At 45.4% G+C, this 1,153,433-nt stretch overlaps 17 protein-coding genes, 2 non-coding genes and 4 pseudogenes across 29 annotated transcripts in view; 13 read left to right on the forward strand and 10 right to left on the reverse strand.

Moving 5' to 3' along the window:
- The first annotated feature begins 21,433 nt into the window (after positions 1-21,433).
- Positions 21,434-27,254, forward strand: C9H17orf97 (chromosome 9 C17orf97 homolog). The gene is made up of 2 exons (XM_004667790.2): positions 21,434-21,644; positions 26,655-27,254. The coding sequence occupies exons 1-2, from the start codon at positions 21,434-21,436 to the stop codon at positions 27,164-27,166; spliced, it is 723 nt and encodes a 240-aa protein (XP_004667847.1). The 3' UTR covers positions 27,167-27,254.
- Positions 27,255-28,234: 980 nt separating this feature from the next.
- LOC123463889 lies at positions 28,235-28,339 on the reverse strand. Its single transcript, XR_006639259.1, has one exon. It is a non-coding gene; the product is annotated as a small nucleolar RNA U13 (small nucleolar RNA).
- Positions 28,340-56,686: 28,347 nt separating this feature from the next.
- Positions 56,687-65,717, reverse strand: Rflnb (refilin B). Its single transcript, XM_045159042.1, has 3 exons — positions 65,490-65,717; positions 62,744-62,853; positions 56,687-60,111 (listed from the first exon to the last, which is right to left on the reverse strand). The coding sequence occupies exons 1-3, from the start codon at positions 65,700-65,702 to the stop codon at positions 59,781-59,783; spliced, it is 654 nt and encodes a 217-aa protein (XP_045014977.1). The 5' UTR covers positions 65,703-65,717; the 3' UTR covers positions 56,687-59,780.
- Positions 65,718-95,516: 29,799 nt separating this feature from the next.
- On the reverse strand, positions 95,517-287,820 carry Vps53 (VPS53 subunit of GARP complex). Its single transcript, XM_045158762.1, has 22 exons — positions 287,651-287,820; positions 279,517-279,597; positions 260,314-260,363; positions 257,668-257,734; positions 232,235-232,321; positions 229,143-229,258; positions 227,459-227,578; positions 210,361-210,439; positions 206,366-206,509; positions 205,793-205,935; positions 200,331-200,472; positions 187,075-187,176; positions 168,196-168,290; positions 151,846-152,088; positions 149,855-150,002; positions 146,212-146,294; positions 144,447-144,525; positions 119,820-119,968; positions 112,846-112,915; positions 98,649-98,786; positions 97,116-97,220; positions 95,517-96,638 (listed from the first exon to the last, which is right to left on the reverse strand). Exons 1-22 carry the CDS (start codon positions 287,735-287,737, stop codon positions 96,468-96,470), a joined length of 2,499 nt encoding a protein of 832 aa, XP_045014697.1. The 5' UTR covers positions 287,738-287,820; the 3' UTR covers positions 95,517-96,467.
- On the forward strand, positions 224,282-224,891 carry LOC101599989 (transcription initiation factor IIA subunit 2-like). The gene has a single exon (XM_045158763.1). The coding sequence runs from the start codon at positions 224,349-224,351 to the stop codon at positions 224,676-224,678; it is 330 nt and encodes a 109-aa protein (XP_045014698.1). The 5' UTR covers positions 224,282-224,348; the 3' UTR covers positions 224,679-224,891.
- Positions 263,110-264,904, forward strand: LOC105944715 (annotated as a pseudogene).
- A 34,042-nt stretch (positions 287,821-321,862) lies between the features above and the next one.
- On the forward strand, positions 321,863-335,129 carry Tlcd3a (TLC domain containing 3A). 3 transcript variants are annotated; one of them, XM_045158644.1, is made up of 5 exons: positions 321,863-322,032; positions 322,433-322,516; positions 327,534-327,735; positions 331,723-331,818; positions 333,599-335,129. In XM_045158644.1, the coding sequence occupies exons 1-5, from the start codon at positions 321,911-321,913 to the stop codon at positions 333,866-333,868; spliced, it is 774 nt and encodes a 257-aa protein (XP_045014579.1). In that variant the 5' UTR covers positions 321,863-321,910; the 3' UTR covers positions 333,869-335,129. The 3 variants fall into 3 exon arrangements, with proteins under 3 accessions (XP_045014579.1, XP_045014581.1, XP_045014580.1); XM_045158645.1 differs by lacking the exons at positions 321,863-322,032; positions 322,433-322,516 and adding an exon at positions 323,245-323,265; XM_045158646.1 differs by lacking the exons at positions 327,534-327,735; positions 333,599-335,129 and having other exon boundaries at positions 331,723-331,780.
- Positions 335,130-336,925: 1,796 nt separating this feature from the next.
- Gemin4 (gem nuclear organelle associated protein 4) lies at positions 336,926-343,745 on the reverse strand. The gene is made up of 2 exons (XM_012950995.2): positions 343,666-343,745; positions 336,926-340,256 (listed from the first exon to the last, which is right to left on the reverse strand). Exons 1-2 carry the CDS (start codon positions 343,673-343,675, stop codon positions 337,108-337,110), a joined length of 3,159 nt encoding a protein of 1,052 aa, XP_012806449.2. The 5' UTR covers positions 343,676-343,745; the 3' UTR covers positions 336,926-337,107.
- Positions 343,746-344,370: 625 nt separating this feature from the next.
- On the forward strand, positions 344,371-344,643 carry LOC101602049 (diazepam-binding inhibitor-like 5). Its single transcript, XM_004667795.1, has one exon. The coding sequence runs from the start codon at positions 344,371-344,373 to the stop codon at positions 344,641-344,643; it is 273 nt and encodes a 90-aa protein (XP_004667852.1).
- A 4,106-nt stretch (positions 344,644-348,749) lies between these two features.
- On the reverse strand, positions 348,750-371,289 carry Glod4 (glyoxalase domain containing 4). 2 transcript variants are annotated; one of them, XM_045158843.1, is made up of 9 exons: positions 371,145-371,289; positions 369,983-370,032; positions 367,196-367,316; positions 364,805-364,949; positions 358,281-358,417; positions 356,689-356,775; positions 355,776-355,889; positions 355,600-355,686; positions 348,750-349,009 (listed from the first exon to the last, which is right to left on the reverse strand). In XM_045158843.1, exons 1-9 carry the CDS (start codon positions 371,232-371,234, stop codon positions 348,944-348,946), a joined length of 897 nt encoding a protein of 298 aa, XP_045014778.1. In that variant the 5' UTR covers positions 371,235-371,289; the 3' UTR covers positions 348,750-348,943. The 2 variants fall into 2 exon arrangements, with proteins under 2 accessions (XP_045014778.1, XP_045014780.1); XM_045158845.1 differs by lacking the exon at positions 369,983-370,032 and having other exon boundaries at positions 371,145-371,277.
- On the forward strand, positions 358,948-359,054 carry LOC123463726. The gene has a single exon (XR_006639114.1). It is a non-coding gene; the product is annotated as a U6 spliceosomal RNA (small nuclear RNA).
- Positions 371,290-371,356: 67 nt separating the features above from the next.
- On the forward strand, positions 371,357-384,616 carry Mrm3 (mitochondrial rRNA methyltransferase 3). The gene is made up of 4 exons (XM_004667866.2): positions 371,357-371,655; positions 372,037-372,281; positions 380,412-380,579; positions 383,594-384,616. The coding sequence occupies exons 1-4, from the start codon at positions 371,357-371,359 to the stop codon at positions 384,127-384,129; spliced, it is 1,248 nt and encodes a 415-aa protein (XP_004667923.1). The 3' UTR covers positions 384,130-384,616.
- A 6,373-nt stretch (positions 384,617-390,989) lies between these two features.
- On the reverse strand, positions 390,990-586,879 carry Nxn (nucleoredoxin). The gene is made up of 8 exons (XM_045159188.1): positions 586,480-586,879; positions 426,546-426,663; positions 420,129-420,262; positions 419,585-419,685; positions 417,030-417,136; positions 398,654-398,833; positions 396,232-396,356; positions 390,990-392,552 (listed from the first exon to the last, which is right to left on the reverse strand). The coding sequence occupies exons 1-8, from the start codon at positions 586,873-586,875 to the stop codon at positions 392,370-392,372; spliced, it is 1,344 nt and encodes a 447-aa protein (XP_045015123.1). The 5' UTR covers positions 586,876-586,879; the 3' UTR covers positions 390,990-392,369.
- A 15,941-nt stretch (positions 586,880-602,820) lies between these two features.
- On the forward strand, positions 602,821-611,332 carry Timm22 (translocase of inner mitochondrial membrane 22). The gene is made up of 4 exons (XM_004667868.2): positions 602,821-603,073; positions 604,380-604,576; positions 608,299-608,371; positions 610,796-611,332. The coding sequence occupies exons 1-4, from the start codon at positions 602,836-602,838 to the stop codon at positions 610,870-610,872; spliced, it is 585 nt and encodes a 194-aa protein (XP_004667925.1). The 5' UTR covers positions 602,821-602,835; the 3' UTR covers positions 610,873-611,332.
- Positions 611,333-613,509: 2,177 nt separating this feature from the next.
- On the reverse strand, positions 613,510-856,182 carry Abr (ABR activator of RhoGEF and GTPase). 5 transcript variants are annotated; one of them, XM_045158035.1, is made up of 23 exons: positions 856,166-856,182; positions 734,734-734,918; positions 709,725-709,823; positions 701,278-701,463; positions 688,486-688,593; positions 684,941-685,001; positions 680,506-680,558; positions 679,476-679,616; positions 677,642-677,763; positions 673,008-673,173; positions 668,760-668,882; positions 668,345-668,420; positions 667,814-667,918; positions 666,737-666,811; positions 663,912-664,009; positions 663,412-663,543; positions 625,491-625,550; positions 625,127-625,236; positions 623,100-623,239; positions 621,818-621,952; positions 620,983-621,088; positions 616,818-616,965; positions 613,510-616,091 (listed from the first exon to the last, which is right to left on the reverse strand). In XM_045158035.1, exons 2-23 carry the CDS (start codon positions 734,839-734,841, stop codon positions 616,002-616,004), a joined length of 2,442 nt encoding a protein of 813 aa, XP_045013970.1. In that variant the 5' UTR covers positions 734,842-734,918; positions 856,166-856,182; the 3' UTR covers positions 613,510-616,001. The 5 variants fall into 5 exon arrangements, with proteins under 5 accessions (XP_045013970.1, XP_045013968.1, XP_045013967.1 ...); XM_045158033.1 differs by lacking the exon at positions 856,166-856,182 and adding an exon at positions 796,436-796,581; XM_045158032.1 differs by lacking the exon at positions 856,166-856,182 and having other exon boundaries at positions 734,734-735,015.
- On the forward strand, positions 641,915-653,856 carry LOC123463382 (annotated as a pseudogene).
- Positions 856,183-863,327: 7,145 nt separating the features above from the next.
- Positions 863,328-863,672, forward strand: LOC101602347 (transmembrane protein 14C-like). The gene has a single exon (XM_045157877.1). It carries the CDS (start codon positions 863,328-863,330, stop codon positions 863,670-863,672), a length of 345 nt encoding a protein of 114 aa, XP_045013812.1.
- Positions 863,673-870,115: 6,443 nt separating this feature from the next.
- On the forward strand, positions 870,116-870,507 carry LOC101602346 (annotated as a pseudogene).
- A 51,184-nt stretch (positions 870,508-921,691) lies between these two features.
- Positions 921,692-922,723, reverse strand: LOC101602649 (annotated as a pseudogene).
- Positions 922,724-951,005: 28,282 nt separating this feature from the next.
- Positions 951,006-952,098, forward strand: Bhlha9 (basic helix-loop-helix family member a9). The gene has a single exon (XM_045157933.1). It carries the CDS (start codon positions 951,006-951,008, stop codon positions 951,723-951,725), a length of 720 nt encoding a protein of 239 aa, XP_045013868.1. The 3' UTR covers positions 951,726-952,098.
- A 6,606-nt stretch (positions 952,099-958,704) lies between these two features.
- Positions 958,705-975,846, forward strand: Trarg1 (trafficking regulator of GLUT4 (SLC2A4) 1). Its single transcript, XM_012950987.2, has 3 exons — positions 958,705-959,150; positions 973,434-973,566; positions 975,662-975,846. Exons 1-3 carry the CDS (start codon positions 958,764-958,766, stop codon positions 975,844-975,846), a joined length of 705 nt encoding a protein of 234 aa, XP_012806441.1. The 5' UTR covers positions 958,705-958,763.
- A 43,969-nt stretch (positions 975,847-1,019,815) lies between these two features.
- Gosr1 (golgi SNAP receptor complex member 1) lies at positions 1,019,816-1,079,524 on the reverse strand. Of its 4 annotated transcripts, none has more exons than XM_045159647.1 (9): positions 1,079,451-1,079,524; positions 1,076,969-1,077,083; positions 1,070,745-1,070,832; positions 1,070,345-1,070,452; positions 1,065,668-1,065,759; positions 1,061,860-1,061,934; positions 1,036,190-1,036,214; positions 1,025,973-1,026,055; positions 1,019,816-1,020,503 (listed from the first exon to the last, which is right to left on the reverse strand). In XM_045159647.1, the coding sequence occupies exons 1-9, from the start codon at positions 1,079,479-1,079,481 to the stop codon at positions 1,020,335-1,020,337; spliced, it is 786 nt and encodes a 261-aa protein (XP_045015582.1). In that variant the 5' UTR covers positions 1,079,482-1,079,524; the 3' UTR covers positions 1,019,816-1,020,334. The 4 variants fall into 4 exon arrangements, with proteins under 4 accessions (XP_045015582.1, XP_004667931.1, XP_045015581.1 ...); XM_004667874.2 differs by having other exon boundaries at positions 1,036,190-1,036,219; XM_045159646.1 differs by having other exon boundaries at positions 1,076,963-1,077,083.
- Positions 1,079,525-1,096,569: 17,045 nt separating this feature from the next.
- Cpd (carboxypeptidase D) overlaps positions 1,096,570-1,153,433 on the reverse strand; it is a 94,420-nt gene continuing 37,556 nt past the window's right edge. The window contains exons 3-21 of the mRNA XM_004667877.2: positions 1,150,831-1,150,973; positions 1,149,948-1,150,117; positions 1,148,336-1,148,685; positions 1,145,530-1,145,721; positions 1,142,581-1,142,748; positions 1,126,609-1,126,718; positions 1,121,994-1,122,096; positions 1,121,432-1,121,574; positions 1,118,482-1,118,651; positions 1,115,010-1,115,330; positions 1,112,638-1,112,833; positions 1,108,802-1,108,937; positions 1,107,343-1,107,474; positions 1,106,015-1,106,110; positions 1,105,851-1,105,915; positions 1,104,831-1,104,962; positions 1,103,157-1,103,342; positions 1,102,749-1,102,848; positions 1,096,570-1,100,613 (exon numbers count right to left, since the gene is read on the reverse strand). Coding sequence (XP_004667934.2) covers positions 1,100,387-1,100,613; positions 1,102,749-1,102,848; positions 1,103,157-1,103,342; positions 1,104,831-1,104,962; positions 1,105,851-1,105,915; positions 1,106,015-1,106,110; positions 1,107,343-1,107,474; positions 1,108,802-1,108,937; positions 1,112,638-1,112,833; positions 1,115,010-1,115,330; positions 1,118,482-1,118,651; positions 1,121,432-1,121,574; positions 1,121,994-1,122,096; positions 1,126,609-1,126,718; positions 1,142,581-1,142,748; positions 1,145,530-1,145,721; positions 1,148,336-1,148,685; positions 1,149,948-1,150,117; positions 1,150,831-1,150,973 — 3,140 coding nt within the window. The 3' untranslated portion in view covers positions 1,096,570-1,100,386. The remainder of the gene's footprint in view (positions 1,100,614-1,102,748; positions 1,102,849-1,103,156; positions 1,103,343-1,104,830; positions 1,104,963-1,105,850; positions 1,105,916-1,106,014; positions 1,106,111-1,107,342; positions 1,107,475-1,108,801; positions 1,108,938-1,112,637; positions 1,112,834-1,115,009; positions 1,115,331-1,118,481; positions 1,118,652-1,121,431; positions 1,121,575-1,121,993; positions 1,122,097-1,126,608; positions 1,126,719-1,142,580; positions 1,142,749-1,145,529; positions 1,145,722-1,148,335; positions 1,148,686-1,149,947; positions 1,150,118-1,150,830; positions 1,150,974-1,153,433) is intronic.

Consider the following 1,153,433-nt stretch of genomic DNA (forward strand, 5'->3'; position numbering starts at 1 on the left):
GTGGCGCATGCCTTTAATCCCAGCACTAGGGAGGCAGAGGTAGGTGGATTGCTGTGAATTCAAGGCCAGCCTGAGACTACCTAGTGAATTCCAAATTAGCCTAAGGCTAGAGCAAGACTACCTCAAAAAACCAAAACAAAAAAATTGATTTTCTTTTTTTGTTTTGTTTATTTTTTTTAGTTTATTTTATTTGAAAGCGACAGACAGAGAAAGAGGCAGAGAGAGAGAATGGGCACACCAGGGCTTCCAGCCACTGCAAACGAACTCCAGACGTGTGTGTCCCCTTGTGCATCTGGCTAACGTGGGTCCTGGGGAATCGAGCTTCGAACCGGAGTCCTTAGGCTTCACAGGCAAGCGCTTAACTGCTAAGCCATCTCTCCAGCCCCAATTTTCTTTTTTAAGGACCAAAAATCATCCCTTACTATCAGCCAAGAGTTGAGACTGTCTCCCCACCAATATGGCACTCAGGCCACACTATCTTAATGCAGGGAAGGCAAGATACACAGCAGTACATGAGCCCAAGGAACAATGCAGAGTTTTCAGATAATAGCACCTTTAAGCCCCTCAACAACTCTGGGACGTAATTGCTCTTACTATCAGGATTGTGTATTTATTTGATGTGTTTTTGTTGGGGCAAGGTCTTGCTATGTCGCCCAGGCTGGCCTCTATTACTTGCTATTTAGCCCAGGCTGGTCTCAAATTGTGGCAGTTCCTCTGTTGGGATTACAGGTGTTTCATCCCAGCTTTTTAAAACAATGAGAAAATTGAGGTACAAGAAGGTTACATAAGTTTCTCAAAGTCTTATTATAACAGGCACATAGAAGCTGCTTTTGCTAAGAAATAAAATAAAATAAAATAAAAATCATAAAGCATTGACTTCACTTGTACCCACAAAGTGACTTACAAGATAAAGGCCTGGATTTTTCAGTTATCGTCCTAAGCCTGCAGTCACCCTTGGTACAACAGCACTGACCAATAAACACCTTGATAAAAGACAGAAAGGACCCCTAAAAAACAGGGATCCTCCAAGGGCAGATGTTATGTACGTGAAACTCCTTCTCTGGGGAGACAAGAATGCCTGTCTACTGATCCCAGAGAGGGCCCAGACTACAGACCAAAGTATGATTGCTCAAAGCCAGTGTAAGAAACAAGCTTGGCCCAGAAAATAAAGGCAAGGGAGGGTGACTCAACAACATGGGGTTTATATGGAGTAGATCCCTGCAGAAGGGGGTGTTCCCTGGCAGATCCCACACCCACAGTCCACTCACAGACTGGGGTAGTTATAGAGAACTTAAAGGAAGGAAGTGGGGTGGTTAAGGTAGAAAGTTTTTCAGCTAGCTAACCCCATTAGAGGGGGGACTGGGAATCACTCTTATTGATCCCATTAGTAGGAAGAGAGTAGAGGTAGAGAAAGTTTCAGTTTAGGGAGAAAACTAGATATTCTAGTTCTGGGAATTTTCCATCACAGGATGGAGCCCAAGAACCAACAATGAGCTTTAGTGAACCAATGAGTTTATTGGGGTCACTTAGAGAATGGGATGAGGGCTTGCTTACAGGAGCAGGGGTGACTCACAGGCAGCTGCGCCACAGACACCGTATTAGGTGGCCACTCACGCAAGCTGCATCTGTTAGCACACTGCGTGACTTGTGGGCAGCTCTGCTGGCTGGTGAGACACTCTCCAATCCCCAAGCAGTTGCTTACGCATTATATAGAGTGGAGTTTTTTTTTTCAAGATTTATTTTTTATTTATTTATTAGAGAGAGAGAGAGAGAATGGACATACCAGGGCCTCTAGCCACTGCAAATAAACTAGACGCATACATCACCATGTGCTTCTAGCTTACGTAAGACCTGGAGAATCGAACCTGGGTCCTTAGGCTTCACAGGCAAGTGCCTTAACCACTAAGCCATCTCTCCAGCTCTAGAGTGGAGTTTGTAAATTTTAGCTTTCCCAGATGTTGTTGACCTGAGCCTCCCTCCTCCTTCCAGGGATGGAATGCTTCAATTCAGAGAAAACAGCTACATAACACTGGTCAGAGTTGTCCATCAACAGTCATGCACTGCTCCGACCATCTTGGGGAGTGCTCCTGTGATCTTTTAATGTTTGGCTGTCCCAGGCTTCCTCCTGAGTCTCCCTCCTCCCTTCAGGAGGGAATATTTCAACTGGGAGGAATTCGCTATACAACAATGGGCCAATCCCCAAAGGCGGGCAGGGCAGTTATCTAAGGCACAGATGTGAAGGCTGCTATGCGGAACAGGTGTGACCGCGTGAGAGCAGCCTGCCCCCTTCATTGACACTCCTTGAGCCGCCTACAGAACCAGAACTGAGGCAGTGATCACCTAGACCTCACATCAAGCAAGATGGCTTAATTTCATATACCTCTTGTCCCCTGCCCCAATTCTTCCTCTAAAACCTAAAGCTCATGTCAGAACTCTGAATATGGACTTGGGGGTCACTGAACTTCTTTATCTGATCATCTTGTCAATGTGCCACATTGATTAAATCTTTTTCAACATTAATCCTTTCATATATACTATGTTATTTGTTTATTTATTAGAGGGTGATAGAGAGAGAGAGAGAGAGAGAGAGAGAGAGAGAGAGAGAGAGAGAGAGACTATGGGTGCATCAGGGTCTCTAGTCACTGCAAATGAACTTTAGATGCATGCACCATCTTGTGCACCTGGCTTTACGTGGGTACTGGGGAGTCAAACTTGGGTCCTTAAGCTTTGCAGGCAAGTATCTTAACCACTAAGCCATCTCTCCAGCCCCCTTCCTTTAAGTGGTTGTGAGATGAGGGGCTGGGAAGATGGCTCAGCACTTTAAGGCATTGCTTGCACGGCCTGATGTTGCGGGTTCAATTTCATATAAAACCAGATGCACAAAGGGCACATCCATCTAGAATTTGTTTGCAGTGGCAAGCAGTCTTGGTGCTCTCTCTCTCCCCCCTTGAAAATAAGTAAGTAAATAAATAAATATTTAATTGGTAGGGGATGAGGTACCTAAGCCTAGACTGTTGGCTGCACTAAAAATTCTGGTTACAACACAGCTAATGAGTAGCAGAACTGGGCCTGGAATCCAGGCAGCCTGCAAGGAACCACCAGGCACCTCCTCACCAGGCCTTGGTCATCCATAGCGTTCTCATTGCCCACGTCTCCTCCAGAGCCCCAGCTCCTGCATGCTCTTGGCCCGGGGCCTGAGAGCTGAGTTTTGAAAATGTCAAAATCGGAAGATAGGCAGAAATGACAGTGATAGCAAGTCCTTCTAAACACAACAGATCTCCGGGCCATTGTGCTCTTTTTAGGCTGCTCTGCTGTGGTGGCTAGACATACCAGGAAGTCACAGGGTGAGCCAGGTATCAAGTGGAGAGCAGGAAACAGCGAAGTAAAGCCATGGTCGAGCGTGAGGTGGAGCAGAGGACAAAAGAGCTGCATTGCTGTCTAGGGCCTCCACAAGGGAGGCCTGCAGAAGGGGACATGAGACACAGACAGGGCCATAGCATGGCTTAAATAGGGTTGTAGTAGCTGCCACCTCTTGAGTCAGGAGGTCTGGGAGGTGCAGGGGTCAAGAGGCTGGTTTCTGTCTCCCTAACTTGTTGATAGCTGCTTTTCCCTTGTCTTTTCCGTGTGGCTGTGTCTCTCTTCTTATGACTCAGGACCACCCAAGTGACTTTATTACTTGTTTGTTCTTCTCTCTTTAAAACAAAATATTTTATTTTTATTTATTTACGAGAGAGAGACAGAATGGGTACACCAGGGCCTCCAGCCACTGCAAATGAACTCCAGATGCATGTGCCTCCTTGTTCATCTGGCTTACATGGATCCTGAGGAATCAAACCTGGGTCCTTTGTCGTTGCAGGCAAACACCTTAACCACTAAGCCATCTCTCCAGCCCGTGTTTTTCTTTCTTGAAACCAGATCTTTCCATGCTGCCAAGATTGTTCTCACACTCCTGGGCTCTGACGATCTTCCAGCCTTAGTCTCCACAGAGCTGGGGTTAATGGTGTACTTCACAGCACACAGCTTTCACTACGCCCTCAAAGATCATGAATCAGTATGATCAGATTAGGTATGGGGTGTTAGGATTTCAACATATAAATTTTAAGGGGGGTGAGACAAAAATCCAAACCATAAGAGGATCCTAATGAAAAGTTGGAAAAAAATAAATAATAAAAATCCAGACATAGTGGCACACACCTGTTATCTAATTCCAGGACTGGGGAGGGTGAAGTAGGAGTGAAGTGAAGCAGGAGGATTTCTAAGAGTTCAAAGGTGGCCTGGCTACATAGCAGAAGGATCACAAGTTCAAGGCCAGCATGTGCAACCTCATCTCAAATCAAACAAGAATGCAGGGTTTCTAGTTGCTCTGCATTTTTTTATCCTTTCACTACATACCTGTGCATCCTCAAACCGAATATAATACCAGTTTGTGTGCTTTAAACACTTGTGCAAAGTGTGGTACATATATTTTATATTGTTATTTATTTATTTACAAGTAGAAACAGAAAGAGAACGCGAGAGGAAATGGGCACACCAGGGCTTCCTACCACTGCAAATGAACTCTAGACATATGTGCCACCTTGTACATCTGGCTTTATGTGGGTACTAGGAAATCAAACCTGGGCCGTCAGGCTTTATAAGCAAGTGCCTTTAACCACTGAGCCGTCTTCCCAGCCCCCTTGTAACATATATATATATACACTTTTATGTGTTTTTTAATTATTTCAACGTAAAAAAAATTTTGAGGCAAGCACAACAGACTGTCTCCCCCTTTTTTTTTTTTTTATGTGAGGCAGTGAGAGCGGGAATGGGAGAACTGGCATGCCAGGGCTTCCACCCACTGTAATCGAATGCCAGATGCGTGTGCCACCTTGTGTGCATGTGCGACTTTGCCCGTTTGCCTCACATTGTGGCGTCTGGCTTACTTGAGATCTGAAGAGTTGAACATGGGCCCTTAGGCTTCTCAGGCAAGCACCTTAACCACTAAGACATCTCTCCAGCCCTTTTTTTTTTTAATGGAGACAAAAATTCAAACACCACCCACTTGACCATTATGGAATGTATGAGTAGGTGGCACTAGTGCACCCGTGACATGGGTTCTTGGGCCTTGGAGCATGGGTTGCATAAACTACCAGCTCCCCTGGTTCTCAAGCTTGCAGGGGGCAGGTCATGAGGCCTGTTGTCTTCTCTAATCACTTGAGCCAACTCCCATAATAAGCTTTCTTTTAGAGAGAATGGGCTCTGTTTTTCTGAAGACGTTAACTAATATGAGAATAATCATGTCCATAACCATCACTCCCCTCATGCCCTAAACACAAATCCGCTTTCTGTGTCCATGGACTTGACCACTGTATTCTTTTGCTACTTACTTTGCAAAAGGAACAGGGAGCTGGAGAGATGACTCAGCAAGTAAGATGCTTGCCTGCAAAGCCTAACGACCAGGGTTCGATTCCTCAGTACCCACATAAAGCCAGATGTACAAAGTGGCAGATGCATCTGGAGTTTGTTTGTAGTGGCTAGAGACCCTGGAGTGCCCATTCTCTCTCTTGCTTGCAAATAATTTTTAAAAAACAGGCTACTATACTGTAGCCCAGGATGACCTGAGACCCACCATGAGCCCAGGATAGCCTTGAACTTGTAGGGGATGTTGTTAAGGAGGACCCCTATGATTAGGTGACATCTGAATGGAGCAACAAAAGCCAGGGCAAAAACGTTTCAGCAGGCTGCGGCTGCAGCTCGGGGCAGAGAGCTTGCCTAGCACCCATAAGGCCCTGGCTGCCACCCCCAGAATCACAAAAAACACACAACAGTTCCAGAAGGGAGAGAGCAAGAGATACCAGGAGCTGAGCTGAGAGGTGTGTCAGCACGTTGGAAGAACTGGAAGGGGACAAGAGGGTGGAAGGCGTCAGCAAGCCTTATGCTGCCCCACACATCACCTTTTCCCGGAACACTCCTTCTAGATGACGCTCCCCAGCAGCCTACACCAAGCTGACTGCTTCTTTTAGAAGCTGCCAGGCAGTCTCTGCCATATGGATAGGGTGCAATTCATCTAACTGGGCTTATCTTTATCATTTCCTTTTGTTAAAAAGGTATGTGAGGGGCTGGAGAGATGGCTTAGCAGTTAAGGCACATGCCTGCAAAGCCAAAGGACCCACGTTCGATTCCCCGGGACCCACATAAGCCAGATGCACAAGGTGGCGCATGCATCTGGAGTTTGTTTGCAGTGGCTGAAGGCTCTGGCTTGCCCATTCTATCTCTATCTCTGCCTCTTTTTCTCTTTCTGTCACTCAAGTAAATAAAATAAAAATTTTAAAAAAAGGTATGTGAGGTATGAAATAAAGCTCGGGAGGTGGTTGGAATGGGCCTAAAAGGAGGAGGGAGAGAAATAACAAGCTTTCTCTTAACAGTTCCAAAGCCAGGGGCAAGAGCAGACACAGAGACCCACACACCATATGTGTAAATATTAAATGTTATAAATTAAATTGACAGAGTGTTAAGTAAAATATGTACCATGTTCCTACCTTGACAGACATACCTCCATAGCAATCTGGAAGGCCAGATTGCTATTTTGAATTTCAGGCTTGTTGGGGTTGTGTGCCAGCCTACAGGCTGCCCCTCCTCTCTCTGTTCCCAGCTCTATCCCGAACCCATCCTGCGAGTGCACAAATCTGAAGGCCTTGGCCTGCCTATCTAGGTTCCCTCCATGCTGCCCTTGGTCTGGGAGAAGCCCAGGAGGGTAGAACGTGGAAAGGGGTCAGGACCATTTGGATAAGCAATTCAAGGTCCAGGGGGAAAGAGAGGAAAGACCCTTGACTCTACAGAATTTCTGTCCCTGGGCTGGAGGAGGAGGAGTGTGGTGGTACACACCTTTAATCCCAGCGCTCAGGAAGCAGTGGTAGGAGGATCACTATGAATTTAAGCCTAGCCTGAGACTACAGTGTGAGTTCCAGATCAGCCTGGGCTGATCCTGCTTCAAAAAACTAAGAAAAAAAAAAGACTTCCTGTCCCTTAGGGAGAGGTCACTGAAGCTGAGGCTGAGCAAGACCCTGTGAGGCCCAAGACCTGGGGAAGAGACTCTCCTGGCCCAAGTCCAAGGTTAAGCTAGTGAGGACTGGATGCGGCCTGCCTGCCTTGAGGAAGACATTGGCAGCCTGGGCAGGACCGTGCCTGGGAAAGAGAACAAGCAGCTGTGGGGACCCAGGCTGCATGGGCAGCAGGAAGGCACAAAGCTGTGAGAAATATGATCCTCCTAGAAAAAGGAGCCTCAGCCCTCACCTGCTTGTAACCACAGAAGTCACAGAGACCACAGGGAGCAAGTGTAAACAAGGAAGTGCAATACCACCGGCTCCCAGGTTGGTCAGTGAGTATCATGGTAAACTCTGTTTGTCCTTATGCAGGCTGTGCAGAAGTGGGAGCTGTGTGGGGAGCTCAGGGGTAGGGAGCATGCTGAATATTGGTGAGGTTTGGGGTTCCATCTCCCATAACACCGTGGGTTCCAGGCCCACGGTGATGGCTAGCGAACACTGAGAGTTTAAACAAGTCACTTTGCATCTCTGAGTCTGTTTCCTCATCTGCCACACAGGGATACACTTGTATAGGTGCTCTTAGAGTTATGACCAGTAGTTCATTCATTGTTCATTCATTCACTCACAGTACATGAGTGCTATGCCAGGATCTGGGCTCACAGTGAGGACACAGATTAACATGTCACATGCTCTGACCTCAAGGAACTTGGCTTGACAGAGGAAGCAAACAGCTGCTCTCTCTGAGTTGCCCACTTCCTAACACACTTCTTTGGGGTCAGAAGTATTTTCCAGATGAATAAACAGAAGCTAAATTAAAATTGTTTATCTTGGGCTGAAGAAATGGCTTAATGGTTAAGGTGCTTGCCTGCACCTAGGTTCAATTCCCCAGAACCCACATAAGCCAGATACACATGGTGGCACATGTGTGTGGACTTCGTTTGCAGTGGCTAGAGGCCCTGGTGTGCCCATTCTCTCTGACAGAAAGAAAGAAAGAAAGAAAGAAAGAAAGAAAGAAAGAAAGAAAGAAAGAAAGAAAGAAAGAAAGAAAGAAAGAAAGAAAGAAGGAAAGAAGAGGGGGAGGAGGGAGGGAGGGAGGGAGGGAAGGAGGGAGGGAGGGAGAAGGAAGGAAAGAAAGAGGGAAGGAGGGATAGGATGGGAAGGGAGGGGAGGGGAGGGGCAAGGCAAGGCGAGGTGAGGAAAGGAAAGGAAAAGAAAGGGAAAAGAAGTGTTATCCAGGCTTGGTGGTGCATGCCTTTAGTCCTAGCACTCGGGAGGCTGAGGTAGGATCACTGTGAGTTCGAGGCCACCCTGAGACTACATAGTGAATTCCAGGTCTAGAGTGAGACCCTACCTCAAAAAACTGAAAGAAAAAAATTGTGAGGTCTGTTCAGCACTGCAATATCTCTATCACACCTTCTAAGGTTCAGGGTCCACTGAGGAAGAGGAGGCAGAAAGAATGTAAGAGCCAAAGGAAGGGTAGGACTCCTTACAACATGCTACCCCCAGACACAAAATGGCCTGGATATCCATGACCTCATAGTGCCTGACACTACCTACACAAGACCATCATAAGAGGAGGAAAAGATCATGACATCAAAATAAGAGGAGACTGATTGAGATGGGGAGGGATATGATGGAGAATAGAGTTTCAAAGGGGGAAGTGGAGGGAGGGAGGGAATTACCATGGGATATTGTTTACAATCACATCACGGAAGTTGTTAATAAAAAATAAATAAATTTTTAAAAAATTGTCTGTTTGGGATGGAGATCTCATAGTGTTGCCCAGGTTGTTGCATTTGTGGCTACAAGTGATCCTTCTGCCTCAGCCTTGTGAGTAGTTTCAACTACAGGTGTTCACAACCATCCTAACTATTATTATTATTTTGGTTTTTCGAGGTAGGGTGTCACTCTAGTCCAGGCTGACCTGGAGTTCACTATGTAGTCTCAGGGTGGCCTCAAACTCCCGATGATCCTCCTGCCTCTGCCTCCCAAATGCTGGGATTAATGGCGTGCACTACCACACCAGGCTCCTAACTAATTTTTTCAAGTAAGGTAATAAAGTTTTTATTTTTATTTTTTAATTTTAGAGACAGAGAGAGAGAATTAGTGCACCGGGGCCTCACCTACTACAATTGAACTCCAGACACTTGCACCACCTAGTGGACAGGTGTGACCTTGCATTTGCCTCACCTTGTGCATCTGGCTTATGTGGGATCTAGAGAGTCAAATATGGGTCCTTAGGCTTTGCAGGCAAGTGCCTTAGCCACTAAACCTTCTCTCCAGCCCCAACTTTTTTTTGAGAGTGAAAGTGAGAAAAAGAGAGCAAGGGAGAGGGAGAGAGAGAGAATTGGCACACCAGGGTCTCCAGCTGTTGTAATCAAACACCAGATGTGCACCACCTGTGCACATGTGCAACCTTGCATCTGCATCACCTTGTGCATCTGGCTTACATGGGATCTGGGGAGTCAAACATGGGTCTTTAGGCTTCAAAGGCAAATGCCTTAACCACTAAGCTATCTCTCTAAGCTGGTAATAAAGTATTTTATTTCTGTGCTAAAATAGTTATCAAGCCAGGCATTATGGCATATGCTTATAACCCCAACACTCTAGAGGCTGAAGAAGGATCAAGAGTTTGAGGCCAGCTGGGATACCAGACCCAGAGCACCAGGCCAGCCTGAGCCCCATCCATGACCCAGCAAGACCTTGTCTTAAAAAAAAATCAAGGGGCTGGAGAGATTGCTTAGTGGTTAAGGTGTTTGTCTACAAAGCCAAAGGACCCAGGTTTGATTCTCCAGGACCCATGTAAGCCAGATGCACAAGGTGGCACATGTGTCTGTAATTCGTCTGCAGTGGCTGGAGGCCCTGGCATGCCCATTCTCTCTCTCTCCCTCACTCTCTCTCTCTCTCTCTAACTCTTTATTTCTCTCAAATAAATAAAAATATTTTTAAAAAATCATTAATTACAGTTTTTAAAATGGTCAACTCATGGCTCAGATGAAAAATCTTATTGAACCCTTTGTATTAATGAAGAAATATATATAATGAAAATACCACCATTTCCCCTATTGGGCAGTGAACATCACTGTAAAGTCTATCCAGACATATACATATGTATAGATGTGGTGGTTTGAATAAGATGTCTCCCATAAACTCATATGTTCTGCAGCTGATGGCGATTTGGAAAGTGGAGACTTGCTAGAGGACGTGTAATTTTGCGGACAAACTTTGGGGTGTTCTAGCCAGCTTCCCCTTGCCAGATCTTGGCACACTCTCCTGCTGCTGTTGTCCACCTGCTGTGGCAGAGGTGATATCTAGTTTTCTGTCTCTGCCATCACGAAGCTTTCCTTTGAGACTATGAGCCAAAAATAAAACCTTTCCTCCCATCAACTGCTTTTTCCTTTTTTGTTTTGTTCTGTTTTGTTTTTGTTTTTTGTTTTGTTTTTCAAGGTAGGGTCTCACTTTGGTCCAGGCTGACCTGGAATTCACTATATAGTTTCACGGTGGCCTTGAACTCACGGCTATCCTACCTCTGCCTGCCCCGCTATTTTTTGGCTTTTCAAGGTAGGGTCTCACCATAGCCCAGGACCCAGGCTGACTTGGAATTCACTATGTAACCTCAGGCTGGCCTCAAACTCACAGTTGATCCTCCTTCCTCCACCTTCCGAGTGCTGGGATTAAAGGCAAGTGCCTCCATGCCCACCTGTGAATATTCTTAATATCTTACGATGCAATAAAATGTCATGTTTGTGGCCAGGTGTGGTGGTGCACGCCTTTAATCCTAGCACTCGGGAGGTAGAGGTAGGAGGATCGCCATGAGTTCAAGGCCAGCCTGGGACTATTGAATGAATTCAGGTCAGCCTGGGCTACAGTAAAACCTTGAATTGAAAAACACTTTTTTAAATAAATTAAAATGTAATGTTTGTGGCTAGCTTTTCTTTCTTTCCTTCCTTCTTTCTTTCTTTTTCTTTTTTTTTTTTTTTGGTTTTTTTTTTGTTTTGTTTTGTTTTGTCTTTGAGATACAGTCTCCTGTTATCCAGGCTGGCCTTGAACTTGCTGTGTAGCTGAGGGTAAACTTTAACTCCTGATCCTTCTGCCTCCATCCCCCATGTACTAGAATTATAAGCATGAACCACTATACCTGGCAGGGGTTACATTTTTCTACACTGAAGAACAATGTGTCTTTTATTATTACTATTAATCTTTTGAGACAGGGTCTTGATGAGTTACCCTCAAACTGGATATTCTCCTGCCTCTGCATTCTAAGTGCTGGGATTAGAGACATAAACCACATGCATCAAAGACATGCACTCCTCAATTATATCTTTACTAGACAAAATCATTTGCATTGCTGTAGGTAAGAATGATCTGTATGTCTGTAATATTTTCACAGCTCAACTGCCAAAACTATGGGGCTGTAAAATAGCCTAGTTATTGGACAGACAATCCAAGGTGCGCACACATAGAACCAGGTAATTTCCAATAGTTAGCAGGACAACACGCAGCATCTCATGCAGAATGCCCAGTCTTCTCTTTTGCCCCATTTCCACATCCCAAACAATTACTCATGAGGCTGCAGAGTTGAGGATGTGGCCCTGGATCTTGCTCATAACCCTCAGAGTTACCACAGAATGTGCATTTCTGTTCCCTCGACGCAGTGCCACCCTTATAACACACTCTTGGCATGGCCACTGAAAGGGTCCCCGTCTTTCTTAGCTCTGGATCTGGTGCCTGGAACAGCTTCTTCTTTGACTAGTCACCCCAACATGCAGCTACAGCTTTCTCTGAAGCTCCCCGTTTCATTTAACATCATGCTTCCAAGGTGTATCATTGCTCAGTCCTTGTCCCAGGGCCATATCAGGTCTGTTAACCCATCACCCCTACAATCCACTTAAGAGACAGAGAGAACTAGAGAGATGGCTTAACAACTAAGGCGCTTGCCTGCAAAGCCTAAGGGCCCAGGTTCGATTCCCCACATAAACCAGCTGCACAAGGTGGCACATGCATCTGGAGTTCATTTGCAGTGGCTAGAGGCCCTGGTGCTCCCATTGACTCTTTATATATATCTTCCTGTTTCTCTTTCTCTCTAATAACTAAATAAAATATTTATTTAAAAAAGAGAGGAGGGGAAAGAAAGGCAGAAAAGTTTTATTTCTGTTAGGTCAGGCTGTGAGTGGAAGACATTAGATCTAGAACACGATCTCCTTGCTGACAAGGCTTCAGGATCATAGAGGGGAAGAGTGAAAGCCAGGATAAGAGACATCCATATGCAACTTCAGCTTTGGCCGGGGCTGCAGTCTAGTGACAGGTCTGGTTTGGGGGGCTGTACAGGAGTCTGGCTGGCATCCTCTCAGGACTAGGAAACTTCGTCGCTTGAGGGGCAGTTTCTGCTCTCAGCATATGACTGCTGGCAGGAAGCTGGGGTGGAGAAATGAATTAAAAAGAAAAAGGGTTTTGGAGGAATAAAATAGAGTTAGGACTAGATCTGCCTTTAAATATCCTTTTGAGCCAGGTGTGGTGGTGTACTCCCAGCACTGGGGAGGGAGAGGTAGGGGGATCACAGAGACTTCAAGGCCACCCTGAGACTACGTACTGAATTCCAGGTCAGCCTGGACTAAAGTGAGACGCTACCTCAAAAACAACAACAACAAATCCTTTTGGTATTATTTGCTTTTTGTTTTTTGAGACAGGATCTCATGTAGCTCAGGTTGGTCTCAAACTCACAATCCTGCTTAAGCCTCTTATGCTAAGATTACAGGTGTGTTCCACAACACCCAGCTTAAATCTCTCAATTCCAAGGGCTGGAGGGATGGCTTAGAGGTTAAGACCTCTGCTTGTTAAGCCAAAGGACCCAGGTTTGATTCCCTAGGGCCCATGTTAACCAGATGCACAAGGTGGTGCATGCATCTGGAGTTTGTTTGCAGCAGCTGGAGGCCCTGGTGCACCCATTCTCTCTCTCATTCTCTGTCAAATAAATAAAAAGTTAAAAAATATTTTAAATATTTATAGTTCATCTTTCACTGATGTATAATATTCCACGTGTGACTGTCATAGCTGCTTGTAGTCTCTTACTAGTATGAACGTTGCTGACACAACCCTTCTTGACAATTCCTGGTGACTATCTGCAAGAGCTTAGCTTGGGTCTATTTCAAGGACCAGTGTTCTCAGTCTCTCACTCTTGACACATTAGGTTTGTCCTCAGGTGGCACCATCACCATGGCAAGATGTCTGCCTTGACCTGGCACCATATCCACACCCAACAGTGCTCAGAAAGGGAGTATTTTCCAGCAGCCTCCAGTAGAGGTCCTTCAAATCTCACTGGCCAGAAATGGGCCACAAATTCCATCTATGTATGTATGTATGTATGTATGTATGTATGTATGTATCTACCTACCTATCTATCTATCTACCTACCTACCTACCTACCTATCTATTTACTTATTTATTTGAGAGAGAGAGAGAGAGGCAGAGAGAGAAAGAGAGGGAGAGAGAAAGAGTGGGCACACCAGGGTCTCCAGCCACTGCAAACGAACTCCAGACGCGTGTGCCACCTTGTGCATCTGGCTTACGTGGGTCCTGTGGAATTGAACCTGGGTCCTTTGGCTTTGCAGGCAGACTCTTTAACCACTAAGCAATCTCTCCAACCCCACAAGTTCCCTCTTAAATATGCCACTAGAGAAGAGACTAAGACTGCCACAATGACCCCATGAATCAGTATTTTGCTTTGAGCTTGGGGACGGAAGGTAGTTATAGCACAGGAACCAAAACAGGGGGCATGCACAGGCAGGAGGCAGAGGGGAGGGAAGCTGGTGAGCGCCTGCAGTAGACAGCCCACTCCACCTCAGCCCTGCCACGCACCTCTGTGTGCCAAAGACCTTTTCCTCTAAGTGTGTGTGTGTGTGATGTACATGCATGTTCATAGGTGTATTGACACACAAGTACACATACACGTGTGTATGCATAGATACCATAGGTTGATGTTGGGTGTCTTACTTAATTATATTCCACCTTTTTTTTTCAAGGTAGGGTCTCCCTCTGGCCCAGGCTGACCTGGATATTACACTGCAGTCCCAGGCTGGCCTTAAAATCACGACAATCCTCCTCTCTGCCTCCCCTTGTGCTAGGATTAAAGGCATGTACCACCATGCCCAGCCCCACCTTAGTTTTTGAGGCACAGTCTGTCTCTGAACCTGGAACTCACCTATTCTACTAGAGTAGCCAGCCAGTGAGCCTCAGGGATCCTCCAAAGAGAATAATACAGTATTCAAAAGAAAGAAGCCAGATGTGGAAGCCTGTGCCTCGAATCCCCACATTTGTGAGGCCAAAACAGGAAGATGGCAAGTTCCAAGGCCAGCTGGAAGATCATGAATAAAGAACAAATGAAGACACAATTAAAATACCTGTGCACTTTCCTTGCAAATGGGTGTTGTAATTATCCATACAATGCAGCCCTTTATTGGAGGTGACTTTTTCTCTCTTATCATAACCCTCCAGCTGGCACCGTACAACCTCAATGCAACCTTCGCTGAAGCCAGGAGAGAAATGACCACGCTGTCTCCAGTCAGCTAAGCATTCAGGCAAGGAGGACCAGCCAGGAGGGAAGGCAGGTGGGAGGGCAGCCAGCCCTTCCAAGGCCCTGTCTGCACACACCAGAGGGAGGACAGAAGGCTGCCTGCAAGCAGACTCCAGACACCTCAGCTAGCAGCTGGTCATTTGCACAAAGGACATTTGTCATTTATGTTTCACTTGACTTCTAGGAACAGAAGCAGACAGACAAGGAGGCAGTACTGGGCACTCACTATGTGCAGAACCATCCTGGATATACCAGGTCGTGTGCCAGCCGGTGGAGGGACTAAGTACACCCACAAACTGGAAGACGGGCCTTACACCAAACACCATGTCCTCATATGCAGGGCACGGGTCAGCATGAATTACCGTCATTTACTCAGTACTAAACTCATAGATTGCATGTTATCCTTATCAAAATTTCAACTGGCTATTTTTTTTTTTAAAGCAAATCTGGGTATGGTGGTGTGTACACCTTTATTTATTTTTTTGTTAATTTTTATTTATTTGAGAACGACAGACACAGAGAGAAAGACAGATAGAGGGAGAGAGAATGGGCGCGCCAAGGCTTCCAGCCTCTGCAAACGAACTCCAGACGCGTGCGCCCCCTTGTGCATCTGGCTAACGTGGGACCTGGGGAACCGAGCCTCGAACCGGGGTCCTTAGGCTTCACAGGCAAGCGCTTAACCGCTAAGCCATCTCTCCAGCCCATCAACTGGCTATTTTTAAAAAGTAGACAAGAAAATTTGAAATGGATATAGAAAAGCAAAGGTGTTAGAACAGTCAAAATAATATTCAAATAGAACCCAGTTGGAAGATTTGGACTATGTGCTGTCAAGGTTTAACCATAAAGCTAAATAGCCAAGACACCGTGATACTGGTGTAGGCATAACAAATGGGACAAAAGAGGAGTCTGGAATAGAGTCACACATGTATAATGAATGGGTTATTTTACAAAAGTGCTAAATCAAACAATGTATAGTGGCACATTCCTGCAATCCCAGTACTCAGGAGACTGAGGCAAGAGGACTGTAAAATTGGAAGTGAGCCTGGGCTGTAAAGTAAGACCTTGTCTCAAAAAGGTGGGGGGATAAGTGAGGGGCTCAGGAGTTTTCAGGCATCCTTTAGGCTCTATTGACAGTTAATGCTGCTGGGGGACAGAGAGACACTTTGTTCAGTGGTGTGGTCACTAGTAAGCTGTCCATGCACCAATAAATAACCCCTCACCCATGTTCACATAGGCAACCCTAATGAAATTAGAAGGCCAACAAAAAGAGAGAGAGATTTCTCAGTGGTTAATGCACTTGCCTGCAAAACCCAACAACCAGAGTTCAGTTTTCTAGTACCCATGTAAAGCCAGATGCATGAAGGGATACATGCATCTGGAGTTCATTTGCAGCAGCTAGAGGCCCTGGAATGCCCATTCTCTCCCTCTCTCTCCTTGCAAACGATAAACAAAAATGTTTTTTTAAGGGGCTGGAGAGATGGCTTAGCCATTAAGCAATTGCCTGTGAAGCCTAAGGACTCCAGTTTGAGGCTCAATTCCCTAGGACCCACGTTAGCCAGATGCACAAGAGGGCGCACACGTCTGGAGTTTGCTTCCAGTGGCTGGAGGCCCTGGTGCGCCCATTCTCTATCTCTGTCTGTTGCTCTCAAATAAATAAATAATATTTTTTAAAATATTTTTTAAAATTGTGAACATTGAAGGAGGATTGGTTAGAAAGAGAAAAGGGATCAGCAGGAGTGGTAGGGGGACAACAGAGAGTAATAAGAGGTGAATGTTATCAAAATACATTATATACATATATGAGAATGTCATAATGAAACATATTATGCATAACTAATACATGATAATAATAAGCAAGTGCTAAATGAAGTCATCAGGGGACAGGAATATCTTCTCAATGGAAGTTTTTGAAATAATTGGAAATTTAATTGGGGGGAAAAATGTTAATACCTATCTAATCTTATTTAAAAATTAATTTGAGATAAGTCATAGACCCAACCTTAAAACTCAAGATCACAGAACTTCTAGAACAAAACATAGCATGCTATCGACAAAGTAGAAAGGTAGGTAAAGACTCCTTGGGCAGGATTCAGAGAGAAAATATTGATGAAATAGCTTTATTAGGATTTTAATATTCCAATTATGCCTAAAATAATTTTGTAATTGTAAAATGATAATTAAAAAATAAGATTTCTGCTTAACAAAAATACCATGGGCTAGGGAGATGGTTCAGTGCTAAACGACACTTTCTGGTAAAACCTGCCAGCACAGGTCCAGTTCCCTAGCACCCACACGACGAAGCCAGACGCACCAAGTGGCATATGCATCCGAAGTTCATGTGCAGTGGCAACGGGCCCTGGTATGCCCATTCTCTCTCTTTTTTTTTTCTCTCTCTCTTTCTCTCAGCTCACAAGTAAGTAATAAACTAAATATACCATTTACAGGCTAGGAAGATGGCTTATTTGTTAGAAGGCACTTGCTTGCAAAGCCCGATAGCCTAGGTTCAATTTCGAAGCCACCCACATCAAGCAGAACAGGTGTTCATTTGCAGCAGCAAGAGACCCTGGTGCATGCTCTCTCTCTCTCTCTCTCACACACACACACACACACGCACACGCACAGATAAATAATTTTTAAAGATTTATTTTTATTTATTTATTAGAGACCGGGAGAGGGAGAGAAAGACAGTGAGAATGGGCATCCCAGGGCCTCTAGCCACTGCAAACTACCTGTGGGCGCATGCGCCACCATGTGCATCTGGCTTACGTGGCACCTGGAGAATCAAACCTGGGTCCTTAGGCTTTGCAGCAAATGCCTTAACCGCTAAGCCATCTCTCTAGCCCACAAATATTTTTTAAGACACCATTAAACCTGGTGTAGTGGCTCACACCTATAATCCCAGCAATTTGGTGGCTGAGACAGAAGGATCAGGAATTCAAGACCAGCTGAACTACATGGTGAGTTCAAGGTCAGCCTGAACTACATGAGAATCTGTCTTAAAAAAAAAAATCTGGGCTAGGGAAATGGCTTAGTAGTTGAAGGTGTTTGCTTGCAAAGCAGGTCAGTCCAGATTCAATTCTCAGTCACCTACATGAAGCCTGGTGGTCATTCATTTGCAGCAGCAAGAAATCCCAGTGCATTCATACATATACATACAAACATGCATACATACATACAATGATGAAAATTACTTTTAGAAAAGACATCAGTAAGAGAATAAGTAGAAGCTGGACATGGTGGTGCATGCCTTTAATCCCAGCACTCAGGAGGCAGAGGTAGGAGGATTGCTGTGAGTTCAAGCCTGGGACTACAGAGTAAGTTTCAGGTCAGTCTGGGCTACAGTGAGACCTGGCCTTGAAAAACAAAATTAAAAAGTGGGGGTGGAGAGATGGTTCAGCAGTTAAGGTATCTGCCTGCAGAGCCAAAGGATTCTAGTTCGATTCTCCAGAACCCATATAAGCCAGATACAAAAGGGGGCGCAGGCGCCTGGAGTTCCTTTGCAGTGGCTGGGGGCCTTGGCATGCCCATTCTCTCTTTCTCTCTCTCGCTGCCTTTTTATCTTTCTCTCTTAAATAAGTAAATAGACAACTGGCTCTTAAAAAAATAAATGAATAAAAAATAAAATGTGCTCAATATCTTTAGCCAACAGGGTATAGAATTTAAAACAATAGGGAGGTCTAGGGGATGAAAGGAATTTAAAACTATAGGGAGGTCTGGGGGATGAATGGAATTTAAAACTATAAGGAGGTCTGGAGGATGTAGCTTGGTGGCATAGCAATTGCTCAGCATGCAAGAAGCCCTGGGGCTAAAGTCCAGCACCAGAAACACATCAGGACAGCCACCCAACAAGCCACAATCATATAACTTCATATCCATTCAGATGGCTCAAATAAAAGACCAATGTTCCACTTATTTTTGCAAAACGTATCACAAATTAGTAACTTAAGCAATTATAATAATCACATGCTGCAACAAACCAAAAAACAGACAAATCCCATTGACAAGAGGCTCATTGTTGCTGCTGTATGAATAAACAGTTCGTGCAGCTGTCACCCCAGGTCTTGGTTGGGTGATGTGAACCTGAGTACAACACCATACTAGTGTGAATACCTCAGTGCAGATCCCCAGAACCTATGTAAGGTGATGATGCTAGCAGTGGTGCTAGCATTGATAATCCCAGGGAGACGAAGAGAGGAGAGTTGTCCAGAAACTCACAGGCCAGCTAGCCTGGCAGACGGACGGAGTAGAGAACAAGGGATGCTGATTCAAGCAAGGTAGAAGGTAAATGCTGACACTTGGAGTTGTTCTCTGATCTTCAAAGGGGAATCACAGTACATGTGTCCTATACATACATGCATACGTGAACACACACATGTACCCTACATACACCAAGGAAGGAAGGAACGAAGGGAGGGAGGGAGGGAGGGAGGAAGGGAGAAAGAAAGGGAGAGAGGAAGGGAGGAAGGAAGGAAAGAAGGAAGGGGAAGGAAGGAAAGGGAAGGGAAGGGAAGGAAGGGAAGAGGGAGGAAGAGAAGGGGGAGAAAGGGAAAGTAAGTTAAGGGAAGGAAGGGGAAGGGAAGGAAAGGGAGGGAAAGGGAAAGGGGAGGTAGGGAAGAGAAAGAAAGGGAGGGGAAGGGAAGGGAGGGGAAGGGAAGGGAGAGGAAAGGAAGAGAGAGGAAGGGAAGAAAAAGAAGAAAGAAGGCTGAAGAGATCACTCAGCCATTAAAGCACTTGCCTACAAAGCCTAAAGACCCAGATGCAAATCCCCAGTACCCACATAAAGGCAAATACACAAAGTACTGCATGCATCTGAAATCTGTTTGCAGTGGCTGGAGACTTTGGTGTGTGCCCATTCTCTTTGTCTTTCTTCTTCTATCTTTTCCTGGTTGCAAATAAATTAAAAAAAAATTTTTGAGGCAAGCCCAATAGACTGGCCTTTTTATGTGCATGGGTACGCTAGGGGGGGCGGAGGGTTGGCATGGCAGGGCCTCCAGCCACTGTAATTGAACTCCAGACATGTGCACCATTTTGTGCACACATGCATTCTTGTGCATTTGTGTCACCTTGTGTATCTAGCCTTACTTGTGATCTGAAAAGTCAAACATGGGTCCTTAGGCTTCACAGGAAAGTACCTTAACCACTAAGTCATCTTCCCAGCCCAACAAGTAAATCTAAAAAAAGTTTTTAAAGAGAAAATGTAGTCCCAGGTTGGCCTCAAACTCACAGTGATCCTCCTATCTCTGCCTCCTGAGTGTTGGAATTATAGGCCTGCGCCACCACACCTGGCTCTCCACTTTGTTCTTTGAGAAAAGATCTCACTGAACCTAGAGAGCTCATGGATGTGACTAGACTAGCTAGCCAGCAAGTCTCAGGGATCCTGTCTTCATTTCCCTAGCACAGGTTCAATTCCCAAGCCACTCATATAAAGCCAGGTGAAAAAAGTGGTACAAGCATATGGCATTCACTTGCAAGAAGCCCTGGCACAACCTCCCCCACACACATGAAAATAAATAATAAAAAGTATTTTAAAAAGCAGGACAAGGGGCTGGAGGGATTGCTTAGTGGTTAAGGCGTTTGTCTGCAAAGCCAAAGAACCCAGGTTCAATTCCCAGGACCCATGTAAGCCAGACGCACAAGGGGGCATAAGCATCTGGAGTTCATTTGCAGTGGCTGGAGGTCCTGGAACACCCATTCTCTTTCTCTCTCTTTCCCTCCCTCTCTCCTCTTGCCTATTCTGTATCTCTCTCTCAAATAAATAAATAAATAAATAAATAAATAAATAAATATTTTTAAAGCAGGACAGGGTGCTGGAAAGACAGCTCAGCAGCTAAAGGCACTTGCTTGCAAATCCTGACAGGTTGGGTTTGATTCTCCAGTACCCACATGAATCCAGATGCACAAAGTGGTACAAGAAAAAAATAAAATAAAAAAGAGAGAGGGCTGGAGAGAAGTCTTAGTGGTTAAAGCACTTGTCTGTGAAGCCTAAGGACCTAGGTTCAATTCCCCAGAACCTAAGCAAGCCAGATGTGGAGGGTGGTGCCTGTATCTGGAGTTTGTTTGCAATGGCTAGAGGCCCTGGTGTGCTCTCTTTCTCTGTCTCATAAATAAATAAATATAAAACATTTTAAATAATAAAAATTAGTGCTGAAGAGATGGCTTAGCAGTTAAGGTACTTGCCTGGGAAGCTAAGGACCCAGGTTCGGCTCCCCAGAACCCACAAAAGCTGGCCATACAAGATCATGTGTATGTCGTACAAGGTGGTGCAACGTGTCAGCAGTTCAACTGCAGTGGCTAGAGGCCCTAGCATGTCAATCTTCTCTCTCATAAGGTAAATAAATTTTTTTAAGTTAAAAAAATAAAATTGAAAAAGAGAGAAAGGAGCCGCGTGTGGTGGCTCACGCCTTTAATCCCAGCACTGGGGGAGGCAGAGGTAGGAGGATCTCAGAGAGTTTGAGGCCAGCCTGAGACTACATCCGGTCAGCCTGGGCCAGAGCGACACCCTATCTTGGAAAACCAAAAAGATAGAGAGAGAGAGAGAGAAGAATGAATGAATGAATCAGGGGTTCAAGGCCGCCCAGCATTGTAGACGGTAGTTGTGGAGGAGACGTGTACAACGATTTAGAACTTCCTCTCTACCCACCCTTGCCCTGGGCGGGCTCTCCAGAGGATGGACAGGCGCATGCGCACTAGGCCCGCGGCGGCACCCGGCGCCGCCCTCTGGACCGTGCGCAGGGGCGGGGCGGGGTGGGTGTGGAGCAGTCGCCATGGAGACGCGTCGTTTCCGTCGGGGCGCGGGTCCTCCGCTGCCCCAGGCCCAGGTCGCTGTGGGGCGCGCGGGCGAATGGCGGGCCTCGGCGGGGCCCGGGCGGCGGAGTACGCCGAAGAGGGCGAGGACGACGACGAGGAGGAAGAGGAGGCACGCCGAGGCGCCGCCGCGGGCTCCCCGGGGTCCAGGCTGCCCCCCATCGCGGGCGCCGCCGCGGAAGTGACCCGACGGAAAGTGAAGAAGAAAAAGAAGAAGAAGAAGACTAAGGGATCGGGCAAGGGGGACGGTAAGAGGATCAGAGCGCTCCCCGGCCCGGCCCGGCCCGCCTTGTTGCTGATTCTGTTCAGAAACTGGTCTCAAGCTGACCTCGAGCTAGTGATCCTCCCGCCTCCGCCTCCGCCTCCCCAGCGCTGGCTGGGACGCCAGGCCGAGGCCCGAGTGTCCCCTAGGAACGCCCCTCAGCCTGGGGAGCGGAAACCGCTGGGGCCGCCGGTGCCCCCTCCCCTCCCGCAGGGCGGCGGGGATGCTCGGCCCCGCCTACAGGGGCCTCCACCCAATACGCATGCTCCGTCGCGGACACGGGCGTCCCCCGACGTCTGGTGCCCCGGCGCTGCTCTGAGCCTGCGTACCCGCGCTGAGGCTCCTCAGCATCCAAGAAGTCCTTCCACCCCGCACAGAATCCCCGCAAGATGCTCGCCGTCCCCAAGGCGCTCCAACCCGTGAGAAACTTAGCTTCGCACCACGCGCACGCGCAAGCACGCCCTCTCAACTCCCTAGTCCCCCCTCCGATCGCAGTGCCAAACGCCTTCTGGGCAGAAATGCCCAGCTCCCCCCCCCACACCCCCGACCTGAAGGTGTAAACGGAAATCACAGTCGCAGCCAAACCAGCGGAGGCAGGAATTGAACCCCAAACCCGTGCTTTATTCAGAAAGCCTCCAATCTAACAGGACACTGCATTAGTAGCCTAGAAATCTGTCATCGCAAAGTTAAAAATTCAGTACAGAACACAGTTTAAGCAGAGGTTTATTTGGCAAAGCAAAACGTCGCATTCCAAAGAGAGATCGGAGTGGGGTTTGCCTCAAAAGTGGGGAGGGGGCGGGTCCCTGCAGGGCGGCACAGTGGGTGATTCCACATCATGGATTTTAAAGTTTTGGTGAATATTTTTGAAATAGGTGGCATATTCATGAGGGAAGGTGACCCTTTCTCCACCCTAAACCATGGATCTGCCTTTAAGGGTATTTCCTCCCATAATACTGTAGAAAAGGGCTCACAAAGAGGAATGTCAGAACCACAATGCAAGTTATTTATTGATGGATTGATTATTTTCTACGTAGGGTCTCACTCTAGCCCAATCTGACCTGGAATTCACTCTGTAGCCCGAGGCTGTCCTTGAATCCAAGGCAACCCTCCTACCTCAGCTTCCCTAGGGTGCTCCACCACACTAGGCTTGCAAGTTATTTTATGATGACATCAGGGTCTTTTGAGGATTCAGACCCTTTGTTAGTGGCCATGTGTGGAAAAGCGCCCCGTCGTCTCAGTTTCTGATACAGTGGGAACAGCCTCCAAGGTAACTTCAGAGATGTCTAACCACAGAGGAGTTTTCTGACCAGAGGAGACACAATAACTAAGGCTCAGCTGCAGTTTTCCTTGGTTACTTCATGTCTGACTCCTTGTGTGCCTGGTATCAAGACACCACTTGACACTGCCACAGCGGAACAGACTCTTGCCTCCCCAAGGTCCCCCTGCTCCCTTGTGGGTCCTGTGTACAAACTACTCCCAGGTAAACACATCTAGAACATCCTGCGCAGACTCCATCCCGCATCAACCAAAGGGAAGCTGAAGAGAGATGGTTTAGCAATTAAAGTGCTTGCCTGCAAAGCCAAAGAACCTAGGCCCCATGTAAGCCAGATGCACAAGGTAGCACATGCATTTGGAGTTTGTTTTCAGTGGCTGGAGACCTTGGCATGCTCATTCTCTCTCAGTCTGCCCCTCCCCCCTTTCTTTCTCAAATAAATAGATAAACATTTTTTTTTTTTTTAAGGCAGCTGAAAAGCCAGGCATGGTGGTGTATGCCTTTAATCCCAGCACTCAGGAGGCAGAGGTAGGATCGCTATGAATTCAAGTCCAGCCTGGGTCTACAGATTGAGTTCTAGATCTGCCTGGCTAGACTGAGACCCTACCTTGAAAAACCAAAAAAAGAAAGAAAGAAAAGGCAGCTGAAGACTTCATAACTTCATACACACTTTTTTAAAGTTTTTTTTTAATTTTTATTTTTCTTATTTTTTTTATTTTTATTAACATTTTCCATGATTATAAAATATATCCCATGGTAATTCCCTCCCTCCCCACTCCCACACTTTCCCATTTGAAATTCCATTCTCCATCATATTACCTCCCCATTACAATCATTGTAATTACATATATACAATATCAACCTATTAAGTACCCTCCTCCCTTCCTTTCTCTACCCTTTATGTCTCCTTTTTAACTTACTGGCCTCTGCTACTAAGTATTTTCATTCTCACGCAGAAGCCCAGTCATCTGTAGCTAGGATCCACATATGAGAGAGAACATGTGGCGCTTGGCTTTCTGGGTCTGGGAGTTTTTTTGTTTTTTTTTTTTGAGAGAGAGAATTGGTGTGCCAGGGCCTCACCCACTGCAATGGAGCTTCAGATGCTTGTCCCACCTAGTGGGCATGTGCAACCTTGCACTTGCCTCACCTTTGTGCATCTGGCTTACATGGGATCTGGAGAGAGATGGAACATGGGTCCTTAGGGTTCGCAGGCAAGTGCCTTAACCACTAAGCCAGCTCTCTAGCCCCATAGACACTTTCATACTTGTCACAGCACATCCTCTTGTCACCCCTGACAGTCTTCACGACACCCACTGCCCCCTATAGCAATGTAACACCATCCAATGAATCTAAGCCATAGTGGCCCATCATGTACACACACACACTGCTTTCAAAAACTATTTTTATCTATTTATTTTCAAGGAGAGAGATAATATCAGTGGGCATGCCAGTGCCTTTTGTCCCTGAAAACAAACTCCAGATGCGTGCACCACCCTGTGCATCTGGCTTTATTGGGGAATCAACCCTGGGCTGTCAGGCTTTGCAAGCAAGTGTTTTTGACTGCTGGGCCATCTCTTCAGCCCGCACACGCACATTGTTATACACTCACATGCACAGACTCTCCTCCTCCCGCAAATCATAGCTGTACAGATTTAGTCTCTCACTTTCACCCTCTCATCCAGACACACATACCACTAACTCCTGCCACAAACCAGAGTCCCTGCAATTCACCAAGCTCTTCTCATGGATATCTTGGTGAAAGCACTGAATGCCCACTCTGAGGACAGTATACAGCAGTGACAGGATGCACCTGCCCCAAAGTGCAGTGAATTTGTCACCTGAGAAGTCCACCTCAATGGCTTTGGCCCTGAGTAAAGTGATCTGACCTCCATTGTGGTTAATCCTGGGCTCAAGTCTCAGGCTCTGGGTTCTGTGTACAGAGCTGGCAGCCCGAGGAGCAGCCGTCTTCCATGCCAGTGCTGTGGTCTGGAGAAGGAAGCGATAAGAACACTGCAATTACTTCTTCAGGTGGAAATGTATCAGGAATGTAAGGCAAAAAGCCCTCTGCACCTGCAAAAGCAGGCAGTTTGTCTTGTTTTTGTTTTTGTCTTTCGAGGTAGGATCTCACTCTAGCCCAGGCTGACCTGGAATTCACTATGTAGTTTCAGGGTGGCCTTGAACTGACAGTGATTTTCCTACCTCTGACTCGAGTGCTGGGGTTAAAGACCTGCACCGGCTTTTTATTTTATTTAGGGCTGGAGAGATGGCTTAGCAGTTAAGCGCTTGCCTATGAAGCCTAAGAACCCTGGTTCGAGGCTAGATTCCCCAGGACCCATGTTAGCCAGATGCACAAGGGGGCACACGGTCTGAAGTTTGTTTGCAGTGGCTAGAGGCCCTGGCGCGCCCATTCTCCCTCTCTCTATCTGCCTCTTTGTCTCTCTGTCGCCCTCAAATAAATAAATATTTTATTTATTTGTTGGAGAGAGAGAGAGGAGAGAGAGAATGAGAATAGATGTACCAGGGCCACCTGCCACTGCAAACAAACTCCAGACATGTGCACCACCTTGTACATCCAGCTTTACATGGGTACTGGGGAATCAAACCTGAATCTTTTGGCTTTGCCTGACAGCACCTTAACAGCCATCTCTCCAGCACCATTTTTTTTTTTTTTAATTTTTGAGGCAAGCCCAACATACTGGCCTTTTTTTTTATGTATATGCAAGAGATACACAGAGAGAGAGAGAGAGAGAGAGAGAGAGAGAGAGAGAGAATTGGCATGCCAGGGCCTCCAGCCACTGCAGTTGAATTCCAGACGTGTGCGCCTCCTGCACATGTGTGACCTTACGTGCTTGTGTCACCCTGTGGATCTGGCTTATAGTGAGACCTGGAGAGTTGAACGTGAGTCCTTAGGCTTCATAAGCAAATGTCTTAACCACTAAGCTGTCTCTCCAGCCCTGGTGTAACTTTTTTTTTTCCAAGGTAGGGTCTCAGTCTAGCCCAGATTGACCTGGAATTCACTACATATTCTTAGTGTGGCCTTGAACTCATGGTGATCCTTCTACCTCTGCCTCCTGAGTGCTGGGATTAACAGCCTGCACCACCACACCCAGCCTTTGGTGTAACTTTTTTTTGGGGGGGGGTTGTTGTTGTTCATTTTTATTTATTTATTTGAGAGTGACAGAGAGAGAGAGAGAGGGAATGGGCGCACCAGGGCCTCCAGCCACTGCAAATGAACTCCAGACACGTGCGCCCCCTTGTGTATCTGGCTAATGTGGGTCCTGGGGAATCAAGCCTCAAACCAGGGTGTTTAGGCTTCACGGGTAAGCGCTTAACCGCTAAGCCATCTCTCCAGCCCTGCTGTAACTTTTGATTGTAGAAATTACAGTGGGATGTACCTCATACTGTCAGCAGGGAACACCACATAGACTTGGGGGAATAGGAAAGTAAGGAAATGTCAAGACAGGCCTGGGTTCAATCCATAGTAGAACAAGGGAAGGGAAGATGAAAGGAGAAGAGAGAGAGGAGACAGACACAGATGAAAGCCCCCCCCCCCCCACCAAAAAGAAATGTCTTGATTTAAAGTATACAGACAGTAGGAGAGACAGGCAGTGGGCTTGGCCATCTGAATCCTGGCTAAAGAGAAGCCTTCCCCCTTACATCTTTGGTGATTGGGGGGAGGCAGTGTCCTGGGCACAAACGCTTAATCCCGCATCTGCTCAACAGATAAACATCACACTCGAGCCCTGAAGAGTCAGCCTCAGCCTCAGACACTATCATCGTCCCTCTATGACATCTTAAATCCCAGAAAAGACCATGGCCCGAGGGCAGAGCCCAGACTGGACAAGGAGGAGAACAAACACATCCCTCCCTACGCCTGTGCAATGAGTTTTTCCCACTTTGCCAAAATAGACGAGAGCCTTCCAAACCAGGTCAATGAGAGTCTGCGCTGGGACGGGATTCTCACCGACCCTGAGGCAGAAAAAGAAAGAATTCGCATCTATAAATTGAACCGGAGAAAGCGGTACCAGCTTTTCGCCCTGAAGGGCTCCCCCTCGGGCTCCAGCTCCCCCAGCTCCGAGGAGAGCCCAGAGAACTTACACTATCTCTCAGACAAAGACTGCAGCCCCGGCAGCAAGCAGCCCACTTGCAAAGGCGACCACCAGCATGGCTACTTTGAAGGAAAACTTGCAACCAGGCTCCCACAGCCAGAGTCAGCCACTGCTCAGCTAGAGTGAAAAGTGCCTGCCGTGCTGCCAGGCTGCTTCTTGCCACCGCTTATATGTTACAATCAGAATAAACATAAAGTGCCAGAAGGCATGTTTCCTAAATCTCTGTGTGCCGTCCTTAAAAAAATAAAGGATAAGAAAACAAATCATAAAAAACAAATTATAAATGCTAATAAAAAGCAAAAACAACAACAACAAAAGAAAGCAAATTAGACCTGTATCTGGAGGAAGCAGATTCTCATGGTGCTGGGGAGGCCAGCCTCTCCTCCACCAAGGTAACCCCAAGCACGCAGAAGCGTTGCATTCCGTAAGAACGGCAGCCATGCTGAGAGCACAGTGCAGTCGGTTTCTTTCTCTTAGCCAAGCTGGCATTGCTCTTTGTTGCTTAGTTTCTCAACAGTTAAATGTCTACAATCAGCTCCTAAAAAGAGAAGAGTGTATAGGCAATACACACACACACACACACACACACACACACACACAGAAATTAGTTTAAGACTTAGAAAATATATATATATGTATGTATAACTCACACAGAATATATATGGTAGAAAAATGCCTTGAATATCCTGGAGACATTTTTGTTTGAGACACGGTCTCATTATGCAACCTAGTCTGGCCTTTCACTCTTTTATTTTTATTTATTTTATTTATTTGTTTGTTTGACAGAGAAAGAAGGGTGGGAGAGAGAGAAAAAAAATGGGTATGCCAGGGCCTCCAGCCACTGCAAAAGAATTCCAGACACGTGTGCCCCTTGTGTATCTGGCTTATGTGGGTCCTGGGGAATCGAACCTAGGTCCTTTGGCTTTGCAGGCAAACACCTTAACCGCTAAGCCATCCCTCCCAGCCCCCTTTAACTCTTTTAAAAAATATTTTTATTGAGCTGGAGAGATGGCTTAGTGGTTAAGCGCTTGCCTATGAAGGCTAAGGACCCCGGTTCGACACTTTAGCCAGATGCACAAGGGGGCGCATGTGTCTGGAGTTCATTTGCAGTGGCTAGAAGCCCTGGCGCGCCCATTCTTTCTATCTGTCTCCACCACCCATCCCCCTTTCTCTGTCTTTTTTTTTTTTTCTTCACGTCAGACGGGTTATGTGCCAGAGCGTAACAAGGTTTAGTGGGAGGCACACGTCACGCAATGGTGTGAACACCCAATCATCACACTTATGAACCAATAAGAGGATCTCTCTGTCACTCTTAAATAAATAAAAATAAAAAATATATTTAATTTTTTTGTTTATTTTTATTTATTTATTTACTAGATTGAGAGAGAGAGACTGAGCGTGCCAGAGCCTCCAGTCACTAAAAACGGAACTCAAGATGTTTGTGCCACCCTGTGCATCTGGCTTACATGGGTTCTGGGAAGGAAAACCTGGGTCCTTAGGCTTTGCAGGCAAGTGCCTTAACCACTAAGCTGTCGTTCCAGCCCTGGCCTTGAATTCTTGATCCTCCTGCCTCAGTTTCCCAAATGCTTGGAATTACAATCCTGAGCCCCCTAGCCTGTATAAAGGGACTCGGAGCAGGGCAGTCATCTGCCTAGACAATGGCTGGCAGCCTGGCCCGGAAGAGATGCTGGGGCTGAAAAGAAGGGCCCTGCTGGTGCTAAGACCACCACCACCAAGGTTTCACCCTAGAAGCTGACTAGAACTCACTCTGTAGTCCAGACTGCACACTTGCTGGGATCAAAGGCGACAGCCACCACTCCCAGCTCTAATTATGAGCTTTGACAGCAGAGCTAACCACCTCCTCGCATTCTAGCTGTGTGACCTCAGGCACATCCTTAACCTCTCCACCGCTTCACTCATCTGCAGGTACACGTGCAAATAGCTACCTTAGTGGCATGAGAACCAAATGCAACATTACATAAACATCTACACAATTGCCTGACACCTAGGAAATGCTCAACCTGTTCATTCTAAGAGCTTTGACCACTGATATGTTTAGTTGCCATAGCTACACAACCTCTGAGAGAGGGAACAGTCCTGTGCTGGTGTAGACCTCACCATGGAAGGCTGAGCCAAAGAAATGTGGCCACGGTGGATGAGCAGCAGCACTTGGAGCAAACCACACAACAAGTGCAGAGATGTGGAGCAGGAGGAAGGAAACCAGGTCCAAAAGGCTAGTGCCCTGGGGAAGGGGGATTGGACCAGACAGGAAAGTGTCCATTTGTGGCCTGGCGCCAGGTAGGAAGGAGTCTGTGCCTAAAATATTAGGAGAAGCAGATGAAGATTACTGCCCTTATGAGCACAGAAGTGGCTCCGGCTCAAACCACCTAGGGTTAGAAGTTAATTGGTGAGGACTCTTCCTATGGCAGTGAACAGAGGCAAACCGAACAGTGGCTTACTCCGAAAAGTAGAGTGACATGTCTATGCATTAATTTGTTTGTGACAAGGTTTCTATTAGCCCAGCTGGCCTACAACTAGCTATGTAGCTCATCATGACTCTGAACTTCTGATCCTGCTGCCTTCCACAGGCATACACCACCCCATCCAGTGCTGGGGATCAAACCTAGGACTTCATGGATGTTAGGAAAGCACTCTTATCCACTGAGCTACATCCCCTGCTCTGGAGTGACTGACTTATAAAGCCAACAGTCCGGGGTTGCTATGGTTTCAGGCATAGCTACATACAGGAGCTCACACTGAATTATCACAATCTCTCTTGCCAGACGTGCTGGCGTACACCTTTAATCCCAGCACTCGAGAGCCGGAGGTAGGGGGATCACCGTGAGTCCAAGGCCACCCTGAGACTACATAGGGAATTCCAGGTCAGCCTGGGCTAGAATGAGACCCTTCCTAGAAAAAAAGAAAAGTCTCTTCATGTGTGTGTTTTGTTGCCTCTGTATTTGCTTCATATCCAGACAGTCATCACAGGGGGGCAAAGGCAGCCTCTCATATCTTTCTAGTTTTGTCCCCATCCAGCATCCACATCAGCCCCAGAGGAGTTCTCTGGCATGGCAAAGGTCATATGCCAACACTGCAATAATTCCAGCAGTCAAGAAAATGGAATGTTTGATGAGTGCACAGAATACAGTGGGGACTTTAGTTGGGAGGAGGTGTCACATGATCTGAACAGTATTTGAGAACTGGTACAGAGTGACATCCTAGAGAAGGTGCCGAATAGACTGACCTCCAAATGAACAATAATTATATTAGTGCTATTTTCTAATTTTTTTGTTTATTTCATGTATTTATTTGAGAGCAACAGACAGAGCAAGAGGCAGATAGACAGAGAGTGAGTGCACCAGGGCCTCTAGCCATTGCAAATGAAGTCCAGATGCATGTGCCACCTTGTGCATCTGGCTCACATGATTCCTGGGGAATTGAGCCTTGAACCGGGGCCCTTAGGCTTCACAGGCAAGCTCTTAACCACTAAGCCAGCTCTCTATTTTCTTATTTTTAAAAATTTATTTGGGCTGGAGAGCTGGCTTAGCAGTTAAGGCGTTTGCCTGCAAAGCCAAAGGATCCCCATTCAACTCTCCAGGACCCACGTAAGCCAGATGCATAAGGGGGCACATATACCTGGAGTTCATTTGCAATAGCTGGAGGCTCTGGTGCACCCATTCTTTCTCTCAAATAAATAAAAAAAATTTTTAAAAAATATTTTTTTTATTTATTTGAGAAAGAGATAGAGGGGGAGAGAATGGACACATCAGGGCCTCCAGCCACTGCAAGTGAATTCCAGATGCATGTGCCACCTTGTCCGTATGGCTTGAATGGGTCCTGAGGCATCAAACCTAGATTGTTGCAGGCAAGTGCCTTAACTGCTAAGCCATACCTCCAGCCTTATTAGTGCTATTTTGAAGTGGGATCTCCTTATGTAGTACAAACTGGCCCCCAGCTTACAATCCTTCTGCCTCAGCTTCATAAGTGCTGGATTATAGCAAGTACCACCACACCCAGCTCAAAATGATTCATTTTTTTTTTTTAAAGCCTGATCAAGGGTCACAGGAGTGGCTCACATTGGCAAGATCTGGATCAACTGCATGCTTAGCTCCAGAATGACTGGCCCTTGGCCAGTGCCAAGGAGCCTGGTAACCAAAGATCAACAGTGCTCTGCCACTCCAGGCCCGGGTCATATTGACTGGGTTGATCATTTGCACCTGTTTAGGTGGGTGGAGGAGAGCAGGAACACCCTCCTGGTATAGTGGACTAGCATTTCACCCCCACACCAGTAGTGGGCTTGAGACCTGGAAAGAAAGTGTCTCTGTGCGAGGCCTGTGAATGTCCAAGGATGACACAGGACATTTCATCCTTTGTGTGGTGGGCATCCCCTGGGGTCTCCGCTACAGGCCATCCACACTCTTCTTTGAAGTCCATCCAGCCTGAACATTTTGGCTTTCTAAAGAGCAGAAAATGGGCTGGAGAGGTGGCTCAGTGGTTGAGATGCTTGCCTGCAAAACTTAACAAACAACTCAGGTTCGATTCCTCAGTACTCCCATAAAGCCAGATGCACAGTGGTGCATCTGAAGTTCATTTGCAGTGGCTGGAGGCCCTGGCATACCCAGTCTCTCTTCTCTCTCTGCTTGAAAATAAGTAAATAAAATATTAATTAGAAATAAGAACAGCCAGGCATGGTGGCACACACCTTTAATTCCAGCACTCAGGAGGTAGAGGTAGGAGGATCACTGTGAGTGCCAGGTCAGCCTAGCCTAGAGTGAGATCATAAATCGGTGAAAAAAACAAAAAACAAAAAATGATGTCCAAAGTCATGGGATGTCTCTTGTAAGTTACAAAAGGAGGCCATGTTTATTTAGGGAGAGGGAGGGATGTGTCCAGGAGCGGGATCCTGGGGCGTGTGTATGGTTGTGAAATGACTCTATATGATGTGACAATAATGGATCCATGTCCTTATCCACTGTCTAAAACTACAGGATGTAGACCACCAAGAATGAACCCAATGAGAGCGAGGGACTTTGCTTATGATAATCCATCAGGATTGACTCAGCAGTTATAACAAAAGAGCCACACTATTGTTACAAAATGGTAGTAATTTGGGGAATTGTGGACTCTTGTTAGTAAAAATGTATCAATATTGATAAGTTATAACAAATGTGAGCCAGGTATGGTGGCAAATGCCTGTACTGTAATCCCAGCACTTCCAAGCCAGCCTGGGTTATAGGACTCCTTGTCTCAAAAAAAATCAAAAGAGGGCTGGAGAGATGACTCAGCAGTTAAGACACTTGCCTGCAAAGCCTAAGGACCCAGGTTTGATTTCCCAGAACTCATGTAAGCCAGATGCACAAGGTGGTGCATGCACCTAGAGTTTGTTTGCAGTGGCTAGAGGCCCTGGCGTGCCCATTTTCCCTCTCGCTCATAAAATATTTTTAAAAATCGAAGGAGAGGGCTGGAGAGATGGCTTAGTGGTTAAGCGCTTGCCTGTGAAACCTGGGGACCCTGGTCTGAGGCTCGATTCCCCGGGACTCACGTTAGCCAGATGCACAAAGGGGAGCATGCATCTGGAGTGCGTTTGCAGTGGCTGGAGGCCCTGGCGGGCCCTTCTCTCTCTCTCTATCTGCCTCTTTCTCTCTCTGTCTGTTGCTCTCAAATAAATAAATAAACAGACAAAATTTTTCAAAAATCGAAGGAGGCCCAGGGAGATGACTCAGTGGTTAAAGGTGCTTGGTTGCAAAGCCTGCCAGCCTGGGGGTTTGCTTCCCCATCACCCACACAAAGCCAGATGCACAAAACTGTGCATGTGTCTGAAGTTCATTTGAAGTGGCAGAAAGCTCTGGTGTGCCTATGGTTTCTCTCTCAAATAAGTAAATATTTTGAAAATTCAAAAGAAGAAAAACTAATGACAAATGTAGTATCCTGACGCTAGGGAAACTGTATCTGTGTGTGTACGCTTGTAGGGGTAGTCAGAGGACCTCTGAGCTGTCTGTACAATTTTTCTACACATCTAAAGCTGGTTCTAAAAGTAAAGTCTATAAAAATTAAAAAAAAAAAGGAAAGCAGGCGTGCTGGGGGATGGGGGATGGCGAAGCAGCAGTGGGAAATGCCAGGAGTCCTGGGACCTCAGGAAGGCAGGTGAGGGTCGTGGGGCTCAGTCTCTTGAGTGTGTGTCACCATGCTGGCTAAGTAAAGTTGTTGTAAGCCACCAGTTTAGAGAGAGAATTTTGTGTTCAGCAATAGCCACTTGAAACAGCCTTCATCTTCCTCATCAGTTGTGCTTGTCCGTGACCCGCCTAACCCCCTCATCTGAGGACTGGGAAACCCCAAATCCAAGCTTGTCATAAAAGTAGTCGTTTTTGCTTACTTATTTGTTTGTTTGCTTTAAGACAGGCTCTCGTAGGCTGTGTGGGCTTTGAACTCACTCTGTAGCCAAGGATGACTCCTGCTCCTCCTGCCTCAGCCTCCACGTCGCTGAGATCCCAGGTGTGCTCCACCATACCGGGTTTAAGAAGAGGCATTACATCCAGGCCTCATAGACACCCACTGCCGGTGCTCAGGGGCCTTTTAAATTTATTTCCGCAAGGGAAGCTGTGCCTTGCCAAGTTGGTATCACTCCTGGGTGAATTAAAAGTTAGATAAGACTGAATGACCTTCTTCAACTTCCTTATTTGTGTCCATTACACATCAGTAAAATGGGCGGAGGAAAAAGACTGAATGGTTTTTACTTATATGCATTCTGGAGCTTTGAGTAGCTGCTTGAATTAAGTTTCCCGTGTGTGTGTGTGTGTGTGTGTGTGTGTGTGTGTGTGTGTGCTCTACTTCAGTGGAAACTGTGACACTTTATGACATTTTATTGTTCATAAATTCTTTCACATTTGTCTCTGAGCAATGGGACTTATTATCTCTATGTACAACTGAGGCTTGGAGACAAGAGGTGTCTTGCTAGAATCACACCACTCCTAACAGATCTGAATGAAGTTCTCCACTAGTCTTTGGAGAAAATACTCGTCCAGCAACTGCTAAGGACGTGGCTCTCTGCTGATTGCAGCCACAGTATTGATACCAGCAGCCCTTGGGTATCAGGTACCCTGCCCAGGGGGGTGGTAGTCACTCAGCACACATGATCTCACTTCCTCTGCAGTTATCATTGAGGTGTGAGGGCACTGGATTCTCATTCACCCACAAGGAAAGCAGCACAGATTGGGAAAGGGAGTTGCCCAGGGTCACACAGGGACTAAGAGGAGGAGGTAGGATGTCAAACCCAGGGCTGGCTGGTCCCAGAGGTCTTGGCTCACTAAGCACACACTTCCAGAGCCCAACAACAGTGGCAAGAGGGATCAGGTGGCCCGGAGCCCACTGGGTCTTGTCAGTCCAATGCTGGATGGGAGTGTTGGAAAGAGGGAGTCCTTCTCAGGAATTGTGGCTGACAGAGAGGTTTTCCAGAGAGAAGGGGTCTGAGGACCTGGCAGGAATCTCCAGCAACCACTCACAGAGGCGATGGAAAACCCCCTCAGATATTCTGGCCACTGTGCGCTTGTCCATGGTCAAATGTTACCTTCAAACCCATGGCCATGTTTCCTTCTGATTGTCACTAAAAAAGGTCCTACCTCGTTCAGCCATTTCAACCCAGTCACAGCAACCTAGGCCAGGGCTCTAGACTCTGCCTAGAGACTTTAGCCCATAGCTACCTGCCATAGCCTAGTGATACACAATATACAAAAATAGGAACGATGTAGCTTTTTTTTTTTTTAAATAAGCAGTCAGCTAGGGACAGACGCCCAAGATGATGCCACCTTGCCTGCTCTGGGAGGACTAGAACCCATGTCTGATCCATTCTCATTCAAGACAGCTGCAAGAAACAACTCAGCAGCACTTCCTGCTTCTTCAGTTTCCTCAGGCTTAGCACACCTGGGTGGGCTGGCCTCTCCTGAGCCCACCAGCCAATCAGGTCTCTCCCTTGTACACGAGGCTCATCGTCACTGGACATTTGATCCATATGTAGGAGCTTAACTAAGAGTGTAAAGATCTTCTCTCTCTCTCTCTCTCTCTCTTGAGGAAGGGTCTCACTCTAGCTTAGGCTGACCTGGAATTCACTATGTAGCCTCAGGGTGGCCTTGAACTCACAGCGACCTCCCACCTCTGCCTCCCGAGTGCTAGGATTAAAGGCGTGCGTCACCACACCCTCTTGGCATTTCCCTGTAAGTCTCTCTCGGTCTCTTCTGCCGCTTCCCAGCCAGGGCAGGGTTTCTCTTCGGGCGTTTTCCTGCTTGCTTTCCACATGTGCTTTGCTGTGGGCGCTTTCTTGCTTTGCTGCATGAATGCTGTCTCTTTAAGCTCTTACTCGCTCTTAGTCTTCTGGGAAAAGGAGGAATTTCTTTGGTTTGGTCTTCCTGCTAGCCTTCCCCTTTGAATCCTAACTCTTCCAGAAATAAACCTTACTCTTGGTTGCCTGTCAGAAGTAGATGGTAAGACCCTACTGCTAAAGACTTCACATGTTTGGGCTGCAGGTCACTGGAGCTGAGCTGGAAGCCTCCTCCCTATTAACTAGCTGTCAGGATGCTGGAAAGAGCTATGCATCATGCAGCCTTTGGGAGAGAGAAATCATCAACCGTCTTAAGCAGCAGTGGGCCCTGCAAACTTTACAGCTGGCCAGTCAGGCAAAATGTACCAACTAATGCAATGGTGACATGTCTGTCTTGGGGGAAACCAACTTCTCTCTGAATGGATTTGAGGCCCTCTGTGTGGGAGGGAATTCATGCCTAGTACTGAAAACCTAGACAAAAGTCTATGGTTGGGCTGGAGAGATGATTTAACAGTTAAGGTGCTTGCCTGCAGAGGACCCAGGTTTGATTCCCCAGAACCCACGTAAGTCAGATGCACAAGGTGGTGCATGCACCTGAAGTTTGTTTGTAGTGGCTGGACAAGGGCCAATTCTCTCTCTCAATCACTCTCTCAAATAAATAAATAGGGCTGGAGACATGGCTTAGCAGTTAAGGTGCTTGCCTGCAAAACCAAAGGACCAAGGTTTGATTCCCCAGGACCCACATAAGTAAGATGCACAACGTGGCATATGTGTCTGGAGTTTGTGGTGGCTAGAGGCCCTGGCGTGCCCATTCTCTCTCTCTCCCTCTTTCTCTCTCTCAAATAAATAAGTAATAATAATAATGTTTTTAACAAAAGCCTATGGCTGAGAAGGTCATGAGCCCTAGGGGGAAACTGCTATCACTGTCTGACTAAAAAAGTATATTATGACCACCAAAATGCCCTCTAAACATTTACGCTTATGCCCACTTATTAATGCTACGCTCACTTTTGGTCCAAGAAGCTTCTCTTTTCAGGTGGCTTTGACTACTGGGGAAATTTTTTAAATGGCCAAAGTGTGAGAAGAAGTGACAGTGACATGTTCAGCACTAAGAGAGACATCTCTATCAAACCCTTTAAGACTCAGAGGCCACTGTGGAAGAGATGGCAGAAAGAATGTCAGAGCAAAGGAAAGGGGAGGACTCTTCACAATGCTATCATCCAGACACAAAACGACCTTCATATTCATGACTTCACAGTGGCTGTTGCTACCTACACAAAATCTGCAGAAAAGGAGGAGCGGGGGGCGGAAATGATGACATCAAAATAGAAGAGAGTTTGGGCTGGAGAGATGGCTTAGCAGTTAAGGTGATTTCCTGCAAAGCCTAAGAACTCATGTTCAAATCTCCAGGCCCCTCATAGCCAAATGCATAATGATAAAAGTGCGCAGTGTTGCACATGTCTGGAGTTTGTTCACAGCAGACTGAAGGTCCTGGCCCTCCCATTCTCTCTCTCTCTCTCTGCCTCTTTCTTGTTCTTTCTCTCACAGAATAAAAATAATAAAAAAAAAAATAGAAGAGAGTCTAGTTGGAAAGAAGGATTCAGTAGAGGGTAGATTTGGGAGCAGGGAAATGGGGAGTATTGGGAGGGGATTATGACCATGGTATATTGTCTATATTTGTGGAAGTTGTCAATAAAAAGTTTAAAAAATAAAATAAACCTTATAATTTATGATTTGCCCTTCTCTGAGTCCATATTTTCAATTCTTTGGCAACTTAGACAAGCAACCCAAAGTTGGAGTCCAAAGGGCCTAGGATCCTCCTGCATCTTTATGCAATTTAATTCCTCCCCAGACCCCAAATCCTGCATCACTGACCTTGAGAATAGGGGCCCAAGGCCTCACCTCCCAAATGCGCTCCTGGGACAGCAGCTCCAGCATAATGAAGATTTCTAGCAGCACTTGGGTCTCCACGCCAACCAGACGTGCCAGGTTGGACTCTGAACTTCACCAGGATTTTTAGCTGATTTGGATGCACATTAAATCTGAGAAGCCCTGCTGGTTGGGAAACAGTGCACCAAAGGGAAATCTCGTGTTTCTCATGCTTTTGCATGTCTTGTGAGGAGAGTCACTGGTACCTCTATTCCAAACTACCCCTTGAGCAGGGCATGGTGGCTCACACCTTTAATCCCAGCAATAGGGAGGCAGAGGTAGGAGGATTGATGTGAGTTTGGGGCCACCCTGAGACTCCATAGTGAATTCCATGTCAGCCTGGGCTACAGTGAGACCCTACCTTAAAAAACCAACCAAACAAACAAATAAATAAATAAATAAAACCCAAACTACCCCTTGAAGAATGTGTGTCTTGGAAGACAGACATACTGTCTCCATCCAGAGCAAAGGACAGATTTGCTTGCTTACTTTTTCTAGAAGATTCCTGCTGTTCAGCTCAGAGTTCTCTTCCTACAATATAACTTTTTATGATGTCAGCACCAATAGTGATATTCCAGCTACTACTGCTGCTACTGCTGTGACTAATACACTGTCCTTTTCACCTAACCTGGAAATATCTTTGTCTTTGGCCAAGATGATATTAAGGTAGACTGTGTATTAAGTACTTTTCTATTTTTTATTTTTGGTTTTTTGAGGTAGGGTCTAACTCTAGCCCAGGCTGACCTGGAATTCACTATGGAGTCTCAGGGTGGCCTCAAACTCACAGCAATCCTCCTACCTCTGCTTCCCGAGTGCTGGGATTAAAGGCGTGTACCACCATGCCCGGCTTAGGTACTTTTCTTGTTTCTGTGAAAAAAATATCTGGCAAGCAACTTCAGGAAGGAAGGGTTTGTTTTGGCTCACAGTTTGAGGATACAGCTCATCGTGGTGAGGAAGGCACAGTGGCAGGAACATGAGGTGGCTGGTCACATTTAACCTGGAGTCAGGAGGCAGAAAGAGATGAATGCCAGAGCTCAGTTGGCTTCCTCTTTCTTTCCTTTTAAACAATCTTATTTATTTATTTATAGATTTTACTTTTTATAATATGTGTGTATAATGTGGTGTGTGTAGAGTGTGTGGTGTGTGTGTGGTATGTGGGTGGTGTGGTACCTTCCACACTTGCCTGCAGCTGAGGATACTCACCTCTGGTGGCTGGAGCAGAACACTGGGTGTCCCACTCCATCACTTTTACCCTGGGTCTTGTTTTGAGCCAGAGTCTCTTTACTGATTCCATAGCTTGCATTCATCGGACAACGGCTAAGGACGTGGCTCTCTGCTGCTTGCAGCCACAGTATTGATACCAGTAGCCCTTGGGTATCAGGTACCCTGCCCAGGGGGGTGGTAGTCACTCAGCACACATGATCTCACTTCCTGTGCACAGCTATCATTGAGAGGTGTGAGGGCACTGGATTCCCATTCACCCACAAGGAAAGCAGCACAGATTGGGGAAAGGACTTGCCCAGGGTCACACAGAGACTAAGAGGAGGAGATGGGATGTCAAACCCAGGGCTGGCTGGTCTCAGAGGTCCTGGCTTAATAACTGGTGGCCACCATGATACACACACTTCCAGAGCCCAATAACAGTGGCAAGAGAGAAATCTCAGGTCTCTGTTCCCCTGTGGGTCTGGGATTACAGGCAGGTGTGGCCATGTCTAGGTGTTTATGTGGGGTCTGGAGATTTGAACTCTGGCTGTCTCAGCCCCCCTCAGGCCTTCATGCTTATGCAGGAGGTGCACTTAACCACTGAGCAATCTCTCCAGCCTGTGTGTGTGTATATATTTGAGAGAGAGAGAGAAAGTGCACACCATGGCCTCCAGCCACTGCAAACTCCAGATGCATGCACCACCTAGTGCATCTATCTTACGTAGGTCCTGGGGAATTGAATCTGGGTTCTAAGGCTTTGCAGGTAAGAGCCTTAACCACCAAGCCATCTCTCCAGCCCTATATATATATATTTAATTTATTTGAGAACAACAGACAGAAAAAGAGGCAGAGAGAGAGAGAGAGAGAGAGAGAGAGAGAAGGGGGGGAGGGAGAGAATGGGCACACCAGGGCCTCCAGCTACTGCAAATGAACTCCAGATGCATGTGCCACCTTGTGCATCTGGCTTATGTGGTTCCTGGGAATGGAGCCTCAAACCAGGGTCCTTAGGCTTCACAGGCAAGCACTTAACCATTAAGCCATCTCTCCAGCTCCCTTGTTTATATTTTTTACATGTACTTGTGTGTGGTGTGCTTGTCATGTGTATGCATGTGTGCATGTGTGTGTTCATGTGTGCCTGTATGTGTGGAGGCCAGAGGTTGACATTAGTTATTGGTTCAACAATTTGGCTAGTCTAGCTGGCCATCTCTAGCTCCTGAGCAATGGGATTGCAGGTGGGTGCCACAACTGCCCAGAACTTCCATGGGTGCTGGGGATCCACACACAGGGCCTCAGTTTGTAACAAACAGTAAGCACTTTCTTCACTGAGTCATCTCCCCAGCTCCTGTTTTTCCCTTTTTTTAAACATTATTTTACTTGAGAGAGAAAGAGAGGATAAATATGGGCATGCCAGGGCCTTCAACTGCTGCAAATGAATTCCAGAGACATGCATCACCTTGTGCAACTGGCTTATGTGGGTCCTGGGGAATGGAACCTGGGTCCTTTGGTTTTGCAGGCAAGCGCCTTACCCACTAAGCCATCTCTCCAGCCCCGTTTCCCCCCTTTTATACAGTCTTGAACCCTTGGGATGGTGCCACCAGATTCAGGTCATGTCTTATCCCCATAGGCAGTCCCAAAAGTGTGCCCCACTAATTCCCTAGGTGTTTCTTTCCTTTTTGTCCCTCTCTCCTTCCTTTCTTTTCTTTCTTTCTTTTTTCCCTCCTTCCCTCCCTCCCTCCTCTCCCCTCTTTCTTTCTTTCCTCTTTCTTTCTTTATTTCTGTAGGACCCCATGTAGCCCAGGCCGGCCTTGAACCCCTCATGTAGAGGATGATCTTGAACTTCTGATCCTTCTGCCTCCCTCCATCTCCTGAGTGCTGGGATTACAGATGTGAGTCGCCATATGCTCAGAGTTTTGTTGTTGTTTGGTGTTGGTGGGAGTTATTTGTTTTTTAATATTTTTGTTTTTAAATATTTTTATTTATTTGTAAGCTGAGAGGGAGGGATGGAGGAGGGAGAGAGAGAGAGAGAGAATGGACACACCAGGGCCTCTTGCTACTGCAAATGAACTCCACTGGCTTTATGATACTAGGGAACCAAACCCAGGCCATCAGGCTTTGCAATCAAGTGCCTTTAACCCCAAGGTTGCTTTTTTTAAGGCAGGGTCTCACTCTAGTCCAGGCTGACCTGGAATTCACTGTGCAGCCCAGGCTGGGCTTGAACTCACAGCAATTCTCCTACCTCAGCCTCATGAGTACTAGAATTACAGGGATGAACCACCATGACTGGCTTTTGCCCAGTTCTCTGCCATACTGGGCATCGTGCTTTCTAGGAGACCACTCTGCCAGGTGTGTCTTAATCCAGTCAAGTTGACAATCAAAATCAAACACCATAGATTATAGGCTTGCAAATAGTATAAATTGGGCTGGAGAGATGACTTAGAGGTTAAGGCACTTGCCTGCAAAGCCAAAGGGCTCAGGTTCAATTCCCCAGTACTTATGTAAGCCAGATGCACAAAGTGGTACGTGTGTTTGGAGTTTGTTTGCAGTGGCTGAAGGCCCTGTCACACCCATTCTCTCTGCCTGCCTCTCTTCTCTCTATCTCTCTCTACTTGCAAATAAATAAAATAAAAATGAATTATTTTTAAAAGTATGAAATTTCCAGGTGTGGTGGCACACACCTTTTATCCCAGCACTTGGGAGGTAGAGGTAGGAGGAGGATCACCATGAGTTTGAGGCCACCATGAGACTAAATAGTGAGTTATAGGTCAGCCTGGACTAGAGTGAGATCCTACCTTGAAAAAACAAAACAAAACAAAAAGATATGAAATGAGGTTGGACATGGGTGGTGCATATTTGTAACCCCAACGCATTGGAAATAGAGGTAGGAAGATCAGTAGTTTAGGGTTCATCTCCAGCGGCATAGCAAGTTCAAGTCTAACCTGGGCTACATGAGACTGTCTCTCCCTATATACACATATAGATATAGCTATAGAGATAGATATACATACATCTAGGCATAGTCGTGTAGATATATATACGTATAGATATAGACAAATGGATATATGGCATGAGATCTTTCCAAGCCACTAAACATTTTTCTTTTTGTTCCAAGGTGGGGTCTCACTCTAGCTCAGGCTGACCTGGAATTCACAATGTAGTCTAAGGCTGGCCTCGAAGTCACTGTGATCCTCCTGCCTCTGCCTCCCTGAATGGGGGGGGGTTAAAGGCGTGCACCACCACTGAATTCATGTTTTTCTTTATGATGCTTGCCTAAGATTCCATTGTGCAGGCTGTTCATTCTCCTCCTTCTAAACATTTAGTTGGTTTCCTGTCTTTCTGGCTGTTCCAAACAACTCTGCATGCATATCCTTATATGCACATTTTAGTGAACATTTCCAGCCCTTTGGATACATTCTTGGGAGTAAAATTACAAGCCAAAAGATAATTAAAACAATAAACACTTACATAGCTCTTTTAACTCGTGCTGGATACCATTCTGAGCACTTTACACACATCCATTTATTCAATCCTGGCAACATCTTTGGGAGAAAAGATCTCTTGTTCTCTCCTCTTTACAGAGTTTAAGGGACTTGCCCAAGGTCACGCAGCTAATCCATGGTGAGGCTGGGGTTTGAACCCAGGCATTTGGTCTCAGAGTCTGCGTCTACCTGTCTGGCCATGGCTCCCTGATTTCCCAAGCTCCAAACGGGAAGTGGCCGGAGACCCTGTGGCCTTTGGTCTCTGCTCTTCGCAGGTGGCCGCAGTCTTCTCGGCTCGGTACTAGACGTTGTCACACAGCCTGCTTCTCCTTTTGGCTTTGCTTGTAAGGGAGCTGAGGACCAGGTCTCAATCTTTGTGTGGCTTTTGGCCATGTCCCCACCCACACCTGGCCCTTCCCTAGTTGGTCCTTTCACCCTGGTATCTTTGCATATGTCATACCTGCCCCTTCTTCAAAGCAAGTGGATGCAAATAAAACACAAACTATGAGCAGGAAAAGTTCATTTCAGCTAACTCTTCAAAGCCTTTCTTGCTTTGTAAACACTCTGTGGGTGGGTTGGGGAGGCGGGGTGCTGGCCCTGGGAACGTCCTGTTAATTGTTCTTGTCCCACTTAATTACCTAAACAAAGCCCTTCTGCAGAGCAGAAGTGCAATAATTTGTAATTAGCAGAAATTGGTTTGACATATCCAAGACCCCTGAACCCCGCTGAAAAGGAAGCCGGCAAACAGGAAGAAAGAAACCTCCTACTCACGCGCCATGTTGGTTCAGTGCCTGCACTGAGTACTGCGAGGCTGAGAACAGGACTCACGGGTGGCGTCCCCAGCCCAGCCAGCGCTGGGCCTTGGGTTCAGTCTCTAGCAGAGCAAAATGAAGAAACAAGAACACAAACACAGCCGGGCGTGGGGCGCACGCCTTTAACCCCAGCACTCGGGAGGCAGAGGTAGGAGGATCGCTGTGAGTTAGAGGCCACCCTGAGACTACATAGTTAATTCCAGGTCAGCCTGGGCTAGAGTGAGACCCTACTTCAAAAAAACAAACAAACAATTGTTCAGATCACCCATTTCTTTCTATTTATTCATTTATTTATTTGAGAGAGAGAAAGGGGCAGATAGAGATGGAATGGTTGAGCCAGGGCCTCCAGCCACTGCAAACAAACTCCAGACACATATGCCCCTTTGTGCATCTGGCTTACGTGGGTCCTGGCAAATTGAACTGGGGTCCTTAGGCTTTGCAGGCAAGTGCCTTAACTGCTAAGCCATCCCTCCGGTCCCTGGCCACTTGGCTTTGTTTATTTACTTATTTTTTGTTTTGAGATCGGGTCTTGCAGCATTTTAGTGAGATACTGGAACTCACTATGTAATCCAGGCCAGTCTGGAGCTTCTGATCCTTCCTCCTGCACTTTCTAACTGCTGGGATCACACATGTGGGCCACCAAGCCCTGCTTAGTACAGTATTGGGGTTTGAACCCAGGCATCATGCGTGCAAGGGGAGCTCTCTTCCATCTGAGTCCCTTCATGACCTTATATGAAAGGAAAATTAGTAACGGTTGATATCTGAGGGAAAATTTGAGCAATTTCTATTTTTGTTACTATCTGAGGCAGGTGTAAAGATAGGAAAAGTTATGGGGACATGGAGAAGAAAAGAGCCCCTCACCCCAGAGTCAGACTGAAGAAGCCTCTTGCTAGCAGAGAATGAAGAATTAAAGCAGGCTGGGCGTGGTGGCGCACGCCTTAATCCCAGCACTCGGGAGGCAGAGGTAGGAGGATTGTGGTGAGTTCAAGGCCACCTTGAGACTACATAGTGAATTCTGTATTCCATGTCAGCCTGGACTAAAGGAGACAAAAAGAAGAAGAGAAGGAAGGAAGGAAGGGAGTTAAAGCATCTGGGTTGGGCTGGAGAGATGGCTCAGCAGTTAAGGCGCATGTAGGCAAAGCCCAAGGACTGGAGTGGTTTAAATTATTTATTTATTTATTTAAAATATTTTATTTGGGCTGCAGTGATGGCTCAGAGGTTAAGGCACTTGCCTACAAAGCCTAATGGCCTGGGTTTGATTCGCCACATTTTACTGAAGATTTGGAGAAATGAAGGGGGTTTACATGGAAAAAATACAAAAACCTTAAAGTTTAATATCAGACATCCACTAGCATAAAAAACATCTTAGTCATCTCAACCACCTGGGCTCCAGCCCTCCAAGAGGCATCTGCCCACCTGTACCCACCCTTAGAGGTATGCAAATGTCAAACCCAGACATTCCTTTTCAGCCGTTCAGCTGTGTTTTAGAGATGGGGGTCTCACTGCGCAGTCCACACTGGTCTCGGTCCCCTGCCTCGGCCTCCTAGGTGCTGGGATTGTGGGTGCGCATGCTGGCTGCGAAGGCCAGTGAAGAACATCTCGTCCAGACCCAGGTCTTTGAGGACAAGCATATTTTCTGTCAGAGGGGTTATTCGTTGTGCCACTGGCTACTGCTGGCAAGCTCGTTTTCTTCCGTGGAGCTGAGGTAGCAGGAAAGGGTATCAGACCCAGGCGCAGTCCACACGGCTTTCCCCTCTCATTCCTCCTGCACTTGGGTAACAAGATGGGGGTCCCTGCATCAGCACAGCCCTGTTCCCCAGTAACCTCCTGGTCCCAGCAGCTCCCTCCCACCTCCGCCTATGTCTACAGCACTACCAACCCAGTCCGGGACTAGGAAGGAGGTCACACCATGGAGCGCCTTCTGCTCCACTGCCTGGAAGAGCAGAGCCAGTGGTGAGCACACACACACACACACACACACACACACACACACACACACCACTGTGTGTGGAGGTGCTTGTTTCTGGTCTGGACACATCCTTTCCACTCCTAAGACAGGTGACTGGTAGGTCTGGTACTAGGAGTTATAGGCCAGAGCCAAAGTCTTTTTAAGGTTAGCTTCCATCCCACCCTCTCCAGGGCCTTTCTTTTTTTTTTTTTTTTCAAATAAATAAAATATTATAATTTATTTTTTCATTGACAACTTCCATAATTGTAGACAATAACCCATGGTAATTCTCTCCCTCCCCACCCTTTCCCCTTTGAAACTTCACTCTCCATCATATCCCCTCCCCCTGTCAATCAGTCTCTCTTTTATTTTAATGTCATCATCTTTTCCTCCTATTATAATGGTCTTATGTAGGTAGTGTCAGGCGCTGTGAAGTCATGGATATCCAAGCCATTTTGTGTCTGGAGGAGCACATTGTAAGGAGTCCGACCCTTCCTTTGGCTTTTATATTCTTTCCATCACCTCTTCTGCATGAACCCTGAGCCTTGGAAGGTGTGACAGAGATATTGCAGTGCTGAGCGCTCCTCTCTCACTTCTCAGCACCGTGGTGCCTTCTGAGTCATCCCAAGGTCACTGCCATATGAAAAAAGAAGCTTCTCTAACCAAAAGTGAGAGCAGCATTAATATATGGGAATGAACATTAAGAGAAGTGCTTACTGGGCAGTTTGGTGACCATAGTATATACATTTAGCCAGACACCAGCAGATGTTTGTTACATCCCTAAGGCTCATGACTATCCCTGTGGTAGGTTTTCAGTATCAGGGATGTATTCCCTCCAGTCCAATTAGAGAGCGGCTGGTTTTCCCCATAACAGACATGCCTTTTGCATCCATTAGTTCATTTGGCCTGGCTGGCCAAATATAAGGCTTGTAGTGACCACCATAGAGTATCTTCACTGGTGATTTCTCTCTCTCCAGGGCCTTTCTTTTCCGGTGCTCCCTCTACATTCCTGTTGAGGGTTTTATCTTTTAGTCTACCTTCAAGGAGAAAGGTTTCTATGGTACCAGTTCATTTTGGGTTTAGTTTTGGGTTTATTCACCCCCTTTCTTCCCCTCCCCGCAAACCTTTCCATCCCTGTTGTCTGGGCCTATCCGCTACGTCGGCCGCGCAAGCTGAGCCAGGTCAGGAAGCGCAGGTAAGGGGAACATGTGGCATTTGTCTTTCTGTGACCGTCCACTTATCTACAAATTTCACTGTATCGTTTTTCTTACTGCTGAGTAGAATTCCATTGCATAAATGTACCACAACTTTGTTATCCATTCATCCAGTGATGGGCATCTGGGTTGATTCCAGTTCTTAGCTATGATGAATTGGGCAGCTGTAAACATGGTTGGGCAAATTTCTCTGTAGTGAAATGTGGAGCATTTAGGGTAAATGCCCAGTAAGGGAATAACTGGGTTTGTTGGTAGTTCTATATTCATCTTTGTTAGGACTCTGATTCATTTTTTAAATTTTTATTTATTTATTTATTATTTTTACTAACAACCTCCATGATTGTAAACAATATCTGATGGTAATTCCCTCACTGGCCACTTTCCCCTTTGAAACTCCATTCTCTGTCATATCCCCTCCCCTTCTCAATCAGTCTCTTTTATTTTGATGTCATGATCTTTTCCTCCTATTATGATGGTCTTGTGTAGGTAGTGTCATGCACTGTGAGGTCATGGATATCCAGGCCATTTTATGTCTGGAGGGAGCACGTTGTAAGGAGTCCTACCCTTCCTTTGGCTCTTACATTCTTTCCGCCACCTCTTCCACAATGGACCCTGAGCCTTGGAAGGTTTAATAGAGATATTTCAGTGCTGAGCACTCCTCTGCCACTTCTTCCTGGCAGGCTGGTGACTTCTGAGGACTCTGATTCATTTTTGATGAGTTCTCGTGTAACCTAGGCTGTGTAGTCATCATGGGGCTGGGGGTTTACCTGGAAGGCACAAAGCCCTGGGTGCAATTTCTTCACTACATAAACCAGATAGGGTGGCTTCATCGGTAACCCCAGGCAGTGGCAGGAGGAGAAGCCGAGGTTCACTAGGAACTCTTCCTGCTCCACCTCGCCAGTGCTGGGGCGGCAGGCATGCTGTTCCTTTTTTTTTTTTTCTCAATTTTTATTAACATTTTCCATGATTATAAAAAATATCCCATGGTAATACCCTCCCTCCCCCCACTTTCCCCTTTGAAATTCCATTCTCTATCATATCCCCTCCCCATCTCAATCATGCTGTTAATTTCTTTTCAAGCATGCATGTGTGTGGAGTCACAAGACCCCTTGTGGGTGAGCTTGCTGCCCGCTTGCTCTATCCTCTGAGCCATCTCCCCAGCCCTGTCTCCCCTTTCCTCACCCTCTGCCCCAGGCTGGGTCTCACTTTAGCCCAGACTGACCTGGAACTCTCTCTGTAGCCCCAAGCTAGCCTTGAACTCACAGGGATCCTCCAACCTTGGCCTCCTATGTGCTGGAATCAAAGGCATGCCCCACCACACCTGACTTCATACTTAACATTTTTATTTTATTTTATTTATTTATGAGAGAGAAAGAATGGACACTCCAGGGCCTCCAGCCACTGCCAATGAACTCCAGATGCATGCATCACCTGGTGCATCTGGCTTATGTGGGTCCTAGAGAATTGAACCGAAGTCCTTTGGCTTTGCAGGCAAGCACCTTAACTGCTAAGCCATCTCTCCAGCCCCATCTTTAACATCTTTTTTATTGAGAGTTTCAACACATAAACATACTACAATTTTGGTTTTTGTTTTCCAAGACAGGGTATCACTGTGTAGCCCAGGTGGGCTGGAACTCTGGAGGCTCCTGCTCAGCCTCCCAAATGCTGGGGTTACAGATGTTCACCACCACCCCTGTTTTGGACTGATTTTTGTTTTGTTAAGGATTTTTTGCACCTGTTTTTTCTTGGATGATATTGATCATTTTCTTTCAGTTTTTGTGAGGTTCTGGACAAACTCATTGAGATCAAATTGGAAAATTTTCCTTCAGTTTTCTGAACAAGGCTGTGAAAAGTTGGTGTCATTTCTTACTGAATGTTTGATAGAATTCACCATTGAGGGGCTGGAGAGATGGCTTAGTGGTTAAGGCACTTGCCTGTAAAGCCAAAGGACCCAGGTTAGATTCCCCAGTACCCATGTAAGCCAGATGCACAAGAGTGCATATATGTCTAGAGTTCATTTGTAGCGGCTGGAGGCCCTGGTGCACCCATTCTGTCTCTACCTTCCTCTTTCTCTCAAATAAATAAATAAATAAAATATTTTAAAAATAACCATGAAGGTCACTAAAACAGTATTTTCTTTTTTTTTAAATCTTTTGGTTTATTTTTATTTATTTATTTGAGAGTGACAGACAGAGAGAGAAAGAGGCAGAGAGAGAGATTGAGAGAATGGGTGCACCAGGGTCTCCAGCCACTGCAAAGGAACTCCAGCCGCGTGCACCCCCTTGTGCATCTGGCTAACCTGGGCCCTGGGGAATCGAGCCTTGAACGAGAGTCCTTAGGCTTCGCAGACAAGCACTTAACCATTAAGCCATCTCTCCAGCCCAAAACAGTATTTTCTTTGTGAGAAGAAAAATCAATTTCTGTGACATACCTACATACTTTTTTAAAAAAAATACTTTACTTATTTATTTGAAAGAGAAAGGGAGAGAGAGAGAGAAAATGGGCATGCTAAGTCTTCCAGCCACTGCAAACAAACTCCAGATGCATGTGCCCCTTGTGCATCTGGATTATGTGGGTCCGACAGAATTGAACCTGGGTCCTTTGGCTTTGCAGGCGAAGGCCTTAACCACTAAGCCATCTCTCCAGCCCCTATATTCCTATTTTACATACTTTTTTTTTTGTTTATATGTTTTTTTTCAAGGTAGCATCTCGCTTTTAACCTAGGCTGACCTCGAATTGACTATGAAGTCTCAGGCTGGTGTCGAATTCACAGTGATCCTCCTACTTCTGTCTCATGAGTGCTGGGATCAAAGGCATGTGCCACCACACCTTTACGTCATTATTTATGTACTTTGTATTATTTTATTTACATAGTTTATAAGCTGTATATGTGTGCATGTATGCACACACACATAGATGTTTTTTTTTTTTCTGATTTTCTGTCATGTTGTGTCACCTTGGTAAGATAATTTTTTTGAGAGAGAGTCTCACACTGAACTCTGGGCCTTCTTGCCTTAGCCTCTCAAATACTAGAATTACCACAGGTATATACCACCAAACTGGCTGATTTTTAGATATTCTATTTGTATTTATAAGTGAGCTAGAGAGAGAAAGTGAGAGAGAGAAAGAGAGTGAGCATGGGTGTCTCAGGGCCTCTTGTTGCTGCAAACAATTCCAGACATGTGTCACTTTGTGTATATGGCCTTACAATGGGTACTGGGGAATTGAACCTGGGCTATCAAGGTTTGCAAGCAGGTGCCTGCAATTGCTGAGCCATCTCCCCAACCTCTGCTTGTTGTATAAAGGAATTTCTTCATTTTATCTAAATTACCTAATTTATCAGCATAACATCATTTGTAAAATTATCTTATTACACTTCCAACATTGTAGGCTCTCTACTCATTCATGTTTTTTTTGTTGTTGTTTATTTTTATTTATTTATTGAGAGCAACAGAGAGAGAGAGAGAATGGGCACGCCAGGGCCTCTAGCCACTGCAAACAAACTCCAGATGCATGTGCCACCTTGTGCATCTGGCTTATATAGGTCCTGGGGAATGGAGCCTCAAACCAGGGTCCTTAGGCTTCACAGGCAAGGGCTTAACCACTAAGCCATCTCTCCAGCCCTCATTCATGTTATTATTTGTGTTTTCTATTTTTTTTAGATATTTTATTTATTTGTTTGAGAGAAAGAGGCAGAGAAAGAGAATGGGTGGGCCAGGGCCTCTAGCGACTGCAAATGAACTCCAGACACATGCACCACTTTGTGCATCTGGCTTATGCGGGTACTAAGGAATCAAACCTGGGTCCTTAGGCTTCACAAGCAAGTGCCTTAACAGCTAAACCGCCTATCTCTCCAGCCCCGTGTTTTCTATTTTATAGTCAATCAAGCTGAGGCTTGTCAATTTTCTTTCTCAATCTTTCTAAACAACAAGATGGGTTTTTGTTTGTTTGTTTGTTTTGTGTCTCTGTGTCACCCAGGCTGCCCTCACACTCTCCAGCCTCCTGGGTGCTGAGGTCATACAGCTGCCTTTGGTTGTTCTGGGTACGAAGTCTAGGGCCACACATGCTAGGCAAGTACTCTACCACTAAGCTACAGCCACCAACGACCATTTCTGCTTTTCAAAGTCTCACACTTTCGTTTCAATTTCGTGGACGTCTACTGCTATCTTTAGTGTTTCCTCCCTTTCTGTTACCGTGGGGCTCATCTGCTCATCTTCTTCTGACTTCTCGGGAACGGCCGTGACAAGAACGGGAGGGATGGAGCTGCTTCTTGGGGTGACTACAGGTCAGGATTGTCCAGTGTCCCCTGTTAGCTCTTGAGCATCTGCATGACCAGCTCTCTGCATTAAATCCCTAGTATGATTTAGGCTTTCCTGTCCAGACTCTAAGGGCTGCACATGGAAGCTAGCATTTCTTTTCTTTTCTTTTTTTTTTAAATGTTTTTGTTTTATATTTATTTATTTATTTATTTGAAAGAAATAGACAGAGAAAGAGGCAGAGAGAGACTGAGAGAGAATGGGCGCGCCAGGGCCTCCAGCCACTGTAAACGAACTCCAGACGTGTGCGCCCCCTTGTGCATCTGGCTAACGTGGGTCCTGGGGAAACGAGCCTCGAACCGGGGTCCTGAGGCTTCACAGGCAAGCGCTTAACCGCTAAGCCATCTTCCCAGCCCAAAGCTAGCATTTCTTTTCCTTACTATATCATTTATTTATTTCCTATGTGTGTGTGGGGGGGGGGTACCAGGGCCTCTTGCCACTACAAATGAACACCAGACACATGCATCACTTTTTTTGTTTTTGTTGTTTTTTGAGGTAGGGTCTTGCTGTAGTCCAAGCTGAAGTAGAATTCACCACATAGTCTCAGGGTGGCCTCTAACTCACTGCAATCCTTCTACCTCTGCCTCCCGAGTGCTGGGATTAAAGAGGAGTACCACCATACCAGTATATGCACCATTTTTTGCATCTACTTTTCATATGTATGGGTGTTGGGGCATTTAACCTTGGGACTTTAGGCTTTGCAAACAAATACCTTTAACTGCTGAGCCATTTTCCCAGCTCAGCATTTCTTAAAGTTCTATGAAATACTCACCAGTTCTATGGAATGGGTTTAGAAAATGCTATATTTGTGGTGTGGTGGCACACACTTTTAATCCCAACACTCAGGAGGCCGAGGTAGGAGAATTGCTGTGAGTTCAAGGCCTGAGACTACACAGTGAATTCCAGGTCTGCCAGGGCTAGAGTGAAACCCTACCTCAAAAAAACAAAAACAAGGGCTGGAGAAATGGCTTAGCGGTTAAGCGCTTGCCTGTGAAGCCTAAGAACCCCAGTTCAAGGCTCGATTCCCCAGGACCCATGTAAGCCAGATGCACAAGGGGCGCACGTGTCTGGAGTTCGTTTGCAGTGGCTGGAGGCCCTGGTGTGCCTATTTTCTCTTTTTCTCTGCCTCTTTCTCTCTCTGTCTGTTGCTTTAAAATAAATAAATAAAAATAAACAAAAAAAAATTTAAAAAAAAGGCTACATTCTAGATGACCTCTCTCCCATCTTTTTCTTTCCTACCTTCTTCTCTTTCTCCCTACTTCCCTCTCTTCTCTCTCTCTTTCTGATACTGGGTCTCACTCTATAGCCCTGGTCTAAAACTCACAGAAATTCTCCTGTCTCAGCCTTCTAAGTGCTGGAATTATAGGCATGCACCACCATCAGACCAGACTGGCCCTTCTTGAAGATTCATACAACCACATCCAAGTCTTGGGTAGATTACTACACAGCCACCACTCACTGTCCCCCACATGCATGAGCAAGGTGTGATGCTCTGACCCACTGATAGCAAGTTTGCCCATGTAACTTGCTTCGGCCAAGAGAATGTGGGTAGAAGGAACAAGGTACCAGTTCTGGGTACAGACGATAATAGACTGTAAGTGGTCTTGGATGGTTCAGTTTGCTGCTCTGGGAACTTTTGACCTCTGCCTTGAGAAGAATGTACCCACAACCACCTCTCTAACCCGCCTCAAGGCTAAGTGGAACCGACCCTAACTCAGCTCCTGGCCTGGAACAGAACTGCTGGCAGACTGTAGGCCAGACAGAAATGCTGACTGCTGCATGCCATGCGATTATTCTGGCTGGCACATAGCAAAGCTGATTAATACCGGGCTCCAAGGGCCCCACAATAAACATACTTAGCATTGCTCAGCTTTCATTTCCCTGAACCTAACTGATCATAGAACCTTGTCTGTATTCCATAGAAAGCACTTGGGAAATAGTGATTTAAAACAAGCCAGTTGATAATGATTATGCTCAAATAGTATTACCAGAATTTGAGCCAGGTGTGGTGGTCCACACGTGTAATCCTGGCACTAAGGTTGAAGCATCAAGGTAGCTCTGGGTTACATGGAAGCCTGTCTCAGAAAAGAAGAAACAAAAATGAAAATTTATTCTTGAAAAGACGTATTCCTTGCAATAGCTTTGGCTAGCTATTCAATAGAGGTGTATGCTTCCCTTTCCTCCCCCTTCTTTCTTTCTTCCTTTCCCTTTTCTTTTGTTTTTTCTCATTCTTTCTTGCAAAATGCAAATGTAGCATTTCATAAACCTATCCCATAGAACCCATGAACATTTCACATAACTTTAAGAAATGCTGAGCTGGGGGAATGGTTCAGCAGTTAAAAGCACTTGCTTGTGAAGCCTGGATTAAAAAAAATATTTTTATTTATTTATTTGAGACGGGGGGGGGACAGACAGAGAGTGAACAGGGGCACACTTGGACCTCCTGTTATTGCAAAAGAACTCCAGACACATGTGCCATTTCGTGTATATGACTTTTATGTGGGTACTGGGGAATCAAACACAGGCTGCCAGGCTTTGCTACAAGTGTTTTTAACCATTGAGTCATCTTCTTAGCCCTCTTTCTGGATTTTTTAAGGGTTTTTTTTTTTTTTTATTTTTTACTTTTTATTTAGAGAGAGAGAGAGAAGGCGTTCCAGGGCCTCCAGCCACTGCAAACAAACTCCAGACACATGCACCACCATGTGCATCTTTCTTTTTCTTTAATTTTTTTGTTTATTTTTATTTATTTGAGAGTAACAGACAGAGAGAGAAAGAGGCAGAGAGAGAGAAAGAGAATGGGTGCGCCAGGGCTTCCAGCCACTGTAAATGAACTCCAGATGCGTGCGCCCCCTTCCTTGTACATCTGGCTAATGTGGGTTCTTGGGAATCAAGCTTCAAACTGAGGTCCTTAGGCTTCACAGGGAACCACTTAGCCACTAAGTCATCTCTCCAGTCTATGTGCATCTTTTTTACATGGGTCCTGGGGAGTCAAATCTGGGTGCTTAGGCTTTGCAGGCAAGCACCTTAACCACTAAGCTATCTCTCCAGCCTTTCTTTTTGGATTCTTTTGTTGTTGTTGTTTTTCAAGGTAGGGTCTCACTCTAGCCTAGGCTGACTTGGAATTCACTATGGAGTCTCAGGGTGACCTCGAACTCACGGTGATCCTCCTACCTCTGCCTCCCAAGTGCTTGGATTAAAGGTGTGCACCACCACACCAGGCTCTCTTTTTGGATTTTCGAGATAGGATCTCACTTTGCAGCCCATGTTGGCCTTGAATTCCTGGTGATCCTCCTGCCTCAGCTCCAGAGCACTGAGATTATAGGCATGCACCACCATGTGCTTCCAGGAATTATATAAAAGCATAATCTTGTAATCCCAGTGATGAGGAAACAGGTCCCTGGAGTTTGCTGGCTAGCCAGTCTAGCCTACTTAGGGAGCCCGAGGCCAGTGAGAGACCCTATCTCAATAACAGATGAACCATATCTGACGAATTTTTACCCTCCCCACACAGATGGGCTCATACATGTACACACACACACACAAGTGATTTCTAAGATTTATCATATTGTTAGCTGTACCTTTTGCTTTTTGTCTTGGCAACATCAGCTTAATCTAATATACTTAGAAAGGTGGGGGAGACTAAAACATCGAAACCAATATTTCAACATACTTTTGTCTCTATCCAACTCCTCATATACATAGGGTCATAGATTAAATTTTATACCCTGTAAGTTTTTCTTGGAACTTTTTATCAACTAGTTAATTGTATGGAAACTTTAAAAATATTATTTATTTATTTATTTATTTATTTATTTATTTATTTATTTAAGACAGATACAGAGAAAAAGAGGCAGAGAGTATGGGCATGAGACAGTCTCCCCAGGGCTGATTATAGGCATAAACCGCCACCCTTGGCTTGAAGAACTTCCATTTCTTAAAGAGGGAGACAGAGAAAGAGAGAAAGAGAAAGAGTGCACCAGGGCCTCCTGCCACTGCAAATAAACTCCAGACGAATGTGCCACTTTGTACATCTGGCTTTCAGTGGGTACTGGGGACTTGAACCCTAGCTGCCAGACTTTGCCAACAAGTATCTTTAACAACTAAGCCTTCTCTCTAGCCTCCAAAAGCCTCATTTCAATCCTTCCTATCAATCCTCTTTCAGCTTTGCCCAAAGAGATTGATAAGGTATAGGAAATGCCACCCCAAAATGTGGTACTTTGGCATGCTATGGGCTTTAAGCTTTAGGAAATTGAGGAAACAACAGAAGCAAAGTCTAACTTTCCCTTTTTCCCCTATAGCAAGTCCTGAAGCTGGAAAATTCTTTTTCTCACCCTCTGCCCTAAGGCAGGCTATAAAACCTAAGCAGAACTCATAAGCCCAGCACTTAGAATGCAGGCAGGATTGCCACAAGTTCGAGGTTAGCCTGGTCTACATCGTGAGTTCTAGGCCAGCCAGAGTTACAGAGTGAGAACCTGCCTCATCTCATATGACAGGCATTCTGCCCTAAACTCTTAGGGAAGGAATGTCACACAGGGCTATCTTGCTAAGCGGCTCCACTTTAGCACACCCAGTGGAGTGTGAGGAGATTGAGACAGTCTAGTTATGAAGGTCCTGCTCGCCTCAAATTCTCAATCCTCCTGTTCCACCTGTCAAGCTCTGGGATTTCAGGAGTGCACCAAAAGCCTGGCCACTCTTGGGGTTTTTATTTCTGCCAGTTCTGCCACAGAAAGCAAGCATTAAATCAAGTTGTATGTTTTCCTGTTGTTAATCTGTCTTTTGTTATAAGGATTTAGCCATGAACCTTCAGGTAAAAAAGAGATTACTTTCCTTCCCTGCAGGACTTTCCCACCGGGAAGATGACAGTGTGAAATCCAAGACAGGTGAGTGAAAATGGAAAGTGTCCTAACTGTGGCTTCTTTTCAGGTCATGTAAATCAAGGGCCATCACTCCTGCCGCCTCGATTGGTGAGCTGCTGGAAGTGAGGACATCCCCGACTCAAGTCAGTCTTGAGGGAGCAGATGCCTTCTTGTGGCTGGACAAACCACCCAGCCCAAAGCAGCCTAGGGGAGGACCGGGGTTATCTCGGCTCACAGCCTCAGAGGGAAGCTTTGTCCTGGCCGAGCAGAGGCTGGACATCACCTCTTGTCATGTCAGCCAAAGGGAGCAGCAAGAGTGCGCTAACCTCCCAGTAGGGCTGGACTAATCACCCTCAGCCCCACGAGCACACACTTCCTATGGGGGGCATTTTGCATTGCAAGCGCTGCTCTTGTTCCCATCAACACACTCCCTCCGCTGCGGACGTAGAGCCCTCCTGCGGGCTCCCAGAGTCAGCTTTCACTGTGCTGCTTGTGCTGCACCGCCGGCAAGTTTTCATCCCCAAACCGTGAACCCCAACACCACTAGGGTGGATTTCTCTGGCAAAGTGAGAGAATCACAACCTGACAGAGGAGGTGGAGAGAAGCGGCCTGACAGCCCCAGTCACAGCTGCACTCCCAAGAGCATCCATTCTCAGAAAGAGTGCATATCTAATCTGGAATCCAATGCCCCCATCAAATCTGTCTGGGCTGGGCCGGGGCTGGGGAGATGCAAATGACCTCTTTCACCATTATGAGGATCTGAGTTCCATCTCTGCCGCCCACCTAAATTCCGGGTGTGCCGATGCTCACCTGTACTCTAGCCCTAGGAAAACAGGTGGGGGGATTTTTGGGGCTCACTGGCCAGCTAGTGTAGCCTAACTGGTGAGTTCCAGACCAGTGAAAGACCTTGGGTAGCATTCCTGCTGTTCACACTGAGGTCATCCTCTGGTCTGCACAGGCATGCACATGCACACACTAGAAAAATGACTGTGAGCGCAGCTATCCTTGGGAAGAGCTTCTTACATTTGGAGGTTAATATTGTTAAATATAATCATGTCTAGCCAGGCATGGTGGTGCATGCCTATAATCCAAGCATTTGGGAGATGAAGGCAAGAGGGTTATTTCAAGGTCATATTCTGCTACATATGGAGTTTGAAGTCAGTCTGGACCACATGTGACCCTGACTAAAAATCAAGAAAATCCCACCTGTGTCTGAAATTTCTTAAGTGCTGGAGAGATGGCTTAGTGGTTAAGACACTCGCCTGCAAAGCCCTAGGACCCAGGTTCAATCCCCCAGGACCCACGTAAGCCAGATGAACATGGTGGTGTATGCATTTAGAGTTCGTTTGCAGAGGCTGGAGGCTGTGTACGCTCATTCTCTTTCTCTAATAAATGAACAAATGAAAATAAAAAATAAAATAAAACTTCTCAAGATGGAGACAGGAGCTGGGGATGCAGGTCTGTGGTGGAGTGCTGCCTTGCATGCATCAGGCCCTGAGCGGGGAGGTCCTCATTTTGCTGACAGCAAAATCATTTTAAAAATTCATAATTTCACTTTGAAAAAAATAAAACATATCTCAGTTTTATGTTTTAGATAATTTATTATTAAATGGAGAAGTCAAAGCAAAAGTGGAGTAGGACAAATGTTAAAGATAATTGTAAAACACCATTTTTTTTTGTAAAATACTATTCTGGATTTTCTAAAGTTAGAAACAGGAAAAGTATTGAACGATAAGATACTTGTTCAAATTAAGTCTTTTTAGAAGCTCGTGATTTGAAAGGAACACAGCTTTTCTCTGAAAATAAAAATTGTCCTCAAAGGCCACAATTTAAAGAGACAGAACAAAGAGCTTGCTCATCAACACACTGGATCTCTCACGCATACTCAGGAATGGCAAAGCAGAGAGTTTCTTAGTTCACTGCTTCCACCTGGCAAACGAACTCAGCTCGCCTTCTGACTTAAGACACCTGAACGGCAGGAGGGCTGCACATCGCACACGCTCCGTTCCTGCGGCACCACATTGGAAAGCAAGAGGGTTAGAAAGACCCGCAGCTGGCTCGCTAGTGGAGCGCTTAACTGCGAGAAGCCTGCCTTTCTGTTCACGCCACACCCCCGCCAACGCTCACTTCCACTTACTTTACTGATACGGTTTAGGTATTTTCCACACCTAGAATGTTCTGCTTGAACGTAACATGATTCCTCTAAGAACCCCCCCCCCCGAAAAAAAAGGAACTTTAAATCGCTCTGTATTCCAAGGCCACGTTCTCCTACCACACTGTCCACAACGTCATTCTGAGTTCATCCAAGCGACAGCACTGGGGCAGAGAAAAGCTGTGGGAATTCTCCTATTACGATTTAAAATTTATATTTGAGCTGGGCGTGATGGTGCACGCCTTTAATCCCAGCACTCGGGAGGCAGAGGTAGGAGGGTCACTGTGAGTTTGAGGCCAGCCTGGGACTACACGGTAAATTCCAGGTCAGCCTGAGCTACAGAGAGGCCCTACCTCGAAAAACTAAAAACAAACAAAAATTGTATTTGCCACTTAAGGGTCATCTTAAAGGAAGTCCACTTCTGCCAGTATATTCTTTTCCAAAGACAGGCAGCATCTATCTATTGCTTGGCACATGACATGGGGTTCCCCGACTGTCCCCATTGACACTCCTGATACACCAAGACCATGAAGGCAACTACAGCTGTCCCAGAGGTGCACCTCACCCAGTGAGGAGCGGAACAGGCTGGATATGGTCGTCTGCAGAGGACATCTACTGGGCAATGTGACTCCAGAGGGCTCCACTGCCTTAAATGAGAGCCATTATCTTTGTACCTGCTTCCATGGTAACAGAGGTCCTGGTGTGGCTCTAGGAGATCCAGTGAGCTCTCCATTCTGCTTTCAGGACAGATGGAGGCCACCCGCGGAAAGTGATACCAGCCGAGCCGCCAATAACCTGGAGCACCTGGCATAATAAGGTTGTATTCAAAGGAAATAATGCACAGCTTGTTCTTGCCAATACTGGGGGGAAGTACTGCTGCCACTTTCTTTACTCCAGCACTGCACAGGTTGGCAGGAGGCTCTACAAAGCAAGGGCCAGGGTAGGGGTCAGGGTAGGGAAGGCAGGTGAGCAGGGGGCAGCCAGATGTGCAGCGCCCGCCCCACCCCCCCCACCCCCGCCGCTGGAGTTGGCTCAAGTGAACTCACACAGTTGGCTGGGGAACATGTCTGGTCCACATCCAATTCCACAGTGGTCACTTCCATTGACACAGTAACAAGAAAGAAATGTCCACCATCACAGGAGCGGCAAGTTGAGTTTGAGCTGTGACATCCCTATCTATACTAAATTTACCTTGGTTTAACCTAGGGAGATTTTTAAGTAAGGATCTTTGCTTTTTGCATTATTTCGTACTCAATTCCTCTACAACTTTGGCCCCAAAGCCCTAAGAAAAGTCCATTCAAACATTTAATCACAATAATCCAGGTCACCAAATACATCCAAATCCACCTCCTCCTAGAGGTAGTGGGGAGAGGCAGGATGCGCCAAGGTAGAAACCTTCGTGCAGGTCAAAAGTGTTCCCCCAAGCACTTTTCTTTTTGAGACAGGGCCTCGTGTAGCCCAAGCTGGCCTCAAACTTGCTATTTATCTGAGGATGGCCTTGAACTTCTGATCCTCCTGCCTCCAGCTCCCAAGTGCTAGAATTACAGGCTTTGCCATCAGCCTGGTTCACGTGGTGCTGGGGCCCCAACCCAGGGCTTCGTGCATGCCAAGCAAGCATTCTACCAACTGAACTACATCTCAAGACTTTCTTTGGAAATGTTCCTTTCAAAAAGAGCCCTCTGCTACATTTTACTTTATGGAAAAAAAAATAGTAAAATATTTTGAAAACTCAAAATACCTATCAGGAGAGTTACACAAGCCCAAAGAGATGTGAACCAGATGCCAAGTGTGCAGTGGCTGGGCCGGAGCCTGCACCTGGGACCAACCTGCCAGGAACCAGACAGCAGCCAGTGTCCCCAGACTGGGCCACCCGTCTGCTGGACCTGAAGCAGACAGGAACAAGGAGAACTTTCTTTTTTAAAAGCATCTCCTTTTGTGGTTTGGATTTGGGTTTTTTCCCGATATTAGAGAATTCCAAGAGTTTGGGTTAACAGGAAATACAAATGGAATGGAACTCAATTCTCCAGATTGAACACATATGGGTGCCACAATCTACTGAATTAGCTCCATTTTTGTGGCAACGAAGACACCCATGGCTGAAATTTCTCAAAACTCACTGTTTCCACCCCGGGACTTTCCCATGCTCTTCGGCCCAGCCAATGGACAGAGAGCTCAACTGCAGCCCTCCCTTGTCCACACCGCTACCATTGCCCTTTTGCTTAGGCCATCTACTTATTTTCTTATCAGATGGGACTTTGGGAAAACTGCACCAACAAACCAAGACACACCCTCCTTTTTAAAAACTAGTTGAAAATTTCAAAACAAAACCAAGCATTTCCATCATTATAAAAATCATTTTTTTTTCCTTCTTCTTCCCCTGGCTGGGCTTCGAGGTATCTCCAGGTTAGATTCCTCTGGGGCTGGAATGACGTGCACAGGTAATGTCAGCCAGCTTGCCGAGGATGGTCTGGGGACCAGGGCAGCGGCAGAACAGCTGGTCCAACCCCAAGCAGCCAGCTCAAGTCAGCATTCATCTGAGAGACCGTCGCTGCCCAGGAACTCTGTGGCCTCAAGCTCCACGCTGGACAGAAACCTCCTCAGCTTCTTGTGGCAGTTGTAATCCAGGGTGGTGGTGTAGATGCTCTTGGGGAACTTGGGATAGACGATGGTGGTGCTGAGGAAGCGCGTGGGCTTGTGGCGGGGCTCGAAGCGCACCTCGGCCTTGTAGTTGCGCCATGTGCAGTTGGGGATGCAGGTAACCGTCTGGCTGCAGGAAGCCACTGCCAGGCCCAGGGGCAGTTGAACATCATCGATGAAGTGCCGCTCCGAGTCATACTTGACGGAGGAAGTGTACCTGGGGGGGGGGGGGGCGGGACATAAGACAGCATGAAACTGCTCCTGAGCTAGGCGCGTGGGGTGCTGGGTCCTGACTGTGAGCCTGAATCTCCCCTGTGGCGCAAACACTGAGGATGTGGTCGGGCCAATGAGAGGCAGCATAGAGTTTGTGAAATATGCTCTCTGAGCCAGGCCCCAGCATTCCAAATACTTTCACAGGACCTGACTAAGATGCAGAGACGACGGTCATGGTGACCCGGGGTGGGTGAACGAATAGACAGGTGGATGGATTTTCAGGGCAGAGGATAGACCCCAGGGCCTCCTTTGCTAGGTGAGGGCTACAGCCCCAGCCCAGAGCTAGGACTCAAATGCAGGCATGCAGAATTTGAAGGTTTACTCTAAGCTCACCATTTTCCAATGTAGAGACATTGGATTCTATTCTCACTCACTTAAGCAAGAGGCCCTTGGCCCATGACTTAACCCATATGTGCCTCAGTTTCCTCTTTTTGTAAAGGGTACCCAATAAAGGGCCAGTATGTCCATGCCATGCAGCAAGTACTGTCAGGGGAATTACTGTCATCTACAGCACAAAGACTTTTTGCTCAAGGACATCTGGTCATGTCTGTGACATCAGTCCTATAAGATTACATTGCTTTGGGATGTAGCAGCCTTCTCAGTTGGTGAAAGTACACTGTAGCATGGTCGCACAATGGCAAAACCATGGAACGGCCCGTCCTCTGCTGCTAAGCAAGGCGTCACTGTCCCCCGAAGGAGGAGGAACCTGCTGCTGTGTGGCAGGCAAGCAGCTTCTCAGTGACCAGTTGCTTTCCTGAGAGGAGGAAGAAAGCCAGCCCTCCTGAGAGCTGCTTCTGAAAGCTTGCCTATGGAAGGTCCTAGTGTCTGGTCCACCTTGGCCTTTGGGCTAGAAACCTTCCAACCCCAGGGAATCAAGGGACCTGACCACATCAGAGAAAGCCAGCCACAATCCTCATATCCATAAAGTAACTTACCATTTAAATCCCTCAGCTACCTATTATTTTTAAGTCCTTTGTTGATTTAGGAGTTAATTTTTTAAAATTTTTATTTATTTATTTATTTATTTGACAGAGAAAGAGGGAGAGAGAGAGAATGAATGGGTGCACCAGGGCCTCCAGCCACTGCAAACAAATGAACTCCAGACATGTGCACTCCCTTATGCATCTGGTTAACGTGGGTCCTGGGGAATCAGACCTGGGTCCTTTGGCTTTGCAGGCAAATGCCTTAACCACTAAGCCATCCTCCAACTTGAGTTAATTTTTTTTTTTTTTGAGATAGGCACTCACTAAGTAGCCCAGGATGGCCTAGAACTCCTGACCCTCCTGTCTCAGCTTCCTAAGTGCTGGGATTACAAGACTACCACACCCATCTGGAGGTTAATTTTTTAAAATATCTTGTTTTTATTTATTTATTAGAGAGACAGAAAGAGAGAGAGAGAGAGAGAGAACGGGCACACCAGGGCCTCCAGCCACTGCAAACAAACTCCAGACACATGTACCACCATGTGCATCTGGCTGACGTGGGTTCTAGAGAATCAAACCTGGGTGCTTAGGCTTTGCAGACAAGTGCCTTAAACTGCTAAGCCATCTCTCCAGCCCTGAAGGGTTAATATTTTATAGGAGCAAAGCATCAGTAACTTTGCTATATTATTATTTTTTATTTATTTGAGAAAGAGAGAGAGAGAAAGAATATGGATGCATCAGGGACTTGTCCCTCTGCAAATGAACTCCACACTTTGTGCATCTGGCTTTATGTGGGTACTGGGGAATCAAGTGCAGGCTATTAGGCTTTGCAAGAAAGTACCTGTAACTGCTGAGCCACCTCTAGCTCTTGGTTATATGATTATTGCAGCTTGAAGTACGCACGAGCATTACACAGAGATGCATGTAGAGCAGCCCCTGCTTTTGGTCAGGTGAGTAAAAGCCAGCATTGTTTTCTTTGAGGTGTAGGGTTGGGGGGGTCTGTTTTCTCTGTGTAGGTCACAAAGAGGCTGGTGGGAACTAAGGTCATCAAGTCATGTTTCATTTTGTTGGAAACACAAGCCTCACAGGGATAAAAGGTGAACCTGCTCACCTCCAGAATGGATGATCCTCCCTCTGTTCTACATCAAAGGGCCCTTTGTGTTCATTCATGCACCTGAAACTCCAGCTACAAAGTCCTCGTCGCCAAAAGTAAAATTCCTTTCTCTCAAAAACACTGATCTTTACTGGACCCTCTCCATGACTCTTTGTCCCTGATAATCCTGTGAGATCATTCTCAAAGGAATTTCTTGGTGGCATTATGAGACAGGGTCATAGCGCTTGGAAGAGGGGATGGAGGAGGTGAAAAGGAATTAATATTCAAAACATGCCAACAGCTAACTAATTTTTAAATAATAAGCAATCATATATCAAATTAAAAAAATAATTTGAGGCTGGGCGTAGTGACGCACACCTTTAATCCCAGCACTCAGGAGGCAGAGGGAGGAGGATCACCATGAGTTTGAGGCCACCCTGAATCAGCGTAGTGAATTCCAGGTCGGCCTGGGCTAGAGCGAGGCCCTACCTTGAAAAAAAAAAACAAAAAAGACAACAACAAACAAACAAAAAGCTAAAATCAGGGTCTGACATACTTACCTTACTTCCTTTGGTGGTAAGGGGTCAAATTCCACTCCTTCGCCGAAAGACAGGGGGCAGAGCCGTTGCGAGCAGGTGGCAGCCAGCACATGGGGAAGAGATGCTGGGTTCTTCTGGGCCAGAGGAGAATGCTGTTAGGAGCTGCAACTGACAGGCTAAAACCCACACTGCACAAAAGGCTGGCCCTCGGAGCCTCCACTCGTGGGACTGTGACTTGTGCCCTCTCCTTGACCTGCCAGGGAAAGGCACTGGACAAGGAGCCAGGATGTCTGGGTTCAAATTCAAGCTTCCTCCAGCACCCTTGCCCCCTTATTTCTTTACAAGCTCAGCACTGAACGCAGGACCTTACGCATGCTAGGCAAGTGCTCAAACTCTGAGTTACAGCTCTAGCTTCCTCCACCTGGGTCCGCACTGAATGTCATGCCACAAGAGTAAGAGGCATGTCACAAGTCCTGTGTCCTCATCTGCACGCCGGAGGGGAAGGGGTGCCCTCCCCCATTCCATCACTGTGGTTTTGTGAAAGGCAGAAAAGAGGAAACAGACTTGAGCTCCACATCACCAGGGCTGCGCCTCAGAGCCAGGCGCTGCTGTACCATGGAGGCCTGTGGTGAGAAAGTGCTGATGAACCCAAGCTCAGCTCTCCAGAACCCTCAATTACATGGCACCCCCTCTGTCATTGTCTCAGCAATGTCTCAGAAAGGCCAAAGCAAAAAAAAAAAAAAAAAAAAAAAGTCAAGGGGGATTTTTTTTTAAAAGATTCACCCCTACTTCCCCACCTCCTTTGCCTCTGGGGTCCTCAGATCCAAACTCATCCAAGATCCCACTATGCTGTAAGAGGCGCCTAGAGACATTCTTGCTCTGCGTTGCCCTCCACTAGCTAGAAACCTCGGTGCTGGAGGAGGGCAGCCTCCTGGAGAAGGGGGCTGCCTCTGCTTCATAGGGACGACTCAGGGGGCTGTGGTTCCATCCTGGTCACCCAGTTTACTAGAATAAAGAATCAAGCCTCCTGTGCACAGTGCCGTGAGGCCTCAGCAGCTCTTTCCTGTGCTCCCTGTTTCATTGGAATCTGTCATTTTCTTTGGCTAATTGAAGAGCAGGACCTACATGTGTGCCAGGGTGTGGAAGCGGCAGTCAGTCCCACCCCCGGGACAGGAAAGGAGGCAAGTGTTTTCAGAAGGTTGGCCCTGAGACCGACCAGGACAAGAGTTCAGCAAGGAGAACAGGCTGGAAAAATTGCAAAAGCCAAAGGAATTAGGAGAGTGGCAGAAGGTCCTTTGGGGTGCAGCTCTTGGTCCTGGAGAGAATTTAGAAAGCCCAGGGAAGGGGGAAGGAATGCAGGCTCAAGCCAAGGTCAGTGGATGGAAGGGGTGTGTTTCTTGCTGCTCCAGGCCAGGGAATAGTCTTGACAGTGGACCCTGCTGGGCTCGCAGCTTAGCAGCAGGACAACTTCCCAGGCAGCTCTGGGGGCTGTGAGATGAGGAAGCCACCAGGAGGAGGTAGACGCTCCCACAGGGGTCTTCTAGGTCCCAAGGCCACTCTGGCTTCTCCTGCCCCGCTTTCTCTGCTCCTCCATCCCTGCGCATCCAGGTACAAGAGGAAGATGAGGTGAGGTAGGGTGGAGTAGAGGCGATGACAGAGCACAAGGTGCCTCTGGAGAATGGAGGCCAAGCCACGGGTTCTGGCCTCAAGCATTGAGGAAGACTTCGCCCAGGAGGCACGAGTCAGGCATGGAAGGGCCACAGGACGTGGTTGAGAGAGGTGAGGGGCAGGCGGCCCACCAAGTAGAGGAAGCAGTTATCAGAAGCACAGAGTGCGTCTGACCTATGGCCAGGGCAGGTGGAAGACAGGTTAGATGAGGAGGGCTCTGAAGGCCAAGTTCACAGGAGACAGGGTCAGTAGATCGAGAACGCCAGCAATGCTCCAAAGTCCATCCTTAAGGATGGCACCCTAGGGGAGGGACGGTCAGTAGTCCTTCCCAGCCCCACTTTTAGCTTTCACTGTAGGCAGGATGTGGCCTCCCCTATGCTGGGCTCTGCCTAAAGGCAAAACATCAACTGAACAGTTCCTAAGAAAAAACAGACTTGGAGATTTTTTTTTTACTTGAAATAGATTTTAAAGTAAAAGGATTAATTTTTTTAAAGTCCTGGCCACCTGGAGGCCTCCCATTTAATTAAGTCAGGACAGTGGGTTAGGTATTCAGGATAAGGGGGGCCACGAGGAGAGGGGAGGCTTAGGAAGCACTCTTCTCCAAAGATCCCCAAAGCTTGTCCCTCTAGGCTCTGAGCACACCCCCTTCGGGGCCCCACCATAGGGAGCAAAGCCGCGGGGCGTGGGCCCACGGGTGGGGAGAGAGCCTGTTTCCTAGTCGGTGTCCCGGGGGGCCCCACCCGGCCAGCCTGGGCAGGAATGTGGTCGAGCCGCAGCCTGGCAGTCCCGGGGGCCGCCACTTCGAAGGGAGGAGACGGCGGGTCGGCTCGCCTCTCCCGGGGCTCCCGCGCCTCCCAGGCGATGACAATTTTCCAGCCACCGGCTCCAGCTGGCCAGGCTCTCTCTCTCGCAGCACTCCCGCCCCGGGCTCCCGGCGATGGCCACGCCGTCCCGACGGGTGGGTGGCAGCAATGGACAACGAGTCACCGGCGAGGCGAGGGTCTGGGGGGGATCCCCACGTACCCCCTCCTCCGGGGCCGGTAGCGGGTGGGCTTGGGGAGGAAAAGAAGACGGTGCGCGCGCGCGCGGGGCCACTCACCGGGGCTGCGGGGGGCGCCGCCGCCGCGTCGGGCTCCAGCGCCCCGGGCACCGCCACGCGCTCCGCGCCGCCGCCCGCGGCCGCCGCGAGCCCCCAGTGGCTGGGGCTGGGGCTGGGGGGCAGCCCGGAGTCCGGGCTGTCCAGGACGCCGTCGCCCTTCTTCTTCGTGTCCACGAGCTCGGGGACATCCTGCAGGCTCAGCCGGCCCACCATGGCTGTGCGTGTGCGCTCGCGCGCGGCGGCGGCGGGGCGCAGAGCTCGGGCCCGGGGCGCGGAGGGGAGGTCGAGGGCGAGCGAGGAGCGGCCGCACACGCGGGCCGGGGCCGCTGCCCTCCCGGCCGCCCTCCCTGCCCCGCAGCCCGCGCGCGGTCGGGGTCTCGCCGGCGGCCGTGCTCGAGGCCCCGCCCTCCGCCCCGCCCCGCCCGGTTCCGCGGGGACGGCCCTGCCCGCGCTGTCCGGCCCGGCGCCAGGGGCCGCTGCGCTCCCGCCGTGCGCCGCTCGCTGGGGCTGCGCTCCGCCTGCCTGCCCGGCCCGGCCCGGCCCCGCCGACCCGTCCCGTCCCGTCCCGTCCCGGGCGCCGCGCGCCGGGGTCCCGCGCCGGTCCGGGTGGGCGCGGGTATCCCGTTCGCGCCCTGCCTCTGAGGACGCGTTGACCCCTTGCCCTGTCCCAGCGGAGCCCGGGAGGCGCTAATATCTCCAAATCTGGCAGGCCAGAGCCGGAGCAGTGTCCCAGCCCGTGGAGGCCTCGGGGAACGAGCGAACAACTGGAAATTATTAATACTTAATGCGCTTCGTATGGCTCCGGCCGCCTGTTGGCTCAGCAAAGCTGGCTCTGGCTGTCACGTCGGGCCCCGGAGGAAAGACGGCCTACATGGTACTCCTCCGGACTCCCAGGGGCGTCGATAATCCCCTGCCTGGTGCTCAGGGCAGGCAGGGAAGTTCTGCAGGGGGTGGGGGGCAGGTAGAGGGAGTGGAGTGTCAGATCTCCTACAGGGTCCAGTTCAGCAAGCTGCCCAGCAGCTCTCTCAGGGGCCAGGGGCGCTCTAGTGGGGGCCACAGTTTTTCACTCATAAGAACTTGTGTGTCCCTGAAAGGGTCTTTCAATAGTTTATTTGTGAACAGAGAGACAGACAGAGAATGGGCACACCAGGGCCTCCAGCCACTGCAAACGAACTCCAGATGCACGAGCCACTTTTTTACATCGGGCTTTACGTGGGTACAGAACCTTGTCTGGGTCGTTAGGCTTTGCAAGCAAGCACCTTAAAGCCTGAGCCATCTCTCCAGTCCCAAGGGATCCCTTTTTCTTTTTAAAAAATATTATACACACACACGCATATATATATATATATATATATATATATATATATATATATATATATATATATATATTATTGACAACTTCAAATCCATTGTTGTTTTCTCATAGAGATGCACACGTTGGGCAGCAAGCACGGAGAGGCGCTGCGCTTCCCTGGAGTTTCCGATGGCGCTCAGCTGGGTACTCTAGGCCCCGGCCTCGGCCAGACCCACACAGCAAGTGCAAGCTCTGAAGTGCCTCACTCTAGGCCGCAGGGCTTCCCCGGCTAGATAAGAGGTGGGCTCTGTTCATTACCCATCACGACAGCCGCACTCCCATGCCTGCAAATACAATGTTTCCTACTTGGGGCAGACCTGTTAAAAGCAGAAATGTAGCTTGGCATGGTGCCGCATGCCTTTAATCCCAGCACTCGAGAGGCAGAGGTAGGAGGATCACTGTGAGTTCAAGGCCAGCCTGAGACTACATAGTGAATTCCAGGTCAGCCTGGGCTAGAGCAAGACCCTACCTCAAAAAACCAAAACCAGGGCTGGAGAGATGGCTTAGTAGTTAAGGCACTTGCCTGCAATGCCAAAGGACCTCGGTTCGATTCCCCAGGACCCACATAAACTGGATGCACAACGTGGTACATGCATCTGGAGTTTGGCTGCGGTGACTGGAGGCCTTGGCACACCCATTCTTTCTCTCTTCCTCTGCCTCATTCTCTCTCTCAAATAAATAAAAATAAAATATTAAAAAAAACAAAAACAACACAAAAAAGCAGAGGTGTACAGTGAGCAGATCTGTTGGCAAAGTTCAATATTCCTTCCTCTCTACCTATCATTGTCAGATAAAGAAACAGATTTAGCTTGTCCCAAATCACAGGACTGGTATAGGGCAGCTTGTTATGAACGTCATCCCATCTACATACAATAAATCCTGGAGTGTGCTGTGTTCTGGGAGGTCGTTCATTAACTCAAGGCGTGTAGGAGTAAGTTACAAGAAAGCTCAGTGCGCTAGGCCGGGGCAGCCACTCTGAGGGCAGATTGTTGTGAGGAGCTTGAATGGGTCCTCTTCTAGGACTTGCTAACTCTGGAGCTTGAGAAGAGCCAGCTTTGAGAGGATTCTGAAGAGCTCAGCTTATGGCAGGAGACCATGGAGACATCAAAGTTACCAATAGGAGCGAGGGAGTAGGAAGCTGCCAGTCTTGGAGGGTTCAGGTGGATCTAGGGGACAGCTGTCTAGTATGCTTCCTTGGTGGCACCAGGGTCACTAAGGAGCTGGCAAAGGGTTGCGCAGGGGCTTCTGTAAAATTTGGTTTGTGAAGTAGCTGATCTGCTTCCTATGAGAGTTCTGTCTGACCCCAAGAACAACCTCCCCCAACTCCTTTAAGTAGAGACTAGGCAGGACTTCCTGCACCAAGAGGGCAGTCTCCTGCCTCAGGACAACTGTGCAGCAACTTCCAGAGCATAAGCTGATTGTCCACCAGTGCTTCCTGCCTTAGTGGTGTGTGCAAAACCCAGAGGGGCTTAGAGGGAATCCAGCCCTAGGACTCTCCATGATGGAGAAGCAGAACCCCAATCCCACATAGATTCCTCAGAATCATTCAAACATCCTTCAGGTTGCAATCTCTCTCTCTCTCTCTCTCTCCCTCTCTCTCCCTCCCTCTCTCTCTCTCTCTCTCTCTCTCTCTCTCTCTCTCTCTGTGTGTGTGTGTGTGTGTGTGTGTGTGCACCTGCCCTGTGCCCATGCATGCAGAGGCCAGAGGGACATCTCTGTTGACTTCCTCTATCATTGCCATGCCTATCTCACTGAACCTGGAACTCTCCATTTTTCAGTTAGACTGGCTGATTAGGGAGCCCCCAGCAATCCTCTTGTCTCCACCCCCTCAACATTGGGGTCACAGGCATGCACAACCATGCCCAGCTTTTTACATGGATGCTGGAAATCCTCCTGCCTTAGCCTCCAAAGAGAGCCACCATACTGAGCTTCAAATTGTAGGTTTGCTAGAAATATTCTAGAGATCTTTACTACATGAACTTTTCATTGTTCTATATCTTATTCCAAATGTTTCCCAAAAGATGTTGCTCACAGAATTCATAAGTATCTGGTATGGTAGTGCACAACTTTAATCCCAGCATTTGTGAGGCAGAAGTAGGAGGATTGCTGTGAGTTCAAGGCCAGCCTGGAGCAACAACAGTAAATTCCAGGTCAGTCTGGGCCAAAGTCAGATCCTACCTTGAAAAAAAAAAAAATGAAGTTGGGCATGATGGCACCCATCTTTAGCCCTAGCACTTGGGAGGTAGATGTAGGAGGATCGCTATGACTTTGAGGCCAGCCTGAGACTATATGATGAATTCCAGGTCAGCTTGGACTACAGCGAGACCCTACCTGGAAAAACCATAAATAAATAAATACTAAATAAATAAATCATACTCTTGAGAAAAGACGATCCAGGCCAACCTGGGCTGCATGGCAAGACCCTGGCTCAAAAACACTAACAGGCCGGGCATGGTGATGCACACCTTTAATCCCAGAAGTTGGAGGGAGAGAGTAGGAGGATCACCATGAGTTTGTGGCCACCCTGAGACTACAAAGTTAATTCCAGGTCTGCCTGGGCTAGAGCGAGACCTTACTTCAAACAACCAAACCAAACAAACAAAAACACTAAGGCAAGGTACCTGATTCTGGCCTCATCCCTTTGGTCCAGTTTTGGAGACAGGCCTTCATTTGAGGTGCAGCTGGGCTGTCTGCAGAAGCCAGAGTAAATTATACAAAACAAGCATGGCCCCGGGAGACCAGGGAGCCTGCATAAAGACTGGCCTCCTTTCAAAGCTGTCTTTTCAGAGTGGGGCCACGGTCCTCGGGCCTGGATCACAGGGACTCTGTGTCCCCATAGGACTTGGCTTCCAGCCTGAGACCTCTCCCAGCAGGGTCTGTGAAACAAAAGCTGCCTGGCACAGGGTGCCAGCCCCACGGCTGTGCTCTTCTGCACGCCAGTAAGCCGATGCTCCGGTGGGAGGTAAAGCAGACTGGCACGGGGCAGGACCCCTTATGGCTGCTGCTTATTTTTGTGGAACAGCCCATCTTCAGGAAAGCCAGCCAGCCAGTGGATTCAAACCCTCCTGGTTCAGTCTGTTGGCTTGTGCCCATGTCCATGGCATCTTGCAGTCCCCAGGTGCTTAGGGTCCAGGTTGTTCTCAAGTCCACGATACAGAAGCTTTACCTCATGGCTGAATCAGTTCCCATCTTTCCTTGATATGTACCCATGCCAACAAAATACTTTAAAATAGAGAATTCAGTTTTGTCCCTTAAGAAGTTGAAGATAGCTGGGCGTGGTGGTGCACGCCTTTAATCCCAGCACTTGGGAAGCAGAGGTAGGAGGATTGCTGTGAGTTCCAGGCCACCCTGAGACTATATAGTGAATTCCAGGTCAGCCTGGGCTAGAGTGAGACTCTACCTTGAAAAACCAAAAAAAAAAAAAAAAAAAAAAGTTGAAGATTAATGTCAAATTGTTTCAAAGAACATTAAAAGATTCTGCCATACTCCGTCAAGAAGGGAACGGAAGTAGCTGAGGAGATGGCTCAGTTGGTAAAGAGTTTACCTTCAAAGCATGTGAAACTGGGTGCTATCCCCGTATATGCATAATGCTGGGCATGCTGGCACTCCGTGTAATCTCTGACCCAGGGAGGTGAAGACAAGTGGAGCTCTAGGCCAGTGAGAGACTGTTTGTTGTTTTTTTTAAAAAGGTAAACAGCCGGGCATGGTGGCGCACGCCTTTAATCCCAGCACTCGGGAGGCAGAGGTAGGAGGATCACTATGAGCTCAAGGCCACCCTGAGACTACATAGAGAATTCCAGGTCAGCCTGGGCTAGAGTGACATCCTACCTCAAAAAACCAAAAAAGAAAAAAAGAAAAAAAAGGTAGACAGTGACCCTGAGGACAGTATCTGAGGTTCTCTTGCCCTCATACACACATGTAAACACATGCACTGCACCCCCACACCTACACCTAAACTTGTGCCTACACACATACTAAAACACACATACACATGCAAAGAAAAGGAAACAGAAGAGAACTGAAATCAAGGAAGACACATGTATGTAATCCCAAGACGCAGGAGATAGAGGCAGAAACACCAGGAACTCAAGGACATCCTTGGCAACATAGTGAGTTCAAGGCCAGCTTGAACTACATGAGACAATGTTACAAAAGAAAAAAAAGAAAAAAAAAGATAAAAGGAGGGAACTGAATCAAAAAGACATGCTCTAGCCATGTGGGGTGGTGCACACCTGTAATCTCAGCCCTGAGAGGTTGAGGCAACAGCAGGATGAAAGCTTACCATGAATTCAAAGTCAGCTTAGCGTATAGAGCAAGACTGAATCTCAAAAAACAAAACACAGGGGCTGGAGAGATGGCTTATCGGTTAAGGCGTTTGCCTACAAAGCCAAAGGATCCCAGTTCAATTCTCCAGGACCCACATAAGCCAGATGCACAAGGGGGCGCATGCTTCTGGAGTTTGTTTGCAGTGGCTGGAGGCCCTGGTGCGCCCATTCTCTCTCTCTCACATGTGCGTTCTCTCTCTGCCTCTTTCTCTCCCTCAAACAAACAAACAAACAAACAAATAAAATATATTTTAAAAACACACAGCTGGAGAGGTGGCTTAGCGGTTAATTTTTGCCTGGGAAGCCCAAGGACCTAGGTTCTATTCCCTAGGACCCATGTAAGCCAGATGCACAAGGTGGCACATGCATTTGGAGTTCATTTGTAGTGGCTAGAGGCCCTGGTGTGCCTATTTCCTCTCTCTCTCTCTTCTTCTCTCCCTCCTTTCCTCCCTTCATCCATCCATCCCTTTTTCTCTCTCTCAAATAAAAATAAATAAATAAAATTTAAAAAACAGAGACATATTCTAACCCAACACAACCCCATGAGAATGTGCATTGGTGCTGGTGGTCAGTTAGTAACCCTGCGCCCCTGGGATCCATAAGGTAGCACAGAGTCAAAGGGATGCCAAAGTCCTTAAGAGCTGGTGTCGGGAAGGTACTCCTCTTCCGGCCTTTCAACTAAGAGCTCACCAGCTTGGTTGCTAGCCCAGAGACCAAGCTCCGCTAAAATGAGGTTAGGCCAGTTTCTCCTGTATAGGAAGCCCCATAAGTTAACTTTGGCTCTCGCTGGAGCCATAGTGAAATTTGTCAGCTCAGAGCTGATTTTCATAAATACTCCCTAGCGATACCAAAAAGGACCTTCTTTGGCCTCTGCAAAATGAAACCAGATGGGGCTGGAGAGATTGCTCAGTGGTTAAGGCACTTGTCTGCAAAGCCTAACAACCTGAGTTTGGTTCCCCAGGACCCACGTAAAGCCAGATGCACAAAGTGGCACATGTGTCTGGGGTTCGTTTCCAATGGCTAGAGGCTCTGGCGTGCTCATTCTGTGTGTGTGTGTGTGTGTGTGTGTGTGTGTGTGTGTGTGTGTGTGTGTTTGTCTCACTTCTCTTTCTCTCTCCCGCATGCAAATAAATAAATTGAAATACTTAAAAAAATAAAAAATAGCTGGGCATGGTGGTGCACCCCTTTAATCCCAGCACTCTGGAGGCAGAGGTAAGAAGATCGCCATGAGTTCAAGGCCACCCTGAGAACACAGAGTAAATTCCAGGTCAGCCTGGGCTAGAGTGATACCCTACCTCGAAAAAACAAAAAATAAAAATAAATAAAACAAATAATGGTTGGAGAAATGATTTAATTGTTAAGGTGCTTGCTTGCAAAGCTAAAGGACCCAGGTTCAAATCTCCAGGACCCACATAAGAAAGATGTGTAAGGTGGTGCCTACATCTAGAGTTCACTTCCAGTGGCTAGAGGCCCTGGCGTGCCCATTTTCTCTCTCTCTTCCCCTCTCTCATTCCCCCTCTCTCTTTCTTTCTCTCAAATAAATTTTTTAAAAAAATGAAACACTAAAAAATAAAAATAAATAAAACCACATGGGCTTTTTCAAAGGCACATGACCTGCTTAGAAAGGCATCAATGCACTTGTAGGTCTGGCTGTGTTCTGAATAGTTAGCCTGGACAAGGACTAGCAAGCTAGGAAAATAGCCCTTGCTTTAGTAATAGAAGCTCAAACCCTTGTTTTCTTGGCTTACAGGCATGTTAGATAGAAAGTTACGCATGTGGTCACGGTCCCTCAGAAACAAATGGCTGGTCGTTTGGGTCACACTTCAAAGGCAGCCTCTAGGGTCTCTGTGTTGCTTCAGGACCACTGAGGGTCCTAAGGTGCACAGGTTGCCTGAGAGGGGATGGAGACAGGAAGCCCTTGGGAACTAATTGCTCCACATAATGACAGTTAACCTGCTAGTCCTCCCTGGGGGTTACAGTCCTTCAGGGTTTACTTCTACACTCCTTGATCCTTGCTCAGAACACTCACAGGTCTTTGAAGAATTTTTTTTTTAACTTTATTTGGGAGAAAGAGGCAGAGAGAGGGAGAGAGAGAATGGGCACACCAGAGCCTCCAGCCACTGCAAATGAACTCCAGATGCACATGCCCCCTTGTGCATCTGGATTATGTGGGTCCTGGGGAATTGAACCTGGGTCCTTTGGCTTTGCGGGCAAATGCCTTAACGGCTAAGCCATCTCTCCAGCCCCAAAGAAATGATTTTTCATTATGTTTTGTTTTTCAGTTTGAGTCTTTACTGAAAATTATATGGGGATGGGGAATAACTTGGTGTCAGGTGAAAGGTACCAAAGAAAAACCTAACAAGCCAGGTGTGGTGGTGCATGCCTTTAATCCCAGCACTTGGGAGGCAGAGGTAGGAGGATCACTGTGAGTTCAAGGCCACCCTGAGACTACAGAGTGAATTCCAGGTCAACCTGAGCTAGAGTGAGACCCTACCTCACAAAAAAAAACCCCTCCTAACAGCCAGGAGTTCAAAGTGGAATTTAAGGGCTGGAGAGATGGCTTAGCAGTAAAGGCGCTTGCCTGCAAAGCCAAAGAACCTCGGTTCATTCCAGAACTCACATAAGCCAGATGCACAAGGTAACACGTGCATCTGGAGTTTGTTTGCTGTGGCTGGAAGCCCTGCTGTGCCCAGCCCATTCTTTCTCTCTCTCTCAAATAAATAAATAAAAATAACAAAAAAAAAATAAAGAAAAAACTTCCAGGGCTAGAGAGATGGCTAAGAGGTTAAGGCACTTGCCTGTGAAGCTTCTCTCTCTCTTTTTTTTCTCTCTCTCAAATAAATAAATAAAAATAAAAACTGGAATTAAAAATATTTTATTTGAGAGAAAGGGGTTGGGGGAGAGAAAGAATGGGAATGCCAGGGCCACCAGCCACTGCAAATGGAACTCCAGACACATACAACACCTTGTGCATCTGCCTTATGTGGGTACTAGGGACTCAAACCTGGGTCTTTAGGCTTCACAGGCAACAGACAGAGAAAGAGAGAGAGAGAGTAAATGGGCATGCCAGGGCTTTCAGCCACTGCAAACAAACTCCAGATGTATGCAACCCCTTGTGCATTTGGCTAACGTGGGTCCTGGGGAATCAAACCTAGGTCCTTTGGCTTTGCAAGCAAATGCCTTAACCACTAAGCCATCTCTCCAGCCCTTCTTTATTTATAAAGACATTCAGATTTCTTAATTTTATTTATTAGTTATTTGAGAAAGAAAGAGAAAAAAGAGAAAGATGGTTGTTCCAAGACCTCCAGCCACTGCAAACAAACTCCAGATGCACGTGCCACTATGTGCATCTGGCTTATGTTGGCTCTGGGGAATCGAACCTTGGTCCTTTGGCTTCACAGGCAAACATCTTAACTGCTAAGCCATCTCTCCAGACCAAACTGGAATTTTATGGCTTCTTGCCCTACTCTCCAGCAGTATCTCCAACCAGTGACAAATATTTCCAGAGATCCACGAAGGTGTCTTTCATGTGCTCATGAAGAGACCTGGTCACACACATGGAATGCATGCCCTCGATTTTCGCCACCTCCCTCATCAGTCAGGATAATGTCTGCCCCATAGCTCTTCCGCAAGCACCCTGCTGAGGTTGGCCTTGCTCTGCCAGCCATGTAGACAGGTGGAATCGCTGCCAATGTTGGTGGTGGGGAGAGAACTGCGGGCCTGCAAGGCATTCCTTGTACCATCTGGTTCTGTTTGTAAGGTGGCCCTAAACCACCAAAACTTCCTCCATGCCTGCCCTCTGTCCTCAGAGCCACGTGTGAACTCTGCATGGCTAGACCAAGAGACAAACACTGGAAAAATAGATACCCATGCTAATTCAAAATCCTTCCCCTCCCTGTAGAGCCACGTCTGTCCTGGCAAGATTTCTCTAAGCGGTTCCTGCACGTGCGGAGGGTGAGTGACCCTGGGGACGATGCAGGCTGGTGCCCACCTCCAGCTCCTGCTGAGCCACCACCGCAGCCGACACTCACTGAACACCACCCAAATCCCGTCTCCACACCTTGTTTTCCAAAGATTGAAAAGTGGTCTGCGCTACTTTCAGGTGCATCAGCTGGCCACCTTAGTCCTCAGACCCATGACCTGGCAGGCTTTGGGGCCAGATCTGTTGGGTAAAGCAACAGGGACAGCGCCTTCTGCTGGGACAAGGCTGTGCTGGAAAGATTTCCACTACAAAGCCGGGCGTGGTGGTGCACACCTTTAACCCCTGCACTCGGGAGGCAGAGGTAGGAGGATCGCCATGAGTCACCCTGAGACTACATAGTGAATTCCAGGTCAGCCTGGGCTAGAGTGAGACCCTACCTCAAAAAACCAAAAACAACAACAACAAAAAACAAACCAAGAGTTCCTACTACATCAAACAGCATCATCTTCCAAAACGCAAGACAGGCCTTCAGCCCTGAAGCAGGATGGATGGACAGCGGGACCTCCAGGACTCAATGCCTCACGTGCGTGCATAAAAGGAGCAATCTGAAGCTGGGTGTGGTGGTGCACACCTTTAATCCCTGCACTCAGGAGGCAAAGGTAGGAGGATCACCATGAGTTCGAGGCCAGCCTGGGCTAGAGTGAGTCCTTACCTTAAAAAATAAAATAAAACAACAAAACTCAATCAAACAAAGCAGACATAGTTATGCACGCCTGTAACCCCAGTGCTGACGTGAGCAGAGACGGAATTGTTGGGGTTTGTATTCCCAGTCTAAGTAAAAAATGGGGAGCTTCACCCTCCTCTGGCCGCTGCACAGAGTGCACACATCTGCACACACACACACTTGCACACAACACAAAGAGCCACACATAACACACACACCAAAAACTAAAAGAATAAAAATAATCTTTAAAGACCTCTGTCACGAGGTTTCTGTTAAGTTTTGTTCTAAGACCATCATAATAGGAGGAAAAGATGATGACGTCAAAATGAAAGGAAGACTGATGGAGAGGGGGAGGGGCATGATGGAGAGTGGGTTTGGGAAGGGGAAAGTGTGTGTGTGGGGGATTACCATGGTTTATTGTCTATAATTATGGTAGTTGTCAACAGCAACAAAAAATGACGAAAAGATTTGGTCTAAGAGTATACTATGGTTTGGTCACAAGGTCGCCTGTGGGTGTGTATGCTAAATGCTTGATCGCCAGCTCACAGTACTAGGGGAGGTGGGGGAACCTTTAGAAGGGGTCCTCAGAATACTAATAGAAGGGACTACAGCCCTTTCTCTTCTCTTTTGCTCCCCAGCCAACATGAGGTAAGCAGGCCTCCCCGGGTGCACGCTTCCCCAGCGATGTGATGTACAACCACGGCCAAAGGGAGGCCTCTGAAGCTCTGCGCCAAAACAAACCTTCCCCGCTTTTACGTTGTTTATCTCGGCTAGTTTGTCACTGACAGAAAGCTGACTAACACAGTGCTAGGTGAATTCAAGGAAGCAGACTGGATTCCAGCATGGCCTCTACTTCCCGAGCCCGGGAGCCCACGCGTGCCTGTGTGCAGCGGGCACAGTTCCCCTGGCCAGGCGGCCGCCTTTAATCCCAGCCCTCGGGACAGAGGTTCGAGGCCACCCTGAGACTACGTGGTGAATTCCAGGTCAGCCTGGGCTAGAGCGAGACTCTACCCTGAACCCCCCCCCCAAAAAAAAAAGAAAAATGAAAACGAGCTCCCCGGGAAGCAGGCTGTATCTGGCACAGAGGACGCATCTTCTCTACCTCTCCAAGGAGCCACAGGACCCTTGCCTGGCAGCTCGGCTGGGCCTCGGCCGAAATAGTGGCGCTGAGGCTGCGCTGCCTCCAGCCCTGACTCCGGGCTGCCTCTCTGGGCTCCCGCACACCCACAGCCGGCACCAGACAGCATGAGCTGATCAATGGGTCTGGGGAGAGTACAGACACACACACAAAGCCGGTCTGGGCCAGGGCTGTGGGCCTGGCAGTGGGGGTGGACATATAATGGATTATTGTTGAACAGGGTCCTCCCTGCAGGATACGGGCTGATAGACGATTTCATCTATCAGAGCTGGGTAATCCCAGCACTTGAAAGGAGGCGGGAGGCTCAGAAACTTACCATCATTCTCAGCAAATAACTGCCTATGAGGCCAGTCCCAACTCAACCCTCCCAGCCTGTAAGGAACACAGAGCTCAAAATTCCTATTATCAGCCTGTGACAGCAGGAAGCACCAGCATGCTCAGGTTAGATTGTATTTTTAAAAAAATTGTGTGTGTGTGCATATGTGTGCGCGCCCTTTAACTGCTGAGCCATCTCCCAGCCCCCACTGCTCCTTTTTTTTGGGGCGGGTAGGGGTGTTGAGATAAGGTCTCCCCATAGCCCAGGCTGATCTGGAATTCACTACCTACCTCTGCCTCCAGAGTGCTGGGACTAAAGGTGTGTGCCACCATGTCAAGCTATAGTTTATCTTTTTTCTATTTTTAAAATTTATTTATTTATTTATTTATTTGAGAAAGAGGCAGAGAGAAAGAGGGAGGGAGGAGACAATGAGCATGCCAGGGCCCTCAGCCATTGCAAATGACTCCTGATGCAGCGCCCCCTTGTGCGTCTGGCTCACATGGGTCTTGGGGAATTGAACCTGGGTCCTTTGGCTTCACAGGCAAGCACCTTAACCGCTAAGCCATTTCTCCAGCCCACAGTCTCTCTCTTTCTATTTGTTTATTTATTTATTTGAGAGTGACAGACAGAGAGAGAAAGAGGCAGATAGATAGATAGAGAATAGGCACGCCAGGGCCTCTAGCCACTGCAAAGGACCTCCAGACGCATGCACCCCTTGGGCATCTGGCTAACGTGGGTCCTGGGGAATTGAGCCTCGAACCGGGGTCCTTAGGCTTGACAGGCAAGCGCTCAACCACTAAGCCATCTCTCCAGCCCCAGTCTCTTTTTAAATCATCTGCCTCCCCTTAAATTTTTTTTAATTTGAAGATCTATCTATCTATCTACCTATCTATTTATTTATTTATTTATTTGAGACAGAGAGAGAGAGGGAGAGGGAGAAAGAGGGAGAGAGAGAATGGGTGCACCAGAGCCTCTAGCCACTGCAAACAAACTCCAGACGCATGCATCACCATGTGCATCTGGCTTATGTGAGACCTGGAGAATCTAACCTGGGTCCTTGGTCTTTGCAGGCATGCACCTTAATGCTAAGCCATCTCTACAGCCCCCATGATCTCTTTTAAGATTGGAAAATTGGGCTGGAGAGATGGATTAATGGTAAAGGCATTTGCCTGCAAAGCCAAAGGACCCAGGTTTGATTCCCCAGTCCCCACATAAGCCAGAAGCACAAAGGTGGCATATGTGTCTGGAGTTTGTTTGCAGTGGCTAGAGGCCCTGGTGCACCCATTGTCTCTCTCAAATAAATAAATAATTTTAAAAAGAGACTGAAAAATTATGTTGTTAACTCAGCCGCTGCCTCAGTTGCTTCTGGGTAATACTGCACTTGTCCTTTGCTTTTGTCTAGTGGTGTGTGGGAGCCTTATACAAGAAAGTGGGTCAGACTTGCTAGCACATGCCTGTAGTCCCAGCACTTGGGAGGCAGAGGCAAGGGGATAGAGTTCAACATTGTCCTACATAGTGAATTTAAAGCTAGCCTGTGTTACATGAGACCCTGTTTCAAAAACTAAACCTGGGCTGGGGAGATGGCTCAGCAGTTAAGGCACTTGCCTGCAAAGCCTAATGACACGAATTCAGTTCTCCAGTAGCCACATAGTGCCAGATGCAACAGAGTGGTGCATGCAGCTGGAGTTTGTTTGCAGCGGCGACAGGCCCTGGTGCATCCACCCATTCACTCTCTGTCTCTCTGTTTGCAAATAAGTAAATAAATATAAAAAAGTAAACCTAAAACAAAACAAATGAAGATCATCACCACACACTGCCTTAGCAGCAAGTGTGTGAGCTCCTGGTCCGCGGTCATCTTGGTGCCGCGGGCGGTGTGACTTCTCCACAGAGTTCTGCTCAGCCAGTGCGTTCCCTGCACTCACGTGTAGCACCTGCCCTTCATCCTAAGTGCTCCAACCCAAGGTATCCTCCGAGATGTTCAATATGTTAGTCACTTCACTACTTCTGCGAGCTCAGAGAACTTGGGAACCCTGAGCAGGCAACACGGCCCGTGGTGGAGTGTGGAGACTCTATGTAACATGCCTTCCCTTAGGCCTGTCTGCTGGACAACTCCCTCACTCCTTCCCTTCCTTATATACATATAGGTTTTTTAAGGTAGGGTCTCACTCTAGCCAGGCTGACCTGGAACTCAGCCTGTAGTTCCAGGCTGGCCTCAAACTCACCTACCTCTGCCTCCCAAAGGCTGAGATTAAAGGCATGTGCCACCATGCCCGGCTTTAATAATTTCATTTATTTATTTATTTACTTGGGAGAAAGAGAGAAAGAGGCAGATAGAGAGAGAATGGGCACACCAGGCCCATCAGCCACTACAAACGAACTCCAGACACATGTGCTACCTTGTGCATCTGACTTTACATGGATACTGGAAAATTGAACCCAGGTCCTTAAGCTTTTCAGGCAAGAGTCTTGACCACTGAGCCATCTCTCCAGCCCCCACATAGGGCTTTTCTATGGGCTGCAGTTCCCAGGTGCATGGCTGGAAGGCAGGCATGGCTTCTAAATGAAGATTGCTTGCAAACAGCCTTTTACGCTAGGGCTCAGCACTTCTCAGGGGCCTTCAATTTCAAAATCAAACCACAGCAACCTTGGGCTTTCTTTTCCAGAAGTCAAGGTGCACAGTTCTTGTGATAATGGTGAGGATTTTACTTGAAGTCCTCTGGGGTTTTGGTACTTAAAGGCATAAAAAGAAAATCAAACGAACAAAAACTTAAAGGCACGCTTTTAGAATAGGACGCCAAACCAAATAGCACCCTGACACCCTTGCATGGAGAGCCGTGTACCTGTGCTGCGGTAGTTTGGGATGAGTAAACAAGAAGAGGGAAGGTGGGCTGGAGAGATGGCTCAGCTGTCAAGGCACCTGCCTTCCAAGCCTAATGACCCAAGTTAGTTCCCTAGGATCCACAGAAGCCAGATGCACACAGTTGCACATGCATCTGGGGTTCGTTTGCAGTGGCCAGAGGCCCTGACTCCCCCATACACACATACACTGTCTCCCTCCCTCCCTCTCTTTCTCTCTCTGCTTGCAAATAAGTAAATAAAATATGAAAAAAAGGAAAGACAACCACTTTGTTTGATTTTCTATTATCAATTTTTAAAACTTTTTATCAATAATTTTTTTTCTTTTTTTTTTTTTTTTTTGGTTTTTCGAGGTAGGGTTTCACTCTAGTCCAGGCTGACCTGGAATTCACCATGTAGTTGCAAAGGGGCCTCAAGCTCAATGTGATCCTCCTATCTCTGCCTCCTGAGATTAAAGGTGTGCACCACCACGCCTGGCTGACAATACCTATTTTTTTTTTTTTTTATTTATTTGAGAGCGACAGACACAGAGAGAAAGACAGATAGAGGGAGAGAGAGAGAATGGGCGTGCCAGGGCTTCCAGCCTCTGCAAACGAACTCCAGACGCGTGCGCCCCCTTGTGCATCTGGCTAACGTGGGACCTGGGGAACCGAGCCTCGAACTGGGGTCCTTAGGCTTCACAGGCAAGCACGTAACTGCTAAGCCATCTCTCCAGCCCTGACAATACCTATTTTGAGACAGGGTCTCACTATACAGACCAGGCCAGCCTTGAACTGACAATCCTCTTGCTTCCATTTTTCCAGTGCCGGGATTATAGTGTATCTATCACATCTATCAAAAACATCCATTTTAGTATCTACTTCCTCATGAGTGAACCAACAAAGCATTTCCTCTGGGAACCCTGAGCCTGGGGAAGTCCAGGGTCTTATTCAATAGATCTTGACCAAGCAAGCTTTTCTATAAGACACAGCACAGGTTGGGACACATTTGGCTTTATGCAATGAAAACCAAAGGGCAACTTTTGCCTACTGGGTTTCTATAGCTGTGACTGCAAATAAATAAATAAATAACATTTAAAAGACTAGTGATCTTTAAGAGAAGTTTCTGGAAAGGTGTTCAGATGGAAGTGAATTCTAAGAGGGAATGTATGTGGGGCTGGAGAATGTTAACATCTTATTTGAAATACTAACAAAAGGGCTGGAGAGATGGCTTAGAGGTTAAGGCACTTGCCTGCGAAGCCAAAGGACCCAGGTTCAATTCCCCAGGACCCATGTAAACCAGATGCACAAGGGAGCGCATGCATTTGGAGTTGTTTACAGGGGCTAGAGGCCCTGGCTCACCCATTCTCTCTGTGTCTGTCCCCTCTCTCTGCTTGCAAATAAAAAGAAAAAAAATTAAGGGCTGAGGGTTGGGCTTATAGTTAAGGTGCGCTTGCCTGCGAAGCCAAAGGACCCAGGTTCAATTCTCCAGGATCCACGTTAGCCAGATGCACAAGGGGGCGTACACATCTGGAGTTCATTTGCAGTGGCTGGAGGCCCTGGTGCATTCTCTCCCCCTCTTTTTTTTCTGTCAAATAAATAAATAAAAATAAAATACTTAAGGGCTGGAGAAATGGCTTAGAGGTTAAGCACTTGCCTGTGAAGCCTAAGGACCCCGGTTCGAGGCTCGGTTCCCCAGGTCCCACGTTAGCCAGATGCACAAGGGGGCGCACGTGTCTGGAGTTCGTTTGCAGTGGCTGGAAGCCCTGGTGCGCCCATTCTCTCTCTCTCCCTCTATCTGTCTTTCTCTCTATGTCTGTCGCTCTCAAATAAATAAATAAAAAATGAACAACAACAACAAAAATTAAATAAAATAAAATAAAATAAAATACTTTAAAAAAAAACCCAAAAGATTTTAAAAAAACTAAAGAAAAAAAAGAAAAAGAAAAGAAATAAATACCGCCGGGTGTGGTGGCATACACCTTTAGTCCCAGCACTGGGGAAGCAGAGTAGGAGGGTTACCATGAGTTCGAGGCCACCCTGAGACTACATAGTGAATTCCAGGTCAGCCTGAGTTAGTGTAAGACCCTACCTCGGAAAACCAAAAAAAAAAAAAAAGAAAGAAAGAAATTCTAACAAAAGCCATGAAGAAGTAGCAGGTAGTGGCGGGCAGCAGGACCCAGGAAGTGTGGCCTCCTGTGCACTGCTTTGTTATATTTACTTATTTGATACACACACGCACACAAAGCATATGAGTGAGCTGGAGCCTCTTGCTGCTGCGAACTCCAGACTCCAGACGCATACTCCACTTTGCGCATCTAGCTTTACGTGGGTACTGGGGCATAGATTCCTGGCTGACAGGATTTGCAAGTGTGCGCCTTTAACTGCTGGTCCTCTCCCTAGCCCCTCCTTTTCCCTCTGCAGGCAGAGGTTAAACGATGAAGACAGCATGGTGAGGAGGGAAGGGTGGTCATGCAGGCTGAGAGTGGTATGGGCAGAGGGGGATAGATTCCGCCAGCCTGGCAAGAAGTAAACAAGTGATCCAAAGTCTCCGGGCCTCCGTATCTTATCTGTAAAATGAGACACTTTGGCCAGCGTCCTGAAACCAATAAACTAACCTGCTCCACTCCAATTCTGAACTTCCGGATCCAAAGCTGGCATCATTGCTGTAGGGCACAGCAAATGCCCAGCTACTGATCTCCTTTGCCTTGGGGTTTCAGAGTGAGGAAGGGGGCACCCTGAGGCAGCTACAGTCTCATCACCCTGACCCTGGCAGCTCCTCCTATTGATTCACCCAAGGCCACAGAAGTGCGTGCATATTTTCAAGCCTATGTCTCAGGTCCTGAAACAGCTGGGAAACCAAGTGGGTCCTCGGAAGTAAACGACTTCGGGTTTGTGGGGTTTCGAAAGAAGGCTCAACTTCTCAAACATTGCCAGAGCCCCTCCCTGCACTCCAGTTACACTGTCTTGTTGCCAGTAGAGCTTTTGTGTGTCCTTTCCAAGGCACAGGGCTGCACTCAGCCCAGGAGGTGACTCCAGGGTTATCTGCACAGGATCTGGGTGACAGTTCAGGTGCTATTGTGGACTGGGTGGTGCACGTCAAACCCAACGGTGCTACTTCCTGCAAAGGCAGCAGAGCCAAACCTCCTCCCCTCCAAGGTCAGCCAAACAAGGAGCCAGAGCATCCAGACTGAAGTGGGGGACACCTTTAGAGGTGTCTTGAATGGGGAAGTGCCTGTACAAAGGTTTAATTCTAAATTTTATTTTGAGAGGGGGTTTAATATATCCCAGGCTAGCCTTGTACTTGTAATATAGCTGAGAATGAGTTTGAATTTCTCATCCTCCTTAGTGCTGGGATCAGAGGTCACAGGTGTATACCACCGTACCTGACTTATGTGATACTGGGGATCAAACCCAGGGCTGCATGCATGCTAAGCAAGCACTTACTCTAGCATTTGAACTATATCCCCAGCCTCTAACTTTGCTTTAACATTTCTTATTTTAGCCAGGCGTGGTGGTGCACGCCTTTAAATCCAGCACTCAGGGAGGCAGAGGTAGGAGGATCACCATGAGTTTGAGGCCACCCTGAGACTCCATAGTGAATTCCAGGTCAGCCTGAGCTACAGTGAAACCCTACCTCGAAAAAAATAAAATAAAATAAATCCATATTCTAAACTTGTCTAAAAACTAAACATTAAAGATCATAACTGGAGAGATGGCTTAGCAGTTATGGTGCTTGTGAAAACCTAAAGACCCAGGTTCAATTCCCCAGTACCCATGTAAACCAGATGCACATGGTGGCACATGCATCTGGAATTTGTTTGCAGTGGTTGTAGGTCCAGGCATGCCTAGTCTCCCTCTCTCTCTCTCTCTGTCTCTAGTGGGCATGTGCAACCTTGTGCTTGCCTCGCCTTGGTACATCTGGCTTATGTGGGATCTGGAGAGAGATCGAACATGGGTCCTTCGGCTTCACAGGCAAGTGCCTTAACGGCTAAGCCATCTCTCCAGCCCTCAGCATGCTCTTTTGCAGCCAGGAATATGCATCTCCACGGAGGCTTCAGGAGAAGGTTTCTCTTAGTGTGTCTGTTTAATTAGAGAATCTGTGGTTGGTTGGAGCTGTGCACAGTGGCCAATACCTGTTATCCCAGGACCTAGAGGTTGAGGCAGGAGTCTGAGACTTGTCTGGGTTACATAGCAAAACTCTACCTCAGAACAACAGGGGCTGGACAGATGGCTAAGTGGTTAAGGCACTTATCTATGAAGCCTAATGATATGGGTTCGGTTCCCCAGTACCCAGTAAAGACAGATGCAAAAAGTGGTGCATGCATGTGTTTGTTTGTAGTGGCTGGAGGCCCTGGTGTGCCCATTCTCCCTAACTGCGATGGAGGGGGATACATGACATCTTCCTTTGGCCTCTGCAGGTGAACACCTGGGGTGTGTGCATTTGCATACACCACACACATGCGTACAACTGATAACACACACACACACAATCTTGCTTGGAAATTAAAGTTTTAAAAAGGTTTTTTGCTTGTTTTTATTTATTTGAGAGCGACAGAGAGAGAAAGAAGCAGACAGAGAGAGAGAGAGAGAGAGAGAGAGAGAGAGAGAGAGAGAATGGGCGCACCAGGGCCTCCAGCCACTGCAAACAAACTCCGGATGCATGCACCACCTTGTGCATCTGGCTAACGTGGGTCCTGAGGAATCAAGCCTTGAACTGGGGTCCTTAGGCTTCACAGGCAAGCACTTAACCACTAAGCCATCTCTCCAGCCCAAAAAGTTTTATTTATTGATTTGCAAACAGAGAGAGAGAGAGAGAGAGAGCATGCTAGTGCCTATTGCAAATGAACTCTAGAGGCATGTGCCACTTTGTGCATCTGGTTTTACATGCACACTGGGGAACTGAACCTGGGCCTGCAGACTTTGCAAGCAAGTGCCTTTAGTCACTGAGCCATCTCCTTGGCCTGTGCTTGCATTTTTTAATTTTTGATTTATCACATCAAATTGCCTCTCTTCCATGAACGAAAACAAACAAAAAATGGATATTAGGTCCATTCTTTTTTAAAATTTTATTTATTTTTAAACATTTTATTTATTTATTTGAGACTGGCAGAGAGGAGAAGAAAGAGAGTGAGAATGGGCGAGCCAGGACCTCCAGCCACTGCAAACGAACTCCAGATGCATGTGCAACCTTGAGCATCTGGCTTACGTGGGAATCAAACCTGGGTCCTTAGGCTTTGCAGACATAGGCCTTAACCACTAAGCATCTCTCCAGTCCTACTTATTTATTTGAGGGGTCGGGTAGAGAGAGAGAGAGAGAATGGGCATGCCAGGGCCTCCAGCTGCTGAAAATGAACTCCAGACACATGAGCCACCTTGTGCATCTGGCTTATGAGGGTCCTGGGGAATGGAATTGAACCTGGGTCATTTGGCTTTGCAGGCAAGCACCTTAACTGCTAAGCCATCTCCCCAGCTGACTAGGTTCATTCTTTACCTTTTTCATCCTCCTTTCCCCCTTCCTCCTCTTGACTTGTTGAGACAGGGCAAGGCAAGATGTAGGCAAGGCTAGGATTTTCTTCAAAGATTTATAATTGATAGTAACAAAATTCTCGTGCCTATTTTGTATAGTACATGTAAAATTTGGCCTCAAAATTGAAAACTACTAGCGTAACATAAGGAGCCCAGGTAATGGGCTGAGGCTTTAGTCACATCCTGGCCAATAGCTAGGGTCACGTCGCTTTCTCTCGGAGCCTCCTGGTTCCACGCACAAAATGGAGCCAATCATGCTGATTTAATCGGGAGTTTTGTTTTGAGACAGGGTCTCCCTGTGTAGCTCATTGCCTGGACCTTGCCATCTTCCCACTCATGCTCTCAGAGATAACAGGGCCTGGCCAGACACAGCGGGTCTGTGCAGCCAAGCCTGAGGACCAAAGCAGCTGGGGCCTTAACTACCTTTGCCATCCTCCTCTCACAACAAAGCTTGTCAGCCTCAGGACCAATACTAGGGCCGAGTTAAGAGAGTTTCATTGCAAACTAAAACAAATAAAATAAGATAAAATAAAGCACAAGGTAGGCATATGGCTCATACTTGTGAAGCTGAGGCAGGTGAACTGACACAAGTCTGAGGCCAGCCTGGGCTACAGAGACCCAGCCTCCAAACAAAAACAGGAAAACAAAACAACAAAATCAAACAGCGGCCCCGGGCTGAGGGAGAGACCCTGCTGTCTGGATGAGCAATAGAGATAGGAAGTCAAAGTTCTCCTGTGGCCTCCTTATGCACATGGCATGTATGCATTTGTACATGCATGTGCATACACCACCACACCACATACTACACACATACACACAAAGTTTTGAATTTTTTAAAGATGAATAAGGTTGGACACCATGTAAGGGTTACCCTACTCCTGGGCATGTGCATTGGGAGTGTCTATGTGAACCGACGTTTTCTTTTTCATTTGCCACTTGGTATTCTTCCATCGGCCTGGAAAACTCCTCAGTGGCTGCTCCAGTTGGCCACATCGCAGCGCTTCCTCCAGTGAAGAGCCCTGTGGAATGTGGTCTCCTTGGGCCTTCCTTTCCAGTCCTCACAAGGCAAGTGGGAGGAAGCAGCAAGTTTCTTGCCACCATGTCACCCGGGACCCTGGAAAGTTGTGGCTCCCTTTGCAAATATTTTCTTGGCCTTGGAAGTGGAAGGAAGTTTGTTGAGAGCCTGTTCTTAATTTATCACTTGTTGAAAAATTACCCCATACAGAAGAAGGCAGGGAAATGGTGCAAATTCCATTTGATTACTAAGCAGAAGCTACCAGAGCACTCAGACTAAGTGAGAAACATTCCTAAGGGGCAGAGCATTTGACGCTTTGTTTTTTGTTTTTTGGTTTTTTTCATTTGTTGCTCTTTCTTTGTCTTTGGTGGTGCAAGACATGCATCCAGGGCCTTGCACATGTCGGGCAAGTGCTGTCCAATCGAGCGGTACCCCAACACTGCAGCTTTGACCCCGGCCTCAGCCTCTCCAGTGCTGGGATTATAGGCATGCCCCACACTTTTTTTTTTTTTTTTGGTTTTTTGAGGTAGGGTCTCACTCTGGCTCAAGCTGACCTGGAATTCACTATGTAGTCTCAGGGTGGACTTGAACTCATGGCGATCCTCCTACCTCTGCCTCCCGAGTGCTGGGATTAAAGGCGTGCGCCACCACGCCCGGCGCCCCACACTTTAAAAAAATATACTCTTATTTATTTGAGAGAGAGAGAGATTGGCAGGCAGAGAATGGGCACTCCAGGGCCTTTGGCCACTGCAAACCAACTTCAGACACATGCTCTATCATGTGCGTCTGGCTTATGTGGGTACTGGGGAATGGAACCTGCATCCTTAGGCTTCATAGGCAAGTGCCTAACCACTAAGCCATCCCTCCAACCCCCCTTTTTCTTTTCTTTTTTTTTTTATCATCATTCTTTTCACTCGACATTATCTGAGTCAACATCTCTAAAGGGACTGAAAGAGCTAGGTAGTAACTTTGCCGCTCAACATGGAAAAGCAAGCAGCATCGGGAGAATGTAAGCTTTTTCGACAGGCAAGTGTAAAGTAACCCAAGCAGTGTGTGTAGGGCAGATTTTTTCAGTTAGGACTGCCTGTCTCTAGATATCTTGCTTAATTTGGGGGGATATTGTAAGAAAAATCCTCATAATCCTGCAAAGAGAAGAGAAGGCTCAGAGGCAAGATTTTGTCCCTTCTAGGAGTGACTAACTGCAGCGTCTAGCCTGTGGACTAGACATTGCATGCAAAGCACTTCTTTTGGAGGGAAGCCTTCAGCAACGCAGTCAGAGGAAATGTGCCCCTTTTTCCACATCAGGCAGCCCAGCCAGCAACCCCACCAGAAGGAGGAAGTGCTCTTCCGAGTCTGCAAGCTTATCCCTAAATGCTACGGAAATAGCAGCTGCCAGGGCAAGGGGAATACAGAATGAACAGCTTTGAGAGCTCTTGAGTAAGATGGACATCACAATCATGACCTAAAAAGGCAAAGACCCGATCCTCTGACACCCACCGAGGATATAGCTGGCACACAGCAGCAGGATATGTCGCCACTGGGCTATTTGATTAAAGTCAGCCTAGGGAAGACAAGCTGGCCACAGGACGTTACAAGACAACTGTCCAGTCCACCGGCCACAGACTCTGGCGGGGTGGGGTGGCAAATGAACACATTTCTCACTGTGGTCTAGAGTGAGCCATCCATATACACAACCTGGTCTTGAGTAACCTGCAGAGCCTTTATTGATTCTAATTTCTCTGTCTGCAGCCCCAGGCTGGTCTGGAACTCACTATGTGGCTGGCTTCAAAGTGGCAGTGATCCTCCTGCCTCTGCTCAAGAGCGATAAGATGTTTTTTTTTTGTCTTGTCAGAGATGTTGCAAACAGAAGCTCAGAGGATCAGCGATCTGCCCAGCGTCAAGGTGCTGGGGCCAGACCTGCACGGCAGGACTTCTGTGGCAGTTTCTGTTCGCAGTCTGCTTTTGTTTCCGGTGGATGCATTCTTCACAGGCCACTGCTCACCAGTGCCTCCCCCGCCTGGCCTTGTAGGTGAAAAGGCCAGAGAACTGGTAGGAAAATCATCCCCCTACCCCTTCCAAAATGGGCAATCGGAAGTGTTTCTTTTCTCGTGGGATTCATCTCTGGCTGTCCTCTGGAAGCCGGTGACCGTGAATGGAAAGTAGGTAATGAGCTTCAGGCCAAACCGAAGGAAGCGTTGCAGCAGATTTTCCATTGTTGAAAGAAACATCAGGCGAACTTGAAAGTTTTCACTGCGAAATGCCCACCCAGCTGCGAAGAAAGCAGGATTAGCTTGCTGTGTACCAGCAAGGGATCACTCGGCAGCCACAAGGGAAAGTGGGCTGAGATGGGAAGGGAAGAGGATGGTGGAAACTTCCCAACCAGAAGCAGAACACTTGATATTCGGAGGGAGGACACCACCGCAGCTGGACAGGCCAGTGCCCAGCACGGGACTGCCACGTTCCCCTGGGACTGTTAGGGAAGGGGTGCACTGCCACCTGCCTCTTCACCAGGGAGAAGGGCAGTGGTTGGGAAGGAAGCCCAAGGTTCTTTCCTGTGGCCCCTTCTGTTTTCTGTCAGCAGCAGGCAAAGACATTCTAGCAAATGACATTCAGTAATGCTTTAATTAACTGCAGTATTCTCTACTCCGAGACGCAGCAAGAAATCAATTCCAGATGGGCCAAATGAAAGATGTTTACACAAAAGAGCTATCCTTTTATTTGGAAGAAAATTTAGATCTCCCAAAGGTGCAGAAATCTAAGGGTCCAAGAGGCTATTCTGATGGACAGTAGGACAGGAATGGAATTTTTATTTCATATGTAAAATGCAACGGCACTCTTTATGTCTGTGGGCTTTTCACGAGTCCCTGTTTCCAAAGCTAATGCTGAAATGGCCCAATGCAGTCCAGTCTTAACGATTTTATTTTTAGGAATCCGACTTGGAGTAGACAAGAAGTGTGGAACACTTGCCTTCACCCTCAAGCGAGCTAGTTATTTTGAGACTTCTCTTCCTAGGGAGAGGAATTACATTTCCAGCTGTGCACTTCTGGCAGTCCCCCAGCCTTCTGTAGACAGGGAGCCAGGCTTCCTTGTCCAACAATGATGCAGGGTGGGCCTGTGTAACATCCCCCGCATCAGGCGGCAGCCAGGACCTGCTCTCTCTGCTCTCACTCCTATTTGAGCTGCACCTAAGAGCCACTCTAACTAGGAGGAAAGAAGGTACTTTTATAGGTACTGGTCCTTTGTTTTGCCAGAGAGAAAGATTATTTTTCAGTGCTGGGTTTTGAACCCCAGGCACCATCATGCATGCTGGGCTTTGTAAATCCTGTCCTTTTCGACTCCTGCTTTGCAGGTGTAGTACAAATACTATGTTCTTCAGCCTAGCCTCTCTAAGCCAGCTATCTAGGATGTCTGTCCATCAATGAGTTCCACAGCATTATGTATCCAATAATTACTTTTTTTTTTCAAGGTAGGGTCTCACTCTAGCCCAGGCTGACCTGGAATTCACTCTGTAGTCTCAGGGTGGCCTTGAACTCATGGCGATCCTCCTACCTCTGCCTCTTGAGTGCTGGGATTATAGGCGTACACCACCACACCTGGCTTTTTATTTCCATTTATTTATTTATTTATTAATTTGAGACACAGAGAGAGGAAATAGACCCTTCCTTCCTTAAGTTGTTTCTGGTCAAACATTTGGTCATAAGATGAGAAAGTAATTGATACAGCAAAATTGTTTTGCTTGTGTAGGTATGTAATGTGGTATGGAATGTGAGGCATATGCATGTGTATGTACCCATGTGTGTGTGCTCACCTGTGCAGGGTGCGCTCACTGGAGCGGAAGTGTCCTCTTGCAGTCCTCTGTCTGCTTGTATTTAAGTCAGAGTCTCTTACTGATCCTGAAATTTGCTTTTTTTTTTTTTTTTCCAGCTCCTTGGGTTTCTTACGTCCCTCCATGGGACTAGGGTTACAGGTGGGCATGGCCATATGCAGCTGTTTAATGTGGGTGCTGGAGATTTAACTTGGACAGTCTCAGATTCCCTCAGGCTTGTACAGCAAGTGCACTTAACCACTGAGCCATTTCTCCAGCCCCATCCCCAGGATTTTTTTCCTGATGAATCCTCTGGTGTTGAATACAGGAACTACTCATAACCACTGAACCATCTCTCCAAACCCCAAACATATTTTTAAAAATATGCCTGGGCTGGAGATATAGCTCAGTGGTTAAGGTGCTTGCCTGCAAAGCCTGACAACCTGGGTTCGATTTCCCAGAACCTATTTAAAGCCAGATGCACAAAGTGGCACATTCATTTGGAATTCGTTGACAGTGGCTCATTCCTCTGTCAATCTCTCTCTGCTTGCAAATAAATTAAAAAAAAAAAAAGTTAAGTGCCTTACTGAGCACACATAGATTCTTTTTGTCCTTGTGAGTAGTCCCTAAACTACTCAGTACACCAACTGCTTATTGTTGGGTGTGGTGGTGCATGCCTTAATGCAAGCACTCAGGAGCTGAAGCAAGAGAATCATCACAAAGTTGAAGGCAGCCTAAGCTATGAGTTTGAGATCAGCCTGGGGTACATATTGAAACCCTGTCTTAAAAACAGAAACAAGGTGTGGTGGCGCACACCTTTAATCCCAGCACTCAGGAGGTAGAGGTAGGAGGATTGCAGTGAGTCCAAGGCCACCCTGAGACTCCGTAGTGAATTCCAGACCAGCCTGGGCTAGAGTGAAAGCCTACCCTGAAAAAAAAAAAAAAAAACCCCAAACAAACAAACAAAAAGGGCCAGCCGTAGTGGCACATACCTTTTTTTTTTTTTAATTTTTTTTTATTTGAGAGTGACAGACACAGAAAGAAAGACAGAGGGAGAGAGAGAGAATGGGCACGCCAGGGCTTCCAGCCTCTGCAAATGAACTCCAGATGCTTGCGCCCCCTTGTGCATCTGGCTAACGTGGGACCTGGGGAACCAAGCCTCGAACTGGGGTCCTTAGGCTTCACAGGCAAGCGCTTAACCGCTAAGCCATCTCTCCAGCCCGGCACATACCTTTAATCCCAGCACTCAGGAGGCAGAGGTAGGAGGATCTCCATGAGTTCAAGGCCACCCTGAGATTACATATAGAGAATTCTAGGTCAGCCTGGGCTAGAGTGAGACTACCTTGGAAAACCAAAACAAACCACAAAAAAACCGAAACAATACTGTCTCTCTCTTGAATAAATAAAGAGACCCTGATGCTAGCCATTCTCTCTCTAATCTGTCTTTTTTAACTTAAAAAAACAATAAGAACTCAAGATGCTGGGCTGGAGAGATAGCTTAGCAGTTAAAGCACTTGCCTGCAAAGCTAAAGGACCCAGGTTGGATTCCCTAGGACCCATGTAAGTGAGATGCACAAGGTAGAGCATACATCTGAAAGTTTGTTTGCAATGGCTGAAGGTCCTGGTGCAATGGTAAAGGCCCACTATCTCTCTCTCTCTGCTTGTCTCTGTCATAAATAAATAAATAACTCAGAATGCAAATCATTCAACTTTTTATGTTGCATTTACATAACATTAGTTACAAGAAGTCTGAGATAATTTAGAGCAGGCATAGATTACACACACACACATATACAAACACATGTATAATTCCATTTTAAATAAGGAAAGAAGCGACTACACATCTTCAGATTTTGGTATCTAAGATGCATGGGGGAAGAAGTCCTGGACTCAATCCTCTATGGATTGCTGACAGACCACTATAATCTTTTATCCAGTTTCTAAACACACACACACACACACACACACACACACACATACTAGGCTCCACTGCAGACTTACTAAAATAGTCTGCAGACATCTGCATTTTTTAAAAGGTCCCCAGGTGGTTCGATGTATGCCCCAGGTGAGAAACAGGCTGTCTCTGCAGGACACACACACAGTATTCAGTCCCCATCAAGGAGACATTTAACATAACTCCTACTGACATCTGTTGGCTCCTTGGAGATTACTGACATTGTAATAAATCAAGAAAGCAACTTCCCTGGCTGTGACCACCAACTGGGAAAAACAGCAGCTTGACATCTCAATGCCATTATGGAGAGTTCAGAAAGAAGTGGGGTCTGTAAACATAGAGTGACAAGAACCAGGTGCAGGGGTCCGTGGGCTTCCTCAGCTCCTCCAGGTAGATGACTGGTATCTGCATTGCTGTGCTGTTCTGAGCCTCCAGTGAGCTCCTGCACTAGTTCAAACTTCCCTAACAACTCAACCAAAGGCCACACCTCTTTCTTGCACCACGTGCTTTAATCTCTGTGTTCTCAAATTTGAAATGCTCATATAGAAGAGTCCTACTGACCAGCAAGCATGGTCTGGAAGCTATGAAGAAATAAGACTCCAGGCCTGGGGTGTAGCTCTGTGGTAGAGCTCTCATCTAGCATGGTACGGCCCTGGGCTCCATTCCCAGCACTATGTAAGAGAGAAAGACAAAGGAGAGGGACAGAGAGCATGAGAGAGAGAGAGAGGGGAAGGGAGGGAGGGAGGGAGGGAGAGAGAGAGAGGGAGAGGAGAGAGAGAGGGAGAGAGAGGGAGGGGGGGAGAGAGAGAGAGAGGGAGGGAGGGAGGGAGGGAGAGAGAGAGGGAGAGAGAGAGAGAGAGGGAGAGAGAGAGACAGGTGGTCCACTAAGGCCTTGCACATGCTAGGTAAGCACTCTACCACTCAGCTCTATCTTTAGCCCTGAAAATTTAATTTCTGAGTGAGGATAGCTCCCTTTCTTTTTCTTTCTTTCCCTTTCTTTCTCCTTCCCCCCTTTTTTTCTCTTTCTTTTTTTTTTGAGGTAGGGTCTTGCTCTAGCCCAGGCTGACCTGGCATCTACTATATAGTCTCAGGCTGGCCTCAAACTGACAGTGATTTTCCTACCTTTGCCTCCCAAGTGCTGGGATTAAAAGCGTGCATCACCATGCCCATCCAGAGTGCAGAGATTAAAGCATGACCCCACAGCTAGTTCTGACATCCTAGTTTTTGTCCTGAGGCTTGTTGTGTTGATAGCTCCATTTTCCTCATCTTCCTCTTTCACTCTCTTTGACCAGCCAACAAAAATATAAAGCCTAACCAAATGCTAACACTAAGGGAGCATAAGGGAGGCAGGAGAGGAGAGGACTTAAGGAGATGGTATTCCATATATTTAGGTAGATGAACAGATTACCAGGGTGCAATGATTATGCTAAGAGAGATCATGAGAAGAGATCAAGTAAAAGAAGGGTGGGGGAGGGTTAATCAAAATTCAAGATATTATGAATAAGCCATACGGAAACCTACTTTTTTGGATAATGGTGCACCCAGAAGCCATAGATTGTTACTACAAAAATTTCAGTGCCAGGGATGGGATACCTTCCAGTGAGTTGTTGGCCAGAGAGGTCCCTCATGCCTCCAAAACATTACAGACCATTGCCAAGGCTCTTGTTTTCCCACCAGAAATAGATGGGGATGACCTTATTGCTGAAGACTCCACATGTTTGGGCTACAAGGTCACTGAGAAATCAAGCTGGAGCTGAGCTGAAAACCTCCTCCCTTTAGACCAGCTGACAGAAAGCTGGAAAGAGCTACGTTGCATGCAGCCCTATGGGAGAGAGAAGTCATCAACAGTGAAGAGTAGACACTGCAAGCCTTAAGTTTGGCCAGCCAGGCCAAATGACGGAATGGGTGCAACAGTGGCATGTCTGTTATGGGGGAAACCAACTGCTCTCTAATTGGACTGGAGGTCCATTCTGTGGGAGGGAAAACATGCCTGGTACTGAAAACCTAATCAAAAGCCTATGGTGAGGGGCAATCATGAGCCTTAGGACTGTAATACCTGCTCTAGTCTGGCTAAATGCATCACCAAATTGCTCAATGAGCACTTTTTTTTTTTTTTTTTTTGAGGTAGGCTGACCTGGAATCCACTATGTAGTCTCAGGGTGGCCTTGAACTCACGGTGATCCTCCTACCTCTGCCTTCCAAGTTCTGGGATTAAAGGTGTGTGCCACTACACCTGGCTATTAAGCACTTTTCTTAACATGCATACTCACATATTAATGCTATTCTCACTTTTGATTAGAGAAGCTTCTCTTTTTAGATGGCGATGACCACTGGGATGACCCAAAAGGCTGAGAAAAAGTGACAGAGGAGTATTCAGCATTGAAACACCTCTATTACACCTTCCAAGGCTCAGAGTCCATTGCAGAAGAGGTGATGGACAGAATGTAAGAGCCAAAAGAAGGGTAGGACTGCTGACAATGCAATTGTTCAGACAGAAATTGTCCTTGATATCATGACCTTGCAGTGCCTAGCACTACCTTCATAATAGGAGGAAAAGATGACGACATCAAAATAAAAGACACTAATTGAGAGGGGGAGGAGATATGATGGAGAGTGGATTTGTGAAGGGGAAAAGTGGGAGAGGGAATTATCATGGTGTATTGTCTATAATTATGGAAGTTGTCAATAAAAAAGTTTTTTTTTTTTTTTTTTAAGCTATCACTAATGGTGGTTGTCCTGAAGCTGTGGTCATGGCTAACTAAACCTGTTTCCAGTGAGCCAAGAGAATTAGGGTGACTCTGGAATATGGTGCTTGCTCCCTGGACTCAGGATGACTCCAGGGTGACTCTGGGATATGGTGCCCGCGCCCTGGAGGCAGGGCGCTCCCTACAGCAGAGCTCTGCTGCAGTTGAAGGTGGGTGGCAAGAGCAGGCTGGGGTCGGGCTGGGCTCTGCTGTGCAAGGACAATGCTGTGTTCCCTGGTGTCCACACACCAAGCCTTTCTCTGAAGTAGCACAGTAGTGTGACGCTCTGGTGCTACATGTGGTCAGTCACCTTGGATGTTGGCTCTGGAAAGTCAGATGGGTTTGAAAATGAATGAGGAAGCAAGAGGAAGATCAGATGGCACAGGCCCGTTTTTTTATTCCTTCTCACAGCTGCCATAGACAGAGCCTAGGAAAGCGCTTTCAAGAAAACTTTTTGGTTTCCCTGCTCAGAAGGCAATGCCTCCCCTGCAAGTCAGCAGCAGAGTGAAGTGTACAGACAATCTGCTCTGTAACTCAGTGACAGTGCGAAGAAGAACCCTGGGTGCAAGTCAGCTTCAGGTGTGCCTCCAATAGCAGACAGGATGGATACCTGCTGCTCAGGTCGGGCACATCTACATCCACATCCACATGGCCTGTCTCCTCCCCCAGCAAGAGATACACAGGGCATCTTTCCTCTAGAGTCTGTGGAGACATGGGGACAACTTGGCCATGTCATGAAAGTAACCAGAAGGAAGTTATGTCCCAGGAAATAACAATCAACGTGGAAAAGTGCCATGCTTGTAGTGTCTTCACAAAGAAAGGCTAGTGTCCCATTCTGTCATTGGCCACTTAGTTTGCTCAGGGCCCCAGCCAATCCCAGAGACAGGGGGTTAAGGCAGTTTCTTGCTGCAGAGGTCATGACCTGAAGCAGGAGCAGGAGGAAGCAGGGGCCGAGGGGTCCTGGCTTCCTCAGCCAAGCCTGGGGCATAGGTGGGAAGTCAAGAGGGCCTACAGCTGGAGGGGAGGACTGCACAGGTGAGGTGACATGAATCAGTGACAACTCTACCATCAAGGACAGCCTTAAGATAGCAAGTGGCACAGGGTCCTTTCATCTACTACTGCCTTGGCTGTAGGAATCAAAAACATTCTAAATTGTCTTCTTATAACACAGTTCTCTCCTGTCTCCCCCAGCTGGACATGGGAGAGGTACTTTAATATGCCAAATGTTCCAGGAGGTCTCAAGACTGGGGGTCTGACAGTCATGTTGTGGTGGCTTCCAGGAAGTGGCTTCTTAGGGTCAATGCAATGTCTATGTTCCTTACAGTCTCTTTTTAATTAGTTTCTCCAGTTTTCGGATGCGGGATGATTCCTGTTCTGGTGTTGGAGTCATCAGGGACAGCGAGCTGGAACCCTCTGTACCCGAGGGGGGAGTAGGGAGCCTTTGGCGCAAGAGTTCTAGCATGCTGCTCTGCTCACTCCTCTTCAGCCCCTGAGGGGAAGGAGAAAGGACAGTGGTCAGGAGGTGGCCCCACAACGGTTAGCTGGGACAGAGCACACCTGTTAGCCCAGCAAATCAGCATAATATCTTTAACCTGAGGACTCAACACTGCTTCAGGGGAACTAAATACCAGCCTGGGCAGTGGTCTGGGAGATCCACAGAGGAAGTAAAAACAAGTAATGGGACAGGAGAGCAAGAAGGGGTGAAGAGGGAAGAATAAGTCCCTATCTCTTCCTTCCTTCCCTCTACTCTGACCTCTGCCAGGCTGTGGCTCTCACTGGGGCAGGGAGGTCTCCGGGACACTGCAGCCTGTGCATATGACCAGAATCAGCCTCCAGGAAAGGATCCCTGCAATCTGGGGTACAGGATGGGGACAGCACCTACATTCTAAGGCCATACTCAAGGGGAGTTTCATCCATACTCCACAGCCCAGTGTGGATGGCATGTGCAAAACCAGACAGAGCTCACCTTCATGTCCAGTATCTTCTGGAAGGTTTCTGTGTTGCAGTCTGTAAGGAGTTTGATGTAGTTGTCAACAAAAACCACCAGAGGTTCATGAGGAGCCATCACCACCTATCAAGGAAGGGAATAAAAGTAGGTCCTCAGGGAGACCTTGGAGTTAGAGGGCAGGGCCATCTCTCCTTGCTTGCCAGGAGACCACAAAGGGTCTGCAAGCTTCCCTTACACTGCAGTAATCCCATGCTCAGAAGTGCTTGGATGGCCCATTTCAACTTACATTCAATTAGAGCAATACTTCTAACAGTGGCTGAATCATAACTATTGCCTGGATTGCTTTTAGTACAAACTTCTGCCCTTCCCCCCACTGAGGATCCTCATTCCTTCAGGGGGCTGGGTGGGACCATCTGGGGAAAACTGTTGGAGGACCTCCTGCTAGAGGCAGTTCATGGGCACGAAGTACCTGCTACCTCTGTCTATTCCCGAGAGACTGCCAAAGGAACTGACACCCATGGATGTTCTCACAAAAATCCCAAAGGTGCCACATTCTTTTGAAGACCTCAAATCTAAAGCTTCATTTCTCCACATTCATTTAAACTGCCAATTAATGTTTAGACAGGTGGCATTGCAGCCTTCAGATTCATTTCCATTTGGTTTTGAAATGCGATATCAGATTTTTCTTCTGCCCAGCATACCAATTTTGTTTTGAAATTTTGAGAATGTACTCCCCCGCCCCCAAAAAATGGCAAGAAGCAGTTTCCCCAGAAGTCCTCTAAAGGTATGTCCCACTACATGTCTCCTCTCGTGAGCAAGCCAGCTGGGGAAGAGGGCCATCAGGCTGCTTCCAGTTTCCTCAGGCCTTGGCTCGAGGCTTTGCAGGATCCTCATCTGGCTGTCTGAAGCCTAAAGCTGCCTCTCTTTACTCCTGCCATCGTTTGAGCCACTTTGGGAAATGAGCCAGAGGCGCTGCAGCCCTGGACTCTCAGCCTTATCGACGCCATTCGTCTCCCACCCCCACGACCCTTTCTGACAGGCATGGGTGGAAACCGGAGGCAGGTGCTGCACGCTGCAGACTCTCTCCCATCAGCACCCAAAGTACAATCTTTTGTTAAATGAGGCTTTAAAAAGCCCATTTGCCAATTAGATTCAGTTATTACAACATCTGTTCAGAGTTCACTTAAAGGTGCAAGACATGGAAAGCCAAAGAGGATTCTGGGGATAGGAGTAAGTGACAGCTGGGCCTGAAATTCCTGCTGAGAGGCAAAGGGATTCCTGGCTTCTGCACTGATTCACAGTGACACCGCCACTAACTCCCAGCTGGCTAAACCATTTTATAGGAGACTCCCATGACAACAAAGAATTCATTTGTCAGGACGAATTACTGATCCCCAAGTAACTGTCCACTGACTTTCAACAATATCAAAGAATGTGCACAGTCCTCTGGAGCTGGTGGGGACAGGGCAGATTGTGCTTTCAAAATCCCAACTTCCTGAAATAAAGGGTCAAAAATGTGACCAGCTCCTTTGAGAAAGACACAATCCTCACCTTGAGGATCATCTCAGCCCGGGTCATGCCCTTCACAACAATCTTGGTATAGCTGGCAGGCGCCTTCCTCACCACCTGTGAGCCGATGGAAGGGAGGTCGAGGAGGACCATCTTCAGGGAGTGGGTGTCCAGCAGCAGCTGTGGGCCAAGCAAAGCGTGTTATAGTCACCTCATGGGACACAGCAGCTAGCTGGTCTGTGCTGATCAATCACAATTTCCTAATTGTGTGCACAATACATTTTCATTGAAGAAAATGTGAAAAATTAAAAAGTTATTTATTTATTTGTATGTGTGCGTGAAAGAGAGAGGGAAAGGGAGAGGAAGATGTGCATGTTAGGGCCTCCTGCCACTGCAAACCAACTCTAGATCATGCACCACTTTTATGATTTTGTGTGTGTACTGGGGACTGAACCCAGGCCACCGACCTTTGCAAGCAAAGGCTTTAACCACTGAATCATCTCTCCAGCCCATAAATAGAATGTTAAAGGGGAAAAAATATTTATGATTCCCACCGTTCAGGAAAAACAACCTCAAGAAACAAAGATTAAATGTAGTATCACTTCTGCTTGTTAGTGTGTGTATATAAACAGCTAAAATCAGAATCATACTGTGTGTATGTACAGTTTTATATCCTGGCTTTTCCAGTAAATATACAAAGGTTATACAATTTACTTTCCCATCTTGGCAATCTTAGTAATATGATTAAAGGCTATACAATACTCTATGACACACACACACATAATATTAAATAATTTTCCTATTGTTTCAAGATTTTTGTCATTAATAACAAACAGCAAGGTAGTCTTGCACACATATTCTAGAGTCACCAGTGACATTGCCTTAGGCGACAGTCTCTAGAACAGGCCAAAGCATAAGGACATTTTTAAGGTTCCCAGAACACATCTGAACTCCTTTCCACACAGAAGGCACCTGTTTACATAACTACCAGCAGACTGGCCACACGCTCATCCACACTGAAAACTGTCATGAAAATCTTGCTTATTCACTAGGCAGAAAAAGGTAATTAACTCATTGTCTCTATGGTCTGAATTTCTCTGGATGGTGTTTAGGAGGTAGGAAACTTCATCAAATTTAAGCATATCTTGGCAATAATCCAATTTTCTCTGTCTGTTCCGGTTCTCTTAGATGGCAATTATTGGAAAAGAGATCAGCTTTCCTCATGGACCACCAACTGCTAGGATGATGCTAGGAATGCTTATTTGCATCTTGTCTTCAGGAGGCCCTGCTCTTCTGAAGATACAAGTATTGTTGGGCTGGAGGTGCTTGCCTGCAAAGCCTGAGAACCCAGGTTTGATTCCCCCTGCATAAGACAGATGCACAAGGTGGCACATGCATCTGGAGTCTGTTTGCAGTGGCTAGAGGCCCTGGCGTGCCCAATCTCTCTCTCTCAAATAAATAAATGAATAAAAATTTAAAAAGCTATATATTATTCAAATTTGATACAGGAAAGCATCAATGTTCCAGAGGCTTAATAGCTTGCTATTGTCATCCAGAGGCCAGGTAAGATAAGCTAGATGTCACTGGGTAGTTTTGGCTTAGAGCTGCCACGGTTCCTATTGACTCCTTGTGACCAGGGGGCTTAGAAATGATTGAGGCAAGCCGGGCGTGGTGGCACACGCCTTTAAACCCAGCACTCGGGAGGCTGAGGTAGGAGGATCACCATGGGTTCGAGGCCAGCCTGAGAATACATAGTGAATTCCAGGTCAGCTTGAGTTACAGTAAGACCCTACCTAAAAAAAAAAAAAAAAAATTGATTGAGGGTAGGGGCTGGGGTATAGTTCAGTGGCAGGACACTCTACATGTGGGAGGTCCTGGGTTTGATCCCTAGGATCCTGAAAATGAATGAATACATGGATGAAAGAAAGAAATGACTGAAGGAGGGCAGGGGAAATGGCTCAGTTGGTGAAGTGCTTGCTGTGCAAGTGTGAGGACCTGAGTTCAGACCCCCAGCAACACGTAAATGCTGGGCAGGCATGGCGGCCTTCCTGTAGCCCCAGCGCTGAGGAGGCAGTCAGATGATCCCCGGGACAAACTGGCTATCTAGACTAGCTGAACCAGTGAGCTCTGGGTTTAAGTGAGAGACCCTGTTTCAATAAATAAGGTAGAAAGTGACCAGGGAATGCACAATCAACCTCTGGACTCCACATGCACACACACATGTACACATGTGCACACACACACACTGCAAAGAAAAAGAAGCCCAAAAATAGAAAGAAAGGAAGGAAGGAAGGGAGGGAGGGAGGGAGGGGTGAAGCCGTAAGGGCCTACTTTGGCCTAGTAAGATGGTTTAGGAGAACAGAATCACGTGGGTGCCAAAGGTGGCTGTGGGGTGACAGACACTGCTGCTCCCACTAAACTCCAATGCTAGTGGTCAAGATGTTCAGAGCAGGTTTGCTTCTCTGCTCTATTCCTCGTGGAAAGCCTTCCGTAATTACAGCCCCATGCTTCTCTATGTCTTCTGCTTTACCCTGTCTTTGCTTTGGGCCCAAGAATGAATGACTGCAGATAAACTAATTATGAGCGACACTATTACCTGAATGGTTATGATGAGTATAACCTTGACAATGCTATTTGGGAAATACATCAATGTTTTATTCAAAATAATTCAGAAATATTGCTCTTGAAAAGCAGTGCGGAAGGCTACTCTAAGCACACAGTAATTTCATGCGGGAATAAGGCTTAAAAAGCCTAAACTTACTTTCTTTCTTTCTTTCTTTTTTAAAGATATCTTTTGATTTATTTACTAGACACGGAGAGCGGGGTGGGAGGGAGAGGGTGAGAATGGGTGCGCCAGGGCCTCTAGCCACTGCAAATGAACTCCAGGCACAGGCGCCAGCATGTGCATCTGCAAAAGCCTAAACTTTCTAAGAAGCCACTCAAGTGAAGACCAGCGAGGGCATCTTGAACATTCCTAAATTTTCAAAGGTAAAAAGCCTTACTATCCTAGTGTTTGCTTTTTGAAAAGCCACAGGCTCAAGGAGGAGTGTACTCAGCACCAAAGAGAATAGCATAGCCTTCTGAGGCCCACATGAGCTCCATGAATTTACATGGTGCCTTGTCAACGCACGTGCCTCGAAGGAACAACCGTACTGGATTTGGGCACTGTGGTGTGAGTCTGTAGTCCCAGCTCCCTGGGAGCCTGATGCAAAAAGATCATTTGAGCACGGGAGTTCAAGGCCAGCCTGGGCTTCATAGCAAGACCCTAAAATTTACACTAACCATACAAATACACACACAACCATAAAAAAAAAATGTGGCTGGAGAGATGGCTTAGCAGTTAAGGCACTTGCCTGCGATGCCTAAGAAGGCTTGCTTGAATCTCTAGGTCCCGCATGTAGCCAGACACAAAAGTGACTCAAGTGTGCAATGTCGCACATGCACACAAGTGGGTGCATGTGTCTGGAGTTCGCTCACAGCAGCTTTTTAAAAGGCCTTGGCATGCCCATTCTCTCTCTCTCTGCCTCTCTCTCAAAAAATAAAATAAAATAATCTTGATTCCAGGTGGATTAAAATTTAAGATAAATAAATAACATAAAAATATTTTTAGTAAAAAAAGAAAAAAAAAAAGGCTAGAGAGATTGCTTAGTGGTTAAGGTGCTAGCTTGCAAAGCCAAAGGACCCAGGTTCAATTTGCCAGTACCCATGTAAAGCCAGATGGACATGATAGCACATGCATCTGGAGTTTGTTTGTGGGAGCTAGAGGCCCTGGCATGCCCATTCTCTCTTCGAAACATATATATATATTTTTTCCAAGGTAGGGTCTCACTCTGGTCCAGGCTGATCTGGAATTAACTATGTAGTCTCGGGGTGGTCTCGAACTCATGGCAATCCTCCTACCTCTGTCTCCCCAGTGCTGGGATTAAAAGAGTGTACCACTTTATAAAAATATTCTTTAAAAGTTTTTAAATTTCTTTTTTAAGTTTATTTTTATTTATTTATTTGAGAAAGAGAAATAAAGAAAGAGGGAGGGGAAAGAGAGAGAGAGAGAGAGAGAGAGAGAGAGAAAGTGAAAGAACAGGCATACTAGGGCCCCAGCCACTGTAAACAAACTCCAGACACATGTGCCCTCTTGTGCATCTGGCTTATGTGGGTCCTGGGGATTGAACTGTGGTCCTACCGTTTTGCAAGCAAATGTCTTACCTGCTAAGCCATCTCTCTAGCCCAAAAATATTTTTTAAAATCCAAAATAAAGAAAAATCTTTAAATGTTTATAAGAAAACAAGAGATTTATTTTAGAGTGTGTGTGTGTGTGCGAGAGAGAGAGAGAGAGACAGAGAGAGAGAGAGAGAGAGAGACAGAGACAGAGACAGAGACAGAGACAGAGACAGAGACCAGGGCCTTAGCTACTGAGATCAAATGCCAGATGCTTGCGCCACCTAGTGGGCATGTGTGATCTTGTGCTTATCTCACCTTTGTGTCTGGCTTCAGTGGCATCTGGAGAGTTGAACATGTGTCCTTAGGCTTTGCAGGCAAGCACCTTAACTGCTAAGCCATCTCTCCAGCCTCAGATTTATTTACTTTTTAAAATATTTATTTATTTATTTGAGAGAGAGAGAGAAAGAGGGAGAGAGAGAGAATGAGCACAACACCAGGGCCTCCAGCCACTGCAAATGAACTCCAGATGCATGCTCTCCCTTGTGCATCTGGCTTAAGTGGGTCCTGGAGAATTGAACCGGGATCCTTTGACTTTACAGGCAAATGCCTTAACTGCTAAGACATCTCTCCAGCCCCCCAGATTTATTTTCATTGTTTATGGGTAGAAAAGAATGCCAAACATAAGAGGAACTGAAAAATATACTACCCTAAAATAAAAGAGCCTCAAATAAAGCAAAAACTCAAAAAAAGCAAAGACAAAACAGCAGAGGACATGTCCAATGTTGACAAGAAAATGATATGCAGAACACTATAGACTATGAAAAAGACTGGGGCTCGGTGTTTAGCTTGGTAGTGTTTACTGGCATGTACAAGGCCCTGGGTTCCATCCCTAGCACTTCACAATAGATATGGCATAGATATGTCACTGAAATTCACATTTATGGAGACAACTAAATTAATCAGAACTTTGGAAGGAAATTAGTAGTATCTTCTTTTTGTGTAAACAGTTAATTTATTTATTAGAGCAAGAGAATGGGTGTGCCAAGGCCTCCAGCCATTGCAAGTGAACTCCAGATGCATGTGCCACTTTGTGCATCTGGCTTACATGGGTCCTGAAGAATTGAACCTAGGTCATTAGGCTTCACAGACAAGTGCCTTAACTGCTAAGCCATCTCTCCAGACCCTAGTAATATCTTCTTAAAGATATACACAGTCAGCCAGACATATGTATAATCACAGCACTTGGAAGGCAGAGGCAGAAGGACTGCAACAAGTTTATGGTCTATAAAGCAACTTCAGGCCATACATGAGTATGCAGTGAGATGCAAAACCTATTATACAGAATTTTTACTTATATCATCTAGAGAAATTCTTGTCCATTGTGTTGTGTTGTTTACTTGGTGTCACATGACCCAATACATGACAGAAACCACTTAAAGGAGGAAAGACATGTAGCTCATTGCTTCAGCGGGATCACAGTCCATGGCTGCTTGACCCCGTGTGTTGCACAGAGCATGATGGTGGTGGGGTCACGTGGTGGAGGAGTTTCCTTGCCTCTCTGCAGACAAGAAGTACAGAGAAGACAGACAGGAAGGGACGAGGGCAAGATATAGACATCAACCACATGCTCCAGTGATCTACTTCCTCCATCCAGACTAGAATTTCCAGAAGCTTTCAAAACAACACTACCAGCTAGGCACCAAGCACCTAACATGAGATGACAGGGAACATTCCAGATTCAAGTTGTTAACGCCATGCAGAAAATCTTCCCTGAACCCACTGTTTGCAAAAGCAAAAGACTGGAAACAACCTAAGTGTCCATAAAAAGAGAACAGATAAACAAATGGTGGCATATTTATGCAATGGAAAATGATACTTAAGATAAAATGAGTGAACACAAATGACACATATCAACATGAATAAATCTCAAAAAAACATTAAGTTGTGGGAAAAGCAAGAGAGGAAATGATATGTATAGTATGATTTATATAAAGCTTAGTAATAAGCAAAGCATAACCACGTATCATTTGGGAATATACACATACATAAAATTCAAAAATGCACAAGAGAATGTAGAAACCACAATCAGAACAGTGTTTACATCTGGGTATAGAGAGAGGAGAACGGAGGGGTGAGAACTCTTAGGGGTTTTAGCAAACAGCTATCATGATTTGTTTCAGTAAGAAAAAGTCTACAGCAAGCCTGGGAACACGCCACAGATTTCACCGAGCTGAGTGGTCAGCCGGTATCCTTTTAATTTTCTACATTTTTACTAACTATAAAGTTTTCTTTTTTAAGAAAAGGATGCCTTCTGAGGCTTGGCAAAGATTCAACTTGGTCTTCCATGTAGCAAATTTTAAGAGCCTTGCCTATCAAAATCAAAGCCATTTTATTTGTTGGAAGGAAAAAATATTATATCTTAAAACATAAGAGGATACTTCCACCTTTTCTACTTCCCAGAGAAACATTATATGCATAAATAATTGTAAGGTTTTAAGTGACAGGAAGAGCTTTGAATGAACCAGACGTATTCTCTAGTGTGATCTGTATCTTAAGGAGATAAGATACTTTCATTCCCTGGCCAGTCACAATAAAATTCTGCCTTCACTAGACAGCTGAAGAGATGAAAACCTTGCTCTTGGGTTTTACGTGAAGAAATGTCATTTAAAAAGATGAGAACTGGTGTGACAGACTCAGCAGCTGTCTATGAGAAGTGAAGACAAAAGGTCCCATTGATCATGAAAATCTGCTGTTTACCTTGAAAACAGCTAGTAATTCATTTCATTCAGCACGAACACTGGGCAAGAGGTGGTCACTGTCAGATTCTTTTGCAACTCAAAGCTGATTTTTGTGTGGACTGGTGGGCTGAGATTGTTGCTGGGCTGTTTTGTAGACTGAACAGCAGTGGCCTATAGTTCATCACTCATCTATGGAAGAGAATTTGTTCCTTTTTTCTTCCTTTCCTTCCTTCTTTCTCATTCTTCTTCCTTCCTTCCCTTTCACTGAAGACAAGAGTTTCACACTGTACTCCAGGCTGGCCTGAAACTCCCTATTTAGCTACACTAACTTCAGACTCTTGAGCCTCCTTGAACACTGGGACTGCACAACTGTGCCATCACACCTGGCTTCAATGTCCCTAAATACTGTATAACTATCTTTGTAGAATGCCTATACAGTTCTTTGTTTTTGCAGTACTGGAAATTGAACTCAAGGCTAATGCATGCTAAATAAACACTCTACTACTGAGTTATACTCCTAGGTATCTATAACCTTTTGGATTTTTTTTTTCGAGGTAGGGTCAGGCTGACCTGGAATTCACTAGGTAGTCTCAGGGTGGCCTCGAACTCAAAGTGATCTTCTTACCTCTGCCTCCCAAGTGCTAGGATTAAAGGCATGTGTCACCATGCCCAACTTAAAAAAAAATTTTTTTAAATTTATATATTTGAGGCAGGCAAGTACCTTAACCATTAAGTCATCTCTCTAGGCCAACAGGGTTTTTATTTTTATTTTTAATGTTCTATTTATTTGCAAGCAGAGAGAAAGAAAGCTAGGGGGAAAAAAAGGGTATACCAAGGTCTCTGGCCACTTCCAACGAGCTCCAGATGCATGTGCCACTTGGTGCATCTTGCTTTATGTAGGTACTGGGGAATGGACCCCAAGTCCTTAGGCTTTACAATCAAGACCCATAACCTCTAAGTCATCTCTCCAGCCCTACCATAGGGCTTTTTTTTTTTTTTTTTAACAAAAATACTTTAAGGGCTGGAGAGATGGCTTAGTGGTTAAGGCACTTGCCTGCAAAGCCAAAGGACCCAGGTTCAATTCCCCAGGACGCACGTAACTCAGATGCACAAGGTGGCACGTGCATCTGGAGTTTGTTTGCAGCAGCTGGAGGGACCTTATATACCCATTCTTTCTCCCTCTCTCTTTTCTCACTCTCAAATAAATACTTAAAATGCTTTAAAAAATATTTTTATTTAGCTATTTGTACGAAGAGATAGAGAGAGACAAAAAGAATAGACATGCCAAGGCTTCTAGCTGCTGCAAACAACCTTCAGACATATGTGCCACTCTGTGCATCTGGCTTTATGTGGGCACTGGGGAATAGAACCTGGGTCTTTTGGCTTTGCAGGGAAGTGTCTTAACTGCTGAGTCATTTCTTCAGCATTGATTGTTTTTTTTTTTTTTTTTTTTTTTTGTTTTTGAGGTAGGGTCTTGCTCTAGCCCAGGCTGACCTGGAGTTCATTATGTAGTCTCAGGGTGGCCTGGAACTCATGGTGATCCTCCTATCTCTGCTTCCTGAGTGCTAGGATTACAGGTGTGTCCCACCACACCTGGCCCCCCAGTTTCCTTTCTTTATTTTGTGAGATGGGGTCATGCTATGTTGCCTAACATAGAAACCTCTTCCCTCCTGCTGCCGAGGGGCTTTGATGCCTGGCTGACTACCTGTTTTCGCCATGCTTTCCCTACCATGATAAAATCTCCCCTTGAAACTGAAAGCCAGAAATAAAGTGGTGCCTTCCACAAATTGCTTCTGGTTGGGTGTTTTGTCCCAGCAATGAGAAGGTAACTGCTAAACCGCCACACTGAGCTACAAATGGTTTCATTCAAAATTATCATTTCTAAACTGCTTGTCACTGATTAATAGAACATACATTTGTTTACTTATTTGGTGGTGCTGGGGATTGAGTCCCGCAAGCACTCATTATAACACCCAGCCCCAAGAAATAGCTTTTTTTTTTTCAAGGTAGGGTCTCATACTAGCTCAGGCTGATCTGTAATTTGTCTCAGAGTGGCCTCAAACTCACAGCAATCCTATTACCTCTGCCTCCTGAGTTCTGGGATTAAAGGTGTGCGCCACCACACCTGGCTTAGAAATAGATTTTTTTAAAATTTTTTGTTCATTATTTATTTATTTATTTGAGTGTGACAGACACAGAAAGGCAGATATATATATAAATATATATAAATATGAGGGGGGGAAGAGGGAGAGAATGGGTACGCCAAGGCCTCCAGCTACTGCAAACGAACTCCAGACGCGTGCGCCCCCTTGTGCATCTGGCTAACGTGGGTCCTGGGGAATAGGGCCTCAAACCGGGGTCCTTAGGCTTCACAGGCAAGGGCTTAACCACTAAGCCATCTCTCCAGCCCAGGACTTTAATTCCAGCAGTCTTGCTGAATTCATATTCTAATATTTTATCTGTAGATCCTTTTCTTTTTGTAGATTCCTTTAGATATTACCATTCACAATCACATTCTCTATGAAAAATCATGCATCTGGGGTTTTTGTAATCTGTATACTTTTCTCTTTTTTTTTTAAGGCAGAGTCTCATGTAGACCAAGTCCGTCTAAAACTTACCTTGAACTTCTGATCCTCCAGTCTCTGACTCCCTAGTGTTAGAATTATAGGCGTGTACTACCATGCTTGTTTTCTTTCCCTCCCTCCCTCCCTCCCTCCCTCCCTCCCTCTCTCTCTCTCTCTCTCTCTTTCTTTCTTTCTTTCTTTCTTTCTTTCTTTCTTTCTTTCTTTCTTGTGATTCTGGGGGTTGAGCCCAGGGCCTCCTGCACACTAAGCACGTGTGTAGCTAGGCTTGCCTCTTAGCTATATGTACACAAAGGGAGGACCCCTATGACTGAATGACAGGAGAGGGTGGCATTCTCAGTAGGAACGATGGCTTCATGGGAAGGATGATGAGGTGTGTGTGTATGAGAATGTGTGTATGTGTGTTCACGTGTGAGTGCAGGCATGTGTATGTCTGTGGAGGTCACAGGAAAGGAACAGCTGTGCAAAAGAGGAAAAGTTCTGATACCTGGGCAGGAGTGTGTCTGTGTTTGCAGGAGAGAGTGGCGGAAGCTCAGCTTTTCTGAACTCAAGTCTGCAATCAGAACACCTGGAAGCTAGGAGCTGAGCTCAGTGGCAGAGCATGCTGGCCACATGTCATGCTCCAGGCTCAACACCACAAACAGCAGAAGAAATCTGGAAGGGAACTAGTTGAATTGTAGGAATCATGGAATACTGTATTTATTCCCCACACAAAACCTTATTTTGGATTACATACATATGAGTAGCTATACGGAGGGGTGGAACACGCTTCTTCTTCTGAGGCAGGGCCTTATTCTAGCCCAGGCTAACCTTCACTCACTCTGTAGCAACAGGCTGACCTCAAACTCATGGCAATCTACCTACCTCAGCCTCACCTGTGCTGGGATTATAGGTACGAGCTACCATGCCCAGCTATTTTTTTTTAAAACCTTATGGTGAATTTCAAACATATGTAAAGTAAATCTAGTGGTATCATGAGCCCTAATGGGCCTAGAGCCTTGCTTCAGCAACTCAAAACATTCTGTCATTCTAATTTCATCTGTTTCTCAAGCCCAGAAGCACTTGATAGGGGGGAGATCTTGAATCCCATCCAACTCCAGCAACATCTGGTAATGGACGGAGACATCTTGGGATGTTACATTTGAAGGTATCACTTGTACTCAGTGGGCAGAAATAATGGAAGCTGCTTAACATGTCCCACAACAGAGGATTCTCTGGCCTAAAATAGCCATAATGCAAGTGCTAAGGAATTCTGCTGTATTTATTTACTCCATACCACTCATTCATTTTTTAATTTTTTGAAGTAAAATGTCCAATTCTTGTGTGTGTGAGTGTGTGTAAGAGAGAAAGAGAAAGAGAGAGAGAGAGAATATGTATATGTTCATGTGTGAGCGCAGGCATGCGCATGCTGGTGGAGGTCAGAGGAAATACTTCTTCTCTTATTTGAGGCAGGGTCTCTTGTTCATCTGTGTGCCCACAAGGTTAACTGGCCCATACACTTCTGGGGGATTTTCCTATGTTAAGTTTATCATAATTTAAAAAACATCAATATATAACATATAGAAATACTCTTTGCCAATGAACTATATCCCCAGCTCCTCGATACGGCATATAAAGATAATACAAAGCAGGCAGGTGTGATGGACACAGGCCTATCATCTCAGTACTCGGGAGGCTGAGGAAGGAAGCTAAAAGTTTAACTTTACAAACATGAAGCAGATTGCTCCAAGTACTTTAGAGCAATATGAAAAATCTAGAAGACGGTTTTGAGAGTGTCTGGTTCAAAGCTCTTACTTAAGCAAGAGGACGCTGAGCACAGAGCAGGCAGGCCACTGTTTGTGACCACAGAGACTATTAACAGCAGAGTGGGGACTGGGCTGAGAGTCTCTCTTCCATACACGGTGCTGTTTTCTCTAGTGTGAGTTTAGGCAAATGGATTTCATTTCTGCTGTGTGTTCACTCATAGACGACCACAGTCGTAAGCTTAATTAATGACCCTGCAAATCCCACAAGGTTCTCTGAAAATCACAAACTAGCAAGAAGCATTACAAATACAGGAATGGTTCATTTCCATGTGCCCTTGCAATTGCTCAAGAGGACTCTGGGGACTGCAGAGAACTCACTCACTTTATGTACTCATCGTGATGAGATTGCAGACATAAAAAGGTCTTCTTTCCTAGTCTTGGCATCAGTACTGAAGCAGAACCTCAACTTAGGATCTAGCATCTTTGTGGCAAAGGAGGCACAGTTGAGGTGAGACAAAAACCTCAGCTTTGAGTTTCACTGTTTTTGTTAAAGGTTGGATTAAGGCCACTCCATGACCTGAGGCAAAAATCTGTTTTCACCTATGAAAATCTCTTTGTTAACGTCTTGATTTCTAAGATCCTGCTGCCTGAGTGAATGAACAGGCCTTCACCTACAAGATGGCTTGGATTTCTAGACCGAAGCTAAGGCAAGCTTTGCCTAGCTAACCCTGGACTTCATGTAGGAATCCTTCAAGGCCCACACCACCCTACAGCCCCATCCTTGACCTCCATGAGGCGAGGCCTGTGGAGATCCACCCCTTTCCTTATCCATTCATTTTTGTGTTGGGTCTATGAAACAAAACTCTACGGATAGCAGATGAGTTTCTCACCTATAGTTTAAGGAAGAAGTAAACTTTGGCCAAACTGAGCTGTTTATGCTAATATTCTCTTTTGTTTTATTTGAAACAGGGTCTTACTATGTAGCCCAGGTTAATACTGAATACAATTCTCCTGCCTCTGTTTCCTGAGTGCTAAGATTATAGGCATGAGCCACCATTAGTTTAATATTACTTATTTAAAAGGATAAAGCTGGGCATGGTGGCGCACGCCTTTAATCCCAGCACTTGGGAGGCAGAGGTAGGAGGATAGCTGTGAGTTCGAGGCCACCCTGATACTACATAGTGAATTCCAGGTCAGCTTGGGCCAGAGTGAGACCCTACCTCAAAAAATCAAAACACAAAAAACAAAACAAAACAAGCAAACAAAGAAACAAAAATAACATGCTATAGGACTTATGTGACAATATCAAACATATGGATAGGGACTAGGGAAGGGGCTCAAGGTACTTGCTTGCAAGTCTGCCTGCCAGAGTTCAATTTCCCCTACACCCACATAAGGCTGGACCTAAAGTGTAGCATGTGTCTATGACTTAATGTGCCCACGGCAACATGAGATAGAGCCAGGAGAATCCAGAAGTTCACAAGGCAGCCAATAGGCTTGGCACATGCAGAGGCAAAACAACACAGACTCTGTCTCAAAAAAAGAAGGTGGAAGAAGAGGACAAATACCCCAAGGTTATCCTTGAACCTCCACACGTGGGCCATGGCATGCACATGGCCCCTCCCTCACACAGAAACAATTTCTGGATATCATGGGTACTGGACACTAAATCAGTGTGTGAGGCCTGGGCAAAGCTACAACCTCATGAAAACATGCTCCCAGCTTTGTATTCCAGGGGGCTTTGTCAGGTCTGCAGACAGATATGTAACTGAGAACGCCAGAACTTCTCCCCAGTACACAGATCTTAATCACTCCACATCCTCTCGGATCCCACACAGTGATGAGCTGAATAGAATGAAGGCCCAATAAACATGTGGTAATGAAACCGGAGACGGCGTGTTAGGACATTATTCTGCCACTTCCAACGGAGAGAATGAGTTTTGTGTTTAGGACATATAAGGGTCAGGATTTCAGAGCACTGAATGCTGCATCAAGCTCAGCTGGAGTCTAAGTCTGTACAACCTCCCAGGGAGTTTTCCAAGACATTTCTAACTCCAGTTCAAGCAGGTTAGCCAGACAGCCGACGGCAAGCACTGACTCTTGTCTTTTCATGCAGACTGCATGTGGAACAGCATTATGGAAGATGAGCAATGAAAACAGAAGCAAGGTCATGTCCTTGGTCTTAGAAGCACAGAATAAATAAGAGCTGGCATGTAATGAGGGCTGACTATGTGCCAGACTTTTGTTATATGCTATGGGCACTGTTATTTGTTTTATTTTAACTTACTGTTATTTGTTTGTTTTTCGAGGTAGGGTCTCACTCTAGCTCAGGCTGACCTGGAATTCCCTGTGTAGGTTTAGGGCGGCCTTGAACTCACAGCAATCCTCCTACCTCTGCCTCCCGAGTGCTGGGGATTAAAGGCGTGTGCCACCATGCCCGGCTATATTTTGTTTTTTTGAGGTAGGGTCTTGCTCTAGCCCAAGCTGATCTGGAATTCACTATAGTCCCAGGGTGGCCTCGAACTCATGGTGATCTTCCTACCCCTGCTTCCTGAGTGCTGGGACTAAAGGCATGCACCAACACACCAGGCTTGGCTTTATTATTTTATTTATTTTTTTCTAAATTTATTTTATTTATTTGAGAGAGAAAGAGACAAACAAAGAAGGAGCTGGGCTAGAGTGAGAGACTACCTAGAAAAATCAAAATAAATAAAATAAATAAAAAGTGGGCAGCCAGGCATGGTGGCTCATACCTGCAAGCCCAGTACTTGGGAGGCCAAGGCAGGAGGACTGCCACAAGTTTGAAGTCAGCCTGGGCTACACAGGAAAACCCTGTTTCAAAAAAAAAACCCAAAACTAAAAACCAAAAAACAAACAAGAAAAAAAAAAAAAACAAATATAAAAAAGTAGCCACAAAGGAAATCAGTCATATTTCTTCAGACTAGACCATCTTAAGGTGTGCACTGCATCTGTGACAAAACCTACAAGGGAAAGGCCAGTATGACATTGAGCTTACCTGTTCTGCACCCACCATGCTAATTGGCTTGCACTTGAAGAGGTGGGTGATGAACTTGGGAATGAAGGAGCTGTGGGTAAAACAGAAGTGACATGTTAGGCCTATTTTCTTTCCAGTTTTTTTTTTATCATGCCCCACTCCTTTCCATAAGAAAACTTCCACCATGGGCTGCAGAGAAGGTTCAGCAGTGAAAGGTGCTTATTTGCAACGCCTGACAAACCCGGGTTTGATTCCCTAGTAACCACATAAAGCCAGGTACACAAAGTGGCGTACACATCTGGTATTCGTTTGCAACAGCAGGAAGCCCTGGGGAGCCCACTTTCTATCCCTCTTTCATATAAATAAATAAATAAACAAGTATTTTATAAAGAACGCTTTCAGGGCTGGAGAGATGGTTTAGCGGTTAAGGCACTTGCCTGCAAAGCCTAAGGAACTAGGTTTGATTCCCCAGTGCTCATGTAAAGCCAGATGCACAAGGTAGCATATACATCTGGGGTTCATTTGCAGTAGCTAGAGACCCTGGTGTGCCCATTCACTCTATCTTCTCTCTGTCTCTACTTGCAAATGAGTAAATAAGTAAATAAATAAAATATTTTTAAAATGAAAACTTTCATCAAGGTAGACACAACTGTCCCTTGCCAGCATCTACTACCTTCTCTTTTCTTCCATCCTAAGCCCTAGTTTTGTTTAGGTTAAACACAGCCTTGGGATGGAGGGGAAAAGGCAATCACATTCTAAGATATGGAGGTGAATTTTTGTTTGTGATGCTAGGGATTGAACCCAGGTTCTGGTACAAGTAGGCAAGTACTCTACCACTGGGCCACAACCTATCTAGTCAGAGATGACTGTTCTTGGTCCTGAGAGGGAGACATGATTTAAGCTGGCCCAATCAATTGGAGGAAAGGGCTTCCTGGCAAAGCTGACATGAGGATTCCTTTCCTTTCCTAGGGCATTCTTGAATTTGGATATAAAATCTATACTGGTCATTCTGCTATCACTCTGAGGAGGCAGACAACTTGGAAGATAGCAAAATGAATAACCTAGTCTTAATTTCATCACTGAACTCTTAAACCAACCAGTATCTACTCTGTCCTGCCTCCAGACTGCAGGTTATGACAGTCTTTTCTTAAAATTATTTGTAAAGAGAGAGGTGGAGTGGGCATACCAGGGCCTCTTGCCACTGCAAATGAACTCCAGATGCACACACCGCTTTGAGTATTTGGCTGTACATGAGTACTGGGGAAATGAATATGGGCTGTCAGGCTTTGCAAGTGCCTTTAACTGCTGAGCCATCAATCCACTTCTTGCAGGTTATATGAAATTTAAAAACTCACCTACCATTTGGATCAGACTGAGTCAGGCTATGTAGTAACCAAAAACATTCTAATAGATGCAAGAACAGAATGTACATGAGGGCATTCTTTAGTGCAAAATCAAGAAATAACAGCTAAGGAAGTAAATATGAGGTCAAGAAACAAAATACATGAATTTTCGGAACTTTGCTGAGGACTGAGGAGCAACCTAGACCAGGTGGGCTGATGATGCTGGTTTGGAGGCAAGGGACAGGAAGATTCCAGCAGGCCAGGAGAGCTTTGTAAAAGAACCATAAGGCTTGGGTCAAGAAGGCTGGGTTGTGCTGAAAGTGAAAACATGTAGAAAGGAGGAACAGCAGAGTGAGCTGATCAGGACCATGCGAGGCAGGATGAAGTGCAGCACGTTTCCACAGGCTGGTTGCCACCTCTCTCCTCACTCCCAAGCTGTGCTCTTCTCCTCCTAACTCTCTGTAACTTTTCTTGCACACTGTGTGTGGTAGTTTGAATATATGTCCCCCATTGACTCAGGTGTTAAAATTAAACGTGTAACTTGAACCCCCAGCCACCTGGCTGGAGAAGGTATTACGGGGGGGTGGGGGGGGTGGGGAGGAGGGGAATGGATCCTGGAGTCCATCTCTGAGGTGTCTCTGGTGATGGATCTGAATTCCAGCCCAAAGGGTGTGGAGAGCAGTGTGAGCTGGGGCAGGGCAGGGGTGGGGCCACTTGCTGAATTTTGGTATTTGCTGGATGGTGGTGGCTATTTCTCTCTGCTTGCATTTATGAAAGGAAGCCAGCTTCTTCCAGCATTGATGGAATTTCTCCTGGATCTGTAAGCCAGAAATAAATCCCTTCCTCCCATAAAACTGTGTTTGATTGGATGCTCATCTCAGCATTGTGGAGCTGTCTTCAACACTGTGTTCTCTTTAAGTGCAAAGGCCTTACCAGAAAACGTCATGGATTACTGCCAGCACCTCAAGCCTGGCCATCCCAGACTCAGCTCCTCCCTAGCCTCCAGCCTCATCACCAAGTTAAGAATAATACCCTGCCTCAACTCCAATGTTCACTGTTTCCAGCCCCTCCCCTAAGTACCCACAACTACCTGTTCTGATCTTCTACCCCATCATTTGAACAACTAAACTCAATTACTTCCTAACTTGTCTCTCTGTCTCCAGCACTCTTCATTCTCATTCTAATCATCTGCTGCCAAAGGCATTTATTCCAAATACAAATATAACCTTCCTTGACCTACCTCCTTCTTCTCACCCCTTCCCCTCTCTTCCTTCCCTTCTTCCTTCTTTCTAAAATCCTGAGCTCAAAGCGACCCTCCTGCCTCAGCTTTCTGAATAGCTGGGCCCTCTGGTTAGTACCAGTGTCAGGCAGTACTCTTCATTCTGGATTCTCTGCCCTTGGTATCTACACTTCAATATGGATGTGCTAGAACAGCTCCCATGATTCCACAGGCTTGCCAGTGGGCATTTGCTCTGTCTGGAATGTCCTTTCCTAGGGCCCTTTGGGTCAGGACTCACACATTTTTCAGACCTGGTCAAGGATGTTTCTTTTGTGTAACCTTATTTCCATCTCTTCCACCGTACTTCCAATCTCTCAGCCCCTAACATTTAACCTACTTCATTACCCTTAACTGCTTTCAGGTCTGTTTCCTTCACTTGAGTTCACTTAACTCTGAGTCTGGGATGGAGGAGATGCTTAAGTGAGTGCACAGTGGATAAGTAATACATGCTATGATAATAGTAGCTGCTACCACTTTCTCAGTATCAGTGTGGCACCAGCACTTTTAGAGGATGTTTACACAGGACTTCTCCTTTTATCCTCCCAACAACCACTAAGAAACCTGTCTTAAATGGAACACTCAGAAACCATAGATTGTTACTAGAAAATTTTCAGTGCCAGTGATGGGATACCTTCCACTGAGTTGTTGGCCAGGGAGGTCTCTGATACCCCCAAAACATTACAGGCCATTGCCGTTTCTCACCAGGAATAGATGGTAAGACCCTATTGTTGAAGACTCCACATATTTGGGCTGCAATGTCACTGAGAAATCCTGCTGGAGCTGAGCTGATAACCTCCTTCATGTAGACCAGCTGACAGAAAGCTGGAAAAAGCTATGCTGCATGCAATTCAATGGGAGAAAGAGAAATCACCAGTGAAAACACTCAACAGTGGATGCTCCAAGCCTTAAATTTGGCCAGATAGGCCAAATGAGCCAATGGGTGCAATAGTGGCACATATGTTATGGGTGAAGCCAAACGCCTTCTAGTTGGACTTGAGGCCTGTTCCATGGGAGGGAATATATCCCTGATACTGAAAACCTAAAACAATGGTATTCATGAACCATAGGGGTGTAATGTCTGTTGGTATCTGGCTAAATATATATACTATGCTCACCAAACTGCCCAGTAAGTACTTCTCTTAATGTTCATACCCATATATTAATGCTACTATCATTTTTGGTTAGAGAAGTTTCTCTTTTCAGTTGACAATGATCTTGGGATGACTTAGAAGGCACCATGGTGCTGAGAACAAGGGACAGAGGAGTATTCAGCACTGAAATATCTCTATCACACCTTCCAAGGCCCAGGGTCCATTGTGGAAGAAGTGGCAGAAATGCAAGAGCCAAAGAAAGGGTAGGACTCCTTACAACATGCTCCTCCAGACATAAAAATGGCCTGAATATCCATGACCTCACAGTGTCTGACACTACTACACAAGATGATCATAATAGGAGGAAAAGATGATGATATCAAAATAAAAGAGAGACTTATTGAGAGGGGGAGGGGATATGATGGAGAGTGGAGTTTCAAAGGGGAAAGTGGGAAAAGAGAGGGAATTACCATGGGATATTGTTTACAATTATGGAAGTTGCCAATAAATTTTTTTTTACCTACCTCCAAAATAAAATAAAATAAAACACAAGAATATTGTATATATGTAATTACAAATTTTTTTTTTAAAGAGACCTGTCTTATAGTCTTCATTACTGAACAGAAGAGCATCAGCTTAGTGAAGCTGGTACTCCAGGTCTGTGGTTCAAACTTCAGAGATAACCTTGATGTCTAACCAGGAAAGGCTGCTGTCAATGAAGATGTCAAGTAGAGAGAATGGATCCATGGATGGACTAGCATTCATGGGGCAGAAGATGAAGATATATGGGAAGAGAACTTGAAGTCTAGAGGTCAGATGTAGGCACAGGCTGGCTGATCTGGAGGGAGTGTGAATAAGGAACTATTTGGAAAGGATTCTTCAATGCTAAAAACCAGAGCTAGACAAGTAAAATGAGGCTGAATTCAAAACTTATCACAAGTGTCCACACAGCTTGTAACCTGTTTCTTCACACTAGAGTAAGCTGTTGTTGTGCCCTTGAACTGTCTCTGTGCTAATCTACTGGGGGTGGGCTGAGGAAACGTATGACTGTCCCAGACACATGTCTTTGGAGAAGTTCCAGCAGTGGCCATGGGTAACTGGCATCAGGATAGTGGTGGTGGCCACTGTCCTAGGCTGGGAAGGATCTAATTACCATCCCTACCTCTGAGGTTTCTAGAATTAGGCTGGTATTTTACAAGAATGAGAGGGTATCATGGATTAAAACAAAAATACTTTCTAGATTCCAGGTTAAACTTTTCCAGATGTGTGATGGACATCCTATTCCTAGTTCATTCAATATGAGCTTAGTAATAACAAAGGGCACTGAGAGAATGTGAGGTTGATGCTTGGACAAGCTAAGCAATGAACTCCTTATTCACTCTAACCTTAGCATAATCAGACCCCTGGGTGCCCACAATGGAGATTTTGAGTCACAGTACATTTTTACAGAGACACTTCTAGCAGTGGTTACACGGAGTGTCACAGTGTGATTTATCAGCAATGCTTTTAGTGCACATTAATGAGTGCTCAGAGAGAGCAGGGAATGTCAGCTCCTGGTCCACTTGCTGCACTGCAAACATAACCGCTCCCTGGGGAGCCTGCTCCAGCCTTCCTCACAAGGTAGAAAGCAAAGCTAACTCTACAGCCCCTGTTCTTGTTGCTCCTTGGGGGATTGATTTATGTCAGACAGGGGAAACCCTAATTGAATACAAACTGGGAGAGATTTGGAAAAGACAGAAACTTGGAGTTCTGAATCATCAGTTGGGACTGGGATGAGATCAACCCAAATACAGTAGCTTGGACAGGGCTGACCTTCCTGAAGCCCTTCCCCAAGCGACTTGCCAAAATGTGCATCTGATAATTGGTCAGAGGAGACACTGGCCCTCATCACTTCCTGGTCTCTTGGGAAACATTGCTGTAGCCAGATGTTGACTGGCAAAGAACCAAACTATGTCCTTGCTTCAAAACCAAGCCAGAAATGGCCACACACCAGGATTTGACAGGAGGACATGCAACTAGGTGCTTACTCCATCTACCTTGGTAACGAAGCTCCTTGACTAGCTCTTCCCGGGACTCAGGGACATCCACAAGTGGATAAATTGTGGCAGCTATAATAATAGGTACTTTGGAGAAGGAGGAAGAAGAGGCTCAAAAGCAAAGAAGTGACAGTCCTAACCCTTAACAAGTTTATAATCTAGAGATAAAATACATACATGACCTGGGCGTGGTGACACATGCCTTTCATGCCAGTACCCAACAGACAGAGGTAGGAGTATTGCTGTGAGTTTGAAGCCAGCCTGAGACCACAGAGTGAATTCCAGGAGAGTCAGGGCTAGAGTGAAACCCTATCTCAAAATAAAAGTAAAAAATGAAAAAAAAAAAATACATGAGATCACTGGAAAATAATTTCAGTTACTAAAACCTGGTCAAAGGGTGGTTATGATTATGTAATCTATAATCTTTTTTTTTGTTTGTTTTTTTCAATGTACGGGACACACACACATTTTGATATGTATGTGAGTATTCATGTGAGTGTGGATGTGCATACACTATGGTATGCAGTTGGAGGTCAGAACACAGCTTCTGGTATCTCTCGTCACCTTCCCCTTTGCTGGAGGCATGGTCTCACTGATCAACAGGTAGCTGTTTAATAGGCTAGCGCTCTCCAGGCTAGCTGGCTGGCGAGCTTCTGGTGATTCTCTTGTCTCCTTCTCCTCTTCTCCCTTCTTGACGTAGGTACCCGGAGTTACAGGTGCTTGTGCTGTGGTGTCCAGCTTTGCATGGGTTCTGGACATCTGAACTCAAGTCCTCATACTTTATCCACTGAGATATCTCCCCAGCCCCCACATTTGCTCCTGCTACTCTGGGGCCCTTTGGGTGTAGATGAGTAGTCATTTGCCTTCATGTACCAGAGTGAACCAAGGACGGCAGACACACGTGCGCTGGCGAGCATGCTGAGTGGTGTGGCTTTAAAACAACCCCACTGAGTATGACAGCAGAGTGGTGGACTCATGTGGTTACAGATCTGCTCAAATCCAAAGAGGTACAAAACTGAGAGCGAACCCCAAGGTAAGGCACAGACTCTGTGTGATGGTGTGCCCAGGTAGCCTCAGCAGCTTCTGTGGGGCATGTGGACACAGAAGAGTCTGGGTTCTGGGAGACAGCAGATACATGGAACCTCTGTGCCACCTGCTCATTATCCTGGGGATGAGAACGGTTCTCAACCAGAAAGGGCCTAAACAAGTGGAAAACACTTTGGGGTAAGAACACTTTAGGACTTACTTTGCAAACTTAATGCAGAACTGTGTGAAATATTTCCGGGTAGAAGCCAGGTTGTCACGGATGATGGGGACATTCTGCTTAATGTGAAGAATGACTGAAGTGACATAGGGGCTCTGATCACCAACGTGTTCCACATTCTGCCACTGCATCTGAAATAGAGACAGGGCAGGACCAAGCTTTAGACCCCATGAAAGGAATAGTGTCATCCATTACTGGGGAAGGGAAGAGGTGTGGAAATTAGGTCACTGCTTAGCATCACATAATTGATCCCTACTTTCTTGGGGAACTGCCATGTATGTTCTGTGACACTGCGGGTAAAAACCTCAGCTTTGACAGTGGAGTGGAAGACACCTTTCCTTTTCTTGTTAGCCCCTATCATGTTTCAGACAGCCTTCCTTGGCCATCTAAGCAGCCAACTTGTAAGGGAGCCGTACCACCTCACTAGGCAGAGGAATGAAGGCCTGTCCAAACCTACAGAGGAACACCAGTAGCAGGGATTATAGAACAGGGGAGAGATGTCTACTTCTAAGCAGTTACAATTTGGAGAGCTAGGTGGCTGGGCTAAACGTAGTGCAGGTTAGCAGCAGGTTAATTTATACCTTTCATTCTAGTAAGTAAGAAGAGTTGGGATTTTTTTTATTTTATTGTTATTGTCATCATTGTTTGGCTAGTTTCTTGAGACAGGGTCTCACTTTGTAACCTAGGTTGGCCTGGTATTCATTAAATAAGCCAAGCTGTTCTTGAACTTATGGCAATTCTCCTGCCTTAGCCTTTTAAGTGTGGGATTATAGGTATGAGCCACCATGTCTAACTACAATACAACCAAAACACAAACAAAAAGCAGTAATTCCTAGTACCCACATGCAACTGGACTCCATGCTTGCATGTGCCTGTAATACACACACACCCACAAACATGCAGGGTAGAGTCAGAGTAATTCTTAAGCAGATAGTCTGGCCTTCTTAGCAGCAAACAAATAATGAGAGACTGTCTCAAAGGGGAAAGAAAGTACCGACAGTGGTTGTTCTTTGTCCTCCAAACTTGCTCAGTGGCCCATGTGTACTGATCTGTGACACACACAATAAACACTGTGGCATTTTTCCCCCCCTAGCACTGGGAACTGAGCCCAAGCCTTTTATTCATTTACTTTACTTATTATCTGAGGAGGGAAGAGACAATGGGCGCACCAGGGGCTCTAGCCAGTGCAAACAAACTCCAGGCATATATACTACTTTGTGCATCCAGCTTACATGGTGGGTACTGGGTCCTTAGGCTTTGTAGGCAAATGCCTTAACTGCTAAGCCATCTCTCCAGCCCTGAACCCAGGTCATTAAGCATGCTAGGCAAGTGCTCTACCACTAAGCTACATCCTCATACTAAAGTTCTTTAAAAGGAAACTAGAAACGACATTTATTATGTGTGGGATTTGCTTTGAAATCATCTAGAGTTAGAGAGGGGGTGAAAGTGTAGATGTCACATGCTTAGTGAAGCTGGGTCAAGAAGTCACTGTACTGTTTTCTCTACTTTTGAGTACATTTGAAGTCCTGCATGACAAAAACATTTAAAAGCTGAGCATGTAGAGTATTACACTTCTAAAACCTTCCAGGGTTGGGTTGGAGAGAGGGCTTAGCGGTAAAAGCGCTTGCCTGCAAAGACTAAGGACCCATGTTCAACTCTTCAGATCCCATGTAAGCCAGATGCCCAAAAGTGAGGCAAAGGCAAGGTTGCACATACCCACTAGGTGGCACAAGCATCTGTGGTTCAATTGCAGTGGCTGAGGTCCTGGTGTACCAATTCTCTCTCCTTCTCTCTAAACTAATAATAATAATAAAAACTTCCAGGGTTATGGTGGGATTTCAACCAAGGGAGAGAGAAGAGGATCTCTGACAGTATGGGAGGTCATGAGGAACAAGGCAGGAGAGAGGTTCAGGGACTGTAGTGGCAGCACCGGGAGAGGTGAACATCACAACAGGACTGAAATGGTCTTTGACTGGCCAAGAATAAACGTGAGCTCAAGCTCTGACACCCAGAGCAGTACTGGAGGGTGTGTTGTGGAAAGCAGAAAGAAGCAACACTGTGAGATCTCTTCTCCCTTGGGACTAGCTACACAGGAGGCCAGGGCAGCAGCAGTTCCTAGTCTGCTCCAGCTGCCAGGGAGTGGGCACTGGATCTGTCAGGAATGGGAAGGAGTTGGAGGAGCCCTGCTGAGCTGGTCTCTCATAGCCAAGTTGGGTTGCTGGTGTAAATGTTCACAAGCCAAACATAACCCATAGGCTCCGTTCATGGAGCAGGTCAGCAGCTCTGTCTTGATGTCTCTGCAAAGAAAACACTATTTTTATAGAGCTCTAGGGGAAGGAAAAATTTAATAACTTAGAACTTTTTAAAAGGACCCTATCGTATGGGGATGATTACAGCCCAGGGAAGCTGAAAGGATACTGTTTTGCCATAATGTTTCTTCAAATTAGCAGATATTTGGATTCTGAAAGCTTTAGGCATGTGTAAGCACAGTACCACAGAACAACAGTTCTATCTTCATTTTACAAATATGCACACTCCAGAGACATGAAGAGTCTGTGCAAAACTTCAAAACCCAAGTTCTAAAACTGGACATGGGGGGTATATGCAGGAAATGGAGGCAGGAGGATTAAATCTGAGATCAGCTCAGGCTACATAAGCCATAGTCTGTTTCTAATGAAACAAAGTCCAAACAAGTGGGGTATGGTGGTGAACGCCTTTAATCTCAGCACTCTGAAGGCTGAGGTAGGAGGATCACTGAGTTCAAGGCCAGCCTGAGGCTACAGAGTGAATTTCAGGTCAGCCTAAGCTAGAGTGACACCTTACCAAAAACAAAAAACAAAACAAAACAAATACAGACTCCGATAGAAAAAAGGGCCTATTTTTATTTTTAAAATATTTATTTTTATGCACTTATTTATTTGAGAGGACAAAAGGAGAAAGAGAGAGAGGGAGGGAGGGAGGGAGGGGGAAAGAGGGAGGAAGGAAAGAAGGAAAGAAAGAAGAAAAAAAGAGAGAGAGCCAGAGTACATGCATGCCAGTATGCCAGGCATCTAGCCACTTCAAAGGAACTCCAGACGCATGCACCACCATGTGTATCTGGCTTACGTGGGTTCTAGGGAGTCAAATCTAAGCTTTGCAGGCAAGCGTCTTAACCTCTAAACCATCTCTCCAGTTCCTATTTGTATTTTTTTTTTTTTTGGTTTTTCAAGGTAGGGTCTCACTCTGGCCCAGGCTGACCTGGAATTAACTAAGTAGTCTCAGGGTGGCCTCGAACTCACAGCGACCCTCCTACCTCTGCCTCCCAAGTGCTGGGATTAAAGGCGTGCGCCACCACTCCCGGCCTATTTGTATTTTTTACATGGGGTCTTACTCTGTTGCCAAGCTGATCTCAAATTTCTGAACTTAAGTATTCTTTTCACCCCAGCCTTCAGCTGGGACTAAAGGCATACATGACCTTGCCTGGAAGGAAATGATATAAAAGTACTGGGGGCCAGGTGTGGTGGCACATACTTTTAATCCTGGCACTCCCCTTTAATCCCAGTACTGGGGAGGCAGAGGTAGGAGGATTTCTGGGAGTTCAAGGCCAACCTGAGACTACATAGTGAATTCTAGGTCAGCCTGAGCTAGAGTGAGACCTTACCTTGAAAAACAAAACTAATGAACACACAAACAAACAAACAAAAAGTACTGGGGAAAAAATAGAAAACAACAATAGAAAAGTAGTTAAAATGTCAATATGTGATGCCTTCAAATTAGAGAGCCTTGGCTATGAGTAACATTTTCCTTATTATCTGTTACCTCCTTTGAAAGGCTCTTTTCTACCTTGTTTTAAATATTTGACCCTCCCAAACAATGAGCATCCTGGGCAATTCTCAATGAGCTCACAGGGTGAGGCCCACACTGCCAGGTGCGTTAAGTCTATCTATCCTTCACCTTCCTTTCCCTAGCTCTGTATGAAGTCTTGAGCAGAATGCTCCGGGCAAATGCAGAAAACTGGGCAAAGGACTTCCTGTCTCACTTCCAATCAACATGAAGCTCTTCCACAGAAATGACTAGTGCCTTCCAGGTTGGCAGTATCGGATAGTTGGATCTCAGAGCAGTTTATAAATAACTAGTTAAACATTACGGCTCTCCACTCACAGGAGACCATAAGGGAAGTGGACAAGCTGTCACTGGTTACAAAGCAGCTCTGATGCTAGACAGAGCATGTGCTGCGTGGCCGCTCAAGTTCCTGCCAGTTAGTCATGTGTTCATCTTCAAGCTCCTCTTGATACCTGGCCAGCTGTGCCCAGTGTGTCCATGCATGTCAGATATATGAAAAGATCTGATTTGCTTTAATTTTAGGTAGCTATGGCCAAGTTAAAAGAAGTACTAGCAAAAATCAAGTGAATTCAGACTTTAAATTTGAGCCAGTTTAATGATGTAAAAAGTATCGGAAAACAGCGAAAGTTTACATTCTTTTACTTTTTTTTTCTGAGGTAGGGTCTCAATCTAACAAAGGCTGACTAGACCCTCACTCTGTAGTCCCAGAGGCTGACCTCAAAATCTCAGTGATCCTCTTACCTTTGCCTCCTGAGGGTTGGGATTAAAGTGGGTACCACACACCTGGCTCTTTCACTTAAATTTTTTTAAAAAACTTTATTATTATGGGGGCCGGAGAGATGGTCTTAACAGTTAAGGCACTTGCCTGCAAAGCCAACGGACCAAGGTTTGATTCCCCAAAACCCACGTAAGCCAGATGCACAAAGTAGCACATGCATCTGGAGTTCATTTGCAGCAACTGGATGCCCTGGCATGCCCATTCTCTCTCTCTCTCCACCTCCCCCTCTCTGTCAAATAAATAAAATAAAATATTCTTAAGTATTTATTTAAAAATTATTATTATAGAGAGGGAGAGAGAGAGAGACACAAACAGCATGCCAGGGCCTCTAACCACTACAAATGAACTCCAAACACATGTGCCACTATGTGCATCTGGTGTACATGGGTACTAGGAAAGTGAACCTGGATCCTTAGGCTTCATAGGCAAGTGCCTGGTGGGCCCTAAAAGGCCCAGGCGTGAGGCCTAGTGGAACTTCCTGAGCCTAGCTAAAGTTTAGCGACTTGTCTCTGGCCAGCTAGGACTCAGCAAGACGCCTAATGGCTTCTGTCTTGCTACCTCCGCATGGCAATTGTAATTACCATTTCAATAGTTAAAGTTTACTATTGGCCCTTACCTCTTCCCCCATCCTAAAATCCCCGCCTTCGTCCCCAACATGATATAGGCAACTGCTCAGAGTAATAAAGCGAGTTGTTTCTGTGAGTTCCTGCATGGAAAAGACTCCTGACTCAGTGTGGTGTTTCTCCGGTGGCCAGGAGAGGTTTCTGAGTTGTCCGACGCTCATCATCCCCTCAATCCCTAGGGAGGAACCAGCAGGTCTGGTCCTTCCCTCGGCACTACCTGAGCGGGAAGGAGCCCCGCAAGTGCCTTAACCACTGAACGTTCTCTCCAGTCCTCTTTTACTTTTAAATATTTATTTATTTATTTTAGAGACAGAGAGAGGGAAAGAGAGAGAATGGGCATACCATGTCCTCAAGCCACTGCAAACAAACTCCAGATGTATGTGCCACATTGTGCATCTGGCTTATGTGGGGCCTGGACAATCAAACCTGGGTCCTTAGGATTCACAGGCAAGTGCTTTGACTGCTAAGCCATCTCTCCAGCTGCTCTTTTACTTTTTTAAAAAAATATATAATTATTGATTCATTTGTAAGGAGAGAGAGAGAGAGAATGGGTATGCTAGGGCCTCTGCTGCTGCAAATGAATTCCAGACACATACACCACTTGGTGCATCTGTTTTTACATGGGTACTGAGGAATCAAAGCTGGGCAGTCAGGCTTTTCAAGCAAGGGCCTTAACCACTGAGAAATCTCTCCAGCCCCTTTCTGATTCTTTTGTGTGGTGTTGGGGATGAAATCCAAGGCCTCTTGTATGCTAGGATAGTGTTCTAACACCCGAACCACACTTCCAGTTCTCTGTCATCTTTTGAGGGTCTCACTGCTTGGCCTGGCACTCACTATGTACTCACAGTGATTCTCTTACTACCTTAGCCTCCCAAGGGCTGGAATTACTAGCATGTCCCACTTATGTTCAGCCCCCAGATGCTTCTATTACTTTTTTTTTTTTAAGTACAAAATATAGTTAGTAGTGACTCTGTCTAGACATTGCTTCAGATGGTTGATGTTTGCCCTCAGCAGTCCCAGATGACTTGGAGTTTAGATTGTAATTTAAAGAGTCTAAGAAGACAGGCATGGTGATGTGTCATGTTTGTAATCCCAGCACTCAGGAATCAGGTAGGAGGACATTGAGTTCAAGGCCAGCCTAGTGAGACTTTGTCTTGGAAAACAGAACCTTATTATGGCCTCCCATGTGCACACTGCTTTGTGTGGCACTCATGATTCATATGTGACCTCATTTAGTTCTGGCAACAGTCTTATAGCAGAGGAAACTTAAATGATAGGGTTGGGACAATCAGATCTGTCTAAAGCCCAAACATGATAGCAGGGTTCTTGTTAGATACTTGTGGAAAAGAAGGGAAGGGAAGGCAAAGAAAACAATCAACTAATCCTCACTTCACTGAGCTAATTCAAGGTAAGCCTTATTTCTCAAGCAGAAGCTAATGAAATAAGCAGTGATCAAATACAGGTCTCAGTAAAGGACAGAAACAGATTCACACTGAAAGAACAAGCATGAAAAGCTATCAGTAGAAATAAGACTTATTCCCAGACAAACTTGGCATATGACATGTGAAAGTTGCCCCTTTATAACCTACAGTTTTCCTTTTGTACTTTTTGTTTGAGAGTAGGATGGAATAGGGTTGAATACCATCTAGTATTATATAAAACAAGAAATAGTTTGAATAAAAAGTAAGGTAATACCAAGCTGGGTATAGTGTCTCATACCTTTAATATCAGCTCCCAGGAGGTCAAGGTAAGAGGATAACTGTGAGTTCAAGGTCAGCCTAGTCTACAGAGTGAATCTCAGGTTAACCCGAGACCCTGCTTCAAAAGCAAAGCAACACAGGTAGTACCTAAGACACAGTGTTGATAGAAATAGTAAGCAAGGAGATTCAGAGAGTAATAATGGAAGCCTCCAAGAGAGAATGTGGGGCCTAGAAGCTCTGTCTCTAAGGTGTGTGGTCCATGTTGACACTTCCCAGGGCAGGCCTGGTGATCACTGAGAATTTCAACAGCCCAGCTCCACAGCTAGCTTACCAAGGAACTTCCCTTGTCTCCGGTGCTGCATGGAGCTTCGAAAGAGGTCTCCTGAGAGACTAATTTTCCTGAGCTGAAAATTTAAGTTCCCACCTATTCATTTTGGCCACTGAATTAAACAGATACAGAGCAGAGTTTCAGACATTAGGACTCTGGGAACCTTTCCAGCAACTGGAGTCTAGTGTTATGGTTTAGGCTGCTGAGCTGTCATGCAGGCATGCAGGAACACTCTTACTCTCCTTCATGCTGTCTGACTCTGACTCCTACAATAAGCATCTGCTTTATTTACTGGTGTCTTCTGTAGGCACAACACTGGAGCAAGCTTTGTGTGGGGAACAATGAGGGGAGGATTTATTTATGACTACCTACTATGTTGTAGGCACTGGGACTAGCATTGTTACATGAACTTACTGCTCACTATGAGGCAGTGAAGGAGGTATTATTATTCCTCTTGCTTTAGGATTGAGAAGACAGTCTGGAGGAGAACAGGTGACTTGTCCAGTGAGGCATAACCAGTCAGCTAGCAGAACAGATCTGGACACTGGCTAGTCTCAGCCCATATCCGATGCCCTTTCCATTTCATTGTATCGCTTCTTAAAAGAAGACCTCTCACCTTAGTGAACTCACAGTAGTTGGCAGATGTGGGCCCAGAAAACCATTGCCTGGTCTTGGGGTGCAGATACATAGGCAAGGTGGGAGTCGTGAGAGCGGTGCCAAGGGGAAAGGCATGGCTCATTTCAGGTCTTTACTCAGAGATACTTGTCCCTTATCTTCCAGCGGAAAAGTCAAGATGATCCAGAATAGAAGTGAAGTAAACAAAGGGTAGAAGGAAATACATACATAGGGTGCAGTGACTCAGACTTTAGTCCCAGCATTAGGGGCTGAGGTAGCAAGAAAACTGTGAGTTTGAGGCTAGCCTGGGCTACAGAGTAAGTTTCAGGTCAGCCAAGTCTAGAGTAAGACTTTGCCTCAAAAAAAAGAGGTAGCTACTGCTTCTCAAACTTTTCCATAAAATAGAAAAGAAAGGAACTTTACCGGTTCCTCTACAAAGCCAGTATCACCCTCATACCAAAACCAGCTAAGATAGAAAAAAACAGAAAGTTACAGACCAGTCTCCCTCATGAACATATATGCAAAAATTCGGAACAAAATATTGGCAAACAGAATACAAGAATATATCAGAAAGACCATTCACCCCAACCAAGTAGGCTTGATCCCAGAGATGCAGGGATGGTTCAACATATGCAAATCAATAAATGTGATACACTATATAAATGGACTGAAGGACAAAAATCACATGATCATCTCAATAGATGCAAAAGAGGCATTTGACAAAATTCAACATCCCTTCATGATAAAAGTCCTACAGAAACTGGGAAGATAAGGAAGATACTGCAACATAATAAAGGCTATTTATGGCAAGCCTACAGCCAATATAACACTAAATGGGGGAAAAACAAAGTTTTTCCACTAAATTCAGGGACAAGAAAAGAGTGTCCACTGTCCCCACTTTTATTTAATATAGCACTAGAAGTCTTAGCCATAGCAATAAGGCAAGAGACACTCAGAAAAGGGATACAAATTGGGCAGGAAGAGATCAAGTTCTCATTATCTGCAGATGTTATGATTCTATACATTAAGGACCCTAAAGACACTACCAAACAAGCTGTGAGAGCTGATAAATACTTTTCACAACATAGCAAGATGCAAAATAAACACACAGAAATACGTAGCTTTCCTATATACTAACAAACATGTAGAGGATAAAATCAGGGAATCTCTCCCATTCATAATTGCCTCAAAAAAAAATAAAATACCTTGTAATAAATCTAACCAAGGAAGTGAAGGATCTCTGCAATGAGAACTTTAGAACACTCAAGCAAGAAATTGCAGAAGACACTAGGAAATGGAAAGACATCCCATGTTCTTCGATTGGAAGAATCAATATTGTGATGTCAATCTTACCAAAAGCAATCTACACTTTTAGTGCAATCCCATTAAATTCCATTAAAATTCCAATGGCATTCTTCATGGAAAGAGAAAAAAAAAATCCTAAAATTCATTTGGAAGCACACATACACATAAAAAACCTTGCATGGCCAAAACAAAATTTTTAAAATATTTTTATTTATTTATTTGAGAGAGAGAGAGAGAGAGGGAGAGAGAAGGAAGCAGAGAGAAAGAAAGATAGATAATGGGCACAACAGGGCCTTCCAGCCACTGCAAACAAACTCCAGATGGATGTGCCACCTTGTGCATCTGGCTAACGTGGGTCCTGGGCAATCGAACCAAGGTCCTTTGGCTTTGCAGGCAAGCACCTTAACTGCTAAGCCATCTCTCTAGTCCTAGCCAAAATAATTTTGGGCAACAAAAATAAGGCTGGTGCTATCACCATACCTGATTTTCTTTTTGTTAATTTATTTATTTGAGAGTGATGGAGAGAGAGAGAATGGGTGCATCAGGGCCTCCAGCTACTGCAAATGAACTCCAGATGCATGCACCACCCTGCGCATCTGGCCTATGTGGGTTCTGGGAAATTGAGCCTCGAACTGGGGTCCTTAGGCTTCACAGGCAAGAGTTTGACCACTAAGCCATCTCTCCAGCCCACCATACCCGATTTTAAGCTATATTACAAAGCCATAGTAACAAAAACTACTAATACTGACACAAAGACAGAGACGTAGATCAATGGAACAGAATACAGGAAGCAGACGTTAATCCAGGCAACTATAGCCATCTAATTTTTGACAAAAATATTCCCTGGAGAAAAGACAGCCTCTTCAACAAGTGGTGCTGGGAAAATTGGGTATCTGCATGTGGATGAAAATAGATCCTTCTTTCTCCATGTACAAGAATCAAGTCCCAATGGATCAGGGACCTTAATATCAGACCCAAAACTCTGAAACCCTTCAACATATTGGCACAGGCAATGACTTGCTGAATATAACCCCAATTGCTCAGGAAATAAAACCACTAATCAACCACTGGGGCATCATGAAATTACAAAGCTTTTATATGGCAAAGGACAATGTGAATAGAGCAAAGAGACAACCTACAGAATGGGAGAAAATCTTTGCCAGCTATACAGCTGACAGAGGATTAATATACAGAATATACAAAGAACTCAAAAACAAAACAATGAGAAATTAAGCAATCAATTAAAAAATGGACTATGGAACTAAATAGAGAGTTCTCAAAGAAAGAAACACAGATGTCATATAGACATCTAAAAGTGTTCTATATCCTTAGCCCTTAGGGAAATGCAGATTAAAACTATGTTGAGATTCCATCTCACTCCTGTCAGAATAGCTATCAAGAAAGCAAATGACGATAAATGTTGGCTAGAATGTGGAAAAAGGGGAACACTTCTGCACTGTTGGTGGGAATGGAGTCTGGTATAGCCATTGTGGAAATCAGTGTGGAGGTTCTTGAGACAGCTTAAAATAGATTTGCCATATGATTCAGATATAGCACTCCCAGGTATATATCCTAATGACTCTTCTCACTACCTTAGGCATACTTGTACAACCATGCTTATTGCTGCTCTATTTACAATAGCTAGGAAATGGAACCAGCCTATGTGTCCATCCACACATGAATGGATAATAAAGATGTGGTACATTTACACAATGGAGCTCTATTCAGTGGTGAAGAAAAATGAAATTATGAAATTTGCAGGGAAATGGATGGATCTGGGAAGGATTATACTAAGTGAGGTAACCCAGGCCCAGAAAGCCAAACGTCACATGTTCTCTCTCATATGTGGATTCTAGCTACAAATGTTTAGACTTGTGTGTGAGCTGGAACCAAAAATCGGTAGCAGAGGCCCATAAGCTAGAATAAGGCTATAAGGGAGAGAGGAGAGGGAAGGACTTTAGGGGATGGTAATATATATGTAAGTGTAAGAACAGATTATAGGGAGTGTAATGGGTCAATCAAAATTCAAGATATTCTTAATGAGACATATGAAAGACTACTTTTTTGGATAATGGCACATCCAGAAGCCATAGAGTGCTACTAGAAAATTTTCAGTGCCAAGGATGGGATACCTTCCAGTGAGCTGTTGGCCAAGGAGGTCCCTGTTGCCTCCAAAACATTATAGGCTATTGCCAAGGCCCTTGGTGTCCTATGAGTAACAGATGGTAAGACCTTATTGCTAAAGACTTCACATGCCTGGGTGGCAGGTTACTGATAAATCAAGCTGGTGCTGAGCTGAAAACCTTCTCTCTATAGACCAGCCAAATGAAAGCTGGAAAAAGCTGTATTGCACGCAGCCCTATGGGAGACAGAAGACATCAGCAGTGAAAAACAGTGGACACTGGAAGCCTCAAGTTTGGCCAGACAGGCAAAATGACCGAACGGGTCCAATAGTGGCATGTCTGATCTGGGGGAAACCAACTGCTCTCTAACTAGACTAGAGGCCAGCTCTGTGGGAGGGAATACATGCCTAGTACTGGAAACCTAATCAAAAGCCTATGTCAGGGGAGGTCATGACCCTTAGGGTAGAAAGCCTGCTCTCGTATGGCAAATGCATATATTATTCTCATCAAACTGCTCTGAAAGCACTACACTTAATGTTCATATTCATATATTAATGCTACTCTCACTTCTGCTTAAGGAAGCTTCTCTTTTCAGATAGCAATGACCACTAGGATGAACCAAAAGGCAACATAGTACTGAGAAGAAGGGGTGGAGGAGGGCACAGCACTGAAACATCTCTACCACACCCTCCAAGGCTCAGGGTCCATTGTGGAAGAGGTGGCGAAAAGAATGTAAGAGCGAAATGAAGGATACCACTCCTTACAATGCAACTGTTCAGACAGAAATTGGCCTTGCTATTCATGACCTCACAATGCCTAGCAATACCTTCACAAGGCCCTCATAATAGAAGAAAAAGATGATGACATCAAAATAAAAGAGATTAACAAATGGACAGAGGGAGGGGATATGATGGAGAGTGGAGTTGTGAAGGGGAAAGTGGGAGAGAGGAGGGAATTATCATGATTTATTGTCTGTTAATATAGAAGTTGTCAATAAAAATATTTAAAAAAAAGAAGGCAGTAGCCAGGCATGGTGGTGCACACCTTTAGTCTCAGCACTTGGGAGGCAGAGGTAGGAGGATTGTTGTGAGTTACAGGCCATCCTGAGGTTCCAGGTCAGCCTGGGCTAGAATGAGACCCTACCTCAATAAATCAAAAAAAAAAAAAAAAAGTTTTTTTAAAAAGGATGTATAGAACTGGAGGAATGGCTTAGTGGTTAAGGCATTTGCTTACAAAGCCAAAGGACCCTGGTTCGATTCCTCAGGACCCACGTTAGCCAGATGCACAAAGGGGCACATGTGTCTGGAGTTTGTTTGCAGTAGCTAGAGGCCCTGGTGCACCCATTCTCTCTCTCTCTTTCATTTCTCTGTCAAATAAATAAATACAATGTTTTTTAAAAGGATATATATATGTGTGTATATATATATCCTTTATATATATGTATTTATATATTATATACTTATATATCCTTTATATATATGTATGTGTTTATATATTATACATTTTATATGTAATTTTCTAATCAATGATAAGCAGGAAGGTGTTTTTTTTTGTTTTTGTTTTTTTTTTTTGAGAAAGGGTGTCATTCAGCCCAGGCTAGCCTCAAACTCATCATGTAACTGAGGATGACCTTGAACTGGAAAACTGCCTCTAGCCACTGAAAAAAACTCCAGAAACATGCGCCACCTTGTGCATCTGGCTTACATGGGTACTGGGGAATCGAACTTAGATCTTTAGTCTTCACAAGCAAGTGCCTTAACCATTAAGCCATCTCTCCAGCTTGTATTTCATACATTTTCCCCCCTAAATGTGTACTCGTACTGGACATGGTGGCATACACTTTAATTAATTTATTTGAGAGAAAAAGAGAATGGACCTACCAGGGCCTTCAGCCCCTGCAAATGAACCCCAGATATATGCACCATCTTGTGCATCTAGCTTACATGGGTCCTGGGGGGGGGGGGTTTCTTTTGACTTTGTAGGCAAGTGCCTTAACAGCTAAGCCATCTGTCCAGCCCATTCCATACATTTTTAAGAGAAGCAGTAGTTTATATACTTATGATGATGATGTGGTTTGCACACAAATAGTCTGTCTAGACAATCTTCTAAGTGTATGCTTGAGAACATTACCCAACTCTCTGAGCCTTAGAGTTAGGATGATGATTATAATTTTTAGTCTATTATTGAAAGATAACCCATAGAATGCTCTTGACATAGTGTCTCATACATAGTAATTGCATGGTGAAAGTTAGCTATTGTAATTTATTTAAGAATAAATGTTTTGTGCTGTGGAATACTATAAAACTACTAAAAACACAGCTCCAGGTTAATGATACATAAAATGATTAAACCCAGTAGGAGGGTATAGTGGTTTGAATAGATGGCCCCCAATATATACAGTTTTCTGTTTGTAGTTTGCATCTGCAGCCACCTGGCTGGAGGCAATGTCACTGATCCACTGATCTTAAGGTATGGTGGTGGGTTTCAGATTTCAATCTAAACATATGCAAAGTGTGCCTCGCTGGAGTTCCTGAAGTATGCTGTAGTTTTTGGCTTGTACTTCTCTCTGCTTGGTCCTGTGTAGGCAGGCCAGCTTCTTCTGCCATTTATGGAACTTCCCCTGGATCTGTAGGCGTCAATAAATATCCCTTCCTCCATACTGTGCCTGGTCTGGAAGTTCATCTCAGTGAACCTAAAGCTGTCTGCTACAGAACTTGGGACCAGGAGTGGGGTGAGATGAACCTGACCATGTGGATATTGATCTTTTGGAACCTTTGTTTTAGAGAATAAGCATGGACTTGGTGCTTGCAACTGAAGATGCTGTCTGGAGTGCTAAGCCAAGTGTTATGGACTATTCTGATGAAAGTTTGAGAATGCTAAGTGCAGACAGTACCGAATTTCAAGGCCTGACTTAGGAGCTTTCTAAGGGGAAGAAAAGACTGTAGAGGACTTTGTTGGAACTGGGCTACTGGCATAAGGGCTGGCTGCGTCCTGTTGCCCAGGCCCAGAGAGTTTGATCAAGGTTAAATTTGTGGTGGACTGATGTGCTTGGCTAAAGATATTGGACTGAGAGATTTAAGATTTTAAGCTGGAAAACCTCAAGCAAGTTAAAATTACAGGCACTGAGATTGGTTTTAGGTTACTGAATCTGCTATTGTCAAACACATTAACAATTTTAAGGAAGATGGTCCAATTGCTTTACCATGGAAAAGATGCCTGAGGAAAGACTATCATAGAAATGCAAACACTTTTAGAAAGAGTTGACTGGAGAAGGAACCTTCTTTTCAAGGTTATGATTTATTTTGTCTATGAATTAAGAATATGGCTGCGTCCTGCACACCTGGTATTGGTTTCAGAAGCATGAAAAATGTGAGCAGTGGTCGTGAATTACACAGGGTTCCAGGAGCTGCTGCTGAGATGGGCATGAGGAGGGCCTGATGCCCTGAGAGGCTGAAAGAGCCTTTGGAAGATGGACCGTGGTTTACATGAAGACCTCAAGGTGTTTTGGATATACCAGGACTATGCAAGCACTACCATAGAGTGCACTGTTGGCCTGAGATGGAAGTGTTCCCTGGCTACTCTGCCCAGCTGGAGGGGCAGAATTGGAAAATCTGGAGACTGTCAGTCTTTGGTTGTACTGGACTTGAACTTCAGAAGTTTGATGTTTGTTTGCTGGTGGTTGAGTTTGCATTGTTTTAGTCTCTCCTTGCTATGCATTCATCATACCAGTTGAAAATGTTTACTCTGTACCTTTATATGTTGGAAGTATTTAGCTTGTTTGTTTTTACAGGACTTACTATCTTAAATTGGTCAAGTCTGTGGGATCCTTTGAAATTGAACTGAGTACAATTTACAATGTGTGATGATTATAAGTCTATTGGGAGCCAGGGGCAGAATGTGGTGGTTTGAATAGATGCCCCCCCAATATATAGTTTTTTATTGTTTGTGGTTTGCATCTGCAGCCACCTGGATGGAGGCAGTGTCACTGGGTAGATCTTAAGGTATGGTGGTGGGTTTCAGATTTCAATCTAAAGATAAGCAAAGTGTACCTAGCTGAAGTTCCTGAAGTGTGCTGTGGCTTTTGGCTTGTTCTTCTCTCTCTCTGCTTGGTTCTGTGTAGGCAGGCCAGCTTCTTCTGCCATTTATGGAGCTTCCCCTGGATCTGTAAGCTTCAATAAATATCCCTTCCTTCATCACTGTGCCTGGTCTGGAAGTTCATCTCAGTGAACCTGAAGCTGTCTGCTACAGAGGGAAAAGCAGGTTATAAATAATGTCTGAAGTTTGAACTTAGTTTTTTTCATTTGTGTGTGTATGTATATGTGCACATGTTTGTGTGTGGAGGTCAGAGAACAACTGTCAGTTTGGTTGTCATGTGTTCACCTCATTTGAGGCAGGGTTTCTCACTCTGGATTCTCACGCTGTTCTTTGGTGGGCTTGCCACAAGCTTTCAGGAAGTTCTCCTGTCTCTGCCTCCCATCTCACCACCAGTGGCCATTTGCTGGGATTTCAGAAGCTTGTTACTGTTTCCAGATTTTTTTTTTTAAGAGAGAGAGAGCAAACAAGAGAGATGGTGTATCAGGGCCTTAGCCACTGCAAATGAACTCCAGGCACGTGTGCCACCTTGTGCATCTGGTTTATGTGGAGTCTGGGGAGTCAAACCTGAGTCCTTCGGCTTCGCAGGCAAGCACCTTAACTGCTAAGCCATCTCTCCAGCCTGCTTCCAGCTTTTTACATGGGGTCTGGAGATTGAACTCAGGTGCTACAGCCTGGGCAGCAAACGCTTTATCTACTGAGTCATCTCTTCAGTCCCTGAAGTTAAAGTTTTTGTTAAGGGTGATTTGCTGTGTTTTCTCTTTGAGGCAGGGTCTCACTGTAACTTAATTTGACCAGTAACTCATTCTGTAGCTCCAGGCTGGCCTCAAAGTCACACTTTAGCTCCAGGCTAAACTCATAGTGATTCTCTCACCTCAGCCTCCTCAGTGCTGGGATTAAAGGAATGTACCACCACACTCAGCTATGACTTATTTTTACCATAATAACAAAAATATTTTCTTTGGAGAAAAAGATTTGTATTGATTACAGTTGGATATGAACTTGAAGATTTCTTAACCATAGTGCTGTGGGCCTTCTGAAATAGATATGAATGCTAATGACTAAGGAAAATGAGCAGAGCTGAGGACTGCTGTAGCTGTTTCAAAAGGTCTTTGGTGGATAATAATGCAATTTCCTAAATTAGTACATGTCCACAATCCCAAGACCTAATAGAAATTACATGCCAGACTGTAAGGAAATTTAATTTATTCAGCTTTTTTTTTTTTTGTTGTTTTCTCTAAAATTACCATTAATGGGAAAAGCCAAGTGTGTTTGATTTTGGACAGAGACTTAGATTCTTTCAACCCAGTGAATAGTCTGGACATAGTGAAGAGGCAACCATGGGACCAATGCTCCCTTTTAAGGAGGCACAGATTTTTCCGTCATTAAAGCCTACTTTTAAAGCCATAATCGGACATACTGATTCCTAAGAATTTGTGGAATAGCTAAAAGATAAAATTATTCATATTTCCACCAAAACAACCCTATTCTCAAGAATTAGGAGATGATTTTATTTCTGACTTCACTACTATAAATAGCTATGTGCTTTGGGTATCATATGAAAAGCAAATAGGCAAACAAACACACACACCAAAAGGATAGTTTATTAGTGTTCAGGGGAAAATACACAAAGCAGGCTGGAATGCTTGCTTTGGCTGCTCCACACATTTTCTTCCCTGTAGGAACATCATCAAGGAGAGCTGACTAGGGCCATCGAAGATGGTGACTGGGAAGGCCTGGTGAGCTCACCATCTAGGATGTGCCTGTGCTGGCACATAGTGGCTCACTGCCATTTCTAGGCAAGTTACTTCAGCTGATTTTATATCAGTTGCCACTTTATTGAGTGAGTGAGTGAGTGATACTTGGTCTTGCTACATAGGACAGGCTGGCCTGAAATTTGATATCCTTTTGCCAGCCAGCCTTTGGAATGCTGGGATTTCCTTGGCCACTCTTTATGTTCCTCTCCTGCTCAGCAGCAGAACTCTTGCCTATACCTAAGGGGACTAAAGGAATGCACTGGCATTCCTAATTCTGACCCTTTTTCCATGCTGCACTGTCCTCAGGAGCCTTTACCCCATGCCCAGAGATAGATTTCAGGGGAGCTGTCACCCTGTAAGCTCCTCAAAGGTGTCCAATCTACTAGCTCCACCAAGCTCAACCTGCTCAGTAGATCTCTGTCTCACTTTGTCACCACTCATGGATCAAATGGTACCTTCAGCCCTTAATTCTTCTTCTTCTCGCCTTCTTTACCTGAACATCATTCAGGGAGCACTGCTATGAAGTGAGCACTGCCCTATGCCATGGGCATCCAGAAAGGAATGAGGTACAGACCTCAACTGTTCAAAGCTGTGTAGGGAAAAGGGAGATTTGAAACTAATTGTGTAAACAAGCAGAGAGGCAGTGTTGGCACCATGGGATCTTAAGGGAGAAAGAGGAATGCTCTGGGAGTGACAAGAAACAGTTACATGGTAAAGGATCAAGAATGACCAAAACAACGTTAAAAAAGAAAAAATTTGAAGGATGTGTAGTTCTGATTTCAAAGATTACTAGAAAGTGATAATAAGCAAGACAGTGAAGCACTGGTGTAAGGACGGAGAGGGGTAAGGAGGATTACAAAGAGTCCACAGAGAAACCATAATCCTTTCTCCCTCTTTGTCCTCCTTTCTTCCTTACCTGTTATTATTTCTGCTGATTTTTGACAAAAGTGCCATGACCACTTGATGGGAAAAGAATCATCTTTTCAACAAATGGCTGTAAGAAAGCTACATACCAGGTCAGGGAGATAGCTCAGCAGTTAAATGCACTTGCTTACAAATCCTGAAGGAACCAGGTTCAATTCTCTAGTACAATGTAAAGCCAGATATGCAAAGTAGCACATGTATCTGCAATTCATTTGCAGGGGTAACAAGCCCTAGTGCACCCATACACACTCTCCCCCTCTGTTTGTAAATAAATAAGTAATTTTTAAAACTGGGTATCCATGTGCAAAAGAATGAGGTGAGTCCTTACCTCACACCATATGCAAAATTATTTCCAAATGGATTGAAGAGCTCAATTTAAGAGCTTAAGCTATAAAGCTCCTTAAAGAAAACACTGAGTAAGTTATTTAATTTTGGAGTAGATAATGTGACTTAGCTATGACTCCAAAGGTACAAGAACAACAATAAAAATGATAAATCAAACTTCAGCAGAACAAGAGGACAATACCCCAAAACTGAAAACATAACCCACAGAGTGTGAGAACATACCTACAAATCATATAGTTGTTCAAAACTATAAAAAGAAATTTTATCAATTGAGAGAATGAGGCAGTACCATCGATTGCTTGAGGCCGGCCTGGGCTACATAGCAAGATCAAGTCCAAAAAACTAATAGGAGGCCAGGCATGGCAGCACACACCTTTAATCCCAGAACTCACCGAGGAGGCAGAGGTAGGAGGATTGTCATAAATTTGAGGCTACTCTAAGGCTACATAGTAAATTCCAGGTCAGCCTGGGCTAGAGTGAGACCCTATCTCAAAAAACAAACACAAAAAAATTCTCCCCCTCCTTCCCCCAAAAAACAGGGCTGGAGAGGTGGCTTAGCAGTTAAAGTGCTTGCCTGCGAAGTCTTAGCACCTAGGTTTGATTTCCTAGCACCCATGTAAGCCAGATGCACAAGGTGGCACATGGATCTGGAGTTTGTTTGCGATGGCTAAAGGCCATGGGTGTCCTCTCTCTCTCTTTTTCTATCTACCTCTTTCTCTCTCTCTCAAATAAATAAATAAATATTTTTTAAAAAACTAATAAAAAGAAGAACTTTTTAACAATTCAACAATAGAAAGAAAACCCAATTTTACAATGAGCAGAGGCTTAACTGGCATTTCTTCAAAGAAGACATGCAGGTTGCCCGTAGTAGGCACCTGAAAAGATGTTGACTGGCAATTTACCTTAGTCGTCAGGGAAATACAGATTGAAGCCACAATGAGATACCTCTTCATAATCACAAGAATGGCTATAATTTTATACCTTTTATTTTATTTGTTTGAGAGAGAAAGAGGCAGAGAGAGAGGGAATGAAAACACCAGGGCCTCCAGCCACTGTAAACCAACTCAAGAAGTGTGCGCCACCTTGTGCATCTGGCTTACATGGGCCCTGGGGAATTAAACCTAGGTTTTTAGGTTTCACATCAAGCACCTTAACTGCTAAGTCATTTCTCTAGCCCAAGAATCGCTACAATTTTTAAAAATATATATTTTTTATTTATTTGAGACAAAGAGGCAGAGGGAGACAGAGAAAGAGAAAGAGAGGGAGAATGAGAATGGGCATGCCAGGGCATCCAGCCACTGCAAATTCCAGATGCATGTGCCCCCTTGTGCATCTGGCTTACATGGGTCCTGGGGAGTCGAACTGTGATCCTTTGGCTTTGCAGGCAAACACCTTAACTTCTTAGTCATCCCTCCAGCCTGCCTATAATTTTAATAGAAAGTATGTATTGGAGCCGTGCGTGGTGGCGCCCGCCTTTAATCCCAGCACTCGGGAGGCAGAGGTAGGAGGATCGCCGTGAGTTCAAGGCCACCCTGAGACTACAGAGTGAATTCCAGGTCAGCCTGGACCAGAGTGAGACCCTACCTCGAAAAAAAAAGAAAAAGAAAAAGAAAGTATGTGTTGGTAGAGAGGCGAACAAATTAAGAGTCCTCATACTATGCTGGTGGGAATATAAAATGGAACACTTTGGAAAATCATTTGGCAGTTTCTCAAAATGCTAACATAAGGTTATCATATAATTTAGCAGTGCTCCAAGGTATACACTGAAGCGAAAGGAAAACACACCCATACAAAAGCTTATATACAACTACTTCTATCATTACTCACAGTATATAGAAATAACTCCAATATCTACCAGCTGATGAATAGATATCAAAATATAGTATATCCACATGATGGGCTATTATTCAGCCATTAAAAAGAATAAAATAGAGGCTGAGTGTGTAGCTCAGTGGTACATACTTGGCACCTCCAAGGCCCTGGACATTTTACAAGAAAGGGATTAGTATCAGCAAATGGCATACAATGGACAAGCCTCGTAAACACTGCTAAGTGAAGGAGACCAGGCATGGAAAGTGATACACAATCCTATTTATGTGAAATGTTCAGAACAAGCAAATCTGTAGAAACAGAAAGATTAATGGTTGTCAGGGGATTGAGAAATGACTGCTAATAGACACTGGGATTCTTTTGTGGGGATGAAGGGGTTCTGGAATTAAACAGTGGTAGAGCTGCATGACCACTAAACAGTACATTTTAAAGGGGTGAATCGCATTATGTGAATTCAACCGCAACTGTAAAAAGAAGGACAGATATCTGAACTGGACCTCGAAGGGTGTGTTTGTGGGGCAGACAACAGTGGAAAGAGAATTCTAGGGACAAAGGATAGAGTGCGGGAAGGCAAAACCACAAGAAAGCAGTGTATACATGGGGAAGTGAAAAAGGCTCAGAGGCTGGAGTAGAGGGTATACACATAGGAAAAGCAAAAGTGAGCCAGCAGGTAGTGCTGAACAAATGAAAAAAGCTGTATATACCAACTAAAAGGAGCCTACAGTCTGCTGTGATCTTCCCTAGAAGGGCCTGACCACATCATCCACCTCCACTCATCTTGTCAAGGAAGCCTCCTCCTATGATCTCAATTCAACAGAAACTCTGTTACACTTTGGTAAGCACACGTCCCATTTCCCTCATTGTTCAGCAAACACAGCTAATTGTACCACTGGTTATTCCGGGCTTTCTCCTGAGTACAAACTCCCCAAGAACAGCCTTGTCCAAGCACAGAGCACTGTGTGGACTTCATAAGATACTTAATGAGGTTGTCAATTTTGACAAAGCTGACTTTCTTATTCACAAACTGTTGCTTATATTGTAACCTGTCTGGAATGGTCTCCTAATTACAAATCATTCAAGTACATGTACCACGTCCTACAACACTGTTCATTGCTCATATTGTCCTGAATATTGAATTCTGCATTTTTCTCAAAGTACTAATTTTTCTCATGGTTCATATTACAGTTATCTGGGAATTCATCTCACATCTCCTGCTCCCCATTTATTAGAACTTAAATGCCTGGGGATAATGGCTGAGCCCTGGAGCCTTACAACACCCAGCACTGTGTTAAGGTACAGTCTGAGTTGGACTGTTTAACCAACAGTAAAAAATATGAAATCAGAGACAAAAACGGTATTATTACAAAAGTTTTTAAAAAAAATCCTAGAAGAAACTACATGGAACACGATGCAGGCACAAAGAGCAGAGGGTGTATGTTGAATCAATTTACCAATGGCATGTTTATTTCCATCACATGGATTTCATTTTGTTAGCACTCCAGAAGACCCAGACAAAAAGATGGCCTCCCAGCTGCTGTGTTCCCATGTCTGTAGTTTTCTATGATATAAACAAAAGATTCTGGAGTTATGGTTAATACTTGCTGGTGTGGATCTGGGGAAGAAATGGATGGGGTTAGGAGAAGCTTGAAAGAAATCTACTTAATGAACTGACAGTTCATATAAGCAACACCTGGAGTGCTAAACCCGGTACAAGTGTTATTTTACTGGAAAAAAAAAAAAATTCCAGCCTTCCTTTTGTCAATGTGAAAATTCCTTCGCCAGCTGCACCACAGGCTGCAGTGTGTGGCAGTGCAGGATGGATGGCAGCTGGGACAGATCAGGTTCAAGATGCATGGGACATTCGCCACAGCTAGGAAATCATCAGAGCTACAGAAGGGATCCTCACAGCTATGTGCCCTTGAGAAAATGGATTGGCCTCCCTGCTTATGGTGTGCTACTGGGAACACTGGAAATTCCAACCAGCTTTCAATGGATAAAGAATCATCCCTTTGAATAGGAACTTTGTGTCACTATGTGAGTTCTGGCTTCACTCTTTAAACCCTAAAGTCTACTTTGGTTTTAATCTTATTTTTGTTAACTATTTATAATATACTGTAAATCTGTAGGAACCACAGAAAAAAATTCAGACTAGAAGTCTGCTTACACAGCCCTGAGACACACCATTCCTCCTGACAAGAGGGCAAGAATTAACACTTACTGAGCACTTATATGACTGGCACCACTAGGCACCTGCTTCATGGTCCAGTTTCACATTCTGGAAGGCAGGCAGTCCACCACATTTCACATATGGAGGAGGCAAGGGGCCTGACAGGTTTGGTTATTTGCTCAGTATTCTCAAAGGAAAATCAAGAAGAGTTAAGTCTATCTGACTCCAAAGTCAGACACTTCCTGCTGCCTTCTGCCACAAGTGCTGCCTAGTATGCCCCAGACAAGTTTCCTCAAAAATTTGCAATAATACTGTAAGATCCATGGCTCTAGTTTAGTAGGCACCAGTACATTTTGTCTGTAAAGAGTCAAAATAAATATTTTTCTATGTGGGCTATGAGGTCTTCATTGTAATTACTTAATTATACAGTTATAGCATAAATATAGCTATAGATTGCACATACATGTGAACATAATTATGCTTTGATAAAACTTTATTTATGGGCCAGAGAGATGGCTCAGGAGTTAAAACCACTCACTTGCAAAGACTTACTGCTCTGGTTCAATTCTTCAGTACCCATATAAAGCCAGATACACAAAGTTGCACATGCCTCTGGAGTTCATTTGCAGAGGCAAAGGGTCCTGATGCACCCGTTCTCCCTTTCTCACTCTCCTTGCAAATAAATTAAAAAAAAATTTTTTTTTAATTCTTTATTTGAGCCAAGTGAGGTGGCACATGCCTTTATTCCCAGTACTTGGGAGGCAGGGGTAGAAGGATTGCTGTGAGTTCAAGGCCACCCAGAGACTACACAGTCAATTCCAGGTAAGCCTGGACTAGAGTAAGACCCTACCTCGAAAAACTAAAAAAAATAAAAAAATCCTGTTTTACAAAAGCAGGTAGTAGGCCACATTTGGCTCACAGGCTATAGTTTTTCAACTCCTTCTCTACAAGGTTAATTGAACTGAAAAGTTAACAAAGGGGCTGGGTATAGTGGAGCATGCCTTTAATCCCAGCACTCGGGAGGCAGAGGTAGGAGGATCACGGCCACCCTGAGACGACACAGTGAATTCCAGGTCAGCCTGGGCTAGAGTGAGACCCTACCTCGAAAAACCAAAAAAAAAAAAAAAAAGTTAACAAAGAGGCTGGAGGGACGGCTTAGCAGTTAAGATGTTGCCATGAAAGGCAAAGGACCCAGGTTTGATTCTCCAGGACCCATGTAAGCCAGATGCACAAGGTGGCTCATGCACCTGGAGTTCATAAGGCCCTAGCGTGCCCATCTCTCTCTCTGAAAAAAATAAAGTTAATTAAAAAAAATGAGATATAGAGTTTGAGGCCAGCATGAGTTATGTAGTGAACTCTGTATTTTTTACAAAAGAAAAAAAGCAGTTAACAAAGAATTGTCTAATTTTAACTTAATCAACAAGCTTGAGAATCTTCAGTGTGGTCTATATACTTAAGGAATTTACATTCTTATTTTTGTGGGGATGTGGTCCTTTCTTTTTTCCCCTCACCCCATCCTATCCCTCCCTTCCCCTGTGGTCCTTTTTGAAACAGGTTCTCACTACGTAGCTCAGGCTGGTCTTGAATTTGAAATCATCCTGCCTCAGCCTCTGAAGTGCTAGGGTTACAGGCATGAATCACCACACACAGAAAGAATTTATATTGTTTTGGGAACAAAAGGCATAGACACATAAAATCCAAAAATAGCAACAGGAGGTAGCTGATGGAGGATGGCTGATAAGCCACCAAGTTATTAAAACCAGAGTCTACCATCTGATCAAATAATCTAGCACTGGCACCAGAACTTGGAAAGTCAGAAAAACCAATCAGTGGGCAAGAATGAAGAATGAGTCAGAAATGACTGATTCAGAGCTAACAAACATACTCCGGCGAGACCATTTTAAGGTCTCCAACATGTGTCAGATGCTGATCAAAAACCACATCTCCTTCAGACTCATCAAACACACTGGCTCCCCACCTCACTTTCAAAGGACCAGCAAGAGCTTGAGCTGCACAGTAAAGTGAGCGCTTTGGGAACTTGGGAGTGTGTGTGTGGAGGGGGGGTAGGGGTAGGGGTGTCTTTCCAGTCCCCTCTCAGCTGACACAGAACACAGAAGTGTCTGAGCACACCGCAGTCAAGGGAGAAACCGAGTCCGTCATTCTAGGTAATCTGGTAAGAAGACAGTTCCTAAGACCTTACCTTGCTCATGGCGGTCAGGGCAGGATCACAGGCTGCATCCAGATCCTGAACCAACAACTGGATGCTGCTGGAGATAACCCTGCAAATCAAGTATGGCTGTGGTCACTACTCCAAAAAGTGACTGGATGACTGACAGCCCCTACCAAGCATTTCTGGCACCCGTGTAAATTTAGACTCATCATTTCACGACCAAAGCTCAAGTTTCAATTAATATGGGAGAAGCTAAGCCAGGCATGGTGGCGCATGCCTTTAATCCCAGCACTCGGGAGGCAGAGGTAGGAGGACTGCCGTGAGTTAGAGGCCACACTGAGACTCTATAGTGAATTCCAGGTCAGCCTAGGCTATAGTGAGACCCGACCTCGAAAAACAACACATACACACAAAAAATGGGGAAGCTCTTTCTTCACATCCTGATCTTATTCCAGTCTGTTCCCACCTAGTTAGGATCCAAACTTCAAGGTCACACCCCCAACAGCCACGCCCACACCCTCATCAAGTTCTCCTTGAAAAGTACCTGTTTTATAAAAGCATTTAAGACAGAAGCAAAGGAGAAGGAGGCAGAGGAGGAAAAAGAAGAAATGGGTTTAGGGCTGGGGAGATGGCTCAGTGGTTAAAGGCACTTGCTTGCAAAACCTGCCAGCCTGAGTTCAGTTCCCCAGTATCCACATAAACCCAGATGCAAAAAGTGGTAAATGCATCTGGCATTTGTTTGCAGTGTTAGCAAGAGTTGGCACACACACACACACACACACTGCTTGCTTGCAAAGCCTACAGGCCCAGATCCAATTCCCCAGTATCCACATAAATCCAGATGCATAGAATGGCGCATGCATCTGGAGTTTGTTTACAGCAGCAGAAGGCCCTGGCATGCCACTTCTCTATGTTTCTCTGTCTCTCTGCTTGCAAATAAATAAATTTAAAATAAATAGGATTTTTTATTTAAAAAAAAAGAAATTGGGGCTGGAGAGATGGCTTAGCGGTTAAGCGCTGGCCTGTGAAGCCTAAGGACCCTGGTTCGAGGCTCAATTCCCCAGGACCCATGTTAGCCAGATGCACAAGGGGGCGCATGCATCTGGAAATTGTCTGCAGTGGCTGGAAACCCTGGCGCGCCCATTCTCTCTCTCCCTCTGCCTCTTTCTCTGTCTGTCACTATCAAATAAATAAATAAAAGTAAACCAAAAAAATTTGAAAAAAAAAAAAAAAAGAAATTGGGCCGGGCATGATGGCGCACGCCTTTAATCCCAGCACTCTGGAGGCAGAGGTAGGAGGATCGCCATGAGTTCAAGGCCACCCTGAGACTCGATAGTGAATTCCAGGTCAGTCTGGGCCAGAGTGAGACCCTACCTCAAAAAACAAAAAAAAAAAAAAAAAAAAAAAGAAATTGGTAGAAATGAATGGATTTTACTTTTTACTTAGTAAGTGGTGAGTGAAGAATCTAGCCATCTGTTTTCTAAAACAAAGGAGGTGGGCCTGGTGGGGCAGGTAGGGGGCCAGGAACCCAACCTTCCAGCAGGGATGGTCAAAAGGGGATTTCTTTGTTATTCTAGCACCTGGACAGCAATGATGAAGCCCCGCCCTGCAGTGTGAGTACAGCACAGGCATGGCAGGTGGAACAGGTGGTAGATAGCACCTCCCTATCCCTCCCTTTCTTCCTAGTAGCTGAAGGAGGCCTGGAAAAACTCTCAGGTTCTTAGGAATAAATGACAGATGCTGCCCCACAAAGGAGAAGGGCTAGACCACAAGCAAACACAGCTAAGGTACATACGTGCTGAAAGTGTCCATTTCTCCTGTGAGGTTAATTCGCTCAGTCAGACTTACATCAACTTTTTCTTTGAGTTTTTCTTCTAGCTTTAAGAAATAGGAACATGTTTAATGATCATTCAACAGAGTACAATAATAACATTTTCTAAGTTTAATGAATCAGACACAATTCTAGACACTGCACTGAATTTTCATAATCATATGAGGAAGATTCTATTATTATCCTCATTTTATAAATGAGAAATTAGAGTAAACTACCCAAGGAGTAGTAAGGCACAGGTTCTTGCTACAGTCTGCTTCCTGGTTCACCACACATGAGGAATCTCTGTGCCAGGCTCCCTCTGCCATGAAAACCCATGCCTTCTCTGTTGAAATGGACTGCAATGAACCTTTCCTCCCTCAAGTTATTCCTGGCAGGTATTTTAGCACAGCAAAAAGAAAAATAACTCATACAGCCTTGGTTTTAAGATAGTCCTTGCCTGCCTCATGAACTTCAGACTTGCCCACCAGCATTTTTACTGGGAGTGGTAATAAAGTCACTTAACAAATTTGCTCAGTGTTACTATTTGCCACCACCTTACTGAGGTGTTGGATGTCTCCAGTGGCACATCAAAGAAATAGTCTCCACTTTCGTTACCCTTCAGCTTAGCACAGAGCCTCAGAGAGGAGTGCATGTGGCCAGGAACTAGAAACAGCTGAAAGCACCCCTGGGAACTGATTACTCTAGTATTCCTAAATGTATTATACCCACTCTAGGAATAATGAAGGCTTGGCATTGCTTAAAAGTATGCTTGGAAAAAAAAAAACAACAAAAAACGTATGCTTGGAAGCTGGGTGTGGTGGTGCATGCCTTTAATCCCAGCACTCAGGAGGCAGAGGTGGGAGGATTGCTGTGAGTTCGAGGCCACCCTTGAGACTACATAGTGACTTCCAGGTCAGCCTGAACTAGACTGAGACCCTACCTCGAGGGGAAAAAAAAAAAAAAAAGTACACTTGGGCTGGAGAGATGGCTTAGTTGTTAAGGTACTTGCCTGCAAAGACTAAGGACCCAGGTTTGATTCTCAGAACCCAGGTAAGCCAGATGGACATGGTAGCTCATGTGTCTGCAGTTCATTTGCCAGTGGCTGGAGGCCCTGTTATGCCCATTCTCTTTCTTTTTCTCTCTAATAAATGAATAAGTAAAAATAAAATATTTTAAAAATACCTTTTTTTGTTTATTTTTCAAGGTAGGGTCGCACTCTAAGCCAGGCTGACCTGGAATTCCCTAAGTAGTCTCAGGGTGGCCTTGAACTCATGGCATACCTCTGCCTCCTCAGTGCTGAGATTAAAGGCATGTATTACCATGCCTGGCCCAAAAAATACTCTTAGAGCTGTCAGTTCGAGGTCAGCCTGAGACTACAGAGTGAATTCCAGGTCAGTCTGGGATACAGCAAGACCCTAACTCAAAAAAAAAAAAAAAAATTGCCGGGCGTGGTGGCGCACGCCTTTAATCCCAGCACTCGGGAGGCAGAGGTAGGAGGATCGCCATGAGTTCAAGGCCATCCTGAGATGACAGAGTTAATTCCAGGTCAGCCTGGACCAGAGTGAGACCCTACCTCAAAAAACCAAAAAAAAAAAAAGAAAAGAAAAGAAAATTTAAAAACCACAAAAAAATACTCTTAGATATTTAATTTTTTTTAATGCAAGTCATAGACTGAGACAGAGAGAAGAGGGAGTGAGAAAGAATTGGCACACCAGGGCCTCCAACCACTGCAATTCAACTCCAGAATAGCATGCCCCCTTGTGCACATGTGCAACCTTGCATACTTGCATCACTGTGCATCTGGCTTATGTGGGACCTACAGAGTCAAACATGAGTCCTTAGGCTTCACAGATAAGCACCTTAACCACTAAGCCATTTATCCAGCCCTTAGACATTTATAAATGAGTGTAATCTTTCTGAAAGGCAATTTATTTAAGAAGAAAAACATTAAGTATATATATAAACAAACTGGGACTTTTACATCTAGAAATACATTTCAAAGAAATAATGAAAATAAAGCAGAGGCACATTAAGTACTCTTTGCTATACAGGAATTCAATCAATATTTACTGGAAACCTATTTTGTTTCAGGTTGTTTAGCAGAGTGAGGGGGATTGTTCAGTAGGGGGAAAAATCAGAAAGATCCTGTATTGGTAAATGTCCCAGTTTGAAAACCTAGAAATAATCTGCATGTACATTTACAAGGGACAGATGAGACAAATCATGACACAGGCTTATCATCTTTGGTGGCCTTTGCTATTGTACTGAAAATAAAATGCTAACTTCTAACCATGACTTGGGACCTGTCTAGTTCTCTGGCCCCATCTTGCTGATTCTGCTGTGCCATGGACCTTAAGGCTTCAGAGACACACCAGGGTATTTCACACTCCACACTTCTCCTTCCTCTCCCCAAGATACTCCTGCTCACCCATCCTACCAGCCCATTGCTTTGCTATACCCCAATTTCAGAACCCCTCCAAACTCCTCATTTGGCATTCATTTCTTCTCCAACACTTACCACAAATAGAATTTTACTCTTGGCTTACCTGTTTATTATTCATTTCTCCCGTTAGTTCTATGTTTCCTGAAAGAAAGGCATTTATCTACTCTGCTCACCCTGTTAATTAACACCAGATACAACGCCTGGCACTAAACACTTCAGAGATTCCTGGAAGTCCTTTCAGATACTAAGGTCTTGCTCTGGAGGTGCTTGGCACTGCTGACTCTGGCGCCAGGACAAAAACCTTTACAGGTCATTCCCTACGTGACTCAGTGTGACCGTGACCCCAAGCACAGCACGCTACTGCCTCTGCTCATCCTCTCTGTTTGGCTGGCTGACTCCCTCGTGGAGACTGTTGGAACACTTCTTGTATTTGTGCCCTGGCACACAGGAGTACCAAGCTGTGATGTCTGAACTCTTGTTTATGATTATCTTCCTAGAAGCTAGACCATGTGGAGATAATAAACACAAGAGGGGAAGAGCAGAACCTTCCCAAGTCATTTTAGATCTCTTAGTCTTATGGAAACCCCAGACAAGATGGGGAAGAGAACTTTGAATTCCCTAAGACCAAATGGGAAATTACTATAGTTCTTCCTTCTGCTAAGTTGGTTTGCTGAACTCTGCCATTTGGGGGGGCTCCAGTAGAGGCACCGCCCCTTCCTGCTTCATAGTTCCTGAACGTCAGCATCTCAAACAATGGTTATTTGTTTTGGTGGATGGAGAATGCTGTAAAATTTAAGGAGGCACAGACAAGCCTCAAGGACTTTTCTGGGCTTAGTCACACCTCTGAGATTGGAGTCACTGGGTGTGACTCACCCACCGAGGCTGGGTCCTGGTACCACTGGGCTTAGTTAGGGCTGCTTTCTTATGAGGGAGACGGTGCTACTGACCTACTTTCAAGAGGTCATGTCTCCTGAGAAGCTTACACAACCATAGGGAGGAGACTGGTCATACTTTCTTACCACATCTCCCTTTAATAAGGCCCTTGTGTAAGATGACTGCACAGTGAGTTTTCCTCTCTCTGAGGCCAACTGGTCTGCCCAAGATTGTTTGGGGCTTAATGGGTATACGCGCTGGGCCTGGGCCTTGGGAATGAGGGGGCAGTGGGCGGCTGGGGCAGCTCACCTGCTGCGTGGTAGCCAAACAGTACTCAGCTGTGCTCAGGATGCTGCAGATGAGGCAGAGCTCCTCCAAGGTGAACTTGGCTACCTCGGAGCCCTCCTTCTCCTTGAGGAGGCTGCTGATGGTCAGCCCTCCGCTGCTGCTACTGGTTCTGAAGGAAAGGAACAGGAACTGGTCAGGCTAGAATTTTTAATTTTCTTCCTGAAGCTGTACATTTTAGGACAAAGAAAGAAGGGAATGAAAGGCTGGCTGTAGTCCAAATAAATCCACGTACAATAAGTCCTTTTCCTCCTGACCTCACCCTGATTGTCATCTGTTTGGCCCCCTCGCTGTCAGGAACAGGAAGAGACAGTTCTAAGAGTTATCAGTCCTGTCACTGAGAATGGTGCAGTACTTCTCAGGAGGCTGCTCAGCTGCCTCACACTTGAGCTTGGAATTTCCTATGATGTAGAGCTCACTGGACATCATCTGCCTATAGCACAAAGCTGGTTCCCCAACGTTTCCCCTCAGTTAAGAAAATTCCACCCTGGCATGTACATGTTGGGTTCGGGGAGGAGTGAATGTCAAGAGACTCCTACCCCAATCCTTAGTGCTTCCGGAGATTAGACAGCTCATAGCAGTTTCTGTGGGGCAGTTCCTCACACAGGCCCAGCTCCCAGATGACTGCTGCAGTGGTGATTGTCACCCACTAGTGCACAAATGCTTCAGAACACCCTGTTACTTCCTTTCACCTTGCACTTGACTATTTCTGCTCACAGCAGCTTCATGAATGAAACTCCAGCTGACATGTATGCCATGTGCTTCCGGCTGGGACACTGACTAGTCCTCATGGGAAATGCTCACAGGATGATGTTAAGTGAAAACAGCAGAGCCTAAGACTCTCAGCAGAAGAGTACTAATTCTGTTAAGCAAGCAAACAAAAGCACATAGCACTTTACAAGCATACAAATGAATAAAGAATGGAAAAATAACCCAGGCATGGCCACTCACACCTGTAATCCCAGCATTTGGGAGGGAGATGAAGCAGGAGGGAGTCTGTAGCCACCCAGACTGAGTTTCATAATAAAAGTTGGTGTGCATGTGTGTGTATGAGAGAGAGAGAGAGAGAGAGAGAGAGAAAGGGAAGGAGGGAGGGAGAAGGGGAATATGCTTAGGTGGTGAGATTATAAGTGGTTTTCATTTTCTTCCTTGTGCTTTTCTGATACTCAAACTCCTATAGAGCATAGGATTCTATTCTCTTTCCTCCAAATTAAGTACAACTCCCACATGTGAAACATTTTAGTGACAATGACAGCAAGTAGTTCTAGAATCATAAATTTAGCCATGGGGATGATTTGTAAATACTGAATTCAGAAACACTGTGTAAGGTCACACTCCATTAGTTAAATCTCTATACAACCAAAGCATTGCTAACGCCAATTACTTTTAGTAATAAGCAAAATGGAGTTGTCAGTAGAGTTAGCTATAATGTGAACCCCTCCCCCCAAATCCTACTACATCTTTAAGTATCAGACTGTTCAGCACAGCAGGAAGAACACAGAACAAGAGACTCGAACTTAATCAGATGCATGCTTTCTACCTATCTATTGCTTCAGGCATGAACACATTGTATGAGGCTTGAATAAAATTGTCTATGCTATTTAATAGTTATTTCCATCACCTCCCTTTTTTTTCTCTTGACCAGTAGCTCTCCTTGAATCCACGTACATTATATGCATATATACAATAGGACTGACTCTCTGGAGTCCACTGTGGCATGGTGTGACCTACACTGGAAGCCAGAGTGAGCATCTCCACTAATGGTCATGATCAACTATGGGATGTTCTTGGAGAGGAAAGATCGTCAGACCCTTGGGAACTCAGTAAGTGTTTTCCTCCTTGACATTCTCAGCTGCCCAGTAAACAACCCCAGAGTGGGTTTCTTTCAAGATTCCCATATTTAGGAATGTTCTGAGTCTCCCTGCACTGTTCAAATCATGGAGAATAGGACTCACTTGGGCAGGTTGCCAGAGAGGATTTTCCAGGCATATTCTCGAAGGTACTTCTGGAAAATGGTGGTAAGGGCAATCATGGGCTCACCAGTGCTGAGCTGTGAGCACTGCACCATGCACTTCTTGTAGTAGACAAAGAGGTCCGCACAGCTGGGGAGAACAGCGCCTCCTTCATCAGTGTTGGGCTTGGGTGGGCCCTGGGCTTTGAAATCGGCGACGAACCGATCTATCAGGTCTCCAAGGTTTCTAAGAGGGAGAACACCACAAATGTTATTTTACTTCAAGAAAGATCAAACAAGTGTGCTTTCTGCAAAGTATGTAACTCACTGCCACAAGTAATTGTTCCTGATGCATCCTAAGCCTGGATAGTGGTACATGCCTTTAATCCCAGCACTTAAGAGGCAGAAACAGGAAGATCTCTGTGAGTTCAAGGCCTGAGGCTACATAGTGAATTCCAGATCAACCTGGATTACAGTGAAACCCTATTATCTTGAAAAAAACAAAACAAAACAACAAAAAAGACAACCCATTGTTAAATGGATATCCTCATTCACCACCATGCCCTGAAGTAATGGCAGCAATGAAATTCGACCTGTCACAGCATTTCACCATGGCATTTGACCCCAAGCCCCTGTGAGGGAGACAGGGTAATGCTGCTCCCACTAGAGAAAGAAAAATCCAAAAAGTTTGTCACACGGGAGCTGCAGAGATGGCTCAGTGGGCAAAGCGCTCGCCATGCAAGCATTACGGCCTGAGCTCTATCCCCAGTATGCACATAAATGCCAGGCATCCTGGTGCGCACCTGCGACCCCAGTGCTGGGAGGTGCACAGGCCAATCCTTAGAGCTCACCATCCAACCAGTTCAGCTGAACTGGTGAACTTCAGGTCAATGAGAGGCCTTGTTCCAAAAGAGATGGACAGCATACCTGAGGGTGAAACCTGAGGTTGTCCTCTGACCTCCACATGCATGTGTACATACATATGCACCAACACACACACACACACATACCACAGACACATACACACAAAGTGAATCACAAAACTTAGTGGCAGAGCTGAGTCTAGAATTCACCATTTAAGCAAACAGTCCAAAGTATTCAGTACCAGTTATCCTTTCCACAAATGAACACCATAGACAGTAATGACACTGATCATTTTCCAAACACTTATTATTGCCCAATATGATAGCCATGCTTTATAGGCATGTCACTGAACTTTGTTTACTCTTCAACAATAACCCAGAGCTGGTAATGTTACTATCCTTCCTTTCAAAAAGTTAGGTGTAGACATAATTCAGGTGTAGATACTGCAAGGCCACTCAGAAATCCTGCTGGAACTGAGCTGGTAACCTCCTCCATGTAGGCCAGCTGACAGAAAGCTGGAAGAAGCCATTCTGCATGCAGGTCAATAGGAGAAAGAGAAATCACCAGTGAAAATACTCAACAGTGGACACTGCAAGCCTTATATTTGGCCAACCAGGCCAAATGAGCCAACAGGTGAAATAGTGGCACGTCTGTCATCGTGGAAACCAACAGCCATCTAATTGGACTGAAGGCCCATTCTGTGGGAGGGAATACATCCCTGATACTGAAAACTTAAGACAGGGGCGGTCATGAGCCCTAGGGGTGTAACGTCTGCTGATGTCTGGGTAAATGTATGTACTATGCTTATCAAACTGCCCAGTAAGCATTTCTCTTAATGTTCATACCCTTATATTAATGCTACTCTCATTTTTAGTAGAGAATCTTCTCTTTTCAGATGGCAGTGAACTTGGGATGACTCAGAAGGCATCATGGTGCTGGAAATAAGTGAAAGGAGTGCTCAGTACTACAATATCTCTATCACACCTTCCATAGCTCAGAGTCTATTATGGAAGAGGTGGCGTAAAGAATGTAAGAGCCAAAGGAAGGGTAGAATTCCTTACAATGTGTTCCTCTAGACACAAAATGGCCTGGATATCCATGACTTCAAAGTACCTGATACTACCTACACAAGACCATCATAATAGGAGGAAAAGACCATGACATCAAAATAAAAGAGAGACTGATTGAGAGGGGGAGGGGATACAATGGAGAACGGAGTTTCAAAGGGGAAAGTGGGGGGAGGGAGGGCATTACCATGGGATATTGTTTACAATCATGGAAGTTGTTAATAAAATAATAATAATAAGTTAGGTATAGAAGAGTAGAAGAGTGATGTGCCCTACCCAAAAAGTGGACAAACCATTATTCAAAGCAAGCACCTGGATCTAAGCTTCATGCTTTTCACCATTCGATTTGACCAAAATAAGTTAAAATGTCAGCAAAGGTTTAGACATCATGAACCTAAATGTGTTCAATGGAAGGATGTCCAAAGAGAAGCTTACAGGAAAAACAGACAACTAATAAAAAAAAAAAAAACCCACGAGGCTGGAGAGATTGCTTAGCGGTTAAGGTACAAATCTGCAGGTCCCACATAGCCAGACACAAGTGATGGCAGCGCACAATGCTGCGCATGTACACAATGGGGCACATGTATCTGGAGTTTGTTCTCAGCAGGTTGAAGGTCCTGGTGTGCCCACGCTTGCTCGCTCTCTCTCAAAAAAACAAGAATGCTTTCATTCTCTGAGCTGAACAGTTTTCAGTTTTTCTTAGAACTTCCAGAGTCAAAGGTATAAAAACATCTTGGGAAAAGTTGCTGGGAGTAGCTCCAGACTTGCCTGGGGCATGCTGGTGCTGGTGCTGGTGGCTATGATCTCTCTCCCAGTTCCCATGTAAACATCCCTGAGTTTTCCTGAGCTTCCCCAGGTCACTGCGAGCTCGAATCTAACAGACTGTAAGACTGTGCTCAGCACAGCTGTGCTGTGTGGACCAGGGGAGGCCCCACTCTTGACAAGCGGCACCCTTTTAACGCGCTTGGCTCAGGCTACAGGAATCCAGCTGTTTTAAAAATATGTTTATATAATAGGGAGGAAAAATGTAAGAACCACACACAGCATCAATTAGCAGGAATAGGAAAAAATTGACATTTTACTCAAGTGCTTTTGTTATTCAAAGTTTACTATATCCAGATGTGGCTGCTTCAGGCCAGGCTAGGTCTTTGCCTATGGTGATAGAAAACTGAGAAGGACCTCGCTAGTTGACCTTGGAAAGCTCCATGGTCCTCCCCTCCCCCCCCCAGTCCTCATAACCTCTTCTTGCCTCACTCTTCTTTCTACCGCCTCTTCTCCACTGTAGACTTCTACTCTAGCCAGTCATCTCTCTGCAGCCTCTGTTCCACTTTCCTCCATCACTGGGTCTCACTGATGCCTCCTGGTTAAGTGCTCTCCCATCACCCCAGCCCTCATCTGCATAATTCCACCTTACCCCTGTCCTCTCTCTCAACTGGAGCTTCTATTATCTGACACTCAAAGCCACCAACTTATTATTTTTGGTTTTTTGAGGTAGGGTCTCACTCTAACCCAGGGTGACCTGGAATTCCTTATGTAGTCTCAGGTGGCCTTGAACTCACAGCAATCCTCCTTCCTTTGCCTCCCAAGTGCTGGGATTAAAGGCTGCCACGCCCAGCTTCCTAACTTTTGTTTTGAGACAGGGTCTCATGCTGTAGACCCAGGCTAGCCTGAAACTATGTGCCCAAGCAGGCTTAGAACTTATAAATCCTCCTGTCTCAGCTTCCTGAGTGCTGGTATTATACATATGTACCGAACACCTGACTCTTGTTTTTGTTTGAGAAAGGGTCTTTCTATGTTCTCCAAGATGGCCTGGAACTTGTTATCTTCCTGCCTTAGACTCTCAGGTGCTAGAACTACAGATGTGACTGAACACTTTAGAGCACAGCACAATGTGCAAAGCCCTTTCCCAGATCAATGCTGTGATTCAACAGTCTTTGAGACAGCACTCCAGCTAGCTGCCTTACAAGCTAAAGCTGGTACAGAGTGGAGGTCGCTGGTTTAACAGGAATCAGGCTTTCTGTTCCATGTCTATGATCATGTCTCCTTGACAGCGGGGAGAATACTCATGCTCCCCCACCCTGCTGTTCAGGCTTATGCATCAAGTTAATCTTCATATCAGAACCCAATGTGCACACAGCCAGTCAGCCTCCACTTTTGTTGTTAAGGATGGAAATGAAGCAGTGCTTAGGTAGAGATGGGGATGGGGAAGGGGCTGGTCCAGCAGAGAACATGGACCAGAAGGCAAAGACTCCACTTGAGTCTGCTGAGGGGAGCGAACAGTGCCCACCAAAGCAAGGGCCAGGTCTTGACTACTTTCACTTTAATCTTCATCTACTCCTCTAGAAGCTGATCCTCACTCGCTTGTTTCAGAGCCAACCAAATGAGTAAGCTTGAGATCATACAGCATCAAGAAGTTCCACCAAAGAACTTGAAAGATCTACATTTTGGTGAATGTACACCAAGCTACTTTTGACATTGCTCTTGAGTGTAGAAGATAAGCTAGCTGAGGAAACCTTCCCTGCTTTCTTCTACTCTTTCCATCAACATGCTCTGATGTTATACAAGGCATTAGGCAACGAGCAGCCCATGCTGCACAAAGGAAAAAGTAAAAGGTGCCCGGGTGGCAATGGAAATGTTCATGAGTTTTGAATAGATGATCCATCTAATCCTACTAAGGACTGATCAAGCACTTACTATGTGCAAGGCTCAGAGGACTGTAAGTAGAAGATGCAAATGAATTCAATTTTTAAAAAGAAGTTACCATTTCTTCTGGGCATTTTGGCAAGATCTGCATGTAGGACTTGTGGAGAAAAGAATGTGTGGCATGATGACTCAGGTGTCTTTTCTACTCTAAAGTGAGTACAATCAAGTTAGAGTTCATAGTCAAGTGCTGATTGAGGGCTGTGGGGTAAATACAGTCCTCATATAGTTATAATATTTACATTTCAAGGCAGTGACAAAATGCTAAATTTGCTCTGCAGAATATATGTGTAATATGGTTTAGACACAGTAAATAACAGAAGAGGCTGAAGAGAAAGTTTGTAGTACATCCAGGTAGAGAATAAAGGCACAAAGTGGGCTGGGGAATGCAGCTCAGTTGGTAGAATGCTTGCCTAGCATGCATGTGGTCCTGGGTTTGAGCCACAGCACCACATAAACTGGGTGTGGTGGCACATGGCTATAATCCCAGAATTCTGGAGTGGAGGCATGAGGAATGGAGGTTCAAGCCTGGATTTTGGCTCAAAACAAAACAAACGAACAAACAGGAGAGAAAGGGGGAGTTTAACCAAAACAAAAGACATATAAGGCTCTTGCCACTGCTCTTGGCTGCCTACTAGACCTAGATGCTAAGATTCTTGCTAAAGACACCACATGCTTCATCTGCAGGACACAGAGAAATCAAGCTGGAACCAGGTCAGACACTTCTTCCCTGTTGGATATCTGACTGTCATAGTGCTTGAAAATGCTGAGGCTGCTGGAGGAGAAAATTCATCAATGGTCTTAACCAGCAGTGGACCCTGTGGGCACCAACCAGCCAGGCAAGATGTGCCTACTGGTGCCTCAGTATCATGACTGTTATGGAGGAAACTGATTTGAGACCCATTTCATGGGAGGAAATTTGTGTCTGGTACTAAAATCCTGGTCAAAAGCCTATGGCTAGGGAGGTAATAGACGACCTGTCATTTGGCTACATGAATATGCTGTGCCCATCAAACTGCTCTCTAAATATGTGTGTTTATATCCACAGATGAGTGCTACTCTCACTTTGAGTCAGAGAAGCTTCTTTTTGTAGTGGGCAGTGATGACTGGGGAGACTCAAACCTCATCAAAGTGCTGAGAATAAGTGAGTATAGAGCGCTCAGCACTAAATGAGACATCTCTATCATGTCCTCCACAGCTCAGGGAACATTGTGAAGAGGAGAAAGAATGAACATGATAGCCAGAGGATGAGGAGGAATGCTTTGGAATGCTGTCTTCCAGTCATGAAGTGACTGCTGCAACCTCAGTCATTGTCATTACCTGCATAGGACCCATCAACATTTTGTCATGGATGGTAGAGAAGGGGCAACCTCCCTCCAAAACATCAAAGTAGAAGAGGGACTAGCTGGAAAGAAGGGGTCCAGTGGAAGGGGGAAAAAGAGAAGGTAATGGGAGGGGATTATGATCAAAATACATTAATCCACGTATAAAAATTACCAAAACAAGATTTACAAGGGGCTGAGGAGATGATGTAGCTGTTAAAGGCACTTACTTACAAAGCATGCTGGTCTGGGTCTAATTTATCAACACCAACATAAGGCTGGATGCAAAGTAGCACATGCATCTGTGATCCCAGCACGTTTACAACAATAGGAGGCGGAACCAGGGGATCTGAAGCTCATGGACCAGCTAGTCTAACTTTCAACTGTAGTCTGCTGGTTCATATGCAGTGACAAGAGATCCTATCTTAAAGGTAGAGCAAAGATACCTCCAAGTTGTCCTCTACCTTCCACATATGTACTATAGCACATACACACACACACACACTCCCTCTCTCTCTCATTACCACTACTCACAGAATAAAAGAAGGCTGGGTGTGGTGGTGCACACCTTTAATCCAAGCACTTGGGAGGCAGAGGTAGGAGGATCACCATGAGTTCAAAGCCACCCTGAGACTACATAGTGAATTCCGGGTCAGCCTGGAGTACAGCAAAACCCTACCTCAAAAAAAGAAAGAAAGTAGGGGGGGAGTGAGGAAGGGAGGGAGGGAGGGAGGGGACAGGAGAGGAGAAGATCGTCTCACTGCAGACTGAGCTCGGGATCATCATGACAGCGCCTGCTATTTGGTCTGCAGTTATTACTTGGAGCAACAGTTTTCTAACTGCAAATGTGGCACTAGGAGGAGATGGGGGTGAGAAGCAAGCAGGGGCAAAGCAGGTGTGCTCCCTGGACAGTGTCAGCACTGTGCATCCTGGGGCACTAACAGTAGTGTGCACCTTTCACCCTTGGCTTGGGGCTAATGACTTGGCTCTGGGGGGCAAGGTTTGGCTTGAACATGGCTGGGAGATTAGTTACATATGGAGAAACCTCAAACAATGATAGAGGCATGTTAAAAGGATGAACAGCCAGCTAAAAGGGTTTTCTACTGACCACAGATGATTTGAGCAATAAGCAGATTTCAGATCTGAGAAGAGAAACAGGACATTAGTGGAAACCTAAGACTCAAGCAAGGTCTGGAGATCAGTGACACTACTGTAGTAACTTCAACTTGCTAGGCTTTTGGGGGCATGTATGTATTTGTGTGTGTGTGTACAGTATGTGTGGTATGATACATATGTGGTATATGCACATGTGTACACAGATGTGTGCACCATGTATACATGTGCAAAGGCCAGAGAACTTGCATGCGCGTCTCTATTGCCCACCCATGTTCTTCCTTGAGATGGGTCTCTCCCTCAGCCCTGAGCTGTTGTTTTCTGCCAGCAAGCCAGTGTTTCTTGTCTCCACACCCATTCCCCCACAGATTTGGGTTACAGACTTGTGTGGCCACACACAGCTTTCTATGTGGGTTCTGGGGAATCCAACTCAAGGGGACTTAGGCTCTCCTAGACCCTTAAGTTTAAGTGGTGAACATTCTAACCTCTGAGCCATCTTTCTACCCCTTGTTTGGCTTTGTTGAGACACTGCCTTTCTATATTATATAGCCTAAGATGACCTAAAACTAATGATCCTCTTGCCTCAGCTACTGAATAGTGGGATCATAAGGTACCCACCACCACCCTCACTTAATTTGGTAGTGTTGACAATTCTGCTGTTGTTATATAAGATGTTAACATCAAAGGGAATGGGATGAAAGGAATATGGGAAATCTATACTATTTTTGTAGCATTTCTATAGATAGAGATTGATTCCAACATAACATAAAAAGGGGGAGGAAAGCTAGGCCTGATGGCACATGCTTTTAATTCCAGCACTTGGGAGGCGTTGACAGGAGGATCACTGTGAGTTCGAGGCCACCCTGAGACTACATGGTGAATTCCAGGTCAGCCTGGGCTGGTATGAAACCCTACCTTGAAAAACAAAAACAAAAAAGGGGGGGGGGGTGAGGAGGAGATAGTAGTATCTATAACCAACTGAATAAAATCAGAATTCATGAGCCATGCAATGATTCGTGAATCTTGGGGAACAGCTTTTTCTTTCTTTCTTTGTTTAGAAGAGCTTTTTTAAATGTAGAAGAAATGATAAAAGTGAAAAAGTCAACATTTGGAAATTATCTTAGTAACAAATCATTCTGAGCCAGGCATGGTGGCATACATCTTTAATCCCAGCACTCAGGAGGCAGAGGTAGGAGGATGGCTGTGAGTTCAAGGCCACCCTGAAAGTACATAGTAAATTCCATATCAGCCTTGGCTAGAGTGAGACCCTATCTCAAAATAAAATAACAAAATAAAATAAAACCAAGGTTGCGGATTTAGCTCAGTGGATGAGCGCTAGCCCAGGCCCTGGGTTCGGTCTTCAGCATTGGAAAAAAAAAAAAAGATTCAGGCAAAAATTATCAAAAGGGGGCTAGAGAGATGGCTTAGCGGTTAAGCACTTGCCTGTGAAGCCTAAGGACCCCGGTTCGAGGCTCGATTCCCCAGGACCCATGTTAGCCAGATGCACAAGGGGGTGCACGCATCTGGAGTTCGTTTGCAGAGGCTGGAGGCCCTGGCGCGCCCATTCTCTCTCTCTCTATCTGCCTCTTTCTCTCTGTCACTCTCAAATAAATAAATAAATAAAAACATTAAAAAGAATTATCAACAGGGAGCTAAAGGAAAGCCACTAATATAGCTTCATGGTTTCTCTAAGCATTTTTGTTGTTTTTTTCTTTTTGAGGGAGGGTCTCACTCTAGCCCAGGCTGTCCTGGCACTCATTCTTGAGTCCCAGGGTGTCCTTAAACTCATAGTGATCCTCAGCCTTCTCTAAGAATTTTAAAGAAATTTTATACATTTATTTGCATGAGTGTGTGTGTGTATGGGTGTGCCATGGTCGCATCATTGCAAATGAACAACAGATGCTTGTGCCACTATTCGTATATAGCTTTACATTGGTGCTAGAGAATTAAATCTGGGCCAGCAAGCTTTGCAAGCAAGTATCTATAACCACTGACCATCTCCGTGGCCCTTCTGAGCACCTGTTAATTACTTATTAATAACTACAGAAACCTGACAAACAACATCAAAACCAAGTAACTTAGGTTATGGGGCAGGCTGACATTATGTGCTCCTCATATAACCTGCGAAGAGCACAGCACCTCTTCTGCACACAGCAATCATGAGAAATAAGACCAAACAGTCTACAAACTTCTGCTCTACACACCTAAAAATGTCAGGGTCATGAAAGAGAAAGAGACTGTGGTACTCTTATATTGAAGAAGACAAAGAGACAAATAAATACAGCTGCGATCCTGGATGGATTTCAGATCCATCTGAAAAAAGATGAGGCATGGGCTGGGGATGTAAATCAGTTAGTAGAGTGCCTACCTAGCATAGAGAGCCCAGGCATAATCCCAGCAGCACATGAACCAGGCCAGCACTCGAGAGGTGAGGGCAGAAGGATCAGGAGTTCAAAGTCATCCATATCAATCAATATAGTGAGTTTGAAGCCAACCTTGGGATACATGAGACCCTGCCTCAACAAATAAATAAATAAACAAGAAAATATTTTAAAAATGAAATGGGAATGGAATTTCAAAGGAGAAAGGGGGGGAGGGAATTAACATGGGATTTTTTTATAATCATGGAAAATGCTAATAAAAATTAAAAATAAAATAAAAATAAAATGAAATGGGTTCTATGGATATAATTAATAGGATAGCTAGATCAATGCTTTTTTGTTTTGTTTCCGCTGTGTGTGGTGTATGCACATGATGTGTCCTTGCACTACCCCACGTGTTCACCTGAGGCAAGGGGGTATGGTGCCTGCCTAAAGTTAGAACACCATGTCACGTATGGTGCTCCATTCTCATTTTGAGCTGGAGTCATCTACTGACACTGGAGCTTGCTGCTTTTCTGCAAGCCTGGATGATTCCCTGGTCTCTGCTTCCCTTTGGAGGATGAGGTAACAGGTCATGTGGCCATGCCCAGCTGTTTACGTGGGATCTAGAGACTTAAACTTGGTGTTTCAGGCCCCCTCAGGCCCTCATACTTGCATAGGAAGCACAATTAACAACTGAGCCATCTCTCTAGCCTGATCTATGTGTTTTTAAATGTTAATTTATTTAGTGCGTGTGCACATGTGTATGTGTTTGACATGTTCATGTGCGGGTGTGTACACACATGTGCCACAGCATGTGCAGGGAACAACTTTCAGGCAAGTCCTTCCCTTCCACCTCGTTGTGAGGCCAAGTCTCACACTGTTGTTCACCACTATTCACGAGCTTCTGAGAACGTCTTCTGTTTCCATCTCCTTTCTTATATAGGCACGCTGGGATTACGGAAGCCTGCCTCAGCTTCCAGCTTTTATATGGGGTCTAGGGAGCTGACTCAGCTACTCATATTCTTGGCAAGTACTTTATCATACAGCCATCCCTCAAGCCTTTAAATCAATGTTATCTTTGATGATCATACTATAGTAATGTACATTATGTCCTTGTTTTAAGGAGTAATGGGAAGTCTTGTCTGAGACTTGAGAATCAAAATGGCTGGGAGGGACTGGGGAGATAGCTCAGAGTATAGAGGTGCTTGCTTGTAAAACTTCCTGGCTCAGGTTTGATTCCCCAGTACTCACATATACTGGACCCTCCCCGCAAAATGGCACATGTGTCTGGAGTTCTTTCGTAACATCAAGAGGCCCTGGTGCACACATGTGCATGCACATATACATGTACACATATATGTGTACACACAAACAAATATTTTTTTCTCTCACAAATATTTTTTAAAAGTTAGTTAAAAAATAAAATGAAGCTGGGCGCGGTGGCGCACGCCTTTAATCCCAGCACTTGGGAGGCAGAGGTAGGAGGATCGCCATGAGTTCGAGGCCACCCTGAGACTACAGAGTGAATTCCAGGTCAGCCTGGACCAGAGTGAGACCCTACCTCGAAAAACCAAAAAAAAAAAAAAACCCCCCAAAAAAATAAAAAAAATAAAATGAGCCGGGTGTGATGGCGCACACCTTTAATCCCAGCACTCGGGAGGCAGAAGTAGGAGGATCGCCGTGAGTTCAAGGCCACCCTGAGACTACATAGTGAATTCCAGGTCAGCCTGGACCACAGTGAGATCCTACCTCAAAAACATAAAAATAAAATAAAAATAAAAAACTAAAATGAAGGGCTGGAGAGATAGCTTAGCAGTTAAGGTACTTGCCTGCAAAGCTTGAGGACCCAGGTTCAATTCCCCAGGACCCACGTAAGCCAGATGCACAGGGTGGCACATGCATCTGGAGTTTGTTTGCAGTGGCTGGAGGCCCTGGTATGCTCATTCTCTCTATCTGCCTCTTTCTCTCTTGTTCTCTCTAAATAAATAAATAGATAGATAATTTTAAAAAATGAATAAAATAAAATTAACCTGGGATAGTGGCTCATGCCTTTAATCTTAGCACTTGGGAGACTGAGGTAGGAGGACTATTGTGAGTTCAAGGCCACTCTGAGGCTATATAGTGAATTCCAGGCCAGCCTGGGCTAGAATGAGACTCTGCCTCAAAAAGCAAAACCAACAAACAAGCAAAAACCAATAAAAATATCTTTAAAAAAAATCAGGTGTGGTGATGCATGCCTCTAATCCCAGGACTTGGGAGGCAGAGGTAGGAGAATCATGAGTTTGAGGCCACCCTGAGACTATATAGTGAATTCCAAGTCAGCCTGAGCTAGAGTGAGATCCTACCTCAAAAAACAATCAAACAAACAAAAATGGGTTAGGCGTGGTGGCACATCCCTTTAATCCCAGCACTTGGGAAGTAGAGGTAGGAGGATCGCCATGTGTTTGAGGCCACTCTGTGACTACTTAGGGAATTCCAGGTCAGCCTGGGCTAGAGTGATACCCTAGCTGGAAAAAAGAAATTAATTAAATAAAACAGTTCAGGAAAAAAAAGTATGTGTCTATATATGTGAGTGAGTCGTGCATGTGTGAGAGGAGAGAAAGGTATATGCTGGGAAGTCTGGGTAAGGACAAATGAGCTGAGTACAATTCATCTAACTCTTCTGCAAATAGTAATCAACTCAAAATAAACAGCAAGGATGAGCAGTTACAAAAGGCTGTAGACTTAATAAAGCTAAGAAGGAAGGGGCTGTTTTAACACAAGAGAGCACAGACATCTAGTTCCCAGTAACTTCTCTGACAGAGACTACCACAGGATGGAGTAAAGACAGTGCTCATGTAGAAATCTCTTCCTCAGGAGTCAGCCAAGGGAAATCTTGACCCGTTCTGCAGACCATCTCCTGCCGCATGGCTACCGGCTGTGACAGCAGCTGTCAGCATGTTCCCTGGGCAGGTGGGAGGTTGAGGAGATGAGAGGGTGGACTCCATGCCAGGCCCAACAGGAAGCTTGCAACACTGATGAGGCTACCCTTTCAGATAGGCTTTGTGAACAAGACCACAGGGAGTGCATGGAGACAGAATCCCTGAGCACCATTTTCTGTGGGCCAAGGGCCACTACTATGTCATTGTGCTTCACGCTCCTGACAAGGCTTCTAAGGTGGGCTGATGCACTTCACCACAGAGACAGACAGAAAAGTTTAAGTGCCATGCTCAAGGTCTCACGCTAGTAAGTGCAGAACTCTGACTGAAACCCAGGTCTGGCATGTAGACCCCCTGCTCTTTCCACTATGCTGGGCTGGCCTCTGTCGTCCGGAAGCCTGTGAAGGGTCTACAATTCTCCCTTTCTGATTTCTGAGTCAGTGCTATGACAGCAGTAGTGACTGCACATCAGTCCCATCTGGGCTCTTTCTCTAGCGTAAGGAATCCCTGGTTAAGGGCAAAGGGCTTCTTAAAGCCCCATGAAATGATACTCAGAATTAGTGCATCAGTTTATGGGTAGAACTGATTTTTTTTTTTTTTTACAAGAGATTCTATGCTTTACAAGATCTCCCCCTCACCACCCCCATAGGGAATGGAACCTAGGGCCTTGAGCATGTAGGTAAGTGCTCTACCGCTGTGTCTCCATATCGTTTTCTACTTTGTTTTTGAGATGAGAGCTCATTTACCCAGAGTGAGCTTTGAATTCATGCAGTAGCTCGGCAAGCCTTGAACTCGCCATCTTTCTGCCTCAGCCACCTTCTGAGTACCTGGGATTATTAGGTTTGTACCTCTAGGCTCAGCTATAATGGAGTCTTGAAAGGATCTCTAACTTCCCACAGGTAAACAACCACTGCTGCATGTATCATTTTGTCTGACTATCTCCTCTGACAGAAGAGGAAATGGAGTTCTTTTTCTCAAAAAAAAAAAAAAAAAATATATATATATATATATGTATATATATATTTGGGGAGACAGAGACAGAATGGGCCTCATGTCACTGTAAATAAACTCCAGATGCATGTGCTACTTTGTGCATCTGGCTTTTACGTGGGTATGCGGAGCTGAATCCAGGCTATCAGGCTTGGTGAGCAAATGCCTTGGCCACTGAGCCATTTCCCCAGCTTGGGCTTCTTTAACTCTCTTCTTCTCTAAGATCCTGCTCCTGATTTTGGAGTAATAATGGCAAAGCCAATGTAGCCTCCTCCCCCAGTGGCTTACTGGGGTTTTCTGGTGCTTAGAAACACCCTCGTGAGGCCAGGCACAGGCCAAGAAGACCACACTAGGGAGGCTAGATTTGTGGACATCAAGATTGCTGTGATTCAGAAAAATAACTCTGGATCAAGAAGGTCTGGGCCCCAAAGCTTTCAAGCCTTTCTGAAATAATAATTATAAGAATGCAGGTTAATAGAAAACTGGGCAAAATAACCACACAGGTAGGTTTGCTAAAGACCTCTCACTGTAACAGGCAATAAACCTTTTTTCTACCCCTCAGGAATATTTTATGAAATTCCTGGAAGGAAATTTTTGCTTGCTTATTTGAGGCAGGATCTTGCTAGGCTGTACAGCCTAGTTTTGAACTTACTCTGAGATAAATCCCCAGGCCCAGAAAGAAACATTTTGAACCTAGAAGCCAGAGTACTGTCAAGGGACAAAATGGTAGTAACTAGCCCCTCTGTGAGCCTGTGGACAAGAAGAGTAGAGAGCAGGGAAGCCAAGCCGTCACAAGGCAAGAAACAGCTCCGTTTTTCTAGGTGTCGGGGACATATGACATGGAAGACCTTTTATACGGTTGATACTCTGGGATTTTAGTATCACTTTATAATCAAGGAGGAAAAGAGTAGAAGGTTGTGGCTTTGACTATAATCTAGAAAGTCCAGTAGGTGAATACAGTACCGACCCTTGTTATGATCTACTTGCAACATCTCTTAATCTTATCATTTACCCTCAAACATACTTGGAAATAAGAATTTATTTACCTGAGACAGAAACACTAAAAAGGAAAAAAAGAGAAGAAAGAGAAAAGGAAAGGCTGAAAAGAAAGAAGGGACTGGGCAAAGAAGGGCCTAAGTGGTTTCCCAGAGAACTCCTCTCAAGAGTATTCTCACAGCTGCTGCCATTCTTCCGTGTGAGCCACTGTCTGTCTTCCTAAGTGGATCCTCGGAGGCTCATAGCCGAGGCCAGCCTGTGTCTGGCAGCCTGCCCTGCTCCAGAAACTTTTCCAAAACGTGCTTTCCAGCCTCCAATAGTGGCTCTGGCCATGGGTGAACAACTGGAGTGAGGGAGGGGCCTTCTTCCTTGGCTAACAATGGATCTTGGACCCAAAACACCCTCTTTCTGGCTATGAAAACACTGGGCTGATTTGTGAAAAACTGTGAGGCCTATGAGCTTGTGGAAAGCATGTATATAAATTGGATACCTATGGACTAACATACAAATCCATGAGTCCATATTGATACAACAGACAACAGGGAAGAAGGGAAAACTCCATTAGTAAATGGAGAAGAAATGATGGAAAAAAGACTATCAAACATTAGGCAGTAATAATTGCTTGAGGCAAGACTCAAGTGATGCTAAAATGAGTGGGTACCAGTGTGATGAGAAACAGAATATTTGCAGTCATAAAGGATTCCCTGCAACATAATTACAAAGAGAAACCCAATGAGCTGGCAGTTACCACCTTACATAAGTAAATGTCTGCAGTAATGGTATAAATGGCAACATGCCTCTTTATACAAGGCCCTCAGAAGGACACAATGTCACTTCTGTGGCTTTCCTGCCAAAAATATATAACCTGGATTTTGTTGTTTTGAGACAGAATCTCATTATTTATTCCAGACTGGCTTTGAACTAAAAATTCTCCTGTTTCATTGCTCTGGTACTAGATTATAGGAGTGAGCTATCACAAAACTTATAACCTGGATTCAATCCAGACAACACAACTGGATGCTATAGTGATGAGCCTACAGTCCATTACTCAGTAGGCTGAGACTGGAGAATCCTTTGAACCCAGGAATTGGAAACTAGCCTGGGAAACAAAGTTAGACTTTGTTATAAAAGGAGGAGAAGGGGTGCTGGAGAGATGGCTCAGTGACTACAGGTGCTTGTTTGCAAAGCCTGACAGCCTGGGATGAATTCCTCAGTACCCATGTAAAGCCAGATGTATAAAGTGGTGATGTATCTGGAGTCCATATGTGGTGGCAGGAGGCTCTGGTTTACCCATTCTCTCTCTCTCGTGACCAAGCACGCGTGCTCATTCTGTGCTTGAATATAAATAAATAAAAAATTTTATAAAAGGAGAAGGAAGATGGGAGAGGAAAAAGAACATCAAGCAAACTCACAAAATAATCATTCAACTCTAAGACTGTCAAGGTCATTAAAGACAAAGGAAAGATGAAGAAGTGGCCAGGATTAAAGAAGACTAAAAAAACCTGACAGCTAAATACATGATTGTAACATTCTGGACCGGAAAAAGAGACATAAATAGGGCAATGTAACCTTCCTGACTTTGATAATTGTGATTACATAAAGAAGCTAACACTCTTGGCAAAAGATCTATGAAAATTTTAATCCTATTTTTGTAACTTTTTTGACAGTCAAAATTACTATAAAAGGAAAAGTCAAATTATACTTGAAAACATATACTTTAGAGACTAGGCTTTCTATAACTGTCAGTGCCTAAAACTGTAAAGCTTTGTGGGGTAGTGTATCAGGGCTCACTAAAAGCTCAGCACCTACATGGGAGGGGTGTTCCTAAAGGGGCTTTATTATAGACAAACCCAGACTTTTGAGATATATAAGCAAAATAAACAATACCATGCAAAAGAGAAAAAATATCCTTAATGATCTTCCCTCCTTTAGTTTCTGGAAAGAGCTGTCCCTCTTAAGAACCAGCATGATGAGCGGGCTTAGAAACACCAGCAGAAAACAGCAACATGGGAGTCACTTACTTGTCCTGGGACTCGATGTATACATAGAGATGAGGCTCAAAACACTTGGAAACAATGCCATGAAAGGGATTGTCTGGTGCTTTAGGCTTCTTTGGCTGAAAAGAAGAAGGGAGAGAGAAGGGGAGAAAGAAAAAAAAAAGGAGAATATGAATAAATCCTATGTTTGAGCAATCTTTGCAAGTTTTCATGCAATTTCACAGATAAGAGTAACAAGGATGCCATGATTCCTCCCAGCCCGTGAGCAAGACACAAGCTTTGTTGGCATCATTGCTTACTGTGGGTGATGAAAGATTTATTGCTGTTTTGATATTACATAGATTTTTAATTTGGAAGTTAGTCATCTTCTGATTTTTTTTTTTTTTTTTTGAGACAAGGTCTCATGTACTCCAGGCTGGCCTCGAACTCACTATATGGTGGAGGTTGACCTTAAACTCCTGCCTTTACCTCCTGAGTTCTGATATTACATTTGTACATCACCATGCCTGGCTGCATATGATGCTAGGGACCAAACAGAGCGACTTGCACATAAAAGGCAAGTACTGTTCCATGAGCTACATTAAACTGTAGTGAGGAATGGCTGTCTGCGGACTGTGGTGGTGTACTTCTGTAATCTCAGCACTCAGGAGGCTAAGGTAGGAAGACCTCAAGATTGGGACCAGACTAGGCTCCATAACAAGATGACATATCAGAAAATTAAAAAGAGAAAAAAAAAGCTGGGTGTGGCAGCTCATACCTATAATCCTAGTATTCAGGAGGTTAAGCCAGAATGGGCTACAGTGAGATTCTGCCTCAAATATTCCTTCCCGGGAAACAAAAAAACCCTCAGTTTTATATAATTAATGTATACATCTTCATGATTTGTATATGTTTACTGTTCATACTTAATATGTACATCTTGAGTATGGATTTAAGTTTATACTTATTAAACTAATATGCCATCAAAGCCAAATATACACCCTTCCCCCCACCTCCATTACAGTTATCATCGTTTGTGGTAAGAATAGTTAACATAAGATCTTTCTTGCCAGGCGTGGTGGCACATTCCTTGATTCCCAGCACTTGGGAGGCAGAGGCAGGATGACTGAGTGAGTTCAAGGCCAACATGAAGGGTCACTTTTGTAGTTACTGTGAGAGTCTTAAGAGCCACACCTAGTACCTTAAGCTCCTACCCTGAAGATATATAATATCAGATTGACTGGTACATCTAATAATACTGCAGATAATTGGAAAATCCAAGCATTAAATAAATTGAAGATGCAAAAATATGTACATTATAACACAAGAAACACAAAAAAATCAAGACACTACAAATCCACCAAAAAGTATTAATGTATCAGAAATGACCTCCAGTGAGACTGACTTCGAGAAAATACCTGAGAAAGATTTCAAAAGAATGATTATAAATATGTCCAAAGAAATGAAAGATGACACTGGAAACCAATTTAATGAAATAAGTAGGTCAATACAAGACATAAAGAAAGAAACAGAGATAATAAAGAAAAAGCAATCAAAATTAATAGCAATGAAGAACACAGCCAATGAAATAAAAAACTCTGTAGAAAATTTCACAAGTAGAACAGATGAAGGAGAGGACGGAATATCTAAACTAGAAAACCAGGTGGCAGATCTAATACAGTCCAACAAAGAGAAAGACAAACTAATAGAAAAGTATGAACAGGAATTTCAAGATACTTGGGACACTATGAAAATATCAAACATAAGAATTTAGGGTATAGTAGAAGGAGAAGAATTTCACTCCAAAGGCATAATAGGCATTTTCAACAAAATCATAGAAGAAAACTTCCCCCAAACTGAGAAAGAGATGCCAATGCAGATACAGGAATCCTTTAGAACACCAGCCAGCCAAAACCTGGAAAGAACCTCTCCTCATCATATCATAATTAAACTACCAAACATACAAACCAAAGAAAATATATTGAAAGCAGTTAAGACAGAAAAATCAGGTCACAAAGGCAAGCCCATCAGGATCATAGCAGATTACTCAACACACACTTTAAAAGCCAGAGGGGCTTGGAGTGAAGTATTCCAAGTTCTGAAAGATAACAACTATCAACCAAGGTTACTTTATCCTGCAAAGCTATCCATTCAAATAGATGGAGAAATAAGGACATTCCATGACAAAAGCAGGCTAAAGGAATATTTGAAGACAAAACCAGCTCTACAGAAAATACTTGAAAGAATCCTCCAAGCTGAAGAGAAGGAAAAGCACACATGTAAGGAACCTGGAAAAAACAAACCATACTCAAATACTAGTTAATACAAGAAAGTAAAGGTAAAACCAGAAGAACTACAAAAGAAGAAAAATGGTAAAAATAAATACACATCTTTCAATAATAACTCTTAATATCAACGGCCTCAATGCCCCAACCAAAAGACCTAGGTTTGCAGAATGGGTTAAAAAGCAGGATCCTTCAATTTGTTGCTTCCAAGAAACTCACCTTTCTACAAAAAAGATGGACACTATCTTAGAGTGAAAGGCTGGAAAATGGTGTTTCAGATAAATGGGTCTAGAAGACAAGCAGGGGTTGCTATCCTAATATCTGACAAAGTAGACTTCAGTCCAACATTAGTTAGGAAAGATAAGGAAGGTCACTATATATTGATTAAAGGCACACTCAAACAGGAGGACATTACAATCCTAAACATATGTGCACCAAATATGAGGCTCCCAACTTCATCAAACAAATGCTATTAGAACTAAGGTCACAGATAACACCAAACACAGTGGTAGTGGGTGACTTCAACACTGCACTCTCATCAACTGACAGGTCATCCCAGCAAAAAATAAACAGAGAGGCATCTGTATTAAATGAGGTCATAGAACAAATAGACCTAACAGATATATAAAGGACATTTCACCCAAATGATGCAGAATACACATTTTTTTCAGCAGCACATGGAACATTCTCTAAAATAGACCATATAGCCAAGGCCCTTGGTTTCCCACCAGGAATAGATGGTAAGACCCTATTGTTGAAGACTCCACATACTTGGGCTGCAAAGCCAACTGAAAAATCCTGCTGGAACTGAGCAGATAACCTCCTCTATGTAGACCAGCTGACAGAAAGCTGGAAGAAGCCATTCTGCATGCAGGTCAATGGGAGAGAGATAAATCACCAGTGAAGATACTCAACAGTGGACACTGCAAGCCTTAGATTTGGCCAGCCAAGCCAAATGAGCCAACGGGTGCAATAGTGGCACATCTGTCATGGTGGAAACCAACTGCCCTCTAATTGGACTGGAGGCCCGCTCCATGGCAGGGAATACATCCCTGATACTGAAAACCTAAAACAGGGATAGTCATAAGCCCTGGGGGTGTAACGTCTGCTGCTGTCTGGCTAAATGTATATATCATGCTCATCTAACTGCCCAGTAAGCACTTCTCTTAATGTTTATACCTATGTATTAATGCTACTCTCACTTTTGGTAGAGAACCTTCTCTTTTCAGATGGCAGTGACCTTGGTGGACTCAGAAGGCATCAGGGTGCCGGGAAGAAGTGACAGAAGAGTGCTCAGCACTGCAATATCTCTATCACACCTTACAAGGCTCAGGATACACTGCGGAAGAGGTGGTGAAAAGAATGTAAGAGCCAAAGGAAGGGTAGAACTCCTTATAATGTGCTCCTCCTGGATGTCCATGACCTCAAAGTGCCTGATACTACCTACACAAGACCATCATAATAGGAAGAAAAGATCATGACATCAAAATAAAAGAGACTGATTGCGAAGGGGAGGGGATATGATGGAGAGTGGAGTTTCAATGGGGAAAGTGGGGGGAGGGAGGAAACTGCCATAAGATACTTATAATTATGGGAGTTATCAATAAAAAAATAAATTAAAAAATGAGATGCTGAAAAACATCTGTAAAAACTGATAATGCTTGCTCAAAATTGTGAATTTAGATATATCCTATTCAATCTCATATTCAGTTCTTGTCTCTTTTCATCTCCTAAGAGTTTCATGTATTTAAATTTTACAGAGTTTGTGGAAACTCTGGTCCTTTTACTGATTTAAGATTTTTTAAATTTTTATTTATTTGACAGAGAAAAAGAAGGAGGGAGGGAGGGAGGGAGAGAGAGACACAGACAGACAGACAGACAGACACAACAGGGCCTCTTAGCCACTGCAAATAAACTCCAGATGTATGTACCACCTTGCACTTATGCAAGGTCCTAGACTTATATAGGTCATGGGGAATCAAAACTGGATCTTGTGGCTTTGTAGGCAAGTTCCTTAACTGGAAGCCATCTCTCCAGCCGTTTTATTGCTAGTTTGAAAGAAGTTTTTACTACATAGTACAGGATGGCCTGAGACCAATCCTCTTGTCTCTGCCTTCCAAGTGCTGGGATTACAGTTGTGAGCCACCATGCCTGCTCTAAACAATAACTACATACTGGGCTACCAGTGTCTCTTATGAAAGCTCCTGCCCAGGGTGGACTTCAAGAGGGCCTCAGTGAAGGCACAGGGCTGGTGATTCAAGCGCACATTTATTTGACTCGGGAGTTTCTCTGGCTATAGAGGAGTGATATTCACACCTTCATCCTGTGTTTTCTACGTCAGTAGATACTTGTTATTTTCCTTTTTTTCTTTTTACTTTTTTTTTTTTTTTTTTGGTATGCCAGGCTGACCTCAAAGTTTCCATGTAGTCAAGGATGACCTTGTATTTCTAATCCTCCTGCCTTTATCTCTTGAGTAATGGGATTACAAGCTTGGTTTACCATGCTGGGTTTATGTGGTGCTAAGGATCAAAGCCAAGGCTTTGTATGCTAGCAAGGCAAATTCTGTACCAAATAAACTTTACCTCCAGCCCTGACTTTACTATTTCTGATAAGGTGATCTGTTTAAATAGAAGAATCTGATTCAGTCTATCTTAGTAAAACAAGATAGTTTGACTTTAGATTTAGAAAACATGGTTAATATGTTCAGGTAACTATTTGAGCAATTAAAACACAATCATAATACTCCTTTTTGTTTTGTTTTGTTTTGTTTTGTCAAGGCAAGGTCTCACTCTATCCCAGGCTGACCTGGAACCTGGAATTCACTATGTCGTCTCAGAGTGGTCTCAAACTCACAGCGGTCCTCCTACCTCTGCCTCCCAATTGCTGGGATTAAAGGCATGTGCCACCATGCCTGGCTTATATTCCTCATTTTTTTTTTAAAAAATTATTTTTATTTATTTGAGAGTAAAAGACAGACGGAGAAAGAGGCAGGGAGAGAGAGAGAGAATATGAGCATGCCAGGGCCTCCAGACACTGCAAATGAATGCCAGATGCATGCGCCAACTTGTGCATTTGGCTTACATGGGTCCTGGGGAATTGAGCCTCAAACTGGGGTCCTTAGGCTTCACAGGCAAGTGCTTAACCGCTATGCCATCTCTTCAGCCCCCCTCATTTTTTTTTTAATAATTCTCTTTTGTTTATTTGTTTTGATTTTTTTTTTCAGGTAGGATCTCACTATAGCCCAAGCTGACCTGGAACTCACTCTGTAGTCCTAGGCTCCCTCAAACTCACAGCGATCCTCCTACCTCTGCTTCACAAGTGCTGGGATTAAAGGTGTGTGCCATCATGCCTGGCTTGCTTCAATCTTTTTTAAATACAAACTTTATTTATTTGAGAGAAGGAAAATGGACACATTAGGACCTCCTAGCTACTGCAAATAAACTCCAGATGCATGTGCCACCTTGTATATCCAGATTTATGTGGGTATTGAGGCACTGAACCTGAGTCCTTTGGCTTTGTTGGCAAGTACCTTAACCACTAAGCAATCTCTCCAGCCCCTTGTTTTGATTTTTATGATACAGCACTTACCCATGTATGCAAGTCTAATCTTGAACTACGCATCCCAAGCTGGCCTTGAATTCATGATCCTTTTGCCTCAACCTCCTAAGTGCTAAGATTTCAAATATATGTCTCTACAACTGCCTCATACTTATTTCTTTTATTCAATATTTCTTTCTTCCTTTGGAGAAAACACAATTTTTCTGGATAATTTCTGGTAATTATAAAAGGGAATTTATGTAACAGAATGTTCTCATTTTTAAAATAAATACCCATGTTTTGGGGTTAAAAAAAAAAAGATCACTTTGTGTGTGTGTGTGTGTGTGTGTGTGTGTGTGTGTGCGCGCACTAAGGTATCTTGTCACCACAAATCAATACCAGGTACTTCCACCACTTTGTGCATCCAGCTTTATATATGTGTTGGGAAAATTGAACCCTGGCTAGGAGGTTTGCAAGTAAACACCTTTAACCATTGAGCCACCTCTCAAGCTTCAAAATCCATGTTTTTATTTATTTTTTATTTTGTTTTTCAAGGTAGGGTCTCACTCTAGCCCAGGCTGACCTGGAATTCACTATATAGACTCAGGGTGGCCTTGAACTCATGGCAATACTCCTACCTCTGCCACCTGAGTGCTGGGACTAAAAGCATGCACCACCATGTCCAGCCAAAAATATTTAAAAAATACTTTTTAAAAAAGTATTTAGTTATTTGTAAGCAAAAAAAGACAGAGGAGAGAAATATGTGCATGGTGTGTATGTGTGTGTGTGTGTGTGTGTGTGTGTGTGAGAGAGAGAGAGAGAGAGAGAGAGACAGAGAGAGAGAGAGAGAGAGAGAGAGAGACAGACACACACAGAGGAAGGAAGAGAATGGGCATTTAAGAACCTCTAACTGCTATAAATGAACTCCAGATGCATGCGCCACTTTGTGCGCCTGGCTTTATGTGGGTACTGGGGAATGTGGAATTTAGCTTTATGGCTTACTCTTTTCTGTGCACCTTCCCTTTTTTTTAATGAGAAGGAGAGAAAGAGAGAAAGAGAGAGCAAATTGGTGTACTAGAGCCTCCAGCCACCACAATCAAACTCCAGAGATGTACGCCATCTTGTGAACATGTGTGACCTTGCGCAGTTGTGTTACTTTATGCGTTTGGTCTACATGGGACCTGGAGAGTCGAACATGGGTCCTTAGGAAAACATTTTAACTGCTAAGCCATCTCTCTAGCCCCCAATTTTTAATAGTATCTTACTTTTACTATTTTAAAATGGCAAAAAAAGTCTAAAGATTAGAGAATAATGTTATATGCTATGTTTTCTTTTTTTTTTTTTTTCCTTTTGTTTTAGAGAAAGAGACAGAAAGGAGAGAGAGAGAGAATTGTGTGCCAGCGCATCAGCCACTGCAATCGAACTCCAGATGATTGCACCACCTACTGGGCAAGTGAGACATTGAGCTTGCCTCATCTTTGTACATCTGGGTTACGTGGGATCTGGAGAATCAAACATGGATTTGCCTGAACTGCAAAGCCATATCTCCAGCCCAGTTTTCTTCTTTTTTTTTTTAAGTTATTGACAACTTCCTTAATTATAGACAATGAGGCATGATAATTCCCTCCCCCATGCTTTTCAAAACTCCACTTTCTATCATATCTCCTACCCCTGTCAATTAGCCTCTCTTTTATTTTGATGTCATAATCTTATCCTCTATTTAAAAAAAAAACAACTTTATTTTAAGAGAGGAAGAGAGAGAAAGAGAGAGAAAGAAGCAGAGAGAGGGAGAGAGAAAATGGGTGCACCAGAGCTTCCAACCACTGCAATCAAACTCCAGACACATGCACCCCTTTGTGTATCTGGCTTATGTGGGTCCTGAGAAATTGAACTGAGGTCCTTTGGCTTTGTAGACAAATGCCTTAACCATTAAGCCATCTCTCCAGCCCTTATCCTATCATGAGGGTCTTGTGTAACTAGTGCCAGACACTGCAAGGTCGTGGATATCCATACCATTTTGTGTCTGGAAGAGTGCATTGCAAGGAGTCCTACCCTTCTGCCACCTCTTCCATAATGGACCCTGAGCCTTGGAAGGTGTGATAGAGATGTTTCAATGTTGAGCACTGCTCTGTCACTTCTTCTCAGCACTACAGTGTCTTATGAGGTCACCACCACCTGAAAAAAGAAGCTTCTCTAACCAAAAGTGAGAATAGCATTAATATATGGGTATGATCATTAAGAGAAGTGCTTTCAAGGCAATTTGGTGAGCACAGTATTTACATTTAGCCAGACACAAGTGGGCATTCTATCCCTAGGGCTCATGACGTCCCCCATCATAGGCCTATATTTCCTCCCATGGAGTGGACCTCCAGTCCAGTTAGAGAGTTGTTGGTTCCCCCATAAAACTTGCCACTATTGTACTGGTTAGTTCATTTGGCCTGGTTGGGCAAACTTAAGGCTTGCAGTGTCCACTATTGTTTATTTCCACTGATGACTTCTCTCTCCCATGAAGCTGCATGCAGCATAGCTTTTTCCAGCTTTCTGTCAGCTGCTCTACAAAGAGGAAGTTGTCAGCTCATCTCCAGCAAGATTTCTCAGTGACCTTGCAGCCCAAGCATGTAGAGTCTTCAGCAATAGGGTCTTACCATCTATTCCTGGTGGGAAGCCAAGAGTCTTGGTATCCCATCCCTGACACTAAAAATTTCCTAGTCACAATCTATGGCTTCCAGGTGCATCATTGTCCAAAAAAGTAGGTTTCCATATGACTTATTCATACCCTCTTAGATTTTGATTAAACCTCCCCCCACCCTTCCCTTACACAATCTCTTCCCCTGACCACACTTAGGCCTTTCCACCCCAAGTAATCTGTTCTTCTACTTACACATATATCATACCATCTCCTTAAGTCCTCCCCTCACCTCCCTCCTTTATAGCCACTTTCCAGCTTACTGGCCTCTGTTACTGAGTTTTATTCTGACTCATATACAAGACCGAACATGTGCAGCTAGAATCCACATATGAGAAAGAACATGCGGTGCTTGGCCTTCTGGGCCTGGGTTACTTCATTAACTATAATCCTTTCCAGATCCATCCATTTCCCTGCAAATTTTATAATTTTATTTTTCTTTACCACTGAATAAAACTCCATTGTATAAATATACAACATCTTCATTATGTATTCATCAGTTGAGAGACATCTAGGCTGGTTCCATTTCCCAGCTATTATGAATAGAGAAGCAATAAACATGGATGTGCAAGTATCTCTAAGGCACTGAGTAGAGTCCTTAGGACATATGCCTAGGAGTGCTATAGCTGGGTCATATGGTAGATCAATTTTTAGCTGTCTCAGGAACATTCACACTGATTTCCACAATGGCTGTACTAGTTTACATTCCCACCAACAGTGCAGAAGGGTTTCCTCTTCTTCTACCCCCTCATCAGCATTTTATGGTCAATTGTTTTCTCGACCATAGACATTCTGACAGGTGAGATGGAATCTCAAAGTAGTTTTAATTTGGATTTCCATAATGGCTAAGGATGCAGAACAGTTTTTAGATGTTTATAGGTCATCTGTATTTCTTAAGAACTCTCTATTTAGTTCCAAAGCCCATTTGGGGGGGGGGTTGATTTCTTATTTAGTTTTTTGAGTTCTTTGTATACTATCTAATGTATAGCGGGCAAAAATTTTCTTCCATTCTGTAGGTTGCCTCTTTGTTCTATTCAGTGTCTTTCACTGTACAAATACTGTAATTTCATGAGGTCCCAGCGGTTGATTAGTGGTTTTATTTCCTTAGCAACTAGAGTTATATTCAGAAAGTCATTGCCTATGCCAATATGTTCAAGGGTTTCCCCTACTTTTTCCTCCAGAAGTTTCAAATTTTCAGGTCTGGTCTTAAGGCCTTTAATCTTAACATTTGGATTTAATTCTTCTGCAGAGAGAGAGAGATAAGGATCTATTTTCATCCTTCTACATATAGATAACCAGTTTTCCAGCATCATTTGTTGAATAGGCTGCCCTTGTTATTGAAAATCAGGTGGCTGTAACTTACCAGACTTAAACCTGGGTCCTCTATTCTGTTCCATTGATCTATGTGTCTGATTTTGTGCCAGTACCATGTTGTTTTGTTACTTTGGCTGTATAATATAGGTTAAACTCAGGTATTGTGATAACACCAGCCTTATTTTTGTTGCTCAAAATTTTCTTGGCTATTCAAGGTTTTTCGTGCTTCCAAATGAATTTTTGGATTGTTTTTTCTATTTCCGTGAAGAATGTCATTGGAATTTTGATGGGGATTACATTAAATATGTTGATTGCTTCTGGTAAGATTGCCATATTCATAATACTGATTCTTCCAATTTAAGAACAAGGGATGTCTTTCCATTTCCTAGTGTCTTCTGCAATTTCTGCCCTGAGTGTTTGAAAGTTTTCACTATAAAGATCCTTCACTTCCTTGCTTAGGTTTATTCCAAGGTACTTTACTTTTTTTTTGGAGGCAATTGTGAATGGGAGTGATTCTCTGATTTCATCCTCTATGTGTTTGTTGTTAGCATATAGGAAGGCTACTGACTTCTGTGGTTTACTTTGTATCCTGCTACATTGTCAAAAGTGTTTATCAGCTCTAACAGTTTGCCGGTAGAGTCTTTAGGGTTCTTTATGTATAGAATCATATCATCTGCAAATAATGATGATTTGATCTCTTCCTTTCCAATTTGTATCCTTTTTATGTGTGCTTTTTGCCTTATTGCTATAGCTAAGACTTCCAGTACTATATTAAATAAGAATGGGGACAGCCCTTGTCTTGTTCTTGATTTTAGTGGAAAAACTTCAAGTTTTTCCCTATTCAGTATCATGTTGGCTGCAGATTTATCATAAATAGCCTTCATTATGTTGAGATATGGTCCTTTTATTCCCAGTTTCTATAGGACTTTTACCATAAAGTGATGTTGGATTTTGTCAAATGCCTTTTCTGCATCTGTTGAGATGATCATGTGATGTTTGTCCTTCAGCCCAGCTATATAGTATATTAAATTTACCAAGTTGCACATGCTAAGCCAGCCCTGCAACTCTAGAATAAATCCTACTTGGTTGGGGTGAATGATCTTTTTGATATGTTATATTATTAAATATAGATTTTTTAATTATTTATTTATTTATTTGAGAGTGAAAGACAGATAGAGGGGGAGAGAGAGAGAGAATGGGCACGCCAGGGCTTCCAGCCTCTGCAAACGAACTCCAGACGCGTGCGCCCCCTTGTGCATCTGGTTAACGTGGGACCTGGGGAACCGAGCCTCAAACCGGGGTTCGTAGGCTTCACAGGCAAGCGCTTAACCGCTAAGCCATCTCTCCAGCCCTGATATGTTATATTCTTGTATTCTGTTTGCCAATATCTTGTTGAGAATTTTTGCATCTAAGTTCATGGTCTGTAATTTTCTTTTCTTTTTGGTTCTGTCATTGTCTGGTTTGGATATCAAGGTAATGTTGGCTTTGTAGGAGTTTGGTAGGATTCCTTCCTTTTCTATTTTATGGAAAAGTTTCAGAAGCATTGCTGTTAGTTCTTCCATGAAGGTCTGGCAAAATTCACCAGTGAATCTATCTGGGCCTGGGCTTTTATTAGCTGGGGGAATTTTTTTAATAACTGCTTTGATCTCCATACTTGTTATAGGTTTATTTAAATGGTTTATCACATCTCAATTTAATTTAGATAGGTTACGTAAATCTAGGGCATCATCCTCCCCCTTTTTTTTTTGTATTTTCAAACTTGGTGGAGCATATGTTCTTAAAATATGTCATGATTTTTCTGAATTTCTTTGATAGCTGTTGTAATGCCTTTTTCACCTTGAAATTTCTAATTTTATTAATTTCTGCCCTAATGCTTATTATTTCTTCCCATCTACTGATTTTTGGTTTGCCTTGTTCTTTTTTCAAGGCCTTGAATTGAAGCATTGCTTACTTGCAACCTAATTTCTTAATATAGGCACTTGAAGCTATAAATTTTCCTCTTAGGACTGTCTTCATTATGTCCCAAAGGTTTTAGTATGTTGTGTTCTCATTATCATTTGATTCTATAATTTTTTTATTTCCTTCTTGATTTTTTTCAATGACCCACTTATCAAATAGTACTGTATTGCTTAATTTTCATGATTTTGTGTTTGGTTTACATCTTTTCTTATTGTTGGTTTTAGTTTAATCTCATTGTGATCAGAGTGTAAGTAATTATTTCAATTTTCCTGTATTTGTTATGATTTACTTTGTGGGGCTGGCGAGATGGCTTAGCGGTTAAGGCACTTGCCTGCAAAGCCTAAGGACCCATGTTTGATCTCTCTGCAGATCCCATGTAAGCCAGATGCACAAAGGTGAGACAAGCACAAGGTTTCACATGCTCACTAAGTGACACAAGCATCTAGAGTTCAATTACAGTGGCTGAGGCCCTGACATGCCAACTTTCTCTCCCTCCCTGCCTCCACCCCCCTTAAAAAAAAAAAAAAGATTTGGGCTGGAGAGATGGCTTAGCAGCTAAGGCATTTAATCCAGATGCTGTCAAGCTGTCACCATTGGGGAAAGCTGAGAGATGGGTACAGCGTCTTTTGTAATTTCTGTCTTTGTTTGATGGGCTACCTTGTTTTCTATGTGTGTATATGCGTTTGTGCTCGGGGGCAGGTGCATGTGGAAGCCAGTGATGTTGGATATCTTCCTCAATCATTCCTAATCACGGAACCTAGAGCCCACCAATTTGTCTACACAAACTGACCAGCAAGCCCTGGTGAACATCCTGTCTTCTTTTCCAACACTGGGTTGACATGCATGCATTGCTGCACTCAGCTTTTCATGTGGGTGCTGGGGATCCAAACTGGGGTCCTCATGCTTGGGCAGCAAGCATTTTACCCATACAGCCACTTACCCAGTACCCCTTTTGAGATATTTAGCTCAGCCTGGCCTCAAACTCAATATGTAGCCAAGAATATTTTGAAGTTTTAATATTGTATTATTTATTTATTTATTTATTTATTGGAGGGGGAGAGAGAGAGAAAGAAAGAGAAAGTAAGCCAGGGCCTCTAGCTGCTTCCAATGAACTCCAGATGCATGTGTCACCTTGTGTATCTGGCTTATGTGGGTCCTGGGGGAAATCAAACCTGGGACCTTTGGTCCTTTGCAGCAATTGCCTTAACTATTAAACCATCTCTCCAGCCTAATTTTAAAGATTTTGTTTTAATTTTTAGTTATTTATTTGAGAGGCCTTTTCTCCAGCCCCCCAGTTTTGAAGTTTTGATCCTTCTGCCTCCCCCGTCTGAGTGCAGGTGTATGCTACATGTCTAGTTTACGCAGTGCTAGGCATCCACCCAGGAACTTTAGGCCTGCTAGGCAAGCATTCTACCCACAAGCTACATCTGCAGCCTATATGTGCAATTTATGAGTCTGTAATTATTTCAAAATATAATTTTTGTTTTTAAGACTGGATGTCACTGTGTTGTCCAGACTAGTTTCAAACTTCTAGGCTTAAATAATACTCCTGCCTTAACCTTCCAAGTAGGTGAGACAATAGCTATATGCTGGTTTGCCTGGCAAACAGTCTTAGCAATTGGTTCTAAAGACTGGAGTGTGAAGAAATTTTAGGAATATCTTAATCTGTTGATTTTTCTTATAGCTTCCTTTTTGTTATATATGTACAATGTGATACATGATATAAAAATATGTCTGAGTAAGTCTGAAGGTCTCACTTGGTAAGTACAAGAAAATGGCTTTATAACATGGTGGTCATGTAGGCCTTTCTTCACAGGTCCCATGCTTGATGGGGCCCCACAAAACACTCAGAGGGCTGCACTACCAGACAGAGGTGGCCTGCCAGCCCCACCTGCAGGTGACAGTTCTGCCTAGACCTCAGCACCTAGATCCTCTTGATGCATTTTTCTCATGAGTTGCAGCAAGGGGGGAATAATGAAAGAGACTGCTTAAGTTTCTTTTTCATACTAACTTCTACAGGGCTGCCTCCTGCCCACAGCTGCTTTATGAATGTGCTCATGTTTAGCTAGTAGGTGCTGGAATTTCAGCTCAGATTGGTGTCTCCCTTTGCACCATACAGTTCCCCAAAGGGCTGATCCTCAGCTTAAAGAACACACTAAGTCATTGAGCAGTAGCATTCAGGCTGGATTTCTGAGTGTGTGAATTCTGTCCAAAAGCTGCAGATGTTTAAGCTATTTCCTCCTGGAGTTTGATGGAATAATAAAAGGTTACTGTTGTCACAGTAAGGAGGTCTGCAGCTGGTCCCATTTCCTTTTATTACTATCCAATGTAAACAGATTAAATCTAACTGCTCGGATCACCAGAAGGGTACATTTTTAAACCAGAAATTCCTGATTTCTTTCTCTCCTTCAGTACCCTTGGTCCCCTTTCAGATGTCATTTTTTATCACTAGGAATATCTTGGCAACTAATTGCTCAAGCCATTTCATAAACTGGATATTGCTTTTCAAGTTCACGTTCCTTACCCAACAGCCGGTCATAAACTACAACAGTAAGGAGGGACTGACCCAGACCTTGAAGGCCAACTGCCATCTGCCTATATCAAGGGAATGGCTTAGGTAGCCCTGGGCAACGAGTAGCATCCTTTCATAACCACCTCTGGCTGATCTTTGCTAACACCTTGTGGAGTCCCTCGCCAATCATCCAAAGAGCTCCTGTTTTTCCTGTGTACCCACCTCCAGAAGCCAACAGGCTGCTGGGAAGAGGGAGATCCTGGAGCTCCACCTAGCCAGCCATAGGCAAGGCAAGTGCTGAGGAGGCAGTAGGAGGTGGCATGGGGGAGGCATTAGTCACTGTGTGAGTTTTATTACTAATGAGGAACAGCCCGTGATTTATGGGCAGATGATCTAAGTTAGGGATTTTTTTTTATTAGTTTAAAAAGCTACATAAAACCTCAAATTCAAAAGAAATTTTACCTGAAAGTTCACAATACAAAGTGACTCAAAATCAAGTTGTTCTGACTACAGGGACCAGGGTCCGACATCCCCCCACCCCCATCTCTCCCAACTCTCCACAGCAACATCTGATGGGCCACAAGGAATACAGCTTGAACACCACTAGGATTCTCGAAAGCTAAGGAAAGCAGGGAAGTCTATATGAAGGAAGACCTCTTGGAAGTCGCACGTTTTGTGAATAGCAGACATCTAGCATTCTCTCCACCACAGGCCTCTGCTTTCCCATATTATTTGTCGGGTATCAGTGTTCTCCATCCTTAGAATGGGCAGGGCTTGGTCTTGCTTTCATGTTAAGTAAAGAGTTCTAAGAAAAAGAAAAATCATATTTTTCCTGGCAAAAGTGATGGCATAGGTAATAAGGGACTCTGTCATAATTAGGTGAAGTGACAACCAGAGATGACTAGCTAACAGGGACAACTTCATGGCAGCATGAGAAGCATGTGAGTGCCCAAACGGCATGTCTCTGAACATGACAGTGGCAGCCACTAGCACGACGGAGATACGGGCCCACAAATGACAAGACTGCGCAGTGCGTCATTCTAAGGAGATACGGACCCACGAATGACAAGACTGTGCAGTGCGTCACTCTAAGGAGATACGGGCCCACGAATGACAAGACTGTGCAGTGCGTCATTCTAAGGAGATACGGGCCCACGAATGACAAGACTGTGCAGTGCGTCACTCTAAGGAGATACGGGCCCACGAATGACAAGACTGCGCAGTGCGTCACTCTAAGGAGATACGGGCCCACGAATGACAAGACTGTGCAGTGCGTCACTCTAAGGAGATACGGGCCCACGAATGACAAGACTGTGCAGTGCGTCACTCTAAGGAGATACGGGCCCACGAATGACAAGACTGCGCAGTGCGTCACTCTAAGGAGATACGGGCCCACGAATGACAAGACTGCGCAGTGCGTCACTCTAAGGAGATACGGGCCCACGAATGACAAGACTGCGCAGTGCGTCACTCTAAGGAGATACGGGCCCACGAATGACAAGACTGTGCAGTGCGTCACTCTAAGGAGATACGGGCCCACGAATGACAAGACTGTGCAGTGCGTCACTCTAAGGAGATACGGGCCCACGAATGACAAGACTGCGCAGTGCGTCACTCTAAGGAGATACGGGCCCACGAATGACAAGACTGTGCAGTGCGTCACTCTAAGGAGATACGGCCCCACGAATGACAAGACTGCGCAGTGCGTCATTCTAAGGAGATACGGGCCCACGAATGACAAGACTGCGCAGTGCGTCATTCTAAGGAGATACGGCCCCACGAATGACAAGACTGCGCAGTGCGTCACTCTAAGGAGATACGGGCCCACGAATGACAAGACTGCGCAGTGCGTCACTCTAAGGAGATACGGGCCCACGAATGACAAGACTGCGCAGTGCGTCACTCTAAGGAGATACGGGCCCACGAATGACAAGACTGCGCAGTGCGTCACTCTAAGGAGATACGGGCCCACGAATGACAAGACTGCGCAGTGCGTCACTCTAAGGAGATACGGGCCCACGAATGACAAGACTGCTGCAGTGCGTCACTCTAAGGAGCTACGGGCCCACGAATGACAAGACTGTGCAGTGCGTCACTCTAAGGAGATACGGGCCCACGAATGACAAGACTGCGCAGTGCGTCACTCTAAGGAGATACGGGCCCACGAATGACAAGACTGCGCAGTGCGTCACTCTAAGGAGATACGGGCCCACGAATGACAAGACTGTGCAGTGCGTCACTCTAAGGAGATACGGGCCCACGAATGACAAGACTGTGCAGTGCGTCATTCTAAGGAGATACGGGCCCACGAATGACAAGACTGTGCAGTGCGTCACTCTAAGGAGATACGGGCCCACGAATGACAAGACTGTGCAGTGCGTCACTCTAAGGAGATACGGGCCCACGAATGACAAGACTGTGCAGTGCGTCACTCTAAGGAGATACGGGCCCACGAATGACATGACTGTGCAGTGCGTCATTCTAAGGAGATACGGGCCCACGAATGACAAGACTGTGCAGTGCGTCATTCTAAGGAGATACGGGCCCACGAATGACAAGACTGTGCAGTGCGTCATTCTAAGGAGATACGGGCCCACGAATGACAAGACTGTGCAGTGCGTCACTCTAAGGAGATACGGGCCCACGAATGACAAGACTGTGCAGTGCGTCACTCTAAGGAGATACGGGCCCACGAATGACAAGACTGTGCAGTGCGTCATTCTAAGGAGATACGGGCCCACGAATGACAAGACTGTGCAGTGCGTCATTCTAAGGAGATACGGGCCCACGAATGACAAGACTGCGCAGTGCGTCATTCTAAGGAGATACGGGCCCACGAATGACAAGACTGTGCAGTGCGTCATTCTAAGGAGATACGGGCCCACGAATGACAAGACTGCGCAGTGCGTCATTCTAAGGAGATACGGGCCCACAAGTGACAAGACTGTGCAGTGCGTCATTCTAAGGAGATACGGGCCCACAAATGACAAGACTGTGCAGTGCGTCACTCTAAGGAGATACGGGCCCACGAATGACAAGACTGTGCAGTGCGTCATTCTAAGGAGATACGGGCCCCAGAAATGACAAGACTGTGCAGTGCGTCATTCTAAGATGCAAGAGGCCCACTGTGGGGGAGACCACACCAGAAGAAGACCCTCCAACTTGAATCCTTGCTCTCATAAGTGAGAAATGCACTTCTGGAGACAAAAGAAATCTTTTGTCTCCCACGTTAAGTAATAATGTGATGGCTTTAAATCAACTACACCTATTCCCACACATCAATCACTTTTATCCATGAATCTCACTTCCATGATCTCCACTTTGTAATGAGACATGAAGGGGTTTTGTTTTGTTGTTTTGTTTTGTTTTGTTGCTTTTTTGAGGTAGGGTCTCACTCTAGCTCAGGCTGACCTGGAAATCACTCTGTAGTCTCAGGGTGGCCTTGAACTCATGGCAATCCTCTTACCTCTGCCTCCTGAGTACTGGGATTAAAAGTGTGCACCACCACACCCAGCAAGACATGAAGGTATTTTTAAAATGGAAACCAAAGAAAGAAATTCTAGCTTCTGATGTCTAGATCTGGCTTTTAATCTCAGTCCCTCCACTTCTGAACCAGTGACCCTGGGCAGGTTGTCTAGCCTCTTGGAGCTGCAGTTTCATCACTCATAAAGCAAGGGGCAGGTACTGTGAAGTGAAATAAAGCATGTAAAAGATTTTTAAATTATAAAGTACCTTAAAAAGGTGAGGTATCCATGTTGTTAATTGTTTAATCAACGGACCAGACACATTTAACTGCTCCTTGGAATTTTGCTCCTGACTACCTGCCAAGATAGTACACCTAACCCCAAAATGTGAGGTACGCAGAGTTAGTTACAAAGTGTGTGGCTATGGGCTTCCCAAAGCAGGTCCTTCTAGGCACCTCCCTTCCGCTGGTGTCGGGAACAAAGCAATACCATAAAATAAGCCTCCAGCAGCCAAGGGAAGAAAATTAAAAAGAAGGAATACTAATCCAGAAAGGAAACAGACTGATTCACTGTTCTCACCTCTCTTGTCATAAAATTGCAAGGAAACAAAAACACCATTCTGTAGGATGAAGGGAAAGGAAATTTGGAGTTGGAAAGAAAACCCTGAAGGAAATTAAAGTGTTAGAATGTACTAAAGAGTAACTCTCAAAAGATGCCATTGGTCACCCTGATATTACAGAGGTCTTCCCAATGGCTTCCAGGCCTAACGTGCTCATTTTGGGTACAAGCCTTTCACAGCCACAGTGCTGTTAATGTCTCATCATCTCACATCATCACGGCACCACATGATACTTAAATGGAAAGCTACTGGACAGGCCCAGGAGATGATGAATGAGGCAGAGCAGGATTCAGCTGGCCTGCCTCAGTGAGGATTAGGCCAGTGTATGGTAGAAAGTGCTGAGGGTTGGCTCTTCTGCAACAGAGAAGAGGGGCAGGAAGGGTTGTTTTTTGTTTCCTGAATGTACTCTCTTGTAAAGAAAAGGTGGTCTATAAAGCCCACCACACTGTGATCTCTGAATGTGGCCAATAGCCAAAGGATCAGACGTGAGCAAGCCAACCATGTTCAGAAAGGAGCGCCAGGGAGATTACAGGCTACAGCACACTTACTTGATCTAACTCTGCTTTCTCCATTGCCAGCTCCTCCATCTCCTGTGCTGCCTCGTCTTCCAGGAAGGGGTTGGTAGACGGTGGTGGGGACTCCAGCTTTTTCTATTAAGACATGAGAAAGACATATCTTCTAAGCACGTGGATAATCTTTCCAGTGATCTGCTTTTTCCAAGTTTTCCTAGCAGATGAGTCATGAAATCTGATCTCATGAAGAACAGAGGCAACATGGGCCACATCCTCCCCTCCATCTTCATGTTCCTTTTCCACCTTTTAGAAACTTTACTGTCTACACTGTTCCAATTCTAATCCGGCTACAACTCTCACTTCAGACGAGAAGCCCCCTTTTCTGTCAAGTTTCAGTTCGATCTCACCCTTGTACAATCTCTACTGGGTATTTATTCAAGTATCCCAATTGCTCTCTTGTCTTCTCCCCACCAAACATCATGAAGGCAAGGATCATGTCTGTGGTATTCTCCATCCTATCTTTGGTGCCTGACTTGCAACAGGTGCTCAGTAAAGATGAATGATTCAAATACTGGATGGGTTTGAACTAAAGAACAAATTACAAAGCTAATTTCATGTGTTCTAGATTACAGACTGAAGTCCTAAGTTATGTCCCATTACAGTGACCACAACAGAAACCTCCTTGAGAAAAATGATTTCCCAGCTCCAGAATGAGATCACTATTTCAAAATATATCACTGAATGGGACAGCAAGCTAGTGGGAAAGCTGGGGGCAGGAGACATTGGTTTTAGCTCCAACTTTGTTATGTTGGCCAAATCATCCAGCTTCTGAGCCATGGGAGCTTCATCTGCTGAGTGAGGCTCTAGTCACAGGACCACTGGAAGGACCAAATGTAATTGCCGTGTGAAACCTGAGAAGAAGCCCATGACACATACAAGGTTTACAGATGATGCCAATTCCAGTGCGACTACAAAATGGACACAGCTCTTGGGAAGCTTTCTGCAGAGATGCTGCTTATGCCTGGGTGCTGGGGTTTCAGCAGAAAGGAAGCTAAGTGACCCAGGGGATACAAGGTGTGGTTGGTGCTGGGGGTGGCTCCCTGGAAACAAGAAGCAGCATGGGGTAGTTCCGAAATGTGTCTGCAGCTTTTAGCATATACCAGTGGAGTATGCTGAAGTAACTTCTAAGCCAAGAGAGGAAAACAGGGTGAATGGCTACTAAGTGACAAGGTATCACCTGAAAGTATTACAAACAAAAATGAAAAGGAAAACTTAAAAAAAAAGCGGGGTGTGGTGGTACATGCATTTAATCCCAGCACTCGGGAAGCAGAAGTAGGAGGAATGCCAAGAGTTGGAGGACACCCTGAGACTACAAAGTGAATTCCAGGTTAGCCTGACCTAGAGCAAGACCCCACCTTAAAACAAACAAACAAACAACCTCAATTGGTATTTGGTTTAGTTTTAAAATAATTGTGTTTACATTCACTTAAATGGCTTAATTCTTGTCCCTAACACCTGACTGCTATTTTGTAGACAGTAGCCTCAGCACATGAGGTAAGTCTTATGTGAGTGCATGAGTCAAGCAATCATTAGGAAGACAGTGGTTCTGCAGTACCCTGTGAGCAATAGCAGCATGCTCTTACAGTCGGATTTGTTCCTTCTGAACTTTAGCTTCTTTACCTGATGTAGGCTGACCTGGAGTTCACTATGTAGTCTCAGGGTGGCCTCAAACTCACAGCAGTCCTCTTACCTCTGCTTCCTGAGTGCTGGGATTAAAGGCGTGCGCCACCACACCCGCCTGGCTGTAGGAGTCTTTTGACTACTAGTTGGTATTTGGCCAGGTGTGGCGGCACATGTCTGTATTCATCCCAGCACTTTGGAAGCTGAGGAAGCCGGACCTTGAGTGTAAGGCTGGCCTAGGCTACACAGTGAGTTCCAAGTCTGAGTCATTGGGGCTACACAGTACGTTCCACTCCAGCCTGGGCAAACTGGTAGGACCATGTCACAAAAAAATGCTCAAAATAGGGTTGTGGAGATGGCTCAGTGGTGAAAAGTGTTTGCTTGCAAAGCCTGTTGGTCTGGGTTCAACTCTAACACCATCCCCGTAAAGCTGGATGCAAAGTGGTCATAAGTGCCTGGTGTTCACCACAGGTATGTGCACTTCTCTGCAGTGAAGCAGCTCACAGAAACAAATGAGAGCGTGGAACTGAAAGTTTGGTAAAACACACTTAAGCACCACAGGGACATCCTGTCGGAATGTCTTTCTCTCCGGGATCTCTCCAGGAAATGCAAGGGGCTTACAAGCGCGAGTGCTCCTTCCCCGGCCCTCAGCTACCACCCATACCACTTCGCTGGCAGAGGTGTGGGTACAGACATCTGTGCTGCTGCTCAGATTGGTTTGGTGTGGTGTGGTGAAGACAACTCTTCGAAGACAGCAGCCTCTGGCGCAGGGCAGACCTCTGTACAAGAATCCTGCTGGCAGAGCCACCCAGTCACGCCTCTCCTTCCTGCTCTGCAGCTATTATGGGCCATAGAGAATGACTAGTTTGGGTTTAGATTTTAAATAACTCAAATGACAAACTCCATGGACACCAGTGCTGCTAAGTCACACAAAATATTTGCCAAGAAGTGAATGGAGTTCAAATTTTAAAAGAATTCTTTTTCTTTCTTTTTATTCCTTTATTTTTTATCTTTATTTTTTTTGCTATGATGACAGTTGATCTCAAGCTCACACAGGAAGATAAAATTCTTCACAGAGCAAGTTAACATCCACTGATTAGATCATATGGGATTCTAGCACCTCCAAAACGGTGAGGGCCACACACAGGACAGCTAAGCTGTCTCATTTACTGTTATGAAGGGTCTGGTTTTACTCAAGTGAATTTCCCTGCCTGGACTGCCTACCCAAATCCTTTTTTAAGGCTGTTGTTGGACAAGTCACATTATCAAAGAAGGAACTTTAAAATTTAAGAGCATTTTTTCCTTTCCCTGAAGAAGGCTTTAATTATGAACCTTCCACAATTTCTGTATTCCTCATTCTGTAAATGCTTTACTCCAGCTCAATTCCTGATTTGTCTTAAAACGTTGGCCTGAGGGCTTTAGCTGACAGTCAAGATTGTAATACACACCTGGTGTTTACTCCCACAAGGACCACTCTTGCCACCACATGTTCCCATCCTATGTTGGGACAATTACAGGTTTCTTTCTCCTTCCAGACTATAAAAACCTGCTTGATCCATTTCTCATCTTTTTTTGAGTCTCTGCATTGAAGGTACTTGAAAAACATGTGAATAAATGTTAGGCAAAAAAAAAAAAAAAAAAAAAAAAAGCTCTCAAGAAAATCTTCTGTTTAAAAAAAAGAAAGCCTATGTATGCTTTTACGCATGTGCTTATAAGGAAGTCTCAAAAATAAGCTCTAAGTTCTTTATTTTCTTTTATTTGAAAGAGAGAGAAACTGGGTGCACTAGGGCCTCTAGCCATTGCAAACAAACTCCAGGTGCATGTGCCACCTTGTGCAGCTAGCTTACTTGGGTAATGGGGAATCAAACCTGGGTCCTAGGCTTCACAGGCAAGTGCCTTGACCACTAAGCCATCTCTCCAGCCCTAGTTTTTCTAAACAAACAACAACAACAACAAAAACTTATTTATTTGAGAGAGAGAAAAATAAAAACACAAAACAAAACTCCAAGTTTTTAAAACTATGGATACCACTGGGGGAAGGGATGTGGAGAAATTGAGACAAGGAGAATTTTCTTTTGAAATGTTTCATTCTGTATCAACTATTAACAAGCAGGAAATAGTTGTGCATAGTGGTGTATCTCTGTAATCCCAACACATAAGAGGGAGACAGGAGGACCACAAGTTCAGGGTCAGCCTCAGCTATATACCAAGTCCAAACCTATTCTGGACTACATGACACTCTGTCTTTAAAAAGACAAAACACAAAATCGTAGCCGGCCGTGGTGGTGCACACCTTTAATCCAGCACTTGGGATGCAGAGGCTGCGAGTTCAAAGCCACCCTGAAGTGAATTCCAAGTCAGCCTGGGCTACAGGGGAGACCCTACCTTGAAAATCCAAAGCAAAAAACAAACAACAACAAACACACACACACACACAAAACCTTAAGCAGGTATTGCTTTTTGTTTGTTTGTTTTTTGAGTAGACACAATATTTAGCTGAAGACAAAAATAATGATATTTCAATATATATGGTGTTTTTTTAAATCCTTAATATGTTTACATTGCAGTGTAATGCACATAATATAAAATTTACCCACCACTTAAAATTGGTTTACAGTTCAATGGCTTTTAGTAAATGTACATTATACAACCATCACCACTATCTAAGTCCAAAACAGTTTTCACCTTACCCCACCCCAAAGAATAGCACTTAAATGTCAGTTCCCAACCCTCCCATGTCTACTCTTTTCTATTGCTATGGACTTGCCCAATCTGGGTATTTCATATAGAGGATAACATTAACAAGGGCAAGGACCAACAACATTGTAATATATATTGAAATGTGTTTGTTTATTTGAGATAGGGTCTCATTCTATATCCTATGCTGGCCTGGATCTCACTATGTATACCAGGCTAGCTAGCCTTGGTATACATAATTCCACTTACATATTACATGTAAAAGTGAACTCAAAATTTGGACCCAAGATCTAAATATGAGTTAAAACTATACAATTCTTTAGGAGGAAACAGTTGAAAAATCTTTCTGACTTTGAATTAGACAAGTCTCTTTCTTTGTTTTGGTTTTTCAAGGTAGGGTCTCACTCTGGTCCACGTTGACATGGAATTCACTATGCAGTCTCAGGGTGCCTCGAACGCACAGCGATCCTCCTACCTCTGCCTCCTGAGGGCTGGGATTAAAGGTGTGTGCCACCACGCCCAGCAGGTTTCTTTAAAAAAATATTTATTTATTTGCTAGGAAAGGAAGAGACAGAGAGGAAGAGTATGGGTGCACCAGGCACTCCTGCCACTGCATACCAACTGTATACTTGGTCCTCACTGGTGGCAATTTGGTAGGTGGCACCTTGCTAGAAGAGGTGTGTTCCTGGGGGAGGGTTTTGGGGTGTTACAGCCCAGCTTCCCTTTGGCCAGAGTTCCCCTCACTCTCCTGCTGCTGTTTTCTACTTGCTGTAGCAGAGGTGACGTCCAGCCTCTGCTAATGCCATGCTGTCTCCTGCCATCATGATGTTTCCCTTTGAGACTGTAAGCCAAAATAAAAACTTTCCTCCCCAGATCAGCTGCTTTTGGTCAGGTGTTTTGTCTCAGCAATGAGAAGGTAACTATATCAATGGCTATAAATCAAAACCACCACCAACAACAACAAAAACACAAAGAAAGCAATGAGAATCAACAGGAATGTGGAGAAATTTGAACTTAGTTATGTTACTGGTGGGAATGTGAAACTGTGGCTGGCATGGAAAAGTGAAGGAGCAAGGCACAAAGAGCATGTATTATATGACTCCATTCATGTGAAATGTTCAGAATAAGCAAGTTAATGAAGGTTAAAAAGGTGATTTGTCATTTCCCAGGGGGTGGGAAAGGAGGGAACTTTCACAAGTGTCTGCCAAGGTAGATTTATTGGGGGGGGGGGGAGATGAGAGAAATGCTTTGGAATTGAACAGCTGAAATGATGGCATAACCTTATGAATATACTAAAATCCACCGGAGTGTACACTTTATTTAAACATTTTTTTTTTATTTGTAAAAGTGTGTACACACATGTATGAGTGTGCCAAGGTCTCTTGCTACTACAAACAAACTCCAGATGCATGTGCCGTTTTTTGCATCTGGCTTTTACATGGGCATCTGTGGAGTTCTGGGTCAGTAAGTCTTGCAAGAAAGTGACTTTAACCACTGACCATATCCCTATCCCCTGGAGTATACATTTCCTTAAAAATAGGCACAAGTTAACTTCTAATGGGATGATATCCATATGGAAGAACATATTCCTTTAGCATCAAGAAACCATTTATGGGCTGGAGAGATAGCTTAGTATTTAAGGCACTTGCCTGTGAAGCCTAAGGACCCAGGCTTGATTCCCCAGTGCCCATGTAAGTCAGATGCACATGATGGCACATGCAGTGGCTACAGGCCCTGGTGTGCCCATTCTCCCTCTCAAATAAACAAAAATAAAATATTTTTTAAAAACCATTTATAAGTATTTTAAAACATTGATGAGAGATCTGCAGGTATGGAAAAGCTGTTTCCATGCTCAAGACTTCAAGAGGTTCTGGGGAACCTCTTCCTCTGATACACCCCCCTAGTGCACATGTTAAGTTGTTAGGAGGCTGAAGTGTGTGGTGCAATACTCTGTGCAGGTTTTCACAGCTAAATACACTTACGTGCAAATGACCTGTTTGAAAATTGCAAGTGGCACATGGTGGTGGACAGCTGCACCCCCAGTACTTAGGAGGTGGAAGGAAGAGGACTGCAAGCTGAAGGTTAGCCTGGGCTACACAGTGAGGCCCCAGCTCCAAAATGCCAAATAAGCCACTGTCCTGCAGCTTCTGTATCATGTGAACTTTTAAAGTTGAACACATATACAAGTATATTACACATATGCAAGATGATGATAATAAAATAAAGTCTATTTGCAAAATGAACCTATGCACTGGCCAAGATGACAGAGACTCTAGCAGCATGAAATGAGGGAAGATTCTTCTTCTATTAAAAAATAAAAAACTTGCCAGGCATGGTGGCACACGCTTTTAATCCCAGCACTCTGGAGGCACAAGTAGAGAGCTTAAGGACACCCTGAGACTACATAATGACTTCCAGGTCGGCCAAGGCTAGAGTGAGAACCTATCTCGCAAAACAAAACAAAAAGAAATAATAATAATAATAAATAAAATAAAAAAACTCGCCAAGCATGGTTGTACTTGCCTTTAATCCCAGCACTTGGAAGGCAGAGGTAGGAGGATTGCCTTGAGTTTGAAATCAGCCCAAGACTTTATAGTCCAGGTCAGCCTGGGCTATAGCAAGACCCTACATCAAAAAACAAAATTAATTAATTAATTGAAAAATAAAAACTCTTGGGCTGGAGAGATGGCTTAGCAGTTAAGACAAAGGACCTTGGTTCTACTCCTCAGGACCCACATATGCCAGATGCCCAAGGTGGTGCAGGCATCTGAAGTTCGTTTGCAGTGGCTGGAGGCCCTGGTGCACCCATTCTCTGTCTGCTCACTCTCTTTCTCTCTCAAATAAATAAAACAATATATATATATTAAAAAAATAAAAACTCTTGGACTGGAGAGATGGATTAGTGATTAAGGTGCTTGCCTGTGAAGCCTAAAAGGACCCAGGTTCGATTCCCCAGTATCCAGGTAAGCCAGATGCACAAAGTGGCACATATGTCTACTCTGCAGTAGCTGGAGGCCCGGGTGTGCCCATTCTCTCTCTATCTGCCTCTTTCTCTCTCTCTCTCTACATAAATAAGTAAATATTTTTAAGTGTATATAAAAAAATAAAATCTTCCTAATTCAGTAAGGCAGTTTTAAAAAGTCCTGTCTGTTCTGCTTTCAGTGGAGGGTTGAATATAGTTTGCTCACCTTCAATCTAATCATCACATCAGTAAAATCGCATATGGATACAGTTAAATCACATACAGACATTTGCTTCTGAGTTCAAGGCATTTGCGTCTTAGACTCTCTTGAATCCTCCTGGGGTCAGAAGTTGCAGCAAGTAGAAGACGCACTGGCAGCTCACTCCCTGCAGGCAAGTGGCAGGGTAGGACGTGACAAAACTCACGTGTTGGTACACACAAAGCGAGCCCTATTCACAGTTTTTCCAACAGAAAGTGCTAGCAGGTGTCAAAATCCAAAGGTCTCAACCAAGAGCAGAAAACAATAAGTGACCTCGTCAGCTGGGAAAGGCTGAGATGTAACAGGTTTTGCTGTTGAGCTAACCATAATCTCAAATTCACTGTCAAAGTCACCAAAGGTTTCAAAGGTTTTGCTTGATATGGGGCAGTAGGAGACGGAGGCAGTGGGGTATAGCCGAGGGAGGATGCAGCAAGCAGGGAAAGGTCTCTGCCCAGCCTGGTTCTTTGACTCACTTACTACCTGTTCCCTGATCACTTTCCAAGGAATTTACTTTTTATGAAATGTGGCATGTTATTAAAGAGTATCAAGATAGATCTTATTTAATCGTTTATTCTGATACTCTAAAGCAAAATGGTATCTAGCTGGGCGTGGTGGCACACGCCTTTAATCCCAGCACATGGGAGGCAGAGGTAGGAGGATCGCTGTGAGTTGGAGGCCATCCTGAGACTCCATGGTGAATTCCAGGTCAGCCGGGGCTAAAGTGAAACCCTACCTCGAAAAACCAAAAAAAAAAAAAAAAAAAAAAGGTATCTAAAAGAAGAAAAAAGTCTACTACGGAGGGAGAAGGGAGAGGACCACAGAGTTGTGAGTCTTCAGGTGGAGTGCCTGGCAGTTAGCCTGGGAGCTGGCACTTCTCCTCAGTGTCACCTGCTGGGAACATGTGCACACAAGCCGTGGCTAGCTCACCACTGTCCATCTCTCCCCGCTGAAGACAGTAGAACACAGTTGGTCCAGAGTGTGGGGATGGCAGAGGCCAGGCCCAGGCTGAATATCCCTACAATAAAAACTTTACCCCAAAGTCTGGAGGAAGGGAACTGCAATTCTTCAATATCCGCCTGCCTTGCTGAAGAAGCCACAGCGGTTGTGCCAGCTTTCTAGAAAGTCACTTTGAAGAAAAAATCCTTGCTAGCTATGGGACACCCTCTGTTAGGATTTGGAATACAGGCTGGTTGCTAAGGTGTGATAAATGGGACAGAGAATGGTCCAAGGGAAGAGGTCTGGGAGTAGTGGGAAGAGAAGATGAGAGGCCTAAAGAAAGAGCTGTGGTGTTATGCCAAGGATTACTAACGGGAAACTATCTTACAAATTTAACAGGAAAGTAACATCCAAGTGATGAGAAGAGAAACTGATGAACCAGTTCTGCCAGAAAATTTCAAACTCACAAGACCAGAAAGGGCCTGAGGAAGAAGGGTCCTCCATCCCCAGCTGAACATAACCACTACCACAGAGCGCAACAGCTGCCAGTAAAAGAAAGGGTCCAGGCCAGGAGCCAGGCCTGGCTAAAGAAGTCAAGGTAAAGGGGGACAGGCTGCCCTAAGCAACTAGCAGTTTAAGCCCTGGCCCCTCCAGGCACAGGTAGCTGACAATCAGCCAAATGCCACTATGACAATGCTAAAACCTGTTTTCTACAAAAAAAGCATTGTCTTTACAAATGGAAGAGGAGATCAATTTCCACTCTCCTGGTCTGCTTAGTTATACCATGCTCTATTGCCTCAGCTTGCTTCCAGGGGGCCTTCTCTACCTGAATTATTCTATCATTTTTGTTGTTGTTGAGGTTAAGGTCTCATTCTAGCCTAAGCTGACAAGAACTCACTCTGTAGTGAGGAGGCCTTAGAACTCACAGCAATCCTCTTACTTCTGGCACCCAAGTGCTGGGATTAAAGGTGTGCGCCATCATATGGGCTTATTCTACTACTTTTTAAAATTACAGTAATGGATTTCATGATGACAAGGTTTTTCTCAGATTTTTGTTGTTGTTGTTGTTGTTGTTGTTTAACGCAAGAGGGGGGAGGGAGAGAGAGAATGGGTACTCTAGGATCTCCAGCTACTGCAAACGAACTCCAGCTGCATGTGCCACTGTGTGTATCTGGCTTACATGGGTTTTGGGGAATTGAACCTGGGTCCTTAGGTTTCTCAGGCAAAAGCCTTAACTGCTAAGCTATCTCTCCAGGCCCATAATGACAAATTTTAGTCAAGTATTATCATGGACTTTGACCATATTCATTCCCCACTATCCTTTCCTGTTCCCTCTCCCACTCCCCACTCTAGCACTTCAGACCTGTGGGGGATTTCTTGGGCTGGTGGGAATGTCAGTGCCCAGGACAGAGCAAGGTTTATAGGCCAAACACCTGTTTTGAGCCACCCCCATGCTCCATGCCAGGCCCTCCCCTTCCCCTATCAGGCCCTTCCTACTGGTGAATTTTATTTTACTTTTACTTATTTATGTTTGGATTTTTGAGGTATGGTGTCACTCTAGCCCAGGCTGACCTCAAATTCACTCTAGTCTCAGGGTGGCCTCAATCTCATGGTGATCCTCCTGCCTCTGCCTCCTGGCCTGGCCTTGTCATCAGCTACTATTGAGACATCTGTCCCATTGTGATCCTAGAGATCCTCTAAAAGTACAACAAGGGCAGAGATGGTTCAGTGGGTAAAGCGCTTATTGTGCAAGCATAAGGACCTGAGTTTGAATCCCAGAACTCATGTAAAATGCCAGGCATTAGGGCTGCATGCCTGTAATCCCAGCACTGGGGAGGTGGGATAGGAATCCCTGGGGCCCACTGGCTAGTCAATCCAGCTGCATGAGTAAGCTCTAGTTTCAGCAAGAGACCCTGACTCAAGAATACTGTAGAGTGCAGCTGGGCGTGGTGGCGCACGCCTTTAATCCCAGCACTTGGGAGGCAGAGGTAGGAGGATCGCCGTGAGTTCGAGGCCACCCTGAGACTACATAGTGAATTCCAGGTCAGCCTGGGCTAGAGTGAGACCCTACCTCGAAAAAAACAAACAAACAAACAAACAAAAAAGAGAATACTGTAGAGTGCAACCAAGGAAGACCCTCAACGTTGAGCTAGGGCCTCCACAGGCACCCCCCCACACACATTTGCTCACACAAATACATACATACATGCACACTACACACACACAAAAAAAAGTAAATAAAAAGAATTAAGATAGGTTGATATTGTATATGTGTAATTACAATGATTGTAATGGGGAGGTAATATGATGGAGAAAGGAATTTCAAATGGGAAAGTGTGGGGGTAGGGGGGGAGGAAATGATATATTTTATAATCATGGAAAATGTTAATAAAAATTAAAAAAAAAATTTAAGGCAGGCATGGTGGCACACACCTTTAATCCCAGCACTCAGGAGGTAGAGGCAGGAGTGTCACCATGAGTTCGAGGCCACCCTGGGCTAGAGAGACACCGTACCTCGAAAATCCAAACATAAAGAAGTAAGAGTAAAATAAAATTCACCAGGAGGAAGGGCCTGATATGGGAAGGGGAGGGCCTGGCATGAGGTATGGGAGTGGCTCGAAACAGGTATTTGGCATAAATGGTATCACAGAATCTGTATTACTGGGGTGTGTTTCCTGTTCAATAGGCTGGATTTCTAGTGCACAGATCTGGTATTACGCTCTACCCCACTAGAGGCCATAGGACTCAAAATTATACCCAGGGCGGGCCTGGGGCTCAGTGCTGAAACCACCTTGTCCTCAAGCAGCTGACTGTCAAGCAGCCCAAAAGATGGCTTGAGTGGGTAGGGCTGTGGTGAGATGCATCAGCATGAGGGTCGGGCAAGCTCTGCCAGGAGGCTCAACAGAGACACAATGTCTCCTTCACTATGTTCCCATTAACTATTCCCTTTTCTAACTTGAATATTCTTTAAGGGCATTTTCATTTGTTTTTGGCTGAGTTTTCCTCCTATTACTAAAAAGGAATCAGTTTTTTTTTTTTTTTTCTTCTGGTGCTGAGGACTGAACCCAGAGCCTTGTGATTGCTAGGCAAGTATTCATCCTTTGAGCTAAATCCCCAAACCCCAGGAATCAGTTTTGAACATGAGTTAGCATGCAGAAGACTATTCATATATTTCTTTATTTTAATTTTTTGCTGTTGTGAGACAAGGTCTTATGTAGCTTAGGCAGGTCTTGAACTTGCTTTGTAGCTGGGAATGACCTTGAATTCCTGACTCTCCTGCCTCTACCTCCCAAGTACTGAGATTTCAGATATGCACTACCACACTTGACTTTTATGTATACACAGTTTTTTGGCTTCAGTATATTTTATTAGTTAAAAGTGGAGACCATGTTTCATGGCTCCAGTTGCATATTATTTTAATAAGGTCATGAATGACCCAAGTGGGTATTCTTGAGGTCTTGCCTCAAAACAAAACTGTTACCACCACCACTCTTCATCCCAGTACCCCAAGAGACTGGCCCTTGATTCGCCTACACTGAGGCAGGTTTCATGGGGCAAGGATCGGACCCCCTGAGGTCCCAGAGCTTATGACTAGAAAGCTGGGAGTCACAGAACGTAAGAGGTGAGAGGTGGACAAACAAGTGAACTTCAGATCTGACTCCTAACCTTGTTCTTGTGCCTCAGAGCAGCTGTGTATTTGTATTTTTTACAGATTAGCTCTGTGACCTCAGGTAAAACTCCAACATGTGAGGTAGATACCTCCCACAGGAGATGAGCAAGGTGACTATGAGCAAGGGTACCTACTACAGTGCAGGCATGTGGTGGATGTTCAAAAGCATGCTAGCTGGTGTTGTGTTTAGACTCCATATCAGATTTGTTAGAAGACATGATTTGGAAAGCCTATTTTCCTTATTTAAAAAAAATGGGGGGCTGGAAGGATGGCTTAGCACTTAAGGTGTTTGCCTGCAAAGCCAAAGGACCCAGGTTCAACTCCCCAGGTCCCACATCAGCCAGATGCAAAAGGGGTGCATGCATCTGGAATTGTTTGTAGTGGCTGGAGGCCCTGGCACATCCATTCTCTCTCTCTCTACCTGCCAATTTCTGTATGTCTCTTTCTCTCAAACAAATAAATAAAAGTAATTTTAAAAACTGGCGCTGGCTGGGCATGGTGGCGCACACCTTTAATCCCAGCACTTGGGAGGCAGAGGTGGGAGGATCATCAAGAGTTGGAGGCCACCCTGAGACTACATAGTTAATTCCAGGTCAGCCTGGACCAGAGTGAGACCCTACCTCAAAAAACAAAAAACAACAACAACAACAAAACAACAACAACAAAAAAACTGGGGCTGGAGAAATGGCTTAGTGGTTAAGGTGCTTGCCTATGAAACCTAAGGACCCAGGTTTGATTCCCCCTGGACTCATGTAAGCCAGAGGCACAAGGTGGTACATGCTTCTGGAATTCATTTGCAATGGCTGGAGGCCCTGGCACACCTATTCTCCCCACCCCCCATCTCTCCAATAAATAATTTAAAAATTATTTTTAAAAATTTGGCTGGGTGTAGTGGTACATGCCTTTAATCTCAGCACTCGGAAGGCTGAAGTAGGAGTACTGCCATGAGTTCAAGGCCAGCCTGGGCTTTAGAGTTCCAAGTCAACCTAGGCTAAAGTGAGACCCTACTTGAACAACAACAACAAAAATTAAAGCCATTGTGGCCCAGATAGATAAATATAGGGTCAGCTCCCTCAAAAAGGTCTTACCACAGTTCCATCTGTCAGGGTGCAGCCGGAGAAACGTTTTGCAAGAAATCCTTCAAAGTTGGTGGTTCTCTGAATTGCAAAAAGAAGCAATTTCACTTCAATTTCCTTAGCTCTGGCACGCATGATCTTGGAAAGTTCTGTCCTTCAAAATAAAGAAATAAGACTGTTGTCATATGTGGTAGTTTGAATAGATGGCCCTTAATATACTTAAGTGTTTTATTAGTTTGTAGTTTGCATCTGCCTGAAGGAGGTGTCACTGGGCAGATCTTAAGGTGTGGTGGTGCATTTGAAATTCCAATCTAAAGATATGTAAAGTGCCTAGTTTCACCTGGAGTTCTGAACTGTGCTGTGTGGCTTTTGGCTTTTGGGGCTTGTGGCTTCTCTCTCTGCGCTTAGACCTGTGAAAACAGGCCAGCTTCTTCTGCTGTTATGGAACTTCCCCTGGATCTGTAAGCTTCAATAAATCCCTTCCTCCATAACTGTGCCTGGTCTGAAAGTTCATCTCAACAAACCTGAAGCTGTCTGCCACAGAAAGTGGTACCAGAATGTGGGATGAGATGAACCGGACCATGTAGATTTTGGTCTTTTGGAACTTCTGTTTTGGAGCAGTGGGTGTGGACTTAGACAGTATCAAACTTTGAGGCTTGGATATGAGCTTTCTAAGGGGAAGGAAAGACTGCAAAGGGCTTTGTTGGAAATGGGTTGCTGGCATAAGGGCTGGCTGCATTCTGCTGCCCAGGCCCAGAGAATTTGATCAAGGTTAAATTTGTAATGGACTGATGTACTTGGCTAAAGATATTAGACTGAAAGATTTAAGATTTTAAGTTGGAAAACCTCAAGCAAGTTTTAAATTACTGGCACTGAGACTGGTTTTAGGTTACTAAGGCTGCTATTGTCAAATACATTAGCAATCTTAAGAGAGATGGCCCAACTGCTTTACATTAAAACAATAGAAAAGATGCCTGAAAAAAGACTATAATAGAAATGTAAACTCTTTTGGAAAGAGTTGACTGGAGAAGAAACCTGCTTTTCAAGGTTGCGATTTATCTCATCCCTAAATTAAGAATATGACTGTGTCCTGCACACCTGGTATTAGTTTTGGAAACATGAGAAATGCATAGAGTGGTCATGGATTACACACAGTTCCAGGAGCTGCTGCTGAGATGCAACATGAGGCAGGGCGGATAACCTTGATAGGCTGAATAAAGAGCCTTTGGAAGATGGACTGTGGTTTGCATGGAGACCTGAAGACGTTTTAGATATGCTAGGACTGTGTAAGGACTACCATGGAGGCTATTAACTAAAGATGGAAATTTTACCTACCACTCAGCCCAGCTGGAGGGGTGGAACTGGAAAATCCAGAGACTGCCAGCCATTGGACTTGAACTGCCAAAGTTTGATGTTTGCTTGATGATTGTGGAGTCTGCATTGTTCTTGTCTCTCCTTGCTATGCCTTATACCAGTTGAAAATGTCCCTTTATATGTTGAAACTATATAACTTGTTTGATTTTACAAGACTCACAGCTAAGAGACAATCTTAAATCTCAGATGAGACTTGGGACTTTGGAACTACCTTAAGTTGATAAAGACTGTGGGGAGCTTTGAAATCGGACTGAATACAATTAACAGTATGTGATGGTTTTAAATCTACTGGGGGCCAGGGCAGAATGTGGTAGCTTGAATAGATGGTCCCCAATATATTCAGTGTTTTATTAGTTTGTAATTTGCATCTGCAGCCACCATGGTGGAGGAGGTGTCACTGGGCGGAGCTTAAAGTGTGGTGGTGGGTTTGAAATTCCAATCTAAAGAGTTCCTAAAGTGTGTGTGGCTTTTGATTTTTGGGCTTGTGTCTTCTCTCTCTGTGTTTGGACCTGTAAAAACAGGCCAGCTTCTTCTCCATTAGGGAATTTCCCCTGGATTGTAAGCGTCAATAAATCCCTTCCTCCATAACTGTGCCTGGTCTGGAAGTTCATCTTGGTGAACCTGTAGCTTTCTGCCACATCATGTAAACATCACTTGTTTGAGATATGCCAAATAAACTAAATGGCATATACTGAGAAAAAATGTATATTATCATCTCAAACCCAGAGGTCTGTTAACAACTTACAAAGCCCAGGGAAAAGAAATACAACAAAAATGTTCTTCAGATACTGGAAAAGAAAATAGTATAAAACCCAATATATGTTGTGATTTTGTGTACATAAATATCTCAGATGAGGTTAATTTGTAAATTTAGGCACAGTAAGACATCAATAATAACTTATGATATAAGCAAACAATTTTAACAATTCTGTTGATGGTCATAATACTGATATGAAAATATGGCACAGACTTCCTGTTTAGGCCTATCATACTTTCCCCACCATGATAGACACTTTCCCTGTAAACTTTAAGCTGAAAATAAACATGTTCTTTCCTTAAGCTGCTACTGGTTTGGCATTTTGTTCCAGCAACAAGAAAGTAATCAATAAAACTATGAGAAAGTTATTTAAAATTTGTGAGCTGGGCATGGTGGTACATGCCTTTAATCCCAGCACTTGGGAGACAGAAGTAGGAGGAGCCCCATGACTTCAAGGCCACCCTGAGACTACATAGTGAATTCCAGGTCAGCCTGGGCTAGAATGAGGCCCTACCTCAGGAAAAAAAAAAAAAAAAAAAAAAAAAAGTGAATTGTTTATTTCTGGCATCATTCATGGAAAGTTAAACCACAGATAAGAGGAGAGTACTGTATACAGTGTGAGTAAGAATTTTAAAGTGAAATTATCCAATAAAAATAAATCAAGGAGATGGGTATGGTTGCACACACCTTTGATCCTAGTACTCAGGAGGCAGAGGTAGGAGGATTGCTAAGAGTTTGAGGCTACCCTGAGATTCCACAGTTAATTCCAGGTCAGCTTGGGCTAGAGTGAGACCCTATTTTGAAAAAAAAAAAAGAATTATGGATGCTAATCTGATATGATCACTGCTATGTGTATATCTTTAAATCTTTCAATAACTGGTTAATAATGGGATTCAGAATCTTATTAAGATTCACATACCCTACGTAATTTCACAAGTCATGAATTAAAGCCCCTTGTCTTCTAGAGAGCTCAATAAACACCCCTTCACCCAGATCAGGAGCCCTATAAATGCCCATCAGAGACTAGAACCCCTACGTGAACGGCATCACATACACGCTTGGCTGGTTCTTGCCTGTGGAGCCAGTGTGCAACTCATCCAGGTGTTCTGTTTCAGAATGTAGGTTATTAGGGAACAGTGACAGCAAGTTCTTAGTAAGTACTAAGCTGTCATCATTTTCCCACACAAATAAATGACAAAGTCAAACAAAGAGCCTCTGAGTGTATCTAAAAATGTGTCTGTAGGACGTTAGCCAAGATTCTCACAAAAGCTTGGCAGTAGCACTGCCTTTAACAGAGACAATGCTGCTCACCAAGACTTGTGGTCTTTAGTAAACTTCCACTCTAGTGCAGCCTCATTTTTCACAGGCCTGGCTGGCAAGTCTGCTCAACTTCAGGCTAAAGAGAATTGGCAAACAGTTTCTCAAGGAATTCACTCTTCTTTGCTAAAAAGGATTTATAAGCTGACAACAACAACTAAACATGACCTAATACTCATCTATTTTGTTAAATACTATAATAGGTTCTAAATCTATGATAGCAAATGTGTTTCTTAAATAGCCTCGTTGAAGACACAACACAAAAAGCAGCTCTCCTGCAACTATGGAGTGGGGGGGGGGGGTGAAAACGTCAAGAAAGGTTCAATGTAAGAGATCTACCACTCTGGTGAGGGGCGCAGGCAAAAAGGAGAACTGTGTGTGTACAGCAGCATGGAGCACATGGGAAATCTCTATTCTGGCTGTCCAACTATGATTTAGGTCTAAAACTAAACACTAAAGCCAATTTTATTCATTTATTTATTTGACAGAAAGGGGGCAAAAGAGAGAGAGAATGGGCGTGCCAGGACCACTAGCCACTTCAAACAAACTCCAGATGTGTGCGCCCCCTGTGCATCTGGTTAATGTGGGTCCTGGGGAATCAAACCTGAATCCTTTGACTTTGCAGGCAAATGCCTTAACCACTAAGCCATCCCTCCAGCCCCTAAAGCCAATTCAAAATAAAATAAAATAAAGCCAGTATCATAAAACATTGTTTCAGATTGTGTCTAAAGTATACAAGTTGAAGATACTCTATGATTTTTAGGAAGATGGGATTGAGTAGCTGAGTGGTACAACCGAGCATATACAAGGTGCTAGGTTTGACCCCAGCATGAGAAAGAGTCAGACATGGTGGTGCACACCTTTAATCCCAGCACTTGGGAGGCAAAGAAGTAGGAGGATCACCATGGTTCAAGGCCAGTCTAAGACTACCTAGTGAATTCCAGGTCAACCTGGGCTAGAGTGAAAAAACAAAAGAGAGAGAGAGAGAAAGTGACCATAAATGATACTAAAGCAGCTGAGTTATGCTTAGATACAGGTCTCTTTTTTCTGTTACCAATCTGAAGTCAAATGTAATTATGTGCTGTTAGAAGGAATGTATAATTCATAAACACCAATTACCAGCCTTGTTACAGCTGCATACAAGCAAAGAACAAGGTTGACTATAGTTTTACCTGTTACAGTCTATATTGCATACACTTGAGTTAACCTTGCTGGGCTGTAATTCTTAAATACCAAGGGACTTTGTGGCCTGGGTCATATTCACACAGACTGTAGAGAGGATGAATGAGAGGTCTTTAAAATGCCTAAAATGCTCAGGTGCCAATTTTATTAATCATAGAATATAAATAAGGACATTTCTTTCAATAAGTATTTCCTCAGTGTCTGTTACTTCCTTAAAGATTTTTTTTTTTTTTTGAGAGAGAGAGAGAAGAAAGATAAAGAATTGGTGCACCAGGGCCTCCGCCACTGTAACAGAAGTCCAGATGCTTGTGCCACCTAATGCGCATGTGTGACCTTGCACTTGCTTCACCTCTGTGCGTCTGGCTAAAGTGGAATCTGGAGAGTAGAACATGAGTTCTATGCTTTGCAGGTAAGCTCCTTAACCACTATGCCATCTCTCCAGCCCTCTGTTACTTCCTTAAAAGAGAGACTACCTTTGTCTCTGTAATTATCTATCAAGCAAGTCAGAAAATAAGTCATGATGGTCATACATGTGCATGCTAATGCATGTGATACTGATGCAGGGACACGGGGTGATAAACCCTGTGGGTAAATCTGGGTGGTGAGCCCTGAGTTGGTAAAGGATGGAGGCAGGCTATTTGAGGCAAAGGCTAGGCCACAGGCAAATCCTAGAGCTAAGAGGGGAGCAAAGGATGAGGCTGTAGCTATTATGAAGATTGCACCAATCATTTGGAGAAGCCTAGAAATGGTTCCCAATTTGTAGGACAGAGTGGAACCACAGAGACTAGAGGTTGATTTTGAACATTTGAGTCAACACCAGAACCAGCAGATAGAAGGAATCTACCTTGTCACATGGCAAAACTCCACGGCGATCCTCTCAGTCATGTGCCACTCCCGTGGAAACATTCGACCATACTTCTCCTCATAGTCCACAAGCTGACGTTTCACCCAGGCGTAGCGTCTGTCAATTTTGTCCAGCCAGGCGACCTCATACAGGTGGGAAACAAAACCACCCCAGAGCTTAGAAATAGTAATGACAAGGAAAAACACAGACCCAAGAAAAAAGACAGCCATCTCTATGTTTCTCTATGTTTAAAAAGACTCTACATTGTCTCACTGACTTGATCTAGGAGTTTTTAATCTGGGGTCCATGGCTGAACTTCCTTAAAACTGTAAAGTTTTATGTCTAAGTGTACTTTTCTGGGGAGAAGATCAATGCTTTTCATTAATTTCTCCAAAGAGTCAGTGGCCTAAAGGTCAAGAACCATGGACTTGTAAGGTCAGCCCCAGGACTCTCAGTGCAGTAGTCACTATTATCACACAGCTGCACCAATAAAGCATAAACCACTAGGCCTGGAAATGCTCGCTTTCAATAAAATTCAAGTGCTTGATCTGACCTTATCTGGTTAGTACTTACATCTTGGTTTTCTTGAAAAAGTACTAGATACTCTGATAGATGCTGCTTAATGAACTTTTTGATGATTTCCTGTTTGATTCTGGTATCCAAAATATTAGCAACCAGGCATGCATCTCGCAGGACATTGCTGGGTCCTCCAGGCCTCTGATAAAATAAACAACACACACCATTTCAAATGGCAGAAAAGACTTTTAAATATCTTGGCCTGTGACAGCTGCTATTTCTTGTTTCTCCTACTGTTATTATTCCTACTCCCTGGACACCCATTCTTTCTACAGTGGACAGATATTTTAGTTACTTGTTCGTTGATGAAAGAATCATTAAGCTAGTCTAACAGTAACCAACCTAAAAACTACCCTGTGAATCAGTAATGAAACATTCTGAAAAACAGAGCCAGCAAGGATCACAGGAAATTTTACTTTCTGAATACTAGAATTGAAATAGAGCTAAAAAGCCAGATTGACAGCAGAGATTCTGTTTAAGGGGCCCACAAAGTCAGCCACATTTTCCTGCTTCCTGTTTTGTTGTTTGTTTAAGACAAGGTTTTTCTATGCACAGCCCAGGCTGGTCTCAAACTCATGATCCTCCTCCCACAGTCTCCAAATGCTAGGATTATAGGTTTGGGCTACCACGCCCAACTAGGATTCTTGTTATTAAAGAGCTATTTTTGTGCCAAACAGGGTGGTAGCTTTAAAAACCCAAAACCAGGTTCCAAGCTACTAGACTTGTTTCACTAAGTCAACCAGCCAGATGGGCACACAGAGTTGAAATACTGTGACAGTAGCTTCTTGGCCTGAGAAGAACAGTGGAAGGAGGGAGGGGCTATAAGGATACACTAGCAAGAATGGTCTTTGTTATTACCAAAGGAAGTGGCATTTCACGGGCCTTCTGTACAGTAAATCACTGAATAAATGAATGACTGTGCTGATCATGGTCTCTATAGCTCAAAGACCTTACTCTTGGCTCAACTGAATAGCCTTATAGCTTTGGAAAAGGTTCTACAACGTTTTACTTTTTACTTATTTTAGTGAATTCTACTCAATTATACCCATCTCAATTTAAATTAACTGTCACTTAAGCTGTCTGAGATCTGTGACCTCCATTCAGAATGACATTGTGCCTTATGAACACACTGATGGCTCAACTCTGGCTTCAAGATAAAATGCTGTAGCTCATAGAGAAGTTGCAAAGCCAGAACCCATAGGCTCATGGGTTCACTTTTTTTCAACTTATAAAAAATTTACTAGATTATCTTGGATTTTTAAAAATCTTTTATTTATTTTTTAAGACAGGATCTCACCCATGTAGCCCAGGCTGGCCTAGAATGCACTGTGTAGGCCAGAAGAATCTATAATCCTCCTGTCTTGGTCTCTAGAGTACTGGGATGACAGGCATATGCCCCACTATTGGACTTTTTTGGGGGGTGTGTTCAAGGTAAGGTCTTGCTCTATCTAGCCCAGGGTGACCTGGAATTCATGATGTAGTCTGAGGCTAGTCTAGAACTCATGGCACTCCTCCTACCTCTGCCTCCCAAGCACTAGAATTAAAAAGCATGTGCCACCACACCTGGCAGGATACTTTTCTTTAACATCTTGATTTCAATTTACAAAATAAGAATGACAACATGAAACCTTTTAGAAAAATCAGTAGTCTTGACAAGAAAAACATAAAACTCTGAATATCAACAAAATTCCACTAAATCACTGAGCCACGTTCCAAGAAGCAAGAAGGGAACATGATGAGGATGGGGTAGCAGAACACAAGGAAGCAGACCCTAGGAAGACTCTACTGCTTGCCTGACCTTTCCTTCTTACTTCTTGGAACTTTGTTTTCCTCAGGGGGTCAATGGGCATAATAGCTCTCCAGCATCTACTCCTTCCTGAGTCACATTAGGGGACTAAGGAAAAGGAGGTTCTTCAAGAAAAGGGCTTTATAAATAAATATCTGATTACTAGTGGTCAGCCACAAAATATGAAGACATTAAAATCAGGAGCTGGGGCTGGAGAGATGGCTTAGCGGTTAAGCGCTTGCCTGTGAAGCCGAAGGACCCCGGTTCGAGGCTCAGTTCCCCAGGTCCCATGTTAGCCAGATGCACAAGGGGGCGCACGCGTCTGGAGTTCGTTTGCAGAGGATAGAAGCCCTGGTGCGCCCATTCTCTCTCTCTCTCCCTCTATCTGCCTTTCTCTCTGTGTCTGTCGCTCTCAAATTAATTAATTAATTCATTAATTAATTTAAAAAATTTTTAAAAAGTCAGGAGCTGGTTTCCTATAGAAAGTAACTTACCAAAGCTAGGGCAAGCATCCCCGCCTACTTCCTAAGTTTCTTTTATGGAACACAAAGAAAAAACGATTAAGATACTTCCAGTTATTGAATTATAGAGCAGATCAGGAAACACTCCTTGGCTCCTAAGTGAATGTATATCCCCATCTCCACCCACAAAGCACAGTGAGGAATGCTGCTGGCCATGTGCTTGGTCTCATTTCTGCCTTGAACAATCCTTTCTCTCGAAATAGCTTAGCTAATACAGAAAGCAAGCTTCTGAAGGGAATACCCTCCCCAACACATGCAAAGTAGTTAGACGGCATCTGCTGCAATGTGCAGTGACAGCTGAGGGAGGAAAGCTAGTGCAAGAGACATGGAACCGACAGCTCACAATGAAAGCCTGGGATTCCATCAACACAACACAGATAGCTCCACTACCAGTGAGCGCACACAATCCCAAAGAACAGGATTCCAGTCATTAAAGTGAGTCTCCAAACTGTGTCATAAGTTACATAAGCTTGAGACAATTCTCCCAGTTGTCTTTTCACCAAACCAAAACCATTATGTTATGTAACAACCCTAAAAAACATTGTGGCTTGAAAAGTCATTTGTTTTTTTAAACATGGCTATGGGGGAGGGGGTTATATGTCTATACAAAGTTTGATATATATTAAATTAAACCAAAACAAAATCTCATTTTTTTAAAGATAAGGTCTTATGTAGCCCAGGGTGGCCTCAAACTCACTGAAAATGATCTTAAACCTCTGGTTCTCTTGCCTTTACTTCCTGAGTACTGAGATTAGATAATGAGCAATCATCCCTGGTTTATGTGCTACTGGAAATGGAACCTAGAGCTTCAGACATGCTAGGTAGGCACTTTACTAACTGAGCCATAACCTCAGCCCAAATGCTCTTTTTTGTTGTTGTTGTTTTATTTTTTTGTTTGCTTTGTTTTTGAGGCAGGGTTTCACTGTAGCCCAGGCTGACCTGCAGTTCCAGGTTGATCTTGAACCCACAGCAATCCTCCTACCTCTGTCTTCCAAGTCCTGGGATTAATTAAAGGCATGTACCACCATGCCTGACTAAATCCTAACTTTTTGTTTACTTTTATTTATTTATTTGAGAGTGGTAGAGAGAGAATGAGAATGGGTGTGCCAGGGCCTCCAGCCACTGCAAATGAACTCCAGATGCATGTGCCACCTTGTGCATCTGGCTTATGTGGGTCCTGGAGAAATTGAGCCTCAAACCCGAGTCCTTAGGCTTCACAGGCAAGCGCTTAACTGCTAAGCCATCTCTCCAGCCCTAAATCCTCACCTTTTGATGCTAGAAAGACAACCCTACTTTGGGATATTTAAAATAGAGGTTTGTCTGATTACTTTAAACTTGAGCAACAGATTTGCCTCTGAGAGCCAACACTTTTAAATTTTATTTACTTATTTGCAAGCAGAGAGAGACAAAGGAGACACAGGTAATGAGAGAATGGGCACACAAGGGCCTCCAGCCACTGCAAACAATCTCCAGATGCATGTGCCCCTTGTGCATCTGGCTTACTTGGGTCCTGTGGAATCAAACTTGGGTCCTTTGGCTTCACAGGCAAATGCCTTAACTGCTAAGACATCTCTCCAGCCCAGACAACACTGTTAGAATGATAAATGAATGGTGACTACAGCGAGTATGAACCAGGGAAGATGGTGTCAGTATCTAAGGACTGAAGGGAAAATGGAAAACAATACCTTGGTGCCCTGTGAAGGAAACGCTTCTTCAAAATCAGCTAGAATTTGCTGTCCTAACTCTGTCTGCGCAGCCTTGACCCTGTAAGGAAAAGAGAATGTATTAATGACTGGTATAATTTTCAAATACCTGTGCAATTATGCATAGATCCACAGGGATTGGAATTATTGTCATCTTAGAGATCATGCAGGTGACCATCCAGAAAGGCAGAGGGCTGTGCAACTAGAAAAGAGGTCACACAGTAACAGGTTTATGAAGAGGATGTGGATTCCAATTTATTCTTGAATGCATTATGTCGTCGTCGTCGTCCCCCCCCCCCCCCCCCCCCCGCCCAGACAGTGCTAGGGATCAAATCCATGGCTTTGGGCATAGTAGGAAGGAGCTCTCCACTGAGTAAGTCCACAAGGATTAAATTTTTTTTTTTTTTTTTTTTTTTTTGAGGTAGGGTCTCACTCTAGCTCAGGCTGACCTGTAATTCACTATGGTATCTCAGGGTGGCCTCGAACTCACGGTGATCCTCCTACCTCTGCCTCCCAAGTGCTGGGATTAAAGGCGTGCACCACCACACCTGGCTTTATGGATGAATTTTCTAAACCCCTATAGTTCTGATAGGCCACCCCTTACCTTCTGGGAGGTGAAATATTAATTGCTAAAAAATTTCAAGGTATGCTAAAGGGGGATGTTAGTTAACAGCACCCAAATCAAACATATCCATTCTGGGATTACTGTAGTAGAGAATGGAAAGTTTGTTTCTGGGTAGTTTTTCTTTTTCCTCAAAACTTTAAGCATCTTTAAACAAATAAACAAAAAGAATATTCTTGAAGAAGAAAAAGATCCAAATGATCAAATGCTCATTAACAGTGAAAGACATTATAGGGTGTTGTGGTGATGCCTGTAATCCAGCACCACGGAAGTACAGGCAAGAGAATCACAAATTCAAGATGAGCTTGAGCTGCATGGCATTATCATGTCTCCATGGGGGTGGGAAGGGAGTCATCATGGTTTATTGTCTATAATTATGAAGCTGTCAATAAAAAAGTTTTAAAAAAAATCATGTCCTCAAAACCAAAACAGTAAAACCAAAATGAGTGGTTGGCATGGAATGGAGACTTCAGTTCAGGAGATAGATAGAAGCTGATACTTAATGGTGGTCTGCATGCATATCAGGTGCTCAAGAAATAGTCATCAGCTTGAATGACAGAGGGGAAAGGAGAAAGCAGCAGCTAGGAGGAAACAGGAAGCGCACATCAGCACACCCTGCAATCATGGCTACACTGCTGACACCTGGCTTGCCCCAGCCAGGCTCAGAGCTGCAGTGGAGCTAGGCCCAGAGGCCACCACTGGACTGCCCGAGCCCAAGGCTCCATTAAATAGCATGCTTCTTTCCTTACTCATTCTCTACCCTGCAACTTCTGGATTGATTTCATGAAGTTTCTAGAAATAGTGAACAATTTAAAACCACAAATTTGTTGGCTATTACAGAGTACCTGGCAACCTGTTAAGCTTTTTTACTTCTTTAATGAGAGGAAAGGAATGGCCAGAACAATCTGGGTTTTTTTTTATGAAGAATATTTATAATTATGTGTTATTCCACATACTTTCCAGGGTTTTTCCACTACCTTCAAAACTTTTCAAACCTCTACTATAGGTGGGCTTTAGCCTTTTAAGTTGGATTTCAGGTTTTCTAGATAAGACTGTGCTAGAATAGCCTTTTCCCCAAAGTCAAGGTTGCTCACCTGATGCTGCCCAACAGATATCCAGAAACTTTCTTTGACTATAAATTCAGATGAGTAAAACAAGAATGTGCTTTCATAAAACTGACCCCAGGAGCATCTTGTGACTTGTACAGAAAGAGCCAGCAAACTGCTTCCTATGGTGCCAGGTCACAAGACAGCTTTCAGGGGCTAGAGCCCTCTATCCCAACCTTCTTCTTGGTAGCATGTAGAGTACCAGCTCTTTCCTGAGCCATGGGGACAAATCCTGTAGGGGAGGTCCACCTCTGATCAGGGGTACTCATGGCCATGTGTTCAGAGCTACTAAGGACTTCGATGAGACCCAGGCCCAGCCTCTGCTTCTACTACCCCCACCTTCACCCTCAACAATCCCAACTTCTATAATTTTGCTGACTTGACACTGAGGTGGCTGAAAAGACAACCAGAGCTTAAGATGAAACTTAGTAATGCTGGAATACAAAAGAAAGGGATTTACCGGGCTCTGATTGATAGCAATCTCTAATTCATGTTCAAAGTCACCTCTAGAGACAGGCTAGATTTAGTCGTGCCACTAATGAACTACATGTAATAACTTACTTCCTCTATAGGGCCACAACCAAGAACTATTGTGAAAGAAGAGGGTGAGTACAGAGGCCTGTACTAGATGACTTTCAGTGTCTTTCTGGTGTTGATTATTCTACAACGCCCAGCTTACAGCATTAGCTGACACTAATATCCATCTTGGCTACAAGTTGGATGTATAATTAATGTTGGGGCAGAAAATAAGTTTCTGCCATGGATGGCTTCCAGGGCCAGTTGTTAAGAGTATCTACTACTGAGTGACTCAGACGAAAGAGCAGTCATTCCCTTGTAGACATTACTGACAGTACTCATAAAGCCAAGTCACATTTCCAGGCATCCTCTGGGGGAGTTGTGAATCACAAGCTTTATAATTGCTACAGTTTAGTATGACGTGTCATGTGTTCCTCAGCTGGGGGAGCTACTGAGAGGTTACTGAATCAAGAGAGTTTGAACTTCCAGTGATGGATTCCTAATCTGATGGCATTATTATGCGTTGTGTGAAACTTTTTCCCTGGGGAAATGCAAACACTGTCTATTCACCCCAAATAGGACACAGATATCAGACCAAAACAGGATTACACCAAAATCAGTTTTGGTCAACCAATGGGCTTAATGGGGTTAGAGAACACGGCAAGGTTGCTGACAGGAATGTGGAGCCCCAAAGCAGCCATACTACCTAGAAGCCTTCCCCAAATATGGAGGATGACCTCCCTATGGCCACTTAGGTGCAGTTCACCATCCCTTCATCTTCTATCCTTAGGTACTCACAGCTTAAAGAAGGGGCACCTGAGATCTCAGGTGGGAGTCTAATGACCATCCCCACACCCTTCTTTTTATGGGGTGAATGTCAACAGGCTCAATCTCACCTCTCTCTCATGAGTTGTCCCAGCTGCTACTTATTTATTTATTTTGATTTTTGAGGGTCTCACTCTGGCCCAGGCTGATCTGAATTTCACTATGTAGTCTCAAGTTGGCCTTGAACTCATGGCAATCCTCCTATCTCTGCCTCCTGAGTGCTGGGATTAAATGTGTGCATCACCATAACAAGATCCTGCTTTTGATAAAGCCAGAAATAGTTGTTTACTGCTTTCAATGCAGAGGAATTTGCCATAGAAGATTGAGAAATGAGAACAACTAGGAGTTGGGAAGTTGGAAGAAGTAGGTCACCGGAAGCTGGGTATGGAGGATTATCCGAGCCCATCTTTCTCTGCCTCCTGTCTGCCACACGTGCTCCCCATCATGATGTTCGCCTCACCACCCATGAGCCAAAACAAAAAAGCCGAATGACTGTGGACTGACATCTCTGAAACCATAAGCCAAAATAAATTTCCCTTTTGAGTTGTTTCTCTTACTTATTTTGTCACAAAAACAGAAACTAAAACAGCAATTAACTGTCTAAATAGAATCCTAGAAATAACTTGGCAAGCTTCATTCTTTTGTGTGTATATGTGAGTGGTATGTGTATGCATGTTCATATATATGGGAATATGAGTGTGGAGGCCAGAGGACAACTTCAGGTGTTATACTCAGGAATACCACCCTCTTTTTGAGACAGGGTCTCTCATTATCTCGGAGCTCCTCAAATAGGCTACATTGGCTAGTCAGCAAGGATCTTCCTGTTGCCACCTCCCAGCACTGGGATTAGAGGCATTTGCTGCCATGCTGACATTTTTTAAAAATATCTTTATTTATTTATTTGAGAGAAAGAGAGAGAGAATGGGCATGCCAGGGTCTCCAGCCACTGCAAATGAACTCCAGACACATGCACCCCTTGTGCATCTGGCTTACGTGGTCCTGGAGAATTGAACCGAGGTCCTATGACTTTGCAGGCGAGTGCCTTAACTGCTAAGCCATCTCTCCAGCCCCATGCTGACATTTTTAAGTGGGCTCTGGAAATCAAACTCAGGTCCTCATGCTTGGAAAGCAAGTACTTTACCCACTGAACTCTCTCTCCAGTCTAGGCTTATCATTGTTATTAAAGTTAGACTACATCTAATAGAAAAGATTAAAAATTCCTCCTGGCATACAAATAAGGCTGGCCTGTTGTGTGATAGCCACCCAAAGTTGGTTACTCCCAGGAAATGAACCATTCTGATAGCACTAAAGAAAATCAATGAGTGGCTTCTGCTGTGTGATAAAAGGGGTGTTCTAAGGTGCCCCTTTTTTTATTTTGGTTTTTCACTCTACCCCAGGCTGACCTGGAATTCACTACATAGTCTAAGGGTGGCCTAGAACTCACGGCAATCCTCCTACCTCTGCCTCCAGAGTGCTGGGATTAAAGGCGTGTTCCACCATGCCCGGCAAAGGGGCCCTTTCTTAAATATTCTATGATACATAAGGAGCGGTGCCAGAGGAACAGAAAATCATACAAATTATTTAGATATTTAGAGATAAAGAACCCTGGCACTTAATTATTATCTAGTCAGTGATAGTCCAAACAAATTATTTTCAACACTTCTCAAATACTCCCCATCAAAATATCTTCAATACTTCTCAAATACTCCCAAAGATTCAGTCTTCACTGAGTGGAATGGCTTATAAGTCAGAAATAACCATGGAAATGGCCATGATAAAGATTCTCCACCTTGAGCTGGAGAGATGGCACAATGGTTAAAGGTGCTTGCTTGCAATGCCTAACAGCCTGGGTTTGATTCCCCAGTATTCACAAAGTCAGATGCACAAAGTGGTCCATACATTTGGAGTTCACTGGCAATGACAGGAAGCTCTGGTGCACTCATACTTTCTGTCTCTCCTTTCTTTCAAATAAATAAATATTTTTTTAAAAAGCACAGAGAATCACCACCTTGAATAATGTTATGCCCAGAAGTTGAGCTAGAACGCTCCTTCCTATTGACCAGGTGGATACTGGGAAGAGCTATGCAGCCTTTTGAGAGAGAAAAGCCATTAACAGTTTTAACTATCAGTTAAGCAGCTGGACAACCAGGTCAAATACATCAACTGGTATAATGTTGGCATGTCTGTTATGGGGGAAACCAACTGTTCTCTGACTGGACTAGAGGCCCACTCCACAGAACAGAAGTCATGTATGGAGCTGAAAATTCAATCAAAAGACTATGACTGTGGAGATCATATGCCCTAAGGAGAAAACTACTATTGTCATGTAGCTAAAAGGCTATATATATTATGCCCACCAAACTTCCCTCTAAATAATTATGTCTATGCCAATATGTTAAGGTTATTCTCACTTTTGGGTAGAGAAGATTCTCTTACCAGATGGCAGTGACTACTGGAGTGACCCAAAAATGACCAAAGTGCCAAGAAGTTGACAATCAAGTGTTCATCACTTAGGAAGACATTGCTATCACATCCTCCAAGACTCAGGGACCATTGTGGAAGAGGTGGCAGAAAGACTGCAAGAGCCAAAGGAAGGACAGGAGTGCTTAAAATACTGCCTTCCAGACACAAAGTGGCTGTGGTATTCATGATCTTACAGTGGCTAAAACTACCTACACAAAATCTATATAGAAGGGAAAAAAATGATATCAAAATAGAAGAGACTAGTTGGAAAGAATAGATTCAGTGAAGGAGGGATTCAGGAGGGGGAAAGGGAGGACAGTGCGAGGGGGCTATGATTATGTCACATTATCTATATGTATAGTAGTCAATAAAAAGTTATAAAAGGGGGGGTGGAGAGATGACTTAGCAGTTAAGGTGCTTGCCTGTGAAGTATAAGGACTCAGTTTTATTTCCCAGCACCCACATAAGCCAGATGCACAAGGAAGCACATGTGTCTTGAATTTGTTTACAATGGCCAGAGGGCCCAGCATACCCATCCTCTCTCTTTCTATCTGACTCTTTCCTTCTCTCTCTCTCTCAAATAAATAAATAAACATATATACGTACGTATGTATGTATACATATAGTTTGTTTGTTTGTTTTGTTTTTCGAGGTAGGGTCTCACTCTGGCCCAGGCTGACCTGGAATTCACTATGTAGTCTCAGGGTAGCCTTGAACTCATGGCGATCCTCCTACCTCTGCTTTCCAAGTGCTGGAATTAAAGGCGTGTGCCACCACACCTGGCAAATAAAATATATTTTTAAAAAGTTATAAAAGGGGGTGATGGAGAGACTGCTCAGTGGTTAAGGAGCTTGCCCGCAAAGCCTAGTGATCCAGGTTCAATTCTCTAGCATACAAGTAAAGCCAGATGCACAAAGTAGTGCATGCATCTAGAGTTAGTTTGCTGTGATTAGAAGCCCTGCCATACCCATTTTATTTCTCTCTTTCTCTTTCAAATAAATAAATGGTGGGGGGGGGGGGGTTAAGGTAGGGTCTCACTCTAGCTCAGGCTGACCTGGAATTCACTATGTAGTCTCAGGGTGGCCTCCAACTCACAGCAATCCTCCTACCTCTGCCTCATGAGTGCTAGGATTAAATGCCTGTGCCACCTCACCTGGCAAAATAAAATAGTTTTTAAAAAAGTAATCTCCATTGTAAATGGTGGATTGACTCATCGGGATGCTTCTGAGAAATCCAAGGTCAGCTCTCAGGGTTCAAACTGAGGAGGCTCAGTAAACACTTGTCAAACAGCTCGTCAGGCCTGTCCATCCTCTAGTTTAGTTCTTTTATCATTATGCCATGTTACCTCTCAGCCTGCCAAGATTCTGTCACATATAAGAGTTTAAACATGGATCTAAAAAATACACACACACACACACACACACACACACACACACACATATCAAGGTTGTTGTTTAAAAAAAAAAAAGCACAATGATGGAGAATGGAATTTCAAAGGAGAAAGTGTGGATGGAGGGAGGGAATTAACATGGGATTTTTTTTATAATCATGGAAAATGCTAATAAAAATTTAAAAAGAAAAAAAAAACACACAAGAATCTTCCATTCTTTCTCAGGAAATATTGACTGACTAGAAACATTTGTTTTCTTGGATACACTTAGGCCAGGAGGATTTGAAATGTAAAGATATTAAAGAAAAAATCTTTCCTTTAATGCTACATTAAACATTTAGGCATTTGCCAGAAGGGTAGTTGGAAGAAATAGCAAATCAAGGCCCATGAACTTCATCTTTCAAATGTACAGGCAAAGACTTTAGAATGCAACCTTTTGTGTGACTTCTGTGATTTATAGACAGAGAGATATTAGATTAAACTAGAGCAATGCATAGGGTGTAACTCTCAAGCCTTCTCTCTTCCCTCTGAACAAGCAGCTATTTCTATCATTTCCAGATGGTTCAACCATCACTATATAAACATAAGGGAGGAAAATTCACCAGAAATGATGCTAAAAATAAGAAGTTTGGACTTTTCTCAAACTTTGAGCACCTTTTTGAAAAAACAATCGTAGTCAGGCACTGAAAGCAGTTTTCTACCCCACATTCTTTTTAGTGCTGCTTAGTAGCAAGTATTCTATATTAACAAAGCTACTAGAAATGAGTTGGTGAATGAAAAAGAAGAATGAAGCCATCCTATGTTTGAGACAACCCCTATAGTCATAAACATTTGGAAGACTAAAAGATATTGATAGAATACTGCCCCCCCCAATGCCATCCTACCATTGCTACTTCAAATTAACAAACTGCTTTCTTTTAAAAGCAGGAAGTGAGTCGGGCATGGTGGTGCATCCCAGCACTCAGGAAGCAGAGATAGGAGGATCACCGTGAGCTCTAGGCCATCCTGAGACTGCACAGTGAATTTCAGATCAGCCTGGACTAGAGTGAGACCCTACCTCAAAAAACCAAAACCAACCAAACAAACAAAAAAGCAGGTTAGTGGTAGTACACACCAGGAATCCCACAGACTGAAGCTAGAATATCACAAGTTTGAGGGCAGCCTAGGCTTGTACATAGCAAGATCCTGTCTCAAAAAGAAAAAGTTAAAAAAGTTAAAAAAACAAACAGCACAGCACATCAAGAACACAGACAGGCGTGGTGGTGCATGCCTCTAATCTAAGACAGGAGGATTACTGTGAGCTCGAGGCCACCCTGAGACTACATTGTAAATTCCAGGTCAGCCTGAGCTAGAGTTGGAAAACCACCTTGAAAAACCAGGCCCACCCCCCCAAAAAAAACACAAATAACAAATAAATAAATAAATAGGACCATATCAAACTAAATGCTTTTGCACAGTTGAAGCAAGCCACAAGATGGAAAAGAATCTGGAGAACAGTCAATATCCAAAATATTTATATTTATATTTATATTTATAATTGACAGAGAGAGAGAGAGAATGGGCACACCAGGGCCTTTAGCCACTGCAAATGAACTGCAGACCCGTGCACCCCCTTGTGCATCTGGCTAACATGGATTGTAGGGAATTGAAACTGAGTCCTTTGGCTTTGCAGGCAAATGCCTTAACTGCTAAGCAATCCCTCCAGCCTCTAACATACCTTTTTAAAAAGAAACATATAACAAAATCAACAAGATATGTAAAAATACTGCTTAATATCACTTCATCATCAGTGACATGCAAATCAAAACTACAATGTTACCTCACCCACTTCTTTTTGCTTTTTTGTTTTGGAGTGGAAGTTCTTCAAAAAAATAAAAATAAGAGCCGTGCGTGGAGGTGCACACCTTTAATCCCAGTAGACAGAGGTAAGGAGGATCTTCATGAATTCGAGGCCACCCTGAGACTACATAGTGAATTCCAGGTCAGCCCAAGCTAGAGTGAGACTCCACCTCAGAAAAACCAAAAATAAATAAACAAATAAAATAAAAATAACAATAAACCATATGACCCAAGTCAGTGCTCAAAACAGTTCTGCATGGGACCATTTCTGATTCTGAATTTTCAGATTAGGAATGTGCAATCTGTATAAGGAGGCTATTGATGGGTTATATGCAAATAATATGCCATTTTCTGTGAGGATATGTGGATATGTTGATATCTTTTGGATATGCTTAGGAGTGCTTTCAAGTATTTTGGGAGCTGCTGAGCATATGGTGATTCTATTTACATCCCTTCCACTAGTACACAAAGATTCTGGTTCTTCCACTTCCTTACCAGCACTTGTTAGTTGATGTTTTTGTTTGTTTTTCATAGTAGTCACCCTAATGGAAGTGAAATACTATCTTGTAGTTGCTCTGTGTTTCTCTAATGATTAATGATATCAAACATCTTTTCACATGCTCATCAGCCATTTGCACATCTTCTTTGGAGAAATATCTAACCAAGTTTCTTGTTCATTTTTAAATTTTTCTTTCAAATTGTTGAGCATTAGGATTAATATCCTGGACATTAATTCCTGGATATGGGATGTACAAATATTTCCTCCCATTCTATGGATTCCTCTTTTATTTTGTTAATAGTGCCTTTAAGATATAAATACACATGCACGCACACACACACACACACACACATTTTTATTTTATTTTTGGTTTTTCAAGGTAGGGTCTCTAGCTGGTCCAGGCTGACCTGGAATTACCTATGTAGTCTCAGGGTGGCCTCAATCTCAAGGAGACCCACCTACCTCTGCCTCCCAAGTGCTGGGTTTAAAGGCGTGCACCACCGTAGCCGGCTTAAAAAGTATATATTTTATGTTTAATTATTTATTTATTTACGAGAGAGAGATAGAATGAACACTCCAGGGCCTGTGGCCACTGCAAACAAATTCCAGACTTCCAGACACATGTGCCACATGTGCATCTAGCTTACATGGGTTCTGGGAAATCGAACCTGGTCCTTTGGCTTCACAGGCAAGTGACCACTAAGCCATCTCTCCAGCACAATAGTGCCCTTTGATGTACATTTTAAACATATTTCCATAATGTTCAATTTGTTTGGATTTTTTTTGTTGTTGTTGCCTATATATTTGGTGTTATAGCTAAAGACTACCAAACCCAATGTTCTGAAGATTTTCCTCATGTTTTCGTCTAAAACTTTTATACTTGTAAGTCTTACATTTAAGTCACGGATCCATTTGGGATTAATTTTTCTGTATAGTACTAGGTTAGGGTCCAACTTCAATCTTCTGCATGTGGATATTCTGTTTATCCAACACTATTGTTAAAAAGATCACTAGGTACTCAGGAGGCAGAGGTAGGAGGATCACTGTGAGTTCGAGGCCTCCCTGAGACTACATAGTGAATTCCAGGTCAGCCTGAGCTAGAGTGAGACCCTGCCTCGAAAAACTTAAAAAAAAAAAGATCACGAGGGGCTGGAGAGATAGCTTAGTGATTAAGGCGCTTGCCTGCAAAACCAAAGGACCCAGGTTCTATTCCCTAGGACCCACGTAAGCCAGATGCACAAGGTGGCACATGTGGTTGGTGTTCCTTTGCAGTGGCTGGAGGCCTTGCTGTGCCCATTCTATCTCTCTTTGTGTCTCTTCTCTCTATCTGTCTGTGTGTGGAAATAAATAAACAAACCCAACATGGCTCAGGGAAATTTGTGGGGTAGAAGATTGTTAGAGTCACATGTTGGGTCATTATGAACAGAGACACTGCCTCTTGCCCCTAACTGATGGCTAACCCCACAATGCACAACCCATATTCCCCAATGAGGAGGGTCCCTGTGGAGGAGAGAGGACAGGGAGGAGGCTAATGATGGAACTAACATGACTGTATACACACTGTGTACATAACTAATAAAAAATAATTAATTTTTTTTAAAAAAAGATCACTGGACATGGTGGCACATGCTTATAATCCCAGCACTTGGGAGGCTAAGGCAGGAGGACGGCTGTGAGTTTGAGACCAGCCTAGGCTACAGTGAGACACTGCTTCAAAAAAAAGGGTAAAGAGCTGGGCATGGTGGCGCACGCCTTTAATCCCAGCGCTTGGAAGGCAGAGGTAGGAGGATTGCCGTGAGTTCAAGGCCACCCTGAGACTATATAGTTAATTCTGGGTCAGCCTGGGCCTGAGTGAGACCCTACCTCGAAAAAAAAAAAAAAAAAAAGATTGTCACTGCCATAACTAAGTGATATTCTTATGAATTCCCATGTTGTGTTTTACAAATGAAATTCTGTTCTGTTGTATTCCTGCCCTCAGTGATGCCCCTCCATACTATCAACTGGTATCTGATTCCCAAACACATTCTCGATTTTCTAGTCTACTACTACATTCTCATCTCTATCTGTTATACATAAAATCCACCACAGTTTTACAAAATGTAAGTGAGATCATGTCCTCTTTGCTTAAATTCTGTCACTGCCCAAACATACAACAAAAGAATAAATTAACAAGGTACATAAACTCTTATCCCATTGATCTATACAGCCAAACTACCAGAATAACATGCTACACCTCCCCACCACTTCTTGTCTTGGTGGTTCAATCTTACTTATTCTTTTGAAATGGACTCTCCTATGGTGCTCACCCTCAGTGCCTGATTTAGTCTATCAATTCCTCTTCTGTGATCCTGCATAACATATTCCAGTTTTGTTGCATTTGTGCAATACTGGAACTTTCTACTACTTTGAGGAAAGAGTTGTACATTTATTGTCTCTGTACTTTAGTGTTCTAGCACAAGGTCTACAATACACAAGACAGTAAATGTCTGTTAGGTAGACAAAGTTAAGAATGTATGAATGTGACCAGTTGATCACTTCGGGTCAGCACAAGACTCAGGCAGGTGGCTGCCTTCCTGCCCCTCCCTGCTCACTGACAGCAGGCCTAACCTCTCCATCCATGAGTCCTTCTTTTCCTGCAACTCATTCAGTCTTGTTCATGGACTTGCTTGGCTTCCACATTCCCAGTCTGACATGGCAGCCAGCCATCCAAAGTGACAAAGAGGTTAAGAAGGATGAGGGGAAGGGTGGTGATTTCCCAAGCACTCTGCCAAGCTCTATTCTGACATTCCTTAACAGTTAATAGCATACTTAGCACATGTTGCAACCTCTTCTTCCTGCCTCAGATTCTTAGAAATTATGAAAACATTGAAATAAAAGTCTAAAACCAGGTAGAAAAATAAGTGGTAGACAAGACACTTGGAAGATTTCCTATAGAATAAGACTAAAGAAGGAAATCAGTGCCTAAAAGTTCTCAAAACTGAAAGAGGGGCTAGGAAGATGCTCAGTGGATAAAACACTTTCTATGAAAGTATGAGAACCGGAGTTCAGATTCACATAAAAACTGGCAGCTGGGTCATGAAGACATGAAGTGGTAAATACCAAATGCAGAAGGGGGATTCTGGAGCAACCTCTGGTCACTAGAGTCTAGCATGAAAAGACTGGGGCCCGCCCACAGCAATGGCTAAGCCAGGAACCATGCCTGCATCCTTACCTTGAATGCTCACTCAGTCACTGGGTATGGACCAATGAGTCTGAGAATCTCAGCAATGCCCAGAGAGAAGCAATCCAAGAAGCTCAGAGGACCTCCTTGGTCAGATCAACCCCTGGCACACCATCTGGCAGTTCTTCTCTGCCTGGCTCAAGTCACTTTGGAAGAGCTGAATGGCACACTTAGCTAAATGGCCCATTCTACCTCTCCTCAGTAGCAGGTAGAGGTAAAGAACACCTCTGATCAGATTAACAGGGAAAGTCCCAGATAAAAATGAACTTTCAGCTAAGAATCACCAAACACTAGCATTAAAGAGTGCCCATATGCTCACCATGCTCAACAAACTGAAAACCTTCCAAGGAGGCACAAACAGGCAAACTAGACCCTTCAGAAGCATATGACATATTCTCTGCAAGATTTAAGAGGATATTTTGCCCCTAAAGAAAGAATCAGCTAGACATTTGGGCAATTAAAAATTGGATTGTTGAACTTAAAAAGTCCAACAGCTAGGCCAAAGAGCAGAATAGACACAAATGAAGAATAAATTAAGGGTAGGAAAGATGGCTCAGTGGTTAAGTGTGGTTCCTGAGCAAGTATAAGATTCCAAGGAAGCCTGAAACTGCCCAAGTTCCAATCTCCAGAACCCATATAAATAGCTGGAAATGGCTACTTTTGCCAGTAACTCCAGTCCCGAAAAGGGGAACAGAGATAGGGAATCACCCTGGATCACAAAAAGCAGCAAGCTCTGCTATTAATAAGAGACTCAGGCTCAAAGAAGAATGGACAGAAGAGCAATGGAACAGGACACCTGACATTCTGCTCTGGCCACCCCGGGCAAGCGTGTCCCAGCACTGCAAATGAACGCATGGGGTGCCACAGGGGCACATATATATGCATACATCACATCATACCACATACAGTCACACCACATTACAAACACACATTCACACAAGCAAACAAAAAAAGAATAAATTAAAACAGGAAGATGAAGTTGAAGCATTCTTTCAGAAAACTGTCCCAAAGTACAAAGAGAAGAAAAGTATGGGGGAAAAAAAAGAAAATGGAGGCCAACTTAGAAGTTCTACTTTTCATGTAACAAGAATTTTACAGAGAAAGCAGAGAAATCACAAAGACTACTCAAAGGCGGCAGTAAAAGAGAACAATGTTTTAGAATGTAAGAAACTCACAAGTCTAGATTATAGGCGCAATGAGGAGAGGACACAAATGAAAAGAAGACACATCCTGTGAATCTCCCAAATCTGCCCAGTCCCCTAAGTCCCAGATCAAAAGCACAAGCAGTAAGTCCTCTTATAAAGGGAGAAGGGGGCGCCACGAGCGCTTCCGGGTCACGGGCCCAGAGCTGTGGTTTCGGTGGCGGCGGCCGAGCGCCTGCCGGGGTAGGCACCTCCCTCGGGGCGCCCTCGTGAGCGCCCCGCGGCAGGAAACGCCTCCCCCAGGACATCAATGCAAGCCTGAAAAAAGCAATTTCTTCCTCATAAGCCATGGCATATCAGTTGTACAGAAATACCACTTTGGGGAACAGCCTTCAGGAGAGCCTAGATGAGCTCATACAGTCTCAACAGATCACCCCTCAACTTGCCCTTCAAGTTCTGCTTCAGTTTGATAAGGCTATAAACTCAGCGCTGGCCCAGAGGGTCAGGAGCAGAGTCAACTTCAGGGGCTCTCTAAATACATGCAGATTCTGTGATAATGTATGGACTTTTGTATTGAATGATGTTGAATTCAGAGAAGTGACGGAACTTATTAAGGTGGATAAAGTGAAAATTGTAGCCTGTGACGGTAAAAATACAGGCTCCAACACCACAGAATGAAAGGAAGACGGCTTTTCACTCCGTCTCCTGTTGTTACGCCTCGTCATGGGAAGACACTCTTTTTAATTTGTTCTCACATTGCAAGAACGACCATGCTGCTCTGCCACGAAGAACTGCAGAGGAACGAGGCCTGGGACCCTGCTCTCTCCCATCACCTTTACTATGCAGACAGCACGAGCAAATTAGCTTTCAAGAACATTCTTTAATAAACCCTTTGAAAATGCAAATAAATAAATAAATAAAGGAAGAAGGTACAGGCCTGGAGGGATGGCTCACCGATTAAGACTCTTGCCTGCAAAGCCAAAGAATGCAGGTTTGATTCCCCAGGACCCATGTAAGCCAGATAAATAAGGTGGCACATGTGTCTGGAGTTCATCTACAGTGGCTGGAGGCCCTGGAGCGCCCATTCATTCTCTCTCGCACACGTTCTCTCAAATAAATAAATAAATAAAAATAAAAAATTTTGAAAAAAAAAAAAAAGGAATAAGGACAGGCCTAACTTCAGGTTATTAGCAACAACAAATGCCAAACAACAGATTTGCCTGTCCTGAAGCAACCCATTATGTTCATCACCAGGTGAGTGGACAAACAAGGTCAGCCTTAAAAAGGAATGAACTTCTGACATGTTGGAATGTGGATGAATTTTGAACATATTATACTAAGTGAAATAAGCCAGACATAAGAGAACAAGTATTCTTTTTTGTTGTTGTTTTTTTGGGGGGTTTTGGTGCTGAGGACCAAACCCAGGGCCTTGCAAGCGCTCATCCACTGAGCTAAATCCCCAGCCCCTAGAACAAGTATTCTTGAATTTTACTTATATGAGGTAGCAAGAATAGGCAAATTCATGAAGACAGAAAGTAGAAATGAAGTTTACCAGGAGCTGGGAAGAAATAGTGATGGGGAGTTACTATTTAATAGAGAATGTTTAGAATGATGGAAAGCTCTAGGAATAATAGTGATTGTACAATATTAATGTAATTACTACCACTAAAATGTACATTTAAAAGTGGTAAAGGACTGGAGAGATGGCTTAGTGGTTAAGGCACATGCCTATGAAGCCTAAGAACTTAGGTTCAATTCTCCAGGTCCCACATAAGACAGATGCACATGTGGCACATGTATCTGGAGTTCATTTACAGTGGCTAGAGGCCCTGGCATGCCCATTCTCTCACTCTCTCTCCTCCCCATGTCTCAAATAAATAAATGAAAATAAAATCTTTTTTTAAAAAGTGGTAAAAATGTGGCAGGAACCAGGTATGGTGATGCATGCCTTTCATCCTAGCACTCAGGAGGCAGAGGTAGGAGGATCACCGTGAGTTCAAGGCCACCCTGAGAATACAGAGTGAATTCCAGGTCAGCCTAGAATGAGTGAAACCCTACCTTGAAAAAAAATGTGGCAGGAGATTTGGTTAGTGATAAATCATATGTGTTGAGTGTACAGGGTTGTGATTTCAATCCTCTAGGGCCACCAAAAATTAACCACAACTTTTGTTTGTTTGTTTTGTGGCAGGGTCTCACATTGCCCAGGCTGGCCTCAAATTCACTACAATTCTCCTACCTCAGCCTCTTGAGTACTAGGATTAAAGGCATATACTATCATGCCTGGCAAGTAACCATAAATTTTTTAAGTTAAAAAATAAAGAAAGCCTAGTGTGGTGGCTCATACCTTTAATCCTAGCACTCCACAGGCTGAAGAAGGAGGTTTGTCATGAATTCAAGGCCAGCCTGAGCTACAAAGTGAGTTCCAAGTCAACCTGAGCTAGAGTAAGACAATGCCTCCCTCCCATCCAAAAATATAGCTGGGGAGATAGCCCAAAAGTTAAGAGTACTTGCTGCTTAAGCATGGGGGCATCTGGGGCCAGAGACCACCAAGTTCAACTCCCCCCAGAACCCATATAAAAAGCTGGGCATGGCCACACATGTCTGTAATCCCAATTTATTAGGGGTAGAAACCAGAGAATCACTGGGGCTTGCTGACCAATAGCAGCTTCAGGTCAAGAGAGACCCCATCTCAAAGAAATATGTAGATGAGAAGAAAGAGAATACCACCGGATGTTCATCACAAGTGCTTGGGATGCACACATCTGTACACATACACCACACATCACACGTACCATACCACACACGTAGTGTACACATACACATACAAAAAAACATAAAGAAGTAAGAAATCTGCGTTGGTGGTATAGTGGTGAGCATAGCTGCCTTCCAGAAATAAGAAATCTGAGTAATTGTCATAGAAGAAAAAGAACAGTTGTCTTCCAGACACAAAGTATCTGGTGCATTCATGACCTCATAGCAATGTCATTACCTGCAGAAGACCTGCATAATACTGGGTCCATCAACATGATGTTATGTATGATGATGGAGAGAAAGAAATAAGAAAGGGAGGGAGGGAGGAAGGGAAGGAGAAAAAAAGGATGGAGAGAGGGAAAGAGAGTGGAAGAAAATGACAAGTTGTTCCCATTGAGCCAGGCCAAGTTTCATAAGCAAACCAAGTGTTTTAGGCCAGTAAGTTTTACAGTGGTTTGTTACAAGTAGATAACTAGGGTAGTTTCCTTCACACATGTAGTCGGTGGAGAGTCACACATATGTACAACTGCTGCACAGTAGCAGGCGTGGGTAGCTTCTGAAGACAGAGTAAAAGGCAGGTACCAGGGTGAAGTCAGATAGTGTTTGAGGCCCTTCCTACAGTAAGGCTGGGCACTGAACCCACTTAGCTCAGTGTAGAAGTGCCATCTTTTCTCACGGGAAGATCATTTTCTCCAGCAACACTTTACCTTTCAGAAAGTTGCCGGATCTGTGGGATTCCCATGTACTTGTGGAAGTGTTCCAGAACATTCATTACACCCTGAAGCAAATTAGCAACTTCTCCATACTGTCTGCGCCTGGTCATGGCTCTGGAAGAAAAGAGAAGTTGAGAAGTCAAGAAAACCACTAAAGACAAAGATACAGATGTTGGACAATCTACTGCAGTTTTAAAACAGATAGCAACTAGATTTAACAAACATTTACAAACACTGATTATGTATGGTACTGTGCTGGGGAAGAAACAACAAAAAAAGGATTTGGCTCAAATTCTCAAGTGACATCATTCAGTAAAGCAGAGGGTCAAACATGCATTTAACTAATGGCAAGTAGGTTGAACTAAGTTGTAGAAGTGTAAATTATCTGACATGGCAGTAAAAAGAACATATGACTGCTGGATGCTCACTGGGCAGGGGAGGAGAATCTGGGCAGACTATGGATTGCATTCATTATTACATGGTTAGCACACTTTTGACAAAGAACAGGATTATAGCATAAACATAAGCCAAAGCATTTTTCTGGAATACAAAAAGGGACATTTGTATGCAATTAAAAGTTAACTCAAATCTGTAGTTTTTTTAAGCCAATGATAAGCAGCTCTGCGTCAGAGATGTCTACTTCCCCTACTGCTAAGGGTAATAAGGCTTAAATAAATGAGGCTGATAAAATCAAGAGCTGAACACAGCAAGGAAGTGCAAACTATTAGGTCTAAATTTTTCACTCGGGTTGGGCTTCCACATTAAATGTATAATTTATGACTTCCCTTACAAGGCATTTGAAAAGATAGGCTCGAGTTCAAGCCAAGGTGTTCCACTGCCATTTCTACCTGCTACTACAGAATGCCTGTAGAAATGAGGGGAGACTGCGCCTGCAGCCTCACTAGCCTTCTATCTTGGCCAATCACTCCAGCAGAATGGACCAGGGCTCCTCTGCTGTCCAGGCTACACCCAGTGGGGCCTCAGAAGAAGTCTGGCCTCCTCCTCTTCCTCTTTCCTTCTGTGCATTCCTTCACTCCTGTTATATCTATGCTTCTATGAAGATACTTTATCTGTCCACATGTGACATTACACTGAATGTGGGGTAGGGGCAATCCTCAGCCGGAAGACCACCACAGAAAGGAACCGGAACACTCAGGAAGGAGCTCTGGATTGCTGCTCTGTGGTAAACAGCCAGCAACTTCTTTTAATACTACTTCTAAGCTACTATCTTGAAAAACACAGTGTACAAAAAACAGGGGACTCAATACAAGATTTGTCCCAAATGGTCTCGTTGGTGAAATGCAACTCTGCCTAATTGAAGCACAAAACTTGCCACAGTGAAGGCTTCACAGTGGTTCTCTGCCTGAGTCACCTTATCAGACTTAATTACCATGTGTAAATGGCCTGGCTTTGGGAGTTCTTTTCATGAGCTTTCTGGGTCACCTTCAGATAGCCAGCACCTCATTTTTCCATTAAGGTGTTTTGGTTTGTTTTTGCAATGCTGAGGAACCGTGGGCCCAGGCAGGTACCCTACCACTAAGCTACATCCCAGACGTTTATTAAGTTGTGAACACCAGAGGGCATAAAGTAAAAATGACTGAACACGTGCAGCCAATTTTCCCCAAGCTGGGCAGGATGAGGCTTTCCTGGGCCCACTGAGAATGTCCCCACAGCTTACTCCAGGGAATCGACGCCACCCGCCAGCATGTGCAGGTGGTTCAGCGTTGTGATTGAGGTGGTCAGGTGGCGCTTAGCATGATCTAACTGCTTAATGTCGCGGGTGATTTCCTTTACCTAAATATTGAAAAACAACAGGAGAGAAAGGGGAAGGGGCAAGAAAGATATAAGCCAAGTTCAGCAAGTTCAGTTAGCGCTTAGAAAAAATATATATAGACTCATTAATACAAAAATCAAATGATTTCCAATCAGTCCCTTCAATGTGATTGATTGATTGCTTTTTGAGATAAGGATTCACAATGTTGTTCTGGCTGTCCTGTAACTTACTATGTAGATTAAACTGGACTTGAAGATGTGATCCTCCTGCCTCCACTTCCTAAGTGTTAGGAGTATAGGCATGCACCATGACACCAGCTCAGCCTCTTTACATTTAATTGGGGCAGGTGTGGTGGCATATGCCTACATTCCCAGCACTTGGGAGACTAAGGCAGAACAATTGCAAGTACACAGCTAGCCTGGGCTACACAACAAGTTTGAGACCAGCCTATGTTACATAACAAAACAAGTCTCAAAAAAACTGACATTTCAGGGAAAAAAAAATCCTGACATTTCTTCAGACTTCATAACCAGGGTCACAGAGTCCTCAATTAAAGAAAGATATTAACTTTATTTTTATTGTCAGTAGAATGACTAGCTAGTCATGCCGTACTGGGCAAACAGAAGTCAGGTCAAGTACATCTCCTCTTTCGTAAGAGTCCATGCTGTCGTGGAGCCGCTAGCTTAGCACAGCATGGGAGAGTCAGTCAGCTCACTGTATTGAGATGACCTTTACTAATGGAACCACAGCTTATCACCTAGGCTCTAGCAAAGACAAGGCTCCCTCAAACCTCAAAGAAGATTAAAATATAATTTCCATGGCATTAAGAGAGGGGCAGTCTTTTGTAGAACAAGAAGGCAATCTGTGTTATTCCAAAATGTTGGGTGGGGGGAACACCAGAAGCGACCTAACATCAGGAATAGTTGTTTCATTCTATAATTTGGTCACTCACTTCCAATACTGAAATCATCATCATCTTTTTACCTACAAAAGAAAAAAGTCCTTGTACCTCTTCTTTAGCCCTAATCTCGGGGATCTATTCAGCCAAGGTTAGCCTTGAACTCCAGGTTCTCCCATTTAGCCTTGCCAGGGCTGAGAGTATAGGGGTGTGCCACCATATCTGGCTCTCTAAGCTCAAAGGTTTATTTTTTATTTTTTTATTTTTTTGGTCTTTCGAGGTAGGGTCTCGCTGTAGCTCACGCTTACTTGGAATTAATTATGTAGCCTCAGGGTGGCCCTGAACTCATGGTGATGCTCTTACCTCTGCCTCCTGAGTGCTTGGATTAACGGTGTGTGCCACCACACCTGGCTAGTTCAAAGGTTTTAACCACTATGTTTACAGTTATAAGTCATCCATGCCTCTTCTCAACTCTGCACTCACCAACCATTGCATCCTGAATATACTTCCTCTGATCTATCCTTTCTTTCTACTCCTCATTCAGAGCCTCACTGCTCTGCACCAGAGCTGACTGGTCTCTTCATACCCAGGACCTTCCAACACATGTCCTATGCTGTTTTAAACAAGCTGAACTACTTGTTATTTCTGAAATATTTAATAGTAGGGTATGCAAAGGGGGTTCAGGTTACTCTACAAAATAATTATGGTAATGATTTTTCTTCAATGGACACTTAAGAGCATCCAACAGAGGATAAAACATGATATGGTGGATTTGGAATCAGATAGACTTAGGAATGAACTTAATTCCACCACTTAGCAACTCTGGATCTTGGGGCAAGTTCCTTAGTTTCAGTTGTCAGGAGAGCTAACTAAGACCACTAGTATAAAAGAACCAGCATCATGCTTTGAAAACTAAGAGATCTCTCCCCTATCACTGGGTTCCACTAGCTTGAAGAAGAAGCACAGTCCAGAACCACAGATCAGAATCCTAAGGTTGCTGGTGAGTCAAAGAGATCTGAGTACAATCAACTCAAGCCAGTATTGGTCACACTTCAGTGACCCCCTACTTGGTGGCGAGTAGACGGCACCCTGAGGAAGGACCACAGATCCAGATCCTTAAGTACTCTGCTCAGTGCTCTTCATACATTCAAATAAAAGAAATCCTGGCAGGGCCGGGCATGGCGGCATGCACCTTTCATTCCAACACTCAGGAGGCAGAAGTAGGTTGAGCTTCAATATGAGTTGAGGCTAGCCTGGGACTACAGAATGAGTTCCAGGTCAGCCAGGGCTATAGTGAGACCCTATCTCGAAAAACAAACAAACAAATAAAAAGCCCTGGGAGGTAGACACTACTATTTCTTTTTGTTTGTTTGTTTTTAACTTTTATTTATTTGAGAGAGAGAAAGAGGCAGAGGGAGAGAATGGGCACACCAGGGCCTCCAGCCACTGCAGACAAACTCTAGATGCATGCTCCCCCTTGTGCATCTGGCTTACATGAGTCCTGGGGAGTCGAACCAGGATCCTCTGGCTTTACAGGCAAATGTCTTAACCTCTAAATCATCTCTCCAGCCCACAACCTAGGTTTTTATCCAAAAGGCAAATCTGAATCTACTATTCTCATTTTATAATTGAGGAACAAGAATTTGGATGTGTGACTTAGAATCTCAGCCCTGAAGTCAGCCCAGCCTAGCACCTCCTGTGGAACAACAGTGGGTAAAGGATAGGGTGTTCTTGGTCAGCAGGGTGGCCTTCAGAGTACATCACTGGGGACCACAAATGTGAGAGGAAGAACTTGATAAAAACCATACGTGAAAAAAAAATATAAACATGCTATAGAAAGTCACGCAAAATGACTAGGAAACATTTGGGGGGAAAAGTGTTTCCTATTTTAAAACAGGGCTGTGAATGTAGGGCAGCAGGCACAGTGAGTCACCCCTGTCTAGCAGCTCCCCTGAGGTGCTGACAGGGCCCTGCCAAGAGATGTGGATGACTGCGGCTGGCCAGCAGTGGGAAAAGCCCACTATAACTACTATGACTGGATGAGACTCTAACTTCCTCTTTGGGTGAAAAAAAATGTTGGAAAGAAACATAAACTCACCATTTGTTCTGATTTCTCAGCTTTGTCTTTAATATCTTTGATTTTTCCAAAGAGCTGCTGAATAGCTTTCTGGGCCTCTTCAAGTGCCTAGAGCAAGAGAAATCAGGAAAAAAAAAAAAAAGAGGGAGAAATAGCACAAGTCAGCAACAGTCTCAGGACCCAAAATATTACCATAAAGCTCCGGATTCATTATACTTACACCAACAATTTTACTGGCATTTTGGACACAGGGAAATACTGAGGACTCTTAGAAATCTGTACCATGAAGTTTTTTTGTTGTGTTTTGGAGACAAGGTCTCACTAGGTAGCCCAGGTTGGCCTATAACTTGCAGTGATCCTGCTTCTGGCTCCCAAGTGCTGGGCCACCACACCTAGCACAAAGCTTTGAGTTACAAACTAAGTTATTTGTCTCAGTGATTACTAAACATGCTACTGATGATAACAAATAAATAGGATATGTAGATTTGTCTCTGTGTGTGTGTACCAACCTTCAAATCCTGTAAAGACAGAGGTAGCCCCAAATTAGGGGAAGGGGAGGCTCTGGAATCCAAAAGGTTTGTGCTAACAACCAAAAATAAAAGTAAGATTTCTACAGGGACTCCAGATTTGTTGCAAATCTTGAAGACATTTATAGTGTTCCACTTGGAAACCAATGAAATGAAGTCAGAAAGGTACCCTGGAAGCTAGTGGTGAACCAAAGGGTTCTACAGAAATAAAAGCCCCCAAGGATGGCTACTACATGTTAGAAGCATCACAACCCACCCTGTCTCCTGAAAGCAGAGACAGCAATAGGAAGGGACTCAGAAGAGTGAAGAGGCTATATACACGTAGGAAACATGTACTTCATGGTCTGATCACTGAAGATGACCTATGCTAAACCATTGCTGTGAATCCTGGTGGCAGCTGGAGTGCCAGAGTGTCAGTCAGAGTTTCATTCACTCTGTCAACCATTCAAGTGTGTTCGGATTATGTGCCACAGACCAGGAGGTTGGAAGGAGAAGAAATGCCCAAAGTTGAGCCCTCAGGTATCTCAACATTCAGAAGTCTAGAAGAAAAGGAAGGAGTAAAATTATAAGAGAAAAATTTAGGACTGAGATGTCACAGAAGCAAATCAAGTGTTTGAAGGAGAAAAAGATTGATCATGTCTATTCTTTCCTATTTATTTTTGGTTTTTATGTTTATTTATTTTCAAGAAGGGAAAAAGAGAGAGAGACAGAGACAGAGAGAATGGGCGCATCATGGCCTCCAGCCACTGCAAAGGAATTCCACATGCATGTACCACTTTGTGCATCTGGCTTTACATGGGTACTGGAGAATCAAACTTGGGTTATTAGGCCTTGTAGGCAAGGGCCTTTATCACTAAGACATCTCTCCAGCTCTATTTTTTATGTTTTAATTAACACAGAGAATTTTAGGTATCATTGTGGTATTTAATTTTTTAACGTTTTTTAAAAAAATTATTTTTATTTATTTATTTATTAGAGAGAGAGAGGCAGGCAGAAAGAATGGGTGCACCAGAGCCTCCAGCCACTGCAAACGAACTCCAGATGCCTGTGCCATCTTGTACATCTGGCTTATGTGGGTACTGGGAAACCAAACCTGGGTCCTTTTGGCTTTGCAGGTAAAGGCCTTAACTGCCAAGCCATCTCTCTAGTCCAGTGGCATTTAATTAAAATTTTTTTTTATTTATTCATTCATTTATTTGAAAGAGGCAGATAGAGAGTAGGTAAGCCAGGGCCTCTAGCCAATGCAAACAAACTCCAGACACATGCACCACCTTGTGTATCAGGCTTTATGTGGGTCCTGGGGAATCAAACTTGGGTTCTTAAGCTTTGCCAGCAAGTGCCTTAACTGCTAAGCCATCTCTCCAGCTCCATTGTGGTATTTAAAATATAACTTGTTGTAGCTTATTCTCCTCCTGACATTCCCCAAGCCCTTTGCTCCCCTTTCCTTTCTGTTCACAAGTCACATGTGTCCTTTTGCCCTTTCCTCATTCTTCCTTCGTTGTCATCTCTATTTACCATCTCCTAGGTTTTGGGGTGTTAGTTACATGTGCAGCCCCCTTTTATATACATACATATAAATATTACAAGCTACTATCTACATAGGAGAAAGAGCATGCAGTTTGGACTTTTTGAGTTTGTGACACCTTGCTTAATATAATTCTTCCTGATCCATCCATTTTCCTACAAATTTTATAATTACTCATTACTGCTAAGTAAAATTCCATTTTGTGTAAGTACCACATTGCCATTATCCACTCATCCATTGATGGGCATGAAGGCTGGTTCTATTTCTTGCTTGCTATTGTGGTACAGCAGCAATAAACATGGCTGTGTAAGTATGTAGTAGTAGGATCTGGAGTCCTCTGGGTATATGCTTAGTAGTGGCATAGCTGGGTTATAAGGAGATCTATTTCAAAATGCAATCCTAAGGAGAAAGAACACATCGGTGGGTATCATGAGACCTGACTGCAAGTTATACTAAGAGCATATACTACAGAGTGACAGAGACAAAGATAGCATGATACTGGCACAAAAAGAGACATGCAGACCAATGAATATAGGACCCAGGAATAAACCAACACAGCTTTGGTTGCCTAATATATGACAACTCATTCAAAGGAAAAAAGACAGCCTATTTAACAAATGGTGTTGGCAAAACTTGATATCCTACCTGCAAAAGAATGAAATTAAATCCTTATCTTTCACCTTGTACAAACATTAACTCACAGTAGATTAAGGACCTTAATTAAAAACTTGAAATACCCATACTGCTAGAGGAAAGCATATAGGGAATGCACTTCAAGATATAGGCAAAGGATAAAGAAGAAAAACATACAGGCAGATGAAAGAACATTCTGAACAGAACTCCAAAGCATAGGATACAGTCCCAAGAACTGAAAATGGGATTACATGAAATTAAAAAAGTTGTTTCGAGCCAGGCGTGGTGGCGCACACCTTTAATCCCAGCACTCGGGAGGCAAAGGTAGGAGGATCGCCGAGAGTTCGAGGCCACCCTGAGACTCCATAGTGAATTCCAAGTCAGCCTGAGCTAGAGTGAAGAGTGAGACCCTACCTCAGGAAAAAAAAAAAGAAAAAAGAAAATATAAATAAATAAAAAATAAAAATGAAAAAGTTGTTTCACAGCAAAAGAAACTATCAGTGAAGTGAACTACAGGAGAAAATCTTTGCCAGCTATACTGCAGACAGGAGGCTGATAGCCAGAATTGAAAAAGAACTGCCAAAATTAAACAACAAAAAACAACCAATCACCAAAAGGACTAATGGAATGAACACAGATCACAAAAGAAGAAACACAAGAAGCCAATAAGTATTTTTAAAATGTTCACCATCCTTTCCCACTAGGGAAGTAGAAAAGCAGAAATTAAAACCACTTTGGGAGCTAGAAAGATGGTCCAGCTAGAAAGATGCCTGCAAAGCCTAATGACCTGGGTTCAACTCCCAGTACACATGTAAAGTCAGATGCAGAAAGTGGCACATGCATCTAGTTTGTTTGCATCGGCTAGAGGTCCCCCCCCCCTCCCTCCATTCCTTCCTCCCTCTCTCTCTCCCCCACCTTCTCTCATTTGCTTTACAGTTAAGGCAACCATGCATTCTGGGTTAGCTAGGGTAATTCTACTGTAGAACTACTGCCATAATAGCATCATAATAGCATTGATTATTGTTACTTGTTATTATTTTTTTATTTATTTCTTATTATTTTGGTGTCTTTGAGACAAGGCCTCATATGTAGCACTGATTGGCCTTAAATTCATAGTCCTCCTGCCTCAGCTTCCTAAGTGCTGGGAGGCCACTATGCCTGGCTCAATATAATTATCAATAGCTCCTTCTCACTCTCAAAAGTGACTCTGGTGGGCTGGAGGGATGAGTTAGCAGTTAAGGTGTTTGCTTGCAAAGCCAAAGGACCCAGGTTCAATTCCCCAGGACCTATATAAGCCATATGCAAATGGTGGCGCATGCATCTGGAGTTCGTTTTCAGTGGCTGAAGGCCCTGGTGTACCCATTCTCTATCTGCCTCTCTTTCTCAAATAAATAAACTAAAAAAAAAAAAAAATTTAAGTGACTCTGCCAGGCGTGGTGGTGCACACCTTTAATCCCAGTACTTGGGAGGCAGAGGTGGGAGGATCGCCTTGAGTTCAAGGCCACCCTGAGACTACACAGTGAATTCCAGGTCAGCCTGGGGTAGAGTGAGACCCTACCTCAAAAAAAAAAAAAAAGATCCTGGTGATAAGTTCTATGGTCACCTTACCTACAGCATCTAGCCAAAGCTACAACACAGTTGAAATTAAATTAATCTTTGCCAGATGATTAAAAATATCACAGGACAATGCATAAGCGGCAGCACTGAGACTGTTCTGTGTGAGGTGTGCTGAAACCCACATTCTCCCTAACTCCAGGCACAATTGTAAGTAGCAGATCAAATCACATCATGCTTTCTACCAGCAACATCTATTTGGAGTCTAATATTCAAGATGCTATAGGGGTCAGTAAGTTCTAAACCCACTGGAGGCTTCGAAAAACTGTTGGACCAGGGTGTGAAAAGGCACTGCAGAGGCCTTCTGAGCAAGTGACTATTAGAAAAGACTGGCTTTTTCTGGGTACTGCTTACATGACATTCTGAGATGCTGCAAGGTATGACATGTTATTAGTGACATGCTCATCAGATGATAGCTAAACATCCCAAAATACATGGCATTGAGCTAGGAAGACAAAAAGACCAAGTTCTCTACTGAGGTCAAAGTCTGAAAGAAGTATGTGTGGTTTTCTTCTCAGAGAAAAGGCTCCTGTCCCTGTCCTCTTATTCTCAACCTGGCATCCTACCAGAACTGTCCCCACAGAAGGGCCCACGTTTTCCTTCCAGCAAACAAGTAACTCACACAACTGGGCATTTCACAGTCTTCAAGAGAGATAAATGGTCTGCCAGAATTTTTTCAGGCTTCTGTTTGTTTTAACCATGTACTGAAGTTGGTAATATTTAATAGAATTCGTTTTCCAGAGGTAAAAAGGTTCCTCTGAAGCATTTACTCCACCAAGCAAGTATATTCTCAACAGACACCCTAATATCTGATATCTAACCTATGATAATCAATCACACCGACAGAAGGGCATTTTGTAATTGGAAGAAACATGAGACCTATAAAAAAATTCTATTTTAAAAAAATACTAACATATTTAAACTACCTGGGTAATGTGCGGAGAGACTCTAGCACCATCCCTAGACACTCTTTAAAATAAAATGTGGCATCTTTCCATGTCAAGCTGGATCTGGATTAAAAGCAGAACTAATCACCCAAAAATGTTTGCTTTCAACCCACCCTGCATTTCTCTCTGCTGAGAGTCTCTGAACTGCACGCTGGAGCGTGGCGACGGCCTGCATCTGGGGTGCAGTTAGGCAGCAGAGCCCTCTCTCCAGGAACTCGGTCTGTAATCAGGAGACGCAAAGCAACCCACTGAGCTCAGCAAATTCAGTTATAATCTTGGTGTGCTTAAATGTGTGCATCCCTAGCTGGAACCAGGACTCTTGGTGCTCCCTGCCTCCTGCAATGACTCTGAACAGACCCGCACAGCCACGCAGGTCATCTGCAAGAAGATAAGCAGTCTGACTCTGGCACACGTGCCCCTGCTTTCTTCTTTCTCTTTGTTCCTTCTTCATCTGTGCCAATCTGTGGTCTGCCACTGGTGAGGACAGAGGGACTATGATCCAATGGAAACACTATGGGAATCAAACATCTCTCTGGCTTGAAAATCCATCTAATTTTGGACTTTGCTTTATCAGAGAATTATATCACTGTTATCCAGTGAGCCTACAGGCAATCATTAGGGGATTTTAGGCTGAGATTCCATTTGCTGCCACTGCAGGAAGGTGGAGAGTTTGTTCAATTTCAGAAAATCTGGCATGGCTTTAGACTGTTCTCTGAAAAAGACAAGGTGCTAACATTCAGTTACTGGGAAGAAAATTAGCTTTTCCATCCCTCTGCTACCATTTCCATTTTCCACCTTTACATCTATTTGCTGGTTCCCTTTCCTTACATTGCACGGAAATGCAGCATACTGTATTGGTTGAATGCAAGAGCTTTGGAGCCAGCAGAATGGGATCAGAAGATAAGCCTCGCCACTTGATTGTGTGACCTATGTGTCAAGCCCCTTGAGCTCTAAGGGAGTACAGTTCCATAATTTCTAAGAGAGAAACACTACCACTCACTCAGAGACTTTGTATTAGGAAGATTCATAAGGTTAAGTGGTGAGCATTTCTGGAAATGTTAACCCAGTACTTCTCCCTCCTCCTGCAGGCCTTCCCCCATGGTTTTTTACAGACCTCTGTTCAAGGGGCAGACCAGGCCCAAGCTGGGTCCACCAGTTTTCCTGTGATTTTATTTTTTCCAGAACTGAAAATGAGAAGGAGAGTTCATTTTTCAGGCGGGGGGATGTAAAACTGTGAGGCTGAGCTCAACAGGAGTGAGGTTTCCTAGGAAGGGGAGGAGGCTAGTCTGCAGGGAGAGACAAAGCCAGCACACACAGAAGCACTTCTCCAGTTGTAGGATGAAGCTACTTGACAAGCCTGGTGGAGACATCATTGAGAAGGGATATGTTTGTAAACACTTTGTAAGGAATACATGTAAGGAATGTAAATAGGGGCTGCAGAGATGGCTCAGCACTTAAAGAGCTTGCCTGCAATGCCTAACAACCAGGGTTTGATTCCCCATTATCCATGTAAAGTGAGATGCACACAGTGGCATGTGCATCTTGAGTCCATATGCAGCAGCTAGAGGCCCTACCATGACCACTCACTGTCTCTCTGTCTCTCTTCTATTTCTCTGTTTAGAAATACATAAATAAGAATATTAAAAAAAGGAATTGTATATAAGTGTAAGAGAAGAATGATACAAAGAGGTATGAATGAAGATTCATTCAGCAAGAGAATCCTAAAGAAAGCAGAAACTGAGCTGGGTGTGGTGGCACACATCTTTAATCCCAGCACTCAGGAGGCAGAGGTAGGAGAATTGCCATGAGTTCGAGGGCACCCTGACACTACCTAGTGAATTCCAGGTCAGCCTGGGCTACAGTGAGACTCTGCCAAGAGAGACGGAAAAGAAAGAAAAAGAAAGCAAAGCTAGCAGGCAAGCGGAAACTGGTGAGGGCTACCACATCTTGAGTCCTACACAGAGACACAGAGGTCCTAATGACATCCACTGAAGGTAGACACTTCTAGGTAAATAGCTTCTATTTATAGAAAGCCCCTTCTGAAACTGCTGGCCACCCTGCACTGCTCAAAGCTGTTGCTATGGAAATAAGGCTTCCTCAGCTGGAGCAGAGGTGCTTTAAGAAGCCTCAGCAATAGGAACAATGTAACCCACTCCCCAGGAGAATGGCCAGCAGAGCACTGGACTCTTGCAGCCATGATGGATGCACGTGCACAGCACCATGCTTCCCTACATCCTTAAACACAGTGGGCTCCTCCTCGGTCCAGCAGTCCTGATCAGAGGCCAGATGAGCACATATCAGATGGGAAGTACTACTGTTAACACTGAGTCCTCTGTAGCCCATTCAGAAACCTGGAAGATAAAGGGACTTTATTTACAGCCCATCTTTCTTGCCAAGTTCATGAACCAAAAGAATGTAAGGAGCAAAGGGAATACTTCTCACCTTTGCTAAAATGCTCTGTTCCACATAAATTACTTTTATTTATGATTTCTGCAAACCACATCCACTGAAAATATGAACCAAAGAACTCATTTTTTGTTGTTTTTAAGATACAAGCCAGAAGTCAAAATCAAAAGACATGGCAGGGGCACACATTCAGCAGTGCCCAACAAGACTAAACATTTAGATTTAAATTTGTGATTATATCTGTTATCACCCACTGGTCCTGAACTAGCCAGGCATGGTAAATATATTTGCACGCAGCTTCCCTTGGTGGAATGTAACTCTTGCTGGTTAGGGCATTTAAAGCAGCAAGTCCCAATGGCAAAAGAGAAGGAAATGTTTAAGCAAAAGCCTCAGCTACTTCTGCTGAATAACAAGGTACAAGAAATTCAGTACTCTAGAAGATGGGGGAAGGAACAACTTGTCCATGTTTAACAAAGAACTACTCCCACAAATAGCAAAGATTTCTAGCTGCCAACTCAGAGATTACTTCTAATTCTCCATGTCTTACCATTACTTCCAATTTTAGTGAAGACAGCTACCCTCATCTACATTATGGGTCTTCGCTCAGGAAAACACATCCTTTGGTGAAACATCGGGAGGTCCCCTCAACTGACTTTAAGAAATACCTTCTCTGCCAAATGTCCTTTCTGTACGGATGCCCCTGGGGCTTCATCTGCATGGTATATCTCTTCTTATTCACTCATTCTCTCCAATTCTCAGTGGTTCCTGTGCCATAAGTATGTAGAGAACACATAGCTCTTTTCACCCTTCAGTTCCTGTCTTAGTTTTTTATTTTTTATTTATTTATTTTATTAATTTTTTTGCATTGTGTTGGGAAAGACTGGGCTGATAAATGAGGCCATGGTCACTGTCACCATTGGAATTCCTTTGTGCACTAGTTAACTCTTCAGGGTCTGCTTCTAAGCATTTGTCACTATTTGAAAAAAGAATTTGGAGCCAGGCATGGTGACACATGCCTTTAATCCCAGCACTAGGGAGACAGAAGTAGAAGGATCACTTCACTGTAAGTTTGAAGCCAGTCTAGGGCTACAGAATGAGATCCAAGTCAGCCTGGGCTACAGTGAGACCTTACCTCAAAAAATAGTGGGGGATCAAACTACACAGTAAGCACTTCTCTTAACATTCATACCCTTATATTAATGCTACTCTCATTTTTGGTAGAGAATATTCTCTTTTCAGATGGCAGTGACCTTGGGATAACTCAGAAGGCATCATGGTGCTGGAAAGAAGTGACCAGAGTGCTCAGGACTACAATATCTCTACCACACCTTCCAAGGCTTCAGGGACCATTGCAGAAGAGGTGGAAGAAAGAATGTAAGAGCCTAAGGAAGGGCAAGACTACTTACAACGTGCTCCCCAGACACAAAATGGCCCGGATATCCATGACCTCACAGTGCCTGACACTACCTACACATCCATTATAATAGGAGGAAAAGATCATGACATCAAAATAAAGTAGGGGAGGGGATATGATGGAGAATGGAGTTTCAAAGGGGAAAGTGGGGGAGGGAGGGTATTCCCATGGGATATTTTTTATAATCATGGAAGTTGTTAATAAAAAAATAAAAATAAAAGGGGGACTAGGGTTGTGATCCAGTGTAGAGCATTTTCCAAGCATGTTCAAGGCAATAAGAACTATACCCAGCACTACAAAAATAAACCAGTACATAAATAGAAAAGGAGAATTCGGTATGGAGACAAATAATGGCATGCTGGGAATAAGAAAACCTGGACCTAGACTGGAGAGATAGGTCAGCAGTTAAGGTGCTTGCCTACAAAGCCTATGACCCAGGTTATTCCCCAGTACCCACATAAAGCCAGATACACAAAGTGGTGCATGCATCTGGAGTTTGTTTCCAGTTGCTGGAGTCTCTGGCACACACATACTCTCTGTTTCTCTTCTCTCTCTGCTTTAAAATAAACAGATTTAAAAAATTCTATTTATGGGGCTGGAGAGGTGGCTTAGCAGTTAAACGCTTGCCTGTGAAGCCTAAGGACCCCGGTTCGAGGCTCGATTCCCAGGACCCACATTAGCCAGATACACAAGAGGGCACACACATCTGGAGTTCGTTTGCAGTGCCTGGAGGCCCTGGCGCGCCCATTCTCTCTCTCTCTCTCTGCCTTTTTCTCTCTGTCTTTCTCAAATAAATAAATAAAAATAAACAAAATAAATTTTTAATTCTATTTATAAAAAAGGAAGAAAACCCAGATCTATGATTAACTTAGTGACTATAGACAAAGCACACAACATACTACCTGAGCCTATTTCTTCATCTGTAACATGTGGAGAATAGCATCTATGTGACCTACTTCACTTCTGTGATAATCAAGTCCAGCTATACATATATTTTGGAGAATGTAAGCTAAATATATACTGTAATAAGATATTAACATTATAGATCCAAACAAACAGCTCAAAATGTATGTTCTACAACTAGAAGTGTCTTTGCTTATAGTAAATCAGCCACAAAAGGCATATTATTGCTGGGCGTAGTGGCGTGCACTCAGGAGGCAGAGGTAGGAAGATCGCCATGAGTTTGAGGCCATCCTGAGACTACATAGTGAATTCCAGGTCAGCCTGGGATAGAGTGAAACCCTATTTTGAAACACCAAAAAAAAAAAAAAAAAAGTTTAATTTTGGTTTTTCAAGGTAGGATCTCACTCTAATTCAGGCTGACCTGGAATTCACTATGTAATCTCAGGGTGGCCTCCAACTCACAGTGATCCTCCTATCTCCGCCTCCCGAGTGCTGGGATTAAAGGCGTGTGCCACCACGCCCGGCTCATATTATATCTTTATGACATTACTTCAGGTTGTTTTGTTTTGGTTTCGTTTGTTTGAAGCAGGGTCTTACTCTAGTCCAGGCTGACCTCAAACTCATGGTGATCCTCCTGCTTCAGCATCCTGAATGTTGAGATTAAAGGCATACACCACCATGCTAGGCTTTTAAGGTTTGTTTGTTTGCTTGAAACAAACAAAAATGCTCAGATAGCTGAGGCTTTACTTGAACTCCTGATCCTCCTGCCTTCACCTCCCAAGTACTGGGATTACAAGAATGTGCTACCATACCCAGCAGACAGTATATCTTTTTTTCTTTTTGGTTTTTCGAGGTAGAGTCTCACTCTAGCCCAAACTGACCTGAGATTAATTCATTATGTAGTCTCAGGGTGGCCTCAAACTCATGGGGATTCTCCTACCACTGAACTATACCCACAGCTTCTGTTAATTTTAATTTATTTAGTAAGTTAAGTTCGGTTTCTGAGATGGGATCTTATATAGTTCTGGCTGGCCTGGAGCTTGACATATGGCCTTAAACTTAAAAATAACCCACTTTCCTTTGTCTCCTGAATGGTGGAATTACATGTGTGAAACACCACATCGGGCATTTATTTTTATTATTTTTAATCTTTTTTTTTTTTTTTTTTTTTGGTTGTTCAAAGTAGTGTCTTGTTCTAGCCCAGGCTGACCTGGAATTCACTCTATAAACTCAGGGTGGCCTCGAACTCACAGCAAGCCTCCAACCTCTGCCTCCCAAGTGCCAGGATTAAAGAGCTTTGCCACCATTGCTGGCTTCATTTTTATTTTTTAAACAGGGTTCTAATTAAGTTGTCAGTGCTGGCCTTGAACTCATCATGTAGCCCAGGCAAGCTTCAAACTTTTAGTCTCCTGCCTTATAGGTATGTGCACCACACCCAGCTGAAAAAGTGTACATTTCTGATAAAAGCAGCAGAATTCAACCTTTCTTATGCTAATAGTATACCATAACAGTAAGCAATCTTCCCAAATGAATAGGAACAAAATAAGTTTTAAGTATAGCAAGGAGACAAGGATTAGTAATGAGGTCTTGATTCCAGCAAGAACCCTCAAAGCATCTTCCTTATACTTTATGAAAGACAATATTTGGACCATTAAATTTCTTTGTCAGTAGATACATCTACAGAAGAAATGTCTCCCTTTTTGTGGGGGGGGGGTGTCTTTTTTTTTGAGGTAGGGTTTCACTCTAGCTCGGGCTGACCTGGAATTTACTCTGTAGTCTCAGGGTGGCCTCGAACTCGTGGCGATCCTCCTACCTCTGCCTCCCGAGTGCTGGGATTAAAGGCGTGCACCACCACGCCTGGCCTAAAATGTCTCCCTTTTAACTAGCACTACTGTATGAGTGGTACTATTTTGTTTAATATCTATATTCTAGGTATCAGAATAATACCTATAGATGAACCCAGTGTCTGTTCAGAGTCCACAGTACAACAGGGGAAAAGTCAGAACCCAGGCTGGATGTGATAGTTCATACTTATAATCCCAGCATTCAGGGCTGAACTGGGCTACATGAATTCCTGTCTCAACAAACCAAAAGACAGGAAGGAAGCAAGGGAGGGAAGGGGAGAAGGAAAGAAAATAAAGAGAAGTGAGACCCTACCTCAAAAAAACAAAAAAATTAAATAAGTTAAATTAAAAAATAAAAAGAGATCAAGTGTCTTGGCATGTAACCCAACACTACAGAAAGGATAACAATTTTCTTGAAAGCTTTAATAAAGACAACTGCAAAATACCACACTGAAGCAGACCAGTAAAACATTATCTCTGGTTTTACAAAATTAATCTCCTCTCAGAAGAGACCTGGGAGTACAAATCAGAGCAAAAGAAATGTTATAGCTTTATTACAGACTCCTGAAAACAAGGAGTTATTAATGGAAATGCTGACAGAACAACCACAGCCCTGAATCTGTGTTGCTCAAAATATTGTATTTCTGTGGATAAGAGAAGGAAAAGAAAAAAGGAGGCCAAGTTCCTACATGAAGATGGGGTTTTAAATTCCTACCCATTGTTCTAAAATATCTGAATGACTTCTTGTGTTAAGGATTTGAAACCCACGAAAGATTTGCCCTGTCAGCAGAAGTACTGCACATTTTCTAACACACAACCTCAAACTGAGGATGGAATTTTCCTCACAAAATCTCTGACTACCAGTGCTCAAAAGCAGGAGTGACCTGGGGAAGAGCCAGAGCAGCTACAGTCGCGATGAGTGGCATTTTCCTCTTCAGATGCAGACTCCAGTTTAAACTTGTGACTGCCTTCAACATGGAAACAGGGAGATGGCCAAAGTTATGCTTGACCTTCCTTTGCTGGCTTTTGAAGAGTGCCAATTTATATGGAGATGGCTCAGAAGAATAATAAACTTCAAACCAGGTGTGGTGGCCACGCCTTTAATCCCAGCACTAGGAAGACAGTGGTAGAAGGATCACCATGAGTTTGAGGCCACCCTGAGACTACATAGTGAATTCCAAGTCAACCTGAGCTAGAGTGAGACCCTACCTCAAACCCCCCCCAAAAAAAAGAATAATAAACTCCAGTGTTTACTCTTGGCACACTATTTTCCTAAAACTATTCTCTATAATCATGTCACAGACAAGTAGGACTTGTGTTTCTATGGTCAGGAAAGAACCCAGTGGCTGGCTCATTAACTAAATGAATTTCGGGGTGGCTTTGTTTGATATGAAGAGAGCATCTCTAGCATTAGGCACTGAATATGAAAAGCTTAAGACTACATCTGAAATATAATCTGGACGGATTAAATGAAGACAAAACAGGAGCATGTAAATGCATTCTGTGTTTAACCAAACAGAAATATACTAATAGTCAGAACAGTATGGAAAATGTTTCTACACAGATCAAGGACAAGGATGACTAAAAATTATACAGCAGTTCCACTCTTAGATTTCTAATGAGTTGAAAGCAAGGACTTGAGCAGATGAGTGGAAAACAAAATGTGGTAGATCCATAAAATGGAATATTATTTAGCCATAAAAGGGATGAAGTTCTGACAAGTGGTGAAATAGTGATGGACTTTAAAGACATTAAAAGTGAAATATGCCAGAAACAAAAGGTCAAATATTGTTAGATTCCATTTATTTGACAAAGTCAAAGGGCGAGAAAGGATATTAGTGGTTACAGAAGCTGGGGGAACTCCTGCTTAATGATTACAGAGGTGTTTTGTAAGGGATGATGAACACATTTATAAAAATGAAAGCAGTGACAGTTGTACACTACTATGAATGAACTGATGTCACTATACATGATGTTACTAATATTTTATGCATTTTTTGTTTGGTTTGAGAAAAGGTTTCACAATGTAGCCCAGGCTGGTTACAGGATTTATTATCTAGATTAAACTGGCCTCAAACTTGTGGCAATCCTGCCTCTGCCTCCCAAGTGCTAGGATTACGAAAATGGGCCAATATGCCAGGCTTGTTTCATGCAATTTCTCTGTGGGGGGGGGGGGTGTTGGTTTATGCACATATATGTATAGAAGTGATGTCCCATGCACACGCATGCACAGGCCAGAGGCTCATCCATGTTTCCTTGAGATAGTCTCTCACTGAACAAGGCATTGCCATTATCAGTCAGACTAGCTGACCAGTGAGCCCTAGAAAGAAATTCACCTGTCTCTGCTCCCCGCAGAACTGGGGTTACAGGCATGCCTGGACTTTCCCAGCTATTTACATGATGGGAATCAAATTCAGATGGTCTCACGTGTGCTCAGGCCCTCGTGTTTGCATGGCAAGGGCTCTTAACTGCTGATCCATCTCCCCAGCCCCTATTTTTTGTTGTTGTTTTTTGTTTTGTTTTGTTGATGGAGGGTCTCCCTCAAGCCTATGCTGACCTAGAATTCACTATGTAGTCTCAGGATGTCCTCAAACTCATAGCAATCCTCCTAATTTTACCTCCCAAATGCTGAGATTAAAGGCATGTGCCACCATGCACAGCTTTAATTTTTTTAAATTAATAATGTACTCATCAAAAGTCACTGAAACCAGGTGTGGTGGCACATGCCTTTAATCCCAGCACTTGGGAGGAAGAGGTAGAAGGATGGCTATGAGTGGTGATGCATACCTTTAGTCTCAGCACCAGGAGGCAGAGGTAGGAGGATCACCATGAGTTCAAGGCCACTATGAGACTACATAGTGAAATCCAGGTCAACCTGGACTAGAGGAAGACCCTATCTCAAAAAAAAAATTTTTAAAAAACAATAGTAGGGCTGGAGAGATGGCTCGATGGTTAAAGGCCCTTGCTTGCAACGCCTGATGGTTCAGGTTCAATTCCCCAGTACCCAGGTAAAGCCAGATGCACAAAGTGTTGCATGTATCTGGAGTTCATTTGTTGCTGTTGTTGGGAGGGGGAGGGGGTATTTAAAACCTAGTCAAAAGCCTATGACCTTAGGGAGGAAGCTACTACCGTTGTTTGACTAAATGGACACACTGTGCCCATCAAATTGCCCTCTAAATATTTACATTTATAACCGAGCGTGATGGCCCATGCCTTTAATCCCAGAACTCGGGAGCCAGAGGTAGGAGGACTGTGAGTTCAAGCCCAGCCTAAGACTACAGAGTGAATTCCAAGTCAGCCTGGGCTACAAGTAAGATTCTACCTTGAAAAATCAAAAAAATCAGTATTCTCTGGATCCCCTGGTCATGCCCAGACTATAGCAATTTCTGTCTGAAGATATTCTGAAAGGTATAAAATAAAACAGAGAACACAAGAAAAAGGGAAAACCCAAGTACTGCAGTGTACACTCGTAGACCTAGCTACTGGGGATGATGAGGTAGGAGGAATAGCCAGTCATTCTCAGCTACTAATGAGAAAATATGTTTATACCTTTTTTTTTTTCAAGGTAGTGTCTTGCTGTAGTCCAGGCTGACCCGGAATTCATTATGTAGTCTCAAGGTGGCCTCGGACTCATAGTGGTCCTCTTACCTCTGCCTCCTGAGCGCTGGGATTAAAAGCGTGTGCCATCACGCCCAGAAAGTTTATACTTTAAAAGCCTACTCACTCTTAAGGCAGTATATTTTAGCATACAGCCAATTATAACTTATTGATTTTTTAAAATTTGTATTTATTTACTTAGATAGGCTCTTGCTATGTAGACCAGGCTGATCTCAAATTCACAATTCTCTTACCTCAGCCACCTGCATGCTGGGATAACAAGTGTGCATCACCACGTCCTGTTGGCAGGTGCCATTTAACAAGAATTATTTACAGTGCCTTTAAAGTTAATATCCTGCATTTTCTGCCATTTTCAAATCAATGGCTTTATTTTCTTCCCAAGAGAAAATGAGAAGCAGGATAAATTTAAAGTGATGGAAGGTAGGAACACAAATGCTCCTGTGATTAAGCTGTTATAATCCCACATGCTGCAGACCAACATGACGCTGTTCAGTCTTAGAGAATACTTATTTTGCTCTAATGCTGAAATTAGATGGTGTGCTACTGTTTATGATGAAAAGCAATGAATATTTTTTTTCCTTGGAATGCAACTCATTTTGCTGATTTAATTCATACATCTTGTTATCTCTGAAAAGTGAAGCAAGCAAGTATAAAGAAAACTGAAACAGAAAGATTAAGACATGGGCCTGGGCTGGAGAGATGGCTCAGTGGTTAAAGGTGCTTGCTCTCAAAGCCTATCGGCCCAGATTTGATTCCCCAGTACCCATGTAAAGCCAGATGTTTAAATTGGTGTATGTGTCTGGAGTTCTTTTGCAGTGGCAACAGGCCCTGGCATACCCATTCTTTCTCTCTCTGTCTTCTCTCAAATAAATAAAATTTTTAAAAAAGAAAGAAAGATGGTTCTGAGTCAGGCATGGTCATATAAGCCTGTCATCTCAGCACTCAAGAGGTAGAAGTAAAAAGATCAGAAACTTAAGGACAGCCTGGGCTACAGAGAGAGTTCTTGGATAATAGCCTATGCTACATGAGATAGATACTGCCTCAAAAAAGAAATGAAAAGAAAAAAGAAACACAGCCCTGGACGGTAACCAAGAACACTTAGAAACTGTGTTTTCTAGGCCTGGCACTTTAAACTGAAGACGAGGACAAGAACAGGAAGTCTCCAACCACAGGCCACAGAGGGCTCTGAACCCAGCCTTCTCCACTTTCCAATGAAGATGGAGGGAAAGGTGTGGCAAATCTACTGACAATTTCTTGAAAGGGCCATCATCAAGATTCTGAAAGGCTCAGCAGATTGAAATGATCAAGTAAAGTGCAAATAAAACCAATCATGACGCTTAAAGTCTAACAGCTAATTTCAAAGAATACTTTGCACAAATAGAGGAAGAGAAAGCTTAAATGAAGTTCACATGAAAAAGGGGCAGCACTGCATAGTGTTGGCTCACAGATGGGTTTTGTCTGGCCTTTGCAATGTTTGTGAAAACCACTAAGAGCCAACATTTAAAAACTGGGAGAGGTATAGAAAAATCCAGATTTCAGCTGGGCATGGTGGCGCACGCCTTTAATCCCAGTATTCAGGAGGAAGAAGTAGGAGGATTGCCGTGAGTTTGAGGCCATCCTGAGACTACATAATGAATCCCAGGTCAGCCTGGACTAGAGTTAAAAAAAAAAATCTGGATTTCTAGCTTCTTTTGGAAAAACTGGTAAGTCTGGCAACTTCAGATCTGCATTCAGAAGTCACAACTGGGTTAGAATCCATATGCAGCTGTCCTCTGCAGACAGGGTCCTCAATCCACAGAGGACAGCTACAGATTGCATGCCAATCAGCGATGCCACTTGGGTTTCTTTTTTCTTTTTTTCCTTTTTCTTTTTTTTTGGTTGTTTGAGGTAGGGTCTCACTCTAGCCCAGGCTGACCTGGAATTCACTATGTAGTCTCAGGGTGGCCTTGAACTCACAGCGATCCTCCTATCTCTGCCTCCCAAGTGCTGGAATTAAAGACATGTGCCACCACGCCCGGCTTTACTTAGGTTTCTTTCTTAGCTCTGAGGGCATGTTTACAACTCTTAACCTGGGAGTTGCTAGTGGCTGGCAACTCAACAGATGCCAACAGAAGCTATGACTGACAAAAACCCTTCCAAATCCCAGGTGACAAAAGAACAGTGTCTTATTAGCACTACTGAACATCTGAAGAGTTTCAGATTCCTTAGAGAATCTAGAAAAATCAAAGGGGTTTGGCTGGAGAGATGGCTTAGTGGTTAAGGTGCTTGCCTGCAAAGCCTACAGACTCAGGTTTGATTCCCCAGTTCCCACTTAAGGCATATGCATATAGTGGCACATACATCTGGCGTTTGTTTGTAGTGGCTAGAGGCCCTGATGCGCCCATTCTCTTTCTCTCTCAAATAGATAAGATATATTTAAAAAGAAAAGAAAAATCAATGAGGCTTCTCTCCAGAAATATGTCTATCCATACAAAATTTTACAATTAACTTCTGGGCACTGGTAGACTCCCTCAATGGAGTCCTTCTGTGTGCAGACATACTATGTCCACCCCTGGGAACACATTTTAAGGAGGATGGTAGAAAACCGTCATCCAGAGCAAAGCAACCAACGGGTAAGAGCTCTGGAAAGTACATTATAAAGTAAAGGAAACTGAGAATGGCTAGGTTAGAAACAGAACCATTCTAAATTTCAGCAGTGGTAACGAGGAAAAGGGATTAGGCTCACAATAGTCCAGCTGGCAGAGACCAAGAGGTCTATTTTATTACTCCAGTCCAGCCTAATAAAGAGGTTTCTTACAATTAAAGCTGTAGAAACTGGAATAGTCTGTGCTGTGAGCCAGAGAAGTAGTGAGCTCCTCATCATGTAAGTATCCAAGCTCCTTCCGAATGTGAAGGTCAAGGAAGCTACATAAAGAATTCTCAAACTGGGAAGAAACTTACATTACAATTATCCAGAACTTCTTTCCAACCCAAGTCCTAGTGAGCAGAGCTGGAGAGTGCAAACTTTCTTTTCTCCCCCAAACCTTAGTCATCAAAGAAACAGCCACACAGAAGTCCCACACTACAGACAGAAACCCAGCAGCAGATCCTGCCTCGGTGGCTCTCAGGGCTTACAAGAAATTGGTCAAGGTTTGGTCACTCTTGATATCACATGTCAGCTTTTCCCTCTCCCAGCCAGGTCTTCTGTTCATCCCTCTTCCTGCCTATATTTAAGCTGTCCATTTTAATCTTGGCAAGCATGAATTTCATAGCATATCAGATCATATCTTTGTTGAATTGACTCATTTTATCCACAAGTTTCAAACATGTGGGCATTTAATTAAAGCTTTGGATTGATGATTTCAGCAGATAAAAATGGAGAGGACTCAGTGCCATGTGAACTTTGTAAGAGCACCACAGCCTGGTTAGAAAAGGCCACAGACTAGAACAATTCCAGTTGGCCCACACAGGACGTGGTCAATACCAAAAGCTCTCTAAAATGTTTAGCAGAGTGCTAACCAAGTAGCCAATATTTCAGAAACTTCAAGAGACTCAATAAATGGTCTCACTGTTTCTTTCATTTATAAATTATCCCTCTCTCCAAATAGGTGTGTCAAAGAACTTAAGCTGAAAATATCTGTTTAAAAAACATTTATTGGGCTGGAGAGATGGCTTAGCAGTTAAGATGTTTGTCTGTGAAGCCTAAGGACCCTGATTCGATTCTCCAGGACCCACGTAAGCCAGATGCACAAGGGGGCGCAAGTGTCTGGAGTTCGTCTGCAGTAGCTAGAGGCCCTGGCATACCCATATTCATTCCTTCTCTCTCTCTCTCTCTCTCTCTCTCTCTCTCTCTCTCTCTCAAATAAATAAATAAATGTATTTTTTTAAAACATTTATTTATATACCTTTAATCCTAGCACTTGGGAGGCAGAATGGGCCTGAGGCCACCATGAGACTACATAGTAAATTCCAGGTCATTTTAGGCTACAGTGAGACCCCCACCTCAAAAAAAGCAAAAAAAAAAAATAAAGATATATATATATATATATATATATATATATATATATATATATATATATATATAATTTATTTATTTAGAAAGAGAGAGAGAAGAGAGAGAGAGAGAGAGGCGCAGAAACAGAGAGTAAATGAGTATGCCAGACCTCCTGTCCTGCAAAGGAACTCCAGACACATGTGCCACATTGCGTATTGGGCTTTATGTGGGTATTGGGGAATTGAACCTGGGCTGTCAGGCTTTGCAAGCAAGTGCCTTTAACTGCTGAGCCATCTCTCCAGCCCCCTGAAAATAACTTTAAAGACATCATGAAAGCTGGGCATGGTGGTACATATATGTAATCCTAGCACTAGGGAAGTGGAGACAAGAGGATCAGAAGTCCAAGGCCAGCCCGGACTACAAGAGACATTTCGAACATATATTTACACACACACACACAAACTATGAATGTGCAATAAGCTTCTTCTCCTAATTTACACAAATTTTAAAAAGCATATCTGTTCTGGTTGAATGTGATCAAGATTAAATTTATGGAAGGAAAAGTTCCTTCTGTCTCTGTTGCTGTTCTCCTCCTGAACATTCCTCAGAAGGGGAGGAAACAAGTTCTGAAAGCAAACTTTTCCTGTGTTCCAGGGAAGAGGGGAACACCGGGCCTCTTGACCTATAAAACTCAGTATTTTGGAACATCCATAATTCTCCCAAGCCTGTGCCAGTCAAAAAGAGACTTTCTTCAGCAAACCACCCGCCAGAGTAAAGCCTTCATCCCTAGGAGTTGACAAGGACAGGACCCAAGAGTTCTCTAGAAAAAAAAAAAAAGAAAAAAGCCTCCACTTCAGCTTGCATTACAAACTTTTGTAAAAGACAGATGGAGGGGATGACAGGAAAAGCAATTATTTCTTCTGGGCTTCCTCTCTGTCTGGATTCTAGGGAGACGAATACAAAATTCCATCACAGATCGAAATGCTATCTAAACATTCTTGAAAATGTGGTCCTGCTCTCTGAAATATGATCCACCCTGCTGCAGCAACCTGTAACCTATTTTCACAAGACGTTCTTTCAGGCCACCCACTTCTGGGTCTCTCTCTCTCCAACAAAGATGTATATGAGCATAGCATCACCCAACAAAAAGTCCTGATGAGTCATTCACTTTATTTTCACATTCTTGGAACTGTAAATACCTAAGACTTTCTTAAGTATTTTAAATTTTCTAGTGAGCCATTCTAAATGTAGGCTGAGTCACACTAAACAGTAGTGTGATTCCAAATCACAGCACCCTGGGACTGGAGTGTGATTCCAAAGAACTGTACCCTGGGACTATTCACACATGAATCAAGGACTGGGAATGTAGCTCAGTGTTAGAGCTGCTTATACTTGCCCAAAATGCACAAGTCCCTGAGTTCTAATCCTATCACTGAAAGAAAGCAAGCAAGCAAGAAAGAAAGAGAGAAAGAAGGAGGAAGGAAGGAAAGATGGAGAGGGAGGAAAGAGAGAAAGAAAAAGAGAAAGACACAGGAAGGAAGGAAGGAGAGAAGGAGAGAGAAGGAAGAGAGAAAGAAAAAGAGAAAGAGACAGGAAGAAAGGGAGGAAGGAAGGAGAAAGAAAAAAGAAAAAGATTTCTTACATAGAAATAAAGCATTAAGCCACATTAGAGGAATATGCAAACATAACATAACTAGAAATGACATTTTATGGTTATGTGCAAGGGCTTTAACTTGCTTATAACTGATCATATTCAATGCAGTTGCATGTGGACTATGTATACTGAAGTATAATATAAAGATGGAAAAGATTCAGTTCTTAATTTCAAGGAGTGTACAGAGGACATGTAAGATCTTTTTGTTGTTGGGGAAGGAGGGTTGGTGAGTACAGTATGTACAGTATATGTAGTATGTAATACGTGCTGTGAGTGTGTGTGTGTGTGTGAGAGAGAGAGAGAGAGAGAGAGAGCGCACACAGATGCACATGTCCTGTGCAGGCCAAAGGGAAACGTTGAGTGTCCTCTTCTATCACTTCTCCACTTCATCTCCTTAAAACAAGGTCTCTCACTGAACCTAAAACTCTTACTTTTTGGCTAGACTGGCTAACCAGAGAGCCCCAGAGATTCTATCTTCATCCCCACCCCCACCCCTCAGCACTGGGGTTACATGTGTGCGTGGCACAGCCAGCTTTTATGTGGGTGCTAGAGAAGAAACTCAGGTCTTCATGCTCACACAGCAAGTGCTTCACTGAGCCATCTCCCCTGCCCATGGGTAACAGGTAGGAGGAACACACATTTGACAGGTGATGCTGCCATCACATTTCTCCCTCATAGGAGGTGAGAAGTGGGACAGATGAGCTCCAAGTACCTTCCAGTCCTAAAATGCTGCTTCCTAGGTGTTATTCAGATAAGAAAAACAAAACTTCATAAAAGAAGTTTTTGAGCTGGCCCTGAAATGGGCAAGATTTTGAAATGTAAAAACTGGAAGAAAGAGAGGTGAAAAACTATTCCAGGCATAAAGAAATACATAAGCATGGGTCTGGAGAGTATGGGGCATGTGATACAGCCTCAAGTTTCCAGTGGGGACAGAACACAAGAAGAGACAGAATGGGACATGTAGTAGAAAGCTTGAGTGACAAGCACAGAAAGTGGCAGCCAATCACTTGGTAAGTCAGAAGGCACTGAGGCTCTGAAAAGGCGGGTGACATGACCAGACATAAATGAAGGAAAGTCCACGGGCAGAAGGAGGCTGTCCTGTTCTTTATAACCTCTAAGGGTCTGTTTACATGCGCTTCATCCAAAGAAGCAGTGTTTCATGAAACTACCTCAGCAGACAAGAACAAAGCAGGAAGCCCAAGATCATGCAAGAGTTGATAATCAGGATCTATTGTAGGAAAGTCACATGCCTCCAAACACTGATGAGGACAACAATAAAGAAGATAGGCTACTTCTTATAAGACAGCAGAAGGAGAGCCGGACGTGGTGGTGCACGCCTCTGATCCCAGCACTCGGGAGGCAGAGGCAGGAGGATTGCTGTGAGTTTGAGGCCACCCTGAGACTCCACATAGTGAATTCCAGGTCAGCCTGAGCTAGAGTGAGACCCTACCTCGAAAAACCAAAATAATAAAATAAAGACAGCAGGAGACTATAAAGAGTAAAAAGAGGGCTGGAGGGATGGCTTAGAGGTTAAGGCGTTTGCCTGCAAAGCCAATGGATCCAGGTTCGATTCCCCAGGACCCACGTTAGCCAGATGCACAGGTGGCGCATGTGTCTGGAGTTCATTTGCAGTGGCTGGAGGCCCTGGTGTGCCCACTCATTTTCTTTCTCTTTCCCTCTCTCGCTGTCAAATGAATAAATAAATATTATTTTAAAAGAGTAAAAAGAGAGTCATAAGATGTCAGAAAAAGTTGTAATGGATATAACTAAAACTGTAAGAGGGCTAGAGAGATGGCTTAGCGGTTAAGGCTCTTGCCTGTGAAGCCTAAAAACCCAGGTTTGGTTCCCCAGTATCTACATAAGCCAGGTGCACATGATGGTGCTGGAATTCATTTGCAGTAGCTATAAACCCTGGTGTGTACATTCTTTCTTTCTTTCTGTCCCCCCCCTCTCTCTCCCCCCCTCCCTCCCTCCCTCCCTCCTTCCCTCCCTCCCTCTCTCTCTGCCCCTATTTTTCTGTCTCAGGTGAAAAAAAAAGAAAGAAAGAAAAGAAAGGCCAGGTGTGATGGTACACATCTTTAATCCCAGCACTGAGGAGGCAGAGATAGGAGGATCAATGTGCATTCAAGGCCAGTCTGGGACTACAGAGTAGGTAAGTTCCAGGTCAGCCTAGGCTAGAGTAAGAGCCTACCTCAAAATAAATAAATAAATAAATAAATAAAATATTCAAAACAAGGGCTGGAGAGATGGCTCAGTTAAATGTGCTTGCTTATAAAGCCTGTTGGCCTGGATTCGAGTCCCGAGTACCCACATAAAACTAAATACACAAAGTGGCACCTGCAATCTGGAGTTATTTTGTAGTAGCAGAAGGCCCTGGTATTACCCCTCTCCTTCCCTCCCCCCCCCCATTGCAAATAAATAAGGGCCAGAAAGATTGCTTAGTGGTTAAAGTGCTTGCCTGCAAAGCCTAAGAACCCAGGTTCAATTTCCCCAGTACCCACATAAACCAGATGCATAAGGTGGTACATGCATCTGGAGTTTTTTTGCAGTGGCTTCGGGCCCTGGTGCACCCATTCTCTTTCTTATCTGCCTCTGCCTCTCTCTCAAATAAGTACTTTTAAATACAAATAAATAAGCAAATAACATATTAAAACAAACAAAAATGTAAATGAAAGAGACTCATACATGTGATCTACCAGCAGAGAAAACAAGGATACCAAAGATCAGAAAATTCTACATGGACTGAGACCTATCCCCTACCCTACATCTGAGCAGCATATAAGCATTTTCAGAAATTATCTCTATTACAAGTCCAAAGAGAGCTAGGTTTGGTAGGCAACACCAGCAATCCTAGCACTCAGGAAGCTGAAGCAAGAGGATCACAAGTTTGAGGCCAGACACTGTCTCAAAAGGAAAAAAAAGCGGAGGGGGGGGAGGCTACAGCTAAGAAGATGGCTCAGCAATTAAAAGTGCTTGCTTGCAAAGCATGCAGGCCTGGGTTCAACTCCCCAGACACTCATGTAAGCCAGACAATAGGCCAAGCAGGGGGGCAAGAGGGAATTCCCATGGAATATTGATTAAAATTATGGAAGTTGTCAATTAAAAAAAAATTTTTTTAAGTGGCCAAGCATCCGGTGCACCCACACATATCCTCGCACACATGTAAGAGCAAATTAAACAAACACAACAACAACAACAATCCAATGGCTGGGGATATAGCTCAGTGGTAGACTGCTTCCTAGTATGCACAAGGCCCTGGTTTCAATCCCATAACTACAAAAAGTCAAAGAGGACAAATAAAAGGATGGAAGCCATCCCCAGGGCACGGTTGAATTTGAATTTGTATTCAACAAGGAAGACCAGACACTGTAGAAAGGAAGGCTAGAAGGTATGCCTAGCATTTCTGTTATGACTACAATTTCTGTAATATGATGCCTAAACAGAAGAACAAAATTCATATTTTAAAACAGAGGCTAATTGATAACATCTGGCCCTTCAATCATTGAGAAATATTTCTTCTCCACATTCCCTCTCAACAGCCTTCCTTAACTAGAAACAAAAAAGAACTATACAACACTGAAATGAACCCAGTCACCTGCCGGCTGGCAAAGCTAAGTACAGGGAACTATAGCTGCCTTGCAGCAATAAAACTAAAAGCAGAGCTGGGAAAATGGCTCAGTGGTGCTTGTCTGCAATGCTTAACGACTTGAGTTCAATTCCCCAACACCCATGTAAAGCCAGACGTACAAGGTGACACAAGCATCTGGAGTTTGTTTACAGCAGCTGGAGTCCCTGGTATGCCCATTCTGTCTGTCTCTCCTCTATCTCTCTCTGATTAAATATAAATAAATAAAATTTTTTTAAATAAAAACTGAAAGCAGCCGGGCATAGTGGTGCATGCCTTTGATCCCAGCACTCAGGAGGCAGAAGTGGGAGGAGTGCTGTGAGTTTGAGGCCACCCTGAGACTACACAGTAAATTCCAGGTCAGCCTGAGCTAGGGTAAAACCCTACTTAAAAAAAAAAAAAAACTAAAAGCAAACCCCAGCTTAGCTCAAAAGAGGAGCTTTAGTTAGCCATGGTATACAAAATAAAGCAGGCACAAGAGATGTCTGAGATAAGGACTCTTCTGTTTGCTCACTGTGGTCTGCGGGCTCTGGGTAATCTGTGTGTTATATATGCTCCAGGTCTGGAGGACACCGAACGAGAGCTCCTGGCTAGTGCGAGAGGACCTCACCCCTGTCATGGCAGGGAGCAGGTCATGCACATTTCCTGCTGCATACGGGACAGACCAATGAGAAGGTGCTCTGTAAGCAGGTCAATAGTTTATAGTCACTTGGTTTTGCATCTTCAAGAAATCAGAGGAGTGTAATTAATATGGAGGAATGTGCTACTTACTTGCCTTCCATCCTGCCCCACGTTTGTCTGACCTCTTACAACAGTTCGGATATTGTCATCCAGTCTCCTAGCAAAAAAAGTTATAGATACAAGTCATTTAAATAATCTCAACTCTGGGTGGACCATAAGAAAAAGAAAATCAGTAATTCATTCAGCTTCTGCAGATTGCACCCTACGTATCCAGACAGCCAAACAAGTATGAATGATAGAAGAAGGAGGCCCTGGGCCCGGTGGGCAACAATGAGTACAAGAAGCTAAGACTGCGCACACTTGGGAGCTGTCCTTGTTTAAAAACATGGCAAGTTTTACTTACTACTCAGAAGCTGTCTGAAGGGACCAATAAAACTTTAGTGCTTTTCATGGAGTAAATCAGGAATGACAAAGTTGTAGAAGTTTTACAGAAATAAGCCAGAGAGTTCAAATTACCACACACAAAATCCCCTCGTCGGTGAACTTAAAGGGGCCAAGGAGCCAGGGTGGTGTATGTATGAAGTCAGTACTTATTCTCTGTGCCCTGATCATACGACCCACCTGACAACGCTCTATGGCTTCCAGGGCCTCTTACCCAGTGGCTCAACAAGGGCCATTAAATGGCACCTCAACCAGAGGGGTTTTATCAGCTTCATTTGTCATTTGAAGAATCCATTTCAAAGAAAAAAGGAAAAAAAAAAAAAAAAAAAACAAGAAAGTGGAAGATATCATGTTCACAGGAATCTCTGAATCATTAGGAATTTTTACTTTCTTATTCTTTGGGGTTTTTTTTTTTGCATGTGTATATTTGTTGTACATGTGTATGCATGTTCAAATGTGTACATGACCATATATGTGTGCTATATAATAAGCGTATGTGCATATGGAGGCCAGAGATCAATGTCAGGGGTCTTCCTCAATTGCCTTCCACCTTATTTTTTAAGACAAGTGTCTCTTGCTGAACCTAGAGCTCACTGATTCAGCTACATTAATTAGCTAGCCAGAAAGCCCTAAGGATCCAGCACTGGGATTAATTATAGGCCCACACCACCATACCTTGACATGGGTGCTGTGGTCCAAACTCTGGCTTCATGCTTCTGTAAGCACTTAACCACAGAGCCATATCCCAGCCCAGAATTTTCACTTTCTCACAAACTCTACTCTAACTGTTACAGTAGAAGCCCAACAGAAAAATAAGGAAACTTTTCTGTGCTTCCTAGTATACCACAGGAACAACTCATGTAGAAGGGGCCTTTACTGAAAGACCCAGTAAAGACTCATTCTTTACTAAAAGAATGCTGGGGAAAAAAATCTTGTCCTAAATTCAAAATAAACATTTTCCCTCATCAAAAGTTAAAACAAACAAATACAAAACCCTACAATTATATTTAAGGTATTTATATACTGAATAGGCATTTATTTAGTACCTACCATGTGCCAAAATTATAAACAGACATGAGTACGACAAGCTACTGAGCTGGTAGGACCCCTGACCATCACATGGACAATCATGCCCTGAGTTAATCACAGTGTTTAATTCTGGGTCACCACCCAGATCAACCAACAGATCCAATATTGCTAGCCAGTAAGTACCCAATAGATACACATATAATCCCAGCTCCATAACTGAGCCTTGGTAATGCAAAAAAAGGTAAACCCACTATGAAAATAGAAAAGCTCTTGACTCCTTTTGTTTTGGGTCTTTTGTTTGGTTGGTTTTGGTTTTTTATGGTAGGGTCTTACCCTAGACCAGGCTTCTGAAGTGCTGGGATTAAAGGTATGTGCCATTACACCTGACTATTTTAGCTTCTTTGAATCAGGGTCTCTGTCTAGCCCCAGGGTGACCTGGAACTTTCTCTGTAGCCCAGGCTGACCTTGAACTCACCAAAATCCTCCTACCTCAGTCTGGGATTAAAGGCATAAGCCACCATACCCAACATTGCCTCCTTTTGTATTTTTTTTTTTTTTTTTGAGCTAAGTTCTTATTGTATGAGGCATGCCTCAAACTTATTATGAAGCTGAGGATGACCTTGAACCTCTGATCTCCTTCCTCTACCTCTCAAGTGCTAGAATTATAGGAATGTGCTACCATGCTCAGTTTCTAGGGTTTTTGTTTGTTTGTTTTTTAAATTAATTGTTATTTACTTATTTATTTGTAAGGAGACAAAGAGAGAATGTGAATGAGAGAAAATAGGTGCACCAGGGCCTGTTGCCTCTGCAAGTAAACTCCAGATGCACAAACCACTTTGTACATCTGACTTTACATGGTACTGGAGAACTGAACCCCGGGCCATCAGGCTTTGCCAGCAAGTGCCTTTACACACTGAGCTATCACTCCAGCCCCTACCTAGATTATGGTCTTATGTGGTGCTAGAGATCGAACCCAACCAGGAATGCATGCATGCTAGAGAGCAGTCTACCAACTGAGCTACATCCCCAGCCATAATTAGCTGTGGGTTTTTCTTAACACCTTCCTTTCCTTTTTTTTTTTTTTTTTAATGAGTAATGGAAGACAAACCAAAGAATTAAGTACTTTGCTACAAGGTTCAAACAGAAACACATGTACAAACTGTTTTTAATTTGAGATTTTAGTGTTCTCACAAAAAAGGGTGATTCAGTATTGAATAAATAAATAATAAACTTTTGATCAATTAACAATTACATGGTGTCACTCACCTTATTTTCAGTCTAATTTTGTTCACGACGTCATCTATATTTGCCAGAGACTAGGATAAAGAAAAAAAAAATGTGCCCAGCTGTTACTTTATTTTAATATACATATATATACATGCATATATTATTTATTTATTTTAGTTTTTTGAGGTAGGGTCTCACTCTAGCTCAGGCTGACCTGGAATTCACTATGGAGTCTCAGGGTGGCCTCAAACTCACAGCAATCCTCCTACTTCTGCCTCCTGAGTGCCAGGATTAAAGGCTTGTGCCACCACGCCCATCTTATTTTAATATATTTTTCTTTTTGGTTTTATGAGGTAGGGTCTCACTCTAGCTCAGTCTCAGGGTGGCCTTGAACTCATGGCAATCCTCCTATCTCTGCCTCCTAAAGTGCTGGGATAAAAGGTGTGTGCTACCACATCTGGCATTTTAACATATTTTTTATTTGGGAGACAGAGAGAGAAAGGGGCAGAAAGAGAGAGAGAGAGACAGAATGGGTGTATCAGGGCCTCTAGCCACTGCAAAAGAACTCCAGGCTCATGTGCCATATGCCACCTTGGGCATCTGGATTACATAGGTCCTGGGGAATCAAACCTGGGTCCTTAGGCTTCGCAGGCAAGCACCTTAACCACTAAACCACCTCGCCAGCCACCAGCTATTATTTTACTTTCAAACATTTCTCTTTCAATACTTTGTAGCAGAGGCCAGTAAGTTAAAAAGGAGACATAAAGGGAAGAGAAAGGAAGGGAGGAGGGTACTTAATAGGTTGATATTGTATATATGTAAGTACAATGATGGTGATGGGGAGGTAATATTATGGAGAATGGAATTTCAAAGGGGAAAGTTGGGGGGGAGGGAGGGAATTACCATGGGATTTTTTTTATAATCATGGAAAATGCTAATAAAAATTTAAAATAAAAAAATGAAAATAAATCAAAATTTTTTTAAAAAATTCTCTTTCAGGGGGCTGGTGAGATGGCTTTACAATTAAGTGCTTGCCTATGAAGCCTAAGTATCCCAGTTCAAGGTTTTATTCCCCAGGACCCACAGAAGCAAGATGCACAAGGTGGCACATGCACCTGGAGTTCGTTTGCAGTGGCTAGAGGCCCTGATACACTCATTGTCTCTCTATCCATCTGCCTCTTTTTCTCTCTGTCTGTCGCTCTCAAATAAATAAAAATAAACAAAATGTTTTTTAAAAATTTCTCGTTCGGGCTGGGGAAATGGCCTAGTGGTTAAAGTGTTTGCCTGCGAAGCCTAAGGACCTCAGTTCGATTCCCCAGGACCCACGTTAGCCAGATGCACAAGGGGGTACATGTGTCTGAAGTTTGTTAGCAGTGGCTGGAAGCCATGATGCACCCATCCTCTCTTTCTCTCTGCCTCTTCCTCTGTCTCTCTCTCTCTCTCAAATAAATAAATAATATATTTTTAAAAAATTTTCTCTTTCACAGGGAAACGATGCACTAATGCCTATTTATGACATACCAAAAAGTGCAATCATGGGCTGGAGAGATGGCTCAGAAGTTAGGGTGCTAGCCTGCAAAGCCTAATGACCTGAGTTGGGTTTCCCAGTACCCACATAAAGCCAGAGGCACAAAATAGCACATGCATCTGGAGTTCATCTGCAGCACCTAGAGGTCCTAGAGCACCCATTTCCTCTGTCTCTTTTCTATCCTTCTCTGCTTGCAAATAAATTAAAAAAAAATTTTAAAGTGCCAGATGTGGTGGTACACATCTTTAACCACAGCACTCGGGAAGCAGAGGTAGGAGGGTCGCTGTGAGTTCAAGGCTACCCTGACACTATAAAGTGAATTCCAGGTCAACCTGGGCTACAATGAGACCCTACCTCAAAAAACTGAAAAAAAAAAAAAAAATCTTGCAGTATAAGTATGACACCATGTTTAATTCTTTTTTAAACTGTTAAACAGTAGTTGGCAACTGCTGCCAAATCTAGATGAAATACCTATTTTATTTATTTATTTATTGATTGATTGATTGATTGATTTGCAAGGAGAGAGAAAGGGGGAGAGGGAGAGAGACAGAATAGGAACACCAGGGCCTCCAGCCCCTGCAAATGAACTTCACATGCATATGCCACTCTGCACACCTAGCTTTACATGGGTACTAGGGAATATACCTGGGGTGTTAGGCTTTGTAAGCAAGTGTTTAAACCACTGAGCCATCTCCCAAGCCCCCCAACACTTTTTTGTTTTTTTTTCGGTTTTTCGAGGTAGGATCTTCCTCTAGCCTAGGCTGAACTGGAATTCACTGTGTAGACCCAGACTGGCCTTGAACTCTCAGCAATCCTCCTACCTCTGCCTCCCAAATGCTGGGATTAAAGGCATGCACCAGCATGCCCAGCCACCTAATTTTCTTTTCTTTTCTTTTGTATTTTTTCTATGAGAGAAAGAGAGAATCGGTGTACCAGGTATCTAGCCACTGCAGTCGACCTCCAGGCACAAGCACCATTTTGTACACATGTGCGACCTTGCATGTTTGTGTCACCTTGTGTGTCTGGCTTGCAGATGATCTGGAGAGAACCTGGGTCCTTAGACTCTGAATGGCAAGAAACTTAACTGCTAAGCCATCTCTCCAGCCCCAGCCACCTAAAGTTTATGAATAGTTTTTTGGGGGGTTTTTTTGTTTGTTTGTTTTTCGAGGTAGGATCTCACTCTGGTCCAGGCTGACCTGGAATTAACTCTGTAGTCTCAGGGTGACCTTGAACTCACAGTGATCCTCCTACCTCTGCCTCCCTCCCGAGTGCTGGGATTAAAGGTGTGCACCACCACGCCCGGCTTTATGAATAAAGTTTTATTGGAATACAACCATGGTAACTCTCTTCCAAATGGACTATGACTGCTTCTGGAGCAAAAACAGCAGAGTTAGGAAGATAGAACAAACACTGCAAGACTCACAAAACCTAAAATATTCTTACTAACACTTAATATGTAAGATTATGACAAAGTTATTAAAAAAAAAAAACAGCAAATGGACTGGGGAGATGATTTAGCATTAAAGGCACTTGCCTGCAAAGTGTAAGGACCCAGGTTTGATTCCCTAGTACACACATAAACCAGATTCACAAGGTGGTGCATGTGTCTGGAGTTTCCCTATGGCTGAAGGTCCTATCTCTCTCCCTCTAATAAATAAAGTAAATAATTGTTTAAAAAAAAAAAAAAACAGCAAAGAGGTCTGGAGAGATGGCTTCGTCATTAAGGTGCTTGTCTGCGAAGCCTAAGGACCCAGGCTTGATTTTTCAGGTCCCACATAAGGAAGATGCGCATCGTGGCACATGCATCTGGAGTTCATTTGCAGTGGCTAGAAGCCCTGGTTCACCCATTCTCTCTCTCTCTCTCTCTGTCTCTCTCTCCCTCTGTCCCTGTCTCTAATAAATAAATTAATTAACTATTTTTTTAAAATGATTACAAGTATATATTTTAAAAAACAGCAAAAAAAAGAAGCTAAAAAGAATCCACAAAGATGCTGGGCAAGATAATTCTACCCTGCTGTCACAGGAGATGCGGAAGAAGAGGAGACAGACCGTATCCCAGGCCCCATTTGCAAGGTAATGGGTTATTCTGGCGGCCCTCTGTGCAACCGGCCTTGGACAAGTTAACATGACTCCAGCTCTGCTTGGCTGCCAAATGGCAATGGCACTGGTACATACCATATACATGACCGCCTTCACCTGGGGCAAGTGGAAAAACAAGGAACGAATCCTCATCTTTTCTTCCAGAGGAATCAGTTTCAGAACAAGATATTTAATGCAAGACTTAAGAATGTTGATGCCTCATTCTAAAGCAGATACCAAAATGGATCATAAAGATAAATTATTTGTGATTAATGATGTGTACGAAATGAAAAACTGCAATAAATGCATCTATTTTGAAGCTAAGATAAACAGGATCTCTATATGGGGCTCTCAAATTCACCTCATGGACCATCTGTCTAATTCATTGTCCAAAATATTCATACTTTAGCTGAACTAAAGATGACTTGAAAGTGTTTGAAAGGTCCTCGTCCCCTTTTGTTGTCTGACCCTGCTTTTGACGAATTGCCACATTATACTTTGTCAAAAGAACTCTTAATTCAGATTTTTAGTACACCATGGTACCATCCCAAAAGCCAACTATTTGTGGATCATGTCTTTACTTTCGCCACTTTGGATAATAGGATATGGTTTCAGAACTTTCAGATCATAGAAGAAGATGCTACTCTTGCAGAAACAGAACCTCAGTTTGTATTAAATCTCATCAAGAGTTTTCAGAGACGTTTTGGAGGATCAACTTTATATGAAAATCCTCACTACCTGTCACCAAACACGCATGGGCGCAATGTAAGATCCTTCACAGCTGCAAAATACAGAGAGAAACAGTAAGTGAAAGATGTTCAGAAACTGAGAAAGAAGGAGCCAAAGACTATTCTTCCACATGATCTAACTGCAGATGTTTTTGTTACACCGGCTGAGGAAAAGCCAGTAGAAATACAGTGGGTAAAACCAGAGCCAAAAGTAGATTTGAAAGCAAGAAACAAAAGGATTTACAAAAGGCAAAGGAAAATAAAACAGAAGATGAACAGTGGGAATACAAAATGAATCATTGGATAACCAATCTGTGTTTCAGTTACTGTATATTTATTGTGTATTCTGTGTGTAAATACTTGTAGTATCCAGGACCACCTTATGTTTAATTAGTATGCCATTAAAAAAATCAAATCTTAAAATCAGTGATTATCCTTTGCTAAATAAAACATCTCCAGAACCTAAAAAAATAAAATAAAATAATCAAAGAAACAGTGAATAATTACAGCACATAGCAGCATGTTTAATTCTTACTAATGTGTTGCTGAGAAACAGGTGAAACTATGTTAGAAGCCATGATAATGACTATCTCCAAGGGAGACAGTGACTATGAAATGGCAAGGAAGTCCTAAAGATGTATTACTAGCTTTTATTTCACAATCTGAGTAATGGCTTTATTCATTTTGTGAAACTCCATCAAGTTGTTCACTTGAGATCTGTATACTCAGACTGGGGAGATGGCTCAGTGGTTAAAAGCACTTGCTTACAAAGTCTGCCTGCCCAGGTTTGAATCCCCAAGACCCACATAAAGCCAGATGCACAAAGTGGTGTTTGTTTGCAGTGACAAGAGGCCATGATGCACCCACACTCATTCTCTCATTTATTCATTCATTTTCTCCTTATAAATAAAAGTATTTTAACAAACAAAGCCAGGTATGATTTCATACACCTTTACTCCCAGCACTCAGGAGGCAGAGGTAGGAGAACTGCTGTGAGTTCGAGGCCAGCCTGGGAGTACAAAGTGAGTTCCAGGTCAGCCTGGCCTACAGTGAGACCCTACCTTAGAAAACCAAAAACACACAAAAAACAAAAAGTTAAACATAAAATATGAATCAGCTTTAATCTATGAAAAGGATTTAGATCTTTCTTCCTTTTATCTGTATTTCAGCTGGTCATACTAACTCTGTATGGCTACTGAAATTATAATAAAACTTTTAAGATAATGACAAAACAAATGAAGCATTTCCAGTTTCTAACCTCAGAGAGGAGAAAACATGAGGAAGTGGTGCCCTCTAGTGGAGAAGAAAATATACAACTATAAAGCACCATTTGAACTCAAAAGTTTTGTTTTCAAAGTATTTTATAAATTCTCTTTTCTTTTCCCCCATGAGAATATTTTTTCTCTCAGAGGAATTGTAGTGATATAGTACTTTTCCTTATAAATTGTTTTCAGCTCTCTATCTGCCGGCAGGCAGAAGCTAGAAGCCTGCCAGGAATGAATCCGTGATTGATGTCACACTGAGCTGTTTTCTTATCTCCTCACCTTCCTTCTTTTTGGTTTTGCGAGGTAGGGTCTCACTCTAGCCCAGGCTGGAATTCACTATGTAGTCTCCAGGTAGCCTCGAACTCACAGCAATCGTTCTACCTCTGCCACCCAAGGGCTGGGATTAAAGGCATGCGCTAGGCTGGAGAGATGGCTTAGCAGTTAAGGCATTTGCCTGTAAAGCCAAAGGACCCCAGTTCGATTCCCCAGGACCCACCATCTGGAGTTCATTTGCAGTGGCTGGAGACCCTGGCACGCCCATTCTCTCTCTGCCTCTCTCTCTCTCTCTCTCTCTCTCTCAAATAAATAAATAAAAATTAAAAAAAAAAAACTAAAGGCATACGCCACCATGCCTGGCTCTCCTTACCTTTCTAAGCTAAGGTTTTACTCAACATTTTCAGAAATCCAAGAATAGTCTGAAGTAAAGGCAAATCTCAGAAAAGAAATGTTACTTTAACTGAGGAATTCAATTTAACTGCATTCAATTCAGCCCTAGTCTGTCAAGTCTCACTTCAAAACTGGACTGCCACATAATTTAAATCACCACTGCATGGGAACAGCAGCTGAGTTGTCTTAGCACCCTCCACCTCCACCTCGGCCAACTCCCTGGAGGGCAAGCTGCTCAACCTCTCTGACTTTCTATTTCCTCATATGCAGAATAGGAACAGCAGTTCCTGGCTTGTATAACTCTCCTGGAGTCCATTCTTTTTAAAAATAAAAATTACCTACTTAAGCCAGGTGTGGTGGTGCACGTCTTTAATCCCAGTACTCAGGAGGCTGAGGTAGGAGGATGGCTGTGAATTCGAGGCTAGCCTGAGACTACATAATGAATTCCAGGTCAGCCTGGGCTACAGCAAGACCCCACCTAAAAAAATTATTTAAAACCTATTCAAAAATATTAATATTTAGGAAATCTGGACAACAGGCAGCCAGGAAGTCTCTGTGCTATTCTCATACTTTTTCTAAAACAGGGAAACTCTATCAAGATTATGATTCATATACTTATATCATTTTTATTATAAATATAAAAACATTTACAAGCTACTTAAATATGTTAAAATACATACATGACCAAAACTTCAGGTGGCAAAAGAGAGTATTGTATAGTGAAATGCAAAACTTCCTCTTACCTTATGCTGCCTGACCCTGCATTCTTTCCCAGAGGCAATGGTTCTGAGCCAGCCTCTTTTCTATATTCATGGAGATAGTCTATGTTAAAACCACATCCACAAGTGTACTGCATCACATTTTTTTCGCTTGAAATGTAAGTGGGGCTGGGCATGGTGGTGCACACCTTTAATCCAGTCACTTGGGAGGCAGAAGTAGATGGATCGCTGGGAGTTCGAGGCCACCCTGAGACTACATAGTGAATTCCGTGTCAGCCTGGGTTAGAGAATGAGACCCTATCTCAAAAAAACAAAAAAAAAAAGTAAGTGGGAGACCACTCCATATTAATTGGCTATTAGTGCTACAGTATCCATTTCTTGGATTTGCAGGTCCTTAGACAAGAAGGTTGGTTCAAATGAACTTGAGGGCAGAGGGGACAAGAAAATGGCTCAGCAGTTAAAGGCTCTTGCCTATAAATCCTGCTGGCCTGGGTTCAATGCCCAAGCCACCCATGTAAACTGGATGCAAAAAGTGGTGTGTCTGGTGTTCATTTGCAGTGGCAAGAGGCCCTGCACACCCATACACAGACACACAAATTTTAAAAACTGTAACAAGTAATTTGTCACATGGGGTTTGTTGTACTTTGTTTTTCTTCCTACTTGACATACAGATCCAGAACATTTCAGAAGTTACTAAGAGTGGAGTTTTCAAAATATTTTTATTAATTTGTAAGCAGAGAGACAGAATGGGCATAACCAGGGCCTCTAGCCACTGCAAATGTACTCTAGATGCATGCGCCACTTTGTGCATCTGGCTCTCATAGGTTCTGGGGAAATCAAACCTGGGTGTTTGGCAAGTGCCTTAACTGCTGAGCCATCTCTCCAGCCCTAAAAATAGGGCTTTTTTGTTTGAGATAGGGTGATTTTGCCATGTATTCCAAGATGACCTTAAATTTGGTAGGCTGAGCCAGGAGGAATACAAATTTAAGGCTCAGCCTACCAAGGTGGGATTACAGGCATGTACCATCACATGCATCTTAAAAGTTTATTTAGGAAGCTGGGCATAGTGGCGCACACCTTTAATCTCAGCACTTGGGAGGAAGAGGTAGGACAATCACCATGAGTTCAAAGCCACCCTGAGACTACATACTGAATTCCAGGTCAGCCTGGGCTAGAGCAAGACACTATCTCAAAAAAAAAAAAAAAAAAATTATTTAGGGCTGGAGAGATGGCTTAGTGTTTAAGGTACTTGCCAGCAAAGCCAAAGGACCCAGGTTCAACTCCCCAGGACCCATGTAAGCCAGATGCACATGTGTCTGGAGTTCATTTGTGGTGTCTAAAGGCCATAATGCACCCATTCTTGATCTCTTTCTCTCTCTCTCCCTCTCTCTCCCTCTCTCAAATAAATAAAAATAAATTTTTAAAGTTTATCTATTTAGTTTATTTTTTAAAATGTTTTATCTACAGTCTTTAACCACCACAAACGAACTCAACATACACGTACCACCTTGTGCATCCGGCTTTACGTGGGTCCTGAGGAGTTGAACCTGGGCCCTTTGGCTTTGTCAGCAAGCACCTTACCGCTAAACCGTTTCTCTAGCCCTAGTTTATTTTTGAGATAGGATCTCATGTACCCAGGCTGGCTTTGAACACCTGATCTTCCTACCTCCACCTCCCAAGCACTGGAATTACAGGTATATCCCACCCACACCCAACTAAAACTTCTTTTAAACATCTCCATGTAATTTTTTTTCAAGTTCTTAATTATACTGGTTTTTCTTCTCTTTTTTTTTTTTCCAAGGCTGGAAACTGAATGTAGTACCTCACACATACTGGGCAGGTGCTCTATCACTAATCTATATTCCCCAATCTCCTCCAACATTTCTTTTTTTCTTGAGATGGGAGTCTTGCTGTCAGGCTGTTCTTGAACTCCTGGACTCATGTGCTCCTTAGCCACCCAAATGCTGAAATTGTTAGTTTTCACAAATGTCACCTTGATTCCCCTAGTCAAACCTTTAATGAAAACAGGACAAAAAACTAACTTACAACTAGGAGACTGAAGTGGTTTACCAGATCAGTTACCACATCTGACTACTCTCCCCCACCACTTAGGGAGCTCTGTTAAGTACAGAACGTTGAACTCCCCAGGCTTGAGCTTGGTGAGGAAGTATCCAGGGACTTGCTCTGGCTCCCTCTACAGATATGCATGCTACTCAAAAGAAATGCATCCCATCCCCTTGCTACTACTTCCTCCTTCTTCCTCCTCCTCCTCTTCCTCACCATTATTATTATTGTTGCTGTTGTTTTGGTTTTTCAAGGTAGGGTCTTGCCCTAGCCAGGGTGACCTGGAATTCTTTATGTAGTCTCAGGGTGGTCTTGAACTCCTGAGTGCTGGGATTAACGGTGTGCGCCACCACACCCAGCTCATCCCTTAGAGTGTCACTCAATCACTTCTGGATATGCAGACATCTTCAAAATAATCCAAACCCCAAATTAACTACTTAATTATTCCACATAGGCCTATGATGTTTACAGATCAGTTTTACCAACAGTTAGAAGAACTAGAGAGTTGCTGGTTTTCATTACTTTATCATCAGGACCCATGGGTATCAGGATTGATAGAGGTACTGTGAAGTGTGACTCTAGCACCAGGGAAATAAAGGCAACCCTGCGCTAAACATGTTCTGTTTTGTGCTAATAAACCTCACTGCATATTGTCATGCATGCAAAGGTATAATCAGACAAAATATATCACAATTTGTGCAATTAAAGTGTAGTAATGCTTTGTTTTCTAAAAAAAAATTTATTTTTAAATTTATTAATGAGAGAGAGCAATTAGGCACGCTAGGGCCTCTAGCCACTGCAAACTAACTCCAGATACAATGCCACCATGTGCTTCTGGCTTATGTGGGTTCTAGGGAACTGAACCTGGGTCCTTAGGCTTCACAGGCAAGCACCTTAACCACTAAACAATCTCTCTAGCCCAATGCTTTATTTTTATAAATATTTTTCTTTTTTAACTGAAATTTTAATTTTTTGACAACTTTCAAACTTGTAGACAATATCCCATTTTTAAAAATATTTTTTATATTTTATTTATCTGAGAGAGAGAGAGAGAGGAAGAGTCAGAGAGAGAATGGGCATGCCAGGGCCTCTGGCCACTGCAAACAAACTCCAGATGCATGCACCCCCTTGTGCATCTGGCTTACGTGGGTCCTGGGTAAATCAAACGGGGTCCTTAGGCTTCGCAGGCAAACTCTTTAACCACTAAACCATTTCCCTGCCCTTTTTAAAATATTTTTTATTTATTTATTTGAGAGAGAGAGAGAAAGAGGTAGAGGCTTCAGCTGCTGTAAACAAACTTCAGATCCATGTGCCACCATGTGTATCTGGCTTGTGTGGGTCCTGGGGAATCAAACCTGGGTCCTTCAGCATCTCAGGCATACATCTTAACCCCAAGCCATCTCTCCAGCCCAATACTTTGTTTTAAAACAAACACAAATAAACACAATCATTTCAGAAAGAGGTAATTTCCTATGTAAGTTTCAAATCTAACTTGTTTTGTCTTGTTGAGTCAGTGTTCTTGGTAAAGTTAAAAAGACTGAAATATTTATATGGTCAAACCATCTTTTCTTAAAAAATTTTTTTCTTTTTTTTTTTTTTGGTTTTTCAAGGTAGGGTCTCACTCTGGTCTAGGCTGACCTGGAATTCACTATGGAGTCTCGGGGTGGCCTCGAACTCATGATAATCCTCCTACCTCTGTCTCCCAAGTGCTGGGATTAAAGGTGTGTGCCACCAAGCCTGGCTCTTAAAAATATTTTTATTAAGCTGGGTGAGGTAGTGCATACCTTTAAACCCAGCACTCAGGAGGCAGAGGTAGGAGAATCACTGTGAGTTCAAGGCCACCCCGAGACTCCATAAAGAACTCCAGATCAGCCTGGGCTACAGCGAGACCCTACTTCAAAAATACTTTTTTAATTCTTTTTTTTAAATATTTTATTTTTAAGCTGGGCATGGTGGCGCACGCCTTTAATCCCAGCACTTGGGAGGCAGAGGTAGGAGGATCGCTGTGAGTTCACAAGGCCACCCTGAGACTACAGAGTTAATTCCAGGTCAGCCTGGACCAGAGTGAGACCCTACCTCGAAAAACCAAAATATATATATATATTTTTTATTTTTATTTATTTGACAGAGAGAGAGAGAATGGGCACGCCAGGGCCTACAGTCACTGCAAATGAACTCCAGACATGTGCGCCCCCTTGTGCATCTGGCTAACATGGGTCCTGGGATATCAAACCTGGTTCCTTTGACTTTGCAGGCAAGTGCCTTAACCACTAAGTCATCTTTTCAGCCCACCCCCCCAAAAAAAATATTTTTTTAATTGATTGCTTTTATTGCAAGCAGAGAGAGAGAAAAACAGATGGAGACAGAATGAGCATGTCAGACCCTGTAGCCCCTACAAATTCCAGATGCATGCACCACTTCGTGCATTTGGCTTTATATAGCTACTGGGGAATCAAACCTGGGTCCTTTGACTTGGCAGTCCAATACCCTAACAACTGAGCCATCTTTCCAACCCCAAACTGCCTGTCTTTATGCCACCTGTTACCAAATGTCTTCTTTTAGCCAATTCCAGAACTTCCCCTTTCACAGAAAATGTTGAGCAATGAAGGCTACTCATGAAACCTCCAAAAGGAGAGCCAGTGTATCTTTATTTAAAAAGTCCAGGCTGGAGAAGTGTCTTGGTGGTTAAGGCACTTACCTATGAAACCGAAGGGCCCAGGTGCAATTCCCCAGGACTCACATAAGCCAGATGCACAAGATGGTGCATGCTTCTGGAGTTCATTTGCATTGGCTGGAGGCCCTGGTACAACCATTCTCTCTCCTTCTCTCTCTCCCTCCCTTTTGTTCTCTCAAATAATTTTTTTTAATTTTTTTATTTTCTGAGGCATGGTTTCATGCTAGCCCAGGCTGATCTAGAATTCATTATGTAGTCTCAGGGTAGCCTTGAACACTCAGTGATCCTCCTACCTCTGCCTCCCAAGTGCTGGGATTAAAGGCATGTGTTACCACGCCTAGCTCAAATAATTTTTTTTTAAAAGTAAGTCCGTTAGAAAAGTTGAGAAATACAGCCAGCCATGCAAGATGTTCCCACTGTACAATAGTGGCACACAGGCTATGGAGGTAATCAACTGTTCTCTAACTGAATATGAGGTCCACTTGGTGGAACAAAAGTCATTGCCTGGTACCGAGAACCAAGCCAAAAGCCTATGGCTTGGAAGGTCATAGACCCTAGAGGGAAACTTCCACTATTCTTTGGCTAAAAGGACAGGACATACCCAAAAAGTTTTCTATGTCAACACCATCTATGAAAAAATAAAAGTTTTCTAAATGTCTATGTTTATCTCTTTTGGCTCTTATCCTTGGCTAGGAATACCAGGGAGACCCAAGACCCATCAGTATGACAAGAAAAGAAAGCTAACTGCCTAACACAAGACAAATCACCTCTGCCAGGGCTCAAGAAACATTATAGAGGAAGTGGCAGAATAAATATGAGTGCTGTTCTTATTGGTGGTTTGGGGACATGACTCCAGGGACATGACTGTAAACAGTGAGGAGACTCAAAACCCATCAAAGCAGAAAATCAGAGGCTATTCAGAACCCAGCACTAAAGACTAATAGGATGCTCAAGGAACACTGAGGAAGAAGGTGTGGAACGAATGTAAGAGCTATAGGTTGAGAAGGTGTACTCTAAGCCATCATCCCTGCCCTCACAGAAACTGACTGGTGCATTCATGAACCCACAGTGAATACCAACAATCCCAGTGAGGAGGGCATTACAGTGAAATAAGGACAGGGGGAGAGGACATAAGAGTATAACCAGATGGGAATATGACCAACTTAAAATATGTTCACATACGGGCTGGAGAGATGGCTTAGAGGTTAAGGCACTTGCCTGCAAAGCCAAAAGACACCAGTTCAATTCTATAGGACCCATGTAAGCCTGATGCACAAGGGGGCACATGCATCTGGGGTCCCTGTGCAGTGGCTGAAAGCCCTGACGTGCCCATTCTCTCTCTCCCTCTTTCTCTCTCTCAAATAAGTAAATAAAATATATAGTTTTTTTAAATATATATGTATGTTCACATAAGCCAGGCATGGTGGTACACACCTTTAATCCCAACACTTGGGAGGCAGAGGTAGGAAGATCACCACAAGTTCAAGGCCACCCTGAGACTACAGAGTGAATTCCAGGTCAGCTTGAGCTAGAGTGAAACTCTACCTCAAAAAAACAAAAATAAATAGATATTTTCAATATTAAAGTTCTCCAAAAAAAAAGTTCAGAAGGGGTGCAGTTAGATAAGAGGAATGACTTCTAACATTTCTATAGCACTATAGCACTCAGGAGGCCAAGGTAGGAGTATTGCCATGAGTTCAAGCCCACCCTGAGACTCCATAGTGAATTCCAGGTCAGCCTGGGCTAGAGAGAGATCCTACCTCGAAAAAACAACAACAACAACAAAAAAAAAATAGGATGAGAACATTTTGAATGTTCCCAACACAAAGAAATGATAATTAAAGTGACAAACTTTCTAATCACCCTGATCCAATGATTACTATTGCATATATGTATTGAAATGTCACACTGTACCCCATAAATATGTACAATTAGTATGTATCAATTAAAAGTAAAAATGTAGCCGGGCGTGGTGGCACACGCCTTTAATCCCAGCACTTGGGAGGTAGAGATAGAAGGATCACCATGAGTTTGAGGGCACCCTGAAACTACATAATGAATTCCAGGTCAGCCTGAACTAAAGTGAAACCCTACCTTGAAAAAATAAAAAATAAATTCATTAATCAAAATATAGTTTAAGCTGGGTATGGCTTATGTTTATAATCCTCGCACTGGGAAGGCTGAGGTAGTAGGATCATTGTGAGTTTGAGGCCAGCCTGGGGCTGCAAGGTAAGTTCTAGGTCAGCCTAGACTAGAGTGAGATGCTGCCCAAAAAATAAAAAAATTATATATATATATATGCACACATACATACACACACACACAAACATACATACATATATAAACCAAATAGCAAACAAACAAAAAAGAGGTAATTTTGTCATTAAATTTAAAAATAGCAGCCGGTGGTATAGCTCAGAGTGCTGCACAGCATGCACAAAACACTATCCCCAACACTACATAAACCAAACCTGGTGTTATGCACCTATAATCTCAGCACTCTGAAGGAGGAGGCAGGAGGATCAGAAGTTCAAGTGTTCAAGTTCCTTCTTGTCTACAGAGAAAATTCCCAGGCCTGCCTGGGCTACATGAGACCCTGTCCCAACATCAACAAAAATAAAAAACAAGGGCTAGAGAGATGGCTTAGTGGTTAAGCGCTTGCCTGTGAAGCCTAAGGACCCCGGTTCGAGGCTCAATTCCCCAGGACCCACATTAGCCAGATGCACAAGGGGGCACACGTGTCTGGAGTTCGTTTGCAGTGGCTGGAAGCCCTGGTGTGCCCTCTCTCTCTCTCTCTCTCTCTCTCTCTCTCTCTTTCTCTCCTCCTCTCTGTCTGTCACTCTCAAATAAAAATAAACAAAAAAATTCAAATAAATAAAAAACGGCAAGAGGTAAAATAGCCAGTAAGCTCTATGTTGGTAAAGGTGAATTTAGAAGGATGTTTGCCACGTTACAAACAATGATAGGGAGTGTGCCCTACACGTGCAAACGTTCACCTGCGTATTCCTACCTAGATGCCCAAATGTGCAACAGCGAGCACCTCCCTGCTCACAACCTACATTGACCCTACTTACCATTAGAACTTGTTCTTTCCCCTTACTGGTGCCAACACTGACCCAGCCAACAAGGATCAAAATCAAAGTTCAAAATCTTTAACAAGGGAGCCGGGCGTGGTGGCACAAGCCTTTAATCCCAGACCTCGGGAGGCAGAGGTAGGAGATCACCATGAGTTCAAGGCTACCCCGAGACTACACAGAGAATTCCAGATCAGCCTGAGCTAAAGTGAGACTCTACCTCGAAAAAAAAAAAAAAATCTTTAACAAGGGGCTGAAAAGATGGCTCAGTGGCTAAGGCACTTGCTTACAAAACCTGAGGGACTAGTTTGATTCCCCAGTACCCATGTAAAGCTAGATGCACAAAGTGGTGTATGTATCTGGAGTTCATTTGTGGTGGCTACAGGCCCTGAAGTACCCATTTTTTTTCTCTCTCTCTGCAGGCAAATAAATAAATAAATAAACATTTTAAAATCTTGGGCTGAAGAGATCGCTTAGCAGTTAAGGCACTTCCTTGCAAAGCCAAAGGGCCTAGGTTCAACTCCCCAGGACCCAAGAAAGCCAGATGCATAAGGTGGCACATGTGTCTGGAGTTCATTTGCAGCAGCTGGAGGCCCTGGCATGCCCATTCTCTATCTGCCTTTCTCTCTCTCTCAAATAAATAAATAAAAATAAAATATTTTTTAAAAATCTTTAACATGGGCTGGAGAGATGGCTTATAGGTTAAGGCACTTGACTGTAAAGCGTAAGGACCCATGTTCAACTCTCCAGATCCCACATAAGCCAGATGCACAAAGGTGAGGCAAGTGCAAGGATGCACATGTTCACTAGATGGTGCAAGTGTCTGGAGTCCAATTTCAGTGGCTGCGGCCCTAGTATGCCAATTCTCTCTATCTCTAAAATAAATAAATAAGTCAGGCATGGTGGTACACACCTTTAATTCCAGCACTCAGGAGGCAGAAGTAGAAGGCTCACCTTGAGTTTGAGGCCACCCTGAGACACCATGGTGAATTACAGGTCAGCCTGAGCTACAGTGAGACCCTTCCTCAAAAAAGAAAAGGGTGTGTGTGTGTGCTGGAGTGATGGCTTGGTGGTTAAGGCACTTGCCTGCAAAGCCAAAAGACCCAGATTTGATTCCCCAGTACCCATGTAAGCCAGATGCACAAGGCAGCCCACGTATCTGGAGTTCTTTTGCAGTGGCTGTCTGCCCTGGCATGCCCATTCTCTGTCTTCCCTTCTCTCTGTCTCTCTCTTTCTCAAATAAATAAGTAAAGATTTAAAATAAACAAATAAATCTTTAATGTGACCTATTACACCATTTCCTTGGAGAAGGCTCTTTGCTCCCAATGTACCCAGCTGAGAGGTTTTTTTTTTGTTTTTGTTTTTGTTTTTGTTTTTGTTTTTTTGTTTTTCGAGGTAGGGTCTCACTCTAGCCCAGGCTGACCTGGAATTCACTATGGAGTCTCAGGGTGGCCTCAAACTCACGGCAATCCTCCCACCTCTGCCTCCCGAGTGCTGGGATTAAAGACATGCATCACCACACCTGGCTCAGCTGAGAGTTCTTTATCACACTGTGCTCATTACTCTCACTGGACAAGGTCTAATAGCACAGGGAGTATTTAATCTCTGTTAAATGTTGAGGATAGGACCTTGTATACAATCAACACCCAATAAATGTTAACTACTATTACAGTTGTAGTACAAGTTAGGACTCATTTAAAATATATAATTAATAATAATACAAACAAGTCACATAACTTATGCTTTACTTATAATCCATAAATGGTTAATTATTAAGACAGACTGGAGTGGCTGGAGAGATGGCTTTGTGGTTAAAGGCATTTGCTTGCAGGGCCTAACAGCCCGAGTCCAAGTCCCCAGTACCCGTGTAAAGCCAGATGCAGTGGTACGTGCATCTGGAATTCATTTGCTGCAGCAGGAGGCCCCAGCATACTCATTCATATTCTCTCTCTCTCTCAAATAAATATGTAAATAAATAAATAACTTTTGTCTTTCTTTTTTGGAGTGTGCCACTAAGCCCAGCTTATTTTTTATTTATTTATTTGAGAGACAGAAAAATGCAGAGAGAGAGAATGGGCACAACAGGGCCTCTGGCCACTGCAAATGAACTCCAGATACATGTGCCACCTTGTGCATCTGGCTTACATGGGTACTGGGGAATTGAACTTGGTCCTTAGGTTTTGCAAGCAAGTGCCTTAACCATTAAGCTATCTCTTCAGCCCCATAAATAACTTTTGAAAAAAAGAGACAGACTGGGGCTGGAGAAATGGCTCAGTGGTTAAAAGGGCTTTGTGCAGGCTGGAGAGAGCTTTGTGATTAAGGCACTTGCCTATGAAGCCTAAGTGCCCAGTTTCGATTCCCTAGAACCCATGCAAGCCAGATGCACATGGTGGCTCATGTGTCTGGAGTTTGTTTGCAATGGCTAGAGGCCCAGGCATGCCCATTCTCTCTCTTTTGTATAAATAAATAAATAAATAAATAGAAATTTAAAAAAAAATTAGGTGCTTTTTGCAAAGCCTGCTGGCCCAGGTTTAATGCCCCAACACCCACGTAGAGTCAGAATGCACAAAGTGGTTCATATGTCTGGAGTTTGTTTGTAGCAGTGGAGGACCTGGCACACCCATTCTCTATCTCTATCTCTCTCTCTCTCTCTCTCTCTCTCTCTCTCTCTCTCTCTCTCTCTCTCTCTCCTCCCTCCCTCCCTCCCTCCCTCCGTCCCTCCCTCTCTCTGCTTATAAATAAATAAAAATATTTTTTAAAGGACAGAATGTAAGCTCTATGTTAGTAAAGACCATATCTATCTTGCCTCCTTCTCCCCGCCCTTCCCTCCACTACAGTTTGAACTTGAAGACTCAAGACTCAAGCACGCTAGGCATGTACTCCACCATTGAACTATACCTCCAGCTCTACCAAATTAGCCAGAGTAGGAATTTTTTGTTGTTGTTGTTGAAATATGAGTGAATGAATTTCAGATTCTGCATGAGTCTCTACTTTCATCCTTTCAAGTACACATCAGGTGACAATGTGTAAGTGGTTCTCAAAATGCATGCTTCCCCTCCTGCCTTCACGGGGCTCTCAGACTCTCTCTGCTGCATTAGCCTCCTCACTGATCTTCCTGCCTCCTATAATTAGAATGAACTTCTTCCCCACCCCCCCACCCCCGTTTTCCTGGAAGACTTGCTGAACTGCTCAGTTTGCCAAGACTACTATTACTCCAGACAGCCACAAGCCTGGTTCCTTCACATCTATCAGGTCTTAATTTGAAGGGAATTAGCTCAGAGACAACCTCCATTTAGGATTTTTAATCTTCCTTCATGGAAGGAACCCACTCAAGCCACTGCTCTATGACCGTATCTGCTTTTCAGCAGATTATTAATCAGTCTTGATCAGATTTTTGTCTTCCTCTGTGCACTGGTGGAGACCTGCCATGTCTGCCGTTTCTTCTCAGTTCTTAAAACAGTTCCAGGCACTTAGATGTTTCATAACATTGATTTGAGTATGACCAGCTGAATGATCTTCAAGATCTGGCAGAGGATCTCTGAAGTTTTGATTTTCATAAGATGACGCCTTCTCTTGTTCCTCATAGCACTGTTCCTTTCATATCTACTTCACAAGCATTCAATAGTGTCTACCTCTAGGGCAACGACAGGATTCTTTGTTTGTTTGTTTGAGGTGGGTCTTGCTCTAGCCCAGGCTGGCCTGGAATTCACTAGGTAACTCAGGCTGGCCTTGAACTCAAACCTACCTCAGCCTCCTGAGTGCTGGGAAGGGGATTTTATTCATCTTTGCATTCTTGGCTCCTAGAAAGTTACGGACAACACATAGCAGGTGTGTCTGTTGAGTGGGAGAGTGAAAACCAAACAGAAGTCCAGCTGCCCTTCCCCCAACTCTACCACTTCTAACTCTTTAAGAATTAGAATTCAGCTACTGTAAGAATTCAAACCTGGGCTGGGAGTGGTGATGCACACCTTTAATCTTAGTACTTGGGAGGCAAAGGTAGGAGGATTGCCCTGAGTTCAAGGCCTCCCTTAGACTACATAGTAAATTCCAGGTCAGCCTGAGCTATAGCAAGACCCTACCTTGAAAAAGCAAAAATAATAAAAATAATAATTTAAACCTATCTGTTTAGGTAAATCATACAAAACAACATAAAACAGAGACTCTAAAACATCACATTTTGACATAGAGCTGAAAGTTGCTTTATGACTCAGGATTCATCCTTCCTGCCTCACTCCTACTTTTCCACTCTATGTTATAAAAATACTTGCCATTTTCCAATTTACTACACAAAATTTAGGGTAAGTGACTCTTAGAAATTAAGGGCACAATTCTAATATATGTTCATTACACACAGAATTCCACTCTAATTCAGCTAAACCAGTGTGTTAGACTTGAGTTGCATTAATCTCATTTGGAACAAAGGAAAGCTAAAGCTCTGTACTCACCTGCTCCGTTGGGAACAGGGTGTTGATATACTCAACAGCATTGAAATCGGCTTGATCCAGCGCATCCTGGCTTGGAAACACCTACACAGAAAAAGGGAGTTACTGGTCACACTGTACACCATGGAAATACATAATTACTTTGCAATTAAAAAGGAAATAAAATTATTAAAATGGACTGAAAATACTGTGGTCTTTCTATCTTGTTTTATGCATTTTTTTCTTTCCACCCTATTAGATGGCAAGTTTCCTGAAAACAAAAAAATTAATTTTGTTTTTCATTTTATAATATTTCATATCCAATGAATACTCAATAAAATATCTATTACAGGGCTGGAGAGATAGCTCAGTGGTTAAAGGCACTTGCTTGCAAAGCCTAATGGTCACATAAAGCCAGATGTACAAAGTGGCACATGCATCTGCAGTTCCTCTGCAATGGCAAGGAGGCCCTGTTGTGCCCATACACTCACTCTCTCTCTCTCTCTCTCTCTCTCTCTCTCTCCCACTCTCTCTCTCTCTCTCCCTCCCTCTCTCTCTGCTTCTTTCTCCCTCTGTCAAGTAAATAAATAAAATATTTTTAAAATGTATCTATTAAAGTAGACAGTGCAGTACAAAGAAACGGGAGAAGAGACAGAATGCAGTGAGAAGACAGATGCAAAATCTGGAGTGACACACCTTCAAGTCAAGAAACACCAATGGTTTCCAGTAACAACACAGACACACGGCAGAAGAAGCAAGAAGGAATTCTTCCTCAGAGGTGTTTTTTTTGTTTGGTTGGTTGGTTGGTTGGTTTTGGTTTTTCAAGGTAAGGTCTCACTCTAGCCCAGGCTGACCTGGAATTCACTATGTAGTCTCAAAGAGGCCTCGAACTCACCTCTGCCTCCCAAGTGCTGGGATTAAAGGCATACACCACCATGCCCTCCCTCAGACTTTTTGGAGGGAGGATGGCCATCTTGATATTTTGGGGGGGGGGTCGTGTTTGTTTTTGGGTTTTCTGAGACAGGGTCTCACTATGTAGCCCAAGCTAGTCTGGAACTTACTATTTAGCCCAAGTGCTGTATAACAAATTCCTCCAAATGGAAATAGTCCTTCATGAAAGGAGGAAGAGATTCAAAAGGTCAAGTATGGGACAGCTAAAATTTAAAAGATCACAGGAGAGCTGGAAAGATGGCTGAGCAGTAAAGGCACTTGCCTACAAAGCCAAAGGACCCACATAAAGCCAGATGCACAAGTGGTAATGCATCTAGAGTTCATTTGCAGTGGCTGGAGGTCCTGGCACAACCATATTCATTCTCATTCTCTCTCAAATAAATACAAATAAAAATATTTAATTTTTTTTAATTACAAGATCACTCCCCAAGGCTACAGGATCAGTAAACAACTGTTGAGAGGCAGACTCTGACCAGCATGTTATGGCAATTGTGTTTGAACTGAAATATTCTCTCCTATGGGGAGAAGTGAGACTCGGGAGGTCAACAAGTCTGGGGAGATGATATCAAGACTCCCCCCTAAGGCTGTATGAAGGTAAGTGCTTGGGGAGAGAGTCTCCAGCCAACAGAGCTGCCCGCAAGTCTTGCAGTGAGCCCCAGAGATGCAGTGTGCATGAGTCATCTCCTAGGCTGGGCTGGGCTTCGTGGTGATGCAGCTGCCTTTGAGTCACCCATGCTCCTGTGAACAACCCCAATAAACTCACTGGTTCACCAAAACTGGTTTTGGAGCAATCATATCTGGTTCTGTCATCAGTGCTCTTAATGAGGGTGAGCCGATGCGTGTTCCCAGCTCCCCAGGGAATTAAGTGTCACAAAACATTTGGCACCTGAACAGGGTCATGACACCAGGTTTCCCCCAAACTCACAATCTTCTTGCCTCAGCCTCCCAAATACTGGGATTGCAGTGATGTATCACAATGCCTGGCCCCTGCTAAGACTTCTAGATCCCAAAATGTGACAGAAATTTGCCTTATGCTGAAAGAAATGGGGAAGGGGTTAATAAAATATACATTAAGTAATTCTTTAGCTTTCTTTTGTTTTTGGTTTTCCATGGTAGGGTCTCACTCTAGCTCAGGCATCTCATGGTGGCCTCAAACTCACAGCAATCCTCCTACCTCTGCCTCCTGAGTTCTGGGATTAAAGGTGCGCACCACGTCTGGATTCTTTTCTTTTCACTATCTGTAGCTTTAACGTTTTGACACAATGAAAAGACTGTGAAAATGTGAAAAGCTCCACAGCTATCAATGAATTCCAAATATCAAGGAAAAGTCAGTAGATGCTATGTATTGTTACACTAAGATAGCCAATGACATGCTTATATGAAGGAAGCCTTGGTAATACACTTATGTGCCATGCACTGAATATTTATGTCTGTCTGTCTGTCTAGCTATCTATCATCTATTGTGCTGAAGATCAAACCCAGGGCCTCACTTATGCTAAGCAATCACTTTGTCATTAAGTTACATTCCTAGCTTGTATTTTAATAATATTTACACTTCAGGAACTATTTAAAAATGAAGAATAACATTCATATTGACAGAAGAAAGCCACCTGCTGAGAAATATAGCTAACTCCCCTCAAAAGTCTCAACTTGAAGAATATATAACAAGGTAGATAATAAAAGAGGCCAAATGGCTGGCCATGGTGGTACATGCTTGATATCCCAGCACTTGGAAGGTAGAGACAGGAAAAGAGCAGTTTAAAAGGTCATCCTTGCCGCCATGGTGATGCATGCCTTTAATCCCAGCACTCAGAAGGCAGAACTAGGAGGATTGCCATGAGTTCAAGGCCACTCTGAGACTACATGGTGAATTCCAGGTCAGCCTACACTAGAGTGAGACCCTACCTCGAAAAGCCAAAAAAGTATGCTATGTCTAGTTGTTTGCAGTATTTACTTGATCTTAGGACTACTAAAGTAAAAAAAAATAATAACAAAAGAGGGGCTGGAGAGATGGCTTAGCAGTTAAGCGCTTGCCTGTGAAGCCTAAGGACCCCGGTTCGAGGCTCAGTTCCCCAGGTCCCACGTTAGCCAGATGCACAAGGGGGCGCACGCGTCTGGAGTTCGTTTGCAGGGGCTGGAGGCCCTGGCGCGCCCATTCTCTCTCTCTCCTTCTATCTGTCTTTCTCTCTGTGTCTGTCACTCTCAAATAAAGAAAGAAAGAAAGAAAGAAAGAAAGAAAGAAAGAAAGAAAGAAAGAAAGAAAGAAAGAAAGAAAGAAAGAAAGAAGGAAAGAAAGAAAGAGGGAAGAAAAAGAAAGTCAAATGTTGCATGTTCTCTCATTTGTGGATCCTAGCTCCAAATGTTTATATTTGTATGTGAGTTGAAGTAAAAACTCAGTAGTAGAGGCCAGAACTAGAAAGGGTCCACGAGGGAGGGACAACAGGGGAGGACTTAAGGGGATGGTATAGTAGATACGTAAGTAAAAGGGAAGAATACTGGGGATGAAATGGTCTCAGTGGAGTCAAAAGAGGGGATGAAGGAGTGTAGGGGGTGGGAGGAAGGTTAATCAAAATTAAAGATGTGGGCTGGAGAGATGGCTTCGTGGTTAAGCGCTCGCCTATGAAGCCTATGGACCCCGGTTCGAGGCTCAGTTCCCCAGGTCCCACGTTAGCCAGATGCACAAGGGGGCGCACGCGTCTGGAGTTCGTTTGCAGAGGCTGGAATCCATGGCGCGCCCATTCTCTCTCTCTCCCTCTATCTGTCTTTCTCTCTGTGTCTGTTGCTCTCAAATAAATAAATAAAAAATGAACAAAAAATATTTAAAAAAAAATTAAAGATGTTATGAATAAACCACATGGAAACCTACTTCTTCACTAGCTAAGAATACATATATTTTTTAAAAAGGGGGGGGGGAGTAGAACTGGAGAGATGGCTTAGCAGCTAAGACATTTGCCTATGAAACCTAAGGATTCATGTTCAACTTTCCAGGTCCCATGTAAGCCAGACATGACACAAGCACGCAATGCCACACATGCGCTTAAGGGGGAGCACGTGTCTGGAGTGCAATTACAGTGGCAGGAGGCCCTCATGGGCCAATTCTCTCTCTCACATATACACACACACACACACATTTAAAAAAAAAAAAAAAAGGCCAGTCTGTGGCACTTGTCTCAAAAAAAAGGGAGGGGGTGCTAAAGAGATGGCTCAACAGTTAAAGCGCTTGCCTAAAAAGGCTAACGAGCCAAGTTTGATTCCCCACTACCCACGTAAAGCTAGATGCACAAAGTAGTGTATGTATCTGGAGTTCATTTGCAGCAGCTAGATGCCATGGCATGCCCATTCTTTCTTTCTCTTTTCCATTTCTTTCTGCTTGCAAATAAATAAATAAGACTTTCAGGGCTGGAGAGATGGCTTAGTGGTTAAGGGCACTTGCCTGCAAAGCCTAACACCCTGGTTCAATTCCCCAGTGCCCACATAAAGCCAGATACACAAAGTAGCACAAGCATCTGGAATACATTTGCAGTGGCTGAAGGCCCTGGCATGCCCATTCTCTCTATACCCTCTCTGTCTGTATATCTCCCTCTCTGATTGTAAATGAGTAAATAAGTATTTGTTTTTTAAAAAAAAGATTATTTAAAAAAAAAAGAGAGCAAGTCTGGGCAGAAGTACCCTGAGGAGATGGATAATGCTGTGCCCAGAAGCCATATGCTGTAGTAAGAAAATCTCAGTGCCAGGAGTGGGATACCTCCCAGCAAGCTGTTGGCTAAAGAGGTCCATGATGACCCCAAAATATTACAACCCATTGCCAAACTCTTGGTTGCCCATCAGAATTTGATGGTCAGATCCTACTGCTGAAGATTCCACATGGTTGAACTGCAGGTCACTCAGAAATCAAGCTGTGCTGAGCAGGAAAGCTCCTCTCTATTGACTAGCTGTCAGGATGCTGGAAAGAGCTATGTAGGCTTTGGGGAGAAAAAGTCATCATAACCAGCAGTGGATCCTGTAAATAGCTGGACAGCCAGGACAAATACACCAACAGGTATAACAGTGGCAAGTCTGTTATGGGGGAAACCAACTGCTCTTTAATTGGACTTGAGGCCCCCTCCACAGGAGAGAATTCATGCTTGTTACTGAAAAACCTATGGCAGGGGAGGTCATAAGCCCTAGGGGGAAACGAGTACTACTGTTCAGTTAAATGAACATATTACGCCCACCAAACTGCCTTCTAAGCACTTATGCTTATGTCAATATATTACTGCTACTACTCTCACTTGTTTTTTTTGTCTGTTTTGTTTTTAGGTAGGGTTTCACTCTAGCCCAGGCTGACCTGGAATTCACTACGTATTCTCAGGGTGGCCTTGAACTCACCTCATCCTCCTACCTCTGCCTCCCGAGTGCTGGGAGTAAAGGCATGCGCCACCATGCCCAGCTTACTCTCACTTTTGATTAGAGAAGACTGTCTTTTCGGATGGTGGTGACCACTGGGGTGACTCAAAACACACCATATTACTGAGAAGTAACAGTGGAGGGTTCGGCACTGAGACATCTCTATTACACCCTCCAAGGTTCAGGGACCATTGCAGAAGAAGTGGAAGAAAGAATGTAAAAGCCAAAAGAAGAGGAGGGGTGCTTTGTAATACTGTCTTTCAGACACAAAGGGGCTGTGATATTCATGACTTCACAGTGGCTGATGCTACCTGCCTAATAGGAGAAAAGAATGACAACATCAAAATAGAAAATAGAGAAAAAAAGAAAACCAAAAAAGTAGAAGATAGACTAGCCAAAAAGAAGGGATTCAGTGGAGAGGGGATTTAAGAAGGAAATAATGGAGATGGGAGGGGATTATGATCCTGTTATATTGTCTATATATATGGAAGCTGTCAATAAAAGTTAAAAAAAAAAAAGCCGGTCATGGTGGCACATGCCTTTGATCCCAGCACTCACTCCAGAGGCAGAGGTAGGAGGATCACTGTGAGTTCGAGGCCACCCTGAGACTACGTAGTGAATTCCAGGTCAGCCTGAGCCAGAGTGAGACCCTACCTTGAAAAAAAAAAAAAAAAAGTTAAAAAAGAGAAAGAAAAAATTCTCAATTCACCTTGATATGAAGGTATCTGCTTATTAGCTAAGAACTCAAACATTTTCTTTACAAGAAAAGTATGATGTGAAAATCTGGAGTCAAACAATAATTGACTTTGTTGTTTCTCACAGTAGAGCCCACTAGGTCAAAAGAGCAGATGAAATATATGTCTTTTTTGCAACATAAGGATGTGGATGCTGAAGTAGTATAGCCTGATGCCCAAGGGTCCCATAGACCTATAAATGGGACAACACAAATGCATGATTTAGTACAGTGGCAGACACAAGATAAGTAGTAATGACCAATATATGCTGATTATTAGTAGAGGTAATGTTTTACTTAGAAGAACTTCCCAGTGATCATTAAATGAAGGATAACCCTCCTTTTCTTTCTGCCCAACCCCTCACTGAGAATTGAACCCAGGTCATGGGGCAAGCCACACAAGTGCTTTACCACTGAAGCTCTATCCCCAGCCCAGAATCCTCCTTGTCTTAAATTCTAACCCCCTATCAATTGCTTTATAGGAGAGTTTTCTCCCTTTATTAAGCATAAAACCCTTTACAAGAGCTTAATTCACCACTCCTGATACTATTACCTTAAATTTTTAATAGGTCTGAAAAGGAAATTTAGTCAACTAAAGAGTTCTGCAGGCCTGTTGTGATGGCACATGCCGGTAGGATATTGCTGAAGAGGCAGAAGCAGGAGGATCAGGAATTCGAGGCCAGCCTGGGCTACACAATAGGGCTGGAAAGATGGCTTAGCGGTTAAGCACTTGCCTGTGAAGCCTAAGCACCCCGGTTCCAGGCTCAATTCCCCAGGACCCACATAGACCAGATGCACAAAGTGGCGCATACATCTGGAGTTCATTTGCAGGGGCTGGAGGCCCTGGCGTGCCCATTCTCTCCCCCCCCCATCACTCTCAAATAAATAAATAAAAATAAACAAAAATTTTTTTTAAAGATTTCTGCAGGAGCAGGGCGTGGTAGCACACGCCCTTAATACCAGCACTTGAGAGGCAGAAGTAGGGAGGATCGCTGTGAGTTCAAGGACACCGTGAGACTACATAGTGAGTTCCAGGTCACCCTGGGTTAGAGTGAGACCCTACGTCAAAAAATCAAAAAAAGAGACAGAGAGAGAGAGAGACAGAGAGACACACAGAGAGAGAGTTCTGCAGGGAAGAAAGTACTTTTGGGGATTTTCTTCAGCATAACCCAAACTGCAGGAATCCTTGACGTTTTAATTATGATATAGGGTCATTTTCCAACATCCCTTTGTCCTGAAATTCTCTTGGCAGTTAAAGGTACTTGCTTGTGGGCTGGAGAGACAGCTTAGTGGTTATGGTGCAAGCCTGAGAAGCCTAAGAACCCAAGACCGATTCTCCAGGTCCCACGTAAGCCAGATGCACATGGTGGTGCATGCATCTAGTTTGCAGTGGCTAGAGGTCCTGGTGCGCCCATTCTTCCTCTCCCTCTCATTCTCTCACTCTCTAATAAATAAATAAAAATAAATTTTTTAAGTACTTGCTTGCAAAGCCCAGTGGCCCAGGTTCGATTTCCCAGTTACCACGTAAAGCCAGGTGCACAACGTGGTGCAAGCATGTGGATTTCGTTTACAGCATCAAGACGCCCTGGAGCACCCATTCTCATTTCCTAATTCATTCTCATTTATTCATCCTTTCCCTCTCCCGGTCTCTCTTTCTCCTTGCAAATAAATAAAAGCACTTAAAAAGAAGAGATAGTCTCCCCCTGCCAATTCTAGAGAGACGGAAGCAATAAACAGGTAAATGAATGAAGCCCCCAGAATCTGAAGTTGACATTCCCAGGGTCCCTCCCTTCTTTGGCGTCCAACCTCTCAAAGAAGATCACAACCTCTTTGCCCAAACCCATCGAGGAGCGCCAGCTGCCAAATGACGGTCTGGGTCTAGGGCCTAGAAAAGGGCGCTTTCCGTGCCCCGAGGGATAAAGCCCCATTCCCAGCTCCACCGCCCCTCAAGCTTTCGCCTCCCGCGCCCGGCCACTCCCCCGCCCCCTTTCCACCTAAGGGCCGCTTTCCCCGCCGCCCGTCGGCGCGTCCGGGACACCGACGCGGCCGTGCGCGGCGCCCCGGCGAGGGGGCGGGCCGCCCGCTCACCTGCTCGATGGCCAGCTGCACCTCGGGCGTGAGCTGCAGCACCGACTCCAGCTCCTCCACGAACTCCAGGTCCTCCTCCTCCATCATCCCTCGTCCCCGGCAGCCCCTGCCAACCCCGCTCGGGCTCGGTCACCCACGCCGAGCCCACGAGCGTAGCCCTCCGGCCGCGGCGCTGCGGCAGCCAGCCCGGCACTTCCGGGAGCCCGGGCACTTCCGGGAACCGGGGAACCCTGGGATAGCGGAGGGCCGCGCTCAGCCGGCTCGCCCCTCGCTCCCGCCGTGCCCCGGCGGACCTTGGAGCCGCGCGGCCCCAGCTTGCCCTCCGCGCGACGGCGAGCGCCCACCCGGGCGCGTCGCTCCCCCGGGGCGCGGCCACCGCGGGGGTCTCGGGACAGCCTGGCCGCGCCCGGGCAGCTTCGCGACGGCCGGGCCTGCCACCCCGCGGGCCGCGGAGCCGGCTCTCCCGCCCCCGGTGGGCGCGCTTGGTCAGTGGCCCGGGGTGTTTCCCTGCTCCCCGCGACCCTGCCTACTGCGGCAGGCCGTGTAATGACCCCAGCTGGCGACGTTGCACCCAGGCCGCTTGCTAGAGATAAGCTCCCCCGTGTGCAGGGCCATGGGGCAAGAGTTCTCTGCGGGTGATTGAAGCCTCCGCGATAGAGTAAAATTTAAAAAACAAAATACTGAAAGCCGGGCGTGGTGGTGGTTCACGCCTGTTTAGGCCACCGAGGGCTACAGAATTGAGTTTCAGGTCAGCCTGGGGTAGGGTGAGACCCTAACCCAAAACAACAATAAAAAAAATACATATAGGGCTGGAGAAATGGCTTAGTGGTTAAGCGCTTGCCTGTGAAGCCCAAGGACCCCGGTTCGAGGCTCGGTTCCCCAGGTTCCACGTTAGCCAGATGCACAGGGGGGCGCACGCGTCTGGAGTTCGTTTGCAGAGGCTGGAAGCCCTGGCGCGCCCATTCTCTCTCTCCCTCTATCTGTCTTTCTCTCTGTGTCTGTCGCTCTCAAATAAATAAATAAATAATTTTTAAAAAAATACATATATATTTAAGAGCCGCGCGTGGTGGTGCACGCCTTTAATCCCAGCACTGGGGAAGCAGAGGTAGGAGGATCGTTGTGAGTTCTAGGCCACCCTGAAACTACATAGTGAATTCCAGGCCGGCTTGGGCTAGAGTGAGACCATACCTCGAAAAACAAAAACAAAAGATTTAAGCAGTGCTTTAATGCTGGGGAAATGTTTACTTTTAGAGGCTGAATAATTATTTGGGGGGCTCTAAAATCTGTTTACAGGCCTAAGGAGCTGGACAAAGTACCCCATTTGTCCTCCTTACTCTATATTGGATGGGGTGAGATTAAGTACTAAAAGTGCTATGCAAATTCAAGCTGGTAATACAAGAAATATTAAGATGTCCAGCTTGTATACATCACAAAGAAGCAAGATCACCCTGTGGAACCACTTTTCAGACGCTGAAACAACGAGGGAGTTGCAGGCAAGGGAAGGCCTGCTTTACCAGTTCAATGCCATGAAACCTGTGATGGAGAAGTCCCTGACCCCATTAAGCTACGTAATAGTTACCAAAGTTGCTTAAAGAAAAGTAGAAACAATACAATTTGCTTTTTAGGAAAAAAAAAAAAAAAAAAAAAAAAGCAGGGGCTTGTTGGAAATGGAACTTTCTTTCTTTCTTTCTTTCTTTCTTTGAAAGAGAGGCGGGGTGGGGGGAGGGGGTGGGGGGAGGTAGGCAAAGAGAAAGCATGTCAGGGCCTCCAGCCACTGAATACAAACCCCCCCCCCATCTGGCTTACATGGGTCCTGGGGAATCAAACCGAGGTCCTTGGGCTTTGCAGACAAACGCCTTAACCACTAAGCCATTTCCCCAGCCCCAAAATGGAACTTTCTTATAGTTTGGCTGGCTAAATAACAATTGTATGAGTAATATAATTTCTAACAAAAGAATGCTTATACATGTAAGTCGGGGCCTTGGGGATGTAGTTCAGTGGTAGACCATTTGCCAAGTGTGATGACCTAAATTCAGACCCACAGCACTCAAGTAAATGCTGGGTGGGCATGGTGGCCCACCTGTACTCCCACTACTCGGGCAGTGGAGACAAAGAGTCCCCACGCAAGCTGGCTAGTGAGGCTAGTCTAATGTGTGAGCTCGGGGATCGAGTGAGAGACCCAGCCTCGGTAAATAAAGTGCAAAGCAATTAAGGATACCAGAAGTCAACCTCTGTCCTTCACAAACACAGGCACACACAGGTGTACATGCATCCATACATATCAGTGTGCCCACACACATGTGAACACGCATGCATGCTTGCACACGCACCATGAAAACACCCGCAAAAAAGAATATTATTTTTCCAAAAAAGAATATTATTTTTCATAAAATTATGACTGAAAATGTAATGGCATGGGACCATGTATACAATGCATTTCAGAGAGCAGAACATATACTTATGAAAGTGAAAATGGCCAAATGGCTCAGTGTAGCAACACAAACCTGTAATCCCAGCAATTGGGAGGTGGAGGCAGGAGGATCAGGAAAGAGTTCAAAGCCAGCCACAGCTACATAGAGAGTTCAAGGCTATGCTAGGCTACATAAGATCCTATCTCAAAAAATAATAACAAAGTAACAAGGAAATTTTTTCTGTATTTTCCTAAATGTCTACAATGAACATATATCTTTATCATCAGAAAATATGGACACCAACTCGATATGTCTGTAAATTTCAGCACTCAGGAGGCTGCCTCAGGAAGATCGAGAGTTTGTGGTCAGCCTGGGCTCTGTAGTAAGACTCTATTTCAAAAAATAAAAACTAAAGTCAGGCATGGTGGTGCATGCCTTTAATACCAGCACTCAGGATGCAGAGGTAGGTGGATCACCTTGAGTTCAAGGCCACCGTGAGACTACATAGTGAATTCCAGGTCAGCCTGGGCTAGAGCAAGACTCTACCTTGAAAAAGCCAAAATAAATCTTAAAATTAATTGATTAAAAAAGAAAGAGTTTGGGGGCTGGAGAAATGGCTTAGCAATTGGGCACTTGCCTATGAAGCCTAAGGATCCTGGTTCGAGGCTCAATTCCCCAGGACCCACATTAGCCAGATACACAAGGGGGCCTGAAGTTCATTTGCAGTGGCTGGAGGCCCTGGTGTGCCCATTCCCTCTCCCTCCCTCTCTCTCTCTCTTTTTCTCTCTCTCTAACTGACTCTCTGTCTCTTCTTCTCAAATAAATATTTTTTTTTAAAAAAGAGTTTTGACTTTTCCAGAATGTTATGTAAATACCATATAAGTAGAATCATATAACATCTCACCTTTTGAGTCTGCCCTTTCTCACTTGGAGTAATGCATTTGGGATTTACCCATGTCACTACCTGTATCAATTGGTTTTTTTCTGGCTGAGTAGTGTTCCACTGATTTGTTTTTCTGTGTCCTGGTTTAAAAATATTTGAGTTGTTACCTGTTCTGGCATGTTGTGAATAAAGCTGCTATAAACATTCATGTGTAATTTTTTATATTTTTGTTTTTTTAGGTTTTTCAAGGTAAGATCTCACTGTAGCTCAGGCTGACCTGGAATTTACTATGTAGTCTCAGGCTGGCTTTGAACTCATGGCAATCCTCCTACCTCTGCCTCCCAAGTGCTGGGATTAAAGGTATATACCACCACGCCCAGCTCATGTGTAAATTGTCCTTTCACTTGGGTATATACTTAGAGGTGGGGTTGCTAGTTATGTCGTATGTCTGTATTTAACTTCATAAGAAAGTGGTAAACTGTTTTCTACATTAGGTAAATCATGTTCACACCCCTACCAGCAATGTGTAAGAATTTTGGTTGCTCAGAGAGTTTATTTTTAATGATGATGATAGCTAACATTTCCCAATTCTTACTATATGTCATAAATATACTGAGAATATTGCATGAATTGACTCTGCCTGAAGTTTGTAATTATCATTATCCCAATTTAACAGATAAAGAAATGGAGGTCTGCTTAAACAAACTGACAGACAAAAACTTGCCCATGGTCTTATAGCTGAGTCCTTTTTCATTCATTCACTCATTCAATAAATTCATTGAACACCTGTTCCTGTTGGTGACAGACACTGGGTTGGGTGCTGGGAATTAAGGAATGAATATAAAGAGGCTAAAGACCAGCCTCATAAAGCTATTTACATGTAAGAAAATGGTTTTCATACAGATGAGGACATGGTTATGATAGGCCCAAAGCAAGCACATGCTCAGAGAGTGGACTGAGAGGTGTTGGGCTTGGGAACCAGGGAAGGCTTCTCTGAGGAAGTGATATTTAAGCTGAAGCAAAGCAGGGGACAAAGGCATGACAAAGCAAAGGAACAATATGTAACAAAACCATAAGGAGGAAAGAACTTGGCCAGGGAGGTGGGGCTTTGAATGCCAGAGGAAGAGCAGGCCAGAGAATTAGGCCAAGCCAGATGGTGGAGAGTCGTGAAGGTTGTGCTAGGGAAAGAAAACCCTTTGAAGGACTATAAACTGGGGGGGCGGGGGCGGGGCAGGTGGCATCACCAGGTTCACCATGCCAGTCATCAGCCCTTGACTCTTCTTTTTCCTTTCCCTGCCCAGAGAGCTGCCTGCATTGTTGTGGACAAGCCAAAACCAGGGTGACCATGTCCAGCACAAATTTATCCTATCTGATTAGTACTGCTTATCTTTATGCATCCATTATCAGTTGTGACAACAATTACCCAAACCTTTTTTCCTCTCTCTTCCTTTCCTCTATCATATCCTCTCTTTGTGGATTAACTAGTAATAGTACATATATAGTTTAACAGAGTGTGCACTATAGAAATACATGAGATGGCGAAGAAGTACAGGTGGACTAGGGTAAAGGAAAAAAAACGGCGTTAGGATGAGCAGTAACTGGCCAAAATGTTTATGATAAACAAGAGGACAGGAAGAAAGTAGAAAAACATATGATATGCCTTTAAGATAAATGCAATTAGAAGTTTGTGGATATGAGGGATCTGCATATGAATTTAAGAAACATGAAATAGTTTCACAAATGAGCTAGGCTTTTATTTATTGGATTTTTGGCTTTTTTTTTTTTCTTTTTTTTTTTCGGTTTCTCAAGGTAGGATCTCACTCTAGCTCAGGCTGACCTGGAATTCACTATGTAGTCTCAGGGTGGCCTTGAACACACTCCTACCTCTGCCTCCCTAGTGCTGGGATTAAAGGCATGTGCCACCATTCCTGGTTTATTTTCATATTTTTTTAAAAAAATAATTTTCTGTTATGCTGTAGGATTGGATATCAGCAGTACAAAGAATTTAAAGAACATATTTTATCCCATGAAATCTTAGTGCCAAAGGCATGCATTCAACCTCTGATAAAGGGCTTTGATGTAGCTTAATTCTCAAGTGTAGTAAAGTGCATGAAAGCCTGGGTTTAATCCACAGCACCACACACTTAAACCAGGTGAGATAATGCACACATGCAATCCCAGCACTGGAGAGGTAGAGGCAGGAGAATCAGAAGTTCAGAATCATCCTTGACTGCATAGTAAGGATGGTGTCATGGTGGGCTACATGAGTTTAGAGACTGTACCCTTTAATAGGTACCCTTTAATTGGTGAAGCCTAAGGACCCCGGTTCAAGGCTCAATCCCCCAGGACCCATGTTAGCCAGATGCACAAGGGGGCACATGCATCTGGAGTTTGTTTGCAGTGGCTGGAGGCCCTTGCGTGCCCATTCTCTCTCTCTCTCTCTCTCTCTCTCTCTCTCTCTCTCTCTCTTTCTGCCTCTTTCTGACCTGTCACTCTCAAATAAATAAAATTGAACAAAAAACCAATGTTAAGTGATAAACAGCCTTTGTTATTGAAATCAGACAAACTAATTTTCATGTGCCTCTGTCAGTTTATGCTTTCTAACCCCGTTAAAGGCACCTTAAATATCCCATTATATTTGCAAACTGTTTTGCTATTACTTTAAAAAAATATTTTATTTATTTGCAAGCAGAGAGATACAGAGAGAGAGAGAAAAAAAAATGGGTACACTGGGTGGGGGGGCTCTAGCCACTGCAAATGAGCTCCAGATGCATGTGCCAGCCACTTTGTCCATCTGGCTTGCACAAGTACTGAGGAATCAAACCCAGGTCATTAGGCTTTGCAGGCATGCATCTTAACCCCTGAGCCATCTCTCCAGCCCTGTTTTTGTTGTTTTAAGACTGCTGCACTCTAATATATTGAGTGGACACTATGCAGAGAGCATTTTTGTGTGTGTGCACATGTATGCTTTATTTTGTTGAGACAAGGTTTCATGTAGCTCAGGCTATCCTTGAATTTATTTTATAGCCAAGACTGGCCTTGAACTCCTTACCCCCTGCCTCAACCTTTGAGTGTTGGAATTGCAGGTATGTGCCACCACGCCTGGCTGAGAGTATGCTGTCTGCTTTTAAAAATGTATATATTTTATTTATTTATTTGAGAGAGAAAGGAGAGGGCAGAGAGAATGGGCATGCTAGAGCCTCTAGCCACTGCAAAAGAACTCCAGATGCATGCATGATCTTGTGCATCTGGCTTTACATGGGTACTGGGGAATCGGACCTAGGTCCTTTGGCTTTGCAGGCAAGCACCCTAGCCACTGAGCAATTTCTCCAGCCTCCTTCCACCACCGCCCCCCCTTTCTTAAAAATAAGATCAAGACATTGTGTTTACTGGGAATAGAACCAAGTACCTCCTCCCTGTGAGGCAAGCACTCTGCCTCTGAGCTACATCCCCAGCACTCCTTTTACCTTTATTTTTTTCCCTGAGGTAGGGTCTCACTCTAGCTCAGGCTGACCTGGAATTCACTATGTAGTCTCGGGGCGGCCTCAAACTCAAGGCAATCCTTCTATCTCTGCCACCTGAGTTCTGGGATTAAAGGCATGCACCCCCTCACCTGGCTTTACCTTTTATTTTGAAACAAGGTCTCATTAAGTTGCCCAAGTTGACCTTGAACTCACTGTATAACCCAGGCAGGGTTGAACTATGATCCTCTTTCCTCAGCCTCCCAAGGAGCTAGGATTATAAACCTATACCAGCATTTATTCCATTTCAGTTTCCTACTGTATAATGCCCTTCTTAATACTTAATAGATGAATCTCCCTCCCTTTTCTTTTTGGAGAGTTCTTGACTTAAAACATTGAATTTTTGTTGTTATTATTGTTTTGGGGTTTTGTTTTGTTCAAGGTAGGTTCTCACTGTAGCCCAGGCTGACCTGGAACTCAACAGAGATCCTCCTTCCTCTGCCCCCATCCCGCCCAGTGCTGGCATTCAAGGTATAGCATTCATGCCCAGCCAACATTGTATTATTGTTGTTGTTGTTTTGTTTTTTCAAGGTAGGGTCTTGCTCTAGCCCAGGCTGACCTGGAATTCACTATGTAGTCTCAGGGTGGCCTCTATCCACAGCAAGCAATTCTCCTACCTCTGTCTCCCAAGTGCTGGGATTAAAGGTGTGCGCCACCAAGCCCAGCTCTCAACGTTGTATTTTTTTAAATAAACTTTTATTTATTTATTTGAGAGAAAGAGGAAGGGAGAGAGAGAGAGAGAGAGAGAGAGTGGAACAGGCAGATAAAGTGAAAATGGCACACCAGGGCCTACAGCCACTGCAAACGAACTCCAGGCACATGTGCCACCTTGTGCATCTGGCTTACGTGGGTACTGGGGAATCGAACCTGGGTTCTTAGGTTTCCTAGGCAAATGCCTTAACCGCTAAGCCATTTCTCCAGCCTAACATTGTGTTTTATTAACAAGGGGGTGTAGCTCTGTGGTACAGCATGAACCCCTGGGTTTGATCCCAAGCCCTACAAACAAAATTTCAGGATGTCTAGCTTACCTTGTCTATGCTCACTGAATGCTAATAGCACCATCTGCTAACATTAATGTAGCCAAAGATGCCCCTCAACATGTTCGCTTGCTCTCGCTCTCTCTCTCTCTCTCTCTCTTTCCAAAATGTTCCCCAGGGCTCTCAAGCACAATCGCATTTAGTTGTCACTATGGGTGGCAGAAGCTTCCAGGCCATCTTTTTATTGTTGTTGTTTTGTTTTGTGTGGTGTTATTTATATTTTATTTATTTATTTGCAAGCAGAGAGAGAGGAGAGAAAAAGGGCACTCCAGAGCCTTTAGCCAATGCAAATGAACTCCAGATGCCTGCGTCATTTTGTGCATTTGGCTTTATGTGGGCACTGGGGACTCAAACCCAGGTCATTAGGCTTTGCAGGCAATCATCAACCTCTGAGCCCTCTCTCCAATCCCTGTAATTTTCGGGGTTTTTGTTTGTTTTGGGGGGGTTCGAGGTAGGGTTTCACTCTAGCTCAGGCTGCCCTGGAATTCACTATGTAGTCTCAGGGTGGCCTCAAACTCATGGTGATCCTCCTACTTCTGCCTCCCAAATGCTGGGATTAAAGGCGTGTACCACCATGCCCGGTTTGTATGTTTGTCTTTGATACAGGGTCTTACTATGTTGGCCAGCCTGGTCTAGAACTTGATATGTAGCCCAGGCTGGCTTCAAACTCACCATCCTGCTTCCACTTCTCAAGTGCTGATATTACAGGTGTGTGTCACTACGCCCAGCTTTCCCAAACCATCGGGGACTAGAAGAATGTCCTGTAGCCTCATTTCGTGAAATCTTACTTCCAGGTCTCTCCTGGTGCTTGTTAATGGGCTGTTTAGTACACAACTTTTCCCAATGGCTGGTGCTTTTGCTATCCTCTATTCCTGGATTTTCTGAATGTTCTGCCATTGGTTTTGATTGACATTCAGATGGCTCCAAGTGTTCCCTGTATCCTAGGCACTAGCTTTGTTTTGATTGGTACTCTGGTTCTCTATACATGCCCATTCTTGCTAAGCAGATCATAATTGCCAGCTCACCTTGGCAGCTCACTTGTTCCCACGGTCTCAGCTGAGGCATTCAGTCATGCATATATGCAAGCTCCCTGATGCTTCTAAATTAACTGCCTTCCTGTTGGCTGCATTGGTTTCCTAGTGTGCATTCCCTTCACTGACTCAACCAAGTGATAATTATACAAGTCACAATAGCATCCTCTTTTGTCCAGGTCACATATATGATAACAAATTTAAAAACGCTCATTTCAAAAAGTTGATATTTGAGCTGGAGAAATGGCTTAGCGGTTAAGGCACTTGCCTGCAAAGCCTAAGGACCCATGTTCAACTCTCCAGGTCCCATGTAAGCCAGATGCACAAGGTGATACAAGTGCACAAGGTCGCACATACACACAAGGTCTGCATGCAGCTGGAGCTTGATAGCAGCGACTGGAAGCCCTGGTGCTCCAATTATTTCTCCCCCTCTCTCTCTCTCTCATAAAGAAAAGGCCAGTCTGTTGGGCTTACCTCACAAAATGTAACATTTGTTCATTTTGCAGTGGCAAGAGACCCTGGCACATCCTCACACACACACACACACACACGTGCAAATAAAGATGTTTAAAAAATTGATATTGACTAGTGCAGTCATTATAGTATAGATACCATTAATTCCTTGTATCTAAAACACTTAAGTAGGGGCTGAGGATGTAGTTCAGTTATAGAGCATTTGCCTTGAATGTATAAGGCCTTGGTTCCCCTCCCACCCCCCGGTGGTGGTGGTGATGGTGGTGGAGTGTGTGTGTATGTGTGTGGGTGGTATATGTGGTATGTGTGTGCAGATATATGCAGATGTGCATGTAGCATGTATGCCTGTCTAGAGATCAGAGGAAGCTGTCAGGGGACCAACAAGCCCCAGTGGTACACGTGTCTCCAGTCCCCTTAGCACTGGAGTTACAGGCATACAGGGCCATACTCAACTTTTTATGCAGATGCTGGCAATTAAACTCAGTTCCTTGTGCTTACACAGCCAACACACTTGTCCCCTAAGCCATCTCTCCAGCACAAGGCCCTGAGTTCTATGCCTAGCACCAAACAAACAGACAAACAGAATTTTAAGTATCTTAACAGTAGTGTGGTCATTTCCAGCCCCTTTTCCTGTTTCTTGTTCAGCTTCTGCCCAGTGATTTCTGTTTCGTTCCTTGAACTGGATGTTCAGCTGAGGCACAAGGGGGTTCATGTAACTGGGGTTCGTTTGCAGTGGCTGGAGGCCCTGGTGTGCCCATTCACTCTCCCTCCCTCTCTCTCCCTCCCTCTCTCTCTCTCTTTCCCTCTTTCTCTCAAATAAATAAATAAAATAGTGAGTGCGGTAGTGCACATCTTTAATCCCAGCACTCGGGAGGCAGAGGTAGGAGGATTGCCAAGAGTTCAAGGCCACTCTGGGACTACATAGCTATTCCAGGCCAGCCTGGACCAGAGTGAGACCGTACCTCGGAAAAAAAAAAAAGAAAGAAAGAAAATAAATAAATAAAATATATATTTTAAAAATAATTGTTACTTTTCATATCTTTTTCAATACTATTCTTGCTTCATCATTAAGTGTCTGCCCAGCATGTGCAAGGCCCTGGGCTCTGTTCTGGCCACACTAAAAACTTCATTGTAACTCTTCAAATGCTCACACACACACAGCACTGAATGAGGTTGTGGCTTCTGCAGGCTTAACAGTTGGTGACATAGTCTCTAGATGCTCCTTATCTTTTCCTTTTCTACTGCGTAATAAGCGCCAAGCCACTTTTATCACAGAAACTCATGCAACATGGAAATAAATGGAATAAATAAATGCAAGAGTCACCCTTTATTCCATCACTGCATAGACATGTGCCAAACCAGCATGTGCGCACACACACTTCCTCTCCTCCAGGGACACTGCTCTTAGCAGTCAGGTGGTTCCCCCATGAAACCTTGTGTGATTATATAGCAGTACATGAACCATTCACCTTTCATTTACTTATAATTCCAAATTAAGGCGTGGGGAAATGGCTCCATGGCTAAATGTACTTGCTTGCAAGCCTGCCAACTCGAGTTCAAGCTCCCTCAATGCCTACACAAAGCCAGGTGTGAAGTAGTGCACACACCTGTAATGCCAACATACCTACATGAATGGGAGGCAGAGGCAGGAGCATCCCAAAGCTTTCAAGAAGCAGTGGCAAGATGGAAAGAGAAGAGAAACACCCCGAGGTTGTTTTCAGACCTCCACACATGCTTGTGTGTGTGTGTGTGTAGTGTGTGCCCTCTCAGTGTCCCATGCACCCACCCACCGTGGGAGGCGCTTGCCTGCAGTGGTGTCCTGCTCCTTAGCTCTTCCACCATTATTGTTTGAGCTAGAGTCTCTTACTGATACCAGAACTTGCTGTTTTTCACACGTCCAGAGGATGCCCTGACTCTCCTCCCCTTTGTGAAACTGGAGTTACAGGCATGCATAGCCATGCTCGGCCATTTACGTGGGTTCTGTCGATTTTGAACTCTGGTGGTTTTAGATCCCCTCAGGCCCTCATGCTTGTACTGGAAGCCCACTTAACCACTGAGCCATCTCTCCAGCTCTGAACAACGGTCTCTGCATTTTTGGTGTAGCTTGTTGTTGCAGTCCGGTTCACATTGCTGGTAGAAATCACCCAACCAAGAGTAGCTTCTGGGAAAAAGAGATTTATTTTGGCTTACAGGCTCGAGGGGAAGCTTCATGACAGCAGGGGGAAATGATGGCATGAGCAGAGGGTGGACATCACCCCCTGGCCAACAGAAGATGGACCACAGCAACAGGAGGGTGTGCCAAACACTGGCATGGGGAAACTGGCTATAAAGCCCATAAGCCCGCCCCCAACAATACATTCCCTCCAGGAGGCATTAATTCCCAAATATCCATCAGCTGGGAACCTAGCATTCAGAACACCTAAGTTTATGGTGGACACCTGAATCAAACCACCACATTCCACCCCTGGCCCCCATAAACTGATATCCATACATGATGTAAAATACAATGCATTCAGTCTGACTTTAAAAGTCCCCATAGTTTTTATCAATTCCAATGATGTTCATACATCCCCATAGTTCAAGATCTTTTAACTGCGCCATAATACCAAAAAATAACCTCAAAAAACCCATAATGGCACAGAATAAATATTCACACTGCAAAAGATGGCACTGGGCATAGCAAAGAAACATTCAACCAATACAAGATTTAAAACAACCAGGGCAAACATCAAACTCTGTAGCTTCAAGTCCAGCAACTCTAGCCAGTGACAAATCTTCAACAAGTCTCTGGCATTCCAATTCCACCCCTCCAGCTAGGCTACTCACAGTCCTGGAAAACTTCACCGGGGCCGGCAGCTCCTCAGCAGCCATCTCATGGTCCCGGCATCTCCACTGGGTCTCCACAGCAAGCCACGGTTCATCCTCATGGCCCCATGCGGTCTCCATGCAGGCATTCAGCAAACCCACTTCACACTGCCATGGCCATTTCCAAAACACAAGACCATGTTGCAAACTCAATGACCCTCTTTCCAGCATTTCTTATACTCCACGATACCAGGTAGGGTGCCAATTTGTTAATCCAGGGGGGAATAAAGCAGACTTTGAAGAACAGGACACTCCTTGAGCACTCAGGCCCCTTCAAAAGAGTTGACATTCTTCCTGTTGCCCCAGCACAAGTCAGGTAGCCCAGTCTCAAAGGTTATAATCTCTCAGTTGAAGCTGAACGGGGAACAACTCACCCAAAGATTTTTCTTTCTGTGCCATATTCCTCTGCTCACGCCAGTTCATTTCTACGCAAAGCAACCCTGCACAACTTCTCAGGACATGGGCATAAGAGCAAGCTTCTCACACCAACTGCTAGCCCAGTCCAAGCAAAGCTTTTTCTCACCCTCATAAGCCAAACCTCACAGTCCATAGTTCTTACTGCCTTCGGGTCTTTCAGCTCTGACCAGGATAGACCATCAAGCTGTACTTACAGCACTGCAAGGCATCTCTTAGGCCAAGGTTTCAACTCCTTCCACATTCCTCTTGAAAATCAGCTCCAAAAGGCCAAAGCCACAGTCAGGTGTCTAGCAGCAACCCCACTCCTGGTACCACTTTACTGTTGCAGTCCGGTTCACATTGCTGGTAGAAATCACCCAACCAAGAGCAGCTTCTGGGAAAAAGAGATTTATTTTGGCTTACAGGCTCGAGGGGAAGCTTCATGACAGCAGGGGAAAATGATGGCATGAGCAGAGGGTGGACATTACCCCCTGGCCAACAGAAGATGGACCACAGCAACAGGAGGGTGTGCCAAACACTGGCATGGGGAAACTGGCTATAAAGCCCATAAGCCCACCCCCAACAATACATTCCCTCCAGGAGGCATTAATTCCCAAATATCCATCAGCTGGGAGCCTAGCATTCAGAAAACCTAAGTTTATGGGGGACACCTGAATCAAACCACCACACTTGTACACTCTCTCCCTCTCTCATAATACAGGGTTAGATCTTGAGGTCTCAGACATGCTATACAAGCACTCTACCACTGAGGAATATCCCCATCCCCAGCTCTTCTCTTAATATCTATATTGTTCATTGTTTGAACATACTTCTAGCTTTAATTACTGTATGACTAACTGCTTAGGGGTTCCCCTAATTTTTTGCTCTTATAATCTCAGTGTGGCCTTGAACTCATAGTGAGCCTCCTACCTCTGCCTCCTGAACGCTGTGATTAAAAGCATACACAATTGCACCTGGCTCTTGTTTTTAATTTTTATTTATTTATTTAACAGAGAAAGAGGGAGGGAGAGAGAGAGAGAATGGGCGTGCAAATGAACTCCAGACGTGTGCACCCCTCGTGCATCTGGCTAACATGGGTCCTGGAGAATCAAACCTGGGTCCTTTGGCTTTGCAGGCAAGCACCTTAACTGCTAAGCCATCCCTCTAGCCCTTGTTTTGTTTTTCAGACAGGGTCTCATTGTATACCCCAGGTTGGCCTCAAATTCAGTTCCCTCTTGCCTCCCATGTGGCAGGAAATCCTAGTACACCCATACTCATATTCTCTATCTATCTACTACCTACCTATCTATCAATCTATCTTCTATCAATCTATCTTCTATCAATCTATCATCTATCTATCTACCTACCTATCATATATGTATCTATCTATCATCACCATCATCTCTTTCTAGTAAAGACATGTGTTACCTTGTGTATCTTGCCTTCAGTGGGTACTGGGAAACTGAACCTGGGTCAGCAGACTTTGCAAGCAAGTGCTCCCAACCACCTAGCTATCTCCCTAGTCCCTACCCCCAAATTTTTTCGAAGTAGAGTCTCATTCTATCCCAGTATGACTTGGAACTCATTTTGTAATTCGAGGCTGGCCTCAAACTCACAGCAATTCTTCTACCTCGATCTCCACAGTGCTGTGATTAAAAATGCCTACCATGTGCTGGAAAGAAGTGACAGGAGTGCTCAGTCCTTTAATATCTCTATCACACCTCCCAAGGCTTAGGGTCTAGTGCGGAAGAGGTGGTGGAAAGAATGTAAGAGCCACAGGAAGGGTAGGACTCCTTACAACGTGCTCCTCCAGACACAAAATGGCCTCGATATCCATGACCTCACAGAGCCTGACACTACCTACACAAGACCATCATAATAGGAGGAAAAGATCATGACATCAAAATAAAAGAGAGACTGATTGAGAGAGGGAGGAGATATGATGGAGAATGGAGTTTCAAAGGGGAAAGTGGGGGGAGGGAGGGCATTACCATGGATATATTTTATAATCATGGATGGAAGTTATTAATAAAAATTTTTTTTTGAAAAAAGTGTGTAGCATGATGCTCAGCTGCTTATATTTTAATAATGCTTAAATATATATGTCAAGCAGAGGGAGAGAGAAAGAAGAGAGACAGAGAGAATGGGCACCCCAGGGCCTTTATCTACTGCAAACAAACTGCAGATGCCTGCTTTACTTTGTGTATGTATCTAGCTTAATGTGGATACTAGGGAATCGAACCTCTTTAGGCTTTGCAGGCAAATATCTTAACCACTGAGCTATCTCTCTAGCCTCCCAATAATGTCTTTTTTTTTTTTTTTGAGGTAGGGTCTCACTCTTGTTCAGGCTGACCTGGATTAACTATGTAGTCTCAGGGTGGCCTCAGACTCATGGTGATCCTCCTACCTCTGCCTCCCAAATGCTGGGATTAAAGGTGTGCACCACCACACGTGGCTTATTTACTTTATTTTTATCATATATATATGAGAGAGAGAGAGAGAGAGAATATGGGTGTGCCAGGGCCTCTAGCCACTGCAAACAAACTCTAGACACATGTGCGCCCTCATGCATCTAGCTTACATGGTTACTGGGAATCAAACCTAGGTCTTTTAAGCTTCACAGGCAAGTGTCTTAACTGCTATGTTTTCTCTCCAGCCTGTTAACTAATTAATTAATATTTATTTGACATACAGCCTCTAGCCACTGCAAACAAATTCCAAATACATGTGCCACCATGTACATCTGGCTAATGTGGGACCTGGGAAGACAAACCTGGGTCCTTAGGTTTCTCAGCCAAGCACTTTAACAGCTAAGCCATCTCTCTAGTCCAGCCCTTTTTTTTTTGAGAGCGACAGACACAGAGAGAAAGACAGATAGAGGGAGAGAGAGAGAATGGGCGTGCCAGGGCTTCCAGCCTCTGCAAACGAACTCCAGACGCATGCGCCCCCTTGTGCATCTGGCTAACGTGGGACCTGGGGAACCAAGCCTTGAACCGGGGTCCTTAGGCTTCACAGGCAAGTGCTTAACCGCTAAGCCATCTCTCCAGCCCTGTTGTTTTGTTTTTTAAGGTAGGGTCTCGCTCTAGTCCAGGCTGACCTGGAATTCATTATAAAGTCTCAGGGTGGCCTCAAACTCATGGTGATCCTCCTACCTCTGCCTCCCGAGTGCTGGGATTAACGGCTTGCACCACCATGCCCAGGTTTAGCCCAGCCCTTTAAAAAAATATTTATTTATTCATTTATTTAAGAGAGAGAGAAAGAGAAAGAACTTGGTCCTTTTTTGTTAATCATCTGGATTTATGCCTTGTTTGAGAAATTTTTCTCTAGGCTATGAATTATACAAATACTTTCCAAAATTTCTGCAAATACATTTATAATGTTCCATTTTTACTATATCTGAATATTATTTATTTGCTTGGGTTTTGTTTTTTTTTCCCCAAGGTATGGTTTCACTCTAGCTCAGACTGACCTGGGATTCACTATGCAGTCTCAGGGTAGCCTCAAACTCATGGCAATCCTCATACCTCTCTCCTCGCTCCTGAGGGCTGGGATTAAAGATATGCGCCACCACACTTGGCTCCTGAATCTTATTTTTATGTCTTATTTTTATGTGGTACAGCACTATATTGTATTTCCTAAGACTGCCATAACAAATTACCACAGGTTGAGTGGCTATGGTAACAGAAATTTTCTCACAGTTCTCAAGGCCAGCAGCTTTAAATCAACGTATTGGAGGTTTGGTTCCATCTCGGAGGCTCTGAGGGAGAAATCTTCCCACGCCTCAGTTCAGCTTCTGGAAGCTCAGCAGTCCTTGGCTTCCTTTGGCTTGTAGACTCAGCATTCCAGCTGCTCACTCCAGCTTTGCATTGCCTTTTTCTTCATGTCTAAGTGTCTTTCCTGCCTCTGATGAGGACATGCTCAGTGGATTAAGGTCTCATCCTAATCCGGGGTGGGCTCATCTCAATCCTTATTTTGATTACCAAATGAGGCCATATTCAGAGATTCCATGTGGACTTGAATCATAGACACAATTCAACTTCTAGGGCTGGAGCTACGGCTCAGTGGTAGAGTGCTTGCTTAGCATGCACAAGGCCCTAGGTTCAATCCTTAGCACTGCAAAAAGTTTGCCAAGCATGGTGGCTCACACCTGTAAAACTGAGGCAAGAAGATGGCCATAAATTCAAGGCCAACCTGGGCTACAGAGTGAAACCCTGTCTCAAAACAAATAAACCTCAATTTCTGACCTTATCTTTAGTTTGGAAGTGGAGGTTTAGTGGTTTCTGTGGTTTTCTCAGATAGTTCTTCCTTATCTCACAAGTGTGACATACTTGCCACAAATAAAATTTGGCCTGGGAGACACCCAGTGTGATGACTCCCATCTTTAATCCCAGCACTTGGGAAGCTGAGATAGGCGGCTTGCCATGAGTTTGAGGCCAATCTGGGCTATAGATTGAGTTCCTGTCAGCCTGGGCTACAGTGAAACCCTATCTCAAAAAAGATAGGGATATAACTCAGCTGGCAAAGCACTTGCCTGGCACACCAAGAGCCCTGCTGTGATCCCCAGCATGGCATGGTGGCATACTCCTTTAATTCTAGCACTTGGGATGTGGAGGCTGGAACATCAGGATGTCAAGTTTGAGGCCAGCCAGGGCAACATGAGACCCTGCCTAAAAACCAAAAGCAAAACAAAATATATGACTAGGTTCAGGACTGTTTTGTTGCCCAGATTTGTTCTTCCATACTGTGTCAGCTGTAAGTTGAAGTGTGTTTTGATATGTTCTAGCATATACACATCTTCTTGCCCAGTGTCCTTTATTCAGTTCAAACATTTCTTGGCCATCTTTTACATTTTCTTTAATTACATCAGCATTTCAGGTTACTGGGTCCAATAAAAGCATATTGGGATTTTGACTGAGATTGTATTGAGTTTATACATCAATTTACAGGAAATTGGTATGTTTATGATATTGAATCTTCCCATGCTTTCCATTAATTCAGGCTTTATTATGTGTTTATTATTATTTTTTATTTTTATTAATATTTTATTTATTCATTTGACAGAAAGAGAGAGAGAGAGAGAGAGAGAGAGAGAGAGAGAATGGGCACATCAGTACCTCCAGCTACTACAAACGATACTTATTGCTCATAGGAAAAGCCATTTACATTTGCATATTGATCTTGTATCCAGCCACCATAAATTACTTTTATATATTGTTTTCAGTAGGTTTTTAATGTTTTTGGTATTTTTCTGGATAAATTTGAATATTAGTAAAGAAAAAAGTGATAGTGATCTTTTTCTCTTATTTTGCATTCCAGATACCTCTTTTTTATTATGTGTATGTGTGTGTATGGGCAGGCATACATGTGTGGAGGTCAGAGGACAACCTCCCAGTGTTAGTCCTTTCCTTTCACCTTTTTAAAATTTTCCCAATTTTCTTAATTTATTAATGTATTTGAGAGAGGGGGGAAGATAGATAGATAGATAGATAGATAATAGACAGAGAGAAAATGGACATGCCAGGGCCTCTAGCTCTTGCAAGTGAACTCCAGATGCATGTGTCACCTTGTGCATCTGGCTTACATGGGTGCTGGGAAATTAAACTGTGGTCATTTGGCTTTGCAGGCAAGTGCCTAATCACTAAGCCATTTCTCCAGCCCCTCCCCTCTTTTTATGAAATTTTAAGTATTTTATTTATTTATTTGCAAGCAAAGAGAGAATGAGAGATAGACAGAATGGGCACACCAGGGCCTTCAGTCCCTACAAATAAACTCCACATGCACGTGCCACTTTGTGCATCTGGCTTTATGTGGGTAATGAGGAATTGAACCTGGGTTGTTGGGTTTTGCAGGTTAGTACCTTAACCACTGAGCAATCTCTCCAGCACTCCCTTCTTTGAGACAGGATCTCTCTTGTTGTTTTTGATGCTTTGGAGCTGGCCTTGTGAACTTTTGGGATTCTCCTGGCTCCATCTTCCATTCTAGTAGATGTGTTGGGATTACATATGCATGTACCCCTTTGCATCGAGCTTTTCATGAGTGTTAGGGATTTGAACTCTGGTTGGCAGGCTTGCAGAGCAAGTGACTAGCCACTGACCAGCTCTGGATACATACATCTTTTGAGTTTGTGTGTACTGTTTTGTCAGCTAGGACTCAACAGTAGAATACTAAACAGCAGATTGAGTAAGCATGATATATACAATTTACACAAGAGAAAGCATGAAGTAAGTCATGCCCCAGAGGAAGAAGGCAGCAGCATCTTGAGGAGCAAGTGCCTTCTCCTTCATTTTGCATTAAATACTCTTTAAACCCTTCTAGATCCTCCTAAGAACTCCATCATGTTACCTGGAAATGTGGGTTTTCTGCCTGTCGAGATAAAGTATTTCAGACTGGCTCACAACTCAGTGGTTCACCCAGTCTGCAGACACATCAGTAACAGTCATGAGGACCCTCAGAGACAAGTGGTGACATTCATCTGCCACTGGATGCTTATGCAAATTAGAGAAAATGTAAAATAAGGGTGAGCAGGGAGCTAAGTTTCTGTTACTCTGTATAATGAAGGTTCCCTTCCTAAATAAGACTTGTGTTTGTGGCTGGAGAGATGGCTTAGTGGTTAAGGCAATTGCCTGCAAAGCCTAAGGAACCAGGTTTGGTTCCCTAGTGCCCACATAAGTCATATATACAAGGGGGCGCATGTATCTGCAGTTTATTTGCAGTAACTAGAGGCCCTGGCATACCCATTCTTTCTTTCTGCCTCTTTCTCTCACACATACAAATAAAAAAATAAAATATTAAAAAAAATTTAGCTGGGTGTGGTGGTGCACACCTTTAATCCCAGCATTTGAGAGGCAGAGGTAGGAGGAGGTCTGTGAGTTCAAGGCCACCCTGAGACTACATAGTCTCATAGCCTAGGTCAGCCTGAGCTAAAGCTAGACCCTGCCTTGAGAAACAAAAAAAAAAAAAAAAAAAGATTTTTTTTTTTTAAAGACTTGTGTTTGGGCTGGAGAGAGAGATGGCTTAGAGGTTAAGTGCTTGCTTGCGAAGCCTTAGGACCCCAGTTCGAGGCCTGATTCCCCAGGACCCACATATGCCAGATGCTTAAGGTGGTGTATGCATCTAGAATTCATTTGCAGTAGCTGGAGGTCCTGATGCACCCATTCTTTCTCTTTCTTCCTTTTTCTCTCTCTGTCACTCTCAAATAAGTAATAAAATAAAAATAAACAAAAAATGTTAAAAATAAAAGACTTGTGTTTGTAACTAATCAGCATTGTTTTCTGGCCCTTTGGGGTTCACCTACAATCTTATTGAGAAATTATTTAAGAGCTGAAATTAGCTGTGCATAGTAGGATCTATATACTTATCATCATCAAAAATATGCCTTCTGCAATCTTACCAAAAGCAATCTACACATTTAATGCAATCCCCATCAAAATTCCAAAGGCATTATTCATGGAAATAGAAAAAACAATCCAAAAATTCATTTGGAATCACAAAAAACCTCAAATATCTAAAATAATACTGAGCAACAAAAATAAGGCTGGTGGTATCACCATACCTGATTTTAACCTATACTACAGAGCCATAGTAACAAAAACAGTGTGGTACTGGAACAAAAGCAGACATGTAGATCAATGGAACAGAATAAAGGACCCAAATGTAAGTCCAGGTGGCAATAGCCACCTGATATTCGATAAAAATGCCAAAAATACTCATTGGAGAAAAGACAGCCTCTTCAGCAAATGGTGTTGGGAAAACTGGATATATATCTGTAGAAGGATCAAAATAGATCCTTCTATCTCTCCATGCACAAGAATTAAGTCCAAATTGATTAAAGACCTTAACATCAGACTGGAGACTCTAAAACTGCTAGAGGAAAAAGTAGGGGAAACCCTTCAATATATTGGTCTTGGCAAAGACTTTCTGAATACAACTCTAATTGCTCAGGCAATAAAACTACAGATTAATCACTGGGACCTCATGACATTACAAAGATTTTGCATTGCAAAGGACACAGTGAAAAAAGAAAAGAGGCAACCGACAGAATGGGAAAAAAATCTTCGCCAGCTATATATCTAATAGAGGATTAATATCTAGGATATACAAAGAACTTAAAAAGTTAACTAATAAGGAATCAAACAAGCCAATCAAAAAAATGGGCTATGGAGCTAAACAGAGAGTTCTCAGGGGCTGGAGAGATGGCTTAGCGGTTAAGCGCTTGCCTGTGAAGCCTAAGGACCCTGGTTCGAGGCTCGGTTCCCCAGGTCCCACGTTAGCCAGATGCACAAGGGGGCGCACGCGTCTGGAGTTCGTTTGCAGAGGCTGGGAGCCCTGGCGCGCCCATTCTCTCTCTCCCTCTATCTGTCTTTCTCTCTGTGTCTGTCGCTCTCAAATAAATAAAAATTTAAAAAAAAATTAGAGAGTTCTCAGAAGGAAGAAATATGAATGGCATATAAGCATCTAAAAAAATGTTCTATGTCACTAGTCATCAGGGAAATGCAGATTAAAACTACATTGAGATTCCATCTCACTCCTGTCAGATTGGCTATCATCATGAAAACAAATGATCGTAAATGTTGGCGGGGATGTGGAAAAAGAGGAACCCTTCTACACTGTTGGTGGGAATGCAATCTGGTCCAGCCATTGTGGAAATCAGTGTGGAGGTTCCTAAAACAGCTAGAGGTTGATCTACCATATGACCCAGCTATAGCACTCCTAGGCATATATCCTAAGGATTCAACTCATTTCCTTAGAAGTACATGCTCAACCATGTTTATTGTTGCTCAATTTATAATAGCTGGGAAATGGAACCAGCCTATATGTCCCTCAACTGATGAGTGGATAATGAAGATATGGCACATTTATACAATGGAGTTCTACTCAGTGGTAAAGAAAAATGAAGTTATGAAATTTGCAGAAAAATGGATGGACCTGGAAAGGATCATACTAAGTGAGGTAACCCAGGCCCAGAAAGCCAAGCACTACATGTTCTCCCTCATATGTGGATCCTAGCTACAGATGATTAGGTTTCTGCATGAGAAGGAAAAAACTCAGTAGCAAAGGCCAGTAAGTTAAAAAGGAGATATAAAGGGAAGAGAAAGGAAGGAAGGAGGATACTTAATAGGTTGGTATTGTATATATGTGAGTACAATGATTGAGATGGGGAGGGGATATGATGTTGAATGGAATTTCAAAGGGGAAAGTGGAGGAGAAGGAGGGTATTACCATGGGATATTTTTTATAGTCATGGAAAATGTTAATAAAAATTGAGAAAAAAAACTCTGTGAACCAAAAAAAAAAAAAAAAAAGTAAAAAAGAAAAATATGCATTTTGGCTGGAGACATGGCTGAGCAGTTTAGGTGTTTGCCTGCAAAGCCAAAGGATTCTGGTTTGATTCTCCAGGACCCACATAAGCCAGATGCCCAAGGAGGCACATGCACCTGGAGCTCATTTGCAGTGGCTGAAGGCCCTGGCACTCCCATTCTCTCTCACTCTCCCTCTTTCTCAAATAAATAATATTTTTAGAAAATTGATGTAGGGGTTCGAAGGATTGCTTAGTGGTTAAGGCACTAGCCTGCGAAGCCTAAGGATCCAGGTTTGATTCTCCAGGTCCCACGTAAGCCAGATGCACATGATGGAGCCTGTGTCTGGAGTTCGTTTGCGGTGGCTGGAGGCCCTGGCATGCCCATTCTCTCTCTCTCCTCTCACTCTCTAATAAAAATAAATAAGGTATTTTAAAAAATTATTTGAAATAAAAGAAAACTTGTTTAAAAAAGTTGATGCGGGTTTTGGGGGCTCAGAAGCAGTTCTCCCAGGCCTGTGGACTCCAACTTTGGGGTTCTTATCTAAAAAACAATGTGCCTTCATATTCATTCATGTCTTTATGCATGTAGTGTTTACTAAAGAAATTAATGGTGTTCCACCTGCATAAAGGATAAACTAGGTACTTAAATAGGAACTTGGTTCTCTATAGAAACTGTGATGCTCACTCTAAGGACAGAAAGTTAATGCTAGTAAGGATAGGACTCTGAATGGTTTTTAAACTATTTTTTGGGTTTTTTTTCACGTGTGTGTGTGTCATGTGTGTGGCAGAGTGTGTGTATGTGTGTGCGTGTGCAGCTGTGTGTACCCTGTGCTCACATGGAAGCCCCAGGAGAACATCAGGTGTCCCCCTCTAGCCCCTGAATATTTTTACGATTAAACCTACCAGAAAAGAAGGTCTTGTCTGTTAGCCTATGAACAAATGTGGAAGCCAGTTGGCATGATGGTGCCATTAATCCTAGCACTCAGGAGGCAGAGCCAGGAGAACTGAGAGTTCAAGGCCAGTCTAGAATATTTATTGGAACAGAAAGGAAGAAAGCAGGGAGAATGGAAGGAAGGAAAGAAGAAAGAAAGGAGGGGAAGAAAAGTAAAAACCTATTTTCCCTTTTTTTTTTTTCCTGGTAGGATCTCCCTTCAGCACAGGTGACCTGAAATTCACTATGTAGTCTCAGGGTGGCCTTGAACTCACAGCAATCCTACTTCTGCCTCCTGAGCACCAAGCTTAAAGGTATGAGTCACTGCGCCCAGCTCAATTATGTTAATTCTTTTTTTTAAATTATTTATTTATTTATTTGAGAGCGACAGACACAGAGAGAAAGACAGAGGGGGAGAGAGAGAATGGGCGTCCCAGGGCTTCCAGCCTCTGCAAACAAACTCCAGACGCGTGCACCCCCTTGTGCATCTGGCTAACGAGGGACCTGGGGAACTGAGCCTTGAACCGGGGTCCTTAGGCTTCATAGGCAAGCGCTTAACTGCTAAGCAATCTCTCCAGCCCTCAATTATGTTAATTTTCAAAAACTAATTTTGTTTATTTATTTGAGAGGGAGAGGGAGGAAGTGAACATGTCAGGGTATCCAGCCACTGCAAACAAACTCCAGATGTATGCACCACCTTGTGCACCTGGCTTATGTGGCTCCTGAGGATTTGCATCTGGGTCCTTTTGTAACGGTGCTAAAGGTCCAAGGAAGTCCTTAAACCCCAAACCCTAGATTTGCTTCTAACTTTAATCAAAGAATTGAATAAAAATGATATTTATAAACTTTTAGTGATGGTGGGCTGTCTTCCAGCTCACGTGAACCAGAGCGCCAGCTGGTTGGTTGGCTAGGGGCTGTCTCAGGAGGAGGTTAGCACTGACACCAAGTTCCAGTGGGCTGAACTTGACCAACCACAATGTTTAAATTCTATGAAAGACCTCCCTCCCTGGAAGGGTCCAGGTTGTTTGTTGAAAATCAGGTCTAGGGAACCAGGCAAGAGATGTCTTTGATTTCTAGCAAGTGCAAACTTTCCTGCCTTTTGAAACCTTTACCTTCAGGGATCCAGTCACCTTAACTGTACCTGCCCCACACTTTGGCTTTTGCAGGAAAGTGCCTTAACCACTAAGTAATCTCTCTAGCAGACCTACTTTCCATCTTTTTAAAAAATAATGATAGGGGCCCGGCATGGTGGTGCACAACTTTAATCCCAGCACTTGGGAGGCAGAGGTAGGAGGATCACAGTGAGTTTGAGGCCACCCTGAGAGACTACATAGTGAATTCCAGGTCAGCCTGAGCTAGAGTGAAATCCTACCTCAAAGAAAAAAAAAAAAAAAAAGATAACTATAGGGCTAGAGAGATGGTTTAGTGGTTAAGGCACCTGCCTGTGAAGCCAAAGGACTCAGGTTTGATTCTCCAGGTCCCACTTAAGCCACATAGACATGGTGGCGCATGTATCTGGAGTTTGTTTGCAGTGGCTAGAGGCCCTGGTGCACCCATTCTCTCTCTCTTTCTATCTCTAAATATATAAATAAAAATAAAATCTTTAAAAAAAACATAGTATAGTAAATATAGTAACTGAATTTAAGCAAGCACTTTTAACCACTGCACCATCTTTCAAGTTCCTATAACTCAATTCAAATGTCATATTACTTATGATTTATTTTAAATGGAGTTTAAGGGGCTGGAGAGATGGCTTAGTGTTCAGGGTGCTTGCCTGCAAAGCCTAAGGACCAGTGTTCACAAAAGCCTGATGCTCAAGGTGGCACATACATCTGGAGTTCATCCGCAGCAGCTGAAGGCCCTTATGTGACAATTTTACCTGCCTCTCTCTCTTTCTTTCAAATAAATAAAAAAATTAAAAAATATAGCTGGGCATGGTGGTGCACGCCTTTAATCCCAGCACTTGGGAGGCAGAGGTAGGAGGATTGCCGTGAGTTTGAGGCCACCCTGAGACTCCGTAGTGAATTCCAGGTCAGCCTGGGCTAGAGTGAGACCTTACCTTGAAAAACCAAATATATATATATATATATACACACATATATATATATATATATATATATATATATATATACACACACACATATATATATATGTATGTATGTATGGTGGAGTTTAAGGGCTGGCAAGATATCTTAGTGGTTAAGGTGCTTGCCTGTGAAACCAGGTTTGATTCCCTAGTACCCATGTAAGCCAAAAACACAAGGTAGCCTACCTTAAAAAAAAAAAAAAGAAATAAATAAAGAAACAATACACAAAGGCAAGCACTTTATAATCCTTTATAATCAGTCCTCTGTGTAAATTATGGTTTTATTGGCAGGATCATTATCATAGTGTACAAGAGCACAGACTTCCTGTGGTGTGCAGCTGTGGACACTGTTTGCAGAAACCAGGTGCTTGGGGTGTGTCCGTGCTTAAAGGACTCACCATTTGCTTTTGCAAATAGTCCAGAATAAAACCAAGGAAAGATACAGTCCGGAGCCTGGCTAAGGCTGGCCCGGGGTATCATCAATGCAGTCGATGTTTATTGTGTTGGTTTGCTAACGCTGTGAAAAAGTACCTGAAAAGTCAACCAACCTGAAGGAGGAAAGATTTATTTTGACTCCGTTTCAGAGGCTTCAGTCCATGGTCATTTAGCACCATTGTTTCTGGGTCTGTGGGGAGGCAGAATGTCAGACAAAGCTGCTCACCTCCTCACCTCACGGCCTAGAAGCAAAACAGGAGAGAGGAGGGAGAGAGGGGAAACTTCATATAAAATCTACACTTAAAGCTGGGTGTGGTGATGCATGCCTTTAATCCCAGCACTCAGAAGGCAGAGGTAGGAGGATCGCCGTGAGTTTGAGGCCACTCTGAGACTACGTAGTGAATCCCAGGTCAGTCTAGGCTAGAGTGAGACCCTACCTCTAAAAAACCAAACAAAAGCTACACTTAAGGGCATGTCACTGATGACCTTCCTACTAAGCCCCACCTTCTAACTGTTTTGCTACCGCCCACTGAGCTCCGAATCCATCAATGGAATGATGAGTAATGTGGTCAGAGCCTAAAGGCCCCACCTCTCAGCCCGGCTAGATTGGGAACCGTGCCTTCAACAGTGATCTCTTAGAGTAATCAAACTACGGTACTCACAGAGAAGCAGGGGTTTGTGTAAAGAATGACCCCTTGCCAGTGCCCAGCACATACTTTAACATGTATTTTTTTGTTTGGTTGGTTTTTGGTTTTTCCAGGTAGGGTCTTACTCTGGTCCAGGCTGACCTGGAATTAACTATGGAGTCTCAGGGTGGCCTCGAACTCACGGCAATCTTCCTACCTCTACCTCCCAAGTGCTAGGATTAAAGGCCTGCACCACCACGCCCGGCTTTTAGCATGTACTTTTGAAACAATCACCCATTTTACAGTGGTGGTGAAACTGCTTTCTCCCTATTACACAGCTTAGGAGTAGCAAGAGCCTAACTTTACTTAGGTCCTCTGAACCCAGCTTCAGCGCTAGCTGCAGTGGCAGTCCGCCAGCCGCATGCATGAGCACACATGCACACACATCAGCAGCACAGGGCTGCATGGATCTGCTGCCTCCTGTGCACAGAGCAAAGCAGAAACTAAGAGAAGCATGATTAACTTCTTCCTGGCCACACCCTCAGCTCCAAGGGCAAATCACCCTCTCACTTGCCACCCTTTCTTTGAAAGCAGTATGGTGAGCCTGGTGTGTTGTGGCACACGCCTTTAATCCCAGTACTCTGGAGGCAGAGGTAGGAGGATCGCCTTGAGTTCGAGGCCACCCTGAGACTACATAGTGAATTCCAGGTCAGCCTGGGCTAGAGTGAGACCCCTACCTTGAAAATCCATAAATAAATAAATAAAAATAAAAGCAGTATGGCTCTGGTGGGAGCTCGCCTACAAGAAACAACGTTCCATAAGAGGATGTCAGCTTCTTCCTCTTTGTTGGCCTTTGTGTTCATTCCATCTTTCTCTTTGCCTTCCATCCTTCTTCTGGTTGGACTTTTGTAAACGTCAGTGTCTGGATCCGTTTCTTCTGTGTCAATTTCTCCCACCCATTGTGGCCCGTGGCACGGCAGTATCTACATCCATCCTGTTTGATGGTCACCTTTCTGTGCCTCTTCCATCATTTCATCTTTTTGTCCTCCTTCCTACTCTGTCTCTGCTTTTGCTGTCCCTGCTGCAGAAATGTACTATGGCTCTAAATAAGATAGCTTATTTCAGAGTAAGTTTTTCTTTTCTTTTTCTTTTTTTTTTTTAATTTTTATTAACATTTTCTGTGATTATAAAATATAACCCATGGTAATTCCCTCCCTCCCCACCCCTACACTTTCCCATTTGAAATTCCATTCTCCATCATATTACCTCCCCATTACAATCACTGTACTTACATATATACAACATCAACCTATTAAGTATCCTCCTCCCTTCCTTTCTCTTCCCTTTATGTCTCCTTTTTAACTTACTGTCCTCTGCTACTAAGTATTTTCCTTCTCACGCAGAAGCCCAGTCATCTGTAGCTAGGATCCACATATGAGAGAGAACATGTGGCGCTTGGCTTTCTGGGCCTGGGTTACCTCACTTAGTTTTTATTTTCTCTTTTTAAAATTGTTTTTGTTTAGTTTTATTTATTTATTTGATAGTGACAGAGAGAGGAAGAGGCAGACAGGGAGAGAAGAGAGAGAATGGGCATGCCAGGGCCTCCAGCCACTGCAAACAAACTCCAGATGCCTGCACCCCCTTGTGCATCTGGCTAACGTGGGACCTGGGGAACTGAGACTCGAACCGGGGTCCTTAGGCTTCACAGGCAAGCACTTAACCCCTAAGCGCCATCTCTCCATCCCAAGTTTTCATTTTCTGTTAGGATTTTAAAAATATTTTTATTTATGAGAGAGAAAGAAATGGGCACTCCAGCCGCTACAAATGAACTCCAGACACATGTGCCACTTTGTGCATCTGACTTTACATGGTTACTAAGGAACTGAACCCTGCTGGCTGGCTTTGTAAACAACTGCCTTTAACTGTTGAGCCTTCTCTCCAGTCCATTAGGATTTTTTTTTTAAGGTAGGGTCTTGCTGTAGCCCAAGCTGACCTGGAATACACTATGTAGTCTTAGGGTGGCCTCCAACCCACAGCAATCCTCTCTGTGCCTCCTGAGTGCTGGGACTAAATGCATGTGTTCCCCCCCACCATCAGCCCCGTGAGGAGTTTGAAAGCATATTAATGGATAGAGAACTCTAAGTTCTCTTCCCATGCTGGAGTTCAATATGATGTTTTGTTTGTGAATCTCAATTGTTTTCCTGTGGAAGCATTTCCTGGACAGGAAGCCAATGTTTTTGATCAAGGGGAGTTGCCCACACACTACATATCATATGGCGGTCATGGGGGAATTCTCAAATGCTTCACAAGGAAATCAATCTAAGGGTGGGAAGACGTCATGGGGACTATATCCTGTCCTCTAATGATGTGCAAAGTGGGACTTGAGAGTAAATGGGAGAGAGGGAACCAAAAAGTAGGATCACATACCTGAGTGGTAGAATACCTTCATAGCTCTGCCCCCCCACCACCACCAAGGTAGAATCTCACTCTATCCCAGGCTGACCTGGAATTCACTCAAGCTGGCCTTGAACTCACAGCGATTCTCCTACCTCTGGCTCCCCAGTGCTGGGATTAAAGGTGTCTGCCACCACGCCTGACAACCTAAACTGGATCTTTGTAAAATTCCTTGTTTGAATGAGTCTCTGAATCTGGTAAATATGAGTCTTGGTACCTAGTGCCCATTTGCTTTTATGTTCGTTTGGAGACAAATTCTTGCTAGATGCCCTGGCTAGCCTGAAACTTGCTATGTAGCTCATGCTGGCCTTGAATTTGTGGTGATCCTCCTGCTTCAGTCTCCCAAGTACTAAGATTTTAGGTTTACAACATCACATCCAGCCCAAAGTTTCACAATGCAAAGTCCAGAAACACACCACTATGGAATCAAATCAAGAAGTTGAATCAGCTGGGCGTGGTGACGCATGCTTTTAATCCCAGCACTCAGGAGGCGGAGGTAGGAGGATCTCCATGAGTTGAAGCCACCCTTAGACTACATAGTGAATTCCAGGTCAGCCTGAGCTAGAGTGAGCCTACTTCGAAAAATTTTTTAAAAAGGTGAATCAGCCTAGAACACGCATCAGGCAGGAGGCCCAGGTGTTAACTGTGGCCTTGTCACTTCATGGAGTGGCAAGTCAGTTCCTCTTCTGTAGTGAATTTTCTTGTGCAAAATGAAATTCTTTTATTCTTTGTTTGGTTTTTGAGGTAGACTCTCCCTCTAGCCCAGTCTGACCTGGAATTCATTATGTAATCTCAGGGTGGCCTCAAACTCACAGCAATCCTCCTACCTCTACCTCCCGAATCCTGGGATTAAAGGCGTGCACCACCATGCGCCACCCAAAATGAAATTCTTAATATGTTCAGTTTACCTTTCTGGGCTAATCTGACAAGTGAGATAAGTTGAAGGACTTGAGAAATTATAAAGTTACACAGAATATGAAATGGTATTAATAGCATCAGAGCCCATAAACTGTACCCCACATTTATATTTGCAAGTAAACAATTTGGAGCTGTATTTATTAATCTGAAACTATGTGAAAGAGTATCAAGTTTGAAAGCAGTATAGTCATTACAGCATATTGACCTTGAAGGTAGAAAGTACTGTTTGAATTCCCATTCTGACACCAGCAATATGACCTGAGGTAATTTTTTTTAAAAGATCAGCAACTTAAGCAAGGTCTACAGCTAGAGAGAACAAGATCCACTCACTCTTCCTCTCATTTATTTATTTATTTGAGACAGAGAGAGGGAGAGAAAGGGAGAGGGGGGAGAGAGAGAGAGAATGAGCACGCCAGGGCCTCTAGCCACTGCAAATAAACTCTAGACGCATGTGCCACCTTGTGCATTTGGCTTATGTGGGACCTGGAAAGTTGAACCTGGGTGCTTAGGCTTCGAAGGCAAGTGCCTTAACCGCTAAGCCATCCTGAGGTTGTTGTTTTTTAAGATATGTTTTTTATTTATTTATGAGAGACAGACAGGAGAGAATGGGCAAGCTAGGGCCTCTAGCCACTGCAAATCAACTTGACACATGCGCCACCATGTACATCCGGCTTACATGGGACCTGGAGAATCGAACCTGGGTCCTTAGGCTTTGCAGGCAAATACCTTAACCACTAAGCAATCTCTCTAGCCTCCATGAAGTAATTTTTAAATTGATCTGGTGTGGTTCTTTTTTTTTTTCTTCAAATTTTTATTAACAACTTCTATGATTATAGCAATACCCTTCCTCCCCCCACTTTCCCCTTTGAAACTATATTTTGCTGGTACACACACACACACACGGGGGGGGGGGAATAGATATGTTGTGAGCATTTAATGAATGCACACAAAATGTTCGTTTGCTATAGTGCCTACCATACAGGAACTGCTCTATAAACATTTAGGCTGAGGAGATGGCTCATTGGATAATGCACTTGCACAACTCTGAGTTCAATTCTCCAAACCCCAGGTAAAAGGGGGAAGATGTGGTGAGCTTCTCAATCCCAGTGTGCTTAAAATGAGAAGGTGGGCAGAGACAAGAGAATTTCCCAGAAGCTCTTGAGCAGAGCCATGAACAAGAGTCCTCAGGAGGTAAGGACTGACCCAAAAGTTGTCCTTGACCTCCACATGTGCACTGTGACATACTCATGCCTGTACACACACACACACACAGAGTGTCTCGTGAAACTCTTCCCCTGGGGAGATGAGAACATGTCTATTCATCTGATAGGACAGATGAAAGACCAAAAGTACAATGGACCAAAACCAGTTTGGGTGAACCAGTGAGTTTACTGGGGTTACTTACAGGAGCATGGGTGACTCAAAGGCAGTTGCATCACCAAGAAGCCCACCCTAGCTCAGGTGACAATTCATGAACGCTGTGATCTCTGGGACTCATTGAATGACTTGCAAACAGCTCTGCTGGTTGGAGAAACTCTCCCCAAGCAGTTAACCTTTATACAACCTTAGGGAGGAGTCTTGAAACCTTTTTTCCAGACTTGTTGATCTCCTGAGTCTCCCTCTTCCCCTCAGGAGGGAATGTTTCAATTCAGAAAAAATTTTTCTATGCAACACTGGCCAGAGTCTGTCCCTTATGATGGCATAACCTTGGGGAGTGGTCCTGTGATCATTTAAAGTTTTGGCTGTCCCAGAGTTGAACTCCTGAGTCTCCTTCCCTACAGGAGGGAATTTTTCAGTTTGGAGGGATTTACTATACAACCCTTTGTCAGTAAATAATATTTTTTAAAAAGTATTATTTATTGAAAGGTGCCAAGTTTAACCTGGGATACAAAGACATAGATAGCCTTTGTTTCAAAAGCTACATTTGACTGGGTGTGGCCTGTAATTCTAGCACTGGGGAGACAAGTAGGAGGCCCTTGGGTGCCAGGCCAACCTGGCTTCATAGGTGAGTTCCAAGCCAGCCTGAAGTGCATAGCAAGACCATCCCCACTCTCCCCCAAAAGTCTTGTAGAGACACGAATAAAAAACAATGTGCTTAGTGCTCAATTGCAAAAGCCCATTTAAAAATGAATTTATAGGGGCTGGGGAGATTGCTCAGTGGTTAAAGGCACTTGCTTGAAAAGCCTGATGGTCCAGGCTCAATTTCCCAAAACCCACATAAAGCTAGGTGCACAGTGACACATGCATCTGTAATCCCAGGAGGCTCTAAAACTCGAGGCCAGATAGTCTGATAACCCTTTGCAGTCTGACAGTTCATTTGCAGCAGCAAGAGACAGACATCTAGACATTCTCCTCTGACTCCACATGAATACTGTGGCATGCACACACACAGTAAATGCTGTTTTTAAAACATGAATTTATAACCAGGCGTGGTGGAGCACGCCTTTAATCCCAGCACTTGGGAGGTTGAGGTAGGAGGATTGTGTTGAATTCAAAGCCACCCTGAGACAACATAATGAATTCCAGGTCAGCCTGGGCTAGAGCGAGACCCTACCTCGAAAAATCAAAACAAAAGCAATAAATAAATAAAAATAAAAACCAAAACCAAGAATTTATAAATCTGTCTAGAAGAACAGAAATCTTCTTGAATGAGGAAACATTTGACAGATTTTTGAAGGGGCTGGAAGTACAACCCAATAGTCTAGAACATGCGTAACAATGTGTAAGGACCTGGATTTGATACTAGCATGGGAAAAAAAAAATCTTTTGAAGATTGCAAAGTTTTTTTTTTTTTTTGAGGTAGGGTCTCACTCTAGCCCAGGCTGACTTGGAATTCACTATGGAGTCTCAGGGTGGCCTCGAACTCACAGCAATCCTCCTACCTCTGCCTCCCCAGTGCTGGGATTAAAGGCGTGCGCCACCACGCCTGGCTTTTTTTTTGTTTTAAAGACTTGGTGTTTCCTCCACCCCCTTCAGGCTTGGTGCCTTTGACTAGGCTTTATCATTTGCCCACAGGGGTTTGATTACTTGAAAAGCCTTGGTTCAAGTTTGTACTTGTTGGCTTTATGGTGAGTCAACCTACCTGGTGACTTCATTGAGCATGGTGTCAGAAGCTGATTTTTACTATTTGTATGCATGAAGCATCTGTTTTGTTTTCATTTCATAAAGCTACCTCAAGATTTGTCTGCATACAGCTTCTCCTGCAGAAGATTGGTTCCCACTGCCTGAAATTGTTACCATACTTGTTACATGTTGCTGGTCTCTCTGAGCCAGGGCAGAGGGGACTTGTAACAACTTGACACTCTGGAAAAGCCTGAGCTGGAAGTGACCAGGAGACATGGGTAGGGAACAGAAAGTGGAATGAAGAAAGATTTTTTTTTTCTAGAAAATGTTAAATTTACAGATTCCTTGTGCGCCTGCAAACGACAACACAGAAAGTCAGGTTTACTCGACACCTTGGTACCACTTTTCCTTTCACCAAGTATGTTAGCAGTGAATTTGGAAATTAGAGATGTTGCCCTGAGTGGATGAAACTCCAGACTGTCTTTGGCTTTTCTGTTACTTTAAACTAAATCTTTCACCTTAACAATGGGTAGGAAGATGTTGAAAATTGTCTTCTACCCCAAAGATCATAGTCTAATTCATAATAATAAAAGAAAATTGTCTTTTAAATTTAAGAAACACTCTCAGACTGTGTAATTAAGTACAAATTGAAACAAGCAAGAGCTGTGTTCTTAGATATTTCTTACCAGTAACTGCCAAATTAATTGATTGGCATGCAGCAGAGACCATCTGCTGTTTTATAGACGTCACAGAATCAAGAATTCTGAGCTGGAAGAGCCTAGAAGAGCTTGTAATCCAGCCCCTCCCTATTCATTCCACAACTGAGGAAATAGTGGAAGAGAGGCGAAGCTCAAGCTATCCTCGGCAGGGCCCTTGAATGAGACTAGGCATAAGTGGCTCTACCTGTACCCCTTCGTCCCCCGAAAGATTATTGAAAGATTGTGATCTCGGGTTCTGCAGAGACGCTGTCTTAAAGCGACTGCATGTGTTCCTAACACCTCCCCACACCCAGACCAAAGCTAGGAAAAAGTTCTCTCCTCTTAGACAAAAGTCAGCAACATAGAAATTGCTGTACGGTCCCTTAAGTCTGATGCTAAGTAAAATAAACGAGATAATCCAATGCATTCAAGTTGAGGGCACCTGGCCCAAGCATTGGTAAAGGAGGGCACCCTGTCAACAACAGCAGAGTAATTGTTACCAAGCAGCATCTGGACCCAAAGTCAGGAGGCTGGAAGGACCACCGCAGGGAGGAAGGCAGGATTTAAGGCTTTCGGGGGCGATTTCCCCACCGAGCAGCTGCAGCTGTTGGACGACGAGAAAAGCCATCTTTGACGTGCAAGAAGACCAGTTCCCCAAGACCCACTGGGCAGCAAGAGCGCTGGGTGATGAGGGCCGCCCCTTCCCGGCCGCGGAGAGATGCGGGCACCCGGCAGCGCCCCGTCCCGAGGCCCGGCGGCAGGTCCTCGCAACTCGGCCGCCCGTCCGGGGATCCGGAGCTCGGTGGGCACGGACGAGCGGCCGGGGAAGCCGGGGAAGCCTCGCGGGCGGCGCAGGGGCGGCGGTGGCGGCCGCGGCGAGACCCCGCCCCGCCCGGGCCCGCACCTATCGCGGCCGGCGCGCCTGGTCACGCGGAGGGAGAGCCGCGCCGTGCCGCGCCGCGGGCTGGGGGCCAGCGCCCGGCCGAGCCCGAGTCGCGGCGGGCGGGCGGGCGGGCGGGCGGGGGCGGAGGGTGAGGTTAGAAATAGGGACGGGCGGGCCGCGCCAGTCGCCGCGCCGCGCGGAGCCGAGCGGAGGAGCCACGCCGATCCAGGCGGCGGGACCCGGAGCACCCATGCTGCAGACGCTGGCCTGGGGCTCGCTCTTCTTCCCGGGGCTCTTCGCGTTCAGCGTCTGGGCGCTGCGCCGCTTGCGGCCCGAATGGACCTTCCTCGACTGCGTGATCATCGGCACCAGGTACCCGGCGCGGCGCGGCGAGGCGAGGCGGGAGCGCCCGTCCGGGGCCGGGGCGCCGCCCTCGGCTGCACGGCGCCGGCCTGCGGGCGGAAAGCGCGGGGGGCGGAGGCGGGGGGGGGGGGACGGCGGCAGGAAGCGAGGAGCCTTCCTCTCTCCTTCCCTCCCTCGGTCCGTCCGCTCGCTCGGGCTTCGCGGAGACCGGGCGTGGGCATCTCTCCGAGCCTGCTGTCCACCGGCGCCTCTGCCTGCTCGACGATCGGGGCGCGGCGGCGGCCGCCCCGGCGCTCTCCTGCTCCCGGGGCAAGTCAGATTGCTGGGTGGCTTTGTGCTGTCCGCAGTCCTGGAGTGAGCGCGCTGAAATTTCTTTCCTCTTTTTTTTGATTTCTCTGCCCCACCTCAGGCTGGTCTCCTCCGTGCAGGCTGTGCTGGCCACGGGGTCAGGGATCATCATCATCTGCTCCTGCCGCAACGTGGTCTCAGACAGGTAACATCCCGTCCCACCCGGAGGAAGTATAAATGCCAGGGCCGATGAACTTTTTTTTTTTTTAAGTTTTTTTCCTACTTCATTGGCTCATAGGACTTCATTCTTTGTGATGCTGAGAGGTACGTGCCTAATGGGAGAGCCTGTGCACCCTCGTTTAGTGCCGTCCATCTCTCCTTGCCGCTTCTAGCATCCCAGCTTAGCTGGAGGGAGAGCGAAGTTAAAAGTGAGAGAGCAAGAGGCCCGAGTCTGATTTAAAGTGGAGTGTTGGAGGACAGTGTAGCCTGTTGACACAAATTCTTTGTAAGTGTGAAAGATATTTACACGTGGGAGTATGGCTTTTGGTTCTTTAAACCATCTCACTGGGTTCTTACTCTGGAACATTCTTTAGCAGAGATATTTGCAGTGCCCGTAGCCAAGTCCTCCTATTGACAGCAACAAATCCACCCTCCCTTTCTCTGCAAATGCTGCTCTTGCTTTCCCTTTGGTTTTGCTCAAGACAATGAAGAGGCTTCTGGTCCCTTCAGAAACTGACTTGCTGTGTGCACTAGAGTCCCAGGTGTGCATCAATGCAGCCTCAGTAAAACAGATCGTAAATTATGAACAGAACGGTCTGTTTTGTTTAGACACGAGGAACAATGTTTTCATTGTATTTTACTTTTATTTTTAAGAAAAGGCTGGCCTTGGAGCCCTGTCTGGCCCAGGACTTTGGCTGTCTTCATGGCTCTGCTTCCTGAGTGCTGGGATTACAGGTGTGTACTACCACACCTGCCTGCTTTTATTATTATTATTTTTTTTTGAGGTTTCTTTTTTCCTTAGAATATCTAGTAGGATGGAAATACTGTGTAAATACAGACTGAGGAAATAGTGACAAGTAAAGTGTACACATTCGGTACAGATGCAATACCCTCCCCGTATCCTTCTCCCTGCCTTCTCCTTTCCCTTCTGTATCCCTCTTCCCCCACTCATTCTTCCTTCCCCTTCCTTTCATATCTTAAGGGTTCTTTTGCCTGTCCCACTGCTGCAAAGTCTCTCCCTCCCTCATGGCCCTCCCCTTCTAGTTTCCTGGCTTCTTCCAACACTTATTGCCGCTTAAATACATACATTTAACCTTTGTAAGCTAGGACCACATATGAGAGAGAACATGCTGTATTTGTCTTTTTGAGCCTGGAATACCTCATACTTCACTTGATACAATGTTTTTCAGTTCCGTCCATTCTCCTGCAAATTTCATGATTTCATTTTTTTTTGGTCACTGCTGAGTAAAATTCTGTTGTTTGTGTACCACATTTTCATTATCCATTCATGTCCCTCCGGTATCATCTGGTTCATTACTTGTGTGGACTCTGCAGTGTCCTTCTCACCTGTTGACAGGAATTCAAGGAGACTGATTAGGGCTCAGTTTCACTGTGGCCTCAGCTTGATCTTGCTGTCACCATTTCTTGCCCTTTTTTAAAAAATATCTTTTTAAACCCAGTTATGATGATGAAATGTAGATGCTAAGATGACCAAATGACCTTGCTTGCATACACCAAAAGCCAATAGCATTTGTACAGCAGAGTTCCATTTTTTAAAAAATTTTTTTTTCATTTATTTATTTGAGAGAAAGAGGCAGAGAGAGAGAGAGAGTGAGTGAGTGAGTGAGTGAGTGAGAGAGAGAGAGGGAGAGAATATGGGCACGCCAGGGCCACCAGCCACTGCAAGCAAACTCCAGATGCATGCGCCCCCTTGTGCATCTGGCTTATGTGGGTCCTGGAGAGTCAAACTGGGATCCTTTGGGTTTGCAGGCAAACGCCTTAACCACTAAGGCATCTCTGCAGCCCATGAGATCCATTTTTACTTAACTGAGCACTGTGCTGATCTGTACCACGCTCCTTTACTGCCCACAGTTGGTCAGATTGAGCTTGAGACCAACCTGCTCTGTGAAGACTAATGAAGACAAATGTGGCCCCACAGCACCAGTCTGAGTTAAACTGGGTGAACAGTGAGCCAGCTGCTCACTGTTTTATCAGGAAAAGTTGTTCACATACAACTTACTTACAGTTCTGAAACACCATGATTGTGTTTTCTCTCAGAACCCGTGTGTTTCAGTGGCTTGAGCACAGTGCTAAACACGAATTTGATTTTGAGATTCCTTTTATGTATCTTTATGCTTCACATTCTCTGTTTGCCAAAGCAAAGATTGACCTTGTACTTCTGTCTTCCACCTCTGCACAGGTGCACAAGGATGCATGTGCTAAGGGCACCTAGATTCTCCCTCCCCATTTGTTTATATATCTGTATATTTAATATTTTATATTTATTCACTTGAGAGAGAGAGAGAGAGAGAGAGAGAGAGAGGTAGAGAAAGAATGGGTGCACCAGAGCCTCTAGCCACTGCATATGAACTCCAGACGCATGTGCCACCTTGTGCATCTGTCTTACATGGGTCCTGGGGAATCAAACATGGGTCCTTATGTTTCACAGGCAAGCACTTTAACCTCTAAGCCATTTCTGCAGCCCTATTTATATATTTTTTGAGACCCCCCCCCAAAAAAAATCTGTCACCCAGGCTGACCTTGAACTTGAAGTTGCCCTGCCTCTGCCTTGTGAGTGCTAGGATTCCAGGCATGAGGTACCACACTTGGCTAGATCATCTTTTTGGTGTGTGTTGCTGCTTTGAGAGAGGGTCTCTTGTAGCACAGGCTGGCCTCAAGCTCTGTGTAGCTGAGACTGACCTTGAATTTCTGACCCTCCTGCCTCCACTTGAGCTCATGTTTTTAGAAGGCTTTTCAGGACTCGTACAGTGTACACTCAAGTATTTTTCCATCATATGCCTTATTATTTTTATTTTTTAGTTTTTTGGTTTTTCAAGGTAGGGTCTCTAGCCCAGGCTGACCTGGAATTCACTTATGGAGTCTCAGGGTGGCCTTGAACTCGTGATCCATCCTTCCTCTGCCTCTTGAGTGCTGGGATTAAAGGTGTGCGTCACCACACCTGGCTCACATGCCTTATTTTATGTTTCATGTAGAATGTCTATAGATAGGATGAGCCTATAAATGTGTGGGATGAAGGATTTCATTAGATTCTTACAGGTTCCAGACCCCTAAAAGCCACAGTGCTCTGGGAAGTTTTCCCAGTTGAAACATTTATGTTTGGATAATGCTTTTTATCTCTGCTGTTTTGAATCCTCACAAAGACTCTGCCAGGAAAGTAAGACAAAGGTTATCATCTTCAAGAAAATTAAGTCACAGTATCCTGGTGGTGGTGATTATAATCTAAATCTCTTGCTAATAAATCTTCTGAGAATTCTGCCTCAAGTCACAAATTGAGATCTTATTGTTGGTACTGGGTACAAAATATTAAAAGCCAAGGGCTGGGGACATGGTTTAAGGATTAATGGGGCTTGCTTGCAAAGCCTGTTGACCCAGGTTCAGTTACTCAGTACCTATCTAAAGCCAGATGCACAAAGTTGTTGGGAGCTATGAATCAAACCTCGGCCATGTTAACAGAAACTGCCATATAGCAAGTTAAGTTTCTACTTCCTCACCTAATACTCAACTACCAGAAACAAAGACTGCCATATAGCAAAGTTAAGTTTCTACTTCCTCACCTAATACTCAACTAGCAGAAACAAAGACTGCCATATAGCAAGTTAAGTTTCTACTTCCTCACCTAATATTCAACTAGCAGGGGATCGTACGCTTGGCTGAATACTCTCCCATGCTGTTGGTAGCTGATGAAGAAACAAAGGCATTGCAGCCCACCGCTGAATAGCGGGCCTCCCCCTCTTTTGTATAAAAGAAGGTAGGAGATGTCGGGAGCCATAGAGCAAAAGCCTCTCCATTTTGCCTGGGCCTGCTCATTAAATATTTATTTTTATTTATCTATTAAAGACAGAGAGAGCCTGGGGGGGAGGAGAATGGGCACACCAAGGCCTTCAGCCACTGCAAACAAACTCCAGATGCATGCACCACCATGTACATCTGGCTTACATGGGATCTGGAGAATCGAACATGGGTCCTTAGGCTTTGCAGGCATGTGCCTTAACTGCTAAGCCATCTCTCTAGTCCTAATTTTATTATTTATTTACTTATTTGAAAGAGAGTCTATCTGCCTCTCTCTCTCTCTCTCTCTTTTAACTTTATTTTTATTTATTTTAGAGAGAGAGAGAAAGAGGCAGAGAGAGGAGAGAATGGGCACACCAGGATCTCTAGCCACTGCAAACGAACTCCAGATGCATGTGCCCCCTTGTGCATCTGGCAGGTGTTTCTTTACGTGCAGTTTCTGTAGGGTATTTGTATCACATGGGAAGAACATTGTTCTAATTGCAGAGAGACTCCTCCTAGTGTATTCCAAGACAGTAATAAATCCTCATTTTTTGACTCAGCAAATGTTGATTCAGTCTCATTGGACAAGTTAATGGGATCACTGGCTTTTGTCCCAGTATCTTTTCTTGGTGTTTAATTGCTTGTAATGTGTGGTCCTTGAACTCCAGGCTTATTTCCAGACATATTTTTCTAAATGAGTGTAACACATTAGAATTTAGCTATGGAATCGTAAAGACCATAGCTAGAGCTGCTTCCCAAACATTGCCTGGAGTGGGACACACGGATGCTAGAGAATGCATGTAGATTCAGAAGTTTAACTTCGTAAACTCCCAGCTGTTGAGCAACTGAGGAGTAAAACTGGAAAGGTTGGATTTGTGACTTGGAACACCTTCCAAACCAGTTTCTTGGTGGGGCTGTTGAATCATTTGGGAAGTTATCTCTATCAAAGTCAGTTTATGTCACAAAATGCTAGAAATCTACCATCTCTAAGAAGCTGAATCAGGCATATAGTCACAGCAAGCCACCGAAACACACGGGACGCAGTGAGCTCCTGCCTTGTGCCGTAGAGAAAGCGATCCACTGTTCTTGGCAGTGTAGCATCTTCACTGTAAAGCCCTCGCGGTGATAATCGCTACTGAGGTCAGGACTGCAGGGCGCCAGTGAGAAGAGCTTGGCTCGTGAATGACACCCTTCCTATGCTTTCCTTTTAGGCACTGGCTGTCCCGAGAATACGTCTGGTTTTTGATTCCATACATGATCTATGACATCTGTGCCATGTACCTCTGTGAATGGTGCCGAACCAGAGACCAGAACCTCAGGCGCACCATCATTTTTCGAAACTTCCTGAGTGAAAACCGCCTCATGATCACACATCATATGGTCATTCTGTTGATCCTTGTGCCTGTTACACAGGTATGGCTTTGTAGGACAGCAGCCTTGGTCACCTGTCTTTTCCCATTTGAATTGGGTGCCTTGCCCATTCCTTGGAGTCAAGAGAACTTCCTTTCCTCTCTTCTGTGTGCACCCACTCTCTTTGTGCTCCCCGCTTTAGCAATTCAGTCCCCCTGTGCAAACAGTGGAGGAAAACCACCCAATCTGAAATGTTCACCATTTTCATTATCAGTAGTATTTTTATTTATTTTATGATACTGTTGCAGCAAGGTTCGCATTGCTGGTAGAAATCACCTGACCAAGAGCAGCTTGTGGGAAAAAGAGGTTTATTTTGGCTTACAGGTTCAAGGTGAAGCTCCATGATGGCGGGGGAAAATGATGGCATGAGCAGAGTGTGGACATCACCCCCTGGCCAACATAAGGTGGACAACAGGAGCAGGAGTGTGCCAAACACTGGCAAGGAGAAACTGGCTAGAACACCCATAAGCCCACCCCCAACAATACACTCCTTCCAGGAGGCATTAATTCCCAAATCTCTATCAGTTGGGAGCTAGCATTCAGAACACCCAAGTTTATGGGGGACACCTGAATCAAACCATCACAGGTACCGTAGGTTAAACTAGGGCCGTATGCACTCTAGGCAAGCATTACCACTGAACTATATCAGCAGCCTTCTCTTTCCTTTTTGAGATAAGGTCTCACTAAATTGACCAGGTTGGCCTTGAACTTGTAATCCTTTTGCCTTACCTTTCCGAGAGCTGGAATTATAGTTCTGTGTTATCTTCTGGCTTCATCATTCTTTTATTACTTTTATTTATTTATTTATTTTTGTTTTCTCAAGGTAGGATCTCATCCTAGCTCAAACTGACCTGAAACTCACTCTAATCCCAAGCTGGCCTCCAACTCATGACAGTCCTACTGTGTCCCCAGTGCTGGGATTAAAGGCATGTGCCACCACTCATTATTGCTTTTATTTATTTATTGGTTTTTTGAGGTAGGGTCTCACTCTGGTCCAGGCTGACCTGGAATTAACTATGTAGTCTCAGGGTGGCCTTGAACTCATGGCAATCCTCCTACCTCTGCCTTCCAAGTGCTGGGATGAAAGGTGTGTGCCACTACACCCAGCTTTCATTATTTATTTTTATTAAAGCTTTTACTTTGAGGGCTGGAGAGATGGCTCAACAGTTAAAGTGCTTGTCTTCAGAGTCTAACAGCCTGAGTTCAAGTACCCACATAAACCCAGATATACAAAGTGGTGTATACATGTAGAGACTATTTGCAGTGGCTGGAGGCCGTGGTGCACCCATTCTTTTTTTTTTTAAAAATATTTATTATTATTATTTATTTGAGAGAGAGAACAAGGCGGGGAGGGGGGGGGAACCACCAGCCACTGCAAACAAACTCCAGATGCATGCGCCCCCTTGTGCATCTGGCTTACGTGGTTCCTGGGGAATTGAACAGAGGTCCTTTGGCTTTGCAAGAAAGTGCCTTAACCACTAAGCCATCTCTCTAGCCTGCACCCATTCTTTCTGCTTGTCTTCTTTTCTATTTCTCTCTGCTTGCAAATAAAATTAAAAAAAAATACTTTAAAAAAAGCTTTTATTTTGAGACACTATGGAAACATCATTTTTCCAGTGATCTCTCAGCCCTGATTCCTTAGTATTTGTCAAAGTTTCTGTCCATAGTTTGAAAGAATGTAACAGTGCTAGAGAGTACTTTATGCAATATTCTCATGTTATAAAAACACACTCTCTCAAAACAGCCCCATAATTTCTCTCTGGATCCTTCCCCCCTTTTCATTAAAACCTCACTCCTTTTTCTTTTCCAGGAATGCACCTGAGAGCTGGGTGTGGTGTGGCACATGCCTTTGATACCAGCACTGGGAGGCTGGGGTCAGAAGATGTGAGAGTTGTCTTTCCTTCCTTTTTTTCTCTTTGAGGAACGGTCTCGCTCTAGCCCAGGCTGACCTGGAATTCACTATGTAATCTTAGGCTGGCCTCGAACTCACCACACTTCTACCTCTGTTCTTAAGTGCTTGGAGCAAAGGCATGCACTATCACCACACCTGGCTTTTTTCTTTAAAAAAAAAAAATATTTTGAGAGAGAAAGCGGCAGATAGAGAGAATGGGCACACCAGGGCCTATGTTTGCTGCAAATGAATTCCAGACACATACGCCACCTTGTATATCTGACTTATGTGGGTACTGGAGAGTTGAACCTGGGTCCTTAGGCTTTGCAGACAAGTGCCTTAACTGCTGAGCCATCTCTCCAGCCCTCTTTTTTTTTTTTTTTTTTTTTTTTTTGAGGTAGGGTCTCACTGTAGCCCAGGGTAACCTGGAATTCACTATGTATTCTCAGGGTGGCCTTGAACTCACGGTGGTGATCCTCCTACCTCTGCCTTCTGAGTGCTGGGAGTAAAGGTGTGCACCACCACACCCGGCTGCCTCTTTTCATTTTTTGATATGGGATCTCTTCTCACTATGTAGATCAGGCTGTCCTTGAACATACAATGATCCTCCTGCTTCTGTCTCCTAAGCACTGGTATTAAGGCATGCACCATCATGCCCAGCATGATGTTTTCTTATCTCAGTGGTACTAACTGAGTGACAGGACAGAACAGGTATTCTACAAGCTCAGTTGCTTTTTTTTTTTTGAAGTAGGGTCTCACTCTAGGCCAGGATGACCTGGTACTCACTCTGTAACCCCAGGTTAGCCTCAGACTCACAGCAGTCCTACCTCTGCCTCCCCAGTGCTGGGACAAAGGCCATGCACACCACCACTCCCAGCTCTCAGTTGTTTTCTTGGGGTGGGGGAGAGAGGGGACCACACATTCCATTTTTTCTGGACCCAGCTTTTTTTTTTTTGTAATTAAAATTTTTTGTATTTTTTTAATTAAAAATTTTTATTATCATTTTCCATGATTATAAAATATATCCCATGGTAATTCCCTCCCTCCCCACCCCCACAATTTTTTGTATTTTTTGAGAGAGACAGAGAGAGAGAGAGAGAGTTGGTATGCCAGGGCCTTCAGCCATTGCAGTTGAACTCCAGATGTGTGTGCCATCTTGTAGACTTGTGTGACCTGGCATCGCCTTGTGCAACTGGCTTACGTGGGATTTGGAGAGTCGAACATGAGTCCTTGGGCTTCACAGGCAAGTCCCTTAACCACTAAGCAATCTCTCCAGCCCAACCCATCTTTTTTTTTTAAGTTAAAAAAATATTTTATTTACTTGAGAGAGAGAAAATGGGTATGCCAGGGCCTACAGCTACAAACGAACTTCAGACACATGCGCTACCTTGTGCATCTCATTTATGTAGGTATTGAGGAATTGAACCTGGGACCTTAGGCTTCGGAGTTCAGTGCCTTAACCTCTAAGTGCTCTCTGCAGCCCAGGACCCAGCTTTTAGAGCACTTTGAGGGCTGAAGAGATGGCTTAGTGGTTAAGCGCTTGCCTGCGAAGCCTACAGACCCTGGTTTGAGGCTCAATTCCCCAGGACCCATGTAAGCCAGATGCACAAGGTGGCGCATGCATCTGGAGTTCGTTTGCAGTGGCTGAAGGCCCTTGTGTGCTCATTCTCTCTCTCTCTCTGCCTCTTTCTCTGTCTGTCTATTGCTCTCAAATAAATAAATGAGTGAGTGAAATAAAAATACGTCATTAAAGCACTTTGAACTGAACAGGTTCAGTACCTTTGGTATGACTTCAGATAGATGCATAGAAGTAGGCTATTGAATTTCTTCCTGTGGCCACCAAATTCAGAGAAAGCTGGTGTGGGATGCAGCAGGCCTATCTGCATTTGCCTCTGAGCTTTCAGGACCAGCCACTCAACGTGACTGCCAGCCAAGCAGCAGCATATTAACTGGATGGACACTTGCCTATTAGCATTTTCTTTCCTTCATACTCTCTCACGGTTACCCTTTTACAGTTGCCTTACTTAGAATGTCTCTTTCAGAATGAATGTCTCTTTCAGAACCTCTGTTTCTCAGTCCCCTTTTCTTTTGATTTGTAGAAGCTCCGGGGAGAACTTGGGGACTTCTTTGTTGGCTGCATTTTCACAGCAGAACTGAGCACGCCATTTGTGTCACTGGGCAGAATTCTGATTCAGGTGCGTATGAAGGAAACAGCATGACAAAAATAGCGCTGGTGCTGGGCGTGGTGGTGCATGCCTTTAATCCCAGCACTCGGGAGGCAGAGGTAGAAGGGTCACCATGAGTTCAAGGCCACCCTGAGACTACATAGTGAATTCCAGGTCAGCCTGGGCTAGAGAGAGACCCTGCCTTGGGGGAAAAAAAAAAAAAAAAAAAAAAAAATATATATATATATATATATATATATATATATTATATATATTGCTGGAGGGGACAAACTACACTTTTCCTTCAGAGACTAGAGTTTGCATGAATCTCAACACCAGGGCCTGGGAAGATGGCTCAGCTGTTAAAGGTGCTTGTTTGTAAAGCCTGCCAACCCAGGTTCAGTTCCCCAACTATCCAGGTAAAGCCTGACAGGTCTTCATTCGCAATGGCAAGAGACCCTAGTGTACGCAGACACAGGCAAATTATAAAAATATTTTTTCTTTTTTTTAATTTTTAAAAATTTAAAAAATATTTTATTTGTTTGACAGAGAGAGAGAATGGGTGAACCAGGGCATCTTGTCCCTGCAAATGAACCCCAGACACATGCACCATTTTGTGCATCTGGCTTTACATGGGTTCTGGGGAATTGAACCGGGGCCATCAGGCTTTGTGAGCAAGCTTCTTGAACAGATGAGCCATCTTTCCAGCCGTAAGAATATATTAAGTTTTTGGTTTTTTTTTTCGAGGTAGGGTTTCACTCTAGCCCAGGCTGACCTGGAATTCACTATGGAGTCTCAGGGTGGCCTCGAACTCATGGCAGTCCTCCTACCTCTGCCTCCTGAGTGCTGGGATTAAAGGCGTGCACCACCATGCCCGGCTATAAAATATATTTTTTAAAATACTTTTTAAAAAAATAGTTCAGGGCTGGGGAGATGGCTCAGCAATTAAAGGCACCTGCTTGCAAAGCCTGCTGGCTTGGGCTCAATTTCCTAGTACCCACATAAAGCCAGATGCACAAAGTTAGAGCATGTGTTTGAAGTTCATTTATAGAAGCCCTGGCACACCCATTGTCTTTCAGTCTCTCTCTCTTGCAAATAATATTTTTTAATTTTTTTTATTGATAGCTTCCATAATTGTAGATAATAAGACATGGTAATCCTCCACCTCCCATTTTCCCCTTCATAACTCCACTCTCCATCATATGCAAATAATATTTTTAAAAAATTGTTTATTTATTTATTTGTTTGAAAGTGATAGAGAGAGAGAGAAAGAGGCAAAGAGAGAGAGAGAATTGGTGCGTCAGGGCCTCCAGCCACTGCAAACGAACTCCAGATGCGTGCGCCCCCTTGTGCATATGGCTAATATGGGTCCTGGGGAATTGAGCCTCAAACCGGGTTCCTTAGGATTCACAGGCACGTACTTAACTGCTAAGCCATCTCTCTAGCCCAGCAAATAATATTTTTTTAAGTCAGCTCATCATCCAAACCAGATGGATGAAATTGTAAGTCTGGCCCAAGTTTGATACAAATCACTGTATTGCTTAGGTTTTCTAATTGCTCTTTCTGTGCTCCCACCAGGTGGGTAGCTTAGGTTAAATTCAGTATCACTGTTGGGGGCAAACAGTGAGACTACATGGGCACATAAATCCCGTGGTGCTCAGTAATCTTTTCACATCTGCCAGAAAACTAGGTCCATGTTTAGGAGCCAAGGCAGTTGACAGCCTAGGCCTTGACCAGTCATGAAGCTGCTTGTCACGCACCGGTGCCCGTCCCTTTGGTGACCTTGTATCTTCCTCCTCTTCTCTTGCAGCTGAAACAGCAGCACACCTTTCTGTACAAGATCAACGGGATCTTCACGCTGGGCACCTTCTTCTGTTGTCGGATCCTCCTCTTCCCCTTCATGTACTGGTCGTATGGCCAGCAGCAAGGACTGAGCCTGCTCAAAGTGCCGTTCAACATTCCGCTGTCTTGCAACATGGCCAATGCCTTCCTCATCGCTCCCCAGCTCTACTGGTTCTCTCTGCTGTGTAAGAAGGCAGCCCGGCTCTTTGACACTGCCAAAGCCAAGAGAGATAGTTAATTACTCCAGGCGGTGACTGGATCGCCTCACACTAGCTGCCACATAGACTCAGTATTCCAAATTGTGAGCCAAATTATGCCCTGGGTGACCTCAGCCTTTTGGGTGTTGATAAGCAAAAGGATTTGCGTGTTTTATTTTATTTTATTTTTTTAATATTCCTATTATCTCCCTCTTCTAACTTGCCCCTTTTGCAAAAGCACTTGTGTCTTGGTAACAACTTTTGGATTCTGTGAGACCACTGCAGCAAGGTAGTTTTAATGCAAGGTCAAGAATCCTTCCTTGGATCTATCTCAAGAGGCAGAAGCACGGATACCTTACTTTCCAATGCTCAGAGCAACATCTGTAATACTGGGTCAGCAGAGGCAAATGATGACTTGGTTCTTGAAATAATGTCGTCTTGCAACATTGGCCTGAGAAAATCATTGTGGGTATGTAATTTTTATTGTTTACTAGATAGACCATTAGCAGCTCTTGCCTTGTCCTGTCATGTGTCTCGAGAATGAATTTCTCATGTCTACTGACTTCCAGTCAGAAGGGCTCAAAGACAGCAGGCAGAAGGAAGGGCTGGGAACCTGGAGCACTTGAGGTTAGGAGGCCAACAGAGGCCACCACGTTTGCAAGCTTAGTGTGACGACCAAACATTATCCACCTCCTTTTTAGCACGACCTCTTGTGCACAAATTTTTATGTGCCTGCACAAATAGGATGCTCGTAAGAAACTCCTGAGACAATCGAAATGATGGCTTCTGTAACTGTTTACTGTGGGATCACAGTACAAACTGACACGGCCCTTTGAGTACCAAAGTGGAGACAGATTTCGGCACTCTAAGCCATGAGAGGTCTCATCCAGACCATGGAATGCTTCTCCCAGAGCCAGGCTCATTGGTATGTTGAATGTACTGCCATTTGGCCACGGAAGGTTAAAACAGCTAGGGTGGCCAAATCATGTCCTCATGTGGATCAACGCCTTCTCCTGTTTGTAAATAGGATGTGGTGCCAACACTAATCTCTGAACTAGAATGGGTTGGAGAGGACCCTACTACCATGACTTTTCAAGTGGTAGTAGAAAACTAGAATTTTTAAAGTGCCTTATAATTCACTGTCCATGAACTTCTAAAGGACTGAATAATCATGTCTCAAATTTTGACTTTCAGTCTTTAATAGGTGCCATTTAAAAAAATGTATTTTTTTTTTTTTTTTACTGTTTTGTGTACTGTTGATGCATCTATATGGTGATTAAATTGCACTAATTTTCCAACTTATTTGTGAAGTACATTGGCGATGACTTCCTTCAGAATCATCCTGCAACCCAGCCTGACTGGCTGCAGCGTGTGGTAATCTCTGGACTGCTCACTGACTAGCCAACTCATTGACAACTTCCAGGCAGGCATCGCTTATACTTGACTAATAGGTGGCTTCAAGGTCCCAAGAGTACACAAAAAGTGCCCAGAGTTCAAATGTAACTTCAGGCATTTCCCTTCTCTTTAGGAGAATCCCAGTTAGGATTTGGGAGGATAGAAGACTGGCTGTTGGCCACCGAGGAGGGGGAGGGAGGGCACCTGAGTAGTATTCCACCTTGATCGAGGGTGTGGATCTGCAGGTGATGGGACCTTTACTTTCATCTCCAAAATACTTCCCCAACCAGTTCTGACAGTTCTGTAATAACCTCGAGAGAGATCTCTACTTCTGTGCACCTGGTCCTCTATCCCACTCGTTCATCAAACCCAGACCAACCCCACCCCAGGCAGCAGGCAATTACACCCATCCTCCAGACATACCTGTTCGCCAGCCCTGGAGTTAGCACGGCCCACTCGGGATGAGCTGGATGGGTAGTTAGGACTGTATGGCAGTCCTCTCTGCAGTGCCCACGCACCCTTGAGCTCATGCATCCCCTTACTTTTTTTTTTTTTTTTAATTTTTATTTGACAGAGAGAGGGCAGGTGGGCGGGGGGAGAGAGTGGGCACGCTGAGGCCTCCAGCCACTGCAAATGAACTCCAGACATGTCTGCCCCCTTGTGCATCTGGCTAATGTGGGTCCTGGGGAGTTGAACCTGGAATCTTTGGCTTTGCAGGCAACTGCTAAGCCATCCCTCCAGCCTTGTTTGGTGTTTCTTGTTCAGAACTCACAAAGGTACATACAGGTCTCCACAGTATACGGATCCACCCACCCAGCAGAGCCAAGGTTAAAGTGCTCTTTCCACATATGTTCTTTCCAGGATACCTTGGGAAAAGATTGCATGTTGAAATGCTTTTGAGTTAGTATTTTGCTGTGTAGCCAGGCTGGTCTTGAACTCATAATCTTTCTGCACCAACCACCTAAGCACTTGGGATTACAGGCATACACCATCATGTCTGACTGAAATGACTTTTTTTCCCTCTAGATAGGGTCTTGCTGTAGTCCAGGCTGACCTGGAATTCACTATGTAATGTCAGGCTGGCCTCAAACTCATAGCAACCCTCCTACCTTGGCCTCCCAAGGTAGCAGATTAAAGGCATGTGTCACCTGGCCTAAAATGACTTTTAAAAAATGTTAATATTTTATTTTTATTTATTTGTCAGAGAAAGAGGGAGAGAGAACGGGTGCGCCAGAGCCTCTAGCCACTGCAAACTCCAGACATGTGCCCCCTTGTGCAGCTGGCTAGCGTGGGTCCTGGGGAATTGAAGCTGGGTTCTTTGGCTTTGCAGGCAAATGCCCTAACTGCTAAGCAGTCCCTCCAGCCTCTAAAATGACTCTTGACAGAGGGTCTCAATGTAAAATGCACATATACCTTATAATTTTTTCTACTTGGTAGTTCCACCTTTGAGCTTGTGTGCCAAAATCAAGGGTGCAGCATTCCAGCTATAAACTTCTATCTTGATTTCTGATTTGAGACAGGGACTGTGTAGCATAGTTTGGCCTTGAACTTGCCATCCTCTGCCTCAGCTCCTGAGTGCTAGAATTACAGGCAAGTAGTACTATATCTGCCCCACTGGTTCGACTTGTTCTTGAAGACTATCTAAAACCAACTTCAGAGCAGATTTAATCCCAAACAATTGCTGAGAAAGGCTAGAGACAAGATGAAACCCAAAAGAGATTTTTATTATAGTAGTATGTTACAAATACCTAAGAAACTATTTTCTTTACACTGCTATTGTCATACTTTTATCTCGTGTACATCTCAACCAAGTGACACATTTGTCCTCAGCTTCAGTCCTTGTAGAATCACTAATGGATGCAACCTTCTGTCTGCCCTACAAAGGTCAGAAGTTGCTGATCTTCTGTAACAGGGTTTGGCGCCGTTCCTCTGGGCTAATGTTCTCAGCAATGGACTTTAAGAAGCGTTGTTCATTCACCTTCTGGAGCAAGGAGCTAACAGAAGGGCTGGTCTTGCTTAGGGTTTCATAGCAGGTGAGGATTTCCAAGGCCAACACATAGAGTGGCTCGCAGACCTCCTGAGGAAGCATGGCCATGATGTGCAGAACATGACAGAACATCTGGGTGTAGACAAACAGAGTTTCTTGGGTCAGGTCCTGGCTCACCGACTGTATCAACCTAATCGCGTCCAGGATGTTGGTCATGCTGTTGCTGAGGAGCTTGACCACGTGATTCCAGCCATCCATGGGAAGCCAGTTCCGACAGCTTTGGCTGCAGAGAAACTGGAAAGCTCGAAGGGAGAGGACGGAGAGTTGGAGCTCCTGGGCGAAGGGCTTCAGGTTGAGCAGCGGAACGAACTGAATGTACTCCAGACTGTAAGGGACGTGTAGGAGTTGTCTCTCCAACAGCCTTCTGGTCAGCTGCTGCAGGGACTGCCACTCCCGGGGGCTGCACCAAGGCATGACTTGTACCAGGGCCACCAGGAAGCCCTTGCTGAACAATCGGACCTCGTCGGGGTTGCCCACGTCCACCACCAGGAGAGTGAGCATCTGCTCAGAGACGGCGCTGGAGATGAAGCAGCACTCCATCCAGGCCAGAAGCCCCGTGCCGGGCCCATAGCCTGGGTGGACCTGGGAGGTCCACTCAGCCTCCGAAAGCTTACAGATCTCAAAAAGGGTGGCCGGCACTTCACACTTGAAGTGGCCCTCGAAGAAGGTCTTCAGTCTGAGGCCCACGGTCCAGTCCAGCTGCTCTAGCTTGCGGTGGAGCCAGGACAAGGACTTGATCCAGGCGTCTGGGGAGAAGGTCTCGGCATTGGCCAGTACGATCTCACAGAGGAGCTCCAGGATGTGGACCACCAGGTCCTTGCTGTCCAGGGAGAGGTGCCTCTTCTCTGGGGGGAGCTGCCAGTACTTGCTGAAGCTGTCCAAGAGCCGACACAAGCTGAAGAGCAGGGGGAATGGGGAGCAGGCGTGCAGCCAGCAGTCCTCGAGGCCCGCACTGGCCTCCAGGGTCTGCACGAAGAGCTTCAGACTCAGGCCCACCACCTCCACGTCCAGCACTAAGAATGGCAGGACAAACTCCTTCAGCACCTCATCTGGCTCCAGGAGAGCAGCGACTGGAATCCCCTGGGGCTTCACAGGGTTCATCAGGCAGCTCAGGAGCTCTAGAAACTGCTTCTCTTCTTTGGGTGTAGAGAACCTGGGCCAAATGGTTTCTTTGAGGCAAGACACCAAGAAAGTGGTGGACGAGTTTGACCTTTGCTCTTCCTCTGTAAACCTTAGAGCAGGAAAGGCTGTAAGAATCTGAGCCAGGAACCGGTGGGTACCCAGACTGATGACAGCCATTGTGCACATCTTCTTTACGGTGACTTCTGGGTGCATGATCATCAGGCGGGCCACCGCGGCAACAGCTTTAGCCAGGCCCTGTTCTGAGGCGCTCTGTGAGAGCTGGTTAAATGTCATGTTGAGGTCTTCCTGAAAACCCTCCAAGTAAGCCGACAGCTTGTTTGAGAGACCCTTTCGCCCCCAGCAGTGCAGGATTCCAGAGAGGACTTTGTTTTTGTCTGGCAGGGAGAGGTCTGCATAGCATTCCAGAGTCACACTGATCACCTGCTTGATCTGAGATTGGGGAACAACTCTATCCATCGCAATGACTTCCACCACCGTCTCCAGTAGCCTCAAAACCAAGTTTGGTTCTTGGAAGAGAGTCCTGTTATTAACCAAGCAGGCCACCCACTCATCTGAGAAGGCCCACTTCTTCTCAGAAGCAAAAATGTAGCACATTTCCATGTGCCGGTCCATCTTCTGCTCGATGATGGCCATGGCAATGGAGGCAGTGATGTCTTCCATGCCCTTGTTGTTCAGCACCTTGCTGGTTTTCTTCAGGAAGTCTGTGACACACTCAACCAGCTCAGAGACCATCTGCCTCTCCTCCTTGGACATGGTAGTGGTGTCCAAGTAGAGCTTCAAGTTCTGGCTGAAGGAAGTCAGACTGTCACATAGCCGGTAGCTGTCATAATTTGTCCCCTGGCTACTGTTGAGCATGGCCTGCAGCTCTGCGCCCCACTCCCGCAGCAGACTGAGCATGAGCTCAAACCCCATGAGAACGGTCTCACTGGGGAGCTTGGCCAGCGAGGTGAGGCTGACATCCCGTTCTGCCTCCTTTACCTTCTCTGTCAGTGCCTGTTGGTGGTACGGGTTCTGGGTGTCAGAATTCCACACAGAGATCACTGTGGCTAGTTTGTCTAGATACATGGTGGCAGACACTTCCTGGGGGTCATCCTCCATCAGCGCAAACACGGTCAGCATGTCGGCCAAGTTAGCTAGCGCACAGCTCTTCAGGCCCAGGCACAGGATCCTCTTCTGGATTTGCTTCAGTGCGTTAAGCAGCATGGCCAACAGAGGCATGGTCGGACATATGTCTGGGTCTGACTTGAACCTCTTTGGAGGATGGGAGAACTCGTCTGTGGAGGGCAAGTACTTATGGGCCATTGTGCTGAAGTGAGAGAGCAGAGGGTCCTGCTCATTGCTCTTGTGCTTCATCATTTCCCACCAGACGTCCAGGAAGAAGGCCACATCCTTGGAAGAAGTGTCAATAGTCATGTGCTCCAAAAAGCGCTCTAGTTCCGAGCGGCAGACGGTGGTGGGCAGGGCCATCAGGAGCTGGATGAAGAGTCCAGAAGCATCCAGAGACTTTAGCAGCTCAAAGAGGACTGTGTGGTTGATGGTTGGGATCATATTGCCCACGGAGAAGAACACATCTTCCTGCCATCGAGTTTCTGTATCGGAAGGGGAAGCAGGGTAGGGCTGAAGCACCTTGGCCCAGATGATGATCAGTGCTTTCTTCTTCCAGGCAGATGGCTGGGAATGTGCTGTGGCAGAGGAGATCTCCCTCAAGGCCTCCACAATGGGCCGCCCCACGTGTTCCCAGTCAGATTTTGTCAACTGTGCCAGTGCGTTGGGATGGAACAGCTGCTCAGCCAGCAAGAAGCCACCATGCAGAATAGTCATTTCTTCACAGATATTCAAGGGTCCTGCACCGAGAAACCAAGTCAGAGTTCAGTGAAAAGTTTACAAGCATAGATAGCATTGGCTTGGCAGTCATTATCAAGGTTAGAGAGGACATGGGTTTTGAATGGTATCAGTGAAGGGGGAGAAGGGTGGCAGGAGTCCCTGCAGAGCTGGAATCAGCAGGACTTGGCTGAGGAACAAAAAGATGGCTTCCAAGATTTCTAGTCTGGGACTCAGGAGGACAATGGGTTCCATCTGTTGGCTTAAGGGAAGGCAAATTGAGTTTTTGGTTACTTGGATTCTGAGACATAACATTCAAAGGTATCTTCCAGCAATGAGGGTTGGAGCTTAGTAGGAAGGGCCTGGCATGTGGGTGGTGGACTCACCCGAACTAAGGAAGGGACTGAGATCGCTCAAGAAGAGCACAAGAAGGAAAAGCTGGACTGTTGCAGCGGGACCTGCCAGCTGTGGACAGAGGGTTTGGAGAAGAGTTTGAGACAACACAAGGACAGTCCCAAACTACAGGGTCACCAAGTATGGATCAGAGGACAACTAAGCTCAGTGCTGACAGAGAAAGGTGGGCCCAGCCCCAGGGCCATAGGCACAGAACAGTCAGACACACCTGTGTCTTCCCATTGCATATTACTGGAGATTGAACCCATGGCCTTTCACATGCAAGGCAAGCATGCCACCACTCAGCTATGTTCCCCCAGCTCTGCCTTCCCTCTTTTTATTTTTATCTATTTATTTTTATCTTCCTTTCAAATACGCCTTTGCCAGTACTTTTCAACATTCTTTTATATTTCAGGAAAAGTTGCCCTTACAGTGTTTGTGCAGTCAAAGACAAGTTACTGAAGGTCCTGATTCTATAGAAGAAACCAGGGAGTAGATATAATACTATGCTACATAAAAGTCACTCCTGGGCTGGAGAGATGGCTTAGCGGTGAAGCGCCTGCCTGTGAAGCCTAGGACCCCGGTTCGAGGCTCGGTTCCCCAGGTCCCACGTTAGCCAGATGCATGAGGGGGCGCACGCGTCTGGAGTTCATTTGCAGTGGCTGGAAGCCCTGGCGCGCCCATTCTCTCTCTCTCCCTCTATCTGTCTTTCTCTCTGTCTGTCACTCTCAAATAAATGAATTTTAAAAAAAAAATAAATAAATAAAAATAAAAGTCACTCCTGCTGGGCGTGATGGTGCATGCCTTTAATCCCAGCACTGGGAGGCAGAGGTAGGAGAACTGCTGTTAATTCAAGGTCACCCTGAGTCTACATAGTGAATTCCAGGTCAGCCTGAGCTACAGTGAGACCCTACCTCAAAAAAACAAAACAAACAAAAAGTCACTCCTTCAGTGAGTCATGAACAGACACAGACTTAGGAAGGAAGGCAGTATGAAAATTTAATTAGGCATGGGTTTAAATGCTCGTTGTTACTCAAAAGTGATGTGACCTTGGACACTCGAGTCTCTCACTCCACACTTCACTGGTATAAACGTGAGGTCCAAATGGCATCCTTTACTGATGTTCTTGGAATTGGGTTGGTGTGTTATCTCCTGGCAATATATCCCAAGGACAGAAGGGGGTTAGGGTTAAATAAGACACCTTGACAATAATCAGGCTATCAAGAACCTGGTCTAAATGCATTCCCCAAACCTTTCCACTATTGGCAGGACCAGGATCTTGTCACTTTTTTTTTTTTTTTTTGCCTCCAGTGCAGACACATGACAGGACATAAGTCTTTATCAAATGTGTTTCCTTTGGCCTGGCAACTAGAATGAGACAGCAAACACTGCTCAAGGTTCAGTGCCTTGACTCTTCTCCCACTACCAAGAGATAACCCTTCCCCAGTCAGCAGACCATCTTCCCTATTTTCACAGGCCCTGCAGGAGATTAACAGATCTGCCCACTGGCTGTTTACTGGCACACAGATATGGCCAAGGAACAGCACTCCCATGCAGACACTTGAAGGCAATCCACTTCCAATGGCTGAGTCAAACGCCCAGAGTAAGGTTACTGTGGCCGTCTTAGGGAGTTTAGGGCCCTTCTTTCTGGCTCAGGCTGTTCTGCTAGCCCCCCAAATACATTCATTACTATAAATTTCATTGATTAGCTCAGTTGAGCAGATGTTTACCCCCAAATACCTGCCTTTCAGACACTACGTAAATGCTGCTTGAAGAAGTCCGAGAGGTAGCTAATAATGGGGGGGGGGGGAGACTCGGCATTATCAGGTGTGGTTAGCTGGTGTTTGTGAGCAACTGCCTTGAATGCTTATTAATGCTTGCTTACTCCCACCGAGTGCGCTTAGGTCCTACACCTATGAAATCTAATCTTGTTTGGAGACAGGGGCTCCGTATGTCTCCTGGCTGTCCTGAAATTCACTGTGTAGACATGGGATCCTCCTGCCTTTGCATCCAGAGGGCTGGGAGTGTATGCCAACACGTCCTGTATTACACCTGTAAAATCTTTTCCATCTTCAAGTTAACTTCCTGATGACTATTACACCTGTTTCAAACACGGGACTCTTGGGGCCTAGGCACTTTTTATTCAGGATGTCACAACCAAAAAGTAGCTGGGTTGTGGCAGAAAACGTCACCACTGCAGAGCTCGAAACCACCATTCCAACGCTTTAGAACTGGCTGGGCACACGGGCCACATTTCTCCACAGCCTACTATTATTGGCACATCTTGGGGTGCCTCACCCAGGACTCGCCCAGAACATCCTCCCGGTTTTACCCTCTTAAAAAGAGGACACCTAGCAGGGTGGGGAGGCTTGGCAAGGAGCCAATGGTTTCTATCTGCTCCGCCCTCTTTTTACCAGACCACGCCTATGAGGTCACTGAACTAAGTTGCGCTCACGTTCAAAAAAGTGCCGCCTGAAGTGCGGCCACCCCGTCCCCGAAGCCGAGGGCTTGGAGGGCCGTGCGCGAGTCGGTAAAGCGCACTGTTGGGCACGTGGTCGCAAAGGAAACTCCCCCAAACTCTGCAAGACACTCTCCGCATCTCCGCGCGGCAGGAACTTTGTACCTGAACTTGGCATTCGCTCAATAAGGGGGATCAGTGCGGGCACCCGCGATTCCCGGAGCTTCCTCGGAGCCCAGCATTTCCCCAAGCACGTGCACGAACCCTGTGGGCTCTCAAGCGACCCAACTGAACACTCGCTCGGGGTTTTCCCCATGGACGAGGGGACCAAGGATGACAGAGGCGGGCCACAGAGCGGCCGGGTGGCGGCTGGAGTCCGGCCTCCCGACCCCGGGTCTCCAAGCGCACCCCAAAACCAATCCCCACTCGTCCCCGAGCCGGAAGGGTTTCCTGGGCCCGGTGCGCGGCGGGCGCAGCGCCGAGCCGCGTCCCGCCCTTCGGAGGTGCACAGCGTCCCGGTCCCTGCAAGTGCGTGGCGGGGCGCGGTCCGGGCGGGCCCGGGGAGGGAAGGGGGAACCCACCTAGATCCATGGCGGCGAAGCTGACGGCGGCTCTTGGCCGCCCCTCCCACTGCCAGGCCGCGAGCGGTCGCGGGCGCCACGGCACAATGGGCGGTGCGGGGGGGGCGGAGTCACAGGCCCCGCCCCCGGCTCAGCATCGCTCCCGCGCAGTCCGCCGCCGCCCACCGACTGCCGCGCCGCGCGCACGCGCGCTCCTCGCCAACGTGCTCGCGGCGTCGAGGCCACCAAGCCCACAGCGCCCCCTGTCGGCCCTCGCCAGCCCACAGGTACCAAGTGAGTTCTCCTTGCCCAGACCCGCTTCCCCTTTCTCTGGGAACCCTGGGCAGCTCCCGCACACAATGCACGCATATGGAATACTCTCCCCGGGCTTCCCACTAACTAGCACTGGGCCCCCGACCTGCCCGCTGTGCTTTTCCAGCTGGCCTGCCTTCCCCGCGAGGGGACAGGGTTCATAGGTACCTTAGAAACTCTGATGCGGAGTTCTTCCTAGAAAAAGCTTTGTGGGAGCTTTGTCCAACCAATGGGCCCCAACTTAGCAATGTGTACTTTATAAAACACACACACACACACGACTTGTGTTCACCCCACACATTTTCTCCTTTTCCCTTCCGTGTAATATCTAATAATCAGCCTTACATATTTCCAGTTCTCCACCTCCAGCTTGTAGCACCAGGTATCATCTAGGAAGGACAAAGGGGTACCCCAATGACCCAAGTGGAATTTGAACTGGCCTGTGCTGCACTCAAACAGCTGAAGGGTCCTGTGAGTGACCAGGATAAATTGCTGGTGTACAGCTACTACAAACAGGCCACCCAGGGTGACTGCAACATCCCTGTCCCTCCAGCCACAGAGGTGAAAGCCAAAGCCAAGTGGGTGGCATGGAACCAGAACAAAGGGATGTCCAGGATGGATGCCATGAGGTTCTACATTGCTAAAGTGGAAGAGCTAAAGAAAAAGGAGGCTGCACAAGGACTTTGACAAACAGGAACTAGCATGGCACCAGTGGTAGGGAATGGGCTTCTTAAAAGACCTTGATGGCTGAAATATCCTCAGAGGGTAGCAAGGTTCCTGAGACATCAATAAATTGACTTAAACTGCATGAGAGTGAGGTATGCTGGGGGCGGCACGGGGGGGGGTGGGCTACATGTATAAATCCTCTGTCTGCCAGGTGAAATTCCATTGTATTTTGTGTGGTTTGAATGGCACCTTTCATCACCTTCCTCATCCCAGATCTTTTAGACGTTTGATAGAAAGGTGATGTGTGGGAGGTGATTCATACTATGAAAATAGCTGAGGTTGGAGGTGGGTGGTTTCTTGGGAGTTTGGGGCTGTGAACTCACTAACCCACAGAGGGGAAACGCCTCTGTCTGCTGTCCAAAAGCTAAGCCCCAATCCAAAAGCCCTCACTGGAACTCAGGCACAGTGAAGGGCATGTTCTGATAGAGCCTTCTGTGACACAGTGAAATAATGATGCATTACAACCCAGCAGCTGAGAATCCATGGGGCAAGATGGTTTCAGAATCCCAGTCTCTGAATGATTCATTTAAGGTCTTACCACTTTCTAGGGATTACTCTGTATCAAAACCTAAGTTTCTGCTTGGGAACTTGTGTGGGCAGTATATGTAGATGCAAGTGTGGGATTTGTAGCAGAAGCATAACATACTCTGAAGCCCATGCACGTTCCAAAGTACTCCTTCCCAATCACCACACAGGCACTGATGCGTAACACCGTACCTGGGGCTAGGAGAGGAAGTGCCAAGTAGTTCTTAGAGACATTTCAGAAAAACAGATCGATAGAGTATGGCATTTCCCCGTTCTGTTCCTCAAAATGTATTTTCAGTCTGGACGACAGCTTAGTAGTAGAGCACTGGCCTAGTATGCATGAGGCCCTGGACTTGAATCCAGCACTACAAACAAAACTATTCTTTCAGGTCAGGTCCCCTCCGCGAGGGAACATTAAATAGAAGCCCCAATCATAAGAATTTGAGAGGACAAAGTTATCTAGCCGCTATCAGATCTTTAAGATCATTTGTTCATGTATCCAAGCTGCTATAGACAAAGTATATTTTAAAAACTTCAGAGTTGTGTGAGTACAGGTATGCATGTGTCATGACATGAGTGGAGGTCAGAGGACAGCCTTGCTTCCCACTTTGAGGCAGGGTCTCGCTCACCTGAGCTTCTGTGGACTGTCTACCTCCCACCTCACCACAGGACTGTTCAGATTCCAGATGCAGCTTTCTCATCTGGCTTTATGTGAATTCTGAGATCCCAACTCAGGTTTTGCCATTTGCTCAACAAAACGCTTCTAACAACTTAGCCATCTTCCAAATCCACATTTCTTTTTCTTTCCTTCCTTCCTTTCTTTGTCTTTTGAGTTAGGGTCTTACCATGTAGGCCTGGAACTTGCTAAGTAGACCAGGCTGGTCAGATCCTCCTGAGTGCTGGGGTTACAAGCATGAGCCACTATGTCTGCCTGTAAAATACAAGTCTTAATGCAATCAGTGACTAAACCACTACTACAGCTATAGTCTGGGAAAACCTAGAGTGGAACAAAATGCTGCTTACTTTTTCCTTCTCCTCCCCCACTTCTTGTGTGATACTATGAGCTGAACCCAGAGCGTCTGTCATGCATGAGGTACGTGCTCTACCACCATCTTCAGGTTCAGTCACCTGTCCTCAGATTTATTGAATGAGTCCACACTGGGAAGAATAAAGACGTCCGGTGACCCCCTCTCTGCCCCATCCAGTCCATCTTAGGAGTCCTGACAAGAGGCTTGGGTTTACATATAAGTGGTGGTCTGCACAGCTAAGCACTCTTATCAAGGCCTGGTATTGCCCATCCCATCGTCTCAACCCATCTCTCTCCTGCAAATATCCTCAAATCTTTCTCCAAGGCATGTTCTTCCTAGGGGAAACAACAAGCTTCAGCCTCCTTCTTTTCCCATCTTGAGATGCCTGGGGAAAGTTCAATGGGGGGACGGGCGGGGAGGTTCTACCATTTCAGTAGTCTGACAGTCACATGGAAGGGCTCAAGTATCTCTTCAGAATCTCTTCTTTCCTCTGAGGACCATTAAAACCTACCATTAAGGATAACAGATGATGAATTATCAGAACCTGTAAGTGTTAATTTTAGGGTTGGTATTCTCTGAGTGAATCCTTTCCAATCTCCACCTCACTTTATTCTCTGAAATTTGAACTTGGCCAAGGACACTTTCAGTAAGATTTAAAGACTGATTTAATGGCTTGATTTATGATGCATACTTTAAAAATGAACAAGGAATACAGTGAATATACATATTTCTAATGATTAGAACCAATTTGTTATGTAGAACCAAACAGAAAACCACCAGGCTGAAGAATCATTTAGGCCATTATAAAAATATTTGCACCAGGCATGGTGGCACACACATTTAATCCCAGTACTCGGGAGGCAGAGATAGGAGGATCGCTGTGAGTTTGAAGCCACCCTGAGACTACATAGTGAATTTCACGTCAGTCTGGGCTAGAGTGAGACCTTATCTTGAAAAACAAAACAAACAAAGTTTAAAAAATATTTATTTGCATGTGTGTGTGTATGGACATGGCAAAGACTCTTGCTGCCAAACATATGTACCACTTTTTGTGTCCAGCTTTATGTGAGTACTGGGAAATTGAACCTGGGCCAACAAGACTTTGCAAGCAAGCATCTTTAACCACTGAGCAATCTCTCCAGTCCCGTCTAATCTATTTTGATGATAATCAACATTATATTCTGTCTTCAGAGGATTTAAAATATCTCTATAAAGTAGCACAGAACCAGGCATGTAGAACACAGAAAATTAACTTTTTCCCTGTTTGCTGTGGCTACTAAAAATGTAAATCAAGAAAAATGGGGTGTTAACCAAATCTATTTGTTCAAGGAACAAATTTCTTTAAAAAAATTTCAAACATCAAGCCTTGCATAAGGGGTACACAACTGTACTTTCTGCACTTGGGAGACTGACAGAGGAAGATCACAAGTTCAAGGTTAGGCTGGTGAGTTACAGGCCAGCCTGGGCTAAATAGCAAGACCCTGTCTCAAAAAACTTCAGTTTAGCCTGGGCTAAAGCAAAATCCTACCTGGAAAAAAAAAAAATCAAAAAACTTTAAATGTCAAGCAGGCACACCTTTAGTCCCAGCACTCGGGAGGTGAGAGGTCAGAGGATTGCTAATGAGTTCAAGACCAGTTTGTGGCTACAAAGTGAATTCTAAATCAGTCTGGACTAGAGAAGCTATCTTGAAAAACAAAACGAAACACTCTTACATGTCAAAGACTTTCCAACGCAAATTAGAGCAGCATCATCAGATCTGGAATACCAGCATTCTAAGCAATTGGTTTGGACTTTCTTTTTAAGATTTTATTTTATTTATTTATTGAGGTAGGGTCTCACTGTAGCCCAGGCTGACCTGGAATTTACTATGTAGTCTCAGGGTGGCCTCAAACTCACAGTGATCCTCCTACCTCTGCCTCCTGAGTGCTGGGATTAAAGGCATGCACCACGACACCTGGCTTAAGGTTTTATTTTTATTTATTAATTTGACTCAGAGGGAGAAGTGGGAGGGGGGAGAAGGAGAGGGAGAGAGGGAGAGAATGGGCATTCCAGGGCTTCCAGCCACTGCAAATGAACTCCAGGTACATGCCCCACCATGTGCATCTGGCTTATGTGGGATCTGGAGAATCAAATCTTAGGCTTCAGAGGCAAGCACCTTAACCACTAAGCCATCTCTCCAGCCCAGTTTGGACTTACTTGAACAGTTGTGTTCTTCTCCACCTGGAGTAATGATAACGATTTCATTTCTAAAACATTCCAGGGCTTTCAAAGATTGAAATACGTAAATTTCCTTGCCTATGCAGGATACAACCAAGTTATAAGAGCATTTTAAAATTTTTTCTTTCTTTATTTGAGAAAGAGAAAGAGGCAGTGTGTGTGTGTGTGTGTGTGTGTGTGTGTGTGTGTGTGTATGAGAGGGAGAGAGAGGGGGAGTGAGCGATGGGGAGAGGGAGAGAGAACGGGCGCACCAGGGCCTCCAGCCACTGCAAACGAACCTCAGATGAATGTGTCACCTTGTGCATCTGGCTTATGTGGGCCCTGGGGAACTGAACTAAGGTCCTTTGGCTTTGAAGGCAAGTGCCTTAACTGCTAAGCCATTTCTCAGGCCCATGTACGAGCATTTTTTTTTTTTTTTTTGTCAACAGCCACATCAGGCCTCATGGACGCTTGACAGGAATCATCAAGGCTTGTTTACATGATGTCTCCCATTAACCTGAAGCTTTTGGTTTATTTCTTGTAGCAAACCATTCATCACTTTTATCTGCTGCCATTGCCTGTAGAAACAGATGGGATATACATTAGATTCATTCCAAGTCAGCATGGTCCACAATAAGGATCCTTTTTACTTTTTCAAGGTAGGGACTTCTAGCCCAGGCTGACCTGGAATTTACTAGGTAGTCACAAGGCACTCTTGAACTCATGGTGATCCTACCTCTGCCTCCCAAATGCTTGCTCATTCTTACTCTACAGAGTAAAGGGCTTGCCAAGCCTGCAGCTGGCAAGTGTGACTACCTGTTGAGAGAGCAAGGACTGTGCATGCAACTATGGGGTTCTTGGTGGAACGAGAATCATCAGTGTTCAAGAGCCTGTCTAAGACAAACTAAATATGGAAAATTATTGGATGTGTACTAGCTTCTGAGCCTGAATGATTCCCTTTTTTAAACTTTGCCCCACTCTACCAGATCTGTTGGGTTAGTTTTGTGTCTTTTGTAAAACGTAATTAGCAACCAGGGCTGGAGAGACTGCTCAGTGGTTAAGGCACTTGCCTGCAAAGCCTAATGACCTAGGTTCAACTCCCCAGTACCCACATAAAGCCAGATGCACAAAGTGGTGCATGCATCAGGAGTTCGTTTGCAGTGTGGCTGGAAGCCCTGGTGCACCTATTCTCTCTGTCAGTCTTTCTCTCTCTGCTTGCAAATAAATAATAAATGAATAAATAAATATTTAGGGAGTGGTGGCGCTCACCTTTAATCCTAGCACTCGGGAAGCAGAGGTAGGAGAATTGCTGTGAGTTCAAGGCCAACCTGAGACTTCATACTGAATTCCAGGTCAGCCTAGACTAGAGCAAGACCCTACCTCGAAAAACAAAAACAAAAAAAAAAGAAAAACAAAAACAAAACTTTGTTTTTAAATAAAAATAGGGCTGAAGAGATGGCTTGGTGGTCAAGGTGCTTGCCTGCAAAGCCCAAGAACTCATGTTTGAACCTCTAGGAATCACTTAAGTCAGACGCAGTGTCACAAGAGGGCACATGTGCCTAGAGTCCATTTGCAGGGGCTAAAGGCCCTAGGGTGCCCGTTTTCTCTCTCCCTCTTTCTCTCAATAAATAAATAAATAAATAAAAGAAAACATCCAGGGCTGGAGAGATGGCTCAGTAGTTAAGGTGCCTGCCTACAAAGCCTAATGACTTAGGTTCAATTACCTATTACCCATGTAAAGTCAGATGCACAAAGTGGTCCATGCATCTGCAGTTTATTTGCAGTGGCTAGAGGCCCTGACATGACCATTCTGTCTCTCTTCTCTCTACCTTTCCTTGCTTGCAAATAAAACAGAAGAAGAAGCTGGGCACAGTGGTGCAAACCTTTGATCCCAGTACTTGGGAGGCAGATGTAGGAAGAGAATGCTGTCAGTTAGAGGCCAGCCTGGGACTACAGAGTGTGTTCTAGGCCTGTCTGGGTTACAGAGAGTAACTACTTTAAAAAAAAAAAAAAAAAAAAAAAGCTTTATTTATTTATAAGCAGAGTTAGAGAGAGAAAGGAAAGACATTGGGAGCTCCAGGGCCTCAGCAACTGCAAATGAACTCTAGATGCATATGCCACTTTGTGCATTGGGTTTCACATTGGTTCTGCGGAGTCAAACCTGGGTTGTTAGGCTCTACAGGAAAGTGCCTTAAATGCTGAGCCATCTTTCTAGGTTCCAAAAGAAAGCTTTTTTTTTTTTCCGAGGTAGGGTCTCACTCTAGCTCAGGCTGACCTGGAATTCACTATGTAGTCTCAGAGTGGCCTCAAACTCATGGTGATCCTCCTACCTCTGCCTCCTGAGTGCTGGGATTAAAAGCGTGCGCCACCATGCCTGGCCCAAAATAAGCTTTATTAAGTGTTTTGGGGGCTAGAGATATAGATTAGTGGTGAAGCACTTGGCTGGTATGTATGAAGCCTTGGGTTCAAACCACAGTACCACCACACATACACACACACTCACTATGTGGTTTGGGTCTATCAGTAAATTTTAGCTATCTGGTCAAATCAAGTATGGAAATGCTTCTTTTCAGCAGTTGCTTGCAGATCCTCATTGCTAAGCCTGCTCAGTTCTCCAAGTTCTACCTCTGGCAGCATAACCTCTCTTTTTTCTTTCTTTGGGCGAAATCCTAAGCATGCTTGCCCTGATGATGCACTGGGGCTTTCTTTGCCACCCTTTTCTCATTAAATCTCTTTTGCTTTACTCCAAGAAAAAGAAAATTGTTTTCAATCACGAGCTAAGTAATGAGCTGGGTTCAGGTGTGACAGGTGAGGGAGATGGCTGAGCAGCTAAAGGAGCTTGGTTGCAAGCCTGCCGACCCAGGTTTGATCCTCCCAAGCACCATGTAAAGCTGTATACAGGGGATGCATACACCTGTGATCCCAATGCACCTACGGCGATGGAAGGCAGAGCCAGCCAGGATAATCTGGAAACTTGCAAGCAGCAAGACAGATCCTGTCTCAAAAGAAGTTGGAAGGGCTGGAGAAATGGCTTAGGTGTTAAGGCATTTGCCTGTGAAGCCAAAGGACCCAGGTTCGATTCCCCAGGACCCACATAAGCCAGATGCACAAGGGGCACATGCATCTGGAGTTCATTTGCAGTGGCTAGAAGCCCTGGTGTGCCCATTCTCTCTCTGTCTCCCTGTATATATCTCTGCTTGCAAGTAAATAAATTTTTAAAAAATGTTGGAAGGAGAGAAACACCCTGAGGTTGTCCTTTGACTTTCACACATGCCCATGGCACACACACACCCATACACATACACACACTGTGGGGTTTGATTCAGGTGTACCCCATAAACTTAGGTGTTCTGAATGCTAGGTTCCCAGCTGATGGAAAAATTTGGGAATTAATGCCTCCTGGAGGGAGTATATTGTTGGGGGTGGGCTTATGGGTGTTTTAGCCAGCTTCCCCTTGCCAGTGTTTGGTACACTCTCCTGTTCCTGTTGTTCCCCTGATGTTGGCCAGGAGGTGATGTCCACCCTCTGCTCATGCCATTGTTTTCCCCTGCCATCATGGAGCTTCCCCTTGGGCCTGAAAGCCAAAGTAAACCTTTTCCCCCACAAGTTGCTCTTGGTCGGGTGATTTCAGCAATGTGAACCTGGCTGCAACACACACATTTTTTAAAAAAAGGGCCAGTACTGGGGCACATGCCTTTAATCCCAGCACTCAGGAGGTAGAGGTAGGAGAGTTTGAGAATAGCTTAGGACTACAGAGTAAGTTCTAGGTCAACTTGGGCTAGGGTGAAACCCTTCCTCAAAAAAACAAAAACAAGCCGAACACAGTGGCATGTGGGAGACAGAAGTAGGAGGACTGCTGTGAGTTCAAGACCAGCTTGGGTCTACAGAGTGAATTCCAGTTCAGCCTGGACTAGAGTGAGACCCTACCTTGAAACCCCCCCACAAACCAAAACAAGAAAAACAACCACCACCAACAACAAAAAACACAAGCCAGGCATGATAGCAAACACCTTTAATCCCAGCACTCAGGAGGAGGCTGATGCGGAGGATCTGTTAGTTCAAGGCCAGCCTGAGACTAATTCCAAGTCAGCCTGTGCTAGAGCAAGACCCTAATTCAAAAAAATCAAAAAAAGGGGGGGGGCTGGAAAATGTCTTAGCATTAAGCCACTTGCTTACAAAGCCTGATGGTTCAGGTTCAATTCGTCAGTACTCATGTAAAACCAGATGTACAAAGTGGCACATGCATCTGGAATTAGTCTGCAGTGGTAAGAGGCCTTCTCCCTCATTTTTTTTTTGTAAATAAATTAATAAAAAACTAAAATTAAGCCGGGCGTGGTGGCGCACGCCTTTAATCCCAGCACTCGGGAGGCAGAGGTAGGAGGATCGCTGAGAGTTCGAGGCCACCCTGAGACTACATAGTGAATTCCAGGTCAGCCTGAGCCAGAGTGAGACCCTAACTCGAAAAACCCAAAAAAAAAAAAAAAAAAAAAAAAAAAAAAAAAAAAAAACTAAAATTAAGGCTGGGCATATGCCTTTAATCCCAGTACTTGGGAGGCAGAGGTAGAAGGACTGCCATGAGTTCCAGGCCACCCTGAGACTACATAGTGAATTCCAGGTCAGCATGGGCTAGAGTGAGAACCTACTTTAAAAAAAAAATTAATTAAAATTAACAAAAAAAGACTTTGTGAAAAACAAGCTTGATGGGAGGGAGGGTGGAAAAGAGAAGGGAATGGGAGATGATTATGATCAAATATATTATAGAGGGTTGGAGAGAGGGCTTAGCTGTAAGGTGCTTGTCTGCAAAGCCTAAGAAACTACGTTCAACTCCCCAGATCCCACATAAGCCAGATGTGCAAGGTGACATGCTCAAGGTCACACCTGCACACAAGGTGGTACATGTGTTTGGAGTTTGATTACAGTGGCTGGAGGCCCTGGCACATCAATTCTCTCCCTCCCTTCCTCCCTCCCTCTCTCTGTGTGTAACACACACACACACGAAGAAAAAAAGGCCAGTCTATTAGGCTTGCCTCAAAAAAATATATACATTACAGGCATAAAATTTCTGATAAAAAATAAAACAGGCATATATATGACAGAGTGTGTGTATCTATGTCTTTTATAAATCATAAAATGGGAGGGACAAATGGACAATTAACTCTCATTTGAAGAATTCAAGCAAACTTCTGAGTTTTCAAGAACAAGTTGAAGAACAAAGGAGAGGTAAAAACTTTCAGTGAAGAAGTTATGTTTTGGTTAATAAAGATTGCTTAGCGGTTAAGGCGTTTGCCTGCAAAGCCAAAGGACCCAGGTTTGATTCCCCAGGACCCACGTAAGCCAGATGCACAAGGTGGCACATATGTCTGGAGTTCATTTGCAGTGGCTAGAGGCCCTAGCATGCCCATTCTCTCTCTCTTAAATAAATAAAATATAAAAAAATTCTGTGAGACTGGAATAGGACTCAGCTCAAGGCCTTCAAGAGAGGCAAAAACAAAAGGTTGGGGCTGGAGAAATGACTTAGCAGTTAAGGCTCTTGCCTGCAAAGCTTAAGCACCCATGTTCAACTCTCCAGATCCCACATAGCCAGATGCACAAAGGTGAGGCAAGTGCAAGTGTCTGGAGTTCAGTATCAGTGGCTAAGGCCCTGATGCGCCAATTCTCTCTCTCTCCTCTCTCTCTTTTTTTTAAAATTTTTTTTTGTTTATTTTTACTTATTTATTTGACAGTGACAGATAGAGAGAGAAAGAGGCAGAGAGTGAGAGAGAGAGAATGGGCACGCCAGGGCTTCCAGCCATTGCAAACGAACTCCAGACACATGCGCCCCCTTGTGTATCTGGCTAATGTGGGTCCTGGGGAACCAAGCCTTGAACTGGGGTCCTTAGGCTTCACAGGCAAGCGCTTAACTGCTAAGATTAGGTTTTTTTTTTTTTTTTTTTTTTTTTTTTTTGCACATGTGTGTGTGGTATGCAAGTCTATGTAAATGTGGAGGGTTAGAAGCCAGGCGTGGTGGCACACACCTTCAATCCCAGCACTCGGAGGCAGAGGTAGGAGGATCACTGTGAGTTTGAGGCTACCCCAAGACTACATAGTGAATTTCAGGTCAGCCTGAGTTAGAGTAAGACCTTACCACAATAAACCAAAAAAGCATATATAAAAAAGTAATAAAATAAGTAGCCATGATGGTGGCATGCCTTTAATCCCAGCACTAAGGAAGCTGAAGCAGGAGAATTGCTGTGAATTTGAAGCCAGTCTAGGACTACACAGTGAGGTACAGGTCAGCCTGAGCTAGAATGAGACACTACTTCAAAAAAACTAAAAATAGCTCACCAAACTGCCCATTAAGCACTTCTCTTAATGTTCATACCTATATATCAATGCTACTCTCACTTTTGGTTAGAGAAGTTTCTCTTTTCAGATGGTAGTGACCTTGGGATGACTCAGAAGGCACCATGGTGCTGGGAAAAAGTGACAGATGAGTACTCAGCACTGAAATATCTCTATCACACCTTCGAAGGCTCAGGGTCCACTGCAGAAGAGGTGGCGGAAAGCATGTAAGAGCCAAAGGAAGGGTAGGACTCCTTACAACGTGCTCTTCCAGACACAAAATGGCCTGGATATCCATGACCTCACAGTGCCTGACACTACCTATACAAGATCATCATAACAGGAAAAGATCATGACATCAATATAAAAGACTGATTGGGTGGGGGGAGAGGATATAATGAAGAGTGGAGTTTCAAAGGGGAAAGTGGGGGGAGGGAGGGAATTACCATGGGATATTGTTTACAATTATGGAAGTGGTCAATAAAAAAAATTTACATAAAACCAAAAAACTAAAAATAGAGCCGGGCGTGGTGATGCATGCTTTTCATCCCAGCACTCAGGAGGCAGAGGTAGGAGGATCGCCATGAGTTTGAGGCCACCCTGAGACTATATAGTGAATTCCAGGTCACCCTGAGCTAGAGTGAAACCCTACCTTGAAAAAAAAAAAAATCAATTAAAAGATATTGTATTTAGCTGGACATGTGGATGCTAAGTCTATACTGGGGTCATTAAAGGTGGCATTGAGGATACAGGTCCTTTGGCTGAAAAGTCTCACTAACAGGGTAACGTCATGATTCGCCTTCCCTACTTTGCCCCATAATGACATCAATGTAGAAGTGAGACTCACATCATCCAGTAATTTGCTTCCTTTTGGGTCCATCTTAGAAAGTTCTCGGAAGGCTTCGTCCCCAACAAAGCAAATTTCATGTCCATCCTATATTAAAGAAAAAAGCAATTTAGCAAGAACACCTCTGAAGAAGCCCTCAAAACAGCCCATTTCTCCGCCTGCTACGTAATACTTACAGGGTCAGCCAGGATGACCACTTGCACTGTGGCCTTCCCTGGAGTATCCAGACTCACCAGGGGAGTTAGGATGGTCTGTTTCTCCCTTTTCATCAAGTCTTCTAAGTGTGGCAACTTGAGGAACACAAAAAAGCAAGTGCACAAGGTCACATTCCACTTTGATGATGTGGCCTTGGCTTCATTACCTCAGTGGTTCTTGGAATCATGGTTAAGCAAGACAATAAACCACAGTGAGAATCAGAATGAACATAAAGCCGGGAGTGATGGTGCACGCCTTTAATCCCAGCACTCGGGAGGCAGAGGTAGGAAGATCGCTATGAGTTCAAGGCCACCCTGAGAATACATAGTGAATTTCAGGTCAGCCTGGACTAGAGCGAGTCTCTACCTCAAAAAACAAAAACAGAAACAAAAACAAACAGAATGAAGATTAAGAAAGAACACTGGCCCTGGCGCGCCCATTCTTTCTCTTTCTCTGCCTCTTTCTCTGTCACTCTCAAATAAATAAATAAATAAACAAAAATTTTTTTTTTTAAAAAAAGAAAACATTGCAGAAGAGATGACAGAAAGAATGTAAGAGCCAAAGGAAGGGTAGGACTCCTTGCAACGTGCTCTCCCCAGACACAAAATGGCCTGGATATCCACGACCTCACAGTGTCTGACCACTACACAAGACCATCATAACGGGAGGAAAGGAAATGGGAGGAAAGAGACTGATTAAGAGGAGGGGAGATGATGGAGAATGGAGTTTCGGGGGGGCGGGGGACAGTGGTGGGAGGGAGAGCATTACCATGGGATATTGTTTATAGTCATAGAAATTGTTAATAAAAAAGAAAGAAAGAAAAGGACCCAGGTTCTCAGCTGGCTTGAACCTGCACATCCATAGGGCTTAAACAATTAGGTTCTCAAACATTACCTCTTTCTGAGGACATGAAAAGGCAATTCTTCCAAAAGCTGCTGCATGATCCACTGCACCCTTGATGCCGTGTAGCTCCAGTTTACACTACAAAGTATAAAGTAGGCTTATACTTGCAGGTGGTAATACGTGTATATATAACAACTCTTAACAGTACTAAAAAGAATGAAGTAGAAACAGCTTCCCTCCCATCTTCCCTCCCTCTCTCCTTCCCTCCTAGTGAGTACTTTCTGTGGATCTTGCTTTAAATATACTATGTGCTTTCATTTGCCTGTTTGTTTGTTTACATAAATAGCAAAACAATTCACAACAATGTTCAAAATATCCCTGTCTCAATATTTCTAAATTATTTTTTAATTTTCCTTCATCTGAGAGAGAAAAAAACAAACAGGGGAAGAGACAGAATAGGTGTGCCAGGGCCTCCAGCCACTGCAGTTGAACTCCAGACACATGTGCCACCACCTTGTACATCTGGATTACTTGGATCCTGGGGAATTGAACCCGAGTCCTTTGGCTTTGCAGGCAAGTGCCTTCATTGCTAAGCCATTTCTCCAGTACACACACACACACACACACACACCTTCCATTTTTGGACAAGGTTTTACTATGTATCCTAGGTTGGCCTGGAATTCATAGTATAGTTATAGTCCAGGCTAGCCTTGAACTCATGATCTTCCTAACTCAGCCTCTCAAGTGCTGAGATCACAGGAATGTTCCATTATACTCAGTTTAAATAATTCTACCCTTTCTTTATCTCCAATTAAGATTGTTGCACCAGTGCATAAAGCTTTGCCTTAGTTTTTATGATAGCTATGTTATAACACATTCTATGTATAAGCCATAAATAACTGAAATATTTCTTTAATCCATCAGATGTGGAGGTTTGTATCTTTCATATTATAAACAATGCTACAACAGGTAACTTTATGTACATATAAAACAATGCCAAGGCTGGGTATGGTGGCGCATACTTTTAATCCCACCACTCAGAATCCAGTGGTAGAGGTAGGAGGATTGCTGTGAGTTCCAGGTCAGCCTCAGCTAGAGTGAGACCCTACTTGAACAAACAAAGCAAAGCAAAGCAAAACAATAGTAAGGAGGAAATATGCTAGGGCAAAGCATGAACTCAACTAGACTCAAATGCTAGGTCATTAAAAACATATATGTATGTATGTATGTATGTGTGTGTGTGTGTGTATGTGTGTGTATATATATATGTATTTATGTATGTGTATATATATATATATGCATATATATATGTATATATATATATGCATAGACCACCCACTAAATCTTGTCTGATAAGCAATTCCACCTCTTTCTTTCTCTCTTCTCCCTCCCTCCCTTCCTTTTGCTAGCAATGCTGGGAATAGAACCCAGGGCCTCACATTTCACTTGTAAGATATATCCACAAACAGAAACAAAGGTAGTATCTGAGTGGTAGGGTCAACACTAATTTCTATTTCCTTCTTTACATTCATCTGTATAAACAGTGAATCACTGTGAAGAATCTATGAGATCCCGCTTTATATTGTTCTCATTTATAAACTGAACTCTAAATACAGAAGTTAGCTGTCTACACGATGACTTACCTGGTTATCTGCATAGCCCAGCAAAGCTGTTTGCTTCTCCTCATCTTGTTCATAAATTTTCATTCCCAGTAGATTAGACCAGTAGTTCAAGGACTTCTGAAGGTCAGACACTGCCAGAGTTACTTTTACTACCGGATCTGCAGGGTAATAAAACAGCAAAAAGAGCAGGGCATGGTGGCACATCCCTGTAATTCCAGTACTCGGGAGGCAGAGGTAGAAGGATTGCTATAAGTTCGAAGCTACCCTGAGACTACATAGTGAATTCCAAGTCAGCCTGGGCTAGAGAAAAACCTTACTTCAAAAAACAAAAACAAAAGCTGGGCGTGGTGGTATACGCCTTTAATCCCAGCACTCGGGAGGCAGAGGTAGGAGGATTGCCATGAGTTCAAGGCCACCCTGAGACTACATAGTTAATTCCAGGTCAGCCTGTACCAGAATGAGACCCTACATCAAAAAACCCAAAAAAAACAAAAACAAAAACAAAAAAACAACAGAAAAAAACCCCCAGCAAAAATAGGTCAGTTTAGTGGAACAGAAGAAAAAGACCAAAATAGACTCAAATATATGTAAGAATTTAGAAGGCTGGAGGTGGAGTATATACCTAGCATGCACAAGGCCTTATGTCTGATCCCTAGCAAGTCTCCTCACACCAAGAATTTATGATTAAGTGCTCACTTCGGCAGCACATATGCTAAAATTGCAACAATACAGAGAAGATTTGCATGGCCCCTGCACAAGGAGGACATGCAAATTTTTGAGTTAAAAAACTTTTGTGATCATAAAACCTAAGTCAATATAAGAGGTGGGGGACAGCTGAGTCAGTAATATGCTTATTGTGCAAGCAGGGAGAATCTGAGCTTGGATCCCAGCACCCACAGAAAAGCTGAACATGGAGGCACATGTCTTTAATTCCAGCATTCAAGAGGCTGAGGCAGGACTCCTGGGGGCTTGATGGCTTAACTGAATTAGTGAACTCCAGGTTCAGTAAAAGACTTTGTCTCAAAACATAAGGTGGAAGCGCCGGAGAGATAGCTTAGCAGTTAAGCGCTTGCCTGTGAAGCCTAAGGACCCCGGTTCAAGGCTTGATTTCCCAGTACTCGTGTAAGCCAGATGAGCTCAGGTGAGCCTGAGCTAGAGTGAGACCTTACCTCGAAAAACAAGAAAAGTAAAAATAAAAATAAAAATAAAAATAAAAAGGTGGAGAGTGACTGTGGAAAACACCTAAGGTCAACCTGTGGTCTCCATACATATGTGTACATATACACACACATGCATGCCACATACACACATACATATGCAAAAATAAATAAGAGTAAAATGCATTCCTAAAAGATTAATGGATTAAGTTTAAAGAATGAGTCAACAAAGTATTGGCAAATAGTCTATTTTCCATTAATGTTTTTGTCCTGCTGACAAATAATTTTTTTTTTTTTTTCTCAAGGTATGGTCTCACTCTAGCTCAGGCTGACCTACGCCTGGCCTGACAAATAGTTTTAAGTTAGCAGTGTTAAATGCTGGCATAGTGTAAATTAGAAAACTTCCAGCCGGGTGTGGTGGTGCACACCTTTAATCGCAGCACTTGGGAGGCAGAGGTAGGAGGATTGCCATGAGTTCAAGGCCACTCTTGAGATTACATAGTGAGTTCCAAGTCAGCCTGAACTAGAGTGAAACCCTACCTTGGAAAACCAAAGGAAAAAAAAAAAAAGAAAAACAAAACAAAACAAAACAAAACAAAACAAAAAACCCACTTTTGGGAAAGAATTTGACAGAATGTTCCGAAAGCTTTAAAAATGTAAAGTGCTGGGCTGGAGAGAGATGGCTTAGTGGTTAAGTGCTTGCCTGTGAAGCCTAAGGACCCTGGTTCGAGGCTCGATTCCCCAGGACCCACGTTAGCCAGATGCACAAGAGGGCACATGCATCTGGAGTTCATTTGCAGTGGCTGGAGGCCCTGGTGTACCCATTCTCTCTGTCTCTCTGCCTCTTTCTCTGTCACTTTCAAATAAATAAATAAACATAAAACAAAAAAAAATTTTGTAAATGTACACTGCTGAAAGACCAAGTCCATTTTCAGCAACTCAAAAAGTCACTGTAGATCTATAAAGGGCTTTTTGCCAGTGTTGTCCAGAACAATGCAGCACTAGGAACAACACAATAAACAACAACAGAGAATTGTTCTTTCATATCATGTAATACTGCAACGGAATTTCTGCAATGGTTTATGAAGATCATTGTTCTGGATAAAAGATTAGAAAGATATGCACTATAATGTTCACAGTAGTTATCTCTAGACGTAACGGTACTGCTCTCTTTTTTCTTTTTGTAATATGTGTTTACCTGTTTGTCTAAGAAAAGAAAAGATATTTTGAAGAAGGAAAGTTATATGAAAGTGCATAACACCGAGAGCTTAGCGTAGAACTCAACAGTAGAGTATATGCTTAGCAGGACTGAGGCCCAGCACCAAAAAACCCCACCTCAACCCATGGAAACACTTTACATTAAAGTAACCTTCTGATCCCTCCCCAGAGCTAGTGCACACCTAGGGCCTTGCAAATCAGGGAGTGCTCTACTGCTGAGTGGCATCTCCATAGTTATGATTTTCCTTTGATTGTTTTTTGTGGTATTAAGAGATTGAACCTAGGGCTTCACATATGCTAGGCAAGTGAGCCAAACCACTGAGCTATATCTCTTGCCTATTTTATACTTTTTATTTTGAGACAGTTTCTTTTCTTTTCTTTTCTTTTCTTTTCTTTTTTTTGTTTTTTTGAGGTAGGGTCTCACTCTAGCCCAGGCTGACCTGGACTTCACTACTTCACTATGTAGTCTCAGGGTGGCCTCAAACTCACAGCGATCCTCCTACCTCTGCCTCCTGAGTGCTGGGATTAAAGGCAAGTGCCACCACACCTGGCTGCGCCACCATGCCTGGCTGAGACAGGTTCTTTTTAAAAATATATATACTTATTTATTTGCAAGCAGAGAGAGACAGAAGACAGACACACAGAATGGGTGCACCAGGGCTTGTAGCCACTGCCAACAAACTCCAGACACATGTGTGCCACACTGTACATCTGGCCTTATATGGGTACTGTGGAACTGAACCAGGGTTGTTACACTTTGCAGGCAAGTGCCTTAATTGCTGAGCCACCTCTTCAGCCCTTGAGAGAGGTTCTTGATAAGCTGCCTAGATGGCCTTGAATTTATCCCTCCCCCCACCCCCAGATAGGGTCTTGCTTTAGACTAGGCTGACCTGAAATTCACTATATAGTCTCAGGATAGCCTTGAACTCACAGAGACCCTCCTACCTCTGTATCCTGAGAGCTGGGATTAAAGGTGTATACTGCCACACCAGGGAGCCTTGGACTCCTTCTATAGCACAAAAAGGCCTTGAACTTACCTCAGCCTTCAGAAGAGCTCGGACTACAGGACCGTACCACCAGGCCTAACAAAGTCTTTCTGAAGAGCTGTTTTATACAAATATTTTTTTTTTTTTTTTTTGGTTTTTTGAGGTAGGGTCTCACTCTGGTCCAGGCTGACCTGGAATTAACTCTGTAGTCTCAGGGTGGCCTTGAACTCACAGCGATCCTCCTATCTCTGCCTCCCGAGTGCTGGGATTAAAAGCGTGCGCCACCACGCCCGGCTTATACAAATATTTAATGATAACTAATTTGATGTATTTTCCTTTGTTTTCACTGTCTTGATCACTTTTACTAGAATAGCAATAGCAAGACTAAACCAATGTTTCTTGCAAGGGCTTTTTCCTGGCAGATTCAACTTTATTTTTCTCCACTGATTTCATATCAACAAATCCAAGTTCATTCACAGCAGAAGGGAGGGCTGGGGATATAGCTCAGTAGATGTGAAGCCTTATGTTCAATCACAAGTATAAAAAAAAAAATTCAAACAGAAGAGCAGAAGGGATCCAGGGACAGGAATGGAACAGTTCTAAATCTGATTAACAGATGTGACTATATTACCAACAGAAAATAAATTCCACAAAGTTCTTATCATTCTAAGGACAAAAGTATTTTAAGCTCTTTTTTGGCTCTCGCGTCTGAACTTCCGGTCCCCTACACAGATAAGCCCACCCCCATGCTGATCCAGTAGAGCCAAGATGGGGGTCCTACTCCCATGTGGGCTCCCCACCCCTCCTGCCTTCCAGTAGCTCTCTATACTTTCCTTATCTAATCTAGTAAAGTCTCTCTAAACTTTTTTTTTTAAAGCATTTTAAGATTGTGGACTATCCAGAAATTCTTAGGGTTAGAAGTATTTCAGAATTTTGAAATATATAGACCTTTCTTGTTTGCTTGTTTGATTTTGTTTTTTTGGAGGTAGGGTCTCACTCTAGCCCAGGCTGACCTGGAAATCACTATGTAGTCTCTGGGTGGCCTCAAAGTCATGGCGATCCTCCTCCTACCTCTGCCTTCCAAGTGCTGAGATTAAAGGTGTGTGTCTAGACTTTATTAGTTGAGTATCTCTCACTCGAAAATCCAAATTCCAAAATCTGAAATTTATGGGGTAATATAGCACATGCCTGCAATCCCAGCACTTGGGAGGTTGAGATGGTGGGATCAATGAATTCACATTAACCTGGGGTATCTGCTGAAACACTGTCTCAAACAAACACTGAAATGTTTTGAACACTGATGTATTTCAGATTCTACATCATTTACAAGTTTCTTAGAATTGGAATGCTCAACCTGTACTGAAGCACTAGTAAGATCAGAGAGGAAAAAATATACAGTGGAAGCCAGACACAGTGGCGCAAGCCTTTAATCCTAGCACATGCTTTTAATTCTAGCACTGGGGAGGCAGAGGTAGGGCTGCTGTGAGTTCAGGGCCAGCCTGGGCTAGAGTGAGACCCTACCTCAGAAAAAACAAAAATAAATAAACAAACAAAAAAGATAAACAAATAACAGAAAAACCATTTTAAAAAAAGCATGAAAATAGCCAGGTGCAGTGATGTATGCCTTTAATCCCAGCACTCAGGAGGCAGAGGTAGGAGGATCGCTGTGAGTTCGAGACCAACCTCAGACTACATAGTGAATTCCAGGCTGACCTGGGCTAGAGTGAGACACTACCTCGAAAAACCAAAAAGAAAAGCATGAAAATAAGGTGGAGATTAGTGGGAAAGAATAGTATTAGAGGGAGGAGGAAAATAAGAGAGGGTAATTAAGGGAAATAAGACTAAAATACATTACATACATGTTTGAAATGTCAAAATTGGAAAAAAAAATTACAAAGCAAAACAAAACATAAAAATCCCTGAAGGGACCAGTGAAGTACAAAATAGCACCTCTCAGTTAAGTGCCACATTAGACAGGACTGCTCTTTCTTTGGCTGAGTACCAGATGACAAACAAGGAGCATTAAACACTGTAGTCACATTCAGCATTGGGGCCTGGCCAGACCAGTGGAGGAAGAATGTGTATGACTCCCACCAGACCATGGATAGCATATGCTCAGTGAGTGCAATAGCAGCCAGAACTGCTCTTCCTCATCACCAGCATTCCCCCTCCTCTTTGTCCTTTTGCTTTGCTTTTTTTTTGATGGGGGCGGGAGGCAGGGGCAAGAAGGAGTTGATTTTTTAAAAATTAGTTTATTTATTTGAGAGAGAAAGAAGAAGAAGAGAGAGAGAGAATGGGCAAGCCAGGGCCTTCAGCCACTGCAAGCATATCTGACTTATGTGGGTCCTGGGGAGTCAAACCTGGGTTCTTTAGCTTTGCAGGCAAGCATCTTAACTGCTAAGCCATCTCTCTAGCCCAAGAAGGAATTGAATTTTCAGGAATTAAATGTCCACAATTAAAAAAAAAAAATGCCTCTACAGTGAGTAAGGCCCACCTTGCAAGACTTCTTTTCCACCCAATGGAGCAATCAGTGCAGTGAGTGAGCTCTTCCACTTCCTTCCTTTCCTTTCTTCCCTCACTGAGAACCAGCAGCAGCACAAGGGGCGATACCAACTGATTAGGTGTAATGCTGTTTGTCTTGCCAATGACTGGGTAAGGAGCAAGTATTAAATCTGACTATCAAATGAGCTGGAAGTCAGTTCCCCCATCCATTCCCCAAAGTGAATCTGGGAACATGTAGCCCCAGCGCTACAGCAGCCGCGCTGCATGAGTGGCGAGTGACCGAACCAGCACCAGGAGAAACACGCCAAGGACCACAGAACACTGGAAGAGAAAATATGACTTCTTGACTTCATGGCTGAGCTCTCAACCAACCTTAATCTTCCTGCATCAGAGCACTGCCAGTGAGCTACAAAGACTCTTCAAACTAGCTTGAGTTGGGTTCTGATATTTGCTCTGAAAGAATTCTAAAGAATACAGCATGAGTAAAGTAGAGCCAATCTAGAGTTCTAGAGTTAGGCACTAATGTACTAACCCGAGGACACACTTTCTTAGGAGCGAGGTAAGACCACTGGTGTGGGAAGACATGCCCTGTCAATACAAAAAGAGTATAATAAAGAACTCCAGCTCCCTCTCTCCTTCATCACAAGTGCTGTTAGACTGTTGTTAGTCCTGGCTTAATTACCTGACTGGGGCAGATTGCGATCCTGCAAATAGAACTTATATCCTCCTGGGGCCTCAGTTTCAAAAACTCCTTCTGCAACTTCGCGGAGTGGCCACTCCAGCTTCCGGGCATTGCTGACAGCCTGGGTGGAGGCGAGAGTGATTCCCTAGGAAAAACAACACTCACATACATAAGCACAACAGACCTCTTACAGAACAAGAACAGACACCAAAACCCCATTGTCTTTCATCAAATCATCTAAGATTTAATTGGCATTCTCTTCTAGTGATTTTAAAATAGGCTTGGAGCCAGGTGTGGTGTTGCATGCCTTTAATCCCAGCACTTGGAAGGCAGAGGTAGGAGAATTGCTGTGAGTTCAAGGGCCCCCCTGAGACTACATAGTGAATTCCAGGTCAGCCTTGGCTAGAGTGAGACCCTACCTCAAAAAACCTAAATAAAATAAAATAAAATAGGCTTGGATGTTTTCTACAAAGTGTTCAGATTTATACCCTTATGAATCAATCACAAGAAACAAATTGCACTATCAGTGACGTTTGTTCCATTTAACACCAAAGAATTTTTTTAATTTTCAAAGTCTAGACAAATTTTTATCTTGCCTTGACCTGCTAGCTACATGTTTAAGATGATTTGGTTTATTTTAAGGATTAAACTCAGGACCTTACACATGCTTGATAAATGCTGTACCACCAAACTATATTCTTGGCCTGATGTTTACCTTTCAAACAAACTATGAAAGAGCATCCTTTAATCAAAGTACTTAATAACATACCTTCTGTAAGTAAGCACTTTTATACCTGCCTCTTCTCCAATCCTGCCAATCCATCACCCACTTTACAGACACAGTAAATTTGTTTTGTTTTTCAAGGTAAGAGTCTAACTTGAGCTCAGACTGACAGAGTATTTGCTCTGTAGTCTCAGGGTGGCCTCAAACTCACAGCAATCCTACCTTGGCCTCCAAAGTCCTGGGATTAAAGACATGTGTCACCACGCCTGACTCTCACAGTAAACTTTAAAAAAATTTTTTTTTGTTGTTTATTTTATTTATTTATTTGAGCACAACAGACACAGAGAGAAAGAGGCAGAGAGAGAGAGAATGGGCGCGCCAGGGCTTCCAGCCACTGCAAACGAACTCCAGACGCGTGCGCCCCCTTGTGCATCTGGCTAACGTGGGTCCTGAGGAATTGAGCCTCGAACTGGGGTCCTTAGGCTTCACAGGTAAGCGCTTAACCGCTAAACCATCTCTCCAGCCCACAGTAAACTTTTTAAATGTATCCTATGGCCTAGTCTCAGGACATTCCACAGACTCTGCTTTTCTGCTCAAAACCCTTAACAGGAGGCTAGAGATGTGATCAGTTGGTAGAGTGTTTTCCTAGCATGAGGCTCTGGATTCAATCCCCAGCACCCCAAAAATTGAGGATGTTGGTACATGCCTATAATCCCAGCACTCAACAGGTAGAGGTAAGAGAAGAATCAGGAGTTCAAGGTCACCCTCGCTACAGCTACATATCAAATTTGAAGCTGGCTGGCCTGGGATACATGAGGGTCCCCCTTCCCCCTCAAAAAAAGGGGCGGGGGAAATGGCTTAGTGGTTAAGGCGTCTTTCTGCCAAGCCTAAGGACCCCAGGACCCATGTAAGACAGATATACAGGGGGCACATGCATCTGAAGTTCGTTTGCATTGGCAGGAGGCCCTGATGCATCCATTCTCTCTCTCTGCCTCTTCCCCTCTCTCTCTCTCTCTCTCTCTCTCTCTGAAATAAAGAAAATATTTAAAAAAAAAAAAACAACTCCTTTTTGTTTTGTCTTGCTTTGCTTTGTTTTCCCCCCACTCCCAGGTAGGGTCTCATTTTAGCCCAGGCTGACCTGGAATTCACTATGTTCAAGGTGTCCTTGAATTCACGGCAATCTTCCTACCTCTGCCTCCAGAGTGCTGGGATTAAAGGCGTGCACCACCACGCCTGGCTCTTGTTTTGCTTTTGAGGTAAGATCTGACCAAGCTGGTCTCAAGAACTTATAATACTCCTACCTCAGCCTTCTGAGTTTTGGGATTACACATATCTGCCATCATACCCAGCTATATCCACTTCTAGCTCATCTCCTACCATCTTCCTCACCCTCTATTCCATCTGTTCCTTATATTTTCTCTAACACACCAGGTGCTATTTGATAGCCCTTTATCTCCTTTAAATCCTTCTTCCTTTCCTTCTTCTCCTTTTCTTCCTCTTTTGGTTCTTTTCAGGATAGAGGGTCTCACTCTAGCCCAGGCTAACCTGGAACTCACTGTGCAGTCCCAGGCTGGCCTTGAACATCATCTTGCTGATAAACACCCTTCTTCAAATTAGAACAAGCATCTGCCTCATCCAAACACCCATCGGGACAAAGTGATATTTACCATAAAGTCATTGCCAAGCTTATAGTCTCCAATGCCATAATTATATGTCAGCTCTGCAACAAAATGATCGTCCTCAGGCCCAAATCCCACCATTGTCTTACTCCATTTCCCATCATAAGGCCTAGAAAAATGAAAGCAAATGAACTCAGTGACAACAAGCACAATCTACTTCCAATTTTGAGGACAATTAGATGGGCAGTCCCTTCAGATCCCATCAACTCTAGTGAAGAAGAGATGACTCAGAGGGTAGGTACCAATAGCAGCTGCAGACAGCGCTCAAGCACCCCAACTCCACACATCATGTTTGGCCCTTACTAAACCACACATCATCTGTTTGATGCTTAGTAAGTGGAAAGATGGATTTACCTTTCCTTCTTTTTAAAGCAAAGAAAGGAACCCTAAAGGCAGTTTTCCAATATGACCTTAGATACTTTCTTTGTATATCAGTCAATAAACATGCAAGCCCCAACAGACTGGAAATTTCCAAGGACAGTAAGTAAGCTTAGGAGATACTTAATAGTAAGCTTAGGAGATAACTAATAGCCACTTCTTCATCTGCAGCATAAATTTATTTGTGATTATAGTATAATATGCAATGCATTTTGTCTGTCAGATTCCTAGCATAAAGGTCCTTAAACCTTGGAATTTCCTGAGAGATGTGGGGGGCAGGGGTAGGCTGTACCCATAATGAGCCTTTTCCAGGACTCTTAAGTTGATGACAATGAGCTGATTTCCAGTGAGCTCTCTAGATGGCCTGAGGATCAGGCTGGTTGCTAAAAAACCAAGTAATTAGAACCTTCAGCCCCATGTTTGAGAAGACTGAAATGTTAGCTTTATTTATCTATGTAAAAACTACTGAACAAAGGCTGGGAGATGGCTTAACAGTTAAAAACCAAAGGACCCAGGCTCAATTCCCCAGGACCCATTTAAGCCAGATACACAAGGTGGTGTATGTGTCTGGAGTTCATTTATAGAGGATGGAGACCCTGGCATGTCCATTTTCTCTCTCTCAAATAAATAAATAAATAAATAAATAAATAAAATATTTTTAAAAAGACAAAAATCATATTCACACCAAGTCCCCTTTATAAAAAAACAAAACTACTGAACAAGATTTAATGAGGAGGTGCTAGGAGCATGGAAAGCACGTGGCAGCTCCATTCCTTATCTCTTTCATATTTTTCTCTATACAGCTTTTACTTCTTTTTTAATTTTAAATATTTTATTTCACTTATTTGACAGAGAAAGAGGCAGGGAGGGAGGAGAGGGAAGGAGTGAGAATACGGGCATGCCATTCTTTCCTTTTTTTTTTTTTTTTCTGAGTTAGGGTCTCTCTCTAGCCCAGGCTGACCCGGAATTCACTATGTAGTCTAGGGTGGCCTTACACTCACGGCGATCCTATCTCTATCTCCCTAGTGCTGGGATTAAAGGCGTGTGCCACCATGCCTGGCCTTAAATAGTTAATCTACTGGGGAGAGGGGGAGGACTAGAGAATTGCTTGGTATGTCAGAAGTGTTTAATGAAATACAGACAGAATGGGTGCACCAGGGCCTCTACCACTGCAAACAAACTCTAGATGCATGTGCCACTATGTGCATCTGGCTTGTGTGGTATCTGGGGAAATCGAACCTGGGTCCTTAGGTTTTGTAGGCACTTAACCACTAAGCTATCTCTCCATCCCCCTTTATATAGCTGTTCTGTGGCTCTTCCTGATTTATGTCCTGTATAATAAACCAGTAAATATAAGTCATGAGTTTCCTTGATGTCTGTGGACATTTTAGTAAAGAAATGACTACAAGGAAGGGGTTAGGGCAACCTCTGATTTATAGTTCATCAGTAAGAAACTTGAGAGGAGCTGGAGGGATGGCTTAGCAGTTAAGGCGTTTGCCTGCAAAGCCAAAGGACGCTGGTTCAATTCCCCAGGACCCACATAAACCAGATGCACAAGGGGGCGCACGTGTCTGGAGTTTGTTTGCAGTGGCTGGAGGCCCTGGCACGCCCATTCTCTTTCTTTCTCTCTCTCTCCCCCTCTTTCTCTGTCAAATAAATAAATAAATATCTTAAGGAAAAAAAAGAAATATGAGAGGCCCAGACTTGTGCTTGGTTTCTGAAGTAGGGGTGGCCTTGTGGGACTTAGCTCTCTATCTCTCTCCAGATACAGGCTGCTGTATGGAGAGGTGGAGAACTGTCCGGTGTGTGAGAAGTGTTGGGCGAAGTGCAGAGAAACAGAGAATGCTTCCCCATGGTTCCTCAAGTAGTCTCCCTAGTCTTTCCCACGTCTTAAACTTACTTTGAGAAACTGCATCCTGTTCTCCTAGGGGTATTTAGAACCTAAAGGAGATTTTTTTTAAAACTTTCTTTTAATTTATTTATTTATTTGGTTTTCTGAGGTAGGACTTCACTCTAGTGCAGGCTGACCTGGAATTCACTATGTAGTCTCAGGGTGGCCTCAAACTCACAGTGATCCTCCTGCCTCTGCCTCCCGAGTGCTGGGATTAAAGGTGTGTGCCACCACACCTGGCTTTTTTTGTTGAACTTTATATATATATATATATATATATATATATATATATAATTTTTTTTTTGAGGGAAAGTGGCAGGTAGAATGGGTGCACCAGGGCCTTTAGCCATTGCAAACAAACTCCAGACACATGCCGCTTTATGTATCTGGCTTATGTGGTTAGTGGGAATCAAACCTGGGTCCTTAGGCTTCTCAGGCAAGCGCCTTAGCTGCTAAGCCATCTCTCCAGCCCCCTAAAGGGGATTTTAAGTTACAAGGTCTCATACCCATTACATGCAGCTTTGCAGCCTTCTTCAAATTCCTCATGGCGGAGAACCTGGAAAGATAATTTGAGTAAACTTTAAGGGTTCTTTTTTGGTTTGTTTTGATGCTGGGGATTGAACCTGAACCCAGAACCTTGACCATGTTAGACAAGTCCTCTATTGCTCAACAACATTGCCAGTCCTTGATTTTTTGAGTCAGGGTCTTTCTACATAGTTTCAGGTTGGCCTTAAACTCTTAGTTCTCCCGAAGACCAGCCTCCCACATGCTGGGATTTTAGGTGTGCACCACTACTTCCGGCTTGTAATATTTTCCCTAGTACTATATATGTTACACTCAGTACAAAATGAAAGGTCAAAACAAAACATCATTTAGCCAGGGATGGTGGTGCATGCATTCAATCTCAGCACTTGGAAGGCAGAGATAGAGGGATTGACAGGAGTTCAAAGCCAGCTTGGGACTACTGAGTGAGTTCCAGATCAGCCTTAGCTAGAGTGAAACCCTACCTTAAAAAAAAAAAAAAAATGAATGAATGAATAACAAACAAACATGATTTGCCAGCAGAGGGTGAGGTAGAAAGGGCACTTTGCCAGACTAGATGGAACACGGTAACAATCCGATCCGGATCTTTGAGAGTTCGAGATTTACAGTTGAGTCTGAGTACTCAAGAGGTCATTTAAACCTGTCCTAATATAGGGTGGAGGTGTGGTTTAGTGGTGGAATGCTAGCGTAGCAGAAGCACGGCCCCGAGTTTCATTCCCTGATCACATGCACATGCACACACCCACACACCCAGACACAAGAGCTCTGACAGCAGAGCTCACTCTCAACACGCTGTCTGTCTACACGGAAACGTTCCAATCCGGAAGAGACCGCGACACTGTTCATTAGATTGATCAAGCTTGTTGCTTGTTACTAATTAATTCTCCTTCACAGCCGACGGTAAGCGGCCCGGGTCAGGAGCGCCAGCAGTATCTGCGAAGGAACGCAGGCCCGTGGCTGGCGTTTCAGCCTCCTTTCAAAGGTTACCTCACCTCTGAGACGCGCCGCGTTTCCCGACACCGAAAACCCCGCAAAGCCCGCGGGGATCCCTCGGCCTAAAGCCCCGCACGTGAGGCTGAGGCTCACCCACACCCACCGCCTCCCTCCCCAGCCCCGTGCCCGCACCTTCATCCCCAGGACATCCCGGAAGAAATGCGCAGTCTGGAAGCGGTTTCCCACTTTGAACACGAAATGCAGAGCTCGGCGGGCCGCCATGACTCCCAGCACCAAACCTCGGCTCCCGGGCGACAGCTGCCCCGCCCACAGGCCACGCGACCGGCCGGTGACGTCACCCGTCCTCGACGGCGCGCTGCGTGACGCGGCCCGCGGCGGGCAAGATGGCGGCGCTGGCGAAGGGCGTGTGCTGGGCGGCGAGGCCGCTGCTGCCCGTGGTCCAGACTTGCGACGTGGACGCGCGGCGCTGGGTCCGGGCGCTGCGGCGGAGCCCGGTGAAAGTGGTGTTTCCGCCGGGACACGCGGGGCGGAAGCGCGCCCCTGACGAGCCGGCGTCCGAGGCCAGTTCCCGGGGGCAGCTACCAAAACAACCACTTCAGATGTCCCCATGCCAGACGCCTAGCCCCTGGGAGGAAGCAGGGCTTCGCTACGATAAGGCTTTTCCTGGCGACAGGAGACTGAGGTGCTGTCTCCTATTCCCATTTCTCTTCTTGCCTCACAGCGGGGCCTTGGCCTTCTCCAACTTCTGAAGGAGTTCTTCCCCTACAACCCACTGCGTGTTTTTATTTATTTGTTTATTTATTTATTTATTGACCTGGAATTCACTATGTAGTCTCAGGGTAGCCTCGAACTCACGGCGATCCTCCTACCTCTGCCGCCCAGGTGCTGGGATTCAAGGCGTGCGCCACCACGCCCAGCTGTTTCTATTTTTCATTTGCACTATAAATAACAGGATAAGCGTCCTGGGATTTGTATCTGCGAAGCTTTTAGGTGTTTATTAGAACTAGTTTGCCTCGGTAACAAGGATGTTGATAATTACCCGTGTTTTTGTTTCCACCCACAGCAATGTAATGACAATAGTTAAGTCCAGGCCATTTCGGGAAAAGCAAGGGAAGATCCTGTTGGAAGGTCGCAGGCTGATTGCAGATGCTCTCAAGGCTGGAGCTGTGCCACAAGTGTTTTTTTTCAGCCGTCTGGAATACATAAAGGAGTTGCCAGCCGATAAGCTGAAAGGTGTCAGTCTCATCAAGGTGAAGTTTGAGGATATCAAGGATTGGTCGGACGTAGTAGCGCCACAAGGAATAATGGGTCAGTGGTTTACATTAATATGAAGATGTGGAATTTCTTGTTCATTCAGTTGGAGAGACCTAGAACTCCTTGTTCATACTTGCCTTAAGGCAATAAATTTTATTTGAACCTCATTTAAATGTTACTGCCTAATTTTAAAGACCCATAAAAAAATTCTCAAGTCTAGGATTTCAGTATTTCCAGTGTAGCTGGAGCCAGTTTTTCACCAGTCTGTATTGTGGTTATTTATAGTCCATAGGGAGAGCCATTGTTTCTCAAACTTTTTCTTTTCTTTTTCCTTTTTCGTTATTTCTTCACCCTTTAATGTCAGGCAAAGAACTAAAATATTTACTGAAAAATTTAGCTCATTTCCACCAGTGCTTTGCCATGCAGTGGCAACTATATGTCCTTAACACCTGTGTTCCAGAAGTAACTCTAAGGAGCTGCTATTGCCCCGTTCAGCCTAATGCATAGAAAACCTTGTCCTCTGGGGTCTTTCTTGATCTGGTTTGAATCTTACTAAAAGCATTGGGTAACTGAAAAAAGTCTTGTCTAAACATGGGAAGATAATTCTTTACAATTTTTTTTAATAACCCTGGTCTTGAGCCATGCACAAATGGTAGTTTGTTTTTGCTGTTGTTTATTTTTATTTATTTGAGACTGACAGAGAGACAAAGAAGCAGAGAGAGAGAAGAGAGGATGGGTGCACCAGGGCCTCCAGCCACTGCAAACTAACTCCATATGCATGCGCCCCTTGTGTTTCTGGCATACATGGGTCCTGGGGAATTGAGCCTTGAACTGGGGTCCTTAGTCTTCACAGGCAAGCACCTAACCGCTAAGCCATCTCTCCAGCTCCAATTCTTTTTTTTTAATGTTAATATTTTATTTATTTATTTTCTTCCAAATTTTATTAACAACTTCCATGATTATAAAAAGTACCCCGTGGTAATACCCTCCCTCCCCCCACTTTCCCCTTTGAAACCCCATTCTTCATCATACCCCCTCCCCATCTCAGTCAGTCTCTCTTTTAATTTTGATGTCACGATCTTTTCCTCCTATTATGATGGTCTTATGCAGGTAGTGTCAGGCACTGTGAGGCCCTGGATATCCAGGCCATTTTGTGTCTGGAGGGAGCATGTTGTATGGAGTCCTACCCTTCCTTTGTCTTTTACATTCTTTCTGCCACCTCTTCTGCATTAGATCCTGAGCCTTGGAAGATGTGATAGAGACATTGCAGTACTGAGCACTGTGGTCATTTATTTCTATCAACATGATACCTTCTGAGTCGTCCCAAGGTCACTGCCATCTGAAAAGAGAAGATTCTCTACCGAAAGTGAGAGTAGCATTAATATAAGGGTATGAACATTAAGAGAAGTGCTTACTAGGCAGTTTGATAAGCATAGTATATACATTTAGCCATAAAACAGCAGACGTTGTACCCCTAGGGCTCATGACTACTCCTGTTTTAAGTTTTCAGTATCAGGGATGTATTCCTTCCCATGGAGCAGGCCTCCAGTTCAATTAGAGGGCAGTTGGTTTCCCCCATAATAGGCGTACCACTATTTTACCTGTTGGCTCATTTGGCTGGCCAAATACAAGGCTTACAGTGTCCACTGCTGAGTATCTTCTCTGGTGATTACTCTTTCTCCCATTGAACTGTATGCAGAATGGCTTCTTCCAGCTTTCTGTCAGCTGGTCTACATGGAGGAGGTTATCAGCTCAGTTCCAGCAGGATTTCTCAGTGGCCTTACAGCCCAAGTATATGGAGTCTTCAACAATAGGGTCTTACCATCTATTCCTGATGGGAAACCAAGGGCCATGGCAATGGCCTGTAATGTTTTGGGGGCATCAGGGACCTCCCTGGCCAACAACTCACTGGAAGGTATCCCATCCCTGGCACTGAAAATTGTCTAGCAGCAACCTATGGCTCCTGAGTGGTCCACTGTCCAAAAAAGTAGGATTCCATATGATTTATTTATATCCTCGAAGATTTCCTTTACTCAATCTTTTCCCCTGACCTCATTTTGGACCTTTTCACCCCCATTAATATATTCTTCTACTTACATATATACAATACCATCCTATTAAGTACCCCTTGCCTTCTTTTCTTTTCCCTTTATATCTCTTTTTTTAGCTTACTGGCCTCTGCTACTGAGTTTTTTCATTCCTACACAGAAGCCCAGTCATCTGTAGCTAGGATCCATATATAAGAGAGAACATGTGGCGCTTGGCTTTCTGTAGTCCCAATTCTTTACAATTTTTACATTGGGGTTATATTTGAAAACTAAGTGGCCATAAGTGTAGCAATTTCTCCTGGAGAGTAAAGGGTAGCTGGAGGAGGGGTTATCTTCAAGATTCCAACATCTAAGCCACAGCCTCTCCTAATACTTGTGCATATGTATGCCCTATTGTGGGGTCACCGTTATTTCATTCTTTTTTTTTTTTTTTTTTTTTTTTTTTAATTTATTTATTTATTTATTTATTTGAGAGCGACAGACACCGAGAGAAAGACAGATAGCGGGAGAGAGAGAGATTGGGCGCGCCAGGGCTTCCAGCCTCTGCAAACGAACTCCAGACGCGTGCGCCCCCTTGTGCATCTGGCTAACGTGGGACCTGGGGAACCGAGCCTCGAACCGGGGTCCTTAGGCTTCACAGGCAAGCGCTTAACCGCTAAGCCATCTCTCCAGCCCTATTTCATTCTTGAAATAACATGAACTATGTAGCCAGTAATTGGGAGAGGAGATTTTAGGGATGAGTCACTGGATCCATGTTCCAACAAATAGCTCTTAAACCATAGGATGGGCCCAGACTTGGGGCATAAAAGAACTCAGAATTAAAATTTGACATAGTGGTACATGCTTATAATCCCAGTATTCAAGAGTCAGAAATAGGAGAATCTCCACAAGTTTGGCCTACATAGCAGGACTCTTTCTACAAAAAAATAAGCAAAAAGATCTAGAGTTATACAAACTAAACATACTCTGATTAGCTATACCTGTTTTGTGTGTGTGCGTGTGTGCATACTCATACCATGGTGCATGTGTCAGGGGACAACCTCAGGGAGTTGGTCCTCTCCTTCCACCTTGCTTTATTTTTTTTTTTTTTATGTTTAAATTGAAAAAAATTGGGCTGGAGAGATGGCTTAGTTGTTAAAGTGCTTGTCTGCAAAGCCAAAGGACCCAGGTTCAATTCCCCAGGACCCATGTAAGCCAGATGCACAAAGTAGCGTATGTGTCTGGAGTTTGTTTGCAGCAACTTTAGACCCTGGTGCACCCATTTGCTTTCTCTGTGTCTGCCTCTTTTCTTTTTCTCTCTTCAAATAAATAAAATTAAAAAAAATATTTAGGGGCTGCAGAGATGACTCAGTGGTTAAGGCACTTACCTGCAAAGCCTAATGACCTTGGTTCAGTTCCCCACATAAAGCCAGATGGACAAGGTGTTGCATGCATCTAGTGTTTGTTTGCAGTGGCTAGAGGCCCCTTCTCTGTCCCATTGTCTTTCTATGTTAGTGAATAAATTAAATATTTTTAAAAATTTCTACAAATGAAACTTTAAAAAAATTACGTATTTGTAGGAAGAGAGAGAGAGTATGGGCATGCTGGGGCTTCTTGCCACTGCATGTGTTACTTTGTGAATGTAGCTTTACGTTGGTACTAGGGAATCGAACCTGGGCTGGCAGGCTTTGCAATTGTATACCTTTAACTGTTGAGCTGTCTTTCAGCCTGTCCACTTTGTTTTGAGACAGGATCTATCTTGTTTGATGCTAGGAAGGCCAGATTGGCTGTCCTGCCAGATTGGGATTAACCTGACTCTGCCTCCCACTGCCATAGTAGTACTTGGATTGCAAATGATGCAGGCAACACTTGGTGTCCAGCTTTTTGTGGATACTGGGGATCAAGCTCCTGTTGGCAGGCTTGTAGAGCAAGTACCTTTAGCCACAAAGCCCATTCCCAAGCTATGCCTTTTTAACCCCCTCTGGGCTTTGCACTTTGAGCCTGTGTACTAAATGGCCAGCCCATCTTGGACTTCTAGCTTTCTTTTCTTTCTTTCTTTTTTTTTTTTTTAAGTATTTTATTTATTTATTTGACAGAGAAAGAGGGGCAGAGAGCATGGGCATGCCAGGGCCTCTAGCCACTGCAAACGAACTCCAGACGCATGAGCCCCCTTGTGCGTCTGGCTAACGTGGGTCCTAGGAATTGAATTGGGTCCTTTGGCTTTGCAGGCAAATACCTTAACTGCTAAGCCATCCCTCGAGCCTTTTTTTTTTTTTTTTGGTTTTGTGAGGTAGAGTCTCAACTCTAGCCCAGGCTCACCTGGAATTCACTATGTAGTCTCAGGGTGGCCTCCACCTCATGGTGATCCTCCTACCTCTGCCTCCTGAGTGCTGGGATTAAAGGTATGTGCCACCATGTCTGTCTTCTTTTTTATTTTTGAGAGAGAGAATGGGTGTGCCAAAGCCTTTCAGCCACTGTGAACACACTCCAAATGCGTGCGTCCCTTTCTTTTTCATATGCAACATTGCATGCTGGTATCATTTTCGTGTCTGCCTACATGGGACCTGGAGATTTGAACATGTATTCTTAGGCTTCACAGGCAAATGCCTAAACTGCTAAGCCATTTCTCCAGCCCTAGCTTTCCTTTTTAAATATTTACTTGAGAGAGAGAATGGGCATGCCAGGGTCTCCAGACACATATGCTACCTTGTGTATCTGGCTTTATGTGGGTACTGGGGAATTGAACCTGGGTCCTTTGGCTTTACAGGTAAGCACTTAACCACTAAGCCTGGACTTCTAGCTTTCATAATGAAGAACAGTAATTGCTCTGATCATGTCATGGCTTTTGAAGTTAACAACATTCAGCTTGTCCATAAAATGTGTTCTAGATTTGAGGAGACTGGGTAAAAACAAGAAAGAACTAGCACTGCCTAGCCTAAAATATCTAACTTCAGGTGCTCTAAAGCACTAATGAGCCAGGCATGGTGGCACATGACTAGTCCTAGCACTGAGGCAGAGTCAGGAGCATTGCCACAGTTCCAGGGCAGCATGGGCTGGATAGCAAGTTCCAGAACCAGAACCAAAGAGACAAAATCCAGTAATGTAAGTGGACCTTGATAAATAGTGGGTTCTCATCACCATAGGTAGCCAAGTAGGAGTTTAAGGCCCCTGCCCCAATGAATGGTCATGTGGTCATCATGACTCTAAAGTGCAGGATTGTTATGGCAAGTGCCTAATGCCATCGACTTTACCTTCATAGGGCTTTGTACTTGCAGTGTCTTTGTGGAGACGCCCAAATTCTTCTTTATATTGTTTTAGTATGAGTATTATTTTCTTCATTTCCAAAGTTTAAACAGTTTTAATTTTTTTTTTTTTTTTTTTTTTTGGTTTTTCGAGGTAGGGTCTCACTCTAGCCCAGACTGACCTGGAATTCACTATGGTGTCTCAGGGTGGCCTCGAACTCATGGTGATCCTCCTACCTCTGCCTCCCAAGTGCTGGGATTAAAGGCGTGTGCCACCACGCCCGACTAATTTTGTTTTTTAAAATATTTTATTTATTTAACAGAGAAAGAGGGGAAGAGAGATAGAATGGGCATGCTAGGGCCTCCAGCCACTGCAAACAAACTCCAGATGCATGCACCCCATTGTGCATCTGGCTAACGTGGGTCCTGGGGATTCAAACCTGGGTCATTTGGCTTTGTAGGCAAGTGCCTTAACCCCCAAGCCATCCCTTTAGCCCAATTTTGTTGGTTTTGTGTACTAGGTGTGATGTGGTATGTTTGGTGTGTATGTGTGTGCTGTGTGCATGTATGCAGCGCCCAGTGCTCATCTGTTTGTTTCCTTGAGATGGAGCCTCGCACTAGTTCCCCAGCATTGGCAGTTTTGGGAGCTCTAGCATTTCTTCAGTCTTTGCTTGGTGCAGGACTGTGGTTACACTTGTGAGTGGTTCTTAGAATCAAACTCAGCAGCCTCAGACCCTCATGCTTGTGCAGGAAGCTCTCTTAACCTCTGAGCCAGAACAGACTGGCCTTCAACTTGTGATCTTCCTGACTGACTCCTGAGTGCTAGGATTACAAATGTACACCACCACCAAGCTTGGCTTGATGCTTGCAAAATTTAAAAAAAAACTGTTCAATCCTGTGGGAGCACTCTTACAAAGGAAGTTGATCTATTTGATTTTAACTTATATAAAGGGCTGAGAATAGCATCTGACTTAAATTTTGGTTATTTTTACTTCTGCCATACACTAGGATTCATAAAGAAATTTGCTGTGAATATTTGGAAGGTCCATAAGAATAATTTCTGTGACACCAGAGGAAAAAAGCTTTCTTTTTGGTTTGTTTGGTTTTGTTATTTTCTAAGGCAGGTTCTCACTCTATCCCAGACTGACCTGGAATTCGCTGTGTAGCCCCAGGCTGACCTCCCAGTGGTCTACTTACCTCAGTCTCCTGAGTGCTGGGACTAAAGGTGTATGCCACCACACCAGGCCTGCTTTTATTGTAATATTAGCCTTTTTCCAGTTTCTGTATTCCCCTGAAGTGTTGCAAGCTGTAGGGTACAATGTAGAGATCACTAACAAGGAGAGTGTCACATGAAGATGCTCACTGGGGCTTTTACTCTTTAGGTACCCCAATGACCCAGTTGCATCCATCGTATTGGACTGTCTCAAATTCAAAAGCTTCTGGGCTGGAGAGATGGCTTAGCGGTTAAGTGCTTGCCTGTGAAGCCTAAGGACCCCGGTTCGAGGCTCGGTTCCCCAGGTCCCACGTTAGCCAGATGCACAAGGGGGCGCATGCGTCTGGAGTTCATTTGCAGAGGCTGGAAGCCCTGGCGCGCCCATTCTCTCTCTCTCCCTCTATCTGTCTTTCTCTCTGTGTCTGTCACTCTCAAATAAATAAATAAAAAATTAAAAAAAAATAAAAAAAAAGCTTCTGACCTTCAGCGTGGGGCATTCAACATGGCTCAGTCCCTCACTACACTCATGCCCTTCATTTTGCAGCCTTGCAAATAGGCATGATACAGTGTTTCTGTGCTAGAATATTTGAGAAAGGAGTCATTTCTTTGATGAATTTAAGCTTTTAAATTCTTGGGACTATACTTTGAATTTTAAAATAAGCAGTGAAAGAGAATTAAGTGTTTAGTGTTTAAAGAGTTAAGGGGCTGGAGAAATGGCTAAGCGGCTAAGGCATTTGCCTGTGAAGCCAAAGGATCCAGGTTCGATTACCCAGGACCCACATAAGCCAGATGCACAAGAGACTCATGCGTCTGGAGTTCGTTTGCAGTAGCTGGAAGCCCTGGAGTGCCCATTCTCTCTGTCTTTCTCTCTTCTATTTCTCTCCCTGTCTGCTTGCAAATAAATAAATAATTTTAAAAAAAGAGTTAAGCCTTTAAGTTATTTGAAACAACAACAAAAAATCTCTACTAGTGGGAAAATGGAGAAAGGTGCCACCATGCCTAATTTATGTGGTGCTGGAGATTGAACCTAGGGCTTCATGCGTGATGGGCAAGCACTGCATCAATTAAGCTACATCCCCAGCCCTTCATTGTAGCATTTTTTATAAGAAGGAGCATTTTATGTAATTAAGTTTTCAGAGAGAAAGAGCTAAATGAACTGATATGACAAAATAACAAACAGCAGTTAGGTAGCTTATTAGCCTAGAGTAATTGTATGGATGTTAACATTGGGCCTCAGGTCTGGGTTTTGTTGTTGCTGTGCTGGAGGTCAAATGCTCTCAGCTACATCCCAACATCCCCAGCCTTATTTTTTTGGGGGGGTGGAGTTGGGGGGAAACTGTCTTATCTTGAAGGTCAGAACTCATTTCTTCTGCTTTCACCTCTTGAGTGCTGGGACTAGAGTCATTTGCCACCACACCTGCAGTATTGTTTGCTTTGTTTTTATGTTGAAAAGACACCCACATATGGGTAGATGCATGAAATCCAGAAAGGAGATATTCCAAGATGGGAAATACATTAAGCATGGTGGGGATTGGAACTTGTAGAATTTTAGGTTGTTTGAACGTTTTCAGAATGTATTCCCGTGTTCCCTGTTAACTGTGAATACATAATGTTAGCAAAAAAGTCAAAGTGATTCTCGTGTCCACCTTACACAAGTGAACCTCCTGTGTTGTTTCTTCAGGGATGTTTTTTTTTTCTTCAGGGATTTTTGCCAAGCCTGACCACATTAAGATGGCATATCCCAGGACTCAGCTTCACCATTCACTGCCCTTAGTGCTGATTTGTGACAATGTACGTGACCCCGGGAACCTGGGGACAATTCTGAGATCTGCAGCTGGAGCAGGCTGCAGCAAAGTCCTTCTCACTAAAGGTAAGAGGAACTTTTCCCCAGTGGGCTGACTGGCCATTAATTTTTTTTTTTTTTAGTTTTTTGTCTATTTTAATTTATTTGAAAGAAAGAGAGAGAAAGAAGCAGATGGGGGGGGGGGGAGAGAATGGGCATGCCAGGGCCTCCAGCCGCTGCAAATGAACTCCAGATGCGTGCGCCCCCTTCTGCATCTGGCTAACGTGGGTCCTGGGGAATGGAGCCTTGAACCGGGGTCCTTAGGCTTCACATTCAAGTGCTTAACTACTAAGCCATCTCTCCAGGCCAGATTGGCCATTTTTTTTTTTTAAATATTTGAGAGTGAGAGAGAAAGAAGCAGATATATAGGGAGAATAGGTATGCCAGGCCCTCTAGCCACTGCAAATGAACTACAGATGCATGCACCCCTTGTGCATCTGGCTTACTTGGGTCCTGGGGAATCAAACTGGGGTTGGTAGACTTCACAGGCAAATACCTTAACCACTAAGTCATTTCCCCAGCCCCAGTTGTTGATTTAAAAAAAAATATTTTTTTTTTATTTATTTTCAAGCAGCAAGAGAGGGGAGAGAGGGAATGAGTGTGCCCTGCCTCTTGACACTGCACATGTACTCCAGATACATGTAGCAATTTGTGCATCTGGCTTTTATTTTTATTTTTATTTTTTTTGGTTTGTTTGGTCTTGGTTTTTTGAGGTAGGGTCCCACTCTAGCTCAGGTTGACCTAGAATTCACTATGGTAGTTTCAGGGTGGCCTCGAACTCATGGTGATCCTCCTACCTCTGCCTCCCAAGTGCTGGGATTAAAGGTGTGCGCCACCATGCCCGGCTGTGCATCTGGCTTTACATGGGTATAGGGAATTGAACCCAGTATGTCAGGCTTTCCAGGGAAGTGCCTTTAACCACTGAGCCATCTCTCCAGCCCCTGGCTGGCTATTTTTAAGTTAGCTAGGGCCCTAGGCAGACATGCTTGGGTCTGCCCTGTACTGCCTGTATGTCCATAAGCAGCAGTATGCTGAAAGTGGTTTCCTCATCTGTCAAGTGGGACTGATAAGAATCATCCTTACAGGTTATTTTGAGATGAAGCAAATGAAGTGCTCTGTCCCTTCTCTGGTGCAATAAGTATTTCAGTAATTGGAACCTGCTAGGTAGTTTAAATTTTTTGTTGTTGTTGTTTTTGTTTTTCAAGGTAGGGTCTCACTCTAGCCCAGGCAGACCTCCAGGTCACTGTGGAGTCTCAGGGTGGCCTCAAATTCACAGCGATCTCCCTACTTCTGTCTCCCGAGTGCTGGGATTAAAGGCGTGTACCACCACACCCGGCTTGTTTAAAATTTTTAAGTAAGGGCTGGAAAGATGGCTTAGCAGTTAAGGCACTTGCCTGCAAAGCCTAAAGACCCAGATTTGATTCCCAAGTACCCAAATGCACAAGGTAGCTCATGCAAGTGGAGTTCATTTGCTAGAGGCCCTGGCACACCCTTTCTCTATCTGTGTCTTTTCTCTCTGTCAAAAAAATAAAATAAACTTTAAAAAATGTTTTAAATTTAAGTCAGTCAGGGTGAAGAAGTAGATGGCAACTTGCTGTGAAATTTTTTTATTAGTGTATATTAATTTTTAAATTTTGTTTGTTTTTGTTTTTCAAGGTAGGGTCTCATTCTAGCTCAGGCTGACCTGGAATTCACTATGTAGCCTCAGGGTGGCCTTGGACTCACAGTGATCCGCCTACCTCTGCCTCCCAAGTGCTGGGATTAAAGGCATGCACCACCACACCCAGCTATGTATATTAATTGTATAGATGCCAACTTTAACACTTGGTTTCAGGTCCTTTTAAGTATCTTGAGTTCCCAAGGTGTTGGGTATAATGAGGCCTTCTTAACTCTTGTCCTGAATCTTGTGGAAGGAATGCTGTCACCAGAGTGATTATATGTCATGAGACATTTCCTTTAGCTTCAGGGAAATGTAGTTACACAAGCCACACACAAATTAGCCTCATTACATTTTGTCTCTTCTCGCCAGAAGAGGGGATTAATAGGCTTGGTTCCAAACAGACTTGCCAAATAGTTAGAACATGCCTAAAATGCCTAGTAAACCCTGGGAGCAGAGGGGCAGGGGGTGGATCACTCATCAGAAACACCCAAGCTCCCATTATATTTAAGCTAATGGTGGTGCCGTTGCTGAGACTTGCCTAAATTGCTCCTTTCACATCTTCCCAGACACACCCTGCTGGTAGTACAGTTCTCTGACAGCAAGACCTAGGTACCAGGCTCCTTATCACTACTCCACTCACTCCATTGTTGAGTGCTCTGATAGCTGGTAGAGTCTGCGAAAAGTGTTTACATAACCCAAGTGGTATGGTTTTCACAGTCATACTGTTGGCTGGCGAGAAGTGGGTAGGAGAAATAGTGGAAAATATTTGGTGTGAAGCCCAGTGTCGAAGACACAAGGAGGGAAGTCTTACCTTTCCCTACTCTCTGGTCCATGAAGGAGTGAGCCTAGACAGCTCCTCTCACAAATCTGTCCTTGTCTTCATCTTGGCCTATAGCCCAGCTCCTGTGGTGCATGGGAAAGCCCACATGGGAAAGCCCACATGGGAAGGGATCTGCAGGGTACAATTACCGTATCTTAATCTCTTCTTAAGTCCCATTTGTTGCCCTGCTCATGCTTCTGTTACAGCAGTTACTGCTGATGCGGTCACCTGACTAAGCACTGCCTTACTACTACTGCCCACTGTACCCTGGGTTCCCAGAGGTGGGGAGTGTCATTTCAGTTCCTGCATATCCTTACACCTGTCACGTGCATGGACAGAGTCAACTGGGTGAAAAAGATCTGTTTTCAGCACTTAGTGGTATTCATTCCTCCAGCCCCTTTGATGGAGACTACCATCACTTTGGGAGATTCCAGCTATGGAGAAGGCTGTCGTAGAAAAATTGTTTTATCTCTTGATCCAGAATTAATCTGATTTACTCCAGGGCTCCTTAGTCTGGGACAGTTTATAAAGTCTTGATTGTCTCCTCTCTGTATTTTCCAGGCTGTGTGGATGCCTGGGAACCCAAAGTGCTACGGGCAGGCATGGGGGCACATTTCCAGGTACCTGTTGTGAACAATCTGGAATGGGAAACAGTGCCCAATTACTTGTCCCCTGAAACCCGGGTCTACGTGGCAGATAACTGTGGACTCTATGCCCAGGCTCAGATGTCTAACAAAGCTAGCGACAAGGACTCGGCATGTGATCCACGATTCCTGAAGTTTCACAAGTACAAGGAAGATGAGAATCAAGACAGTGAAACCAGTAAAGCTTGGCTCCCTGAACTGGAGGTCCAGAGTTATGACTTGGACTGGACAGGGACACCAGCTGCTGTGGTGATAGGCGGGGAGACTCACGGTGTGAGCCTGGAGTCCCTGCAGTTGGCCGAGAGCACTGGGGGCAAGAGGCTGTTGATCCCTGTAGTGCCTGGTGTGGAGAGCTTGAACTCGGCTATGGCAGCTAGCATCCTCCTCTTTGAAGGGAAAAGGCAGTTGCGGGTCAAGGCGGTGCACTTTACCAGGGACAGGAGTTACTACTGAGGCGACCCAGGAATCCCCTGCTCCTGCTACACCTGAACTTCACTGGGAGGCTGGCAGAGGTGGTGGTGGCTTCCGGGACTACGTGAGGAGATAAAGATACGAACTTCCATTTCTGCCTTTTCCCCATCAAGCAGCAAAAGTCAAAATTCTTCCTGGGATCTGTCACTACCAATTTTGAGAGTATATTTTTTCCTCTTGTTCAGGTGACAACAGCAATGGATGAGCCATGTTGCTCATGTGTTTGGTTCTGAAAATTATCGAGTAGGATGTAGCTCAGTGGTCAAATGCTTGCTTAACATGCATGAGGCCCTGGGTGCCATCTCTAGCACTGGAGAAAAATAGCCTTTTTTTCACAGAAAGTTCCTGAAGGTTCATCCTTGGGCAGAGATAACCCCTTGGGCTAGCTGGTAGGTATTTTGCAGTCATCAAGCTTTGGTTATAGGGCACTGTCTGATTATTAGTAGAAAATAAATCCCTAAGAAATTTGTGGCTGGTGGGTCTCTGTCTCCTTTCAGCTTTAGTTCAATGATGAGGACATTACCAAGAGTATTAACAGGAAGCCAAGGGCTGCAGGGCATGGCAGCCAGGTGATATTTTATTTTGAATGTGTGTATGCATATTAGTATGTATATGGGTGCGTACATGCCTGCCTGTGTGCAAGTGTGTGAGCGCAGAGGTTGATGTTTGTCTTCCTCAGTCTCCACCTTGTTTACTAAGCAGGGTCTTTCACTTGTAACCAGAACTCTGGCTAGACAGCCAGCTTGTCCTAGGGAGCCTCAGTGCTGGGATTACAAGTGGCTGCTGTGCCCATCCAGCATGTACTTGGGTGCTGAGAGTCTGAACTGTGATCTTGGTTTTTTGAGATAGGGTCTCACTATAGCTCAGGCTGATCTGGAGTTCTGTGTAGTCTCAGGGTAGCTTCAAACTCAAGGTGTTCCTCCTAAATCTTCCCAAATGCTGGGATTAAAGGCGTGTGCCATCACGCCTAGCCTGAACCCTGATCCTAAGGCTTGCACAGCAAGCACTAGGTCTGTTGAGCCATTGCCTAGCTCCCCAGCTGCTTTTGGCTATCTCTGGGTGGTTTGTTCAGGCCGTCACTTTAACAGGCACTGTTATGTATCTTCCCCCTTTCTAGTGAGAAGTGGAGACAGTTAGAGAGATGGTATAGCAGTTAAGGCGCATGCCTGTGAAGCCGAAGGACCCAGGTTCAATTCTACAGTTTCCATGTAAGCCCGATGCACATGGTGGCACGTGTCTGGGGTTTTGCAGTGGCTGGAGGCCCTGGTGTGCCCGTTCTCTCTCTGTCGGTCTCAAATAAATAAAAATAAATCTAAAAAGGCAGAAAAAGAAAAGGTTTAGGGCTGGAGGGATGGCTTACTGGTTAAGGCACTTACCTATGAAGCCTAAGAACCTAGGTTCAATTCTCTATTATCTCCAGATGCACAAGGTTGTACTTATGTCTGGAGTTCGTTTGCAGTGGCTAAAGGCCCAGAGTGCCCATTCTCTCTTTCTCTGCCCCTTTCTCTAAATAAAGATAAAAGGAGCCGAGCATAGTGGTGCATGCCTGTAATCCCAGCACTCAGGAGGCAGGAGTAGGTGGATCACTGTGAGTTGGAGGCATCCTGAGACTACATGGTGAATTCCTGGTCAGCCTAGGCTAGAGAGTGAGACCCTCCCTCGAAAAACCAAAAAAATTTTAAAAAACGCTTTAGAATTGAGTATGCCAGGGGTGGAGTTGTATGGAATGCTGTGGGCACAGTGGCTCTAGTGATGTTCCGACTCCTTGGGAGCCTTTCAGTTGCTCATTGCAGGTAGGCCAGGAGTTGCTGCAGGCCCAAGAGAAACATGAAGGCAGCCCCTTCCCTTCCTGCTCCTTTGGCTCTCGTAAAGCTCAAGAGAACCATGTTCTTTTCCCTGAGTGACAGGCAGCATGACTTTAAGGTGTTTGGAAGGAGAAGTGATGGCAGTTTTCAGTTTGACTGTGTCCTCCGGGGTTAATCACTTTGTCTGGACCTTCCCTGGGCACTGCACAAATGTCTGAAGCAGGTGGTCCGCAGATTCTTGAGCCCCGCAGTCCCCAGTTTTTAGGAAGTAGAAGAGCTCAGAGCCTTTTTACTGTTGTTGCCCACAACGGCTAGAACACAGCTGGCAAACAGCGGACAGCAGCTGAAGAGGACTTGGTGACTCACAGCAGCTGGTCTGGAAGGCAGCCCGGAGGGTGCGCACCACTTGCAGAGTCTGCTGACACCCTCCCCCCAACCCTTCAGGAAAGTGCTCAAAAAAAAGTCACATAAAGCTCACCTTTCTGCATCAAACTGCTTTCCTCTGTCCCTGGATTATATATGCCTACTGGTTTTTGTTACAAAATTTAAAAAAAAAGAGCAATGCAAAAACACTGACAAATAACTAAGCCAACTTTACCATTCTGGGTGTAAGAGGGAAAGGAGATGTGCATGCCATTTAATGCTTTATAGTGGTTCCCACAGTCTCTGGGCTCCTTGTATTCTCCTGGGTGTAATTTAGTCTGAGGGTGGGGTAGAACAAGTTGTGCTTAGGTTCCTACTTGCTGAATAACTTCTCAATTTTGGGAACAACGTGTGTCCTATTACCATTTACTCAGTAGAATAAAACCGAGCAGTACATGACAAGAAAACATTGCTTGGCTGAAAGGTAAGCACTGAACGCTGGCCAAGCTCACTTCACCTTTTGTGTGGAGCTCCGCTGTAGTCGTGGCTTTGGCCACAAGGTGGCAGGCTGCACCTCAAAAATTGCTCCCAGAGCTAAAAGGAGGGTCGGAACCTTTACCAGGTTAAGTTTCAAAGTGGAAAAAGAAGGGAGTCCAGTCTTCCTGTGTCAAAGAGCATTTTGCAAGCTTGGGTTGTCTCTAACAGTCTCACCACAAGTCAGAAAGACCAACAACGTGGGCAGTGACAGGAAGTGGCAAAGTTGGCATAGCTTTTCCAGGTGACAGCTCTGGGTAGACAATGATGTCCCTTATGCAGTTCATGCCATGCAGGGAGCACACACATGGCTTTGCTGCCGATGCTGCAGGAAGAGTGAAGCTAAGTCTTCGTGACTGGGGCCAACAGGGATTTTCCGCTGCTTCCCCAAGGATCACAGCAACTCCAACTCCAACTGCCACCCAAGCTGAGTTGCAAGGGCCACTGTTGCCCCTTCCTGACACAAAGACCCAGCGACAGTGTCCATCCTGTGTGGTCTGCAGGAGCCGGGCTCCCTCACCTCGGCTGCTCCCCCTTGGCCTCTCCTCACTTTAAAATTCCAAGATCATATTGCGTTCGTTTCCCTCCATGGACACACCAATGAAATAGCCTGGAAGTTAAATTGACAGATGGACTACCTGTGACCTAAGGAACCTTAATATGACATCAGAGCAGCAGGTCAAGGCCACAAGCCAACTCCTCAGTGAAGAAGTGCTCTGGATGAGATCCTTCTGCATTCCCAACTCCCAGCCGTGTCAGAGACACGAGCTCCTTTGCTCAGAGGAAGCCCTGGAGTTGGGGTGACCCCATCCCTAGTGTGTCTGGCTTCCTCAAAAAGCAAAAAGTAACAAAGGAGGAGTGTGGACTGTGGCAGGGCTCAGGCCCTGCCTCCTCTGCTCAGCTGGGATGGAGCAGGGGTGCATACCACACCCACCTCTTCAGTGCTTGTGGAGGGAGAGTCCATTTTTGGCCCTAAGGACACCTCGCATGTAGTGTCTTGGTTCGATTGTTTATTTGTGTGAGGTATGAGCACCTGTAATCCAGACCCGAGGCTTTCAGTGCCTGCTTTGGCTTGCACACTGGCCTGAAAGGATGGTGGCTTTTATAAGTTGGTACTTTTATTTAATAGGTCTCAACTGTCCCTCAGAATCAGTTCTGCCCACATGTAACATATTTCAAAACACAAAGTGGGTAACCATATCCATGCCTTGGAAGATCAAACTTACTTATCTTCATTCTTCTTTTTGAGGCAGGGTCTCACTCTAGCCCAGGCTGACCTGGAATTCACCATGTAGTCTCAGGGTGGCCTTGAGCTCATGAAGATTCTCCTACCTCTGCCTCCTGAGTGTTGGGATTAAAGGTGTGTGCCACAATGCCCAGCTTAAATATTTAATTTTTACTCATTTATTAGAGAGCAAGGCAGATAGAGAATGGGTGCACCCAGGCCTCCAGCCACTGCAAACAAACTCTAGACACATGCACCACCTCGAGCATTTGGCTGATGTGGGTCCTGGGGAAGTGAACTTGGGTTCACAGGCAAGCACCTTAACCCCTAAGCCATCTCTCCAGCCCCATTCTCCTCTATGTAAATTACTGAACACCCTTATGCCCTGTCTCCCTAGTAGCAGGGGAGATCCCAGGCACAATGCAGAACGCTGCAATCTCACACACAGCCTTTGTTTCCTGGAAAGCTTTCACTTACTGCACATGTCCACACAGGCCACTGGCACTAGTAATGCTGTCACAAGTGATCTGTCCAGTAAGAATTTCCCCTTCAGCAGTGCACAGAGGAAAGGGTATGCTCTTGTCCCCACTGGCACTGGCAAAGAGGACAAGTGTAGACAGGTGCTTATCAGAACCATTTTGGGACAAACTTGTCAGATCTTGGTGGATTCAGGAGTTTCAGGTCAGTCCTTATCAGGCCACCATCAAGGCAGTCCCTGGAGGGGACCTGCAGGGGGCACTCCTGAACCTGTGTGGCCCCTGTACACTGCCACCCCAAGATTTATCCCACAGTGGCATTTCAGTGCTATTAGGCGAGCATAGGCCTGTCTAGGTTGGCAAAAGAAATGGTGCTGTGTTCAGAATGTGGCCATCTCAGTGTGCGGGAGCAGATGCTTGCACAGGCCCTTCCCCGCATAACACCCCCCAACACACACACACACCGCCCCCCCCCCATACCCACACGGTTTCCTTACTCGGATCAATGTAATGCTATTGCAGGTCCCACGTACCTGTTCCCCAGCCATATCCTGCTGTCTTCCCTCATTACTGGATTCAGTTTGCTGCCCTGACAGCGACAGCAGGAGGGGAACAGCTTTTTAGTGTCTTTAATTAGGCAACAGGAAAAAACAAAGTCTGGCTGAAAATTACCACTTGGAGCTCGCCAAAAAAGCAGTGCTGGCTCCCTGTGCTTGAATAAGTCATGGCCACTGAGTTTAGGACATGTGGTGGGGGCCGCCATCTATCTGACTCTTGGAAAGGAAGCTGGTTGTCATCTGACCACTGTAGGACACAATTCAAGCACATACCCTTTTCCTGACAGATCTGTTTATTTATCTTTGGTTTTCTGAGAAAGGGTGTTCCTAATGTAGCCCAAGCTGGCTTCAAACTTAGGATCCTCCTGCCTCTCTCCATAGTGCTGGGATTAATGGCATGTGTCACCACATCCAGCTATTCTTTTTATGTTTTATGTGCAGAAAACAGGTAAAACATCTTACCTCAATGGGTATGGTGGCTCATGCCTGTAATCCCAGCACTTGACGGACCAAGGCAGGAGGATCGCTATGAGTGTGGGGCCAGCCAGGGCAAGATAGTTTTAGGTGACTCTGGGCTACAGAGTGAGATCCTATCTCAAAAAGATTCTATATAGTAAGAATGGGTAGAATGGGATTTGGAGGTCATTGTGAAGTCCAGGGTGGCATTTTTATAGCTACCTTCCCACCTCAACCTGCAGGGCATGGTGTTTCCCTTGCTGCTGGCGGAAGCCTATGAATATGTCACAGCGGGTGATTTAGCCTGTTTCCAATTAGCAAGGAGAATTGAAGGCAGTCTGGAGCTGCCTGGTGGGAACTATGATGCCACCCACTTGGTGTGCAGCAGTAACCTTTAGGATGCCTTGCACTATGGACAAGGGCTGGTTTGCTGGCACTTGAAAGTCGATTCTTCCCTAACATTTTTGCCCAGTATAGCAAGTGTACAGGCCTAAACCTTTCTAGTAAACCTTCCCCGATAGTCCCAACTAACCTGCACATGTGAAAGGGCAATTCTGGTGTTGGATCCAGCGGATACGCACAGCTAGTTAAGAAACGTCAGCCTGGTGCGAAACAAAGTGCCGCAGAGGACCTAATGTTTCTCTTGCAGTGACGGACAGCAACTCCTTACAGGACCTTGTTCCTTCTAACATCCACATTAAGTTGCTGCTGCGTGAGTGGGACACCCTTTTCTCCAAGACCATCATGATGCAGGGCACAGACAGAAACCCTGCACATCTTCCAAGGGAGGGACTTGCCTCTCACTCAACTCACTACCCTAAGGATTTGGCAGAGGAGCCTAGGATAAGGCTAGGCTGGGACAGACACCCCAGCCCCTGCCCCCATCCTTCACAGAAAGGCTCATATGAGATCCCTCGTGTTTCTCTTGTGGAGATGACAGTAGCCCAAGCTACTCCACAATGAGGAAGAGAGCAAGACTGTCCATAACAAGTTCTGTGATCTGGGAGTTCACCCTCCACCAAGTGCCAACTCAAACCAGGAGAGGTGGTGACCACAGCTCCAGGGGAAACCTGCCATGACACTCAATCCAACAAGTTTCCTGCCTTCTGGAAACCAAGGTGGACAGAAGAGCCATGTTAGTTCTTGGGGTTCCTTTGTGGTGGGGAGCAGGGCTGGGCCTGGTGGACCCTAGCCCTGGAGGGCCCCACACTCATAGCAATCCTTCTGCCTTGGTCCATCAGGATGTCCAGCATGCTAGACAAGTGCTCTACCACCAATGTGTCCCCAGCCCCAGCTCTTGAGATCCTCGAAGGTCTGGAACATGGCTCTGACAGGTTGTCCACGGCCACCCCACACTGCCCATCCCCGCCGGAGAGCTCAGGTGAGAAGGCTGTGAAGGACAGGAAAGGCCAAGTGAAGGACAGTATCCAGAGACACCTGCTTTATTTCTTTCTAGGTGACTGCATTTCAGGCTGGCAACGTCCAATCGTCTAATTATCAACTAGTTTTGTACTTCTGAGCTACAAATCAGCAATCCAATGCAGCAAGGAACAACAGTGTCGACAGCTCGTCGGGGAGGGGGCAGGTTGGTGGAGTGCTGAGAGGAGCAGAGAGTAAGGCCTGGGGTGGCTGAAGGCCCCCGACACCTGAGCTAAACCCCTGGGAACCCCTTGGCCAAAGCCCTCCACCTCACGTGCTAAGAGCACAGCTGGTGCTTCCCTTTGTGTGGTCAGCTCAGCTCACATGAGCACCAAGTTACCTGGACTGAGCACTGTCCAAGTCCTAGGGTAGCTGAGGCGCCCCTCACCCCTGCTCCCACCCTAGGGCTCAGCTCTTTTTGCACGTTCTCAGGAAAAAGCCAGGCTTCTGGTAAATTGGCATTGCTTCTTAGTTCTGTTCTGAAAAGAAAACAGCAAGTATAAAGGAAGGGGGTGCAGGGGCCTCAGGCACGGATCTAGCCCAGAAAGAGGCCTGTGCTGACTGGGCAGCATTCCTCCAGGAATTCAGGGCTGAGTCCTTGGGACGATGTCAGGGGGTTAGAACTCATTACCAAAGTTCCAAGACAGAAGGAACTATCTGTGTGAGCAGGCAGAAACCTGGGGAAGTTCAAGAGCAAGGATGAAAGATTAAAAAAGACTGAGAAACTCTAATCACACAGTAAGCAATTACTATATGAGTCATTAGCTTAGCTACTCATTTTTCTCACCAAAATAAACACCCCACAAGCTTCCCTATAGATTTGGAGGTCCCCTGCTCAAGAACCCATGAGCAGGCTGCTGGTTTCCCCCCAGACGAAGAAAGACTACATTCCTAAAAGGCATGTTCCCACCAACAACTCTCAGCTGGTGCTTGCTGAGGCCACAGCTCTTCTCTGCTGCATCCGCAGGAGTGAGCTTTACTGCACGGTTCCTTCTGGCTGTCGTGGGCTCCAGGAGTGCGTGCTGACCTCAGAGCCAGAGCCAGAGCCAGAGCCCAGTCTGCTGTCCCTGCTTGCTCACACTGCAGAACACCCCAGCAGCTCCTACACCAGGAGCTAGTGACCAACACAGTGTGGGGCAGGCCCAGTTCTGGCCAGTCATGCCATCTCCATGAATCCCAAACAGTCTCCAAACATGGTGGGTTGTGCTATGATCATGAGGAGCACCCTTGGGTGCTAGCTGAGGAGTTAACGCCAAAACAAGGCACCGCAGAGGTTGGACTCTTGAGTTGAGTGATTCAGGACACGCTGGAAAAGTCCATGGGTAAAGGGAAGAGGGGACGGGAGAAGACTGAGTCTTAAATAACATCCCAGGAGGCTGCAGCCCCACTAGATGGGCTCTGGTTTGAGCTTTTCTGCTAGAAAGTCATTCACAAAGGCCTCCACAATGGCCGGGGTGATCTCTTCCACGTCCATCACGTACTTGGCCCGAGCTGACATGTCCAGAATGGTGAGCAAAGGGGCTGCCTCAGGCAGGTTGGTGTAATCTCGCAGGGAGTCAGTCATGTCGTCCTGGAAGTCACCAGAGGGGGTGAGAAAACCAGTAAGTTTTTGTTTGTTTGTTTGTTTTGAGGCAAGGTCTCACTCCAGCCCAGGCTGACCTGGAACTCACTCTGTAGTACCAGGATGGCCTCAAGTGTGTGGTGATCCTCCTCCCTCAGCCTCCTGAGTGCTGGGTGTGTGCCACCACAGATGGTATAAGTTTTTTTTTTTTTTTTTTTTTAAGCTAGAGTCTCACTGTAGCCCAGGCTCACCTGGAATTCACTATGTAGTCTCAGGTCATCCTCCTACCTCTGCCTCCTGAGTGCTGGGAATAAAGGTGTGTGCCACCATGCCCATCCAAGTAAGTTATTTTTTTACATATATTTTATTTATTTGAGAGAGAAAGAGGCAGAGAGAGAGAGAGGGAGAGAGAGAGGGAGGGAGGGAGAGAATGGGCACACCAGGGCCTCCAGCCACTACAAACGAACTCCAAATGCATGTGCCCCCAGCTTTTGTGGGTCCTGGAGAGTCGAACTGGGATCCTTTGGCTTTGCAGGCAAACTCCTTAACAACTAAGCCATCTCTCCAGCCCATTAGTAAAGTTTTTTTTTTTTTAAATTATGTATTTATTTGCAAGCAAAGAGAGAAAGACAGAGGGAAGAAGAAAGGGAGAAAGAAAGAGATGAAAGGAGGGAAGAGAAAGAAAGAATGGGCACACCAGGGCCTTTTTGCCACTGTAAATGACTCTAGGTGCGTGTGGCACTTTGTGCATCTGGCTTTACTTGGGTACTGGGGAGTGGAACCCAGGCTTGCTTTGCAAGCAAGCGCCTAAAACCACTGAGCCATCTCCCAAGCCCAACCAGTAAGTTTGAATAAGCGAGTCCTCTGGATCCAGGGTCTCCAGGCAGCATGAAAGGGGGACAGCTCCATCATCCTAAGGGACAGATGGGCTCTTATCAGAGGGAGCAGGGAACCTGCCCTGCCCTGCATCCCAGCAGGCGAGTCATCTTTCTTCATTAGCATGAAAGCAACTTGAACATGCTCTCTGGGTTTTGAAAATGGCTCGTTGTTGTAATCAGCTCTCAATTATTTTCAGCCCCACTGTGGATTATCTAAGGCCAATCTAGACTTCAAACTCTGGAATTTTCAAAAACAGTAACAACTAACTCACTGACTGCCTCCTGGGCCCTATGTTCAAGGAAAGCAAGGGGTGCCCAGCCAGCCTGCCAGGTCCAGAAACACCACAAACGTTTACACAGGCCCACTGCATTTCTCTGAGAAGGAAGCTGGCACTCTCTCATGCATTCCCAGTAGCTGTCCAGGCGAATATCCCTCATATCAGATACTTCCTTACTCAAACATAGAGACAAACACCAATCCAAAGACAAGAAAAAGCTTTTGTCAGGGAGCAACCATTCGAGGTTACCTTTCATGCTAATGACCCCATATGGTGGATAACAGAAAACTTCATACTATAAAATGCACAATATTCTAATCCTAATAAAAACAAAAACCTCAAATCAGCCTTCAGAAGAAAGGCTTAGATTCTTCCTGATTTTAAATGTGGCTGAGCAGAAGGCATATAAATTATAGCTCACTGGTTCCTGAGACAAAACCCATTACTGCTGGATATGGGAGTGCACACCTTTTTTGTTGTTGTTGTTGTTTGTTTGTTTTCGAGGTAGGGTCTCACTCAAGCCCAAGCTAACCTGGAATTCACTATGTAGTCTCAGGGTGGCCTCGAACACATGGTAATCCTCCTAACTCTGCCTCCTAAGTGCTGGGATTAAAGACGTGCACCACCATGCCCAGCATGGGAGTAAAAAAAGAAGAAGCCATTACTTTCTCCAACGGTATGACTTTCAGGGATGGTCTGTCTTCCCCATAAAACAGCATGTACATTCCAGCCTCCACACGGGTTAATTAAAAGCCCTTCATGACAAACAGAGGGAGACACCTGGACAAATACTGTACGTCTCGTTCATCCCGCTAGGCGGCGGAGGGCGAGGCCAAGCGCTCTACCATCTCCATCCAGCAGTTGTGAGCGAACCACAGGGAGACGACGTTTATTGTCCACTAAAGCTTCAGACGGGATTAACTTGTGCCAACACAAGGGAATGGATCAAGACAGGAGTCCCCCTTAATCCTCAGCCAGTGACAGGAAGAAGGCAGCCAGAAGAACGTGAGGCAGTGGATGACACAAGAGCCTCTGTCCTGTTTTCTGGTCCTCAGAACTGTCCTGTGGCCCTTGTCCTTTCCTCCTCCTCCTAGGCATGACAGGATCCATTTGTCAGAGCTCAGGACACAGGGAGGCAGAGCTCTGCTCCTGGAGCCCCTCTCTGTTACCTACTTCCTGTGTGGCCTTAGCAAGAGACATCCTGGATCCTAGGTCCCATCTCTAACACCCAAGATGCCACGAGGCTAACCCAGCCGCCAGTGTTCCCGGCAAGCCCTCCCTCGCTCTGCCGGGGGCTCACATGCCTCCTCTATGAAAGGGACAATGAGCATGTCCACAGGTACAAAGGAGAGGCGCAGGTGAAGCACTTGGCTGGGTGCCTGGTACAGAAACCTTGCAAATGCTCCTTTTCAGCTGCTCCTGGAGCCATACCCCGCCCCCCGGCCTGGCTGTTTCTGTTCTGCACCCATCTTTTCTTTGGAGCCATTCTCCAGGGGTTAGAGTTTAATAAATGCAGAGCAGCCTCGCTGTGCTTTGTGTGCAGTGGCTGTGAGCCCCCAGGCAGGGCCTGTGAACCCTCTTTGTTCGCCTCTACCCTGGGGCTGGCCAGGGCGACTGGAGCTGCCTGTGAGGGGCCCAGCAGGGCAGCCAGGGGCAGCTGTTGAGGAGGTGATGAATGGGTGACTCGGGGTGTCTAGTCTGTCTTCCTGCTCTGCCCTTGGGATCCAAACACAGCGTGAAATGAGTACAGGCTCTGGCCAACTGGAGGTACAGCTCTGCGCACGGGGAAGGGCAGGGGTGGCCTCATAGGGTCCATTGATGCGGGCCGCAGAGGCGCACCGGGGCGTGGTGGGGAGGCAGTGAGCACGCGCAGAGGGCGTTCCTGGGGAGACAAGGAGCGCCTGCGCCGCTGAGCACGGCCATCTTGCAGAACACAGGTGTCTGTGAGATGCAAGTTCTCATGTTAGGGGCAGTCAGGCAAGTGCATAGAGAGCCTGTACTCCAAAGACCTGCCTCCTCATCCTGGGAAAAGCCCCTTACTTGGTCCAGCCCTTCAAGAGCCATGCCTTGGGTGTAAGAGATGGGGAATGGCAGTCATTTCCAACGTCACCAAGCTCCCTGGGCCGCCTGAATGATTGCAGATCAGGACACCTGCAATGACCAAGCCCACTTTGCAGGCTGCACAAAGGTACTAACCAAGCTGGCACTTTGCAAAGCATCTAGGGGTTGGCTCTTCCCCAACATCAGGGGTGGGAGTGAGGGTGGGTGATGGATGTTTGCGGCAGCCACTGCCCTGGGAGGGCTTCCTACGGTTCTGAGGTTGCTGAGTGAGACGGAAGGGGAAGGGAGGAGGAAGCAGCCGGGGTAGGAAGTGGATTTCCGTGACTGACGACACGCCTTTCCTTTTAATTTGTCTGTGGCACAATCGACTCAAGCCCAGAGGTCCCTTCAAACCTCCAGGAGGCCAGGATTACTCATGTCCTGGAAGTCCTCAGCCAGCCTTGCCCAGCCAAGCCCTCCCTACACACTCACCTCCCCAGCCACAAAGAACAACAGTGGTGCCTCCTCCTCTTTGGCTTTGTACTTGGCGATGATTTTCTCAGCTATTGGCTGGATCAGCTGTTTGGCTGCTTCGGACTCTCCATCATCCTCAGAATCTTTGACGGGGAGAGAGAGAAACAGACGAGAAACTGTGAGTTGTAAATTGTGGTGCCCGTGGTTGAGCCCGAGTCTGGGTCTGGGTTGCACTGGGCACAGTCTGCCTTGCTGAGCAAGCACCAGAGCTCCCAGCAGACAGACCTTATCTTAGCTTTTCACAATATCACCCTAGAAGCTTGGTCTCCCCTATGCCAGCACCTGAAGTCCCCAGTAGCTTTTCTCTCTACCTCAGAATGAGAGGCCATGACCCAAGACCTCCAGTATCTGGTTAAATGGCAGAGCTGGCAGTGAGGGGGTGCGAACTGTGGTCCCATCAGCAGCTTTGATGACTACAGGGCTGCCACAAAGCCACTTTCAGAGCTGACATCCAGCTCCGTGGGAGAACACAGACTTGCGTTCACAGCAAAGCAGCCACACACAGTGTCCCAGGGCTCATGATGCTGCAACCTATAGCCAAGAGGCCAAAGCAACATTTCCAAGTGGCAAAATCAGGGGAAGGCAGGCAGGTTCCAGCAGAAGGACTTCCAGGAATGCCACACTCACTAAAGAGGCTCAAGGGACACAGAAGGACACAATGGGAGCCCCATCTAAGTCACTGTGTTATGCTCCCCAACTCATTTGCCTCAATGGGGGCTTAGTCCCACATTTCTGAAGATGACCAAGAAGTTCCGAATTGCCCCAGTTAAGAGATATTTCCTGTGTGTGTTATATACACGCCCAGTACAGAGGCCAGGGAGAACATGGGGTCTTGAGACTGTCTCTCACTGAGTAAGAACTACCTCAAACTGCTGTTGTGATTGTGGTCTCTCCCCACCACTCTCCCTGCATCAGACTGGCTAATCAGGGAGCCTCAGCAATTCTCCTGTCTGCTCCCTTCAGCGCTTGTTACAGTGTTGTTTTTTTTTTGTTTTTTTTTTGGTGGGGGGAGGTTCACTCTAGCCCAGGCTTACCTGGAATTCACTATGTAGGCTCAGAGTAGCCTCGAACTCACAGCTACCCTCCTACTTCTGTCTCCCGAGTTCTGGGATTAAAGGCGTGCACCACCATGCCTGGCTTGTGTTTTCTTTTTTTAAATATGGGTGCTTGGGATGGAACTCGGGTCCTCGTGTTTGTGTAGCAAGTGCTGTGAGCTACTGAGCCCAGCCCCTAGAGCTATTTCCTAACAAGACCCAGGATGTGCCTGTGAGAGCCTGCAGCAGAAAGGAGAGCCACAGGGTGAAGACACGCCTACTCCAGCCCCTAAAAGGCCACCTCTGTACAGCAGGCTTTATGGCCCAAGACCATGGCCAGACTGCAAGTCACTTTACTTAAAACTTCCCTTGGGCTGGAGAGATGGCTTAGTGGTTGAGCGCTCGCCTGTGAAGCCTAAGGACCCCAGTTCGAGGCTCGATTCCCCAGGACCCACGTTAGCCAGATGCACAAAGGGCTGCATGCGTCTGGAATTTGTTTGCAGTGGCTGGAAGCCCTGGTGCGCCGATTTTCTCCCTCCCTCCCTCTCTTGTCTGTCTGTCTCTCTCTCTCTCTCTCCTTCTCTCTGTCACTCTCAAACAAATAAATAAAAATAAACAAAAAATTAAAAAGAAACTTCCCTTGCTTATCAGCTGTCTCCATGGGAGGGGGAGGAGGGTACCCGATCTCAGAATGCGGAGGCCGGGTGCTGTGCGTGCTCCCCAGCCCCTCAGTGGAGCTGGTGTGGTGCACCTCAGCCACGTCCTAGGATGGCAATTCAGTTGTAGGCAAGCAGCCAATCCCAAGGCAGAGGGCAGGGGGGTGGGGGGCACTTGCAAAAGCCACCTGGTGGTGGATGCTCTCTGTCCTCCCACCCAGGCTGAGAGGTACAGCTTCTAAGGGAGAGGCCCTATGGATCTGGGCCAGCTCTAGTGGCCCCTGGAGCAATTCATCGGAGCACAGGGGAGTGGTAGAAGCCAGCTTGGTGAGACTTAGCCTGGGGGGGGTCCCACCTCCTGCAGCAGCAATTCAAGTGTACCCCCCTCTCCCTTTCCAACAAGGGTTCTGTTCATGGGGGTTGAGGGCCTCCTCCTGGCCTGACCTATTCGGCCCAGCTGGCAGCAGGAGCAGCTCTGGAAGAAGGCTGAACAGCAGCAGCAACCAGACCACCCCCCCGCCATGGGGTAGAGCCATGAATAAATCATTGGGGTCAAAATCAAGGCTGCTGGGGAGACAAAGGCCTCTGGCTCAGCACTGTTAGTGGCAGAAAGAGGCTGCGGGGACAAGCGCCATGCAAGTGAGGAACATTCTAGTCTTTTCCCCAGAGCCCCCCCCCCCAGCTCCATACCTACAAAAAGGACGAGGCAAGGCCCCTCATTGAGTTGCACGGCGTTGGAGTCAGAGAGCTCTAGCACGGGCTTCGGGTGCCACGGGAACTCCGTGCAGTCCTCGTCGTTCAGCACCTCCGCTCTGCCCTGCCGCGTGATCACCTCGCCCTGCGGGTCCAGCACGATGAGCGTGGGGATGCCTGCAAGAGAGGCTCAGGGTTCACTTGACCGCTGTCCTCAGACAGGCGACCAGACTCAGCACATAACGCATCCTCACAACTGGGCATCCAGGCCCAGGGCTGGAGAGGTGGCTTAGTGGTTAAGGCACTTGCCTGCAAAGCCTATGGACCAAGGTTCAACTCTCTAGAACCCACATAAGCCAGACGCACCAGGTGACACATGAGCACAAGATGGAGCGCGCATCTGGAGCTCAACCGCAGCAGCTGGAGGCCCTGGAGGGCCAATTCTCTCTCATTAAAAAAAAAAAAAAAAGTCAGGTGTGGTGGCGCACGCCTTTAATCCCAGCACTCGGGAGGCAGAGGTAGGAGGATTGCCATGAGTTTGATGCCACCCTGAGACACCATAGTGAATTCCAGGTCAGCCTGAGCTAGAGCAAGACACTACCTTGAGAAACAAACAAACAAAAAAATTAAGGGCTGGAGAGATGGCTTAGCAGTTAAGGTGCTTGCCTATGAAGCCTAAGGATACAGGTTCGATTCCCCATGACCCATGTAAGCCAGATGTACAAGGTGCACATGCGTCTCGAGTTCGTTTGTAATGGCTGGAGGCGCTGGTGTGCCCATTCTTTCTCTTTCTATCTGCCTCTCTCTGTCTCAAATAAGTAAATAAAATATATATTAATTTTTTTGTTTATTTTTATTTATTCATTTGAGAGCAATAGACAGAGAAAGGCAGAGGGAGAGATAGAGAGAGAATGAGTGTGCCAGGGCCTCCAGACACTACAAACGAACTCCAGACATGTGCACCCCCTTGTGCATCTGGCTAAGGTGGGTCCTGGGGAATCAAATCTCAAACCAGGGTCCTTAGGCTTCATAGGCAAGCGCTTAACCGCTAAGGCCCAAATATATATATATATATATTTATAATATATATATATATATATTTTTAATTTAAAAACTTTATAAAAAAATAAAAAGAATCCAGGCTCAGAATAGCAGAACTGCCCAAGATCTATGTGGAACCTCTATGTGGAGCCTTGAGCAAGTCACTAGGCCTGTCTGGGCCTTAGAGTCCTTAGTGGCAGCGAGGTGAAGGAGCTATAGTTCCTACCCTTCCCCAATTCCTCCAATAGCCCTAAGTGATACACTAAAAAAAAAAAAAAAAAAAAAAAAAAAAGAACACCGTGGCCAGAGGCAAGAACACAGGCAGTGGGAAGCATTCTCCTTCACACCACATACACACACAAAAAGAAGTAGGCACAGGAGCTTGGTACTCAGGAGCGACCTATCAGTGATAAACACATCCTAAAGACCTGAAAGATACAGCGCGTTTTCCAATAGGTGGAGAGTCTCAAGCCCACAGACCCTCCCACACAGTACTTACACGGAGACGCACACAGCACGAGACAATGGGCGCTGGTGGAGTGTTCACACAGGCTCTGAGGCGGGTCCCCATGAGCACGAGTGTGTATGTAGGGTGCGGGGGGGGGGGGCTGGGTGAGGCTGCAGCAGCACAGATGAGGGAGGACAGCTGGCTGCGCTGGTGCCAGGGGCAGGCCTTTTGCAACCCTCCCCTGACTCCAAACCCTGCGGCCTGGGGAGGCTCCAGTACTGGGTTGGAAAGGGATCATCCCCAGAGCACACTGTCCATTCCAGTCCCAGCTGGAGTTAGAAATGTACCGTGCAGGCCGGGCGTGCTGGCGCACATCTTTAATCCCAGCACTCAGGAGGCTGAGGTAAAAGGATTGCCATGAGTTAGAGGCCACTCTGAGACTATTCCAGGTCAGCCTGTGCTAGAGTGAGACACCACCTCACAAAAAAAAAAATAAATAAATAAAAATAAAGAAGAAGAAAGAAAGAAAGAAATGTAACATACAGGTCTGGAAAGATCCCTTAAGAGTTAAGGTACTTGCCTGCAAAGCCAAAGGACCCAGGTTCGATTCCCCAGAACCCACATAAGCCAGATGCACAAGGTGGTGCATGCGTCTGGAGTTTGTTTGTAGTGGCTAGAAGCCCTGGTGCACCCATTCTCTCTCTTTCTAGCTCTTTCTCAAAATAAATAAATAATAATAATTTTTAAAAAAGCTTGCCAGGTGCGGTGGCGCATGCCTTTAATCACAGAACTTGAGAGACAGAGGTAGGAGGATCGCTATGAGTTTGAGGCAACCCTGAAACTACACAGTTAATTTCCAGTCAGCCTGATCTAGAGAGAGACTCCATCTCAAAAAAGAAAGAAATGTAACATACAGCGTGCCTGTGGCACCATAGAGCTTCAAACGTATACCTGCAATAAAACTCCAACCAGGGTAACAGCTGCGCCTGGGCTTGCTTCCTCTTCACGTCTCACTCCTACTACTTCTCTTCAGGCCAGAGCTGCCACCTGCTAATAGCACAGTCATCCTCTACCATGCCCTATGGGGACACTTGTCTCTCCATTGGTAGTCTGTCACCTCCCCCACCAGAGCATCTAGGCACCCCTCCTCAGGGGCAGACCAGAGCTTGAATTTTCTATGAAAGCCAGAGCACTTTAATATTTATACGTTCTGAAGTATTCGGTCAGTAATTTGCTCCACTGACATTTTACTTCTCCACAGGGGGGACACCAAGGTACCAGAAATAAGGCCCTGGTGCTTTGTGACATGCTGTGGCAGTGTGCCCAGTGGGCACTAGGTGTTGAGCCTATCTTCAAAAGGAATGAACAAATCCATTATGTTCACACCTATTAGATAAAGTGGCTAGATGTGTCAGGAAACAAGTCAAGAGAAATGGGCTCCTGAGGACTTCCATGCCCTTATCACACACAGGCACAAGCAGCCAGCCTCCTTGGGAGCTTTAAAGATGGAATCCTGAGACGTTGTGAGCGGGAGCATGTGTGTCAGAGCTCTCCCACCAGGTTAGCTGCCTTTCCCCCAGGGGCCTGGGCCCGCACAGGATGTGACTCCATTCCTGGGAAGCAGGAGCAGAACTTGTTAGTGGTTCCATGGGAGCCCGGGGCTGCAGGCCACATGGGGCCAGCTGGGGCAACCCTCTCTGCATTGCCACGTCTCCATCTCGAAAGAGCTTTTGGCAGAGTTCTTTAATCAGAGCTGGTGTGTTTCTGAATTGGGCAATTATAAGCACTGGGTAAATGGGAGTCTGCCCACTACGATGATTAGACACAGCAGTGGGCCCATTTGTAGCCTCGACATGGGATGTGGAGTTGGTCTGGCAGGACAGTCAGGCACAGAGCTCAAAGAGGGAAGGCAAGTCTGCCAGCCAAGTAGCCCACTTCCTATCTCTTCAAGGAACCACAGTGGAAAAACCTTCTTTGTTACCATGGAACCTTTCTGGAGTCCTGTGGGGACTTGGCCCGAAGCTGGCTGCTGAGGAATCCTTGGATGATCCCGGCAAGCCATAGCTGCTGGGCCTGGGTCTCCCCATCTCTTTCCCTTAGCTATGCAGAAAGAAACATCCCTTTGGTGCTCTGAGCACCAAAGCCCATGTGTAGAAGCCCAAAACAATGAAGTACACAGGGGCAAGGCAGTGTCACGTGTGTGACTGTGTGGCAGAAAATACAGACTTGGACCCAGAGAAGCAAGCCCTGTGTTTGGCACATTGATGAGGAAAAGCATCTAGGCCCAAGGTACATGGCCCTCCTCTTCAGCTGATGTTGGGTTTGGGCTTTAGAGCCCTAAGGGTGTGCATTCCTCTGCTGCTGAACCAGAGGGCTAGATATGGTTGGATTTTTCTTAAATGATGCTATAATATGTGGAGGAACATAAAATGAAAACCAGAGCAGATGGGCAGTAGGTCTGGGGTGGGGGTGACAAAGATGAAGCGAGGCCCTGGCCAAACCACCTCTCAGTTCTGTTTGTAGCTGGAACTCTTCTTCTCCTGCTCACTCCCAAAAGCGTTTCCTTTCTTAGAGAGGTAAGGAGAGTAAGGGAGCAGCTGGTTTGGGTGGGAGTTGAGGAAGGTCAGAGGGATGGGCCTGGGCCAACTTAAACTTGGTCAAGGGATCCAAAAGCTGCTCAGGCTGTGCCAAGAGACATGCATGGCCACGTTCTTATAAACCCTGCAAACAACCAACTGTCCAAAACCAGAAGAGCAGACAGGTCAGCTGGCACAGTCATACGATGAAACACTTTCTGGCCCTGAAAACAAATGAGCCAGATCTAAATATCAGCAGGGATAAATCTTAAAAACATAATGGTAAGTGAGAAAGGAAGTGGCAAAATGATATTATACACCATGACAACATTTTACATATGGTTCTAAAGACCAAAACCATGTATTATTAATGAAATGTTATGACGTGGAAAGACTTATGAAATTACACCTTAAATGTATGGCATTGGTCCCCTGGGAGGGGAAACAGGGAGGCAAGAGAATGCCAGGACTCTTCTCTCGCCTTTGTCTGTAATGCTCTTGGTTGTTTGCATTTTTATGTCTCTTTTTTCTTTCTTTTCCTTCCCCTCCCGACCCTTTCCTCTTCCCTCCCTCCCTCCCTCTCTCTCTTCCTTCTCTCCCCGCCCTTTTTTTGAGGTAGGGACTCACTCTAGCCCAAGCTGACCTGGAACTCATTCTAATTCCAGGCTGGCCTCAAACTCACAGCGATCCTCCTACCTCTGCCTCCCAAGTGTTGGGATTAAAGGCGTGCGTCATCATGGTGGGCCCTCTTTCTTTTCTTTCTTTTTCTTAATAGGAGATCTTTTAAAAATATTTTTATTTATTTGAGGGCTGGAGAGATGGCTTAGCGGTTAAGTGCTTGCCTGTGAAGCCTAAGGACCCCGGTTCGAGGCTCCATTCCCCAGGACCCACATTAGCCAGATGCACAAGGGGGGCACACGTGTCTGGAGTTCGTTTACAGTGGCTGGAGGCCCTGGTGTGTCCATTCATTCTCTCTCTCTCTCTCTCTCTCTCTCTGCCTCTTTCTCTCTCTGTCTGTCGCTCTCAAATAAATAAATAAAAATACACAACAAAAAAATTTAATTTATTTATTTGAGACAGAGAGAAAGAGGCAGAGAGAGAGAGAATGAGTATGGGCATGCCAGGGCCTCCTGCCACTGTAAACAAGCTCCAGACACTTTGTGTATCTGGTTTTATGTGGGTACTGGGGAACCAAACCCAGGCCATAAGGCTTTGCAAGCAAGTACCTTTAATTGCTGAGACATCTCTCCAGCTCTTTCTTCTTTTGAATTTTTATTTATTTTATTTGTGTGTGTGTATGCATGTGTGTGCGTGTGCGTGTATGGACACACCAGGGTCTCTTGCTGCTGAACACAGGTCAACACACTGTGTAAGCAAGCACATTTAACCGTTGAGCCCTCTCCCCAGCCCCTCTTTCTTTTATTTTCAGGAGGTGCTGGGGATTGGACATAGGGACTGAATTATATTTCAAATATCTACATAAAAATATTTTCTGGGGCAGGGTGTGGTGGCGCACGCCTTTAATCCCAGCACTCGGGAGGCAGAGGTGGGAGGATCGCCGTGAGTTCAAGGCCACCCTGAGACTCCATAGTGAATTCCAGGTCAGCCTGGGCTAGAAGTGAGACCCTACCTCAAAAAAAAAAAAAAAAATCTGGGAGTAGCTATAGGGTATTTATTATGCTATTTTCTGTACATGTGTTTTAAATGTCCTCACAATTGAACACAACACAAAGATGAACTAGAACACAAGGACACTCACTCAATGTCTCCCAGGCTGTCCTCATAGCCTGCGCCAGCCTTTTCAATACTGAGGTGTGTCTACCAAAATGTCAGAGTCATGTTCTTGCCCTCTACTGACTGAAACACACAAGCTCTAAAAATGCTGTTTTTATATCCCAATCACACCTTCCATGGCTCAGGGTCCACTGCGGAAGAGGTGGCGGAAAGAATGTAAGAGCCGAAGGAAGGGTAGGACTCCTTACAACGTGCTCCTCCAGATACAAAATGGCCTGAATATCCACGATCTCACAGTGCCTGACACCACCTACACAAGACCATCATAATAGTAGGAAAAGATCATGACATCAAAATAAAAGAGAGACTGATTGAGAAGGGGAGGTGATATGATGGAGAGTGGAGTTACAAAGGGGAAAGTTATTTTATTTTATTTATTTATTTGAGAGAGGTAGAGGTGCATATATATATAGAATGGGCATGCCTGGGCCTCTAGCCACTGCAAAGTAACACCCGGTGTGTGTGCCACCTTGTGCATCTGGCTTTACGTGGGTACTGGGGAGTTGAACCTTGCTTGGTCTTGTTTCACAGGCAAATGTCTTAACCACTAAGCCATCTCTCCAGCCCTCAAATTCACTTTTTTTGTTTTGTTTTGTTTTTTGTTTTTTTGAGGTAGGGTCTCACTCTAGCTCAGGCTGACCTGGAATTCACTATGGAGTCTCAGGGTGGCCTTGAACTCACAGCGATCCTCCTACCTCTGCCTCCTGAGTACTGGGATGAAAGGCATGTGCTACCATGCCCGGCTACAAATTCACTTTTTGAAAGAGCAAAGGAAGAAGGCAAAAGAAGGAGCAGAGAAAGGAGAGAAACAGAAGAGGAAAGGAAAATGGAAGAGGAGAAGAAAGAGTGGACAAACAGTGGACAAGAGGGGAAGGGCAAACCAGTGCTGGGATGGCAGAGAGCTCCCTACTGTGGCCACCAGCCACCAGGCCAAAGCTACCTCCTGCCCTGCCACTCTCCCAAAGGCTGCAGAGAAGGGAGAGGGAGAAGGAACAAACCCAATAAAGAACACCCCCTGCCCTGAAAGGGCCTCTCCAAGCCTCCTTGCAAAGAACATGGTGTCCCCGACAGTCTGCGATCACTGACACAACTGCTAATGGGATTTGCCTTTTGCCAAGTGTGTCTAAATGGCTCCCTTAGAGAGGCATTTTTAAACAGCTTATAGGGCCACAAACTCCCCAGTCTGCATAAAGCACTGGTGGGGAGTGGGGGGCGGCCCTGTGACCCAGGGGAAGCCAGCTTTGCTCAGGAGACAAAGGAGCGGGAGGGAGGCCAAATGCCAGGTTCTTGGTAAGCCCGGGTGGCCCTGTCAAGCCTGCAATTGCATACAGCTTGGGTTCAATCCGCGGCACCAAAAGGGAGCCAGTGATCAGCCCATGGTCAGCCACAGGACTCCTGGTCCATCGTCCCCCAGGCCTGCAGCAGGTGGAACCACCCTGCAATAGGTATAATTCAAAGGGCACAGCCTCCACGGTCCCAACTCCCGCGACACCTCAACAAATAGCATTTGGCAACAGGAAACTCAGATCCAGGGGTGCTCTAAGCCCAGCTCCCAAGAGGATAAGAGCAGGAACAGGTGCCTTTTGCATTATGCATTTTCACTTAAGCCTGCCAAGACAACAGTGGGAAGCGACGGTTAGAGCAAGTATCTCCCACTCCGCAAGGGCCAAAGACAGGCAGGCCAGGCTCAGGTGACTCAAGCCAGTGGGCCAGAGAATACCCCCCAGTACGGTACTGAAAAGCCATTTATTTCATCAGCCAGGCATGGCGGCACATATCTAAAATCCCAGCCCTTGGGAGGCAGAAGCAGGATTGTTGTTTGAAGCCAGCCTGGACTACACATTGAATTCCAGACCAGCCAGGGATACAGAGTGAGACTATCTTATAAAACAAGCTGGAGAGATGGCTTAGCGGTTAAGCGCTTGCCTGTGAAGCCTAAGGACCCGGTTTGAGGCTCGATTCCCCAGGACCCACGTTAGCCAGATGCACAAGGGGGTGCATGCATCTGGAGTTCATTTGCAGTGGCTCCAGGCCCTGGCACACCCATCCTCTCTCTCTCTCTCTCTGTCTACCTTTCTCTCTGTGTCTGTTTCTCTCAAATAAATAAATAAAAACAAAAAAAACCCAAATAACAAAACAAGGGCTAGGGAGATGGCTTAATGGTTAAGGTGCTTGCCTGCAATGTCAAAGGACCCAGGTTTGATTCCCCAGGACCACTTAAGCCAGATGCACAAGGTGGCGCATGTGTCTGGAGTTTGTTTGCAGGGGCTGCAGGCCCTGGCATGCCCATTCTCTTTCTCTCTGCCTCTTTCTCTGTCTCAAATGAATAAAAATAAAAATAACCATTAAAAACAAAACAAAAGGGCTGAAGAGAGAGCTCAGCAGTTAAGGTACTTGCCTGCAAAGCCTAAGGACCCGGGTTTGATTCCCCAGGACCCATGTAAAGCCAGATGTACAAGGTGGCACATACATCTGGTGTTGGTTTGCAGTGGCTGGAGTCCCTGCACATCCATTCTCTTTCTCTCAAAAAACAATTTAAAAAATATTTTAAGAGAGGACTTTAAATCTCAGCAATTAGAAGGCAGAGGTAGGAGGATCACTGTGAGTTTGAGGCCACTGTGAGACTACATAGTGAATTCCAGGTCAGCCTGGGCTATAGTGAGACCCTATGTTGAAAAACTAAAACACACACACACATACACACACACACACACAGAGAGAGAGAGAAAGAAAGAGAGAGAGAGAGAGAGAGAGGGAGAGGGAGAGAGAGAGAGAGGGAAAGACTGGAGAGGTGGCTCAGTAGTTAAAGGTGATTGCTTGCAAAGTCTGATGGCCTGGTTCAATTTCCCAGTGACATATAAAGCCAAACACACAAAGTAGGGCATGCATCAAGAAGGCCCTGGCTGGGCTGGAGAGATGGCTTAGCGGTTAAGCGCTTGCCTGTGAAGCCTAAGGACCCCGGTTCGAGGCTCGGTTCCCCAGGACCCACGTTAGCCAGATGCACAAGGGGGCGCACGCATCTGGAGTTCGTTTGCAGAGGCTGGAAGCCCTGGCGCGCCCGTTCTCAATCTCTCTCTCTCTGTCTCTTTCTCTCTCTCTGTCACTCTCAAATAAATAAATAAAAAATGAACAAAAAAAAATTAAAAAAAAAAGAAGGCCCTGGCACACCTATATGCACACATGCTCTTTCTTTCTCACACACACATACACACAAATAAACAAATATTTTTAAAAAGCCACTTCATCAAAACAAAGTGCTAATGAGGAGAAAGGAGTGGGGTGACAGTCATAAGACATGGAGCACTCAAGGTGGAACTGAGTTGGAAGCCAGGTTTGCTAGGCTTCCTGGTGCCGGAAGGTGCTATGCAGGCTGCTGTGGGAGAAAAGTCATCAACAGTCTTACTCAGCTATGGACCCTGAGTCAACGCTGCTGACCGACCCGGCAAGATGCGCCCTCTGCTTTCTGATGGAAGCTGAGGCGCACTCCAAAGGACAGCAGTCACGCCTGCCACTATACACACTGGTCAAAAGCCCATGGCTAGCTGGGCGTGGTGGCGCTTGCCTTTAATCCCAGCACTCGGGAGGCAGAGGTAGGGGGATCGCCGTGAGTTTGAGGCTACCTTGAGACTATGCAGTCAATTCCAGGTTAGCCTGGACTAGAGTGAGACCCTACCTTGAAAAACAAAACAAAACAAACAAACAAAAAGCCCATGGCTAAGGAGAACATAAGCCTTACTTAGGGGAGAAATACTCCTGCTTGCTAAGTGGACATACTGTGTTTATCAAATGGCCTTCTTAGTATTTATGCTGGTGCTCGGATGCCGCTCTTAGCCTTGGTTTGAGAAGCTTCTCTGTGATGGTAGCCCACGCTCTGGCTGAGTGGCCATCCCTCACCACGACCACAGTTCGTTTGCAGCATTTATACACTGACCACTAGAAGATCAAGCCCCATTTTCCCTCTTTCTGAATGCAGTCAGAAAGCCATCAGTTGCATTTTCCGAGTCTTGCCATTGGTTTATACACAGGCCCCATCAACCTTCACCACACACCCACGCTCCGGCTGAATCACGAAGGGCTCCTGATCTCTACTTATAACAGGGATCATCTGTGCCAGTCACCCTCCAGGGTACTCAGAAACATCTGAGAGCAAAGCAGGGCATAGAAGGCCACCCCATACAAGACATGCATTATAGGGCTAGAGAGATGGCTTACTGCTTAAGGGACTTGCCTGCAGAGCCTAAGGACCCAGGTTCGATTCCCCAGTATCCATGTAAGTCAGATGCATAAGGCGGCACATGCATCTGGAGTTTGTTTGCAGTGGCTAGAAGCCCTGAGCTCATTCTCTCTCTCTCTAATAAATAAATAAAACATAAAAATGCATTATAAAAGGCAGATATGGGAATTTATTCTTTCACATACCCCTACAGCCTTAGCAGTGACCATTCCAATGACCTCCCCATCCAGAGAAGGGAACCCTTCACCTCTGGGAGGAAAACATCTTGACAGAGCAGAATGGCTGAGGGAGGCTCAGTAGCAGCTCCATGCCCTGGGACAAGTGGCTGTCACCCAAATCCCCCTACAAAATAGCACTTGCTTGACCAATACTTTGTGGCTCCTCCAGACATCAGTGCATGCTGCCTCTTCGCTGCTTCCCACTGTAAGATCCCACCTGGTCTGCTCAAGGGGAGAGCCGGCCGGGCCTCTCCTAGCTGCTCCCTCCTAGCTCAGTGCAGAGGGCACCAAGGGGGCAGTTCCACCAAGAGATGGAAGCTCGCATTTAAATCTATTCCACTTTTTAAATTATTTATTTATTTATTTATTTATTTATTTATTTGAGAGTGACAGAGAGAGGCAGAAAGAGAGAGAGAATGGGCGCGCCAGGGCTTCCAGCCACTGTAAACGAACTCCAGATGTGTGAGCCCCTTTGTGCATCTGGCTAATGTGGGTCCTGGGGAACGGAGCCTCGAACCGGGGTCCTTAGGCTTCACAGGAAAGCACTTAACCACTAAGCCATCTCTCCAGCCCTATTCCACTTTTATTTTTTTTCAGAAAGGAATTCAGGAAACTTTAAAAAATGCATAATATAATCCAGTAAAAATAAATGAAAATATCACCCTGAAGGGAAAACAAGGAAGAAAAGAAGCTATAGTCAAGGTTGTACACAGCAATGGTACGGCTTGTAAATTCGCTAATGGTTACACATTCAGCTCAGTTTTCTCCCGGCTAAAGCCAAGCACTGCGACCCACAGTGAAATTCGGAGTGGACAAAAGATTAAAAAAATAAAAATAAAAACCTGAGGCCGAGAGCAAGTTAGTGGTGAAGCACGTGCGTAGAATGCATGAGGCCCTCGGTTCAATGCTCAGAAACAACAGTAAGCAAGCAGGCTGCGGCAGGGCACACCTGTAACGCCAGCACTCCAGAGGCAGAGGCAAGAAGGATCGCCACAAGTTCAGAGACAGCCAGGGCTGTGTAGTAAGATCCTGTTCAAAACTATCAAAGTGGCCGGGCGTGGTGGCGCACGCCTTTAATCCCAGCACTCGGGAGGCAGAGGTAGGAGGATCGCCATGAGTTCAAGGCCACCCTGAGATGACAGAGTTAATTCCAGGTCAGCCTGGACCAGAGTGAGACCCTACCTCGAAAAACCAAAAAAAAAAAAAAAAAGAAAACTATCAAAGTGTACGCATATGTGGCACACACCCAAGGGGGAGACTCCCTCTCAGCTACTCAGAGTGTTTGAGCAGAAGGATCACAAGTTCACAGCCAGGCTGGGCAGCTTATCTCAAAATAAAAAAACGTGGATGTGAGGCCGGGCATGGTGGCGCACGCCATTAATCCCAGCACTCGGAAAGGAGGCAGAGGTAGGAGAATCGCCGTGAGTTCGAGGCCACCCTGAGACTACCTAGTGAATTCCAGGTCAGCGTGGGCTAGAGTGAGACCTTACCTCAAAAAGCCAAAACCAACCCCCCCCCACAAAAAAGGTGGACATGAAGCTTGCCTAGCATAGGTAACACCCTGGGTTCAACCTCAGTACCAAGATAGACAAACAAACAAACAGGAAGGCAGACAAGCAGAATATGGTGGCTCATGCCTGTATTCTCAGCAATGGGGAGGCTGAGACAGGAGAATTGCTGTGAGTTTAAAGCCAGCCTGAGCTACATAGTGAGTCCTGGGCCAGCCTGGGCTATAAAATGAGATTCTGTCTCAGAAATATTATTATTACTACTGAGTAATTGATATAAAAAACTTAATGTGGTACAGCAGTAAGAAAAAATGACACAAAGAAATTTGAGGAAAAATGGTTGAACCTGGAACAGATCATTCTCAGTGAACTTACCCAATCACAGAAAAAAAATCGACACATAGTCTCACTCATCTACAACACCTAACCTGAATCTACCCAAGACACCTTACATACTCAGCAAGCACCTCATGGACTAGACAATAGGATGGATGGGGAGGGCGGGGAGGGCATCGAAGGGTGGAAAACAGTAATCTGGACCCAAACAGCATTGGTACCATAAAATTCTACTTCCTAAAAGTCAGACCAAATGGCTGAACCTTCACTAGACCTTTACAGGAAACACCTGAACCACAAGACACTGGAGAGGGTAGGATCAAAACTAACCTAAATCTTCTACATCTTCCCTCCCTCCCTCTCCCTCTCTCCCCTCTATCTCTCTCCTCTCTAACTCTTGTATATTAGTTATGTTTTTCCTCAATTTATTAGTGGGCACTGGCCTGTAACCCCCACTTCCAGCTTGGGGCTACCATCCACAATGAGCTTTTGATCAGAGAAACCTTCAAGGTTTCCCAAAACAATGACAGACTTCTGTCAGAGTACTTGATGACCCACCAAAGGCCAGTGGTCAGACCCTATTGCTGAAGACTCCACATGCAGCTGATACGCAAAATCGAACGGCATGGCTGGAAGCCAGGAGAGAGTCAGTCCCCAGACAGTCAGCGTGTCTAGTGCCAGAAGGCGCTACATGGGCGACTGGGGGAAACGACCAATATCTGTCCAAGCAACTCATTGTCTAATCTAATAAGCAACAAATAACCTGACGTGATGCCCAGACAAGTGCAATATGGTGAGGAACCAACTACTCTTGATTTGGCTAACTGATCCACTCAGTGGTACTAGACCCATAGCTGGAGCTGGGAAACAAGTCAGAACCATACCCAAACACAAGCCCACTCTACAATATTAAGCTATCATCAATCATGGGGAACAAGAGGGCCTACACCTATCAATCTCTCTATCAAAAAAGTAAGTGTTATTTCAATATTCTTGGTGCTAACTTACTCTCCATTGGAGAATCTGCTTCTCTTTTTCAGATAGATGCAGATCCTATGGAGAGAGCTGCCCCAACATACCTCAAAAGGGGCCCAACTGAAACTAAGGACAATTGGTGAAACAAGCAAGGGTGATGTTTTCCTGTGAACCGGATACCAACACAAAGGGGAAGGAGACCAACACAGAGAAAAATCAACTCCTACCAAATCAGAGAGCCAAAGCCTCAGATGCCCCCAACACCTCAGCACTGAAGCAGACCAAAAATGAACCCAACATGGCTCAGGGAAATTTTGCGGAAGAGGGGGCGGAAAGAATGTCAGAGTCACATGTTGGGTCATGATATGCAGACATTTAGCATACCAATAACTGGGGACTAACTCCACAATGCACGACCCATTTACATCAACAAGGAGGGTCTAATGGGAGGGGGTAGATCATAGATGAGCCTAAACAATGGTACCAAACTGCCTGTATTTGATGAAAAGAAAACTAATAAATCAAATTTAAAAAAAAAAAACAAAACTTAATGTGGTTCCTAAAATGGGCCAGTTGAACAGGAGGAAAAACACAATAATCATTAGGAATATGGTTATATAACTAGAATGAGACCAGGAAAAGGTGCAAACAGGGAGAGAGGAGAGGAGGGGATAAGAGAGAAACTTGTAGAAGGAAAGGATATTGGGTGATGGGGGTTGGGGGAAGGAGGGTGAGGAGGGAAACTACACAAAAGTAGACTAAAGTGGTTGGCACTTAGGAATTGCTCTCTGGGATACCAGTGTACAACATACAACCCCCATGAGGGAGGTGGGTGCACCTGACTGATATCCTCAGGAGAAGGTGAAGAAAGCTCAATCCTAAAACCATAGGCTGTGGTTCGGGAATCCCAGGTCTAGCATGGGATTACCTCCCACCCAGTGAGCAGTTGGTCGGGGAGATCCGTGAGGTTCCCCAAACATTGTAGCCCTTCCTAAGCACCTGGTTACCCAACAGAGCTAAAAGGTAAGATACTCCGTGTTGCTGAAGACACCACAGGCTGGGAACCGAGAGTAAAGCCAGTCCTTTCCTTATAAACCCTCGTGGTTCTGGAAGGTGCTAGGGGAGCTACTATGTGACAATGGTCATAAACAGTACAAACACGCAGGACACCCTGCAAACTATGCAACCCATCAGATGGGCAAGAAGCACACGCTGTACAATAGTGGCACACAGGCCATGTGGGTAACCAACTGCCCTCCCATTGGACGTGAGGCCTGCTCCGTGGGAGAATGCTCGTAACTGGTGCTGGGAACCAAGCCAGCACCCCACAGACAGGAAACTCACAACCCCCAGAGAGAAACTCCCACTGTTCTCTGGACAAGTTCAGTGGGTATCCTCATCAAAATGTCTCAAAATTATAAGCATACCTCCTTAGTCAAAGCTTCTCTCACCCTTGGTTGGAGAATCTGTTTTATTTTATAGATGGCAGAGAATACTGGAGAGATCCAAGATCCACCAATTCAATAAGAAAAGGCAGATAGCTCACTGCTCACCACAAGATGTACCACCTCTACCACATTCACAGAGGTCCAGGAGAAACCACAGAGGAAGCAGCAACATGAATAGTGCTCCCAGTGCTGGCCTGACAACCACCTCCAGGGAAAGAGCAACAAACAGAGGTGAACTGAAACACATCAAAACAGAAAGATGAAGGCTACAGAGAACTCAACACTAAAAAGCATTTGTTAACACACCCAAGTTGACTCAGGGATTGTTGCGGAAGAGGGGGTGGGAAGATTGTAAGAGCCAGAGGGAGGGTAGAAACATCCTAAATATAGCAGGATCCATCCACCCAGGAACTAGCAGAGGCTCTAATTATAACCTATGATGAACACTAAGGACCTTACTGAGAAAGGCCTCCAGAGAAATGGGGACCAGGAATAAGGAGATACAACACTACAACCTATGAGAACAAAATGTATGTATGTATGTATGTATGTATGTATGTATGTATGTATGTATGTATGTTATGTATGTATGTGTGTATGTATGTATATATATATAAATAAATAAATAAATGCCGGGCATGGTGGTGCACACATTTAATCCCAGCACTTGAGAGGCAGAGGTAGGAGGATCACCACCCTGAGACTACATAGTGAATTCCAGATCAAACTGAGCTAGAGTGAGACCCTACCTTGAAACCCCAAAAACCAAAACAAAACCTCAAACACACCACCTGATCAAAAGAAGCTGCCGGGTGTGGTGGTGCACACCTTTAACCACAGAACTTAGGGGGCTGAGGTAGGAGGATCATTGTGAGTTCCAGCCTGGAGCTACAGAGTGAGTTCCAGGTCAGCCAGGGCTAGAATGAGATCTGACTTGGGGGGTGAGGGGCAGAGAAGTGCGGCCTTTCTTGGGTGCTATAGTGTAATTTTCTGTGGATAAATTCCTATAAGTGGAATTTCTAAATTAAGGGGTTTATACATTTTTAAGGCTGTTGGTATAGACTAACAAGTTTCTCTCCGGAAAGGTTGCCTTCATTTATACTCCTAACAGTTTTCTCTGTTTCCTGCATACCGGGATTCGATGCTCTTTCTTAGGGGAGGAGGATAGTCCTTTACAAATGTGGTAGAAGCAAATGCACTGTCTTCATGTGGAAATCTTCACACTCTGCTAAGTACGTCTCATATCCATTCTGACAATATGTATGAGGTATGTTGCCGGCCTCATATCTTATATTTCCTGCTACATTGTCTATCTCTTTTGTTAAGCTCACATCTGAAGAAAGCTCTCTTTCTGACGTGGGCCAGTTCACCACTACTTAGGTAATCTGGTAGTACCCTGCTCCCCAGGAGATCACTAAATTGATGGTGAACTTAGAGTGGCACCCGATTGGCATAGCACACTTTGTAAAGCTCAGAACTCCTGGACTCAAACGATCCTCCTGCTTCAGCATCCCCAGTAGCTGCCACTACAAGAATGTGCCACCCCACTGTGCCCGGCAGGAGAGCTCTTTTCCTATGAAGAATATTGACTCTTTGCCATACTTGTTACTAACACTGTTGGCTGCTTCTGTTTAAACTTTCTGAGGGCTGGGGAGATGGCTCAGTGGTTAAAGGTACTTGCTTGCAAAGCCTGCTGGTCCAGATTTGATTCCCCAGTATGCACATAAAGCCGGACACCAGAAGTGAAGCATGTATCTGGAGATCGTTTGCAGTAGCAAGGGGCTCTAGTGTACCTACTCCCCATGCCCCCATGCCAAAGAAATTAACAAATAAATATTTAAGAAAAAGAAATATCATTCTCTCTGTCTCTCTCTCCCTCCACCTCTTTCTCTCTCTCAAATAAATAAATAAAATATATACTTTTTTAAAAAAAAAAAAAAAGAAATATAAAAAAGGTATTTGGGCCAGGTGTGGTGGCGCACGCCTTTAATCCCAGCACGTGGGAGGCAGAGCTGGGAGGACTGCCGAATTCCATAGTGAATTCCATGTCAGTCTGGGCTAGAGTGAGACCCTACCTCGAAAAACAAAACAAACAAACAAACAAAAAATATTTGAGGACTGGAGAGGTGGCTCAGTGGTTAAGGCATTTGCATACAAAGCCTAAGGACCCAGTTCAATTCCCCATTACTTATGTAAACCACATGCACATGGTGGTACATGCATCTGGAGTTCATCTGCACTGACTGGAGGCTCTGGAGTGCCCATTTTCTCTCTCTCTCTCTCTCAAACAAATAAATAAATAAATAAAAATTTTACAGTATTTTCTCTGCTAGGTGTGGTGGTATACACTTTTAATCCCAGCATTTGGGAGGCAGAGATAGTGGGATCACTGGGAGTTTGAGGCCAGGTTGAGACTACATAGTGAATTCCAGGTCAGCTTGGACTAGAGTGAGACCCTACCTCAAATAACAAAACAAACAAATATACATATGCATATACATACATACATATGCATACATATATGTAATTTATTTGCAAGGAGAGGAAGGGAGGGAAGGAAAGAGAAGGAGACAGAATGAGAACAGATTGATGTACCAGGGTTTCTTGCTCCTGTAAATAAACTCCAGATGCATGCAGCACTTTATGCATCTAGCCTTATGTGGGTACTAGGGAACTGAACCCAAATCATCAGGCTTTTAAGCAAGTGCCTTTAACTGTTGAGCCATCTCTCCAGCCTGAAACCTAAGGAAAGGTTTATCTTTTTTTCCCCCCTGTAAGACAATAAATATTTGTAATGTGTCCTGCAACAAAACACTTTCATTTCACTGAGAAAGAGGCAAAGTGACTCAGTAGCCGCTTAGCATAGGTGGGTGAGGGCTGCAGTGGCTGGTTGTGTGCACTAGGGTAGTGGGTATCAGTGAGTGTGAAAAGAAGTAAGATAGCAAACAATGTCCCAGGCATAGATCCAGGAGGGTGCAGGCCTCGAAGAGATAGAACATTCACAGTCTTGTCCTGAACCTCTGAGATACCTCTCAAGTCATCTGATAGTGTGCGTTCTAAGGCTCATCCTTATCAGAGTCTTTTATTTATTTATTTATTTTTTTGGTTTCTCCAGGTAGGGTCTCACTCTAGCTCAGGCTGACCTGGATTTCACTCTGTATTCTCAGGGTGGCCTCGAACTCACAGCAATCCTCCTACCTCTGCCTCTCAAGTGCTGGGATTAAAGGCGTGTGCCACCACGCCCAGCCAGTCATATTTTATGCATATTTGTATGTGTGTACAAACACACATACACACACACACACACTAGAAGACAGTAAAAAAAAGCTTTATATGGATGCTGACGAATCAAACGTGGGTCCTTTGGCTTTGTAAGCAAGCTCCTTAACTGCCAAGCCATATCTCAAGCCCCCAGTCCATTTACTCGGTTTTTCAAGGTAGGGTCTCACTCCAGCTCAGGCTGACCTGGAATTCACTATGTAGTCTCAGGGTGGCCTCGAACTCACAGTGATCCTCCTACCTCTGCCTCCGGGGCACTGGGATAGAAGGCGTGTGGCACCATGCCCGGCTCCCCGGGTCCCATTTTTGAAACAGTCTCCCTGTGTAGCCCAGGCTGGCCTGGAACTTGCACTCCTCCTGCCTCAGCCTTAGGCTCTGGGATTGCAGGTGTGGATCACCACACCTGGCCATAAAGGTGTTCCTTTTCTGGTTAAATGAAAGCCAGGCATGCGATGAACCCAGACAGGCAGTTGTTTGCCCGAGAGGCCGCACGGGGTCAGGGTGTGGAGTGCCTACCTTGGATTCCATAGAGCCGGTTGAGGCGAGACCGCCGGGCCTCGTCGGTATAGGGAACGGCAAGCCACGGCATCTCACTGAAGTACTGCTTGAAGGACTCTTCTGACCTAGACAGAGATGTGGAGAACAAAGCTCTACTATCCCACGAACACGTCCTTTTGGTTCATCTCCCCATTACCAAATTGTGCCCAGACCCCTTGAGGGCTGGGCTTCCTAACCCTATACTCGCCAGACATAAGATGGCAGGGGCAGGCTATTCCATCCATTCTGCTCTTCACCAAGAAGCAAATAATTCAACCCAGCAGGCGGATCTCCATCTAAAATGATGGCCAGGCCATGTCCACATCCTCCATGCCCTCATCCCACAAATATATGCCTACTCACTTCTCATTTTCAGCACAAACACCATCTGACTTTTCTAGCTTACTTATTTGTACATAACAATCACATTTCCTGGGACATTTCTAATTAGCATAGAGTCCTGATGTGTACAGGGTCACACTTTTCAAACCAAGCATACACTTACTTACGACTGCATGTGCAAGAAACACTAGGAAAGTCCAATGTAGCCAAGTGGAAGGAAGCACACTGGACTAGGGTTTGGGGTATGGGGAATGATCCTGAAGGGACACAAGAAAACCTTCTGAGAGCTGGAAATGTTCTATGTCTTGACTATGGACAATCATGACACGGGCAGAGGTGTCAGGGATACCTAAAATGGATACAAATTATTATGGATGTATATATTTCAGGGCTACAGAGATGGCTTAGCAATTAAGAGTGCTTGCTGGAGAAGCCTAAGGATCCATGTTGGACTCTCTACATTCCACATAAGCCAGACGCACAAGGTGACACAAATACACCAGGTCACACATGCATACAAGGTGGTACACAGGTCTGGGGTTCAATTGCTGTGGCTGGAGGCCCTGGAGTTCCAATTCTCCCCCTCCCTCTCAAAAAAACAAAGAAAAGCCGGGCATGGTGGCACCCGCCTTTAATCCCAGCACTCGGGAGGCAGAGGTAGGAGGATTGCCATGAGTTCGAAGCCACCCTGAGACTACATAGTGAATTCCAGGTCAGCCTGAGCCAGAGTGAGACCCTACCTCGAAAAACCAAAAAAAAAAACAAAAACCAAAAAAAATAAAAATAAAAATAAACAAAGAAGCTGAGCATGGTGGCACACACCTTTAATCCCTGCACTTGGGAGGCAGAAGTAGGGGGATTGCTGTGAATTTGAGGCTACCCTGAGACTACATAGTGAATTTCAGGTCAGCCTGGGCTAAAGTGAGACCTTACCTTGAAAAACAACAGACAAAAAAAAAAGCAAAACAAAGCCAAACAAAACACTCTGATTATACCAGGTTTAATTCCCCAGGACCCATGTAAGCCAGATGCACAAGGTAGCTCATGCAACTGGAGTTCATTTATAGCAGCTGGAGGCCCTGGCAGGCCCATTCTCTCACTCTCTGCCTCTTTCTCTCACATAAATAAATAAAAATATTTTTAAAAGAAAGTATACTTCAAAGCTAGGTGTGAAGGCACATTCCTTTAATCCCAGCACTTGGGAGGCAGAGATCAGAGGACTGCTGTGAGTTCGAGGCCAGCCTGGGACTAGAGTGAGTTCAAAGTCAGCAGGGTTAGAGTGAGACCCTACCTTGAAAAAAGAAAAGAAAAGAAGCCTATGAAGCCTAAGAATGCACGTTTGATTCCCTAGTACCCAAGTAAGCCAGTTGCACATGTGTCTAGAGTTCATTTGCTATGGCTAGAGACCCTGGTGTGCCCATTCTCTCTCCTCCCACCAAAAAAATTAATAATAATAAATAAAAATAAAATACTTAAAACAAAGACAATGCTGTTTAAAACTTTCAAGATGGGAGTTCCCCCTAATGTGTGTTCAGGCTTGCCCCCACTTACTTGCGCTGAGATAGGGAGCTCCGGGGTGGGACTGCAGGCCAATACACTGAGCACAGGACAGTACAATGCCAGGGCTATGTGAGCAAAAGGCCTTTCTGTGTGTTCTGTCAGGGAGCCTCTGTGACCAGGACTTCAGGAGGCAGAAGCACCTGGTGTTCAGCTGGGATCAGGGCTGGCGTCCTAAGCTGACTGTGCTCACTGATGAGGGCGGCCAGAGAGAGGGACGGAAGCACAGGAAACTGATGATAATACCCATCCAAGACAGATGTTATACTGTTAGTCTCTGGCTCATTTCTATCCTTCCACAATATATACACATATATAATATTACATTATATATATTTTTCTCACAAACGAGAAGGCTGAACAAATGAGAAAATGCATTCTGATTCCAAATGACCCAGGCCTGGATCGGGGTGTGCCCGGTGTTTGTAGCAAGAAGAGGTTTTTCTCAGCTCTCTTCAAACAATTAAATTAATAATTGTGAAATGTATTGGCCTTTCTGCCAATAACTCCAGATTTGTTTACCCCAACTCCTACATTCATGGCCCATGATAAGGAAGAAGTGGCGGTTAAGAATATGGGTGTTTGCCATGTGTAGGAAGGGGATGTGGCACTGCCACCTCAAGGGCACACAGTACCTGTCTGCACTAACAAAGATGATCTCAAATTTCTGGCCCGCTTCCTTGATCTTCCGGTAGGACTCCACCAGCACCCGGGTGAGGCTTCGGCAGGGCGGACACTGAAAGAGAGGAGAAGGGCCCCGCCTCGTGACGCGCCTCTCCACGTCCAGCTGCTTGCCAGCGGGGCCAGGTGAGCGCCGTTCAGGTACGACTGGGTCAGCACAATCCACTTCACCCAAGAGACAGGAGGAAGCAAGTTTGCCTCTCTTCATGGCAAGCATCTGGCACAGGTCCCAACCAGCCCATAGGATGTGTAGCATGCAGCAGTGAGAACAGCCTCCATAGGGACCCTTAGCTCATCAGGGTGAGCTGGGAGAAGTCACTTTCTGCTGCTGTTATCATTCCTAACAGTAGGCGTTTATTGCATGCCAATACTGCATGAAAAGACAAGGCAGAGAACTTCTGCCAGAACTGTCACACTGCAAGAAGCCAATCACATCTAGGTTCAAAGATGCCAGTGCCACCTCCTTCTGTCCGGACAAAGGAGGGACCACATACTCACCCAGTGTGCGGAGAAATAGACTCCCACGTGTGACCCCTCCAGGCTGCTGCTTTCCAGTGACTGCCCATTATTTCTAAGCAAGGGCCCCGCAATGACTTCCTGGAAAGGCTTAGGACCCCAAGGGAACTCCAGCCCTGAAACGAATAACAAATGGCAAGAACATTAAGGCTCTTCTCCAAGGCCTGATAGCCAGGAGTCCATAGAGCTGTGGTCAACTTTATCATGAAACAGTATTTGTTGGGCTGGAGAGATGGCTTAGCAGTTAAGGCATTTGCCTGCAAAGCCAAAGGACCCAGGTTCTATCCCCCAGGAGCCACGTAAGGCAGATGCACAAGGTAGCGTATGTGTTTGGAGTTTGTTTGCAGCATCTGGATTCCCTGGCAAGCCCATTATCCCTCTTCTCTCTGCTTCTTTCTCTCTCTCAAATAAATAAATAAAAATTAAAAAAAAAAAAACAGCATTTGTTAACACAGCCATAGGCTCTGCAGCTAACACAGAAACAGAAGGAGAACCTGTCCATGGCAGAGCCCTAATACCCACTGGGCAGTGCTTCCCAAGCCTGGAGGATCAGAAGGTTTACTCCAGAAGGACAGGACAGGACAGGACAAGCTAGGACAGACACCCCTGATCACTATGATGATGGGCCAAGTCTTAGAGCCCCTGCCTCAGGTACTCCCAGGAAAGTGATTTAATACTACCCTGACAGCTCCGCAGGTCTGAACTCTGCACATAAGAATCCACTGGGGCATTTTAAAATATGACGCTTCTGGGCCACACTCCCAGAGATTCTGATGCGAACAGCCCGGGATGGGGCCTAGGTAACCTAAAGAGCATTGAATTCTAATCAGAGGAAAGAGTAAAATCTATCCAGCTCCAAACCCAACACTGATAACACCCCAGCTCCTAGAAGGAAGAGCAACTAGCAAGCTCTCAGTTGAGCACTACATTATTTTCTCACAGGGTGGTCCACGGCCCACTGCCTCAAAATTGCCCAAGGGGCCTGGGATGGAAGGGAGGAGCGCAGGCCAGTTAAAAATGCAGGTGGCCAAGCCCACCCAGAAACCAGAATATATAAAACTCTCTGAAGGGGAGGATTGGGACATCTATGATGCCAGCAATCTTCAGAGTAAGTGCGCATGTGTCTGCGTGTACACACATGTGCACGCGTGTGTGTTAATTAAATCGGAGAAGGTAACAACTTGGGTCCTCTGTGTCCTCCCCTTTTTTTGGCACGCGTCTAGCATGTGTGGTGTGGTGTGTGGCAAATGCACATGTATTGCCGATGCAGCGCCCTGTGTGCGCTTGCCTGTGGTGCCCCATGAGCTCACCTTTGGCGGCCAGAGGAGAAAACTGCCTCTCCCATTCCATTATTCACCTGCCTGTTTTTCTTTGCAGAGGCTCTTCCTGACTCTGTGAGCTTGTAGTTTGAAAAGCCTGCAGTTTGCAAACTCCAGCGATTCTCCAGTTTCCACTCCACCACAGGACTGGAGTCAGATGCATGCATAACCACGCCCAGCTCTTTTATGTGAGATCTGGATATTCAAGCTCGGGTGGTCTCAGGCCTCTTCAGGCCCTCATGCCTGTGCAGGAAGCACACTTAACTGCTGAGCCATCTCTCCAGCCCTGCCCTGGTTTTTACAGAGGGAAGCTTTTCTACACAGGGGAATTTTTTTTTCTGTTGTTTTTTGAGGCAGGGTCTCACTTTAGCCCAGGTTGACCTAGAAGTCAGCTCTATAGCCCAGGGTGCCCTTAAATCCATGGCAATCGTACCACAGCCTCCTGAGTGTTAGGATTAAAGGAATGAGCCCAGTTGTTTGATGATTTTAATTTTTATTAATTTTTTTTTTTCACGGTGGGTCTCACTCTAGCCTAGGCTGACCCTGGAATTCACTCTGCAGTCTCAAACTGGCCTCATACAGCGATCCTCCTAGCTCTGCCTCCTGAGTGCTGGGATTGAAGGCACCACCGTGCCTGGCTTTTTCTTCTTCTTCTTTTTTTTAATTTTATTTATTTGAGAGCGACAGACACAGAGAGAAAGACAGAGGGAGAGAGAGAGAATGGGCGCGCCAGGGCTTCCAGCCTCTGCAAACGAACTCCAGACGTGTGCGCCCCCTTGTGCATCTGGCTAACGTGGGACCTGGGGAACCGAGCCTCGAACTGGGGTCCTTAGGCTTCACAGGCAAGCGCTTAACCGCTAAGCCATCTCTCCAGCCCCTTCTTCTTTTTCTTTGATTTGATTTTTTGAGGTAGAATCTCGGTATGTAGCCCAGGCTCTCTCCAAATTCAGAATCCTCCTGTCTTAGCCTCCCAGGATTGCAAGCATAAGTCATCACACTTAGCTCTAGGGAAATTTTTTACTGTAAAAATCTGTGACCTGGGCTGCATCCTCATTGGATCAGTAAGCCAGGAAAGGGACAGTGTGCAATGCCTGTCACTCCAGTGCAGAGAGAAAGGAGCAGACGTCAGTGGCAGGTGCTCTGAGCAGCCTGTCCAGTGCACAGCCATTGCCAGCAGTTAGCAGACCAAGGCCTGAGCGACTTCAGCTTTCAGCAGTACCAAGCAAGGAAGTGCCCTCAAGGGCCAGGAGTATAGTAAAGAGAGGTAGGAGCATTGCTAGGAGTCCCAGGCCAGCCTGGAACTATAGAGTGAGTTCCAGGTCAGCCTGCGTTAAAGTGCGACCCTACCTTGGAAGAAAAGGGAAGGGAGGAAGGGAGGAGGGAGGAAGGGAGGGAGGCAGGGAGGGAGGGAGGAAAGAGGGCTGGAGAGATAGCTTAGCAGTTAAGGCAGTTTCCTGCAAAGCCTAAGGACCCACGTTCAACTCTCTAGATCCCACGTAAGCCAGATGCACAAAGGTGATACAAGCAGAAGGTCACATATGCCCACTATGTGGTGTAAGTGTCTGGAGTCCTATTGCAGTAGCTGAGGTCTTGGTGTGCCAATTAATTCTCTTTCTCTCTCTCTCTTTCTCTCTTAAAAGAAGAAGAAGGAGAAGGAGGGAGAAGGGAGAAGGAGGAGGAGGGAGAAGGGAGGAGGAGGAGGAGGAGAAGGAAGGAGGAGGAGGAGGGAGAAGGGAGGAGGAGGGAGAAGGGAGGAGGAGGAGGGAGAAGGGAGGAGGAGGAGGGAGAAGGAGGAGGAGGGGGGAGGGGGATGGGAGGGGGAGGGGGAGGAGGAGGGGGAGGGGGAGGAGGAGGGGGAGGGGGAGGAGGAGAAGAAGAGGAGCACGCCTTTAATCCCAGCACTTGGGAGGCAGAGGTAGGAGGATCGCCATGAGTTTGAGGCCACCCTGAGACTACAGAGTTAATTCCAGGTCAGACTGGATTAGAGTGAGACCCTACCTTGAAAAACCAAAAAAAAAAGGAAAGAAAAGAAAAGAAGGGAGGGAGGGAAAAGAGAAAGACTGATTTTTTTCCCCAAGGTAGGGTTTCACTCCAGCCTAGGCTGACCTGGAAATCACTATGTAGTATGTAGTCTCAGAGTGGCCTCAAACTCAGGGTGATCCTCCTACCTCTGCCTAGTGCTGAGATTAAAGGCATGTGCCACTACAACTGGCGAGAAAGACTGATTTTGTTGGGTGATATAGACAGAACATCTCTAACGTCCAAATCTGAAATCTAAATCCTTTTAAAAAATATTTTAGGCTGGAGAGATGGCTTAGCAGTTAAGGTACTTGTCTGTGAAGCTTAAGGACCCAGGTTCATTTCCCTAGTACCCATGTAAGCCAGATGCACAAGGTGGCACATGCATCTGAAGTTGGTTTGCAGTGGCCAGAGGTCCTGGCATGCCCATTCTCACTCTTTCTCAAATAAATAAATAAGTAAAAATATTTTAGGGCTGAAGGGATGGCTTAGCAGTTAAGGTATTTGCCTGTACAGCCAAAGGACCCAGGTTCGATTCCCCAGGACACATGTTAGCCAGATGCACAAGGGGGCGCATGCGTCTGGAGTTTGTTTGCAGTGGCTGGAGACCCTGGCATGCCCATTCTCTCTCTTTGACCCGTGTCAAATAAATAAATAAATAAAAATAAAATATTTAAAAAATATTTTAAAAGTCAGGCATGGTGGTGCATGCCTTTAATCCCAGCAGTCAGGAGGCAGAGGTAGGAGGACTGCCATGAGTTTGAGGCCAACCCGAGACTACATAGTAAATTCCAGGTCAGCCTGGGCTCGATTAAGATCCTACCTCAAAAAACAAAACAAACAAACAAAAAAACAATAAATAAATATGCTATTTATTTATTTTTTATTTGAGAGAGTGGCGGGGGTATGTCACACCAACACACAAGGGCCTCCTGCCACTGCAAACGAACCCCAGATGCACATGCCACTTTGTGCATCTGGCCTTCACATGGGTGCTGGGGAATCAAACCTAGGTCATTAGGCTTTGCAAGCAAGTGCCTTTAACCACTTTAATCACTCCAGCTCCCCAAACCTTTTGAGAATTATACTAGTGCTTACAAAGTTTCAGATTTGGATTAGGGAGATGGCTTAGCAGACAAGAGTGCTTGCTATGTGAGCACAGGGGTCTGAATTTGACCACTGGTACCCAGGACGTGTGGTCACACACGCCTGTCATCCGTCCCTGTGGGGTGGAGAGCAGAGCATCCCTGAGACTTGTTGGGCGGCCATCTGATGGGGGAAGAACAGCCGCTTCAGGTTCAGTGAGAGACTTTGTCATAAGAAACAACACAGAGGGGTTGGGGTGATGCTTCGGCAGTTAAAAGCATTTGCTTGCAAAGCCTGATGGCTTGGGTTCAAATTCCCTGTACCACATAAAGCCAGATGCACAAAGTGGTATATGTGTCTGGTGTCTGGAGTTAGTGTGCACTGGCAGGAGGCCCTGATGTGCCCATATACTCTCTGTCTCTCTTTCTCTGTTAAATAAATAAATATATTTAAAAAATAAAGTAAATTAAAAAAAATTTTAATAAAGAGGGCTGGAGAGATGGCTCAGTGGTTAAGGTGCTCGCCTGCAAAGCCTAAGTACCTGGACTCAATTGCCCAGTACCCATGTAAAGCCAGGTGTATAAGATGACACATGTGTCTGGATTTCCTTTGCAGGGGCTAGAGGCCCTAGCACACTCACAGTCTCCCTTTGCCCCCACCACCTCTCTCTCTCTCCCCGAAGTAAGTAAGTAAGTAAGTAAATAAATAAATAAATAAAGCTGGGCATGGTGTTACACACTTAATTTTTTTTTAATTTCATTTATTTATTCATTTGCAAGGAGAGAGAGAGAGAAGATAGAGAATAGGTGTCCCAGGGCTTCTAGCCACTGCAGATGAACTCCAGATGCATGCGCCCCTTTGTGCATCTGGTTATGTGGGGAATTGAACCTGTGTCCTTTGGCTTTGCAGGCAAGCGCTTTAATTGCTAAGCCATCTCTCCAGCCCCGAGTGGTGCACACTTTTAATCCCAGCACTCAGAAGGCAGAGGTAGGAGGACTGCCATGAGTTCAAGGCTACCCTATGGCTATGCAGTGAATTCCAGGTCAGATTGGGCTAGAGTGAGATTCTACCTCGAAAAACCAAATAAAAGAAACAAGAAAAGAAACAGCACAGGAAAATGAAGAGGAGGACATTAGACAGTCTCTTCTGGGCTAGGTGTAGTGGCGAACATCTTTAATCCCAGTACTCAGCTGAGGTAGGAGGTTCATTGTGAGTTCCAGGCCAGCCGGAGACTACATAGTAAATTTCAGGTTAGCCTGGGCTAGAGCAAGACCCTACCTTGAAAAACTTAAAAAAAAAAAAAAAAAAAGGTCGTTTTCCTCTGGCCTCTGAACATGTGCATGGGGCACTTGCACCTGCACACACATGTATGTACAATATGTCATACACACACAAACGCAAAAATATACTTACACACACACAGAGTTCCCAATTTCCTGCCAGGCATGGTGATACACGCCTGTAATCCTCAGCACTCACAAGGATGAGGCAAGAGGGTCACAAGTTCAGAGAGCAGCCTGAGTTACATACATACAAGGTCCAGGCTCGCTTGGGCAATACAGTGAGACTCTGTCTGGCTCCCAAGCAGTTCAGATAAGGGATATTCCAGTCTACACTTTTAAAGAGGAAAGAGCCTCACTCAGTAGACCTCTTGTTATGAGGGTGACAGCTGCCATTGAAACAGTCCTAGAGGTCAGTATCTGGTTCTCAATAGCCTCTTCAGCCCTCAAAGCTGAACTTCCTTCTCCAGATCCCATCTGCTTTGGCCCCTGAATGAAAGCCCCCAGGAGGGACATTCCAATCCCTTTAAAAATCTTAACCAGGGCCTGGAGAATACAATAATTTCATCAAGACAGCATTCTCTAGCCACGTCAACCCACTTACAGATATTTCTTTAGACCCGCTGTAGCAGGAGGTCAGGGCAGAGGTGGGGGGAGGCGGGCAGTAGGAAAGGGTAGGCATGCCTGGGCCTTACCTTCTGGGTCGTCGCGGATCACCAGGAGCCCATTCCTGCACACAACCTTCCCAGTGGTGGCATCTAGGAATATTAGCGACGGAATGTTGGAAATTCTGTATTTGTTCCAAAGTTTAAGCTGTAAGAAGAAAAGGAAAAGAAGGTGGTTAAATCTAAACTAAATTCATCGCAGAGTTCTCTGGGGCCCTTTGGGGCCCAAGGGGAATGCAATAGGAAAGTACCACAGTGTAAACACAGGAATAAGTTGCTCAAGGAAGAACCATGGGACAGCAGGGACAGGCTAGTTACAACCCTACATGCCCCTGTGGTCTGTACAGTGCAAGCTCAAGTGGCGACAGAGGCTGAGAGAGGACCGCCCTTAATGTCTATTCCTATGTGTCCCCATGGCGCACTCTCTGAAGACCATCAGGAAGAAAAATTGGCATTTCTGGAACACAATCAGACCTAAGCCAGGTGGCTGAGGAAGGAAGGAATGCTCTCTACCTACCAGCAGCCAGTTGCTCCAGTCTACCACTCTGCCTATGTCCCCTTAGTGCCACAGCACAAGGGATGTTTCCCAGTAAGAGCAAGTAGTGAGTGTGCCCTCCTCCCCACTTCACCTTGCCTGTGCTTGGAATATCACCATTGCTCTATATGTGTGCCACTTGACTTGTCAAACACAGGGCAGTGACATCCCCAGCCTCCCCCAACCCTTAAGCCCTTGGTACCATGCCAAATAGTTTTTGGATTATTGATAAAACTATTGGGGGTTGGCAGTGCCATCTGTCATAGGCCCAAGGTGTAGAACAAAACAGAACCTTGGAATAAAAAAATAAGGAAAGGCCGGGCGTGGTGGTGCACGCCTTTAAACCCAGCACTCAGGAGGCAGAGGTAGGAGGATCGCAGTGAGTTCGAGGCCACCCTGAGACTACATGGTGAATTCCAGGTCAGGCTGAGCTAGAGTAAGACTCTACCTCGAACTCAAAAAACCAAAGAAAATGAAAGGAAGGAAGGAAGGAAGGAAGGAAGGAAGGAAGGAAGGAAGGAAGGAAGGAAGGAAGGAAGGAAGGAAGGATCGATCAACCAACCTGGGACTGTCACAGCTCTGGGCAAGATGCCAGGTATACACCACCCTTCTTGTTTGCCCACTGCCAGGTATGAACATCCTTTTGATAGGCCAATGGGTGCTCTGAATCGTTATTGCCAAGCCCCAAGACCAATAACGCAAAGAGAACACTGGGCTGGCAACACAGCCCCAGGCAGTAAGAAACAAAGGGGATTGGCATGAGAGCCACGAGCCTCCCTTCTAGAGGACCTAGGGGTCCAGGCAGGGAGGCTGGCCGCTGGCATGACGGGACAGGGCTGTGACCAAGGGCAACAGGCCTCAGAAGGTGCTTCGCACAGCAGAGGGGAAGGCATGCACGGATTTGGCTCTGAGAGCCTTTGATTCAACTCTAAGCAGAGCACCTGCCAAGAAATGTGAGGCTTCCCGGCCTATGGAGGTTCATGTCTTGACAGGAAGGGTGGTGGGTGGCCCTGCCTGAGTGCTCCCCACTCACACATGTCCAGTGGACTCATAGTCTTTGAACAAGATTGTCTATGAGCAGGTATTTGCAACGATTAGTATTGCATCACTCTAGAGAAACCTGATCTGGGGCCTAGACGAAACTTCCCTGTGTTGTTTCCTGACCGGGTTTCACCATGTGCCTGAGGTTGCCCTGGAACTCACTATGTAACCCAGGCTGCCTCAAAGTCGGCTGTCAGAACTGGGATTAGTGTGTGCGTCAGTGTCAAAGCGTCTCTTTATGTGGGGAGAGGGGGTTCGAGGCAGGGTTTTTTATTGTAGCTCAGGCTGACCTCAAACTCACTCCTACTTCAGGCTCCAGAGCACTAGGACTAAAGGCAGGTGCCACCACGCCCAGCTTGCAAGCAAGCGCCTTGAACTGCTGAGCCATCTCCCCAACCCAGAGAGTATAGAGCAGGGCAGCCTTGAACTCCTGACCCTCCTGCTTCAGCCTCCTCAGCAACTTCTGGTATGTGCACCCTCACAACTGGCCTGGCCTGAAACACTCTTAAGAGGCAAACGAGACCCTTGTGCAGCATAAAAGTCTACCCAGGACACTTAAAAAAAGAAAGCGGAAGATTAAGAGAATTGGGACTTAAAATTTTTCTATTTATTTACAGAGAGAGAGGGCGGGGGCTGACTCTCTGGGCACTCCAGGGCCTCTTGCTGTTGCACACGAACTCCCAACCCAAGTGTCACTTGGGCATCTGGCTTTACATGGACACTAAGGAATCGAACCTGGACCAGTAGGCTTTGCAAGCAAGCTTCTTTAACTGCTGAGCCACTTCTCCAACCCACTTTAAGTGATTCTTGAGGGGGAAAAAGGAATCATTGGAAAAACTTAGGAAACACAGAAAACCACAAAAGTCAACATGAAAAAAGTCACACATGATTCACCACATAGGGAATCTTAGACCATTTTCCATTTCCACCACTGGCAAAAGAGAGAAGAGATTTCCCAGTTTCCTTGGCAACCTATCACTGACATGAGTTTTTCCATTTTCATAGGAAAAGACGCACCTTATTTCTGTTGCTTATCTTTCCCTCACTGATGTTTGGGAGCTGTGCTATTGATCGCGCATGGATCCCCTAGTATGTTCTATGACTGGCAAGTGCTGACATTCACTGTGCAGATACTGACTGAGCCCCTGCTTTGTGCCAGGCCTTGCCAAGTCACAGGAGGCACAGGAAAGAGCGAGCAGATGCAGCTGCTCCCTGGTGGCTCTCACGGGAGAAAGCCAATAAACAAGAACAAAACCCAGAAAAACTAACTTGAGAAGTTTGTAAGAAGCGTGCAGAAAACAGGGCAGGGGGCACACAGGCACAGTTAGGGGAAAGGCCACATTTTAGAGAAAGACACTGAGGTGCATCTGAAGACACGAGCTGGAAGAACAGACCTCAGAGTCCAGAGCGCTGACCATCACACCACCACCGAGCCCTTTCCAAGGGAAACAGACTTCAATCATACGGTGAGGCAAGCCCCGGGCATGTTGGCAGGGACCTGCGCAAAGGCAGGAGACAGATGCAGTCAGGGAGCCAGTGAGAGAGTGACAATGTCAGAGCGCAGCGCTCACGGGGGCCTGGTCCTTTCAGCCCCTGTAGACTGGAGTAAAATAGATGACTTCATCCTAAGCGCAACGGGGCAGTGAGATGTAAGCGGGCAGTAACGTAACCTGATTCATACTGTGAAAGGTCACCACGGTTACTGTGGAGGAGCCAACAGCCCAGAAGGGCAAGTGAATGGCAGCTGATCAATCAGAGGAGCCACTACATATAGACCAGGCAGGAGAGGAGAAGTCAGGACAGGGCACCGTGGCAGCAACACAGCAAGGACAGAACTATTTTAAGGACAAGCCCCCACATAGGGGACACAGTACACGGGAGGGAAGAGAGAGACTCAGGGTAGGCTATGGCGTAGGGATCTTGAATGCCCCCAGAGGAACCATGTGTCCCCAGCATGAAGTTCCTGGGAGGTGGTAGATCCTTTAGAAGGTGACACCAAGCAGGAGAAAGTTATGTCACTGGGAGGGGGGTGCTTTTAAAGGGGATGTTAGACCCCAGCCCCTTGCCAGCTTGGCTGTTGCTTCCCAGCTGCCATGAGGTAAACGTGCTTTACCAGCCATTCTTCAAAGTGATGGACTTTCTTGCCACAGGCCCACATGCAGTGAGACCAAGAGACCATGAACTCACTCTGAAAGTACTCAGATGGTGAGCTCTAATATACCTTTCTTTTCTTTTCTTATTTTTCGAGGTAGGGTTTCAGTCTAGCTCAGGCTGACCTGGAATCCACTATGTAGTCTCAGGATGGCCTCGAACTCGTGGTGATCCTCCTACCTCTACCTCCCTCTCCGATGGGATTAAAGGTGTGCACCACCACACCCGGCTTACCTTTATTTTTTAATTAGAAAAAAAAATAAATGGGGGGGGGGGCTGGAGAGATGGCTCAGTGGTTAAGGCAGTAGCCTGCAAAACCCAAGGACCCAGGTTTGATACCCCATTACTTACAAAAGCCAGATGCACAAAATGGTGCATACATCTGGAGCCCATTTGCAGTGGCAGGAGGCCCTGGTGTGCCCATTCTTACACTCTGTCTCATAAATAAATAACTTAATAAATAAATAAAATTTAAATAATAAACTTGGGGCTGGAGAGACAACTCAGTAGTTACTCAATTCCCCAGTACCTAAGTAAAGCCAGATACACAAAGTGACACCTGTCTGGAGTTTGTTTGCAATGGTAGGAGGCCTTGGCATGCCCATTCTCCCTCTCTTTCTTTGCTTGCAAATAAGTTAATTTTTTAAAAATGAACACATTGTTTAAAAATACCTGTGTATGGTATACGCGTGCATATGAAAGCAGAGGGTCAACGTCAGGTATCTTCCTCAATCACTCTTCACCTTGTTTTTTGAGACAGGGTCTCCTACTGCACCAGAGCTCACCAGTTCGGCTAAACCAGTCAGCCAACACCAATGATCCTCCCGTTCCTGCCTTCCCAGCACTGGGATCACAAGTATACATCACCATGTCTGGCTTTTATGTGGGCACCAGGGATTAGAACTCAGGCCTCATGCCTGCATGCAGGCACATTACCCACTGAGCCATCTCCCCAAACCCCAAGCCTTTCTTTTCTCTTTATCTTTTGATAGTCTCAGGTATTTTGTTCCAGTAACAGAAAGCTGAGTGATACAGGGACTTGATCAAGAGTGTGTGTATGTGTGTGTGTGTGTGCGTGTGTGTGTGGGGGGGGGGGGTCTCATTAACCAAGATGAGGAACAAAGGAGCTCATTTGACAGCAACAAGTCCAGCTTGGATAGGTCAATCTTTTCAAAATAAATATATTTATTTATTTGTTCATGTTTATTTATTTATTTGAGAGCAACAGACAGAGAGAGAAAGAGGCAGAGAGAGAGAATGGGCATGCCAGGGCCTCCAGCCACTGCAAACAAACTCCAGACATGTGCGACCCCTTGTGAATCTGGCTAATGTGGGTCCTGGGGAATGGAGCCTCAAACTGGGGCCCTTAGGTTTACAGACAAGCGCTTAACTGCTAAGCCCTCTCCAGCCCTATTTATTTATTTGAAAGAGAAAGAGACAGAGAGAGAATGTGCATGCCAGGGCCTCTAGCCATTGCAAACAAACTTCAGACACATGTGCCATCTTGTACAACTGGCTTACATAGGTACTGGGTAATCGAACCTGGATCCTTAGGCTTCGCAGCCAAGTGCCTCAACTGCTAAGCCATCTCTACAGCCCTGGACGGGTCAATCTTGAGGTGTCTATGGTGTATGCAAGTAGCGAGTTCCATTAGGCACCTGGATTTGCAAATCCCTACTCTAAGGAGAGGAAGGGTTTAAGGCATACATCAGGGACTACTGGTGACTGGATGCTTAAAGTGATGGGCCTGGACAAGACCATCTAAAGAGAAGTCATGGCTGAGGATGAGACCCCAGGTCAGAACCAGAGACCTCAGACCCAGAGGACTGCATGCTGGGTAAGGCAGGGCAGAAGGAGAGAAGAGGGCAGTCAAATGGGTCCAACATGCCAGCCTTCATGCTGATGGGGTCAGTGTGAGGAATGAGGCACACTTCTGCTAAAGTGGACCTACAACCCACACAAATATGAATTCTCTTGTCAACACAGATCACCTCAAGAAGAATGAAAAGATGAAGGAACAAAGAGACAGCAGAAAAACATCTAATGAGGTCAAAATAAGGCTATTTTTAAAAGACATAATAACATACCCCAACTGCGATATTCTAGCTAAACAAGATTGAAGAGAAGGGGAAAATGTAAGAACAAAGTCCCTAAAGAGATCCCAGTTCCAAATGGGAAGTTAGAGGCCTGGTGTGTGACACACACTGGTAATTCTAGCACTTGGTAGGAGGAAGCAGGAGGATCAAGAGTCCAAGATTGGCCAGCCTGGCTACACAGTGAGTTCAAAGCCAGCATGAGATATGTGAAATTATGTTTCAAAAAACAAGCAAAATAAAGCAAACAACAAAAGGAAGCATAAAGAGCTGATGTTTAAATCTTATGGCAAGTAGAGAGAGAGAGATAGATAGAGAGAGAGAGAGAGAGAGAGAGAGAGAGAGAGAGAGGGAGTGTGTGTGTGTGTGTGTGTGTGTGTGTGTGTGTGTGTGTGTGTGTGTTGAGGCAGGATCTCACACTGTAGCTCAGGCTGCCTCTGAACTCATGCTGATCTTCTTACCTCAGCCTTCAAACAGCTTTTTGTTTTGTTTTGTTTCAAGGTAGGGTCTCACTCTAGCTTAAGCTGACCTAGAATTTACTATGTAGTCTCAGGGTGGCCTCGAACTCACTGTAATCCTCCAACTTCTGCCTCCCGAGTGCTGGGATTAAAGGCATGTGTCATCACACCCAGCTTCATTTTTTCCCCTCACACACTCATTAAAAAAATTTTTTTTTTAGTTGAGAGAGAGAGAATTAGTGTGCGAGGGCCTCAGCCACTGAAATGGAACTCTAGAGGCTTACGCCACCTAGTGGGCATGCGCAACCTTGCGCTTGTCTCACTTTTGTGCGTCTGGCTTATGTGGGATCTGGAGAGTTGAACATGGGTCCTTAGGCTTCGCAGGCAAGTGCCTTAACCACTAAGCCATCTCTCTAGCCTCACACACTCATTTTTTAAAAGCAGTGTTAGGGACTGAACCCAGGCCTTGCACAAGATAGGCAAGAGCTCTACCAACTGAGCTATATCTATGGCCCCTTGGTTATACATTTTTAAAGAAACAAGGATAGGGGTGTAGGTCAGTGGGTATGTGCTTAGCATGTATAAGACCTATGCTTGATCTTTAGTACACAAAACAAAAACAAAAGACACATTTAAAATCAAACCAAATCTACCAACAATACTAAACAGAGATAGTGGTAGTGGTAGGTTTTGGTACAGAGACAGCCTGGACCCTAAATGCTCTGAGAAGGTGCTGCTCTCCTGCTGGATGAGGAAGACTTGATGTAGACAAAACATTTTAAGAGCTTTTCCTGCCCTACTCCAAATCAGTATGGATGAGGCCTTCTCTCAGAATCCTCTTGGAAGAGCTAAGAAGTCCTGACTCCTGTAGCCTTCACCTTCCCTTCTACCCACAGGGGCTTCATCCTTCCACCTATAGTTTAAGGAAGATAGCATGTCTCAACTTATCTTTCACCCATTTTTAAAATTTTTATTTATTTAGTTAGTTGAAAGCACAAACAGAGAGAGAATGGGCATACAAGGGCCTCTAGTCACTGCAAACAAACTCCAGATACATGCAGCACTTTATGCCTCTAGCTTTATGTGGGTGTGGGGGACTCAAACCCCATTCACTGGCTTTGCAGGCAAGTGCCTTAACTGCCGTGGCATCTCTCCAGCCCTCTTTCACCCATTTATCCCTGGTTCTCTGTTTCCAAGGACAGCCCCACTGGCTTAGTGAAAAAAGGTTTGCTTCTATACTCACAGTAGAGGTGGAAAAGTGGATCTTTCATAGACCAATCCATCACAGGCTAATTTCACATGACAGTGATTTAGGAACTTATTCATGAGTGAACTGTTTGTGGCTTGCTCAGACTGTAGATTAAAGTTGCTCAGCTTGAAAAAGCATGGAGGGCCCAGGAATGATCACTCTGACCCCCTCAGTTTCAGTACCTGAGTGGAAAGTGATCCGTCAGTTTGAAACATCATCTTGACCTGCGCTGAGGCCTTTCTCATGCTGGCTAGACATGACAGAAGTGTGAGCTTAAGGACTGACCCACTCTGCCTTACAGTGGGTGACACTTCAAGTCTACCAAAGGTTTCCCAAAAGGCCCCTGAAAACAGTGGCTTCCTAATCATCTGGGTGTCACTTTTGAGGAGAAAGGCCATCTATCTGCTTTTCCACCAGAGAAAAATACACATGCACAAAAAGTTTGTGTGCAATTTCACGGAGCTCACAACTCCCACGAGGCCCGCTAGCGGGACCTGCCTGTTCACAGGGGGTCTGTGGGCCGCAGATAAAGAAAGACCTCTTTGTCTTAGCTCATTTCAGTGTCGATCTTGACTTTGACTCAACAAGGAGGTCTCTAATATTGCTCCACCTTCATTCCTGCCATTCACATCTCCCCTAACACAGTCAGCATTTGCCTCTAACCCGAGACAGAGCAGCGATGAGTGGGTGGAAACCCCAGGGTAGCTACTCCAGTCCTGAGCGTCCGAGTGCAGGTCAGCCTTTGCTTGCAGGTGGTAATATCTGAAAAACTCAGGGCTGAAAGCTAACCACACACAAAAAGCATCTCTAAGAAGGGAATATTCACGAGGGCCTCATGCATGCCAAGCAAAAGCTCTGCCACTGGGCTACCCCCAGAACCCTACATTTCAGCATCGGAACTTCCTCGTCCTTTGTAAAATACCATCTGAAGAGGAAACATGGTCGTGTGGGGGAAGAAATAGGGACCTGAGGATATGGCTTGGTGGTTAAATGTGCTTGCTTGCAAAGCCTGCCTGCCTGGGTTTGATCCTCCAGCACTCACATAAAGCCAGAAGGGCCATGCATGCATCTGTAGCTCATTTGCAGCAGCGAGAGGCCCTGGTATGCCCATACTTCCTCTCCTCTCAAATAAATAAAAAAAAAACTTTAAAAAAGAAAAGAAAATAGGCCTTAGAAGGACAGGGTTCAGCCTGGTGCTATACCTTGTTAGATGTTAGTGAGTGACAGGGGACCAGATTGGGGTAGATCATGACTCACTCCAAGCACTGTCATCCCCACGTCACAGGATGAGTATAAGACTGAATGAAGGTGATGTGTGCAGACACTCTAAACTCTTTAAGCACAATACACATGGAACACATCATTAATACTCGAATCTAACTTAGGCTGATTTCCTCCTTGTCTTGTCAGCATTCTCTGCAAAAGAAGGTTCTTCTGGGGCTGGAGAGATAGCTTAGTGGTAAAGGCACTTGCTTGCCAAGCCTAACAACCCAGGTTCGATTCTCCAGAACCCACATATGGCAGAAGCATAAGATAGTGCATGCATCTGCAGTTTGTTTGCAGTGGATGGAAACCATGGCACAGCCATTCCTTCCCTCCCTCCCTCCCTCCCTCCCTCCCTCCCTCTCTATCTGCCTCTTCCTCACTCTCTCAAATAAATAAAGTGAAAACAATTAATAAAATACTAGAAGGTTCTTCTTGTCAGCTTTATTTTATAGTTAATCAATCAATTGCACAGTTATTAGGCTGTAAATGAAACGACTCAAGAGAATGGGGATTTCCTTCTGAGTAATTGGTATTTTACTACAAGCACCTTATGCAACATGGAGAAATTGGGGGCCCATTTTATGTTACCTGTTTGCTGCCCTCTCTTTTCTTTATCCCCTCCTACCCAGACTGGCTATATGGCCAAAGAAGAGCCTTTTTTGGTTTGTTGTTTTTCAAGGTAGGGCCTCACTGTAGCCCAGGCTGATCTAGCATTCACTATGTAGTCCCTCGTTGGCCTCAAATTCAGTGATCCTCCTACCTCTGCCTCCCAGATGCTGGGATTAAAGGTGTGCGCCGCCATGACCAACAACCTTAAATTTTTTTGATCCTCCCAAGAGCTGGGATTACAGTTATGTGCCACCATTCCTGGTTTTATGCAGTGATGGGGTTTGAACCTGGGCCTTCTACCAACTAAGCTACATCCCCGGCCCATCACTCTCACTTTTAGATTTTCAGATCTTAAAGGGACATCTGGATATTTATTATCTATTTTTAGGGCAGGCTGCTGTTAAATTGCCTAGTCTAGCTGTAAACTCCTGGGCTCAACACATCCTCTTGCTTCATCTTTTCAAGTAGCTGAGATTACAGATGCATGTTCCTATGCTTGGCTAGGCTTTTAAAATATTTTTCTCAGGCTGGGGAGGTGGCTCATCAGTTAAAGGTGCTTGCTTGCAAAGCCTGCTGGCCTAGGTTTGATCTCTTGAGTACCCACATAAAGCCAGATGCACAAAGTGGTACATGCATCTGCAGTTAATTTGTTAGAGGCCCTAGCGTGCTCATTCATTCTTATTCTCTCTCTTTTTCTTCTCTGTTCCCAAATAAATAAAGATATTATTAAAGTATTTTATTTATTTAAGAGAGAAAGGAAAGAGAGAGAGAGGAGTAAGTTTGAGTGTGCTGGAGCCTCTTTCCCCTACAAAGCACTCCAGAGGCATATATCAACCACATTATGCATTTGGATTTACTGGGGAGTTGAACCTGGGCCAGTAGGCTTTGCAAGCAAGTGCTTTTAATCACTTAACCATCTCCCTAATCCTTAAAAAAAAAAAATTAAACAAAGATGAGTATTTTCTTTAAAAAAAAAAATCATGGTACTGGGGATCAAAGACAGGATCTTATACAAACTAGACAAAAGTTTTTCCCTAAGGTCCATCCTTAGTCTTTTTTTCTTTTTTAACATATGTTCTGACTCTAGCTCAGGCTGACATGGAATTGACTATGTAGTCTCAGGGTGGCCTCAAACTCATGGTGATCCTCCTAACTCTGCCTCCTGAGTACTGGGATTAAAGGCGTGCGCCACCACACCTGGCCTGGAATTGTTTTTAATTGACTATGGATTTTGCTAGAGGAGCCCTGATAGCACATCTAATTCTGAGAAGAATTCCTTATTGGTTTCCTTGCCTCTGGCTTGGATGACTAAAGTACGAAACGCAGCACAATCTGGTGCAGCCGGGCGGGCGTAGGAAGGAGAAGGTGCTGAGTCAGGGTCTTCCCAACCCAGCTGCCTTTGAACTCAGAGACCAGATGAAAGGCAAGAGTCCATATTCTACTGGATTCAGGTCTTTGTTTGTTTGTTTGTTTGTTTTTGTTTTTTGAGGTAGGGTCTCACTCTAGCCCAGGCTGACCTGGAATTCACTTTGTAGTCTCAGGGTGGCCTTGAACTCATGAGGTAGGGTCTCACTCTAGCTCAGGCTGACAGGGAATTCACTCTGTAGTCACCTCTGCCTCCCAAGGGCTGGGACAAAAGGCATGCACCACCACACCAGGCTCAAACCTCTTTAATGGGACTTACAGTCAGTGCTGCAGTTGGAAAAGCTCAAGTGGCTTTTACATCCAGGTTTGCTTTTTCTTCAGAGACTATCCAAGGGGGAAAAAAAAAAAAACCCACCTAACATTCATTATGCTGGTATTTCCATGAACCCCTTCATCCATCGCTACCTAAAGGCCCAGGGACCTCCACAGACTGTGCCACAGCAAAACCCCCAACGCCTAGAGACTAAAGTGCTGATAATGATTCGTTTTCACAACACTCAGAAGCAGGGCAATGGAGATGGCATAAGAAAGAAACAAAAAAGGAGACAGTATTAGCTCAACTTGGCAGGAATCAAAAAGGATGACCGAACAGGCTATCCAGTTACTTGAAAGTTACCATTCCTGGGCCTGACAGCTGGTTCTGGTTCCAAAGTTGTGGTTGGAACTATCATCCCAGGGATGCTAGCCAGAAAAGCTTTTATAATGATCCGCAAACCAATGAAGCAACTGCCTCAAGGGAGATGGGAATCCGGTGAAGAAGAGCGCCGGGCCCATCTGAAACACCGGGGGATTAGGCAGCCCCGCAGATGCCGTGGGGAGCAAAACCTGGTGGTTTCTGAGAGGGCCCAGCTCCGGAGCGCGACCCCGGATCTGCTTCCCAGGCTAACAATTGGTTCTTGCACTTGACAGAGGGGCTAAGCTGTTTATTTCTCGACAGCTGCTGCAAATCTGTGGGATGAAGCCAAGGCTAACACAGATGTGGGATGAATCAGCTAACTCCTTGGCCAGGTCGGTGGTGCCCCCTGAGGGGCAACTCCCGCTGCCCTTCCACCCGCTGCCAACCACAGTCTAAGGCACCCTTTCTGTAGCAGCCCTGACAAACAGATCTTTAAGAGTGTCCCCACCCTTCCTAAACAAACATAAGCAAAGCACAGCCAGAGAAAACTTCCCCTTGTCCCACCTCCAATGTCAAGGCAATCTATACCCTGGAGGTTATTTAGCACAGGCTCTGGAGCCAGAATGCCTGGGTCTAAGTCAGCTTGGTCAGTAGCTGGTGGCCTCAGGGAAGATACCAGCTTCTCCCACCACTTCTTCATCTATAAAAAGGGAGTAGATAATAGGAACTACTCTTTACTGGATTGTGGTAAAGACTCGATGGTCACGTGGTACTCTACAGTATGTAAGGACTAGCTGCTATCATTCACATCAACGGCTGTTGGTTTTGTTATGCCAGCACCATCTGGTAAGTGCTCCGGTCTACTTTATCTCATCTTCAGAGTTCACACCAAATTCCCTCTCCCCTTGCTGAAACATGACTCCTAAGGTGCGATTTGCCCTGTGACTGAGTCTTCCACTCTGATGGAGCTGGTGGTGAAGCACGGTGCTCGGTGTGTGACATATTCAACAAAAGGTGGGTGAATTGGTGGAGGAGTGGGTGGAGGGCAAGGAGAGAACACTGCTCATCGGCTTGACCAGGTGCCCAGCTAAGCAGTCAAGTTTGGCTGTTTAAATGGCTTCTTCAGGATCAAGTCTTCTCCTTCTTCCTTGAGGCAACATAATGCTCTTTAATATATGTGAAGGGGGGCAGATAGAGAGAATGGATGTGCCAGGGCCCATATCTGCTGCAAACGAACTCCAGATGTATGCACCACTTTGTGCATCTGGCTTATGTGGGTGCTGGGACATCGAACCTGGGTCCTTAGGCTTCGCAGGCTAGTGCCTTACCCAATAAGCTATCTCTCCAGCCCCAGAATACTCTTTAAGTTGCATAATGACTTGCTACAAATGCCAGTGAAATCACGGTTCTTCTCCTTTTATCTAATAGTTCCTTTGACACTGTATCCTGCTCCCCCTTCCATCCCTCCTTTGTAGCATGTGAGGGCAACAAAAAGATATAGGGGGGCAGCTGGAGGGATGGCTCAGCGGTTAAGGCACTGCCTGCAAAGCCAAAGGACTGAGGTTCGATTCCCCAGGACCCATGTTAGCCAGATGCACAAGGGGGCACAAACATTGGAGTTCGTTTGCAGTGGCTGGAAGCCCTGGCATGCCCATTCTCTCTCTTTCCCTCTTTTTCTGTCCAATAAATAAATACAATTTTTTTAAAAAGATACAGGTGGGTTGGATTAGGATGGTCAGAACCACTACCAGAAATTATGACATTGATTTTTTTTTTTTTTTAGGAGGAGGTAGTCTCATTGTGTATCCCAGACTGTCCTAAAACTTTCTGTGGAGACTAAGCTATCCTTGAACTCGAAATCTTTGTGCTGGGGTTATAGGTGTATACCACCATCCCTGACCTTGGATTTTTATAGCTGGTTCACAGAGAGGACTTATGTGTTCCTCCAAGGTTACATGAGCATAAACTTTAGAAAACTATGGTGCAGGCTTGTCATGCCAGCTCCTTACAAGGCTGAGGCAGAAGGATTGTAAGCAAGTTCAGGCCTTCCTGGATTACAGAGTGGGTAGGAAAGCAGCTCAATGATCAGGCACTTTCCTAGAACGTACACGGCTCCGGCTCAATCCCCAATGCCACAGAAAATATAACATGAGCCCTCTGCTTCCTACCAACAAAGACACCAGGCATTAAACATGCTGTTCATCCTCCTTCGGAGACCCTGCCTGCTATTGCATGAGAAAGGCTGGGTAGATAATCATTAAAAATTTATTCTTCATTCCTTTAAATATCAGAACAGCGAGTTTTCTAACAAATTTGCAGCTGACCCAGCTAAGCTGTGCAGCACAGCAGGGATTTGCTAAGAGTTAGGATTTATTTAAAAGACTAATCAAGGCCAGGCACGGTGACGCACGCCTTTAATCTCAGGCAGAGGTAGGAGGATCACCATGAATTTGAGGCCAGCCTGGGACTACACAGTGAATTCCAGGTCAGCCTGGGCTAGAGTGAGAGCCTATCTAAGGAAATAATAATAATAATTTAAAAAAAAAAAACCTAAAATAACCTAATCAAAGAGCCTGGTGGGGTAGGGGTGGAGAGACAGGAAGTGAAATATCATGCCTTCCTTCAAAAATGTTAGAGTTTATCAGTAGAAAATGGTTAGCATAGTAAACTGTGTTGCTATCTGTACACGCATGTACACAATAAACACTATGTGGAGCTTTGGCTGCATATGCATAGGCACAACACGTGACAGATGGTGCCACCTGCTAGGAGAAACAAACAAGGCAAGAAGGAAAACTGGTGCCATCCTAGTTCAGCAACTGTGCCAGGAAGGGCTCCATATGCTAACTCAAACCTCCTCCACATGACCACTTCCATCCTCAAAGAGGGGGCGGGCACCAGACCCAACAGCTCATGGTTGAGCCTGGGTCAGAATCAATCAGATCTTTGGTCAGTACTCTGTTCCAGGGCAGTACTGGAGTATCAAAATGCTCAGGAATCTGGTTCTGCTAGATGATAAGACCCTACTGCTGAAGGGACCACATGCTTCACGTGCAAGTCATAGGGAAATCAAGCTCGAGCTAAGCTGGAAGCCTCCTCCCTCCTGGCTGGCTGTCACAGTGCTGGAAAGTGCTACGCAGCCTGCTGAGGGAGAAGAGTCACCAACGGTCTTAACAAGCGGTAGACCCTGCAGCAATACAACCAACCAGGCAGGCAAGATGTGTCCACTAGTGCCCAAGTGTCTGTTGAGATGATGGAAGCTAACCGTTAAGAGTTGTTTATCCAAGAGTGGGCTAGCTGCGTCTACAGCAGAGCCCAGGAAAAGGGAAAGCAAACTGACCTGGGGGGTCATTTGAACCAAGGGGGAACCTGCTGTATCTGCCATAGCTGGTGCTCTGGTATTCTGTGGCTGTAGCTTTCTGATAGGTATTCATCTATGTTTTTATTGAAAAGCCCCAAAACAGGGACATGTGAATAAGTTGAACATTGCATAGGCAAAGGGCAAGGAACTTGTGATTTTGGATAATCCTTAAACCTTTGTCAAAGAAAAAAAAAGTGCTATGACCTGCTGGACTCTGAGATCTAGAAGAGACACAGACAGACAGACAGACAGACAGACACACACACACACACACACACACACACACACACACACACACTCCATTCACAAATGAAATTATACTAAGCCCACCTGCTGTCTTCAGCATGTCTCTGGCCTGTCATTCCTTTGGGCAGTTCATTACTGGCCGTATTGTCTTCACTGCTACTGTCAGCACTTCCCACGCCTGCACACTTGTTCTGGGTTAAGAGTCTAACGAGGCCATTGAGGAAATTGGGCAAAGAGCATAGCTTAACATCAGTCTATCTCTGAACACTGCTTGTCAATACTGGTCACCTGTGCTGTCCAGGTCAAAGGTACAGCAAGGCAGAGGAAACCTAGTCACATTGCTTTAAGAGGGAGGACTACATGGCTATAAGATTAACTTCAGGGTAAGTTATAAGTCATGAATTTAGCAGATAAAGCATCTTACAGCAACAGTCTCAGAAAAGTTATTTGTCGCCAGGTGTGGTGGCACACACCTTTAATCCCAGCACTCAGGAGGCAGAGGTAGGAGGATCTCCGTGAGTTCGAGGCCACCCTGAGACTACAGAGTGATTTTCAGGTCAGCCTGAGCTAGAGTGCCTTTAATACCAGCATTCCGGAGGAAGGCAGAGGTAGAAGGATCACCATGAGTTTGAAGCTACCTTCAGATTACACAGTGAATTCCAGGTCAGCCTGGGCTAGAGTCAGACCCTACCTCAAAAGGACCCCCCCCCAAAAAAAAGTTATTTGTCAAAAGAAATATTCTCATAGCCAGGGGTGATAGCACACGCCTTTAATCCCAGCACTTGGGAGGAAGAGGTAGGAAGACAGCTGTGAGCCCAAGGTTAGCCTGGGGCTACAGAGTGAGTTTTAGGTCAGCTTGGGCCAGAGTAAGACCCTACCTCAAAAAAAAAAAAAAAAATTTTTTAAAAAAAAGGAAGAGGAAGAGGAGGGGAAGGAAAAGAGGAAGACATATTCCTACAGTTCTTTCCCATAGTTCATCCTTAGAGTTCATTCTCACACACTGATGCACTGGTGGCATGTCTTTTGTGAAGGTGACGAATTGTTCTAAGATTGGATTTGAAGCCCACTCCGTGAGAGGGAACTCGTGTATGGTAATAGAAAAACCTAATCAAAAGCCTGCGACTGGGAAGGTCACAGGCCCTGGAGCTGTTGTTTGACAAAACGGATACCCAAGTGCCCTGTCGGTAGTGTGTCCACAGCTGAGTGCTGCTGTCGCCTTTCCTCAGAGAAGTTTCTCGGTGCAGCTGGCAGTGACGAGTGGGGACACTCGAGACTCACCCAAGCGCTCAGCACTCAATGGGCCGTCTCTACTACGCCCTCCAAGGCTCAGGGGACACTGCGGGCGAGCGGGTGGGAAGCATGCAGGAGCCACAGGAAGGGGAGGACTGCTTTGAAATGCTGAAATGTCTGGACAGGGAGAAGCCGCTGGACTTATGACCGCACAGCAACTCTCACTATCTGCATTAGAGCTGCATAACAAACATGAGCTCATCAACTTTTTGTCATGGAGGCAAAAAAAAAAAAAAAAAAAAAAAAAAAAAGCCAGAGGTGGTGGTGCACACCTTTAATCTCAACACTCAGTAGGAAGAGTGTTTTGAGTTCAAGGCCACCCTGAGACTACATAGTGAATTCCAGGTCAGCCTGGGCTAGAGTGAAACCCTACCTCAAAAAAAGAAAGAAAAAAAAAAAAGATAAAAAAAAAAAAAGATAAACTAGAAGAACTGTTGGGGAAAAAAAAAAAAAAGGGTTCAGTAGAAGAGGAATGGGGGAGGGGAACAAAAGAAGGTCATGGGAGGGGATTATGGTCAAAATACATTATATACATATATGAAAACTATCAATAATTTTTTATGTTTATTTATTTTTTTGGGGGGGTGCCAGAGTTCTTGCTGTTGCAAACAAATGCTTATTCAGCTTTATGTGACTGAGTGGGGAATTGAACCCAGGGAAGTAGGTTTTGCAAAAAAAAAAAAAAAAAAAAAAAAAAAGCCTTTAATCATCCCCTCAACCCCCTCAAAAATATATTGTTTTAAAAGCATTTAGTTCTGGGGCTAGACTCACTGGGCTCAAATCTTTTTTTTTTTTAATAGTTTACTTATTTATTTGACAGAGAAAGGGGGAGAGAGAGAGAATGGGTGCACCACAGCCTCCAGCCACTGCAAAGAACTCAGATGTGTGTACCCCCTTGTGCATCTGGCCCACGTGGGTCCTGGGGAATTGAACCTGACCTGAGTCCTTTGGCTTTGCAGACAAACGCCTTAATGGCTAAGCCATCCCTCCAGCCCTGGGCTCAAATCTTGGCCCTATCTGAATGACCTGTGATACTTTCACATCCCCTCACAAAGCCTCAGTTTCCTCAGGAAAACATGATATACTTTACCCATGTTGTGAATATGAATGAGGTGAATACATGGCCAACTACTAGATTGCTGCTTGGTATATAAGTACTCAATAAACGTTAGCAGTAATGCTGATGTGGGCCAGGGATGGAGCTCAACGGTAAAACACTGTGCACACACGTGCATGTGTGGTTTAAATATTTTATTTATTTGTGAGGGAGGGTGGGAATAGGCGGCAGACTGAGAGACAGGGTCTCCAGCCACTGCAAACGAACTCCAGACAACACATGCGCCCCCTTGTGTATCTGGCTTATGTGAGTACTTAGGAGTCAAACCTGGGTCCTTAGGCTTGGCAGGCAAGCGCCCTAACAGCTAAGCCGTCTCTCCAGCCCAAAATACTACTTGCTTTATGTGCACAAGGCCCTGGGTTCCATCGCCAAGCACCACAAACATAAATAAACAATCAAAGAAAGAAAGAGAAATCAGGGAGGGAGGGGAGAGTTATGATGATGTCTCCATAGAATACTGCCACTTCTCCTTGTGCCTTGTGTGCATTTGGAACACAAGAAAGGACCACAGAGGGGCTGGAGAGATGGCTTAGCAGTTAAATGCTTGCCTGTGAAGCCTCAGGACCTCAGTTCGAGGCTCAGTTCCCCAGGTCCCATGTTAGCCAGATGCACAAGGGGGCGCACACGTCTGGAGTTCGTTTGCAGTGGCTAGAGGCCCTGGCGTGTCCATCCTCTCCCTCCTCTCTCTCTCTACCTTTTTCTCCCTCTGTTGCACTCAAATAAATAAGAATAAACAACAACAACAAAAAAAGTTTTTTAAAAAAAGGACCACAGAGCGGGACCGGGACACACTACTACTTCCTGTCTGCCTGGGGTGTTTGGGCTTAAGTCTTAAAGCCTCCCTTTACTTGTGAGATACTTTCCTGCTAACAGGAAAGGCAGAGACCTGATACGCTACTTTCAAGCTTTCACTCAAGAGAAGTCTGTCCTGCCCAGCAGCCAGCCCTCCACCGCACCTTACTTGTGCACAGCAAGCCCTGCTTCTATCTTACATGCTACTCCAAACTGCTGGCAAGAGCCACATACTGTTTTGCTTCCATTGAACACAAAGCAATCACTGCCCCTTAAGCCTGGTTTCAAGGGGACCTCTGTGTTCCAGCAGCTCCAATTCCTCCACTGCGCTGAGGCAGGAAGTGGGGCACAGGCTCTGGGGTCTGAAATCTGCCTCTGCTCCCTTGGGCAAATGACTTACCCTTCCTGCATCTCACGCTCTTTAAACATAAACTGCTTCTGTGGCCTCTCTCCACCCCTGAGGAGACCAGAGGGCAGGTGACGCACAGGAAATGCTTCAAAATGTCTCTGGCATGTGGTTGGCACTCCCGTGGATACCCTTCCAGGCATTAGCTCAGGAAGTCCATGTTAGGGCAATGATCACGTGTCCTCAAACTGAAGAGCACCGAGGAAGCAATCCTGGACTTCGCACCGTCACCTGGATGTCACCGGCCTCAGAATCATCCACCACAAATAAGCAGAGGCTTTTCCTGGGGACTTCCTGCCAGGGCATAGGTACAAGGACTCCATCAAGAGGGGAACAGCCTGGGGCTGGGAAGACAGACGGCTCGGTGGATAAAACACCTTTATTACAACTCTGAGCTCGGGTCTCCAGATGCCACGTACAAGCCAGAATCTGTGGCATTCAAACACCCGTGCAAACACACTTATACATACTAAATACATAGACAAATTAAAAAAGAGGCAAACAGGAGGGGAAAGGGACAAGCTGAGTCTGAGGAGCTTCGTCTCCCCCAGCAGCAGTTTTGTTGATTAATTGGTTGATTTTTGCATGTACCACTGCATGGGTGTCAGGGATCTGAAGTCAGGTCCTCATGCTTGCAAGGCAAGCCCTTCAATGACTGAGCCGTCTGCCCAGCTCCCATCCCAGCAGCCGCTTTGAGCGGAGCAAGTACAAACAGCATGAAACTGCCACTGGCTCAAGGAAGCCCTGGCCGCACCACAGGCGGGATGATTCTTTCCGGGCTGGCTCCAGTGTCACAACGGGCAGAGTCAGAGCTCCAGTAAGACAGAGCCACAACCCTGGAGACACAAGGAGCTAACGGGTGCCCTGCAGGTAGGCATGAGAAAGTAAAGAAGATAGATAGACAGACAGACAGATTGCCTGATTTTGTTTTCAGTGTTCCATGTGGCTCAGGGGCCTATGTCTGGCCCCCAGCACCAGCAGCCAACTGTGTTGTAACAGGACTTGTGTATGTAGCCCCAGCTGGATTTGAACTCAAGAATCTCCTGCCTTGGTCTCCCAGTGCCAGGGATGGCAGGAAGGTGCCCTCACGCCTGGAAGAGTGCACTAGTTTGGTGGCCCTGGTGGAGAAGACTACAGTGGGATACTAGGAAGGACGGAGCATAGGCTTGAGAGAGAGACTATATCCCAACGGAAGAAACCAAGCAGAGGAAATTAAGGCACCTTATGAGACACAGGCTCTCCTGGCTTCCTCAAGAGTCACACAAAAAGTACCTCTGCTATCAAACTCCTTCCAGAAAGCCTCATCTTCAGATTGCTTCTACCACCAGTAACAACTACAGATTAATAATCTGGTGGGGGAGTGGTAGGTAATGCGCATAGATGCAAAGACCCTTTTTATTTTATCTTATTTTTTTTTCGAGGTAGGGTTTCACTCTAGCCCAGGCTGACCTGAAATTCACTCTGTAGTCCCAGACTCTTGAACGCACAGTGATTCTCCTACCTCTGCCTCCTGAGTGCTGGGATTAAAGGCATGTGCCACCACACCCTGAATTCCTCCAGTCCATAGCACTGGGAATTTGGTATCATTCTAACACTCATTAAGGAGGCTCATTTATTAGGCTGTGCAACTTCCTGCCCTAATGACTCAGTGACAGGGAGACGAGCAGTGTACTGGGCGTACAAAGCAGCATATGGCTGCCAGGCTCTTCCTTGCCAGCACCTCAGAGGCAGCGGAGGGGAAGCAGCCGGGCTTCCCCACACTACAGTTCTCAAGAGTTGACAGAGGGATTTCCTACAGCCCATCTGGTCCCAAAACCTCCACTGGGCACAGTGGTTTGGAACAGTGAGAGGTGCCTTGTAATAACAGGCTACAAAGAGGGAGGATCTAAAGGCCTGGCCGGGAGCTCTCCCGCAAGAGGGGAGACAAAGAGCCAGTGTGGGTCTAGAATTGGAGGGATGCGTCTTGGTTCTGACGGCAATCACTTCTGGTGGGGAATAGAGTTGCTGTGGTTTATGCCACTGTGGGTTCCTCTGCTGATAGGACTAGGAGAGCATTTAAGTTAGTCCATGTTCACTCTGGGTAGTGCCTTTTCCTTAAACTCTGGGACCTGGATCAGCAACCTTCTTTGACAAATGTGTCACCACTACAAGTTCAACCCAGTTAGGGTCACACCAATGAGGACCAAATTTGGAATGTTTTCACACCAAATCTTTATAGGGCCCACAAGGTTAGAATAAAGAGAAAATCAGAAAGAAAGCCTACTAATAATGGCCATTTAGAAGGAGGAGGACCAGGGGCTGGAGAGATGACTCAGTGTTAAGGTGCTTGCCTGAAAAGCATAACAATCTGAGTTTGATTCCCCAGTACCCACATAAAGCCAGATGCACATAGTGGCACATGCATCTGGAGTTCATTTGTAGCATCTGGAGGCCCTGGCATGCCCATTCTCTCTGTCTGTATCTCTCCCTCTCTGCTTGTATATAAATAAGTAAATTTTTTAAAAATAGGAGGAGGAGGACCATACCTTGCAGATTTGGGAATCTGCTGGGGAATAGGCTTGCTTGGGCAATGCTACTTTCCACCATGCCCTTCCCTAGCTGTTGGGGATAGATGGAACCAATTCTCCCCAACCAACCATCTCTGTAGCTGACTATGAGGTATCAGGCAATTATATCTAGGAGCTTACCACAACTGATGAGAGGACATTGCAAAAATAGCCAGCGATGGGCTGGAGAGATGGCTTAGTGGTTAAGCGCTTGCCTGTGAAACCTAAGGACCCCGGTTCTAGGCTCGATTCCCCAGGACCCACGTCAGCCAGATGCACAAGGGGGCGCACACATCTGGAGTTCGTTTGCAGTAGCTGAAAGCTCTGGCGCACTCACTCTCCTCTCTCTTTCTCTGTCACTCTCAAATAAATAAATAAACAATTAAAAAAAAATAGCCAGCAAGGCTTCTGTTTTTTTTTTTTTTTTTCAGAAATAACCAATACTAAGAAGTCTTTTTTTTTAATCTGACGGTAGACTCCCCCATAACAATATTAGTACAGACTCTGAGGGACAGGACAACACGGGTCCTACGGCCTCCTCAGTTCTGGCTGGCTAACAAGCTATGACCTCATAGCTACAGGCTGATTTTCCACTAACACTCAAGCTCAGCATATAGAGGACATACAGCTTTCCATGACCCAACTCAGCACCAGGTACTACATATAGTGAAGAGGTCCAGTGAGAAAGACAGATCAACCGCACAACCTGGAGACAAGGAGTTGTTAGATGTGACCCATCAAGTCAGTAGCAAGAGAGAATTACATCCTTCCAGCATCTGGCCATCATCATCGCACAGAGCTTGAAACCAAAGGCCCGTGTCCATCTTCCATACTGATGAGTGCCTCCAGAGAGTGAAATCCTACGTTCCTTTGTACCCTCGGTGCCTTCTGTAGCAGGTCAGTCAATGCCCAAGATGATACTTTCATGCCAACAGAGTGAGCTAGTTACTTCTCGCAAGTGACTCTCCAGATGAAGCCACAGGCTGCATTTTCATGCAGTCACCACGGCTCCTATACAGCAACTCACTAAGTTGCCATCCAAAAGAGAAATCAGGGAAACAGCCTCAAGCGTTGTGTAGCTTCCAGTAGGTCAGGAATTCGATTGCATAATGCCCCTCAACCAAATGCTATAAATTACAAGTCAGCGAGCTGAGCTTTTCCATGTCCGCTCTCCAGAGTGAAAATGAGAGCGGGATGTGTGGTTTAGGAGCATGGCAGTGATGTTTTATCATGTCAGCACCACCCATACCTGTTCCACCATGGAGCCATTAGCACTCAGCACAGCGCGCTCCAATTTCCTTCTTGATTGTTATTTCGTCAGGGTTTTTGCGCCCCTCCCCTCCCTAGCCATGTAGAAAGCTGTTTCTTGGCAGAACTTTCTGAGCGTCCAGTTATAAATCCCTTGTTACCACTTTCCTGCTTCAGGAAGTCCCTACTGAGCTCCGGCCAAATGACAAGGAGAGGAAAGGAAACTTTTACAATGATGTGAGAAATTCCCAGTCTGGGGGAAAAAAAAAAAAAAGATCAAAGAGGATAGTTATAAGGGCCTGGTCTTTAAGAAGCCTGGCACGTGAAAGAAGGCCTTCCATAAATTGACTGGATTGGTCCAAGACAGTAACATCACCTCACTGGGAAGCCAGCAAGCCAGGCGCCTCCATGGCCCTGAAAAAGGAGCCATACTGCTATGGGCCGGCTGTGCGCAGAGCGAAAGGATCCTATCCCAAGGAGCCATGACTGCCACGTCCCAAGATGCCTTTATATAGAACGGGACTGTGGCTTGTATTGTTCCCCTCCACCAGCTCTTGAAATGAAAGGATTCCACAGCACAATGAAATAAGGAACAGCAGGGAGAAAGAGAGAGGGAGGTAAATTGTTTGGAAAGTAGAAGACAGGGTGGAAAAGATGAAATTCAAGACAGATGTGTGAGAGCCGCAAACATATGTCCTTGAATTTATGCATCCAAAGGATTCGTGTAGAATTGGGGTTGGGGGGGGAGAGAGCTACATACTCAGTGTGGGAATAAATACAGGGGTCAACACAGAACATAATACTACATTCCCCTCTTTTTACAAAGGAACATCAATTCATATCTCTCTGCTAAATAATGCTACTATAAAGTGGGGTGAGTGAAGAACCCAAGCTGAAACACATGTAATTAATCAGAGATCATCTGAAGTCTCTGTCACTCTCAAAAGGATGTCAAACACCAACAACTTACCTCTAATTACTGCATGTTGACTTTTTATTTTAACCTCAAAAAGGTACTGTTGCTGCTTACCATCGGCAGAATTTTGCAAATAGTAGCATCTGCCAGGTTCATGCCTGGCCATTAGAAAAAAAATAATAAAGCAGGAAATTTCGATGGGTGTTTCCATCAAAACACAAATATCTGAGACTCTAGCCAGAAAGGCATTTTGCACATTGCGGTATTAGCGTGTGTTGTTTTACTTCTAAACAAGTAACTCAAAGGGGTCACAGCACAAGTGGTTCCAAATGCCTCATACAGGGAAAGAAACGCAGGCAGCCCGTTTCGCTGGTTAACTTCTCTCAGTTTGAGACTTTAAAAGGCGACAAGAAGGAGCAAAACAGCAGGAATGTCCCCCAGATGCTAGGAGATGCTAAAGAAAAGGGGTGAGGTAGAGTCCAAGGACATAGCACAGGGGGCAGGCAACAACTGAGTTTACCCAGACAGGTCAAGTGCCATATTCCAGGATGTAGCTCATCAATAGGCATTTAAGGGACTAGACCTTCCAGCCATTTGTGCCAGATGGTGCAGGAGTAGTGAGACTAAGCTGGAACTTTGACTTCAGGGGTGGGAAGAGCCTGGTAAGTGTGCAAGCCGCTTCCTTTGGGCTCACTTCACTTGGGGTGCTCTCCCTGCCCCATCCCCACCCCTGCTGCCCAGAGCCCAGCACCAGGCTTCTTTTTTTTTTAATTTTTTTTTTTTTGGTTTACTTTTATTTATTTATTTGAAAGTGACAGAGAAAGAGAGAATGGGCGTGCCAGGGCCTCCAGCCTCTGCAAACGAACTCCAGACGCGTGCGCCCCCTTGTGCATCTGGCTAACGTGGGACCTGGGGAACCGAGCCTCGAACCGGGGTCCTTAGGCTTCACAGGTAAGCGCTTAACCGCTAAGCCATCTCTCCAGCCCAGCACCAGGCTTCTTCCACAAGCTCTGGTCTCAGCCATGGAGCATGTGTGGACGCTTGATCCTCAAGAACAGCCTTTCCCTCTCCTGGAAATGCAGAACTGGATGCAAAGACAGGTCCTATGAGATCACAGGTATCACAGGTTCCCGGAGGGTACCACATCGATTCTCCCAGGCCTTGGGGCAACTGGAGCCTCTTGTCCTTTCAAGCCTTTGGCCTGGGGTCCCTGCTTTGTCCCTTTATATTTAGAGACAGTGATCATTTCCTAAGCATGGCAGGGATGAGGGCAGAGTCTGATAGTGGAGGGGGAGACCCAAACAAGCAGGAGTAGGGCTGGAGAGATGGCTTAGCGGTTAAGCAGTTGCCTGTGAAGCCTAAGGACCCCGTTTCGAGGCTCTTTAACCAGATGCACAAGGGGGCGCATGTGTCTGGAGTTTGTTTGCAGCGGCTGGAAGCCCTGGAGCTCCCATTTCTCTCTCTACCTCTTTCTCTCTCTGTCGCTCTCAAATAAATAAATATTTTTTTTTAAAAGGCAGGAGTAGGCATTGGGCCAGTGACAGAGAGAATAGCGCTGTCAGAAAGAGGGTGACAGAGCCAGGCATGGTGGCATGTGCCTTTAATCCAATACTCAGGTGGCAGAGGTAGGAGGATTGTGAGTTGGAGGCCAGCTTGGGACTACAGAGTGAGTTCCAGGGCAGTCTGAGCTAGAGTGAGACCCTACCTTGAACAAAAAAGAAAGAGGAGGGCAGAAGAGGGATAGTGTCAAGACTCCATTGAGACAGAACTGAGCGAAGCAAACACAGAAATTTCAGCATCAACAGGATGAGAAATCTGCTTCTGAAATCCTGTGGCTGGTTCCTCTGCTCCAGCTGTGCTCCATTTCTGGATGTCTGTGGGATTAATGACTATTCTGAGAATATAATCCAATCTACTCATGCCAGCTTGAGTGAATTTCTGTTCCTTGTAAACATCTCCAAACTAAGATGTGTGGGCATGTCTACGCACAAAGAGCTCATGTACATCATGAAACCCTTCATGTTCAACACACTGGCAAAAGAGAAGTAAAATTACCCAACAGTCTCAACCCTTTTGAACCCATCTCCTATACAGCAGCTCTCCTCCTGCAGGGGAATTATCTTCAGGGATATATCCTAAGAGCCATCTTCAGTGAATGGCTGAAGTCAAGGATAGTACCAGCCCTGTATATGCTGTTTTTTTCCTAAATGTATACATATTTAATGCCCTTTCCATCTTGACTAATTACTTATGTCCACAAACTTTGCATTTTGAGGCGCAAAAATAAAATTAGCATGAGTTTTCTTTTTCCTTCAACAATTTCACAAAAAATTTCCTTCATATAGCAGATCTGAGCAATTTCAATATGTTATAATTTTTTTCTTTCCTTACATAACCTTTTCACATTTTTTTCACTTACAAGATACACTATGGCCAGGTGTGGCGGCCCACGCCCTTCACCCCAGCACATGGGAGGATCACCGTGAGTTTGAGGCCAGTCTGGGACTACAGAATGAGTTCCAGGTCAGCCTGGGCTAGAGTGAGACCCTGCCTTGCAAATTTTAAAAAAGGGGGGGAGGCTATAGAGATGGCTTAGCAGTTAAGCATTTGCTTGTAAAGCCTAAGGACCCCGGTTTGAGGCTCAATTCACCAGGACCCATGTTAGCCAGACGCATAAGGGGAGGCATATGCATCTGGAGTTCGTTTGCAGTGGCTGGAGGCCCTGGCATACCTATTCTCTCTCTCCCTCCCTCCCTCTTTTTCTCTCTGTTGCTCTCAAATAAATAAATAAATATATATATATATATATATATATATATTTTTTTTTTTTTTTTTTTTTTGGTTTTTTTTGAGGTAGGGTCTCACTCTGGTCCAGGCTGACCTGGAATTAACTCTGTCATCTCAGGGTGGCCTTGAACTCATGGCGATCCTCCTACCTCTGCCTCCCGAGTGCTGGGATTAAAGGCGTGCGCCACCACGCCCGGCTAAATAAAAATATTTTTAAAACCCCACAAAACCCATATCCTTGACAACACATTCTCATGTTTTGCTTTGTTCTTTTTACTTATATATATTTGCAAATGGAGGGGGGATGGGGAGACTGTGTGGGTACACCAGGGCCTTTTGCTGTTACAAATGAATTCCAGACACATGCACCACTGTGTGCATCTGCCTTTATGTGGGAACTGGGAAACTGAGCCCAGGCCGTCAAGCCTTGCAAGCAAGTACCTGTAATGGCTAAGCCATCTCTCCAGCCTTTATTCTGTTCTTGGTAACACTGGGGATTGAACTCAGGGCTGTGTCTGTGCTGGGCAATGGTTCTATGACTGAGCCACGCCCCCAGCCCGGCATATTCTCAGGATGTGACAGTAGACAGGATATCCAGCAGCTGAAACAGCAAGTCTTCCAACTCTAGTGATAAATAAAGCTTCCAGGGCAGCACAAGCACCTTCAGGTGGGCGGGGTCCAGAAGCCATGGGCACCACAGAACCAAAACAGGCCAGCGTAAATTTCCTGAGGATGAGACAGGACCAGCTTTCTCTTCCAGAAGAGCCATGTCCCCATGAATCAGACCTCGGATATGCACCAAATCACTTGCTTAGGAAACTTAAGCTACTGTGGCCTTCGAAACAGAAACCACACACAAATGAGTTCTCCATGAGGAGCATTGGGCTTTCTGGGACACACTGGACATTTTAAGGAACACAATAATCCTGTCAACCTTTAGCAGAACCAAACTGCTACATGTCAACACATTTCCAACTGGTCTCTGGACCACCCATTAAAGAGACTTTTGCCCAAAAGCTGGAAAATTTGGTGGAGAAGCTGAGTTCTGTTCTTGGCTGAGCAACAGGGAGCCTCTGCACCCCCAGGCTGAGATGGAGACGCCTGTATGAAGGAACCACAGAGACATAAGCCCCATGCACTCACTCCTCCCGAGGAAAAGTGCTTGGAAGGAGAGAGTCCCTGGTAAAAACCTGACGTTCCCATGTCCTCCCCCATGCCCAATTCCAGGGGGGGGGCAAACTGAAGGAAAGAGGGTAGGTAGGCTGGGCTTGTGATATCATTTTACTTCCTTGAGAAAGTCACTTCCTCTGTAAACTGGGAAAATCATCATTCTTGCCTCCTAGGCTTACTGCTGAGCTAAAACTAGATTCGAAACACAGATGGCTGCTTCCAGTACATGTAATACCCAACTTGCCCTTTACATGCCCAAGCTGTGGCCCAATTTCCACTCTCATTTATTTTTCTTTAAATAGACTCTTTCTAAGAAAGTAAATCTATTAGAAAGGAAACTTCATACTGCTATAAGGCACCACTTATCCTAGAGACTAATGTCAAAATAAAAATAGGAAAGGCCGCGTGTGCTGGTGTAGGCCTTTAATCCCAGAACATGAGAGACAGAGGTAGGAGCATCTCTTTGAGACTGAGGCCACCCTGAGACTACATACTGAATTCTAGCTTATAGCGAGCCCTACCTCAAAAATAAAAAGGAGGGGGGGTTGGGAAGAAGGTCAAAATTCTTGCATCTGAGCTCACCCCTACTGCCTGCAGAAGGTTCTGAGCTTGGCTTTCTGAACTGAGGGTGATTACTGACTTTTCCATCAGCTTCAAGATGAAGCGCCCCATCAGGGGTTTCTGGTGATAGAACGAGAGACTTGGAAACAGAGAGTGGAAAAAGCATGATGTAGTTCAATCAGGGGCGCCAATCTCAGTTAACAGTCTTGCCACCTTGAACTTCTGAGGCCTTGTGCCAAGTGAGGCTGTGATGAGAAACGGGAACGGAATGGAGGGAAGGAGGGTTGGCCATCACGTGAACCGCACAGCCCCCAGAAGGTTCTTTGCCAAGCAGGCAAGCCTGCTGGCTCAACCTTGGTTCTGCTGCCACTCAGAGCATCTCACCAAACCCTGTTACTGAGAATCCACCCTGATCACAGCCAAGGACATCCATGAAGGGATGGAAAAATTCTCCCTTGGCGAGGAGGTGGACCACAGCCTGCCCAGAGTCCTTTCCCACAGCTATGTCTTGCTCTCCAACTCAATACCTGTGTGTTCTTTCCTTTCTATGTCCAGAAAGTCAAGAACGTGAGAATATGTTGACAGATTTCTATCTGAATATCTGTCCATACTGATATGCAGGATATTTGTGGGGCAAAAAGCACTACTTCCAAGTCGGGCATGGTGGCTTGGGAGGCAGAGGTGGGAGGATGGTCGTGAGTTCGAGCCCACCCTGAGACTACATAGTGAATTCCAGCTCAGCCTAGGCTAGAGCAAGATCCTACATCAAAACAACAACAACAACAAAAGTAAGGGTAAAATTTAAGCAAGTTCCAGGCAACTCTCAGGCCCAGTAAGTTTAGCCCCACACACTCCTTGCCTCCCGTGTCCCTCTATCAGAACTCTGCTTCCCACACTGGGGTTGGTTCTCACCCACCCTGTAAGCTTCAAGATGAACATCCCTTCCTCAGGGGAACCTTCTCTGCCCTCTGGCCCAAGTCCAAATCAGGTTGTCTCATCTGATGTACAAGCCCTGGAACTTTCCCTTCCTAGTGTTTAGAACAATTTTTCCATGCACTGTATTAGAGAGACTTGTAGCATAGTCTTTCTTTTTTTCTTTTTTGATTTTTTTTGTTGTTGTTTTTTGTTTTTCAAGGTAGCGTTCAGGCTAACCTGGAATTCACTACGTAGTCTCAGGGTGGCCTCGAACTCATGGTGATCCTCCTACCTCTGCCTCCCGAGTGCTGGGATTAAAGGTGTGTGCCACCACGCCCGGCTTTCACATAGATTTTAAATGAGCACATGCTTAGCTGAGAGAGGTTTTAAGAATTTAAAAAGTTTCATACGCTAACACAGAATAAGAAGAGAGGCAATGCTTGAATGTAGCAGGTCTGGTCATGTCATAAGGGCATCAGGAAAGCTATGCTCAGGGTCACAAGCAAAGGGAAGTGAATGCTCTTTATTTACTCTCTAAGGCTAGTCAAACTTGCCTGCTATTCCAGGATTGAAACTTGAAACACAGGTCAAATTTATCCCAGATCTCTCAAGTTTTGTTGAATTGGTGTTTTTCTCTCCCCCTTTCTCTGAAAGTACGCCTCAAAAGGAAGCAATCCTCTCATTCTTTAACAAGTATAGGCCTGGTCCGATCTGATCCTCCACCAGTTCTGGCAGCCAAAATACCCACAGATGTTTAGCTCTGCCATGGGATATGTAGAATAAATTAAGTTTAGAGGGAAAAAAATAATAAAACAAGCCTGTGCGCCTAAAGACTGTGTACCTTGGCAGGGAGAATGTGTGTGTTACAACAGATCCTACCCAGTGTGCCAGAGAACTCAATCAAAACCAGAGAAAACGATTCCTGTCATAGAGACAGACAGCTCCACAGCAGCTCCCTGGGGAAATACAGATACAGGGTCCAATCTCGCCTCGCATCTGCCAACATTCTCCTGCGTGATGGCTAAGGAAAGAAAAGGCCTAAAGCCCTGACTGAGATGGATACCCTATGGACCTGGCTTTTGTGAGCTCAAAGCAAACATGAAGCCCCTCAGGAAAGCTTTCTCATGGAGATCGTCACCTGCGCAACTCTACTTGGATGTGTTCTAATGAGAGAAGAATCCTAAGTCACTGTAGAGCAGGTTCCCCGACAGGAACCTACCAGGTCTTAAAGTAGAGCTCCATTGGTCTTGCTAAGTACTTGGGTTTCACCAGAAATCCCCACTGTCATGGCTGAGCCTGCCCTGCATCTGGTTAGCAAAGTTCACTTAGACCAAGGCAGACTTCAGCTAACTGGCCTCCAAAGTCCTGACGTGTCATCCACTGGACAGCAAGACTTTACTAGCAAGAGGAACCCATCACTGACAAAAGAGATTATACAGAGTACTAATTAGCTTAATAAGTGTGTGTGGGGGGGTTGAGTCTCTCCCATTTCCTTTCTTTTTTAAACAAATATTTATTATTATTATTATTATTATTATTATTATTATTATTATTATTATTATTATTGGGGGAGTTGAGGCAGGGTCTCACCCTAGCCCAGGCTGACCTAGAATTCACTATGCATCTCAGGGTGGCCTTGAACTCACAGCGATCCTCCTACTTTTGCCTCCCCAGTGCTGGGATTAAAGGCGTGTGCCACCACGCCCAGCTTTTTTAAGTTACTTTTTATTTGCAAGGAGAGGGAGGGAGGGAGACAGAGAGAAAGAGAGAGAGAGAGAATGGGAATGGGCATGCCAGGGGCTCTTGCTACTGCAAACAAATTCCATATGCATGGACCACTGTGTGTATGTGGCTTTACATGGGTACTGGGGAACCAAACTCAGGCTGTTAGGCTTTGCGAGTAAGCATCTTTAACCATTGAGCCATCTCTCCAGCTCCATTTTTTTTTTTTTGCTTTATTTTAGACTGTGTTGTGTAGTCCATGATTGTCTAAAACTCTTCAGATAGCCAGATGTGCCTCTGACTTGAAAATTCTGGGATTACTGGGATGCACCATCATGGGAGTTCTCGGGTCACCGTTCTGTAGACGGCAAGCCAATTTCACACCCTTGTGATTTTGTGGTTGTTGCTTTACTACTCTGAAGCCCACCAGAAACATCAGATCATGTTGTAGTTTTCATGGACCTTTGCTTCTTCCATCAGGAGAAGGTCATATGAGCTAAGAGTATGAACTTAATTCAAAGGCTACAGAGGTGTGTTCAGAACCTGTGTTACAATAGTTCTGTGAGAGTCATGGTTGAGGGCTGGAGAGACGGCTTTGCAGTTAAGGTGCATGGAAAGCCAGAGCACCCAGGTTTGATTCCTCAGGGCCCACGTAAGCCAGATACACAAGGTGCCATGTGTGTCTGAAGATCATTTGCAGTGGCTAGGGTCCCTGGTACACCCATTCATTTTCTCTCTCTCTCTCTCTCATATAAATAAAAATAAAAATATTTTTTAAAAAGTCATGGTGGGCTGGAGAGATGGCTTAGTGGTTAAGCGCTTGTCTGTGAAGCCTAAGGACCCCAGTTCGAGGCTTGATTCCCCAGGACCCACGTTAACCAGATGCACAAGGGGGCACATGCATCTGGAGTTCATTTTCAGTGGCTGGAGGCCCTGGTGCGCCCATTCTCTCTCTATCTATCTGCCTCTTTCTTTCTGTCTGTTGCTCTCAAATAAATAAATAAATAAATAAAAACTTTAAAAAAGAGTCATGGTTGGGAATGTTATCCTGAGGGATCAGATTTAAACAAATTAAAATAGGGTTCCACTATGGTCTCTCTTCTTAAAACTTATAAATAATCCAACAACTGGCACCATTCAACAACGAAATACACAGACAAACCTTAATTACTATATGTCATACAAGTTTATCATCTCCAAGGGACAAATGACCTTGCTGATTAACTGTGGCCAGGAAGGGGCATGACCAACTACCTAAACCAGTGTTATTTACCACTTTTGGTAGATGTTCACCTAGCTTTTAGTTGATTTAGAATTTTTTTTTTTTTTTAGATTTTTTAAGGTAGAATCTCACTGTACCTCAGGCTGACCTGGAGTTCACTATGTAGCCTTGGTCTCATGGTGATCCTTCTATCTCTGCCTCCCTGGGATTAAAGTGTTGGGATTAAAGGAGCATGCCGCCATGCCCAACTCTGACTTATAATTCTTTTTTTTAATTTTTTTTTTTTTTTTACTTATTTGAGAACAATAGTGGGGGGAGGAATGGGTGCACCAGGGCCTCCAGCCACTGTAAATGAACTCCAGACGTGTGTGCCCCCTTGTGTATCTGGCTAACGTGGATCCTAGGGAACCAAGCTTTGAACCGGGGTCCTTAGGCTTCATAGGCAAGCGCTTAACCACTAAGCCATCTCTCCAGCCCTGATTTAGAATTCTTAATTTACAAGGGAAGTAACAATCCCACATGGCAAACTACTTCCTCTAAATACCATCATTAATAATTCATCTCTAAGAGTTCACCAGGAACCACATTCAAAGCTATAAGTAGTATGGTTTGTATTTCTTGGTCGAGGTGACTGAATATTTTTAACACTGAATTTTGTTGTGTCTTAAATCATGTTACAACGAGGGGAGCTTGGGGGAACTTAACCTTTCATCTCATGGTTGGAAAGGAAGAGGGAGAAAAGAAGTGACAGGGTCCTATTATCCCCTGCAAGGGCACAGTTTCTTTACCAAGAGAATCCGTCACTCAAGAAAAGGACCACGCTATTCCAGGAAATACTGTCAGATCCAGTTTCCCATGCAACTACAGTTTTAAGATGAAGTTCTCTCAGTCTGACCCCAAAGCCATACTTAATGGAACCTCTTAGAGGTGCTTATCTACATGGGCTGAAAATTGAAAGTCATCATTTGGAAGCGGGATAAAGGCTCCCTAAACATACAAGAGTAGAGACCAGAAACACTGGGCAGATTCCTTCTGAGGTCACTTGGAGTTTAGGGGAAATTTTGGTTTGGGTTTTCTCTTAGTCTTAATTGCTTATAAGAGCGCCTAAATGTCAAGCAAAGAACAACAGATGTGAAAAGTTAACTTCCCCAAGGGGGGAAAAAATCTGTTCTCTGCAACTCTTGGGCAATAGGGAATGAAAAGTAGATAATGCTGTATGAAAAGGAGAGGGAGACCCACAGTACTCAAGAACAAAGCAACAGCTGCTCCAGGAGGGCAACGGAGAAGCAGTTTCCCTGCTGCCTTGCAATCTGGTTCACGGCTCCCGGGCCAGCTCCAGCCAGCCTAGTCAGTTCCCTTCCTGTCAGCAGCTACTAAAATGATCATCAAAACTCAGCCCAGAGCTTCTTGAAGCGCCTGCCCTGCCATTGTTCCAGTTGTCCTTTAATGATTCTCCCATGGGGCACTGTGCCTTTTCACCAGTTACTTAGAGAATTAACAGAGCAGCAGAAGCTGAGGGATTCTATTCTCTTTCTAGCATATTTCCAGGATTCTGCCCTGTTTCTAGCATATTTCCGCTGGTTGTGGCTAATCCCAAGAGGCAGAACCTGTGTGTACCACAAAGCAGGCCTCACCCATAACAAGATTGGTTCCTTTTGAAATAGAAGACAAAAGAGAAGTCAAGAACTAATAATAATGGCTCTTCTTCTTGCAGCAGAAGTGAGATTTTTCTTAGCATAGTTTTGACTTTTGAATTTTAAAACTGTTGCATGTATAACAAGAACAAGAATCAAAAGTATGAGGGGCAAAGGCAAATCTTACAGCTAAGCAGGAGCAGAATCGGTTGTACCAAACTGTATGGAAACTATAAGCTAGCTACTCAAACTGGAAGGTTTCTTTGGCTACTGTTCTCTGTTCATCTTGGCTACAGATGAAGAGCTAAAAGAACTATAAGAAATCGTGAGCTTTCCTTGGGAATTCTCCTATTGGCCATGACATGGGTATTGCATCAGGTTCTCGCTATGGGACAAAAGGGACATACGCACATAGGGAGACTAAGGGAGCACCTTAAGATGTTTGCTTTGAATTGAACATCTCAGGATGAGCTCAAGATTAAAAAAATAAAAACACGTAAGCTTCTTAGCACTTCCCATGGTGTCTGGAAACAGTGACATACCTAGCAACGAGTACACTTCCTACCCAACTCTATGTTTATTATTATTATTTTCAAGCTAGAGTCTCACTCTAGCCCCAGGCTGACCTGGAACTCACTCTGCAGCCCCAGCTGGCCTCCAACTCCTGGTGATCCTCCTGCCTCAGTCTCTTAGTACTAGGACTAAAGGCAGGTGCCACCACGTCCAGCTTCTCCCTTGCAGGGTCACTGCTGCTAACCGCTCCATTCATGAGCTTCAGGGAATTCCGTCTTCACCTTCCTTCTTGCCTAGGTTCACTGCGGTGACAGAAACCCACCATAGCTTGTGTTTTTTTAAAAATAGATTTGTGTGTGTGTACATGTGCCAGGGTTTTTGTTATGGCAAATAAACACCAAATGCTTGTGCCACTTTCTACACCTGGCTTTATGTGTATGGCAGGAGAACCAAACCCAGGTCAGTAGGCTCTGCAAGCACGCACCATTAACCACCGAGCCATCTCCTCAGCCCCAGCTTCTGGCTTTTTTACACGGGTTCTGAGGATCCAAACTCTGGCACTCAGCTGTGCGGCAAGAGCCTTATCCAAGAATGGAGTTTCAAAGGGGAAAGTGGGGGGAGGGAGAGTATTACCATGGGATATTTTTTATAATCATGGAAGTTGTTAATAAAAAAATTGAAAAGAAAAAAATTTAATTTAATTTAAAAAAAAGAGCCTTATCCAAGACTGCCTCAGTCCCCCTAAAATTCTTGATTTTTAAAGACCATTTCTCCATCAAAGAAAGAAGGCTTTCTTGGAGAAAGCGTTGATTCCATGACTGGGGAAAGGACAAGCTAAGCTTGAACATCTCACTGTGTGTCAGAAAAGCATAAAGGCTGTCGGGGACAAGTGACAGAGCCCATCCTGAAAGACTCCCATTTGCCAAATTTGAAATAATTAGAGCATTAAAATATAATGAAGTTAATGGACTACAGCAATTGAATTAAAAAAATATCTGTGAGTCCAAAGTGATACTGCAAAGAAAGAGAATACAAGAGGCTCTTCTCTGTGGAAGAATGCAAGCTGAGCCGGGCATGGTGGCGCACGCCTTTAATCCCAGCACTCGGGAGGCAGGGGTAGGGTTGCTGTGAGTTCAAGGCCAGCCTGGGACTAGAGTGAGACCCTATTTCAAAAAAAAAAAAACAAAAAAAAACCATATGTACAGCATGCTTTTTGACAAAAGCACAGCTGTACATATGCCAGAGTTTCATGGGATTTCTTCCCCACACCACCACCAGCCACAGCACCTGAGAACTTAATGTGGTAAAATGTTTACAAATGGAAGATTCAGGCAAAGGGTGTATAATGAGCGTTCATTGCCCATGTCTGAAATCTTCCAGAAGAAAAGAGTTGGAAGAGGGGGGGATAAGTCTTAATCCATTTTCCTTCTCAGGGAATTGAAAACACAGTTATTCATGCTACTGATTCTTTTTTTTTCATTTTTAAAATTTTATTTATTTATTTGCAAGCAGAGAGAGAGAGAGAGAGAGAGAGAGAGAGAGAGAGAGAGAGAGAGAGAGAGAATGGGCACACCAGGGCCTTTAGCCATTGCAAACAAACTCCAGACGCATGTGCCCCTTGTGCATCTGGCTTATGTGGGTCCTGGGGAATCGAACCTGGGTTTTTTGGCTTTGCAGGCAAATGCCTTAATTCTCCAGCCCCTGATTCTTTCTTTCTTTCTTTGAGAGAGAGATAGATAATGGGTATTCCAGGGCCTCCAGCTACTGCAAACAAAGTCCAGATGCATGAGCTACCTTGTGCATCTGGCTTACATGGGTCCTGGAAAATCAAACCTGGGTCCTTAGGTTTCTCAGGCAAGTGCCTTAACTGCTGAGCCATCTCTCCAGCCCCCCACATGCTGTATGATCTGAGTCCTCTAGCTCCATGTATATAGGATATGACACCAGCCTCGAAGGAATTAGGACTACACAGGAAATAAAACAGGAACAAAATCAAGTTCCATTCATAGAAACTGTTAAGTATCAGACAAGGGTGAGTGGGGGCTTTGGAGGAGCTCATCTTGCATGTATTTCTTTTCTCTTTAGATAATTCTTGGTCCTGACACCTCTGAAGACTTTTGACCACACTTCCACAAAGTGGAAGCAAATTGTAACAGAAACTACATTTCCTCCCATTTCTCACTTGGAGGCCATCCTACTTAATAGAACACCTAAAGAACATGGTTGGCATAGGTGGCATTGAAGTCAAGGGTGCAGAGTTGACCAACCTGCCATACCATCTCCTGAGCATGTGCACGACCCTGGCATTACTTGTTCAGTCTGCCTGCTGCCAGGGAAGGGTAGCACGTCCCGAAGCCTTCCACTGTATTCAGGGCTGGTGAGAGGATAAAGGACCTAGAATTTCAGAGCTGATTCTGGCATCTGACCTCCTGCTCAGGCCTCTCTCCATGATGCCAGGCTCCTAAGTCTCAGACCCAGAACCACATGTGGGTTTATATAATACCGTGCAATGGGAGCAATCAGATCTTGCCCAAAGTTACTGAGCAGATAAGAAAACCAGGTTCCCAGAGCCTTACCTTCCCAAATGTCACTCATGCTCCATGCCCCATGTTGCCGCCTTATAGTTCTACTGCATTGGCTTAGATCGTTCTGTATTAGGAGTGCCATTTTTCTGGGCAAAGTTAACCACTAGAAATTTAGGCTTGCTGTCTAAAGGAGAGCCATGGGCTGGAGAGATGGCTCAGTGCGTAGGTGAGCTTCCTGAGCAAACATGAGGACCCGTAGGGATCTGAGACTGCCTAAGTTCAAATCTACAGATCCCAAGTAAAATGGCTGGTTACATGTGCATGTAACTCCAATCCCATAGGAGAGCAGAGACCCAAGAGTAGGTGGAGCCCCACAAGCCCTGGAATCAGCAAAAAGAGACTGGCTCAAAAAGAAGACCAGGCCTGAAGAGCGGTAGAGCGGAACACCCGGCGCTCCATGCCAGCAGCCACAGGCGAGCGCTGCAGGGGCCCTACATACACCACACCACCCCAACACACTTTACATAGACACATAAGCAACAAACAAGTAGGAATCATACATACATTTTTTTTCAAGGTAGGGTCTCACTCTAGCCCAGGCTGACCTGGAATTCACTATGTAGTCTCAGGGTAGCCTCGAACTCACAACGATCCTCCTACCTCTGCCTCCCGAGTGCTGGGATTAAAGGCGAGCGCCACCACGCCCGGCCACACATACATTTTTAAATAAAGCAACTCCACTCTATCTTCTGCAAGAAAGATCTTGGAAATGTCTCTAAAAGTTAACAATGTACATATATCCTTTGGCCTAGCAATTCCAATTCTAGGAAGTTATTCTACAGATAAGCATGCATGACTGTGCAAGAATGCTTTTTGTAGTATTATTTGAAAGCATATAAGTTTAAGGAAGGGGTGAAACATCCAAGGAGAGGGGACTGCATAAGTAAATTATGCTGTAAACACTGAAAGCACAATGTTGGGGAAACTGGTCACTGTGTACTGACAGGGAAAGATCAGCAAGCTCTATTAACATCTGTTAGCTTGAGAGAGATTTAACAGGGCTAAGAAGATAGTTGTCAGCAATGTGCCTGCCTTACAGGCATGAAAACCTGAGTCCAATTCCTTGAAGGCCCATAACAATGCTAGGTGTGGTGTTACCCACGTGTCATCCCAGAGCTGCGAAGGAAGGGGCAGGAAGGAAGGTCCCTGGAGCTCACTGGCCGACCCTAGCTCAAAAAAGCTGAATAGAAAAGCTGGGCATGGTGGCACACGTCTTTAGTTGCAGTACTCAGGAGGCAGAGGTAGTAGGATCGCTGTGAGTTCAAGGCCACCCTCAGACTACATAGTGAATTCCAGGCCAACCCAGGCTAGAGTGAAACCCTACCTCAGAAAACATAATCAAACAAAAACAACAACAACAAAAAGTTGGATAATTTCCCTGAGCATGACTCCTGAGGTTGTCCTCAGGCCTCCACACACAAGTGCACATGTGAACATGCCCTGAATACACAAACACGTCTACACATACATAAAGAGTGTTTTTATAAACAAAACAGGCATTATTCATATGCATATAAGCACACTTATAAATGCATAGAGAAAGATATTCCAGAAGTATGTGTAAGAGACGAGAGATAGCTGAGGAGCTGAACCTTGCCATTCCTTTAGAACAGCTTCAATTTTTAACCAAATGCATGGAGTTCTGCTTTTATAATTACAGGGAAAAAAGAAAAAGAACAAACAAACAAACAAGGGAGGACTTCTTTAAGAATAGTCCTGGCAGCGTCAGAGGTTGCTTGGTTTCAGGCAGGCGCTATCAAGTGAAGAGAAGACCTATTCACTGCATCAGCAATTCGAGGGCTGGATGTAAACTAATCTAGTTGGCTATCTCAAAACATTCCTGGTGAAACAAATGATTTGAACACGGGTCATGGCAAGGCCAGCATTCAAAAGCTGCTTTGCTGTAAACCTTCAGTTGGGGCCAGCCTGAGGCTTCAGTCAGAACACTGGGGTGGAAACATCTTACAGGAAAGCAAACTGGTGCCAGACTGATCAGCAAGTTCCCTGGGTGCTTCAGGGAATTCTTTCCAGTGCCTCAGTTCTGCTCAGTGCCAGGCTCTGCTCAGCCACCAAAGCTCACTCTGCCCGTGGCTGGTGGGGAGTTTGGCACATCTACACCGCTAAGCAACATGAAGGGTTTTTCCCAAGCCAGCGGGACAAGCAGGTTGCTTACCTGAACTACGCAATTTATGATTTCTAAGAGTAAGAAAGACACAGCTTCAAGACTTAGCAGACTCCAGTGTGTACCAGTATCACAGGAGCTCATTAACTCACAAATGGTGCATAGAACCTCTGAAGATGTAAGTGAAATTGGCCATGGTACAAGCTTGTAATTCCAGTATTCAGGAGGTAGAGAGGTGTGAGGATCATGAGTAAAACAAAACAAAATGACCTAAGCGAATGTCCTGTCTGGTCATTAAAAAGGTGCAGAGGGGCTGGAGGAATGGCTTAGCAGTTAAGGTGTTTGCCTGCAAAGCCAAAGGACCCCGGTTTGATTCCCCAGGACCCATCCCAAGTTAGATGCACAAGGGGGCGCACGCGTCTGGAGTTCATTTGCAGTGGCTGGAGGGTCTGGCGTGCTCATTCTCTCCCTCTCTTCCTCTTTCGCTGTCAAATAAATAGATAAAAATAAAGTTTTGTTTTTTTTTTTTTAAACAAGCTGCAGGGTTCTGGGAACCTTAGCCATCCTGACAGACAATAGGGACATATGTATGCTGCCGGCAGAGCTTGGGGGGATTTCCTGCAGGACCCTGGGGCCCAGTCCCTCTGTAAGTGTACCAGTGAGTTCACTTCTCTCTCTGTCCTTTGTACCTTTGATTCCATCTACCTGAGTTGTCCTCCCGTGTGCTGTTGTTTCCTAGCATTCCTTGCTTCCTCCAGACGTGATGAGAGTCTCAGGGGCGGGGGAGCCATCCCTCAGTGCACGTCTTCCTCACATTCCCATCCCAGCAGCATCCCGCGATGTGTGTACAGCCTCTGCCCTCCTCAGAGTAGGCAGTCATGGGACCTACGTGGCAGCACAGGCCCTGAGCTGAGCTCACCATCCAGCCCATCTTAGAAAGACGCCTTGCAGAAAGGAGGGATGGTATCAAGACACTGGGGGCCATGCTTTAAGCCACTGGTTCTCAACTGGGAGGTTTTGCTCTGCAGGAAACATTTGGCAACTGTGTGGGGACATTTCTGTTTGTCACAATTGGGAGACAGGGGATGTTACTAGCACGCAGTCTATATAAACCAGCTCGTCTTGGGCATAAATGAACACAGAAAGGAAACACCAGAAAGGACTGCGAGGGAAGGTGCTTTCCTTTAACCCAGGAATCCCCGCAGCCAGTGCAAGGGGGACACAGAGGCCCAAGTGGTAGATGTTTCCCAGGCCATAGGAGGAAGTTCCCCCAAAGGCTATTTCAGTCACCCCAGAAGCAAATCATAGGCATGGTGGAATGTCCCCCTTGCCCGAGCCTGCATTACATATGGCTTCCTCGCAGATGAATGTCTAGATTTGGAGACATCCAAACAGTTCCTTTCCTCTCATCTCTTTCCCTGTTTCATCATTTGTTAACTCCCCAGAACACATCTGCTTCTCTTTAAAGGGCAGGCACACAGGGTTACATCAAAGGCCAGAGCGCCTTGCAGAGGCCACCGAAACAGATTCTGGCAGCTGCTCCTGTGGCTCCTGACACTGACCCAAGAGGGACGCACCAGGTACCAGCTCACGCCGCGTGATCAGAGAGCGCTAGGCAAGGTTCCAGGGGCTGCCTTACTGGAGACAGCTCTGTTCTGTTCTGGGCTAACAAGGGCCACAAACCCACAGGGATTACAGTGTGGTGGGAGGGTTCCCAAGCACCAGGGCAGCCAGTGGGACGTGCGCTTGAAGCACTCTAAGCTAAAGTTCACATCCACCTATGTTAGAGTCTGAGGACTATTTATGCAGCATTTGCACTTCATATTTTAGCATGACGCTGTAAGAATAGCTGGCATAGGGCTGAGGAGATGGCTCAACACTTAAAGCGTTTGCCTGCAAAGCTTAACGAACTGGGTTCAATCCCCCAGTATGCACATAAAGCCAGATGCACAAAGTGGCTCATGCATCTGGAGTTTGCGGCTGCCAGAGACCCTGATGCACCCATTCTCTCTCTCTCTCTTTCTCTCTCTCTCTCTCTCTCTGCTTACAAATAAATAAATAAAAATTTTAAAAAGAATAGTGGTCAGGGGTTGGAGAGATGGCTTAGTGGTTAAGGCACTTGCCTGTGAAGCCTAAGGACCCAGGCTCAATTCCCCGGAACTCATGTAAACCAGCTGCACAAGGTAGCACCTATGTCTGGAGTTCATTTGCAGTGGATGGAGGCCCTGATGCACCCATTCTCTATCTGCCTCTTTCTCCCTCTTTCTTAAATATATATATAAAATAAAAATAATTTTATAAAGTTAAAAAAAGAATAATGGCCAATTAACATCCACCTCTGTGCATGACTCAACAACCTATGACCTAATAAGTCCTTTTGAAAGTGGTAAACATATCCCTTGGCTTCCACCAACCTAAGAGATATGAATGTCACCACATAGCCTCTGAGACCCATAGCAGAGATTTCCCTAATTTGCTGTAACTGCCTTTCTAGTGCATTTGACAAGTACCCTGGTTTATGATTTTCATGATGAAATTGGGAACATGGTATTTGGGGCAACCTGAATGTGTGTACTCAGGCCATGGTCACTCAATTTAGCCCTTTGATGTGAAAGCTGTGTATTTTGCATAGACAGCTACATAGCAATCATGTAACTCAAGAAATAAAAAATTTAAAAAAAAAATCAAGGGCTGGAGAGATGGCTTAGCAGTTAAAGCGCTTGCCTCCCAACCCAGGTTCCATTCCCCAGGACCCATGTAAGCCAGATGCACAAGGTGGCACATGCATCTGGAGTTTATTTACAGTGGCTGGATGCCCTAGCATACCCATTCTCTCCCTCCTTCCTTCTCTCTTCCTCCCCCTCTCCCTCTCTGCCTCTTCTATCTCTCAAACAAATAATAAATAAATAATCAAGTAATGACAATAAATAAATAAATAAAATAAAAATTAAAAAAAGAATAGCTGGCATATGTAGATTTCAACAGGCACACTCAAGGAACCCTACTGGCTAGGAAAGACTCTTAGAAAAATACCTCTTCTATAAATTACCCCAAGAAATGAGTGAAAAGGAAGAGATGGTATTAAATATGCAGAACCTTATTTATTTCCTCTACTCTTGCATTTCATAGACAACGAAGTCCTAAGTACTGCCGATTCTTCCTCCAAGTATTTCTGGAGACAGATTCTTTGCCTTGTCTTTGACCTTCGATGCCCCTGGTAAGAAGCTTCCCACCAGGGAGGATGGGACTAGGAACTTCATGCATGCTTTAAGTCATGGTTTTCGACTAGGGTGATGTTGCTTCCCAGGGGACATCTGGCAATGTTTGGGAGCATTTTTGGCTGCCACAACTGAAGACAGGGGTTGTTACAAGACAGGGACACTCTCAAACACTCTACAAAGCACAGGCCAGAACTCCACAATGAAAACGCACCTGGCTCAGAATGTCACCAGTGCCAAGGCTAAAAAGCTGCTCTAAGCTTCGGCTGGAATTCTTGGTTTCCACTTGGCTCCAATCACTTCCGAATTCCCAAGTTCCAAATCTCCAGCACAGGAACAATGATGAGAAGAGCCAGGAGAAAGTTAGCTGAGCCAGGCACTGGCTCTGAGGGCATGAGTAATAGTCACTGCACCTTGAGCTCCCTGTGCAATATGGGAGATCTGTGGCAGCTTTACTAGTCTCATTTTCACTATCTTGTGGGAACATCATGGGACAAGAAAACCGTCCTCCCCACAGTCTTCTGAACCATTTGGAGTCACTCACACATAGGACATGTGCTTGGATTTTATGCATGGTGATCTCCATAGCTCTAATTCTTTTTTTTTAAATTAATTTATTTATTTAAGAGTGACAGACACAGAGAGAAAGACAGAGGGAAAGAGAGAGAGAATGGGCGCGCCAGGGCTTCCAGCCTCTGCAAACGAAGTCCAGACGCGTGCGCCCCCTTGTGCATCTGGCTAACGTGGGACCTGGGGAGCCCAGCCTCAAACCGGGGTCCTTAGGCTTCACAGGCAAGTGCTTAACCGCTAAGCCATCTCTCCAGCCCCCATAGCTCTAATTCTTTATAACATTTTATTTTATTTTTCCGAGGTAGGGTTTCACTCTAGCGCAGGCTGACCTGGAATTCACTCTGTATTCTCAGGGTGGCCTTGAACTCATGGCGATCCTCCTACCTCTGCCTCCCGAGTGCTGGGCTTATAGGCGTGCACCACCATGCCCGGCTTCATAGCTGTAATTCTGGAGCCATCTTTGAAGCCACCTTGAGTGCGGTGCACACAGCTGCAGGCATGGGTGGCGTCAGGGTGAAAGAATAGTCCACTATGGCGATGTAAGCAAGTGGCCTACAACTAACAGCACTTAAGGGGAAGTTTGAAGGCGAGAAATTGCTCCGTGTTTAAGGGCTTCCTGTGCAAAGAATGAAGACCCGAGTTTGGATCTCCAGCCTCCATGCAAATGCCAGACAGGTATGGTGGGCCACCTGTAACCCCAGTGCACAGGAGGTAAAGATGGGGCTCCTCTGGTCAAGCTGACTAGCTACAGCTGGTGAGCACTGGGCTCAACTGAAAGACTCAGCCTCAGAAAATAAGGTGGAGAGCGATCACCTGATGTCAACCTCTGGCCTCCGTGCACACAACCAATATGAAAACACAATAAATTATAATTCTCAGAAAAATGATAATAGCAAAAGTGATGCAAAATCTTCAGTGTGAGAATATGATGAAGCCGAAAGAATTTATGCCTTAATGTGTCATTATATAACATTCCTTAAAAGAATTGTAAATATTGGTGTTTGTTTCTGACATTTTAACTTGAAAACGATATGCTGCAGGATAATGTATTTAACGATATTTGGTGGCAAATATTCAATACATAGTTTACATCTGTTTAAAAAAAATACAACAAATTAGCAAGGCATGGTGGCATACACCTTTAATCCCAGAGTTTAGGAGGCAGAGATAGGAGGTCATTCTGAGACAAATTCCAGATCAGCCTAGGCTACATACAGCAAGACCCTATCTCAAAATAAATAAATACATAAATAAATTAGCAGGGTGTGGTAGTGCATGCCTTTAATCCCAGCACTTGGGAGATAGAGATAGGAGAACCTTTGTGAGTTTGAGGCCATCTTGAGAATACATAGTGAATTCCACATCAGCCTGGACTAGAGCAAGACTATACCTTGAAAATCAAAAACAATAAGTTGAACTAGACTTTAAAAATGTAAGTTCGTAATTCATTTGTTTTTCTGATAAATCATAACACATGCACTTGCTTTCGGGAAGTTTCTTAGATTGGAAAAGTGGATGATACACTAGCTACTATTCCCAACCTAGCTACCAGCGTAGTGGGTGCATGCTTCATAGTTACTTGCAGGCTTATAAAGAGCTGTTATAAACAGCATGCCACAAAGCATCTGCAGTGCTATTCGCTTTATTTCCTGGGAATCTTGGGGGTGGGGTATGAGCAAGGAATGTGAAAATCTGGACATGTCTGTAGAAGAATGCTATGCATGGAATTTCATATACCATGTGTGCTATTGAGGGAAAATTAAAAGCTGGAAGGCTGTGGTTCTAATACAGAACAAAGAAGGTCTGAAGTAATACCAGCTGTAAGTGAAGACCCAGGGACGGTGGAGTGTTCCAGCACTGAGGTGGAGCCTTTCAGGCAAGCTAATGAATCCTCACAGGCGGGACAGTGAACCACATAACCATAAGAGAGAGGGAGGGAGGGAGGGAGAGAGAAAGGGAAGGAAGAAAAAAGGGAGGGAGGGAATCCCACAGGCTGAGGACTCTGTCTCTAAAATGCCATCTGCAAACCCCAGGGGCTTGAGTTTTTGAGGTAGGGTCTCACTCTAGTACAGCATTCACTCTGGCCTCGAATCCACAGAGATCGTCCTACCTCTACCTCCCAAATGCTGTGCCACCACGCCTGGTCCCCAGGTTGTTGTATCTATGCTTCTGACTGGCTATAAATCAGGATTCCAGAAACCGTTGCTGTTGTTATTGTTGTTTTAATTTTTTATTTGGTTCTTCAAGGCAGGGTCTCACTCTAGCTCAGGCTGACCTAGAACTCACTATGTATGTATGTATGTCTCAGGGTGGGCTCGAACTCACAGTGATCTTCCTATCTCTGCCTCCCAAGTGCTGGGATTAAAGGCATGAATCACCACACCCAGCACCCTTTCTTTCTTTTTTTTTGTTTGCTTGTTTGTTTGTTTTGCTTTTGTTTTTTTTGGTGGGCAGAGAATCAAGTAATTTACTCACATAGTTCACAGGAAAGAAATATTTAAAAGGACAAAAAGGTAATACAGACGACCAGAGTAAGTAAAAAAAAAATCAAGGCTGAGTGAGGAAATTGAACCTTAGCAGACAAGCATTGGGTTAGCTTTCGTTAGGATATGGAGCTAGAGGCAAGAAATGAAGATGACCAGATGAATGACCCTTAGAGTGAATGGCAAGCCACTAAATACCATGCATTTGTCAAAGAAAAAAATGCCATTGAAATTCTGAATGTGGGCTGGAGAGATAACTCAGCAGTTAAAGGCACTTACTTGCAAAGCCTGCAGGCCTGGGTTCAATTCCCCAGTACCAATGTGAAGCCAGAAACACAAATTGGCACATGCGTATGGAGTTTATTTGCAGGGGCACAATGCCCTGGCATGCCTATACTTGCTCTCTCTGTCCATTTCTCTCTCTCTCTTGAATAAATAATATTTTCTAAAAAGAGCCAGGTGTGGGCTGGAGGCATGGCTTAGTGGTTAAGGCATTGTTTGCCTGTAAAGACAAAGGACCCAGGTTTGATTCCCCAGGACCCACGTTAGCCAGATGCACAAGGGGGCACATGCATCTGAAGTTCATTTGCAGTGGCTGGAGGCCCTGGCACGTCCATTCTCTCTCTCTCTCTCTCCCTCTTTCTTTGTCAAATAAATGAATAAATAAAAATATTTTAAGAAAAGAGCCACGTGTGGTGGCACATGCCTCTAATCACAGCATTTGGGAAACAGTTGTAGGAGGATTGCTGTGAGTTCAAGGCTATCTATCCTGAGACTACATAGTGGATTTCAGGATTTCATTTTCCCTATCTCAAAAAAAAAAAAAAAGAAAGAAAGAAAGAAAGAAAGAAAGAAGGAAGGAAGGAAGGAAGGAAGGAAGGAAGGAAGGAAGGAAGGAAGGAAGGAAGGAAGGAGGGAAGGAAGGAAGGAAGGGGGAGAGAGAAAGGGGAGGAGGGAGGGAGAAAGGGAAGAAGGAAGGAAATTCTGAATCAAGTGCAACCTGAGAAATGCGGCACAGGAAGGGGCAAGCAGGTTGTAGTACAGAGAACACTTTCACTAGGTAAGTGCTCTGCCACTGAGCGTGAATTTGGTTCTTGATCTCATCTGATTTTGGCATTTGCTATGTGCTGTCTCTTCTCTTCTCCGTGTGTACATGTCTCAATCAACAGAGAAGGCATTGCACGGAGGAACTGAGGAACTAGGAGCTGTGTCCTCTAAAAATTATTGCTTAAGTCCAGGAATCAATCTCACTGGGTTGGGAAGTCTAACAGAACGCGTGGTCACTATCACTCACTGACGATTCCTCTGCACAAGATTTATATGGAATGATAGTTCCAGCCCACAAAACATTCCATACAATCAAAACCACTTCTTGCTATAACACACACATATTAAGCAATATGTGAACAGTGGCTATATTTCCTAAACAGCTAAATGTACCAATCATTTTGGGTTCCGTCTGCATGTGAAACCTTGTGCTAAAGGCTGGCGATATAAAGACAACTCATGCATCGGCCTTGCCCTTGAGAAAGGCCTGACCTCAAAAAGGAAGATACATGCTGCTGCAGTCAGGTTCACATTGCTAGTAGGAATCACCCAACCAAGAGAAGCTTGTGGGGGGAAAAAAAAAAGAGGTTTATTTTGGCTTACAGGCTCAAGGGGGAAGCTCATGATGGCAGTGGAAAACAATGGCATGAGCAGAGGGTGGACATCACCCCCTGGCCAACATATGGTGGATAATAGCAACAGGAGAGAGTGCCAAACAGTGGCATGGAGAAACTGGTTATAATACCCATAAGCCTGCCCCAACAAAACACTGCCTCCAGGAGGCGTTAATTTCCAATTGTCATCAGCTGAGGAGAGACAAGACTTCAGAAGACCGATGTTTATGGGGGACACCTGAATCAAACCACCACACATGCTATACTTGAATTGCTAGGAAATAGAAGAACAACTACTTTAACACTGACATGGAAGAGAAATTAGTTAATCTGCCTAAGATGCTGAGCACAATGCCTGGGGCTTACACTTATGATATATAAATACCAGTTGTTTTTATTAGCTGTTGTAAGTCATAGCAGGCAACCGGGAAGAAGGCCGCAACATGTGAGCTGCTTTTCAAAGAACTGATGTGGTGTGACGGAGCAGGTCACGGGTGGGAAGGGGAAGGCTTCTAAGACAGAGCAGGAGGCAGGGAAAGCTCAGTGAATCTGGGTAACTGCAAGCTTATCAGGACTGTCAGGGAAGGCAGGACAGTTGTGGAAAGGGTGAGGTGACAGCCAGGTAAGCTGGCCAGTGTGACTCTGATCCATCACATCACTGATACAATCTACTGGAAACAAGGCTAGACCTGGAAAATGTAGGTGGACACTGGAGACATCAATTGGAGTAGAAGATAGAAAAGTAAACAAAGAAACAAAAAACAAAACAAAACAAAAAAAAACCCTGGGCTGGGGAGATGGCTCAGCAGTTAAAGACTCTGACTCTAGGTCAAATCCCCAACATCCTAGTAAAGCAGAATACAAACTGGGGTATGTACCTGTAATCCCAATATGCCAAGGCAATGAAAGGCAGAGTCAGGAAAATCTTGAAGCTGCCAGGGTCAGTTAGACTGGCCTTCCAGCAGCAAAAATAACAAGAGAGGTGTGTCTCAAAAAAAAAAAAAAAAAAAAAAAAAGAAAGAAAGAAAGAAAAGAAAAGAAAAAGGGGGAGGGGCTAGAGAGATGACTTAGCGGTTAAGGCATTTGCCTGCAAAGCCAAAGGATCCCAGTTCAACTCTCCAGGACCCATGCAAGCCAGATGCACAAGGGAGCATATGTGTCTGGAGTTCATTTGCAGTGGCTGGAGGCCCTTGTGCACCCATTCTCTCTCTCTCTTTCTCTCAAATAAGTAAAAAATAAAAATACTTTTAAAAAGGTAGGAGAGAGAGGGCTGGAGAGATGGCTTAGCAGTTAAGCGCTTGCCTGTGAAGCCTAAGGACCCCGGTTTGAGGCTCGATTCCCCAGAACCCATGTAAACCAGATGCACAAGGTAGTGCATGCATCTGGAGTTTGTTTGCAGTGGCTGGAGGCCCTGATGCATCCATTCTCTCTCTCTCTATCTGTTGCTCTAAAAATAAATAAATAAAAATAAACAAAAGAAAGGAGAGGACCAACACCCCAAGTTTGTCTTCTACCTACCCATACATAGACACAGTAATATAATAATAAAATTTAATAATAATAATTTTTTTAAAAACTAACTGTAGCAGTCAGGTTCACATCTCTGGCAGAAAACACCTGACCAAGAGCAGCTTGTGAGGAAAAAAAAAAAAAAAAAAAAGGTTTTTTTTTTGCTTACAGATTCAAGGGGAAGCTCCACGATGGCAGGGCAAACAATGGCATGAGCAGAGAGTGGACATCACCTCCAGGCCAATATAAGATAGACAACAGTGCCAGGTGTGGTGACACATGAGTTTAATCGCAGCACTCAGGAGGCAGAGGTTAGGAGGGCAGGAGGATCACCATGAGTAGGAGGCCACCCTGAGATTACATGGTGAAATCAGGTCAGCCTAAGCTGGAGTGAAACCTTACGTCAAAACAAACAAAACAAAAAGAGAACAGCAACAGGAGTGTGTGCCAAACACTGGCAAGGGGAAACAGGCTATAATATCCATAAGCCTGCCTCAACAATACACTGCTTCCAGGAGATGCTAATTCCCGAGTCTCCATCAGCTCGGAACCTAGCATTCAGAACACCTAGGTTTATGGGGGACACCTGAGTCAGACCACCACACTAACACAACTGGGTGGAGGTACATGTCTACAATTCTAACATTCAAGAAGCAGAAGCAGGGGCTGGAGAGATGACTTAGCGGTTAAGCGCTTGCCTGTGAAGCCTAAGGACCCGGGTTCGAGGCTCAGTTCCCCAGGTCCCACGTTAGCCAGATGCACAAGGGGGCGCACGCGTCTGGAGTTCGTTTGCAGGGGCTGGAGGCCCTGGCGCGCCCATTCTCTCTCTCTCTCTATCTGTCATTCTCTCTGTGTCTGTCGCTCTCAAAGAAAGAAAGAAAGAAAAAAGAAGCAGAAGCAGGAGGATGGTAAGTTTAAGGCCAGCCTGCGTTCTCCAATGAGCCCCTGCTCGCAACAAACAAAACAGACCTAACAGACAGATGAAGTGACAATTACAGAGCAGACAGAAGGTGTCTGAGGGACAACCTCATCACAAAGAGAAGGGAAAAGGACCCTAGTGCAGGTGCCATCACACACAAAGGAGCCCTGAAACAGATTGGTGTTGAGTAGAGACAGCCAAGGTGAACAGGCAGGAGAGCAGGAGGGAGGCCAGGCAGGCTTGGCGTGGGAGGCCTTGAAGTCCATGCAAGGCGTTGGAGTAACCCGCGGACAGTTTAAGGATCACATGTCAGGCACAGACGACCGGTACTGCAGAAAGGTCATTTGGGAACACTAGAGGGGGCGGGAGTGCACGTTGGTGGATCCATTAAGAAACGACTGCATGATCTGTTCTCTGACCTAATGTCATTCAGGGAAGGCAGGGAGATGAGCTGAGAAACAGTAGGGCTTGTAGCTCTGGAAAATGCACCACTGTGGCTCCGTTATCAGAATTTAGCAGTGAAGAGCTCAAATATTTTTGAAATGTATGAATGAATGAGCAGGGAGGGACGAAGGGAGGAACAGAGGGAGGCGACAGAATAAAATGGTTAAAAAAAAAAAAAAAACTGGCCACGGGTGGTGGTACACACCTTTAATCCCAGCACTTGGGAGGCAGAAGTAGGAGGATCACCATGAGTTTGAGGCCAGTCTGGGACTACAGAATGAGTTGCGCCTGGGCTAAGGTGAGACCCTATCTCCAAACACACACACACACACACACACACACACACACACACACACACACACACACGCGCACACACACACACACACACACACACACGAATTTGGTTGGGGGCCCAGGAAGTCTCAGGTCTCTCTGACAAGCAGGTCACAGCAGGACATCTCTTGCTAACTGAGGAGGAGGAGGCCCAGCATGAAAACCTAAAGCTGCCTGAGTTGGCTGGCCTTAGCCTTCCCGCATCTGGAAACAGCTAGTGGGGACCTTCCTGTGGTTGTTTCTTCATGATCACCAATAGGGGGCAGCAAAGAGGACGGTTCATAAGAAACAACCTGGCCAAGAATGTGCCGTGCAAACCAAAAGTCTCTAGAAACTTCTCACAGGTATGGAATCCAACCACAATACCCACAGTGGTGAAGCACTGTATTGATTCAAGAAGAAAGTGAGGAACAAAAGGATATTGAGAACAGTTCATGCTGAAAACAATCTCTGAGTTATGTTTGGTTAAGAATGGAACTCCCCTTTTCTTTCAAGCGTGTTTCTAAAGTACCAAGTTCAAGGGTAAGGTTTCATTGAACGAATTTATTATTTTTTTTTAAAGTCAGAAGCTAAAGAGATGATTCAGTGGACAAAACTCTTGCCATGCAACTATGAGTACTTGAAGAGTTCAAATCCCCAGTCCCCACGGAAAAAGCCAGAAGCCCTGGCTGGCTTCTGTAATCCCAGTAGCCTATGGCAAGAAGGGAAGCAGAGACAGGAGAGTTTCCTGGAAGCTCACAGAACAATGAGAGACCCCATCTCAAAGGAGGAGGAAGCTGAGGACTGACCCAAAAGTTCTCTGCTGACCTCCACATGTATATATGGGCATGTGTGCACACATATACACACCAGATAAAAATCTAGAAACATTTAAAAAAAATTTTAATTTACTTAATTGAGAGAGAGAGAGAGAGAGAGAGAGAGAATGAGTGCACCAGGGCCTCCAGCCACTGCAAATGAACTCCAGATGCATGTGCCACCTTGTGCATCTGGCTTACGTGGGTCCTAGGGAATTGAGCCTCAAACCAAGGTCCTTAGGCTTCACAGGCAAGTGTTTAACTGCTAAGCCATCTCTCTAGCCCTAGAAACAAATTTTTGTTCATTTTTTATTTATTTATTTGAGAGCGACAGACATAGGGAGAAAGACAGAGGGAGAGAGACAGAGAATGGGCGCGCCAGGGCTTCCAGCCACTGCAGACGAACTCCAGACACGTGCGCCCCCTTGTGCATCTGGCTAACGTGGGACCTGGGGAACCGAGCCTCGAACCGGAGTCCTTAGGCTTCACAGGCAAGCGCTTAACCGCTAAGCCATCTCTCCAGCCCTAGAAACAAATTTTTAAACTGAGATCATAAAGATTTTTTTCAGTGCTGCTGGTAGAACCCAGGGCCTCATACACACAGACAGCATACATAGAGCTACATCCCAGACCCTAAGAAATGATTCTTTTAATGAAAACCAAGTGGGCCTTGATCCTTATTAGGGTTTGATTCCTGGTCCGGGTTCTGAAGACAACACACACTCCTTAGCACAGCTTTTCTTTTCTTTTTTTTTTTTTTTTTTTTTGCAGAGGGAGGGGATATCCTACTTCCTCATATATAAAATGAAAGAATTTAATTAAGGGCTGGAGAGATGGCTTAGTGATTAAGGCATTTTCCTGCAAAGCCAAAGGATCCCAGTTTGATTCTCCAGGACCCACTTAAGCCAGATGCACAAGGGAGCGCACGCATCTGGAGTTCGTATGTAGTGGCTAGAGGCCCTGGGGCACCCATTCTCTCTCTCTCTTTCTCAAATAAATAAATAAAAGAAAAAGAAAATGCATTTTAAAAAAGAATTTAATTAAGTAACTCTTAACTGACTACCATAGCTGAGGTAAGGCTGTGAGGGAAGCACATAAAAGTAGAGAGTAGCTTAATAAGTATTTCTTTGTTGCCTGCTTGAGCCTTTCTTAGTAAACTAATGAGTTATACTTTTCCTGGAGAGAAAGCCTTGGAAATGACCCATTTCCCCAAAAGGACAGCATTTCCTACAATTCACATGTGGTAGAGTTAAAAAAGATTGTTTGAACCTAGCTTAGCTAGGTCAGAAGAAAAATTAAAAATAAGCATTTACTTTCTGATTAAAGCCAATCAAACTCAAAATAGAGAGGCCCAAAACAGAAAACCCACAGACTCCAAATGGCCATGAGCTGGCATACCTACTTAGACCTACTTTTACTTCTTAAAAGGGGAAGCAGTGCCACTCCTTCACCACGAGGAGAGGGCTGGGGAGAGCTGGGGATCCCTTCCACCCATTCCTCATACATATTTAGGGGCATCATTTGACTATACCAGGCATGGTGCTGCAAGCCTATAATCCCAGCTTTTGAAAAAGGCTAAATCAGAAGAATCTAAGTTTCAGGCCAACCTGGGTTAATAATGAAATCCTGCCCTGCGCCCCCCGCCAAAAAAAAAAGCAGGGTGAGAAATAAAAAGCTTTTAAAAAAGGGCTGAAGGGATGGCTTAGCAGTTTTAAGGCATTTGCCTGCAAAGCCAAAGGATCCTGTGTCGACTCTCTGGGACCCAATGAAGCCAGATGCACAAAGGGGTGCACACACCTGGAGTTCGTTAGCAGTGGATGGAGGCCCTGGTGTGCCCATTCTCTCTCTCCCTCTCTCTATCTCTCAATTACATAAATAAAATATATTTTTTAAAAGCTTAAAAAAAAGGTGGGGGCTTGGGGAGACAGCTCAGTGAAAGCATGAGTACCCGAGGTTGGAACCTCAGATCCCATGCCCCATGTAAAAGCCAGAAGCCATGAGAATTTCCCTGGAAGTTTGCATGCCAGGCTAGCTTGGCAAGGGCATCATGGTAAACAACAACAAGAATGAAAAATTCTCTCTCAAATGAGGTGGAAGGTGACACCGAACCAGGAAGGTTGCCCTCTGACCTCTACATGAATGCGATGACAGATGCATATCAACACACACACATATACAACCATTGCATGCGTGCATGCATGCACTCTGAAAAAAAGTTTCTTTTTTTTTCAAGGTAGGGTCTTGCTCTAGCCCAGGCTGACCTGGAATTCACTATGGAGTCTCATGGTGGCCTCGAACTCACAGTGATCCTCCTACCTCAACCTCCATAGTGCTGGGATTAAAGGTATACGCCACCACGCTGGGGAAAGCGCGGGGGTGGGGGGCGGTGATAGGAGAGAAAGGGAATGGGTGCCTGGGGCCTCCAGCAAGTGCAAACAAATTCCAGATGCATGAGCCACTTTGTGCATGTGGCTTTACGTGGGTCCTGGTGAATCAAACCTGGGTTGTCAGGCTTTTCAGGCAAGCGCCATAACTGCTGAGCCATCTCCCCAGGCCTGGGAATACTTTCCTTTAAGTGAGAGGGGGTGATAAACTAGCTGAACATAAAGGACAGACAACTTTCAATCTCAAAGCAGCACAGCACTTGGTTTGACAACAGAACAGACTATCAAGATGAGGCTCTCCTCGTTAAGTCCTGCAGTCTGGACTTTAGCTCTAAGAGGCTGGTTGGACCAGGTCCTGGTGGCTCAGAGTTCTGTAACATTCCCCTCCCTGCCTTTCTAGTCCCACTGAGGGCAGGAAGCTAAGGCCTGATCTGTCCTTGGGGAGGTCCAACAGGCACCCTGAACAAACTCCAAGCAATCAGAAGGCATAGTATAGTAGGGTCAGGAGCCGGGACAAAGCTCCAACAGGCAGGGTCTCAATGGTTGCTTTATCTTTAAAAAAAAACAACAACAACTTATTTTTATTTATTGGGGGGGGCGGATGGGAGCACCAGGACCTCCAGCCACTGCAAGTGAGTTCCAGATGCACGTGCCACCTTGTGCATCTGGCTTAAGTGGGTACTGAGGAATTAAACCTGGGTCCTTAGTCTTACAGGAAAGTGTCTAACCTGCTAAGCCACCTCTCTAGCCCTGCTTTATCTTTAGATGGTTGTGAGCTATCTTTCTGGAAAAAAAAAAAAAGTAGATTCAAAATGAGGTTCACTGGCTAGGGATGCATGCACATTCACTGGCAGTTGAAGGCACTTGCTTGCAAAGTCTGTAAACCACAGTCTTGCCCTTCCCACACCCACTTGAAGCCTGATGCAAAGTAGCCTATGTCTAAGCCGGGCGTGGTGGCGCACACCATCAATCCCAGCACTCGGGAGGCAGAAGTAGGAGGATCGCCCTGAGTTCGAGGCCACCATGAGACTACAAAGTAATTTCAGGTAAGGGTGGGCTAGAGAAAGACCCTAGTTCAAAGAACCAAAAAAAAAAAAGCATATGTCTGTGATCCCGTGGCAATGGCAGGTGGAGCCAGGAGAATTTGAAGCTGGCATGCCAACAGTGTTCTCATTTGCAGTGGCAGGAGACCCTAACCTGTCTCAAAGAAGGTGGAAGAGGGGCACAGACACCTCGAGTTGTTCCCTGACCCCCACACGTGTGTCATGGCATGCACACACCCATACATACATACACAAAGAGACAAATAAGTACTTAAAACTAAAATAAGTACTTAAATACTATTCCCCCCCTCAAATAAATGCTTTTCTAAAAATGTCTCACAAGTAAACTGGAAAGGAATAGGAGGAAATTTTGCAGGGAGATGGAAAGTTGTGTATCTTGTTCAGGAGGGTATTTTTACAGATAGACCAGTTGTCCAAACATTTAAACCCATGATTTCATCCTCTTAAATTATACCCCAAAATTTATGCAAACCATAGAAAAGAAAATCATCTGTTCCTCTATCTAAAGGTATAAGCAGGGCTGGAGAGATGGGTTAGCAGTTAAGCATTTGCCTGTGAAGCCTAAGGACCCTGGTTCGAGGCTCGATTCCCCAGATGCACAAGGGGACGTACGTGTCTGGAATTCGTCTGCAGTGGCTGGAGGCCCTGGCATGCCCATTCTCTCTCTCTCTCTGCTTCTTTCTTTGTGTGTCGCTCTCAAATAAATAAATAAATAATAAACTTTTAAAAAAAAAGGTATAAGCAACTGAGAACTCTAGAGTGCACACAGAATACCTGTCTGCTGGGTGTGCCCACCTTCCTACAAGGGACCCCTCCCCCGCATTGTTTTCTGCCTCAGTAGATGGCAGGCACCGACTCTCCACCCAGTTTCCCAAGCCAGAAAACTGAGATTCGTTCTTCCATTTCCCTTCTCCTCACATCTCAGCCGCTCCCAGCTCCTGAATCCATCCCTATCAGCTCCACTCCAACCACCCAGCTACTCCAACCACAGGCTGACACCAGCTTGCTGTCCTGGTTTCCTTAACCACAGGGATCCCTTCTAATCTGCCAGGGCCTCTGTGGTAACTTCCTCCTGGAATTCTCCATCGTCCTGAGACTGAAGACCACAAAGGCACTGCCTTCATCCCTTTCTGTGGGAGCTGAGGCTGCATATACTCACCTGTCCACCAGGTAACCTGCCTTAGGACTCTGATGAGCATGACTTGTCCTTACAAGCCTCTCTCCTAAGTGCCCTCCACCTCCCTCCCTCCTCTTCCCTCATTAGAGGGTTTACCCTCTTACAAGATGGCTTTCTACGACAGAGCCAGGCTCCAGGTGCAATCACTTTGCCTGTGTCAGCTCATCTCATAGCAATTATCTCTCTTCATAGAGAAAACTGAGTTTCTGTTTTGTCGCCCTGGATAAACCATAAATAGGGACTACTCTGTTTAACCTTCCCCTTAGTACCTCCTTAGGCACTAGGGAAATTACAGGTACTAGCTTAACAAGTCTTCGTTGAATGAATGAGTGTTGCAATGGCGAAGGCACAAAATGGGCTACATTTTACTGTCTTTTCAACAAGCAAAGTGAGCAAAACCTACACCGGCTAGAGGCTGAGGTTTCTACTTGAGCAAAACCCAGCTATAGCCAAAATCTCTTAGACATAGGCCACTCTGATCAATCTCAAATGTCTTAATTTCTTATCTAGGTACAAGTCCCTACCACCACCTCTTAAGAAGAGCCTGTCATACCCCTTGTATTGTCCTGCCCCCTCACACACAATCTTATTTAATCCCCACAACAGCCCTGAAGGCAGCAGCAGCACCCCAAATTTTACACATGAGGAAGCTGAGGTTTGGAAAGGCTAAGTAACTTTAAAAAATTCTTTTATCCATTTGCCTTAGGAGGTTCTTTTGGTGGGGGGAGAATACTTATTACTATTTCTTTTATTTATTTATTTATTTATTTATTTATTTATTTATTTATTTATTTAAGAGTGACAGACACAGAGAGAAAGACAGATAGAGGGGGAGAGAGAGAATGGGCACGCCAGAGCTTCCAGCCTCTGCAAAGGAACTCCAGACGTGTGCGCCCCCTTGTGCATCTGGCTAACGTGGGACCTGGGGAACCGAGCCTCGAACCGGGGTCCTTAGGCTTCACAGGCAAGCGCTTAACCGCTAAGCCATCTCTCCAGCCCTTATTACTATTTCCTTATTAAGTGTGCACATGTGGTGTGTAGTGAGAGTGCAGATGTGTGCGGTCCACATATGAGTATGTGCTGGTCAGAGGACATTGAGTGTCTTCCTCTATCACTCGGCAGCCTTGTTTCCTGAAACAAGGCCTGTCACTGAACTTGGAGCTCATGTCATTTGATTTTTGGTTACACTGGCTGACCTGTGAGCCCCAGTGATCTTCCTGTCTCTGCCCCCTCTTGGTGCTGGGGTCACAGGCATGTATAACCAGGCCAGGCTTTTCAAGCAGGTGTTGGGGATTGAACTCAGGTCCTCGTGTTTGGGTAGCAAACACTCTTACCCAGTGAAACATTTCTCCAGCCCTTAAGGCTAAGAAACTTTGTTGAAGGCACCACAGCCTCCCAATAGCACAGTTACAACAGAGAGCTGCTCTCATCAAAGCCCCACACTATTCCCTTACCACATTGCTTTGCAAGATGACAAAACAGAAGCCCTCCTTCCTGCTTTGAGACAATATTGTTTAAGTTGCTGTTATATAAACATACATCAGCTTTAAAGAATGGGAAATTTGCTATGGTTTGAATAGAGTCCCCAAATTTCATGTCTTGGAATGTTGAACTCCAAATTCTTACGCTGATGATATTTGGAAAAGAAGCCCTAAAAAGGGAACTAGGATTCCACAATGACATTAGGATGAACCCCCTTGACAGGACTCATGGCTTTTTTTACAAGAAGAAAAGGAGGAAGAGGAAAGACCTAGGCTGACACCTACTTGCCAGTCAGCCTTGAAATGTGACATCCCTCACCAGATGCTGAACATATGCTGGCACCATGATCTTGGACTTCCCAGTCTCCAAGACCCTGAGCCAAAGAAACTTCTTTTTTTTTTTTTTTGGTTTTTCAAGGTAGGGTCTCACTCTGGTCCAAGTTGACCTGGAATTAACTCTGTAGTCTCAGGGCGGCCTCGAACTCATGGCGATCCTCCTACCTCTGCCTTCCGAGTGCTGGGATTAAAGGCGTGTGCCACCACGCCCGGCGAAAGAAACTTCTTTATAAGTTATTCAGTCTTGGGGTGTTTTGTTATTGCAACAGAAAATAGACATAGCCAAAAACCAAGGCAACAGACTCTGGCCCTCTTGAGCCAGGACGGAAGGCAGAGGCGGGCCCACATGGCCAGGCAGCTGGTGAAGGACAGAGGCAGTGGCCCAGTACCAGACTCCTTGACACCGTTCGCAGACCTGATGCCACGGACCACCTGCTCAAGCCCCTCTTACAGGGGAAGAGCTGCACTTAACATTTAGAAGTTCTAAGAACGAGGGAAAGGATTGTGGTATGTTTAAATCTCCAGTGGCTCTGGGATTAAATAACAAAAACAACAAAAACCCCTCAAATCCAAACCATTAGCAGGTGAAGAAGGCAGAGCTGAGAAGAAAATGTGCCATGCAAGGTGTTGCAGTCAGGTTTGCGTTGCTGGCAGAAAACACCCGACCAAGAGCAGCTTGGTGGTGGTGTGGGGGGGGATTTTGGTTTACAGACTCAAGGGAAAGCTCCATGATGGCAGGGGAAAACGATGGCATGAACAGAGAGAGTGCACATCATCCTCTGGCCACCATAAGATAGAAAGCTACCAAACACTGGCAAGGGGACACTGGCTATAACACCCATAAGCACCCCCCCCAACAATACAGTTTCCAGGAGGTGGTAATTCCCAAGTTGCCATCAGCTGGGGACATCACATTCAAAACACCTGAATTTATAGGGGACACCTGAATCAAGCCTCTGCTTGGGATTAAAGGCATGCGCCAGCACACCCAGCTTTTTTTTTTTTTTTTTTTTTTTTTTTTTTTTTGAGGTAGGGTCTCACTCTAGCCCAGACTGACCTGGAATTCACTATGTAGTTTCAGGACAGCCTCAAACTCTTGGTGATCCTCCTACCTCTGCCTCCCAAGTGCTGGGATTAAAGGTGTGTACCACCACACCTGGCAAAAATATTTATATATATATTAACTTAAAAAATTTATTTATATTTATTTGAGAGAAGGAGAGAGAGAGGCAGAGAGAGGGAGAAAGAGGAGAGAGAAAGAGAGAGAGAATGGGCTTGCCAGGGCATCCAGGCACTGCAAGCAAACTCCAGACACATGTGCCATGTTGTGCATCTGGCTTACATGGGTCCTGGGGAATTGAACCTAGGTCCCTTGGCTTTGTAGGCAAGCGCCTTAACCACTAAGCCATCTCTTCAGTCCTCTCTCTCTCTCTCCCTCCCTCCCTCTCTATTTGAGAGCGGCAGACAGAAAGAGGCAGATAGAGAAAGAGAGAATGGGCGCGCCAGGGCCTCCAGCCACTGCAAACGAACTCCAGACACGTGCACCCCCTTGTGCATTTGGCTAATGTGGGTCCTGGGGAATCAAACCTGTGTCCTTAGGCTTCGCAGGCAAACACCTTAACCAATAAGCCATCTCTGCAGCCCAGAGCATTGGCACACCAGAGCCTTGGCCCCTGCAAATGAACTCCATATGCACGCGCCATCTGTCATGCCCATGTACAACCTGTGCGCGTGAGTCGCTTTGTGCATCTGGCTTATGTGGGATCTGGAGAGTTGAATCTGGGTCCTTAGGCTTCGCAGGCAAGCAACTTAACTGCTAAGCAATCTCTCCAGCCCAGGATTTTTAAATAATGACAAAGGTCAAAAAAATCAACTCCCCACATGCTTGTTTTCTGCCTTTCTTTCCCATTCCTTTCTTTCTGCACAAGAGCACAGGCAAGAACCGTGTCCGCGAAGCCTGGGAGGAAGAGCATGGGTGGGAAAAGACGGAGGCTGACTTGTCCTTGCTAAGTCTTGGCTTTGGCGATGGCAGGGGACAGGCAGCCCTGGCTCTCCCCCCTGAGGTGCGGCAGAGGCTTCTTGCTGGCAGCGGTATAAGCAGTCTTTGTTCTTGGAATTTCGCCAGCTCTAAACTCCACCTACACCACCTTCCAGAACTCACGCTAAAGACAAAAGAGCCAGGCAGCTAAGGAAAGCCAGCTCCTTTCCAGAGGGCTCAATGAAGGGAGTGGGGGATGCCCCCAGACATAAGCACCCAGTGGAACTCACTTGCCCGACTTAGGGAGAATGATCCTAGCAAGATGGAAGTGCCCATCATGGCCTCCTCTGTGAAGGAGCATCCTAAAGGTAGTCTTGGGGTGTTGCAGGAGATGGTGGCCAACACTCGGGCTTGTTCAAGCACGTTGAGGATGTGTGCCCGGGACTATTCGGGGGAAAGACAACAGTCTTGGGGCACAGGGATGGGACTAACCCCTGGAGAATCAGTAGAACAGGGGACAGGACAGGATGGAAGACCTCTCCACATGTTCCCATGCACCTTCCTTCCTCCCTTCTTTTCCCTTTGTCTTCCCTCTGTTCCTGTCTCCTTCTCCTCCTCTCCCCTTCACTTCCTCCTCTCTGGTGCTGAGCATGAGACAGGGCTGGCCTGGGATTCAAGATCCTGTGGCTTCAGCCTCCCATGTACTAGGGATCAAACCTGGGTGACCATGCAAAAATAAATCAATTTACACCTGAAAACATGTTCTTAGGCTGGGCATGGTGGTGTATGCCTTTAATCTCAGCACTTGGGAGGCTGAGGTAGGAGGATCACTGTGAGTTCGACGTCACCCTGTGACTACATAGCGAGTTCCACGTCAGGCTGGACTAGCGTGAGACCCTACCTCGAAAAACCAAAAATAGGGCTGGAGAGATGGCTTAGCGGTTAAGCGCTTGCCTGTGAAGCCTAAGGACCCCGGTTCGAGGCTCGATTCCCCAGGATCCACGTTAGCCAGATGCACAAGGGGGCGCATGCATCTGGAGTTCGTTTGCAGTGGCTGGAGGCCCTGGCGCGCCCATTCTCTCTCTCTCTCTCTTTCTCTCTCTCTCTGTCTGTCTGTCGCTCTCAAATAAATAAATAAAATATTTAAAAAAAGAAAAACCAATAATAATAATAATAACAACAACAACAACAAAACTTTCTGTTTTCTAATTGGCTTTCTTTTCTTTAATTTTTATTTGTTTATTTGAGAGTGACAGAGAAAGAGGCAGATAGATAGAGAGAGAATGGGTACGCCAGGGCCTCCAGCCACTGCAAACCAACTCCAGATGCAAGCACCACCTTCTACATCTGGCTTACGTGGGTCCTGGGGAATTGAGCCTCGAACTAGGGTCCTTAGGCTTCACAAGCAAGCATTTAACCACTAAACCATCTCTCCAGCCCTCTTTTCTTTTTCTTCCCCCTTTTCTTTTTTAAAAACATATTTATTTGCCAGGCATGGTGGCACACACCTTTAATCCCAGCACTTAGGAGGCAGAGGTAGGAGGATCACCGTGAGTTTGAGGCCACCCTGAGACTACACAGTGAATTCCAGGTCAGCCTGGGCTAGAGTGAGATTCTACCTCGGGGGGAAAAAAATTATTTATTGGAGAGAGAGAGAGGAGAAAGCAAGCACACACATGGGCTTCTTGCTGCTGCAAATGAACTCCACAAGCAGGTGCCCACTCCTCAGTGCATCTGGCTTTATGTGGGTACTGGGGGATCTAACCTGGGCCAGTAGGCTTTGCAAGCATTGCCATTAACTGCTGAGCTATCTCCTCAGCCTCCTAATTGGTTTTCTAACCCCCTAACTCACAGGGAAACACAGTGTCTCGGAGGAGGAATACATTTGGATACTAGAAAAAGAAGAGACAGCCCCTGAAGAATTAATAAACTGACCTAAGCTGACATCTGATCCTAGGTATCTCAGCATGCCTGGATGGCCCAGCAAAACAAATTTCTAGAATATGAACAGCTTTTAAGCATCTATAATATTTCAGTGACTAATGTAAAAGCAAAGACTCTAGGGCAAGTTTTGGGTTTTCTGTAGCTGCTTAGCTGAGGACATGCAGAGCGGCTGAGCATAGCCAAAGGAGTCCTTGAAATCCTGGGTGGGATGAAAAGGGACAAGGGAGAAAGTTCTAGGAACCGGTGTTTGTTCAGGGTCACATGTCCCAAAATAAACAGACAAGGTTTGGACTGAGACCATATTGACAAGTCGTGCATTGCTTCATTTTTGCTGTTGTCTTTGTCCACCTGTGTGGTGCTGGGGACAGAAACCAGGGCTTTGCACATGCTAGGCAAGTGCTTCATTCCTGAGCGACATGCCCAGCCCCGAGTCTTTTCAATTAAACTAGGAGGTCGGCTCTAGAGAGGACCAAGGACGGTGCGGGCCGTCCCCTACTTTGACTCCTCTGTTTCTCCTGTTTTCTTCTTAGCCATGAGCTTTCTCTGAAAGTGAATGGCTATTTCCTTTGCTTTCTTTTTTTTTAAATATTGTATTTTTATTTATTTATATGTGTGTGTGTGAGAGAGAGAGAGAGAGAGAGGCAGGTAGAGAGACAGAAAGAACGGGCATGCCAGGGCCTCCAGCCACTACAAATGAACTCCAGACACATCCCTTTCTTTCTTGCACCTGCCCCGCTGTGGAGAAAAGACTCCCTGCCCACCTGGGGACAACAATACTTGCTTTGGATGCTCTCAGACAATTTTAAACCAAGGCTGCAAATATAGCTCAAAACCCTGACACAGAATCACATGAAAGGCAGCAAGAGGCTGGGATGAGGTGGGCCCTTCTGCAGTCAAAGGCTCCGCGTGCAGGGCTCACCCCTCGCGTCTGACCGTGGGGCCGGCTTTCTCAACCGAAGCGGCGCTCAGGTCCCCAGTGTCAGGCAGGCTGGCCTGCAGTCAGGAGAACTATGCAAGGCGATGTTCTTGTACAAAATCTCTCCAGCATTATTCTTGGCTCTGCTAACATTGCTTTGGCTTTAAAAAGTCAATAAATAAAGCAAGCAGAAGGTCCCCTAACATCCAGGCTAGACTATAGGGTCTGGCCTTTACAGAGCCAAGAGGACTATTCAGTCCAAGGAGAGACAGTCTGCTGGACACCTGACACTATCACATGGCTTTCCCATGGGAGACCAGCAGTGCCCAGGGAGGCTGTGCGACATGAGAATCAATGTTGCTAGGCTACCAGAAGGCCTATGGTGAAGGAACAGCCAGGGACATGGGGGGGGGGGGGGGCAGCAGAAGAAAGGGAAGAAGGGACAGGAAACAAAACTCTACTTCAATGATGACTATAAAGACTGAAGGGAAATGGTTGGCTGATAAAAGTTTTGGTTCTAGAAGGCCCATTGAAAACCTCTCCAGAGCCGGGTGTGGTGGCGCACGCCTTTAATCCCAGCACTCGTGAGGCAGAGGTAGGAGGATCGCTGTGAGTTTGAGGCCACTGAGACTCCATAGTGAATTCCAGGTCAGCCTGGGCTAGAGTGAGACCCTACCTGGGCGGGGGGAAGGGGGGAAAGAAAAAAAAAAAAGAAAGAAAGGAAGGAAGCAAGCAGACATAAGGAAGGTATGGAAATACCAGTGCTGGGATGAGACCAGAAGTAGAGCCCTTGCCCAGCATGTGGTAGCCCTGGGTTCTGCCATCAGGAAGATGAGAAGCAGAGCGGCAGAGAGAGGCAGAGAGCTAGTTGAATCACTATGGTGGGGGCACTGAACATTGATTGAATCCTGGCATAAACCAAAAATAGGGATGCCTTGATTTCATCCTACTGTTTATTCTAACATTTTGGCCTGGAGATCTGCGTGCCAACAACTTTACTTTTATCTAGCAGGAGCTCTCTCAGTACCTGCTGGTTGACTGGTCAGGCCTCTCCCAGGGAAAAGCCACAGTGATGAGGGGTATGCAGGGGTGTGAGGAGAAGAGGGGTACAGAGCTGTGTGGTAACAAGGCAATGTCTGATCACACGGGTATAATCTGGGAAGTGGCTATCCATGAGCTCTTGTCACCAAAGACAACAATGGTACCTCCTCTGTACCACCTATTTGGAGATCTTCCAAATCCCAGACCATTTTAGTTCTTTCTTCTTTCCTCCAAAGCCACTAGGCTCGCTTCTTCCTAGGTCAAGAAGCCAAGAAAAGAATCCATTTTGTTTGTCAGAACCAGCCATAAGGTAAACAAATACAAAGAAAGCGTGTGCTGGCCAATTAAACAGGAATGCAGGCTCTGGCAGCTACGTGACCCAGTTTTTCCATTCCCTGCTTGCGAGTGAGCCACCCTTACTGAGTTGGCCAGTATGGCTGGGGATGGAGGAGGGGGAAGGGTTTCTCCATATGTTTCTATAAGCCTGCGACCCTGCCTTTTCCCTCAGAAAAGGTGCAAAAAATCCTTCTCACCTAATTCCTATTCAGTAGTAAGGAAGTAGAGTGGAAGAACTTGGGCTTTGAAGCTACTGAGACCTGGGTTTGAATCCTGTTTCTAAGCTTCTGCTCTCTCATTCACAGGTCAAGTACGTCTACAACCCCACCACAGGTCACTGAAATGAGAGATCAGCCCTGAGGAGAAGGCATGAGGTCTACAGCACGTGCCCTTCAACTTGGATTTATAGGATATGTAAGGGATGGGGGTGCCAGAAAAAGAACAGAAGACTTCAAGAACTTTAAGTGTACAAGCAGGATAAGTTGCATCTTACACAGGGCTGGGGAAAATTAAGCAAGATACAAAAACTTTTTCTTAACTTAAAAGAAAAAGTCAAGAAGACTACAGAGTGCCCTATGATCGGTCACAATAGAAAAACACGGCTGGTCTGGAGAGACGGCTCAACAGTTAAGATGCTTGCCAGCAAAGCCAAAGGAGCTAGGTTTGATTCCCCAGTACCCACATAAGGCCAGGTGCACAAGGTGGCGCATGCGTCTGATGTTCGCTTGCAGAGGCGGAGGCCCTGGTGTGCCCTCTTTCCCTCTCTCTCTCAAATGCTATGTGCGTATGCATGTGTGGCTGAGTAGCCAGAGGATTTCCTACATACCCCTGACAGATCCATCTGAAATTCTAGACTCAAGAAAGCAAAAACCAGAAAGAAAGCTGAGAGTTTCTCTAAGTCTTAGAGCACAAAGAGAAAGGCAGTATGGCCTTGTGGCTAATGGGCTGATTCTGGTCAGGAATCAGGTTCATCTTGGCTTCACCACGCACCTGCTTGGTGACCCTTGGCTTCTTGGGAGGAGTAAATGAGAAGACAGGGCAGCGAGCCTAGTCCCAGCACAGGGCAAATGCTTCATAAGTGCTGAAGTTACTGTTGTTGCAATTCCAGAGATGCTCTGAGCCCTGATACCTATAGTGATGTTGCAATGCAAGGCCAAAAGAAGACCGCGGGGAGGTAGAGGTAAAAGAGAAACGCAGACAGATTGATTTGGGGGGCTGAAGAATGCAACATGAGAGTGGTGACTGGCGTTGTAGGTTTACAGTCGGGAATATTCAGGGTCCAGCAAGGAGCAAAACACCAGAATGTTCTATCTCAGCTTCCCCGTCATACCACACACAATATATATATATATACACACACACACCCCACTCACAGAGAGCAAGAGCCTTCTTACTAAATGCCCCAAACCCAAACTTATAAAGACACTGATTTCAAAAAGTCACCACCTTGGGGCTGGAGAGATGGTTTAGCGGTTAAGTGCTTGCCTGTGAAGCCTAAGGACCCCGGTTCGAGGCTCGATTCCCCAGGACCCACGTTAGCCAGATGCACAAGGGGGCGCACACGTCTGGTATTCGTCTGCAGTGGCTAGAAGCCTGGCGTGCTCATTCTCTCTCTCTCTCTCTCTGCCTCTTTCTCTGTCTGTCGCTCTCAAATAAATACATAAAAATAAACCAAAAAAAATTTAAAAAAAAGTCACCACCTCATGTGTAAAAGTATCGTCACCAAACAGTGTCAAACAGGCCAACGTGAACTCAGTGGCTGGACCTGCTTATTATGAAGTAAACTTGATTAAGAACAAATCCCTTTTAAGAAGAGCAAAGAACCCAGCAAGTCCCATGCATATCAAATGCTGTTCTCAATTATCCTCTTTCCTGTGAACTTCACAAAGCACCAGCAGGTGGGAGATAATTAAAGTTTTCATAAAACTTGTTTTACATGCCTCCGTTGGAGCCCTTTTGTTCCACAAAACCTTTCCAGCTCCAGCCCAAAGATGAACCCATAAAGGAAAAAAAATTTTTTTTTCAAAGGAATGTTTTTCTGGTTACATTTAGGGTTTTATGACTTGAGACAGATGAGGGTGGAGGAGGAAATTTATGAAAAGGACTATTTCTTTTTATTCATATTTACACTCTATAAGGGAGTAAGTTTGGTTTTGGACTCTCCTCCCATGTCTATCAGGGGAATAGAATCCTTGCTCCCATTTGACAAGATTTATGGAGCAATGAGAGGTCTATGAGACTGAAAGCTACACACCCTGGCTTCATAAGCCCTCTATTTGCAAGAAGTGCTGACTTGGAAGGTTTGTATTTTTCCCTTATAAATCTCTTTAACAGCAGTCACTTGATAGCTTACCAACCCACTCACAATCAACGTCCAATATAAAAATGCTACCCTGTTCTTCTTGGGCAGTTTCATGGGTCAGATCTTGCCTCCAACACAATGTTGGCATCACAAAGGCTAATGGCGGTACACCATGGATATCAACTCATGACGACGCTCCGTCTGTATGAAGGCAAGTAGGACAGGGTCTTGCCTTCCTTGTCAGAAGAGGCCACTAAGATGCTGAAGTACAGGGGACCTGAATACAAAACTCAGTCCTCCGGCTCAGATGCATCAGAGACTGCATTTCATTTAAGAGTAACCTTAGTAACCCCAGCAGGCACAAACCATTAATTATGATCTGGGGCATTTTAATTGGATTCAGGCCTCAGGTTTGAAGTTAAGGGAAGGGAGTTAGAGGAATGTATAGCAGCATCATGGCTGGATTGTTGCCCACAAACTCTATTCACTTTCTCGTGGGTAATTCCCAATCTTCTACCACTGCACGTCCAGCCCTAGACACCAGGGGCCTGAGGTGTACTTTCCAGCTCTGGGGCTTCACATCCCTCATTTCCACCCCCAACACATGTAACTCTCCGAGGCAAGTGCCTGCCCAGCAGGGTCTCCTCAATCTTGGCTCTGTGGGCATCCTGTGGTGGAGGGCTTGAACATGACACAAGGTTGAACAGCATGTCTGCTCTGTCTACCTGGTACATGGTCTGCATCACTTGCCTCAACATGACCAACAGCATCTTCAGACGCACAGGCGTGTTTTAGAGTAGTGATGTCATAGTGAGCACATGTCATGTGCTAGCTTTCTGTTGCTGTAACAAAATGTCTGAGATCATCAACTTAAAAACAAGAGTAGTTTGGTTTTTTTTAAAAAATATTTTATTTTTCTTTATTTGAGAAAGAGAGAAAAATAGGCAGGGAGACAGAAAGAGAACGGGCACACCAGGGCCTCCAGCTGCTGCAAATGAACTCCAGATGTGTGTGCCCTCTTGTGCATCTGGCTTCACGTGGGTCCTGGGGAATTGAACCTGAGTCCTTTGGCTTTGCAGGCAAGCGCCATAACCACTAAACCATTTCTCCAGCCCAAGAGTAGTTTATTTTTGACTCACAGTTTGGAGATTTTACTCCATGGAGAACTGGCCCTGTTGCTTTTGGGCCTGTAGGAGACAGGACCTCCTGGTGGGTGAATGGTGGAAGAAGCACTCATCTTGTGGTGGCCGGAAAGCCAAAGAGAAAAGAAGCAGGGCCAGAGTACCAGTATCCCCATCAAGTGCACAGCCCACAACCACCAGAAAGCCTCCCACAAGTCCCTATCCTTCTAAGATCTCACCACCTCCCAACAGTGCCAAGCAGAAGAGGAAGCCTTTGACACAGATCCTTTAGGGAACATTCCAGATCCTAATAACAGGCAGGATTGAGCATGTACCCAATGATGGAGTGCTTGGCTAACAATGTTCAAAGCCCTTAGTTTGATTCCCAGCGTAGAGGAGAAAAAAAAAGTAAAACACCAGGCTGAGAAGATGGTGCAGTGGTGAAAGGCATTTGCTTGTAAAGCCTGCAGCAAAAAAAAAATATGTGCCTGGCATTCATCTGCAGTGACAATGCCTTACCCCGGTTTAGGGCAAAATTGTTTCTGTTGAGTGTCACTGCTAAAGAGGAAGGGATAGTACTTGCTCAGGGCAAGAAGGGGGCTGTGAAGTGGGCTCTTTTCTTTCTCAAGTACATGAATAGGGTACACAGCCACACTCCTGGAACTAAAGTAGAGGAGGTGAAATTTCTAAGTACATGGGTGGTGTGGATTCTTATAAGGGAGGGAAGCAAGAAACTGCTTTCACAGAAACCGAGCCAGAGGCTGGGCAGAGGAGCCCAGTCCTCTTCTCCTGGACTCAAAGGCAGTAGTGCCCTGACCCCTGTATTCTGAGCATTTATTTCTTTGTTTATCTGCAAACAGAGACAGGTAGGAGAGAGACAGACATTGGGGCCTCCAACCGCTATAAACGAACTCCAGATATATGGGCCACTGTGCATCTGGCTTTACATGGGTACTGGGGAACCAAACCCGGATCATTGGGCTTTGCAGGCAAGTGCCCTAACCACTTAGCTATCTCTCCAGCCCCCTATTCTGAATTTTTTTTTATAAGAATAGTTGCTTAGTTTTCCCCTATGTTAAAGGTTATTTCTATAGCCCAGAAGCCTGAGATAAGGAAGGGAAAGTCTTAGGCTCAAGGAGGCTTGGGGCAGTATCTGAACACACTGCCCCTATTTCCAGCTTAAGGCCCTTCTGATCACCTCTGCAGCTCTGTCTCTTATATCCCGAGTTACCTGCAGACACAAAAGACAGGAACCCCACATATACCAGCCCCTGCTTTGTAAGACCCGTGCAAACACACTACCTTCCATCAGAATGCACAATTGAGATGTGACTACACCAAGTTCAAATCCACCCCCAGCGGTGGCTTGACAGGTCACCTTTAAGGTTTCTTCAAACCTAGGCTCTCCCTTTTGTGTGCAGACTGATTTCCTTTCCTGTCACTAGTGCCCTTCATCATTCGTCTTCTCTGAAGGAGGAGGAAAGATGCTCCCTGAAGAGGAAAAGTGAGAACTGATGACATAAATCCGAAGAAACACTCGGAGGGAGGTAGCCGGGACACAAGCTAGGCGTGAGGACAAGAAAATGTGCACCACCTGAAGCTTCCACGACGAAGCGTCCCTGCGCGCGATGGTTTATCTTGACTGTCAACTCGACTGAACTAGGAAACACGTGGGGGATTAGTGAAGCACACTCACTGGGTGTGCATGCATGTGTGAGGACATTTCCAAAGAGGATTAACTAAGGAGGGAAGACTCACCCTGAATGGAAGGGCCACCAGCCCATCAGTCACCCCTCCCCGTGGAATAAGGGGGAAAGGATGAGGAAGCCCACCAGCCTGGCACCCCTGCTGCGGCTTCCTGGCTGCCCTGAGTAGAGGACTTCTCCTCGGCCATCGCCTCCCACCATGATGCTCTGCTGTGTCACAGGCCCAGAAGTATGGAGCTGGCTGACCATGCACTGACATCGCTGAAACCAGGAGCCAAACTAAGTCCTTCCTCTCTTAACATTTCTGTCAGGCATTTTGTTACAGTGATGAGAAACGAACATATAGCTCAAAAAGACCTAAATATTCCTAAAGATCATTAATATTTTCCAGCATGGTGTACCCATAGTCTCTCTCCCTCTCTCTTTCTCTGCTTGCAAGGAAATACATAAATAAAAATATTTAAACGAAAACAAGTGTTTGAACTATATACCATCCCCTAACCCCATCTCCTCTCACTTACAGGGAAGCTTCCATGGCACTGAAATCTATTATCACAGAGCTGTTCCCAGTGACATACGTTCTCACCAGTTCAGGATTCTCCACACCCCACACCCACAGGCATCTGCAACCATACGAGGCCTTCTTTTTTTTTTTAAATTTTTTATTTATTTATTTGGGAGCGACAGACACAGAGAGAAAGACAGATAGAGGGAGAGAGAGAGAGAGAATGGGCGCGCCAGGGCTTCCAGCCTCTGCAAACGAACTCCAGATGCGTGCGCCCCCTTGTGCATCTGGCGAACGTGGGACCTGGGGAACCGAGCCTCGAACCAGGGTCTTTAGGCTTCACAGGCAAGCTCTTAACCGCTAAGCCATCTCTCCAGCCCATACAAGGCCTTCTTGACCGTTAGCACACTGCCGCCTCTCACTGCTGCACAGCACACAGAACATTCTCTTTCCTGTTTTCCAAAGCGGTCCCTTTCCAGGCCTGACTATTTAACTTACACCTCTCACAGAGAAGTCCCCGCAGCAGATAAACACAGATCAGTAATGGAAACGCCAGCCTGCTTAACAATAGTGTTACTGTCACACACGTGCAGACTTTCGCGAAAGCCAGGGATTGGCAACCCAGGGCTGCCGTGCCCAGGAAGATTATTTCCTGTGGGAGAAAGAAAACAGCCTTCAGCTCCTGGCAGGTCCCAGGCAAGCCCAAGCCAGGCTCACTGGAGAAGGTGTGTTCCATCTTTGGGAAAGGGAGGCGGAGGTGAGAATTCCAGTGGGAAAGGCAGTTGGCGCAGGGCGGGCTGGGGCGGGAAAAGGGGTGAAATCAATTAGAACCAGGCTGCCAATGTGGAGCAGGGATAGAGTACTTGCCTAGCACATGTAATTACAGCCCTGGATTCAAGCCCTAACGCTGCAGTTTGGGGGACACAGGAAAGCTATAGCACTTAGGCCTGGCTTTACAACACTAGAGGACAATCGATTAGCAAGACAAATCACGTGGTTGAGAGAGAGAGAGAAAAAAAAAAGAAACTCAATTTCTTCTTAAAAGCTCTTTGCAGGGTTGGCTGCATTTTTATCCCATCAGTCAGATAGAGAAAGGCAATCACTTAAACTTAATAAGGGAAGGAAAGTGCTGGGCAGCCTGACATCCTGCATGTTCCGCTATTACAGAAAGGAAATAGAGAAATTACAGACAGCATAACCTATTAGCTTCCTAATGCCTAGTCCCCCGGTGATCAGCAGATTTCTTCAGTTCAGCGTGCTCTTCAACCCCGTGTCAAATGAATTCCTGGTTCACTATTATTTAAGGACGACCTGACACTCTACCTAGACGTTCTCTATGCGCTGAGCTGGCTGAGTAATATTTAATTTCAAATAAATAACTACCTTGTCTACCTACTAGCCGGAATTTCTTCCCTCCGAGCATTCATCTTTGTTTCTGTCTCAGTCCCTCCTGAGGCCTTTCTCTGGGCTGTTTCCCTCACTCAGGGCTCTGGGGTTTTCAACTTCATCGCTAGGAGGATGGGTCACTTCATGATGGTTGGGGGTGGGGGGTGGGTGGCGCGCAGGGCCTCTCAGTGCTTTTGTAGGACATTCATGGCATTCCCGTCTCTTATCACCCTTGCCTCATCCCCAGATCTGGATAAATATTCCCCGGGAGCAAAACTATCTTCTACCCAGACTTGAAAAGCACTGACCTATTGCTACATTATGTTCTTCTTTAAAAAAATTTTTTTAATTTTTATTTATTTATTTGAGAGCGATAGACAGAGAAAGAAAGAGGCAGACAGAGAGAATGGGAGCACCAGGGCCTCTAGCCACTGCAAACGAACTCCAGATGCATGCGCCATCTTGTGCATCTGGTTGACATGGGTCCTGGGGAATTGAGCTTTGAACCGAGGTCCTTAGGCTTCTCAGGCTAACACTTTATCGCTAAGCCATCTCTCCAGGCCCTATATTATGTTCTTTTAGGACAACATACTCCTCCTTACCTCTCACTGCCTGGAATACTTTGGTCCCATCTTCTACCCTACTTCCACTCTGTGGTCGGCAACCAGTTTGAAAGACATCTCATCTGAAAAAACCGACTCCTCCTCCAATCCCCTTGCCAACCAAAGGGCAGGACCGGGATTCCTCTATACCTGTTTTCTCACAGCACCGCTTCCACCTGCTTCCCTTATGGCATCTCATATGTCCTTTCATCAGCTCAACAAACAGTGAAATGCTGGGGACACTTGGGCTCTCTCGATGAGGAAGGACAGTCAATAAACAAGAATGTGGCAGCTACTAATTAGAGCTGTAAAGAAAAAAATACAGCTGTCTTCCTCTTCAAGGATACCTAGCTCCTCGAGGAAAAGACCACTTTATTCATTATTGTATCTCTAACAATGAGTACTAAGTCTTACACAAAAACAGAATCGTGGAGCTCAGACTGAGAACCGTCTCTGAGGCACATACACAAGGCTCTGGGTTCCATCCCAGTACTACAACATACCAACAATAACACAAAACAGCACTTGTTTCCTTTTCCTCAACATAAGCCATTCTTGTTTTGTTTGGTTTGGTCTTGTGCAAAGTTCTGGGAAACAGTAAGCTTCTAGAAGGGAGGTCCTGGTCCAAATTATAAACTTTAAAGAGTAGATCAGAAGGGTTTTTTTGTTGTTGTTTATTTTTTTGTTTTGTTTCAAGGTAGGGTCTCACTCTAGTTCAGGCTGATCTGGAATTCACTCAGTAGTGTCAGGGTGGCCTTGAATTCATGATGATCCTCCTAACTCTGCCTCTGGTGCATCTGGAGTGCTGGAATTAAAGGCGTGTGCCACCACTCCTGGATTATCCAAAGGTTTTGTTCAAGTAAATGATACCAAGTTATAGTTTTTAACACTATTTTTTATTATATATTATATATATTTTTGTTATTATTATAACACTAATTTTTATTAACAATATAGTCAAAAAACTTATATAGGGCTGAGGAAATGGTTTAGTGGTTAAGGTGCCTGCAAGGCCTAAGGAACCAGGTTCAATTCCCCAAGACCCATGTAAACCAGATGCACAAGGGGCCACATGCATCTAGAGTTCATTTGCAGTGGCTGGAAGCCCTGGAGTGCCCATTCTCTCCTTCAATCTGCCTCTCTCGCTCTCTCTCAAATAAATTCATAAATAAAATAATTTTTTATAAAAGCCTATATAAAGAGAGACAGCAAGCACTCAGGCCGAGGAAACAGCTCAGTGTGTAAAAGTGTTTGTTGTACAAGCACAAGGATCTGATCCCTCACACCTATGTAAAAACTGGATTCCCAGCATAGGGAAGGAGACAGGGGAATCCCTGGGGCTTACTAGTGAACCAGTCAGCGAAATCAGTGAGCTCTATGTTCAGAGACCATGTCTCAAAAAATAAGGTGGAAGCCGGGCGTGGTAGAGCATGCCTTTAATCCCAGCACTCGGGAGGCAGAGGTAGGCGGATTGCCGTGAGTTCGAGGCCACCCAGAGACTCCATAGTGAATTCCAGGTCAGCCTGGGCTAGAGTGAGACCCTACCTCGGAAAAAAAATAAATAAATAAGGTGGAGAGTGACTGAAAAAGACACCCAATGTCAATCTCAATCTCTGACTTCCACATGCATGTGCATACACACATGTATGTTGACCTGCACCCACATACAAACAGGAATACACATGTATACCACATGCACAAACACACATGTATGTTCACCTGCACAAACACAAACATGAATACAGATACATGTATACACATGCACATACCCATGCCAAAAAAGACATTTTTATGAAAGGAGAAACTAAGACTCAAAAATGGTGATCTGGGCTAGAGAAATGGCTTAGTGGTTGAGGCGTTTGCCTGCAAAGCCAAAGGATCCCGGTTCGACTCTCCAGGACCCACATAAGCCAGTTGCACAAGAGGGAGCAAGCAAGCATCTGTAGTTCGTTTGCAGTGGCCAGAGGCCCTGGTGCACCCATTCTCTCCCTCTCTCTCTGCCTCTTTCTCTCTCTCAAATAAATAAAATATACTTAAAAATGTTTAAAAAAGAAATCCCAGCACTCGGGAGGCAGAGGTAGGAGGATCGCCGTGAGTTCGAGGCCACCCTGAGACTCCATAATGAATTCCAGGTCAGCCTGGGCTAGAATGAGACCCTACCTTGAAAAAGAAAAAAAAAAATGTTTAAAAAAGAAAAAGAAAATAACAATTTTAAAAAATGGTGATCTGTGTGTGCATGGCCACAGGATGAGTAAAATGGCGCTGAACTCCAGAACCCATCCATGCTTTTCCTCTCTACACATTGTCTTGTAGAAAGACACAGGCACGCACTGTTAGGAGGACCTGCCTTTGCTCATTGAAGGCTACTGGCAAGCCATGGCTAGCATTCAGGATCCTCCTTGGGTGGGAAGGGAAGATGGTGAGTTTATTTATAAGCAAAATGGATCTGGCTAGTTCAAGGATAAAAACAAATGACATTAATTTCTCCCGTTCCTACCACACAGATTGGGCCTATGTGTTAGCAATTTATTAACAGGACCAAAAAAGTCACTCAAAAGTTGATATCTACAAAGAAAGTGGCCAACACCATCTGAGAGGCAGGGTGGATAAGCGCGGACTTCAGGACAGGGCAGATCCTTTTGCCTATTTCATGTCAAATCTCAACATCACCATCAGTAAAACGTAGGAAACTGGCAAGGGATGGTGTCTAAACTAAACAGGGCCCTGTGGCACAGACATGAACACTTAACCAGTGCTCACTCCTTTCCTATTCCAGTTTATTCCAAAAGAGAGCCCTGCCCTGGGAAATGGGAGACCCAGTTTTGACTATCAGCTCTGCCCAGACTCTGTAATTCCAGAACTCCAGCTGCCCTGACCTCATCTTCCTCGCCTCCCACCAACAGCAGTCACAGGCGTGAAGACTCACGGCAGGTGAAGCCTGCACAATGCCTGGCAGCTTCCAAGTACACAAAGGACAAACATCTCTAACCTGTGTCTGAAATAAAATTCACTATTAAAGCCCGTGTGGTGGCGCGTGCCTTTAATCCCAGCACTTGGGAGGCAGGGTGTGGTGGTTTGATTCAGGAGTCCCCCATAAATATAGGTGTTCTGAATGCTAGGTTCCCAGCTGATGGCAATTGGAAATTAAAAGCCTCCTGGAGGCAGTGTATTGGTGGGGGTGCGGGGGTTATGGATTATTACAGCCAGTTTCCCCATGCCAGTGTTTGGCACACTTTTTTGCTGTTATCCACTATATGTTGGCCAGGGGATGATGTCCATCCTCTGCACATGGCATCGTTTCCCCCTGCCATCATGGAGCTTCCTCTCAAGCCTGTAAGCCAAAACAAACCTTTTTTTCCCACAAGCTGCTCTTAGGTGATTTCTGCCAGCAATGTGAACTGACTCCAACACATGGGTAGGAGGATTGCTGTGAGTTCAAGGCCAGCCTGAAACTACATTGTGAATTCCAGGTCAGCCCGGGCTAGAGTGAGACCTTATGTCAAAAAAAAAAGTCAAGCATGGTGGCACATGCCTTTAATCCCAACACTGGGGTGGGGGGGGGGGGCAGCGGGAGGAGGATCACATGAGTTCAAGGCCACCCTGAGACTACATAGTGAATTCCAGGTCAGCCTGGGCCAGAGTGAGATCCTACTTTGAAAAACTAAAAAACAAAAACAAATAAACAAAACCCCTCAACATTAGCTCAATAACTCAGGAACTATAATGGTAACAGAAGTGTTTTTTATTTTCTTTCTTGTTAGCATTAGGAATCAAACACAGGGTCTCACATATGCTACGCAAGAGTTCTGTCAATGAGCTATACCCCTATATATTTAGAAAATGAACTCACACTAAAGCCGGGCCCACACCTTTAGCCCCAGCACTTGAGAGGCAGAGGTAGGTGGATTGCTACGAGTTTGAGGCCACCCTGAGACTACAGAGTGAGTTCCAAGTCAGCTTGGGCTAGAGTGAAACCCTACTTCAAAAAAATAAAAATAAAAATAATTTAAAAATCACACTGTAGGGAAGGGGTAGATCACAGATGAGCCTAAATAATGGTACCAAACTGCCTGTATTTACTGAAAAGAAAACTAATAAATTAAATTAAAAAAAAAATCACACTGAAGAGCCGGACATGGTGGCGCATGCCTTTAATCCCAACACTTGGGATGCAGAGGTAGGAGGATGGCTGTGAGTTCAAGGCCATCCTGAGACTACATAGTGAATTCCAGGTCAGCCTGAGGTCAAGTGAGACCCTACCTCGGAAAACCAAAAAAAAAAAAAAAAATCACACTGAAAATAACCTGATATCCACAAGGTTGATATTTCAAGTAGAACATGGGGAAGGTCTTTAGAATACACAAATTCACGGGCTGGACAGATGCCTTAGCGGTTAAGTGCTTGCCTATGACGCCTAAGGACTCCAGTTCAAGGCTCGATTCCCCAGGACCCACGTTTGCCAGATGCACAAGGGGACGCACGCATCTGGAGTTCGTTTACGGTGGCTGGAGGCCCTGGCGCACCCATTCTCTCTCTCTGCCTCTTTCTTTCTCTGCCTCTTTCTCTCTCTGTCTGTAGCTCTCAAATAAATAAATAAAAATAAATAAATAAATAAAATTTAAAAAACACACAGATTCAGAGTCAGGCACAGAGCAGAAAAACAAGACGATTTAGTAAGGCCACTGTCTGCCTGCTTAGCCCAACAGGGAGAGCACAGAGACAGAGGTCACTGTCACGCAGCAGCAGCCATGCCACTGGCGGCCGGGACTTGGTATCATTCCTCCAAACCTGCACACAAAGGAAAAGTGAGGCAGGAAGAGGAAGATCTTAGAACACAGTCCCGTCAACTCCACCCCCATCCTCCTGTCTGCATGTGCTCCCCCAAAATACTCAACATGATGAATGAATGCAAGAACAGTAGCAATAAGGCCAGATGTCGCGGCTGGACATGGTGGCTCATGCCTGTAAGCCTAGTACTTGGGAGGCTGAGGCAGGGGGATTTCCATGAGTTTGAGGCCAGCCTGAGCCACATAGGAAATCTCAGCCAGTCACAGACACAGAGCTAGACACTGTCACAAACTCATAAGCAAAACAAAACAACAACAGCAATGTCACAGCTCGCCGTCACTGAGAGCTTACCTCTCCATTCTGCTACCAGTTCCTCTCACATTAGCTCATTTAGTTCTCAGGCCAACTCTTAAGACAATTATTAGCCCCATTTTTATACAGAACATCAGACCTGAGAGAGACTAAGAAGCCTGCCCTATGGGTGGAGAGTATCACATGGGCAAGGCCTTGGGTTTCATCCCCAGCACCACAAGATGATGAACTTTCTTTAATTCAAACACCCCATAAGTGGCTTGGCAAATCTGAGCCAGGCTCCCTCACTCCATAGCAACAGGGCCTAACATCTGCCTTGACTCAAAAGACTAGAATAACTCACTCCTGGAGTTACCCTTTTGGGCTCCTCCCCTAGCAAGTACTTAATAACATTAATGTCTTTTCATTTGTGGAAGCAAGTCAATCCTCCATGGGCAAGGAGTTAAAGTTACATGTATAGATACAAAACACCCAAGTTTTCCCAGTTTTGTGGGCTAATCAGACTTGTAGCATTAACTTGAATGTAAATTTTTTGGGAAGTGATTCAGGTAGAATTCCTGCCAAGAACATTAATTAATTAGACTGAATTAGATCAAACCCTGTCCGTACATGCCTAACAACATCTGCTGATCTGACAGTGGTACTGGAAGCCGTGCCAAACCCAGGCAAAGGCAGGCTGGACCTCAAGAACTCCCAGGCTCAGAGCCGGGCTCCCTGGTCCTGAAAGGCACCTGCCTGTTTCCACCTGGCTAGTGCTTAAGCCTTCCATCCAGCTAACACCTGCTCTGGTTTTAACCTTCCCCACTAGCTACCAAGGACAAAAGGAAGGGATGGGAAGAAGGGATGCAGGAATGGGCAAAGGCTCATAAAAGGAAAACATTTCCTTCAAAAGTCTTTCACCCACACTAGAGAGATGGCTTCACGGTTAAGGTACTTGCCTGCAAACCCTAAGGTCCCAGGTTTGTTTCCCCAGTACCCATGTAAAGCTAGACCCACAAAGAGGTGCATGTGTCTAGAGTCCATTTGCAGGAGCTAGAGGCCCTGGTGTGACCATTCTCTTAACAGGGCTAGGGATATAGCTCAGTGATAAAGTGTGTATCTAGCATGTGCAAGACCCATCCAGCCCCAGAACTGCAAAATAAATACAAAAGATTGGGTTGTTGTTTTTGTTGTTGTTGTTTTGAGGTAGGGTCTCACTCTAGCTCAGGCTAACCAGGAATTCACTATGTAGTCTAAGGCTGGTCTCAAACTCACAGCGATCCTCTTACCTCTGCCTCCTGAGTGCTGGGATTAAAGGTGTGCGCCACCACGTCTGGCCTAAAAGATTGTTTTGTGAAACAAGGTCTTACCACATAGCCCAGGCTGCCATGGAATCACAATCTTCCTGCCTCAGCTTGTTGGATGCTAGGATTACAGAAGTGTGCCATCACACCAAGGAAAAACAAATGATTTTTCAAAAAGAAAAATGCCCTTAATTCATATCTGCCCATATACTACTGAATAGCTCTGAGCCAGCAACTGAACCTTCCCGTGAGCTTCAGCTTCATCAAATAAATACAGAGGAGAGTGCAAAACTGCAAGACGGCTAGCTTCTGTGAGCTGCTGTCAGGAAGGGAGAGTGTAATGACACAAAACCGCTGTGTATGGTGCTGCAGCGTCCAGGCCACCTTGTGATTACAGCCACTGGAAGAGAGTAGGTCGCCTTTACGATCAATAGCATTCTTTCCTTAGGTCTCTGAACATTCTGTAAATACCAGTCCTTCCTTCCCAGAGGCATAAAAACAGTTATAAATGCACATCAACAATTCCCTAGTGAGCCAGGCCTGATGGTATAAGCCTGGAATTCTGGCTACTTGAGCAGTTTAGACAAAAGAATTGCAAGCTAAAGGTCTGACTAAGCTAATAAGGGAGTTGAAGGACTTCACAAAACCCAGTCACCAAATAATAATAATAATTGTTTTGGTTTTTCAAGGTAGGGTCTCACTCTAGCCCAGGTTAACCTGGAATTCACTATGTAGTTTCAGGCTGGCCTTGAACTCACACTGATCCTCATACCTCTGCCTCCCAAGTGCTGGAATTAAAGGCATGCGCCACCACACCCAGCTAATAATAAATTTTAAAAATTCCTCAGTACTGACTCCACATGCCTGGGCTACAAGGTCAATGAGAAATCAAACTGGGATTAAGCTGAAAACCTTCTACTGGTAGACCAGATGACAGAGAGTTTGGAAAAGCTGCACTACATGCAGCTCCATGGCAGAGAGAAGTGATCAATGGTGAAAACAGTGGACACTGCGAGCCTCAAGTTTGGCCAGCCAGGCCAAATGAGCCAACAGGTGCAATAGTGGCACATCTGTTATGGGGGAAACCAACTATTCTCTAATTGGACTGGAGGCCTGCTCTATGGGAGGGAATATATGCCTGGTACTGAAAACCTAACCAAAAGCCAATGGTGGGGGAGGTCATAAGCATTAGGAGGGTACTGTCTGCTCTTGTCTGGCAAAATGCATACATTATGCTCACCAAACTACCCTGAAAGCATTTTACTTAATGTTCATACCCATATATTAGTGCTACTCTTTTGGTTAGAGAATCTTCTCTTTTCAGATGGCAGAGCCTTTGAGATGACTCAGAAGGCACCACAGTGCTGAGAAGACATGACCCGGAGGAATGCTCAGCACTGAAACATCGCTATCACACCTTCCAAGGCTCAGGGTCCATTGCGGAAGAGGTGGCAGAAAGAATGTAAGAGCCAAAGGAAGGGTAGAACTGCTTACAATGCAATCAACCAAACAGAAATTGGCCTTGATATCCATGACCTCGCAGAGCCTAGCACTATCTTTACAAGACCCTCATAATAGGAGGAAAAAATGATGACATCAAAATAAAAGGCTAATGGAGAGAGGGGGGGGATATAATGGAGTGTAGATTTGTGGAGGGCAAAGTGGGGGAGGGGAGGGAATTATCATGGTTTATTGTCTATGAGTATGGAAGCTGTCAATAAAAAGGAAAAAGTAATTCTCCAGTATTGCCACTATAGAAGATACCAGAGATCTACTTTATGAGAAAAGAATCCCACTACAATTTCTGAATGATATTTGTTTTGTGGGATAGATATTAGTTAAAATGAATACCTTGAGGCTGAGAGTGGTGGCATATGTCTGTAATCCCAGGACTTGGGAGGCAAAGGAAGGAAAATCACAAGTTTGAGGCCAGCCTAGTCTACATAGCAAGTTTCAGACAGATAGATCTACAAGTAAAACCCTGTCTCAAAAACCCCTTACTTGGGCTAGAGAGATGGCTTAGCCATTAAGGTGTGTGCCTGCGAAGCCTAAGGACCCAGATTCATTTCCCTAGTGCCCACATAAGCCAGATGCACAAGGTGGTACAATTATCTACAGTTAGTTTGCATTGGCTAGAGGCTCTGATGTACCCATTCTCTTTCTCTCTTCCTCTCAAATAAATTAATAAAGCATTTAAAAAACAAACAAAAAAGACCCCTTGCTTCACTGAAAAGCACATCACTCATCATGGCTGGCAAGTTCTTCAGGGAGCCAGCTTTGCTTCCAGTGGAATGTGACAATACAAAGGATTTGTCCGAAAGAAGCAAAGATAAAGAAAACCATCTACTTGTACCCGACCCACCCCTTTCCCACTGCCTCTGACTCCTAAGAGATTTAGCAAATTATCTATGCATTTAGATGATTGTTTATATCTGCAACATTTTAGGACTAAGAGAACTAATGTCTAAATATTTCTGAACAGCTGAACAAAAGATTTACTACACCCTCCCCATCTATCATGGACTTGGGGCAATAATGCAAGCTTGGAATAGTGAGTAAGTGACTAGGTGAGTAGTAATTATTTTATGAAGAGTGACTTAGAAACAAAAGAAAGCATTTGTTTCAAGAATTAATTGTAGGGCTGGACAGATGGCTTAGTGGCTAAGCACTTGCCTGTGAAGCCTGAGGACCCTGGTTCGAGGCTCGATTCCCCAGGACCCACGTTAGCCAGATGCACAAGGGGACGCAGGCGTCTGGAGTTCGTTTGCAGTGGCTGGAGGCCCTGGCGTGCCCATTCTTTCTTTCTTTCTCTCTCTCCCTCTCACTCTGCCTCTTTCTCTGCCTGTCACTCTCAAATAAATAAACAACAACAACAAAAATTTTTTTTAAGAATTAATTGTAGGGCTGAGGTGTAGCTCAGTGGTAGGATGCTTGCCTAGCATGTACAAGGGCCTCTATCACCACAAGAAAAAAAAAAAAAAAAAAAGGAAGTGTAACCAGAGAACAACTCTGTTTCAAAACCTATGTGAGGTATTTGGCATTAGTAGCCTTCCATGAAGACAGAGAACACCAACTCTGGTGGTCACTAAGGTCATCAATGATAGCATCCTTACTTTATAACTAAAAACCAGCCTGGAGAGATAGCTTAGCAGTTAAGGCACTTGCCTGAGAAGCCTAAGGACCCAGGTTAAATTCCCTAGGACCTACGTAAGCCATATGCACAAGGGGCTCATGCATCTGGAGTTTATTTGCAGTGGCTGGAGGCCCTGGTATGCCCATTCCCTCTCTCTCTTTCTTAAATAAATGAACAAAAATTATATGTACATGTATGTATGTGTGTGTGTGTGTATATATATATATATATATATATATATATATATATATGGAGAGAGAGAGAGAGAGAGAGAATTGTGATGACTTTCAAAAAAGAAAAGAAGAGAATACAGTATATCAAGGCTGAGAAGGCATAGCAACAGGCAACTGAGATGGCTGCTCACATTGTCTCCACAGTCAGGAAGCAGAGAGAGATGAATATGGGGCTCAGCTCTTTTTTGTTTAGTCTAGGACCCTAGACAGTGCTACCCACATTCCAGCTAAGCTTTCCCTCCTGATTTAAACTTTTCTGAAAACACCCCATAGGTACACCCAGAGATGTTTCCATAGTGATTCTAAATCCAATCAAGTTGACAATGAAGGTTAACAGCCACAGGGGCTGTGACATGGCGGTGCTTGTGGGAAGAGGGGGGTCTAACCATGGATTGTGTTTTGATCCATGGCATTCTCAAGTTTTCATGGACATGTTTTCAGATGTTTCTACTTTTTCTTTTTATTTATTATTTTTTTTAATTAAAAATTTTTATTAACATTTTCCATGATTATAAAATATATCCCATGGTAATTCCCTCTGTTTCTACTTTTTTAATAAATGTCACAAAATACAATGGACAGAAAGGAAAAAAATGAAGGTAAGTTATCTCTGCTGAACAATTGAACTGCTTGCCCAAGCTGACACACACTAGCCCTGGACTCAGGGACTGGTATTAGGGACCTAGGATTTTGCCCACCTACTTGTGTGTTCTCTGTTCTGCCTCTCAGACTGTGGCCAACCCCCTCCCCCCCATCTACAGCTACTGTGGTGGTTTGAATGTAAAATGACCCCCATAGTCTTGTGTGTTTGTGATTAAGCCTCACGCTTGTCTCCAGCTCCAGTTGAGCCTTCGGGAGGTAGAGCCTTGCTGGAGGAGGTGTGTCACTGGAGGTGGACCTTGAGGTTTGATTAGTCCAGCCCTACTGGGTGTGAAAAACTAACTCACTCTTGCTACTTCCTCCCAGCCAATGGGACAAGATATGATGTCTTAGCTGTCTACTATGCCATGCTTTACCTGCCATAATGAAGCTTCCCCTCAAAACTATAAACCAAAACAAACCCTCTCCTTCCACCAACTGCTTCCAGTCAGATGTTCTGTCCCAGCAATGAGACAGTAACCGCCACAGATACCTATGGGCCCCTGTCTAACGCCATTCCTGATTTTGTTCCTAAAACTATCAATTTGTAAAGTGTTCTGAAGAAAATATAATCACCATGACTTTTTTTTTTTTTTTTTTGGTCTTAACTGAGAATTTACAGATTGCCCAAAATAAGTATGCATCTTTTTTTTTTAATTTTTTATTTATTTATTTGAGAGCAATAGACACAGAGAGAAAGACAGATAGAGGGAGAGAGAGAGAATGGGCGCGCCAGGGCCTCCAGCCTCTGCAAACGAACTCCAGATGCGTGCGCCCCCTTGTGCATCTGGCTAACGTGGGACCTGGGGAACCGAGCCTCAAACCGGGATCCTTAGGCTTCACAGGCAAGCGCTTAACCGCTATGCCATCTCTCCAGCCCATAAGTATGCATCTTAACTGAACAATTTCCTCTGTTCTGACTTCCAACTTGTTCTCTAGAACCCAATCTGGCTATTTGCTTTTGTTATGTTTTAGACACAAAATGTCCTGCCAATGCAGCAGTGTTGAGAGGTGACTGGATTATGAAAGCTCTCACCTCATATGCAGACTAATTCACCGACAGACTCACAGCTCAAATGGACAACTGAGAAGTGGTAGAAACTGTAGGAGGTGGACCCTTGGGTGCTGTATCAGCTACTTCTGTGCCACTGTGACAAAATAACTGACAGAAACAACTTAGGGGCAGAAAGATTTTGTGCCTCTGGCTATCAGGATGAGGAGGGCGGACTCCTCACGTCATGGTGAACCAGGAAGCAGAGAAAGTGGGGCCAAGACCAGGGACCAGGCTGTGTTCTTCAAAGCCCTGTGCTCTGTAACCTACTTCTGCCAGCTGGGTCTCACTCTCCTTAAGTTTCCACAGCCTCCCAAAATAATACCAATCGTTGGAGAACAAGCACTCAAGACATGAGCATGGACTGGAGGGATGGCTTAGCGGTTAAGGCACTTGCCTGTAAAGCCTAAGGACCCATGTTCAATACCCCAGAACCCATGTAAACCAGATGCACAAAGTGACACATGCTTCTGAAGCTTGTTTGCACTGGCTGGCATGCCCATTCTCTCTGTCTATCTCTCTTCTCTCTCTCTCTCTCTGCTTGCAAATTAATAAATAATTTAAACAAACAAAAAAAATGAGCCTATGGGAGACATTTCAGATTCAACCTGTAACAAAAGCTTATCTATCTCAAACACCTTCTTCTCGGCCCATCTTCTCTCTCCCCCCTTCTTGACAGCAATAAGGTAAGGGTGTTCCTCCACTGCACATGTCCACCATGACATACTGCTTCACACCAGGTCCTAAGGCAACAGGACCAAATGATCAGGAACTGAACTCTTTGAAATTGTGAACCCAAATAAACCTTCCCACAAGTTGTTTACCCCATTTTTGTTATAACAATAAAAACAGAACTAGCAAACACATCTTTGGGGTGAAGCCATAATGTGGCTAAATCTGACCAGGACACAGCAGTGGCTCCCAAACACAGACCAAGGGTCAGCAAAGATCCTGCCAGTGACATGGGAACCAAAAGTGGTTAGCAGATCAAAACACACAAGTACAACTGCTGTTAGGTAAAAGATCCATGAAACTTGTGATGTCAAAAAGAGATCTTCCTTCTATTTAATTTTTTTTTTTTTTTTTTGAGGCAAGCCCAACAGACTGGCCTTTTTATGAGAGAAAGGGAGAGGGAGAGAGAGAGAAAATTGGCATGCCAGGGTCTCCAGCCACTATTATTGAGCTCTGGGCACGTGTGCCACCTTGTGTGCATGTGCTCCCTTGTGCACCCGTGTCACCTTGTGCGTTTGGCTTATGTGGGACCTGGAGAGTGGAACATGGGTCCTCAGGCTTTGCAGGCAAGTACCTTAACTGCTAAGGCATCTCTCCAGCTCTCCTCGCATTTTAAAAGCTAGACACTGGAGCTGGAGATAGAGAGGGGGGAATGTGTGGGCCGGGGCCTCTTGTGCCACAGAGTCAGTTGCATGTGCCACTTTGTGCAAATGGCTTTCTGTGGGTATTGTAGAATCAAACCCAGCCTGCCAAGGCTTCACAGGCAAGCACCTTAACTGCTGAGCATCTCTTCACCCTGAAGATTTTTTTCCTGTGTTAATTGTATAACACATGACAGCATCTAAAATTACAAATGATCCTTGCTTATAATTCCAGCACTCAGGAGCTACAGGTAGGAGGATCATGAATTCCAGGCCAGCCTGGGGTACATAGTGAGACCCTGTGTCAAAAAAACAAAAGCTGTCCAAGCTCTCTAAATTTCCTACATTAAAAACATCACACACTCACACTCCCTGAAATGCTATGATTCCCACCAGTCATCATGGAAGAGTAGATCTGGTGTTTATTTTTCAGTGATACCAAATAAGAGGGAATTAACCATGGGCCTTTAGAAAGTTCCATTATAACATTTTGACAAACCTGTACTGATCAGAAAAAACAACAAAGCTACTGAAAACCAGGTGTGACATTTGACTATACACAAAAGACAGCATTTCTCTTGCTCTGCCATAGTTTTACAGGGATTAAAAAAAAAAAAAAGAAAGTCTGATAGCCTGTGTTCTGAATGAAATGAATCTTAAAGAACTACTGTGAGTGCTGCTTCTGACCCAGGCTAATGGGAAACAGCACACAACAGATGGCATCTGTTTTAGGAGATGTTAGCAAGTGATATCCCTTTAATATCTATGTCTACCCATGGTAGATACCTCGCAAGGATGATCATGGAACATCTCTACCATAAAGATAAGTTTATTTGTCAAGAGAAAAATCTCAAATGTCATGTTATCTATTCTCAGTGAAGCTTTCATGGAGAAATCTTACAAAAGCAATTGTTTTTCTTTTAAAAATTCCAGTTCTAGGGTCCAGGCACATGTCACACCTTTTAAATCAAACAATCCATGACTCAAATTCTAATCGTTATAAGTGGCATAGAGAAATGATAAAATGTTTTCCAAATGTTGTGGGAATGTCTTTAAAGCTCCCAATGCACAATGCTGTCTGTTTTTTGTTTTTTAAGGAATTTATCATTGGTTCCAAGTTAAGGGTTCAGTTGCTACAAATACTCAGAACTGATGCTTTAAAAAAAAAAAAAAAAAGATACTTTCTACATACAGCATTATTGCTCCAATGAGCTAATGCCAACAAATGTGGTCAGTATTATTTCCAGATTCTTCTGGCAATGACACTGCTTGCGATGGTCAGCCCAATCCTGCCTGTCCTTGATTACTTAATTTTCAGTCACTTGTAAACTAAAACTGACTTCTTCAAGTGGAAGCATGGGTGCACCTGGACCCATCTGACCAGCAGTAGAAGCAATGTGGGCACAGCGTCAGATATTCCCACACAGAGCTTCTCAACTCAGAACAGACCCTGGGCAAGGAAGGGTTTCCACCCAAGAAACAGAATCTTTGGGGAGGACAGTTTCCCCTTTTTGAGGGACTATGGAATTTAAGGAAGATTCTTTCTTGCTCTCGTTTATCTTTAGCTTTTGTTGTTGTTGTTAAGGACAGTTTGCTGATTAACTCCATTCTGCCTATTCTCTCAAAGGACTCCAAGTTCCCACAGTACATGTGCATTCAATTTTATTGCTTTGCACTTGACATATTGCTTTGTAACTATTCAAGGCATTTTTTTTTTTTGTGAACATTATGTTTCTGTCTCCCAAACTATAACCTAAGTTTCTTAACAATAAAAACCATGCCTTGCCTTCCCCTGGGAATCTCCCTCTCTCTCTTTTTTCTCTACTATGACTACATTAAGCCTATAAATTAATTTTGAAGAAAAGACATCTTTATAATAGTCCACATTTTCAGCTACAGTCTGTTTTGCCATTAATGCAAGTCTTTTTTCTTAATATTTAACTAATCTTTTGTAGTTTTGCCCAACTATAAACACAAAACATGCACATGGCAAAAAAATTTCAAGTGAATGTTTCTTTCTCCCAGTTCCTAGTCCAACACTCAGAGGCAACACTCTCACTGGAGATTATATATATGTATATGTGTGTGTGTGTGTGTGTGTATATATATATATATATATGTCATATATATGTACATAAATATCATCCTTCCCCTCATTTTTGGAGGTAGTGTCTTGCTGTAGTCCAGGCTGACCTGGAATTCACTCTGTAGTCTCAGGGTGGCCTCGAACTCATGGCGATCTTCCCACCTCTGCCTCCCAAATGCTGAAGCTAAAGGCATGCGCCACCACGCCCGGCCCCCCTCACAACAGGCTGACCAGGAGCTCACTCTGTAACCCAGGCTGGTCTTGAACTTACAGCCATCTTCCTATTTCAGCCTCCCACGTCTTTGAATGGCGGTATAGGATTGCACTGTGGTTGCCCCACAATGTATCAAACCCCCTTTTCTCTTCCTAGCGCTAGTCATCAAACCCCAGGGCCGTGTGCATTCTGGGCAAGCGCCTCACCACTGTGCTACATTGTCAGTCCACCAACCAATCCTTAACTAACACGCATTTAAGTTTGTTTCACATTTGTTTCAACTGCAAATATTGTTACAATAAACATCTTTGAACATTCCACATCCATGAACACTACTACAGGCACACTTGTTTGTATTTGTAAGATGTGTTGGAGAACTTCCTAGAAATTGGGCTGCTGGGTCAGATTAGATGTAGTTTTAATTTTGAGTGGCACTGGTTACACTTAACGGGGTGACAGCCTGCTCGCCCACCCTTGCCAGCACTGCATCTTACCACTGCTCTTCCTGCCAATCCAATAGTCACCTGTTGTACTTGATCAGTTACACTTCCTTCCTCAGAAGTGGACCCAGGTTATCTTTGATAAATTTGTTTATATTTCTTTCTCTGTTCAAATTCTTTCCCAAAATTGATTTTAAAAAGTTCTTTATGCCTTCAGGGAAAAAGGAGTCCTAATCTCTGTCACATATGTTAGAAATACCTCCCCTCCCCCGCAGTTTCTTGAGGTAGGGTATCACTCTAGCCCGTGGTGGCCTTGAATTCACTGTGACCCTCCTACCTTTGCCTTCCAAGTACTAGGAATAAAGGTGTACACCACCTGGCTAGAAATATCTTTTCCTAGCCTATGGCTTATCACTTGATTTGGTGCCTGATATTCTGAACAATATAGAAGTTTTTTTGCTCTCCCCCACCCCAAGGTAGGGTCTCACTCTAGCTCAGGCTGACTTGGAATTTACTATGTAGTCTCAGGCTAGCCTCAAACTAACGGTGATCCTCCTACCTCTGTCTCCAGAGTGCTTAGATTAAAGACACGTGTCACCATGCCGAGCCCATATAGAAGTTTTATGTTGAGTCATCTCTTACAGTCACCAATAGACTCTAACTTAATTTTCTGAATGCAAACAACCAACATGACCAGGCGAGGTGGCACATGCCTGTAATATCAGCACTTGGAAGGCTGAGGTAGGAGGATCGCAGTGAGTTTGAGGTCAGCCTAGGCTAGGGTGAGAGACCCTACTTCAAAAACAACAACAACAAAAACACAAACAAGCTGGATGTGATGGTATAGATCTTTAATCCCAGCACCTGGGAGGCCAATGTAGGAGAAGCAATGTGAGTTTGATGCCTCCCTTAGACTACAGGGTGAATTCCAGATCAGCCTGGGCTAGAGCGAGACCCTGCCTCAAAAGACAAAACAAAACAAAAAATATATTGCTGAAGACTCCACATACTTGGACTGCAAGGCCACTGAGCTGTTCCTGCTGGAACTGAGCTGATAACCTCCTCCATGTAGACCAGCTGAAAGAAGCCATTTTACATGTAGTTCAATGGGAGAAATAGAGATACCACCAGTGAAGGTAGTCAACAGTGGACACTGCAAGCCTTATAATTGGCCAGCCAGGCCAAATGAGCCAACAGGTACAATAGTGGCACATCTGTCATGGTGGAAACCAACTGCCCTCCAATTGGACTGGAGGCTTGCTCCATGGGGGGGGGGGGGGGAACGACACATCCTTGATACTGAAAACTTAAAACAGGGGTAGTCATGAGCCCTAGGGGTGTAACATCTGCTGATGTCTGGAAAAATGTATATACTATGCTTATCAAAGTGCCCAGTAAGCACTTCTCTTAATATTCATACCCTTATATTAATGCTACTCTCACTTTGGGTAGAGAATCTTCTCTTTTCATATGGCAGTGACCTTGGGATGACTCAGAAGGTATCATAGTTCTGGAAAGAAGTGACTGGAGTACTGAGTAACATCTCAATCACACCTTCCAAGGCTCAGGGTCTAATACGGAAGAGGTGGTGGAAAGAATGTAAGAGCCAAAGGAAGGGTAAGACTCCTTACAACGTGCTCCCTCCAGACATAAAATGGCCTGGATATCCATGACCTCATGGTGCCTGATACTACCTACACAAGACCATCATAGGAGGAGGAAAAGATCATGACATCAAAATAAAAGAGAGACTGATTGAGATGGGGAGGGGATATGATGGAGAATGGAATTTCAAAGGGGAAAGGGGGGGGTATTACCATGGGATATTTTTTATAATCATAGAATATGTTAATAAAAATTGAGAAAAAAATTAAAAAAAATTTTTATTGATTATTTATTTCCAAGCAGAGTGAGAATGAATGGGCACATCAGGGCTTCTTGCCATTGCAAATGAACTCCAGACACTACACCAGTTTGCATATCTAGCTTTTACATAGATACTGGAGAATTAAACCCAGATCATCAGGTTTTGCAAACAATCACATTTAACTGCTCAGCCATCTCTCCAGCCTTGTTTGTTTGTTTGTTTGAGGTCAATGAGCCCAGTATTTCTCTTGTCTCATTCCTCATAGAATTGGGGTTACAGCCGTCTGTGGCCACAGCCAGCTTTTTATGTGGATGCTGGAAAACGGAACTCAGGAGGTATTTCTCAGGCCCAAGTGCTTAAGCAGCAACCCACTAAGCCATCCCCCAACCCTTGTTTTGTTTTGGAGTTAGTGTCTCATTCTACAGTCCAGGGCAGTAATTCACCACATAGCCCAGGCTAGCCTTGAACTCACAGAAATCCTCCTGCCTTAGTCTCCTGAGTTCTAGAATCACAGGCGTGAGTTACCATATCTGTCGTCTCCAAATATCTGAGGTTGTTTGAATCCAAAGATGTGAAGCCTGTAGATATGTAGCACTGACTGAATAAGCCAATTTCCTTTTCAGGAGAGGTGAAATTAAACAAAAAGTTTAGAATCACCAAAAATCCTCCCCTTGGTTTTGTCAAATCCGGAAGGGCAAACAGCTATAACCAGACCACTGCCAGAACCCAGAGGAAAAAATCATCCACAGAGCATCTGCAGACCCCTGGGGCAACACATTTCCTCCCTGTGCTTGGGAAGTTTATACGTTTACCACTTTTCTGGAATCTAGTACCCTCTTTGCCTCTCAAGTAGATGAGGCCTTCGCTGAGCTGATTCAAAACAGAAGTGATTACAGATGAAGGTTTTTCGCCTTTGCCCTGCCATTACAGAGACTATACAACACAATGAGCTAGTTCCACTGGGTAAGCGGAGATTTGGTCATTCTTCCAGAGACACAATAGCCTAACATGAGACCAGGGGAGAAAATGATAATACAATGGGTTATCTAAAAACCCATTGTGTCCTCAGGCAATGAAGAGATGATAGATATTCTCAGGTCTTTCTGTACTGGCTCCTTATTATTATTATTTCTATTTAGAGAAGAGATTTTAAAAAAAACATTTAAAAATGGTTCTGTTTTTACTTACTCTGACATAAAGTCATTTATATTAGGATAAAAGCTATAATGGCAAACCCTCCCAAATTCAGGGAAGATTTCAGCTGCATTTTATATTTTTTTAATTTTATTTTATTTGGGTTTTTTTGTTGTTGTTGTTGTTCAAGGTAGGGTTTCACTCTAGCCCAGGCTGACCTGGAATTCACTATGTAGTCTCAAAGTGGCCTCAAACTTGCAGTGATCCTCCTACCTTTGCCTCCTGAGTGCCGGGATTAAAGGCGACCATGCCCGGCTCTGCATTTTATTTATTCTTTGTATTGGAATGTGATGGTTCTAAATGATTGTGCAAATTACCTCAGCCTCCCAAGTGCGGGGCTTAAAGGTATGTACCACCATGCACAGCTTTCCCTCTTCTATTTTAATGTCATCATTTTTTTTTGTCTTCGTATTATACAGGCCACTTAATGTCTGGAAGACAGGGTTCCAAAGCACTCCTCCCCCTCTTCTGACCTCCACACTCAAGAAAAAAAAAAAAATTAAAAAGAAAGAAAGAAAAGGCAAGTGATAAAACAAGAGTTTAGGGGTTTGCTAAGGGAGAAGAAAGATTTTTGTTTGTTTGTTTTTGTTTTTCAAGGCAAGGTCTCACTCTAGTCCAGGCTGACCTGGAATTAACTATGTAGTCTCAGGGTGGCCTCAAACTCATGGTGATCCTCCTACCTCTGCCTCCCGAGTGCTGGGATTAAAGGCGTGCGCCACCACGCCTGGCTGAGAAGGAAGACTTTTTTTAAGGGAGAAGGTATACAATGACATGGCAAAGGAAAGCAGAGGCCTGTCTTTGGTAGAGTAAGCAAGATTCCTCAAGGAATATACACAATCCCACCAATGTTTACTGAATGCTACCTTGCACCAAGGTATTACACTAGGTGGAGACCTCTTTGTAAAGATGAATAATAACGATTTGCTTTTTCCAGAAGCTCATGGTCTACTAAGTGAAGAATGAAATAGGAATTAAACAGTAATTAAACACATGTTGAGATGAGAACAAGATACTGATGGGTAACGGGAAGGCATCAAAGCCATATTTAGGGAATCAGAACTTTCTGGAGGAACTGATAAGTTCATGAAATTAATAACACAGGTGGAGGAAGGGGAAAAAAATGTAGGGATTTGTCCCCCCCCCCCCCACCGGCATTCTAAAGCATTAAGAGACGTGGGATTTTAGGATGGCCAAGAGGAACTGTTACTGGAAACATTTTGGAGTTGAGACTAAGTGAGGTTACGACAGAGACTTTTAGTGTATAAATAGGTAAAATTCTGGATTACCTCTACAGAACTGCTTTTAAGGAAAGAAAGATAAGAATGGGGCTGAGGATATGACTGGTAAAGTATCTGCCTAGTATGTGAGGTCTTCGGTTCGATGCTCAGCACTGCAAGAAAAAATAAAAAGCTGGAAAGGAATTATTGTGGGTGCAAGGTACCCCAGGGCTGGAAGCTGGGCGTGACGACAAGAGGGACATGCTGGGATCAGAAGTGCAACACAAGGGGTCAGCCTTGGACTTACAGGGGCTCCCTTCCTCTGACTTCTTTGTTCCTTGTCCCCAAAGTTTTGGTCTCCAAGCGATCAGTTCTGTGTTTTTAAGTCTTTGCTCAATTTTAAACCACGTTTTTAAAGAGCACTTCTTGAAAGGCAAAGATTGGGAGAAAAATACTGAAGCTCTTAAGAGCCCCTGTCTGGCTGCCAGAGCATTGTTTTAGTGAAATGTCAAATGAAAAAGGAGAAGCGGATGATGATTTTATTTGAATTGCTTCCAAGGAAAAGTAACCTCCAGCAAAACTCTAGGTCCACTTTGCTGGAAATCTTGGCATGTTGACAACAGAAATGGAAGCAGAAAATTGCATCTTCCAGCAAGAACGGTATCAAATACGAAGAACCACAAGGAGTGATAAGCTTTGAGGTCCCCGTGGCTCAGGACCCATTTTATCTTTTTCTACTTCTTCCCTGCTGAAAATGAAATTACTTGAAACACAATTTTCCCTTGCAGAGGGCTTTTGGAAATGATTAAAGGTCAAACCTCTTGTTTTAAGTAATACTGATGTATTAAATTTCAAATTTACTGAACTGAAAAAATAGGCAATGAAAATAAATATAAATATATTCCAAAGAGCTGAGGATACAGCTCCGTTGTAGAGCGCATGTTCAGCATGCACAAGGCCCTGGCTTTAAACCCCAGCATTATTTTATCATAATTCTAAAATAAAACAAAACAAAGGAGATTTCAGGATATAGTTATATGTCAATCCCTCCTGGTGGCACATGAATCTGTACCCCAGCTAGATTAGCTACTGCAAATACCCAGGGAATCCAAGTTTTCACCATTCAGGCATCAATTCAGAGTTCTGAGAGCCTCAACACTATGCTCATAAATTACAGCAGCCAACAGGCATCCAGGCTGGTCACCACTCTAATCTCTGCCTTAGAAGATTTCAAACCAAGTTGAAGGCAGACATTTTCAATGGCCTTTATCTTTATCCATTAATCACATTTATTAGACACTCCTGGGTGCTCTGTTATACAGGCTGGAGGAACAAACCGATTTTGCCTCCAGTGAGACTACTGGTTCTTACATGAGCACAGACAGCAAGTGTTCCAGGTCGGTGACTTTGTATCTTTACTCAAGAACCTAAAGTCAAGCCACAGGGGACACACGGACCCTTGTGGCAACTAGTCCAGCTCTTCCTGGATGCTCCTCAACCTGCTCCCACCGTCTCATCACACTACCATTATCACATTCATGATGTGTCTTCATTCCCAGTCTCTCTGAACTTAGCCCTCATGTCTACGGGCTCTTTGGCTTGACTTTGAACTCTCCCTCAAGGACACGGCACAGATCCATCTCACGCACTTCAGGATTTTTCTGTTCAACATCCTAGAGAGAAACCCCAGGTCCAAGCTCGGTAGGAGCTTAGCATGGTACTCCGGGAGGGAGTCACTAATGTTCTATTTATGTATTTTTATGTAACTTAATTTTATTTTAGGTAGAGTCTTACTATGTAGCCCAGACTGGCAAACTCTCAATCTTCCTGCGGGCTGGGATTTCAGGCCTGGGCCACCATGCCCAGCATCTAAAGCAACTTGTGCAGAAGCCTCTCTCTGCTGTAGAGTTGATGGTCAGGTGGGATCTCATAGGTGCAAAGGGCACACAAAGGGGGGACCCACATCCCAAATGAAGAGAATAGCATGGAAGTGATAGAAAATAAGCCTTATAGTTCCTTTTATTGAAAGGAACCCTTGATGAACAGTAAAATGTCAACTGGACTCTTACTTCATGGAAAATGCTTGGCACATAACAGGGACTCATTTGTAGCATAAGTTAAATATCAGCACCATTTAAAGAATAAGTTGAAGGCCAGGCATGGTGGTGCACGCCTTTAATCCCAGTATTCAGGAGGCAGAAGTAAGAGGATCACTGTGAGTTTGAGGCCACCCTGAGACTACATGGTGAATTCCAGGTCAGCCTGCACTACAGTGAGACTCTACCTTGAGAAACAAACAAACAAGCAAACAAACAAATAAGGGACTAGTTGGAAAGAAGAAGGCGTTCAGTGGAGGGAGCATGTGGGAGGGGAGAATAGGAGGGTGCTGGGAAGGGATTATGATCAGGGGACATTGTGTATATGTACGGACATTGTCAATTTTTTAAAAGAAAGCAGAAACCAAAATAAAAATAAGGTTGAGCCTGGCATGGGAGCACACATCTTTCGTCCTGACACTCAGGAGAGTGAAGCAGGAGGATTGCTATGCGTTTGAGGCCAGCCTGAGCTAGAGTGAGATCCTATTTGGAAATAACAACGATGATAACGATGATGATATTGGACGTCTAACTCACAAAATAACCTAAGGGCTGGTGAGAGAGCTCAGTGGTTAAAGGAGCTTGCTCCACAAGCCCATTGCCAGAGCTTAAATCTCCAGCCCCAGTGGAAATCTAGGCACAAAGTGGCACACTAGTTAGTAATTCCATGTGATCACGGCGATGGAAAGCAATGCAGGAGAATCTTAACTTCTGGCCTCCTCAGTGACAAAATGATAACTGTCTCAAGCAAGGTGGTAGGAGGGCTGGAGAGATGGCTCGGTGGTTAAGGGCGTGTGCTTGTAAAACCTGACAGCCTGGGGTTCAATTCTCCATGTAAAGCCTGACACACAAGGTAGCGCATGCTTACGGAATTCATTTGCAGTGGCAGGAGACCGTGGTGTGCCCGTGCTGTCTGTCTGTCTCTCTCAAATAAATACATATATTTAAAAAAAAAAATCAAAGTGGCAGGAGAGGCTGTCTTCTGCCCGACACATGCACACCATGGCACGCTTCTGTGCCCCAAGTGAATTAAGCGAGGGTCTGGTCTTGATCAAGGTTATTTTCCCTTGTAACGTTCAGTCTGGGGAGAAGAGGAAGTGAAGATGGGAGTGAAGGACTCTGAGTCCAGTTCACAAAGAAAATTCAATGCTAGGATGAAAGTCACTGGAGCAACCTGGGCTCCCCCAGTTTCCTTCTGACTCCCCCACTCAACTGTGCCCTCTGCAGGGGGGCTTCCCTCTCAGTGAGCTTGCCTATCTACAGTTATCTTCTCTCCATGAGGCCGCCGAAGCCATTTGGAGGCAGTACATTACACCACCCTCCAATTTCTCAAACCGTCTCCCCTGCCTCTCACACCAGCCCCTCTGCCTGGCCCCAAATGCTGGTGCTGCTGAGGCCACACTGGGCTTTCTTCCCTTCCAAGCTAGGTCCGTCAGTTCTCCAACCTGGACAATGCCTGGGGTGCCATGGCTTACAAAGCCTCTCCTCTGGGCTTGTTGCTCTGCCTGCTGTCTCTATTGCTAACCCAAGGAACTCTCCACATCAATGTTTGGACCCTCAAGGTTACCTTCCACAAACCTGATTCTTCCTCTTTTTTTTTTTTTTAATTTATTTATTTGAGAGCGACAGACACAGAGAGAAAGACAGATAGAGGGAGAGAAAGAATGGGCGCACCAGGGCTTCCAGCCTCTGCAAACGAACTCCAGACGCGTGCGCCCCCTTGTGCATCTGGCTAACGTGGGACCTGGGGAACCGACCCTCGAACTGGGGTCCTCAGGCTTCACAGGCAAGTGCTTAACCACTAAGCCATCTCTCCAGCCCTGATTCTTCCTCTTTGTCTTCCCTACACAACAGGCAACTCAGAACAGAACCTTTGTGAGTTTGTCTTCAGTGAGTTCTTTTACACTGCCTAGCTGGAAAAAAGGCATAATAACAACCATTTGGTGGTGCGTGTAAAGGTTTTTACCAGCACATGTCCCTAGAAAAGGACCTTATTTGGAACCAGGAATAAACACATATTAAGCAACTGTTTGATATGCTGAATACATAGTTGATAATGTTCATGTTACAGTATATGAAAAGTATAGAATAACTTATAGTTTAGCCCTGTTTTTGACTGTGTGTGTGTGTGTGTGTGTGTGTGTGTGTGTGTGTGTGTTACATTTCACTGCTCTTCTGCTGTTCTTACCAGAGCTGGAGTATCTTACTGATGGCAGAGCTCCCCTGAGGCCCCACCCAACTGTTTATGTGGGTCTCGGGAGACCTTAAGCTCCTCAGGCTGTCATGTTTGCACCACAAGTGCTCTAACCACTGGGCCATCTCTCCAGCCCTGTTTTTGTTTTTAAACAAAGTATTGCTATGGTGGGGGCTGGGGGGGGAGATGATTCAGTGATTAAAGGCACTTGCTTACAAAGCTTACCAGTCTGGCCAGCCCGAGTTCAAGTCCCAAGCCACCCACATAAGCCAGATGCAAAAAGCAGTGCAAGTGTCTGGAGTTTGTTGGCAGTGGCAAGGGACCCTGGGGCACCCACACACACACTCAAGTACACATGCAAATAAATACTTTTTAAAGTATTTTAAAATATTTATTTATGAGAGAGAGAGGGGATGGATATGCCAAGGCCTCCAGCCACTTCAAACAAACTCCAGAAGCATGTGCCACCGTGTGCATCTGGCTGACGTGGGTACTGGGAACAGAACCTGGGTCCTTAGGCTTTGCAGGCAAATACCTTAACTGCTAAGCCATCTCTCCAGCCCCAAGAAATATTTTACTTTTATTTATGTATTTAAGAGGGACAGAGAGAGGCAGGGAAAGAGAAAGAGAATGGTTGTGCCAGGGCTTCCAGCCACTGCAAAGGAATTCCAGACACATGCCCCACCATAAACATCTGGCTTAAGGGGGTGCTGGGGAATAGAACTTGGGTTCTTAGGCTTCACAGGCAACTGCCTTAACTGCTAAGCCATTTCTCCAGCACCCCAAAAATATTTCTAAGCCAGGCATGATGGAGTATGCCTTTAATCCCAGCACTCGGGAGGCAGAGGTAGGAGGATTGCCATTGAATTCAAGGCCACCCTGAGATTATATAGTGAATTCCACACTAGCCTGGGCTAGAGTGAGACCCTACCTCAAAAAAACAAAACAAAACAAAACAAAGTATTTCTAAAGTTTGGATCTTTGGGATGTTCCTCCAAAGGCCCAAATGTTAAAGGTTTGGTTTCCAGAGAGGCACTACTGGGTGGTGAAGAGGCAGACCAGGGGACCCACCTCACTCACCTGGGCACTGGGGAGATGTTAGCATTGTTAAAATCTGTCAAGATGGCTGTTAATGATAAGTTCCTTGGGTACATATTGTAAGCGCGATGTTCACTTTCCTGTAAATAAGGAAGGATGTTGGGGATGGGGCATTTGACTTCCTAAAGCAGCTGTTGGACTCTCCCTTGCTTCCCAAGCTGCTATCAGTCTAACAGCCAGACACACTTCCCTGATGCAGCGCCATCACTTGGAGACAACCCCACAAAGATTGCAGCTGATTTCCTGGCCCTTGAAGGCACAGCCCCAGCCAGGAGTGTTTGAACCATCTGTACCAGACGTTTCACAATGACAAGGCTCAATGAACCATTTCTACCCTGGCCAGGAGCGGAGCACTTCCCCTTGTGGAAGTACTGTGGAGGACTGGCAGCAAGGCCACGATTGGTCCAAAACAAGCTTGAATTACTGTGATTGATTCTAGAGGGCGGGTTGTGATTGGCCAAATGATCAGCTGTGATTGGTCCAAACACATCTCAGGCTATATAAGCAGGCTGCATAGATTCGCTGCAACATTAGGTCCAGTACAGACTCCTCTGTATAAAAATTGAACAACAAAAGAAAAATATTTTTAAAAAATTAATTTAAAAAATAGGGGCCTTGGGAGGGAATACATCCCTGATACTGAAAACCTAAAACAGTGGTAGTCATGAGCCCTAGGGGTGTAATGTTTGCTGCTGTCTGGCTAAATGTATATAATATGCTCATCAAACTGCCCCGTCAGCACTTCTCTTAATGTTCATACCCATATATTAATGTTACTCTCACTTTTGGTAGAGAACCTTCTCGTTTCAGACGGCAGCGACCTTGTGATGACTCAGAAGGCATCATGGCGCTGGGAAGAAGTGACAGAGGAGTGCTCAGCATTGCAATATCCCTATCACACCTTCTAAGGCTCAGGGTCCATTGCAGAAGAGGTGGCGGAAAAATGTAAGAGCCAAAGAAAGGGTAGGACTCCTTAAAACATGCTCCTCCAAACACAAAATGTCCTGGATATCCATGACCTCACAGTGCCTGCCATTACCTACACAAGACCATCATAATAGGAGGAAAAGATCATGACATCAAAATAAAAGAGAGACTTATTGAGAGGGGGAGGGAATATGATGGAGAATGGAGTTTCAAAGGGAAAGTGAGGGGAGGGAGGATGTTACTATGGGATATTATTTACAATCATGGAAGTTATAAATAAAATAAAATAAAAATAGGGGCCTTGGGTTGGAGAGATGGCTTAGTGGTTAAGGCACTTGCCTGCAAAGCTAAAGGACCCAGGTTCGATTCCCCAGGACCTATGTAAGCCAAATGCCAAAGGGGTGCACGCATCTGGAGTTTTTTTGCAGTGGTTGGAGGCCCTGGCACGCCCATTCTCTCCCTACCTGCCTATTTCTGTATCTCTCTCTCTCAGAAAAGAAAGGGGGGGGGTGCCAGGCATGGTGGCACATGCCTTTAATCCCAGCACTCAGGAGGCAGAGGTAGGAGGATTGCCGTGAGTTCAAGTCCACCTTGAGACTACAGAGTGAATTCCAGGTCAGCCTGGGCTAAAGTGAGACTTGACCTCCAAAAAATAGTAAGGCGGTGGGGGGTGTGAGGAAACATAGTCTCTTCCCCTCTTTGCTTCCCAACCATCATGAAGCAAGCAGCTTCCACTGCCAAACACTCCCACCATGATGTACTGAATTGTCACAGGCCCAAAAGCAACAGGAATAGCCAAACATGGACTGAAACCTTTAAAGTCATAAGCCAAAATAAACCTTTCCTCTTAAGTTGATTTATGTCAGATATTTGTTACAGTAATGGAAAGCTGATTAGCACAAGAATATTTACACAGAAAAATGGCCAGAAGGATATATAAACACAATAAAATGCAAAATGTTGGCAGTAGGACTGATTTATGGCTCCCTAATTCTTCTATAAAGCAAATTATTCTAAGTATTCTCCAAAGCAAATTCTTATGCTTTTCTGTATTTTTCCAATGTTCTAAAAAGAAAGTCTTACATTTCTTGGATGATATTCTTTCGGTTTATAAAAGCCTAGTTCTTTTTATTATTTATTTATTTGACAGAGAAAGAGGGAGAGAGACTGAGAGAATGGGTGCACCAGGGCCTCCAGCCACTGCAAACAAACTCCAGACACAGATACCCCTTGTGCAGCTAACATGGGTCCTGGGGAATTGGACCTGGGTCCTTTGGCCTTGCAGGCAAACATCTTAACCACTAAGCCATCCCTCCAGCCCTCATTCAATTTTTAAATTTGTTTTTGTTCAGAGCTTGAGACAGGGTCTTATGTAGCTGAGATCTCCAACTCACTATGGAGCTGAGGATAATCTTAAATTCCTTATCCTCCTGCCTCTACCTCCAATGGCTGGGATTATAGGTGTGTACCACCATGCTTGGATGATTTTAATTTATTGTGGTAAAACAGACACAACATCAAATTTATCATATTCACCATTTTAAAGTACACAGTTCAGCAACATTAAGTACATTCATCCCACCATCAGCTCCAGAACTCTTCATCTTCCCAAAAGGAAACTCTGTCCCCATTAAAGACTGACTACGCGTTCCCCTGCTGCTTCCCTGGCCCCTGGCAACCCCCAAGCCTCATTTGATTTTAAAATGCAAACATTCAAAAACCCAGCCTCATTCACACTTTAGGCGTAAATTACTTTCACCTGCTAAACTCCTATCCCTCAAAACAGACTGCCAGAGCAAAGCCTGCAGGAGCTACAGTTACAGACAGTCGAGACAGCAAAACAGCAAGGTGGCAACCGGGATTTAAACAAGAGATGGGAAGGCAGAGAAACTGCCTGCTTTGAGGTTTGGCCCAGGGCCTGTGAACAGCCGGAGCATTCAGGTGCAAGGACCACAAGCCTTTGCTTCTTTCATTCAACCCTGACTTGTCTCTGGCTGCTTACAAGGCACCAAAAGGAAAACGGGAGTCTGGAGGTGCAACTCAGTGGGAGAATGCTTGCCTAGTATGTAGGAGGCCCTGGGTTCCACACCCAGCAACGCGCATGCATGCACACGCGCGCGCGCGCACACACACACACACACACACACGAAGGACAGTAATGAAGAGATATAGAAAGTTAAGCCACAGTGACTAAAGCTATGAAGCCTCCCAGAACCAAAGGCAGGAATTTCCTTCACAATGCTGACATGACAGCTGGTCATGCGGCACCTGCCTGGACACGTCGGGTGACAGAGGCACAGAGCTGACATTCTAGCGCACACTCAGGCAGCTTCGCGAGTCCACAGATCTGTACGTTCAGAAAAAGTTTTGGAGACTGCTGGCTTTTCCTCTTCCTTCGTTTCCTTTGCTAGCGCGCGCTAGGGGAGCACTCTATCAGCGAGCTGTAATCTTCAGCCCTTGATTTTTTACATGTATCACCTCCCAGTACAAATCAGCCCCTTGTTCATCTTTGTCTGGAACAAGCTCAGTCGAACAAATCTTGACTTGGCTCGAGCAAATGCCAAAACTTCCACAAGAATCTGTATTTTTCCCCCACCAAGAACATATAAGGGTGGGCTTATTCCCAGCACAACAAAATCTATCACTCTAGTCTTTACTATATCCCAAACTCCCCTATTCTGGCTAAGACCTATCACTTCTTTGACTATCTCTGCTTTTTCTTTTTTCTGCCCTAACACTGTGAATACTAGCAGCTGATACTCTTTTCAAAAGAACCATTTTTTTCACAGGGTTTTAATTACTGAGGAGTTACAACAGAGCTGCAATTCACATGTGTCTCAGCAAAATTACAAATGACTACCTGTCAGGAGCCTTCAGGAATGCTTGAGGCCCTCAAAGAGTCAAGACAGCGCACATTCTAAGCCTCCCCGTGTACTGCGCATCTCATTTTCCCTCCTATCTCCATGAACAGCAGCACTCCGTGTATTCTTGACATCTGCAGAACCAGTTCTGGGGAACAGAAAAGGACTGCTGAGACAGATATTTGTCCATTTCTTACCCAATTCACCAGGAAAACTATCTGCATGATTCCAGGAGGTGAATATATGATCTGACGGGTGGCTGGAAGGAAGGAAGGAGAATGGGAAGAGAAGGTAAAAGAAGCAAAGAGCTAGGGATGTTCTGGTGGAGGGCAGCAGGCTGGTTTGCTGGGAGGCTCTGTGTACCAGCCAGAGAGCAATAAGCTCTGGGAAGCAAAGAACAAAAGGAAGGTAAAGAAGACAGGCTAAACAGAGGGGGAACGACCTTCGACTTGAGCCCACGTGAGGCCCGCGATTCGATCCCGGCACAAGAAAATAAGCCAGTTAAAATAAGGCCTGGAGTCAGCCCTGCCCACGCCCTCACTGCGGTCCTTCAATCCCCTCATCTGTGTGGAATACTCCTTCCGCGGCCCAGAACTCACCAAGCCCATCTGCTTGTGGTAACAGAACTGACGTCTCTGGGAAGCTGAGCTGGTGGAGATTAAACAAGAGAGGAGAGGATAAACATCACAGACATAGGAAAACCTCAGACTGTAAACTTGAAGCTGACTGTAGCCAAGAAATCTGAAAGCATGACTGAGTGTGGGAAGGAGCTAATGAAGATGCAGATGAAAGGGTTCTGCTGAGGAAGTGCTTAACACACGTGTTACAGAGCCTGTTCATGAGCACAGGGCACAGCCAGTGAGGGGGTGTCCTAAAGACTTAGCACTGCTTTAAAAAGTGACAACCAACTCATGTCCTAACTTCTAAGAGCAAGGCAGTCCGGGGGTATGTAGTATTCCTGACATATCTGGCTTCAAAGAGAAAGCCCATAATGAGATTTCCATGAAATTCCTATGGAGAAGATGGAGACCTAAGGCTAGATAAGGCTAACTGGTCGCTAGCTGAATTCCACACACCCATGAAGATCAAACCACCAGAGGGAACTTTCTCACTGTGTTGTTAAGGCGTTCCATTCTGGCCATATTTGGGGTAGCTCAACAGAATTCTTAATTCCCTTGAAAAAAAAGGCACCAGGCATGTCGCTCACAAGTACAGATATCACAAAAACAGATGAGCAAACCACTTAACACTACACTGTAAATTCAATACTCAGGATAATTCTAATGAGCTGTTTGTAATTTACACTTAATTCCCATACTGTAAAGCACAGGCTTTAAGTTGGTTAACAGCATATGTGCTTTGGTTGGTTTGCCCAAATGTTAAGAAAAACTTTAATCTGGATAACAGCATGTAAAAACTGGTTTCACATGAAAAATCCAGATCTTAAGCTTAAAGAATCAGAGAACCTGATAACACTGGGCTCTTGTTACTGAGCAGCAATTATCAATTAAGGATGAATGATGGAGGGCCTTCTCCCTTGGACACACCCACATGTGTATGTGTATACACACATATTCCACACTCACCTGGCCCAATTTATTTATTTTACCTACCTGGCCTTCTCCTGGAGTTTGAGCTCATGAGCCCTTTAGGAAAAAAAAAATTGTTGGGTTTTATTTGTGTCTTGCACTCCAGCTCAGCTTTCTCTCTCTCTTTTCTTTTTGAAGTAGAGTCTCACTCTAGCCCAGGCTGACCAGGGACTCACTCTGTAGGTCCAGAATGGCCCCAAATTCATAGCGATCCTCCTACCTCTGCCTCCTGAGTGCTAGGATTAAAGGCATATGCCACTATGTCCAGCATAACTTTCTCACATTTTAAGCCATAGATTTTGCTCTTACAAGATTCAACATTTCAGGACTAGAGAGATGGCTCAGTGGGGATAACACTTGATACACAAACATGAGGACCTGAGTTCAGATCCCCAGAACTCAAGTAAAGCCAGATGCAGTCGTATGCATCTATAATCTCAACATCCTATGGAGAGATGGGAGGCAGAGACATGTGAATCTTCTGGAAGCTCAAAGGCCAGTTAGCCTGGCAAATGCAAAGGTAAACAATGACAAGAGACTGAGCCTCAAACAAGGTGGCAAGTGTGAACTGACACCAGAGGTTGCCCTCTGATCTCCACACATGTGCTGTGGCATGTGCATGGCCGAATGAACACACACCAGTACCATCACCACACACACAAAAAAAATTTGTTTTGAGGCAAGCCCAACACTAGCCCCCTTTTTTTTTTTTTAATGAGAGAGAGAATTGGCATGCCAGCCTCCAGCCACTGCAAGTTAACTCCAGACACATGTGCACATGTGTGACCATGCAAGCTTGTGGTCACTTTGTGCGTCTGGCTTATGTGGGATCTGAAGAGTCAAACTTGGGTCTTTAGGCTTTGCAGGCAAGCACCTTAACTGCTAAGCCATCTCTCCAGCCCCAAAAGTTTTTGAAATGTTTTATTTATTTATTTATTCATTTGAGAGAGAAAGAGGCAGACACAGAGAGAGGAGTATGGGTGCATCAGGGTTTCCTGCCACTGCAAACTCCAGATGCATGCACCACTTTGTGCATCTGGCTTTACATGGGTACTGGAGAATTGGACCCAGGCCATCAGACTTTGCATGCAAGCACTTTTAGCTGCTGAGCCATCTCTATAGTCTCCCCCACTTTTTTTTTTTTTTTTTGAGGCAGGGCCTCACAGGCTAACCAAGAAGTCTGTGATTCCAGGCTGGCCTCGGACTTTGTATGCAAAGGACCTTACACTTCTGATCCTCCTACCTCCATCTGACACACCATGCCACACACACTTCACATATACAAGCGTGTGCACACAAAAAATCAGCCAGGTGTGGTGGCACATGCCTTTAATCACAGCAGAGGTAGGAGGATCACCATGAGTTCCAGGCCACCCTGAGACTACACAGTGAATTCCAGAGAAAGATTTTTTTTTTTAAAGAAGGGGACAAAAAAAGACTTAACATCTCTTCACATCACAATAACCTATTCATATGGAATGACACTATTTCCCAGTGTGCTTCTCTAACCTTTGGTTTTCTTAACCTGTCTAATATTCCAGGGAAGCTGGGCTTACTGGATGTAGTGTAAGGGAGATGAGTTGACAAACCAAAGCCAGATTTGAATTAACTCTGATCTAGCATTTCCCACATACCATGTACCCCGCAAGCCCCTGCAGCCAGCCAATTCCAGGGTGACTTGAATGTAAGAGGTTGACATTCAGATTGCAAAGCAGCTGGGCTGCTCTGGAAAAGGTATAGCTATTTGGAATCCTTGCTTTATCTCCATTTTTAACCTTCTGGGAAAAAAAAAAAAAAAACACCACCAAAAAATCCTGTGTAGTAATGTTTCATCCACAGACAGCTGATTCTCATTTACACTTAACCTATGGTGAACTCACATACTAAATTTTAAAGTCCTGTTTTCAAAAACACATTTCACTTTTTAAGGTCTCCTTGGTAACACTTCTAATTGATACCTGGGCACAAAAAAGAGAGAGGAGAGAAGGAAGAAGAGAGAAGGGAGAAGAGAGGGGGAAAATGGAGTGTTTAGGGCCAACCAGGGCCTTGAGTTAAAACCCACTGGCGATCCAACTCAGGAGAACACTCAGAGTCCCAGGACTGCAGCTGGGTAGCAGAGTCAGAAAACACCCAGTTTAGAACAGCAGAGGCCTGGAAAGTCCCAGGAAAGGAGACTTCAATAAAACGTCTGACTGACTTTTAAGTTCAGGGGGCGCATCAAGCACAATGGTACACACACACCTGTAATCCCAGCACCGGGCGGCAGAGGCAGAGGAGGGAGGACTGTGAGTTTGAGGATAAAAGTAAAACCCTCTCTCCAAATACAAAAAAAAAAAAAAAAAAAAAAAAAAGCAGGCGTGGGTGCTAGGAACAAGGGACATAGTCAAATAATATAATAGGAAAAAAGGCAATTAGAAACTTTGGGAAAAGCAAAAAGCAAAAAAGGCATACAAATAGGAAATCATATTACTTGGATTTGGACAGTTGTGTGTGTGTGTGTGTGGAGCTGGGGATAAAACCCAGCCCACATGCGTGCCAGGCAAGTGCTCCGATAGAGAGCTGCGACGCCTGTTCCTACAGTGAACAACATCTACAGAAACAACAATGCCACTATTGAGTGATTGGCTGATTCTTCAACCACACAGTCACGATGTCAAAGTATGAATCCCAGTTATGTAATAGAATGTAAATATCTCCAACCTTGACAGTGTCAAAAGGGGGGAAAAAAAAAGGGAGGGAAGGGGCAAAAGAACTGAAAGGCAGGATACACAGACACCAATATTCCCAAATTCTAAAAAGTTTTCGGGCTGGAGAGATGGCTTAGCGGTTAAGCGCTTGCCTGTGAAGCCTAAGGACCCCAGTTCAAGGCTCGATTTCCCCAGGACCCACGTTAGTCAGATGCACAAGGGGGCGCACGCGTCTGGAGTTCGTTCGCAGTGGCTGGAGGCCCTGGCGCACCCATTCTCTCTCTCACTTTCTATGTGCCTCTTTCTCTCTCTGTCTGTCACTCTCAAATAAATAAATTAAAATAAACAAAAAAAATTTTTAAAAGTTTTCATTAAAGGCATAAGCCTGTTACTTAAAGGGACAGAACCAGCACAAGGCCCTCCAATACCAAAAAAAAAAAAAGGTACAAGTATAACCAGGCTGGGCACGGTGGCACACACCTGTAATCCCAGCACTCAGAAGACAGGGGAACGAGGATCGCTGTGAGTTCAAGGGCCCCCTGAGACTACATAGTGAATTCCAGGTCAGCCTGGGCTACAGCAAGATGCTACCTCAAAAAAACAAACAAACAAAAAAGTGTAACCAGAAATACCTTAAATAGTGACACAGTCACATCAAAAGATGATGAGAAGCTGGGTGTGGTGACACCCACCTTAAATCCCAGCACTCAGGAGACAGAGATGATAGAATCACTGTGAGTTCAAGACCTCCCCACCAGGTCAGCCTCAGCTAGAGTGAGACCCTACCTTGAACCCTCCCCCAATACATATATATAAATATTTGGCCAGGCACAGTGCACACACCTGAAGTCCCAGCTACTCAGGAAGCTGAGTGGAGGATCACGTGAACCTAGTAGTTCAACACCAGCCTGAGAAGTATAGAGAGAACCCATCTCACAACAAAGCCAGGCACAGTTGTACACACTTGTAATCCTAGCATGTAGGAGATAGAGGCAGGAGGATTCCAAGTTCCAGGCCATCCTGGGCTACATAATGAAACTCTGTCTCACAAAAACAAAGTATAAAAAATAAAATACAGGGCTGGAGAGATGGCTTAGCGGTTAAGCGCTTGCCTGTGATGCCTAAGGACCCCGGTTCAAGGCTTGGTTCCCCAGGTCCCACGTTAGCCAGATGCACAAGGGGCGCACGCGTCTGGAGTTCATTTGCAGAGGCTGGAAGCCCTGGGGTGCCCATTCTCTCTCTACCTCTATCTGTCTTTCTCTCTGTCTCTGTCGCTCTCAAATAAAAAAAAATTAAAATAAAATATAATAAAATAGGTTGATATTGTATATATGTAAGTACAGTAATTGAGACGGGGAGGTAATATGATGGAGAATGGAATTTCAAAGGGGAAAGTGTGGGAGGGAATTACCATGGGATATTTTTTTATAATCATGGAAAATGTTAATAAAAATTAAAAAAATAATAAAATACAATAATAACAAAACAAGCAAGCAGACAAACTACACCTACTCTCTCTCTCTCTCTCTCTCTCTCTCTCTCTCTCTCTCTCTCTTTCTCTCTTTCTCTTTAGGCAGGGTCTCATTCTAGCCCAGGCTGACCTGGAACTCCCAGAGATCTTCCTACCTCAGCCCCCCAAGTGTTGGGACTGAAGGTATGTACCAACGTGCCCAGCATTCATCTACTTGGAAGTGTAGAGAAGAAAAATAAGGCAAAGATCATCTAAAATCTCTATCTACTGGCTCTGAGTGGTGGATCTTAAGGTCTGTTCCCTGGACCACCAACAGCAGCAGCGCCTAAAGACTTCTCAGAACTGCAAAGTCTCTGGCCGCGGTCCTGCTCCCCTGAAGCGGAGACTCTGGGGCAGGACCCGGGAGTCTGCATGCAGCCCCAGGAGCTTCACAAGCCCTCTAGGTGGTGCGGTACGGCAGGCTGGGGTGGAATCCAGGGTCTCAGGCCTTCTGGGCTGGTGCTTTAGTCACTGAGCCACACTGCTAGGTGGTTCTGACACAGACCCAGTTGAAAACCACAGATCTCGAGCAATACAGAACTGGAGCAGTTAACCATGCTGCCCATCTGTCCTCAGCTCAGTGCCTCAGTGGTCTCAGGTGGAGGTCTGGGCCCTTGTCTAAAGGAAATAAGAAGTTAAAGGAGGGCTGGGAGAATGGCTTAGCAGATAAGACATTTTCCTGCAAAGCCTAAGGGCCCATAATCGATCTCTCTCCAGATCCCTATAAGCCAGACGTACAAAGGTGATGCAAGTGCAAGGTCACACATGTGCACTAGGTGGGACAAGCATCTGCAGTTTGATTGCAGTGGCCAAGGCCCTGGCGCAATGATTCTCTCTCTTGCTCTCACTCTCTCTGGAAAAAAGAGAAGAAGAAGAGGAGGAGGAAGCAGAAGAATTTACAGGAATCACTAAGACTGTTAAGAGAGATGATCTCTGCCTTAGGTGAGTACCGGGGGGTCAGCAAAAGAGGTCAGTGGAGGGGTCATCACAGGAAGAGGCTTCTAGAACCGTACCCATCTGCCACAGCCATACACTGCCATGAGTGGGCTGTGTGACGCTCGGCCAAGCAGCTGGGTGGGTAGAGAGTGCCCTGTTATAGCTGGCTTTGTATAAGTCATCTGCTATTATAAGGAAGCAAGAGGCACTTCACTTCTGGCCTCTGACATTCTGGACAGAGCTCTCAGATGTCATCTGGCTATTTCTGATTTAAAGTAGCCCCAAGATGGGGGGGGAGCAGAGGTACCCTGCCTCCTGCACACACCCAGGATACTTTGCCAGCTTCCTGATTTCTGCCTCTGCTTGGAAGCAGTGCCGGTCAAGGAGCCATGCTGGGTCAGTTCCAGAAGGGTAGAGAATATTCCCCAACTGCTACCATTTGTCTCTCAGAGCTAGTGGCAGGCGTGGTGACCACACAAAGCCTCAGAGTCCTTCTCGATACTCAGCTTGCAATGCCACTACTAATGCTGGCAGGGGAGGTAGACCTTACCACACCCAGTTTTACACACCTGGGTACTTTTCTACCAGTCAGAAATCCTAAAGAACGACACAGTAGCTGAGCATCTCTTAGTAGGAACAGATGACTGTCACTAATGATTTATAATTGCAAGCATATTTTCCTTCTTAGGTAATATATTTCATGAGTTCATTACCAGCTACATGCAAAAGAACCTCATTTCATTTCTCCTAAACAGTGCTGCTAGAAAGTCAGGCCCAGATGATTGGTGGACTGATCAGTGGATGAACCAATGTTAGTATCCCTAGGAAAGAAGAGTAACATTTCAGAAACTATTTTAGAAGTGGTCTCCATCTCCACCCCCAGCATAAACAGTATTCTGCTCTATTGTCTTCCTCCAAAGTGCTTATCACACAAGTGGGAAAGCAAAAGGAAAAATACGAACCCACACAGGTCAGTGCCAAATCACTGAGAAGAAAATAAGCATAAAGATTTCAAAGAAGGACGCCCAAGGGTGCTAAAGAGGACTGCATGGAAGTCAGATTGGATTTGCCCCCCTTCCTCCCTCCCTCCCTCCCTCCCTCCCTCCCTCCCTCCCTCCCTCCCTCCCTCCCTCCCTCCCTCCCTCCCTTCCTTCCTTCCTTCCTTCCTTCCTTCCTTTCTCTCTCTCTTTCTCTTTTGCTTGCTCACTCTTGCTCTTTTTCCTTAATTTTTTAAATAATTTATTTAATAATTTTTCTAAGTTAGTGTCAGCCGAGCATGGTGGCACATGCCTTTAATCTCAGCACTCGGGAGGCAGAGGTAGGAGGATCACTGTGAGTTCAAGGCCACCCTGAGACTACATAGTGAATTCCAGGTCAGCCTGAACTAGAATGAGACCCTATCTCAGAAAACCCAAAGTAAATAAATAAATAAATAAAAAGTTAGTGCCATGGTCAAAAGGGACGAACTCTGAGGAGCTACAACAGGAAATTTGGGCCACTAGAGACCTTCCTCAAGGTCTCCTCCAGGCACGGGCTACGGCTATGGCAGCCAGATCTGCCGTCTCCCTGGCTACCACCTGCAAGACAAGAATTCGGACCACCTTCCGTGTTGGCCTCATCGATCCTATCAAGCCTGGACTTGCCACTGCACACAGCAGCTAGAGAAGCCAGAAGCTTCACTAGGTTACCTGAGGGCTGTGAAATTAGTGTGAGGATCCACCATGACAGGAATGGCTAGTCCTCTGTCAACTGACTGAAGTAAGGAACACCCAGATAACTGATCTGCACTGCTTCTAGATATTTCCAGTGGAGATTGGTGCGTCAGTCTCTGGACTGAGAAGGGGAGAGTAACCACCAGTGTGTACAGGTACCAACCGAACAGGGAGCCTGGTTAGGACAAGGCAGGGAAGAAAGTTCCCTTTCTCTCTCTAGGACACACTGCTCCCCTGCCCTTTGGGCATCAAAACGCAGCCGACTTTCAGTTCTTTGGATGCCAGGAGCTACGCCATGAGTCCATCAGATTCTCAGGCCTCTAGCCTTGGGCTGAGAACTGCATTATCAGCTCGTAGCTTCTGAAGTTCTCAGGCTTGGACTGAGCCACACCACCAGCATCCCAGGGTCTCCATCTTGTGGACAGCCTATTGTAGCCTTCTCCGCCTCCATAGTCCAGAAAGCCCATTCCTCTAGTAATCATCTATCTTCCATCTACCTACCTGTCCATCCACCCAGCTCCTATTTGTCTGTCTCTTTGGTAAATCCCAGCTAATAAAATAACCTATCCACACTTAGCAGATGATGATGCTGTCGACTTGCCTGGAGTCACTTCCCATATTCAGTCTTTCCAGTTATCTAGTCTCTCAGCACCTCTGTTCTGCATCTATAACTGAACTTACGTCAGAGTTATGTAGACGAAATACACTGGCACATGTAAAAATTATGACAATACAACCGGGAGCGATGGCACAGGCCTGCACCCCAACACCAGGAGGCAGTAGCAGAGGGCTTGGGTCAACCTCGACTAACTAGTAAGAGTGAGGCCCGCCTGGGCTATATGAGATCCTGTCCGTGTCTCACAATGTGAGCTCAAAGTGGCTGTTTGGGGCCAGGTGTGGTGATACTTGCTTTTAATCCCAGCACTTGGGAAGGTGAGGTAGAAGGATCGCTACGAGTTCAAGGCCAACCTGAGACTACATAGTAAATTTCAGGTCAGCTTGGGCTAGAGCGAGACCCTACCTCAAAACAAACAAACAAACAAGAGCTGTTTCAAGCTGGGCATGGTGGCACATACCTTTAATCCCAGCACTCGGGAGGCAGAGGTAGGAGGATCACCGTGAGTTTGAGGGCACCCTGAGACTACATAGTGAATTCCAGGTCAGCCTGAGCTAGAGTGAGACCCTACCTCAAAAAAAACTAAGAATAAAAACAAATTTTAAGAGAGCCAGGCATGGTGGCACATGCCTTTAATCCCAGCTCTCGGGAGGCAGAAGTAGGAGGATCACTATGAGTTAGAGGCCAGCCTGGGACTACATAGTGAATTCCAGGTCAGCCTGGACTAGAGTGAGACCCTATCTCAAAAAAAAAATTAGGGCTGGAGAGATGGCTTAGCAGTTAAAGCACTTGCCTGCAAAGCCAAAGGACCCAGGTTCAATTCCCCAGGACACATATAAACCAGATGCATCTGGAGTTTATTTGCAGTGGCTAGAGGCTCTGGTGTGTCCATTCTTTATCTGCCTCTTTCTCTGTCTTTCAAATAAATAAATAAAACAAAAATAAACAAATAAATATTTTGAGAGAGAGCAAATGCATCAGGGCCTCTTGCTACTACAAACAAACCTCAGCCCTCTTTTAAAAAATATTTTCATTATTTACTTGAGAGAGAGAGATAGAAAGAGTGTTTCCTATCTTCCTTTCTTAGAAGGTCTTACTATTCATCCAAGGCTGGCCTGAAAGTCATGATCCTCCCACCTCAGCCCCACTTCAGGCTCCAGAGTATTAGGACTACAAATAAATATAGCTATTTCTGGCTTACCTCCATTTTATGAGACTGACATGCTACCTACTGCACTACTGAGGCACTTTTACCTCCTCTTTTATTTTATTCACTAAAGAGAGAGAGAATGGACATTCCAGGGCCTTCAGCCACTGCAAATGAACTCCAGATGCATGAACCACCCTGTGCACCTGCCCCATGTGGGCAGTGGGGAATCAAACCAGGGTCCCTAGACTTCGCAGGCAAGCACCTCAACCACTAAGCCATCTCTCCAGCCCTTTACCTCCTCTTTTTTAAAATTTTTATTTATTTATTAGAGACAGAGAGAGAGGGAGGGAGGGAGAGAATGGGTGCACCAGGGCCTTCAGGCACTGCAAACGAACTTCAGACGCATGTGCCACCTTATGCATCTGGCTTACATGGGATCTGGAGAATTGAACCTGGGTCCTTAGGCTTCACAGGAAAGTGCCTTAACCATCTAAGCCATCTTAACCACTAAGCCATCTCTCTCTTCCTATTTTCTCTTTTAAAGGTGAGAAAACTAAAGAACCAAAGAGCTATCTATTAGCTCTCAGAAAAAATTTCCTTGCCATTGATTTGAAGTATTTAAAACTGTGAAGGAAATTATAGATAAAGAGCAAGATCCTCCATTTAATCAAAGCTCAAGTTCACTATTCAAGGTCACAGTGTCTCACACCTGATGCCAATGGCATAGCCATCCTGGCAGGAGTGTGCCCCTCCCTTGGGCTGTCCCACGATTGAAACAATGATCCCTACAGACCTGGAATTTCCCCCAGGAATCTCATGCTGGGAGAAGGAAGAGGCCGTGGTGCCAGACAGAGGAGGAACTTATCTCCCAGGAAGATACTTCACTCAGCTCTGACAACTTGTCAGACCACCGTGCAGGGGAAGATAGGAGCCAAGACAATGGCGATGAGTGGGTCCACAATCTGACCCATGAAGGTTTATGTTAGACGTACCTCTTGCTTTGCATACCTACACTTTATGTCAGGACAGGGAAGATGGACTCAGGAGATCACTGGACCTTCATTCTTCCTCCCAATATGGCCATATTGAATAGCCCTCCTTTCTCTGCTTTTCACCCTAACAGCTCCAGCAGCCTAGGGACTAGGAAACAGCACGGCCAAGCACACAGACAGCGTTTAGGTTTTCTGAACCTGTCCTCTCCGGCTTTGCACTTCCACTCACAGAAGCCAACGTTGGCTTCTCTGCACAGAGGCACTGCAAGTGATGAGTGTGCATTGTGAGACAGAGGCAAGGCCTCTGGGAGAAGAGCCTGGCCCGGGGAGGAAAACCTGATTAATAATATGATAAGCAGCCAAGAAATAAATTAAGTGACTGCTCACTGTGAAAGCACAAAGGAAAGGGGTGGGGAAGAGACTTGATGCCCACATTGTGAGAGGCACAGAAATGCTTTAAGGAGAAAATGGGGGAAGGGTTAGAACTGATTTTCTAATATTAGGCTCACCACATGTTCAATTCCCAAATCCTAGCCAAAATAAGAGCCCTTCCATTGCTCACCAGTCTTCTGCTTGGATACACTTTTTGCATGTGGTCTATGCATGAATGCTGAAGCAATTCACGTCCACCTCAACTCCTCACACTGCACTGCCTTGGAAATGACTCACAAGGCTTATCCTGAAATCCCTCCTTTCATCTGAACCTCCCACTAACTTAAAACAATGCCTTGAAAACATACTCAAGACCCCTACAGCAAATCTATATCCCTATTATTAACAAAGCCCTTACTAGAAAGCTGTTTATCCTGAGCTCTATGTGGTCAGCTTTAGAAAATAGGCCTTCATTTAAGCGGCTTTTTAAAAATAAATAAATAAAAGCTTCCACAAATACCAGGACACTATCAATTTGGACTAAATTCACAGATTCCAACACAGGCAGCCAAGATCCTTAAGCCTCAAGCACAAACAGCCCTTGCCTTTTATTAATTGAAAAATAAACAGATGGGGGAGACAGGGGCGCATGCACGTTGACAAACGACGTGATGTTCTTAGGCTTCAATTAATTTTTAAGTAGGCATTTCATTTTGAACTTTATGAGACAAGTCATATATGCAAAGTACGGGAAATCTGGGAAGTACAGTAAGAGGAAAACCAGGGGTCAAAGCTAGAAAAGCCTTTTGAATTAGTGACTTATGCTCAATAAAATCTCAGGGCTGGCCAAGCTCCAATCCAAGTAAGAACATTCTTCTAACCTGATTCCAAGCTGGCTCTCCGGGCTGGACAGCATATTCACTTGCTGCCACTCACTCTTGCATCATTTTTCTGTGTTCTTTACAAACCGTGGCAGGACTCCACCCCAAATTCCTACATTTCTGGGGATTCTCTGGCAAAAGTCACCATCTCTTCTATATTACGTGGTCTGTGTAGCAGCCAGAAGCCCCTGGGCTTAAAAACAGTGAGAAGCAGGGGATACCGCCGGGTTGCAAATGCCAACCAGAGACCACCTGTGGGTAGCTGGCCAGGCGACGAAATCTGTAACGGGACAGCTCTTGGAAACCGAGAGCTGCGGAGTCCGGTCAGGGTACAAGGCTGGGGGAAGCTCAGAAAGCCCTGACCCTCCCGCCCACGGAGGATGAGGAAGAGCCGTACAGGACAAGTGGGGACGCTGTTCCCAGGCCTCAGGTCCCCAACCCCCCTCCCGGACCAATCCGTGGGCGCCAAAGCCTAGCTGTGCAAACAGCCAGGAAAGAAGTTTGCTGTGCTGCAGACACACGTGACCAGCGCGGGGTCCAAGGTGTCAGCTGGGTGCAGGCACGGTCAGCTGGACCAGTTTTCAGAATCTGTCTTAACTTGTGAATAAGACAAAACACTGCACAAAAGAGTTACAGTTAAATTACATTCCCCTGGCCTCGTTTTTTTTTTTATTGAAAAATATAAAGTCCTATAAACAGGAGCGTCCCCAAAAGTTTCAGGATCTTATGCTCGCCACAAAATGTCCACTGATAGATAAGAGACAGAAGGCAGCTGCTTAGAGAGCTCCACGCGGCATGTCTTTGACTCGGGTGGCATGTGGTGGCATGCCGGTAGGACAGACACCAGCCCTCCTTTGGAGGACAACTGATAGAAGCAGGGGCAGGGACTGTCCCTCTATAAACTTGTCTTTAAGGGTTGCTATAAGAATTAACACGCTAATATATATAGACACAACAGTGAGAAGTACATAGTGCAATGTCAGTTATTAAATAAGAAAAAAGAATTATAGCTTGACACAACATGTTTATTATTTAATTTGGTATTGGAGATTGAACCCAGGGTCTCAGGCATGCTAAAAAGCATTTTACCATTAAATTACATTTCTCCACTCCCTACAAAACATATTTAACAAAAACTTATTGGGAGCCAGGTGTGGTAGTGCATGCCTCTAGTCCCAGCATTCTAGAGGCTGAAGTAGGAGGATCACTGTGAGTTCGAGGCCAGCCTGAGACTACACAGTGCATGTGTAATCAGCATGGGCCACAGTGAGACCCTACTTTGAAAAAAAAAAATTTGGGGGACCTCAAAGACTGAAAGTTGATGAGGAAACAGTCTGGCTTCCCGGGGCTCCCAACCCTGAGGAGAGAAGACACCCACGGCTTGGGCTCTAGCCATCCCGTGGCTTGGCTGGGAAGATGTGTGTGTTCCTGCCATATGGCCTTTGATATTTGGGTTGCTGGCCAACAGTTATCATTGGGCCGCATCAAACTGCGTTTTCCTGGTTAGTGTTGTAATGTTTAAACACTCAAATAAAAGAAGACTTAGCAGGTGTGATGGCACACACCTTTAATCCCAGTGTTCAGGAGGCAGAGGTAGGAGGATTACCAAGAGTTCCAGGCCAGCCCAGGATAGAGCATGTGTTCTAGATCTGACGAGGCTAAAACTCTGAGAGTAATTATCAGCAAAACTATAAATTGCCGGGCATGATGGCACATGCCTTTAATTCCAGCACTCAGGAAGCAAAGGTAGGAGAATCACCATGAGTTCAAGGCCACCCTGAGACTCCATAGTGAATTCCAGGTCAGCCTGAGCTAGAGTGAGATCCTACCTCGAACCCCTCCCCACAAAAATAAAAACACATAAATTAAGAGGATTTTAAAAGCTAATGAGAAAGGTAGTCACTATGGAAAATGATGGACAGAGTAATTTGTTTAACTATTAATTATCTCACAACATTATATACATATATAGTATGTGTGTGTTGTAGTCAGGGTCATGTTGCTGGCAGAAATCACCCGACCAAGAGCAGTTTTGGGGGGGAAAAAAGGTTTATTTTGGCTTATAAACTCAAGGAGGAAGCTCCCTGATGGCAGGGGAAAGTGATGGCTAGAGCGGAGGGTGGACATCACCCCATGGGCAACATAAGGTGGATAACAGCAACAGGAGAGTGGGCCAAACACTGACACGGAGAAACTGGCTATAACACCTATAAGCCCGCCCCCAACAATACACTGCCTCCAAGAGGTGTTAATTCCCAAATCTCCATCAGCTGGGAACCTAGCATTCAGAGCACCTAAGTTAATGGAGGACACCTGACTTAGAGGGAGAGGGAGAGCGAGAGCGAGTTTTTTTTTGTTGGGTTTTTTTTTTTTTTTTTTTTTTTGTGTGTGTGTGTGTGTGTGTGTGTGTGTGTGTGTGTGTGTGTGTGTGTGTAGCCAGGCATGGTGGTCTACACCTGTAATCCCAGCATTTTGGAGGGAAGTCTGAGGCAGGATGATCACAAATGCAAAGCCAGTCTGGACTACTACAAGACCCTGTTTGAGGGAGGAAAGACAGACAGACAGAAACACTGTGGAACTTCAATATATAATAAAAAGTATACTAACAACAAGATTTGGGATAGTTAAACAAAGATTGGCTATTTCATAATAAGAAGAATTTATTATTTGCAAGACTGCTCAGTGGTTAAAGGCACTTGTTTGCAAAGCCTGATGGGCCGTGTCTGATTCCCCAGTACCCATGTAAAGCCAGGTGCACAAAGTGGCACACAAATGTATCTACAGTTTATTTGCAACAGCAGGAGGCACTGGCATGCTAATTTCCTCTTTCTTTCTCTCTTTCAAGTAAATAAATAAATATGTTTTTAAAAAAAATAATTTGGGGGCTGGAGAGATGGCTTAGCGGTTAAGCGCTTGCCTGTGAAGCCTAAGGACCCCGGTTCGAGGCTCGGTTCCCCAGGTCCCACGTTAGCCAGATGTACAAGGGGGCGCACGCGTCTGGAGTTCGTGTGCAGAGGCTGGAAGCCCTGGTGCGCCCATTCTCTCTCTCCCTCCCTCTATCTGTCTTTCTCTCTGTGTCTGTAGCTCTCAAATAAATAAATAAAAAATGAACAAAAAATATTAAAAAGATAAAAAAATAATAATTTGGGACTGGAGAAATGGCTTAGTGGTTAAGGCGATTGCCTGTGAAGCCAAAAGACTCAGGTTCGATTCCCCAGGACCCATGTAAGCCAGATGCACAAGGGGTACACTCATCTGGAGTTCCTTTGCAATGGCTAGAGGCCGTGACATGCCCATTCTTTCTTTATCTGCTTCTTCCTCTCTATCTCTTAAATAATAAATAAATAAACAGAATTTATTATTTAGGGGATATGATATTACTAGCCATTTTCAAATCTTTACTTCTCAAAGATGGCTGGGGTCCAGGGCTTTAGCTCAGCAGTAGAGTGCTTACCTATAGCATATGAGGCATTATGGCAATTGGGGACATTATTCTTTCTATTTTTTTTTTTTTTTGTTTTTTTTTTTTGGTTTTTCAAGGTAGGGTCTCACTGTGGTCCAGGCTGACCTGGAATTAACTCTGTCATCTCAGAGTGGCCTTGAACTCATGGCAATCCTCCTACCTCTGCCTCCCGAGTGCTGGGATTAAAGGCATGCGCCACCACACCTGGCTTCTTTCTATTTTTTATATACTTGAACATCTCTAATCCAAGAATCTGAGGTTTTTTTCAAACCTTTTTTATTTCATTCTTATTTATTTGAGAGAGAGAGAGAGAGAGAGAATAGGGGTACCAGGGCCTTCAGCTACCGCAAATGAACTCCAGATGCATGTACCACTTTGTGCATCTGGTTTACGTAGGTCCTGAGGACTCAAACCTGGGTCCTTTGGCTTTGCAAGCAAGGGCCTTAACCACTAAGCCACCTCTCCAGTCCCCAAACATGAAATTTTTAATTTTTCTGAGCATCTCCTTGCTGGGGACAGCAAATTTTTAATGTTTAGAGCATTTCAAATTTGGGATTTTCTCACTAGGGATGCTCAACCAGTAAACTATGAAAATATTCTAAGCCCAAAAGTAGAAATATGAGACACTTCTAGTACTGTCTTTCAAAAAAAAAAAGAGGATAATTAATCTGTACATCAAAGTCTATCGTAAGAAAAAAAAAATGTGTTTTGCTAAAAGGAAAGGGGCAATGACTAAAAAAGTAAAACCCAGCATTTCAAGAAGGAAATAGGGAAATAGCCAGAAGAAACAGAAGGAATCAACTTCCAATCTCAGGGCTGGGAAGATGGCTCAGTGGTTAAAGTCACTGGCTTGCAAAGCTTGCCTACTTGAGTTCGAGTCCTCATTACCCAAGTAAAGCCAGATGTACAAAGTTGATGCATGCTGCTGGAGATCATTTGTAGCAGCAAACAGCCCCAGTGAACGCATTCTCTCTCTCTCCTCGTAAATAAATAAGTATCAAGTTTTGATATGAACCCACAGCTCTTCTTTAGAAAGTCCAGAAACAAGGGCTATCTCAAGAAGATCACTGGGTGGTGACCACTATGTGATGGGTACTAACAGAGCAGTTAAAGGGGAAGTGTGAGTGGGAAGTAAAAAGGAGAGAAAATCTAAAATATTCTCCATAATCAAGAATGCAGGGATGGAGAGATGGCTTAGCGGTTAAGGCACTTGCCTGCAAAGCCAAAGGACCCAGGTTCAATTCCCCAGAACCCACATAAGCCAGATGCACAAGGTGGCACATGTGTCTAAAGTTCATTTGCAGTAGCTGGAGGCCCTGGTACACCCATTCTCTTTCTATCTGTCCCCCCTCAAATACTCAAATAAATAAATAATTTTTTTAATATTTTTATTTTTAATTTAAGAAAGAGAGAGATAGAGAGAATGGGCATGCCAGGGCCTCTAGATGTTGCAAACTAACTTCAGCTGCATGCGCCACCTTGTGTATCTGGCTTATGTGGGTTCTGGGGAATTGAATCTGGGTCCTTTGGCTTTGCAGGCAAGTGTCTTAACCACTAAGCCATCTCTCCAGCCCAAATAAATTTTTTTTTTTAAAAGAAGGATGCACATTCCTCCAGGGTTAGTGCCAGTTCAAGCCAATTTCCTTCTGAACACATCCACTAAGTTACTGGGGTCTCCACACCCCTCCTTCCCACCCCACACCCTCACACCAGCAATTTCACTCTTCCCAGCACAGATTCCAGGGAGGTATCCTGGAGACAGACATCAAAGAAAGGAGAACTGGCAGCCCACAACAGGTCACGCTTGCTGCAGGGGGAGGGTGGTGGCTGGAAACCACATGAAAAGCTGCGAATTCACAGGGCGTTTTATCATTATCACTATTATTATTACTATTATTTAATTTAAAGAGCTCAGAAATGTCTCTCACTGTAGTTTGAGTTTAAGGACAGCTCCCTCTGAGGGAATGGCTTTGAAGTCAGACAGCTCAGAGCAGCACTTAGTGACAAGCCAGAATGCTGTACCCAGTGGGAAAAAAATAGAGGGGTCTCTCGTCACTAAATAGTAGTAACCCTGAGTAATCAAGTTTGGTTTAAGGAAGTAAAAGGAAATCACCATTAGAAACATCAGTGTAGCTGGAACGGAAGTGGAGACGGCTAGCAGCCGGACTTGAGATTGCCCTGCTGGGTGGTAGCAGCTGTATATATGACTTAAGTGACACAGAGCCCCGTGGAACCCCACTCGTTTCTCTTATTTGGGGGGGCAGGCACACCCGGACCACACTGGTCTGAACATGCACATCACTGCACACTGTGTCTGCATTGGAGAGCAATGCTTGAGAAGCATGGGGTGGAGGGTCCCAGGGGAGTGATGAGATAGCCATAGGTGAGCAGCAAGGCTTGCACTAATGTGAAACGAGTGTGCATGCTCACACTCACGGCCTGTACTTAGTGTGAAGACTGAGCCAAAGAAAAAGCCCCAAGTAAGCCGGGCATGGCACATGTCTTTAATCCCAGCACTCGGGAGGCAAAGGTAGAAGGATCAACTGTGAGTTTGAGACCACCCTGAGAATACAAAGTAAATTTCAAACCAGTGTGGGCTCCTACCTTGAAAAAACAAAACAGAAAGAAAGAAAGAGCCCCACGTATAAGCTAATCCCATCTCTGCAGCTCCCATGGACACAGAAGAAAGGGAACCCATATATGATCTGCCAGGACCCCTCTCCCTGGCTCCCACCAGGCTATGGAGGGGGCACAATGGTGACATCACTGAACAGAAACAATCAAGATCTGAAAGAAGAGTCTGCTGGCAAGAAAGCAGAAGGAGGAAGAGCAAGGAGAGAGCACATGTTCTGTCTATGGGCAAACCTACAACCTACCAACACTTCCTTTACTCAAGGTCAGTGGACAGCATGCAGCATCCAGTCTGAAACACAACAGCAGAACACTGTACTTAAGGTACACAGAATAGACCACTGGAAACACGAAAAATTTGGAAAATGTATATATTTGCTTATAGGCTAAATTTTTTTTTAAAGGCACAGGGCTGGAGAGATGGCTTAGCAGTTAAGGCACTTGCCTGCAAAGCCAAAGGACCCAGGTTTGACTCCCCAGCACTCATGTAAAGACAGATGCACTATGTGGCACACGTGTCTGGAGTTTGTTTACAGTGGCTAGTGATCCTGGTGCACCTATTTTCTCCACCCACCTTAAATAAATAGATATATTCTTTTAAAGATAGAAATAGGGCTGGGGAAATGGCTCAGCAGTTAAAGAGCCCATTCCTGGGGGCTGGAGAAATGGCTTAGTGGTTAAGGTGTTTCCTTGTGAAGCCCAAGGACCCAGGTTCGATTCTTCTAAGCCAGATGCACAAGGAAGTACATGCATCTGGAGTTCGTTTGCAGTGGCTGGAGGCCCTGGTGCACCCATTCTCTCTCTTTCTCTCCCTCTCTATCTAATAAATAAAAACAAATCTTTTTTCTTTTAAAAAAAGAGTCCATTTCACTAGTAATCATCTATTTACCATCTACCTACCTATCCACCTATCCATTCATCTAGTTAGCTCCTATTTGTCCGTAAATTCCAACTAATAAAAGAGGGCTGGAGAGATGGCTTAGCACTGAAGGAGCTTGCCTACAAAGCCAAAGGATCCCAGTTTGATTCCCCAAGACCCACATACGCCAGATGCATAAAGCGGTGCATGCATCTGGAGTTCATTTGCCATGGCTAAAGGCCCTGGCACGCCCACTCTCTATCTGCCTCTCTCTCAAAATAAATAAATAAATTAAGAAAGAAAGAAAGAGAGAGAGAGAGAGAGAGAGAGAGAGAGAGAGAGAGAGAGAGAGAGAGAAAGAAAGAAAGAAAGAAAGAAAGAAAGAAAGAAAGAAAGAATTTTAAAAAGAAAAGAAAGAAGGAAAAGAGAGCCTGGGCTATTTCAAAATGCAACAAATCTACAGAAATTTATTCCACTGAAACCAAAGGCAGTTTCCCTTATGAGGACATGCCTGGACCAGCCCCCTCCCTGCTCAGGATCGGGGCCCCTAACAGCCTGTCTCATTTGGCAACATCTCTGCAGACTTTTTAGAGCACTTAAAAACAGGATTTCAAAGCACAGCTGTAAATTCACAGCATGTGTTTGCCCCCTGGACTCTGCTATGGGATAAGCAGGCTCTATCCCCCATCTTCCCTTCCCTACACCAACATACTTCACTGCTTTAGAATAACCTGTCAATTTCTAAAGGTAAATATTAGGGTTAGCTCCTTCTCGAGCTCCATAATTCTGTCTTGACTAACATGTTTGTGGACTTTAAATCTCTCAGTGGAGGCACTTCTTCTGTGCAAAGGTACCTACTAAAAACCTGACTTCCAGGTCTGTATTAAGTACCCAAGTTCATGGGCAAGGAAATAAATGGAGGCTGCATGGAGCTCTACTGGCCAGAGGGTCTTGAGATGACAAAGGCAAGGTCCAAAAGACTCCCAGGCAAAATCTTGAGTAATCTCTCTCTCTGCAAGCCTGCTCTCTACAAACACATACTTTCTACATTACTTTGTTCAGTCTTCAGACAGTGAAAGTAACAGTCATTAAATCATGGGTCTTTTCTTAAAAAAAAAAAAAAAATCATTAACAAATTTTAAGTTAATGTCCCCCAAAGAATTTGTAACCACCAATCCTATTTTATTAACAACAACAAAAAAATGAGGTTACAAAAGGAAAATCAGATTCATAAAAACCACAAAGTTGGAAGAGACTTTAAGCTTCATTTATGGCTGCTGGGCACGCGTTCAACAACACAGCATAGTGCTTGCCTCGCACATACATCAACCAACGTTTGATCCCAAAAACTGAAGAAGAGAAACTGGTCCATATCATATCAACAGATAAACTGATTTTTAAAAATTTTTGTTTGTTTTATTTTTATTTATTTATTTGAGAGAGACAGACACAGAGAGAAAGAGGCAGAGAGAGGGAGAGAGAGAGAGAATGGGTGCATCAGGGCCTCCAGCCACTGCAAATGAACTCCAGATGCCTGGGCCCCCTTGTGCATCTGGGTAATGTGGGTCCTGAGGAATTGAGCCTCAAACCAGGGTCCTTAGGCTTCACAGGCAAGTGCTTAACTGCTAAGCCATCTCATTTGGGAGGCAGAAGTAGGAGGATCACAGTGAGTTCGAGGCCACCCTGAGACTACATAATGAATTCCAGGTCAGCCTTGGCTACAGTGAGACCCTACCTTGAAAAACCAAAATAAATAAATAAAAAGAAGAAGAAGGATTAAAATGGGGCCAAGCCAGTGACCTTGGGATGACTCAGAAGGCATCATGGTGCTGGGAAGAAGTGACAGGAGTTCTCGGCACTGCAATATCTCTATCACACCTTCCAAGGCTCAGGGGCTAATGCAGAAGAGGTGGCGGAAAGAATGTAAGAGCCAAAGGAAGGGTAGGACTCCTAACAACGTGCTCCCTCCAGACACAAAATGCCCTGGATATCCTTGACCTCACAGTGCCTGACACTACCTACACAAGACCTCATAATAGAAGGAAAAGATCATAACATCAAAATAAAAGACAGACTGATTGAGAGGAGGAGAAGATATGATGGAGAATGGAATTTCAAAGGGGAAAGTGGGGGGGGGGGGCATTACCATAGGATATTATTTACAATCATGGAAATTGTTAATTTAAAAAAATTTGAAAAAGAAATGTGGCCAAGCATGGCAGCATACGCCAGTAATCCCAGCATTCAGGAGGCTGAGGCAGGATTCCATGTTCAAGGCCAGCTATATATTGAAATTTTAAAAAAAAAGGTTAATGTAGTAAATTATGTATAGCTAAGGCTGGCCTGGAACTTGCTATGTAGTCAGGCAGCCCTGAACTCATGATTCTCCTGCCTCAGCCTCCTTAGTACTGGAATTGTAGGTGTGTAACACCATGTCCCTCTCTTTTAAAGAAATAATCTAATTCAACAACTATCCCCCCCCAAAATATTATTCATATGTATGTGCATACACACATGCATACACAGCCTATAGTGCTTGTTTAAACTTCTATAGAGGGCCAGGCGTGGTGGCACATGCCTTTAGTCCCAGCCCTTGGAAGGTAGAGGTAGGAGGACTGACTGCTGGGAGTTCAAGGCCAGCAAAGAACTCTAAAGTGAGTTCTAGGTCAGCCTGAGCTAGATTGAGACTCAGCTCAAAAAAAAAAAAAAAAAAAAATCTTCCACAGAGACCTTGGGATCTAACTCAACTCATTCTGGTCTCATCTACATTAGCCTGAAACTCCATGGGCCTGAAGTCTACACAGAAAATCTAGAGAGTCCCGCGAAGGCGAAGGCATTCCTCCCAACAGCTGCAAAGGCCTGTGTCTATCATACAGAGAGGGAGGCTTCCCTTTAGCAGCGGCCTTAGGCACAGACAGGCTCTTCCTATAAAACAGATGGCCAAGGGCCAGAAACACAGTAGTGGGTTCTTTTTATTTGTCCCTTTGTTGCAAATAGCTAAAAGTGATCAGGGCTTTTTTTTTCTCTTTCATCCAAGGCAAATTACCAGCTCTGAAAAAGTCCCTCCGCAAGAAAGCCAGTTAGTAGAAAGAGGGTGTGGAGAAAAAAACCCTTCTCTCATTTTCACCTCAAAAACATCAGTCTTTGTTTTGGAGATTCCCATTCCTCAGTCTTAGATACTAAACCAACAGAACACCACCACCACCAGCAGCAGCACCCGAAAAGCTTGTACAGATCAAAGTTTGTAAAATTATGGTGACTGGGGTCCGTGTTTTCTTTCAGGCGAGGGCCGCACTGGGGAACCGAGAAAGCCAGCCATACCTAAGCACTTGTCGACTGCGAGAAACACTGGAAGGAGAAAATCGGGTGTAAAATGAAAATGGATTTTTCTAAAATGGAGTCAGACGCCCAAAGGGCTCACCAGAGGAGAACTCTAAGAATGGTGGTCCCAATGCACAACAAATAATATGCCAGTGATCTGTAGGGAGAACAGCAAGCATCACTAACTCTTCACCAGAGTAATGTCCCTGCCCTTGCAATCACCATCTCAGACCCTCTATTCAAAACCCTTTATGGAAGCCGGGCGTGGTGGCGCGCGCCTTTAATCCCAGCACTCGGGAGGTAGAGATAGGAGGATCACCATGAGCTCGAGGCCACCCTGAGACTACATAGTGAATTCCAGGTTAGCCTGGGCTAGAGCAAGACTATACCTCAAACCCCACCCCCAAAAAAAATCACACAATCCAAGATTTCCTGCTCCCAAGGGGGGAAAAAATGATAGCATGTTTCTTTGTGGAAGGATCCACTGCTCTGCTCTTATGTTTCATTAGCACACAAGTCTATCAAAATTTCCCATTCAGCTCACAGATTTGGGTGACAGTGGGTGTGTGAAGCTCGCTGCCCTATAGAGTCCCAAGTAAGTCTTCAAAAGAAATGTGGGGGGGGGGTGAGCCGGGCGTGGTGGCGCACGCCTTTAATCCCAGCACTCGGGAGGCAGAGGCAGAGGTAGGTAGATTGCCATAAGTTCAAGGCCACCCTGAGATGACAGAGTTAATTCCAGGTCAGCCTGGACCAGAGTGAGACCCTACCTTGAAAAACCAAAAAAAAAAAAAAAAAAGAAATGTGGGGGTATGTAGAGATGGCTCAGCGGTTAAGTGCTTGCCTGTGAAGCCTAAGGACCCCAGTTCGAGGCTCCATTCCCCAGGACCCACGTTAGCCAGATGTACAAGGGGGCGCACACATCTGGAATTCATCTGCAGTGGCTGGAGGCCCTGGCATGCCCATTCTCTCTCTCTCTCTGCCTCTTTCTCTGTCTGTCACTCTCAAATAAATAAATAAAAATAAACCAAAAAAATTAAAAAGAAAAAAGAAATGTGGGGGCTGGAGAGATGGCTTAGTGGTTAAGGTGCATGCCTGTGAAGCCTAAGGACCCAGGTTCGATTCTCCAGGTTCCACGCAAGCCAAATGCACATGGTGGCACATGCATCTGGAGTTTGTTTGCAGTGGCTAGAGGCCCTGGTGTACCCATTCTCTCTCTCTCTCTCAAATAAATAAATAAATAAATAAACATAAAATCTTTTTAAAAAAATTAAAAAGAATTGTGGGACAAGCCAGGCGTGGTGGTGTATGCCTTTAATCCCAGAATTTGGGAGGCAGAGATAAGAGTATTGCCATGAGTTTGAGGCTACCCTGAGACTACATAGTGAATTCCAGGTCAGCCTGGGCTAGAGCAAGACTATAGCTCAAAAAAGAAAAGAAAACAAAATAAAAAGAAAAAAAAAAGAATCGTGGGACAGAGATAAGATAGCAGAGTTAGAAGAAAAACCTTAAAAAAAAAAATCAGCGTATATTAAGTCATGGTTGTTTTCCTTTCTTTAACCCCATCTTTCTTTCTTTCTTTTTTTTTTTTTTTTTCCTTTTTTGGTTTTTCAAGGTAGGGTTTCACTCTAGCCCAGGCTGACCTGGAATTCACTATGTATTCTCAGGGAGGCCTCAAGCTCACAGCGATCCTCCTACCTTTGCCTCCCGAGTGCTGGGATTAAAGGTGTGTGCCACCATGCCCGGCTTAACCCATCTTTCAAATGGGATCCAGTAGAAGGCAAACCAGCAGACTAGTGCAGTCCTGGCACACAGAGCCATTCCGATTCCTCTTTCCTCAGCACCTGGAAGCAGCTCTCTCCCACCTGTCATGGCTGCCATTGCTCTCACAAGAAATCTCCTCAATTCTGCCTTTGCACAGAAATGCTAATCTTTCAGAATGCTTAGCCAATCAGGGACTCCTTTAGGTTAGGTCAGCAAACCACAGGCTGGAAATGTCTTTGGGGTCCTGGGACCTTGGCTGTTTTCACCCTGTTGGCTGCTCAAAGGGCTCTTTCTTTGCTGACAGGGACACTCCCTGGGGTAGGAAGAGATGGTGTATGTTGGGGGAGCTGGGCAAAGTAAATCAAGGAGCTGGTAGATTCTAGGAGCTTGAAAGTTCAGAAGGGGATTGTATTAGTCTATTTTCTGTTGCCATAACAAAATACCTGAGGCTGAGTACTTTATAAGGCAAAGCTTTATTTAGCATACTTAACCAGGTAGGCCCATGTATTCAGGCTCCAGTGATCCCCAACATGGTAGAGAAGCAAAAAGGGGAAACGGCTACATTCAGAAGTGGCCAACTGCTGACTTGCTCAGAGAGCCTGGCAGTAATTCCTTCCTTGAGCAATACTCCTATCACCTAAGTACTTACCTTAGGCCCTCTTCCTAACTCTGTCACACTGTGGGTCAAAGCCCGTGAGCCTTTGGGGGACATCTAACCCATACCAGCCACCTTCTGAGAACTAAGGCTGTTTTGTTTTATTTTGTTTTTTCAAGGTAGGGTTTCACTCTGGTCCTGGTTGACCTGGAATTAACTATGTAGTCTCACGGGGTTCTTCCTACCTCTGCCTCCTGAGTGCTGGGATTAAAGGCGTGTGCCACCACGCTGGGCGAGAACTAAGGTTTTGAGCTACTATTCTGAACTTCTCTGTAAGCTCTGCGGTTGGTGCATTCAATGCCTGAACACACCTTCTCCTCTTCCCTCAGCGCCCCAGCTGAGACATACCTGCTTCCTGAATGGTGTGAGTGAAGGGAAGATTAACAGATAATGTGATTCTACCACACACTAGCTTAGTGACCACATCCCTTCATGTCTCTGGGCCTCAAGGTTCCTCTCTGTAAAATGGGAATGATGCTAACTTCGTTAGGATCTTTGTAAAACTTAAGTGAGATAGCACATGCAAATTCTTCTGTCTCATGCAGAGTGACTGAGCAAACCAGTCCAATGCTACCTCCCTCAAAGACTGTGTGAGGACAGATAAATACATGCAAAGCGCTTGCCAGCTGATCAAGGGCACAGCTGACCAAAGACTGACTGAACTCTTAAGCTCATGTTAGCTATAGTCATATATTCTTGGCATCCCCTCACTGATGTGGCCCTTTCTAGATCACGAAGCAGTAGTTGTGACTTAGATGCACATTAACACAGACCATCAGGACCATTTGAGCTGATCTCCCCAAGTGTAAAAGAGACTCATGGACTCTTATCTGAGATGGACTCTGTGTGCATGGCAGACCGGCTATCGGACTGGATCTACTCATCTTTCTAAACATGATAGGCAGGGATAAGAGACTCCCAAGTAGTTACCTGATTGATTCTAGTTATATATACAATTACACAGTGCCAGGCACTGTGGTCTGTGTTGGACACATAATTAGCAGCTTGGGAATTTAAAAAAAAAAAACAAACACAGTTCCTTAAGGGACTCTGGTTATCAGCCAGGGTTGGAATCACCACATGATGCTTCCCTTGGAACAAATACTTGAGGTAAACAGAACAGAACGGGGCCCCATCTTAGTTCCCTACCTCTTCTCTAAGCTTTGAGGTACAGACCTGTATTCCCAACTATAGTGTTAAATTTCCACCTTAGAAAAGAGGAAATAGGGCTGGAGAGATGGCTTAGCAGTTAAGCGCTTGCCTGTGAAGCCTAAGGACCCTGGTTCGAGGCTCGGTTCCCCAGGTCCCACGTTAGCCAGATGCACAAGGGGTCTGGAGTTCGTTTGCAGTGGCTGGAAGCCCTGGCTCACCCATTCTCTCTCTCTCCCTCTATCTGTCTTTCTCTCTGTGTCTGTCACTCTCAAATAAATAAATAAATAATGAACAAAAAAAATTATATAAAAAAAGAGGAAATAGCAAGTACAAGGAACAACCTCCTCTTCTCTCCACTCACCTCCTTGGCCACAACCCCACCTGCCTCCCTGAATCTGGAAAGGGAGCTGCCAGGCAGGGCCTCCAATGCCCTGGAGAGCTTGCAGAGCCTCCACACCCCCTGGCCAGCCTCCAGACGCAGGGACTCAGCCAGGATGCAGGCGCCAGTGCTAATGCAGGCATACATGACCCCTCCTTCAGCCGCGGCACCCAGGCTAAATACCCTGTGATCCCAGCCATTTGGCCAGCAGCTTTTGGGGGTGGGAAGAATGCTGAGGCCCAACAGCCAGAAGCAATTGTCCCCAGTATCAGTCTGGCTTAAAGACAAAACAATTAGTAGGTTGATGACAATCTGATGCCTGAGAAAGTGTTTCTTTAAATAGAAAATAAATAAATATGTTTAAAAGGAGCCCTTTAACTCAGAAGGAAGTCCCATCCTTAGGAATCCAAGGCCCGCTGAATCCACATCCATCTGTCACAGTGGGGAATCTTTTAACTAGCAAAAGAGCAAGAGGAGAGATTCAGATCAACATCAGGGACTCCAGCAATAAAGTGATGCTGGTTCACCCCTTCCCCCTGAGGCAGGGAAGAATCAAGGAGGAATTTCAAAATCTTTTTATATAATTAAAGAGAGGATCCGATGTGGGGGGGGGGGGCAGGTACAGAGATGAAGTTTAAGGTTTGCTATTTTAAGCTCAAAATAAGTCATGATGGGAAAGGCCTAGAAGGTATGATTTTCTTTTCAAGATCTTATCTCAGGCAGAGACTGATTCTGGTATTTGCCAGGAGGGTGGAATGAAGAAAAAAAAAACTGTTAGGCTAGCCGGAATCTTTTTACACCCTCACTGAGTCCAGTCCCCAAAAGCAAAAACAGTTCAGCAGAGGCTTCCAGAATTTTACAGTCTTGAATGATGGCTTTTAAATAATACAGATTCCACTATAATGAGGCTCAGAGACTTCAGAGATCACCACTAACTAACTAGATGTGCAGCGCACTGCCCCCAGGACGGCAGCAGGAGAAACAAGCAGACGGCCGGGAGGCAGAGTCCGGCAGGAGAGGACAGTGCTCGGCCCCAGCCAGGAAAACTGGCACAAGAAATTCACTTCATTTTCCTCTTCCTTTTTTTTTTTTTTTTTTTTGGTTTTGGTTTTCCGATGTAGGGTCTCATTCTATAGCCCAGACTGACCTGGAATTCACCATGTAGTCTCAAGCTGGCCTCAAACTCATGGCGATCTTCCTACCTCTATCACCTGAGTGCTGGGATCAAAGGTGTATGCCACTACACCTGGTTCTTTTTTTTTTTTTTTTTAAAGGTACAGTCTCACTCAAGCCCAGGCTAACCTGGAGTTCACTATGTAGTCTCAGGGTGGCCTTGAACTCATGGTGCTCCTCCTACCTCTGCTGGGATTAAAGGCATACACCACCATGCCCAGCCTTTTTTTTTTTTTTTTTTTTTTTGAGAGAGTCATGTTGTGTATCCCAGGCTGTCCTCAGCCTCTCACAGACCTCCTTCTCAGCCTCTCCACCTATGCACCACCACACTGGGCTCTGGGCTCCCCAAACTCCTGTAGGACCTCTTGTCCACTATTATTTTCTAGAGGTTCAAACTCTACAAGTGCCAAATATCCTTGGTCACTCTGAAACAGAAGTCAACAAAATCAGACAAACCCTAGTCTGTGCATTATAAAAACAATGCCTAGAGTAAATGAAAGAAGTCTTAGAAAAAAGAAGGCAGGACTTCTTACCACTTTCACACTCAATACCTGTTAAGACTGGCTCTAGCTGGGCATGGTGGCAACACACCTTTGATCCCAGCACTCGGAAGGCAGAGGCAGGAGGATCATGGAAAAGTCGAGGCCACCCTGACACTACATAGGGAATTCCAGGTCAGCTGGGCTAAAAAAAACCTGTGGCGCTGCTCAAGGCCTTGGGTCTGGGCTGGTTTGGTCATTGCGTTTCATCTGATTGTGACACTCTAGCTGTGGGAGGGGGCACTCAGATTTTCTTTTTCTCAAACTGGTATTAAAGGGTATCAGTGGTCTGGGGCTATTCTCAGTGGCTCAGCACTGACCTAGCAGCCTGTGAGAGGTTCTGGGCTCCATCCAGCACAGCGGGGGGGGGGGGGAGGCGGGGGGAGTGTATGCATGGTAGCTTGTTAACACACACACACATACACACACACAATTTAGAACGTGTATTCCTCCCCCCCAAAAGGCCTCTTTCACAACAGTAGATCTTTCTGGAACTCAAAGCTGGAGGCCAGTACAGTAAGTCAGTCCAGCATGCAGACTTAGCCTGCAATGTTTACTGCTGGCTCTCTCTAGGAGATGCCCAAGTTCTCTTTTTACAGACATGTGTGGTTAAAGCCAGGGTCTTTTACAACCAGTACGTTTTTAAATGCAAGCCGGTGTCTGTCAGCTGTGGGGAAACAACCTCTTGCTGTAGGCGCTTTGGCTGAGACTGGCAAACCCTACTTCCATGTAAGGAAGTGGACACATGCTGTAAAACCTCCGGCAGGAGTCTGGGCAGGCTGCAGGGGCGGGGGAAGGTGGCATTCCTTCCAGTAGAGCCTGAACTAGCCCACAGGCGTGGACAACAGGAACCCCTTGCCTGGGGTCCCAGGGACTCTTCAGTGGAATGGCTGCAAGGACAGAAAGCCATTTCTAAGCAGCAAAGACAAGCACACTCTGTCACACGAAGACGCCCAGGAAGTAGAGACTCCAGGAGGTAGAGGCTCCGGCCACAGGCGCAGGAGCGCTGACCTCAGCCCCCTGGAATGCAGAATTCCCCACAGTTTGCCATCCATCACCGGAGATCCCTCAAGGCCAGCTCTAAAAGAAGGGTAGCTTCTGGTTTTGTTTTGTTTCTGTGGTCTGAGAAACTCAAGACAGTTACCCACTTCTTGCCAGGGCAGTCTCAGGGATGCCAAAAAGCTTAGTCAAGCTCTGGGGGCTGGAACGAGACACATGTGAGTTACAGCCCCACAGGTGCTGTGGACTAAGTGACTCTGAGCAAGGCACTTGAAGACCCTGATCTCGTATCCGGCGTAGTGGTTAATCCAGCACTCAGGAGGCTCGGGAAGGAGGATCGCTGTGAGTTTGAGGCTAAGCAGGGTTACAGAATGAGTTCCGGATCAGCCAGTTCTCAGTATTGACATCTGTAAAATGGGGAGGTACGCCGTGGGGCTATTACTGAAGACCGTGGTGCTGTGCTTGGCACAAAGTAGACAGAGCGTAATGTTAAATACTACACTAGTAATAACTAATGGGCATAAGGGCTGGGGTGCAGCTCAGTTAGTAGAGTGCACGCCTAGCATGCACAAAGCCCTGGGTTAGAGCCCCAGGATTCAAGAGGATCAGAAGTTCAAGGTCATCCTTGGCTATATACTGAGTTTGAGGTCAGCCTGGACTACAAAAGCCCCCAACAAGGAAAGAAAAAGACAGGTTGCTTAATGAAGATCCGACTCTCTTGCTGAAACTAACAAATGAAAGTGACCTTTTAAGCTATTTTTATAATTCATAGTCACACCAGTGCCCACTCTAAAGCTTCTCTGCAATCCTATCCCCAGGCCCATGGCTACTGGTGCTCCACATGACTCTTCCCTTGGTCCACCTCCTCTGGGACTCTCAATTCCGCTCAGGGTTCTGCCTACTGAACCGCTGTGCCTCTCTATCTGCTCGGGCTTACCCTAGCTGTCCCACAAACAACAACCCTGGGCTGGTGATGTTAGCGTCACATCTCAGCTTCCTCAGTAGTGCGCAACAAAGCCAGGACGCAGTATAGATCATGTATCTCAATGTCTCTCAAATCCGCTCCCTCCTTCCCATCCCCATTCCATATGACCCAGGGTGGTCCGGTGCTGTCCAAAAGAACTCTATACAATCTAAAATTATTTCCATAGAAGTATTAAAAAACAAGAAAGTAAGAGCTGGGTGTGGTGGTGCACGCCTTTAATCCTAGCACTTGGTAGGCACAGGTAGAAGGATCGCCAAGAGTTTGAGGTCACCCTCAGACTACACAGTGAATGCCTATGGGCCAGAGAGAGCCCCTACCTTGAACAAATTAAAAATAAATAAAAGAGAGCTGGGCGTGGTGGCACACGCCTTTAATCCCAGCACTGGGGAGGCAGAGGTAGGAGGACTGCTGTGAGGTTGAGGTGAGCCTGAGACTGAATTCCCTCCCAGTCAGCCTGGGCTAGAGCGTGACCCTACCTTGAAAAACCAAAAACAAACAAACAAAAAAAAAGCTGGGAATGGTGGCACATGCCTTTAACCCCAGTAGAGTACTTGGGAGGCTGAGGTAGGAGGATCCCTGTGAGTTCAAGGCCAGCCTGGACTACAGTCTAGGTCAGCCTGGGCTAAAGGGAGACTGTCTCAAAAACCAAAGTTGCAGTGGAGGGGTTGGTCAGAAACAAAGTCACTGGTTGGATGAGTGGAGCTAAATTCACGGCTACATGAGTGGACCTAAAATTAAGCAGTATTCAATGACAGGCTCTGCACAGAGGACAGACAGCACTTTGGAGGACCCAATGCAGGCCACCTTCATCATTCAGATTCCATATCTGTGAATGCACCTACTTGCTAACATTGACTTTCAGCCCAGATCAATACATGGGATGCCGTCACGGTCATTCTTGGATATGGATCTGAGTCACTCCGCACACAGGGCACTAGCTAGGCTGCGTGAGGCAGTGCTCTTTCTCCCGCCAGCTTTTCTGCTAGGAAAGCCCTTTTCGAGGTCTAGTCAGTGCCACATTTGTCCTTGTGTGCTTTCGTTGGTGCTGGTGATGTTGATGTTTAAAGTGTCCCCAAAGAACAGGGCTGAAGTGCTGTCTAGTGCTCCCAAGTGCCAGAAAGCTGTGCTATGCCTCATTCAGAAAATATCTTAAGTTTTGTCCAAGCGTGAGTTATAGTGCTATTGGCTATGAGTTTGACTCAATGTTAATAAATTATATACATATGAATATTATAGATAAAATATGAATTTCATGTTACTGAGTTTTTACGTTAGTGAATTATATATCTGTATAAACTATCTAGGTGGGAGCATACAAAAAACAAGGTTTTATATGGGCCAGTTAATGAAAACACTATGAGTAATGCTCACAGGAACCTAACCCCGAATATCCCCTAGGAGCAATGCTTCTGCATCTGCGATTTACTGTTTGCAAAGGCTCTACAGAGCACATCTACCATGAATAACAGGAATCAACTGTGCTTTGGTTTTACAGATCATAACGTGGGAAATCACAGAGAGAATGAGACAGAGACAGACAGACAGACACTGGGGAGACAGCTCAGTCAGTACAGTGCTTGCCTTGCAAGCATGAGGAAATGAATTCAGTCCCCAGGGACACCAGGTGTGGTGGTCTGTGTTTGTAATTCCAACACTGGAGAGGTGGAGTCAGGAGGATGCCTGGGCTCACTGGTCAGCCAGTCTCGAGCCTAATTGGTAAACTCTAAGTCTATCAGAGACCCTTTCTCAAAGGGAATGAAAGATATTCCCAAGAATGACACTGAAGTAGTCCTCTGGCCACCACCACCACCACCCCAACACACACACACACACACACACACACACACACACACACACACGCTTATCTCTCTCGCTCTTATGCATTAAAAAGAAGATAAAATTGGGCTGGAGAGATGGCTTAGCAGTTAAGGCACTTTCCTGACAAGCCAAAGGACATCGGTTCAATTCCCCAGGACCCATGTAAGCCAGATGCACAAGGGGGCACATGTATCTGGAGTTCATTTGCAGTGGCTGGAGGCCCTGTGCGCCCATTCTCTCCCTCTCTCCCTTTTTCCCTCTCTCAAATAAATAAAAATAAAATAAAAAAAGAAGAGAAAAACAAGTGAGACCCTACCTCAAAAATAAAAAAGGAGGAGGAGGAGGAGGAGAGAAAACAAATGGTGTGGTTTGGTATGATGCTGAGCCAGTGACAGAGAAAGATGGAGAATCCACAGGAGGCCCCAGCCTGGAAGCCCCGACAGTGAAATTCTTCCCTCCTAAAGACAGGCTGCAGAAGACAGCACACTGGAGGACTGGCTTTAAGCGAGCCAGTTACTTGATTTCTGGGTTTAGTGTCCTCATGTACAAATAAGAACAGAAAGTACTGTCCTGTTCACAGGAGCTGCGCTGGTAAAGCCTTTGCAAACACTAAATTAGCAAATGCAGGGCCATTGTTCCCAGGGGACAGACAGGCTTAGGTTTCTGTGAGCACTGCTGGAAATATGAGACAGTGGAGGGGTAACAGGGACCCTGGAATCGAGGAATGTCCTTGAGCCTAGAGCAGAGAATGGTACTTTTTTTTTAAATCTCTTTTTCCACTACAGGTGTCCTCACAGCCTCTACTTTGCTAGAGGTCAGAAACTAAGGGGAGTGGGGATCTAGTTTTCCCTTATCTTTTTCCTAGAAGAAAAAAAATCAAGACATGAGATTACTCCCTTTCCTGGGCTGGATGAGCAGCTCAGCCCTCATCCACTAAAGTGCCCTAACAGTCATGAGGTGGGCTTTCCCATTTCTAGGAACCTCATCCTAGGCAGGAGCTCTACCTTTTTCTTTAAGCTCTATAATAAAAATCTTCCTAAACTTCACCCTCTATGGTTTGTAGATTTCATTCATCAAAATATGTAAGAATTAGAAGCCACTGAGTCGGTGGCAGTTCTATGGGGCGACAGACGTCCGGCACCCTAACTCCTGCATTACAAGCCCAACCAAGAGCTGAGAAAAGCTCCGTCGCTCTCTAAGACACCCCATGTTCCCACATCAAATATATAACCTTACTTGATGTGTGCTCCTGTAATTCCCTTTTACTACGGGGGATCTACTCGTATTTCAGAGATGGCCGAGGCTACAGAAGGGTGCCCAGCCCTGTATCTATCTTGTGTGTTCCCAGAGGCACTGTGCCAGAGTTAACCTCTCCTTCCATATCTTATTCCCTAGAACTTCCTTTGCATTTCTACTCTTACGATCTGGGGCAGTTATTAAATAAGGGCTACTTGAAATGCAGACTAAGGTAGCAAAACAGTTGTCTCTAATAACCACGACTGTTATTAAGTGACTAAGAGGCAGGCAGTATATACAACATGGGTACACTAAACAAGGGGTGATTCACAGCCAAGGCAGGGAGCGCCAGTGAGAGAGTCCATCATGCTAGTAAGAATGGCATGTAGTATAAGCATGTGTGGGTGTGCGCTTGATAGGAACTGAATCCAAGGCCTCACACATCCCTAGCCCCTGGGTATGTAATTTAGATCAAATAAATTGACCATTTTTAGAATTTTCCATGTAATATTTTCAGACCACAGTTGAACATGGCTAACTAAAGCCATGGTAGAGCAAACCTGCATAACGAGGACCATTGTACCTACCTCACAGATAGGAAGCTCCAATAATAATGCACACACAGCCCCTGATCCCATAATTCCTGGAACCTAGCAAGGACTCCGTCAACAGAAGCAGTTGTTAACGATAATGGGGCGCCCTGGCTCAGAAGACATTTTGGGAGCTCCCTGAAGTCCAGATGGAGGAACCACCAAAAGCCAGACAGACAAACCATCCCAGGTGCAGCACAGCAGCCCTCCCCCACCTCTTAGGTGCCATCTCTAATGACCACGAGACAGGGATCAACCTCTGTGTCAATCTGCCAGAACTGTAAACTAATGAGGGGCAATTATTAGTTCCATTCTAAAGAATGTCCACTCTAGGGCTGGAGATAATCTGCCAGTACACACATAAGCCAGATGCACAAAGTGGCGCACGCGCATGGAGTTTGTTTGCAGTGGCTGGAGGCCCTGGCGCACCCAACTCCCTTTCTCTCTCTCTCTATTTTTATTTATTATTTGAGAGAAAAGCACATAGAGAGAGAGGATGGACATGGCAGGACCTTTAGCTGCTGCAAGCAAACTCCAGATAGACACATGAGCCACCTTGTGCTTCTGGCTTATGTGGGTCCTGGGCAAATAGAATGTGGGTCCTTTGGCTTTGCAGGCAAGTGCCTTATCCACTAAGCCAACTTTCCAGCCCAATAAAAATATTTTAAAAAAAGAATGTCCACTCAAGGGGTTGGGCGCTGGGTCAGCAGGTAAGCATACTTTCTGTGCAAGCACGAGGCTCTGAGAGGCCTCCATCTCAATCCCCAAAATCCGTGTAAAAAGCTGGGCATGCTTACAGCTCAGGTTCCAGGGTGTGGGGGACGGGGACTGGAAGATTTCTGGGGCTCTCTGGTCAGCCAGTCTGACCCAAAAATGACAGCTTCAGGTTCAGTGAACGACTGTCTCAAGGCAGAAGAGGATACCCAATGTTCTTCTCTGCATGCATAAGGGGCACACACATCTGCACACTCACATGTCATGTGCATACATACTACACACATATGCAAAAGGAAAAACAAGTCCACGCTAAAAGAATCCAAAACTGGAGGGAGATGACCACGCCTCCACATGGTCTTGGGGCTCCATGCTGTGCCTCTTGTTTGTATAACAAACTGAGCAATCACACTCTGAAGAGATCTGTTAGAGTTTCAATGGGTATATGAAACCATACCAGGATAATTCATGATTAAGAACACTGGTTTCAGCTAGGCGTAGTGGTGCACGCCTTTAATCCCAGCACTTGAGAGACAGAGGTAGGAGGATGGCTGTGTGTTCAAGGCCACCCTGAGACAATATAGCGAATTCTTCCAGGTCGGCCTGGGCTAGAACAAGACTGTACCTGGAAAAAACAAAAAAGAAAGAAGAAAAGAAAAGGAACTGGTTTCAAAACATGAAAAAAAGAACTGGCTTTAGAAGCCACTCCCACTCCTGCTTCAGAACATCTAAATGACCAAGTCTCTGCTCTTCTCTATTCTAGCATCTAGGTTCCTGCTCAGGTTGGAGCAACCCCCCAAGAGTAACGGGCCAAGTTCCCGTGACCCCAGGCCCCACCGAGCAGTGCCAAGGGTTCACTGGAATCACAGCTATCCCTCAACACAACACAGGAAGGGCTGCGGGATAATGAGATCTTCTCCCTTCCCCGTGGCCCAACAGGAAAAAATACCATGGCCACGGAGTCATCTGAATGGAATTTCTCTCCAACACTTCGGCACCCCCTCATACACTCACAGGCTGAAGCACCTGGCTCCTTTTACATTCCCGTCTTTATAGTTCACATATTTCAGGCCGGGGATCTGTCCTTAAGAGCGCTGTACTGTTGTGCAGTGTGGAAACATGTTTGTTTTTTCAGCATGAGTTACAGCCACTTGAGGCCTTCCACATAGGAGGTCTGACCTGTGTCCCCAGCCTGACCTGGGCCCTGCCATCGGAAAACGGCTCTGCTCTCAGGAACAGGCTGCAGGACCTGGAAAGTGTCCCACTTTCTAGAGGCCAGGACACATAAACTCACGTGGGAAAAATAGGACCGTGGCATTTCCCTCTTTTCAGAATACTTATCTCTCTCATCTAGGAACAAAATTTAGCAATAGCTCTCACAGATACTGGTTGCACTTTTTTTAAGGGCTACTGGGATGAATGCCAAGAAATACCACTACACTGCGAGCCACCTCCCTGGGCCTTAGTTTTCTGATAGGTAAAGAGGGTTGTTACATAATCGCCAGCATCCTATCCAGGGTAACATTCAATGCCCACACTGCCCACTATTATGCAATGAGGGCATTTGTTTAATTACGATTAGACACAAATAAACCGAAGACTCTATACCTTTAACTTTAAGACTCTCCCTCTACTACACCCCCACCGCAGGTGGGATCAGTCCAGGCTGGTCTCAAACAAGTGAGCTCAAGGGATCTTCCTGCCTCGGCCTCCTGAGTAGCTTGGAGTATAGACATATGCCATCAAAACACTTATCTCTATGAGACTTGCTTTTAGTTTTTTTTTTGGCTTGGAATTCCTTTCTTCTTCCTACATGAGTCCTGCTAACCTTTCAAGTTGCCTTTTTATTTATTTATTTATTTAAATTTTAGAGGTAGGGTCTCCCTCTAGCCCAGGATGACCTGGAATTCACTATGCAGTCTCAGGTTGGCCTTGAACTCATGGGGATCCTCCTGCCTCTGCCTCCCAAGTGCTGGGATTAAAGACGTGTGCACCACCACACTCAGCTTGGTTGTGGAAATATGAGTGAGAAGTTCAGCCTGAGTGCCGCAGAGTCTCTGTCTCCACCCCTTCCATCAACACTACACAGCAGCGGAGACTGGACAAATAACCTTTCCTTTATTTAACAGAGAATCCATAAGCCCAGTGTGTTCTTTCTTTTTCTTTTTTTTTTTTTTTTTTTTTTTGGTTTTTCGAGGTAGGGTCTCACTCTGGCCCAGGCTGACCTGGAATTCACTATGGAGTCTCAGGGTGGCCTCGAACTCACAGCAATCCTCCTACCTCTGCCTCCCGAGTGCTGGGATTAAAGGCGTGCACCACCACGCCCGGCGTGTTCTTTACACTCTAAGGAAACGTATGGAAAATGTATTCCTGGCAGAGAGATGGCTTAGCGGTTAAGGTGCTTGCCTGAGACGTCTAAGTGCCTAGGTTTCACTTCCCAGAACCCACATAAGCCAGATGCTCATGGTGGCACGTGAGTCTGGAGTTCGTTGCAGTGGTTCAAGGTCCTGGTGTGCCTGTTCTCTCTTTCTCCTCTCTCTAATAAAATAAATATTTTTTAAATAAAAAAGGGGAGATGGAGAGATGGCTTAGCTGTAAGGCACTTGCCTGCAAAGCCAAAGAACTATAATCTGAGTCCCCAGGATCCACATAAGCCAAGATATACTAAATGGCACATCTGTTTGGAGTTCATTTGCAGCGGCTGGAGGTCCTGGCACACCCATATTCTCTCTCTCTCTCTCTCTCTCAAATAAATAAATAAAAATAAAAATATTTTTAAGAGAAAAGAAAAAGCATTTCTGCAATCTTGCAATCTGGCCCAGGGTAAGGTTCTTTGGTATAAGTTGGTCTCCTTGGTACAAAAAGCATCTGTTTCTTATCCTGGGGCATGTCTGGAATCCAGACTTTCTTTCTCATTCCAAACACAAACCCAAGACTGAAGGAGGCCACCATCATCTTGCAAAGAGGCCACCACAATCTGCTTCACCCATGAAGTCACACCTCCTAGTCACCCAACATGTACCCTCTGAAGGATCGGCCACAGGAGTATTCGCTTTCCTTGAGGGCAAAAGCTTCCCATTGGGCATAGGTGGCTCATCCCTCAGCGGTTTCACACCCACTGTCTCCTCCATCCCATACTCACTCTCTTCAGCAAGATCAAATGATCCTCCTCCTTCTCAGCTTTCCCCTTCATTCCCACATGGTTATTTATATCTAGACTATCCTTCTTAATCCACCAGACTACCCATCCTCCACCCCCCTCCCCTCACCCCACCCCCTCCTGATGATTTGAAAAGGTCACTTCCAAGTTATTTTTTTCCAGAAAGCTTTCTTGAAGTTGCTAGCTGCAAGCTGGGGCTTCTCCCTCATGTTCCTATGCTTAGTAAGATGTGAGGGTGACCAAGATTGCTCATCTGCTAGCTAGATGGAAAAAGTGGAAACTAAACTAAAACCAAGCATCCCAAAATGAGGTGTAAGCCCTTTCCGACAAGCACTACTTTATTTTCTTCACATACATGCATGCTTTCATTATAAACCTGATTATATTCACAACATCTGGTGCTCAGAGACCCATCACCCATGGAGGCCACCACCCTGACAATATGCAGCCTGCCTTCTGAACTTCACTTCTTCTTTTTCTTTATCTCTTAAATAGTGTGTTGGAATCATGCATAGTGTAGGAATAACTCAGGATTTTGCTCTTCTGAATCTGAACTACAGCTAGCTCTCCCTCCATTCCAGCAAAGACTTCATTTTTAATAGATGTTCAACATGAACCTAAGATGTGACAAGTTATTTAGCCATTCCATAACTGCTGAACTGGGGAACTTCCAATGTCTCATTATTGCATACAGCTTCAAAGACCACCTTCAAGTGCTTTGAGTAAGATGAGGTTAGCATCATCCCAGTTTTGGTTTAGGATGTACACTTAATCTCCATTTGTGACTCATTCAGAAAACATTCTCACTTATTTAAAAAAAATTATTTATATGCACATGTGTATGTGTGAACACAGCAGGATTTCTTTGATGCTGCAAACACATACCAGATGCTTGCACCTTTTTTTGCATCTGGCTTATGTGGGTGGCTGGGAACTGAACCTGGGCTCTCAGGCTTTCCAAGCAAGTGCGTTTAATTGCTCAGCCATCTTCTCAGCCCACATTCTCACTTTTAAATGGATACTAACTCCTTGCCATTATTAAATCAAATGCTGGTGTTTTAAAAACTTGTTTATTTATTTATTTGGGAGGGGGACAGGTAGAGAAAAAGAGAGAGGGAGAGGGAGAATGAATAGGTGCACCAGAGCCTCTAGCCACTGCAAATGAACCCTAGACACATGTGCCACTTTGGGCATTTGGCTCTCATGGGTCCTGGGGAATCAAACCTGGGTTCTCTGGCTTTGCAGGCAAATGCCTTAACCACTAAGCAATCTCTGCAGCCAAATTCTTTTTTTTTTTTTAATTTTTATTTATTAGAGAGCAACAGACAGAGAGGGAAAGAGGCAGAGAGAGAGAGAGAATGGGCAAGCCAGGGCCTCCAGCCACTGCAAATGAACTCCAGGTGCATGAGCCATTTGTGCATCTGGCTAACGTGGGTCCTTAGGCTTCACAGGCAAGTGCTTAACTGCTAGGCCATCTCTTCAGCCCCAATATTCTGGTTTTTAAAAACACATTTTATTAGCCGGGTGTGGTGGCACATGCCTTATTAATCCCAGCACTTGGGAGGCAGAGGTAGGAGGATCACTGTGAGTTCAAGGCCACCCTGAGACTACATAGTGAATTTCAGGTCAGTCTGGGGTAGGGGGAGACCCTACTTCAAAAAAAAAAAAAAAGTATTTATTTATTTGAGATAGAGTTAGGTAGAAAAAGAATGGGCACACCAGGGCCTCCAGCCACTGCAAATAAACTCCAGACGCATATGCCACCTTGTACATCTGGCTTTATGTGGGTCCTGGAGAATCAAACCAGGGCCTTTGGCTTTGCAGGCAAGCACCTTAACCACTACACCATCTATCCAGTGCTTCCCCCAATTTTTTTTAAACAGAGAAAAACACAGAGGGAGAGAAAGAGAGAGTGTGTGTAAATGGGCACATCATGGCCTCCAGCTGCTGCAAACAAACTCCAAAAGCATGCACCACTTTGCACATCTGGCTTTACGTGGGTACTGGGGAAACCTGCACCTGGGTCTTTAGGCTTTGCAACCAAGCACCTTAACTGGGGAGTCATCTCTTCAACCCCCAAATTCTGTTTTATTTATTATCTACTTATCTATATAATAAACATTCCCATAGCAACCTTTTCATTTTTTTATAAGCAACTTGCCTACAACCTAATGAATTTTAGCTTTTCTCAGCTGTATATAAGACACAGCTAGTATATAAAATACAAGAGAATAAAGACTGTTCAGGGGAAAGAGGAGGAATTTTGTGCAAAATGTGGTAAGAGGACTTTTTTTTTTTTGATTTTTCAAGGTAGGGTCTCACTCTAGCCCAGGCTGACCTGGAATTCACTATGTCATCTCAGGGTGGCCCTGAACTCACAGCAATCCTCCTACCTCTGCCTCTTGAGCTGGGATTAAAGGTGTGCACCACCACACTCAGTAAGAGAACTTTTGATGTAATACTTGTATGGCTTTCTCAGAGCAACAGATGCAATTCCTAAGATGGTGGGGAAGAGAGATTCTTCTAAACAAAGAAATCACATTTAGGGGGCTTGGAGTTCAGTGGTAAGGGTACTTGCTGCACAAACATGAGGGCCCGAGATAGCCTGAATTCTATCTCCAATGCCCCCTGCGGCCGTGCGTGCCTGTAAGCCCAGTCTTATAGTGGAGCATGGGGCAGAGAGAAAACCACTAGGGCTCACAGGTCAGCCAGTCTGGTCAAAAAGCAGCCGGCGGGAGGGGGGGGGGGCTGGAGAGATGGCTAAGTGGTTAAGCGCTTGCCTGTGAAGCCTAAGGACCCCGGTTTGAGGCTCGATTCCTGAGGACCCACGTTGGCACAAGGTGGCGCATGCGTCTGGAGGCCCTGGTGTGCCCATTCTCTCTCTCTCTGCCTCTTTCTGTCTGTCACTCTCAAATAAATAAATAAAAGTAAACCATAAAAAGCAGCAGGGAGGCTGGAGAAGATGGCTTAGCAGTTAAGGCACTTGCCTGCAAAGCCAAAGGACCCAGGTTCGATTCCTCAGGACCCATGTAAGCCAGATGCACAAGGAGATGCATGCATCTAGAGTTTGTTTGCAGTGGCTGGGGGCCCTGGTGCACCTATTCTCTCTCTCTTTCTCTCTACCTCTTTCTCTCTGTCTCTCTCAAATATATATATATATAATTTTTAAAGCAGCAGGTCCAGGTTCAGAGACACCACTTTCACTTCAAGGGAACAAAGAGAAAGAGATCTCCTTGGACCTCCACACGTGTGCACAAATGCATATACTATATTACACATGGTATATACATAATATCCACACAGACAAAAAAATGACATTTTGAAAGAACTTAAGAGCACAAAACCTAAAGCAGTTATAAAATAAGAGCCTTCTATAAGAAAAAGAATATTCCCTTAATTTTTCCATTTCTTTGGATTGAAGGAGTGGTGGACTTTCTAAATATAAAGCACACTTTGGTGCATACAAATCTATATTATCCAGGTGTGGTGGCAGCATTCAGGAGGTAGAAGTGGGAGGAGAACTATGAGTTCGAGGTCAACCTGAGATAGAGCAAGATTGTACCTCAAACTCCCCACAAAAAAATAAATCTATACTAAATAAAAGTTATATAATACTAGTTACCATAAAAGGCCAGGCACAACACAAACTCCCAGCATGCAGAGTTCTTTTGTCCCTGGATAAACGTGAGTACTCCTAGCACAGAAGAGTGACAGCCTCAGAGAATGAACTTCATGTCAGTCCTGCAGGGGCCTCTTAGAGGAATGGGAAAACTGCTTTCCCAGATCTCCTCAGCACTGCACTAATGGAGGGTGCCTGCAGGGTGCTTTCATTCTAAGGACATGGGGAATCTGTCCTTATCTCTAAATGTGGCAATCCTTAACAGGCAGACATTATACATGGTTATCATCAGGCTATACAGTGACACATTTCGTTTCTATGCACTACCTGTTAGGGCAGTCAAAAATACAGTAAACAGGGCTGGAGAAGACGGCTTAGCAGTTAAGGTGCTTGCCTGCAAAGCCAAAGGACCTCGGTTCAATTCCCCAGTACCCACATAAACCAGAAGCACAAGGAGGCGCATATGTCTGGAGTTTGTTTGCAGTGACTGGAGGCCCTGTCGCACCCATTTTCTCCCTCTTTCTCTCTACCTTTCTCTCTCAAATAAATAAATAAATAATATAGTTTAAAATTTTTTTAAATACTCTAAACACCACCCACTTAAAATATGTATCTGAAACTACATAGTGAATTCCAGGCCAGCATGGACTAGAGTGAGACCCTACCTCAAAAAAAAAAAAAAAAAAAAAAAAGCAGTAAACACCACCCACTTAAAAGTATGCATACAGAGCTGGATGTGATGGTGCACGCCTTTAATTAATGGTGCACTTGGGAGGCAGAGGTAGGAGGATTGCTGTGCATTCAAGGCCACCCTGAGATGACATAGTGAATTCCAGGTCAGCCTGGGCTACAGCAAGACCCTACCTCAGGAAAAAAAAAAAAAAAGCGTATATATACAAGGGTTAGGAAGATGGCCCAGTGGTTAAGGTTGTTAGTGGCTGAAGCATGAGGACATGTCGAGCCAGATCACACTAAGTTGAACTCCCTAGAACCACGTAAAAAAAAATAAAAATAGGGCTGGAGAGATGGCTTAGCAGTTAAGCGCTTGCCTGTGAAGCCTAAGGACCCCGGTTCGAGGCTCGGTTCCCCAGGTCCCACGTTAGCCAGATGCACAAGGGGGCGCATGCGTCTGGAGTTCGTTTGCAGAGGCTGGAAGCCCTGGCGTGCCCATTCTCTCTCTCTCCCTCTACCTGTCTTTCTCTCTGTGTCTGTTGCTCTCAAATAAATAAATTTAAAAAAAAATAAATAAATGAAATAAAATAAAAATAAAAACAAGCTGGGTATGACCAAGGACATCTGTAACTACAGCTGGTGGGAGTGGACTGAAGAATCAGTGGGGCTTGCTGATGGACAGCAGCCCTGGGTTGGGGGACAGACCTTTGCTCAAATACACGGAGAAGTAGTAAGAAAAGGACACAGGGCCAGTTGCGGCAGCGCATACTGGTAGGGAGCTGCTGAAGAGGCAGAGGCAGGGACATCAGAAAAGGGCACATGACACTTTCAACTGGATTCTGCATGCATGTGCATGGGCCACATGCACGTGCATGGGGTGCGTACGCCTGTACACACACATGCATGTTCCATACATCACACATACCACGCTACACACATAGTCTACACACACACACACACACACGTACAAAGAAGTGTGTGTACAAAGGCAGTACACATATATACATGCTTGTAGATACACAAGATACTTTTGGAGAGACACACAGAAATTCATCACAGCATGGAAGAAGTAGCCTATTGTCAGCAGTGAAAGATTTTTCCCTAACTGCCTTTCCTTTTATTCGAGTTGCTGTTGCTGCTATTCTTTGTGCGGTACTAAGGACTGAACCCAGGGCCTTGGGTGTGGTACCCAAGCACTCTACCACGGAGCCATAGCCCCAACCCCATTTAACAAAAATATTTTTTTAGCCAGGCGTGGTGGCACACACCTTTAATCCCCAGCACTCAGGAGGCTGTGGTAGGTAGATCGCTGTGAGTTCAAGGCCACCCTGAGACTACCAAGTGAATTCCAGGTCAGCCTGGGCTAGAGCGAGACCCTACCTTGAATTTATTTATTTGAGAGAGAGACAGAGAAAATGAGTGCACCAAGTCCTCTTACCACTACAAAAGACCTCCAGATACATGTGCCTATTGGTGCACCTGGCTTTATGTGGGTAGTAGGGAATTGAACCCAGGCCATCAGGTTTTCAAGCAAGGCGCCTTTAACGTCTGACCTATCTATCCAGCCTCCTCCCCATTTTTTTTTATTTTTTATTTTTGGTTTTTCGAGGTAGGGTCTCACTCTGGCTCAAGCTGGCCTGGAATTCACTATGTAGTCTCAGGGTGGCCTCGAACTCACAGCGATCCTCTTACCTCTGCCTCCCGAGTGCTGGGATTAAAGGCGTGCGCCACCACGCCCGGCTTCCCATTTTTTTTTTAAGCACTACACTCCAACAAAATTGATTTCAAGGGACTAGGGATATGGTTCAGTGGTTAAATGTAGTTGCTTACAAAGCCTGGCATCTGGCGTTTGTTTGCAGTGGCAGGAGGCCCTGGCACACCAATTCCCCACCATTCTCTTTCTCCTTTTCTTACAAATAAATGAAATACTGTTTTTAAAAAAATTGATTTCAAAGGCTAAATCCACTGTGGAAAGAACACTTAATAACATATATTTATATATACAGTATACACGTAATCTTTTTCTGGAGGAATATGAGAAACACTATTATCAGTGGTTATTTTTGGAAAGAGGATTATTCTTTTTTTTATATTTTATTTTTATTTATTTACTGGAAAGACATACAGAAACAGGTAGAGAGAGAGAGAGAGGAAAAATAGGCATGTCAGGGCCTTTAGCCACTGCAAATGAACTCCAGATGCGTGTGCCCCCTTGTACATCTGGCTCATGTGGGTCCTGGAGAATCGAACCTGGGTCCCTTGGCTTTGCAGGCAAGTGCTTTAACCATTAAGCCACCTCTCCAGCCCGAGGATTCTTCTTATGATTAAAAAATGAAATGGAAATAAGTTCAAATGTGGAAAGACAGTACATTACTTAGTCAAGGAATAGAAGTGGCTTTTTAAATATTTTATTTTTATTTATTTGAGAGGTAGAGAGAGAGAGAATGGGTGACAGGGCCTCCAGCCACTGTAAACGAACTCCAGCTGCGTGCGCCCCCTTGTGCATCTGGCTTACGTGGGTCCTGAGGAGTCGAACCTAGGTCCTTTGGCTTTGCAGGCAAGTGCCTTAATGCTAAGCCATCTCTCCAGCCCAGAAGTGGCTTTTAATGTCAGTAGTCATCTGCGAGGCCGGCACTTCTGCTGGACTCACAGCGCCAGGCAAGTTCCTGCCTCCTCATGAAGACACACGAGGGTTGTGTTCTAGGCACAGGCATCCGCCTGGAACCACTGGCTCTGTGGCAAAGCACACTGCATGCTGTCAGAGAATGCATCACGGGCAGCCGCCACAGGCAGCAGCACTAAGAAAGCACTTCAAAACCAGAATGTTCCGCCAGTCTCTGCAAATTAATACTTTTCTTAAATCCGAGTGAAAGGCAATATGTTCAAGGGGTATTAAGTAGTACTTCACTCTAAAGAACATTTGTACAGGCTTGAAACAATACATCCAAGGGTTGATCCAGGGACCTTCTACAAATGTAGGAAACTGATTTCCCCAGAAGGTGCCTTAAGGCACTTAATTACAACTCATCCTCAGGCCCAGCATTTGAACCATCAGAAGTTTTAGGTGCCAAACTACTGAGTCTAACAGATCCCTTTGTCATCTTTTTTCTTATGTTTTTAGTCGGGGTCTTGCAAATAGCCCACCATCATCCTGCCTCCACCTCCCAATTGCTGGGACTATAGATGTAGGACACCCCACATGACATGTTCAATAATTTTTCAATTTTATTTACTTGCAAGGAGAAGGTGTTGGGGGGGAAGGAGACAGGAGTAAAAAGAGAGAATAGGCATGCCAGGGCTCCTTGCCTCTGCAAATGTAAAAAGATAAAATTTTCAAAATAAATTAACTGATTTGTCATAAAAAGTCAAATATTAAAAAAATAATCTGGGCTGGAGAAAGGGCTCAGCAGTTAAGGTACTTGCCTGCAAAGCCTAAGGACTCAGGTTTGATTCCCCAGGACCCACATAAGCCAGATGCACAAGGTCATGCATCTGAAGTTTGTTTGCGGTGGCTGGAAGCCCTAGCGTGCCCATTCTTTCTCTCCCTCTCTCTCTCTCTCCCCGCCCCCTCTCTGTCTCTTTCTCTTTCTCAAATAAATAAATAAAAATGAAATATTTTTTTAAAAATCTAGAGCCGGGTGTGGTAGTGCACGCCTTTAATCCCAGCACTCAGGAGGCAAAGGTAGGTGTATTGCTGTGTATTCAAGGCCACCATGAGACTACTTAGGAAATTCCAGATCAGCCTGGACTAGAGTGAGACCCTACCTGGGAAAAACAACAACAAAATCTATCCACAGTAGGCTAGTTTTGAAACAAAAATGCCTGAGGAATGGCATTAAGAAAGGACTCTCTGGATCTATTAGCACCCTAATGAGCAGGTGGGGGGCACTGAGGTTGGGATGAGGCACTCAGTACCATTACATGGCCCTTAAAGAGTGTAAACCCTAGCTGATGGTGGCACACACCTTTAATCTCAGCACTTGGAAGGCAGAGATAGGAGGATCGCCATGAGTTCAAGGATACCCTGAGAATACACAGTGAGTTCCAGGTTCAGCCGGGCTAGAGTGAGACCCTACCTCAAAACAACAACAACAACAAAAAAAAGTGTAAACTCTGACTGCACATTCCTTTAATCCCAGCACTTGGGTGTAGATGATCACCATGCCACCCTGAGACTACATAGTGAATTCCAGGTTATCCAGGGCTAGACCAGGACCCTACCTCAGAAAAAAAAAAAAAAAGTGCAACCCTGGGATGCCCTCAACTACATGCTGATGATCAGGTGTGTGTGGACGTGGCTATTCCCACAGAGTCAGCTATGGGAAACGTGCCTCGCTCTGCCCCCAAGCCCTGCAAAGCAGTAGTTCTGCTCCTTTAAGGAGCTCATTACAGTCAGCGGGGAAGAAATGTGCCGTAAGATCACCAAGCCACTATCTGTGACCCGCAACCAATGGATGGGGAGGAGCACTGATTTCCAAAAGATCCAAAGCAGGGACATTCTCCAAATTACAGACTCGTGAACTTGACATCAACTTTTTTTGTTTGTTTTTGAGGTAGGGTCTCACTCTAGCTCAGGCTGACCTGGAATTCACTCTGTAGTCTCACGGTGGCCTCGAACTCACAGTGATCCTCCTGCCTCTGCCTCCCAAGTGCTGGGATTAAAGGCATGCGCCACCACACCCGGCAACATCAACACTTAAACAGACCCTCCAGTTTATCCTGGGCACAAAACACACAGGAAAGGAAATGATTACTAAGAGCCAGGCGTGGTGGTGCACGCATTTAAGTCCCAGCACCCAGGAAGAAGAAGTAGGTGGATCGCTGTTTGAGGTGCTGTGAGTTTGAGGTCAGCCTGGAGCTACAGAATGGATTCCAGGTCAGCTTGGGCTAGAGTGAGAACCCTGCCTCAAAAACAAAAAAAGAAGTGATCACTTAGAACCAAGCATGGGCTCACCAAATTTAAGCTATTCCATGCTATTTTTGCAAGAAGGAGTAAACACCTAAGTTATAACAAGCTATCTCCTAAAGTTTCCTATTAGGACCATGCAAAGTAAATGGAGAAGATGAACGGTTGAACAACTTGGACGGCGCTTGCCTGGAGGTCCCTAGTGATATGCATTGGGACTCTCTTTCACCCACTTAGTCAACATTTTATCAGCTGCCTGGTCAAAGGTCTTAGCCAAGCCTAGGAAGGGGCTCTGCCTTATGATGACCACATCAGTATACAAGATGATTTCAACAGATTGAAGAAACTGACCCAATTTAAACAAACAAGAGGTCTGCACGTTTGGACTCCCTCCTTATCTAGGCAGGACTGTGTAACCGGTGAAGACGACTTTGCAGTTCTTTTTTTTTTTTTTTTTTATTATTTATTTATTTATTTGAGAGTGACAGACACAGAGAGAAAGACAGATAGAGGGAGAGAGAGAGAGTGGGCGCGCCAGGGCTTCCAGCCTCTGCAAACGAACTCCAGACGCGTGCGCCCCCTTGTGCATCTGGCTAACGTGGGACCTGGGGAACCGAGCCTCGAACCGGGGTCCTTAGGCTTCACAGGCAAGCGCTTAACCGCTAAGCCATCTCTCCAGCCCGACTTTGCAGTTCTAATGAGTAGGTCAACACAGTGTGCTGGGATTGTCAGAGAAGCAAGCACATCTCAGACTGATGAAGTCTAGAGAGCTCTGGAATAAGGCAGTGATATCACCAGCTTGTGCTCAGTGTTGCCCGTGGTTCTGTGAAGACCAGGAAGCCACACAGGACGCGGGCATCCTGACCAGGCCGTATGTAGGCACTAGCAATGCTCTGGCATAGATGGGTCAACTACTTACTGGGCATGGTTCCTCTGGTGACACACACTGGCTTGCTCTCTTCCCTTCCTGAGACTCAGTACCCAGGTGGGTGATCCCACCCTCTGGGGACATAGGTGTGGGTGTGACATACTTTACCAGTCGGGGTACTACATACATGACCTAGTGATAGTGACCAGTGCTGAATGCAGGGTGACCGAGCTGGCCTTCTGCTGGGGTTCTGAGAAGAGGAGCAAAGCCAGAGAGGTTGGTGGCCCTCATGCCACTAAGAGCAGCAGCCTTCCAGAGGCCAGGGCCTGTACACGTACAGTAGAGACATGGGGAAACCACCAGCCCTCGAGCCAACCTGCGGCCGCACTTCTCAGCTACAGGAGGCTTCGGACCGGCAGTCAACAACCCACGCGCCTAGAGAAACAGCAAACACGGTCAGAACTGCTCAGGAGCACGGAAAGGAGGTGACCCAGAGCCAGAAAAGTTGAAATGGAAGGGAACAACTGTAAGAAAGGGAGGGGGGACTACAGGTTAAGAAACTTATGAGACAAAGCTGAGATGTCATGTATAAACCTATTTGGAGCCAAACCAACCAACTTGGGGGGTGGAGAGGAAAAACAAATTCTCAACAGGTAACCAGGTAAACTGGACTACTTACTGATGGCATATTTGCCAATATTGACATGCTTAAATGTGATAGGATATTGTAGTTATGTTTTAGTTTTTTATTAAATCCATGGTCCATATATTTACTTTTTATTAAATTTGTTAATGATACAGAGTTCTTATACTGCCAAACCATGCCTGAGAATTCAAAGAAATGGTACAACAGACAGCCTCATCCACCCATCATAAAGTATATTAAAACTTGATTCATGTGCATTTTGAGAATTTCACAATTATAATCAAAATTATAATGAGTTGGGCTGGAGAGATGGTTTAGCGGTTAAGCGCTTGCCTGTGAAGCCAAAGGACCCCGGTTCAAGGCTCGGTTCCCCAGGTCCCACGTTAGCCAGATGCACAAGGGGGCGCACGCGTCTGGAGTTCGTTTGCAGAGGCTGGTAGCCCTGGCGCGCCCATTCTCTCTCTCTCTCTCTCTCTCTCTCTCTCTCTCTCTCTGTCTTTCTCTCTGTGTCTGTCGCTCTCAAATAAATAAATAAATAAAATTAAAAAAAAAATTATAATGAGTTGGAACTTAAATTTGCAGCAAACCTTCAGATTTCCAGTACAGCACACCATTAAAGAAACCTCTTCATGTTTGTCTCAGTTCTCTTCCTAGTAACAAACACAAAGTTTGGGAGGGGGACACTCATATTCTTCTTCAAGAGAAGTATGTGGCTAAGGGTGGTTATGTTTTTATAAAGATACCTAGTGAGGACTGGAGAGATGGCTTAGCAGTTAAGCGCTTGCTTGTGAAGCCTAAGAACCCCGGTTCAAGGCTCAACTCCCCAGAACCCATGTTAGCCAGATGCACAAGGGGGCGCACGCGTCTGGAGTTCGTTTGCAGTGGCTGGAGGCCCTGGTGTGCCCATTCTCTCTCTATATATATATATCTGCCTCTTTCTCTTTCTGTGTCACTCTCAAATAAATTAATTAATTTAAAAAAAACCTTTAAAAAAAAAGATACCTAGTGAGATATTTAAGGAAGTACTGCATAGGACTGTCTCCAAATAACCCAGTAGGAAGAAGGATCACCAATGAGCTGATAATGCTTGTATATAGTTGAACATGAGAGTCCCTTTCCTGTTTTCCCTTCCTGTGTGATATGTAAAGATTTCCTAATAAAGGGCTGGAGAGATGGCTTGGTGGTTAAGATGCTTGCCTGAAAAACCTAACGACCTGAGTTTGATTCCCCAGTACCCATGTAAAGCCAGATGCACAAAGGCACACACGCAGCCGAAGTTCATTTGCAGTGGCTGGAGGCCCTGGCATACCCATTCTCTCTCTTTCTCTCTCTCTCTCCCTGGCCTGACAGATGCAGAGCAAACAACTGAAGACCATGCCTCACACAAGGTGGGAGATGAGGACCATCACCCACTTACTCCATGCCAGGTGGCACTATTCAAACTACATGCTGAGCACTTTTCAAACATTAACCCACGAAACCCTCAAAAACAACTCAGTTAGGTGAGTACAGTTATCTCCATTTTACTGACCAGGAAACTAGAGTCAGAAATTCTGTAATTTGTCCAAAGTCCCGCCGCTAGAACATGAGAGCAAGAATACAATCTGAGGAAGCCTGGGTCCTGAATCCATGTTCTTTCTTCACCTGCTAAGCAATATAGAAATTAACTTATAATAATGGAGTCTTCTGAAAGCCCATGGGTACAAAGGATTTTTCAAGTTGCAAGAAGTAAGGCCTGGAGCTGGAAATAATGCGCTCACGCAGACATTCACGCCCCTTCAGAGCTCTGAGGGTCGCGCTGCGATTTTTCCCTGTTGCGCATTGTTCAGCCCAATCTTTATATTTCACATCAAACCCTGAAAAATGAGTAACAGATGAGGCAGCTGCACTCAAAGCCACCACGATCAAAGGAAAACTGTCTTGACCTGACCATGTTTAAAGGGAAAAAAAAAGGCATGTCTTCAGGATTTTAAGTAGACTAAATCCATTCAGATTTTTATCCCAGGGATATTGACCCAAAAAAGGCAAATAAAAAAAGTCCATAGAACTGGTACATATGGATAAAATTCTCCCAGGAAAAGAGACAACCTCTCCCACAGAACAGTAAGACTCACCACACCCTGCTCTGTGACTGACTAGTCAGTAACAATCTAAGATGAAAGCATCACTAGCTGTGGAAATGTTACTTGAATATACCTGTAATTGACATCTACATGTTAATAATCCCCTAAGGAGCAGGAGAAGTGGGTGACAGATTTGATAAAAAGGAGTGCTGAACATGAAGCTTAAACAGTTTTTGAAGAGGATTTTCTGATGTGTAGCTCATACAAAATAAAAAAAGGCTCACTGTCCAGCGTGGGTAGGAGTCATGACCAGCAAGCAGCAGCAGAAGATTTACGTTTGCTTTTAATCACAGATGCTCCGGAACAAAAGTTTCCATTGCAGGGCTGCCCTCCAGAATAACAGCACTCAGGCAACTTGCAATTACTATACTTCTTCCTTGTCATAAAGCAGAGAGCACATGTTTGAGATTTCACTGGAAGTTGGAACAGCCGTTACTGAAAACCTCATAAAAGGGAGGACTGATTTAGTCCTAGATCTCCACAGGATACCTGAAGTTCAATTTTTGTCTCCGAACAAAAGCACTGAAGCAGCCTGCAGGTTCTGCATAGGATGAAGGAGACTTAGGGGCACTTCACTGGCTGAACTAAACATCTAAATCATTAAAAAAAAAAAAAAAAAAAGAAAGAAAGAAAGCCCTTAGAAACCACCACCATTACAAGGCAGCAGCAGAAAAGAATCCCAGGCTCCTGCCTTTCACTAGCAAAGGTGCTTAGTTAAACTACCTCTGTCTTGTTTCTTAGTGTCCTATGCATACCTACCCAGAGTGCGTTCACAGTAAAGAGATTAGTCAGCCCTCTCTTTTGCCATGGAGTATGTCTGATGTCTGTTGTTGTTGTTTGTTTGTTTGTTTTCAATATGAACAGAAAGGACAGGCTTGAATTTAGAGGTAAGCCAAGCTTTCATCCAACACTGTGATCCTGGATCTAATCACTGGTTCTCTTTGTCTCCAACTCTTCATGGATTTCAAAAAGTTAAAATGCTAAAGATCACTGATTACCAGTTGCTGTTAGAGGGAATATGTTTGAGTTCCTTGAAAGAAAGTTGCCAGATAAATGCAAACTATTTATGAAATATAAAGGCACAGAATGATAAGTCTGTATATGATGCTATTTAAATAGACTAGGTTGACATTTCCAAATGGGAGGGTCAAGCTTTTTCCTATTTTTGGACACAGAATTACAGGGCAAGGCAATTGCACAAGAAGCTACTGACTCTCCCAGCTGGGATACATCTATTTGCTCATCTAAGTACCTTTTAACATCCTCATTAAGAGCTGAGGTGTAGCTCAGTGGTGGTGTTTGCTTAGCATGAATGAACAAGGTCCCAGGTTTGGTCCTGAGTATTGGAAAAATAATAATTTCTGGGCATAGTGGTACATGCCTTTAATCCCAGCACTTGGGAGGCTGAGATAAGAGGACTGCTTTGAGTTCAGCTTGGGGCTACAGAGTAAGTTCCAGGTCAGCTGGGCTAGAGTGAGACCCTACTAAAAAAAAGTACATACATATATATGTGTATGTATGTGTATATATACACATACACATACACATACATATACATATATGTGTATATATACACACACACACACACACATACATACATACATACATCATGAAAAGGCATATATATAGAGAGAGAATGGGCACATCAGGACCTCCAGCCAGTGCAAACAAACTTCAGATGCATGCGCCACCTTCTGCATATGGCTTACGTGGGTCTTGGGGAATCTAACCTGGGACCTTTATCTTTGCAAGCAAGTGCCTTATAGCTAAGCCATCTCTCCAGTCAAAGGTACTCATTGGCAAAGCCCAACGATTAGAATATGATTCCCCAGTACCCATGTAAAGCCAGATGCACAAAGTGGCACATGTGTCTGAAGTTCATTTGAGTGGCAGGAGGCACTGGCGCACCCATATATTCTCCCTCTCTCCTGGCAAATAAATAAACTATACACACACACACACACACACACACACACACACACACACTTAATGAATTTATTGAGATAGGAAAGCTTCTAAAACAAGGCATTTCTCATTAGTATAGTGAGTGGCGGGGGAGGGAAGCAGGGACAGAAGGAAGCTCCAGACTCATCCAGATGGGAGGACACTGAACACCCCAGAAACCCGAGTCCGGGAGCGAGTTCTGCAGCACAGGTCAGTGAGATGAGGCTGGAGAAGAGCCGGGGCCAGTGCTCTCCACTCTGGACTTGACTGCAAAACTCTTCAGCAGAAGAGGGATAAAGAGTCGAGCTGTGACTTCTTTTTAGAGAGTAGGACTGAAGGGCTGGAGAGATGGCTTAGCAGTCAAGGTGCTTGCTTGCAAAGCAAAAGGACCCAGGTTCGATTCCCTAGTTCCCACATAAAGCAGATGAACAAGGTGTTGCATGCATCTGGACTTCAACTGCAAGAGGCCCTGGCACATCCATTCTATCTGCTTCTCTCTCTAATAAATAGATAAGTAAAATATTTAAGAAAGCAGAACTGAAGCCAGAGTTTCTTTTGTCAGACAAGATTCTACCACTGACTAAACACTCCCAGCAGAGTTATGTTTCTCAACTCGTTGTTCCATTCTGGAGAGATGGACAGCCGAGTTGCTGGGAGGTCGTCGGGGTTGCTTGTCTGTGAGTTGTGAGTTGTCCATCGTTGGTTCACAATGTTAGAGCTGGAAAGTAAACACTTAGAAATGCTTATGACAACAACTCAACCAAGCAGCAACATCCAAGCGTGTGGCCCATGGGCTCATCTTATTGCATGAGGCAGTGACCCATTCATATGTGGAGAACCACATGTGACTCAGGCTACATATGAATGTGAGGCAGGACCATGTGCCACTGTGTGAGTGATTGAAAATAAGCAAACAAAAAGAACAGCATCCCTGACTAGACCGCATGACATGATCCCGTCTGGACAGTCATCTGAGGGGTCAGGATCTGATGCAGGGAGCCCCAGGAGATGGAAGGTGGTACAGTGAGACACAGGAAATGTGAACTCCAACAGTGACTGCAGGAATGGAGAATGGGGTCAGAGTTACAAGATACTAAAGAGATCATATTAGCCAGATTTGCTGCCTTCAAGATGTGAGAGGTAGGAGATCATGCAAGATGGCTCCAGGGACTCAAGAACTCTGACTTACTTTGAAGATAATGGCAAGACAGAACGCAAGATTCATAGCAGGATTCTGACTTCGCAGCTATGTTCTCTGAGTGACTTTGAATAAGCATAACAGAAAATCAGTGAAATACAGAAAACTCAGCACCCTGGTGGTTAACACTGTGTGCCACTAGGAATTTAGAGTGTGAAGCAAGAAAACACAACCTAGGCCAAATCTACACTCTCCCGGTGAAATGCAATCACATGGTCAGGAGCTGTATCTAGTCCAGAAAGGGGCAGCTGGAGCCCCAGAACCCACAAGCCCTATCAGACAAAAAATAAATAAATAGATAAAAATTCTAAAGGACTTGCTTATTCCATGCCCCAGCAATCTCCAACTTGCCCAGCTATTAAAACAGACCTTCCAAGCCGGGCGTGGTGGCACATGCCTTTAATCCCAGCACTCAGGAGGCAGAGGTAGGAGGATCGCCGTGAGTTCAAGGCTACCCTGAGACTACAGAGTGAATTCCAGGTTAGCCTGAGCCAGAGTGAGACCCTACCTTGGAAAAAAAAAAAAAAGAGAGAGAGAGAGAGAGAGAGAGAGAGAGAAAAGAAAACAGACCTTCTAGGCTGGAGAGATGGCTTAGAAGTTACAGCACTTGCCTGCAAAGCCAAAGGACACAGATTCAATTCCCCAGTATCCTCGTAAGCCAGATGCATAAGGTGGCGCATGCATCTGGAGTTCATTTGCAGTGGCTAGAAGCCCTGGCATGCCCATACACTCTCTCTTTTCCACTCTCTCTCATGAGTAAATAAAAACAAAATATTAAAAAAAAGAAAACCCCCACCAAAAGGAAAAGAGCAGAGTGTGGTAGTGCATACCTTTAATACCAGGACTCAGGAGGCAGAGGTAGGGGAATTGCTGTGAGTTCAAAGCCAGCCTGGTACTACAGAGTGCATTCCAGGTCAGCCTGGGCTAGAGTGAAACTCTACTTTGAAAAATCCAAAAAAAGAAAAGAAAAAGAGATAAAGAGTTGGAAGAAAACCAGGTAGATTGATGTTAATGGCCCTAACCTCAACGTCCACTTTTTCCCAGGTGCTCTGGTTCCCATTCAAGGCCACAGCAGAAAACAATCAACTAGCAAGAGCTATGCACGGCAGCTACCTGGAGGACGGGATCAATCCAGGCACAGCCATGTATTTGGGCAAACCTACTCTACAGCGTTCTAGAACAGGGAAGGGGAGCCGCTTCGCCCCAGCTCCTGCTCCTGGAGGGGTGAGGTTTCTACATTGTCCATTTCCCACGTGAAAGAACAGCAATCCTTCAGACCCATGCGGTCAGGGAACAAGCAGCCAGGGAGAGGTGCAGCCAAAGAGATGCTGCACGGCTATGGCAAACCACAAAATGACCACCAAAAACAAAAAAAGCCCCCCTCCAAAAGTTAAGTAAAAAGGGATGGAGGCCCTGGCATGCCAGTTCATTCTCTCTCTCATTTAAAAAAAAAACAACATGTATACATAGGGCTGGACAGATGGCTTAGCAGTTAAGCACTTGCCTGTGAAGCGTTAGGACCCTGGTTTGAGGCTCGATTCCCCAAGACCCACATTAGCCAGATGCACAAGGGGGCACACACATCTGGAGTTCGTTTGCAGTTGCTGGAGGCCCTGGCGCACCCATTCTCTCTATATATATATCTGCCTCTTTCTGTCTCTCTGTCGCTCTCAAAAAAATAAATAAAAGTAAAACAAAAAAATTTAATATGTATTTATGTATATATAATTACCACCAAACCCATGCTTTCCCTCCAGAATGGAGGTGGATCATCTTTCAGTTGTGCCCCTTTATCCTGCCCAGGTCTCAGTAGCACTCACTAGCAAATATAAACACAGAGCGCAGGTACTATTAGCACACTTCCAGAACTTTAAGCAATAGTATTATTTTATATTCGCCTGCTTTTGTTGTTTCATTCTTTGAAGTCTTTCTCCTCAATGATAACAATCTCGTAGGGCCAACTCCTCTACTATAGTCCCTTGCCTGTTTATAAGGGATGGGTTTGAAAAGTTAAAAAATATGCCTCATGGGCTAGGGATGCAGTTCAAGAGGAACACTGTTCTCATTACGTTAATTGAACTCTTGTCTTTTGTTTGTTTGTTTTTCGAGGTAGGGTCTTGCTCTAGCACAGGCTGACCTAGAATTCACTATGTAGTCTCAGGGTGGCCTTTAACTCATGATGAGCCTCCTACCTCTGCCTCCCGAGTACTGGGATTAAAGGTGTGCACCACCACGCCTGGCTTGAACTCTTGTCTTTTATTAGGCTGATCCAAAGCCAAGAAACACAGTCCCCAAAGGCAACCTACCCAGGCTAGTTTCAGCTCTTTAGGAACAAGGCAGAAACTTCTGATTTTCAAAGCTGGATGTTCTTGCCGGCTTTCAATGGCTAAATAAGTAAGACAAGGTGATGTGTTTTCCATCAGATACCCACTCAAAGCTGGGTTCTGTGGCTTTAAAAGCAAAGCTAGTGCTCACTTCTAAAATCTCTAAGCTGATTTTGGAGAAAGATCCTCCCGTTTTGACAGCTGAGTAACTTACGCTCATCTAAAGGGACAGCCCAAATCCCGTAAGTCCAAGTCATCACCAATTTCCAACTGTTCATCACTTTCTCTCTTCAGAAATCTGAAAAGCATCCACCAACCTACTTATTAAAACAAGCCCAACCGCCTTAACTTTGGGATTACAGGCTTCCTGACAAAGCTGCTCTTATACGTGCACTCAAAGTTCTATTATCGTCTAATTACAATTGCTATACAGTATATAATAACACATGTGTTCTAGAAGCAAAAAAAAAAAAAAAAAAAGAGCTTCAGTTACGTTTATACCCACCACTAAAACAAGTAGAAACAGGACAATGAAGAGTTAAAAATGAGAAGAAAAAAAGAAAGAAAGTGATGAGATAGTGCACTAAAAGCTAGTGTTTTCTCCCAGCTCCAGTGGAGGTGAGAGGAGCCAAGTATAATGAACATATATGGTCATCCCCAGACTTCCTTACTATATAAAGGAGAAATTAATAAAAGAAGAAAGAGAAATACCACACAGCATTTTCTTTCCCCACCATAATTTTTTAATTTTCTGTAAAGAAATACCAGCCAATAACTAATTAGAACCATATCCTTTGTTATCCCAATGGGAAGAAGTACACAAATGATTTTGAAGAACAAATGTTAATAAGAACTTTTAAAAAGTAATCTGGAACTTTGGTTTCCCTTCAGTGTAAAACAAAATTCCCTTCTTTAAAGCTATTTTTATGGTTGCTGGAAGAGCTTGGACACATCCATCCACAAAAAGGTAGGTGTTCATCCGTGGAGTGCCCTGAACTGACAGTGTCCTGGCTTTTCACTTCTCTTACGGTGAAATTTGCATTGAAAACTCAGCTTTCTTTCTAGGCCCTCTGATGTCAAACTGAGAAAGACAAAGCTCAGTTACAGAAGAGGCATTTGTTTTATACACTTTGACTTCAAGGAGGGAGATAGCTTCTTTCAAAGTGAGTACATAGCCTTTTCAATTTCTGAGAGTGTGTTTTCCATAAGAAACACAGCTGGTGCCCCCCCTCTCTTTTTCCCCCTCCAAAGTAAGGTCTAACTCTAGCTCAGGCTGATGTCGAACTCACCATGTAGTCTCAGGATGGCCTCGAATTCACAACCACCCACCTACCTCTGCCTCCCAGGTGCTGGGATTAAAGGTGTGCATCACCACGCCTAGCCAGCGGGTACCTTTTTACCTGGTATAATATCACCATGAAAAAGACTCCCCCCAACACACACACCATGGGATCAGGTACTGAGTTGCCTATTCACCACCATGGAAAGGCTTCCAAAAACTGGTCTGGTTTTAGAAAACAAAAGCAACTATAAGATGTAATTCAGGAAAACTGCACAGCCCCCCCACCACCACACGCCCCACCACCACCACCACCCAGACACACACACAAAGAACCTGAGCCAAGTGTGGTAGCTCACGCCTTTAATCCCACACTTGGGAAGCAGAGGTAGAAAGATCACTGTGAGTTCGAGGTTAGCCTGAGACTACATAGTGAATCCCAGGTCAGCCTGGGCTAGAGAGAGACCCTATCTTGAAAACCAAAACAAAACAAAACAAAAAGAACCCGGAAGACCTGGGATATGTAGCTTAGTGGTAGAATACTCACTTAGCATGCAGGAGGATTTGATTCCTACACACAAAAAATTGAAATGAAAATAAATGTTTAACATGCTCGCACATCATGGTTTAGGTATAGCCAGTATCCTGAACTGCATTTTCAAATGAGAGCCTGCCTGCGACATCCAGCTGCTCCTCAGACTGGAACTAGCAAGGCCAGGCTAGGACTACAAAACTCGTTTTTTCATGCAAGGGACTGGCCAGTACAGAGAGAACCAGACATGGTCTCTGTTGTACTGAACACATTCCTTTTTTTGTGTGTGGGGGGGTGAAGCTTTAAGCATTTCCATAACATTTCAATTTACTCCATATTTTCACTATCCAGCAATTTTATGTCCCTTTTTGTAAAAACTGTGATGGGATGTAAGTTGGTAACAGTCACTGTATATTTTCAAAGACAAGAAATTATTTGTATTGCCCAATAAGGACATTATTTTAAACAGATTTTGGTCTGTAACAGAAACATGCCATAGTGATGAAAATATTTTTCAGTAAATCACTTTCTGAACATTATTTCTTCCCAAAAGGACCATAAAAACCACCACCAAGGAAAACAAAGGATTCCCATATTTTGAAGCAAAAAAAAGTACTAGCCATGCGTATTCATGTCTTATCAGGCATATGAATCAAATGGGGGCAAAGTAACCTAAAAAGTGGTCAGAATGAAAACTTTTGCTTCTGTGTGGTTAGTGGATACATGTTTTCCCAATGTTAAATTTACAAACTGTATTTCTTAAACTATATTTCATACTGCAAATCTCATGTCTGTACCTTAGGGATGGATGATTTACTCGAGACATTGGGGGTCACAGTATAAACCTTCTGCTCTCACTAAATCTAACTCATGCTTCTCAACCTGATTTTGTACACATAAAAGAAACACATGGCATGTGTTACCATTCTCCCCAGAGGAACCTATTCGCCCCCAAACTGATCTTTCTCCTGTCCATCCCATAAACTGAGCTCTCCAGACAGCGAAAGGACTGGCTGGACTCACGGGTTACATCAGACATTCTAATTAAGCAAGAGCACGCCAAAGCTTTTTTTTTTTCCCCCTGTTACCGTTCATTACAGAATGTCCTGAATTTGTCTTATTGAAACAGACATCTACATCCAACAGATGCACTCAGAAACCCCAACTAATTTCAGCAGCAAACTGGGAGGAATGAGAAGTTGACAGCAAAGTATAAATCCTCCCCCCAAACTCTTAAGTTTTTCCAGTCAGTCCGCCCCGATGGGATCATTTCTGCATTTAATTCGAACTATGCCAAGGTAACAGTGGCCCAACCACGAAAACTTCAGGATCTACAAGAGCTGGGGTTGTTCCCGGGGCCTGGGAGGATCGCTAGACAGCCAGACAATGAAAACCTCCCTGGTGGCCACTAACTCAGCCCGGGGGCGGGGCGGGGTGGGGGTCGAGAGCAGAGGAAAGGGGAGAGGACAGAGTTCCCTACTCGCCTAAGGCCACCGCAGGCGGCCACCTCCCCGGGGCGAGGGGCGGCGGGACATCGGCCTCGCCTCCAGGTCTCCAGCCACCGGGGAGGGGGGGGGGCCAGGAAAGCAGATTTCTCCGGGGAAGAAAGGAAACTTCCTGGTTTGGGCATTATGGGTAGGGGGTTAGAGCGCTGCCCACCCACTGCAGGTACTAGCAGGGAGTCAAGTGATTGAGGGAAGAGGCCCCCTGCCCACACCCCTGGTGGTGGTGGTGGTGGTGGTCGGGACGAGGATAGGGGCGCAGGGATACTAGGGCGCAGCGGCACCTACGTGAGACTCCCAAAATGTGCGGACCTCGGGCTCTAGGGGTCAAAGTTTAAGCCGGGGTCCAGGGAGTCCAGGGGTGTCAAACTTCGCAGCCTGGGCGCAGCCTGGCACTGGCACCGAGGAGTTGCCTCAAGCTCCCCAAGCCGGCGTGGCTCTGGGATGGATGGGGGGGAGCGGGCGCGGAGAGAGGGACAGGAGAGGAAGCGCCTGGCAAGATGGAGAAGACGGGCTGGGGGGGGGCAGAGGGTGGAGGGTGTGTGTGGAGGGGGGGACAGCAGGGTGGGGACGGCGAGGACCCGGCTCCCGGGAGCGCGCGGACTGCGCCCCGCAGGCCGGCCGCCGGGAGCGCCCCGCAGGCCCACGCCGCTCACCTTCCTGTGCTTCTCCTTGTAGGGCAGCGCCAGCCACGGCATGTCCCGCACGAAGTCCTGCCACTGCCGCTGGTCCTGGTCCGAAGACACGAAGACGATCTCCAAGCGGCGCCGTGGCTCGGGCTCGGCGGCCGCCCCGGCCCCCGGCCCCGGCCCAGCCGCAGCTCCGGCCCCGGCCCCGGCCCCGGCCCCCGGGCCGGCAGCCGCGTCCCCCCGCAGGCGGCCGTAGAAGGCGGCCAGGCTGGCGCTGAGCTGCGCGCAGGGGGCGCTCAGGCTGCAGCCGAAGTAGAGCCCGAGCAGCGAGATGCCTCGAGCGCCCAGCGAGTGCACGTCCACCTCCTCACCGCCGCCCGTCACCAGCTTGTCGCCCAGCAGCTCCTCCAGGAAGCCCGACATCCTGGCCCACCGCAGCCCCGGCACCGGGCGGGCGGGCGGGCGGGCGGGTAGGCAGGCGGCTGCTACCCGGCTCGCTGGTCCGCGCGGCGGGCGAAGGCTGCGGCGGGCGCCAGGCAGAGACCACGCCCTCCGGAGCCGCCCACGCCACGCCCCTCCGGCCGCCCTTCGCCGCGCCCCCTCCGCGGCCGTGGCGCACCGCGCGGGCAGCCTAGGCCCGGTGCGCAGCAGCTGGCCCCTTGGCGCGGAAGCGCGGGCCTGATGTACGTGGCCGGAGAGAGAAACCTGAGCCTAATTCTCCGCCGTGACCACAGTGCCCGGGCCGCAGGAAAGCAGAACAGTGCCGAGCCGACCCTTTCCGAGACTACGGATGGGGGCCTAGCCACTCTCCACTGCCGATCCCGCACACCCCAGTTCTGTATCCCTTCATGTTCCTGGCCCTCCTCCTCTACCCTCCCTACGCAAAGGCTAAGCCCGAGGTCACCTCGGACCCCGGGGATCTCTCTGAAAACTTACAGGACTCAGTTCTTCTCCACACAATGTCCCTCGCTGTATTAGGACCAGATTTTTCCAGCACTTTTCTCTGTGTGTTCGGTGCTAGTTGTTACAAGTAGGCCCGTGGACGCCACCTCTTTCTTGTGCTTCCTATGAAGCTGGGGTGCCAAGCGCACCAGAGAGAATTCACAAATACTGTGGGTTGGTTGCAAGCCACGCTATGGGATTTCAGTCCACAGGTCGTTGGAAACGGTCCCCAATGGTTCTCTTCCATCTCCAAAAAAAAATGTATGCAACAGATGGCGCAGCATCTCCAAATCAGTGTTGGACTGCTCTTCTGACTCAGTTCCAAAGATCATCTCAGGTCTGTTGGTAGCTGAGAAAAATTCTAAGGATTTTTTTCCCTTCTGCTGGCAAGTTGTTCCCCAATGCTTAGGGAGAAGCTTGATTAAAGAAGTCGTCAGAGTCGGTCATGGTGGCGCATGCCTTTAATCCCAGCACTTGGGAGGCAGAGGTAGCAGGATCGCCATGAGTTCGAGGCCACCCTGATACTACACAGTGAATTCCAGGTCAGCCTGGGCTAGAGTAAGACCCTACCTTGAAAAACAAACAAAAAAAGAAAAAAGAAAAAGAAGAAGAAGAAGAATTGGAAGTCGTCAGTGGCAAGTGTCCCAGCCTCTCCACCATCCCTCCCTACTGGGCACACACAGGACAAATATGTATACCACGACCCCCACTCCCCCACAGTGAGGACCACTGGTGTGTACTCAGACACCAAGAACACAATCCATTAAAAAAGGGGGAAGCACCCCCTCCCAAGTGCCCCTCAATTACCCACTGCTTTGGAAGTAATTTCTCGGACACCTACCGCCATCTAATGGAGGAGTGAAGAAGAAAAAGTTCGACCAGAGCGCAAATTGTGGAGGAAAAATATTTTGGCTGGACCAAGCAGAATAGATTAATTACTGAGGCTTCCTCCCTTGCACGCGAGCGTGCGCGCGCGCGCGCACACACACACACACATCATAAGATGCATGACAAAAGATCATTAGACTTCACAACATAACGTCAAACTACTGGCACATACCCCGAGGCAGATTGAGAAAGAAGACGCATGCCACGGGCCTCCAGCTACTGCAGACGAACTCCAGATGCATGCACCACTTTGTGCATCTGGCTTTATGTGGATACTGGGGGAATCGAACCTGGGTTGTTAGGCTTTGTAACTAAGTGCTCTCCAGCCTCTTTGGTTTTCTTTTTTAGAGGCAGGGTCTCACTCTAGCCTAGGCTGACCTGGAACTCTATAGCCCAGGCTGGCCTCAAACTCATAGTGGGCCTCCTACCTAAGCCTCCAGAGTGCTGGGATTAAAGGTGTGTGCCACCTCACTGACTCATGGTTGTACATGTCTGTAATCCCACCACTTGGGAGACAGGCAGGATGATTAGATCTTAAATTTGAAGCCAATTGATGCTACTGAGGGAGAGACTATATCAGAATAAAATGAATTCTGCAAAAAGGTTAAAATGGAGCTGGCACTTGGGAGGCAGAGGCAGGAGGATCACGGTGAGTTTGAGGCCAGCCTGAGACTGCAAAGTGAATTCCAGGTCAGCCTTGGCTAGAGCAAGACCCTCCCTTGAAAAAAAAAATAGGTTAAAATGCTTTATCTTTTCATTCATATGTTTGAAATACCGCTGGGTGGGAATGCTGCATAGTCATGGTCCAAACATCTTAGACAGATTCCTATGTCCGAATATTTTCAGATGAACACTAAAGAAATGTTAAAGATTCTCAGTATCTACATCCCATGGGAACCAAAGGACAATTTGTTGTAGATCTAGGCAAAGAGGGAATTTGGGCGGTTGAGAATTTGGGGAAATAATGGAGTCATTAATGGTGTACTTAGCTTTGGTATAGTAGGTACAAGATATAAAGGGGCTATTTGTACAGCGTTTTACTTTCATTATTTGATAGGCAAGCACTTTTCACTGGAGCGGGTCCAAACCAACATCTGGCACCTGGGAAAGTGAGATTCTGAACACAGTGCACATGAAATATAAATAAAATTTAGAGAATTGTTGGTGCAGCAGGTCTTGGTGAGAAGCCAGTTCTTGCAGCTGCCTGTCAAAGGGATGTGGAAGGAGAGGATTTGCAATAGAAATGCTTCCAAACTCATAATTCGAGCAGGTGTTAGAAGAAGAAGAAGCACAAGGAGGCTCCTCTGGCTTTCTGTAAAGAATTAGCCCTCGTCCTTTGGCCTGTGGCAAGCACTACTCTCTGTGTATACAACGCAAGACCCACTTAAAGAAACTGTCCCTACCGCAATTTGACCCGTTGTATTACATGAACTGACTAACTATTCTGCAAACTTTTATTGTTTTAAGGTATGTTTTTGGGACCTGGAAAGATGGCTTAGTGGTTAAGGCACTTGCCTGCAAAGCCAAAGGACCCAGGTTGATTCCACAGGACCCATATAAACCAGATGCACAAGGTGGCACATGCATCTGCAGTTCTTTGCAGCAACTAGAGGCTCTAACACACTCATTCTCTCCCTCCCTCCCTCTCTCTCTCTCTCTCCCCTTCTTTCTCCCTCTTTCTTTTTCTCTCTCAGATAAATAATAAAATATGTTAAAAAAAAAAAAAGTACATTTTGGACTGGAGAGATGGTTCAGTGGTTAAGGCTCTTGCTTGCAAAGGTTAACAATGCCAGTTTAATTTCCAGGTACCTGGGTACAGCCAGATGGACAAAGTGGTACATGCATCTGGAGTTCATTTGTAGTGGCTAGAGGCCCTGACACGCCATTCTCTCTTTCCCTCCCCTGCCCTCTCTCTTGCTCATAGATTAATAAAAATAAAATATTTTTAAACAGATTCATAAATCATGAGATGGGCATGGTAGCACACGCGTTTAATCCCAGAACTCAGGAGGCAGAGGTACGAGAATTGCCATGAGTTCAAGGCCACCCTGAGACTACATAGTGAATTCCAGGTCAGCCTGATCTAGAGTGAGATGCTATCTTGAACCCCCCCCCCAAAAAAAAGATTCCTAAATCAGACTGCCAACAGGCCTACAATGACTCAGGGAACATTTCTTTCAGAAGAGGGGACAGAAAGACTATAAGAGCCACAGAATGGTGGGAACACCCTGAGGCACAGTCCCCCACTACCATATTGGCACCTACTGAGGCCTTCATGACCCCACAGTGAATCCCATGACCCTACTGAGGAGGGCCCCAGGACAATGGGAACAGGGAAGAGGGAATTAAAGAGTATAATCTATGGGCTGGAGAGATGGCTTAGTGGTTAACTGATTCCCCAGGACCCATGTAAAGCCAGATGCACAAGGTGGCACACATATCTGGAGTTTGTTTGCAATGGCTAGAGGCTCTGGTGTGCCCATTCTCTCTATCTATCTACCTGCCTCTCTCTCTCTCTCTCAAATAAATAAAACAAAAATATAAATATAAGAAAAATTTAAAAAGAGGGCTTAGCGGTTACGGTCCTTGCCTGCAAACCCAAACGACCTCTGTTTGATTCCCCAGGGCCCATATAAGCCAGATGCATAAGGTGGCAGATGTGTCTGGGATTTGTTTGCAGTGGCTGGAGGCCCTGGCATGCGCTCTCTCTCAAATAAATAAATAAATAAAAACATTTTTAAAAATAAAGAATATATAATGTGTTATTACATTTTTTTCTGGGGGGTGGTGTACTATAGCACTTTATTTTTCTTTACACAATGATGTGTTGCTGGGGCCTAATGTTCTCACTTAAGAGTAGAAAACCAAAATTTGTTGTCGTTTCTTAAAGAATTGAGTACAAAAAAAAAAACCTTACATAAATTAAAAGGATGAATAAATTTACAGGTGTAAATGCAAGCAAGCGTTCCCGTTCCCGGCTCAAGGCAAGTAGCAACCCATGGTGGTCAGGAGGGAACTCACCTGAACGGAAACTGGGTCCTAAGGCTCGGACCTTCCCACCGCTAGACCAGCAAGACGGAAGTGTCAACTGGTTCCGGAACCCTTGCTAGCCTCGAGAAATCCGGGAACAGTCAGCGCGGAAGTTGACACCCTGCACCCATCACGGCGCTGTGCTCAAACCCACCAGTGGCGATCCCTCTTCCTCAGCCACCAAGTGACCGAGCCACACGGACTTAAACCAAGATACGCACAGGGTATTAAACATATACCAAGGGAACAGTTAACTTGAATACAAGGTCAAAAATCAGCAACAAGTTCTACGATCCAATGCTGATATCAAATACAAGCTTCAAGGACAAATTTCTTTTCAAAGGCTTATTGCAGTTTCGTGAGGCTAGCAAGAGGTGGGCACATTTGCCAGGGCAAATCAATACTTCGGAATCAGCTCATGCAGCAGATGCCTGGCACCCGCTCAGTCCATCTAGAAGCATTTGCGGTGGACGATGGAGGGGCCTGCCTCGTCATACTCCTGCTCGCTGCTCCACATCTGCTGGAAGGTGGAGAGCGAAGCTAGGATGGAGCCTCCAATCCACACGGAGTAGTTGTGCTCAGGGGGAGCAATGACCTTGATCTTCATTGTGCTGGGCGCCCGGGCTGTCAGTTAGAAAGGGGGCGGGAGAGATGGCTTGGAGGTTAAGGTGCTTGCCTGCAAACCCAAATGACCTCAGTTTGATCCCTCAGGACCCATATAAACCAGATGCATAGGTGGCAGATGTGTCTGGAATTTGTTTGCAGTGGCTGGAGGCCCTGGCATGCCCTCCCTCCCTCCCTCTCTCTGTCAAATAAATAAATGAAAAACTTTTTAAAAAATAAAAAGTATAATCTGTTATTATATATATTTTTTAAAAAAATATTCCAAAATCAGCAAATTATTTTTAAAAGATTCACAAGTTAGGGGGATTTGGGAAATGGCTTAGTGGTTACAGCATTGACCTGCAAAGCTTAAGGACCTGGGTTCGATTCCCCAGGACCCACATAAGCCAGATGCACAAGGGGGCACATGTGTCTGGAATTCGTATGTAGTGGCTAGAGGCCCTGGCATGCCCATTCTCTCTTTCTCTCTATCTGTTTCTTTCTTTCTCATAAATAAATTAAAAATTTTAAAAAAGATTCACAAGTTAGGAAGCTGGCAAGATTTCTCAGTGGCTAAAGGTGCTTGCTTGCAAAGCCTGTGAGCACTGACTCAACTCCTTAGCACTCTTGTAAAGCCAACACAAAAGTAGTACTTGTGTCTAGCTCATATTTTGTTTGCTGCAACAATAAGCCCCAGTGTACCCCACCAACCCCTCCACCACCCCCTGACACACAAAGGTTAAAATTTTTATCTAAACCAGGCATGGTGGCGCACACTTTTAATCCCAGCACGTAGGAGGATCCAAGAGTGTTTGAGGCCACCCTGAGACTACATAGTGAATTCCAGGTCAGCCTGAGCTAGAGTGAGACCCTACCTCGAAACTCCAAAAAAGAAAAGAAAAAAATCCAAGTAATGGTGGTGTACACCTTTAATCCTGGGACTCAGGAGGCTGAGGTAGGAGGATCAGTGTGAGTTTGAGGCCACCCTGCGACCACAGAGTGAGTATCAGGCTGGCCTGGGCTATAGTAAGGCTCTAATTTTGTTTTATTTTATTTTATTTGCTTTTTCTTTTTTTTTGTTGTTATTTTTTATTTATTTGAGAGCGACAGACAGAGAGAGAAAGAGGCAGATAGAGAGAGAATGAGCACACCAGAGCCTCCAGCCACTGCAAACGAATTCCAGATGCGTGGACCCCCTTGTGCATCTGGCTAACGTGGGTCCTGGGGAGTCGAGTCTCGAACTGGGGTCCTTAGGCTTCACAGGCAAGTGCTTAACCACTAGGCCATCTCTCCAGCCCTTATTTGGTTTTTCAAGGTAGGGTCTCACTCTAACCCAGGTTGAGCTGGAATTCACTTTGTTTCATCAGGGTGGCCTAGAACTCACAGAAATCCTCCTATCTCTGCCTCCCGAGTGCTGGGATTAAAGGCGTGTACCACCATGCCCGGCTAAGGCTCTAATTTTTTTTTTTTTTAGCTATACCACCCTCTTTTATTGTTTTGTTTTGTTTTGTTTTTTTCTTCCAAATTTTTTAAATTTTTTCTTAATTTTTATTTATTTATTTATTTAAGAGCGACAGACACAGAGAGAAAGACAGATAGAGGGAGAGAGAGAGAATGGGCGTGCCAGGGCTTCCAGCCTCTGCAAACGAACTCCAGACGCGTGCGCCCCCTTGTGCATCTGGCTAACGTGGGACCTGGGGAACCAAGCCTCGAACCGGGGTCCTTAGGCTTCACAGGCAAGCGCTTAACAACTAAGCCATCTCTCCAGCCCTTTCTTCCAAATTTTTATTAACAACTTCCATAATTATAAAAAATACCCCATGGTAATACCCTCCCTCCCCCCACTTTCCCCTTGAAACTCCGTTCTCCATCATACTCCCTCCCCATCTCAATCAATCTCTCTTTTATTTTGATGTCATGATCTTTTCCTCCTTTTATGATGGTCTTGCGCAGGTAGTGTCAGGCACTATGAGGTCATGGATATCCAGGCCATTTTGTGTCTGGAAGAGCATGTTGTAAGGAGTCTTACCCTTCCTTTGGCTCTTACATTCTTGTTGCCACCTCTTTCACAATGGACCCTGAGCCTTAGAAGGTGTGATAGACATACTGCAGTACTGAGCACTGAGGTCATTTCTTTCCAGCACTATGATACCTTCTGAGTCATCCCAAGGTCACTGCCATCTGAAAAGAGAAGATTCTCTACCCAAAGTGAGAGTAGCATTAATATAAGGGTGTGAACATTAACAGAAGTGCTTACTGGGCAGCTTGATAAGCATAGTATATACATTTAGCCAGGCAATAGCAGACGTTACACCTCCTAGGGTTCATGACTACTCCTGTTTTAAGTTTACAGTATCAGGGATGTATTCCCTCCCATGGAGTGGGCCTCCAGTCCAATTAGAGGGCAGTTGGTTTCCACCATAACAGACGTGCCACTATTGCACCCATTGGCTCATTTGGCCTGGGTGGCCAAATGTAAGGCTTGCAGTGTCCACTGTTGAGTATCTTCACTGGTGATATCTCTTTCTCCCATTGAACTGCATGCAGAATGGCTTCTTCCAGCTTTCTGTCAGCTGGTCTACATGGAGGAGGTTATCAGCTCAGTTCCAGCAGGATTTCTCAGTGGCCTTGCAGTCCAAGCATGTGGAGTCTTCAGCAATAGGGTTTTACCATCTATTCCTGGTGGGAAACCAAGGGCCTTGGCAATGGCCTATAATGTTTGGGGGGCATCAGGGACCTCCCTGGCCAAAAACTCACTGGAAGGTATCCCATCTCTGGCACTGAAAATTTTCTAGCAACAATCTAAGGCTCCTGAGTGTTCCATTGTCCAAAAAGTAGGATTCCATATGATTTATTTATATCCTCTTAGATTTTGATTAGCCCTTCCTCCACCTTTCCTTTACTCAATCTCTTCCCCTGACCTAATTCTGGGCCTTTTCACCCCCATTAATATATTCTTCTACTTACCTATATACAATACCATCCTATTAAGTACCCCCTCCCTGCCTTTCTCTTCCCTTTATATCTCTTTTCTAGCTTACTGGCCTCAGCTACTGAGTTTTTTCTTTCTCACACAGAAGCCCAGTCACCTGTAGCTAGGATCTCTAATTTTTAAAAAAGATTTATTTTTATTTATTTATTAGAGACAGTGAGAGGGTCTACGGACATACCACCCTGAATGTGCCCAATCTCGTAAGTTAAGCAGGGTCGGGCCTGGTTAGTACTTGGAAGGGAGAGACAGAGAGAGGGAGAAAGAAAGAGAATGGGCATACCAGGGCCTCTAGCCAGTGCAAACTAACTCCAGAAGCATATACCACCATGTGCACCTGGCTTACGTGGGTCCTGAAGAATTGAACCTGGGTCCTTAGGCTTTGCAGGCATGTATGTACCTTAACAGCTAAGCCATCTCTCCAGTCCTAATTTTTTTTAAGATTCATAAATCAGCCAGAAGTGGTAGCACACATCTGTAACCTTAGCACTTAGGAGGCTGAGGCCAATGAGAGAGTGGCAGGCTTGGTTTCCAGTCCTAAGGCTCTGCACCTACATCAGCTCCAGGGCCTGCTCAAGGCTCCAAACAGCATCCTAAGCCAGGCATGGCAGCGCATGCCTTTAATACCAGCACTTGGGAGGCAGAGGTAGGAGGATTGCCATGAGTTCAAGGCCACCCTGAGTGAGACTACACAGTGCATTCCAGGTCAGCCTGGGCTAGAGTGAAATCCACCTCAAAAAACCAAAGCCAAACCAAAACAAACAAACAACAACAACAACAAAAAAGCATCCTATCTGCCTCTGACCTGTCAAGTGCTATTAATCTGCTGGGTGATATGGTTTACCTGGCAAGACAGCTTGCACATCGGTCTGAAAGTCTGAACCTGCTACAGACTCTCCTCTTGGTCTGGGTCCTTCTTCTTGGGGCTGAGGGGTGTATCTAGCTCAATGGTATAGCATGAACGTAGCATGTGAGAGGCTCTGGGTTCAAACTCCAGCAGCAAAACAAAGCAAAATAAAAAAAAAAAAAACAAAACTGGCAGCTTTCCAGGTCTCTTAATAAGCAGGAATAAGAGCTGGAGAGATGGATCAGTGGCTAAGGCACTTGCTTGCAAAGTCTGATGGCCTAGGTTCAATTGCTCAGAACTCACATAAAGCCAGATGTACAAAGTACAGAATGAGTGAGATATATTATGGGTTAATATATATTATTAACCTACCACATTTTTTTTCAGTGTGTGTGGGGGAAATCGAAACCAGAGCTTTGTACAGGTTACTGTTCTACCACTGAGCTATAGCCTCAGTCTCTACTTGTTATATATGTGTGTGTGTATGTGTGTGCGTGTGTGTGTGTGTGTGTATTTTTTTTTTTTTTTTGGTCTTTTGAGGTAGGGTCTTGCTCTAGCCCAGGCTGACCTGGAATTCACTCAGTAGTCTCAGGGTGGCCTCAAACTCATGGCAATCCTCCTACCTCTGCCTCTCAAGCGCTGGGATTAAAGGCATGCGCCGCCATGCCTGGTTATAAAAAATATTTTTATTCATTTATTTGAGAGAGAGAGAGAGAGAGAGAGAGAGAGAGAGAGTGAGTATAGGCATGCCAGGGCCTCCAGTCACTGCAAACAACCTGAGATGCATGCACCACTTTGTATATCTGGTTTTATGTGGATGCCGGGGAATTAAACCTGGGTCCTTTGACTTTGCAAGCAAGTGCTTTAACTGCTAAGCCATCTCCAGCCCCTTCTTGTAAGGTTATTTTGTTGTTGTTGTTGTTGTTTTATTAATTTGTTTTTCAAGGTAGGGTCTCATTCTGTCCCAGGCTGACCTGGAATTTACTATGTAGTCTCAGGCTGGCCTGGAACTCACAGCCATCCTTCTACCTCTGCCTCCTAAGTGGTGGTATTAAAGGCATACAATGCACCACCATGCCTAGTTACTTGTACATTTTTTAAAATTAATTAAAGAGAGAGAATAAGAGAGAGAGAGAAAGATTGAGAATGGGCATACCAGGGCATCAAACCTCTGCAAATGAACTCCAGACACATATGTCACCTTGTGCATCTGGTTTATATGGGTACTGGGGGATCAAATTCAGGTCCTTAGGCTTTGCAGGCAAGTGCCTTAACCACTAAGCCATCTTTCATCTCTATTTGTAAGCTTTTTTTTTTAAGAAAAAAAATGCTCATCCTGGCATCATGGATATGCATGCCTTTAATCCCACCACACTCAGGAAGCAGAGCTAGAATTGCTATGAGTTCAAGGCCAACCTGAGACTGCATAGTGAGTTCCAGGTCAGCCTGGGCCAGTGTGAGACCCTACCTCAAAAAAAACAAAAACAAACAAACAAAAAAAAAACAAAACTGAAAGTCTAACAATAGATGTGAAAAAATATGGGAGGTAATATTCTAGTCCAAGAAGAAAATAATTTTTTATTTTTGGGGTAACATCTTTTTAAAAAAATTTTATATGTTTTATCTTTATTTATATTTGAGAGAAGAAGAGCCAGAAAGAGAGAGAGAAAGAGGCAGATAGAGAGACAGAATGGGCACAGCAGGGCCTCCAGCCACTGTAAATGAACTCCAGAAGCATGCGCCACCTTGTGCATCTGGCTTATGTGGGCCCTGGGGACTCGAACCTCGGTCCTTTAGCTTTGTAGGTAAGTGCCTTAACCGCTAAGCCATCCCTCCAGCCCGGGTAACATCTTTTAAAATGAAGCAGAACATATCAAAATGAGAAAAACAAACAAACTGACTAACAGAAAGAATAATACTGAGGAATCACTTGCAAATATGAATGAGAATATAGGACAGAGACAACTGTGAGTGGAAATGGTCCAGTAAGAGCTGAACTTAGACCAAAGCATGGGGGTCTTCCTGGGCATGAGTCGTAAGAGCAGCCTAGGGAGTTATGGAGTTTAGATTTGTGTGGGTCAGAGAAGAATTTGAACCAACAGATGTAACTGCATGTAGATGGCTCTGCCAATGGGTCGGAAGAAGAGTGAAGAAGGAGGCGGGAGATCACATAGGGCTATACTGACTGAGAAATGATAGGGCTTACACAGTTTTTGTGGCAATGAATATAAAAAAATAAGAGATGGGTTTGAAATTCAGGTAAGGGCTGGAGAGATGGCTTAGTAGTTAAGGTGCTTGCCTGCAAAGCCTAAGGACCCAGGTTCAATTCTCCAGTGCCCCGGTGAAGCCAGGTGCACAAGGTGGCATGTGAGTCTGGAGTTTGTTTGCAGTGGCTAGAGGCCCTGGTGCACTCATTCTCTATACAAATTATTTTTTTAATTAATTAATTTATTTATTTGAGAGTGACAGACACAAAGAGAAAGACAGATACAGGGAGAGAGAGAGAGTGGGCGCGCCAGGGCTTCCAGCCTCTGCAAACGAACTCCAGACGCGTGCGCCCCCTTGTGCATCTGGCTAACGTGGGACCTGGGGAACCGAGCCTCGAACCAGGGTCCTTAGGCTTCACAGGCAAGCGCTTAACCGCTAAGCCATCTCTCCAGCCCTCTATACAAATTTTTATTTTGGTTTTTCAAGGTAGGGTCTCACTGTAGCCCAGGCTGACCTGGAATTTACTATGTAGTCTCAGAGTGCCCTCGAACTCACATTGATCCTTCTACCTCATCCTGAGTTCTGGAATTAAAGGTGTGTGCCACCATGCCCAGCAAGGAAGGCTTTTTGAGTAAATGATAGTACCATTGATCCAAATGGGAAACAGGAAGCACAGGGTTGCTTTTAATAGTTTTTATTTATTTGCACGTGTGTGTGTGAGAGAGGGGTGGGGAAGAGAGAAAGAATGGGGAATCCAAGGTCTCCTGCAGCTACAAATGCCAGATACTTGCACCACTTTTCCCCTCTGGCTTTATGGCGGTGCTGGAGAACTGATCCCAGGCCAGCAGGCTCTGCAAGCAAGTACCTTTAAAGGCTGAGCCATCTTCCTCGCCCCTGGGAAAGTGCAGGCTTGAGGAGTGAATGGCGTTCTCATTTAGTTCCTTCTGGACCAGGCATCCCATAACAGCCTCAGCCACAACCACTTAGGTACCTCTTAACCCCACCCCACTTAACTTGCTTAGAAGCCTTATTTGGGGTCTAGGTTTGTTTCTAACTGTCCCCCAATGGGCACTGGATAGCCCTTCTTATCTGAGGGTCCCTCCTCTCCTGGGACCCCAGACTCCAATCCTCCAATCCAGTTCACAGCCCCGAGTGTTTCCTGCCGACCCCTTCACAGGTGCTACTCGGGATAGCTCAGAGAGTTCACTGCGGACCCATGCCTCCTGTTTGATGAGAACTAGGGAGACAGGGAGATGGAGAGTAGGAGACGGCGTTGGTGGGATGGGATGGGGTGGAACTATGGAGGTATGGGAACGGGAGAAATGCAGGTATAGGGGATGGGGGAAGGACAGAGATCTGGGGTTGGGGGTTGTGGAGATGGAAAGGTAGGAGCTGTCCCCTAAAACCTAGATGGACCTCAGCATTCAGAGTCAGTCCTACAACTTTTATCACCCATATGAGCCTACAGTGCTTGAAGCATCCGATGCCATGGGGCTGGCCTCTCTTTGTTCCCTGAAGATGGACAGTGCTCTCAAGTGATAGGTGACTCGGTTGTGTCTAGCTGAGGAAATAACAGCAACAGAAAAAAAGCTTTTTATATTTCTACACTACAAAACAATCAAAACCAGTACTAAAACAATCCACCCGAACTCCCTAGTCCTGCCTGTGTCGTGGCCACAGCGACACCACACGCACTCCTATTGTGCTGCTCTGAGAAAGTCCATTCTCAACCAAGAGGGCTCCTGAGCTTTTCACATTCCAAAATCTCACTAGTGCTGGAGAGACAGCTTAGTGGTTAAGGCGCTTGCCCAGGACCCACATAAGCCAGATGCACAAGGTGGCACATGCGTCTGAAGTTTGTTTACAGCAGCTGGAGGCCCTGGTGTACCCATTCCCTTTCTCTCTCACACACACACACCCTCTCTCTCTCTCTCTCTCTCTGCCTCTTTCTCTCTGTCAAATAAATGAAAATTAAATATTCACAAAAATCTCTCCAGGCACAGAAAGAACCAGATTTGGGGAAAGCAGTGAGTAAGATGAGGCCACGGGTATCTTGGTTCTCAGAGGACAAAGCAGAGATATGAGAGCCTGCCACTGGGCAAGCACTGCTGAGCCCTCCTCATCAGCAGATCCAGTGCCAAGTTTGCTCCTGTGTGGCAAGAGATGGCCATCTTGGTTGTCTTGATGCGACTATCTGATTTGAGAAGTGGAGCTGCTCACTACAAGTGTAAACAAGTGTCCAGGTTAGAATCTGTGACTCTACACCCCCACTCACAATTAATTGGCCCAAAGCTTTGAACATGAGCCTTGTGAGCAAATCAAACTTCCAGTGACAGTCATTCTGGACAACACATCAGAAACTCTGCGCCCAACACTCAGGCGGGTAACACCCCGGATGCTCACTAAAGCCAGGAGCCAGTGAAACAGTGACAGTATCGGCAGCACTGAACGCTGGAGAGATGGCTTAGTGGTTAAGGTGCTTGCCTGCAAAGCTAAAAAACCTCGGTTCGATTCCCCAGGACCCACGTAAGCCATATGCACAAGGGGGCGCATGCATCTGGAGTTCGTTTGCAGTGGCTGGAGGCCCTGGTGTGCCCATTCTCTCTCTCTCTGACTCTTTCCTTCTCTCAAATAAATAAAAATAAAAAACAAAATATTAAGAAAAGACAACATCAAAGTAGAAGAATGACTAGTTGGGAAGAAGGGGGTCAGTAGAAGGGCTTGGGGAGGGGGATCATAATAAAATACATTATATGCATATATAAAATTGTTGCTGAAAAATGTGAAATTAGGGCTAGGAAGACAGATCAGCAATTAAAGGGGCTTGCTTCAAAGCCAGCCCATCCAAGTTCAATTCTTCACTACTCCTGTAAAGTGCTTGCAGTGGCAACAGGCCCTAGAACACCCCACACATGCATATGAAGATAAATAAATACAAATAGATATTTTAAAAAATATTTATTTGAGAGAGAGAGAGAATGGGCACCCCAGGCCTCTAGCCACTGCAAGTAAACTCCAGATGCATGTGTCACCTTGTGCATCTGGCTTTATGTGAGTCCTGGGGAATTGGACCTGAGTCCTTTGGCTTTGCTGGCAAGCACCTTAACTACTAAGCCATCTCTTCATCCCTAGTTACACATTTCTGTAAAAATTTATTTACATTTGTACTTATTTATTTGAGAGAGAGAGAAGGGGGGAGGGAGAAAGAAGGATGGAAAGAATGGGTGTGCCAGGGCCTTCAGCCACTGCAAATAAACTCCAGAGGCATGTATCACCTTGTGTATCTGGATTACGTGGGTCCTGGGGAATGGAACCTGGGTCCTTTGGCTTTGCAGGCAAACGCCTTAACCCCTAAGCCATCCCTCCATCCCAGTCTTTTTTTTTTTGCGCGCGCGCGTGTGTGTGTGCGTGTGTAGAATATATGAGTGTAGTGCATTATGTGTGGCATATGCACGTGGGTACAGATGTGTATGTGCTGTGAGCTGTGAGCATCCTGGGAATGCCACAGGGGAACTTCAGTTCAAGTGCCCTTCTCTATCGCTCATTCACTACTTTGGTATTTCTTTCAGACAAGATCTTTCCCTCCATCTGGATGATTCTATGGTCCCAGGCCCCACAGATTGGGGTTACAGACGTGTGTGACATTTTTTTGGGGGGTGGGGGTTTTGAGGGAGGGTCTCACTATAACCCTGGCTGACCTGGATTTCAATATGTAGTCTCAGGGTGACCGTGAACTCACAATGATCCTCCCAAGTGCTGGGATTAACGGCGTGTGCCACCATCCCTGGTTTGTGTGTGGCTTTTTTTAAAATATATATAATTATTTATTAGAGAGAGCGAGAGAGAGAGAAAGAAATGGGTGCACCAGGGCCTCTAGCCTGCATCTGGTTTATGTGGGTTTTGGGGAATCAAACCTGTGTGCTTAGGCTTTTTAGGCAAGCGCATTAACCATTAAGCCATCTCTCCAGCCCCCAGACGTGTGTGGCTTATTTTTGTGTGTGTGTGTGTGGGCGGGGTGTCTAGAGAGTCTCAAATCCTCATGCTTCAGCAGCAAGTGCTCTTACATGCCAAACCAATCTCCCCAGCCCAAATTTGGCCTTTTATGGTGCTACTAATCCCACCTCACCAGTCTCACTGTCAACAAGTGGCTGGGTGGGGTACCAGCCAGCTTGCTTCTGCTCTTCTTTGTCAGGCCCCCCCAACACCACCCCCCACCAACCCTTACCACCTTCATTGCTCAGTTCCAGGGTTTTCTTATGCTTGGCTAACCTTGCTCATTTGTTGGCCCCATCGGCTTAAGTACGAAACAAACCATTTATGGCACACAGGTATACCATGCTTCCGCATTTATCTACAAAACACCTACCATTATTGGCATCTCACCACACTTGGTCAGCCACTCGGCCAACTGAGGCGGCTGGATCCCTTTCAGGTCCCTAGCCAGGGCCACAGTGGTGAGACACGCGCGCCCCCTGCCGGCTTCCAGCGTGCACTGCAGCCTAGCGGGTGCACTGTGCCTCCTGGCTCGCCTGTCCGGAAGTGGAAATGTTGAGAGGCCACTCAGCCCGAGCAGGCGCGCAGCTTTCTGGGAAATGTAGTCGTGTGCTCGCGTTAGAACTAGAAACTCCAGTATGCGTCTTTTTCGGTGAAGCTGAATCTTGTTTGTCGGGACTGCCGGCCATGCGGCACACACCAGATTGAGGGTTCACAAGAGGGTTTTTTCCTCTCTCTCTCCCTCTCTGGAGGGGTTCTTGCTTCCGCTGTGTCTTTCGTGTGGCGAATCTGTCGTTGAGATACGGTGGCTGGCGTCTAAGGGAAGCCTGTGGAATCTGCTGTGGCAAGAACCACGTGAAGTTTTCTTGCGGCAGCTACCATCATGGCGGCGGCCGCCCCTAAAGTCGGGGTCTCTGGCCCGGAGGCCGGGGGTTCCGCCGAAGCCCCGCTGCAGTACAGTCTTCTTCTGCAGCACCTGGTGGGCGACAAGCGTCAGCCCCGGCTCCTGGATCCTAGGAGCCTGGGCGGGATCCCGAGCCCCGCCAAGAGCGAGGAGCAGAAGGTGATGGAGAGGGCGATGGAAAGTTGCGCCTTCAAGGCGGTGCTGGCGTGCGTGGGAGGTGAGCGTGGCGGGGCTGGCGGGGGACCCCGAGGGCTTGCCGGGCCTGGCTACTCTCTGCCGAGAGGGAACACGCGCCCGGCGTGCCTGGGACCTTAGGCCTCGACCCTGTTTGCGCTCCTGCCTGGCCCCTCGAACCCGGCGATGCCTCTCCCGAGGCTACCGTTCACCCCCGGAAATCGGATCGTGCGGTCGGGACTTGCACGTTGTACAGTGGTTGATTTCATTCATTCACGTATTTTGAAGTTTGTGACTGAGCAACCGCCGTTTGCCAGACGGTGGGAGTACGGGATATAAAAGCTAGCTTTTGAGCCCGGCGTGGTCGCGCGCGCCGTTGATCCAGCAGCACTCGGGAGGCAAAGGTAGGAGGGTCACCATGAGTTCAAGACCATCCTGAGAACTACAGCATGAATTCCAGGTCAGCCTAGACTAGAGCAAAACCCTTCCTTTAAAAAAAAAAATAATAATGCGAGATTCTGGCCACGAACTTTGTAAACCATTCCCTTGACCATGGTGTTCATAATAGTCACTTAGTAAGCACCATGTGCCAGATACTCCGATGCATCAGTCATGGCCTCTCTTTCTTTCCCACAATTCTGAAGTAGATGCTATCTTCTCTTTATTATAGATGCAGAAACCAAGAGGTTAAACTTTCCACACATATGACCTGTCTGAGCCTTGGGTATTTATGTAGAGATAGATGTCTTCTCGCCTCAAGGTCAATCTTAAGTTCACTGAAAAAAAAAAACAAACCAGAAAAAACTTTCCAATATTTTTTTCTTTTGCTTAGGAATAGCTTACCACTCACATTTAAACCCTCACTATATTAATTTCTCTTAAAAATATTTTCCTTATTTAAAAAAGAGAGTCAAAGAGGCAGATAGAGAATGGGTGTGCCAGGGCCTCAGGCCACTGCAAATGAACTCTTAGAAGCATGTGCCAACTCATGCAGCTGCTTTACATGGGTATTGGGGAATTGAACCTGCGACCTTTGACTTTGCAGGCAATGCCTTTAACCACTAAGCCATCTCCCCACCCCCCACCCCCTTTTTTGAGGTAGTCTCACTCTAGCCAGTTTGCATGTGAAAGTGTGGAGAGAACAGAGGGTTGAAGAGAATCGTGGCAGCTGTTAGGAAATGAAAGGAAGACAGACTAGAGGAGGCATGGGAGATGGTTCCAAATTGTGTAATGAGGAGGAAGCTGGAGAGATTGAGTAGCAAGAGACTCAAAAGGTCAACCATCTTCAAGTGTGATACCATTGTAATCTACAAAACATGCCAAAGAAATCCATTTCTGCTTGTTTTTAGGATTTGTCTTGGGAGGTGCATTTGGAGTGTTTACTGCCGGCATTGATACTAATGTAGGCTTTGACCCTAAGGATCCTTACCGTACACCAACTGCAAAAGAAGTTCTGAAAGACATGGGACAGAGAGGAATATCCTATGCCAAAAATTTTGCCATTGTGGGCGCCATGTTTTCATGTACTGAATGTTTGGTAGAGTCTGTAAGTGTCTCTCCTTTCTTTCTAAGATATCCTTGTCTGCTTCTGTCACATAATTTTTTTCAGAGTTTTATTTTTAAATGAATTTATTTATGTCAAATCAGAGAGAGTGGGACAGACAGAAGAGAGAGAGACAGAGAGAATGGGCACGTCAGGGCCTCTACCCACTGCAAATGAACTCCAGAAGCATGCGCCACTTTGTGCATCTGGCTTATGTGGGTACTGGGGAATTGAACATGGGTCCCTAGGCTTTGCAGGCAAGCACCTTTACTGCTAAGCCATCCCTCTAGCTCCCGTCGTACAATTTTTTTTTTTTTCAAGGTAGGGTCTCACTCTAGCCCAGGCTGACCTGGAATTCACTATATGGTCTGAGGGTGATCCTCCTACCTCTCTACCTCTGCCTCCTGAATGCTAGGATTAAAGGAATGTCCCACCATGCTGGCACCTGTCACACAATTTTTAAAGAGAAATGCTCTTGGTGTTCCTAGAATGCAGGTCATAAATGTCAAACTTCAGCCAGATGTGGTGGTGCATGCTTGTACACTCAGGAGACTGTGGCAGGACACTCATGAGGTCTAGGCCAGCCTGTGTACATAGAAAATAGTGAGAGCCTATCTGAAAACAAACATTTAACAAAGGGGGGAGGGCTGAGGAGAGGGCTTAGTGAATAAGAGCATGAGAACCTGAGTTTCGTCTCCAGCAGCCACTTAAAAAGCTGGTGTGAGCCCAGCATGGTGGCTCACACCTTTAATCCCAGCACTCAGGAGTTACATACAAGTAGGAGGATTGCTGTTAGTTCAAGGCCACTGCATAGTGAATTCCAGGTCAGCCTGGGCTAGAGTGACACTCTACCTTGAAAAACGAAGAAAACAAAACAAAACAAAACAACGCTGGTGTGGCCCTGCATGCCTGTAACCCTGGTCTTGAGGGTGATGGAGACAGAATCAGGGGCTTTCTGGTTAGCTAGTCTTACTGAAAAACTGCTGCTCTAGGTTAAGTGGGAGAGTCTATTTCAAGGAAGTAAAACAGACGAGCGATAGAGGAGGACACCTGATGTTCCACTTTGGTCTCTGCACATATGTACTTGGGATATATACATCTATACACACACACCCACCACATCTCTCTTACTACAAAGAAATGTCAAGTTTGAGTCTAGATTTTACTTCCGTGAGCTAATCCCTAATGTGAACTTTTTGTATATTTATGAGATAGGCTTACATTATTTTTTTACCTTCAAAAATTTTTTTTGCCGGGCGTGGTGGCACATGCCTTTAATCCCAGCACTCAGGAGGCAGAAGTAGGAGGATCACCATGAGTTTGAGGCCATCCTGAGACTACATAGTGAATTCCAGGTCAGCCTGGGCCAGAGTGAGACCCTACTTCGCCTACCTCAAAAAAATACACAAAAAACTTTTTTAACATTATTAGCAACTTCCATAATTATAGGCAACATACCATGATAATTCCTTCCCCTTCTCTACTTTTCCCTTCACAAATCTATCTCCATCATATCTCCTCTTGATTAGTTTCTTTTCTTTTTGTTTTTTTGGGTTTTTGAAGTTGGATTTCACTCCAGCTCAGGCTGACCTGGAATCCACTCTGTAGTCTCAGAGTGGCCTTGAATTCATAGCAGTCTCCGGAGTGCTAGGATTAAAAGTGTGTGCTGCTACCCCTGGCTCTTTTTTATTTTGATGTCATCATCTTTTCCTTCAATTATGGTCTTGTGTAGGTAGTACCAGACACTGTGAAGTCATTGATATCCAGGCCATTTTATGTCTGGAAGACTGCATTGTAAGCAGTCCTACCCTTCCTTTGGCTTACTTTTTTTTTTTTTTTTTTTTGTTTTGTTTTTCAAGGTAGGGTCTCACTGTAGCCCAGGCTGACCTGGAATTCACTATGTAGTCTTAGGGTGGCCTTGAACTCACGGTGATCCTCCTACCTCTGCCTCCTGAGTGCTGGGATTAAAGGCATGCATCATCATGCCCAGCTCTTGGCTTACATTCTTTTATGGCACCTGAGCTTTTGAAGGAGGCTTCTTTGAGACAGGAAGGATACACATCTCTAATCAAGATGTCTCAGTGTTGAACACTCCACTGTCACTTTTCAGCACTGTGGGGCCTTCTGAGTCATCCCAGTGGTCACTGCCATATGAAAAAAGAAGTTTCTCTAACCAAAAGTGAGAGGAATATTAATATATGGGTATGAACATTAAGAAAAGTGGGGCTGAAAGGAGAAAGTGGGGGGGAATTAACATGGGTTTTTTTATAATCATGGAAAATGATAATAAAAATTAAAAAAAAGAAAAGAAAAGTGGGGCTGGAGAGATGGCTTAGTGGTTAAGTGCTTGCCTGTGAAGCCTAAGGACCCCGGTTTGAGGCTCAATTCTCCAGGACCCACATTAGCCAGAAGCACAAGGGGCGCATGTGTCTGAAGTTTGTTTGTAGTGGCTGGAGGCCCTGGCGTGCCCATTCTCTCTCTCTATCTGCCTCTTTCTCTTTCTGTCACTCTCAAATACATCCATGCCTGGCACAGCATCAAAAAAAAGAAAAGAAAAGAAAAAGAAAAGTGCTTACAGTGCAGTTTGATGAACAGGAAATATGCATTTAGCCAGACAACAGCCAGTGTTGTTACTCCCCTAGGGCTCATAACCTCCACCATAGGCTTTTGGCTAGGTTTTCAGTTCCAGGTATGTATTCCCTACTGTGGAGCGGGCCTCCAGTCCAATTAGAGAGTGGTTGGTTTCCCCATAACAGACATGCTCCTGTTGCACCTGTGGCTCATTTGGCCTGGCTGGCCAACCTTAAGGTATGCAATGTACTTTTTATTTATGAGAGAGAAAGAGAGAAAAAGAGACAGATAGAGAATGGGTGTGTCAGGGCCTTTGGCTACTGCAAACTCCAGACTCATGTGCCACCTTGTTCATCTGGCTTTACGTGGGCACTAGGTACTCAAACCTCGGTCTTTAGGCTTTGCATGCAAGTGCCTTAACCGCAGAGCCATCTCTGCAGCCCCCGTAGGCAAGATTTTTCTTTTCTTTTTCTTTCTTTTTTTTTTTTGGTTTTCTGAGGTAGGGTCTCACTCTCTAATCCAGGCTAACCTGGAATTCACTATGTAGTCTCTAGGTGGCCTTGAACTCATGGTGATCCTCCTACCTGTCTCCCAAGTGTTGGGATTAAAGGTGTGTGCTCCCACAGCCAGCTTTTTCGTCTTTACTTGGTGACAGGGATTAAACTTGGGGTTTCATGTATGTTAGGCAAGTGTTCTGCCACTGAGCCACATCCCCAACCCAGTTAATTATTATTTTATTTTTCAGTTAATGATTTTAAACATAAAATTTATTTAGAGAACCAGCACAGAAATTCGGTTACTTCTCTGGGGCTCTACTTTGTTTCAGCACTCTGGTGCCACCTGCAGGAAACATGTATGAACATATTTAAATTTTAAGAGTTAGGGCTGGAGGGATGACTTATGATTAAGGCATTTGCCTGCAAAGCCAAAGGACCCTGGTTTGATTCCCCAGGACCCATATTAGTCAGATGCACAAGAGGGCACACACGTCTGGAGTTAGTAAGTAAAACAAAAATAAAAGAACTATTCTTTTGAAAAGATCAGGTTTCCTCTGGATAGGGACTAAACTAGCCAAATGGAAGCACTGTGTTTTTTCCTTGGTTGTCTTGTCTGGTGTATTTCTCTGGCTTTAAACTGCTCGTCTCCACCCACAGTACCGGGGAAAATCAGACTGGAAGAACAGCGTCATTAGCGGCTGCATCACTGGAGGAGCCATTGGTTTCAGAGGTTAGTAAACAGCTCTGCAATGGTTTGGCTTTGTGGCCTTGAACAACATGCTGATGTTGACATTTCCAAACATGGTATTCTAGGATACTGGATACTCTTCCCTGTGACACATAAAGTCATGATTGCTTCTGTGTTCATTCAGTTTTGGAAATTTGTTAGTACCTCCATGTTCTCTTGTCTTTGTTCCTGTTGACATCTTGGAGAGACACGTTTGCTTGTGTTGGGGGTCAGTCCTGTGCCTTGGAGGGTGTGTAACCAGATACTCATTGCACCCCTTTGGTTGGGACAACCTGGAGAATCTCCTAATGTTGCCAAAAGCCTCTATGGGAAGGAGGCTGAAGAGACAGCTCAGTCATTAAAGTGCTTACTTCCCAAGCCTGAGGAGCTGAGGTCAGGTAGCCGGCACCTGTGGAAACACCAGGCATGGTAGTCCCAGCACTTAGGAGGCTGGGACAAGCAGAATCCTGGGGCAAACTGCTTAGCTCGACTAGCAGAGCCAGTGAGCTCTGGGTTCAGTAAGAGATCCTGTCTCCATGAGTAAGGTAGAGAGCACTAGAGGGAGACGGTTGATACCAGCCTTGTCCTCTACACGCATGCCCACAAGTATACAAATGTGCACACATGCACCACACATACACACATGCCGAAAGAGCTCCCAGGTGGGGGCAATTGCCCGTACTGAAGAACCACTCCTGTAGTCTTTCTTTTTTTTCCTTTTTTTAAAAAAAAATGTTTATTTTTATTTATTGATTTGATAGCGACAGAGAGAAAGAGGCAGAGAGAGAGAGTGGGTGCGCCAGGGCCACCAGCCACTGCAAACGAACTCCAGACACATGTGCCCCTTGTGCATCTGGCTAACGTGGAACCTGGGGAACCGAGCCTCAAACCGGGGTCTTTAGGCTTCCCAGGTGAGCGTTTAACCACTAAGCCATCTCTCCAGCCCTTGGTAGTCTTTCTTACCCTTCCTCGTGGTAGCTTAGAGCGTGTTAGTACGGACAATAGTATAAGAAGACAAGAAAGGTCCTCCCAGCCCTGGGTAGACCATTTGGCCACAGTGTTGAGTATTCATTATTCCAAGTACTTAAACATTTTTCTTAATAGTTGTATAGCCGTTAGGGTTTTATTTTATGATGCTAGGGACCAAACCTAGGACCTTGTAAATCCCAACCATGAGTTGTAATACTGAGCTGCAGTCCCAGCCCCAGTTATCAGTTATCAGTTGCCTTTTCTTGTTTGTTTGTTTTGTTTTTTTAGGTGGGTCTCACTCTAGCCCAGGCTGACTTGGAACTCAGTATGTAGTCTCAGGGTGGCCTTGAAATCATGGCGATCCTGCTCCCTCAGGCTCCAGAGTGCTGGGATTAAAGGCGTGTGCCATCATGCCCGGCCTAGTTATCAGTTTTAATTTTGTGTATAAACTAGAATGATAGAGCTAGAGAGATGGCTTAGCAGTTAAGGCACTTGCCTGTGAAGCCTAAGGGCCCAGGTTCAATTCCCTAATTCCCATGTAAGCCACACACGTGGTGCATGTGTCTAAAGTTTGTTTGCAGTGGCTAGAGGCCCTGGTGCGCCCATTCTCTCTGTCTGCCTCTTTCTCTCTCATATAAGTAAATGAATAAAATATATTTTTTAAATGTCAAAAAATTATAATGATAGTCTTTCTGTAGTCGAGAACTATAGGAAGTATCACTTGAAAGCTATGTACACATTGAGTATGGTGGCGATGCACATTTGCCAGCACTCAGTAAGTAGGAGACCTTCTGTGTCTCAGAAAACTATGGTGGGGGGAGAAGAGAAAGCAAGCAAGCTAAGCCCAGATGCCCCTTCCTCCCCCTGCCTTACCCCTCTTCCTCGGGCCATGAAGTGTGGCATCAGCTGTGGCAACTTCTCTTGAAGCAGTCTGTCGCTCACCCACTCTCCATCACTCACACTGGCTTTGCAGGACCCAAAAACCTCATCTTCTGAGTGTCCTGTGTCTTGCCGTCTTGTAAGCCTGCTTTTACTCCTCACACAGCCATTTTTAACTTGTAGAGTGACTTCTCTTTTGGTCTTCTTGTAGCTTAGCTTTGCAGGGCCTCTGTAAGCAGCTCCGCTCCCCTTGGGCCTGCTGTGATCACCTTCCCAGGAATTATTCCATTGACAGACAGGGTAAATGGTCATATACTTTCTTTTGATTCCAGGGGCTGTTTCCCATAGCCACATCTTGCCTGTGAGGGGCGTTTCCCCAAGTCCTTTGGGGTAGAAAAGTGAAGCCAGTGCAGTTAGAACACACTGGTTTGGACAGGATAGCTGCCTCATTACTGTCTTCGGGGTGTCATAGGTTAGATGACTAAGTTGTTTAAGCTGGTTTTCTTTGAAGCATGTGGGTGTGCAGACCTTGGGTGAATGCAGTCCTGACTTGCAGTGATTCTCCTTTTTGCCTTACAGCTGGCGTGAAGGCCGGGGCCATCGGTTGTGGCGGTTTTGCTGCTTTCTCTGCTGCAATTGACTATTACTTACGGTGAAAGGAATAGCCTGAGAGGAGGGTGCCAGCCGCCTCCAGAGGACAACGTCTGCACACTTGGCATTGCCTCAGGGGCTGGCGCCAGTTGTTTCTCTCACACCGTTGATGGTGTAAGGGAGCTGCCTGGCTGCTCTCTGCCACTCCTGAACTCCAACCAGATTCTTTAGGGCAGGTGCCCTGCCAGATTGCTCCTTAGAGTAGATCAGGAGGCAGCGTGCCGGTTGTTAGACACTGGGCTCAACCCAGATTCAAGTCCTGACCTCCTCAGCTCTTCAGCTTGTTTGGTGCTATGACCATGGAGGTAATAGCATGTTTGCTTATGCCCGGGAAGCTCTTCTGCCCTGGAGATCTGTAAGCATCCATTAGAGCAAAGTAACTTTATGCTAGTTACTTTATGCTAGCTACAGCCAGTTTTGTTTAGCACCTTATAATTCTTGTTTAAAATATATATATATACAGGCCAGGAGTGCTGGTGCATGCCTTTAATCCCAGCACTTGGGAGGCAGAGGTAGGAGGATTGCTGTGAGTTCAAGGCCACCCTGAGACCACAGAGTGAATTCCAGGTCAGCCTGAGCTAGAGTGAGACCCTGCTTTGAAAAACAAAACAAAACAACAATATATGTATATATATTTAATATTACAGTGTAAAGGATTGGTTTATTTTTATTTTCAAATTCTACAAGTCCCAAAAATGATGCCAGGTGGCCCAAAAGTGACAATCTAATGGGAGAGAGTGGGCAACCTCCAGAGAACAGTCTGGTTGTCAGCATAGTCATTATATTGCCAGGCCTCTGCAGAAGCACAGACTGGCTGCTTTCTAGGATGCATTGCATTAGGGAACCCAGTGTGGGCTAAAGGGAACACACCAACAGCTCGCTGAAGTGCAGTGGTTTCAGGTCCAGCCTAGCTCCAGGGTGCCATCCTGCAGCTACTGGCCAAAATCAGATTTTGAGGGGCTGTAGGCTACCTCTCCTTGTCCTTTTTTTTTGAGGTAGGGTCTCACTCTAATCCCAGGGTGGCCTTGAACTCAGTGATCCTCTACCTCTAACTCCTGGGTGCTGGGATTAAAGGCGTGTGCCACCACACCAGCCAAGCATTTTTGATTTGACCTCACAGTCTTGTGCTGACAACAGCTCAGTGTGATCGTGTGTGGAGTTCTGCCGCTGGGCTGCTTCACTGTGCTGCACGGGTGGAGATGAAGTTGTCAGACTTGGGCTATACCTCTTGTGCTGGGAAGGAGGTTTTGCAAGGGCCATGGAACTGGCTGCCTCCAGCCAATAATTTTAATTTCCCTATACTGTGTAGAACCTCCTCCCCTTTTGCTTTGCTTTGCTTTCTTCCATTTCTTTGTCTTCTAGCCTACCCAGCCCATGAGCATGACCCTGCAGCATCCGGGTACCTGAGTGTGTATTCATGAGAGTGATGCTGACAAACCTGGCTGGTAACACCTTTCTCTTGCAGTACCTGTTATTTCTTGGGATGAGTACCAACTACTGCATAGAGCCGATGTCCTTCTATGGCAAATTCTTTTTTGTCTTTTTTGTCATGCTAGGGAAACAACCCAGAGCCTGTGCATGTTAGGCAAACGCTCAACTACTGAACCCACCACCCCCCAGCACACAAATGTATGCCTGCCCTGTTTTCATAACCATGAGGCTTCATTTCTGATAGGCTAATCGGAGCATTCTCCAGAGCTCAGAACAAATTTAGCAGTGTTTTCTATACTGTCCCTAAAGTCTCCATTTCCAGGACCACTTTGAAGCAAGGGCATGTGGACATCCCTGTGAAAGTGCTTGGACGCTTGGGATCTTCTGCCCGCTGGTCATGCTCATGGGCTTCAGTATAAGAAATGCTGCCCTCACGACTGCCTTGGCAAAGATGAGCCCGGAGGCTGTCAGTGGCCATCAGTTCAACAAGCCAGGCCTTGTCCACACAGACTATTCAGTCAAGAGATGAATAGCTTCCTGTTTTAGATGGCTGGGGGACCAGTATGAGCTCATAAAGCAAACAGCAATTTGCAAAGACATCTGTTCCTGATCTCCCGAATAAATCCAGTGTCCAATGGCTTAGGCTAGTGGGAGTCCACATGAGCCCCACTGGCTCTCCCAAAGGAGGGTGGGCTCTTGAGGGCCGGTGGGGATGCAGGTCTCAAGCAGCTTAGATCAAAGGCTGCTGTAAAGACGTGTCACACAAAGATTACAGAAAAAGAATGAAAAGCTGGGGGTGGCTGTGCACACCTTTAGTCCCAGCACTCGGGAGGCAGAGGTAGGAGGATCACTGAGTTTGAGGCCAGCCTGAGACTACATAGTGAATTCCACGTCAGCCTGGGCTAGAGTGAGACCCTACATGGATGGGGGCACTAACCGAGAACTTCCTGCCATGTCTCAGCAGGCACATGGTGGATAGACCTGTAGTGAGAAGTCTGTGCTTGAGGAAGGACGTACAGGTTGGCAGTTGATCCACAGGCTTTTGTAAAGAGCAAGAGGGCTTGTTCTGCATGACCTCAGAGCCAGATAAGGACAGCTAGCTAGGTAAACAGGTTCCTACAAGCTCGCATCTGGAGGCGGCTGGAAAGGCTTAAATATTTAGATTGGTCTTCCCGGGACTCCTGTGAACACAAACATCTAGACCACAGGGATGAGTTTTGTGCAAATGTTGGGGCTTTGCATTTTTTATTAACATGTTCCTCTCACGTGGTTTACATCAATTTATAATAATCTACATAAGTTTAAACAGAACAGACAGAAAAATATATCCTTGCCAACTTATTAAAGTCAAATATTAATGAAGGGTCCCATCCTTACTTACCAGCAAAAATTGGCAGCCCTCAACTACTACCCAGTGAGGACAGGCATGCTGGGGATTCCTGGAGCCTATCTCCTGGTAACCTTTTGGTCCAGGCCACCCTGCTGGGCACGGTGATGGGGATCTCGGGCTGCACAGTCCCTGTCTATCAGCAGAATGCACCGGTATTTCCTTGGTGCAGCTCAGTTCCAGGTCTGACACCTGACCCTCCCCATTTGGTGGTGGGCTTTATAAATATTAGCCATTTGCATTTTTCAGCCCCTTCAGCTTTCCTCCTGTTCCTGCTATGTTGCCTAAGCAAGCTGGGGCTGCAGTAGCTACTTAATGCTGAGGAGCCAACATTCCTTGTCCTCGGACAGGAGGCACTGTTTTGGGCTGCAAGTAGCTCTAAGTTGGGCTTTGATAACATTAGTCAATCCTTCGGAAGAACCTTCCGTACCACATACCAGCATCTGTGTGCCAAGCAGGGGCTTCAGTCGTGGTCAGATGCTGGGATGTCTATACTCACGAGGCACTCTCCACCTCACGTTTCAGGGAGCAGAGCTCCTTGCTAAGCTGCTAGCAGGCAGCTGGGTAGGCGGCGTTTCCTTCCTCCTGCATGCATAGATTGGACCATTCTGTCAAAGGCAACAGGTAGAAACAGGACCAGAAAGGGTCCTGCCTCTCACTGAGCAAATGTAACAGCTTGGGGACCAGCAAACCCTTCTTTAGACTTAGCCCTGAGCACACAATGAGAGCTGGTCTCCCTATTCCCAAGGGCTTAGAATCAACCCTGTCACATTTGAAGAGCCAGGGAGCTACAGCTCAAGCCCCTATAGCCAGAAGCATCTGTCCTCCACACGAATTGCCAAAGGCAGACAGCTGCCCCTCAAACTGGTAATGGTGCTTTGGGAACACATCATTCTTCCAGTATTGACCAATATGATTCCTGTTGATCCCCTAAACTAGAGCCCCAGCAGAACCCCACCCCAAGAGAGGCAGTTGCTTATGATTCCTCATTCTCTCCCAACTTCTGGAGTTCTCCAGAGTTTACTCATAGGATGAATCTAGAAGATGGGGTGGTATTAGGGCAGCACCGGTCTGGCTGGAAACTGGTGAATGGAGCCTGCTATTCCCAGGCTGTGGAGCACACGCGACAGTGGGGCTGCCCCGTGGCAGTGCTTGGCTGTGGAGAATGTAAAATCTAAGGCAAAAGTACCACGAGGTATGTGAGGTGCCAGGCAGCCTCCAGGACGAGGCCTGCTTGTGTCTGGGCACCTGATTCAGCCACGTTAAGTTGCCCCCCAGGAAGGAAGAAGTTGCCCACTCAAAAGCCTCTGCATGCCCTCACTGCCACTAGTGACCTCCCCCCACTCCCACGACTCACTCCAATGCTGCCTGCCACTGCTGCCCACCCCGCTGCCTTGTTCCTCTGCAGCCAGGGATGCCCCACCGCTCCAAATGTGTTCCTGACCCTTTGGCTCTCTTGCTAACAGGTCACTTTGGGGTCTTTACACTCAAAGGAAATGGAACAGCAGGGAAAAGGAACTGAAAATCCAGCAGTAGAAGAAACAGTCAGATGCCTCACTGGTAGGCAGTAGACAGAACAGACAAACCCCAGAAATGGCAATTCTCAAATTGGAAAATTCCAGAAATTAGCTCTCCTGCTCTGTGCCAAGCTGAAGATTAGTGTGTGTGTCTCTCCTTGTCCAACAATTTGCACAGGCAGCAAGGAAAAGCAGGTGTGCTTCCACAGGTGGAGGGCAGAGAGAGGCCCAGGGCAGCATGTGGCAGCATTGAGTAGGTCATCACTGCCCAGGCCCTCTGCAGAACTTTCCAGTGATGGAGCAAAACCCAAGGCTGCACATGCATGCAGCAGGCTGGGAAGGCAGAGGGCAGAGGACATTGAGGGAGGCTGCCAGGAGGCTGCAAGCTGGGAGCAGGGCCAAGAGAGAAGCTGGCAGCAGCTACACAGTGTAAAAGCCCTTGGGCGGAAAGAAAGTGTCCGGGGAAATAAGAACAAAGCAGGCTGGCTGTGCCCACACCAGGTCGGTCACTACCTCTTCTGCATGACAAATATACATAAAACAATTCCCGAACGGCACGGAGCGTTAGACACGATAGAGGTACGAGGGTAGGAGCCAGGGTATGCGGTGAGGCTGGGGGCTGCTCAGCTGGCTTTGTACAAGGTGGCACAAAAGATGCACACGTTCCAGTTCGTGGAAGTCAGCTTCCCTTGGAGTCTAGAGTGTTGGGCTGGGGAGTTTCTGTTGCAGTCTTTCAAGTCTATGTTGGGCCCCGGCTGGAGGGCTGGCTCTGGCCACCCCAGCAGCTGCCCACCTTGGGCTACACATCGGTGGAGAAATACAGTGTGTTCCGCTTCAGTTCTGCGAAGGAGATGGGGGGATGCTGCAGGTAGTAGAGGAGGACCTGGACCTGTGGAGAGACGAGCAGACACTCTGGGGTCCTTGCCTGGCCCTCCACATCCCATCCGATTCCTGGTCTGGGGTCAAGTCTCCGTCATCCCCTGCCAATCCCTAGGCTCATTCTAAGCCCCCTCCCCTTCCTTGGAAGCCTTGATGTCTTTGCCCATTTGTAGCACTAGAGGGTGCTGGAGGGCAGAGGGTGGGGGAATTGGGGCCACTTCCCCACCTAAGTCAAAAGCTTCTATGGCTCAGTAGTTAAAAAGGTGCTTGCTTGCAAAGTCTACCAACCTGGGTTCAATTCTCAAGCCACCCACTTATGTGAGATGCAAAAGTAGCACCAATGTCTGGTGGCCCAGGATAAGACGCTCTGGCATGTACACACGATAAACAATAAGCTTCTAGTCTTAGCCTGACATTGGCTTTGGTTTGACAGCCTGCCCCAAGTGTTTCAGGTATCCCAAAAAAGCCTCCTGCCCCTCAAAGCTACTCTAGGCTTTCAGCAAGAGCACAAAACCCCCAGATTTTCTATACCCTTGAGACTGAAGTACTCCCAGGAAAGCAACTTGTACACACACACATTCTAGTCCTTGTCTAGATGCACTCATTTTTGCTTTGGCCTGGGAAAAAGAAGCAATTTCATAGCCTTGTGCCTGGGCACCCCTACACCACCCACACAGCCGCCCAGGAAGGGAGGTGGGGCCTCTGAGCTGAGCTGTATGCCTGTACTTGGTGATACCTGTGCCATGACATCATGGGACCAGATGTCTGCAGCCGATGTGAGATGTGCTTTGCTTTCCACTTCTGAGGGTCTCAGTAACGTGGGGCCAAACACGGTTGCCAGGTTGTGAAGTGACATCTTGTTGATGGGCTCCTTCTCAGCAACCCTGAGAGAGAAGGCATGGAAAACAGAAGTCATTCCTCAGGTGTCCTGAGAGCCCCCAGGATTGTCTCAAGGATTGGGGCGGGGGCAGTCACCTAGCCTCCCTCTCCTATGGGTAGAGACCTGGTGGGAAGATGTGATGGTTAATATTGTCAATTGAACAGGATCTAGAATTACACAGGAGACAGACATATGGGAATTTATTTTTTAAAGGTAGGGTCTCACTGTAGCCCAGGCTGACCTGGAATTCACTATGGAGTCTCAGGGTGGCCTCAAACTCAGTGATCCTCCTACCTCTGCCTCCTGAGTACTGGGATTAAAAGCATGCGTCACCACGCCCGGCTCATATGGGATTTTGAGACTGGGTGAACTAGCGCAGCAAGACCTACTGTACATGTGAGCGCCACCATTTTGTGGGCTGGGACTCTGGACTGCATGAGCTGTCTGCACAGCAACATTCATCTCTCTGCTTCCCAACTACAGATGCAAATGTGACAAGCTGCCCCTCATGCCCCTGCTGCATGCCTTCTCTGCCACATGATGGAGTGTGCCCTTGAACTATGAGCCACAATAAATCCTTGGTTAAGATGCTTGTCAGGTATTTTGTCACAGCGGTGAGAAGAACACTAGTCCAAGGGACCCAGGCAGTTTTTTGTCCAGTATACTGCCATGACATATGCATAGCTTCCAGGCTACTTACTGAGTGAATAGTGAAGGTGCCAGGGCCAAAGGACCCTCGATGAGCAGTGCCATCATTCCTGGCTTCAAGACGTTGATACTACTGTTCTAAGAACTCTTCCTGCAATAATGTACACTTGTCACAGTCCTTTGAGGTAGGGACTGTTATTGTCATCCCCAGTGCAGAGAGAAAGTCAAAGAGCAGAAAGGTTAAGTGACTTCCCTAGTCACAAAGGCATTAGATGGTAGTGCTAGGATTTGAAGCCCAGGCAGCTTGCCCAAAAGCCTATGTTGTTAACCCCTGTGGTGGTTTGGTTCAGGTGTCTCCCTAACTTGTGTGTTCTGAATGTTAGGTCCCCAGCTTGTGGAAATTTGGGAACTGGATCCTCCTGAAGGCGGTGTAATGTTGGGGGTGGGCTTATGGGTGTTAAGCCAGCTTCCCCTTGCCAGTGTTTGGCACACTGTCCTGCTGCTATTGTACTCCTGATGTCAGCCAGGAGGTGATGTCCATCCTGTCTATGCATGCCACCATCCCCCCCTTGCCATCATGGAGCTTCCCCTTGAGTCTGTAAGGCAAAATAAACCCTTTTCTCCTACAAGCGGCTCTTGGGTGCTTTCTGCCAGCAACATGAGGCTAACTGCAACAACCAGCCAGCTTTTCTCTCTCTCTCTCTCTCTCTCTCTCTCTCTTTTCCCTCCCTCTCTCTCTTTTTTCTTTTTGGTTTTGCGAGGTAGGGTCTCACTCTAGCCCAGGCTGACCTGGAATTCTCTATGTAGTCTCAGGGTGGCCTCAAACTCACGGTGATCCTCCTACCACTGTCTTCTGAGTGCGCCACCAGGTTCATCCAGCCCAACAACTGCTAACTGGCCCTCTAGTCGGGCTGGCTCTACTGTGGCAGGAGCTGCCCTGACTTCAGACACTCCTGGTTCTGTCCTCCAGACCTCCACAAGGGCCTGCTCACAGAGCTCTTTGGGTTCTCCTTGTTGCTCCTGCATAATAGGCTAGATGCTTTGTCCAAACATCCCCTGAGTAACAGCAGGAGCTGCCATCTGTGCCTGGTGTCCAGGAAGGACCAATGTCACTAAATACATAAAAAAAACTTGAAGCCCTCCCCCCCAACCCACCATGCTGGGACACACCCACCCTGGACAGGGCCTCTCACCCCATTCTACCACACCATGGTCCTGTCCTCCAGCAAGAATCAGATACGCCTGCTGACTGCTTGGAAATGGGCAAGCACTGCAGTGCCAGCAGGCAGCTGTGCAGCCAGCCAGTCCCTCAGAAAATACACACAATTCACTCTCTCCCCACCTCCCCCACCCCCAGCCAGGGATCCAGATGTGGGAACATACTGTGCCCAGTTCCCAGGGTGGGAAACCTAATGAATTTTCCCTTCCCACTCCTCTGCGTGTCCTCCCACAATGCACGCCAAAGTCTCTGGGAACTGGTTAGGGCTTTGGTCCTGGCCAAACCAGAGGGAAATTGTCTCATAATGGGAAAAACAAGACACCAGCCTCAGCTGCATCCAGGTCTTCACTGGCTCACAAGCCTGGTTTGGCTGAATTGTGGTAGGCGCCTGGGTAAGGGGGTGAACTCAGGGGCACTGGTGCACAAAGCAGCCCCTTTAGGGGGCAAGTGAACTTAAGTGATCTTCCCTCCCTCCGGAACATGAGTGATGTGGATACTCAGAACTGAGTTCAGTTTTGAACACCAGAGTGGCCACCAGCTTGCACAGCTCTGATTTGTCCTGACCATGAGGCATGTGAGAAAGCAAGAAACGGGTCTTTAGTTTAACGTTTGGAAGATGTGCGTTCTAAGTTCACTTCTGCTGCTAAGCCAAGAAAGTCCCTGCTAAGCTCAGGGACTCAGTTTCCCTCCCTATTAAGTAAGGTGTGAGCCAATACCAGTGGGTTTGAAACTCTTACTGACTTACAGTAACAAATACATTTGATACACATCAACAGGTAACTGAACAGAAGTAGTATTTATGCTTACTGCTTGCTCATTCTTCTTTGTTTTTTTTTTGAGACAGGGTTCTGTATAGCTCAGGCTGGCCTCAAACTCACTATGTAGCCGAGGATGACCCTGAACTTCTGATCCTCCTGTCTCTACCTTCTGAGTGTGTGTGTCACCATACCTGGTTTTATGTGGTGACAGGATTGAACCCAGGATCTTGTCCATGTTAGGCAAACACACTTATAACTGAACTATATTCCCAGTCCTGGCTTATTCTATTTCACTTAAAAATAAAAATAAAAAAAAGCTCACTGGCTAAATGAATCTTTGGCAGGATGGAGATCCTGGTTGCAGAATTCATCTTTAGCCTTTGCTCTAGCCTCAACATTCTGAGCACTGCAGGACCAACACTACCTCCCCCCCACCCCCCGCCCGAGGTAGGGTCTGTAGCCCAGGCTGATCTGGAATTCACTATGGAATCTCAGGGTGGCCTCCAGCTCACAGAAATCCACCTACCTCTGCCTCCTGAGTGCTGGGATTAAAGTGTGTGCCACCACACCTGGCTTTTTTTTTTTTAAACTTTATTTGAGAGAGAGAAAAAGAGAAAGACAGATAGAGTATGAGAGAGTTGGGCACTTTAGGGCCTTGAGCCACTGCAAATGAACTCCAAACACATGTACCACCTTGTGCAGCTGGCTTACATGGGTCCTTGGGAATAGAACCTGGGTCATTTGGCTTTGCAGGCAGATGCCTTAACCACTCAGTCATCTCTCTAGTTCTTATTTTATATTTTATTTTTATTTATTTGTGAGGGAGGTAAGGGGCAGATAGAGAATGGGTGTGCCAGGGCCTCCAGCTTGTGCATCTGGTTTACATGGGTCCTAGGGAATTGAATCTGGGTGCTTTGGCTTTGCAGGCAAGTGCCTTAACTGCTAAGGCATCTTTCTAGATTTTTTTGTTTTGTTTTGTTTTTTGAGGTAGTGTTTCACTGTAGCCCATTCTGACCTGGAAGTTCCTATGTAGTCTCAGGTTGGCCTTGAACTCACAGCAATCCTCCTACCTCTGCCTTCCAAGTGTTGGGATTAAAGGTGTGTGCCACCACACCATTTTATTTATTTTTTTTGAGATAGGGTCTTCCTATGTTGTGTAAGCTGGTCTTGAGTTTGTCAGCCTCCTAAGTGGCTGACCCTATATACATGTGCCACTGTGCCCAGCCATGACCATGCTATTAGGACCCACACTTTCCCAGACTGCACAGTATGAGTCCAGGAGGTTGGAAGCAAACTCTCAGCGTGCTCTGGGTAGCCCAGCAGAGGTTAGCACCCAGGAAGTGAGCTCCACAGTAGGACAGAGGGACTGCCCTGGGTTCCTGCTTTCCCTCCTTACCTTTTCAAGTGTTCCAGCAGGAAAAGGAAGGTGATGAGGTTGGGATCAGGCAGGGAGCGGAGCAGGTGCATCATGCAGTTCTCCTTGGCAGCAGGGTCTGACAGGGCTGTGGGAAGAGAAGGGGCTAGGTCGGGCTTTGCTGGAGGGCAGCGGGAAGCCCTGGCCAGTGCTTTCCACAGGGATACAGGCCACAGTGGAGGGCCATCAGCAGCAGGTTCCCTTGGGAGTCCCAGCATGACTGGTAACTAGGCAAGAAGGTAGGCTGAGAGAGCAGGTTCTTTCCTCTCCTCTTACTCTAGCCTTGACCCTAGTGCTACCCCTCATACCACTCTGCTTGTTTAAGCTAATTGTGCCACACGATGCCAGGGCTGGGAACATTTCTGTCAACCGCTTCTCGTGCTAGTGGTCAGAAGATAGCAGGGACATGGCCCAGGTGGGTGGATGCAGGGCCTCTGCTGGCCAATACCCTCGGTGGAGGGGAGGAAAGAGAAAACCATCCTGTGACGTCAGTGTCCTCTGGACCAAAACTGCCTCCTCCTTGCTCAGGCAGCTGCCTTTAACCACCCACCTCAGGGCAGTCTTCCTGAAATGCCTGGGTGTCCAGGCAAGCAGGTCAGTATGTGAGGAGGAAACAAAGGTCACTTATGTGGACACGAGGGCAGAGGCTAGGGAATGAGAGCCCAGCCTGTGCACTAAGCCCCAACAAGCAGCACCTCACTCTCCAGCCCGGCACCCACCCACAACAGGCAGGTGGCCTGCTGCAGAGCCCATTGGCAAGGAGGGCACAGGAGACTTGGCTCAGCCTGACTGATTCCCAGGACCCCAGAAACCTCACCGATGCCTTCCATGAAGGCTGGGTAAAGTCTGTCTGTGAGGAGAGGTTCGGGAAGCTCCCGGAAGTAGAGCTTGAGGGTGCCAGCAATGGCGTTGATGTCCATGTCGCTCAGCATCAGTAGAATGTCCTTGTTATCTGTAGAGGAGGGGACAAGGTCAGGGGCTTGCGCCAGCTTCTAAATCATCCCTCTCCCCAGCAGCCAGCCCTCAATACTGTTTTAGCACCCCAGATCTGCCCTACAGACCCTCTACCTACTACATCTCAGCCTTTGGCCTCCCCCAGAAAGGCAAGATGTAATGGTTAATCTCTCTCCGGTTGTCAAGTTGACAGGACTCAGAATCACCATGGGAACAAATCTCTGGTCATGTCTGTAAGGAATTTTCTAAATTAGGTCAATAGAGGTGGGAAGACTACTCTCATGGGCTGGGTTCTTGGACAAAAGAAAACAGCTAGCTGAGCACTCAGCATTTCCCAGGATGTCTGCTTCCTGTTGACTAACGTGACCATGTGACTCCAGCTTCCTGCTTTGCCATGCTTTTCCCAACATGATATGGACTCTACCCCCTGGAACCCAAAGCTGAAACAAGCTGCTCTGGTCTGGTACTTTGTTCCGGTAACAAGAAAGTAACTGGAACACTGTGACTGTCAGCTGGGGGCAGAGGAAGCACAGAGATGGGCTGGGGTCTGTTTTTCAGCAGCTCATCACACAAGGCCCCAGTGCTCTGTTCATACCGTGTGGTACACATGCTGAAGTCAGGCTGTACACAGCCTCAGCTTCCCAGTGGCACAGAGGAGCCGTGTGTCTACACAGTTCCAGCCCCCACTTGGACTCATTGCTGCCTGCCCAGTTCAGGCTTCCTGGGCACTGGGTGCACTGGCCTAGCAGGATGGGGAGGAGGAAAGTGGGGGTCCAAGCCCCATCAAAAAGGGGCTTGTTCAGAGACACCTGCCCCATGACACTAAGGTCTAGGGACAGCAGGGGATGCTAAGCCAGCAACATAGATTCTATAGAGTCAGAAAGGTACAAGCTGAGTTAGCCTCTCTGAGCTCCATTCCCTGCCTTACAGCAGTGGATAGATTAAAAAAAAAAAAAATCAGAGCAGAGGGAGACTGCATAAGAAGATGCAGAAAGTGTGCTTGTCTAAGGAACTGAGAAATAGTCTCCCAAGCCACAGTGGACTACAGCTCACAGACCTAGGGTCCTCAGCCACTGGCTAATCCACACAGCTCTTCTACCAGGCTGCTCAGGTACCACCCATCCCTGCTGGAGCTCCCCACTCACTCGCATCAAAGACAGCTTTCAGTGCCTGGATGTCCGTGGCCACTCCCGATATCCGGTAGATGCCCACTTCCTCGATGCCCCTCTTTTCTACTTCTTCCACGCACTGCCGCACAATGTAGGGCACTTTGGAGCGCTCCCGCCTGTGGGTTGCCAAGGAGATGGGGAAAGCCTTCCATGTTGGATGTGCCCTCCAACCCCTATCTCAGCATACCTCAGCTTTGGGCAGCTCTAGCTTTTGGGATCAGAAGTCAGAGCAAGGAAGGACTGAGGAAGAGGGCATCTCACTCTATGAAAGCTGAGGCTCAGCAAGGGTCACAGGCAGGGGAAGCCCAAAGGCTGGGGAAGTGCACCCTTTTGGAGTCAAATGCTTATGGGCAGAGAATCACTCAGAAGCAGAGTACTTCTGTAGCAAGTGTAGACCCTGGGCTCAAGCCTTAGCGATGTAAAATAGAAAGGCATGGCTGGAAGCCAGGAGAGTGTCAGTCCCCAGACAGTCAGCGTGTCTAGTGCCAGAAGGTGCTACATGGGCGACTGGGGGAAACGACCAATATCTGTCCAAGCAACTCATGGTCCAACCTACGTAGCAGCAAATAACCTGTTGTGATGCCCACACAAGTGCAATAGTGGCACACAGCCATGGTGGTGAACCAACTGCTCTTGATTTGGCTAACTGATCCCCTCAGTGTTTCATGACCCATAGCTGGAACTGGGAAACAAGTCAGAACCATATCCAAACATAAGCCCACTCTCCACTATCAAGTTACCATCAATCATGGGGTACAAGAGGACCTACACCTATTAAATTCTCTATAAACAAAGTAAGGGTTATCTCATTTGACCTGGTGCTAACTTATTCTTCGTTGGAGAATCTGCTTCTCTTTTTCACACAGATGCAGATCCTAAGGAGAGAGCCACCCCATCGTACCTCAAAAGGGCCCTGACTGAAACTAAGGAAAATTGGCAAAACAAGCAAGGGTGCTGTTTTCTTGATGAACTGGATACCAGCACAAGGGGGAAGGAGACCAACACAGAGAAAAATCAACTCCTACCAAATCAGAGAGCCAGAGCCTCAGAGGCCCCCAACACCTTATCACTGAAGCAGACCAAAAATGAACCCAACATGGCTCAGGGAAATTTTGAAGAAGAGGGGGCAGAAAGAATGTCAGAGCCACATGTTGGGTCATGAGACATTTATCATGCCAATAACTATGGGCTAACCCCACAATGCATGACCCATATACCTCAACAAGGAGGGGCCAATGGGGAGGGGGTATGTCATGGATGAGCCTAATAATGGTACCAAACTGCCTGTACTAGCCAAATTTTTTTTTTTTTATTTTTTGCATGCATGAGTGTGTGTATGGGTATGCTAGGGTCTCTTGCAATTGGAAATGAATGCCTTATCCAACTTTATTTGGATGACTGGGGATTTAAACTGCTGTCGAGCAGTGTTTGCAAGAAAGTGCTTTTAACTGCTGAGCCATTTCCCCAGCCTAAAGCAGCAGTCTTCTTACTAATGCCAGGGATTGCTGTCCTCAATCCCCGTCCTGGGCAATTCTCTGGTCTCAGCATCTCTTAGTAGGACTGGGTTGTGGGCACGAGTGGCCACACCCTGTTTCTGTAGGTGCTGGGGAGGTGAATTCAGGCAGGTTCAGGACCCCCATACCTTCATGCTGTACAGGAAGCACAATCTCTGCAGCCCTGGCTCTTTTTATTTATTTACTTTTGGTTTTTCAAGATAGGGTCTCACTCTAGCCCAGGCTGACTTGGAATTCACTATGTAGTCTGAGGGTGGCCCTGAACTCACAGAGAGTTCCTTCTACCTCTGCCTCCCGAGTGCTGGGATTAAAGTTGTGCACCACACCAGGAGTTGTTCCCCCCACCCATTTATTTCTTAAGTGCTATGTGACCAAGAGAACACACTCTGCAGCCACTTCTGACCAGGGGGTGATTGACTATGGACTGACATAGGCAGGGGGCCAGGGGCATCTGAGCTCTGAAGCCACTAGGACCCCAGCAATACCTACTTGGTCACCACGCTGATCTTCACCCCAAAGACACCAGTCTGTTTTTTGGACGGGGTCCTCTTCAGACTCATGTCCCGGCTTGTGAATTTCATGGAGAATTCCACTTTGATCTGGTTAGGGGTGAGGTAGGCACAAGTACCTCAGGATATGAGTGTCCCAGGAGGGCCTCCCAATACAGGGTTCTCCCCATCCCCCACCCCCCAAGACTGCAAGCAAGGCTACCTTGAGCCCACAGGGCTCCATGCACACCTGCAGCTGCAAAGGGGAAGGGAATACAAAAGAGAGAGAGTGCTATGCTGGGGGAAGTGGAGGCAGCCCAGTGCCCGGAGGTGCTTCCTATCACTGATCCTGTCCCCAAACTCACCCCATTCATCTCGATCACATCCGTGTGCCAGTTCTTGGTTTCTACAGTCTGTGGATCCAACTGCAGAAAAAGAGGGAAATGCGAGCGAGTGAGTGAGGGGATGGTTTAGAGGCCAGCACTCCAACTGCTCACCAGCCAGTCAGAGACAAGAAAACAAAGTCAGCCTTTCAGGGCAGTTTCAGCCCACAGGCCCCTTGGCATTGGCTAGTGAAGGACCCCCAATGCCTTGAAGAAGCAAGCAGGACACCTCCTGTTCCCCATCACACCGCACTGGCTCTCCACTGCCACGCCGCGAGAGGGGCGAGAGCAGCTCATTCCGCAGGTGCAGCAAGCGAAGGTCTCACAAGGCGAGCAGCGTGCTCCAGCACCCCAGCACAGTCATCTCGAGAGATGCGGGCCCTTGCCAGTGCATTCTGCATGCTGACTGGGAAGGTAATGTGAGGCAGAGGCGAAGAGCCCTTCCTTCCAGAGTCAGGCTGCCCGGGTTTGAACCCTGGCCTCTGTATGCAGCATCCAGTGGCAGGACCTGTGCCAGGTGTAACCTTGCTAAGCCGCCTCTGAACACCACAGCCAATAACAGAATCTTCCCTCTGGACTGCTGTGAGGACGACACATGACCATCTCAGGTTAAGTAGTTGGTTCCCAAACAAGTAAGCCTCCAGACTCGATATGGAGCCCCAGGGAGGAGTGGGTACTGGGCCCATTCCTCTGACTCAAGGGCCTTCAAATCATTTTTGCTGGTGTACCCACAACATGATTTTGAAAAACTATGTACTCCCTGGCACATTTTAAAAAATATTTTTATTCTTTGTGTGTGTGTGTGTGTGTGTGTGTGTGTGTGTGTGTGTGTGAGAGAGAGAGAGAGAGAGAGAGAGAGAGAGAGAGAGAAAGCGTGTGTGCAGGGGGGGGGGATAAGGTGGGCCCACCTGGGCCTCTTGCCACTACAAACAAACTTTAGACACATGTGCCACTTTGTGCATCTGGCTTTACGTGGGTACTGAAGAATCTAACCTGAGCCAGCAGGCTTTGCAAGCAGGCACCTGTAACCACTATGCCATCTTCCCAACCCTCCTTAGCACATTTTAGAGTCAACATCTCAACATTTCTATGGCAAGTTTAAGTAGCTACAAAGAATGTAATTTTCCAAATAAATGTAAACATTGACACCTTAAAATAAAATAGCTACATCATTCTTTAAAAGCTGATTCCCATAGAGATTTGATAACCACCATCATCCACTTAAAAATACATACACTCAAAACTGGATGAGGTGGTGCATGCCTTTAATCTCAGTACTTGGGAGCTAGAGGTAAGGATTATGAGAGTTTCAGGCCACCCTGAGACTACATAGTAAATTCCAGGTCAGCTTGGGCTAGAAGACCCTACCTCGAAAAACAAACAAACAAACAAACAAACAAAAAACATGCAGGCTGGAAAGATGGCCCAATGGGTAAGTCACTTGCTTGTAAAGCCTGACAACCTGGGTTCAATACCCCAGTACCCACATAAAGCCAGATGCACAAAGTGGCATATACATCTGGAGTTTGTTTGCAGTGGCTAGAGGCCCTGGCACATCCATTTTCTCTCTCCTTGCAAACAAATAAATATTTTAAAATACATGTAAATTCATCTTTAATTTTTGTTTCTGAAACAGTCTAATGTATTACAGGCTGACCTTAAGCACCTGATCCTCTTCCCTCCACCACCCAAGTGCTGGGATTACAGGTAGGAGCCACTATACATATATATCTTATTGTATATATACAATATATATCACAATATCTTATATATATATACAACATACCTGATTGTATACATCTATACACTGAAATGAAAAGTTTTCTGAGATCACAAGCCTCCAAAATATATTCTGAGATTAGTATTACCTTGATTAGCAGTGCATTGCTTTAAACTCTCTAATACATTTTATTTTTTATTTTTTAAATTTTTTATTTATTTATTTGAGAGAGACAGACACAGAGAGAAAGACAGATAGAGGGAGAGAGAGAGAATGGGCGTGCCAGGGCTTCCAGCCTCTGCAAACGAACTCCAGACGCGCACCCCCTTGTGCATCTGGCTAACGTGGGACCTAGGGAACTGAGCCTCGAACCGGGGTCCTTAGGCTTCACAGGCAAGCGCTTAACCGCTAAGCCATCTCTCCAGCCCCTCTAATACATTTTTACAGTATTTTATTTATATATATTTATTTGATAGAAAGAAAAAGGGAGGGAGGGAGGGAGGGAGAGAATAGGCATGCCAAGGCCTCCAGCCACTGCAAATGAACTCCAGACGCATGTGCCACCTTGTACATCTGGCTAACGTGGGTCCTGGGGAATCAAACCTGGGTCATTTGGCTTTGTAGGCAAATGCCTTAACCGCTAAGCCATCCCTGCAGCCCTCTCTAATACATTTTATGAAACTTAATAAATATTAGGTAGCCAAGTAACACTTTGGAAGAACTGAATGAAACAGGTAGAATTTTTTTTTTTTTTTGCTTGAGGTCACATGTCTCTATGTTATTTAGTTATTTATTTATTCTTTTTTTGGTTTTTTGAGGTAGGGTCTCACTCTAGCCCAGGCTGACCTGGAATTCACTATGTAGTCTCAGGGTGGCCTCAAACTCATGGCAATCCTCCTACCTCTGCCTCCTGAAATCTGGGATGAAAGGCATGCACCACCACGCCCAGCTTCTATGTTATTTTTGTTAGAATCAAGTAAGTGCTCCAATTCTGTTCATGTATTTTAGTTTTACCTCAGAAGATATAAACAATGAAACAGTTATTCACATAAACACTAGAGGTTGAACTATTAAAATGCTGTTAATTTCTTCCCATATTACTTGCCTTGTTACCTATACTTATAAAATACTACTACTGGGCTGGAGAAATGGCTTAGCGGTTAAGCACTTGCCTGTGAAGCCTAAGGGCCGCGGTTCGAGGCTCTAGATTCCCCAGAGCCCATGTTAGCCAGATGCACAGGGGGGCGCACGCGTCTGGAGTTCGTTTGCAGTGGCTGGAGGCCCTGGTGCGCCCATTCTCTCTCTCTCTCTCTCCCCCCGCTTCTTTCTCTGTCTGTCGCTCTCAAATAAATAAACAAACAAAAAAAAACTTAAAAAAAAAAAACTTCTACTAGCTGGGCATGGTGGCGCACACCTTTAAATCCCAGCACTTGGGAGGCAGAGGTAGGAGGATTGCCGTGAGTTCGAGGCCACCCTGAGACTACATAGTGAATTCCAGGTCAGCCTGGGCCAGAGTGAGACCCTACCTCGAAAAACCAAAAAAATAAAAAAATACTACTACTACTATTATTATTATTTTGGTATTTGGTATTTGGTAGGGTCTTACTTTAGCCCAGGCTGACCTGGAACTCACAGTGATCCTGATTCCTGGGTGCTGGGATTAAAGGCGTGTGCCATCAAGCCTTGCTGTTTTGTTTTTTTCAAAATGTGCTCTAATGTAGCTCAGGCTGGCCCAGAACTCTGATCCTCCTCCTTTTACCTTCCCAGAGCAGGGACTGCAGGTGTGTGCCACCATGCCCCACTCAAACATTCCCAGTGAAAATTCAGCTGATAATCATATCCTCATCAGGTTGGAGGACAGCAAAGACCTAGATAGCCTCTAACTGTTGAGAGCTTTGTAAGCAAGCTGGGTGTAGTGATACACTCCTTTAATCCCAACACTGGGGAGGCAGAAATAGGAATTCTACTGTGAGTTCAAGCCCAGCCTGGGATCAGAGAATGAGTTCCACATCAGCCTAGGCTAGACTGAGATCCTACCTTGAAAAACCAAATAAAATCTGAAGGAAAAAAAAAAAAAAAGCCTTGTAAGCAGCCACAAGAGCCTTGTATTTTCTCAGCATTTAAGACAGTATTTCAAAGGCTACTCTTGTATCAGCTGGGAGGTCTGGAGACCTGAGCTGAGTGCAGCATTGAGCCCAAGCCTCAGACCTTTCACAGGCACAAGGACAGCAATGGTGAGATGCCTGCTCTCAGGAGCTGGTCAGGACATTAAAAACGATTCCCTTTAACTCTGCCTGCCTCGCCCTTGGTAGATAGATCTCAGCACCCCCAGTGGTGCACGTACCTCTTAAAAGGCCACTGTCCCCTTCTGCCACTGAGGGAAAGCTGGATCTGGGTCAGCCCAGGTCCCTCCTGCATCTGTCACTTCTGATGGGAGGTGTCTGGAGCTGTACCTGTGTCTAGGCCACAGGGCCTCAGGTCCTGTTTTTAGCCGTCAGTCAGTCCTCTGTGCAGAGGAGTGGTAGGACTGAGAACAGGAGAGAACCAAGCACGCTTGGCCCTGCCCCGAGGACTGCCTCCAGCAAAGGCTGCTGCCAGCCGGGCTGCTGTTCAGGCTCTCAGCTCCAGAAGGCTTGAAGTTGAGGATTCCACTGAGGCCCGACAGAAGCCCCAACTTTGGCTTCACTGTTCTGAACCTCCCACCTGGTGCCCAACTTCTTTTGTCCCAAACTTTCCTTGGATCTGCAGCACAGGCTGCCTTACCGTCCCTCCATCCCATCCATTCTGCCGGGTCTTAAGACACAGGGCTCTGGTCTCTCCTCAGTTCTGTCTGTGGCTACACAGAGTAGAGGAATCTCGACTCATTTTCTTTGGCTGACTAAGGCAGACGTGTCCTAAGGGAGACACATTATCTAATAACCAGTCCTTACTTTGTTGTTTTACTATCTTCTGAGGGGATACCCTACAACTCTTGTTCATCCTTTGAGTGCTGGGATTTGGGATGCATACACCTGGCTTGTGACCAGCCCGTTTGAAGACAGGCTTCTCTAGGCACCAGCAGAAGCCTCAGGCAATCCCATGCCCCTGGCATCTGGCCAAAATAATCTTAAGGCCCTCTGTCCCAGCGTGCCCTGACCAGACTGACACCTCCACTGGACTGAACGAATGGTTCCTGAGTCCTAGAGCGGACACAACTGAAGTGCAGAAAGGGCAGCAATTGGAAGGCAGGCTGGTCTGGGTCTCCCATCCATCCAGGTGAATTTGAGTGGATCTCTGAGCCTCCGTTTCCTCGAGAGGCTACCCACCCCAACCTCAAGAGGGCTATCTGATGGAGTTTGAGCATTCTGTGTATGTTTGACTCTGGCCAGTCCTGTGCACACTCCTCAGTTTATCATCATAACCACCAGTGTGGTTTACACCTTCGCAGCTATCTACAGGAGAGGACACCAGGACTTCAAGAGTACAAGCAACCTGCCCAGTGCCCAGCAGCCCGGGGATGTGAGCTGGGTGCAAAATGAAGTCTTGCTGATACACTCTCTGTTTAAGCTGCAGAAGTCAGGTGTGGTGGCGCAGGCCTTTAATCCCAGCACTTGGGTGGCAGAGATAGGAGGATCCCTGTGAGTTCGAAGGCCACCCTGAGACTACATAGAGAATTCCAGGTCAGCCTGAGCTAGAGTGAGACCCTACCTCGAAAAGCCAAAAAAAAAAAAAAAAAAAGCTGCAGGATAACATGCTACATGTCTAGGCTGCACCTGCACTGGTGGCTGTTGTCATGATTTACTCAGAAAGGATACCAGGCCTCCTGGCATAGAGTCTAGTGTCTGGCTGCCTCTAGCACAAACTCCTGTTTACTCCCTCCTCACTATGTGGGTCTATTTTCCTGGGAGCATTTGAAACAGAAAAGGCAACTCCCTGATGCTAAGGCCTGGTCTGGCCCTCTATTCCTGAAAGCCTTGCGGGAGAACCACGGGACAGTCCTTGCTCCTCTCTGCACTCCAGTTCCATGAAGAGTGTACAGCCTGCCGGGTGCCACTTGCCGTGAGCCCACACGACCCAAGCCTTCCTCAGGCCAGGCCTGGGTGAGGTGCCCCTTCTTGTTTTGTTATGAGGTCCCACCACTGCCATGTCCCTGCCACAGGTGTTGTCCTGGCACCTGCTGTGGAAGGCCTGCCCAGCCCCTCAGTGCCCTGACAATGCTCCGTCTCCCAGGAGGCTAGCAGCATCCAGAAACCAGTCTATTTCAGGATGTCATTTAAATACAGAGACGGGAGGGAGGGGAGCTGAGAGAGGCATGGCACATTTTCCAGAGAAATGCTGCTGCTTGGATTGCTGTGACTATTTATAACCCCTGGGAAATGTGGACTCTGCTATTTCCTGATTAGATTAGTGCTTGGGGTTCAGGAGCCAGCCCCTGGGATGTCAGTGTGTGTGTGTGTGGGGGGGGGGGTGGTGGAATGTAATGCTTAGTCCCTGCAGACAGGTGTCACCCATGGGTTCAAGCAGCAGGCCCCTGAGGGATGTCAAATTACCTGATGGAGGGAAGCAGATGGGGCTTGTGAAGGTCTGGGTGGGAGAGACTCCCAGGTAGCATACCTACAATGGGCAAGACCCAGGAAGAACACAGAAAACAGGCCACAAAACACGCTGGAGAAAGTTTTGAAACAATGGCCATACACAGCAGCTCGGTTTGGTCTTTGCATTTAGCATTCCAGTCTTTCTCTGAGAAACAGTGGCCTTCGGGCTGACTGGGAGAGCGCCCGGTCCTGGCATGACATGGAGAACTTGTGCTAGAACCCTTCAGGTGGAGGGAGGTGGCTGTCCCGTCTAGAAGACCAACGTGGCTTCATATTTAGGACAGAAACACTTACGTGGCCTTACAGGGGAGCCAGAGGACACCAGAAGGGCCTCCAGTGCTGAGTTTCAAGAATGTCCTCAGGCCAGGCCGGGCCGGGCGTGGTGGTGCATGCCTTTAATCCCAGCACCAGGGAGGCAGAGGTAGGAGGATCATGGTGAGTTCAAGGCCACCCTGAGACTACATAGTGAAATCCAGGTCAGCCTGGGCTAGAGTGAAACCCTACCTTGAAAAACCAAAAAAAAAAAAAAAAGAATGTCCTCAGGGACTGAAGCCTATTTCCCCAGACCCAGCCTCAGTACTTCAGCCATCTCCCTGTGCTCCCTAGCAGGTGACAATGCCAATCTCAGGCTTGAGTTGGTCTGACTGCTGGGCCACCTACCCTCAAACACACAACCAACCCAAACGTCTTCGGAAGATGACTGTTGCCACCTTACCTTCCAACAAGCCCTTATGTGGATCCCTGAATGCTAGTAAGTCTACAACGGCCTTGGCTATGGGCAGCCGAGGACAAAGCGAAGAGCAGAGGCAGCCGCCTCTCCTCCCGACAAGACGCACCCAGGGGCTCACTGGATGACGCACTCCAGGCCCCCACCTCCTTCCCCAGTCCCTTTCTTGACCTCTAAAGGCTGGACCCCTTTCCTCAGAACACCCATCTGTTATTGTCACAGCCCAGGGGACCAGGAGCCTTCTGAATATCCCCTCATCTCCTGTCCCCTGGGCTGCTCCTGCCCTTCCGACTCCGCCCTGCCCTTGGCCTGCTGAGCCAGAGCCCTGACCTTCCAGTCCTGTTCTAGAAAGGGGCAGACCGCCCTCGAAGCAGAGCTGGCTTTGGAGGTCCATAGAATAAGTTTTGTTTTGTTGTTTTTAACAAGGGGAGTAAACCCACTATACTGATGTTGTCGCCCTAAGAGGCAGGGCAAGAGCAGGGCAAGATGACTCTAGGCAGGTGTGGTGGTTCACACCTTGAATCCCAGCGCTTGGGAGACTGAAATAGGAGGACTGCTGTGAGTTTGAGAACAGCCTAGGCTACAGAGTGAGCTCCAGGACAGCCTGGGCTAGACTGAGACCCTACCTCCTTAATCAATCAATCAAACAACAAACAAGGGATGAGGACGCAAGGCACTAAACTGATGAGGCATTTAATGAAAGGCAGTTGTGTTGGGACCTGCTCCTGGGCACCCGGACACAGGCTGACCAGGCCATGGAACCTGGGCTGTGAGCAGGTGCTGTGTCTGATGTGGGTGCTTCCTGTGGCCTCCACACCAGGGACCAATGGTGGTTGTCCTGGGAATGCTTTCCCCGGCCCTCCTCCAAGTGTGGTCACACGCTTAGGGCTGAATCTCCCTGGACACCAAGTCAGCCTGTCAGTGGGGCATACCACAGCGTAAGACACTCGGCAGGGCTGGCAGCGAGGAATGAGGAGCTGCCAAGAGCCTGCCTCGCCTCCCTGGAGCAGGGCACTGAGGACTCATTCTGTAAACGTGGCTACTCTGAGCTCAGGCAGAGGGTGGAGGGTGTATGTGTGTGTTAGGGGTGGGTGGGTGTTTCCATCCAGGCTTCCAGCTCAGCAACTGGGTCAGAAAAGACCAGGGTCAGGTTCAGGAAATTGTCACCTCATCTTCCCAGTGGCCTGGCAGCCCTACGGTAAGACTCAGCCAGCTCCTCCTGCCTCTCAGGAGAGTCAGGCACAGTGAGCCAGCAAAGTTACCCCAAGGGTGCTCTGTGGCCAGTTTGTCCACCTACTCCCAAGCCAGCCACAAATGGGCTCGGCTGACTCTGATTCCAAACTACTGGGATGAGGCCACTTTGCTTCTGCTAGCCTCCCCTTCCCTCCCCAGATCTTTGAAGTTCCCCAGGCCCACATATGGAAGGGGTTTAGCAGTTCTGAATAAGACCTTTATTGAAGCCAGGTGAGCCTCTTAGAACCCGCGGCAACCTGCCTTCTCCAGTGCTCTGCTCCAGGGTCTCTTCTTTGTGAGAGGGGAGCTGACAAAACACAAACTTCAGGCAGGCGTGGTGGTGCACGCCTTTAATCCCAACACTTGGAAGGCAGAGGCAGGAGGATCAGTTCGAGGCCACCCTGAGACTACATAGTGAATTCCAGGTCAGCCTGGGCTAGAGTGAAACCCTACTTTGAAAAAACAAAGACAAAATAAAAAAAACCCTCAAAACTCAAACTTGGGCTACTTTTGGAGGCCCCAAGCATGACCACTGCTTGCTCTGGGCTCTGCCTCCTTAAAGCTCCTCAAAACTGGCCTATTCTCTGCCCCAGGCAGCCTAGAAGCATTATTCCAGAGCCAGGCTCCAAGTGAAAAGCAAAGAAGTTGGCCCAATCCCTGCCTAGGGCCATGCTGGGGCCAGCAAGGGGAGGGACAGTGGGTTACTCTGGAGGAAAGGAAGTGGTCAGGGCCAAAGCAGCGTGAAGGCAGCCCTCCCCAGCACATCCATGGGAAGCAGCTGCCTCAGGCCTGAGACGTGAAGCTTCCTGAGGCCCTTCCCTACGAGCTGGCTGCAAGACCAGCATGGGCTCAGAGGCCTTGACTTCAGTGATCTGGTAACAAGTATAAAGCACCTCTCTGAAACTTACTTCATCTCCCTACTCTGGCCAGGCACAATTTCTGGGCACAGAGCCTGCTGCTGGTGAATACTGGGACACTAGAAATACCACTGCTTGTGGAGGTCTGAGTGGACTTTTTCCCAAGTCTCACATCTGCTCTGAGTCTCATGTTTACCTCAGAGCATCAACAATAAACCTGGGGCTTGCCTTTACTTTAAAAAAAAAAATATTTATTTTAGAGAGAGAGGGAGAGAACTGGCATGCCAGGCCTCAGCCACTGCAACTGAACTCCAGACTCTTGTACCACTAGTGGGCATGTGCAACCTTGCCCTTGCCACAATTTTGTGTGTCTGACTTACATGGGATCTGGAGAGTTGAGCATGGGTTCTTAAGCTTCACAGGCAAGTGCCTTAACCACAAAGCTGTCTCTCCAGCCCTGGAGCATGCCTTTAATCCTAGCACTTGGGAGGCTGAGGTAGAGATTGCTTGCTGTGAGTTCAAGGCCAGCCCGAGACAACATAGTTGTGAATTCCAGGTCAGCCTGGACTAAAGCAAAACCCCATCTCGAATAACCAACCAGAAGTAACCCTGTGGCCACCGATGCACATGCTGGACTGGGAGCCACAAACCACTCTACAAGGCTGATGGGTGGGAACCTTGTGTCTTCAGGAGCTCCCATCTAGGGCACGTGGACCTAATGCCAACTGGCCCCATGCCACCCTGACAAGCAGGCACCTGAGAGCCACAGAGCGAGAGATGAGAGTGGGTACTTCTTCCCTGATTTGAGAGCCAGTTCCTTTGTTAAGCTCCCATGTGACCTCAGCTGGGCTCTTCTCTGAGCCCCAGTTTCCTCATATATAAAACAGTATGGCCAATAATAGCCCTTAGCTCACAAAGCATCAAAGGTTAAGACTGTGAAGCCTAGGACTGAGGCTATCCTCAACACATATCACTAAGCTATGCAGAAATGCTCCAGTGTCTTCCCTTCTGGTGGCCTGCATGGCCCTGTGCAATCTGGATGCTGTCCCCTCATCCAACTTTATCCCCTGCACTCTCAATGGCCCCTGCCTGCCTCTCCACTATGGGTTCCTATGCCTGGACTATACTGTCCCCAGGTCTTTTGTAGCTGAATCCTCATTACTTAAATGTCCCATACTAGGCCTCTCTCCCCTTCTCTCTAATCCACTACCCTATTTTATTTTCTTCATAACACTCACCTGGCCTGTAATGACCCTACTTACTGAATGAGTCCTTCTGTAGACAGTTTTATGAGTCCTGGGTCTCACTGTGGGAGCCCCTCTGAACCCCTTCCACCCAGCATGCAGATGGCACTTTATCAACACACATGGACTAAGGGCATGCCCTGGGATGGGTGGGGTGGAGACAGAAATGCTGGCCCACCAAGGTCTCCTCAGGACAGGGTTCCAGACACCCCATATGCCTGCCATCCATCTTGCCTTTTTTTCTCCTGTGTTCAGAGTAGCCCTGTGACCTCTCCCACCCAGACTCTCTAGTGTGTGAAGAGTTTAAAGCTTAGGAATAGGAAACTTGAGTTATAGCCAACACCATCATATGAGCTGGATTCTAAGAGATCATCTCGTTCAGCTCCCTCACTGCACTGATGCCAGAGTAGTGAAGAGATTTGGCCGAGGTCTCATAGCAAGTTAAACAGCAGATCCAGGTCTGGAAAGATGAAGCCTCTTGATTCCTACCAGTCTGGGGCTCTTCCTCCTCTGGGAGCCCGAGGAGGACTGTGGGGGCTACAAGGAGGAAGTCTCCCAGAGTATGGGTGAGACATTCAGGCACCTAGTGGGAAGGGGCGCTGTGGATGTCACTGCATTAGCTGTGCTTATCTGGGGCAACAGCCCTAGCTGGGGTTACTGTCCAGGATCGATATCCTCCCAGGGTCTAGCTCAGGAGCATGTTTCGTGGTGTGGGCAGGGCTGCCTCCTCTTCTAGGCCCCTGCAAAATCCCACAAGCAGCTCTCATGACCCCTTCTCAGCCCTTCAAGGGGGTCCAAGGACCATGAGGTCTGGTCTAAGATTCCTTGGGACCCAGGACTGACACTCGCTTTCTCCTGGGCATGGAGTAAGCAGGTCCCAGGAGCAAGGGGCTGTGTGTCCCTCTGAAGAACTGTTAGCACATATGCATGCTTTTCTGCTCCCAAAACGTGGCCACTCAGCACGAGCCTGAGTCTGTCTACATGAATGTCCTTTCACAAACAACTGGCAGCTCCCTGCCTCCCCAAGCAGCACCTGCACGGTCCTCTGGGATCCTTCCAAGACACCTGTCCTCCCAGACCTCAGGCCTCAGTGTCTCTGGATGCTGTTACTACCCCGGGCACCAGCAGCTTTGGCCTTTCAGGAACCACTTGGTTGGCAGGCTCAGCTCTTCCTGATCCAAAACCTGGGTCCCCAAGTGCATCAGGCTAAGCTCTGTGAGGGATGCAGAGGTGCTAGGATAGCCAGTACCCCTCCCCCCAGTTGTCAAGATGTAGCGCTTTGACAAGATCATTTAGGGCGAGGTCTTCTACCGCAGAGGGCACGAGCTCCTCCGGGACAGCACACGTCTGGTGCATCACGCAGCTCTGTGTCTGGGTGGACGAGGGAATATCAGTGGATTCTCAGAGTGGAGGACTCTTGCTCTAGGGAGCCTGCTTAGTGGAGAGGTGGCAGTACAAGGGTTGAGAGCACCCATGTGGCCCCAGCAGTCAGAGATCCTCACAGGGGAAGGGGCAAGTGATGTGGGAAGCACCGTGGCCACAGGAACACAGACATCATATTAAGCCAATCTCCTGCTTACCAGCCTGGCCACAGTCCTGCCCCACAGAGGCCCAGGAGGAAGTGGGCTAGTGGCAGGGTTCTCCAGTCTTTGGGGAGGTGCTTTTGTCCTCTGCATTGGCTGAGGGTTGACAGTGGGCCTACAAATGGCAAACAACACGAGTTTCTTCTGGAAATAAAGAGGAAGAGAGGAAGACAGTAGGGCACAGCACCAGGTGGCCATAGACAAGATAGATTAAAAAATTTTTTTTGGTTTTTTGAGGTAAGGTCTCACTCTAGCCCAGGCTGACCTGGAATTCACTCTGTAGTCTCAGGGTGGCCTTGAACTCACAGCGATCTTCCTACCTCTGTTTCCCAAGTGCTGGGATCAAAGGTGTGCGCCACCACACTCGGCAACAAGATAGGTTTCTATTGCAAAAGGTTTTAAGCTCTTTCTCCCTTTCTTCTTACCCCTCCCTCCCCCCCCTCTCCCTTTTTTTTTCTGGTTTATCGAGGTAGAATCTCACTGTAACCCAGGTTGACCTGACCTGGAATTCACTCTGTAGTCTCAGGGTGGCCTTGAACTCACAGCGATCTTCCTACCTCTGCTTCCCAAGTGCTGGGATCAATGGTGTGCGCCACCACACTCGGCAACAAGATAGGTTTCTATTGCAAAAGGTTTTAAGCTCTTTCTCCCTTTCTTCTTACCCCTCCCTCCCTCCCTCTCTCTCTTTTATTTCTGGTTTATCGAGGTAGAATCTCACTGTAACCCAGGTTGACCTGACCTGGAATTCACTACGCAGTCTCAGGGTGGCCTCAAACTCAGTGCGATCTGCCTACCTCTGCCTCCCAAGTGCTGGTATTAAAGGTGTGTGCCACCATGCCCGGTTTAAAGTCTTTCTTGATGGACAGAGCTATAGGATGAGTGAATGGGCCCAAGACACATATTTATCTTTCACCCAGCACTCCTGAACCCTCAATGGCAAGAGCAGCCAAGGAATAGTGCCAGTGAAGTTTTGAGAATGTGCCCATCTATTATGTGCAAACCTGTGCTATGAGAACTGTCAAGTTGAATGACACTCTGGGAGGGACCAGGAGCTAGCTGTCTCATGGTGGTTATCAAGCCAACACGAAGAAACTCTCTGGGGGCGTGGTGGTGCACACCTTTAACCCCAGCACCTGGGAGGCAGAGGTAGGAGGCTCACCGTGATTTCAAGGCCACCCTGAGACTACATAGTGAATTCCAGGTCAGCCTGGGCCAGAGTGAGACCCTACCTCCAAAAAACAAAACAAAACAAAACAACAACAAAACTATGCCCATCTTAATCCTTAAGGTCTTCCATACAAGTGACCCCAAGGGTACCCCCACATCTTATCCTTTTTCAGGTTCCACCTCTGGCCCTGTATGTATGCAGGGCAGGGGTAATGGCTATCACAGAAGAGATGAGCTTAGTAGTATCAACTCCAGGACTTCTAAGGCCCACATGGCCACCTTTGGTAGCAGGCACAAAGGGCAGAAGCTGTCCTTAATCCTCTAGTCCCCGGATACTTAGTTCCATCTGAGTCCCCACTTTTGACAACTATCTGACTTGGTGTGCATCAGAGGCATCTTTGACTTGGGTACAGAGAGACTGTAAGGGCCTTGATTACCTCACCAGACAAATGTTTCTGGCCTGGCCTCACTATGGGTCTCCGAGCCTCTTGATGGTTCCCACAAGGAACCAGTTAGAACCTTCAGATGCTCAGAATTGGGAATGGAATTCTTCCTTCAGCCCCTTTCCCTCTTAAGTTTCACCTATTAAGACACAAGCAGAGAGTGGGGCGTGGTGGCGCACGCCTTTACTTCCAGTACTAGGGAGGCAGAAGTAGGAGGACTGCTGTGAGTTCAAGGCCACCCTGAGACTACACAGTGAATTTCAGGTCAGCCTGGGTTATAGCAGGACCCTACCTCAACAAACCAGAAGATAAATAAGTAAAAAAGACACAAGCAGAATGGGAAGAAGGTTGAAGCCCTGAGGCTAGCTACTTGAGTGTGGTTTGAGGAAGAAGAAAGTAAAAAGGAAAGAAATGCAAGTCAAATACCAAGAGTCCTGCTGGCAGAACCCACAGACCAAATGCCACGTGTCTCTTCTGCTAAATGCTTGCACAACAAACCAAATGCCAAGTCAGGGGCCAGAATGAGGCGTCAGCCCCAGAACGCTCCTTGCAGACAAGAACAACCCTACTTCATCTCCACTGGGCCCTTAGGGGAGCTCTGGAGTCTCCTCCTCCCTTCCCTCAGCAACCGAGGGTTCCTGGGACCAGGGACTTTGTGCTATTTCAAAGGCTTTGTTTTATAACTTGACCTTTCCCCTGGAGAGACTCTTGAGCTCCAGCTTAGGGCTCTGGAGTAAGTTCCTCCCTCTTCCAGATGTTGGTTAGATGGGATCAGGAAGGCCAGATGTGTCTCAGTACTTACAGCATCAAATCCTTCGGGTACAGTGAATGTGTTAAATGGGGCAGCCCCTCCTAGAAGGCTGGGCAAAACCTGCCTCCCTTGCCCCATACCATCTCAACTCTGCCTATCCCAGCCCGTCTGGTCCGGCAGCAGGCCTGCCGCTTTGAAAGAAATGAGTTAAACACAGCTGCAGAAGGAAGGGAAGGGTACAGCAGGTATCACTCCTGCCTGGGCAGCAAGGCAGGCTCAGGAGGGTGAATGTCCCCGTCCATGACACTGACACATTTTTGTCACTGCATCAACTGCAACAAAGCACAACCCAGCACCAGAGCCACCCCACAGTCACACTGATGCCAACTAGCTCAGCAGCCTAGAGCCTGGCTGGTCAGCCATTCTCACCTACAGATCATCATGAGATATGGAGCCATCAGATGCCACCTGAGGTAAAGGCAGCCAGAGGGCTCCTGAAGTAGCTTCTCACGAAAAGAGAACTGGAAGTGTGTGTGGGGTTTGGGGTTTAGAATTTTAACTCTACCAGCCAGGTAAACGGACAGGGTTCTTCCTGGCTAGCCCCAGGTCAGCAACCTGCTGGGGAAGTTTCTTGCCAACCTCGGGGGTTTGGAAACAGACAAGCTCTGGGTTGGTGACTGCTGGCCTCAGCAAGGCTTAGGAGAGGGGGACACAGTGGGGATGGCTCCAAGCTGCCGGGAACAGACAGCTGCCTCAGCACAGAGGGGCTCTGGTAGCTGCTGGGGCCAGCAGGGCTCTGTTAGCTTGGTCCCTAGAGAGACCGAAGGTGACACAGGGGCCAAAGCAGGGAGGCTCAAATTGCTGCCCTGCCCAGCACTTTCTAGGACTGATGTCACCTCTAAAGGGTCAAGTATGCCTCACTGGCAAGAGATAAAACTAAACAGGGAGCCAACGGGCCCAAGATCATTTCTTTTGGCAGGTGCTATCTGTAATGGAGCTTGTAACAAGGGTCTTCCTCTAAGCCATGAGATGGCTTGTGAGCACCCATCACAGACTCCTTGTCACTGACTGACTTAAAGGGTGAGCAAGGCCAGCCAGGACTGGCACCCTGCAACAACTTATTTAGCAGTTGATCTGGTCTGTAGAATTATCAAACGTTTACTGTGTGCTAGGCACTGAGTCTGGCTTTTCCTTGGCTGTCAATGCCAGGGCCACAAGCCAGTCCCAAGGCAGCTTGCCCAGTTGCAGGACAGTCAGCTTCTATCTCAGACTTTAATCCCATCTCAGGTCTGGGGCTGTAGGCAAGACCCTGAAGGCGGTCTGCCCTGGCACAGCTTGGTCTGTGCTGCCTGCTAGGTCAGGAAGCCCCTGGCACAACTGAGTTACCTTGTGCCCAGCTGGCATCAGGCCAGCAGTTATCTGGGTGGTCCCTGAAGAAATAGCCTACAGCCCCCAGACCCAGCCCATCACTCGCTCCCCACCACCAGTCCTCCCCTGATGGCAATGATCCCCACTACTTGCACAAAGAAAGCTCACATAGCAGACAGTACTGAGGTGACCCTCAGCAAAGGGGCGGCCAGAATGTCCACGGGAGGCACTTGGGGTCAGGCCTCTGCTGAGCTCCTGGGAAGACAATGAAACCCACTGAGGCTGCCTGCCTGGTTTGATTCTATTCCTACTGGCATAGACTTAGGAAACAGCCAGGCTGAGGAGACAAACCCCCTTCTCTGGACACAGGGACAGAAACAGAGAAGGCAGCCAGAACTGGGGTGAAAGCCAGCATTCATCATCAAGTTCAAGACACTTAAAGCGTGCACACGAATACACACCTCATCCTCTGTCCTAGGATCCCACAGGAGCTGTGGTGCAGAGGCGCAGAGTGCCTAGCAACCCATAGCCCTGCTTAGCCCCTCCAGCCCACCATCACCCTCCCAGCCCTGCTAGCACCTTGTGGCGGAGCAGCTTGCTGCGCACCCGGCCCCAGAGCCGGGCACCTGTGTTGGGAGGCCGCTTGCTCCCTGGCTCCTCCAGCTGATCCAGACAGCAGCGCTCCAGAGGATCACACAGTGCCTTCGGGCTGCAGTCCGGCTGAGGCAGGATGTCAGTCATGCCGGCGGCCAGCCTGCAGGGCCAGCCCTCTCAGGGCAGGGGTGTGGAGAGGTGCTCGGGCAGTACTGGGAGAGCTTGCTGTGTGTGCAGAGCACTCACACCACACTGTTAGTGGGGCAGACGCTAAGCGTGTGGGGCTCGGGTTTCTTGGGTTTCTCCTCCCTCCGCGTCCTCCCTCCTCCTCCCCCTCCCTGGAGACTGCAGCCAGAGCGCACAGCAGTTTGGCTGCGCTCAACACCAGTGCCCAGTGCCTCTCCGCAACCACCAGCCTTCTCTTCTTTGCCTGACGTTCTAGAAGCAGGACACCGAGTGAGTATATCATGTCGCCAAAGGAAGTAACTCAGAAAGGGTACTGGAGCTGTGCCCTCCAAACACAACCAACTTCAGGTTTTAACTCTCGGCAAGCTGGCACTCCTCTTCACTGAACCCTGCCATCTCTCCTTCCAGCCCCTACTAAATAATGTTTGACAACCAGCTAGACACAAGCCAGTCCTGGCCTTCTAGAGTATTCAGTTAACTCCTTCACCACCAGGCTGCTCCCGGGTCTGAGGCATTAAAGAGTTTGGCGGCGGGGGGGGGGGGGCGGCGGGGGGGGGGCAAGGCAGATGGGGTCTGTGGGGCAATGGTTCTGGGCAAGTCCTACATAAAGAACTGGCCTCCCTGCAAAGGAGGCGCACTGCCTTGGATATTTACTGCTCTTACCCCCACACCCACTCCTCCCCCAACAGCAAGTTGGTGACAGGGCCAGACACCTGTGGACAGGTACTCCCATGCCTCCTCTTGAGACAAATACTCTCCTGGGCTTCAGCAGCCCCAACAAGCATCAGGACTTTGTGGCGCCTCTGCATTTCTTCGCAAAAGCAGAAGCAGCTCTGGTCACGGGCATCTGGCAGAAGATGCTTCTCCCATGGCTGCTTTCTTTATTTTTATTTTTATTTTTTTGTTTTTGTTTTTCAAGGCAAGGTCTAACTCTGGCCCAGGCTGACCTGGAATTCATTATGTAGTCTCAGGGTGGCTTTGAACTCAGAGACACACCTACCTCTGCCTCCCGAGTGCTGGGATTAAAGATGTGCGCTACCACACCTGGCCTCCATGCTTATAACCACAGACCTACATCTCAACAACGAAGGCTTTTTGGGGCAAGGAGTAGAGGATACCCAATGGCAGAGGAGCAACTGTGACACACTGGAAGACAGAGTTAGTAAAGCCATTGTTCTTGACCCATAAGCTAGTGAAGGCTGTATCTGAAGAGTGAGGTATCAGTCCAATCAATTTTCAAGCTCACTTTGTAAGGGAAGAGTATGGCACTTGGGGGCTAGAGAGATGGCTTAGCAATTAAAGGCATTTGTTTGCAAAGCCTGATGGCTCTGGTTTAATTCTGCAGTACCCATGTAAAGCCAGCGTTATCCCCTCCCTCCCTCCCCCCCTCTCTCAAATAAACAAATATTTAAAAAGAATATGGTACTCAAGATAAACACCTGAACTCTAGAGTCAAGTGTATACACCTTGCGTGTGCAGGACATCACACCCCTGCAAAGCTGGGCATGTACAGGAAAGTAACCAGTATCTTCACACTCCTGACCATGAGCCAAACCTCATGTTTCTAAATACCAACAATCCTTATGTGGCATGGTTCCTACTGTTCCCCTTTTAAGAGTTGTGAGAACTGGGGCTCGTGGAGGTGATGCTCTGGCCTGGGGTTATGCAGCTGCAGCAAGGGAGAGACAGAGATGTTCCTCCAAAGCCCCTGATGTTCATAGCCACGGCCTGCCTGAAATGTGGATGGTTCTTTGAATTCAGGGGAACAAAAACTGGGTCAGGCCATTTCTTGACTGATTAGGACAGAGGAACAGTCCTTGGAATTGTAAACCCTTGATGGTTCTTAACCAGTGAAGAGTTCTTAGGGTTTTCTGTTAGAGCCCTTGGCGCCTTGAGAGAAAAGGGCAGTTTTACTGCAAACCCAGCCAAGAACTGGCTAGAAGAGCTATTCTTTGAGTATTTATAGCATCATCCTAACCTCCCATACAGACTAACAGCCTCCTCTCAATCTTAGGAAGAATAATCACTCCTATTTCACATTTGAGCTGGGTGCGGTGGCACATGCCTTCCTTTAATCCCAGCACCTGGGAGGTTGAGGTAGGAGGATCAACATGAGTTCAAGACCAGCCTGGGATAGAGTGAGATGCTGCACCAAAGAAAAAAAAGGAGCCAGGTGTGGTGGCACACACCTTTAATCCCAGCACTTGGGAGGCAAATGTAGAAGGATTGCCATGAGTTCAAAGGCACCCTGAGACTACATAGTGAGTTCCAGGTCAGCCTCGGCTAGAGCGAGACCCTACCTTGAAAAACAAAACAAAACAAAAATCCATTTCACATTTAAGGACATCAAGAACACTGAGGAGCAAGTAGCATGCTTCAGGCCAGGAGGGCTGGGTGCGTCCAGAGGCTCTGTCCCCTCCCTAAAGGAATGACACATGGGAGTGCAGTTGGAGCACTGTGAGCTCCTGCAGGGTAGGGCCACATCTCTCAATGTCCTAGCAGGACAGCAGGGTAGCTCCACTTCTTCCAGGGCTCCACATGCACAGTGCAGATGGGTATGGGCCAGTGCACAGCTTGGCCAGCACCCCTGAGGAGGTGAGGGGACCAACAGAGGCAGGGACACACCTATGTGACCTGCCCAACTGAGGCCTGAGTTGCCCTTCCTGATCCATCCCTTACCCGGTGCCTCCACCCCCAGGAGGTCACACCTGCCACTAAGCCCATTTCTACCAGGAAGGGTTTGGCCCTCCCTCAGGGTGTACATCTTCATACCACTCATTTCACTTAAGAGGCAGCGGTGGAGGGCTTGGCTACATGCCTGACCCTGAGGAATCTCATGAGCCAGGACATCCTCTGACAAAGCCACCAGCTCAGGGGAGGGAGGGGATAGAACTTCTCTTCAACAGAAGGTAGAAATGCTTTTGCACCTAATACACATCACGTGAAGATGGATGAGGTATATCTTCTCTGTCCTAAAAAGCCCAAGGTTATATGATCAGGACAGCACAGACCAGGTGTCGTGAAAGGTGAGAGAAAGGAGAGACCATTTTTAGCCAGAGGGAATCAGGGAAAGACAGCTTTGTGCAGGAGATAGGGCTGATGCAGGGCACTTTGTATGTGTGGGAAAGCCACTGCCCCCTCCCCCCCCCGTGTGGCCCCAGCTTTGCTCAGCATCCCTTTAGCAAATGCACAATGGCCTGTTGTATAACAAGCTGGTAAGGTGCCATCCGAACTGCTTACCTCCTGCACCTGACGTGGATGTGTGGCTGGGATAAGGCACTGGCTGCTTAACTTCAGAACAGGCCCCTTGCTGGCTTCTCCCTAAGGTTCTCTTCCCTTTAGCTGGGTCACATGCCACAGAATGCAGTCTGGGGGAATGCTGTGCTGTTCCCCACCACTGGATATGTGGGAGAAGGGGGGGCAGGATAAATTCTGTTCCCAAAACCCTACACTTGTCTGTCTTAGAAACTGCAGGCTCAACACTTGTCTGGGTAAAGCAAGCTCTGATTGGATGAGCGATGGCCAACTGGTCTCCATGGTGACAAAGTGCCTTAGCAGATGGGTAGCCGAGTAGGGAGGCTCTTCCCTGGAGATGCTTAGCTCTCCCTTTCTCCCCATGGGCTAGGGCCTTCCTCTGGGGACAGCACAGACTTGCCTTCTCTTCCCCAAGCCTGACTCATTCATTACTGAAATCAGTGGTCTAGGAGAGGGGTGGTGGGCAGGCTATGCAAGACAAATGTCTCCACCAAGTTCTTCAAAAGCAGCAGTCTGAATTCTGGCATTAACAGCCAGCCATGGGCCCTCATTCTGCTAAAGGGCCAAGAGTCATGCTCGCCTGGCCACCCAGGAAGTCACCCCATCCCCTCCTCCTGTGTGTTCTCTGTGCATTCAGCTACACCTGGCAGAGCCCACCTCCCAGGACACGTAAGGGCCCCTGTGTCTGCATAAACAGAGCCTGGGTGGTAAGGCCCTCATGAACAGATGTCGCTGCCTTTGGAATTAAAAACATTCCTGGTGGCCTGTCCCAACTTCCCCCATCCCCTCCCCAGGCTCATGGCCAGAGGAAAGAGGGGCTTTCCCTATGGAAAAGTGGACAGGACTCCAGGCTATATGAAGGATGTGGGATAGGGATGGGAGAAATCTACCAACCAGCACGGCTATGATTGAGACAAAATCAGGTTAAAGAGGTCAGCAGTGGGCTGGAGAGAGAGATGGCTTAGCAGCTAAGGTGCTTGCCTGTGAAGCCTAAGGACCCAGGTTTGATTCTCCAGGTCCCACATAAGCCAGCTGCACATGGTGGTGCATTCATCTGGAGTCTGTTTTCAGTGGCTGGAGGCCCTCTCCCCGTCTTTGGTAGTTAAATAAAATCTTTTTTTTTTTTTTTAAGAGGTCAGCAGTGGCATTGCTTAGGGAAAAAAATGTTCAACAGGAATAATACTCAGCCTGAGATGTGTGACTGGAATGGTATGGACAGTCACAGTGCTGCTTGCTGACAGCCAGGGTGGGATAGTTTCCAGTCAAATCCTCTGGCCTGTGAGCTCAGGAGGAAGGTTTGTTCTCAGAACTTGCAGATGCATCTACTGTTTCTTCGGAGTGACCTCAATTTCTCCAGAACAACTTGATTTTCTCCTGCCCTAGACCAGAACCCCAATTCTTCATCCCTGTCCTTTAGCTCAAATGACTCTAAGCTAAGACTATTTCTCAGCAACCAGCTAAACCAAGGCTACCGGATCCTCTACTGGGGACTCAGGAATGATATGGGCCCTAAAAGTACGTTCCAAGAATCCCAGGTGCAAGATCTGGCAGCCCCAAGAGCCTGGGGTCTAGCTGGGGACGAGGACCAGAGATGTGGTGGGGTCCGCCGAGTGCTCCTCTGGGCCCCAGAAGAGTGCAGTGTGGTGTGAGACTGAAGAACAAAGCAGGAGGCAAGATGCTGGTGAAAGCAAGGAAAGCCAAGGCTGTGGGGCACAGAAAGGTGGCCTTGGAGTGACTCCTTTCCAAAGACAGGCACAAGAGCCCTGAAAGAATGAGGCCTGCGGAGAGGCCTTGCCAGCTGGGAGCAGGACAGTCCATCATAGGGAGAACAGTGGAGACTGGGAGAGGGACATGCTTCCCAACACTGACGGCTTTGTGAGGCATTCTTCACCTTTTACTCATCCTAGCCAAGCCATGCACTGAAGTCAGAGGCTTTCCCAAATTTCAGAAACCAAGATGTGTGCGTATGTCTACCACCCTATCCAGTAGGTCCTCAGTACAAGTTCAAGGCCTGTACTAGGTCCAAGATGGTGTGGGGTCTTGACTCAGGTGTCCCCCATAAACTTAGGTGTTCTGAATGTTGGGTTCCTGGCTGATGGGGATTTGGGAATTAACGCCTCTTGGAGGCAGTGTATTGTTGGGGGCAGGCTATGGGTGTTATAGCCAGCTTCCCCTTGCCAGAGTTTGGCATACTCTCCTGTTGCTGTTGTCCACCTTATGTGGGCCAGGGGATGATGTCCACCCTCTGCTCATGCCATCGTTTTCTCTGCCTGTCATGGAGCTTCCCCTTCAAGCCTTTAAGCCAAAATAACCCCCCCCCCCACAAGCTGCTCTTGGTTGGGTAATTTCTACCAGCAATGCAACCTGACTACAACAGATAGGAATCCCTTGCTCAAAGTCAGTGAGCAGCCAATGGTAGAGCCAAGCCCAAGAGCTACCTTTTCACTCACTCACTCACTCATTCATCATGACATGGATGCCCATTATGAGCTGGGCAGAGAAGCTATCTTCCAGATTATAAACTCAGCCAAGTAGGGCCCTGGCAACCCCATGATGATTTTAAGGAGCCACAGGAGAGCAATCAGAGCTCCCCGGGGGGTCTGAGCCCTGTATGCCAAACAGCCGTGTGTGGAGTTGCAGCAATCTGAGCTCTGAAACACCAGCTCTTTGTCCCTAAGTGGCACTGGTAGCTACAGACAGATACCTAACATAGGGTTGGAGATCAGGTTCCAGAACAGGTCCAAATTTAAAATGTGTGGTGTGTAAGAAAAGGAAGCAGTCAAAATGAAAAGCTACTTGCTCCCCAACCCACATCAAGTTTGCCCAAGATGACCTGCCTTTCCCCTGTCTTTCCAGAGGAACTGTGTTCCAAAGCACATGCTGGTCCTACGTAGCCCCCTCTACTCTGCCTGGCTACCTCAGGTTGCTGTACCCAGGGCGTGTGGTGGCTCTAGGTAGATACGAGGGGCTGAAATAGCCCAAGAGCTTGTCTGCTGTGGAAAGACTGTCCAGACAGCATGTCCTGGCACTTCTTAGTGTTTCTAATGGCACATTTAGTCACAAAAAGGGGTGGAAAATCCACTTGAGCCTTTGGGAACATCTTGAATGGAACCCACCCCAAAACAGAGCTGGCAGAATACTGACCCCTCCCCTACATGTCTAGCTACCTCTTCCTGACCCCAGAACATAAGGTGCAGCCAGGAGTATGTCCAGAAACCCTGGGCTGCTTGCCTGCTCTTCCTCACAGGAAGGAGGTGTGGCCGGGTATCCCAGTAGTGCCTGTGGGCAGGGAACCCCAGGAGATATGATTTGGTTAACTCAAGACCTCAACGGCTACACCGCAGAAAGGGATGAGTCTGAAAGTAGGTCGGGATAGGACTGTTGAGCCACCTGCTCCCTTCTCTCCTACTACTAAATCTCGTTCACCAAACCCTAAGCACAAAGTGACCAGAGGAAAAGCCTGGATCATGGGGCTGGAAAATGGCTTAATGGTTAAAGCATTTGACTGTGAAGCCTAAGGACCCAGGTTCGATTTGCCATTACCCACATAAGCCAGCTGCACAAGGGGGCACACATGTCTGGAGTTTGTTTGCAGTGGCTGGAGACCCTGGCATGCCCATTCTCTCTCTCTCTCATAATGAAAATTAAAAAAAGAAACTCCTGGATCAGGCCAGGAGTCTGGGCCCAGGCCTATCTGGTGCTTGGGAACATGGCAGCCACTTTTTCTGGCCTTGGTTTCAAAAACAGAGCCAAAGAGTCTTCAATAAATGTCTTTTCTTGGCTGAGGACTGTCTCCCACACCCTTTTCCTCAAATGCAATCTTCCGGCACAATATCCCTACTCACCACCCTTCCCAAATCAGATAGAAATGGAAGCAGTGGATTTGCCTGAATTGTGACGGGAGACCGATCCGCTTACATTTCCACTGTCCTCTATCCCTCACCTGTCTTGAGGGTACTGAAAATTTTTGCTCCAAGTCCCAAGCTCTGTGGGCAGAACCTAAAGCCCCAGGCAGGTCCTCTTTTCCAGAGTGGAAATTGTCCAGCGACTGTGTCTCAGTTGAAACTGTCTTGAGCAAAGCCAACAGTTCTCATGAGAACTGCTGTACCCTGTGACCACAGCTACTGGCTCTTGTTCTCCCTCACGGTGGGGGTGGTAGAGATTAGGGGCTTTTAAAGGAAACTTCCGGGTCTGGAACCCATTTCTTAGCTACATTTGTCTTCCACTGCACTGCTAATGTAGGTGCCTCCCGCTCCCCTCCCCTAGCTGTGGCCTTCCTATTAATAAGACAACACTTACCTCATCCAGTCATTCATGATGGTGCTTTCTGGGTCACCCTGGCTCTCAAGTCATTCTGGGACCTACCCCTAAAGCTAACAACACAGCTCAGCTCTCCTCTTCATGGGCATGAGCAGTCTGTACCCAGGCAGGCCCCTGTACCAGCCCACAGCATGCAGGCGCACCCAACAGCACACTGACTACACCCTCACTGTCAGGGTGAAGGCCAGGCTGGCTGTGAAGGGTCACTGTGAGTTCTGTGCACACTTCAGGTTTGGGGGAGCCAGCTGAACCCATCCTAAGGGGACCCTGCACTGGCAATTACAGGGAGCCTCAGCTGTAACTGAGGGAGTTCCCCAGAATTATTCTACAGGATCTTTTTCTCAAAGCTTTTCTGGGGGCGGGGGAAACACCTCAAGTGAAGATCTTTTGTTTTGATAACCAGGACAGTTCAGCCGCCGCACCTATAGGAAGCTGGGTGCTTACAGAGAACATGTATGCCTGCATTTTTCACCTCTGAAGGCTTCTAACATCCACCTAGACGCAGGCTGAAGAAGACGTGCTCTGGCACCCAAGGCCAGTCAGGTGGTATCAGATCTGGGCAAGGGCCCCCATCCGGGAGCTGAGTACCTTTCTCATGGTTTGCAAGAGCCTGGGTGTTCCCAGAGCCTCAAAGAAGCAGGGTATCAGGTCCTTTCTGGACTGACTTCTCAGTGTGCCTCAACCCTCAGAGATAGGCCTGTATGCCAAGGTAGAGCGCTCAGGAGGGATGAATGGAGGCTCAGCCTCCATCTTCTTCCTGTCGAATACTCCCTGTTTCCAGAATGTACTACTGGCAGTGTCCAGGCTCTCAAAATTAGGACCACCTGGGCAAATGGAAGCAGCTGAGCTGGAGTGTGGGTCACATGTTAAGAGAACCCCTGGAGAGTGAGGTAGACAGTCTCATAGGTCCCAATTCTTTTTTTTTTTTAGGTCCCAACTCTTAAAACAGACATTCTACCCACTCTCCATGAAACATTACGTCACCCAGACCTGACTTGAAGAGTGACAGAAGGGTGCTGGGCTAGGTTAAAAAAGAAAATGGGTCTCAGCTGCAGCTGGCGGGGCCCAGGCAGGACAATGTTCCCAGTCACCCAGGTCCTTGATGAGTCGGAAGTAAGGAGAACTGGTCCTGGTGCTTGGCCTTCCTGTCCCCATGTCCCTCCAAGATCAGCAAGAAGTGACTGTAGGCAAGGAAATCACCCCTCCTGAGGAAGCACTGAGTGTGGCAGGCAGCAGGAATACAAACCATGAACTCAAACAGAGGTGCCACCCCCCTCGACTTGCACATCTGGTGCAGGCTGGGGAAACCCCTGTGCTCTAGGCTGGGGATCCACTGGAGCTATAACATGTGCCAGGATGGACTTGGGGACAGGGGTGGCGGAATGAAAAGGGAAGACCACTGGTTTAGACTTCCCAACAGTGGCCCTCTAATCTGGTCAAAACACAGCTTCCCACAGGGAATAGGGGCTTGGCTGTGGTCAGTGTGGCCTATAAACAAGGGCCCGGAGGACAAATGGGACAAGGTGTCAAGGATTTACATTAATGGCCCTGACTTCTGCCCAGGGAGGAGCTCTAAAGTCACCTGGGCCAATGTCCCCAAACCAGGCTACTACAGCAATTGAGATGGCCCACATGGTCATTGGAAAGAGTCAAAAAGGACAACAGTCACCTCAGGAGCCTGGGGATGGGGACTGGTGGAGGAGCTTCTGACTCCTGCCCGCCTCATGCTCCCTCTAGGGCCCTCCCACTCTGCAGAGTAACTGAAACCAGAAGCCACTCTCCTCGCTGACAAAGGCCCCTTGTTCCGGGGCTCCTCGCTCACTCTGTTCTGGACCTGACCACATCAATCCCAGCTGCGATCTGTTCTAAGGGGAGACCAAGAGCTGCTCCACCGTGACCATGACCACTCTGAAGTCTTTCAACTAAGCTGGTCCGACCCCATCAGCTAAGAAAACAAAACACCCTACTGCAGCCACCACAGCTCACACATAGACCACTCGTAGGTGGCAGCCTCAGGAGAGGGGCCGCTTGAGAAGGGTACAGCTAGAACCCCCAAAGGAAGTAAGGAGCAGCTGAACAGGTCAGTTTGTCATCAAACACATACTGACAGTGCCAAGTCTCATGCCAAAGGCTTCCTCATCACAGCCCATTTTACAGGTAGGGAAACAGTGGTTCACAGAGGTCAAGTAACTCATCCTGTTCTCCCAACTAAATGAACAGAAGCTAGAGTTGAAGCATTGTACCTGTCTCGACTTGGTGTGAGGGTTCTGCTCTCTGGATCCTCAGCAGACAGCAACGAGTGAACAAATCAGCAAAGAGCATGGATGTGGGGCTGGAGAGAGGGCTCAGTGGTTAAAGGCACTTGCTTGCAAAGCCTGCTGATGTGTTTGATCTTTGCAAAGTGGACATGTACCTGTGATAGCAATGAGCCTGTGACAGTGGGAGGTAGAGCCAGGAGAATCAAAAGCTCACTGGCCAGCTAGTCTGACATTCCTTCTCAATGGTAAAAGATCTTGTCTCAAAGAAGGTAGAAGAACAGACATGTCAAGGGGGTCTTCTAAGCTTCTCACATACACTGTGGCATCCCCCCAACACACAAATAAATAACTCCTCCCACCCAGGTAGGGTTTAACTCTAGCCCAGACTGATCTGCTTTAGAACTCATTCTGTAACCTCAAGCTGGCCTTAAACTCATGGTGGCAATTCTCCTATCTCTGGAGTGCTGGGATTATGCCCAGCTAAATAAGTAATTTTAAGAAAAGGGAATGGGAAGCTGGGTGTGGTGGCGCATGTCTTTATAATCTCAGCACTCGGGAGGCAGAGGTAGAAGGATCGCCATGAGTTCAAGGCCACCCTGAGACTACAGAGTGAATTCCAGGTCAGCCTGGGCTAGAGTGAGACCCGACCTCAAAAAACCAACCCCCTCCCCCCAAAAGGCATGTGGACAGTCCAAGCAGCCCGTTGCAGACAACGTTCATCATTAGGTATGGGAGGGAGCGTGAGCACAGAGGTGTCACAGCTCCTGGCTAGAAGTGAGCATGGTTGGGCAGGAACCTACTGCTGAGCAGCTGGTCTGGAGTACTCTGTCAGCTACAAGCCCCCAGCCCAAAAGAGCACCCAGGAAATTTAGGAGCTGGGCAAGGAGGATGAAACCTTGTGCAAATACAAGGAGGCCTTGCTGGGCTGTGTCTCTGCTAACCCCAATGTCCCTAGTGTCGTTGTAAGCTGCCTGACCTTGGTATGCATTTCACTGGGACCCCTAGAGCTGGCCCTGACAAGTGATCTGGAAAGCTTCAGGAAGCAGTTGTCTGTGCTGAAGGAGGGTGTGGAATACTGGATAAAAATCTCTTTCCAGGTGAACAGAGAGATTGTGTCAGGTATGAAGCACACGTAGCACACGTACAAGAAAGGCATAAATATGGACACAACCTACAACACAGCGGGGAGCTATGGTTCCCAGGCCAAGAATGTGACGTCAAGTCCTGCTTCAAGGACAATGAGAAGACTGACCACTTGTCTTGGGAGTGGAGTCCCACCATCAAAAAGGAATGGAAGCCAGGTGTGGTGGTGCACTCCTTTAATCCCAGCACTCGGGAGGAAGAGGTAGGAGGATTGCCATGAGTTCGAGGCCACCTGGAGACTACATAGTGAATTACAGGTCAGCCTGGGCTAGAGTGAGACCTTACCTCAAAAAGGAATGGAAAGTTGGAGAAATGGCTTAGCAGTTAAAGCACTTGCCTGCGAAGCCTAAGGACCCATGTTCAATTCTCCAGGACCCACATAAGCCAGATGCATAAGGTGATGCAAACATACAAGGTGGCACATGTGTCTGGAATTTGACTGCAGTGGCTGGAGGCCCTGGTATGCCAATTCTCTCTCTTGCTCTTTCATTAAAAAATAAAAGGAATGGAAGGAGCTGGAGAGATGGCTTAGAGGTTAAGATGCTTGCAAACAAAGCCAAAGGACCCAGGGTTGGATTCCCCAGGACCCATGTAAGTCAGATGCACAAGGTGGTGCCTACGTCTGGAGTTCATATGCAGCGGCTAGAGGCCCTGGTATACCTTCACTCTCTCAAATAAATAAAGGACTAGAAAGACTGAGCCCCAGCTGGGAAGTGGGCAGGGCAACCATCATCACTCCTCCCTTGTCCACCCTGGGGCAGCTCTGCCTGTTCCTCTTGCCCTCCTGTCTGTAGGGCCCTGTGGTGTCTAGTGTCACACTGCTGCTCCTGCCTGTGCAGTGGGGGTGGTGCGTCCACTGCAGACCTCCACTGACTCTGTGTCCCTCCAGCTTTCCTCTGTTCTCCCTCCCTCAGGCTCTCACTAGGCCCTGGCTTCTGTAAGGGAGTGGAACACAGTCTGGGTTGCCCAGCCTACCTTTCTCTGTACCAGCTGAACTGGGCCATTCAGTTTGGGGCCCAGACCAGTGTCCTCCAGCCCACTGCTCCCTGGCCAGGTCATCTATCACTGTCGTTCACTGCCTAACCATGATGCTTTAACATGTGGAACATGTACTGGGGGCTGTCGTTAACTCTTAACTCCCCTGTGTGCATGAGCATGTGGTCTCCCCTGTCCTTGCTTCATCTGCCATCCCAATTGGATGGCCCACCTGAGGAAGCCTGGGATGTCCTGCTGTTGTTCTCTGCAGGCCTACTCAGTTCTCCTCCCATGGCTAGGACAGGGGGTGGCTCCAGTTGCAAGAAGAGGGTCCAACTGCCAAACTCAATGCCTCCAGCCCCATCTGGGAGGCAGACCAGAGGGGGACCTCATGCCTCTGCCTTCTCTGTCCCTGTGGGCAGCACTCTGAGTCCCTTTCCCTATAGAGAGCCCCAGAATGATAGCTGGCAGCTAAGTCTCACTTGTCTCACCTGGGTCCTGTGGCCTGGAACCTTGTGGCTTGCCTGTCAGTATTTATTGCCTCCATTTGGGCCGGATGGCCTGCTGCCTCTGCCCTGGCTCTTGGTGCCACTTTCTTGGGTAGACCCTCCCCAGACACAGCACAACACAATTGGGAGCTGTCTCCTGTGCCTCCCCACCCCATCCCCTGTTCCTGAATGTTGTCTGCCAGGCTTAGGCCTTTACAGGCAGAGGAACCTGTCCCTGTTTCTCACTGGGAAATAAAAGCCCTTGAAGGAGGGGGAAAAAAAAAACAAAAAAACCCTTGGATGTGCACTCAGAGCTCTGACATGCTCTTCCAGGTAGATTCCATTCCTCATACCTCATAACAAGCTAGTGGTGAGGAGGAGGAATAATTATCCACACTTAACAGATGAGGAAACCGAGGTTCCAAAGATCAAGAAACCAGAAATTAGTTCTTTGGCTCTCAGTCCAGAGCCATTTCCACAGCACTGGGGTCATTGGTCATCACACTCAATATATCTAAAACATTTCCAAAGGAAGGAAGGGCAGGGTAGTGGAGAAGAAAAGGGATAAGAAGACAGAAATGACTCCCTGGGGGACAGAAGGGTAGAAATGGCTCAACTGTATCAAGCTCCAAGTGACCAGTTATGCGTTATGTCCTGGAACCCTGCTGTCTTTTTTTCTTTTTTTGAGGAAGAGTTTCACTCTAGCTCAGGCTGACCTGGAATTCACTCTGTAGTCTCAGGGTGCCCTTGAACTAACAATGATCCTCCTACCTCTGCCTCCTGAGTGCTGGGAGTAAAGGCGTGCGCCACCATGCCTGGTCTCCAGCTGCTGCCTTTTTTTAACACTTGCAAGTAACAAGCAAGGTGGGGGGGGGGGGGACGCCACTGCCACCTGGGACTGCAAAGAAGTCTATGAAATTATGAAATTCTCATCTCCAGAGACTAGGCTTTGTCTTTTTCAACCCAAGATTATAATGGTCTAAGGTGAAACCAACTCAAATGTCCATCTTTAGATGAATGCATAAACAAAACATGGTATATTTATAACAGCAAAATATTATTTAGCCCCTCCCAAAGGAAGGAAATTCTGACATAAGCTACAATATACATAAACCAGGAGGGCATGTTGTTAAGTTCACTTAGCCAGACATAAAAAGTCAAATACTACGATTCTACTTTTATGAGGTAGTCAAATTCATACAGACTGGCACAAGAACGGTGGCTGCCAGAGGCTGGTGGAGAGGGGAAGGGCAGTTACTCTTTAGTGGGGACAGAGCTTCAGGCAAGGAAGATGAAGTTATGAAGATGGATGTTGGTGATGGTTACACAACAATGCTAATGTACTCAATATACTCCTAAAAATCAACAAATGGCAGATGTGGTGGTGCATGCTTGTAATCCCAGCACTTGAAAGGGCAAGGCAGGAGGACTGTCTCAACAAATAACAGCAACAAACAAACAAAACTACAACTAGCTGGGTGTGGTTGTACACTATTGTAATTCTAGCACTCGGGAGGTAGAAGCAGGAAGATCAGGAGTTTAAGGTCATCCTAGATAACATGAGTTCTAGGTCAACCTGGGCTACATGAGACCCTGTTTCGAATAAAAAAAAAAGTTAGAGGGGTCTGGAGAGATGCCTCAGCAGTTAAAGGTGCTTGCTTGCAAAGACTGCTGATCTGGGCTCAACTCCCCAGTGCCCACGTAAAGGCAGATGCATAAAGCGCATAACTGGAGTTCACTCACAGAGACAAGAGGCCTTGGCACATACATACCATCTACCTATCTCTCTCATAAATAAAAATTTGGTCTTTAAAGAAGGACTGGGGAGATGGCCCAGTGGGCTTGCTGGCCTGGGCTCGATTCTCTAGTACTCACAGAGAGCTGGATGCTCAACGTGATGCATGTGTCTGGGGTTCATCTGCAGAGGAAAGAGGCCCTAGTGTGCCTGTGCTCTCTCTGGCAAATAAAAAAAAAAATTTTTTTTTTTAAAGAAGGTTCTTGCTGGGCATGGTGGAGCATACCTTTAATCCCAGCACTCAGGAGGCTGAGGTAGGAGGATCATTGTGAGTTCCAGGCCAGCCTGAGACTAGCATAGAGAATTCCACGCCAGCCTGGGCTAGAGCAAGAGCCTCCCTTGCTCTACCAATACCAAATACCAAAGGGGAAACAAAGATTCTAGTGGTGCCTGTGTCTGGAGTTCATTTGCAGTGGCAGAATACCTTTTGTGCCCCTTTTTGTCCTTCCTTCCTTCCCTTCTTTCTTTCTCCTTATAAATAAGTAATTAAAAAATACGAGAAAGATTTTAGGGACCAGAGAGATGGCTTAGTGGTTAGGGCACTTGCCTGTGAAGCAAGGACTCAGGTTTGATTCCCCAGAACCCATATAAGCCAGATGACAAGGCAGTACATGCATCTGGAATTTGTTTGTAGTGGCTAGAAGCCCTAGTGCGCCCATTCTCTCTCTCAAATAAATTTAAAACTTTTTTCTGGACTAGAGGCATGACTTATCACTTTGTGTCTGCAAAGCCAAAGGACCCAGGTTTGATTCCCCAGGATCCATGTTAGCCAGATGCACAACGGGGCACACACATCTGGAGTTCGTTTGCAGTGGCTGGAGGCCCTGGTGTGCCCATTCTCTCTCTCTCTCTCTTTCTCCCTCTTTCTCTCTGTCAAATAGATAAATACAAATAAAATATTTAAAACATAGTTTTTTTCTTTTAAGGAGGTTCCACATATGTCAGATTTGCTAATCTGGGCTTTGGAGATATCTCAGTCTCCAAAGGTAGGGGACTGACCTTTATGGCCTCCTTTCAACTGTGATTAATAATAGCTCTGATCACTCACAAACTCCCAAGTGGCCCAGCCAGGAATGCCAAAGAAACCCTTTCTAGCCTGCCTTTTCCCCTTCACACGCAGGCTCCAGGCTTCAGGAGCAGAGATGATGGAGGGGTGACCATCAGACCTGACTGGGGTAGGTAGGCAAGCTACCACCCAGGCCTCAAGACAACTGATTTCTTTGTGCCTGCAACTGCCCCTTCCCACCTCAGGATGATGAGAATTCCTGTGCACTGACAGCCTATGTGTGTGAGAAATGGAGCCTCACCTGAAGGGGGGAGGAAATGGGCTGATAGTTGAGCTGTGGAACTAGGAACCAGAGGGAAGGGGACACAAGGACATGGAAGGCCCTACTAGCTTTAATGGCTCCTGGGGCTTAGACCTCTTTCCAGCAGGAGGTTAGGACAAGAACAAAGTTTTGTTGCTCCTGGCATCTGACAGAGAGCTACCCCCTCTTCCCCACCAGCCTGAAGGGTTGGACCCTGGGAATATGCTAATTGGCTGGTGGGTAGTTCTCAGCTGAGGATAGCACATCTGGAGCCTAGAGCAGCAAGGCTGGAAATAGACTAGAATAAACAAAGGCGCATCCCCTGGGAGTAAGGAGCCTAAGAAGAGGGGGCCATCCTGGCTGGGCTGTTCCTTTGGCCTAGCTGGGCTAGGAGTGGGGCAACAGGGAGAGGTAAGCAGTGGGGAAGAGAATCCACCAGTGATGGCCGGGTGGGGCTGGAAAGAAGGGGTGACTCCTGAGTCTAGGTAAGAGATGAACCGGGCTGGTGGGGTCTTTCACTAAATCTTCAGAAAAAAATGACAGACCCCTAAGAATTATAGGCTATTTCCATTCCAGCTAGGAGCATTTCCATTCCACTCTGCCCAGCCAAGCATGACTGCTTGTGGGTGGGGGGAGGGGGAGGCGGGGTGCGTTCCTGAATTCTGGAGTTCAACCACTGATGAGCTATGTGAGTTTGGGCATATCGCTCACTCTTTCTAGTCTTGGTTTCCTTATATCCCAAAAGACAGGACTGACTTCCTTTGGCCTCAAAACTTAGAGGTTTTTCTTTCACACATTCCTTCAGTTCCCTCCCACTTGCCTGGTTTAGGGCAAGCTGGGTGACTGAATTTCCTGGGCCACACTCCCTACACATTCTTTGCTCCCTGTAGTTGCCATGCAGATCCCTCCCCAAATACTCACCTCACTTCTCCTGATTCAGAATGTGCCTACCTTAGTAGAAAACACAGAACCTGAAGAGGGGAATTACTGCGCAGCTCAGTGCATGAAATGATTAACATAAAGTACTTTTGACAATGTTTTTTTTGTTGTTGTTTGTTTTTGTTTTTCGAGGCAGGGTCTCACTCTAGCCCAGGTTGACTTGGAATTCACTGTGTAGTCTCAGGGTGGCCTCATGGCAGTCCTTCTACCTCTGCCTCCCCAGTGCTGGAATTAAAGGCGTGTACCACCACACCTGGCGGCAATGTATTTTTAAAAAGCCCCTCAAGACTTTATACAGTCCTAGAAAGATGGGGGTTTCTAATACCACTCCATGAAAATGGAAAAGCACACATAAAAAACAGACTGTGATTAAGCCTAAATAAAGTTGTACATACCCTAAGGCTGGAGAGATGGCTTAGCAGTTAAGGCACTTGCCTGTGAAGCCTAAGTCCCAGGTTCAGTTCCCCAGGACCCACATAAACCTGATGCACAAGGTGGCGCATGCATCTGGAGTTCATTTGCAATGGCTGGAGGATCTGGCGTGCCCATTCTCTCTCTCTGCCTCTTTCTTGATCTCAAATAAATAAATAAAATATTTATTTATTTATTTATTTTTAAGCTGGGCATACTCATGCATGCCTTTAATCCCAGCACTCGGGAGGCAAAGGTAGGAGGATTGCCGTGAGTTCAAGGTCACCCTGAGAATACAGAGTTAATTCTAGGTCAGCCAGAGCTATAGTGAGACCCTACCTTGAAAAACCAAAAGATGTACAGACCCACAAGAGGGAAAAGGCACAGAATAAAGGAACAGTTGTAGGGTATGGCATGTACGATTGTAATTTTTTTCTTTTTCTTTTTCCTTTTTTTTGTTGTTTTGAGGAAGGTTTTCCCTCTAGCCCAGGCTGACCTAGAATTCACTATGTAGTCTCAGGGTGGCCTTGGACTCAGGGTGATTCTTCTATCTCTAAGTGCTAGGATTAAAGGCATGGCTAGCAGCCTGAACAAGGGGCTGAGGTGCCTCAGTATGTCTTTGCCTGGAGTATCATCACATGTATTAAAATTTCTGTCTTTCAATTTGACAAATATTTATTTATTTTCAATTTTCTAACACAAGCACTACTTTTTGTTTTATATTTTTCAGGTAGGGTCTCACTCTAGCCCAGGCTGACCTGGAATTCATTATGTAGTCTCAGGGTGGTCTTGAACTCATGGAGATCCTCCTACTTCAGCCTCCTGAGTGCTGTGATTAAAGGTGTGCGCTACCACGCCCGGCTAGCACTGCTTTTGGGATGGAGAGATCCAGTGCTCTCAGATCCCTTGGATCTACCTTCTCCTTGAAGCTCTTTACCTCCAGGCCACCATGAGCTTCTCTACAGCATAGGCCTGTTTCCACCTCACTACTTACTTCAGCAGTGAGAGGCAGCACAGCACCTAGCAATGGGCTCCATCCTGCTGGCCCAAGGCTAAGTCTTGGCTCTCCCACCCTAGCACCAGGGTTTGACAAGTTACTTACTCCTCCCTCAGTGCCTCAGTATATGATTGTGGTAACATTTCTGCTTTCATAGTCCTGTGAGGACCCTCTGGGATCATAGTTGAAGCCTTCAGCCTGGAGTGGGGTTCTTCTAAGTGCTGGTGGTAACTTATTATTAGTGCTATCGGCATCTTCCACCCCTCTCTGATGTCTGGACATGTACTGAAATATTTGTTCTCCAGTCTGACGTAGCTCAAGGCCAGGACCAGCATTTCTGGGCGTCTACTGCAGGGGCACTGTAAGTCCCCTGGCTGTCCCCGCTCCCAACTCCCTGGCTCTTTCTCATGTATTCTATTTCCTTATAGGTGTACCAGACAGGAATGCCCCCTGTCTAGAGGTGATGTGATGGTACTCCAGCAAAGACAGCCTTAGGCAATCCTTACAGCAGAAAGCAGAACCCTGAGGTAGAACATCACTCCAGCCCCTTGTCCAGACCGCCAGCCATGCCAGGGTCCTTTAATCCCGGTTGGGTGACTTCCTGATGGCAGACTGAGATAAGGGGACATGGCACAGAGGAGAGTACATGGGTGTCCCTGAGTACTCTCAGCTAAGATCCTTCTCCTTGATGTCTCAATGTCCTCATTGTAAGATGAGGAGGACAGGGCATTTTTCTTGGACAGTGGCTACAAGGACCACAGGACACAACACTTGGACACGAGCTTCCAGAAGCACAAGTGCTGGACACACATGGTAGTGGTTAGGGCTGCACTGATCTGTCACTGAATGCAGGTGCTGCCCCAGCCTCCTGCTCCAGATTCCCTGTGGCCAAAGAGGGCAACTCATCATAGGAGCAAACGCCCGGAGCTCAGTCAGTGGCTCTGCCATTGCTCCCTGGCCGAGCCGCCTTCTCCTCTCCTTCCCTTCAAGATACACGGGCATCCCCAAGGTCTGGCACTACTGCAAGACCACTTTTGGCTCTGCCCCCAGGGCCCACTGACAGGGAACAGCCCAGGGCTGGTGCCAATTCTCTTTCTCAGACACGTGTTAAGAAAGGAGGTGGGCCTAGCTATGGGAACAGGCTGTCCCATGGTTCTGTGGGGTCTGGCCATGTGGGGATGGCTCAATGCAGACTGTCCATGCAGCCTAGTCATCCTTAGCACCTCTGAGGGCAGTCACAGTGCATGACTTTATGAGCAATGACACACCCCTGAAGGGACACCCCCTCCCTAATCCACAGGAGGCTGCTGAGTTGGCTGCATGGCTGGGAGCCAAGAACTATACTCAGGGGGCTGAGTGCTGGAGAACTTCAAAGGCCTCCAGAGGCCTTGGGCTCTGAGCTGCCCACTCACTGGCCTGGTCAGCTGGCAGCAGGAAGGTTTATGTTTCTCTTAATATCAACTCCCAGGCATTTAACATTCCTCGAAGCTTAAACACAGAAACAGTTTCTTTAGCAGACTGTGCTTTCGGCTCTGCCAAACACAACCTGGCTGCCTCTCCCCCTCCCCCCTCCATCTGCTGTCTCTAAGATGTGATGACTTATGGAGCTTCCCTTAGGCCTGTACAGCTGATTGAGGGAAGAAGTGACAAGGCTGCAGTCCTGGTGGGAGAGGGCTGCCTTGCTGTGTTGCAATCTGAGTTTTAGAGTGGCTGTGGGCCACAGTGCCTACCGGCCTGGCTGCCCCGGACACTTTTCTGCTGTTTAGTTCCACTGCCGCCAATGACCCCAAGGAGTGTAGCCGTTTCTCACATCTCTTGGCTGGTGTCTAGCCTAGAATCTGTTTCCTGTCTGCCCCTCTGGTCTAGCTTAGGGACACAGAGACGGGGTTCCTACTGCTTAGAGAGCAGGTGCCAGGGACTGGATTTAGACAGCCTACTTTCATTACTCCCATTTCCTAAATAATGAAGGGCTGGCATATGGTTGCCTAGCAGCACCATCTCCCTGGTGACAGTGCTGACGAGCAGGGTGCAGGCCCCACAGCGTTGGGAAGGACATGCTCAGGAACACGGGCGGCACAGGGCAGGTGACTGGGCCTCTACTGAATGATGCCAGCTCCTGTTCAGACACTGCCACCTGAGATAGGTGTGTGTGTGGGGGAGATGGTCACCCACTCAGGTCCCAGTACCACTAAGGACATCCAGTCAAGAGCCAGATACTAAACCACAGCCTCAACAGACACCAGAGAACAAATACTTCCTTAAAAAGCACAGTCAAGGGCTGGAGAGATGGCTTAACAGTGGAGGCATTTGCCTGCAAAGCCAAAGGTCCAGGTTCAACTCCTCAGGACCCACATAAGCCAGATGCACAAGGATGCACACGCATCTGGAGTTCATCTGCAGCAGCTAGAGGCCCTGGCACACCTATTCTCTCTCTCTTTCTACCTGCCTATTTTCCTCTCTCTCTCAAATAAATAGCCAGGCGTGGTGGCGCACGCCTTTAATCCTAGCACTCGGGAGGCAGAGGTAGGTGGATCGCTGTGAATTCAAGGCCACCCTGAGACTACATACTGAATTCCAGGTCAGCATTGACTAGAGCAAGACCCTACCTCAAAAAAAAAAAAAAAAAAAAAAAAAACTCAAATAAATAAATAAAATAAAATGAAGCACAGTCAAGCTCCCTGCTGTGTGCGAGGATACCTCAGCCTGTACCCAGGTCACACAGGTGCAAGTCTATAGCAGCCAGTGCCTGTGGCTCTACCCTGTCATTGTTTCCCTTGATTTTATGATCATAGAAGCTATGCTCAACTTGTGATCTAAGTAAGGCCATAGAAGGTGTAGGAAGTAGTGTGAACGGCTCCATGTTAAATGTTAACCACCCTCCACGCCTAGTTCTCCAGATAGGTAAGTAGACAGTAGCCATCTTTAAAATGGGCAGAATGTTCCAGTGAACAAACGTGTATCTTCAGAGAACCAAGAGGCAGCTGGGACAATGTATTCAGCCTGATTGAGGATTTGCCTCAACGGACACCCACTGGGACATACCCATTGAGACAGTGACTGCCTACACAGGTAAGGACAGTCCAGCAACCCCAGAAACAAGTCAGAGACCAGAAACGAGCCCCCAGAAACACAGCTGATGGCAGCCCCTTCTGGTGGGTATGCAAGTCCCTCCTGTCTCACACCTGTGGCTGACACTGCTCACTGAGCACAGTCCTCTCCCCCACTGCCCATGACACGGCCTCAGGATCCTTCTCAACACTGTTCCATGAAAAGCCAACAGACCCGAGTGAAGTGTGCAAACAAAGGTGGCAGCATCCCTCACATTCACCTTGCAGAAGCACAGGTAAGCCATCTGAGCAGATATGGAGGCCTGCGACCTGAAGGCTGCTGGGAAACAGCAGGAAGCCACCTCCCACAGGGGCAAGCCACTACCTCTGGAACTTTTCTCAGCTCCCAGCCTAAGTCTCAAAGGGCAAAGCACCCTGACCAAGAAGACACAGGAAAAGGATCTTTTCTCAAATGAACCTCACTACCCAGCAACTCCCCAGGTCCCACCCTGACCCCTCACCTGAATCTGCCCTTTGCCCATGATCTTGTCCACGATCTCGTTGTTGTCCTTGTTGACCTTGGTCTTGTCATAGCACTTCTCATAGCACAGGATCCTCAGAGACTGGGAGCCTTCTAGCTCAATCTCAAATTCCTGGTAAGAGATTAGACAAAGGGTCTTCAACCTCTGGTATGGGACATATGGCTTCCCAGAAGATGGGGGCCTTCATTTTGCAAAACTGGGGTGAGTGGGGCCCGGGAAGACCTCATCATAAGACGTGGTGGAGCAAAACCATATTCCCCGGAACTCCCAAAGGCCTCTACGTGACTGATGGAGAGGAGTTTGGGGGCCTTAGCTAAAAACCCCAGGGTCTGACATGCGCTGACATAAACACTGTCTAGAGGCAATGCGGGGTGAGGGAGACTTAGCTGGTACAATTGATGGGCTTGGGCACAGCCAGCAGAGAAGCATGCTTGGTGACAAACAAGAGTCCCTGGGGGACATTAGTCTCGTCCACTCACCTCATCCCACTTGGGCTCTGTTGTGTCCCGAAACACCCTGGTTTTGGCTTTGCTGACAAAGTAGCCAAAGGAATCTACCTCCAGGGTACAGTACAGGTCTGCAGGGAGAAGGGCAGACAGACACACGTCAAGTGAAGACGGGGAACCGGGCCAGGGCTGGGGTGGTGGTGGTGAGGGGCTTAAGAAGGAAGGGAACCAGGCTCTCCATTGCAGGGTTGAGGCTTTGGCACAGAAAGACATGGATGCTGCTATACTCCTACTCACTGTGAGGTCTGGACAAGTCCTTGGACTGAGCCTCAGCTTCCCATTATGGAAAGCAAGAATGGGGCTACAGAGATGGCTCTGAAATTAAAGGCACTCACTTCCAAAGCCTGACGGCTTGGGTTCAACTGCCCAGTACCCATGGAAAGTCAAATACACAAAGTGGTGCATGCGTCTGGAGTTTATTTGCAGTGGCAGGAGGCCCTGCACATCTATATTCACTGTTTCTCTCATAAATAAATAAATAATTTTTTTAAAGAGAGGGCTGTAGAGATGGCTCAACGGTTAAAGGTACTTATTTGCAGAAAGTCTAATGGTTTGGGCTTGATTCCCCAGTACTGTAAAGCCATCTGGCGCATGCATCAGAGTTCATTCGCAGTGACAGGAGGTCGTGGTGTGCCCATACTCACTCTGTCTCAAATAATAAGTAAATAAAATTATCATCATTATTATTTTTTCTCAGTAAGGTCTCACTCTAGCCCAGGCTTACCTGGAATTATGTAGCCTCAGGCTAGCCTCAAACTACCTCTTGAGTGCTAGGATTAAAGGTGTGCACCACCATGCCTGGCTAAATTACTATTTTTAAAAAATTCTTCTTCTTTTTGGTTGTGGTTTTTTGAGGTAGGTCTTATTCGGGTCCAGGCTGACCTGGAATTCACTATGTAGTCTCAAAGTGGCCTTGAACTCACGTGATCCTCCTACCTCTGCTTCCTGAGTGCTGGAATTAAAGGCGTGCACCACTATGCCCGGCTTTTTTTTTTTCAATTATTTATTTATTTGAGAGCGACAGACACAGAGAGAAAGACAGATAGAGGGAGAGAGAGAGAATGGGTGCGCCAGGGCCTCCAGCCTCTGCAAAGGAACTCCAGACGCGTGCGCCCCCTTGTGCATCTGGCTAACGTGGGACCTGGGGAACTGAGCCTCGAACTGGGGTCCTTAGGCTTCACAGGCAAACGCTTAACTGCTAAGCCATCTCTCCAGCCCATAAATTATTTTTTTAAGTAAGTTTTTTTCCATGATATTTATTTATTTGAAAGAGAGAAAGAAGAGGAGAAAGAGAGAGAGAGAGAAAAGGAGGGAGGGAGAGGGAAAGAATGGGCGCCCTAGGGCCTCTAGCCCCTGCAAATGAACTCCAGACATATGTGCCACCTTGTGCATCTGGCCTACATGGGTACCAGGGAATCAAACCTGGGTCTTTAGGCTTTACAGGCAAGTGCCTTAACCACTAAGCCATCTTTCCAGTCCAATTAAAATTATATATATATATATATATATATATATATATATACACACACACACACACATATATATATATATGAGACCTAGGTGTGGTGGTGCACACCTTTAATCCCAGCACTCAGGAGGCAGAGGTAGGAGGATCACCATGAGTTCGAGGCCACCCTAAGACTACAGAGGGAATTCCAGGCCAGCCTAAACTAAAATGAAATCCTACCTTAAGGAAAAAAAAAAAAAAAAAAAAGCAAGCAAGCAGAATAGCAGTGACTGCAGGGAGACGCCAGAGGCGCAGGGCGGGTAATGAGCTTGCAAAGGCCTTGAACATGTCAAGGCACTGGCCACATACTGGTTATGCTTTCATTTTGTTCGGGTACATGGTAGGCACTCTGCAAATTTGGTGTGCCACAGCCTTTCTGAGTCCTAGCCATCCAAGGATAAAGGAGACCTGGTTTCTGCCTTTAAAGGGCTCTCAGTGGGAGAGAGGCAAATTACAAGTAATACAACATAATTGGGACACTGCAATTCACCCCAAGTGTGACAGGACACAGAGGGGGAAGCCACTTCTCCCCAGGAACACAAGGCCTCTTCCTAATGATGCTGACCAAATGGCTACCTGCGGGCCAATGGCATAAGCTGAGTGAGGTACCTGCAGGGAGAGGCGGGGCAGGCCACACTGCCTGGAGAGCAGGAGGAGTGGGAATGGGCAGGAGTCAGGGGCCTTGGGTTTATGATCTTGTAAGACAGTAAATACTTTTATATCTCTGTAACTGTTTCCTTACCTGGAAAATGGGTAGGAATTGTAAGCCATCTGGATAAAAAGTGTAACTGGAGCCAGATGTGTCACTTAGTGGTAAAGCATTTGCTTAGCATGTGCAAGGCCCTAAGTTCCATCCCCAGCACCCCAAACACTGTACATACATGGTTATATTTAAGCCCACTCTCAGGTCAGTGTTAACAAATGTGATTGACTTTTATGGCGAAGGAAGCGGAGGCTCAGAAAGATTAAGAAACTTGCCCAGGGTAATTGGCAGTCATGGGCTGGAGTTCAGGGGTCTGTAGCACCAGGGTTTCAGGTACCTGGAGGGAGGGCTTGGGGGAGAATAATCTTGAAGACAAAGGACAGGGAGTGACCTCCCAGCCAAGAAGAGCTGGTCAGTGGCTTTCAAGACAATGCCCTGCAAATCCAGGCATGCTGGCAGGGCCCCAGGCTCAGGAGACCACAGCAAGGTAGGTGGGCTCTTTGAACCACATTTTGCAAGTCAACTGAGACTTGCTGTGAAAGGGAAATAGTGGCCACCCAACCTGCTAGGGCTGAGAGGGGTACTTACTGGCAGATTGTTTAAATCCCTTGGCAGAGTGGACAATGACATGTAGGAAACCGTAGAGTCCTGGAGACTCATCATCTGCAGGAGAGCAAAGGGGCAAGGGAAGTGAATGGTGATGAGAGGTTCAATCCCTCTGGCCCAGCCTGGGTAAGGCTGCAAACAGGGTAACAAAGGTTTGGTCTGGAAGCGCCACCTGGTGGCCAGATGGAAAAATTTCCAAAGTGCAGTGCTTATCACCAATGTGAGTAGTGCCAGGGCCTTTCCCCCTTTGCCTAGGCTGCCAGGCCAGGCCAGACCTGCCCAGGCCAGGTCACACCCACTGTCCTGGGCCAGATACATGGTACCACTTCCCAGAGTACCCTTCCTGTGAATACAGTCCCTCTCCATTTCACTTTTCAAAACAGAAATGAACTAATTCAGGTCATTTTGTGCTAATGGAAGAGAAGGATCACTTTGGACCCTGACTACACAGAAGTCCCTAGATGACTTGAAATCTGGTCTTCAAAATCTTTTCATGATGGATGTGATGTGATGGCACACATCTGCAATCCCAGCACTGGGGAGGCAGAGGCAGGAGGATCACAACTTCAGAAAGTAGACATTTTCCCAGAGCCATCGAACTCAGCCTGCATATATTTGGGTCCAGTTTCTAGCTCCATTCCAGTTCTCCATGCTCAAAAGCTTCACACAGGCTCCCAGGATTACAATAAGACCCCCCAAAGTCTCACTCTTGGCACTTAAGGCTTTCTAAGTTGCAGTCTCTAAAGCGCCTAGCTGACCTCTAATCTATTTAGCACCTCCCTGCCCCCACCCCCTGCTGGAGCCTTTTGGCCTCTTTATGGGACATCTCAGTGAACTCAATGCCACCCCAGCCACAGACTGCAGATTTTTCTCTTCAGCCAGAGGGAGCTGAGGAGCACCCAAGAACTCTAGAGAGCACAGTAACTGAACAGTGCCAGCCATGCTGGGCAGAGAGATTTTGTAGCCCCATTTCCTGACCTGAGATTCTTACAGAAGACCTCAGAAATGTCCTGGGGGCCTGGACCTACTCATTGGGCAGCTTGACACTCTAGATCTTACCATCTTTATTGCTGGTGACAGGAATGTTATGTACAGTCCTAAGCTTGAAACAGGATCCCGTGAGCACCTGGAGCTCCACTGAGCTCAGGACAAAGGCCTGGAGATCTACAGGAGACAAAAGAGGAGAAAACATCAGCACAGTCCCACTAGGGCTGCTGGTTTTCCGTGAGTCCTGCTTCAGGAAACCAGCTTAGTTCTAGGGTCAGGGTTGGCTCTTGGGAGGAAGGAAAGATCTGTAGGCACAGCTTGTGACAAGAGGCTCGTGCATGTGCGTGCGTGTGTAAGAGAGAGTAAGGATGACACCCAATCTGGAGACTGGAGTCCACCAGGTCCATTACTGACTCATTCTAGGCCTTAAGAAAGTCACTTAAGTTTTGGGGGCCTTAACTGATGGGTCAAATCAGTGAAGTATCACCTCCTTTGACATCTTCTGGAGTGACTACAAGGGCCAAAGGGAAGATAGTGGATACATCTATCCCCATCACTGCCAAGGATGCCTTTCGAACAGTGTTGAGCCCAGCAGGACTTTACCCTTCTTCTGTAGCTTCTGAATTGCTTCTCTCCACTCCGACCTCTCGTAGTCAGAGGACAGTAGGAACAGGTAGCTCTGGACAGAGGAGATAAGAATTCAATGGGATGACCATAGTCAAGCCAAACAGATTCCCATGTGAAAAAGTCCCTTCTTAGGGTTCTCTGAGACTAGAGGAGGAGGCAGTTTGGGTAGGGCTTTCCTTTCTAGACAAGCAGAGTGGCAGTTCCAGTGGTAGTCAGCAGAGAATACTGGTTTCCTACCAGCAGGGAGAGGGAGCCTAGGGATAGGGCTGTAGCAGCCTTCTTGGGGTATGGGAACCCAAGTCCCAGATTCCCATAGTGCCAAAAGCCATGAAGAATGGGCGGCCCTGGACTAAGGAAGGGTGTATGTCTGTCCTGCCCCACCCTTCCTAACCTTTCCATTCCGATTGTGGATCCGAAATGGGATTGTGGGGGAATTGAGCAGCAGCAAGAACTCATTTTCAAACATCTTCTTTTTGAGGCGCTCAATGGCTCGGCTCTGTCCTTTGTTGGCTTTCTGCAGGGAACAAGACATACACAGATGGTTTCCATTACACTCAAGAGATTCCGCTTCTCACTCAGCCAATCTGAGCATAACATCCCTGTGTGTTAATGAGGTTTTTCATTTTCTGTATTTTATGAGATTTTGCCATATGGGGCTTTGGTAGGTGCCTCGAGGGCCAGGTAGTTCCTAACCCTCCTGTGAGGATACCTTTCATACGCCACTACCCCGAGGCTCCAACTACTCCCAAGTACTTTCATATAACCCTCATACCAAACCAGGATTTCTCCATGCCAAATCACCCAAGTCAGGAGCTAGACAACTAGACCATCTCCAAACCAGACCCCCCAACAGTATTTAGCCAGCCTTAAACTGCATCCTCTTTGACTGCTTCACCCACAAAACCCCTATAATGCTGTGTTCCAAGCTTTGCCCTCACTCCTGCCTCCTGCCCTGCCCTGCCATGCCATGCCACTCCCTGAGGTAACCCTGCCTGGGTAGTGTGGTGAGGTGTCTCATCCCAGGAACTGTAATAAAAACCTTCCAGTGGCATTAGACTCTGCACTGTCATGTGTCACTTGGTCACATCTACAATGAATTCTGGGTATAGTAGAGACACACCTTTTTATTTTATTTTATTTTTTGAGATAGAGTCTCACGCTAGCCAGGTTGACCTGGAATTCACTATGTGGACTCAGGCTGGCCTTGAATTCATGGTGATCCTCCTACCTCTGCCTCCCGAGTACTGGGATTAAAGGCATGCTGGCTGAGACATACCTTTGAAACCCCCTCAGACACCTGTCAGTGTGGAGCTCCAGCTGTTGAGTTCCAGTCTCTTGGCCCAGCTTGAGGACTCACATGCCCTCAAGCTCAACCCTGCTCTCTAACAAGCCAACTCCTCATTGCCAAAGTTACCTTCTCCAATTTTTCTACTTCCTAGTTCATCAAGGATGCCTCCTTTTATCAACTGCTACTAGGCTTCACGTCTCAGTGTGACTGCAGCCCTCAGCAGCACTCAAGCTTCTCAATTAGAATTCATCTATTCTTCTCCCTAATTGTTTGAGGCAGGGTCTCATGTAGTCTAGGCTGGCCTAGTACTCACTATGTAGCACAGGATGACCTTGTACTCCTGGTCATCTTGCCTCTACCTCCCAAGTGCTGGGAGTATTACTCTGGCTAAAATGTAATAGCTGCTCACAGCCATTGTTACCACAGTGCAGAGACAGCGACTCTCACATACTGCTGGGAGAATGTAACAGTACTCAACATTTTCAGAGCTGAATGTGCCAATTAAATGCTCACAATCTGCCCAGTCATGTCACTTGCAGCGACTCTCCTACAGAGACATGGGGCAGCCATGGTGTACTGCAGTGCTGCCTCTGATGAGTCAAGAAGCAGAGCCATGGAAGTGCCCAGTATATAGTTCACAGTCAAGATGAAAAAGATGATGCCATGGCTGTTAAAAAGAATCTGAAAACCCAAAGAGCTCCAGGGCACAGTCCTTTAAAAAACTTTTTCTGGGGCTGGAGAGATGGCTTAGCGGTTGCCTGTGAAGCCTAAGGACCCCGGTTCGAGGCTCGGTTCCCCAGGTCCCACATTAGCCAGATGCGCAAGGGGGCATACGCATCTGGAATTCGTTTGCAGAGGCTGGAAGCCCTGGCGCGCCCATTCTCTCTCTCTCCCTCTATCTGTCTTTCTCTCTGTGTCTGTCGCTCTCAAATAAATAAATTAAAAAAAATTAAAATAAAAAAATTTCTGTTTATTTGCATGTGGGTGTATGTATGGGTGTGCCAGGATCTCCTGCCTTTGCAAATGGAATGCCAGAGGCTTTGTGCCACGTTTTGCATCCAGCTTTAGTGGGCAGCTGGGGGCAATGAATCTGGGCTGACCAGCTTCATAGGCAAGCGCCTTTAACCACTGAGCAATATCCCAAACCCCAGGATGCAGTTCTGTGGGCAAAACATGGGCCTGGGGAGATGGTGCAGCAGTTAAAGGCACTTGCTTACAAAATCTCCTTGCCCAAGTTCAACTCCCCAGTTTCCCATATAAAGGTAGACGGGCTGGGGAGATGGCTTAACGGTTAAGGCACTTGCCTGCAACGCCTAAGGACCCAGGTTTGATTCCCCAGGACCCATGTAAGTCAGATGCACAAGGTGGCACATGCATCTGGAATTCGTTTGCAGTGGCTGAAGGCCCTGGCACACCCATTCTCATTCTCTCTCTCAAATAAATAAATAATATATATATATGTCAGATGGGCAGCAGCAAGAGACCCTTGCATGGTCATATACACATGCAAATAAAAAAAAAAACTGGTAACACAAGACACATAATCTTGATGAAGAAACAAAGGACTGGGTATGGTGGTGCACACCTTTAATCCCAGCACTCAAGAGGCAGAGGTAGGAGGATTGCCGTGAGTTCAAGGCCACCCTGAGACTACATAGTGAATTCCATGTCAGCCTGAGCTAGAGTGAGACCCTACCTCGGGGAAAAAAAACAACCCAGAGCTGGGGAGATGGCTCAGTGGTTAAAGGCACTTGCAAAGCATTCTGGCCCTGGATTGATTCCTAAGTATCCACATAAAGTCAATGTGATGACCTGGCATGCCCATACCCTCTCTCTCTTTCTGGTAATTTTTTTTTAAAAAGAAACAACTAGGGCTGGAGTAATGGCTTAACAGTTAAGGTACATGCCAACAAAGCCAAAGGACACAAACTCAATTCCCCAGTACCCACGTAAAGCCAGACGCACAAGGTGGCTCATGCATCTGGAGTTTGTATGCAGTGGCCAGAGGCCCTGGTGTGTCTATTTTCTCCCTTTATCTGCCTCTTTCTGTCTCTCTAATAAAGAAAAGAAACAACTAGGATGAAGAGATAACTCAGTAGTAAGTAAAGTTCTTGCCTTCTAAGCATGAGGACCTGAGTTTGAACCTCAGCACACTTGTAAATGTCAGATGTGGTGGCAGCATGTACCTATGATCCCAGCACTGGGGAGGTGAAGACCAGTGGATCCCTGGAGCTCACTAGGCTAGTCAGTCTGGCCTAAATGGTGAGCTCTAGGCCAAGGAGACCCTGTCTAAAAGAGAAAACAGGTGAATAGTGTTCCTGTGGATGACACTTAAGTTTGTCTTCTGGTCTTCATAGGCACATACAAGTGCAACTGTACAAAAACACACGAAAAACAAAACAGAGCTAAGGAGATGCTTTGGTGGGTAAAATGCTTGTCTTGTAAGCATGAGGACCTAAGTTTGTTCCCTAGTAAATTTGCTAGAAATGGCATTAAGAGAGCCATTTTAAAAACAGGCGGAGGGGGCTGGAGAGATGGCTTAGCGGTTAAGCACTTGCCTGTGAAGCCTAAGGACCCCAGTTTGAGGCTCAATTCCCCAAGATCCACGTTAGCCAGATGCACAAGGGGGAGCACGCATCTGGAGTTCGCCTGCAGTGGCTGGAGGCCCTAGCGCACCCATTCTCTCCCTCTCTCTCTCTCTCTGCCTCTTTCTCTCTCTGTTGGTCACTCTCAAATAAATAAATAAATAAACATAATAAAAAATTAAAAAAAAAAAACAAAAACAGGTGGAGGGTTAAGAACCAAAGGATGGGGAGGAGTACTATGGAATGCTGTTTTCCAGACCCAGTGGTGATTATATTCATGACCTCATAGTGGCTGCTATTACTGGCACATAACCTGTATAATAATGGGCCCATTAAAAAGTTATTGTGTTCTCTATCTGCCTTAGGCGTTTAGATCAAGCCTGTTAACTGTGGCATCTAGGTCCTCCCTGTCTTTCTGTGTACTTGAGGCATTGGTTTTTGATGAGGCCTCCCAGGCCTTTCCTCTTGCATGTGTCCTATTTTTCTTTAAGAAGGCCTATTTGTCCCCTTTTGCTTCTTTTTTCCACAGTGTTCAACACAGACTGTTGTCCAGGTAACTTTCTTAATTAAGTTCATTAAATTCTAGGCACTTATTCTTTGACTGTTCCTCCATGATCTCAGGGCTCATCTGTCTTAAGGGCTTTCTCTTTTTAGGCACACACTCAGGGACTCCTACCCTTGCCTACTGCCTCCCCTTTCAGGTCCTCCCTTCATCTCTCCCAGAACACCCGCTCAAAGTGGATCCAGGCCACTGCCAAGCCCTTACCTCCTTCTGGATCTCACTCTTGAGGGCAGAGATCTTCATTTTCATGTCCTCCAGCTCATGGTCCGGGAAGGGATGCACATGGGGGCTGGCCTCTGATTCCTCAGGGGATGGAAACACTAAGTCGGCCAGGGGGATGTACCACTTACAGTCATATTGCTGGTGCTTTCTGCAAACAAGCCAGGGGAGGCATGAGCCAGGGGCAGCACACTCTTTGACTCAGGACCACTGGGTCAGAAACCACTCAGGCTTGGCTGACACTCATTTGAGGTAGGAATAACCCCTGCCCTTGAAGAACTTGATCAAGAAACACACATGAGGGCTGAGAAGGGCTGGGTCAGCTCCCAGTGAGGGCTGTGCTTCACCTAACCAGCCTCTGACCCAAGTGTTGTTGCTTTTTAAATTTTTTTGTATTTTATTTTTATTTATATTTGAGAGAGGGGTGCAGAGAGAGAATGGGCATGCCAGGGCCGTTAGCTGCTGCAAACAAACTCCAGAAGCATGTGCCACCTTGTGCATCAGGCTTATGTGGGTCCTGGAGAATCAAACCTAGATCCTTTAGCTTTGTAGGCTAGTGCCTTATAACCACTAAGCCATCCCTCCAGCCCTCAAGTGCTTTTTCTAAAAAAAATTTTATTTATTTGAGAGAGAGAATTGGCATGCCAGGCCCTCTAGCCATTGCAAACAAACTCCAGATGCATGTGCCACCTTGTGCATTTAAGCTTGTGTGGGTACTTGGGAATCAAACCTGGGCCTTTAGGCTTCCTAGGGAGCTGTAACCACTAAGCAATCTCTCCAGTGCCCAAGCGCTTCTACTGATTTGTTTATTTTGGTTTTTCGAGGTAGGGTCTCATTCTAGCCCAGGCTAACTTGGAATTCACTATGTACTCTTTAACGGTGACCTCAAACTCATGACAATCTTCCTACCTCTAACTCCCAAGTGCTGGGACTAAAGGCACTGGCCATCATGTCCAGCTCCCCAAGTGTTTTTAAGTACCCTAAATTATTTGTATAACAAGAAGAATGAAGGGCAGGTGTGGTGGTGCACACTTTTAATCAAAGCACTTGGAAGGCAGAGGTAGAAGGAACACCATGAGTTCAAGGCCAGCCTGGGACTGCAGAGTGAGAGGCAGGTCAACCTGACTAGAGTGAGGCCCTACCTTAAAAAAAGGGGGGGGGGGCTGCAGAGATAGGTCAGTGGTTAAAGCACCTGCCTGCAAAGTCTAAAGACCAGAGTTCGATTCCCTAGTCCCAATGTAAAGCCAGATGCACAAAGTGGCACATGTGCCTGGAATCTGTTTGTAGCAGCTGGAAATTTATGGTAAACTAGATTCTGAGAAATGGGTAGCCCCCCAACTCAGACCCCAAGCAAGATCAGGCCATTGCATTATCCCTGGCACACCCATTGTATCTCTAGTCTATGCTAACCTGGAATTCAGTATGTGGTCTTAGGGCAGCCTCAAACTCATGGTGATCCTGCTACCTCTGCCTCCCAAGGGTTGGGATTAAAGGTGTGTGCCACCACAACTGGCTTAAAAAATGCATTTTTAGGCTGGAGAGATGGCTTAGCCATTAGACATTTGCCTGAAAAGCCTAAAAACCCAGATTCAATTCCCTAGTACCCACATTAGTTAGCTACACAAAATGGTACGTAAGTTTGGAGTTCATTTGCAGTGGTATTATCTAGCGTTTGTGATGTCCTAGGATCAATCCCAGTACTGCTGAATAAAACCAAACCAAACCAAACCCAAACAACAAACAAATCCTACATCCAAGCCTTGTGGCTGATTAATAATGTTTGCCATGGGCAAAGGATGCAAGGCAAAGGCCACCTCCACGGTCCACTTCCTGAGGAGCTCTTCTCTGACCTGCTCTGGGGTTGAGAGCTGTTCCCCTCATTCTGGTCTCGGGTTGCAGTGAGCACATGGCCTCTCTATTATGTAAGATAGCATGCGCAGCACACAATAGGTGATAAATAAATGTAGACGGAAGAGCATGGGAATAAACATTACATAACCTTTCCTTGCAATGACACAAAGTAGACCCACACCATTGAAAAGGAGTGTTTGTGCTGGAGAGATGGCTCAGCAGTTAAGGTGCTTGCTTGCAAAGCATGATAACCCGGGTTCCATTCTTCAGTACCCACGTAAAGCCAGATACACGAAGTGGCACATGCATTTGGAATTCATCTGCAGTGGCTAGAGGTCCTGATGCTCCCATCATCTCTCTCTGCCTTTCTCTCTCTCTGTTTGCAAAGAAGTAAATGAATTTTTTTTAAACTTAAAATAAAATGTTTTTAAAAAACTAAAAAGGGGATGTAGAGATGGATTAGCAGTTAAGGCACTTGCTTACAAAGCCAAAGGACCCAGGTTCAATTACTCAGGTCCCACATAAGCTAGATGCACAAGGTGGCACATGTTTCTGGAGTTCATCTGCAGCAGCTAGAGGCCCTGGCATGCCCAATCTCACACACACACTCTCTACCTCCTTCTCCCTCTCAAATACATAAATGAATAAAAATGAAATATTAAAAAAAAATTAAAGGCACACACCTTAATCTCAGCAGTTGGGAGACAGAGGTAGGAGGATCACTATGAGTTCAAGGCCACCCTGAGACTACATAGCTTATAGCATATGTACTTGAAAGATCATGAAGGAAAAGTAAAATGATGATGAAGATTAGATAGAAACAGTGAAAGTGCATATGACATGAAAAAAAAGCAGAGCTCAATATTGGGCATTTACTCTGATTATAACTATAGGAAAAATAGCCAGGCATAGTGGCGCAGAAAAAAACCCAGGACCATTAAAAAAAATAAATAAAAGAAGGAAATGTAGCCACAGGGGACTGACACTTAGGTCAAATAAATTATTTTGGTTTTGGTCTGTAATATACATATGTTATCTTTATTATTAAAATCTTTATTATATTATATATTATATTATTGTATTATATATCTATATACATATCATATTATGTATCTTTATTATTAAAAGCATGGTTTAGCTGGGTGTGGTGGCGCATGCCTTTAATCCCAGCACTCGGTAGGCAGAGGTAGGAGGATCATTGTGAGTTCGAGGCCACCCTGAGACTACATAGTGAATTCCAGGTCAGCCTGGGCCAGAGTGAGACTCTACCTCAAAAAACCAAAAAGAAAAGAAAAAGAAAGAAAGAAAGAAAAGCATGGATTATGGGGCTGGAGAGATGGCTTAAGAGGTGAAGGCACTTGCCTGCAAAGCTAAAGGACCTCAGTTCAATTTCCTAGGACCCACGTAAACTAGAAGCACAAGGTGGCACATGTGTGTCAGGAGTTCGTGTGCAGTGCCTGCAGGCCCTGGTGCGCCCATTCTCCCTCCCTCTCTCTCAAATAAATAAATAAAAGTAAGTATTTTAAAATTATGGTAATTTTTTGAAAAAGATTATGTAGTAAAATTAAAGTATATGCCTAAGTTTATAAATATATGTAAATTATATATATTTGTTTTGGGGGGCTTTTTTTTTGGTTTTTTCAAGGTAGGGTCTCGCTGTAGCCCAGAATGACCTGGAATTCACTATGTAGTCTCAGGGTGGCCTCAAACTCATGGTGATCTTCCTACCTTTGCCTCCTGAGTGCTGGGATTAAAGGCGTGCGCCACCATACCTGATCATATTTATTTATTTATTTTTGGTTTTTCGAGGTAGGGTTTCACACACTAGTCCAGGCTGACCTGGAATTGGTGGCCTCGAACTCACAGTAATCCACCTACCTCTGCTTCCTGAGTGCTTGGTATTAAAGGCGTGTTCCAGACCTAGAGAGCGCTTGCCTGTGAAGCCTAAGGACCTTGGTTCAAGGCTCTATTCCCCAGAACCCACATAAGCCAGATACATAATGCAGCACATGCATCTGGAGTTCATTTGCAGTGGCTGGAGAACCTGGCATGCCCATTCTTTATCTATCTGCCTCTTTCTCTCTTTGTCTGTTGCTCTCAAATAAATAAATAAAAATTTTAAAAAAAGATTAAAGAAAAAGGTGTGCACCATCATGCCTGGACATATTTGTTCACTTATCTATTTATTTTAATAATAATAATAATAATAATAATTTTTTTGAGGCAGGGTCTCATTGTACCTCATGCTGACCTGGAACTCTGTAGCCTCAGGCTGGCCTTGAACTCACAGCAATCCTCCTACCTCAGCCTCCCAAGTGTTGTGATTAAAGGTGTCAGCCACCAAGCTTAGCAATTACTGCATTACAAAATATTTTATTTATTTATTTATTTACTTGACAGAGAAAGAGGGAGAGGGATGGGGGAGGGAGGGAGGGAGGGAGAGAGAGAGAGAGAGAGAGAGAGAGAGAGAGAGAGAGAGAGAGAGAGAGAGAGAAAGAATGGGTGCGGCAGGCCCTCCAGCCACTGCAAACGAACTCCAGATGCATGTGCCCCCTTGTGCATTTGGCTTATGTGGGTCCTGGGGAATTGAACCTGGGTCCTTTGGCTTTGTAGGCAAATGCCTTAATGACTAAGCCATCCCCCCGGCCCAATTACTGCATTTTTTAAAGGAAAGAAAAAAGAAACAGATGGACCAAAGTGCTGAAGGCTCCACCAGGAGCAGAATCTGGCTGTGCCACTTGGCCCTTGGTTCCCTCCCGTGTCCTCACCCTGCAGAGGTCTTCTTCAGCTTGGCACACAGTAGGACATCTGTGAAGAGGAAGACATGCCGCAGCTTCCGGGAGCTCTCTGACATTTCCACCAAGAAGCCGTCCTTCACCAGCTGCCGCGTCTGAGGAAGATGGCACACCCCGCCTGCTCAGAGGGAAGAGCAGCGGGGGCCAGGCCTGCACTGGGGACACCCAGCAGCTGGGGAGGGTGGGGGGAAGGGTTGTGCTGCCTGCTGTTAGGAACACTGGCTTTACAGTCCTGGGCCACTTCTCAGCTGTGATCCCAAGCACGTTCCCTGATCTCAGATTTATCAACTACACAGCTAGGAGAGTGGTGTCTGCCGTGCAAGGTACATTTCAGGCAGCATGGTGCCTGGAGCCTAGTGTGTGATCAATAAACAAATTGTACTTCATACTTTCTTAGTTCTCAGCACCCTGCCCCACCCCCACCAAGACCCTAGTCCAAAACAATATGGTTTCTCCACTCATAGCCATGAACACCTTCTACCCTGACAGTCCTTCCCAATGGAGAAGTTGATCTAATTTCAGCTCCACTTTGCCTGTAGATCCTCTCAGGCTTGTTCATGCTACTTCTCAACTGATTCTTCAACTACCTGTGGTGGTGAGAGACCCTGCGCTTCTTGGAGTAGGGCTGTGGCAAGTCTGCGGCTGCCTTTAATCAGGGGTCTGGACAGCCAGGAGCATTTTGCTCCACGAGTCATGCTTCCTCCCTGGCCCCTGCAGAGACGGTGGGATTTTCTGGAGCTGTCATCCTCTATCCCAGCCTTCTCTATATAGGGTGTGACCTACATACTCTGCATTATGTGGGTGAACTTGCTGAAAGGATATGATTAAGACGACCTGAAACTGATAGTGTTCTATGCCTTTTAGAGATTTTTCAGATACCCCCAGAGCAAAACAAACTAGTATCATTCTGGGGTGCCACAAAGAGACAGCTCCATGCCCCATTAGTCATGCTACAGACCCTGCTCCTCATTACTTCCCTTCCCAGGAGACACAAGAGGCTCATAAATGTAACAAAGGAACACAAACCCAGTCAGCCTTCCCTCCTAAATGCCACTTAATTACTTCTATTGGATACAAAGCGCTGCATCTGGGCCAGGCTGTTGACCCTGAGGGTTAGTCTACCCCATTTTTCACCCTGCTTCTTGTCCCTCAGCTAATCCTACCCTTCTACCAAGAAGGACCCTCAGGGGAGCTGCTGTGCCCCATCAGCTGCCCCCAAGGACACTGCAGGCATCTAAGTGGTCTGAGCGTGTGCAAGCATTTTTTGAGCGTTTTCTGCTGTTGGGCTCCCTCCTTAGCTATGACCCACCTACTATGCAGGCTCATCTGATGAGGCTGCCAGAGTCCCGGCTCCCTTAGCCCCCCAGGGGTTCCCTGAGAGCATAATCCTAGCTGGGGTTGGGGGGGGGTTACATTCAGGAATGAAGTACCCAGAGGCCTGCTTCCCTGGTATAAGTGACAGTGCATGGGTTTGCAGACAGATAGACCAAAAGACACTTGTCACTGAGGGACCTTGTGCCAGACCTGGAGTGACTCTCCAGGCCTCAGTTTCCTCTTCTGCCTCATCAGGTTACTGTGAGAATTAATACAGTAACAGACTTAAAAGCTTTTAACCTAGGGCCTAAAATGTCACAAGGTAATGAGGACATTGGGCCTGCCCCAGGCTGGTGATGGAGAGTGAGTGTAAGTGTAGAGGCGCACGCACGCTCAGCATGACAACCCTGCACAAAGGACAGCGAGGACAGGGCATCTGGCTAACTGCCTATTTCTCAGCCTGGGTGTGAGGCACACAGGGTCGTGAGCTCACCTCTCCCTTGGGAGTAGTGACTGCAGTGCGGCGGGGGTCGATGTCCTCATTGATGCTGGACAGGAAGTTCTGGGAGATGCGGAGGGCGTCCTGCAGCAGTGGGTAGTCTGGATGGTCCACAGGTGTGTGCTTCAGCAGGTCCTGGGAAGGAGAGGGAGTTGGGGGGAATGGCTCTGGGGCTCAGTGATATTAGGGAAATGACTCAATACCACCAAAGGATTCACACTCTAATCTAGCCATGGCGGAGAAGTCTGGACTAAAGGGTCAGAGGGGCTGGAGAGATGGCTCAGGGCCAAAGCGCTTGCCTGCAAAGCCTAACAACCCAAGTTAGATTCCCCAGTACCCACATAAAAGCCAGTTGCTATGCTACAGAGAGAGGCAGCCCTTTAATCTGCTTCTCTGTCCTGTGTGCCTGGGGCTGGGTATGGATTGAGACTCTTAAGTGGCCTGAAGCAACCCCATTGTATCAATTGTTGACTGTAGTGCCAAAACATAAGTAATAAAGCTTGACTTTAGTTGTACAGTGGTACATGGAGTTTGTCTGCAGCAGCTGGAGGCCCTGGTGCACCCATTCTCTCTATCTCTCCTCCCCCTGCTTGCAAATAAATGAATAATAAAATAAAAAGATCAGGGTCAGAGCAGCTGTGGTGAAGGTAGAGTTCCTTTGATTTGTGCTGCGGTTGCAATTCTTTCCCCTCAGGGATGGCCAGGTGGAGTCTTCTCACCAAGCAGATGGGAGAAACATCGCTCTACCCACTGGACAGCTGCTCTCTGGACGCTGGGGGCCACACAGCTGAGGACGGGAAAGCAGCAAGTGCCTACCTCCTAGGGAGCATTTGGCCAAATATCAAGCTTAGTAACCAAACTATATTTAGGCCTGGCCCTGTTGGTAGGGTTACCACAGGCCAGGCAGGTGCACCTGGGGCCCAAGGACCCTCGACCCAGCTCCCCAAATGGAGTCTCAGTGAGTCCAGTGCCTTCACTCACATCGCTAACTTGTCCCTGGCCATTCCAGGAGCCTGACACTCACATGCAGGACCAAGGTGCTCCGAGTGACTCTGTCAATGGGCTTGTAGAGCAGAGCTGCAGGGAAAGCAGACAGGATGGTGAAGTACAAACGGCAGCTCGGGATTTCTAAGAGCAGCCTGACTCCTAACGTGACTTGCCCATCCACATCAGCGCCCACTTGCAGGAAGCCAAAACAGACCTCCGGCTCTCACTCCTGACACAGGCCAAGCAACAGGAATGGGGCAGACACATTGTCCCACCTCCCAATCACACAGCTATACCCAGGGAAGCCCCACACTAGTTCTCCCACCCCTCAGGATGGGGAAAGATACCTGCTGCTTTTCCTGGAAGGGCCCCTCCCTGAAGCCCAGCATTTTCATGCTCTGTTACTCCAAGGCCTGGCATAGCCAGCTGGGAACAACACACTGACTTCATTCTGACCCACATATCTGGCCTCATCGCTATGAAGAAAGCCCCTTCTTCGTCCCAGACAAAACAGGGCAGGCTGAGGGGCTAGAAGGCAGGCTGGATCTCCACCCAAACTCTCCACTCTCAAACTGCTGGCAGCCTGAGGGGGGAAGGCTCCCTGAAGGAATCTGGACAGGGCCTTACTATAGGAACCCCAGGGGCTGGAAAAATGCAACCTCAGCCATGCCCCATGTACCACACCCCTTCGTGACCCAGACACCAAATGAGGATTCAGCAGAGACAGGTGGAGGCAGCAGCTGACTGCCCAACACTTCAGACATCCTTCTGCGAGCAGCTGGGGCCCACCCCTCCCTACTTGGTGGCTTAGCACTGGTTCTGCGTCTGGAACCCCAAGTCTCTGGGTCATGACCTTTGGCTTCCTGGCATAGGTATTGTAAGAGACGCGATGGTGGTCTGGGAAGAAGGACAGGATCCTGGCACCACCCCTCATGCCTAGCCAGTCCCCTAAAACTCTAGATAAAGATAATAGGGCACTGCTAAGCAGACACTTCAGGGAGTAGCCTGCCACTCTGATGAGGTGGCTCTATCTGTGCCTTTGCTTGGCTGCCCATTAGGCTCATGGGGAGTGGGGACAGAAACAGTTATTACAAGAGGCAGATTCCACTTCCTACTCCATCAAGTAAACCCAATCTTTGCAGGGTGAGAAAGGCTGTCTGCTAATATTGCGGGAAAGAAGTGGCTGAGAACCACTGCGTGGTGCTAACACAATGCCTACGACTTCTTTGTAGTCTCTTCTTTTTGTGTGTATGGTTTTTTGAGGTGGGGCCTCACTCTAGCCCAGGCTGACCTGGAATTCACTGTCTTCTCAGGCTCACCCCGAACTCACAGCGATCCTACCTCTGCCTCCCGAGTACTAGGATTAAAGGCGTGTACCACCATGCCCAGCTGCACTTCTTATCCAGCCGTTTCTAGCAACCCTTTCCGTCTCCATGGGCTATGGGAGAGCTGGAATGGTCAGGTCTAGGTCTGGGGTATGCTGGGACAGGGAGGATAATGGTTAAGGTTTTGGCTGTGAGACTGTGTAAGGCACCGCACCCACCTGTGGCTCAAGCATCCTAAGAAGGAAAGTGACACCAGAACTCCTGAGACCTAGTGGGAAGCACAAGGTCAACAGACAGGCGCTGGGTGGGCCTAGAGCCCCACCCCTCAGGAAAGCTGACACTGCACGGTCAGCGCCTGCAGCCCTCTCCCAGGAGGAAGAGGTTTCTGACTAAGCTTAGAAGTCTACACAAATGGAGGGTCAGGGTTCCAGGGTGTGTGGGGGGGAATATTAATATGCCTGTAGTCACCTCCAGAGTCCACCTGACAGGGCTGTGGAGTGAGTCTTGCAGTCTTAGCTTCAGTCTCAGCCAAGGGGATAAGGTTAGTAAGAGGAAAGGACAGAGAAAGGCTTTAGGCCATAGTTGGACGTGGGAGAAACCAGAGGAAGAAGGGCACTCCCACTGTCTGTGTCTACCCCAACCCGTGCATGCCTCCCCTCGCAGGAGCTGCTGGCCCTTCCCTATTCCTGGCTCCTGCGGGCCAGCCTGCTGCTCAGCCCTGCATCACACTCTTTCCCTGCTCCTGCCTGACCTGCCTGGGACGGACACCAGCAGACAAGCTGCCCTACTCGTCTTTCCCTCTCTTCCCTGATCAGCACCTCTGCAATCACTAGTCAGGCCGCCACCACAAGCAAACCGTTCTCTCTCCAGGTTGCACGGAACTTACTCTGTGCCCAGTGGTCGTGAGTTGACCACCTGACACGCACTGTTTCCTGTGACTAAAAAAGGAAGCACTTTTCACCAGCCCCATTTTACAGATGAGAAAACCAAGGCTTTACACAGTCACAGAGCCAGGAATGGGAGCAAGTTACCCATGTTCCTAATGTTGAGCCATCTTCTTACTCCAGAGAGGGCAGCCCCTGTGGAAGCTTCGGGAACCACAGGAGGGTTCTGGAAAGAATCACCAGGGGTGGGTAAGCTGGCCTCTACCATCCTTCTCCATCATGCCTCACTCCCCACTTAGAAGCTGACTTCAAAGATCACAAAGGTTACCAAGAAATCCATGAACTCCAGGAGGTCCAAAGACTCAGCTTCCTTTTGGGGAGGGAAGAGGAAACTAGGAGGTGACCCTTTTTCCTTGTTAGGGAGCAAGTGTAGACACCTGACCAACTCGTAATCCAGATCAAAAAGAACAGGGCAACTTCAAGTTCGGCTGTCCTCTTAACCCCAGAGGCTGCTTCCATCATGAACAGTGGGCACAGAACAGCCTGGGAATATGAGGGAAACAGGGTCCTGCACAGCTCTCAGGCACAGAGGCATCTGGGAAGGAGCCACGAGCCTCACCTGCCATCTCTCCTCCAACAAACTGTCAGCGCCCCCCAGCCCTCAGTTCATCCTGTAACAAGGAGCTCCAGGTTACCACGGAGATAGCAAGCAGAATGACTGAGAAGGGTGCAGACAAAACGTCTGCTGCGACGGAAGAGGAAGGTCCTCAAAGCTACCACCTGCCACTTACATGGGCCCAAAGCAGCTGGCCTGGAGGTAATACCTGTCCCCCAACTCTGCCAAAGGCAGCTTAGGTCACCCCTAAAGCATATTTTTCCCAGCAGAGCAGGGGCTACCAGCTTCTGGACACCTCTGTGCCTGGGTCTGCTTCATCCTCCTAGAAGCAGGGGCCAGGCTGACGGCACACACCTGTCCCGGTACTGCCTGCCCTAGGTGAGGTAGCCGCAGAGGGTGCTCTAGGGCCCTTCCATCAAAGGGTGAGCGGATGACCTTTGCAAAGCAGCGGCCTGCCACACCCCCTCCCATCAGTGACCTTATGTGCTGAGTGCAGAGACCTGCACACTGGTCTCCAGAGACCTGGAACAATGTTCCAGGGAGCAGCCAGTTCCTCCCTGATTGTCCAGTCGTCCCGAGAAAAGGCAGCATGCGCGTGAATCACACAATACCCTGGCTGCTCAGTCTCCTCTCCTCTCCTCTTTGAAACAAAGAAACTCACAACTTCTCCTTCCAGTCCACGCTGGCACCCTCTTGCTTTGAGATGCCATCATCCAGACCCCTTTCCCCTCTCTGCCTGGTCCCAGCTGCTCCCTCACGGGACCTCAGAATCACCCCACCAGCAAGTCACTTTTGCTAGGCTCTCCAGGAAGTTGCTCAAAGCACCTTTTACACATGCCAAGGCACCAGCTCCCCACAGAGCCTCAGGAGGACCTGGACCTTTCTAGCCTGGCCCCTCCATTTCAAAACCATCCTGCCCTGACAGCCACTCCCCAAGACTTTAACTCCAGGCTGGCACAAGGAAAATGCACACAGGTCCAGTCATTTGCCCAGTCTCCCTTCCCCACAGCCCCCAAATCCAGCTGACTACATTGAAGCCCTCTCCAGCCAGCCCATATGTGGCTTAAGACACATCCCACCTCCCACAGCCGGGGAGCCTGGGTTACCATAGGTGCAGTTACAGCAGAAGCGCACAATGAGGAGGATTTCCATGGCAGCCTCCGTCCCTGCAGCAGGGGCGTGCGGCCATCACTCTGGGCTCCCGGCTTTATCCAGCAGCCTGGCCACTCGGCCACCTTGCTGACTGCTGACTGCTGCCGCTGCACAGCCTCCAGAATCAAGCAGCCGCTTCCTTCCTTCCGAGTGCTCCTCCAACAAGGGGGTGGGCAGGAGCGTGGGGAGAGGCGGGAGGAGGAAGGGGGGTAGGGAGGGAGGGAGGAAGGGAGGAGGGACTGGGCGCCTGCTGGCATCCTAAGGAGGAGCACGTTTGTAACTGGCCCACTGCCTGGGGAGGAGAGGCTGGATTCCTCGTGCGCGTACACACACACACACACACACACACACACACACACACACACGCATGCTCTCTCTGTCTCTCTCTCTCTCTCATTCACACACGCAAGCAGGGAGGACACTGTGTTCACATGCCAGTAGTTCACAAAACCAGACAAAGGAAGGTGACTGTATTCCAGCCCATTCCCAAAGTACCTTCCATGGTGACTGATGTGTGGCTGTCCTTGGAGTCCTTGGGCCCTTTCACTTTGAGTTCCTGCCAGAGGGAGGAGAAAAATCACTACCTGGTCAGCTTCCCCCTCCCTGCTGAGCATGGCAGGAAGAGAGGCTCTGAAACCCAAGAGCACATGCATACAAGGAGACAAAGTGGACACAGGCCACCTCTGCTTTGCCACCTAGATTCCCTGGGGTCTTCTAAGGGCAGTGGTTGGATATGGGCAAGGAGGAGACTCTGGGGCTGGAAAGATGGCTCAGTGGTTAAGGCACTTGCCTACAAAGCCTAAGGACCCAGTACCCAAGTAAGCCAGATGCATAAGGTGGTGCATACATCTGGAATTCGTTTGCAGTGGCTGGAGGCCCTGGCGAGCCCATTCTTTCTCTGTTTCTCTCTCTCATATATATATATAAAACACTTTAAATTTTTTTTTGTTTCATTTTTATTTATTTGAGAGTGACAGAGAGAGAAAGAGAGAGAATGGGCACGCCAGGGCCTCCAGCCACTGCCAATGAACTCCAGACGCGTGCGCCCCCTTGTGCATCTGGCTAACATGGGTCCTGGGGAATCGAGCCTCAAACCAGAGTCCTTAGGCTTCACAGGCAAGCGCTTAACTGCTAAGCCATCTCTCCAGCCCAAAATACATATTTTTTTAAAGGGGGACTCTGGGAACCAGAGTTAGGACTGGTTGGTAAAAAGTGCTACGGCAACAACAACTCCTACAACCTGTCCCTTCATGTCCCTCATCTATAGGGATGAGCACAGTCACCCCCTGCATGAATGCACAAGAGCAGGGACTCTGCTCCCCACTAACCACTACAAAAGCCCACAGAAGACAGGGATGGAGTCAAGAAGCAACAGGGGTATCAGCTGGCCCTTGAAGACATGAATACCCTTGAACCAAGGCAAAGGGGTCTGCACACCTGCAGAGGTGGAAGCAGAGAGGAGGCAAGTGTGGGGCTGCGACACTGAATCCACAGGGCAGTCCAAACTACATGCTCCTCACACAGGATTTTCCCAGCTTCTAACCCTGCTGGCCACTCCCTACCACCTCTTCTGCAGCCCATGCCAAAGGGACCCAGGAGTAAGTACTAGAAAGAGACTCCAGGAGCAGCTCATCAAATCTGAAACTCTTCTATCTCTTTAGAGGGAGAGATGCCCCAGCCTTTGCCAATCATGACACTACAGCTTGCAACTGGAGCTGAAATGCAATCCCCACTTGGCAGAGGGAATGCAAAGCCTGGGAGAAGTGTGTCCTGAGAGGCAGGGGACAAGGTGAGGCCAAGGTCAGGTACTCAGGTGACATAAACTTAAGATACTGCCTGCTCTGCCTTGAAGGGAGGCAATGCCCGTACCATAGGAACTCATTTCCCACTTGTCTCCAGCTGTTTCTAGACAGAAAAACCCCCAGGGAATGGGTGTGTGTGTGTGTGTGTGTGTGTGTGTGTGTGTGTGTGTGTGTGTCCATCCATCCGGGTGTGGGGTGGGCAGGCTAAACTCAGGTTCTCCAATGTGAGTCAGACTCACTGGAGCCTGGATTCCCGCCCTGCTTTCGGGAGTCTTGCTCCACACCCCCCAGTGCAGCCTGGAGGTATGAAATCACTGCTGCAGCAGAGAAGGGCCTAATTGCAGTAATTAAGTGGCAGCGGCAGCAGGAAGCAACAGCACCATCAGCATCCAGTGAGTCAGGATGAGCAGCCACCTGGCAGAGGGCCACGGGCCTGACTGTCCTCTGCGACCAGCAGACGATGAGGGGGGCTTCTGCCCATGCACAGAGGACAGGCAGGCAGCCAGAGTAAGAGGGGACGCCACAGTCTCAGGACTCTCTGGACTATGTGAGCCTCTGGGTTACCCAGGCAGCCATAACAAAGCCATGGTGAACACCGGTCAGGGAGTTCAGTTTGTTCCCAGGGAGGACTGGAAGCTGTGAGAGGAAGCATTCCTTCTTCCCCCTCATGACCCCATGAAGAGAGACTTCCCTACTCTTTGCTCCATCCTCCTTGGCACAAGGTGGCTCATCTGGGCTTGGGAGAAGCAATTGCGCTGAGGGACGAAGTTGGTGACTTCTTACTCCTGCTAGGAACTATACATTTACTTCCAGAGGTCATGTATTAGCAAGCCCCAAAGCTGCACGCACACGCACATCCACATCCACATGGACCCAGCCTGCCTTTGCTAAGAATCACACTGACATTTTCATCTCTGTCTAACTGCTGTGTGGCTTTCAAGTTTCATCCCAAAGCTGGGTATGACCTGGGACCCTAGCAGTTTCTGGAGCCCCTCCTGTGGGTTCCCTATTTTGCCAGTGTCAGTGCTAAGGTAAGCAAAGAACAAAGGGGGCCTTTATAGTAGGACATCCAAGACTGCAGAAACCACCACTACCCGCACATCCCCCCTCCCCACTGAAACAGATTCTCTGGCCTTGAGCTTGGACCTGGGTCCTTTCTGCAAGGCCAGTGGCTTAGGAGTATCATGGGATTCTTTCTGGATAAAGAATAAGCTGAGCTATGTTCCTAAAAGATCCCAGAGCATCTGCCCCTCTCTGCCACTTCCCGGACAGAAGTACCAATGGCAAGCAAGGCACAGCCTATAATCCCAGCATCCAGGAGGCACAGGCAGGAGGATCACTCCAAGTCTGCGGGCAGCCTAGGCTATACGGAGTTACGGTGCTGCCAAGGCTACACAGCAAGATTGTTTCAGAACAACCACAAAAGCCAATGGCAGACAATGCCACATCTCTGCCCAGCAGAGGAGCACGAGGGAAAGGCTGAGTGGTAGTACCAGAGATGGGCATGTTCCTGGGCAGTTTAGAGCTTCTCACCTTAAGTGGTCCTTGTTAATCTTCTATAAGGCTGTAGTCTTAAAACTTTGCAAGGATCCACAAAAAGTTGGTCTAAAGTTCTTCCCTGATCACAAAAGTTACCCAGAAGTTTGTCAGAATATAGACTCTGATTCACCCGCTGCGTGCACACATACACCCCGCCTATTTAATCCTATTTAATCAGAAGCTCCAGGGAAGAACTGAGCGCTATGGTGCACACCTGTAATCCCAGCACTCACGAGGCTGGACAGGAGGATTGCAGTGAGTTTGCAGACAGACATCCCGGGCGATCTCAAAAGAAAAACAAAAACAAAAAACAATCCCCTGGGAAGAAACCTGAACATCTGCACTTTAGAGCGCACTGTGCCTCTTTCTTATTGAGCAAGTTTGAGAAAAGCTAGACAAGTCTAAACAGCTCATTCCACAGGCAAGGGAACAAAGTCCAAAAGAAAGGAAGTGATTTGCTCAAGGTCACTATAGCAGACAGAAATGCTGTTTTTTGGGGGGGGGTGGGGGCTCCTTTCTCTAATCTGAAACAGAATTAAAAAAATAAAACTAATCGATATTCCTTTTTTTTCCCCCGATATTCTTATTAAAAGAGGAAAAATGTCAGGCTAAGTGTTATCCACAGGGGAGGAAAGGCACAGACCTGAAGGCTCTGAGCTGTTCCCAGAGCCCAGAGTGATGGGTGACTGTGCTGCCTACCTCTGAGATCTTCTGGAACTGGTTGTTGGACTGGCTGCACTTCTCCGCTGTCTCCAGAGCGACTTTATAGTTATCCACAAATGCTTTGTACACGCCGAGCTGGCTGGCCTGCAGGGAGGAGACAGATGATGGTGGGGAAGGGATGAGGAGAGCATTAATGAATGGATGAAAGCTTAACCTGAACTCCTGGAGCTCCCTTAGCACTCAGAACCTCTAACTCAGCTCCAAAGGGCTTGCTGGAAATGAGGAGAAAGGCAGGGATGAACATATTACACTATCCTTTTGAACTTGATAGTTTCCATGGAAACTGGCTCAGCCAATAAGGTTAACAAGGGGGTACCAGCAGGAGAAAAGGAGGGCAGGGTCTTTTTTGGCATGCTAGAAATTCAACTTATCAGACTTGGTTTTATTTAGCATCACTAAGCTCTCCCAGGGTTTGAAGCTTCTTAAGGCCTTATAACTCTTTCATATCTTGGAATTAGGAGAAATGGGGGTATACAAAGGAGTATGGTGGGCTTGCTCAAGCCCCCTCCCCATGATGAATGTGGGACATAGCATTTCTAGAGTGCCTTAGGTCCATTCCTCACCTCCTCAGTCTCCAAGAACCCAGAGCCCCTGCCTCACTTCACACCTGCATGCCACTTAGAACCTCAAACAGCTGGCCCAACTTATGACCACAAGAGCCTCACTATCTGGGGGGGGGGGGGGAAGATCCATTACCCCTTTCTTCTGAAGTGGAGACAGAGGCTCACTAATTCAATTCCTCAAAGATTTATGGCGAGCCTTTTCTGGCTGTGTATACCTGTTTACCCCTAAGCTGACTATTCATACAGCCTTAGCCTACAGCTTAGCAAATCTGCTTCTAATATCAACCACCACATCATTCTGTCCAACACAATGGCCATGAGCCACATGTGGTTAATGCAAATTGACATATGCTGTAGTGTAAATCCCCATTGGAGTTCAAACACCCAACATATATGAGGATTAAATTACCCCATGACCCGGGCTGGAGAGATGGCTTAGCGGTTAAGCGCTTGCCTGTGAAGCCTAAGGACCCCGGTTCGAGGCTCGGTTCCCCAGGTCCCACGTTAGCCAGATGCACAAGGGGGCGCACGCGTCTGGAGTTCGTTTGCAGAGGCTGGAAGCCCTGGCGCGCCCATTCTCTCTCTCTCTCCCTCTATCTGTCTTTCTCTCTGTGTCTGTCGCTCTCAAATAAATAAATAAATAAAAATTAAAAAAAAAAAATTACCCCATGACCCAACCCCCATTAAAAATATTTTATTTATTTGAGAGAGGGAATAATGGGGTGCATCAGGGCCTCTAGCCATTGCAAACAAACTCCAGATGCATGCACCACCTTGTCCATCTGGCTTATATGGGTACTGGGGCATTGAACCTGGGTCCTCAAGACTTTGCAGGCAAGCACCTTAACCACTGAGCCATCTCTCCAGCCCAGTCCAGTCCAGACCCCTTTTTAAGATAGGGTGTCATGTAGCTTCAAGCTGGCCTCTTAAGTTGTTATGTAGCTGAGAATGACCTTGAACTCCTGATCCTTCTGCCTCCACCTCCTGATTACTGAAATTACAGTTATACACTACTAAGCCCAGGCTTCAATATACCTATAAAATTAATGTGCTGTTTTTCATTCTTTTTCCTGTAATAGGTGCACTTAAAAAAAAATTGGTTTATTTATTTGAGAGAGACAGACAGAGAGAGAAAGAGGCAGAGAGAGAGAGAGAGAGAGAGGGGGGGGAGAGGAGGGAGAGAGAGAGGGAGGGAGGGAGGGAGGGAGGGAGGGAGGGAGGGGAGAGGAGAATGGGTGCACCAGGGCCTCCAACCACTGCAAACGAACTCCAGATGCATGCACCCCCTTGTGCATCTGGCTAACGTGGGTCCTGGGGAATCGAGCCTCAAACCAGGGTCCTTAGGCTTCACAGGCAAGCACTTAACTGCTAAGCCATCTCTCCAGCCCTCATTTTTTTCTTTTTCTTTCCTTCCTTTTTAAATTTTTTCTTCCTTTCTTTATCTTCCCTTCTTCTTTCCCTCCTTCTTCTCTGTTCTTTCTTGGTTTCTGAGTCTCACTATGTTACCCAGAACTCCTGTGCTCAAGTGATCCTCCTGCCTCAGCCTCCCAAATAGCTAGAATTACAGGCACGTACCATTACACCTAGGTTTGTTTATTTTGGTGCTGGGGACCAAACTCAAGATCAGGTATGGGAAACAAACACTTTATCACTGAGCTCTTACTTTTTGTTGTCTTTAAAAAATTTATTTGCAGGAGGCAAGGGACAGAATATATTCACACCTGGGCCTCTACCCACTACAAATGAATTCCAGATGCATGCACCACTTTACGCATCTGGCTCTATGTGTGGGTACTGGAGAATCAAACCCAGGTTGTTAGGCTTTGCAGGCAAGCACCTTAACTGCTGAGCCATCTCTCCAGCCCTGTTTTTTTGTTTTGTTTTGAAAGTAGGGTTTCACTTTAGCCCAGGCTGGTCTGTAGCACATTCTGTGGCCCAAGCTGGCCTTGAACTCACAATGATCCTTTCCCATTTCTGCCTCTCCAGTGCTATGATTAAAGGCATGTACACTACATCCATCTCCAGCCATATTTTCCTCCCTCCTTCACTTCTGTTTGTCTGTGTGTGGGGGGTGGGGGGGTGGCACAGTACAAAGTGGAGGTCAAAGGACAACTTTCAGGTGTTAATCCTTGCCTTCACCTCATTTGAGACAGGGTCTTTTGATGTCCACTTCTCCATTCACCAGGATAACTACTTGGGAGATTCAGAAAAGTTCTCCTGACCCTACCTTTCACCTTACCATAGGAATGCTGCAATCACAGAAGGCAACTGCAGCTCATGGCTTTTTTACATGGGGCTGAGGATCCAAACTCAGGGACTCATGCTTCTGTAGCAAGTGCTTTGCCCACCAACTCCTGTCCCCAACATGCTATTTTTACTTTAAAAAATGTGGCTGCTGCCAGTCTTAGGGGCTAATGCCTGTAATCCTAGCTCCTGGGATGCTGAGGCAGGAGGATCAGTAGTAGCTCAAGAACAGCCTTAGCTATCTAAGATCCTGACCAAAAAAAAAAAAAAAAAGCAAACAAAAAAACTTAAAATATATATATACGGCTATTAAGACTGGAGAGGTAGCTTAGTGTATGTGAAGCCCTGGGCTCAATCCCTAGTACCTCCAAAACAATAAAAAGTACTTACTCGGGCTGGAGAGATTGCTTAGTGGTTAAGGCACTTGCCTGCAAAGCCTAAGGACCTTGGCTCGATTCCCTAGCACCCACGTAAAACCAGATGTACAAAGTGGCTCATATCTAGAGGTCAGTTGCAGTGGCTAGACACCCTGGTGTGCCCATTCTCTCCTTCCACCTCTGCTTTCAACTAATATATAAAATAAAATAAAAATTTAAAAGTTCTTACTATCATGTCTAAAATTATACGTGTGTGGCTCACACCCATTTCCACTGGATCAGGCTGCTCTTAGAAAGCACACATACGAATGTGCCCAAGGAGATGTAAGCAAGGACACTCACTGTCTCCCTCTTCTTCCTCACAGTGGGAAGGCTGAAAACAAATGTTCATGACACAGTACCTGACACCCAGCACTTTAGATGAATGAGCAACACTAACAGGGATCCAGGATGCGGTGGATGAAGTACAAAATGCGATAAGCACATATGCACATGTGCATTTTAAAAGTACATGCAAAATCTAGAAAAAGCCATGCTGCACGCAGTTCAACGGGAAAGAGAGAAATCACCAGTGAAGATACTCAACAGTGGACACTGCAAGCCTTAGATTTGGCCAAATGAACCAACAGGTGAATAGGGGCACATCTGTCATGGTGGAAACCAACTGCCCTCTAATTTGAATGGAGGCCCACTCCATGGGAGGGAATACATCCCTGATACTGAAAACCTACAACAGGGGTAGTCATGAGCCCTAGGGGTGTAATGTCTGCTGCTGTCCAGCTAAATGTATATTCTATACTCACCCAACTGCCCAGTAAGCACTTCTCTTAATATTCACACTCATGTATTAATGCTACTTTCACTTTTGCTTAGAGGACCTTCTCTTTTCAGATGGCAGTAACCATGGGATGACTCAGAAGGCACCATGGTGCTGAGAAGAAGTGACAGAGGAGTGCTCAGCACTGAAATGTCTCAATCACACCTTCCATGGCTCAGGGTCCATTGTGGAAGAGGTGGCGGAAAGAATGCAAGAGCCAAAGAAAGAGTAGGGCTCCTTACAACATGTTCCTTCAGACACAAAATGGCCTGGATATCCATGACTAGTGCCTGCTACTACCTACACAAGACCATCATAACAGGAGGGAAAGATGATGACATCAAAATAAAAGAGAGACTGATTGAGAGGGGAGGGGATATGAGAGTGGAATTTCAAAAGGGAAAGTGGGGGGAGGGAGGGAATTACCATGGGGAAGATGTCAAAAAAAAAAAAAAAAGTACATGCAAGCTGGGTGTGGTGGCGCACGCCTTTAATCCCAGCACTCGGAGGTAGGAGGATTGCCATGAGTTCAAGGCCACCCTGAGACTACAGAGTGAATTCCAGGTCAGCCTGGGCTAGAGTGAGACCCTACCTCAAAAATAAATAAATATATAAAAGTACATGCAACATCATAAAAAGATACAGGTAAGTAGTAAAAATACACAGTACAGCTAGGTGTAGTGGTACATGTCTTTAATCCTAGCACTCGGGAGGCAGAGGTAGGGAGTATCACTGTGAGTTCGAAGCAAGCTTGAGAGAATTCCAGTTCAGCCTGGGCTACAGTGGGATTCTACCTTGAAAAATAATAATAATAAATACATAATACAAACTGCAGTGTACAAAGCTACACACCAAATTTGTACCACAGCAGCCTCATAGGAGGGGGAAAGGAGGTGCACACTTCACCTCCATCTGTAATATTATAAGCAAGAAACAGGAGAGAGACAGAGAATGGCTGCGCCAGGACCTCCAGCCACTGCAAAAGAACTCCAGATGCATGTGCCACTTTGTGCATCTGGTTTTACGTAGGTACTGGGGAATCAAGCCTGGGTCATTAGGCTTTGCAGGCAAGCCCTTAACCCCGAGCCATCTTTTCAGCCCCAATTTTTAAAAATTATTTTCCCCCCTTTCTGAGGTAGGGTCTCACCAGAACTACTCACTATGTTGTCTCAGACTGGCCTTGAACTCACAGTGATCCTCCTACCTCAGCCACCTGAGTGCTAGGATTAAAGGTGTGCACCACTACACCTGGCCAATTTTTGTTTTTGAGACAGGGTCTCATATAGCTCAGGCTGGCCTCTATCTAACTTGCTATGTAGCTAAGGATGACATCGAACTCCTGATCCTTTCTGCTTCTACCTAGTGTTGGGACTATAGGCAGACGCCATTACACTTGGCTCTTCTTTTTACTTACTATTGGGAAAGAGGGTCTCATTAAGTTACCTAGGCTGGCCACAGACCTGCAATTCCCTTTTCTTTTGAGAGATGAGAGAGAGAGAGAGAGAAAGAGCAAGAGAGAATAAGAATATGAATGGGCACATTAGGGCCTCCAGACACTGCAAATGAACTCCAGATGCATGTGCCAGCTTATGCATCTGGCTTTATGAGAGCACTGGGGAATCGAACCAGGGTCCAGGCAAGGGCCTTAACTACTGAACCATCTCTATAGTCCAAACTTGCAATTTTCTTGCCTCAGACTTCTGAGTAGCTGGGATTATAAGCCTGCCCCACCAGGCCAAGCTAATAATTTACTATTATTATTATTATTATATATGTTTATTTGTGAAAGAGAAAGAATGAGACAGGGAGAAAGAGGGAGGGGAGCATGCAAGAGACATCATGAGTGCTGCTGGGCCTCCCGCCACTGCAAACAAACTCCAGATAAATGTGCTACTTTGTGCAGCTGGTTTTATGTGGGTTCCGGGGAGCTGAACCCAGGTCAGTAGGCTTGAGGCTTTGCTAGTAAGTGGTGAACTAAGCTATCTCCCCCCTCCGGCCCCTATTATTACTATTTTTTAAAATTTATTTTTATTTATTTATTTGACAGAGAAAGAGGGGGAGGAAGGGAGGGAGGGAAGAAGTGAGGGAGGGACGGACAGAGAGAGAGAGAGAGAATGGTTGCGCCAGGGCTTCCAGCCACTGCAAATGAACTCCAGATGTGTGTGCTCCCTTGTGCATCTGGATAATGTGGGTCCTGGGAATAGAACCTAGGTCTTTTGGCTTTGCAGGCAAACGCCTTAACTGCTAAGCGCCGATTATTTTTTATTAGAAAGTTTTGTGAGGGGCTGGAGTATGACTCAATGATATAACAGTAGCACTGGGTCTGATTCACCCACAAAGTTCTGAAGAAAGAAAATCGGGGGGGGGGGATGGAAGGGGCGAAGAGAATAAAAAAGAAAGGAAAGGTTGAAAAGAGAAAAGAAAAATGTGTTGGCGGATTTATCTTCTACACTCACATCCATTAACTCTGAGAGATGCATACAGTTATCTGCTATGTTCTTCTTAAGATTTTTTGGCTTAAAGTTTTTCCCAGGACTGGAGAGATGGCTTAATGGCTAAGCACTTGCCTGTGCAGCCTAAGGACCCGGTTGAGGCTCGATTCCCCAGTACCCATGTTAGCCAGATGCACAAGATGGCACATGCATCTGGAGTTCGTTTGCAGAGGCTGGAGGCCCTGGCGTACCCATTCTCTCTCTCTCTCTCTCTCTCTCTCTCTCTGCCTCTTTCTCCCTCTCTGTCTGTCGCTCTCAAATAAACAAATAAAGTTTTCCCCAGTGAAACAGCAAGGGGGCACAGCTGCTGCCTGGCTTCCTGGGAGATTTCTACTCCCAACCAGCTTCGGCTTCCCCTAAGCTCCACTCCAGAGCACACTGCTGCCTGAAGAATCACTGTTGCTTCTCCAGGATCCAGAGGCGGGGCATGAGAGTGAGGTGCACTATGAGCAGGGTCTGGAGCCTCCCAAGGCAAAGACAGAGCCCTTCACGGAAGCTGGGGCAGCCTGTGAACAAGGAACCAGAGAGAAGAGTAGCCACTGGGATTGTAGGGGAGCCAATTAAGGCTCCAGCAGTGTAGTCTGAGCCCTGAGCAGCCAGACGTGGAGTGTACTTTTCCAGGGGAGTCCTGGCCAGCTGCTTCCTAAGCCAGCATATAAATCACAGAATCTTCCACGAGTGGGCTCCCCATGCCCTCCATTCCCATGAGGATGCAGCCCAGATGCTTACGTTGCTGTGATGCAGTTCTCTCCTGAGCCAGGACAGAAGCCACCTGTGTTACAGGTGCCATGGAACATGCCAGGCACTGCCACTGCCACAGTGACCTGATGCAGAAGGGTGTAAGGCCTATGGGGCCTGCCAAGGTCATTAACTGGGAAGCGGAGGTTGCTTGGAAACAGAAGCTTGGCACTGGAGTGATCTCATAAAACAAACAGCAGAGATGCTAATTCCCCTCTCTTGGTAATGGATAATCAAATACCAGGAGACTTCAGCTGAAAATAAACTGCCTCCAGATGCCTGAAGTCTTAAGAGGTAGACATCAGCTCATAGCGCTGAGAATGAGGCGAAGACTTGAACAGGGGACCCTAAAAGTCTTAGGGTCTGAATAACAAAGACTGGGAAAGCTCATGCCTGTAACCCTAGCACTTGGCTGGGCAAGAAGATCGCTATGAGTTAAAGACCAGCCTGGGCTACAGAGACTCTGCCTAAAACAAAACAAAACAAAACAAAACATCCTAAACCAACAAAAAGATCATCTGGAGAGCCTACTCACCCTCCCATGCCAGTTTACCCTCTTCTGCACACCCAAGGGCTGAAGAGAGGCTGCCCCATCCCAATCATCACAGATCCTGGGAACAGGGAGGGATGACGGGTGTGCACCACCCCTGTATTGGGGGAAGCAGCTAGCTCTACTACAAGTGTCGTGTTCCCTGGAAACAATGCATCCTGAGTGCCTTTTCCTGGTAACTACAGCAATGATAACACCACCAGCAATGGTGAACTACCGAACGTTGACTAACTTAGGGCCTTCAGGCACCTGTTCCACACACACTTTCAGATACTCGCTCACTCCTCCCATAATCCAATCAGGTAAGTACTACTACCTTCATTTTATAGATGAGGAAGCTGAGTCACAGGAGAGAGGCTAATCTGTCACAGGACTATTTATGGCAAACCTGTGGTCTGGCTCTAGAAGCTAGCCGTGCTTGCTCCCAGAACATGTGTGTTCTTAAAAATGGAGCTCTGGCTGGGCATGGTGACATATACCTTTAATCCCTGCACTCAGGAGGCAGAGATAGGAGGATTGCCACAAGTTCAAGGCCACCCTGAGACTACACAGTGAATTCCAGGTCAGCCTGGGCTAGAGTGAGACCCTACCTTGACTCCCCCAAAACAAACAAACAATTTTTAAAAATATATTTTATTTTTATTTATTTGACAGAAAGAGAGAGAGAGAGAGAATGGGTGCACCAGGGCCTCCAGCTGCTGCAAACAAACTCTAGACGCATGCACCATCTTGTGCGCATCTGGCTTACATGGGTCCTGGGAAATCAAACCTGAGTCCTTCGGCTTTGCAAGCAAGTGCCTTAACCACTAAGCCATCCCTCCAGGCCCCCCAATTTTTTAAATGGGGTCTTCAGCTGGGTGTAGTGACACACCCTTTTTGGGAGGCAGAGGTAGGAGGATCACTGAGAGTTCCAGGCCACTCTGACTACACAGTGAATTCCAGGTCAGCTTGGGCTAGAGCAAGACCCTACCTAAAATGGGAGTGGGGGTACATAGACGGTTCAGTGGTTAAGGTGCTTGCCTGCAAAGCCTAATGACCTGGGTTCAATTCCCCATTACCCACGTAAAGCCAGATGCACAAGGTAGTACAAGATGGTAGGTGGTGTCTGGAGTTTGTAGTGGTGATAGGCCTGACATGCCTATTTTCTCTCTATCTGTATCTGCCTCTTTCTCTCTCGCTCTCTCAAATATATATATATATATATATGTAATATATTATATATATAATATATATGTATATACATATATATTATATATTAAATATAAATAAATAAATAAATAAATAAATGGGGCTCTCAGGACACAGGCATCTTCCTCAACACCTAAGCTCTCCCCAGTCCTAGTAGTCAAGATTATACTCATTTGATCAAGTTATCATTATTTGCAGATGACATGATTCTATACATAAAGGACCCTAAAGACTCTACTAGCAAACTGTTAGAGCTGATCAAAACCTACAGCAATGTAGCAGGATACAAAATAAATACACAGAAATCAGTAGCCGTCATATATGCTAACAACACACACACAGAGGATGAAATCAGAGAATCATTCCCGTTCACAAATGCATCAAAAAAAAATAAAGTACCTTGGAATAAACCTAACCAAGGAAGTAAAGAATCTCTACAATGAGAACTTTAAAACACTCAAGCGAGAAATTGCAGAAGACACTAGAAAGTGGAGAAACATCCCTTGTTCCTGGATTGGAGGAATCAATATTGTGAAAATGGCAATCTTACCTAAAGCAATCTACACATTTAATGCAATCCCTATCAAAATTCCAAAGGCTTTCTTCATGGAAATAGAAAAAACAATTCAAAAATTCATTTGGAATCACAAAAACCCTCAAATATCTAAAATAATACTGAGCAACAAAAATGAGGCTGGTGGTATCACCATACCTGATTTTAACCTATACTACAGAGCTATAGTAACAAAAACAGCATGGTACTGGCACAAAAACAGACATGTAGATCAGTGGAACAGAATAGAGGACCCAGATGGAAGCCCAAGTAGCTATAGACACCTGATATTCGATAAAAATGCCAAAACTACTCATTGGAGAAGAGACAGCCTCTTCAGCAAATGGTGTTTTGAAAACTGGATATATATCTGCAAAAGGATAAAAATAGATTCTTCTCTCTCGCCATGCACAAGAATTAAGTCCAAATGGATTAAAGACCTTAACATCAGACCTGAAACTCTGAAACTGCTAGAGGAAAAAGTAGGGGAAACCCTTCAACATATTGGTCTTGGCAAAGACTTTCTGAATACAACCCCAATTGCTCAAACAATAAAACCACAGATTAGTCACTGGGACCTCATGAAATTACAAAGATTTTGCACTGCAAAGGACACAGTGAAAAAAGCAAAGAGGCAACCTACAATCTTCGCCACCTATATATATCTGATAGAGGATTAATATCTAGGATATACAAAGAACTCAAAAAGTTAAATAATAAGGAATCAAACAAGCCAATCAAAAAATGGGCTATGGAGCTAAATAGAGAGTTCTCAAAGGAAGAAATACGAATGGCATATAAGCATCTAAAAAAATGTTCTACGTCACTAGTCATCAGGGAAATGCAGATTAAAACTACATTGAGATTCCATCTCACTCCTGTCAGATTGGCCACCATCATGAAAACAAATGATCATAAATGTTGGCGGGGATGTGGAAAAAAAGGAACCCTTCTACACTGCTGGTGGGAATGCAATCTGGTCCAGCCATTGTGGAAAACAGTGTGGAGGTTCCTAAAACAGCTAAAGATTGATCTACCGTATGACCCAGCTATAGCACTCCTAGGCATATATCCAAAGGACTCATCTCATTTCCTTAGAAGTACATGCTCAACCATGTTTATTGCTGCTCAATCTATAATAGCTGGGAAATGGAACCAGCCTAGATGTCCCTCAACAGATGAGTGGATAATGAAGATGTGGCACATTTATACAATGGAGTTCTACTCAGCAGTAAAGAAAAATGAAGTTATGAAATTTGCAGAAAAATGGATGGACCTGGAAAGTATTATACTAAATGAGGTAACCCAGGCCCAGAAAGCCAAGCGTCACATGTTCTCTCTCATATGTGGATCCTAGCTACAGATGACTGGGCTTCTGCGTGAGAATGAAAATACTTAGTAGCAGAGGCCAGTAAGTTGAAAAGGAGACATAAAGGGTGGAGAAAGGAAGGGAGGAGGATACTTAACAGGTTGATATTGTATATATGTAATTACAATGATTGTAATGGGGAGGTAATATGATGGAGAATGGAATTTCAAATGGGAAAGTGTGGGGGTGGGGAGGGAGGGAATTACCATGGGATATATTTTATAATCATGGAAAATGTTAATAAAAATTAAAAAAAAAAAAAAAGAACTAATGTGTGCAGCAGTGTATCACTGCCATGCCTTTCCACCATAACAGACTGCACCCTAAAACTGTGAGCCTAAATAAAGCATTCCTTTCTGGGAAAAAAAAAAAAGATTATACTCATTCATCCATGTGTCAACTAATGGGCTGATTATGAATCTAAAGAATAGAAAAGGCAGGTATGGTGGTGCGCAACTTTAATCCCAGCACTTGTAAGGCAGAGGCAGGAGGATCACTGTGAGTTTGAGGCTACCCTGAGACTACATAGTGAATTCTAGGTCAGCTTGGGCTAGAGTGAGACCCTACCTTGAAAGAAAAGAAAGAAAATACACACTCTTGTGGAGTTTATGGTCATGAAGTCGGGGGAATGAGAGAGGACCCTTCAGACAACTACAAGTACACATTTGTCAGCAAGAATCTTCAGTATAAACTGACAACAGAAATGCCAGGGGTCACAGGGGAGCCCTGGCAGGACAAGAAGTGGGGGAGATGCCAGGTCTAGGTCAGGTTTGAGAAACTCTCTCCTGCTGCTAGCAAAGACAGGTGATGGGACAGGGAGCAGGAAGCCTCAGGGAGGACCCAGGAGAGACAATGGAGGTCAAGAGGAAGGACGCTGGACAGAATGGAGAGCTGTGAGGGACATTGAATTAGACGACACCATGGGATGTAGGGATGAGGAGGGAGGGAGGGTGAGGCACCAAGGATGAGGACAAGGCACGCACCAAGATAAAGAAAGAAGAGCAGGTAACTCCAGGGAATGAACCGAGCTTGGAACATGCTGAGCTTGAGGCCCTATGAATATCCCAGCAAATAGCACAGAGCCTACTAGTATCAGGGCAGGGGAGGGAAAGGAGAGGTGCTGCTATCTCTCCCCAGACACTCCCCAGGGAGGGAACTAGAGGACAGCCACTGAGCCCAAGTCTCTACTGACGATGGGCTGTGAAGAACTATGGTGGGAGCAGCCAGGTAAGAGCTGTGGGGAGGGAGGAGGAGGCCTCTGAGGGTCTTATAGGGAACACGGAGGCAGAGCTAGGGAAAAGGGTGTCACAGAGGCCCTGGGAACTTGAGGCCTTCTACAAGCAACTCTCAACACTAAGTCTATGCCCTTTCCCCTCACAGCAGCAGTGGGTGGGCCTGACTCTTGCTGTTCCCTGTTCTGGGAACCTCAGGAGATGACAACTAGCTGGGACAGTTTCCATGCAACTGTTCCGTTTACAGAGGCAGCTAATCGAAGGTCTCAGCTAATCAATATTTGACCCTCTGTTTGGCATCCTTCGTGGTCGGTCCATGGAGGGACAGAGAATTTGAAACCTGGCAGAGGAAATTTCATTCTACTACTCAAGGAGTACCCATGGATATAAAGGCAGCATTCTCCCAGAAACACCCACACGTGACCTGTCCCTACCATCCCTAGAAGTCCTCTCGGGGTTTCCCCAGGGTCGGCCTGTGGTCAAAGGTCTGGGCTCAACTGCCCAAAAGCACACAGGCCCAGGAGTCAAAGACGACCAGCCTCAAATGAAGAGAGCCAGGGTAACCAGTCCTGTCCCAAGACCATCTTCTAGCCCAGCAGTTCCACTAATGCATGTCACGGACACACTCCCTCATAGGAGACTCACCAGCTTCTGGAAGAGATGGCCCATGGTGACCTGGCTGTCCCACTGCTGCACCTTGGGGCAGAGGTTGTCATAGAACTCCTTGTGGATCTCATAGATGTCCTGGATCTTGTAGAAGATGGTCTCAATCTGCTGGATGGTGAGCACAGGCTGCGAGGTGGTGGCCGTGGCCTTCAGGGGTTTCATGGGCTAGGAAAGGAAGAGCAGAGCAGAGGCGGGAGTAAATAAACCAGAGTGTCAGTAAGGCCCGCACAGATCCTGGCACTGATTAACAAGATGTGACGCCCAAGTCCTGCCTAGACAAGGCCACCAAAGGCAGAGCACTTGGAAAGTTGTGTGTATCTCAGAGCTTCTGTCACAGGTCCCAACAAGCCACATGCAGAGAGGGAATCTAGCCCAGCAACTATAGCACACTCCTTTCCCTTTCCCCATCTGAGTTGCCAGTACCCAGCCTGTGGCCTGTATACATCCACTGCTCTTCACAGCTTCATGCCCTCATCACAGAAGTCAGAAGACATGTCATCACACTTCAGTGGAAGGAAGGGTTGCCCATGAATCCAGTTCCTTGGCTGAGAAATTGAAGGTAGTTCTAGCATTCAAGGGGTAAAATCTTTTTTTTTTGTTTTTTGTTTTTTGAGGAAGGGTCTAGCCCAGGCTGACCTGGAATTAACTATGTAGTCTCAGGGTGGCCTTGAACTCCCGGCAATCCTCCTACCTCTGCCTCCCGAATGCTGGGATTGACAGAGTGTGCCACCACGCCCAGCATAATCTTAAATAGACTGGAGACTAGTTCAAGCTATGTATGATATCACATGCCTGTGATCTCAGCACTACAGAGGCTGAGGCAGGACTGAGTTTGAGGTCAGCCTGGATTACAAAGTATGACCTTGTCTCCAAAAAAAAAAAAAAAGAAAGAAAGAAAAAAGAAAAAAAACCCAGCTCAGAGTCACTGAAATCTCAAGTTCCTGTCACTTGGTACAGGAAAGGAGCAGGTATACCCATGCCACCTTCCTCCTTGCCACATATCCTAGCAGACACTGCTGAGCAAGTACAGCGGTCTTTCTCACGGAGTGTGGTTGTGGTTGTAGACTCTTTCTCAATACCTGAGTTGACATGAAAATGAAAGCGATCTGTCAGCTCTGCTTGTCTACACACCAAGATGCGTCAGGGCCCACAAGTTGAGGGGGTGGTGACAGACAGTAAGTCAGGACCACCCCCCCCCCCCAGCACTGCCTGGGATAATGGGGTGTGGGTGTACTCTCGGTAATAGATTCCTCTGCAGTTTTCAAATCACTTGCAATGAGGCCAGGTGGCATGGAGCGTGCCTATTGTAGTCCTAAGCTACTCAGAAGACTGAGGCAGGAGAATCATCAGAGTTCAAGACCAGACTAGTTAAGATAGGGAGATTAATCAGAGAAAACAAAACAAAAAAAACGAGTATGTTGAGACTGTACTACAGAGCCCATCAGGCGACACGGTCTAGAAACTTCCCACTTGAAGACATGGGAAAGGAGGGGAGAAAATGGAAAGGCATGGACCCAGAAGAGAGAAGTCTAAGTCAGACATGGCTAGCATTCTATCTGGAAGCAGTGTGGAAAGCAGCCTTTGACAGCCTGGAGCGCTGCAGACCTGGGAGCGGTGGGAAGAAACTGGATCAAGTTTGGGCTCACAAGAGCAGTCCTCCAATGTCTCACAGGATGAGATAGTGAGCTATCCAACAAGAGAAGCATTCTGGCAGAGAACAGGCATGTCAACTGCTGAAGATGTGGGAGCAGGGAAACAGTACACAGAGGGGGAACAAAGCTGACACCAAGTCCCTCTGACCCACAACCAGCCTGAGCCAGCCACAGCAGCTACCCTTCCAGCCAAACTAACCCATCCTCCCTCAAAGAGGTCTACAAGCGGAAGTCTCACCATACCCAGACAATGCTCTGACTTCTAGTCTCCTTGTCCAACAAGCTCTATCACGTCCACACACAGTGACAACGCCAGTGACAGACTCTTTTGCTGACCCTCTCAACACTAGAACCAAGTGACCTTCAGTGCTAGTACTTGCTAGGAAACAGGATGAAATTCAACCTAGAGCAGGCCAGGCTGTGTGGCCTTAAGCGCTGATTCTGCCATAATAACTGTGGACAAGCCACTTACCACCTCTGGGTTTAGTATCACATCACTAGCAGATTCCTTTGTGAGACTGGAACAGTTATTAGAAGATTCAATGGGAAGATCAAAAGTCACATGCTTGGCACAGAGGCAATATTACTAATCAGTCTGTAAGTAATGTACCATGTGCTTAACCTGAGTCTAGACCTGGGATATTCAGTAACATAGCCAGAACATGCACAATTTCTGTCCCATCTAGTACTGAAGACACAAGACAATAATCCAACATCTATACACACCTGTAAGTGTGATGAAACAAACAGAGGGGACTACCTAGACAGGTAATAAAGGACAGTTTGAGGGGACATTCACCTGAAATGGAAGCTTAAGGATTGTGGATACTCCAGGCAGACTCTGACGCTTGGTCCAGAGGCAAAAATAGGTTTGGTGAGAGGCAGGAGCTGAAGGTCAGCATTCGGTGGGCAAGGAAAGAATGGGCTCAGGCAGGGCTGGGTCGGAGGGGCACGACGCAGAGCTAGTAGTGCAGCTTTGACCACGCAACGTATCATGCAACAACCCATGTTCTGAGGAGGGGTTTAGAAGTCCAAATTTGAGAGCCTGTTCTTATGAACCCTGCTTTTAAGAACATTAGAATCTATCTGAATAAAAAATGGACTAATAAAAAAATCAAACCATTGGGGCTGGAGAGATGGCTTAGTGGTGAAGACATCTGCCTGCAAAGCCAAAGGGCCCAGAGACTGGATTGCTCAGAAGCTTGTGGGGAAGCAAGAGCTCATCTGCCACCTACTCTAAGACAGGCCCAACAGCTCTGCTTCCTCCTAAACTTCCCACTCTGTCTACAAAAGGGGAAGGACCCTTACCAACGGCCAGTCACATGGACCAGCCTGCACTGGAGGCACGAGACTTTTTCACACAAGATAGAAGACCTTTGCTCTCACCCCCAACCCCCATGGGGGAGGGGAAGGAGCTGGCTGGTCCTTATGATATATATATATATTTTTTCGAGGTAGGGTCTGGTCTCACTCTAGCCCAGGCTGACCTGGAATTCACTCTGTAGTCTCAGGGTGGCCTCAAATTCATGGCAATCCTCCTACCTCTGCCTCCTAAGTGCTGGAATTAAATGCATGTGCCATCACGCCCGGCTCTGAAATTATTTTTATCTGGTGAAGACTCACCGGTCTTAGGAGCAGGAGAAGCTAAAAGGACACCCTCACTGAACTCTGATCCAGGACTGCCCTTAGGGCCACTGCCAGAGAGCCAGTGAACCAGTCATCTCCAGCCTCCTCCCAGGTCCAGCTGTAAGGACAAGGGTGGGACCCTGGCTCTAGGGAGATTTCTTAGAGAACCCCTGGGTGACCTCAATCCTGGGTCTGGATTTCCAGCCCAAGAGCTTCTCAGGAAGATGGGGCTGAGCCAGTTCTGCCTCACAGTCATGTCTGCTTTGTCCCCCAGCAAGTACCCTTTCGCAACAGGGGAAAGAAATCTGCCCACTTCCTCCTCTACCACCTACCCCAGAAGGCCTGGCAACTGGCAGCACCTTCGCTAACCTATCACCTTAGTTACCACTCACAGGGAGGGGGTGCGGTCAACCTGACTCACAGATAAGGAAGCTGAGATGCAGTGGGACTATGAACTCCAAAGGAAACTTCCAGAAAGAGAGAACAGGAGTCTAAGAGAGGAAGGACAGTCTGAGATGGCTGAGGCCATTGTGGCTTAGGTGGTGCTAACATAGGCATCAGGCAGAACTCAAGTGTCAAGAGATGCAGAATTACAATGCATTTGGTTTTCTCTTCTTTGTTTTACCTTCCACCTCAGCCCAGACTCCAGGCCTCGCGTATCAACAGGTGCTCACCAGGAACCAGGAAGCTTCCAGATTACTAAATGTGGTCCCAGGCAGCACCCCAGGGATCAAACAGAAGCCCCTGTGAGGCATCCCTGTCTCCCTGTGTAGTCTTAGTGACCCACACCCAGTCCTTTGCACACCAGGAAGTATTTGTTAAAGGGAAAACAGAAACATAGGTATATGTCACATTGTAAAGTGGCTTCACATTTCTGAGGCATTCCTTGGAGGTTAAGAAGAGCTATGGGAATAAGGAAGGGGAACAAATAATACTGTTTCTCCGTTGAGTCAGCCACCTTTGGAAAAGCAGAGGATTTAATTTTTTATTTCATTTTATTTATTTGAGAGAGAGAATGAGAATGAGAATGAATCTTCATCTCCTATAAGTGAACTTCACTCAGTATGTGATCTTTGCCCAGATGAGGAAGCCTGCTTTAGTACTTTATGAGTGGCATGCCTCTGTGGAGAGGAAATCTGAGGCTGTTGACAAGAACACACACACACACAAATTTCAGCACACATGAGGCAGAGGAAGGAAAACAGCTACAAGTTTGAATCCAGCCTGGTCTACACAGTAAGTTCCAGGCCAGCCAGGGCCACGTAGCAAGGCCTTGTCTCACAACAAAATAAAACAAAACTAAAACTAAAAAGAACACAGAAGCCCTAACCTGTCCTCCCACCCAGCACTGAACAAAACATTAACAGTGCCAGCTAATCCCTATGCCCTGTTCTCAGAGCTGTGCTCGGGAACTCACTTAATCCTCACAACCATCCAGGCACAGAGTACTACTTGCCAATCCAGATGGGAGATGGAGAAAATGAGGCAGTTTTCTTATTTACCTGCTGAAAGTTGCTAGCTAGTAAGGGCTAAGCAGGGATTCACAATCAGGCAGGACAAGTCCTGTCAGATATGCATCCTGCCAGCAGTGACAGCTTTTTTCTTTTTTGGCACTGCAATCCTCAGTTTATAAGGCATACTTTACATACATCTAACTAGCAGCCAGCCTGCCTCCTTCCTTCCACTGATATATAAGTGTCCTTCAATACCCGGTACTAGGTCCCGAAAGGTCTCCCAAACTTCTATATCCAGGAAGGGAGAGAAGGTGTGGTGGTTTCACTCACATGCCCCCCATAAACTCATGGGTTTTGAATGCTTGGTCCTCAGCTGATTCCGATTTGGGAGGTGGAACCTTGCTGAAGGAGGCTGTGTTGCTGGGGGCACACTTAGGAGGGTTATAGCCAGCTCCTCCTTGCCAGAGCTCAGCTCACTCTCTCATTGCTGTTTTCCACTTGCTGTGGCAGAGTGATGTCTAGCCCCTACTCATGCCACGCTTTCCCCTGCCATCAAGAAGTTTCCCCTTGGCACTGTAAGCTAAAATAAAAACTCGCATCCCATCAGCTACTTTTGGGCAGGTGTTTTGTCCTAGCAACAGGAAGGTAACTACCATAGACAGCAATTGTATTCCCACTTTCCTTCCTTAGCTGTAGTCTCCGTCACCTGTGGTCATCCACCATTTGAAAACACCAGTGTTTGCCTATAGTTCACAAGAGAAGTTCTATTATAGTATGACGCTGTAATTAATCTGTTTTTGTTTTGTTTTCAGACAGGGTCTCATGTACTTCAGGCCAGCTTCAAGCTTACTATATAGCTGAGCATGATCTTGAACTTCTGACCTCCCTGACTCTACCTCCCAAGTGCTGGGATTACAGTAATTCACCACCATCCCTGGTTTTATGTAGTGCCAGGGATGGAACCCAGGGCCTTGAACATACTAGGCAAGCACTCTACCAACCCAGCTACATTTATTCATTATTGTTAATATCTTTTTTTCCTTTTTTTTTCCGAGGTAGGGTCTCACTCTAGCCCAGGCTGGCCTAGAATTCAGTATTGTAAACTCAGAGTGTCCTTGAACTCATGGTGATCCCTCTACCTCTGCCTCCCAAGTGCTGGGATTAAAGCCATGCACCACCACGCCTGGTATTATTGTTAATATATTTTTCATATGAGTGTACACACAAGTTCACGTATGATTACATGTGTGCACATGCATGTGGAGGCCACAGGACAACTTCAAGTGTTGTTCCTCAGTCACTGTCTACCATTTTTTTAAAATATTGTATTTATTCATTTGCAAGCAGAGAGATACAGACAGATGAGAGAGAGAGAGAGAGAGAGAGAGAGAGAGAGAGAGAGAGAGAGTGAGTATGGGTGTGCCAGGGCCTACAGCCACTGCAAACACACTCCATATGTGTGTGTCACTTTGTGCAGCTGGCTTATGTAGATATTTGGGACTCGAACCCAGGTCGTTAGGCTTTGCAGGCAAGCACCTTAACTGCTGAGCCATCTTTCCAACCTACTGTCTACCTTTTTGAAGACAAGGTCTCTGTTGCCTAGATCTCACTAGGTAGGCTAGCCAAGGAGCCCTACGGATCTACCTGTCCGTCTTCCCAGTGCTGAGATTCCAAGGCCACCCTATCACACTCATATTTTTTACATGGGTTCTGGGGAGTGAACTCAAGTCTTAGCTGAGCTATCCCCACAGCTCTAATTATTGTTATTATCTTATTGGACCTAATTTCTCTCTCTCTAGCAAAAATGCATAGTATATATATCTGGGATTCAGTATTATCCAAGGTTTTGTAAGCTTCTACTGTAGGTCTTGGAATTACCATGCTACACAGATAAGGAGGGGCAACTACATTATCATCTTCAGATAAAGAAACTAAGGACCAAGGGACTTATGCATACTTCCAGAGGCAGTGATCTTGTTTATTTGTCTGTCTGTTTTGAAAAGGATCTAACTATGTACCCCAGGCAGGACTCCAACTTAGAATTCTCTTGTCTCAGGCTCTGGCATTCTGGAATTACAGGTCCAAGACAGTAGGCACAGTTTTCAAACCTATAACACATTTAAGGAATAATGTGGAAGACCTGGTAGAACAGCCTGTAATCCAGCACTAGAAGGCAGAGGTGGAAGGAGGATCAGGAGTTCAAGTCTCTCAAAATAAAGAGGCTCTATGCATAGACCTAGGCATACATACATCTACATACATCCTGGATCAGTACTTACCCTTATTCCTTATGATGCACATGGATACTTTCCTGCTAAGTTTGCTGAAAATTGTTGGTGCAACTTGCTCAGGGGTGGAGATGACACAATCTGAAGAACACCACAATACGCAGGCAAGGCCTTGCTCTAGTTTTGGTTCCAGACTCCTCCCTATATGCCATACTGTCTGCCACTGGTGCATACCAGCAAGCTCCCAATAAGACCCTAACAGAAACAGCCCAGAGTGCCACAGAGTACCTTCACATTTCAACCCGTGGGTAACAAATGCCAAGTCCCCTGAGAAAATGAATGACAACGTCTCATGTCATAAGTACACAAACACAGAAATACATAAACATGTATCTTAGAGTGAATTTCTACTGATCTTCATTTATATTTCTGATTCTCCTTTTTGTTGTCTTTCAATTTCTTGAGAAAGGTAGCTATTGGGCGACCCTGGAACAATTCAGCCCAGGCTGGCTTCAAAGTCATGATGATTCTCTTATCTCAACCCTTTTTTTAAAAAATTTATTTATTTATTTGAGAGTGACAGACACAGAGAGAAAGACAGATAGAGGGAGAGAGAGAGAATGGGCGCGCCAGGGCTTCCAGCCTCTGCAAACGAACTCCAGACGCGTGCGCCCCCTTGTGAATCTGGCTAACGTGGGACCTGGGGAACTGAGCCTCGAACCGGGGTCCTTAGGCTTCACAGGCAAGCGCTTAACCACTAAGCCATCTCTCTAGCCCTTAACCCTTTTTTCTTTTTTAACAGTAACTTAGGCCTGACTGCAAAACACCCAGAGAAAGAACTTTACTGACACAGTCACTCTGCATAATATCCAGACGCATCTAATCAGCACTTTCTACAACGGCAAAAGCATCTTACATCTGTGTGGTACTTTCATCTCTAGAAAATGTTTTAATAGCCCCCACGCAAGGCAAGTCGCACACCACCACCTTTACCTGAGAGTGCAGGTTGGTCTAATGCTCAGAGCCATAGTAGTTCTCAAGACAACACAGAAATATTCCAGCTCAGCTCTCCTCTGGTGTTAACTAGCGGTCTCCTTTCCCAAGAAGGAGGACTGGGACCAAAGATGACAAAGAAATCTCAGCCTGACTGACTGGTAGACATTACCCAGAGCATGGTGTGGAAGAGGCAATAAGGCACCCTCCTGGACAGGGTACTGTATCAGGCAGCAACACCTGGCCATGGTCAATGGAATGCTTGGCCTCCCTCATTTATGTCTCTTCTCCTACTTCTTGCAGAGCGGGCCAATGGAGAGGTGGCAGTGAGAGGAATAGGATGCCCAGTGCCAAGTTGTAAACAGAGCGGCCTCAGTCTCTGTCCTGTGTAGGTCTCCCTCTCCAATACTAAAAGCCGCTTTAAAGCATGACACTGGCTGATGGGACCAGCAGACCCCAGAACAAATACTCACCAACAACAAGGCTTCTAGCTGGTTAATGTAGATCTCTTCACTGGCCAAGAAGCCTGACAGAACCAGCTTCCTCATCTCCAGGCCCTTCCCTGCCTCCACCTGCAGGAAAGCAAGCCAAAAAATAGACAAATAAATATTAAAAATTACAAAAATGCCAAGCAGCAGCAATGGCTCAGTGGTCATGGCACTTGACTGCAAAGCCTAAGGACCCAAATTCAATTCCTCGGTACCCCCACACAGCCAGGTGCACAAGGGGTATGTAGGTGTTTAGAGTTCATTTGCAGTAGCTGGAGGCCCTGGTGTGCCCATTCCCTCTCCCTCTCTCAGATATATATATATATATATATATATATATATATATATATATATATATAATTTATTTTTTTTTTTTGGTTTTTCAAGGTAGGGGTTCACTCTAGCCCAGATTTGATCTGGAATTCACTAGGGAGTCTCAGGGTGGCCTTGAACTCAGTGACCCTCCTACCTCTGCCTCCCAAGTGCTGGAATTAAAGTTGTGTGCCACCACAACCAGCCTTTAAAAAAATGTGTGTGTGTGTGTGTGTTTTATTTTATTTTATTTATTGGAGAGAGAGAGATAGAAAGAGGCAGAGAGAGAGAGAGAGAATGGACATGCCAAGGCCTTCAGCCACTGTAAATGAACTCCAGATGCATGTGCCACCTCGTGCATCTGGCTTATATGGGTCCTGGGGAATCGAGCCTGGATCCTTTGGTTTCGCAGGCAAACATCTTAACTGCTAAGCCATCTCTTCAGCCCAAAATCTACTTTCTTTAAATACAAAAATACAGAGTTGGAGATTAAGCTCAGTGGATGAGCGCTTGCCTAGCAAGCCAAGGTTCTGGGTTCAGGCCTCAGCACCAGAAAAAAAAAAAAAAAAAGCAAACAAGGGGTGTAAAGATGGTTCAGCAGTTAAAGATACTTTCTTGGAAAGCCTAATGGCCTGGGTTTGATTTCCCAGTATCCACGTAAAAGCCAGATGCACAAACTAGCATACTACACACACACACACACACACACCTCTCTCTCTCTCTCTCTCCTTCCTTCTCTCCCAAATAAATAAACAGAAATAAAACAGAAATGCAAAAGTAAAAACATTCACTCATAGGCCTGTTAGAATCTTGCATTGTTTCTCTCATCCTTTTCTCAGCATTTCCTCATTTGATATCTACCCATCATTTTCTTTTCTCCTCCCCATCTATCATTTTCAACCCAGCGGACTTTATAACGGTGAGCATAATCACCAAGGATCTGCCGTCATATCAGATGGCAGTTAGATAGGAAGAGGAGATAAAGACATTCACAAAAGCAAATCTGTCATGACTGGGGTGGGGCAGTCATGTGGGGACACCAATTAAGGTCACATTTAAGTCTTGGGGGGCAGAAATGGGGCCCCCAGAGGAAGTGATACATAAATTGAGAGAAAGGGGACCAGAGAGAATTGGATGGAAGTGGGTGAGGGATCTCCTGTCTCCAGGAGGCTCAATCCCACAAAAGGGCCCTTCACATTACCTCTACTTACACCCTCAGCTATTTCTGGTATTGTAAAGCACAAACACAGACTAGACTCATCCCTCCAGAATTCCTGCTCTCCTGTGGTGAAGCTCATGCCCTATGTATCCTAGAATGTACCAACTAGCACAGTGCTCAGCACAGAGAAAGTATCTAAAATTTATCCTCAGTGAAGAGATCTATGATTCTTCTCACCATGCAGGACCCTCAAGAGTTATTTCCAGCACTCTTTCTTTTTTCCTCTCTTCCCTCTGCCACATGTGGAAGCTTCCTTGCTAATCTCGTAGGTTGATTTTTCCCTCTGGTTCCACTCTCTTGCATGCAGCATTTAAGACCCATGGCACCACTTGGGTTCTCCTAACTGACCTCTGCCTCTTCCATCTCTTCTGTGTACTGCAGGAAGATCAATGTCCCAAGAATGGCACAGACACCTAATGCTTGCCAAGGAGTTAATAAGAATACTGCAAAATTTGATCAGGTAATGTGTTCTTTCTCTCTTTATTCAACAAATATTTGCTGAATTCCTGGCAGGCCTTATGAGTATATGAGAAATAAGCAGACCATACACTCTGCTGTCATGTGGTTTATAATCGAGTAGGAGTAAGACATCAAAATAAACAAATATGTAAAGAGAGGATTGGGCTAGATGAGATGGCTTAGTGGTTAAGGTGCTTTCCTGTGAAGCCTAAGAACCCATGTTTGACTCTCCAGTTCCCACATAAGCCAGACACACAACGTGATGCAAGCGTGCAAGTTCACACATGCACACAAGGTGGCACATGCATCTCGAGTTGGATTATAGTGGCTAAAGGCCCTGGAGCCAATTCTCATTCCCTCCCTCTCCCTCCCCCACCCTCGCTCTCACACAGAAAAAAGGCCAGTCTGTTGGGCTTGCAGAGACAGAGAGAGGGAGGGAGGGAGGGAGGGAGATCATAAGTTGTGATACAGGCTCCAATATCTCTCTTATTTCAATACCTACAGACCTACAGAGGCTCCAGGGTCTTCTCTACCAGCCCAATCTCTGTCATGGTCAAGACCAAGAGTGCCTTCCCGTCCTCCTCTGAACCCTGGTTGTTGTTGCTCCTGCTGCCTAATGTCCTCTCACATTCCAGCTCTTCTCTTGGCTAAATGACAGTTTTCCTTTTCTAAAGGCATAGCTGAAGTCTTGCCTCTTCTTCCAACCTCCTTAGAGTATCCTCAGAACCTGACATGTGCAGGGCCTAAGGACAATTTCCTGAGGTGACACCTGTATCACACCCTTCCTCTCTGAAGTCAGCACCATGTGATACTTTCCACACTCTCCTTTAGCCCTGAGACACCCTAATAAGGGAGTTCCTATATTTTCCCATTATACAAATGGAAACAACACTTTACAAGAGAGAAGGGAATGACAGGCCAGGTCCTACCACACCAAACTCTTTGTCTGCTACCTGACAATTCCCTGCTGTCCTACTATTCCTTTTTTTCAGGCTTCTAACCTGTTGTCTCCAATAAATCCCTTCTGGGCACCAAATCACACCCTTAACGTGGGCCAGGAAGAGTGTACAGAGGCCACCAGAAAACCAGGAATTGTGCTAAGTGCTCTTGGTTGGCAACTCACAGTCTGGTAGGTGTTACATTATCACCCTGAGGCATGGAATGCAAATGGTAGCTAAAGTCTCCCACACACACATCACAACTTGCAGCAGGGCTGGGCGTGGTGTACGCCTTTAACCCCAGCACAGCAGAGGTAGGAGGATCACCATGAGTTACAGGTCAGCCTGGGCTACAGTGAAACCCTACCTCAAGAGGGGGGGGGGAGAGATAGCTAGATAGAGAGAGAGAAAACTTGCAGCAGGGCCCCAGCCCTCAGGGTCAGAGCCATGGTGGCCTCGCTGCTATTTCCCAAACCTGAAAAACACTTGCCTTCCACTCTGGGATGGGCAGTCCACTCCTGCACTCCACTCCTCATTTGAGCCCCAACAACCAGAGATTTACATGAGTGTTTGGCAAGCATTCTCTAAGGAGGTGACCTGGGGCACAGTGAGCTTCCTTGCAGAGCTATTTATACTCTGGAGAACTGGTGGTCACAGCCCCTGACCCAAAGAAGCCTTCACTCCTGGAGCCCTCAGCCCAGCAGCCTCTAGGCCCGTCCTTGGCAACTGGTGTAATCAGTTACACTTTGAGTTTATTAGCTTGAGGCTCCCAAATCAAAGACATCAGGTCACTATGGTAGGATCTACAGATAAACTGTGACCAGCTATGGCCTGGGTTCTGCAGAGCTGAGGAGCTAAATAAAGCCTCTAAAAGTTTGGTTCCAAGCCAAGCCGAGAAACAATCTCTCCAGGGCCCTTCATCTCCTCCAAAACAGTAAGGACTGAGCAAGCAGAGCTGGCTGTCTGGCTGTGCTTCAAAGCCACAAGCCAACCAGCAAAGGTCTGAGACTGCATACAGCAGAATTCAGTCCATGGGCCATACCACTTGGCAAGGAACACCCAGTAGAATCACCCAGAATACATGCCACTGGGCCAGAGGGCTGTGTGGACAACTGGCCCCTAAGAGTGTGCAGGACATGCAGACCCTGTCTTCTACCCAACCTTCCTGCTAGTGTCTTTAAGCTTTCTTGGCAGAATTTAGAGAACAAAGGATAGGGGCTGGAGGATGAAAACCAAATTCTAGTTGTCCCCTCTCCTAAGGGTGGATCTTCATTTCAGGTTTCCTGCTACTGTCTAAAGCTTTATATAGGCCCATGGTGCCCAAGAAGTATTTAAAAACCTTAGTGGTTCATGGCCCTTTACAGTTTTGCCATACGTGCATGCTACTTAGTATTTTCACAACTGACTTTGACTTTTATCATCTCGCTTCAAATTTGCAATCCTCCTACCTCAGCCTTCTGAGTGCTGGGATTACAAGTATGTGCCATTATACCCAGCCAATAACTAACTTATAATTTTTTTTAAATTATTTATTTGCAAGGGGGCGGGGAGAGAGAGAGAGAATGGGCACACCAGGGCCTTTAGCCACCGCAAACTCCAGATGCATGTGCCACTTTGTGCATCTGGCTTTACGTGGCTACTAGGGAATCAAACCCGAGTCCTTGGGCTTTTCAGGCAAGTACTTTAACCGCTAAGACATCTCTCCAGCCCAATAACTGACTTTTAAAAAGCACAGTCTTATGTTTGGTGTGGTGGTACATGCCTTTACTACCAACACTGGGGAGGCTGAGGTAGGAGGATCTCCGTGAGTTCCAGGTCATTCTGGGTTAGAATGAGACCCTGCTTCAAACAAACAAACAAAGCACAGTCTTATCCTAAACCTTGTGTTGCATCATGTGAGAGTTGTATTTTTTTTTTCCTCAACCAGGTCCCCTAAGAAATCAATTCTCAAATCAACACCCAGGTGACCCACGATTCAAGACACAACAACGGGGGACATAAGCAGTGCCATCACAGCAAGGGATAGCAGGGGAGACCTGAGCAGATAAAACAGAAATACAGGCATTTCAGACAATGTTAGGTGGCATAGAATGACACCTGAGGGGTTAATCTGGAATACAAAGGGCTATTCTTCCTGACAAATGAGTTCCCTGAAATAGCAGCTTCTACCAAGTCCCACTGTCAGCCCTACTACCTTTACATAGAACTGCATGAACTTTTTTTTTTTTTTTGGTAAATATATGCTTTCACAGATGGGACACGATGTTGCTATCAGTCTGCATTATGAGCTAACAGCTCATTAACTCCTCAAAGGGAAGCTGGGTCAAGAGATGCAGCAAAGTCCAGCTACAGCTCTAGGGAAAACAGCCGCCAGTTTTGCATTTGTTCCACAGGAAGATGAAGCACCTCTGAAATTACAGTGAAGGCAGGAGTGATTTACAGGACTGGTACTTGGGCACATGCTCAGCAACACAACTACTGTTTAAGGTGAGTACCACTGAAGTAAAGCCAAAGCACTGAGCAAATTGCCTTGGATTCCTACCAGCTGCTATGGAGGAGTGAGCCAAGATTACCTGCAGTTTAGGGCCTAACAGCACTATCCAGAAAAAGCCCTTGGCCATGGCTGTGTGTGTATGTACACGAACACATACACATATACATAACACACCCAGTGTAGTCCCAACTCAACTGAGAAGTGGTCTCTCTCCTCTTCTGAAGTCTAGGCTGGCCTTAAACTCATGGCACCCCACCTACCTTACTCATCTAAGTGTTGAGATTACAGGCAATTGCCACCATACCCAGTTTCTGGTTCCCTTTAATAAGGCGGCTCCTCAAACCAGACTGCTTCCTCACTGTACTTTCCTATTCCCTGGGCACTTGTTCCCTTGCTCAGAGATCTTTGTGAGAAAAGACCAAGCCTTGGTCATCTCTTCTCTGTGGTGCCAGACTCAGTGCCACTTGGAATAGAATGCAACCTGACTTGCTGAATGAATCAATGAGCTTTGTTTCCACATCTCTATAGCCCTGGTCTGTTTGTCTCTTCTTTATTATTATTATTTTTTAAAGCAGTCTCACTTTAACCTAGGTTGGCCTCGAACTCACGGTGATCCTCTTACCTCAGCTGGCATGTGCCAACATGCCTGGTTCTTTGTCTCTTCTAAGGCCAAGGTTGGCATAGAAGGGCATTAGAGAGGTATTTCAGATGAAAGAGAAGCTCCCAAAATACTGTGGCAAGAAAGAGAACGGAAGACTACATCTAGGCACCTCAGAGATCTGAGAGGTGTCATTTTAAGTGTGATATGTGTCCAGGATCCCTTTGGCAGCCATATGCCACATCTTGGTAATACCTCTGAGATGGAACAAGGCCAGAGACTTAGTACCCTATGGTCATTCCACAATTTCCCACTGACATTAGCCACACACGGAATAACATGCAGCGTTCAGCAGTGAGCACAACTTGACCCTTGTCCTCTATATGGGGTCAAGATGTCACTTGAGGAGGTAGGTGCCTGGAGTGCAGAGCAGAATAAAATGAGGACCAAACCAAGCTATAAGCCACAATTGTTAGAAAGGCTGGGTCCAGGAGGCAGCCTATGAGTAGGATTACGCCTGTGCTGGGGAGACCTTCAGGAACCCCACAGACCTACCATCCCACACGTTGCTGAACTCCCAGCATGCTCCTGGCTCATAAGCAGACTTTTTATCACCCTGGTCCTGGTGGGGAGGCTGGCAGAGCCTAAGAGCAGAGGCCTTTGAGGGCCTGGTGAGACATGACTTACTCCTAGTACTCTGCGACAGCACCGGATCGCCAAGTAAGGTCTCTCACTGCGGCTCCCCACCCAGGCCTGCAGTCACTACTCCACCCCAATTCTGCTCACCAGCCACCTACTAACCTCAGTCTACAGTCTATTTTTACCTCCATTAGCTCCTCCTCGGAGCCATGCTGCAGGGAGGGTGGGATAGGGCTGTGCTCCTCATCTCAGGGTGAGGGCGGGCTCAGAGAGAGACACACTGCCTATCCTCAGCACGCTGAGTACCACACCTATGGCTCCCACTGTTAGGTAACCTGGCTTTGCAGTGTGCAAACTCCCTGCCACAGTCCTCACGGGCCCTCTCTCCATCCACAGGAAAGGAGCTAAGCAAGAGGCTGTGGCCAGAGCTCTTAGAGGCCGGCCCAAGTGAGAGAGGAACACTAGTGTGGTGTGCCTTGTGCCTTGCCAGAGCCAGCATCCCCAGGGGAAGGTCCACCCCTGAGTAAGATGGGCAGGAGAGAGGACCTCACCAGTCCCCTTCTGCTCTGTCTCGAGCTACACAGAAGGCTCACAGCCGTGGGGTGGTGGTTTAGTGCAGAAGATGGCTCTCCTGCTAGGCTCGCCTTGGGAAAAGCCTCTACCTATCAGGACAGCTGTTACCTCCCCCTTCTCCAGCTGATCCAAATCTTTTCCTTCAAGGAAGACCAGTGACCTCTGGCTCTTGACCTTCCTAAATGTTCTCTTGCCTCAGCCCAGGTGCATCAAGTCCAGGAGAGTCTCTTCCTAGAAAAAGGGGTGGCTCCCTTGGCCACATTTCAAAATGCCCTTAATCCTCTGGTTGCCATGGAGACAGCAAATTATTGCCCACAGGTTTCAAGTCAGCCAGCTCCTTTGCGGGGGGCGGGGGGGGGGGCAACGACGACAACAGTCTCTCACATCACTGACAAGCCACCAGGTGACTCATGTCACTGCCCAAAAAGAGCCCCCAGCACAGCTGAGGAGAAGGCCAGCAGCCACTGCCCCCCCCCCCCCAGGACAGCTGGTGCAGGGCCGGCGTGCACCGCACCTCTCGCCCAGGAAGAGCCGCCCAGAAGCCCAGCTCTCCATCTACGGGCAGGCGTAGCGAGTTGAGGTGCTTCCTTCCACTCACTCCTCATCAGCCATTTCTGCCCGCTCCACGGCTTTGGCGGTGACAAGTCAGTCAGGAGCTGCCAGCCCTGCCCCCTCCCCCCATGCCACCCCCCCCCTCCTCCCCGCAAGCATCCAGGGCGTGTTCACATGCCCACCTTCACAGCCACCAAGAAGGGGGACCCTGAGCCGGGGCTGGTCGGAGTTCCCAGTTCGCACTCCTCCAGGACAAACACATCTTCATCTTCCAGAACCTTGTCCAGAAAGCCTATAGCCTCCTCTTCCTCTTCCATGGCAGCCGCGGCCGGGCCCGCGGAGGGCAAACAGGAAGCGGGGTCCACGCAGCAGCAGCAGCCGCCGCCGCCGCCACCGCCGCCGCGCCACGCCGCGCGCCTCCAGCGGCGAGGCCGGAGCGGCGGGCGGGGAGGAGCGCCGGGCAGGCCTACGCCAGCATGCCGGCCCCCGCGGAGTCACCGCTGGCGCCCGGCCACCGGCTCGCGATGAAAGGCTCCATTATGAACCTTTTCCTGCGGCCGCGGCCGCTTTCCAGCCCTCCTGCGCGCCGGGCCACGGGCCCGCCTCCCGCGGCGTCCCCACCCCGAGAAAGGGGAAGCGGGGGGCCGCCGGCCGGCCGGCGGGCGGGCGGTCACCGTTCTCGGGCAGCTGGGCCGCCGCCGCCGCCGCCTCGGCGCGGTCCACAGGACGAGGACGACCGCGAACGCCGGGCGGGCGGCGCCCTCCGCGGCTCTTCCCCGCCGGGCCCCGGCCAGCGCCCGGCTCCGCTCCGGCTTCCGACGCCTGCCCCGGCGGCAGCCAGCGGGCCGGCTCGCTCGGCTCGGTCGGTCGGTCGGTCGGACCCCGCGCCCCGCCGCGGCGTCGCCAGCCGCACAGAGCCCGCCCTTTTCTGGACTCCGAGGAGGCCGCCCCGTTCGCTCCGAAGGCTACAGGAAATGCGCGTCTTGACTGGCGAGGAGGAGCCGCTCGGCTCGGTCCCTCTGTGGTCGCCGGGCGGGCGGGCGGGCGAGCTGCCGGCGGAGGCTCCGGGAGCGGGGAGGGAGGAGGGAGGAGGCCGCGACAGGCCCGGCGAGCGGGCGGGCGGGCGGTCGCGGGGGGTGTGGGTATGTGGGGGGGTCGGCTTCCCAGAGACGGGCTTTATTTACAACTTCTCGTGCCCGCCGACCACGGGGAAAGCAGGGGAGCAGTCCCCGCGGGAGCACCGCCAGCCCGAACCCTCTTCACACCTTGGCCTTTGAGCAGCGGAGGCCCCCCGCTTCTGGTGAGATCGGCTGGGGTGAACAAAGCGTTGTTAAGAGGGGGACCTGCCTCGTGTCCACTGGGAGCACAGTGCCCACCAAGGCCCTGCGCGCACGAGCCCACACTGACAGCCACCATGGACCACCCAAGCGCCGCACCTCCGCTCACTGACGCTTGCAGACTGAACACCGCCACTTCTTGGACAAGTTTCCACCCGCAAGTGGCCTCCCCCCAATAGAGCAGCCCTACAAGGCCTTGGCACACCATCAACCTAGGACAGGTGGCATTGTCCTCCCTGCCAGCTCCTAACTTCCCTCTTCCCTCAGCTTCTTTAGTGTTCTACAAACCAAATTCATGCAGAGGTTGAGGCTCACATCCTGGTCCCCTGGCTCTGGTCCCTAATGAGGCACACATCGTTACTCTGATGGGGGCAGAGTCCTGTGCCAACTCCAGGAACTTGAACAACCCAATACCCAGGGCAACCCTGGAAAAGCCTTAGGTGGACCAACACCCGTGCCAGTAAGCCAAGAGAGGAGCCATAGAGGGCCTAGGTGAGCTAAGAAACCACCACGGTTCCAGCTAATGGCTGCCAATGGCAATGCAGGCTCAAGTTTACAAAAACCTGTATTCTTTATGATTTAGTTTATGTTGATTTTATTTTTTGAGACAGGGTCTCATTGTGTGTATCCAAGGCTGGCCCTTTTTTTTTTTAATCGCTTTTTGAAACAGGGTCTTATGTATTCCAGGCTGGCCTGGAACTTGCTGTGTGGCCAAGGCTGGCCTTGAAGTCCTAATCTTTCTATCTGCACCTCATGAGTGCTAGAATTACAAACTAAATCACCACAGCCAGTGGGAAATCTGAATGTTGAAATGAAATTTCCTGATTTTAAAATAATGACAACACTTTCTTTAAAAAAGCACAATGCACTGTAAATGAACCACACCTCTGCCCTAAGTTTGGCTGAAGCACTACAACTGTTTTTGTTCTTAGAAATGGTTGTTTCTTTGAGGTAACGTTAGGAGTGGTGAATGCACGTGGTAGGGGTTCCCTTTGCATCCTTGGTCCTATATCCTCACTGAACCTAGCGCCTTGGATCAACTCGGCTTTATATAGTGCCATACCAGCCTACCACTTTATCTTTGTAAATCTGTGTAACAGGTACCACCAACCAGGTGGTGCAATGTTTGAGGTTGCCCACCAACATCACATGTTGGCTCTTATGACCAGCTTTTACTTCTGTCCTATTCCCTGTCAGGTGACAAGCAAACAGCAAACAGTCGAGGCCATTTCCAAAGGAAGTCCAGGGCCCACATGATGCCACCTCTTTTCTGCTCCAGTGGGCACCTTAGCTGAGAACAGGCCTTCTGCAGAGCCTCCCAGCATGTGGCGCGACAAAGAGGAGGGCTCTTACCCCATTCCCTCAAAATTATGAGGTACAGAATTCTGAGGGGTTCCTGATATCCCACCACCCATAGAGAATCTGTCCCCACCACGGGCAGGCTCCATCCTATCACCAAAGCCAAAATATACACTGAGAGGTGTGGGATGGCTCTCTGGAGTCCAAGGACTGACAGGCCAAGCGGTCCAGGATCTGTCCTACAAAGGGCTCAGCAAAGACACCTTCCACCCTACTCCTCCTCTTCCCTGCAGCCCCTGGGTTTTCCCCATTACTGCCCTGGCTAGGCTATAAATAGGCAGGATACATCTGAAGGGCCCTTTCAGCCACAATTCCTCATTTGGTTTGGGCGGCTGAGGCTGTTCCCATGGTTTGGGAACAACCAGGCCTGGCATTCCCCAGGGCACAAGTGTGCCAGCTCAGAGCTCTGTGCCATAGGTTCTCCTGCCTCCTGCCCTGTGGGCACCAAGTCTACAGCATGTGCACAGATGGCATGGGCTGTCCACACAGGCCACTCAGGCGGGTGGCATGGGAAGACTACCGCCCCAAGGGCCTCTCCAGGTCCCTCCCCCCTCAAGAGACTAGGAGGTGCCTTACAGAGTATCCATGCCCACCCCATCCCCAATCCCTACTCACATGGCGGGAGCAATGCCCACCTCCTCTCTAAAACCCTGAACCTCACAGATGCTGCTCCCCAAAATCCAAGGCTTCTCTCTACCCCACCCATTTCAGCTGCCTGGAAATTCCAGTGAGTAACTAGACTGCCCCTCCAGTGGACACACAGGCTCCACTCAGAGGCCCTCGGTCCTCCCCCTGGAGGGAAGTGACTCACAAGTCCCCAGGGTGCTTCCTCCCTTTCCCTCTTAAATGCCTAAGCTGGCCCTGGACCTGAGCTATGCCCTGTGCCCTCCCCATACCACCTGCACTTCTCCAGAGAAGCCCTTCCCAACCTCACCAGTTCTCCGGGGCATGCAGGGGCTGCTCCTGACCACCCCCCTGGGTTTCCGCTGACTCGTCCTCCCCCTGCTCCCAGCTGCCTGCTCTCTGCTGTTCCGTCATCCCTTCTCACTGCTACACCAATGGCAACCACTGCCATCTCAAGCCCCAGCGTCTTGATGGGCTCTGGGCCTGACACTCACACACAGGCAGCTGGGTCTCCTCACTTGAACTTCCCAGCAGGCAGCCCCTCACCTCTTCACATCCTCCTCCCCACACCAGCTTCCCCTTCTGGCCTCTCTACTTCCATCAGCAGCCCGCCGCCATCTTGTGGCTCTCTGTGCCTCAGCCCAACACATCCTTTTTACCAAGTCTTTTGTTTCTTCTTTCTTTCCCCTTTCCGAAGCCACAACCCAACCAGGGTTTTGCAGCATTTCACACCTACACAACCACAGAATGTTTCTTCCACTGGGACTAGAAGACCTGGTGTGAGAGTCTGTATGTGTGACAGAGCTCCTGCCACCACTGTCGCACGATGTGTGAACGGGGTGGGGCAGCGCAGCCTGAGTGTGCCAAGGTAAGCTCCACAGCGCAGGGCGGCCGACTGAGCCCGTAAGGGAGTGAGAAGGTAGAGAATGGGAGCGAGTGCGAGAGAAGGCTGTGTGGGAAGCAACCCACTGTGGACTTTGAGACGTGGACCGGCCGGCTTCTGACCGGTACCTGGAAATGGGGAAGGCTTTCTAGTCAACGGGAGGAAGGCCTGAAAGAAAAGGTTGCTTTCTTCCTTTCTTTTTTTCATTTGGGGATGGAACTGTGTATGCTAGGTTACATCCATTTATTTTATTTTATTTATTTATTTTTGTTTTTTGAGGTAGGGTCTCACTCTGGTCCAGGCTGACCTGGAATTCACAATGTAGTCCCAGGTTGACCTTGAACTCACAGTGATTCTCCTACCTCTGCCTCCCAGTGCATCTGTCACTCCCAGGCCTGTATGAGTGCTGGGATTAAAGGTGTGTGCCACCATGCCCGGCTTTTTTGTTCTTTTTAAAGTAATTTTTTTTTTGAGGTACGGTCTTGCTCTAGCTCAGGCTCACTTGGAATTCACTATGTAGTCTCAGGTTGGCCTCGAACTCACCGTGATCCTCTTACCTCTGCCTCCAGAGTGCTGACATTAAAGGTGTGCACTACCATGCCTGGCTCGGGTATGGGAAGCACAGCTACAGGACAGACTAGAAAAGGGCAGATTTTAACACCCACCAGATCCACATGGCAAGGCCTGTAATAGGTTATTCACCCTCCCACATGGCCTTTTCTCACACTCATTCTCCATCACGCTTCTTTACCAACTCATCGGCAGGCAGTTGTTAATTGCTTACTGTGTGGCAGGCACTGTGCTTGCATTCAGGATGCAGTCAGAAACGGAGGGGGAGGGGGGGGGGCCCGGGAGGGGGGCCTGTGTGCCTGCCCTAGTGGAGCTGATGCTCAGATCTCAGGGCAGAGCAACTATGTGGTGGACTCCACAGGCAGTGTCAAGGGAAGGGCAGTGCCAGGAGAAGGGCAGGACAGGGTTTAGAACTATGTATGATTCCTCCAGAAAGGACAGTGTGGAAATGCCTATTGTGATTTTAAATGTTCACACCCTCTGACTCAGAAGTTCCACTCTAGGGAGTTGCTCTGGAAAAAAAAAGGGAAAAAAAAAACACTTCCAGAAGGGCACAAAGATGGATGTATAAATGTTTACTGCAGTGATACAGATACCAAAAAAAAAGAAGAAGAAGAAAAGAAAGAAAAAGAAAGCTGCAAAGATGGGTCCAGGCATGATGGTACATACCTATATTCCCAGCCCTCAAAAAGGTAGACACAGTAGTATTGCAAGTTTGAGGCCAACCTGAGCTACACAGTGAAGACTGTGTCTCAAAATTAAAAAGTGAGCCGGGTGTGGTGGCACATGCCTTTAATTCCAGCACTCGGGAGGCAGAGGTAGGAGGATTGCTGTGAGTTCGAGGCCACCCTGAGACTCCATAGTGAATTCCAGGTCAGCCTGGGCTAGAGTGAGACCCTACCTCGAAAAACCAAAAATAAATAAATAAATAAAACAAAAAGTGGCTTTTAGTCAGGATGGGGTATAGCTTCGTGGCAGAGGGCTTACCTAATATGTGCAAGGGCCAAGGTTTAATTCCTAGCAACACACACACAAGGAAGAGGAGTGAAGAGGAGAAGAGGGAGAGGGAAGAGGAGGGAGAGGGAAGAGGAGGGAGAGGGACGGGAGGGGAGGGGAAGAGGAGGGAGAAGATGGGGAGGGGAGGGGAGGGGAGGGGAGGGGAGAGGAATTATTTGAGAAAGAGGGGAAGAGAGACAGTGAGATCAAGTGGTGTGTCAAAGCTTCCAGCCATTGTAAACAAACTCCAGATACATGCACTACCTTGTGTTACATGGGTCCTAGGGAATTGAACCTGGGTCCTTTGGCCTTGCAGGCAAGCATCTTAACTGCTAAGCCTCTCCAGCCCAAGCTGTCTTAATCTTATCAAGTAAAATAACAAGCTAATCACTAATAGTATAATCTCATTTGAATATAGGTTTTTTTTCTATCTTATTTTGAATATAGTTTATACATAGAAAAACATAAGGGCCTGGGAGCTGGCTTAGCACTTGCTTGCAAAACTCCAGATTCAATTCCTCAGTACAGATGCACAAACTGGTGCATGTGTGTGGAATTAGTCTGCAGCAGCAAAAGACCCTGGCATGCCCTGTTCTCTCATTCTCTCACACTCAAATAAATAAATTATATATATAGATGGCTCAGAGGTTAAAGGCACCTGCTTGCAAAGCCTGTCTGCTCAGTTTGATTCCCTAGTATTCATGTAAAACCAGATGTACAAAGTTGTATATGTGACTGGAATTTGTTTATAACGCAAGAAGCCCTGATGTGCCACTTATCTTCACCCAAGATACGATCTTGTCTCTTTCTCAAGTAAATATATAAATAATTTTTTTAAAGGCTGGGGGTATGGCTCAGCAGTTAAGGTACTTGCCTGCAAAACCTAATGACCCAAGTTCAATTCCCAGTACACACATAAAGCCAGATATACAAAGCGGCACATACATCTGGAGTTCATTTGCAATGGCTAGAAGCCCTGGTGTACCCATTCTCTGTCTCTCTCCTTGCAAATAAATAAATAAAAACCTTTTTTTTAAAAAAAAAAAAAAGGAGAAATGTGTAATTAATCCTTAGCAATGAATTAAGAAGGCATTTCTGTTCTACATTATGTATTTCTGTTAAGTTAGAATTTTTAAGGTGCTGGAGAGATGGCCCAGCAGTTAAAGGTGCTTGCTTGTATAGCCTGCTGCTGGTCCAGGTTCAATTTCCTAGAACCCACATAAAGCCAGACATACAAAGTCACATAGTGTCACATGTATCTGAAGTTTGTTTGCAGTGATAAAAGACCCTGGCACACCCATTCTCTCCCTACATACCCATCTACCTATCATCCACCCATCTATTTATCTCTACTCTCAAATAAATTAAAAAATACTTTTAAAAAAGTTAGAATTTTGAGTAATATAACCAGGGGTAATAAAGAAGTTATAAAAACAAGTGTGGGGTTTGAGGATGTAGATTAGTGGCAGTGAGAGCTTAGCATGCATAAGGGTCTATGTTCAATCACCAAACATATACAGAGTGTGTTAGTCCTATTGAAATTTATAGGGAGTTGTTAGGGTACAAGTAGGTGCATCTGATAAAACAAAGGGAAAGTCACCAGAGGCTCCCTGGAGGAGGCGACATTAGAATTCAGATCCAGGGCTGCAGAGAGGGCTCAGCAGTTAAGTGAGCTTCTTGTGCAAGCCTGAGGCTCTGAGACGACCTGAGACTGCCTGAGTTCAAACCTCCAGGTCCCACATAAAACAGCCCATGCACCTGCAACCCCAGCCTCACAAGGGAGCAGAGATCTGAGAACCTTTGGAACCCCACAAGGTCTGGAATTAGTAAAAAGAGACTCCAGCTCAAAACAAGACCGGGTGGAGGAGCAATGAAGCAGTTCACCCAACATTCCACTCCAGCATCTGTAATACCTATGGGGTACTGCAAGTACATATACATGCACACACACACACACGTGCACACACACAGTAATTAAAAAAAAAATTCAGGGCTGGAGAGATGGCTTAACAGTTAAGGTGTTTGCTGGTAAAGCCAAAGGATCCAGGTTCGATTCCCAAGTACCCACATAAAGACAGATGCACAAGGTGGCACATCCATCTGAAGTTCATTTGCAGTAGCTAGAGGCCCTGGCATGCCTGTTCTCTCTCTCAAATAAATAACTTTTAAAAATTCAGACCCAGCTGAATATGCTAATTTCCATCTATAATCCTAGCACTTGGAAGGCCGAGGCAGGAGGACTGGAAGTTTGGGGCCAGCCCGGGCTACATAATTTATCTCGAAAGAACAAGGGCTAGGGATGTGGAGCTTAGTGGTGGTGCCTGGCACACACAAATCTCTAGCTTTGATCCATAGCACCACAAAAAATAAGTAACAAAAATGAAAGGATCGTTATACTGATGGGGACAGGGAGACACACAGGGAAGAGACTGTGAGGACCAATGGACTGTGTGCTGTCTGGAGGGCCATGAGTTCATGCATTCATTCAACCAATCTTACTGAACACGTACTATCTGCCAGGTGTATTTCCAGGCACGGGGAGTCTGCTATGAGTAAACGTGTGTTAAAAAACTGACAAAACTTTCTTCCTTGTGGAGTTCATATTCCAGTTCGGGGATTGACTATGAGGCTGCAGAGGAAGGAAGGGTCAAGTGGTTGAGTCAGACAGGGTCTTGTCAGTCAAATTAGGCTTCAAATTGTACTGCCCAGGTAAAGGAAAGGCATGAGGGTTCCAGGCAAGGAATGACATCACCATTCTTCCCTCCACAGACATCAGATTACTCTTCCTAAAACACTTCTCGTTCTGCTCAGCAGGAAGCCACCTCGTCAGCCCCAACAAGGGCAGCCATGGCCCAGCTGATGATTCAACCCACTGGTGAGAGCAACTTCTGAAAGAAAGGTTCATTCCTGTCCCTAGACTTTTGCTACAGGAAGCAGCTTCCTTGGCCTGAAGCAGCTTCTTGATCCTCTCAGCCTGGCTGCACTCTCCCAAATCTCTTGCCAGGGCAGGCCAAATCTCCAGAGGCACAGAAGTCACCAGATTTCTCACCTTCCTGATACCCTGGCTCCTCCCTCTGCCTTCTCTCCCAGTTATAGTGCACATTACTCAAAGGATCATATATGACCTAGGCATGGTGACTCAAGTCCATAATCCCAGTACTCTGGATTACACTATGAGACTCTGAGTTAATACCTCTATAGAGTTCAATAACACAAAGCAACTGTTAGGTGTAAGCCAGTATTACTTACACGGTAAAACAAATAAAAGCGCTAGTTAGATTTTGGATTTGGATTCTAGCTTTGTCTCCTGCATCTCTGTAACCCTGAACAAGGGATGTAAAACCCCGGTGCCTCTGTGTCCTCATCCATGGGGATGGGCAAGGTTTACTACCGTACCATCTTTAGCAGTCCATCGCCTTACCCACTTGGCCACCTTTACCATCTTTCGATGTGCTGGAGGGACATGTGCACACAGGCTGTGGCTTGAATGCGAAAAGCCCTTGGCTGGCACAAGCTATTGGTACCAGCTCTTCTCTCTTGGCAGGTGTCAGAGAGGAGGAGCCCTGGCCCTCTCCCAAACCTACCTCCTGCCTTTTCCAAGAATCTACTGCTCTACCGCCTCCAGACCTGCGTCTCTCTTTTCAGACCTCGGGGGGGGGACTTTCCCACCCTCTGGCAGTTACACAGCCCTCATCTAGGTATTAACCCTGACTAGTGTCCTGGCAGAGTACCACACGGTCTCTGAGGCTACCTCCTCCACGGTCCTGAGACTTCACCTGAGGTCATATGATGTTGCACAGACAGCCTCAAATGGAATTACACTGGGGGTTGGGGTGTGTTGCAGACAGCTTCACGTTGCTGGGATGAACCTCCAAACCAGGCCCAGTTTAGAGGAGGAAGGGATTGATTCCAAACTTCCAGATCCAGGGGAAGTTCCAGAGACAGCGGAAGATCCAAGCAGAGAAAAACACTACGTACAGCAAGCGAGGAAGCACCACCAGCGCACACAGCAAAAAGCAACAGGCAGGGACCCCCACCCCATCCTAGGGCTCAAAACATCTTTGCATACCTTTGGGCTGGAATTCAGGTCCACCCCCAGTGACTCCTCCTGCAGCCAGGCGGCTGGAGACCCAAGTTATAAACTTTAATAAAGCAACTGAATCTAAGGGAGGGGGGGCATTCAAACCACCACAAAGTGTGACTCAGTGGCAGAGCACATGCTTAGTACTTACATACCCCTGAGTTCTCAAGATTAAAAAAAAAAAAAAGAAAGAAAAGAAAAGCACAGTGTGGCTAACAGCTCCTATCCGTGAGGTGAAATCCTAGGGCTAAGGGAAGGTAAAGGGTATAATCTCAACACCAGACCCGCTCCTCTGCCCTCAGTCACCAACCTCTGCCTGGAGCCTTGCAAGGATGGGAAGCTCATTCAGCACCTGTCCTGATGCTAGACAGTTAGCTAGTTTGTTTGTTCTCGTGAGACCAGGCCTCACTATGAAGCTCGGGCTTGCCTGGGACTTGTGGTCCCCCTGCCTCTGCCTGCTGAGCACTGCGATTACAGGGGTGCGTCACCATGCTAGGCTGTACAACAGCTGTACACAAATCTTATCACGTGTTAATTATTCTCATCCTGCCCTCGAGAGCGACACAAGATGGTTCTCTTTCATTTTAATTGGGTTAATACGTGTGTCTTACTCACCAAACGCCAAGAGGAAAAGCCAGATGTGGTGGTTCAAGCCTATGATTCCCAGCCCATGAGAGAATGTGATGCACAGCCCTGAAGGACTCACATGCAAATGAAGTCCTGCAGCAGGTTCGTTGTGTGGGGCAGCATTACACAGCCACACTGCTTAGGCTACATGGTCCTTGCAACAGCCCTTTTAAATAGGAGGTGTTTATCCCTCAGTTGAGGGAACTGAGGCTGTATGGGTTGCCCAATGTCACATGAAGAAAAAAGTAAAATGTAGCTGGATGGGGGGTAGCTCAGCCCTGTACTCCAGCACTCAAAAGGCCAAAAAGCAGGGCTCAGCAAGTTAGAGCACTTGTTTAAGCACAAGGACCTGAGAGGGTCTAAGACCACCTGAATTTGACTCCCCAACAACCACATAAAAAACTGGGCATGGCCGGGTATGGTGGCACACGCCTTTAATCCCAGCACTTGGGAGGCAGAGGTAGCAGGATCGCTGTGAGTTCGAGGCCACCCTGAGACTACATAGTGAATTCCAGGTGAGCCTGGGCTAGAGTGGGACCCTACCTCGAAAAACAAAAACAAAAACAAACAAAAAAAACTGGGCATGGCCATGCACATCTGTAATCCTGGCCCTGTAGGGGGCACAGACTAAATTAGAGAATCACTATGGCTCACTGACCAAAAAGCTCAGTTTTAAGATGAGGTAAAGACTCTGTCTCAAAGAAATATACTGATGAGCGATAGAGTAGGGCACCCCTGCACATGCATCTGCACACATACACACGTGCATACACCTCACACAGCACGCTACACATACCATACACATACCAAAACACAATTTCTGAAAAGAAGGATGAGGCAAGAGAACTGCAAGTTTAAGGGCAGATGAGCTTCTAGGAAGACCATCTCAAAAGACATAAGAGGCGTGCTAAGGCTCATGTCTGGAGAGAGGGGCAGAGGTGGTGGTTTCAAATGCCCTGCCACTAAATTACAAAGCCTCACTGCACCTGGGGTATCTGTGACAGGGTACATCAGTGATGGGATGGGTGTGGGGCCCAGTCCACAAGGTGGTGTGAAGCCCTGAAGGAGATGGGGAAACACTGCAGAGTGCCTGTCATTGGTAAGGGCTGCGTGGGCCTTTGTAGGCTTCTCCCTGCCATGCCGGGCAGGCAGCGAGTGAGGGCTGAAGAGCTCTTCACACAGAAGCCACCGCTACATAACTTTGAAGGGAGGCCAATTAAGAGCATCTTGTGAAGGGAGGTGGTGGAACCATTCTGGCCTCAAAAGCGCCCACTAGTGGAGAGAGTAGATGAACACAAGGGAAGAGTGGAGAGTGAGAGCCTGCTGGTTCTGGGGCCAGCCTGCGCCCACAGAGCACCAAGCAAAGATGCTGATAGCTTCTGGCCCTCGGTGCTCACCTCTGTGTGCTCTGTGAGGTCACTGTTATTTATTTATTTGAGACTGGGTCTCATGTAGCCTAGGCTGGCTTCAAGATCACTATGTACCAGATGCTGGCCTTAAACTCTTGGTCCTTTGGCCTCTACTTCAAAATTGCTGAGATTACAGAAATAGACCACCATACTTGCTTGGAACTCACAATGTAGCCCAGGCTGGCCTCAAACTTAAAATCCTCCTGCCTCAAGCCTTCCAAGTGTTAGGATGAAAGGAATGGGCTCAGCTCTAAGACACTCTTAGTAGCTGTTACAGCACTTGTTTTGTAGGCAACTTAACACCTGTTGGCAATCACTACTGGATCAGTTACTTCCTATCTTCTTTGCTGCCATCCCAAAGGTGTTGGGGCCCCCAGGACAGAGAAGCGACCTGGCTGGGCCCACCCTCCCCATCCATACTACCTGGGGCACCTGTATATCAGTCCATGTTAATCAAATGGATGTGACTTTGAGAGGAGCATTACTGGCAGGTATGAAATACAGCACTCGGGAGGCAGAGGTAGGAAGGTCGTCATGAGTTCGAGGCTACCTTGAGACTACATAGTGAATTCCAGGTCAGCCTGGGCTAGAGTAAGACCCTACCTCGAAAAACAACAAACAAACAAATTCATGAACTGTGGTCCTATCAGGTTAGCAGGAGAAAATGTGAGAGTCACAGGGTCACTGAGGCCAGCCAGAGGCAGTCTACCCACGACAACACTGCAGAAGAGTGCGTGAGGAGGAGCTAGAGGTCGGAGGGGTGGCTTGGCAAGGACAGGGATGATGAGCTAGGAAGATGACCGAGGGTCACAACGAAGGTATTCTGTCTACCTATGCCCCACTACCACCCTCCCAGCTCCGACAAGGCATGCAGCCACAGGGAATGGAGCCCTAACTGTTTTCATGTGCACAGTAAGGGCTCCAGCAAGATTTGGAGGTACTGATAACCAGGGCTTCCAGCACAGCACAGATACACAGGAAGAGACTGTTGGTGTCTTCTCTAGAGCAGGGACGGAAGATCCAGAAAGGCAGAAATGGGCTCCAGGCTGAGGAACCAGAGAGGGTGAGAAGCAGAGCACACTTGTCTCCCCTGAGCACTCTTCCCCCAGGGGGTGCAGACTGAAGGGAGCTGAGCAAGATGCAAGCTATGGGGAGTGACAGAGTACCTGGAAGACTGAGGGCCTGGCTGGGGAACCTATGCCCCTGCTTGTAGATGAGCTGGAGAGTCCCCATCCTGCTTCCCAAGGGGACAACTGAGCACTCTCTGCTGAACTGAGCTGCCTGCAGTGTCGGCAGGGTGCCCTGATCAGCATGGGCTTGAGGAAGGCCTGTGCAGTAGGGTTTTGGGTTCACCTGACACCTCTATGGGCTGCACATCTTTGGGGCACAAACTAAAATAAAAGCAGAACAAGGCATGTTTGGGAGTGAGGAGCATGTGTTCTGCCAATACCAGAGACCTACCCTCATCTGGGACCACCCACCTTGGAGGACAGACCCAGAAAGGAGGCTGGGGCTGGCGAGATGGCTTAGTGGCTAAGGCACTTGCCTGCAAAGCAAAAGGACCCAGGTTCAATTCTCCAGGTCCCATGTAAGCCAGATGCACATGGTGGCACATGTGTCTGGAGTTTGTTTGCAGTGGCTAGAGGCCCTGGCATGCCCATTCTCACTCTCTTTCTCTCTCGCTCTGTCTCTAATAAATAAATAAAATTTAAAAAGAAAGCAGGCTGGCTGCAAAGGCAGATTCATGTCCCAGCATGTGTTTACCAGATTGGGCTCTCCAATGCTCCTGGTCCCATCCCTCTAAGAGTAGCGAGAGAGGCTGGGAAGATGGCTCAGTGGATAAAGCGCCCACTGCATAGCTCTTAGTTCCTGAGTTTGAACCCTGAGACCCCTCATAAGAGCTAGAAGCTGTGGTGGGCTTCTGTATTCCTAGAGTGTCTGTGGTGAAGGGAGGGAGAGAATGAAGAATTTCCTGGAAGTTTGCCAAGCAGCAGTGAATGAGAGACTGCCTCAAACGAAGGTGAGGACTGACAAGAAAGTTGTCCTCTGGCCTCTGCACACATGCAGTGGCACACAAAAGGGAGCTCTCCCACGTGATTATACACAGAAACACACACAGTAAATAAATAAGTCAGGTCGTTAGCCAGAAAGGCATGTGCCCAAGCTCTAAGTTATTTTCATTCTTTGGGCTGCTGAAGGTAAGGCTATGATATGACAGTTCATTTTACACGTCAACTCCATTGGACCATGGGGCACCCAGAGATTTTTCTAAACATCATTCTGGGTATCTGTGGAGCTGCTCAGAATGAGATTAACTTCTAAATCTGAAGGCTAAGCAGATGTCTTCCCCAGTATGAGCTGGCTGCCCTTGCCTCATCTGGTCTATTGAAAACCCGAGTAGAATAAAAGGCCAGCATCAAGAGACAGAGGCAGAAGGATCAAGAGTTCTAGGCCTGCCTGGAATTCTAAGCAAAATTCTAGGGCAGCCACAAAAATATGAGATTCTATCAGTAAATTAAATACCAAAAAAAACAAGCCAGGTATGATGGCTCATATCTACAATTTCATAACTCAGGAGGCTGAGTTCAAGGCCAGCATGAGCTAGGGTGAATTCTAAGTCAGCCTGCGCTACAGTGAGACCCTACCTCAAAAAAAAAAAAAGACAGGAGACCTCTGGCCTACCGGCCTGCTGGATCTGGAACACTGGTCTTTTCTAGCCTTTGGACTTAGGCTGTCGAAACGCTGGCTGTTCTTGGGTCCACACCTACTGGCTTTCAAACTGGGATATAGAGCATCAGCTCAACAGATTGTCTCGCCTTTGAACTTGGACGAGAAGTACATATTGGCTCTCCCAGACCTCCAGCATCCACTATAGAGGGTGAGACTTCTCAGGCTCCATACTTATATGAATCAATTCCTTCTAATAAATCACATATATAGCATTCTCTATAATAATATACACAATAATAATCATATATATGTATGCACACTTACATAGGGTCTGTTTCTCTGACTACAGTACGGACCAAACCTTAAGCTCCCAGGCACAAATTGGCTGCATATTTGATGTGTACAATTCAGTTGCCAGGCTATGCCAGAGTACAGACCTCTGAATATCTAAAACAATCATCTGATTTGGTTCATAAATCCCTTCTGTTCCCAAGTTCCTAACAGGAAGCCTAGAAGGGGAGGTGACCTACCTGACAAAATAAGCAGAGTCAGGTAGCAGGAACCTTAACGCCCCCACCCTCTTTTTAAAAACCAAAACATCTCCGCATTCTGGAAGAAGCACTGGCTCCCAACAGCACGCCACTGTAAACAGTGATACTTAGAGAGTCCACTAGGTGGGGCCAGTGACCCAGAAGAAAGGGCAGAAAGGCAGTTCCAAGGGGGTAGGCACAGTAGGCAGGGGGTGCCTAGCCTGGATCTGGAATCTTCCAGGATATCCTCAAGTGGGATCAGCGCTACCTCAGCTCAGCCCTATCCATCGTGGCTTCCAATCAATAGTGTGAAAATCAATACCAAGGACCCCGCGCACTTCTGACTGCTCCTCTGCAGCAACTCTACATTTCAAAGTTCTCTGGTCAAGCTGTTTCTTCCTGACCACCAAGCACAATGAACACCAAGTGAAGTCACTACCCAAAGTCTAGAGTGACAGGCAAGAACATCATCCTGTCATGCCTGTGACTTCTTCACAGAGCATGAGGCAGTGCTTTATACCTGGGCATCTGTCCATGAATGAACATGTTAGCAAGGCAGCTATGTGGGAGGAGGGAAGGACAGAGGCACAGGAAGGCAGAGAGAGGAGAGGCAGGGGTAGAGGCCCAGTACTGAGATTCTACAAGACACTGGGTTCACCTGCTCACAGTGGCAATGAGGGCTAAGTCACTGAGGAGGCTCTGAACCCCACTGATCTCCAATCAGAACACAGAGTCAGGGAGCAAGAGTTCTCTTCTTCCTTCCTGTGGTTGGCCAGAGTCCAAGTCCCACAGCAACCTCTCCAACATTGGTACCAACACCCTGCCTGGACAAGATGGCCGTCTCCAATCTACCATCCCCCCACACCCTTAGGATGCCAGGGCAACACCTCAGAATGCTGGCAGAGGAGTAGCCTGAGGCTGGTCAACACCCACAGCCATGCCCTCCGCCCCCACCTGCCCTTCACCATCCCTTCCCAAACTTGCGCCGCCTGGCAGCCACTGAGCTCGGCCTCTGTTGCCATGACAACAATGTGGCTTCCCCCAAGTGGGAAGCCGGTTGCCAAGGCCCTTGTTGCCAAAGGCTATAACAGCCACCCCGGAGTGTGAAGAGGGGGTGAGAGAACCTGGGGGGGGGGAGGAGCAGGGGTTCTTCCGAATGGTAGAGTCCAAGCAGCCTCCAGCTGAGGTGAGGGTGCTAGGACCCAGAGAGCTGGAAAAGCATCACACAGCATCTCAGTGATGCTCCTCTGAGGGCTCAGAAGGGGGAAGAGAACCCCCACAAAGCACCCCTGGACAAGATAGACCAAAACAAAAGAACCTGGCATGCTGAGCTCTCCTCTCCTCCCCCCCCCCCACCCACCCCCCCGCTCCACCAAAAGAAAGGGCTCTGACTCTGTTCCCCTACTCGGGAAAGAGTCCTAAGGACTCTCTGCCTTACTTGCTCCTGTATTTCAGATGTGTACACACAAGCCGGCCTCAGAGTCGGTCCCTGTCACCAGGAGAGGCGTTAATTACAAGGGCTGCAACCCTCTGCACATTCTTGTCCCCCTTGCCCTGTCAAAGCACGTAGTTAATGCTCCTCACAAAAGGCTTTTCTGGGAGCAGAGCTCTTACTTCCACTGGTAGCCGGGGAGGTGGACACCCCTGGATCCATTCTCTCCTGGAGAACAGAGCAGGGCTGGAGGCCCTCAGTGCTGGCCAACACTACAGAAGCAGCGCGTTCTACCGCGCGGGGAGCTCCAGGCCAGCCGTGGCCTTGTCAGACCAGCATCTGGACGCTAACTGTCCCTGGGCCACTGTGCAGCCAGCCACGGCCAGCAAGGTGCAGAGAGGAGAACCTAGTTCCTCCGGAGCCCCCTTCCCACCTTCCTGCGGGAGGGCTGAAAGGGGAGTGAGGACGTGCAGAAGGCAGCAGAGCAGAGCGCTGGCAGAGGAGGGAAACAGGTGCAGGGGTGGCAGAGCGCAGCAGGTGGGGGAAGAGAAGGCCCAGGATGGAGCGAGTTTATGAGGGCCCCCGACAGCCCGGGCCCACCCTCCCCAAGCAGACCCCTGCCCACTTTGCTCATGACGTCCCACAACTACTCTCCAGAAGCCCTCTCCCTAGACCCAGAAGGGTGGACTTACCCCAGGCGCCAGCCCCTCGGGTGGGGTGGGCGAGATGCTGTCCCCGCCACCCTGGCTGCGGGCGCTGAGCTGTGGCGACATAGTGGGGGACTCATCGATGTACGGCATGGTCTCCGAGCCCTCCGGGGGCCCTTTCTGCTCCTCATGCCCCTCTGCGTCGTAGTCGTCAGCACCGTAGCTGAAGTCTGAGACAAGGAACAAGAAAGGCCACTGAGAGTCTTCCACGAGGGCCGCCAGGGACTGGTAGCGCAGTGGGCGCCTCCGGCGGCCCCCCGCTGCCATGGCTCCGGCCACACCATGCACCCTGGGCCAGGGCAGGGACCACGCGGCCGGCCCGGGGACGCGCCTGGAGCGCCGGCAGACGCAGCCCGCTCGGTCACGGGCTGCTGGGAGTCGGGAAGGAGCGGCTCTGCTGCTGCCACCCGCCTAGTAGCGTGTCAGCCGAGCATTCGGAGCTTCTGTTTCCTTTGCCTCCTGTCTAATTCCACGTCTAAAAATTAACAGTGGGAGCAGGAGGCAGGACGCATCCAACTCTCCTCTCTGAGTCACCATTTTGCTTTTTATAGGGAATAAGGAGGTGGGGGAGGGCCAGGCGATGTCACTTCCTCGGCCCCTCCTCCTTGGGTAGCACTGTACACCGAGTCCAATCTCTCCAGGGGGCCCAGGGCAAGTTTGGGGTAGAAAGGGCCCACAAAGTGTGACCAAGGGGGTTCTTGCCCCTCTGAATGAGGCCCTGCGTGCAGAACAGAGCCCAGGGCGGGCAGGCGTGGGCGAGAGGGCTGTGCCCAGGCCTGGCAGGGACAGGGGGAGCAGCAGACTCCTTGGAAGCCAGCACTTATGCCTACAATTCCACACAGGCTTCCTTCGGAGCAGAAGGGGAGGAAGGTGACAGAGCAATGAGCTGCGTCAAACCCCCAGCGCTCCGGCGCCCACGCACATACCCCTCCTGGGGACAGTAAGGGGGACCACTAGGGGGCAGGCAGCATCTCTGGGATTCAGGCTGAAAGACCCCCTTCAGGATCCTGCCAGCAAACTGGGTGCCCCCTACTCTTACCTCAGGGCTTCTACCAGTCCAGTCCACTGCCAGGATGTTTGAGAGCACACTGGTGTGGCTGGCAGCAGCAGGCAGGGGCAGGGTCTCCTTCGGTCCGGGAACCCCCCCCCCTCCACCCAGGCAGGGGTCAAGGTCACAAACTCTGGAGACCAGTGGGAGCTGGCCCCCAGCGTCTACAGAGGAGCGCAAAGAACCCTGGGGCAGGCTGTCCTGCACACTGGGCCCAGCACAGCCACACACATTTGTCAAATAATCCCCAGCATCGTCACGGGTCTGTTATCGGAGTTGTGGCCGGTGTGACATAGGAGCTTGGCTGGGCCTGTCTTATCTGCTCAGATATCATCTCCTTCAGGATGTCCTCCCTAGTGTCCCCAGGGCAGGAGCTGTATGTCACAGCCATGACTGGGTGCAGACACGCGGCAGGCTCTTGGTGAGCCTGAGTGACAGGATGTAAGAGCTGATGCGGGCGCCATCCGTAGTGGGCCTGAGGACTCAGCCAGGCACCAGCAAGCCAGTCTTTCCGCAGAGGCTCTGGCTCCTCCCCCTTGCATAACACAACAGCCCACGGGCAGCCAGCAGCCGGAGAATGGTGTCACCAGGTCACCAGGGCACTTGGCCATGGCCACATTCAGACCAATCTGGCCATTGGCAGCCAGGAGCTTCCCCCGAGCTCTCTGCACCTGCTCCTGCTGACACCCTATCTCAGTCGCTCTGATGATGCCCAACACACTGACTGGGGATGTGGACTACATTTTCTCAGGACAGCCATGTCCTGAGACCCACAGGCCCTCCTGACACTCCAGCCAGTGATATGTGCATGCCACATACCCCAGGACACAGGGCCTATTTACCGGGCCTGGCTTTCTGGAGATCCAGCCCACTGAGGCACAGGAGGACTTGGGACAATACAACGACCTCTTCTGCAACCCCCAGAGGATGTAGGCTGCCATGTTCATGATCGAGCTAAAGGTATGGGAGGAAGTGAGCTGTGGTGGACACTGGCTTGGCCAGCCACTCAGTCCCATTAGACTGACCTACATTCAGAGGTCATAGAAACAGCCCAAGCTAGCCAAGACAGAGTTCATAGAAGGGCCAGCACAGCGGGTGGCCTGGCTCACCTTTACTGCACAACCTGGTACCCCCGCAAGGCAGGAAGAGCTTTGCCAGCCTTGTCCAAGTATACACAGTCAGACAGCAAATGCCCCCAGACTCCCTCATCTCTGCTTGGAGGCAGTTCTTACCCCAGTGTAGACACCACCGTGGAGCTGCTGACAGAGCCCAAGGTCACGGGGAAGACCTCTCCCAAGGCCATCCTGTTTCCACAGAGCAAAGTACTAACCACTCTACCTTACAGCGAGCTACTGGAGAACTCATCCTGTTTCCTCTGCACCTCACTCCAGAGAAACTGTCCCCTCCCCAGCCTCATGGGAGACTTTAAGCAGTGATGGGGAACACACAGTGCCAGCATAGGGGCAGGCACAGAGCTCTCCACAAACATCCTCTGTGCTGGAGTCCAGAACCCTCCTACTAGGAAAAGGGAAACAGAAGACTGGGGAGACGGATCAGCGGTTAAAGGTGCTCATTTACAAAGCCTGGTGACCTGGGTTTGGGTCCCCAGTACTCAAGTAAAGCCAGATGCACACAGCGGCACATGCATCTGGAGTTCATTTGCAGCAGTTGGGAGACCTCCACCTCTACTAAATAAGTAAATAAAATTTAAAATTAAAAGCTGGAGAAACAAACCCTCCAGAGATGCAGGAGCTCTGGGAACACAGAACTTGGCCAGGCACAGACAGGCTTCAGTCTATGAAGGCCATAAACAGGAACACTTAGGGGGGCTCTCTAAAGAAAGGAGGCCAGTAAAGTTCTTGACAGCCAAGTCCATTTCCCCTTTTGGAAACAGAAACCCCATTGTATCTGGAGTGTGTGCAGTGCCAGTGAAGAGATGACTTTTCTTAGTAGTGTGGTCCATGTGATTAAGTGCTCATCAATGAGCTGTTAAGTGGAAGAGCCTTGCATGCTGGCCAACACCTATAATCACAACACTTGGGGGTCTGAGGCAGGAGGATCATTGCAAGTTCAAGTTCAACATAGTAAGCTCCAGGAAACCCTTAGCCACACATAGAGAGAGTGTTTCAAGGGGAGTGGGTATGAAATGGACATGCAGGAAGACTTGGGAGGATGGCTTCTAAAAGATATACTGTTCCCTTCCTTCATTATTCCTCCTTCTGGTGTCAGTTTAGAAAGCAGATAGGGGCTGGAGAGATGGCTTAGTGGTTAAGGCACTTGCCTGCAAAGCCAAAGGACCCCAGTTTGATTCTCCAGGACCCACATAAGCCAGTTGTACAAGGGGGCACATGCACATGGAGTTCGTTTGCAGTGGCTAGAGGCCCTGGAGCACCCATTCTCTCTCTCTCACTCCCTCTCCCTTTCACTCTCATAAATAAATGTTTGTTTAAACAAGTTTTATTTGCTGGACGCGGTGGCGCACGACTTTACTCCCTGCACTTAGAAGGCAGAGTTAGGAGGATCTCCATGAGTTCGAGGCCACCCTGAGACTACATAGTGAATTCCAGGTCAGCCTGGACCAGAGTGAGACCCTACCTCAAAAAAAAAAAAAAAAAACATTTAGAAAAAGCACATAGGGGCCGGAGAGATGGCTCAGCAGTTACAGGCACTTGCTTGCAAAACCTGAGAGTCCAGGTTGGATTCCCCAGTTCCCACATAAAGCCAGATGCACAAAGTGGCACATGCATCTGGAATTTGTTTGCAGTGGCAGAACGGCCTGACACACCCATGTTCTCTCTTCCTTTCTCTTTCTTTGTCTCTCACTAATGCAATAAAAGGGAAGGGAAGGGAAGGGAAGGGAGAAGAGAGAAGGGAAAGGAGAAGAAGGGAAGGGAGGGAAGATTTAGTTTCTTCCTACTACCTTTTCTATTCTTCTCAGCCTCCTGGTGAAATGCTCTTTCACTGCCCACCCCATAAAGAACTGGTTTTCTGTATAGATCATTAAAATACCACCCAGCAACAGGAAGGACAATATACATGACTCTCACAGACATTACACTAAGTGGAAGAAAAACAAAACGGGCTGGACGGATAGCTTAGTGGTTAAGGCACTTGCCTGTGAAGCCTAAGGACCCAGGTTCCATTCCCCAGGACCCACGTGAGCCAGATGCACATGGTGGTACATACTTTTGGAGTTCATTTGTACTGGCTAGAGGACCTGGCATGCCCATTCTCTTTCTCATCTGCATCTTTCATTCTCTCTCCTTCCCCTCTCTTTTTCAAATAAATAAATAAAATCTACATTAAAGAGACATAAACTTTTAATCCTCCCTTGCTTCTTTTTCCTAATTTTATTTATACTCCAAGGAGAATCTATGCTGCAGATCTGTTTGATTGTGTCTGACACCCCTCTCCCAGTCAGGACCCTCAACCTACTCCTAAAGGCGATTCAGCAGACCAAAGAGAAACCTCGGAGTCCCCCAGAGTCATTGTCCTTCCCTACCTCACACCTGTCGCTAAAACTCCAACCCTTACCACCTCTCACCAGGATCACCCCAACTCTCCTCAAACCTGATCTCGCCCCGCCCCACCCCTGTGCAAGTCTCCACAGCTCCCCGTTCACTTCAGTGGTCCGGCAGTCAAAGCCCCTCAGCTAAACGAAGGCCCATCATGGTTGGCACCTGACTCTACTTTATAGGACTACCTCCTCCTGCCTTGTGGCCTCAGATGACTTCTAGAGTCCTACAGTGGGATAAAAGTCTGCCCAAATCCTAACCCTTGGTACCTGGAAATACAATCCAACTTGCAGGTGTCATCTAGCTTAGGAGTTCAAGGTGAAATCATTGATTTATTTTTGGGGGGGGGGTTGGTTTTTTGGTTTTTTGAGGTAGGGTCTTGCTCTAGCCCAGGCTGACCTGGAATTCACTATGTAGTCTCAGGGTAACCTCCTACCTCTGCCTCCCAAGTGCTGGGATTAAAGGTGTGCGCCACCACGCCCAGCATGCAATCATTTTATATGAACCTGGTGGGTGGGTGCTAAATCCCAAGCTGGTCCTTGGGAGACACAAGGAGGAGACACAGAAAGCCATGCGGAGACAGAAGCAGAGTCTGGAGTAATGCTGGCACAGCCATGGAACCTGTACAGCCACCACTAGCTGGGAGGAGCAAGAATTCACCCCCTGCTTCAGCCTTGGGAGGGAGGGGAGAGAGCTAGCTACCCACAAGGCCTTGATTTGGAACTTCTGGCCTCAGGTGTGAGAGAATAACTCCTTATTGCTTTAAATCACTAATTCTGTGGGAAGCTATGTGGTGGCAGTCCTAGGTCAGGACCGTACTCCATGAACACACACACACACTCTGTGTCTCAGCCCTGGATCTTGGTATATGCTGTCCGGGTGCCTAGAACCCTCTTTGGCCCTTGGTTGAGCCAGTGAAGTCTTCTTTAGCCTTCAAATTCAGCTCAGCTGCACTCTTTCCCGTGAACTTCCCTGTGTTCTAATTCAACCACAACTGGATATACAAACCAACATGAAAAAGATAAATAGTCGGGCGTGGTGGTGCATGTCTTTAGTCCCAGCACTTGGGTGACAGAGGTAGGAGGATTGCCATGAGTTCGAGGCCAGCCTGAGACTACACAGTGAACTTCAGTTTACCCTGGCCTAGAGTGAGACCCTACCTGGAAAAAAAACAAACAACAACAACAACAAAAAGATACCTGAATAGAGAACTGCAAATGGCCAGAATACATTTCTTTTTTGTGTATGTGCGTACGCGTGTGTGCATGCGTGTGTGTGTGTGTGTGTGTGTGTGTATGCACATATGGAGCCCAGAAGTCATCTGATACAGTAGGGGCAGGAGATGGACCTGCAGAGGCAGGTGTTGACCACAAAGGGCCTTCAGCTAAAGAACTTTGGTTGCTAGACCACTGAAGTGAGTTTTTTGTTTGTTCTTATTTTTTTTTTTTTAAGAAAGCATCAGACTGGAGAGATGGCTTAGCAGTTAAAGCATTTGCCTGCAAAGCCAAAAGACCCTGGTTCAATTCCCCAGGACACACAAGCCAGGTGCACAAGGTGGCGTATGCTTCTGGAGTCCATTGGCCTGTCAATGATCTCTCTCTCTCCCTCTCCTCTCTCTCCCTCTCAAATAACTTTTTTTTTTTAAGAAAAGAAAGCATCTTTTACAGATTTGTTAGTCCATTATTTTAAGTTAATTGAGGTAGAGAGCTTTCTTTTCCAAATTTACAAGTTGACAGTTTATGAAGCAATACAAATTCATTTACCTCAAAATGTAATGCTAATCCCATAGTAAACAATGAACATAATTGCTTATGTGCTTCTGCACAGGGGTGAAGCATCTAGCAGCCATGTAAAGAGTTGGCGTTGTCCAGGTGAACTTTAGAGGCAGATGAGAGGTGGGAAGGGCAGTGTCTTCCTCAATCATTTTCCACTTTCTTCTTTGAGACATGGTCTCTCACTGAACCTAGAGACCACCCAGTAAACCCCAGGAGTCCTCCTGTCTCTGGCTCTCCAGCTCTGGGATTACAGGCAGCCAGTATATGCATGCATACATGCAAATGCACATGGCCTGTGCACATGCATGCAGAGACCAGAGGAGACACAGGGTGTCCTCCTCTATTGCTCTTCCTTACTACTCTGGGACTGAATCTGAAACCTGTTTTTCAATTAGACTGGCTGATCAGGGAGCTCCAGAGATTCTCCTCTCTCCACCCCCCCTAAGCACTGTGGCCACAGGTCACAGGTATGGCTAGATTTTTATGTGGGTACTGAGAAATCTAACTCAGGTCCCCATGCTTGTGCAGCAAGAGCTCTTACTGGCTGAGCCATTTCTCTAGGCTCCTAGAAGGTATACTTAAATACTATAACTTTGCTAGAATTAATATGGTAACTGGTATAGTCAGTGCTAGGCTGGAAAAATGGCTTAGCAGTTAAGGCATTTGCCTGCAAAGCCAAAAGATACTGGTTTGATTCTCCAAGACCCATGTAAGCCAGATGCACAAGGGGGCACATGCATCTGGAATTCATTTGCAGTGGCTGAAAGGCTTGGCACGGCCATTCTCTTCCTCTCTCTCAAATAAATAAATAAAATATATGAAAAAAATTAAGTGCTCCTTTTAACACAGCACAATCTAAAATGTTGTCCTAAGATATTAATTTTAAATGCTCATAAAAACAGACTTACAAGGTTATTCACAGGGATGTTTATTTATGATTTTAAAATATTTCAAAAACCTGAATAATTAATTATAGGTCATTGGTTGAGTAAATTATGATCTGTCTTCAAGACAAATACACAACCTTTTAAAATTAGGAGGATGAGGGGGATGGAGGGATGGCTTAGCAGTTAAGGCACTTGCCTGCAAAGGCAAAGAACCTTGGTTTGATTCCCCAGAACCCATAAGGGTGTGGGGCAACACACATCCTTAGGGACTTTGACTTTGTTAGAGGATCTGTTTGTCGTAATACCTACTCTTATATAAATATTCTGTGTTGGTTCACATTGAATGTGTATACGGTTCAGTTAAATTTTAAAATTTGCTTGTATTTTGTTCCACACAGCATAACAGAATACTCTTAGAGCAGGCAAACCCAACACCTACGGTCACTTTTGTGGTTACTCTGAGAGTCTTAAGAGCCACAGCTAACACCTTAAGATCCTACCCTGAAGATATTCAACAACAGATTAATTGACACACCTATTTACAAGCAGAGAGAGAGAGGAGATAGAGAATGGGCAAGCCAGGGCCTCAAGCCACTGCAAACGAACTCCAGAAGCATGCGCTCCTTGTGCATCTGGCTTACGTGGGTACTGGGGAATTGAACCCAGGTCCTTTGGCTTTGCAGGTAAGTGCCTTAACCACTGAGCCATCTCTCCAGCCCCAATAATAACTCTTCATATCAATGGCCTGAATGTCCCAACCAAAAGATACAAGTTTTCAGATTGTGTTAAAAAGCAGGTTCTTTCAATTTATTGCCTCCAAGAAACTCACCTTTCTACAAAGGATGGACACTATTTTAAGGTGAAAAGTTGGAAAATGCTGTTTCAAGCAAATGGGCCTAGAAAACAAGCAGTGGTCACTATCCTAACATCTGACAGGAAGGGTAGACTTCAGTCCAACATTAGTTAGGAAAGATAAAGAAGGTCACTTTATATTGATTAAAGGTACCCTCCAACAGGAGGACATTATAATCCTAAACATGTATGCACCTAACATGGGGGCTCCCAACTTCATCAAACAAACACTATTAGAACTAAGTCACAGACAACACCAAACACAGTTGTAGTGGGTGACTTCAACACCCCACTCTCATCAATTGACAGGTCATCCTGGAAAAGAATAAACACAGAGGCATCTGGATTAAATGAGGTCATAGAACAAATGGGCCTAACAGATATCTACAGGACATTTCATCCAAATGCTGCAGAATACATACTTTTCAGAAGCACATGGGCACTCTCTAAAATAGACTATATATTAGGACACAAAGTAAATCTTAACAAATATAGGAAAACTGAGTTAATTCCTTGCAGTCTATCTGGTCACAATTGGATCAAACTACAAATCAATAGCAAGAAAAGAGCATACACAAAATCATAGAAACTAAATAATACACTACTAAATGATGAATGGGTCAATGAAAAAATCAAGAAGGAAATCAAAAAGTTCACAGAATCATATGATAATGAGAACACAACATACCAAAACCTTTCGGACACAATGAAAGCAGTCCTAAGAGGGAAATTTATAGCTTTAAGTGCCTATATTAAGAAATTAGAAGCCAGGCGTGGTGGTGCATGCCTTTAATCCCAGAACTTGGGAGGCAGAGGTAGGAGGATCGCCATGAGTTCCAGGCCACCCTGAGGCTACATAGTGAATTCCAGGTCAGCCTGGGTTAGAGCAAGACTCTACCTCAAAAAATAAGGTAGAATAAGAAATTAGCAAGGTTGTAAGTAAACAACTTAATGCTTCACCTTAAGGCCTCGGAAAAACAAGAGCAAAACAAACCAAAAATCAGTAGACAGGAAAAAATGATACAGATTAGGGCAAAAATTAATGAAATAGAAACCAAAAAAAAACAATCCAAAGAATCAGTGAAACAAAGAGTTGGTTCTTTGAAAGGATAAACAAGATTGATAAACCCTTAGCAAGTCTGACCAAAAGAAAGAGAGAAGAGACAGAAATTAATAAAATTAGAGATGAAAAAGGCAACATCACAACAGATACCAGAGAAATTCAAAATATCATAGGTACAGACCATAAGAACATATACTCCACCAAGTTTGAAAATGTGAAAGAAATGGATGAGATAAACCACTTAAGTAGACCTATACCAAGTATGGAGATCTAAGAAGTTATAAAAAAATCTACCAACTAAAACAAGTCCAGGCCCAGATGGATTCACTGGTGAATCTTACAGGCCTTCGTGGAAGAACTAAAACCAAAGCTTCTCAAACTTTTCCATAAAAACAAACTCCAGACGCGTGTGCCCCCTTGTGCATCTGGCTAACGTGGGTCCTGGGGAATCGAGCCTCGAACCAGGGTCCTTAGGCTTCACAGGCAAACGCTTAACCGCTAAGCCATCTCTCCAGCCCACTGTCTCCACTTTTATTTAATATACTACTGGAAGTCTTAGCCATAGCAATAAAGCAAGAGACACACATAAAAGGGATACAAATTAGAAAGGAAGAGATCAATTTATCATCATTTGCAAATGATATGATTCTACACATAAAGGACCCTAAAGATTCGACTAGCAAACTGTTAGATCTGATAAACACTTATAGCCATGTAGCAGGATACAAAATAAACACACGGAAATCAGTAGCCTTCCTATATGCCAATAACAAACACACAGAGGATGAAATCAGAGAATCACTCCCATTCACAATTGCATCAAAAATAAATAAATAAATAAATAAATAAATTACCTTGGAATAAACCTAACCAAGGAAGTGAAGGATCTCTACAATGACAACTTTAAACACTCAAGCAAGGAATTGCAGAAGACACTAGGAAATGGAAAGACACCCCTTGTTCTTGGATTGGGAGAATCAAGATTGTGAAAATGGCAGTCTTATTGAAAGCAATCTACACATTTAATGCAATTCCAATAGCACTCCACAGAAATAGAAAAAACAATCCAAAAACTCATTTGGAAGCACAAAAAGAAAAAAAAAACAACCCTCGAATATCTAAAACAATATTGAGCAACAAAAATAAGGCTGGTGGTATCACCAGCCCTGATTTTAACCTATATTACAGAGTCATAGTAACAAAAACAGCATGATACTGGCACAAAACCAGACATGTAACAATGGAACATGTAACCAGTGGAACAGAATAGAGAACCTAGATGAAAATCCAGGTAATTACAGCCACCTATCTTCGACAAAAATACTCATTAGAGAAAAGATAGTCTCTTCATCAAATGGTGCTGGGGAAACTGGATAGGCATCTGTAGAAAGATGAAAATAGATCCTTACCTCTCTCCATGCAGAAGAATTAAGTCCAAATGAATGAAAGACCTTAATATCAGACCTGAAACTCTGAAACTGCTAGAGGAAAAAGCAGGAAAAACCCAACTACATATTGGTCTTGGCAAAGACTTTCTGAATATAATCCCAATTGCTCAGGAAATAAAATCACAGATCAATCGCTAAGACCTCATAAAATTGCAAAGCTTTTATACAGCAAAGGACACTGTGAATAGATCAACCTACAGAATTAGAGAAAATCTTTGCCAGCTACACATCTGATAGAGGATTAATATCCAAAATATACAAGAACTCAAAAAACTAAACAATAAGAAATCAAACAACCCAATTAAAAAACAGACTATGATGGGCTGGCAAGATGGCTTAGTGGTAAGGCACTTGCCAGCAAAGCCAAAGGATCCAAGTTCAAGTCTCCAGTACCCATGTAAAGCCAGATGCACACGGTGGTACATGCATCCAGAGTTTGTTTGCAGTGGCCAGAGGCCCTGATGCACCCATTCTTTCTCCCTCTCTCTCTTTCTCTAATAACTGAATACATAAGTCTTTAAAAAAAGGGGGGGGTTTGAGTCAGGCATGATGGTACATACATGCCTTTAATCCCAGCACTCAGAAGGCAGAGGTAGGAGGATTGCCATGAGTTCGAGGCCACCCTGAGACTACATAGTGAATTCCAGTCAGCTTGAGCTAGAATGAGACGCTACCTTGAAAAACCAAAAAAAAATAAAATAAAATTAAATAAAATAAAAAACAGGGCTATGGAACTACATAGAGAGTTCTCAAAAGGAGAAATACAGATGGCATAAAAGCATCTATAAAATGTTCTACATCCCTAGCCATCAGGGAAATACAGATTTAAAACTATGTTGAGAATCCATCTCACTCCTGTCAGATTGACTACCATCATGAAAACAAATGACCATAAATGCTGGCAAGGATGCAGAAAAAGAGGAACCCTGGTCCAGCCATTGTGGAAATCAGTGTGGAGGTTCCTAGACAGCTAAAAATTGATCTACCATATGACCCAGCTATAGCACTCCTAGGCATATATCCTAAGCACTCATCTCATTACCTTAGAGATACTCGTTCAACCATGCTTATTGCTGCTCCATTCACAATAGATGGGAAATGGAACCAGCCTAGATGTCCCTCAACTGATGAGTGGATAATGAAGATGTGGCACATTTACACAATGGAGTTCTACTCAGCAGTAAAGAAAAATGAAGTTATGAAATTTGCAGGAAAATGGATGGATCTGGAAAGGATTATACTAAGTGAAGTAACCCAGGCCCAGAAAGCCAAGCGTCACATGTTCTCTCTCATATGTGGATCCTAGCTGCAGATGATTGGACTTCTGTGTGAGTAGGAAGAAAACTCAGTAGCAGAGGCCAGTAAGCTAGAAAGGGGATATAAAGGGAAGAGAAAGGAAGGCCCCTCTTTTGCTGTCTCACATTAAAAAAAAAAGGCCAGTCTGTTGGGCTTGCCTAAAAATGAAAAACAAAAACCAACATCAACACCAAACCAAACATAGAACAAAAGACAAATGAAAAACCATTATTGGGCACTGAGATTCCAGGAACATGGAAAAAACGAGTTTATGTCTGTGCTCCCCAGAACACTAGCAAATGCTGTTCATTACTCAATAACCACCTTCTCTTCTTGCCTGCTTACTTTATATCTTGATTTAAAAAATATTTTATTTTTATTTATTTGAGAGGAGAGAGAGAGAGAATGGGCATGCCAGGGTCTCCAGCTGCTGGAATTGAACTCCAGATGAATGTGCCACCTTGTGCATCTTGCTTATGTGGGTCCTGAGGAATCAAACCTGGTTCCTTTGCAGGCAAGTGCCTTGAACGCTAAGGCATTTCTCCAGCCCCTATACCTTCATTTTATATGAGGCAGCACTGGACCTTATCTCCAGAAAGGAATGTCCTTTCTCTGCTTCTCTTACAACCAGAATTAACCACTGATGCCTAAGTGAAGTATGCTAGGGCCTCTACTAAGGCCTTAAATTTTTAAAAAAATATTTATTTATTTATTTATTTGACAGAGAAGGGGAGAGAGAGAGAGAAAAAATGGGTGCAGCAGGGCCTCCAGCCACTGCAAACAAACTCCAGATGCGTGTGCCCCTTGTGCATCTGGCTAATGTGGGTCCTGGGGAATCAAACCTGGGTCCTTGTGGCTTTGTAGACAAACACCTTAACCGCTAAATCATCCTTCTAGCCCTTAGGCTTTAAATTTGATGATTGCTTTGAATTTGGATATGATAACTGGAGCTACAATGGCCATACTGCTTCCATTAGGGGGAAAAAGAGTCAAGAAATAACAGGCACATGTCCCTGTTCTAAGGCGCAATGGAATCAGCCTGCTTCATTTCTTGCTGAGTAGGAAACATAAGCAGCCCCATTCATCAGCTTTTTCTGCTAGTTAAAATGAACACATTTCTTACCGAGACCCTTACAGCCCAATAGAGGAAGTCAGTCCAGAGGGCACTAAAGCTTCACAGGCACAGCAAGGACGAGAAGAGAGGTAAGGGCTTTGGCAAAAAACACCATGGCTAAGAACAGGGTCCCTGAGACCTGACGACTTGGGTTCCACCCAGGCTCTATCAGTTCTCAACCTCTCTGTGCCCTAGATGAATGCTTGGTACCAGGGAGCCACTGCTCAGCACGAACCAGCTAAAGAAATGAATGTGAAAGGGGGATGGGACAGGATGGAGTGCCTAGGGCACTGCAAGGATTCAACTGGATGACGCATGCAAAGTCCTTAGCATGTAGTAAGCACCAAACAGACTAGCTGCTACTGCTAATATTAATTGACCCTCGCTCGATGTGTGGGTGCTTGCCGAGTAAAGAGGTGGGTGAGCAGTTCTAGGCAAAAAGAGGAGGCTTGGCAATGGCACAATGTGTGCCCCTTAAGGGGACTATAAATAACTGCCACAGCTGGAACAGTGAGACAGGCCGCAGCACTGTAGGAGCAACACAAGCCAGCTCAACAGAAGGCTCCAGAGCGCAGCGTAGGGCTCAGGCAGGACGCAGGACTCCGCTACCCCAACCCATTAGCCCAGGGTTCCGCAGCCACATGACTACTGAGCATTGCTAACTCTCAGCAATCCCCCCATGCCTGCATGCTCCCATGTGGAGTCACAATGCAGGCAGGATCTTGAATGTCATCCAGGCACGAGAGCACATGTGAATATGGAATACCTAGCGCCAGCCTATAATGAAGCCAGCTTCCTTGAGAGTACCTAGTGGACAGGACAGGAGCCAAGCAGAGGCAGGACAGCCATGCAGCCCTCTGATGTGCATTTGGACAATGAGAGCTGGCCAGCGAGAGGGAGGTCCACACTCAAGTGACTTGCTTGCATTCCTACCACCTTTATGTGGCACACCCAAAAGTTTGTTTACAACCTTTCCCAAAGGCAGCCCTGCATCAAGGGCCAACAGACAGAGCCAAGACAATACACTGGGACCCAAAACCCCTACACATATACTTTGCCAACCCCACACACAACTCAACCAAGTGCTGGGATTAAAGGCATGTGACACCACGCCAACTACAATTTTTTTTTAACCCAGCAAGGTGACTTTAGGAAAATTAAGCCAATTAAGATAGAGCAGACATTCCTCTTAAAGGTTGTCAAGGGTGGCATGTGTTTTGAATGTTTGATCCCCAGCTCTTAGTAATTTGGGAGGTGGAGTCTGGCTGAAGGTATGTTACTAGGGGTGAGCTTAGGGGTGTTATAGCCAGCTCCCCCCACCCCTTGCCAAAGCTCAGCTCACTCTCTTGCTGCTTTCTACCAGCTGCTGTGGCAAGAAGTGATGCCTACATTCTGCTTTACAACCCTTTCCCTGCTATCAGGAAGTTTCCTCTCGAGACTGTAAGCCAAAATAAATTCTTTTCCCCCGTAAGCTGCTTTTGGTCAGTTGTTTTGTCCCAGTAATGAGAAGGTAATTGCAACAGGTGGCGACAGTAGAGATGAAAGGTGACTGAGTGTGGCAGCAGTTATACAAAGTACAGCCAGGAAGGGTACCCTCTGGCCTTGGATAAGGGCACCATGGACAGAAAGAGAGACCAGGTTAATGAACACAGACCCCCAGGCAGGTATGGATGGAGAAGAGACAAAATCATGTTTGTATGGGCTGGAGAGACGGCTTAGTGGTGCCTGCTGTTGCAGTAAGGTTCGCATTACTGGTAGGAAAGACCCAACCAAGAGCAGCTTGTGGGAAAAAGAGGTTTATTTTGGCTTACAGACTCGAGGGGAAGCTCCATGATGGCAAGGGAAAACGATGGCATGAGCAGAGAGGGTGGACATCACCCTCTGGCCAACATAAGGTGGACCACAGCAACAGGAGAGTGTGCCAAACACTGGCAAGGGGAAACTGGCTATAACACCCATAAGCCCACACCCACCAATATACTGCCTCCAGGAAGCATTAATTCCCAAATCTTCATCAGCTGTGAACCCAGCATTCAGAACACCTAAGTTTAGGGAGGACACCTGAATCAAACCACCATACCAGCAAAGCCAAAGGACCCAGGTTCAATTCCCCAGGATCCACATAAGCCACATGCATAAAGTGGCACATGCATCTGGAGTTCATTTGCAGCAGGTGGAGGTACTATCATGCCCATTCTCTTTCTCTCTCTCAAATAAACAAACAAACAATACATTTATTTTATTTTATTATTATTATTTTGTTTGTTTTTCAAGGTAGGGTCTAACTCTAGCTCAGGCTGAAAATAAATATATTTTTTAAATCATGTTTGCAGACAACTAACTTGCAATGGTCTGTTGTTCTGAAGATGCAGATCAGGGGCCTGATAACCCTAATTCAGGGAACCAACCAGCAGATGCTCAGCTGCTATTGCTTGGAGTCCACTCTGGCCAGCTCATGCTCTGGGATGATGGTACATCAAACATAGAAACTAACATTAAGCCTACAAAAACAGGGTCAATGTCCTACTGCACTGAAAAGGCTGGGTGTTATCACCTGGATTGGAGCTGGAGCGAAACCAACCGCACCACCACTCAGAATTAGTTCACACCTCGGACCCAGTGCTCTGGGGAGGGGCAAAGTTAGAACTGAAAAAAGAAATAGCCAAGCACCATTCACCTAACACCCAAAGGTGAAGGGCTTTCAGATCTAAGTATGGTTGCTTCTCAGTCCTCACTTAACTCATTCACAGCAGCACTCGAGATGGCGAACCATTCCTCCAGAAACAGGGGACTTCTTTACCCAACACTGCTGTGGTGGTTTGGAATGAGTGTCCCCCATAAACTCATGTGTTTTGAATGCTTGGTTCCCAGCTGGTGGCAACTTGGGAGGTAGAGCATTGTGCTCCTGGGACAAACCTTGTTTTTAGTTTTTTGTTTTGGTTTTTCGCAGTAGGGTCTCTAGCTCAGGCTGACCTGGAATTTTTTAGGTAGTCTCAAAGGGTGGCCTCAAACTCACAGCAATCCTCCTACCTCTGCCTCCCGAGTGCTGGGATTAAAGGTATGCACCACCACACCCGGCAACCTTGAGTTTTATTAGCCCTAACTTGGCAGTGTTAGCTGGCTTACTCTCCTTCCTTCAGTGGCTGTAGGCTCTGTCACAACTTCCTCTCTGACAGTCCACTGTCACCTTGCTGCCTCGAGTCATGTCTGGGCTCAGCTTCTGGGTCTGACTTCCTGGAGTTCTGCTCTGCTTGCTGGCCATTTTCCACTGCTGTGGCAGAAGTGATGTCCAGCCTCTGCTCAGGCCATTCTGTCACCTGCCATCATGGAGTTCCCCTCCAAGGCTATAAGGCAAAATACTTTGCTCCCATCAGCTGCTTTTGATTAGGTGATTTGTCCCAGCAATGAGAAAGTAAATATAACAGAAAACTGGTGCCAGGAGTGGGGGTTTTACTGTTAGAAACCTGACTGTGTGGCTTTTAACCTTTTGGAACTGATTTGCAGGAGGAAATATGGAAAGATTTGAAACCTTGGCCCAAAAGACACCTTGTATTGCTCTAAGTAGAGCCTGATGGACCATTCTGGTGATGTGCAGCCTCTGCTCATGCCACACTGTCCCCTGCCATCATGGAGCTCCCCCTTGAGACTGTAAGCCAAAATCAATACTTTCTTTCCATCAGCTTCTTTTGGTTGGGTGCTTTGTCCCAGAAACGAGAAGGTAACTACCACAACTGCATTGGCCCCCATGCTGAGCCCTCTTTCCTCCTCAACCCTTTATATTGGGCCACCCCAGGACTTGGAGCTTGGGCAGAGGAAAGATGGAGGATTAGGAAGGGATAAGGGCCAGTCATGAAAACCACAAGAGGGTGAGATCTATGAAGTAAGGACTGCATCAAGTCCGAAACACAAGACAGAAGGCAACACTGACCTTTGGAATTTAGAGGACATGGAGGCCTTTGGGACAGCACTTTTAGAGGCATGGAGGAAGCTACGGCCAAGTTCACTGGTGAAGGGAGTAAGCAAGTAGGCAGGAAAGAGCTACTAAGGGAAGGTGACTCTTACATGAGGCCCAGGCTTCCAAGGAAATGCCAGAGAAGGCTCTGAGGTGTGGGTGGGAGGCTAAAGCAGAGCAGAGCTGGTGCCACTGCTCCCAGGGTGAAGAGAGCGCTCCCGGGAGTGCTGAGAGCAGACTCGCACTGGGGCAGGAGCTGTGGCAACCTGAGAAGAAGGTGCTCAGCTGCTCCTGTTGAAGGAAAAAACACCAACATTTCCCACTCCTGAAATGGGCCAGCAAGCAGAGCAGAACTCCAGGAAATCAGACCCAGAAGCTGAGCCCAGACATGACTCGAGGCAGCAAGGTGACAGTGGACTGTCAGAGAGGAAGTTGTGACAGAGCCTACAGCCACTGAAGGAAGACAAGGGCTTCTGGATACTGGACGGCCCATCCTTCCTGTGCTATGCTACTTGGGATGGACCTGGTGTGTTTTGGGTGCTCACGCTGTCTTAGGAACATAGGGCTCCACTTCTGAGTCTAGTAAGGACTGAATATCATATCAGTGCTTCCCCCCCTCCCAGGAGCAGTACAGCCTGCTGGGTTTCAAGATTGCTGCTCTGAGGCTGACACTGTCAAATCCAGTTTCACAGTCCTTTGTCTCCTTTGGTTTTATCTTCTCAACTTTGGTTCCTGCCCTACTGTGATGGAAAGCCAGACCCCAAGGCATACTGGGAATCCACAGTCTTCTCACCCATGTCACAGCAGAGCTGCCATGGAGCAGGGAGCCTGGGTTTGAATGACAGCTCTGGGTTAACAGCTGTTTAGCTCTGGGCTTCTCTGAGTCACAGCCTCTCTGAGCTTAGGTTTCTCATCTGTAAGATGAGGATAATATGTCACAGGGTGGTTGTGAGGGTAACGTTAAATAAGGTAAAATAGCTTAAACAACTTGGCATAGTACCTAGAGCAGAATATTCAACAGAGATTGTTTGAAGCTGAACAGGAAACCAGGACACAGTAGGGTATTAGGTAGAGACCTTCAGGGCCCAGGCCACTTCCACTGACCCAAGAAATGCCACCAGGAGCCCTTGGTCACAGCATGTCATTAAGATGTGGTATTCCTCTGAGGTAAGTCACCTCACCTCAGCAACTGCTTTGCAAGTCTGACGAAGAGAGGCAGGAGCTAGGAAAGCACAGTGGTCAAGGGCATAGGCTTTGGGCTCAGACTAGGGTTCCATCTCCAGTATTCTGATTTGGTAGCCATAGGGTAGTAGATAAGCTACTTAATTCATTCAGAACTCATATTTCCCCATCTTTAAATAAAATAAAGAATAGCAAAAATAAGCCGGGCGTGGTGGCGCACGCCTTTAATCCCAGCACTCGGGAGGCAGAGGTAGGAGGATTGCCATGAGTTCAAGGCCACCCTGAGATGACAGAGTTAATTCCAGGTTAGCCTGGACCAGAGTGAGACCCTACCTCAAAAAAAAAAAAAAAAAGAATAGCAAAAATGCTTCTAACATAATGTTTTTGTGGGGTTATAATGAGAAAATCCAGGCAATGCTAGGTACGTGGACCAAAGCAAGTACTGTATTAGTAATGGCTATTACCAGTATGACCCTATCTCATTTCTAAACATTGAGTACACAAAGTTCTCCTAGTCTTTTTTTTTTTTTTTTTTGGATAGAAAGAAGAGAATGGGCACTCCAGGGCCTCTTGCCACTGCAAACGGACTCCAGGTGCATGTGCTACTTTGTGCATCTGGCTTTATGTGGATACTGAGGAATCAAGCTAGGGTTGTAAGGCTTTGCAAGTGCCTTTAAGTGTTGAGCTTTCATTCCACACCTTTCCTAGTCCTTAAAAAAGAAACTTTTTTTTAGGGCTGGAGAAATGGCTTAGCGGTTAAGGTGCTTGCCTGCAAAGCCAAAGGACCATGGTTCAATTCCCTAGGACCCATATAAGCCAGATACATAAGGTGGTACATACATCTGGAGTTCATTTGCAATGGCTGGAGGCCCTGGCACACTCATTCTCTCCCTCTCTATCTTCTCCTCTCTCAAATAAATAAATAAAATAAAAACAAACAAAAGTTACAGCTGCGTTAAGGCCACAGCAAACATCTCTTCACCAGCTGCCCCAGTTGCAAATGGTTGGCCTCCATCGAGTAGCCTCAGCATGGACACGGCATCACAGGCACTGGGATCCACACCTTGACTTTTAAGATACTACTTCCGGCCTTCACAGTGCTGGAATGTCCGGAGTTGTTGGGAAGCTCCAGGTGACTGGCTCCTACTTCAGAGGTTCATACTACATTTCTATGGGCAACTGTAGCATCGGGGCTATTAACAGCCTCCTACTCCAAACTCTGGGAAATTCCACTTTAGAGTCAAGAACTCTGAGGTTCTGGTCTTGAAAGTGCACTGGAAGTCAGACTCTGAAGCAGCCCTACAGAAGCCATCTACAGCAGGATAGCAGCTCACTAAATACAGGGAATGTTGCTGGCAAGAGGTTTGTACCAAGCTCCAGGGAACTGGGGTTTGCCTGAGAGTAGGGAAGGAGACAGGGGCAGAAAGGGTATTATACTGATATGATCATACACTGTGGACAGGCAGCTCAAGGCTCCTTCACTCAAGTCCTTTGGACTCAGCTTGCAACAACTACTTGGACCACAGGATGGCTTCCATCCTCATTCAAGCAATAACCAGGGACGGCTGGATGCCCAGGCAAAGACACAGGGCAGCTCACTCCTGCATGTATAGCCCATGTCACCAGAGTTCTTAATTCTGGCTCCACTGCTACTGCTGGGAACGACTCAGGGCCCTCCATAGGGGGTGCAGCAAGGCCTCTCTTGTTGCCATGGAGACAGCAAATCTGATCATCCTCCTCCAGGATCCCTCTGGGAAGGGAGGCAGAGACCATGGCCCGCTGGAAAAACCAAGGGCTCCAAAGCCAGAGACAAAGGAATCTTGGGTCTTGGGCATGGGGAAGGGGGTGTGTCAACTGGTGCTGGGCAGAGAAGGGAGAATCTTTGCCAGTTTCCAGACTCTGAAAGATAGATGGAAATGCCGACTATTATCTGTGCTGGGTTTCCCAGTGGACACAGCATGCCCACAGCCAGGACCTTATTTCATCCTTGCAACCCAGGGAAGTGGTCAGAGGAGCTGTTACTCCCCACACTATCTCTACCTTTATTATACATGGGATGGGGAGAGGGACTCAAAGAGGTTGTGGGTGTCAACTAAGACCACTTGAGTAATAAACAACTGACCCTCAACATAGTGCCTGCTTTCCAAACCAAATCTACTTTCTTTTTATGCTTTGATGTAACTACTTTGAAATGTAATTTTAAAATTTTTGTTTGTTTGTTTTGTTTGCTTGTTTGCTTTCCTTTGGTTTTTCGAGGTAGGGTCTCACTCTATCCCAGGCTGACCTAGAATTCACTATGGAGTCTCAGGGTGGCCTTGAACGGTGATCCTCCTACCTCTGCCTCCCAAGTGTTGGGATTAAAGGTGTGTGCCACCAAACCTGGCAGAAGTGTATTTTTTTAAGAGACAGGGTCTTACTATTTAGTCCAGGCTTGTCTTAAGTTACCTTCTTTCTTCTGCCTCCTAAGTACAGGGATTGTGTGCATGTAACACAAATACAGAAGAAAAAAAATCCTAGTTACTCAGGCTGGGAGTGTAGCTCAGTTGGCAAAGTGCTTGTCTGGCATGTACTAGGCCTTGGGTTCGTTCTCCAACACTACATAAAAATGGTCCACACCTGTAATCCCAGCAGTCAGGAGGTAGAGGCAACAGGATTAGAAGTTCAGGATCATCCTCAGCTACATAGCAAGTCCAAAGCCAGCTTGAGGTACATGAGGTCTCGGGGGGGGGGGGGACTTCATTACTCTGTATGAAAGGCTATTAACATGCATTAAACATACAAGACAGATAGTGCCAAATGCACAGGTGACCTTGCATAAGGGAAGGGAAACTTACTGCATGTGTAAATAAGCCTCGCTTCCGAAGGTAGCACAACAAATGCAGTGACGGGGCAGACGCTTGGTTCCATTACAGGAACCCGCTGCTTATCCACAGGCCTCAATGAGACCAAGGCCGGGCCAGGCTGACCTGGTCCAGGTCCCAGCTCTACAAGCCTTCTGGCAAGTTGCTTATTCTACTGGAGCCTCCAATTGCCTATTTGTAAAACGAGGTGTCACACCCATTATTGCCTGCTATTCAGAAAGACAAGACACCCGATGAAGAGGACATTTTGCATACAATCAAGTGGTCAATCAGACCAAAATAATAAAAATAAATCCTCTATAAAGTCAGTCGTATTATGTTCAGTACTGGTATGTTCTGGTTTCTCCACTAGGTGGCAGAAGTCTAGAGGGCAAAGGCAGAGAGCGCTGTTAAATGAGTTATGTATGCTTCACACCCAGGATAGGATTAACACAGCCCCAAAGTGCTTGAGAGAGGCTGGCTGAGTGACACCAGCCTCTAAACACCTTTCAAGTGTCTTCCCATAACAACCAATTCTATTTTTTAAGATCTAGGACCCAGGATGTCGGGCTGGCAAATCTCTATAGTTCTGCCTTGCTGGAGTTAACTGTGGCTGGCTCCCCATGTTCTCGGAGATTAGTAAGTAAAGGAACTTCAACTGATTTGGTTTGAGGCTCTGATCTTCCTCTCTTCCCCCAAAGCAGTAGAGGGGGAAGCTGCCAGAAGACCATGACTCAGGGGAATCAAGGGACTTTTATGATGACGACCTCAAATCAAACAGTACTTATCACCTGCCTGCAATGGCCTCCTCAGAGCCCTTCTCTCATACATGGTTTCACAAGTCCTTAGGGTATTCATGAAAAATTAAATGACTCTCAATCCAGCGCTAAGAAGCAGGATCGGCAGTTCCATAAACAGATTAGTAACAAAAAGTCCAAATGGTTCAATAAGAGCCTCAAAGCGACCCTGTGGGTTGGCGGCTATCAGGACCAGAATCCACTTGACCCTGCCTTCCAGCCCCAAAGCCAAGAGGCTCCGCTCCAGGCTTCTCCCCTTCCCTGGAGAAGTCAATCAAGGCATTCTCAACTCATATAACCCTGAACACCCTTACACACACAGAACAGAAGCACCTCTGCCCAGCACAGCCAGCAGCAGGCCTCACTCTCTGCAGCTACTGACTACGCCCAGAGTCCCTGCACCTTCAAATAATTCTAGTATTAAGGCTGGGCATGTGGCTCAGTGGTAGAGCACTATCTAACATATGTGCAAGCCTGGGTTCAATTCCCAGTGCTGCCATATATATATTTCACCCCCCTCCAGTGGATAGGTCTATAAGAGAGATCTTCAAAATTCATCTCGGCCTCTCTCTCAGCTATAGAATGATTGGGACTTTGCGGCCCTAAGAAGAGACAAGAGGACTCCCTTGGAGTCTCTGCCTCTTCCACACACCACCTTCTCCAGGAGGGCAGCGAAGCCAGGTGAGGAACAAGCTGGGAAAAGGCAAAACCAGTACCTGTTCTTGCTCTCTGTCCATGTCCTGATATGCATAAGGTCACACACGGGCCCTTGTGGCCCTGCCACCTCCAATGTCCACTGCTCTGGTCAGCCTGTGTCTCTCTATAGAACAGGTGCCCAGTTGTCAGGAAGCACAGCTTAGAGGGTAGGAGAAATGGTGACATGGAATGAAACATCATTATGAGGACTCCATGAGACCATGACAGTCCTGGCATGTAAAAATGGTGATTCTGAGCTGGAGAGATGGCTTAGTGGTTAAGGTGCTTGCCTGCAAAGCCAAAGGACTCAAGTTTGATTCCCCAGAACCCATGAAAGCCAGATGCACAAGGTGGTACATGTGTCTGGAGTTCTTTTACAGTGGCTGAAGGCCCTGGTGTGCCCATTCTCTCTTTATCTCAAGTAAATAAACAAAAAAATTAAAAAATAGAATAAAATAAAATGAAATTTTAAATAAAATGAAATTTATAAAGATGGTGATTCTGCCACTCCTCCTTCAAGTCAGTGACACAAATCCACCTGAATGACTAGCTGAGGCAGAGGGCCCTGATAACCTGCAATGGATCAGCAAGTTAAAAGCAGCTGGAGGACTAGAGAGATGGCTTAACAGTTAAGGCACTTGCCTGTAAAACTAAAGGACCCAGGTTCAATTCCCCAGGACCCACGTAAGCCAGATGCACAAGGTGGCACATGCAACTGGAGTTCATTTGCAGTGGTTGGAGGCCCTGGGGTGCCAATTCTCTCCCCCCCCCCTCAAATAAATCATTTTCAAAAAAATATTTTTACAAAAAAGAAGCGCCCTTGCTTGTGCTAAGTCCCGGGGGTTTCAGGGCTGACTTGGCCCTAAAACATAGCCAATGGCCCTAAGACCCTCCCAACCAACCCCTGCATGTGTGTGGTCGACTGGTCAACCACAAGCTAAGAGATGCCCCCCCACCCACCCATATGTCCCAGGACTTGCTAATCCATTTTCCCTAACATGGACCATGCCAACTCATGTCACAGTCACCCTTCTGTTTAGGGGAGAAGCAGGAATCCACCATTCCCTTCTGGGAGCAAAAGAGAAGGAAATTTAAGAATTTCCTCTTACAAGTAGACTGGTGAAAAAAGCCCAAGCAATTTGGAGTTTGCCTTAGTGGCTTGTTGTGTTGAGACAGGGATTCACTACACACACCAGGCTAGAACTCCTTGTGTAGCCCAACCTGGACTACACCCTGACCCTCCCGCTTCCGCCTCCCTATTGCTGGGATTACAGGCAGGTATCATCACACCAGGCTTCCGACAGCTTAATGTTTAGTAGAAGTGGACACCAACGGGTCAGGTCCTCCCTAACTCTATGGTCACCTGTCCACGCTTCCCAGACTATGACTACAGGCCAAACCCAAACTAAACTCCAAGAATGGCCTACTAACTTATGAAGATATCCCCAAAGTAGACAGGAACACCCATGTTCACAGCAGCATTATCCACAACAGCCAAAATGGTAGATGGAACATAAGTCTACCACGGATGAAAGACTAAACAAATGTGCTATCTACATACAATGCAGCATCTTTCACCTCAAGATTGAAGAAAATTCTAACCTCTACTGCCAGATGAACCCTGAGGACAGGAGGTTGATTATGGCTCAGTTGGTAGAAAGCTTGCCTAGAATGCACAAAGCCCTGAGTTTTATGCCTAGAACTTTATCACATAAACCAGGTTTGGTGGCACATGCCTGTAACCTCAACATCCAGAAAGGAAGGGAGGAGGGTACTTAATAGGTTGGTATTGTATATATGTAAGTAGAATGATTGAGATGGGGAGGGGATATAATGGAGAATGGAATTTCAAAGGGGAAAATGGGGGGGGTATTACCATGGGTTATTTTTTATAATCATGGAAAATGTTAATAAAAATTGAGAAAAAAAAAAGAATGGGATTGAATTCAGGCAGTGTGGTTCCTGAACCAGTGCACTGGATGCACATACACTACCAAGTCCTGTCATGGCTCCTAGAGGAAACCCCCGGGCCCTGTAAGCCTTCTCTGGCCCTCCATTCAGAGGCTTGCGTTCATACTTCCTGGGAGACTTTAGATGTGGCTCACATCAGTCAGCCTCTAGCTTGAGTGGGAGCCATGCCCTTCTCTGTCTTTGTACTCATGTGCCTGCCTGCCTATGGAAGAGACATTTTCAGCCATCCTGGCAGCAGAGATAGCTAGCTGGCCCTTGGCTGCTCCAGCTGCATCTTTTTTTTTTTTAATATATTTATTCATTTGAGAGACAGAAAGTGGGGGTGGTGGAAAGAATGGGCATGCCAGGACATCCAGCCACTTCCAAACTCCAGATGCATGTGCCATCTTATGCATTTGGCTTGCTTGGGTCCTGGGAAATTGAACCTGGGTCCTTTGGCTTTGCAGGCAAGTGCCTTAACTGTTAAGCCATCTCTCTAGCCCTGAATATTTTTTTAATGTGTGTGTGCATGCACACACACACACATGAGTCTCTTGCACCACTTTATGCGTCTGGATTTACATAGGTGCTAGAGAATTAAACCCTGGCTGGCAGACTTTGCAAGCAAGCACCTTTAACTACTGAGCCATCTCCCCAGCCCTCCAGCCACATCTTGCTGGTCCACCTGGGGCAGAGCAGGCTCATCAGTCAGGAGGCCTGGTGACTAATCTTCTTTGGCTTATCATCTCTGGCCTGTGCTCTGGAGCTACCCCTGCTGTGGGTGCCACGTAAAGACACCTACCCCTCACCACATCTGGCCATGCATTCAGCAACTTTTGGAGGCTGCCATCCTCTGGAAGTGAGACTGGCATGTCTTACTGCTAGGTGGGAGAATGGAACTGTGCAGACTGGGGTGGGGGGGGGAACCCAGGAAGTAGGGAGGTGAAGCAGAGCCAGAGCACACGGTGACCTGGGGAATTGTCTTCCTTGCTGCGATCCCCAGGCTGCTCTGCATTCTCCTGGGGACACTGCCTGCTGCTTTTGTCCTCTTTTGGGGATAGGTTGGATTCTGAAGTGGGAGCCCAGGTACTGCCTGATGGGAGAGGGAGCGTTGGAATTAGAGCTCATAAGTGCCTGGCAGCCCTGCGAAGGGCTGAGCCAGGCTTATCCTATGCCAGGAAGTTGGCTACAAGACAGAAATGCGCTCTGGAGATGGAAGCTGCCTTTGTGACTCAGGAGGTGACTCCAAAACCTGGGTCATCTCTGGCAAGGGTTCCTATCTCTGTTATTTATTGCTGTCTGCCTTTAAAAATAATAGAATTTGGGGGCTGGAGAGATGGCTTAGTGGTTAAGCGCTTGCCTGTGAAGCCTAAGGACCCCGGTTCGAGGCTCGGTTCCCCAGGTCCCACGTTAGCCAGATGCACAAGGGGGCGCACGCGTCTGGAGTTCGTTTGCAGAGGCTGGAAGCCCTGGCGCGCCCATTCTCTCTCTCTCCTTCTACCTGTCTTTCTCTCTGTGTCTGTCTCTCTCAAATAAATAAATAAAAAATGAACAAAAAATATTTTAAAAAAAAAGGATCCCATGATCAACCAATATTTAAAAAAATAATAATAATAATAGAATTTGGGCTGGAGAGATGGCTTAGCGGTTAAGAGCTTGCCTGTGAAGCCTAAGGACCCCGGTTCGAGGCTCGGTTCCCCAGGTCCCACGTTAGCCAGATGCACAAGGGGTTGCACGTGTCTGGAGTTCGTTTGCAGAGGCTGGAAGCCCTGGCGCGCCCATTCTCAATCTCTCCCTCTGTCTTTCTCTCTGTGTCTGTCGCTCTCAAATAAATAAATTAATTAATTAATTTAAAAAAATAGAATTTTTTTCAAATTGGGGTAAGATATATGTGCCTATATATGTATAATAAAGCTTGTCATCATTTTTAGGTGCACAGGTTAGTGTTCTGAAGTACAATCACCACCATGCTAGGGCTCATGTATCATAAGCATAATGTTCTAATGTACTCAGGGTTTCTTAGTATTTATTTATTTTTATTATTTTTTTTCAAGGTAGGGCCTCACTCTAGCCCAGACTGACCTGGAATTTACTCTGTATTCTCAAGGTGGCCCCGAACTCACAGCTATCCTCCTACCTCTGCCTCCCAAGTGCTGGGATTAAAGGTGTACACCACCATGCCCAGCTCCTCAGGGCTTTTTTAGTTTGTTTAGAGACAGAGAGGGGGGTGGGCGTGAGAATGGGTGTGCCAGGGCCTCTAGTCACTGCAAATGAATTCCAGATGCATGCACCACCATATGCATCTGGCTTACATGGGACCTGGAGTATTGAACTTGGGTCTTTAGGCTTTGCAGGCATGCATCTTAACCACTAAGCCGTCTCTCCAGACCCCAATCCCATTCTTCTGTAATGTGGTTTTTTTTTTTTTTTTTGGTTTTTCAAGGTAGGGTCTCACTCTAGCTCAGGCTGACTTGGAATTCACTATGTAGTCTCAGGTCAGGGTGGCCTTGAATTCATGGTGATCCTCCTACCTCTGCCTACTGAATGCTGGGATTAAAGGTGTATACCACCACACACCACACCTTGCCCTCAATCCTATTCTTTTTTTTGAGGTAGGGTCTCACTCTAGCTCAGGCTGACCTGGAATTCACTCTGTAGTCTCAGGGTGGCCTCGAACTCTCGGCGATCCTCCTACCTCTGCCTCCCGAGTGCTGGGATTAAAGGCGTGCACCACCACGCCCGGCTCAATCCCATTCTTAATGTTGACCTTGAGCAACTTGCTTACTCTATGCTTTAGTGTCTTCATTTATAAGATGCAGATAGTAACAGTAACACACAAAACCTCACAGAGCCTGGCGTGCTGGCGCTCGCCTTTAAACCCAGCACTCAGAGGCCAAGGCAGGAGGACAGTGGTGAGTTAGTGCCACCCTGAGACTACATAGTGAATTCCAGGTCACCTGGGCTACAGCGAGACCCTACCTCGAAAAAACCCAAAAAAACAAAAAGCCTTCATAAAGCATTTCTTGACAGTTAAATGATGGCAAAGCCCTAAGAAGAGCCTGGCATTAGCAGCTGTTAACTGTTGTTGCTCTTACTCCTCGCACTGCCCTGGCTTTGGGAAAGACCCGAGAAGGCCAGCCTCACGCAGGGAGCCAAGCACCGAAGAGGCGCGACAGCACAGGTCCCGCACATGGCAGCCATGCTCCCACTTTCACAACCCGTCTGGGCTGCCACCCCTGCTCAGTCCTCAGACCTGAGCTTGTTCCTGGGAGCCCAGGCCCTTTGACAGGGCTGGACAGGCAGTCCAGGTACAAGATCCATGCGAGATCCTCCATTCTCGAAACAGAGGCAACGGTGCCTCATGTCCCCCACCACCTCCTAGGAACCACGCAGGGTGGGAGAGGGGAGGCTAAGAGTGGGAGGCGCACCGCCTGCTCTGGGCTCCCGCAAAGGCACAGGGTACAGTCTCCCACCTGCACAGCTCGCAGCACCAGCAGACCCCTCCTTCCAGTACTGGGTTGACGCGTGTACACACAGACACACGCTCTCTGTCCCTCCCGAGTGGAGGGTGGATCCCCAGGCTGACTTACAATCGTCCTTTCAGGAGGTAAAAGCAGAGTCAGTGGAGCAGTTGGCGTAGATCTCAAGCTCCGGGGATCAGGATGCTTGGTTTGAATCCCAGGCACCGCCTCTTATCAGCTGTGCCACAGGGGCAAGTCACCGTAACCTCTCTGCGCCTATTTTGTCTCCAAGATGGGATAATAATAGCACGCACACTCACGGGGCTTCTGCGGGGCGGAGTGAGTACCTCCCAAGTGCACTCAGAGAGCGCCAGCTACAACCGCTCTTCCGTGTAGGCTCAGCCAGGGAGATCTGACTTCTGGGCTCTCACCAAGCCCTGGTTCTCCTCTGGAACTAAGGCATCTTATTTAACCCAGATCCACTTCTGCGAAGTCATATGACAATTAGTCATAACCTCTACAGAGGCCCAAGCACAAACCCCCAGCTCCATCTATGTCGCTGTCTGTGCTCCGTCAGTGTTCTCCCCTGAGGGGCTCCTCTGCCCACAGGCTACACGGTCCAGGCTGTATAGCCATTTCCATCCTGTTCAGTGGCCTCAGTCCGTCACACCACACAGACCCGGGGTTCTTCCTGCTGGTTGCTACCATGGCTTCTCCACCAGAGCACGGCTAGTTCCCGACTCTGGTGGTCTCTGAAATCCAAAACAGCAAGAAGGCACAGAGGCCCACTATGACAGCTCAATGCTATGGCAAGTCATGAACTTTTTGTTACATTTCAAAATAAAGCCAGCACTACCTGACTACCTACTCCTCAGAGCAGAGGAGAGAGGCCGCCACAGAAAGACAGAGAGGGGTCCACCTTAATAAGACACCCTGCAGGTGCCCATTGTGTTGGGAACACAGACGTTCCCCTCCTTTCCCACTGAAGCAAAGATGAGACACCGATGGGAGGCATCTTGCTGACTCAACCAAGCAGTTGTTATCTTTAGCAAGATTATGAGCTCTGTCAGGTGGTAAGGAAAAATAAAAGGGCAGATGGGGCAGGTTTTATCATCGGGGATTCAGAGCAGCCTTTTGTTACGGGACATGGGGTATGTATGCACCCTCTTTTATTTCCTCAGAATCTGGTTTACTTGCTCAAATCCCAAGCTCACCCCAACGCCAGACTTAAGCAGAAGGGCCAGGGAGGGGGCCTGCAATGCCCACCTGTGTCCTTTGGTCACACACACCCAATCTGGCGAATAATGCCCAGCTTTTGGAGCATCCCATCATGCCTACTGAAGCAGATGGCACCTCCAGAGGGCTGGGAATGCAGGCCCACCAGACTGAGAGCATGGCACATGCCCGCAGCACAAGGTGAGAGCCACACCCGGCTATACCTCATCCTGCTTACTGGTTTGGAGCCTCTGGTCACCATAGCAACAGGCTCCTGCTCCAGCCTGCCAGGCGGGGCTGATGCAATTCTCAGGCAGTGAGCGAGTCCAACTCACTCACACAGCTCTGTTCCCACTCCAGGGCGGGCGAGTGGGGAGAACAAACGAAGAGGAGAAGATGGGCACACAGCCTACAGAAACTCTGCTCGCCCCCACCCCCAATTCAGGTCCAAGGCTGGATGTGAGGGACCAGGGCCACGAAGTGAACAGTGGGTTCTCCTTGTGCCCCTAATGAACACAATGTCACGACAGTGGCTGCCACTTGTGGAGGATGCACCTTGGAGGCTGTAGATCTTAGGAGACAGGCTTTGCCTCGGGACTCCACTCTCACACAGTCTCCTCCCACCTGTTGAGCCAGCATCCACCGCAGAGAATACCCCTGCCCTCAGCCCACAGGGGGTCCAGCTCTTCCAAAGTCAACATGTGCAGGGCTAAGGGTGCAGACCAGCAGCAGAGCACCTGCCGATCATGCACGAGGCCCTGGGTTCCATCCCCAACACCACGAAGAAAAAAAACAAAAGAATTCACAATCAACGTGTCAGCCTCATAGCTCTCTGCCTGTAACATTCTTAGCACGGAAGTGCCCAGGACCCCTGACGTCTTCTGGAGTCAAGACATACTACCAGTGGGCTATGAGGTCCTCCCCAGGAGTCTTCTGTAAGCTAGCCTGTCCCCACACTCTCAGTTCCACTTTTCAGAGCCTCTTGGTTGCTCAACAGTCACTCAACCCACCCAGGATCCCAATTCATGGAGCAAAGCACTCAGAAACTTGGGGGAGTCGACTCACTCAGTCCTCCCCACCCTCACCCGAAAGGCAAGGAAAGGAAGCCATGGGAGCAGAGCTGGCAGGGCTAGGGCTCCCTAGCTTCTGGGTGGGCGCCTACCCATGGATGCAGGGCGCGCCCTCCCTCGCTGCCGGTGCGGATTCCTGCGGTGACAAGAGCGCTTCCCTCCCACAGGTGCACCTTCCTCCACCCAACAGCCACCTCCAACCCCAGCTCCCTCCTACCGGGCACATCCAATCAGGAGCTGGGCCTGGCACAAACAGGTACTGCTCTGGGACCTGCACCCTGCCAGAGGCCTGCACTTTGGGGGCCCCGCTGTACCCTCCCACTGGTCACCGTGACAGGTGCGGGAAGTGATTAGCGCCAGGGGCCACTTGGGAGATGTGTTTCACTATGGGAAGTCCCAGTAATGCATGCTGCAGGAGCCTCCAGGACTGCGGAGAGGTGGAAAACGGCCAGGGCTGGAGGTGACTGTCTACAAACACATCCGCAGGGTGGACCCCCAAAGTCCAGAAATTAACCCATGCATCTATGGCCAAGGTTGCAGTTGTTTTGTTTTTAAGAAGAATCCCTCAAACAAAGCCCAGCTGGTCTCAAACTTAACACCCCAGTGCCTCAGCCTCCCAAGTGCTGGCATTACAAGTAATCAACTGACTTTTTGCTTCTGGAGCTAGGAATCAAACCCAAGTACAGGGCTAAGGGTGCAGACCAGCGGCAGAGCACCTGCCGATCATGCAGGACCTTTTGCACACTAGGCGACTGCTCTACCACCGAGCCGCATCTCCAGACCCTAGTCTGACTAGGGTGCCAAGGCCATTCAATAAAGAAAGAATATTCTTGGGCTGGAGAGATGGCTTAGCAGTTAAGCGCTTGCCTGTGAAGCCTAAGGACCCCAGTTCGAGGCTCAGTTCCCCAGGACCCACGTTAGCCAGATGCACAAGGGGGTGCATGCGTCTGGAGTTTGTTTGCAGTGGCTGGAAGCCCTGGCGCACCCATTCTCTCTCTTCTCTCTCTACCTACTTCTTTCTCTCTCTGTTACTCTCAAATAAATAAAAATGAACAACAACAAAAAAAGAATAGTCTTTTCAGCAGATAGTACTGGGACAACTGGATTGGCACACACAAAAGAGTGAAACTGGCTTCTTGCTTCAAAACTTAACCTGGGACTGAGGGTACAGCACAGTGACAGAGGATTTACACGGCATGCGAGATGCCTTGCATTCTAATCCTCAGCCCTGTAAAAACAAAACCAAGCTGGGTGTGGTGGCACATTGCCTTTAATCCCAGCACTCAGGAGGCAGAGGGAGGAGGATCATCATGAGCTCAAGGCCACCCTGAGACTACATAGTGAATTCCAGGTCAGCCTGGGCTAGAGTGAGACCCAACCTCAGAAAACCAAAAAAATAAAATACCTATTAGATTGATCCAGGTATGGTGGCTCATACCTATAATCCCAAACTTGAGAGGCTGAGGCCGAATCATCCCAAGTTTGAGGCCAGCCTGGTCTACACAGTGAATTCTAGGCCAGTCTGGACTACAAAGTGAGACTGTCACAACAAAGCAATACAAAACCCCAAAAATATTAGCTCAAGATGGATTAAAAACATATATATAAAAGTTATAGCTATAAAACACTTAGAAGAAACCACAGGGGTATTATCTTCATAACCTTAGATTTTGGCAAAAGGTTCTTAGATAATGATACAACATATATGGATAAAATGTCTATCAGGGCTAGAGGGATGGCTTAGTGGTTAAGGTGCTTATCTGTGAAGCTTAAGGACCCAGGTTTGATTCACCAGTCACCATGTAAGCTAAATGTACAAGGTGATACATGCATCTAGAATATGTTTACTGTGGCTAGAGGTTCTGATGCCCCCAATCTCTCCCTCCAACACCCCCCCATCTTCCTCTCTCAAATAAATAAATTTAAAAATCAGGGCTGGGACTGGAGAGATGGCTTAGCAGTTAAGGTGTCTGCCTGCAAAGCCAAAAGATTCCAGTTCAATTCTCCACAACCCATGTAAGCTAGATGCACAAGGTGGCGCATGCATCTGGAATTCATTTGCAGTTGATGGAAGTCCTGGAGTGCCCATTCTCTCCCTCTCTATTTCTCTCTCTGAAATAAATAAAGTATACTTGAAAAAAAAAAATCAGGGCTGGAGGGATGGCTTAGCAGTTAAAACATCTGTCTACAAAGCCAAAGGACCAGGCTTGATTCCCCAGGACCCATGCAAGCCAGATGCACAAAGAGGCACATGTGTCTGGAGTTCATTGACAGTGGCTCAAGGCCCTAGCATACCTATTCTTTCTCTCTCTCAAAAAACTAAAATAAAATAAAACTTAAAAAAAATTTTAAATGTGTATCATCAAAACATAAAAATATTGCACTCCTAAGGATACCATCAAGAAAGTAAAGAGCAAGCCAGGGGTGGTGGCGGCACACACCATTAATTCCAGCACTCCAGAGGCTGAGGTAGAAGAATCACGGTGAGTTTGAGGTCAGTCTGAGCTAGAGCAAGACCCTATCTCAAAAAAAAAAGGGGGGGGGGAGCGAGTGAGCCAGGCGTGAGACTACATAGTGAATCCCAGGTCAGCCTGGGCCAGAGTGAGACCCTACCTCGGGGAAAAAAAAAAGGGTAAAAAGATAATTCATAGAGTGAAAAAATATTTGGAAACCACCATATGTCTGACAGGAGACTTGAATCATATAAAGAAAAGTTTGAAGCTGGGTTTGGTGGCACATGCCTTCAATCCCAGCACTCAGGAGGCAGAGGTAGGAGGATCACCATGAGTTTGAGGCCACCCTGAGAGTACATAGTGTATTCCAGTTCAGCCTGGGCTACAGTGAGACCCTACCTGGAAAAACAAAGAAGAAAGGAAGAAAGTGAGAGAGAGAGGAAGAAAGAAAATTTGGGCTAGAGGGATGGGATAAGTAGTTAAGGTGCTTTCCTGCAAAGCCAAAGGACCCTGGTTCAATTCCCCAGGACCCATGTAAGCCAGATGCACAAGATGGCCCATGAGTCTGGAGTTTGTATGCAGTGGCTGAAGGCCCTGGTATGCCCATTCTCTCTCTCTGTCTCTCAAATAAAGAAAATTTATGGGGCTGGCAAGATGGCTTAATGGGTAAAGCACTTGCCTTTCAAACATGAAGACCTAGGTTCAATCCCTACAACCCATATAAAATGACAGGTGTGGTGACATGTGCCTGTACTTCCAGCATTGGAGAAGTGGAGACAGGATACCTGAGGCTTGCTGGCCAGCTAGTCTAGCCTCATTGGTGAGCTCCAGGCCAATGAGAGACCCCGTCTCAAGCAGGAGAGATGGTGTTTTTGAGGATGACACCCCAGGTCATCATCTGGTCTCCACACACATAAGCAAACACGTGCATACATACAGGCGGGAAAAAAAGAAGAAAAGCCAATTTTACAATTCATCAATAAATTATGTTCACAATGCTGGGACAAAACACCTGACCAAACGCAGCTGATGGGAGGAAAGAATTTATTTGGCAGGTGAAAAATAGCAGCAAGAGAGTGAGCTGAGCTCTGTCAAGAGGGAAGCTGGACTGTAACACCCTATGCTTGCCCCCAGAAACACACCTCCTCCAGTAAGGCTCTACCTCCCAAACTGCCACAAGCTGGGAACCAAGCATTTAGAACACATGAGTTTATAGGGGCATCTGATTCAAACCACCCTGAGTGAAAAATGGGCAAAAGGTAAGTACAAGCATTTCTTCAAGAAGGTGAAAGGGGTTCCTTCATTCCACGGACAGATGTGTCATGTGCACTTACATATGCCAGGCACTGCAGCAGGTGATGGGGACATAGCTGGGAGGCAAACCAAACTCAACCTCTGCCCTGATGACGGACAGACACACATTTACTATATGCTACAAGTGTGTACTGGTTCACTTGATTCTTAGTTCCCATTTCATCAGTGGGGAAACAGGAACAGAGAGGTTAAGTAACTAGTCCGAGATCATACAGCCAGTGAGTGGTATGGCCAAGATCATCCTCAGGACAGTCTGCTCCAGAGTCTGTGTTCTTAAGTATCTCATAACCTTGAGCATTATCAGGTGTGCTCTGTTGGAGCTGCTTGAAGGGGGTGGTGGGCAAGTGGGCTTTCACAGAGTGTGGAGTTAGGGGCCACTTGAAGGGTTAGTGCTACCACAGCTAAAGGTGAGGGGTGGGATGAGCAAGAGGGTGGGAAAGGATAGTGGTTGGGGAAGGACAGCGCGGGTGGGGAAGGACAGCAGGGCCGTGCCACAAAGCCCAGGAGGCGTGCCAGGCAGCTAGAGAGTAACACAGAGACACAAAAGGATCACATGTATTTTTTAGATATATTTTATTTATTTATTTATTTACTTACTTACTTACTTACTTACTTACTTACTTACTTACTTACTTGAGAGAGAGAGACAGACAATGGGCACACCAGGGCATCTAGCCGCTGTAAACGAACTCCAGATGCATGCACTCCCTCCCTTGTGCATCTGCCTTATGTGGGTCCTAGAGAATCGAACTGGGATCCTTTGACTTTGCCTTAACCGCTAAGCCATCTCTCTAGTCCAGGATCTTATTTCTTTTTAAATACAATTTTAGTTTTCGGAGACAGGGTCTCTCAAGTAGCCCAGGCTGCCTCAAACTCCAATCCTTCTCCCTCCCCCTCCTGAGTAATGGGATTACAGGAAAGGGATTTAAGCAAGGAGACACCAACCAGGCTCTGATTTGGGACCACCACCAAGGGGCTAGGAGAGGCTGCTGGGGAAGCGGTGGTTTGGGTCAGCTGCGGAGGCTGGGAATAGATAATGTCAGGTACATGTGGTGGAACAACCCTCCCTCCCTCCCTTCCCCTATGGCTAATAACAAGAACGGGAGGGTGGAGGGCAGGCAAGGTGTGGCCATGGCCATCAGGAGAAGGCAAGGCCTTCATGGTGGGGGATGGCATGCCTGGATCCTGGTGACCCTTGGTTCAACTTCAGATCCTCACCAAACCCTGTGGGGACCCAGCTGAAAACAGCCATCAGGTCGCTACACCAGGGAAGGCGGTACATGAAGAGGGGTCCAGGGGAGAACTGAGCCTCTGATGATGGAATCTCTCTCTGGTGGCTGTTTCTTGTACAAGGGGGCGTCACAGTGTCCTGTGGACAAATAAACCACTTTTCAGTTTTCTAAAACACTATCTCCTAAGGCTTTGGCTGGGTCATATGCATTTATTGCACTCAATCCTCTCAACAACTACATGGCCAGCCACATCACCATCCCCACTGCAGATGAGTCAGTCCAGACACAGAAATGCTAAGCTGTCTGCTCACTGCTACGAGGCCAGTGAATGTGGAGCTAGGATCTGAATGCAGCAGCCTGAATCCAGAAACCGCTCTTCTATCCACCTCTCCTTCCTCCTTTTAACACTCTGACTTTTCCAATGGAGCCACTGTGTCCAGAGATCCTAGCAATGAATTAGGCCAATTCCAGGTCCTGGTGCAAAGGCAGGCTCAGTAAAAATAATAGCAGCTTACACAGGCACGATAAGTGAATTTATTTCATCCATACACAGCGTCGTGAAGTAGGCATTATTTCCATCTTAACAGACGAAGAAACTGGAGCACAGAGTGATCAGGTATCTTTCCTCAGGTTACATAGTTGCTAAGTGACCAAGTTAGGACCCCAGGCAACATGGGCCCAGATCCTATCCTTCCTTTTGTGACTGACTCAATGAGCAATATCACAGACCATATGATGCTAACATGGCCAGGGGTCTGGTCTCTAAAGCCACAGCCACAGAGGCAGCAAGACCACAGCTCGAACACACCCAGCAGGAGTAGCGAGAAGCTGACCAGGACAGATGGAAGATGAGAACCTGCAGGCATGGTGGACTCACGTCAGTGGGTGCGCGGACAGACAGCTGGTGAGAGCAGCAGGGCTGTGGCCTGGGCCGACCTGGCAGAGCCACCAAGACAGACACGCGATGCGGGAATGGGTGCAACAGCCCTGCGTTCTTTCACACCGCAGGTTGGCTCATTAATAGGCTATGCAACCAGCGTGGTGGGGTCACCTTTTGGAATGGGTTACAAAGGAATTTTCTTGCTATGGCACTAAGAATTGCACTCAGGGGCTGGAGAGATGGCTTAGCAGTTAAGGTGCTTGACTGCGAAGCCTAAGAACACAGGTTCCACTCCCCAGAACTCACATAAGCCAGACACAAGGTGACACGTGCACACAAGGTCACACTTGCCCACAAGGAGGTGCAAGGAGTTCAACTGCAGTGGCTATGACCCTAGCATGCCAATTCTCTCTCATCTCTCTCTCGTAATAAACGACAAAGCCAAAGTGGTTAGGTGTTTGCCTGCAAAGCCAAAAGGACCCAGGTTTGATTCCCCAGGACCCATGTTAGCCAAATGTTCAAGGGGGTGCAAGTGTCTAGAGTTCCATTTGAAGTGGCTGGAGGCCCTGGCATGCCCTTTCTCTCCTTTCCTCTTTCTCTCTCTCTCTCCCCCTCCCTCTTTCTCTGTCAAATAAATAAATATTTTAAAATAATTAATAATAAAGCCAGGCGTGGTGACACCTTTAATCCGAGGATTCAGGAGGCCCAGGTCGGAGGACTGCTGTAATTTCCAGGCCACCTTGAGACTAGACAGTGAGTTCCAGGTCAGCCTAGGCTACAGTAAGACCCTACCTCAAATAACCAAATAAATAAATAAAAATAATAAAAAGAATTGAACTCAGGGCCTTGCACATACTAGGCAAGTGCTCTACCATTGAGCTACATTCCCTGCACTTGCAAAGAAATATCTTACCTACTACAAGTAGGAATGATCCTATAAAGCTTGTTCCATTCATATAATGTGTGTGTGTGTGTGTGCACATGCGTGTGTGCGTGTGTGTATATTTATATATTTATATATATATTTGGTTTTTTGAGGTAGGGTCTCACTGTAGCCCAGGCTGACCTGGAATTCACTATGTAGTCTCAGGGTGGCCTTGAACTCATGGCGATCTTCCTACCTCTGCCTTCCAAGTGCTGGGATTAAAAGCATGTGTCACCACATAGGAGTACAATATTATTAATACTAAGTAAATTTTAGTTTATTCCTTCCATGGAATTCCAGGCAGATTTGACCATGAATAATTTAGAGCTATAGGCAAGAACAAAGATGAACTTCAAAAACATTAATTCGAAGCAGAAAAAAGGAAGCCACAGAAATAAGATACAATATATATAAATTACAAGCAAAATTACACGGTTATGTTAGTTAGGAATGCATAGCTATGTAGTAAAACAAAGAAGAGGATATGACTAACATGAAACTCAAGACAATGGGGGCACTTCTACCTGCTGTGGGTATTGGGGGCAGTGATGTGGGCTGAGTCCTCCCCCCTAAAAAATGTGTGTTAGAGTCTTCACATCAGTGCCTCGAAACGTGACCTGATTTGGAAGCAGGATGTGTGTAGAGGTAATGAAGTTACTATGTGACCGTTCCAATTAGGCGGGCCTTAATCCAAAGTGGCTTGTATCTCTTTACAAGCAAAATCTTGACACAGACAGAGAAGGTCATGAGAAGATAGAGATCAGGGTGGCACATCTACAAAGGCTGTCAGCAGCCCACAGTGAGAAGGCAGGAGAGAGATCTCAACAGATTCTCACACCTCAAAAGGAACCAACCCAGCTGATGCCTTGATCTTTAACTTGTGGCCTGCAGAGTTGTGAGGTAACACAACTGTCTGTTGTGTGCAGCCCCGGCCTGAGGTGCTCTGTACTAGCAAATGAATGTCAGGCACACAGCAGCCTCTCATGTCTGCAAATGTCCTCTCACAACTAAATAGACGGTTAATGCATGTTCATCTTCTTAGTTCTTATTAAAACCAAACCCAGGGAGAGACAGCTTAGTGGTTAAGGCACCTGCCTGCAAAGCCAAAGGACCCAGGTTTGACTTCCCAGGACCCACATAAGCCAGATGCACAAGGTGATGCATGAGTCTAGAGTTCATTTGCAGTGGCTGAAGGCCTTGGCATGCTCATTCTCTCTCTCATTCTCAAATAAATAAATAGTAAAATGTTAAAAAGTAAAAAGTAAAAAAAGAATTTTTTTTTTTTACCCAGGGCTGAAGAGATGGCTTAGCAGTTAAAGTGCTTGCTGGCAAAGCCGAAAGACCCAGATTCGATTCCCCAGAACCCACATAAAACTACATGCAAAAGACAGCAAAATCATCTGGAGTTCATCTGCAGTGACTGGAGGCCCTGGCAACCCATCCTCATTCATTCTCATCCCCTCACCTCAAATAAATATAAGAAATCCAAACCCAGACATTATATATGTCCTTTTGCATGTATATTTCACATGTCACCTCAAAAAGACAAAAATGAAAATAAAAACAGAATCAGTTACCACAAGCAACCAATAAAGCCAATGACAATTTTCACCATTAATATGAAGGAGTCCATCCAGGCACAGTGATGCACACCTGTAATGCCAGCACTTGGGAGGCCAAGTCAATGACGCTGACCAGTGCCTGGGCTCAAAGGAACGAAGGATGGTATATAAGAACTGCAGGTCCCTGTGAGTGAAGCCACTGTGGGGGAAATGAATGTTGTCCAGGGAGAATAGGTCCTTTGGGGCTGAGAGGACAGGGACCCACAGCAAGCTCTTCCTGGAGACAATGTCCACTGCACCTCTGATCACACATATTGTCAGAGAGCAAAAAATGACTTAATGAATGGTTCCTAAGGGCCAGGCACTCATGTTCCATAACTGAGGTTAATCAAAGACAACCTGGCAACTGTGCCACTGAGCACACACTACACCGTATTGTGAATTTACAGATGAGGACTTCATCAAATCATCTCCTTTTTTTGGGGGGGGGGGGTTGAGGTAGAGTCTCACTTTAGCCCAGGCTGACCTGGAATTCACTCTGTATTCAGGGTGGCCTTGAACTCATGGTGATCCTCCTACCTCTGCCTCCCGAATGCTGGGATTAAAGGCGTGCACCACCACGCCCGACTTCCAATCATCTCTCTGTCTCTCTTCTACCTTGCACTGCTTGCAAATAAATAATTTTTTTAAAAAAAATTCTACCTTCCCAGCATAGTGGAGAAGGGAGGGACATGGAGCAAGGGAGGGAGGGGTAGGGAGGGAGGGAAGGAAGCAAGCTGTCATAATGCACTCTGCCAAGAGGGGATGCTGGCCCAGTGGAGACAGTTACTTGATGGAGCTATTTACCTTCCAGCCTCCAGGGGGTGCTACTAAAAGACCAGAGACTTGAATAAAAGAGGCAATGGGGGAGGGGGCCCTCACAGTCTACAGAACCAGGACTCCAAACCCCACCCACCCTTCTGAGGAACACAGGACTGAGGTCGCTCAAAGCTTACCACCTGCCTAGCAAACATTCGGGGCTTTTCAGAAACCCGCAGCAATCCGGACAGCAAGTTTTTTGTTTTGTTTTGTTTTTTACAACTGGGTTGAGGACACCTGCTACGTCGTCTAATCACTCCCAGTGTCACTAGCTAATCATACACAATGTCCCTCTCAGCCCCCAAAGCAGCCCTGTGAGGTATATTTCACCGCGGAGAGTCTCATTAAGTGACTTGCTTTATGTTGCTGCCTGGACATTAAGTGGGGCTTTGGGGATTCAAATGTAGGCTTTGCAGTTGTGATTTCTCTTTTCTTTATCCACATATCCTTCGGAAGCTAGACGCTCCCCTGGAGAAGTGGGAATGATTAAGACTCTTTGGAGCTGGATACCCAGCTAGTGTTTATCACTAATAACAACCATCCCTTGCTCTGGAATGAAAGAGCACAGTGAACAACACAAAGCCAGCAGTCATCTTCTGGGCTGATTATTACCCAAGCCCAGGACGCACGTGGGTGGGTATTATACCCTGTATGCTGGGAGGTTTCGGGAGCATTAACCAGGACGCAGGCTGGCTTCTTGGATCCCTACCCAGTTCTCTGCCCCAGCCTCTAGAGGGCGCTACTGAGACACCAGACACTTCAGTACAGAAGGCAATGGGGCTGGGGCCCCTCACCCTGTACAGAACCAAGACTCCAAACCCCAACCACCCTTCTCAGGTACACGGGACTGAAGCCCCTCACCGCCTGCCTGGTTGTAGCTCCTACACAACCTGGAAGCCCTGACTTCAGAGCCTCTAGGCTCAGGTCTGAAAGGCAGGCTCTGCCCTCACCTTGTTCACATAGTGGTCACAGTCCTGTTACAAGCTCCCCCAACTTCCAATCCGACAGTGCCACCTGTTTCCTGTTTACCCTCACAGAGGTGGTGATGAGTAACCAGGCAGAGGCACTGGGCCCCTCTTAATCTCCTAAGGAGCACTCACTGAGGGACCAGGAACCGGGGACAGGGAGAGGAGGAAGATGGTGCTAGACCCGAAGGAGCTGGGAAGAGAAACGGGCAAAGCCTTTGAGGAAAGACCACCACACTGGGATCTGGGCTGGAGAGGCTGAGGTCGGGGAAGCCTTGAGAATCAATGCTTCAAGCCAAACAGGGCTGTCAGTGCTGCCTGACCTCTGGCCACAAGCTGGGATAGGACTGGGACTGTCCTTGCATCAAGGGACACTTCCACACTGCTGCCTCTGGGGTTGGCCTGGGCTGAGGACAGGCAGCTACAAGGTGGCCCTGAGGGGCAAGCTATAGATACCTGCAGGAGCCAGCCAAGCTATGGGACAGGGGAGATGGCGCCTGCTGGTTTCTAAACATCATTCATGCCCCATGGCATACACATGCAGAGTTGGTGCTAGAACGGGGCTTGCCAGGTTTCTAACATTCTGACAAGCAGCATGGGCAGAGCCGGGCAGTGAAGAGCAGAGGTGGGGGGGGCTCTTCTGAGGGTGGGAGGAGTGGTACAATTTTTCTTTCTGATACTTTTAGGGATTCTCTTAATCTTCAATCAAGCTATACACTCAATTTATAAAGGAGGAGATCTGCCTGACAGAATTAAAGTGACTCTGAAGGAAGCTATCACAGACAGGCACAATTCTTTGAGGCTTAATAAGTCTGAAACGGTGCAGGAATCAGGACTTGCACGCAAGTCTGCAGGGAGGCTCACTTCGGGGACTCACAATGAACACTCAGGGATGTTGTGGTTATGTGTTCCAGGGACAGGCTAGTTCATGGCCAGTGTCTCCATGCCCGTCATGGGGTATCAGGCAGAAAGATACAATTCCCAGCGTCTCTCCTTGGGCCCAGCTGCCCTCTCTCCATGTGAGGATCACAGGGAACCTAGGAAGTCACACCTCCTCCTGGGAGCATGCTGCATTATCACCTGCTTTGTGAAATCATCCCTGTAGGTTACCATGTCCTTGACCTTGAAAAAAAGATGTAAGTCTTTTAACTCTGACAGTTGGTGAAGATGGAGCAATACAGTGTCCTGGTTAAGAGTAGGAACACAGGGCCGGGGAAACAGCGTGGTGGTAGAGAGCTTGCCCAGCATGAGAGAGGCCCTGGGTGCTACCCTCAGCACCACCAAAAAGACAGCAAGACTAAGAACACTGACCGCCTATCCACCTGAAGCACCTTCTTCATAGGGGTGTTGTGAAGATTCAGGAGTTAACACACATAATGTCCTTGTAACAGTGTGGGACACACAGCAAGTGTTAGGTTACTCAGCAATTATCACTGGCATCTTTCCAATCATCACATCATCGTCTTTTTATGTCAACTCTACAAAAACAACCCCAATATTTCTATGACAACATCCAAAATCTTTTCGCCAAATTGGTCTCTGGGAATGAGGGATATGGCACAAAGGAGAAAGGAAAGCCAGGAAACAGGCAAGGAACATTCCAGGGGACCCTCACCAAGTGTAGTTCACATAGCAGATAAAAGGTAAAAACAAATCCAGTTAAATGTGAATTTTGAGTATGTAACAAATAGGTCTTTAGTATATGCATATCTTATATTTTGCAGGGTATATACTCATTTTTTTCAATTTCTCATTACTTATATAAAATTCTGAGCCAGGTATGGTGGCGCACACCTTTAATCCCAGCACTCAGGAGGCAGAGGTAGGAGGATCATTGAGTTCCAGGCCACCCTGAGACTACACAGTGAATTCAAAGTCAGCCTGGGCTAGAGTGAGAGACTGCCTCAAAAGAAGGGGGGACTGGGGAGATGACTCAGTGATTAAAGGTGCTTGCTTGCAATACCTGTTATTGTGGGTTCAATTGCCCAGGACCTATGTAAAGTCAGATGCACTATGTGACCCATGCACCAGGAGTTTATTTGCAATGACAAGAGGTCCTGGCATGCTAATGTTTGTTCTCAAATAAATAAATTAATTAATTAAAACAAGAAATGGGGAGTCAGATGTGGTGGCACAATGCCTTTAATCCCAGCACTTGGAAGCCAGAGGTAGGACGATCATTGTGAGTTCGAGGGCACCCTGAGACGACATAGTGGATTCCAGGTCAGCCTAGACTAGTGTGAGACCCTACCTTGAAACACCCCCCCCCCCCCCGCAAAAAAAGAATAAACCCAAAATTCTTATTTAACTGAGCATCCTGGGTATGTTTTTCTTCTGCTTTTTATTCTGGGTTCTGAGGGATTTTTTGTTTTGTTTTGTTTTTGTTTTTTTGGTTTTTTTTTTGGTGTGGGGGGGTGTCCAAGTTAGGGTCTCACTCTAGCCTAGGCTGACCTAGAATTCACTATGTAGTCTCAGGGTGGCCATGAAGTCTGGGCCATCCTCCTACCTCTGCCTCCTGAGTGCTGGGATTAAAGGCGTGAGGTACCACACCGAGCTGGGTTTGAATTTTTTATTTTTGTTCAGTTGTTGCTTATTATTAGGGGAAGGAGTCTAGCTGTGTTGCTTACCCTGATCTAAAACTTTTGGGCTCAAGGGATCCTCTCTGATTTTGCCTTCAGAGTTGCTGGTTGGTTATTTTCTGCAGTCCTGGGCATCAAACCTAGTATCTTGCATATGGTATGCAACTGCTCTACCAATGAGCTATATAGCCAGTCTTTTAAAAAATTATTTATTTGCCTATGTGTGCAGGCACATGCATGCCCCAGTGCGCTTGTTGAAGTCAGAGAACAACCTTAAGTCCGTCCTTGCCATTCCATCTCAATGGAGGCTGTTTCTCCGGATCTTGCTCTGCTGTTTTTTTTGCTGTGCTCACTGACTGCGTCCAGGAAGTTCTCCACCTTTCATCTCATCATGAGAGTGAAGGGATTACAGGTGCCAGCCATAGCTTCAGGCTTTTGATGTGGGGTCTGAGGATCAAACTCCAGTACTTAGGCTTGAGCAGTGAGCACCTTATCTACTGAGCCATCTCCCCAGTTCCACATTAAAAAAAAAAAAAAAAAAAAAAGCCAGACATGGTATGGTGCTGCATGCCTTTAATCCCAGCACTTGGGAGGCAGAGGTAGGGGGATCGCCAAGACTTCAAGGCCAACCTGAGACCACATAGTGAATTCCAGGTCAGCTTGAGCTAGAGTGAGACCTTACCTCAAAAAAAAAGGGGGGGGGGTTGTTTGCTTATTGGTTTTGTTCTTTTCAAACCTAGCGCAAGCTGATATGGGAACCACTCAGTAGTCCAAGGATGGCCTCAAACTCACAACCATCCTCCAACCCTGCCTCCTGAGTGCTGGGATTAAAAGCACACACCACCACACTCAGCTCTTCTTCAATTTTGAGACAGTCTCAGTAAATTACTTAGGCTGCCTCTAAAATCACTTAGACATCCAGGCAGGCCTTGAACTTTTGATAACAACTTGTACTTTATTTGCTAAAAATTCAACAACCCTTTCCTGAGATTGGTAAGGTGGTTCCCATCTTACAGGTGATTAAATGAAACTCAAAGCGATAAGTAAACAGCTAAGCGAAGAGTCCCAGCAGGTCTCCAAAGCCCATGTGTTTGCCTGCCAATTCCAGCTACATTCCTCCCAAAGGGTACAGAGTAGAGGAGAGAAACTGTGCCCTCAGTCACTTGCCTGCAATCCAGGCCTGCTCCTCAGCTCCCAACGGGCTACTACACATACAAAGGGCCATTTCTTCCCAGAAAGAAGAACCTACTGATCTCCAATACCAGAGCACCAGGAAGTATCTGGTAAGTAGAAGACAAGAGTGGTACACACAACCCTTCCAGGAGCTGTCCCTGCCTGAAGCCAGGACCTAATGTAGCCCTTCCAAGAGAAAAGTCAAAAGGCTCCATAGGAAGAGATGGCTTCGTGGTTAAGGCGCTTTCCTGCAAAGCCAAAGGACCTCAGTTCAATTCCCCAGTACCCACGTAAGCCAGATGCACAAGACGGCACATGCATCTGGAGTTTGTTTCCGGTGGCTGGAAGCCCTGGTGCACCCATTCCTTCATTCTCATTCTCTCTCTCTCTCTCTCTCTCTCTCTCTCTTTCTCCCTCTCTCTCTCTCTCTTTGCCTCTTTCCCTCTCTCAAATAAAATAATAATAACAACAGTAATAATAAAAGTTCCAGAGGAAATCCCACAGGAAGTCCTGAAATATTTCCACAGCCAAGAGAGAAAGCTCTGTTGTACAGCACAGCAAGGCCAGCCTATGTCCAGGATCGGCCCACAGTCTGGCTCCTGCACAGAAGGCTCCTCCCCAATACTGAGGCAGACAGGCACATACCCAAGGAGCCCCCCAACTCTCCCACCTCGGCTCTCTGGGGCTCCAAGGTGGTATTTCACTTCAGTCATTCTCAGCTCTATTTTTACTCAGAAGTGGCAAGAAACGACAAATGTTGAAAGCAGGACAGTTCAGTCACCAGATCCTATGCCTCTCCGTAAGTCTAGAGACCACAGCTGTGGCTCTGATTGTGAGAGGGATAAGGAAGGGTACCAAAAACTTCTTTTAGGACAAGGAGTCTAGGTCCAGAGCCCACTCCTAAGTCAGTGGCTACCCAGGTAACCTCCAGCCTCATCTTCACCTGGAACAGAAAGTCCCAAGGGCATGCAAAGGACTAGCTTTCACAAAATGAGGATGGGGGATGGTGCCAGTATGATTATGGTACAAGTTGTGCCAGAGATGAGTAGGAACCAATCTCTACACTTGATCTAAGCCAAAAGGCCGAGAAACCGTGACAGCCAGACTCAGACAGGGAACCCATGAGGAGATGAGATGCTGCCCCTCAGGAAGGAGGCGGGGGCTGGGAGGTGGAGCACTGCAGTGGCTGAATCAGAGCTAGGGTGGACGCTGGGGTCCAGGGCCTGTGAGCACCCGCCTGCGGCAGGCAGCATCATCACTGAGGACTCTTTAGACCTGCAGAATGGGAGGCCGGACCCTGACCTGTAGAGTCAGAATGTGCATCAATGCACTTCAGTCTAGGCCAAGCCTTGACTTACAACTAGGGGGGCCGCGGATCTGATGTCTCTAATCCTTTTCTAATTGTCCTTCTGCCCTCCTGGCACCCCGTCCTTCCTCCCCCTCACATCCTCTCTGCTCACACAATTCTCTTAGGTGGCCCTGTGCCAGTAAAACAGGTCTCGGCTCATAACACGCTTCTTCTCTTTAAATCCCCTAAAGCAATTAGAAAGCACTCCCCAATCTCCCACCTGCTTGGTACTCATCTGAGATTTGGGGCTCAAGACACTTACCTCAAAATATGACTTCAGGAGACCAGATTATGCCATCCCAAAATATTCTTCCTTGGCATGTTTTGAGCTAGTTATTCTAAGACACTTCAGACAAGGGAACTGCTTGGCAAAGCTGTCCTTCCAAGAGAAATTTACATCTACAAAGGAAATCTACAAGAGTAAAAGTATCTGGAACAGGAAGAGGGCTGCTCCACACAATTTTTATTACCCCAAATGTTCTAGCTAAGTAACAAAATAACCTTGATTCACCAAACGACTCTTCCCCCATGCTCCTGTCCTTATGTTATCACCAAGCCCCTAGTCCTTTACAGAGTTCAGGATTCTGTACCAATATCCATGAGGGTCTAGGACCAGGAACCCAGAATATCAACATACTAGATACTCAAGTCCATTATACAAGGGCACAAGGGAGGATCTAGCTGGCTGGCAGAGCTCCTGCCTAGCAAGCACGAGGGCCCTAGGTTCCTTCTCCAGCACCACCAAGGGGAAAAAAAAAAAAAAACGATAAAGAAATAATATGCCACAAGGAGGGGCTAGAGGTGTAGCCCAGTGGCTAAACTCACGCTCTGCATGCCCAAGGGACTGGGTTCAATCACTGACAAGGCCCAAAGCAGTACAATGTAGGCATATAACCTCCTATGTCCTTTAAACCATTGGTCTATTACATAAAACTCCCAATATAAGTACGTAATGGCTATTATGCTGTATTGTTTAGGGACTAATAACAAGGGGAAATCCTGTACATGTTCAATAAATGCATTTGTCTTTCAAATACTTCTTATCTGGACTTGGTTGACCCCATGGATGTGGAACACACACATACAGAGAACAGTATGTACACACCTGAATCATCTGAGCTTTCTTGGAGTATCATATTCTATGGAACTCTATGCATAGGCACTGGATTAAAGTGATTTTTCTCCTTTCATCCATCTTATGTCAATTTAACTCACAGCCCAGCCAAGGAACACGGTAAGGGCAGCAGAAAGGGAAAGTAGTAGTTAAGTGTCCCAACCTCCAAATCTGGCTGGGCAAGCAGAGGAGAACAGGAGAGGGCAACCAGACATTTCTGGACTGAGTCCCAAGGAAAGCTGTGCAACTTTCTTAGAGACTTGGTGGGGCGAGGGTAGGTGGCTCGTCCAGGAGAAAGGATAAGAATAATTGGGTTGAGCTGGGCGTGGTGGCGCAAGCCTTTAATCTCAGCAGTTGGGAGGGCCACCCTGAGACTACATAGTGAATTCCAAGTCAGCCTGAGCTAGAGTGAGACCCTACCTCGAAAAACAAAACAAACAACAACAATAATAATAATTGGGTTGTGGAAGTGAAGATATTATTTGTAAAGTGCTGAGAACAAGGTCTGGCATCCTACAAATACAGCCTTTGTTATTCTTCATGCCTGTAAGGAGCTTAAAATCAGGCAGAAAAGAATTAACAACTTGGGCATGAAACACACTGTCAGGTAATAGATAAGTGCTAATTGATGTGGCTCACAGCAGGGTTCCCATATCTCTGGGGTGAGTGCCACAGTGGTGGAGGCTCACCCAAGGCTGGAAGCCTAGAGTTCTCTAGGAGCACAGAGTGGCTATGGGATGGCGAGGGGCCTTCCCATACAATGTGGGGAGGGCAGAGGCTGAAATGCTGGGAAACCAGAATGGGTAAACAAAAGGGTTCTCAGGCTTGGAAGATCTTAAAGCCAGTCTGGGGCTGGATAGATGGCTTAGCCCGTAAGGCGCTTGCCTGCAAAGCCAAAAGGAGCAGAGTTCGATTCCCTAGCACCTACTTAAGGCCAGATACACACATGGTGGCACTTGTGTCTGGAGTTCCATTTGCAGCAGCTGGAAGCCCTGGTGCGCCCATTCTATCTCTCCCTCCCCCAGTACTTAGAAGGCAGAAGTAGGAGGATCACTGGGAGGAGTTCAAGGTCAGTCTGAGACTACACAGTGAATTCCAGGTCAGCCTGGGCCAAAGTGAGACACTACTTTGAAAAAGGAAAAAAATTAATATATAGAAAATTAAAGGCAGTTTGGGCAAGATATGGTAGCAAAGGGCAGGGGGAAATGAGTTTAGCCCAACCTTCTTTCTGTAGCTTAGAAAGAACTATGACAAGAAAAAAAGTCCATATATGTTCATGGTGTACATGTTTTTTCCTATTTGCAACCCACAGTTGGCTTGAATTCACAAATACACAAACAACTGAAAAAGACAGATTTCTGTCTGAACCAGAATGTCTCCATTTTTGAACTCTGACTGCCATTTCACAATTGTTTAACTCTGTTTCCTAAGGGTGAGCCAGACCACCCATCTCAATTTTCAATTCCCTGGAATGGCCCAAATCACCTGTCCAATTATCAGCCCCCCCAGGTGGCCCAAGCCCTGAGTCAAGTGGACAGCCTTGCAACCAAGAATTCCAACGTCCTCACTGCCCCATACTAGTCTGTAAGGAAAGTTACTACTGACCTTCCGGGTCAGAGTCCTTCCCAAGCTTTACCAAAGAAAGCCTATCTCAGTTGCTGAGTTGAGCCTTCCCTCTCATTTCTTATTTGTTTGTTTTTTAACCCCAACAGTCTGCCTCACGGCAGGCATCTGCACCTAGGCCTGGGCTATGGTGGCGGCTGCCCAGCCACACACTCAAGCCAGAAGCAGCTCTTCTGATAATCTCATGTCCCAGTCCTCATTACCAGGGAGCCCTGCTTGGCACAAGGCTTCTACTTTTGCTCAATAAAGTTCCTGTACCCAGAGCCAGCTCCCAGCTTCCACTGGCCCCATCCAGGTGAACACCCTCTAGGCCTCCCAAGATGAGGAACATTAGCTTAGGAGCTGCCCATGGGGGTCTGCAAAATGCTTGTCAGCCTGAACCAGGGGAAAGGGACATTCCACAAAGCCGGGTGGCACACCAGCTGGTCTCTCATTAACCCTCTCAATGATGCAATAGAAAATTAACAACCATTTCTGCTCCATTAACACCAAAGTGGGCCCATCAGGGGGCAAATGGAGGTGGGGAAAACATGGATTCTTGCCTAGCCAGAGGCACTAACATAGACCAGATGCCTATGCTGCTGCCACTCAGGAAGGAGCAGACAGAGACCCTGTGTGTCAGGACTGGTGCAGCCGCGGTGGGAGTCAACAGCAGTGGCAAATCACAACGCCAAGCCCCTTCTCAGCCTTAAACTGTGGGCCATGACTCTCCATGACTGTACTGGATATTATGGTTTGGATATGAAGTGTCCCCAGACTAAGTGTACTGAAGGCTTTGTGGCCAGCTGATAGGATTTGAGGGAGTGACTGGATCTATCTGAAGAGTAGATGAACCTCCTGATGGAGTCAATAATTTGATGGCATCTGGGGCAGGAGAAGGTGGGGGCCTAGTTTGAGGAAGCAGGCCCATAGGGGCATGTCTGTAAAGGAAGTCTCCACCACGTTTCCTTCTCCCTCTGTTTCCAGGCCACCATGAGGCCAGTGGCTTTCCTCTGCCATGCACTTTTGCCATAGTACACTGCCTCATCACAGGGCCAGACACACCCAGCCTAAAGGCCAGTGGACTGAAACCATGAGCTAAAATAAGTCTTTCCTCCTCTAACATTGTTCATGTCAAGTACTTTATAGTTGATGGGCACACAGTGAGGATTAAGTGAGATAATAAGTGAGAAAATGCTAGCTCAAGTCTGATTTGCATTTTGTTTGGACAGGGGTGGTGGAGCAAGATAAGGCCTCACTATGTATCCCTGACTGGTCTAGTTATTTGCTATGCAATCCAGGCTAACCTTGAACTCATGGCAATCCTCCTGCCTCAGCCTCCTGAGCACTGGTATTACATAGTGTAAGGCTATGCCAGGCTCAAGGGCTATTTTCACCTGACTAGAATCTAAAGACACAAAAGGGTCTGACTTATTAATTCAGGGTTCACAGTCAGCCTCTTGTGACTGAGAGAAAAGGACTATGGGACCCTGCTCCCCAAACTCTTATTTATTCCCTGAGCCAACAGTAACTACAAGCAGTGAGACCTGAGAGCCTGTTAGAACGCAGATCTTGGGCCTCATCCCAGACCCACTGAACTGAGGGGCTTAACTGTATCCCCAGGAGGTTCAAATGCACACTGGAGTTTGAGAAGCTGCTCCAGATATTCAGTCGTGGGAAAATCATCTCCTTCCCTCCCTTCCTGACCGCAGGAAAGCACAAGGCAAGGGCTGTGGGTTAGTGGAGGAAGAGGAGCCAACGCAGAGGCTCCTCTGATTAGCAACTGCTTGCTTGTCACACGTAACTGTTCCACTCAGTCACATGCTCAGAAAATCATTCCCTTCTTCAATCCTTGTGTGCGTGCAACATTGGGGCTTCATTTCTTTTTTCCACTTTCCTGTTACTAATAATCAAAGACTGTGGTCCTAGAGTGTCTGTAACAATCTATCCTCTATCTCCTTTTAAACAAAGAAGTGGAAGGGTTCAAATTCAGGACCTACCAAGAGCAACAATGTGCAACTAGAATTAATAACTCTGTTTAGTTTTTGTTCATTTGTTACAAGTGGAACAAGTTTCCCAATAGCTTTCCTCTCTAAATTAAGTTGCAGCTTAAACAATGAATCAAATGGAAGAAAAATATTCAGTCTGCAGTAACAGAGCATGGTAGAAAGCGCAGCAGTGGTATATTAATGACTACAGTTCAACATTATTATTCCCCAGTTATTAAGAGTTCTTTAAGATCATCTCCTCCACTCAAGGTCAGGAAATCAATATAGGTCATGACCAACACTGTTTTTCAATTTAAAAAAATTATTTATTTGAGAGACAGAGAGAGAATGGGTATACCAGGGCCTTCAGCCACCACAAACAAACTCCAGATGCATATGCCACCTTGTGCATCTATCTGGCTTGCATGGATCCTGGGCAATTGAGCCTGGATCCTTTGGCATCACAGACAAATGCCTTTAACTGCTAAGCCATCCCTCCAACCCTCTTTTTTTTTTTAATTAATTAATTAATTAATTTTTATTTGAGATAGAAAGAGAGAAAGGGAGGGAGACAGAGAGAGAGAGAGAGAGAGAGAGAGAGAGAGAGAGAGAGAGAGAAAGTGCATGTGTGAACAGGTACTCCAGGATTTCTAGCCATTGCAAATGAACTCCAGATACATGTGTCACCTTGTACATCTGGCTTACATGGGATCTGAAGAATCAAACCTGGGTCCTTAGGCTTCACAGGCAAGTGTATTAACAGCTAAGCCATCTCTCCAGCCCTTGGTTTTTTTTTTATTTAAATGGAATGGAGAGATGGCTTAGCTATTAAGGCGCTTGCTTGCAAAGCCTAAGGACCCAGGTTCAATCACTCTCCAGATTCCACATAACCCACAAGGTACAAGCATCTGGAATTCAACTGCAGTAGCTAAGACCCTGGTGTGCCAATTCTCTCTCGCTCTCTCTCTAAAAATAAAAATAAAAAAATAATAAATGGAATGGAATGGAAAATGATAGGAAGGCTTTTATAAAAGTTTGAATGCACTCGCTGCAAATGTGATAAGGGAAGGATGGTGATAAGGTAAGGATAACTCCAAAAAACTCATTTAGTTTGTGTGCACATTGGCTTATAGTATAAATGTATGCCTTATTTAATGCCTCTGGAGCCAACTGAGTTACCAAGTCATTGGCCTAGCCCCCAAATGAATCACAAGGGTGTGGAGTTCAACCTTTTGGCCAGGCCATGCAGGAACAAATTCTCTTAATGCTACTTGCTGAACCTTCCCACCACAGCCCCTTGGCTTCTCTTTCATGGCACAGAAGGGACGCAGGCAACTCTCTCACAGCTTTATCAGTGGCTGTTCCCCAATCTGACTTTGCCCCACCAAGTCACTGTTTAGAACTGCACAAAAGCACTGAAAGGGACAGTGTGCCTTTCTGGAGAAATGGCCTCCATCACCAGGATCTGCTCTTCTGACCTCTCATCCCTTTTGGGTTTAGGACTCAGTCTGAGAGGTCTTCATAGAGAGATTTTTTGTTTTCTTTTGTTTTTCAAAGTAGGGTCTCACGCTTGCTCAGGCTGACCTGGAATTCACTATGTACTCTCAGGGTGGCCTTGAACACAAGATGATCCTCCTACCTCTGCCTCCCGAGTGCTGGGATTAAAGGTGTGTGCCACCACGCCTGGTTTCATGGAGAGATATTACTTCTTTGAACGGAAGTGATGGGGAAGTGAAGAGGAAGGAGAGGAAGGGCAGGAATAGCAGGGGAAAATTCTAGGTAGGCAAGGGGTAGAGAGCACAGCAGTATGGCAACCTGGAGAAAGAAGCTTGACAAGGCTGGGCTCCTGCCCACCACATTTTGGACCCAAGGGGAAAGGGTGAGAAGGCAGCAGCAGAGCAGGGCACAGGGGGGAGGCTGGAGCAGAAGAGGGATCGAAAGCCACTAAGACTCTAAAGACAACTGAAATTCCACACCTGTCCCCCTTAAGAAAACGTGATGAGGGAATGGTACAAGGGGTTCTTAGACCCCCACCACGCAGGTGTTCCTAAAAATGCCATGGACTCAGTGAAGAAAGTGAGCTGCCCCTAGAATATTGAGCAGCAAGGGAAAAGGATGAGAATGTGAGAATGTGCTGGGGAGCCCGCCTCCCCCACTCCTACCTCTCTGGTCTGGTTCTCAGCTTGGGCTTTGCTCCCTCTGCTCACCACACAGGAACCTTTTGTGAAATGAGGCCTCCCATCCTATTCAGGTCCTTTTTGGCCTCAGCCAAAAGTGGGTCTGCTAAGACCTAAGTCACCAGGCTCAGGCTTCTCCAGAGCATTGGTGTCTCAGTAGGGGACACTCTGGGCCTGAAGGCCTCCGTGACTGTGGGGAGTGGGGCAAGAGGAACTGTGCCCGGCCACTCCAGCACCACACTACTGGTAATTAACATGCTGTGCCTGGGTGAATTCAGACAGCAACCGGATCTTTGCCCAACAGGGCCTGGGCCTGGGCAAGGAAATCTGTTGCTCAGTGGCCTGATTTATAGCTAAGGGCTTTCTTTTCCTTCTGGAACTGTGGAGGTGAATTCTAAAAGGCCCAAGAGCAGGGCCAGCACACTTAGGTTCTGCCAAGTACTCTCCTCCAGTGTGCACTTCTCTACCCCTGGTCCCAAGTCCCAGAAAATCAGCATTAACTACACCCTATTCCCCCCCCCCCCACTAAAACTTATGTTCATACTCATTCTCCTCCATTCTCCCAGGGTCTCAATTCTCTCTTCCCTCCCTCTCTCCCTCCACCCCCATTTCTCATCACCACGCAGTACCGCTTGCCAATAACTGCAAGAATGAGGTTATGCTTAGACATGGTCTCCAAATGCCCATGGGGAGGACTGTGCCCTAGGGTAAGGCAGACAGATGAAGGACTTACAAGACACCTGAAGGCTAAGTTGCCCACACATGGGAGGAACTAAGACACAGTCTTGGTTGAGGCAGAAGGATCAGGAGTTCAAGGCCATCTGGGAGTACAGACTGAGTTGAGGGCCAGCCTCGTCAACTTAGCAAGATCCTGTCTCAAAACAAAAAGAATAGCTCAGTGGAAGAGCATTTGCCTAGCTTGCTCCAGGCCCAGGGTTCAATCCCTAATACCTCAACAACAACAAAACTCACAGTGACTCTCTGGCCAGAGAGATCAACCTGACCAATGCACTTCAGTGAAACACAAGCTGCGGGGAATCCCACTGGCCTGCTACGAAGGGCAGAACGTGAGAGGAGCCTAGTTTAGAGTCAGGCTTGTCCGATGGCTTTGAGTTAATTGCTACCTTCTCTGTATCAAGGATGGAAAATAGCTCCTGAAGTCTGGAGAGATGGCTTAGCAGTTAAGGCACTTAACTCAAGGACTTAGGTTGGATTCCCAGTACCCATGTAAGCCAGACACACAAGGTGGCACAAGCATTTGTGGTTCATGTGCATCGGCTTAGAGGCTTCGGTGCACCCATTCTCTCTCCCTTTCTCCCTCCCTCTCTTCTCAAATAAATAAATTAAAATTTTAAAAAAGAAAGAAAATAACTCCTGAGCCATGAGTGGGGAGGACTGATCTGGATTAGGGCTGCCACACAGTAGGGACTCTGATGGTACTGCTGTATTCATGAATCTATAGGAAGCTGTGTGGGCTCTAGAGTCAGAGAGAACTGAGATCTATCTAGTTAGGTACAAACTAGAGACTTGCCCCAATAACTGAACCTCTTGGGACCTCTGTTTCCTCTACCTAGGGATAGTACCAGTTTGGGTTTTTTATGATCACGCCTGGACAATACCTAACATCTCTAGTACACAGTAGGGCTTATTCACTTTCATTCTTTCCAAAGAAAAAACTAAAAAGCAGATTTTACTAAATGGAAAAATCTAATTTCTCTAAGCCTAGCAGGACTCACAGACTTGTTTTTCACTGGGAGACCTCAGCAGAAGCCATTTTTACCAAAGGGATGGTACTGAGGTACCAGCACACAGCATGCACTGACACTCTCAAAGAGGGGCCCTCCTCCTAAAAGTATGCCTTCCGGGGATCACTAAAACAACAAAAGCTCATGAAAGCACACTGCTTAACAAGGTACCACAAATGAGGTTATCAATTGCTTTTGTGGGGAGAAGATGTCCTCAGCCAGAGGTAGCTGAGCTTAATTACTTAGCATCTTTGGTCTGAGTAAATCTTGATCCATTAAACCCTTCCTGCTGCCTGAGCGGCAATGCCCAAGAGGAAGAGGTTAGCCCAGCACACTGACAGGATCAGCCCTTCAATTCACCAAGGTAATTACGGCCACATCCTTCCCCAGTAGTCCAAAACAAATCGCAGATCTCTAGTCAACCTTGGGCTTGCCTAGGCAGCCCCAGCTCTGCCGACACTCCCAGGAGGCTGATGGCCATGCCCCTTGCCAGTGAAAAGGCCTCTGAGCTCCTCTGGCACTAGTCTGAGAGGCCTCCAGCAGGAAACCTCTTCTGCAGACCTTGCCCGCCTTGGGCAAAATACCTGATCCTGTCTCCCACATCACTTGTGGTCTAAGAGACCATGAAAGAGGCATCCAAAGTGAGGACCAGGACAAGGAAGAGGGGAAAGGACCTGACCAACGGGGCTTCCACGGAGCACAGCACACCTAGCCCCACGTCTGGAAGAATCCTGCGCAGCCAGTAAAGCCAGAGTCACCCGGTGTGTGCTAAAGGAGAAAGGACAGGGGACGAGGCCACAAATCAGAGGAAGACCAAATCACATCTGCAGCTAGGAGAGAACTGTGTCCCACCCACAAATAGTCATAGTACCATCTGACCTCTTTTTTTAATCTTTTATTATTATTTTTTATCACAGAAAGAGAGAAAGAGAGAGAAGTGGCGTGCCAGGGCCTCCAGCCACTGCAAATCCACGTGCACCAGCTTGTGCATGTATGCAACCTTGCATGCTTGCATTACCTTGTGCGTCTGACTTACACGGGACCTGGAGAGTCGAACATGAGTCCTTAGGCTTAGCAGGCAAGCGACTTAACTGATAAACCATCTCTCCAGAGGCCCCTCCCCACCACACACACCTTTTTAAAAGACTCTTCCAAATGCTTTGGTCAGGGGAAGAATTGGGCACCTGTCCTCAGCTTCCACATGGGTTAGACACTAGTCTGCCTGTTGCCCTCATTTTTTCTTCCTCCCAGTGACTTGGTCTGAAGTATATTCTACCTCTACCTCAGGGGCCAGGGGAAGACTTCTGCGACCAACATGAGTACCCATGGCTCCAAATGACTAAACCTTATCCTAAGAAATAGAAACTGGGGTAGGCTACGATCTTGATGCTGGGGATAGAACTCAGTTGATATGGAGTGCTTGCCAGCATGCAGAAAGCCCTGGGTTAAATCCCCAGTATATTAAAGAGACATGCCTATAATCTTAGGATTGGTGGGGAGGTGGAAGCTGGAGGATCAGGAGTCCAAGGTCATCCTTGGCTACAGAGTGAGTTCTGGGACAGCCTGGGATAGAGTCTGTCTCCCTTTTGGCCTGGTGAGCAGTAAACCTGCAGTTTTCTGTCACAGGTACAGATAATCCTCAGAGGAAAGTGCTAGAACACTGCAGAAAAGGTCACTGTAGGGCTGGGGAAATGGCTTAGTGGTTAAGGCATTTGCCTGCAAAGCCTAAGGACCCTGGTTCAATTCCCCAGGACCTATGTAAGCCAAGGTAATGCACAAGGGGGCGCATGCATCTGGAGTCCATTTGCAGTGGCTGGAGGCCCTGGTATGCCCGTTCTCTCTCTTTCTCTCTGCCTCTTCCTCTCTCTCAAATAAATAAATAAAATAGTACAAAAAAGTTAAAAAATAAAAAGAAAGAAAAGGATACTGTAGACAAGACCCTAACACCCCACCTTTGCCCACCACAGCCAAGAGCCTGGCTGGTAGAGAAGAACGTGGAGTTGCCCTCTGTGGCCATTTGAAGCTGCCTAGTTCCAGACTTGCCCCCAAAAGGTTCAAGCTAAGTCAAACAGCTGCAGTACAAACACTGCAGCGAAGCCTTCCAATCACAGGCCCTAGAAAAGCACAGGGCTCCCTTGGGGGGTCTCAACTCTACTCCCGCTACTACAATTACCAAGTGCACACACCAGGAAATTGTGAATGGGCCAGATCACATGTTTCTGGTATTTCTGGTGGAGTCAGGCATTAAAGGAGCTAAGAACACGGAAGTTTTCTTTTCTAACTCATACCACCAAAACTACTGAAAGCTTACACATGAGCACTGGGCTAGGTATCCCCAAAAACTGTGGGTGTAGCTAGGCATTAGAGTGATTGCCTACTATATATATGCAAGGCTCTGGGTTTATTCACAGCCCTGTGTTGCTTGGGTTTTGTTTCATTTTTGTTTTTAATGTTGATTTAATATTCTCTTGCTGTCATTCCCCTCACCACCTTCCCCAGACCCTGCTAAACTCATATGGCAAGGCTTTCACCAAACCAGTCCCATGATGAGACTGTGATGAGCTGGACAGATGGGCAGTTCAGCAACATCCCTCATCCGCAAAGCTGTTAATAGACATTAACTAATCCACACGACACCCCTGAGAGACATCAATTTACAGAGGAGTGGGCACAATGAAGGTGCCAGAATCATCCCATGAAACAGACTGTACCTTAGACAGAGAACAGCCTAAGTGTTCCCCCCCAACCCCTCCAGGGAGGCGCAGAATGGATTTTCTCATCATTCCCATCATCACTCTACAAGTATCTTTACAGCTAATTCTACATGAATGTTCCCATCACTTCTTCATCTTTCCAAATAACAAGAGGAACAATCACAACAACCAGAAGCTTTTCTCAGTAGAGGACTTAATTGTTCTGTCAGCTACCTCTGAGACTTCAACGGCCATGACAATTATGGGCCAGTACTGATGGGAAGGAATAAACGACTGACACTATTCATACACAAGAAAGCGTCCATCTGCAGGTGTTCACTTGCACACCAAGGGAGGACTGATGCAGCCTGCTGAGCGAGCAGCTCTGATCAAACCTGGTGCTGGTGGCTTGGTCCCAAGTGTACAGCAAAGGTAGAACTGAGATGAGACACTGAAGCAGTTTCAGGGTCATCAGGAGATGGGGTTTGTAGCCTCATAGCCCCAGATAAGCTTTCTGGGCCCATGGATGAGAGCTGAGTCTATAAAGGGGATGAAAATATCACGAGAGACAGAAATAATCCCTTGGAAATGCTGTTTGGAGTAAGAGACATCGATTCTAAAAGGCAGAATTCCTGTAACTGCAGATGGCCACATTCTGCCTTTGATGAAGTCCAAGAAACTGTAGGCTTTTGCTTGGCTCAGTACAGTTAAGTATGTTTTCTTGGAAGAAAAGAGGCTGAATGGCAAAAGAAAGAGTCTTGACATACAATTCTGTGTCTCTCTTCTGACGAAGGACAGAGCACTTAGGAGAAGCTAAATGAAGAGCCTGCCTGGGTCACACAGTGTCTCAGTCCAGATCTGCTTTGAAGGTTGTCTATACTTGAAGAAGGGGCTGGAGAGATGGCTTAGTGGTTAAGGCACTTGCCTGCAATGCCTAATGACCCAGGTTCGATTACCCAGTGCCCATGTAAAGCCAGATACACAATGTGGCACATACATCTGGAATCTGTTTGCAGTGGCTAGAGAACGTGGAGCACCCATTCTCCTCCCCCCCCCCCTCTCTCTCTCTCTCTCTCTCTCTCTCTCTCTGCTTGCAAACAAATAAATAAATCTCTGCTGCATACTTGGAGTTAGGATAGGTAAGTTTTCTCAGCATCACTCATGTTTGAATTATTTCAGAGTTCAATTTTTTTTAAATATTTTTTTTTTTTTGAGAGAAAGAGAAAAATAATGACAGAGAGAGGAGGGAGAAGAATGGGCACACCAGGGCCTCTAGTCCTGGGTCTTTAGGCTCTACAGGCAAGCACCCTAACCACTATGCCATCTCTCCAGCTCAGAAATTAATTTGAGAGAAAGGGAGAGAGACAGAGAGAGAGAGAGAGAGAGAGAGAGAGAGGGAGAGAGAACGGGCATGCCAGGGCCTCCAGCCACTGCAAACAAACTCCAGATGCATAAACCACCTTGTGCATGTGTCTTACGTGGGTTCTGGGATCCTTTGGCTTTGCAAGCAAATGCCTTAACTGCTAAGCCAACTTCTCTAGCTCACGGAACTTAATTTTATAAAGGACACTACATCCATTCATTAGAGTACATGGTGGCAGGAATCTGGGATGGCTGCAACCCTCTTATGTCACTCCAGTGTATCAGGGCCAGGAATCCTGCTCCAGTCAGTCCAAGGCTACACTGGCAGCTGGGATCTAACCTATCTCCTTGAGCAGGACAAACTGCCATTACCTCAGCCTGCAGGACTCCTAGTCCAAGGAAGAGGGGGCAGATTTGCTACACACCTTTTCTCAAGTGACCATCAGCCTGCGATGATGTGGCACACTCCTCCTTGGCTCAGCTGCTGATAGCAGAAAGAACAGCAGGCTGACAATTCCAAAGACAAGAAACATGAGGAAGGAAACTGGGCATGGCTGTGCACTTTTAATCCCAGCACTTGGGAGGCAGACATAGGAGTCTCGTGAGTTTGAGGCCACCCTGAGACTACGTAGTGAATTCCAGGTCAGCCTGGGCTAGAGGGAGACCCTACCTTGGGGGGGTGGGGGGGGGCAGTAAGGGACTGGTGTGCAGTATGGCTTCTTAGCAGCAGTCACTGGCCTCAGAGAGAGCCTCAGTCATCCTCTCCAGAGCTCCAGGAACAAGCCCCTGGATTCTGCAAGTGAAACAAAACAGTGTGGTGGCAGGATCTTCAAAGTCACTTACCCTGCTGGATCATTTCAGGAGAAAATCTGAACAGAGGACCAAAGAAGCAGGCATTTCCCACTGCATGATAGCATAAGCCTTGAATAAGCTCAGACATACCTGTGGTGCTCAGGGTAGAATCCTCTTCACTGGCCTACAGTATGATCTAAGTTCCCTTCTGTCATTTGCCAGTTATTTGACCTTAGGCAAACAATTTAATTGTACTGAGCTTCCCTGTCCTAATCTGTAAGAATCCAGAGTTGTGAAGTTGGGGGAGAATGTGCCAAGCACAGTACCCAATGCCCTCAACCCAGGAGATGCTATGACCAATGTTAGAGGAGCATCACTCGTTCACATCTCCAAGGAGTCATATTGGCCGCCTTTGGTGTACCCCATTTTAAATTCCTGATGGAGCCAGGCATGTGCCTTGTGCCTTTAATCCCAGCACTCAGGAGGCAGAGGTAGGAGGATCGCTGTGAGTTTGAGGCCAGCCTGAAACTACATAGTGAATTCCAGGTCAGCTTGGGCTAGAGTGAGACCCTACCTAGAAAAAAAGAAAACATACACACACACAAATTCCTGATGGCCTAGCATTGGTGGAGACCCACCTCCCCACGACTGTGAACCTCATAACCAAATAGCTTCCAGAGAAACAGAGGAACTTCTGGGAGCCACAGGACCATGCTGCCAGGCAAATGACAGCCTGGGTATTTGTTTAATTTAAGCTCTTGACAAGAGGAAACTGGATGGCTAACAGCCCAAATATGACTGACTGCACAGCACCTTCCCAGGAATCCTCATACTACATACTGTCAAAAAAGCCAATCTGGAGTGTGAGGCAGGAACCTCATGTTCTGCTGCCTAGCTGGTGCCCTTGTCCACATCACCAAGCAGCTGACTCAGGGCTGAGAGGTGAGGGTTTCAGCCAAGAGGGTACACGGCTCTGATACCAAGATGCCTGAGTTAGGTCTGGTTTAGGGCACCCCCCCCCCAACAAAAGAAGCCCTTGGACTAATTCCCTTTTCTGTCATTCCTCTGGTCAGGAATTCTCAAGGTAGCCTCCAAGAATTTTCCTTCTCAGCTTCAGGCTAGGAGTGGAGGGTGGGGATGATCTGGTAGAAGAGTCTGTCTTTAGGAAAGGGGAGAAAGAGAAAAACCTAGGATGAGTTACATAGGAATGCTTTGGGAACTGAAAACCAAGATAGGGTTTTATAAACAGCCAGAAATACTGGGTCCATAAGTGGATATGTGGCGTTGTTATGACTGTGCTTTGCAAGAACATAGCTAAGCAGAGGACACTAATCAGTCCTTTGGGTCAGGAGCTGATCTGCATCAAAGCTCTGAACAGATGTGCGTCCCCATTCATACAAACACACGTGTACACACACACGCCACACAGCTGTAAGGCCCGACCTTCACCCAATGATGCTGGCCCCAGCCAGGAAGGAGCAGATGGAATGGCTGGGCTTGGCGCAGGACTCAGCCCAGAGGAACCAGCTCTGCCCCTTTGATGTTGAAAAACCAAAGCAGAATGAGCCATCACAAGAGCTACTGGGAGGGGGAAGAGGAGGAGGAGACGGGAATCTGAGGCTGGGGAAAGATGTGGAAAGGACAAAACTCGGGGTGGGGGAAGGGGGAAAGGTTGCAGAAGGCAGAGGCTGGATACCCAGATGGGTTCTGCAAGGCATCCAAGGCAAGACCTTGAGACTCTCCCCTTACGCTAGGAATATGACTGAGAGTAAGCACTGCTTACAAGCCAGGCTAACCCTTCAAAATGTCCTTGTTCCAGGGCATCCAATGTTTAGGGCCACCAGCAAGCTCCGCCAGCCTCACAGGATTCTGTTAAGAGTGAGTGGCAGGGCCCCAGAAAGTGGGTCCGGAAGGGCAAATTCCACTGTAGGTTTTGGAGGGCAGCAGGATCCTCTTGCCAAGCCACTAAAAGCCTCTGGGAAAGGTGTCTGGAAGCAGGAGAAGGGAGAGGGGAGAAGGGGCACCTGAGCCACGGGATGGGCTCAAGCCCCAAGGAAGTCCTAGTGATCAGTTACACATCCCCCCCACCAAGCTGTGCAAGAGAAATCACATGACCGCAGCTGATTTGGGAGCGAGGGGGTGGAGAACCAGAGGTTTGTCTCTTTTTTTAATTCTTCTTTTCTTTTTTGGGGGTGATGGTGGTAGTGATGAGTGGGGGTGGTGACGAGGCTGGCAGGAAAGACTACTTTAGCTGAGGATTTGGATCCCTCATCCAAAATGCCTCCATGGAAATCTGTACCTGATCTTCCAACCCGATCCCACCCTCACCCCCAACCACCACTGCCTCAGGAGGTCCCTGAGGTGGCAAACGCCAGCGCTGCTAAGGACTTTCCCCCAAGATGGCCTTTCTGCTTCGGCGTGGAGAGAAGCCGCCGGTCCAGAAGCCCACGTATTGCCCTAAAAAAGGGGTGCTCCCCTCTCTTCGAGCGCTGGAGTACTGGGTTACACAACAGGTGGGAGGGGTGACACAGTTCTCCAGACCTCACCCGTTCGTCCCCCACCCACCCACCCACCCCAAGTCTGCTCTGGGGACCCCACGCCCTCTCCCCCGCCTCCACGTCCGCTGCGCACCTGGCAGACCCGTGCCCGCATCCTCCCCGGCCGGTACCCAGCACCTGGGACACGAGGGCGTTGGGGGCGCCCCGTGGGGTGCAAGGTCCCTTCCGGCCCGTCCCCCTCCCTCGGCCCAAGCACACGCACGTACTGCTGTAGAGGGTGTCGATCCACGAGAGGCGCGGCAGGCCCCGGTGGCTGAGCGGCTCCATGCCCGCGGCGGCGGCGGCGGCGGCGGTCAGACGGGAAACCCGACCCTCATCGCACAACAAAGGAGGGAGGACGAGGGCGGGCGGGGAGCCGGGAGGGGCGCCCAGACCCGGAGGCCGAAGTTACGGCGCGGAGCGCAGGGCGGAGGTGGGGGACGCAGGGAAACAGGTAGCAGGGAGGAGCGAGCCGGGGCTGCGGGCGAGGGGGGCGAGCGCCCCCCCCGGGAGCCCTGGGAGCCGCTGCGGCCGGCCGCGGGGAGCTCCGCTGCGCTCCGCCGCAGACGCCCGAGCCGCCCCCCGCAGCCCGCGCGCCAACTAGCAACTTCCCCGGGGCTGCGCGGCGCCCAGGGGCGGGGGACGGGGGCCGCGGCCAATCGGCGCGAGGCTCGGGCGCGCCCCCACCCCCCCCAGCCGCAGCCCGCCTCGGGAGCCCGGGGCTGGCGTGAGAGCCGAGCAGCCCCCGCCCCACCGACGCCGGGGTAGGAGGCGGGTGGGGGAGCCCCGGAGCCGCTCCAGCCCGCGCACCGACGCTGCTGCGCTCCCGCGGGCAGCGGCGCAGGGCCAAGCTTCCTCTCCTACCCTAGCTGGGCTCAGCAGAATTGGGGCAACCCGCAGACGAGGGGGAGACCTAAGGGCCTGCGGCAGGGTTAGGTGACATCACCTACCACCCTAGGATCTCTAAGCACGGTTCTGGGGGCCGGTGCGGCTGCCAGGCCCCTCCCCTAGGCAAGCCTGGGCAGCGGCGCGGACAGAGTTAAAAGTCCTGCGCGCCGGCTGCAAGGCTGGGCCACCCAGGGATCGTTTCCTCCTAAACCTTAAAGCGCCTCCTTTCAATTGAAATATCCTTAACCTTGCAGGGCGTCAGTTCCCCACCCTACCCAGGGGCCCACGGCTGAAGGAAGGCTAGCGGGCTGGGGGGGGAGGGGGAAGGGGGTCACTGACGGGCTGCCAAGGAAGGAGTATAGGGGCCAAACTGGGGTACTAGAGAAGCTTCAGATACTCCCAGTTCCTCCAGGAACCCTCTCTAGGGACCCTTAGCCACAGGTAGGAGGCCAATCATTCATGCACAATCACACAGGAAGACTGCGGTCAAGGGGTATCAGAAAACAGAACTGCAAATGAACTTCGGATGCATGCGCCACCTTGTGCACCTAGCTTTACGTGGGTACTGGGGAATCGAACCTGGGTCGTTGGCTTTGCAGGCAAGCGCCTTAAATATTAAGCCATCTCTCCAGGCCCCCTTTTCTTTTTCTTTTTCTTTTTTTTTTTTAGAGGCAGGGTCTCACTCAAGCCCAGGCTGATCTGGAACTCAGTAGTTCTAGGCTGTTTGTTTTGTTAAGAAACAAAATTCCTAACAATGACCCCTTCAAGAGCACCGAAGGCCTGGGAGAGGGTAGCGTGCTTCACATGTAAGAGGGGTCACGTGTATGCTGTGCTTCCGGTATGTAGGGGAACCTTGGCATCCTTCCCATAGATTTGTTCCTGCAGACTTCTTTAGCCAAGGGTCGCTGGATGAGGGGCTGGGTGAAGAGGAGACAGGCTAAGCTAGTCCTGAACAGCAGGGGTTGAAGCCCTTTTCCTGAACTTCCAGGGAAGGAAGCAGTCAGCCAGACCCACCAAGGGAGCCCTGGACTGACCACTTATGCACTAGGACAGTGACATTTCTGGTAACAGAGCTGTCACCACCACACCCCCATCTTCAGGCAATGTCGGGCAAAGACTTCTTGAGGCCTAGCTCTACAGAGGACTAGAGTTAAGCTCCCCCTGGCCTCTACCCAGGGCAGTGTTGTCGGCAGGCACAGAACATTAAGGGGAGGGTGCTCCTCAGCATTCCACACAACCATAAGCAGACCTTCCCTTCGAAAGCTGGGAGGAAGCCCACGTCCAGCCTTCTAAGCCACCTAGCTGTCTGGGCACAGGCTTCCACAGCTGCTGAAGACATGGTGGGGCCTGGGAGCTGACGCAGGGCTTAAAGGCACCTGCTTAAAGAGATGGTGGCCATCAATTCACAAAGTCAAGCCCCTGGGAGGTAAGAGGGAAGATGCTCTAGGGTATGGAGGCTTCCGCAGGTGACTGGTGCAGATACAGCCCCTCCTGTGTCCACTCAACTCTCCACTACCCCAGTCCTCCTGTGTCAAGCTCTGGCTGTGTTTTGCTGCCCCTCCCAGCCCAGCTGTCACCCTCCCACTGTCCCTGACTAGCACGTAAGATTGGGAGGGCCAAGCAGACACCTGGAGCTTGACAGGGAGGAGGCTATGCATCTCCAATGAGACTCTCCAGAAATAGAACTTTGCGATGGGAGAGGGAACACAAGCAGGCTTTCTGAGGAAGCAGACGGAAGAACAGAGAAGGGGTGGGGGCTTCTATTCTTCCTGCATTAAACTCCCAGAAGGCACAGGAGCCAGAAGCCAGGTGAAAATAAGATCATGAGCTACAACCATGGAGCTCCCCAGCCCAGGAAGACAGGCCCCAACTACCATCAAGGCAGCCTAGGCCCTATCTCCGCAGCACAGGGATTTTCTTGATGGCCACACCCGGTGCTGATGGTGAGGAGGCCATGGATGTATGTTTCTGTGTGAGTCACATATATTTGCATACATTTTACATTTTTATCTACAAAAGCTTGAGCAAGCTATGTTCAGAATTTTTTTCAAGCTAAAATGCTGCAGTTGCTCTCCTTAGCGTTGTCATAGTTTGCTTTTTTCTAAATTCTGTCCAGTTTTGCCCTGGACCATCCTCTACACACAACACAATAAAGGGTAGAAAGAAAGACAACCTTGGAGGCCATTCTACTAATAACTGGTACTGAATGCTTACTGTGTTTCTGGCTTGGATCTTGAGTTTTGTTCACAAGGATTATCTTACAATGAGCATCAGTGTCAGCTTTCTCCTTCTTTTTTACAAAAATATTTATTTATTTATTTGGGAGGGGAAAGAGAGAAAATGGATGCTCCTGGGCCACCAGCCACTGCAAATGAACTTCAGATGCATGTGCCACCTTGTGCATCTGGCTTTACGTGGGTACTGGGGAATCAAACCTGGGTCCTTGGCTTTACAGGCAAGTACCTTAATCATTAAGCCATCTCTCCAGCTCCCCTTTTCTTTTTTTTTTTTTTCGAGGCATGGTCTTACTCTACCCCAGGCTAACCTGGAACTCAGCAGTTTTAGGCAGACCTTTAACTCACAGCCATTCTTCTACCTCTACCTCCCAACTGCTGGGATTAAAGCTGCCAAAAAAATGGGGGGCTGGAGAGATGGCATAGTGGTTAAGCACTTGCCTATGAAGCCTAAGGACCTCAGTTTGAGACTTAACTCCCCAGGACCCATGTTAGCCAGATGCACAAGGTGGAGCATGCATCTGGAGTTTGTTTGCAATGGCTGGAGGCCCTGGTGCGCCCATTCTCTCCCTCCCTTCCTCCTTCTCTCTCTCTCTCTCTCTCTGCCTCCTTCTCTCTGTTTCTCTCAAATAAATAAATAAAAACAAAAAATTTAAATTTATTTATATATTTGAGAAAGAATGGGTGCACCAGGGCCTTCTGCCACTGCAAACAAACTCTAGATGCATGCACTATTTTGTGCATCTGGCTTTACATGGGTACTAGGGGATCGAACCTAGGCCTTTAGGTTTTGCAAGCAAGTGCCTTTAACCACTGAGCAATCTCCCCAGCCCACCTGTTTTCTTTTTTCCTCCTTCCATTTCACCTTCCTTCCATTCTTCTTTCTCCCTTCCTACTCCTGCCCCCACTTTCTTTCTGCAGTGCTAGGAATTGAACACAGGACCTCACACATACTACGTAAACACTCTCACTGAGGTATATCTCTAGCCCTTTATTTTTTAATCTAATATATTTTATTTATTTATTTTAGAATATCTATTTATTTATTTGACAGAGAAAGAGGGATAGAGAGAGAATGGGCACACCAGGGCCTCCAGCCACTGCAAACAAACTCCAGATGCATGCACCCCCTTGTACATCTGGCTTACGTGGGTCCTAGAGAGTCAAACCAAGATCCTTAGGTTTTGAGGCAAACACCTTAACCACTAAGCCATCTCTCCAGCCTCCCCCCACACACCCCAGCTAGGCCTTGAGCTTGTAATCCTCCTGCCTCAGCCTTCAGATTGCTGGGATTATAAGGCTGTGCTACTAAGCCCCTCTCTTATCTCAGTTTCCTAAGTTTTCCACATGAGAAAACTGAGACATAGCTCAGTAACCAAGGCAGAGTAGTGGTGGCTGGGACTTAGATCTTACTGTAGGCTTAAAGGTCATGCATGCTGCCTCTTAGGTGATTGGCAAATGTGGGTCCTTAAAGGTCCCTGGAAACCTTTACGTGTCCAGGTGTGGAAGGTCACTTCTAGGAGGCCCTCCTGACTCTGGTCCATCGCCAATACCCATCTCTGACCTTGATGTCCTGGCAAAGGGTAGTTACTTCAAGGTTCCCTGAATACTTTATTGGATGGCTTCAGGTAGATGTCACCACTACACAGTCTTGATTCTGACCTTGACTACAGAGACAAGTGGGTGGGCCTTGGAGCACCATTGTGACTTGGGACTAGATCTCTGGCACTGAAGGCAGAGACTAAGGAAACCCTACCACATACCCTGGGAAGGAAAGAGTTAAAGAGGCATTGTCCTCTATTTTGCTCAAGGCCTGCTATCCTGAAGTGCTCTTAACCCGGCCATCAACCCCAATCTGTCAGAGCAGCAGGGAGGTGTGTCCACAAGGTTCAGCTAAGTGCCTGGATGCACCCCAAGGCACTGAGTCAGCACCCATCACACCGCCTCCCCCAAGCCTCTAGTAACCATTCCCTATCCAGTCTTGGGGCCAATAGTTTCCACCTCTCCAGAACCTCCCTCCAGCCTGTACATTAAGCCTTTCCTTAGCTCCATCTCCCTGGCTGCCTATTTACTCCTGCAACATCGCAGGGGTAAGGAGGACTGAAGGTTGATTACACAACATGCATGCTGAATGAGAAAAATAATGACACCTAATATTTGTTGAGTGTCAGGCACGCAGCTCCATGTACTTTACGTAGACCACCTGGCCTCATCCTCACAGTGAGCCCATGAGGCTGGCATTACTATGAGTTCCATTTCACAGAGGAAATAGAGGCCCATAAAGGCTAACCCTTTGGCCAGCCAGCAGGTGATGAAAATGAACCAAGTCTGAGCCCTGAGTCAGTTTGCACAGCTCTGTATTGAGCTGCAATGAGTGAGCAACTGAATGAACAGAATGAAGTTAAACTCGGGAACGAAGAAAGCAGAGCTACATGAGAAGGCAAGATGGCGTTATTCCAGAACCCCCAGGGGCCACCAATAATTAAGCAAAAAGAGAACTGCTTCCCAACACAAACCACATCTACTACAGTAGGGCAGATGACCCTGGAGACAAGCTGAATGCAACCTAGTGACAGTCTCCTGTTTGCCAGGCCTCCTCCCACCCCCATCTCTGTGTGCCTTGGGCCAGATGCAGGCTTCTGCTGCCTTGGTTTGCACAAGTACAGAAGGTGGCGTGGCCGCTCTCAGGCAGGTCAGGTGGATGACCTCTCCAGGTCTCCTCTCAGCCCTAGCAGAATTTAAACTCAGCTTCCTGGTAGATCCTGGGTGGTCTGTTTCTCACTCCCTGCACCATTTCCTCTTCTTTGGTACAGCAAAGCAGCATCTACTATTCTTTTTTTTTTTTGGTTTTCCCAGGTAGGGTTTCACTGTAGTCTAGATGGATGGTCCTGGACTATATAGTCTCAGGGTGGCCTCGAACTCAGTGCCAATCCTCCTACCTCTGCCTCCCAAGTGCTGGGATTAAGGGCGTGCGCCACTGTGCCTGGCTCAGCATCTACTATTCTAAGATTCGTTCTCAGATCTGGGGTCTGGAAATAAGAAACTCTCCAGGCTTCCCACAGATTTCTTCTCAGGGAGAAGGCTTGGCCCAAGGCGGTCCCTTGCCCTCTTCTACCTGGCCCTGTACACACAGCCTCCTGGCTTTTCCAGCAGACGACAACAAAAAGTCCAAGCCCCCTCCCCAACTTGTTTCTCTATTGAAGTTTGGTGTTAGCTTCAGTCACAGGAAAGATCCCATCCCCTGAAAGCTACATTCACCCCTTGTGGCCTCCCTCGCATCACTGGCAGGAAAATGCACAGGGACGGTCCCAGCAGCAGTGATACTCCATACCACACACTTCCCAGGGGCTGTGTTGAGCTCGATCCCCACAGCCAGGACTCATGTAGATGCCAGCATCCCGGCTGACGCAGATGAGGCTAACTGAGCTGCAATTTCAGAAGGGTCCTGTACTATGATTCAGCTAAGTGGCCCTCACCTAACACTCCCGGGGGATCAGCATGCAAGTTTTCCAATGTCAATCAGAAGACTTGACAATGGGGTCTGGAAACCCTCTCCCTTATTTACTTACCACTGAGTCCCTGTCGGCATTTGGAAAGACATCAGTCTAGGAGGAAGAGATGCGAGAATTCTTAAAATCCCCAAACCTCAAGAGATCAAGTTCAACGGCTCCAATCTCCTCAGCTCCAAGGAAACAGAAGCAAGTCTAGCAGGGATCAGAGCTCATAGGCTGGCCCTCTGCCCTCCTGTGGTACGAAGCTGGCCATGCCCCATCTCTTTCAGCCACTTTTACAGATGCATCCCAGCCCCGAGCTGCTCTGCCAGGAGCTGAGGCCACTCTCCAAGCTGGCCCTGATCCCTCAGGCCGGGGAATGGCTGCAGAGACAGGGCTTATCAAGGAGATGACTCGACATCCGGAAAGGCAAGGACTAAGGAGCCTCTGTGCCTGGTACTGGTGCTTGCCATGGCTACAGCCTCACTCTGGGTGTTAGGGTAGAGCCTGCGGCTGGGTGTCTCTTTAAGGACCAGGTCTCTTTGAAGGCAAGTTCCCTCTGCAGTCAACTCCTGCCACCTCTGCTCCCGCAGCAGCACACAGGGCTCTCACCTGCCATCTGGTGGTCTAATGAAGTAGCACCTTGGCCACCAGTGGTATTTAGAAAAGTGGCTTCCCAATGCTAGCATTCAAATCTCAGCTTCTTCACCTGACTGTCCAGGGATGCAGGTTCCAATTGAGAACAAGGAGGCCAGAAAGAACACTGGAGCCTCCAAGAGTGATCTGGGGGCAGAATAACATCCCACTGGACAAATCTTCCAGTAACATGTTTAATGGGATTTCCCCCATTCTCCCTGCTTGCTAGCCTGAGACATAGCTGAACGTAATAACCTTGTGCCCTAATCACTGAGACAGTGGCTCTCAGGGAGGGGTAGTTGCCATGCTTAACCAGCACCTTTTTTATGTACGTGCATGCTGCAAGTGAGCAAGCAAGAGAAAGAGGGAAAGAGAGAGAGAGAGAATTGGCGCGCCAGGGCCGCCAGCCACTGCACTTGAACTCCAGATGTGTGCACCATCTTGTGCACATGTGTGACCTTGTGCACTTGCAGTACCTTGTGCATCTGGCTTATGTGGGATCTGGGGAGTTGAACATGGGTCCTTAGGCTTCACAGGCAAGCACTTTAACCACTAAGCCATCTCTCCAGCTCTTAACCAGAAACTTTTTAAACTGTGTGGAAGCTAGAAGTATTCAATGAGCAGAAGCCAGCAATCACCCAAGGATGTCTCGTCCTCAATGCCAAGTGTGTTGAGGACGCTATACATTAGGGCACTCAGGATTGCTCTTTGGTAAGCTTATAGCTCCTCTTCCCTCATCAAATTAAATGTCACCTTTATAAACTTTGGGGCTGACAGCAGGTTTGGTCAAGCCCAGGCCACCACCATGAAGGGCGCAACACTCTGATTTGCTCCTTCCTGGGTCAAGCACAAACCATACCCAGCCCCCACTGGGTGTCATCAGGATCTAGGAAGGGAGACACAGACAGGCTGGCAGGCCACCTTAAGCCGTCAACTACCCAAAAATGATCACTGAGCAATCCGAGTATACCACCCCTCCATGGGCACCCCTAAAGGGCTACCCTGCTATTGCAATCAGGTTCTCATTGCTGGCAGAAATCACACGACCAAGAGCAGCTTGGGGGGAAAGAAAGAGAGGTGTATTTTGGCTTAAAGATTGAAGGGGAAGCTCCAAAATGGTAGGGGAAAATGATGGCATGAGCAGTGGGTGAACATCACCCCCTGGCCAACAGAAGGTGGACAATAACAACAGGAGAGTGTGCCAAACACTGGCAAGAGGAAACTGGCTCCCAACAATACACTGCCTCCAGGAGACGTTAATACCCAAATCTCCATCAGTTTAGAACCTAGCATTCAGAACACCTAAGTTTACAGGGGACACCTGAATCAAACCATCACATTCCACCCCGGCCCCCATAAACTGTTAGTCATCCTTGATGTAAAATGTAATGCATTCAGTCCAAATTTCAAACCGCACATTTTTTTTATCAATCTTAATGATGTTCAAACATCTCCATAATCTAAGATCTTTTAACTGAGCCATAATACAAAAGAAAAAATTCCCCCCAAAACCAATAATGGCACAAAATAAACATTCACACTGCAAAGAAAGCACTGGGCAGAGCAAAGAAATAGTCAACCAATACAAGATTTAAAACAACCAGGGCAAACATCACACTCTGTAGCTCCAAGACCAACAACTCTAGCCAGTGACAACCGATAATCCTAACCAGCAACAAGCCTCTGGAGTTCTTACTCCAGCCCTCCAGCCAGGCTACTCACAGTTCTGGAAAGCTTTATCTGGGGCTGGCATCTCTCCTTGGCGGCCATCTCATGACCCTGGCATCTCCACTGGGTCTCTACTGCAAGCCATGGTTCATCCTCACAGCTCCATCAGGTCTCCATGCAGGCATCCAGCAAACCTGCTTCACATTGCCCATGGCTGGTTCCAAAACAAAAGACTGCATTGCAAACTCAATGACCCTCTCTCTCCTGTATTTCTTATACTCCATAATACCAGGTGGGGTGCCAATTTGTTGATTCAGGAATAAAGCAGACTTTGAAGAACAGGACACTCCTTGAGCACTCAGGCCCCTTCAAAGAGTCTACATTTTCCCTGTTGCCCCAGTGCAGGTCAGCTGGCCCAATCTCAAAGGTTGTAATCTCTCATACAAGTGCAGCTGAAGGGGCAGAAGTTTCAGCCCAAAGATTTCATTTCTGTGCCATATCCCTCTGCACATACCAATCCATTTCTACGCACTGCAACCCTGCACAACTTCTCAGGACACAGGCATAACAGAAAGCCTCTCACACAAACTGTTTCCAGCCCAGTCCAGGCAAAGCTCTTACTCACCCTCATAAGCCAAACATCACAGTCCATAGTTCTTACTGCATTCAGGTGTGTTTGACCAGAATAGTCCATCAAGTTGTACTTACAGCACTACAAGGCATCTCAGGCCAAAGCCACACAGTTAAGTATATAGCAGCAACTCCACTCTTGGTACCAACATTGTTGCAGTCAGTTTCACATTGCTGGCAGAAATCACCTGATCAAGAGCAGCTTGTGGGATAAAAAGGTTTATTTTGGCTTACAGACTTGAGGGGAAGCTCCAATGGCAGGGGGAAATGATAGCATGAGCAGAAAGTGGACATCACTCCCTGGCCAACATAAGGTAGACAATAGCAACAGGAGAGTGCACCAAATACTGCCAAGGAAAAACTGGCTATAATACCCATAAGCCTGCCCCCAACAATACACTGCCTCCAAAAGGCATTAATTCCCAAATCTCCATCAGCTGGTAACCTAGCATGCAGAACACCTAAGTTTATGGGGGACACTTGAATCAAACCACCACACCTGTCTTCCTTAATATACAAGGGAATGATCCAGCCTGGCCCTATTCTCTGTCCTGGAACTGTGTCAGGTCATGCATCTTTCACATAAGATGCTTTCGGATGCTTGTCCTGATACCTCATAACTCCTTATTTTCTCTCTCTGTGCCATGTCCTATACTGGTCAGCTCAGTCTTACACATAGTACCGTGTCAGGTGCTGACATGACAAACAACCATGACTTGTGTTCTAATGAAGGGAAGAAGAAAAGGACAAGACTGGTAAAAATGGTCAGCGAAAGCTCTCCTAGGTAACATCTGATCCATGTTTGATTTGAGCAGTCCCAGGCTAATGAGACTCCCACCAGGCTAGTTGCAGGCTTAGTTGCGGGAAAGTTTCCAGTACCCCACAGCAACCAGAGAGCAAGCACTCAGTAAAACAAATCTCATATGCGACTCCTCTGTATCATCTATGGCTTCCAACCATAGTCAGGATAAAACCCATAAAATAGTTTTTCTTTCTCATAGTGCTAGGAACCAAATCCAGGGTATCACGCACCCCAAGTAAGTGCTCTGCCACTAAAATACACCCTTGTCCCCTTCCACCACCACCATCCTTTGAGATGGCTTATCAGGTCCTATGGCTTGGCTTGGGGTCTCCTTTCAGCTTCACCTGGCACGTCCTCCTGCTCTATCCTACGGTTTCCTGCCTTGAAACTTTTGATATCTCTGGTTAAAATGCTCCACATCTGGGGATGGTGTCACATGCCTGTTATTCTAGCACTTGGGAAGGTAAGGGATGTGGGCTACAAGTTCAAAGCCAGCCTGAGCTAGATACTGAGACCCTATCTCAAGAAAACAAAAAGCAGGTCAGGAGAGCTGGCACAGTGGTTAAAGGCACTTGCTTGCAAAACCTAATGTAGCTCCCCAGTACCCATGTAAAGCCAGATGCACAAAGTGGTGCAAGCATCTGGAGTTCATTTACAGTAGCAAGAGGCCATTTTCATTCCCTCTCTCTTTCTATTTCTCTCTCCTTGCAAATAAATATTTTAAAAAACAGGGCTGGGGGGATGGCTTAGTGGTTAAGGTGTTTGCCTGCAAAACCAAAGGACCCAGGTTCAAGTCCCCAGGACCCATGTTAGCCAGACACACAAGGGGGCACACTTGTCTGGAGTTCATTAGCAGTGGCTGGAAGCCCTGGCGCACCCATTCTCTCTCTGTCAAATAAGTAAATAAAATATTTTTTAAATAGGGAAAAACAACCATAAAAATAAGCTCTTCCTCCACTCTGCCTGAGTGTCACCTATTTTCCTTCTGGTCTTAAATTGAAATATCACTATTTCCAGAAAGCTTTCCCTAACCAGCAAGCCAAGAGGCCTGTTTCCCTCCTTCCAAGTCCTTGCTGCTCTCAGGCAGCGTGTAGCGTATAGGGCCTGCCTCTTCTGCTCCACTGAGACCTCCAGGAGGGAAGAAACTATGCGGCTATTGTTCTTGATGACCCTAGCACCCAGTCCAAATACTGGTTCTAACAACTGAATGACTCAATGTCAATGAGTGAGTGAATGGGTTCCTGGTTGCAAAGAGCCTGGAATGAAGCAGTACAAATATTTACTTTAGCCCAGTTCCACCAGCTGAAAAGAGCTGTCTGAGCTAGATGGTTGGCATGTGGCCATATTCTCTGGAAAGATTATTGGTGGGGGGGAAGGAACAGGAGCCTAAAATCAGATTTGGGACAGGGAAGTTGCTGCTCCAATTAGTCTCTAACTGCTCACACAAAACCCCAACTAAGAGCTCCCCAGTGCACAGGCTCTCTGGCTAAGCAGCCAGCATCCAATGCTGTACTCTTTTTTTTTTATCCAATCAGGTTTCGGCGTGGGAATGAAATAGAAACCTAGAAAAGATTCAGCCCGCCCGCGAAGGGAATTCCTACAGTCTTTCTCCTAGACCTGTCCTCAATTTGCAAGACAATTTGGTTTTAGAAGAGGGAGGTCAACGATAGCTCACAGGTGCTGGGAGTCTGGGAGAAAAGACGCCAGGTGACGGCAGGCATGGTGAACTCCTTTGCTCAGGGTGACTTCAAACACTCATATCCCATGAAAGCTCTCTCTAAGCAGACAGAGATGAAACCTTGCTTTTCAGTTCAATGGCAGGAGAAGTTGATGAAACCTGACTTGGGACCCCACTCACCCAAGGTCCTGGATTGAGGGAGTCTGCAGGCAACCTGAGGGACAGGTAGAACTAGGGAGCAGGGAGCTGTGATGCACCAACAGTAGCTGCTGGGTGCCAGAAGCCACAGTGACGGCTGGGCAGGAACCCTGGAGAACGCAGGACCAAATCACCTGGTCTTCCAGAGCCTGTACACAGTTTTTAAAAAAAGGTTCCTTTTCAATTTCCCATCACCAAAATGAAGAGATGAATAAAGCATTCAATAATTTAGTCAAGGTCTCATCTGTTGGGCCTTTGTTCCCAGAACAATCATCTGAGGCTATCAGAGTAATTCAGATCATCAGTCTTCTAAGGCTCCTGCTGCTCCTCGCCTGCTGCCCAGTAACGATGTTCTGGTGCACTTAATGCTCTCTGGGTTCCAGTCTCTCCTGAAATGAGGGACTTAGAACTAAGGTTGGAATCTGACTCATCCTCCTAAACTCATGCAGAGTCATATGTTAATGGAATTAAGCGGGTAGAAACTTAATCTCGGGGGCTGGGGAGATGGTTCAGCAGTTAAAGGCACTTGCTTACAAAGTTGTTGGCTCGGGTTTGATTCCCCAGTACCCATGTAAAACCATATGCACATAATGTCCCAACTTATGGCTCTAACAATCTTTCCACTCCCTCTTCCACAAAATTCCCTGAGCCATGTTGGGTTTGTTTTAAGTCTACTTTAGTGATGGGCTCTCAGGAACCTCTGGATCTCTGATTTGGTAGTACCAGAAGGTGCTACATGAGCGACTGGGGGAAAGTGGCCAACATCTGTCCAAGCAACTTGAGGTCTAAGCTACTCAGAAGCAAACAACCAGACGTGATGCTCACACAAGTACAATAGTGACACTCAGCCATGGTGGGTAACCAACTGCTCTTGGACTAGCTAACCGATCTGCTCAGTGGAAAGGAACCCATATCTGGAACTGGAAAACAAGTCAGAATCATATCCAGATAACAAGTTTGCTCTCCAATATCAAGCTCCCACTAATCTTGAGCTACAAGAGGGCCTACACCTATTAAATTCTCTCTAAGCTAATAATGGTTATCCCATTTAACCTGTGCTAACTTCACTCTCCATTGGAGAATCTGCTTCTCTTTTACAGACGGAAGCAGAACCTGAGGAGAGAAATGACCCAGTGTACTTCACCAGGGCCCTCAGCTGAAATCACAGAGGAATTGGGGAACTGAGCAAGAGGGCTATCTTCTCAGTGAACCTGAAATAGATACTGAGGACACTGGACACCTACCAAAATAATTAAAAAAAAAAAAAAAAAAAAAAAAAAAAAGAACCTAAGGAGCCTACAGTTCAACAAAGGGAGAGCTGGCTGCTGAGAAGCAATTAGCTCAGTAGGCCATGCTGGGAGTTGCTCTGCTGTTGATGATGCCAAGCCAGGAAGGCTGCAGTTCGGAGGTGGGACTTTACAGGGTGAATGGAGATGATCTCACCACCAGCGGAGGCCTGCTTCACCTTGGCTCTCAATACCAATACATCCTGGGCCACCTCTAGTTGAACAGGTTCTCCCTGGGGACCTCCAGTATGGGCTTCCTTAAAGCAAACCAAGCAGGCATTGCTCCATGAGACTGTTTTGTTTTTCTTTTCATCTGTTTTCTTGGTGCCACTAATCGCACTCCTGATTGTGTTCGGCCAACCCTGAAACAGAACGTTACTGGACCATCCTTGCTTCTTGCTTCAATGTCTTCTCAGCCTTTTTGAAGCTGAATTCCTTTGAAGTACAAAAACAAACAAACAAACAAAAAAACCAAATGCACAAACTGGCACATGTATTTGGAGTTGGTTTGCAGCAGAAAAAGGCCCTGATGCACCCATACTCACTCTTCCTGTCTCTTTCTCTCCTATGTCTCTCTAACAAGTAAATTACATCATTTAAAAAAAAAAAAAAAAAAAAAAGCTATGTGTGGTGGCACATGCCTTTAATCCCAGCATTTGGGAGGCACAGATAGGATGATCACTCTGAGTTGAAGACCACTCTGAGACTACATAGTGAATTCCAGGTCAGCCTGGGCTAGAGTGAGACCCTACCTGGGGGTGAGGCAGGGAGAAGTGGGGAGATACTTAGTGCTTAGAGGTGGGGACTTTGTGATGCCAGAGACTGAGCCCAAGCCATCACTCTACCACAGAGCTCAGAACAGGGAAAATGATTAGAGAGTCCTAGTGGCTTTATGAAGAAAGGGAGAGGACAACACAGTCAGAGATAAACATATGTTCCTACCATGATGTGCTGAAGCCAAGATGGTCCCTCACCAGAGCCTTTACTCTGCTGTTTGGACTTTAAAAGCCAAAGGACCCAGGTTCAATTCCCCCACGATCCATGTAAGCCAGATACACAAAGTGACACATGCGTCTAGAGTTCGTTTGCAGCGGCTGAAGGCCCTGGTGCACCCATTCTCTTTCTCTCTCTCAAATAAATAAATGAATGAATGTAAATAAATAATTAAATGTTTTAACACAAGAGTATAACCCAGGCTGGAAAGATGGCTTAGTGATTAAGGCACTTCCCTGTGAAGCCTAAGGACCCAGGTTCAACTCCCCAGAACCCACATAAGACAGATGCACTAGGGGACACATATGCACAGGTGGCACATGCACACAAGCTAGTACATGCATCCTAAAGTCGTTTGCAGTGGAGCACCAATTCTCTCCCTCTCTCTCTCTCTCCCTCTCTCTCTCTCTCTCTCTCTTTCACAAACGCACACGCGCGCGCACACACACACACATAAAAAAGTATAACCCAATGGGGCTGGGCGTGGTGGCACACGCCTTTAATCCCAGCACTTGGGAGGCAGAGGTAGGATTGCCGAGAGTTTGAAGTCACCGTGAGACTACATAGTGAATTCCAGGTCAGCCTGGGCTAGAGTAAGACCCTGCCTCAAAGAATGGGGAAAAAAAGGATTCTATTGTGGGGGAGGGAGGGAATTAACGTGGGATATTTTTTTATAATCATGGAAAATGCTAATAAAAATTAAAAACAAAACAAAAAAAAAAGAAGGTTGTACAGAAGAAACTCTAAAAGAGTATTGCCAAATGCCTAATACAGCTATATTGAAAACCAACTTAGGGTTTGAAAACTTTGATTTGGGAACCCTGAAGGAAAGTGCATCACCTCATGGATATATTCATTTCTTAAAAATTTATCTTTTATTAACTGATAATTTAAAAACAAAAATGGCATACATCAATGGCATACCAGTGGTGTTTTAATACAAGAATACATTGTATAATGTTTAAATTAAATATTTCCCACAAATACTTATCAATTCTTTATGGGGGAAAGTATTTGAAATATTTAATCTCACTTTTTGAAATGCTCAGTTCCGGACTGTTGTCTTCAGTCACCCTCCTGTGCAAGAGTTCTTAGGCCTCTTGAACTGGAACTCAGTATACATTACCCCACTGTAAACGGAGCCATTTTGTTGAATCCTGTAATGTTGAACTTTCCCCACTATGAACAAAAAGCACAGGGCTCCAAAGTTGGAGAGATGGCTTAACAGTTAAGGCACTAGCCTACAAAGCCTAAGGACCCAGGTTCAACTCCCCAGGTGGTGCAGCATATGGAGTTCATTTGCAGTGGCTAGAGGCCCTGGCATGTCTGTTCTCCCTCCCTCTCCCTCTCTCTCTCTCTCTTCCTCTCCCTCAGAAATAAATAAATAAATATTTTTTTAAAAAAGATTCTTTGGGGAACTAGAAAACAGACTTATAAAAGTGTGTGGCCTCAGCATAAACTCAGGGACGCAGTGGAATTTGCAGCTGATTTTTAATGAGACATTTAGGCCCCAATTCCCCTCCCTGGACACAACTGAAAAGTCCTTTTGTTAACATATCCCTGGTGTCACCAAGATTTGTATTTCAGGGCCTAGAAAGATGGCTCAGTGGGTAAAACACGTGCCATGCAAAACTGAGGACCTGGATGTGGATTGCCAGCATCCACATGAATGCCAGTCGTGGCAGAAGACCTCTGTAACCCCAGGGCGGAGAAGGCAAGCTGGCTAGCCAGACAAGCTGAGTCCTATAGGTTCAGTGAGAGACCTTTTCTCAGTAATAAGGTGGAGAGCCACTAAGGGTTGAGGAAGACACTTGCTATCCACCTGGGGCCTCCACATGCATGCACATACATGTGCACACACACACACAAGCATGCATATGCACACACATATATGTGCAAAAAAAAGTTTTTTAACCCTCTTACTGTACTAAGCACATTGCTTTCACCTTTCTAGTATGTGACACCTCTATTTAAAAGACATAATCCGGGCTGGAGAGATGGCTTAGTGGTTAAGCACTTGCCTGTGAAGAAGCCTAAGGACCCCGGTTCGAGGCTCGGTTCCCCAGGTCCCACATTAACCAGATGCACAAGGGGGCGCACGCGTCTAGAGTTCGTTTGCAGAGGCTGGAAGCCCTGGCGTGCCCATTCTCTCTCTCTCCCTCTATCTGTCTTTCTCTCTGTGTCTGTCACTCTCAAATAAATAAATTTTAAAAAAAATTTTAAAAAATAAAAATAAAATAAATAAATAAAAGACATAATCCTTGCCCCCCATTTTAAATAACAGGTTTGAACCAGGAGTGGTGGCATACTCCTTTAATCCCAGAACTTGGGAGGCTGAGGTAGGAAGATAGCTGTGAGTTCAAGGCCAGCCTGTGCTAGACCAAGATCCTACCTCAAAAAAAAAAAAAAAAAAGTTCAAGGTCACACTTCCAACAAGGGATGGAGCCAAGTTCACACTGCGGTCTACCACCTGTCATAAAGCTCTAACAGGCCTCCTACCCGCATGGCCTTGCTCATACTCGCTGGTGAGAAGCTAAGTGCTAGACAGCAGTGAGTCCATGCAGCTGATGAGAGTTTATCAGCAGAGCTCTGGCTGTCTGCTTATTTGTATTTGTTGAAACAGAATCTCCCTATGTAGCCCATGCTGGCCTCCAAGCCATGACCCTTCTGCCTCAGCCCCGAGTGCTGGAGAGCGCAGGACTGCACCACCACTCTCAGCCTCGGCAGAGCTCTTAAAACGACTCTGGAGGGGAACCAGAGGAAGACACAAACACAGATCCCACAGGTTTTTCTCCTGAGGAGGTCTAACGATTGCTCAGGTCTCTGAACTACCACTGGGCAAAAGGCCTGCTCCTGGATGGTCACTGATGGATGGTTAAGGGCAGTTCACAGCTTTGGAGGTTAACTACACTCCAGAGACAGCTCCAGCCTGACCTAGGCACGGCCACATGGGGATGATATGTTGTTTTCTTTTTCTTCTTTTTGGGTCCTGAGACTAGAACTATAGGCTTCTAGGCAAATGTTCTAGGCAAACTGAGCAACACCCTTAGTTCCTATAAGGAACATTTTAAAGAAAATAATTTCAGGGTATCAGCTGTACATCCTGTCTCACTCAACTCCCTTCTCAATTTCCACGTTTGTTTCCCTGAGCTTGAAGTTTCAGGAACTTTCTTTTTAAGACTATTTTTTTCCCCCGAGGTAGGGTCTCACTCTAGCTCAGGCTGACCTGGAATTTACTATGTGGTCTCAGGGTGGCCTTGAACTCACAGTGATCCTCCTACCTCTGCCTCCAGAGTGCTGGGATTAAAGGTGGTGCCACCACACCTGGCCAGGAACTTTCTTTGTTCAGTGCTCTAAATGAGAGAAGGTAATACCACATGATTCACTTTCCTAAAAAAGGACCCTGTACTTCCGAGAAACCTTCTCAGAGAAAAATGGAAGAATGAAAGCTCTGAGACATTTCAGTTCTCTTTCAGAGCCACTCCGGCAGGAGCCCAGTCCAATATGCAGAAGTTATCCGCTTTGGGAAACACCCTGACCAAGATAGTCCCCATCGTGTCTGGCCCAAGAAAGGGCATCAATTCTACTTCAGAGCCATCAGGACACAGGCCCTGATCTTTTCTGGGCAAGGAGAGAGATTCTGGGTGGCTCTTGGCTACAAGAACCTCCATTTCATGTCACATGATTTCAGAAGCTCTGTCCCTGCCCACCACAGGGCCAGCCCCAAGCCCAATTCTAGTCTGGCAGGTGGGAAATAGAATGACATTGAGCCTGTCTTCTAAACAACTCCTACAGCTCAAGTTGGAGGGTCTTCCTCAGACTTTTAACATGACTCAGATGATAACTGCCTTCTAACTCTACTAACCCCTTTCTCATGACCCCAAGTTTTCTCAACAACTCATTGCCCGATTACCTACGAGCCCCAGTGAATTACTGTCCAGGTTCCTATTTCTGTCTGACTGTGCAAGTTTCTTTCTCCCAGGAAGCCACATGCTCATCACATGAGGGTAGCCACAGGCTATAGCAGAGAGAGGAAGGATGATGGGAAATCTACTTTCCTGGATCCCAAGCTAGCTTAGAGCCTTGAGTAATGACCCTCCTCTCCCCCGATCACCCTAAGCCTCGGCTCCCCTGGTTGGCCAGCAGGGCCCAAATGAGATCACACCTTGGCTTTTAGGGTCCACAGCAAGCAGTTTCAATGTTCCTCTAAATACTTAGCTTGTCCTGTGCTCCAAGCCTTCTCGGACCCTCAGATCCAGCCTCCTGGGGCACAAGCAGCCTAGGATGGCGACAGCAAGTTGTGCTGTGGCTAAGGAGGCAGGAACCTGCGCTGCTGCTGTAACTAATTGGCTGAGCAGAGCCTCCACACTTGGGTTAGTTCTTTGGGGAGATGGGTGTCCTTCAGCACTGCTTTCTTCCCCACCCCCCAGGGATAAAGGGACTGTTTTTGTAAAAAGAGACCCTATCTGCCTCCCACTACAAGTAAATGGAGATGAGGAAGCTATCACAGAGAAGCATCCTGCTCTCTGGGAGGTCAGGCCACATGTGGAGCTGTATACACAGGCAGGCCACACTTCCTCTCAGGCCTTCCAGAAACCCTGACTTGCTGCAAAGACCACTAACCCCAACACCAGTACCCATAGGCACATCTACCCACAGCAGAGCTGCTCAAGATTTCCAGCGTGGCTTCCAGTACCAAAGAGGAAGAGGTTCTGCCTTACCAGAGAAGTGCATGGTCCCAAGACACCAAGTGGCATGACTTTCCATCAGGCCCACTAGATTCAGCAAGCAAAGGCACCTGGGTCCAAGTAAAAGGCTCTGTCTCCTACCCAGACCACTCACTCTTCTGAGCAAGCGGGCAGAGGTGCAAAACTTTGCTTAGGAATGGCCAGGGTCTCAGACACCCTGTTCTGAGCAAACAAAACCTCTCTCCAGCCCTGCAGGTGGCAGGACAGGTGGAAGGAGACCCAACAGATGAAATGTGCCCAGGTCCTGCTACTAAGAACCCCCCAAGCTGTTGGCTCAGAAGCCACACTGCAATTAGCATCCTGTTGTTTGCTCATTTGTATGCATTTCATATATCACTGGAAGGCCACACAGAGAGTGTGAGGTATACATGATGGTTCTTTTGTTTTTCCTTTCCGTGGTGCTGGAGATTGAGCGCAGGATGTCTTGCACATGCTCAGCTATACCATCACCCCACATATTTATACATATGTACACACTCTCTCTGTCTCTTTCTCTCTCTGTCTCTGTCTCTCTCTCTCCCTCTCTCTCTAGTCTCAGGATGGCCTGGAACTCACAGCAATCCTCCTACCTCTGCTTCCAGAGTGCTGGGATTAAAGGTGTGCACCACCACACCAGAACCCCACCCCTATTTTTTAACTGCAAATTTATTAAGTAATTTTTTTCCTGTCATAAAATTCATAAAGCCACAATAAAAATCTTTTAGTTAGGAGCTAGAATTGTATCTATATATCTATCCATCCATCCATCCATCACTATTTACAAAAAACAAAGGACAGGGCTGGAGGGATGACTTAGTGGCTAAGGAGTTTGCCTACAAAGCCAAAGGATCCTGGTTTGATTTCCCAGGACCCACGTAAGCCAGATATACAAGGGGGAGCAGTGTCTAGAGTTCGTTTGCAGTGGCTGGAGGCCCTGGAGCACCCATTCATTCTCTCTGCTCTCCCTCTCCCTCCCTCACTCTCTGAAATAAATAAATAAATATTTTTTTAAAAAAAAAGGACAAAGGCTTGGGTTCACCACTCAATAGAGCACTTGCCTCAGAGGTACAAGGTCCTGGACTCAATCCCTGGCACTGAAGAGATGGCTTAGCAGTTAAGGCACTTGCCTGCAAAGCCAAAAGACACAGGATCGACTCCCCAGGACCCATGTAAGACAGATGCACAAGGTGGCATACGTCTGGAGTTCATTTGCAGAGGCTGAAGGCTCTGGTGCACCCATTCTCTCCCTCCACCCTCCCCTCTCTTTGCCTCTTTATCTCTCTCAAATAAATAAAGAAAGAAAATATTTTAAAACATTTACAAAAAAAATCTTTTAGGCAATAAAAAAGCAAACTATGGCCAGGTGTGGTGGCGCTCGCCTTTAATCCCAGCATTTGGGAGGCAGAGGTAGGAGGATCACTGTGAGTGCGAGGCCACCCTGAGACTACAGAGTGAATTCCAGGTCAGCCTGGACTAGACCCTACCTCAAAAAAAAAAAAAAAACAAAAACCAGAACCCAGTGGTTCATAAATGCACCACCCCCAATTACCACTTTCCAGTCTTTGAGAGGGATACACACAATAGGATCTTTATTAACATAAGCGTGATGCTAAAGACTGCACAGGAAATTTTCAGCCTGATCCTCGGCCTGTCCATGTCTCATGTCTCACCAGGCAGGGCCTCCTCAACCACAGACACAAAGATGAGTCATACGCAGAAGCTCTAGTCATCATCCATGTTTCCTCATGCTGTGAGACGTGTCTGATTTCTTGGGGGGTGTGAGGAACATCACTGATTTACCATGGTCCAGGGACATCAGGGTTAAGGGCTCATCTTTATGTCCTTGAAAAGAAGCCAAGAACTACTCCTCACAGAACCCGGGCTCTTCCTTCCTCCCTGCTAGAAGTTCAAAGATTTTGTTTGTTTGCTTTTAGTTTTTCTAGCCCAGGTTGACCTGGAATTCACTATGTAGTCTCAGGGTGGCCTTAAACTCACAGAGATCCTCCTATCTCTGCATGCACCTCCATGCCTGGCCTAAATTCAAAGTTTTAATGGTGAGATTGGGAGGAAGTCTTGTGGTTGGCCAGGACCACCTACCTGCACCAGGAAAGGCTACCTGAGTGGCACCAGCTATATAGCAATGGAAACTGAGGAGCAGTAGGGGAGGGAGGTACAGAAAGAAGTCTACTGAAAAAGGCTTGGGGAGACTGGTCAGTGGTTAAGGGTACTTACTTATGATGCCTGTTAGCTGGGGTTTAATTCCCCAGTACCCATGTAAAGCCAGATGCACAGTGATACATGCATCTGGAGTCGACAGTGTAAGAGGCCCTGGCTTGCTTGCTTCGCTCACTCACTGCGTACGCCTCGCACTCTCTCCCTCTCTCTCTCTCTCTCTCTCCCCCTCCCTCCCTCTCTCTGTCTCTCTCCTGCTTACAAATAAAAATATAAGGGAAAAGGCTTGGGTTCACCACTCAAACTCAAGTCCTATTCCACTCCAAGAAGGACAGGAGAAATGCTTTCCGGGCTTTATCACAAGACAGCGCGTGCAGAAAATGACAGCGCATGCACAACACGGAGGTAGGCAGGCAAAGGTGAGATTGGGGTGTGGGAGAAGTCACATTTCCTCACACTTTCAGCTCATCCTAAGGCACACTCATGGGGAAACTCTGGGAGAGGAGCAGGGGAGAGGGCCTTGGATTCCTAACAAGCCCTCCCAAGCAGCGGTGGGCTTCAGCAGCATTTCTGATTTTATGTTATTGCACATTAGTTTTTTGAGACAAGGTCTCATTATGTAGCCTAGCCTGCCTCTGAACACATGCCCTTCTCACCTCAGCCTCCTGAGGGTGGTTATCACAGATATTCACTACCATGCCCAGCTCAGTGTTTCTGACTTTGCAGACTTCCACAGTCATGATTAAATCGATTAAGTTCCTCAAAGGCAGCACGCCCAGCCCCACAGAAGGTGAAACGAGGCACTGTTCAGGTGCACAGATAATGGGGCACAGGACACATGTGCCAAGGGGACATGACACTGCTGAACATGGCTACTGATCAAGTGGCACTCATAGCCTGGGAACGCCACAGCTCAGCTTGTGCCAAACATCAGCCAATCTTATCAAAGGTTCCTCTTTCCCAAGTCAGGAGTTCACGGGTCTGACGGCCCAGGTGGAAACACATTTTCTTCAACAACAGCAGGGCTGCCAGCACAGTAGCCAGTCCTCCTCTCTTGCTCCCGCCCCGCCTGGCTTCTCTGATGGGCTCATCCCAGGCAGGCATGGGCAGTGCTGCTAGTTCCGCTGGGCTCTAGTTCAGGTGCTCTGGTCCCCGGCTCCACAGCGGCATCCCCCACGGCTGCCCACAGCAGCTTCGTAGGGCCAGCGTCCGGGCGGCGGCTGCGGCTGGGGGCAGAGGGTAACACGGTAGCTCATGATGTGGGTTCCACAGACAGACATACCCACACGTAAGACCTGCTGTCCCTAAACCCTTTAACTTCTCTGAGCTTCAATTCCCCCCACTGTAAAGTAATGGATGAAATAAGACAGTGGATGAAAGACACCATGACACCACCTGCTTCATCATCTGCACGCTGCAGGATTAGCCATCACCGCTATGCTGACTGACTTTCACATGTGCACAAGCCTGTATACGCTGCACCTTTTTTTTTTTTTTTTTTTTTTTTTTTCGAGGTAGGGTTTCACTCTAGCTCAGGCTGACTTGGAATTCACTATGTAGTCTCAGGGTGGCTTCAGGCTCACGGCGATCCTCCTACCTCTGCCCACCATGCCCAGCCCACTACACCTTTCTACCAAGAGTGACAGGAAAGCATCAAGTGAAACAGTTCCCCTGCAAAGAGCACAGCAACCTGAGCGAGGCATATTGTGCGCAGTACTGAGGTCACCGAAGCCAAACCACATTGTTTTCTGTGAGTGTCTTACTGTCATTATAGTTATCTTATTAGCAATTTTTAAAAGCCAGTGCAACCCTATCTCCTATTTATTTATTCATTGGTACTGAGAGCTGTATGCATGTGAGGTAAACATACTACTACTGAGCTTTATCCTCGGCCTTTGTTTTTTTCTTGACTTTTCCTTTCTTAATTTATTTTTACTTGTTTATATATTTGAGAGAGAGAGAGAATAGGTGCACGAAGCCCTCTAGCCACTGCAAACAAGCTCCAGACATATGTGCCACCATGTGCATCTGAGTTACTTGGGTTCTGGGGAATCTAACCTGGGTCCTTAGTCTTTGCAGGCAAGTGCCTTAACCGCTAAACCATCTCTCCAGCTCTTAATTTTTTTAATTATAATTTTGTTTTTATTTATTTATTTGAGAGGGATAAAGAGGCAGATAGAGAGACAGAATGGGCACACCAGGGCCTTTAGCCACTGCAAACAAACTACAGATACATGAGTCACCTTGTGTATCTGGCTTATGTGGGTCCTAGGAAACCAAACCTGGATCCTTTGGCTTTGCAGGCAAATAAGTACCTTGACCACTAAGCAATCTCTCCAACCCATCTCTTAATTTTTTAAAAAATATTTTTATTTATTTGAGAGTGAGAGAGAGAGAAAGAAAGGGCAAACACAGGCTTAACAGGGCCTCCTGCCACTGCAAACAAACTCCAGACTCACGCACAACTTTGTGCAACTGGCTTTAGGTGGGTACTGGGGAACTGAGCCTGGACCATCAAGCTCTGTAAGCAAGCTCCTTTAACCACTGAGACCACACCAGCCCTTTTCATTTATTTATTTTTAAGCAGGGTGCCATGTATACCAGGCTGACCTTAAACTTGCTATGTATTCCTAATCCTTGTGCCTTTACTCTAACGCACTGGGTTTAGAGGTATATACCACCATATCTGGCTTCCTCGGTTTTTATAAACCAACTACTATGTAACCTTGGGACTCAATATGTAGGCCAGACTAGCCCTGAACTTGTACCATCCTCCTGCTTCAGCCTCATGAGTGTTGGGATTATAAAAGTAGGCCCTCATGACCAGCTTACTATAGTATAATAAGCTTCCTTAATAAGCAATCTCCAGGGTACCAAAGTGGAGGCCCCTTCTAGAACAAAAGGGAAACTGAATCTAAACACTAGATGATGTATGTGATCAAAGACAAAAGATATGTAAGTAACTATATGTTTAAAATGTAAACTTTGGGGCTAGGATATAGCTCAGTGGACAGATTGCTTATTTATCATGCATGAAGCCTTGGGTCCAATCCCCAGCCCCTCACAAACCCAGGCATAGTGGTACACACCTATAATCCCAACACTCAGAAATGTCAGAAGTTCAAAGTTATCTTTGGCTACATAGTGAGTTCAAAGCCAGCCTGGAATACATGAGACTCTGTCTCAAAAAAAAAAAAAAAAAAAAAAAAGTTGAGGGGGGTGCTAGAGCAGACTAGCAAAGCCTAAGGACCTAGGTTAGATTCCCCAGTACCCACATAAGCCAAAAGCAGAAGGTGGCCCATGCATCTGGAGTTTGCCTCTTTTTCATAAATAAGTGAATTTTTTTTAAATGCTAGAAAAAGAATCCCCCAGACATGAAGGTGCACATTTATAATTCCAGCATTTAGGAAGCTGAGGCAGGAAGATTCATAGTTGCCTATTCCTAACCCTCAGGTCCTTCTGAAATCCCACATAAGTGATGAGTTTTAGAGCTGTTATGGTTAGAAATTGCTTGTTAGGCCAGGCATGGTAGCATACACCTTTAATCCCAGCACATCCATCGGGAGGCAGAGGTAAGAGGACCGGACCGTCGTGAGTTCGAGGCCACCCTGAAACATCATAGTGAATTCCAGGTCATCCTGAGCTAGACTGAGCCTCTACCTCGGAAAACCAAAAAATAAGTAAATAAATAAATAAGATAAAGAAAGAAAAGAAATTGCTCGTTAGAAGACAAATGACTTTCTTGTTTCACAAAGAGGCTTCAGCTGCCTGCTCAGATGGAGAGGCTCCCTCCTCAGCTGTGGCTTCTAACCCCAGGGGATGCCCTCCCCCTCTCCCCTCCCCCTCCTGGTCACGTGACATTGCTGCAGCATTAAAACCTGAAACCAGAATTGCCTCCTTTTGCATGCATGATTAATCCAGCATCAAATCAGAAGCTGGCAGCAGCTGGTTGCTGCAAGGAAGCCCCAAGCCGGGTAGAGAGCCGCGGTTTCTGAGGTTAGGGTGGTAGTCGGGTAGTCGGGTAGTCGCCAGGCAAATGCATTCAGGGCCTGGGGCCTTTTCCTGTGACTGGCACAGAGAGACTGACGCCGCAAACCCTGGGGGGTGGGGGTTCGTCGTGTGGGGTGAAGGGAAGCTCTCGTCCTGCGGAAAGCTTTGCAAGGGGCCTCGCCACCTACCATGGTAAGCAGGGACCATTCCAGGAAGTGCGGACTGACATGGGAAAGAACCCCTGATTTGGGATTTCAAATAAACAGTTCAGAGTTTTCACTTCCTAGCAGGGTCCGTTGGAGAAGTTCAAGAGCACAGGGCAGAAGAGTGAGGGCCAGCCCACTTGCTCCGCTCACCCGAAAGAAGGCAAAGCTAGACTTCTCCTAGGCGCAAGCTGGCACCCCAAGTAACTGAAAACCTTCCCTGAAGGAAGGTAAACAAGACTTTGCACTTGAAATGGTCCAGCAAAAGGGAAAGCCTGAGGTGCAAATAAGAGAGGCCCAAAATTCAAATCAGACAAGGGTGTGTCCCACTCAGAAGAGGACCAAGGGGAACTGAACCAAGAGCCTCACACCATTCTAAGTCAGACACACTCCTAAGGAAGGCGAGAGTTTTCAAGAGCTGTGTGTCTGTCATTCCTCAAAAAGAAATACCAGCTCTTCAAAATGACAGAGGCTTCAACAAATTAACTCGCCCTCACTATGGTACCTATCCTTTCTAAGGTTCCCTCAATTTCTCTTCTACAAAATGAAGTTGACAATACTAACCTCTGCTGGGCATGGTGGCACACACCTTTAGTCCCAGAGGTAGGAGGATCGCCATAAATTCAAGGCCACCCTGAGATTACATAGTGAATTCCAGGTTCACATGGGCTACAGCAAAACCCTACCTCAAAAACAAAACAAAACAACAACAAACAAAACCCCACCAGATTCCCAGGGATGAGTCCCTGGAAATGACGAGGATGTGGTAGGTACTAGAAGCTGTCTCACTACGCTTTCCTGGGCAGGCTAACACATGGCGGCAGCTCTGCCTGTGGCCTGGAAGGACTGGGAGTCAGGAGCAGCACTTCAGGACGTCCAGGCCATCTTTGCACCGAGGAGCTGACATTCTAGCCTGTGCTGATTCTCCCACAGTCATATAGCAGGCCCAGCGGTCTGTGCAGAGCCGGCCTTCAGAGTGGCAGCAAGGACTAGCTAAAGGAATACAATTCCCCGCCATCCCAGAGAAGAGCAGCCCTGACGCATGCGGCCTCCTGCCCACGGTTTCCCTTTTTCTTTCTTTCTTTTTTTTTTTTTAATTTTTTTTGTTCATTTTTTTATTAATTTATTTGAGAGTGACAGAGAGAGAGAAACAGACAGAGAGAGAGAGATTGAGAAAGGGCGCGCCAGGGCCTCCAGCCACTGCAAACGAACTCCAGACACATGCGCCCCCTTGTGCATCTGGCTAACGTGGGTCCTGGGGAACCGAGCCTTGAACCCGGGTCCTTAGGCTTCACAGGCAAGCGCTTAACCGCGAAGCCATCTCTCCACCCCTCCCTTTTTCTCCTAGGCAGAAGTGGGGGAGGGTAACAGCACACCCCTATAACCCCAGCTCTTCCAAGGTGGAGACAGCATGTTCAGGAGTTCTAGGTTATCCTCAACTACACATTGAGTTCCAGGCCAGCCTGGGCTACCTGAGATCTTGTCTTTAAAAAAAAGGGGGGCGCTGGAGAGATGGCTTAGAGGTTAAGGTGCTTGCCTGCACAGCCAAAGGACCCACGTTCAAGTCCCCAGTACCCACATATGTCTGGAGTTCATTTGCAGTGGCTAAAGGCCTGGGTGTGCCCGTTCTTCCTCTATTTGCCTCTTTCTCTCTCAACTAAATAAATTAATTTAATTAAATATTTTAAAGAAACCACAAAAAAAGGCTGGGGAAGATTACTCAGTAGGTAAAGTATTTGCCACATAAGCATGAGGACCTGTTTGGAGCCCAGTTTATACATACAATGGTGTGCACCTGTAATCCCAACACTAGGGAGGTGGAGATAGAGCCTCTCTGGGGCCTACGAGTGGCGAGTCTAGCTGATTCAGTGAGCTCCAGGTTCAGTGAGACCCTGTTTCAAAATCTAAAGTGCAGACTGACTGAGGAAGACACCCAATGTCTACCTCTGGCCTCCACAGGTATGCATACATGCACACCCCCCTACACACACACACAAAGACGAACCAAGCATGGTGGCACACATGTTGAATCCCAGTAGCAGAGGGCGGGCAGGGAGGGGGGGGGAGCGGGACATGGTGAGTTTGAGGCTAGCCTGGTCTAGAGTTAAGAGCCTATCTGGTGGGGGGAGGGGGAGGAGTTTATAGTAGCCCAGAATTGGTCTCTCATGGCTTACTCTCTGGACCTGCTTTGAAGTGGGAATGTTTTATTATCTGCATCCTCTTCTGTTTATTTTTTTTCTTTTGGTTTAATTTTTTTTTTCTTACATCCTCTTCTTTTAGCTATCTATTCTTGGTGATTTGGTTATTCAGTGAGACATCTAGAAAAGTACTCTGTTGACCTTTTTTTATTGATTGGTTTGGAGGTTATGAGCACTTCAGAGTAATTTAAAAAAACAAACAAACAGGAAAAATTCCACTTATCACAATCAAGGGAATAGTCCTGACAATTGACAAATTCAGCAAATCTAGAAACCACAGCAAAACTATAAAACTCCACGGTGATCTCCCCTCCACATCTAAGCACACATGCATTTCCATGCCACCCACATCTACATTAATGAAGGCTGTGTTCTTTGAGAGAGGGGGAAAATGCACATAAAAGGTAACAGACTTCTGAGATGCAAAGGCTCATCTCAGCTATGTTGGGACTGTCTGTCATTTGTCACCTCAAGAAAGAACTCTGACCCCACCCAGGGCCCTCCTTCCTGGAGCTCAGCAAGAGGAAAAAGTGAGCATCCCAACACAGAACCCGGTACAGTCAAACTCCATAATTATCTGGGGGCAGGAAAGGTCACCCACTTGCTTCAAACCCCAGCCAGCCCATGTTTGGAAACAACAGTCTTAAATAACTTTGTGCCATTGTCAAAGTACCACTCAGCCTGGGCCATTGTGTTTGCTCTGAAGCCAAAGGTCACCGTGGGCCCCTTCTTCTGTTTGCTGGCTCCAAACACAACTGGATCATTTTATTTTATCAGCTGTCTGGCAACAGTTTATCTACAACACAAACTAAAAGCAACCTCCCCACCTCAGCCATTTTGCTTAGAACACTAAGGGGTTTTGTTTTGTTTTGTTTTTTGCTTCTTTTTAATTTCAACCTTTTGGGCTATGTGGGCAGAAAGGGCCTTATATATAAAACTCACCAGACATTCATTACCACTTCACAGCAAGCTTTTGGCAAAGCCACCCAAACTCTGGGGTAGTTGGACTTGGCTATTTAGAATCCCCTGGGCTGAATAAAAATAGAGATTTCAAAGCTTGGTACTGTTATACACACCTGCATCCAGCTGTTCAGGAGGCTGAGGCAGGAGAGTAGTTTGAGCCCAGATATTCCAGGATAGCTTGGAAAACAAATATGTATCAGGTTCTTTGTGTGTGTGTGTAAAACAGACAGACAGACTGACTGACTGACTGCACACATAATCATATAGAGTGAGTAAGAGAAGAGAGGAGCCAGGCGTGGTGGCACACACCTGTAATCCCATCACTTAGGAGGTAGGAGTGGAGGATCTCTGTGCGTTCGAGGCCACCTGAGACTAGCCTATGATAGAGGATGAGACGCTACCTTGAAAACAAAAAAAAAAAAAAAAAAAAAAAACCAAACAAACAAACAGAAAGAGAGAGAAACAGGCTGCATGACTGACTGACTAAGAGTCCAGGTTTTTCCTAAATCTACTGGGATTCTATTTCAGGGGAGGCAGGAATAAGAAATCTGCCTACTGGGCTGGAGGGATGGCTTAGCAGTAAAGGTGTTTGCCTGCAAAGCCAAAGGACCCAGGTTCCATTCCCCAGGACCCACGTTAGCCAGATGTACTAGGGGCTCACGCATCTGGAGTTCATTTGCAGTGGCTGAAGGTCTCTCCCTCTTTCTCTGTCAAATAAACAAATAAATAAATAAAAAGAAAGAAAATGAGTGTTGCCTTTTTTAAAAAAAAAAAAAGAAACAAACTAGTAAAGAAATAAGTAATATATATTTTTTTAAAAATGAAATCTGCTTATTTATTCATTCATTTTTGTTTCTTTTTTGGTATTTCGAGGTAGAGTGGGCTAGAGTGAGACCCTACTAAAAAAAAAAAAAAAAAAAACCCTTTAGGCTATGGGGAACATATATTCACATTCAAAACAGCATATTTAGGTAATAACAATTTTTGTATCCATGTATTTTGTTTATTATTTATTACTGTGATTTTTGAGATAGTGGCGTCTGACCCTTTTGTCTTTACCTCCCAAGTGCTGCAGTTACAGGTATGTGACACCACACCTAATCTGTGTGTGTCGCTGGTGATCCAACTCCAGTCTTTAGGAATGTTAGACCAACATTTTATCACTGAGTACTATTCAACTCTTAAATTCCTGTCTCTACTTTGAAATTGCTATTGCATTATAGACATTTTTAGCATTTGGCTTTGTTAAGGCAGGTAATTTGTTAGGTTGTTAAGGAGTAATTCACATATTTTCCTTGAGGCTACTCAAGGAAAGAAGGAAGGAGGAAGATGCATGGCAAGAAAATATACTAGTATCACAGATTCCAAAAATTCATGAAAACCAAAAGTAACTTTTTCTTTTTTTGGTTCCCCTCCCCCCCCCCCCCGCTCCCCAGGTCTTAGAGAGGTCTCGAACTCACAGTGATCCTCCTACCTCTGCCTCCCAAGTGCTGGGATTAAAGGTGTGCACTACCACCCCCTACTAAAAAGTAACATTTTTTTTGAGACAAGGTTTCACGCTGTAGCCTAGGCTATCCTGAACTCACTCTGGGGACCAGGCTGAACTTGAACTCATGGTGATCCACCAGGCCTCAGCCTTGCTAGTGCTCATGTTATTGCCCAGTTTGTTCCTTTTTTTTTTTTTTTTTTTTGAGACAGAGTGTTATGTATGCCAAGTTGATGTCAAACGTGGCCACCTAGCTGAGAATGACCTTGAGCTCCTGATCCTTTTGCTACCACCTCCCACATGCTGGGATTGTAGGTGTGTACCAAATTTTTTTTTTTTTTTTGTGGGGGGGTCTTCGAGGTAGGGTTTCACTCTAGCTCGGGCTGACCTGGAATTTACTATGTAGTCTCAGAGTGGCCTCGAACTCATGGTGATTCTCCTACCTCTGCCTCCTGAGTGCTGGGATTAAAGACATGCACCACCACGCCTGGCTCCCAAAAATAAATTTTTATTTTAAGTTGAAGAGACCCAAGGGGCTAACTAGTTTTCGAGTTTGAGATGGGGATGGGGGGTACATATATATATATATATATATATATATATATATATATATATATATACACACACACATACATACACACACACACACACATATATATATACACACATATACACATACATACATACATATACATACATATATATATGTATGTATGTGTGTGTGTGTATACATACATATAAAGTCATATAATCATTTCATATGTCTTCAAAATAGACACAGTTGATTTGTCTTGCTTTTGAGTTTTTTTTTTTTTTTTTTTTTTTGCTTTTTTCAACCACAAAGCCTTTGAAGGAGTGAGATCACCATGGGGAGACAGTGTTTTTGCTGTGGCTTGCACGTAGTTTCTGAGAAACTTGTACAGCAGAACGTGTGAGTTAGGACAATGACCTTCAACCTCTGCAACCTTAATTCAGACCAAATGTCTGCTTAGTCACCTAAAATAAGGTATTCTTCCTGATGCTTTTAAATTTATTTTTCTTTATTCACTGGAGAGAGAGGTAGATAGACAGAATGGGTGCCCCAGGGCCTCCAGCCACTGCAAATGAACTCCAGATGCATGCACTGCCTTTTGCATCTGGTTTGCGTGGGTATTGGGGTATTGAACCTGGGATCTTAGCCTTTGCAGGCAAAAAGTACCTAAACTTTAACTGCTGAGCCATCTCTCCAGCTCTTCTTTCTGCTTTTAAGATGCCCCCTTGGGCTGGAGAGATGGCTCAGCAGTTAAAGGTGCTTGCTTGCAAAGTCTGAGAGCCCAGGTTTGATTCCCCAATACAAACATAAAGCCCAGGACACAAAGTGACGCATGCATTTGGAGTTCATTTGTAGTGGCAAGAGGCCCTGGTATGCCCATTCTCTCTTTCTCTTTCTCATAAATAAATAAAATATATTTCTATAGATGGGATTAAAGATGCTTGTTGGTGAGGCATGGTGGCACACTCCTTTAAAATCAGCACTTGGGAGGCAGAAGTAGGATTGCCGTAAATTCAGGGCCACCCAGAGAGTACATAATTAATTCCAAGTCAGCCTGGGATAGAGCAAGACCCTATCTCCAAAAACCAAAAAAGATGCCCTTTGGTTTGCTACTAAGGTCCCAAAATTGCCTGACAGCTTTCTCTGCCCCCAAATCACTGTCTTCAGGGAAAACAGTATAGACAGAAAATGCAGACTCTACAGTTTCATATCTCAGTGCTTCCCATGTTGACCTCACTTCCACCCCAAGCATATTATGAAATCAAGAAGTGTTAAAAATTGGGAAGTAGAAATAACCAGCCTTCTCCCTCCACGGAATGAATCTTATTGGTGCCCCTTGGAGAAAGTTCTGTGCTATGCTCTGAACCACTGATCTGATTTGCAGCTCCACTCAAGGATTTGTTAGGAATTCCATAATCATTCAGCTGCTTGGCAAAATGGGAGAAAAAAAAAAATACATACTGAGTTGAAACCTCCCTTCTACCACCTACTTAACTTTGTGTCTCAATTTAACATGTTTTATTTTGCCCATTAAAACAGCTATAGGTATACTGGGTGTGGTAGTACACACCTTTAATCCCAGCACTCGGGAGACAGAAATAGGAGGATGGCCATGAGTTCGAGGCCACCCTGAGACTACATGCCCTACTAGACTTGCTGACGCAGACACTGGCTCATGGTTTTAAAGGGCTCAGGCTGTGGCATCATAATACCTGAATTCAAAGCAGTTTTGCTCTTACTATTTTTTTTTTGTTTGTTTGTTTGCTTGCTTGCTTTGAGACAATGTGTCACCATGTAGCTCTGGCTGGCCTAGAGTTCATTATGTGGACTGGGCTAATTTTGAACTTGTGGTGAGCCTCCTTTCTTTGCTTTCCAGGTACTGAGATTACAGGTGTGAGCACCATACCTGGCTTAACTATGAGGACTGAATCACTGATTTTATGGCCCAAGCTGCCCTCAGACTAACTAACTAGTCAAGGGTGGCCTTGAATTTCTGATCCTCCTGCCTCTACCTTCCCAGTTCTGGAATTATAGGTGAGCATCACCAACCCTAGTTTATTTGGTGCTGGGGATCAAACCCAGAGTTTCCACCCTTCACTACCTGAGCTCCATCTCTAGAGGCAGTTATGAGAATTTAAAAAGTGATTCTGACTCCTCATGCCTGGTTTTCTTCATGGTACAGTGGATGTGTTAGTAACTCCTGTCTCTGGAGTTTGTGAAGATGAATGAGGATATCCATGGTAAATATTCAGCACAGGCCTGACATACAGAGAACCATCCATCAGCAAACACTGATTAGTCACCCTTTGTTTACCCAGTATCTGCCATAGCACCTTTTGCTGCCTGTCTGTGTGATGAATGCTTGCTAGTTAACCTTAAAGAACGATTGCAGAAATTACTAAACTGTTCTACTTCTGAACTAATCTAGATAAAGAACTGACTGCTATGTCTGAATCATCTTCAGGAATGTTATTTTAAAAAGCAGCTTTCTGGCCAGGCGTGGTGACGCACGCCTTTAATCCCAGAACTCAGGAGGCTGAGGCAAGGAGGATTGCAGTGAGTTCAAGTCCACCCCGACAGTATGTAGTGAATTCCAGGTCAGCCTGGGCTAGAGCAAGATCCTGCCTTGAAAAACAAACCAATAAATAGCAGGTTTGGGGCTGCAGAGTTGGCTTAGTGGTTAAGATGTTTGCCCACAAAGTCAAAGGACCCAGGTCCCATTTCCCATTACCCATATAAAGCCAGATACACAAGATGGCACACACATCAGGAGTACATTGGCAGTGGCTAGGAGGCCCTGGTGTGCCCATTCTGTCTCACACGCTGTCTCTGCATCTGCCTCTGCCTCTCTCTCTCCCTCCCTCTAAAATAAATAAATAGGGCTGGGGAGATGGCTTACCAGTTAAGGCGCTTGCCTACAAAGCAAAAGGACCTAGGTTCGATTCCCCAGGACCCACATAAGCCAGATGCACAGGTGGCACATGCATCTGAACTCGTTTGCAGTGGCTGAAGGCCCTGTTGTGCTCATTCTCTCTCTGTCTCTGTCTCTGTTTCTCTCTCTCAAATAAATAAAAATGAAAGTACTTAAAAATAGAAATTTTTTTTTTTTAGAAAGCAGCTTTCTAGGGCTGGAGAGACAGTTTAGCAGTTACAGCACTTGCCTGCAAAGCCAAAGGCCCTTGATTTGATTCCCCAGTACCCACATAAGCCAGATGCACAAGGTGACGCATGCATCTAGAGTTTGCAGTGGCTCTTAGCCCTGGCGCGTCCATTCTCTCTCACTCTGCCTCTTTCCCTCTCTTAAACAAATAAATAAAACTAAAATGCTTTTTAAGAAGCAGCTTTCTAGCTAGGCACAGGGCACACATCTATAAGCCTAGTACTAGGGAGGCTGAGGCAGAAGGATAGTAGGCTCGAGGCCAACCTGGGCTGTATAGTGAGACCCTGTCTCAAAGAAAACAAAAATGGGGCTGGAGAGATGGCTCAGCAATTAAAGGTACTTGCTTGCAAAGCCTATCAGCCTGGGTTTGATTCCCTGGTACCCACGTAAAGCCAGATGTATAAAGTGGCACATGTGTCTGAAGTTCATTTGCAGTGGTAGGAGGCTCTGGAATACCCATTATCTCTCTCTGCCTCTTTCACTCTGTCTCTTTCAAACAAATAATTTTTTTCCCCCCAAGGTAAGGTCTCATTCTAGGCTGAACTGGAATTCACTATGTAATCTCAGGGTGGCCTTGAATTCACAGCAATCCTCCTACCTCTGCCTCCCAAGTGCTGAGATTAAAGATGTGCACCACCATGTATGACTAAAATATTTTTAAATGGGGCTGTAGAAATGCTCAGTGGTTAAGGCGCTTCCTTTCAAGGCCTAGTGGCCAGGGTTTGATTCCCCAGTACCTACGTAAAGCTAGGTGCATAAAGTGGTGCATACATCTGGAGTTCATTTGTAGCCGAGTGGCTAGAAACCCTGGCGCATCCATTCTCTCCCTTTCTCTAGCTGTATCAAATAAAATAAACAATAATATAAAAAAGGAAGCTGGGCGTGGTGGCGCACGCCTTTAATCCCAGCACTTGGGAGACAGAGGTAGGAAGATCACCGTGAGTTTGAGGCCACCCTGAGACTACATAGTGAATTCCAGGGCAGCCTGAGCTAGAGCGAGACCCTACCTCAAAAAATTTAAAAACAACCACAGAAATAAAAATATTTTTATTTATTTGCAAGACACAGAGAAAAAAATATTTATTTTTATTTATTTATTTTGGCTTTTCGAAGTAAGGTCTCACTGCTGTGAGTTTGAGGCCAGCCTGAGGCTACACAGTAAATTCCAGGTCAGCCTGGGCTAGATTGAGACCCTACCTTGGAAAAAAAAAAAAAAATAGAAGGCAAAGAAACAACAAAGGGCTGGAGGGATGGCTTAGCAGTTAAGGCATTTCTCTGCAAAGCCCAAGGACCCAGGTTCAATTCCCCAGGACCCATGTTAGCCAGATGCACAAGGGGGCGCACACGTCTGGAGTTCATTTGCAGTGACTGGAGCCCTGGTGAGCCCATTCTCTCTCCCTCTCCCTCTCTCTCTCCCTCTCTTTCTTCCTCTTTCTGTCAAGTAAATAAACAAAAATAAAATAATTTTAAAAAAATTTTTAAAGAAACAATAAAAAATTCAGATGTTATCTGGCTATAGTGGCACATGCCTTTAATCCCAGCACTTGGGAAACAAAGGTAGGAGGATCACCATGAATTTGAGGCCACCCTGAGACTACAATAGTGAATTCCAGGTCAACCTGGGCTAGCGTGAGACCCTACATGGAAATCCCTCCCCCCCAAAAAAAAAAAATCAGATGAGGCCTGGAGTGATGGCTCAGGGGGTAAAGGTGCTTGCTTGCAAAGCTTGATGACCAAGGTTCAATTCCCCAGCACCCACATAAAGCTAGATGCATAAAGTGGCACATGTGTCTGGAGTTGGTTTGCAGTGACAAGAGGCCCTGGTGTGCCCATTCTCATTCCCCCCCCCCGTAAATAATTTAATTTCATTAACATTCAGAACAAGTCACATTGCCTGAATCTCATGCCCTCAGTGAGGCTGAGTTACTAAGGAAAGGCTGCCTAGCTGGGACTATACTTTCCAGGACCTGTATGTGTGTCCCAGGGGTGGGGTGGGGTGCCCTGTCCTTGCCAATGGACTGTGAGCAGAAGGAATGTGTGCCACTTCTGGGCTAGGAGAGTAAAGAACCCCATGTGTCTTCTCTTCCTGCCCTCGGAAAGCAGAAAGTACCAGGCCCTAGAGAAAAGCAAATGCACAGAGTTGAGAAGACTCGACTCGTAAGTGACCACAGGAGGCTCCTGCCCATCAAGAGCACTATGTTCACTACTGTATGAATCAGAAGCACGTGGACGCACGTGCACACACACACGTGTGCACACAGAAGGCTGGAGTGGGCCTGTTACAATGGCTCTAATATAACTGTTACATTCTAAGACACGAGATTAGGTCTAGGTATGGAGAAAAAGCTTATTAGTGAGCTCAGAGGCAAAGGAAAGAAAGATATGTTGTCTTCTGTGGAAACATAGACTCAAATACCTATAGAGACTAGGCAGGTAGTGTAAGACTGGTAACACTATGTGCCAAGCTAAGCACTTGCATTAGCTCCTTGAGCGTTCACAAATTTGTGAGAGGTAAACTATTATAAACTTCATTTTGTAGAGGAGGGAAGTAAGGCCCACAGGGGTTATGTAATTTGCTTCAGTCACATAGCTAGATCTTGGCAAATGCAAAGCCAGATGGCTGGGCGCTGCCTGGGGTCACAGGAAGAAGGCTGGAGCTGTCAGTGAACTCCTATCCAGTTATTCACCTCTATCTGATGCTTTTTTATGAATTGTCAATCTTCCCCTCTTACAAGAAAAAAAAAAAAGACAGTAAGTACAAAATCTTAAATCTCTAGATTCCAAAATGATTCAACTTTACTTTAACCCCTGCAGCTCAAAACAAAGCAGGTCATCAGATTGCACAGAGCCTGGCCTGGGTCCCATCACAGCTGCCTCCTGTCTTGTGCAAGGGCCCTTCAGGGGGGCCTAGGTCTGGTGGCCAGAGGGAGTTCCCTCAGCTACAACAGCTCCTGCAGGCCCACTGACACGAATGATTAATTTCTGTTTTAGCACTGTCATCCACAAAAGGTTTCCAAGCAGCCCAACATTCAGGAATCAACTCCACGCCCTCTTAGACAATGAGGACATGCATGGGGGACCCTCGGGAAGCTCGGGGAGCCCCGTCACAGAATCTCATGGGGCAGCCTGTGCTCAAAGGGAATGGAGGATGCTGGCCTGGCCTGTATGCCTGCTCCCATCTGGCTGCCTCGGCGGGGCTATGAGTGTCAGCAAGGCTCATTAGAGACGTGACATGCTGTGGCTTTCACTGCTGTCAGCGGGAGAGGGCTCGGGATTCCTCAGGATGCTTTAAAATAAGACAAAAAGACACAATTATGCAGCCAAACGACGGCAAGGCAGCTGCACGCAAAGCAGGGCTTTCTGTGTAATAGGGCCACAGCCCAACTAGACAGGTGCGGAGGTCTCACCTTCCTCCCCAGGCTGCAGCTCTGAGGCATCCGTAATTGGATGCTCCACAACTCTGGCTCTTGGATTATTCAAACCACAGGATTTCCAGAAGCCTCAGGTTTCAATTAAGGATATGACCAGGCACTAAGAAGCAAGAGACTATTTTTCATGCAGTTGCCTGTATCAACATGGCCAAAGTAGTAACGGCAGTGACAGGATTAACCAGCATGCACTGGGTGGTTATTATGCACCAGACATTGTCCAGAATGCTTTATTAATTTTTAAAATATATTTTCATAGAGAGAGAGAGAGAGAGTGAGGTGCACCAGGACCTCTTGCCACTGCAAACAAACTCTAGGCACACGTGCCACTTTGTGTATCTGGCTTGACATTAGACACTGGGGAAGGAACTTGGGCCGGCAGGCTCCCCAGCCCCTCTGAGAGCTTTTTATATAATGATTTACTTAATTTTCACCCAACTTGATTAAATATTAATATTATATTCTTACCGGTTAGCTCCAGTCTACAGATATAGACAGCGAGACCCAAAAAGGCTGAGCAACCTACTCAAGATCCCATCACACACAACAATTAAGTGGAAGAGCTGAGATTTGAACCTAAGCCATGTGGTCCCAGACAGCACAACCATGATCATCACCCAAGTAGCTATTTGAGTGCACACAGAACTAACTATATGTCAGACTCTGCACCAGCTGCTTTCTGTACATTTCTTCATTCAGTCCTGCTTTGCTTGCTGTGTGTGTGGTGCTAGGAATCAAACTCAGGGCCTCACACATGCTAGGCAAGTGCTATGCCACCTGAGCTACAGCCCTAGCCATGGTTAATCTTTACAACACCAAGTGAGATTTAATTATCCTTGTTGTACAAAAGGGGGGAAAAAACAGCTTTAGAGAGAGGTGAGATAATTTAGTTATGGGTATAAAAGAGAAAGTAGCCACAGGGTGCATGGCTGTGAATCCATCACAGTAGGTACTTTTGTGTCACTATGACCAAAATGCCTGACGGAAACAGCTTAAAGGAGGAAAGACTTAGTTTGGCTTACAGTTTCAGAGGGCTGCAGCTCCTCACAGGAGTAAGAATGCAGCTGGTTACCAGGTGATGGCCCAGGAAACAGACAGAGTTGGAACCAGAGGCCCAATCACAACCTTCAAAGGCTTTCCTCTAGTGACGTGCTTCCTCCATCCAGGGCCCACCTCCTGGATCTAAAGGTTCCAGTTTCACAAAATAGTCCCACAGTCTGAGAAGCAAGCATTCAAAACAGGAACCTGTGGGGGACATTTCAGATTCAAGCCATAACACTCAGGTTCCTCTCATTCAAAGCCAGGCTTTAACCTTTCTTGGTAGAGTCTCAGCTAATTTAACTTACTGGGTTTCATAAAATTTAGGACTGGAAAGTCATCTGGTCCAGTCCCATTACTTCAGATCTGTAGCCTAAAGAAATAAAAGAGTTGGTGGGAGATGGACTAGAGTAACTCTGCAGAAAGAGTCGGATTTGGTCTTGGTTCTGTCTGTTACTACCTATATGACTCTGGGCAAGTGATGCAATGTCTCTGGACTTAGTAGGGGAACGGCAGTAACAATATTTAGTTTCATGAGGTTGCACTGATCAATGTGTCTTTTTCTGCTCACACCTGTCATGGGGGCAACAGACATGTCCTAATATGTGAAATGACACTTTGGAGGTCAAGGTCACAGCCACAGAAATGCTTCACCAGCAACCACATCACTGGTGCTAAGGACCACACATCCATCCAGATGAACATGGCTGGGCTAACAAGGGAAGGGCAGGTTTAATGGCCAGTTTAAAAGCTCAGCTATCTAGAGCCACGTGTGATGGCCCCAGCCTATAATAACAGCACTTGGGCAGTGAATGAAAGAATAACAGAAGTTCAAGGTTGGCAGTGCTGGGAAGACAGCTCAGAGGTTAAAGGTGCTTGCTTGCAACCCCTGCTAGTCTGGGCTTAATCCCAGCATTTGGGAGGCAGAGGTAGGACCGCCATGAGTTCAAGGTCAGCCTGAGACCACATAGTGGATTCCAGGACAGACTGAGCTACAGCAAGAGCCTACCTTGAAAAAAAAAACAAAAAAAGGGGAGAGGTTAGAGAGATGGCTTAGGTGGAGAGAAGGCACTTGCCTGCAAAGTCTAAGGACCCAGGTTTGATTCCCCAGTACCCATGTAAGCCAAATGCACATGGTGATGCATGTATCTGGAGTCCATCTGCAGTGGTCAGATACCCTGGCATGCCCATTCATTCTCTCTCTCTCCAATAAGTAAAAATAAAATAAGAGTTGTACTTACGAGAAGCAAACAAACAAAAATTAAATGTATGTAATATATTATTTCTACTAAATACTCACAATAACAAAAATGCTATTTTTGCCGGGCATGGTGGCACACGCCTTTAATCCCAGCACTCAGGAGGCAGAGGTAGGAGGATTGCTGTGAGTTCGAGGCCACCCTGAGAATACATAGTGAATTCCAAGTCAGCCTGGGCTAGAGGGAGACCCTACCTCAAAAAGCCAAAAAAAAAAAAAAGCTATTTTTTTAAATTTTATTATTTATTTATACATTTGCCTGTGTGTATGCATGTGGGGGTCAAAGAACATCTTTCAAGTTGGTCCTCACCTGTCTACCTCATTGGAGGCAGGGTTTCTCAATCTGGGTTCTCACTCTACTGTTCTTTCTCTGGTCTCTGCTCCCCATCTAACTGTCAGCATCAGCATGCTGGGATTACAGAAGCCTGTCATGGCTTCTGGCTTTTTACTTGGTGGCTGGGAATCTAACTTTAGTACTCCACTTTGAGTGATAAAGCCCTTTATCCACTAAGTCATGTCCCCAACCCCCAAAAGGTTGTCCCCAATTTACAAAGCAAGTTACAAACTTTTGTTTGGCAGTCTGTTCTTTTTTTTGTTTGTTTGTTTTGTTTTGGTTTGGTTTGATTTTTTTTGAGGTAAGATTTCACTGTAGCTCAAGCTGCTATGTAGTCTCAGGGCAGCCTCAAACTCACTGCAATCCTCCCACCTCTGCCTCCCAAGTGCTGGGATTAAAGGCAAGCGCCACCACACCGGGCTTGGCAGTCTGCTCTTGATAACTAGAAACAATGATATTAAGTGTTAAGTATGTTGCCAGGATGGTTCCTGGAATCTAATTAACAGAGTAGGACTTGAAAACTGCACTGCACTTTCTGAGTTTCCTCACTTCAGAATGTGTCCTCAGAGCTGGACACTCACACACATTTAGGCCTTTCATCCTCAATGATCATCTTAATACACCACCAAATCAATGGCATGATGTGCTCCATAGGCTTCCATGTAACGTCTAGTGTCCTTGCCACCGTGCTAGTCATTTAAATGATCTTGCACCTGGAGTCGTGGGTCCTGACATGGCCTGTCATCTCTCTTTCAACGTCTTCAATGGGCTGGAGAGATGGCTTAGTGGTTAAGGCACTTGCCTGCAAAGCCTAAGAACTCATGTTTGAATCTCCAGATCCCACATGGCCAGACACACAGTGACAAAAGCGTACAAGGTCGCACATGCGCCACAAGGAGCACACTCGTCTGGAGCTCATTTGTAGCGGCTGAAGGCCCTGACGCCTTTGTTCTCTCTCTCTCAAAATAAATAATTTAAAAAAAGTTTTAGAAAGCTGATTATCTTGATTTCTTGACATGACTAAAGTCCTAGTTTCAACCACCAAAAAAAAAAAAAAAAAAAAGAAGAAGAAAGAAAGAAAGAAAAAGGTGACAAACAAACAAGAAATTCCCCCCAAATAACTGATGGTGTGTATCTGGGTTTCTTTCATAATCAGAGTCTTCTGTTTGGTTGCCATGGCTGGTTATATAGCAAGATAAGCCTGTGTGACTAGCCCCACAAAAGTCTCAGACCTTGAGACTGAGATATTCAATAAATATTCTATGCATGTCTATGCAGTTTATTGAGGGAATGGGGGGGAGGGAGGAACATCTTATATGGTCACAGGCCAAAAGGACACTGAAAGCTGTACCACACATCTCTGGAGCCTGTGATCCATGTCTTTTTTCTGTTGTCATTTGTTTTGCAAGCCAGGGAGACTCTCTGGTCTCTGCCCCCACGCTTGTGGGACTGGGGTCACAGGTTTGCATGGCCACCCAGCTGTTTACATGGAGATTTGAACTCAGGCAGTTTCAGGCCACCTCAGGCCCTCATGCTTGGTAGGAAGTGCACCTAACCACTGAGCCACCTCTCCAGCCCATTTTTCCTGCTGTTTGTGCTCTGCATCCTTTCTTACAGCGTGGCATGCACACATGCCAGCCATCAGAATAATCTACTATTGAGTCTTTTTCTTTGGGGGGGTGTCAAAGAAGGGTCTCTCTCTAACTCACGCTGACCTGGGATTCACTCTGTAGTCTCAGAGTGGCCTTGAGATCATGGTGATCCTGCTACCTCAGCCTTCTCAGTGCTGGGACTAAAGGCATGTCTGGGAAACACAGTGATCCCTTGTTTCAAAAAAAGGAAAACAGGCCAGGCATGGTAGCACACACCTTTAGTCCCAGTACTTGGAAGGCTAAGGTAGGAGGATTGCTGTGAGTTCAAAGCCAGCCTGGAACTAGAGTGAGTTTCAGGACAGTCTGGGCTTGAGGGAGACCCTGCTTGAAAAAGATCAAAAAGGGGCTGGAGATTGTTTAGCCATTAAGGCACTTGCCTGTAAAACCTAACAATCCAAGTTCATTTCACCAGTACCCATGTAGAGCCAGATGCATAAAGAGGCAAGTGCATCTAGAGTTTGTTTACAACGGTTGGAGGTCCTGGTGTGCCCATTCTCTCTGCCTGTCTCTCTTCTCTCTCTCTCTACGTGCAAATAAATAAATAAATAAAAATTTTTAAATATTTTATCATTTGTTTTTTATTTGACAGAGAAAAAGGGAGAGAGACACACACAGAGAGAGAGAACGAATGAATGAGCAAGCCAGGGCCTCCAGCCACTGCAAACAAACTCTAGACAGGTGCACCCCCCTTGTGCATCTGGCTAACTTGGGTCCTGGGGAATCAAACTGGAATCCTTTGGCTTTGCAGGCAAACGCCTTAACCACTAATCCATCCCTCCAGCCCCTAACCGTTAAGCCATCCCTCCAGCCCCTAAATAAATAAAATTTTTAAAAAAAGACCAAAAGGGGCTGGAGGGATGGCTTAGCGGTTAAGGTGTTTGCCTGCAAAGCCAAAGGACCCAGGTAGGCCAGATGCACAAGGTGGTGCATGCATCTGAAGTTCATTTGCAGTGGCTGGAGGCCCTAGCATGCCCATTCTCATTCTCTCTCTATCTCTATCTCAAACAAATAAATAAATAAATAAAAATATTTTTTAAAAAGACCAAAAACAGGCCGGGCGTGGTGGCACACACCTTTAATCCCAGCACTCTGGAGGCAGAAGTAAGAGGATCACCATGAATTCGAGGTCACCCTGAGAGTACATAGTGAATTCCAGGTCAGTCTGGGCCAGAGAGAGAGACCCTACCTCGGAGAAAAAAAAAAAAAAAAAAAGACCAAAAAAAAAAATGAAAACTAAGGAGACCAAAGCATTTTGTTATAGTCTCAGTGACTAGCCCAGGTCTTCATTAGTTGGGGAGGGCCTATTTATTTGTAAATAAATAAAAATATAATTAAATAAAAACAAAAAGATCAACCTTCTCTACACAGTTAATTTGAAGTCACACGCCCCCAGGGTTCTAGTCTGTCATTCCACTATATGAGACCCTGTCTAAAAAAAAAGGAGGAGGAGAAGAAGAAGAGGAAAAGGAGGAAGATGAGGAGAAAAAGTAAAAGAGACTCCAATGACCTGCTTAGGTATTCTAAGCCGGGTGAGTTGGCCTGTACCTGCAACCCTAGCACTTGGGAGGCAAAGAACGGAGTATCTCTAGTTCAAAGCCTACTTGGGCTACATGGTGAGGCCTTCTCTCAAAAAAACAAAAAAAAAAAAAAAAAAAAAAAGCAGGGCATAGTGGCACACACCTTTAAACCCAGCACTCAATATGCAGAGGTAGGAGGATTGCTATGAGTTCAAGGCCAGCCTGGGACTACAGATTCAGGTCAGCCAGGGCTACAGTATGACTCTATCTTGAAGAAAGAAAAAAATTATTCTATTCTTTTAGCTGGGTGTGGCGGCACATGCCTTTAGTCCAGGCACTTAGGAGGTCTAAGTAGAAGGGGTCACCATGAGTTCAAAGCCAGTATGAATTACAGAGTGAGTTCCAGGTCCGCCTAGGCTAGAGTGAGACCCTACCTCAAATAAAAAAGGGTTGCACTGTTTAAGGCACTTGATTATAAAACCTAACAGCCCTGGGTTTGATTCCTCAGTACCCACGTAAAGCTAGACACATAAAGTGGTACATGCATCTGGAGTTAGTCTGCAGCAGCAAGAGGCCCTGGCATAACCCCCCCCCCCAAATGAATAACAATCTTTTTTTTTAAAAATCATTCTTTTATTTGTTAAAACAAATATATTATGTCGGCATCATCTAAGAAGCAGGGATAGTACAATTAAAGGAACTGATTGGCTCTACACATACACACACACACACACACACACACACACACACGGGTGGGGAAGGTGACAAAGAGGAAAACCATTTTAAAAACAGTTATATAACTGCTCAAACAAGCCAAAGTGCGAAGTTCAGAAGACGATGGAGCCAACAATGGAATTGTTTTCTACTGTTCCTTCTCTCTTCATATTCCTCCTTTTTTTTTCTTTGAGGTAGGGTATCACTCTAGTCCAGGATGACTTGGAATTCACTATGTAGTCTCAGGGTGGCCTCGAACTCATAGCGATCCTCCTACCTCTGCCTCCTGAGTGCTGGGATTAAAGGCACCTCACCTGGCAACCTTGAACTATTGATCCTCCGGCCTCCACCCACTGAGAGGTGTGATTTCAGGTATGTGCCACCATGCCCAGCTTTCCAAATACACTCTTAAAAATTTTTTAAACATTTTATTTATCTATTTTATTTATTTATTTGAGACAGAGAGAGGGAGAGAGAGAGTGCACCAGGGCCTACAGCCACTGCAAACAAATTCCAGACACATGCACTACCATGTGCATCTGGCTTACGTGGGACCTGGAGAATCAAACATGGGTCCTTAGGTTTCACAGGCATACGCCTTAACCACTAAGCCATCTCTCCAGCCCCCAAATGCACTCTTAACTGAGAGCCAGCTCCTAGGTCTGCTTGGGGGAAGTAGGGAAGGTTTCACAGAGCAGGAAACCTGTTAGCCCAGGCCTGAGGGAGGACAGGCATTTGTCCTAAGAACAACATAGAGAGCAATTGCAGAGAAGTATGTGCACAGTATGACAGGAAGCTACATGCAGTTCACTGTCGTTGGAGCATGAAGTATGTGCATGCGTGGGCAGGAAAGGGGAAATACGGGTGGCGCAGTTCATAGATGGCCTGGTACATTTGCATCTAAAGCACTCTCATTTTACTCTGTGGGTCACAAAGAACCACTAAAGACTGAGTACGGGATACACAATCTGACTCAGGGGCACAGAGCAGACACTTTATTTTTTTTAAAAAATATTTATCTATTTAAGACAGAGGGAGAGACAGAGAGAGAGAGAATGAGTGAGAGAATGGACATACCAGCGTCTCTAGCCACTGCAAACGAACTCCAGAAGCATGTGCCACCTTATGATCTGGCTTATATGGGTACTGGAGAATCAAAACTGCACCCTTAGGCTTGGCAGGCAAGTGCCTTAACCGCTAAGCTGTTTCTCCAGCCCCCTGGTTTTTTAATATAGAATGTCACTAGGGGCTGGAGGGGAAGTCTAGGCACAGAACCATTGTTAGTATGGGTCAGGGGTGATGAGCACCCAGCTTACTCATAAACATTTACTGCACACCTCCATGTACCAGGCACGATGACATTCTGAGGTCTCAACACAGTCTCCTCTCAGCATGACAGCCACCACTGCGGGCATGAATGAAGGAACCTCACAGGAGGAACCTCAAGCTTGGGATATTGTAACTCCTGCCCCCAAACCAGGAAGTACAGACAAGGGAGAGGAATTAGGGTACCCACACCCCAAAGAAACCCCAGGGTCAGGGGCATAAAGTGACTAAAGAGGCCAATAGCCCTTATGTCACCCAAACAAGTATTGATGTGCCCATATAAGCTTCAGTTATTTTTTTTAGTTAGTTAGTCTTGGTTTTTTTAAATTTAATATTTTATTTTTTATTTAAGAGAGGGAAAGAGGATGAGAGAGAGAGAGAGAGAGAAGAGCTTGGGTGCACTAGGGCTGCCAGCCACTGCAAATGAACTCCAGGTGCATGTGCTACCTTGTGCATCTCGCTTACTTGGGTCCTGGGGAACATAACCAAGATCCTTTGGCTTTGCATGCAAGCACCTTAGCCATTAAACCACCTCCCCAGATCCCCCTTTATTTTGAGAGAGAAAGGAACTTGTGTAGCCCAGCTGACCTCAAATGCCTGGTCCTCTTACCTCTACATGTCAAGGGCTACAGTGACAGGTGTTGTCACCCACCTGGATTGACTTCAATGATTTTAATTAATTAAATTATTCAAAAGAGAGAGACAGAAAGATGCAGATAGATGACAGGTAGATGGATGGATAGATAATGGGTGCACCAAGACTTTTAGCCGCTACAAAATAAAATAAATAAAATAACTCCAGACACGTGTTCTACCTTGTACATCTAGCTTATGTGGGTCCTGGGAGTTGAACCTGGGTCCATTGGCTTTGCAGGCAAGTGCCTTAACTTCTAAGCCATCTCTCCAGCCCTTATTTTATTTTTTATTTATTTGAGAGAGAAACGAGTATATGGGCATGCCAAGGCCTCCTGCCACTGCAAACGAACTCCAAATGCATTTGCCACTTTGTGTATCTGGCTTTATGTAGGTACTGAGGAATTGAACTTGGGCCATCAAGCGTTATAAGCAAGTGTCTTTAACCACTGAGCAATCTCTCTAGCCCTGGCTTCAGTTATTTTAAATCAGTACATGTGGCAAATGAGGAAGTGGAATGGCACAATTTGGAGAAGACTGGGCTCCAAACGTCCTGTACCAGCCTGGCATGGTGGCGCACGCCTTTAATCCCAGTACTCAAGAGGCAAAGGTAGGAGGATCACTGTGAGTTCGAGGCCACCCTGAGACTATATAGTGAATTCCAGGTTAGCTGGAATGGGCTAGAGTGAGACCCTACCTTGAAAAAAACAATCAAACAAAAACTGTCCTGTCCCTCCAATCAAAAGAATCTTAAAGGATGGCAGTAGCTACTTGACTTAACAAATATACTCTGTGTATGTATACCACCAGTATAGGCCTTAAAGGGGCAAGTCTGTAATTGTGTGTGGCATATGCACATGGGTCGACAGATGCGATGCTCTGTATGCAGAGGCTAAAGGAGCATGTGGAATGTCTTCTTCTACTGCTCTTTTCCCTTACTTCCCTGAGATTCTCACTAAATATCACTTATTTTTTTTTTAGACTGTCTGACCAGGAAGCCCGGCAGTCCTCCTCCCTCCACCCCGCCTCCGCCCCCCACCCCCTCAGTGCTGGGCTCTTTATGTGGGTGGCCCGGGGGTCAAACTCAGGTCCTCATACTTGGGCAGCAAGCACTCTTCCTACGTGCTGAGCCATCTTCCTCCCTCCCTTTCCTGGCTATTTTGAGATAGGGTCTCATTAAGTTGCTCCGGCTGGACATGAACTCTGTCTGTAACGCAGGCAGTCTAGAACTTACAATCCTCCTGCTTCAGCCTCCCCAGGGCTGGGGTTTCAGGCCTGCGCCACCAGGCCTGACAGCAGCGCACCCTTTAGGAGTCTGCTCTGGCTGTTCACTGACAACGTGCAGACAGCAGGTTCTAATCATATTCTAATTCCTTCTCTCCTAGGTGCCAATAAGCCCTGCGAAGCTATTATTTTGCTCAGAACTTGCAAAATGTGGCATGAGCTCCGGGCAACCTCCCTCCAGACAGCCTCGTGTCAGGCAGATGAAGGAGGATCGAGTGGGAAAGCAGAGCGGGAACAGGAGCGGAAGCCGACACGCTGCGGAGACACTGCGGATTTCTCTGCAGCTACGAGGTGCGGAAATGACAAGGGAGATTTATGTGGCACAAAAACAGCTACGTGCAGAGAGCTGGCAAGGGAAGCAGGTGGGCACAGAGACTTCTGCTAAATTCTTGTTTGGTATGCAAACACAGTCCAGTGTCCAAAATAGACAAATTGGCCCCAGCACCCGGACGAGCCCCTATGGCTGTTAACGCAGCTCTGATGTGCAGAGACGGTGTGTGTTTTACCCTCTCCACTACAGAATGAACCCCAAACACTTGACACAACCAGAATTTTCTAGCACAGTACCAAAACGGAGAAGCCCCCCCACCCCTAGCACCTCACTGATGACTAGGATAAAATCAAGCAGGTACTGATCTAACGCCTGCCATGCGCTCAACCCTGTCACAGATGGCGCTGCGGAGGAGAGGGCAGCACTGACCGCCGGCCCTGCTCTCAGAGGCCAGACAACCCAAGTGTGGGAGCAACAGGCATCGTGCCTTGCACAGAGCAGTGACTGTTGCCGTTTGTCCACTGGGTCAATGAATTAATAGATGGCACAATAATAAGACAACTGTGCAGCGTGGGCGCCCTCTAAGAACCACAAGATGGGCTGGAGTAGTTGAAAAAGGCCTGTGCCAGAGGCTGCTAGCTGCCTACTTGATATCAATTCTTCCATTTTTTTCCTCATAACAGAGACTCTATTTTACTTGAGGTATCCATATGCCCAGATAAAAATACTATGTTTCCCAGCTTCCCTGGGAGCGAGAGGTAGTTAGAGAAACAAAAACAGAAATCAAGACAGGCTTCTAGAAAAGTGCCTTGAAAGGCAGGCCCAACTACTGCCATTCACTCTTATCTTCTTTCTCCTGCTCCTTCGATTCTTGCCTGAAGCAGAAATGTAATGGCTGAATCTCCAGCAGCTATTTCAGACCTAAGGCAACCCTGAGGCCAGAAAAAAAAAAAAAAAAGATCAAAATGCCTGATTCCTGGGACTAGGGAGACAGCTCAGCAGTTAAAGGCACTTGGTTACCAAGCCTATCAGCCCAGATTCCATTCCCCAGCACCCCCATAAAGCCGGATGCAAAACAGTACATGCATCTGGCTTTTTTTGGTGGGGGGGAGGGTTTCAAGGTAGGGTCTTTGTTCTAGCCCAGGTGACCTGGAATTCACTATATAGTCTCAGGGTGGCCTCCAACTCACAGCAATCCTAACGCTGCCTCCCAAGTGCTGGGATTAAAGGCATGCACCACCACGCCTGGTTCATTTGTAGTGGCTAGAGACCCTGGAACACTCATACATGCATGTGCACTCATGCACGTATGCACACATAAATACATGTATTTTTCTAAACCTGATTCTGTCTGGGTATGGTAGTGCATGCCTTTAATTCTATCACTCTAGAGGCTGAGGTAGGAGAATCACTATGAGTTTCAGGCCAGGTTGGGCTACAGTAAGACCTTGCTTAAAAAAAAAAAAAAAAAAAAAACTGGAGAGGGGGAGGGCAAAAGAGATGGCTTAGTGGTTAAAGGCACTTGCCTATGAAGCCTAAGGACTCAGGCTCCATTTCTCAGAACCCACCTAAGCTAGATGCACATGGTGGCGCATGTGTCTGGAGTTCATATGTAGTGGGTAGAGGCCCTGGCACACCCATTCTCTCTCCCTCTCCAACCCCTCTGTAATAATAAATGAATAGGGAGGGAGGGAATTAACACGGGATTTTTTATAATCATGGAAAATGCTAATAAAAATTTTAAAAAATTAAAAAAATAATAATAAATGAATAAATAAATAAATATAACTTTAAAATTTTTTTTTCAAGAGGCTGAGGTACAAGGATTGCCATCAGGTCGAGGTCTTTTAAGAAGGATAGGAGCCAGCCGTGGTGGCGCACGCCTTTAATCCCAGCACTCGGGAGGCAGAGGTAGGAGGAGTGCGAAGAGTTCAAGGCCACCCTGAGACTACATAGTGAATTCCAGGTCAGCCTGAGCCAGAGTGAGACCCTACCTCAAAAAAAAAAAAAGAAGGATAGGTTTAGAGATTTGGGAAATGGAGGTGAGCCTGCATCTCAAGTACCAGACAGAGCACAGAAAAAGGCACCAGCAGAAACAACAATAGCTTAAGCAAGCAGATGGAGAGCAGATGATGGCTTTGCAGATGTCTGATAAAGAGGGAAAGGAATAGGGACCAGAAAGGACCAAAAACATACTCCAATCACTGTCACTTTCATTTTGTAGGCAAGGGATCTGAGGCTGTGAGAAAGCCAGTAATTCCAACACGAGTTTCACAACCCTGCCTGCTGTCTGAGGGCCCTCCTTCCTAGATAAGGGAAGTGCTTATACCAGGAGTTAAAGCCAGGAAGATGCAGGATGATCCAGAGGCAAATACAGAGCCAGTGACCAGAAGAAAATCAGAGAGGCCAGAGAATCAGAAAGGGTTCCAGGGTTGGCTGCATTTTCTATGCTTACAGGACAAAGGTATGTAACAGACCCACCCACTGCCAATGGCTGTAGATGCTATAAAATGGTTGGAGGAGAGCTGAAGGAAGGTGAGCACCGAACAGCCAAGCAAACACTGACTCAAAGTCAACTTTGGTCACCAATGAACCGTAGAAAACAGCCCACACATGCATCTCAATAGAGTTTTGTTGTTGTTGTTTTATTGTTTTTTTTCAAGATAGGGTCTCACTAGCCCAGGCTGACCTGGAACTCACTATTCAGTCCCAGGCTTGCCTTGAGCTCACAGTGATCCTCCTACCACTGCCTCCCAAGTACACTACCACACCCACTTCAAAAAAAAAAATATATATATATATATTTTTTTTTATTTGAGAGCGACAGACACAGAGAGAAAGACAGATAGAGGGAGAGAGAGAGAATGGGCGCGCCAGGGCTTCCAGCCACTGCAAACGAACTCCAGACACGTGCGTTCCCTTGTGCATCTGGCTAACGTGGGACCTGGGGAACCGAGCCTCGAACTGGGGTCCTTAGGCTTCACAGGCAAGCGCTTAACCACTAAGCCATCTCTCCAGTCCTCCTACCACTGCCTCCCAAGTACACTACCACACCCACTTCAAAAAAAAATATATATATATATTTTTTAATGAGAGAGAGAGAGTGTTTATGTCAAACATGGGTCCTTAGGCTTCATGGACAAGTACCTTAACCACTAAGCCATCTCTCTAGCCCTCAATAGTTTTGTTTTTAATATCTTTCTACAACAGGGGCTAGAACAGAATTAAGTTATCACAGCTAAGGCTGAAAATTCTATACTTTAAATCAAGTTATTTGGACACACCCACTAAGCTCAAGGACTTCCCGGAGCAAAAATTACTCACTGCCAGGAAGGGAAATACCATCAGATTTCAAGTGAGCTTGGTAACATGAGCACCTAGTAGAAAACACATTTTTCCATGGAGATTTAAAATAAAAAGCCTAGCACTCAGGAGGTGGAGATAGGAGGATCACTATGAGTTTGAGGCCAGCCTGAGACTACATAATAAGTTCCCGGACCTGCAGAGTGAGATCTTACCTCAAAAAAAAAAATAATAAATAAAGTAATAAAGTAATAAAGGGCTGGAGATATGGCTTAGTGGTTAAGCGCTTGCCTGTGAAGCCTAAGGTCCCTGGTTAAAGGCTCGATTCCCCAGGACCCACATAAGCCAGATGCACAAGGTGGTACATGCATCTGGAGTTCGTTTGCAGTGACTGGAGGCCCTGGCACACCCATTCTCTATCTATCTGCCTCTTTCTCTGTCACTCTCAAATAAATAAATAAAAATAAACACACAAAAAATATTTTTTTAAATAAAGTAATAAAAAGCCTCCACCAGCAATTTGGCAGAGCCCAGCAGGCCGCATCCCGGGTGTGGCAACTGTGCTCCGCTCAGCATCACAGGCTGGACGCTAGCTGTTGGCTTTGAAAGGAGACCATGTTCCCATGCCAGCTCCACCACACATGCTGAGCAGCTCTGGCAAGTTCCTTCTGAGCAGAGCCTCATCAGATCACCTGGAAAACAGTTCCTACCTGCTGAGGTGCTGGTGTGAGACGGCCTGCCTGCCGCTCTGTCGCTGGGACTTTGACAGGGCTGGCAGCTTCAGTATCCTCTGCTTAAGATTCTTGGGGACTGGGGAGATGACTGTGGGCAAGAGCCTAGAAGGGCCCAATTCTCCCCAAGTTTGATTCCCCAAAGTGCACATAAACAGCTGGGCATGGCCATGCACACCTGTAACCCCAGGTCTGTGAGAAGCCAGGGCGGGAGACTTGTTGGGCTTGCTAATCAGCTGGTCTGACTGAAAACCCCAGCTCTGGGTTCAGGGGGACTTGTCGCACGGAAACAATGTGAAGAGCAATACAGGAAGACACCCAACTTTCTCCTCGGGCCTCGACATGTATGTCCACAGGGCATGTGCATCTCTACACACACTTGTTTATACCACACACACACACACACACACACACACACTACACACACACACACTACACACACACACACTACACACACACACACATACACACACACACACACACACACACACACACAGAGTCCAGGGACTAGAAGCTGCAGAACACAATGAACACAGCCTATACCTGACTCTTACGACTCTACCTGGAAGCAGCCCTGAGCACAGACTGGAGGTTGCTTTTGGGGTTCAATGTTCTTATCTGTCTGAGACAGGCAGAAGCACATCAACTCAAGACTTTGTTAGTGGCCGGGGATGTAATTTAATTGGTAGGGTGACTGCCACCATGCCTGAAGTCCTGGGCTCTATCCCCAGCCCTGCATAAGCCAAGCATGGTGGCACATGTCTATCATTCCAGCACACAGAAGGTGGAGGCAGAAGATCAGAAGCTCAAGCTCTTTAGCTACACAGTGAGTACAAGACCTACGTGGGCTACATGAGACTGTCAGGAAAAAAAAAAAGATTTTATTTTATTTCTTTTTTAATTTTCTTTTTTTATTTGTTTATTTTACTTGAGAATAAACTCCAGATACCTTGTGCATCTGGCTTATGTGAGTCCTGGGGAATCGAAACTGGTTCCTTTGGCTTTGCAGGCAACTACCTTAACTGCTAAGCCATCTCCCTAGCCCTCTTTTTTCTTTTTCTTTTCTTTCTTTCTTTTTTTTTTGAGGGAGGGTCTCATTCTACATACAGTATGGTATAACTGCACAATGGAATATTATTCAGCCATAAAAGGAATGAACTTTATTTATTTATTTATTTACTTACTTATTTTGGTTTTTCAAAGTAGGGTCTCACTCTAACCCAGACTGACCTGAAATTCACTATGGAGTCTCAGGTTAGCCTCAAACTCACAGCAATCCTCCTACCTCTGCCTCCTGAGTACTGGGATTAAAGGTGTGTACACCTGGTTTTCTTTTCTTTTTTTAGAGACATGACCTAGGCTGGCCTTGAACTCATGATCCTCTTGCTTTAGGATCCCCAATGCAGGATTACAGGTATTCATTATCATGCTTGGTTCCTTATTCAGGATTTAATAATAATCAACCAAGCACTCGGGAGGCAGAGGTAGGAGGATCGCCATGAGTTCGAGGCCACCCTGAGACTCCATAGTAAATTCCAGGTCAGCCTGGGCTAGAGTAAGACCCTACCTCAGGGGGAAAAAAAACAAAATACAATAGTTAACCAATAGAAAGAATTTCTTTATCTAAAACTCTGGAAGCCAAAATGCCAGAGACAATCATTAGCTGGGCCATCAACCTGAGCTGTCTCAGCCCTGAACACAACCTGGCATGAAGCATGACCTCCATAAATACTTGCTGAGAGGGAGGGATGGATGGATATAAATGGACGGATGGATTTGTTTCAAATGTCGGCAAAAGTAGACAGCAATTACCTACGCTGAGCAAAATTTAATGCAAAGAGAAAAACATCACCCATGTAAAATCTCAACAATATTTACTTTGTCATTTGAACCTAGAATATCAGATGAATAGCTTCTGACAGCCAAAAGGATGCTGGGCTCGGAAAAGCCAGCTCTGGGCTTGTCAGAGGAGAGGCCATGAACACATCCCTCAACTACAGCAGGAACGGCTCAAAAGCATGCCAGTGCACAGGGCCTCTGGGCATGCAGTTTCATGTGTCCAGGAGAGACCAGCCCCTGAAGGAAATACGAAATATAGCACATGGCCTGCCACCTATAAGGCCTAGTCCATGGGTGGGCAGCAGCCTGACGGGTGACCTCAGCAGCTGAGGACCTGAGATCTGCTGAGAGCTTCCATAACAAAGAAGCCCATAGTGACACACTCTCTCTCTCTCTCTCTCTCTCTCTCTCTGTCTCTCTCTCTCCCCCTGCCTCTCGCTCTCTTACTTGCACATTCATGCTCACATGCATGCATGTACTCCATGGGCACCATGTGTGGAGAACACTGCTAACCTCTCTAAACAGTTTCTTTCTTTTTTTTTTTTTTTTTTTTTTGTATTTATTATTTATATGCAAGCAGAGAGAGAGAGAAAAAAAATATGGGTGCACCAGGGCCTCTTGCCACTGCGAACCAACTGCACATGAATTCACCACTTTGTGCATCTGGCTTTACATAGGCTATTGGGGAATCAAGCACCGGCAACAAGGCTTTGCAAGCAAGTGCCTTTAACAGCTGAGCCATCTCTCCAATCCTGAACAGTTTCTTGTACTCAATCTTCATAACCAGCCTGAGGCAGGTACTAATATTTTGCAGCAGGAAGGTTAAGATATTGTTTGGAAGCATGGACTTGGGAGCCAGATTGCTAGGGTTTAAATACCAAAGGCTGCTCAGTGACTTAGGAAGTGTCATTTAAGCTTTCCAGGCCTCATGATTCCTATATATAAAATAGGAGCTGGAGAGATAGCACAGTGGTTAAGGCACTTGCCGGTAAAGCCAGGGGACCCAGGTTTGATTTCTCAGTACCCATGTAAAGCCAGATGTACAAGGTGACACACAAGCATATGGAGTTCGTTTGCAGTGGCTAGAGGCGCTAGGGTGCCCATTCTCTCACTCTCTCTCTCTCTCAAATAAATGAAAAATTTTTTAAATAAAATAAGTAAGCCAGGTGTGGTGGCATACACCTTTAATCCCAGTACCTGGGAGGCAGAGGTAGGAAGGTTGCTGTGAGTTCAAAGCCACCATGAGACTACATAGTGAATTCCAGGTCAGCCTGGACTAGAGTAAGACCCTACCTTGAAAAAACAAAATAAATAAAATAAAATAAAACAGACATAACTAGCACTGTATCATGAAGCTGTATAGTATAAATGAATTATTATGGGCAAACTTCAGAACAGAAGCTCGCAAAAGTAATTCACAAAACTGGATGTTTGATATCCTCTTTTCTTTCTTTTTAGTTCCCTCCCTCCCCTCCACACTCTTTCTTTCTTGAGACAAGGTCTCACACAACCCAAGCTGACCTTGAACTTGCTATGTAGTTGAGGAAGACTTTCAATCTCTGATCCTCCTGCCTCTACCTCCTGAGTACTGGAATTACAGGTAAGGATCACCACACCCAGTTTCTGTGGCACTGAGGATAGAACCCAGTACCAAGCACTCTATCAGCTAAGCTATATCCCTAGCCCATGTTCCTGTCCATCACTAGCCCATGTTCCTGTCCATCACTAGCCCATGTTCCTGTCCATCACTAGCCCATGTTCCTGTTCATCACTAGCCCATGTTCCTGTCCATCACTAGCCCATGTTCCTGTTCGTGTTGTTTGGAAAAGCCAGCAGCTTGCCTAGGGCCTCAATTCTGGTAAGGTCTGACTTCATCACACACATGACCCAACACAGCTGATTCCGACTTTGCCCCCTTCCCATTCACACCTCCTCCCTATCCTATTCCCTATGCTGACCATGCCAACATGGAATAGACTTCTTTTTTTTTTATTTTTTGTTTGTTTTTATTTATTTATTTGAGAGCAACAGACACAGAAAGAGGCAGATAGAGAGAGAATGGGCACACCAGGGCCTCCAGCCTTGTGCATCTGGCTAACGTGGGTCCTGGGGAATTGAGCCTCGAACCGGGGTCTTTAGGCTTCACAGGCAAGCGCTTAACTGCTAAGCCATCTCTCCAGGCTGGAATAGACTTCTTATACCAACCAAGGCTACAAAGACTACAAAGGTGATAAAGGAAAGAGGCAAGTGAGCTGGCAGTCTAGTTTGAGCTGTGCTTTTGCTACCATGTGTAAAAAGTAACCCCAAAGGTGTGTTGGTTTAGAGATCTACGTGCACCTCATTTAAAAGAAAATGACTCTTTTCCAAAGAGAAGAGAACCTTTGCCTTTGGGCCTTTTCATAGGCAACCTCACAGGCTCTTTCTCCTTGAAACCCTGTGACTAACGTAAACCCTTGCTATTGCCCAATAAAACCTACCCTTTAGTTAAGTCTTAGGGATACAAATACCAGGCTTGATTACTGGTGGAGAAGGAGAAAGGGCATGAGGGCCAATCCAAAGAGCCTCCTGAGCCAAGATTGCCCACTATGGATCCTGCCCTAGAAAAACCCATTTGTGTGGGGGAGGGGTGGTGACACATGTGGTATAACAACCAAACCATCTGTGATCCAGAATGTTGTGTAAGCCAGAAGCTTTGGAGACTCAAGTAGCATAGAGCAATGGTTACTTAATACTCTCAGCTACTATGTACCTGGACCTGTTCAAAGCCCTTTGTAGACAATATTCCACTTACTCCTCATATCAACAGAAGACACAGAAAAGTTAAATAACTCCTCCACAGTCATACTAACATTGTGATTCAGAAACTATGGTCTTTTTCATTTGTTTTTTTAAATAGTTTATTTATTTAAGAGAGACAAAGAGATTGTGGGGGGGAGATAACAGTATTGACACTCCAGGGTTTCCTACACTGCAAACAAACTCTAGATGCATCTGGCTTTGTGTGGATTCTGGGGAATCAAACCCTGGCCACTAAGCTTTGCAAACAAGTGCCTTTAACCACTGACCAATCTCTCCAGCACTGATACTAATTCTTTTTAATTTTATTTTTGGTTTATTTTTATTTATTTATTTGAGAGCCACAGATACACAGAGAGAAAGAGACAGAGAGAGAGAAAGAGAATGGGCATGCCAGGGCTCCAGCCACTGCAAATGAACTCCAGACACGTGCGCCCCCTTGTGCATCTGGCTAACATGGGTCCTGGGGAATAGAGCCTTGAACCAGGATCCTTAGGCTTCACAGGCAAGCACTTAACCACTAAGCCATCTCTCCAGCCCATGATCCTAAGTTTTAAAACAGAGTAATATCCACAACTATCATTCAGCAAATATTTCTGGAACTCTTAGTATATGCTAGACACTTATGCTCTAGGCTATGATCACTGAACCAAAGAGACAAAAACCTCATATACTCCTACAGTTCCCATTTCACCAAAAAGAGTCCATATGCAAAACCATACCATCTGAGGTGGCAGCTTAACAAGTACTATAGAAAAGGATAATTAAAGATGCTCTCACAATGCTTCCGCTCTGCCTGGGCAATAATTTTATAGGCAGCTGCCTGCGGTATAAAAAACAACTATCGGAAACCAGGTGAATTGGCGTACATCTTTAATCCCAGCATGTGGGAGACAGAGTTAGGAGCATGCTGTGAGTTCAAGGCCACCTGGGGACTACAGAATGAGTGCCAAGACACCCTGGGCTAGAGCAAAATCCTACTTCAAAGCAAACAAACAAACAACACTGCTGGGCTAAAGAGATGGCTTAGCAGTTTAGGCACTTGCCTGCAAACCTAAGGACCCAGGTTCAATTCCCCAGAACCCATATAAGCTAGATGCATAAGGTGGAACATGCGTCTGGAGTTCGTGTGCAGTGACTAAGGCTCTGGCATGACAATTCTCCCTCCCTCCCTCCCTTCCCCCCCTTCTCTCATTAAAAAAAAAAAAAAAAAAAAAAGAAGCCAGGCATGGTGGCACATGCCTTTAATTCCAGTACTCAGGAGGCAGAGGTAGGATGATCACCCTGAGTTTGAGGCCACCCTGAGACTACATAGTGAATTCCAGGTCCGCCTGAGCTACAGCGAGACCCTACTTCAAAAAACCCAAAAAATGAAAAGAAAAGAAAAAAACTACCCTTGACTTTTTGACACTTCCCTGAATGTTGAAGACTCTTTCTCCTAGACTGTGTGCATAGGTTTCTGACTATGCACATGTGCCAATGTGTTTAAGAGTGTGTGTGTCTGTGTGTGGTTTTATAGAGAAGAGGCAGGGCCTACCTGCAACTGTGCAGGGGCTTCTCTCACAAGTTTGACCTGCAGAGGACCTGGAATGGAGCCTAATATCTAGCCATGGCACCATTAGACAAAGCCTTAAGTGCCAGATACGTGCTTTGGCTGTAGTCTTTAGTCCAGAGGAGAGAGTCTTTTCAGCAGTGGTCCACCCAAAAGGAGCACTTTTGCAGTTCCTTAGCCCACAGGCTGTGCTGGCTTTTAAAAATATATATATTTTATTTATTTATTTGAGAAAGAGATAGAGAGGCAGACAGAGAGAGACAGAGCCACTGCATACAAATCCCATAGACACAAGCACCACCTTGTGCATCTGGCTTATGTGGGTATAGGAGAACTGAACCTGGGTCCTTAGGCTTCTCAGACAAGCATCATAACCACTAAGCCATCACTGCAGCTCTTATATTACTAATTTTTATTAAGGTAGGGTCTCACCTAGCCCAGGTTGACCAGGAATTTGCTACATAGTCTCAGGCTGGCTTCGAAGTCACAGCTATCTGGAACTCACAGCTAGCCTCCTACTTCAGCCTCCAGAGTGCTGGGATTAAAGGTGTGTACCACCACACCTGGCCTTGGGCAGGCTTCTTGTTTGCATCAAGGTGCCCTATGTGCTAGAGAGGAGACCAGCTCATGCTCACAGAACTAACAACCACTCCTGGGGAAAACCCAGTGCACTTGGGCACACCTGACAGAGCGATTGACGTGGATCTCGAGGAGATGGGATTGAAGCCAGCTCTAAAGCAAATGGGGGCACTTGGGTAGCTTCCACTGAAGACATTTGGAACTTGGCACTAGAGAGAAATCTTCAGGCTCTTGCTTTAAATTAAGGGGGACATGAAAAAAATGTTACTAGCATGGGTGGCAAAAGCATTGCCTATGGGAAAAGCAGCCAATATCTGCTAATGAATAAGTGTAATTGATCAAAACAGATGACTTGATGGATCTTCCAAATGTGCTTTTAAAGCAAAGTGGACAGTTTTTCATTCAAATGCAAACTCACCCCCAGATAGGATCTAATAATGGAGATTTTGGAACAATCCCAGCATAAGTGATGTCTTTTTTTTTTTTCCTCATTCCCCTCATTCACTGAGCAAGAAGGCTTCCTCGCTATAACTTGACACACTAGTGTATGCTCTCTGCATGATGAAGGGAACCCTGGCAGTCCCAGGATGCAGCAAAGGGGCAGCACGTGCCACCCTGCGCACAGCTCTATCTAACCTTTCCTCCTTACCCCACTCCCACAGCCTCTGAAGAGCTGGCGGCCATCCAACTCAACACAGCTGCTCAGTTATGCAGACACTACTCACTGGGCACTGTGATGACTACCACAGGGGGATTCAAAGATGATCCAGAGTGCTGGGGATGGCTCAGCAGTTAAAAGCGCTTGCTAGCAAAGCTCGTGGGCCTGGGTTGGCCCAGGGTTTGATTCCCCAGTACCCACATAAAGCCAGATAACACAGAGTGCCCATGTGCCTGGAGTTTGTCTGCAGCAGCAAGAAACCCTGGTGCACCCATGCATATTCTCATTCCCTCTACATATATATATATCCAAGACCAGACCCTGTTCTCAGAAAAAGGACAGATGTGAAGGCACGCAGAAGGCAGAAGGGCCCAGTTCACCTGCTCCCCCACTTATCTATCTGGCTTGCAGTTTCCTCTGTTATCAGGGTCAAGCACTGGGTTACACAGGCTATCTCTCCAGGCACCAAGCCAGCTAGATTCCTGGCCTTTCTCTGCTCCTGGGCTCCCAGTAAACAGATCCAGAGCAGCCTTCTAGGAAAGGGAAGAGTCAGTAAAAGGGCGCTGGTGGCCATTACTCCCGCCTCCTAGAATGAACTGGACCCCAGCACAAGATGCAAACTACAGAAGATGCCAAGATAAGCTCAGAACATTAAAGGACCGGTTTAGATTTCCATACCAAAGAGCTGAAGGAAATGAGCGAGGGGAGCTCTGGAGTACGTGCAGAGATGCCATCAGGACTCTGGAGGAACTGTGAAGTGTGGGCTAGAGGTGGGGCTGGTGGACAGCGATGTAGCAACACGGAGAAAGCCTGAAGCCTGAGGTGAAAGGTCCCCCTCACTAAGATCTGAACAAATGAACCATTTCAATACCCCCTGGCATGGCCACGAGGCTTATTTTCATAAACTAACCCAAGCCCCCAACCTCACTTTTTGCGTTCTCTTGTTTTGAGTTCCACACGTGGATTTAAGGTAAACAGGAAACACACACTCTCTCCGCCCATCCCTCATGGGTGCCTAAGGTTAACTAGAACCACCAAGGTCTGCAAGGCGAGGTGCCATGCAGTGGGCAGGATGCTCCAGCGGGAGCCCTGGAGAGGGGAGTGCTTACCTGCGGAGAAGCCGTCCTCGTGATCTGAGCTGTTGTGGCTGCAGTCGCTACCTCTCTCCGGCGAGCTGTGACTGGGCGAGTCCCGCTCCGGCACCCGCAGGAACCTCTTGCGCCCCCACTGGGTGAGATGATCGCGCGCCCAGCGCCTGGGGGTCTCATCCTCCCCCTGGAGCGAGGTGCGACTGTCTTTAGCCTCTGCCTCCAGCTGCTCCAGGTCTCGGCTTCGCCGTTGGTGCCGCCAGCCCCCGGGGATCAGGTGCATCCAACGGTGGGGGCTACACGCCCGCGTCGGCTTCTCGGCTTCATCGCGGGTCCCAAACCGACAGGGGGCCACGAGTAAGTGGCCGAGGACGAATTTGTCATTCAAATCCACCATCTCGAAGTCGTGGTCACTGCTGTCGCCTGCATCGTCCCCACCGGAGGCATCCGGTTCGCCCTCCTCCGAGCCCCGCCCCACTCGGGTCCCGGAGGGCCGCTCCGCTCCGGATGCGGTGGGTACGGGGCCATCGTGGCCAGAGGGCGCGCAGTCCTCTCGGGGCGCGAAGAGCAACCGAGGCTGCACCAGCTGCTGGTGGATGGCTGCGGTCAAGCTGCGAACGGCGCCCCCTCCCTCGGCCACCCTGGGCCAGGAGGGGAGGTCGAGGCACGCGTAGGCGGGAGGCCCGGCCTGCGCAGTCACCTCCGGGTTCGGGAGCGCGGGTCCCGGGGGATGTGGGTCGGAGCCCGCGGCGCCCTCTTCCTCCCCCTCCGCGCGCTCGGGTCCCGCGGGCTCCAGCTGCTCGGCCGAGGCTCCGTCGCCGCCGTGTCCAGCCGCCGGCGGCCCGCCGCGTCGGTGCGGCTTCTCGCCAGCCAGGGCGGCCTGCAGGTACCAGACTTTGAACTTCTCCTCCGCCAACACCTGTTGCAGCCGCTTCAGATTGAGTTTGCAACGCTCCAGCTCGCGCTCCATGTCCGGCACGGACTCCAGCTGCATGACGGGCGCCTCCTCCCCGGGGAACTCGGCGCGCCAGTGACGCTGGAAGTCGTGCGGGTCCCACATGCCGGCCGCGCCGTCGGGCTTCGGGGGAGCCCGGCTCCTCCGCGCCACGCTCCGCCGGGGGCGGCCACGCCGGGCTCTCTCGGCGACGTCCGCGCTGGCGCACTTCAGCGCCGGAGGAGAAAAAGAGAGAAAAAAAATTAAATAAATAATAAAGTTTTTCTCCTTCCGCCCTCGTGCCCTTTCCCACCTCCCTCTGGGTTTCGCCTCCCGGACGCAAGCAGCCACCCGCGGCGGCGGAGGCGGGAGCCTGGGGAGAGGGGTGGTCTCTCGGAGTCCACCCCAGGGGAGGTGCTGCAAGGCCCGCCGTGGGGCCGCGGACTCGGTGCTCCAGCCCAGCCGAGGCGAGGGGCGGAGCGTCGGTGGCGCAGGGCCAGAGCCTGCGGGCGTGCCCCGGAGCGGGTGCTGGCCGGCCTGGAGAGGCGGGGTGGTCACCGCGGCGCGGCCCCGCGGGGCTCCTCACCTCGCAGGCGCCGCGGTTTCCCGGAGCCGACCGCGCGGGTGTGCCGAGGCTCGCAGCAGCTTCACCCCCCACTTACACACACACACACACACCCGGGCAGCCGCGTTGCGCAGCTCCCGCCGCAGCGCGCGGTCCGTCCGCGCCCCCTCCCTGCACCGGAGCGCGGGGCCGCGCGCCTGGGGGGAGGAGGGAGCTCTGGCGAGGGCGCGCACGGCCCGGATGGGCCGGGAGGTGGGGGCTCCGCGCCCTGGGTCCGGTCCTGCTCCGGGAATCCTGCGCCAGACCCCGTCCAGGGTCAGAGCGGCTTCCGGGGCCAACTAGGGAAAGAAAGGTCGTGTGATGTGACGACCAGAAGGAAGGGATCCGATGTGTTGCTCCGCTTGGTTGCCTTGGATGGGATTTATCCAGAGCCTTGGACTAATATCCAAGATCACACAGAAGCCCACTCCAAAAAGGAAAGGAAAGAAAAGGGAAAGGGAAGGGGAAGGAAAGGAAAGGAAGGGAAATGAAGGGAAAGGAAAGGAAGAAATGTAAGCTTGGTGTTGGCATCCTTTTTAAATGTTCTCGCTAATTGTTTTCCGGCAAAGCAACGGTCAAAGGGTGGTGACAGCTACAGGTGGCTCTGCTGGGTCCCGTGTCCTGAGTGCTGAGGGCAGTCCAAACTAAATCAAACCACGTCTAGGTGTGGGAGACCTGGACCTAGTAGAGAGCTCTCCAATCCACCTCCTCTCTGTGACCACAGACCACCCACCTAAGCGAGGAAGGAAACTTGAGCTGGGGAGAGACGGGATGGGGACTCTAGCTTCACCCTCCCTCGCGAGGTTTGCCGCCTGCCCAGCGACCCTGATACATTGTCTCGTGCTTGCAGAAGTGGGAGACTTTATCAGTGATTCATGGTTCTTTCATTTCAAGGATGAGGAAATTGATACTGTTAAGACGCAAGTGGCTTGGCAAGTGGAAGATCCTCTTCTTCCAAATAAAATGGGGGAACCTTCTCTGTAGCCCTTCTCCACACGCCTGTTATGTGAACCATTAGCACTGCCCATCCAGCTCCCACTTTTCTTTTTTTCCTCTTGGTTTTTCCAAGTCTCAGGGTGGCTTCGAACTCTCGGCGATCCTTCTACCTCTGCCTCCCAAGTGCTGGCATTAAAGGCGTGCGCCACCACACCAGGCTCAGCAACCATTTTTGAAATCCCTTCAAACCATCCCTCAAGACTACAAGGAGATAAGTTCTTAACCGCAAATGAGAAAGTGTCATTCATTGCTTTTACTTAAAACCCTTCATTGGGGGTCTGGGGAAATGCTCAATGTTTTGCAAGCCTGAGGACTTGAGTTCCTATCCCCAGAACTTACTTAAACCCAGATGTGGTAATCCCAGTGATTCTACAGGGAGATGGGAAGTGGAGACAGGAGAATCTCCAGAAGTTCACGGGCCAGGTAGCTTGACAAGAGTGAACAAGAGACCCTGTTTTGTTTGTTTGTCTTTGGTTTTCTGAGGTAGTCTTAGGGTGGCCTCGAACTCACGGTGATCCTCCTACCTCTGCCTCCCAAGTGCTGGGATCAAAGGCGTGGGCCACCAAGCCTGGCACAAGAGACCCTGTTTTAAACAAGGTTGAAAATGAAGTCTGACATGAGGTTGTCCTCTAACCTCCACACAGGTGTTATGGCCTGTACCTGAACACTTACCCAGGGGGTGGGGGTGGGGGAGGGAAAGAGAAAATAAATAAACAAAATTCTTCTGTGATTCCAGATTAGCCTCATGGTGGAGTCTAGACCCCTCTTTATGACATAGAAAGTCCTGCCAAATTTGGTCTCTGCTTTCCTCCTAAACTTTGGCCCTATCAACTCAAGGGTGTCTCCAAAGACTCGGCTTTCTTTTTCTTTTCTTTTTTAAAAATATTTTATTTATTTATTTGAGAGAGAAGAAAGAGAAAGAGAGAGAGAATGGGCGCGCCAGGGCCTCCAGCTATTGCAAACAAACTCCAGACACAGGCATCACCTTGTACATCTGGTTTATGTGGATTCTGGGAAATTGAACCTGGGTCCTTAGGCTTCACAGAAAAGTGCTTTAATCGCTAAGCTTTCTTTATGTATGTCTTTTCTTCCTTAAGGTTCTTGTCCCCCATTCCCTGCTTACACACAGAATTTCCTGGAGCCTGAAGACCTCCAGCTCTGAAAATATGCACATGCATGTGTGTGCGCACACACCCACTTTTTTTCATCACCAATGGATCCTATGCATAGCTCTATCTTTGCTTTCCTTCCATTCATTATTAGTGACACTTTTTTTTTGTTGTTTGTTTGTTTGTTTTTCAAGGTAGGGTTTCATTCTAGCCTAGGCTGTCTTGGAATTCACTGTGTAGTCTCAGGATAGGCTTGAACTCACAATGATCCTCCTACCTCTGCTGGGATTAAAGATGTGCACCACTATGTGACACTTTTGTTTGTTTGTTTGCTTTTTCAAGGTAGGGTCTCGCTCTAACACAGGCTGGTCTGAAATTAATTATGTAGTCTCAGGGTGGTCTTGAACTTATGGCAATACTCCTATAGCAGCCTCCCAAGTGCTGGGATTAAAGGCATGAGCCACCATGCCTGGCAACGTTTTTTTATGTCCTTTCAGAAGTGTGCAAAGGGGGTTGGAGAGATGGATTAGCAGTTAAGGCATATGCCTACAAAGCCTAAGGACCCAGGTTCAATTCTCCAGGTCCCACGTAAGCCAGATACACATAGTGGCACATGCATCTGGAGTTCATTTGCAGTGGATAGAGGCCCTGGCATGCCCATTCTCTCTGTCTCTCTCTCTCTCTCTCTCTCTCTCTCTCCGTCTCTAGTAAAGAAACTTTTTAAAAATCTTGAAAGTGTGTGCTTGGAAAGCCTGCTGGCCCAGGTGCAATTCTCTAGTCACCAGACAGGAATTTCTTTGCAATGGAAGAGACCCTGGTGCACCCATATCACACACATATGTGCAAATTAAAAATTATTTGGGGGCTGGAGAGATGGCTTAGTGGTTAAGGCATTTACCTGCAAAGCCAAAGGATCTCAGTTCAACTCTCCAGGATCCACGTAAGCCAGATACACAAGGGGGCACATGCATCTGGAGTTAATTTGCAGTGGCTGGAGGCCCTGGTGTGCCAATTCTCTCTGTCTCTCTTCTATTTCTCCCTGTGCTTGCAAATAAGTAAAAAGAATTATAAAACAAAATAATAATTTGGGGGCTAGAGTAATGGCTTAGTGGTTAAAGCACTTGCCTACAAAGCCAAAGGACCCAAGTTCAATTCCCCAGGACCCCCATAGGCCAGATACACAAGGTGGCACACACATCTGGAGTTCATTTTCAGTGGCTAAAGGCTTTGGCATGTCCATTCTTTCTCCCTCTCCCTCTCTCTCTCAATCCCTCTTTTTCATGCTTTCAAATACATAAAATAACATATTCAAATAATAATAATAATTTGCCAGGGGTGGTGGCACACACCTGTAATCCCAGCACTTGGGAGGCAGAGGTAAGAGGATGGCTATGAGTTTGAGGCCACCCTGAGACGACATAGTGAACTCCAGGTCAGCCTGGGCTAAAGTGACACTACTTAAAAAAAAAAATAAATAATAGAGAGCTGGAGAGATGGCTTAGCAGTTAAGGTGCTTGCCTTCAAAGTCCAAGGACCCAGGTTCGATTCTCTTGGTCCCACATACGCCAGATACACATAGTGGTGTAAGCATCTGGAGTTTGTTTGCAGTGACTAGAGGTCCTGGCACCCCCATTCTCTCTCCCCCTCTCCCTTTCTGTCTTTAATAAATAAATTAATTAAAACTTTAAAATATTTAAAAAAAAACAATAATAGGGGCTGGAAAAGGACTAGTGGTTAAGGTGCTTGCCTGCAAAGCCTAAGGACCCATGTTCAGTCTCTCTCCAAATGCCACCTAAGCCAGACACAAAGGTTAGGTAAGCACAAGGCTGCACATGTTCACCAGGTGGCAGAAGTGTCTGTAGTTCAATTGCAGTGGCTGAGGCCCTGGTGTGCCAATTCTCTCTCTTTCGCTTTCTGTAAATAAATACATAATAATTTTTTAGAATGTGCAAAGACAGGGATAGTGTCCTTTCTACTTTTTTGTGTGTTCCTGATGCTTCTTGCAGAATGTGTTATAGAAAGCTGATCATTGTTGATGGAGCAAAATGAATGAATGAACGGATGGTTGGGTGGACAGATGAATGCACCCCCACCTTGCTGTTCCTGTTGTGCCCCCTAAAGGACTGGGTCAAGTGTGATTTTCCACTGTGGAATTTCCTTTCTTGCCAAAGCCTGTCTTTACTGGGTTTACCACTATACTTTCTTCCTTCTTTGTTTTCTCCTTTTTTGTAACTTGGTATGCCACCGGCATGAATTATCACAGTTTGTCTTCATGTCAGATTGCTATGGGGAAATGAATGTTTTAAAATACTAATTTAGTATTCCCCAGTTGGGGTGATTTCTCAACCCTTTATTTCTTCCCTCAACCTGCCACATTTCTCTCTCACTTACCTCCACACCCCAAAGTCCCAGAGGCTTCAGCAAGCTTGTTTGTCCATTGGAAGAGGAAGGAACTCCCCATGTCTACAAACTAGTACAGGGATATTCCATCAGTGTCCACAGGCATCTTGGCCTCTGTCAGGAGGGGAGAGAAAAGCACACTCAGCAGTGATCGATGACCCCAGTCAATAGCATATTGATCAGAAGATTTTTTGTCATATATATTGAAATGGACAAAGAAAAAGAAAATCATAGTTAATATTACTATAAACATTGATTTCTGAATGCATAAGTTCCTGGGGAGGATAATTTCAACTCTGTCCTTTAATTAAAGCAGTTACATGATTCCCTTTTGGCCCAAGGAAGTTGTTACCAAAACCACTAATTTTTTCCACCAGGACCAATCTAACTGGAAATGGCAGCATACATCTTCTGTAAACAGATCCCATGAGCAGCCTTCACTGTCTCGAGCTAGTGAGTAGTTCAGCTTTATTACCTGGCTTCGGGTTATAATGGGGACAGTGGTAGGGTGACTGACATTTATTGAGTCCACATTTCTAGTTGCCCTACAGCTTTGATCTCATCTAATTCCTCACAACAACCCTTATTCCAAAAGAGAGAAATGAAAGTGGTCAAAGAGGCTAGAGGTCATAGAGCTAGTCTTCTGGATTCTGAAGCCCAGCTGCTTTGCAAGGGTGTGGTCTGGATGCATCTGCCATTGACATTCTTTCAGTTAATATCTATTGGGAACATGTGAGGTACCCGGGCCAAGCAAATGAAGTTTAAACTTTGTAGCCTGGTATATCAGATTCTTCACAAGGAATACTCTGACCCCAGCTTATTTTCCCAAGTTCATTTCCTGAATTCCTTCTACTTACTGCACCCATTCATTCAGTCCCTTAACCTGAGTGACCCTCTAGACTAGATGCTTTTCGTATCCCATGTCACCTCCCCTTAGCCTAGCTCAGGTTTCTGCTGCAGCTGCAATGGACAGGCCTATGGGTTTGCAGGAGTCTCTCTTCAAAAATCACAAAGCTGGCCGAGTGCGCGGTGACGTCCCCACGGCCGCACACTCCGCTTCGTCACTGGTCGAGGGCAGGTCTTCGGGGGACGGCCTTGGGTGCAGGCCTGGTGCGAGCTCCTACCTGGACAGAGGGAACAATGCAGAAAGATACCAGCCCACTAGTGCCTTTACATTATTTTGGCTTTGGCTACGCAGCTCTGGTGGCTACTGGAGGGATCACTGGCTATGCAAAAGCAGCTAGTGTGCCATCCCTGGCTGCTGGACTCTTCTTTGGGAGCTTAGCAGGCTTGGGTGCTTACCAGCTGTCTCAGGATCCCAGCAACGTGTGGGCTTTCCTAGCCACCTCTGGGACCTTGGCTGGCATTATGGGAATGCAGTTCTACAACTCTGGAAAATTCATGCCTGCAGGTTTGATTGCGGGCGCCAGTCTGCTCATGGTTGCCAAACTTGGAATTAGTTTGCTGAGCACACCACATCCATAAGTCATGTGCCAGCTTGGACCCAAGAAGAAGTGAAAATCTCCAGACTTACCCTATTTTCACTGTATCAAGAGAAAAATCAGCGGCACTGACAGCTTTACACAGTGTACTTACAAAAGCAAAACAACAAAAATGACACTGAACTTGGTGGGGGTAAAATGAGCTACTACAATTACAATTACAGCCTTTGAGAGGTGGTGAGCATCTGACGTAAGAGCTAATGTTGGAGTCTTTGATGGGGTAGTCTTCCCCCTGCTGTACCAGGTGATGATCGCACTGCGGGCTCTAAAAGCCTCATGTCCTGCCCAGAAGAACAGCGTGAAAACAGTCTTTTGGTGAGATTTAGGATGTATGTCTTTGCTCATCTGAGAGCACAGCCCTACTATGAAATTGTATTAAGTGAAAATAAAGTGTACTATAAAAAAAAAAAATCACAAAGCTGAGCCGGGCATGGTGACACACGCCTTTAATCCCAGCATTCGGGAGGCAGAGGTAGGAAGATTGCCATGACTCACAGGCCACCCTAAGAATACATAGTTAATTATAGGTCAGTCTGGACCAGAGTGAGACCCTACCTTAATACCCCCCAAAAAAAACACAAAGCTGGGGCTGGAGGGATGGCTTAGCGGTTAAAGCGTTGTAAAGCGTTTGCCTACAAAGCCAAAGGACCCAAGTTCAATTCTCCAGGACCAACATAAGCCAGTTGCACAAGGTGGTACATGAGTCTGGAGTTCATTTACAGTGGCTGGAGATCCTGGTGTGCCTTTTTTTTCTCTCTCTCTCTTTCTGACTACCTCTTTTTCTCTGTCAAATAAATAAATAAAATATGTTTTAGAAAAAGAAAAAGAAACAAAAGTTACAAAGCTGTGAGCCTTAAGTTTAGCCAGCCAGGCCAAATGAGCCAATGGGTGCAATAGTGGAATGTCTTTTATGGGTGAAACCAAGCACTCTGTAATTGGACTGGAGGCCTGTTCCACGGGAAGGAATACTCACCTAATACTGAAAACCTGTGATGGGAGAAGTCATGAGCCCTAGAAGTGTAATGCCTGCTGGTGTCTGGCTAAATGCCAGATATATTATATATATATAATATATTATGCTCACCAAACTGCCTAGTAATCACTTCTCTTAATGTCCATACCCATATATATTAATGCTACTCTCACTTTTGGTTGGAGAAGCTTCTCATTTCAGATGGCAGTGACCTCTGGGATGACTCAAAAGGCGCCGTAGTGCTGAGAAGAAGTGACAGAGAAGTGTTCAGCACTGAAATATTTCTACCACACCTTCCAATGCTCAGGGCCCATTGTGGAAGAAGTGGCAAAAAGAATGAAAGAACCAAAGGAAGGGTAGGACTGCTTGCTTACAATGCATTCTTTCTGACACAAAATGACCTAAATAGTCATGACCTCGCAGTGCCTGACACTACCTACAAAAGACCCTAATAATAGAAGGAAAAGATGATGACATCAAAATAAAAAAGAAACTGAGCCAGGTGTGGTGGCATGTACCTTTAATCCCAGCACTCAGGAGGCAGAGATAGGAGGATTGCCGTGAGTTCAAGGCCACCCTGAGACTACATAGTGAATTCCAGGTCAGCCTGAGCTAGAATGAGACCCTACCTTGAAAAACCAAAAGAGAGAGAGAGATTGAGTGGGCGACAGAAGATGACAGAGTGGAGTTGCAAAGGGGCAAGTGAGGGGAGAGGGAATTATCATGGTTGACTATCTATAATTATGGAAGTTGTCAATTAAAATCAAAAAATGGAGCTGGGCGTAGTGGCGCACGCCTTAATCCCAGCATTTGGGAGGCAGAGGTAGGAGGATTGCTGTGAGTTCAAGGCCAGTCAGAGACTATGTAGTGAATTCCAGGTCGGCCTGGGCTACAGTGAGACCCTACCTCAAAAAAATAAATAAAAATAAATTACAAAGCCTCAAAACTTCCATAGGGAAATAATCCCCTAGGATATTCCATTGCCAAGGGAACTAGGCATTGGTTAATAAATGACTCAGTCTCCTAAAAGGTTTTTTTGTTTGTTTGTTTGTTTTGTTTTGTTTTGTGGATGGGGGAGCTTTGCAGGGTCTTACGTATCCCAGCCTTTCCTGAAACTCCCTAATAGAGGTTGGCCTTGGACTCCTGATTCTCTGCCTCTACCTCCCAAATGCCAGGATTACAAGCATGTTCACCCACCACTAGAATACTGTCATTTAAAAAATTTGTTTTAGGGCTGGAGAGATGGCTTAGCGGTTAAGCACTTGCCTGTGAAGCCTAAGGACCTCGGTTCGAGGCTCAGTTCCCCAGGTCCCACGTTAGCCAGATGCACAAGGGGGCGCACGCATCTGGAGTTCGTTTGCAGAGGCTGGAAGCCCTGGCGCGCCCATTCTCTCTCTCTCCCTCTGTCTTTCTCTCTGTGTCTCGCTCTCAAATAAATAAATAAATAAAAATTTAAAGAAATTTGTTTTAGGGCTGGAGAGGTGGAGAGGCACTTACCTGCAAGGCCAAGGGACCCAGGTTCAGTTCCCCAGGACCTACATAAAGCCAGATACACAAGATAGTGCATGTGTCTGGAATTTGTTTGCATTGGCTAGAGACCTTGACATGTCCATTTTCTCCCTCTCTATCTCTCTCAAATAAATAAATAAAATAAAATATTTTAAAATTGTTTATTTAATTTAATTTATTTATTTGAGATTGAGAGTGAACGGGAGCCTCAGGGTCTCTAGTATTACAAACAACCTCCAGACACATGTGCCATTTTGTGCATCTGGCTTTATGTGGGTCTTGGGAATTTGAGCCCTAGGCCACTAGCAGGCTTTTCAAGCAAGTGCTTTTAGCCACCGAACCATCTCCCCACCCCACACACTTAAAAAAAAATTTATTCTGACTAATATATTGAAAGTAAGCTTCTTCTTAATGTTTAAATTTATTTATTTATTTGCACATGTAGGTGTCTTGCTGCTACAAACGCCCTTCCAGCGTTATGTGGATGGCTGGGGTATTGAACCCACCCCAGCAGGTTCTGCAAACAAGCACCTTTGACCGCTGAGTCATCTCCCCAGTCCCCTAAGCTCCCGTTTTTGAGGGCATGCTTGTTCAGAGGTCTTCCATAGGAATGAGCCCCAGGTGCTCATAACATGAAAACTAGCCAATGAGTTTTCGATTGGCTTTCTCTTTGTTTCTGTCTGTCTCTTTCTCCCTCTCTTTGACTCCTGCTTCTGAGGACAACTTCTCAAACAAAACTCTTACAAGCAAGTTCTTGTCTCAACTCTGCTTGACACCTCTCACTAAAATACCCACCGACACACCAACAGTCTGTGTGCTGTCTCTGCTGTCACCACAGCTACAAATGTCAACCGTCCCCAGGCCCACCCTTGTATCTCACGCCATTCTTCACCACACTGCTTTCTCCTCTACCTAGTTAGATCCTGTTGCGCCTCTCAAAAGCCCAGCTCGCTTGTGACTTTCTCTCTGGAGTCTTCTCTTCTCCAGGTCCAGTTAGGCATGATTGTATACAGAGGAACTTATCACAGTCCCAGCACACCATGTGGTAATTACTTATGGTCCACAGTACCTCAAGCCTCAAGCTCACAGTTAGTGAAGGAGCAGATATTCCTGGCCAGCTAGAGCCTCTAATTCCTTTAACTATTACAGCATCTTGCAAGATGTAAACCAAGTCAGTGCATATCTGCTGTGGGAATGGAAGAATGAGTGAGTGAGTGAGTGAATAAATGAATGAGTAATTAGGATTCATGGGGGCTCTTTGGATCTCATACTGTCTTATAAAAATTATTTATTAATTTCCAAGCAGAGATAGAGAGAGATAACAGGCATGCCAGGGCCTCTAGCTGCTGCAAAAGAACTCCAGATGCACAGGCCACTTTGTGCATCTGACTTTATGTGGATGCTGAGGAAACAAACCTGGGTCCTTAGGCTTTAACAGGCAAGCTCCTAAACCACTAAGCAATCTCTCCAGCCCTTCATACTGTCTTAAACAGAACCCTTATCCAATGGGCAGAGTGGAAAGGTACCATTGAACACCAACCATACTGCTAGAAACTCTTCCTTTAAACAACCAGCCCTCATGGAAACACAAAATTCATCCACCAGTCATTCATACTTCATTGTGAACTACCTTCTGCCTGGCTTTAGTCATGGTGTTCTGAATCTAGTAGAGAAAGACTGAGTGGGGAGCCAGGCTCAGTGGCTCCTGCCTATAATCCTAGCACTTGGAAGTTAGAGGTAGGAGGGTCAGAAGGCCAGACTAGATTATGTAGTGAGTGAGTTGGAGGCCATCCCGGGCTATGTATGACCCTGCCTCCACCCCCCATCTCCCCCCACCCCACCCCGCACACACACAGAGATAAAACAAAAGGCTGAGCCATGGTGGCGCATGCTTTTCATCCCAGCACTTGGGAGACAGAGGTAGGAGGATAGCTATGAGTTCGAGGCCACCCTGAGACCACATAGCAAATTCCATGTCAGCCTGGGCCAAAGCAAGATCCTACCTTGAAAAACAAAACAAAACAAAAAGATTGGATGGGCAGAGGGAATCAAAGCAGAGCAGTCAGAGGAGTTCTGCTGGATGGTGAGGTGGGATGGAGCATGTTTGCTGGCTACAAAAGGTATGAACATGGGGGACGATGGGGAAGAGGAGAGGGGAGTAGAAAGCTCCTCCCAATGAATGCTTTTTCCAAGCTTTTGTTCTCTAAGCCAAGGTTTTCCTGGCAACGGCTTAGAATAACCTGGAGAACTTTGGTACATTTTGATAATTGGAAACAATCAAGAAACCTGTATAATAATCAAAGTACAGAACATCCAACCACCCAAAAAAGTTCTCTTTGACCCTTTTGTAGACAATCCCTTACCCAACTCCCAGCCCATGGCAGCCAGCCTCAGCCTCTGGAGCGCTAGGATTAAAGGCATAGGCCATGAAACCTGGCAATTTTTTTTTTTTCTAGAACTTTACATGAATGAATGTAATCATAGAAAAATGTTTATGGGCTTCATTATTTATATATTTTTTCTTACTTTTCCCTCCCCTAGGATTATAATTAGGGCATCAAAATTATTTATTTGCCCAGGTGTGGTGGTACATGCACTCAGAGGCAGGAGCATCACTGTGAGTTCAAGGCCAGCCTGGGACCAAAGAGTAAGTTTCAGGTCAGCCTGGGCTAGAATAAGACCCTACATTGAAAGTTTTTTGAAAAAGGTCCCCAACACCTCAGCACTGAAGCAGACCAAAAATGAACCCAACATGGCTCAGGGAAATCTTGTGGAAGAGGGGGCGGAAAGAATGTCAGAGTTACATGTTGGGTCATGATTTGCAGAGACATTTATCATACTAATAACTGGGGGCTATCTCCACAATGCACGACCCATTTTCATTAACAAGGAGGGTCTAATGGGAGGGGGTAAATCACAGATGAGCCTAAATAATGGTACCAAACTGCCTGTATTCACTGAAATGAAAACTAATAAATTAAATTTAAAAAAAAAAAAAGAAAGTTTTTTGAAAAAAATTATTTGTGGTTGGCTGGAGAGATGGCTTAGTGGTTAAGCGCTTGCCTGTGAAGCCTAAGGGCCCTGGTTCAAGGCTCGATTCCCCAGGACCCACGTTAGCCAGATGCACAAGGAGGCGCATGCATCTGGAGTTCATTTGCAGTGGCTGGAGCCCTGGCACACCCATTTTCTCTCTCTCTCTCTTTCTCTAACCTGCCTCTTTCTCTCTGTCTGTTGCTCTCAAATAAATAAATAAAAATAAACAAAAAAATTATTTGTAGGTGTTTATGTGTGGCCAGGGTCTCTTGCCACTGCAAATGAATGCCCTTCTGGCTTTACATGAATGGCTGAGGAATTGAACTTGGGCCAGCAGACTTTGCAAGCAAGTATCATTAACTGCCTAGCCATTTCCCAACACCAGAATTAGGCATTTTAATGAACTTTATGACATTTTGTACTCTTTATGTTGCAACAAGAGTATTATCATCCTCTAGCAGATAAATAAACTGTGGTTTGCTGGGCATGATGGCACATGCCTTTAATCCCAGCACCTGGAAGGTCAAGGTAGGAGGCTTCTTTGGTTCTGTACTTCCCTCAGTAAATATAATAAATTAATAATTATCCTTCTCAGCTTGGTTTGCCCAACTCTTTGGTTAAATGCAAATGTAAATTCAGGATTCAAGGACTTTCCTGAATCCCTAACACCCCATTTCACAGAGCTTTCCAGTCGTTGGGGTGGGGAGGCTGTGGAGAGAGGCTGAAGTTGTTCCGGCGCTGTTCAGCTGGTCCTCGTTGTCCTTCCTGGAGGTTCAGGAGTGATGAACCGGCATGTAGGATCTAGGGATGACAGGTTTCATGTGGTGGTGTGCTGGGAATTGAACTCAGGGCTTCATGAATGCTAAGAAAGAAAACACTCTACTGGGCCAGCGAGGCCAGCGACCCCTCCCATGACAGAGGTTGCTGTTAATCCACAGGCCTATCCACTCACGGATGCCCACCTCACCAAGAAACTGCTGGACCTTGCTCAGCAATTGCATAACTACAGACAGCTTCAGAAAGGAGCCAGTGAGGCCACCAAAACCCTGAGCAGGGCATCTCCACATTCTTGGTGACGGCGGCACACGCTGAGCCCTTGGAGATCATCCTGCGCCTCCCACTGCAGTGTGAAGACAAGAATGTCCCCTATGTGTTTGTGCGTTCCAAGCAGGCCCTGAGCCAGGCCTGTGGGGTCTCCAGGCTTGTCATGGCCTGCTCTCAGCACAAGCAGTGGATGCAATCCATTCAGCAGTCCATTGGAAGGTCTTGGTCTAAGCCTGCAGCCTTGGCCCTGGTTCCCTGACACCACCCCCCTTGTGTGTCATATTGTCTGTGTTAGCCTGTAGTATTTTCAGCAGCTCTCTCCTATAAAATAATATACTACATCTGCTTTTGTATTTTTTTTCTTATACCTTTGTGCTCTTCACCCCCGTCAGAAGTCAATCATCCTTTAATCTCCCTTTTGCAAAATGGACAAATGCCCCAAACAGGCAGAATGTTACCATGTGTTAGCAGGAAGGACCAGGAGAAGCCTGGCTGAGCCAGACATGCCCCTACACTTTTCTTTTTCTTTTTTTTTTTTTTTTTGCGGGGGGGGGGGTTCAAAGTAGGGTTTCACTCTAGCCCAGGCTGACCTGGAATTCACTATGTAGTCTCAGGGTGGTCTCGAACTCACAGTGATCCTCCTACCTCTGCCTCCCGAGTGCTGGGATTAAAGGCGTGCGCCACCACGCCCGGCTGCCACTACAATTTTCATCTGCTAACTCCTTCCCGTGTGCTGAGCAAGATGAGACTAAACATTGACCATTTGGAGTCTCTCTCTCTCATTTGAGGAAGAAGTACATATTTGATGAAGTTGTGAGGCTCATGTCCAAGTGTCACGTCATTCATGGGCATACTCCTGCATGCTTTTTGTTTGTTTGTTTGAGGTAGGGTCTCACTCTAGCCCAGGCTGACCTAGAATAATTCACTATGTAGTCTCAGGGTGACCTTAAACTCCCAGTGATCCACCTACCTCTGCCTCCCAAGTGCTGGGATTAATGGTGTGCACCACCACACCCACCCAGTGACCTGTGTGTTTTTTTTTTTTCCTTTTTCTTTTTTTTTTTTTTTTTTTTTTTGTTTTTAAAGGTAGGGTCTCACTCTAGCCCAGGCTGACCTGGAATTCACTATGTAACCTTAAAGTGGCCTTGAACTCATGGCGATCCTCCTACCTCTGCCTCCCAAGTTCTGGGATTAAAGGTGTGTGCCACCACGCCCAGCTCCTGTGCGTTTTTTATGTGACATTTTCACCCCAGTCCCTATCTGTGCCACCAAGGGTGGCAGAACAGTAACGTACCAAAGGGATTGTCTTCCGCAGGACTCTTGAGCAGTAGCCTGAGTGGGTTTGGGGCAGGGCCAAGGAAGTTAGCCCAGGCCTTGAAGAATCAAGTGTCAAGGACACAAGGATGAGCTGGTGTAGAAATGAAAGATTCTGGGAAGATTGCGGTATACTGGAAGCTACAGCCAAGACATGGAATCTCAGGAACACCCTCTCTGGTGAACGGAGATTTCTTCGGGGAACCATTTGCTGCCACCACATGAGTTGAATGTGTTCTCACATGAGAGAGCTAGTATCGTTCATTTTCGATCACCCTAATAAAGAAATATATTCATATTCTATTCTTTAAAAAGAAAGAAAACACTCTACCAACTAAGCTACAGCCTTGCCCTAGTCTTTTCTTTTTTTTAATGGGCCAAGGACAATCTTGGGTAGCGTTGCAGTCAGCTCCTCGCTGCTGGGACAAACGCCAACCAGAAGCAGCTTATAGGAGGGAAATGTTTAAGAGTCCAGGGGGAGACCATCAGTATGAAAGAAGCCAGCTCTCTTTCACAGATCCAGCAGACAGACACCACCAAAAGCCAGCACCATACACACACACACACACACACACACACACACACACACACACAAAGACACACACACACTAACCCAGAGCTCTCAACACCTTGAGCTAGGATGAAGAGCTGCCCCAAATACACTTTAGGGTGGACTCCAAGTTCTATCCCACAGTGATGCACCCCACCATAGCAGGGATCTACCTACTACGGGGTCATGTTGCAAACTCAATCTTAATGAAATACGTCAGTCTGTGGGGCCAGGCATTTACATTATCATATTCAAACTGCCATGGGTAGCATCCTCAAGAACACTGTTCACTTCTTTTTTTTTTTTTAGATTTATTTTATCTTATTTATTTATTTGAGAGCGACAGACAAAGAGGCAGAGAGAGAAAGAGAGAGAGAGAATGGGCCCACCAGGGCTTCCAGCCACTGCAAATGAACTCCAGATGCATGCACCCCCTTGTGCATCTGGCTAATGTGGGTCCTGGGGAATAGAGCTTCGAACGGGGGTCCTTAGGCTTCACATACAAGCGCTTAACCACTAAGCCATCTCTCCAGCCCTATTTCCAAGTTTTAAAAATAGTGAGTTGGTTCATTAGTGTTCTTGAAAGGCAACCTGTGAGGGCGTTCTTCCTCTTCGCGCTCCTCAACCTTCCTCCTCCTCTATCTCTTTCTCTCCTTTCCTTTTTTTTTTTTTTTTTTGTTAAGGTAGGATCTCACTCTAGCCCAGGCTGACCTAGAATTCACTACATAGTCTCAGGGTGGCTTCAAACTCACAGCAATCTTCCTACCTCTGCCTCCTGAGTGCTGGGATTAAAGATGTATGCCACCACACCAGCTTTCCCCGCCTTTTTTTTTTTTTTGACAGGCTCTCATGTGTCCCAGGCTAGCCTTTCTCACTATGTGGCCAACAATGACTTTGACCTGATCTGACTGCTTCCACCTCCTTAGTGCTGGGATTGCAGGCATAAACCATCACTCCGAGTTTATTCAGTGCTGGGAATTAAACTCAGGGCTTCGTACATGCTAGCAAGCTCTCTATAAACTGAACTACTTTCCCAGTCTCCTCCCATGAGGTTTCTTTTGTTCTGCATTGTTTTTTTTTTTTCTGCATTGTTTTTAATATAATGATAACTTGGGAATTAAAATATATTTATGGGGCTGGAGAAATGGTTTAGCAGTTAAGGCGTTTGCCTGCAAAGCCAAAGGACCCAGGTTCGATTCTCCAGGACCCACATAAGCCAGCTGCACAAGGGGCACATACATCTGGAGTTTGTTTGCAGTGGCTAGAGGCCCTTGCATGCCCATTCTCTCTGTGTCTGCCTCTCTTCTATCTCTGCTTGCAAATAAATAAATAAAATTAAAAAAAATAATAATAAAATATATTTATGTACTTTGTTCTACCATAGTTTCATCCTTCCTGATATGAATTCTCACTGTCCCACCCTTGGCCAGTGATTATAGCCTCTTCCAGTTGGCTTTAAAAAGATATATTATTTATTTATTTTAGAAAGAGAGGAAAAGACAGATATATAGAGAATGGGCATGCCAGGACCTCCAGCCACTGAAAACAAACTCCAGATGCATGAACCACCTTGTGCATCTGGCTTGCGTGGGTTCTGGGGAATTGAATCTGGGTCCCTAAGCTTCACAGGCAAGCACTTTAACCACTAAGCCATCTCTCCAGCCCTCCAGTTGGCTTTAGGATCCTTTTGCATTGCCCCTGTCTTTGTCTTTGGTAACTTTGTTGCCAGCTTTATTGTTTGGCAAGATGTTCTTGGCTTATCTTGAATGTTTTCTGTAGCGGACAAAACATCAGCTATTCTCCAAAGGTCCTTGCTTCTTTCAGCAAGAAATGGCATTTGAAGACCCCAGTCAGGAGATAAGAGGTATTTATTTCTTCTGGGTTGATGATTACTATATTCATTTTTCTTTTCAGTGGACAGATGATAGCTGATAGATAGATAGACACCGGTATGAATATATATATGTATATGTATGTGTATATTATATACACACACACACAATATCATGAGTGTATAGTGAACTTTTCAATTAGTTATTCAAGACAACAGAATGTTGACAATCTCAAAGATCTCACCTTTCTTTCCTTTTTACCGCTCAAATGAGAGCTCTTGTTCTCAGTAATACCGACTTGATTATTCACACAGCAGTGTTCTGGGATTTGTCACTATATGTGTGTCACCCATGCCCAGGAACCATGCTAATACTCTGTGCCATTCTAAACTTAGTCTGTGGGCTACCAAAGTGAGGACGAACTTCTCTTCTGTTCAAGTGAAAATCTTTATCAAGCTGCAAGGTGAAAAGTGAACTTTGCTTGGTGTGGTGGTGCTCGCCTTTAATGCCAGCACTCGGGAGACTGAAGATAGGATGATCACTGTAAGTTCAAGGCCAGCCTGGTGCAATAGAGTGAGTTCCAGGTCAGTTTGGGCTAGAATGAGACCCTGCCTGGTGGGGTTGGGTGAGTGAAGTTTTGTCTAGGATTTCCTTGGCAATTAATAAGGCTAGAAGGTGTGTTTTGCAAGTTCCTGGTTTGAACCTCTTTCTCCAGATGGTTTTTCTTCAGAATAGCAATTCCCAAACTTCAGCTATCTGCGGAGTACGTGTTTATCCGGTCCATGAATCAGCTATGCATGATTTACCAAGTATATTTTTATTTACTGAGCAGCCTCCTAATCTGTCACATAGAAGTATAACAAGCATTAACACATTTGCTGTCTATTTATGTATTTTCTGAGTGCACAAGCACATAAATAGGTTACATTTTTGTTTGTTTGTTTGTTTGTTTTTCTAGGTAGGGTCTTGCTGTAGCCCAGGCTGACCTAGAATTCACCATGTAGTCTCAAGATAGCCTAGAACTCAGCAATTCTCCTACCTCTGCCTTCAGAGTTCTGGGATTAAAAGCATGTGCCACTATGCCTGGCTAACGTTACTTTATTTATTTATTTATTTTTGCTTTGTTTTTTTTCGAGGCAGAGTCTTGTTCTAGTCCAGGCTGACCTGGAATTCACTATGTAGTCTCAGGGTGGCCTCAAACTCACAGCGATCCTCCTACCTCTGCCTCCGAAGTGCTGGGATTAAAGGCGTGCGCCACCATGCCTAGCTGGTTTTTTGTTGTTGTTTTTGTTTTTTCAAGTCAGTGTCTTGCTATGTAGCCCATGCTGACCTCAAACTCACAATCCTGTCTTAGCTTTTTAAAAATTTTTTTGTTTATTTTTATTTATTTATTTATTTGAGAATGACAGGCAGAGAGAGAGAGAATGGGTGCGCCAGGGCCTCCAGCCACTGCAAATGAACTCTAGATGCATGTGCCACTTTGTGCATCTGGTTTACGTGGGTCCTGGGGAATCAAGTCTTGAACCTGGGACCTTAGGCTTCACAGGCAAGTGCTTAACCGCTAAGTCATCTCTCCAGCCCCTGTCTTCGCTTCTTGAACAACTAGATTATAGGCATGTACCACCATGTCTGGGCACAATACATTACTCAAAATACAATGCGGGTGCCACCTGAAATAGCTCATGTTCTACCCACTTACAATGGAGTGCCACACTCAGAATCACTGCATGGCAAGTCATGGTATTCTGTTAAGTGCATTAAAGTCTTTGCCCTTTGTCGGTGTGTTTAATAAGAGAGACCATTTTGGGGCTGGAGAAATTGCTCAGCAGTTAAGGCGCTTGCCTGCAAAGCCTAAGGACTGGGTTCTGTTCCCCAGTATCCACGTAAAGCTGGATGCCCAAAGTGGTGTATGCATCTGGAGTTAGTTTGCAGTGGCTAGAGGCCCTAGCACACCCATTCTCTTTCCTCTCTCTGCTTGCAAATAATAAATAAATAAATAAAATTTAAAAAATCTGGGCTGGAGAGATGGCTTAGAGGTTAAGGTGCTTGCCTGTAAGACCTAAGAACCCAGATTTGATTCTCCAGTACCCATGTAAGCCAGATGCACAAGGTGGTGCAAATGTCTGGAGTTTGTTTGCAGTGGCTGAAGGCCCTGGTGCACACCCATTCTCTCTCTTTCTCTCTAATAAATAACTAAGTTTTTTAAAGAAAAAATTTTAAAAAGACCATTCTGCCGGGTGTGGTGGCACACCCCTTTAATCCCAGCACTCGGGAGGCAAAGGTAGGAGGACAGTGGTGAGTTCGTGGGTACCCTGAGACTAGATAGTGAATTTCAGATCAGCCCGGGCTAGAGTGAAATCCTACCTCGAAAAACCCTAAAAAGAAAAAAAAAAAAAAAACATTCTGAGGAAAGGCCAACCAAATTCCCACCCTCACTCAACACAGGAAGCAGTGGCACCAGTACCGTCATGGGTTTTCTCGCTTGATGTAGCAAAGGGCCATTGGGACTTGACTTGAGATGCTGCTGTGAGCCAGTAGCTGGTCTTGAATGAACTACACCGCTTCTGTCACCCTGTTTTCTCATCTGTGAAATGAGAAAGTTGGGGTAAATGATCTTCAGCCCCTGCCAGGTCTGAAACCTGGGTTTTGTAGTCCTTTTATCTTTGTGCCTGAGAGTTCTTAGTTTAGCATTAGAGGCATTTCTAAGCTACTCACATTCTCTATCTGGGCTCCTGCACCAGAAGTAGTGGCCCCAAACACACCAACAAGCCTCACTCCAGCATTGACAACAGAGAACTCACACCGAGGGAGCTCCAAAGCCCTCAAAACACCTCATGGTAGGGGCTGGAGAGATAGCTCAGTGATTAAAGACACTTGCTTGCAAACCCTGATGGTATGGGTTTAATTCCCTCATGCCCATGTAAAGCCAGATGCACAAAGTTTCACATGTGTCTGGAGATCTTTTGTAGTGGCAGGAAGCCCTGTCTCACCTATTCTCTCTCTCTATCTTTTTCTTTCTCTCTCTCTCTGCCTCTTTGTCTGTCTCTCAAATAAATAGATAAAATATTTTTAAAAAGCCAGGTGTGGTGGCGGACGCCTTTCATCCCAGCACTCGTGAGGCAGAGGTAGGAGGATCATCATGAGTTTGAGGCCACCCTGAGACCACATAGTGAATTCCAGGTCAGCCTGTACTAGAGTGAGACCCTACCTCATAAAACAAAACAAAACAAAACAAAAGCCAGCCTTGGTGGTTCACACCGTTAATCCCAGAACTGGGGAAGTTGAGGTAGAAGGATCACTGTGAGAGACCCTAGCTCAAAGAGAAAAAATGAATAAATAAAGAAGTTTTAAATAAAAATATTTTATATTTTTAATTTCTTTATTTGAAAGAGATTGTGAGAGAGAGAATGGGCACACCAGGGCCTTTGGCCACTGCAAACAAACTCTAGACACATGTGCCACCTTGTGAATCCAGCTTACATGGGTCCTGGGAATTGAACCTGGGTTCTTTGGCTTTGTAGGCAAACTCCTTAATTGCTAAGCCATCTCTCCAGCCCTAAAAACATTTTTATTTACTTACTTGCAAGCAGAAAGAGAGAGGAAAAAAAATTAGAAAAAAAATTTTAGCCACCGCTTTGTGCATCTGGCTTTTCATGGGTACTGGAGAATCAAATCTAGGTCATTAGGCTCTGCAGGCAAGTGCCTTAACCGCTGAACCACCTTTTCAGCCTCTTGAAAACTACTTCTGGCTGGATGTGGTGGTACACACCTTTATTTAATCCCAGCACCCAGGAGGCAGAGGTAGAAGGATTTCCATGAGTTCGAGGCCACTCTCAGATTACATATTGAATTCCATCCTGGTCAGCCTGGACTAGAGTGGGACCCCACCTCAAAAAAAACAAAGAAACAAAAAAATACTACTTCTGTAGTGGGTTGAGGTAAGGGTCTCCTACTTTGAGTTGTGAGAGGAAAAGGAGATACATAGGTGAGCTTTTCTCATAAAACAACAGTGATTAACTAGTTAATGAATAAAAAAAAAAAAGTAGGCTGGTGATATAGTTTAGCAGAGTACTTGCCTACCATGCACAAAGCCCTGGATTTAATTTCCTGCACCACATCAAACAAGACCTGGTGGTGTGCACCTTTAATCCCAGCACTTAGAAGGGATAGCCAGGAGAATCAGAAGTTCAAGGGCATTCTCAGCTACATAATAAATTATAGGCTAGTTTGGGATACATGAGACCTTGATTCAAAACACAAACAATGACAAAAAATTCCAAAACATAAAAATAATTTTAAAAAACACAAACAAATGAAAAAATTGAACGTATTGCTCAGGGGCAGATGAACCTCATTTTCTCTATTCAAGGAAGAAACCAAGATGCCAGTGATTATCTTTCCTGTGGTGGCCGGTCTCCTGCTCCAAAGGCTGCGACTTAAGTTGCATCTATAAGGACAGCCCCCGGGAGTTCTGTGGATAAAAGCATTCGCAAGAGCCAACAGCTGAGAACATGAGACATGACGTGTGCTCAGATAGTCACATGTGCAGTGGAAAGTGTGGATCACTCTGAGCTGAGGCCCGAAGGCCTGCTTCTGGCATGAAGCTCCAGTTCAAGTGGTGAGTGCTACAGTCACTTGAGCATCCAAGACCAATCAAAGCCAAGAACTGGCAATCCCTTCCACACTCCACATGCAAGCAAGAGTCATCTGCCCTAAGGAAGCTGAACACTAGACTGAAACCTGAGAATTATTGCACCATTTTCATTTTGGGAGATGGCTCTTAAAAATCTGGGCTATATGGGCTAGAGACATTGGGTTAGTGGTTAAGGTGCTTGCCCAAGAAGCCTGAGAACTTATATTCAAATCTCCAGGTCCCACGTAGCCAGATGCAGTGATGCAAGGGCACCATGTTGTACATGCACATAAGGGAGGGCAGGCATCTGGAGTTTGTTCACAGCAGCTGAAGGCCCTGGCGTGCTCCTTCTCTCTCTCTCTCTCTCTCTCTCTCTCTCTCTCTCTCTCTCTCTTTCTCTCTCTCTCTCTCTCAAAATAAAAATAAAAATAAAAATCTGAGCTATAGAGTGAGACCCTGTCTCACAAAACTATGTGTGTCTTGTTATGCCTTTTTTCTTTTTTAAGCTTTTTTTAAAATTTTTATTTATTTACTTGAGAGAAAGAGAAAGAGGCAGAGAGAGAGAGAGATAGAAAGAGAATGTGCACACCAGGGCCTCCAACCACTGCAAACAAACTCCAGACACATGCGCCCCCTTATGCATCTGGCTTACATGAGTCCTGGGGAGTCAAACCTGGGTCCTTTGGTTTTGTAGGCAAACATCTTAACCATTAAGCAATCTTTCCTGGCCATCTTTTTAAGTTTTTAAAAAAGCTGAAGAAATGATTTAATAGTTAAAGGAGCTTGGTTACTGTTAGAAAAAGCCAGTATTATGCTGGAGAGATGGCTTGTCTGCAAAGCCAAAGAACCCAGGTTTGATTCCCTACAACCCACAAAAGCCAGATGCTCAGGTGTTGCATGCATCTGGTATTCGTTTGCAGTGGTTATAGGCTGTGGCATGCCCATTGTCTCTCTTTCTCTCCCTCCCTCTTTCTTTCTCTCTCTCAAATAAATAAATAATATTAAACAATGAAAGCCAGAATTGGTAAGTCTTTCACTTACAAAGCCTGGTTTAATTCCCTGGTATGTGCGTAAGGTCAGATCCACAATGTGGCACATATGTCTGGAGTTCATTTGCAGTGCCAAGAGGCATATAAATATTCTAGTTCTTTTTTTTTTAATTAATTAATTAATTTATTTATTTGAGAGTGACAGACACACAGAGAAAGACAGATAGAGGGAGAGGGAGAGAATGGGCGCGCCAGGGCTTCCAGCCTCTGCAAACGAACTCCAGATGTGTGCGCCCCCTTGTACATCTGGTTAACGTGGGACCTGGGGAACCGAGCCTCGAACCGGGGTCCTTAGGCTTCACAGGCAAGCGCTTAACCGCTAAGCCACCTCTCCAGCCCTATTCTAGTTCTTAAATAACTAAATAAGCCAGGTGTGGTAGTTCACACTTGATATCCCAGCAGAGGTAGGAGGATCACTCTGAGTTCAAGGCCACCCTGAGATTACATAGTGAATTCCAGGTCAGCCTGGGTTCACGTGAGACCCTACCTCAAAAAACCCAAAATAAGTAAATAACTTTAAACTTAAAAATTTGTTTTATTTTTATTTATTTATTTGAGAGAGAGAGAGAGGGAGAGAGAGAAGGAGGCAGATAACGAGAGAACGGGCATTTCAGGACCTCCAGCCACTGCAAACGAACTCCATATGTATGTGCCACCTTGTACATCTGGCTTCCTTAGGTGCTGGGGCATTAAACCTGGATCTTTTGGTTTTGCTGGCAAATGCCTTCACTGCTAAGCCATTTTTCCAACCCAAATACTTAAACTTTTTTTCAAAATATTTTTTATTTATTTATTTGAAAGAGAGGAAGAGGCAGAAAGACAGAATGGGCACACCAGGGCCTCCAGCCACTGCAAACAAACTCCAGACACAAGCACCCCCTTGTGCATCTGGCTTACGTGGGTCCTGGGGAACCGACTCAGGGTCCTTAGGCTTCGCAGGCAAACGTCTTAACAGCCAAGCCATTTCCCCAGCCCCAGATATTTAAACATTTTAAAGACAGAGTATCACATATCCCAGTCTGGATATGTGGGCACAATACATTACTCAAATTACTCGAACTTGTTATATAACTGAAGATGATCTTAATTTTTTTTTTAATTTTTTTTTTTGAGGTAGGGACCCATTCTAGCCCAGACTGACATGGAACTCACTTTGTAGTCCCAGGCTGGCCTCAGACTCACAGAACTCCTACTTCTGACTCTCAAGTGCTAGGATTAAAGCCACATAGCACTATATCTGCCATCCTTGAAAGTGTGTGTGTGTGTGTGTGTGTGTGTGTGTGTGTGTGTGTGTATTTGTGTCTACAGAGCTAACCCTCCCAGGCCCCTTTCTTCCAGTGCTGGTTAAGCCTCGAACCCAGAATGACCTTGGACTTCTTCACCAGTTCTCTGGGCATTCTCCTTGGAGAAAGGACATCACCTTCAGAATGAAAGGTCACATGTCTCCAGAGTCATTGGAAAAGCCTCCAGGGATGTCAAGGAATTCCTTTGCATCTTCGCAGTGTTCCTGCAACCTCCCACCTAATGCTTGAAATTCCTTAAACTAGTTCAAGGCTTTAGGTTCTAAATTCAGGTTGAGCAAGAGTATCTTGGAGAGTCAGAGGGCAAATAGTTTAGGCTTTGTGGAATACACAGTCTTTCTCACAGGGATCAACAGTTCCCTTTAGGTAGATAGCAGCCATAGATCCTATACAAATGAAAGAGCTCTGTTGTGGTCCAGTAAAACTTTATTTACAAAATCAAAGGGCTAGACTTAGCCCACTGGCCATTAGTTACAAGCCCTTGATTTTAAATTTACAGAGAAAGGTAGCAGCATGGGTGTGGTGGTTTGATTCAGGTGTCCCCCATAAACTTAGGTATTCTGAATGTTAGTCTCCCCAGCTGATGGCAATTGGAAATTAAAGCCACCTGGAGGCAATGTGTTCTTGGGGGAGGACTTATGGCCTTTCCCCAGGCCAGTGTTTGGCACATTCTCCTGTTGCTATTGGCTACCTTATGTTGGCCAGGGGGTGATGTCCACTTTCTGCTCATTCCATCATTTTCCCCTACCATAATGGAGCTACCTCTCAAGTCTGTAAGCCAAAAACCTCCTTTTTTTTCCCCAAAAGCTGCTCTTGGTTGGTTGCTCTTGATTTCTGCCAGCAATGTGAACCTGACTGCAACAATAAAGTGATACTGAGACTTGCAACTAGACATCTGACTGTGTGGCTTTGACCTTTTGGAGCTGATTTTCAAGAGAAATATGGAAGGATTTGAAACCTTGGCCTAAGAGATGTCTTGCAGTGCTGTAAGTACAGCCTGACGGACTATTCCGGCCAGAGCTGCAAGACCTGAATGCAGTAAGAACTATGGACTGTGAGGTTTGGCTTATGAGGGTGAAAAGGAGCTTTGTCTGGACTGGCCTAGAAGCAGTTTATATGAGAGGCTTGCTGTTATGCCTGTGTCCTAAGAAGTTGTGCAGGGTAGATTTGCATAGAAACAGACTGGTGTGAGCAGAAGGATATGGCACAGAAAAAATGAAATCTTTGGGTGAAACTGCTGCCCATTCAGCTGCAACTGAGAGATTACAACCATTGAGATTGGATCAGCTAACCTGCACTGGGGCAACAGGAAGAATGTAGACTCTTTTGAAGGGGTCTGAGTGCTCAAGAAGTGTCCTATTCTTCAGAGTCTGCTTTATTCCTCCCTGGATTAACAAATTGGCACCCTACCTGGTATTATGGAGTATAAGAAATGCTGGAAAGAGAGGGCATTGAGTTTGCAATGCTGTCTTGTGTTTTGGAACTAGCCATGGGCAGGTTTGCTGGATGTCTGCATGGAGACCCCCATGGAGCCATGAGAATGAACTGTGGATTGCAGTGGAGACCCGGTGGAAGTGAATGGACAATGAGATGGCTGTCAAGGAGAGCTGTGGGCCCTGGATGAAATTTTTCAGGACTGAGAGTATCCTAACTGGAGGGGCGGAATTGGAACTCCGGAGGCTTTTGCTGGTTAGAATTATTGGACTTGGAGATTTGACACTGACTAGAATTATTAGACTTGAAGCTACAGAGTTTGGTGTTTGCCCTCGTTGTTTTAAATCTTGTATTGATTGAACATTTCTTTGCTATGCCCAATGCCATCTTTTGCAGTGTAAATGTTTATTCTGTGTCATTATGGGATTGGTGGGGAGACTTTTTGGTATTATGGTTCAGTTAAAAGATCTTGGATTGGCTAGAGACATGGTTTAGCAGTTAAGGTGCTTGCCTGCAAAACCAATGGACCTCAGTTTGATTCCCCAGTATCCACGTAAGCCAGATGCACAAGATGGCATATGCATCTGGAGTTCATTTGCAGTGACTGGAAGCCCTGGCATGCCCATTCTCTCTCTCTCTCTCTCCCTCTTTCCCTCTGTCAAATAACAAAAAAAGACCTTGGACTATTGGAATGTTTGAACATCATAATAGAGGAAAACGATGACATAAAAATAAAAGAGAGACTAATGGAGAGAGGGAGGGGATTTGATGGAGTGTAGATCTGTGAAGGGGAAAGTAGGGAGGGGAGGGAATTATCATGATTTATTTTCTGTAAGTATGGAATGTATCAATAAAAAGGGGGCAAAAAAACCCAGGTGTGATGGCACCCACCTTTAATTCCAGCACTCAGGAGGCAGAGGTAGGATTACTGTGAGTTTGAGGCCACTCTGAGATTACGTAATAAATTTCAGGTCAGCCTGGATTAGAGTGGGACACTACCTAGAAAGAAAAAAAAAACACCCTAATATGTGGCATCTCATTTAGTCCTCTGAAAAATCATTATGTGTCAGGTACAATAGATATTTTAAATTGTTTTTTTTAAACTTATTCTTGTTTATTTAATTAAAAATATTTATTTATTTTAAAATAGAGGGAGATAGAAAGAAGAGAGACAGAGTGAATGGGTATATACCAGGGCTTCTAGCCATTGAAAATGAACTCCAGATGTATGCACCACTTTGTGCATCTGGCTTTATGTGGGTACTGGGGAATCAAATTCAGGCCATCAGACTTTGCAAGGAAGTGCTTTTTTTTCCCCCTGAAGTAGGGTCTCACTCTAGCCCAGGCTGACCTGGAATTCACTATATACTCTCAGGCTGGCCTTGAACTCACAGAATCCTCCTACCTCTGTTTCCCAGGCACTGGGATAAAAGGCATGTGCCACCACACCTGGCCTCAAACAAGTGCTTTTAACCCGAGTCATCTTCTTAGCCCCTCTCTCTTGTTCTTTAAATCTATATCTAGGGCTGGAGAGATGGCTTAGCGGTTAAGCGCTTGCCTGTGAAGCCTAAGGACCCCGGTTCGAGGCTCAGTTCCCCAGGTCCCACGTTAGCCAGATGCACAAGGGGGCGCACGCGTCTGGAGTTCGTTTGCAGAGGCTGGAAGCCCTGGCGCGCCCATTCTCTCTCTCTCCCTCTATCTGTCTTTCTCTCTATGTCTGTCGCTCTCAAATAAATAAAAAATGAACAAAAAAATTAAAAAAAAGGAATTTATTTAAAAAAAAATCTATATCTATATCTATATCTATATCTATCTATCTATCTATCTATCTATAGTGAATATATATATACATATGTGATATATATATAGTGAATATATATATATACATATGATATATATATATATATAGTGAATAAATAAATATATGTATTTATATGTCACTATATGGTCTCAGGCTAGCCTTGAACTCTTAGTGCTGAGACTACCACACCTGACTATAATACACACACGCACACATACACACACAGTCTGTCCTTTTCTTCATCCCCCTTCCCTAAGGCCATTTAGACCTTTCCACCCCCCATCTTCCGTCCCTCGACTTACCTATCTACTATCTCCTCACCTTACGTCCTTACCCTTGTTCATCCTCATGGTTTCTTTCCAGCTTCCTGGCCTTTACTACTGACTTACTCCAATATATGCACAACTCTAAAAATTCAAAGCTAGGGTCAGTATAGAAGAAAGAACATGTGGTGTTTATTTTTCTAAACCTGAGTTACCCTACTTAGCATAATATTTTTCAGATCTACTTGTTTCCCTATGGATTTCCTTATTTAATTTAATTTAGTTATTCATAAGAGAGAGAGAGAGAAAGGCAGATATATATATAGAGAGAGAATGGGCATATCAGAGCCTTTAGCCCCTGAAAATGAACTCAAGATGCATGCGCCACCTCGTGCAGTGGCTTTACATGGGTACTGGGCAAGCAAGCAAGCAAGCACCTTAACTGCTAAGCCATCTTTCCTGCTTCTCTACCTTAGTTTTTAAAATTAATTCTTTAAAAAATTTTATTATTTATTTGCAGAGAGAGAGGAGATAGACAGAGAGAGAATGGGCACGCCAGGGCCTCTAGCCACTGCAAATGAACTCCAGATGCATGCACCCCCTTGTGCATCTGGATTGCATGGGTCCTGGGGAATTGAACCTGCCTGGGTCCTTTGGCTTTGCAGGCAAGTGCCTTAACCACTAAGCCATCTCTCCAGCCCCCTCTACCTTACTTTTTTGAGACAAGGTCTTGTTGAACCTGGGGCTCTATCATTTGGTTAGACTAGTGGCCAGTAAGGCCCAGGAATTCTCCTGTCTGCCTTTGCAACAACGGTATTACAGGTACACACTACCATGCTCAGTTTTCATGGAGGTCCTGGGGATTTGAACTCAGGTCCTAATGCATGTGCAGCAAACACTTTAACCACTGAGCCATCTCCCCAGCCCCAGGAAGTGGTTTTTACATGCAGCATTCCTGAATCATCTGGCATTAAGGTGAGCTGGCATCTTCTGTCTGTCTGGCCTATAAGCCATGTGTCAATTGCACACAGGATGTATACTGGGAAGCTGGGTTATCTGGTAGGCACTTTTTTGACATCCAGTTATGCATCTGAAGATGGGAGTACTCTCCAGACTCACAATAACAAGGTTTGAGGATGTTGTGAGTACAGGAAAAAGCTTTAAAAAAACAGCAGTTTAGAGCCAGGCATGGTGGTGCACACCTTTAATCTCAGCACTCGGGAGGCAGAGGTAGGAGGATTGATGTGAGTTCCAGGTCACCCTGAGACTCCAGAGTGAATTCCAGGTCAGCCTGGGCTAGAGCAAGACCCTACCTTGGGTAAAAACAAACAAACAAACAAACAAGGGCTGGAGAGATGGCTTAAGGCATTTGCCTGAAAAGCCAAAGGACCCAGGTTCGATTCCCCAGGACCCACGTTAGCCAGAGACATAAGGTGGCACGTGTCTGGAGTTTGTTTGCAGTGGCTGGATGCCCTTTAGCGCCCATTCTCTCCCACCCCCCTTCCTCACCCTTTCTCTGCCTCTTTCTCTCTCTTTCAAATAAATAAATAAAAATATTAAACAAACAAAAAAAAAAAAACAGCAGTTCAGGCTGAGCAGAAACCAAGGAGGTAAAGGGAGCTGCTAAGTGTACCTTCCGCCATTTCAGAATGGGTTGGCAGTGCCCATACTATTGAGGGTGCCCCGTCCAAAAGCAAATGAGAGGCAATAAGCAAATGTTTGAGCTCATTTCAGAGTCCTCATTTGCAAGCAGGTACATTAGTGTCACTACAGGCCACCTCCAAGGGCCACAAACAACACCACCTGTGACATGAGGAGCATGACTCTGGTTGCTGTTTACCTAATGGGCAGGTGGAAGTGACAGAGCCACCTGTCCTTCCTATGTAGGCGGGAAAGGGAGGGGTTGCGGATGTCCTTTGAAATCTTTCTGGCCCTAGGATGAAAATAGACTTGACCTTCAAGCACAACTTTTGTGGAAACAGAGAGGCAGTATTGAAGCCTGTGTCCATGTGGCTGTAATACATTAAGGTCTAGATTTCATTTATAGTGGCTAGAGGCCCTGACACACCTATATTCTGTGTGTGTGTGTGTGTGTGTGTGTGTGTAGTGGGCCCATTCTTTCTGCTCTCTTCTCTCTCTCTCTCTCTCTCTCTGCTTGTAAATAAATAAATAATTTTTTTTTGAGGTAGGGTCTCACTCTGGCCCAGGCTGATCTGGAACTCACTCTGTAGTCTCAGGGTGGCCTTGAGCTCACAGCGATCCTCCTACCTCTGCCTCCCGAGTGCTGGGATTAAAGGCATGCGCCACCACGCCCGGCTAAAAATATTTTTTCAAAAAAAAGTTTTTTTGGGGGGGGCTGGAGAGATGGCTCCATGGTTATGGTTCTTGCCCACAAAGTGTAAGGACCCAGGTTTGATTCCCCAGTACACATATAAAGCCAGATGCAAAATTTAAAAGTAACATGATACAAATGTCTTCTCTAATCCTTGTTCTCTTTGGCACATTATTCTTGAGAGTAGAATATCTGAATCTGCAGAAACCAAATAAAGAATGGCAATTGGCAAAAACTAAAAAAAAAAAAAAAAAAAAAAAAGAGCCAGATGCACAAGGTGGCACATGCATTTGGAGTTTGTTTGCAGCCGCTGGAGGCCCTGATATGCCCATTCTCTTTCTCCCTTCTCTCTGTCTCTCACTGCAAGTAGATGAATAAAAGTATGTTTAAGGGGCTGGAGAGATGGCTCATGGGTCAAAGTGCTTGCCTGCAAAGCTTAAGGACCCAGGTTGGAATCCCCAGTACTCACATAAAACCAGATGTGGCACATGCATCTGGAGTTCATTTGCAGCAGTTTTAGGCCCTGGTGCACCCAATCTCTCTATCTCTCTTCTCTCTATAATTGCAAATAAATTTTAAAAATTTGTAAAAAAAAAATATTGTGGACCTAGGCTTGGTGGTGTATGCCTTTAGTCCCAGCCGCTGGGAGGTTGAGGTAGGAAGATTGTGGTGAGCTCAAGGCCAGCCTGGAGCTACAGAGTGAATTCCAGGTCAGTCTGGGATAGAGTGAGATCCTGCCTTGAAAAAACAGACATAGATAGATAGATAGATAGATAGATAGATAGATAGATAGATAGGCAGATAGACAGACAGATAGATGATAGATTATATTAATAGATGATAGATTAATAGATAGACAGGTGATAGACAGACAGAAAGATAACAAAAAGTGTTGTGAGCCAGGCATGGTGGCGCATGCCTTTAATTCCAGCACTTGGGAGGCAGAGATCGGAGGATTACTGAGTTCAAGGCCACCCCGAGACTACACAGTGAATTCCAGGTCAGCCTGGGCCAGAGTAAGACCCTACCTCAAAAAAAAAAAAGTGTTGTGTGTGAGTGTTGGGGGGCACACGTAGTGTGCCATGGCATGCATATGGAGGTCAGGGGACAACCCTAAGTGTGGTTTTCACACCCACCTTTTTTATCTCCCAAAGTAGGGTCTCACTGTAGCCCAGGCTGATCTGGAATTCACTTTGTAGTCTCAGGGTGGCCTCAAAGTTATGGAGATCCTCCTATCTCTGCCTCCGGAGTGCTGGGACTAAAGACGTGTGCCACCACGCCTGGCTTTTCCACCTTGTATTTTTAGGCAGGGTCTCCTGTTTGGCACTGTATATGCCAAGCAAGGTGGCTGGTGAGCTTCTGGGGATTCTCCTGTCTTCACCCTTCTCTCACAGTGGGCATGCTGAGATTTCAGACATGTGCTGTGACATCAGGCTTTGTACCTGGGCTCTGGAAATCTGAACTCAGGTTGTCATGCCTCCAAGCACTTTAATCTGCTGGGCAAACTCCCCAGCCCCAAGAATTATAGTAATGAGGGCTGGAGAAATACCTTAGTGGTCAAGAAACTAGTCAGCAAAGCCAAAGGAGCCAGGTTTGGTTCTCCAGGACCCATATAAAGCCACTGACTGGAGGTCCTGGAGTGCCCATTCTCTCTCTCTCTCTCTCTCCAATAAATCTTGAGGTCACCCTGAGACTACATAGTGAATTCCAGGTCAGCCTAAGCTAAAGTGAAACCCTATCTCAAAAAACCAAATAGAGCATGAGAAGGAAAATACTTAGTAGCAGAGGCCAGTAAGTTAAAAAGGAGACATAAAGGGAAGAGAAAGGAAGGGAGGAGGATACTTAATAGGTTGATATTGTATATATGTAAGTACAATGATTGAGATGGGAGGTAATATGATGGAGAATGGAATTTCAAAGGGGAAAGTATCAGGGGGAAGGGAGGGAATTACCATGGGATATTTTTTTATAATCATGCAAAATGTTAATAAAAATTTAAAAATTTTTTTAAAAAAGAAAAAGGAAACAAAAAACACATTTTTATAAAACAAACAAACAAAAAATACAAATAGAAAAATAGAAAAGGAGACACTTGTGCCCCTCTCTTTAGCCATCAGACTTTTGAAACAATACTTCCCAAGAAATCGGAATTTTCTCAGGAATCTCATGCTGGGAGAAGGAAAAAAGACTTCAGTCTGGTGCCAGCCAGGTGGGGACCTTGTCTCCCAACAAGAGATTTCCCCCTGTGCTGACAACTTGCTGGAGGATTCTGTAGGAGACTGTGGTTGAGACAATGATGGGCGGGGCCTCACCTTGACCTTGGTTATGTGTCCCCTCGTCCTGTTTAATCCTAAACCTTGGGTCAGAATCCCTGAGGACAGACCGTGTCTTTGTGCTCCTCTTCCTACATTGACTCTCCTTTTTCTGTTTTTTTTTTTTTTTTTTTTTTTTTTTTTTATCAAGACCTCCTGGTTTAACCGGCTTATGAGGACCCGTGGCCAACCCTAAGTCTGGTGACAGAGCGTGATGGGCTGAGAGGCGGGATTGGAGGACGAGGCGCTAGCAGTATAAAGGGCTCAGTGACTGAGGATGGAAAAATAACAAAGTGCTAGTGGTCACAGTTACGTAAGAGAGGCAGCATTTAAGTAAGGGGTAAGTTCCAGTCTCTCATAAACCCCATGCCAGACCCAGCTGGTGATCAAAATCAGCCATGCCTTTGTTTGTTGAAGAGAGCTTGTTTCAGGCAATATCTTCTGGTTGCTGGGAAATACAGTCCATCTGCTATTTTCAAAGCAGGTCAGGAGAGTTGGCCATGACACTGAGGGTCACGGCCTGTAGCCATGACAGAAGACATCCACCTGTTCAAACACCAAAGATCTTAGACACACCCTCCTGCCACTGTTTGCCATCCATAAAGTGCCCAGCTGTTTTAAGTTTCTTGTTTACCCTTCTCGAGAATTTTTTTTGTTTTCTTTTGTTTTTTGTTTTTCAAGGTAGGGTCTCACTCTGGCCCAGGCTGACCTGGAACTCATTATGTAGTCTCAGGGTGGTCTCGAATTCATGATGATCCTCCTACCTCTGCCTCCCAAGTATTGGGATTAAAGGCGTGTGCCACCATGCCCAGCTCCCTTCTAAAGAATTTTTAATGCACATACATTCTACTATGAGTGTGTATTAGGTTTATTACTCCCCACTTTTTTTTTTTTAATTTATTTGAGAGTGACAGACACAGAGAGAAAGACAGATAGAGGGAGAGAGAGAGAATGGGCGCGCCAGGGCTTCCAGCCTCTGCAAACGAACTCCAGATGCGTGCACCCCCTTGTGCACCTGGCTAACGTGGGACCTGGGGAACCGAGCCTCGAACCAGGGTCCTTAGGCTTCACAGGCAAGCGCTTAACCGCTAAGCCATCTCTCCAGCCCTCCCCGCTTTTTTTTTTTAATGAGAGAGAAAATTGGTGTGCCAGGGCCTTTAGACATTACCATTGAACTCCAAACACATGTGCCATCTTGTGTGCATACGTAACTTGCGCTTGTGTAACCTTGTATGTCGGACTTACTTGGGACCTGGGGAGTCAAACATGGGTCACCGGCAAGCACCATAACCACTAAGCCATCTTCCTAGCCCTCTCCCCACTTTCTTTGTTGTTGTTGTTTTTTGAGGTAGGGTTTCGCTCTAGCCCACGCTGACACGGAATTCACTAAGTAGTCTCAGGGTGGCCTTGAACCTCTCCCCACTTTATTTTATTTATTTTAGAGAGAGGAAGAGAGAGAGAGACAGAGACAGAGAGAGAGAGAAAGAGAATGGATGCACCAGGGCCTCTAGCCACTACAAACTCCAGACACATATGCCACCTTATGCATCTGGCTTACATGGGTACTGAGGAATCAAACCTGGGTCCTTAGGCTTCTCAGGCAAGTTCCTTAACTGCTAAACCACCTCTCCAGTCCCTCTCCGCAGTTTTTTTTTTTCAAGGTAGGGTTTCACTCTAACCCAGGCTGACCTGGAATTCACTCTGGAGTCTCAGGGTGGCCTCGAACTCACAGCGATCCTCCTACCTCTGCCTCCCGAGTGCTGGGATTAAAGGCGTGTGCCACTATGCCCAGTTAAACACTGATCTTTGTGTAAACTACTCAAAGGGCTTATTCACACTTGTTCTACACCTGTATGATATTCCAACATATGGAGGTGCCATCATTTATTTAACTACTCCTTTATTACTGAACATTGAGCTCATATTGTAACCTTTTGCCACTTTTAATTGTAATGGATAAGATTGACTGGATGTTATTTTGCAAATGCGTAAGGATCTGAATATGAAAAAATTCTGTGGGCAGGATGGTTGGGTAAGAGCTGTAGTTTAAGCCGGGCATGGTGGTGCACACCTTTAATCCCAGCACTCGGGAGGCAGAGGTAGGAGGATCACTGTGAGCTCAAGGCCACCCTGAGATGACAAAGTGAATTCCAGGTCAGCCTGGACCAGAGTGAGACCCTACCTCGAAAAACCAAAAAAAAAAAAAAAAAAAAAAAAGAGTTGTAGTTTAAGTCAAATGTCTCCCATAGACTCGAGTGTTTGGTCAATTTAGGAGGTGGAGACTTTCTGGAGGAGGTATGTTGCTGGGGGTGGGCTACGTGTTGTCGTGGCCAGAGCTCAGATTACTCTTGCTGCTTCCTGCCAGTCACCGTAGCAAGAGGTAATGCCTGACGTCTACTCTACCATTCTTTTCCTATCATAATAAAACTTGATACTATAAGCCAAAACAAACAAACAAAAAAAAAAACAGCAACAACAATAACACAAAAACCTCTTTTTCTTCCATCATCTGCTTTCAGTCAGGTATTTTGTCCCAGTAATATGAAGGTAACTACAACAGAACATTAGTACCAGAGGAGTGGGATTGTTGCTGCTAGAAACTTGACCGTGTGGCTTTTGAATTTTTAAAAAAAATATTTATTTATTTATTTATTTATTTGAGAGAGATACAGAAATAGGCAAGAAATAGGCAGGTAGAGAGAGAGAGAGAGAGAGAAAGAGAGAGAGAGAGAATGGGCGTGTCAGGGCCTCCAGCCACTGCAAAGGAACTCCAGATGTGTGCACCCCCTTGTGCATCTGGGGTGCATTACGTGGTCAAGTGGAACCTGGGTCCTTTGGCTTTGCAGGCAAGCGCCTTAACTGCTAAGCCATCTCTCCAGCCCTGAATTTTTTTAACTGATTTGTGGGAGGAAAATGAAAGGATTTGAAACTTTGGTCTAAGAGACACTTTGCAGGGCTATAAGCAGACCATTCTGATGAGAGTTAAAAGATCTAAATGTAGAAAGAACTGTGGACGGTGGAGCATAGCTTATGAGGGGAAAAGAATGTCAGGACTGGGCTGGAGGTAGTTTGTGTGAGAGGATGGTTGTGTCTTCCTGTGTCCTGAGAACTTTGGCAAAGTTGAATTTAAAAGTAATGGTTGGTTGGTGGGCTGTAGAGATGGCTTAGCAGTTAAGGTGCTTGCTTGCACAGCCAAAGGACCTCAGTTTGATTCCCCAGGACCCACGTAAGCCAGATGCACAAGGGAGTGCACACGTCTGGAGTTCATTTGCAGTGGCTGGAGGCCCTGGCATGCCTATTCTTTCTCTCTTTCCCTTTCTCAAATTAATAAATAAAAACTAAAATTAAAAAAAAAAATAAAAGTAATGGTTGGGCTAGATAGATGGCTCATCTGTTAAAGTGTTTGCCTACAAAGCCTAAGGACCCAGGTTCCACTCTCCCAGAACCCACACAAGCCAGATGCACAAGGTGATGCATGCACACAAGGTCATACATACTCACAAGGTGGCAAGTGTGGTTAGAGGCCCTGGTGTGCCTCTCTCATTAAAAAAAAAAAGTAATTGTAGCCAGGCATGGTAGTGCATGCCTTAAATTCCAGCACTTGGGAGGCAGAGGTAGAGGATTGCCACCCTGAAACTACAGAGTGAATTCCAGGTCAGCCTGGACTAGAGTGAAACTCTACCATCAAAAAGCAAAAAGAGCACTCGGGAGGCAGAGGTAGGAGGATCTCCGAGAGTTCGAGGCCACCCTGAGACTCCATAGTGAATTCCAGGTCAGCCTGAGCCAGAGTGAGACCCTACCTCGAAAAACCAAAAAAAAAAAAAAAAAGAAGCAAAAAGAAAAAAAAAAGTAATGGCTTTCTGGGTATGGTGGTGAAGACCTTTAATCCCAGCACTTGGGAGGCAGAAATATGAGGCTCATCATGAGTTTGAGGCCAGCCTGAGAATACATAGTGAATTTCTGGTCAGCTTGGGCTAGAGCAAGACTCTACATTGAAAACAACAACAACAAAAAAATAAAATAAAATAAAATAAAATAAAATAAAATAAAATAAAAAGAAAGAAAGAAAAGAAAAATGGAAAGGAAAAGTAATGGTTTAGCCAGGTGCAGTAGAGCATGCTTTTAATCCCAGCAAGGTAAACTGAAGTGGGAGGATCTCTGTGAGTTTGAGGCCATCCAGGAGCTACAGAGTGAGTTGCAGTTCAGCCTAGGCTAGAGTGAGACTGGACCTTGAAACAAACAATGTAATGGACTAGTATGTTTGGTAGGGAAAGCAGCAAAGGAATCTGCATAGAAAGGAATGAAAGTTTCAGGCCAGAGACTGCAATTACCACCACTGAGGACTGGGCCAGCTGGTGTGCACTGGGGCAGTAGTAGGAATGCTGACTCTTTAAAAGAAAGGAGCCTGAAGGAAGAATGCTTAGGGCATTTCCTCCTCTTCAAAATTTGTTTTATTCTCCCCAGGGTTAACAAATTTGTCAGCTTACCTGGTATGGGTTTTGGAATCTGACAAATACAGGGAAGAGTGAGTTATTGGATTTATAACACTTTGTTTTAGAAGTGGTCCCCAGGTGATGCAGACCAGAGTCATAGATCCTGAAAAGAGGCCATGAGGGACTATAGCATGTAGCCATGAAGATGAACCGTGGGATGCAATGTAGACCCCAGAATTTTGGAGATGCCAGGGACATGGGATGGCCATCAAGGAAAGCTGTTCACTCTGGCTGTGGTGGAGCTCTGCCCCGAAAGCAAGTGGCTAAGGCTGGCAGGGTAGGTTTGGAACCTAGAGATTCCATTGCAAGTCCCAGATATTGCATATGGAGCTGCAGGATTTGATGTTTTACCCTGCTAATTTTCGATCTTGCATTGGTCAACTTTTCTTGCTATGCCTGAGAGACCAAAAAAGTCCCAGGCCTGACTTAGATAGAGAACTAGCTGGCCAATGTGCTGACCTTTTGCTTCTGTAAACTTTGCTTGCTTAATTGCTGCCTTTCTCCCTAACGTTTCTGAGGAATCTCCACTTCAAGGACAATGGAGATGACTTCATCTGCCTGGAGTGCCCCTAGCTCCTGCCCCCAACTTTGCCCACTGAAACCCCAACCCAATCAGAACTGTTTAAATCAACCAATCATGTATCTATCCCTACTTCTCTGAGTTCCTATATGAACCCCTTCCCCCAAAAGAAAGGGGCTCTCTTCCTCACTACCGCTGTGCTGGACTGTGGGGACGGAGCCCAGGCCTAGGCTTGCAATAAAGAAACCTGTTGCTTTTGCATTCGAGTGTCTCGGCTCCTGTGGCAGTGCTCTGGGTGACTGGGGGATTTGGCTCCTGGTCAGGGGTCTTGGCACAATATCTTGGAGGCTCGTCCAGGATCCCCAAAGATTCCAATGAACCCGAGACCCCGAAGGTTTCTTCTCCGACTGGTCGGTACGTTTTCCACTTGAGCGCTCTCTTTTTCCTTTCACTCTGTAGGCTAGCCGCATCTGTTTTCTGATCAGGTCATACGTCCCGGTGGATGCGCCGTAAGGACAGACCTGGAGGAGGCAGGAGATGGCCTGCCGCCTCATCTGAGTGGGGGCCCTGTCCTCTGGGACAGAGCAAAGCTGCTAATCTGAGTGGGGGCTCTGTCCCTGACAGAGCAAGCCTGCTGGGGAGACCTGCTTCCATCTCTACCGTGTTTGGCATTATTGAGCTTTCCCCTAAGGACTCAGACTCTTTTGGCCACCAGGGGTCTTTTTTTTGGGGGGGGGGGGGCTGTGTGTCTGTACTTGTGTGTCTTGTCATTGCCCTAATCGTACGGACGTTTCTCCCCTGACTCAAGAACATGAGACCGATTCTTCCTCCCCTTTAGGACACCCTGATCAAATCCCTTATATTGTGACCTGGAGGAACGTGACAGAAGAGCCTCTCCCCTGGGTGAAGTCTTTCCTCCCTTCCTCGCCCCCTCCTTTACAGGTGCTGGCAGTTACACCCAGAAGAGACACCAAGCCCACTGCTGAAGCCTCAGCCCCAATTCTTGCAGGGAGCACTGATGAGATGGACTGGGTGGGTGAGTGCTGTCCCAGAGGGACTGGGAGACATCCATGCGGCCTCGCCTCCATGTTTTGAGGGCTGGCAGGTTTCTCTTTCTCCTCCTTTATTTTTGGTTCATGCCATCGCGTGGACCAGACACAATGAACTGGCAACTGATGTCTCTTGGCCAAGGCCACTCTTCCGTATTGACTGAAGACCAACCATCCTCTGCCTGGACCCCGACAGCCCATTGGGTGTTGGCAAAAACTCTCTATCTATTTCTCTCTGACACAAAATCCCAGTAACACAACGACCTCTTAAAAGCCTGTAGGCAGGTCGCCAGCCTCTTAAACTTGTGGACAGGCTCATGCCCGGAGCTCTGGGGGATCCCCCTGGTCTGATCAGCCCTAGGGGATGTTGCCCTCTGGTCTTGGCATTTCTAATCTTTCTCTGTCATGGGTAATATTGCCTCCTGTCAAAATATAAATATCTTAGATTCATGGAATAAGGGCTCTTCTAAAAGTTAAGGGAATTAGCTCTCCCAGAGGGAGGCAGGCTCCTTTTGGGAAGAAGTCGTCCAGGTCATTTCTGGATTTCTAGGCATCCATGTGGACCCGCATAGCTTATCTGGCTAGAAAATAAAAAGTTCAGGAAGGAAATTTCCCCTCACTCCCTTTAAACCGCAAAACTACAAGCCAGTTTTGCAAGCGAGTCCAAAGAGGCTTGGGTCAGAGTCAGGTGGCAGACAGACAACGGCCCCTCTGCCCATGCAGGTGCCGTGTTTCCGCCTCCTCTCCCAGTGGCCCCCAGCATGCCCACTCCTTCAGCAGCCTCCCAGTGGGCTGCCTTCTTCAGAGGCCTGGCAGTCTTGGAGGCCTCCCCCCTTTCCCCTGCAGGTAGTCAGATTCCTTGGCCCCCCAGCAGTCGTCTTGGCCATTACCTCCACGTGTACTAGACCAGACCCCTGGGGAGCGCCGGGAGTAAGGCAGGGCTGATCTAAGGTGATACAAGCCCCGCCCAGCCGCAACAGGGTGCCAAAAAGCAGCAAGAAAAGAAGTCACATTTAACTGCAGCCTATAAAGAACTAAAGTTTTACGTAAAAAAAAAAAATGTGTCAACTTTGTTACATGATATCATAAATATAATTAATAAATGTATGTTCTAGGTCAACTTCAACTTTCATAGAGGATTATTAAAAACAACAGAATATTCTTAAAGTGGTAATTTATCAGGTATTAAAAAAATTGTAATGTACTTAAAAGGAGGAGGCAACAGACCTGACTTCTAGGCCAGCCTGCCTCAAGATAGCAACAATATTCACCTTAGTTTAATGTCTTATTGGTATTAATGACATAAAATTGTCTTTAGACTACTCACTTGTTAGTGAGTAATGAGATTAATTAATTTGGTGTAGTTTTTCCATAATAGCCTTATAAGAAACGTGGTTAATAATGGTATAAGATGAATTGATTGAAGGATCTGGAGAAAAAATTCTCAATGTTGGGACATAGAATGCTTATTTTAATGCTTCTGAGTGGTACCTAGATAAAAATGTTAAAGTAGGTAAATAAAGATGTGCGTATATAGGAAAGAATTTTCAGGCTAAACCTAAACACCATGCCTAAAGTTAGAGATTTTTCAACTGTTTACAGACTCTTAAGGATACTCTAAAAGTTTTATATAGAGACATAGTCTTAATCTAAATTCATCTTATATTAGACATGGGTGATGCTTATGCTAGGTAGGTCACAAAGTCATAAGTACAGATGTAATTGGAGGTTTAACCAGGTTAAATATAGACAAGAGTCTATCACCTTGTGTTTTGCAAATGAGTAAATTTGCTATGTAAAAACAACTTCAGAATAGGATAGGAATGTCAGGATGCTTATCTCTCTGCTCTGTAATTTCATTTTGTTCTTGCTTTCCAACATATGCTACTTAAATTCGTGGAAAGCTGGACTCTGAAAAAATGGATGGAACCCCATTTATCTCAGACCCCATGCAAGTTTAAGCCATGTGTTCCCCAGAGTCTGACTAGAGACAAAATGGCCAATTGTCTCTGGAAAAAAGAAAAGAAGGAGTACAGCATATAACTGTGGTTCTCTTTAGTTCTTCTCTTTTAAACACCTAAAGTCACATCTGTTAGATAAAGTTTCTCACTAGACAAAATGTTAAATGGGTAAACTGAGTCAAGGTATTTGATCAGCTTATAAACTCCTTACATAAGACAAACATCAGGCTTATCTAATGTGTATATCAGGGTAAGGGCCTTTCACTGAAACATTTAATTGGATTAAATCTAATGTTTACCTGATGCCAAGGTTTTAATCAGTGGAGGAACTGAGTCTTATGATAAGGCCTCACTTATTAACAGGTCACTGATGCTAATTTGTTATGATTTAAGGGTTATAAAACTGGCTTTAAGATAAAGGCTCACATAGAAGTGATTAATTTCCAAAGGTGAAGTACTCATACCTAAAGACATTGTGACTTTAAAGATAGCTTCTGTCTTATTTATGCTAATTGTGTTAAATGGCCATAACTAGGTTTAATCACTTAGTTTTAAGTGATTTAATTTCAGTAGTGATAACCTTCATCTTCCTGGGATATGTTGGGACAGCGTGTTTAAGCTTTATTAAATTTAAGTCATGGATAAAACAAAATTGTTTTATGTTAATAAAAATTTCTGTGGTACATAAAATCAATAGCTATCAAGTTTAAGCCAAAATCATGGATTGTCAAAAAAAATTTTTTTTTTCTTTCAAAAAGATTTATCAAGGGTTATTAGAATTTAGATAGCTATTTTGGTTAAAAAAAAAAAGTTTTCAAGTTCTGTGGTTCTGTTTCCAATGTTCTCTGGAACATTTGTACCAACACATTTGTACCAACTAATCAAAGATGTTTTCAAACACAGGTGCTAAGACTTTATACTGCCTTGTCCTTTTCTGACAATTTCTAGGTTAAATAAATTAGTCTATAAATCAATTGGTACTGTTTTCAAGACTGGTAGCAGGTTCTGCCTATATTTATAAATGTTAGATATTTAAAATATAAGATATTTATAAATATTAGATATTTAAAATATGAGATGTGTCTACTGTCTATACCTTATATATAAGGCTTATGCTGCCATAGTACGACCAAAATTTTAAAGATACTACAAAATAATTTTAAAAGTCCTTGTACCATTCTTTAAGTCTATTTCAGTAATCAAATGTGCTCTATATGTACATACATCCAGGCTGATGTAACTTCCTTTCTAAGTGTGTTAATTACCTACGTAAAAGCCAAAACCCAATTGGAATCATCAGAGCAAGAGGCACCAATATTTTGGCCTGTGCTCCCAGGTCATGAGGCCACGGGAGATGATGGGACACTTCTGTAATGGCCCCCTGGTAAGTCACCTGTCTTCCTGAGCAGGGAGGATATGGAGACCCAAACAAAATTGGTGTATAGTCTGAAACAGGAGAGTCACAATTGAGGAGCAATCAATCCTCCAGACTTCCCAAAGAAGGGAAAACTACTTGGCCAGCATGGCCCTGAATAGACAGAAGACACCAGTAAGCTATGGGGCTACTCCTGGGTCCCTGAAGTCTCTTTGGAGAGCCATTAATGACCTCCAAAATTAATCCTTAATTAAATTTGGCTATCTGCATGGTCTTAAACACTCAGAGAAAAATATGTAGCCAAAGATAAAAAAAAATACCTTACACATATAAAATGGCCTATTATTCTAAGAGGGGAAGCAAACATTAAGACATATTATCCCCATAGTTTTAATTCTATAATAATAAAAATAGATGTTCAGTCGGGCGTGGTGGCGCACGCCTTTAATCCCAGCACTTGGGAGGCAGAGGTAGGAGGATCGCTGTGAGTTCGAGGCCACCCTGAGACTCCATAGTGAATTCCAGGTCAGCCTGGGCTAGAGTGAAACCTTACCTCGAAAAACCAAAAAAAAAAAAAAACCAAAAAAAAAATAGATGTTCAAAGGGTTATTTTCAAACCTAAAATATATAAATAATCTGGGGCACTGGGTGTTGCCATCGCAGCAAGACACTGGAACCCCACTGGGAGGGACCCTAAGTCTTCATCTTGACCATACCTACTGCTGTGAAGATGGATGGAATTGCCACTTGGAGTCATCACACCCACCTACTAAGGTGGACTATATGTGACTTTAGGAAAGAATGTTGTTTTTATATCAACCAATCAGGTATAATTAGAGACTCAATGGCGAAGATACTAGAGAATTTGGAAAAAAAAAAAAAAAAAGCTGATAGGGAATGATTTAAGTCATGGTTCAGTCATTCCCCATGGTTAACAACTCTGTTGTCTACTTTAGCAGGGCCATTACTTTTATTTTTGTTGCTAATCACAATAGGACCTTGCATTATTTATAGATTAGTTGCTTCTGTCAGGGAACGCATTAATACAGTACAGCTTATGGTTTTAAAAGTCCCAGGCCTGGCTTAGAGAACTAGCTGGCCAATGTGCTGACCTTTTGCTTCTGTAAACTGTGCTTGCTTAATTGCTGCCTTTCTCCCTAACGTTTCTGAGGAATCTCCACTTCAAGGACATTGCAGAAACACTCCACTGCGGGGTGGAATGGGGGGGAAGAGGGCACCTCCGGCCTCCGACCACCTGCTTAGATAAGAAACTGAGGAATCTCCACTTCAAGGACAATGGAGATGATTTCATCTGCCTGGAGCTCCTGCCCCCAACTTTGCCCACTGAAACCCCAAGCCAATCAGAACTGTTTAAGTCAACCAATCATTTATCTATCCCCTACTTCTTTGTTTGAATTCCTATATGAACCTCTTCCCCCAAAAGAAAGGGGCTCTCTTCCTCACTACCGCTGTGCCGGACTGTGGGGACGGAGCCCAGGCCTAGGCTTGCAATAAAGAAAACTGTTGCTTTTGCATTCGAGTGTCTCGGCTTCTGTGGCGGGTCTCTGGGTGACTGGGGGACTTGGCTCCTGGTCAGGGGTCTTGGCACAACATGCCCAATGTTTCTTATGCAAGGGAGAATGTTTACTCTGTGCCATTATGGGTATTTAATTTGTGTTTTGTGTTTGCAAGATCACAGTTAAGAGACTTTTTTTTTTTTATTTACTTATTTGAGTGTCAGTGAGAGAAAGAGGCAGAGAGAGAGAGAGAATGGGCGTGCCAGGGCCTCTAGCCATGGCAAACGAACTCCAGACGCATGCACCCCCTTGGGCATCTGGCTAACATGGGTCCTGGGGAATCGAGCCTCGAACTGAGGTTCTTAGGCTTCACAGGCAAGCGCTTAACCGCTAAGCCGTCTCTCCAGCCCAAGAGACTATTATGAGTCTCACATGAGACTTTGGATTTTCAAATGGTGCTGGTATTGGTAAAGACTATGGGGACCTTTAAAGATGGACTGAATACATTTCACGTCATGAGATGGTCATGCATTTATGGGGCCAGGGGTGGACTATGGTGGCTTGAATCAGATGTGCCCCATAGAGTCATGTGTGTGGAATGTGGTCCAGTCCCCAGTTGATGTCAGCTTGGGAGGTAGGACCTTACTGGGGGAGGAGTGTTGCTGGGAGTGGGCTTGGGGGTGTTGTAGTCAGCTTCCCCTGGCCAGGGCTCAGCTCGCACTCTTGCTGCTTCTGGCTAGCTGCCAGGGCAAGATGCAATGTCCAGCGCGGCTCTAACTCTCTCCCTGCCATGCTGAAAGTGCTCCTGGAGACAATGAGCCAGACAAGCCTTCCCTCCCATCAGTTGCTTCTGGTTGAGTGTTTTGTGCCTGCAACGAGAAGGTGACTACAAGTGGTTATATACCTATGAATATGCTTTGACAAATATTAAACTGCCCTTGAGACAGGGTGTCAGTTTACCCTCTTACCAGCAATCTTTGAGAGTGCTTCTTTTCTTACAGTCTGGCCCATGCAATGCAATATCCATTTTTAAAAAATTTTTACAAGTATAATGAGTGAAAATACTATCTCCATATATCTTTAATTTGCATTTACTTTATTATGACTAGGGTTGAGCATCTTTTCACAATAAGCCATTTCTCTTTTCTTTTCTGTGGACCATCTGTTCATATCATTTGCTCAGTTTTCTCTTGGGGCACTAGTCTTTTTTTTTTTTTTTTTTTAATCAATTTGTAGGAGACCTTTTTTTTTTTTTTTTTTTTTAGGTATGGTTTCACTCTAGCTCAGGCTGACCTGGAATTCACTAGGTACTCTCAGCGTGGCCTCGAACTCACGGTGATCCTCCTACCTCTGCCTCCCGAGTGCTGGGATTAAAGGCGTGCGCCACCACGCCCAGCAGGAGACCTTTTAACATTAGGGAAATCAACTCTTTTCCTGCAGTTGAAAATATTTTTCCAAATTCGTTATTTTTCTTTTGACTTTAATTTTCATGTCAGTGCATTTTGTCCTGAAATCACAGAATACCTGAAACAGGTAATGTATAACAAACAGAAATGCATTGGTTTCCAGATTGCAAGGCTGGGATGTACAAGATCAAGGTGCCAGCAAGTTGGTGCTTGGTGAGGTTCTGGTCTTCAGTGAAGCATCTTCCAGAAGGAGGAACACTATTCTTCACTTGACAAGAGGCAAGAAGAGGGAACTCACACTTGTAATAATTACATTAATCCCACGCACAAGAATAGAGCCTTTATGGACTAAAACCTTTTTTTGATTGTTTTACTGGGCCTCATGTGGATTAGGTTGGCTACAAACTCACTATGTAGCCAAGGACGACCTTGAACTCTTTTAAAAAATGTTCACTTATTTTAAAAAACTGGATCTAGTGGTATATACCTTTAATTCCAGCACTTGGGAGGCAGAGGTAGGAGGATCACCATAAGTTTGATACCACTCTGAGACTACATGGAGAATTCCAGGTCAGCCTGGATTAGAGTGAGACCTTGCCTCAAAAAACCAATTTTTTTTTTCATTTACTTACTTATTGGGCTGGAGAGATAAATTAGCAGTTAAGGTGCTTGCCTGTGAAGCCTAAGGACCAACGTTAGACTCTCCAGATTCCACGTAAACCATACACACAGGTGATGCAACCATGCAAGGTCGCACATGCACACGAGGTGGCACAGGCATCTGGAATTTGAGTACAGTGGCTGGAGGCCCTGGTGCGCCAATTCTCTTTCTCTTGCTCCTGCTTTCATTCTTGTTTTCTCACATTAAAAAAAGGCCAGTCAGCCGGGCGTGGTGGCGCATGCCTTTAATCCCAGCACTCGGGAGGCAGAGGTGGGAGGATTGTGAGTTCGAGGTCACCCTGAGACTCCATAGTGAATTCCAGGTCAGCCTGGGCTACAGTGAGACCTTACCTCAAAAAACCAAAAAAAAAAAAAAGGCCAGTCAGTTGGGTTTGCCTCAAAAATTATTTTGCCAGGTGGGGTGACACACACCTTTAATCCCAGCACTCTGGAAGCAGAGGTAAGAGGATCACCATGAGTTCAAGGCCACCCTGAGACTCCATAGTAAATTTTAGGTTAGACTGAGCTAGAGTGAAACTGTACCTTAAAAAAAAAAAAAAAAAGATTTATTTGAGAGAGGGTGAGAGAGAGAAAGAGACAGAGAGAGAATGAGAGAGTGACAATGGGTGTACCAGGGCCTCTAGCCACTGCAAACAAATAATAGACACATGCACCACCTTATGCAACTGGCTTTACTTGGGTCTTGGGAATCGAACCTGGGTCCTCAGGCTTTGCAGACAAGCACCTTAACCACTGAACAATCTCTCCAGCCCTTTTTCATTTATTTGTACTTTTTAATTTTTATTTATTTATTTATTTATTTTGAGGCAAGCCCAACAGACTGGATTTTCTTATGCAAGAGTGAAAAAGAGAGAGAGAGATGCATGCCAGGACCTCAGCCACTGCACTTGAACTTCAGACGTGTAAACCCGCTCGTGCACATGTGCAACCTTGTGAGTTTGCATCACTGTGCGTCTGGCTTACGTGGGACCTGGAGAGTCAAAGAGTCCTTAGGCTTCGTATTCAAGTGCCTAACTGCTAAGCCATCTCTCCAGCCCTCTTTTTTTTTTTTTTGAAGCAGTGTTCCACTGTAGCCCAGGCTGACCTGGAATTCACTATGTAGTCTCAAGATGGCCTTGAACTCACAGCAATCTTCCTACCTCTGGCTTTCAAATGCTGGGATTAAAGGCATGTGCCACCATGCCCAGCCAGCCCTCATTTAAAAAAAAAAAATAGTAATGGAACCAGCCTAGATGTCCCTCAACAGATGAGTGGATAATGGAGATGTGGCACATTTATACAATGGAGTTCTACTCAGCGGTAAAGAAAAATGAAGTTATGAAATTTGCAGAAAAATGGATGGACCTGGAAAGGATTATACTAAGTGAGGTAACCCAGGCCCAGAAAGCCAAGCGCCACATGTTCTCTCTCATATGCGGATCCTAGCTACAGATGACTGGGCTTCTGCGTGAGAATGAAAATACTTAGTAGCAGAGGCCAGTAAGTTAAAAAGGAGACATAAAGGGAAGAGAAAGGAAGGGAGGAGGATACTTAATAGGTTGATATTGTATATATGTAATTACAATGATTGTAATGGGGAGGTAATATGATGGAGAATGGAATTTCAAATGGGAAAGTGTGGGGGTGGGGAGGGAGGGAATTACCATGGGATATATTTTATAATCATGGAATGTTATAAAAATTTAAAATAAAAAATATATATATATAATAGTTAAGGGCTGGAGAGATGACTTAGTGATTAAGCACTTGCCTGTGAAGCCTGAAGACCCTGGTTCAAGGCTTGATTCCCCAGGACCCACGTTAGCCAGATGCACAGGGGGGCACATGCATCTGGAGTTTGTTTGCAGTGGCTGGAAGCCCTGGTGCGCCCATTCTCTCTCTTGCTCTCTGCCTGCCTCCCTCCCTCTCTCTCTCTCTCTCTCTCTCTCTCTGTCACTCTCAATAAATAAACAAATAATAAACAAAATAAATAAATAAGTAAAATAGTTAAAAACTTTAAGAGAGAGCGAGCTGCAAACAAATTCCAGATGCATGCAGCACGTTGTACATATGACTAAACATAGGTACTATAGAATTGAACCCTGACCATTAGGCTTTGCAAGCAAGTACCAGTAACTGCTAAACCATCTCTCCAACCCTAGCAGAGCTTGAACTCATGATTCTCCTGTGTTCACCTCCTACCCCACCTCCAGTGCTGGAAGGCTATAGGCTTGCACCACCTTACCTAACTCAACCTTCTTTTCCTCTTTCTTTCTTTCTTTCTTTCTTTCTTTCTTTCTTTCTTTCTTTCTTTCTTTCTTTCTCTCTCTCTTTCTTTATTTCTGACAAGCCCAACAGGCTGCCCCCCCTTTTTTTGTTTGTTTTTTAGGTAGACTTTCACTCTATTTCAGGCTAACCTGGAATTCACTATGTAGTCTCAGGGTGGCCTCAAACTCACAATGATTCTCCTACCTCTGCCTCCTGGGTGCTGGGATTAAAGAAGTGTGCCACAATGCCTGGGTTGCCTTTTTTAAAAAAAAAATATTTTTATTTGACAGAGGAAGAGAGAGCGAGAGCAAAAGGAAGGAAGGAAAGAAGGAAGGAAGGAAAAAAGGAAAAAAGGAAGGAAGGAAGGAAAAGAAAGAAAGAAAGAAAGAAAGAAAGAAAGAAAGAAAGAAAGAAGAAAGAAAGAAAGAAAGAAAGAAAGAAGGAAGGAAAGGGAGAGGAATGAGTGAGCCAGGGCCTCTAGCCACTGCAAATGAACTACAGACATGTGCACCCCCTTGTGTGTATGGCTAATGTGGGTCCTGGGGAACTGAACCTGGGACCTTTAAATTTGCAGGCAAATGCCTTAACTGCTAAGCTATCTCTCCAGCCGCCTTATTTTCTTTAATGTGAGAATGAGACAGAATTGGTGATCCAGGGCCTCCAGCCACTGCAATCAAACTCCAGACATGTGTGCCTCCTTGCGTGCATGTGTGACCTTGCACGCTTGCATGACATGACTGTGCATCTGGTTTGTGTGGAGAGTCGAACATGAGTCCTTAGGCTTTCCTGACAAGTGCCTTAATTGCGAAGCCATTTCTTCAGCCCGCCTTTCTCTTTCTTTCCTTGTTTTCAGGTTTTTGTTTTTTTGAGGTAAAGTCTCACGTTCAGGCTGACCTGGAATTCACTATGTAGTCTCAGGGTGGCCTCAAACTCATGGTGATCTTCCTACTTCTGCCTCCCCCATGCTGGGATATAAGGCATGCACCTCCACGCCTGGCACTCCAGCCTGCCTGACTGCCTTCCTTCCTTTCTCTTTCTCTCTTTCTTTCTTTCTTGGCAGTCTCATTCTGGACCAGACTGACCTGGAACTCACTTTGTAATTCCTGGCTGTCCTCAAACTCACAGCCATCCTCCTACCTCAGCCTTTTGAGCGCTGGAAGTAAAGGTGTGTGCCACCCAACCTTTTGAAAAGGTTTTGATGTTTATACCCATAGATTAGGGCTGCTTTCAGCCTCAATCACAGAAGTTTCTTTTTGCAGCGGGCAGAGATTAATTCAGAGACACATAGCTGGTGTAAGTGTTGGGAACCAGTGACTATTGTGGGCTTAGCTCTAGGGACATCTATACCACCCAGTTCAAGGCTGAAATAACACAGGAGAAGAAAGGACAGAAAGAATGTAGGAGCTGGAGGATGGCAAGGAGTGCCACGGACTTGGTCTTCTGGACACCACATGGCTGTTACTTACACTAGTGAACTCACAGCAGCTGTGGTTTCCTGCACAAGACTGGATCTGTCAACATTCCATCAGAGATGAGGGAGAGGAGTCATGGGACTCCTCTCCTCCCAGAGGAGCTTTTGGCAACTAGTGATTGCTGTGGGTTTTGGGGGGGCAGGGGGGACATGGTGGTGAGGGGTTGGGGGAGCAGGAGGCTATGTTCTTTAGTGCTTATCCACTGGTAAGTTGGCCATGCTTCAGTAAATAATTTCCTACCCGTGCTCATACAAGCAACCCTGATTTAATTCAGTGGGTCACAAAAGAAAGAAAGGAAGGTAGGAAGAGAGAACAAAAGAAAGAAGGTAAAGAAAAAAGAAAGGAAGGCAAGAAGGGAGGGAGGGAGGTGAAAGTAGGAACAGGACTAAGTTGGTAAGAAGAACGTGTTTAGTGGCAGATGGGTAAGAGAGGGTAATGGGCCGGGCATGGTGCGCTCCCCTTTAATCCCAGCACTCCGGAGGCAGAGGTAGGAGGATCGCTGTGAGTTCGAAGCCACCCTGAGACTACATAGTGAATTCCAGGTCAGTCTGGGCTAGAGTGAGACCCTACCTCGAAAAAAAGAGGGGGTGAAGATGATAAAAATGCATCATAAACATGTATGAAATTAGAAAAGATAAAATTCAATTAAGCTTAAAAAGAAACAGAAAACAGGATCTTGTCCTATAGCTCAGGCTGGCTTGAAGCTCTCTATCCTCCTGCCTCAGCCTCCCAAGTTTTGCATTTCAGACATGGGACCATCCTTGTGGCTTTAACATGTTTTTATTTAATTAATTAATTAATTTGGTTTTTTGAAGTAGGGTCTCACCCAGGCTGACCTGGAATTCAATATATATTCTCAGGGTGGCATTGAACTCACAGCAATCCTCCTACCTCTACCTCCTGAGTGCTGGGATTAAAGATGTGTGCCACCACACCCAGCTAATATGTATTTTAAACACAATATCTTCACATGGTTTATGATAAGACATGATCACTTGGCTTCTTCCTACTCCATTCTCTTCCACAGACACAACCATTTCCAATAATATTTTGTTTTGTTTTTAGAGGTAGGGCCTTGCTCTAACCCAGGTTGAGCTGGAATTAGTCCCAGGCTGGCCTTAAACTCACAGCCATCCTCCTACCTTAGTCCCCTGAATGCTCAGATTAAAGATGTGCATCATCACGCCTGGCTGCAACAATTTTTGACTTTTACTTTTAGCATTTAACTTCAAATCTTTAAATAATGTGTTTATAATCTGCTAAATTTTCTTAGTTCGTATCTGTTGGTTTGTTCTATAAAACAAAAGAATTTAGGCCAGCTGACAGAAAGTTGGAAGAAGCCATTCTACATGCAATTCAATTGGAGAAAGAGATAGCACCACTGAAGATATTCAACAGTGGACACTGCAAGCCTTATAATTGGCCAGCCAGGCCAAATAAGCCAACGGGTGCAATAGTGGCACATCTATTATGATGGAAACCAACTGCCCTCCAATTGGACTGGAGGCCTGCTCCATGGGAGGGAACACATCCTTGATACTGAAAACTTAAAACAGGGGTAGTCATGAGCCCTAGGGCTATAACATCAGCTGATGTCTGGATAAATGTGTACATTATGCTTATCAAACTGCCCAGTAAGTACTTCTCTTAATATTCATACCTTTATATTAATGCTATTCTCATTTTGGGTAGAGAATCTTCTTTTTTCAGATGGCAGTGACCTTGGGACGACTCAGAAGGTATCATGGTGATGGAAAGAAGTGACTTGAGTACCGAGTAACATCTTGATCACACCTTCCAAGGCTCAGGGTCTAATGTGGAAGAGGTGGCAGAAAGAATGTAAGAGCCAAAGGAAGGGTAGGACTCCTTACAATGTCCTCTCTCCAGACATAAAAAGGCCTGGATATCCATGACCTTATAGTGCCTGACACTACCTACACAAGACCATCATAAGAGGAGGAAAAGATGATGACATCAAAATAAAAGAGAGACTGATTGAGATAGGGAGGGAATTTCAAAGGGGGAAATGGGGGGAGGGAAGGTATTACCATGGGTTATTTTTTATAATCATGGAAAATGTTAATAAAAATTGAGAGGGAAAACAAAGAATTTAGGGCTGAGCCGGGCGTGGTGGCGCACGCCTTTAATCCCAGCACTCGGGAGGCAGAGGTAGGAGGATCGCTGTGAGTTCGAGGCCACCCTGTGACTACAGCATGGATTCCATGTCAGCTTGGACTAGAGTTAAACCCTACCTCGAAAAAAAAAAGAATTTAGGGCTGGAGAAATGGCTTAGCAGTTAACGCATTTGCGTGCAAAGCCTAAGTATCCTGGTTTGATTCTCCAGGTCCCATGTAAGCCAGATGCACATGGTGGTGCATGCATCTGGAGTTCATTTGCAGTGGCTAGAGGCCCTGGTGCGCCCATTCTCACTCTCTCTGTGTCTCTAACAAATAAATAAATAAATATTAAAAAAACAAGAATTTAGTGTTCCCTTGTGCTTATTCCTTCCTTAAACACAGACTGTTCCTTTCTTTCATCTTCCAATTAAGATAAAACATCATTTTACTCAAATAAATATTTAATGTTGTATTAGTAGAAAAAAGGTTTCAAAAGTTCCCTTTTCGCTGTGCTGTGTAACATTGTTAAACATCTCTGCTATAATATTCTTTTCAAAGGTTTGATAGAATTACCCTGTGAAGCCATCCAGTGCAGTGGTTTTAATTGTGTTCCTTGAGACCCTTGCTGGGGGCTATGGAGGGGAGACTATAATCCAAATGACAGACAGTATTTGATTCACATCAGTGCACACAGTTGCAGCTGGAGCAATTGAGTGGTTACAAAACAACAATGGCAACAGCTAAGCATTTAGTTGAGTAAATTTCCAATACCATGAAATTATAAACCAAATTCTAGGTTTTTATTGTTGCAAGAGCTTTTTTTTTCCCCCAGCCACTTTGAAGCCTTTTTTAAAAAAACCAATGTCATGCTCTAGCCTTTTTAAGAGCCCAAATTTTTGCATAAAACCATTTTCCAAACATCTACTTTAAAAATGAGTCTGAGCTGCTTCAGGCCATAATGATAACCCTTCCTGCCATCCTAAAGCTCATCTGTAGAATTTGACATTTGCTCATCAGAAAGCAATTTCTGTTTGTAGCTTTTTATCTGCACCACTCTCCCTCCTAGGGTGAAGGTTTCATCTCTGGTTATTCCTATAAGTGGAGTAAATGTGATTATTAACATAGGATGAAGGATGGGGTGGCACAGCGTCAGGTCTATACTCTTTTGTTGTTGCTTGTTTTTTGCGGGGTAGGGTCTCACTCTAGCCCAGGCTGACCTGGAATTCACTGTGGAGTCTCAGGGTGGCCTTGAACTCACGGTGATCCTTCTACCTCTGCCTCCCGAGTGCTGGGATTAAAGGCATGTGCCACCATGCCCAGCCAGATCTATACTCTTGAAAATCACACCACCTAGCTGAGCATCGAAGCACACTTGGGAGGCAAAGGAAGGAGAATTGCTGTGAGTTTCAGGCCAGCCAGGGCTACAGAATGAGACCTTATCTCAAAACAAAATAAAATACCACCACTACCACCACCACTACCACCCCAGCAAACTACCCCTTATCAACAGCAAAAGCCACACCCCCTTTAGAACACATGCTATCTACCAATGGGCTGTTTTCTCATTTTCCTTTTAGTGGGGAAACTCAACTCAGAGAAACCCTGAGGCACAACCAAAGTGACTTTGGCCAGGTGGTCTGGCTTCAAAGTAATAGAAGACTGTGGGCATCTGGGTTGAAACTCCTCACTCCCACAAATCTGGGAAAGAGATTACTTGTTGAGCTCACTGACTAGGAAAGTTAGACAGTCAGGTAGCTCTTTTAGGCAGTTAGGATGAATGGGTCTCTGAAAGTAAAAAGCCAGGAAGGTCTGCACTTGCTAGAGATCAAAGGATGGTCTGGGGCTGGAGAGATGGCTTAGCGGCTAAGTGCTTGCCTATGAAGCCAAAGGACCCTGGTTCAAGGCTTGGTTCCCCAGGACCCACATAAGCTAGATATACAAGGTGGGGCTTGCATCTGGAGTTCGTTTGTAGTGGCTGGAGATCCTGGCACACCCATTCTCTCTCTCTCTCTCTCTCTCTCTGCCTCTTTCTCTGTCTGTCGCTCTCAAATAAATAAACAAAAAAATTTTTTTTAAAAAAGGATAATCTGATTTCTTATCTCTTGCCTGGTCCTCTAGACCTGTTTTTCCACAACCTGGGCCCCTCCTGGTAGGAAGGTCCCTCCTAGGATTTAAATCTAATCTTAACATTGTGGTTGGTCAAGCGGAGACCCCAGAATTTGGCTGGCCTCTTCCTGAGACAGCCCCTAGCCTTAACCAATCAGCTGTCCCTCAGCTCACCTGAGCTGGAAGGCAGGGCCCACCACCATAAGGTTATAAACAAGTTTTAGAGGGAAGGATAAGCTCTCTGAGCTGTCTGAAGTGGGAAACCTCTAGCTGCCAGTGAGTTTCCCATTGGCATGGCCCGGCCTGGCCAGGCAGAGGAGAGAGCCTCCCAGCCCCACTTTCCACATGAGCTCCTTCTCCACAAGGCAGCAGCTCTTTGAACTCTCGTTTCTGTCCTCGTATGGTTTTCCCAGACCCACCAAGTGGGCTCTCAAGCCGTATGATGTATTCATTCTCCTTTCCTTGGTTCTGTACTTCCGTCAATAAATAGAATGATTCAATAATTATCCTTCTCAGTCTTATTTTATTCAATTGTTTGTTTAACATTAGACACAACCCAGGGTTTGGGGTTCAAGGACTTTCCTGGACCCCTAACACCCTGTCTCAGAGACATACTGTTAGTCCATCCAGCAGGCACCACTCCTTTACAAACTGTGTCAGATTAGCCACTAACCAGAGAAAGGTAGACCTTCAAGTACCCAGATTCATGCCTGTCTCCTCCAGATTACAATCTCTTTCAGGACAGGAGTTGGTTTTTTTTTTTTTAATTTTTTTTATTGTTTATTTTTTTAATTTGAGAGTGACAGACACAGAGAGAAAGAGGCAGAGAGGGAGAGAAGGAGAGAGAATGGGCGCGCCAGGGCCTCCAGCCACTGCAAACGAATTCCAGATGTGTGCGTCTCCTTGTGCATCTGGCTAACGTGGGTCCTGGGGAATCGAGCCTCGAACCGGGGTCCATAGGCTTCACAGGCAAGCGCTTAACCACTAAGCCATCTCTCCAGCCCAAGGAGTTGTTTTTTATCTGATTCTCCAGTGCCTGTCACAATATATGCCCATTGTGGAGAAAGAGTGAACAAAAACGGCAATTTATTTATGTAATTGTACTCATTTTGTTCATTGAGGATCTGTGTCTGGCACTGTGCTGGGAGCTAGTGACAGAGGAGGGAGAAGGCGCCCCCGCCTCCCCCGGACCCTGGGCACATCGATGGGGCTTGTGATCGAGGGTATGTGAGAGATCCCCGCGGCTAGGGAGCGCCGGCGGGCCGAGGCTCAATCCGGGCTGCGGAGAGGCTTCTGGCCCGCTATCCGCCGAGCACCGGGCAGAAGGAGGAGGGGCACTCGGGGCTGGACGTCTCGGACGGCAGGAGCTCAGATGGCCAGGGCCCCGGGTGCAGGGAGCAGCAGCGAGGCTCAGCTCGGACGTAAAAGGATAAAATAAACTAGATCGCCCGCCTTAGCAGTTTTGACAGCCCGAGGCCCAACGCAGTGCGAAGAGTCTAATCTGCTCTTAGCAGAGATGGAAAGCCAACGGAGAAGCAGCAAGAAAAGCCGCGCAGATGGCGGGGGTGTGGTGTCCTAAGGGACCGACGAGCGAGCTTCCAAAGCCGGCGGCGGCGCGCCCCCTGCTGGGTACAAGGCCGTTCTGCACCCAGCGGAGCCTGGGCTGCTAAATCTCAAATCCCAGATCCCGAATCGCCCGCTCCAAGGCAAAAATCTACCAAGGTTGATCCAGTTCCCCCATATGCAATTTCCCTTACCTTCCACGAACCCTGAGGTAATCAGAAATGTAATGATGCCTGGCCACAACCGGTCCAGATTATTATTCCCCTGGCCAAGTGTGTTCCTTCTTTGGGCTGCACTCTGAAAGAAAGGTATTGAACTGGGCTGGGTATGTAGCTCAGTGGTAAGAACGCTTTCAGAGCCCGTGCAACCATGTTCTGGGTTCAGTTCCCAGGGCAGCAAAACAGATGTTTGTAATAGTTGTATTCTGAGGGTTTTGGGGGGGAGGGGGTGGCATTGTTTTTGTTTTCCAGTGTTGGGAATGACACTCATACATGCCGGGTAAACCCTACACCAGGGAGCCACATCCCAGCCACGTCCTTCCTTTAAAAAAAATTTACTTATTTTTTTTTTTGGTGTTGAGGCCGGACCCCAGCCCCATCCCCTGTTTGCTAAATAGGTGCTCTGCCGCTGAGCTACACCCTAGCTCTTTCCTCTGTTCTGCTGCAGTGATGAGAAACCAGAAGGTGGGGAATGATATGGACAATATCATCAGTGAGGTCTGTATCTTGCTTATTGGCATCTCAACTCACCCCCTTCCCCCAACAGCGCATCATTTGAGGATTTTCATAAAAGAAAGACTTTAACACCCCCAGCTAATCTTTCCCAAACAGCAATAATCCTAAATTCCGAACAAAAACCTAGAGGCATGTGTGCCCCTCTCAGGCTTTTCATTTCGATAGATCCACTAATTAAAAGCTATAATTTAACAAATAATGACCTAACCATCTCACTTTGAAATCAAACAAAAACCTACCACTAAAGTGTTGGAATAGATAAAGATAATGAATCCAGGCTCAATTCAGACTCCTGCTGGGCCCAGCCTGGCCCCCTTCCAGCACTGGGCCTGCCGCCTTTGATTAGCTGCAATAGTTTTCCCAGCCGTTTGGAGCAACCTCACGAAAGAGAGGATAAGTGAGCAGTTTACAGGGCTAAGTGTTTTTTTGGACCCACGCCCATTGCTGATGGAGCAGGGTGGAATATTTATCCCTTCCTTGCCCTCACTCATTGTCACTTGGTCAATTTCATTTTCTCCCCATCCTCCTTTAGCCCCTGACAGAGAATGCTGTCTGAGAAGATGCAGGAAAGAGTCATGGAGAAAAAATACTAGCAATGAAACGAGGTGATGCCCACCACATCCTACCTCTTTAGTGCTTAATCAAGCAATACACGATGAAAGCAAGATTGCTGCCCACCTACCACACCCCCTCTCTTAACTAACTGGGCATCTGTGCCAGGTTAAAAATACCCTTGTGTTCTGGAACCTCCCCCGCTGCCCAAGCTCACGCCAATCTCTTGTGAGTGCCACCCGGCTGCTTGGCAAGAGGGATCCCTCTGAGTAGAGAGAGGTCCTCACACACTGGCCCCACCCTGGAGTCCTGGGAGAAAGACCCTGGACTCTGAAAACATCTGGGAGTGGCAACGGCTGCCCGTGGAGCTCGGGCAGGAAGAATGAGCACTGGTTGAGACCCAGCAGAATGACAAGGCCTGTGCCCTCTGGGCCAGTACCCAGGCACGGGAGGGAGGAGCTCCCAAATATCATTAGTGTATTCCCATCCCCAGCACCTCAGCCAGACTGTTGACCTTCCCACTGGGGAAGACACTGGGGGGACTTATATTACTGGTAGCAGACCTCAGTCTGAGGACAGTTATCATCGTCATTACTGTCATCGTTACTGCTGCCATATACTTAGTGCTTACAATGTGCCCAACACGCTGCTAAGTACTGCCTGTGGATTGATTCAACTGACCTTCCCAACAACCATAGGGCAGTAACAACAGACTCTTTATTTTTTTTTTTTAATTATTATTCCTTTCTTTCTCTCAGGCTCTATTTTTTAATTTTATTTTTATTGACAACTTCCATCATTATAGACAATAAACCATGGTAATCCCCGCCCCCCCCCACTGTCTCCTTTGCAACTCCATTCTCTATCATACTCCACCCCTCTCAATCAGTCTCTCTTTTATTTTGCTGTCATCATCTTGTCTTCCTTTTATGATGATGGTCTTGCGTAGGAAATGTCAGGCACTGTGAGGTCCTGGATATCCAGGCCATTTTGTGTCTGGAGGAGCATGTTGTAAGGAGTCCTACCCTTCCTTTGGTGATTACGTTCTTTCTGCCACCTCTTCTGCAGTGGACCATGAGCCGCGGAAGGTGTGATGGAGATGTCCCAGTGCTGAGCCCTCCTCTGTTATCTCCCAGGCTTTTCCTGGATTCCTTTCTTTCCTAACCAGCCATGCTGCATGAACCAAACAGCTCTGAGGGCTTCTTCACTCACAGTCCTTTGAGGAAAGCGGCTACCGGCTGTGGGGAACGAGGTTCCTGCTTCACCTTGGACTTTGTCTGCTACCAAAGCGTTGGCCCTGGGGCTAGGGCTGATGTTAGTTTGCTGTCACTGTCATGAAATAGCAGAGACGGGCTTACTTTATAGAGAGAAGCTTAGAGGCTGGGGAGATAACTCTGTGGGTAAATGCTTGTGTGCAAGCACGAGTACCTGAGTTTGGACCCCTAGAATCCACACGAAGCCAGACTCAGGAGTGTGCACTTGTAACCCCAGTGTTCCTATAAGGGAGATGGAGAGTGCAAGCACCCGGTATTCCATTTTCAGTGGCAAGAGGTCCTGGTCCATGTCCGTGTACATGTGCATGTGTATGTGTACATGCACACACTTGCAAATAAAGTAAGAGAAAAGAAAAGTTTAGAGAGCTGCACATGCTGACACGGGTTTATAATCCCAGTCCTTTAGAGACAGAAGCAGGAGGATCAGGAGTTCAAGACCAACCTGGGCTACGTAGCCAGTTTGATACCAGCCTTGACTACATGACACCCTGTCTCAGAAACAAACAAACAAAAAAGCTTTTAGCCAGGCATAGTAGTATAATAGTGCATAACAGGTGTAATCCCAACACTTAGGAGGCAAGGCAGGAGGATTGCTGTGAGTTCAAGGCCAGGCTGAGCTACATAGTAACTTTAAGGCCAGCCTGGGTTACATAGAAAGACCCTGTTGAGAGAGAGAGACAGAGGCAATTTTAGGGAACCCCTACAAGGACATCTGGTGTGGAGATACACTGAAATCTTTGGAAGTGGGTGTTACATTGTTGTTGGATAAGAATCATTGCTTTGGGCTGGGTATACAGCTCAACTGGTGGAGTGTCTGCTTGCCTAGCGTGCATGAAGCCCTGGGTTTGATCCCCAGCCCTCCATTAACTAGGCAATCTCAGCACTTGGGAGGAAGAGTCAGGAAGATCAGAAGTTCTAGGTTATCCTCAGCTACATAGTGAATTTGAGACCAGTTTGGGCTAAATAAAACCCAATCTCAACCCTTCCCACTACTCCCCCCCCAAAAAAAATTATATTAGGCCAGGTGAATTTGTAATGACAGCTTGTGTCACAATCTCTCTCTCTTTTGTTCATTCAGCACTGGTGTGTCCATGCTTTTCTATTTCTGCTTAGTAAGATGAGGTCAGGGGAAGAGATTGAATAAAGGAAAGGTGGAGGGAGGGCTAATCAAAATCCAACAGGTGCAATAGTGGAACATCTGTTATGGGGGAAACCAACTACCCTTTAATTTGTCTGCAGGCCCATGGTGAATTCATCAGTGGAGATAAACAACCGTGGACCCTGCAAAACTTAAGTTTGGCCAACCAGGCCAAATGAGCCAATGGGTGCAATAGTGGCATGTCTGTTATGGGGGAAACTAACTGCTCTCTAATTGGACTGGAGACCCACTCTACAGGAGGAAATACATGCCTGATACTGAAAACCTATAACAGGGGTAGTCATGAGCCCTAGAAGTGTAATGTCTGCTGGTGTCTGGCTCAATGCTCAACAAACTGCCAGTAAGCACATCTCTTAATGTTCATACCCATATATTAATGCTACCCTCACCTTTGGTTAGAAAATCTTCTCTTTTCAGATTGTAGGGACCTTGAGATGACTCAGAAGGCACCATGGTGATGAGAAGAAGTAACAGGGAGCGCTCAGCACTAAAATACCTCTATCACATCTTCCAAGGCTCAGGGTCCATCGTGCAAGAGGGGGTGGAAAGAATGTAAAGTCAAAGGAAGGATGAGAATGCTTACAATGAAATTTTCCAGGCACAAAATGGCCTGGATATATATGACCTCACAGTGCCTGACACTACCTACACAAGACCATCACATCATCATAGGAGGAGAAGATGATGACATAAAAAATAAAAGAGACTGATTGAGCAGGAGAAGGGACATGACGGAGAGCGGAGTTGCGAAGGGGAATGTTGGGGGTAGGGAATTACCAGGGTTTATTGTCTATAATTATGGAAGTAGTCAATTTAAAATTTTTTTAAAAAGAATTACATCTATAATGCTGGGTGTGGTGGTGCATGCCTTTAATCCCACCACTTGGAAGGCAGAGGTAGGAGGATCACTGAGAGTTTGAGGTCAACATGGGACTACAGAGTGAGTTCCAGGTCAGCCTGGACTAGAGTGAGACCCTACCTTGAAAAACCAAAAATAAATAAATAAAAATAAATTATAGCTTTAAGTGTCAAACTGGAATTTATAGTTGTAGTTAGCAAGTAAAGAATTGCTAATTACATTTAGCCATTGAGGGATTTGGGGTTTCAAAGGCTGCTGTCACATTGACATGGGCTTTCTTGGTCTCAAATCTTCAGAGCAAACCTAAAAATTATCAATTCTTGCTGGGCATGGTGGCACATGCCTTTAATCCCAGCACTCAGAAGGCTGAGGTAGGCAGATCACCCTGAGTTCAAGGCCACCCCGAGACTACATAGTGAATTCCAGGTCAGCCTGGGCTAGAGAGTTAGACCCTACCTGGAAAAACAATCACCACAACAAAAGAAATCAATTCTTGGTGTCTGAACCTCTCTAACAATGACCTGAGACAGGCTTTCTCATCTGGACTCCAAGAGGAAGTCTATTAATTGACTAAAGGATCTATACAACCACTTCTGAGGAACATTTGCATTTCAAACTTGCCTGAGGTCAAGCATATGACATTCCTTCTCTCTTCCTGACTGACTGAGAAGAGGCTCTCGCTTGCTGGTTCTCTCTAGTTTTTGTTTTTTCAAAGTAGAGTCTCACCAGGCTGACCTGGAAAGTATTCTGTAGTCCTAGACTGGCCTCAAATTTACAGTGATCCTCCTACCTTTGCCTTCTGAATGCTGAGATTAAAGATATGTGCCATCACGCCTGGCTTTTGATTTTGTTTTGTTTTGTGTTTTTGTTTTTTGAGGTAGGATTTCACTCTAGCTCAGGCTGACCTGGAATTCACTATGTAGTCTCAAGGTGGCCTCGAACTCACAGTGATCCATCTACCCTCTGCCTCCTGAGTGCTGGGATTAAAGGCATGCACCACCATGCCCAGCTAGCTGATGAATTCTTGACCCTCCTGCCTCCACCTCCTAAGTGCTGGGATTACAGGTGTATGCCACCATACTTGGCTACTATATTATTTCTTGCATGAACCCCATGTCACAGTGGTGAGGCAGAACAGAAATGGTGGGTGGCGAAGACAAAGAAAGGCTGACAAAGTTATTTTCCAATTAAAGGAGATGAGAGAGGCACATGACAGCCACATGCAGCACAGGGTCCCGGATTGCTACTGGGCCAAAGGGGGAGAGGGGGAACCCAGCTATTGAGGATGTTCTTTGAGCAACTGACATGATGTGAATATGGCCCAGATATTAGAGAAGAGCATTGGTGGTTTTTCTGTGTTGTTGTTTTCTTTTTTCTTTCTTTTTCTCTCTCTCTCTCTCTCTTTTTTTTTTTTTTTTTTTGAGGTAGGCTCTCCCTCTATCCTAGGCTGACCTGGAATTCACTATGTAGTCTCAGGGTGGCCTTGAACTCACAGTTCTCGGCGCCCCCAGTGACCACCAAGGAGAACCAAACACATATGCAAGGGCAAGGAGCTTTATTTCCAGCTTAAGCTTGGTCTCTTGACTTCACCAACTGCAGTGGATCCCTACAAGAGCCCCGAGCAACAGGGGGGCAGGTTTTTTTTATAGGGATTTTAACAAAGAAGTAGGGAATGGGTACATGACTGGTTGATTTCTTAGGACATTGGTGGCAAGGTTGACGGGCAGGAGCTAGGTAACTAAGCAACCTCTGTTGCGATTGGCTAAACAAGCAGCAATAACATTTGTGTGTATTTCGATTGGCCGAGACAGGGAGGTAGGCGGGATAAATCTCTTAATTGGCCGGGGCAGGGAGGTAGGAGGGACAAGTCTTTGGCAAGTCTCAGGTGTCCTGGGCAGGGGCCTGGGGGGCTGCCCCTTTGTTCCTTTGTTTAAGCGGAAACTTGTAATTTAGGCCTAACCAGGGCAGCACTCTACTGAAGCCTGTCATGGTAGTTCAGTTTCTGGGTCCTTCACCTACCTCTGTCTCATGATGCTGGAATTAAAGGTATGAGCCACCACACACACCTGACTTTGAGCACTGATCTTTTTGTTTTGTTTTGTTATTTTCAAGGTAGGGTCTCACTGTAGCTCAGGCTGACCTGGAATTTGTCTCAGGGTGGCCTCGAACTCAGGTGATCCTCCTACCCCTGCCTCCCAAGTGCTGGGATTAAAGGTGTGCGCCACTGTGCCCAGCTTGCATTGATCATTTTTGACAGTGGCATTGATCATTTGTACTGAGGTGTGCATGGGAATTTTTTTTTTTTTTGGTTTTTTTCAAGGTAGGGTCTCATTCTGGCTCAGGCTGACCTGGAATTCACTATGGAGTCTCAGGGTGGCCTCGAACTCACGGCGATCGTCCCACCTCTGCCTCCCGAGTGCTGGGATTAAAGGCGTGCGCCACCACGCCCGGCTGAAATGTCTTTGTTCTTAAGAAATACACAATGAGGGCTGGAGAGATGGCTTAGCAGTTAAGGAGTTTGCCTGCGAAGCTTAAAGACCCAGGTTTGATTCTCCAGGTCCCACGTAAGCTAGATGCATATGGTGGTGCATGCATCTGGAGTTCATTTGCAGTAGCTAGAGGCCCTGGCAGCCCATTCTCTCTCTCTCTTTCTGTCTCTAATAAATAAGCAAAAATAAATTAAAAAAAAAAAAGAAATACACAATGAGAGCCAGGAGTGATGGCACATGCCTTTAGTCCCAGCACTTGGGAGGCTGAAGTAGGAGAATTATCATGAGTTCAAGGCCACCCTGAGACTACATAGTGAATTCTAGGTCACTCTGAACTAGAAAGAGACCCTACCAAAAAAACCAAAACAACAACAAAAAAAACAAATGGCAAATACAGATAAAAGATTATGGTAGGCCAAAGTGGAATTGAATCTTGCCTCATCTGCTTAGATCTAAACTACTCTACACTTCATTTTCTCCATCTGTAAAATGGAGTAATAATGGGTTATATATCCCTGGTAAGAGCTTAACGCAGGGTCTGATCCATTGTAAGAGCCTAATAAGTGTTTCTTTTCCACCTCCTTCTTACTGTTATTTGAATTCTCATTCTATACCCCAGGCTGTCCTTGAACTCCCAGCAATCATCTTGCCTAAGCCATCCAAGTCCTGGGGTTGCAGGTATGCACCACTCTGCCTGGCTCTGTTTCATTTATTTATTTTTAAATATTTATTATTTTTAACAAACTCCAGACACATACATCTGTGCATCTGGCTTATGTGGTTACTGGGGAATCGAACCCAGTTCCTTTGACTTTGCAGGCAAATGCCTCAACTGCTAAGCCATTCTCCAGCCCTCCTTTTTTTTTCGAGGTAAGGTCTCACTCTGGCTCAGGCTGAACTGGAATTCACTATGGAGTCTCAGGGTGGCCTTGAACTCACAGCGATCCTCCTACTTCTGCCTCCCCAGTGCTGGGATTAAAGGCATGCGCCACCATGCCGGACCAGCCCTCTGTTTTTATTATTACTATCTCATATTACTCTCAGTAATCCCAGCACTTGGGAGGCAGAGTTAAGATGATCTAGGCAAGTTTGAGGTCAAGCTGGACTATATGTTGAATTCCAGACCAAAGAGCATTTTGCCTATGTAGTTTTCCTCTCCCCAAACCAGAAGTCCAGTTTATTAGTCACTATAGCAAATACCTGAGACAACTAACTTGTGAAGAGGAAGAGTTTACTTTGGCTCACAGTTTTGGAGGTTTCAGTCCCGAGTTGGTTAGCCCATAACCTGGCAGCCCATGATGGCCGGAACATGGACAAAGCAAAGCCGCTCGCCTCATGGCAACATAAAAAGCAGAAGCGGGCTGGAGGGATGGCTGAGCAGTTAAGGTGCTCGCCTGCAAAGCCAAAGGATCCAGGTTCGATTTGCCAGGACCCATGTAAGGCAGATGCACAAGGTGGCACATGCGTCTGGTGTTCCTTTGAAGTGTCTGGAGGCCCTGGCGTGCCCATTCTCTCTTTCTCCTTCCTTCTTTCTCTCTGTCAAAAAAAATAAATAATAAATAAATAAATTTTAAAAGTTATCCTAAAATATTAAAAATTTTTTTTTTTAAAAAAAAGCAGAAGAGAAGCAGAAGGTCCTGCAATTGCCTTCAAAGGCACACCTCCAAGGACTCAAGACCTCCTAGTAGGTTCCACTTCTTAAAGGTTCTGCCCCTTTCTGATAGCACCAACCTGGAGACTTAGCCTAAGGATATTCAAAACCAAACGCGAGCATGTAGGTAATCATGATGAAACACTCAAGAAATTCCCAAAGTGGGTCAGAACTCTTTCAAAATGTCAAGGTCATTACAAGAAGGAAAATCTGAGCAACTGTCATAGCCAAGAGGAGCTAAGGAGATGTAATGACAGGATGTCCTGTGAGATCTTGGATGGGATCTTGGAGTAGAAGAGGAACTTCTGGGTAGTGTTGAATAAACTAAGTCGGGTGTGGTGACACATGCTAGAGCAAGATCCTACCTAAAAAAATTAAATTAAATGGGCTGGAGAGATGGCTTAACAGTTAAGGCACTTGCCTGTGAAGCCTAAGGACCACAGTTCTACTCTCCAGGTCCCATATTCGCCAGATGTACATGGTTATGCATGCATCTGGAGTTCATTTGCAGTGACTAGAGGCCCTACTGGGCCCATTCTCTCCCTCTGTATCTAATAAATAAATAAACAAATAAATAAAACAATAAAAAATTCTAAAATTAAATAAAAAATATTAATACTGATGTGTTCCATCAATTGCTTTATTTTTTATTTTTATTTATTTATTTGAGAGTGACAGAGAGAGAGAGAGAGAGAGTGAGAATGGGCGTGCCAGAGCATCCAGCCACTGGAAACAAACTCCAAACCTGTGTGCTCCCTTGTGCATTTGGCTAACGTGGGTCCTGGGGAATCGCGCCTAGAACCAGGGTCCTTAGGCTTCACAGGCAAGCGCTTAACTGCTAAGCCATCTCTACAGCCCTCAATTACTTTATTTATCTTTTTTTTGGGGGGGGGGGTCGAGGTAGGGTCTCACTCTAGCTCAAGCTGACCTGGAATTCACTATGTAGTCTCAGGGTGGCCTCGAACTCCCTGCGATCCTTCTACCTCTGCCTCCCGAGTGCTGGGATTAAAGGTGTGTGCCACCACAGTCGGCTTATTTATCATTTCTTTTCAGCCTTCATTCTTTTTGTTTTTATTTATTTACACATACGCTTGTGTTGATGCGTGTGTATGGGCATACCAGGGTCTCTTGCTGCTGCAAACAAACACCAAACTCTGGCTTTGCAGGAGCGACTGGGGAGCTGAACCCAGACCAGCAGGCTTTGTGAGCAAATGCCTTTAACCTCCGAGCCATCTCCCAAGCCCCACCCTTATTCTGAAATGGGACTTTTCCACATTTTCAAGTGGTCCTGTACCCAAGGAGGTCATCCTGACTGAAAGCCCAGTCACATGTGCCAATCCCTTGCCCCAAGTTCTTCCACAGCTCTGCAGGAGGGTAGCACAGGCACCAGGGAGTGTACTTAGGGGCAGTGCTACATCAAACAGGCTGGCTAGGAGTCTGAAGCAGCATCAGGAGGATCTGCCTTCCCACTGGCCGACGTGACAGAATCCCCCTCTTGTTGCTGTGTGTGAGTACTGATCCAACCGAGCAGTCAGCTGGATAGGCTGGTGCCGAAGCAGGGAGTGGGTGCAGGTCGTGAGGAGTGTGGACCTCCTACCAGCTCCCCCTGCAGCAGGGTCAGGCTGGGCAGCTTAGCGTAGTTGATCAAGCCCTGTCTGCTGAGGATGCTGTCATCGATGTAGCCACCTAGCAATGGCATGAAAGGCGCACTCTTGAGGATCCTCACCATCTCCTTGGCCTTGGGCTCTTCACTGACCAGCAGCAGGTTGTGCCCCACAAAAAGGGGCAGCAGATTTTGGTACTGGGATTCCTCCAGAAAGGGCCTCAGAACCTCGCTGGGGAAGATCTTCATCGAGATCTTATGTTTCTGTAGCTGGTCCCAGATAAGAAGTTTGTCCTCTGCGCTCATGGCCACATTCTGGCAGACAGACAGCGATCATTCGGTTGTCTCAGAACACTGCTGCTCTCTCCTAACGAAGGAGCCGAATGAGAGCTGACTCCTCCTTGGGGGGCTTGGGTGGAGGTGGTAGGCGTCTGGGGTTTATGGCAGGTTTTGGGGGGGATATACTCAGTTATAGCCATAAGCCTCTGCCGCTGAAAGGGCATGACACTATGGTGACGGGTTACGGCTTTGGGAACCATGGTGTACAGCCTGGAGGGTGGGCAGACAACCTCAAAAAAAAAAAAAAAAAATTGAGCAAAGCGTAGAATCCCAAAGCAGGGTGATTGGGGCATATTCCTGGTGACGTGGTCGCGGTGAACCGGCCGGTGTCAGGGCACACCGGAAGTAGTAAGAGAGTCAGGAAGGACCAGAAGGAAAGAATGGGGAGACGAGGACTGGACAGGGTGACCAGTGAGGTCCCGGGCCGCTCCTTACCCGCCTGGGGCAGGAGACCCCCTCGCAGCTTTGCAGCCATGGCTGCAGCCATCGCCACCAGAAACTTACTTATCATTTTTGACACTGGGTCTCGTGTAGCCCAAACTGGCCTTGATCTTGATTTGTAGTAGAGATTGGTCTTGGACTCCTGATCCTCCTGATTCTACCTCCCAAGTGCTAGGATTACGGCATTGTCAAAGTGTAGCCCAGTCTAGCCTTGAACTTGCAATCTCTCTGCTTCACTCTCATCCTTTGCCTATCGTGTGTTCTCAGGTCTAGCATTGGTTTCTTAATTGTAACAAGTGAGGCGAGGGATGTCGCTCAATTGGTAGAGTCTTTGTGTAGCATGCACAAAGCCCCGGGTTCAATCCCCAGTGCTACCTGAAACTGGACATGATAACTGCTCACTTGTAATCCCAGCACTGAGTGGATACAGGAAGGTCAGAAGTTCAAGGTCATCCTCAGCTACACAGCAAATTGGAGGCCAGCTTCCCATACGAGAAACCCTGTCACACACACAAAAATGTTAACAAATGAGGGCTGGAGAAATGGCTCAGCAGTTAAAAGTTGTTTGCTTGGCCGGGCATGCCACCATGCCCGCCTTTAATCCCAGCACTCGGGAGGCAGAGGTAGGAGGATCACCGTGAGTTTGAGGCCACCCTGAGACTCCATAGTGAACTCCAGGTCAGCCTGGGCTAGAGTGAGACCCTACCTCAAAAAACCACACACACACAAAAGTTGTTTGTTTGAAAACCCTACTGGCCTGGGTTTGATTGCCCAGTACCCATGTAGAACCAGATGCACAAAGGGGTACATGTGTCTGGAGTTTGTTTGCAGTGGCAAGAGGTCCTTGCATGCCCATTCTCATTCTCTCATTCATTCTCTCTCCTTACAAATAAATTTTTAAAAATTTAAAAAGTAACAGATGTATTACAGTAATGGAATATTGTTGTTAGTTTGTCTGTTTTTTGAGGTAAGGTCTCACTCTAGCCCAGGCTGACCTGGAATTCTCTGTGTAGTCTCAGGGTGGCCTGGAACTCACGGTGATCCTCCTACCACTGCCTCCCAAGTGCTGAGATTTAAAGGCATGTGCCACCACACCTGGCTTTGAAATATGTTTTTAAAAATAAGGGGGGCTGGGGCTGGAGAGATAGCTTAGCGCTTCAGGTGCTTGTCTGCAAAGCCAAGGACCCAGGTTCGATTCCCCAAGACCCACCAAAGCCAGATGCACAAGGTGGTGCCTGCATCTGGAGTTCGTTTGCAGCTACTGAAGGCCCTGAATTCCTCTTCTCACACTTTCTGTCTTTCAAATAAAGAAAATAAAATTAAAAATTTTGAAAATAAGAGAATCAGGGTTTAAGGCACATAGGAAGGAACTCTGTACTAGTCTCTCCTTCTGTAAATCTAAAGTAATTCTAATAAATAAGGCCTGTTAAAAAAAAAAAAGATAAGCCCAGCTTGGTGGTGCATGTCTTTAATCTCAGGCTGAGGTAGGAGGATCACCATGAGTCATCCTGGACTACAGAGTGAGTCCAGGTCAGCTGGGCTAGAGTGAGACCCTGCCTCAAAAAATAAACACTGGGAGAATTATGACTATAGGAACAATGTCTAGCTTCTATAACGCATGGACCCCAGCATCTACTAAAGGACAACAGATGAGAATAAAACTTCTGTGGGTGACTTTACAGAGCCCCAAGTCCTAGGTTTTCATCTCTTTGAAGTTCCACCCGTTGACCAGTAGAGGGCGCGAACACACCACTCAATTTTGTTTATTTTTTTATTTGGCTTTCCCACCATCTAATTTTCTCTTTTAAAAGTTCCAAAGCTTTAAATTTTAGGAAAAAGTTTTCTGAGCTAGCCATGTGTAAAGGACAAGAAACTCCGTGAAATGGACCAAAGGCACACCTTTGAAGTTTAAGAATGTACGCAAGCTTCTTAGAGCTACTCCTAAGACGTTCTCCATGAAGAGGTGGCAAAGGAAAGGACCTATTCTAGGTCGGGTGCTGTCCTGTTGAATCCTCACACGCCACCTCTGAGATATCTTCCAGGGTCACCTCCACTTTATAGTCACTTTAACAAGGTATCATTGGTTCTGAATATCTCTACATGGAGTCTGGCTCAAGGCTAAGCTGCACTCCGATTTGATTTCTAACAATTAACGGCCCGTGTGTGGACTGGAGCATTCACTGTCCTAAAAGTGGTCTTCAAGACAAAGATTTCGTCCGTGTCCTTAAGTCTGGGAAGTTGCAACCTCTCTGAACTCATTAACACATCCATAATGTGGACAGGCAGCTGGCAGAGGACCGTCTGGCTTGCTTTAGAATTGGCATTTCCCATATCCTGGGCCACAAGGGCATTGTTTGGAGGGTGGTGGGGCAGAGACAGAGTGAAGAGCCAGTCAGGATGTGTGGCTTCTGATCTTGGTGGGCCATAGGCTTGGGGGTGTGGGAGGAGTAGGCACAGAGGATGGGCAGGTGGAGAATGCTTCTTGGGATTTTGGCTGTATCAAAAAGTAAATGGGTTTGTCCTTTTCTTTCTTGCTTGCTTGCCTGCCTGCCTGCCTGCTTTCTTTCTTTTTCTTGGTTTCTTTCTTTCTTTCTTTCTTCTCTCTCTCTCTCTCTCTTTGTGGTTTTTAAAGGTAGGGTCCCACTCTGGCCCAGGCTGACCTGGAATTCACTATGTAGTCTCAGGGTAGCCTCAAACTCATGGCGATTCTCCTACCTCTGCCTCCTGAGTGCTGGGTTTAAAGGCGTGCGCCACCACCCCCAACCCTTTTGTTCATCTTATTTACCAACATGAGGTCAAAGAGTCTCAGATTTGGGTTTCAATGTCTGCAGGACTGTCCTCTAGAAATTGCTGGGCTCAGCACATGCCTTTAATTCCAGCACTCAGGAGGCAGAGGAGGGAGGAGGATCACTGTGTGTTCGAGGCCAGCTTGGGAGTATGGAGTGAGACTGACCTGGAATTAATTTCAGGTTGGCCTTGAACCCAGAGTGGTCCTCTTACTTCAGCCTCCCCAGTGCTGGGATTAAAGGCGTGTGCCACCATGCCTAGCTACAAGAGAAAATTTTGTGACCTGGGCATGTAGGAATATAAAAGAGGTACAAAAATCAAACACGTACTGATAAGTCATATAAATTTAATTAAAACAATTCTTCTTAAAATGTTTTTGTTATTTTATTCATTTATTTGAGAGAGAGATAAAGAAGCAGATAGAAAGAGAATAGGCACGTTAGGTTTTCTAGCTCTATAAACGAACTCCAGACGCCTGTGCCACCTTGTATAGCTGATGGCTTACATGGGTCCTGGGCAACTGAAACTGGGTCCTTTGGCTTTGCAAGTAAGTGCCTTAACGGCTAAGCCATCTCTCCAGCCCCAAACAATTCTCTGATGCATATATAATAGCCATTTATTAAAGATGAATGTCAACTTGCATACTAAGATGGTCATGCTTGCTTATTTTTATAATAAGAATTGAATTTTGGCTGAATATTTGATACTGTAGGATGTGTAATATCTTCAATGTTTCCCAGAGTTGATCAATATTTTGAATTTGTTTTCTTTTATTTTTGATTTTCTGAGGTAGGGTCTTGCTCTAGCTCAGGCTGACCTGGAATTCACTATGTAGTCTCAGGGTGGACTCGAACTCATGGCGATCCTCCTACCTCTGCCTCCCAAGTGCTGGGATTAAAGGCATGTGCCACCATGCCCAGCTTGATTTTTTTTTTTTTTTTCTTGAGGTAGGGTCTCACTGTAGCCTAGATTGACCTGGAATTCACTGTCACATAGAGGTGTGCCATAAATACTGATTAATAGAACCAACATTAGGGCTGGAGAGATGACTTAGTAATTAAGGCGCTTGCCTGCAAAGCCAAATGACCCAGGTTTGGTTCCCTAGGACCCACGTAAGCCAGACGCACAAGGTGGAACATACATCTGGAGTTCGTTTGCAGTGGTTGGATGCCTGGTGTGCCCACTCTTTCTTTCTTTTTCTCTCTGACTCTTTCCCTCTCAAATAAATAAATAAAAAGAAAATAGAGAGCTAGGCATGGTGGCACATGCTTTTAATCCCAGTACTGGGGAGGCAGAGGTAGGAGAATCACCATGAGTTCGAGGCCACCCTGAGACTCCATAGTGAATTCCAGGTCAGCCTGGACTACAGTGAGATTCTACCTTGAAAAACAAAAATAACTAACTAACTAAATAAATAAAATATACAACATTAAATACACACACTTAGTTAGCCCAGGTCCAGAATGCTAGCTTAAGAAGATGTCCTCCTGTTCAGCATTCTTGAGTCATTTTTCTTTCTTTTCTTAAAAAATATATTTTTATTGACAACTTCTATACTTACAGAAAACAAACCATGGTAATTTCCACCGCTCCCCTGTTGGGCCCTGAAAGGCCCAGGCGTGAGGCCTAGTGGACTTCCTGAGTCTAGCTAAAGTTTGGCGACCTGTCTCTGGCCAGCTGTGACTCAGCAAGACTCCTAATGGCTTCTGGCCTGCCACTTCCGCGTGGTAATTGTAATTACCATTTCAATAGTTAGTTTACTGTTGGCCTTTGCCTCTTCCCCCATCCTAAAATCCCCGCCTTCGTCCCCAACATGATATAGGCAACTGCTCAGAGTAACAAAGCGAGTTGTTCCTGCATTGAAAAGACTCCCGACTCAGTGTGGTTTTTCTCTGGTGGCCAGGAGAGGTTTCTGAATCATCTGACACTCATCATCCTCCTTCAACCCCTAGGGAGGAACCAGCAGGCCTGGTCCTTCCCTCGGCACTACCTGACTGGGAAGGAGCCCGGCACTCCCCCACTTTCCCCTTCATAACTCTGGTCTCTGTCATGTCTCCTCCCTCTCTTCATTAGTCTCTTTTAATTTGATGTCATCACTTATTTCTCCTATTATGAGGGTCTTGTGTAGGTATTGCTAGGCATTGTGAAGTCTTGGATATCAAGGCCGAATTCTGTCTGGACAGTTGTATGTAAGGAGTGGTATCCTTCCTTTGGCTCTTACATTCTTTCCACCACCTCTTCCACAATGGACCCTGAGCCTTGGAGGGTGTGAGATGTTTCAGTGCTGGACTCTCCTCCATCCCTTCTTCTCAGCACTATGTTTCCTTTTGGGTCATCCCAGTGGTCATCGCCATCTGAAAAGAGAAGCTTCTCTAGCCAGAAATGAGGGTAGCATTAATATGAGTATGAACATTAAGTATAGTGCTGTCAGGGCAATTTGGTGAGAGTAATATATGAATTTATCCAGACAAGAGCAGGCTTTATGCCCCTAAAGCTCATGACCTCCTCTGCCAAAAGCTTTTGATTAGGTTTTCAGTACCAGGCATGTTTTCCCTCCCACAGAGTGGGCCTCCAGTCCAATTAGAGAGCAGATGGTTTCCCCCAGAGCAGACATGCCACTGTTGCACTTGTTCAGTCATTTGGCCTGTCTGGCCAAACTGAGGTTTCCAGTGTCCACTGTTTTCACTGCTGATGATTTCTGTCTTGCATAAGACTGCATACAGTGCAGCTTTTTCCAGCTTTCAGTTGGTTGAGTTACAGGGAGAGAAGGTTTTCTGTTCAGCACCAGCTTGATTTCTCAGTCACTTTGCTGCTCAGACATGTGAAGTCTTTAGCAATAGGACCTTACTATCTCTTTCTCATGGGAAACCAAGGGACTTGATAATGTTTTGGAGGCAACAGGTACCTCCCTGGCCAACAAATCACTGGAAGGTATCCCATCCCTGGGGCACTGAAAATTTTCTAGTAGCAATCTATGGCTTCTGGATGTGCCATTATTCAAGAAAGTAGATTTTCGTCTGGTTTAGCGATTAAGCACTTGCCTGTGAAGCCTAAGAACCCTGGTTTGAGGCTCAATTCCCCAGGACCCATGATAGCCAGATGCACAAGGGGATGCACACATCTGGAGTTCGTTTGCAGTGGCTGGAGGCCCTGGCATGCCCATTCTTTCTCTCTATCTGCCTCTTTCTCTGTCTGTCACTCTCAAATAAATAAATAAAAATAAACAAAAAAATTTTAAAAAAGAAAGTAGATTTTCATATGTCTTATTCAGAATATCTTGAGTTTGATTGACCCTCCCCCCACACAAAACAATCTCTTCCACTGGCCTCGCTTAGGCCTTTCCCCTCCCTGTAATCTGTTCTTCTACTTACATATATACAATGCCATCCCCTTAAGACCTTCCCTCTCCTCCCTCCATTATAGCCTTTTTCTAGCTTATGGGCCTCTGCTACTGATTTTTTGTTCCAGATCACACACAAGTCTATACATTTGTAGCTAGGATGCACATGTAAGAAAGAACATGCAATGTTTGGCTTTCTGGACTTGGATTACCTCACTTAGTATAATCCTTTCCAGATCCATCCATTTCCCTGCAAATTTCATAATTTCATTTTTCTTTACCGCTAAATAGAACTCCATTGTGTAGATGTACCACATCTTTATTATCCATTCATCTGTGGATGGACATCTAGGCTGGTACCATTTCCTAGCTATTGTGAATAGAGAAGCAATAAACATGGTTGTGCAAGTATCTCTAAGGTAGTGAAAAGAGTCCTTAGGATATAAGCCTAGGAGAGATATAGCTGGATCATATGGCAAATCTATTTTTAGCTGTCTCAAGAACCTCAACAGTGATTTCCACATGGCTGTACCAGATTATATTTCCACCAACAGTGCAGAGGTTTCCCCTTTTACCACATCCTCACCAACATTTATTGTCATTTGTTTTCTTGATGGTAGCCATTCTGACAGGAGAGAGATGGAATCTCAAGGTAGTTTTAATTTGCATTTCCCTGATGGTTAAGGATGTAGAGCAGTTTTTTATACTTATATGCCATCTGTATTTCTTCTGATGAAAATTCTCTATTTAGTTCCATAGCCTATTTTTTGATTGGGTTGTTTGATTTCTTGTTCTATTTTTTGAGCTCTTTGTATACTCTGGATATTAATCCTCTGTCAGATGTGTAGCTGGCAAAGATTTTCTGCCATTCTGTAGGTTGTCTCTTTGCTCTATTCACAGTGTCCTTTGCTGTACAAAAGCTTTGTAATTTCATGAGATCTCAGTAGTTGAGCAATTGGGGTTATATTCAGAAAGTCATTACCCATGCCAATATGTTGAAGGGTTCCCCTGCCTTTTCCTCTAGCAATTTCAGAGTTTCAGGTCTGATATTAAGGATCCTGATCCACTTGGATTTGATTCTTGTGCATGGAGAAAGACAAGGATCTATTTTCATCTTTTTACATATCCAGTTTTCCCAGCACCACTTGTGGAGATTTGCTTTTTTAATATATGGTCTATTTTAGAGAATGTTCCATGTGCTTCTGAGAAAAATGTATATTCTGCAGCATTTGGATGGAATGTTCTATAGATATCTGTTAGGTCCATTTGTTCCAATCATTTAATTCAGATGTCTCTGTTTATTTTTTTTCCAGGATGACCTGTCAATTGATGAGAATGAGGTATTGAAGTCTCCCACTATAATTGCATTTAATGTTATCGGTGACTTTAAGTCTAATAGTGTTTGTTTGATGAAACTGGGAGCCCCCATGTTGGGTGCATATATGGTTAGCATTGTAATGTCCTCCTGTTAGAGTGTTCTTTTAATCAGTATTAAATGACCTTCTTTATCTTTCTTCACTAATGTTGGTTTGAAGTCTATCCTGTCAGATATTATGATAGCAACCCATGCTTGTTTCCTAGGCCCATTTACCTGAAATACCATTTTCCATCATTTCACCCTAAGGCGGTGTCTATCTTTTATTGAGAGATGAGTTTCCTGGAGGCAACAAATGGCAGGATCCTGCCTTTTAGTCCAGTCTGAAAGCCTGTGTCTTTTGGATGGTGCATTGAGGCCATTGATATTAAGAGCTATTATTGAAATGTATGCATTTATTCTTGCCATTATTCTCATTTTGTAGTGTTTCCTGTTTTCCCTTTACTCATTTGTTTTAACTGCTATTTGAGTGTGGTTTATTTTTTCCTATTTCCTCCTGTGTGTGTTTTGCTTTCTCTTCAGCATTAAGAATTCCCTCAAGTATTTTCTGTAGAGCTTGTTTAGATGTCATAAAATCCTTTAACCTGTTTTTGTTGTGGGATGTCCTTATTTCTCCATCAACTTGGATAGATAGCTTTGCAGGATAAAGTAATGTTGGTTGACAGTTGTTATCTTTCAGAACTTGGAATACATCATTCCAAGCCCTTCTGGCTTTTAAAATTTGTGTTGAATAATCTGCAGTTATTCTGATAGGCTTGCCTTTGTAGGTGATTTGCTTTTTCTATCTGCTTTCAAAATATTTTCTTTGCTTTGTGTGTTTAGTAGTTTAATTGTAACATGGAGAGGAGAGGTTCCTTCCAGGTTTTGTCTGTTTGGTGTTGTAAAAGCTTCTTGTATCTGCATTGGCATTTCTTTCCCAATTTGGGGAAAGTTTTATTCTATGATCTTGTTGAAAACACCTACTAAGCCTCTGGATTGAAATTTTTCTTCTGTTATATGCTGAATTTTTATGTTTGATCTTTTCATAGTGTCCTGGATATCTTGAAACTCCCATTCATACCTTGCTATTAGCTTGTTTTTCTCTTTGTTGGATTGTATGAGATCTGCCACCTGGTCTTCTGGTTTAGATATTCTGTTCCCTCCTTCATCCACTCTACTGGTGAGACTTTCCACAGAGTTTTTAATTTCGTTGACTGTATTCTTCAGAGCTAGGATTTCAGCCTGGTTTTTCTTCAGTATTTCTATTTTCTGACTCATGTCTTGTAATGACCTCGTTATTTCATTAAGCTGGTTTCCTGTGTTCTCTTTCAGAAGTTTGTTTTCTTCTTTGATTCCCTTCATTTCTTCTCTAATTTCTTTAAGCATAGATACCATCATTTTCTTGAAATCTTTGCCAGGCATTTCATCTAAAACAGTCTCATTGGTTATCATTTCTGATGGATTTATAGTTTTTGGTGGGACTGTATTGTCTTGATTCTTTGAGTTTCTTGTATTATATTGTAGTGACTTTTGCATCCTGAATTGATTTGATGCTTGGGTTTTCTACTTATCTGCAGTGTTCCCAGACGTGACAATCCGCCTCTATATACTCTCAGGATATAAGTTCAAGGTGCCAGGTATAGCTCTTGTCCCCCAATCAAGCCACAGAAGTAATCCTAGATGTTGAGTTTGCTTGCTAAGCAAGTATTCTAGTGGACTGGGTAGAATAACTTACTGGCAAATTCTAAACTTCAACTGAGTAACATACACAAACAATAAAAACCAGCACAAAGTATGCAGTTGTGGGGATTAAAAAAAACAGTCTCATATGGCCAAAATCCCTAAGTGTGTGTATTGTTCTACACCCTTAATATTGTCAACTGGGAGGTAGAGATTTCTGTTCTGAGTTGGGTTCCAGGTAAACCTGGATCTGGATCAGACCCTGCCCCCAATGACAGAAGCAAAAAACAAAGGCCCCATATATATGAAAGCACCAAAGGCAACAGGTTATTTGAGAATGGTAAAGCCAACCAAGAATATATATCCCATAACGTGCCCTGACAAGGAAAGAGAGATTAGCTCTTGCAGTGCAGGCCTGTGTGCCTGGTTTTGTTTGTTTATTTTTGGTCAGTCAGCCTCGTTACCTTTTGGGGTGGCTTCCAAGCTCACCAATGCTGAGTGCCCACCTCAATCCCTCTGTGCCATGCTGTGCAGCTGTACCTCTGACCTGCTCTGCTGGCTGCACTGCCTGGGGGCTGAATGCTGGAGGTTCACGTTCTGATGGTGTGAGAACGGGAGAGTTCAGACTTCTGGAGCTGCTCACACTTTCAGTAGCTCTTTAGTTGATCTCAGCTGTCTTTGCTTCAGATTTCTTAAACTTTGCAAGAAGGCTGAAGAAGTTGAAAAATCTGTTGCTTGGTCTCTGCTGCTGCTGCCGCCTGGTGGGACGACTCTGGGCCGTTAGGCGGAGTGTGGATCACGGGCAGCGAGCGCCTCACTGCGACTCTGGCCATTTTCCTCCTTTCTGGTGGATCTCGGTCTCTCTGGCTTCTCAGCTGCGCCTAAGAATAACCTATACTCCTTCATTTTTTAGAAGAAGAGTGTGTTTTTCTGGGGTTTTGCTTAAATCCCTCCCTAGGCTGGTTTGGTGTGGCTCCTATGCCACCATCTCTTACCAGAGAATCTCCCCAACTTGAGTCCTGTAACATACACTATGTAGTTTACTCCAGCCAAAGTGATTCAGCCCTAGGTTTATTGTATTTAGATGCACAATACATATTGTCCTACAAGGGGATCTATCTATCTATCTATCTATCTATCTATCTATCTATCTATCTTTCGTTCTTAACATTTTATTTATTTATGAGAGAGAGACAGAAGAGAGAATGGGTGCACCAGGTCCTCTAACCATTGCAAATAAAATAAACTCCAGATACATGTGCCACCTTGTGCATCTGGTTTTACATGGGTACTGGAGAATCGAACCTGGGTCCTTTGGCTTTGCCAGCAAGTGCCTTAACCACTTAACCATCTTTCCAGCCTATATTTTCTTTTTAAAATTTTTGTTTATTTTTATTTATTTATTTGAGAGTGACAGAGAAAGAGGCAGAGAGAGAGAGGAAGGGAGAGGAGGGAGGGAGAGAGAGAGAAAGAGAGAGAGAGAGAATGAATATGAGTGCACCATGGCCTCCAGCCACTGCAAATGAACTCCAGATGCTTGTGCCACCTTGTGCATCTGGCTTGTATACTGGGAAGTCAAGCCTTGACCAGGGTCCTTAGGCTTCACAAGCAAGTACTTAACTGCTAAGCCATCTCTCCAGCCCCTCTTTTTTTTTTTTTTTTTGGTTATTTGAGGTAGGGTTTCACTGTAGTCCAGGCTGACCTGGAATTCACTATGTAGTCTCAGGGTGGCCTCAAATCCACTAATCCTCCTACCTCTGCCTCCCAAGTGCTGACCCTTTCTTTTACAGAAAGGGGGGGGGGGAGAGAGGGAGAGAGAGTCAAAAAGGCAGAGAGAATTTGCATGCCAGGGCCTCTAGCAACTACAAATGCATGTACCACCTTGTGCAGCTGGCTTACATGGGTACTGGGAAATTGAACCTGGGTTCTTAGGCTTCATAGGCAGGTGACTTAACTGCTAAGGCATCTCTCCAGCCCTGGATTTTTTTTTAATTGTTCTAATTTTTCAAATGAGGAAACAGAATCTGTGAGGTTCAGTCACTTGCCTGAGGTGAATCTTGTGTGTGAGTCAAAAATCCATTCCAGGGCTGGAGAGATGGCTCAGTAGTTAAAGACACTTCTTGTGTGCCATGCTTGAAAACCCAATGACCTGGGTTTGATTCCCTAGTACCCACATAAAGCCAGATGCACACAGTAGCACGTGTCTGGAGTTCATTTGCAGCGGCAGGAGGTCCTGGTGCGCCCATACTCACTCTCCTTCTGTCACACTCACTCTTTCTAGAATGTCTACAGAGGGTTGCAAGACTATGTTCATTAGAGACCCAACTCCTTTCCAGAAGCTGCCACATGCCACAGGTGACAGGGTGGGGTGCTATACCAGAGGGTAGCCTTCGGGTCTCAAGACAGGAATGGCTGTCCCGCATTATTCCCAGGAGAGGGAATTCTGGTTACACCTGTCAAGTGGACAATTCACCACCTGACACTACTGACCCCAAGATTTTTTGCTCGTTGAAGCCTCAAGAAAGGTGTCCACGATGTACCCTGCCTCGCTCTTCTCAGACCTCCTACAACTCCGTGGAAAGTCACGTCTGACACCTGCTCACTTCCACTTGTGTGACCTGAGGTGAACTGCTTCACCTCCCCGCGGCTGTTTTGACACCCATGAAACGGGCATAAAAACACTCACTCAAAGACCTGGCATGGTGGCACAAGCCTGGAATTCCTGCCCTTGGGAGCCTGTGGCAGGAAGATCAGGAGTTCAAGACCATCCTGGGCTACATGAGGATGTGTCTCAAAAATAAATAAATAAATAAATAAATAAATAAATAAATAAATAAATAAATAAATAAATAAATAAATAAATAAAATAAAATAAAATAAAACAAAATAAAGGCAAAGGCGACTGAGGACCGAGCAAGGGAGCTTTGGAGTCAGGGCGCCATCGCTGAGGCCGCGGCTGTCCCGCAGAGCCGAGCGGCCCGGGCCGATCTCGGGTGGGGAAGGCGCGGGCAGCGGGGCTCCCACGAGCCCGACCGGCGCGGGGTGGGTTCCCGCGGGTGTCCTGCGCCCCGGGGCTCCGCGCTCCCGACACCGCCGGGCTCCGAGTCGGGGCTCGTAAATCTCCTTCACACACAGGGCCGTAAATCAGGGACCCGGAGGCGGGACCCCCCAGCTCCCGAGCCCTCCGCCTCCAGCCGGAAGCCCGGGGGACGCGGAGCGGCGGGCGGGGCGCGCGCGGCTCTCGCCGTAATTACAGGCCGGCGCCGCTGATGGATGGCGCTGTCCGCAGGGGGCGGGCGGCCAGCCGGGGAGCCCGGGAGGTGGGGCCGCACCCCGGCCACCTGATGGAGGGCCTGGTGGACACGGCAGTCTTGATGGGAATAAACGGTGGTATGTTTACATATATATATATATATATTTTTTTTTTTTTTTTTTTTTTTTGGTTTTTCGAGGTAGGGTTTCACTCTAGCCCAGGCTGACCTGGAATTCACTATGGAGTCTCAGGGTGGCCTCGAACTCACGGCGATCCTCCTACCTCTGCCTCCCGAGTGCTGGGATTAAAGGCATGCGCCACCACGCCCGGCTTATTTTACATATATATATTTTAAACAAGGAGAATGTCTTTTTATTAATTTCTATTTTCAGTTGTGTGTATGTGTGTGAGAGAGAGATTGGAAGAGAGAGAGAAAGGGAGGGAAGGCATGCCAGAGTCTCCTGCCTCTGCAAACGAACTTGATGCGTGTGCCACCTTGAGCATCTGGCTTACGTGAGTCCTGGGGAATCGAACCTGGTTCCTTAACTGCTACATTTAAGCCCTACATTTAAGTACAAACACAGGAACATTAGCTAACTTTGATTTGAGGCCTTGTGCCAAGCAGAGCTAAACACTGTTTCATTTATTCATCAAACATTCATTGAAGCCTGAGTTCCAGGAGTGTTTAGCCCAACTTGCGTTGCTTCTTGGATGACTATGGACAGACTTGACATTTGTCTGAATGGAAGCAAGAAACTGCTGACTTGTCCAAGGTCACTTGGCTGGTAAGCATTGGTTCCAGGACTCCTGGGGGTCTGTCCCTGATGGTTGAACTTTCTGGACTAGGTTTTCCAGTCTCTGCTACCACTTACTGCTTCCTGCGCCATCCATAAGCTCTATACCCTTTGGCAAATACCTTACACCCTCAGAGCCTCAGCTCTCTTTAAGGGCTAGAGAAGACTTTGGCCTACCTACTGCATAAGAAATTAGGAGGATCAAATTTAGAAGAAATTTAGAAATCTGCTTAAAAATTTACCCATGAATAATCCCAGCATTCGGGAGTCAGAGGTAGGAGGATCACCATGAGTTTGCAGCCACCCTGAGACTACATAGTGAATTCCAGGTCAGCCTGAGCTACAGTGAGATCCTACCTCAGAAAAAAAAAAAAAAAAAAATTACCCATGAAGCCAGATGTTGTGGTACACACCTTTAGTATCAGCACTTGGGAGGCAAAGGTAGGATTGCTGTGAGTTCGAGGACACCTTGAGCCTACATAGTGAATTCCAGATCAGCCTGAGCTAGAGTGAGACCCTGCCTCGAGAAACCAAACCAAACAAACAAAAATTTACCCCTGAGCTGGGAGTGGGGGCGTACACCAGCACTTGGGAGGCAGAGGAAGGAGGATCACCTGAGTTCAAGGCCAGCCTGAGACTATATAGTGAATTCCAGGTCAGCCTGGGCTAGAATTGAGGCTCTACCTCAAAAAAACAAAAACAAAACAATTACCCATGAAATTTGATATGCAGGGGGCTGGAGAGATGGCTTAGCAGTTAAGGTGCTTACCTGTGAAGCCTAAGAACCCAGGTTCAATTTTTCAGGTCTCACGTAAGCCAGATGCACATGGTGGCACATGTGTCTAGAGTTTGTTTGCAGTGGCTAGAGGCCCTGGCATGCCCATTCTCTCTCTCTCTTTCCCCCCTTCTCACTCTTTCTGTTTATACTAAGTAAATAATTAAATAAAAAATTAAAAATTCTGTGTAAAGGGATACTAAGTAAGGCCATTTTAGACTCTGTAATAGATACATTTCCAGTCTCAGTGGCTTAAACGTACAATTCTCTTCCCTGTTCATGTGCATTCTGTGAGGGTGTTTCTGGCCAGGCACTCTTCCTGGGCTGGAAGGGCTGGGCTTCATCTTCCTTTGGTGGCTCTGTCATCTAGCCTGTGGCAAAGGGGTGGCAAAGCTGACAAGAAGAAGGAGTATGGAGGCTGCATAGTCAGGAGCAAGGGGCTCCACCTCCAGGTCTGACTATACTAACTGAATAATGCAGAAAACTGCAGGAAAGACTGGGAAAGGACATATCTGCTTTATTCCTCACCTCACCCAAAAAACTATTGGTTTAAAACAAGCTAAGTGTGGTGGTGCACACCTGTTATTTCAGCAGTCCAGTGGCTGAGGCAGGATACCCACATAGTAAGACTCTGTCTCAACAAGCCAAAATAACGAAAACACTGACCAGGGTGACCAGCCAAAGCCATCTCACTGTCCCCCTCCCCACTTTTGAGATGGGCTTATGTAGAATAGGCTGGCTGCAGACTTTCCGTGTAGCTGAGGATGACTATGTGCTGCTGATCTTCCTGCATTAACCTCCCAAGTACTGGCTTTATAGGCATGTACCACCACACATGGTTTATGTGGTATTGGAAATTGAACCCAGGGCTTTGTGCGTTCTAGGGAGAGACTCTGCCAACTGATCTACCTCTCTAGCCCATCTCTGTGCATGTGACCCATAGAATTCCTGAAGCCCTTTTCTCACCAGAAGGGAAGTCACCTTAAGAGAGAAACAGGTAGGGGCCAGGAAGATGGCTCGGTGGTTAAAGGTGCTTGTTTCTGCCAGGTGTAGTGGTGCACGCCTTTAATCCCAGTGCTCAGGAGACAAGGTAGGGGGATCACTGTGAGTTTGAGGCCACTCTATATAGTGCATTCCAGGTCAGCCTGGGCTAGAGTGGCTCAGGTTCAGTTTCCCAGCCATGCGCCCATATAAAGCTGGATGGGTATTTGGTTGCAGTGGCAAGAGACTCTGGTGTACGTGCATGTGTGCACACATACAAGTGCAAATAATAAATTTTAAAAGAAATGTGTAGGGCTGGGGAAATGGCTTAGTGGTTAAAGGTGATTGTTTGTAAAGCCTGCTGGCCCAGGTTCAGTTTCCCAGTACACACCTAAAGTCAAATGCACAAAGTGGCAGATGTGTCTGGAGTTTGTCTGCAGGGGCAAAAAGCCCTGGCATGCCCATACACACATGCACACTCTCTCACACAAAATAATTAATAATATTTAAATCAAATATGCATAGAAAAGGCATAAAATGGTGGCTTATGCTGGGAGTAGTGACACACGCCTTTAATCCCAGCACTCAGGAGCAGAGGTAGGAGGATCACTGAGAGTTTGAGGCCAACCTGGGACTACAGAGTGAGTTCCATGTCAGCCTCGGCTAGAGTGAGACCCTGCCTCAAAAAAGCAAACAAACGAAATGGTGCTTATGTCTTTAAGCCCAGCACTCGGGAGGCTGAGATAGGAGTACTGATGTGGGTTCAAGGTCAGCCTGGGACTACAGAGTGAGTTCCAGTTCGGTGTAGGCTAGCGTGAAACTCTGCCTCAAAATACTCCCCCCAGTCAGACAATAGTTATAGAATACAACAGAAGGATTCCAAAATTCCTTTGAAAGTGTAAAGGGCCACAAACACCAATTCTGAAAATGAACTGAGATTAAAGGTTTACCCAACTTGTCAGACATCGCACACTGATGGATGGAGATAGCATGGCAGAGATGTGGCACTAGGCATCTTCGAACACAGCATGAGCTGGTTACCGAACAGTGTTGACAAGATTGATACCTGGGTGCCAATAATAATGCAAGCAATAACAACAATTAATAATGAAACCTGTATACATCTTCTAAGTCCCAGAAACTTATTTTTGGCTTATCCCATTTGATTCTCACCCTACAAGGTAGGTAACTGTCACTTATCATTGCCATGTGACAGATGAGGAAACTGAAACTCAGTAGGGCAAAAACGATGTCTTGAGTCCACTTCTGGCTCTCAGTTTCTGGAGTCCAGTAGAGGAGCCTTGTTTTCTTTCTCCAGGGTAGCAGGGTCCTTGCCCAAGAGTTTGGGCCTTAAGCAACCCTGACTGGCGTGGAGGCTGCCTCTCCCAAGAGGCACAGCCTTCCATCGACACCATATCACACCAGGCCCCCAGCCCTGGCATTCCTGCCTTACTTCCAACTGACTAGAGGAGGTCTCACCAATTGGACCCCAGTTAAGCACAAAGACCTCTTTGTCATTTTCTTAATGAGAAGCCAAGGGCCCTGTCATTAGTGGGTGGAAGGGATAAGGAGTTGATGCTGGGCTGGGAGGGTAGAAACTGCTGCTGTTGGTCATGTGGATGATTTACAGTCTGGGAGGGGTGGGGAGCAAGTGCAGCAGGAGGGACATCCGTAGGGACCTTCCAGAAGCCCGGCTGAGAGCTTAATGAAGTGCTCTGTTTAATTTGATCATTACAAGAAATCATATGAGGCAGTGCCTTACACTTCTCCATTTTACAGATAAGGAAACTGAGGTCCAAAGAGGTTAAGAACCTTGCTCAAGGCTGGAGAGCTAATAAATGATGGTTGGCTTCAGCCCCACACAGCAGCACCCGCTGTGGGGTTTGGGACCAGCAGAGGAGAATGAAGATGAAAGGCTAGCTTGTCCTGTGGTGGGAAAAAAGGAGTGAGGGAAGGAGTGCTTGACTGAGGGGCACTGCTGTGTGGGCCGGCGCATGAGCCTGGCAAAAAGAACTTCTGGGGCTGGAGAGATGGCTTAGCAGCTAAAGCGTCTGCCTAAAAAGCCAAAGGTTTGATTCCTCAGGACCCATGTAAGCCAGATGCACAGGGTGGCATATGTGTCTGGAACTCATTTGCAGTGGCTAGAGGCCCTGGCATGCCCATTCTCTTTCTTTCTGTCTCTCTCTTAAATAAATAAAAAAATATATATATTTTTTAAAAAAGGACTTCTGGAGTACCAAGTTCGTCAGAAAAAGAATAATATTATTAAATGCCCACTGTGTGCCAAGGATGTGGCCAAAGGCTGTCTGTGTGTGCATGATGTCATTGAATTCTTACAGCTTTAAGATGCAGGGACCAATCCTTCCTTCCTTCCTTCTTCCTCCCTCCCTCCCTCCCTCTCTCCCTCCTTCCCTCCCTGTTTCTCCCTTCCTTCCCTCTCTTTCTTTCACAGTGCTGGGGATTGGACTCAGGACCTCGTGCAAGCGAGGCAAGTGCTGTACCGCAGGGCTGCACCTCCAGCCCCGCCTCCTTCCGCATCCACTCCACAGATGAGGAAACTGAACTGCCCCAGCTCTTAAACCTGGCAAATGGTGGGTACCAGGATTGGCTCTGGAGGAAGAGAGAAGGGGCAGGGTGGCTGCTTCCTGTTTCTTTCCTTGTCAAGATTCTTGGCTAGGAACAACAAACCCCAAACCGAATCACTTGGAGCAGCAGAGGGAGTTGGTGGGCAGCACTGAAGTGGCTTGCGAAATCAATGGGAAGAAGGGTGGGGGATGAAGTTAGGCAAACTTGGAGGAGGAATGGCGAGAAATGGGGTGGCTGGACTGACACCTTGGCCAGTGCCCTCCTCTGGATGACCCCAGAGGACACTGAAGCCCACAAACAGACTCAGGTCAAGTGGCCAAGTGTCTGGGCTCATCCTGTCTGTCCTTGCCAGGACCATCTGCCTTCTGAACCCCACCCTAGGGGTACCCCTCCCCAAGGCAGGAAGACGTTCAAAGGTTGAAATGCCACAAGCCTCTGGTGCCTGAGGTCCCTTAACTGCCCAGGAAGAGGTGTCCATGTCCTGTCCACAGTTGGACAATACTTCGAGAACCAACTTCAGGGGCTGCCTAGAAGCCGCGGGCCTCCAGTCTTGAAGGAGGATGTGGAGTTAGCACCTCTCCCCGTCACCACCACAGAACATGCCAGCTCTCTTCGGAACAGGTGTTGATTCCAGTGTCCCTATCTCCGCCACTTGCCTGGCTCACACTCTTCCCTCCCTCTGCATCCTTATCCCCTAGGCAATCCACCTTCAATGATCAAATGAACTCAAGCTACAGTCCCATATAACATGTCATGTCTCCATCTACTTCTTTAGCAGGGGCTCACTATGTGGTGCAGGCCAGCTTGGAGCGCACAGTCTCCTTGCCTTAGCCTCCATGGTGCTTTAGGATTATCGTTGTGCACCACCACTTCCAGCTCTGCCTCAGTTTGATAACCAGCTAGCTACAAGCCTCATCTCCCATCCTGGTCTCCCATCTCATGGTTTGGCAAAGTCAATTTGCTGTATTTTCTGTATGTACCATGACCTTACACTTCTAGGCCAAGGTACATATTGTTCCCCTAATTTTTTTTTATTTTTTTTTTTTTAATTAGGGTCTCACTCTAGCTCAGGCTGACCTGGAATTCACTCTGAATTTTCAGGGTGGCCTCGAACTCATGGCAATCCTCCTATCTTTGCCTCCTGAGTGCTGGGATTAACAGTGTGCACCACCACACCTGGCCTTTAATCTTTTTAATGATTTTTAAAAGTATTTTATTTTTGGGCTGGGGAGATGGCTTAGCGGTTAAGCGCTTGCCTGTGAAGCCTAAGGACCCTGGTTCGAGGCTCGGTTCCCCAGGTCCCACGTTAGCCAGATGCACAAGGGGGCGCACGCGTCTGGAGTTCGTTTGCAGAGGCTGGAAGCCCTGGCGAGCCCATTCTCTCTCTTCCTCTATCTGCCTTTTTCTCTGTGTCTGTCGCTCTCAAATAAATAAATAAAATAAAATAAAATTTAAAAAAAAGTATTTTATTTTTGTTTATTTTTATTTATTTATTTGAGAGCGACAGACATAGAGAGAGACAGAGGGAGAGAGAGAGAGAGAATGGACGCGCCAGGGCCTCCAGCCACTGTAAACGAACTCTAGACGTGTGTGCCCCTTTGTGCATCTGGTTTATGTGGGTCCTGGGGAATTGGGCCTCGAATCCGGGTCCTTAGGTTTCACAGGCAAGCGCTTAACCGCTAAACCATCTCTCCAGCCCCTTTGTAATGATTTTTAAAAATTATTTTATTTTTGAGAAAGAGAGAGAGACAGAGAAAGAGGCAGAGGAAGAGAGAGAATGGGCGCACCAGGACCTTTCAACTGCTGTGAGCAAACGCCAGACACATGTGCCCCCTTGCGTGCACGTACAACATTGCATGTTTGTGTCACTTTGCACCTGGCTACGTAGGACCTGGATATTGGAACATGCATTCTTAGACTTCACAGGCAAGAGCCTTAACTGCTAGGTCATCTCTCCAGGCCCCTTAATCTTTTTAAAAGAAATTATTTATTCATTTGCAGGCTGGGGCGGGGCACACCAAGGCCAAATGAACTCCAGATACATGTATCATTTTGTGCATCAGACTTTACATGGGTACTGGGAAACTGAACCTGGGCCATTAGGCTTTGCAAGCAAGCACCTTTAACCATCGAGCCATCTTTCCATACCCTCCCTTAATCTTCAGTGCCCTTGATTCTCACTGCTTTGCAAACCCCTACTCATCCTTGGAAACCAAGTTCTGGCCTCTCATTCCATGGCACTGTTATGATTGGCTTACAATATGGCATTTCCCATTCCTAGCAAGCTCAAGGGACCATGTCTGCTTTGCATATGATAACTTCTTTATCTAACCCTTCACCTAAATCCTGGCAGATGATAAGTATTCAATTAACTAACTCAACTGGCTAAGAAATGCTGATGAGTGAGAGAAGGCAGTTTCAGGAGATGGGTTCAGGTGGTGGCAAGAATCAGATTTCCAGGGCTGATGAAGGCTGTGTTGAGGCAGGGAGATGAAAGGAAGAAGGAAAAGAGTTCCTTCCAGGAAGAAGCACTACTTTGGAGGAAGCATCCTAGGTGGGTAGAAAGAAGGCCAGGGGTCAGGGTCTTGGGTCAAGCCTTCTCTCTGAGAGGCAATTCACTGGAGGCCTGAGACTCGGCTTCCTTCCAAACCCTAGACTTGTACATGCTACTTTGCTGTACCCAAGAAAATGAAATGCTTCCCCCACCCCGACTTAAACTTCATTATGTTTATTCATTTGCTCACACCTTGCAGCTCATAACAGAGCTACACACACTAACTTGGGGTTCAGACTTGGTTCTCTCTCTCTCTTTCTCTCTCTCTCTCTTTTTTTTTTTTCTTCCCGAGGTAGGGTTTTACTCTAGCCGTGGAATTCACTATGTAGTTGCAGGGTAGCCTAGAACTCCTGATGGTCCTCCTACCTCTTCCTCCCGAGTGCTGGGATTAAAGGTGGGTGCCACAATGCACAGCTTCATTTTCATTTTTTAAAAAAATTATTTGAGATAGAGCAAATGGGCACACCAGGGCCCCTAGCCACTGCAAACTCCAGACACACGCACCACCGTGTGCACCTGGCTTATGTGGGTACTGATGAATTGAACCTGGGTCCTTAGGCTTTGCAGGCAATTGCCTCAACCGCTAAACCATCTCTCCAAAGCGCCTTAACCGCTAAACCATCTCTCATAGTACATTCTTTTTTTTGGTAATCCAGGCTGTCCTACTCAAAATCCTCCTGTCTCAGCCTTCCGAACGCTAGGAGTACAGGCGCCTGGCAGTTAATGGGCTTTGCAGCATGTACTTATTGCACAGCTTATTTTTTGTTATTGCTCCTTGTTGTGGCCTCCAGGAGGACAAGACTTTGTTTGTTTGAATCACTTCTCTAAACCACAAGTTTCTACACAGTAGGCAGTCAGTGATTTTTGTTGGGGTGGAGAGCGCTTACCCAGCATGTGAGGGAGGCCCTGATATCATAGCAGACACCCCCATGTTGTTGACCGAATGCATGCAGGGACCGAGCCCGGGGCGGTGTGTGTGTGGGGGGGAGCTCACATCTGCTGGATTCCAGAGCTTCCCACTAAGCCGGGGGTCCATGCGCCCCCGGCCAGGGTCTGAGCTGGCAAGGCCGGGCCGGGAGCTGCGGCGGGTCGCGGGCTTTCTTCCAAGGTGGGATCCTGTGCTCCCCCGGGGGAGCGACGCCGGAACTTCCAGAGAGGAGCAGGAATTTCTGAAATCCAGGCCAGCCGGAGCGATAATAGGTACTTTCGCGGCCCCGAGGAAACGCCCGGCCCTAAATCACGCGGCCGCCCCTCCTCCCCGCCCGCGGCCCGAGAAGCGGAGCTCCAGGCGGGGGCCGCCGCGGGGGCCACGCGGGCCGCTTTGAAGTCCGCGCGCCGGCCGTCCCGGCAGCCCTCGGTGCCCCCCTAGCCCCGGAGCGCCTCTGGTCGCGGGCTCGGGACCACGCGGGCGCTGCTCCCGGGCTGCGCGGTTTGTCCCGAGAGCCCCATCCCTGTATTAACTACTGTGCAGCGTGGGTCCTTTCCCATTTTTTCTTTTTTCTTTTTCTTTCCTTCCTTTCGCTTATCCATCCTTTCTTCCCTTTCCCCTTCCCTTCTTTCTCCTATCCTTCTCACTCCCCCCCCCCGTTTTCCCCTCTCTTCCTTTCCCCCTCCCTTCATTCTACCCTCTCTTTCTCTCTTCCTCCTCTCTTTTTCCCCCTCCCACCCTTCCATGCTCCCTCCTTCCCTGCCATCCTTCCTTCTAACCTTCCTCCTTCTCCCCTCCCTCTTCCCTTCCTTTGACAGGTCTCACTAACTTGACATTGTATTTGCCCCTTAACTCACAGTCCTCCTGCCTCTGTTTCCCTAGTGCTGGGATTACAGGTGTGGGCTACCATGTCTGTTATGATTATTTTAGTACTATTCATCTAACATTCAGTAGCTATTTCTTCACACTTACTGGGGCACAGGGCTGGCCACTGAAGATTTAGAGGTGGCCTCCAGGAGGCCCCAGCAGAAGTGCTAAACTCTGAAATGGATTTAAGAAGGAAACTGTGGGTTGAAAAGATGGCCTAGTGGTTAAGGCACTTGCCTGGAATGCCTAAGAATCCAGGTTTGATTCCCAAGGACCCACATAAGCCAGCTGCACAAGGTGGCCATGTACCTTTGGTGTTTGTTTGCAGCAGCTGGGGGCCCTGGCACCCCCATTCAAAAATAAAAAATAAAAAAAACAACTATCATATAAAAGGAAGAAAACTGAGCTGGATGTGATGGCGCATGCCTTTAATCCCAGCACTCAGGAGGCAGAGGTAGGAGGATCGCTGTGAGTTTGAGGCCACCCTGAGACTACATAGTGAATTCCAGGTCAGCTTGAGCTAGAGTGAGACCCTACCTCGAAAAAACAAAACAAAAAAAGAAGAAGAAGAAAACTGAAGGGGGTTGGAGAGATGGCTTAGCGGTTAGGAGATGGTTGCCTGCAAAACCTAAGGGACCCAGGTTCAACTTCCCAATATCCACATGAGCCAGATGCACAAGGTGGCACATAGGTATGGAGTTTGTTTGCAGTGGCTAGAAGCCCTGGGCTGCCCATTCTCTCTCTCTCTGACTCTCTAATAATTGAAAATATTTTAATTAAAAAACTGAAGGTGACCTGGTGGGGAAGTCGCCAAGCTGGTCCCACAGAGGAGGGAAGGTCACCAAGCTGCTGAGGAAAGTGACCCACTGTCTGTCACCAGAAGTCAGCCCAGACAAAGATACAGGTGCACACATGGAGCTGATCCCGGATCCCCTCAGGCTGCTCTGGCCTCACGGGCTGGTAGTCACGAGCCTGTCACATGTGTGATACCTAGGATCTTGTGGACCACCAGGCCCATCAGTGTTGGTAGCAGTGAGCTAAGAACCCCTGGGCAGTGAGCTTCAGTCGCAGCCTGCTGGCGGTTGGGCTGCTCCCAGTCGCTCCTGCCTCCCAGCCCACTTCTCCCCCGTCATCTCCCTCCGTTGGTTTTCTTCATTTTATATTTTGGTTTTTCGAGGTAGGGTCTCTGTCTAGCCCAGGCTGACCTGGAATTCACTATGGAGTCTCAGGCTGGCCTTGAACTCACAGCAGTTCTCTGCTTCCTGAGTGGTAGGTGTGCGCCACCGCTCCCACCCAAACCCTTTTTGTTTTCATACTTGGTTTATTTTATATATATATATAATACAGGAGCTGGGCATGGTGGCACACGCCTTTAATCCCAGCACTCGGGAGGCAGAAGTAGGAAGATGGCTGTGAGTTTGAGGCCACCCTGAGACTACATAGTGAATTCCAGGTCAGCCTGGACTAGTGTAAGACCCTACCTCGAAAAACCCAAAAAATATATGTATTACAGAGGGAGGGAAGGAGAATGGGCATGCCAGGGCTTCTAGTCAATGCAAATGACCTCCAGAGGCATGTGCCACCATGTGCATCTGGCTTACGTGAGTGCTGGGTATTTGAACCTGGGCCCTTGGGCTTCTCAGGCAAGCACCTTAAACACCAAGCCATCTCTCCAGCATTTTTTTTTTTTTTTTTTTTTTGAGGCAGGCTCTCACTCTGTAGGTTAGGCTGGACTTGATCCTCCTGCTTCCAGCCTCACTACTGTGGGATCATAGATATATGCTTCCCTGCTTGATAGTTGAATCTATTTAAATCCCTTCATCCACAATCCTATCCACTTGCTGGGGATGGAACTAAGGACCTTGAACATGTCAAGCAAGTGATCAACCCCTATGCCCCACCCCCAGTTGTTTTTATTTCAAAAGACAAATGCCAGGCCTTGAATAGCTGCAGGCAGTCGGAGCGGGGGTGTGTGTGTGTGGGGGGGGCAGATTTTTGTTGCTACCATAAGGGTGCTTGTGAGTTGAGAGTGTAGGTCCAGCCCAGAGAGGTTAAGATTAGGAGCCATACTACAGCACAACCCACTGGCTTGGCACAAATTCCTTAACTCTCTGAGCCCTAGTCTGCAGTCTGTATAATGGGTATCATAATAATAGGCTTTCTATATAGGATTGTTGTGAGGCCAAGATAATGTATGCTTAAAAGCACGCACTACAATGTGTGGCCTACAATAAGAACCTGGTAGAAGTCAGTAACAGTGCTTAAAATGCTTCTAGCACCTTCCTTCTTCAGTGACTTGGCATCCTAGAGCTCACCTCCTCTGGAAAGTATGCTGCATAGTCATAATCAGCCAAAACAATAATGATCTTAATAGCACTGGTACCCTCCCCTCAGCTTCTGAGAGGTTCCCTGGAGATCAAAGGGAAGGAAGCCTTGCTTGGATACTCCTCCTCCATTCCTTCCTAGGGATGGGGGTGCTCAGGGCTTGCCCTTTTGCTTCCCCTAGTCTGTAGTAAAGGTCTTGTAGGTGAATCTTTCCCCAGAGGCCTGGGACTGTGTTGTGCTTCTAAGCTCCTGGTTAGATTTAATGCTCTGTCATCATGTTCAAATGTTTTTATTATTATTATTATTTATTTATTTGACAGAGAAAGAGGGGGAAAGAGAAAGGGGGAGAGAGAGAGAGAGAGAGAGAGAGAGAGAGAGAGAGAGAGGGAGAGAATGGGCATGCCAGGGCCACTAGCCACTGCAAACAAACTTCATATGCATGTGCCACATTGTGCATCTGGCTTTATGTGGGTACTGGAGGATCAAACCTGGGTCCTTAGGCAAACACCTTAACTGCTAAGCCATCTCTGTAGCTCACAGATTCTTTTTGTTGTTGTTGTTGTTTGTTTATTTTTATTTATTTTATTATTTTAAGGTGACAGAGAGAGAGAGAGAGAGAGGGAGACAGATAGAGAGAATGGGCACGCCAGGGCCTCCAGCCACTGCAAATGAATTCCAGATGCGTGTGCCCCCTGGTGCATCTGGATAACGTGGGTCCTGGGGAATTGAGTCTCAAACCGGGGTCCTTAGGCTTCACAGGCAAGCGCTTAACCACTAAGCCATCTCTCTAGCCCTAGCCCTCAAATTCTTAATATGTTGGGCCAAAGACCCCAAATTTTTTTTTAATATTTATTTATTTATTTGAGAGCGACAGACACAGAGAGAAAGACAGATAGAGGGAGAGAGAGAGAATGGGCATGCCAGGGCTTCCAGCCTCTGCAAACGAACTCCAGACGCATGCGCCCCCTTGTGCATCTGGCTAATGTGGGACCTGGGGAACCGAGTCTCGAACCGGGGTCCTTAGGCTTCACAGGCAAGCGTTTAACCGCTAAGCCATCTCTCCAGCCCATGACCCCAAATTTTTATTTTGTAGTACACCCAGCAACCTGAGTGTCCTGCCTACAGTCTCACAGAGAAGGTATCTTTTTTCCAAGAGAAGGAAACTGAGGAATGTAGATGGGGACATGACTGGCCCAAGGTCACATTGTGAGGAGCCACTGGGTGGGGAAGGAAGAGAGCTCCTTCCACCAAGCTTCCTCTCCCAGCTGACTCTCATGCAATGACTGGTCCAGGTGCTCTGCTCCCCTTCCTATCCCCTAGTTGAAGCCAGGCTTTTCTCAGGGGGTGTGCAAGACCCAGAACCCCAGGGTCCACTTGGGTGAACAGTACAGTGACTTGGAAATCTCTAGGGTGGTAGCTGGGTATGGTGGCTCCCATTCTATATTCCCAGGAGGCTGAGATAGGAGGATTGCCATGAGTTCCAGGCTAGCCTGGGTTACAGAGTGAGTTCTGGATTACTCTGCCTCAAAAACAACACACCCATATCCACAACACCACTCTCTCTCACACACACCCACACCAAAAAAAAGAAAAAAATAACAAAAATAAACCTCTTAGGGTGGCTTCAAGGGGCTAAAGGATTTTGGAGGTAGAAAAGAGATGGCCATAGAATATGATATTCTGGAACTATATGCCCGAGCTGTGGCCTGTCCTTATCTTCTGATCTGAGACCTAGTGAAACTGACATCCAGTTCCTGGATGGTGGGGTGATGCTCTGTATGGAGAAAACATCTGGTTCTATCTATTTGCGTTTCCTTTGTTTTGTAGAGTGAGGGTTTGAACCCAGGGTCTTGTGTGCAGGCACTGTACCATTGAGCTACACCCCCAGCCTTCATGCCTTATTTTGAAATAGAGTCTCACTATGTAGCCTAAGCTATCCTTGACTCATGATCTTCCTGACTCAGCCTTCCTGAGTTCTGGAATCACAGGAATACATCACTACACCTGGCATCTAGCTGCTTTTTATTCCACATATATTGCACATTTTAGAGGAATTGTTCCCAGGAGAGATACACAGTCCTTCAGTGTAGTGAGCAAGACAGATGAACTAGAACAAATAAAAGCAGTTTGTTTCCTAGTGTGTGCTCTTTTCCTGTGTGGGGATATTCAGTTTGAAGTAATGGGGTCATGGGGTAATGCTGTCAGTGAGATGGACATGAACTACCAACTCATTTCAGCTGATGCCACAACAGGCTGTAGCATCTGGGAGGAATTTGGATTGTGGCTGGGAAAAGGATTTTATTATTATTATTATTATTATTATTTTGATTCTTAAAAATATTTATTTATTTGAGAGATAGATAGGTAGGTAAGTAGATAGAAAGAAAGAAAGAAGGAAGGAAAGAGGGAGGAGAATGGGTGTGCCAGTGCCTCTAGCCACTGCAAATGAACTCCAGAAGTATGTGCCTCCTTGTGCATCTGGCTTACGTGGGTCCTGGGAAATTGGACCTGGTTCATTTGGCTTCAAAGGCAAATGCATTAACTGCTAAGCCCTCCCTCCAGCCCAAGAGATTCATTCTTATGGTGCTTCTGATACCTCACGCATGGCTGTGTGCAATTCCATTGAGATTCTTTCTCTAGGTTTAAGGATTTTTTTTTTTTTGAGGCATAGTCTCATGTAGCTCAGGCTGGCTTCAAACTCACTATGTAGCCAAGGATGACCTTGAACTTCTGATCATCCTGCCCCTATCTCCCCACCTCACAAGTGCTAGGATCATGGATGCACACCACCCTGCCTGGTTTATTCAGCGCTGGGGATCAACCCCAGGACTTTGTGCCTGCCAGGCAAGCACTCTAATGAGTGAACTATATCCCCAACACACAACCCCTCCCCCGCCGAGACCCTATTTAATACTGAAATCACTGGTGGTAGCAGCAGGGACTGTTCATTGTACTCACAACACAACAGTACTGTGTGTAGGTGCAGGGCTCTGCAGGACGCCGCTGACCACACTACAAGGGGAGCCGGGAGCATCAAGTCTCCATCACTCTCTGCTGCTGACTCAGCCGAGCTCTACCCAGAGGAGGTAGAGAGAGAGCTGAACTCAATTACAAGTGCAACCCAGGGCTGGAAAGATGGCTTAGTGGTTAAGGGCTTTGCCTGCAAAGCCAAAGGATCCAGGTTTGATTCCCCAGGACTCGAGTAAGCTAGATGCACAAAGTGGCACATGAGTCTGGAGTTCGTTTGAAGGGACTGTAGGCCCCTGGTGTTCCTATTCTCCCCCCACCCCCACCCCCTTGCCTCTTTCTCTCTGAAATAAGTAAATAAACCCAGCACTTGGGAGGCAGAGGTAGGAGGATCACTGTGAGTTCAAGGCCACCCTGAGACTACAGAGTGAATTCCAGGTCAGCCTGGACTAGAGTGAGACCTTACCCCGAAAAACTAACTAAAATAAAATATTATAAAAAAAAAATCTCCAACCCAGAATCTCAGCCAGCTTCAGGCTGGTACCTGAAAAAGTCTGACCCGATCATTCCGTTTTCCTCCTGCGTCAGATCTGCCCCTCCCTTCTGAATCCTCTGAGATGCTTGTGCCTTTTCCCTTAGTGACACAGCTTTGTGGTTGCTCCCAGGAGTTGACAAGAACTTTCAAAGTTCCTGAAACACCCCAACCCACCATTTCTAGTCTTCTGTGAGCCTGTGGGCTGTTCTGACCGGAGGCCAAATGTGGCACTCTTTCTGGGCTCAGGAGAAAGAGGAGCTCACGTCGGAGGGTCCCCCGGTGTGAGGCAGAGCAAGTTCCCTGTGGCAGCTGGAGCGCAGTCCGGGGCGTGGCCAGGCTCAGCAGCTGGTCCAGTGTACAAGAATCTGCTTGCTTCCTTCCTTGCTTCCTTCCTCTCAGTTCCTCCCTTACCATCCTACCTGGGGGCAGGTAATAAAGCAGGAGGGAGATGGATGGATGGGGAGGGCGGGGAGCCACGTGGTGCCATAAAGCCCAGCGAGAGAAGGCGCGTCCAGGGAGCGCCCAAGCCAGCTCAGAAGGTGGACCCCGCAAACCTCGGGGGACCCAACGCCGAAGCAGCGGGGGGGTTCTGCACGTAGGTCATGTTCCGAAGAGCGCCAGGGCCAGGCCTGAAGGGGCTGAAGGGGCTGGAGGGCTCCGTGGAGTCCTTGGGGAGCTCTTGCCCCGAGGCTAGCAGGGATTTTGGGGTGCTGCGGGAGAACGGCGCGCCCCGCAGCCTGGGCGAGACGGAGGAGGCGGCGGGCAGGAAGCGCGCGCGGCCGGCGCGGTCCAAGGCGCGGCGCATGGCCGCGAACGTGCGCGAGCGCAAGCGCATCCTGGACTACAACGAGGCGTTCAACGCGCTGCGGCGGGCGCTGCGCCACGACCTGGACGGCAAGCGGCTCTCCAAGATCGCCACGCTGCGCAGGGCCATCCACCGCATCGCCGCGCTCTCCCTGGTCCTGCGCGCCAGCCCCGCGCCCCGCTGGCCCTGCGGCCACCTGGAGTGCCACGGCCAGGCCGCTGCGCGGGGCCCGGGCTCCGGGAACGCGGGCTGCAGCCCTCCGCGGCCCGCGCCGACGCCCGCGGCGCCGGGTCTCGCCGGCCCGTTCGCGCCACCGTCGGCTCCGCGCTGCGCCTCGTGCTCCCCGCACGCGCACCCGCACCCGAGGCAGCCCAGGGCGGCGGCCGAGACACCCGGCTCGGCCCAGGCCTCGATGGGGAGCTGGCGCCGATGTCCTGGGGCTCCACCGGCCGGGCCGAGTCCGTGGCAGCGGGGCTACTTGCGAACCGGCTCTGGGCTGGGTTACCAGCTCTCCTGACCCTGCCCCCAGCCCCTTAGATGTCCTGGAAGGAAGGTGGCCGCCAGGAGGACTACAGAAGAGAAGACTGCGAAAACTGCCCCGGACAGAGCATTAACTGATGGGGCTGCGTCTTGAGTGGGAGAGGAGGCTGCCTTGCCAGTGGGAAGGAACTTTGGGGATTGGGGCAGCACCCTTACCTCCGGGCCTCGGGTGCTAAGGAAGAAGCAGGGTTTTAGGTTGGGACTTGTTCGACTTTTCTTGGAGAGTGGCTTTTGCGTTCTTGTACCTCTGAGCCCTGCTTTCTCTTGCTGCTTTTGGACGGTGGGACTTGTGTGGGAGTGTGGGTAAACATTTGCTGTGATATAAGGGCCGCATGTTGTGGCCCCTTTACCCGGGCCTGGGCTGATGCCCCAAGTTTGATATAGGAGAGGCAGGAGAATTAGGCAAATAAAAACCTGTCTCCTCCATCTTCGACCACGACTCATCTGGACCCCAGTGGCCCAGTGTGACAGGAAAGCGTCATTGAGCGCCTGGGGTTTACCTTGGGATGGCGGGCCAGGACCTACAGCTTCTTCCAGCAGGGACCTGGGACCTGGGACCTGGGCCCGGGCTCATGACAAGTCCCCGTGAGCAGCTGGGCAAACCGGGGGGTCCCAGAGGAGGAGAGACATCTAGAGAAGACACTCTTCCCTGTGGTCCCGAGGGAATTATTTGGAAAAAGTTGGCGCTAAAGTAGTGATTGGCTTCACCCGTGAGCTGGGCCATTTGCAGTGGAGGGGGCGGGGGAGGGGATGAGAGCAGGGCCAAGGCTGGGGTCAGGAAGTCTTGCTTATAGCTCCAAGCAGGGCTTCCAGCAAATAGGGGCCTCTATTATGAGAGACTTATATTCCAGGAGAGGTTTTGGAGAGGGAATAAGGGAAGTGGAGTCCTGGGCTAAGGTTGCAAAGGGAGCGTGAGGCACAAAGCCATCCCTCCCCTGGCAATTCTGTAGAACTGTCCTACATTAAGATCGGTTCCTGCCTGGCTCAGCTCTGGCCAACACTGCAGGTACTGCATACCCACAGAAGGCTTTATGGTATCTTCGGAAAGCCTGGGTTTTTGCCACCTCAGAAGTGGGATCCCAGCGAATCTGGAGAGCAACCCGTAGGTGAGGCTTATGGTCATGAGTTTGATTAAAAAACAACAACACAACACCCAAATCTGATTCCCAAGATCCCACGCGTTTTTCACAATGAGTGATTTTGATGTCAAGGAAAGATAAATTTGAGATTATTAAAGAAATGGAGGTTTTCATCTTAAAGCAGCTAGGTTTATCCAAATTCCAAATATAGCACAAAAAAAACCCACCCCGGAATGATAGTATTAAATGTAAGTCAAAAGGAAAATGCTAGAAAGTGAAAACATATACAACAGAGCTGCCATGGCCAAAAGCTATAAAGAACTGATATGCATGAAGAAAGAAATTGGTTATTCACAAGATTAATTGAACAGTCCACTCAAATGGTGTTTTGGTTTTTGGGGGGTTCGAAGTAGGGTCTCACTCTATCCCAAGCTGACCTGGAACTCACCTTCTAATCCCAGGCTGGCCTTGAACTGGTGGCAGTCCCTACTCTGCCTGGGATTAAAGGCATTGCCATCACACCCGGCTCAAATAGTGTTTGAAGGAAAGTCAACTTTTATATGAGTATATGATAATTGTTGTGTTTTAAACTTTTTCTTGAAAAATTTTATACATGTTCATAATGTATTTTGGCCATAATCCCCTTTGATTACTTTGGATCATCTGATCCCCCCATCCTGATTCCCTTCTTTCCAACTAGTCCTTCTTCTATTTTTTTTTTTTTTTTTTTTTTTTGAGGCAGGGTCTCACTCTAGCTCAGGCTGACCTGGAATTCATTATGTAGTCTCAGGGTGACCTTGAACTCTTGGTGATCCTCCTATCTCTGCCCCCCAACTGCTGGGATTAAAGGCATGTGCCACCATGCCCGGCACCCCTCTTTTATTTTGATATCTCTCTGTCTTTTTAATTGAAAGCTTCCATACTTACAGACAATAAGCCATAATAATTCCCTCCCCCACTTTCTTGTTCACAAATCCACTCTCCATCATAGCCCCTCCCCTCTCTCTGTTAGTCTCTCTTTTATTTTGATGTTATCTTTTCCTCCTATTATGAGGATCTTGTGAAGGTATTGCCAGGCACTGTGAGGTCATGGATATTGAGGCCAATTTCTGTCTGGACGATTGCATTGTAAGCAGCTGTACCCTTCCTTTGGCTCTTACATTCTTTCCTCCACCTCTATAAAGAACTGATATGCACAAAGAATGGACTGCAGTGGACCCTGAGCCTTGGGGGGTGTGCTAGAGGTGTTTCAGTGCTGAGCACTTCTCTCTCACTTCTCAGCATTATGGTGCCTTTTGGGTCATCCTAGTGGTCACCACCATCTGAAAAGAGAAGCTTCTCTAACCAAAAGTGAGAGTAGCATTGATCTATGGGTATGAATGTTAAGTAAAGCGCTTACAGGGTGTTTGGTGAGCATAATATACACATTTAGTCAGACAAGAAGAGCAGGCATTGCACTCTTGTTTGTTTGTTTGTTGTTTTTTTTTTTTTTTTTGGTATTTTTGAGGTAGGATTTCACTCTAGCCCTGGCTGACCTGGAATTCACTACGTAGTCTCAGGGCAGCCTTGAACTCATGGTGAACCTCCTACCTCTGCCTCCTGAGTGCTGGGATTAAAGGTGTGCGCCACCACAGCCAGCTAGGCATTGTACTCTTAAGGCTTCTCTCCTCTCCCTCTCTCTCTCTCTCTCTCTCTCTCTCTGTCTTTCTGTTTTACTCTCCTCCATCATCCATGATGACATGTTGATGAGCCCAATTTTGTGCAGGTAATGACAACCATTGTGAGGTCAGAAATGCAACAGCTATGTTGTGTCTGGAAGACAGCATTCCTTCCCGTCCTTTAGCTCTTGCATTCTTTCTGCCTCCTCTTTTGCACTGTTCCCTCAGCCTTGGAACTGTGATAAGAGATGTCTCATTTAGTGCTGAGCACTCAACAGTCACTTTTTCTCAGCACTCTGATGAGTTTTGAGTCTCTCCAGGATTCATTGTCATCTGAAAGAAAGAAAAGAAAGGAAAAGAAAAGAAAGAAAGAAAGAAAGAAAGAAAGAAAGAAAGAAAGAAAGAAAGAAAGAAAGAAAGGAGCTTCTCTGACCACTCGGGAGAGCAGTACTAATCTATGGGCATTAACATAAACATACAGAGGGCAATGTGATGCCAAACAATGGTAATTCCTGTGTTTTGTTTTTGAGATGAGGTTTTCCTATGTAGTTCAGGATAGCTAGAACGCACCATCCTCCTGCCTCCAGAGTGCTGGGCTCACAGCCATGGGCCACCCTGCTTGGTGAGAATTAATTTGTAGATTCCAGAGAATAATAATATCGTGGCACTGCTTAGCAGCTTGCAGCTCCTCGGGACTTCGTGGAGCCACACAGCCAGCGGGGTCAGGGTTCAGATCCTGACTGGGATCCCCAGGTGGGCTGGGCCCCATGAACACAGAGTTGGTCAAGGGATTCAAAGCCCATCTACAGAGTTAACTGAGTCCATTTCTATAGGAAATTGGTCCAGAGTTCCAAGATCTTCATGTTAAAAGTCTGAAACCAGGGCTGGAGAGATGGCTTAGCGGTTAAGTGCTTGCCTGTGAAGCCTCCAGGACCCACGTTAGCCAGATGTACAAGGGGGCGCATGCGTCTGGAGTTCCTTTGCAGTGGCTGGAAGCCCTGGCGTGCCCATTCTCTCTCTCTCTCTGCCTCTTTCTTTCTCTGTCTGTTGCTCTCAAAAAAAAAAGTCAGAAACTAGGGGCAGCGGACGGCTCATAGGGCAAAGCGCTTACTGTGCATGTGTGAGAGCCTGGGCTTGGGTCCCCAGCACTCACATAAATACTGGGTGGGCGTGGTGACATGTGCCTGTAAGAGACAAGTAGATTTCCAGGGCAAACTGGCTAGCTAGATTAATTAAATTGGTGAAGACGCCTGATGTAAACTTCTGGCCTCTACACACAGGTGCACATACGTATATACACACCCCACATAATCATGTTTGCCTAAAAACATGCAAACACATATACCACACATATATGCATAAGCACACACCACACACACACACATTCAAAAATTAAAAAGTCTGGAGCTGGGCGAGATGGCGCACGCCTTCAATCCCAGCACTCAGGAGGCAGAGGTAGGAGGATCACTGTGAGTTCAATGCCACTCAGACTACATAGTGAATTCTAGGTCAGCCTGGGCTAGAGAGAAACCCTACCTCGAAAAACCGGAAAAAAAATTAAAAAGTCTGAAATCCCAATTCTTTTCAAAATTTATGTGTGTGTGTGTGTGTGTGTGTGTTTGTGTGTGTGTACACCAGGTTGTCTTGCCACTGCAAATGAATGCCTGTCCAGCTTTAGATGGGTGGCTGGGGAATTGAACTCAGGGCCAGCAGACTTTGCAAGCATGTGTCTTTAACTACTGAGCCATATTCCCAGTCCCTGAAATCCCAATTCTTTCTTTATGTCTTTTTGGTTTTTAGAGGTAGGATCTCACATTAGTCCAGGCTGACCCGAAATTCACTGTGTAGTCTCGCGATGGCCTCGAACTCACAGCGATCCTCCTACCTCTGTCTTCCAGGTGCTGGGATTAAAGGCGTGGGCAACCACGCCCGGCTAGTATTTTTTTTTTAAACTTGTGTTAAGTCTATATTGTGCAGGCCAATACCAAGTATGAATATAATATATAGGTCTCCAGGTAACTCCTGGATGGAACCTTGCATGGGCCACTGCCGACAGGACCAGTATATTGCACTGTTGTACGGGTTTGTCTCACCAGAACAGCCCAAACTCCCTCCCTATCCCCTTTCCAACTCTGCTCATGCCCTTATCACCGTCAGCCACTAGGTGGCACTGCACACTCAGCCGCTTCCAGTGGCAAAGTGGACCTGATCCCCAAGTGCCCTAAACCCCAGCCAGCTCATCCAGGCAACTTGGTTGTCGCTGCCAGGACCATTCTAAGTACTTCTTGGCTTTTTCTTTTCTTCTGTTAAATCTAAAAGGCATCTTTATGTCTTGTTCATTCTATCTTTTATTTTATTTTATTTTGTATTTTTCCAGGTAGAGTCTCACTCTAGCCCAGGCTGACCTGTAATTCACTATGTAGTCTCAGGGTGGCCCCGGACTCACAGGGATCCGCCTACCTCTGCCTACCAAGTGCTGGGATTAAGCGCGCCCCCACGCCCCGCAGAGAAGCAGCGTTTCTTAAACCACCCAGAGCCGATTCCTCCCACTAATGCAGCTGCGGTGCTCCTCGCCGGCCCCAGCACTTGCTGTTTGATGAGATTCAGCCCGAGATGAGAGTCCCGCTCCGATTTGGGCCTCCGATTCTAAATTATAACCACAACAAATTTGAAGTGCATGACCTCTGAGACCCTTCTAGCCCTGGCTTTCCACATCATACACGACCTTGGGAGTTTACCACAAACCTTGGGGGCTCTGGCTCACCCTTATAAAACAAGGTAAGGGGCTGGAGAGATAGCTTAGCGGTTAAGGCATTTGCCTACGATGCCAAAGGATCCGGGGTTCAACTCTCCAGGACCCACATGAGCCAGATGCAAGGGGGCGCATGCATCTGGAATTTTTTGCGGTGGCTGGAGGCCCTGGAGCGCCAATTCTCTGCCTCTCTCTTAAATAAATAAATAATATTTTTTTAAAAAATAACAAGGTGAGGAGAGAGGGCAGAGATAGAGAAAGAGAAAGAATCACAGAGAAAGGGAGAGGGAGAGGGAGAGAGAGAGAGAGAGAGAGAGAGAGATTCAGAGGAAAGGCAGCCAGAACCTAAGGCACTTCAGAGATGGCATCTTCCCAAACAGCCTCTGACCAGGAAGGTCTCCACCTGCTGCTTCCAACACTGTGGAAGGGATCTGATGGGCACGAGATGGGATAGCAGCTCCATAGGCCCCTTTCCTCGCCCTCAGTCAGCTGCTTAGAAACCCAGGCAGAGATCCCTGCCAGGTTCCCCAGGGGTCCCCGTCCTCACATCTCTGCTTCCCTCTGGAGGAGGCAGGCTCTGACCTAGATACCCTAGGGGTCGATGGTCAGAGCTGGGTGGGATCTGATAAGCCCATGTCTCAGCCTTTCCCAACAAACAGGAGGAGGTATGAACCTGCTTGGTAGAAGAGAAACAGAAGGCACATGCATTTGGGACCACTCTCTCCTTCCTTCCTTCCTTCCTTCCTTCCTTCCTTCCTTCCTTCCTTCCTTCCTTCCTTCCTTCCTCCCTCCCTCCCTCCCTCCCTCCCTCCCTCCCTCCCTCCCTCCCTCCCTCCCTCCCTCCCTCCCTCCCTCCCTCCCTCCCTCCCTTCCTTCCTTCCTTCCTTTCTCCTATCCAGAGCCCCTGGCCCAGAGAAGAATGTCCCAGGGCTGCAAAAGAAGCCAGAAGCTGGTCCCAGTCTCTGTGGACTGGGCTGGGCTGGGTTGCACCGGGCTGGGCCAGCTGGGCTGGGGCAGAGGCGGGATGCTGCTGAGTGGTTCTCTGGGGAGAAGGGAATTGAAAAGGAAACACATCTTCAAGGAGAGCAGGGAGGAGGAGGCTGTGTCACACACACACACATGCACACACACACACACACACACACACACACCCCTTGCCTCAGCTTCAGCCTTACTTACTCAAGGAGAAAAGAGGAGAGAGGGGAGAGGAGAGGAGAGGCGCATTGCTCTCTCTCTGCTCTTTGAGCTTTTCCTTTGCCTCCCCGCCCAGCTGTGCCGTCAGCAGCGCCAGCAAAACTGGCTTCAAATTTGAACGGCGCTGAAGGCTCTGGCGTCCTGGGAGCTCGGCACGGGCGGCAGCAGGCGGGAACTCTGGACAACGCTGGCCTTGACAAGGCCACCCGGAGCCTCTCAGCAGCGGCTGGCCCTCAGTCTCCTGGGTGGCGCTTCTGTCCTTGTGCCGGGGAATGGTGCGCTGAGCCCCTTATCCTGTCCTGAACCTGCGGAAGCCCCAGACTCTAGCGAACATGGCCAACCCAGTGCTGCCTCAGTTTACCCCAGCGCAGGACCTGGGCTCCACGTCACCGCTGGAGCTTCCCGAAATGGAGAAACTCCTCACCAAGGTGGAGAGCAAAGATGACAAAGCTCTGAATCTGTCCAAGTCCCTGTCGGGGGCTCTGGACCTGGAGCAGAATGGCCACAGCCTGCCCTTCAAGGTGATCTCTGAAGGGCACCTCGAGACCTCCCTCCCTGGCTCCCCTTCCCGGGTCAGCTCAAGGCGGGCATCTTCCATCATCACCACCTCCTATGCCCAGGACCAAGAAGTCCCCAAAGATTACCTTGTCCTTGCCATCGCCTCTTGCTTTTGTCCTGTCTGGCCCCTCAACCTCATTCCCCTCATCTTCTCTATCATGGTAAGTGCTCTACTTCCTTCAGGGGCTGGGGAGGGTCTCAGAGTGGCAGGTGTGTCCCCAGCAAGGCGAGAGACGAGAGCCCTGGTGGGAGACCTTTTCTCAGCTCCCCACTTCCCTTTCTAGAGGGCCAGGACTCTGTTGTGTTCATTGCTCCTCTGTGGCTGCCTTTGCCCTGGGTATCAAAGCTTGACTTTGTTTTGTCCCTGCTGGAGAAGAGGGACTCAAGGGGGCCACCTGGAGCAAAATTCTCCAGGGCAGAGAGACATCCAACTTGAGATCTTGCTAGTTTTTGAAGGTGTGTGTGTGTGGGGGGGGGGGGGCGGAGAGGTCTGTCTGAGCAGAGCTGTCTATCAACAGAGAATAGAGTCTGAAGGGTTGCCCAGGGCTCTGAGGGCCCTGAGGGGAGCCAGGCCTCCTGGGCATTCTACCAGCCTCTGTCAGCCTCGGTTTCCTAGAGCCATGGCTTCCCTGTTGCATGCCGAGGCCCCCGGCGCCTGGCTCCTCTTGGGGCGCACAGGAAAGGATGAATTGGCAGGACATTGAGGGGCAGGCACAGTGCCGTTTTCCCTGGACTCTGGGGGCTTGTGGTTTCCCAGATTTCACCATCTGGTCTTAGGGCCTGGAAGTCTGGGCACGAGGGAAGAATGTGAGAGTCACAGGGCATGGCCAGCCTTGCCAAGAAGAGACACGTGCACTAGCTGTCTTGCTTCTCCAGAGTTCTCAGCAGACTAAGGTTGTCCCCAAGCCAAGCTGTTAGTGTAGGAATGCTTACCAAAAAAAAAAAAAAAAAAAAAAAATCGCACAGGAAATGTCCACAAATAGGTTGAACAAGATACTAACTTTCAGAATAAGGTTAGGAGCAGGAGACCCTAACTGTCAGAGGCCTGGGTGGGTGAAACTGCTTCCCTTGGAGTGATACTACTGCTGAGTCATCTGTCACCAAGCCCTTCAGAACAGTGGTCACTCCCACTGTCCTCTGAGGAAACCTGTATTTCTTTTTTCTGAAAAATATTCTTTAATTAATTAAATTTATGAGGAGAGACAGAGACAGAGAGAAAGAGGCAGATAGATAGAGAGAGAGAATGGGCACACCAGGGCCTCCAGCTACCACAAACGAACTCCAGATGCATGTGCCACCATGTGCATCTGGCTTACGTGGGTTCTGGGAAATTGAACCTGGGTCCTTAGGTTTTGTGGACAAGTGCCTTAATCACTTAAGCCATTTCTGCAGCCCGGAAACCTGTATTTCTCCAAACCTATCTATCCACTTCCTGAAGTCCCCATCAGATCCAGTGCCCCTTGCCAGGCCATGGGGACAGTGGCAGTGTTTTAGTGTGGAGGCAGCTGCTACCTAGTGTATGAGTTGGTTCAAGAGAGAGCGAGGGAGGGTCCTGGGTAGGGGCCTTGGGAAGAACTTCCTGTCCTCAGCCTGCAGCTCTGGGGAACAGAGCCAGGCCCCAGGGTGCACCCAGTGACTGTGGCTAGGGACAACCTCTTGGTTACAGGCTAAGGTCCCAGGAGGGGAGACAGGCTTTGGAGAGGGAAGTCACACCAGCGCTCAGGAGAAAACAGATTCTAGAATGTATCTTCTGGGAGTTGGGAATAGAGTGTAGGAGCTGAACCTAAGTCCAAGACTGTGTGATCAGTGAACCCATCCCTGGCATTTCTACCCTCATTTAAGGTTCTTGAATCAGGTCTGACAGTGGTTGACTCAGGAGCAAGACCTATAGCTCTAAACAGACACCATAGTCAAGTGCTTTGACCTGCTGTCCAAGGGAGAGACATGTAAACAGGTTCTTAAAACACATTGCAAGACGTGCCCAGGCTAGACATAACCACAAGAGAATTATGTCATTTTAGGGAAGTTACTCAAATCCCCTTAGTCAGTTTGCCCATCTGCAAAATGGGTGCAAGCATAATGGCTACATTAGAGAGCTTTGAGAGGTGGAGATGGGACAGCTCACACAGAGTGCTTACGAACAACTCTGGGGCATCCTAAGTGCTGTTCTGTGGTCACAGCAGCTAAGTGCAGCTGGACTTTCCCAGTGGGCAGTGGGACACCCTTGCGGGAATTTCTGTTGTTTTTTGTTTTTGAGTCAGGGTTTTGCTCCAGCCCGGTCTGCCCTGGAACTCACTCTGTAGCCTCAGGCTGGCCTCTAACTCATGGTAGTAACTGCTTAGTCTCCCGAGTGCTGGGATTAAGGGCATGCACCACTATGCCTGGCTACTATGGGATTTAAAACTTTTTTGGGAGATTTTTTTTTTTTTTCTGAGGCAGGGTCTCATTTCAGCCCAGGCCAACCTGGAACTCACTCTGTAGCTCCAGGCTGTCTTCGAACTTATGACTATCCTCCTACTTCTGCTTCCCAAGTGCTGGGACTAAAGGTGTGCACCACCATGCCCGGCTTTTTTGGAGGTTTTTTGTTTTGTTTTGTTTTGTTTTTCAAGGTAGGCTCTCACTCTGGTCCAGGCTGACCTGGAATTAACTCTGTAGTCTTAGGGTGGCCTTGAACTCATGGCGATCCTCCTACCTCTGCCTCCTGAGTGCTGGGATTAAAGGCGTGCGCCACCACGCCCGGCTTTTTTTTTTTTTTTTTTTTGGAGTTTTGAGACATGGTTTCTCTCTGTAGCCCAAGCTGGCCTGAATCTCATGACAATTCTCTTGCCTCAGGCTCTTAGGTGCTGAAAATATAGGAACGTATTGCCACACCCTGTTCTTAATAGCTTTATTGAGATATAATTCATGTTATACAATTTACCCATCAAAACTGTATGATTTTATGCTTTGTAAATTATTCATTAACTTTGTTGTTGCTATTTTTTATGGTGCTTTAGATCAAACCAGGGTCTTGTACAAGCTAGGCCACCATTGACCCACATCCCAGCAAAAATCATTATTATTATTAAAAGAGGTATGCCACCATGCCTGGCTCTCCTTTATAATATTTTTATTTATTTATTTGCAAGAAGAAAGACATAGAAGATAGAGAGAATGGGCATGCCACTGCAAATGGACTCCAGATGCATGTGCCACTTTGTACATTTCACTTTATGTAGGCACTGGAGAATTGAACTCAGGTCCTCAAGATTTGTGGGCAAATGCCTTAACTGCTGAGCCATCTCTCCAGCCCTATTTTTGTTTTTTTTCAAGGTAGGGTCTCACTCTAGTCCAGGTTGACCTGGAATTCACTATATAGTCTCAGGGTGGCCCCAAACTCATGGTGATCCTCTTACCTTTACCTCCTGAGTCCTGGGATTAAAGGCATGCACCACGATGCCCAACAAAAAGTATTATTTTTAAATTAAGAGATTATGCATTTATTCCTGGCTCTTCTTAAAAGTTATTATTTTTAAACAAAATTGTCTTTTTTTTTGGAGGTAGGGTCTCTAGCTCAGGCTGACCTAGAATTCACTATGTAGTCTCAAGGTGGCCTTGAACTCATGGCAATCCTCCTACCTCTGCCTCCCAAGTGCTGGTATTAAAGGTGTGTATTACCACACCTGGAAACATGACTTTCTTTTTATTTATTTATTTGTTTGTTTGAGAGAGTGAGAGAGAAAGAGGCAGAGAGAGAGAGAGTGTGAGAGTGAGAGGGAATGGGTGTGCCAGGGCCTCTAGCCACTGCGAATGAACTCCAGATGCCTGTGCCCCCTTGTGCATCTGGCTTACGTGGGTCCTGGAGAATTGAACCAGGATCCTTTGGCTTTACAGACAAATGCTTTACCACTAAGCCATCTCTCCAGCCCCCCAAAATTATTTTTTTAATTAATTAATTTATTTTTATTAACAACTTCCATGATTGTAAATGATATCCCTTGGTAATTCCCTCCTCCCCCCCACTTTCCTCTTTGAAACTGCATTCTCTATTATGTCCCCTCCTCCTGTCAATCAGTCTCTCTTTTATTTTGATGTCATCATCTTTTCCTCCTATTATGATGGTCTTGTGTAGGTAGTGTCAGGCCCTGTGAGGTCATGGATATCCAGGCCATTTTGTGTCTGGAGGGAGCATGTTGTAAGGAGTCCTACCCTTCCTTTGGCTCTCACATTCTTTCTGCCACCTCTTCTGCAATGGACCCTGAGCCTTGGAAGGTGTGATAGAGATATTGCAGTGCTGAGCACTCCTCTGTCACTTCTTCCCAGCACCACGATGCCTTCTGAGTCATTCCAAGTTCACTGACATCTGAAAAGAGAAGGTTCTCTACCAAAAATGAGAGTAGCATTAATATATGGGTATGAACATTAAGAGAAGTGCTTATTGGGCTGTTTGGTGAGCATAGTATATACATTTAGCCAGATAGCAGCATATGTTACACCCCTAGGGCTCATGCCTACCCCTGTTTTAAATTTTCAATCTCAGGGATGTATTCCCTCCCATGGAGCAGACCTCCAGTCCAATTAGAGGGCAGTTGGTTTTCACCATGACAGACATGCCACTATTGCACCTGTTGGCTCATTTGGCCTGGCTGGCCAAATATAAGGCTTGCAGTGTCCACTGTTGAGTATCTTCACTGGTGATTTCTCTCCCATTGAACTGCATGCAGAATGGCTTCTTCCAGCTTTCTGTCAGCTGGTCTGCATGGAGGAGGTTATTAGCTCAGTTCCAGCAGGATTTCTCAGTGGCCTTGCAGCCCAAGTATGTGGAGTCTTCAGCAATAGGGTCTTATCATCTATTCCTGGTGGGAAACCAAGGACCATGGCAATAGCCTACAATGTTTTGGGGCATCAGGGACCTCTGTGGCCAACAACTCACTGGAAGGTATCTCATCCCTGGCACTGAAAATTTTCTACTAACAATGTATGGCTCCTGAGTGTTCCATTCTCCAATAAAGTAGGTTTCCATATGATTTATTTATATCCTCTTAGATCCAAAAATTATTTTTAAATGATGCATTAAAATATAACTTCAGGGCTGGAGAGATGGCTCAGTGATTAAGGCGCTTGCATGCGAAGTCTAAGGATCCATGTCTGACTCTCCAGGTCACACATACTCCAGATGCCCACGGCAACACAAGGACAAGGTCGTACATGTGCACATGGTGGTGCACACGACTGGAGTTTGACGGCAGTGGCTGGAGGCCCTGGTGTGCCTATTCTCCTTTGCCTCCCTCCCTCCCTCTCCCTCTCTCTCTCTCATTAAAAACAACAAAAAAGGAAAAACAAAGATAGTTAAAAAAATAACTCTATATACAAGTGGGATACTGTGTGCTCTTTCAGTGTGTTGTATACATTGCATAGTGCTTAAGTTAGGTTAAACATATATCTGTATCTCCTCAAACAGTTATCATTTCCTTAGGATGTAAAGTTAGAAAAAAAAAACTTCTGGCTTTTTGAAATGTACAGTATGTATATATATATATATATATATATATATATATATATATATATATATTTAATTTATTTATTTGAGAGCGACAGACACAGAGAGAAAGACAGATAGAGGGAGAGAGAGAGAATGGGCGCGCCAGGGCTTCCAGCCTCTGCAAACGAACTCCAGACGCGTGCGCCCCCTTGTGCATCTGGCTAACATGGGACCTGGGGAACCGAGCCTCAAACTGGGGTCCTTAGGCTTCACAGGCAAGCGCTTAACTGCTAAGCCATCTCTCCAGCCCATGTACAGTATATTTTTGTTATCTATAGTCACCCTGCTTCTAGCCTGCATCTGTCACTTCGTACTCACTGATGGGCCTCTCCCTCCTTTCCACTCTCCCCAGACCCTGGTCACCACATTCTACTGTCAACTTCAGTGAGATCAACTTATTTATTTGGTTGGTTTGTTTTTTGAGGAAAGGGCCCACGCAGCTCAGTCTGGCCTTAAACTTGCCATGTGTGTAAGGATGGCCCAAAACGCCTCATCCTTCTGGTTTCACCTCTCAAAGGCTAGATCAAGTGCACACATCACTGTTCCTGGCTGTTTAAAACGGGGTCTCCTTCTGTAGTCCAACCTGACCTAGAACTCTCTGTACCACCCCACAGCCGTCTTCAGACTCATGCAGGCCCTGCTGCTTCGGCCTCATTAGTGCTGCGATTATAGGCATGACCCACCGTACCCAGTTGAAGGTCAACAGTTATAAAATTCCAGACCTAAGTGGGGTCCTCAAGTACTTGTCTTTCTGTGCCTGGCTTATTTCACTTAATATAATGATGCGTTGAAATTCAAACTCCTAGAAAGAGTTCCTGACATCCTTATGATGTTTAACCTCATCACACTCTGGTCTCCTTCTGTTGTGCCAAACAAGGCAGCCACTTACCTTAGCTAACTACTTCCCAATGCCTAGTATGGTGCCTGGCACCTAAAAGAGGCATGCTCATTGATGATAACCAGGCATCCTCTATCAACTCCCTCAAAACAAGCAATTTGCCATTCAAGTAGACCAACTCCTAGGACATTTCCAAAAGCCCCTTATGCCTTTTCCATAAACCTGTCCAAGCCTCCTAGCTTTGACCAGGATTCTTTGTTTGTTTTGTTTTTTAATATTTTATTTATCTATTTGAGGGAGTGAGAGAGAAATGGGTGCACTTGGGCTGGGACTCAGAAAGGGGCAGGTACCACAAGCATAATGGGATGGGAGAGATCTTGGGTGTTCATATTTCAGAGAAGCAATGGCAAGGATCAGACTGTGGTTGCGGAAATGAGTGTCTAACGTGGAAATGGGATTTGGCACCTCAGTGCCAAAGGGTGACATTACTAATATTCACTGTGAGCTTACTTAATGTGAGGAACAGTTCCAAATTCCTTAGATGTATTACCTCACTCCGGCTGCACCCCTGTGAGGCCAGGGTAGGTTATTCTTCTTGTATACTGGAAACAGTCCTGAAGTACAGAGACAAGAAAGCACTTCGTAATAAGTGGGAAGTTCAGGATTGGAACCCAGCCTTGCTGCTTAGGGCAAGGGTCCAAGTTTCTTACATAAACCTCATTGCTGGGTCTGGAGAGATGTCTCAGTGGTTAAGGCACTTGTCTGCAAAGCCCAAGGAACCAGGTTTGATTCCCTAGTACCCATGTAAAACCAGATGCATGAATGAGGTGGCACATGCATCTGGAGTTCATTTGCAATGGCTAGAGGTCCTGGCATGCCCATTCTCTCTCTCAAATAATAATAATAATAATCTCCATTGCCTTCCAGGAAAGCAGGGGAAGCCAGGTGAGGTATTACTGGCTGTGTGCCCAGCTGTCATTCTGTTCTGGAAGTCAGTCTAGCCTAGGCCACTCCCACAACAGAGGGGCCAGTTATTCATCTAGAACTCTGCACTATGTCCCTCCCAATAGCAGCAAGGTGAAAAGGAGACACAGACGGAGTGACAGGGAGTCAGTCTCCTGTGCTGGGGCTCCAGGTCCTGGGGACACTTCAGAACTCCCTCTTGGAAGCCCCTGTGGGTTACCAAATGTAGGCTCTTGACCCCCAAATGGGAGGAAACTCACAGCTCTGGCAGCCTCCTGTGTCTCCTATGGGGTAGGCAGTCTGGTTTGTGGGTACTTATTTATTTATGAGACAGAGAGGGAAAGAGAGAGGGAGGGAGAGAGAATGTCAGGGCCATTGCAAACAAACTCCACACACATGTGCCACCACGTCCATCTGGCTTACGTGGGTACTGAGAAATTGAACCTGGGTCCTTGGGCTTCACAGTGAAGCACCTTAACCGCTAAGCCATCTCTCTAGCCCGTCGTGGACTCTCTTGAGTGAGGAAGCTGGGCTGTTAAGAATGAGCCTGGGGCCACACAGCTGGTAATAGGCCCATTATCTGAGTGCGGAATTCATTGTTCTCTCATGGGCTCACCCCAAATCTGGCTCTGGGCACACTTAGAGGAAACTCAAATCTTTCTGCCACATGTGCAGGGTGAGGAAAATGCCATGACTTCTCTCTTGCCTCTCATTCCTCTGCTCTCCTTCCTCCCCGTGTGCGCTGGTCAGTGGAAGACTAAAGGTTTTGGCAGAACCTGCTGCAGCAGGAATGTGGGGTTAGGGGCTCTGTCTGAAGAGAGGAGCCACAGGTGCCCAGCATAGCCCCACTGTGCACTCAGCTCCACGACCCTATGAGGAGGGCAAGAGGCAGAGTTTATTTCCAGGTCAGGCTGGGAAATGGCCATGTTTGTGCATTCAGCAACATCTCCTGCCACTGAGTGGAGCGAGGTGCCAGGCAGGAGGCCTCCTGTCAGGAATCGGGATGAAACATGTGTCTGGTAGATATGGTGTGCATCCTAGCTCTGCCTCTCATGAGCCTCATGACTGTGTCGACATCACTCAGTCTTCCGTAGCCTCAATTTTCACCTCTGTAAAATGGACACAATAGCTGAGTATGGTGGCACAGGCCTGTAATCTCAGCACTTGAAGGCGGCTGCAGGAGTTCAAGGCCAGACTAAGCTATGTAGCAAGTTTGAGGCCAGCCTGGGCTACATGAGACTGTTTCAAAGTAATAATTTAAACAGTGGACAGAATAAAATAATCTGCCTCACAGTTCTGCTGGGAGCCTTAAATGTGCTCATGTGTACTGAAACAATGAGCACAAAGCCTGGTACGTAGTAAATGCTTAAGAAGTGGAATGGGCCACTTTTTAAATTTTTATATATTTAAGACAGAGAGCCGAGTGTGGTGGTGCACACCTTTAATCCCAGCACTCAGGAGGCAGAGGTAGGAGGATCACCATGAGTTTGAGGCCACCCTGAGACTACATAGTGAATTCCAGGTCAGCCTGGACTAGAGTGAGACCCTACCTCAAAAAAACAACAACAACAAAACAACAACAACACAGAGAGAGACAGAAAGAGACAGATAGAGACAGGAAGAGGCAGAAGACACACACACACACACACACACAGAGAGAGAGAGAGAGAGAGAGAATGAATATGGGATCACCAGGGCCTCTTGCTACTGAAAATAAACTCCAGACACATGTGCCACTTTGTGCATATGGCTTTATGTGGGTACTGGGGAACTGAACTCTGGCCATCAGACTTGGCCAGCAAATGTTAACCACTGAGCAACCTCTAGTCCTAGTTGCTTTTTTTTTTTTTTTGGTATTTTGAGGTAGGGTCTCACTCAAGTCCAGGCTGACCTGGAATTCACTATGTAGTCTCAGGCTGGCCTCAAACTCATGGCGATCCTCCTACCTCTGCCTCCTGAGTGCTGGGATTAAAGGCGTGCACCACCACGTCCAGCATTTTTAATCAACACTAAGTGAAACTTAGCAATACCCAAGGAAAGGGTGACCCTCGTTTGGATGGGCAATTCTCACTTGATCCAGTTTGGGGGTAATTGGGTCCCATCTCTCAATACAACATAGAGCAGAGGTGTCCAACCCCATCTGTGGGTTTGGGGGTGGCCCAAAGCAACCCTTCTTTGTGGGTTGTTTCTCCAACACACAAGAGTGCCCCAGGGTGGCCTGCACTATTCCGGAGGCATTTGGGTAACATGTGGTACGCACAGCATATTTTTTCACACTTGCTTTCATTCATTTGCCTATTTACTCACTCACTGAGCAAGTGTACTGACTCCCATCCAGGGGTGTGTGCTGGTGTCTCTCAGGCCCAGAGGCACACTCGTGACTGAGCTGCCGATACAAGAGAAGACTGGGAAGAAAACTCCCTCCTTCCTCCACTTTGCCTTAAGGAAGCACACGTGTCTCTGTCCATGGTACTGAACCTGCAGCAAGTGCATTAGGACTCATCTCCAGCTCTCTGTCCTCTGCCTACAGCTGACCAGTCCCTTGGCTGCTATTATTATTATTATTATTATTATTATTATTATTAGTTTTTTGTAGGTAGGGTCTCACTCTAGCCCAGGCTCATCTGGAATTCACTATGTAGTCTCGGGGTGGCCTTGCATTCATGGCAATCCTCCTACCTCTGCCTCCCAAGTGCTGGCATTAAAGGCAATTATTATTATTTCTTCCCTCTTTTCTGCCTTCCATTTCTGTTGTTTTTGCAATACTGGGGATTGAACAATGGCCTTGCACATACCAGGTAAATTCTTAACTACTGAACACTTTCCCCAAACCATTTCCATTTTCATTTTTATTTTACTTTTTGGTTTTTCAAGGTAGGGTCTCACTCTAGCTTAGGCTGACCTGTAGTCTCAGGGTGGCCTTGAACTCATGGTGATCCTCCTGCCTCTGCCTTCCAAGTGCTAGTATTAAAGGCATGTGCCACCACATTTGGCTTTTTTCATTTTTGTTTTGAGACAGGGTCAGTCTCTTTAAGTTATTCAGGATGGCCTTGAATTTGTAATACTTCTGCCTCAACTTCCTGAGTATCTGAGATTACACGTTTGTGCCACCATGCTCAGCAGCCATAGAAATTCTAATTTTGCATGTTTTGGAAATCCCTAATGTCTTTCTCGCTATTGACCTCCCCTTTCCCCTAATGTTGCTTAGTCATGTACAGAGTGGGTTCAGTGACCCTCACTGGCTATCCAGGTGGTTGGAGATGGGTCTCCTAAGCATTTCCACCTGAACACGTCCTGTACTGAACATGCCCTTGTCCTCCATCTCCACTCCTTCTTCAGTCAAGCCAGAGACCTGCCCATCCTTGCAGCTGACATGTCTTCATCATGCTCCAGTCTGAACTTTTCCCTTGCTCCCTACTCAGCTTAAATCTTTGAATCTGTCTGCTCCACCCCGCCCCCCAGCTCACCCTCCATACTCTAGTCAGACTTGCATGCCAAGAATGCCCTGCTTAAAATCCTTCTCTGGCCTCCAGTGTGTACAGGACAAACCCCCCTCTCCTTCCCTCCCTCCATCCTTCCTTCCTTCCTTTCTTCCTTTCTATGTGCATGTTCACGGGGTGCATGTTTCTCAGGTGCCATCGACCCTTTTTTGAGACCAGTTTTCTCACTGGCCTGGAATTCACCAAGTAGGTTAGACTGGTTGACCAGTAGTCCCAGGGACCCTCTTGTCTCTGCATCCCTGGCACTGACCTTCCACATGTGCACCCATCATGCCTAGCTAACCTGAGTTTGGGCTTCATTCTCTGGTCAGTGGGGAGCTCAGAAGATGCTGAGAAGGCGAGACTCCACCCATCATCGTCTTGCTATTTTCTTTCCTTTCGTGGAGACAGCATCTCACTATGCATCCCAGACTGGACTCGAATTCATCCTCCTCCTGCCTCAGCCTCTCAAGTGCTGGGATGATAGGCACATGCTGCTATGTCACACTTTTAAAAAATTTTTTTGTTCATTTTTATTTATTTATTTGAGAGTGACAGAGAGAGAGAGAGAAAGAGGTAAAGAGAGAGAGAGAGAGAGAGAGAGAGAGAGAGAGAGAGAGAGAGAGAATGGGCACGCCAGGGCTTCCAGCCACTGCAAATGAACTCCAGATGCATGTGCTCCCTTGTGCATCTGGCTAACATGGGTCCTGGGGAATTGAGCCTTGAACTGGGGTCCTTAGGCTTCACAGGCAAGTGCTTAACCACTAAGCCATCTCTCCAGCCCTATGTCACACTTTTTTAGAGTTTTTTTTTTTTTTTTTTATTAAGCACACCTGAATAGAAAGCGGAGGCTACTGAGGCAGACTGGTGCTGACATACTTCTTTTTTTTTTTTTAATTTTTTTTTGTTTATTTATATGAGAGAGATCGAGAGTGAAAGAGGCAGAGATAGAGAGAGAGAGAGAGAGAGAATGGGTGCGCCAGGGCTTCCAGCCACTGCAAACGAACTCCAGATGCGTGCGCCCCCTTGTGCATCTGGCTAACGTGGGTCCTGGGGAATCCAGCCTCAAACCTGGGTCCTTAGGCTTCACAGGCAAGCACTTAACCGCTAAGCCATCTCTCCAGCCCTATTTGTTTGTTTTTTGAGGTAGGGTCTCACTCTGGCTCAGGCTGACCTGGAGTTCACTATGTAGTCTCAGGGTGGCCTTGAACTCACAGCGATCCTCCTACCTCTACCTCCCAAGTCCTGGGACTAAAGGTGTGTGCCACCATGCCCAGCTGTGACTTTTTTTTTTTTTTTTTTTTTTTGGTTTTTCGAGGTAGGGTCTCACTCTGGCTCAGGCTGACCTGGAATTCACTATGTGGTCTCAGGGTGGCCTCAAACTCTCGGAGATCCTCCTACCTCCTGCCTCCCGAGTGCTGGGATTAAAGGCATGTGCCACCACACCAGCGACATTTTAAAAATTATTTATCTGAGAGAAAGAAAGAGAGTGAAAGAGAGAGAGAGAGAAAGAGAAGGAGGGAGAATGGGTGTGCCAGGGTCTCCAGTCACATGTGCCACCTTGTGCATCTGGCTTATGTGGGTACTGGGGAATGGAATGTGGGTTCTGTGGCTTTGCAGACAAGTGCCTGAACCACTAAGCCATTCCTCTAGCCCTATGTCACACTTTCTTTCTTTTTTTTTTAATATTTTTTTTGTTCATTTTTTATTTATTTATTTGAGAGTGACAGACACAGGGAGAAAGACAGATAGAGGGAGAGAGAAAGAATGGGCGCGCCAGGGCTTCCAGCCACTACAAACGAACTCCAGACGCATGCGCCCCCTTGTGCATCTGGCTAACGTGGGTCCTGGGGAACCGAGCCTCGAACCAGGGACCTTAGGCTTCACAGGCAAGTGCTTAACCACTAAGCCATCTCTCCAGCCCCTATGTCACACTTTCAATTGACTCTGGCAATACTCCTGATAAGCTTCCCTATCTCCACTCTGATCTTCACTTGACAGCTAGGGAGGTGTTTCAAATGCTAGTTATTTAACCATTTCATGCCTTTGACCCTCCTTCACCAGGTCCCACACTTCTGGGACAAAGGTACAACTCCTTCTGGCCCAGCAGAGCCCTGACCATGTCCAGGGCCTCCTTGCTCTGCCTCTGGCAGCTCCAGCCATAGGCTTTCATCTGGTGCCTCCTCTTTCCCTCTGTCAGTGACTGTTGAGCACCTGCATATTTGCCATGCAGGCCATTTGCATATCGGTTATCTTCTTGTTGCTGGGACAAATGCCCCACTAGAAGCAATTTAGGGAAGGAAAGACTTTATTTCAGCTTACAGCTCCAAAGAGTAGAGTCCATCATGCCAAGAAAGGCATGGTAGGCTATCATACAGCCAAAGGACCTAGGTTCAATTCCCCATGACCCACGTAAGCCAGATGCATAAGGTGGTGCATACATCTGGAGTTCCTTTATAGTGGCTGGAAGCCCTGGCATGCCCATTCTGTTTCTCTCTATCTGCCTCTTTCTATCTCAGCCTCTCAGAAAGAAAGAAAGAAAGGAAAGAAGGATGGAAGGAAGGAAAGAAAGAAAGAAAGATTAAAAAAATAATCTAGCCAGGTGTGGTGGCACACACCTGTAATCCCAGCATTTGGGAGGCAGAGGTAGGAGGTGATCATGAGTTCGAGGGCACCCTGAGACTACATAGTGAATTCCAGGTCAGCCTGGACTAGAGTGAGACCCTAACTGGAAAAACAAAACAAAACAATTGAAACTCAAATGTCTGGCTTGAGGCTCTGAAAGCAGTCACACCTCGTTGGAACCCTGTGTTTGTTCCTAGGGCTGTAAGAAGAATAGGAGGAATCTAGGGAGAGGACTCTGAAGTCACGGGCCAGCTGGCCAGAAGCCGATCCCTGACTCTGCTAGGCAGGGTCCCAGGGCCACCCTTGCAAGTGCTTGGAATTATCTCTTAACAACATACCCAGGAACCCCCTGTTCTTACATTATTCACTCCATCAACAGTCATGTGATTTTACCAGACTCACAAGATCCAAGGGAAACAGAATTCATCAAGAAGGGAGACACAGATTAGGGCCCCCCTCCAACTCCAACCTGACTTATTCCAACCCACCCCTCACCATGCCTACTTTATGCAATCTGAAGGTGGTTGTGCTGAACACAGTTATAGTCATGGAGAGAGCTAGAGGGAGGGAGGCCAGTGCCTGCGTTTGGTTTTGTGGCAAGAGGAAGGCCAGAGGGGACAGCGGTCCTGTCAGGAATAAAGCAAACCACAGGGCTGCCTTCCAGTCCCAATGCGGCTGCACAACGGAGCCTCGAGTGGGGCCCAGGGTGGTTTTGGCCTGTCTACTCGTGCAAGCTGCCTTGAGCCTGGTCCTCTCCACTGTACTGGCTTCCAGTGCCGCCCTGTCCCTGCTCCATCACCATTGTGAGAGGCCATGCCCATCACGGCTTGGTTCTGCTTCCGGGAGAGAGGTCCCACAAGAAGGCCCTGTCGCATTTCCAGGAGGACCCTCTTGGGGTGTGGTGGGGATGAGTGCTGGCTGTGGTGCCAGCGTGACTGGTGGGCAGAGCTGGCTGTGGTGCCCGCGTGACTGGTGGGCAGAACAGCCTTCCCGAGCTCTCTCTGTCTTCTCTCCGCAGTCTCGAAGCAGCGTGCAGCAGGGGGACCTGGACGGGGCTCGGAGGCTGGGGCGCCTGGCCCGGCTCCTCAGTATCAGTTTCATCATCCTGGGGATCATCATCATCATTGTGGCTGTCACGGTCAACTTCACAGGTGAGGCCAGGTGCATGGAGTCAAGGGAGACCCTGGGGCAGGGCCAGTGTGTTCAGGAAGGGTACAGCCTTCTTCGCTTACTTCAGAATAGTGGTTCCGTCCCCAGCAGCAGCCACTGTGACTTCACTGTGAGTGAAGCCAAATTTTCTGACCCATCTCATGTCTGGACTTACTGAATCAATAAAAAAGAGTATAGAACACTGGGCGTGGTGGTGCATGCCTTTAATCCCAGCACTCAGGAGGCAGAGGTAGAAGGATTGCTGTGAGTTCGAGCCCAGCCTGAGACTATAGAGTGAATTCCAGGTCCGCCTAGTTGCTTTTGTTTTGTTTTGTTTTTGAGGTAGGGTCTCACTCTGGTCCAGGCTGACCTGGGATTAACTATGTAGTCTCAGGGTGGACTTGAACTCATGGCAATCCTCCTACTTCTGCCTCCCAAGTGCTGGGATTAAAGGCGTGCGCCACCACACCTGGCTTTTCTCTCCCTTCCTCCCTTCTTCTTCTTTTTTTTTTTTCAATTAGTCTGCCCAGGCTGTGAGTTCAGGTCCTCCTCAACTTTCTTCCTGTGCAAGTCGGAACACGTTCCATAAGGTCTGAGCCTGTTTACTCCATGCAGCCAGATGGACTTGCAGTTGTGTGGAAGGCAGGAGCCACTAGCCGGGGACACCAGGCTTCATATCACTTGTAACGTCCTGTCTGCTTTGTTCTGTTGCCATGTGCCAGTTTAGCCTGGGCTGTTCCAGTTACAAGAGAAAGCTTCTGAATCCACACTGAGAAGGGACTTTGTAGCTTCTATCACAAAGTTCAATATAGATCGCTCTAGTCTGGGGCAAGACCATATTTAGATGTTCAAACGGTGGTGACAGGAATCTGTGTCACGCCCTCGTCCTGCCGTCCAGCGTGTCGGTTTCATTCTTAGACGGGCTGTCTCTCTATGGAGGCAGGATGGTGACCAGTATGGCTCTTAGTGGCCTAGAAGAGACACACATGTTAGCCAGTCCAGCAGTTAAGCAGGGAAAATGTGTCGTAACGGAGCAGATGTCTCATGGTTGATTCTGATTGGCCCAATTAGGGATATATATATACATACATACATACATATACATATATATATATGTATATGTATGTATGTATGTGTGTGTATATGTATATGTATTTATATTTATATAAACATATATATATATTTATAAACATATATATGTTTATATAAATATAAATATATAAATATGTTTTGGTTTTTTGAGGTAGGGTCTCACTCTAGCCCAGGCTGACCTTGGAATTCACCATGTAGTCTCTGGGTGGACTTGAACTCACGGTGCTCCTCCTACCTCTGCCTCCGTGTGCTGGGATTAAAGGCCTGCGCCACCAGGCCTGGCTTCACATGCTCATCTTTGAACCAATCCCCCAAGCCATAACCTCCTCACGGGCACGAGTTCAGTTCTTCCAAGAGCACCAAACCAAAGATGTCCCTGACCCTGTATCTCACCCCCTGTTCCCACTTCTCACCAGGAAGCAGTTGGGCATGGGGCTGTGGGGTCGTGCCTCCAGCCAGGGCCTTGAAGACCCGGGGTCGCGTTGCGAGCGCTGCTCTGCCATCCTGTGCTTCTCTTTACAGTTCACAAGAAATAAGAGAGACCGAGGAGCGGCTTCTGGCAAGGGGCAGATGCTGGCCAGCAGGAGAGCTCACACACCCCACAACACAGAGGACAGGATGATGGAAGCCACGTGTCCACCTGTCCCCAGGCTCCAAAAGCACAAACTTGGAGGGGGGAACACTCACATCACCCCCTTTCCAGCCCACAACAGATGGAAAAGAAAATCGGAAGGAAGGAAGGAAATCAGATGAAATTTACCATGAAACCAACCAACCTTTGGACCCCAGCGCTCTGGCTTGTTTCGGCCCCCACGACCCCTCGGACCTGTTACAAGCAGCGTCCACTGCCCGAATGAGATGCCGCCCAGCCCCACGTCCCAGACCCGCTGCAGAAGGAACGAAGCCGGGCAGGCCCGTGGTGCCTGCGCTCCGGGAGCAGACGTGGCGCCTCACCTTTTCTATTCTCCTTGAGGGGAGCAGACTGCTTTTGTGCTCTGGGTCCAGTGCCCGCCGCGCTCCCAGCCCGAGCTCTCGGGCGTGTGCTCGGCTTATCCGCCGGCGCTGGGCGTGTGCGGGGAGCCGCGGCTCGGGAGAGAGGCAAGAGCCACGCATACATCCTCCACTGCCACGGACAGCAGGACACGCTGAACTGCCTCCAAACTCCAACCTCAGGGACTCTCCGGTCCTAGAGTATCTCCCGGGACAGCGGGGTCTGCCTCTTGCTTCCCCGAAGGCTCTGCTTTAGCCTGGGTGCCAACCAGGTACTCCCTGGGGCTTGCCCTGGTCCTGAACAGCCAGTGGGGAGGAGGGGACCTGAGCTCTCTCCTGCCACGTCTCTTCTAAGGTCTAGGATGCAAGCATGGGGACCCCGACTTCAAGCTCCTAGCCCAGCCCTATCTGATGCTCGGTGCCTGAGCCTTTGTCCCTGGAGGTGGCTTTGGGACCAGCGCTGGGACTCTCGCAGGCTGCTGTGTAAGGGAGTGAGAGGTCTAGAGAATTTCTATGAAGTTTTGTGGTTTCTTGGATCTAGCGCCCCAGGGCTCTGCAGGGAAGGGTTTGGCTGAAGGGTTGGTCTTTGGAGCCCCGGGGCGCTCAAGAGGCAAGGCCTGTATACCACAGCCTCTGTATCTTAGGATCTTAACACACGTGCACACACACACACACACACACACACACACACACACACACACACACAGTCTTCACAAGGACCTCAGCCTCCTCATAGTTCTTTGGCTTTGTAGCCCTCCCATTTTCTCCCTGGCACCGGCTGTGCCCACAGGGACCTCACCTGCTGGTCTTGCTTCTCTGTGACCCCATCCACGGCCACTCCTGCACCCCACTGTCAGTTCAGACCTGGGGAGGAAGGAATCGGGATTACCCACCTAGCAGTCGGGGTTAGTACCCTCAGAGGGGGAGCAGGTCCTTAGTCCCAGCCACACTGGTGTTGGGTTGACAAGTCTGCTTCCCCCATTCCCTGTCAGGACCTTCATGCTTCTCCCCAGGGTCTCGTGGTCTCAGAGGGTGGGGTCAGGACCTGGCAGGACCAGTTAGCACAGAGGCATTGGCTGCTGAGAGGGAGGCTCTGAGCCTCCGAGACGGGTTTGCATTTTGCATGATTTCTGGGAGGGCAGAGAGGCTGTCTGGGTTTGTGTGTGTTGGGGCGCGGGGCGGGGGGTGTGTTCCTAGGGGTTGATGTTGCTACATCAGGCCTCCACTGAGGCAATAAACTCACACTTCTAGAGCAGGGCCTTGCTGGTCATGCTTTATGGGATCTTTGAAACCAAAATAGAGAGGATATGAGCCCAGAGCATTTGTATGACTTGGGAGGTCAGGTCAGGAATGGGACATGTGACCTCAGCGGTATCACCCGATCATAGTCCTTGTCAAGAGTTTCAGGACCCTGGTGAAGAAAGGAGCTGCAGAGACTATGGTCATGTGAGAGATGGACGGTGGAGATGACCTCTCTGTGCCCTCGGAGCCCGGCACACACCTACCCTCCTAGCTCCCTAGTTTACACATGTATAGTAGGCTTGCCACACACTCTCACACGAGTGCACACTCATTTACACTTCAATAGCTGAAGGCCCTGGCTCAGAGAATGGCTCAGCTGGAATGTTCTTCCATTCAGGCAAGAACAACCTAGGAGCTTTCTCATGGTGCCAGGCCCACAGGTCAGAGACTTCCACAGAGGTGGCCCCTGGGCAGAGGGGAGCACAGGGCAGGAGAGAGCCATCTGGGATGGGAGAGGACTGAGAGATGGTTCTCACAGCCACCAGTTGCATGAACACAGTGGTTCCCAGGCTGGGGCACAGACCCGGCCTCTTCCCAGGCCCCAGGGAGCAGCAGCAGACACTGTCCCCTTCCCACCACCAAACAGAGACTCTGTACTTCTTGGCATGGAGAGAAATAAAGTTAAATATCTGTGTTCCTCCTGTGTGTGTGCACTGCTGAGGTCTGGCGTTCCAAAGAGCCAGGGGGAGGAGTCCACTCAGCCAGCTGATCCCTGAGGTCGGCACTGGGACCCCTGGGCTTCCACAGCCAAAGTAAGACATCCGCCTGGGCAACTCACTGTCATCCCCGGGACCCAGTATCTCCCAGTGTAAAACAGGTGGGCAGTGCTGTTCCTGCCTCCCTTCTGTCCGTTCTGCTCATGAACCAAGAGCCTGGACTGAAGAGAAGAGGGCGGGAAGCTTCCTCTGCTGCTCCAGGCAAACCCACAGGGCAGCCTGGAGGGCTCCACACGGAGAGGTTCTGGGACTTGTCTACAAGGTCATACAATGCCGAACACATAGAAGGCACTAAATACATTTACTTATTTATTTATTTATTTATTTATTTATTTATTTATGAGAGAGAGAGAGAGAGAGAGAGAGAGAGAGAGAAAATGGGCACTCCTGGGCCTCTAGCCACCGCAAACAAGGCTTCCTTAGGTTTCACAGACAAGTGCCTTAACCACTAACCCATCTCTCCACCCCCTAAATACATTTAAAAATATTTTATCTATTAATTTTAGAGAGAAAAAGGCAGGCAGAGGGAGAATGGGTGCACCAGGGACTCTAGCCACTGCACATGAGCTCCAGATGCATGCGCCACCTTGTGCATCTGGCTTATGTGGATACTGAGGAATCAAACCTGGGTCCTTAGGCTTCGCAGTCAAGGGCCTTAATCACTAAGCAATCTCCCTAGCCCCTAAATACGTTTTAAAATATTTTATTTATTTATTTTTTGCAAGGAGTAAGAGAGAGAGAGGGAGGGAGAGGAGAGAGAGAATGGGCCTGCGAAGACCTCCAACCACTGCAAATGAACTTCAGATGCACCTGGCGTTACGTGGGCACTAGAGGATTGAACCCAGGACATTAGGCATTGCAGGCAAGCACCTTAACTGCTGAGCCATCTCTCTCCAGCCCTCCTAAATACATTTTGATAAAATGACTTGGTCTTTAGCTTTCTGCCCCATGCTTTGTTGACGTAGAAGAAGAAGCACCATGGGGGGGTGTTAGTGGTTTGTGGGGGCAGGAGCCACTTTCTAGCTGCAGTGAGCCACAGGCCATGACTTTTCTGAGGAAGGGAGGCTGAGGGGGAAGATTGGCATGGGCACAGCCAAGCTGGACAGCCAGTGGGAAGGAACAGGAGCGCTGTCCGCGTGAGGGACAAGAGGACGGGGCAGGACAGAAGGGGCAGGGCAGTGGTGGGAAGGAGGAGGGAAGAAGGTCCCAGAATCCAAAGGGAGGTGGAGCAGAGTGGGTCCGGGCATGCAGCTGGAGGACATGCACACAGATTCAAAATCTGCCTGGCTACTTTCTAGCCCAGCCCTCCCCTCTTTGCAAAGCTTCCATTCTGCAGGTGTGAGCATGCAATGAAACACTCTGGGTAAAGACCAGAGCACATGTCTTCACTGCTGACTCCTATTGACCCATCTCCTCTAATGAGATGAAGGCAAGGGCCAAAGCTCAAGTGTCCATGTGGCAGGACCCATCCACGCCAGAGGCCTATTCAGACCTCTCTCCTATCCCTGGCCTGCCTGCCTCAGGTGGAGTGCACTCCAAGCCCATCCCATGAGGCCCTGTCTTCATGCAAACGTGTGGGATAATTAACAAACAACTGCTCCTAAACTGGCTGAGCCACTCAGGAGGTCCTGAGGTAGCAGGATTATGAGTTCAAGGTCTGCCTGGGCTACAGTTAGTACAAGGCAGCCTGGGTAACTCAGTGAGGTCTTATTCGAAATAAAAAGAAACAAGAGGCTGGGAGTATAGCTCAGTGGTACAGCTATTGCCTAGCAAGTGCAATGCCTTAGGTTTGTCCTTATTAACACCCATACCTCCCCATACAAACTGCCCAGATGCCCCACCTGCACTCCACTTTTTAGTACCTGCCTCCTATAGTGGGACAAAGTACCGCAGGGTGAGCTGTCAGCTCCACTCATTCCCAAAGCCTGCCCTGAGCTGTAATCATCCCCCTGGAGTCAGGTTCCATTCCCCTCTGTAGCAAGCACCCTGCGCGTGTAGTGATGACTGAGGGGAGCCAGGATGTGGCTTGGAAAAGCCACCAGCTAGTGCAGAAGGCACAATACCCACATCCACAAGGACATGTGTAGGAACTTCTCCAAGTACTGGAGGGAAGGGCAGGGTTTCAGGGCCACGTTCCTCAAGGGGCCCCTCCTGGCCCCTCCCATTGCAAACTTGTACTCGGCACCTTCTGTGTTCCAAGCCATGTCTTGACCCTGGAAACATTTATGAGGGAAAGGACAACAGGTTTCCTGGACTGTGTGACCTTTGATATAAAGGAAGGATCTAGAGAAGGAAAGGTTGGGAGAGTATCCCAGGTAGGTGACGGGAGCAGGAAGCAGGACCCGGAAGGTTAAAGACCTGTCCTGGGAGATCAGGGAAAACCATCTAGCAGAGTGTGGTCCCCAGCAGGAGCCTCTGGGTCTCGGGCTCTGTGCACTGGGAATTCATCCAGCCAGACTTGGGTGACGTGAATGCTTCTTATGTACTGGGCACAACAATGATCTCACTTAATCCTCCATCACCTCCAGTAGGGGCCATCCATCTTCTTGAGATTAAACAAGACTTAGAAAGGCCCAGTGAATTGCCCAGGGTTAGAGTGTGAGGAAAAAACGGGGAAGCAGGACAGTCTTTTGAAAAGCCCTTTTGGTGACCAAAATTTCTTCAGGCTTTAAAAAGCTTGCAAGCTCTTCCAAGGCAATTGACCATCTTAATGTCCCTCATTGCACAGGTGCCAGTCACCTTGCTCTGCAACCTTTTGCCTTAGACCTGCATGCCAGCTGTCTTCTCAGAGGCATTTCATGTGCCTCCCAAGGGTCTACAACACAACAAAACACCACCAGGTGATGCTGCCAGCAACACCAGGTGAGCAGGCAAGTTCTATGCGTGCACCATAGGTAGCAGTAACTGCAGAGATAGAAAAATTTAAAAATATTTTATTTATTTATTCATACATAAATAAAGAGAGAGAGAGAGAGAGAGAGAGAGAATGGGCATGCCAGGGCCTCCAGCCACTGCAAACAAACTCCAGACGCATATGCCCCCTTGTGCATCTGGCTAATGTGGGTCCTGGGGAATCGAACCTGGGTCCTTTGGCTTTGTAGGCAAATGCCTTAACTGATAAGCCATCCCTCCAACCCCAGAACTTATTTTTTTTAAAGCAAAATGTTACACTTTAACAATGCAAACATGACCATTTGAAATCTGACCCATGATTTCTTATACAGACATCTATAGTCTAATCCCTAGAGACCCAAGGTACACAAATAGCAAGTCTCAAGAAAGACAACTTGGGGGCTAGAGAGATGGCTTAGTGGTTAAGGTGTTTGGTTACAAAGGCTAAATACCCTGATTCAATTCCCCAGGATCCACATAAGCCAGATGCACAAGATGGCGCATGTGTCTGGAGTTCGTTTGCGGTGGCTGAAGGCCCTGGCATGCCCATTTTCTCTATCTGCCTCTTTCTCCTCTCTCTCTAAGAAATAAATAAATAAAATATTTAAAAAAGAAAGACAATCCACACTGTAAATTTTACCACTTAACAAGATAGTGTGAGGCCTGCCTGTCCCCTCAGATATGAGAATGCACAGCACACTTACAGTGATAAGTTCAAGTCACGTCTCCTCTATGGCTACAGAAGAATATTCATTCCTTTTCAGTGGCATGGCACTCCTCCACCCCTGGTAACTCACCCACTGCTTTTTTTTTTTAAACAGCATATTTCACTACATTCTCTATTTGTTCATGTCTTAGTAAATTCTTTTACCACAAGCCACTGTTTCTCATGACCACACTACTATTCTGCCTGGCTTGGGAGACTGAAAGTTTCTCTGACAGCATTTTCCAGATGCAGCCAATTTTCAGATATTTAAGAGGGGTTAATTGGAGGAAGGAGTTATGTTTTGTAATCAGCAGCTCTGTGTACCCAGAAGCCATACACACAAATCCCATGTCAGGTTTTCCACACACTGGCTGTGCGGTCTAGGGAAGGCCATTGCTTCTGTCTGCACCTCAATAATGTAAAGGAACAAGCCAGTTTAGAGCAGGCTTTCTTCTCATCCTGGCCTCATGAGGGGAGGGATAGAAAAAAGAAAAAAAAAAAAAAGGCCTGGGAGCTCTCCAAGGTCCTGATATCTTGATGCCACTCTGGGAGAGTCTGGCTTAATTGGTTTGGGGTGTGGCCTGCGTTTCCAGGGGACCTTGATGGCCAGTGGAGGCTGACAGAAGTCTGGACTCAAGAGCCTTGCTACTCAAAATGTGGCATCACCCAGAGCCATCAGTGAAAGCCAAGGCTATATCTCCTATACATTTATGGGGAAGTGGTTCAGACACTTTAGTTAGAGGAGCTCTGGTCATGATGCCCGAGCCATTTGCCTCCAGCTCTTTCTGTTTTAAAAAATATTTTATTTATTTACCTACTTACTTATTTATTTATTTGCTAGAGAGAGGGGGGGGAGGCAGGTGGAGAATGGATGCACCAGGCCCTCTAGCCACTGCAAACAAACTCCATACCCATGCGCCACTTTGCGCACCTGACTTTACGTGGGTACTGGGGAAATCAGACCTGGGTCCTTAGGCTTCACAGGCAATTGCCTTAACCACTAAGCCATCTCTCTACTCTTTCTTTCTCCACAGGGTCTCACAGGCCCGTTGTCATCTCAGACACTCAGCCATGAAGGTGCACCTCAGGCCTTACTCTAATGAATACTTCTCTCCCCTCTTGAACAAATGACCTTCCTTCAGTAATTCATTTGGAGGTGCTGGCGATTAAACCCAGGGCCTTGCACATGCTAGAAGCCCTCCCCACTGAGCTACACACCACTTCCAATGGGCACTTCTTGTATTACTTTCTTGAGCTATTTTATTTATTTATTTTTATTTTATTTGTGAGAGAAAGAGAAAGAGAGGGTGAGAGAGAGAGAGAGAGAGGGAGAGAATGGGCATGCCAGGGCCTCTGGCTACTGCAAACCAACTCCAGATGTATGCACCACCTTGTGCATTTGGCTTTGCATGGGTACTGGGGAATCAAACCTGGGCCCTGAGGAGAGATGGCTTAGTGGTTAAGGTGTTTGCCTGCAAAGCCTAAGGACCCATGTTCAACTCTCAAGATCCCATGTAAACCAGATGCACAAAGGTGAGGCAAGCACAAGGTCACACATGCCCACTAGGTGGTGTAGGCATCTGGAGTTCAATTACAGTGGCTGAGGCCCTGGTGTACCAATTCTCTCTCCCTCTTTGTCTCTCTCTCTCTCTCTCTCAAATAAAAAATACCTGAGTCCTTAGGCTTTGCAGACAAGCACCTTAACCCCTGAGTCATCTCTCCGGCCCTTGTCTTCCTTTCTCTTAAGGATTTATTGTAGTAACCTGACAACATCTAGGAAATCATGCTTCTCTACCATACTGCTTGCTTGAGGAGCAAAGAGAAGGATAAAAGAGACCCCAGATAGGTGTCAATGTGTCCCCTAGCAACAGAGGCCTGTACCTCACTTTTTAATGTGTTTTCCAGTGAGATGGTGGCCTAGGTGTTGAGAGTGAGAGACTCAGTGTAGGTGTGTCCCCAAATCACAATACCGGTGGATGGTGGGCCTTTTGGAAGCTTCCTAGGTCTATAGGCAAGCCATTTCAGGTATCTTAGAGCTGCCTGGACATAAACTTCTATTCATTATCAGAATGAACGATACAGGCTCTCCCAAGTCCTCTCCCCCAGCCTCCAGGCCTAGAGGAGGAGAATGAAGGAAAACATTATGAGAGGCTGCACCCTTGGGTGGGCAGGGATCTCCACTGTGCATTGGGTACCTTTGTGCCATCCTCAAATGTCCCCCTGTTACAGAAGCTGCAAAATTGCAAAAGGCCTCCCTTCCTATCTTCAGGCCCCACACCCAGACTGCTCCCCCACCGCCAGGTACAACTGGAGCAGAGCAGAACGTGTGTGGTCCCACCAGGGGAGGGTCTGGAGTCTCTCCCCCAGCAGGTAGCAGAGTGGGTCAGCTGGAAGCTGGGCCCTGCCCAGGCTTCTGCCTCTTGCATTATGGATGCGCTGCCTGGTCACGGGGATGAATAATTCACCAGGGCAAGGAAGCATGAGGTTTGCAATCTGGAGGCATCCCGGCTCCTCCCCGCTCCCCCCAGTGCTTACTCCTTTTTGTTATTAAGCCAAATTGAACCTCAGGCCTCTGCTGCCCACAGGGGAGGCCCAGGGATGGCCTCCCAGGTGTGGAATTGCAACCAGTCTGGTCTAACCCAGGATGGAGTTGCCCACAGCCTGTGGACCGGGACCTTCCCTGCGGCGCACATTCAGTTGAATGAGCTGTTACCATCAATGGCGGCTTCTTACACTGTTCAGCGGGCTGGGGAGGGAGGAGGTGCTCCTGCTCAGATAGGTGACATATTGGCCAGAGCTTCAGGCCAATGGACGCTTGTGAGGGTGGGGAGCTCCAGCCAAGGCATCTCTGGGTGGGACAGCAGGAGCCAGCAGGGGCAGAAATTGGAAAGGCAAAAAGAATGATCTAGAATCCTACAGTGATTTCCCGTCCCCATCAGACTTGTCTAAAGTGCAGTCTCAGGGGTCTCCAAGCAATGTGCATGGACCATGAGCCAGCGCAAGGCGATGGCAGTGGAGCTTGGCAGCTCAGCGCTGATGCATCGAGGATTGGGGCTCAGATCTGGTTAACCGCGGCACTGGACACTGTGTTACTAAATGGAATGTAGAACGTGTGGAGCTCAGGCCAAGCTCACGTGTACAAGCCCAGTTACATTTCTTCTTTGTCCTTATTCTGCCAGGCGGCAGAAAGTTTAGCTTTATTCAGATCCATGTCCCCTTCCCTGAGGGTTAGAGTAGGCTAACATGGCGGAAATCTGCTCCCCACTACCGTCACCCAGCTGTCCTCATGCCATTGTCTTCAGTCCCTGTGGGTGGCTACTGGGTGGACCTTCAGTCCTCCCCTGCTGCTGTGACCTCCAGCTCAGGGTAACGCGACTGGATCCCACAGGAAATGTATTTGGCTGAGCACGACAGAGGTACCCAAACACTGTATGGGTTAGTTTTAGTTTTTCTCCTTCTTCTTATTCTGGTTTATTTTATTTTATTTTTATTTTTTAGTTTGAGAGAGTCAGAGAGAGAAAGAGACAGAGAGATAGAGAATGGCCTCCAGCCTCTGCAAACGAACCCAGACACATGTGCCACCTTGTGCATTTGGCTTATGTGGGTCCTGGGGAATTGAACCAGGGTCCTTTGGCTTTGCAGGCAAATGCCTTAACCACTAAGCCATTGCTCCAGCCCCCTCCCCCCCCTTTTTTTTTTTTTGAGGTAGGATTTCACTCTAGCTCAGGCTGAACTGGAATTCACTATTTTCAATCTCAGGGTGGCCTTGAACTCAAGATGATCCTCCTACCTCTGCCTCCTGAGTGCTGGGATTAAAGGCGTGTGCCACCCTGACCAGCTTAGTTTTTCTCACTTAACATGAAGTCTGGGGCTAGGAGTATGGTGACAGATCAGTGTACACTGAGCCCTGTGTTTGATCCCTGGCACTTCAAGGGGGGGAAAAAAGCCCACACATGGGTAGCTCAGACAGGTGCAGGGTCTCTATGATGTCATCATTCACGTCCAGGCACCTTCAGGACTTTTGTCCATCTACCCTCTCCCTCTGGCACAGAATGGCTGCTATGGGCCTGGACATCTCACATAACAAGAAGGAAGAAAAAGAGGGCAAAAGCAGCATGGGAAAGCGGACAGATTCCCTGAAAGGAGCTTTCCTGGAGGTTCCATCTAGGTACATTCTTTGATCGTGACTTTGACCACCCCTAGTTACAAAGGAGCCTGGGAAAACAGTGTCTTTAGCTGGGCACACTGATGCCCTGAAGCAAACACAGGTCCCACCAGGAAGAAAGTGAGTGCTGAGTAGCAGCTAGCCCTTCACCCAAGACGTGGAATATGGAGATGCTGTTAATGTGAGAAGAGGCGAGCTGCGGCTCAATCACCTTGGCGGACACTGTGCGGAGTTTTGGGAACTCACATTTCAGGGTCTGAAGAGACTGAGCAAATGAATAGATCACCATAGTGGGTGGGAGGTGCTAGGAAGTGGATGTGAACACATGTGAAGAGGACTTCATCAAGGAACTAGGGATGCTGTCCTGAAGAAATGACACTTATACCGAGTCCGAGGCAGTTGTCTTTGTGAAGGGGAAGAGGTGCTGAGTCAGAGCCGTGTCAAAGGTCAGGGCGCTGGGCTCCGCCTACCACCATGACAGGGAGGCCAGGTAGTGCCCTGGCTCATGCCCTTGTGCCCATTCAGGGATGCAGCCAGTAATATAAGTGGCTTCATGGCAGTGGTTAGGGTGAGTGACCCCACATGCCCATTTAAAGAACAAAGGATGGACTAGGGATGTAACTCCAGTGGCGGTGGTGGAGTGTTTGCCTGGTATGCACAAGGCCCTGGGTTCAATCCCCAGCACCACAAAAAGGTCATCTAAATTGAAAATAGACAGGAACTCTAACTCAGTCCAATCCTCTAGGCTCTTACTGAAACCACGTGCCAGGCTACCTGGGTCATGGGCAGGGAAGGAAGGTGGGGAATGTAGCTCTGGCCCCCAGGAGCTTCTGGAAGCTCCAGGGAGGTGTGGGGGAGAGCCACCTTTGGGATCCACAGTGACCATCTCAACAAGGGACAACCAAGCATGCGCAACCCTGTGCATAGGGAAGAGGGTCCTACAGAAAAGAGCCCTTCACCTAACAGGTCAGGAAACACTGGACTAAATCAAGCTGAATTAGTGGCCTGAGTGTAAGATTGCTCTGAGCTTTTAACAGGCTGAAGTGCTCTGAGAATTTCCAAGAAAGAGCGGCTATGTGGTGTTTGCTCAAGTTAATGTGATGTAGAGCTCTTTCTCTGAGAGATATTTTCTTCAAAACCTACTTTAGATTTGCCAACCCAAGCATTCCCTTACTTTATTTAAAAGTTTTAGGACCATTTGTGGTGGTGCACACCTTAGTCCCAGCACTTGGGAGGCAGAGGTAGGAGGTTCGCCATGAGTTCAAGGCCACCCTGAGACTACAGAGTGAATTCCAGGTCAGCCTGGGCGTTTTGCTGACCCAAGCATTCCCTTGCTTTATTTAAAACCTTTAGGGCTGGGCATGGTGGTGCACACCTTAGTCCCAGCACTCAGGAGGCAGAGACAAGAGGATCGCCATGAGTTCAAGGCCACTCTGAGAGTACATAGTGAATTACCAGTCAGCCTGGGCTAGAGTGAGACTCTACCTTGGGGAAAAACAAACAAACAAACAAAAATCTTGTTGTAAAATGGGTGGTGGTGGTGCACTTCTTTTATCCCAGCATTGGTATGGCAGAGGTAGAAGGATTGCTGCGAGTTTGAGGCCACTCTGAGAATACATAGGGAATTCCAGGTCAGCCTGGGCTAGAGCAAGACCCTATTTCAAAACAAAACAAAACAAAACAAAACCTCTTTGTAAACATCTTTTATTTTATTCTATTTTTTAACTTAAACATTTTTTGTTTATTTTTATTTATTTGAGAGTGACAGACATAGAGAAAGAGGCAGATATATACAGAGAATGGGCATGCCAGGGGCTCCAGCCACTGCAAACAAACTACAGATGCATGTGCCCCCTTGTGCATCTGGCTAACGTGGGTCCTGGGGAATCGAGCCTTGAACTGGGGTCCTTAGGCTTCACAGGCAAGCACTTAACCACTAAGCCATCTCTCTAGCCCCTATTTTTTAAAACTTTTTATAGCCCAGGCCATCATTGCACTTGTGATCCTCCTGCCTCAATCTCCCAAGTTCTGGAATTACATACATGCCTGGCCTTGTAAACACCTTTTTTTTTTGGTCTTTTTGCATGTGGTATGTATGTGTATACATGTTTGTGTGTGAGCATACACACGTGTGTAGTAGATACATGTTCATATGTGCATGTGTGCATGTGGAAGCCAGAGGTTGACAGCAAGAGTCTTTCATTGTTCCTCATCTTATTCTTTGAGACATGAACCTAGGACTAGTTTGGCTAGACTAGCAAACCAGTGAGCCCCAGCATTGTGATTACAGACACATACCACCCATATGACATTTTATGTGGATTGTGGGGATCTAAGCCCTTTTCCCACTCAGCCATCAGTCCTTGTTAAGTGGATGACTATGCCATACAAACCAGGGCCTGCTTATTTACTTGCCTTTCCTCCACTTGTTGAGCATTCTCACAGGCAGTTTTCTGAAAATTTATTTATTTATTTTGAGAGAGAAAGAAAGAGAGAGAGAATGGGCATGTGGGCATGCTAGGGCCTCTAGCCCCTGCAGGCGAACTCCAGACACACGCACCACCTTGTGCATCTGGCTTTATGTGGGTCCTGGGAAATTGAACCTGGGTCCTTTGGCTTTGCAGGCAGAGCCTTAACCGCTAAGCCAGCTCTCCAGCCCTCATATGCAGTTTTGCTTGTAGTTGCTTGTTTTGCCACCTACAACGTAAGATCCAGGGTGAGAGGAATGCAGAAGCTTCAGGACGGCTCTAGCTGTGCACACCTGGGTTCCGGCTCTTCTGAGCCAGAGGCAACATCCCGAGCCACAGGGGTGGGTGACTTGGTTGCTATAGTGACATAGGAGTTGGGAAGAAGGGAAGTGCTCGTGGTTGGGGCTAGACAAGAAAGTCCAGGCCAGGTGGCTAGGAGCCTAGCATTGAGATTAACCAAAGCAGACTGTTGGGTACTTTCTGGGCATGCTGGGTGTTACATGTCTCACGGATGTGGAGAGCTCTGGGCTACCAGGGTCTTAGCCGGAAGCCTGCTTCTTCCTTCAGTTATAGCAAAGGTTGATAGCTGTCAGTTTTGCCTCAGCATGAGCACCCTTTTCTCTGAGGGTATGCCAATAATTTTTCACTAGATGATATTAAAAATATTTTTATTTTTATTTATTTATTTATTTGAGAGAGAGAAAGAGGAAAAGAGACAGAAAGAGAATGGACACACCAGGGCCGCCAGCCACTGAAAACAAACTCCAGATGCATGTTCTACCTTGTGTATCTGGTTTACATGGGACCTGGAAAGTTGAACCAGGATCCTTTGGCTTTGCTGGCAAGCGCCTTAATAGCTAAGCCATCTCTCCAGCCCTTAAAAATATTTTTAAAAACAGTTTTATTTGGTCCCTGATGCCCTCAAAATATTATAGGCTATTGTCAAGGACCTTGGCTTCCCACCAGGAATAGATGGTAAGACCCTATTGCTGAAGACTCGACATACTTGGGCTGCGAGGCCACTGAGAAATCCTGCTGGAGCTGAGCTGATAACCTCCTCCATGTAGACCAGCTGACAGAAAACTGGAAGAATCCATTCTGCATGCAGGTCAATAGGAGAAAAAAATCACCAGTGAAGATACTCAACAGTGGACACTGCAAGCCTTATATTTGGCCAGCCAGTCCAAAGGAGCCAATGGGTGCAATAGTGGCACGTCTGTAATGGCAGAAAAAAACTACCCTCTAATTGGACTGGAGGCCTGCTCCAAGAGAGGGAATACATCCCTGATACTGAAAACTTAAAACAGGGGTATTCATGAGCCTTAGGGGTGTAACATATGCTGCTGTCTGGCTAAATGCATATACTATGCTTATCAAACTGTGCCCAGTAAGCACTTCTCTTAATGTTCATACCCTTATATTAATGCTACTCTCACTTTTAGTAGAGAATCTTCTCTTTTCAGATGGCAGTGACCTTGGGATGACTCAGAAGGTATCATGGTGCTGGAAAGAAGTGACTGGAGTGCTCAGTACTGTAATATTTCTATCACATCTTCCAAGGCTCAGGGTCTAATGCGGAAGAAGTAGCAGAAAGAATGTGAGAGCCAAAGGAAGGGTAGGACTCCTTGCAACGTGCTCCTCCAGACACAAAATGGCCTGGATATTCATGACCTCACAGTGCCTGACACTACCTACATAAGACCATCATAAGAGGAGGAAAAGATCATGACATCAAAATAAAAGAGAGACTGAGATGGGGAGGGGGTATGATGGAGAATGGAGTTTTGAAAAGGAAAGTAGGGGGAGGGAAGGTATTACCATGGGATATTTTTTTATAATCTGGAAGTTGTTAATAAAAATTTGAAAAAAAAGTTTTATTTATTTATTTGCAAGCAGAGAGGGATAGAGAGAAGAGAGACAGACAGAGAGAATGGGAATGCCAGGGCCTCCAGCTGCTGCAAAAGAACTCCAGATGCATGTGCCACTTTGTGTATCTGGCTTTATGTGGGTTCTGGCGGAATCAAACCTGGGTTGTTAGGCTTTGCAAGCAAGTGCTTTAACCACTGAGCAATCTCTCCAGCCCTAGATGAAGAATTAAATTTTTTTTGTTTATTTTTATTTATTTATTTAAGAGCGACAGACAGAGAAAGAGGCAAGGAGAGAAAGAGAAAGTGAGAGAATGGGCAAGCCAGGGCCTCCAGCCATTGCAAACGAAGTCAGATGCTTGTGCCCCCTTGTGCATCTGGCTAACATGGGTCCTAGGGAATGGAGCCTTGAACCGGGGTCCTTAGCTTCAAAGGCAAGTGTTTAACCACTAAGCCATCTCTCCAGCCCTATTTATTTTTTTTAAATTTATTTGAGAGCAACAGACAGAGAGAGAAAAAAGCAGATAGAGAGAGAATGGGCATGCCAGGGCCTCCAGTCAGTGCAAACGAACTCCAGATGCATGCGCCCCCTTGTGCATCTGGCTTACGTGGGTCCTGGGGAATACAAGCCTTGAACTGGGTTCCTTAGGCTTCACAGGCAAGCCATTAATAGCTAAGCCATCTCTCTAACCCAAGATTTTTTTTTTTCCTTTTTGAGTGGTAGGGTCTCACTCTAGTTCAGACTGACTTGGAATTCACTATGTCATCTTAGGGAGCCTTGAACTCACAGCCATCCTCCTAACCTCCACCTCCCAAGTGCTGGAATTAAAGGCATGTGCACCCACACCTGGAGAATAGTTTTATTCTTGAATTTTTTTTTTTTCAATTTGGAGGTTAGGGATATAGCTCAGTTGGTAGAGTACTTCCCTAACATGCATGAGGCCCTGGGTTTAAGCCCCAGACTGCATAACCTGAGCATGGTGACACATGCCTGTAATCCTAACACTTACAAGGATGGAAGCAGAAGAATGAGGAGTTCAAGGTCATCTCAGCTACATGACAGGTTCAAGGCCAGCCTGGAGTGAGGAGAGAAAATTCAATTTGGTTTGAATTCCTTCCAGCTTTCACAAGGAAGATGTCTCAGGGATCCCCTTTTGCATAGTTGGCTGTCAGAGATGTTTCTGAGTGACAGGAGACCATGATCTTCTTGGGACATTTTCAGGAATGCAGTCAGCAGTTGAGAGACCAGTTTCCCAGAGTTCCCTGCCTGATGGTGCAACCTTCACCCCGACTCTCAGACAGGTTCCAATTCTGTAAAAGGGGTGAGGGCTGGGGCTGTGGTTCAGTGGTAGAGCACTTCTCTAGCATGCATGAGGCCCTGGCTACCATTCCAGTATCTCCGAGATTATGTTTTCAATATAGGCTCTCGCTGTAGCCCAGGCTAACCTGGAATTCACTATGTAGTCTCAGGCTGGCCGTGAACTCACAGTGATCCTCCTAGCTCTGCCTCCCGAGTGCTGGGATTAAAGGTGTGCGCCACCACGCCCGGTCAGCATCTCAAAATAAAAATGAAAACAAAACACCAATGCAAGTTGTGCCAACCTGCTGACAGTGGTCACGTGAAGTGGGTGGTGGGATTGGTGAAGTGGGTGGTGGGATTGGCGAGGTGATGAAGTCAGCCTTTGGGTTCTTAGTCCATGTACTTCATATCAATCAGAAACTTACATCAGGCCTTTATCCCCATATTACTTTTATAATTCATAATTTAATTTAAAAAATCAGAATGGAAAAAATGTATGAGGGAGGAAAACCTATTCCCCACGATCCATTAGCAGAGGCAATCAATGTGAGTATCTGAGTATTTGTCTTCCGGGCTTTTAAAGGGGGCTTGTTTTGACTATACAGCAGCAGAGCTCGGCTAAGTGCTCTTTGCAGGGCGGCCTGACTTCGTGGAGCTTTTTAAGTTACAGCTTCTGTCTCTCCAAAGCTGGCTTCTGTGCCAGCCTCACCGGCTCAAACTCAGGCAGGGCCCATCAGGGAGGCTGGAGGCCCAGAAGCTCCAGTCCCCTGCCTCACCGTTAGGGCTCATCCCAGGGCCTCCTCCTTCCTGACCTGGCTCCGGGCCCGTGGCTCTAGACCTGCCCCTCGGCCTGCTCCGCACCCTTCTCGATAATCCTGCCCTCCTTCCACCCCAATGGCAGAGGAGGGACATCTGTGCCCTTTCCCACTTGCTGAGCCATGGAAGGTGCTGGATGCAGGTGGCAGCACCCTTGTCTGAGACCAGGCCAGTGAGACTTCCTTTCCTCCTCAAATCAGATCTTGGACCTCCCCACACTCACTGGGATGGTTAGCCGTCATTGTGAATGTGACAGGATTCAGAATGACCTCAAGGACACAGCTCTGGTTATGTCTGTAAGGCCTTCCAGACAAACTAAGGAGGGAGGACCCATCATGAATGTGGGTGAAACCACCTCCTGGGCTGCGGTTCCCAGAGGGAATCAAAAGGGGAAAAGGAGAAAGCTAGCTGAGCAGTAGCGTTCATCTCTTTCTGCTTCCTCACTGCTGAAGCAATGTGACCAGCTGCCACCATGCCTGCCCTGCCAAGATGGCCTGTACCCCCAAACTGTGAGCTAAAGTAAATCCTTTTATTGTTTGTTTTTGTCTTGTTTTTCAAGATAAGGTCTCACTCTAACTCAGGCTGATCTGGAATTCTCTAAGTAGTCTCAGGGTGGTCTTGAACTCATGGCGATCCTCGTACCTCTGCCTCCCGAGTGCTGGGATTAAAGGCGTGCGCCCCCACACCCGGCTACATCCTTCCTTTCTTAACTTGCTTTTGTCAGGTGTTTTGCCACAGCAATGAGGAAGGTAACTGATGCCCTCACTGGTCTGTTGTGGGCTCTGGCAGATCCTAGGCTTTCCTGGGTTTCAGGGACATTCCCCAGAGAGGGAAACACACAGCTCCAGGCAGGCCAGGCTGCCTCTAGGGAGAACCAAACTGGATGAACTCATGTTTTGATCACGGCCCATGGGAGCTGCCCTTGAGCTAGTTAAACAGGCAGGAGGCAAACATACACCCATGATGGCGAATGGTTGCTGTGTTGCGGGTTTAATTATAAACCTAACACAACAGGACAGATGTGGGGACAGAGGCTGTACTCACAGCCTCCATGGCCTGCTTCTCTATGGTGATCTTGCCCAGGGCTAGTGTGTGTGTGTGTGTGTGTGTGTGTGTGTGGTTTGTGGAGGGGGGAAGAGTGTTCTTTCTTAATTCTCCTACCATCATGAATGCAGCCTTATTGGGGTACGCTGGAAGAATGCAAATGCCTAAGGAAGGAAAGGACACTTGCTCCTCTTCCCTGCTCCAGCCACTGGCACTCAGCGGACGACAGCTCTTGCCAGACTCTGAACTCATCTTGCAGATCTGTTTACTGCCTGCTTCTCCCTGTTGCAATGCGAAGTCCCGTGACAGCCGGGACCTTGTCAGTGTATTGGCACGTAGGAGAGGACACGTGCTAGATGCTTCCTTCCCTGCGGGCTGACAGATGAGGGAATCCAGCAGTATGCGTTTGTGCTCAGTGGTGACCAAGTTTCTGCTCCTATATACCCTAATCTGTCTCCCTTATCCTCTCTTCTTCTACGTCTTCTCTCTTTCCCTTCCTTCTTTTTCCTCCTCTCCCTTCCCTCCTTTCCTTTTTGTCCCCCTCTTTCCTTCCTTCCCCTATCCCTCCTTTGCTTTCTCTATCCTCTCTCTTCCTTATAACAGAGTCTCACTAGGTAGTGTGGGCTGACCTCAAGCTTGCAATTATCCTGCCTCAGCCTCCCATGTGCTGGGGCTGTAAGTGCGTGGTACTGAAAGGCCCAAGAATTCAGAAGCTCAGAAATGCTATCACGCTCCAAGGGGAGCTTAAGCGGGCTCCCTGCATACCTCAAACTCCAGGCTTTACTCTCTGTTGGAAGCAAGTAAAGAATCCCTCTTCTCATTACATCAGAGCCCGCTCCTAATATAAAACTAGGTAAAAAGGGCATGAGATAGCCCTCAAGGATGGGAAATGAGTAATGAAGTGAACCACTTATTTGGTTTCTGTAAATAGCCTGTACTATAAGCCTTACACTATAAGCCTTAATAGCCCACACTGTTAGCCTTAGTAGCTCGCACCATAAGCTGTAGCAGCCTGCCTCAGACCACCAAGGTCATAGGAGGCTGATACCATACTCTGCTACCCCCACCTAAGGAATTACACAAGTGCTGACCTCCAAGGTCATAGGAGACTGGAACCACACTCTGCTACTCCCACCCAAGGACCTGCACAAATGCTGACCTCCAAGGTCATAAACTAATTGGCTTAGAAACTATGGGGTGGCACAAACTGACTGGCTAACACCCTGCGGGGCTCCTAATATTAGAAAATGATTGGTCTAAGGCACAGGCTTTGTTAGAAACCCTATAAAAACTGTCCTGTTCCTACATTCGGGGCTCTGCAGTCCTCTACCCCTGTGAGGTGTACGACTGTGGGCCCCAGCGCGCTTGGAATAAAATCCTCTTGCAGTTTGCATCAAGACCGCTTCTCGTGAGTGATTTGGGGTGTCGCCATATCCGGGCAGAGCGTGGGGGCCCCCTGCGGGGGTTTTTTCCTACAGTACCACACCCAATTTCCTGATTTATTTTTTCTTTTCTTTTCTTTTTTCTTAAGAGAGAGAGAAAAAAAAATGAGGGAGAGAATTAGTGTGCCAGGGCCTCCAGCCATTGCAATCGCACTCCAGACGCGTGTGCCTCCTTGAGCACATGTGTGACCTTACACATTTGCGTCACTGTGTGTCTGGCTTATATGGGACCTGAAGAGTCGGACATGAGCCCTTAGGCTTCGCAGGCAAGTGCCTTAACTGCTAAGCCCTTTCTCCAGCCCCCTAGACTATGTTCTCTACCTGAAATGCCACTAGGTTCTTGCTGCCAGATGGGATGAGGTTGAGGGAGGCCCCAGGGTACTGGCCTAGGCCAAAGGCAAGCAGGGAGGGCACAGAGAAGGTGGATTCTACAAGCAGACATCACCCAGAGCACTACTGCCAGGGGCCCAGTGAAGGAGGAGGAAGGCTCTGGACAGCCCCCACTGTGTGGGGCTCCCTCCTCATTAGCCCTGGGGGGTTGTTTGTACAGACATTGGAGAGGCTCACTGACCCTATTCAAGCTTTCACATCTGGTCAGAATGGAGCTGCAGATGCAGTAACAAATGCTACGTCTTTTAGAAACACATCAGGTCAGAAATCTGGGTCACTTTTTTTTTTCAATTTATTTTTATTTATTTATTTTACTTGATAGAGTAAGAGGGGAGAGAGCATGGGCCCGCCAGGGATTCTAGCCTCTGCAAATAAATTCCAGATGCATGCGCCTCCTAGTGCATCATGGCTAATATGGGTCCTGGGGAATCAAACCAGGGTCCTTTCGTTTTGTTGGCAAATGCCTTAATCACTAAGCCATCCCTCCAGCCCGCTGGGTCACATTTTAAGACTTTCAATTCAAAAGCTTGGAAACTGTCTCAAGGAGCTAAATACCCTTTGTTTGTGGACACAGCTCTGTTGAAAGCCTTAGTCTGAGATGATAAGGATAAGGAAATGTATTTCGTAAGACTGAGTTCTACAGAGAGGACTGGCCAGCTGACTAATTAGCGGAGGCAAAGTTCTCAGGGGAGTAGCCAGTGGGGCAGCCCTTTGTGCTCTGCAGGCAGGAAGACGGATGGCATCGTCTGGCAGGTTTAATAGGCCCGCCTTTGTCTACGTGAATGATAAAGCTCCATGTTTGCAAACAGAGTAGAGGTGCTTGTGAAAACATTGTGGTTAAGGTAGGAGAGGGCTTCAGTCCTTCAATTATGTACATTCACCCCAAACTAAATATCAGTTACACTGCTAAATAAAAATGAGCTGTCCTGCATCTCTTGGTCTATGTCTTTTCAAAATCCTATCTCAGAGCAGCTTTACAATTTTTTTTTTTTTAATTTTAGAGAGAGAGAAAGAGAGAGACTTGGTGCACCAGGGACTCAGCCACTGCAATTGAACTGCAGACGCTTGCACCACCTAGGGGGCATGTGCAACCTTGCTCTTGCCTCACCTTTGAGTGTCTGGCTTACATGGGCTCTGGATAGTCAAACATGGGTCCTTAGGCTTTGCAGGCAAGGGCCTTAACTGCTAAGCTATCTCTCCAGCCCTTACAGCAGCTTTTTTTTTTTTAATTTATTTATTTATTTTTTTATTTGAGAGCGACAGACACAGAGAGAAAGACAGATAGAGGGAGAGAGACAGAATGGGCGCGCCAGGGCTTCCAGCCTCTGCAAACGAACTCCAGACGCATGCGCCCCCTTGTGCATCTGGCTAACGTGGGACCTGGGGAACCGAGCCTTGAACCGGGGTCCTTAGGCTTCACAGGCAAGCGCTTAACCGCTAAGGCATCTCTCCAGCCCTAGAGCAGCTTTTGAAGAGGCTATTGGAATCTACAGTTAGGCTGGAAAGATGGCTCAGTGGTTAAGGTGCTTGTCTGCAAAGCCTAACTACCCAGGTTCGATTCCCTAGTACCCACGTAAAGCCAGATGTACAAAGTGAAGTCTGTAGCCTTCCATTAGCAACACGTGATGAATGTGCTCCAACACACTTTCCAGTTTAAAGTCTTTTATCCCTTAATGGCCACGCCCCTTTCCTTGCCAGCCCTGATGTTGTCAGAGTTGTTTATTTTTCTGGTTACCTATAACCATTGGCATTTATCCAGCCCAAACGGTACTTGGGATAGATTTAACTCCCAGGGTATACCATCAATTTATTCATTCTTACTTCTGTGGTAGTAGTTGAACTTACTTAAGGCTTTGTACCACGGAGCTATACCCCAGCTCAGTTTTTTTTTTTTTTTTTTTTTTTGCATTTGTGGGAAATTTTATAGTTTGCATAAACAAAACTATAAAAAATTTAAGGCACAGTGAACAACTATAAACATTACAAACTGGCTACTTTGGGACAAACAACAAAAATAAAATTCAAGAAACATTAAATTTTCATAAATCACTTATCTTCCTTCTGCTGTGATGAAGTTTCTAGGTAAACTTTTACATACTAGAATTTTAAAGGGGAAGAGACCACCTTTGGACAAACCTGCATTTGTTTTATAATCAAATCCTATCTGAGTTGGTACTATTTCAAAGTCAAAAACAAATGGGGAAGAAGTCAGGCCAGCAGGCCTTACAGCTGTTAGTAAACTATAATTTAATATGACATTGATTACGTAATCTGAAGATTAATCTATTAAGCACCAAATTATGTACTTATGTCCATGAATGAAAAGATTATTGTCACAAATTATAAATCACTGTATCATGAGTCCATAGAAGTAAAGATTCATAAGAAGAGTTCTTTCTTGGTAAATTCTCCAAATTTCAGGTGAACTAAAATTTTGACTTGAAGTTTCAATTTTCAGTTAAAAAAAAATTCAACTTCCAGTTAAACATTTCATTGATAGATTTCCAAAATGTGCTATCTATATGCTTAGAGTTATTTTTAAGGTACAGTTTATACAAATTGAAGACTGAAAACTTCATGCTTTTAGAAAGCTGTTAACATAACCAATGTCTGAGAAAGCTTTTAAGATCAACATCTCTACACTGTTCACACGGTTCTTCACCTACATTTAGTTACAAATCAGGTCGTCACATTAATGGCTGAGCCACCTCTCCAGCCCTTCGTTACAAATTAGTAAGTTAAATAAATAATTTCTAAGGTTCTATACACATTATTTTAGAATTTTGTTTTCAAAATTAGCTTCCTAAAATTTGTAACCTAAGTAGATAATCAAATATGGAAATAGACAAATGATTCAACTGTCCAACTTCTACTTCAAAATGGTGAATGACAAAATATTGTCACCAGTTCCCATCCCTTAGCTGTTTTGATAATAGGATGCATGAAGAGCTTAAAAAGTGATCAGTAGGTATCAACACGTTACAAACACACTAATAAACATATTTCTAGAATAACTATTGAAAAGAATATAAGATTTATTGACTGTTATTTATTGACTCAGTTTTTTTGATGCTTATTTTTATGCTTGTGCCTCTGTGTGTGTGTGTGTGTGTGTGTGTACGGAGGCTAGAGGACAACCTTGGCTGTTACTCCTCGTGCTCTGTCCACCTTTCTTGGGACAGTGTCTCTCATTGGCCTGGAGCTCACCAACTGACTAGACTGGCTGCCTAGCCAGACCCAGGGATCCTCCTGTCTCTGCTCCTCCAGACCTGGGATTACAAGTGTGCACCGACCGCCATGTTCAGCTTCTTCTTCTTTTTAAAAATGTGGGCTCTGGGTTGGAGAGATGGCTTAATGGTTAAGGCACTTGTTTACAAAGCCAAAGGACCCAGGTTCAATTCCCCAGGACCCACATAATCCAGATGCACAAGATGGTGTATGCATCTGGAGTGCATGTGCAGTGGCTAGAGGCCTTGGCATACTCGTTCTCAATCTCTTTCTCTCTCTGTCTCTCTCTCTCCCTCTGTCTCTTCTCTCTCTCAAGTAAGTTTTTAAAAAGTGGGCTCTGGGGATTGACTCTGAGTCCCCATGTTTGCAAGGAAAGCACTTTACTGACTGAGCTGCCTCCCTAGCTCTTGCTCATTATTTTGGAGACAAGGTCTCGCTATGTGGCCCAAGATGGCCTTGAACCCACCATCTTCCTGCCTTAGCCTCCCAAGTGCTGGGATTACGGGACGGAGCCCCAACACCTGGCTCCAAGCTTTCATGAGGAACCGTAGGGGTCTCATCCCTGGAGTCCTGCTCATGTTTCTGGGGAGCTCCTTCCTAGAAGTTTCCTGGAACTCACTCCTGGCCTGGTTGGTGGCACTGAGTGGTCCATCCACCTCCAAGACAGTGCACTGCCTGGCCAGGGAGCATTCCCTGGTTAGCCAAGATGCAGCTGCAGCTCCGCAGAGCCCTCTGCCTGCCTCCCGGCCCAAAGCCTCTCCCCAGACAGCCCACAGGGAAGCCCAGAAGCCACAGACCAGAGGCCCGGCCTCCAAAGGATACATGGTCCTTCAGGGAAGGAAACTCTCCATGGATTTTCTCTTGGATGTGAGGAGAGATTCAGTGGTGCAGACATTAAGAAAAATCTCAGGATGGGGCCATGGCTGCGCATGAGATTGAAGAGCAGAGAGCAAAAGTCACCCTGCTACATGGCTGGGAGAGGGAGACGGGCTGCGCACAGGAGGGCTGGGTACATGGTGAGTAGACCTGCGGTCTCATTGGGGGTGCTAGCTTCCTGGGAGGGAATGCTAATGCATTACACTCCAAACTTCTGCTTTTCTTTAACGGTCACATTTAAGGAGCACTTATTGAGCGTCTACTGTGTACCACTCACTTTCCTATGCTTTCATCCAAGCCTCATGGCAATGTTTATATTACTAACTCACTTATTGATTGATTGTGCTGGGGATTAAACCCAGGGCCTTGAACATCCCTGGTAAGCACTCTACCATTAAGATAAATCCCCAATCCCAACAATCTATCTTATTTTAAAAATTCATATTTATTTATATGTGAGAAAGAGAGAGAGAGTATGGACATATGACAGGGCCTCTTGCCTCTGCAAACAAATTCCAGGCTCACGTGTCATTTTCTGTATCTGGCTTTACCTGGGTTCTAGGAAATCAAACCCTGGGCCAGCAGTCTTTACAAGCAAAGGGCCCTTCACCACTGAGCAATCTCCTAGCCCAACAACCTATTTTTTTTAATTATTAAATTATTATATTTATCGAGGGAAGTAAAACCAAGGAACCCACATGGCTAGAAATCCCATGTGGAGGGCCTGGGGGGAAAAGCATGGAAAGAAAAAAGAAAGTTAAAGGAGCTCTTGCCATGTGGGGAGCTTGAGGGAGTAAAGGCCCGACGCGGAGGGTAAGGGCGAGGGGGCCCTCCCTGCTGGGCCTAGGCCTGGGCCCAACCAGCCCAGGCCCAGTCGAGGGAAAAACTCACCCACAGTTGGAAGTTCCCAAGTGATCAGAGATCCAACAATCTATTTTAATTGGAGTTTAGTTTCTCCATTTTACAGATGAGAAAAAAAAGACCCAGTGTTGAAGTTGTTATCTGGACACTTTTGGTTTGATTCAGGTGTCCCCCATAAACTTAGGTGGTCTGAATGCCAGGTTCCCAGCTGATGGAGATTTGGAAATTAATACCTCCTGGAGGAAGTGTATTGTTGGGGGAGGACTTATGGGTGTTATAGACAGTGTCCCCTTGCCAATGTTTGGCACACTCTCCTGTCCCTGTTGTCCACTTTACGTGGGCCAGGGTGTGATGTCCACCCTCTGCTCATGCAGTCATTTTCTCTGCCATCATGAGCTTCCCCCTCGAGTCTATATGCCAAAATAAACCGCTTTTTCCCACAAGCTGCTCTTGGTTGGGTGATTTTTACCAGTAATGTGAACCTGACTGCAACAACACTGGACAATAAAAGTGGACTTTTGGGGGTGCTGGAGAGATGACTTAGCAGTTAAGGCGTTTGCCTGCAAAGCCAAAGGACCTCGGTTCAATTCTCCAGGGCCCACATAAGCCAGATGCACAAGGGGTGCATGCATCTGGAGTTTGTTTGCAGTGGCTGGAGGCCCTGGCATGCCCATTCTCTCTCTCTCTCTCTCTCTGCCTCTTTCTCTCTTTCAAACAAATAAATAAAATATATTTTTTAAAAAAACAACAAAAAAAGGATTTTGTTTTGAAGTCAGGGTCCCGGTATATATGTATGTGCATATATATCAGAAAGAAGGCTGGTCTGAAGCTCTACAGCTTCTGTATCAGCCTCCTGAGTGCTGAGTGGACAGGTATGCACCTGGCCAAAAAAAAAAAAAAAATTGATATTCTTTTCAAATTTTTATTAACAACTTTCATGATTATAAAAAATGTCCCATGGTAATACCCTCCCTCCCCTCCCCCCACTTTCCCCTTTGAAACTCCACTCTCCATCATATCCCCTCCCCATCTCAATCAGTCTCTCTTTTATTTTGATGTCATGGTCTTTTCCTATTATGATTGTCTTGTGTAGGTAGCCTCAGGCACTGTGAGGTCATGGATATCCAGGCCAAAAAAATCGATACTTTTATCTTCTGGCTTCACTGCTAAGAATCTTCTTCATATTCATTTTTAGATATTTTTTTTCTTGAAAATTTAAATTGCAGTGAAATATATATTTCCCAAAATTTATCCTTTCGGCCATTCTGAAGTAACAGTTTCATAGTGCAAGTTTATTCTCACGGTTTTTAAATAATCACCCCCTTCCATGTCTGAGATCTCAACGGGTAAAACTACAATTGTATTCACTAACCAACTCCCCACATTCTCCCTGCACCCTTGACCCTGGCCATTGCTCTATTCTCTGCCTCTATGTTTTGTGATTAGGTACTTATATTGGTCTTTTTTAAAAAATCTTTATTTGCAAAGATAGAGAGGGAGGAAGAGATAGAGATGAGAAAGAAAGAGACAGAATGAGAATGGGCATGCCAGGGCCTCTTGCCACTGCAAATGAGCTCCAGATGCATGCACCACCCTGTGCATCTGGCTTTACGTTGGGCACTGGAGAATCAAACCCAGGCCATCAGGCCTGGCAAGCAAATGCCTTAACCGCTGAGCCATCTCTCCAGCCCTGTGTTGGTCTTTTTGTATCTGGCTTCTTTCACTCCGCTTGTAGGGTTAGGGTCCATCCATGTTATAACACACCAGGATTTCCTTCCTTTCTTAAGGCCAAGTGGTATTCTCTGTGTGTGTGGTATGCACAGGTGTTGTGCTGATGTGGAGCCATGCAGACCCATCTGTGGTGGCCAGAGAAGACCGGGTACCACCTTCCACCACTCACCTGCCTGTTTTTCCTTGTGATGAAGTCTCTTACTGACTCCAGAGCTCGCTGTTAGGGCTGGAGAGATAGCTCAGCAGTTAAGGCACTTGCCTGCAATGCCTAAGAACTTGGGTTTGATTTCCCAGTACTCACATAAAAGCAGATACACAAGGTGGTGCGTGCATCTGGGGTTTGTTTGCAGTGGCTAGAGGTCCTAGCATGCCCATTCTCTCTCTCTCTTATTTATAAATAGATAATAAGCTGAGCATGGTGGCACATACCTTTAATCCCAGCACTTGGGAGACAGAGGCAGGAGGATCACCAGGAGTTCAAGGCCACCATGAGACTATATAGTGAAGTCCAGGTCAGCCTGGGCAAGAGTGAGAACCTACATTGAAAAACCAAAAATAAAATAAATAATAAAATATTCAAACATTTTTATTTATGTATTTGAGTGAGGGAGAGAGAGGCAGAGAGAGAGAGAGAGAGAGAGAGAGAGAGAGAGAGAGGGAGAGGGAGAGAATGGGCACTCCAGGGCCTCCAACTACTGCAAACTAACTCCAGATGCATGCACCACATTGTGCATCTGGCTTTCATGGGTCCTGAGGAATTGAACCTGGGTCCTTTGGCTTTGCAGGCAAGCGTCTTAACCGCTAAGCCATCTCTCCAGGCCTAATAAAATATTTTTTTTAAAAATAGAACTTGTTATTTGTGACCCCCAGTCTCTGGTATTACAGACAGGTATGACCACATCCAGCTGTTTACGTGAGTTCTGGAGATTTGAATTCAGATGGTCTCGGGCCCTTATGCTTGCACAGGAAGCACACAAGGCCAAGTAATATTCTGTTGTACATGTGTGTCACTCTTTGTCTTTTGCTGATGGAAATCTATGCTGCTTTCACCTTTTGCCTGTTATGAATAATGCTGCTATAGTCATGGATGTACAAGTAAATACCTCTTTGAGACCCTGCTCTCAATTCTTCTTGAGACAGGGCTTTGTTAATGTAGTCCAGGCTGGCTTCAAAGTTGGAATCTCTTCCCTCTGCTTCCCAACTGCTTTCAATTCTTTTGGGCCTAGAGCTAGAAATGGAATTGCTGGATCACACAGACTCCTATTTTAGTTTTTTTTTTTTCTGAGGGAGTATCATTTTGTTTCCCATTGTGGCTGCAATATTTTATAATCCACAATTCAGTAAACAGTGCCCAAGGGTTTCCAGTTTCCCCACATTATGGGTGTGAGATGTAAGCTCTCATTTACTTATTTTTTTTTTAATTTATTTATTTAGGGGAGAGAGAGAGAGAATTGGTGCTCCAGAGTCTTCAGTCACTGCAAATGAACTCCAGACACATGTGCCACCTTGTGCATCTTGTTTACATGGTAATAAGAAATCAAATCTGGGTCCTTAGACTTTGCAAGCAAGGGCCTTAAGTACTAAACCATCTTTCTACTTCCTAATCTCATAGTTTTATAACCTGTTTGGTGTCCTTAATAGCAGGGAGGACATAAAGAAGATAGACATATGGGATTGATCAGATAGACCTCAAGACCAGCCAGTATCAATGGCAACTTAGTAAACAGAAGAATGTGATGTTATAAAAGTAATTCTCTTCTTACTGAACCATACAGGCAGGGTAATCTTAGGGAAAAAAAGTCCAGCAGGTTTTCCTAGGGAGCTAATGGATTCTGAAATTTATATAAAAATGCAATGGAGGCTAGAGAGATGGCTTAGTGGCTAAAGTTGCCTGATTAAAAAGCCTGGTGGGGAGCCAGGTGTGGTGGCATGTGCCTTTAATTGCAACACTTGGGAGGCAGAGGTAGGAGGATTGCCATGAGTTTGAGGCCACCCTGAGACTACAATAGTGAATTCCAGGTCAGCTTGAGCAAGACCCTACCTTGGAAAACAAAAACAACAACAAAACAAAAAGCCTAATGTGCTCTGGAGAGATGGCTTAGTGGTTAAGCACTTGCTTGCAAATCCTAAGGATCAGGTTTGATCTCTCTCCAGATCCTACAAATGCACAAAGGTGAGGCAAGTGCAAGGTCACACATGTCCACTAGGTGACACAAGCATCTGGAGTTGGATTGCATTGGCTGAGGCCCTGGTGTGCCAATTCTCTCTAAAAAAAAAAAAAAGCCTCATGGTGGGCTGGAGAGATGACAGTGGTTAGAGCGCTTGCCTGCGAAGCCTAAGGGCCTAGGTTCAATTCCTCATAGTCACACAAACCAGATGCACAAGGGGTGCATGCGTCTGGAGTTTGTTTGCAATGACTGCAGGCCCTGGTGTACCCATTCTCTCTATCTGGCTTTCTCTCTCTTCCTCTTTCTTAAATCAATCCATCAATAAATAGAAATATTTAAAAATTGTAAAAAAGCCTAATGGCCTGGGTTTGATCCCTCAGTACCCATGTGTAAAGCTAGATGCACAAAGTGGCCCATGCGTGGTGCATGCATCTGGAGTTCATTTGCAGTGGCAAGATGCCCTGACTCACTCATTGCCTCTCTCTCATTCTCCACTCTCTTTCAGCTTGCAAATAAGTTAAAAATGTGTGTGTGTGTGTGTGTGTGTGTGTGTGTGTGTGTGTGTGTATCTGGCATTCACTCTGGAGTCTCAGGGTGGCCTCAAACTCACGGCAACCCTCCTACCTCTGCCTTCCAAGTACTAGGATTAAAGGTGTACGCCATCATGCCTGGCTAAATTTTTTTTTTTATAACAAAATTAAAAACTGCAACCAGGGGCTGGAGAGATGGCTTAGTGGTTAAGGCATTTGCCTGCAAGGCCAAAGGATCCCGGTTCGATTCTCCAGGACCCATGTAAGCCAGATGCACAAGGGGGCACATGCATCTGGAGTTCGTTTGCAATGCCTGGAGGCCCTGGCATGCCTATTCTCTCTCTGATTCTTTCTCTCTCTCAAATAAATAAATATATTTTAAAAAATGCAACGGGGGATGGAGAGATAGCTTAGAAGTTAAGGAATTTGCTTGTGAAGCCTAAGGACCCAGGTTTGTTTCCCTAGTGCCTACATAAGCCAGATGCACAAGGTGGTACAAATGTCTGGAGTTCATTTGCAGTGTCTAGGGGGCCCTGGCATTACCATTCTCTCTCTCCTCTCAAATAAATAAATAAATGTAAAAAAAAAATATTTAAATAAATAAATATATAAAATAATTAAAAAACTCAACCAACCAAGGAGATCTAATGGCTAAATATAACGTGGAGGTTCCTACAACAGGGACCATAGGAACCACTACCTTAGGGCAGTTCTTCTCAAATGGGAGTGGGTACCTGGCCGACCTGCAGGCTTGCTGAACTACTGATTGCTGGGCTCCCTCTGCCCACCCACCCAGAACTCAGCTCATGCTTCTGCCCAGCTACCCTTCTCATAGTTGAAGATGTCTGCTATCCCTCTTGAGTGTGCTCTACTACTCAGCAGCAAGGGAAGGGCTCAGAAGGCATGAAAGCCCTGGTTTCTGGCCATTAGTAGCAACACATCTTTCTGATGTCAGCTTTTGCACCCTTCATTCACATGGCTCTGACAGTGTAACCAAGATGTGATGATGGCAGCCATTCCGATCACCTTTTCATACTAAGAGTTGACCATCCACTTGATTAATAAAGCGACACTTTGAGGCAAAAGGAGAGATGACTGGGCTGGAGAGATGGCTTAGTGGTTAAGGTGCTTGCCTGCAAAACCAAAGGACCTCAGTTAGATTCCCCAGGACCCATGTAAGCCAGATGCACAAGGGGGCACATGCATCTGGAGTTCGTTTGCAGTGGCTGGAAGCCCTGGCATGCCCATTCTCTGTCTCTCACTCTGCCTCTTTCCCTCACTCAAATAAATAAATAAAAATAAAATATTAAAAAGAAGGAGAGATGAGGACTGGAGAGATGGTTTAGCAGTTAAGGCATTTGCCTGCAAAGTCTAAGGACCCAGGTTTGGTTCCCCAGTGCCCATGTAAAACCAGATGCACAAAGTGGTGCATGTATCTGGAGTTTGTTTTCATTGGCTAGAAGCCCTGGCATGCCCATTCTCTCTCTCTCCCCCCTCTGCTTGCAAATAAATAACTTTTTTGTTTTTTTTAATTTGAGGGCAGCAGACAGAGAGAGAAAGAGGCAGAGAGAGAGAGAGAATGGGGACATCAGGGCTTCAGCCTCTGCAAATGAACTCCAGATGCAAGGGCCGCACACGAGGTACACTCCTCCCCCAGGAGGTAAACACTGCCACCTGAGACAAGAAGCCTTTTGCCTGGTTGAATCCCGTGTTGTTTCACTCTGTGTGGTGGTTTGATTCAGGTGTCCCCCATAAACTTAGGTGTTCTGAATGCTAGGTTCCCAGCTGATGGAGATTTGGGAATTAACGCCTCCTGGAGAGAGTGTATTGTTGGGGGCGGGCTTAAGGGCTTTATAGCCAGTTTCCCCATGCCAGTGTTTGGCACACCCTCCTGTTGCTGTGGTCCATCTTATGTTGGCCAGAGGGTGATGTCCACCTTCTGCTCATGCCATCGTTTTCCCCTGCCATCGTGGAGCTTCCCCTCCAGCCTGTAAGCCAAATAAACCTCTTTTTCCCAGAAGCTGCTCTTGGTTGGGTGATTTCTACCAGCAATGCGAACCGACTGCAACACTCTGTAATGCACTTCTGGCGTTAAAAGCTCAGCCCTGACAGGGCTCCTCCCGAGTAGTGCCTGCTGTTTCCATGGCGATCTGGCTTTCTGGGGAGGGGGAACAGCTGCTGTGAAATGCTGACCTTCCGGCCTCATCACGTGGAGAGAGCTGGGTCGCCCTGCACCCCCGTTTCAGCATCTCTGAAGTTTCTGCTTACCATTTCAGCAGAGGTAGCTGGCACATGGGGATCTGGAGAACAACCTTACAGGAGAAAGCAGCTTCTAGGCCAGCGCCCCCAAAGCTGCTTACATGGTGGAATAATCCTGAGGGCTTTAGAAACAAAGTTCCAATATTTGGATCCTAGTGTAACTGGGTCAGACCCTGTGGGAGTAGATTCTGACATGATTGATGTTGTTCAATATGCTGCTTTTTTTTTTAACTCCCCTTCTGCCGGTGATTCTACTGCGAAACAAGGATCGTGAAGCTGTAACCTGACTGCTGGAGTCTGTGAACGGGAGATGGGGTGTTCTGAACCTGGCGGTACTGGGCACTATGGGACCCTGAATTTGCTTATTTGCTTTTACTTATTTTTTTGTTTATTTTCTTTTTTCTTTTCCTTTTTTTTTGAAATAAGGTCTCACTTTGTAGTGTAGGCTGGCTTTGAATTCATAGCAATTCTCCTGCCTCAGCCTCCCAAGTGCTAGAGACGTTTGAGTTTAAAAGGAGTGAGCAGAGTCATTAGTTCTGTTCCCTCTTCCCACTTCCATGGAAATGATTCCTGGCCTGGTTGGTTGTTTATTGACAGAGTCTTTCAGGGCAGCCCAGGCTGGCCTTGAATTCACCTCCCAGGTACTGAGGCCACACAGGCATGTATCAGCACATCAGGCTTCCTGACCCACTTTAAAAGGGTGAATGCTCATTCCTCCTCCTTGGTGCCTCCCCCCCACACTGTGTGTGTGTGTGTGTGTGTGTGTGTGTGTGTGTGTGTGTGTGTTTGAGGCAGAGTCTCACTCTAACTCAGGCTGATCTGGAACTCATTCTGTAGTTCCAGGCTGGCTCTGAACTCACAGTGATTCTTCTGCCTCTGCCTCCTGAGTACACGCCTGGCTGTCTCTTCTTAGAATATTCTCAACTAGGACTGAGGAGATGGCTTAGTGGATAAAGCATGAGTAACTGAGTTAGGATTGTCTACTGTGCTTTAAAAAAAAAAGGGCAGAAGCTGGGCGGGGGAGATTGCTCAGTGGTTAAGGTGCTTGCCTGCAAAGCCTAATGATCTGGGTTCGATTCCCCAAGTACCCAGGCAAACCCAGATGCACATGGTGGTACATGCGTCTGGAGTTTGTTTGCAGGGGCTTAGAGGGCGTGCTCATTCTCTCTTTCTCTTTGCTTGAAAAACAAACAAACAAACAAATAAAATTTTCTTATTTTTAAAAAGCCAGAAACTGTGGGAGGCTTCTGTAATCCTAGCAAGATTAGAGGCTGAACAGAAAAGTTTCCCTGAGGTTCATGGATTAGCTGGCCTGGAACTGAGTGACGAGAAAGCCCGCCTCAAACAAGGTGGAAGGTGAGGACCCGCACCTGAAGGTGTCCTCTGACCACCCACTCATGTTGGCAGTGCAACCCTTATTCACATACGTGAATACACACAGACACATGCATCATACATACATGCAGTTAAACATTTCCCTAACCAAACTGGAGAGATCCTCTCAGTGCAACTCATAAAACAAACACCCAAGAAAGAAACTATGAATCAGTAAACTTAGCTGGGGAGTGGGCAGAATCCATCTTGTTTTCAATTTTTTTTTTTTTTAAGAGAAAGACTAAGGGCTGAAGGGATGGCTTAGCACTTAAGGCGTTTGCCTGCAAAGCCAAGGATCCCTGTGTAATTCTCCATGACTCATGTAAGCCAGATGCACAAGGGGGCTCATGTGTCTGGAGTTTGTTTGCAATGGCTGGATGCCCTGATGTGCCCATTCTCTCTCTCCCTCTTTATTTCAAATAAATAAATAATATATATTAAAAGAGAAAGAGAGAGAGAGACTGAGGAGATGCTGGCTGTGCAGGCATGGGGACCTGAGTTTGATTCCTAGCAGCCAGGTAAAAGACCAGACATGAATGGCCTTACTTGCAAACTCCAGAACTAAGAGGACTGACAGGAGCATTGCTGGACTCACTGGTCAGCCAGACTAGTTGAAGAACAGTGAGCTCCAGGTGCAGGGAGGGACCCTTGTCTCAGGGAAGTGAGATGGAAGAATGATGGAGGATCCTCACCATCTACCCTTTGGCCTTTGTATGTGTGCAAATAGGGCATGCCATACATACTACACACACACACACACACACACACACACACACACACACACACACAGAGAGAGAGAGAGAGAGAGAGAGAAAAGTAACTGGCTCATTTATTTATAATGGGCTAAAATTAGAAGCTAGAGTTGTTATATTTGAAAAATTAATCAGAGGTTGGCCACCTGCATAATGAAATTAAATGTAGCATCTACAAAAATATGCATATGAAGATTTAATGACATGAAAAGTTGTGCATGTATATTTCATGAAAAAATAATGGCCACAAGGCAGCACTGGGCTGGCGATGAGACTCAGCAGTAGGTGCTTACCTGGCACGTGTGAGTAAAGTCCTGGGTTTGATACTCAGCACTGAAAAGAGGGATAGAGGAAGGGAAAGAGAGGAGGAAAGGACAGTATATGTTATCCACTTTTATAAAAAATGTGGGGATTAACCAGGCATGGTGGTGCATGCCTTTAATCCCAGCACTCAAGAAGCAGAGATAGAACTGCCATGAGTTCAAGGCCACCCTGAGATTACAAAGTGAATTCCATGTCAGCCTAGGCTACAGTGGAACCCTACTGGAAAACAACAACAACAAAATCAAAAACACAAATGCAGGGATTGGCAAGATGCCCACAAAGCCCGATGCCCCAGGTTCAATTCCCCAGTCCTATGTAAAGCTGGATGCACAAAGTGGCACATGTGTCCAGAGTTAGTTTGCAGTGGCTGGAGGTCCTGGTGTACCCATTCTCCCCCTCTGCTTGTCTCCCTGCTTACATTAAATATATAAAAAAAAATTCTTTAAAATACATGTATTTAGACATTTACAAAATGAAAAAGAGGGCTGGAGAGATGACTCACTGGTTAAGCTGCTTTCCTGCAAAGCCTAGTGATCTGAGTCCCGTTTCCCAGTAACCATGTAAAGCCAAATGCACAAAGTGGTGCATACATCTGGAGTTCATATGCTAGATAGTGGCTAGAGGCCCTGGCATGCCCATTTTCTCTCTTTCTCTCTGCTTGCAAATAAATAAATAAAAATACTTAAAAAATGAAAAAGATACTAAGTAATAACAGCCATTATAGAATGTTGGGGAAATAGTTCATTTTTATGTACTTTGTATTTTTCTACATGTTTCATATATATGTGTATGTATTATATATATATATACATATATATTATTTAACTATTTATTTAAGAGAGAAAGAGGTAGAGAGAGAGGAGATAGAGAAGGAATGTGTATGCCAGGGCCTCCAGATCCTGCAAACGAACTCTAGACGCATGCACCACATTGTGTATCTAGCTTACACAGATCCTGGAGAATCAAACTAGGGTCCTTTGGCTTTGCAGGCAAGCACCTTAACTGCTAATCCATCTTCTCCAGCACTTTTTTCATATATTCTAAAAGAAATAACACTAATCTTTAATTTTTTATTTTTATTATTTATTTGAGAGCAACAGACAGAGAGAGAAAGGCAGATATAGAGAGAATGGCTGTGCCAGGGCCTCCAGCCATTGCAAATGAACTCCAGACACGTGCGCCCCCTTGTGCATCTGGCTATTGTGGGTCCTGGGGCATCGAGCCTTGAACTGAGGTCCTTAGGCTTCACAGGCAAGCACTTAATGGCTAAGTCATCTCCCCAGCCCAGAAATAACATTAATTTTGTCAGGGAAGATGTAATTTAAAAACTCAGATGTTGAACATTGGATTGGTCCATAAAATTTTACCATTTTCAGTATTAAATTTCACGCTAGAATCAATGATATTCAAATTATCCCAATATTGTACTTGATACTGAAGAAGTTCTTTTTGGGGGAAGTTATCAAGGTAGGGTCTCACTCTAGCCCAGGCTGAGCTGAAATTCATTTATGTAGTCTCAGGGTGGCCTTGAATTCATGGCAATTCTCCTACCTCTGCCTCCTGAGTGCTGGGATTAAAGGCATGTGCCACCATGCCCGGCTTGAAGAACTTCTTTAAGGCAAATGTTTATGTTTCCTCAAAGCTAAATGTTACTGTGGCAAAACTCAAAATAGAGGTGGGGATTTGGCTCAGTCATATCATGCTTGGCTAGCATGCACAAAGCCCTGGATTCCATGCCTACCACCACATAAAACCAGGTACAGTAAGGCACATCTACAATGCCAGCATTTGAGAGGCAGAGGCAGGAGGATCTGAAATTCAAGGTAATCCCAAGCTACATGTCAAGTTCAAGGCTAGGCTGGGATATATGAGACCATGTCTCAAAACAACAAAACATCCAAATCTCAGTCTAGGAGATGAATTTTAATTTATGTGAAATACTTATTAATTTAGAAAGCATTTCTTGCTAATTCATCATCAGTTTCTTCCTTCCTCCCTTCCTTTTCTTTCTTTCATTTTGGTTTTTCAAGGCAGGTCCTTGCTCTAGCTCAGACTGGCCTGGAATTCACTATGTAGTATCAGGGTGGCCTCAAACTCACCGTGATCCTCCTACCTCTGCCTCCTGAGTGCTGGAATAAAGGCGTGTGCCACCAAGCCTGGTATACATTGGTTTCTCAAAGGACATGGACTTGGTTGAGGCGCTTGCCACTCAGGGACTACCACACCTACAAACTTGAATCATGTTTCATATGAGAGGCAGGAAACCGGCTACAAAGAAAGTCAGCCCAACCTTGTGTCAAAGACAAATTGGGAGAATCCCTCTAGAGTCCTCTGCATAGGACACCTTCATCAGAAACTGGATGAGACATCAAGACGCTGGAATTTATCTTCCCTTTGATGTAAATTCCACATCCAGCTTCTCAGAGGAGCCATGGCCCAGACACCATCACTGCCAACTGGGCACTACCATAAATGTTGAACATTATGCTGTGCAAGATGCTCACGGTTCCACTAATGGCTTAGTGCTCCAATGTCCTGCCAGTGTGGAATTTCTGAAGTGCTCTTGGCTAAACAGAGCCATCTCCATCCATCCATTAAGAAACATGCTTTCAATACCGATGTTTTCACAGCAGCCCATTTCTTGTAAAAAATATAATTTAAATAATTAAAAAATGAAATATATGCTGAGTATAAAATCAAGTTCTATCTACAACCTCCATCCTCCCAGGCAACTTCTCAAACCATTTTGCTGAATATCTTTTCTAATAGTCTACATATAAAACAACCAGCCTATCAAAATGGGCAAACTAAACTGGGCGTGGTGGTGCATGCCTTTAATCCCAGCACTTTGGAGGCAGAGGTAGGAGAGTTGCCATGAGTTTGAGGCCACCTTGAGAATATATAGTGAATTCCAGGTCAACCCGGGCTAGAGTGAAACCCTACCTAAAACACTAAGCAATAAAAATTGAAAAAAAGGGGAAACTATGTGGACAGACATTTCCCAAAAAAAGGTATGCAGATGTTAAACTCGTGGAAAGATGGTCAGCTTCCTCTGTCAGTAGGAAAATGCAAGTATCACTACAACTCTTTTAAAAAAAGGTATTTTATTGGGCTGGAGAGATGGCTTAGCGGTTAAGCGCTTGCCTGTGAAGCCTAAGGACCCAGGTTCGAGGCTTGGTTCCCCAGGTCCCATGTTAGCCAGATGCACAAGGGGGCGCATGCGTCCGGAGTTCGTTTGCAGAGGCTGGAAGCCCTGGCGCACCCATTCTCTCTCTCTCCCTCTACCTGTCTTTCTCTCTGTGTCTGTCGCTCTCAAATTAAAAAAAAAAAAAAAAAAAAAAAAAAAAAGCAATATAAGTTCTTTTTTTTTTTGGTTTTTCGAGGTAGGGTCTCACTCTAGCCCAGGCTGACCTGGAATTCACTATGGAGTCTCAGGGTGGCCTTGAACTCACAGCGATCCTCCTACCTCTGCCTCCCAAGTGCTGGGATTAAAGGCGTGCGCCACCACGCCCGGCTTTTTTTTTTTTAAAAAAAAAAAAAAAAAAAGCCCTTCTCAGGCTGGAGGGATGGCACGGCGTTTGCCTGCAAAACCAAAGGACCTTGGTTTGATTCCCCAGGACCCACAATAGCCAGATGCACAAGGGGCCGCACACATCTGGAGTTCCTTTGCAGTGGCTGGAGCCCTGGCGTGCCCATTCTTTCTCTTTCTCTCTGTCAAATAAATAAATAAAAAAAATTTTTAAAATCCCTTCTCGGGCTGGAGAGATGGCTTAGCAGTTAAGCGCTTGCCTGTGAAGCCTAAGCACCCTGGTTTGAGGCTCGATCCCCCAGGACCCATGTCAGGCACAAGGGGATGCATGCGTCTGGAGTTCGTTTGCAGTGGCTGGAGGTCCTGGAGCACCCATTCTCTCTATCTATCTGCCTCTTTCTCTCTCTGTCACTCTCAAATAAAAAAATAAAATCCCTTCTCAAGCTGGGTGTGGTGGCGCACACCTTTAATCCCAGCACTTGGGAGGCAGAGGTAGGTGAACTGTCATGAGTTCAAGGCCACCCTGACACTACATAGTGAATTCCAGGTCAGCCTGGGCTAGCGTGAGACCCTACCTCAAAAAACAAAAACAAATCCCTTATCTATTCATTCAACAATCACTTGGTGCTTATTATGTGACAGGACTTAAGGACGCCTTCATTGAGCTGAGGTCCTGAGGGAATGACATCTTGCCCTTTCCTTTCCATGCCCACAAAGGAGATGTCGACATTCTGCTTCTAAGAGAATTGTAGCTCCTCCTGAAGTGTGGGGAAATGAGGTGGGAGGGAGCTGTAGAGCATACTCTGTATGGGGGTCATGGGCCACTAGCTGGACTTGTTTCTTACTGGTGTCCCTCACTCTCACAGTGCCACTGGGAATGGAAACACCTTAGGGGAAAGGCTGAGGGATGGGGTACACCAGGGATCCCAGGCCAACAGACTCCTTGGCAACGATCTCTGGGTCCCAGGGTTGCTTCAAAGGACCATGTGGCTCAGTGAACAGCCCAGTGTGTGTATTTGGGTGTCTGCTCCAAACACAGTCTAGACTGGGAGACTCAGATGTGCACAACCAAAGAAAATAAGTTCAAGTATGACCAAGGCTATCTTTATTTCCTAGCCCAGTAGGGTAAGGGCTCTGGGTTAAAAGCTGCTGACCATACTTGCTGGCTCCTCATCAAACTCTATAGCAATTTCGGTAACAGGCTAGATATTTGAAAATATGCAAAAGAAATGCACTAGTTGAGAAATATGCTTATTTCCCAAGTCACATTTTTTAAAAAAATTGAGGAAGGGGTGGGGAGAGAATCGGTGCATCAGGGCCTCCAGCCACTGCAAAGGAACGCCAGACATGTGCGCCTCCTTGTGCATCTGGCTATCGTGGGTCCTGGGGAATCAACCTGGGTCCTTTTGGCTTTGCAGGCAAACACCTTAACCACTAAGCCATCGCCCCAGCCCACGTTTTATTTATTTATTTATTTATTTATTTTGTTCTTCAAGGTAGGGTTTCACTCTAGCCCAGGCTGACCTGGAATTCACTATAGTCTTAGGGCGGCCTCAAACTCACAGCGATCTTACCTCTACCTTCCGAGTGCTGGAATTAAAGGCGTGTGCCGCCACTCCCAGCAAGTCATATCTCCTAAAGGAGGCAAATGGAAAACCATGCTACAGATGATGGCCGTCATGAAAGGACTGTTTGGGGAGGGCAAGGAGGACATCTCCACTATTTCTGATACTCTGCTAAGGAGAAAGCTGGTCTTCAGCACCCAGTCTAAAGCTTCTAGTGTCTTCTGAGGGTTAGCAACAGAAAACAGCTTTGTAAACTGAGCAGTTCTTACTGCCAAGCTGGGAACCCTTGCCAGCCAGGCCAAAGAACTGAGGTTGTGAGAGGGTATGAAGGATGGGAGAGAATTGGGTCTAAATTAAAGCCAGTTATTTAAAAACAACTTCTTGGGCTGGAGAGATGGCTTAGTGGTTAAGGCACTTGCCTGTGAACTCAAAGGACTCAGGTTCTATTCCCCAAGACCCATGTTAACCCAGATGCACAAGGTGGCAAATGCATCTGGAGTTCATTTGCAGCGTCTGGAGGCCCCGATGCGCCCTTTTCTTTCTCTATCTGCATCTTTCTCTCTCAAATAAATTAAAAAAGAAAGGAAAAAAAAAAAAAACGTTTCTCTACCTTCAATGCAGTAATCCACTAGTCATTATAAAGGAATGTAACTTACAATGAGTCCTTCTTATGAAGTGTTTGGTTAATAGCATTCCTTGAAAACAATCAGGCTCTAAGTGGGTCCTAAATGATTACCTTTCATTTAAGTCTAGGATAATAAAGCTTTCCTAATCGGGCAGCCTGCTAAAATAGACTGTGTGGAACTAGTGTGAGATTTGGCATCAAATAGCCTGCAAGGGCTGGGAACATAGCTCAGTGGTACAACATTTGCCCAGCATGTGCAGAGCCCTGGGTTCCAGGCTTAACACTGAAAAACCAAAAACAAACGCTCAAGATTCAAATCCTTACTGTCATTCATTCCATGACAATGAGCCCATTTCCAAACCCATTCCTGCCTTCTGTTTTGTGTATGTAAAATGGGAAGGCTACTGACACTAAGTTTTCCATGTCTGTATACATGGATGTGTATTCATGGCTGGGCACACAGGTGGTAGCTAGGTCAGGATCTCCGAGGAAGAGGCAGGTGGCACTTCAGCTGGGGTGCTGAAAAGAGTGCGGTCAGATGAAAAGGGCAGAGTGTGGGGGTGGTGCCTGCTGTGGTCACAGGGTTTCTTTCTGCAGTGATGACAATGTTTTAAAGTTAATGATGAGAGTTGCACAATGTACTAAGAACCCATCAGTACACTTTAGTAGGATGGGTTTTATGGCACATGGGTTATTTCTCGATTATACTGTTACTTTATCGATTCTGTGGTGTTGAGAATCAAATCCAGGGCCTGGCACATTCTGGGCAAGTGCTCTATCGCGGAGGTGTACTCCAGCCTCTACATTATTATTATTTGGTTTTTCAAGGTAGGGTCTCGCTCTAGCTCAGGCTGATCTGGAATTCACTATATATCCCCAGGGGGGCCTCAAACTCATGGAGATCCTCCTACCTCTGCCTCCCGAGTGCTGGAGTTAAAGGCATGCACCACCACGCCCAGCTGCATTGTTATTTTTTATTTTGATTTTATTTATTTGCAAGCAGAGGGGTAAGGGAGAGGGAGAAAAGAGAGAGTGAGTATGGGTGAGCCAGGACCTCCAGCCACTGCAAACAAACTCCAGATGCAAGTGATGTTTGTGCATCTGGCTTTACATGAGTACTGGGGAATTGAACCCGGGTCATTAGGCTCTGCAGGCAAGCATCTTAACTACTGAGCCGTCTCTCCAGCCCTCTACTGTTCTTTTTATTTATTTATTTTGGTTTTTCAAGGTAGGGTCTCACTCTGGTCCAGGCTGACCTGGAATTAACTCTGTAGTCTCAGGGTGGCCTTGAACTCATGGCGATCCTCCTACCTCTGCCTCCCGAGTGCTGGGATTAAAGGTGTGTGCCACCATGCCCGGCTTCAACTGTTCTTTTTAAAAAGAGACATATAAAACAGGAATAAGATACCTGGTCAGGTAAAGTGGTTCTCCCACATTTTTTGAGTTCAATATCTTTAGGTTACAAATACTACAAATATGATGGCTTCTGAAAGTTAGGTGACACTGTTTCAACATCTGCATTACTTCATCCTGGGTTTTAGAGCATTATGGGAAATCTTTAGCAACACCAAAGATTTCATAATCATCATTTCCAAAGTAGCTCAAGGATATCCTTCCATTACAAACAACCAAAGGCACAACCATTTAGATATTTAATTTATTATTAAATTACATAACAAAGCTTCTTCTATACAGTCAGAAAATGCACATTACAATGAGAACAAAAATTAAGTACAAATACAACATTACTGGCTCCAAGACACTATTTTAAAAGCAAAAAGTTAGAAAGTGCATTTGGAAAATAGATTAAAAAAAAACAACCCTGTATTGGCATTTTTCACGAGGAGATAGCTTCTATCATTGCAAAGGGTGACTAGAATTGATTCTCCTCATATCTAGTTGCTAACAGGGTGAGAATGGATATAGATTATTTGGTACTTAAGCCAGATTTCAAGTTACAAAGAAAACGAGAAAGCCCCTTTAAGACTGGCTCAGCTTCATCTCAGATGCATATCAAATCAACATCCTTTAAAGTTTTCTTTCTTTCCTCACTGCCCTTTCCCTGGTCAACCTCAAGGGTACGCAGGAACATAAAGGAATGCACAGTTGACAGACTGTGATGAAAAATCCGCATCTTTTTGGAGATCAGAACAAAGCATAATCACTGTAATGTGAACAGGATCCATTTGTTCTCAGTCACATTTGCTACAAAATCCAGGATAATACTTGGACATGGCCATTTAGCCTCTACAATGGCTTAGAATGTTAACAAGTTAGAAAACTCATTCAATTCCCCAAAACTGCATCAGGTTAATGATTAAAGATAACGAACTTTCTAGAAAGCAAAACAGGCCAGACCCATTTCCAAAAATCATTTTCCTCAGGTTGAAATAATTAGCAATAAGATAGGAAATTAATGGTGGGGATGTACTGCCAAGGTGCCTTAATTCCAAAGGGGCTCAGAATCACTGCATCAGAAGACCCAATAAACTTATTTTTCTCTCTAGATATACTCACATCCAATGAGAGGTAAATATTACTTAGTTCCAGGTACAAGAAATGCCCTCAAGGTGTCGCACCTCCTATCACTGCCTGTTTTCATTCCCAGTTTTCTCCCATGTTGGATCCGAGTATCAGACAGAATGGAAAAAGACATTCTCAGCAAAAGTAAATTTTGGTACAAGACAGAAGGGGATAGTATGGGCTGGAGAGATGGCTTAGCGGTTAAGTGCTTGCCTGTGAAGTCTAGGGACCCCGGTTCGAGGCTCGATTCCCCAGGACCCACGTTAGCCAGATGCACAAGGGGGCGCATGTGTCTGGAGTTCGTTTACAGTGGCTGGAAGCCCTGGCGTGCCCATTCTCTATCTGTCTCTCTTCCTCTCTCTCTCTGTCACTCTCAAATAAACAAATAAAAATGAAAAAAAGAGAGAGAGAGAGAGAGAGAAGGGGATAGTAGAAAAGAGAAAGAAAAGCAAGAGGTGAGTACTGCAGAGACAAAGAACCCTTGAGCACCATTCAAGGACAGTGAAAGTACGGAGACGCCAGGATGGATAATTTGGACATCATGATAAACCATGAATAACAACAATAAACTGAACATTTTTACTAAATCATCAGTATTACCCATTAAAACAAAATGTTGGAAATAAAGTGTGGAGCCAGGCGTGGAGGTGTGCCTCGGGAGACAAGTTAAGTCCCAGGTGAGGCAGGAAGACTGAGAATTCAAGGCCAGCCTGGGCTTATATACTAAGATGCTGCCTCAAAAGGAAAACAGTAAAATAAAATTAGAATTTTCTGGGCTGGAGAGATGGCTTAGTGGTTAAGCGCTTGCCTGTGAAGCCTAAGGATCCCAGTTCGAGGCTCTATTCCCCAGGACCCACAGCCAGATGTACAAGGTGGCACATGCATCTGGAGTTCATTTGCAGTAGCACGCCCATTCTCTCTTTCTCTGTCACTCTCAAATAAATATCTTTCAGTGAGAATGAAAAATTTTAAATGGTTTCCAAAAAGGAAAGATGTATAGTATAACACAACTGCTAAGGAAACAAAACTTTTTACTAAGAAGCAACATTTTATTGACATCATAAATCAAAAAATCCTTTGATCTTGGGCTCTAATTAAATGCTTTAACTAGAAACTGTTGGCTCCTCAGCTTGAAAAGCAGTTTGTTTGTAAGGACAGCAAAAAAGGGGAGAAAATAAAGGTGATTGGAAGAAAAAAAAAAAAAAGGTAAACAACGGTAAGATTGAAGTTCCAATTTAACAATGACAGGATCCTGGGAAGGGCACTGGAAAGGGAAGAGCAGCCGCTGGGTATCCTCTGCCCTGGAGGTCAGCTAGAATGACCCCTTCAACATCTACACCAAGCTTTTTTAACGTTTTTGGAAGACCTAGTTTCTTTATTCCCATAAAGAAAATACTCAACATGATTTCATATAAGCACCGGCGACCACCCCGAAAGGCTTACCAGAGACTAACATTGCTGCGACAACTATAGGAGCTCTGGTCCCACTTCAGTGATAATGAAAGAACCAAGTAATCAAACCAGTACAAAAGATTGACAGTAGGTTTAAATAAATAACTTTATTTATGATATTTCAAATTTTATATAGGCCAACTAAAGAGTAACCCAAGTCCCATCAAGTCTTGCTGAGGCACAACCACCAATCAAGGCCCTTTGAAAAATCAAAGATAATAGTGTCAGTGAAATTTTTTTTTTCTCCCAAAGAGAATTTAATAAATGAACTTACTTCACTGATTCTTTAAGGTTCACAGTGGGAAAAGTTAACTTTCTTTTAAGGGCATCCTCAGTCAACAAACTGATAATCAACCCATATTTAGAAAAATAAACCTCATAATTAAGAAAAATATATCGAATGCCTTTTATACCCAGGATGACAAACCTCTCAGTCTCTGTCCCAGACCAGGTGTTAGTCTCCCCATAAGGCAGAATCAAGTCTGCCTGAACAGCACGTTCTCCACACCAAGACGCATTGAAGAACCACACGCTAATACCCTTTTATTCTCCTGGAACCACCACAGTTCAATCCAGCGGGGAAAGCAGCCTTTTCTCTTGGTGAGAAGCAAGATGTTTGGAAATCTTTAAAATATCTGGTAGTTCCATAAGCAATTAATCAACTTTCATAAACTTTTCATAAATTTTCAAGAAATTGTTAAACTTGAAACAAATTTTGGTTGGGTAGTTGACAGTTCTGTCACTGTCCTGGTATAGAGACACAGAATTGGCCAAAAGACCTTCAACAGTGAAACGGTTGTCTGGAGGTCTGGAAAAGCTTAACCAATCTGGAATGAATAGACTTTTACAGAAAATACAGAATTCCTGGAACATAAGGCAAAAGTTCTAAAACTTGCTCCTAAGTTTCAGAGCACTTAATAAAATGGAATTTTCTGGAGAGCAACCCCTTAAAGTCTTTTCACATGTGGCTTGTTGAACAGCTCTCACTGAAAATCATGCCATCCCCTCCCCTCAGTTTCCGGGGTTAATCCTGGCCTGAGGAGGAACAGTTAGGGGCATTGACAGACAATGGCTATTAGTTTCTTTTGCCATAAAGGAACTAAAATTTCATTATCTTATAGTAGCAAATTTAATCCAATGGACGAAATTAAACAACAACAACAAAAAAATCAACATAATGACTGGCTTCTTGAAAAAAGGACCAGTCACTTTTGACACTTTTCTAGCAATAGTCAACCCCATTGTACATACAATTTCTTTAAAAAAAAAAAAAAGAGACCCCCTGTTTTGCACAGTGTTCTCCAGTTCAGACCACCTCAAACATGATGAAATTGGCCTGTTAGTATCTCAAAGGATCAGTGAAAAATTTTTCTTCACTCCCAAGAGAGTTGGGACAAGAGTAGAAATCTACAGCACAGATCATCATGAAAGGACTTGTGATTTCTCATCACGAGTGTTAAATAAAAGGATAAGAATTATTTTTATTCACAACCCAATCTGGTGGCTGACAGGAAAGCAGTCTTTGGATGTGGCAGAACCTGGTTTCATGAGGAGTCCAGCACAGGTACTCTGCTTTTGATTGGTTTACCTGGCTTCCAGGGAGACAAAAGCAACTGAACACCTTTGTTGCTGTGTTGCTTTTTAAATTACAGCAGAAAGACCATGGCTTCGGCTCAACCTGCCAATGTCAGAGCCCACTGCTCTAAATTTCCAATTCATCTGGCTGGTCAGGCTCAGGATTGGGATGGACAACCGACTTCTCCTTCCTACTTTCCTTATTCCAGATCAGGGCTTGAAGGTGGTGGATGCCGAGTCCCTGAGGTGCGCCATCAGTGGAAAGCGTACAACAGCAACAGGATAGTGCAGATCCCGATGACCCCGCCCAGGATGAGTGAGTCTCGCCTCTTCCTGAGGTTGATCCTCTGGATTAGGCTGTTCACAGCAGGAAAACGATCTTTGGGAAATCTTTATTAAGGTCATACTTGAAAAAAGCCTCTTTAGTGAAAGAGACTTTCAGGAATCACAAAAAGCTATCAGTGGAATCCAGAAAAATAAGTGAGGAAATAGGGAGAAAGAAAACAGAAAAAACGAATTCCTATACTGGGACAAGTTCAAGCCTCCTAGTTTTGTTATATATAGTACATAAAAAGGAATAAAAAGCTCACTGAATCCATGAGGGATTCTGAGAATGAGGGTGTGGGTGGGAGCCAGTGTGGCCAGAATAGGGCAAGAAGCCCAGGACAGGGGGTGACTACTTCCCTGCTCCCATCCTGCTTTCCCTTGTCCCTTTCTGGCCCTCTGGCTCACCCCTTCTCTCTGGAGCCTGGGTGTTGCAGTCAGCTTTGTACTGCTGCCAGAAAACACTTAGCCAAAAGCAGCTCTGGGGGAAAAAAGGGTTTGTTTTGGCTAACAGGCTAGAGGGAAAGCTCCATGATGGCAGGGAAAACGATAGCATGAGCAGAGGGTGGACGTCACCCCCTGGCCAACATAAGGTGGGCAATAGCAACAGGGGAGTGTGCCAAACACTGGCTATAATACCCATAAGCCTGCCCCAACAATACACTGCCTCCAAGAGGCATTAATTCCCAAATCTCCATCAGCTGGGAACCTAGCACTCAGAACACCTGAGTTTATGGGGGACACCTGAATCAAACCACATTTCACCCCTGACCCCCATAAACTGATAACCATACATAATGTAAAATGTAATGCATTAATTAAACTTTAAAAGTCCCCATAAATTTTAGTAATCCCAATGATGTTCAAACATCCCCACAGTCCAAGGTCTTTAAAAAAATATTTAATTTTTATTTATTTGACAGAGAAAGAGGGAGGAAGGGAGAGGGAGAGAGAAAGCGAGGGAGAGGGAGGGAGGGGGGGGGAATTGGCACACCAGGGCCTCCAGCCACTGCAAAAGAACTCCAGATGCATGCGCCTCCTTGCGCGTCTGGCTAATGTGGGTCCTGGGGAATCGAACCTGGGTCCTTTGGCTTTGTAGCCAAGGCATTCCTCCAGACTAAATCCAAGCTCTTTTACCTGAGCCACAATACCAAAAATTAACCTCAAAAAACCCATAATGGCACAGAATAAACATTTACACTACAACCTATGGCATTGGGTATAGCAAAGAAATATTCAGCCAATGCAAGATTTAAAACAACCAGGGCAAACATCAAACTCTGTAGCTTCAAGTCCAACAGTTCTAACCAGCAACAATTCTCTACAGTTCCAATTCCACCCCTCTAGCTAGGCTACTCACAGTCTTGGAAAACTTCATCGGGGCCGGCAGCTTTCCTTAGCAGCCATCTCATAGTCCTGGTATCTCCAATGGGCCTCCATGCAGGCATCCAGCAAACCTGCTTCACACTGCCCATGGCCATTTCCAAAACACAAGACTCTGTTGCAAATTCAATGACCCTCTCTTTCCTGCATTTCTTATACTTCATAATACCAGGCAGGGTGTCAATTTGTTAATCCAGGGGGGAATAAAGCAGACTTTGAAGAACAGGACACTTCTTGAACACTCAGGTCCCTCCAAAAGAGTCTACATTCTTCCTGTTGCCCCAGTGCAGATCAGCTGGCCCAATTTCAAAGGCTGTAATCTCTTGTATAATTGCAGGTGAATGAGCAGAAGCTTTAGCCCAAAGATTTCATTTTTTTCTGTGCCATATCCCTCTGCTTACACCAGTTCATTTCTACGCAAAGCAACCCTGCACAACTTCTCAGGACACAGGCTTAACAGCAAGCCTCTCACACAAACTGCTTGTAGCCTAGTCCAGGGAAAGCTCTTTCTCACCCTCATAAGCCAAACTTCACAGTCCATAGTTCTTACTGCATTCAGGTCTTTCAACTCTGACCAGAATAGTCCATCAAGCTGTACTTACAGCACTGCAAGGCATCTCTTAGGCCAAGGTTTCAAATCTCTCCATATTCCTCTTGAAAATCAGCACCAAAAGGCCAAAGCAACATAGCAGAAACACTACTCTCAGTACCAACATTACTGTTGCACTCAGGTTCGCATTGCTGCCAGCACACACTTGGCCAATAGCAACTTGGCGGCGGGGGGGGGGGGGGGAGGGTTTATTTTGGCTTATAGGCTCAAGGGGAAGCTCCATGATGGTAGGGAAAAGGATGGCATGAGCAGAGGGTGGACATCACCCCCTGGTCAACATAAGTCAGACTGTCGCAACATGGGAGTGTACCAAATACTGGCAAGGGAAAACTGGCTATAACACCCATAAGCCCACCCTCAACAATACACTCCCTCTAGGAGGTGGTAATTCCCAAATCTCCATCATCTGGGAACCTAGCATTCAGAACACCTAGGTTTATGGGGGACACCTGAGTCAAACCAACACATTGGGGAATTCTGTCTGAGGGTCTTAAAGAAAACCACTTCATTTTCCAGGTTAGCTATCCCATGGGCTTCTGGTAGATTCTCTTTCTGTTTTCCTTCTCACTGTAGGCACACTGAGATCAGATACACTACAGTGTCAGAAGCAGTTTTAAGAAATGAGAAATGGGGCTTGGAAAGATGGCTCAGTGGTTAAAAGGTGCTTGCTTGTGAAGCCTGACAGCCTGAAGTTCAATGTGATAGTACCCAGGTACAAAGTGGCAGATGAGTCTGGAGTTTGTCTGCAGTGATAGGCCCTGGTGTGCCCATACTCACTCCTCACTCTCAAACTTTTTAAAGTGAGGAACAGGAAGCACGTATTAAAATTAAAAAACTTTTGTAAGGTAAAACTCTCCCATAGAGAAAATGCTTCACCTTTTATTACTCAGTAAAAGGATAAACAAGGGAGCTCTTAATATGCCTGCAAAGCCTAAGGACCCAGGTCTCATGTAAGCTACATGCACGTGCACTACATGCACCTGGAGTTTGTTTGCAGTGAGCTAGAGGCCCTGGTATGCCCATTCTCCCTCTTTTCTCTCTCTCTGCTTGCAGATAAAATTTAAAAATATTTAAAAAAAGGAAAGATAAGAATGTTTCAAGCTGGAGAGATGGCTTAGCCATTAAAGCACTTGCCTGTGAAGCGTAAGGATCCCAGTTCAATTCTCTAATACCCATGTAAGCAAGATGAACATGGTGGCACATGCGTCTGGAGTTCATTTGCAGTTGCTAGAGGCCCTGGCATGCCCATTCTCTCTCTCTTTCTCTGTGTCATTTCCCTCTGCTTGCATATAAATAAAAGAATAAATAAAAAGAATAAATAAATCCAATGCGGACGTAAAATTCTGGCATCAGGAAGCTGTGTCGGTAGCAGATGCCTTTTGTTTAGTGTACCTTGAAGGGACCACTTGCTCCCTTCTGTAATGACCTGGTCTGGAGATGGGTTTGAACTCACTCTTTGGCATCACAATTATGCATACTTGGTCAGAGGAGTGAGGCTAACACAGAGGAAAGCCAAGATCTGAGATAGAGGGAAAGAAGGAGATGGCAGGTTCCTGAGGATAAATGTTTAACCACTGAATCCAGCCATGTCTTAGGTGGAATTCTACTTCTGAGTTTTACAGTTCTTTCTCCTTTAAGTCTGTTACCATCACTCTATGGAGTCCTAACATGCATGTCTTTTTTTTTTTTTTTGAGTTAGGGTTTCACTCTAACCAAGGCTGACCTGGAACTCACTCTGTAGTCTCAGGCCTCATACTCACAGAGATCCTCCTACCTCTGCCTCCTGAGTGCTGGGATTAAAGGTGTGCGCCACCACACTGCCTTTATTTGATTTTTGAATCCACATTCTTTTGGAATGATAAGTGGCTACAAGGTACTATGTTGGGCTTGCTTCTCCTTTAAGAGGACTCAGAGTTTAGTAGAGGACAAATATGTCTAGGGTAAAGAATACATGAAAAACAGTGAGGACAAATTTGAATACACAACTTAGTTTCCATCAATATTTTAGATAATCTAGCTATCCACTCTCACTTGTTTGTCGATTTCAATGGTTTCATGAAATACAAACTCTTGAGTCAGGATTTGAACACCAGCCTGGGCAATATAAGGAGATTTATATCAAGAAAGAAACAAAACAACAACAAAAAACAAAGCATAACTTCATAGAAAATGCAGTGGGAACTTAAAATGTGAATATCTAATTTGCTATATAATATATTACCAGTGAATCAAAGCCAAGCTGCTTTTCACTGCTCACCTGCAAAACTACAGTTTCTCAAGTTTCCTTTCTGTGGTAAGGAAAAATGAGACAATGCATGTGACAGCAGTCTAGACTGCACAGCACTGTAGGAAATATGTGTGGTTGTGGATGTATTTTTTTAAATATATTTTATTTATTTATTTGAGAGAGAGAGAGAGAGAATGAATGAATGAATGGGCATGCCAGGGCCTCCAGCCACTGCAAATGAACTCCAGATGCATGGACCCCCTTGTGCATCTGGCTTATGTGGGTCCTGGAGAGTCAAACTGGGATCCTTTGACTATGCAGGCAAAGTCCTTAACTGCTAAGCCATCTCTCTAGCCCTGGATGTGTGGTTTTATACTAGACCAATGAATAGTATTCACAAAAGATACTAACAAATACCAAGGTATCCTTTTCCATAGGCAAACTGGTGCCAGACTAAAAGTGTGCTTAATTTATCTTGGAAGATGCAAAAATTTTTTTAAAATTTTTATTTATGATTACTTATTTGAGAGCAACAGACAGAAAGAGGGAGAGAGAGAGAGAATGAGCACACCAGGGCCTCCAACCACTGCAAATGAACCCCACATGCGTGTGCCACTTTGTGCATCTATCTGGCTTATGTGGGTACTGGGGACTAGAACCTTGAACTGGGGTCCTTAGGCTTCACAGGCAAGTGCTTAACCGCCAAGCCATCTCTCCAGCCCAAGATGCAAAATGTTTGAAAGTCATAGGCCTTCCTCATTGTTGTTTGGGAAGGAAACCTTTCTATTTTCCTCGTTTTGCTAAAAGTCTTGTCTTCCCAGACAGTAAATACAGTACTTCAGAGTAGCAGGTAAGCAGTATTCCTGGTGGGCTTCTTGAAAGAAATCTAAGTTGGGAAGCTAACAGATTAAAAAGTCACAACTAATAAGCACAGAATCTACTCTGAAATTCAGTTTGTGCAGTCACCGCAACTGCTCACCCGTATCTCCTCCACGTCAACCTGCTCTCCAAACTGCAAATCATAAAACATCACATAGAGGGCTTAGGTAAGAGTAATGTGTAAGAAGAACCCTCATGGATTCAGAGCTTTTAAAAACAAAAATAATTCTGTGAATGATTATAAAATTCAGCTTTTCTAAATCTACAAGCATTTAGACTCTGGTATGCTATCCTCTAGAAGTGATACCAACATTAGCTTTCCCAACTCTACTGTTTACCTCCCCTACCCACCATAACAATAAAACAAAAAAGAAAGGAACAGACACTCCACACCCAGGCAGATTTTAAGCTTTCAAAAAGGATACTGGCCAAAGTGTTCATTTTGCTGTGAATTGACTTTAGCATTCCTCTCTGTGAAGTCATATTTTCTTTTGTTGCCATAGCAATGCTTCAAGAGGAGAAAAAAGAGACAATTAAATTGGCATTTGAGAGTACCCTAGATTATATGGATTCATCATACTCCTAAAAGTAAACAGAACATTGGTACGCAAAATATCTTGAAAAGCACCAGTCAAGAAAATGATAGGAAATCATGTTCTAGCCACCTTCCCACTGTCTCTTTTCTGAATGACCCCACCCCAATGATGTCTTTTTGTATAAGGCAGTAAGCCATTTTCTGTGTTTTCTTCAAAATAACAAGGAAATATAACAACACACAAATCATAAATTGTGAAAGCTTCAATAGTTTCTAAGCCAGGTTTCCAAGAAAGCTGACCAAGATCACAGACTCATCATATATGGCTAGAAAAGGGAGAAGCCATTGTATGGAATGCAATCTCCTCCATATGATCACCAAGATGTCCTGTTTAAGAGAAGCTGAATTAATAACTTTTGGCTATCATTTCCAGGATTATGTAGTTTTTAGTCTTATATCCCCAGATATTAAAATTCTAAAGGGTAGGGCCAGTCAGTGCCTATTCTGATATGTAACAAATGGTGAAGAGACCTTTAAAAAAAACACTGGGCGGGGGGGGGGGGGAGAAGAAGTAGAGATTAACATTTTGGGAAGATGGTAGCCAGGAACAATTTTCCTCTATGAGGCGGCACAAGAATGAATGTAAGGGCTATCTGAGGCACCATGTTCCCTTGAGATTTCAGGGACGACAGCCAGGTGGAAGGCTTCTCCCTTTCCCTTCCGTTTCTTTTTCTTGAGGTAGGGTTTCACTCTGGCTCAGGCTAACCTGGAATTCACTATGGAATCTCAGGGTGGCCTCACACTTGTGGCGATCCTCCTACCTCTGCCTCCCAAGTGCTGGGATTAAAGACGTGTGTCACCACATCCAGCCCAGGCTTCCCTTTCTTAAGTGATGAGAGAACCAAGAGACTGATGGCAGGGAACTCTACCTTCTTCATGCACCAAGCACAAGTTTCCCTGAGTCTTGAGCCCCAACAGTGGAAGACTGCGGATCTGCATGCACAGGACCTCTATGGATGGTTGAACTGCACCTAGTCTCTGCAGCTGGGAGGAACAGCTGCTCATACACTGACTTATAAACAGAATGCTTAGGTCTAACTGCTGGTAGGATGCTCAGCCCCTAACAATTCATTGGGATAGCTACTGCTGGTATGCCACTGGCCTTCCAGGAACTGATGAACACATTTTTGGACAGGCAAAGCTGCAGAGAACAAACTATCAGGTATGTTATTGATGTGAGATGCTAGAGGGAGTATTCTAAATCTAAATAAAGGACAAATGAACCAAACCTTTAAGTTCAAGATTGAGAAGGCAAAGCAGAAAGTGTGCAAGGAAATATAAAGAGTATTTACTGAAGCATTTTGGAATAAATGACAGCAGGGCATGGTGGCAGACACTTTTATTTACTAACTTTTTTTTTTTTTTTAGGCAAGCCCAACAGACTGGACTCTTTTCTTCAATGCTAGAGGGAAGGAGAGAAGAAGGGAGGGAGGGAGGCGGGGGTGGGGGATGAATTGGTGTGCCAGGGCCTCTAGCCACTGCAACTGAACTCCAGATGTATGCATACTCTTATGCGCATATGCGATATTGCATGCTTACATGGGACCTGGAGAGTCAAACATAAGTCCCTAGGATTCACAGGCAAGTGCCTGAACCACTAAGCCATCTCTCTAGCCCAGCAGATTTTTTTTTCAAGGGTCTAAGTGTGGTCCAGGCTGACCTGGAATTAACTCTGTAGTCTCAGGGTGGCCTTGGGAACTCTCCGTGATCCTCCTACCTCTGCCTCTGGAGGGCTGCTGGGATTAAAGACGTGCACCACCACACCCGGCCCAGCAGATGTTTTTAATCCCAGCACTCAGACTGTGAGTTTAAGGCCAGCTTGTAACTACAAAGTGATTTCCAAGTCAGCCTGGGCTAGAGTGAGACCCTACCTCAAAAACAAAAACAAAAGTTGGGCGTAGTGCCGCATGCCTTTAATCCCAGCACTCGGGAGGCTGAGGTAGGAGGATCACCAAAAGTTCGAGGCCACCCTGAGACTACAGAGTTAATTCCAGGTCAGCCTGGACCACGGTGAGACTCTACCTCGAAAAACCAAAACAAACAAACAAAAAACCCAAAAAACAAAAACAACAATTAAAAAAAGGCAACTTAATCCCAGCACCTGGAAGGCAGAGGCAGGAGGAGTTTGAGGCCACCCCGAGTCTATGTAAATTCCAGGTCAGTTTGAGCTAGACTGAGACACAACCTTGAAACCCCCTCCCCCCCCCAAAAAAAAAATCTCACAAAGGCAGTGGGCTTAAGGAACAAAAAGCCAGAGCACAAGATGATTTCAGCTGGCCACAGGCTGTTTGAGAAAACCAAGGAGTAGCCATACAAAGAGCTGGCTAGTTAATGGTCACAAGAAATGAGTTACTGACAGGTGAATAAAAGGTACACAAAAGAGAAGGAGGAAAATGAAACTGTCAGGATGCAGCCAAAAAGAGCTATCTTTGGGGCTCTGGCTAAGGAAGAAGATGAAGTCAAGGATGCTCTGTGCAAGTTCTACACCTGCGGGAACACACACAGATATGCTCATAAGGACAAAGAACCAGCTGGTGGGCCTGTGACTGGATAGTTCCCTGCAGAAAAGCCCACAAGAGATGAAGGCCAGGCACAGTCCCATGGAAATCTTGGACTCCAGGCCATCATTTAGTAGCTGTCTGGAGAGATAACAGAGAATGGGGCTGCACCATAGATATCAGAGGCTCTCTTTTTTCCTGGAGATATGATCTTACTGTAGCTCAGAATGGTCTTAATCTTCTTGCTTCAGTTTCCTTAGTGTTGGCATCACAGGTGTGTGCCATCACATCTAGCTCAGAGGACAGTTTTGAAAATATCAGGAAGAAATGAAAGCAGCAGAAGAAACAGAAACTGACAAAATTCTGCTTGAACTTACAAGGGCCTTGGACAGTGCACCTCTACTTTCAATAGGCATTATGGTCTTGTATAAAGTTAAAAGCAGTCAAACCTAGGCTGTGTAATGAGCTCAGTCTCTGAATCATACATGCCTCTGTTTTGTAAACAGAGACTATTACTATGTCTTGTGCCCTTTCACTCACAAGTGGATAGAGATTAAAAAACAATTCTCACAAAGCACTTTGTATTCCTTGGAGAATGGACATTATCATCATACATTAAGTTATTACCTTGTTGAATATGCATGATTTCCAATACCACATAAAGTATATGTAAACATATTTTCCCATCTCATTCCACCACTTGGAACTGAGCTGAGTGAAATCTAGGCTATTATTTCAAGGCCAAATACTTAAAGGCAAAATATAAGCACATAATATATATAATGCTTTTAAAATGATAAATCATTGATGTTCTTACTGGAATCTCAACTTTCTTACCTGTTTTGTGAACTAAACTCAGTTACTAACATTTTTTAGTTTTGTTTGTTTTTATATAAATTTATTTTTTTTAATATTTTTTTAAATTTATTTATTTGAGAGCGACAGACACAGAGAGAAAGACAGATAGAGGGAGAGAGAGAGAATGGGCGCGCCAGGGCTTCCAGCCTCTGCAAACGAACTCCAGACGCGTGCGCCCCCTTGTGCACCTGGCTAACGTGGGACCTGGGGAACTGAGCCTCGAACTGGGGTCCTTAGCCTTCACAGGCAAGCGCTTAACTGCTAAGCCGTCTCTCCAGCCCTAAATTTATTTTTTGTTTGTTCAAGGTAGGGTCTTGCTCTAGCCCAGGCTGACCTTGAATGTAGTAGTCTTAGGGTGGTACTGAATTTACAGTGATTCTTCTACTTCAGCCTCCCAAGTGCTGGGATTAAAGGTGTGTGCTCCCATACCCAGCTTATTATTTATTTGAGAGATAAAGAAAGAGAGAGGGAGGGAGATAGAGAGATAGAGAGAGAGAGAGAGAGAGAGAGAGAGAGAGAGAGAGAGAGAGGGAGGGAAAGGGAATGCCAGGGCCTTTAGCTGCTGCAAATGAACTCCATATGCATGCATCTCCGTGTGTGCTTGTGCAACATTAAGCACTTGTGTCACTGTGTGTCTGGCTACATGGGACCTGGATATTTGAACATGAGTTCCTAGGCTCCGCAGGCAAGTGTCTTAACTGTTAAGCCATCTCTTCAACCCAGTTACTAACATTTTTAAACATTAGATAATACTAATTATATGTTTGTTTAAAGCTAAATAAAATGACAAGTATAAATATGAACACTACTAGTTGTTTCAATAAAATGTTAAAAATATACATTCAGTTATACAATGTATCTCCAAAAATAAAAGGTAAATTTTGACATCTGGAATATACAGGAAGTTATATGAAATATCAAATTCCATTCATATGTGTAACTGATTTATATTCAGTGAAGTTTCACTGGATGCCTACCATATTTTGAAACAAAGGGTAATATTCAAACGAGATTTAACAGCATATGTTTTATTTCATTTCCATTTCCTTTTTTTTTTTTTTGAGAAAGAGAATTGGCGCACCAGGGCCTCAGGCACTACAAACTACAGGTGCTTGTGCCACCTAGTGGACACGTGTGTCCTTGCACTTGCCTCATCTTTATGCACCTGGTTTACTGGGATCTGGAGAGATCAAACATGGGCCCTTAGGCTTTGCAGTCAAGCCATCTCTCAAACCCCAATAGCATATTTTTAAAAACTTTTTATTTTATTTTAGAGAGAGTAAGAGAGACAGAGAGAAAAGAGAGAGAATTGGCACGGCAGGACCTTGGCCACTACATGGAATTCCAGACACTTGTGCCACCTAGTGGGCATGTACAACCTTGCACCTGCCTCACCCTTGTGCTTCTGGCTTTCCCATGATCTGGTGAGCAGAACATAGGTCCTTAGACTTTGCAGGCAAGCACCTTAACCACTAAGCAATCTCTCTAGCCCCTAACAGAATATTTTTTAAACTTAAAAAAAAATAGCAGGGCTGGCAAGCTGCAAACTGAAGAGTTTGATTTCGTCTTGCCTTCAAAGATAAGGCAGAATGAAGAGAAAATAAAAAGAAAAGAATTACAAAGGAACTTTATAAAGAATTTCTGGTAAAATGTGATTGGCCCTATGTGCTGATGAAAGAGGAGTTTCAAAAGAAGATATTTTAGTTGACAATTAGGTAATTTATGAAAACTCTGTTCAGATGGTTGACACTGTAATTAAATTATTTTTCCAAAAACAAGTGTGTGTGTGTGTGTGTGTGTGTATGTCTGAGTACCATGATGTGTGTGTGAAGGTCACTTTCCTTCCACCTTGTTTAACACAGTCTTGCTTGCTATTGTTTTGACACTGGAAGGGATAATTCAGCTGGCCTGCAAGCTTTGGGATTTTCCTGGCTCTATCTCTCATTGCTGTAGGTACGTTGGGATTACAGAATCACTTTGCATCCAGCTTTAATATGGGTGCTGGAGATCCATTTCAGATTGTCAGTCCCGTAGAGCAAGTATCTTTAATTACTGAACCATCTCACCAGCCCCAATTAAAATGTGAAAGTATGGTAACATTATACAAGGTATTTGTACTAGTTACTTTTCTTGTTTCTGTGACCAAACACTTGGTAAGAAGCAACTGAAGGGAAGGATTAAGTTATCTTGGCTCACAGTTAAGGGGACATAGTCCATCAGGGCAGGGAAGGCATGAGGCAAGAGCATGAAGCTGGTCACACTCAATCCACAGTCAGGAAACAGAGAATTATAAATATTGAATGTTCAGCTGGCTTTCTCTTTTTGATTAAGTCAAGGACCTTTCAGCCACTTTAACCAAATCTAGAAATTCCCTTAGACATGCCTGAAGATTTGTCTCCCAGGTGATTCTAGGTGATTCCAGGTGATCAGGTTGACAAATGAGATTAACTATCACAGTACTGTTATTATTATTTTTGGCTTTTCAAGGTAGAGTCTTGCTCTGGCCCAGGCTGACCTGGAACTCAGTGATCCTCCTACCTCTGCCTCCTGAGTGCTGGGACTAAAGGCATGTGCCACCACACCTAGTAGTATTAATTTATTAATGGGATGAGAGCATATTATACTCATTGAATATTTTATTCAATGAATCAATAAGTCCTTATAAATAAATATAAAAAATTACTGAACTTGTCTAAAATCTAAAATAGTATAAAAATAAAAGATATGGGGCTGAGCTGGATGTGATGGCGCACCCCTTTAATCCCAGCACTCAGGAGGCGGAGGTAAGAGGATCACTGTGAGTTCAAGGCCACCCTGAAATTACATAGTAAATTCCAGGTCAGCCTGAGCTAGAGTGAGACCCTACCTCGAAAAACCAAAAACCAAAAACCAAACCAAAAAAAAAAGGATATGGAGCTACAGAGATAGCTTAGTGGTTACGGTGCTTATCTGCAAAGCCCAAGGACCCAGGTTTAATTCCCCAATACCCATGTAAGCCAGATGCACAAGGTGGCTCATGCATTTGGAGTTTGCTTAGTGGCTAGAGACACTGGCTCCATTCTCTCTCCCTCTCTCTACACACACACACACACACCTGTCTCTTTATCTCTAATAAATAAAAAAAAAATTTAGAAAATAAATAAAAGGTAAAAGGGTCTGGGAATATAACCCAATGATGGAGTGCCTTTTTTTAAAATTTCCTAGGACCACAAATTTTTTTTGAAAAAATTAAAATAAAAAAGATTAAAAATTTTATTATCAAAAATAGGCATGGTGGCACACGCCTTTAATTCCAGCACTCAGGAGGCAAGGTAGGAGTATAACAGTGAGTTTGAGGTCAGCCTGGGACTACAGAGTGAGTAGCAAGTCAGCCTGGGTCAGAGTGAGACCCTACCTCGAAAAACAAAAACAAAACAACAAAAACTACCATTTCTAGACTGTCAAGTATCAGCAAGACATCTTTCTCATAGTTTCTTTTTTAGGGGGAGATGGGGAAAAAAGCCAATCAGAAATTGTATCTGACAGACTGCAGTTTACCTAGTTACTCAAACTTTCACTTCCAGATAAAGAATACTGGAAAGAATGGAATTCAGATTCTGGGACTTCTGTGGACTTCTTAACCCCAGCACTCAGGGGGCAGAGGTAGGAGGATAGCTGTGAGTTTGAGGCCAGCCTGGAACTATATAGAGTGAGTTTCAGGTCAGCCTGGGCTACAGTGAGACCCTACCCTCAAAACAAACAAACAAACAAAAACAAAACAATGTATGAAGAGATCCTTAGCACCAATCTGTCTTTCAAACTTATGAAACTAACAGGGCCACTAAAAAGTAGTTCAGTGAAATGAGATAGTTTGGTGGCACAGCACTTGCCTAGCATGTACAAGATCCGGGGTTTCAATCCCCACACAGTTTTAAAAAGGGGGAGGGGAGCCAGGCGTGGTGGCGTACACCTTTAATCTCAGCACTTGGGAGGCAGAAGTACGAGGATTGCCATGAGTTCAAGGCTACCCTGAGACTATATAGTGAGTTCCAGGTCAGCCTGGGATAGAGTGAAACCCTACCTTGAAAACAAACAAAAAGGGGGTGGGGGAAGAAATTCTAAAGAAGTTATTTTACTTTATCCCACTTTAAATCCAGTTCTACTTCCCCATACTCCTATATAAAGTAAAAATTATAAAGTAAAAAAAAAAACTTTTTTACTTTATAATTGAACCTGTGCACCAATTTCCATTCTGTGCCTGAATAAAAGATGTCTCACATTTATTTATTTCTATTTTTTAAGATAGTAGCTGCAGGTTAGCCTAAAATTCTTGATCCTTCAGCCTCAGCCTCCCTATTGATGGGATAACAGGTTTGAGCCACCATGGCTGCATAGAAACAAATCTACAAGTAGCACCGATGTATTTCAAACCAATCTCTTTCTACTAGGTAGTAAATATAGTAATGGTTTTGCACAGCTGTGGCTCCAGTTACAAGTGACTCTAATTCGAGGATCTGACATTTTAATATAAGTGATTAGTGATGTGACCACAGGAAAACCCCCTGATTTTTTTCTTTTGGAGATATAATCATTTGTTGTTTCCATACACCTCATTATACTTTCTGAAAACAATATTTTACAATTGTTGAATTTTAAAGCATAGACACCATGTCTAGTTAATTACATTTTTCCCCCCCGCAAGGGTCTCTCTCTAGCTGAGGCTGACCTGGAATTCACTCTGTAGTCCCAAGCTTGTCTTGAGCTCATAGTTATCCTCCTACTTCTACCTCCTGGGTGCTGAGATTAAAGATGTGTGCCACCATGGCTGACCTTTAATTACATTTTTGGATATCATAAAATAGACATATAAAAGTTAAAAGTTTAGGTAATCCAAATCAAGAAAGCAATGTTTCTTTTTGAGAAATATATTTTAGCTGGTTGTGGTGGCACATATCTTTAATCCCAGCTCTTGGGGGACAGAGGGTTCAAGGTCACCTGGAGACTACACAGTGAATTCCAGGTCAGCATGGGCTAGAGTGAGACCCAACCTTGAACCCCCACCCCCAACAAATATATATATATTTTGAGAGACAGAGAGGAAGAGGCAGACAGACAGAAAGAGAGGAAGAGAGAATATGGGCATGCCAGGGTTTCCTGCCACTGCAAATAAAGGCCAAATGCATGTATCACTTTGTGCGTCTGGCTTTACATGGGAACTGGGATATCAAACCCAGGTCATCAGGTTCGCAAGCAAGTAATTTAACTGCTCAGCAATCTCTCCCCTCCCAATAAATATTTCTTAACCTAGGCAAGAAACTATGCTATTACTGTAGCAGATTTGGTTTTTTTTTCTTTTTTTGGTTTTTCGAGGTAGGGTCTCACTCCCGTCCAGGCTCACCTGGAATTCACTCTGTATTCTCAGGGTGGCCTGGAACTCACAGCAATCCTACTTCTGCCAACTGAGTGCTGGGATTAAAGGCATGCACCACCACGCCCAGCAAAACATTATTTTTTATTTATTTGAGAGCAACAGACAGAAAGAAGCAGATAGATAGAGAATGGGCATGCCAAGGGCCTCCAGCCACTGCAACCGAACTCCAGATGCATGCGCTACCTTGTGCATCTGGCTTATGCGGGTCCTGGGGAATAGAACTTTGAACAGAGGTCCTTAGGCTTCAGAGACAAGCACTTAACCGCTAAGCCCTCTCACCAGCCCTGTAGCAGACTTTTTATAGCTGTTGTAATGAACAGGGCTGGAGAGAGGGCTTAGCGGTTAAGCACTTGCCTGTGAAGCCTAAGGACCCTAGTTTGAGGCTCAACTCCTCAGGACCCACGTAAGCCAGATGTACAAGGTGACACATGCATCTAGAGTTCGTTTGCAGTGGCTGGAGGCCCTAGTGTGCCCATTCTCTGTCTCTCTGTCTCTCTCTGTGTGTGTATGTCTTTCTGTCACTCTCAAATAAAAATTTAAAAAATTTAAAATAAAACAAAAATAGATTTTAAAACATGTAAGAATAAGGGCTGGACAGATGGCTTAGTGGTTAAGGCACTTGGCCTGCAAAGCCAAAGGACCCAGCTTTGATTTCCCCCAGGACCCACATAAGCCAGATGCACAATGGGGCACATGCACCTGGAGTTTGTTTGTAGTGGCTGGAGGCCCTGGTGCACCCATTCTCTCTCATAAAAATAAAATAGTTTTAAAAAGTAAGACTGGGCTGGAGAGATGGCTTAGCGGTTAAGCGCTTGCCTGTGAAGCCTAAGGACCCCAGTTCGAGGCTCGGTTCCCCAGGTCCCACGTTAGCCAGATGCACAAGGGGGCGCACGCGTCCGGAGTTCGTTTGCAGAGGCTGGAAGCCCTGGCGCGCCCATTCTCTCTCTCCCTCTATCTGTCTTTCTCTCTATGTCTGTCACTCTCAAATAAAAATAATAATTAAAAAAATATATTTAAAAAGTAAGACTAAAAAGATTGAGGCTCAAAATATTCAGTGTGAATTAACTGGTGAATAGATAAAACTGATCAAATTTCAATACCCATGGAAATAAATGTTTTGGATTCTAACTATTTCTTCTAAGGGAAGGTCAAAGCACACATACATAACTCTCTATTGTAATTCTAGTCTTTAAGGCACATGACCTTCACTCTAGTAACTGGGATCTGCGCATTAAATATAGATATAAACACCAATGAGGTAAAACAAAAAATTGTTCCTACCTTATTGTTTCTTCTATCAGGCGATCTGAGCTGGAAAAAGACAAGGAGAATTCAAACTCTAGAATTACTAATAAGATACTTAAAAGTTGTACTTATTTTTCTGCATTTATAAACTTATCAGCCACTTATGTATATACAATATTATTTCTGAAACCACCTGGAGGAAATTCTGATGCTGAAATTAATTTATTCACACATAAGTAATGTGAATAAAAGCTGGGCATAATGGCGCACACCTTTAATCCCAGCACTCTGGAGACAGAGGTAGGAGGATCGAAGGCAAAATGAGGTATCCTTGTGGTAAAAGAAATGTTCTGTATCTTGATTATATCAATGTCAATATCCTGCCATTCTACTGTATTTTATTCAATATATTATCACTGCAGAGAAGTGGTAAACAGGGAATTTCCCTGCATTACTTCCTACAAATGCATGTAAATCCAACTAACCCCAAATAAGTTAAAGATTAGCAAGCAAAATGCTAAAAAAAGGCTCGGTTCCCCAGGTCCCACGTTAGCCAGATGCACAAGGGGGCGCATGCATCTGGAGTTCGTTTGAAGTGGCTGGAAGCCCTGGCGCGCCCATTCTCTCTCTCTCCCTCCATCTGTCTTTCTCTCTATGTCTGTCGCTCTCAAATAAATAAATAAAAAATGAACAAAAAAATTTTTTTAAAAAAAAGCCATTATAAAACTCAACACCAATTTAGGTTGAATATAAAGCTATACACTTTTATAATCTAAACTGTGAGGCAGTATCTGGAAAACAAAAACCATTCTGTGGAAATAAATTTTGATCTAGCTTAGTGAGTCTGCCTGGAAAGAACTGTAAAAATATAAGATACTTCACACAAATCATCAGAAAACCAGCCAGGTAGCTTCACTGTTACCATTATCTGCTTTCTACAGGATCTGAAGATAGAATAACATTTCTCTTGTATCTGGTTTTCAACCATAAAGTCAGGGTTATAATTTGGTAACTGGCTAATAAGCCAGCCTAACTACTAAAAATAAGCATATCACACTGTATTCTAAGATAATGTACCTGAAGTGGGGGTGAAAGAACCACAGAGGAATAGCTTTCTACATATTTCATATAGAGAAAACAGTGATGGTGTTGTGGCACATAAACATAACCCTTGTTTTATGTAAAGAGTACATTCCTTAAGAGGCATGCTTCCTGCAAATGACATTTTAATCAATTTAAATCAATTTTAAATGTAATAAAACCATTTTTCATTTTCATGAATCAAATAAAATATCTAATAAGGCATATCTATTATCTGTATACAATCAAACTTTTCTTTTCTTTTCTTTTTTTTTGAGGTAGCGTCTCACTCTAGCCCAGGTTGACCTGGAATTCACTATAGAGTCTCAGGGTGGTCTTGAACTCACAGCGATCCTCCTACCTCTGCCTCCCGAGTGCTGGGATTAAAGGTGTGCACCACCACGCCCAGCCAAACTTTTCATAAAAGGTATTCTGAAAGGTTAAGTATATTGATTTTTTTCTTAGATTATAGTAATTTTATAGCACCATGTAAACTACAATAAAAGAAAATATAGTTCTGGACTTACCAAAACAGAAAAACAATCTAACAAACACTAAAACTATGATCCCAAATCTTACCCAATAGAGGAAGGAGCTTTCCTCCTTTTCTCTCTCTTAAATAGTCCTTGTTCATTTTATCCCACAATGCACTGTGAAGCATTTCAAACTACAATACACATGAGTGTCCAGGAACCATGCTCACCTTTCACAGGAAGAGGATACTCCCACAAGCCCAACCACGCAAGTGGCCCAGTAATTACATAGTCTCATTTAAGCATTTCTCAAAACCTCACTATGTCATCTTTAGCTTAGACAGCAACATAAACAGAAGATGGCCAATCATTCCTCAATTTCTTCCCAAACTTCCCAAGGACTACAAGTCCTATTTATTTGGCTAAGTCCAAATAAACTGAATAAATGGCACTCATTACAAAGTATACTGGCCAGGCACGGTGGTGCACACCTTTAATCCCAGCACTCGGGAGGCATAGGTAGGAAGACTGCTGAGTTTGAGGCCAACATACAATGAATTCCAGGTCAGCCTGGGTTAGAGTGAGAACTTACCTCAAAAATAAATAAGTAAATAAATAAAAATAAAAAGTATGCTAGAGGGCAGGAAAGATAGCTAAGTTGGTAAAGTGCTTGTCTTATAAGCTTAAGGACCTGAGTTTGATCCTGAGAACCCACATAGAAATGCCAGGTGCCATGGTGCATACCTGAAATCCCAGGACTGAGGAGGCAGAGACAGGTAAACCCCTGGGGTGTTCTGGTCAGTCAATCTAATCTAGCCTAAGTGGTGGGCTCCAGGCCACTGAGATACCCTGTCTCAAAGGAGATGGGCAGTGTTCCTGAGGACAATAGACTCCGAACTGTCATCTGCCCTGTACACACATGTGACATAACCCACACAAATACAGACACACGCACAGTAAAACAACAACAAAAAAAGAAAGAAAGAAAAAGAAAAAAAAGAAATATTATAGTTGTACATGCCTGTTATATCAGCACCTGGGAGACTGAAACAGGAATATCATGAGCTCAAGGTTTGCCTGGGGTCATAGTGAGATTTCATCTCAAAAAAACAAGAAAGGTTAGAAGGGGCTTAGTGGTGAAAGTGCTTGCCTGTGAAGCCTAAGGACCCAGGTTCAATTCTCCAATACCCACGTCAACCAGACACACAAGGTGGCACATACATATGGAATTTTTTTGCAGTGATCTGGAGGTCCTGGTGTGCCCATTCTCTTACTTACCCCTTTCTCTCTCTCATAAATAAATAAATGAATAAATAAATAAATATTTTAAAACCCCAAATATACAAAGTCCCTCAAACAAGACAAAAAACAAACAACAACAAAAAGAAATAAAGAAAGAAAACTTAGGGGGAAAAAGGTTAAAAGAAGTCACAGAGAACACCTTCTCTACCTCTGCCTCCCGAGTACTTGAAGTGTTCTAAAAGTAAGTCTATTAATTTTTTTTAAAGGAAAAGAGCAGTGGTACCAGGAAGATGGCTCAGTGGATAAATCACTTGTCCCACAAGTGTGAGTACCTGAGTTCAGATCACCTCAACCCACATTAAACTGGTCACTGGTGGGCACCTGTAATCCCAGCATGCTGAGAAGGGAGGTGAAGAAGTGAGATTCTCCTAGGAGCTTGCAGGCCAGCTAGCCTAGCAAGTGTAGCAGTGAACAACAAAAGACCTTGCCCTAACCAAGGAAGAAGGTGAGGACCAATGCCTGAACTCATACCATGGCAAGTGTGTGCCTCCACACACAAACACACGCACCCGCACCTGCACCCTAGAAAGGGAGAGGAGTCTTTCCAAGTAATGTTTAACTTTTGTTACTGGAAGATTTAATATTTAATTTAATAATACAATTTTCTACATTAACTACATCAGGAAGAAAGAGCAAAGGAATTACTTTGTTTGCTCAGACCAAAGGGAAATATGCCATAATATTAATGTAAATAGAAGAGAAATTACAGATGGCTTCTACTTTCATCTTTGCTTTTCTCTGTTTTCCAAAAGCATGTTACAAAATATACTGTTAGCACTGAAACAGCATGTATGAATTCTTCTGAAACCTCTGATTAATGTACTTAACGCATTTTAAAAGATGTTTCTGGCTGGGCGTGGTGGTATACGCCTTTAATCCCAGGGCTCGGGAGGAAGAGGTAGGAGGATCTCCAAGAGTTCGAGGCTACCCTGAGACTACATAGTGAATTCCAGGACAGCCTGAGCTTAAGTGAGATGCTACCTTGGGGGGTGGGGGGATGCTTCTATAGAAATATATAAACCATAAATTATTTTTCTGTTTAAATGAAAGTCATGATATTCCTTGATATTATTACAGATGACTTAGTTGGTATCATCAACTACTGTGGCTTACAAAGGGATTAATTTTTAAATGGTATTTATTGTGTGCTTTGTTTTCATATTTGCTTGCAGTGGCCAGAGGCCCTAGTAAACCCATTCTCTCTTTGCTTGTAAATAAATACATATTCAGTAGAAAGTAAAGAGTTCTTACATGTTTTTTCCCCACCCACTATTTTTTTATTAAAAAATATTGTTTTTTTCTTTTTCGAGATAGGGTCTCACTCTGGCCTAGGCTGACCTGGAATTGACTATATAGTCTCAGGGTGGCCTTGAACTCATGACAATTCTCCTACCTCTGCCTACTAAGTGCTAGGATTAAAGGTATGTGCCACATGCCCATCATTAAAAAAGTTTTTATTTATGTATTTGTAAGGGCAGAGAGTGAGGGCATGTCACAGCCTCTTGCCACTGCAAATGAACTCCAGATGCATGCACCACTTTGTGCATCTGGCCTTATGTAGGTACTGGGGAAGCAAAACCAAGGTGGTAGGCATTGTAAGCAAGCACCTTTAACTACTGAGCCATCTTCTCAGCACCCTACCTATTATTAACATCTTTCACTACTGTAGTTCATTACAAGTGATAAACCAATACTGCTAGTAACTAAAACCCAGAGTTTACATAAGTCACTTTTTTGCAATGTAGTTTGATGGGTCTTGACAACTGCATAATGTTGTGTACATGCTGTGGTAAGTATCATATGGAGTGCTTTAACTGCATGCAATATAGCCTATTCCTGACCATGTTTTTTTCCACCCCTTTTCCATCCTCAATCCCTTGCCATTACTGATTTTTCTTTTACCTTTTACAGAATGTTACACAAGTAATTTAAAATATATAGGATGTGGTAGCTTCAGATTGGCTTATTCATACATGTACGATTCCTTCATTCAAGTTCCAAGGCCAACATGGAATACATAAGTTTAAAGCCAGTTTGGGATATACAGCAAGACCTTGTTTATAAAAACTAAGGGTTGGGAATGCAGCTCAGTGCTAGGCTTTATTCTTAGCACTGGAAAAAAACTGCATCTATGTTCTTTTGGAGGCTTGACAGCTTGTTCTTGAATACACACACACACACACACACACACACACACACACACACACACATTATATATATTATCAGTTAATCTATTCGTTTATTGAAAGACACCTTGGTTGCATCCAACTTTTAAAAACTGTGAAGAGAAGCATGACTGATGGAGATGGCTTAGTGGTTAAGGTACTTGCTTGTGAAGCCTGAGGACACAAGTTCAATGCCCCAGGACCTACTTAAGCCAAATGCATAATGTGGTGCATGTATCTGTAGTGTGTCTGCAGTGGCTAGAGGCCCTGGTGAGCCCTTTCTCTCTCTTAAATAAATAAATAAACAGTAAAAAAAGTATGACTGATGGAATAATAAGATCATATTCAGCTTAAGAAAAATGTCAATCTGTCTTCTACAATGCTATACCTTTTTGTATACCTACTAGCAATGAGAGTTCTAGTTGGTTCACATTCTCACCACATCATATTAGGTGTCTTGGTATTAGCAATGATAAAGCTAACACAAAGACCTTCATCAGGTATGTGTTTTGTAAACATTTTCTCCCTGCCTATGTAATGCTTTTGCATTTTCTTAGCAGTGTCTTTAGCAAAGAATAAGTTTTTCTTTCTTTAAATTCTACTTATTTATTTTGGTGTTGAGTTTTGGAGTTTAGCCATTTTAACAGGGGCAGAGTGTTACCACATTGCTGTTTTGTTTCTATTTTCAAAGTAGAGTTTCACTCTAGTCCAGACTGCCAGGGTGCCCTTGAACTCATGGTGATTCTCCCACCTCTTCCTCCCTGAGTGCTGGGATCAAGGGCACGCCCACCACACCCAGCTCACATTGCTATTTTAATCTGTAATTCTCTAATGACATGATATGGAACATCCTTTGATTGCCTTATTTTACCCTTGTATATATGTATTTTGGTAGATGTCTGCTCAGACCTTTTGCCCATTATTTTAATTGTTTTAGAATATTGTTTGGGACTGGAGAGATGGTTTAGCAGTTGATGCTTGCCTGCAAAGCCAAAGGACCCAGATTCTATTCCCTAAGACCCATGTAAACCAGATGCACAAGGGAGCACGTGCATCTGGAGTTTGTTTGCAGCAGCTAGAGGCCCTGGTACACCCATTCTCTCTCTCTGCCTATTTTGTCCCTTCTCTCTCAATTCAAGGTCACCCTGAGACTACATAGTAAATTACAGGACAGCCTGGGCTAGAGCGAGACCCTAGCCCCAAAACAAACAAACAAAAATAATAAAAATAAAATAAATAAATAAAAAGCAAAACTTTGAATATTCTTCGCATACTTTTGTTTACAAAACTGTGATTGTTAATTGTAGTTGTCAACTTGATTGAGAAATGCCTAGAAGCTTAGTAAAGTAAGTGCACCTTTGGGTGGGGGGCTCTGTGATGGTACTTCTATAGGCAATTAGGATGTGAGGACTCAGAAATGGATTAATCCTTTCATGAATTCATAATATGGTATTACTGGAAAGTGTAAAAGGTAGTAGGTGGGATCTAACTGAAGGAAGGAGGTCATTGGGGATGTGTCTCTGTAAGCTGTATCTTTTACTCCCTCCCACCCCCACCTTGGGGTTTCTATCCGAAGCTGATTTGGAACTAACTCTGTACTCACAAACTGGCCTCAAACTTGCAGCAATCCTCTTACCTCTGCTGGGATTAAAGGCATGTGTCACCATGCCCAGCCTGGGAGCTATATCTTGCCCTGGCTTCTTCTATTACATTTTTTCTGTCACCTCCTCTATGCCCATATAGACTGATAGCTCCTTTCCCCTTTAAGTTGTTCATATCAGGGGTCTTGGCCCTAGCAATCATAAAGCTAATACAAAGCCGTTATCAGGTATGTGTTTTGTAAGGCAAGTGCCTTAATTGCTAAGCCATCTCTCCAGCCCTCAAGTTTTTTTTTTTTAATATTTTATTTATTTATTTGAGAGAGAGAGAAAGAAAGAGGCACATATAGAGAAAGAGATAATGGGTGCACTAGGGTCTCCAGCTTATGTAAACTCCAGATGCATGCATCACCTAAGTATCTGGCTTACGTGGATACTGGGAAACTGAACCTGGGTTCCCTAGGCTTCACAGGCAAGCGCCTTAACCACCAAGCCATGTCTCCAGATCCAATAAGTTTCAATTATAATTTAAAATATTTTTATTTTTATTTATTTATTAGAGAGCCACAAAGAGAAAGAGTGAGCGAGAGAGAGAATGGGTGTGGTACGCCAGGGCCTCTAGCTGCTGCAATGAACTCCAAATGCGTGCACCCCTTGTGCATCTGGCTTACAGAGGCCCTGGGGAATCAAGCATGGGTTTTGGCTTTGCAGGTAAGTGCCTTTACTTAAAATTTTTTGAGCGGGGAGGGGGCTTGAGGTAGGGTCTCACTTTAGCCCAGGCTGTCCTGGAATTCACGATGTACTCTCAGGCCTTGAACTCATTGCAATTCTCCTACCTCTACCTCCCAAATGCTGAGATTAAAGACATGCACCACCACACTCAGCTTAGCCCTTATAATTTATTTTAAAATATATTTTACTTATTTATTTGAGAGAGAAAGGGAGAGAGAGAATAGGCATGCCAGGACCTCCAGCCACTGCAAATGATCTCCAGATGCATGTGTCCCCTTGTGCATCTGGCTTATGTGGATCCTGAAGAACTGAACTGGGATCTTTTGGCTTTACAGGCAAACACCTTAACCACTAAGCCATCTCTCTCTCCAGCCCCCTTATAATTTTAATGAAGTGCATCTTGTCAATTTTTTTTTTTAATCCATGATGTTTTTCCTGTGTTGGATTAAACAACTCACTGCCAAATTCAAGTTCACCTAGATTTCTGTATCTGACATTCAGGGTTATGACCTATTCTGAGTTAATTCTGGGAAAGGATTGGTCAGTGTCTACATTCAGTTTTTCTCGTGTGAATGCCCAGTCATTCCAGCACTACTTGTTGAATAGACTATTCTTTCTCCCCTAAAATGACTTTGTTGTTGCTGTTAAAGAACAGTTGGCTACATTTATGTGGGTCAATTTCTGGGGTTCTTTCTATCTCACTGACTTAATACATACAACAAATATACATTGAAATATCAAGTATTAATACAGATAAAGTTTTTGGGACCCCTCACTTAAGAGCATTTTGACTAAACATATTGATATATAAAATAAAAAAATTAGCCAGGTATGGTGATGGACGCCTTTAATCTCAGCACTTGGGAGGCAGAGGTAGGAGGATTGCCATGAGTTTGAAGCTACCTTGAGACTATATAGTGAATTCCAAGTCATCCTGGGCTAAAGTGAAAAAAAAAAAAAAAGAAATCATATAAAAATTAGAGTCAATGCCCAGTAATCACTTCTCTTAATGTTCATACCCATATATTAATGCTACTCTCACTTTTGGTAGAGAACCTTCTCTTTTCAGATGGCGGTGACTTTGGGATGACTCAGAAGGCATCAAGGTGCTGGGAAGAAGTGACAGAGTGCTCAGCACTGCAACATCTCTATCACACCTTCCAAGGCTCAGGGTCCACTGCAAAAGAGATGGTGGAAAAAATGCAGAGCCAAAGGAAGGATAGGAATGTGCTCCCCCCAGACACAAAATGGCCTGGATATCTATGACCTCACAGTGCCTGACACTACCTACACAAGACCATCATAATAGGAAGAAAAGATGATGACATTAAAATAAGAGACTGATTGAGAGGGGGAGGGGATATGATAGAGAATGGAGTTTCAAAGGGGAAAGTGGGGGAAGGGTGGGCATTACCATGGGATATTGTTTACAATCATGGAAGTTGTTAATACAAAATAAATAAAAAATTAGAGTCAACAAATGTGCTTAACTATAACAGAAATAGAAACCTTCAGGGAGTGTTATTGTATCTCATATAAATGGTTTAAGTGTTGGAAGGCTTGAGAAATTAGCAGTTGGTAGAATGCTTGCCTAGCATACACAAAGTTGGGTTTGATCCCCAGCTCTACACAAATGGTTACAGTGGTGCATGCCTATAATCCTAGCACTTGGGGGGGGGGGAGGCTGGGGAGGGTCAGGAGAACCAGAAGTTCAAGGTCATTTTCAGCTATATAGTGAGTTTAAGGCCAGCATGAGCTAAATGACACTGTTCACAAAATAACCAAAAAAAAAAAAAAAAAAAAAAAGCCCTAGAAACTGAAAACCAGTGGAGCCACAAAAGATTCTATGAACTATTAAGGGAACATTTCCAATTGTTTCTGGAACTTCTTTTAAAATCCTTTTATAGGGGCTGGAGGGATGGCTTAGTGGTAAGGCATTTGTTTGCAAAGCCAAAGAACCCAGGTTCCATTCCCCAGGACCTACGATAGCCAGATACACAAAGGGGCACACGTGTCTGGAGTTCGTTTGCAGTGGCTGGAGGCCCTGACACACCCATTCTCTCTCTCTCCTGCTTTCTCTGTTAAATAAATAAAAAATTTAAAAATCGTTTTATGTATCAATGTGCATAACCTAATCAGAATGAAACTACTTCTCTTGCACCCTAGAACCTGACTGCTGGTAAAGGTTCAAGAAGTTGACTGTATGGGGCTGGAGAGATGGCTTAGCAGTTGAGCACTTGCCTGTCAAGCCTAAGGACCCTGGTTCAAGGCTCGATTCCCCAGGACCCACATTAGTCAGATGCACAAAGGGCACACGCGTCTGGAAGTCCTTTGCAGTGGCTGGAGGCCCTGGCATGCCCATTCTCTATCTATCTACCTGCCTCTTTCTCTGTCTGTCGCTCTTAAATAAATAAATATATAGGGGCTGGAGAGATGGCTTAGCGGTTAAGCGCTTGCCTGTGAAGCCTAAGGACCCCGGTTCGAGGCTCGGTTCCCCAGGTCCCACGTTAGCCAGATGCACAAGGGGGCGCACGCGTCTGGAGTTTGTTTGCAGAGGCTGGAAGCCCTGGTGCGCCCATTCTCTTTCTCTCCCTCTATCTGTCTTTCTGTGTCTGTCGCTCTCAAATAAATAAATAAATAAATTTTTAAAAAAATAAATAAATATAAATTGACTATATGAATTCACCTCAAGGATTTGTCATAACATAAAGCTCAGAAGAGACGATGTAAACAAGAACAGCTTGCAAACTCTACAGGCTATAGATCTATGCTTGATCTCTATCAAAGTACTTTAATGCCTCATAGCTTCTCTCTCTCTCTCTCTTTTAAATCTCCTTTCCCAATTCTTTTCTGTGTTCGTAGAACACAGTACGATATGGTGTATGCATATCTATGTCAAGATGTGTGCAGCCCATAAGCCAATGTGCAGAGGTGAGAGGAGAATGTTGGGTGTCCTTCTCTCATGTACTACTTGAGATGGAGTGTCTCTCTCAACCTGTAGCTGCTGTTGACCAGCAAGACCCAGTGATTCTCAGGACCCTCTTGTCTCTGTGGACTGGGATTATAGAAGTGTGTGGCCATGTCTGGCCTTTTATGGGTTCTGGGGAGTTGAATTTGATGGTCTCTTGCTCGAGAGGTTCTCATGCTTAGTACTCTTAACAACTAAGCCATTTCCCCAGCTTTCCTTTCCCAATTCTTACCATAGACAACTTATACTTCAGAGTCCAGCTCAAAACTCCTGTCCTTGTGAAGCCTCTCTCAATCTTCCTGCACATGCAGACAAAACCAATTCTTCTTAAATTTTTTATATTATTTATTTGAGAGAGAAAGAGGTAGATAGATAAGGGGTGGGGGAAGAATGGGTGTGCCAGAGACTCCAGCCACTGCAAATGAATTCCAGATGCAGGCACCATCTTGTACATCTGGCTTAGGTGGGTACTGGGGAATCAAATCTGGGTCTTCAGGCTTCACAGGTTAACACCTTAACTGCTAAACCATCTCTCCAATCTAAACCCAGTTCTTCTCTACACTATAATACTATACCCTCATAACTCTGCTCTTCATAAATTCATTCAGGAATACAACAAATATTTAATGTATGTCAGACATTGTACTACATACAGGAAGAGAAAGCTTTTCAAAGTATATATTTTTTCACCTATATTATTTATTACTTTTGAAAGTATACTACCTGATAGGATATTTTACTTATTTGCTTACTATTTCTCTAAGCAGAATGAGTTCCCAGGGGTAGAGACTGAGTCTGATGCACCTTTGATTCCCCAGAGTCTAATACAGTACCTTAGGGCACAGGAGATACTCATTAAATGCTTAATAAATGAAAGAATGAGTAACAGATACTTCTTACATTAAGAATCAGGATTAACCATGAAATAATCCTTTTTTTTTTTTTTTTAAATGAGAGAGCACGAGAGAATGAATTGGCGTGCGGGGCCTCACCACTGCAATCAAACTTCAGATGCATGTGCTATCTTGTGCTCATTTGTAATTCTGTGCTTGCATCACCTTGTGCATCTGGCTTATGTGGGATCTGGAGAGCCAAACATGGGTCATTAGGCTGTGCAGGCAAGCACCTTAGCCATTAAGCCATCTCTCCAGCCTCAATGAAATAATCTTTAAGTTCCTCATTATGACAGTGCAACTGCAACTGAAGTCTATTTTTAAAAAGCTTGTGCCAATTGAAGATAAATTTGATTTCACTACTGAAGTAACAAGTACCAAATGAAGAAAACTGGACTCTATATAAAAGCATGGTGCTGCACATCTGTAATTCCAGCAATCAGGAGGAAGGAACCCACAGTTCATCCTCATAGTTTCATTAGGCCTCTACTCCTGCCTCACCAGTGGCAATTAAAAAAAAAAAAAACCAACAACAAAACAACAGCAAAAAACCCCATACACATTGCAAACCCAACCACCCTTTCTTTCCTGTATCTACTATACTCTGCAGTTCCAGGTGGGCTACCAAATTTGTTAATCTGAGTGAGGGAAGAGGAGGTAATAAAACTGACACTCCTTTAGCATTCAGGTCCCCTTAATTTCAAAAGGGTCAACATTTTTCCTGCTTTCCCAAGCACATAGCTGGCCCAATCTTGATGGTGGCAATCTCTCAAACAATTGCAGCTAAATGGGCAGTGTCCAGCATAAAACTTTTTATTTCTTTCTGTGCCATATCCATCTGATCACACCAGTCCATTTCTCCTAAATCCAACCCTGTTCAAGCTCTCATGACATAGGCAGAATGCAGCAAGCTTCTCACACAAACTGCTTCTAACCTAGTCTGGACAAAGCTCTTCCTTGCCCTCATAAACCAAGCTTGTACTGTCTATAGTTTTCTCTGCATTAAGATCTCTCAATTCATAAAAATCCATCAAGTTGTACTTACAGCACTGCAAAGTGTCCCTTAGGCTAAGATTTCAAATCATTTCACATCCCTCCCACAAATCAATTCCAAAAGGCAAAAAGCCACACAGATTTCCAGCAGAAACAACCCAATCCACTGTTACCAATCTTCTATTGTATACATTAGCAGGCTTGCAAAGCAAGCATCTTTAACCACTGAACCATCTCCCCGGTCCTCTTTTTCCTTTCCTTTTTTTGGTTTTTTGACTTTTCAAGGTAGGATCTCATTCTAGCCCAGGCTGACCTGGAATTCACTATGTAGTCTCAGGGTGGCTTTGAACTCACAGTGATCCTCCTACTCTGTCTCTAGAGTGCTGGGATTAAAGGTGCCTAGCCTCTTTCTCCTGTTCTTTTTTTTTTTTTTGAGGTAGAGTCTCACTCTAGCCCAGGCTGACCTGGAATTCACTATGTAGTCTCAAGGTGGCCTTGAACTCCTGGTGATCCTCCTACCTCTACCTCTGGGATTAAAGGTGTGCACCACCACACCCAGCTCTTTCTCCTTTTCATTTAGTCTAGGAAACCAGCCCATGGGATGGTGCTGCCCACAGTGAGTCTTCCCACCTCAATTAATATAATCTAGATAATCCTTTATGGGCATGCCAAGAAGCTCTTTCCAAGGTGATTCTATACCCTGTCAAGTTGACAATAATATAAATCATCACAGTACCATATCTAAAAATTTACATGAAACAAATTCTTTACATTTTTCTTGATGTGAGAGAGGGAGAAAGAAAGAGAGAGAGAGAAGAGAGAAAAAATAGGCATGTGCCAAGGCCTATAGCCATTACAAACGAATTCCAGACACATGCGCCACCTTGTGCATCTGGCTTAGGTGGGTCTTGGGGAATCGAATCAAGGTTCTTTGACTTTGCAGGCAAACACCTTAACCACTAAGCCATCTCTCCAGCCCCTCTTTTGAATTTTATTTTAGTTTTTTTTTTTTTGAGAGAAAAATTCTTTATGTTTTTAGAGTGCTTTTAATTTTATAAAATGGCTTAACTCTAATACCATTTACCTTTATAATCATGTAACACACGGAGATGGCTATCACTCTATTTTAAAAATGAAAAACAAAGAATAGAGAGGCCAAGTTACCTTGCTTTTCAAAGCAACTAGTTTTTCAATTACTTGTAAAAGTATGTCATATGGGCTCCCTATCACAATGAAAATAAAATTTTCAAGAGGCAACTCAGAGAAGACAGCATGATGTTGGACAAATACAGAAATGGGTCAGGAAATGGTGTTTAGTAAAGCTATACTATGAAATAATTATGAGACCTCAGCCTACATCCTTTTTGAATCTTGTTTATTTATCTGTAAGAAAGAGATGCTTCCTAGCGACTTTAAAGAATTTAAAGGGCTGGGGAATGTGCTCATGCAGGAGGCTCTGGGTATAATCCCCAGTACCACCAAAAAACAAAAACAAGAACAAAAAAAACTCTTTAGGGCTGAAGAGATTATCAGTGGATAAAATGTTTGCTACACAAAGACTGGACTTGGATTTCTAGCACCAATGTAGACACCAGGCCTATTGATACTGCTCACCTATAATCCTAATGTTAAGAAGGCAGATAGGTGATCCTTGCACCAAGCTGGCTAACTAGGCCAGCTGAATCAGTGAGCTCTGGTTTGAATGAGACCATGTCTTAGTCAATTAATGTGAAGAGCAATTGAAGAAGATACCTAAAGTCAACCACTGGCCTCCACATGTATGTGCTCACACATGAAGATATACATACAAGTCCTCAACCCACTACCAAGAATTCATTATCACCCTCTCCAAGGTTCAGGGAACATCATGGAAGAGGGGGTGGAAAGAAGGCAAGACCTTCTCGTAAGTAAGCAGCTGTGAAATGCTGCTTCTGGTCATAACATGGCCATTGCACACTCCATGAATTCAAAGCAGCTGTGGTTACCTGCTCAAGACTGGGCATGTCAACATTTCATCATGGATAGAGGATGGGCTCACAAGATCCTATCCTTGGCTGGGCGTGGTGGCGCATGCCTTTAATTCCAGCACTGGGGAGGCAGAGGTAGGAGTTTGGGCAACCCTGCGAATACAGAGTGAATCCCAGAACGGCCTGGACTACAGTGAGACTACTTTGAGGGGAAAAGAAAAGATCCTATCCTTCCCTGAGGCAGTTAATGGTTGCTGGGGAAAGGGCAGTCATATTCTTAACAGTCTGTACTGTTAAGTTGGCCATGCTCTGGAAGCAATCCTAAGTAAACTTAGTGGGTCAAAAAAAAAAAAAAAAAAAAAAAAAAGACAAGGGAGAAAGAGAAATCACCAGTGAAGATACTCAACGGTGGACAGTGCAAGCCTTATATTTGGCCAGCCAGGCCAAATGAGCCAACAGGTGCAATAGTGGCACATCTATCATGGTGGAAACGAACTGCCCTCTAATTGGACTGGAGGCCCAATCCATGGGAGGGAATACACCCCTGATACTGAAAACTTAAAACAGGGCTAGTCATGAACCCTAGTGGTGTAATGCCTTCTGGCTAAATGTATATACTATGCTTATCAAACCACCCAGTAAGCCCTTTTCTTAATGTTCATACTCTCATATTAATGCTACTCTCACTTTTGGTAGAACATCTTCTCTTTTCAGATGGTAGTGACCTTGGAACGACTCAGAAGTTATCATGGTGCTGGAAAAAAGTGACAGGAGTGCTCAGTACTGCAATATCTCTATCACACCTTCCAAGGCTCAGGGTCTAATGCGGAAGAGGTGGCAGAAAGAATGTAAGAGCCAAAGGAAGGGTAGAACTCCTTACAACGTGCTCCCTACAGACACAAAATGGCCTGGATATCCATGACCTCACAGGGCCTGACACTAACTACACAAGACCATCGTAAGAGGAGGAAAAGATCATGACCTCAAAATAAAAGACAGACTGATTTGAGAAGGGGAGTGGATATGATGGAGAATGGAGTCTCAAAGGGAAAAGTGGGGGTAGGGAGAGTATTACCATGGGATATTTTTTATAATCATGGGAGTTGTTAATAAAATTTTGAAAAAAAAAGACAAGACATGAAAGCAGGAGGTGGACTATTTGTGAAAAAGGGAGAGATTCAATGAGAGGGAAATGGGGGTGAATGAATATACACTATATACCTGAAATTGCCCCCAAACAATATAAATTAAAAAAATTTTTCAAAAGGAATTTCAAGAGGAATTCATTTTACAAAGCAAAAGAACTGGATACATAGATAGCCCTCAGTGACAGCTAATCTCAATTGTCAATGGGACAGGATCTAGTTACCACATGGAAACAAAATTTGTAGGCATGTCTGGAAAGATTTTTTATATGAGATTAACTGAAGTGGGAAGACCCACTATAGATGTGGGCAGTGTCATTTCATGACCTGGGAGTCTCGTGTATAAGGAGAGCGAGCTGCGCACTGGCACTCCTCTCTCTGCCTCCTGACTGAAGTGAATGTGAGCGACCGCTTCATGCTCCTGTCTCCATGCCTTCCTGGAGGATGGACCATGGAGCAGACCCTTTCTCCTTAAAGTAACTGATACAATGGTCATACATTCTTTGAGGGAAACAGATGTGTTGGTAAATAGTTAACTGAGGATGGCTTACTTAAGATAAGCAAGTTAGTTCTAACAAGTAAGCTTACGCCATTAAGATATCAAAGAATAAGCTATATGAACAAGTAAGAAAATAATGTTCTAAGTAAATAAAAGAAAGCATAAACACAGAGAGGCTGAAAAGGGAAAGGACTTGATATCTTATGTGAAAGGAAACAGAAGCCAGTAGGACATGGATCAAACAATAGAAAAACTGATGGAATTAGATATTTAAGGTAGCAGGTTGAGCATGGAGGGAGAAAAAAATATTGAACTATAAATTCTTTCAATAAATATATTAGAAAATGAGATTTTGCTTAACCATATGATTTTGCTTATGTGTATGTGTATGTGTTTTTGAATGTATGTGGGTATGTGTGTGTGTGCATATGGAGGCCAGAGATTAACATTTGATGTCTTCCTTTATTATTGTCCACCTTATCTATTGAGTCAGGATCTCTTGATTGAATCCCAAGCTTACTGATTCAGCTAGTCTAGCTAGGCAGCTTGCTCTGGGGATCTCTGACTCCTGAGTGCGGGGATTACAGGCAGGTACCACTAAATCCAGCTGGTAATATTTTTTTAAAAACCCGAATCTTGGGCTGGAGAGATGACTTAGTGGTTAAGGCATTTGCTGTAAAACCAAAGGACCTCAGCTCGATTCCCCAGGACCCAAGGAAGCCAGATGCACAAGGTGGTACATGCATCTGGAGCTGGTTTGCAATGCCTGGAGGGCCTGGTGCATCCATTTTCTCTCTCTCTCTCAAATAAACAAATTTTAAAAAAACCCGAATCTTTTAAAATAAATATTTTATTTATTTGCAAGGAGAGAGAGAAAGACAAAGAGAGATAGAATGAATGAATGGGCACACCAGGGCCTAGTACTACTACAAACTCCACGTGCACCATTTTGTGCATCTGGCTTTACATGGGTACTGGGGAATGGAACCTGGGCAGTTAGGCTTTCCGAGCTAGTGCCTTTAACCACTGAGTCATCTCCCCAGCCCTAAAAACCTGATTTTTTTTTTTTTGAGGTAGGTTCTTACTCTAGTCCAGACTGACCTGGAATTCATTATGTTCACTATGTAGTCTCAGGGTGGCCTCTAGCTCACAGTGATCCTCCTACCTTTGCCTCCCAGGAACAAAGGCTGCTGGGATCAAAGGCGTGCCCCACCACACCACACCACTTTCTACATAGCTCTTTTTAAAACCAGGTTTTTGGGCTGGAGATGGCTTAGCGGTTAAGTGCTTGCCTGTGAAGCCTAAGGACCCCGGTTCAAGGCTCGGTTCCCCTGGTCCCACGTTAGCCAGATACACAAGGGGGCGCACGCGTCTGGAGTTCGTTTGCAGAGGCTGGAAGCTCTGGCGTGCCCATTCTCTCTCTCTCCCTCTATCTGTCTTTCTCTCTGTGTCTGTCGCTCTCAAATAAATAAATAAATAAATAAATAAATAAATAAAACATTTTTAAAACCAGGTTTTTAAGCTGGGCATAGTGGGGCACGCCTTTGATCCCAGCACTAGGAAGGCAGAGGTAGGAGGATCACTGTGAGTTAGAGGCCACCCTGAGACTACATAGTAAATTGCAGGTTAGCCTGGACTAAGAGCTATGTAGAAGACCTGTGTTCTAATATAAACAATGACTAAGCCTTTGCTTTTGGTCTTAACAATTCCTCTAACTCATTATATATAAGTTCCTATCCCACTCAACTTCATTTGGATTCAGTCTCTTCATATAAAGATGCTTAAGTGCTTGCCTGTGAAGCCTAATGACTCTGGTTCGAGGTTGGATTCCCCAGGACAAAGGTTAGCCAGATGCACAAGGGGGAACACACGTCTGGAGTTCATCTGCAGTGGCTGGAGGCCCTGGTGCGCCCCTTCTCTCTCTCTCTTTGCCTCAAACTTGCTATCCTCCTGACTCAACCTTTTAAATGCTAGGGTTATAAGTATGTGCTCATACTCCATACTCAGCTGATTGTTCTTTTTGAGGCAATAAATACAGAAACGCCAATGCAATCTAATCTCTATTTGTATTACTTTTATATATTATCTCCTACCTCAGTAACTCTGAAATTCAATAACATATTAATAATAGTTTTGGATGCAAAACAAAATCTTTTCATGGTCTTTATCCAACAACAACATGATGACCAAAGCTGTAAGACTGCAAACTAAACATACTCTAGAAGACACTGCCCCCTTGTGTCAATGAACATTCAACAAATTAAGAAAAAGCAACTTACCAGTTCCAACACCAGAAGTACCTTGGCTCCTAAAAAGACCTTAATTAGCTGAGGGTCCTGCTCAGAGGGAAGACCACTTCCCAGCATGTACAAGGGCCTGACTCTGATCCCAGCATCATGTCTACACAAGACCTTGATTTCTCTCTGTATGTATGTATGTGTTGTCACATGCATGCACATATATATATATGTATACACACACACATATGTATACATATGCATGCATGCATATGCATACACACACAATGCCACAATGTTGGCCTTGAACTCATGGGCTGGGGTGACCATCCTGACTGGGCTGGGATTATAGTTGTATACCACCATGCCCTGTACTTTCTGTATTTTGATATTAACAACTTACATTTAAAGGAGTAATCTTTGAAAGACAAATGAATTCAACAGTACCCCAAGGTTATTTGACATGACTAATTTATGACACTGAGTAGCAAATATCAACACAATTCCTAACATTAACTGTATGAATGCAAGCTGCTAGAGTTTACAGGCTGAGTTCTGAAGTAATTTTCTCATCCTTAAGTTCTATAAAAAAATATAAGTAAGTTTGAAAAAAAGGTAACATGCTTTGGAGAAAAACAGATGAAGTAAGAATAGAATATAGTGACTTGTTCTAAAAGTACATAAAGGCCAGAGACTTCCCATTAAGATGGCGGTGTAGGAACCATACATACCAAAATAGCCTAGGAGAAAAAAAGACACCCCCCCCAAATAACCCCAGGAAAATCCATTCTTCTATTAAAAAGTGAGGTGTATAAGAAATTACCAACAGCAACAGAGAAGTAGGAGAGATCCAGAGCACCCAGAGCCCACACAGGCAGGCAGAAGCGGCTCCAGCAGCAGCGGCACCACGTATGCTGGGCCACAGCTGCACGGCTGGGCTCGAGCCACAGGAAAAGCCAGGTGAGGGAATTTTCCACTCACACCAGAGCTCTTCGCAAACTCAAGAAATGTGAAGGGAGAACGGCAGTGAACAACAGAGGAGCAGATCATGAGGTAGAGGATCATGTGGACCAGTGGGAGAACTAGAGCCACCATCTTCAGCCTCCTCTCCCCCACCGCCAGCGCCAGGGCCAGCAAGCACCAGAGACCAGGGAGATCACAGCACCCAGCAACGGTGACCAGAGTAGCGATCCAATGACCCAGCCAGCCTACTTGAACCCACAGCGCACCAAGGAGGGACCCAAGCAGGAGCACAACATAACTGAGACCAAAGTCATCCCTAAAAACTGGAATTACACCAGGTCAGTACCTGCCATATAAGCCTGATATATAGGCCTGAACTGGAAGTGCTAATTGCACCCTCCATATCAGGATATATTGTATGTTAAATTAGATGGATGGTCAGATTTGCCATTCTTAAATAGCTTTTTGATTTATAGTGGCTTTGTTTCCTCTTCTATTGTACATTAGGGAAGGATCTCACTTGGTCACAAGCTGACTTGGAACCCTCAACAAGCCAGAAATCTTAACCTCCTTGTTGACAGGATTAAGGGTGTGGAGCACCACACACCCTAAGGGACAGTGACTTTGTTAGAGGATCTGGATGTCATAATACCTTCTCTTGCATAACTACTCTGTGCAGTTTTTCATTGAATATATACATTGTTAAGTTAAATTTTAGAATCTGCCTGTATTTTGTTCCACTCAGCCTACTTGAATATTCTCAGAGCAGTCAAACCCAACACCTAGGGTCATTTTTGTAGATATTCTGAGAGTCTTGAGAGCCACACCTAGCACCTTAAGCTCCTACCTTGAAGATATATAACATCAGATTGATTGACACATCTAATAATAGTGCAGCTAACTAGAAAATCCAAGCATTAAAGTAATCAAAGATGCAAAAATATATAACACAAGAAACACCAAAAAATCAAGACAATATAAATCCACCAAAAAGTATTAATGCATCAGAAATGACCTCCAGTTAGATAGAGTTAGAGGAAATGCCTGAGAAAGATTTCAAAAGAAAGATTACAAATATGCTCAATGAAGTCAAAGAGGAAATCAAAGCAATCAGAGAAGACACAGGAAACCAATTTAATGAAACAAAGAGGTCAATACAAGACATAAACAAGGAAATAGAAATAATAAAGAAAAACCAGTCGGAATTACTAGCATAGAAAAACACAGTTAATGAAATAAAAAGCTCTGTAGAAAATCTCACCAGTAGAATGGATAAAGGAGAGGCCAGAATATCTAAACTAGAAAACCAGGTGGCAGATCTAATACAGTCAACAAAGAGAAAGACAAACTAATAGGAAAAGTATGAATGGGAATTTCAAGATACTCGGGACACTTTGAAAAGATCAAACATAAGAATTAAGGGTATAGTAAGAGAAGAATTTCACTACAAAAGCATAGTAGGTGTTTTCAACAAAATCATAGAAGAAAACTTCCCCGAAATTGGGAAAGAGGTGCCAATGCAGATACAGGAATCCTTTAGAACACCAACCAGACAAAACCTAGAAAGAACCTCCCCTTACCATATTATAAGTAAACTATCAAACATACAAACCTTCAGGGAAGAACGAACACCATTCTTCCTAAGCTTTTCCATAAAACAGAAAATGAAGGAATCCTACCAAATTCCTTTATCACCCAGATACCAAAACAAGGCAAAGATAGGATATAAAAAGAAAATTAAAGACCAATTTCCCTCATGATCATAGATATAATAATTCTTGACAAAATATTGGCAAACAGAATACAAGAATATATCAGAAAGATCATTCACCCTGACAAAGTAGGCTTTATCCCAGAGATGCAGCGATGGTTCAACATACACAAATTGATAAATATAATACATTATATAAATGGACTGAAGGGCAAAATTCTCATGATCATCTCATTAGACGCAGAGAAAGCAAGTGACAAAATCCAACATCCTTTTATGATAAAAGTCTTACAGAGACTGGGAATAGAAGTAACATATCTCAATATAATAAAGGCTATTTATGACAAGTTTTCAGCCAACATATTACTAACTGGGGAAAATCTGGAAACTTTTCCACACTAAAATCAGGAACAAGACAAGGGTGTCCACTATCCCCACTTTTATTTAATATAGTACTGGAAGTCTTAACCATAGCAATAAGGCAAGAGATGCACATAAAAGGGATACACATTGGAAAGGAAGAGTTCAAGTTATCATTATTTGCAGATGACATGATTCTATACATAAAGGGCTCTAAAGACTCTACCAACAAATAGTTGGAGCCGATAAACACCTATGGCCACGTAGCAGGATACAAAATAAATACCCAGAAAGGAGTAGCTTTCCTATATGCTAACAACAAACACATCGAGGATGAAATCAGAGAATCACTCCCATTTATAATTACATCAAAAAAATAATAATAACAATAATAAAGTACCTTGGAATAAACCTAACCAAAGAAGTGAAGGATCTCTACAAAGAAACTTTAAAACACTCAAGCGAGAAATTGCAGAAGACACTAGGAAATGGAAAAACATCCCTTGTTCCTGGATCAGAAGAATCAATATTGTGAAAATGGCAATCTTACCAAATCAATCTACACATTTAATGCAATCCCCATCAAAATTCCAATGGCATTCTTCACAGAAACAGAAAAAACAATCCAAAAATTCATTTGGAACTGCAAAAAAATCTCAAATATCTAAAACAATACTGAGCAACAAAAATAAGGCTGGTGGTATCACCATACCTGACTTTAACCTATACTACAGAGCCATAGTAACAAAACCAGCATGGTACTGGCACAAAAGTAGACATGTAGATCAATGGAACAGAACAAAGGACCCAGATGTAAGTCCAGGTAGCTATAGCCACCTGATATTTGATAAAAATGCCAAAAATACTCATTAGAGAAAAGATAGCTTCTTTAGCAAATGGTGCTGGGAAAAATGGATATGTATCTGTAGAAGGATAAAAATAGATTCTTCTCTCTCTCCATGCACAAGAATTAAGTACAAATGGATTAAAGACCTTAACATCAGACCTAAAACTCTGAAACTGCTAGAGGAAAAAGTAGGGGAAACTCTTCAACATATTGGTTTATGCAAAGACTTTTTGAATATAACCCCAATTGCTCAGGCAATTAAAACCACAGATTAACCTCTGGGACCTCATAAAGTTACAAAGATTTTGTACTGCAAAGGACACTGTGAATAAAGCAAACAGGCAACCTACAGAATGGGAAAAAAAATCTTTGCCAGCTATACATTTGATAGAGGATTAATATCTCATATATACAAAGAACTCAAAAAATTAAATAATAAGAAATCAAGCCATTTAAAAAATGGGCTATGGAGCTAAATAGAGAGTTCTCAAAAGAAGAAATACGGATGGCATATAAGCATCTAAAAAAATGTTCTACATCCCTAGTCATCAGGGAAATGCAAATTAAAACTACATTGAGATTACATCTCACTCCTGTCAGATTGGCTACCATCATGACAAAAATGATCATAAATGCTGGCAGGGATGTGGAAAAGAGGAATCCTTCTACACTGTTCGTGGGAATGCAATCTGGTCCAGCCATTGTGGAAATCAGTGTGGAGGCTCCTAAGACAGCTAAAGATTGATCTACCATATGAGCCAGCTATAGCACTCCTAGGCATATATCCTAAGCACTCATCTCATTTCCTTAGAGATACATGCTCAACCATGTTTATTGCTGCTCAATTCATAATAGCTGGGAAATGGAACCAGCCTAGATGTCCCTCAACAGATGAGTGGATAATGAAGATATGGCACATTTATATAATGGAATTCTACTTAGTGGTAAAGAAAAATGAAGTTATGAAATTTACAGGAAAATGGATGGATCTGGAAAAGATTACACTAAGTGAGGTAACCCAGGCCCAGAAAGCCAAGCACCACATGTTCTCTCTCATATGTGGATCCTAGCTACAGATGACTGGGCTTCTGTGTGAGAAGGAAAAAAACTAAGTAGCAGAGACCCGTAAACTAAAAAAAGAGATATAAAGGGAAGAGAAAGGAAGGGAGGAGGGTATTTAATAGGTTGGTATTGTATATATGTAAGTAGAAGAATAGACTCACAGGGAAAGGCCCAAAGTGAGGTCAGGGGACAAGATTGAGTAAAGGAAAGGTGGAGGGAGGGCTAATCAAAATCTAAGAGGATATAAATAAATCATATGGAATCCTCCAGTTTTGGACAACAGAACACTCAGGAGCCATAGATCATTGTTAGAAAATTTTCAGTGTCAGGAATGGGATATCTTCCAGTGAGTCGTTGGTCAGGGAGGGCCCTGTTGCCCCCAAAACATTATAGGCCATTGCTGAGGCCCTTGGTTTCCCACCAGGAATAGATGGCAAGACCCTATTGCTGAAGACTCCACATACTTGGGCGGCAAGGCCACTGAGAAATCCTGCTGGAACAGAGCTGATAACCTCTTCCATGTAGACTAGCTGACAGAAAGCTGGAAGAAGCCATACTACATGCAATTCAATGGGAGAAAGAGATACCACCAGTGAAGATACTCAACAGTGGACAGTGCAAGCCTTTTATTTGGCCAGCCAGGCCAAATGAGCCAATGGGTGCAAAAGTGGCATGTCTATCATGGTGGAAACCAACTGCCCTCTAATTGGACTGGAGGCCCACTCCATGGGAGGGAATACATCCCTGATACTGAAAACTTAAAACATGTAGTCATGAGCCCTAGGGGTGTAACGTCTACTGCTGTCTGGCTAAATGTATATACTATGCTTATCAAGCTGCCCAGTAAGCACTTCTTTTAAATTTCATACCCTTATATTAATGCTACGGTCACTTTTGGTAGAGAATCTTCTCTTTTCAGTTGGCAATGACCTTGGGATAACTCAGAAGGCATCATGATGATGGAAAGAAGTGACAGGAGTGTTCAGTACTGTAATATCTCTATCACACCTTCCAAGGCTCAGGGTCCATTGCGGAAGAGGTGGTGGAAACAATGTAAGAGCCAAAGGAAGGGTAGGACTCCTTACAAAGTGCTCCCCCCAGACACAAAATGGCCTGGATATCCATGACCTCACAGTGCCTGATACTACCTACAGAAGACTATCATAATAGGAGGAAAAGATCATGACATCAAAATAAAAGAGACTGATTGAGATGGGGAGGGGACATGATAGAGAATGGAGTTTCAAAGGGGAAAGTGGGGAGAGAGAGGGCATTACCATGGGATAATTTTTTTTATAATCATGGAAGTTGTTAACAAAAAAAAATTTGAAAAAGTAAAAAAAATTAAAAAAGAAGGCTAAGTACAGGCTAGAAGGATAGCTTAGGAGTTAAGGTGTTTGCCTACAAAGCCAAAGGACCCTGGTTTGATTCTCTAGGACCCACATAAGCCAGATGCACAAGGGGGTGCATATGTCTGGGGTTCATTTGCAGGGGCTAGAGGCCCTGGGGTACCCATTCTCTCTCTCTCCCAAATAAATAAATAAAATGTATTAAAACAAACAAACCAACAAATAAAAATACATATATTCTTCATATATCCACTGTTCCCTGAAATGCTAAAACTAAAATTTTTGGATGGTCTAATAACCCTTCACAAAGATTCTTCAATATGTATGTGATTACAGACCATTCAAATATAAATTATCAGTATCATGACTACTGATATTCTTAACCACTTGTCGTATGGACAAAACTACTACAGCAATAGATTTGCTAAACAGAGGAATACATTAAAGCAATGAAGACATACTACAGGGCTGGAGAGATGGCTTAGTGGTTAGGCCACTTGGCTGCAAAGTCAAAGGACCCAGGTTTGATTTCCCAGAACCCACCATGTAAGCCAGATGCACAAGGTGGTACATGCATGTGGAGTTCGTTTGCTGCGGCTGGAGGCCCTGGCACGCTCATTGTCTCCCTATCTATCTGCTTCTTTCTCTCTCTCCCTCAAGTTAAAAACAAATAAACAACAACAACAAAAAACTATAGGGCAGCACAGCAGAGAGCTCAGTCGATAATCTACTCATCGTGCAATTATGAGTACTGAGTTCAGACCTCTAAACCTCATGTAAAATTTAAAAAGCTGGAAGTTGTGTGTCAGACTTTTATAATCTCATAGTGTTTATGGTGAGATGGGAGGCAGAGACAGAATTTCCTGGAAGCTTATAGAGTACTGCATGAGAGATCCTGCTTCAAGTGAGGTAGAAAGTGAGCACCAACATCCAAAGTTGTTCCCTTACCTCCACACATACATATTGTAGTATCTGCTTTCACACACATACATCAAATAAATATAATTAATTTAATAAAATGCTATAGCGCTGGGGTGATATTTCAGTGGTAAGGAGTGCTTGTTGTATAAACATGAAAACCTGAGACTGATCTGCACACATTACATATAACATGCCACAGTACATATACTCCACACACATATGACCATGTAACACACATGCAACAAGAAAAAATACTATGCATGACAAAGTGAAGTAAAATAACAACACTCCTAATTGTGGTTGGAAGAGCTGCAATTCCATTTTCTTGAATAGTGTCACTAGGAGAATTAAATGAACTATCACTAGCAAAGCACTTAGTATAACAAGCACCATAAAATGTGCTACATAAGTAAGTTAATTTATAAACCAGACAGTACTCACTTTCGAAGGTGGTCATGTTCTTTCAAAAATAGTTCAGTTCTCCTGTTATTCACTCCAGATCCACTTTTATATGACCTATAACACAATAATTAAATATTCTTTTAATTTTTTTATTTTTAGAGAGAACACATGCAAGAGACCAGGAGAGTGAGAATTGGCGCACCAGGGACTCAGCCATTGCAATAAAACTCCAGACACTTGTGCCACCTAGTAGGCATGTGTAACCTTGCACTTGCCTCACCTTTGTGCATCTGGCTAACATGGGATCTGGAGAGTTGAACATGGGTCCTTAGGTTTTGCAAGCAAGTGCCTCAACTGCTAAGCCATCTCTCCAGCAACACAATTTTTTTTTCTTTTGCCTATTATGTCTATCCTCTCCAAGTGCAAGCAAAACTTTGAATTGACTATCACACAATACATACAGAATGTTTTCCTTCACAACAGTAGCAGCCAGCTATTAGTCACAGCCCTAGAAGTCTGATCATCAGAAGTGTTCAATGTTAGCACACTTAAGGATTTCTACGTTAATCCCAGCACATTAAAATTCACCCCAGAAAGCCAGGCCTGGTGGCACACGCCCTTAATCCTAGCACTCGGGAGCCAAAGGTAGGAGGATCGCCATGAGTTCAAGGCCACTCTGAGACTTCATAGTGAATTCCAGGTCATGCTGAAATAGCTCAGTTGGGAGAGTATTAGACTGAATTCTAGGTCAGCCTGAGCTACAGTAAGAGCCTACCTTGGGAAAAAAATCCCAGAAAAGCCTTTTATTACAATTATCAAGACAGTTAAATTTTTCTGCTTTCTACTAGTAAGGAGCAAGAAATACTTTTTAAAACTTCAAAACAAATAGCTAGTAAGAGAAAGGAGGGTAAAATTACAGAAAGTAAAGTCCTGGCTCACAGGCAGTGTCACTCTACAAGACACAAGAAAAATAGGAAAAGCAAAATGATAAAGATCAGAACATACTGGACTTTGAGGACTGATGACTCAGATGAAAGCCTACACTTCCATCATGAAATAGCTAGCTGATCTTTGGCAAGTCTCTCAATACTTACTTTTGTAAAATGGGACTAAAGAAAACCTTACAAAAGCATATTATGATACAAAAAATAGGTAATACATGGCAAAGTACTATGTAAAATACAAAAAGTGGTAAATCACTCAGGTATTATTATTAGATCTCATCTTACTAGAAAGCATTCTATTTATCTGAGTATCTTCCTTGCTCCCTACCAGCACTTAAGACTACACATTCCTACAAGTCCATGCTGGTCTTTTCACTTCTACCATTTACTGTGACCGACATAATATTTAAAAACTAGTTTTTAAATTATGTGGGTGTGCGCATGAGTGTGCACGACATGATAAGTATGCGGAGGTCAGAGGACAAATCTGAAGTGTCTGGGCTTCTTTGGGACAGTCTGTTGCTACTGCAAACAAACTGCAAGACTGTAAATAACTGTCAGACTAGTTGGTCCCTGTGCTTCAGATTCACCTGCCTCTGTAAGATTTGTGTTGCTGAAGACATGGCTTAGCAGTTAAGGTGTTTGCCTACAAAGCCTAAGGACCCATGTTCAAGTCTCCAGATCCCACGTTAGCCACTGTCTTAGGTACACTTTGATCACAGATGCATGGTCACTTACATCTAGTTTTAAACGAGTGCTAGAGAACTGAACCCCAGTCCACCAGGCTTTCAAAGCAAGTGCCTTTAACCACTGAGCCATCTCCCCAGCCAAGACAATATCTTATCCACAGTTGGTTCTCAGGCAGCAGTCTAGTGAATGAATGAGCATATTTTTCACCAACATTTTTTCAAAAACAAGTTATTATAATGGGTTAGAGTCTAGTGATTTCCACAAATTGTAGAACTAAATGTCTACATAGTTAAGGTGGCTGGAGAGTTGGTTTAGTGGCTACAGTTCTTGCCTGTGAAGCCTAAGGACCCAGGTTTGATTTCCCAGAACCCATGTAAGCCAGAGGCACATGGTGGCCCATGCATATGGAATTCATTTGCAGTGGCTACAGGTCCTGGTGTGCATGCGTGCTCTCTCTCTCTCTCTAAATAAATAAATAATGTATTACAATTTTCTTTCTGTTAAAACTCACAGTTTAAAAAATATTAAAATATATTAATATTAAAATATTAAGGAATATTTTGGAGTACATATATTATATACTAGCTTATGATAACTGTATATTCTAGTTTACAAAACATAACTATCATAAATAAGATAATGGTAATAGCATTAGATGGTCCAAAATAGGAAACTCGGCCAGGTATGGTGGCACAGGCCTGTGGCCACTAGGAGATGAAAGCAGGAGGATCAGGAGTTCCAGGCCAGCTTAAGCAACATGAGACACTATTTCCCAACCCCTCCCAAAGAAATTTCATCATCAAGTCTGGCATGGTGGCACATGCCTAGTCCCAGCACTAGGGAGGCAGAGGTAAAAGGATTGACATGAGTTCAAAGTCACCCTGAGATTACATAATGAATTCCAGGTCAGCCTGGGCTAGAGAGAGACCCTACCTCAAAAAAGCCAAAAAAAAAAAAAAAAAAAAAGAAATTTCAGCATCAATTAGATATTCATAGGACTTTGTTTCATCAGCCAAGTTAGTTATTTCAAATATATATGAAATGCTAGACTATATCATTGAGAAAGTTGAAGGAATGGAGGGCTGGAGAGATGGCTTAGTGGTTAAGGTCCTTGCATGCAAAGCCTAAGGACCCATGTTCGATTCTCTAGGTCCCACATAAGCTAGACACACAAAGTGATGCAAGTGTGCAAGATCACACATGTACACAAGGTGGCGCATGCATATGGAATTCTACTTCAGTGGCTAGAGGTCCTGGTGTACCAATTCTCTCACATTAAAAAAAAAAAAGGCCAGTCAGCCTGATGTGGCGGTACACATCTTTAATGCCAGCACTCAGGAGGCAAAGGTAGGAGGATCAGCATGAGTTCAAGACCACCTTGAGACTACATAGTGAATTCCAGGTCAGCCTGAGCTAGAGTGAAACCTACTTCAAAAAAACACAAAAAACCAAACAAACAAAGGCTAGTCAATGGCTTGTCTCAAAAAAAAGAAGATGGGATGGAATTAAAGAACAAAGTTGTGGTTTGAGATCAGCATACAATGTTGGAAGTCCTTAAATAATTTGACCTAATGCTACTGGTGTATGATAAATCTAGAAAACAAAACAAAACATTATTTTGGAATTTCAAGGATATAAAGGGCTGCATTAACAGTATATTGTAATTGTTAGGTTAAGGGAGAGAAGCAAGAGACAATAATGAGAAGAGAAACATGTGCCAGGTGTGGTGACACATGCCTTTAGTCCCAGCACTCAGAAGGAAGAGGTAGGAGGATTCAAGGCCACCCTGAGACTCCATAGTGAATTCCAGGTCAGCCTGGGCTAGAGTGAGACCCTACCTCAAAACAACAACAACAACAAAAAAAAAAAAAAAAAAAAAAAGAGAAGAGAAACATGGAGAGCTTTAGTTATAGGCAATGCCATAATTCTCATGTGGGAAATACTTATGAAAATACCATATAAGCTGGACTTTGAGTTAAGACAGGAAGCTCAAGGTTGGCAAGAGCCCATAGTAAAAAAAGTAGAAGACTGGCAAAATAGATTAAGACCATAGTGCTTACTACACAAAGCAGTAGTAATACACAAAGAACAATGAAATGAGACCTTGAAACCTTGAAATCTAAATCATGGTTTTGTTACTCAATTTGCAATTAACCACAGATATAGTCTAAACCCAAATAAAGATTCTACAAAATAATTTAAAAGGTACTTACTCAATATCTTTTCGCACTGATCCCATAAGATTCTCCCTTTCCCGTATTGCCATAAAATTTGCTTTGGTTTTATGGAATTCATGTGTATAGTCCTGTAATAAATCAATATCCAGTCATAACACAAGCTAATGTATTTTTATCTTACTTAAACATGTGTGCCTTGTCATCGCACTGTGAATTTCAAAGCACTATTCTTCCTATTATCTAGTACTTTATCACATAAGGGAAAATTATAAAGAAAATGTCTAAGACAGAATCAGATAGCCTAGGGTAAAAGTTGGAAGACTTTTTTCTACTCAATAGTGTATACTGGGGCTTATTTTTAAGTCCCCTGTCTGTGCTGGGTATTCAACCCGGAGCCTTACAACTGTTTAAGTTCTCTACCACTGAGCTACACCCCTCAATCCTTGGCCACTCATTTAAAAAAAAATTTTTTTTCTGTTTACTTTTCCACTGCAAATGAACTCCAGACGTGTGTGCTCCCTTGTGCATCTGGCTAATGTGGGTCCTGGGGAATTGAACCTTGAACCAGGTCCTTAGGCTTCCCAAGCAAGGGCTTAACCGCTAGGCCCTCTCTCCAGACTTTGGCCACTCATTTTTTTTTAAATTTTTTTTTGTTGTTGTTTATTTATTTGAGAGCGACAGAGAGAGAAAGAGTGAGAGAAAGAGAGAACGGGCACGCCAGGGCTGCCAGCCACTGCAAACGAACTCCAGACGCATGCGCCCCCTTGTGCATCTGGCTAACGTGGGTCCTGGGGAATCGAGCCTCGAACCGGGGTCCTTAGGCTTCACAGGCAAGCGCTTAACCGCTAAGCCATCTCTCCAGCCCTGGCCACTCACTTTTAAGTAAGCTTTGCCCATTTTACTACTGTCTTTTCCCTGTTTATTACTTCTATGTATATTAAACAAATTAGCCATTTTTTATAGTTTCTAGTATCAGGTCTTCCTTACTGTTCAAAAACTCGTAAATTTCTGAGACAGAGACCAAGGTTGTTGTTTTCCTATTCCCAAATAATTACCCAAGCATTATTCTTCAATGTATCTTAAATTTCACTCGGCTCTAGTGATTTAGAACAGCACTTTATCAGAAATTAAAATTTTCGGCTGGGCGTGGTGGCATATGCCTTTAATTCCAGCACTCGGGAGTTAGTTTGAGGCCACCCTGAGACTACACAGTGAATTCCAGGTCAGCCTGAGCTAGAGTGAGATCCTACCTCGAAAAACCAGAAAACAAAATAAAACAAAACAAAAATTTCATGTATGTTTGGATCTGTTTTAGAATTTTATTGCCCTGTGTGTGTATACATATTTTGTCTTAAGTATTCTGGGTTTTTAACAGGTTTTACTATCTGGTAGTATTAACTACTACTTATCTTCATTTCCAGAACTTTACTAAACTTTGTATTTCTTGATTATTCTCATGTGACTCTAAATTAATTCTGATATAATTCTGACATATTAAAGAAACAGAAGGCTCATCAGTTAAGGTATTTGCCTGCGGAGTCTAACAACACCGCGTCGATGCCTAGTACTTATGTAAGGTGGCGCATGTGTCTGGAGTTCATTTGCAGTGACTAGAGGCCCTGTTGTACCCATCCTCTCTCTCTTTCTCTATCTGCCTCCTCTCTTAAATAAATAAATAAATGAAGACAAAAGAGTTAGGTGTGATGACATGTGCCTTTAATTCTATCATTCAGGAGGTTGGGGCAGGAAGATTGAGAGTTCCAGGCTAGCCTGGACTACAAAGTAAGAGCCTGCCACAAAAATAAAGGAAAAAAAAAACCTTTCTGTTGAGATACGATAATCAGTTTATAAGCTGATTTAGAGGGAAACTGTCTCATTCAAAAGCAAAATATTGCTGGGCGTGGTGGTGCACGCCTTTAATCCCAGCACTCGGGAGGCAGAGGTACGAGGATCTTCGTCAGTTCAAGGCCACCCTGAGATGACAGAGTTAATTCCAGGTCAGCCTGGACCAGAGTGAGACCCTACCTCGTAAAACAAAAACAAACAAACAAACAAAAGCAAAATATTTCTTAACAGGACATGATGGCACACTCCTATGTTAATAAACCTATAGATAACGATTTAATAGTTTATGTGTGTATGTGTATATATTTTTTCTGGTAATAGAGAATAGAAACTGAACACAGGGCCTTCCTCATGCTACCACTGAGCAATGCACCCAGCTTATATATATATTATAACTATATTATAATAATATTACATATTATACTTTTTTAAAAAACTTTTTTTTTCTTTTTTTGGTGGTTTTTCAAGGCAGGATCTTGCTGTAGCCCAGGCTGACCTGGAATTCACTATGTAGTCTCAGAGTGGCCTAGAACCCACAGCTATCCTCCTACCTCTACCTCATGAGCGCTGGGATTAAAGGCATGCACCACCACCCCTGGCTTAAAAAACCTTTTTAAAAAACATTATTTATTTCTTTGCAAGCAGAGGGAGACAGAAAGAGAGAGAGAGAATGAGAGTCCCAGCGCCTCTAACTGCTGCAAACGAACACCAGAATGCCAGACATATGTATGACTTTGTGCATCTGGCTTTACTTGGGTATGGGGAAGTCAAGCAACTTAACTGCTGAGCCATCTCTCCAGCTCCTTTGTTTATAACAGGTTATTATTTACATGTAGGAAAATGGTTTGTTTTTATATCTTACTAAACTTGTTTCCAACCTTTTTTCAGCTAATTTTCTTGCCAGATATGATCATATTCATACTAGAAATTTTGCCTCTTCCAATTTTTCTATTTTTCTAAAAAATATTTTTATTATTTTATGAGTGGGGTTGGAAGGGTGTTGACACTCCAGAGCCTCCTGCTACTGCAAATGAACTTGACACATGTACCACTTTTTGCATCTGGCTTTATGTGGGTATTGGGGAACTAAACTGGTCGGCAGGCTTTGTAAGCAAGTACCTCTTACTGCTGAGCCATCTCGCCAATCCCAATCTCTTTTTCTCTTTTTGAAAAAACAAAAACAAAGAAACCAACTGTACCACCAAGAAATTTCAAACAATGTCATATACTTATGGTGGTCATAGGTTTCCTTGTCTTTGTGTGTGTGTGTGTTTGTTTATTTTTGATTTATTTGAGAAAGAGAGAATGGGCATGTCAGGGCCTCTAGTCACTGCAAACAAACTCCAGGTGCATGTGCCACCATGTGCCTCTGGCTTACATGGGTTCTGGGGAATCATACCTAGGTCCTTTAGGCTTTACCAGGCAAGAGCCTTAACTGCTTAGCCATGTCTCTAGCCCAGGCTGACCTGGAACATATTACAGTCTCAGGCTGTCCTTGAGCTCACAGAGATCCTCCTAACCTGTGCCTCCTAAGTCTGGGATTAAAGGTGTGTACCACCACACTGTGTGTGTGTGTGTGTGTGTGTGTGTGTGTGAGAGAGAGAGAGAGAGAGAGAGAGAGAGAGAGAGAGAGAGAGAGAGAGAGACAGACAGACAGACAGACAGACAGACAGACAGACAGAGACAGGGTCTCCTATAGCCCAAGCTGGTCTCAAACTCACGATGCAACTGAGAATGACTTTGAACTAGTGACCATTTTGCTTCAACTTCTTGAGTGGTAGCACCACAGTGGTTTTATGCTATGCTGGGGATAAAACCCAGGGCTTCATGCATACTAGGCAAGTACTCTCTATCAATTGAGCTACATCCACCCAACCGTATTTGTTTTTTCTTTAATGGGAATGCGTTTAGTGCTTTATCATTAACCATAATACTAGCTTTAATATGATATTTTCATTAAGTAACTTACTATCTTTTTCTTAGTGTGTGTGCTTCTGGAGATCAAAGCTGGAGCTTTGGGCATGCCAAGCACATATTCTATCAGTGAATTATATCCTTATTCTTTTTTTTCTTGTTGTTTCATTTTGAGACTGAGTTTCAATACATAATCTTGGCTGACCTAGAACTCACTACATAGACCAGGCTGGTATCCAGTTTATGGCTACTCTCCTGCCTCTGCTTCCCAAGTGCTGAGATTACAGGAATATACAACCATGTCCTGCCTCCTACTGCTATTTTTTTAATATCTTAATTTATTTAGTCATTTGACAGAGAGAGAGAGAACAGGTGCGCCAGGGCCTCCAGCAACTGCAAACTCTAGATGCATGCACCCCTTATATATCTGGCTAACATGGGTCCTGGGGAATCGAACCTGGGTTCTTTGGCTTTGTAGGCAAATGCCTTAACCACTAAGCCATCCCTACAGCCCTTCTACTACTATTTTTAAGAGTTCTTTTTTTTAATATGAGAGTGAGAGAGAGAATTGTCACTGTAATCAAACTCTAGATGCATGTGCCCCCTTGTGCGCATGCACAACCTTGGGTGCTTGTGTCACTATGTATCTGGTTTACATGGGACCTGGAGAGTTGAACATGAGTCCTTAGGCTTCACAGGCAAGTGTCTTAACTGCTAAGCTATCTCTCCAGCCCCAAGATAGTTCTTAATATACAAATAATTGCTAAATTTTCTTAATACTAAAAATGTTTGCCTTCTAATTGGTATTTTGATATTTTAACAACTCTTCCCATAAATATTATAGTTTAGTTTTGATACTTTAACATTTTTTGTAAACAATATGCTAACCATAATTAAATGCATCCCTTTCATGTTACCTTGACAGCATAAAAGGTATCAGGCCCAATATATTACCTGCAGTATATCTCTATGTCGCTGTAATGTATGCATTAGTGCTGCATTCAAGGAGGGGACACCTGCACTGTTGGCATATTCTGCCATCTTATCATTTACTCCTGTAAGCTAGGAAGAAATGAAAAAAGTGTTTTATAAAGCACTATAAAGAGTTAAAAGTACAATTATTTTTCTACATATCCTCTTGGCTGACAGCAAACCAAACCTAAAGATTCAGCAATTCCTCCACATAATACATAAAAGCTAAAATAACATCCGCATAACCTAGGGATGGCTGTCATCAAAATGCAGTCTGACGAGGTACGAATGGACGATTTCAATAAACAATGTAATGCACTATCTATCTAACAAATAAACAAGTATTGACTAGCAAAGTATCCATTTAACCAAAGGCACTTACCCTGGCCAAAAGCTGCTCAATCTCAATTGCCATTGTCTCGAACATTCTGTCCTGGCTTGATCCATTTAAAAGGGGTGTTGTGTCAGAACTAAAGAGAGGGTCAATAGTCCATTATTCTAGTCCTTTAAAAACATTTAAAATAATGAAGTAATTCTTCTTAGGGAGGTAACTGAAACATTCCACTTCATTAAAAATTATGATTTTACAAATTAAAAGAGAGACTAATGGAGAGAGGGAAGGGATATGGCTGACAGCAGAGTTATGAATGGGAAAGTGGGGGGGGGGGGAGGGAAATACCATGGCTTGTTGTCTGTAAGTATAGAAGGTGTCTATATATATATATATATATATATATATATATATATATATATATATATATTTAAAAAAATAGGAGTATTCCTATAAAAGCATATATTCTATAATACTATAGTATAAAATATAAATGAATGCAGAGAAGCTCCAAATTCTTAATTCATTTTTTCCCAAATGACACAAAATAACGTAAGCTACAGTATATTCCATTAAAATCAATTCGAAAGAACATAATCTGTACAAGAAAACCATATATTTCCTTATCAGTGGGTCACAAAAGTGGATTATAGGACCTGTAAAAAATAGTTTTTACAGTTCTCTCCAAAATTATGCTTCCTTATGATTTGAAGTTCTCTTCTTTTACTGACTCTTACCAAAAAATAAAATGGAGCTTTAAACAATCCAGATTGGATAATCAATTATTGAAAAATAAGGAGCCAGCACTTAGTCTAATATAGATAGCCATGCCTAGCACATTTTCATACTAACCCTCTACATTTCTACTCATAGTACACAACCACCTCATTCTGTTTTGCAAACATGTGTTGAGATGTCCTTTTATATCACAATAGCTGGTCAAAAAAAATCTAACTACAAGTGAAATATGTTTGACTCCTTTTTTTGGGGGGGAGGCACCTTCTTAGGCAGGGTCTCAACTCAAGCCAGGGCTGATATGAATTCATAGTGATCACCTTACCTCAGTCTCCTAATTGCTGGGACTCAAGGCATTCCCAGCTAAACAGACTCAACTTCTAAAACCACATATTCATTTGTCTCATCTGAAAAATGACTGCCTTGTACTAGGTGCTCAGGAAGCATGTATGACATTAACAGCTCAGTACAGATCACTTACTGCTGATAGAGGCAAAATGTCCAGGCAATGGACCATGCTCTCCAATTTTCCTAGAGACTTTTTCCTGCCCAGTAACAGTGCTTGAGTGTGGCAGAAGATTAGGCCATCAATCCAACATCAAAAAGTACCATAGCCACAGCAGTAGAAGTAAGTAAAATAGCCCAAAAAGTAGCTAATAAGAATGATGCCAGGAATGGTGGTGCATGCCTTTAATTCCAGCATTCGGAGGCAAAGGTAGGAGGATCACCATGAGTTCAAGGCCACGCTGAGAGTACATACTGAATTCCAGGTCAGCCTGAATAGTGTGAAACCGTACCTCAAAAAAGAAAAAAAAAAAAAGAATTAAAAAGAAATTTTGGAGGCAGGGTCTTACTATGTAAATACAGGCCAGGTTGCCTTCAAACTTGTGATTTTCTTGCTATAGTCTCCCCAAGTGCTGGGATTATAGGCATGTACTATGATGTCTGACGTTAATACATATTTTTATGTTAAGATGTTTGCTTAGGTCTTCAGTTTTATTTCTTCAAACATTCTAATTTATCTGTCTTAACACAGGTCATCAGAATATCTACTTTTTAGCTAGGCATGGTGGCACAAAGGTAAAATCCCAGCACCTGGGAGTCAGAGAAAGAAAGGATGATGAAGTGAGGGAGGGGAAGAAAAGTTAAGAGAGGGAAGAAGAGAACAAAGATAAAATTATTTTCTTTTTAAAACTGTGTATGATGTGTGTTTATGTATGTGAATACAGGTGTGCATATGTGTGAGCTTAGTTGTGTGTGCGCCATGGAGTGTGTGGAAGTTAGAGAACAACTTCAAATATGGGTCCTAACCTTCCACCTTGATTTTTTGGGGCAGGGTTGTTCATAGTTGCATTTGCCAGAGTAACTGACCTGTGAACTTTGGGATTCTCCTGTCTCTGCCTCCCTTCTCTCTGTAGGCTCACTGGGATTACAGATGCTTGTGCTACATGTCTGATTTTGGATTCTGGGAATTGAATTTGAATTGATAGCTTGAACTGCAAAGTATTTTACCCATGGAGCCATCTCTCTAGCCCAGAATCTAGCTCTTTATTGTTTTAGAACCAAGCCAAGGTTGTGGGGGTTATCTCCTAGAATGTGCTGACACAAAAATGCTCTGTATGCTACTGATCTAGATCCCCTTTCAAATAAACAAAAAAGAACAATGGACTAATAGAAGCTCAAGAAGGAAAATGCCTCTACCTTACTCAGATATATGCCTACCACCTGGCAAATGGTGACTATTGTTTAACTGTTCTTTAAATATTTGTACGGTGAATAAATAACTGGGCAATCTCTACTACTGGATATTCCATAGTCACCATTCTTAGGACAGGTATAAGTCCAGGGAAATAGTCAAAAACTCATTCTTCACAGTAATAGGGTTCAGTTAAATTTTTATTTTTATAAGCATATGATGATTCATAGACATTGAAATTCTCAAAATATGAGTGAAGAGGGAGTCCAGAAAGAAAAGTTCAGATGATTGCTGAGTTTATACATTGTATCATGCTTCCAACTTGGCTATCAAACAAAATACTTCATGTACATTCATATGTTGGTGTAGTGACCCACACTTTTAGTCTTAGGCTAGGGGGATCACTGAGTTGGAGGTCAGCTAGGCTACAGAGTGAGTTCCAGGTCAGCCTGGGTTAGAGTGAGAACCTGCTTTAAAAAAAAAAGTGTATTTGTATTGGGCTGCTCCACACTGCTGGGGATAGAACAGCTCAGGGCCTTAGACTTGACAGGCAAATGGTCTGCCACAGAGCTACATCATCAACCCTGTACCTAGGCTCTTGATTCTTGCAACCTTGGGCAGTTTATTTAAAGGGAGGCTGAAGGAATTCTGCAAAGTCAGTGCCAGGTTTTTAATAGAATTCTATAGAGAATGTGTTAAGTATGACACTCCTAAGAACAGAGAACAAAGAACAAGCATCATGTAATAATACCTCAAATAAGCATGAGTTTTGAAACTGAAAACTTGCTGGCACAATGAAGTGAAAATTGTAAATGCATGGAAAATAAGCTTTCTAATCAGAACACAAGTTCACTCATTCACAGCAAAATTTCTCCTTCTCTTTTCTTGCTAAATGAAGGTGTATTCAAAGCAACATACTTCACTGAAACCTATGTGATGTGCTCTAACTTGTTTTTATATCCCAAAGTCAACATAGGGCCCTAACTTGGCAATCCATATCTCCCCTTATTAAAAAGGAACATTCTGGCTAGTTTTGTTGTTGTTGTTTGTTTGTTCAAGGTAGGGTCTCACTCTAGCCCAGGCTGACCTGGAATGCATGTGCCACCATGCCTGACTCTGGCTCTGGCTAGTTCTGAAAGGAGCTTTTTCCTTGAGTAAGTAGTTCTTAGAGTATGGGCCCTGGAGATAGAGAGATGTAGATTCAGATTCAAGCTTACTTTCTCTTGTTATTATTAGCTGAAAAATATTCTGCCCACCACTAATCTTTAAAAAAAAATGAAAATAAGAGAGGATTACCAACCAGGAACTCTGCTACCACAATCTCACTACTAGGATACATAAGGACACTATGTAAAAATATTCACAGTAGCATATGTATAAGGTTCTTAGAACAGTACTTACAATACAGTGAATATTCTGTGTCAGCTGTACAAGTTAATATGGCAGACTTAAATATATCTATAGTGGAATCTCAATGATAATGTTAGGATAGTATGAATTGCCTATGAATAAAAGCATATGTAATAAAAATAAGTCACAGTGAGAGCCTGGGAAGGTGGCTCAATGGATAAAGTATATGCCATGAAAGCATGAGGATCTGAGTTCAAGTCTTAAAACTCATGTAAAAATGCTAAGTGGCGTGGTGTGCACCTGTAACCCCAGTGCCAGAGATAGGACTCCTGAAGCTGGCTGGCTAGTTCTGATGTTCTCTGGTTGTCAACTTGACAGGACTTGGAGTCATTGTGAAAACAAATCTCTTGGCATGCCTGTTTTCTAGATTAAACTGATTAACGGATTAATTGAGGTGGGAAAACCCATCCTAACCGTGAGTGGTGCAAATTCATGGGCTGGGAGTCCTGTCCTGGACTATATAAGAAGAAGAAAGCCATCTCAGCACTAACATTCATCACACCACTCTGCTTCCTCAGTCAGACCAAACATGACCAGATCAGCTCCTGCCACCATGTCTTGCCTTCCAAAATGGATTGCAACCTAGAACTGTAAGTTAAAATAAACCCTTCCTCCTTTAAACTTATTTTTGCCAGGTATATTGTTTTAGCAACAAGGTAAATGATATGCTAATCTAACCTAGTCAGTGAGGCCCAGGTTCAGTGACAGACCCCATCTTAAAAAGCAAGATAGAACCAATTGTGGTGGTATACATATTTAATCCCAGCACTTGGTAAGCACAGGTAGAGGGATTGCTGAGAGTTCAAAGCCATCATGAGACTACATAATGAATTCCAGGCCAGCCTGGGCTAGAATGAGACCCTACCTTGAAAAAAAAAAAACAGAAAAAAAGATGCAAAGTAATTAAGGAAACATCCAACATGACCTCTGATCTCTACACACATGTATCTGTATGCACACTTGCACACACATGGAAATATGCATACTCACATATAAAAAACTTTTGTTTTTTAAACTTAATTAATATGTCCTTTATTAAAGTTATTTTTGTTCATTCTTATTTATTTATTTGAGAGTGACAGAGAGAGAAAGAGAGAGAATGGGCGCGCCAGGGCTTCCAGCCACTGCAAACGAACTCCAGATGTGTGCGCCCCCTTGTGGATCTGGCTAACATGGGTCCTGGGGAACCAAGCCTCGAACCGGGGTCCTTAGGCTTCACAGGCAAGCGCTTAACCACTAAGCCATCTTTCGAGCCCTGTTGTTTTTTTGAGGTAGGGTCTTGCTCTAGCCCAGAGCTGACCTATAATCCACTATATAGTCTCAGGGTGGTTTCAAACTCAGTGATTCTCCTATCTCTGCCTCCCAAGTGCTGGGATTAAGGGTATATGCTAACACACCCAGCCAAAAACTTTAAGTTTAAAATATACAGTGATTTATAAACATAAATGGGAGGGGAAATGTGGGATGCTATTAGTACTTTCAGATGAATATGAAATAAACATTTCTTAAAATGACATAAACACATGGGGATCCATTATTTTATCCTTTATGTGATTTATTTAAAAACAAGTAGATGACTCAAAGTAAGCATAAGAGTCAAATATAAGAATATATTTTCCCTGGGTTGGAGGGATGGCTTACTGGTTAAGGCAATTGCCTGCAAAGCCAAAGGACCCAGGTTCAATTCCCAAGGACCCACATCAGCCAGATGAACAAGTGTACACACATGTCTGGAGTTTGTGTGCAGTGGCTAGAGGCCCTGGTGCACCCATTCTCTCTCTCTCTTTCCCTCCCTTTCTCTGTCAAATAAGTAAAAAGTATGTTGTTTTCCAGTTGTTTCATATAGCAGTGTTCTCCTGAGAAGTTATAATCTTTGCCAGAAATGCCAAATAAATGCTACTCTCCATATTTAGGAATAATTTTAACAAACCACTAAACAAAATTGACAAAATAAAACATCAAAAATTCATCAACAGACCAAGTCACAGAGTTATATAGCTTAGTTTATTATTATTATTACTATGTTATTACTATTATTATTATATTATTTGTGTGTGTGTGTGTGTGTGTGTGTAGATTTTTGCACACATGTGGAGGTCAGAGAATATTTGGTGGCCCCCTGCACCACTCTTCTGTGGTGTTTCCTGGAGAGATGTTTCTCACTGAAACTGGAGCTTCTGATTTTTCAGTCAGACTAGCAGACCAATGAATCCCACGGATTCCCCCATCTCCAACCACTCAGCATTAAGGTTATATAGACATGTGTGGCCACAGGTGGCTTTTTATGTGGGTGTTGGGGAATCTGGACTTCGGTTTTCATACTTTCAACTGAGCCATCTCCCCATCCCTTAGCTTATTATTATTATTATTTTTAACGCTTTAAAAACATTATATAATTTAAAGCATAAGAGACAGAATCTGGTAGTACCTATACCTGTCGCGTCTTCCATCTCTGGTGCTGCTGTGACTGTAACTTGTACATAGTTTACTGAAGGAAACGAGTTTCAGGTCAAGTTCATTTTCCAGCTGTCGAGCCTGTTTCCTGAGATCTTTAACAAAATTATAAGAGCAAATGATCAGACACAGAGTTACCAGTAAGCATAACTGCAAGACTATTTTTGAAGCAAGCAAACTATGTAAATAGTCATAGTTTGGATCTCTCATCTACTTCCCCAGGAAAATTGTTAAAACAAAGAAACAAAAACCTAGCCACTTAATTAAACTTTAGATGGTACCAAGAGGGGAAATAACAGTGGGATATAGAACCATTCAGTGTTATTCCCAAAACAGTGAGTCAACAAATATTATCCTAATATCCCTGACATTATGTGTAAAGCAGTGACTAAAATTCTGTAACTCAAGAAAATATGAAGAGAATACATATCATAAAGAAAATAAAAATGGTTAATAACCATATCAATTTACCAGCTAACTTTATCAGAAGCCCTGGTTTTGATTGAAATCTCACTTTTTAGGTTATAAAATTTTTAGCAATTAAACATAAAAACAAATTAGCAAAAATTAAATATTGCCTTCTCATAAACTTCACTAAAAAGCTGGCAGTAGAAGAATGTACTACTAACAAGGTCAAATACAACTACCACAGAACAACAGTTTAAGTTTTAAAAGCAGAAGCAAGCAAACAAGCAGAGAAACTGGACTCACAGAGTGGCATAAAAGAGCTAAATGAAGGCTGGAAAGATAGCTTATAGGTTAAGGCACTTGCCTGCAAAGCCAAAGGACCTTGGTTCAATTCTCCAGGACCCACATAAGCCAGATACACAAGGGGGCATATGCATCTGGAGTTTGTTTGCAGTGACTGGAAGCCCTGGTGTGCCCATTCTCTCTCTCATAATAAGTAAAAATAAAATACTTTTTTAAAAAGTAAAAAAAAAAAAAGAGCTAAATGAAAGAAGCTCTATCTGGAAACCCACATGTCTGAGTACTCTTATTCAAGGTCAAGTGGAGTCAAAAGAAAAGGACTGCAATATAGGAAGGAACACTGTAAGAATGTCTCAGGGATAAGGAATACAAAATATTTCTTTGCATATGTTCGGCAATCAGAAGGACAGAATTATAGTGTAACATACCTACCCAGAGCTTGAATCTCAGCTCAGCCACTTAACTGGTTCTGAGACTTACTGACAATCCACTTAACAGAAGAGTCTCAGCCTTTTGTTTCTTAAACCCTTACCTTCAGGGTTTTTCTGTGTATTGGTAATCATATGTTTAATGCATCTGGCACAGGGTGCGCTGCCCATAATGAGTTGCTGTAATTATTACAGCATACTGCCTAAAAAAAAGACCCATAACCTAATGACTATTCTTAAAGATACCAGTAGCCACTTCTACATAATTTTAAAAAGGATTCTAGTCAAGTGCATATATTTCAAATGGTCATTGGCAATACATGCTTAAAATTACAGGCATGTTTTTCCTGTAATTCCGGTACTTATCTTTCTAATAGGAACCTTCAAATGAAAGCGTTCTGAAAACACATCAGACAAGTATGAACTTAAAACTGTTTCTCAGACCAAGTGGTTGATAGAAACAACATATGGTTTACAGAGGCTTCAATGAGTAGAAAGAGAAAAAAGATCAAAAAGGTAAGAGGATTCCGAGAGTAATTTCTACAGTGTATGTGTGTGTGTATATATATATATCATCGATAGGTGAGCTGTTTCAGGTCTTTGCTGTCCATCACGGTCCAGGAGTGAGTTTCATTATGGTCACACTTGATTGGACAATATTTCCAGGAATTAAGTGAATTCCACCTGCCAAATGACAACGTTTTCTGGTTGAAGTATAGCAAAATATATTAATTACAACTCACACAGGTCCTTTTTTTATTCTCATTTTTTTTTTTTTAAACAAAACGGATCCTAGACTCCCGGGCAGAAGGTAAAGTTATCTTCTGTCTTCAAATACCCAACGCCTCGAAGAAGCCTCCGAGTGAAGTTGCCCATCGCGGAGGACGCGGTGGGAGACGGACCGCTGACACTTTCCCCCCACCGCGGACAGGACCGACAAGTTTCTCTCTTCCCGGTTTCCCGACGGTGACCGTGGGTTCCGGCTACTCCAAGTCGTCCGGGCTCGGAGTCTCCTCGCGCGTGTCCGCACGGGGTTCGCGGCCGGAGCCCGGTGCTCCGAGGTCCTCTCGCCGGCACCGCCGGGCCGCCTCGGGCCCCTCATCCGGGCTCCGCGCGCTCGGCCCCGGCCCCGGCCCCGGCCCGGCCGGTCGCCGCGTCCCGTCCGACAGGCCGCCGCTACCCACCTGCCCCAGGTTCCCAAGGCCGCGGGGCTCCCACTAAGGCCGGCCTCACCCCCGGCTCTTCCCCCCGCGGCCTCCCGCAAGACTCATCCTCATTCAGGCCCCTCAGCCCCCGGCGGGACCCACCCGCGGGCCTCGCCCTCACCTTCCCAGTAATTGCTCGTTCCCGCCGCCATCTTCGTTGCCCAACGTCACTCGAGACCGGCGAGATGCGGGCATGCGGGCTAGAGAGTCGCCGCCCCGCCTTCGTCCTGCGCCGCGAGCGCCCGAGCCGGCGGGATACGCGAACCTCCTCAGACACCGCCACCTGGCGGCCAATTGCTTTACAGCTTCTTTTTCTTTATGAGACAATTTCATATTCACCCCCCTCCCCCCGCTTATACACTCTCTGTAGCCTCCCTCTAAACTTCTTCTTCCCAATTACGCCCCTTTCTAATATACTGCCGTGTATTTTTATCTTTTCCTTTTTGGTGTGTGACTCAATGAGTTTAATTAATCTTGGTTACATGAGAACGGGTGGTGATTATTTTCTGGAGAAAGGGCTATTTACCAGCGGCTATACTACTAAAGAAAAATGTGGGGGCTGGAGAGATGGCTTAGCGGTTAAGCGCTTGCCTGTGAAGCCTAAGGACCCCAGTTCGAGGCTCGATCCCCCAGGACCCACGTTAGCCAGATGCACAAGGGGGCACATGCATCTGGAGTTTGCAGTAGCTGGAAGCCCTGGCATGCCCATTCTCTCTCTCTCTCTCTCTCTCTCTTTCTCTCTCTCTCTCTCTGCCTCTTTCTCTCTGTCTGTCACTCTCAAATAAATAAATAAAAATGAATTTTAAAAATTTAAAAAAGAAAAGAAAAGAAAAATGTGAAGCCCGGCGTGGTGGCGCACGCCTTCAATCCAAGCACTCGGGAGGCAGAGGTAGGAGGATCGCCGAGAGTTCGAGGCCACCCTGAGTCTCCATAGTGAATTCCGGGTCAACGTGAGCCAGAGTGAGACCCTACCTCGAAAAACAAAAAAAGAAAAGAAAACTGTTTCCCCCTTCCACAATAACCACTGGATGCCAATAGTTCCTCAGAGACTGGTGGAGCCTCATGAAGCATGTTGGTTATTTCAAGTCTGGAAAAGAGCTTCACGACAAAATTTGTGCAGTTTGATATTGCAATCACATATGACAGTTTTGCATTTCAGCTCGAGGCTCCCTGAATTTCTCGCTGGGTCTGTACCCGTCCTCCACTCCCCACTCTCCCACCCCGAAATCTCCATCGTCTCGGGTTCTTCCTCTTCTTCGCAGGTGATCGAGGAGGGGAAAGCCGCGCGCAAACTCTTGCCTTGGGCGTGCATCTTCCGCCAGGCTTCCCCGTCCCAGCGCCAAAGGTTCTTTTCCCTGGAGTTGCGCCCACCCGCGCTCCATGGCCTCCGCCTTCGTCGCGGGCCGGTTTCCTGGTCTCCAGTGGCTCCTCGGTGCTCTTTCCTTTCCAGCCCCCGAGGCTAGCAGGTGCGCGCTGCTTCCCGCGTGCTCCCACTCGGGCTGTTCAGATGGGCTGTCCAAAGTCACCCTTCATAGATGCCACAGCTGCCACAGTCCACTAGTGACATTTCACTAGTTGACATTTCACTAGTTCTAATGAAGTTATCAGGCACTTTACCTTCTATGACGTCCTTTCCCCCACTCCGGTGTATAATTTAATGCTCCCTGTACGTTGAAAACCGTGTCGGATTAATGTAATTTTTGCTACAGTTGTCAAACATACGGAATTTAAGCTTTTCCTTCCTTCCTTCCTTCCTTCCTTCCTTCCTTCCTTCCTTCCTTCCTTCCTTCCTTCCTTCCTTCCTTCCTTCCTTCCTTCCTCCCTCCCTCCCTTCCTGTCTGTCTTTCTTTCTTTCTTTTTTTTTTTTTTTTTGAGGCAAGCCCAACAGACTGGCTTGTGTGTGTGTGTGTGTGAGTGACAGAGAGGGTGGGGGGGGGAGAGGGAGAGAGAAGGTAGGGGGTGGGGAGAGACTTGGCATGCCAGGGCCTCCAGCCACTAATCGAACTCCAGACGCAGGTACCATCTTGTGCACATGTGGGACCTTGTGCTTGTCACCTTGTGCATCTGGCTTATGTGGGACCTGGAGAGTTGAACATAGGTCCTTAGGCTTCACAGACAAGCATCTTAACTGCTAAGTCATCTCTCCAGCCCTAGCCATTTGTTTTTAAATAAGCAAGTGAAAAAACATTTTTCTGTCTTTTTTTTTTTTAACTTTTTATTCGGTTGGAGAGATGGCTTAGTGGTTAAGACACTTGCCTGCAAAGCCAAAGAACCCAGGTTCGATTACTCAGGACCTTCATAAGCCAGATGCACAAGGTGGCAAATGTGTCTGGAGTTCATTAGCAATGGCTAGAGGCCCTGGTGCACCCATTCTCTCTCTCTCAAAAAATAAATAAAATTTTTTTTTTAAAGTTTAAAAATTTTTTGACAACCTCCATACATAGAGACAATATACCATGACAATATACCATTGTCCTCCCCTTCTATCCCTCCTCCACTGGATCCCTTTTTCTTTCAAATTAGTCCCTCTTCTATTTTGAGGCCATCATTTCCCCTCCTATTAAGCCTTAGCCACTGTAAAGTCATGACCACTTTATGTGTGGAAGACAGTATTGTAAAACACTCCTCCCAATCCTTTGGCTTTTACATTCTGTTGCAGTCAGGTTCACATTGCTGGTAGAAATCACCCAACCAAGAGCAGCTTGTGGGAAAAAGAGGATTTATTTTGGCTTGCAGACTGGAGGAGAAGCTCCACGCTGGCAGGAGAAAATGATGGCATGAGCAGAGGGTGGACATCAACCCCTGGCCAACATAAGATGGACAATAGCAACAGGAGAGTGTGCCAAACACTCGCAAGGGGAAGCTGGCTATACCACCCATAAGCCCGCCCCCAACAATACATTCCCTCTAGGAGGCGTTGATTCCCAAATCTCCATCAGCTGAGAACCTAGCATTCAGAACACCTAAGTTTGTGGGGGACACCTGAATCAAACCACCACACATTCTTTCCACCACCTCTTTCACAATGGTCTCTGAGCCTTGAAGGGTGTGAGAGACATGTCTCACTTAGTGCTGAACGCTCCATTGTCACTTCTCAGCCCTTTGATGAGTTTTGAATCTTCCCCAGTGGTCACCATCATCTGAAAAAAAGAAGCTTCTCTAACCAAAAGTAAGAGAACCATTAACATATGGGCATAAACGTAAGTATTGAGAGGGCAGCTTGGTGGACATAATATATGAGTTTGTGCAGACAACAGTAGCAGCTTCCTCCCCTTGCTTATGCCCTACAAGTGAAAATTTTTTGTGTTTTTCTTAATCAGAGAATGTTGACTCATATAATCTGGGGTTAACATCTTTTGTTTCTTTCCTTTTCTTTTTCCAGCACTTGAAAGATGTGCCATTCCTTGCGCACATCATATTTTCTGGAGAAACTGGCTGTCATTTGAATCATTTTTCCACTATAGCTATCTTTTGTGTTCAAGAAATTTTTTTTGTTCATTTTTTATTTATTTATTTGAGAGCGACAGACATAGAGAGAAAGACAGATATATATATAGAGAGAATGGGCGCGCCAGGGCTTCCAGCCACTGCAAACGAACTCCAGACGCGTGCGCCCCTTTGTGCATCTGGCTAACTTGGGACCTGGGGAACTGAGCCTCGAACCCGGGTCCTTAGGCCTCACAGGCAACCGCTTAACCGGTAAGCCATCTCTCCAGCCCAAGAAATTTTTTCTTTAGTGCTCAGAAATTGATTACAATGTGTCTTAGTATAGATTTATTTTGATTTTTCCTCTTTGGGATTTAATCAACTTGTTGTATCTTAGGTTTATGTCTTTGGCCCAATTTGAGAAATTTCCAGCTATTAATACTTGTGTTTCTCTTCCTTTTCCTGAAGCTCCAATTACATGATTGCTAGAATTTTAGCAGAGTTACATAAATTCTTGCCTGGTGTGGTGGTGCATGCCTTTAGTCGCAACACTTGGGAGGCAGAGGTATGAGGATTGACTTGAGTTTGTGAGTTTGAGGCCACCCTGAGACTACATAGTGAATTCCAGATCAGCCTGAGCTAAAGTGAGACGCTACCTCAAAAAACCAAAACCAACCAAACAAAAACCCAAAATCATAAATTCTTGAGTGCTAATTAAAAATGTATTGTTGGGCTGGAGGGATGATTTAGTGGTTAAGGTGCTTGCCTGCAAAGCTGAAGGACCCAGGTTCGATTCCCCAGAACCCACATAAGACAAATGCACTGGCACATGCGTCCAGAGTTTGTTTGCAGTGGGTGGAGGCCCTGGCACACCCATTCCCTCCCTCCCTTTCTCTCTTTCTCTCTCTCAAATAAATTTTTAAAAATTCATCTTAAAAAATGTATTGTTGATTGTTCTTTCCTGGTAACATTTACTATTCTATCTTCAAGTTCACTGATGGGCAGGAAAGTAGGATTTTTTTCCTCTTTCCCCTCCATGCTACTGTTAAGCCTATTTGCTGAGTTTATTTCAGATTTAATTTTTTTCCATTCAGTTCCTCATATCTTCTTTTTCCTTGTGAAGATTATTTCCTACTGAACTATTTTTCAAAATTATTTTTATTTATTTATTTGTAAGCAGAGAGAGATAGAAGAGAGGCAGAAAGACAGGATTGGTGCGTGAGGGCCTGTATCCGCTGCAAACGAACTCCAGATACATGTGCCACTCTGTGTATCTGGCTTTGCATGGGTACTGGAGAGTCAAACCTGGATTGTTAGGTTTTGCAGCAAGTGCCTTACCCACTGAGCCATCTCTCCAACTCCCTGAGTGCTTTTAAAAATCATTTGTTACAAGTTTATATGTGCTTATTGAATTATTTTTATTATAGTGGTTTTTAAATGATTGTCAGATAATTCCAACATCTATGTCATCTTGTGTTGAAGTCTGTAGGTTGTATTTTTTAATCAACTGACATTTTTTTTGACTTTTAATTTGTTTGCAAATGGAAGAGAGAATGAATATGGGCAACCCAGGGCCTCTTGCCACTGCAAATAAACTTCAGATGCATGTGCCACTTTGTGCATCTGGCTTTGCATGGGTACTGGAGGATCGAACCCAGACCATCAGACTTTGTGAGCATGTACCTTTAACCATTGAGCCATCTCTCGAGCCCTCATTTGGCATTTCTAGGTTCTTAGCTCAATGAATGCTTTTAAAATCTGGGGTAGTTTAGGAATACAAGACTTGAGCTCATTCAGATGTGTTTGACATTTTTCCCTGATACTGTGCTAACAGGGAGGCTGGGACCTGTTCTTGCTCCTTCTAGAAGGGAATTGGAGTTCACAGTCTCCCTTGGCCTTTTGCTCAGAGGCCCTTGTTACTACTATGCAGCAACAAATCTTTGGCTCCCCACTTTGACACCACCCAGGTTTGTATGGGGGTTATAGGCAGGCAAGGGTAAGAGTTAAGTCCCACATTCAGCCTTTGCTGGCAAAGGGTAGAGGTGGGGTGCAGGTTTCTCTATAGCATTGGTCTAGAGTAGTGCAATTATTGTCTAACAATATTCTAACTTGCTAGGGCCCTCATTTCTTGCTGTTTTAGGTTGGCCTTTGGGCTCTTACTGTCTTCTTTGGCATTTCTTGTTCTCTTTGGAATCTCTGGGTTTCCAGCTTCTCCAGCACTCATTGTAGGATATTAAATTAGGCAGGAGAAACCCAGGGAGCTTGTTCTTCAGATCCTGAAATCCCTAGCCACTCTGCTGCCCTTTTAATGTTCAGAGTCTTACATTTGTTTTATACATTAATGCATATGGTTTTGCTGTACTTTGTAGAAGAAATAAGGAGAATTATGTCTCTCATCAAGAACTAAAGTTCTTCATCTAAATTTAAATAGACTTAATTTTTAAAATTTATTTATTTATTTTTTTATTTTTTTTTTTTTTTTGAGGTATGGTTTCACTCTAGTCCAGGCTGACCTGGAATTCACTATGTAGTCTCAAGGTGGCCTTGAACTCATGGTGATCCTCCTACCTCTGCCTCCCAAGTGCTGGGATTAAAGGCATGTGCCACCATGCTCAGCAATTATTTTATTTTTGAGAGAGAGACAGAAAGAAGCAGAGAGAGAAAGAATGGGCACGCTAGGGCCTTTTAGCCACTGTGAACAAACTCCAGACGCATGGGCCCCTTGCGTGCATGTGTGACATTACACACTTGGGTCACTTTTGCATCTGGCTACTATGTGGGACCTGGAGATTCGAACAAGTGTTCTTAGGCTTCCCAGGAAAGTGCCTTAACCACTAAGCCATCTCTCTAGCCTTCAGTAGATTTAATTCTTTACTAAAGTTCATTTTTTTCTTCCCTTCCTTCCTCTTTCTTTTATGTTGTGCTGGGGTTGAACCCAGGGCCTTGTGCATGCTGGGCTAGTGCTCTACTACTGAGCCACATTCCCAGCCCATTGTATTCTACTGTCTTGGATTTATTCATCACCATCATTTTAATGTCTGGTTGATGGCTGAAAATTATGTACTTTTTGGGTAACTGTTGCTAGTTTTCTAGATAAATTATGAAATTTTATCTTTATAAGACAGAACATAACAAATTGCAGTTTGTGAAAAGTCATCTCATTAGAAACACTTAAAGTGGGCTGGAGAGATGCCTTAGCAGTTAAGGTGCTTGCTTATGAAGCCTGAGGATCCAGATTCAATTCCTCAGTACCCACATAAGCCAGATGCACAAGGTAGTGCATGCATCTGGAGTTTGTTTGCAGTGTCTAGAAGCCTTGGCATGCCAATTATCTCTCTCAAATAAATAAAATATTAAAAAAAGAAATACATAAAGTGCACTTATTTTAATTTTATCTTAAAATATTTTATTTTTATTTATTTATTTAGAGATAGAGAGAGGGAGAGAGAAAGAGTGAGAATGGGCATACCAGGGCCTATAGCCACTGCAAACGAACTCCAGATGCATGTGTCCCCTATGCATCTGGCTTACATGGGACCTAGAGAATTGAACTGGCATCCTTAGGCTTCACAGTAATGCGACTTAACTGCTAAGCCATCTCCCCTCTATTTTTTTTTAATGTAGGGTCTCACTCTAGCCTAGGGTGACCTGGAATTCACTATGCAGTCTCAGGGTGGTCTCGAACTCATGGCAATGCTCCTACCTCTGCCTCCCGAGTGCTGGGATTAAGGACATGCACCATCATGCCCAGCACTTATTTTTATTTTAAAATATTTATTTATTTGAGAGAGAGATGGAGTGGGGGACAGACACTGTGGATGCATGGCTGCACCAGGGCCTCTTGCCATTGCAAACATACTCCAGACACATGCACCACTTTGTGCATTTGGCTTTTCATGAGTACTACAGAATCACACATGGCCTAGGAGGCTTTGCTAGCAACTGCCTTTAACCGCTGAGCCATCTCTCCACTCCATGAACTGCCTATAATACAAGGAAATAAGCTTCTTGGTTTCAGCACAGAGGTGGTTGTGTTCTTTAGGTCTGTAGGATGAAGGGTTTTGTCAAACTTTCTTCCAAACTTCTACTGAAATACTCTCAATGTAGGGAGGTCTGAATGAACTTTTCCCAGAGATTACAATGAAGAGGTAGACCTCAACATTTGGGTCCTTCCAAGTAATCACTTATCAGAAATGAATGCTATTATGCTCCAAATGGGCCCTGTGTTTGTTGGCTATTAGGCACCTGAGCTTGTTTTTCCACAGCATGTGAAGGAACCCCACAGCAGCATCTTATAATGGTCCAAAGCCCATTAACACCTACTGTGAGTGGTCCAAAGCGGCAAACCAGAAGAAACTTCCGTGTTCAGAGGAGAGATGTGTGACGTGAGAGAATGAACCTAAACCTATATGCCTTTTGGTTAGTCATGGGATCTGCACCTACAGATTAGGCCAGCAGCTCTTAGCCTCATACATACTTCTGTGAGGGAGATGTGATAGACGGCAGGCTTTTTGAGCTGATCCTACGTGTCCTTCCAGTAATTTGTTTTTCTTTAACTGCTCAGAGATGTGCTGTGACCTCCTAACAGTGTGCCTTGTTGGAAGAGACAACAGGGCACAACACTAAGTTCCCTACAGCCCCTCCCTTAAATTGAAAGGCAGTGTTCAAAAACGTGATTTACACATTAAACTCGTGTCATAAGGAAAAACCATGTGTGATAGGCAAACAATGCTCAGGTTAATCTGAATAACTGAGTAGAAGATACCAAAGCCTGCATCCTTCTCCTTAATCAGTTGAGAGCTCCTTCCCATGCTGCAGGGCAAGTTTATAAGCAGGAGCCCAATAGAGAGGTACACATGACCCACTCATCTGAAAACACTTCATTAGCTTGACCACGAGAACCCCTTTTCTTACCTGACCTCCCTCCACAATTACAGATAAATGAATGCATTTAAGCTTTTCCAGCCTAGAAACACAGCCACTGAAAACCCCCTGCACCACAGGAATGTAAGAAAGAATCAGTCAGTTCTAAGGCTATGCAGAGGGTGTATCAGGAACTTTGTCATTGCTGTGAATGAATACTGACCAGCAAGCAACTTGTGGAAAGACAAGGGTTACTTTGGCTAAGGGAAGTTGCCTCAAGGCGGGGGAAGACATGGAAGGCTGGAGTGAGACGCCTCCTCACTTTGTAGCACAGCCAGGAAATAGAGAACAAACTGCAAGAGAGGCTGGGCCACGTGGCCCGCTATTGACCCACTTTCTCTAGCAAGACTCCACTTTCTGAAGGTTCCACAACCTTTCCAGACAAGTCCTCAAACACACGAGCAATGGGGGAGATTTTTACATTCAAGCCACAGCTGAAGGTGTAAGAAAATAACACTAGTCAAAACTTCCATTAGATCATGCAAAAATCTAGAATGTTTTCACCAGAAGACAGAGCTCTTCAAATGTTTCCTGGGATGCTGTCAAACACCCACCAACAGGGCTGAAGAGATGGCTTAGTGGTAAAGGTGCTTTTCTACAAAGCCAAAGGACACAGGCTCAATTCCCTAATTCCATATGCACAAGCATCTGGAGTTTGCTTGCAGTGGCTGGAGGCCCTGGCACACCCATTTTTTTTTCTATCTGCCTCTCTCTCTCTCTCTCTTTCTTTCATTTTCTCAGATAAATAAATATTAAAAAAAAAAAAACAAGCTGGGTGTGGTGGCGCATGCCTTTAATCCCAGCACTCGGGAAGCAGAGGTAGGAGGATCACTGTGAGTTCGAGGCCACCCTGAGACTGCATAGTGAATTCCAGGTCAGCCTGCGCTAGAGTGAGACCCTGCCTCTAAAACAAACAAACAAACAAAAACCCTTAGGCCAGGCATGGTGGTATTCACCTTTAATCCCAGCACACAGGAGGCAGAGGTAGGAGGATTGCTATGAGTTCAAGGGCACACTCTGAGACTACGTAGTGAATTCCAGGTCAGCCTGTGCTAGAGTGAGACCTTTACACAATGGAAGCTCTAGAACATGAACATGAGACAGATGGAAAGGACTCTACTCACTGATTAGTGCTGTAACAGCTGGCTCTTCATGTCCTCTCCATCAACATTGTCATCCACAAAAGTGTCTACCTGACTTTCTCTAAAATAAATATATATAAAGAAATACCTTTGGTGGAGGGAGGGCTAATCAAAGTCTAAGAAGATATAAACAAATCACATAGAAACCTACTTTTTTGGACAATGGAACACCGAGGAGCCATAGATTGTTGCTAGAAAGTTTCCAGTTCCAGGGATGGGATACCTTCCAGTCAGTTATTGGCCAGGGAGGTCCCTGTTGCCCCCAAAACATTGTAGGCCATTGCCGAGGCCCTTGGTTTCCCACCAGGAATAGATGGTAAGACCCTATTGCTGAAGACTCCACATACTTGGGCGGCAAGGCCACTGAGAAATCCTGCTGGAACTGAGATAACCTCCTCCATGTAGACCAGCTGACAGAAAGCTGGAAGAAGCCATTCTGCATGCAGTTCAATGGGAGAAAGAGAAATCACCAGTGAAGATACTCAACAGTGGACACTGCAAGTCTTAAATTTTGCCAGCCAGGCCAAATGAGCCAACAGGTGAATAGTGGCACATCTGTCGTGGTGGAAACCAACTGCCTTCTAAGTGGACTGGAGGTCTGCTCCACGGAAGGAAATATATCCCTCATACTGAAAACTTAAAACAGGGGTAGTCATGAACCCTAGGAGTGTAACGTCTACTGCTGTCTGGCTAAATGTATATACTATGCTTATCAAACTGCCCAGTAAGCAGTTCTCTTAATGTTCATACCCATATATTAATGCTACTTTCACTTTTGGTAGAGAACCTTGTCTTTTCAGATGTCAGTGACCTTGGGATGACTCAGAAGGCATCATGGTGCTGGAAAGAAGTGACAGGAGTGATCAGCACTACAGTGTCTTTATCACACCTTCCAAGGCTCAGGGTCTATTGTAGAAGAGGTGGCGGAAAGAATGTAAGAGCCAAAGGAAGGGTAGGACTCCTTACAATGTGCTCCCCCCCAGGTATAAAATGGCCTGGACATCCATGACCTCACAGTACCTGACACTACCTACTCAAGACCATCATAATAGGAGGAAAGATCATGACATCAAAATCAAAGAGAGACTGATTGGGGGGGGATATGATGGAGAATGGAGTTTCATAGGGGAAAGTGGGGGAGGGAGGGCATTACCATGGGATATTGATTACAATCATGGAAGTTGTTAATAATAATGATTAAAAAAACCTTTGCAGAGCTCTCCTCCTGTCAATTTTTATTGAGATGCAGTGGTCTCAATCTTCCCAGGCTGCCCTTGAACTAGGTAGGCCTCAACTCACAGTGTTCCTCCTGCCTTAGCTTCCCAAGTGCTAGCATTACAGGCATAAGGCACATGGGCTTCATTTGTAGAGTGTGTGTGTTATGGTGTGGTGTGATTTGTGTAGTGTGCGCACATGTACTCATGCGGCACCCTGTGCACTTGCTCCCCTGTGTGGCCAGAGAGGAATACCAGGGCTTCTGCTCCATGGTTCTTCCACTTGTTCATACTTGAGCTGGAGTCTCACTGATCCTAGAGCTTACCATCTTTTCATAAGCCATGGTGATTCTCCACTCTCTGTTCCCCACATGGCTGGGGTTACAGACGTGTGTGGCCATGCTCAGATGCTGCTGTAGGTCCTGGGAACCAAACTCTAGTGGTCTCTTAGGCTTAACCTTCTTTGCCATGTATATTTTCTACCTTTTTGTCTCTGTGCTGCTTACAAATTTCTACAGATAGCTCTTTTGGCCAACATATCTATCCATCTAATTTTAGTTTCTGTAGCTTTCATTTCAGGAGTCTACTATCATAAAAATAGTATTTGATATCATCAACATCTGAAACTGACATAGAACTTTTTCTGTTTGCCTTTACTGACGGTGAAAAATTGTGAGATCGACTCTTAACTCTATGAAGGAGATACCTTCCACTTCAGACCTTCCTGTAGTTCAGTCACTAGAGGCAGTACCACATGGCCTGACATCAGGGCCCTTAAGCTATGCCTAGCTGGCTGGGTTCCAAACATCCACTTTCTTATGCCCGGTCCTTTTTTGAGTATGTCTTACTCAAATCGTATTAAATAGAAAATTGTACACAGTCCTCTCTCCTAGCACCGCTTCCACATTAAAACTCAGCTGTCCGGCCAGAGAGATGACTTAGTGATTAAGGTGCTTGCCTGTGAAGCCTAAGAACTCCTGTTTAATCCTCCAGATCCCATGTATAGCCAGACGCAACAGTGACGCAAGTGTGCCATGCCACTCATGCCCACAGGGGGTGCATGCGTCAGGCGTTTGTTCACAGCAGCTGAAAAGCCCTGGCATGCCCATTCTCTTCTCTTCTCTTCTCTTAAAAAAAAAAGAAAAAAGAAAAAAAAAAGATAAAAACTCAGCATCTCAGCAGTCAACTCTGCATTCTCTTTGCAATTTTGTCTAAAACTTTCTCAACTTAAAAAATTTTGATTATGTGTGTGTGTGTGTGTATAAATATCAGCACACCAGGGCCTCTGGCTGCTGCAAACAACTCCAAACACATGTACCACCTTGTGCATTTGACTTATGTGGGTACTGGGTAATCAAACCTGGGCTCCTCAGGCTTCATGAGCAAGTGCCTTGACCACTAAGCCATCTCTCCAGCGCTGAACTTTTTTTTCTTGTTTTGTGTTTTTTGAGGTAGGGTCTCACTCTCGCCCAGGATGACCTGGAATTCACTATGTAGTTTTAGGGTGGACTTGAACTCATGGCAATCCTCCTACCTCTGCCCCCCAAGTGCTGGCACTAAAGGCATGCGCCACCGTGCCTGGCTCTGAACTTTTTTTTTTAATTAGAGAGAGAGGATAGAGAATTGGCATGCCAGGGCCTCAGCCACTGCAATCGAACTCCAGATGCTTGCACCACCTAACAGGTATGTGCCACCTTGTGCTTGCCTCACCTTTGTGTGTCTGGCTTCCGTGGGGTCTGGAGAGCTGAACATGGGTCCTTAGACTTCGCAGGCAAGTGCCTTAACTGCTCTCCAGCCCCTTGAACTTTTTTTTTTTTTTAATCCAAAAGTCCTAAAATTCAGTCATAACCTTTTCACTCCCTACTTATTCTAGGTCTTATTTTTAGGATCAATTCTTCTAGGTTCCTGCGATTATTAATCTCAGTTGTCAATTTGACAAAATTTAGAACCACTATGGAAACAAGTCTCTGGGCACTTCTGTGAGAGATTTTCTAGATTAGTTTGAGGTAAAAAGGTAAGAAGACCCACTGCTGCAGTCAGGTTTGCATTGCTGGTAGAAATCACACAACCAAGAGCAGCTTGTGGGAAAAAGAGGTTCATTTTGGCTTACAGGTTTGAGAGGAAGCTCCACAATGGCAGGGGAAAATGATGGCATGAGCAGAGGGTGGACATCACCCCCTGGCCCACATAAGGTGGACAACAGGAACAAGTGAGTATGCCAAACACTGGCAAGGGGACACTGGCTATAATACCCAGAGGGCTGCCCCCAACAATATACTGCCTCCAGAAGGCACTAATTCTCAAATCTCCATCAGCTGGGAACCTAGCTTCAGAACACCTAAGTTTATGGGGGACACCTGAATCAAACCACCACATTCCTCCCCTGGATCCCATAATCTGATAACTATACATGATATAAAATACAATGCATTCATCCAACTTTAAAAGTCCCCATAGTTTTTATAAATACCAATGATGTTCAAACATCCCCATAGTTCAAGATCTTTTAAGAGCCATAATACCAAAAAATAACATAAAAAAACCCTCATAATGGCACAGAATAAACATTCACACTACAAAAGATGGCACTGGACATAGCAAAGAAATATTCAACCAATACAAGATTTAAAACAACCAGAATAAACATCAAATTCTGCAGCTCTAGCCAGTGACAAATCTCCAAGTCCAATAATTCTCACCAGCAACAAGTCTCTGGTATTCCAATTCTGCCCCTCCAGCTAGGCTACTCACAGTCCTGGAAAACTTCATCAGGGCCAGTAGCTTTCCTTAGCAGCCATTTCATGGTCCCGGCATCTCCACTGGGTCTCCACTGCAATCCGCGGTTCATCCTCATGGTTCCATGGGGTCTCCATGCAGGCAACCAGCAAACCTGCTTCACACTGCTCACGGCCATTTCCAAAACACAAGACTACATTGCAAATTCAATGACCCTCTCTTTCCTGCATTTCTTATACTCCACAATACCAGGTAGGGTGCCAATTTGTTAATCCAGGAGGGAATAAAGCAGACTTTGAAGAACGGGACACTTGAGCACTCAGGCTTTTTCAAAAGAGTCTACATTCTTCCTGTTGCCCCAGTTCAGATCAGCTAGCCCAATCTCAAAGGTTGTAATCTTTCAATTGCAGCTGAATGGGCAGCAGGTCACCCAAAGATTTCTCTTTCTGTGTAATATCCCTCTGTGCACACCAGTTCATTTATATGCAAAGCAACCCTGCACAACTTCTCAGGACACAGGCATTAGAGCAAGCTTCTCACACAAACTGCTAGCCCAGTCCAAGCAAAGCTCTTTCTCACCCTCACAAGTCAAACCTCACAGTCCATAGTTCTTATTGCATTCAGGTCTTTCAACTCTGGCTAGAATAGTCCATGAAGCTGTACTTACAACACTGCAAGGCAGCTCTTAGGCCAAGGTTTCAAATCCTTCCACAGTTCTCTTGAAAATCAGCTCCAAAAGGCCAAAGCCACCCAATCAGGTGTCTAGCAGCAACCCCACTCCTTGGTACCACTTTACTGTTGCAGTCAGGTTTGCCTTACTGTAGAAATCACCCAACCAAGAGCAGCTTGTGGGAAAAAGATTTATTTTGGCTTACAGTCTTGAGGGGAAGCTCTACGATGGCAGGGGGAAATGATGGCATGAGCAGAGGGTGGACATCATCCCCTGGTCCACGTAAGGTGGGCAACAGGAACAAGAGTGTGCCAAACACTGGCAAGGGGACACTGGCTATAATACCCATAAGGCTGCCCCCAACAATATACTGCCTCCAGAAGGCACTAATTCCCAAATCTTCATCAGCTGGGAACCTAGCTTCAGAACACCTAAGTTTGTGGGGGACAGCTGAATCAAACCACCACACCCACACTGTGGGCAGTACCATTCCATGGGCTGGGGTTCTGAATAGCATAAAAAGGGGAAAGCACACTGAGCAGCAGCACTTATTAAACTCTCTGCTTTCTGATCACAGACACAATGTGACCAGCTGCCTTGTGCTCCTGATGCCATGCCATCCCCCTCCATGAAGGACGGATAATAGCCTCAAACTATAAGCCAAATAAACCTTCCCTTCTTAACGTTGCTTTTATCAAGTATTTTATCCCAGCAGTAATGAGAAGGAAACTAATGCAGTTCCTCCCATCTTTTTTTTCTGATGCTAAATCAAAAGGCTGGTGCTGAAAAACTTCTAGGAACCATGCAATGTGTCAGCAATGCCAGTACTGTCAATACTGCAGTAACTTCAGATGTTTGCAATCAGTAGCAATGCAGATCTAGCAATTTTATTATTTGGTGGTGGTGCTGAGGATCAAACTGCAGACATGCTTGGCAAGCTCTAGATGTAGTGATCTACAACTTCCCCTGTACCCTTCACTTTGGGTCAGCCTGAATGACAGTGAACACAACCCGCTTATGGCCATACCACCCTGAACGCGCCCAATCTCGTCTGAACTAAAGAGAATATAACCCACATTACCAACAATTTCCATCTAATCATTTTTCAATTTCTAAATGTTCCATCTCTCCCACTCTAGCTCATGCTGACCTGGAATTCACTATATAGTCTCAGGATGGCTTTGAACTCACAGCAATCCTACTACCTCTGCGTGAGTGCTGGGATTAAAGGCATGTGCCACCATGCCTGGTTAAACATTCCATCTTAAATTTCTACAACTATTGCTTTGATTTCCCACTTACAGTGGCTTTGACTCATTCTGGCCTCTTCATCATGCCTCCAACTGAATCAATACATTATCTTTGCTAATGCTGAGACATCTGAATACACTATCACTCCCAAACACTAGGCTGCCTTCAACCTAATCACAAAACTCCCACCTTTTTGTTTCCAGGATGGCCTCTTTAGACTTGAATACCATTCTATTCCATCTAGACCAAACTTTCATTCTTTCTTACCTGACCACATTTGTTTAGACAGTAATCAGACCTAGATTCCATGTGACCTAAGCCAAAAGTGCCAAAGAAATAGCATGCTTGTTTTTTAACATTGTACTGGCTAAAGTAGATGGAAATTGTAATATTAAAACTGGGCTTTCTCTGATTCTATTGCTTTGTATGTTGTAATAATGGCATGTTTACTTGAGGTTTGCAGACCTGTATGGTGGCACTGATTCTTAACTGAGTTGTGTATTAACAGTGAGTATCATATTTACTTCATGACAACTAGCTCCTAGAAATAGGGAAAAATTGAACACAATCAGTAGTATATGTATATGTGAAACAAACCAAAAGGCTTGCTTCAAGTATGAGAAAACTCCCTCTAATTTGGGGAAAGATTTCAAATGCTGACAGGACAATATCCATGATCACTGTCCATTCTTCCTGTACAATTAAGTAAGGTTTCACCAAAGAAGCATGAACACAATCTAATCTAATGTAAAAGCATTTGGCAAACTGAACCTTTAAATTTTTCCAGTAAGTTCTCATGTGTGTTTCTTCTAAATTGAAAAGACCACCTTTGAAAAATACTTTCAAAAGGGCCAGAAAACAGCAAATGGAGAAAAATTGTGGTGGTTACTACAGGTATTCAGTTTTTAGCCAAAATATCTCATTCAATTCCCAGTAAAATCTTACCAAAGATTGTTCCTTAACCAGTAGTGAAATCAAGACTCCAGGATACTTATGCACAGCCACATGGGAAGCAAATGGTGGAGCTAAAAATTGACCATAGGTTTGTCCAAGCTGAAACCTTGCTGCAGAACTCCCTTACCATGTGATCTTTTTAGAGAAACCAAACACTACTGAAGCACAACTTATTTTCATTCCTGCCTCTTTATTTGGACTACTGAGTTCCCGGTCAGCACAGCCATGTTTCTTGTATAACTTTGATGTCCTAAGCCCTGTTAGAGAAGCAGTACCAGAAAATTGTGAGAAAACAAGAGGGCACTCATTTCATCATCACTGTGCCTATTAATGTGTCAGGACATAGTATTCTAAATGGGCTTCACCTGGAAAAGGACCAAGATTTTTAACAAACAAGTATACAATGGGTACACAAGCCTTCCAACCTTTCTTGTTTCTAAAGACAGCACACAAAATAGATGGGAAGTGAGCAGTGTTATAATATGGGCCTACTGCCTGTCATGTTTCTATGGAACACATACCATTCTAGATGAGCTACAAACAGGAAAAGAACTGTGGCTACTATATGCTATTGTTACTTGTGAAACAAAGCTTTCTTTTGAGTCAATTCACACAGCAGAAATATTTTATAGGTGACATCCTGTACTCTGATCTTGGTACTTTTTTGGGGGAGGGTTATAGGTCTCATTCTAGACCAGGCTGACCTGAACTCACTCTGCAGTTCCAGGCTGGCCTTAAACTCAAAGCGATCTTCCTACCTTTGCCTCCCAAGTGCTGGGATTAAAGGCATATGCCACTATGCCTGGTCTTCGGTACTATTTTTAATTTAGATAGAAAAACTAAATTGATAACTTTTAAACTGTAACAATAACTTTCTGTGGTCTATTGCTTTAAAAAAAGATCATGAGACAAAACACAAAGACAAACATAATAAAATAACTTTTATACAGGATTAGTAGATCTGTTTACATATAAAAAACAAAGGACCTCATTACAGTTAGATTTCACATAAATTACACAGATTGGCTTTTTAAAACAACTATTTAACTTCATTTAAAGTCTCTTTAAAAATTCCATTTTGAAGGCACAGTGCATGAAATAAGTGAAAGACTAAAACACTTGAGTGAGCATTGGGCATGTCATGTTACAACTATAGAGAGTTCTGAAGCTGGGGCGTATTGACTGAAAAAAATGGAGAGGAGAGAAGAACATAAAAATGTCATTATGTCATACCTCCAGAAAATCTGCAGCATAGAATATAGCTAGAACACTCATATTATGTCATTCATAAAAATTATTATTGTGTATGTTTATATAATTTTTATCCAATTGCCTCAAAATGGAACCTACTTTCAAATTTCATAATGTATTCTGTCATATAAAAAACCAACAAGGACAATATTCTGAAAGTCAAGTGAAATAGTGAATTTTTGCCAAAAGTAGAATTGGGAGAGTTTTCTTCATGAACTAGAAATTCACCTTCAGTTGACATTACTCAAAGACCCCCCCCCAAAAAACAAATCACAAACCTAAAGTTATCAGGGTTGCTAGATAGAAAGTCACCGAACGTCTAACATAAATAGAATTTTTAGCAATAACAATAAAGCAAAAATACAGGGGAAGTGTTAGGTTGCTACTGTTAAAACAACTCTACCAGAGAACCAAATCCTAGGACACGGTTATAACATTCATAGCCAAGAAGCTTTTAATACAGCAGGGACAAAACCTGGCACAAATGCATTCTGGTAGCCAGAATAGAAATCTGTTCAACACTGAGGATAAATGGAAATGGAAGAGTGGGTCATGGTTACTGAGTAACCTGATGTTAGCTCAGAAACACAGTAAGTTCAGACATAAGCATTACCTTTATTTTTCCACTCATAATTAGTTTTAAATGTAATATTCACTAATTAAACAAATCCCATTCAGATGAAATTTACCAAAGATTAACCAGTCAATCACACTGAGGCAAAAATACAATGTTTCTGGAACATTACAAAGTCCCAAAGTGAATTCTCTTCTGAACTGCGAATATCCTTCACACAGATGGGATCCCATCACCACCCAATAGTTCTTCCAAATACATCAAAACCTTTGGGAATTACTTGGGCTCCTCTTCCCATACTACATGATCAGCACAAGTACATTTGCACACGCAGACACTTTGAACATTGCCTACTCAATCACTTTGTTTTATTAAGAAGCGGGAGGGAAGAAGGCTTACAAACTGATCACCAGGACAAAACCATGCCTTGTGAGCAAAGAAAGGCACATCTTAGATTTGGACAAGTTTCTCAATACTGTGGTACTTACTTTCCTCCATGACTACAAGGAAAGGGAAAGTCTCTAGGAGAAACACTGAAGAAACGGATTCCCATCCCTATGGCTTCAATGCCTTCTGCTGTTAATGTGGTCTAACACAAGATTAGACCCACAAAGACAAGACAGAGCAGGGCTGAGAACCGACTTAGTAGTCAGGGATCTTGTACATTCATCTTCATACATAACAGATGCTGGGAGGCCTTGTTTTCCAGATCAATGGATTATTTAAAAGTTTATTCAAGACTTAAGAAATATAGCAGAATTTGGGTTTTGTTTCAGGAGAAAAAAATTACTAAAATAACTATTTGTATATTCATCTCTAAAGAAGCATTATACATACTTAAAAGGCATGGCCTCCAACCACTGAGATGTATTCTTCAAGACACGTTTAATTCAATAAACAGAGAGGTAAATGTAAAGGTATCCTTTGGTGGAGACCCACACTAATAAAGCAAAGGCTGTCACATAAACTTGGTTTCATTGCTGGCTGCAATGTTCCAAGCAGAGCCACTCAGTTGCAGGCCCCTTGTTGGTTTTCTGACTTTACACTTTAAAAAATAAATCTGAAAAAGAGCACCACACCATATCACTCAAGGAAATATAAAATATTAGAGGAAAATAAATCATGTGTACTTCATTAACTGTTAACATCCCTCAAACTCTGTTCTGTGTATGTGGGCAGGATTTAGAATTGCTAATACTAGGACTAACACTAAAGTGGCTTACCTTAAGCCACCACATAGGTACTTGCTAACAAATCTCCTTATCTCATTACTTCTGCTAAACAAGACCTCTATTTTATAAAAGCCACTTTGGATGCATTCCTCACAAGATGTGGTTGAGGTACCTAGGTGAACTGAGTAAAACCCCACAAGAAGGCTTTGGAATGACTGATACATGGATGGGTATGAATGCAACTTTAAAAGAGCTAGTTTTCTGATCCCCTGATTTAGTACAAGTTCAGCAGCAACTTGGCTATTAAAACATTCAAAGGTATTAAACCTTTACATCATTCCTTGGTAAGACTCATACTTACAAAAAGCATCATTTCCACTGAACAGCATAAGATAGACACAATAAAATGCAAATCTTTCAGGTCTTTGCCTGACTGGCAGTGAAAATGGCATTTTTCACACCAGTGTTATATATCACATGACAGTCTGTTTTTGTTTTTTAAATGGAAGGAGCCATATTTAAAACTTTTTAACTGAAATTTTAACAAAACTAGTTGGTTAAAAAAAAAAAAAGACTGTCAACCAAAACATTAGGGCAAAGAACCAAATCACTTGCAGCAGCCTGTGTGCATAAGTCCGGCTGAGCAATGTTAGTAACAGTAAGCTATTACAGGGTGAAGCTCGGGCTGGAGTAAGCAATGTAGATATTTTTGGATTAAAATATATTAAGGATGTGCAAATAGGTCTCTTTCATACTTTCAGATATTTTCAGAATTCAGAACTTCTAGATGGCTGGATCTTTTGAAGACTGTAAGTGCACAACATAGAAAAAGGTTGAAATTTAGGAAATATAAGGAATGAGACATTCCTAGAATAAACGAGTGCTTCACAGATAAAAGCAGCAGCACCTGTGGGTTTGACAAAGTTAGAAGACAGGCGGCATGAATGTTGGCTTCCGCTAGGTCTCCCTCTCACCTCCACTCAGGTGGACAGCTGGAACTTTCACAGCCAAGTCAGTGAGTTCTCCCTGAAGATGGAGATATTTAGAACTTTGCAAAACCTTACAAGAGAGGTAGTAAAATCCTGCTGAGAGCACAGCCCACCAGTTCTGATCTAGCCTGGAAACAGGTAGAAAGACAAATGCAAGATCCCATTTATTTATTTATTTATTTCCTAATGTCATATATGTTTAAAAATCATTCAACCTCCATTGAACCTGAATAAGAGAAACTCCAGCTATTTAGTAACTAGAAGAGTACTCCTCAGTAGACTAAGAAAAAGCTCGAGTTTTTAAAGCTTTATGTCAGAGTCTGACTGGTGTCCCTGCCTAAATGTTTGTAGATTCTTTTGGCCTTTAAAATAAAGACAGAGAGAGAGGGAGAGGAAGAAAAAAAAAAAAAAAAAAAAAGCTAAAGCCACTAGCAAATACCTGATGTGCAAAATACATCTACTAGGTGGCTTTATGCTGTTAATATATAAGCTCCAAACAGCTCATCTTAAAAGGAAAACAAAGGGGCTTTCCCATTTCTGCTGCATAAATAGAAATCAGATTTTTAGAAAAAGTTAAGAGTACTTTAAGGATGGGAAGTTTCAAAACTGCCAGCGATATTCACATAGAATATAAATTTAACCAATGAACTTCCCAAAACTTTTTGAAGGATGAGTCTCTTCTCAGTGCAGTGTCTCCCAAAAGGAGCTGTCATTTTGCTTGGTAATTAAGCTGGGAGACATGCAAAATGTAGTCTTCAATGTTTGCTAGAATATAATGTTTCTTCTTCAGTGTCTGTTTCATCCTGGAACTCATGGCTTAGGAGGGACTTCTTGGAGCCTGTTGACATCATGCGAATTTCATCTTCATACTCATCATGATGTTGCCGCAGCCGATGAAAACCATCTTTGTGTCTGTTAGACTTGATTGAACAGATGCACCAAATAATGCAAGCGGTTAGGATAAATGCTGACATGGTGGCTCCTGCCCAACAAAAAACACCATATGGGAGTGTTAGACTATGGATATGAAAAAGCATCTCTTTAAATAACACATCATTTATTTTCTTTTATTTCTTGTCATTAAGAGTAATCTTTTGGCTGGGTGTGGTGGTGCACAGCTTTAATCCCAGCACTTGGGAGGCAGAGGAAGGAGGCTTACCATGAGTTCGAGGCCACCCTGAGATGATACAGAGAATTCCAGGTCAGCCTAGGCTAGAGTGAGACCCTATCTCGAACCCCACCACCAAAGAGAGTAATTTTTTGGGCTATGGATATAGTTCTATGTTAGATAGCAGGCAGAGAGTGTGCAGTTCAATCCCTAGCACCTCCAACCACTTATTATTACAGAAATAACACATGTACACTATAGTTGGGAAATACCAATGTATAAAAATCAAAATCTAGCCTCTCTACATTTCTACTATTTCTGGGAGGCAGAAATATAAAGCGGATGAGTTTTGATTTTAATTACTTAAGTGTTATTTTTCTAGATCTTTCTTCATATATTTAACATGGACTTTTTCTTTTACCACATCTGTTGTTTTATAACCTGCTTCTCCCTCTCGCTCCCTTCACTTCCCTTTTCTTTTTCTTTCCTTCTTCCTTTCTTTTCCCTCCCACCTCCACTCTTCCATCCTCTCTACCCTCTCTTTCTTTTCCCTCCTCTGCTTTCCTTCTCCACCTTCCTTTTCCTTCCTTTTCTTTTCCCCACCACCTCCCTCCCTCCCTTCTTTCCTTTGTGGTGCAGATTAAACCCAGGTATAGCACAGGCTAGGCAGGTGCTCTATTACTGAGCTACACTACTATAGGCCCTTACAACCCATTTCCAATAACGTCTACCTTTACTTTCCATTACACATTTTATCCAAACATATTCCTTATCTCTAATTTTAAAAACTATTTATTTACTAATCTGGTTTTGTGAGATCAGATCTCAATCTGTATCTCAGGCTACCCTGAAATTTATAATGTAGCCAGGCTGGCATCCAATTCATAGTGGTCCTCCTATTTTAGTTTATCCTTTATTTATTTATTTATTTATTAACTTTTTTTTGAGATAGGGTCTCACTGTAGCTCAGACTGACCTGGAATTCACTATGTAGTCTCAGGGTGGCCTTGAAGCCATGGCAATTCTCCTACCTTTGCCTCCCAAGTGCTGGGATTAAAGGTGTGCACCACTACACCTGGCCTTTAGTTTAAATTTTTATGTAAGGTTATCAAAATGACAGCATTCGTAAACAAAAAATTGTAGTAATAGTAGTAACAGTAATAAAGTTCACAACAGATAATAAGTGGCATGAACCAGATTTAAACCAGGTCACATTTTATCTAATTCAAGTTAAGAACTCTAAGCTCACCACAAGCTCTGTAATTGCACCATGCTCCCAAGATACTACTTTCTTTCAACTAAGGATCTCTTCCACATACACCCTGTAACAAACCAGTCATTTTGCTCCAAGTCCAATTTACACTTGGTAATGAAACAAAGTTCATGATGTCAAATAAGAATAATACAATGAAATATTTATTTTTCCATATATTCCTTCCCCTAACTTTTCAGTAACTTAATCAATGGCAGAAACTAACCCTGGGAACAACACCCACACATTTCCTATTTCCTGGATCTTGAAAAACTAAAACATAAGTCCCAGAAACTGATATGATCTTCATATAAAGCAATTATTTGCTTGTAACAGCTCTTCACTGAGAGCTACTCTATGCCATCTGACTCTAGGATCTGGTGATACAGATCAACTCCTACTTGCCTAGAGCTTAAGTTTTGGTGGGAGACAATATAGACAACATAGTGAATAAATACATATGATATCAGGTAGTAATGAATGTTATGATGAAAAAAAGTGGTTAGAAAATGACAGGAGCTGTGTGTTAGCTAGGATGATTAGGTAGATAAATGACAGGGGCTGTGTGATCAGGGAAGGCCTCTCTGTGGAAGTGAATTTTAGTATAGACCTGAAAAAGAGAGAGGACAAGCCAGGAGAACATGTGGGAAAATAGTGGCTCAGGAAAATTATGTTTAGCTAAGGAGACTAGGAAAAAAGTGACTAGCTGGAGGTGACTGATGTTAACCACAACTATTAAAAATTAAAACTCCTTTACCTGATATAGTTACCACAAGCTCCCTTGGCAAACCGAATATCCGGTTGTCTGTATCAAAGACTATTACCACAGAACTGGCTGCGTCATGATGTACAAATACCTAAAAGGATAAAAAGTTAGAAGCACGAAAAAGTTTACTTAAGGTGCACTACAGCCCTGATACATTAGTTCTGTGGGGCCATTAGAACAAACCAAGAGGGCGATTCAGTCATCCAGACTATACAAAATGCTATACAAATTTCTCTTTTGTTGCCAAATGACAGAAAACAACATAAAGATAATAGGATACCATACTCAAGAGGTGGGCATACTTTTATTTATTTATTCCCTTAAACTGTCTAACAAGAATTTCAAAATAAAAATATTATTGACAGTAAGCATTTCTATAATACTAATCAAGCTTTGTACCTGTGAATGTTGTTGCTGGTACCCATCAGCGATGGCATTGATGTTATGGACACCTGGGGCTAACAGTACATGGAAATAACCTCCCTCTTTTGTGTATACTTTTATTCCTTCATTGAGTACAATGACTGCTTTAGAGATTGGTTTACCAGTCTTATCTTTAACAAATCCATGAACTCCTTTGTGAACCTGAAAAAAAATGTTAAAACATATAAATTTATGCTTCTATGTCAGATATATTGTAGAGGCAATAGCTTGAAGCTTGACTAAAGTCAAACAAGCAACACACACACACACACACACACACACATCCCCCTATAGCCAGTCATAATGGTGCATTCTGTAATCCTAGCTACTTGGAAGGCTAAGGCAATAAATTGAGAGTTCAAGGTTACCTTCATTAAATAAGCAAGAACCCAACTCAAAATAACAAACAGGGCTGGAAAAATAGCTTAGTGGTTAAGGCACTTACCTGCGAAGCCTAAGGACCCAGGTTCAATTGACTGGTACTCACCAAAGCCAGATGCACAAGGTAATGCATGTGTCTGGAGTTCATTTTCAGTGGCTAGAGGCCCTGGAGTATCCATTTCTCTTTTTCAATCTGCCTTTCTCTCTATATATATATACATACACATACACACACACATACATGCATGCATGCATTTTTTTGTTTTGGTTTTTTGAGGCAGGGTCTCACTCTAGCTCAGGCTTACTAGGAATTTACTATGTAGTCTCAGGCTGGCCTCAAACTCACAGCCATCCTACCTCTGCCTCCTGAGTGCTGGGATTAAAGGCGTGCACCACCACACGTGGCTTCGATCTGCCTCTTTCTCCCCCCGCAAATAAGTAGAATATTTAAGAACAAACAAGGCTGAAGAGATGGCTTAGCAGTTAAGGTGCTTGCCTGTGAAGCCTAAGAACTCATGTTCAAATCTCCAGGTTCCATGTATGCCAGATGCACAGTGACATAAGCGTGCAAAGTTGCATATGTGTACAAGGGGTCATATAAGTCTGGAGTTTGTTTGCAGAAGGTGAAGGCCCTGGTGCACTCATTCTCTCTCAAAATAAACAACAATAACAACAAAAAATCCAACCTACCAACGATACAAAAAAAAAGGAGGGGTCTGATGGTAGAGTGCTTACCAAGCATGCTAAAGGCCCTGAGTTCATCCCCAGTGCCACAAAACCAAAACCAACCCTTCCCCACTGAACCTCACCACATTTGCTACTCATTCAATGTTTCAGAGTTACAATGCTGGAGATGAAAGAAATCTGATATACTGAGAGCCTACAGAATTAAATACAATCTTCAAATGCTTTGAATGATTTTTTTTTCATTTTTCACTCTTTCTTACATAGTACACTGACTATAGTAACTCTGTGTGATCTTCTGACTGAAAAGCCTGCATCATCTCCCAAGGTTAAATTACAGCACATTCAAGAAATGTCAATATATGGCATCTATTTCGGCAACACAAAATACCACAATTCTTCTTTCTATATATGTTTGAAGTAAATACTGCTTTTCTTTTCTTTTTTTTTTTGGTAAAAGGCAAAGACAAGGCTTTGGTAAAGGTTTCACTGAACATACTTGTATGATGAAGACTAGCATGCATCAAGCCCTGGGTGTTGTGATACACAGAATTAGTGCATAAAAAACACTCAAAACAAACTCACCTCCACCAACATGCTAAGAAGAGACCTTTTATTTTCTGCCCACAAGGTAGAGAGCTGTGCTGCACTAGGAAAGTAGCAGCAGCTTGTATATACTGTGATTTCTGGACAATGGCCATAGGTGATACTATAATCCTGGAATATAAAGTTCAAAATCAAATGCAGTAACATAAATGAGTAAATGCAAGAATGAAGCTTTGAGCCAACAAATGAAATACATAAAATAAAAAGAAAAGCTGAATTCAAGGTTATCCTCAGCGATATAGCAAGTTTGAGGCCAGCTTGATGGCTTACACATAAATTAAACAAAACATGGTATATATAATATTATTTTGTCCTAAAAGGAATGAAGAATTGACATATACTACAAAATAGCTAAAAAATTATGCTAAGTGAAAGAAGCCAAATACAGAAGGATAGATATTTTACGAGTCTACTCATATAGAAATACTGAGAACAAACATATTTCTAGAGACAGAAAGAACTGTGAAAGGAGGAACAGTCACTGCTTAGCTGGCAAAGACTTTCAATATGGAGCAATACAAAATTTTGGAAGTAAATGTTGTGATGGCTGTACAATACAGTTAAGTAGATTTGTTGTTACTAAATTGCAATAATTAAAATGTTTAAAATGGAAAAGAATATGGTCAGATTAATTTTAGACCTAAGCATGTCAAGAAAGTTTGAGGCAGATGCCATCTCTCTATTCTATCAGAAACATACTTAGGGGCTGGAGATGGCTTAGTGATTAAGGTGTTTGCCTGCAAAGCCAAAGGACCTTGGTTTGATTCCCCAGGACCCACGTAAGCCAGATGCACAAGGTGGCACATGGATGTGGAGTTCGTTTGCAGTGGCTGGAGGCCTTGGAACACCCATTCTTTCTCTCTCTCTCTCTCTCTCTCTCTTCCTCTGCCTGTTTCTCTCTCTCAAATAAATAAATAAATAAATATAAAAAAGTACTTAGTCTTTTACTCAGGAGACAATATTCATAATTCTATTCTAATTGGGCTCTATAACACATACCTTCATGCTGCCCAAGTGACTGTGCCATTCTGCTCCACGCATTACTCCTCCTGGAATATTCTCATCTAGAAGAAAGAGATGTGGATCAATAAGACCATAAGGCAAGGTTTCTGCCCCAAAGCAGCCATAAAATATTAATGGCAAAAGGTAGGAACAATACCTACCTGACTTATTTGGGCAACTAGGCTGACCCATGTGCATCGATGGATGGTTATTTGCATAGAGAGATGCCAAATGCTTCAAAGTCTCTTTGTTTTCCACTGTCAAGAAGAAAAATTGAAAAGTCAGTGAAGAAATGTAAAAGATTTTTTTTGGTTCAAGTTCAACATCATGGATACAAGTCTTCCTCTGCTTTTAGTAAATCTTGCAACTCAGTGAAGGGTTGCTCAGGAGCTATCATAATTAATGATATTGTTTTATTTAATTCAAGCTAACCATAATTAGAAGCAAACACCTTCCTTACATTAAAGAGTTCTAATGGAGCTGGGTGTGGTGGTGCATGCCTTTAATCCCAGCACTTGGGAGGCAGAGGTAGGAGGATCTCGCTGTGAGTTTGAGGCTGACTCCATAGTGAATTCCAGGTCAGCCTATGCTAGAGTGAGACTCTACCTCAAAAGAACCAAAACCAAAAAACAAAACAAAACAAAACAAAAAACACCTCCAAAAACCAAAAAACAAAGAAGTTCTAATGGAAAACTTATATAACAGACTACCATACTAAAATATAAACATTTTGTTATGTAGTACCTTAATTAAGAGACAATTGTGACCCACTAACAATATTGCTAGTAAACTGTTTGAAACTGTTTGACATATACTACAAAATAGCTAAAAAATTATGCTAAGTGAAAGAAGCCAAATATAGAAGGATAGATATTTTACTTATTTGCATATAGCATGACTCATTGAGATCCAACAAGAAACTGCTTAACTCAAAATAAGATGCAACGCATCAGTTAAGATGCCTGCAAAGCCTAAGGACCCAAGTTAGATTCCTCAGAACCCACATAAACCAGATGCACATGGTGGTATACACATCTGGAGTTTGCAGTGGCTAGATGCCTTGGTACACCCATTCTCTCTCTAATAAATAAATTAAAAAAATTAAAAAATAAGAAAAGCAGGGGAGGGGATCTTTATATTGTTAATATGTGTTTACAGTTACCTGAGACAGGTAATATGTCATATTCAATTTCATATTCCCAACATATATACATAATAACTGTTCAATAAATGTTTGTGGACTACACTGAACAGATGTGACAAGATGCTGAGACTCAATGAAGCTAAGCCTCATTAGATTTGCCCTCTCTTCTCCAAGCAACTATTTGAATTGTTGAAATATAGTATGGACAATCTGTGATTGATTATTTGCTCTTAGAGCAGATCTAATGTTCACCATTTCAAAATATATAGAAGGGACATTACTTAGTAACTTGCAATTTCCTACCAGGCTTAAATGGTATGTGTGTGAAATGACATTCTGCCATACCTGTCTGCACTGGCTTGTCATATGGGTATGTGACCAACACAGAACCACCATCTAAAGCAACAGAAAGACTGAAGTCCTGTTTTTGAATCAAGTTTTCAATGATGGCTTTAGTCTCAGGTTGGGAGGCATTATCTGAAAACAGGAAAGGTTAAACATAAAACATCAAGTATTAAACTTAATAGGAATACCTAAGAAAATATTTTCTATTTGAACTCAATCAAAATGTTGACTTACAAAATTTATAGATACTTACTTCTTTACATGCCACCCCAAGCAAGAAAGCTGGACTCTCAAAGAGAGGTTATTCTAAGTTGTATATATTTTGAAATAATGTGTATACATTAAGGACACTAAACAAGTACAAGAAAATTCTTATTGGAACAAAGGAAGAGGGATATATCCTACTTTAAAAAGAAAATTAGGGAATATATTTCCTATCTTTGATTATCAGAAAGCAAGGCATTTTTTTGTAGCACTATTCATAAGAGCAAAAAATTAGAAACAAAATGTCCACTTTTAGGATGTAGTTACCTAGTAGCCTAGATTATTTCTAAATGTTAGTGGCATAAAATACTATCAACAAAAACATTAAATATCGCCAGGCGTGGTGGCGCATGCCTTTAATCCCAGCACTTGGGAGGCAGAGGTAGGAGGATTGCTGAGAGTTAGAGGCCACCCTGAGAATACATAGTGAATTCCAGGTCAGCCTGAGCTAGAGTGAGACCCTACCTTAGAAAACCAAAAAAAAAAAAAAAAAAAAAACCCATTAAATATCTATGAGTACTAAAATGGAAAGATGTCAATGATATGTTCAGTGAGAAGTTACAAAATATGTAGACTTTATACTTCTAGTTAAGTAAGAAATAAGGCCCTCCAATGCAACATATGTATATATGTGTAAATGTACCTATATAAAAGAATAAAGAGAATATGAATTTCTATACAAATGGAACATCCCAATACAACTGAGTTTCTATATAAAAACAAACAACTTCAATTACTTTTTTTTTGGTTTTTCAAGGTAGGGTCTCACTGTAGCACAGGCTGACCTGGAATTCACTATGTAGTCTCAGGGCAGTCTCGAACTCATGGCAATCCTCCTACCTCTGCCTCCCAAGTGCTGGGAATAAAGACGTGTGCCACCACGCCCAGCTTTTAAATATTTTTGTAATAGTATTTATAGTATTTATTTATTAGAGAGAGAAAGAGAAATAGAGAGAGAGAGAGAATAAATGAATGAATGAATGAATGAATGAATATGGGCACACCAACTTCAATTACTTTTGTAAAGAAAAAGAAGAAAAGTCTACAATGTTTTCTGGATGTCTATTCATTTATGCTCAACATTCATAACCTAGATATGAAAGCTTCTACATGAACTTATTTACAAAACAGGCTTGACCAATCTCCTAGCAAAGATAAAGAGAAAATATTTTCATAGTCTAAAAATCAGTCCTACTTGTGAAATCTGTATCCAGGTCTTTTCCACGGGCATTTGTTTGTCCCACCTTTGAGGTGCAATCTTTTTCTTGTGCTCGTTCTCGCCCATCTGGATTTAGAGAAGGGACAATCACAATCCTAGTCCTATCGACCAACTAAAACAGAAACAGAAACCAGTGAGATTAGCAGCTCTATGTGGAATCAACAGGTACTTTCCTATGCTTCAAGTAATCCTTATAATTAATTTAAAATAGCTAATTTTAAGGGAACTAAAAAATTCAAATGCAAAATAAAATTCTCACTTGGTCAAAATAAATCTCAAATGAAAATATCTTATAACCAATGTTATCCAAGACTGCTTGGTGACACGGAATAAGGATCATAGAATCATTACCTATAGGCCAATCTAGTATGCTCCTTGTCTTCCCTATGTAAAGTTATACTGGTGCACAGCCATACCCATTCATTGACAGATCCCTGCCTTTGTGCTAAAGTGACACAGTTGAGTACTTACAGAACTTCCTAAAACATAATCTGAAAATATAAATGCCTATCTGGGCAATGAGAAAGAATAGTTGAAATTAACATGTCAGAAATATGAGCCAGCTGTGGTGGTACATGCCTTTAATTCTAGCACTCTGGAGGAAGAGGCAGGGGAGTCACTATGAGTTCGAGGTCACCCTGAGACTATATAATGAATTCCAGATCAGCCTGGGCCACAGTGAAACCCTATTAAAAATAAAAAATAGGTAGGATATTTGTTTTACTATTAATTTCTCCGTCTACTGGCATTACCATCTAGATATGTGGCATAAACTAAGTTCTGATAGATTTTATCTCAGATTCCTAGTGATGTGATGCTTAATATTCATTGTCAATTTGACTGGATTTGACATACTCAGGAGACACACCAATGGGTATATCCATAAGGCTATTTCCAAAGAGGTTTAAATGAGGACTGAAGCCCATCCCTGAACATGAGTGGTGCCATCCCATGGTCTGGGGTCCAGACTAAAAGGAAAAAGCCAGCAGAACACCCACATTCATCTCTTTCTATTTCTTGACTGTGGCAGACCCAATGTGACCAGCCACCTCACACTACTGCCACAATGGGCTATATCCCCTAAAACTATGAGTCACAATAAACCCTTCCTTAGGGTGCTTCTGTCAGTGACAAGTCAAGTAACTTGTGGATTATTTATTCTGTTAAAATAGTCCAAAGAAGGCTGAAGAGATGACTCAGTGGTTAAGTATACTTCCCGAGCAAGCATGAGAGCCTGAGGAGGCCTAATATCAGATAAGTTTGAATATCCAGAATCCAGGTTAAACAGCTGGATGTGGCTAATCAAGTCTGTAACCCCAGTCCTGTCAGGAAGCAGACACATCAGAATCACTGGGGCTCATGAAAAAAATGGCAAGCTCTGGAAGATTTCAGCTCAAATAACCGTAGGTGGAAGAGCAGTGGAGAGTGACATCCAATGCCCTGCTCCAGCCTCCACAGGAAGGCACACGGACTATTACAAGGGCACATACACCTCATACAGCACATACATCATGCATCATATATATGCACACATACAAACAAAAGCAAAAATGACAGTCTTCATAAAGAGTGAAAATACTTGAGACTCTTTAACTCACTGGTTATGAAATTCCTTCTCTTGGGGACTTTTTTTTTCTCAGATACACCTCACACTTCACCACAGACCTACTCAATATAATTTCTGGCGATAGGGATATCTGGACATATATATATAGATATTTTTCTAAGCTTTTTGAGTACCTTTAAACAAATTGGAATCTGAAAGTTATCTATCTCATCTTTTAAGCTTAAAAAGCCCAACTACTCAAAAATAAAATTAAAAAGCCCAATTAGACCAGTGAGACAAATTTTTACAAATTAAGTATGAGTTTTATAATTCTTGGTTAGTGTGTTACCTATCTACAATATATTTTTGATTTTTGCCATGGGATCACTGGGACTCATACCTAGCTAAATATATATATATGGGTTAAGGTTATAACCTGGTGGTAGAGCATGTGCCTAACATGAACTGAAAAAAATTAAGGGGCTGGAGAGATGGCTTAGCTGCTAAGGCACTTGCCTACAAAGCCTAAGGACCCAGATTTGATTCCCCAGTACCCATGTAAGCCAGATGCACATGGTGGCACATGTGTCTAGAGTTTGGAATGACTAGAGGTCCTGGCATGTCCATTCTCTCTCTCTCTCAAATAAATAAATAAAAATATTAAAAAAAAGAGGTGTGATGGTACATGCCTATTACGAAGTGACAGAGGCAGGAGGATGTGAGTTTGAGGCCAGCCTAGGCATTATAGCAAGTTTAATACCAGTCTTAGCTACATAGAAAGACCCCGTCACAAACAAGTCTAAAATTTCTGTGGGGAAAGCCTATGGAGTTGACAATTTCATATGTGTATATAATATATTTTAATAATATTTACTTGTCCTTAACCTCTCTTTTTTCATTCTCACTAAAGCCCATTTGCCTAAGGTGTTTCAAAAGAAATATTGATAAAAATCCAGGCATTGGTAATTTATTAAAAGCCTCCCACATATTTCTAATGTGTAGCCAAGGATGAAAACCAAGTTCTATATACCTTCCCATTAAAAAAGCAAAACAAAATAATAACAAAGTTTTAGGAGATATTTGTTTCAACCTATAAGGAGTTGTCAATAGAATTGGCTTTGCTGAAGAAGATAACCTCTGATGAAGTTGATTTAAATTCATCTCACTTTGTCAAGCAATTCCTTTCTTCTCTCTTATTTTTTTGCTGTTGTTTTCAAGGTAGGGTCTCACTCTTGCCCAGGCTGACCTGGAATTAATTCACTATGTAGTGTCCGGCTGGCCTCAAACTCATGCCAATCCTCCTACCTATGCCTCTCAAATGCTGGGAGGCCCTAGTGTGCCCATTCTTTTACTCTCTATCTGCCTCTTTATCAATCTCTCTCTCTTGCAAATAAAATATACATATATACATACACATATACATACATGTACACACACAAAGATAGTTCATTTTTTGGCATGTATGTGTATGAAGTATTGTCTGTGATGTAATGTGTATGCAGATGCATATGCATGTGTGGAGACCAGAGGACTTTTGGTATCTCTCTCTACTGCTTATCCATGTAATCCTTGAGAGGAAGTTTCTTACTCCCTCTCAGAGCTACCATTTTCAATCAGCAACTCCCAGTGATTTTCAGGACTCTACACCTCACAGGACTAGGGTTACAAACATGCATGGCCACAGTTGGTATTTTACTTGCTCAGGCAATGTCAGGCCCTCTCATATATTTGTGCTTGTGAGGCAAGTGTTCTCACCCACTGAGCCATCACCCCAGCCTCAAGATGGTAATAAGATGGTTTTTTTTTTTCCCCCCAGGTAGGATCTTACTCAAGCCCAGGCTGACCTGGAATTCACTATGTAGTTTCAGGGTGGCCTTGAACTCATAGTGAACCTCCTACCTCTGCCTCCCAAGTGCTGGAGATTAAAGATGTGCACTACCACCCATGGCTTCAAGATGGTTTTCTTTCTTTTCCTTTTGGTTTTTCGAGGTAGGGTCTCACTCTGGCCCAGGCTGACCTGGAATTCACTATATAGTCTCAGGGTGGCCTTGAAGTCACAGCGATCCTTCTACCTCTGCCTCCCGAGTGCTGGGATTAAAGGTGTGCACCAACACGCCCAGCAAGATGGTTCATTTTTTTTTAAAGTAACATTTAAGATGTACTAAAAGCACTTCTCTGTAAATTCTAGTTAGAAATGGTGCCTCAATGTCAATGTATCACTAAGCCTTTCACCATTTAAAGCATGTCAAAAAGGCTATTCTCTTACTTGGGTTACAACTGGGTTCTTTTTGTAGTTCAGGCAGAGAAATTCTGCCAGAGCCAAAAGCAGTTCAGTTCCAACTGGAGCATTTCCATGGATACCAGCAACAAAACGAATCTTTGGTTCTTCAGGTTCAGATATGTTGGGCTTATTGGAGATTTCAAGGGACCAAAGGTGACGATACTCAGCACTCTGTCCCAAACTTTCAAAAGCCAGAAATAGAAAGTTAGCAAGTAATCAGGCATTCTGTTAAGCTTAACTTATGGACTTGAAAAATAAAAATGAAAATAAAGTGAAAAAACAGAGTAAAAAAGTCCTTAAAGTCTTTTTAAGAACTAATGAACCATTATGCCAGAAAACAAGTTTACCTTAAGCAAAGAAAGTCAATTAGAAGTACAATATTATCAGATTTAGAAAAGATGATTTAGTCTAACAGTCCTCCAGCTTTTGTCTTTCTCTTACCATCTTCACAATATTTGATTTTTCTTCTATCAACTGTCTTTTAAATTGAGTCACTTAAATTCTTATTATGGAAATATTTAAATTTAGGTGAATGTAGAGAACCTCCTTAAAAATCTACATTGATCAATGTAAGCATACTTCATGCTTCATTATAATTGCAACACCAGTTTGAGAGTAAAAATGAATGAAAACAAAACAATGGTCAACTATCTGCTTGTGTAAGAACTATGAACTTAAGGCTAGCTTTCTTCTGTAAGGGAGATCAAAAAGAGTTGGACAGGAAAAATATGTAAGCACTAAACTGAGTACGATTAATAGACTAAAAACTGACTGCTTTTTTACAATGTTATTCTAAGATACTAGTGTCCACTGGCCTACCACCTAAAACTCCTGTCCCCACCATGGGTGGGTATATTTTGTATGTATCCCATTTTGAGGGAACTACTTAACTTAAGAACACATTTTAAATTATGGGTTAAAAAAAAAAACTAAATGAGTTAAGCCAACAGGAATATCCAATTGTGGCTTTATTTTAAAACAAGAAAGCCTACAAATTGTATACAGTGCTAAGAAAAATTTCAAAATCTGAACAAAGGCTGGAGAGATGGCTTAGTAGCTAAGGCGCTTGCCTGTGAAGCCTAAGGACCCATGTTTGACTCTCCAGATCCCACCACGTAAGCCAGATGAACAAAGGTGAGGCAAGCAGAAGTTCACATATGTCCACTAGGTGGCACAAGTGTATGGAGTTTGCAGTAGCTGGCATACCAATATTCTCTCTCTCTCTCTAAATTAAAAAAAGAAAGAAAGAAAAAAGCTGGGCGGTGGTGCACGCCTTTAATCCCAGAACTTGGGAGGCAGAGGTAGGAGGATCGCTGAGAATTTGAGGCCACCCTGAGACTACATACTTAATTCCAGGTCAGCTGGACCAGAGTGAGATGCTACCTTGGGGGGGGGGGGGAGGGGAGAGAGAGAGAGAGAGAGAGAGAAGAAAGAAAGAAAAAGGAAGAAAAAAAAATTTGAACAAGGCAGACGTACACAAGAAGTTGGGGAAGGAAGGCAGCTGCCACTGCCAAAGTAAGTATTACTCAGCATCTGTAAATGTTACAAGCCCAAATTTAAGAAGCCCAAATTTCTGGTAAGATAAAAAGGACCAATGAATAAGTCAAAGTAAAAAAGTAAAAGGCTAAATAATGTCCATTAGGTTTGTAAGAGGGAATAAATAAATTTATAAGTTGAGGGCAAAATGTAAAGAAAGACTCTTATATTAGGCAAACCATAGAAGTCATGGAAATAATTTTGGTCGTAACTAAACAAGACCCAAAGAGGACAAGTAAATGTACAGAGAAAGTGAGGCCGAGAAGCCCCAGAAAATAAAGGAAAAACGGTCAGGCATCACTTTTATGTGAGCCAGTACTTTGTGTGGGTTTTTCCTAGGAAGCCTCAATCAATCATGTTTCTAAAGCTTCAGCTAACAGACCCCATGAATAGAGACTAAGGTTCAGGAAATGACAGCAACCAAGCTTCTTTTTCAAATTTGTCTAAAGTCTTCTACACGATCTCTTATAAGTGAGTGCATAATTCCAAATTCCTTAACTGTCCCTAGCAAAACAAAATAAACTAAGCAATATTTAGTGAGAAAATACCTTCAACTGAAAAGTAAAAAGAGTTTTGAAATCAATAAGAGTAATATTAGGAAGAATAATTTTTCATTTCCTAAGGGCTCAATCTATATATTGCTAATATAACAAGCAGTTCTCCAACTTTTTCAAATCTCACTGTTAGAAAGATCTTCAAACAAATACATTTTGTGAAACTGGGACACTCCAACTCTCACACATTCAGTTGAGTCATCAATATGCTAAGACTTAATACATCTTTTTCAGGAAAGTGAAAGACAGTAAAATGGTGATTCTTACGTGGTAATATTTGTAATTTGTGGGTAGTTCATTACAAGTCCTCTCAAAAACTCTGATAAATCTTTGTAGGAATGGTATCGATAAAGAGCCAAATTTGAAGAGGAGCTTGACATGAAACCTTCCAAACCATTCTCAGCAGAGAGGTCTTTGATTAACGCTTCAAACTGCTTAGTTGTTGGGTCGCTGACATTATCACTGCCCGTGCTGTCCCCTTTTCCTTTCTTTGATTCACTGTTTGCATCTGTCGACCGAACAAGCGTGAAGTTGACCTGAATCACACCTTCCCTCTTGACAGTCACATTCTGGGTAACTGGGTTATACCTATAATAAAGCACACAAATCAGGGCTACTTCTTAAACTCCAGTGCCCAAGTACTGGGAAGAGAGGCACACAGAAGACATGTGAGTCCAAGACCCTACATCAAAAAGCCAAAAACCTTAAAATAAAAATAAATGTCTGTACACCACTGAAGCTATACCACTGTAGCATCCTAAAGAGTCAATTTTCAAACTTTGCTAAATAACATAACTTAAAAAAAAATTAAAAACAGACATAGGGGCTAGAGAGATGGCTTAGTGGTTAAGGTGCTTGCTTGCAAAACCTAACTGCCTAGGTTCAATTTCCTAGTACCCATGTAAAGCCAGATGCCAAAGTGGCTCATGCATCTGGAGTTCGTTTGCAGAAGCAAGAGGCCCTAGCATGCCCTGTCTCTTTCTCTCTGCTTGCAAATAAATAAACAAACAAAAATATTTTTAAAAGAACATACTTAGGTATATGAAAAATGGAACGAATTCATATGATTTCAAACATGGCTTCCTGCAGTACCCCATGACTCCTGGGATCCCAATCTACTTGTCTACTATCAGGGTATTTTGGGTGGAAACGTCTGAGGTACTAAGGACATTCTCAACCAAAGACATCATTCATGTCATACTTCTCAGATACCCTGCTGCTCTAATTTATCTTCACTCAGCCAGTGTTAAGTAAAACAGAAATGACCATGTAATTCATTAGGGTAAGGTTCCATACCCTCTCTTTATAGACCATTAGATATTTAAAAGCATTTTAAACAAGTACTATAAGTATTTTCATATGCTTATTGTCACTCTAATGGATGTTTAATTTTTCAGAATGTTGGCTAGGGGCCAGAGTGAGTTGAGTCAATACAGTATTTTCCTTGCCTGAGTTTGATTTCCAGCATAGGGGGAGTTGGCTAGAAAGGAAAGAGGATATTCTGTGGTAGTACCTACTCCCACAAAAACATGAAGAAAGAAAACTAGAGGAACATGGTGGCTCATACCTGTTATCCCAGCACTTGAGGATGGGAAGCTGAGGCAGGAGGATTGCTTCAAGTTTCAGGCCAGCCAGTGCTACATGGCAAGACCCTTTTTCAAGAAAAACAACCCACTCCCCCCAAAATTACAAGAGGACAAACCCATGATTTCAATGTTAAGCCACTTGTAAAAGAATTTCAAAAACTGGGAAGAAAATCTGTGGGAAAAATGGAATAGGTTTATTTTAATGTTTTCAATATATAAATCTAAGGTAGGTATGGTGCACATCTACAAACCTGTAAGAAGCTGAGGGAGAGGATTGCTAGAGCCCAGGAGTTGGAGGCCAGTCTGGGGAATATAATGAAAGAGAGATAAAGGGGGGAGGGAGAGGAGCAGGCAGGCTTAATACATTTTTATGGAAAGAAAGTTCAAGCCAGGCATGGTGGCACATACCTATAATCCCAGCCTCAGGAGGTAGAGGCAGGATGACCAGGAGCTCAAGGCCAGCTTGGGGTATATGAAACTTGTCTCAAACAAATAAAACTCATAAAAAACAAAACAGGGGGGCTGAAGAGATGGCTTAGTGCTTAAGAGCTTGCCTGTGAAGCCTAAGGACCCATGTTTGATTCTCCATATCCCACCATGTAAGCCAGATGCTGGCGCATGCAGCTGGAGTTTGTTTGCTATGGCTGGAGGCCCTGGTGTGCCCATTCTCTCTCTCTATCTGCCTCTTCCTCTCTCTCTCTCTGTAGCTCTCAAATAAATAAATAAAAACAAAAAATGGGGCTGAAGAGATGGCTTAGCAGTTAAGGCACTTGCCTGCAAACCCTCAGGACCCATGTCTGACTCCCTAGAAGCCACATAAGCCAGATACACATGGTGGTATATGCATCTGAAGTTCAACTGCAGTGGCTGGAGGCCCTGGCACACCAATTATCTCTCTCTCTCATAAAAACAAAACATGAAAATAGTCTTACTTAGAACTTGCAATTGGATGGAATGTCACTGAATGAAACAAATACAGCACAGTAAGAAATAATTGTCAAACTGGGCATAGGGCACACTAGTCTGAGCATTTGGGAGGCGAAGGCAGGAAGATCCATAGTTAAGGTCATTCCTGGCTATATAGGGAGTTAAAGGCCACTCTGGCCTAGAGACCTTCTCAAAAAAGTTTTTTTTTTTTTAAAGAAATATTTTTATTTATCTGCTATCAGAGGGATACATAGCGTGAAGAGAGACAGAGAGAATAGGCATGCCAGGGCCTCCAGCCACTGTTAACGAGCTCTAGATACATGTGCCACTTTGTGCACCTGGCTTTATGTGGGTATTGGGAAATCAAACCCACTTTGCAGGCAAGTGCCTTAACCGCTAAACCATCTCTCCAGCCCTCAAAAAAAAAAAAAAGTTTTTTTTTAACATAAAAAATGTCTGTGAGGAGCCAGACGTGGTGGCACATACCTTTAATCCTAGTACTTGGGAGGCAGAGGTAGGAGGATCGCTGTGAGTTCAAGACCACCCTGGAACTACACAGTGAGTTCCAGGTCAGCCTGGGCTAGAGTGAGACTACCTTGAAAAACCAAAACCCAAACCAAAAACAACAACAACAAAAATTGTCTGTGAGGCTGAGTGTGGTGGTGCATAACTTTAATTCCAGCATTTGGGAGGCAGAGGTATGATTGCCCTGAGTTCGAGACCAGCCTGAGACTACATAGTGACTTCCAGGTCAGCCTGGGCTATAGTGAGACCCTACCTCAAAAAATCCAAAAACAACAACAACAAAAAGTCTGTGAGAGAGCTTTGAAAGGCTCTGAAAAGGAACGTTTGTAAAACTGTAAACTAGTGCATCTACTGAGAATGTGGCTGAGGCTTTTGGCAGATTTGGAATATGGTTTGTTTTTGTCTGTCAGGACCCTTAGAGAATTATTAATAGTGAAGAAATAGCTCACTATGGACAGATAACAGGTAATCAGAGCAGAGAAAGGTAAAGGTGTGTGAATTCACAGACTGCTTACGTCTGATAGTGCTGGCTGGCATGGGGTACTCACCCTGACACTAGAGAGTGAAACCAGCTCTCAACTTCCCTATAAAAAACCCCAGGCTGCTTAGTAGGTGCTCTAAAATTTTCTAGAAATACTTTCTAGAATGGAACCATGTTGTCTTATCTGCAAGCTGTTAATTATAAGGCATTCATCACTCACCCTCGAGCAGATGCTGTGATTCTATAAGTTCCGGGAACCAACAGACGCCAGTAATCTCCAGTTTTGTAAGTAGTCACTGGGTGATTGATTTCAGCAACACTAATGGTGGCGTTTAATATACCCCTACCATCTGTGGCATCAAGGACGAATCCTTTGACACCCTGATGAACCTGGACAAGGGACAAGAACACCAAATTTCAACAGTAAAGATCATCATTTAATTAATTTGGGAACTCATATCCAAAACAACAGAGTGTTAACCATGTAAACAAATGGAACAAACAGAAATTTAGGAGTTTAGGGTTAACTAAATGTAAATTTTCATCAAAAATATTTTTTTCAAGGTTAATCTTTCATAGGTGAGTTTGTCTTTTTATCATGAAGAATACAGGGCCTAGGAAGATGGCTCAGTGGATAAAGGCACTTGTTCGCAAAGCCTGAGAGCCTGGGTTCAATTCCCCAGTACCCACATAAAGCCAGATGCACAAAGTGGCACATGCATCTAGAGCTTTTTTACAGTGTGAAGAGGCCCTCTACTTGTTCACGTTCAAATAAATAAAAACATTTTTAAAATACATGAACAACACTGAACTTTTAGTCATACTATTTCAGAATATAGGATGTCATAAAAGAAAGTAGGTCAGGGCTATTCAAAAAGGAACTATCTTAAAAAAGGAAGATTATTCTCTAGTTTAAAAAGAGTACAGAGGGCTGGAGGAATGGCTTAGCAGTTAAGGCATTTGCCTGCAAAGCCAAAGGACCCAGGTTTGATTCCCTAGGACCCATGTTAGACAGCTGCACAAGGGAGGAGTGCATGTGCCTGGAGTTCATTTGCAGTGGCTGGAGGCCCTGGTACATCCATTCTCTCTCTCTACCCCTTCTTTCTCTGTCAAATAAATAAATAAAAATATTTTTAAAAAGAGTAAGGAGACACATAATCAAATGCACTAGATCCTGATTATAAAATACAGTTATGAAGTTACATTTTGGGATATACGGAAATGTAGATATAGAGTGGGTATTAGATAATATTAGAGAATTACTGTTAATTTTCTTAGGTGATATAATGGCATTCAGAGATGACATGTAGGATATTGTAATTTTTAGGAGACAGATGCTAAGTATTGGAGGGTAAAATATCCTAACACTTCCAATTTCTACTGAAATACTTTAGCCAATCACATGCATCTGCATGTACATTTTTCATAGAAATAAAGCAAAGAGCCAGGTGTGGTAGCACACACCTTTAATACCAGCACTTGGGAGGCAGAGGTAGGAGGACAGCTGTGAGTTCAAGGCTACCCTAAGACTACATAGTAAATTCCAGATCAGCCTGGGCTAGATTGAAACCCTACCTCAAATTAAAAACAAATAAAAAAACAAGCAAAATGTTTAAATTTATTAAATCTAAGTCTTATACCTTCTCTGTGTATATAAAATTTATCAGAATAAAGTAGTTTTTTAATATTAATAAACAAACAGGCTTTAGGCATACCACTCAAGAAAATAATAGAACTATGCTAGTATAATTTATCAGACTATCCTAATTAACCATTCACATATTTATTAACCTGTCTCTATAAACCACCATGCATATCCAAACAAAAGAAACTTAATCCTTTTACAATAAGTCTACAGCCAAAAGAAAAATATCCTGAAGAAATAAGGGAGGAAGTCCCATTTACTATAGCCACAAAAATTAATTATCTTGGAATATCCTTAATCAAGGAAGTGAAAGACTTCTACAATGAAAACATTAAAACACTGATGGAAAAAACTGAGCGAGACATGAGAAGATGGAAGTACCTCCCTGACCATGGATCAGAAGCATTAATATAGTGAAAACGGCCATCCTACTAAAAGCAATATACAAGTTCAATACAATTCTAATCAAAATTGTAGCACCGTTTTTCACAGAAACAGAAAAAAATTACTCAACATTTACATGGAAGCACAAAAGCCTCAAACAGCCACAAATGTCCTCAGCAAAAAGAATACTAGTGGTAGTATCACCAGAACTGATTTCAAAATATACTTCAAAGCCATTGTAATAAAAACAGCATGGCACTGGTACATATATCAATAAAATTTAAGAGCCACAGGATGGGAAGGTGTATAATGAGGCGTTGTTCCATCTATAATTATACAGATACTGACTGGTGCATTTATGATCCTAAAGTGAATAAATAACCCCCCTGGTGAAGGCTCTCAGTAGAATGGGGTGAGGGAGAAGAAACACAGAGTATAATCCCATGGGACTATGTCTAATATGCAATATAGTCATAAAGTTATCAATTAATAATAATAAAATATACTATAACTTGTCAAATTCTTATATGTATATCTAACTTATATCAAATAAATTATTTTTGTGTATATATTATGTGTTCATGTGAGTGTGAGTGCTGGTGTGTATATACATGCCTTGAAGCATGTGTGGGGTCAAAGGGTAACTTTCAGGTCAATCCTTCTATTTCCACAGTTTCTGGATCTCGCTCTGCTGTTCTTTGTTGTACTTGCCAGAAGCTTCCAGGAAATTATTCTCTCTCTGCTTCCCAGCTTACTGTCAATGTGCTAGGATTACCAAAATCTACCACAGCGTCCAGCTTTGTATGTGGGGTCTAGGGATAAGTGGTTTACCCACTGAGTCATCTTTCCAATCCTGTTACCTTTTTATAAAGAGGATAAAAAGTGACCAGTAACCATGAGGAGCAATATCCCCACCTTGTTCAATCACTCTTTCAACTTTGCCCATATATACAAATAAATTCATTTGCATCCATGAATTTTCTAGATAAATTAACACTAAAGACTATACTATACAAATTAGGTAAATACACTAAAAATAATTGGAATCAGAACAGGTATAATCTAAAATCATTCAATACAAACCAGCATACACAAAAATCTTGTTATTGGAATAAACCATACTTTACTCTTGACTAGTCACCTGTTTTATGAACTGGATTAGAGATTTTCGATTCTGTTCCCAAAACCTTGGCAGATCTTTCTCAAGTGGATATTTCACACAACCTAGTTCAATGGTTACTTCAAAGCAATTTGTTTGTAAATAGTTCCAGTCCTGCATACCACCTAAAAGACAAAAAATTAAAACAATTCATTGAGAGTAAGTTCTACATAATTTAGATCCTAAAAATCAGGGCATATTCTTAGTGAAAAACCAAATTCATTTTGGATCTGTGTTGACTGAAATTCAATAATATGTTCATGAGAGAGATCTCTGATGCTTATAGACCAGGCAGTTTCATGCTCATGGAGAATTCAATTGTTACATACACTCTTCCTATTAGCACATGTAAGGTTCTTGACATCAGTCAGAAGTAAAATGCAACACTTTAGTAGCTGTATGTAGTGTGATACTCTCTCAAAAAAGAGCAGCAAATGTAAAATATCTGAAAAGGTTATTTGAATGGTTCTTTCTCAGAGTATAACAGATCAGCAGTAAGCAGCAGAATCTAGGAAAGCAGAGAATCCATCTTAAAGATCTTTACCTGGGACATTATACCAATTAGCACCATTTGTTATTCCATGAGGAAAATATTCATTAGGATACATATTCTTGCACGGTCTACCTTGAAACATCTGGGAATTTTCCTGAAAAAGGAAAGAATCTTTATTTGTATCTATATCAAAGCTACTGGAAGGACAGAGGAAAACTTAACAACAAAAGGTTACAGTGTGTGAAGGAGCATGAAGTGAGCGGGATAATAGAAAGCAATGAGACATTTCAACATAGAGTTTTCTATTGCCATCTGTATTTTGACTGTGAATTTATTTTTTATTTTTTTAATTAATTAATTTATTTATTTGAGAGCGACAGACACAGAGAGAAAGACAGATAGAGGGAGAGAGACAGAATGGGCACACCAGGGCTTCCAGCCTCTGCAAACGAACTCCAGATGCGTGCGCCCCTTTGTGCATCTGGCTAACGTGGGACCTGGGGAACCGAGCCTCGAACCGGGGTCCTTAGGCTTCATAGGCAAGCGCTTAACCGCTATGCCATCTCTCCAGCCCTTGACTGTGAATTTATTTTTAAATTGAAACTAAGAATTGGGTATGGTGATGCATATTATAATTCCAATGCTTGGAAGGCTGAGACAGGAGGATATTAAGTTTGAGGCCAGCCTGAGCTATGTAGCAAGATCCTATCTTAAAAAAAAAACCCAAAAGACAAAAAAAAAAATCAAAATTAAGCATGCTTTATAAGCAAATTACTTGTAGTTATATGAAACTTACCAACCTGCTACACCTGACACTTAAAATTTTTTGCTAATGAGCTGGAGAGATGGCTTAGTCGTTAAGGCACTTGCCTGCAAAACCTAAGGTCTCTTGTTTAACTCTCCAGGTCTCATGTAAGCTAGACACACAAAGTAACACAAGTGTGCAAGGTCACACATGCGCACAAGATGGCACACACATCTGGAGTTCACCTTGGTGGCTGGAGGCCCTGGTGCATCACTTCTCTCTCTTGTTCTTCCTCTCTTGCATTAAAGAAAAAAAAAAGCCAGGCTGTTGGGCTTGTCTCAAAAAAAAAATTCTGCTAATATTCATATATTCATTTCATATTTTAAAGTGCTTAAATTCCATAAAAGAAAACATATAGTGTAGAGTAAGCAGGTTTCCCTGACTTCTAGGGTACTAAGTTGGGCCCTCTGTGTTTTGACTATAACGTGCAAGTATCCTATTACAACTAGTGGCACATAAGAAAACATTTGTGTCTGTGTGGTATCCAGCCCAGTGTCTAGCCTATTGACATATACAATTGCTTACTCAATGAAAGGTAAGAAAAACTGTCACAGAGGCATAAATGCTATTGGAGTCCAGAGCACAGAAAAATGACTTCTAATTACAGTGGCAGAAGATGATGTTTCCTTGAAGAAATTAAATTGAAAAATGGTCAATGCTTAATTTCTCTCTTTTGGAAATACAAAAAAAGTACAGAAAGTATGAAAAGAAAAATAACAGATTTTAATCTTCCTATCACCACCTTGAGAATTTATCATTTAACTTTAAAATATAATCAATCCCCTTCCAGAAACTTATTATCCCCATTAAAAACTTGTGATCCCACAGTACTCATATAAAACTGCTATTTCAGTTTGCTATAAGAGCAGTGCACATGCTGGTTTTCTATTAAAGGCTGGCACCACAATCTTCTATGCCTGTGATGCTTATCTCTAGTTCCATTGATATCTATCTATCCAGGCCATTATAAATTTATATACATGGATGTATGTATCTTAGATCAATGTATGCATATAAACATGCACAAAAATTTTAAAAAGGATACTTAAAGATTCTAAATCAAATTTCTAACATTCTTCATATCTTAAAAGATCATCTAGTATAAATCTCATCCTGGATATCACAGTTATAAGGCAATAACTATTCCCACTTTGATTTCATGTTTAGTGCACTGCTTTAACTCATAATTATTTTCATTTTCAAGATCTTTGTAATACTAAGGGTAGAATTTTAGTAGTTATATGATCTTTATATCCTCTGGGGAGAAATTCTGGGATGTTAATTACTACACAGCCATCCCTATCTTTGGCTACTCAGAAGCCTCCCAAGACAAATTTTGGGGCAGGTAGCTCTATGGGTGTTTATGTAGAATAAAAGCCTTTATTTTCAGGTAAGCTGCTTACTGGCCAATTAAAAGGAGACTATGAATACATATCGAGGACTTTAATGATCACCTTTCCCACTGGCAAAAGAAGGTACACTCAATTCCAGAGAAGAGAGCATACAGTGCAATGGGAAAAGAATGAGAATATGGTAGGACACAAATAAATAGTGACTGAAGACAGAATCTGAACGAACTCACATCAAATCACTCAATTCTCTTCTAGGTCAATGCTGTCATCTACTGAGAATAAGAGGAGTCAAACTGGGATAGTAGAGACGAAAGGCTTAGAACCACCACAGTGGGAAATGAGTCAGGGAGTCAAGCAGCAAAACATGAAACATTGCCCAGCAGGATTGAGGGATCAATTGAGGTCAGCCAGCAGAACCACAGACTGTAGAAAACTGCCAGAGCACTGTGACTTTTCTGGGCTGTACCTATATTATAATACTAAGTGAAGAAGAGAGTTTGGGCAATTGTTGAAGACGGCATATTGGGAAGCAGGTAAGTCAAAGGGGTGTGCAAGATCCTTGGAAATACCACTGCAAAGGTATGGGTCTAGGCTGGTAAGAATGAAAAATAAAAATGACGAATGGGCTAAGAAGATAAGGAGATACAAAGGAACTTTAAGTGACCAAGAATGAGTGTAGAGTATGATAAGAATATATGCAAAATCTGATCCCTTGATTTTGATTTTGATGGATGGGACAATACCCATTCTTATTATTTCATGTACTTTCCTCCAATATATGGTATGTCCGAACAGATAGTAACAATTATTTAAAATGAAATGAATAGCTATATTCCTTTATTAGAAACTCTAAATCTAACAAAGCCCATTTACACAGAGGGAGGGACTATGAGAAGTGGAATGATAAAAGGCTGTAATTGGCAAAGTTATACAAATAATCTTTACTACCTTATAACCAATAAAGACTAAATCAGTAAACCAAAAATTAAAACTTAACATACCTACTACTCAAGTATCAACATGGAACATGTCTTCTAAGAACTATGTTGTTGTTGTTTTTTCTAGGTAGAGTCTAGCTCTAGCTCAGGCTGACCTGGAATTCACTATGTAGTCTCAGGGTAGCCTCAAACTCACAGCAATCCTCCTACCTCTGCCTCCTGAGTGCTGGGATTAAAGGCATGTGACATCATGCCCCACAAGAACTATGTTTTAATTAAAATTTCACATACACATAACAATGTTTCTGACTGGAAAAGTTATCATGTGAACATGATTCATATCGTATAGTTCAAGAAACACAGAATCTTCTATTTTCCCTTGTTATATTATGGTAGGATTTTGGGCTTTTTTTTTTTTTTTTTTTTTTTTTTTGAGACAAGTTCTCATTGCCCAAGCTGATCTGGAACTTACTATGTAGCTCAGGGAGGACTCAAATTCATGATCTACCCGCCTTATCATCCATCTCCCAAGTGCTGGGATTATAGTCCCCTTTCTTTTTAAACAAAAATGGCCAGACAGATTCGATTCTAACTCTTTGCATCTATTGAGATGGCTGCAGGGTTTCCTTAGTTTGTTGCTATGGTGACTACAGTGGCTTACTGAAAGAGAAAGCTCTCATAGACATTCTGTAAAGTATGGATGTGGCTATATGTCATTAAAATTAAACTTTCAAAAATAAGGGTAGGGGCTGGGGAGATGGCTTGGTGGTTAAGGTGCTTGCTTGCAAAGCCTAAGAACCCAGGTTTGATTCCCCAGTATCCATGTAAGCCACATGCACATGGTTGCACATGCATCTGGAGTTTGTTTGCAGTGGTTAGAGGTCCTAGCATACCCCTTCTCTTTCTCTCTCTCTTAAAAAAAAAAAAAGACTAGATTTGGCTGTAAAACTATAACTCATGAATTCTTCTACTTTATCCCGCTATACTGGGCATATAACTCAAATATTTATCAAATGAAATAAGCTAGCATCATATGTCCTAGGTACTTGCTACAAGCTACAGATGAAAAGATATGAATTAAGCTTAAAGGCTAATGGAGAAAGAAATGTAGTATGTTCAAAAGTGGGAAACAGGAAACCAGCCTAAAGGCTGATTGAAGAATCATGGACAGCTTGACTAAGAAAGTACTTGACCTAAACCCTTTATTTTAAGGCTTTTTAGTTAGTTAGTTAGTTTCTCAAGGTAGGATCTCACTCTAGCCCAGGCTGACTTGGACCTTGCTCTGTAGTCCTAGGCCGGTCTTAAACTCATGGTGATCTTCCCATCTCTGCCTCCTGAGTGCTGGGATTAAAGGCATGTGCCACCATGCCAAGCTGTTTGGGGTACAAGGTCTCACTTTAGCCTAGGCTGACCTGAACTCATGCTTGTAGCCCAGGTTGGTCTCCAACTCACAGATATCCTCTTATCCCAACTTCCTCGGTGTTAGGATTAGAGGTGTGAGCTACCACACCAAGCTCTTTATGTACTTTAAAATGAATTTTAAAGCATCTAAGGTTCAAGCACAAGCATACCTTGGAATAAGAAAGTGCTATTTGTTGAAACACAGCATCATCTGGTGATTTACTGTATATGGCAACTCCTTGTTCATCATCATCAAAAGGGTAGTTAACCACTAAAGAACCTATTGAGAGAAAAGGACATGAACCATTATCTATCTTTAAATTGATCATGAACATAAAGTAAACTTCTCATAATACTGTTAGGAAAATCAAGAAAATTTGCCAAGGCTAATTTCCTCAATATAACTGAAAAATAAAGGCTAGGAGTGTGACTCAGTAACAGAGGGCTTATGTGGTGGTTTGATTTAGGTGTCCCACAGGAACTTATATGTTCTGAATGCTAGGTTCCTAGGTGGTGGAAATTTGGGAATTGAAGTCTCCTGGAGGCAGTGTACTGTTGGGGGCAAGCACATGGGTGTTATAGCCAGTTTCCTCTTGGCAGTGTTTGGCACACTCCCTAGCTGCTGGTTTCCACCTGATAGTGGCCAGGAGTTGATGTCTAGCCTCTGCTCATGCCATCATTTTCCCCTGCCATCATGGAGCTTCCCTTCGAGTCTATGAGCCAAAATAAACCCTTTACTCCCACAAGCTGCTCTTGGTTGGGTATTTTCTACTAGCAATTAGAAGCTGACTGCAACAGCAACATCAAAAAGACAATCAACTACTAATTTCCTCAATCAAAATCAAAATGAACAAGTGAGAAAATACATATGCATGCCACTCAAAGGTTATTCTTAACTAGAAAGGTGTTTGGAATTTACAACTTCAATAATTTTATTATTGTAAGATCTAGGATCAGAAACACGAGACTCCTTCAATAAAACTCAGAACATTTTAGGGCTGGAGAGATGGCTTAGCAGTTAAAAGGTATTTGCCTGCAAAGCCAAAGGACACAGGTTTGATTCTCCAGCATCCACGTAAAGCCAGAGGCATAAGGTGTCACATGCATCTGGAGTTTGTTTGCAGTGGCTGGAGGCCCTTGTGTGCCCATTCTCTATCTTTCTCTCTCTTAAATAAATAAGTAACTAAAATTTCAGACATTTAAAAAGCCATGGGATTTTAAAATATGAACAGATTCTTGAGGTCCAACTATGTCTCCTCATTTTGGAGATGTGGAATCTAAGATAGGGATAACAGAACTAGGCTGACCCACACTCAGAAAAAAAAACAAAAAAACAAAAAAATCTACCAAAGTGTTTTTTTTTAACTGGGGGGAGGGGAGGGAATTGGTTTTTTGAGGTAGAGTCTCACTCTAGCTCAGGTGGACCTGGAATTCACTATGTAGTCTCAGGGTGGCCTTGAACTCACAGTGATCCTCCTACCTCTGCCTCCTAAGTGCTGAGATTAAAGGTGTGTGCCACCACACCCGGCCCCAAAGTTTTTGTTTTTATAGTTTCTCTTATAGTCTAACTAAAAATTATTCAATGAGAGTTATTTCATGACCCAAGGCTAAAAAAGGGATGCTTTAAAACATGGAGAGTACATGCACTCCTCTTATGCTTCCCATAGGACATGAAGCACTTAGGGTATGTCTCAGGCAAAAGCTTCAAACTATGCATGTCAAAGAACTGAAACTTTTATTTTCCTATTCATCAAACTGCTTTCATCTGTCCATTTGTCCAATGTTTTTCCACTGAATTAGTTGTCCTTGCCCTGTATTTTTTCATGCCACTTTCTAGGAAAGGAGGTAGAATAGTCAGTTTCACATGTAGCAAATACTAACAAACATTCATAGGAAAAAAAAAAAAAGTTTTAAGAAGCAAGTATGAATTACAATGCTCATTTAATTCCCAAATAGTTTTAACAGAACAAGCGTGTTTTAATATGTCCTCTTAATTTTAAGCTTCAAAAGCATCTAATTTTACTCTGGACCCATGACCCATATTCAAAACTTCAAATAAAAAGTCAACAACAACTTTTTTTTCAGCACCATCAAGTGGTAACAGTCACTATGCCTCCCATATTGATACTCTTTCTGTGGGTCAGGTTCTGCTATCCATGAGTCACTTAACCTCTCTGTTTCAGATTCTCCATCTCCAAAACGAAGTGGATGGCTTAGTTAGACCTCAAGGGTATTTTTAAACGTTCATATTTTACTGAAAGAGAATTAGTTTTGTAACAATCTCAGGAATTAATTATCATCAACCTGAAAGCATAAACAACAAAATAAAAATAGGTAAATTAAAGTTAATAGGAAGTTAAAACCATTTATGCATCAAAAACACAATTAAAACTTGAACAAAGCCAGGCATGATGGCATACGCCTTTAATCCCAGCACTCAAGAGGCAGAGGTAGGAAGATCGCTGTGAGTTTGAGGTCACCCTAAGACTACATAGTGAATTCTAGGTCAGCCTGGACGAGAGCGAGACACTACCTCAAAAATAAAATAAAACTTGGACAAAGGAATTCAACAACTATCTCACCAAAGAGACTATACAAATGTTCAAGATTATTAATCACTGAAGAGGTGCACATCAAAACCACATGAGGTATCAATGGTGATTACTTTGCAAGGAAGAGAAGAAACTGGAGCTCTCATACATTGCCAGTGTGAATATGAGATGGTTTGGCCACTGGAAAACAGCCTGGCAGTTTTTCAAAAAGCCACACATAGGGAGCTTACCTACACAGCACCCCCGGCACAGGCAATCAGAACAGCGAACCAGTGAGCCACCCAGCCTACCTGAGCCCACAGTGCAACAAAGAGGGACCCAAGCAGGAGCGCAGCATAATTGAGACAAAACCATCCCAAAAGGTAATTGGGATTACACCAGGTTAGTACCCACCAAAAAAGCCTGGTATATAGGCTTGAATTGGAAGTGCTAATTGTACCTTCCATGTCAGGATAAATTGTATGTTAAATTTGATGAATTATTGGATTTGCCATTCTTTTTTAAATTTTTTTTTGTACATTTTTATTTATTTATTTGAGAGTGACAGACAGAGAGAGAATGGGCGCATCAGGGCCTCCAGCCACTGCAAACGAACTCCAAATGCGTGTGCCCCCTTGTGCATCTGGCTAACGTGATGTGGGTCCTGGGGAATCCAGCCTCAAACCGGGGTCCTTAGACTTCACAAGCAAGCACTTAACCACTAAGCCATCTCTCCAGCCCGGATTTGTCATTCTTAAATAAGCTATATTTTGGGTTGTCATTTGTTGCTTCCTGATTTATAGTGCTTTTGTTCCCTTTTCTGTCATTCATTAGTGAAGGGTCTCACATGGTCACAAGCTGACTTGGAACCCTCAACAGACCAGAAATCTTAGCCTCCTAGTTGACAGGATTAAGGGTGTGGGATCTGGTAGTCATAATACCTACTTTTGCATAAACACTGCTGTTTTTCATTGAATGTGTACATTGTTTGGTTAAATTTTAGAATCTGCCTACATTTTGTTCTACTCAGCATACTTGAATACTCTCATAGCAGGCAAACCCAACATATAGGGACACTTTTGTGGTTTCTCTGAGAGTCTTGAGAGCCACACCTAGCCCTTTAAGCTCCTACCCCTGAAGATTTATAACATCAGATTGATTGATACATCTAATAATACTGCAGCTAACTAGAAAATCCAAGCATTAAATTAATCCAAGATACAAAAGTATGTACATTATAGCAAGCAAAAATCAAGATAATAAAAATCTACCAAAAAGTATTAATGTACCAAAAATGACCTCCAGTGAAAGTGATTTAGAGGAAATGCCTAAGATTTCAAAAGAATGATTATAAATATGTTCAAAAAAATCAAAGAGGAAATTAAAGGAAAGAGGAAATCAAAGGAATCAAAGAAGACACAGGAAACCAATTTAATGAAATAAAGAGATCAATACAAGACATAAATAATGAAATAGAAATAATAAAGAAAAACCAGTCAGAATTACTAGCAATGAAGAACACAGTCAATGAAATAAAAAACTAAAAAAAATCTCAGCAGGAGAACAGATGAAGGAGAGGACAGAATATCTAAACTAGAAGACCAGGTATCAGATCTAACACAGTCCAATACAGAGAAAGACAAACTAATAGGAAAGTATAAATGGGAATTTCAAGATATTCAAGATACTATGAAAAGATCAAACATAAGAATTCAGGGTGTAAAGAAGGAGAAGAATTTCACTCCAAAGGCATAGTAGGCGTCTTCAACAAAATCACAGAAGGTAGATACAGGCATCCTTTAGAACACCAAACAGACAAAACCTGGAAAGAAACTCTCCTCACCATATTATAATTAAACTACCAAACACACAAACCAAAGAAAATATACTGAAAGCTGTTAAGAGAGAAAAATCAAGTGACATATAAAGGCAGGCCCATCAGGATTACAGCAAATTACTCAACACAAACTTTAAAAGCCAAAAGGGCTTGGAATGATGTATTCCAAATTCTGAAAGATAACAACTGTCAAACAAGGCTACTTTATCCTGTAAAGCTATCTATTCTATCCATTCAAATAGATGAAGAAATAAGGGCATAAGCAGGCTAAAAGAATATTTGAAGACAAAACCAGTTCTACAGAAAATACTTGAAAGCATTCTCCATGTTGAAGAGAAAGAAAAACACACATATAAGGAACCTGGAAAAAATAAACAATACTCAAATACTAGTTAATACAAGAAAGAAAAGGTAAAACCAGAAGAACTACAAAGCAAGAAAAATGGCAAAAATAAATACACATCTTTCAATAATAACTCTTAATATCAATGGCTTCAATGCCCCAACCAAAAGACACAGGTTTGCAGACTGGATTAAAAAGAAGTATCCTACAATTTGTTGCCTCCAAGAAACTCACCTTTTCACAAGGGTTGGACACTATCTTAGGATGAAAGGTTGGAAAACAATGTTTCAAGCAAATGGGCCTAGAAAACAAACAGGGGTTGCTATCTTAATATCTGACAAGGTAGACTTCAGTCCAACATTAGTTAGGAAAGAAGGAAAGTCACTTTATATTGATTAAAGGCACACTCCAACAGGAGGACATTACAATCCTAAACACATGCACCTAATGTGGGAGCTCCCAACTTCATCAAACAAACACTATTAGAACTAAGGTCACAGATAACACCAAACACAGCTATAGTGAGTGACTTCAACACCCCACTCTCATCAACTGACAGGTTATCCTGGGAAAAAATAAACAGAGAGGCATCTGGATTAAATGAGATCATAGAACCAATGGACCTAGCAGATATATACAGGACATTTCATCCAAATGCTGCAGAATACACATTCTTTTCAGCAGCACATGGAACATTCTCTAAAATAGACCATATATTAGGACACAAAGCAAATCTTAACAAACACAGAAAAACTGAAATAATTTCTTGTACTCTATCCTATCACAATGGGGATAAACTACAAATCAATAGCAAGAAAAGCTATAGAACATACTCAAAATCATAGCAACTAAACAATACACTACTAAATGATGAATGGGTCAATGAAGAAATCAAGAAGGAAATAAAAAAATTCATAGAGTCAAATGATAATGAAAACACAACACACCAAAACCTTTGGAACACAATGAAGGCAGTCCTAAGAGGGAAATTTATAGCTTTAAGTGCCAATACTAAGAAATTAGAAAGGTTGCAAGTAAACAACTTAATGCTTCACCTAAGAAGAACAAGACAAACTAAAAATCAGTAGACAGAAAAAATAATAAAGATTAGGGCAGAAATTAATGAAATAGAAACAAACAAACAAAAAAAACAATCCTCCAAAGAATCAATGAAACAAAGAGTTGGTTCTTTGAAAGGATAAACAAGATTGATAAACCTTTAGCAGATCTGAGCAAAAGAGAGAAGAGACACAAATTAATAAAATTAGAGATGAAAAAGGCAGCATCACAACAGATACCAGAGAAATTCAAAAAATCATAGGGACATACTATAATAACATATACTCCACTAAGTTTTAAAATCTGAAAGAAATGGATGATTTCCTTGATTTATATGATCTACCTAAATTAAATCAAGATGGGATTAACCACTTAAATAGACCTATAACAAGTTTGGAGATCCAAGCAGTTATCAAAATTCTCCCATCTAAAACAATTCCAGGACCAGATGGATTCACTGCTGAATTTTACCAGACCTTCATGGAAGAACTTACACCTATGCTTCTTGAGCTTTTCCATAAAATAGAAAAAGAAGGAATCTTAGCAAACTCCTTGTACGAAGCCAGAATCACCCTGATACTAAAACCACGCAAAGATAGAACATTACAGACCAATCTCCCTCATGAACATAGATGCAAAAATTCTCAACAAATTATTGGCAAACAGAATACAAGTATGTATCAGAAAGGTCATTCATCCTGACCAAGTAGGCTTTATCCCAGAGATGCAGGGATGGTTCAACACACACAAGTCAATAAATGTAATACATTATATAAATGGACTGAAGTACAAAAATCACATGATCATGATCAACTCATTACACGCAGAAAAAGCATTTGAGAGCTGGGTATGGTGGCACACACCTTTAATCCCAGCACTTGGGAGGCAGAGGTAGGAGGATCACTGTGAGTTTGAGGCCACCCTGAGACACATAGTTAATTCCATGTCAGCCTGGGCCAGAGTGAGACTCTACCTGAAAAAAACAAAAACCAACCAAACAAACAAAAAAAGCATTCGGCAAGATCTAATATCCCTTCATGATAAAAGTCCCACAGAGACTGGAAAAAAAGGAACATATCTCAACATAATAAAGGCTATTTTTTTTTTTTTTGTTTTGGTTTTTTGAGGTAGGGTTTTACTGTAGTCCAGGCTGACCTGGATTTCACTATGTAGTCTCAGGGTAGCCTTGAACTCAAGGCAATCCTTCTACCTCTGTGTCCTAAGTGCTGGGATTAAAGGCGTGTGCCACCTTGCCTGGCAATAAAGGCTATTTATGACAAGCGTATAGCCAACATAATACTAAATGGAAAAAACTTGAAGCTTTTCCACTAAAATCACGAATAAGACAAGGGTGTCTGCTGTCCCTACTTTTACTTTAAAATAGAGTACTGGAAGTCTTAGCCATAGCAATAAGGCAAGAGACACACATAAAAGGGATACAAATTGGAAAAGAAGAGATCAAATTATCATTATTTGCAGATGACATGATTCTATATGTAAAGGACCCTAATTACCCTACCAGCAAACTGTTAGAGCTGATAAACACCTATAGCCAAGTAGCAGGATGCAAAATAAATATACAGAAATCAGTAGCCTTCCTATATGCTAACAACAAACACACAGAGGATGAAATTAGAGAAGCACTCCATTCACAATTGCATCAAAAAATAAATAAATAAAAAGAACCTTGGAATAAACCTAACCAAGGCAGTGAAGGATCTCTACAATGAAAATTTTAAAATACTCAAGCAAGAAATTGCAGAAGACACTAGGATATGGAAAGCCATCCCTTGTTCTTGGATTGGAAGAATCAATATTGCGAAAATGGCAATCTTACCAAAAACAATCTACACATTTAATGCAATCCCTATCAAAATTCCAATGGCATTCTTCATGCAAACAGAAAAAAACAATCCAAAAATTCATTTAGAAGCACAAAAAACCCCTTTGAATATGTAAAACAATTTTGAGCAAAAAAAAAAAAAAAAAAAGGCTGGTGGTATCACCATACCTGATTTTAACCTATACTACAGAGCTGTAGTAACAAAAACAGCGTGGTACTGGCACAAAAGCAGATGTGTAGATCAGTGGAATAGAACAGAGGACCCAGATAAAAGTCCGGGTAGCTATAGTCACCTGATCAAAATGCCAAAAACACTCATTGGAGAAAAGACAGCCTCTTCAGCAAATGGTGCTGGGAAAACTGGATATGTTTCTGTAGAAGGATGAAAATAGATCCTTCTTTCTCTCCATGCACAAGAATTAAGTCCAAATGAATCAAAGGCCTTAATATGAGACCTGAAACTCTGAAACTGCTAGAGGAAAAAGTAGGGGAAACCCTTCAACATATTGGTCTTGGCAAGGACTTTCTGAATTATAACCCCAATTGCTCAGGCAATAAAACCACAGATTAACCACTGAGACCTAATGAAATTACATTTTGTACAACAAAGCACTATGAATAGAGCAAAGAGGCAACCTACAGAATGGGAGAAAATCTTTGCCAGCTATATATCTGATAGAGGATTAATATCTAGGACATACAAAGAACTCAAAAAATTAAATAATAAGAAATCAAACAACCCAATTAAAAAATGGGCTATGGAACTAAACAGAGTGTTCTCTAAAGAAGGAACACAGATGGCATATAAGCATCTAAAAAATGTTCAGTATCCCTAGTCATCAGGGAAATGCAGATTAAAATTATGTTGAGATTCTATCTCACTCCTGTTAGATTGGCTACCATCATGAAAACAAATGAACACAAATGCTGGTGAGGATGCGGAAAAAGAGGAACCCTTCTACACTGTTGATGGGAATGCAATCTGGTCCAGTCATTGTGGAAATCAGTGTGGAGGTTCCTTAGACAGCTTAAAGTTGATCTACCATATGACCCACTTGTACCACACCTAAGCATATATCCTAAAGACTTGTCTCACTACCTTAGAGTTACTTGCTCAACCATGTTTATTGCCACTCTATTCACAACAGCTAGGAAATGGAACCAGCCTAATGAAGATGTGGCACATTTATACAAAGGAGTTCTCAGTGGTAAATAAAATATGAAGTTATGAAATTTGCAGGAAAATGGGTGGATCTGGAAAGGATTATAGTGAGGTAACCCAGGCTCAAAAAATCAAATGTCACATGTTCTCTCTCATATGTGGATCCTAGCTACAAATGACTGGACTTCTGTGTGAGTAGGAAGAAAACTCAGTAGCAGAGGCCAGTAAGCTAGAAAGGAGATATAAAGAGAATAGAAAGGGAGGGAGGGAGGGGGGACCTAATAGGATGGTATTGTATATATGTAAGCAGAAGAACATATTAATGGGGGTGAAAAGGCCTAAGTGAGGTCAGGGGAAGAGACTGAGTAAGGAAAGGTGGAGGGAGGGCTAATCAAAATATAAGAGGATATAAATAAGTCATATGGAAACCTAGTTTTTTGGACAATGGAACACACAGGAACCATAGATTGTTAGTAGATAATTTTCAGTGCCAGGGATGGGATATCTTCCAGTGAGTTGTTGGCCAGGGAGGTCCCTGATGCCCCCAAAACATTACAGGCCATTGCTGAGGCCCTTGGTCTCCCACCAGGAATAAATGATAAGACCCTATTGCTGAAGACTCCACATACTTGGGCTGCTAGGTCACTGAGAAACCCTGCAGGAGCTCTGCTGAAAACCTCGCTGATATAGACCATCTGACAGAAAGCTGGAGAAAGCCACACTGCATGCAGTTCAATGGGAGAGAGACAAATCACCAATGAAGATACCCAACAGTAGACACTACAAGCCTTATATTTGGCTAGCCGGGTGAAATGAGCCAACTGGTGTAATAGTGGCACATTTGTTATGCGGGAAACCAACCACCCTCTAATTTGACTGGAGGTCTGCTCCATGGGAAGGAATATATCCCTGATACTGAAAACCTACAATGGATAGTCATGAGCCCTAGGGGTGTAATGTCTGCTGCTGTCTGGCTGAAAGTATACACTATGTTCACCAAACTGCCCAGTAAGCACTTCTCTTAATGTTCATACCCATATATTAATGCTACTCTCACTTTTGGATAGAGAAGCTTCTCTTTTCAGATGGCAGTGACCTTGGGATGACTCAGAAGGCACCATGGTGCTGAGAAGTGACAGAAGAGTTCTCAACACTGAAATATCACACCTTTCATGGCTCAGGGTCCACTGTGGAAGAGGTGGCAGAAAGAATGTAAGAGCCAAAGGAAGGGTAGGACTCCTTACAATGTGCTCCTCCAGACACAAAATGGCTGGCATATCAATGACCTCACACTGCCTGACACTAAAAGACCATCATAATAGGAAGAAAAAATCATGACATCAAAATGAAAGAGAACTAGGTATGGTGGCACACGCCTTTAATCCCAGCACTTGGGAGGCAGAGGTAGGAGGATTGCCATGAGTTTGAGGCCACCCTGAGACTACATAGTGACTTCCAGGTCAGCTTGAGCTAGAGTGAGATCCTACCTCAGAAAACAAATGAACAAAATAAAAGAGAAACTGATTGAGAAGGAGAGGATATGATGGAGAGTGGAGTTTCAAAGGGGAAAGTTGGGGAGGGGGAGTTACTATGGGATATTGTTTACAATTATGGAAGTTGTCAATAAAAATAATATATTTTTAAAAAGCTACACATAGAATTACCATATGGCTTAGCATTCTATTCCCCCAAACAGGGACTTCAAGTAGAATTGTATATGCCAATGTTCAAAGCAGCACTATTTGTAAAAGTCAAAAAGTGAAAACCACCACATTTCTACAAATGGCTAAATGGATACAGTGTGAAATAAATTTTCAAATATTACTCATCTGTGAAAAGGAATGAAGTACTGATTCATGGCATAACTTGAATGAATGAATCCTAAAACTATTATGCTAAATGAAATAAGCCAAACATAAAAGAATAAATATTGTATGGTTCCATTTGTATGATCTAGAGTACATAAATCCAGAGATAGAACACAGATTAGTGGTTACCAGATGCTAAGGAGAGGGCAGAGTGGGAAGAAATTTTTAGCAGATATGGGGTTTACTTTTGGGAAGATGAAAATGTTTTAGAACTTGATAGAGGTGGTAAATTCTCAATTGTGAATGCACAAAATGCCACTGGAATTGTCCACTTGATAACAGTTAGTTGAGAATTTCATTTTAATTAAAAAAAAGCATTGAAGTTTATAAAAAGGAATCTTTATATTCTTTCAAAATCTTTCTAAATTGTTAAGTTTGCAATGAAGGGCTGGGAACATGCTACTCAAATCTATGTCACTCTGTTACATAATTTTCAGCCCAAACAAGAAAGATGCAAGGACAGGTTCTCTGCCCTCCCCTTTCTGCCTAGACACAGAGCATAAATTTTCCATAAGAAAAGTGCTCTCTGGATACAAAGAAAAAAAAAAAAATCCTATCATGAGACAGAAGTCAAGGCCAGTAAGTCTATACAAACAATTCTTACTAAAAATAACCCTTATCTACTACTTGTTTCCCCTATGCATTTTTAAATAAATACCTCACAATTTACTGATCCTGGACGCCCAAATCTCTTTCTTTATTTAGTCATTTTTTATAACATATGGCCTTTGTTAAGATGCATAATCTTCAAATCTAACTACTTTTTAAAATAGAATTTTACTTCCTTGAGATTCCTTCTAACTGCCATGCCACATAAAAATAGTAACATCAAATAAATTTTGTCTGCTTTCTATCAATTCACAAAGTCAAACTCCAGCTGATAAGCTAAGAGGGCACAGCAATTTTCCCCACTGCAGAAAAAATCTTTTATATTTCTTTGCCAAATTTCTTTGCCAAAATTTTAGAAACTTAAAAATTTTAAGCTAAGAAAACAAAGTGAAGCTACAAGTCAAGTTGACTGAAGATGCCAGTGTCTTCCCATGCCATGGCATCTTGTGCAACTGTGACTTGTCTTCACTGTAACATGACTCTTACTAAGACTTTAGATTTAACTAATATGACATATGACTCTTTTTCATTTTTCTTTTCTTGTTTTTGGAGACAGGGTCTTACTATGGTGCACAGGTTGGCTTTGAATTCATGATCTTCCTGCTTCAGCTTTCCAAAAAGCTGGGGTTAAAGACATGTAGCACACCTTGCTAACATGTGACAATTCTGAGAATATTTTCCCAAGTATTAAAAAATTAACACAGCTGGGCGTGGTGGTGCACGCCTTTAATCCTAGCACTTGGGAGGCAGAGGTAGGAGGATCACTATGAGTTCGAGGCCACCCTGAGACTACATAGTTAATTCCAGGTCAGCCTGAGCCAGAGTGAGACCCTACCTTGAAAAACAAAACAAAACAAAACAAAACAAAACAAAACAAAAACAACAACAACAAAAAAAACAAGAAAAAATTAACACAGCATAAAATACATAAAATATTTAAAAGTAACATTAAAAGTATATTTTGCCAGTCTATGTATAACTTCATAATTCCTATAGACTCTCTGAGAATTATCCATGAATAATTAACTAAGAAAGTATGTTTTTCTACTATGGGGAATCTTTCAAAGCAAGTTTTAGAGACTCTTAATTTACTCTCCAAATCTAATTATCCATAACAATGTAATGTCATTCTAAAATGGAAGGTTATTCCATATGCTATCAAATCTCAATTGTGATAATTCTGTTGGACATTTCAACAAATAGTAACACTAAATCTCTTCTTCATTGTCATGGTCTTTTTATTTTAAAGCTTTATTGACATATAATTCACAACCATTTAATGCATCCATTTAAAGGTGTTTACAGGGTTATGCAACCACTGCTACTACCTAGTTTGAGAATATTTTCATGACTCTAAAAAGAACTCCTGGAACCTGTTAGCAATCACTGACCCTTTCCTTCCCTCCAGTGGCTAGTCCAACTCAAGAATTACATGCCAAGTTTATGGATTTGTCTATTTTGAACAGTTCCTATAGATGTGTCTCACAATGTAGTCTTTTGTGATGGCTTCTACCATGCAGCATGCTTTTGAGGCTTGTCTATGCTTTAGTAGGCACAAGTACTTAACTGCTTGTCATGCTCAATATTTCACTGTGTGCACATACCACATTTTATTTTTCCATTTATCAGATAATGGTTGTATTTACCTTTTGGCTATTATGAATACTGCTGAATGAACATCCATGTATCCTGAACACTCACATTCAAGCTTATGTGTACATGTTTTTAGCCCTTCTATGCACTGATACCTTCATTCTCAGTCACACAAGCCTAACTGGACATTATGATAGCTTTTAGTGTTGACCTCAACTGCACCATTCCTGCTGAATCAGATGGAGGTACATAACCTCAGACCCTCTGAAAATGGGCCATTATACCACAGTTCAGGATATGTATGTAGCAAGTGAAAGATAAGAGAAAGTCAAAATCTCTATATTATATAAGAATTTATGAAACTTAAAGTGCTGAAAATTTGGATCTGTTGTTCAATTTTTATGAATGACAAAGAGTAATGTTACCAAATTCCCAGTGTGAGGAGTAGACACAAACTACTTGAAAAATTACAAGAGAGAGGAAAGGGAGGATGACAAAAGGACAGAAAAGAAAAGACAGAAAAGAATGGAAAAAAGAGAGAGGGAAGGAAGGAAGAAGGAGAAGACAGGGGGACAGAAGGGGAAGAAAAAAGAAGTTGGATATGGAGAGAGAAAAAGGATGCCAAGGGAAAACAAAGAGGGGAGAGGCCAGGTATGGCAGTATATACCTGCAATCCCAGCACTCAGGAGGCAGAGGCAAGAAGATCACTGCAAGATTTGAGTCCAGGGCTGGAGGGATGGCTTAGCAGTTAAGGTGTTTGTTTGCAAAGCCAAAGGACCCAGGTTCAATTCCCCAAGACTCATGTTAGTCAGATGCACAAGGTAGCACATGCACCTGGAGTTCATTTGCAGTGGCTTGAGGCCCTGGCATGCCCTTTCTTTCTCTCTCTGGCCCCCCTCTCTCTGTCAAATAAACAAATAAAAATAAAAAATATTAAAAAAAAGATTGAGTCCAGTCTGATCTACATAGTAAATTCCAGGCCTGCTTGGGCTATGTAGAAATACCTTGTTTAAAAACACAAAACAAGGGCCAGAGAGTTGGCTTAGCACTGAAAGTGCTTGCTTGCAAAGCCTAATGATCTGGGTTCAATTCCCCAGTGCTCATGTAAAGCCAGATGCACAAAGTGGCACATGCATCTACAACTTGTTTGCAGTAGCTAGATCTGGCATGTCTATTTGCTCTCTCTATTCTCAATTTCTCCCTCTTTGCAAATAAACAAACATAAAAATAAAAATAAAACAAGCAAACAAAATATGAAAAGAAAAGTTGGAAGAGATTAGCCAGGGAAATTGGCCTTTATAAAAAGAAAAAAGATCTTTATTGTTATTTGTCATATAAGCAGTAACAGAATACTTAGTGTCTAAGACTACTGTGATGGTTTTGATTCACGTGTCCCCAATAAACAGGTGTTCTGAATGCTAGGTTCCCAGTTGATGGAGATTTGGGAATTAATATCACTTGGAGGCAGTGGATTGTTGGGGGTGGGCTTATGGGTATTATAGCCAGTTTCTCTTTGTCAGCGTTTGGCACACTCTCCTGTAACTGTTGTCTACTTGATGCTGGCCAGGAGGTGATGTCCACTCTCTGCTCATGCCATCGTTTTCCCCTGCCATCATGGAGCTTTCCCTCAAGTCTATAAGCCAAAATAAATCTTTTTTTTTTTCTTCCTCCATAAACTGCTCTTGGTTGGGTGATTTCTGCCAGCAATGCAAATCTGACTGCAGCAAAAAAGTTGGTACCAGAGTAGTGGGAAAGCTGCTACACAACTGACTGTGTGGCTTTGGCTTTTTGGAGCTGATTTTCAAGAGGAATGTGGAAGGATTTGAAACCTTGGCGTAAGAGATGCCTTGCAATGCTGTAAGTACAGCTTGATGGACTATTCTGGTCAGAACTGAAAGACCTGAATACAGTAACAACTATGGACTATGAGGTTTGGCTTGTGAGGGTGAGAAAGAGCTTTGCTTGGACTGGGCTAGAAGCAGTTTTGTCATGTTTGTGTCCTGAGAACTTGTGCAGGGTTGCTTTGTGTAGAAACAAACTGATGTGAGCAGAGGGATATGGCCCCAAAAGAAATCTTTAGGCTGAAACTTCTGCCTGTTCAGCTGCAATTATACAACCTTTGAGATCAGGCCAGCTGACCTGCACTGGGGCAACAGGAAGAATGTAGACTCTTGAAGGGGCCTGAGTGCTCAAGGAGTGTCTTGTTCTTCAAAATCTGCTTTATTCCCCCTTGGATTAACAAACTGACACTGTACCTGGTATTGTGGAGTGTAAGAAATGCAGTAACAAGAAGGTCATTGAGTTTGCAACATGGTTTTGTGTTTTGGAAATGGCCATGGGCAGTATGAAGCATGTTTGCTAGATGCCTGCATGGAGACCCAATACAGCTGTGAGGATGAACTGTGGATTGCAGAGGAGAGCCAGTGGAGATACCGGGACCACGAAATGCCTGCTAAGGACAGCTGCTGGCCCCAGATAAAGTTTTCCAGGACTGGGAGTAGCCTAGTTGGAGGGGTGGAATTGGAACTCAGGAGACTTGTTGCTTGTTAGAATTATTGGACTTGGAGATTTACCACTGGCTACAGTTGTTGGACTTGAAGCTGCAGAGTTTGATGATTGCCGTGTTTTAAATCTTGTATTGGTTAAATATTTCTTTGCTATGCCCATTGCCATCTTTTGCAGTGTAAATGTGAATTCTGTGCCATTATGGTTTTTTGGGGGACTTTTTGGTATTATGGCTCAGTTAAAAGATCTCAGACTATGGGAATATTTGAACATTATTAGGATTGATAAAAAGTAAGGGGACTTTTAAAGTTGGATGAATGCATTGTTATTTTATATTATGTATGATTATCAGCTTACTGGGGCTAAGAGAAGAATGTGGTGGTTTGATTCAGGTGTCCCCCATAAACTTAGGTGTTCTGAATGCTAGGTTCCCAGCTGATGGGGATTTGGGAATTAATGCCTCTTGGAGGCAGTACTGTTGGTGGGCCTGTGGGTATTATAGCCAGTTTCCTCTTGCCAATGCTTGGCACATTTTCCTGTAACTGTGGTCCATCTGCCACAGGGAGTGACTTCCACCCTCTGCTCATGCCATTGTTTCCCCCTGCCATCATGGAACTTTCCCTTGAGTCTGTAAGCCATCATAAATCCTTTTTTCCTACAAGGTGCTCTTGGTCAGGTGATTTCTGCCAGCAATGTGAACCTGACTGCAACAACTACAAATAGGTAAAATTTCCCCAGGATTTTAAAATGCTCTCAACAAAAAGTAATTAGTGGAATCTAAAGTTGCCATACCTCCATGCAGATTTGCTGATAGCACAAATGGATAGGCCTTCAACCAGCTCATTACAGCAATGGTTTCTGGTTGGATAGGATCTGTGATCTGAACAAACTGGTCTGGGAAATTCCGGTTGAGATCAAAGTTGTTGCTGTTGTTTCTGCCAACTACACTTACTGAATCTCCTGTAGAAAGAAGAATTCAAATTTAAGGCATGTTTGCTTACATTTTAATCCAACACATACTGCTTCAGCAATCAAACTGAAAGGTAAGTGCACACATATCAGGCTTGTTGTCAATCCCAATGTTATTAAAATGTCTATTTTGATTTTTTTGTATTTTATTTTTATTTATTTGAGAGAGGGAAAGAGGCTGAGCGTGCACACACGAGAGAGAGAGAGAGAGAGAGAGAGAGAGAGAGAGAACTGGTGTGCTAGGGCTTCTAGCCACTGCAAACAAACTCCAGATGCATGCGCCACCTTGTGCATCTGGCTTACATGAGTACTGGGGAATTGAACCTGGGTCCTTAGGCTTTGCAGGCAAGTGCCTTAACTGCTAAGCCATCTCTCCAGCTTACATTGTATATTTTTTTAAAAACTCTATCTCTTCCACATTTTTAGAGCGGAGAGGTAAAACCATTATCCTTTCACTTCTCCCCTCTGGTGTCCATAATCACGATATAATGACACGATCAACACATCTACTAAGCATTACTGATCAGAGAGAGGTTGTATGGTACTTATACACAGTCTAAGACAACAAATAGAGACCAAATGAAAATTGTGATATGTTTACACTGAAAAGGTAAAGTTAGCCAAGAACACAGTTGGATATTTAACCTGATAGAGAAAAAGGATTTAAGCTTAGCTGTGCAGATTCCATTTCACTATGTGCTCAGCACTCTATTACTGTCATTATAATTAGAAAAAGAATTGTGAGTGAATGAAGAAAAATAACTAAAGGGCTCAGTGGTAATTAGATCCACTTTTCAGAAAGGGGGAGTGTTGTAGGAGGTACTGTGATGCTGACAGCCTAAGCATGTTTGTTCAGACGAGCTTCTGGGTAACAATGAGCAGCTGACTCTCCATGTGGCAAGCTTGGTGTGAGTTATCAATCACATGGCAGAATCACACTGTAGCGCCTAGTCTACTAAGGTATCACTGCCTTGAAGCAACTGTGGGAGAGTAAAATATCACACCCCAAATACATTTCTTGGGCATATTTCAAGTTGGTACTGAGAGAAACTACAGACAGGAATAACTCTGAAAATGTATCCTTTTATAAAAAGAAATTAACATCTATATACATTAGTAAGCAGAAAATGCAGTTAGGGGCTTTCTATCTTATCCTCTTTTCTGCCTAGGAAATGTATTCCTATAGGTAGATTAGAGGTTTGACACTTGAGTCCAGAGATGATCAAAGGTGACTATCACCTGGCAGACTGTGTAACAAGACAGTTCTTGCTGGATGTGAGCATTCTTTCTTCAACCTTCAACGAGGTCCAAACCCTCGTCCTTTGCTTAGGTGGATATGAGTCAACTGCCTAGCCCTCCTTTGAGTCTTGTATTTGGTGTGTGGATCTCATGTTTCTGTACATAAATAAATTTGTTTTTTCCTTGTTATCTACCCTTTGTCAGTTTATTTCAGCCCCAAATTATCAAACCTTCAGAGGGGAAAATAAAGAAAATGTGAAAAGTTCCCTATGGATTCATGGAGAGTGTAGAGGGAATGGACTCTCACTATCCTAGGGTTCTGCAGATGGTGGCCTGTGTAAACCTGTTCTTCCAGCCTTTATGGTATTTGTCCCAAGAAATGGGCTTACCTACAGGAGGCAAGAGGAAGAAAAAGCAACATCTGAGCAGGGTTAGAATACATATGAAGTACAGAACGAGGTCAAAAAAGTTACTGGCTTCAAGTACTATCTGTTTTTTCACTTAAAATAAGGTTGCAAACACAATAATTCAATAATAACTGCAAAAATGAAATAATTTACAAAAATAAAATTATTTTTAATAAATAAGTGTAAGTTAATCTTGCTTGTCAACTTAGTTGGACTGAGAAACAGTTAAGATTAGTAAAACTCAAAGCTGGATATGTCTGTGAGGGTTTTTTTTGTTATTCTTTTATAGAGGTAATTGATTTGTAAATAGCAACTAGTAGAGAAAGATTCTCTTTGAATGTGGGTGTCTGACACGCTGGGGGCCAGATGGAACAAAAAAATGGAAGGAGGAAAACAGCTATTACATGCATTCTCCATTCTTTTTGACTGTGTGCATCTCTTGCTGCTGCCATCACCCATGGGCATCAGACTCTAGCTTCTTCAGCTTTTCAGTGTAGACTCACAATGGTGATTCCAAGGTGCTACCAGGGCTAAGCCTTGGGCTGGATGTACATCATTGGTTCTCCTTGTTATGAGGCTTACAGGTTCTTGGACTGAGTAGCTACCAGGTTCTCTGTTTCTTCAGCTTACAGAGGGCCACTGTTGATCTACCCAGCCTCCAATCATGCAAGCCATCTTATAAATCCCCCTTTATGATTCTATACACATGCAAACACACACACACACATTCTATTCCTTTGGAGAACATTAATGAATGTAAAAAGCCACTACCAAAATGCAAGTAATGCTACTAAATAAAAGTTTGATCATATAGTGAAAAATCTAATCTATCTTATGCGTATACAAAAAGCTACATAAATAATAAGAATAAAAAATGTTAAAAAGAAAAAAATTTGAGCGGGGCATGGTGGTGCATGCCTTCAATCCCAGCACTCAGGAGGCAGAGGTAGGAGGATTGCCATGACTTTGAGGCCACCTTGAGAGTACATAGTGATAGCCTGATATAGATCAAAATACTACCTCAAAAAACAAACAAACAAAAAAGTAACGGAATAAGTTCAATGTCTCCTCTATCATGCCATACAATACCCCAAAGACTAAGCATTAACAGTCTGTTATTCATTACCTTCCTGGGACTTTTCATACCCATCAGGATTCATGGATGGCATAAGATGAATTCTAGTGCCACGAACTAAATCAGTTATTTCTGGGTCTGTTCCGAAGTTCTTACAAAGGTATTCAATGAGGTTCAGTAGCAGTTCTCTTCCAACTACTTCATTTCCATGCATATTTCCAATGTACTTAAATTCTGGTTCACCTGCAGACAAAATAATTACATGGAAGACTTGTTTTCCTTTTCAGTTATCATGGAGTCTGATTTTCCCCTAAGATGTATAAAAGTCCTGAACCAGGGCTGGAGGGATGGCTTGGCAGTTAAAGCGTTTGCCCCCAAAGCCAAAGGATCCAAGCTCAGCTCCCCAGGACCTATGTAAGCCAAATGCACAAGGTGGTACATGTGTCTGGAGTTCATTTGCAATGGCTGGAGGCCCTGTTATGCCCATATTCTCCATCCCTCTCTCTCTCTCTTTGACTCTCTCAAATAAATAAATAATATTTTAAAAAATCATGAACCAAAACTTAAAAAATATTTTATTTATTTATTTACTTGAGAGAGAGAAAGACAGAGGAAGAGGCAGAGAGAAAGAGAGAGAATAGGCACACCAGGGCCTCCAGCCACTACAAACGAACTCCAGATGCATGCGTCCCCTTGTGCATCTGGCAAATGAGTCCTGGGGAAACGAAACGGGGTCCTTAGGATTTGCAGGTAAATGCCTTAACTGCTAAGCCACCATCCCAGCCCCAAGACTTTTTTTTTAGTGTGAGAGAGAGAGAAGAGAGAGAGAATTGGCACGCCAGGGCCTCCAGCCAGTGCAATCGAACTCCAGACGTGTGCACCACCTTGTGCACATGTGCAACATTGCATCACCTGTGTGATTGACTTATGTGGGATCTGGTGTGCCAATTCTATCTTCTTTCTTCTCTCTCTCTCCTTCTCTTGTGTGTGTGCGCACACACACACATACTTCAAATAAATAAATAAGAAAAAAAACAAAAAAAGGAAAGAAAATACCATTCAAGTAGGTATTATCAAAAGAATTTTCTTTGAGCTAGGCATGGTGGCACACACCTTTAATCACAGTACTTGGAAGGTAGAGGGTAAGAGGACTGCTGTGAGTTCAAGGCCAGCTTCAGAATACATAGTGAATTCCAGGTCAGCCTGAGCTAGAGTATGACCCTGCTTCAACCCCCACCCCAATTTTTTTTTTCCTTGGGCTGGAGAGATGGATTAGTGGTCAATGAGCATGCCTGCAAAGCCAAAAGATCCAGGTTCAATTCCCCAGAACCCACATAAGCCAGATGCACAAAGTGGTGCGTGTGTCTGGAGTACATATGCAGTGGCTAGAGGCCCTGGTGTGTCCAATTCTCTGTCTGCTTCTTTCTCTCTATATATGTATTTCTCAAATAAATAAAAATAAGTAAATTTAGGGCTGGAGAGATGGCTCATTGGTTAAGGCACTTGCCTGCAAAGCCTAGTAATGACTAAGGTTCAATTCCTCAGTGCTCATATAAGCCAGATGCACAAGAGGGTGCATGTATCTGGAGTTTGTTTGCAGTGGCTAAAGGCCCTGGTGTGCCCATTTTCTCTATCTGCTCTTTTCTCTTTCCTTTCTTCTCTCTTAAATAATAATAAAACTTTAATTAAAAACAGAATTTTCAGCTGGGCGTGGTGGCGCACGCCTTTAATCCCAGCACTCGGGAGGCAGAGGTAGGAGGATCACTATGAGTTTGAGGCCACCCTGAGACTACATAGAGAATTCCAGGTCAGCCTGAGCTAGAGTGAGACCCTACCTCATAAAACCAACAAAAAACAAAAAACAAAAAACAAAAAACCCAGAATTTTCTTTTCTGAGGATCACCTACATCTTTCTCTTTTGACTATATTTTCTTCTTTTTTAATATTCTTAAAATTTTATTTATTTATTTGAAAGTCGAGAGAGACAGAGAGAAGAGAGGCAGACAGAGAGAGAATGGATGCGTCAGGGCCTCTAGCCACTGCAAACGAACTCCAAACGCATGTGCTCCCTTGTGCATCTGGCTTATGCGGGTCCTGGGGAATTGAACCTGGGTACTTTGGCTTCACAGGAAAACCCCTTAACTGCTAAGCCATCCCTCCAGCTATATTTTCTTTTTTTTTTTTCTTAAAATATTTTTTTGTTCATTATTTATTTATTTATTTGAGAGCAACAAACACAGGGAGAAAGACAGATAGAGGGAGAGAGAGAGAATGGGCGCACCAGGGCTTCCAGCCTCTGCAAACAAACTCCAGACGCGTGCGCCCCCTTGTGCATCTGGCTAACGTGGGACCTGGGGAACCGAGCCTTGAACTGGGGTCCTTAGGCTTCACAGGCAAGCGCTTAACCGCTAAGCCATCTCTCCAGCCCTTCTTTTTTTTTTTAAATTAATTTAGTTGAAATAAGAGAGAGAGGAAGAGAGCATAGGTATGCCAGGCCTTCCCACCACTATAAACAAACTCCAGATACATGTGCCATTCTGTATATCTGGCTTTATGTAGGCACTGAGGAATCGAACCCAGAATGGCAGGGTCTTAACTCTAGTCCAGGCTGGAACTCACTCTGTAGTTTCAGGCTGGCCTCAAGTTCATAGTAATTCTTCTACCTCTGTTTCCTGAGTGATGGGATTAAAGATGTGCGCCACCATGTCTGGCTAAGTTTTCTTAATTCACATTGTCCTGCTGTTTTCTTAATTCATGTTCTGCACAATACAGGTGACATTTCTGGACAAAGCACCACAATATAACATATAGCTTAAAGAGACACTACTGAAATTATGTGCAAAGTCATACCAATTACCTGGTTCATGGACACCTGGATTATCAGATATCTCCATCACATAGAGTTCTCTAGACTCTACAGATTTTCCCAATGAATACAGACGAGTGATATTAGGGTATTCATTGGCAAATCTTCGCAAGAAGATTTCCATATCAGGGAAATGGTGGTGGCGAAAGTCTTTTGGCTGAACTGGCTGTTGGGAAGATGATGTTCCAGGAGGAATATTAGGGACAGCAACTGTACTAGCTGTTGCCACAGGTTCAGTTGTGTGAGGAACTGCTGAGCTCACAGTTGGCCTAAGAGAAAAATCCACCTCTGTGGCAGGTCCGTCTTTCACAGTTATATTGTTAATAGTCAGTGGCATATACCTGAAAAATATTTGAAAAAGTAGATGGCTTAGTCTTATAAAAACATAATAGCCTTTTCATACTCTTGCACTTAGTGGTCTATAAAAACTCAGAACTAAATCAAGATACATTTAAGATTCTTAGGATGTTAACTCAGAGAGAGGATCTCAGATTAAGTTTTTTTTAATATATTTTATTTATTTGAGAGACAGAGACAGAGAGAGAGAGAGAGAGAGAGAGAGAGAAAATGGGCGTGCCAGGGCCTCCAGCTACTGCAGATAAACTCCAGATGCATGTGCCCTCTTGTGCATCTGGCTTATGTGGGTCCTGGAGAATTGAACTGGGATCCTTTGGCTTTGCAGGCAGACACCTCTCCAACCTTCCCAGGTACCATATACTAAAATACATTTTAAAAAAGTCACATTCAAAGGAACAAATAAGCTAATCATTCTATTTTAACTGTTGTTATAGTATTTAAAGGGATAAATTATCCCTGTAGTGCCTTATCAAACTACCATCCCCACTTTTTTTTCCATTATAAAACTCAAAATTAAATGAAAGGTTATCAATTAAATTCTCATGATAATGAGCTTCCAGGGCAAATGGGAAACTGGCTGCTGATGAGACAGTTTTTCAAATGCTATTTACAGAGCCCTAGGATTCAATTAGCCTTGAGATGATGCTTTACACATCTTTTCAAGCTTTTAAAGCAGCTTTTCCTCCTAATGCTACAATTATGTTTTCCACTGTTAGACTAAGTGCCAAACCCCTCCATGATAGTACTTTCTCACTTTAAAAGGAAAAAGAAAAAAGAAAAGAAGTAAAATAAAGGCCAGATTCAATGAGTAACATTTATTATACTATCTTTTAAATGTTTTAGACATAGAGGCTTGACATTTTAATTAAGAGTCTGATTTAAATTTTTATCCAATTGATAGGCTGGAGAGATGGCTCAGCTTAAGTTAAATGCATCTCCTGGGTGAAGGCCTGAGGGAACCTCGGTTAGGCAGAGGTTGAATCTCTAGAGCCCACATAAACAGCTGGGTGTGGCCACACATGCCTATAACTTCAGCCCTGCATGGGAGCAGAGACCTGAGAATCATTGGAGTACCAGAATCAGTAAAAAGACTCTGGCTCAAAACAAGACCAGTTGGAAGAGTGATGGATCAGTACATATGACATTCCGCTCTGGCCACCATAGGCAAATACACCCCACTGCAGATGAGTAAATGGGCACTACCCATCTATTCTCCTCACACATACTAAAAAAAAAAAATTCTTACCCAGTTGCAACTGCTGTAAGATTATAAATTCCAGGAACAAGTAATCTGTGGAAATCACCAAATCTGCCTGTTGTGATATTATGATTAATACCAGCCACTGAGAGGGTTGCATTCTCCAACCCAGATCCTGTTACTGAATCTTTAACAAATCCTTTAATTCCAATGTGTACCTAAAAGACAAGAATCAAAGCTCAGAGGCAATCAATTTGAAAACAAGAAAATACAGTGTTTCTGCTAGAGTTTTAAAAAATAAAGCTACTCTACTACCTTTCTAAAATATTTTTCAATTCCTTGAAGTTGAAACAAAATATAGATACAAGTCTTAATTCCTAAAATTTAACTCATACATGTCTCTACTAAGGTGCTTTTGAAAGTACCTTTCTTTAAAGCCAGACTTCTAATTTTCTCACCAAACTATAATTTCTGTCATAGCCAATAATTGTATAAGCTTGTCTCATATCTATATTAAACTGAAGTCCAGGTTCATTTGGTGTCTAGCAAATATGAATATTATTAACTTGGCAGTACAAATTTATGGTGTCTCATCGGAGCTGGAAATTGAGCTTAGGACTTTACTGGAGCCAAGCACTGGCTCTACCACTAATCCTCACTGCAAGCCTCTAGTAGTACAAATTTGGCTAATTATTTCCATGTGAAAAGGGGTTCTAAGACAGACAAAGGAAGCCCTATGGAGCAGGAGGGAGTTAGGAATGAGAGGCAGAAGAGGCAGAGTGAGATATGTTCTAATAAATTATAATGTAATAATTTCTAGAGACAATATGCAATCATATGATAAGTGATAGAAGTTTAGACTTATTCATATACATCCAAATTTCTCCCTTGTTTAATCCATTACTTTCAACATTCCAGTCAGCTACTTTACCTTTTCAATCAATGTGATCAAAGACTCACGATTGTTCACCCATTCCTGATGAAGATGTGAAGCAGGTGGGTACTTGCAACAAGACAATTCTAATGTGATTTCAAAACAGTTGGCCCATACATAATTGTAATCTTGCATACCACCTGTAACATGAAGGAAAAAATAATTTCATTCTCCCAAGAGACTGGAGAAATTAAATTATTCACCTTTGCCATGTGTAACTTTTCTTTAAAACATTAAGTAGTTTAAAATTGGAGAAGACTCAATGACAGAGAAAATCAAGAAAGCAGGCTGAAAGAATATATACTGAAAATAAATTCATGAATATATAGTACATTTAATTGGTAGGATGAACAGTTATGGAAAGTACGATTAAAGAAGTTAATAATAAAAGCTGTTTTAGTGCTTATTATATATGTCAGATCATTGTGAGAGTTGTATGTGTATTAAATTAATATGTATAGCAATTATATGAGGTAGGTACTACCATTCTGTCCATTTTATAGATGTGAGAAGTGAGGCACAAAGAGGTTAAGATTTATAACAGAATGAAAATGAAGGGCACACATGCTGCTAAGGCTGTAAAGGATATACATGCCAAAACATCATTAAGTACTTCTATTTTTTAAAAAATATTTTACTTTTATTTATTTAACAGAGAAAGAGGGAGAGAGAGAATGAATGGGCACACCAGGGCCTCCAGCTACTGCAAACTAACTCCAGATGCATGTGCCCCTTTGTGCATCTGGCTAACGTGGGTCCTGGGGAATTGAACCTGGGTCCTTTGGCTTTGCAGGCAAATGCCTTAATTGCTAAGCCATCCCTCCAGCCCAAGTACCTACTACTCTTAACTGTGACCCCTTTATCAAAAAGGTGGCAAGAGAAAAAGGTTTCTGCCTAAGGTGGCACAGCTACACTAATTGGGGAAAAAAGAAGAGAGAATAAACTCTTTCAAAATGTGTCTAATGGAAGACAAAATTCAAAGGAGAATAACTGTCTACAATGAGCCACCTTCACCATTACTTTGACACCTAGACAAGCCCACACACTCATTTTGTAGAAAGCAATTTCCCTAATGACTATTGTCACTTGGTTTTCTCACATCTTGTTTTAGGTGGGTGAGACCTAAAGAATAGATAAGAAGTAAGCTATCTTCTCTATGAACTCACCTTGTTTCCAAAATATGGGTAGGGAAACATTTACAGTACTAGAAGCTTTCCAAAGCCCCCCCCCCCTTTTTTTTTGCATGTGACAGACATAGTCCCTGTCCTTAGTCACTTACTTCTATTATTCCTAAAAGATGGCCCAAAGTCCAGGTCTGCTCAGCCAATGCCCACTACTTATCAAAATCCTCCTATACACCTATTCCTGGCAAAGAGAACTTCCTTTTTCAGTTGTATCCAAAGACCCCAAACAAAGCACAAAAGTACATTTTGAGGATTATCTTTCTCCAATTGCCAGTACATCTTAGATAAGGTCATATAGAATCCTTCAGCTCAGGAGAATCATTTCCCTTTCATTCATTCAGCAACAAAAGGTATCCTAGAGTCATAGCTGCCTCTGCCACTTACAGGCTGAAAGTTCTTTGACACTATTAATGTGGGTTTTTATTTATTTATTTGAAAAGTAAACATTAGATAATCACAATCCATCCTTCCAACTCTTCAGTTTCTGTTTGGAGAGATGGCTTAGTGGTTAAGGTGCTTGCCTGCAAAGCCAAAGAACCTGGGTCCTGGGTTCCCGGAACCCACATAGGCCAGATAGATATATAAGGTGGCACATGAGTCTGGAGTTTATTTGCAGGGCTGGAGGCCCTGGCGTGACTATTATCTCTCTCTCCCTCTCAAAAATAAAATAAAATATTTAAAAAATGCATGTTATAAGCCAGGCACGGTGGCACACACCTTTAATCCCAGCACTTGGGAGGCAGAGGTAGAAGGATTGCTGTGAGTTCGAGGCCACCCTGAGACTCCATAGTGAATTCCAGGTCAGCCTGGGCCAGAGTGAGACCCTACCTCGAAAAACCAAAAAAAAAAAGCTTATTATAGAGTCAGGTATGGTGGCGCACTTTTAATCACAGCACTCTGGAGGCAGAGGTAGGAGGATCACCATGAGTCTGAGGCCACCCTGAGACTACAAAGTGATTCCAGATCAGCTTGGACCACAGTGAGACCCTACCTTGAAAAACAACCAAAAAATTAAATAAAATTAAATTAAAATAAAAAAATAAAAATGCATGTGAATGCTTGGGCTGCAGGATACAAAAACAAAATATCAAGCTGGAGTTGAGCTGGAAGCCGCCTCTTTATTAACTAACTGTTGTGATGCTGGAAAAAGTTATGCAGCTTGTTGAGAGAGAAAAGTGATCAATGTGGTCTTAATCAGCAGTGAAACCTGTAAGTTTAATGGTTGGACAGCCAGGCCAAATACACTAACTGGGGCAATGGTGGCATGTCTGTTATGGGAAAACTAACTGATTTCCAGTTGGATTTGAGGCCCACTAAATGAAAGAGACTTCAGGCCTGGCACTTAAAACCTAGTTAAAAGCCTATGGTTGTGGAGGGTCATAAGCCCTAGGGGGGAAACTACTACTGTTGTCGGTC

The sequence above is a fragment of the Jaculus jaculus genome, chromosome 9 (genome assembly GCF_020740685.1).
Source record: "Jaculus jaculus isolate mJacJac1 chromosome 9, mJacJac1.mat.Y.cur, whole genome shotgun sequence".
In the NCBI taxonomy this organism is placed as follows: Eukaryota; Metazoa; Chordata; class Mammalia; order Rodentia; family Dipodidae; genus Jaculus; species Jaculus jaculus.

Coding starts and splice junctions, on each gene's coding strand:
- Glod4 (XM_045158843.1), bottom strand. CDS start 371,234: ATGGCGGCCCGCCGAGCTCTGCATTTCGTGTTCAAAGTGGGAAACCGC. Junction 356,776..358,280: donor TGGGCTATGCAGATAACCAG/GTAAGTCATCGT, acceptor TATACTTTGTAG/TGTAAACTGGAGCTACACGG. Junction 355,687..355,775: donor TGGTCATCCTGGCTGACCCT/GTAAGTATTACG, acceptor TCTTTAATATAG/GATGGACATGAAATTTGCTT.
- Bhlha9 (XM_045157933.1), top strand. CDS start 951,006: ATGTTCCGAAGAGCGCCAGGGCCAGGCCTGAAGGGGCTGAAGGGGCTG.
- C9H17orf97 (XM_004667790.2), top strand. CDS start 21,434: ATGGCGGGCCTCGGCGGGGCCCGGGCGGCGGAGTACGCCGAAGAGGGC. Junction 21,645..26,654: donor GGGATCGGGCAAGGGGGACG/GTAAGAGGATCA, acceptor TCTGCTCAACAG/ATAAACATCACACTCGAGCC.
- Gosr1 (XM_045159646.1), bottom strand. CDS start 1,079,481: ATGGCGGCGGGAACGAGCAATTACTGGGAAG. Junction 1,065,760..1,070,344: donor GACATAGAGATATACTGCAG/GTAATATATTGG, acceptor GATTTATTACAG/GACTATACACATGAATTCCA. Junction 1,026,056..1,036,189: donor CTGATAGAAGAAACAATAAG/GTAGGAACAATT, acceptor CTCCTCTTGAAG/CATTGCTATGGCAACAAAAG.
- Abr (XM_045158032.1), bottom strand. CDS start 735,015: ATGGCAGCGGGGGGCCGCCGGAGGCGCCCACTGCGCTACCAGTCCCTG. Junction 664,010..666,736: donor GGGATTTAAACAATCTGCCA/GTAAGTACCCCT, acceptor TTCTCCCTGCAG/ACCTGTACTGTACCCTGGAG. Junction 616,092..616,817: donor CCCATGATGTCATGGCACAG/GTATCACCAAGT, acceptor GTCTCTCCACAG/GTCCAGGTCCTCCTCTACTA.
- LOC101602347 (XM_045157877.1), top strand. CDS start 863,328: ATGCAGAAAGATACCAGCCCACTAGTGCCTTTACATTATTTTGGCTTT.
- Trarg1 (XM_012950987.2), top strand. CDS start 958,764: ATGGCCAACCCAGTGCTGCCTCAGTTTACCCCAGCGCAGGACCTGGGC. Junction 959,151..973,433: donor CCCTCATCTTCTCTATCATG/GTAAGTGCTCTA, acceptor TTCTCTCCGCAG/TCTCGAAGCAGCGTGCAGCA. Junction 973,567..975,661: donor TGTCACGGTCAACTTCACAG/GTGAGGCCAGGT, acceptor CTCTGGGTCCAG/TGCCCGCCGCGCTCCCAGCC.
- Vps53 (XM_045158762.1), bottom strand. CDS start 287,737: ATGATGGAGGAGGAGGACCTGGAGTTCGTGGAGGAGCTGGAGTCGGTG. Junction 152,089..168,195: donor TACATCGAGTCCCAGGACAA/GTAAGTGACTCC, acceptor TCTCCCTCTTAG/AAACCTTGGAGACCTGATAG. Junction 97,221..98,648: donor GGGCTGAGATGATCCTCAAG/GTGAGGATTGTG, acceptor CTTCCTTGATAG/GTGGTGATGGCTCCTCATGA.
- LOC101599989 (XM_045158763.1), top strand. CDS start 224,349: ATGGCATATCAGTTGTACAGAAATACCACTTTGGGGAACAGCCTTCAG.
- Rflnb (XM_045159042.1), bottom strand. CDS start 65,702: ATGGTGGGCCGGCTGAGCCTGCAGGATGTCCCCGAGCTCGTGGACACG. Junction 62,854..65,489: donor CGGCGCCCCCCGCAGCCCCG/GTGAGTGGCCCC, acceptor CTGGCCCAGAAG/AACCCAGCATCTCTTCCCCA. Junction 60,112..62,743: donor TTACCACCAAAGGAAGTAAG/GTAAGTATGTCA, acceptor CCCCCCCCCCAG/GTACACTTCCTCCGTCAAGT.
- LOC101602049 (XM_004667795.1), top strand. CDS start 344,371: ATGACCCAAGTGGAATTTGAACTGGCCTGTGCTGCACTCAAACAGCTG.
- Timm22 (XM_004667868.2), top strand. CDS start 602,836: ATGGCGGCGGCCGCCCCTAAAGTCGGGGTCTCTGGCCCGGAGGCCGGG. Junction 603,074..604,379: donor GGTGCTGGCGTGCGTGGGAG/GTGAGCGTGGCG, acceptor GCTTGTTTTTAG/GATTTGTCTTGGGAGGTGCA. Junction 608,372..610,795: donor AGGAGCCATTGGTTTCAGAG/GTTAGTAAACAG, acceptor TTTGCCTTACAG/CTGGCGTGAAGGCCGGGGCC.
- Mrm3 (XM_004667866.2), top strand. CDS start 371,357: ATGGCGGCGCTGGCGAAGGGCGTGTGCTGGGCGGCGAGGCCGCTGCTG. Junction 371,656..372,036: donor CCTGGCGACAGGAGACTGAG/GTGCTGTCTCCT, acceptor TTCCACCCACAG/CAATGTAATGACAATAGTTA. Junction 380,580..383,593: donor CAAAGTCCTTCTCACTAAAG/GTAAGAGGAACT, acceptor TGTATTTTCCAG/GCTGTGTGGATGCCTGGGAA.
- Nxn (XM_045159188.1), bottom strand. CDS start 586,875: ATGTCGGGCTTCCTGGAGGAGCTGCTGGGCGACAAGCTGGTGACGGGC. Junction 420,263..426,545: donor GATCCGCGACGACCCAGAAG/GTAAGGCCCAGG, acceptor TATTCGTTTCAG/GGCTGGAGTTCCCTTGGGGT. Junction 398,834..417,029: donor CCGGCTCTATGGAATCCAAG/GTAGGCACTCCA, acceptor CCTCTCTTGCAG/GCATCCCCACGCTCATCGTG.
- Tlcd3a (XM_045158644.1), top strand. CDS start 321,911: ATGCTGCAGACGCTGGCCTGGGGCTCGCTCTTCTTCCCGGGGCTCTTC. Junction 322,033..322,432: donor TGCGTGATCATCGGCACCAG/GTACCCGGCGCG, acceptor GCCCCACCTCAG/GCTGGTCTCCTCCGTGCAGG. Junction 331,819..333,598: donor TGGGCAGAATTCTGATTCAG/GTGCGTATGAAG, acceptor CTTCTCTTGCAG/CTGAAACAGCAGCACACCTT.